At 44.4% G+C, this 1,153,433-nt stretch overlaps 2 protein-coding genes and 2 pseudogenes across 4 annotated transcripts in view; 3 read left to right on the top strand and 1 right to left on the bottom strand.

Annotated features, from left to right (window-relative positions):
• Nucleotides 1–362,982, bottom strand: part of DYNC2I1 (dynein 2 intermediate chain 1) — a 436,420-nt gene extending 73,438 nt beyond the window's left edge. The window contains exons 1-20 of one of the 2 annotated variants that reach the window (XM_069211168.1): nucleotides 362,851–362,965; nucleotides 322,795–322,848; nucleotides 317,349–317,742; nucleotides 306,536–306,618; nucleotides 304,772–305,161; nucleotides 284,990–285,057; nucleotides 267,178–267,235; nucleotides 264,796–264,861; nucleotides 233,980–234,069; nucleotides 216,061–216,238; nucleotides 200,605–200,707; nucleotides 189,072–189,201; nucleotides 169,893–170,004; nucleotides 164,114–164,208; nucleotides 127,234–127,363; nucleotides 107,840–108,012; nucleotides 87,090–87,252; nucleotides 64,843–64,956; nucleotides 25,176–25,237; nucleotides 1,317–1,368 (exon numbers count right to left, since the gene is read on the bottom strand). In XM_069211168.1, the coding sequence (XP_069067269.1) occupies nucleotides 1,317–1,368; nucleotides 25,176–25,237; nucleotides 64,843–64,956; nucleotides 87,090–87,252; nucleotides 107,840–108,012; nucleotides 127,234–127,363; nucleotides 164,114–164,208; nucleotides 169,893–170,004; nucleotides 189,072–189,201; nucleotides 200,605–200,707; nucleotides 216,061–216,238; nucleotides 233,980–234,069; nucleotides 264,796–264,861; nucleotides 267,178–267,235; nucleotides 284,990–285,057; nucleotides 304,772–305,161; nucleotides 306,536–306,618; nucleotides 317,349–317,742; nucleotides 322,795–322,848; nucleotides 362,851–362,865 (2,530 nt within the window). In that variant the 5' untranslated portion in view covers nucleotides 362,866–362,965. Of the gene's footprint in view, nucleotides 1–1,316; nucleotides 1,369–25,175; nucleotides 25,238–64,842; nucleotides 64,957–87,089; nucleotides 87,253–107,839; nucleotides 108,013–127,233; nucleotides 127,364–164,113; nucleotides 164,209–169,892; nucleotides 170,005–189,071; nucleotides 189,202–200,604; nucleotides 200,708–216,060; nucleotides 216,239–233,979; nucleotides 234,070–264,795; nucleotides 264,862–267,177; nucleotides 267,236–284,989; nucleotides 285,058–304,771; nucleotides 305,162–306,535; nucleotides 306,619–317,348; nucleotides 317,743–322,794; nucleotides 322,849–362,850 lie in introns of both variants that reach the window. The other variant, XM_069211167.1, reaches the window with a different exon arrangement.
• Nucleotides 173,814–182,024, top strand: LOC138261083 (uncharacterized; annotated as a pseudogene).
• Nucleotides 182,119–182,874, top strand: LOC138261078 (uncharacterized; annotated as a pseudogene).
• A 128,953-nt stretch (nucleotides 362,983–491,935) lies between the features above and the next one.
• Nucleotides 491,936–1,034,305, top strand: ESYT2 (extended synaptotagmin 2). Of its 2 annotated transcripts, XM_069211165.1 has the most exons (23): nucleotides 491,936–492,872; nucleotides 688,917–688,958; nucleotides 736,285–736,419; nucleotides 787,275–787,351; nucleotides 809,895–809,967; nucleotides 822,055–822,144; nucleotides 855,894–855,949; nucleotides 894,602–894,722; nucleotides 926,899–927,075; nucleotides 931,906–931,988; nucleotides 935,117–935,165; nucleotides 939,435–939,524; nucleotides 942,212–942,307; nucleotides 952,198–952,260; nucleotides 973,720–973,794; nucleotides 974,623–974,709; nucleotides 978,869–979,018; nucleotides 988,639–989,018; nucleotides 989,325–989,423; nucleotides 999,367–999,498; nucleotides 1,030,641–1,030,746; nucleotides 1,032,979–1,033,028; nucleotides 1,033,120–1,034,305. In XM_069211165.1, exons 1-23 carry the CDS (start codon nucleotides 492,516–492,518, stop codon nucleotides 1,033,163–1,033,165), a joined length of 2,634 nt encoding a protein of 877 aa, XP_069067266.1. In that variant the 5' UTR covers nucleotides 491,936–492,515; the 3' UTR covers nucleotides 1,033,166–1,034,305. The 2 variants fall into 2 exon arrangements, with proteins under 2 accessions (XP_069067266.1, XP_069067267.1); XM_069211166.1 differs by lacking the exon at nucleotides 952,198–952,260.
• Nucleotides 1,034,306–1,153,433: the final 119,128 nt, after the last annotated feature.

Genomic DNA, 1,153,433 nt, shown 5'->3' with positions numbered 1-1,153,433 from the left:
AATAAAACCATCACTGGCATCAGTGAGGATTTATTAATATGAGATGTTTGATACCAAACATTACTAGGTCCAGTGAAGCCATCATGTAGCTAAGGAACTCGTATTGACCAGTGTACAGAAGCAGTGGCGTTGCGTGGGTTGTCAGCACCCGGGGCAAGGCAAGTAATTTGCGCCCCCTAACCCGTGGATTTTAGCACTCGCGAGTGCGAGCGCGCCCCCCCCCCCCCGATGTTGCGCCCGGTGCGGCCGGCCCCCTCTGCACCCCCCACGCTACGCCACTGTACAGAAGATACACTTAAAATGACTTCCCTTATCACTCACTATGTTTAAGAATCGACAAAGACACAGCAGGGGCATATCTGCTCTTGCAGATATGTCTACACATATAATATAATGCACCCTGCTTTCGGGCTGTAAGGGCTGCAGTAGGGGTGGCTTACATATATTGCACGCAGTGTTAGGTGACATGGCACACAGGCTGTGTGCAATGTTGTGTTTTCACTTTTAGTTGCACCAAGACACGCAGCCTGTAATGGCAGTGTGTATGGACGAGGTGAGGGGTCCCTGAGGGTGGCGCAATACATGCTGCAGCCCTTGGTGACCCTCTTTGATGTCCCCACACTTGGAACCTGGGGTACCATTTACTAGGGACTTACAGGGGTGCCAAAGGTATTGCTAATTGGGGTACAATTTCGGTTTTAGAGAAAGAGATGTGGCACTGGGGACCTGAATAGCAGGAACCCAGTGCACTCTCAGTCAAGACTGCATCATGTACTAGGAAAAAAGTGGGGGTGACGGTGTCAAAAAGGGGCACTTTCTTACACTTTCTTTCCCCTGACCGCAAATTCATGGTAATGGGTTTTTGGGTAATGTTTGTTGTTGTATTGTTTGTTTTGTTTATGGAGTTGAGACTTACTTTGCATATTTGCAGTGGGAAATTTCAAACGGAAACTATTGTGTCAGATGTGTAGAACTCCGCAGACATTAAGAACTAGAATTTTATCGCACTAACATATTAAACCTACATCCTTTAAACTTTTATTAATGTCACAGACTAAAAGAAAAGGACATGATCGGAGATGCCATACCTGACAATTTGCAAGTCATGAACATAGACTATCAATGGAGTATTTTTTAGGTATTTAAATAAAATAGCTTGATCAATCATTTTATATGCATCTTCAATATATGGGTAAAATACAAGTATGTGTTTAATGATAACAAACCACGTAAAGCACTGCAGAGTTAGGCTACTATGAACATTGTTTGTTTCAAGACTAACCAATGTTATTTCTTCCTATTTCTACAAAACTTACCTAAATCGCTCTGTGAACCAGCAAGATCTACCTTCTGCATCTCCATTACTACCTGAAAGAAATTATATTATTAAGCATTACAAAAGATGACAACAATAAGGCGTTTTAAGAGCCTGCGTTTAGGGCTAAGGCCTGCACTAATTTTGCAGCAGGAACACTGTGTATGTACTCGGTTCAAAAGATATGTTTAATTGTTTTTTAAGCAGTAATAAAAAGTGAATTCATATTACGCTGTGTGCCAAACACAGCATAACGGAGAAACTAAATCCCACAAACAGGAAGAACCTGTTTCAAACAATTGTGAGTACATACCAAATCTAGTTTTGATATGAATTTCATCCTGAAACATTTCATGTCAGAATCTATGCATGATCGGTCAACATAATCCAAATGTTAATGTATATATTCCAATAACCTAAATATAATTTCATTCACAGTGGATAAACTGTCCTCTTGCAAATACACAGGAATCAAAATCCTCTCAGCAAACAGATAACAACTACAGTTCATCTATCACTCCCTACTTCAGCCGAACATCATATACCTTGGGGATAACGAGGAAGACTTACAGGCCTCCACCCTAGATAGCTTTCTCAAGAATCAAAACCTACTGCAAGCCTGCATGGGTAATATCCTTTACCATGCTGTCTTTCTATGCATTTCTTATTTTGCGGCAATTTCACGCAAGGAGAGCGACCCCTTAGGCAAGGGTCGCTCCCCTGGGGGGCAAATTTATTTTAGGCTATTTCTGCTCCCCTTGGGGGCCGATCGGCCTATTTCTATTAGGCCGATCTGCCCTTGGGGATGCAGAAACCACTTAGGCACCAGGGATTGGTGTGTGTGTGTGTTTTGTTTGGGGGGCAGCCCCTTGGGTGAGCGTCGCTCCCCATGGGGGCCCATTACTGTTGGCCATATCTGCCCCCCTTGGGTGCAGATTGGCCTATTTTTGGAAGGTCCATCTGCCCCCAAGGGGGGCAGAAAGCCCACCAGAGGCCAAGGAAGATTTGTTTTGTCCAAAATAAGAGGGTGGGGCAATTGCCATACCCCCCACCCCAAATAAATGGGGCCAAAGATGTTCTGTCCACCAGTGGGCAGATGGGGCAATTTCCCCTGATCCACACCCCGGGGGGGGGGGCAGAAAGTCTACTAGATGCCAGGTAATTAAAAACAAATAATATTTAGTGGGGTGGTGGCTACCAACTTGTATGGGCCTGGTTATGCCCACACCCCAACTGAACGGGGTAACAGTCTTTAAGCTCTCCCCCGCACACTAAAACATCTTATCCCATGGCAAGCAAGAGGACATTTGATTACTTTGGGTTTTGGTTTTACATTTGGGCCATGAGAGCTTGGCTAACTCTCAAAATCGTCCCACTTGGAATGGTGAGGGCTGCACTTTTTGGACTTTGGGATGCTGCCATGTTGAAAAATTCACAAGACCTAGACTCATCTGAAAACTAAACATCTGGGTGATTCCAGGGTGGTGTGCTTCACATGCACCCGCACCATTTTCTTACCCAAAATGCCCTGCAAACCTCCAACTTTGCTGGAAATCACACATTTTTCCCACATTTTTGTGATGGAACCTTCCGGGATCTGCAGGAATCCACAAAATTCCTACCACCCAACATTGTCTCATCTATACTGATAAAAATTCTGCTGCACTTGTCAGCCTAAAAATTTTATTTATCAAACTGCCCTTTTGGACCCGCTTTGGCTCCCCCTCAGTTTCGATTTTTTTTTGGCTCTTCCCTGGCACAGGCACTTGGGCCCACCTACACAAGTGAGGTATCATTTTTACCAGGAGACTGAGGGGAACGTTGGATGGTAGGAAATGTGTTCCGGTGCTGTGATCCCACACAGGAATGTGGGAAGAATGTGATTTTTTTAGCTAAATTTGAGGTTTGCTGAGGATTCTGGGTAAGAAAACATTGGGGGATCCACGCAACTCACACCTCCCTGGACTCCCTCGGGTGTCTAGTTGTCAGAAATGTCTGGGTATGGTAGGTTTCCATAGATGGCTGCTGAGCCCAGGACCAAACACGCAGATGCCCCCAGCAAAAACAGGTAGTTTTGTATTTGATAATTTTGATGTGTCCAGATAGTGTTTTGGGGCATTTTCTTTCGCGGGCGCCAGGCCTACCCACAAAAGTGAGGTACCATTTTTATCGGAAGACTTGGGGGAACACTGGGTGGAAGGAAATATGTGGGTCCTCTCAGACTCCAGAACTTTCTGTCACCGAAATGTGAGGAATTTGTGATTTGTTAGCCAAATTTTGAGGTTTGCAAAGGATTCTGGGTAACAGAACCTGGTCAGATCCCAACAAGTCACCCCATCTCGGATTCCCCTAGGTGTTTAGTTTTAAAAAATGCACAGGTTTGCTAGGTTTCCCTAGGTGCTGGCTGAGCTAGAGGCCAAAATCCACAGCTAGGCACTTTGCAAGAAACAGCTCTGTTTTCTTTGGGAAAATGTGATGTGTCCACATTGTGTTTTGGGGCCTTTCCTGTCGCGGGCGCTAGGCCTACCCACACAAGTGAGGTACCATTTGAATCGGAAGACCTAGGGGAACGCTGGGTAGAACGTAATTTGTGGCTCTTCTCAGATTCCAGAACTTTCTGTCACCGAAATGAGAGGAAAAAGTGTTTTTTGGGCCACATTTTGAGGTTTGCAAAGGATTCTGGGTAACAGAACCTGGTCAGAGCTCCACAAGTCACCCCATATTGGATTCCCCAGGTGTCTTGTTTTAAAAAAAGGCGCAGGTTTGGTAGGTTTCCATAGGTGCCAGTTGAGCTAGAGGCCAAAATACACAGCTAGGCACTTTGTCAGATTTCAATGTCAAAATGTGATGTGTTCATGTTGTGTTTCCTGTCGCGAGCATTAGGCCTACCCACGCAAGTGAGGTACAGTTTTTATCGGGAGACATGGGGGAACACAGAATAGCAAAACACGTGTTATGGTCCCTTGTCTTTCTCTACATTTTTTCCTTCCAATTGAAAGACAGTGTATAAAAAAAGACGTCTACAGGGAGTGCAGAATTATTAGGCAAGTTGTATTTTTGAGGATTAATTTTATTATTGAACAACAACCATGTTCTCAATGAACCCAAAAAACTCATTAATATCAAAGCTGAATATTTTTGGAAGTAGTTTTTAGTTTGTTTTTAGTTTTAGCTATGTTAGGGGGATATCTGTGTGTGCAGGTGACTATTACTGTGCATAATTATTAGGCAACTTAACAACAAAAAAATATATACCCATTTCAATTATTAATTATTACCAGTGAAACCAATATAACATCTCAACATTCACAAATATACATTTCTGACATTCAAAAACAAAACAAAAACAAATCAGTGACCAATATAGCCACCTTTCTTTGCAAGGACACTCAAAAGTCTCCCATCCATGGATTCTGTCAGTGTTTTGATCTGTTCGCCATCAACATTGCGTGCAGCAGCAACCACAGCCTCCCAGACACTGTTCAGAGAGGTGTACTGTTTTCCCTCCTTGTAAATCTCACATTTGATGATGGACCACAGGTTCTCAATGGGGTTCAGATCAGGTGAACAAGGAGGCCATGTCATTAGATTTCCTTCTTTTATACCCTTTCTTGCCAGCCACGCTGTGGAGTACTTGGACGCGTGTGATGGAGCATTGTCCTGCATGAAAACCATGTTTTTCTTGAAGGATGCAGACTTCTTCCTGTACCACTGCTTGAAGAAGGTGTCTTCCAGGAACTGGCAGTAGGACTGGGAGTTGAGCTTGACTCCATCCTCAACCCGAAAAGGCCCCACAAGCTCATCTTTGATGATACCAGCCCAAACCAGTACTCCACCTCCACCTTGCTGGCGTCTGAGTCGGACTGGAGCTCTCTGCCCTTTACCAATCCAGCCACGGGCCCATCCATCTGGCCCATCAAGACTCACTCTCATTTCATCAGTCCATAAAACCTTAGAAAAATCAGTCGTGAGATATTTCTTGGCCCAGTCTTGACGTTTCAGCTTGTGTGTCTTGTTCAGTGGTGGTCGTCTTTCAGCCTTTCTTACCTTGGCCATGTCTCTGAGTATTGCACACCTTGTGCTTTTGGGCACTCCAGTGATGTTGCAGCTCTGAAATATGGCCAAACTGGTGGCAAGTGGCATCGTGGCAGCTGCACGCTTGACTTTTCTCAGTTCATGGGCAGTTATTTTGCGCCTTGGTTTTTCCACACGCTTCTTGCGACCCTGTTGACTATTTTGAATGAAACGCTTGATTGTTCGATGATCACGCTTCAGAAGCTTTGCAATTTTAAGAGTGCTGCATCCCTCTGCAAGATATCTCACTATTTTTGACTTTTCTGAGCCTGTCAAGTCCTTCTTTTGACCCATTTTGCCAAAGGAAAGGAAGTTGCCTAATAATTATGCACACCTGATATAGGGTGTTGATGTCATTAGACCACACCCCTTCTCATTACAGAGATGCACATCACCTAATATGCTTAATTGGTAGTAGGCTTTCGAGCCTATACAGCTTGGAGTAAGACAACATGCAGAAAGAGGATGATGTGGTCAAAATACTCATTTGCCTAATAATTCTGCCCTCCCTGTATTTGAGAAATGCCCTGTAATTCACATGCTAGTATGGGCACCCCGGAATTCAGAGATGTGCATATAACCACTGCTTCTTAACACCTTATCTTGTGCCCATTTTGGAAATACAAATTTTTCTTGATACATATTTCTCACTTTTTATATTAATACAAATTAATTGCTGTATGCCCGGTATACAATGAAAACCCGTTGCAAGGTGCATCTCCGTGATTGGCTCTGGGTACCTAGAGTTCTTGAAGAACCTACAAGCCCTATATATCCCCACAACCAGAAGAGTCCAGCAGACATAAAGCTATATTGCTTTCAAAAATCTGACATCGCAGGAAACAGTTACAGAGTAAAACGTGGAGATAAATGGCCGTTTTTCTCACCTCAATTTCAATACTCATTTATTTCAGCTGTGATTTTCTGTAGGAAACACTTGTAGGATCTACACAAATTACCTCTTGCTGAATTCACAATTTTGTCTACTTTTCAGAAATGTTTAGCTGTCTGGGATCCAGCATTGGTTTCACACCCATTTCTGTCACTAACTGAAAGGAGGCTGAAATCACAAAAAATAGTAAGGATGGGGTATGTCCCAGTAAAATGCCAAAATTGTGTTGAAAAATGGGGTTTTCTAATTCAGGTCTGCCAGTTCCTGAACGCTGGGAAGATGGTTATTTTAGCACTGCAAACCCTTTCTTGATGTCATTTTCAGGGAGAAAACGACAAGCCTTCTTCTGCAGCCCTTTTTTCCCATTTATAAAAAACAAAAAAACAATTGCGCTGTATTTTGGCTACTTTCTTGGTCTCCTTCAGGGGAACCCACAAAAGTCTGGGTACCTCTAGAATCCCTAGGATGTTGGGAAAAAAGGACGCAAATTTGGCCTGGGTAGCTTATGTGGAGAAAAAGGTATGAGGGCCTAAGAGCGAACTGCCCGAAATAGCCAAAAAAAGGCTCGGCACAGGAGGGGAAAAGGCCTGGCAGCGAAGGGGTGAAACTTCACTAGGAAGCACTTACAAATATAAACATAACAGGCATCCCCTGCTGAAGTTCCACTTCTGTAACTGACAAATTATTCTAACTCCAGTGCTTGGTGAAACCAAAGCAAGTGTGTTTACTCGTCATATCGAGAAAGGATCTGAAATCCTTTGTGGAGGTAAATGTTCCACTGATCTATTGGCGCAATCTGTATGTGACTGTGACGAGTGGGTTCTTTCTTGTTCTCTCCTGGTAAGAGCAGGGTAAATGGTTCTTCCTTTAAAATGCTATGAGTATGTAAATGTGAAAATCACCTGGAAGCTGCACCTGCTTGGCCCCACGCTGTCCACCTTAGTAGTATGCAAAGGTCTTCACACCTTTTGCCAGGATGATAGAGAGCTCACCAAAGGGCCACTCTGTGCGTTTTGCGCCAATTTTGATGGCACGTTCTTGATGCTGAGGAAAGAGGACATCTCCACAAAAACAAGGAAGCACTTACTTCATATAGATAACAGGAAGGATCCTGGTTTTACCAAAGCTTACCAAAGGGCCCCCCTGTGCATTTTGCGCATATCTTGATGGTGCGTTCTTGACGCGAGGAATATGAGGACATCTCCGCAAAAATAAAGACGCACTTATGTCATATAGATAACAGGAAGGACCCTCTATAGGAGGATTCATGTTATCACAGAATTCAAGAGAAAGAGACACAAGAAACAATCCCATTGCCACACGCAAACAAGGTTACTAGTGAAATTTCCTTGTGGTCCATTACACAGCTGTAGTGTAGAACACACAATGGACATTTACGCAAGAAGGCAGAAAGAACTGCACTTAGGTAGATATTTTGTGCAAAGCTATTTTGTGGAAAACTTGTTGGATAAAAGGGCAGATGAGATCCATTTGTGGCCGAGTCACTCACACAGCTACTTACACACCCACACAGATACTCACACACCCACTCACAGACACACTCAAACACTCACAGACCCATTCAGATACTCATGCATCCATTCACAGACCCAGCTACACACTCATGCACCCACTCACAGATCCACTCAGGCACACACCCACCCACACACAGTCCTAATCAGAGATGCACGCACCCACTCACAGACTGACTCAGAGACTCACGCACCCACTCACAGACCCTCTCAGTGACTCAAGCCCCCACTCAGAGACTCACACACCCACTTACAGACCCACTTAGGCACTCACACACTCACTAAGAGACTCCTGTACTCACACATAGACCTACTTAGACATTCATGCACCCACTCACACACCCACAGACACTCACACACCTACCCACAGAGACACTCTCACCCCCACAAAGACCCTCTCACACCCAGACACTGTCACACTCACTCTCACACCTAGAGACACCCTCACACCTATTCTCACACCCAAAGGGACAGGTCCTGCTGTAATTAAAATTACTTTACGTTAAACAAAATTCACTTAAAAAAGCAAAGGTTACAGGGATGTTATAATTAGGAAATAGAATTTTAAAAAAACATAGAAATTCATTTAAGAAACCCAAAGGTTACAGGGAAATTATAGTCAGGTTCTGAATTTACTTGCACAAAACCATAGAAATTCAGCAGTTAGAGTTATTTCAAGCTACTATAACTCACGTCCAAAGGTAACCATAACCCTTGCACTCGCCATGCACTGCTAATTACTCAAGATATTACAGCACTCATGACAACTTTTAGAACGTCAATACAGCACTCATGACAACTTTTAGAACGTCACTAAAACATCAATGAAACATTAGCAGTCAATTTATTGAAGAAAAATATAAATGTGTGAAGCAATGAGGACCGGAAAGAGCAATGGAATGCTCATGACTTTCTGTCAATTGCATATATTGGCAATTCATATGCAGTAATATGTGAGTAAGTGAACCAAGTGCAGACAAAGCAGTACTCAAATGTGAAAACATGTTTAAAAACACATATACATTAAGGCACTGTATAGTTCTCCTGGTTTTTCACAATATTTGTTGATATCAATCTGAGGGTGTTGTAATTCAGAATCCATACTGCTATTAACTCAAATGAAAACCAAGGAGGGTATGTCGATGTTTTGGACCCATATACATTTAAGGGTCTCCTCAGGACCAAGTCATCTGACCATTCAAACAAAATGTGAGTCTGGTTAAGCCTCCCACAGAGTTTGAAGTAATGTTCTAAGTATTCAGTACACTGTCTTGTGCAATCATGTATCACTCCTAACAATACAGGACTGTTTAACTTTAAAGTGAATATCCGTGAGCTGTAAAACCATCTGCTTCACAGTTTGCTGCCACATAATCTTCATCTGAGTTTACAAGCTATTTTATTCCAACCAAAGAACTAAAGCTTAATGTGATGCACATGGATCATCATTCTGATTCTGCCACCTGGGCCACAGAGGAGTAAAGACTACGTTGGATTTTTTTTCTGCAATCATTTTGGTGACCTACAGTCCATACTGATGCTCAAGATATTGCAATTTCTTTCCCAGCGATTATTAAAAACATATTGTTACATTATAAACCTTTAGCAGTTGCTACCTGAGCCATGGTATATGATCTCTTTTGAATTTATGAGAGATTTTCCACATTCAGAAGGGTTTCAAGTTATAATCATTACCGTTAATAGTTTTTCAAAGATAGCTAATTTTTGCCCCTTTCTATGCTACTAACAGCTGACATGATGGCTCAGTGTTTTTGACATTTTTATCTTTCTGGGATACCAAATAAACAATTTCTGACAGAGGAACTCATTATCTTTCATGCTTTTGGCGAGCTCTTTGTGAATCACTAGAAAATGAGCTCCACTATCTTATGGTTATCAACCCTGGCTTGTGGCAAGCAGAACAATTTATACTGTCTTTAATAGTTTTGAAACTGTGTGTTTCTCATCCATCTACTTCCAGTGTCACCACAAAATATGGGCTATGGTGTGTGGTTACCATATAGTGAACATTCTTTGAAAGAAACGTCTTCAGTCCATCTCCCCTCTAGAGGTTTGACCATTTTTTCCACTGACATTCCCATAAACCTACAGCTTCAGGATGGAGGCATGTTGATACTTCTAGGTTCACCACAGCTGGTGGTGGGGTTATTCGGCCTGACATCCATGGAAAGGAAGAGAGCTTGTTTTGGATCCTCATGATTAATGTGTAGTGAGGAGACATCTTTCATTCTGCCTAGTAATCCTTATTGTTTCAGTGGTTGGGGTCTGGCAAAGAGCAGGTTGACGTGTTGTGTAGAACAGCTGGGTTATGGAATGGCCAGCGTAGCGCAAAAGCATGGTGGAGTAGAAAGATATCAAACATGAGGCTTGTCTTCTCACATCAGATAATTCTGGAAACAGACATTCTCCTGAAGCCTTGAATTAATTCCTTTCCAAGACGGATACCTTCCTAGTGTTTTTCGTCTGAAGTTCCCAAACAGTGATTTTTTTCCAGTAGGATAATTTCCTGCTTAGCCTAGTTCATATATGAGAAGGCTTTGGTCCAATAAGCATGCATTGCAATGCAAGTGTTTCCGATATTTTTTTATGTTTAATGCCTTCTCTTTTGAACATGTTTATTGCCCTCTCTTTTTTATATGTTTATTTCCCTCCTGATGGATTTTTCTCCCCAAGTTGTGATTACTTTTTCAGTAGCAATATTCTTGTGGATATTCTTGGGAAGACTGTTTGGTAGGCACATTCTTAACCCTGAATTCAGGGAATTATGGTGTGTTGCTTGTCAATTCTTGTATCATTTCTTCTTTTTAATGAAGTAGTAGTAAACAAGAAGTCCCACTATTACCAATGAGGTTTCTTCTACTGTTTGCTACCTTTTCCTCAAAATTGACCTGTTCAAGGAGATACTTGACACTTTGCATGTGTATATTAAGAACAAGGTAGAAATATGCTACTGGGAGTAATTGCGCTTTCTTCAAACTATCAAGAACAAAAAAAGAATAATCTTCACCGCACCATTCTGTGACAGTGATGGCACCACTGATCCTACTAATGATTTGTGATTTTATTAGTGACATGAAGGGAAGTACAATAAAGGAAAGCTCATTATAATTGATAAACATCTGATTTTAAGGTGCTAGATCAGTCTCCTAATTTTCCTTCAGCTAAAGACTTTTTAGGTGAATTAGTATGTTGCTCTCTGCACACAACTTTAAATTTCCTGTAACTTTTTCTGTGAATTAATTTATTTTTGTTATCATTTGGATTCTTCAAGTGGTCCTGTAGGGATGGTCAATGATTGTTCCCAAAATACTCTGACTTAACCCTCAAGCACACACTGGACAGTCTTCAGTCTAGCCAAGGGAGTTGTGTTAGGGACAAACTGTGCACTGATCACTTTCACTAAATGAAGTACACAACTGCCTCCTGCCCATGCTCACGGAGTGCCCACACGGTGTGACCACCCTGGTCACACTGCATGGTATTCAGCTATGCCCTATAACTGGATTCCCTCTCCCTAAGTAGACTGACAAAGCTAAACTAGAGCGTGGTTAAATTAATTAATTTTAAACTTGTAAGGCACAAACACGGTGCGAAGGCACTGCTCTAATTAAGCCAAAACAAGGAATCAACTAGATTTTTGAAGTTTTAGAAACTGAGTCACTAGATGGCAGGGGTATACACCCTGTCTCAGTGGGGACCACAATCCCAGTGAGGATAAGTCTGATATACACCCTATATTAACCTATGCTCACCCTCTGGTAGCTTGGCACTAAGTAGGCAGGCTTAACTTAAGAGACAACAGTAAAACAGTAAAAACACCACACAAGAAAAGCCCACACAAGGGTAAGACAATATATCTTAATTTAATGAACAAAGCAAGACTCAAACAACAAAACTCCGAAGTTGAGATATGCATTTGCAAAGATTATCTGCAATTGTAGTGCTTAGAAACTTAAGGGTCAATTGGGGATATCTGGTTGCTCTAGACCTGAGTAAATCCAAAAGTTCAGGCCAACTGCGATGGAGCACAGGCTACCTACAGGGCTCAACCACGTCCCAGTGAAACAGTACCTTGTGTGGAGGGTTGCATCGATGCTGAAGATACGATGCAAGGACTACGGGAGACTATAAGATGTCGATGCTTTGGTTCCGATCCTTGCAGTCCGAGATGCGTCAAAGTTGAGCTGCACATTGATTGTTGCAATGTCCTTGAGGTGCTGCGTCGAAACCTTTAAAGTCGTTGCCCAGCTGTGCAGCTGGCAACGTGAAAGCAAAGCATCGATTCTGAGCCACGCAGTGCGTGCAGCAATGTCTTCGCCCTCAGCGCGATGAGTGGGCGTCAAGGAGAGATGCTACGGTTCCGATTGTCACAGTGACGATGATGCATGAATTTCGGTAGAAGATAGCTGCAGAACCCACTTCCAAGGCCCAGGACTGGATTGGTTCCACCTGGCTGGGTAGGACTCACAATTGGCAGGGACCAGGAGCTGTAGCAGAGTTGAATGAAGTCTTTGATGTACCTGAGACCTCAGAACAGGGGGGCAAGCGAGCAAGCCCTTGAAGTAACTTTGGTTCTGGGGATGATGTGGGTCCAGTCCTTTTCACCAAGGCAAGGAAGGCAGCAGGTCAGCACAGGCAAGAAAGAAGTCCTTCCAGGTCAGCTGTCCAGCAGAGTAGCAGTCCTTATAGAAGCACAGCAGTCCTTCTTCCTGCCAGAGTATCCACAGGTCCAGAAGTGTACTGACTTGGTAGATTCAGAAGTCCGGTTCGTATAACAAGTGGTGTCTTTGAAGTGGGGGTTACTTCAAATAGGGGCTTTTAAGTGCATAGAGGTCCTCCCTTTCCTGCCCTTGCTCCAGGCTCACCACAGGGGGGTATGCAGCTCCTTGCGTGGGGACAGGCACAGCCCTATTCAGGTGCAAGTGTCAGCTCCTCCTCATCCTTACCAGAATGGCCCATCAGGCACACCTCTGTTTCCATTGGGTGGGCCAGTATAGAGGGAATGCACAAAGCCCAGCTGTCATCAAACCAAGACATGTATTGGAGGCAGGCAGCAGGCACACATGACGTAATAGAAGATGCAATTTTAATCTTAAATTGCATTTGGAATCATAATTCCAGCTTTATCATTAAGGAGTACTTATTATTACAAGCCCATAGGTACCACACACAACAGTCTTACTCCTACTCATTAAGGAATCACCAATGTTAGCCTATGAGAGGGGTAGGCCTCACAATAGTGAAAAACAAATTTGAGAGATTTCCACTACCGGGACATGGAAAACGAAAAAGTAAATGTCCTGCATTACACTGCATCCTGTCCTATGGCCTAGCTAGGTCCTTCTTATGTGTAATAAAAAGGGAGTTTAGGGCTTGGCAAGGGGTTTTAAATGCCAAGTTGACATGGTAGTGAAACTGCACAAAGAGGTTCTGCAGTGGCAGGCCTGAGAAGTTTAAAGTGCTACTAAGATGGGTGGCACAATCAGTGCTGCAGGCCTACTAGAAGCATTTAATTTATAGACCCTGAGCACGTATAGTGCACTTTACTAGGGGCTTGTAAGTAAATTAAATTTGCCAATTGTGGATACATCAATGTTGTTATGTTTTAGGGGAGTGAGCACATGTACTTTAGTACTGGTTAGCAGCGGAAGTGTACCAAGAGTCCTAAGGCCAACAAAACAGACCAGCAAAAGTGAAGCAAGGCAGGCAAAAAGGTTGGGGGGAGACCGCCCAAGACTGTCAGGTCTAACATGGAGGTTTTGAGTTATCTTTACCCAGGAAGACTACCTTTTCTTAAAGTGCAATAAGCATGGCATTTTACTGCTTGGCACTCACATATAAAAAATACTAAGGCAGGCAAACAAAAATTTGGAAACAAAAGAAAATAACAGTATCATGACTGAAGAAACAAGAAGCAACATTAGGTATAAAGTGAGCCTGAAGGAAGGAAGAGTTTATATATTTATAGCAAGAAACACAATTCAGAGTGATTTAAACATAATAGACTTCACTGGTAGGAGTCAATAGGGCATCACAAATTGACTAGAGATGTGGGATCAGCAAGTAAGGTTGAGAACAAAGCTGGGCAATCAGGTTCTGCATGATCCGGGGTGAAAGGCCATCATTTAAATGCCCCACTCCAATGGAAAGCACTCTTCAGAAGTACCTCTGCTTTTATTGGAATTATGATTTAAAGGACTGGTTGTCTTTGAAGCTGCTCAAAAGATCTTACACACTTTCAAACAAGTGATATTTAGGTTTGCTGTCAAACAACGCTATTGTATCAGTATAGAAAACAAAGGCTATGAAAAAAATACAAAGGAAAGGGTCAGAGGTGGAAGCATTGAACCATAAGAATGAAAAAAGTAAATATGCGAGAAGACCCTATACAGGAAACAGGGGAGATCCTTAAAGCATGAATGGAAGGGGGTGAGCCACTCCTACTTATCAGTCCAACAAAACATCATTGGTTCTGAAAAGTGCCCAACTCAAACCCCAATTTCATGGAGTCCACACACAAAGATGAAATGAGTGACAGTATGAAATCCAGCAGAAAGTTTCAAAGGGGAAAGAGCAGTGACAGCGCCTGAGTCTAAAACACCACAGCATTTGTCCAGTTCTCCCAATGGAATAAATTCCCTGCCTGGGCCAGAAACTGTTAGAACATTAATGGTTCCCTCCTAATCAAGCCCCATCTTGCAGCGGCTCCCTCACACTCTAAACATGTGACTGCACACAAATAGGGAGTACAACATGCCCGCACGAAAAAAAATGAGGAACCCTCTGGCATAAGAAAGGTCTTTCTATTGAATTTTTCTCACACAGAGCATTAAAAGCCTAATGTCTAAGTACCTTTGAGATTGCAATCGCTGAGAGTTTCAGTGTACAAAACTCATTTTACGATTTGGAAAAGCTTCTCTGACTCATAAAATCTGATTTTGCAATTCATACCGAATCCTAATTTGGAAAGGAGGGGTCCCCTTAAAACTGCTATTTGATTTGATATGTCTCAGTGGTTTGCAATCACTATTCTTGTCATGAACCAATATTTACAAGCTCATCAAAGGAGATAGTCACCAATTTATAAAGAGGAAAGGCTCCCTTTCAGACTCTGCCTCAGGGTATCAGGTATTGTCAAGTGGACAACTGCCAGTTCTCACTAATATTTTCCAAACGATAAACCTTTATGTTTTTTTAAAGCAGTACCAGTGCCTTAAAGGAACTTGGGCTGCTTTAAATAGAAAGGTTTTCCATTTGAGAATGGAAATATTGAGATGCTGTGCTGTGGTCCCTTGCTGGCCACCATACCTATATTTGCAGCCAATCACAGGGAATCACAAAGTATGACATGCCTAGTTAATAGTCATTAAGCAGGACATTCTGTGACCCCCCTGCAAATGGTGATTTGTAAACCAACCTAAATGTACATAGGTCTGTCACAAAATCAAGGTCCATTCGCAAACAGCTGGAGTCCAATTTGCAACCATTATTTGCAAACTGTCTCTTAGTACATCTGGTCCTAGGCCATTGCTACTTCACCAGCACAAGAGCTGAGTGAAGGTCCCATGCCCCTAACAGCAGCACAGCTTCTTCAGTATCTTTTTTGTTTTGTTATGATTTTCTTTGACTTCTTCCCAAAGTATCCAGTAGTGAGAGCCTGTGACTGTGTGAACCTGGCACTGGGCGTAGGCCCATCGAAGCCCTGTGCCCACTCTGCCTCCAACTCAGCAAACAGGTCAAGCCATGGGATGCAAGGACAGGATGTAGCCATGTCCTATCCCCGCTTCCATGTTCCACAGGACACATCATATCCAGCAAGCATTAAGCACACAATGTGGCATTCAGGCAAGACTAATTTTTGGTCCTGCTAATCAAATGGACAGCAGGGCTCAGCTGTTTCTCAACAAGCTCTCAGAACCAGGCATGGCTTTTGGTCTTTCTCTGTATCAGCTCTGACAATCTTTGGCATTCAACTGTGCTCAGTAAGCTTTGGGCACAGGGAGTAGTCTTGTGCCATGCCTTGTCACCGGTTTCTCTGACCACAGAACATACAGTGTATGGCCAAGAAGTTGTGGCCTTTGGCTACCACCTTCACCTAGTTCCCTTGTGCCCAAAACCTATAGTAAACTAACAGTGCAAGGTGTGGCCATGAGCACAGTCTTCATGCCCCAAAAGTGTGAGAGCCAAGCATGACCTTTGCGAAATGGAAATCTTTGTTCATATTTCCACTGGTGATACATTCATTTGTAGTTGCATATAGATTAAGGTGGTCGTTTCGAAATTGGCAGTAAAAACCGCCACGGTGACAAATATCCGTTCGGCATATTATGACACACACCAAAACAACAGAATACAGCCACCTACACAAATCCTCCAGCCCAAAGGTCAGTGGTAAACTGTCGGTACCAACACCTATACCGTTACGCCAACAGAACAAGTCCCACCACATCATGACCCACGAATCACCATGGCTGACATCCAGTGGCGGTAAACCATTGGCGTTACACAGCGCTACGCTCAAAATGGAAACCTTAATACTAAACTACACAACATTGGCCAATTCAAACAACACATACCTGCCACACACACCACACCCACCCACCCACACCAATATAAAACACACACCCACATTACCCACAACCCTTTACGAATACAAATCATTGCCACCAGACAGACATCAAGACCATTGCGACAAATACACACACCCATACATCCCTCACGCACTCCACTACGCATACCCAATCACACCACCCACCACCCTCACACTTGCACACAACACACATGGCCCCACAAAGGCACCCTATTTCACAGATGAGGAGTTGTAGTCATGGTGGAGGAAATAGTCAGGGTAGAGCCACAGCTGTTTGGAGCACAGGTACAGCAGATATCCATTGCAAGGAAGATGGAGCTATGGCGGAGAATCGCAGACTGGGTGAACACCGTGGGACAGCATTCAAGAACAAGGGACGACATCAAGAAGAGGTGGAACGACCTACGGGGGAAGGTACATTCAGTGGCAGCAAGGCACCAGCTCACCATACAGAGGACTGGTGGAGGACTCCCACCTCCTCCCCCACAGCTCACAGCATGGGAGGAGCAAGTCTTGCCATTACTGCATCCTGAGGGACTCACTGGAGTAGACTGGACACTGGTAAGTCAACATTTACCACATATCACCCCCCATACCTGCATGTCATCACACCGCCTCACCCTCACTCCCATCTTTCCACTCCATCCCACACACTGCACCTACACATGACTAACCACAATGCCAAGCCCTGCATGCCATACTAATGCATGGACATCCCTCCCAGCCCTGCATGGACACCCATCACCAAAGCATGCACAGCATACGGTAACTAACAATCCCACAATACATCACCATACACAATCAAAGGTGGCAGGGCAAAAGCAACCATAGAGGGGAAGACAGGGATGTACAACATGTCACAGGCATGAAACATAACACATAACTTACATCTCAACAGGTGCCCCAGCCAATCTCAGAGGAGAGGAGGTGCCATGACTATCCAGTCCCCCAACAGATGATGCCCCCAGCGATGACAGTAACTCTGGACTCCAGGATCTGGATCAACAACCTGCCCCATAAGGGACCACTGGCTAGTCGGTCACCCCAGCCCACTCCCAGTCCACAACAGAGCCTCCCCCATCAGTTACCAACACCACTGCACCCATTCAGCATACTCACACCTCTGTCCCCAGGACACATCAATCAGCAGTGTGCCCACCTGTACAGGGACCCCAGTCCACATCTCATACCCAAGACAATCAGGGACCTGAGGTCAGTGGCAGTGGGCACACTGTTCAGGGGACAGGGGTAGCGGAGACTGGGAGGACTGCCGTGCATGAGGGGGAGGACAGGCCCAAGGAATCGACTCTCCAGTAGGCACTCGCCAATGTCCTGGGGGCCTACCAACAATCACAGAATGCGATGGGCCAGATCCGGAAAAACATGCAGGAGAACAAGCGGCTGCAGGAGGAACACCATCAGGAGATCAGGGAGGACATTCAGGCCCTCAACACCACCATGATCTCCATAGCAAGGGTGCTGGCAGACATGGCCAACATCATGAGGGAATGGACTGAACAGCAGCGGGCCCCTACCACTAGCCAGTCTGCTGACCAGCCCACAACATCCGCTGCAGTTAATGAACAGGAGGCCCCGCCATAGGACCCACAGGCCACCAGCACTCCTCCCCCTGCAGAAGGTGAACCACCCACAAACGTTCCCTGTGAACCAGTCAGAAGCCAGAGACACTTGACAAGACTAAGACCATCCCCAGGAAATGAGACTCTCCTGATTGTCCCCCTTGTGTCCTACCCTGTCACCTTGTCTACTTTGAACTGCCATTGCTCCCTTTCCTGTGGCCCCTTGGACACTGGACATAGCTACAAACAGACTAGAACAATACCCTGGACTTTCCTCCATCATCAACCCATCCCATTGCAATGAACACCCTTGAACACAATTTGAGTAACAATGTTTTATGTGTCTTAAATGTGCATTTGTGGGAAAAGTCACATTGAGTGCAAATGAGCTGAACACTGTGATAGCTAACAAATAATGACCTGGAACTGTCTGTAGTGATCACATCATGACAATGTTGTCATATCACCAACATCTGGAAAATGAGAAGCCATAGGTGACAGTAGGTTGAGATGCAAAGGGAGTGAATGCCATCATGCCACAGATAAATCAATAGTCAGGGTAATGGCCAGTTCTACTGTCTCACTTGTTTATTGGAAGTATCGTCGTATAACTGATGTTCTGTTGTCCTCATCCTCATCCTCTGCCTCCTCATCCTCGCTGTTCTCAGGGTCCACTGCTGCCACAGGGTCATCTCCAGTCCCCTCCTCCTGAAGAAAAGGCACATGTCATCTGTGGGCCAGGTTGTGCAACATGCAGCATGTCACTACTATCTTGCGGACCTTTCCGGGTGAGTAGCACAGGGATCTACCTGTCAGATGGAGGCACCTGAACCTGGCCTTCAGAAGGCCGAAGGTCTCCTCGATTATCCTTCTGGTTCGCTCATGTGCCTCATTATAACGGGGTATCAGCCCCTGTCCTGGCAGTCCTCACAGGGGTCAGCAACCACGATAGGTTTGGGTAGCCAGAGTCTCCTGCAGGTATAGAGAGTCAACATTTAGCCTTACACAATCCTATGGGGAGAACACCTGAAGGCATACACTGACATACAGTGGGTGGGGGATCTGGCTCACTTATTAGCCACACCCTGTGCCTCTGTAGTTGGGCCATCACATTTCAGATGCTGCTATTCCTCAGGACAAAGGCGCCATGCACGGACCCATGATACTTGGCAGTGATGCAGGAGATGTACTGGTCCGCCAGGCACACCATTTGCACATTCAGTGAGTGGAAACTCTTACGATTCCTGAACACCTGTTCGTTCTGGCAGGGGGGACTAGCGCAATATGTGTACCGTCAATTGCCCCAATTAGATTAGGAATATGGCCCATTGCATAGAATCCTGCCTTTACAGTGGCCACATTTTACACCTAGGAGAAAGCAATGTAGCTGCACATGTGTTTCACCAGGGCAGACAAGACCCTTGCCAGCACAATAGAAAACATTGGCTGTGACATTCCAGCTGCCAAGCCCACTGTCACTTGGAAAGAACCAGTTGCCAGGAAATGGAGCACTGATAGCACTTGCACAAGAGGGGGGGATCCCAGTGGGATGACGGATAGCTGATATCAGGTCAGGCTTCAACTGGGCACACAGCTCTGTGATTGTGGGCCTGTCCAGTCTATAAGTCAGTATAATGTGCCTGTCCTCCAGTGTAGCCAAGTCCACAAGGGGTCTGTACAAGGGGGTTCGTCTTCTCCCCCCATTCATCTGCAGCGGTAGGTATCTAACGGACACAAGAGTAATTAGGCTGTCACAATTTGAACAATGGAACCACAACCTCAGTGTACATGTTGCATGTATGTGATGGTACAGTGGGAATGACAAGGTATGTGCAAATCTAGGCAGTGACGCATTAAAGGTTAATCTGATAGTTGTCCATCACCAAGACATGGTGACCGCCTGTCCTGTATGTAAGGACAGGTGGAAGTGTGGTAACTCCGTCGATGTTGGGCGTCATGGTGGAAGGCGGTCTTGCACCGCCGTGCAATTCCTCATTGGATAATATGGGGCCCTATGGAGTACAGTGGCCAATGGGGATCTGCGCCGGTGGTGACGGTGTACACCGCCGTGGACGTGACCGCCATTTTCTATCTGATTCCTCACTTGTTTCCTGACCTTCAACAGGAGAACACCTACACTGCGTGTGCTGCTTTGACCTGTGTCTGGAACCTACCATGTCCCATGTGACGGGAAAGGGCCCCTGCCTTCCCTTCAGAAGAGTTGGAGCGATTGGTGGATGGGGTCCTACCCCAATACAGACTGCTGTATGGGCCTCAGACCAACAGGTGAGTACACCTTGGGCATGATGCATGTGTGAAGGAGGCATGGAGATGTGTTGCAAGCATTGTATCATTGGGGGGTAATGCCATGTGGTGGTGTACATGGTGTGCGCCGGCCGATGTGTGTGCCAATGGTGAAGGAAACGGGATTGGTGGGCCATATGTGTGACAGGCTGGATTGTATGTGTAATGGTGTCCTCCCATCTGTATCCCCTCTGCAGGTCAGCGCCCATCAAAAGAAGGGATTATGGCGTGCTATCGCCAAGGGTGTGCGGACCCTGGGGGTCTATGGCAGGCGTAGCACCCACCTTTGAAAACAGTGGGATCACCTGAGACGCTGGGCACGGAAGACCGCGGAGGCCCAGCTAGGGATGGCCTCCCAATGAGGAGGGGGTGCTCGTAGGGACCTGACGCCTCTGATGGTCCTCCTACTGGTGGTGGCCTACCCAGAGCTGGATGGGCACTTGAGGGCATCGCAGCAGCCACAAGGGGGTGAGTACAGTGGCCGTTACAACAATAATTTGTAGGTGGCATGGGATCCGGGAGGTGGGTGTCAGTTAGTGGGTGCCCCTTAATGCCAGGCCAGACATTGCAACGTGATCCAGCTCCAGGGTAATGGTTGAAAGGGAAAACAAGGTAACCTAGCTAGGTTGCATTTCATGTCAGACAGGGCTTAGTGGGTCCCATGAGGTGTGTAGTTGGCAGTGTTTGTCCCTCATCTTGCTGTGGCATCTAGCCAAATCAATGGCAGTTCAATGCATAGGGCTCAGTCCGGATCCCTGTGTGTGAGACGGTGCTGTGTATGCCAACTGTGGAGTTTTTGCAGTAACTGCTTCAGTGTTCTCTTTCTCTCTCTCTCTCCCCCTTTATCTTCTGTCATCCTGTCCATGTGTTAATTAGTATCATCTGGAAGAGGAGCAGGGGCACCGGCAACATAGGGAGCGGCATCCCACAGGACACGGAAGGCAGAGAACACCGATGCTGAGGGAACCAGTGGGACGGAGGGCGAGGGGAGCACCACGGCAGAGTTGACAACACAGACTCAGATACTTCCTCCAATGGAAGCTCCCTGGTGGTGGCGGACACCTCTGTGACCACCTCAGCTGCAGGTATAGCCGCCACCCCCGTACCAGCACTGCCCTCACAGTAGCCCCTTAGCGAGTTGTCCGTGCCCCCTCACCCAAGAGGGTGGGCATCTCCTTCACCCCAGGCACCTCAGGCCCTGCCCCTGTGAGCTTAGTGAGGAGGCTATTGACCTCGTGAGATCCACCTCTGTAGGGCAGTCAAACATTGTGAATGTCATTCAGGGGCTGGCATCCCAGATGCAAGAATGCACTGCATTCCTGGAGAGCACACAGTGGACTGGCGGCCCAACAGAGATCGATTCAGACTCTGGCCTCCTCTCTGATGGCAGCCATTGTCCCTGTCCCTACCATGCCCTCTCCAACTACCACTTCCCAGTCCCAGTCTCCTCAACCCCAACCCATCCCATGCACACATACAGACGAGCATGCATACAAGACAACACACAAGAGTGGTACAGTCAAACACAGGCACCACACTTCAACACACAAGCACTCACACAAACACCAGACAGTTGCAGACACAACCATATCCAATGCCTCCACTGTCTCCCCCTCCTCCTCCTCCTCCACCTCCCACACAGTCACGTCAACACACACACACCGGCATGCACTGATTAAACATCCACCATCGAGGTCGACTAACTATCACATAAAGAAGTAGTGACCTCATGTTAAATATGGATTTGATAATATAACCATACTATATGATGTACTGTTGAATTGATAGATGCTGACCAGATAGAGCGCAAAGTACTGATACATGCTGTCTGTATTGTATTCTAGGTGCTTCCTATTTCAATATTTTGTCCTGATCATGGCCCGCCTGAATTAGTTTCTTTGATTGGGGTCGAAACGCTGACATTGTATTAGAAATTGTAGATTGACTTTGAAAAATTCAGCAGGCTCACAGTACCTATGGTTATAGGTGCTTATTTGAGGCCTGATACTTTTAACCACAGTTTGGTTTTAGTTTCATGTAAATAGCAAAGCAACACTTATAACAACACATAATTCACTTCAATTTAAGTTTCCAATAAATGTGATATATTACTCACAAACCTCATCGGTACAGAAAGTTCTTTATGGTACAACCACAGTCATGGAGGTTAATTCATCTCCTTCACCCAGGGGGGCTAAAATATTTTTTGATATATTATCAACATCCACCACCAGCATCACCACACCAAGCAGCACATACACCTCACTAGCAGACACCTCCACAATATCCATGCACGCGTCCCCTATGTCCTCTCCAACCCTATCTGTCTCCCCTCCTCCTAAAGGTCACAAACGCAAGCACTTAGACACCCAACAGCCATCCACCTCACATCAGCACACTCCCCATGCACCTGCACCCAAATTCAGCACACGTACTCCTCCAACAACCACTCCCTCAACCTCCAGTCCCATCCCTCCTCCCTCTTCCCACCCCACCGTCCCTGAAAAGCTTTTCCTTGCCCAACTAGACCTCTTCCCTCCTCCTTCCGCCCCGTCCTACCCATAAGAGCAACGATCCAGCCCAGCACCTCAGCCAAACAGTCCACGCAGATAGTGGAGGTACCTCCGAGTTGTGGATGCAAGACTGTGATGGTTCCCACTCCACCAGCCAGGAAGGGTAAGGATCCCACAGCCACTGCCATGAAGGGAAAGAAGCCGTCGACTCCTGCCATGAAGGGGAAGAAGCCCTCGACTCCTGCCATGAAGGGGAAGAAGCCCCCGACTCCTGCCATTAAGGGGAAGAAGCCCCGGACTCCTGCCATGAAGGGGAAGAAGCCCTCGACTCCTGCCATGAAGGGGAAGAAGCTCTCGACTCCAGCAGAGGCTGGCAGGATGACACCACCACCAGTGGTCATAGAGCCCCCACCTCCAGCTGAGGCAGTGCAGCCCACTTCTCCTGCAGACGCTGCACCTTCACTTGCTGAGACAGTGGGGCCCTCACCTCTAGCGGAGGCTGCCCAGGAGGCACCTTCACCTGCTGACACAGAGCAGCCCTCACCTCCAGCAGAGGCTGGCAGGATGACACCACCAACACTAGTGGTCACGGAGCCCTTACCTTCAGCTGAGGCAGTGCAGCCCACTCTTCCTGCTGACGCTGCACCTTCACCCGCTGAGACAGTGCAGCCCTCACCGCCAGCAGAGGCTGCCCAGGAGGCACCTTCAGCTGCTGACATAGTGCAGCCCTCACCTACAGCAGAGGGCATGTAGGCTACCCTCCTGGGACTGCTGTACAAGGAGCTCCCTCCAGGACCAGTGTGCATGGGCAAGTCACCCACCTGAGAGACTGTGCCTTGCACTTCCCAGCACAGGGAAATGGGCATGGAGCCCCCTCCACAACCAGTGGGCAAGACACCCACCTGGGAGACTGTGGCCTTGCACTCCCCAGCACAAAGAAATAGGCATGGAGCCCCCTCCAGAACCAGTGGGCAAGACACCCACATGAGAGACTGTGGCCTTGCACTCCCCATCACAGAGAAATGGGCATGGAGACCCCTCCAGAACCAGTGGGAAAGTTCCTGAATTCGGCTGAGGTGCCCCCCAACCTCCATCCCCCTGAGGTGCCTGCCCACTTGCAAAATGATGTCCCTGCAGAGTTCAGTGCAGTTGATGAGACAAGTTGGACCTTGGGCTGTGCCGTATGGCCATGTGGGCCCTTTGTACTTTGTACTGGGCATTGGCGCTCTGTGGACAATTGTACACATCAGGTTCCTGTGGTGGCTTTTCCCTTGCTAATACATTTTCAGTACTTCCAAAATCTGGTCCTTGTTTTATTGTGCCGTGTGTCATGTGCAATTGGTTTACGTCTGCAGCTGGTTGTGTGTATGGTGAGTGTGTGAATGGTGTGTGTTGTGCGTGTGTTTGTCACTCTCCTTTTCCTTCCTCCCTCTCTTGTGTGCTAGGCGGCTGTACTCACCGTCATCGTCTTAGTCGGCGCTGGTATTCCAGGTGGAGCATGGAGTAGATGAGCATCAGGAAGACTTGAAGTTCTGGTTCCATGGAGGCGGCGGAGTCCTGTGTGTACTTGTTGGTGAGTCTTTTGTTTTCTGTGTTCTGTTTCCACCTGGCTTTTGATAGTGTTTGCACCGCCTCGGAAATCCTGTGTCATAATACAGTGGGCGGTACTTTGTCTTCCGCCTGGCTGTTGATGGTGACCGTCGGCGTGCGTGCTGTTAACGCCCTGGCGGATGGTGTGGTACATTGGCTGTCTATGGGAGTTCTCACCGCCATGGTCATAATTTGGCAGTAATTACCGCCGGCCTGTTGGCCGGTATTTCCTCTACTTTATCACTTACCGCCAATGTCATGATGAGGGCCTAAGTTGTTATTCATGTATCAGGTATGGATATTTTTTAATTTTTTTTAATTAATCTTTAAATGCTCTGCTATACATCTTTTTAAGAATGTTCTGCATTAAATTTCATTTACAGTGCTCCTTGCTGAATAGAAGCTTGATATACAGTAGGTGGATCAACAAAAAAGAACATTTCCTGGTATGAACTCAAACATCTTTCTCTGCTCAAGCTGAGACTCTAGGTTATTTACAGGAGCATTTATGTCATTGCTAGAGATAAGCATGAACTCTCTAACAGAAAACCTAAACTGGCAAAGAGTTCCACTCAGTGTATACGGTTTCATCATTCAGATAGTTTGCAGGAGAGGGTTTTCTATATCTTTTAACATAATGGTGGTGGCAGCAGAGAAAGAGGCACGGTGTATGTGTAACTTGGGTCCTTGACATTACAATGCTGTTTATGTTGGAAGGCCACATGTTTTAAAGAAGTTCTATACTTCAATATTTACATACTCACCCATAGATTAAGATGTCCATTTTCATCTAGTGAGGCCACTTGGAATGACAGGCCAGCCATTTCTAGATTTAAACAAAACAGTATTTCACTTTTTGTTAAAATTTCTCAAAACATAAGTAGCAAATGAAACACAACTTTTGGTGTAGCCATGCTTTAAAGTTAAAATATTTGTAACAAGGAACATTAAACAATCCCCTTTGGCAGATAGAATACATATGGTATTGGCAAATGCATAGATAATATTCAGTCATCACAAAATTAAAGATAAAACGTAGAAGATTGTTCCTGGTCCAATAATCTAATCACTTTGCACTCACTAGCAGCTGCTCAGAATGTAGAGCACGGTGGGGAGAAGAAATATGGTTTTATTGAAAACATAGGGGCTATTATTATACCGTTTGAGGATTGTAAATGCAGACCAGAAAATGTGCATTAAAATTAACAATTGCAAATGCCCCTTCAACACCAAACCATATCACCCACTGCAGGTTCATCAATAAAGCTGTAAACCAGCAACAAAACTGTTGACAACTCTATCATCACCAGATAATGGGTCTATGACCTTAAAAAAGAAGCTGATGCCACCAATTTCTGGCTTTCTTTCTGAATTATCATAAATCCTTACAGGAGCAAAATAAAATATGAAACTGAATAAGGCTGTAAACACATTAACTCTGAATAAACACATATATCCCCATTGGCCTGCAGTTTAACCGGCTTGCAAATAGATCTATGCCAAACAGACTCCAACTCCTAAATCCTCAGAAAAATCTAACTGTTCAACATCCAATCACTGGAACCACAGAAATTTCTCAAATTTCAATATGCAATTGTACTCCTCAACCCAGGGATATAGAAAGTTTTCAACATAATCTTCGTGTCCAGGCTCTTGCCACTCCTGGCTGTTACTGCAAGGGCTCTCAAATCTGGTGATGCCCCACTTGTCCAATACCTCATCGTCACAACATTGTCCACCCTCAATATAATGCAACATTCAACCAGATTTTTTTGTAAAATTCTTCACAGCAAATGATGCTTTCAATAACTCCTCACAATGTATGTGAGCCTTCAATTCTTCCTAAGGTGCACAAATCCCTGCATCTCATTCCTTTTGCATTCAAACTGCCATCCAACTTTATTACAAGCTCTGGATCCTCTCCAAAAACTCCTCTAATGTTCCACACTTTCAAACTATTCAACACCCACTCCACTTGTGAGCCTCCTGGCTCAACAATATTTGCTGTGAACACTTCATCCTCCACTTTCAGTGGGTGCTCTTTTACCTTTGCAATGCACGATTAGGTGACCGACCCAGAGAAATGTCCTGAAAAGAACAAGGTGACAAATGCTACTATCCTTATCCCTTCCAGAACCCTAAAAACACCTACTACTCCTATATACCCATCTCTAACCCTTTAAAACACCTTACTATGTTTTATCACTACCCATCCATAAATGCTAAAAGAAAATAGGACTCCTTTCACACTTAATAAACTTAAAATCACTCACACACTTTATTTTATGTAAAAAATAATTACTGAATAATTATTTACATTAAATACTTTAAAATAAAATGAATTTTACTTAATTACTGAAATGTCATGTTTTAATGTTTTCTAAGCATGGCTCTAATTGTGTATGCAATTGTGTACAACTCAGGAATATGTGTGGTGTATTTTACAAACCAACACAGTTATCGGTAGAGGCTGGCAGAAGGTGCCTTTACTGTGGCAATGTGTAACTGTTCGACCACCTGTTGACATAAAATTGCGGGACATGGGAAGTCTTTAAGAGAGTAATGTCATTAAGTTGAAAATAAGACTGTCCACAGGTGTAGCATTTTAAATTACTTCACGTCCACAAATCCTATAAGATGCGGTCACAATGACTGGATCATGCCAACACTGATGTGACGTGAGATGTCGTGAGTAATGTCATCAATGCTGAAATTTAACATTTCATGAATCATGTAATAAGTGAGGTCAAAAGGTGCATGATGGGAGCGCAAGCCATAGTTAGCTCTGTAATCTATAATTTGTGAATTTCAGTGATTTTTTGGGTTTACACAGTAGTTTCAGATCATTTCAACACCTAACTAAAACATCACTTTAACAGTTGTTTTTGTCACTGAATTTATGCAGGTTTCTTAATGTACGCTAAGGGTTATTTCCATACCTAACTATAATGTAAAACTCTTAGTTTTTTTCAGTGACTTTTGGGGATTTTTGATCGTATTCAGCCAACACCCCTGCTGGGGGCTGCCTTTGTTTGTATGCAGTGGCGGAGTTGGGTGCCTAACCGCCGACTACACACAACCATCAACAGAGTCCATGAGTCCTGTAATGGTGACTGCAACATTTTCTTCTCAGTAACAACCAGCCAATCTGATCGCACAACACCGCAGGACCAGTACCACAGTACTGAAATTACCAACACCATGTGGTCCACCTGAAGTCCAAACAAATGCTTGCCACTGAAGACTATGTTTAATAGGTTCTGTTCCACCTCATCCCTAAACCCTGGCACCCGTAGCCAGGCATGTCAGTGAAGAAGGATGCTCATATTGAGGCCCCTCGATGCAACGTCTACATCGTCTGCATTGAGGGCACATCTGATATTAGGGTTGCTAATATATTTGTCAACAACAACCAACTCCTGTCTTTTATCCTGGTGGCCCTCTGGTAGGTGCTTCACCAGCTCCTTGATCTCCTTCCAGTGGTATGTATCATATCTGGGGAGAAGCACTTTCAAGCTAACTGTACCAAAATGAACATTTAATATAACAAAATACATAACACGTATCATGTATAATATGGTCGTATATTGCCATCTCAGGGTTTGACATTTACAAACTACTCATACTTTGACCTAGCGGTTTATAATTTTACTAGAACCCTTAATGGCAATATAGGACCATATTTTAGTGTTAAACATTACGTATTCTGTGTGTGTGTATATATATATATATATATATATATATATATATATACACACACATATATATTAAAGTTAATTACTACACTTAAATCGTATCTGAGATTTAAAGACCTGCCATAGAAAAGATTGTAAAACTTACCTGCGATGAAATTACTCCTGATGTAACTCTGTGATGCTGAATATCATACCAAATTATTTAATACTCCTAACCTCTAAGTAAAGACCATTGAAAAGCTGCACCTTGGAAAAAAATAGTAACCCTTCATCCTTAAGGCTGAATCCTAGAGAGTCACCAGAATGTCATTTCCCTGGCTGTCATCTCAATTTTAATTTAGAAAATAAAAGTGGGAAACAAATTACTTCTCAGACCACAGAAAGAAAGCAGAGTACATTGAATAGACAGATGTTTGTAACAATAAGAAACATTGACTATCATAGGTTAGTAATGTTTTCTTCTCCTTGGGACACCTTTCTCAAACTTCATAACATTAGAATTAAATAATATACAATACCCCAACCAGTGGTAAGAGGGGACAATAAAGTAAAAGGCAACACATCGAAAACTCTAAAAGATCTACTGATACAAAATCTGTTTTTAGTAGGGCTTGCCATATATGAGGATCTGTGACAGTAATCATATTTGCATGGTACACATCCCTATTCAAAATAGCAGTTTCAACAATACATTGCCGTCTGTTCCTAGTTTCCAGCCATGTATCTTGTGGAATGAACCTGGCCTTTGACAGAGATGTGTAAACTGTCTTGCCATAACAAAACAGTTTGGCAAGGTAGAAAATAAGTTACTTGCCTGTAACTATAGTTTTCCAGCACTGGTATCTTTCATAGATTCACATGCTTGAATCATTCACTGTCGTCAAATAGGTAGTTTATGGGGACATTACAAAGCAGTAGAACAAATTACACAAACTATAATGGATAAAAAACATGCATTTGATTAAATTATCTACATAATTTACAAGGGACCAAACTTCAGACAACAGCACCCTACATAGGCATCTCTCCTCAGATTTTCAAGAGCTAGTGGGAACTAAGGGCCTTATTTAGAGTTTGGCAGATGGGGTTACTCTTTCACAAATGTGACAGATATCCCGTCTGCCATTCAACAATTTCCATATGATATAACAAAATCATTATACGGTGGGCGGGGTGTGCATCACAGAATAACTCCATCTGCCAAACCCTAAATCAGTACATAAAGAAAATGAGGTAAACCCAGTAACCCCAGGACCCGGGTATTTAAATATAATAGGACATTTCTGGCCCCAAGGGGGAAGTGTAGCCTTCGACTACCACGGCAATCAATTTATTTTTTAAGAAACCTTGCGAACACACAAGGCTGAAAGAACTTATAAGAGTAACATTTTATTCAATTATTAACAAGATTCAACATACTGAGGTGCTCCTGAGATAACGGCACAGTGAAACGTGATTAGTGAAAATATATAAGGTGCCAAGTTTTATCTACAATATATACAGATTGTGGTTAAAAAATATATATAAAGTGATCTTCAAAGGGACCCCTTCAATCCAGGTGTTCAGAAGTCACTCATTTCATTATGGAATAATCCACAAGAATTAATGTCGATTTCGACCTCAAAAAAAGGAACCAATCATAAAAGGGTCATAATCAGGACAAAAGTCATGCTTTTCAAGTAGCACCCACACAACACCAAATACTAAAACTTTTCTTTCCAATGCGTCCAATTCACAATCTATGACAAGTTGGCATCCGTACTCAGATCAGAAGCTGACTAAGGGATTGCTTTTGTGATTCATACAACAATTCCTATGGGTGTGTCAAGGTTAATTCACAATAACAGATACATATTGAGAATATTGATTATCGTAGAAAAGTATACTTGGATTTGGGATCAAGGGGAATCATTGATTGTGGATTGGACGCATTGGAAAGAGAAGCGTTAGTATTTGGAACCTTTTATATTTTCACTAATCACGTTTCACTGCGCCGTTATCTCGGGAGCACCACAGTATGTTAATTCATGTTAATAATTGAATAAAATGCTGCTCTTATAAGTTCTTTCAGCCTTGTGTGTTTGCAAGGTTTCTTAATAATAAATTGTTTGCAGTGGGAGTCAAAGGCTACATGGGCCAGAAACTCTAAATCAGGCCTTAAGTCCCTATATAATAAGGGGAGCCTCTAAGAGGAGAAGGGTTGGGTCGAATGTGAATCTATGAAACATACCAATACCGGAGAATTGTAGTTACAGGTAAGTAGCTTATTTTCATCTCCAATATTGGATCTTTCATAGAGTCACATGCTTGAATCAGAATAGAAAGCAGTTGGAAGAACTATGCCTGTGTTTCCAAGTTGCCACTCTACATATACTCTCCAGAGGCTGATCAGTGAATAAGGCAGTTGCAGTAGAGACCGGTCTAGTAGTGTGCATGTTAACTTTATTTGTCAAAGGCCTTTCAGCCTTGGAACGGGAGAATTGGATAGCAGCTGAAATCCATCAAGCTATGCTCGCCTTGGAAACTGGACCACCTCTGTAATGATTCCCGTATGTTGTTAACAGTTGATCTGTTTTCCGAAATTGTTTAGTGTGATGTAAATAAAATTTCAGGCACCTTTTCACATCCAGTTATGTAGCTATTTTTCTGTTGCCATCTGTGGATTTGGAAATAAAATCTTTAGCACAATAGGTTCACTAAGATGGGAATCCGAAGGAACCTTGCAAATGAATCTGGGATTAGTTCTGAGAATCACTGTCATTTTTAAACTGTAAGAATTGTTTGTTAATTGTGAAGGCTTGTATTTCACTAACTCGTCTGGCTGAAGAAAGCCAAGAATAATGTCACTTTCCACGTTAGAAATTTGACCTCTGCCTTATGTGTAGGCTTAAATGAACACATCATTAGCTGGGCAAGTATTGTATTAAGCTGCCAAGTTGGAGGAGGATATATTATTGGAAGGAAAACTCTGAAAAGGCCCCTTAAGGAACTGCTAAATGGCTCTATTAGATTAAAATGATGGTGAACCAGATGAACATCTGTACCTTGAGGTTGCTGCTAGATGCACTTTAATAGAAGCGTGAACTAAACCTGATTTTGCCAATGATAAAAGGAAAGGTTAAAGCTGCTCTGGTGGTGCTAAAGAAGGGCGAATATTTATTTTCTGGCACCATAAACAGAAACGCTTCCACTTTAATTGATATGTTTTATTAGTGATGTCAGCTCTACCTTTTGCAAGAATGTCTCTGCATTCTTGAGGGATATTTATAATTGCGAACTGATGGTATTCAGGAACCAGGCGGATAACTGCAGAGAAGTTGGGTTCAGATGAATTACATGGTTGCGGTTCATTGTCAATTTTGCCTTAGAGGCTTCTGCTGAATGTAATGCGCTTCTGATAGTGGTAACAGTTCTGTGAACTATTGTTGTCTGTCTGGGCCATCTCTTCATTTTACGGGGAAGTCTGGGTATTAGAAGGACCGGGGGAACGCGCAAGCAAAGATCCCTGACCATCTGATTAAAAATGCATTCCCCCATGACCCTTGTTGTGGGTACCGGCTTGCGTAGAATTGGCATTTCTGGTACTCTTGTGTTGCAAAGAGTTTCAGTGCTGGTTTGCCCCACTGATGGAAGATCTTGTTCAAATTTGAGTTCCTATTTGCGGCAGCTGTTCTTGTTTCTGCTCAATGTGTCCTGCAAAAAGTTGTTTGTACCTGAAACATGTTCCGCTCATAATGTTATTTGGTTTTTCAAAACCCATTTTAAAATCTTCTGCGCCTTTTTGGATCGGGCCAAAGATCTTGTGCCCCCTTGCTTGTTCACATAGTAGATACTGGTGGTAGTGTCTGTGTGTTTTAATACTGATAAGTCTCTTATCCTTAGCAGGAATGCTTGGAGACTTAATGAAATTGCTTTGAGCTCTGGCAAATTTATATGCAGTTTCATCTGACTCGGAGACCATTACCCACTTACTAGTAGGTTTTGCAAATGAGCACCCAAAACCTATAAGGAAGCACCAGTGGTAATTATGTAATTGGTTATCTAGTGAAAGAATGTTGGTCCCTAAGATAGATTGCTTGCGTCTGTCCACTAGGGTAGAACCTTTGTCATGCTTGGAGCGATCTTGATCAGATCGTCATATGATCCTTCTATTAGAATCCTATTAGAATCTATTGTTTGTCTAATTCCTTCTGTAGTGGCCTCATTCTCAAATGGGTAAGAGGTACTAGTAAGATGGCAGAGAACGTCATCCCTAGAAGAGATTCGAACAGGTGTACTGAATCGGACTATTTTTTCAATAGTCTGGGTGCTCATGCTATGAGCCTTTTTTGCCTTTCCGGGAATAAGAATGCTTTGTCTTGGAAAGCATCCAAAACTGCTCCCAGGAACCTTATCCTTGCCAATATATGAATTGATGACTTCTGATGACTAGCAGTGAAAACTCAAGCATTCAAATAATAACAGACAAGCCACTGTAGCACTTGAAGCTTGAAAGGCAGCAGGTGCTTTTATGAGCCAATCATCGAGGTATGAGAATTGATGGAAACCCATCTGCCTTAGGTGGGCTGCCACTGGGGCTAGACATCTCGTAAAGATATGAGGGGCTGATTTGAGCCCAAAAAGGGAGGACTCTGAATTGATAATGAGTGCCGGTTACCCTGAATCTCAGGAATTTGCCATGTTACAGATGAATAGGGATATGAAAGTAATCATCCTGTATATCTAAGGTTGTCATGTAATCTCCGTGACTGAGGAGATGCAGGATGTCTTGAAGGGTTTCTATGCAATAGGACTGCTTCCTCAGGTATTTGTTCAGGTCCTGAGATCCAAAATGGGTCGCCATTTTCTTTAAGAAAAAACAGAAGTAGAAACCCATTCCTTTATGGAAGTGGGGTACTTTCACTATTTTTTTTTTTTAGAATTCTGAAAACTTCTCTTTGGAGTAGATGGAGATGAGGTAGGTGCACTCGCTTTGGTGGAGTGTTGGGTGGGATTAGTTTGAATTCTAATGTATGACCGTAGGAGATCAGATCTAACACCCATCTGTCCGATATTATTTGCCACCATTGATTGGAAAATTGTGCTCCCACAGGTTGAAGGTCTGTAGAGGGTTGAACTGGCACTTCTGTAGTGTCACTGCTTTCTGCCAGTGTTGCTTGCTGTGTTGTTTGTTTTCTTCCAGGTGTTTACTTTGTGTAAGATGCTGGTGGTGATGATCTATACAGCTGTTGTTGATAGGAAGGCCAATATTGCTGCTGAAAGGGCTGATATTGTTGGTACTTCTGGTAGCACCCTCTATATGAAAACATGTGCTCCTCAAAAGGGTGTCTTTCTTATTTGAGAGGTGCCCAAGGATCTCGAGGCATCTGTGTCTGCCTTGTCTGTGTCATCGACATGTTTCCTGTTTCCCAAACAATACCTCTGCTTCGTATGGCATATCTAAAATTTTGCTCTCTACTTCATGCCTGAATCATCGAAGGATTCTTGAACCAGCGCTGAGCCACCTGTGAAACCTCTGAATCTGGTCTTGGATGCCCAACCAGACATGCAGGCGAGTCTTCAGGTGTCTTGTATTTCTTGCCAATCCTTAGCAGGACAGCAGAAACTGTAGCATAGTTTTTCATAATCTTCGTTCCTTCCTCCTAACTGTAATTGACTATTGAGATCGCTTTAATAGACTTCTTGGTAGGCCTTTTGATGTCAGGCAGGAAGCAGTCTGACTGTTTAACAGTTGAGGCAATTGAAGTCTTTTTGCATCTCTTTCCAAGAGCGTATGAAAACCTCCAATAACATCAGGTGCAGAGTCCACTGGTTGTAGTGCAGATGGAGAAGGTGTCAGAATCAAATAATCATTCCATTTGTTGTGAGTAGACTGATTGCCAGGGATTTCCCCTTCTTCTATGTAATCATCCAAGAAGGATGGTTCATCCTCAGGAGGTGCTGTAATGCTGGATGCTGGAGTCATCCTAGGTGTAAGAGGTGGAGGTATAGGTCCAGGAGTTCCCGGCATTGGAGCTTGAGGTGGGCGCATGGACTGCATTGAAAGTGTTGCCTTGGTGGTTCTGGGAACCTTTTGTAAAAATTCCTGCAACTAGCCTGAAAGGTTTTGCACCAACGCTAGAGCAACATGGATAATGACTTCTTGGGATGGAGGGTGAATCCAGTGTTCCATTGTTTAGGCTTCTTCATGTGTTGCGGCTGTCTTGGAACATAATATTTTTCGTACTACTCTTCCTCATCCTCCTCCTGCTACTTAACATTCAGTCCAGACAGGCTGTGAGCTGCTCCAAAAGGACTGTCATTGTCTGAATCATCCTCATCAAATAAGTGGCTTGGCAGGAAAGGAGAAACCTTACTTGGGGTTGTAGGCTCTGGGCACAAAAATACTTGTGCTGGTATATCCTTCGGCCACTGCACCATTGATGATGTCGTCACTGATTGTGTAGGTAGGATTAACGACGGTAGACGTTTCTTTGCAGGTGTTTTTTCTATCAACAACGTGCCTTTATCTATGGTCCTTTTGTCGACAGTGTGTGCACTGACTGTGTCCTCGTCTACGATGTCTTTGCCGAAGGGATAGTCATCAACAGGGTCATCATTGGGCTGGTCATCACCGATGTCATCGTCAACATGGTTGTCAACATTTCTGTCATTGTTGCTGGCATTTTAGACAGCGATAATGCCATCATCAACATTTTCAAAGCCATCTTTGATTTCATCGTTGACTGTTCTGAGTAGGACTTTGCTAAATGTAGGGCCAGGTGGAGGAAGGAGTGGTAGGCTCTGATCTTGCAGTTTCTGAGGAGATGTTTTTCTCTCTCTATGAGAACGGTCTCTTGAAGCCTCATGATTAGTCTTTTTTAAGGCTTTCCTAGGTGATGACCCCAGTCACAAGATCTTTCCCTTTTACGTGACCTTTCTTGAGAATGAGTTGAATTCTCATCATCCTACTCATCAGAAATAACTGATTTTCTTGTTTTTAATTTCTGCAGCCATAAGAGAAAAACTTTGTTACTCACCTGCAACTCTCGTTCTCCAGTATTGGTATAATTCATAGATTCACATGCTTGAATCATTCCCTGTCGTCGAAGTGGGAATCACAAGGTACTTTCTAAAGCAGTAGAAACAGTACACATGGCTTATAATGGCAAAATAAATTGATTTCAATAGCTTATTCACATAACTTATGAAGGGATTGAACTCCAGCCAATAGCACTGTCTAGAACACTCCCTGAAGAGGCATCTTTTCTCAGATTTGCAAGCACTAGTGGAAAAGGTGTCCACTTACAAGAAGGTAGGAGGGCGGGTTGCATGTGAATTTATGAAAGATACCAATACTAGAGAACGAGAGTTACAGGTAAGTATAAACGTTTTTCCCCAGTATCGGATCAGAATTCTTAGCAGTTATTTTTGAACTACAATATCATGCTCAATTATTACAACGGCAGATGGTACACAAAGGAAAATATATATATATACATATAAATATAATATAATGTAAGGTTCACTTTATTGGAACAGATGACGTAACATTTCTTGATCCACAGCTGCATCACTGCACTGTGACGAGTCCGGGCAATAATGCGGAGTGAATGTATGCTTGTTTTTCCAAGTCACTGCACGACATATGCATTTAATAGGCACTCCAGCAAACAGGGCTGTTGTTGTAGAGACTGCCCTAATAGAGTGTGTCTTAGCCTTTTCTCTCAAGAGTCTACCAGCCTCAGAGTTGCAGATTATGAATGGTTGCTGATATCCATCTCGCAATGGTTGTTTTGAAAACCAAAGCGCCTTTCCATTTGAGAATAGCTCCATACAGCCAACGTATGCAGTGTTATATCTGCAGGTGTCAGCAGATTTGAAAAAAATGTCTTAAGGACAATAGGTTTCTTTCAGATGAAATTCAGATGAACTTTAGGAATGAACCTGGGATTAGTTCTTAGAATTACAGCGTCATTTTCAAACTGTAAGAAAGGTTCCTTTATAGTGAAAGCTTGTATCTCACTCACTCTTCTGGCTGAAGACAACGCTAAACATAATGCTACTTTCTTTCCATATAAGGAATTGCAACTCTGCTTTGTGGATAGGTTTGAAAGGGCTCTTTATCAACTGTGCCAGCACTGTGTTAAGTTGCCAGGATGGCAGAGGAGCCTTTATCAGAGGTAATACTCTGAATAAATCTTTAAATAACTGCATTATAGTCTATTAGATCATAACAAAGGTGAGCCAGAAGTCCTCCTGTATCTTGTAATTGCTGCTAAATGTACTATCATCGGAGAGTGGACCAGGCCTGATCTAGCCAAGGAAAGAAGGTACAGCAAGATCTGTTCTGGAGTAGTCAAAATAGGGTGCATTTGTCACCTTTGGCACCATAGGCAGAAGTGTTTCCATTTTAATCCATATGTTTTATTAGTACTATCCGCTCTGGGTCTTGCAAAGATATCACTTACAGTCCAGTGGCATATCTAAATGTTGAAGCTCATGGTATTCAGCCACCAGGCAGATAAGTGCAGAGAAGTCTAGTTTGGTGCAGTACTTGCTTGTGGTTCATTGGCAGCAAGTCCTTCTGAGGTTCCAGCTGAATTTGAGTTTCCTCTGACAGCAGTGGAAGTTCTTTGAACGAGTGTTGTCTGGGCCACCGTGGGGCATTTAAGATTATTCGACACGGTTCCCTCTTCATCTTTCTGAGATGCCTAGGTATTATAGGGATCAGAGGAAAAGCATACACAAAGATCCCTGACCACCTAATCAAAAACAATTTCCCCCACGACCCTTCTTGAGGGTACCAGCTTGCGTAAGATTGGCATTTCCAATTCTCCTGAGATACGAAGAGATCAGGTGCTGGCTTGCTCCATTGCTCAAAGATTGTGTTAAAAATAGGTGGGTTTAGTTCCCATTCGTGGCAGCTGTGACCTGTCCTGCTTAAAGTGTTGCTCCTTCCTGGCAGATGTTCTGATCAAATTGTAACTTGATGCTCTAAAGCTCATTTCCATATCTCTTGAACCTCCGGCGATAGGGTCCAAGAGCTTGTACCTCCCTGTTTGTTCTGGCTGTGCATACTGCTTGTGTTGTCTGTTTGCATCAACAATTAATAAACTTTTATTCTTTGCAAAAAAGCTTTGAGGGCAAGTGAGACTGCTCTGAGGTCTGGGAAATGTATGTGCATCTGTGTTTGATCTAGGGTCAATCTCGGAGTAAAATTTGACTTGGCTCTATCTTTTTATCCTCAAGCCCTGGCAATGGCATGAACATGCTTTAGCCTTGTTTAGTCCTCCAGAAATTCTTTCAATTTCTACTTCTTGCTGGTAGGAAGATATTTGCTTTGCATTTGCTGTAATTACCACAAGTTTGGATTATTGCAATAGCCTCTATGCAGGCAGCTGCAAGCGACTAATACTTAAGCTTCTGATGGTTCAGAATGTGGCCACAAGATTGGTGTTGCAACTCCCTAAACAAAGCCCTGCCTCAGCATCCTTGGGGTAATTGCATTGGCTTCCCATCCACAAACTAATTTTGTTTAAGCTTTTTGTTACTAGTTTTTAGAGCTTTTAACAACACAGGACCCAAATATATCACTGCCCGTGTCACCGGTATAACATACAAAGAGTGCTGAGGTCCTTCAACACCAACTTGTTAAGGCCCCCCCCTCTTACAGACTTAAATCTCGAGGAGGTAGGCCATTCATGGTGATAGGGGCCAAAGCCTGGAACCTATTACCCATCGTAGGCTCACAAACTGAACAAAAATTCAAAAAGGCCCTCAAAACCTGGCTTTTCCAGGCCTCAGATAATTTGTGCCTGTCTCTCATCTAACACGCAGACCTTTACCCCTGCTCATATACAGACATTCAGGGAAGTTGGCTATTTCTAGCAAAGTACCAGGATGCTCTCTTGAGAGTGGCAGTTGTGTCATACAAGCACATAGCCATTCAATTATAATCATAGGATACTTTTTCCGCAGATTTGGAGATCCTGCAGATGTGCACCCCACCCTTCTATGGAAGTGTCTGTAGTAATGACGTATTCTGGGATGTGGGGTAAGAATGTTAGCCCCAATGAGAAATTGCCTGAGTCTGTTCACCAAGGAAGGGCCTGTATCATAGTTGGTGTGAGGACGATTATATTGTCGAATGAGCCCTCTTTTGAACTCACTGTTCACGTACCCCTTCCTGTAAGGGTCTCATCCTTGGCCGGCACAGGGTATTACAAGCTGGCCGATGACATCATGCTGGGGAGGGATTTGGGAAGACAAACAGAAAGGACCTTCTTTCCGAAATGTTAGGTGCTAATATTATGAGTTTCCCTATGCTGTATTGTACCTAGACCTGCCCCTAGAAATATGTTTGTGGAGGGATGTAGCAGAGATTTGTGATAATTAAGCGTTAGAACCAAAAAATTCAAACATCTGTTTACAGTTCATTGTAGCCTTTGACACTTGATGGGCAGATGGTGGTTTTATGAACCAGTCATCAAGGTAAGGGAACACCTGGAGGCCTTTTTACCTAAAGTGAGCTGCTACTAGGGCTAGACACTTTGTAAAAATACGATGGGCTGACCTGGGACCAAAGGGAGGAATTTGAATTGACAGTGAGTGCCAGCTACTGTGAATCTGAGAAACTAGCGATCCTTTAGATGAATGGGGATATGGAAAAAGGCATCCTGCAAATCTAAGCCTGTCACATAAGCTCCATGATTGAGGAGATGAAGGATTTCTTAAAGGTTTATCATATGAAAAGATTGCTTTTTTTCAGGTATCTGTTCAATTTTCTGAGGTCCAGAATAAGTCACCATTCTCCTGATTTTTTCTTTATGAGGAAAAATTACCATTGTCATTGATGACGACAACATAGCCGTCACCGAGGTCGTCGTCGACGGGGTTGTGGTGGTCTACTTGGTTGTTGTCGTTGTCGTAAATGCTGCCAATGCTGTTTCTGAGGACGGTGTTGTTGTCATGGAGACCTTCATCACCGGCTTAGATTTTTACCATGGGTGGCTCTGAGGAGGATTTTTCTTGATGTAAAGCCACGGCTGAAGGAGTGGTAGGCTCATATCTTGTGGCTAGTGAGGAGGGTTTACTTTACCTTTTTCTCTTTGTAAGAAATGCCTTTTGAATACTCATTGTGAGTCTTTTTATGGCTTTTTTTGGCTTTTCTATATGCCCCTCCTGACCCCGGTGCAATCGCTCCCTTATCTTTGACCTTTCCTGTGAGAGAATGGAATCAGCACTGTCCTTCTCATCAGAAATTATATTGACTCTTGATTGAAATGTTTGTAGTCACATTCAAAGTCCCCTTCTCTATCTTTAAGGGTTTTAGTTGATAAAGTCCAACAGATTTTACAGTCCTTTACCTTGTTGACAGGATGATGGCAGTAGATACACTCCTTGTGAGGATCTTCGGAGTTTATCCTCTTCCTTCCAAGAGGGTCTGTAAAGTCCTTTCTTGAATGCCTATGACATGTTAATGTCAGGCTCTGATAAGTTAAACAGTGAAAGTGAGTCTGGATGATCAAACTCAGGGCAATAGCTGAAGACCTGAGCAAAGTTAAGGGAGACTCCCTTTCACACACCGTAAGGTAGAAAATCTAATAGAAGATGCCTCTGCAGGGAGTGTTCTATAGGGTGCTCTTGTCTGACTGGCTGGAGTTAGGTTCTTCATAAATGATGAAGGTAAGCTGATAAAGTCAATGTCTGTTGCCATTATAAACCAATACAAGCTATGTATACAGTTTCTACTGCTTTAGAATGTACCATGGAACTCCTGACTCAAAAATGGGGAATGATTCAAGCATGAGAATCAGTGAAAGATCCAGTACTGGAGAAACCTCCCTTCCCTATCCTTAAGGGTTTTTGAGGAAAAGGTGCAGCAGATTTTACAATCTTTTACCTTGTCTGTAGGGTGTAGGTACTAGATACACACCTTGTGTAGGTCTTCAGAATGAAGTCTCTTTTTCCCACAAGTTCCACAGGATCTAACAAGTTATTTCTTCAATGGTTCTGACATTTTAATAGTATCTGGTAGATGTAGGTTAAAGTTATTCAGATGTGCCATAGTGGTGAAGAACTGAGCAGAGCTCAGGGAGACTCTCCCTTCACATGACGTGCGGTAGAAAATCTGGGGGGCAATTACACTGTAGGAAGTGTTCTAGAGGGTGCTTTTGCCTCAATGGCAGAAGTTTAGTTCCTTGTAAATGAAGTGAATAAGCTAATAAAATTCATGTATTTTAGCCATTACAGGTTTTGTAATGTACTGTGGAACTCCTGCTTCGATGACTGGGAATGATTCAAGCATGCGAATATATGAAAGATCCAATACTGGAGAAGTAAAGAAAAATGAAATTCCATTGAATTCCATTGAATATACTACACCTCTGACAGGTTAGGGAAGAAAGAAGTCCTACTCGAGCTCCCTGAGATGTCAATAGATGGTGGGAGTTTCCTTCATGAATTATGGAAATGCCCAATAACCTGAAAATTTGCTTGAAGATTCAAAATAGACTTTCAGTGTTACTAATATGGCAGTTCTCAAAACAAAATCACCAATCCTAGGGATAATGGAGGACATGAACGGTCTCCAAGGCTTTTGTACATGGATAGTGAATGGCTTTCTCCTGATCAAATAAGATAAAGAGTGACAGTGGAGATCAGAGAGTTCAAACCCTATACTGGATCCAAGGTATTTGCAACTGTCCTCATGTACAGGAGGCAGTAGACAGAGCCAGAGGCTGTCCTAAGATACACAATAGAATTTGGGAACCTTGGTTGGATTATTTGTATATCATTCCACCATGATCAGATACTATAGTACAGAATAATATCATGAACAGTGCCTGAGACCCTCACGGGTGAGTAGTGCGCTTTACAAATTTCTGATTGATTGATTCTGCCCGGTAAGTGTCATAGGATCAGGTGGGATAACAGTAAGTCACTATTTGGTGGAAGAGGCACCCCATCGCAGCCACCTCTACCCTAGCCTCTGCCGTTTCCAAGATAGCTACCTCTTCCACTGGCTGTAGAAGTGTACCCCTCTTAAAATGGTTCCTGTTGCAAGTATACCTGTATCTGAAGTGTGTCTGCAACTTTGGTGCCTCCACTTGCTTGCAAAAGGCTGGCTTGGCAGACTGAGGTGGTCATTCAGAGTTTGGCGGTCATTACCGAAGACCACCGTACAAGCGGCTGCCAAAAGACCGCCATTGATGGCGGAGCGAAGACCGCCTCATTACGAGTCACCCACACAACAATGCCCAAAATAGACCCAAAAAACGGCAACATCGGCCGAAACAACGGCATAAAGAAGGCACCTACACCACCAGCACCGCCACGCCACGCCGAGAATCTCCTGCCCGCCAAATAATGATTCACAAATCAGCACCGTGGTCCCAACACTGCAGCAAACCATTGGCGGTCCGATCCAATGTGGGAAAAAAAGACACCACCACCTGAACAACTGCAACATATTGAACAATACCATTATCCAACACCTAAGACACATACACACACCTGTCCACAGCACTACAAAACACACTCCCACACATACCCAGAACCCTTTGCAACCAGAAACTCTGACAGAAGGTCCTGACCATTCTACATCTAGAAGGGCTGACGGGAATACCTACAGGACTGGACACTGGTAAGTCGACTGTACTTCCCGGCCAACATGTTCCTGTGCACAGCATGAACCACCAATACCCTCTTAAACCCGAACACCACCCTAACTGCCAAATCCACCATGGACCCAATACCCCCTCTTGCATGCCACAGCACCCTACTGACATCATTCCCTCACAGGCCCACCTAGTGCATGGATACCTCACAGTGCAGCAATTACCACAACTACCACAGTGCAACACTCCCTACCCTTGCATGACTGGTACATCCATGTCACATCTCTGCAATTGCACGTTAAACCATGACACTCCTCATCATCAATAAGCATAAGGAATGCACATAAGTAAATGGCAATGACCGCAGCAAGACAAACATTGACTATCCTCCAAAATAGTCCCATTGCAAGATTCCACTGATAGTAACACAAGCAGTGGGCTGGTAACTGTCAATGCCATTACTGCCCTGCAAATCCAGTTACTGGTGACATACAACCCTGTGTGTCACTGCTACAATACCATCATCTGACACAATACCTCTCATAAAACAGGTCTCCCAAGTACTACCACACAGCAGAAGAGCCCAGTGACAGAACGCCAAGGCCTGGAAGCAGGTCCAATAAGGGAGGACTCCACCGGAAGTCTGGATATGGACGATGAACCTGGCCCATCAAGCATGAGTGGTCAGCCCACCACCACCAGCCTCACCCTGCCCACAACTGACACCACCTCCCCTGTGGCAGCCAATGCACAGCAGTGCCCACCTTCCCAAACCTATGTCCCAAATTCAAATTAAACATTAGTGTGCCCCACAGGACAAGGGCAGGAGTCAACAGTGTAAACTGAAGACAATGAGTGTCCTGTTGTCAGTGGGAGGGGGCACACTGCTCCAGGGGCACAGGCACAGGGGGCAAGGGCCAGTGTGGGGGCAATCGTGGGCCTAGGGATGAGGCAGGTACAGGACAAGACTGGCCAGAAGGTCGTCTCGTGAGTCCTGGGAGCCTACCAGCAAACCCACGACAATATGGGCCAGATACTCAGGAGGCCAAGCTGCAGTGGCAGGCACTCAATGCCACCATGGTCCCTTATTAGGTGAGTTCAAGGAATTGAACAATATCCTGCGGACATACTCAACCCAACAGCAGGCCCCATCCAGTAGTCAGGCAACACCACTACCAACAACATCAGCACCTGCTACTGGAATTGAGGCCCAGCAGGAGGACCCACAGGCCACCAGCACCTCTACCCCGAAAAAGAGGTTGCCCATCCAGACATCATGCAGGACATGAGGCCAAGGCCAAGACCAATCCCCCCACCAGAAGTGATCCCTTATCTGAACTGTCACCATAGTGTGCCACTGTTACACCCTGTTGGCTGTCCAAAACCAAGTACACATCATACTGGGCACATGAATACAGGACCTGTGAGACAAACAGCTGTACCACCCACTCTGATCAGCTCCCAGACCAATACCCCACTCCTCTGGACTGTGATGTCATACACTTAATAAATAAAAATTCACACAAGTCATGGTGCACGTCTCTTCATTGTAAGTAGTGTCAATCCTGTTTCCAAACAGCAAATATATACACGTCAGCACTACAGCAATGTTGAAGTGACAGATGTACTGGGACACCCCAGCAGATGTGTAAGTACATCCAAATTGTAATGAGATCCAGTGTCAACGATGGCAACAGACAATACAGTAATCAGCTTGAAGACAGAAAAGTGACCTGAAGAGGGAAAATGTTATGGAATCAGTCACAATGGTGTAAGGCATGCAAACCAAGTCATACATTCACAGCATTTGAACACATACACAGGATTACTGGCACAGCAGCTATGACAACACATATGTAAGGCCCTGCATAGGCACTCACATACATGTGGGACAGGAAAGATTCAACATAGGTAACATCCTCTATTGTTCACTTCCCTGTGTAGTCAGGAACAGGTACTTGCCACACAGCAGCGGACAATACAGCAAGGCATGCCTACGCAGCAGGACAAGACAGATAAGTCCCTCTAACATATCCCAAAACAGGCAGACTGAGGACCCTAAACCTTTGGTACAACTATAAGGCAGTACCACAATGGCACCAGCATTCCACACATGTACTTAGCAGCAGTGCATTTTCACTACCCCTCATGGTAAGTCACCTATCCTTCAAGGTCGGAAACCAAGATGGAAGGCTGTAATTCCCACACACACCTCGATGCATGTAAATACTGGCTACAGACTGGCTTCAGCAATCCGTCTTCCATGTGCAAATGACATACAATTCTCACATACCTGTAAATCACTGAAAGTAGTGACGAATCATGTCAGTCTTGTTGTCATATGCCTAATCCTTGTCTGCCGCCCCCTCAGTATCAGTCACCGGCACCAAACACTGCTCCAGCATCAATGTCCCCCTCCTCCAACAGTGGGATGTGCCTTCTGAGGACAGATTATAGAGCATGCAGCATGCAACAATGATCTTGCAGACTTTCCCTGGTTGGTACTGTAGGGCACCACCAGACACATGGAGGCAACGAAATCTAGCTTTCAGGAGACCGAAAGTCCGCTCAATCACTCGTCTAGTCTGGCCCTGTGCCTTATTGTACCTGTAAGCCCCTCCTGTAGTTGGATGTCTCACAGGTGTCAGGAGCCACGCCAGGTTGGGGTATCCAGAGTGACCTGTGTGGAAAAGGGAACATGACTATAGGTAACAATGGTAGGCAGATGCTGGCCGTGTTATGAGGGGTACAAACGTCTGACATGGAGAGCAGTACACATACCCATGGGAGCCAGGTCCTTTCTCCCTGTATCTGTGACATCATTGCAGGGACACTGCTGTTCCTCAGGATGTAGGAATTATGTACCGATCCTGGGAATTTTGCGTTCACATGTGTTAAGTATTCGTCTGCAAGACACACCATTTGTACATTGAGCGAATATGCATTCTTCCGGTCTTTGTAGACCTGTTTGTTGGATCTCTGAGGTACCAAGGCAATGTGAGTCCCATCAATGGCCCCAATTACATGTAGGACATTTGAAATGTTGTAGAAGGCAATTATGGACGTTGTGGGAACCTAATGTATCTGTGCACACACATGAGCAGGGCATCCAGCACATCCTGCAACACCTGACTGAACTGGGGCTGTGAAAACCCTACAGCCAGTCCCACTGTCACCTGAAAAGAGCGACTTGCCAGAAAATGCAGGACTGACAACACCTGGACTGTTGGAGGAATGGCATGGGGATTTCTCAAACCTGGCAGGAGGTGTGGCTTCAACTGGGCGACCAGTTCCCTGATGCACAAACGGCTCAGTCGATAGATCAGATGATGTAGCGCTCTTCGATGGTATCAAGATATACAAGTGGACAGTAAACTGGTGAATTCCTCATCACTCCACTCCTAACCAGACGATGGCACATGATCCCTGTGGCAATGGACGTATACAAGACATGCACACGTACACCTTCCATGTGTTCCACTATACTGATCATATATGCTGACAACTATAATGGCAAGTGTGGTGATATCACCAGACACCCACTACATGTCATTATGCACAATGTGTGACCTAATGTATCTATTTGTGACGACATGCAGGTAATTACGCAGTGTGAACCCAGGATAGTCATGTTACAGACTAATATGGCATCCGCCTGTCCTGCCAGCATTGGACATCTGGAAGTGACCTTGTTCCGCTGTTGGAAGTCGTCATGGCGGAAGGTGGTTTGAACCACTGTGCAACTCCTCATTGGTTAAAACTGACGTCTATTGGAGACTGGGACCAATGACGATGACCGCCGGTGGTGACGGTCATGACCGCTGCAGTCGTAATCGCAATTTTGTACGGGCCAGCTCACTTGACTCCTGACATTCGGGCAAGACAGACCTCCACTTGTGTGATACTGTGTCCTGTATCTTGGAGCAACGATGGCACACACTGCAGGGGATAGGGCTCCAGCCTTCACTACGGAGGAACTTGAGAAACTGGTGGAAGGGGTCCTACCCCTGTATAGCAGTTGTACGGTGCTCCAGGGCAACAGGTCAGTACAAAGTCCTTTGTCCCACATGTCAGGTGGTGTTTGACGATGTATGTGTGTGCACATTGACATGTCATGACTGATCAGGTGTTTAGCATGCACATGATATGTGTGGGATATTGGCAGTGTGCATGGTCCGTGTTTGTTGTGTGTCGCCAAAGGTTACTGCTGTATTGGTATTATTTACATCATGACCCCCATTTTCGGAATGTTTCCTAAGCAGGCCAGTGCCCACCAGAAAAAAGGGTTACGGAGAGCCATAGCCAAGGAAGTGCGGACCCTTTGGGTCCAAAGCCGGCGGAGCACCCACTGCAGGAAGCGGTGAGAGGACCTGAGGCACTGGGCCCCGGAAGACAGCAGAGGCCTGGGGATGGGTGCCCGTCAGACCCTGGCCCCCCCTAATGGCCCAAATACTGGCAATGGCCTACACAGAGTTGGATGGGCGCTTGAAGGCAGCACAGCAGCCATAAGGGGGTGTTTAACTGTCAGGGGACAACTGCATGGTTGTGAACTGTGACCTTCACTGGATTTGGAATTTACGTGGTCAGATATAATTTAGGGAATGTACAGTCCTGGTTGTCACACCCATCATGTAGGAGTGTCTCACGTTAGCTATGTTGAGCCATGCAGGAAAATAAGTGGTGGTACTGCGACACACGTTCAACCGTACGTATGGGTCGCTCAAGTATGCTATCACGTCACTGGCTGCATCTTCCATCTATGCGTGTACTGTAGTAGTACAAGGAGGTCATATTGGCACTGTATATGGGTAATGATAGGCATATAACGTGAACACTGCAATTGCTTCACTTGCTAAATCAATGGACCTCTGTACCACATGTAGTCCACACATTCCTCTCAGTTAGTTAGTGTTCTCAGTCCCTCTGTGCTCAGATTTGTATCATCCTGTAATGAATGACAGGTGGCTGGGCATGTTCCTGGACTGGATTGTTGGATAAGTCATTTAAGCAGTTGATAGGCATGTAGTGGTCTTCATTCAGGTGTTTAGGCTGCAGGGTTGAGGTGAGTTTGGGTATCGCTTGCATGACTCAATTGTAAATGACTGCTAAATGGTCTCTGGTTTCCCTGGCAGGGGCTGTTATCTGTATTGTTTGTATGTGACGTGGATGTGTGGATTATCATCATTCCCTCCCTTTCTGTTTCTCATACCCTACTTTTCTCTCTCCACCTGTGTCTATCTGTGCATTAGCATAATCTGGCGAGGGAGGAAGGGCACCGGCGAGTGGGGATACAGCAGCCTACATGACCCAGAAGGCTGACACCAGTGAAGCCAAGGGGACCAGTGGGACAGAGGGCGAGGGGAACACCACAGGGGAGACTGGAGCTACCAACACATCTGATACAGATTCCTCCTCTGATGGCGGCTCCCTGGTGGTGGCCGACCCATCTGGAACCAACCCTGCACCATCCTTGTCCGCCACCCCCCTTACCAGCACCACCCTCCCTGTAGCACCCCACCCAGTTGCCCGCACCCGCTCACCCAGGAGGGTGGGCGTCTCCTTCGCCGAAAGCACCTCTGCCCCTGCCTCGTCAGCCCTGCTGCCCTCAATGAGGAGGCTACTAACCTCCGGAGGCCCATCTCTGTGGGGCAGACAACCATTGTGAATACAATCCAGGAACTGGTGTCCCAGATGCAGCAGTCCAATGCGTTCCTGGAAGGCATTCACAGTGCCTTGTCTGGCCAACAGAGATCGTTTCAGGCTCTGGTCTCCACGTTGACAGCAGAAGGTGTCCCTTCATCTTCCGTTCCCCCCTCCAGCTACCTGTTCCCAATCCACAACCCCTCTCCCTACACCCATCCGAAGCACACCTACAGACTAGCACTACAACAGACAAGGTACGCAAAGACAGTCATAGGCATCACAAACGTTCACACAGGCATGCGCACACACCACACATCTGCAGACACAACAGACACTTCCCCTACCACCTCCTCCCTTACAGTCACATCTCCACTCACATCTGCCAGCACTGCAGCATCACACACTGGTCCTGCTATCATTCCTGTCATACCCTCAAACACCACAACCGCAGACTCAGAGACACACACCCCAACCACCCCATCTGCACTCTCCACGACTAGTCTCTGCCACCTGCAGCACATCCACCTCACTTGCACACACCATTGCAACATTCACTCACACATCTCCCATTCCCTCTCCCTGCATCTCTGTCCCCCTCCTCCCAATGAATGCACACGCACTCACTCAACACTGAGCCACCACACATGCACACTTTGCACATACTAGCATCCATGTACAGCACACCAACATGTCAGATGAGCACTCCCTCTACCTCCACTCCCAACCCTCAATCATGTGACCACCCCGTGTAAAGATTTTCTTGCCGCCCTTGACCTCTTCCCTACGCCTCTCCCACCCCGTGTTCCCTGTAAACACCATGTCACCCTGCCCCTCTCAGGCCCTTCCACCTCCCATTCCTCGGGTGCCCTCTCTGGTATTTCCCCCGCTCCTCCACCCCTCAAAAAATCCAGCCCTCCCAGTGCCAAAGTCCCCTCTCCCAAGCCCAAACCGAAACGTGCCCCCTTCCACATCCAAGCCTACCCTACCACCCCCACGCCTCTGAGGTGCCTGCCTGACCCACTGGAGCCCCTATAAAGTGGAGGCCTATTTGCTTTCAGGAGTCAAGTTGGGGTCATGATATGTATGGACTTAATGCGTTTCTGCATTAATGCAGATTGGACTTGCCACTTGGCAGATTTTGTACATATTTATTATAATATTTTATGGTTCCAATTACATCTGCCCACATTGCTGTGGTTGGCAAGATGAGTTGCTTGTCCCGGTTTTATTCTACTTGGTGGTGTGACATCTGTGTGCAACGGTGTGTGAGGTCTGTGTCTGGGCTGTGTCTGTGTTGTTGCATGCGCTGGGTAGATGGGTTGTGCCATGGCATGTTGTAATGGGTCTGACTGCTTGCTTGTGGGATTGTATGGGGTGTTGTGTGCATCCGTGTGTATGGTGCTGCATGTGTGGATTTCCTTGATTCTTGGTTGTATGTGTTGTGCCACCTAAGTCATTATTTGGATGTGTGTTCACTGCTATTGATTGTGTGTCACTGCTACATACAGTTCATGGTGTGTATGTGTGGTGTCGTACAACGTGCCTGTCTATGCATGCGCTGAGGTGTTTGTGGTCTAATTGTCGTTGTGTGCTTATGGGGTGTGTTGATGTGCTGTATGTTTGGCATTCATCTGCTTGGCTTTGTGTGTATTGGGTACTTGGCATTGACGTATATTGTGTGTGCCTGTGTGTGGCCTTAGCTGTCTGTGTGAGGAATGTGTGTTATGTGTGGGAGTGTACCACTGCCATTTCCTCCCCTCTGAGCTAGGCGTACTTACGGTTATCGTCTTCGTCGTTGTCAGTGGCCTTGAAGGTATATGGTGAGATACAACACTAGGAAGACTAGCAGCTTGTTTGCCATGGCGGCCGCGGACACGTCTCTGTGCCTGGAAGTGGGTGTCTTCTTCTGTACTTTCTGTTTCCACCAGGTTTTTCGTAGCGGCCAGTCCGCCCCGGATATCCTGGCAGCATGGTGATTCGGAATATGTGGGTGGGAAATTGGCTTCTGCCTGCATGAAGTTGGCTCCCACCGCCGGGTGCTGCTCGTCTGCAGTGGTGGTGGTGCTGGTGGTGAGTTGTCTGTGTTGCGTTGGATTCACTGCCTTACTCGTTGTATGGGGGTCTGCACCGCCACCCTGGCGGCGGTCATAACACTGCCGCCAAAGTGGCGGTAAGGTTACCAAAAACTCGGAATGACCACCTGAGTCTGCAGGGCACCATGGATTTAGCAGTGTATGTATCTTTTTTAATTTATTCAAGCATATTGTCCACTTGTGGTCTGAAGAGATGCACACCATCAAATGGAACATGAAGAGGTCTTGATGACCCCAGGCTTGAAGCTAGAAAACCTAATTATTCATAGAAGCAGCGAATAATGTAAGTCTATACTTCCCTGCAACATCTAGGGCATATTGCACATTGACATTGGAGACAATATTCCCCTCTGCTACCAGTTCTTGACACTGTTTGCAATATAACTCTGGCTGATGTTTCACCAACTGCTCTTCCTATTCCCTGTGGGATCTGCCATAATGAGAGAGCAGTCTGACAGGCTTTACATTTTCTAATGTGTGGCTACCCCCAACATCCACTTATGTGTTGCATCTATCTTTTTTTGCTAGCCATGTCCCGAGGAGGAGCGTACCCACTTGCTCTTTTTCTTGCTGTGTGTAAAACCAAAGAATCTAGTGGGACAAGTCCTCTAATGTACACAGGGTCACTGGTGCAGACATATATGTTTTTCATCCTTAGAGGTGACAGCACATTCCTTTAGTGGGTCTTTAAAATTGTCAGCTTTACATTTAGTCCTGCTTTTAAGCATTAGTAAGCACTGAACAGTCCTCTCAGTTTTTGACAGTGTCTAAGCTAGAAAGATATCCTTTCGTATACCTATGCCACACTTTACCTTCTGATGGAGGCCAATCTCCGGATAATGGTACAAAACACTGTAGTATAAATTAAAGGAGACGCTTTTACAGGGTAGGGCTCTAAATCAGTGATGTCCTAATATTTCAAATGCTCTCAAGGGTTTTTCTCAGGTGGGAGGAGCCTTTAAATATGGGTCTTGTGTGTCATGAGAATATCCCTCATCTGAGTTTCTACGGAATGAGTGAACATTCCGCTGACAGTACTGGGAGTTTGTGATATGTGCAGTCATGGGGAAAGAGATTAGGAAATTGTAGTGGAGGTCTGGTGCCCTTGTATGGAAACTGACATTGCTGTAATTCCTCTGAGATCTGCTCCTCAAAAGTCAGTTTTCTCTCGGTCCTGGTGCGGGCTGGAGTATGTGAGGGCGTCCTTGCAGGTGTGACAGAACAGGAATCTTTCCCATGGAAGTGTGTTTTTATATTTTACATTGCCTGACATCAACCACCTTTGGGTTGGTCGCTCAACCATGAGGGTTGCTCAGATCTGAGCCATGTGTTAAGATCTTTTTAGTAGCAAGATTGCTTTCTGAGTCAGATTCAGAGCTGATTTAGGCCCTGGTGGTGGCTTGCCAGAGACTCAGGACTGAGCCAGTGTTGACTGATGCAAAGGCTTAATGCGCTTCGCCACAGGCCCTTCAGGAGCAGAGGGCACTCTTGGATTGAGTTGTCTTGGAGTCAGGAGCCAAACACCAAACACTTTAGTGGCTAGTCTTGGTGGTCGATGGCCTTGGTCTTTACCTTGAGCCCTTAAACTGGCTGCAGGGTTACAAACTCTTCCTCATAGTCGGAACCCTCCAATGTTGAAACTTCAAGGCCATGTACCTTGTGGGCTGGTGAAATGATGGATCGCCCTTCTTGATCCAAAGAGGCTCCCCTTAATATCCTCAGGGTTGATGACAGCTGATATGTTGTTGGAGTCTCAACACTGCATGCTGTAATGAGGCCCGTGGCACTCTAGGTTCCAGCTTGGTGTCTTTTTATTTTTAAATGCCCTGTAACCAGCGCAAGTCAACCCTTCATGCTCTAAGGCCAGCCAGAGCTTAGTGTCCCCTGGTGATCCAATCACAGGTATTTGGTATTACATCTTGGGCAACACTGAAACAACGTTTTCGCCATACCATCCTTGCCCACCAGTTTTTGTCAATATGACAGAATCTTGGCAAGGTGGTACTCCAGTGTGGTTCACAACTAAAAAGACGGAGTCCTCAACATTGAAGTAGAAGATTCTTTTAACCACAGATCAGAATTCCTGATGACGGTATTCAAAAGGAACAGAGAACTCATTGATGTCAAGAGCTCAAGCTGAAACATCGGAACCAGACGGTGGAAAAAGAACAACTTGAGGTAGAGTCTTTGTTCTGGTGCTTTGTCAGCTAAATGATAAGTCACAGCATATCACAAGTTCAAAGTCTTCTTTGAAGAAAAATACATGCAGTTGTCTGCACCCAATTCTAAACGGCAGGAGTGTGCACAGTATACGTATGTACAGAAATACCTGCTACAAACATGATTTTCTTTTGCCCAAGCATAACAACCACATAAGATCAGTAGTTGGCATTGCCATTTAAGAGATAGCACCTATTTTATATTGTCATTAACAGTACTGCACCACCATAGGTCATCCAAAAACTGCACCTCACACCTTTCAAATCAGAGGTAAAAATTTATATTCCCATGAATGACGCTGTCAAAATTAATCTATACGACTTTTTAAAGTTTCACCAGAAGTTTGATCTGACTAAGGTCATGGAGGGGAAACACTGCCTGGAAGGCTGAGGTGGTTCATAGAAGGGTAATGCCATTGAAGTCAATGCAAGTGAACAACTGCTGGGAGGGCAATGGAGTCTTAGAAGAGGAGAAGGGCACTTACTTGTGGAACTAGTTCTGCATCATAGGAATCTTTATTTGTCATAAACTTCAGAACAATTCCCTGACGTGTGCATAGACCGCAGAGCAATTTCCAATGATATACTGTCCATTGAACTGTCACACCATGTAAGTGTTTACCTATCATTATAATGAGCGGCAGCTTGTAATAGCCTATCTCAGACTAAAAGTTTAGCTTGAAATTAATTGATGAACTCCTAATAAACTGCTTCAAGCCTGTACTGCGTTATCTGATGTACAAGAAAGGGGTGAACGTTTGTCATTTTGTTGTAAAAAAATAACTTAATAAAATGTACTCTATTTTTTTTAATTGGTTTGGGAGTTTTCTTGAGTAGTGTTTTCACTTTATTGCTGTTTGTGTGCTGTATAAATATTTTAAACATTGATTGTTTTTGTGCCAATGCCGATGTGGAGCCACGTTACGCCACTCAACGGTGGGCAGGGGTACTCATAAAAAGAAATTCTGATCCAATCTGGGGAATATTATAAGGTAAGGAGTTTGCAGCTAGAAGTCTTTATCAGATGAAGATTACAACCTACTCACTCTCCAAGAGAAGTGATGGCAACTAGGATATACAATGCAATCTAGCCTTCTGTAATGGTTTGAAAGGGGATCCTAAAATCTTTGACAGAAAACAACTCTCATGGTGGAAAAGTAGGTCTAATTGGGGGAACACTTTCTTCAATCCTTCTAAAAAATCTTTTATTAATAACTTTTGATTTGGAGTTTTTCCAACAGGCTGCAACAGTGGCAGATAAACTTTTATTGATGTGAACTCAAGCTTTGCTTGGAATAAATGAAAGTAAAATAACATCCTCTTGCTAGGTGATTGCATTATGCCAGTTATCCGGACACCATGTGCAAAATCGTTTCTATTTCATGAAAATCATAATAAGCATAATTTTGTGGAGTAACACATTTCTTGCTTCACGATCTTCATATTGGCCAGTGGAAGATTCAAATTACCATAATGTCTGATCTCTGGAGCTATGCTGTTAAATTTAATGGAGTTAAAAGCGGATGTTGAATGGGGGGGCAGAAGAGGGGCCGAAGGGGACACAAAACAAAATCACAACACAAATACAAAAAAGCCCAAAAAACGTACCTGCCGCCCGCTGCATCGCTGCTTTTCTGACTTCAATCACTGCAGGCTCCCAGACTTCCCTGCGGCCAATCCTAAAGCTGATCGCATGCTGTTGGCAGCATGATAGTAGCATTACGCTTGGCCTGTGAACCCCAGACCTTCACTCCCAGACAGACTGGGAGCCTGTGCGGATTGGAGACAGTGCACTCCACTTGCCCCGTGCCTGTCATCCCCCATGACCCTGCCCCCTTGAAAAATAAAACCATAATAAACATAGTTTATTATGATTTTATTTTTAAAGTTTTGCAACTGCTGCTGGCAGGGGGGCCGTGCCACTGTTCCTGTGTAGCTCCATGGGCATCTGGGTACCATGACTGACTCAGCCAGTCGGGCACTCATAATATAATATTCACTGAATTTCTCTGTAGTTTCAGCATTACTGAAGGGATGAGTGTGATGAGCCAGAAGGTGTACAGAAATGGCGTTGACCAATTGATTAAAAGGGCATTTCATAGAGACCTAGGTTGTGGTAGCCTGGATAGAAACTCTCTACATATTTTTTTTTTTGCCATTGCACAGAAGTCCACAGATGTTGTGCCATTCTCTCTTTAGTTGTTGTTTAAGACTTCAGAGTCCAAGGTTCACATGTGAGACTCTGTAATAGCGACGGAGTAAATCTGCTTGCTGACTCATTGCCCCTTGAGTGTACACATCTGTTAGTGTAAGTTCTGTGGCAAGTACCCAGTGCCAGACTTTCTGTGCTTCCAAGGAAAGCGGACTCGACCTGGTGCTCCATGGTCAGTCAGGTAGTGCATGGTGGTGGTATTCTCTGTTTGAATCTGCATGGTTGATATCTTTTTCTTCAACGTCAGTAAAGCCTTGAGGGGCCGGTGAACTTTTCTCAGTTCCAGATAATTTATGAGGTACAATACTTCCTTGACTTGCCAGTGTCCCTGGTACCATCAACTGAGGTAAATGGGCTCCTTATCCTGACACAGAAGCATCCGTGACTTGCGACAATAGCTCCTTCTGAGCATATTTTGCATCTCACTTTGCCATGCTACAGATTGTCTTGCTGTAGAGGTTAAGGTCAGTTTGTCTGTCCTATTGTTCCTCTTCTAACACCATTGGTCTTTTTGGCATTACTGCAGGGGTCTCACATACACCCTTGCCCCAAGGACAATATACATGGCATGGGGTACTAAAGGAAGGCCCCTGAGGACTGCAGCACGAATCGTGCCACCCCCAGGGACCGCCTCAGCAAGTGCACACAGTGCTGCTTTCACAGGCTTAGAGTCTTGCTGCACATCTAAAATAAAAACATGACATGGCACACAGACTGTGTGCCATGTCCCCCTTACACTGCATGCAATACATATATATAAAAGTCACCCCTCTAGCAGGCCCTCCAGCCCTAAAGGCAGGGTGCATTATATTACATGTGAGGGCATCTCTGCATGAGCAGATATGCCCCTGTAATGTCTTTGTCGATTATCAGACATAGTAAGTGAACAGTGAAGCCATTTTAAAAACATGTGGTGGAGACTGGTCATTACGAGTTCCACAGCTACATGATGGCTTCACTGAAAATAGGGATGTTTGGTATCAAACATCTTGTATTAATAAACCCTCACTGAATCTAGTGATGGATTTATTAATACATGCACTTAGAGGTACCCCCTGAAAACCTGCCAACTCAAAGGGTGGGCAATGACTGGTCAAAACCAGTACAGCCACCTTAGACAGCATTCTGGCACCATGAGGTGAGAGCCAATGCTCTTGAGGGCTCAGAACAAAAGTCTGCTCTGGGCAGAGGTGTGACCTCCTCTCCCAGGCAGGATGGGCATTTCCAAGGCAGGAAGCTTCAAAGGCCTTGCTGCCTTTTACATGCGACCCAGGACTCTCCAAATGGTGGAGGAGGTCGACTCCCAGTTCATGACCTTACTTTTGGTGGCAGGACTGGCAGGATCATTAAGTAAATTAGGAGGTGTGCCCACTTTAGTCCTAGGGTGGAAAAGCTGAAGTGGACATTACTTTTTAAATTCCTCCATCTTGCATGGAAGGATTTAAGCCAATAGGGTTAAGGCTATACCACTTCCTAAAGGAAGTGACATAGGAAGGGTATAGTAACCCTAAAGATGAGTAGCCCATTGGCTACCACCTGGCATTCCCTGTAACTTCCCTAAAGTTAGTATTTGGGTGCACAGTTGAACCCTAGAATAAGATTTCTGTCAACCTAAGTAGAGCCAGACAACTCAGAAGTCGCCCAGCGAGCAGGACTGAAGACACCAACTGACTTGGCACTAGCTTCCAGCCTTTCTGCAGCCTTCTAAGAAACCTGCACCCAGAGGACGACTGCCCTGCAGCCCAGCGACCTCAAAAGCCTTGGGAGGACTGCCTGCCTTCCATAAAGACCAAGAATGCCTGTGGACAGCGGAACTATGAAGAAGAAACCATCTCTAAAGAAAAATAATTCCGTCTCAGGAACCGCAAAACCCGATATCAGAAGTGACCACTGCACCCGACGCCAGGCCCGAGTCCAAGTGGCCCACCAGTCCAGTGAAGGTTCCCCAGTGTTTCTGGCCAACAGTCTACTGTGGGTTGCACCCTGCAGGATTCTACAGCAACACCTGCAGCCTAAATCCAAGGACTCCCCCGACCTGTCTAGTAAGCTGTTTGACGCCAAAAGACACCCCTGGGCCATGAAGAGCTGGACCATTGTTGTCCCTACGACCCCTGGTTGGCATCTCAACTTACCTGGGAAGCTGTGTGTTGACGTCTCCTGGAGTCCTGGCCAGAGCCTGCAGCCTGTTTCTGAAAGTGATCTCCTCCATTGGATAACAGAGGGCACCCAATGTTGTGTTGGCACTCTGCACCCAGCCGCCCCTGTGCCATTGAGGGTGTAAGTTTGGTGTTACCTTGTGGGCCCCCCTTGAACTTACCTCAACTCCAGGAGATCAACCCATTGCTCTGCTTTTCTCACCTGTAAGCAGCGCTTCAGCAGATACCCCATATCTCCATTGGATAGCACTGGGCGCCTGACACTGTGTTGGCACTCTGTACTCGGCTGCCCCTGTGCTGCTGAGGGTGTAAGTTTTGTGCTGCTTTGTGGGGCCCCCAGTGCTCGCTTCAATCACCGGAGACGAACCTCTGACACTGCTTGTACTTACTTGGGAGCAGCATGTGTACATCTACCCAGTCTCTATTGATCACCATTGGGCACGACTCCAACTTTGGCCTATGTACCCAGCCGCCCCCTTGCTGCTGTGGGTGCACTCTTGGTACCAACCTGAACCTTGCCCAGGCTAGTCTAAAACCCTGAAGACTGGCACTGTAAGTTGTGTACTTACCTGTGAAACTACATCATTGTTTTCCTCCCATAGGTTAACAATGAAAACTCTAAAAATTACACTGTCGATTTTTTAAACAGTAAAGTTTTTTTAATTTAAAAACTAATTACCTTGTAACGTCGTTCTTTGGTTCGAAACATATATATAAAAGCAATTGTTATTTTTCTAAATCGGTCTCAGATTTATTCTTTGACTGTGTGTCTCATTTATTGCCTCTGTGAGTACAACAAATGCTTAACACAACTCCTTGATAAGCCTAACTGCTCACCCACACTACCATAGGTATATCATAACATACTCTGCAAGCCTTTGGGGATCTGCTAGATCATATGCGCAGTGTACTTCAATTTACTACACTATATAGAGAGCCAGTTTCTTACAGAGGTGATTTGTTTGGCAGTTGTGCTGAAGGTTCATTCCAGGAGTCCGCATTTTCCTCTGACAGATGAAACTAACTCCTCTGAAAGAAACACTCTTTTTTGCATGGAGTCTAATGTTCATCCCCCAAATAGGATAGCTTTTGAACTGGTATTAAAATAGATTTTTTATGGCTGACCTGAAGCACCAGGCTGTGCAAAAGTTCCATAGTGGTTGCAAAGTCTTGCTTCAGTTTTGCCTGACTGTGAGCTTTTAGCATCTAGTCATCTAGGAAAGGATAGATGAAAACTCAGTTTTTTTCCCAAGCTGCTACTACTGTCATACATGTTGAGAGCATGCAAGGAGCAAACTTGAGACCAAAGGTCAGAACTGTGAATTTACATCAACTGTTCCCTATAACTAATCTGAGCAATTTTCTGTGTTGCTTTGCAACTGTGATGTCAAGATAATCATGCAAACATATTGCATACATTCATTCCTTGTATCACAAATGTTGTGGATAGATCTGATGTAGGGCGATAATCCGAAATTATTCTTGATAAACTTCTTTTTAAACTGTACATATAATTTCAATCTGTATTCCTCTCCTGTGAATTTTTTCTGAAGTAGAAAATACCTGGCTTTCCTGATGCGACAGAACTGGCTTAATGGCAAGTTTACTTAATAGTATCAATGTTTCTTTCAAGAGGAATTGGAGGTGGGATGGCCTTGAAAACAAGAAAATATTCATGACATACAGTATTTAGTACTTATTTGTCTCTTTTAATTGAAAGCCACTCTGCCAGAAGCAAGGATACCACTCCCCCACTGAAGTGGTAAATGGAGAAGGGGATATGAGGTAGTCACTGGCAATTACCAAAGGAATGCTTTTCTCTGGAAGTGGAATGCTTTGTCAATGATGATTTCAACTTCAACCACCTTCTTTGTCATTGAGCATACTAGTGTTGTTGACATTCTAGGGGCCAGCGATGAGCCTTGCATTGGAAATAATTTAGATCAGCATTTCTTAATGTTTTGACTTCTACAAACCCCCAATGGATCACTACTGGAAGCCGGGGGGCCCACCTAAGCAATTTCTATAATTTAAACTTCAACACAATACACAAAATACAGAAAGAATTATGCATGAAACAAATACAAAAGTTATGAAATATTTTATTTAATTCACAAAACTTGAAAAAATAACATTTACATTTTTATGAGAAGGTTGGAACCTTTAAAAATGTAGTTTTATTTCTAAAAGACTGAACAATATTCTAGACACTATTATATCACTTTGACTTTTTATCTCCTAATGTGTATTATTTTTATAGGCGCATACCAGTGCACCAGTTGTGGATCCCAATCATCCATACTATATTTTGTTTGCTGTAATTGCGCTCTTCCCATTAATCAAGATAGAGGCCAACTTAATTTTTAACACCTAAAGAAATAAGCCAAGGTAATGCTCATTTACCTGGTGTTTACAAATTTTTCAATTTTGTTTTTTTATGTACATATCTTTTATTCATCTGCTAGTGTTATTTAATTTTTAAACAGCTGCGGACCCCCTAAGCATTGTGGATCCTCACGGGGTCAACAAGCCACAGGTTAAGAACTATTGTCGCTGATTTTTAGCCTTTAACTGCCATATGAAGAAAACTTTTCCATTCTTCAAGGCCTACTGCCTTCAGAGTTTCCACATCATTCTTTAGCATCTCTTCCTCCAACTGTTGTTCGAACAAGGTAGATTGTGAAAACAGAAGGTTTGTTATTTTTCAGCTGCCCCTCCAGCTGTTGGATTGTAAGACAGAGCAAGAAGTATCTGCGTATAGATAACCCATGGCAGTGTCTCAACTGCCAATTTCACCAAATCAGCTGTTGCACTTATGATCTGCTTAAGGACTAGCTAAATTTCAAGCAGCATTTCTCTGAAATCTGGATGTGAATGTTTCAGAAGATCATCGATAAAACTTTGAATGCCCTCACAAGTTTCTCACTGATAAATTCCAAGATGAGTGTCTACGCTGGCATTTTTTTAATTGTTTTTTTTTATAGGAGTAGCTGCCGTACCACATACCTTCCTGCCAGAAGCATTCAGTTGTTTACTTTTCTGCTGTTGCAAAACAGTAGTTTCTGGAACTGAGCTAATGTTTCATCTCAATGAAATCAATATAAATGAATCACACTTGTTTAAGCTTTTGGAAATTCTGAAACCTTGTGTGGTGCCTTGTGTTTTTTTTTTTTTTAGAAATGCCGTTTTTATAGTGGCTAAGGTAAGAGACTTTTCCTCTGTGATGTTAGGTGGGCTAGGTACTAAAGGCATGACATGTTTTAGAGCTGTTCTTGGCTGTAAAGTTTCTAGGATGACTGAAACCGTGGTAACGGAGCCTCCAGAAGGATGTTCAATTTTTCAGCTCTCAGGCCAGAACCTTGTGAAAGGCTGTAACACCTTAGATATGAGAGTCACAAGACATAGATGAGATGAGAGTGTGTCATCTATCTGAAATAGGGGACTTCGATATGGAAGAAGACCTGTGGTTTTTTTCCTCCTCTTTGGAATGTGATGGGAAGATGCTGGAGCTATGTGAACAGACATAGGAGGTGGTCTCCTTTTCCAACACTGATTTTGGCCTCTATGCCATGCTGGGACTCGAAAGCTCTAAAGGAACCTGAACTGGGCCCTCACATAGGGTCAATGGCATTAATGATCTGAAAGGTAGTGGATGTAGATCTAGTGTAGCAGGATGACTCAAGCTTGAGGAGACTTAAGAAAGCAAACTCTTTTTTTGAGCCGGAGTTGGTGAAGTGATAGCTTCATGTCAGGAGATACGCATGTTGATATGTTTGCAGAGAATGGAGTAACGATGTTGAGGGAATAAACACAAGACAGCAGTGAAGTAGCTGTCACAGGTTTCAATTTCATAAGCGATGGTTCCAGTCTTATTATTTTCAATGTCAATGGTGATGAGGAATTTGATGTAGTCCTATGAAGTTTCCTTTTTGGTGATGAGAGGTGTGACGATGATCAGTGTTCAGTATTCAACGTCAATGGTGAGAGACCTACCAACATTGAAAGTGAAAGTGACTTAGACATCGATAACAGCAGCAGTTTTGTCAACGTTGATCGGTGGATTGTCATTGACATCAGACTGCAGATGTTTCAAGTGTTTGCCATGCTCTCTAGGATGTCGGTGAAAGGAAGATGATGAACCAGCTTATGAGTGAGTATAGATCAGGCCAGTGCTCTAGATTTTGCTGGTGTTATCTTAGACGCCAAAATTGAACAATGTTGATAAAGATGTTGTTGGTATCTTTTTTTTACTGCAGACCTCCTTTCTTCCCCGTAGGAGTACCTTTCAGGAGTAGGCTGTCATTCACAGTAGGAATGAAACGATGACTTGTCTAGCATTATCTTACTTTCTTTTTCTATTCTCATGTCCTGCATCATTCCTCTGGGCCTTATGCCCTCTCATTCAGTTAAAATCCTTTTGATCTTTTTTTTTTGGGACTAAATGTGAGACAGGTAAACATGATAAACAGATGTAATGGGAGTCAAAACACCAACAGTCTTCTTCTTCTTCCCAAAAGAGGAGAGGGACTGTTCTAAAAAAGAGAAGGCATTTCTGAGGAGAACTCTGAGATTCTACTCACATGATCGAGAATGAAGAGCTGACTCAGTGAACCAACTGCCAGTTGAGTGCATTATGGGTAAAGGAAGCTTCTTCAGTCTTTTTCACTTTTGTTCTCACCTTTCAATGTAAGCCTGTCAGGATGCATTATTCTATACATTTTCATATACTTTCAACCTTTTTTTAAACATCATACGCTGTGATGCAGGCTTGAAACGCCTCATTAGGAGTACTTAAGTTTATTTTAAGAAAAACATTTACCCTCAGGTATTACAGAGTCCTTCTTATCATTGAAACAGATAGACTCTGATACCCTTGTGAAATTTCAATGCACAATACATCTCGGGTGTCTATGCAAACAGCAGGGAATTATTCTAAAGTTTATGACTGTGAGTGAAGATCCCACCATGCATCAGTGGCTTTACTAAAGTCAGGGGAGGTGAAACAGTGCAAGGCAATGAGACAGCTTGACAGTGCTGGAATTAGCTGAGGTGAACCACTGTTGGGAGCTTGATGCTGCAATATGATATTATTAAAGTCAATGGAGGTGAACCACTGCTGGAATGATTAAGCAGGCCTGTTAGGGCCTGCAACCATTAAAGTCAAGGCTAGTCAACCACTGTTAAAAGAGTAATATCTTTGAAGTCAGTTGCAGTGAACTATAAGAAAAGATAGATTTTTGAGAAGATGATGCTATGGAAGCCCATGTAGATGAACCAGGGATGGGGTGGAAGAGCAGTTTGAAATAATTTAAGTCAACTGAAGTGAACCATTGTTGGGAGCATGATCCCACAGTCTAGTGTCACTGAGGTAAATGGAGGTGAACCGCTGGTGAGAGGGTGAAGTGGACATTTAATTCAATTGAGATTCTAGAAATGACCCATTACGAAGTTAACAGGTTGAGGGGCAATGCCACGACAACAAGTGATGGACGGAATGCTGAACATTGTCAAACATTCACCCCCAGTACAGTGATCTGGGCCTAAATCCATAGTTTTTTTTGCTGCCCATGCCATTCCAGTTTGGACCCAGCCATATGCAAATCAGTCTTGACCCTGTTACCCATGGGAACAGTCCAGCCCGAACTGCTAGGCCAGGTCTTCCCTGGACTGGAAACAAGCATCCTGGGACCAGTTTCGGGGTTTCACCCCTCATCAGCCAGGCTAGCTTGAATCCAGTGGCATGGGAAGCACGGGACCCACGTCTGGGCATACCCTTTCCACTTAGGGCGAAAAATGCAAAAACAACAAGTGATGGACGGAATGCTGAACATTGTCAAACATTCACCCCCAGTTCAGTGATCTGGGCCTAAATCCAACGTTTTTTTTGCTGCCCATGCCATTCCATTTTGGACCCAGCCATATGCAAATCAGTCTTGACCCTGTTCCCCATGGGAACAGTCCAGCCCGAACTGCAATGCCACACAAGTCAACAAGAGTGAAGCTCTTGTGACAGGGAGATGTTAAAGAGGTTAGTGGCGTGACTGGGAGGGTGATGCTTCACTCCACTGAAAATTCTGGGTCTGGTGTTTTCCGGGCCCATATTTTTGGGTCTAGAGTTTGTGGACCCAGTTATTCTGGCCCGGGAGACACTGGAAAAGTTACAGTGGCCAAGAGCAATATGCCCCTAGGAGATACAACTCCCAGCCTCTTGTAATGATTTCCTAAGTAGCATATGAAATAGCACAGTTACATAGTCCATGATGCTGACTTTCTCAGTAAGTGTACAGAAGAAGACAACAAAATGCACAGTCTAAGCCAATGGGTCTTGATCATGACACTGGTACTCAAAACTATTAGCATTGCCTTTGCTTTGATTTACCCTGGATCCCAATCTGACCTGTGCATTGGTAAGCATGGCAACCATCTTTAAACACGTTTTTGTTACAAATAAAAAGCACAGCAAGATGGCTACTCTGTGCATGTAGCTATATAGGGAACCATACTGCAATTCCTTTCCTTTGGCACCAAGAAAAATCATTACAAGATTGATACCTTGCATGTGTGTAAGTAAGGTGGCCACCTTGAAATGGGTTTTTATATTGTATTAAGAAAAAAAAACATTTCAAGATGACTTTAATGGCTCTGCATGTATGTAGGGAGGCTATCTTGGAAAGATTTTTCCTAAAACAAATTAGTCATACTAAGATGGCTGCTGTGCATGGACACAAATGACTGGCAACCATATTGGAACTGTTTTTCTTTAGTTTTAAGAAATGTAATGTCAAATTGTCAACTGCAAATGGTTTTCCCATTTGATAGCCATTTGGAATAATTTTCTAAAGATATTACATTCCAAGATGTATGAACATGCACGATCAACCATCTTGGAATGGGTTTGAGCCCATTTATAGATGGCTACCCACCAATACAATGGCAAATGGCAGACATAGCCCAATGGGGCTAAAGGGGCAAATGAGCACTGTGAGGACCAATAACAGAGTGGTAAGCATGAAGGTACAGCAGAGCAAGGGAGAGAAAACAGCCCTTCTTTCACTGGAATACACGATCCTGGCATCAGCAAAGGAAGGATACAATTAATCTAAACACTCAATGTGAGAAGAAATACTCTTTACGTGGGACAAAGAAAATAACAGGGAAGAAAGCCATCAAACCATGAGCATGAAATTGTGACAGACGAGTAAGCCATCACATAATATGCAAATGGTGGACACAAAGCCCACTCTAGGGGCCCAATTTAAATGTTGTTGGTATGTATTCTCCATCACAATGGAGTATAAAGACCACTAACATGAAGATCTCCCTGTCTGATTTAAATGCAGGCACACCTTCAGTTTGACTATGACGGTGACTACTCCATCACCACCATAGCCAAACGCCTCTAACAACTTGAAGGAGTAAGAGCCGTCACAGAAATGGCTACATGTCCACCCACCCATTCAGGATGGGTGGACATACAGCCACATTTTTACTGTCCTGCAGCACAGGCAAACCCTGGCAGTGAAGGGTAGTACAAACCAAATAATGCTCCCCCTACCATGGGCGATGACTCCCATGGTGAGGGTAGTATTACTTTTTTTTTTTCCCAAAAAGAAAATCCAGTTCCAGGATTTTCTTTTTGAAAATAAAAGAAGAAAACTGTTTGGTGCAGTGCTGCAATATGCGACGGAGCCCTGCACCAAACAGTGATATGCATTGACAGGAAACATTGTGATAGCACCTCCTGCCAATGCATTATAAATAAAAGACTGCCTGCTTTTCTGTCATTTATAAATTTGACAGGCAGTCCCTCCACCATGGTTACAGAGTAATTTACTCCATCTCCATGGAGGAATGGCGGGTCATTTGTCAAAAATTAAATTAGGCCCTAAGTCAATTTAATACAATAGGTCTATTGCCAAATAGAGCTAAGGCTGTGTGTTGGCAAGACCCAAACAAGGAACCGGTAAATAAAAAATATGCCATTGCTGTTCACCTTCAGTGCATCACACTTTGAAAACTTTCTTCATTCATTTAAATTCTTTTACAGTGGACGGCTGAAAGGAATCTTCTAATGTCCAAAGATCCCTGCCTTTATAGGCAGGGCTGAACTGTCCGTTATGCCACTCTGGCATTTTTCTGGAAGGCTAGGAGAGATGCTGATGAAGCTAACTAACCCCAACCATGCCCCTGGAGCCCCATTCTAAATGTGGCTTTCTACAGCATCAAGCTGGTTTGAACAATTTGATTTTGGTTTCCAGTCCAGCCCTTTATATGGGTACCCAATAAATGAAAGAATACAATTCAAGAATTGTAACTAGCTCACAAATAACACCACCACTGCATCCCTACATACAAGTTGAAGGTTTACAGCTCTGTCTGCCAGCCAGGCACATGGGAAGTGACATAGATAAGGCTACTAGCCATTTGGCCGACAAGGTACAAATGACTTTTTGGGGGAAACGGAGTCCCCTTGGGTCCTATATTCTACTTTCTGGAATGACCTGAGATCAAATCTCAGATATAAGTAAGACCCTTGAACATTTTCTGCTCTAAACTTGACTAGAAGATGGACCAGTTTCATGCTTTCCTGTGTAATTGCTGATCTGATTCTCATGTCCTACACGCCTCCATCTTCACCATAATTTGACGAACAAAGCAGTCGTTTTAAACATTAGCATGAATACAAACTTTACGCAAACCATCTTATCGTGCCTTGTTTCCCATTCCCTTTGCATTATTAAGCAGAAAAACAGGACTGTATGGCACTTTAAAAAAAACACAAAATGAATGCATTGTATAAAACTGTGTTTACCTTCTTCTGATGTAAGAGGGATTAGGCCACGGTTCTTTTCTTTGAATACTGTTGTGGAAATTGGTTCTATTGCTTGTACAGGACACACATGATTAACTGAGGTCAGCACTCCATCTGCAATAGGAATGTTAAAAAAAGAAATTAGTTTTAGCATTTAACACCCCTCTAGGATGAGTAATGGGCATTTAAATGATTGACCAAAAAAAAAAAACTGGATGACTTATCCCACTATAAAAGACTGATTAATGTGACAAACGTGATCGATATGACTGAGCTGATCATTATGTTCCTGAAAGAATAGACACTATTGAAAGTAAAATCAAAAAGTAAATGTCAGCGATGCTGTTCCGTATGTAGCTCCTCCATCAACTCTTCAAAACACAGTTTATTTCTGTTCGGCATGTGTACTTTAAAAAGTCATTAACAATTCAACATGAAGGAAAAGCAAATATAGTGTACCTTCTTATTTTGGAATTCAGGTACACTTACACCAACTGTAACAACTAACAACTCAAGGAGAAACTTTTAGGACCCCTTCCATATCTGAGGGGAATATTGTGATCAAAGAGCTCATGTTACTCCTTTTTTTCTGATGAACAGACTAGAATCCTTACAATACTTAATTTGTGATTTTTTTTGGTTCAGTCCCATGAAAGATACCAACTTACATTAGTACCCGATAAAGACATTCTCTGTAAACTGTGTGCTGGTCAAAGAATGGAAATTTCTGGGCTAGAAAGCCTTTTAGATGAGATAATAGCCACTGAGAAGAAACTAAAAGCATTTAGCAAATGTTGAAAATGTGAACTCCCACTCCTTTGGTGCCTATAATTAAATGTGAATTCCAAGTAGGTGTGTGTATTCTGACATTTCTACAAACAAGAGAAAACCCTTTGAGGTTGACTTCAAATGAAGATACTACAGACAACCCATCAAATTTCTTCCTGCACAGAGATGCCACTAAGTTTTACTGTTTTTCCTGACAAACCACTGATTATTCCAGATTTATTTACTGTACTCCTTAACACTAGAATGTCTAGTAAGCTTCCATTTGTTAGATTTGTGAAATGCCTGCTGACGGTATTCTCCTAGTTAATCTCCTGCCAAACTAGATGGGAAGCTTGAATAGATGTGGAGCTTTGCATGGCTGCTACCAAAACCTAGTGTTTATTTCAATCTGACTAAGAGCTGCTTTGACAAATCTAGATGAATTACTTACCAGTGGTGTGTGCTGACATGGATATTGAATGAAATCATAATTTTAGAAAGTTAGCTTTTCGAGGACCACAGGTCTCTCAAACATGTGGAATCTTGAATGTGGAACGAGGCAGTAGAAGAAGAGCTCTGGAACGGAGATCACTCAAATTCTAAAAAGGAATGAGGTTTCTTTTTCTAATAAAATCCAATACAAAATTCAATGTGAACGATGAAGGTGAAATTATTTTTCGAGAAAAGGCACATTGTAGCTTTCTGACAAAATCTATCCACGTAAATCTCAATGTTAGGATGGACTGCACCACGAGGAGCTTCTATCTAAGGGTGTGTTAGAGAGCCAATCATCACAAGAGTAGCATGAAAATAGATAAGCTAGCTTTATCAATAAGAGGTCATGCTTCTGGCGAGCTCTAACGGCTTTCATCTGAACCCAAAAGACTTCAATAGTTCGTTGTGTGATAAATTCACATCAGGAACCATCAGATGAAATTGAAGAGTATATGAAGGTATACAGTATATGGAAGTAAATATCTAACTGTCTGGAGTATATGATCTGTTTTTTTTTTTTTTCGATGAATATAATGAACATCCATGTTCAGCAAGTTTTCATCAATACTGTTTTTTCTAATGACAAGATGATTAAAGTTATTTATATTGAGTGTCCCACTACATCAGTAGTGCCAGCACACAGAACACAATTGACTGTGATTTTATTTTAATTTAAGCACATTTTGCTGTTTGGTCCATTAGCATTCTTACATCTCTGGATTTTAAAAGTGAATTTCTTAAGCATGAACAAGGAAACTAGGAAGACAAATGCCCTAAAAATCACACAGTGGGCCTTTAAAGAGTGTTATTGAGTAAAAGGGGCTACACTGAAGGTATGAGGTAGCCTCCTGCAATTGGGGTTGGGGAGGGATGGAGAAGCATGGGTTGATGACAAGGGGCAAATGGACTAAACCCATTTCCTTCCAGAATACTAAACCTATCAGTTATTTTTTTAGCAGGCTTTTTCCTCCCTACATTGCCAGCTTATCTTCTTGGATGGACATCTCGCTAGACCGTTTAAAGTTGTATGAGAAATGGCAATAATGTATTTTGAAAAAAAAGATTGTTGTGGGTGGTGGAGCATGTGCTGGCAGTATCAAGAAAACCCCACTTGTGGAGCAGAGTTTACATCAAAGAACTGCAGGAGCTATATGAACAAGTTACTTACCTTCGGTAACGAATTATCTGGTAGAGACTCTAGCTACAGATTCTTTAGCTTAGAATTCCCTGGCTTCAGCTTCGAATCCGGAATTCTTCTGCTGAGCAGTACCCTGCGCGTGCCTTCGGGTTGCATTGGTCGGATCCGTGTGCATCGTCCGGCTCCGAGTGTCGTCGTCAGCTTCGTTGGAGCCGTCTGTGACGTCACGGCCTTCAATATAGGTACCACCCCGGCGTGCGTATGTCAGTTCTTTTCCACAACTTCCCATGCCAGAAGCGCAGTGTCATGGAAGAACCAACTTTTTTCTTTCTTTCTTATTGTCTGAGCAAAATGACATGCCCAGGAGAAAGGGCAAAAATCTGAAAAACCATAGTATATATCCGCAGAGTGGGGAGGCCTGGGTGGGTGTAAGGAATCTGCAGCTAGATAGCGTCTCTATCAGATAATTTGTTACCGAAAGTAAGAAACTTGTTCATCTGATAGAGACTTCTAGCTGCAGATTCCTTACATTAGAATAGATACCCAAGCTAGCACTCCTGGCAGTGGGCTGCAAAGATATATTTCACACAAGGAAGTCCTGTAGGACTGAGCGAGCAAAATGCCCCTCTATTTTCACCTGGTTATCCAGGCAATAGTGTCTTGCTAACGCGTGCAAGGAAGCCCACGTTGCAGCCTGCCCAATGTCTAGTACCGGCACGCCTCTAGCTAAAACCGTGGTAGCAGCTTTCCCCCTTGGAGAGTGAGCTCTCAAGCCCTCAGGAGGCTGCTTCTTAGCCAATGCGTATCAGATTTTAATACAGAGAACGACCCAGCGCGAAATGGTTAGTTTCTGGACTCTCCGACCCTTCTTTGCGCCAATGTACCCCACAAAGAGTTGGTTTCCACCCGGAACTCTTTTGTACGGTCAAGGTAGAACGACAATGCTCTTTTTGGGTCCAGACAGTGGAGACGCTCCTCTTCTTTAGAGGGATGCGTTGGAGCAAAGAAGGTGGGCAGGGTGATATTCTGACCCAGATGGAAAGGGGTCACCACCTTGGGGAGGAGAGAGGCACGAGTTCTGAGGACTACCTTCTCAGGATCTATTGTGAGATTACAGCGGTTTTGATGATAAAGCCTGCATCTCAGTTACTCTCCTGGCAGATGTGATCGCCACTAAGAAGGCTGTTTTGATAGTGTGCAGCCGGAGAGGACAATTATGTAAAGGCTCAAAAGGAGCACAAATAAGAAAAGTAAGCACTAGATTAAGGTCCAACGGAGGAATAAAAAAAAAGCCGTAAGTGGGAACATATGTACAAGCGCTTTTAAGAATCTCTGTAGAATAGGACACTTAAACAAAGACTGTTGATCAGGCAAGCGAAGAAAAGACGATAAGGCAGAAAGTTAGCCCTTGAGAGTCCCTAAGGAGAAACCCTGTTGGGCGATTGTCAGAATGAAAAGAAGGATATTAGAAAGAGAAGAAGAAAGAGGATCAATAGACCTCTCTGTACAATATAATACAAAATGTTTCCAACGGCAGCTGTAAACCGTCTTAGTACAGGGACGCCTCGTTGCCAGAATTATATCACAGACTTTGGGAGGGAGGTCATAAACCATCAACTGCCGCCACTTAATCTCCACACATGAAGCCGCAGAGTTGACAGTTTTCGGGGGGAGAACCTTTCCCTGCTGCTGTGACAGAAGATACTCCCGAAGAGGCAACCTGATTGGAGGACTGATGCTCATTTTGAGAAGCTCTGGATACCAGACTCTTCGTGCCCAATCCGGAGCCACTAGGATTACTTGGGCCCGGTCGTTCTTGATTTTCTTGAGAACTCTGGGCAGAAGTGGTATGGGCAGAAAGGCGTGCAGGAGGCCTGAGCTTCACTTATGACGAAAAGCGTTGCATAGCGATAGCTGCCTTGAAAACTCCAACGCGAAATACTGCTGACATTGTGCGCACTCTTCGGAGGCGAACAGATCTAACCAAGGCTGCCCCACTGCTGAAAGAGTCCTTGCGCCACCTCCGAGTGGAAACACCATTCGTGATCCGCTAAGCATCGCCGGCTGAGTTTGTCTGCTCTGGCGTTCAGAGAACCTGCCAGGTGTTGAGCCACCAGGGTTATGCCCTGCTGTTCCAGCCATGTCCAGAGATGTAGAGCCTCTTGACAAAGGGTCCACGACCCCACACCGCCCTGCTTGTTGCAGTACCACATTGCGGTAGTGTTGTCCATGAACAACGTCTCTTACTTTTACAACAGGAAGAAATGCCTTTAATGCTAGCCGGATCGCCCGGAGCTCCAATAAGTTGATATGGAGCCCGAATTCCACCAGAAACCAGAGGTGCCTGATCTCCACCTCTCCCAGACCGCCGCCCCATCCCAGACATCTATCACTACTGCAAGATCTGGTTGGGGAAGGGAGAGGAGTCTGCCTTTGACCCAATCGCAGTTCACTAACCACCACTGCAGATCCTTTGCAGTTCCCTCCGAGATCTGAAACATGTCGGTAAGATTTCCCTGATGCTAGTCCCATTGGAACTTCAGGTCGCACTGCAGAGCCCTCATATACCATCTGGCGTGTTTGACTAATAGGATGCAGGAAGCTATAAGTCCTAACAGCCTCAGAGTCTGTCTCACCGAAATGCAGGATAGAGGACGAAACATCGGTATCATAACCTGAATATCCTAGACTCGCTGCTCGGGAGGATAGGCCCAAAACTGCACTGTGTCCAGAACAGGTGAGATGAAAAGAAGCTTCTGAGAGGGAGTCAGGTGTGACTTCGGCACGTTTAAAGTGAACCCCAGTGAATGCAGGAGGTCCGCCGTAGTCTGAAGGTGGGTGACGAGAGCCTGGGGCGTCAAAGCCTTCAACAGCCAGTCGTCCAGGAAGGGAAAGACTGAAATACCTAACCTGCGCAGATGAGCTGCCACCACCACCATCACTTTGGTGAACACCCGAGGGGCACTGGTGAGACCGGAGGGGAGCACGGTAAACTGAAAGTGCTCGTGGCACACCTTGAACCGCAAGTAATGCCTGTGGGCGGGCAGAATGGGGATGTGAAAATACACATATGCAAGTCTAACGCTACCATCCAGTCTCCTTGGTCTAGGGCAGACAAGACCTGAGCAATAGTGAGCATCCTGAATTTCTCCTTCTTGAGGAAGAGATTGACGTCCCTTAAATCCAGGATAGGGCAAGGGCCCTTGTTCTTTTTGAGAATCAAAAAGTAGCGGGAACAACAACCACTGCCTACTTCTGACATCGGACCCTTTCTATGGCTCCCTTGGCTAAGAGAGCCATAACTTCCTCGCGGAGTAAGATTAAATGATCCTCCATCAACCGTTCTTTTACTGGAAGAACGGAGGGAGGGAAAGACTAGAGGAGGGAATAGCCCTTCTGTATGATCTGCAAGACCCATTTGTCCGATGTTATGGACTGCCCGTGCGGGAGATGAAATTTAATCCTCCCTCCAACTGGATGGACATGATCTTGCAGAACCATACTAAGAGAGCTTGAACACTGCGGAAGATGGGGGCTGGCTGGTGGCCGACCTCTGGCCAGACCCTCTGGGTCTGACGGTACCATGACCTCGTCCTCGCACGGGATGCTCTGAAGCCGGAGGAAGGTGGCTAATCTGTGGCTGGTGTGGTACTGCGCCCATTCCGAAGCCTCGAAAGACAGACTGCTGTCGAGCCGGTGCTGAAAGGCCCAAGGATCAGGCTGTAGCACAAGAATCCTTGAACCTCTCAAGCGCAGAGTCTGCCTTCTCACCAAAAAAGGCGAGAGCCATCAAAAGGCATGTCCATCAAACTTAACTGGACATCCCCCGAAAGAACAGTAAAACATAGCCAGGAGTGGCTTAATCGGCGCCGTCAAAGTCGGAATCGGCATCGTACGACGTCGTTCCGGCTCCGGATCATCCGGAATGAGGATGAGGTTACCACCACCAGTGGGCGTTGGTGGTGGAAGGAGCGTTGACGTCGGGCCCAGTGCCGGATGAGGTCGACTCTGAGAAACTGGCACCAGTCTGGATCCGATATCGGATCCTGGGGTCCCCAACGGCGCTGAGGTGGAAGCTGCCGATGCCAGATCCGATGGGGCCCCTGCTAACCCCCGTGGGGCCCAAAGACCCACCCAAGGGTGCAGCCTGTTCAAAACAAGGCGCATAGCCTCGTAAAATGCTTTGATTTGAGCTAGGGTCGCTCCGGTCTTCGGAAAAGGAGGAAGACGTGGAGCCAGCCCTGGCGACGGCTCCGCGGAGCTGCACTCGGAACGTCGACATTCCCTGGATGCCTCGTCGGTCGACGGGCGTGGCAAAGTTGAAGTCCGCTTGGACTTCTTCTTCTTTTTGTGCCTCTTACCTGAATGCCCTGAAGACCTCAAATGCGAGGAAGATGACTTGGGGCTCCTGAAGCAGTGCTCGGAAGGAAAAGAACTGACGTACGTGAGCTGGGGTGGTACCTATATAGAAGGCCATGACGTCACAGACGACGCTGACAACGCCACACGGAGCCGGACAACGCCACCCAACAGCGCACGCAGGGTACTGCCTAGCAGAAAAATTACGGATTCGAAGCTGACACCAGGGAATTCTAAGGTCAGGAATCTGCAGCTAGAAGTCTCTATCAGATATTTTTGATATTTACCTTTTGACTGAAGAGATAAGAGACCCTATTGGTGAAGTATGCAGAAGAGAGATTATTAATGTAATGGAAAGCGCAGCAGGCAATTTTAAACAAAATCCAATTCCTTCTTTTGGGGCCACTGGAGGGATCGTCTGGTCTAAGTAATGGACTCCCTTTTTCCTAGCCCCAGAATCAGATTAGCATTATTTAATAGACTCAAATCATCGGAAATATAATAAAGGAGCCCTTTGCTGACCAACTCTCTTCAGGTTCTTCTACTTATTCAATTAAGAAAGAAATATAGTTGACAAGAAAATGTTCTAATTAAGTTGAAATTATGTTACCACTTTAGGAAAACAAAGATGACTTTAATTTTAAAATCACACTGTCTGTGGAAAACACTGTTTTTAATACTCCATTGACAAATTCTGCAAATTACTTCCCATCTTGGATGATGTAAATACCCCCATGAAAGCTGTTTTGTTAATCAACTACGCTATATCACAACTAGGTAAAGGCTCCAAAGATAGAGCCACTACATGAGACAGAACAGAGGTAAGAATACCCGGCACTTGAGGAGTTTTGTTAATGTCACTCTGAGTATCTGAAAGTACAAAGGAAGACTCACAAGGCTTTCATAAAAAAATGAAAAAAACTACCATAGTCCCTTTTACAGTCCAGACAGGCAAATCGTAGGTTGCAAAGAAAACTCAATTTGCTTGTACAACGACCCCTCGTGCAGTTTTGCATCACCAGGGCATACTATGGTTAGTACACTTCAGCCGTTTTGAGTGATGTTTACAACAAGATGCTGCACAAGGCAGAGTGCAACAGAATCCAATGCTACTAGGACAGAAAGCATGGAACGCTAGAACTATGAATGAACTCCACATTGAGGAGGAGAAGAACAAGTTTCTAACCTTCAGTAATGCCTTATCAGGTAGAGACACTGTCTAGCTGCAGATTCCTTACCTTGGAATATTCCCCAGGTGTGAGACCAGATCCAGAGGTATTTGAGCAGTACCCTGCATTGGTAAGTGGTGTAATTTGACTCCACATTGTTTGTGCCAGAAATTACATTCTCAATACCTATCTAGGCACCACCCTGGCAAGTTGACGTCAGTTCATTTCCATACCAGGAAAGTGGAGCTACGATTAGAACTGATCACTTGTGTGAAACACTAAGGTCTCTTAAACTGCTGTCGGATAGCAGAGCATAAGGGATGGGAGGGCAGGTAAGGAATCTGCAGCAAGATAGAGTCTCTACCAGAAAGAATGTTACCAAAGGGAAGTAACTTACTCTTCTGAAACTGACTTCTAGCCTCAGATACCTTACCTTAGAATAGATACCCAAGCAATGCCTCCCTGAAGGTGCGTCTGCAAAGCCAATTTAAGCCAGAAAGTTCTGCATGATCGAACCAAGTGCCTGTTGCAACAGACTGTTCACACGGTAGTGTTGGTAAACGTGTGCAAAGATGCCCACATTGCAGACTGACAGAAATCCAGGCCAGGGACTTCACGGGCTAACGCAGTGGTCACAGCCTCACTCTGGTAAAATGAGTAAACAAACCCTCAGGGGGTTTCTGTTTGTCTAATGCATAATATGTCTTGAGATGGTCCGTTTCTGCACGGCTTTCCCTTTCTTGATTCCTATGTTACCCCACGAAGAGTTGATCATCCGCCTGGAACTCATGGGACCAAGGTAGAACGACAATGCTCTTTTTGGGTGAAGACAGTAGAGTCTCTCCTTCGCTTTGGAGGGGTGAGGTGGAGCACAAAACGTAGTTTGGGTTATGCTCTGGCCTACATGGAAGAGTCACAACCTTGGCATGTGCCCGGAGTACCTGCATATCCGGATAGAAGGTGGTAAAGGGAGGGTTGCTGCTGTAATGGCCATTGAAAGGCAGATTTGATGGTCAATAGCTGAAGAGTGCAATTGTGCAGAGGCTCAAAAATGGTACACATTAAGGAGATTAGCACAAGATTTAGATCTTACTGGGGCATGATCAATCAATCAATCAGGTATTTGTAGAGCACAGCTTATCACCTCGAGGGGTATCCAGGCACTGGGGAGTGACGTTGCTTGATGGCAGCCTCTTATAAAAATAAAATAAAAAAAAAGGTCTTGAGCTTCTTCCTGTAGTCAGGGAGGGAGTGGGTGGTTCGCAGGTGGAGAGGGAGGTCGTTCCAGGCATTGGCGGTAAGGTGAGAGAAGGAAAAGCCTCCGCAGTGGCTCAGGCAGACTCGTGGACGAAAACAGTAACCTGGGGGTTAGTAACTGAGCACGAAGGAAATCCCTGCTGGGCCAATTATAGAGCAAACAGAAGACCCTTAGAGAGAGGTGCAGAAATAGGGTTGATGTTTCTAGAATCCCATCATGCCACAAACGTACCCCAACAGCAGGGGTATACCGACTTGGTGGCGGAACACCTGGCTGCCAGAATAACATCACAGACTTTGGAAGGAAGGTCAAAAGCTGTCAACTGTCTCCATTTAATCACCACATATGAAGGTGTAGGGTGCACAGGTGAAGGGCGCAGAACCCTCCCCTGTTGTTGTGACAGCATGATCCGGTGACCGATGGTCATGCTCAACGTTCAGGATACAAGATTCTTTGTGCCAAATCCAGAGCCAACAGAATAACTTAGGATGGTCATTCCTAATCTTTCTGAGAATTCTGGGCAGGAGTGGTATAGGCAGGCGGACAGGAGGCTGGAGCGCCACTAAGAAAACAGTGTCTCCAAATGAGAGTTGCCTTGAAAACTCCACTGAGCAACATTGCTGACATTATGCATTCTCCAAGGGTGGCAAACAGATCTAACCAAGGCTCTCCCCACTGCTGAAAGAGGCCATGCACCATTTCTGAGTGGGATGCCATTTGTGATCTGATAGGCATGCTTGACTGAATTTGTCTGCCCCGGATTTCAGAGTCCAGAGATGCAGAGCTCCTTGACAAAGGGTCCACGACCCCACCCCACCCTCTTTGTTGAAGTACCACATGGAGGTGGTGTTGTCCATGGACACCTGCACCAGCCTTCCCTTGACCGAAGGAAGAAAGGCTTTTAATGCCAAGCAAATCACCCGACACTCCAACAGGTTGATGTGGAGCCCGGACTCCGCGAGCAACCAGAGTTCTCTGATCTCCCGATCTGCCAGATGGCTGCCCAATTTAATAAGTGTCACAAGTGCCACCACTGTCAGCTCTAGTTGGGGAAAAGAGAGGGGTCGCCACTGACCCAATTGTGGTTCGGCAGGTATCACTGCAGATCGTTTGCAGGTGCCTTTGTGATCTGGATCATGTCAGAGAGATTCCTCTAATGCTGCTCCCACAGGAACTTCAGATCCCACTGCAGAGCCCGAATATGCCAATAGGCATGGGTTACAAGCAGGATGGAGGAGGCCCAACAACCTCAGGGTCAATCTCATTGAAATCCAGGATGGACACTTAAACATCAATATACCCTGAATATCCTGGTTTTGTCGTTTAGGAGGACAGGATCAAAACAGCACTGTATCTAGAACAGCTCAGAAAAAAAGGGAGCGTTTTAGAGGGGGGTCAGGTGTGACTCTGGCACATTCACAGTAAATCTCAGCTTGGGAGAGTATGACTCTTCCGAAACCATAGGCATCACTTTCGCAACCGAATACCAGATCGTATAGGAATGCTGGCTCAAAAGGCACAAGGTGTTCACCGATCCCAGTACAACGCTGATGGAAGAGAACATTCCATTGCCAAAGGTATCCAGAGCCATGGATTCCCTATCTGGTGGAATGACTGGGAACATGCCAGACCTGATTATAGAGGTTGAGTCTTGGACCACCAAACTTTCCGGTGTGGGGTGCTAGGTAAGGAAATTGGAGTCCCCAGGAGTGGGGTGATGGTGGGCAAGAGTCCTATGCACATGAGCCCCTGTGCAGGGCTTGGACCAGGCCTCAAGTAGGACACTGGTAAGGGCTTCATTAAAGGAGAGTGAAGGTTTGGATGGGGTGACTGCCAGCTGAAGCACCTCTGTCAAGACATTCATTTTGACTACCACAGAGGGTGGCTGAAGGTCCAAGACCAAAGCAAAAGAGGCTCCTCCCTCCTTAGACACAATAGGAGGGGAGACCAAGCCAGTGTCAAATGAGGTGTCTAACCCACTGACCTCTGACAGTTCCTCATACCAGTTGTCATCATTCTCCTCTAGGGGATGATGCTATCAATAAGAGTCCTAAGACCCCTCCCATTCGTCTCCCTCTCAAGGCCTGTCAAAGGCAAAAGAGACTGGCTCTGATTCAGACAGCCTGGACCCGGTCTGTGCCAGACAACACCTAACCGGTTCCCTGTCGGAGTCTGTATTAACGATGAAGATGGTGTCCTCTTGGGATGTCAGCACTAGAGCGGGCGCCAGGGAAGGTCTCAGTCTCACCTGCAGCTCTGCTCCAGATCCAACACGTTATCCCTAGGGGCTGACTGACTCCAAAGGCAAACCAGGCAGCTAAGATCCAGTTTGGGCCCAGTCTGAGCCTGTGGGGCCCAAAGGTGCTCCCGAGGGGCCAGGCCAACCAAATATGAGGTGCATGGCCTCATAAAATTCTTTAAGTTGAGCAGGGATTGCTCCGGCTCCAGGAAAGTCAGCAGAGCCCAGAGGGAACCCTTGTTCAGCTGAAGTGCGAGTCCTGGAGTGCCGAAGGCCCCGTGCCTCATCATAAGATTTTAAAGGGCACGGCGAAGTCAAAGACTCCTTCATCATCTTTGACTTCTTACTTTTGTGGAACTTACATAACAACTTACAGCAGGATGATGATCTGCGGGTGCAGCCCCATGAACGATCCCAGGACCTTCTGCATGATCAGGAGCTTGAGCACCGCGGGGTCGTCTGACATCAGGTGGCGAGGAGCTTGAAGGATCACCTCCTCAGCACTTTCAGGTGCATGTGCCGGCAGTGCTCGTAGGTCTTGGAGTGGTGGTGCTTCTCCAAGCACCACAAACAAACGAACTGTGGGTCTATCAAAGACATCTGCATGTGACAGGCACCACACAGTTTGAAACCAGCCAGTTTCTTTGCAGACATCCTGTCACATCAGGAGAGAAAATTTGTCAAAAAAAGGGTTAGACAAAAGTCAAGAAAAAAAAACAGTCAAATAACAACTGAGGGTAGCTCTTCACAGACTCGAGCTATTTGGTGCAGAAAGGGAAAAAACTGACCTTAATGCACTGAGGTGGCATCTATATAATTACTGTTAGACCTTTCATCCTTGGCATGGTCTCTGTAAGGAAAGGCCTCCTTGGCATGGTTACCCCCTAACATTTTGCCTTTGCTGATGCTAAGTTATGATTTGAAAGTGTGCTGGGACCCTGCTAACCAGGCCCCAGCACCAGTGTTCTTTCCCTAAACTGTACCTTTGTCTCCACAACTGGCACAACCCTGGCACTCAGATAAGTCCCTTGGAACTGGTAAGCCCTGGTACCAAGGGCCCTGATGCCAGGGAAGGTCTCTAAGGGCTGCAGCATGTCTTATGCCACCCTGGGGACCCCTTACTCAGCACATGCACACTGCCTCACAGCTTGTGTGTGCTGGTGGGGAGAAAATGACTAAGTCGAAATGGCACTCTCCTCAGAGTGCCATGCCAACCTCACACTGCCTGTGGCATAGGTAAGTCACCCCTCTAGCAGGCCTTACAGCCCTAAGGCAGGGTGCACTATACCACTGATGAGGGCCTATGTGCATGAGCACTCTGCCCCTACAGTGTCTAAGCAAAACCTTAGACATTGTAAGTGCAGGGTAGCCATAAGAGTATATGGGCTGGGAGTTTGTCAAACATGAACTCCACAGTTCCATAATGGCTACACTGAAAACTTGGAAGTTTGGTATCAAACGTCTCAGCACAATAACTGCACACTGATGCCAGTGTGCAATTTATTGTAACATACACCCAGAGGGCATCTTATAGATGCCCCCTGAATACCTACCCGACTTCTAGTGTAGGCTGACCAGTTTCTGCCAGCCTGCCACACACCAGACATGTTGCTGGCCAGCCACATGGGGAGAGTGCCTTTGTCACTCTGTGGCCAGGAACAAAGCCTGTACTGGGTGGAGGTGCTTCTCACCTCCCCCTGCAGGAACTGTAACACCTGGCGGTGAGCCTCAAAGGCTCACCCCTTTTGTTACAGTGCCCCAGGGCACCCTAGCTAGTGGAGATGCCCGCCCCTCCGGCCACTGCCCCCACTTTTGGCGGCAAGGCTGGAGGAGATAATGAGAAAAACAAGGAGGAGTCACCCACCAGTCAGGACAGCCCCTAAGGTGCCCTGAGCTGAGGTGGCCCCTGCCTTTAGAAATCCTCCATCTTAAGTATGGAGGATTCCCCCAATACGATTGTGGATGTGCGCCCCTCCCCACAGGGAGGTGTAGCCACCCTCAAGGACAGTAGCCATTGGCTACTGCCCTCCCAGACCTAAACACACCCCTAAATTCAGTATTTAGGGGCTCCCCAGATCCCAAGAAATCAGATTCCTGCAACCTGAAGAAACAAGAAGGACTGCTGACCTACAATCCTGCAAAGAAGGAGGAAGACGACAACTGCTTTGGCCCCAGCCCTACTGGCCTGTCTCCAACTTCGAAAACCTGCTCCAGCGACGCATCCGACAGGGACCAGTGACCTCTGAAGCCTCAGAGGACTGCCTTGGACTAAAGGACCAAGAAACTCCCCTGAACAGCGGCCCTGTTCAAAACCAGCTACTTCTTTGCAACAGAGAAACAACTTTCCAAGACTGCGTGTTTCCCGCCAGAAGCGTAAGGCTTCACACTCTGCACCAGACGCCCCCGGCTCGAGATTAAGGGAACCAACATCCCAGGGAGGACTCCCCAGCGACTGCGAGCCAGTGAGTAACCAGAGACGACCCCGCTAAGCCCCCACAGCGACACCTGCAGAGAGAATCCAGAGGCTCCCCCTGACCGCGACTGCCTGTAACAAGGGACCCGACGCCTAGAACCAACACTGCACCCGCAGCCCCTAGGACCTGAAGGAACCAAATTTCAGTGCAGGAGTGACCCCCAGGCGACCCTCTACCTTGCCCAGGTGGTGGCTGTCCCGAGAAGCCCCCCCTGTGCCTGCCTGCACCGCTAGAGTGACCCCTGGGTCCCTCCATTGAAACCAATACAAAACCCGACGCCTGGTTTGCCCACTGCACCCGGCCGCCCCTGTGCCACTGAGGGTGTGTTTTGTGTGCCTACTTGTGTCCCCCCCCAGTGCTCTACGAACCCCCCCTGGTCTGTCCCCCCCCCCCCCAAGAACGCAGGTACTTAACTGCTGGCAGACTGGAACCGGAGTACCCCTGTTCTCCATAGGTGCCTATGTGTTTTGGGCACCTGTTTGACCTCTGCACCTGACCGGCCCTGAGCTGCTGGTGTGGTAACTTTGGGGTTGCCTTGAACCCCCAACGGTGGGCTGCTTATGCCCCAGAACTGAGACTTGTAAGTGTTTTACTTACCTCCTAATCTAACCTTTACTTACCTCCCCAGGAACTGTTGATTTCTGCACTGTGTCCACTTCGAAAATAGGTTATTGCCATTTTTACAAAGACTGTATACAATATTGCTTTTATTCCAAGTTCCTAAAGTATCTAAGTGAAGTACCTTGCATTTAAAGTGTTTAATGTAAATCTTGAACCTGTGGTTCTTACAATAAACTAAAAACATATATTTTTCAATATAAAAACCTATTGGCCTGGATTAAGTCTTTGAGTGTGTGTTCCTCATTTACTGCCTGTGTGTGTACAACAAATGCTTAACACTACCCTCTGATAAGCCTACTGTTCGACCACACTACCACAAAATAGAGCATTAGAAATATCTAATCTTACCTCTAAGGGGAACCATTGGACTCTGTGCAAACTATTTCTTACTTTGAAATAGTATATACAGAGCCAACTTCCTACAGCCTCCCTTAACTTTTTGCCTCTGTTCCCCAGGTTGTTGATGTGTGCTGGACTCTGATTTTGCTCTTTTTGTTACTCTGTGCACTTTACTACTGCTAACCAGTGCTAAAGTGCAAGTGCTCCTTTACAAAATGTGTATGTAATTGGCTTATCCATGATTGGCTTATCTGATTTACTAGTAAGTCCCTAGTAAAGTGCACTAGAGGTGCCAGGGCCTGTAAATTGAATACTACTAGTGGGCCTGCAGCACTGGTTGTGCCACCCACATAAGTAGCTCTGTAATCATGTCTCAGACCTGCCACTGAAGTGTCTGTGTGTGCAGTTTTAACTGTAAATTCGACTTGGCAAGTGTACCCACTTGCCAGGCCTAAACCTTCCCTTGTCTTACATGTAAGGCACCCCTAAGGTAGGCCCTAGGGAGCCCCAAGGGCAGGGTGCAGGGTATGGTAAAGGTAGGACATAAAGCAATGTGTTTTATATGTCCTGACAGTGAAATATGGCTAAATTCGTTTTTCACTGTGTCAAGGCCTGTCCCTCTCAGAGGTTAATGAATAAAGTGTAGGTTCCCTTTGGGAGCGATGGACATGTGGAGTTTGGGGTCTCTGAGCTCACAATTTAAGTAAAAAAGTTGATTTTAAGATTGTATGTTTGAGAATGCCACTTTTAGAAAGTGAGCATTTTCTTGCCTATACCATTTCGGAGATTCTGCCTGTTTGTGGATTCCCTGTCTGGGTCAGTTTGACAGTTGGGCTGGTTGCACCTCACACTAGACAGTGACACAAAGGGAGCTGGGGTGTAGCTTGCATATCCTGATGATACTTCTGGAAACAAGAGAAACCTCTGCCTGGAGAAGAGCTGAAGACCTGCCCTGTCTGTGACTGTGCTTTGTGGAGCTATCCTGCAGTTGCTGCTTCTGCCAGAGTAAGAGGACAAAGACTAGACTTTGTGTGCCTTCCATCTTGTGAAGATCTCCAAGGGCTTGATTTAGAGCTTGCCTCCTTTTGTTTGAAGTCTCAGGGACAGCAAAGACTTCTCTCTGCCAGCACCTGGAGTCTCTGGAGAGACTCCTATTCTGCCCTGTGGTGCCCATCCAGTTCCTGGGACCCTGAAAGAAGAAGTTGGCAGCCTAAGAGGAGGAAATCCACGCATTGAGCGCTGTGTTGGGAAAAGATCAACGCGACTCCGATCTGCGGCTGAAGAAACGATGCGCCGCCGGCTCTGCGGCTGAAAGTCGACACTCGGCGTAAACGCGACTGAAGAATCGACGCACGGAGCTGGGGAAACGACACGCGGCATCGCTGATGGAGACTCGGAGATCGAAACCCGCACTGCACGTTTTTTTAATCATCGTGCGGCTGGATTTCCGACACAAGTACCGCTGGGCGTGTAAAAACAATGCAAGGCCTGCCCGGACCCAAGAGTGCTGACCAGATCAACGCTTCGCTCTCCTACGGAAAGAAGAAACGACGCGTCTGACCAAAGGGGAGGAGAAATGACGCTAGGTCTTGCTCGTGAGTTAAATCGACGCATCGCGAGCCCTTTTTGACACACACTCACCAGTGTGGGGTTATTTTTGACGCACCCAAGGTACATTTTCACGCTAACAGTGTTAGTGTGTGTTTTAAACTACATAACAACTCTTTTTACCTTTTAACTGATAACTTGACTTGAGTATTTCCTATGTTTCTAAACCCTGTTTGTCATTTTGTAGTTTTTTCTTTCACTTACTGTGTGTGTTGGTACAAATACTTTACACCTAGCACTCTGAAGTTAAGCCTACTGCTCTGCCAAGCTACAAATGGGGTAAGCAGGGGTTAGCTGAGGGTGATTCTCTTTTATCCTGTCTAGAGTGAGGGTCCTTGCTTGAACAGGGGGTAACCTGACTGTCAACCAAAGGCCCCATTTCTAACAAGTACCATGCATTTCATGTCATTTTCAACATAGATGAGGCAGATGCAAATCTGAATGAAGCCACAAACCTCCAGATCCAGTCTCATGCCTGGGGAAAATTCTAAGTTAAGGAATCTGCGCCTAGAAGTCTCTATCAGATGGTCTATTTACAAAACCATCCTAGGCCAATTCAGAGCCACCAGAATGGTTGTGTGATCAAACAAAAACAATTTCCTACCATAGGTCGGTACCTTGATTTAACCAGGAAAGAAGCTGCCATTCCACAAATATTGGCAAGGACATTTTCAAAGCCTCAGATTCTGTAGAAACGTACAGAGAAAAATTAATTCTCTAAATCTAAATGTCCAAGAGTTTCTCAGAATGGGATTGACTCTCATTAGTCTGTGTAAGTATTACAATTTGTGAAGCCACTGTTGCTTTGGAACCAAAGGCATTGATTGGGGGTTAGCAAAGATACAGTTAACTTTACCATAGACTCATAGAAACGTTACATCTAGATTGGACTCTCTGCCAAGGCTTCTCACAGTTGGCCATGCCTTGAGAGGAATTCACGACTCTAAAATCAATGGGTTAAGGTAACAAACTAATCAAACAATCAAGTGGCCAGTGGCACGGTAACTTGATCTACACTGTGGAACAGACACAGTAGCATCAGTGAGGCCAGCTGCTATTGTAGTAAAACTAAACTCCACATTATAACATAGTGCTGGACCCCTAAGCTGCCTTGGATACCATCAGTCATCCCATCATCATCCCTCCCTGAGCCAAATCCAGAAGACTCAAATGGGATTCACAGACAGCATCCTTCACTGATTTTCTTCTACCCATCCAACAGACACTAATTCATTCACATCAGGAACTCTAAGTCCCAGATGATGCCTATCACCTATGAAACAATATAGGGTCCCATCTTTTCCCTTTCATTTTCTAACTGAAGATGGACCACTTTAGCACTCTGCTCACCAATAATAGCATTCATATTAAGAAACAGGCAGATGTCAGACAAGTCTACTTCAAAGATTATTTTTCTTCAAACATCCAAAGCCTGAAACACTATCTGCAATTCATCCAGTCCTGAATGTCCAGCATCTAGCTGAAGCTCAAGATCCGATTTCTACTATTCATCAAGTAGAAACCAGTCTACCTGTATCAATGATATGAACTGGGAAATATTTAAACCCTAGCTTTCACTTAATGCCCAGACACTTGGAATCACTCTAAAACTCAAGGGTCCAAACTTCAACCTTAAGAAAGACATTGCTAAGAAAATAAAGAAGGCCTGGTACCAGATCTCTTTAATTAATTAAGAAAAAACATTCATCCCAGAATGCAACTTCAGGTTTACTCTTCAGGCCCTTGTACCGGCAGACGCCACAGTGTCCCCACTTGTTAAGGGTAAACTTAAACGCCTCAGCACACCTCATCAAGAGCCTGAACAAATATGACCTCAGCACCTCGACCATGATGGGACTCCACTGGCTCACGTTGTCAGCATGCATCTTCAAAACAAGTTGTATCATTTACAAACACCACCACAACCGGTCCCCCTGCCTATCTGACTGACAAGCTCACCACCTCCGTTGGGTCTTGGCACATCCTTAGCCAGGACTCAATTAGGCTGAGACAAAGAAGTGTAAAAAAAGAAGAAAAAAAAAAGAAAAAAACGCAGCAACAGGTTGTTACAAGCAAGCATCACACACCTTGGCTATTTGCTGCAGCTCTTGATCGCCAAAGGCTCTTTGCTCATGGAATGTCAAAGAAATTCCAACTTCCTCAGCTGTTTCAAATGCTGGATGCCAATTTTAGCACTGATCCCAGAGAGTTTCAGAGTCCTACACACTGGTGTAGAAAAGGGAACCAAGAGGTCAAGTTTGATTCTGAGATAAATTTTGAATCACAGATCAAGGCCTTGTTTAGTTACAGTTTCCAGACTATGAAATAACTGAGACGTATGCTATACCTCATTCCTATGGATGACCAAAGAACCATTGACCATGCCTGTATTACTTCAAAATTGAATAACTTTAATAGTCTGTATTTACGCCTCCTGAATTCTCTGATCCAACGTATTCAGATTATTCAAAATGCAGTGGCCCTTTTGACTTTAAGATTTCTCCTTGGATTTCTATTTCAAACCACATGCAACAACTCCATTGGCTGCCTATTAAAAGCAGAATACAATTTAAGGCTCTTACTTTTGTACTTCAAATCTTCAACCAAAAAGGTCCCTGCTACCTCAGGAATAAGTTTAAAGTTTTGATGCAATAATGCTCTTTGTGCTCCAACCACTGCAAACTATTTTCTATACCTATATATATAAGGCCAGGAGCGAGGGTCGCTCTTTTTCCAACTTGGCAGTCAGATTGTGGAATGCCTTGGCTCTGACCCTTAAAAGTTCACTCTCTGAATCAATTTTCAGGAAGAATCTAAAAACCTACTTGTTCGACTCCTCCTAATAGTTAGTCTTTTGATACCTCTGACTCAATTAGTTCTACTGCAAGCGGTGGGACACCTTTTTGGTAGCTCTTGCGCCAAAGAAATGCTTTGTATTGTCTTGTATAAAGAGAACATATATGATACTGACAATTTGTTATGTCCTGCTGGTGACACTAATGCAACAACACAAAAGTGCCACCTCCTGAGGTCCTCTGACCGAACGTAAAATGTTTTCCATTGTACCAGTCTACAGATGAGACATTTCAAAAACAAAGAATCTGTTTTTTGAGCTTCCAATTGTGCAGAAAGGTGTGCTTTTTGTTTCCCATAATGCCAGCTGCTTTGCACGTATATTGGGAAGTGTGCATTAATTATTATTATAAGTGGAAGCTGATTCCTGGTTTGAGAATCACTTTTTCCTACACCCCAAGTCAATTACTCATGGCTTGTTCACCTTATTCCCTATATGCACTCTGGGGTAAATTGGGACATATTAAACCTTAAGACACTTTGTGCACATCCGCCCCTTGGCTGGTAAGCGTGGGAATTGCTGGTTGAAGTGTCTCTTTCTGGCTGGAAATATCTGTCTGACAGTGTGCATCCTCCTTTATTTGACTTCTGATCCCACAGTAGCCTTTAAGATCTCCCAATTTTTGATTAGAGACCTGAAGGACAGGTGCCTGTTGAGGCCAGTTGTAGTGTGCATTTTTAATAATCTGCCATTCTATGATGCTGTTTGTTTTTCACCTTATTTTAATTGATGATCATAGCAGTACACAAATTTTGAATGGCATACTTTTATATTTTATTGTATTTTTTGACTGGATCGTTGTATAACTATTTTAGCCTTGTTTTTTGACACGTTATTTTAGCAACTAGACCTGCCATTTTACACTTTAGCCCAGTTACATTTTATTCGGCTTTGTTTTATTTTTCTAGCATACGCCACATTTGGGATGCTGTTTTAGTTTCTTTATCTAGTTGTTCTTTCGCCTAGGAAAGCATTGCATTTCTAGCAGGACATTCTTTTCACTTTGTGCTTTCCTTAAGACTGCAGCCATAGAATTGCCGGCAAATTGGTACGCTGTGTCTCCATCATTCACAAAAACATACACATCCTTATGTGAGGACATTTTCTCAGAACATCAGATGTTTTATTATAAAAACACTTCTCTGTCCCATACACAATAGAGGGAGATTCCAGCCAGATGTCAACGACTGCATGCTGATTGCCTTCGCTACAGCTGCTTGATTAGACGACCGGATCCCAGGCGTACATGGGTGGTGTTTTTCTAGACACCAGGCTTCTTTGCTCAGGTATGAGGGATGATGTCTTCCCAAGGGGGAAATATGAAGGGCGGATTAGGGCTCATCACGCTGTGCTCAAACATAGCTTAGGTAGGAACCACATACATTACACATAGTGACAGTATGGTGGGACTGTTCTTGTGTTTCTTCTTGTCACCATTTTGGCTCTTGCGTGTTTTATCATCCTAGTTATTGCAATTCATGCAATTTTATCTAAGCTGTAGTTCATTCAATAAACATTTTTTAACCATTCTCTGCCTCTGCTTGTCTTTGCAAATGTGAGACTAATGTAACTGAAAGAAAAGGACGAGATCTGATCGACCACGATTCCCCTGAGTCATTTCTGTCATGCGCTCGGTTGCCACAATCATCCCTGCTCTTGGGAAGAGATGAGGCGCTGCTAGTTAGCCAGAAAACTCAAATTAGCCCAAAATTTGGAGTGGGATTGGACTCAGTTCCCCACAATTCAGGTGATTCTGCCACCCAAATCCATTAGCCTCATTAGGATACTGAGAGCCTACAAGAAAGGATATTCTAAATATATGCAACAAATTGAATTATTTTAGGGGGGCCCCAATATCAACCCTACAAAAAGAGGACATTATGATGACTGAACAAAATGTTAGTGTTATTTTGTGTGTACTGTGCTCTCTAAACACATTATCCAATCAACATCAACAGAAGAAGTGCTCAACAAAGTTCTAGTAGGTTATGGAACCAAGCTAGATATTCAAGGTATAAAATAAATTGCGAAGAGTTAATCTGAATGGAATAAATTTACATAGTGAGTGGCTATCTTGTACATCTTGTCTGGATCCAGCCATCACAATGTTTGAGACAGAGAGCCTGACTTAGTCTGGCGGATGGGGTTACTCTGACACAAATGTGATGATATCCCATCTGCCATATTAAGATCCCATAATATCCTATGGGAATCGTAATACGGCAGACAGGATATCCGTCACCTTTGTGAAACTCGTCCACCATACTCTAAATCAGACCAAAGACTATTTCCTAACTTGAGAGCATTGGGCATTTCAAATGAAATCTTCTTGTGCCATCTATTTTTGGGAGGGTCTGAAGACAAAGTGCCTCATAGCGAGTGCCCTGGTGCTAGCCTTGTTAAGTCAGCTTTTGCCCATACTGCTGCCTCACTAACTCCAGGGGGAAAAGCTAATGGGACAACAAGTTTGACTGCAAATATCCCTCCATAAAGAGGAATTACTGGTGGTGGTGGGTAATCAGTAATCCAATCCTGAGTCCCACAGTTATTTCTCATTACTCTTTGTTAGTTCACCTGGACATTTCAGTTGCTATAAGCATCCAGAGGCTCCTGGTGATAGGGTTTAAGGAATATCATGTACGTCACCCTATTTGGATTAATGAAGCACTTTTAACCAACCCCAAAGAGTTTCACATTCACCTTTTGGTGACAAGTTAATGCAATTTACAAAAGGTCAAACATCTACACTAAGCACAATACAATTATAAACTCACTAGTACTATAAAAGTAAACTGTTTATGATGTTGTATTAAACTTCAGAGATTAAAGCAAATTACTGATTCCATTAGTGTCATTATATTGCCAACCACAATACCTGAGAAGTGAAAATATAACAATGCCATTGATGGACTGACACATACTAACCTGTAGAAAATGTTGTAGATCTAAATACCCAATTACAATCACCAACCATCATAGAATGATGCATGTTTGAGTCTTCTCTGAGATCCCACACCACTACTGAGCCATCAGCTGTTCCTGCAAATACGAGTGTTGCTTTGCCAGGACCAAAACAGCAACATTTGACCTGAAATATTCCAAAAAGAAAACTATTTAACATTGAACTGCCAAAACACATTTGTTACTTTAGTCTAGTCTTTTTGTTTCTAAAAAAAACAAAACATTTTTATTGCTTTTAGCCGCAAACCGCCCACATTTGGTCAAACGTATCATAAAAATCAGGAATAAGCATGACACTCTACAACAAGAGAGGAGAAGAAAAAAAAAAGAAACAAAGCATGACTCTGGAAATCAAAATATACAGATATACCCGACCACACAGTCCCAGAGACCCAGTCCTACCAACCCCCATGCTAATCAGACACACAGACCTGCGTGCTTCCATCCAAGGACCATGGTAGAGCCGGCCAACATACCAGCACGATCCCCCTTTATTCGGCCCAATCTTCACACACTTTGTGATATTTTGGGGGGCAGTCTCAAGAAAGGTACATGAGGGTTCTCCAAACACATGCACTGATCCAGTCCCATTGTACATTTACTAAAAGGAGGGGCCTTTGAAATTTTCCACGTTTGAACGAAGTCTCCATGAACAATGATCACGCCCAGGCAGAGCAGTGCCCTCTGGTACCTATTCACCACTAAGTCATCTGTGAGGTGGAGGAGGATCAATTTCGAGACTCTTGGAATTGAAAAACCTAGTTCCGACTCAAGTGTGCCCAGCACCCGATTCGAATGAGGCAAAAGAGGGGGACAATGCTAGAATGTGTGTATCAAATCACAATATAGAGCATCGCAGGCAAGCAGCACCCCGTTGCACTTAGCCCCATACTAAACAGGCATAATCTAGTGTAGCAAGTGCGGTTTTAAAAATCTAAGTTGAATCAAGAGGAACTGTGACGCCCTCACCGCCTCTGGGGGCAGCCAATGCATCCATCCAGTCCTCTTCCTCCAGCGGCCCAAGGTCCCGATTTCACAATGCTCCCACCATGACCACTGGATCAGGTTGTTTACGAAGTAGGGTCTGATAGATGGAGGATAAGTTATGTTCCTTGATATCAGTAAGTAGGACTTTGCTTCCAAGGGAGAGAATTCAGGTATGGCTGTGACCAATTGCAGGTATGGACCCAACACATGCCGGAAAAACTGACTGCTGAGTAATTGAAACTCAGCTTGAAGGTCTTGAAAGGACTTCAAGGACCCGTTATGGAGCATGCCACCCAGCGAGGAGATGCCTATGGTGTCCCAAGCAGAGAACACCTGGAGGGCCACAACCTGCGGAAGCAGAATCCCCGTACACAGTGGGATCCCCAAGGTAAGCCTAGCAGCCCACCCCATGGACTTTGTTGCATCTACCCAGATCTTCAGCACCACTTTTGTCATGTGTGGTAAGTTAGGTGGGATACATCCCCCTTAAAGCAAATAGGGGAGGTTGCTGAGACCCATGATCTACCCCCGTCATATAAGTTGGATCTTCAAATCCCTCAAACCATCAGTCGTTCACAATCAGAAGGTACGCAGCCCTATAGTAGAGGAGGACATCAGGAATACCCCTATCAAAGGAATGGTGGCAGCATTCATTGAGGGAGATCCGAGGGACACCCCCATTCTATAGCAAGTCACGGATCAGAGCACTGACCTCAGCAAAGAAGGTCCGGTATAGCGCAAATGGGAATTTTGGAGCTGACAGAGAAGTCTGGACAGATATGGTCTTACGGTCCAGTAGGGACAGTGGGGGAGGACCTGAACATAATATCTTTGCAGAGACAGACAAGTCAAGTAGGGGCTGAAAGCTGGAGTTCTACGACCTTCACCCATCTTCGATAACAAAGACTCCCAGGTATTAAAAACCAATTGGACGCACCTGCAGTCCAGGTGCCCAAGACATAGTCTGAGGACATGAAGAGATGGGGTATATGGAGGACTTAGTTGTGTTCATTAGAAGACCGGAGTGAAAGCCAAACACCAAAGGATCTGGAGAGCATGTTGTCCTGTCTCCTGTGGATTATCCAAAAACAGCAGGACATCATCAGCATACAGCATGGAGGGAAATCCTATCGGTGACCTCTGGGGACCACCGAAAACCGGGAAACAAGGCATCCACCAGCACTCATCTCACCAAGGGCTCTATGGCCAAAGCAAATGATAGAGGAGAAAGGGAACATCCCTGTCAAGCGCCCCTTCCTATAGGGAACCAATCAGACACTGCCCCTCCAACATGTACCCTCTCCAGGAGGTCGGTGTAGAGGATGCATACGTACCTGAACAATTAAGGGCCAAACCTAAAGTGATCTAGGAGGGTAAAGAGGTAATTTCAATTTCTCAGAATCATATGCCTTTTTAAAGTCCACCATAAGCAAAGCCTGATGTCTGGATAGTCAACCACTGAGCTCTATTGCGTTGCGAGGACGGAGTATATTAGGTTGAGTGACTCGACGGAGCACTTAAGCCTTGTCTTGTGCCGTATATAATATGTTGTGGATCTAAAATGTAGAAAATTGATGAAAGTACTAACCTAATCAATGAATGAGGTAAGTAATAAGTTGTATAGTTCATTAATTACTTTTCAGAACTGCATAAAATACATATGATTTATACCTAATTTGTTTGGGGAAGAGGTTCTTTAGAACACACTGCTTTGGTGGACTGGATCCCTTTTTCAAAGGGTTTCTTAAAAGGAGAATTCTTGCACCTTCCTTACAAATCAGGAGTTCTTTGAAATATTCTCAAGTGTGCTTTCACAAATCTCTTGGAAACAATGTAGTATTTGTCAGTGATTCGCTAGGACTCAGCTGAGAATCTTCATAGCAAAACTGCTGAAAAATGCACTACTTGGCTCATCATTTCTTTCCTTAGGGTTGGGATAAATATTACCAAAGCACCACCGGGATATTGAGGTAGTCTCTTTTGCAACAAACACTTCAAGGTAGGAATTTATACACTGCATGTTTTGGGGTCTGATTAAGATTTTAGCATTGTATCCTATTGCACTTGTAATAAGGCAGACAGAATACCTGTCACTTTTGTGATAAGAGCAACCAGTCTGCCAAACTCTAAATCAGACCTTTTTTAAAACATACTTTTTATTAGATTTTACATGTAACATATATTTCAAGTATCACAAAGATGGTTCATACAATTAAAGAGGCAGGGCTAAGAACATCTGTTCCAACATTACACGTACAGAAATGACTGTTTATATGCTGCACCTAGGCCTTCAGGCCCAAAAGTAATCATGTGTTCCAATAAGTATGTAAAACAAAGAAAACAAACAACTCCCAAAGACCTTCAAGTTACAACTTTTCAATGCCGGGTAGTATCAATTGGTATTTGAATGCCAGGAATTCCTCCTCATATGGCCACCTTTATCATATTTAGCTCTGTAGCTCCATATTCCTTGCACTGACAGCCATTAACACGTATCCTTTTGAAGAAAACCATCCACCTTCCTACTGATCCTTGCACCCTCCATCAATGTACTGGCCACATCAGCTGTGGATTACCCAGCTACTCACTTCCACAGGATCTATACCCTGATAAGCAGCTCTAAGGGCACCATTTCTATTGTCCTTTGGATTCACGCCTGTACTCTAAGTGGCCTTACAACTCATTTACCTTCTGACTTCACTATTTATGTGAATCAACAAACAGCACCCGAATGTCTTACCCTGCTGTCTGCATATGGTATTGTGGCCGCAACAGCCCATTCTTTCAAATCCTGCATCCAGCCTTCAAGTGAAGGAGTCAAAGCCGACTTTCAAGACACTGCAATTCAGCACTTACATCATCAGTGTCAAATCTACAACCCTACACTCCTATTTGCTTTTTTATGACTCAGACATGAAGCCCAGCAAGTAGAGTTGGGGTTCTTGTCCAACTCCCTTCCAAATAAATCAGAAACCACTGTAACAGTTCCCCAAAAGCTTGCAGGATTACAGAGCATTCTTTTTTTAAATGTATTTTATTAAAGTTCCAAACATGGTACAATAACAATGCCACAGGTCTATAAAAGCATGAAGGTATGCTGCAACATGTCCTTACAGGAAAACATCTGAACATAGTAATACAGTCCACAATATCACAACATGGTTTGTACCAGTCTAAGCAACCATATTAGCAATGAAATCAAACAAGTAGAATCGTGGAGTCTGCTTGTGTGGAATATGTGCAATGTTGTGTGATGTGGCAGGGTGGAGAAGGGATTAACTGTGCTAGGGGTCGTCTGGCCTGGGTGCAGTGAAGGCAGCAGGAGGAGCAGGGACTGAAAGTGCATAATAGAGGGAGGGTCCCTTGTGGATAGCAGAGGGAGGGGCAAGTTAAATGGACCTTTCGGGGAGCTTGACAATGTGAGTGTGGTGAGCAGTGGGTTCTGTGCAAGTGTCCTGTTATGACCGTACGACACATGGCTAGGAGACCCACGGCAGATGTATGAGGCTGGGCGCTATTCAGTGCAGTGTGGCTCAGGGAAGTTGTGTGATATTTTTTTACCTCTACATGTAATAGGAACGCATGCCAACACTCACCACCCGTGCATGAGTCTCCTCGCATGCGGGGCATCCTAAGGATGTTGGCCTCTGCTCTCATCCCAGTCAACAGCATAGCCAGCCAGCAGTGGAGGTGGGGTGAGGGGGGCAGGCAGGCACCTACCATGCCATCACTATCAGTCTCTTAAACAGGACAAAGGCCAGTCAACAAAACTGTGTTTGTCTTCCTTCGCCCAGGTGTGTAATCCCAGCAAACATGACTCAGGTGTTGGTGTGAGGGAGAGCTTCGCGAGTTCAGCCACTGTGACATTGACCACTTGGCAGACTGTTTGTAATATCAGACATTCCCAGAACATATGATAGAAGCCTGTACCTAGTAGGTGATACCTAGGACAGTCCAGGGTCAGGGTGGGTTACATAGGCATAATCCGCTGAGGGGAAAGATAGGCTTGGTGTACATATTTAAATTGTGTAAAGCGGAATCTGGGGTTAAGGGACACATCTTTCACCGTATGGAGTGTCAAGGACCAAGATTTGTTTGAAGTGGGTTGGGACTACAGCACGTCCAACTTGGCTTGAGCCCCCGTTGCGTGTCCCGGCAGAGGTGACGTGAGGGCTATGTATTGGATGATAATTGTGCGGCGCATGCTGTTGTTTTTTAGGTGCACATGCAATGCAGTGGACAGGGGAGGCTCAGCGTCCCTTGCGTTCCAAGTGACGTGCAACTCAAGTTGTATTGTGCTGCGTGTCAAAAATTGGCCAGCGCCTATACTTTATCTGTCTATGATGTACTGGAAGGACATGATGGAGCCCACATGGTGAAGTTCCCCCCGTTGAAAAAACATGCCTCATTCCAAGGGGCAGCAAAGTGTTGCTGTGCCACACCACAAAGGTGCAGCAGGTTCCAAATCTATATTTCCGGGGAGTATGACAGCTGAGGACCTCTACTGTGTATGGATCTGTACCAGCAGGTGTCGGCCGCAGTTATCTGGCACGTTTCCTGGAGAGGGTGGATATCTGGGTCAGATAGTTACGTGTAAATAGGCATGTTGCCAAGCACAGCACAAACCAACGCCAGTTCGGGGTATGTGGGAATATGTAGCAAGGCCATCACCACTGTAGTTGAACTGCCGCGTAATACAGCTCAAGGTTTGGCACCCCAAGACTACCTTCAGTCAACGACTGCTGCAGAGAGCTCAGCAATCCATGTAGCTCTTGGAAGAAGCCCCTGAGGATCACTACTGAAAGCACCACAAAGAAATAAAGCAGTCAGGGGAGCACCTGCATCTTGTATATCGCCACTCGTCCCATTGGGGAGAATGGTAGAGTACTCCAAAAGGCAAGGACCGAGGGATATAGTTCACTACCTTATCGAGGTTGCCCTTTTTAGTGTCCCTCTCCGAGTGGTAAATCTGAACTCCCAGATACTTGAAGGTGTCATAGCAACACTTAAATCAGGTTGCCGGGGTAGAGGTCCTATGCACAGCAGGTCGCGGTGCCAAGGGGAACACTCAGGATTTAGGTCAGTTCACATGTGTATCTTATTCTGCGCTATTTGTGAGATGGCCGCCCATATTTCTTCTAGTTGCAGGGGCTCGTCCAGCTCAGCCCACTGTAGCGTGTTCAGCCTGGCCGTTAGTGGGTAACAGAAGAAAAGGTGTATGCACTCTGGTGAAAAGGAGCAGCCGCCAGTGTACAGCCCCTGACAATACTAATGGAAGGAAGCATTTATGGGTGACTGAGATGATTATCATACCATCATCCAGTCAGAGCACCCCGATAGGTGCACATTGCTGGTCTTCCTTCAAAAGCCATGACAAAAGTCTCCCTGAGCACGCATTTGGGCCATGCACCATTTACTGTTGTTTGCCCAGAATTGCTTCGGACTCAGTCCTCTGATTGTGCAGCTGCTGAAGTTGTTCTGCTGTTGCAGTGCAGGTGACCACCCCTACCTCTAGAGGTTTCAGCTTCGGTTCAATTGATATCCGTTCAAACAGCAGATGGCGGCATATCCCCAGGAGGTGGCCAAACAATGGCCACGCATAACTACTTTGTGCGCGTCCCATTCTCAGGCTAAGGAGGGGGCAATACCCTGGTTGAGCTCGATGTATTGTGTCATGCACTGCACTAACTTCTCATGGAACGGGGGTCAGAAAGAGCCTCTGTTTTCAACCACCTGGTGGTATGGTGGAGCGACACTTGTCCCAGCGTAGGGTAACAAGAGTGGGCAATGATCCAAGTAGGTGAGTACTAGGTAATCTGGCAGAGTCAGGAGGGGACCCAGGCTTTCTGTGCAGAGGAAAATGTCAATCCTGGTGTGGACGTCATATACCGGAGAATAAAATGAGTTTTCCTGGGGTGTCAGGAGTCCGAGACGGCAGATGCAATTCAGGAGTGAAAGTGTTGTGTGGTGCAAACACGTGGTGGTATTCAAGGGAGGAGTGGACTGGTCTAAGCTAACATCTGGCACACATTAAAGTCTCCTCACCAGAGTCCTGGGCGCGGAGGGTCCTGAAAGAGAGCTGGGGGCAGGGAGTCTAGGAATCCTGGCAAGTTAGAATTGGGATTGCAGAGCACCACTAGCTCAGGGGACGCTCCATCAAGATGACCCTCTAAAATCACAAAACACCCTTGTTCATCTACCTTGTGGTTGTCTACCACACATGGGACCCTTAGTGTAAACAAGATGAGCATGCCCCAGGCAAGGCTGACATCGAAGTGCTGAACAACTGACCTCACCACTTCAGGCAAACCTTTTGCAGCTTGGCTGCTTGGAGGTGAGTTTCTTGCAGCATGGCTATGTGCACATGTCAGCAATTTAGGTGTGCGAATGTGAGATATCTTTAGCAAGTGGTGGCCATGCCTTACATGTCCCATGTCAGTATATGGTATTGAGGAGTGTGTGTGTCATGTGTGGATCCCATCACTGAAGCAGGTAATGGCATGCAGATGAACAATGTGGTACCCCATTGTGACCCATGTGGGCAGCAACCCGCCAACATCAGGAACATGCAGCAATATAAAAAGTGTCTCTCCAGCAGCCCACATAAGGAACACGAAATCAATTTGCAGACTCCAACAACACACCTGTGAATGCTTGAACAGCAGCTAGTCTGAATAGCTGCAATCCCTTCCCCCCGGGACAGTAGATACGTGCGCCCCTGTCCAGAAATCTCAACTTGGAAACTAAAACAAGCGAAAAAATAAAAGCAACCAAAAAAATCCACACTGAAGCACATGTGGGACATGGTTCAGTGGCTGGATTTAACTTACGTCTGCCAGGCCCATCATGCAAGGTTTAGTATCTGACCAAGCGATGCCAGCAGAACGTCCCGTGACATCAGGAAGTGAGCCCAGTCCCATACTACCATGTGGTGAGGAGCCCAGATAAGAGTTGAGAGTCACATTTATCAGCCAAACTTTGCGTGATTTTAGGGGCAGGCGTAGTGCACGTGGAAGAAGCACTGGAGACGCTGTTGTCCGAACCGGAATCCTGGGAGAGTTCATGGCACAGGGCTGTAATGTGCATGGTAGCCATTTCCACTGCTTGGGCTTGCTCTGCGGCCATCTGGTCCTGTGAAGTCCGTGTCCGTGCCGTCTTACATCTCCTGCATTTGGATTCCAGAGTGACACAGTCCCTGTCCGTTTGCTCATTTGTTTATGTGCCCGCAAGGCCCTTCGCTTGGAACCAGGTCCATACATCTTCAGGAGTTGAGAAGATGTGGGATGTTTTGCTATGTAGTACCTTAAGCTTCGTTGGGAACAGCAGTGTGTATCGAAGTTGCATTTCACGCAACCGTTGTTTCACCTTCATATATGAGCCCCAAAGTCGTTGGACATCAGCCCTGAAAGTCTGGATATGCAGAAATCGTAGTGTGTTCATAGCACCATGGACCTGTGGTGCCAAAAAGCTGCAATATGAGATTTCGGTCTTGGTAACTCAGGGAACAAGCAATGAGGTGGTGGGAGGTGGTTAGGGTGGAGGCGGTCGGGCCGGAATGGTGTGCACTCGTTCCACCAAGAACAGCTTGGGGACCCTGTTCTCCATCAAGGTGGATAGCAGCCAGTTCTCCAAGAAGGGCTAACCACTGGGGTGTTCAGCACGCTCCAGGAAGTCCAGAGAGTTAATGTTGCTGGGGGGTGGCTCAGGGAGGACAGAGCAGATTCTGGTACGTCCACACAATCAGCTAATATGCGGTGGTCCACCATCAGCAGGTTCACGTCAAGGGATACCGTGTCAATTGCGTCTTGGGCTTAATTTTAGTGTCCAGAATGGCATGTAGCTTTCTCAAATTGTTCCAGGTATTTGCACAGGATAAGCTCTAGGTGCTGAAGGGCGCCCATGGTGGTGTCAGCAGGTGTGGGGGCAGCCCCGTGGTATGGAACTAGGGAATCTAAGATTCCTGGTTTTCCCAGTCATGGTGGAGTGAAGTCGGGGAGCAGCGGGCAAGTTGTTCCTGTTACGAATTGTCTGGGGTAACGTGGGTTCCTGATCCCATCAGGCACGTGTGGTAAGCACCAGGGAAGCCTTGTTGCCATTTCATTCCACGAGGGAGCTCACTCGAGGAGGTAGGTGCATCTGTTTATGTAGACCAGTGCAGTGGGCAGGCCATCTGGGGCTACAGGTAGTTACCCACAGTAGGTCACACCCTGTCTGGTGCTCCGGAGGGGAGCACAACCATCAGCGGGTGGAGAGAGAACACACTTATGAAGGCAGGGGTCACAGCAGCGCTCCTTGCAAAAGGTCCCGGCAAGCGATGCTAACATCCCCCAGCAGTTCAACAAAGTGGGTGGGTGCTCAGGATATCCCGGTAGCTTCCTGGGATTATGCGGCATAGTGAGATCCTCGAAACAGCAGAGGGTGGGGGTGAAGTGCAACTCAGGTACCCCTCAGTGGACAGATGGCTGGAGATGGGTTATGGTGGTAGGGTCAGACCACCCGCAAGCGATGCGCATGGCACCCAGCAGTAAAGGCACCATGGTGGACTGCCCGTCGCAGCAAGTCCAAGGCTTTTCCAGGCCCCCGGATGTGTCAGAGAAGAGGAGGCACAATAACAGGGACATCTCAGTTGCACAATGGCCCGCAAAGCAGGCGCCCCCCCCTAGGGTAGCTCTGGGGACACAGTGGGCAAGTCACACTCGCAGGGGCACTCCCACCTGGTCACAGTTCATTTCACATGGGCAGTCTGCATGTCCCACAGGAGTCAGACTCTCTTTTGGCAGCAGAAGGCCCCGCTTCAGTCCCTCGGTGGGGGCCTGACTGCTCTATGCAACCTGGGTGCACCAACAGCCCAACAACATCTGCCAGTAGTGGCAATAATATAAATTTGGAGCTCCCGCCCCGGAGGACCATCTCATCTAACTTGTGCCCCACAAGTCCTTTCAGGGGGCCGCAGTCACTGGGGGTCTTCCCTGCAGGAGGCGTATTCCACAGCCCTCGCTGTGTTTACAGGCGCCTGCGATACTCACCGAAGGCCCTGAGTATGACCTTGGGGGCCAAAACATACCTTGCTGTAGGAACCCAGGCACTAGGCCACCAATTCTCTGCTGTGGCATGGACAGTATCAGGAAGGAATCACTCTCCACAGTGGAGCCTTCACAGGGGCTGTCTTCACCTGTATCCTCCAGCATGGAAGGCGTCTGCACCTGGGGCCAGATGTACGAAACGTTTTGCGACTCACAAACGGCAAAATTTGCCGTTTGCGAGTCGCAAAACACGTATCCCAATGCAGAAATGCATTTTGCGAGTCGTTACCGACTCGCAAAATGCATTTCAGACTCGCAAATAGGAAGGGGTGTTCCCTTCCTATTTGCGAGTCGCATTGGGATGCAATACCATTTGCGACTGCATATGCGGTCGCAAATGGCATCGCAGTTACCATCCACTTCAAGTGGATGGTAACCCAATCGCAAATTGGAAGGGGTCCCCATGGGACCCCTTCCAGTTTGTGATTGCACCCAAAAATATTTTTGTAGTGCAGCTCGTTTTCCCTTAGGGAAAACGGGCTACACTTCAAAAAAAAAAAACCTGCTTTATTGACAAGCAGGTCGCTAACATGGAGGCCTGCTGACGTCAGCAGGCCTCCATGTTAGCGAGTGCCCATACTCGCAATGGGGCCGCAATTTGCGACCCACCTCATGAATATTCATGAGGTGGGTCATTGCGACCCCATTGCGAGTTGCAGTCGGTGTCTGAGACACCGTACTGCATAGCAATTTGCGACTTGCAAATTGCGAGTCGCAGGGACTCGCAATTTGCAAGTCGCAAATTGCTTTTTTCGTACATCTGGCCCCTGGTCTCATCATGCTACTTGCTCGCACATCACTCACCCTAGCCTCCAGAACCTGCATCAGCGTCTTTACTGTGGACAGTGAGGCCCCGGTCACTGGACTGTCGGCTCACTAGTGTGGAGTAGGTCAGCCTTAACAGGGAGTCTCTGGATGTTCCTGTGGTATTTGTAGACCATCCAAGGTAGAGATTCAAGTAGACACAGCAGGATTGATTTGATGCTGGTTTATTTCCAGTTTAGTCCATAAAAGAAACTTCATCCACCACCAAGATACAGAACATCCACTCCCAGCTCCTAGTGCTTCCAAGACTCCACCATCCACATTCCGGAGAGTCCAAGAACACAAGGGAAAGCAGGGGAAGCAGTGTTCATTGCAACATTTCTCGATTTCCTCAAATTCTCAATACAAGCCATTGAATGTTCAACTTGCTTCGCAATAATTAACACTTCATCCAATGATGAATCATTCTTGGCCCATAACGCCTCTCTTACTTTGTCACATTTACATTCAAGCATGAATTGGTCTCTAATGCGCTCTTCTAGATTTTCTCCGAAATTACATGATGAAGCTAGTTTGCGTAATGTTGTCACGAAGTCTTCAATAGATTTGTCATCAGTCTGCTTACGTTTCCCAAAGTAGTAGCATTGTAAAATGATTGAAACTTTAGGTAGAAAGTGCTTGTCTAGTCTAAGTAGAGTAGATTTAAATTCATTCAGAGAGTTGTCACCTTCTGCACCATCTGACGTTGTTATTGCAGGTAAAGTTTCCAAGATTTCCTGACCTTCCGCACCAAGATAATGTTGTAAAGCAGAAGTCTTTCTTTCAGATGACAAATTGCTGCCGCAAACGGACATGTAGGTCAGGAAAACCTTTTTCCATTTTTGCTCCGGTATAGGAGGTTCTCCAGGAAGAGCAAGAAAAAATGGTGGAGGTGTAATGTTCTGCATTATATCTTCTTATTGCAGAGAAAATTGTAATACAGAAAACTGAAGTGCCAAGTAAAAGCAAATATCCAGGACAGATTAAACTGCAACAATGACGAGTGTAGAGCAGGCCAACACTGTTTCCAAATCAATAAAACAATAAAGATTACACAATGGTAGCATATAAAGAGTCAGTATAAAATTGGTCTCTTTGTTAATTTGTATGCTGAAAAAAAAAAAAAACTGCTCCTCAAGCACATACACGGTCCGTCTTCTAAGGTTAACAAGATGCTTGAGCACTTCCTTGCAACCTGAAATGTAGTAGTTGCAGTGGCAACAGTAAATATGCACAGCCCAAAACTGAGTGCACGTCAGAGCGAAGAGTTGTTGTGACATCAGTATCCAGGCAATGTTAGAAACAGCGCGCGTTTCCCGAGAGCGCGGCTGGATAGAGGAAGCACGCGTTCACGTCGCTGTGGCAACAGAACACTAACACAGCAAACGCACGCGTTTCTCGTGAGCGCCGCTGGATAGAGGAAGCACGTGTACACGTCGCTGTGGCAACAGAGCTCTAATACAGCATATGGAGCGAACGCGTCTCCAGGGACACGAGTCAAGAAAACGGTTGCCACACGGCCGTAGGAAAATCATAAACAAACACTAGACGAAAAACTGTGTGGCTCAAGAAAACGGCACAAAAAAGATATGAGCCTCATTAAACAACAAATCTTTCAGTACCTTTCCATTTTTCCTTATCGGTAGAGACTGAATAAATTAAAGTGTTGAAGTTTCCAAAGATAAAAGTCTCAGAGGTCTTGAAATTCAGGGTATCCCATCCTCGTCGCCAAAAAGTGTGGTATTTGTAGACCATCCAAGGTAGAGATTCAAGTAGACACAGCAGGATTGATTTGATGCTGGTTTATTTCCAGTTTAGTCCATAAAAGAAACTTCATCCACCACCAAGATACAGAGCATCCACTCCCAGCTCCCAGTGCTTCCAAGACTCCACCATCCACATTCCGGAGAGTCCAAGAACACAAGGAAAAGCAGGGGAAGCATTGGGAGAAACCAACTAAGAGAAAGATATAACTAAAAGGAACACAATACAGATAAAAGGAACAAGTCTGTAATAAACTCAATAAAGAAATAGTGTAACACACCACACTACCCCTTAATGCAGCACAGCTCTGCCACTGGGCCCTTGTGCCAGGCGGGTACTGCAGGTCCCACAGGCCCGCACACGGGCCTTGTTCCGTGCCCTGTGATGCGAGCTTCCTCTCCGGTTTCGAAGCTGCTGGGTTGTAGTACTCCCCAACAGGGAGTGCTCAGATGGTGTACCACTGCAGCAGGTTGGGAGCCATAGATGGAGCAGGATGGTATGTGGGCCCAGCACGGAGCCCCCTTACAGGGCATCTGATGTGGCTGCATCTTGGCCACGCCCGTATCACAGGGCATTACTATTCCATATAATGGAAGTGTGCATCTTGCTGCCCACATCTGGGACACTGGGAGTTTGCCCAACTGTACAGACGCCCAAGGTGAAATGTAAGCCTGATGAAGACAGTTACACTGCGTAAACTTCAGTTTGTGATTCCAGCAGACTTATTTATTAGCCTCTACCCATTGTTTATCCATCAGCTCTGTTTATGTAGTCTGTCTATCTATCCCGAACCTCTGTGCCCTTGTGTGAGTGTTTGCCTGCAGAGCATTGTATAGGGATTTCACAGCCTTTTGCTGCATACGCGTTTCAGTAAAGAATGCAACATCTCTATAGTGACGGGCTCATGTTGACCCCATGTAGTGAGTGCCTCTATGTGTTACTGCATTATGACTTAGGAACTGATCCTGTCCCAACCTAACTTTTTCCATAATCTCTTACCTCCCGTAAGTCCAGGATTGGCCGCCATCGGCTAGACTTTTTTCGAATGAGAAAGAAACGGGAGTAAAAACCTTTTCCCTTCTGGGAATGCAGAACAGGCTCTATAGCCCCTTTCTTCAGCATGGTTGCTACCTCCAGGTGGAGTAGATGCAGGTGTTTTTGACAAACCTGGGATGGAGGCATTGAAGGGGGAATCTGGGTGAATTCCAACAGGTGTCCGAAGCGGATGACATCCAGCACCCACTTGTCTTTGGTTATTTGTTGCCAGCATTGGATATTATGTTTCAGAATTCCATGATAAACTGTAGGAGGAGAGTGAATAGGACGTGTCGTTATACAGTCATTGTCTATGCGTGGATTCTTTAGATTGATGCCCCTGTGTTCTTGTGGTAGGGCCTGGTATATGCTGCGGGAGGTGGTTGCATCGGCTGGTACTGTGTTCTAGCAGGTTGAAACGTGGAGGAATAGGCTGGGTACCTATATTGAAGGTATCCATCACGAAAGGAAAGCCAACCTCTGCCCCTAGCACCCCGAAAGGACACTTTCCTATATTGCAGAGTGCCCAGGGATTTTGTTGTTTCCGTATCTGCCTTGATGGCTTGAAGGGCATCGTCGACGTGCTTGCCAAATAGAGCTTCCCTGTTGTATGGAAGATCTAGGATTTTAGTTTGCACTTCTGGCCGAAAGTTGGTGGCTTTGAGGCAACCTTGACGCCTCAACACCTCTGAACCTGCGAGTAGTCTGAAGCCTATTGCAGCTATATCCAGCGCACAATCGATGATCTCTGCTGAAGATCGCTGGCCCTCTACCAGAACTTTCCTAGCTTCTGCTTAGGAGGTGTCTTTAAGCTCTTCTAATGAATGGGAGAAATCTGACCAGAGCTGTCGATCGTATCTGCTTAGCGAAGCAAGGGAGTTGGCCGCCTTTACCACATAGCGGACATGGAGGAGAAACGCTTGCCGATGTTATTTAAGCGCCTCCTTTCTTTATCTGGCGGTGATGTCAATGGCGTAGAGGGGTTCCTGGAGCGACGTTGGGCGGCTTGTAATATTACGGAGTCCAGCTTCAGATATCCTGAGAGGCAAGCCGGAGCATCCTCCGGTGGCTTAAATTTCTTATACAATCTCGGAAGAACCAAAGGGACCGTTGCTGGATTCTCCATAATTTTTTAGGCCCTGGCTCCAAACATGGTCTATGATGGGTATAGCTCTGACCATTTTCCTGTGGGGCTCTTTAAAGTCATATAGGAAGCAGTCCTGCTGAGTTGCAGGCATTGGAAGATCGAACCGCATAGCGGCACGCTCAAGCAGGTTATGGAAGCCACCTATATCCTCAGGTGGAGACTCAATCATGGGTGCTGTAGACGAAGCAGGAGGCCGTATAATATAGTCATCCCACTCATCATTATCAGGCTGTATCTCACCTTCCTCCGCATCCTCATTGGAGGATACCTGATGTCTTGGTGTGAAAAGAACAGACTGCTGTGACCTTGGCTGAGGTACATGATGCGGCTGCTGCAAGAGAGGGGTTGCTGGCGGAGGCAGAAGTATCGGCTGTCGCACCGACGAAGGCTTAGCTGGAAAACGTTCCTCATAATCCGCCAACATTGCTTGCAAGTCAGAAACAAGCCCAGGGGGAAGACCAGCCAGTGGTGGCTGCTGATAATAACCTTGGGTGTAGTATGAAGCCTCATCATCATCATCGTATTCTTGACACTTAACCCGTAACTGTGAAGTGCTGCTGCCCACTCCAAAAATACCCTCCTCCGAGTCATCTTCATCCAAGAGATGCGAAGGTAAAAGGCTGAAAACCTTGCTAGGAGATGTAACTGAGGGCGTTAAGTGATACTTTTTAGCCCTTTTTTGAGCATCCTGGTCTCCTGACGACAACAGAGGCAATGAACATGGCCTCTGAACCTTTACTGCAGTCTTCGTCGACGAGAGGTGTGCCGATTGTCAACGACGGTGGGAACGTCGACGGCAGAGACGTCATCGAGGGTTGGAGTATGGTTGATGGTTGGTGTGTCGTCGGCGATGCCGTTGATGGCTGTTGTTATGTCAACTAAGCCGTCGTCAGTGGAAGCAGCGTCGACGAGGCCGTCGACAGCGGGAATGCCGTCGGGGTCGTCGATGAGAGCGTCGACGGTATCACAGATGACAGTGAAGCTATAGGACGTGCCATCAACGAGGATGAACATATCGTCGACGAACAGCCGGATCTCGCCATAGAGACAGACAGTGTGGCGACAGTAGAAGTCGTCATCAGTACTTGAGCCGTCGACGGCGCCGGCGTCAACGCCATCGACAGGATCATCGTAGGAGTTGGTTTTCTGACGGTATGCTTTACCTTGAATGGTGATGTCGATGGCTCAGAAACAGGCTTCTTTTTGGACTTAGAGTCAGAAGCTTTAGTCTTCATCTTTGAAGGGCTACCAGTCTTTGAGGATGCCTCAGCAGATATTTTAACAACTTTTCTTGGTCTTTCCTCTGAAGAAGCTACAGATTGTCATTTGACAGGCGTTTTCACCACAGAAACAGAAGAAGAGTCACTGTCCTCATCAGAGACAGGGTTGTCCCTGGATTTCAATTTCTGGAGCCAGATGAAAGACGACCTTCTCTGACTTTAAGGGTCTTGGTAGAAAATGTTCTACATACCTTGCAGTCTCTAGGTTTGTGTTTGGCTAGAGACAATAAATACAGTCCTTACGCTGATCATCAAGATGCAGCCTTTTCTTCATGCAGGTAGCACAAGCTCTAAAGAGCCCTTTCTTAGGTGTCTCTGACATGTTAGTCAGTTTGAACCGCCTTGAACTATTCCTGAAGAGAGAAAATATTCAAAGCCACTCAAAAAGAATTTGAGAGAAAAACTGAGCAGAGCTCAGAGGAGACCCCTTAGCACAACGTGCAGTGGAAAATCTGAGGAAAATCAGCTCCTCACAGGAGGATTCTAGGGGGTGGTGAGAGCTGATTGGTTATCTCTTACGTTTGGTCCTTTTTTATAAAATGACTGTGAGATGTTACTAAATTAAGAGGCCTAGTGCCTCTGATCTTCATATGCAATTGAATGTGGTTTCATATTACACCGGAGATTCCCATCTCGACGAGGGGGAATGATTCAAGCATGTGAATCTATTAAAGTTCCAATACTGGAGTAATGTGCCAAGCTCCCTGAAAGAACAGTGTGATCGATTAACTCCATGCCAGATAACTCCACACGAGCATGAAGGAGTTTGAAACCTGAGCTAGTTAAAGTAGGACATAATCCCCCAGAATTTACTTTTTTTCCTGTAATGGCCTCCCATGTCGTTTTCAGCCATGAAAAGGTGCAGCATAAAAATGTTCAATAAAAAAAGAAAAGTTTTCAACCTCAGTTGTAGGGCACTACCATCACCAAGTGCACTAGTCTCACAAGATAAAAATCAAGCAAGGGAACCACATCTCAGATTAATGAAAGCATTCCATCCATCACCTTGTTTTTGCATTTGTCGTCCTAAGTGCGCACAGTATACCCAAACTTTGGTCCCAGACTTACTGTGCCACTGGATTCAAGACAGACTGGCTGATGAGGGGCGATACTCCAAAACAGGTCCCAGGATGCTTGTTTCCGGTCCAGGAAGAACCTGGCCTGGCAGTTTGGGCTGTACTGTTCCCATGGGGAGCAGGGTCAAGACAGATTTGCATTTGGATGGATCCAAACTGGGGTGGCATGGTGGGCAAAAAAACGAAGGACTGCGACGCGGCCCTGAGTGTAGGAAAGTACCATCTTGCCTGGCATGTTACCCCATATTTCACTGTATATATGTTGTTTTAGTTGTATGTGTCACTGGGACCCTGCCAGCCAGGGCCCCAGTGCTCATAAGTGTGCCCTATAGGTGTTCCCTGTGTGATGACTAACTGTCTCACTGAGGCTTTGCTAACTAGAACCTCAGTGGTTATGCTCTCTCATTACTTTCTAAATTGTCACTAACAGGCTAGTGACCAATTTCACCAATTCACATTGGCATACTGGAACACCCTTATAATTCCCTAGTATATGGTACTGAGGTACCCAGGGTATTGGGGTTCCAGGAGATCCCTATGGGCTGCAGCATTTCTTTTACCACCCATAGGGAGCTCTGACAATTCTTACACAGGTCTGCCACTGCAGCCTGAGTGAAATAAAGTCCACGTTATTTCACAGCCATTTACCACTGCATTTAAGTAACTTATAAGTCACCTATATGTCTAACCTTTACCTGGTAAAGGTTGGGTGCTAAGTTACTTAGTGTGTGGGCACCCTGGCACTAGCCAAGGTGCCCCCACATCGTTCAGGGCAAATTCCCCGGACTTTGTGAGTGCGGGGACACCATTACACGCATGCACTAAACATAGGTCACTACCTATGTATAGCGTCACAATGGTAACTCCGAACATGGCCATGTAACATGTCTAAGATCATGGAATTGCCACCCCAATGCCATCCTGGAATTGGGGAGACAATTCCATGATCCCCCGAGTCTCTAGCACAGACCCGGGTACTGCCAAACTGCCTTTCCCGGGGTTTCACTGCAGCTGCTGCCAACCCCTCAGACAGGTTTCTGCCCTCCTGGGGTCCAGCCAGGCTTGGCTCAGGAAGGCAGAACAAAGGACTTCCTCAGAGAGAGGGTGTTACACCCTCTCCCTTTGGAAAAAGGTGTCAGGGCTGGGGAGGAGTAGCCTCCCCAGCCTCTGGAAATGCTTTGATGGGCACAGATGGTGCCCATCTCTGCATAAGCCAGTCTACACCGGTTCAGGGATCCCCCAGCCCTGCTCTGGTGCGAAACTGGACAAAGGAAAGGGGAGTGACCACTCCCCTGACCTGCACCTCCCAGGGGAGGTGCCCAGACTGGACTACTCTGAGTGGCCAGTGCCAGCAGGTGACGTCAGAGACTCCTCCTGATAGGCTCTTACCTGTGTTTCTAGCCTATCCTCCTTCCTAGGTAGCCAAACCTCCTTTTCTGGCTATTTAGGGTCTCTGCTTTGGGGAATTCTTTAGATAACGAATGCAAGAGCTCATCAGAGTTCCTCTGCATCTCTCTCTTCACCTTCTGCCAAGGAATCGACTGCTGACTGCTCAGGACGCCTGCAAAACTGCAACAAAGTAGTAAAGACGACTACTGCAATCTTGTATCGCTGATCCTGCTGCCTTCTCGACTGTTTTCCTGGTGGTGCATGCTGTGGGGGTAGTCTGCCTCCTCTCTGCACTAGAAGCTCCGAAGAAATCTCCCGTGGGACGACGGAATCCTCCCCCTGCAACCGCAGGCACCAAAAGAACTGCATCACCGGTCCTCTGGGTCCCCTCTTAGCACGACGAGCGTGGTCCCTGGAACTCAGCAACTCTGTCCAAGTGACTCCCACAGTCCAGTGACTCTTCAGTCCAAGTTTGGTGGAGGTAAGTCCTTGCCTCCCCACGCTAGACTGCATTGCTGGGTACCGCGTGATTTGCAGCTGCTCCGGCTCCTGTGCACTCTTCCAGGATTTCCTTTGTGCACAGCCAAGCCTGGGTCCCCGACACTCTAACCTGGAGTGCACAACCTCCAGAGTTGTCGTCCGGCGTCGTGGGATCTCCTTTTGTGACTTCGGGTGAGCTCAGGTTCACTCCTCTTCGTAGTGCCTGTTTCTGCACTTCTGTGGGTGCTGCCTGCTTCTGTGAGGGCTCCCTGTCTTGCTGGGCGACCCCTCTGTCCTCACGCAAGTGGCGACATCCTGGTCCCTACTGGGCCACAGCAGCATCCAAAAACCCTAACCGCGACCCTTGCAGCTAGCAAGGCTTGTTTGCTGTCTTTCTGCGTGGGAACACCTCTGCAAGCTTCTTCACGACGTGGGACATCCATCCTCCAAAGGGGAAGTTCCTGGTCCTCTTCGTTCTTGCAGAATCCACAGCTTCTACCATCCGGTGGGAGCTTCTTTGCATCCTCAGCTGGCATTTCCTGGGCATCTGCCCAATCTCGACTTTGTCCCGACTCTTGGACTTGGTCCCCTTGTTTCACAGGTACTCTCGTCCGGAAATCCACCTTTGTTGCATTGCTGGTGTTGGTCTTCCTTGCAGAATTCCCCTATCACGACTTCTGTGCTCTCTGGGGAATATAGGTGCACTTTACACCTACTTTACAGGGTCTTGGGGTGGGCTATTTTTCTAACCCTCACTGTTTTCTTACAGTCCCAGCGACCCTCTACAAGCTCACATAGGTTTGGGGTCCATTCGTGGTTCGCATTGCACTTCTAGAGTATATGGTTTGTGTTGCGCCTATACCTATGTGCTCCTATTGCAATCTACTGTAATTCTACATTGCTTGCATTACTTCCTTTTGCTATTACTGCATATTTTTGGTATTGTGTACATATATCTTGTGTATATTTGGCATCCTCATACTGAAGGTACTCACTGAGATACTTTGGCATATTGTCATAAAAATAAAGTACCTTTATTTTTAGTATATCTGTGTATTGTATTTTCTTATGATATTGTGCATATGACACCAGTGGTATAGTAGGAGCTTTGCATGTCTCCTAGTTCAGCCAAAGCTGCTCAGCTATAGCTACCTTCTATCAGCCTAGGCTGCTAGAAACACCTCTTCTACACTAATAAGGGATAACTTGTCCTGGTACAGAGTGTAAGTACCCCTTGGTACCCACTACAAGCCAGGCCAGCCTCCTACACTGAGCGACTGCGAACAATTCAAGCAGTCCATCTACCACCTTGTTTTTTTAACTTCTCCAGAGAGGCTGAGAACAGCCAGATGCAGAAACCTCACATTTAATTGCACATATGTTGTCTGTGCTCCAGTCTGTAGGCAGCCCCAATGCTAACTGCTGTGAGCTGGCATAGTATGATGGACTTCAGGATACTAGTGGCAAACAACCTCAATCACCAAGGTTGGGGCCCAGTAGCCCTTATCTGCAATGTAGCTTGGCAAACCGGTCTGACACTGTTCAACAGTAGTAGAATGACCTTTATTTATACTTTACTTCATTTACAGTTAAGAGAAATCTGTAATTTTAAATTGCTATGATTTAAAAAGAATTCCAAACACTAAAGTTATACATTTGCAAACAATACCTCTGATTCACAAACTAGAATCTTGAGTGGGGTTGACGGCTCCCATATATTCCATACACAGACGATGTACTTGTCATCCAGTGGAACAGCACCTGGATTTGCAGGTAACCCATGTACTGAAATCAATACATGCCTCTGAACTTGAGAAAAGTGTAAGCAGCATACCTTTCGATCTGATAGAAAACAAAAATATAGATTTTTTTTATTAATCGCCTCCAAAAATAAACACAATTTCAAATCTTTCAGGTAAAAGATGATATTAACTCACAAAAGATTCAGACCATAATGTCAATACCTTTCCATGATAAAAATATTGAAAACTAAGCACTTTGACCAAAAGCAGAAGGTAAAACAATGTATATTTAAGGAAAAATGCCTTATTAATGCCTTGCATGCTGAGGACGGAACGGTTCCCTCCTCAGCTGCAGAGGTCGTGTGCTGAGTGCGAAACCGTTCGGTCCTAGCACCCACCCATGGGGGAAGCGCTGGCGCACCCCCAGTGGGTCACCCATTTACGCCCCCCATCAGGGATGGCAGCGGAATTTTGCTGTCATCCCCCGTTTTGAACCGATTCCTGTTCCGTATCTTCGTGTATCAGCCCCTCGGGGGGAGAGGTCAACACCAGTAGGTCACCAGGGATGTCATATTTTTAAAAAGAAAATTAGGGAGCAAACCTTTATGCAAGGATTGCTTCCTGGGGGGCAATATTTCTTCTGTGTTTCGGCCACCACGGGGAAGAGGGCAGTGGTCGAAACCACTAGGCCACCAGAGATGTTATATTTTTAGAAAAAAATAAGGTTGCAAACCCTTAGTCAAGGGTCACCCCCAGGGGTAATATTTCAGTTCCCCTGGGGATAGACTGCCCATTTTTTCTGCCTATCTGCACCAAGGGGTCAAAACGTCTAGGCCACCAGGGATTTTATATTTTTAGGGAAAAAGTAAGGGAACTACCCCTTAGGTAAGGGTCACTTCCTGGGTGCCATGTTTCATCTGTGTTTCAGCCCCCTAGTGGGCACTTTGGACATTTTACAGATGATCTGCCCCCCAGGGGGATCCAAATCCACTAGGCTACCAGGGATTTCTTTTGATAAATTTGAGGGGAGTGAACCCTTGGGCAAGCCCACTAGACACCACAGAGTTTCTTTTGGATATGTCGGGGTGGCTCCATAGGGCCCTTTAGTGGTAAAATGAACTGGTATACTTTTGGCAGTTTTCTGTGTGTACTGGCATTTGGGTGGTGATGGGTAGTGTTTTATTCTGCTGTTTTATTTATTAACAGCATTTACATTTGTGATTGTAATGTTTTATTTTTCCTTTATATTCTAGAGCAAAGCTTTTGACTTCCTGAGACTCCTGCTTGTGGTTGATCTGCAGTTTGTGTAGCTGCGTGTGTTTGGTAACAAAACGTTTTTGTTCTGTTTACTCAAAATGAGTGTAAATGAGTGTCATTTGCCTGCATGAAAATTAGTTTTTTGTAAATGGGGTAAAAATAGCAGCATGTTCAGCTTCTAGTTTTATTGTGTGTGAAATTTTCCTTGCATCTGTGCACAATGTGTATTGCTTTGTCTTGTGAGTTATTCTTTTTTCTTTTTCCTTTTTAGTGGGATATCATTGGTGGTCGCTGTGTCTGTACAGAGTACGTGCTGGTGAGTCTAGCTGTCTGTGGCAAGTGAATGGTATTGGTTTTGAGTAATTAGGTCTTTGTTATAAAGCCACACTTTGTTTATACTTATTTTACACTGTGTTGGTTATTGTTGAAGTATTTGTCAAGTTACTTTTATTTGTAAAAATGATGGCTAGCTGCAGGATTACAGCTCAGCTGGTTGTTACTATGTTTTCAAATCTTCCTTGGGCCATGATTATGAGACTGACTCTGCATCTGAGGCAGAGGCGGAAGTGCAAGATTCCGGCAGTGAATTTTCTGTCCGAGAGAAATCATTTCATGATGAAGTCACTCTCAGTGCAGAGGACGTGCCTCGTTTAGAGGAGGACACTTATGTGCCGATAGTGCAGCAAGAGGCAAATGGATTGCAGCCTAGGGTTGCAAGGCTTCCCACTGAAAGTGCTGAACTCGGGGGTCCCCCAAACATGGCGCGCTGGCGTTGTCTGCCTTTACAGGTGTTGTGGGTTGTAGCGTGAATACTGAACCCGTTTTGTCTAAAAATTTCTTTCAGTTGTTTATGGATGATGTATTTTTGGATGAGATTGTTGAGCAGACTACGCTCAACAGTATTTGAGGGACAACAGTGCCAGACCTAAGCCCCACTCTAGCGCTAGCCAGTGGTCTCCCACAAATCTGGATGAGTTGAAGAAGTTCTTGGGTTTAACTTTTTTGATGGGCTTGGTAAGGAGACCGTTGCTGTCTTCATATTGGTGTACTTGTCCCTTGATGGCAACAGCCATATTTGCTGCAACCGTGAGTCGCTTCGGATGCTGCATTTTGTTGATAATGCTTTAGAGTTGCCACAAGATCACTCTGATTGTGACTGTCTTTTTAGGATTCGGCCTGTCCTTCATCACTTTGTAGATCATTTTTCAGGGATCCATGTTCCAGGGAAAGGATTAGTTGTGAATTAGTCTTTAGTCCTGCTCAAGGCTAGATTGGTTTTCAGGGAGTACATTCCTAGCAAGAGGGCAGGTTATGGAATTAAGATGTATATGCTGTCAGAGAGTAGAACTGGATAGGTTTATAACTTCAGGGTGTACACTGGTAGGGATCTCAGTATTGACCCCTCCTGGTTGTCTGTCCACTTTCAGAGTTAGTGAGAAAATTGAGTGGGAACTTGGTAGAGGACTTTTTAACAAAGGTCACCATTTATATGTAGATAACATTTATACTGGTGTGCAAGTGTTCAGGGAATTGGTCAAAGTGGACACTGTTGCTTGTGGCAGAATCTGCTCTAACTGTAAAGGTAATCCAAAAGAGCTTGTTTGTAAAAAAAAAAAAAAACTTGAGAAGGGACACTGCAGTGCCTTGCGTAGTGATGAACTTCTAACTGCGAAATTTGCAGTCAGGAGAGATGTCTACGGGTTGACTACCATCCATGATGAAAGTACTTCACTTGTGACTATTTGGGGTCAGGATGGTGAAGTGCGCAAACCTATGTACATTTCAGACTATAATAAGTGCATATGTGGTGTTGATAGAGTAGATCAGAGGTTGGAACCATACACTGCTGTTCGTAAGGCTTACATTTGGTAGAAGAAGTTGGCTATTCATCTTTTCCACTTAACCTTTAAGCTTTTGTGGTGTCCAGGGATTGTTCTCCAGAGTCAAAGATTAAATTTGTTCAGTTTCAGGAGTATGTGATAGGCAGCCTTGCTATAGTGGAACAGGCAACTGTTACTAGAGTTGGAGTGGTGGAGGATGTGGCTAGACTGAAAGATCACGACTTTGCTGATCACATTCCTCCCACACCCAAAAAACATTTTCCCAGTAGCAGATGTAAAGTCTGTATACAAAGAGGTATGCAGAAGAAGACATGTATTTACTGCTGTGACTGTCCTTCTAAAACTGGGCTGTGGGTGCCTGTAGGAGGCTGGCCTGGCTTGTAGTGGGCACCAATGGCACTTACACCTTATACTAGGTCCAGTTATCCCTTATTAGTAGAGTGTAGTAGTGTTCTAGCAGTTTAGGCTGATATAGGTAGCTATAGCAGAGCATCCAAGGCTGAATTAGGAGACATGCAAAGTTCATGCAATACCACTTATATCATAAGAAAGACAATACTCATGGTTACTAAAAAATAAAGGTACTTAATATAATGTGACAATGTGCCAAACATATCTCAGAGGATATACTCCCTTAGGAGGTAAGTACCATACACAAAATATACACAATTAACCAAATCAGGGAAGTAAAACAGTCAGAAAGCAGTGCAAACACTTTAAAACGCAATAGGCCTAGGGGCAACACAAACCATATACTAAGTAAGTGGAATGAGAACCACGAATGCACCCCTAGGCAAGTGTAGTGTGTAGAGGGTCGCTGGGAGTGTGAGAAAACACCAAGGGTGTAAAGGAGACCCCACCCCAGGAAATCAGGAGTAAAGTACTACTATTTCCCCCAAAACACACTAAAGTTGTGATAAAGGATTTTGCAAGGAAAGCAACAGACTGCAAAGCACTGAAGACGGATTCCTGGACCTGACGACCTGTAAAGGAAGGGGACTGAGTACAAGAGTCACTAAAGGGTCCAGAGGGGGCAGGAGCCCACTAAGCCCCAGATGAAGGTGCAAAATGGCTGCCTCCGGTTGGAAGACGATGCTGGTTTTGCACCAACGAAAGGAGATAGGAGGTTCTGCTTGGTGCAGATGTCCCATGGCGTGCTGGAGGATGTAGAGTTATTTCCTTGGCAAGATACCACAAACAAGCCTTGCTACCTGCAAGAGTCGCGGCTGATGAAAAAGGGTGCTGCCCGGGCCCAGGAAGGACCAGGATGTTGCCACTCAGGTGAGGAGACAGGGGGGTCCCTCAGCAACGTAGCGATCCCACTGAAAGGAAGAAGGCACCCGCAGGAGTCCTTGAACACAGGTTCAAGAAGACTGAACACTGCGGTTGTTTCAACACTGCACAGAGAGGTCCCACGACACTGGAGGTCAACTCAGGGAGTTGAGCATTGCTGGACGGAGTGCTGGGGACCTAGGCTCAGCTGTGCATGCAGGATTTCTTGGAAATGTGCACAGAAGCCCTTGTAGCTACAGATCAAGCGTTGCACAAGATTAATGTCTGGGGAGGGGAGGCAAGGACTTACCACCTACAAATTCGGACAGTTGGACCACTGGACCACTGGATAGTCTGGGTCACTTGGGTCCTCCACCTGTATTCCAGGGGCCACGCTCGTCGAGACGAGAGGGGTCCCAGAGAACCGGCGAGGCTGTAGTTTGTTGCCTGCTGGAGCAGGGGGAAGATTCCATTGACCCATGGGAGATTTCTTTGTGGCTTCAGGTGCAGGGTCAAGGCAGCACCCAGAGCATGCCAAACCAGGAAACAGTCAAGAAAGCCGGCAGGATTAGGTGCTACAATGTAGCTGGTAGCAGTCAGCGGTCGATTCTTGGCAGAAGTCGAAGAAAGAAGTGCAGCGGAGCCCTGATGGATTCTTGCAAGTTGTAATCTAAAGAGAAGCCCACAGGAGAGAACCTAAGTATCGCTGAGAGGAAGATTGGCTACTTACCAAAGGGTGCACCTATCAAGAGGGGTCTCTGATGTCACCTGCTGGCACTGGCCACTCAAGAAGCCTCCAGAGTGCCCCCACACTTCTGAAAACAAGATGGCAGAGGTCTGAGACACACTGGAGGAGCTCTGGGTACCACCCTGGGGTGGTGATGGACAGGGGAGTGGTCACTCCCCTTTCCTTTTTCCAGTTTCGCGCCAGAGCAGGGACTGGGGTTCCCTAAATCGGTGTAGACTGGCGTATGCAAAGAGGGCACCATCTGTACCCTTCAAAGCATTTCCAGAGGCTGGAGGAGGATACCCCTCCCCAGCCTGTAACACCTATTTCCAAAGGGAGAGGGTGTAACACCCTGCTCTCAGAGGAAATGCTTTGTCCTGCCTTCCTGGGACTGGGCTGTCCAGACCCCAGGAGGGCAGAACCCTGACCTATTTGTAGTGCACGTGTGTAATAGTGTCCCCGCACTCACTAAGTCCGGGGAAATGGCCCTGAACTATGTGGGGGCACCTTTGCTAGTGCAAGGGTGCCCTCACACTTAGTAACTTTGCACCTAACCTTCAGCAAGTGAAGGTTAGACATATAGGTGACTTATAAGTTACTTAAGTGAAGTGAAAATGGCTGTGAAATAACATGTGTGTTATTTCACGCAGGCTGCAATGGCAGTCCTGTGTAAGGGTTTGTTTGAGCTCCCTATGGGTGACAAAAGAAATTCTGCAGCCCATATGGATCTCCTGGAACCCCAATGCCATGGGAACCTAGGTACCATATACTAGGGACTTATAAGGAGGGTCCAGTATGCCAATTGAAATTGGTAAATGTAGTCACTAGCCTATAGTGACAAATTTAAAGGCAGAGAGAGCATGAGCACTGAGGTTCTGATTAGCAGAGCCTCAGTGACACAGTTAAGCACTTGTTTTGCTTTCACTAATGACCGAGCTGACAAAAATCTCTGGAATGCACTTCCTAGTTTAAAGAAGACATTTATTATTATTTCACCGCGAGGTACCTAAAAAATGAAGGAGATTAGTAGGTCGGAGGCACACGTTTAAAAATAGTCACAGCAATGAAAGGAAAATTTATCAAAGTGATTCTCAACTGCAATGTACACAGCAAATATGTGTAATTATATTATAGCATAGTTGCAAAACAAATGATAAAGTCAAAATTCATCACCGCATGGCCTGCCAAGCTCTTCATCTTTCTCATGCCAGCAAGTTGATGACCCCTGTTCAACTGCGTGAAAGAGATATCCACCCTCACGGGACAAGTGTCTGTGCCAGGCATTTGACGTCCAATCCTGACCGAGATCTCGGAAATTCCCCTAGCTACTGACCAGGGCCACCTTTTTATAGCTTAAACAATCATGGAAAAAGCCTTCTGAAAGACCCTCCCCTCTCAGATGTAAATTCAAGCATGCTGGCTATTGTAGGTCAGAGTAGGAAGAAAAACGTTGAAAATTGGCCAACATTTCAAGGCTCCCTCTTCCAAGGTCAACCTGTTCCCTGCTCTGAATAAAAACAAAAAATATGTGCTTCCTTATCATGCTATTGCGTTCGGTAAGAGAAAATACGAAGAACACAAGCTTAGTTTACCATGTGGAAAAACACAGCTCATCTGCAATGTCTCAACTGCAACGTCTAACACCACGATGAAGCCAATAGGCAGCTAATCTGAATAGAAAATGTAATCTGCAAATGGTGAACATTGAACAACTAATATGCACAGTGGTGAAACACAAAGTCAGTGGTCAAACATACCTATTTTCACTACAGCACTACACAGGCATACACATTTAGGCCCCAAACTATGAGCATGTGGTCCTGGCTAGCAAGATCCCAGTGAGACAGGAAAAAACATACTGACATACATGTAAGATTGGGGGTCACATGTCAAGAAAGACGGTACTTTACTACACAACACCCCCCCAAACGAGGGACAATAACGCTAACCTGGCCCAGATAAGTCTTCATTGTCTAAGTGGAAATATCTGGAGAGTCCATCTGCACTGCAGTGGGTACTCCCAGGTCTATGTTCCACTGTATAGTCCATTCCCTGTAGGGAGATGGACCACCTCAACAATTTAGGGTTTTCACCTTTCATTTGTTTAAGCCATAATAGAGGTTTGTGGTCTGTTTGAACAATAAAGTGAGTACCAAAGAGGTAGTGTCTCAACTTTTTCAAGGCCCAGACCACAGCAAAGGCCTCCCTCTCTATGGCAGACCAACGCTTTTCTCCAGGGGTCAACCTTCTGCTGATGAAAGCTACAGGTTGATCCTGTCCCTCTGTGTTTAGCTGTGATAGAACTGCCCCTGCCCCTAATTCAGCAGCATCATTTTGTACTATGAATTTTTTGGAGTAACAAGGGCTTTTGAGTACAGGTGCAGAGCACATGGCCTGTTTGAGTTCATCAGAAGCCTTTTGACAACTAGCCTTCCATAATACCTTTTTAGGCATCCTCTTTGATGTGAGGTCATTAAGAGGGGCACCTATAGTGCCCTAATTCTTGATGAACCTCCTTTAGTACCCAGTGATGCCTAGGAAGGCTCTCACTTGGGTCTGAGTTGTAGGTGGAGTCCATTCCATAATGGTTTGGATCTTCCCCTGCAGTGGTGCAATCTGTTCCCCACCTACCAGGTGGCCCAGATAACCCACTTTCCCCTGCCCTATCTGGCACTTTGAGGCCTTGATAGTGAGGCCTGCCTTTTGTAGGGCCTCCAAAACTTTCCACAGGTGGACCAGGTGATCATCCCAGGTGGAGCTAAAGACAGCAATATCGCCTAGATATGCTGCTCTAAAGGCTTCCAATCCTTGGAGGACTGTATTCACCAATCTCTGAAAAGTAGCAGGTGCATTTTTCAATCCAAAGGGCATAACTGTGAACTGATAATGCCCCCCAATGGTTGAAAATGCTGTGTTTGGTTTTGCATCTTCTGATAACTTAATCTGCCAATACCCTGCAGTTAAAAAAAAAGTGCTTAGATACTTGGCAGAAGCCAGTGTATCTATCAGCTCATCTTCACTGGGTATAGGGTGAGCATCAGTTTTTGTTTCTTGATTGAAACCCCTATAGCCCACACAAAACCGCATGTCTTTCTTTCCTTCTTTACAAGATGGTTTGGGGACAAGCACCACTGGGCTGGCCCAGGGGCTTTCAGAGGGTTCAATCACTCCAAGTGCTAACATTTTCTGTACCTCTTGTTTGATACAGTCCCTGACATGGCCAGGCTGTCTATAAATTTTACTTTTGACAGGTAAACTGTCTCCAGTGTCAATTGTGTGCTCACACCAGGTAGTTGTTCCTGGAACAAGTGAGAAGAGGTCAGGGAATTGTCCAAGGAGATTTATGCAGCTGTCCTTCTGCTCAGCAGTAAGGCAATCTCCTAGTACAACTCCCTCCACTAAGCCATCGGCTTCAGTGGTGATGAAGAGGTCAGGGAGAGTGTCACTCTCTTCTTACTGCCATTCATCGGTGGCCAGAAGCAGGGTTAAGTCAGCCCTGTCATAGTAAGGTTTAAGGCGGTTAACATGAAGCACCCTAACGGGGCTTCTGGCAGTGCCCAGGTCCACCAAATAGGTGACCTCACCTTTCTTTTCCACAATTAGATGGGGTCTACTCCATTTGTCCTGGAGTGCTCTTGGTGCCACAGGCTCCAATACCCAAAACTTCTGTCCTGGTTGGTACTGTGTCAGGACAGCCTTCTGGTCATGCCATTGCTTTTGGAGTTTTTGGCTGGCCTGAAGGTGTTTAGTGGCCTTTTCCATGTACTCAGCCATCCTTGATCTGAGGCCAAGCACATAGTCCACAATGTCCTGTTTGGGAGCTTTTAAAGGTTGTTCCCAACCCTCCTTCACAAGAGAAAGGGGACCTCTTACAGGGTGTCCAAAGAGGAGTTCAAAGGGGCTGTAGCCCACTCCTCTCTGAGGTACCTCCCTATAAGCACAAATGAGGCATGGCAACATGACATCCCATCTCCTCCAGAGTTTTTCAGGGAGTCCCATGATCATGCCTTTGAGAGTTCTATTAAACCTCTTAACCAGTCCATTTGTTTGTGGATGATAAGGGGTGGTGAACTTGTAGGTAACACCACACTCCTTCCACATTGTCTTGAGATATGCATACATGAAGTTACTACCTCTGTGTGATACCACATCCTTAGGGAAGTGCACTCTGGAAAAGATTCCCAGGAGGGCTTTTGCCACTGCAGGAGCTGTAGTGGTCCTTAAGGGTATGGCTTCAGGATACCTAGTGACATGGTCCATTACTACCAGGATGAATCTGTTTCCTGAAGCTGTTGGAGGGTCAAGGGGGCCAACAATGTCAACCCCTACCGTCTCAAAGGGCACCCCAACCACTGGAAGTAGAATTAGGGGGACCTTAGGTGTGCCACCAGTCTTGCCACTGGCTTGGCAGGTCACACAGGAGCGACAGAACTCCTTTGTGTCCTCTGACATATGAGGCCAGTGAAACAGTGGAACAAGTCTGTCCCATGTTTTACTTTGGTCCAAATGCCCATCCAAAGGAATGAGCCAAAGTCACAAGAAACTCTCTGTACTGCAAAGGGATGACCAATCTACAGGCAGCTCCAGGTTTAGGGTCCCTTGCCTCAGTATAGAGGAGGTTGTCTTCCCAATAGACATTGTGGGTATCAGTGACATCCCCATTTTGCTGTATGACAGCTTGCTGTCTTAGACCCTCTAGTGTGGGACAGGTCTGCTGTGCCATGCTCAGCTCTTCCCTAGCAGGCCCCCCTGTACCCAAAAGCTCAGCAGTATCAGCTGCTAGCTCCTCTGGTGTAGGTTCTGCACAGGGAGAATATTCCTCTTCCTCAAAAGGGGGATCTTCCGGAGAAGGAGGGATAGTGGGCAAGGATTCGCCCTTTCTACCCCTAGCTTTTGGGAGCACTTGGTCCATTTTTCCAGGATCCACGTTTCCCTGTCCTCTTTGCTTCTGGGCCTGAGCCCTTGTGGGAGCAAAGATATGCCCTGGAATGCCCAGCATTGCTGCATGAGCCTCCAACTCCACTTCAGCCCAAGCTGATGTTTCCAAATCATTTCCTAATAAGCAGTCTACAGGTAAATCAGTGGCTACCACAACATTCTTTAGGCCAGTAACCCCCCCCCCCCCACACACTCCCAAGTTGAGATTCACAAAAGCCATGGGGTGCTAAGTGTGTTGTTATGAGCATCAATCACTTGGTACTGCTGACCAAGTAGGTGTTGTTCAGGGGCATCCAGTTTCTCTATCACCATGGTGACACTGGCTCCTGTGTCCCTGTAGGTCTCAACCTCAACACCATTTATTAGGGGTAGTTGCTTGTACTTACCCATATTAAGGGGACACGCAACTAAGATGGCAAAATCAATACCACCATCAAAGACTAAAACAGCCTCTGTGGTCTCTGTAACTAGACCAACTCACACTACATTACCAATGGTGAGCCAAGCTACACCCTTTGTATGGCTATTTGTAGTGTTCTTCCCCCCACCACTGCTATTACTCGGGGCACTAGTGGACGCAGTTGGGGTTGTGGAGGTGGGAGTCTTGGTGTTTTTCTTTGGGCAGTTGGGATCACTTGCCCAATGGCCTTTAGTTTTACATAAATAACACCATGACCGCTTTTGATTGTGAGAAGAGGATTTGGTCCCAACTCCCCCAGAGGATTTTTGTGGGCCTGATGAAGACTCAGTATTATTTTTGTGTCTGTCCCCACCCTTGTCATGAGACTTACCATCCTTCTTCTTGCCATCCTTGTCACCCCCTGTATGAGCTTTTCTGCTCACCCTTGTTCTGACCCATTTGTCTGCCTTCTTTCCCAATTCTTGGGGAGAGGTCAGATCGGAGTCTACCAAGTATTGATGTAACAAGTCTGACACACAATTATTCAGGATATGCTCTCTCAAAATTAGATTATATAGGCTTTCATAATCAGTCACCTTACTGCCATGTAACCATCCCTCCAAGGCCTTCGCTGCTTTAGCCTCAGACTGGCCTCTTCCAACCTCAGCTTTCTGAGTTCCCTGTCTAGGGTGTTATCCTCAGGGTGGGAGGTTTGGGAAGTCTCTGATAAAGAGGAAATGTGAGAATGTGCAGAAGCGGACCTTTCTCTGACTGCTTGAACCCTAGTGACATGGCCTTTAGGAGTGAAAATTGTCCTACTGTAAAGTGACCCCCCTCCCACTACCAGCTTCACTAGATGGCCTGTTAAGTGAAAGGTCTTTGGAAGTACCCTCCCCAGAATTCTCAGGACCCTCCCCTGGATCTATCTGGGTACCCCCCTCCTATACCTTCTGATCCTGGGTTTGACCAGTGTGCTTCTGGTCACTTTCAAGGAGAAGGTTAAGAAGGAGATCCTTGGTAGGGTTCTTACCAATCCCCAAACTTCTTTCTATACAGAAACCCGTCAAACTTCTAAAGTTACCATTGTCTTAAGTTGTTTTCACAACTTAGGGAGTGGCCTCTACTATAGACATGGTGAAAAGAAAGAGGTTAGGGGTAAGAAAAAAAGTTTTGAGCCTTCAAGAACAGAGAGAAAAACATTTTCAAACTTTTTAGAAACTTTAAAAAAAGTTTTTAGAGTGAACGTAAGACTGTTAAGTTTAATGTGTATATTTCTAAGCATTAGTAATATGGTTTTCTTATGAAAAGCACCAATGACAAAGTGGTAAAGCAGTTACAAGTACTTATCCCCCTCTGCACCACCAATGTAGGGGGCTGGCCTGGCTTGTAGTGAGTACCAATGGCACTTACACCTTATACCAGGTCCAGTTATCCCTTATTAGTAGAGTGTAGTAGTGTTCTAGCAGCTTATGCTGATAGAGGTAGCTTTAGCAGAGCAGCCAAGGCTGAACTAGGAGACATGCAAAGCTCATGCAATACCACTTATTTCATATAGGTACTATATCATAAGAAAGACAATACTCATGGTTACTAAAAAATAAAGGTACTTTATTTTAGTGACAATGTGCCAAAATATCTCAGAGGATATACTCCCTTAGGAGGTAAGTAACATACACAAAATATACACAATTAACCAAATCAGGGAAGTAAACAGTCAGAAAGTAGTGCAAACACTATAAAACACAATAGGATGCAATAGGCCTAGGGGCAACACAAACCGTATACTAAGTAAATGGAATGCGAACCACTAATGCACCCCTAGGCAAGTGTAGTGTGTCGCTGGGAGTGTGAAAAAAACCTAGGGTGTAAAGGAGACCCCACCCCAGGACCCAGGAAAGCAGGAGTAAAGTACTACTATTTCCCCCAAAACACACTAAAATCGTGATAAACGATTTTGCAAGGACCACAACAGACTGCAAAGCACTGAAGACGGATTCCTGGACCTGAAGATCTGTAAAGGAAGGGGACCAAGTCCAAGAGTCGTTAAAGTGTCCAGGGGGGGGCAGGAGCCCACTAAACCCCAGATGAAGGTGCAAAATGGCTGCCTCCGGTTGGAAGAAGATGCTGGTTTTGCAACAACGAAAGGAGATAGGAGGTTCTGCTTCGTGCAGAAAATGTCCCACGGCGTGCTGGAGGGTGCAGTGTTCTTTCCTTGGCAAACTTCCGTAAACAAGCCTTGCTACCTGTAAGAGTCATGGCTGAAGAAAAAGGGTGCTGCCCGGGCCCAGGAAGGACCAGGATGTCGCCACTCAGGTGAGGAGACAGAGGGGGCCCTCAGCAACGTAGAAAGCCCACTGGAAGAAGGGAAGCACCCGCAGGAGTCCTTGTACACGGTTTCAAGAAGACTGAACACGGCGGTCGTCTCAACACTGCAAAGAGAGGTCCCAGGACATCAGAGGTCTACTTAGGGAGCTGAGCATCCCAGGACGGAGTGCTGAGGACCTAGGCTCGGCTGTGCATGCAGGATTTCTTGGAAATGTGCACAGAAGCCCTTGTAGCTGCAGATCACACAGTGCACAGGATTACTGTCTGGGGAGGGGAGGCAAGGACTTTCCTCCTCCAAATTCGGACAGTTGGACCACTGGACAGTCGGGGTCACTTGGGTCCACCACATGAGTTCCAGGGGCCACGCTCGTCGAGACGAGAGGGGACCCAGAGTACCGGTGAGGCTGTAGTTTGTTGCCTGCTGGAGCAGGGTGATGATTCCGTCGACCCATGGGAGATTTCTTCGTGGCTTCAGGTGCAGGGTGAAGGCAGGTAGCCCCCAGTGCATGCACCACCAAGAAACAGTTCATCAGCAGGATTAGGTACTACAATGTCGCTGGTAGCCTTCTGGCTACTTTGTGGCAGTTTTGCAGGCGTCCTGGAGCAGTCAGCGGTCAATCCTTGGCAGAAGTCGAAGAGAGAAGTGCAGAGGAGTCCTGCTGGATTCTTGCATGTCGTAATCTGAAGAGAAGCCAAAAGGAGAGATCCTAAATGCCCCTGAGAGGAGGATTGGCTACCTACCCAGGTATGCACCTATCAGGAGGGGTCTCTGATGTCACCTGCTGGCACTGGCCACTCAGAGACCTCCAGAGTGCCCCCACACCTCTGAAAACAAGATGGCAGAGGTCTGAGACACACTGGAGGAGCTCTGGGCACCACCCCTGAGGTGGTGATGTACAGGGGAGTGGTCACACCCCTTTCCTTTGTCCAGTTTCGCGCCAGAGCAGGGACTGGGGTTCCCTAAACCGGTGTAGACTGGCTTATGCAAGGAGGGCACCATCTGTGCCTTTCAAAGCATTTTCAGAGGCTGGGGGAGGCTACCTCTCCCCAGCCTGTAACACCTATTTCCAAAGGGAGAGGGTGTAACACCCTGCTCTCAGAGGAAATGATTTGTTCTGCCTTCCTGGGACTGAGCTGCCCAGAACCCAGGAGGGCAGAACCCTGTCTGTGAGGTGGCAGCAGCTGTAGTTGCAGTGCAAGCCTCAGAGAGCTGGTTTGGCAGTACTGGGGGTCCATGGTGGAGCCCCCAGGATGCATGGAATTGACTCCCCAATACCAGATTTGGAATGGGGGGACACTTCCATGATCTTAGACATGTTACATGGCCATATTCGGAGTTACCATTGTGAAGCTACATATAGGTATTGACCTATATGTAGTGAACGCGTGTAATGGTGTCCCTGCACTCACAAAGTCCGGGGAAATGGCCCTGAACTATGTGGGGGCACCTTTGCTAGTGCAAGGGTGCCCTCACAGTTAGTAACTATGCACCTAACATTCAGCAAGTGATGGTTAGACATATAGGTGACTTATAAGTTACTTAAGTGCAGTGAAAATGGCTGTGAAATAACGTGCATTATTTCACACAGGCTGCAATGGCAGTCTTGTGTAAGGGTTTGTTTGAGCTCCCTATGGGTGGCAAAAGAAGTGCTGCAGCCCATATGGATCTCCTGGAACCCCAATGCCAAGGGTACCTAGGTACCATATACTAGGGACTTATAAGGGGGGTCCAGTATGCCAATTGAAATTGGTAAATGTAGTCACTAGCCTATAGTGACAAATATAAAGGCAGAGAGAGCATAAGCACTGAAGTTCTGATTAGCAGAGCCTCAGTGAAACAGTTAGGCACTACACAGGCATACACATTTAGGCCCCAAACTATGAGCACTGGGGTCCTGGCTAGCAGGATCCCAGTGAGACAGACAAAAACATACTGACATATATGTAAGATTGGGGGTAACATGCCAACAAAGATGGTACTTTCCTACAGTGCCCGCATGTTTTAGACAGTACCACACAGAAGAGAGTTTTTGGGAGCAACTATACAAAATAAGTGGGTCTGTATCATTTTCAATGTTTTGTTCAGTTTCAAGGTTGTAATTAGTGTGATGTATTTAGTTAGAACTGCTGTGTTTGTAGTTCTGTATTTACTTACAATTGGTTTGTGTTTCTTTTTCATAAAAAAATGTGATGGCGGTGTACGTGGACTGGGACTTGGCTGGCAGTGTGCGTGGACTGGCGCTTGCCTGGCAGTGTGTGTGGACTGGCGCTTGGCTGGCAGTGTGTGTGGACTGACGCTTGGCTGGCAGTGTGTGTGGACTAGAGTTTGGCTGGTGGTGTGTATGTACTGGTGCTTGGTTGGCAGTATGTGTGAGCTAGCGCTTGACTGGCAGTGTGTAAGTAGTGACTTCCTATCGTCAATGCACACACTGCTAACCAAACGTCAGTCCACACACTCCATCAGCCAGTGTGATTGCTGTGACAGACATGTGGGCGTATGAAAGTGATGGGCCCTTGAATGGCACTGTCTGTTGATGTGAACGTTGTAATGTGCTGGGCCAGTGGCTGGCAGAGGGAACAGTCTTGTGTGTGTCACATATGAAAGGTGTTAATGGTCTGTAAAGCAGCTGCTGCCTTGATCCAGAGTTTCAGCTCACGAGCTGTGCATCATTGGTTTATTTTTTTGACCTATCAATTATTAACAGAGCATTTCATTTTTGTGACATCTTTTGTTAATAAAATTGTATATACTGAACCATCACTCAGTTCCGTGCCAAATCCAAACAGTATGTGTGTGTTCCTGCTGAATATATGGTTGTGCAGTAATAATTGTATTTTCTGTCTTTCTCTGACAGGGTGTACTTTGTCACTACATTGTCTCTTGCTGTAAATGTTGTAATGTGCTGGGCCCGCGGCTGGTGGAATCAATGGTCCTGTGTGTATCACACATGAAAAGAATGTGAATGGCCTGTAAAGCTGGTGGTGCCTTGCCACGGCTTTACAGCTCACAAGTTGTGAGTCACTGGTTCAGTTTCTTAACCTATCAAATTTTAACAGAACATTAAATTTTTGTGAGATCTCTTGCTAATAAAATTTTATATACTGAACCATCACTCACACTCATGCAAAATCCAACCAGTATGTATATGTTATGAGAACAGTGGGTAGCCACAAGCCCATTTTGCTGCACTTCTCTCAGTTGGGAATGCAACTCACAAAAAGAAAACGCTCTGCTGTAATCAGGCGTCAAAGCACACCCCTGACACCCTAGGTGTCTCGGGTGGGATCCCAATGGTGAAGCATACCACCAACTAGGTTGGTGGGTGAGGGGTCTTTTTTAACAAAACTTAAAGGTGTTTATTTCACAACGTGAGTGTTTGGAACATCACAGAAGTAAGAGACTTGGTAGCGTGCTCGCTTCTTGTCTAGGGAGAATCTACAAACTCTAGATATGTTCGAAAACTAGACTCCCAGGGGAGTAAAGAGTGGTCTGCCTTTTGTGGATCCCAACAAGTTGTCTTACCCACAATGCACTGCAAACCTCAAAATATGACTAAAATCACACATTTTCCTTGGATTTCTGTGCCATATTCTTCCAGAAACAGAAGTAAACCACAAATTTCCTACCACCCAGCGTACCCCTTGCTCACCCGATAAAAATTATACCTCATTTGTTTGGGGGCCCAAAGCAGTCAGCCTAAAAATGTATTAAAAAACCTGCCCTTTTGGACCAGCTTTGGTTCACCCTCAAAAGTTACAGGTTTTTGGCCCCTCCCTGTCACAGGCACTTGGCCCACCCACACAAGTGAGGTATCATTTCTATTGGGAGATAGAGGGAAACGCTAAGTGGTAGGAACTTTATGCTCAGACTCCAGAACTTTACATCACAGAAATGTGAGGAAAACATGTTTTTTAGACAAATGTTGAGATTTGCAAGGGATTTTGGGTAACAGAACCTTGTGAGAGTCACACAAGTCACACCATCCTAGATTTGCTAGGTTTCCCTAGGTGCCGGCTGTGCTATGGCCCAAAATCCTTAGCTAGGCACATTGCTAAAAGATAGTCAGTTTTCAGTGGAAAAATGTAATGTGTCGACGTTGTGTATTGCGCCGTTTCCTGTGACGGGCACTAGGCCTACCCACACAAGTGAGGTACCATTTTTATAGACTTGGGGGAATCCTGGGTGGAATAAAATTTGTGGCTCCCCTTAGATTCCAGAACTTTCCATCACAGAAATATGAGGAAAATATGTTTTTTTAGACATATTTTGAAGTTTGCAAGGGATTCAGGGTATCAGAACCTGGTGAGAGCCGCACAAGTCACCCCATCCTGGATTACCCTATGTGTCTAGTTTTCTGAAATACACAGGCTTGCACGGTTTCTCTATGTGCCGGCTGTGCTAGGGCCCAAAATCCACAGCTAGGCATACTCCAAAAAACAATTCAGTTTTCAGTGGAAAAATGTGATGTGTCCACATTGCATTTCGAGCCTTTTCCTGTCGTGGGCACTAGGCCTACCTACAAGTGAGGTACCATTTTTAACAGGAGACTTAGAGGAACAGAAAATAGTAGAACAAGTGTTATTAAAAATTGTCTTTCTCTGCATTTGGACTTTAGAAATGTAAGAAAGTGTGTAAGAAATAAGTTATTTTGAGAAATGCCCTCTAATTCACATGGTAGTATTTTGGTACCTCCAAATTCAGAGATCAGCAAACTCCATATCTTAGGCCCGTTTCGGAAATACATAGGTTTGCTTAATACTCGTTTTTCACTCTTGATTTGTTACCAAATGAATTGCTGTATACCCAGTATACAAAAAACCATTGGAGATGCAGCTCAGTTACTTGCTCTCGGTAACTTGAGTTCTTATAAAATCTACAAGTCCTACATATCCCCGCAAGCAGAAGGGTCCAGCGGACGTAATGGTATATTGCTTTCGAAAACCTGCCATACTTACAAAATGTTACAGATCAAAACTTAGACACAAATGGCTGTTTTTTTCAACTCAATTTCAATATATATTTTTTTCAAGTGTTACTTTCTGTAGAAAAACCTTGAAGGATCCACACAAATGACCCATTCATAACTTCAGGGTTTGGTATCCTTTTCAGAAATGTATAGCTTTCTGGGATTCACCATTGGTTTTACATCCATTTCTATCACTAACTGGAAGGAGGTGGAAAGCACAAAAAAAGTAGGAAAAATGGGGTATGTCCCAGGAAAATGCCAAAACTGTGTTGAAAAATGTGGTTTTCTCACTCAGGTCTGCCTGTTCCTGAAAGCTGGGAAGGTGGTGATTTTAGCAGCGCAAATCGTTCTTTGATGCCATTTATAGTGAAAAAAACAGACGCTTTCTGTGGCAGCACTTTTCTCCATGTCTCCCTAAAAAAACTAAATGTAGTTGTATTTTGGCTAATTTCTCAGTCTCCTCTAGGGGAATCCAGAAACCCTGGGTACCTTTGGAATCCCCAGGATGTTTGAAAGAAAAAGGACACAAATTGATATCTTATGTGGATAAAAAATAATGGGGGCCTAAGTGTGAACTACCTCAAATAGCCAAAAAAAGGCCCAGCCTGGGTTGAGGGGTGGGGGGGCGTTGGGAGGCTTAGCAGCAAAGGGGGTATGTGTTTGGTGGGTGAACGTCTGCCAAAAAGTGTGGAACGTCCTTGTTTGGCCAATTTAAACTCTATGCACTCTATATAAGGCAGACAGGATATCTTCTGCATTTTATGCAGATGTCTCACCATCAAACTCTACACAAGAACAAGAATTTTGCATAATTATTAGTTAAACACCTCTAAGACAAACACCAGAACAAAATCACAGCATTTGACCTACCATGTCTTCAAGAATTTATCTTTCACTACATTTCAATAAATTTAAACACTGTATATTTTATCCGAAAGGAATACTATCATTTCATGAATCTAAATTTCAATAATTGTTAACATTTCAATATATTTTCTTTCGAACAGCATACTATCACTTCATCAAGAATTTATTTTTGCATAATTGTTAACATTTAAACACTACATATTTTTTCCCAAAGGAATACTATCACTTATGACAATTTCCTAGAAACCAATCACATCCTTAGCCCTGACAGCCAATCATAATAATAATAATACCGAACATCTGCCAGTCTACTTATTTCACCAACCATTTACCTTCACCTGAATAAACCTACCCCCATTATGATCACACCTAACTGGTATTATTTTTAATATACCACATAGAAACTGGAGTAAAGGCATGTAGTTTCCACTGCAGAACACCTTACTAATCCCAATAACCAACAATACCACTGGATTAACCATTAACCTTGAGTACTGGAGTAGCGTGCTACTCACCGTAAAGCGCTTCAAGGCCTCGTCAGGGTACCAAGCACTAAATAAAAGCAATTATAATCATAATAATTCTGGAGTCACAGCCATTACACCCATTAAGAAAAAGAATAACATGGCAGGTAAAAAATATATGTAATTTTTTTTTACCAATTCAGATCTTAAAATCAATGGGTTCATTAAATAATTATCAAAGATAGGAAGAATAGTCTGTTTACCATGCAAAAACTGTAGGTTCATGTTTAACTGAAAGCAACCGTCACTAATGGAAAGACTAGCTTCTTGAGATCGAAGTTTCCAACTTGATTGTTTCTCAGCTTGATCTTCTTCCAGTAACACAGCAACCACCTACAAAAATAGGATTACAAGGTTTATGAAAACATATATAATGATTGTACGCCCAACCACTAAAGTAAACATGAATCATTTTATGTAATATGTGTTTTAGATTCGCTTAAGGGAAATTATGAATATCCAAATGCACATAAATAATATTATTGTTAAGACATATGAATCCAACAAAAAATGAACAAAACAGGTTTAGGATCATGCATGAGGTATCAGCAGCTATCAAATGTGATGTCTAACAGCTTAAACACCTCTGTGGGAAAAACACCTAGAGGGTGCTTTTATTTTTCCTGGGTTGCCTCTGCAGAAGTGCTTACCTAAACTACCTACTCCAAAACTATATTCCACATTTCATGATAAGAGTTTTTTTTGCGTTTAACAAATTATCTGGTTTCTCCTGCAATAACTAAGCTCTGTTCATCGCTACCAATTTAGGAAGAGATTAATTTTCATCCAAACAGTAAAAGAAGCAAGGTTGGAATGTTAACAAACAAGCAGGAAAGGATTTCCGTAAACATTCTAAGCCAATAATCACTCAGACTGAATGGGGAATGAACCTAAAACAATTACATTTAAAAAAAGCAATCAAATTTGCTAGGAGATCCCTTAAACTCAACAGCAACACAAATACGTTTTTGTGCAGAACTGTGACATAGAGCACACCAAGGAAACCGTTAAATTTAAAGTTTTGCTGACATGATATACTACTGCTTCTTCCTTCTGGGCTACCTGTTGTCCTCACACTACATCTGAAATGTTTCCATAAGTAAATGCAAATTTGCATCCAAATATACCAAGTTGGGAAATCCTGGTATGGGTGTTGGAGTCCTGCAGAAATTATCCGCATATTGTGTGGAGACTGGTCTTTTCAGAAGTTTGCTGGTTCATGTAGGAAAGTGCCCCTTTCTGACATGGTCACCCCCAGTTTTTGCCTGGTAAGTTACCCCTACAGCAGACCTTACAAAGATAATGCAAGGTGTATTATATTACATGTGAGGACATAGAACTAAGGGCCAGATGTAGCAAAGGTTTGCGACTCGCAAACGGGCAGAATCGCAATTTGCGACAGTGCAAAATCGGAAATGGGATGCAAAAAGCCCATTTCCGACTCGCAAAAAGCGATGTGCCCCGTTTGCGAGTCGCACCCGTTGCGACCCCCTTTTGCGACCCGCAATGTGCGTGTCGCAATTTGCGACTCGCAAAGCTTATGCAATTGCAACTCGCAAATTGCGACTAGTCGCAAAAAAACCAGTTTGCAAGTCGCATTTACCACTAACTCAGAGCAGGTGGTAACCATTACCAAAGTATAAAAGGAGACCCAGAAGGCATCTGGGTCACTCAAGATGGCGGACATATACCTGATAGCAGTGAGGAGGAGAGTCTACGCAGCCCAGCAGAGGAGGAGGAGGGGCCACAGACAGGAGAAGATATATAGAACAAGGCAGACCCTTTTCCAGCAAACTGAAGAGGAGATCTATGATAAATACCGCCTTAGCAGCGCTGCCATTCTAGAATTAATAGACTTACTAAAACCACAGCTAGAACACAAGACCCTGCGTGGCTGCGCCATCCCTACGCATGTGCAAGTACTATGCGCACTGCACCTCTTGGCATCAGGGAGCTATCAGGGGGTCATTGCCGTGGCAGGTGGGGTATCCCAAAGTGCAGTGTCAAGGTTCCTCAGGGCATTCCTAGATGCCTTAGTAGCGCACAGGTCTCAGATCATATACTTACCAAGGAATGAGGCAGAAATTAACAGCACGAAGCTGGACTATTACCGCATTGCCCACTTCCCCCAGGTCATTGGATGTGTAGATGGGACACACATTCAAATATGCCCCCCGCTAATCTGGAACATATTTTTCGCAACAGAAAGTGTACCCACTCACTCAACATACAGGTTGTTTGTGATGCCCATTACGTCATCACGGACATCGTAGCTAAGTTTCCAGGCAGTACCCATGACTCATACATTTTTAGACATAGTGGGATCCATCAACGCCTGGAACGTGGGGAGTTTGGAGACGGATACCTCCTAGGTAGAGCTGCATACACCTTGCAGACATACACACAGGTCACTGTGCACGACTATCTGGACTTACTAACAGTGTACTTTTGTGCCCAACAGGTGACAGTGCATATGCTCTAAGGCCATGGATCATGACTCCATTTTTAACACCCAGCAATGAATCAGAGAGGCAATACAACAGTGCGCATAAGAGGACCAGGAACCTGATCGAGCGCACCTTCGGACTCCTGAAGGCAAGATTCCGATGCCTCCACCGCAGCGGAGGCGCCCTCCAATACACCCCCATTACCGCCTTCAAAATTGTGGTCGCATGCGCCATCCTCCACAACATAGCCACCAGACGTGGGCTACCTCTCACCCCTGCAGACCCAGATCCTGATGAGGAAGAGCAAGAACAACCACACCGCCATCATGGGGATAGGAGTCTAGCTAATCAAGGCAGACTGAGACGGGAACACATTGCAACGCAATATTTTGGACGGTACGTGTAAACTCCCACCATACTCACCCATTAACCAGACACTCCTTTTGTTAAGTGGAAGAGAAATAACTGTTTTAATAATGTAATGGATGAACTATATACATGATTCAATTGTCCATGGGCAGGGAAATGCCAACCACTCATGTGGCACATTAAAGCCATGTGCCACATTTGTTTGTCCGGGCTGTTGGCTAACTTCTCCTGCCCCTCCTGCCAGCCTGGCTGGTCCCAGCTGCATCTATGGTGCTCTGCCTCCCACTCCTTAGCACCCTACTGTCAGTGGCAGATACACTGCTCACTGTGGAGCCCTCTTCACTATCTTGGGGTGTTTCCCCGGTGGCACTCGACATCTCACGTGTCTCCATTAGTTCAATGATATGTGTGAGACGTCCCAGGCCCCTGGCAACATCCCCAGCAAAATGGCCCATCTCAATTTGCAGGCCAACTGTCCTCCTCGACAGGCCTGTTGTGTTGATGGCTAGCCTGCCGATTGATGTGGCCATCCTGTCCAGTCTTAACATAATCTGCCTATCCCTGCGCCGCCCAGCCTCTGCCTGACCCAGCAGTCCGGCCGCCAGTTCCCTGATGGCAGAGGCAATGTCCCCAGTGTTCTGGCACATCAGGTCCATCCGCCTGTTGAGGTGCCGCATGCTTGCCTGGTTTTGTCTTTCAATGCGGTGCAGCACCCCACTGATCCTGCCCAATGTTGTGTTTTGCAGGCGCTGACCCCGCAGCAGATGTGCCTCACTGCTGGTTGGAGGATGAATCCGGATATCAGACGCTCTTGCCCTGCGACGTCTGCGCAGTGGTAGCTGCCCTGTCCTCGCACCTGTATCCTCCCTGGCTGTTGCTGGGGCAGCTCCTGGCGTTGCTGTTGTAGCAGGCGTTACAACTGCAGGAATGCTGCCGACTGTGCATGTGGGGGTGCTGGAGGGTCCTGGGGTGTCCTCCTGGGCCTGGGTGCTTGGGGTGTAGGGGGTGTCTTGCTGGAGACCTGTGGGACATGGGGAACACACTGTCAGTGTCTAGTATCTGTTGCACAATTCCTAATAAACATTTGCCTATGCACTGCCTATTGGACTACATTTCCCATAATGCATCATTCTGGCTTTTTCTACCCTGAAATGGAGCTAATTTGGTTGTGCATGCACATGTGTACATGGTGGGTGGGGTATGACATTGATAGGGGTACAGGCTTATCACATGGTACTCACCGGTTGATGTGCTGGGCTCTGAAGTGTCCAGGTCCCCAAATCCACACACTGCCTCCGGCTCAAAGGTTTGCTCAATCCTGTCTTCAAGGGGTGTGGGTGGTGGCACAGATGATGGTCCCCCTCCAGTGCCTCTCATCTCCCGGAGCCTTTCTGCCACCCTCTCCTTGGTCCGGGAGCGGAGGTCATACCACCTCTTCCTTATGTCCTCAATTGTCCTGTGGCTTACCCCCAGGGCATTGATTTTCTCCTGCATTTCCTGCCAGATTTTTCTTTTGGTGGCCTCTGGAACAGTGAGGGCAGCTCTCCCAAAGAGCTCATCATGGTGCTGACAACATTCTTCGGTCAGCACCTCATGCTCCCTCTCTGAGAATTAAATTTTCCTTTTTCGGGGGGTTCCCTCCATGGCTGCTGCAGCTAGCTCAGTGTGCAGACTGGCAGTTGTAAAAGGGTGTGGTCCAGCCTCCTCCCAGGTGTATTTGTTAACTTCCTGGCTGTGATGTCATCATCATGTGCCAGGAAGTGTTTCCAGAGTGTTTTGGTGTGCTTTCTGGAGTGTTCTGCTGCACCTGCAAGCAATTTTGAGGGAACTCGCAATTTGCGACACCAACTCGCTAATTGCGAGTTCGTTTTTTGCACACTCGCAAACAGCGACCTCGCAATCTGCGGACTCGCACACAGCGTTGCGAGTCCGGATGCGAGTCGCTAAATCGGACCGGTTTCTTTCCTGGCATACCAATTTGCGAGTCGCATTTTGCGAGTCGCATTGACTCGCAAAATGCGACTCGCAATTTTTTTGTTTCCTACATCTGGCCCTAAGAGCAGATAGCCCCCTGCAATGTCTTTGTCGATCCTTAAACATAGTAAGTGAACAGGGAAGGCATTTTAAGTACATGTGCTGGACACTGCCCAATACGATTTCCCCGGGTACGTGATGGCTTCACTGAAAATAGGGATGCTTGGTATCAAACATCTCATATAAATAAAGCCTTATTATTGCCACTAATGGATTTATTAATACATGCACCCAGAGGGCACCTTAGAGGTGCCCCCTGAAAAACCTACCACTTACCCATGTGCTGGCTGACTAGTTCAAACTAGCCTGCCACCACCAGACAGGGATCTGATCCACAAGGGTGAAAACCTTTGCTCTCTGGCAGACAGGAACAAAGAATAACCCTCCCTACAGGAAGAACTGCAAATCTGCATTACAAGGTAGGGGGCTTCAAAGAAGCTTACCATCTGGCTTCCCTCAAAGAAGAGGATGCTGACCCCACTGCCCCAGGGCCCATTTGATGCCTTAACAGGTGAGAAAATGAGTAGTCAGAGAGGCGTGCCTACCTTTCAGGTCAGTCCCACCCCTAAGGTGAGCTGCCTGATGTGGACACAACTTTTGAAAGTCTGCCATTTTAGTGATGGCAGAACTAGGAGCTCTGGGACAATATATGCCCACTTCCCACAGGAAGTAGTCATAGAGGGGGTGAAGTAACTCCCAGTGGTAAGTAGCCCATTGGCTACTTCCCTAAACGCCTCTAAATTCAATATTTACAGGAGCCCCCGGCACCAGAAATGTAGATTCCTGCTGCCCTATGAAGAAGAAGGACACAAAGAGCCACAAAAGACTGAGGAAGAAGCACTTGAATCGGACCCATCCCTGCCTGCCTGTCTGCTGCTCCGGTCGAATTGAGCCAAAGTTATCTCATCCTGCAAGCTGTTGTGCCTTCAAAAGCCTGGAAGGACTGCCTGCCTTCAACAAAGACCCAGGAACTCCTGTGGAGCAGTGGAGCTGCTTCGCTCCATTTGCATGGAGCAGTCACCCCACGAGAACTGCGAGCACCACTGTACCCATGCCCTCCAGTCCAAGCTGAAGTGGGCCAACTCTGCCAGCATAGTCCCCTAGCCCTCCAGGGACAAAGCCTGCCTTGGACTTGCCCACTGTAGACTCACAAACGCTGCCTGCAGCCTCTGTTCGCAGGTCTCATCAACCGCGAGTGCTTCTGGTGATAAAAACCTGACACCTCAAGACACCGCTACACTCGTCGCCTGTGGAGAAGAGGACCTAAGGTTTCCCCATGTCCCGAACATCATGAGAGCTGAGCCACCTTGCTGGTTTAGCCCGAGTGGACTCCCAGTCCAAACCTGAAGCCTCATGGGCTCCTGATGCTGTACTGCACCTCTGCACCCGGCCACCAGGTGTGACCTGTTGGTGTGGCCTTGGACTTTGCTCCATACCGATCTTAAATCCAGGAGATTGGCCCCATAAGTTGCTGTACTATGCCTGAATGCAATATTTGTATTTCCTCCATAGGATAACATTGCTGTCTTTATAATGCAGTGTCAGCTTTTTTTCAACCTGAAATTATTTCTCTTGCAAAACGTACTTACATGATCGTATTGATTATGGTCCCTAATATATACATTGAAGAGTGTGTGTCTCCTGGTTGCATCACTGAGTGTAATGAACTACAAAAATATCACCTGAACTTGTCCATGTCTGGAGGCCTTCAAAGCCATAATACATGCATTAAGTAATCCAACAGTATTGAGGACCCCAGCCTTGAAACGTGCATAAAAGCATTTCTGATAGGTGAGTTGGGAGTGTGCTAACCTAACACACCGAGAAGGGACGGAAGACGCTATTGGTCTTCATCAGCAGCAGACTGTTATTTAGAGAATGGACCGGAGCTGTGGTTGAGAAAGAGTGCTTCACCTTAAACATACTGAGGGCCTACTTCTTTGGAAATTCTTTTATAGTCCAGATGATGCTCCTCAAGTAACTAATGATAACAACAATGATAGTTGCACCCCTGCAAGAGTTGGACAATCCTGTATAGTGCATGGTAGGGTTGTCACATGAGAATGGTAATTGACCTCAAATGCTTTCCTAATCAGATTTCATAGAATGTTCTGGAGAAGGCCTATACATCTGACCTAAGAGGAACATGCTTTAAGGCGAGAAGAGCTCTGCTACTCTGCATCTAATCCACATTTTCTGACTTGTCCTGTGTTTTTCCTTTGTGGAAAGTGGAATTCTGTGTTCACTGGATGTGCTTCATGCTGTGATTACTTTGACTGGCATAGTACATGGATATGCAAGCCAATGAGCATCAATAGTTGATGGTGACACCGCAGCTTCATAAAAGGCTACAATGAAAGTGATGGTTTGGTACAGCTGATTATTTTAATGGCATAGGCCAATTTAACTGTACACCAGGTGGAGAGACAGACTATAAGACATCCCCTGTAAACTCTTTGCAGTGTACAATAAATGGGGGAGGGGGTTAGAGGGCAAGGGGGGTAGAGAGAGAGATTGTTTGTTTTGGGAGTTGGAGAAAATGTGCAAAGTGAATGGTATTCAGTAACAGGTCCCCAACCTGCCATTCAATATGAGATTACATAAGTTCCCTCCAGAAAGGGACTCATAGCTCTTGGGGAAAAACTTCCTCCAGTCAACCTATGCACTGGCTGCAACTTGTTGGCCATTTTACTTTTGCTCCCAGTGAGAGACCTCCTCTTTTAGGCAGATCAAAGCGGCATGTGTCCTGTTCTGGGACCAATGACAGGAACCACAGCCTACATTTTCTTCAAATTTCAGTCTTTCCTTCAATCAATGGAAATAGCACATTGACAGGATTTCTGGAGGACAGTGAAGAGGCTGGTATAACTGGTCAGACTATGTGCATTGGCACAGTAAAAATCAAACCATTTCAGCCAAGATCTCCTGGTTGCTAGGCAAGCCACAGCACAAGATAAAGACAATGGAGAAGATCATGCACCATGATAGGGCATAAAATGTGTGTGGCATGATGTGGATCCATATTGCCCCAGTCACCAATGGAGGAGGGAGGGGGGTCACTGAGGCAGTACTGTACAGCCAGCAGTGAACGGACTTGCTTTTATCTGATGACCAAAGACAAACAAAAGGGGAACTACCAGTTTGTACAGAAATGTATGATGTCGTTCCACAGCCTGTTATTAAAGGTTTGTACCCATAGTTGACTATGAATCTGGAGAGCCTTATATTCTAATGGCAAGCACTGGTAAATAAGAGCACCTGCAACAGATCCACAAATTGACTGATCAATCTACTGGGGGAAATCATGGTGGTCTAGAAGAAGGCATAGGGCACAGCTTTCGCAGCCACAAAAGTCCCTGAATCAATGACTTTTGTCCCTGAATGAACGAATACCCATAAAATATAGAAAACGTAAATGTCCCATAGGTATTCTAAATAATTTTCAGGTCTTGTGTTTTGTGGTTGAAGGATGTCTGTTGGAAACTACGTAAAAACAGGTTGTACTCCAGACAGACCTGACTAAAGCAAGGTTAGTCTTTCCAATTAAATCAAGATATCTATAACACTGCAACACTACACCTACTTCTGTTTCTTCAGGAATCTAAGAATATTCCCGTTGACTGCTGAACCCTGAGCAGTTGAAGGGTGAGGTTTCTCGATTCTTTCAAGATAGATGTGGGAAAACCTTAAGCGAAAAACTTAAAGTGAGAACCTCTAAGTGAGAAAACGTGTCGTTTCAATTGTTTTAGAAATGGGATCTCTAGTTTGCAGAGGTATACACCCTTGTCCAAGTAGGGACCACAGTCCTAGTCAGGGTAAGCCACAACACAATTCAAATTATCCTGTGCCCACCCTCAGCTTGGCACTGAGCAGCAGAGTTAACATAGAAGGCAATGTGTAAGGTATTTGTGCAATAAATCACACAGTAACACAGTGAAAACACCAACTAATACACCATACAGGTTTAGAAAAATAGATAATATTTATCTGAATAAAATAAGGTCAAAACAACAAAGATCCAATAAGCATAAGTTGAAATATCACTTTTAAAAGGTTTAAAAGAGTCTCAGTCCTTAGAAATAAAGTGTTTTTTTGTAACACACAGTACCTGTGATACATAAAAAATAACGATGCATGGGGACCGCAGACGAGGAGATGCACGGAAAAATAAGGTGTTGTGTCAGATGAACGAGTTACTTACCTTCGGTAACGACTTTTCTGGTGGATACATTAGCTACCTGTGGATTCCTCACCTCATGAATACTCCCATGGCGCCAGCATTCTACGGAAATCTTCTTACTAGTCTCTGCACGTCGACGAGGACGTCACTGTCTCGCACGCGACGCCGTCTGACGTCATACAGGCAATAAGAGGTCCTCGACGACGTGCGGACGTCAGTACCAATCATTTTTTACGTGCATGAGAACAACCAGGCAATGCAATGAAAGAACAAAGCAACATCCATTATATTGTAAAAATACACCACATTGTATGAATAACTGTAAATCTTTTTATGTACATATATATATATATATATATATAAAACTCTCTCTTTTAAAATATATACACACACCAAGTATATACATAAAGATATATAGACATATACCTATATATATATAAATATATTATATATATACATCTATTGCACCCTCAAAGACCAAGAGGAGCACACTCAAGGATTACCTGGCAAGACCATAAAGGCAACGGGGAGGCGGGTGGGACCGTGAGGAATCCACAGGTAGCTAATGTATCCACCAGAAAAGTCGTTACCGAAGGTAAGTAACTCGTTCTTCTGATGGATACAACTACCTGTGGATTCCTCACCTCATGAATAGAGTCCCAAAGCAGTACCACGCCCGGCGGTGGGTGCCTAAATGGTCAAACCAAGAAATCCTGCAGCACTGACCGTGCAAAATGGCCGTCCCTTCTAACCTCAGAATCTAAACAGTAATGTTTTGCAAAAGTGTGAAGGGACGACCAAGTTGCGGCCTTGCAGATGTCGACCACAGGAACACCTCTGGCTAAGGCCGAAGTGGCCGACTTAGCTCTGGTGGAATGAGCTCTAATGCCCTCAGGAGGATCCTTCTTTGCCAAAGAGTAACATATTTTAATGCAAAGAACAACCCACCTGGATAGTGTTCTCTTGTGGACTGCCTTTCCTCTCCTCTTGCCCACGTATCCAATAAACAGCTGATCCTCCAGCCTGAAATCCTTTGTTCTATCGATAAAGAAGCTCAACGCTCTCTTTGGGTCCAGACGGTGCAGTCTTTCTTCCTCTTTGGAAGGATGAGGCGGAGGATAGAACGTGGACAAAGTAATTGCCTGAGCCAAATGGAAGGGTGAAACAACCTTCGGGAGGAAAGCAGCCTTGGTCCTCAACACCACCTTATCCCCATAAAAAGTTGTATAAGGGGGTTTTACTGATAAGGCCTGCAACTCACTCACTCTCCTTGCTGATGTTATAGCTATCAGGAAGACTGTTTTTAAAACCAAATACCTCAAGGGGCAAGAATGCATAGGTTCAAAAGGGGACCCCATAAGGAAAGTCAGGACTAAGGACAAATCCCATTGCGGCATAACGAATGGCTTTGGAGGATATTGATTTAGAAGACCTTTCAAGAATCTGATAACAATAGGGGATTTAAATAAAGATGGTTGGTCTGGAAGACATATGAAGGCTGACAAGGCCGATAAATAACCTTTAATGGTAGCCACTGCACAGCCTTTCTGCGCCAGAGATAGAGCAAAAGACAAAACGTCCGATAGATGAGCATGTAAAGGATCAATCTGCCTCTCTCCACACCACGCAACAAATTTAGACCACCTATTAGCGTAGATAGATTTAGTGGAGTGTCGCCTGGCCGCTAATATAACATCCACTACCTCAGGCGGGAGAGAGAAGGAACTCAGGTTGCCCCGTTCAATCTCCAGGCATGTAGGTGCAGACTCTGGAGGTTGGGGTGTAGAACCTGCCCCTGCGACTGTGAGAGGAGGTCTGCCCTGAAAGGGAGACGGAGCGGCGGGCACGTTGAGAGTTGGAGAAGGTCGGAGTACCACACCCTCCTTGGCCAATCCGGAGCTATTAAGATTACTAGAGCCCGGTCTTGGCGAATCTTCCTCAATACTCGAGGAATCAAGGGTATGGGAGGAAACGCGTAAAGCAACTGGCCGCACCAGGTCATTTGAAACGCGTCCCCCAACGCTTCCTGCATCGGATACTGAAGGCTGCAGAACAACGGACAATGCGCGTTCTCTCGAGTGGCGAACAGATCTACCCGAGGAAACCCCCACTTCTGGAAGATTAAACGGACTTGATCTGGATGGAGACGCCACTCGTGGTCTGCCGAGAAGTGGCGACTGAGACTGTCCGCACGCACGTTCAAGACTCCGGCCAGATGGTTTGCTATCAAGCAAATCCGATGGTCCTTTGCCCAGGACCATAGTCGAAGAGCTTCTCTGCAGAGAAGGTACGACCCCACTCCTCCCTGCTTGTTTATGTACCACATCGTGGTAGTATTGTCCGTTAGGACCTGTACCGACTGACCACGAAGGGAAGGGAGGAAGGCCTTGAGAGCCAGACGTACAGCCCGTAACTCTAACAGATTGATGTGAAAAATCTGTTCCTCTGGAGACCAAAGACCTTTGATCTCCAGATCCCCCAGATGAGCTCCCCACCCTAGAGTGGAAGCATCCGTTATGACTGTGGCCACTGGTGGCGACTGCTGGAACGGCTTTCCTTGTGAAAGATTGTTGCTTGCAATCCACCACTTCAAATCCACAGCAGCATCTCTGGAGATCTTGACAGTACCCTCTAGATCCCCTCTGTGTTGAGACCACTGCCTTCGGAGGCACCACTGAAGAGCCCTCATGTGCCAGCGAGCATGCGTGACCAACAGAATGCAGGAGGCAAAAAGACCGAGCAGACGAAGGACCTTGAGGACTGGAACTACCGCTCCATTTCGAAACATTGGAACCAAATCCTGAATATCTTGAATCCGCTCAGGCGGAGGAAAGGCCCGACCCAATGTTGTATCCAGTACTGCCCCTATGAACAGGAGGCGCTGAGAGGGCTCCAGGTGAGATTTGGGCTCGTTCACCGAAAAGCCCAGGTCGAACAACAACTGGGTTGTTGACTGCAGATGACGCAACACAAGCTCCGGGGACTTGGCTTTGATCAACCAATCGTCCAAGTAAGGGAATACTGCTATCCCCTTCCTTCTGAGCTCTGCCGCAACCACCGACATCACCTTCGTGAAGACTCGAGGTGCTGAAGTAAGACCAAACGGAAGGACCGCAAACTGGTAGTGTTGCGATCCCACCACAAACCGGAGATACTTCCTGTGTGACTTGAGTATCGGGATATGAAAGTAAGCATCCTGCAAGTCGACAGACACCATCCAGTCTTCCATGTTCAACGCCAAAAGCACCTGTGCTAGGGTCAGCATCTTGAACTTTTCCTGCTTGAGGAACCAATTCAAGATCCTCAGGTCCAGAATTGGTCTCAAACGACCATCCTTCTTGGGAATCAGGAAATACCTTGAGTAAACTCCTTGACCCCTTTCCTGCTCCGGGACCAACTCCACCGCGCCCTTTAAAAGGAGGACTTCTACCTCCTGTTCTAGCAACAGGAGGTGTTCTTGTGAACAATACGAAGGGCGGGGCGGGATGAGGGGCGGAAACTCCCGAAAGGGAAGGGTGTAGCCTTTTCCCACAACACTGAGAACCCAAGTGTCCGACGTAACAGTCTCCCATTTGGTGAGAAAATGCTGTAATCTTCCCCCTACAGGAGAGGAGTGAGTGGGAAATGGTGGAAGCCTAAGGCTGCTTCCCCTGCTGCACCCCGCCAGAGGATGAGGAAGAGGCAGAGTGCTGCTGAGAGGCTCCCCTGGTGCGGACCCTACCCCTCCCCCTAAAAGATCTATAGGGGTGGGAAGAGGCAGGTTGCTGATATCTTCCCCGAAAGGAAGAGGAGGAAGAGCCACGCCCAAATCCACGAAACCTCCTGAAGAATCTGGAAGAGGCCGTGGAAGAAGGAGCTTGGAGTCCCAACGACTTAGCCGTGGCCCTGCTCTCCTTAAAACGTTCCAAGGCCGAATCAGCCTTAGCCCCAAACAGTTTGTCCCCATCAAACGGGAGATCCAACAATGTGGACTGTACATCTGCCGAAAAGCCCGAGTTACGGAGCCAGGCCTGTCTCCTTTCCACCACAGTTGTGCCCATTGCTCTGGCTACCGAGTCGGTGGTATCCAGTCCCGTCTGGATAATTTGGGTCGCAGCAGCCTGGGCATCAGAGACAAGATCCAAAAGACCCTGGGGAAGCTCTGTAAACGAAGAGGAGATGTCATCCATCAGAGCATGAATATACCTCCCCAGGATACAGGTCGCATTAGTGGCCTTTAACGCCAGACTGCAGGACGAAAAAATCTTCTTCGACTGCGCCTCTAGCTTTTTTGAGTCTCTGTCCCCAGGCACCGTCGGGAAAGAACCAGGCGCTGACTTGGACGAACAGGAGGCCTGCACTACCAAGCTCTCCGGCGTAGGGTGCCTAGATAGGAAACCAGGATCAGTTGGAGCCGTCCGATACCTCCTGGCCACGGCTCTGTGAACTGCTGGGGAAGATGCCGGCCTCTTCCACACCTCTAAAACCGGATCCAGCAGAGCGTCATTAAAAGGTAACAGAGGCTCCGCCGCGGCTGAGGCCGGATGCAACACCTCCGTCAAAAGGTTTTGTTTTGCCTCCACCACCGGCAAAGGCAGGTCCAAAAAACTAGCTGCCTTCCGTACCACTGTATGAAAGGAAGCAGCTTCCTCAGTATATTCCCCCGGGGACGAAAGGTCCCACTCAGGGGAAGTGTCCAGCCCACTGGCCGACTCCAGTCCACGCAGCCCATCACCCGAGTCCTCTAGCTCTCCTTCCTCTAGGGCTCGTTGGTACTCCTGCTCTTCTAGTACCCGGAGAGCACGCCTCCTTGAATGCAGTCGTTGCTCAATCCGCGGAGTCGACAATGCCTCCGCCGAAGTCGGAGATCGGCGCCGATCTTCCGAAGCCACCGACGCCGCATCCGGCGCCACGGGTAACTTCGGCGCCGACTGAAGAGCAGCTGAAACAGATGGACCCACCGGAGTCACAGGCCGAAATCTCGACATCGACGGGATGGAAATCCCTGGGGCCAATCCCTCCGAAGCCACCGGAGCGGCCACCGGCGCCGACACTGGCGCCGAGCCCACGTTCCCAAACGGGAGAAAGGGCATAAAGGGTGCCGGCCGAAGAGGCGCAGGATCACCCAAAGAAAAGGCCAAAGGCCCAGCCGGAGCACCCCCTGGAGCCATCTGTTGGAAGATGGTATACATCGCATTCAAGAATGCGGAACTATCGGCTCCAGGGGTGGGAAAAGCCGGATACTGGGGTGCCTGTCTCGGAGGCGACCCCGACTCCGGCCTCGGCGTCTGCGCCGGAGAAAACACTTGAGGCTCCAATACCTCAATCACCGACGCCTGTCCAGGCGAAGTTGGTGACGCCGGAGAGGGCAACGGCGTCGAAGGATGCGGCGTCACCGTGGGGCTGACCTCCCATGTCTTTCGGCGACGATCCGGAGACCTGGAACGAGCCTCCCTTGAATGACGCCGAGATTCTCTACGGCGCCGGGAGTCTCGATGACGCCGATGTTTTGGAGAAGACTTCTTGTGATGCTTCTCCTTTGACTTGGCCATAAACAGCTTCGCCTCACGTTCTTTAAGGGCCTTCGGATTCATGTGCTGACATGAATCACAAGTCGAGACGTCGTGGTCGGAGCTCAAACACCAAAGGCAATCGGAATGAGGATCCGTCACCGACATCTTGCCTCCACACTCACGACAAGGCTTAAATCCAGACTTTCTCTGCGACATTATTTCCACGGAGAAAGAGTACGCAGCAAGATATACACTGTAACCGCAAGAGTAACAGTTGCTCCCTCGAAGATAACCGTTTCGAATGCACGGAAAAAAGGGAACTGACGTCCGCACGTCGTCGAGGACCTCTTATTGCCTGTATGACGTCAGACGGCGTCGCGTGCGAGACAGTGACGTCCTCGTCGACGTGCAGAGACTAGTAAGAAGATTTCCGTAGAATGCTGGCGCCATGGGAGTATTCATGAGGTGAGGAATCCACAGGTAGTTGTATCCATCAGAATTTCCGGTGCAGGACAGACAATGCGTTGTTTTTTTCCATGCTTCCAGGACGTATGTTGTTTTTCCGGCGCGCAGTCTTGGCTCCTCACTGCAGTCCGGGGGAATTTTTTGATGCCAAAGGATGATACGTTTAAAATCCTTGATACACTGATAGAAGGAGCAGGTGCTGTGTCGATCCGGTAGGCGATGCGTCAAATGTTCCATCGCAAGGCAGGCGCTACGTTGATTTTTCCATCAGGAAGTCAGTGCTGCGTCGATCCGGTAAGCCGCGATGCAAGCTGTGCGTCGATTTCTACAGGCATTGCATCGATTTTCGATGCACAAGGATTTTCTTGAAGAGGTGAAGTCTTTGTTGGCCTTGAGACTTCAGAAACAGTAGCAAAGCTCAAACCAAGCCCTTGGTCATCACTTCAGGAGAAAGGCAGAGTACTTCCAGCAGAGTGAGAGGCAAGCAGGGCAACAAGCAGGGCAGAAGTCCTTCTCAGCAAAGCAGTCCAGATGAGTCCTTTGGGCAGCCAGGCAGTTCCTCTGACACAGTGCAGGTGTAGCTCTAGAAGTGTCTGATTTGGTGAGACCCAGTTTATGAACCCAAAACTGCCTTTGAAGTGGGGGAGAATTCAAAGAGGGGTTTTAAAGTGCACAAGTTCCCCTTTCAGCCCAGTCCTGTCTGCCAGGATCCCTATGGGGGGTTATCAATCCTTTGTGTGAGCGCAGGCTACTGGCTGTTGAAATGTTAGTGTGAGGCCCTCCACCCTTCCTACCCAGGAAGACCCATTCAGAATGCAGATGAATGCAGTTGTAACTGAGTGTCCTGTGTTTATGGTTGTCTGGGTGGAATGTACAAGGGGAGCTGTCAACCAGCACAGACCAGACGTGGATTGGAGGCAGGCTGTAAGGCACAGATAGCAGTAAGTGCAGAGAAATCCCCACTTTATAAAATTGGCATTTGTAAAATAGTGATATGAAATCCAACTTCACCAGCAAGCAGGATTTTCTATTAGAAGTCTGGCAATATCAAGCAAGACATGGCTACTCCTTCCAGGTCAAGACCTACCACGTAAGAGTATATGAGGGCAGTTCTAATGCTAGTCTATGAAAGGAGAAGGCCTCCCAGTACAGGAAAACTAATTTATGAGTTTTTCACTACCAGGACATGTAAAACACATATGTACATGCCCTGCCTTTTACCTACATAGCACCGTGCCCTTTGGGTTACCTAAGGCCTACCTTAGGGGTGACTTATATGTAGAAATGGGTAGTTTAAGGCTTGGCAAGTAGTTTTAAATGCCAAGCAGACGTGGCAGTGAAACTGCACACACAGGCCTTGCAATAGCAGGCCTGAGACATTATTATGGGCTACATATGTGGGTGGCACAATCAGTGCTGCAGGCCCACCAGTATCATTTAATTTACAGGCCCTGGGCACATGTAGTGCACTTTACTAGGGACATACAGGTAAATTAAATATGCCAATTGGGTAGGAGATAATGTTACCATGTTAAGGGGAGAGAGCATATGCACTTTAGATCACTGGACAGCAGTGGTAAAGTGTGCAGAGTTCTAAAATCAGTGTCAGAAAAATGGAGGGAGGCAGGAAAAAAGTTGGGGAATGACCACCCTAAGGCTGTCAGGTCTATCAAATGGAAAATCTAAAGCTTCTAGCTGAGGACCTTAAACCATAACTCTACCCTAATCTAATCCTAAACTTCAAACTATTCCTTAACCTAAGCAGAGTTTAGGGAATTCTAATTATCCTTTTCCAAATCCCCTAGTATGTACCTAAACCTAATCAAAATCAGAACCCATTCACACACTTTTTCCTTTACACTATTACTACACCTAAACCTAATATAAAAAACAATCCTAACCCTAGACCTAGCCCATTATTACTGTAGACCTATCTAAGTAATTTCCCTTTCTCTATTACTAATCCTACTATTAACTCTAAATCCCTCCCATCTAATCTTCATTTCTTTTAACTTGTTTCGCTACTTCTTTTTTGACTATGTATGTTACCATTCTTTCTTTTCCACTTGTTAAATCTCACTTTTTGGTCCTTTCACACTTTTGTTCTCATGTTTGAGCTACAAAGGTTCTTACTTTTGCTTGGCTGCAGAAATATCTTTACAAATTACTTGAAGCATTAACTTATCTTAGCATCAAAGAGCCAGACACTACAGTCCTCTCATCCACTCTATTTTTGGGATTTGCCATGAAGAAGCATGATTGGGAACACACTGGATAAGGTATTTTTTATTCAGAGCACTCCATTAAAAAATAAACAAATGCACTGACAAATTGTCCAAAAAAACATGGCATATTTATACAGATCTTCATCTAACCTACTTTACAGGCACATCGTCTTTAATGCATGTCACAAGTTCACAGTTACAGCCTCTGCATATGCTATGTTTGTATTTGTTCTGCTAACAGCAGTGTGCTCAACTTTAACTACCTATAGCTTTAAGCAATGTCCGGAGAACTAATCTGGTCCAAATACTGCACCCATCCCAAAGGGGTCTAAATAAATGCTATACAAAGAAAGCAAAGACAATTTCAATTCCTAATTCCAATATTAAATTAGGACTCAGATTCCCTGCTCGTAGATTTCAAGAGTTTGATGAAATCTTTAGTTGGTCCTAGGTCACAAATTAAACACGGTTTGGCATCTTAGAAGGTACATTATGTAAGTTAATATTCACTTAACAAACAATTCCTTCACTAGTCTAACTCAATTCTTGACTGTGGGAATTCCAGACTTAACTCCAAACGAAGGGCTATGATTGTTGCTTTACTATGTGCCACCAAGATTGTGCTCATAAATGTATTCCATAATAATAAGAAGCATCAAAACTGACATGATACCTCAAAGTTTTAACCATCGGCCTCCACTATCGTCTACACACTGTCCCAGAGTCACGTGAGCAGAACGGCCACCTCTTTCGCCCAGCACGTCTGGTTTATGCAGGTAAACTCCCTCATCCATCTTTGCACCCTCAACAGTTCCTTGCACTCTTTCTTCAGCAAATGCATCTCCTATAATATCACTATCTGAGCTTCTGACTGCTTTTAAGTACTCTTACATCTTTCTGCTTCTGATTTTTTACTCTGAGCCCCTTCACGATCCCAGACAGAACTCCCAAGTGGTGTTCCCTAATAACTCCTACCATTGCTCTAACTTCCCTTGCTACTCAAGTATCTAAAGTGTCTCCCTCAAAGCACTACCAACCACCATGTATTCTTTTAATTTCCATCACAACCTGCAGAAAATGACAATGTTTCTTTTATGCTCTCCATAATGCTCCCCACCCAGTGCCACACACCCCTCATGTCCATGACTTGTGCCAGCACCCCACCCAACCCTCTCTGGGAACCCTTCCTGAACTCCTTGTTGGTATTCTCCTAATACCCATTTGTGATCCTCCTCTAGTGCTGAGTCTACCCCTTGTGGAACTTAATTTTGTTTGATTAAACTCTCCACTGCCACTGGCTCTTTGAGATTGTACATAATGTTGCCCCAAGTAACTAAGGCTTGCAGGAAATTTGAGCTGGGCAGTAGCACCCAGTTCCCTAAGCTCTTTCATATGCTTCCCTGGCTCCCTCTGACAGTTCTGAGTAGCTCTTGAACTATCTGACCTGGCGTGAAAGGAGAAATTGTCTGCCTTCAGAGTACTCACTTTCAGAGCTACTAACAGAATCTGTTCTTTATGGGGAATGTCTTATAGCTAATCTGAATCTTCCTTGCACTCTTTTTGTTTGGGTTCCTCATAAATGGGTCTCGATGTGCACTCTGTACATCAGCAGCAAAATCGTTAGGGTCTACAGATGAAATAGCTTTTTAAATTAAGTTAACCACAAACCCTATCAGATTGTCACCTTTGGCCCCTTCAAGAATATTCAACAGACTCACATTGTTACGCCTCAAATTATTCTCCAAAGTCTCTAACTTTTTTAAAACCTCCTTCTCGCTTGTTTTCAAAGCCCGCATCTCATCACCATTGACCTCCACTTTACCCCTTAATACCTCCAGCAAGGCCTCCAATATGTTTATCCTTTGCATTATCATGTCTATTTTCCCTTCCAGTGTCTCTCATGTGCCCTGAGTGCCTTTCTGATTTTTCTCAAAGATTGCAAACTTTCCTTGACCTCCTCCATTAGCCCGGTCAACAGCATCTCAACCCCACCTGGTGCCATAGGGGACTCGGTGTACCAGTCTTTCAAATGCGAGGTTGAACTCATGTGTCCTGATCGGAGTCTAAACAAACCTCAGCCAAATCTTCAAATCCATTATCTATGGGCACATCAACTATGCCATCTTCAGACCTTACATTGTCCTGCATTCCATCTGCCTCTGCCGCCATACTATGTCTGCCCTGAGGACTAAGGATAAGAAGCTCTTGTGATAGGACAGCTTGGTTACAGCCCTCTTTTATGGACTGAACCCTGAAAAAAGACCTCTGAGAGAAGGTAATCTTGCCGGTATGCAGAGATTTTGAAAGGCGAGTCACCAAGAAGTTATCCCTCTTGGTCTGTTCCCACTATCACCAGGGGTGTGGGCCAGTGGGGCTGAAGCAGACTCTGAATAGTTAATATTAACGGTGCTTGTGGTAGTGGCAGTGAGTCTAGCTGTAGAAGGAGCGTTGGGCAGTATTAGTGTTCCCTGTACTTCTAATTGTCTCAAATTGCTCGTAAGCTCTACTCTCTTTTTACCATTCCTTAGGAGGTAACTATCCCTCAGACCCCCTAACACGCCATCTACTCCTCTTGAATTCATTGACTTACTTGCTCTGACCTTTTTCAGCTTTGCAGGCGGTGTCTCTAGATTGCCCACTGGGTTGCCTTTTGCGCCAGACCTCCTAGTTAAAAAAACAAAATGAACCTGCTGAGGTATTTCTCCCCTCCCTCTATCATAAGCCTCCTCATCCACGTTGCTTTCACATGCAGCTGCCAGCCTGTGCTGACACTGCCACCTGGGTCCCAGAGGGAGATTCGAGCTGAGGCCTGATGGTCTCTGCTAAGCTCTAATGCCACCTCCTTCCAAACAGCCACCGCACCATATGAACTTGAAGACTCACCGTGCCTTGCACAACTATATGCACAACCTCAGATGTCTGCTCCAATTCCGCATCCATGCAACAGGTAAGTCCTACGTGCAATACTACAAGACTGTAGAAGACATCTCCCAGACGTCTCCTTCAGCTAGCTGCCATGTTCTCTCCTCATCCACCTATCACTGTAGCTAAGATCCGGCTACATGATTCCTGGTATGTTACCATAGGTTTTTATGGCCCCAATATAGACAACCCAGGCCCCCTCCAAGTACTGTATTACTACCGGTTAGAAGTAGCAGTACCGATAATGAAAGGGAGCGATTTTAATATACATCTTGATCCCGCACTGGTGGAATCCACCATGAGAAAAACGGCTAACTCCTCCAGGATGCTAGCACAAGTAAGGCAGATGATGAAGAACCAAGAACTACTTGATGTGTGGAGACAAAGGTCTGGCAATACTAAGGAATTTACTTTCCATATTAAGAAATATGGCGACTTCACCAGAATTTACTTTTTTCTGATAGATGTCAGAATTTCTAGAAAGGTGAAAGAAGTTAGCCCCATATCTGAGCACTTATAAGACAACTCAGCAGTCAGGATGGATTTGTTCTTGGGCAAGGGTTTAGAACACCCTAGACGGACCTTATACAAGAAGCTGTTGCTCTACCAGACGGTGGTTGATCAGTTGAGACAGGACACAGTAGGATATTTTTAAATAAATGAAGGATCGGCTCCCCTCGACCTAGTTTGAGATGCTTTTCAGGCTTTCATTAGAGGGAGTATAGCTGTATGTAATAACAAACACCCCAGGCACAAACTTAAAGATGCTATACCTATTTTGTGAAGCCAGTTCAATATTTTCACCCAGATCAGGAGATTCCCTCTGGTAATGCTTACATGAACAAAGACAGAGCTGTAGGCTCTGGGGGTACTGAGGGTAGTGATCACAGCGCAATATCATGTACAAGAAACTTGGATGTACTAAGAGAGAAATGATTAGACATTAAAACAAAATCTATTAAACACATTTCGTTAAGGAATGCCAAATCACATTTATACATTAATTCATTCAAGACATCACCATATTGATCATGTGCAAAGTGAGATTGTACCAAACATCCCCCGTCAGTTAAGCCACAAACATTTTCCGAAGGTGCATTGCATAATCATTGCATTGCATAAACAAATATAAAAATTGCCACCCCATAACCCCAGTACCAGCACAGACAGTCTCTAGATCGATTCCCAACTGTCTTACAGCAATAGTAACCTTGTAAAAAGAAGTACTGTTATAAAAATTAATTATGACTAACTGGGCCGATCTTGAAATGCTACAATCATCTGATAAAATGGATTGCTGATTGCCATTCTTATTTTAGTGAACGGGAGCTTACTAGAAATGTATGTACATAGCCCTCCCTTTGGCCTACCATGGCTAGATACAACAGCTGGGACGTGGTATGTTCTAAATCCGTTAATATGTTTGGGGTCCAGAAGCCAAGTCTCCTGTAAACAGAGATAATTCAAATCTTCTATAAATTCCACCCACCCTGTGCCATGTTCCAATATTAGAAAAAAAACTGAGTAAGTTACTGCGGGTCTCTCTGTGTGCTTATTAGATTTTACCACCTTTGCATCAACATGTATAGGCGGGGAGGTTACAATAGGGGTAGAGACGACTTCTCCATCTGCCCGTCCTACAGGTACCCTATCATTACAGTTAGGTATGCTTATCCTACTTCCTTCCTCTTTATATACCTCTAAATAATCATTACTCAGTCAAACCAGGCCATCTAAGGATGTCCAGATTTGATACTTATTGTGGGCAGTTATAGCACTACTAAAATCATTTGTCTTGTCAAAAGGCAGTTGTGGCCGGAGTTTAGGCATGTCTAATACTTCTTTTCGTTTTATAAAAGTATCCTAGGGGGAGAAGTGAAATGTCACTGCCCAGATGCAGCTCTACGTAGGATTGTTTCCACCAGATGTGGAGATTTAAAAGACAACACCACACAATCTCCCCGTAATGATTTCCGACTCTTAACAACCCATTTGACTCTCCTAACCATCTTTATATCTTCAAAAAGGGGCCCGACCATTTGAGCTCCCACTCTAGAACCGATCCAGTTTAGGGACTTGTTCCTCAGTGAGGTCTAAGTTTCCCTATTCTGTACTGGTAGGGTGGGCACATTAGCCAAAATTATTACATAGTATTGTAATTCTAATTGTATTTATATAGAGCTTACTACCCCTGATGAGGTGTTGAAGCACTTTTCATCGAGTAGCACACTACTCTGGAACTCAAGAGGAATTAGTGGTGGATTAGTAGAAGGAAATATAAGTACAGTATTAGTATTATTATGAGTTAATTTGAGCAGAGGATATGTGAGTTTGTTAGTTGGATTGACTAGAGTAATGGAGGGATAGAGGAGGGAAGAATCCAGAAGTGTTAATTGTGAGTTTATAGTAATAATATGAGGCTTGGGATGAGTAAAGGAGAGATGGAGGAGGGAAGAGCCTGTGGAAAGGGGTTAGAGAGATCATAGTATGCATCCATTTGCTTCAGTGGTACTAAGTTTATTCCGGAATCTGTGTTTTTTCCAGCGATGATGAATCATACTAGGCACGGCCACTATCTTCTCTTTGCTCCCTTCTCAATGAATGAGCAGATTTGCTTGTTCACCCTCCACCGGGGTCAGATGCCTCTTTCCGACCTGGCTTTGTGGAACTATTGAACGCACAGCGTGTTCAGGGGACATAAGGATCCAGAGGGTTAACACGCCTGAGTTCACCTGATTTAAGTGGGCCCAGTAGAGGCAGAATCAACACTGGAAGTGAGCAGCTTTGAGCCACCCACTCATGTCAAAGAAAGATTGGCAAATCAAAGTGACATGAGCAGAAGTAATCTAGTGATGAGAGTACTACCTCTATCCTGGTTAGAAAGTGGCCTGGATGGTGATGGTAGTTTTCAAACTTGGAATACCAAATAGCGTGGTTAGTGGGAGTGGATGGGATTACTCCGAAAACGGACAGGGCACTTGCAATGAAGGTCGGCTGGAGAAATATCCAATGGAGTAAACATGCTATCTGGAGTTGGCACACCCCGAAGACGTAACTTCACCTGGACATTGAAAATGGATCACTGCAAAGCTTGCTATGAATCATATAATTAGAACATTTGCATTGTTTTGCAAACTCTGGTTAATGGTAAAATGTTTAATAAACGTGTGAACTTCATTTTTAACAGGCAACTCTCTAGCAAAGGAGTCCAACAACATTAGCTTTCGAGATGCCGAGTAGAAGAACGCGGCAGAAAACCTGTGGAGAAGAACAGCCGTACTGTTGAAAGACAAGGCAGAAACCCTTACCTGAAACATTTACAAGGCACAAGGGTTTTCTGTATTGATTGAACTATGCAGAATAGCTGTACAGTAATGGACAGTGTGTAGCTCGCTCATGGTATTTGAGTCACATGGGCAATCCGAGCTTGTGTACACCAGGACTGCTTCGACCAACAAATATGGAAACTCGCCCTCCTTCAGATCACACAGTTACAAGACAGACACCTGCAATACCCTGCCCAGCGGCTTACACACGGAATGAGAGCCAAGATTCCATTTTTTATTAAGAAGACCGGGAGATAGCATATTTCCAGTCGTTACAGACTCCTTGAAGCAGTCGTTTGTACAGAGTATGCGTCCCCTCGCCCCCCACTCAGAGGCGAGACTTGGGTAAAATAACAAATGCCGGGTCCCGTCATGGCTTATGAACTGACACTTCCAAAGCAAATAAAGAGTAACATCGTTGTCTACTTTCTCGCCCCCTCCTTTATTCAGTCATGGCATGGCGCCGCTGAACTAGGCAGGGACCCTTACAGGTGAGGCACTTTCAAAGCAGGTCCTGCTTTGGCTTCGAGGGTAAAGGACTAAAGCACTTTGTGCTAATAAAAGCTTTACAAGACGTCTAGGGAGGCCCAGGTCATGTCAATGAGTTCAGGCTCTTAGCCACAATACTAACACGTGTGTTAAGTGGTCAACATTACCCACAGACTAAACCCTAAGCCAGCCTCTGACCTAGAGTGCCGTGCTAAATGGCCCCTTTGTCCGCTAAAGGGGCCAGGACACCAAGGACTATCTGTAGACACAAGAAGAGCGTGTCATCTAAAGGGCTAAGAGTTTCCCAGAAAATTCACGAGGTGTTAGGGGTTTCTCCTCATCGACAATATAGACTTCCGACACAAAATGACGACAACATACCAACATACCACCCTACCCCAGAACTGGTCAAAAATGGCAACACAAGCCTTTCACTTCCACCAGTAATTCGCGGGAACCAAGAGTTTTGTGAGTGGGTTCTTTCTGGGACAATGCAATGACAGGGGGCATGGCCGTTCGAAACGTTTCTGTTAAAAGTACAGTCAGGAGTGTCAGCTCTGCTACGCGAAAAACACGTAGAGAATTCGTGGTGCTGGATGACCTGTGATTTTATTTTAGTTTCGGAGGTTTCTGTACTTTCACCCCCACTCTCTCTGTAGACCAGCCCAGTTTCCCCCATGGTACTTTATGTGCCAGAGCCCCCCCCCCCCCCCCCCACAAACACACACACGCTGCATACTCGCCTGCTGGGGGTCAGGAGGCACAATCCAGGCCCCGGTTAAGATGCAGTAGTAATAGTAGGGTCACAGAAAGCCAACACGCAGACGGGGCAGCTTTGGGTCTCCTCGAAACGGTAGTTGTGAAGGGTGGACTCCCTCTCGCCTCTCCCCCGCGGGGAGTTCGGAGCTCCCTGCTTCGCCCCAACTCTTGTACGCTGCGCAATCCCAGCCCAGGTTTCATCAGCCGCTCTCCGCTGCCTACCTGTGATACAAGTGGCACTAGGGTCTGCTCCACGGAGCGAGTCTTGATCTACAGCCTAGAGCACATATTGAAGCTGGAGGAGGAAGACGAGGAAACCCCGCTGCACGGAGAGGTGGCCATGCCTCCGACGCATCGCCTGTACCGATGTAGCAGCTGAGGGGAGATGTAGGCAATACGTTAACAAAATGTATGTGTTTAACAGTGGGCAGGTCGAGTTTTCGTTATTGGGGTTACTTATACTTTTGTTTGTACTACAGGTGCGGGATGTACTATCAGGGCATATTTTATCAATAACTGTATCAACTTGAGATTGTCGTAAAGAGCAAAATACTGGTGGTGTCTGTGTATCAACTGTATGCGTTGGCTTTCAATGCAATGTACCGCTATCTTGAAGGGATACCATTGTAGGCCCAGCCGATAAATTCTTTAATATGCCCAAGCATATGTTGGCAACATTACATTCCACCTGATTTAATCGATTATTCAGAGAGTCCAATGAAAGTTTGACAGATGACTCCAGAGTTTTAATCATATCACATATATTCTCAAAGTATACAATCTATCAGATGGTCTATTTATTTCACTCGACTTCTCAGCCTGGGCGTTCTCTCTAGTTGAATCAATAACTGCCGACTGTGACCGAGGCTTTCTGGTGAGCTTGGGTGGGGGGTGGAGAATGTATACCAGATGGTGGAACTATGTGCAGTATAATTTGTACGCACTCATTACCCCCTTTAACATTAATCGTTTTTCCAACTACATCAGACGGGCGGGTGAGGTCAGAATTAATGGGACTGACCTGCATTGTTGGGGCCCATAGACGGTCCTCCCATGTCAGCAAACTTTCTTCTAAGCTCCCATGACACCTGAGTTGTATTTCAGTATAGCTGAGTTCAGGAGGAGATATGGATTAAGTGATGGCTACTGGGTGTTTTCTCTTTCCCTCCTCAACTCTACAGTTTAGAACAACGATAGATATTGCCTACAGAGCTAAACAAACCTAAGTCTGTTCACACAAAATCTCTAGAAAATACTCCAAATAGTGTTAAAGGTCTATGGTTCCAATGGTGCCCGCTGATACCCGGAGAAAAAATAGTCGTCAACATCTGTATGAAACTAAAGAGCAGATGGATGTTACCATTGGTGAGCTCTACTTATGATGAACAGAAGCACAGTGTACTTGAAAAGTGTTAAACAATAGCCACCAGTACCCTGAAACAGATGTGGCAGACCTTAGAGGGGGTGGCCCAGCCCAGCCTCCTCTGGGCTACGATGGGCATGGACGGGCCTGCCCTTGGCCTGGGCTTTGTCCAGGCGTGTCCCACATAGCAGGGGACCTGTTGGTGCTATGTAGCACGAGTCCTCCCACAATGACAGTGCCTCCAGGCATGGTGAAGTCTGGGAAAGGGAGTCCCCTTGCTGTGTTGTTGGTAGCCACAGGGGATATAAAACACACTTTTGATAACTTTTAATCACAAATTATATACTGACGAGATTTTGGTTGATCTGATAGAAGACTGGCTAAAAGTGACCTTGCTTCCGAAGCTTGGGCCAGACTTAAAACTGCCCTTAATCGAGAGATGTAAGGAAGACGTTAGGGTGGTAATGAGTGACTTTAAAAAGGGAAAGGCATCAGGTCTCAATGGCCTCCCAAATGAGCTGTACATCGTCTTGGGGGATAACATACTGCCAGATTTTGTTAGTTTGATGGATGACACTTTTGAGGGGAAATAAACAATCGTGCTCATGGGATGAAGCCATAATTAATGTGATTTTAAAATTAATAAGGACCCAAAACTCTGTGAATCTTTTAGACCAAACTCTTTGCTAAGCTGTGAATATAAGAGCTATACAAGTATCTTGACAATGAGAGCGGATAACATGATTGGTGGTCTAGTGCATGAGGACAGAAAGGGGCTCATCAGGGGTCAGCAGCTACAGGTGTTGGCACACTGGCTGGTGGGAGCAGTGGATAAGGCAACAGAAAGGAAAAAATCACTGTCAATTTTAACATTTGATGCCACTAAGGCTTTTGACAGAGTGAGTTGGCCATATCTAAATACAGTGCTTAAGCATAACGACCTGGGTAAGAAATTCTCCAGAGTAATTCAGACCTGTACTTCTCAAGTTTATATTTCTTTTTAACACAATCCCATAGTCATAAAAAACAGAGTGGTTTAGGAAACTGCCGGGGGAAGTGAGTAGTTTTATTTCAGCCTCTAGAGCGGTCAGAATTGCAAGGAAAAAGCTTTGCAGGGGAACAATCAAGGGAGCCATAGCGGCCCCGGACTTCCATATTTATCATTGGGCCTTTCAGTTGAAGAATTGTAGAAGGCAGAAAATGGGTGTGGATCATTTGCAAATAGGTCTCGTGCTTCAAGCCATGCTAAAAAACCTGCAACAGGGTGATATGCATTTTTATACAAGTTTGGAAATCCCAAATTTTTAAAAATGGTCATATTAAAGACTTTGAGCGTGGCGATCAGACTTTGGGTACAAATTAGATGGAGATTATGGATACCATGTTATAACAAATTCCCCTTTTTTGGAACTTGCCTGGAACTCCGGAGTCTCTACAGGACTGTTTAGCAAGACCTTTGACAGACCGTGGGCTAAGTATATGGGGACAGATCATCCAGGAAGGAGGTTTGTTATTTTAGGCTGTCCAGGGTTAAATACTACCAGTTGGCCAGCTGGGCGCATAGATTGGTTCAGGATGGTAGGGGTGACACCAAGTTGGAGTATCAGCTACAAGACAGTTCCCCCATAAAGAAAGACACAGAGAATTGGTATTGGAAGATGTTGGAAGCGATGGATGGAGACTTCATCTTGCCAGAAAAAATCCGGAAAAAGGGCATGCGGACCTAGGACTAACTAACATCATGCAAGTATCAATATCTACTTTGCACAAATCAGTAAAATCCCCATCACTAAGACAAATCATCTGTTTATGGCATAGAGACCACTTGACCCCGAAAAGGCTGTTGAGGCTGGGCAATCAAGTGGTGAAGAGCTGTCATAAATGGGACCTTGAGAAGGTGGATGTCTTGCCCATGTTTATGCAGTGTCTGGGTATCCAGCTCTTCTGGCAAGAAGTCGGTAAATCTTTATCCAAGGTATTAGGTTGAGAAATCAAGTAAGTCTTGCACTGGTGATTTTTGGTATCCCGGAGGCTGATGGGTCTGTTGTTAAACCAGCGAAGAAATAGAGATTACTTTTAACAGCACTAGTGTTGTTGGTCAAAAGAGAGCTGTGCATGAAATGATTATCTTTTGCTTCCCCGGGATTTCTAGAGTGGGTACAATCTGCACTACGGGTTAGCTGGCTCGATAGCAAATGTCTTATATCAGGAAAGGTGAGAATGTTGCTTCCATTAGGGAATTTGTGGATGAGGCGAAATCCAGGAAGGGCAGACAACCTGTTGGGAGGGTTCCGATGATTCAGACCTACTGACCAACACAGGGAAGGTGCTGGACACATAAATCTAATGTAATGGATGTTGGAAAGGTCGTGCTCAGGTTGAAGTGCATCTGCGGTCTCGTGCTAACAGCAATCCCTTAGGAGGGCGATTTGCTACCTGTTGCATAATGAGGACAAAAGAAAAAAAATGATACCTCAAACTCCAGGCCAGCACAGCGCAAGACATTGCTATCAAATATCTCCAAATATTGAGACTGGATACAGTCACCACACTGATTACAAAATCAAAGTAGGCCTGCAGGTTGCACAAAGCCATCTTTAATTAAATTTACATGTGGGAGGGCTTCTTCACATATAGCAGAAATACTAAGCCAAGTTAGGTGTATTCTTTAACAGTTACAATCTCAACATCACTTTTGCTTTACTTTTTTCTAAACACTACCAACCACAGTTTTTGACAACTTGAAGAGTAATTCAAGCTGGATGAAATAGATGCTTGCCTTGTTTAACTGTTTCTGCAGAACGCAGGGGTAAAAGGAAATCTGCATATTTATGCCTTTTAAGTTGTGAAGAATCTTATCTGACACCTAGACTGTCTCTCCTGGAGCTTTTTTATAAAGCACGAACAAGACAGAGGCTCAGGAATAACCGTGTTGTATCCGATGTTGCTATCAATATAGACCCTAACACTGTCACCCTTGCCCAGTCTAACAGAATTAGTGCTGTAGCTGCAGATTAATTAAATAACAGCTATCAGGACTTTATCCTTGCCAATATGTGTAAGCTTCCCTCTAAGCTGTTGTCCACTAAGATAGTTGAAGTCTTGGGCAAATGTCAATGAATGCCATCTTACAGGCAACTCTTTGCTATAACCACATATTTCTCCAACCAGATTTTGCGCACTAAAAATGTATTCCTGATTGAATGATTTAGTCAAATCATTGCTTGGTAGTACTGAAGAATGTTGTCTGCAGTTATCTATTCCTCTACTGCACCCAGAATCCATTTTGCGTGCTTCTTTCTAAGAGTACCACATGTAACAAATGACACATCCCTGTGTTTATTCTCTTTTCTGAACAATGAAGGTATGGTTCCCGATACCCACAAGGAGAGAAAGAAAACAGACTTTAGAACCACCAATTAATTTGGACAATGCCGAAAAAGTCTGACCATAAGCAATTTGGACCTGCATATTTAATCCCTTCACTTATTATTGCCTTCAGGGTTGGTACAAAATCTATACTTACTTCAATTTTCGACGTGAGAGTAACATATGGTCATAAAAATTTTGCTGGAGTGATCAAGCCAAGTGCTAGGCAAAATAGTCAATTCCTCCTGACTTAATTTAAGCACTTCCAAGTATAACCATCCCCCAACATTATCTATGTTTGTTTGCAGCCAAAAGATGAAGCCATATTTCTGGCATTACTTTTGTATCCATTTTTATAAAACAGATTCTGTTTCTTTCCAGGCACACTGTCCGTACAAAACTGTTCATTTAATTTGTAATTTGTCCTTCACCACACCACATCAAATCAATCTGTGTGGGTCTTGCCCCTTGGATGTTAAATTGGCTCCATGTTTTGGCCAAGCTGTCTCTCTATTTTGTGAGTGCAAGAAAAAATTCAGCCATTTCCTCTATCTGACTTATGACACCACTTGCTTCAGTAGTAAAGTAAGTTATGGCCTAATACAAGGAGACCATATCTAGGTTGTTAAAGATTTTATTTAGCTTTTGCCAGGTCAGAGGACAATTTGTTGTATCTGAAGTCTCAGCTCTTCATCACTACTTTTCAGATAGTGGACTAAAACATTAAAGATGACTGTTAGTGATTCTTGGTTACTCTCTGCTCTGGAAATGGCTTTAAACATATTACAACAGTTCAGTAGAACTAGGTCAACCAAGATGTAGAGTAAAAGTCTCCTTTGAAGAGTATGTGTTTAGACTCACCTGTGTCAAATTGCCCATTGAACTCCTACAGTTTATTCCTATTTGTAAATCTAGCCAGTTTCCCTCTTTTTGCAGCTGCATTATCATTACGTATATTGTCTCAGCTTAACTTGGATCTGCCCAGTCAACCTCAGTAGAAAAGATGCGACTTATCTCTGGTATTAACAGCAAGCACCGCCAATATATCGACCAAAGGTTACTAGATTGGTACCAGAGATCATTAAGTGTGGTCTATACTTCCACAGAACATGCCTAAAAATAATCAAAATAGATGCCAGCTTCTTTCAGATGCCTGCAATATGATTCCTGAAGGCTTACCTAAAAGGCAGAAGAGAGATCATGCATAATCAGTTCTCAAAAGTTGACAATTAATGTTTCAATGGAGCAGAAGTTCACTATGTCACAGCAATATTAGATTAAATAGTCAGCTGAAGGAATTATTCATAATTAGCTCCCATTATGAAGTAGGTGAGTAAGTCTATTAATCACGCTATGCACTGTGAGCCTATTGAGTGCCACTGAACTAGTTTACGTTGCTGACACCCTTACCGTTTCAGAGTTATGGTGGAGGTTGCTGCTGAAAGCGAATGTTATTTTTTCTGCATCATACTGTCATTTAGGAAAACACAATTTTGAATTTCTTAAATAGCGACTTCATAGAAATTGCTATTTAAGAAATGCAAAATACAATGTACTAGGATACCGATTTCCTAATTCTACAAAGTAGGAATCGCTCTTAGGAAATCGCTATCAAGAAATCTCATTGCATTTGAGTTAATGGTCTGGCTTTGCATTTGCTAAATAGCGATTTCTTATTAGGAAGTCGCTATTTAGGTAATGCAAATCCAAGGATGGCAATGGGCAAAAGGCCCCTCTTGGTGCATCCCAAAAATAGGGGTGCACCTGTAGAGCACAGATATGACGTTTGCAATGCACCCAGTGATTTTGATGCCTCTTTTTTGATTTTGTCTAATTGTGTGTCTACTTCTGGACCAAAGAATGTGCTGTAGCACTTCTGGCTTAAAGGCGGATATGCATACCTATGCAGCATAACTGAGATATTAATGTATTCTGCTGTGGTGTTGTCCACTGCACATGTGATGGTTGCGCTAGGGATCTGTCTCCCTTTGGCTATTAACTCCTCTCCCCTCTTTTTATATTTACATGGGAGATACTGCATGAGTGTAGGAAAGTACCATCTTGCCTGGCATGTTACCCCCATTTTTCACTGTATATATGTTGTTTTAGTTGTATGTGTCACTGGGACCCTGTTCACCAGGGCCCCAGTGCTCATAAGTGTGCCTGAATGTGTTACCTGTGTAGTGACTAACTGTCTCACTGAGGCTCTGCTAATCAGAACCTCAGTGGTTATGCTCTCTCATTTCTTTCAAATTGTCACTGACAGGCTAGTGACCAATTTTACCAATTTACATTGGCTTACTGGAACACCCTTATAATTCCCTAGTATATGGTACTGAGGTACCCAGGGTATTGGGGTTCCAGGAGATCCCTATGGGCTGCAGCATTTCTTTTGCCACCCATAGGGAGCTCTGACAATTCTTACACAGGCCTGCCACTGCAGCCTGAGTGAAATAACGCACACGTTATTTCACAGCCATTTTACACTGCACTTAAGTAACTTATAAGTCACCTATATGTCTAACCTTTACCTGGTAAAGGTTGGGTGCTAAGTTACTTAGTGTGAGGGCACCCTGGCACTAGCCAAGGTGCCCCCACATTGTTCAGGGCCAATTCCCCGGACTTTGTGAGTGCGGGGACACCATTACACGCGTGCACTACATATAGGTCACTACCTATATGTAGCTTCACAATGATAACTCCGAATATGGCCATATAATATGTCTATGATCATGGAATTGCCCCCTCTATACCATCCTGGCATAGTTGGCACAATCCCATGATCCCAGTGGTCTGTAGCACAGACCCTGGTACTGCCAAACTGCTTTTCCCGGGGTTTCACTGCAGCTGCTGCTGCTGCCAACCCCTCAGACAGGCAGCTGCCCTCCTGGGGTCCAGCCAGGCCTGGCCCAGGATGGCAGAACAAAGGACTTCCTCTGAGAGAGGGTGTTACACCCTCTCCCTTTGGAAAATGGTGTGAAGGCAGGGGAGGAGTAGCCTCCCCCAGCCTCTGGAAATGCTTTCTTGGGCACAGATGTGCCCAATTCTGCATAAGCCAGTCTACACCGGTTCAGGGGACCCCTTAGCCCTGCTCTGGCGCGAAACTGGACAAAGGAAAGGGGAGTGACCACTCCCCTGACCTGCACCTCCCCTGGGAGGTGTCCAGAGCTCCTCCAGTGTGCTCCAGACCTCTGCCATCTTGGAAACAGAGGTGCTGCTGGCACACTGGACTGCTCTGAGTGGCCAGTGCCACCAGGTGACGTCAGAGACTCCTTGTGATAGGCTCCTTCAGGTGTTGCTAGCCTATCCTCTCTCCTAGGTAGCCAAACCCTCTTTTCTGGTTATTTAGGGTCTCTGTCTCTTGGGATTCCTTAGATAACGAATGCAAGAGCTCATCCGAGTTCCTCTGCATCTCTCTCTTCACCTTCTGCCAAGGAATCGACTGCTGACCGCGCTGGAAGCCTGCAAACCTGCAACATAGTAGCAAAGACGACTACTGCAACTCTGTAACGCTGATCCTGCCGCCTTCTCGACTGTTTTCCTGGTGGTGCATGCTGTGGGGGTAGTCTGCCTCCTCTCTGCACTAGAAGCTCCGAAGAAATCTCCCGTGGGTCGACGGAATCGTCCCCCTGCAACCGCAGGCACCAAAAGCTGCATTACCGGTCCCTTGGGTCTCCTCTCAGCACGACGAGCGAGGTCCCTCGAATCCAGCAACTCTGTCCAAGTGACTCCCACAGTCCAGTGACTCTTCAGTCCAAGTTTGGTGGAGGTAAGTCCTTGCCTCACCTCGCTAGACTGCATTGCTGGGAACCGCGACTTTTGCAGCTACTCCGGCCCCTTTGCACTTCCGGCAGAAATCCTTCGTGCACAGCCAAGCCTGGGTCCACGGCACTCTAACCTGCATTGCACGACTTTCTAAGTTGGTCTCCGGCGACGTGGAACTCCTTTGTGCGACTTCGGGTGAGCACCGTTTCACGCATCCTCGTAGTGCCTGTTTCTGGCACTTCTCCGGGTGCTACCTGCTGCTAAGAGGGCTCCTTGTCTTGCTCGACGTCCCCTCTACCTCCTGGTCCAATTTGCGACCTCCTGGTCCCTCCTGGGCCACAGTAGCGTCCAAAAACGCTAACCGCACGATTTGCAGCTAGCAAGGCTTGTTGGCGTTCTTTCGGCGGGAAAACACTTCTGCACGACTCTACAAGGCGAGAGGGATCCGTCCTCCAAAGGGGAAGTCTCTAGCCCTTTGCGTTCCTGCAGAAACCGCAGCTTCTTCAGTCCAGTCGAAGCTTCTTTTCACCCGCAGCTGGCATTTCCTGGGCATCTGCCCATCTCCGACTTGCTTGTGACTTTTGGACTTGGTCCCCTTGTTCCACAGGTACCCCAGATTGGAAATCCAGCGTTGTTGCATTGTTGGTTTGTGTCTTTCCTGCCTTATTCCCCTATCACGACTTCTTGGTCCTTTGGGGAACTTTAGTGCACTTTGCACTCACTTTTCAGGGTCTTGGGGTGGGCTATTTTTCTAACCCTCACTATTTTCTAATAGTCCCAGCGACCCTCTACAAGGTCACATAGGTTTGGGGTCCATTTGTGGTTCGCATTCCACTTTTGGAGTATATGGTTTGTGTTGCCCCTATCCCTATGTGTCCCCATTGCATCCTATTGTAACTATACATTGTTTGCACTGTTTTCTAAGACTATACTGCATATTTCTGGTATTGTGTATATATATCTTGTGTATATTTCCTATCCTCTCACTGAGGGTACACTCTGAGATACTTTGGCATATTGTCATAAAAATAAAGTACCTTTATTTTTAGTATAACTGTGTATTGTGTTTTCTTATGATATTGTGCATATGACACTAAGTGGTTCTGTAGTAGCTTCACACGTCTCCTAGTTCAGCCTAAGCTGCTCTGCTAAGCTACCATTATCTATCAGCCTAAGCTGCTAGACACCCTATACACTAATAAGGGATAACTGGGCCTGGTGCAAGGTGCAAGTACCCCTAGGTACTCACTACAAGCCAGTCCAGCCTCCTACAATGAGCTCTTGCATTTCGTCCCAAGTAGCCCCGTTGGAGTGAGAGAGTAGACCCACTGAGTTTGCGATTCTCCAGTGGTTGGCATGTCCTGCAGCCACCCTTTTCCCAGCAGTGTTGATGTGCTTACTCTCCTTGTCAGGAGGTGGAGCTTCCCCTGTGTCCTGGGATGCTGTTCTTTTCCTTGCAGATGTGACTACTATGGATTCTGCCGGAGAATGACACCTGATGTATATTGGGTTTGAAGGTGAAGACCTGTACTTTCTTTCAATGAGTGGCATTAGCTCTCTAGATTATACTGGGTCCTTAAAGATGTCCTTTGAGACATTTAATATTGAGCCAATCATAGGAAGATTTTGCACTGTGTGCTAAGTGCGAGAGAGTGTCTCTACCATGAAATCTGTCTCTTCCTCTGTGGTCTCTATGGGAAGTTTGTGTTAATCTGTAGCCCTCTGTATGCAACTATGAGAAGATGAGGTGTCATCAGGTGGTGAGGCTTTGGTAGGAATTGGTGGTTCCATATCGTTGTCAAGCACAACCATGTCATAATCATCCCATGGGTCTGGGCTGTGGTGGGTATCCCCAAGAATCAGAGTCATATTTGTTGAGGTGTATTTCCACCCTCCTCTGCCTGTGTAGGTGAGGGTGATCTTGACTCTGGGGATTGTAGTTGGCTAAATGTCAAGCGGCTTCTGGTCTTATGTTCAGTCGCCACTATCTATGGTGGTGGCTGTGGCATTTCCAAATCCTGGGCCTGTCTTTTGGAAGTGTCTGTATGTCTCTTTTGCAGTCCTTCAAAAACATTGCCCTCTTCTTCTTGTGGCACTTGTTTTTGGGATGTTTTTGCCTGCTTCTCTGACACTGTTGGTATTACAGAGGAAGGCATCTGTCTTGGTGGGAACGTGGGTTTTCTCAGGCTTTGACGAGTGACCATGCTCCTTTTATTTTGTTGGTGCTGATGTATATCTGGAGTCCGAGTGGCTTGACGTTGAGCATTTCTTCTGATACAATGACTTTTCCGGCATTTAAGCTGGCTTTGTCTTCTTCTGTGCAGATGCAGGTGTCGATGTTGACTTGTGCTTCGGTACCAAAGCAGTGTTGGTGCTATCCACATGTTTTGGCCTTGTTGGCGACTGGGATCGAGAACAGCCTTGTCCCTTCTTGGCTCTGAGGCATGCTTGCGATGTCAACAAGAGCCTGATGGCTGTGGTGCACCGTGGTGTGGAGAGGGAGGTGTATGTAAGATTTTCTTTGCACAGTGTGGGTCAATAGTACTAGCCGCCCTTGGTGTTATCTTCATTTTTGTTCCTAACCCAGGTACCAGAGTGTTTTGCATGGGTTCCCCAATCTGCACCTCCGACTCTTCTTCCTCACTGGACTCTTCAGAGGTGACATCGTGGGGGCTGGTGATGACAATTCCCCCTTGCACTGTTGTCTTAGTGTCGATCTCACCCTCACTATGTGATTCTACGTGCGAGACATCTGCCTCTACTGCTATGTCCACGTTATGTGATGGGTGCTGATTCCTGTTCCTTGTGACCTAGAGGTAAGCATAAGTTACAGATTTTATGTGTCTGAAATAGGCCTATTAGGCCCTGACAGAGGGCACTGTTGAAATAAGCTTTCTCTTTTCACCTCCATTACCAGAGACAGACATTCTAGACAGGTGTGGATGTCGATGAAGTGAAAGTCTGGTGCGTGCGCTTGATCTGTACACTGTTCCAACGTGTGTTGTTGTTCTTTGTTGAACTTCGATTAGGTGGACCTTCCTTTTTTCGTCCGTAGGCTACGTGGGTGTCAAAATGGAGCGAACAAATAATTTAACACAGAACACGTTGAACATGTGTAATACCTCAAGGAGGAAGAAATACGATGCACAACATCAACCATAAAACCTCTTCCAGAAAAACAACAAAAAAACTTGCAGAGTCTGGGCCCAACATGAGATGGCAGGAATGTGCATAGTATGTATACCTGAAGCCACCACATACTAAGAATGAATATATATATATATATATATATATATATATATATATATATATATATATATATATATATATATATATATATATATATATATATATATATATATATATATATATATATATATATATATATATATATATATATCATTATGTCCCCACCAAATCTCTCCATTTAAGAGCAACAAGTGAATGGCCTCTGCAATATGAAATGTCATGGCATAATCAATAATCAACATAAATTCTAAGATTTGCCGCCTCCGAATGTTTCAAAGCGCGACCTCATACTATTATATGACTGGTAAATATTCCGCTTTAGATAGATAAAACAAATGTGTCTTTTTTGTGAACAGCCTTCATGGAGAGGGTGTCAGTTCAAAATAAGTAAGTCATTTCACCAATAGCACACTGAAATAAATAACTTAGGGCCATATGTACAAACACATTTTCCCATTGACACAGAATGGGAAAAACCGTTTGCTACATCTGGCCCTTAATACCTTACAGACCATACTAAATTAAGCAATACCTAAATGTTTCACCCCATAACTTTGACAACTACTTTCTTTTGTCAAAAATAAATATGAACACAATAAATGCACAATTTGACTCATCTTAAAACGTACCTGACAAGCAGAACGTAAGAAGCTTGCTAACTTTTGAGAGTCAACTTTCGGTATTGAAACAGCATCGGAAAACTCACTATCAGTATTAGAGGGACCTATAAAAAAATGACATTTTGTCAGAAAACAGTGGGAAAAAATATGTTAAAACAGTCATATTGCAATTTAAAATTGTGTATCACGATGTCAGAATTCATGGAGAAATACTGCAGTCACACAACCAACTTACAAAAAATCTTGAAGATGTTCCATCTGCTAGTGTGGTGAACATATCTCATCAGCCTCAGGGATGCTGGGTATTTTATCAGGTTCGAGGTTCTTCACAATGGTGGTGGGGGTGCCAAATAAAGAGGCTAGTTCTACCACACAAGAATGCAGTTTAATGTTGTAAAGCAAGGAGGACACCTGTCCGTGGCGGATGGTAGAATTTCCACTACTGAATATATGCACGCAGACAGTATGCCAGCAATGGAGGTAACGATGTCAGTACCACCCACATCTAATCTGCTGGGGGGACTCCCTCACACAGTGACAATCCAACAGACTTTCCATGGCAATTAAATGCACACTATTACACTGGACACAGCAAACTGGACCCCTGCTCCACCACCTTTCCTTGCAAAGTTACCTCTGCACCCAGGTAACCCAGATGGTGGAGCCAGTGGAGACAATCAAATAAACTCAAGAAAGGGGGATTGGTTTCAGAGGTATGGATGGAGATTCTGTCATTTACTGGCTAAATCACTCCTTCAAATCAGGTCCTTTATCATTTGTTGGATTATATAGTATTGATTTTGCCAACTTTCAGTCTCAACATCATAAACAAAAGGTAAGAGGTGTGAATTACAAAACTGAACATACGCCTGGAGCGCATATACACATCTAAAACAGTGTAAGACATTACTTTTCACTACTCTACAGTACTGGTGAAGATCATCTAAATCTACGTTTTTGCTTTAACTACTGGATTTTGAATCAGTTATGCACAGACTACTGTCAGAAGCCAACTGACTGAGTCACAATAGATTCAAAGCAGGAAAAGGGGCAAAAATGTAATTCCTACTTTTGAGGGCATTGTATGCAACGGTATTTGGTTCTCACATAAATCATCTCTGAAGGTATATGTAAAACAGTCCATACATCTAGAAACCTTTCAGCCTTTTTCAAGATTTGATAGTGCTGACCCAATTGCATAATTGTCTAACTGGAACTAAATGGTTGAACCTGACATGGTTACATGGGCACACTATTGACTGCAGCACATGCAATCAAGGCTAAATGTTATGCATGTGGTGATGTTTTATTTTGAAGAAAAATCCGTGATTGACTACCAAGAATTCAACATATGAAAACTAAATAACTGAATTCCTTTAAGGTAATGTGAAACTGCTGTTGGCGAACGTTTGTACTGCAAACTTGTTAGCATATGTAAAAACTGGTTCAGCCCAGCAGAGATAAAGCACCATACTCTAGCACATAACTCTAACAAACGTGGGTGATGTTTCCAGATGCAATACCTTAACATTGTTGCAAAAATATTGTTGGTCCAAAATACTGTGATGTCAAGAATATCATGGGACAGAATACTGTAGATAAGAATAAAAAATTGTAAATGTTTAAAATTGTCTTAATATGATTGTATTTAATAAAATTACGCTGTTAATAGTTTATGTTTTATTACTTTTTGCATTGTTATTAATATTCTGTATTATGTATATATACAAATGTAGTATTAGTAGTAAAATACATTATGTGTCCAAGAATAATTGAAGTAGCACAATAAAACAGTTAAAAACAGTACATTAGATTAATAAAACAATATTGCAATTTGCATTGAAAAATGATTGCTATTGGCCTGATTACACAGAAGATAATTCATAAGTACAAGCAATAGATAAAAATCTCAATGGTCCGCCATGTCTAGAGTGAGTTTCATGCAAAACATAAACAAGTGTTATTTTAAGCTAGGTGCAAACACAGATTAAGTTGAATATTTTCCAATAAAAGTGAATACGGAAATAAAATTAATTAACAGACTCAACAACTGCAATAATTACATTTCAATAGGCTAGGATATGATTACTTACACATATAACATGAGCTGAAAGATGACGGCAGTGGCTCTCATGCCACAGCATTGGTGCACATACAAACCCTGCAAACCCGTAGGGCAACCAAAAAGATATGGTGGAAGTGTACTGTTGTAAATGCCGAGTGCCGAATTACGGCCTAGTCCCTCCCACTACTAGAAAACAAAGTGGTAGTATTATAGCGGAAGACCAATTCACTTCCTGGTCACAGCCACTGACAGTAAAATCTACTAACACAGAAAACAGTTAATCTACTTGTGTGGAGTTCAAAATTTGAAAAGCAAGTGCAAAGTGTCAGAACCCAAACTCTGACAATAGGGTTTCAACCACTTTGCTTGCGCTGAAAACTACAGTGGGCAGCAAAGGATGATATGTTCTTATGGACTCCACTCTATCCTAACATACTGAACATGAACGTTTGTTACTCGTCTCAGGGTTCGTCTTGCTCAAAATGTGTGTAATACTGCTGACTGCTAAAGTGCCAACACTAAATCTGATGTAAAGTGCTTTGCAAACTGCGGAACAACCTCATCATGATTGGGTTCAAACTGAGGGGAGGGTTTAAAAGTCAAGAATCTCCCAGTAAGACTATTACTGTCAGCTTTCTGCATGCACTCGCTTTTTATATACCCCCAAAAAGCCCTCTTCACAAGAGCCTTTTTTTGTTTTTTTTAAGAGTTAATGGCGGAGGGATCCACAGAGCTTCCAAACCCAACCCAAAGAGCCATTTTTAATATGAGCCAGCCTAGGAACAGTCATGTTCTTATTCATAGGAATAAGTTCACAAAGTCCTTGCCTGTACAATTCAAGTTTAGTTTAGTTTATTTGCTTTTGGTAATACATATAAAGATTTTTTTATTTTATTTGAAATTCTTTAGTGGTGGGTTGTTGGGTTTTTAGAAGAGTAGGATGGGAAGTGCTTTATATATATTAGTTGTTCAAATTAGTTTAATTTATACATTTCAATTTTGTTAGCTTATCAGTTATGTAAATTATTTGATTTATCCAAATTATTTAATAGATTAATTTCCAAATGTTACTGGTCAATTTTACTGTTAATTGGTTAATTAGTTTAATTATGTAAGCACTGTTCATAATCTTTATAATCATGAATTGTATCGATTTGTATTATTTTATAGTATTTTTAAATGAAACCATACTATTCATTTTTAATTAGAGTTAATGGCGGAGGGATCCACAGAGCTTCCAAACCCAACCCAAAGAGCCATTTTTAATATGAGCCAGCCTAGGAACAGTCATGTTCTTATTCATAGGAATACGTTCACAAAGTCCTTGCCTGTACAATTCAAGTTTAGTTTAGTTTATTTGCTTTTGGTAATACATATAAAGATTTTTTTATTTTATTTGAAATTCTTTAGTGGTGGGTTGTTGGGCTTTTAGAAGAGTAGGATGGGAAGTGCTTTATATATATTAGTTGTTCAAATTAGTTTAATTTATACATTTCAATTTTGTTAGCTTATCAGTTATGTAAATTATTTGATTTATCTAACTTATTTAATAGATTCATTTCCAAATGTTACTAGTCAATTTTACTGTTAATTGGTTAATTAGTTTAATTATGTAAGCACTGTTCATAATCTTTATAATCAAGAATTGTATTGATTTGTATTATTTTATAGTATTTTTAAATGAAACCATACTATTCATTTTTAATTATCGTTATCTGTTTTGTGGGTGTTTGATTTTTGGAGTTGTAGGGTAGGGAGTGACATAAATGTGTGTGCACATGTATATATATACACACACACACACACACACACACACACAGTGTATTGCTAAAAAACAAAATGCTATTATTTTATTTAGAGTTTTCTTTTTTAAAACTGTAATCCTAATTTTTAATTAACATCTCCAAAGTCACTGAAAACAGATACTATAGTACTGAACATCTACATGTTGAGAACATGAATAACTTCCAAGTAAGTAAGGGAAAATATGAACAACCTGTAACAGCTGATGAATACTGTCTCAAGGAACCCAACCAAAATGTCAGCACATTTAAGAACAACATACTGTTTCTTCATAAACACAACCTGAAACACAGGCAAAGAACGAACACAGTTTGGTTTTTGGGCCCAGCTGAGGTCAGGGAGGAAGGCTCAATGGAAGGTACCTTAGAAATCCCCAACACCTGATGCCCAGTGGGAGAGCAGCCTTTTGTTTGCCAGTGCTTAAGGGGATCTGCATCTATGTTACCACAGAGCTGAGGTACTCAACTCTTTGGGACGTTAATTCAATGCTTAACCTTTTCTTATTGTGGCCACCAAATAGGTTTCTCTCCTTGAAAGGACTCTCAGTCAAATTAGCAATTCTCCTATGTTTGGTTACATGCAGGAGAGTTTCTGATGTATGGGCCCTTGATTTACCGGGGAGGGTGTTTTCCCCTGATGGAGTGTCTTTTCCAGAAAGTTGATGTACCAAGTCAAATACTCGTGTAATTTCTTACCCAGCTTTCAGAGAGTCCACAAGTTGTGCGTGGTCGAGTGCCTCAAGGAATATAAGGAGATGACTGCTGATGTCCGCCCTCCAAGCGAAAGACAGCTTCTTATTGCACTGAGAAAGCCGTACAAAGTGGTTTCTTCCCCTACAATAGCCCTTTGGGTTTGTTGGGTTATGCAGGAGGCAGGTATAGATACCAAAGTGTTTAGAGCACATTCAGATAGAGGAGCAATGGCTTTGAAGGCTTTTTGCTTAGGAGCACGTTTTGAAGTTTTAATGTGTGCAGCTGATTGGTCCTTGGACTCTACTTTTAAAAGGTTCTACTTTAAACCAGTGTTGGAAGTGGCTCAGTTGGTAATGAACAAGGGTCAAGCTAGCATAATCCGTACCTCTAATCCTGACATAGAATGAAAAAGTGCCTAGCTTACTTGAAGGTAAGTTTCAATTCTATTAAGGACACAGAGGAGAGGACTACCCTAACCAGCGATCATTCAGATGCTAACCCTCCCCATTTGGAGTAAGTAATTTGTTTCCTTGATTAAAGGTTGTAGTCATAATGCTATACTTGGAAGTAACAAGTTATTTCAGTGTCTATGACTGTAATACTCATTAATGCTCTACAACAATGAAGTGGTGAAAAGCCTATCTTTGCAGGAAATGACGGATGTAAACAGGATGTCTGAGGATACACTTGCAGAGTGATTCGTGCAAAGGAATAGGGAGTTAGAACAGTGAGAAATGACTGTATTCAGACCACGCTGCAAGAATGAAGGACTAAACTGTTGTGCGTTTTTTTCCCTGATGTTCATGGAAAAAGTAGTCTATTATCGTCTAAAGGCTGCTGTGTGTTTCATACAGTTATTAAAGCGAAGGAATAAAGCAAAATCCTTGCCTTTGTGTCCTTAATAGAAATTAAACTTACCTTCACTTAAGCTAGGCAAATTTTCATTCAGCATGCCTTTTTGTTTACTGCACTCAACATAGCATGTTCATACTCTCTTATAATACCTCATAAGTCTGCATGATCACTGAAGTGTATTTTAATTTGAGCACTGTGCATTAATATCCAAGCCTTTAAGTTGCCCTATGGAAATATTGCAAGTACTTAACTTGTATTTTGTTTGCAGTAGTTCAAATAGATTAAAAATACCTGTCCCTTTTAAAAGCTCTTAGGCTTTTTTTTAATACAGCTCTTGTCATCAATATAGATGATGAGGAATATATTGACTCACCTCCAGATACTCTAGCCCCCTCTCCGGGGTACTGGGTCCATTTTTCTTCAGTCTCTATATTTTCTGTTTGAATGTCTTGTTCAACAGAATCATCATTGCATTGAACATATGCCTGAAACAGAAATAATTATTATGAACAGTGAATATCAAGTATAGTAGACTGAAATATATAAGACAAGACTAAAATATTAGACTGAAGAAAGGAAAGGTTAGATACTTCTAATCGTAGTTCTCCATCATGCATTCTCCATTAAATTAATGAACTCTAGAATATCTTTGCTAATGTGCACATTTCTAAAAATAAATCTCTCTTTCCAAAAGGAGCTATACCAATATGACCATGGTTCTTTCATAGCCAGATTACAATAAACCTAAACCTAAAAAACACAATGCAAACCTTTTTATTAATCTCATATTCTGTTAGGTAGAGTGAGGATTAACTATGCTTGTAGCTATAGCTGGCTGATATTATGTGCAAAAGTGCCTGCAATGCAATGAGAAACATAGCTTTCAAATTTCAAGATACAACTGCACAGAAGCTCAAAATGAGCACACATTGGGAAAGTGATGGCTAAAGTGAGGTTCTGCTATGATATAATGAAGGGAGCAGAGGGAAACACATGAGAAAACCTGTTTAAAAAACACATCATAATAGGTTATTTGAATAAGGAAGATTGATCACACAATCAAAAAATGGCAACATGCCCACAGTAAAGCTTTGTCAGGCCAAGGACGACACAAACAAAAGGTTATGAAATAACTAAGTTTGGAGAGGGTCAACCTGTTTCCCCATGCAATAGGCAAATTAACTTAAACCAAAAGCCTGAACAGATAGACTATGGAGAATGGTACAGAGCAGCTAAAATGAGATATACATCCTTGGACAGATAGGACCCTCACTGAAATGCAGATTGTGGAGGTTCAGATGCAGTGCTCTGCCTTGTAGCTGAGACATCAAAACCTCCCAAACAGAAACCAAATGGGATGGCTGATGCCTAGGATCAGAAGGATAGAGTATCAGACCGTCCTGGCACAATCCAGGCTTCCAGGATCAGCTGAGGTTGGTCCTGCCTGACCTTTATTCAGGACCAGTGGTATCAGCTTCAGAAATGGAAATGCGTGTCAGAGGCCATAATCCCATAGAAGTTGGAACTTGTCTGATTGAGACCCACAAGTAAGACAGTCTAGAGTTCTGAAGGCCGGACACGGATTGTTTCAGAACGTGATAAATACAGCTACTCATGCCACACCCACGAGGCCCACGTTGAGGTGCAGACATCACTCCTGATTAGTAAAAATTAGTTAATTTACCTTAACGTTTTAGGGCTGCCTGTTGATTGCCCATCAGGGAGATACCATGTGAAGTTACAACTACTGCCACACAGCTTCAGAGCCTCAGGCAAGTCGGCACTCCACCCTGCTTGTTGCAAGACAATATGTCAGTGATGTTGCCCACCAGAACCTGGATCAACCTGCTCTTGATCGAAGCCACAAAAGCCCTGGGGGGCTGAAGAATAATGGATAAGCCCTAAAGATTAATCTGATGGTGCTGCTAAATGAGAGACAAGAGGCTTCTGAGCTCCACATACTGTATGTGGCCTGCCCAATCTAAAGCACGCAGATCATTCACCACTGAGACATTCAGAGGAAGAGGGAGCACAGTCTGTCACACGTCAGAGTGACAAGTAACACCCAGCGAAGGTCCTTGGAACAAGTTATGAATCCTTCTATTAGCCATCACCATTGCTGGGTCCAGTGCAGACAAAGGTTTTGTTGAAGGGGTTTGCAAATGCCTATGAACATGAGACACAAGAAGGATACAAGACACTAGAAGGCCAAGTAATTTCAGAATTATCAAGGCTAGTCATAGCTCTCACTTGAAATATCTGAATCATAGACAAAATAAGTGCATTGGATTCTGTGGGGATCCCAAGGTCTTTCATGGTGACGTATCCAGAATGGCCCCAGAAAATGGATAACCTCTGATAAGATTGATGATAGGACTTAGGCTCACTTGCTGAAATCCCAGAGTAGACAGTAAAAACCCTGCCCATGCTATGGTGGTCGAAGACCAGAAGAAGCAAGCCCACCTTCAAAAGCCAGTCACAGATGTAGAGGAAAATGTGGATTGGTGACCTGACGATAGGCTGTTACCTGACCTTTGAAAGGACAGTGAATTGGAAGTGGTTCAAAAATATTACAAAGTGGAGATACAACCTGTGGAACTGCAGGACTGGCACATGAAAACAGATGTCTTGCAGGTCCAACAGTGACAGAACCTAAACAAGTGTCACCATTTTCAAATTTTCTTTCATGAGGAACATATTAAATACTTTTTGGTACAGAACTGGTCTCAGGTTCCCATCCTTCTTGTGAAACATACTTTGAATAGCAAGCCAGGCCCCTCTCCAGCTCAGGTATGAGCATGCTGGCTCTATTTGCTTCTTCAGAAAGAATAGTAGTATATTTCAAAGACATCTGAACAATAATTGGAAAAATATGAGGGGGTACCCAGAAAGATAAGGGTATAACCTTGCTGATCAATTTAAGGGACCCATTGGTCCAATATAATAGAGTGTTAGTTGAAAGACAGTGTTGGATACATTCCCGGACTGCTGATAGATGCAAAACTAAAGAGGCTTGGTAACAGGGGCACCTTACAAGAAGGAGAAGGAGGACTGCTCCTGCATTTGGCGACCTTTTACCTAAAGGATGTCGGATAGGTTGTGAGGAAGGCCTCGGCAAAGAGCATGACCCTACAAATAAGCCCAAATCTTCTGATACTGCTGATGGACTTGCCTGGAGTGAGAAAACAGCCCCAAGGAGCACACTGTACCTCTAATGGCCATAAAGCATTAAAATGCAGAATCAGACTTTTCACCACGCAATTTAGTCCAAACACAGGGAATTTTTGTGAGGCTTGGGCATCCATGGAAAACCCAGTGGCACGCATTCAAGTGTAGCGTCTAATGGACTTTCATAGGTCTTAAGGGAAAGTGGGCAAACATTCACCCACTGTATTGCAAAAGACAAGAGTAGAGCAATCCAGGAGACAAACAGCAGTGAAGGACTGAAGCTTTAGGAAGACTGATGAAAATGTTCTCTTGTTCATAGTATTTGTTTATTTTAATACTTCTTTCTTGTGGTGCAATAGACAAAGGGTTTGAAATTATTTTCCTTGCAGAAGCCTCAATTATAAGTCTCACAGGAGTAGATCGCTGTGCCAAAAAAGATGGATCACCTGGTGAAGCTCTGTGTTAATTTGTGATAAAGCAATGCACAGGCAGCGGGATCGAACAAGGAGTAGACCATGCTGCCTTGAAGGATTCAGCCACAGCTTTATTAAATGGATGCAATGGCTCCAAAGTAAAAGGCCTTTGCTGCAAACATTCGGTCAGAAGGCTGGCCTTAGTATCCATTGCAAAAGAAGCATTCTCTTCTGTTCTGGACCAAAGGATGAATTCACTTCAGTCTCCAGTGAAGCGTCCAAGCCACTAGCATCTTAGAAGTCAAGATGCAAGCCAGCATCAGTATAAAGAGGAGGAAGCAAGTGGTCCACCTCCCCTTCATAGTCTTCATTATGGGGAATCTGCTCCAGGCAATGAAGTGCATCAGAGTCAGAGGCAAAGGAGAAGAGTCTAGCTGAAATTCAGGATGGGCTTTGTCGACTGCATGCACAATATGGGAAACCAGAGCCGAAGCCAGTCCAAAATCTGAAATAGGAATTAGAGTGGCATCTTGTGGCTTTGGAGCTGAGAGGTGCCACTGACACAGGAACAATAAGCAGAGTCTACAGCCAAGGAGTTAAAGCACAGTTTGGTGACTGCAGTGTGGCAGACTGAGTTTGTTCAGGGTCAATTGGCAAAAAGGGAGGGTCAAGACAGGAGGCTCCTATGGATCCATGGGGCACGGAGGCACACCATGGATCACATGGCACACAAACTCTTAAAGAGCTACAGCATGGCCTCCTTGACGGTTACAAATAGCTACAGAGCAAATGATGGCCAGGTGATCTTGACCTCAAGACAAGAATTGGACGTCAGTCGGAACAGGGACTTTAGAGTACTAACTATGCAAATTCTCCCTGGAGCACAAGCATTGAGAAGACGAAGAGCTTTAATTGGACATTTTGCATTTTATCTTTGACACGTCACTCAACTTTCCTTTTAGAATACTTGAAGAGGCAAATAGGACTACAAAACAACCATATGATTTGGAACAAAATAGACTCCATTTTTTTATGCTCAGCAACTTATAGTTCAGTTGCTGCTGCCCGATGGCCCTCAGATGAACTAGAGAGCATTTGTAACTGGACTTAGAGTTATGCCTAGTACGGAGTCACCCAAGTTCCAATCTGTGCAGGCTCTTTAATGGCATCTGTTTAAGACAATCACAGGACAGTCTATACCCTGTCATTTTACAGGGTATGATGTCTATGCATACACTCAAAAAAAAGTTTTTTTGCAATATATTCAGTAAAAAGGACGAGAAGCGGTAGCAGTGGAGCTACGGATGTGTGCCACAGAATTTAGAAAAAGAAGTAAGCACAGATGGTACCTATATTTGGCTCTGTGTTGTTATGTCAAGAGGTGGGAAGGACATTTGGCATGAGTTTTGGCTTCAGTATAACGCCTGGGAAAATTCGCAAGATGGGGAATTTGCAGCTAACAGTATCCATTGAATCACATTCTTGGATTAGGGTATGGCTTAACTGCAATTTTACCAGGTGGAGTGGACAGAACTATCATAATTGTTTGACTGTGCTAGAGTCTTCTTCAAAAGTCTCCAATGGATGTGAAAGAGTTGTCATAACTGTCCTTTACAATTTTCTCTTGTAGCACTCTCCCACTTGCAGGGTAAAAATGCTTTTGCTTGGTATTCATTTGCATCTGATATCCAGCTATAACAACATCTCTAAGTTTGGACTTTGTTAGGGAATCTCTGCTTTTGTAGGCAACTCCTGAGTTGTGAAAATGCCTTTTGAGAAGCAAGAATGTAACATGAAGAGAATTCTCACTGATGTGGGGAAAAAAATGTTTTTGCCAAGTAGTAGCTCTGCTGTTACTGGTTGTCTTGGAAATGCTGCAGGACTGTTGCCTTACATATATGACTGTGTGTACATGGATTGCACTGCAAGTTATTAGATCCTTTTCTTCATCACCAAGTAGTATGTGTTCTGGCCTGCAATTACTGTGTGATTGGTATCAGAGAAGCAGGAGAATTATCTTCACTGTCATGGTGATCATGTTATTTTGCACAGTAGCGTCTTGTTTGAGCTATTGGTCGCTGTAGTAACATGAAAAGCTTGTAATCCATAGAACAGCCTATTGGTAACAACACTGCAATGTCATTTCTCTTCCTTTTAACCTATCTCCAATTGGGTTGGGCCATCCTTTTTGTGTGTCTGGAGGGGGAGTTGTATGTGGCTAATATATGTGATGACCAAGTTAAAAAAGACTATAAAAAGGGAATTGCTTGTATATCAACATGCAGCAGAACTGTGTTGGTGTCCCAGGGAATACAAGGGTTACTGGGACACAAACAAGGCAACTGATGCCCACACCGCTGATATCGTAGTCCTAACCTAATCTGGCTAATGACATGTGAGCTCCAAGCACACCCTTTCAGCACTTGACTCTCAGGGTAGCAAGGTGAAAAGCTCAAGGCTTCTTAGGAAGGTAGTGTGAGGGTAGGAACTAAGAACTCAGCATTGCACAATAAATTCAGTAATGACTGTCCAGTTCAGACAGAGAAAAAGAGAGAGTGAGACATTGAGAATGGGCTCGGCTCTGTCACTGTAGAAAACAGGGGAACTAAGCATTTTGAGCATGTCAAATAGTAAGCCAACTTTGGGAAAGACAGAATGGATCACTGTGAAGTAAAAACAGAAGTAGAACATGTGGTGGCTCTAGTTGGAATTGTTTAGGAAAATGTGCCAAACATTTGCCAATGTGTTTGGAGGTATTCCCGGGTGAGGACTGAGGAGAGGAGACCTCTGTTTTACCTTGAAACTGTGTATCTGGAAAAGCTGCTCTGAAGTCTGAAACTGTCTCATAATGTTCCACAAGGAAAAAAGGGTCCTGGACTTGACTGGACAAACACTGCTAGTTGTAGAACCTATTCTGTTAGAGTGGTGAAGATCAACTTAACAGAAGAAACATCTGCAGTGGTTCTGATGAAAACCACCAAGACCAGTGGCAACAGGACTTTTAGCCATGGTTCTATTTGTGGAGAAAACAATTTTTCCACTTGAAGCCATAGGGTGATGACCAGAACGACTTCCTTTAACGTTTGGGGCCAATATAATTGACGAGAGTCCCTGCAACTGGAAACTACAGCTTTTTAAACAAACGGATTTACTGCTGTAATTGAACAGCACTGTTTTTATAAAGGAAAACAGTTTCCAAGTTATTCTGTTTTAAAACCATTCTCTGGCCACAAAGTAATTCAGTGCTAAAACAAGTGCACTATTAACATCATGTGGCTGTTTCTTTAAGGACCACAGTCAATCAGTTAGTATGTTCACATTTTAGCTTCCAAAAACAACTTTTTATTAAAAAGAGGCATCACTATTTTTTTTTTTTTTTTAATAACTCTTGATCCTTTCATCAGGTTTGCTTCATCTTTGTTCAGTTTTAAACATGAAATGTGGGTCTTTTCAACTAAATTGGTGATCTTGTCTTTTTTATTCCCTGCTATGTTGTTTTGGTGCTCCAGCTTCGTAACTTGGTGAATGTTCTATGAGGAGACCTTGCTACTTGTAACAAGCTATTAAGGCTAAGCTTAAGACTATTCATAGAAACATTTAACTAAATTGGAACTTTCTTTCTTTATTTATTCGGTTGGATAATTCCAACCATAAAACAGATAAATACATATCATACAACATTCAGAACAAATAAAAAATTATATATTTACAAAGCCCTGAGCTTGAGCGGGATAGGGGCTGCTGTGCAGCTCTTTTCAGGACTGTGGGATTTTTCTCCAATAGGGACACCCCCCATCTATTGGGCTTTGGCACACTGGATCAAGGGGGCCATAATTAGCTGGAACTGTAACTGACCCCCCCCCCCCACCACTCAACAGGGAAACTGCCACCTCCAGGGCCTGCAATGTTTCCATTACCCGGGCCAGGCTTGCCTCAATCATCTCCTTCAATTTTACCAAGAGATTATCAGCACCGGGTGCTGGAGATTGACTGACATCAGTGCCTTCCCAAGTACCAGGGCAAGTCGGATTTCCAGAAAAGATCAGTTTGGATTTTTTTCCCTGGCTTCTTCAGAGGTTTCTTCCGTTTAAGGGGGGGGGGTTTACAGCTTGGAGGGGAGACCGACAGGTTCCTTTCACATTTTCTTGATAGATCCTCAACTACCACTACCTGCAGTGGGGATTTGGGCAGATCCCCCTGGCCTGTCAGTAGCTGCCCATCTTCATTATAAAATGGCTCCAGGGCCTCAATATTTGGTGGAGCTTGCTGCCAGTCAGTCAATTACCTTGACAGGCGTCTCTCTACCAAGTCAATTCCCTTTGCAACTACCCCAACCGCTCGGGCAAGAAAGGAGTCTAGCGTTGTGTTTGTTAGCCCCTTCCCCCCTACAGATTGGTCCCCATTCTGCTGGACCCTCTTCCTGCCCATCCTAATGGATGTCCAGAAAGCCTCTCAGATGTATCTCAGATATATCTTGTCCACTAATTTATTTTAGGAGGGAGCGACCAGCACCTCAGCTTTCAATTAAAGTGGATTTAATAACTTTAAACTCTCACCCTGCTATACCAGGCTTCAGAGGGGTGGCCCAGCCCAGCCTCTTCTAGCCACTGACGGGCAAGGATGGGCACGCCCTTGGCCCGGGATTTGCGTGGGCATGGCCCGCACTGCGGGCCTCTCACCGCACTTTCAAAGCACTCTCCAGTCCCCTACCGTAGCACAGAGGCTCCGCCCCTGCCCTGGGGCCTGCTGGGTCCTAGAGTCCCCATTTCCGCAAAGTTTCAGCTTGTCCACGCTGAGGGCCTCTCACCACGCTTTTAAAGCGCTCTCCAGTCTCCTCCCATGGCACAAATGCTACGCCCCTGCCCTGGGGAGTCCCCAGTTCAGCAAAGTTTCCGCGCGTCTCACCTAAGGGTCTTTTTTAGCATTTTATGACAGATGTCCTGGACCAACAAACAGTAAGGTTCTTAATAGTTTCATCTTTGAGAGAGCTCCCCCACAGCTCAGATGAACCATGAGCACACTCTCACTAATATTAAACAGATTCTGGAAATAAGCTTGCTCACTAGTTGCCTAATGAAAGAAACGCGTTGCCACCATCACTCAGTCGGGTCGTATGAAACTGCCAATAATTTTTTTCAAAAAATGGGTAACCCTAAGTATGAAAATATAATTTACCAAAAATGAATTCCAGTTTCAATAAAATAATTCATTATTGTTTTCTGTCTCTCACTACTAGGTGGTGAAGGACAGAAACAAACAGAAGTTACATAGTCCACCCTAAAAAAAAAAAGAGCAGATGGGGTTATATCCTTTCTCCAATGGCCCCTAGTACTCTAGCTGTTGGGAGTAAGCTTTCTGTTAACAGAGCAAACTGGGGATCAGTTGATGGAAAGCTGGTGGTCTGCACGACGCTAAATGAGGTAGATAAACTGAGGGTTTGGCAGACAGGGTGCTCTGTTATGAAGTCCGATTGGGAGTACACTGCCTAACATTCCAGTAGAGTTCGCCCCTTGCATCCTGGTACATGCAGTTTGAACAATTAAAGCTTGCTTGAAAAAATCTGTAGTATTTCACTAAAGTTAGTGCAGACAGTACTGTTCATCTCTAGACACGTGTTTCTGGGTTAGTGCCCTTCATCAGTAGAGACCAAAGAACAACAAAAATATCCGAGGTTGCTGGAAATGCCGCCGATATCATCTCAGGTTTAGTACCACTCCCCGGCTCACAGGTGCATCTCCAGACCTCGTCAGCTCAATGAAGGGCACTAACCCTGTCCAACAAACTCTAAAGTAGACTCAATGTCTGTATGGACCAGTCAATATGTCATCATACTAGGGTACACTATTCAAAAGGTTTTCATCCAAAAGAATAATTTATTTAAATGACTTATTATTGTTTCAATGACAATTCGAATTGGAAATATGAATCGTAGCCTTATGCATTTTAGACAAAGCCTTCTTGAGGGATCCACAATCACATTTACAGCCCTTCATGCCTTGCTTCCTGACAACTCAGGGTTTCTTATCCACAAAATTTTCTAACCGAATATGGAACCAGTTATTATAATTTTAAAAAGTCTATGAAATTGGGTATTTACCCCTGTTCCTATTTTATATAAAGGTACTTTTTTTACTGTGGTACAGACAGTTGGTCAAATGTCAATCAGAGGTTTTGGCCAAGTTTCACCATTACATCACAGCAAACTTGAAATAATTTTTTTATCTGTTAAGTATCCATTAACAGAGAGTAAAACTGTTGTTCTGATGATCCATTTGCATAGAATTTGAGCGTAGATTGTTTGGTGTTCAATAAAATTTTATTTGTGACGATTGCTGTGTTCCATTTGAGTGGACCCAGATATCGCACAATTTGGAACTGTATTGATACTGTATTAAGACACTGGATGCAGCACCCCTACTTCTTACTGATTTTAATATACTAGGCTCTGCATATATTGGGCACATCGTCTACTTTGGTGACCATGTTGGAAAATATATGAAGTGCCCCAATTTACTGTTTGTAGTGAAAGAAACTCATCTGGGTCACATCCATGGTGTGACTCAGACTTTAGTCTCTATGTTTATTGCATACAGTGGTCCATAGCTCTCCCCAGAATTCTTGACACAGATATTGAAGCTGGTTAGCTCTTCTCACTTGATGTGCTGAACACAAATATTACAGGGCTCAAAAAATACTAATATGGGGCTGGTGACAGAGTGAAGATCAGAAACTTCATCATTCGGAAATTCAATACCACTAAAAATCTCCAGACTGTGAGCCTTTCAGATATCTATTCTTAAATTACATTTCTGATCTTTAACACATTCTTGTTAGATTTCAGTGTGTCACTTTTTCTTGGTTGCAGTGCTTAGCTTCTAAAAGAATGAGTGCTGGTGCCCGAAGCTCTGCTTAGAATCCAGAGGCAGGTGCAATTAAATGTCAGTGCGGAATACCATGGCTGCGTACTGAGTTCAACTAATGCTTCTCTAATTCACTACCAGATACTCCCTACCCCATTTATCTCACTCTGGAGAGCTTCTGTTTTCTCCTTTTGTGACAGTTCTTCCTTAGTTCTCTTATCCCATCTTTACGCTTTGTGGATTTTACCCTTGCTTGCTATGCTGCAAAAGGAAAACACATCTTTATTGACAGTAAAGTATGATGACCCTTATTCATATTTCGGTTTCTGCTAGTTTCAAAACTCTCCCTTCCATCTTGTTTTTAATTTCTTTTAAATGTGGTTTAAGCCAAGACCTTCTGATTTTACTAATATAAATATATATATATATATATATATATAAAATATACTTAGTTATAGTCACTATCGGCCACCCCTCTTCATTTAATGGTATGTAGCTGAGTCAATCACATTTTTCTTCCACCCACTACAACATGCGGTAATTGGTCCACCAACCTAAGCTATTGGCTGATTTCACGCTGAGTGTCGGCATTCTGCTCTTTCACATGAAGGATATCCACAAAGTACTTCTCTTTAATGCGTCGCTTTAATGGCAATTCATGCCTTTTGAGACCCAACTTATTTTTGCTCCTATGCAATTGTCATTTCTTTTTGTTTTGTGAAGGGCCAGTGCACTTCCTTAATCCACCAGCATGACACCACAAGTATTGATCAAAAGGCTGGCAACCAACTCCAGGCCCAATTAGGCTGTGTTTATTCATACGAACACGAAATTAGTAGAGCTGAAAAGCAAAGCAAAGGATATTGGGCTTTCAAGATCATCTGTGGACAGGTCAGAGGTTTCAATGGAAGTTATTCAACAGCCTTCCCTAGAACTTCATGTAGTACATGAAAGTACAAGTTCTATAAATAAAGCTCAGTGTACAGTAGAGAACTGGTGAAAGATTATGTCACTTCTATTCCCAAGGAAGGTACTGCTGTTTCCTCCATCAACAGGGGGGCCAGACAGCGGCATCCAGAAGCCCTACACAGGAACAAGAGTATGCTAGTGAACAAGGATCCTCATTATCTTCCGAGAGACCCCAAAAACTAGTGCTGTAGACAAGTTTAATAAGGTCACATCTGCTGCAACCATCAGCAAATGCTCCAGTAAACGGTCCATCAAAAAAACCCAAAGGGCTCAAAAGTTATGCCGATACTTTGCAAACGGTTACTGTGCCATGGATAACGAATGCAGATTCTGGTACCCTGATAAGTCACTACTCAGCCAATGTTCTTCTGTAAAGAGACATGAGCCTCCAAAAGCCAGGCCAACAGCTTCAGTGAGTCACAATAGTCGCTCTTTCGTACTCAAGGAATTGTAGAGGTTGAGTCAAATGACTCCTGAAGTTGCCAGGCAACTGAAGGAGACAGAGATCACCCAACTGATTAAAAGGTTTCCAAAGGATAAACTGATGATCCAGGAGAGAGAAGATGGCAAGGTCACGAACTACAGAGTTACAGTGCAGCCGACCGATCCGGACTGGCCCTTTGACCTGAAGGAAATAGATATCATGGTGCGCTTCCCAGATGACTTCCCTTCAGAAGTGCTCACATTGACATACCGGAGGATCAAGAATTGCGATCTGTTATGGGCAGGCACATCTAGCAAGCATCTCTGGAGTGGTTCCAGGCAAGGTTTGCCACCAATCAACTGATGGGGAAGGTGGAACTGCTTTTCCGACCTTACCTGTGCTGGCTGGATCGTAATATAGAGCGGCTTTTCACAGAAGGTGCCCGGCTGTCGAAAAGGGACATTGATGCAGAAAAGGCTGGAATTTAATTTGTTCCCTACCAGCAGCTTCAGGTATCGACCTCTGAAGACTACACTCAAGCTACTGTCCCTGGCATGGAGATGAAGACTGGTTATGAACACCAGAGCTCAGATGCTTGTGCCAGTGATAAAGAGGAGGGGAAACTAGATTGGAAACCATCAGTGGAGCAGAGGATGATGTTACTCCGATAGCGGGGTGACCTGTGAAGAAGATGAGCCCCAATCTACAAGCAATATTGCAGACCCCAGTGTTCGTTGTGTGGAGGAAGATTGAAGCCCTGGTACGAGGAAAGGTACTGAGATCCGTCTGTTTTACTTAAACTTGGGAGGAGTTGGAACACTTGTGGCTCAGCAAATCAGTTTCAATGCAGTGTAAAAGGTGTAAAACCACAGCTGGCCTAACCATGCAGCGGAAGCACCCTTGCATCAGTATTCCATTGTTGTTGGCCACCTGGACCTTCGAGGAGTGGCACCCATGGTTCTTGTTGTCCAGGACTGCATCTTTGTTGTGAGTTGCTTCATTTGCTCACAGGTAGGTCCAGTGCAGAATCTCTCATACGAGTAGAGAAGAGACATTAACTGTTTGCATTGCCATAGCAAAAGGTGTATCGTTGCAGAAGCCACCCATTTCCAGAAAATACGTTTTCCTCGAAAACACCATAGAAGATCCTTTGCAAAAACCGAGAAAATCATTGCAAGATCCTGCTATTCAAACTGGGAACCTCTGCCTGAACGTGGTACGTGTAGCCATTTCAGGAAGAGTTGTCAATAGTTAAGATTTCCTTGCTCTGGTAAGGCCTACCTTTGTGATATCTGTCACAATGAAGCTCAGGACCACAAGATGGAGCTGGCCACCAGAATGATCTGTGGCTATTGTGCAAAGGAGCACCCATACAGCAATAGGAAGCCATGCATTTCTTGTGCGACTATGATGACCAGAGGAACCCAATTGAGTCAAATGTCCAGGAAGGACAAACAGAAATATGCAAAAACATCCAAGACAATACCATGCAGATCTGCCAACCTGCAGAAGAAATGGTGATGAACTCAACCGTTAAATGTGTGTTAAGAGAAAGGAAAAGAAAAAAAGAGCTGCTAGGGTGAACCATTAATAAATGGCAGTATTTGCCTGTCTTTGGGAGTTCACAGCACAACTATAATATAAGGATTTTAATTTAGAAAAGGTTTAACAGAGATGGTAATAATCACTGTAATAAGGGTTCCTGAAAAGTGATTCTGACAAAGTGTTTATTAAAAGTGATACTAGTGAGAATTTACTACAACTTTCCGTGGCAATTGCATATTCAGACTAGGGTTTGTTCTTTCATGCAGGGGCCTAATTATCCAAGATAACATGTTGTTATCCTCTTACCACAATACCGAAAAGTGAGGTGGGATAAATGCAATAAGAAAAAAATTAAACAGCTTTGACTGTTTAACTGAGATCCTCTCTGTCTTGAAAGTAATATTAAGGAACTAACCACGTACTCCAGCAGTATTACCTGGGATGGTTTAAGAACAGTTTGCTGAATGTTACTATGGAAGATCATTCCTTATTAAAGCCTTCACATTTCATCATATTCCATGACAGACTATGCATGCTTTGATTAATCCAATCCATGCAGTCTATCCGACACATAGAATCCTGAATATCAACGGCCCACTTTGTTTCTAGTCACACATTTACAAACTGCACCACAGGTTCCTACTCTGTCATGGTGAAGGGAGAAAAACTAAAAAAAAAAAAAAACCTCAGGGGTGGTAGTTGTTGCCCCTTCTTACTATCCATGTAACAACCACCCTATTATGTGAAGTACATAAAATACACATGTACATAGAATACACAGACTATACAGGAAGAGGCTGTGTACAGCTGAATCCGGTGACCAAGTCAGCTGAACATTAGTGAAAGGGAAGCGGGCATGCTAGAATACCCCAGGCACTTCAAACATTTCCATAGTGCACATCTGTTCATTTGTGTTTTCTCTGGTTCCCCAGATTGGGAAAGCTATTTCAGTAAACAATTAAAGATGCACCCACCATTATTTGAGTGTGATGCCTGAGTGTTTGTTTCATAGAATCTCCCTGATACAGGATGAGCTATCGCCATTCAAACACCCAGGAAAAGAAATCAACAGATCATTCAACAGACACATATCACCTTCATTGTGCCGCTCAAGTGTGACTCTAGTGACCGCTTTTCTCTCCAAAGTGAAATTTACAATCAAGATTTCCACTAGTTTGCAGGGCACATACACTCTTCCTGTATTTTCCAGAGAGCCCTGGTGAGCACATGAACAAATTAATGGAACACAACTTGGTCTGGTGAGCCAGTGACGAAAGTAGACCTCCTACAACCTCATGGGCCCACCAAGATTCTGGTGCCATTTCAATCTCAGAGGAGTTATGATAGATTTCACAGTTGTGCAAGAGCTGTTGTTGCTTGCAACCCCTAGACAATGCAGTCCGTAGCTGTTAGAAATGGGGTCTCTAGTTGGCAGTCAGTTTACACCCTATCCAAGGAGGCACCCACACTCTAGTCAGGGTAAGGGAGATACACAACTCAGATAACCCAAGCTCATTTCCTTGGTAGCTTGGCACAAGCAGTTAGGCTTATCTCAGAGGCTATGTGTAAAGTATTTGCACAAACACATACAGTAACACAGTGAAAACACCACAAAAGGACTCCACACCAGTTTAGAAAAATACCCAATAGTTATCTAGATCAAACAAGACCAAAATGACAAAAATCCAACATACACAAGTAAAGATATCAAATTTTAAAGTAAAAAACAAGTCTTAATCCTTAAGAATCAATGGATGCGTTGTTTTAGCACAAAGTACCTGGAATGCGTAAAAAAAAAAGCCACATGGGTAAGGGTGTGTCAGAAAAGCAAGCAATGCGTCAATTCCTTACTCACACTCGCAAGTGAAGCCATGTGTCGATTCTTTCTCCGTTGGGTAAGCCATGCCCGATTCTTTGCTTACAGGAAAGGGATGCATTGATTTTTGGACAAGCAGCCTTAGGTCCGTGAGGTGATATTGATGATGCATGGAAAATTCGGACACACTGCAATGATGAATCTGCGCTGTGCTAGCCATGCAACGATTTCACCTGTTCTGCATCGGATGTCTCAGCTGCGGTACAGGCACTACATCAATTTTCTGCCGCTTGGATACGGTGTGTGGATTTTCATTCAGGATCTGCCAGCTTTTCGTTCCGGGGCCCAGCGACTGTATGTGGCACCACTTGGCAAGTCAGAGGTCTCGGCAAGAGAGCCCAGGTGCTGGCAGGTGAAGCCCTTGATGTCCCTGGGACTTCTTAATAGGAGGCAAGCTCAGTCCAAGCCCTTGGAAAATCTTCACAAGCAGGATACACAGCAAAGTCCAGTTTTTGTCCTCTCTGAGGCAGAAGCAGCAACTGCAAGCCAACATAGCACAGCACACACAGCAAAGGGGCAGTACTCCTCCACACAGCTCTTCAGCTCTTCTCCTTGGCAGAGGTTCCTCTTGAACCAGAAGTGTTCTAAAAGTCTTGAGTGTTGGGTCCAATACTTAAACTCATTTCTGTCTCTGAAGTAGGCAAACTTCAAACAAAAGTCTTTGTAGTGTACAAGATCCAGCCTCTTCCTTGCCCTGCCCCAGTCACACTCTAGGGGGTTGGAGACTGAAGTGTGAGGGGACAGACACAGCCCTTTCAAGTGCAGGTGACAGCTCTTCCCTCCCACTCTAGGCCAGGAAGACTCATCAGGATATGCAGGTCATACCTCAGCTCCCTTTGTATTACTGTCTAGAGTGAATTCACAAAAAGCCCAAATGTCAGTCTGACCCAGACATGGATTTATCAGCCAAGCAGAGGCAAAGGGGGATTAAACAAGAAAATGCCCACTTTCTAAAAGTGGCATTTTCAAACTGATAATCTTCAAAACAACTTTACCAAAAGATGTATTTTTAACTTGTCAGTTCAGAGACCCCAAACTCCACATCTCAATCTGCTCCCAATGGAATACTACACTTAAAAGGTATTTGAAGGCAATCCCCATGTTATGGAGAGATAGGCCTTGCATAAATGAAAATCGAATTTGGCAGTATTTCACTACCAGAACATGAAAAACACACCAGTACAGGTCCTACCTTTTAAATAAACTGCACACTGCCCATGGGGATAGCTAGTACCGACCTTAGGGGTGACGTACATGTAGAAAAAGAGAAGGTTTGGGCCTGGCAAGTGGGTACATCAGCCAGATGACTTGGAGGTGCAAAACTGCACCCACAGACACTGAGGTGGCAGGTCTTAGACATGTTTACAGCAGGGATATGGAATTCCTATACCCCAACAACCAGGGAATATTGTTTGGGGTCAAGGACAACACGCTTTCAGATTTATTTTGTCCTCGGGACAAGTATGCCCAACCCCTCTGCAGCACAAACCCTTTAGCTGCCAATTTACAGTACCAATTTATTGAGCAGGGAATGGGAATTGTCTGCAGTTGAGGTAATATTTGTCTCCATATGTTAATGATGGTCAAACTTGTATTTATGGTTCATTAAGGGAAAGCTTTTATTATTAGAGTAAGCGCTCTAAATAAATGTTGTAAGCACGGACTGCACTACTGACAGTGGTTCCAGTAAAAAAAAAAAACACGTGTACACACGTTTGCAAAGTTCAATATGAGGCTACGTATAACGCTCCCAGCATGCTCTCTGATTAAATGCAAATATTTGCAGAAGTTTGAAAGCAAAATAGATGATTCTTTGCTTTCAAAATAAAATGTTGACAAAAGTATGCAACTAGGAAAAAAACGTTTTTCTAATCTACTGTAAAATTTTAGGTACTATTTTTTTGAAGCATCATTTAGTAAAATGTGTTGATGTATGCTAGTATTTCCAAAAAATATCCATAATGGAAAGTCAGTGAAACCAGATTCAACAAGATACATGAAAATAAACAAGCACTGGCAAAGCCAATAGATCTGACTTTTGTGGTCAATCTTTGGTTTTGACATGAATATTGTAAAACGTTATTGTTGTGGGAGTTGTTGGGCCCTCACTATTGTAACAAACATTGGCAAAAAGAAAAAATATGCTTTGGTCTCAAAAAGCATGCATTGCCATACTAGTTCCTGGCACTGAACATAACTACTTTGTATGCCTATATACTCCTTGTGAAAGGGCAGACTGAAGCCACTCACAGTGAAGCCAGCCGCTATTTGGTTAGAGAGAGAGATAGAATTTTAATAAAAACAAAAGGTCTTTGTTAAACGTCAGACCTAACTAGGGGCCAAATTCTTAAAGAAAGTCACAAATGTGCACCCAAGATATTTGTCCTTGCATAAGTGCAGATTCACATATTTCAGGAATTCACTGAATTTATAGGAACAGACCAGGAAATCGCACATAGGCCATAGCGAGGACATGCCTCCTCCTAGTAATTAGATTGGAAGGGCATGTTCCATAAGACACATTCTGGATGGCACCATTGATGTCAGACAGTGAGATAAAATTGGAATATAGGGTTTTACCTCTGTTCCCCCGGATCTGTATTAGCCACTTGCTGCATCACCTCATGATGATATAAACAAGTGTGCAATGACCCGGGTGTCTGCTTCTGAACGGCTTGCCTGCCTGACTATGAAGCATTGCTGGAACCGGTTCTTGATCTGTGAAGGAAGTTTTTTTTAACAGAACCCACCAGGATAATTTCTGAAGTAAATACAAGCCCAAAAGAATAGCTCTTTGATCCCCTTTACTCATCCATAATACAAGTACACTGTGGTGATGCTAGCGATTTGTATCTGAGGGTTAATTGAGAAGGCACTACTATCAAAGGGAATATTATGCGCTCCCCTTCACTTAGCACCTGGTTCAGGTATCTGCCCTGTCACTGACATATTATTTTGAGCAGTGATCTCAGAGGGATACAGTCAGAAGCATTAATAAGTTATTTCTTAGTGCACAGCCAGACTTTGATAGAAGACCTCAGCGACAACCGTACAGTATGTTTTATTGCGACTCAACAAGATTACAGAAATAGAAGGAAAACAGTACAACTACCAAAGAAAAACATTCTAAAGTTCTGCTGTCATACATCTCTGAGAGTCAGCAAGTTCAGGGTCAGCAGTAAGGGGGAATAAGCAGCCTATTTTTCACAGTAAGCATCAGCAAAGACAGTTATCAAGTTGCAATCACATGTACATGCTTTGTCAAGACAATCATGAAAAAGAGCCACAAAGAAGCACCTGAGTGTTACCTTGTGTCTCAAGCTATCTTGACCTTTCTGTCCTTACTATCGGGTTCCTGTGAGGAAGATGGCCTGGGATACTTTCGGCTAGTTATTATAATAAGGTGCTTTTCAGGTGTCATCTTTACTGTGATCCTCAGAAGTATGAATGTGCCATATATCAACATCTAATTAAAGTGCCTTATGATGGTTGATTTAATAACAGATCTAAGGATTTAAGCAAATTCAGGGTATATTCAAAGACATTTTGCTGCTTTTATGAAATAAAATGTTTACGATGATAGACTTTAGAAACCAAACAAATATGTTATGCAAAACTCCTTTACTAAGTACTGGATACATCCATTTGGTTATAAAGAATTCAATAAATAAGAGTAACCGTAAAAAAAAAAGAAAAAATCAGTAAGCATATAGCTGGTGGCAAATAAAATGCAGCTTTTTCTTGAACCTATGTTGTGATAACGGATCCATTGTCTGCATTTCACACCACCTTCAGTTTCACCTATTCAAAGGTTTAGAGTAATTTACAAAACTAGAAATAGACTAGACAGACAAAAAATGCACAAAAAGGTGAAAAAGATCAGTGACAAGAATATTTCAATAAACTTAGCAAGGGAACCCAGTCACACAAAGAGATAACCTGGTTTTCAAAAAAAAAGAATTTAAAACCCCTTTAATAATTTCATGCTAAGAATAATTTACAACTTTGTATGTAAACAAAATCAGACTGACTAACTTGAAACAATTTTATTTCTAAGTAAAACAGTGTATATTGATCTCAAAGGATGACTAAACGAAGCAGAAATATTAAAGCAGAAATATTTCAACTTTAATTGTTTAAAGACGGCGACTGCTAATACGTACTCCTTAAATAATCATGGCACACATTAATTAAAAACTTGGTAAACATTTACTATTGCTTTTTATTTATATTCCGTACAGCTCTGGATACTTAGCTTGTCACTTCTATTTCCCTTCAGTCTGTATTTAGTACTGACCTGTTTGGTGTTTGTTTTGCCAAAGCTCCTGATGTACATATCATACTCATTTACTGGTGACAGATCGAGTAGGGAGAAGGTAATTGAGAAGTCCAAGTCAATTAGCCGAAGAAGTTCTGTACTGCGTTTCCTTATTAAAACAAAAATAGAGGCTCAAATGTATTATGTAAAGAAAACAACTCAGATTTCAGTTCAATAGATATGAAAACAACCAAAGGCCAAAAGGCTCATCCACGTTAGGAAATATAAGCAGGAGTGGAACTTGAACAGAAGAAAACGGTACTTGCCCTCGGCAACAATGGTTCTGATGATTGCTTGTCTTCCTCACAGATTCGACTACCAGCTTAACGTGATTTACTTTTGAATGGCACTAAATGTGTCATCACGCAGGCAGGGAAATCCATTATGCAAATGGTGGGCACTGCGTTGGCAGTGCAACAGGAAAGTTTGGATGTGTTGTGGAAAATGTGTTATGCCATATCTCAGGAGCATACTGGGCAAAGGCCTCAAGAGGAAGATATAAGAATCGTCTGCCTCTTCACTGAGGGACAGACTCTCAAATAGTGACAGAGGTTACAAAGTACTGGCCACTCTACTGAAGGGTCTAACCAGTCCCCCTAAAGAGTGTTCTTGTGGAATTCTTTAATGATTTGCCTATACACAGGATCCAAGGTAAATAGCACCCCACATCACTGGCATCTGTGATTGTGCATTGACCTGTAAATCTAATCAGTACTGCGTCTGCACTTCTTACCTCGACCTGCAACAACCAGGAGTTGATCCGGTGAAATAAGTATGGAGTATCACGTTAGAGGAAATAGGCACAGATATGATGGTGCCTCTGGTAGTAGTAGGTGGGATGCTCAGGAGGGTTCCCAGTGAAAAGGCCATGGCACACATTAGTTATCTATGTGTCAGTTACTCGTTTCCCAGGAATAAACCATCCTCATCAGCTAGCCGCAGGCCCTACTGTGGTGGCCCTGGACCAGATGAAGAGTGCCCAGAGGCCATCTAGGATTGATTACCATCAACTGAGGATCATGCTGCCATGTCGTGGACTCTCCGGCAAAGATACCCTAGTGAGTTTAGCTGGCTCCAACAGACCCAGAGCACAGTACATATGTCAATGTTAGAGCACCCAACAGCATATACAGTGCATCTTGTGCGAACATGCTTAACTGTATTTTCTTTGATCATTGTTGCTTTGTTGTGACACAATATCACAACCATGTCTTCTTCAAGGAGTAGCCACTGTTGCTTGCTTGAAATGAAAAGTGTATAACCAAGAACTGGTGACGTAACTCTATAGTTATTGTGCCATCTAAGGCACAATAACTATAGAATACAGTAGAATACAGTTCTTGGACCCATTCATTGTATTTGTTCCTGTACTGGAGTGTAACATTTATGTGTCTTGCAATAACCAAGGGGGTATTCAAAGTATGCAGTGAAGGTGAAGCATAGTTGTGAGTAACATCCCAGCTGTATGTTGAAGTTTATAAATGGTCGCCTATACTACTTTTGGATATCAAGGTATGTGTAACTGTTGGCCAGTATGGCATGGGTAAGCACAGTTGTAGACATTCATGTGTGCTTGTCTACCTGTTGTGGTATTCAGGAAAGGTTCAGTGAAGTGCCACATGGGATTGAGTGCATCATTCATGCCTTACCACAGTGCATTGAATAGAGACGGTTCTGATAGGCTTAAGATGTCTACAGATTGATCTTTGTACACTTTATTTTAAATGCTCAATGGAAGTATTTGCTTTCCGGTGTAGGCGTGGTTTTGCAAAAGTATTTATCTGTAAAGACAGAAATAGAACTTAAGGGTTCAATACTAGCCTGGCGGGTAGCCCCCACACAGCAGAGTCTATGGTTACTCCTTCCCTGGCAGAGGACAGCCAGCACTAGTCTGACACTGCCAGCGAGGCTGTTGCAGTAAAGAAAGAAGTTTGCGGAGAAGGGGTCATGTTTTTGGCTCCTCTTTTCAAACTTGTTTTTTTCAGGAAAAAAACACAAAGCAGGTGCTTAATTATAAAGATAATACAAAAAGTAAAATAATAAAAATGGCCCAGATACGCTGAAAGTTTTTTCCCAGCATATGGTGCGTCGCTTGTATTGTCTCTTTCAGGAGACGACCAAGCTTTACCCAGCGGTCCTTAACATGATTTAGAACTCTGGAATGTTGACAGCTCTAATGAAGACAATGAAGTGTGTCGGGGCTTATATAATGGTTGGTACAAGCCCGGAGCTCCAACATCCCGATGTTTGTCTTCATTGTTCACCCTTTTTAATTTAGAAGATTATACTTTAAGTGGGTGGAATGTTCTAATAGCCTCCTAGCCCTCCTACCTCAGGCCTTACCAGTTATTAAAGGCCCTCTGTCTCGGTTTAGTCCCTTGCCTGTAGACCGTGCCTATAACTAGTGTTGAGGGCCTTTAACGACCGGAATAGCCCTCGGCAGTAGGCTATAAGGCTATAATATGCACGTGAAAAGGCTTGCCCTGAATATAGTGCCCCTTCCAACAAACATTTTCCGGCCACCAGGGCCGGTTCTAGGACTTTCGGGGCCCTGGGTAGAAAGGGGAAACGTGAGGCCCCTCTAAATTGCATTGAACGTGAAAACATAGGAAATTACATCGCAGAAAGTGACATCAATTGAGTATTTTTGAAGCGACTTTGCAAGAAGCGACTTTCATAAATATTAACACTAGTAAAATGTGCACATACTTTTTCAATTTCTATTAAGTCGAAATACATTACATTAGTCACACTGGATGGAAAGGTTTGCCCTAAGCCTTCCAAAACGTATGTCTTTAATCAGAAGTTAACAGTTTGTTTCCAACTGAGTGCATTAGGTATGTATGCATGCAAAATAAATATAACATAAACCTAGCCAAAAGGCTGCGAAGCGACGAGCAGGGTCAAAGACACAGTCAACATGTGATAGGAGTAGATGGTTTGTGGACTGTCAGTGCATTTGCTTGTTTATTATCTTTTTAGCACTTCTTCTTCTTCTTCTGTCTGAAGGTGTCCTGCTGCTGGTGTGTGATAGCCCAATGGTAGTAGCACTATTTATTTCCAAGCAGGCAGACGTGACAGTCATGTGTATCTGGTATTTCTACAGTGCAATCCTAACCAAGAGGCAGACTATGGCTAGGCCTCTAGAATTGCATCTGGTCAGCATTTTACTGTCACGGCCAGTATTTACATGTCTAAACTAGAGCAACAGAGCAAGAATCTCAACAGACTTTCTTGGGATATAGCAATATACAATAAAAATCCTTGCCTCAGCAAGAAAAGAAAATATCTCAAATTGGAAGTGGGTAAAACATAAAGACAAATGGTGTGAAGGAGAGGCCAGCAAATGGGGCAGAGGCCTTCTTGGAGGGCTTCAATTGATTTCAGGAGGGGGTGCACTGGCCAAGAGAAACATTTATTATGCTGCAAGGTAATAGAGACGAACATCATGCTCATTAAAACAGTTCTTTTAGTGAAAGCAAATAGTGGCAGTGAGCCATTCTAAAATGGGCAATCCATTTATTTAGCCATTTCACATGTGGACTGGGGACATTAACGCCCGTTTGCAGACAGGAATGCAAATGGAAAAATGTATTACTTGAACTGCAGAGGTAACCAAAGGAAAACCTAGGCTCCACTTCCCTGGGCTTCACAGTGCTTGACAAGGACGGCAAAGTCCAAGGGAAAAGGGCCCCTACAGGTTCATTATCAATGGTCACGGACTGCAAAGCCAGGGCATGGCCCCTCCCCGAGTCTCGAAGCACTTGACCATGACTGTGAGGCCCCAGGGAGGAAGAGCCTTTCCCACTATGGTCCAGGACTGTGGGACCTTTCCTCCCCAGACATCAAAGCATTAGACAACAGCTGGGAGTCCTTGATGACAAAATCAATCCCTCACTTCAATAAGTGAAGAACAAGCGTCACCCTCACCCACCTATCCCTATGCTCCCTCCCAGTATGGAAGCCAACTTTCCATTATTACATAGCAGGACACTTACAGTGTTTGTGGTTTTACCAAGAAGAAGGTTATATGGAGGTTACCAAAAATCACAGTCTTTCTATGGGGATTTTCACCCCATTGCACCATGTCCTAAATTACACCACTATTCTGTTTAACATATTAAGCTTGAGGTATGCCGGGAAAGTTATGTGTCTTGAAACAAGCAGTCCTGTGTTGTAATCTTAGTTCTACTTCTTGACCAAATTGTTTGATCTTGGGAAAATCATTTTCTCCTAGAGATGTTTCTTCTTTCTGCCATTATCTCATGGGCTGACTGGCCATTATCTTAAATGAAAGATTTAAGCGTGGGTGTGGTTCGTTCAGGGTTGTTTTACTCTCAGTTTTTACATTCCTTCTTTTAGCACTGCATAAAAACAAACATTTTAATAAAGTGGCCAGTGTAGGTCACTTCCTGTGGAACAAGTCCTCCTTTCCAGCAACCATGTTAGCAAATGCTGACCTCTTCACACCTTTGACACTGAGCACCAGCTGTTGCTCCAAGAGTTAGTGTTGGGGCATCCCTCTGGGCTGTGCTGCTCCAGTCATCCTAGCTAAGCTGTGTGTTTTACATCCCTAGTTCATTAGCCTGCTAGCCTGCATCACTCCCTTGGCAAGCAACAAAAGTTGGACATTTTCCATCCTTTGGGAACTTGCTGCAGAAGACATGGCAAACATCTAACATGGAGAACAATCCTTCACTCTGCGACCCTAGTTTCATAGGCTTCAGAGTACTGGACCATGACTGTGAGGGCCAGATGAGAGGAGCAGTAGTGTAGTAATGGAGCCATAGGCCCTGGTGAAACAACGTAAATGGACCCCTCTCTCTTTTCCCATCTCCTAAACAACATAAAATACATCCATAATCTGAGTGAATTGGCCCCATAACGCCCCTGGCTCTAGTGTCATTGCACCTGCGGCGCTAATGATAGCTACGCCCCTGCGAGAAGCCTCATCCCTGTGGCTTGTAGCCGTGGTGCTCTTGTGCATGGCCTTCCGCCTACCTTTAGGGCTCGCAACAGAGGGTCATGGCTTTCAGACCCAGAAAAAGGGAGCCTGTGGCGTTACCAATGGTGCACTGAACCCTGGTACTAGCAAGGTAAATTGTTCCTCAACACTACCCTCTGTTCACTGACTAGATGGTAAAATACACCTATAATCCCACATGGACATGGTCACACTGCACTTGCTACACTATTGATAGCTATGCCCTTCAGAGGGGCATCTTCCCCTGGGGACTGAAACCATGAACCAGTGCTGCATGAACCAGTGCTGCACGAACCAGGGCAGTAGGCTCCATCCCTTGGGCCTCTCACCACTGGACTATAGCTTTAAGGACTAGCTAGGGGAGATGGGCCTTTCCTGGGCTTCGCAGCTCTGGATTATGGTTGTGCAGTCCATGGGAGAAGAGACCAGTGACATTGTAATGTAACCATGGGCCATAATTCAAATAAATTATTCCACACTGTAAAACCCAGCCCTAATTTGGTTGCATTGGGTTCCTAACATCCACTGCACCTGCTGCACTACTGATAGCTACACCTCTGCAAGAGGTTCCCCAATGGTCTCAAAGCCATGGTCCAGCGCTGCTAAGCCTCACAACTCTGGAGCATGGCTGTGTGCCCATAAAAGAGAAGCAAGAAGCACAGGAATGGTGCCATGGGTCCTGGTGCAAAGTAAAAGAATCCCTTCCCCCTTGTCCAATGGCTGCAGAGTACAATAAAGCCTTAATTTCAGAACATGGACATAAATACCCTTGAGCCCAGTGCCGTTACACCTGCTACTCTACTGATGACTATGCACCTGACATGGACCCGTGCACAGGTCGGTGGTACAGAGCTTTGAGACAATTTCTATTGGGACCAAAGGACGAGGCCACGAGAGCTCACCCTCACTCTCACTCTCTCTTCTGGGCCCCTCAATTATGGTGTAGCGCTGAGAGAATAAGGGGAGGGAGCCCAAAGGGTGCATCGAAATGAACCACAGCTAAAAGGCTCAGGGGCCCTCCGCAAAGCTTGCAATGCTACACAATGGTATGAGGCGTGGGGTACAGGCCTCCACTCCACTAGGCCTTGAAACCATGGTTGAGGTCTGCAAGAACCAGGGGAGGGTATTCAAAAGTGGGGAGGCCTATTCTATGGCCCTCTCAACAAAGGTGTAGCACTGCAAGCCTAGGGGATGGGTGTTCTCTCTCCTGTTCCACTCAACCGTGATTCAGATCTGCGAGGCACAGGGGAGTGTGGTCCCATTGCATCGACCTCACAGCTATGGTCTAGTGCTGCAAGGCCCAGAGGATGTGGCCCATTATCTGTGCTTCAAGGTGCAGGGGAGGAGAGACCGGTTCAGTGGGTCTCGCAGCTGTGGCCCCAGCCATCATTGCGAGGGCCAAGTAGGGTGGTCAATTTTCCATTATCACCTCTCACAGGACAGTTTGTAACTTCGATGACACACTGCGCATGCAGAGACATCAGAAGACGTTTGTTGGGAAGCAGAGGAAACAATAAGTTGCTGAGCGGATTTATGGGGTTTTGGTACAAATCCTCCCGTCTAAAGCAGGCCATGTTAAAAGATAACTCAGTTGGAGACTGAGTTTATTGAGGGTGATTACTCTTCTTGGTATATTTGTGTTCTGATCCCTTTACCACCTCCTGGAGTATGTCGTAACTGCTAGCTATTGCAAATTTTGAAACTAAATCTTGTAAGGACAAATTGTGTCTTGGGTTATGACACTGGTATTTGCTCAAAAAAAGAGAGCATATATTCGGAGCAAAAACAGACAAAGTCATAGTCTAGAGTATAGCATGTCGCTTTTGAGAAAACAATTTGGAAAAGTTCCAACCTTCCCATTAAATTAGAATGTTTATATTTTTTATTTGCGAGTTAAATATTGATTCATCTCTCTGAAATAAAACATTTTGAAACCTGACATTTAAATAAAATGTTGATCTTTATGTATTTTTTGTTTGTTAATTTGCTAATAAATTTCCTAAATTGTGTATATGTTTGATGTATTCTTGTTTCTGCAGTTTTGTGCATTGTTTGGTGGATCAAATTAGAGAAATTGCACACTACATATTCGCCTGGCGATAAAGGTGACAGAATCTCCCTCTGTCTCCTCACCAGGGGAATGAAAGACTTGAATTACTGGAGAAATGCAGTCACCTGTTTGTGTGGATAGTTTCGTCCATGAGAAATCTGATGGTTTGGATATGAGCAGAATATGGTGAAAACCCCAAACAGTCCTCACAGTCTACTGATGTCATTAAAAACTTTGGCTCTGGTGGAGAAAATGAAAAACTGAACATGAGAGTTACTGGTCAGACTCCCAATCCAAATCTTTCTGAAACCCGTAGCAATGTACAAAGATCATTCCCCAGGTTCACATACGGGGAAATATGAAACTGTGTGACAACACAGGACAACAAACTGAGGTGAGCCAGAGGAACCACCAGGATGATTGATATCATCATGTCCAAAGTCCTGTGGAATCACCATAGTGGCAAACCATGCCTGCAAGGGTTGGGCTTGGCTTCCCAGCACCTCTAGTGATAAGTACCCATAGCACGAGCACAAGCATGAGATGGTACGGTAAAAAGATTTTAAGAGAATCATCAATATTTTCACTGTGTAGAGGATCATCAACTCGTCCATAGTGGCCAACAGCTTTTGTCCATCTTCTTAACCACCACCCTGGAGACAGCCATTACCCAAAAGGGACTGGGGCAGCATATTTTGACTCATTCAGCGGGATAAGAAACTTATCATCTTACCATCTTATTAGCCACTACAGTGGAGCGGCTAAGTTTCTCAAAGTCGTGAGTAGCCAATTTTAAAAGGTCTTGCGGAATGGTATTAAAGGCAGAATGCCAAGGCATCATGGCAACCGTCAGTAAACTGTGTAGCATTAAACTGTGTTATGGTAACACAATAATTTAAGGTGATCAGAGACAGCAGACATGCAATATGAAGAGCTCTGCCCTATACTCAAACACATCAAATGCTGAGTATATTTAGACAATTCCAAAACTACCAGGTCTTCTAGGATTACATAAGAGATGAAACCATGATTAGGACCTTCTCAGAATCCTGACCATACTGGACCTTCTCAAAATCCTAACCCTGCTGGGTGATACCAAAGTAACTTGGATAACCCATTTTGACAAATGATAGCATTCCTTACACTGAGCTTCTACTGGTATTTTACAGGACACAAATCTGAAAGTCTCAGAGCCAGTTGGGTAGGCAATTTTCAAAACTTTACTTTGACATTTCCCAACAAACATGTGGCTTAGTATGAAATATCGTACATTGGTACAAGCGTAAGTTCAGTTATACAGGTTGCACAAACTGTATAAAATCACTTACAGGCAAGGTAACCCAAGGCTTAGCACATGGTATGGCTTTAAGCTGAGCCTCACAGTTACTATTTCGTTTTTGCATTTACATTAACCGTGTTCGTTGTGGGCACAATTAAGTCCATGTAGTAACATACATACAGCATTCACACAGAGGTATATCCGAGCATAGGTATCCACAATCAAAAAGGAGCCATGCATAGTCCACTTCCCACTGGGTCTCATCAACTCTACACTTACAGATTCCTCATCTACTCCAGCTAATTCTTTCAACTCTACCCTAGGCAGGTAAGCCTGATATGGTTGCCAGATATTCCAAGGTCGGCTAAAGCTCAGCAGCAATTCACAGAAGGTGTCCTACTGCATGTCACAGTATGTCATGTTCTTTGTGCCATTCCTTCAGAGTTGGGAGTGGGCCACAAGCCCAACGCATTACTATCCTGCACAACGCAAGCAGTAGGACTATGGCAACCAATTGCCTAACAGCACCCTGCAACTGTCTGTCATAACCCAGCAGCACCAAGAAAGGCGCCAGTTCCACTGATTCTCTGATGATCGCTCCTAGTTCCTTAAACACAGTCAGCCAAAGCCCTGTATTTCCAGGACAAAACTATGCTAAGTGTGCGAATCCAGTCTCCATCTCATTACAATGCGGGCAGCCAGCACTTTCACGTAACCCATAAGGGAACAGATGAGCTGGGGTGTAGTACACTCTGTTGTCATATTAAAAGTGCAAGAACCTATGTCAGCTATCCAGTCAGATGGTTTTAACGGCCAATCAGCAATACGTTCATTGCTATCACCGATTATAACCCCCAGATCTCTCTGCCATCCGAGCCTGGCCTCTGAGAGTCCAAGCCTTTGCGCCTCCTGCACAAAAACATAGAGCCTCAACACTATACATCAGGGCGCTGATGTTTAAATGAGAGAGAATAGCACTGGCATCTCTGGGGGCCCTAACATATTGTCTCTCAATAGATCTTGCAGGGTATGACGCGCTTTATAATAGTGAAATTGTGCTAGGGCGGTGGATCCGCCACCCTGCTTCCAAACTGCTTCCCAACTACACATCGCGCGATCGCTATGAAATCCCCCATTGTTTGTATACCAAACCCCTTCAATGCATTCACGGCTCCTCGTTCCTGACCCACAGAGAACCACAGGCACCATTCCAAGAGCGTATGAGGTGAAAATAACGAGGATCTGGTCTGCTGTTTCAGAAGGAGCTGCCAAGAGTATATTGTTGCATTCAATACATCAAGGACATTATATCAACCGAAGGGTTTCCTAAATAGCATCTCGGATAGTGGTACGGCTCATATGTGGGTGTGAAAAGGATAATGAAGGCAGACTAGTGACAAAGAAGGGTATGTAGGAAATACTTCCAGGTTTTTTATGGAGAACGTATGGGAGGCAGGGAACAGGGGAAGAGACAAGCATGATGCTATTAACCAATAGCCCAAGGAGGTAGGATGGGACAGGGTTTGGTAATGGGAAACCAGTGGAGGAGAGGGCAGTGACGTACAGAGAATGGGGAGAAAGAGGTTTGGCAGCTAAGCTAACTTATCTAACAGAAAGTGGGGCTACGCAGGCTCATTCTTTCCCCTGACATGGACATGTTTGAAGAATGAAGAAGGCTGAAGGGCTGTCACTGAAAGTCTGAGAGTGGCCCTGTGTTCTGTGACACAGCATAATCCAAACAAGATTTGACTATTGGTAATATCTGCTGAATAAAAAGGGAACAAAACTATTGTTTGTGATGGAGCGGAGCATAGTAATCAGTGGAGAAATGTTGTGCCAACAGGGGTGGATTACTATCTTAAAAAGAAACCAGTTGTGATTAAAAAAAACTTGAAGAAAAGCCAAGAGAATGGAGATTTTTGGTGATACGTTCCTTTGTCAATTTGATGTCATGCCACAGTAGAGGTGGTACTCTTTTGAATTAATGATACCACTGTGGGAAGGTTCCTTCTCCTTGACCTCTGTGGCTATTTCAAACATTGGATGTTGTTGTACATTATGAGGGCTCTCCTGCCCTGTGCGGAGCGATTATCTATGTAATGCAATATGATGTTCGTATTTGTTCTCTCTTCAACTGAACTGTTAAGTGAAACTACCTCCATTTTTATTGTTATATATCAAATACATTCAGAAAAAGGATGCTTTTTAACAAGTCACATCATCTAAAATGAATTATATTTTAACATGGAGTCATAATCCACCTTCTGCCCTAAAACTGGAAAATGGCTGAAGTATTTAATCCTAACAAAACCAGCTTCACACTGCTCTTTTATATAAAGTCCGGCAATAAATGCTGAGAACTTAAAAACACCCCGAAATACCCATTTTTAGATTACCTCACAGCGTTTTGGTCCACGGTGTCAGAAGTGGCCGACTTAGACTGATTAAAAGAATCAAGGTCACTATATTACAAACCGCCAGGGTTTAAAGCAGGGGTCACTCCACATCTAAAATGTACATTTCATAAAAAGCAGAGAGTGAAAGGCTGAACAGCAGTCACTTGAACAGGCATTTGTTCCTATATCGGGAGTCTACTGGGTCACTACATGAACTAAGGAGTTGGATATGAATGATAAGTTTGAAATTGAGTATTAGTTTGAGTTAGTTGAAAGTCTTCACTGGAAATCAATACTCCAGCAGATGGGCATGACATGGCTACAGTAGCAATTGCATTGTTGAACTACGCGTTCCCAAAATGTGCTAAATTATATATTTTGGCCGGGGATTTTCTAAAAAGTTTGAACCTATAACAACTGTAGCTGATTTTGACAGGTGGAACTTAAACCCAGGACTGAAGATAACAAATCTGGTACAAAAAGGAATATGGTTGAAAAACGTCAAATCACGGTAGAAAGTCATGTGAAGAAGGAACACATTAGACAGAACACAAACTGTCCAATGACATGATTGTGAGAATAAATAAGTAAGAAATAGCAAACAATTAATATTGTAGGAGCGCAAATACATTAGTTCTAATTTGGATCCAGCTAGTTATCTGTACCCAAGAGAAGAATGAGCAGATGGAGAAAATTTTTGGGATTTGTTTCCTTCACAAAAATTAACAACCAAAGGGGGTGCATACTAAAGGGGAGAAACAGATCTGGTGGATTAAAATTAATCATAATTGAACAGAACCTACTTTTGTTTACTGGCCATTTTTCGACTGATTTGCCGTTGCTTGGCTGATATAAAATCGATGAACACTCCTCGATGGGATCCCTTTTTCTGGACATCTGAAATTTCTATATAAAATATAAAGTGTTCACTTCATTATAAAACATTAACATGAAATATACAGTAACACATATATATAGTAACATGTTCAACAAACTCGTCATATCTACTCTGAAAAACGTGCAACGAAGAAGATTTGTAAAGGCAGCAAAAATTAGTACTTGTCCACACAAAACAATCATATAATATTTGCATACTTTTAAGGTGGCATGTCTTGCCAGCAGCCATGACAGCAGCTATCCTTTAATGCTCATTCTAGCCAATGCATTCTTCATTCTCTTATTCATGTCCAAATTACCTATGTACTGTACACATAACTACTGCTGTATGTTAAGATCTGAAAAAAATGCCTATCACCTGCTATATTTCTATTTAAGATATCAAGATACCTGACCTCGTATCCCTCTATGTCACTGTAACTGTGACTTTGAACGTCTTGAAACCTTTCAATGCAGGGACCTGAGAGGATTACCACGCAATAAGGGAATAAAAATATAGCGACTCCATGGTACAATCCATATTAAATCATAGTGAGTACCTGCATACTCCCAGCTAGCGATGTATATAACACATACAGGAGAACATTTATTAGACTTTCTAATAAACAGTATATGAAGAGTAATATCACAATATATGAGACCCCTTAAGAATATGATTGGGTGTTTTTTATTATTAGGGTTGGGATTCAGTGTATCTTGGGGGATGAAATGAGATCATGAAAATATGTGAACTTTTTTCCAGAATAGTACTGTACTATAGTTGCATTTAGCATTGAAATATGAGCAAAGAAATGTCTGATTCTCAGGTGGGTTTATGTTATAATTTCAAGTTACAGTATTTGGATTTTATTGTGGGAGACTTTGGGGGTCATTTCGACCCTGGCGGCTAGCGGTAAGTTGGCGGTAACACCACCAACAGGCTGGCGGAGTTCCTCCAGCAATTATGACCGTGGCGGAATTGCCATGGCCATACCGCCGGCCCCGCCAATATACCGCCAGGATTCCGCCTGGCGGTCATAATCCCCAGGGCAGCGATGCAAGCACCGCTGCCCTGGGGATTATGAGTCCCCGACCGCCAGCCTGTCTGTGGCGGTACACACCGCCATTGAAAGGCTGGCGGTAAGGGGACTTGGGGTGCCCCTGCACTGCCCATGCACTTGGCATGGGCAGTGCAGGGGCCCCCAGGCATAGCCCCGTCGTGCATTTCACTGCCCGAATTTCAGGCAGTGAAATGCACGACGGGTGCTACTGCACCCGCTGCACATCAGCATTGCCGCCGGCTCTATTACGAGCGGGCAGCAATGTTGATGTGACATTTCCGCTGGGCCAGCGGACGGTAACACTGTTACCGCCCGCTGGCCCAGCAGAAATGTCATAATAGGGAGCCAGGAATACCGCCGGCAATGGCAGTATTCTGTCTCCTGCGGCCTCAGCGTTTTTTTTTGCAAGACCGCCGAGGTCATAATGACCCCCTTTATGTTTGTTTTGTACTGAGGAAGGTGGTAAAATATCAAAACAACCAGTGAAATTCATCAACGCTACATTTCATCTCATCTGTCAAGATACCCGGATACAATTGAATGTTATCTGTGTATTACATCTTGTATCCAAAAGAATAAGATAACAGATCAGTACCATTTATTTGCATACTTGATGGTTTTTTTTAAGTGTACTCCCTTTGTGTATTTTTGATTGCTATTAGATGTTTCATTTCATTTTGTGCCGCACTGTGGGTGGTTGGAATTTTTAGATATTTATGCTCTTTGGAACAATCAGCATATTTTGAATGACCCTTGCTAACAGCTATTTATGCATTGTGAATAGATAATAAATTATATGTATTCAATACGTGTTTTTATTTTATATATTCTTCTATATTGTTGTGGTACTGATTTCTGTGAAAACCGTGGTACATTTGGGGAGTATGTGAGAAGTGAGTAAATGTGATAGTAGGGCAACTGGAGTGTCATTGATTTCCAAGGGGAGACCTTTTTTATTTCTGCTGAGTATGGTGCTCTGTCCGCTTGGTATGTGCTTTTTTTCTTTCTTTCTTTCTTTCTTTCATTCTTTCTTTCTTTCATTCTTTCATTCTCTCTCGCTCTCTCTCTTTTAACTGACAGCTTTAAATGCCATCCACCTCTCACATAATTACCTAAAAAGAGTCAAGGAAAGCAGTGTAGAGAAAGGTCCTTTGGCTCCACCCCTTTGTTGATCATCTCTTTATGGGAATTTGATTGAGCACCATTTGTGTTAGCTGGCAAAAGTAGTTCTATTGCTCATAACTGACACAGACATTAATACAGACTAGAGACACTAAGCCATTTCTATCAATGTGTTAGGTACATTCTTTAGCTACAAACACCCTTTATTTCAAAACTAGTCTCTCGACTATTTTGGAGAGTTTCCACGCTAAGGTCCTGATTACAAGTCAGACAGAGAAGTATCCCTGAGTGGGATACTGCTAGGACTGATCATGATTAGCCCGGTGTTCACACATTCAGATTTCCCAGGTGCGGGAACACCAGACCCAATTTTACCAGTAATATCAATACTGTCGGCAAGCCCCACCTCCTGCTCCACCCCAAATTAAAAAAAATGGCATAGCACCCAATATTACCTCCTTCAGAACAAATTGTCCCCATCCCTCCTTACCGTCTGATCCCACCCTCTTTAGAAAGGCTACCATTAACCAACAGATTTAAACAGATCGTAAATGAGAGCAGTAAACCCCACAAAATTGGGCATTCTGTGCAGTTTTATAGCTGGTAAATATAGGTCTGTAGATTTATTCTCCATTCCATGGTGTTTAACTCTTTACAAGAGTCAAAATGTGGAAATGCCGGTCGGAAACAGTAATTCCACCGAAGTCCCCACATATGTTTACTCCTAACTTGTAGTCAGGCTCGAAATGTCAAGTCATATTTTAGCTCCAGCGAAAGTAAAAGCAGTTCAGCCCAGTAAAGGCAATAATTAGTGGAATGCCAATGATTTATAGCAATAAAAAACAGAAAAATCACCAACATGAAAGACTTTGACACAAATCCAGTGTGGATGATGTAGATCAGCATGTAAAAACATTAATTTCCGATTTCTATTGGCCGAAGGGACCTCCTGTGTAGCTTTAACCACCTGTTTTTAGTCTACTTACTGTGGGACTATTGCTACGGCAGATTTATATTCCTACTACACAGCATCATAGCTACTTATAATAAATGAATGGTGGTGCGCCCCCGCGGTGGCCCTGCAGATGCTACCGAGCGATGGGCCATTGGAAACACCAGACTAGTGACATTCTTATAAGGCGGCGCAAGAACAGACCACCCACCCACCCTCACCAAAACAAGTAGTTGTAACTCTTTGGCATATACCGTACGACAGTAGGGTTGGTGGGGTAAGCTGACAGAATACACACTTCTATGGCCTAGATCTACCCTGCGCCAGGTGGCCAACCTAGAGGGCTTTGAGAAGTGGGTCATGACAGGCATTTCAACCTTGGGGGATATCATGACAGGGGGGTGTTCATTTCATGAGCTTCCACAGAATACCAATTCCAGCACAGCCAATTCCATTGCTACAGCTGAGACACGCCCCATTACACCCTACATCAGAGACTTAGACACCCTACCAGACTTTAACCTCTTGGAGGGCAAACGTCTTGCCAGTGATCTGGGGGAAACATAAAATATCTACATCATATCGCTCACTAATAATTAATGGTGCACATACACTTACAGCTCTTCGATAGGTTTGAGAATCAGATCTTAGCACATTAGACAATGATGACTGGTCGGAGGCGTTGCAGGCGCCTCGGGAGGCAGCCATCTTGGCTGGATTGAGCCTTATCCAATTTAAATATCTCCACAGGGCGTAAAACACTAGACACCGTCTGTGGCATATGGGGGTGGTGGAGTCGCCACAGTGTCTCAGATGTAACGCAGATGACTGCACATTCATGCACACTGTGTAGGACTGCTCCTCACTGACGCACAATTTGCAGAGCGTGACTGGCTGCCTTAGCGAGGTGCTCTCATGGGACATTCCACTGGATCCTAAATTGACCAATTTACCTATGACAGAAGGGATAGGAGGGAGCCGTTATAAACGGGCACTTCTCTTTTTTGGAACTTACCACGGCCAAGAGAGAGAACTGCGCAAGCATAGAATCGTATAATGCACCCTCTTTGCACCTGTGGAAGAGGGGACCATAACACCTCTGTATGGGTCTTGAACTACCAGTGTTCTAGGCGAGAGGCTGACCACAAAAACATTCAAAATTTGGCAGTGGGGGGCTGGTTACAACGGCATTGTGTTTGCACCACCCCGCAATGCTACTACATGCCTGGAGGAAGAAATCAGAAATTATGGCATGGTGTGATTCTGCTATGGTCATTATATGAGCTAAAGGTCTTCTTGGGTATGGTGCTGGGGGCGATGTGGTGGGGGGTGGTAAGGAAGGGATGTAGATACTGGACATATGTTAAATTACTGAGTTTATTTTTGCATGTTTCTTTCTGTCCCCTGCTGGCTCATGGGCCAGGATATGCGAAAATCACTAACAATTGTTATAAAAAATTTTAAAAAAACATTAATTTGCATATAAAAAGACGAAGTTCTCGCTACACCCAACTATTACAATGGTTGTATAGTTTAGTGAGGAAGAAGGTTTTTCCACTCAGGAACGTTTTAAAAGGAATTAATCAGTCCCTCAAGAGAGGACCATACCCTCTTTGTGATACGTCTTTACTGTCAACAGAGATTGCACATTTAAGGGCCAAAATCCCATCTGAAGAAAAAAGTCTAGATGCTAAATTACTTAAATCTGAATCATTTTCTACTCCATAACAGGGAATTAGAAATGTCGATATAGGCTTGTCAAAAAAAAGGGGACACAAAGTAGCTTCAATGAAACCATCAGGCTCTAAGGACCTATCTAGCTAAGGCCATTAATAACAAAATTAATGCAGTTTTGAAATAGGGATCTTATCCTGTTTTTAAGGCCGGGCCTGCAGTCTCGGCAGCCTCAAGTAAAAAAAAAAAAAAGTTTAAAAAAAATACATGCCTGAATATATACATAGAACGAATCTGGGTCAGTCCTCTTAGCCCACTGGTCTGTTCAACTGTCTTTTACATTTACTTCAATCCACCACAACATACAGCAAGTGGCAAAAGGAAAAAACCCACTCCGGCCATTGGTCCTCATGCACTGTGACTGAAAGGATTTTGCTTGCTAACATGTGCATATGCGCTTAAAAAGAAATGAACTTCTGTTCAATCAGGTGTTCATGTTACAGTAATTCAAATTCATTAGTGCACTTTTCTTTGTGCCAATAAGAATGATAATTCCCAGTGATGTGAATTAATACACTTGCTTTGTAGGAAGCACCTGTAATGCAAGCACATGATTGCTACATTCAACGTGGTGGCGTAGTTTCAAATCTTTCTTCATTTTTAGTATTGTGGCAAATGTTTGTAATAAAGAATGTAAAAATTTAACTAATGCATCAATTTTCCAAACCATTTTTTTGGGTTTTGACCATGCTCATTTAAAAAGTTCTACACTAAAGCCTATGCTGAAACAATGACTCTTGCCCCAAAACATGGCAATAAAATATACTCCAATCCAGTTTTTCATTCTTAGCCAAGATCACTGAAAACATTACTTTTCTGCATTTCTCAATGTGAGTTTTGTGGTGATCCGTCAAGAATGGGAGCAGAAAAAGGGTGGGGGACCACAAAACACATTTTACCCATGCCATTTCCAAAAGGAATTTTAGACAGTGTTTTAGAAAAAATGGCTGAACAGAATTACACCAAATATGGCAGAAAGCTAGCTCTTTACTCAGAAAGCATGCTTGTTATTATTTTGTGTAAATCCGTTTACAGGTTTTTGAGAAATTAAGGCTCAAACGTTAGTGATGTCTGAGCGTGGGACTCCCATGGTACTGCAAATTTTAAAAAAATAGAGCTTTCTGACTGGCTGGTAAGGCCTTTATTCCTCGTCAGCCGCTTCTGTCCCATTTGACCAACTCAATCCGTTAGGAAAGAGCGATCTGTTTGGATGGCTGCAACATCAACAGAGGTTCACATGAACCTGGCACAGGCAGGCGCAGTGTGCCATGTATAAAATATGTTCTCTCCCATAAAAGCCCAGCACTGAAAAGCGTTACTGCCATTTAAGCTGCTTGTTTGCCTTTCAATGCATAGGGACCAGAAACATGTTAAGGAGGGGGCATAGATCCTCTTACCCCACAGACGGATGCAGTGTGTAACAGTAATCGCCTTCAGGGTAAAGCTTGAGGGCTCCCTGAGACATTCAGAGCCTCCCACCCAAAGAACACCCTCAGAGGGCTCCCTGACTGGGACACTTCACATATAGTGCACAATTAGTTGCCCCCCTGAAAGACTGTTTGCCCCAGCATTGGCATTTGTAATACAACTCAGCTGCAAAACGTTCCCTCATCTACATGGATTCATCAGTAGCGGCTCGTGGGAGGGAAAATGAGCGGGGTGGCACGTAGCGGGGGACGGTTTGGGGGCTAACACAACATTAAAAAAAATATATAATGAAAAAAAAAGTTCCTTTTTGCTCCGTGCCTCGCCGCTCCCATCTGCTCCTAGACTGGACTGAAGGCACAGGCTCCCAGAATACCCTGCATCCAATCCTAATGCTGCTTTCATGCTGCTGGCAGCATCAAAACAGCGTTAAGATTGGACGGAGCAGCCACCCATGGCGCTCCGTGGCAGAGTGGAAGTCTCTGGCTGCTCTCTCCAAATCAGCAAAGCAGTGCCTGCATTGCTGGGTTGGAGAGAGCCCAGTATGCATGTGTGTTTGGCCAGGCCAAGACAGCTGGCCAAACATACATGCGCACTGAGGAGGAGGGTTGTGCACTCCCCTTCGTCACAGCCCCGTTGCCCCCGCCCCTTGTACTATAAAACAATAATAAACATTGTTTATTACCATTTTATAGTGAAAGGTTTGTGGCGGCTGCTGCCGGGGAGGGAGGGGGGGCAAACAACACTCCTCCGCCATAGTGGAGGAGCCGCCCCTAGGAAAGCGACTGAGGGCGTCATTACGATCCTGACGGTTTTGAGACCGCCAGGGTCGTGGTGGCGGTCGGATCTCTGCCAATGTGGCAGTCTGGCAGCCACATTATGACCGTGGCGGTCGCGGCATGTTCGGACCTGCGAGATTACGACTGAACATCGATGTGGTGGTGCTGGCGGTCCTAACCTGCCAGAGCAACGCTGCAAGTTGCGCTGCCCCAGGGATTAAGAGTCCCTTCTCTGCCGACATTTACATGGCATAGCCCCACTATGTAAAGGCTGGCGGAGACAGGGTTCAGTGCCCATGCACTTAGCATGGACAATGCAGGAGCCCCCATGGCCAGCCCCTTTGCGCATGCGCAACGCTTGCTGGTCCACCCTTCGCACCACAGCATTGCCGCCGGCTCAATTATGAGACGCCATAAATGTTGTGGATTTTTCCCATTGGGCCAGCGTGCAGAAACCCTGTTTCTGCCCGCTGACCCAGCAGGAAACTCGTAATGGGGCCAGCAGGAAGGGGACCGCACTGGTGGTAACCTGAAAGTGGTAGTTTGACGGACGGCATTTTCCATCTGCCAAACTCGTAATGACCCCCCTAGTGTCTGCAGCCCCATCTATGATAACAATGTGCTGGAGGGAAAAAAACGCATCCAAATGCCCATTGAGCCTCGGGTCTCTTCCTCAAACACTGCTCTATGTGTTTTTCATCGCAGGCTTTAGTTTTCCCTCGAAGGGTAAATTGACTCCATGTGCTTTTCTTGGAAGGCTTTTGTTTTCGCTTGGAGGGTAACTTGATATTGCCCATCAATGAAATTGATCCCTATTCCAAGTCGGCAAATCTAGAAACCTTCAAAGGCACAATCTAGTATGTGCTATTATAGATTGCAATTGTCAGACTAAGGAATGAGATGGTCCTGATAATGTACAGCCACCAGAACCTCTTTTCTTTGTTTGCTGTAGTAGACATATTAAGAGTGTGATTCAATGTAATTCCAGAGTTGTCTCTTCTGTCCTTGCATAGGATTTTGTTGGGATTAATATAATTACTTCTCTGCCTTCAAAAGTACAATGGTTATGAGAAAAAAATCACTACCTCAATGCCTCCCAAAGATACTGTGAACAAAAAAAAAGATTCCATGGACTCAAAAAATATGTTCTCTGAGGAGGAAATTACATTGACAAGGGTAGAATAGAATGTCTATAGTATGTCTATTGTACTGGTGCATACAGTAGTTGTATTTTAGTACAAGCCTCCATAGTCAAGTGGCCCAGAATGACTTTTTATACAATAGGTAGTAAAACGATTTTGTAAAGAACCAAGCTGAAGAGAGCTTGGGTGTCCAATATCATAATGGGGAGATAAAACAATACTATTTTTTATGAATTTTGTTGTCTATTATATTAAATCGGATTTTAATGTGTCACCACAAGTGTGAGTAAATTTAACCACATATATTAAAACTCAGCAGGGGAGTTGTTAACTGCCTTTAAAAGGAAGGTAGAGCCAATTTGCTCCATGAGGCTTCAGAAATGTTTGGTGGCTTAAACAGAGAAATTGATAAAGCAAATATATAGCTCATTACGAATATTATAGACACATTAAGATTATTGTGCCTACTTCGTTAGTAAGCAAGATATAGGACTATATGATTCACACCTTTTTGGGTTTATGTTTGTCTTTAAGATTATGGTTATTGTAGCTTTGTTCCACAAAGCTGGAGTGGGTAGGGTTTCTACGTAGAACACATTTTTTAAGTTAGTCAAGAAGGACTAAGCTCATATTTTGTTTAGAATCTATTAATTAGTAATATTTGCGCTAAGGACAATCAGCGCCTCGTTACAGACGTGCAGTGGATCGGTATATAGACCTTTGGTTAGTGCAGTCTCATTCATAGATAAAAGCATTCCATATATCGCTGAACATGTGTCATGTCCGCCCGTGCTTGCATAGAATAAAAGGGAGGGTACACCAAGGATCACAGACAACCGTCAACAATAAACATCAAACATTAACAGATCATTCTTCAGGTCCTATAAGGTGAAAGTGGTGTAGTGGGCACTCAGGTGTATGATGTGTTAACACAGGCTATGTGCTATGCGGGTGGGGTGGTCTCGGTTAGTGACACGCATTCAGGAGGAAAGGTGTCAAAAGGAGAGTTGTAACCCTTGCAGTCGGGGTGGGTTGAAGTAGGTAAACTCTACATGGAAGAGGTAACATATCAATGGCTGCCAGGTAGTCTGATATTTATCCTTGGTTAGGGACAAGCTATGGGAGATCCTCTCCATTGTCATCAGGTGCCAAAGGTGGATAAACCATTGAGCCAGAGAGGGTGGGGCTTTCTGCTTCCAGGATAGGGCTATCAGTTGTCTGACGGCATGCAACATATAGCTAATAGGAGCCCAGTCTGCGTTAGTCATGGCTGTCAAATGAGTGGGCTGTAGCACAAGAACTACTGTATGGTATGTAGCTGGTAGGGAAAACCCTACAGTGTCTTTGATATGGCTAAGGGCATCTTTCCAGAATATAGCAATCAAAGAGCAGGTCCAATAAATATGGGGGAAGTCACCACACTCAATGCCACATCTCCAGCAAGAGTCCCAATTGCCAGGATAAATAACACACAGTCGTGAGGGGGTGTAGTATCATTGATGCATGAGTTTATAGGCGGTTTCTCCAAGGGAAAAACTGTGGTAAATTTTAGGAATATCCGCCACACCCTATCCCATTGCTTAGGGGAGATGTCTTCATCAGGGGCTGTCACCCACTGTCACTGGTTAGGGTCGGTTTGGGGAGATGTGGAGTGTTGTAGAGTATGATATGTCTTGGAAATTAGCCCCCGGGAGCCATCATATGCCCTGCTGAGTGATTCAAAGTGGGTATATATGGGCAGAATATTCCAGGGTATATAGCGGGATGTAAAGCACAGTGACGCAGCTGGGGATATTGTAAACATGCCGCTTATGGTTGCCGATATTCTTGTTTACATTGCTCAAATGTCTTCATGTTGCCACCCTGGAAAAGGTCTTGCAAGAATCTACAGTCAGCGTCTGTCCAGGTGCCGAAAGTGTGCAGTGCGGGGTCTAAGGGGAAGGCAGGATTGCGTGCCAATGGGGTGTTAGGCAAAGGGAAGATGGCCAAACCCCTTCAATGTCACCAGTCTGTCCCACACATTCAGAACTGTTGTCGGCATGGCAAGGTAGGTGCTGCGTGGTTTAGCTTGATGGGTGAGCCAAGCCAAGTCCCACGGGGGGCGGCACACCACCACCCTATCCATTTGAAACCAATGGCTCTCGCTTTCTCTCGTCTTCCAGGCCAACACATATCGCAGGTGCGATGCACCATAGTAATCCAAAAGGTTAGGGCATCCTAGGCCCCCCCCTCTCCTGGGACTGCATCAAAACAGTGTTGGAAAGGTGTGAAGCTTTCCCATTCCAGATAAAGGTTTGGAGGTCTCCTTGCAGTTCCATTATGTCCTCTTAGGGAATCAGCATAGGAAGGGATTGGAACAAATAGAGCGCATGCCGGGGGATATTCATCTTAATGCACCCTAACCGTGTTATATGGAGAGGCTGCCAGTCTTGGTAGGGTGGATGGTGCCTGTATAGTGCCCCCAGAGACCGGAGCCTCCCTGAAATGTGGCTTACATCGCTTGCATGCTGGCCACGCCCTTCTAAGCTCATCTTTCAAAACTTCATATAACTCATTTGGGATACTGCCTGGACCTGGTGTCTTCCCCTTTTTTAGCCCACAGACAATTTGATCTACTTCTACAATACTGATTTTTTTAATAAGATGCTGCTGCATATCCTGGTCTAATGTAGGAAGAACACCCTACTTTACCACTTTTCTACTAGTTCTTCTGTGGCTGTTACAGTGTCTGTATACTGGTCTTGGAAAAAGTTAACAATAGCCCTCTCAATATCAGGATCTTCTAAGTAACATTTGTTGGTCTCTTTCATTTCTATTTCCTTAATTTTATTTCCAGTATTCTCTGTCCTGGTCTTCCAGGCCCGTAACTTCTCACATCCCTCACCATCTTCAAAGTGTGCCAACTTACTAGCTTCCCACTTCTTTCGTACAACTCCTTCTAAGATTTTTGTTAAGGATCCTATGGCCTCTTCAATCTGGTTTTGTAAATCTATTTGTTTACAAAAGTCATTGCAGCTGTTCAGTGCCCTATAAGTTTAGCCAATTTTTGGCTCCAGCTCCTTCACTTTGTTATTATTGTCTTTCCTGCTATATGCTGCGTAGCTGATCAATCTCCACCAAACTAAAGCTTTATCTGCAGCTCATATAATACGTGTTGGGGCAGAATCTTTATTTAGTTCAAAATATTCTGTGGTATCTCGTTTCAAGTGACTAATAACCTCTTGCTCTCCTAATAGTGATCTGTCAAGAGTCCAGCTGGGGGGAGGGGAAGATCTGTCCAATTTTACTGCAGAGTGGTCTGAGAGATGCTCTAGTTAATGTAATACCCCATTGAGCTTATTCCCCAGCCTTGCATCAAGGAGGAAAATATCTATTCTGGAGGCATGGCTATATTTTTTGTTGTGATAAGTGTCGCCCTTAATCCAGCCAGCCCTAGCCCAGATTCTTCATTATAAGGTGGATGCACGCTCTCATCCTTGGGGAATTAACCTTTGGTCTGGTGGTGGATATATCTAAAGCGGGATCAAACAAAACATTAAAATCCCCACCTATTATTATGTAGGTTATTTTTTTCACAAAGATTAGCTAAAAGACTAGGGAGAGCTGGTTCACAAGAATAAAAAAAGTTTTATGAAAAATAGACAATTACATGAATTGACCCACGATTTGGTGAGTATGTAGCAATAGAAACTAACTACCCTCAGACTATAATGACTATTGATGCCGCTAAGGCAAGGATCTCCAACCTTTTCACTAGTAAGTGCTACTTATATTCAATGAAGATCATCACAAGCTACTATCAAGGAAAGTAATCCCAAGCTAGTAATAATATTAGTATTGTAGTGTTGTAATAGTCACCACATCAAACAAGATTACATTAGTAGTAACCCTATGCAAGATTAGCATTAACTATCACTTCAGTACATCAGGCAGGGTTGGCAGCAGTTGCATAAAAAATGATTTGTCAAATGCCTTTACATGGGTAATACCTAGTAATCATTGCAACAACATCCCTAGCACCAAGGTAATAAATAATATCAGTAATAAGTCTCCCCAAAAAAAATTGATTTAATCACTGAAATATAATATATCTTTCAAATTAACCATTTTACTTCCCCAAACATTAGCTTAGGAATTGCAAAGGTACACACACTTTAGTCTTGAATACACGCTTTTCAATCCTGATAGGCATATTAGTTCAGACAGCCAAAAGTGTTTAATTTAGTAACCGGACTGCACTCAGGAGAGCTATCTTCCTGTACCCAGAGAGCTGCCAGTAACTCACGAGTTACAGGTTGGAGAAGCCTGTGCTGAAGCCTTAGATAGAGTGAGTTGGCCATTTTTATACAGTTATCAAGCATAATGGGTAGGAGATAATTTTCTCAAGGCAATAAGTACCATTTATAAAACACCACCTGCCAGGATAGTAGTCAATGTAATCGTCCACCACAATTTCTAATTTGTAGAGGCACTTCTACTGTTCAAACTATACAGTGACCCACTTGCTAGAAGGATTAGGTAAAATCAGAGGATCTTATTCTTCCAATAACATGACTGGGATAAAAAAAAAAGAGGCTCTTTACGTAGATGGCTAAATGATTTACACACAACACTTCCAAGGCTCCTTTCCAGTAATTTTAGATATCTTAAACAACAATGGAAAGATTTTAGTTTATTTAGTAAATACAGATAAAATGGAACTTATAACTTGGAACTGTCCCGTTGGTAACCCATTAGAAAAGAAAGAAATCCGATATTTAGGAGTTCGAGTGGTGAAAAGTCCTGGACAGCATAGCCCAAGTAAATTTTTGTAGGATTATGTCAAACTATGAAACTTTTGCATTTATGGACCTACCTCCCCCTTTCTACCTAGGAAGAACTAACCTAATCAAAATGATGATCCTTAAGTTTACTTTTATTTTTAATGCTCTACCTTTAGATTTTGGGCAGAGTGGTTTAAAAAACTACAGGGGGAACTGGGAAGCTTTATCTGGGCTATTAAAAGAGCGAGAATTGCTTGGAAAAAAAAAATATGCAAAAAAAAAAATAGATGGAGAGATAGCCTTTCAAAATTGTCAGCTATACTTTTGGGCCTTCTAATTGATAATTCCAGGTTACTACCCTCCGAGGGCTATCAACAGGTGTCCCCACGCTACCATGCATTAACACAAGACCTCTCGTAGGCAACTATTTTCTTTTCAAATTTGGCCATTCAAAGTCCTTTAAAAAGGTCAGACTTAGAATTATATGCGACATGTACCATATGGCTTTAAGTCAGAAGGATTTTGGGATTCTCATACTAGAGTGCATGGCTCCAATATGTAATTTCCCTGGAACGCCACAGTGTTTTCAAAACACGTTAGCCATTCCATTAATGGATGAGGGAATACTAAGATGGGGTCTGTTGTTTGAGGAGGGTGCTCTGAGTTCAAGGGACTCCTTAGTAAGGCTTGCAAACAATAGAATGTCCAGATTTAAGTACTTCCAACTAGTGCATTGGTTCTGGGGGCAATCTAAAGTAGGCATTAGAACAGAATGGAAGGATGAGTTACAAAGCACTAAGCCTCAGAAGAAAGCGTTAGCTAAATGGTTCTGGATCTTGGTACACACAGATGAAGCTGCCCCCCACACACTGCCGGCCGAGATTTGGAAAGCAGACCTGCCATCGCCAGACCTCCTACACCTTTGGCAAGTATCAATGTCTACCATTTGGTCTGCTGTGAAGTCCGCACCCCTTAGGAGAACCATTTGCTTACTATGTAGAGGGTCCATTGGTCTCCGAAAACAATTGTGAAATTGGGAGGGCAGAGAATGAGGTGTTGTCCGAAGTACGCCTTGGAGAATGCAGATGATGTCTATCTATTTTGGAAGTGTCTGGGCATCCAAGACTTCCGGCAAGATGTGGGTAAGGTTTTAACAGCAGTAACAAAAAGAGAAATAAAGGTGAGCCTGACATTGGTTATATTTGGCACACAAGAAGGTGCAGGGTTGAAAGGAGAATTGGGGATATTACAGTCTCATTTAATTTTTATTTTGGTATTAATTGCAGCAGAGACATTCGTGTTAAATGGCTATCTAATTCCCCTACCACCTACACAGATTGTATCAACTCAGCGAAGTGTATCAGCAGGCTAGACAGTATTAATGGTTTAGGAAAATGACTTAAGATGTGGAAACCTTTTCTCTCTCCTTCGCTAAGTTAGCTTCTCAACCAAGGAAAGGGTGCAACCCTCACTATGGCGAGTAACAAATTACAGGGGGTCCTATGATTAAAGGCAAGTCTCAACAAAGGAGGATTTCAGGGCGGCTCCTGCAAGTTTCCTTCAAGATGTTGAATAAGGCTTTTTTCAAGGGGCTATAACCCTTAGTGGGTTGGGCTGTGTCTTATATTTGTATTGTATCTCCTGCCTCCTGTCACAGATGAGGACTTAATAATAATAATAAAAAAAGATTATTATGCTTACTTGTGGCCAATCCTCATGCAATAATTTGTTTAAAACTGAAGTTAACAGTGATCTCTTTTTAGTAGGCCTAGGGGAAATAGGCATTATGTTGTTGTAATTAGTTCAATTTAATATTACACTTGTTACACGAAATTCATGAAATTACGTTTCCACATAATGAAATGTAATACGGGGTAAAAAAATGACAGTGAATGTGCCTCTCACAAACGCATGGGGACAACATGAATGATAGTGTGAGCGGCTGTTTTTCATGGATGCGTTTGACTCTTTTGCACTTTTCTTAGTGCAAAATGCGCAACATCATGTTCAAAGTGGACACCAGGACACATGCCTCTCGTCATCACATTAGAACACTGTGAAAACAAAATTGACATGCTCCTGGATGGGGCCAACACAAGAATATGGAGGAAAGCCATGGACCCAAGAGCAAAGTCCTGATTTAAAAAACAATGCCATTCAATCATGAGCAAATGGTTGACCAAAGCTCACTCTAAGTAACTTTAAAGTAATGGAAACAATAGGTCTAGAAATACTGCTATTGCTAAGCGCTATAAATGCTATTAAGTTGACCTTAGCCATTAAGAGTTACAAATGTTTAAAATGCACATGAAAAGATTATTAATGTACTTTCAACTTCTTTGGGGAATAAGCTGACTGTTGATCAATTATTCTTGGCCATTAAAATACAACTAAATATTTCAGACCTTTTCCATGCTTTTCCTCATATCCTTTCAGATTGTGCCTTGATGGAATTGTAGCAACCATATCATTTTCTGCACTAATAGCCCTTTGTATTTCTTCAACTTCTGGGTTTTTGGACAGTACAACCTCCTCTTCTGGCTCAAATTCCTCCTCTTCATCTTCAAAATCATCATCATATGCCTATGGAATAGACAAATGTTCAATAACTTGTAGTAGTGGTTAAAGGAACAAATGGTAAGATTAAACTATGCAATCTTATAATAAAACCATTGAACATGAGTGAGCAGTATACCAATGCAGGTATTTTAACTCATACTGGATAAAAGCATTTAGTTAACTGTAAATCATCAAGTGCTTGTAAAAGTTCTGTCAGAGACAATATACATCAAGTTAGAAAAAGAAACATTAGGATATTTAACAGGTTGAATAGCTAAACAAATATAGCAGTTCTTAATTCGGGATATTAAAACATGGCACTCTGTGAAAGAATTAAACAGTATACTGAGAAATAATATATGTTATCACAGTAAATAAATCCTGTCTTTTTCAAATTTCATGAGGATATATGTAAGTGAATCACCTGTAACATTCACAATCTCCTTCAATTCCCTCTCCAAAATGGATAACATGAAAAGAATACCATTGCATTTATAAAACAATTAAAAAATATAAACTAAGTAGGCGCTGGTATGCATTTATAAAAAGTCTCAAATGCTGTGAAATGCTGATGTCAATAGGTTGTTTTAAAATTGGAGAATCGGAAAATGGTCTATAACAAACCATAGTAAACAAATACAAATAAGTCAGTAACTCACCATCAATAACACCTTGTGTTAATGTTGATGTTGTCCTGTAGTGTTGATTCTTAATGTGAGTTTGGCGCACTGGAGTTGCACAATTAATTTGCTATTTTATAATATTTGAGACCTCCAGCAAATTTTAAAAATGGATTTCTCTACTGTTGAGACTGTTTTTTGATTGTTACGGACAGCACCCATTGCAACCTTGGCACCCTTTGAAAACATATTTTTTTATGAATAATAGTCATAAAGTGGGTAGTGTGCATTTGCAACAACCCTCCTAATATAATATTTAGTTTGTTTGGACTAAGGTGCATGCCATGCTGTGTACTTTTCCCAGTGCTACACATGTCTTGGTGGGAGAAAGTGATTCTTTAGTGCACTGTGTTAATGGCTTAAATACTGACAAGCATTACTGAAAAATATAGCTTCATAAAGTTTGTAGCTTCATAAAGTTTTTTTTATTCTATGTATCTGACTGTCAAATGTGTACTCTTTCATGTGAATGGGCATTTCCTGCTGCCCTAGGTTGTATTTGAACATAGGGTAGTCCATACTGACCTTGCGCTGCAATGCATACGTCATGATTTGACAGAATTTCAATATTAATTTCCAATTGTTTCGTTAGAATAGATCATGTCACATTTACCCTACACTAACTGACTATGGCCACAATCAAGATGGAGTGTATAGTGTTTTATCTACAAAAAGCCAGCACCAACTTTGACCATTTTTAAGGTGTGCAATATTTCCAATGCTGAATTTGATGTGGATTCTTTAGCTCACTGTGCCATAAAAGGTGTCCCATTGAGAAGCCCATGATAAAAACATGGTCCAAAACTGAGATTGTAGAGCAGTCTATCACAGCAAGATTTTTACACAAATGCTCGCTACACTTAACATCTGTATGCATATTTATTCTAGATTGCTATTCAAATGACAGCCCAAAAAAAGGACTCTAAATTTTTCAAGGAAAGTGCAATCTGTAACTAAGCACATACCCAGGTCTTAATATATAAAGTATCACTATTCAAGAGTATCTCCTTGAAGCAGAAAAGTGCCAGTATTCTCCCTTTATATAGTTCTATTTTGCTATTAACTTACACATTGTTTGATGGCTCCAGAAAATATATTTTACAAAACGAAACCAAACACGGCATATACAAAAGAAATTCCCCCCAAAAAAGTGGATAAAGAAAAATTTGAAAGTGTGATGTCTATGGAACGATTTTCAATCTTAGCTCAAAATCTGGTTGACTTCTCTAAGATATATATATATATATATATATATATATATATATATATATATATATGTTTTTTTTCCACTCAAAAATACATATCATGAGTGATGGAATATGTGATGTCATAAGCAGTGCATTGCGGGGGCGTAACAGTTAGCTCTGGTCAAATTCATAACTGCTGAATTTCTAGGGATTTGTACGAGTAAAATGAGAGTAACTATAGCGTCTCTGTAACCGTTGTTTTTTTCAGTTAATTTTTAAGGTTTTTTAAATTCTATTTCCTAACTATAACTTCCTGGTAACCTTTGTTTTTTTCAGTGAATTTCTAAGCGTTTTTAAATTGTAAGTCCTAACTAAAACATCCCTGTCACCCTTGTTTTTTAAGTGAATTTCTAAGGTTTTTTAAATTCTATTTCCTATCTACAATGTTCCAGTAGCCTTTGTTTTTTTTCAGTGAATTTTTTTAATTTTTTTAATTCTATTTTGTAACTGTAATGCCCCTGCCTGTAACATTTGATTGTATGAGAAAATTTCAATTGTATTTTGTAACTGTAATCTGTAAGGTTTCACAATGGGTGTGCGAGTGTCTGTATAGGTTGGTAAGTGGGTGAATGAGTGGGTGTAAAACTCCCTTAGATGTCTTAGTGAGTGCATGAATCTCTGAGTGGGTCTGTGAGTGGGTGCATGAGTCTGGGTTGCTGTGTGAGTGGGTACATGAGTCTCTGAGTGGGTCTGTCAGTGGATATGTGACTGTTTCAGTGGGTCTGTAAGTGACTGCATGAGTCTCTGAGTGGGTGGGATGAGTCTGAGCGGGTCTGTGAGTGAGTGCTTGGGTCTGTGAGTGGGTGTGTGTGTCTGAGTCTGTGAGTTGGTGCATGAGTGAGTGCATGAGTCTCTCAGTGGCTGTGTGAATGAGTGCATGAGTGTTTTACTAGCTGTGTGAGTTTGTGACTGGCTGCATGAGTTTGAGAGTGGGTCTTGTAGTACTGCTCTAGTGATGTTACTTGAGGCATGGACTTTTGGACTTTGTTGAAGTTATTAAGGCTGTTTCATATATCACCCTTATGTAAGTGACTGTTGTGACATCATCCTCTATCACACGGGGACAGCCAGGTGGGATAAGTAGGTATTGCCTGTGCAGAATCCCAGTTGCATAGTGCCAAAAACACTTTAAAAAAAATATAATGGCTATCTTCATGACTTCAGACCACCACACTCGCAGTGGCAGTCAGGACCACCACTGTTGCTGTGGTACAACCGCCACATTAAAACTCTGGCGGTAAGACCACCAGGGAACCACCAGCACCACCAGGATCCATTATCCTGGCGGTTGCGGAGATAGTAATCCACCAGGGCACCATTGCATGCATTGCAACCTTGTTCGCTGCCAGGCTTTTCATGGCGGTAACACCGTCATGAAAAGACTGCCAGAGAACAGGGGCAGGGCCAACAGGGGGCGCCTGCACTGCCTATGCAGGGGCATGGCTTGGACAGTGCAGGGCCCCCCCTGCCCAGCACCATTGCAATGTTCACTGTCTCACTGCGAGGCTGCTGGTGCACCCTGCGGGCTACAACATTGCTGACGGCTCAATTACAAGTAAGAGACAATGCTGTAGCCTGTTTCCCACTAGGCCAACCTAGTGGAAAACTCTTAATAACTCCGGTGGGGTGGTTGCCATGAAGTTGCCGGTCACCCTTTCGGGAGTTTGGCAGACAGACTTTCCCGCCTGCCAAACTCGAAATGAGGCCCACAGTATTTGAAAAATTCCTCATTGCTGCATATATTTCATATGTTTTTCATTGTTTAAACTAAATCTAATTTATTAGTGATTTTCTTTCTGGACCAACAATGACCCTTCATTACATCACATAATTTCTAAAATAAAAAAAAGAAATATTTTTTTTCAATAAAATAAACTAAGCAATCAAATAGTACAAAATTGTAACAGAATTCTACAACTATTTCAATGGTGCCAGATTCAATGCAAATATCCAAGTGTATTTAAAATGTCAAAATTACACAAAATGCAGATGGCTCAAGCTTAGGTCCCACTGATGAGCTGCATCTCTGAATGATGTGCTATGTGCAAATCAAATCACACAAAAAGTGGGCCGGTGAAATTTTAAGACCAGCAGATATTCTCTCCCAAAATATAAACTCAAAACCACATTGATATACCAGGGTTTAAACAATAACCTAAAAAAATGATATGTAACCTGAGATGTAGGGAGAATATTTTAAACAAGAACCCTCATCTACCAATGGTTGTTTGCTTCATCATAGGGTTCCTCCTCACACCACAACAGAATTGTGGAGTGGGCTTCAAGTCCTAAAAGAATCAGGAGGAGCTCTTCTAATTTTTTGATAAATCTCTATCTGAGTCGAAAATCTGGGTGGATGGCACAGAGTGAAAAAGAATGGGTGGATGGCACAGAGTGAAAAAAGAAAAAAATATATATAGTGTGGAGGAGTGAGCAAAAAGTGAATTAAAACTATCACCACAACAGACAACAGTTTTTATTGTTGTTGGTTGGGGACAGGATTACAATTACGCAAAACTATGTGATTAGGGAAAAGTTTGTCCAACTTGAAGGCAGAAACATGTTGACCAAAGACCAGAGCACTTTCAGGGTTCGGCCCAAGTATTTTAGTGTGTTCTATTTGCAAATACTCACAAAGCTAGCACACACATCACCATGTGAGCTCTGTACAACACTTCACCCTTAATGTATTGTACTTTACGCAACTAACACACACCCAAGCACATCCTTTCATTGCACATGCACTGCACAGCACTACATCCTTCATGTCATGTATCCCTCATAGGCATACATCAACACGTGGACTAATACAACATGTGCTATACTGTACTGCTGTATCCCTGTACTGTACCCTTCCTAGGCACACATACATCCAGCGCAGAGTCACTACACCTGCGCAGCACCCTACATCTACCTGATGAAGGCCAAGCAGTGAAAATTTCAAAAAGGTGAGCAAGCCTGTAGGCTTTACTTTAGTAGTACAGGGTAAAAAAGTCCTGTTCACTACTACTGATCACTACATGGTATGCTGCCACCACCACTCATGTGCTGCTTAACGCCCTGTAAAAGTTGTAGCCTTTTGCCACTATGAGGGTAGCGCTGTGGGAGCACAGTCCTGTCAAACAAGTATTCAGTCTGAGAGACAGACCTATGCCATGGCGCACACGCATAATCCAAACAACAGAACAGGGGCACTCAGACCAGGGGTGAACGTCTTTAACTATGCAGAGGACTTTTCCGTCCCAACGCCATAGAATTAATTTTAGAAAATTATAACTGATTTGATTTCCCATATATTTGGTTCAGTGAGCCAACAATATTTGTGGACATTCATGAAGGGCACACGTGGTGTACAAACATAAAATACATATTATTATTATACCTAGTCAGAAGCAGCTAGCACAGTGCATAGTAAAAACCAAAAAAAAGACACAGTCAACATGCAGCTGATTTGTTGTTTATTCCTGTACCATGATGTTGTGTTCTTTAAAGGGATGAGACATAAGCTCTTTACTAATTTGGAGCAGGGTTGCAATACTTCTGATGGTTATGGGGATTTAGTGCGGGGTTGGAATAGGCCTGATAGCTATGGGGATATTGTTTCAGATTCTATGTGCATATTGATAATGCCCGTTGCTTTGCTTTAATTTTTTTCACTTCTTCATCTCCAGTTTTAAGGTGTCGTGGCGGCTAATGTGCAGACAGCTAAGTGAACTTGTCTGCCAAACAGGCAGGTGTCTGGTTGTTATGGCTTTGTAGATGATGCAGCTGGTTTTGAAGATCGTGCTGTCCGTCAAGGGAGCCAGCGGAGTTCAATCAGAATGGAAGAGATGTGGTTATATCTCTGCAGGCCTTCATGAGGTATGAAGCATATTGGGTGCATTTAAGTGGGCCAGTCTGGAGCTGGGAGGCTTTGGAGCATAGCATTGCTTCCATTTGGATGTGAGGGTACGAAGACTTAAAAAGGAGTTCTAAAGTCACTTTCTGTGAGGAACGTGTTTCCTTTCGTAAGTAAATACAGATGGTCCCAGGATGTCTTGATTTTACTGATGTGTTTCTTGGGGATGAGAATGTTGTCTTAAATCAATCTGAGCGGCTTAGCACTGGGGAGAAAGTTGGCATTCACATCTGTCCAGGGTCATACCACTGAGCCGTATGCACTAGCACTGGGTTCTTCACAAACAGTATGAATTCTCTTTTGGTGGGGTTAAACTTAGATAAGTGTTGGAATTCCAGGTCTGGATTAGGTGCAGGCAGTGTTTGGGGAGCTGGAGCATAGGCGACTTTCAAATATAATTGTGCGTCATTGATGTATTGGCGAATGTTGATATTTTCAAAGAGTAGTGTGCCAAGTGGCTCCAAGAAGAGGTTGACATTGTAAAGGGCATGATAGAACCTTGGGAATCTTCACAGGAGATGGAGAAATTCTGGGACTTGGAGGTGCCCTTATAAACAGACTGGAGTTGGTTGGATTGGTAGAAGAACCAGTGATGGATATTTCCAGTGATTCTCATTCAAGATTCTAGGGGCGGATGAGGGTGGGTGATCGCCGGTGTCAAAAGCAGTTGAGAGGTCCAGTAGGATAAGTTACTTACCTGTAAATCCTAGTTCTCTTCCAGGCGTATCCTCATCAAGGTCATAAACATTGAATATTCCCGCCCTTGTGCGGGGACCCCGGAGCATATATAAAATACACACATATAAAGTATGAAATATGCACGAAAAATAAATATATATAGCATTTTTAGTAGACAAATTTTCATACTAAACTCATATATACATGTGTAAAACAGCAATGCAGACTATAATCAGGCTAAAATGCTTTATTTCTATGGAGTTTTTTTTTATTTATTTTTAATTCTTCTCAAAATTACAATAATAGAAATAATTTCAACCAAAACCCCACCACTGGGCCTAGGGAAATCAGCAGTAGTAATCATCAAAGAAAAAAGAGAAAAAACTACATTGAAAAACACTAGAGCATTCTTAGCCAATAGGCTGCATGCAGGTTAACACAGGAGAACCATAAAAACGTTGGCACCGTGCCTTTAAGACCCTGAGCACCTCCAGTATCCCACCATGCCTCAGGGGTGAAGGAGAGGTGACAGTTAGTTCACAGTTAGGTCAGTTCTTTTTTCCGGCTTCTTTTGAGAGGATCCTGGAGCATTGAGCTCTCAGTTTTTCTGAGTTTTTCTCAGAAAAATACTTCAGAACAGCGTTTTTTCCACTTTTAAAAATTTGTCTACTAAAAATGCTATATATATATATTTTTTGTGCATATTTCATACTTTATATGTGTGTATTTTATATATGCTCCGGGGTCCCTGCACAAGGGCGGGAATATTCAATGTTTATGACTATTGATGAGGATCCCCTGGAAGAGAAGTATCGGAACGCAGGGTTCATCCTTATCTGTGTTCATCATGGTATTGTATGATTTATAAGGTAGCTGTCTCCGTGATACAGCATAATCTGAAGCCGGATTGTTAATTGAGCAGATGATTGACAATCATGTAATCCTAAAGTTGTGAATTGATAATGTTTTCTCTTACCTTGGCTGATGAAGGGGGATGAGTGATGTGCCAGTAGTTAGCAAGGTTCTCACTGTATACTGTAGGTTCCTTCAGGTGCTGGAGAAAGTGTCTTGACTTGAGAGCTTCAGGTAAGATGCCTTCAGTGAGGAAGGCACTGAGCCTCCAGCAGTGGGAAACAGTCTCTCTTACTCACAAAAACATCGAAGTCCAAACTGACAGGCATCAGCAAAATGTATTTACACTGTGAGACTTGGGTAACAAGATGTATTTGTTTTTTCATTAATTAGGTGAGTCTGGTGGGGGACAAAGTTGCCATTTTTAGTGTGCAAGGGACAGCAATTTTTAGAAGGGTTCGTTATTTTCCCCATTGAAGCATCGGTGGTAGTTTCAGGTTATTGTTTGAAAGTAGTGGGAAAAACACATATAGACTATTTGCAGTTTATGTTCTTCAGTTGTAAATAAAGCAATTGCCTAATAAGCTTTATTTAGGGACTTGACTGGGCCACGTCCTGTGCACTAAGTCTAATTTTCACTGTGTCATCATGTTACATGTGCCCACATGATTCACAAGATCAATATTTGAGTAACAGGTATTTGCCACAACAGCACTGTGGTTTCTGCATCTTTATTTCTTTTCTGATTACAATGTCTGCTGATCGAAAGAAATTGAAGCCTTAAACATTGCTAAGGAATGGGTGATGATAACATCGATTAAACGTTGCTTAATACATATCAATATGTGGCATAAGCTTACCTCCACAGTTGTTGTACTGGGAATGACACTGGTCAAGCGCTCAGGATCCCTGCAATGAAAATATCATCTAGTCCCTACCCAAGTGAAATGGATGAAACATTTGGAACAATGATGTTCCCTCCAGGAGAAGTCACACGATGAAAGTAACTTTATTATCTGTAACTCTTTTTGGATGGGCTTGAATACTCCTCAGACATGATGCTTCTCTGATTGACCCGTTGTAGTCTGTTCTTAATATTCAATTCACAGGAAATGTATTTTTAACTGTTTAGTGTGAGTAGATCACCCACTCATTTATCAGAAACGGAATTTGGTGGGATGGCTTTCTGGAAGATTTTAGCATTTCGGTAATGTTTGGTTATTTTCTAGTATTGCAAAACTTTCAAAACAAATACAAAAACTGAAGACATTCAATGAAGAAACTTTAGCTGAAGTGAAGAGATAGTCTGCATCTAAACAACTCTGGTACCCTAAATTATAAATCTTACCAATGCACTCTTCACAGCTTCACACACATCGTCTAAGTTTACCGTATATGTTATATCACTGTTAACAGTACTGGGCACCACTACTGCCGGCAGTCATTTTGTTGTTTGAAGGATATAGAAGGGTAGGGAGTCTCTATACCAGATCTTTTGTCCTCAGATCTATAGTAACATATTAGGCCACCTTAACTACTAAAGGTATATTGTCTCCAGTGTGTCAACAGGCCAACATATTCTTTTTCACTTTTTTTTTGGTATTTTTTTTTTGCAAACAGTGGGGTGGGGGTACACGAAGTATGTCAATCCGAAAACAGACACTCAATCTCCGCACATTTTCTTAACATGCTAAATATGTGTACTTTTTCATCAAAGGCGAGTTTGTTAAAAAGTAATATGTAGGTTACTTTTTATTGTAAACAAAAAAAATGTGGGTAGTGGGCGCAGCATCTTAGAACAACTCTTTTTTGGAAGACATAATTCGTGAAACATGAGCTATTTCCTCTTTCATGAGGTTGTAAGAAAAGGCTGTTGAAGTATATTCTCAATTACTGTGCCAGCAGGAGAAGGAAACTAACCAAGCTGAAGCAGTCCATGCTCCAGGCAAAAGAAGAGGAAGTGAAACTGAGATGTGTTTCCCAATTACGAGGCAGCAATTAAGAGTGACAATGAAGCCAGTGAATGGTAAGAAATGGACAGGATTCAAGCCCCTTCTACTAAACAATATCTCCCTCAAGCAACAGCGCATGTAATATCACAGGCGAAACCTCAAAGAAATGTCTTTCTCCCCTCCGAGATATGTCCAGGCGCAGAGTTGTCTGTATCCTTCACCATAGTGGCCTGACATTTTTTGTATCCACATCAGAGTCCTCCAGCATGTCAAACAAAGAAATGGTACTCTGGGCAGTGATGTATTCTTTACTTGATGTTTAGCACTCGTCAGAAATCGGTGTCAGGCACATTTCAGCTAACAGCCTTTTTTCGTGATGCCTCCACAATCCAAACCCACAGTATTTCAACATTTCTTTCCCCAAAATGACATAAACAACAGACTAACTGCCTGTGATAAAGTGTACCACAATCCTGGACAAGCTTTGTGTCCAATTACATACAATGTACTTCATTTTGAAAAGCATGATTTGCAACTGACAGTGACAAATCCACTATAGTAGCATCCTATCATGGGAAAATTGCTAGTACAGCGGACATTAATTTCTGATCGTGAAAGTATTAGAGTGTTTAGCACTGTTCAGCCATGGCAGTCTTGGAGCAGGGATGAGTTGTCGTTAACGCTCAGTCTAAATATTCAATGCCCCCATTTCTTAATCTTAAACATCTGATCCGCTACATGGGTATCATAACACGTTAGACAGTCGAACCATGATTAATTAATAAACTACCTGCCTAAGAGACACTGGAGGAAGGAACTCTCCCTTTATACTTCAAAAGTTTGGTCTTTGTATAAGTGACAGAACACAAGGAAAGGGCCTGCACACATCTCAGGAAAGTAAATGAGGCTGACCAAGGAATCATAATCATAAAAATAGGGTTAGGAGCATAGGATTAGCCTTTTGATTCACATGTCATTGTGGCTGACATTCAGGTGTGAACTCTGTTCACTCCAATGAATTCTGTCATGGGTCAATCTGCATTGGAGTTTTGCCTTCTTATGACAGACATCCTTACAAGAGGAAAAAAAGAAAAGCAGAAATGTACACTTCAAAATATGAAGACACTCTACATAAAAATTCAAAGACTCTGACACTAAATCACATTTGGTGTCTGGAAAAGGACTATGAGAAGGGGTGGTAGAGATCCCAAGATCTGTCATCTGCTAAGCAGCCAGAAGCGCTGTATGAGGATGGGGAAGGTCTCCAAGACTTCCACCTGTGACCAGGTCTGGGGGCCAAGGCCTGCTATTCTCCCTGCTGCGACTCCACCCAGGGTACACCAATATAACCAGCCCAGAGAGCCTGGAGCTCCAGTGCCTGCCTGCTTGCCAAGACCAGCGTGTCTTATGAGGAAGAGGAAAGCATTGGTGGAAGAAACTACTGTGAGGACTCCCTGGACGAGGTGTAAAGATTCAGGTGTGCACCATACAGGTCCTAGCTCATGTGCAGGACTGTTCAGAACCCTCCTCCTTCCCCCCACCGTACAGCCTCATAGCAGTGATTCTGTATGCCAGAAGGAGCCTCAGCGGAAATAACTGTATGAACAGCATGCCAAGACTCATGAATGCCTTAGCAGCAACCCTGTGTGCCATGAGGGTTCACTGTGGTAAGGGTGACTGCACTCGAAGAGTCTACGTTGTGTCCAGAGTTACCATGGCAACCCTGTATGCAAGTAGGGGCTGCCATTACTAATGTATCCAGAATTTCAGGCCGTTTGCCTCGGACTATAGTGTGCCTGTGATTAGCATGAAGAGCCCGCCCAACAAGATGTGCGCTGATTGACAACCACCACCCCCCCCCCCCCACATCCCATCCCATCCCATACCCCCTCCTACCCACCCCATCGGGGCCAAGTGGATGCCAAGGTGGACATCACATCCTCACTGGACTACAGTTGGGAGCTGATGGATACCACAGGAAAGAAATTGGCTTACAGTATCTTTCCGAGTTGGAAGATGCTCCGATCACTGGAAAGAACTGGCTGCTGCACTCAGAAAAGTGAGCCTGCGTCTGACGGGTGCAGCCAAATGTACCGCTATAAGCCCTACTCCTCCAACCAGGATCTGAACTCTAAAGTGCCTGGGTTCAGCGTACCCGCTGTAACGCCAAACGCTTCTGTGGTGCAGGAGCAGGTTAGACTCCAATTGGGCCTGTGGGTCCTGGGGAATTCGCTGCAGAAGCACCATAGACACTTTTGACTAAATTCCTGAGATTTAAAGTGGAACTCTTGAGTAAAGCCTATTAGTCAGCATTCCCCGGTTGTGGCCATCAGTGGATGGGGAATAACCCCTGACCACGTCATAAGCCAGTGGGACCAAGATTTACCTGACAACTACTAAAGCCCCGACCTCAAGGGAACTGGATTATTGCTCATGAATGTGGTTATTCTTTTGAATGTGCAGCATTGGAAATAAAATACTTCTTTTTTTCTAACAAAAGTAAATATTGGACTGTTTATTGACTTATTGTTCACACTATGAACACTTTAAGTTATGAGTCGTGTTCATGTACCTGTATGTAAAGATTTCGAGTGAGGGAGAATTTCAGTGCTCGTCCACAGCCACCATGAGAGTCAAGTGCAGAAGAGCTACTTGACTTGGCCCAGTTGCTTAGGATCCATACTACATGAAGCACCTGTCATTGTGGTAAGACTAAGGGTTAACACTCCTGTAAGCAAAGATGGGAAGGAACTTCAAAGAGTAACTCTGGCAGTACCCATAGAGCTTACAGTTGCATTGTGGCTGAGTGGGAAAGGTCTGTATTCCAAACACTGAACTCCAATGTTAAACTGAAGAGACTGCTGACACTCATTCTTGATTGGTAGATGAAAATTGTGCATCTTGAAGCTCTTACGATTCTAGTCAGTCGCAATGATGAAATGACGCCTGAGTTTAAGGCTGGGTAACTAAATGCAATGTGTACACCAGCAGTAGTTGGTTCACGTCGTGCAAGTCTAACAAATGCCTCATGCCAAATCTCATTTGCGCATAATAGTTTATAAAATGTAAATTTGCAGACCATTCACTCTAACTGAAACCAAGTGAATGGCTCTGAGGTTCAGATATTCCAGCATTCGTGGATGATATCTGAAATTTCAGATTTGAAGTGGAAAATACTGGAGGGAGGTTTAGGGAAGATTCAATGAACCTTTGTTCAGTACTCACTGCTTATCAGTAATAACTAGCTACTGAGTTTGAGATGAGGACAATTAACCTGACAATGTCTAGAATATCCAGAGAGAGACTGTTATAAGCCAAACATGTCAGTGTATGCAGGCTGAACGGTTCATGGCTCTGGCTTGGATAACCATTGGGTCCTGACAGACCTGGAATTAGCGTAAAGGCACCGTTTTGGGTTAAAGTCCAAAAAATAAATTATTCTGTTTCTTCAGGATGAAGAATTTCTGCAAACCTCTCAAACTGTTTCCAATTCTGAAGACTGTAACAAGCATAACTGTGGTTGAATTAATTTACCTTTAAGGAAGAGAAACATTCCAAAAAGGCTTCCCATCTTTTTCACCCATATTTTAGCCTTCTACCCCAACACTGAGGATGAAGCTCAAGAAGGAACATTCCGATTTCCTAAGGTTGCATTATGCACTGCTGATTGAGCTGGAATGTTGACGATTTCCCAAGTTGATTTCTATGGACGGACACAGATGAATGGGGAAATATATTCTTGTCAAGTCGGCAATGTCGATTTTTGACACTTAAAAAGAACCAAAAAGAAGATTAGTTGCAGGACAAGCTTCTTAAAGTATTTAAAATTTATGGTATATATTGTGCCTTGACATTAGAAAAAAAACAGCTGGATACGACCAATGGCAAAACTTTACTCTGTGTACTCAATCCTGAGATACTAGATTGGTATTATTAGCAAAATAAAACAAAGGTATAGCAGAAGGGGGCTGGAATTCAAGGTAAAGCAATTTAGTTCACATTAAGTGTTGATGTGGTGAAACAACGAGGCAGTTGTGCGATTAAACTGCTTCAAAGAAAACGTGTTGAAATTAAGCAGTATCCCCTCATTAGAGATGACCTAGTACTGTTTTGAAATTATCTAAAGCCTGACAAATACTTCGGCAAGCTCATCAGCAATATCAAACCAAATAAAAAAAAAAAAAATTGTAGTCATCCATCAAGACTGACACAATGGTATACTAAGCTTCAGGTGTGGTGGCAATTTATGTGAAGCAGGCCAAATTATCCAGTGATATGTAATATTTTATTAAAATGATCCAGATGGTATTCCGTGCATTCTCTAAATTGACTTCCCACTACAGAGTTTTGTGAGTTGAAGACTCCCAGCAATGCATTCCTAAGGGGAACAATGATATTTCAGCTTCTTCAGAATGTGACTACAAAATGGTCACTAGTCATGTACTTGTGCCAAGCAAGCACTAAGCACTGTTTTGGGCTGCAAGGAGTTTAAAATAACTTCATGGTGAGTGCTGTAGGCAGGGACCTCTGGAAGGCCAACATTCTCTTACTCTGGACATATATGCTACATTTCAGTTCAGCTGAAAAATACAATTTTCCTCCGCAGCACCAGGAGTAGACAGCAAGTACACATAAATGATTAGAACAACCAAATACATTTAGTGGCAATTTGGCTTGGTGCTGGGATCAAAACTAAAGACTCAAAATCTGGCTACAGTGAATGAGGACAGCATTAATCGGAACTGAGAGCAGCAAGATTGAGAACATGTCCAAGGGTTCAAAGTTACATGATAAGTCAATACAAGTTTATTAAAAATCAAAATATTATAGAAAACAAAAAAATCTGGTTTTGCTATAAATTTTGTAGGTTGTTGGATTAACTAGATTTTAAAATGTTAAAGCAAAAGTGTTCCGGGTCCTTCCACATGCGTGGAAAAAACATCTAAAACCATATTGTTCATGATACTCTTGCCTCAGAAATTTGAGTTTACAGCTGACTGTGCTCTAGCTCAGAAAAATAATTGATTAATGTAGGAAGTTGGCTCTGTATGTACTATTTCAAAGTAAGAAATAGCATGCACAGAGTCAAAGGGTTCCCCTTAGAGGTAAGATAGTGGCAAAAAGAGATAATTATAATGCTCTATTTTGTAGTAGTGTGGTCGAGCAGTAAGCTTATCAGAGGGTAGTGTAAAGCATTTGTTGTACACACACAGGCAATAAATGAGGAACGCATACTCAAAGACAATTCCAGGCCAATAGGTTTTTATATAGAAAAATATCTTTTCTTAGTTTATTTTAAGAACCACAGGTTCAAGATTTACAAACAATACATTAAATGAAAGGTATTTCACTCAGGTATCTTAAGAACTTTGAATCATCACAATAGCATGTGCAGTTGTGGCACAAATGGCAATAACCTATTTTAAAATTGGACACTGTGCAAAAATCAACAGTTCCTGTGGGAGGTAAGTATTTGTTAAGTTCACAGGTAAGTAAAGCACTTACAGGGTTCAAAGTTGGGTCCAAGGTAGCCCACCGTTGGGTGTTCAGGGCAACCCCAAAGTTACCACACCAGCAACTCAGGGCCGGTCAGGTGCAGTGGTCAAAGAGGTGCCCAAAACACATAGGGGGTCATTCTGACCCTGGCGGTAAAATCCGCCAGGGCCAACGACCGCGGGAGCACCGCCAACAGACTGGCAGTGCTCCCTTGGGCATTCTGACCGCGGCGGTACAGCCGCGGTCAGAAACGGAAAACCGGCGGTGTACCGCCGGTTTTCCGCTGCCCAAGCTGCGCCGCCATGGGGATTCCGACCCCCATACGCCATCCTGTTCCTGGCGGTTTTGGCCGCCAGGAATAGGATGGCGGTATGGGGTGTCGTGGGGCCCCCGTAACAGGGCCCCACCATGATTTTCAGTGTCTGCCATGCAGACACTGAAAATCGCGACGGGTGCAACTGCACCCGTCACACCCCTTCCACTCCGCCGGCTCCATTCGGAGCCGGCATCCTCATGGAAGGGTGTTTCCCGCTGGGCTGGCGGGCGGCCTTCTGGCGGTCGGCCGCCAGCCCAGCGGGAAACCCAGAATACCTGCGGCGGTCTTTTGACCGCGCAGCGGTATTCTGGCGGTTCCAGCCAGGCCGAGGGTCAGAATGACCCCCATAGGCTTCAATGGAAATAGGGGTGCCCCGGTTCCAGTCTGCCAGCAGGTAAGTAACTGGGACTTCGGTGGGTAGACCAGGGGGGTTTTGTAGGGCACCGGGGGGACACCAGTCAGCACAGAAAGTACACCTTCAGCGGCACAGGGGCAGCCGGGTGCAGAGTGCAAACAGGCATCGGGTTTGCAATAGGTTTCAATGGGAGACCCAGGGGTCTCTTCAGCGATGCAGGCAGGTTAAGGGGGGGCTTCTCGGGGTAGCCACCACCTGGGGGTCGCTCCTGCACTGGAGTTCGGTTCCTTCAGGTCCTGGGGGCTGCGGGTGCAGTGTCTTTACCAGGTGTCGGGCTCCTTGAAGCAGGCAGTCACAGTCAGGGGGAGCCTCTGGATTCCCTCTGCAGGCGTCGCTGTGGGGGCTCAGGGGGTCTCACGGGCTCGCAGTCACCGGGGAGTCCTCCCTGTAGAGTTAGTTTTCCGCAGGTCGAGCCGGGGGCGTCGGGTGCAGAGTTGAAAGTCTCACGCTTCCGGCGGGAAACGTGTGGTCTTTAAAAGTTGCTTCTTTGTTGCAAAGTTGCAGTTTCTTTGGAACAGAGCCACTGTCCTCTGGAGTTCTGGTCCTTTTAGATGCAGGGTAGTCCTTGGAGGCTTCAGAGGTCGCTGGACCCTGGGGGGCGCGTCGCTGTTGCAGTTTTTCTCGAAGTGGGGAGACAGGCCAGTAGGGCTGGGGCCAAAGCAGTTGGTGTCTCCGTCTTCTCTGCATGGCTTCAGGTCAGCAGTCCTTCTTCGTCTTCAGGTTGCAGGAATCTATCTTCCTTGGTTCTGGGGGCCCCTAAATACTCAATTTAGGGGTGTGTTTAGGTCTGGGAGGTTAGTAGCCAATGGCTACTAGCCTGAGGGTGGATACACCCTCTTTGTGCCTCCTCCCGGTGGGGAGGGGGGCACATCCCTAATCCTATTGGGGGAATCCTCCATCTGCAAGATGGAGGATTTATAAAAGTCAGAGTCACCTCAGCTCAGGACACCTTAGGGGTTGTCCTGACTGGCCAGTGACTCCTCCTTGTTTTTCTCATTATGTCCTCCGGCCTTGCCGCCAAAAGTGGGGGCTGTGGCCGGAGGGGCGGGCATCTCCACTAGCTGGAATGCCCTGTGGCGCTGTAACAAAGGGGGTGAGCCTTTGAGGCTCACCGCCATGTGTTACAGTTCATGCAGGGGGAGGTGAGAAGCACCTCCACCCAGTACAGGCTTTGTTACTGGCCACAGAGTGACAAAGGCACTCTCCCCATGTGGCCATCAACATGTCTAGTGGGTGGCAGGCTGGCAAAAACTAGTCAGCCCACACTGGAATTCGGGTATGTTTTCAGGGGGCATCTCTAAGATGCCCTCTGGGTGTATTTCACAATAAAATGTACACTGGCATCAGTGTGCATTTATTGTGCTGAGAGGTTTGATACCAAACTTCCCAGTTTTCAGTGTAGCCATTATGGTGCTGTGGAGTTCGTGTATGACAGACTCCCAGACCATATACTCTTATGGCTACCCTGCACTTACAATGTCTAAGGTTTTGCTTAGACACTGTAGGGGCATAGTGCTCATGCACCTATGCCCTCACCTGTGGTATAGTGAACCCTGCCTTAGGGCTGTAAGGCCTGCTAGAGGGGTGACTTACCTATGCCATAGGCAGTGTGAGGTTGGCGTTGACTTAGTCATTTTCTCCCCACCAGCACACACAAGCTGGCAAGCAGTGTGTATGTGCTGAGTGAGGGGTCCCCAGGGTGACATAAGACATGCTGCAGCCCTTAGAGACCTTCCCTGGCATCAGGGCCCTTGGTACCAGAGGTACCAGTTACAAGGGACTTACCTGAATGCCAGGGTGTACCAATTGTGGAGGCAAAGGTACAGTTTAGGGAAAGAACACTGGTGCTGGGGCCTGGTTAGCAGGCCTCAGCACACTTTCAAATCATAACTTGGCATCAGCAAAGGCAAAAAGTCAGGGGGTAACCATGCCAGGGAGGCATTTCCTTACAATTAAAAATATAAGACAAGAGATTGGAACAGAAGAAAGTAGACATTGAAGAAACTTAAACAAAAACCGAAACACTAGAACCAAAGATTGCTAAGTAGGCAATTCTATAGAGATTTAATTTAAATTGCCTTGGTTGGGAATGAAAACAACAATCACAATTGTTTGAGTAAAAGTAAAAAAATTACAATTAAACATATGTATATATATATATATATATATTTATATATATATATATAGATATATACACACACACACACACACTTCCCTATTTATGTACATACTTCAAAATCCTCTTCATAGTTTGTAGATGAGTCTTCATATTCTGCATTACGATAAATGTGGCCATCATTATTATCATCTTTTTCTATTTCCTGTGGGAGAAAAAATGAAAACAAACGCCTGTAAAATATAGACAGCAAACAAATGTGAGTGTACTATGCAACTCTTTTTTTTAACACATTACCATTGGTAATGGAATATTTCAGGTATAAGTTGAAATACACCTAGATGTAAAAAGATAATTAAACTTGCATGTTTTGACACAACCTAACCAAGCACTCATATTGCAGGCAGCCACAATGTTACGATGTCACAATATATATATAAGTAATACATTATTTATATATATATATATATATATATATATATATATATATAAAAATGACGCACAGATAGACACCCGGCCTCACGAGTCGGGGCTTGTAAAGGAGAGCATCACTGCTTATAAATTCCAATAGACAAAACACACACTCCTCCAAGAATGTGCAACAACTCCTCCATCCGTTCGTAATGCACAAGTATTTATTAGTGCAAAGTCCAGTTCCATAATGTGTTTTAACCCATCCCGGGTCCTAATCATATGGTAATATGGAACAAGTGAGATATTCTGCTTTTATCCAGATAACAGGTATAAACAGAGAAGACAGACTGGGCGAGATTACTTAAAACCCCACATCATCTTTGGTAATCTAGCGACATTGTTATGAATAGGATCAGTGAATAAACAGCATATCAAAATAAAAATCCCAGTAACATTGGTCATACTCTATTGATTTAATTCCCAGTTCACACTCTTATGTTTTCGCTGTTAGTTTGTTTCTCCATCCTGCCGTTCTTATGAGGACCACAATGTCCATGATGCAATTCCACAGTGCATGCTTCTCGTATTCTACTGTTTACTAAAGCTCTCCAGTCTCATGAAAACTACAAACATGTGTAGGTCCACACATTGCTTTAAGGGAGTAAATTCCATACAGGACAAGGAATACAATACATTGGGAATGATCTTCGGCAGTGTGCAGCAGGGGTTGGCCACACTTAACCATTCAACCCTGTGTTTGTGTTTGGCCATGCAGAGAGGGAGTTAGCAACAGGGCCTGTCTCTCTGGGTGTTTTACGTTTTACCAGTTTGATTCAATCAAGATGGTTTCATGTGTGCGACACCTTTTTCATAACTATGCCTGTTACCGCTCTAGTTGTTCTTCATAACACTCTAGGAGGCTGCAGTCAGTGTTACCAGATTCTGCTATTTCCAGCACAAATGGGTGATATTTTTCCCATTTGTGCGGAGAAAAATTAATCTGTTGGATGACAGGTTTTTGGGCAGGGCTGTGCCTGTGTTTTTTGGAGATGAGGTGGCACCACATGAATGCTGGATGTATGTATGTATGCACTCAAGGGGAACACTGTCTCCTGAGCATAGCTAGTAGCTTCTTCGCTCACTATGTCTGCTTGCCTTAGGCAGGCTCAAGCATTAAGCAGTTATAGTTAGAGTTCTTTCAAGTAACTTTAACTCGTGCCCTTGCCAGTAAGTAATATATAAACACACACACATATGCACATATTTAAATATATACAAATACATATATAACTTACTGGCAGTCCCCAGTAGGTAGTTATAGTTAGGACCATGTTTCCATAGGAAATTAGTTTTTTGACTCGCCTATGTCTTTGCCGCAGTTTGACAGATCTTCACAAACCTTTTTTTTTTTTTAATGTGCTGGTAATTCTTGTTGCGCATAGAAATTTTTGGGGTGATCCATCAAGTAGGGGCCGAGAAAAAGGGGTCTGGGCAAAAAAAAGTGTGTTTCCCATGTTAATTCCCATAGGAGTTTTGACGACCGAACTGATGGACAGAATGACACTGAATTTAGCAGAAAGACAGATTTTGTTCCACAGATTGTACTTTTTGTTATTTGCTGTAAATCCGTTCAGTAGTTGTTGAGAAATTTAAGGAAATCCAAATTTGTATATCTAGGGCCACGGTTTCTCCCTGCCGATTTTGTAAAGAATAACATGCTTGTGCATGGAAATTCAGAGCTCTGCCTGGCTGCCAATACTTCGACCTGAAAGTGTTGGCAGTTATCTTGGGATTCGGCAGAGTCCCACAAAAAAACATGAAAAAAAGATGCAGGCTAGAAATACCCTGACTCCCAAGCATTGTTCTTGGGTTCCCAGAGGGACCCCAGAAGGGAAAAAAAATTTTTTTATAGTTTTTATAGTTTTGCAGCAAATTCATGAAATTCATGAATTTGCAGCAAAAATTAAAATAAAATAAAAACAAGTGCAGTCTCCCGCACTTATTTCTAAGTAAGCCGCTGGGTGGGCCAGGTCCTGTGGGCATTCCTCTTTTATTAAATTAAAGGAGGGGGGCGAATGTGGCTCCTGCCATGGGCATTTTTATGCCCCGGGCACCATCACCTCCCTAGGGCCAAAATTGAAAAAAAAAACATGTGGTGGGCCTCCAACCCCCAGGACCACGACCTCCCCTTGGCCAACTTTCTTTTTTTTTTAGACGATGGAGGGTGGCTGCGCAGCTCCCCTCCCGTGCCATATATGGCCCCAGGGACCACTACCCTCCCCGTGAATGGCATGTGAAAACAGAAGGGGGGGCCCTCCTGGAGACAATAATGGGCCCGCCAGGGTCGGCTCCTGCTATGTCCTGCGATGCCCACCCCCTGGGACACTGCGGTTTGCTCTGACTTGGCGGGAGCTTTAACAGCTCCCACCAAGACAGAGCAAACACTCACATTCCAGCGGGCGAGAGCTGTCTAAGTGGTCTCATCCGATGGAAGCGGAGCTTTCATCTCTTTACCTGCACGCAGAGATGCAGGCAGGAAAAGAGATGAAACGATTGGTCTTGCACACAGGGAGCTACATGTTTATCAGCTCCCTGTGGGCAACAGCAATGCCAAATCCGGCAGGAGGTGGAGAGCTTGCTAGGAGCGCTGGGCCTTGAGGCTCCCCCTGCAGACCCACTGCACACTGGGTGAGTTGGGGGGCACCCAAAAGACATGGCCAGGCCCTGGGGGATCGGGTCCCAATGGCTGATGTCAGCCACGGGAGGGCAGCCCCCCTCCTCTATTCAATTAAGGCCTGGCTCCAGGGGGTTGGGTCCCTGGGGCCAAGATCAGCCCGGGGAGGAGGGCTGCGAGTCCCCTCTTCTCTATTTAATGAAGGCCGGGTCAGAGGGGACAGGGTCCCTGGGGCTCAGATCGGCCCAGGAGGGGGTGTATGCCCCCATCCCTATTCAATGAAGGCCAGGCCCCAGGAGATGGGGTCCCCAGGGTGCGACCAGCCTGGCCGGGAGGCCCTCATCCCCCATTAAGTTGCGGCCAGGCCCCAAGGGATGCGGACCCCAAGGCCGTTTTGGCCCTGATGCTCATTTCACAGAAATTAAACCTCAGCAGGAAACACTTACAAATATAAACATAGCAGATGCCCCAGGTGAAGCTCCACTTCGGTAAAGGACAAATGACTGTAAAGCCTGAGTTGGCGAAGGCAAAGCAAGTGTGTTTTCTCAGCAATTCCATATTGAAAAATGATCTGAAATCTTTCACTGAGGTTAATGCATCATTGATCTATTGAAGCGCAATATGTGGCAACTGTGACTTGTGGATTATTTCTTGTACTCTCCTGGTGAGAGCAGAGTCCATGGTTCTCCCTTTACATTGCTACGAGTATGCAAAAGTGCAAATCACCTGAGAGCTCTGCCCTCTTGGCCCAGACCCATCCCCTTTAGTAGTAAGCAAAGGTCTTCCCCCTTCTGCCAGGATGATGGACAGCTTACCAAAGGGCCCCCCAGTGCGTTTCCCGACGATTTTTGTGGCGCGCTCTTATATCCAAGGAATATGAGGACACCTCCACAAAACAAAGAAGCATTTATGTTATGTAAATAATAGGAAAAACCCTGGTTTTGCGGATCTTTATGCCTTTGTAGTCTTGCTGGCCTCTCTATAGGAGGATTCATGTTATCACATATTTCTGGATAAAGACGCACCAGTGACAATAATATTGCCAAAATACACACAAGGCCACTAGTGACATTTCCTTGTACTCCATCATGCAGCTGTAGTGTAACATACGTACTGGATTTTTACCCAAAGAGGCAGGAAGAACTCCTCTTGGGTAGTTATTTATGCAAAACTGGGGACTCTTGTTGGATAAAAGGGCAGGTGAGGTTCCTTTGTGGCTGAGTCACTCCCACCGGTACAGATACACCCACACAGATACACACACACACTCTCACAGACGCACTCAGTCACTCACTCAGACATTCATGGATCCACTCACAGACCTACTCAGGCTCATGCACCCACTCACAGACCCACTCCACGACTCACACAACCACTCGCAGACCCACTCCGGGACTCACTCAGACACAGACCCTCTTAGAGACTTATGCACACACTCATAGACCAACCCACTACACACTCATGAACCCACTCAAAGACCTACTCAGGGTCACGCACCCAGTCACAGACCCACTCAGGCACTGAGTCACAGACCCACTTGGACACTCACAGACCCACTCAGAGACTCAAGCACCTACTCAGTCACTTACACATCCACTGATAGACCCACTCAAACACTCTCACACCCACTCACAAACCTACTGAGACACATGCACTCACTCACACACTCACTTTCAAAAGTCAGTGGTTACAATTAGGAAATACAATGTAAAAACCTTAGAAATTCACCTGACAAACAAAGGTTACAACGAAAGGTGCTACAGTTAGGAAACAACATTAAAAAACCTTTAAAATTCACTGAAAAAAAAGGTTACAGGGATGGTATAGTTAGGAAATGGAATTAAAAAAATAAAAACCTTCGAAATTCACTGAAAAAAACAAAGGTTACAGGGACGTTACTGTGAGGGTCACATTTCACTTGTACAAAATCAGTGAAATTCAGCAGTTATGTTTACCTGAGCTAACTATAACTTACGCCCCAGCAATGCACTGTTTAAGACCTTATACATTACATCACTCATGACATCTCAAATAACATCACTGTTGGCATCATCTAAAAAGTTTATGAGTGTTAAGCATTTATGCCAAGGAACTACAAAAGTTAAAATAGTATACTTTCTGTACTGCTAAGAGTTTTACTATTTCTAATATATATTAGATGTGGAAATATGCATCCTGTATGTCGAGAGACGTCATATAGTTTCTGTGGTTTAGGAGATGCAAGATCTTGGTGAGAGTGACCATGCAAAAGGATTGCTTCAGTAAAAATATGTTCAACTTCTTGAGGTCTATGATGGGTCTCCATTCCCCCGATTTCCTTTTGATGAGTTAAAAACAGGAGCAGAAACCCATGACCTTCTGGGAAAAAGGAACATTTTTGATTGCTCCGTTGGTGAGTAAGATGCAGCTTTCTTTTTTTGAGGTAAATGAAGACGAGAGGGTGCGCTCCCCATGGTGGATTGTTTGGCGGCCTCTCAATAAACCTCTCAATAAACTCCAGGGAATAGCCATAGATGACAAGATCCAAAACCCATCTATCTGAAGATATTTGCCACCATTGATGGAGGTAGTTTGTAATGTTTGCACCAATGGGGTGGGAAAAAATGAGGCACCTGACTGTGGTCACTGTTTGCGGCTGGTGTGCTGAGTCTGGGTGGGTTGCTGCATCGAGAACCTTGCTTTGTGTATGCCGCCTTGGGTGGTGGACGATAGGGCTGTAGCTAGTAAGCAGACCTATACGGTGAGTGAAAGGGCTGATACTGTCAGAAGCACTGGTATCCTCTTTTGTGGGCCGAAAAACCTCTTCCACGTGCCCCTCGAAAGGATAACTTTCAAAACTGTAAGGTGCCTAAGGATGTAGCCACATCTGTGTCCGTCTTTATAGCCAACAGAGCATTGTCTACGAGCTTGCCAAACAGTGTTTCCCCACTATAGGCCATATCCAGGATCTTGGACTAGACTTCTAGCCGGAAAGTGGTTGCTTTGAGGCAACCTTGCCTTCTTAAGACTGCTGCAAGCCAGTGGAGGCTATGTCCATTCTATTACCTCGGATGACGTGCATTCACCTTCTTGTAAGATCTTTCTTGCCTCCTATTTCTGTCTTCAGGCACTCGGTCAAGAAGGGTGATGATGTCTGAGCTCATCTGCCTAACATAGCGACTTAAGATGGGCAGGTAATTGACCGCATGGACCGTGATGGCAGACATGGTGGAGAATCTTTTCCCTATGTTATCCAGGCACCTGCTTTCTGTATCTGGCCGAGCTGGGATGGGAGTGCAGGGATTCTTAGAGTAACCCTGTGCTGCTTGTGAAATAACAATCAAGTTTTGGATGTCCCATGAGGCAAGCACTGGGGCCTTGTATTTTTTTGTCAATGCACAGCAAAACCGCTGCCACCATTGCTAGGTTCTTCATAATCTTGACCCCCTCTTCCCATACATAATCTATAACTGGAATATTTTGGACTAATTTCCTCATCTGCTGCTTAAAATCATATAGAAGGCAGTCGGACTGCTTGACCGAAATTGGTAGCTGGAACCTTATCGCAGCCCACTCCATTACATTATGAAGTCCTCCAATGTCCTCCGGATTAGAGTCCACAGGCTGTGGTGTTGGAGGCGATGGAGTGGGGATAAGATAATCATCCCATACGTTTCAGGGTGGCTGAGTGTCTGGAATTTCTCCTTCCTCTCTGTCATCATCTGATGACGATGGATCGTCCCTTGGGGGTGCTGCTATGGTGGAAGCATGCATCATTCTGGGAGTTATCAGTGTAGAGATAGGCATTGGCGTTGTAGGAGATGTTGCCAGAAGTGAAGCTACTGGCTGCTCCTGTGGAGACTATTGTAACCTCTTACGATAGTCCTGTAGATCCCAAAAAAATGACACAAACACTTGAATGTCATCCTGTCTGGGAAGTGGGTCGGTACAATACTGACAATTGTGTCTAAAATGCCTCTGCTTTGCCTGTGGATTATAATAATGGCCATAATATTGCTCTTCTTCTTCATCTTCTTCCTTCTGATATCTAACCTGGAGCTCTGATGGGCTGTGGGCTGTCGGCCACTCCAACAGCGCCCTCATCCTCTCACTCTTCTAGGTCTAGCAGATGGCTTGGGAGAAAAGGAAAGACCTTCTGGGGGAAGTATGTAAGGCCATAAGAAAGTCTTGGTAATTTTAATTGTCGGCGTTGACGTCATCATCGAGGTGACGGTGGTGGGCGGTAATGACTTCAGCTGCCTTGAGGTTTTTGATGCCGTCGTCACAGGCCTCGCCAGCAGGGTCATAATCAACGGTGGTGTTGTCAACTGTAGCATTGACATAGTCATCGACTTAGCCTTCATCGACGATTTCGTCGATGGAATAGGTGCGTGGGATATAGATTGTGTCGCCGTCAATGGTCTCGTCGACGAGATTGCAATAACCGCCGTTGTAGTAGTCATCAACAACAATGCTGTTGACTGTGAAGTTACCGTCGACTGGGCTTTAGAATGATGATCTCCAAGCCCTGGTGGATGATGTGCTACCCTCAGATGAGGCAGTCTCTGAGGAGATTTGTCTCTTTTTCTCCTTTTTTAAATCTTCTTTGGCTGCCCCAAGATGGTCATGGGATGTTTCTCTTTTGTGAGACCTAGCAGAGGTGTCACTCTCCTCTTCCGAAGATGGAAATTTTTGTGTCTTGGATTTCGGGAGCAACAAAAGAAGCCTCCCCTCCTCAGTTGGGTGTCTTGTGGGATAGGCACAGCCAGTCCATAACATATTTTCTGTTACATGGTCAGTTTTTCTTTATATGTATTCTTGCCTTGTACATAATGCACACACATTCAATTTTAATGTGGTCTACTCATATAGCAATTTTCAAGTACATACGTTGGTACTGCTGTATACTCTTTTACATACTCTGGCATGACTTTGTGTATAGGCCCATGGAATATTCCTAAACAATTATAACAAACATAAAGTACTGTGCCCTCTCTGCACTTTTACTAATATGGTGTTTGATGTTTCAGGTTGATTCACAAAGGAAAATGAGGGTACATATAAAGAGTACTCCTTCCCATTCTCATAGAAACATTTGTGAATCTGCCTCTACGTGTGTTGATATTGAAAAATAGTTGAGGTTTTTGAGTGTAGCAGTGACTCAGTACGTTTTTCATTCTCTAGTGAAAGTTGGGCAGCAAGATCGAAAGCGGCTTCAAGAGGGTGGGGTCTGGAGTTAGGGAGACTTGTCAGAAGGGAATCATGTCCTTCAATGTGGGAAGTAATAAGGAAAGACCTTCTGCTGTGCTGGGAATGTGGGTAGACAAATGAAGGGTTTTATCTTGTGTATGAGGGTAAAAGTAGTCTAACAGTATTTTGTTCAAGCAACGTACAATCTGCAGTTGCTAGCACTGAGCAGTATGAGTAATGTTTATGTCAGGTTTCGATTTAGGTGGGAGGTGGACATCTTGTAATGTATGCAATATTTTGGATGCTAGTTGTAGAGAACAATTTAAAACAGAGTCACATGTTATATATTTATTTCTGAAGGGCAATATCTCCATAGTTATTGTATCTCTAGCAGATCCATGTAGAGACTGAATATCAAAAGGGCCGCTACAGAACTTAGAGGGAGCCACTACTTGACTGGAGAACATATGGTAAGGAGTCCATCTGAAGAAATATGTCTAGTTGCAAGGATTAAGGTGAACCTGAGGACAATGTCAGAGTGTCCTTATCCAGGGAGAGGCAAGTACTTGTTTATCAAAAGCATCATAAGCCACTCGGAGACTGAGGAGAAGCAAAATATAGGGATTTACTTGGTCTGCAAGTTGCAGGTCAGAATAGATAACCAGTACATATGAGATATCTACCAGATCAAACGTGGAAGCTAGACTGGTACTATTGCAGTAGGATAGGATGTTCAATGTGATTCTAAAGCTGCGGTGTAAATACTTTCTCATAAGTATGCAGTGGGAGGGAAGGGAAGTGATGGCCTCATACTTCTCAAGGCTAGTTTCAAAGATGCCTTTCAAAGAGTGGTAGAAGGACACAGCTGTATGAAAGTCATTTGATGATGAGTAAATAAATTATGTTATCATCAAAAGATGTGGCTTTGAAGGTCTGAAGGATGTCAGTTAGATCAACCTGGGGAAGGAGTAGGAAGGACTGTGTTGGGTATATATCATCAAGTGGGATGTGGCAGGTGGAGGTGAGTGTGTTGTATGGGTTGCAGAGGTCAATGATATATTGTGCGATTTCACATGTGAGAGTGAAAAAATGTTAATGTGGGTTACTTTCTCCATTGAGTGCGGTACAAAGGAGACCAGTGTTTGACTGCACTGAATATGGCTTAGTTGTTGCTTTTTTGAATCAGTGATAATTCAAGTATAATTTTCTGATTTAGTTTGGCAGATAGCATGTTGGCGGGCAAAACATGTAGTTCAGAGGGCAAGAAGGTTTCCAGGCAATCCAGATAAAGCGAGATCTTAGCTTGGTTCTGATATGAGCCTCTGAACAAATTCCAGTGACAGGACTGACATGAGGCGCCGAGATTGACTTTCACTTTTCTGTACTTAGTGTGTGATAGGTAGCAGCAAGTGCTTTGTTATGTTATGCTGATTTTTTTTTATAGCGCACTAATCACCCAAGAGGGTATCCAGGCACTTGGGCAAGGGATGTAGGTGTGTGGTCACAAGACGTTTTTATGAAGAGACAGGTCTTCAGCTTCTTGCAGAACTCAAGAAGTGAGTAGTAGGCTTTAATGTGTTGGGGGACATCATTCCATGTTTTGTGTGCGATAAAGGAGAATGAGCAACCTTCAGTTTAGCGTTTGTGGATGTGGGCGTGTGTGTGACAGTGGCAGAGCGTAGGTGTCTGGTGGGTTGTTGAAAGTGTATGCGGCTGTTCAGGTATTCTGGTCCTGTGTTTTGTAGGGCTTTTGAATGTGTGCAAGAGAAGTTTAAATTGGCTGCAACTGCAAATGGGGAGCCAGTGAAGCTTACTGGGAGAATGTTGGCATAGTAGAGCCTGCTGGTGATGAGTGCTTGCGTGACGCTTCGTTTGGTGTTCTGATGCAACCATTTGAAGATCTCTTGCAGCATGCATAAAATGTGGAAGCAGGAGGTGCACACTGCATTGACTTGAGCTTGTCGTTTAGGATGATCCTTAGATTTCTTGCATTGTCTGTGGGTGTGGGTGATGGTCCTAGCTCTGATGGACACTAGGTGGAATCCCATTGGGAGGTCTTGTTGCTGAAGTCCAGTACTTCTGTCTTGTCAGAACAGAGCTTTAGGCAGTTAGTTCGCATCTAGTCTGCTAGAAGGGTCATGCAGTTGGTGAAGTTGGTTCTGGTGGTGTTTGTCTTGTCTGTCTGGGAAAGGAGTGAGTTGGGTGACATTGGTGTAGAGGAAGCCAGTGATGTCTTGCGCTTGGGTGATGTTAGCGAGCCATGTCATGTATATGTTGATGTTGAAAAGAGTGGAGCTGGGGGACGATCCCTGTGGGAAACCGCATATCGCTTTTTTGGTCTCCGATGTGAAGGGTGGCAGCCTGATCTTTCTGGTTCTTCTCTTGAGAAAGGAACAGATCCATTGGAGAGCGGATCCTTGTATACCTATCTCATGGAGGGTTCTGATGAGTGTGTTGTGAAAGACACTGTTGAAGGCTGCAGAGTGGTCAAGCAGGATGAGGTTCGCTGTTTCTTCTTAGTTCAGGACGTTTTGATTGTCGTAGGTGGCCACAATGAGGGCTGTTTCGGTGATGTTGTTCTTTCAAAATCTTGACTGTGTGTCTAGAAAATGGTAAACTTCGAGGTGGCTTTTGAGTTGCTTCTCAATCTCTATGGCTCGACAGGGAAGCAAGCAGAGAGATGGGTCGAAACCTGCTCAGTTGATTCAGATCAGCTAAGGACTTCTTCAGGAGGATGTTGATTTCAGCAAGTTTCCATTTATCCAGTAAACTGGTGGGCGCAATGGAGGTGTTGATGATTGTGCATCAGTATGGTGATGATTGGTGATGTTACCATGTTGTAGATGTGGTGAGGGCATGGGTTCATTGGGGTCCCCGAGTGGATGGTCACCATGACTGCTGCTGTGTGGTTTATGGTGAGGGTTGTATATTCGGTCAGGTGACTGTCTTGGTTCGTGGTGGGTATGTTAGCAATGAGTTCTCTGGGTTGGGTTGGTGTGAAAATTTGCTCTAGATGTTTGTTCTTTTTCTGTGAAAGACATTGGATAGGTTGCCACAGCGTTATTGGGAAGCAGTAATGTTGCTAAAAGTGGATGAAAGCAAGGTGAAATCCTTGACGATCGAGAAGTTCTCCTTGAGGCTGTTGGAGCTTCTTTCGATGCTGTCCACTGGTGCTTTTTTCTTGGTGTCTTTAAATGTGAAGTTGAATTTCAGCAGAGGTGTCAACATCAATTGAGTCATTCAATTAAATGACGAAGGTAGCGAATAAGGAAGTGTTTAAAGGATCACAATGCAGTGCCTATGGGTTGCCCTCTGTGAGATTCGAACACTGTCAGGTTGAACCTAGTGGTTCATTTATGACGGCTGACACCACCAACTCATTTAAGGGGAACAAGACTCCTTTCCACCTCCCTGTCCCAATATGAACGTCAAGGGCAGCACATTAGTCCTTCTTCTATTTCTAATAGAAATAGAAGAAGAAAGAGCATTACAGTACTCTTTCAAAAATGTCTATGCAATGGCAAGCCCTTCTATGTCCATGAGCGACAGGGGAGATAAAAGTAAGGCTTCTGCTCTCTAGGGAGTCGTGGCCAGGCTAGCCGAGATGGAGGATGCTCCATCACCCATCCTGAACATCAACCCTCATCCTGGCTCTGGACCCAGTGTAATGGCTGACAAGGCTGCCCAGTGCCCCTAAACCACCACTAGCAACTTCCTTGGCCCATGAGGGTCCGTCATCAGCCTCCGACTGTGCCGCAAGGCAGGCCTCCTAGACCTGGGTCCGGACAACTAGGCTGCAGGTTGCAGCACCAATCTGGAGGCCCTGTGCAGACACCTTGCACTGCTCCCTGAGCCATGCCGCACTGACGCAGCTCTCTGACTCACCACACTGACCTCTTAGGTGTGCGACTCCTGTCCCCCATTGGATTCCCACCCCACCAGAAAGACTGACATGGTGTACCCCATGTAGCTGGTTGGGAAGCCTGTACCGCACAGTTGGGGACCCGTGGGAGGAGCCAGCCCTTGGGGGAAGTTCACTGGAGAGAGGCTCAGCGCTGCTCTGTCACTTCTGGCTGCCACCATCCCACTCTGACCTGGGCCAAAGCGCAGGAACCTCTCAGAAAGCCATTAGCGGAGCCGGCTCCAGGGGATTTCTGCCACACACTGACATTGAGGTGAGCGGCAACACTTCACATCGCCAGTTTGGGGGCCCATCTGTGAGGGTGTTCACATTGGGACACTCACTGTTGTTGTACTTCCTTCAGGGGACCGATCTTGGGACCAACTTGCCGACGGTGCCATGGGAGGTGAGTGCCAACCCCAGTGCATCCACCGTCACTGTATGATCTTGCACAGAGGGCCTGACGGGGGCACTGGTGACCATGGAGCGCACACGTTTGCTCGCAAGTGGATTTCTTCCCCGCCCCCTCCCCTGCAGCACAACCGGAGGACTCCCTTTGAACAGCTGTTCAGCATTTTCCAGACTCTTAAGCACCCCAAGAGGTCAACGTCGGACTCTGCCTCTGCACTCGGGTCGTGTGAACAGCTGTGGACTCTTCCGGCAGCACCTCTCTCTGCTCCTCACATGGCCCAGGGATGGTGCTGGGAGCTTTGTAATTCCCACCTTTGTCACCCCAGAACAAGACCCCTACAAATCCTTGGACTTTGCTGCTTATGCCAACTTGGCTGGTAGGACTCTGACCTGGGCAATCCTCAACTCAAGGAGTCACGGACAATGAGAAGGGTCCACACATCTCCTCAGAAGTTTACTCCACCCCCTCTGATAATTCTCACAGACTCCCCCTGCTGGTGACCACCCCCGAAGCTGCAGATGCTCTCCTCTGAATGGTTTCTTTCCCTTTTATTTTCTCTGCCTTCAGTTGGTGTTCCATGTCTGCACATTAAGCAAATATTTTTTATGTTGTTCTATGGAATGCCATGTTGGGATCACACCTCACCAGCGGCCACTATTGCACACAACTCTGGGACTCCCTCACTACATCTACACCTACACCTACACCTACCTAATTATATCTTGCAATCCCTGGCCACCAGCGACTCATGCCTGGTCCATCACAAGTCTACCCTAGCAACACAGGGCATGCTGACCCCACTTTCCACCTTGAGCTTGGCCACACCTCCACGTTACACTAGAGTTCTTTAAATGCTGCACAGTTTGGGCATACTACCAGTTGTGGTAGGTTCCACAAGTTTTTCTCCCTGTTCTCCCATGAATTTTAACTACCCTGCACCACCTCCTCCTTTCTCTCCCACACATGCCTTAACCAGGCAGGCAGGCATGCTGTGGTTTATACAACTCGGAATGGGCGACACAATAAGGTGGCACTATTCTTGGGAGGCAAATCCAACCTGCGCTGCTCTTCCATCCCCACATCCCTATGGCCCCTTTGACTGATATTAGCTTCCTCTCTTTAAATGTTTTACATTAAGCGACAGCAAGTGCAGATTGTCTTATTGCAGGAGATTCACATCACAACAGGGAACTAGAACGCTTGCGCAAGTGTTGGAGAGCCCTTTTCTGTGCCACCACTTACTCTACATACGCACAAGGCACCCTGGTTTGGGGTTGCATTTGAAGTAATGAATTCAACCGTAGATAAAGAGGGTCTTTTAGGTGCTCCTCGAGGACTGCCTTGATGGCTGACCCTTTCTCATCAAAAGCATTTACGCCCCCAATGTAGAGCAGGGAACCCTGTGGACACCCTATTCACCACTCTTGCCCACAAAACACCGCTGCCCTGGGTGCTAGCAGGAGACTACAACCATGTGTTGGACCTCATGTCGGACAGATCCTATCTCCCTTTGCCCCACTTACTTCTGCACACCTAGATGGACTGGTTGCGGAACTGGGCATGTCACTGATCATTCACAGGCGCGTGGCGGTCTCAGACCCTGGGTCCCGACTCCCACACTTTTCACTCCATAACCCACAACTTACACATATGACTCAACTATTTCCTTTGCTCCACTCCCCTGGTTGTCCCTTGTCTGGACTGCCTGGGTCATGTGGTCTTGGACCATGATGCCCAAGTCATGGCTCAGACGGGTGCCCCACACTCATCAACTGCTACATGAAAGCCTGCGCATGACCGTCTGAAGGATTTGATGTACCGCGAAGAGCAGGGAGACCACATTCACCATTACTTATCCAGAAATCATAGCACAGCCTCCACCAGGATGCTGGAATTGGACACCTTTAAGGTGGTAGTGCAGGGGATCTCTCTTCAAGAGATAGTGGGAGTCCGTAGGATCCTGGAAAGAGACATAGGCCCTCATTATAACCCTGGTGGTAAATCCCGCATACTGCCGTGCTGAAGGCCGCCAACATGCCGTGGGCGAGGCGGAAATCCGCTACAGGTATTATGACCCACATCTCATAATCCGCCACAATACAGACACCCACACAGGTCCGCCACACCAAAGGTCAGTGATAAACTGGCGATACCAAAACCTACACTGTCACGCCAACAAGAATACGCCCACACTATAACGACCCACGAATCAACACAGCGGTCTTTCAACCGCGGTAATCCATTGGCGGTACACCGCTGCACTCAAAATATACACAAACTTACAAAACACAACCACACTGGACAATTCGAAATACACACACACACACCACACCCACAACACTATAAAACACATACCCACATTACCCACAACGCCTTACAACGACATTGTTGGGAGGAAGCACAGGAGAGAATAGCCAACACTACACCAGCATCCACAAGCACACCACACCATCACTCATACAACATCCACGCACAAAGAATACACAGCAACACATTTCACACAGCACAACAAACATCACCTCACACATCACCCACACCACATCATGGCACCTTAAAGACATCCCAGGTTTTCTGAGGAGGAGCTCAGGGTCATGGTGGAGGAAATCATCCAGGTAGAGCCACAGCTATTCGTTCACAGGTGCAGCACACCTCCATTGCTAGGAAGATGGAGCTATGGCGGAGAATCGCCGACAGGGTCAACGCAGTGGGACAGCATCCAAGAACACGGGATGACATCAGGAAGAGGTGGAACGACCTACGGGGGAAGGTGCGTTCAGTGGTATCCAGACACCAGATTGCTGTACAGAGGACTGGTGGTGGACCCCCACCTCCTCCCCCACAACTAACAACATGGGAGGAGCAAGTATTGGCAATACTGCATCCTGAGGGCCTCGCAGGAGTAGCAGGAGGACTGGACTCTGGTAAGTCAAATCTTTACTACTTTATACCCCCCCTACATGCATGCCATCACATACCCCACCCACCCCTTCACCCCCATCACTCCAATATCTCACAAATGCCCCACTATCACAACCCACCCATCCCAATACCAAGCCCTGCATGCAACATCAAAGCATGGACACCCACTGCCAAAGCATGTCCAGTACAGACCCCCACACAGACCCCAAAACACCAATCACACAAAGGCAAACACAACAAGGCAAGCACAGGAGTAGAGAGTAACTCACCCAATTCACAAGATGGCACACACAGATACTAAAACTAAGCATTTACACCCCAACAGGACCCATACCCCTTGTCACCGGACAGGAGGTGCCAGACACATCCAGTCCCCCCACAGAAGAGGCCCACAGTGATGACAGCAGCTCTGCACGCCTGGATCAAGATGACCAGCCCGACCCATCAGGGACCTTGTGACAGTCGGTTCCCCTGCCACTGTCACAAGCCACCACAGACCCTCCCCCCTCAGGAAGCACCACCACAGCACCCACCAAACAGGCTCATGCCACTGTCCCCAGGACACATCAATCAGCAGTGTGTCCACCAGTACAGGGACCCCAGGCAAACCCACCACCCTAAGACAATCAGGGACCTGGGGTTAGTGGGCACACGGTTAAGGGGACAGAGGCACAGGATAACACGGAAGCTGGGAGGACTGCTGTGCAACAGGGGGAGGGCAGACCCAGGGAACCCACTCTCCACGAGGCAATCTCCAACATCATGGGAGCATACCATCATTCCCAGGAGACCATGGGCACGGTACTGGCCAAGTTTCAGGAAACCCAGCAGATGCAGGAGGAACACTACCTGGGGATTAGGGAGGACTTTAAGTCCATCAACACCACCCTGGTCACCATTGCAGGGGCGCTGGCAGACCTGACCAACACCATGAGGGACACAGTGGCACACAAACGGGCCCCTGACACTAGCCTGGACGACGAACAGCCCTCCACCTCCGCTGGAGCTAGTGGACAGGAGGCCCGCCACAGGAACAACAGGCCACCAGCACCCCACCCCCTGCAAAAGGAGAACCACCCCGCAAACGGTCCCTGAGATCCAGGAACAAGACAGAGAACATTGCCAAAACCCCCGCCAGGAAATAAGACTCTCCTGATTGTTACCCTTCTGTCCCACTTTGTCACCCTGTCCACCTTAAACTGCCATTGCTCCACTTCCTTTGCCCCCTTGGACAATGCACCTGTGAGACCAAGAAACTGAACTCTACCATGGACATTCCTCCACCATCACCCAAGTCCATTGCACACCCCCCTCCCTCCACCTATTGGCACGGAAATAAACACCCTTGAATCACAAATCAATCTGGAGTCAGTCTGTACTTTTACAAATGTGTAATTGCAACCTTTTGGAAATCTAGCAATGTCAATGTTCATGTTCACATACCATGGTTACACAGTTGTTGAGCGGCAGTAAACATAGCAGAGTACACCAAGTGGGACCCAGATCTGTGAAATGGAAAGCCAAAGTGACATGTCAATGTCCATACACAGAGGTTAAAGGGAAGATTTATGCTATGTCCTACAGTAGTATGAGATGTGAGAAGCAGTGCCTGTGTCTCACTGGAAGTATTGCATGATGATGTTGTTTCGATTGTCTATATCTTCTTCTTCTGCCTCCTCCTCTTTACTGTCCACAGGCTTCACAGCTGCCACAAGACCAGCATCAGGCCCATCCTCCTGCAGAAAAGGCACCTGGCGTCGCAAAGCCAGGTTGTGCAACATACAGCATGCCACGATGATCTGGCACACCTTCTTCGGTGAGTAGTATAGGGATACACCTGTCAGATGGAGGCACCGGAATCTGGCCTTTAGGAGGCCAAAGGTGCGCTCTATTATCCTCCTAGTTTGCCCATGTGCCTTATTGTAGCGTTCCTCTGCCCTTGTCCTGGGATTCCTCACTGGGGTCAGTAGCCATGACAGGTTGGGGTAACCAGAGTCACCTGTAAATATCAAGGGACAACTGTTAGACATCTTCCAACCATTAGGGACTCTCCCATACCCAGACACCCATTTAAGCTGTGTGGGGACCTTAGGCTCACCTATTAGTCACACACGGTGCCTCTGGAGTTGCCCCATCACATAAGGGATATGCACTGAGCCAGGATCCTTGGCATTCACATGGGGGATATACTGGTCTGCCAAACACACCATCTGCACATTTATAGAATGGTAGCTTTTGTGGTTTCTGTACACCTGTTCATTTCTGCGAAGGGGGACAAATGCCACATGTGTACCATCAATGGCACCAATAATGTTGCGGATATGTCCCAGGGCATAGAAGTCACCTTTCACTGTGGGCAAATCCTCCACCTGAGGGAAAAACGATGTAGCTGCTCATGTGTTCCAGCAGGGCAGATAACACTCTGGACAACACGTTAGAGAACATTGGCTGTGTCATCCCTGATACCATGGCCACTATTGTTTGAAAGGACCCACTGGCCAGGAAATGGAGCACTGACAGGACCTGCACTAGAGGGGGTATTCCTGTGGGATGGCGGATAGCTGATATCAGGTCTGGCTCCAACTGGGCACACAGTTCCTGGATTGTGGCACGATCAAGTCTAAGTGATAATGATGTGTCTGTCTTCCATTGTCAACAGGTCCACCAGGGGTCTGTACACCGGAGGATGCCGCCATCTCATCACCTGCCCTAGCGGACGTGCCCTATGGAGGAGAAGGGTGAGCAGAGGGTCATACACCACTTACGTTTCACAAGGCTGTTTAGCACCGTCGTGAAATAATCTCTGTGTGCCTTTGCCTGTCCGTATTCCTGGCCCAAAGTGCTGTGACGCAGTTAGTTGGCCTGCCATGTGGCCCCCTGAAATGGCAGATTCCTGATCTGTAAGGAGGGACAAGGGGAAATTAGTTAACTGCGCTTGGGTTGTGCAGCGTTGCGGTAGGCGGTCGAAGACCGCTGCGCAATTCAGCATTGGTTATCATTGGGCCCTATGGGTTCCAGGAGCCAATGACGATGTACACCGGCGGTGACGGTACGCACCGCCGCAGAAGTGACCGCCATTTTCTATCAGTTCCATCACTTGATACCTGACCTTCAACAGGAGAGGACCTACACTGCAAGTGATGCTGTGACCTGCATCTGGAAGCGACAATGGCCAAAGTGTCTGGGGAAAGGGCTCCGCCTTCACTGCGGACGAGTTGGAGAAACTGGTGGATGGGGTCCTCCCCCTGTACACGCACTCTACGGTCCTCCAGACAAACAGGTAAATAAACTGTGTGCTTGGTGGATGGCACATGATTGTCTGTGTCGTGGATGGAAGAAATGTGGGAGGGGGGAACAGGCCAGCATGTGAGGATGGTGTGTGTGTGGGCTAGGGTGGGAGATTTGTGGCCAATGTGTGAGAAGAACTGTACGGGGGTAACATCCATTTTTACTCCACTCTTCCTCTGGGTCAGCGCCCACCAGAAGAAGGGTATTTGGTGTGCCATTGCCAAGGAAGTGCAGACCCTGGGGGTCTACCATAGACAGAGCACCCACTGCCGGAAAAGATGGGAGGACCTGCGCCGCTGGAGCAAGAAGACGGCAGAGGCCCAGCTGGGGATGGCCTCCCAACGTGGAACGGGTGCCCGTCGCACCATGACCCCCCTGATGTACCGGATCCTGGTGGTGGCATATCCTGAGTTGGATGGGCGCTTGAGGGCATCACAGCAGCCACAACGGGCGAGTACAGTCTCATTCAGCTGACTCTGCACGGTTGACAAGGTGTCTGGGTGGGGGCGGTGGGCTGTGGGTTCCCCTAGGCCAGGGCAGACACGCCAAGGTACATCCATTGTTTTGCAGGCTCAGTGCAACTCCAACCCCAAAGGTGGTAGTTGCCCTCTACACCTAGTCAGGCCCCTATAGGTTCCAGCTGTGCATGAAACGGGTCTAGACAGAGTCCCCCATGGGCATGTGCTTTTCCCCTGCATTGTTAGTGCATGGGCTAGTGCATAGGGCTGCTCCCTGTGTGTTGTGTCCGTCAACGGTAGTGGTGTTGCAGGCATTGACCATGTGTCTCTTGTGTCTTCTCCCCCTTTTTGTTTTGTCACCCTGTCCTTGTGTGCATTAGCATCATCTGGCGGAGGAGCATTGGCACCGGAGCAGGAGGGAGCTGCAACCCACATGGCCCTGGAGGGTGAATTTACGGAGTCTGAAGGCACCAGTGGGACGGAGGGCGAGGGGAGCTCCACGAAGGGGGACAGGAGCAGACACCTGCGACAGCGACTCCTCCTCTGATGGGAGCTCCCTTGCGGTGGCACAACAACAGGTACAGCCGCCACCCTCCTACCAGCACTGCCCTCCCAGCAGCCCCTCATCGAGTTTCCCGTGCCCGCTCACCCAGGAGGGTGGGCATCTCCTTCACCCCAGGCACCTCAGGCCCTGCCCCAGTGAGCCCTGCTGCCCTCAGTGAGGAGGCTGTTGACCTCCTGAGATCCCTCACTGTTGGGCAATCAACCATTTTGAATGCCATCCAGGGTGTCAAGAGGCATTTGAAGCAAACAAATGCATACCTGGAGGGCATTCATTCTGGGGTGGCGGCCCAACTGAGAGCATTTCAGGCTCTGCCCTCAGCACTGATGGCAGCCATTGTCGCTGTGTCCAGCCTCCCACCTCCAACTGCCTCTTCCCAGACCCAATCCCCTCTACCTCAGCCTATCCCAAGCACACCATCAGACAAGCATGCACACTCATCAACACACAAGAGTGGACATGGCAAACATAAGCACCACACATCCCACAGGCACTCACACAAGCACCATACCCATGCAGACACACCAACATCCACTGCCTCCATTGTGTCCCCCTCCTCCACGTCGTCCTCCTCCCTCCCTGTCTCATCTCCACACACACCTGCATGCACTACATACTCAGCCACTACCTCCATCACCAGCACGCCAATCACCACACACCGCTCAAGTGCACTCACTACCCCCACTACCATGCACACGTCCCCTGTGTCCTCTCCCAGTGTGTCTGTGAGCCCTCCTCCCAAACTACACAAACGCAGGCACAAACCCACCCAACAGCCATCCACCTCACAACAGCCTCTGGCCCATGCACCTTCACCCAAATTCAGCAGACGTACACCTGCTACAACCACTACCTCTTCCTCCACTCCCAAACCCCCTCCATCTTCCCATCCCAGTGTGTCTAAGAAACTCTTCCTGGCTAACATTGACCTCTTCCCTACACCTCCCCCCGTCCTTCCCCTAGGGCCAGGTTGTCCAGGTCCCAGCCCAGCACCTCAGCCACCAAAGCCTCCAGCACTGTGGTCTCAGCAAGTCCGGTCACATCGCGGCCGGCACCCATCAGGGCTGCCAGTGTGGCACTTAGCGAGGCCAGGGATCAGCCCATTCCGCCACCTGCCAAGGTGAAGAAGGTGCCCACATGCCGTAAGGAAAAGCCGCACCAACCACCCAGCAAGGGCTCCTCCAAGGCAAAAGGGGACAGTGCCAAGGGACCAGCAGCAACATCCAAGGTGGGGAAGGGGCACAAGGCGAAGGGGAAGTCAGGACAGGGCAAAGGGCCTCTCCGGCTGCGGGACCAGAGTCACCCCTTCTGACAACCAGAACAGCAACCTGTACGGCGGTGGACACCGCCACCTGCACCCCCACCTGCACGTCTGCTGCCTCCGCAACAGTCCCCAGCATCATCCCCAGTGGGCAGCCGTCCGAGGCTGCAGGAGACGTACTGATGTCTCCCTCCACAGGTGCTGACGCAATCACCACTGGCAGCATCTCCGCCACAGACACCGCCACAACCACCGCCACCAGCCCCGCGACGTGCTCAGACAGTGCCACCACAGCTGACATGGCTAACATCCCCAGTGGGCAGCCATCTGAGGCTGCAGGAGACGTCCTGGACCCTGCACAGCGTAAATGAGGCACAACACCCAGCACAGTTTGTACCAGCAGGTGGCGGGCAAAGTTGCAGCAGGGTGGAGTGTGTCTCTGCCTCCATGGAGTATCATACTACCTGTTCCCAGGCAATCTCGTGGCACACACACCCAGATGAGGGAATGGGACTTGCCACTCTGCATTTGAAGCACTCTGGGTACAATGCCCCCTCCAGAACCAGTGGAGAAAAGCATCCACAACCCCAGTCCTTGGCAGGATGAAGCACTCTTGGCACAATGCCCCCTCCAGAACCAGTGGAGAAAAGCATCCACAATCCCAGTCCGTGGCAGGATGAAGCACTCTGGGCATAATGCCCCCTCTAGAACCAGTGGAGAAAAGCATCCACAACCCCGGTCCTTGGCAGGATGAAGCACTCTGGGCACAATGCCCACTCCAGAACTAGTGGAGAAAAGCACCCACAACCCCAGTCCTTGGCAGGATGAAGCACTCTGGGCACAATACTCCCTCCAGAACCAGTGGAGATATGCATCCACTCGCCCAATCCTTGGGAGGATGAAGCACACTGGGCACAAAGCCCCCTCCAGAACCAGTGAAGAAAAGCATCCACAACCCCAGTCCTTGACAGGATGAAGCACTCTGGGCACAAAGCCCCCTCCAGAACCAGTGGAGATAGGCACCTACTCACCCAATCCTTGGCAGGATGAAGCACTCTGCGCATAAAGCCCCCTCCAGAACCAGTGGAGAAAAGCATCCACAACCCCAGTCCTTGGCAGGATGAAGCACTCTGGGCACAAAGCCCCCTCCAGAACCAGTGGAGATATGCATCCACTCACCCAATCCTTGGCAGGATGAAGCACACTGGGCACAAAGCCCCCTCCAGAACCGGTGGAGAAAGGCATCCACTTAAGAGACTGGGGCTTTGCACTCCCCAGGACCAATCAGTAGGCAAACCACCCACTTGAGAGACTTGAAAGACTGTGGCTTTGCACTCCCCAGGACCAATCAGTGGGCAAACCACCCACTTGAGAGACTTGTGAGACTGTGGCTTTGCACTCCCCAGGATAAAGCAGTGGGCAACCCACCCACTTGAGAGACTTGAGAGACTGTGGCTTTGCACTCCCCCGGACCAATCAGTGGGCAAACCACCGACTTGAGAGACTATGGCTTTGCACTCCCCCAGACCAATCAATGGGCAAACCACCCACTTGAGAGACTGTGGCTTTGCACTCCCCAGGGCCAATCAGTGGGCAAACCACCCACTTGAGAGACTTGAGAGATCGTGGCTTTGCACTCCCCAGGATAAAGCAGTGGGCAAACTACCCACTTGTGAGTCTTGAGAGACTGTGGCTTTGCACTCCCCAGGACCAAACTGTGGGCATGGAGCCCCCTCGAAGAGCAGTGGCGTCATCCGTTCATCCGGCTGAGGTGCCTGTTTCTTTTCAATCTGATGCCCCAGAAGTGATCTCTCCGTTTTGAGTCAGGTATCATGTGTGGGCTTCGCCCAGGCATTTTGAGACCACTGGTCCACGGACAATGATTGCAATACTATCCGGACTTGTGTAGTTGCTGTACATATTTGTATATACTGATGATTTACATTTATCTTGCTCTATCTGATTTTTCAATGATTTTGTCCTGGCGTTCTTCCAAGGGGTGACGGGGTGTAAATGTAATGTTGCTGCATGTATTTGTGTGTATGTTGTTGTGGGTGAGGGTGGGGGTGGGGTTGGGGTGTTCCGTGTGTGTGTGTCACTCTTTCTTTCCTCCCCCCCTTCCCCTGTGTGCTAGGTGCAGTACTCACCGTGGTCGTCGCCGGCGTCTTTGCTGCTCCTGGTAGAAGAGGAGGTAAACCAACACGGGCAGAACCTGTAACTCGGGCTCCATGGCATCCTGATTCCTCGTTGGGTGTCGAGAGGTGAGTGGTTTCCCTTCCAAACACTGTTTCCGCCGTGCTTTTGATGGCGTTGGTACCGCCCCGGAAATGGTGGCGGATTGGTGCCTTGTAATACAGTGGGCGGTACATTGTGTTCCGCCTGTCTGTTGGCGGTTACCGCTGCGGTGTTTGTTTCTACCGCTGTGGCGGTCGGAGTGTTATAGTGGCTGTATGTGTTGGCGGTTTCCGCCATGGTTGTGAATGCTTATTTTTACCGCCGGGCGGCCTGTTGCCGGTATTACCACCGCTTTAACACCGACCGCCAGGGTTGTAACGAGGGACATAGTCCCCACGAGGAAGACATGGCTAAACTGGGTAAGGCAGCAGATAGTAACCCCGCTCTCACCCTTCAACTAGCAGAAGCAAAAACCTCTTGTGTGGCCATTCTAGAATGCTTACGTAGCTATAATTTTAAGGATCACAAGGCTAAAGTCCATAGGGAGGGTGACAAATCTGACAGACTCTTGGCAGGAATCCCCGGTCCGCCCCAACACTGAAGTGACCACCTTCAAAGGTGTTACCGCCCATACACAAAATTTCATCTTCCAGGCTTTATACAACTACTACACCTCCATCTACCAAGCCCCATCCGATTCCTCAGTAGAATATTTCATAGCATTTCTGGCAGACATTGCCCTCTCATGCATCTCAACCTTTGCCAGAATCTACTTGGTTATCGCAATTACATCAATCGATGTGGCGCAGACAATCCGTGACCTGGCCCAGAACCAAACACGGGGTCTGCACGGTCTACCTCTCAAGTATTATAGCACCTTCTCATCCCTGCAGAGATGTATAAGGCTGCCCTAAGCCCCAACAAGCTCCCCCTTTCACCCAAGGAGTCCCTCTTAGTTTCCCTCCCCAAGCCAGGCAGAAAACCCACGCAACAAGGACATTACAGGCCTATAGCCATTCTAGGGGCCAATTAGAAAACATTTGGTAAGATTCTAGCTGATAGATATACCTAAATTCTCATGAAACACGTCCATGCAGATCAAAACTGCCATAGCACCTCCAAGAACACCTGTTGTCTCTTTCATGTGCAAGATCAAGAAAAAGGGACAGGTTCTGCAAGTGGCCTGCCTTGTTTTAGATTTGGAGGATGCGTTCGACAGTCCAACATGGCATTATCTTTTCACGGTACTCCTGCGCCTGGGGATTGGACCCAGGCTTCTAGTCTACACTTGACTACTGTACTCCAAATCGACCACCCAAATCCGCCTGGGTCTACTTATCTCAGCTCCCTTCTCGGTCAGGCACGATACAAGACAGGGGAGGCCTGCTTTCCACAGTTCTTGCCCCTTGCAAAGGAACTTTTTCCTATATTTTTGCACCGAGACAGCTGAGAGTGGGGTATACCACTAGAGTAAAAGGAAGAGGGGAAAGAGTCCTGATAATCAGGAGCACAAGTCCTCACACACCATATTTGGTGTCATGCTTCATCATCGGACAGCTCCTCGTCAGGCCGGCACTGCAATGCCTGACGGGCACCCCCCAAAGGGGGGCTCTTTGCCGGAGATCTTTTTGTTAAAGATGAAGCCGTGGGGCCAAGTGTGGGTCCCAAAAAGAGGGAGGACAGAACAAGAAAAAAGGTAAAATTGGCTCAAAACCCTCACTAAATCATTTATTGCTTGCTGTTGGGAATTGGTCAAGATTAAAAAAATAAACAAGGGAGTGAAACAAGAGATAATGCTCAAACACTCGTACAAAGAAATTTGAGGGCAGAGGGAGACGGTGCTTATCCGCAATCCCTCAATATATGGTCATATGGTCGACATGTTTCGCGTCTCTTATGGTCCCACAGGATCCCCTGACGCTTCTTCAGGACCTAATTTATCATTGGACTTCTCCAATTGAAAACAGAGGAAAAAGGAAAAAATCATCAGCTCCTGCAAGACAGTCAAGACGTCATCAGTCACTTACTGGAGGTAAACTGGACTGGCTTTCCTTTCCTATCAGTCACCCATCTCCATTAAAGAAAGGGTATCATGGGATCACGCAGGCCTGTTGCCCGGTTCGCAATGAATGTTCGTGATTTCCGGCGTTCACTGGAGCACCTACCCCCGCGGCTACGTTCCCGGATCTAGTCCAATGATAAATTAGGTCCTGAAGAAGCGTCAGGGGATCCTGTTGGACCATAAGAGACGCGAAACATGTCGACCATATGACCATATATTGAGGGATTGCGGATAAGCACCGTCTCCCTCTGCCCTCAAATTTCTTTGTACGAGTGTTTGAGCATTATCTCTTGTTTCACTCCCTTGTTTATTTTTTTAATCTTGACCAATTCCCAACAGCAAGCAATAAATGATTTAGTGAGGGTTTTGAGCCAATTTTACCTTTTTTCTTGTTCTGTCCTCCCTCTTTTTGGGACCCACACTTGGCCCCACGGCTTCATCATTAACAAAAAGATCTCCGGCAAAGAGCCCCCCTTCGGGGGGTGCCCGTCAGGCATTGCAGTGCCGGCCTGACGAGGAGCTGTCCGATGATGAAGCATGACACCAAATATGGTGTGTGAGGACTTGTGCTCCTGATTATCAGGACTCTTTCCCCTCTTCCTTTCGCTCATTTTGGAACAGTGTATTATATTATATTATCAGGTTAACTGGAGGGTGTACACTGGACCATAAAATCCTCCGATCCCTTCTCTTTATTTGTCGTATACCACTAGAGGACAGGACACACACTGTGCCCTGATACAGGGAGGATCTGCTGCTCTACTGGTGTGACATCACAGCCAACCATATGCCTATACAGAACAACCTTCCAAATTAACAATGCCTTAGCCACCTACCTTCATGTCAACTGGGCAAAATCAGCCATCTACCCACTCTGCCCTGACCAACCACTCTGGGAGATCCACATAGGTGACCTCTGGCTTAACTGGCACTCTCAAGCAACCCACTACCTAGTAGTCTACATTTACCACGCTCTCTAAAACCTCTAAGAGGGGAACCTCTGCAAGGCATTGGCGGGACTCCATGCCCAATTACACTTCTGGCAGTCCCTTCCCTTGGCAAAGATGATCATCTTACTGTGCCTCCTGTATTACTTCACGAATCTCCCTGTCATTGCCCCACTCTCCTTCTTCATGGAACTAGATACTGCGCACTCATATGGGATGCCAAGCACCACGAAGTTGCCTTTACGAAACTGCAGCTACCTGTGGACCAAGGAGGCCTCAAAGCCCTCTCCTTTGAGTCATACTTTTTAGTGGCACAGCTTCAATGGTTGCCCCGCTGGATCGCTGTACGCTATCGGGATGAAGCATGTACCAAACTGGGGCCTCTATCTTTGTCGCGATCCAAGGTTCCTCCTTCCTAAAGCTCTACCCTTCTCCCCGTGGCCTTTACAGGTAGCCATAGCTCAGACCTGCATGGCCTGGATACATGACCTCTCCTGCAGTGCTCCGCTGTATGCCCCAATATTGCCCCTGGTCAGTCTCCCCCTCACCCCAGGCTTTTATACTGCCAGCGACCTGAGGGTCTGGAATGACGGCTAAGTGCTTATGCTGGGTGACCAGTTCTTCTACAGCGCCACTTCTTCTCCTTTGACCAACTGGCAGAGGAGTGCGACTTCCAGCCGGGATGATTCCTTCTGCACTGACAGCTCAGTAATACCTGTCACACCTGTCACACCTTGTGGAGTGGCTCGGGCGGGTAACCCGCCAAGCACCCTCTCCTACAGACCATCATTGAAATGGGGGATAAGCATTACCTTAGCACCTGGCTCTATAAAGCTATTGGTGACCTGTCGGTCACCACTCACTCTGTACTGCGACACAAATGAGAGGATCACTTTGGAAGGGTACTGAATGACAGGGAATGGGATGAGGTACTAGAATTTCCCAGACAGGTTTCATGAAAATCTTGTTTTAAAAATGTATATTGTTCTTCATATTCCAGAGGGCGTATGTAACCCTTGCTCAACTAAATCGTTACTTCCCCGAGGCAAAGATTGGATGCCCTGTTGCCTTGTTGTAGTTCTGTCCTTCCCTACAGAGCTACTTGCACTTGGTCCACACCACCCATCACAAGGTCATGGAGCTGCCAGATATCACCACATGGGAAGCATGTTCCCTAGGCATATGAATCACAGGAAGCAACAAAAAGTACTTACCTGATTAGCAGACCTGGCACTCCTTCTTCCTAAACTCATGCTCACACCCCACTGATGCTCCTCAACTGCCTCCCCAGTGGCCAGATGGCATGGAGCGGTAAACAAATGGGGTGCAGCAGAAGAGGACACCCTCCAATACAAGGAAGTAAGCCACCATTCTACCCGCCTTACGCTTCCCACTCGGCTGACATCACTAGGCCCCCCCGCCTATCTCCCTCTGCCCTAGTTCAATGTTTCTCCCAAGTTACAACTCTGTGACAACATACAACTATTCTTGCTGAAATGTAACATGAGGATGCTTCAAATTTAGACACTCTCACTGTTGACCTACTTGCAACATAAGTACGACCAAATAGATTTTATTTCCTGTTTGGCACTGTATTCATTTGCTACAAACTGTCACATACAAATGTTGTTTAAACTGTAACACTCTATCACAGCTGGTGTTAAATGCAGCTTACTGTCAAGCTTGTAGAGCTGGCAGGCTGTCAGCGATGGTCAGAGACTCATGGAAATAGTGGCCATGTAGGTAAGGGCTGCTTCTCAGCCAGCCTGTACGGACTACTCAGCAAACGTTAGGGAACCTGCAATTATTTTATGTATTTATGATGGTTTTTCTTTTTTTTTTTTTAAACAAATTAAGCTTTGGATGGAAAGATATTGCAACGTTTTTTGGTTCTGTAAAGAGGAAGAGGATATGCACCTGGGAAGGAGTGCATATTGGACAGTATTAGGTTGAGTTTGTTGCCTAGGAAGTGTTCAGATTATTATTCTTAATATTAAACAGTAGTTATTATAGGCAACAAACACATAGTACGAGTATCCTGGCTATGTAGTTAGCCTTTTCAAATCAATGAGAAAGGATATATAGCCAAGAATGACAAGGAAAACATAGATTATTGGATTACAGAATAACAATCCAGGATTTTTATTTTCTCCTAAATTTGAATCAGGCTGAAAGATGCTATCTATGTATGAATTTCTCATTGCATTGGCAACAAGTGTTCGAGAGAATACATTCAATTAGATCTTGTTTTGTTGGAGATGGAAGTTGAGATGACAAGGACAGAGAAGTGGCCTCCGAATTGGTTGTTATGTCAAGAGAGGGTGCATATGAGGTGCAATATGGTCTGTTGTGAGGGAGGCGTTGTATGAAAGGCATTCAAAGGTGCATGATTTATGGGAAGGAAGGGAGATGATTGAAAGTGTGGTGTATGGATAATGGCGAGGCAACTGTCACTTTTATGTGAATGGGGAAATTGGTAGATGTTCTAATAATGTAGGGTGGGTTTGTTAGTGACAGAGCATAAGGTCAATGTGCACCAAGTCTCTATGATGAAAAGCATAACAAGCTGGAGTTGGATGAGATCTGCTATATAAACTGAGCGAGGGTGGAATGAAAGTAGATGAGATAAATGGAGACACTGCGAGGTGGGTAGTGTTATGAGTGAGGATGTTTATTAGGTTAGAGCATGTCAACTGTGAATGCAGGGGTGTTTGATTCTGTGAAGCTTTGTATGATTGAGGCAGTGAATAATGATGGGTTGATGAGGCACATGGATTTGAGGGCAATGAAGTGATATATTATGGTTTGCTTTGGTAGCTAGTTCAGGCAGAAATGATTACTGCAGGTTAGATTTCACAGTTCAAACATACTAGCATAATCGATGACTTGAATGCAGGTTATAAGATTTAATCAGGGACTGATTAACCTGATTGAAATGTGCGTTAGAAAGCATTTATACTAGCAAAGCTTATTCAAATACAGAAGGCTTTAGGGAGCATACACAAAAGTGCATACAATATCACAATTCAACCCAGATATCATCAAGGAGCACAGATATTTGTATATTTCATCCAGTGCAGCCACTATCAGAGGCAAACATACATGCACAGTTTACCCAAGTGCAGATTTTGTTAGTTAGCCAGTGGAAAAACACAGTTCAGTTACTGGAAGGGTTTACTGTGGGAGCTGGGGGCTCTACCCTTTGCTTAGTACAGAGAGAAACAAGCATGTGGGAGAAATGCACTGCTACTCCTGGGGACCTAAGAGCTTATCCAGTCAGTGTTGATAGGGCACCAAATGAGGGATTCTAGGCTTCAGCCCTCCCAAGCAGAACTGTGACAAATAGGAGAGTGCATACAGGGGAGTTGCCTTTATCAGTGTTTGCCCTTTTTCTCCAACCCTTCAGCAATGGATGCTGTGACATTCTGACTGAGGTACGGCAGGTGAGGGCACAGTACTGTTGGCACATGATTATGTCAGTGACTCCTTGTAGGCTAATGGTAGAACATCACCAGACTGAACAGATGCAGGTATTCTCAAATGTTTAGAGCAGTCCCTATTTTGTGGGCATATAAGAGAGGGTAGGCAAGGAAAAACACGTACGAACAAGCAGCCAGCTTTATTACACTGTTTACATAGTGAAGGAAAGCCTGGTGAAGTCTCAAATGAAGGTACAGAATTGGATGCAGACTCCTACGGCTAGAAAATGAGCACTCTTTTGGGTTTCAAGCGCAACTGTCATTTTGCGGTCATGCCAGGGGGAAGGTGAAGGAGACAGCCTTTGAGGGCCAACCCAAAATGAAAACACTTAGCACAGCTTCAAATGAAGGCATGGAACTGGATGCCACCTGTTATGGCTAGAAATAGGTGGGGAACTATGGGGGTCATTCTGACCCTGGCAACCACGGGAGAACCGCCAACAGGCTGGCGGTGCTCCCACGAGCATTCTGACCGCGGCGGTTCAGCCGCGGTCAGAAGCGGAAAGTCGGCGGTCTCCCGCCGACTTCCCGCTGCTCGGGGGAATCCTCCATGGCGGCTGAGCGCGCTCCGCCGCCATGGGGATTCTGACACCCCCTACCGCCATCCTGTTCCTGGCGGGTCTCCCGCCAGGAACAGGATGGCGGTAGGGGGTGCCGCGGGGCCCCTGGGGGCCCCTGCAGTGCCCATGCCAATGGCATGGGCACTGCAGGGGCCCCCGTAAGAGGGCCCCACTGTGTATTTCAGTGTCTGCAATGCAGACACTGAAATACGCGACGGGTGCAAACTGCACCCGTCGCACCCCTGCAACTACGCCGGCTCAATTCTGAGCCGGCGTCCTCGTTGCAGGGGCATTTCCTCTGGGCCGGCGGGCGCTCTTTTGGAGAGCGCCCGCCGGCCCAGAGGAAATGTCTGAATGGCCGCCGTAGTCTTTTGACCGCGGTGCGGTCATTTGGCGGCTCCCTCCAGGCGGGCGGCTCCCGCCGCCCGCCGGGCTCAGAATGAGCCCTTATGTGTTTTAGAAAAATACTGCTGAGGAGGTGGCCCTTTTCAAGACAACACTATGCCTGTTTCCAAGCTTATGTCAAAGATCTATCAAAGAAAGAAAGGGCTTAACACTAAACTATGGGTGCCAAAGGTTTTCCCACAGTGTTTAACTAACTATGCTACTAGCCTGGAATAGGAAGTGGATTGAAAAAGTACTCTTCTTACCTCTTCTTCATCACTTGTTTGCCTGTGAATGGAGGTCCATGCTGAGTGGGTATGATCACCATTTTGCTAACAAATCAAAATATAACACAAAAACGGTCTTTATAAGGGGTTGCAAAAAATGTAAGAATATTTTATCACAGGCATTGAAAACATTTGAAATACTAAAAAGAAGACCTTAAATCTTATGAGGTAAATAAAAACATTTTGAAATTCAGTCAAATGTATGTCTCTGGATACACAATGTAATAAACTATTTGATAGGGGAATCTACAGTCAGGCACTGCAGCTCTTAGACACTGCTAAAATAGTATGCTAGGCCTTAATCTGCACAAAAGACATTGCTGATGAACTATGCACCATCATTAAATGGGCCCATCAGCTTAAAACAGCCTTGTTTGTTTGGCTGAGGTAGAGAGGATATCGGACGTTCAGTTGGTTCACAGTTGCGTAACTTGTATCCAGCTTAGAAAAGGATTGTTGTATTTGCTGAGCATACAGTATCCTCTTTGTATGATCAAATGGTGGTCCGACAGATGCAGTATGTTTTCTAATGCAATATCCCTGTGTAAAGAGGTCAAGAAAAAGCTGACTATATAGCTCTACATTCAGAAGGCTTACGTTAACACTATCATCTCAACACTCTTACTGAGGTTCCTAAATTTCAACTGTGATCTCAGTGCTGTGTTAAATTAATTCCAGAGGAGTTAGGAACCATCTATCTTGGTGGATGTGGCAACACATTTCAGTTTCTGTGTTGGAAGCAACACTAAAGTAATGACAGTAACTGAGATTTCTGGGAGGTGTTCAATAGGTTGGCAACGTATGAAAGTATGCCTGGCCATTACGCCAATCGGCTTTGTGCATTGTATGCAGCAACTTTAATTTAACCATGTATTCTACTGTGATCCACTGATGCAATTTCAGAGTAGGTCTGATCGATGTCTTAAAATTCAGGCAGAATGATGCTTCCTGCTCTGGCCACCCTCTCCAGCTTTTCCCTATGTCTTTTGGGTATGGCTTTGTACATATTGTTATTGTAGCCCAGTATCAATGTCAGTAATCTAGTGTGTACACTCTGATGATTGAAGTGTGGAAACATTGGTTGCTCCCATGACAACAATGAATGATAGACTTTATTTGAAAAATACCCTAATGTTTCTTGCTTTTCCAAACAAAGGTAATGGAAATGGGTGAAGGCAAAAGTAGTGAATCTCTGCTTGTTTCTCTTACCAGTAGAACCTCCATATTTGATCTGTTTAGGCATAAGACTGCCATCTTCAAAAAGAGATGTATGTGACTGACAGTAATATTTGCTTGGCTGATTGAGTAACCAGGTTCCTCAGCTAGTCAGGGGTGGATCTAAGGCTTCTCAATTTAACTTTTGTGTGCAACTAATTCCGGTTACAAATTCAAAAGCCTTTACCTACCTAGTTTCATGTTTTTGAATGCCACTCTATATGACATTTGGCTGCCTTTGTGACCGAGTGTACGATGCTGGGATCAGTCAGCAAGGAGTCCTGGTTAAAAAGTATATCCTCAAGTGCAACATAGTGTTAGTACGGAGCGGTGACTGTTAATTGGTACAATTACTGTTGGTGTGTGAGCTGACGAGAATATCTTGGGAGTCCCACTGATGTTACTATTGTACCTGCTTGAGAGTGGGTGATGAAGGTGGTGTCAGATGCCTGACCAGCACTGAGGAAGACACATGCAGCATTAGGTATGAGAAATGAGTGATGTAAAATGCGGTGAGTGGGTATGCGATACAAAGAATATGGATTTCCTGCTCATACGTGGAAAGGAATTGGAGAAAGAGGAGAGTCTTCAATCATTGTTGGAAAAGGAGGTGATCTCTTTCAAGACTGAGATGTACCACCAGGAGCAAGACCATAACAGTGAGGTTGGGAGACCTATGCCTCAGCCAGATACTTTGGTAGCCAAGTAACATGTTGAGGCACAGTAGGCTGGGAAAGCACTTCCATTTGGTCAGAAGACCACAGGACATCAAAACTTAGTTCATTTCTGGGCATTTCTGTACGACTCATAAGACCCTCATTTCACTATGCTCAAACTATTGCAAAATAAACTCTGCTGATGGAAAATAGTGATGGCACAATCTCTTATCCAAGTACAGAAATGTGAGCAGGCTTTAAACTTACTCAAGGGCTTAACTTAATTTCTAACCCCCAATGTACACTGCTTCCAGTTTATCTAAATACTGAGATTATCCATAGCCAGCAACTGATTGACAAAATTTGTGAATCATTTTAGGTTGATCCATAATAACTTCCTTAAAATGTGAAACTTAGCAAGCCGTACATTTTAACATTATTTGAGATCTCAGAAAATAAGCTGTTTTGTCCCATAAGCAAAACGTCTTACCGTCTTCAGACTGCCCTCCTTTAGTTTGGTATGACTCTTTTGTTCGCTTTCTCTATGCCTACAAAGAACATACAGTCAAGGTTCAGGCAAAAATAATGATACTATTGTGCTTGATTTATTGAACAATCTACTCTAGGTTCAAAATGAAAATATGTAGAATTTTGCATAAATGAAATATAACTTCTAAAGGTAAAACTGTGCAATGAGTTACTCATCATTTCAGTCTACTCCATGATTCAATGTATCAATGCATTCTTCTGAACTATTCTACAAATTAGGAACATATATTTATGGTAGGATATATAATTTAGGAACAATAGAAAACTACTGCATTGCTCAAACTAGCAATGCAGAAAAAAAAGGTAACAGTAGTATTAGAACTGAAGTAAAAACACTTTAGAGTGCATGCTAACATAAAACAATGACCTTATTTAGTGACACACAAAGTATATTATATGAAGATTGTATATTGGCAATGAAAGGTAGAGCAATAACTCCTCTACAAGAAGACATAGACATGTCCAGTGATAAGGCTGCAGATTTCTGGCTCCAAAGAATACAACAAAGTTAGTAATTCTTGGAAATCAGCTGCTATCAGAAGTTAGAATCATCTAAGTGAAAGAAATGCAGTATTAACTTCAAACGTTTACAGGCTATTTGGAAACTGTTTGAACAAACAACATTTTAACAGAACATGTAAAATCTGCATTCTGAAGGGAGAGCATACACTAAATGCAGCCTTCGCGACCTGGTGCTGTATCATGATGGGCCGAACATCTCTTTTTACACATAGGAAGTCTAAATTTCGAACATATAACTCAGCTTTTCTCAAGCTGCAAACATTGAAAGGTAACCCCTCCTCATTGGGCTGGACACACTGTACGCGTTTTCAACTGCTTATTAACCTGTCAAAAACACTGGGGCAATAAGCTAAAAGAAGAACACTCATTATTTAACTGAGAACATGCCACAATGAGAACAAAGAAGGAAAATCCACTCACTTTTGAATCGATGTTTTACGTCAGTGAAATGTAAACAGTCAGTATCTCTGCCCTTGCGTATTATCCCCTAACCATTAAATGACGCCCTTCTAAACACATTATTTGTTTTATTTCCTTTTGCAATAATTTCAACTGGAATATAGGCATAGGTAATAAAAGTGGGCAGAAACAACCCTGTCTTTTTTGTAGCAAGGAAGAATACAGAAATCAGTTGTATCTGTAGAAGCAATAGATGCCATAAATAGGGGAACACCTTTGTGTGGCTGGACATAGGAAATCAAGGGTTTGGCATGTACAATTATTGGACGTGTGAGGAAATCAATTGATGCAGTACGCTAAAGTCACGACCAACATAATTAAAAGCCTTCCTGAAGTACTTATAAAATTGATTCGCCTTGACCAATGTGTACTTATACCAAAAACGTCTACTGAGATGAACTTGTAAAGGCTTTCCTATGCTCTGGGACTCACATATGCCATGTGGTGAGTGTGAATTCTTTCATAAGACAGACCAATGATATTTGATACAGAGCAGATTTTTAGGAAGAAGAGGGGCTTTGAGCTAGGATTTCATGCCAGAATGTTATGTTTTTATACAGGAGTTGAAGCAAAGATGCCATTTAATCAACATTTTTTCAATGGATGAGTGAACAGACAGTGCTTCCCTTTATCTGCAGTGGATAAGGGTTGATCAGATCAATTTTTTCTTTCGATAAAAGGTGTACATAAAGATACTGTTGGATGTCACTTCATACATTCAGTCAAATTACGTGTAGCATGGTTAGTAATGTGTTGTGCAGGCAGTTCATACTAAAGATTAGTTTGGCTGGGTACTACCTAAACTGAAGAATCAAATTCTAATTTGGCCTTCAACCACCAAATTTGTTACGTCCTTAGTCAAAGCTTCACATATCTTCCAGACCTCTTCTACTCCCTATCGATGCAGCATTTTTGATTAGTGCCACTTTATCTGCCCGAACAATCTGATTTAAGCTAACATTACCCCATGTATGAGAGAGTCCGACTCAATTTGTATGGCATGGCTATCATCCGCTTGCCCATTATTAGCTCTATGTTCAGTAATTAAACTTAATTTGTCATTCCCTTTTTTAGGTGTAATGAGAGGCAGAAAACAAACACCGGGATCAAGCAATCTCATCTTATGTGTCAAATACATCAACCTATAAGAGGACCTCTAGTACTAATTCTGGAGTTTCTCACATAACTTCACTCTTTGATAAAAGTTTGCCTGTTCTGGGTCACACCTCGGGCATCTATGTATTTGCCCAGAAGACTACCTGATTCAGTCCAGTTGGTGTAGTATATTCTGTGGTTTTAATTATGTTGTAGTTAAACCCCACATTGTAAGAGACTCTGGGCCTTATTTAGAGCTTGGTGTATAGGCTACTCTGTCACAGATGTGGCAGATGTACAGTCTGCTGTATTACAAGTGCATGAAAATCGGTGGCAAATGTAATATGGCATAGGAAGCATCCACCTGGTTTCAGTGGGGTATCCCATCTGACACACTATAAATAAGGCCCTTTGTGTGGAGGTGCATTCTAGCTGATTCTTGAGATGAAAGGTACTCTTGCAGATCTGATGTTAACCTCCCACTCTGCCTCAACAAGTTATTAGGAACCAAGCCACTCAGAACTCTATCTACTAAGAACACCAGTCCTCAGTAATGTTCAGGTGTTAATATTCCTAACAACACACAGGTTTGGGATTTGGAGTGCATTTCGAACTAGTATCACTAGCCCTCAAATTGTGGGATTCAGAGTTGATGTGCCCTCAGTTGTGGTTAAGAAAGAGTGTAAAAGGCATATCCCTTTGGTGGGGAACTAGAAATTCCTGGAAAATAAAATGTCCTGCATGGAAATCATGCAGAGTCTGGAAAATGCCCACAGAGTTTCATTAGCACATCAGAGCAAAACGTATACATTCAGTCTTTCTGTATTAAAGCTTGAAACAACATGAGGTTGCTATTTTGGGCTTTATTTTACCCATGGCTTTCTCTTGTTTTCCTCTACAAGCTAATCCTCCTCTCTTAGAAGTCCACCGCATATTGTTGCATTAACCTCCTTATGGAAACACCTCCAATCTTGTTATGAGACACAAGGCTTCCCTTGAGGTTGGACGCTGTGTACACCCATATTGATGGGTAAATGTCTTACAATAAAAAGAAAGGAGGATAGTTAGAATTAAGGAAGTTCTTTGGCTTGCCGGCCAAGATGGCGGGCGCAAGCTGAGTGAGCTTCCGGGCGATACCCCAGACATCCAACTCAAATACAGCACCAGGAGGCTGATGAGTCGCCGTACACCCGTGCCTGCGCATCCAAAACCTGCCGGGAGTTGGACAGCGTCGTCCGGTTGGTCTGAGGAGGCGGCGCAGGTGTCATCGGAACTGCCGGCCGACGGGAGAAGAGCGGCCTGTTCCTGGGCGGCCGTGCACACAAGGCCCGATCGGATCAGGGCCTAACTGAGGCGCCTATGGAGCTAGTCGCAGTGAGCCAGGCTGTGACGCACTGGGAGAGGTGGTGGTGGAGCAGGGCTGGAGCCCTGTGATTTCAGAGACTTACCTGGTTGGTGGTTGCTCCTGCTCCTTCTGCTGATGGAGGGGAGCGTGCCCGGAGCTGAAGCTGAGGTTGGGTCCGGGGGCGAGAGCCGTGCGGCAGAGGCCTGGGAGGAGTCGCCACGCCGGCCTGTGTCCCCCCCCGTGGTTTGCTCGGACCCATCAATCACTATTAGATCCAGGCACTGAGGTGGCTTTGTGGCGGAACTCACAATTCCGACCGCCAAGGTGAGGAGGGCCGCTCATGCTGCTGATCCCTGGGCTTCACATCGCACATGCAAGCAGTCCCCTCGTGCCTCCCTCACCTCTGAATTGAATCCCGCCGGCACCCACGACTGCGACCCGCACCAATGCACTCTGCCCACTCGGATCTCGTGGTGGCAGACATGGGCCACCTCAGCTCTGGCACAGGGGTTAAGCTGCAAACACAGAGAAATGAGGCCCAACACCCTGACAGCCACAAACTAGAAGCAGTATTGGCAGCAGTGGAATGGATAGGCACCTCCTTGGAGAAAAGCCCAGACCTCGCAGGAGGGCAAGATCGATAAAGTGACCAGTGATCTCACCCTGCTTCATGCAGATAGATCACCGCAAACTAGCAGATAAATCCCACTCAATAGAAGACCAGCTGCATGACCTGGTGCCCAAGACAACTCAACTGGAGACCTCACCACAGTTGGCACTGGACCGGATAGAGGTACTGGATCACCATGCAGAAGATGCAGAGGGGCGAACCAGGAGGAACAACATTTGTGTTATAGGCCTCCCGGAGGGTGTAGAGGGTCCGGATGCAGTCACCTATTCCGAAACCTGGCTACGAGGACTGGTCCCGGAGGGTTCTTTGACACCTTTCTTCTCTGTAGAGCGAGCCCACAGGGTCCCAGTGAGGGCCCGGCCACCGGGCGCATGACTGTCTCTCTTCCTGCTCCGCCTCTTGCATTATGCAGACAGGGATATAATCCTACTTGCAGTGAGATCATTCCCGGCAATCCGAGTGGACAACACTCCAGGTATGATGTTTCGAGACTACAGCATCGCCGTACAAAAAGAACATGCTTCCTTTCTGTCAGTGAAATGCAAACTCTGCACCCTCAATCTGACATACTCTCTCCTCTTCCCCGCCAAGCTGCGGGTAGCAACTGATGGTAAAACGCACTTCTTCAACACTCCGGAGGGAACCTGGGAGTAGGTGGAGTCCACAGACATGATCAGTCAACAAGACTGCCCATCTCCTGCCCCTTTGCCCTGGGGCAAAGGGGCCGGTGACGCGGGCCTGCAATCTCAAACAGAGAAGTCACAAACGGAGTGTGATTACCCCGAGGGAAAGTGAGACACGCTCCTGACCTAGAACAGATCATACAGGAACTTCACTGTGCGCTGCAATCTACCGCAGCCATCAGGGTTCCATCAATCACCTCAGACGTGGACACAGAGCTTACAAATTTCAATGGTGAACATGGCTCCTATCCCAAGACGTCTTCCGAGGTGGGGTCCTCTGTCCACCCCGCGGTAACGCGACAAATGGCAGATGATCTGATCTGAACTCACTAGGCTAAGGCACACATGACAATTAATCAGCTGGTGGTGACGCTGCAAGTGGCATCGGGAGGGCTATGCTTTGCTACATGCCATTTTGGCATTTTGGAGGATTTTGTTGCCTTGCCTATGATCTCGCTTGGGGCTCCGAAGTCTTGACGCCTTCGCTGGACAATAACTGTTGTTTGGTGGCGTCCTGGCTCATGTCCCCTATACTAAATACAGTATACTATAGACATCGGCTACCCACCTTCATATTGGGTTAGGGGATACGTCCTAGATTTCACCAAACACCACTCACCTCACTCACTCCCCTCCCCCACTCGTGGGAACCACTCCCTCGCATCTGTTACGCCAAATAGGCGAATTGGCTTGTTTGGGCAGATACCAGTTGTCCCTCTGCTCTAATGGTATTCCCTCATGTTACCTTTACACCGTTTTTTGGTTTTGAGGTGTATTTACTTACTTTTGAACGGGGTCTGGATTTCCCTTGCCCCCCTCCTTGTGAGAGTCCCATCGATGACTGCGCGATGTCCTGTGTCCATGGAAGTGGGGCCGAGGGGTCAGTGATCAGTACGTAACAGATGACCAGAGGGGAAAATTGGAGTCACCCCTGACACTATTTGAGGTGCAGGATAGCATACGCACTTTGGCCGCAGACAAGACCCCAGGTCCTGAAGGCCTTCCATCTGACTTGTATAAATCTTTTTCCGCAGTACTAGCACTCCGCCTTCTCTATCTCTACGAGGAAGCCTTACAAGCAGCGTCCCTATCTGCATCGCAATGAGAAGCACTGTTGGTGTCGCTCCCTAAACCTGGCAGGGACCCATCGGAGTTAGGCTCCTATAGACCACTGGCAATGCTCAATACTGACTACAAAATCCTGGCCAAGGCCTTGGCGTCGCGACGGACGCTTCTGGTCCCCCAGCGGTTGCACCCGGACCAGAACCTCATTTCCTGCGCATGGTGAGACTGTTGTATACCCAGCCCCAATTTAGGGTCAAGGTCGGCACAATCATCTCTGAACCGGTTGAAGCGGCAAGGGGCACTCGGCACGGCTGCCCCCTTTCTCCACTGCTGTTCTCTCTGGCAATGGAGCCCTTGGCTACAGAACTTCGCAGGAGGGGAAGGGCATGGAGCATCCTGCAAGGCGACGGCCCACAAGTTATATCTTTATATGTAGATGATCTTCTCTTGTACCTTAGAGACATTAACAATGTCCCTATTGAAATAGAGGACATTCTACAGCGATTTGCTACATTATCTGGATTACGTGTTAACTTGAGGAAATCATGCCTCTTCCCCTTGAACCCTGACCTACCAGTCCCGAACGTGCAATTCGGGTTCCGTGGCAACCCAGGACCTTCCGATATCTGGCAACCGCCATGTAAAAGCCAAAGGAGAGGGGACCTGTAAGCGCTGCCCTGGAGGATTAAGACTGCTGGCATCACCAGGCTGTCGGCTGGTGAAAAAGTGGCGGTGTTGGCAGTCCGACTTTGGCGCGTTTGCAACGGTCATAATGTGGAGCCCAGACCGCCGCATTGGCGACGGTCAGACCGCCACCGGAAGTCTGGCAGTCCTAAGACCGCCACACTCGCAATGAGGGCCTAAAACTGTAGTGAAGATGATGGCGTCTTCTTGGAGACTGTTGCCTTTCTGTTGTGTATTTCTGTTGTTTACCATCTGCTCTTTTGTAACCCACAAGCACTGGGTAGTCACTCACAATTTGAAAGTAGCACCTTTGCTACCTAAAACAGATACTGTGATCCAGTGTGGTCGAATGCATGTGTGTTCCTATATAGTAGTACTATATTTTAGAAAAAAAACAATTAAAAAAGAAAAAAATATATTTCTATTCCTTGTTGTACTGTGGGCATTACTTTGTAACTATAATTGTACAATGATATGCAATGTTACAATTAGGCTTTCCTGTTTGTAGAAAATGGCATTCAAGAAGGGACTGTAAAGTCCCTACAGGAAAACAACTCTGAGGAGTTAGGTAAGTTTACACACTAGGACAAGTTTAAGGTGGTAACTGACTGAAATCTCAGTGACACTTAACAAAATGAAAGCAGTGGCCAAGGGTAAAAAATAGAAGGATTAGTGAATTTGGAAAGAAGAAACAAAACACAGCAATGTCAGAAACTCTCACAAAAAATCATTGCATTTAGATGTCCACTGACATTAATGGTAAAGTAGAAGGAGCCCTACTTTGGGGCGGAAAGTGATATTTGAAGGAGGTGTACAAATAAGGACGTTTTTTTAAGTTATAAACTTACAGCAAAAACGGCCTACCCAAGAACAACGTGGGGCTGGACAGGGCTGTGACATGGTGGTGAATGTGAATGATCCGATAGATACTCTGAATGCTCTAATCCATATCTTAGAACTTAGCAATCAAAAAAAGGTTCAGAGTTGAACAAAACTACCTGCATGCTCACACTGAAACTGTCCCAGATTTTCAACTACTATCACATTTTTAATGGAGTGCTTCTCCTACTGCTGAGGCCACAATTAGTAATGCCAAATGCGGGGAAAGATCATGCATATTGTGAAATATAAAAATTTGTCTTACTACTTCAAACTGATGTGAACATTTTCATGGAATACTAGCTGCCTCCCTTGACCAACTGGTGCCATCCCATGTTCATCCAAATCCAGCTAGTTTTAAAATGGGGTGACAAGATGACAATACTAATTCTACATACTGTAGATAATGGTGACAGGTCAAAGAAACCAGTCGTCCAGTTAAGCCTTGACATAAATTCATTTCGCCATGTGGTCTGGCATTTAATGAAAAATATCCTGCACCAATCACTATACAGAGAGGCAATAAGACTTGGCCAGTTGTGAGCTACGAAGCTCCAGTAGTGAAGGTTAGAATTATGATGGCCTCACTTTGTTTTTACCTTGCCTCTGGAGCCACTAGAACAGATAATTCTTGGTAATCTGCTCACTCATCGCATGCACTTTGGATAACATGAATTTAAAATCGCCCTTTGAAGATAATTGTCACTAAGTCTAGCCATAAGATCTTGCTGCAAGCATATTTGAACAAACTAAGGTTTGATTGAAACATATCAGGTATCAAAATAAATACTTGAAAAGCTGAATTCGTAAACCTCTCAAACCCATCAAGATCAAGAAATGCCCTAGAACAATGATATGGTTGTAACGCCAAGCAACATGTGTAACATATTTGCTGATGAAGAGGGCATGTTCAAAAGGTAGAATGGATGAATTAAATAATTCCCACTGCCAAAGGAGTTTTAGTAGGACTTTCAGTCCTGACATGTGCTGGTGAGCTACTGGTTGCGCAGAACTGCTGTGTTAAAGAAGAAATAACTTCTTAAGCGTGTACATCTCTTTCAGTCTGTTCCACTTGTGGTTTAATCTTTCTTGCTGAAGCCATTCAAATAACCATTTATGGGTTTCAGTGGCAAAGGAGAACTAGGAAAAAATTTCATAAGTATATACTTCCTCACGCTACTGAGGCAGGTCTAGGGGCCACAATATTCTGGGTTACTTTCAGAGGTTTCAGCTTTGCTTTCTCATAAAATGGACTCAAAAGCAAAAAAAGAAATCACTGGTGCTGTATTGACCAAAACACTAATTGACAAATGATATTTGAAGGTTGGAGACCTATATAATAAAACAACAAATTAAACCTTTCAAGCACCACAAAGAGGATTACGGACTACCAGAACACAAATGTTTCACATGTGAGCGATCTGGATCTCTAACTCTAAACAGAAACACAGTAGCACTAGATCACTCACCCATTTTGAATCCTGGTTCCTCAACACATGTCATTGTGAATTTTATATATCAATAAATATTGGCACAGAACGCATTTATGTCTAACAAGAAATATCACTTGGCTTTGGAAGTGGAGGTACTGGATAAGCCAATATCACTATAGGACTGGTTGGAACGTTGATGAAAGCACCTAAAATATAATAAATGATGGTAGAAAGTCATTTTGTACAAGCAGATATTCTGCTTGTGCCATAGCCCCATGAGGAACCATGGGTGATACAGGGCTAAAACAGATTGTTGATGAGAGGGAAGTGGTGAGTAAAGTACTTTTCTACGTGCATTTTAGATATGTCCTCAGTTGGTGATCTTATGAAAAAATATTAGATGATGTAGAAAGAAATAGGTTACTTACCTGTAACTGTAGTTCTCAAGTATTGGAAGCTTTCATAGATTCACACGCTTGAATACTTCACCTTCGTTGAGATGGGAGTTCCCAAAGTAATACATTAGATATGCTTAAATGTATACCTACATTACATGCAGTAGTCCTTTAGCTTAGTAAGATATCACAGTCACTTTGTAAAAAAGACTAAAACTCAAAAGCTCAACCAGTCAGATGCCACCACCCTCTAGAAGCCTCCTGTGAGGAACTGCCTTCCCTCAGATTTTCCGAGTGTAAGTGCTGCAATATTAAGAAACACTGAAAAAAGAGAAGGTGAGCTCCTCAGGGGAGGTGGGTAGACCGCATGTGAATCTATGAAAGCTTCCAATACTGGAGAACTACAGTTACAGGTCAGTAACTTATTTCTTACTACAGTATTGGAACTTTCATAGATTCACATGCTTGAATAAGAATAGCAAGCAGTGACTAGCACATTTATTGTATTTGAAAGAACAACATTCTACCATGTACGAGACAGCATCAGCATTTAGATAACTTTATGTCTGATATATAAAGATGCATACAAGCAAACCCATTATTATATAGAAAATATGGTACTAAACAGTAGTAGCGGATGTAGGGAATAGAGAAATGACTCACCTTCACTGGAACAAATGCCTAAGGACTGCCTGGCCAACCGCTACATACCAGAGCTTTTCAGCATCTAAGCAATAGTGCCTTGTGAAAGCATGTGCCGTTCTCCACGTTGCTGCTCGGCAGAAGTCTGGTAGGCATACGGCCGAGAACAATGCACAAGCAGTGGAAACTGCTCTAGTGGAATTTGCACGCACTCTCGTGCCCAAAGGTCGATCAGCCTTTTGATGGCAAAAGGCTATCATGCTCGAAATCTACTTGGAAATGGTCTGCTTAATAACTGGATGTCCTCTTCTGGGTACACTGAATGCTATGAAGAGCTGGCTCGATTTCCTGATTGACCTTGTTCTGTGTAAGTAGAAATTGAGACATCTTTTTAAGTCAAGAGAATGAAGAGATCTTTCTGCTCCAGTTTGTGGTTGTGGAAGGAAGGACTTCAGTACTATTGGCTCATTAATATGAAAGTCTGATGGTACTTTGGGGATAAATTTAGGGTTGGTATGCAGGATAACTCAATCCCCTCTGAACAGTAGAAAAGGCTATTGGATTGTAAATGCTTGTATTTCGCTGACTCTGCAAGCAGATGGTAGAGCTAAGAGGAGCGCTATTTTCCATGTGAGGTATTTGATGTCCGCTTTATGGATGGGCTCAAATGGTTCTTTCATCAGCTGGCCCAAGACTATATTAAGTTGCTAAGACGGAGGAGGGGCCTTAATTGGAGAAAAAGACCGAAAAAGACCCTTCATAAATTGCTTTAGAAGTCTATGAGACCAGAGGGATGGTTCTTTATATATTCTTGTGTATCTAGAAATGCCTGCCAAGTGAACGTTGATGGACGCATGGGAAAGACCTGAACGTGCTAAATGAAGTAGGTACGGTAAGAATTGTTCCGGAGTGGAAGAAAGAGGGTGTATGTTCTTGGAGACGCACCACAAGCAGAAGCGTTTCCACTTTAATTGGTATGTCTTACTTGTGCTATCGGCATGCGCTTTAGCCAGGATGTCCTTACAGTCGTTAGGAATGTCTATTGGTCGAATTCATTGAATTCAGGAGCCATGCAAATAAGTTGAGAGACCTGGGACTTGGCTATCTCACCTGGCCTTGATTGATGGTTAGCAACTCTGGAATCAATGTTATCCTGATAGGTGGAGACGAAGACAGCAGCAGTAGCTCCGTGTACCAAGGCAGACGCGGCCAGGCTGGAGCAATTAGGAGCATTTGACAGGGTTCCGATTTGATTTTTCTGATCACTCGTGGGAGGAGAGGAATCAGAGGAAAAGCATAAGCATAAATCCCTGAGCATGCTATCGAAAAGGTATTTCCCCACAATCCTAGTTGGCGATGCCAACTTGCATAAAATCGGCATTTGGCATTCTGAGATGTCACAAACAGGTCCAGATTTGGTGTTCCCCACCTGAGGAATATTCTGTTCAGCGTTTCCTGGTTCAATTCACATTTGTGGGGAGATGTGTCTAGCCTGCTCAGTGAATCTGCAGTGGTGTTGTGCGCTCCTGAGAGATGCTTCACCTTTATGTGCACTGAGTGTCGAATGCACCAGCTCCAAATGGTCTGTGCTTCATTGGATGGTAGATGCGACCGAGTCCCTCCTTGCTTGTTTATGTAGTGCATGGTGGTTGTATTGTCTGTTCCGACAAGCACTGAAGAGCCTTGGATTCTTGGAAGGAAAGCCTGCAATGCCAGTTAGACTGCTCTGAGCTGGAGGAGGTTGATGTAAAGGGTGGTTTGGGGGGGCATTTGCCACTTCCTTGTAGGTCCTGCAGACATACACCCTTATCCTACCACTGATGCGTCCATCATTATAGTTAGCGGAGGGACCTGGATTAAGAAGCATAGGCTATGGAAATGTTCTCGGGTGTCATCCACCAATCGAGGGAAGCTGCCATGCACGAGGTTACATGTATTGTGTCCTCAAAGGAGCGTTGGGTCTGCTTCCACTGCTTTTCGAGCTCCTCCTGGAGTGGACGCATACGAAGGCCACAGTGGGGAACAGGATTTATGCAAGATGACATCATCACCTGCAATGACTTGTAGCGTCGAACTGAAAGAGACGTTTTTCGATGAATTAGTCTTGCTAGCCTGACTAGATTGTGTTGTCTCTCCACTGTTGGATAAGCCTTGGTTTGGACTGTATCTAGTATGGCGCCCAGGAAGACTATGCTTGTGGATGGCTGAAGCTGGGACTTTTCCTGGTTGAGAGTGACGCCGAATTGTTTGAAAAGGTGTAAAGTCACCTTGAGAGACCTGCGTACTGACTGGATGTCGGAAGCCTTTACTAATTAGTCATCTAGGTGAATTTGATGTCTCTTGCATCTTGGGTATGCTGCAACAGGGGCTAGACACTCCGGGGAGTGGACTTGAGCTCAAAAGGGAGCACCTTGGATTGAAAGTGCCTGCGGCTACCATAAATCTTAAAATCTTCCTGTGTTTTGGGTGGAGGGGTATGTGGAAGTAGGCAATTTGCAGGTCTGGAGAAGCCATGTAGTCCGCTCTGTTGAGAAGCTGCAAGATTTCTTTCAATGTTACCATGCAGAATGACTGTTTTTTCAGACACTTGTTTAGCTCCCTTAGATCCAGTATGGGTCTCCATAGAGGAGATTTTTTTTCTGATTAGGAAGAAGCGAGAATAGAAACCCTTTCCCCTTTGGGGATGGGGTACAAATTCTATTGCTCCTTTGCTTAACATCCCCTCTGTTTCTAGGTTGAGAAGATGGAGGTGTCTTTGACGTACTTGGGAGGAAGGTGTCCACGGGGGCATACATATAAATTCTAGAAGGTGACAATCGTATTATGTCTAGGACCCACTTGTCATTCATTATTTGACATCAACGATGAAGATGGTGTTTTAGTGAGGAAGGAGAGGCAGCCAGCAGTGGGAGGTTGTCATTGACTGCAGGAGTGTTCTTTGGCTTGCCTCCCAGACTTTCCTCTGTGAAGAGGCCTGGTATAAGCCGCTGCAGGCGGTTGTCTTTGGTGACATTGGGGTCTGGTAGGTTGGAAGTTATAGGAATAAGATGGGTACCTGTATCGCTGGTATCCTCCACGAAAGGAAGACTGTCCTCTACCTCTGGAACCTCGAAAGGGTGTTTTCTTATATTGTAGGGAGCCCAACGATTTGGCAGTATCCGTGTCTGCTGTTATTGTCTGGAGGGCGCCGTCGACATGTTTGCCGAAAAGGGCTTCCCCATCATAAGGAAGGTCCAGAATCTTCGTTTGGACTTCGGATCGAAAGTTAGTGGCTTTAAGCAATCCCTGGCGCCTTAATACTGCTGATCCAGCCAGAAGCCTAAACCCCATAGCAGCAATATCTAGCACGTAGTCTATTATCTCTGAAGACGAGCGCTGTCCTTCCAGAAGAATTTTCCTAGGTTCTGCTTTGTTAGTTTCTGGAAGCTCGTCTGACCATGGATGCCTATCGTACCTGCCAAGGAGCGCTAAGGAGTTTGCTGCACGCATCACAATGGCAGACATGGAGAAGAATTGTTTCCCAATGTTATCAAGGCGCCTACCTTCCTTATCCGGAGGCGCGGTTAGAAGTGCAGAAGGGTTCCTAGAACGTCTTTGTGCCACCAGGTAAATTACTGAATCCGGCTTTGGATGACCTGATAGGCAGGCAGAAGCGTCATCCGCTGCTTTGTACTTTGTATCCAGCTTAGGCAAGACCGCTGGCACAGTAGCAGGGTTATGCATTATTTTCAAACCCTGATTCCACACATTGTTTATTATTGGGATATCTCTGATGACTTTCCTATGAGGTTCTTACCAGAAACAATCTTTGTTGATTGTGGGCATTTGTAATTCAAATCGTGTGGCAGCCGTCGCCAATAGATTATGGAATGCACCAATGCCTTCTGGAGGGGACTCGACAAAAGTTGGCTCCGGAGAGGCAGACGTTGGCAATATATAGTCGTCCCACTCATCCTGTGTCGTAAGTACTTCCCCTTTTTCCGCTTCATCATCCGACGAAGCGTGGATTTGCAGATCCTGTGGAGAAACATGCTGAGTGGCAGGTTGTAACTGCAGATGTAGCAACTGTGAAGTACTTGGTGCTGAAACCACTGGCTTGGGAATGACCATAGGCTGTGGACGGAAGCGTTCCTTATAATCTGCTAGCATGGCTTACAGGTCAGAAACCAGACCGGAGGGCAGGCATACCATTTCCTGCTGCTGTTATTGAGGAAGTGGGTCATAGTAGTGTTGGTCATAAAAGGAGTCATCATCAGAATATTCCTGGCATTTCACATATAATTGGGATGGACTTGTAGCCACTCCATATACTACGTCATCATCTGAATCATCATCATCCATGAGGCATTATGGTAAAAGCCTTGATACCTTACTTGGGGATGTTATGGATGGCGTTAGATGAGCCTTGGATATCTTTGCAAGTGGCTTATGTTCCGCCAACGGGTAAAGAGGCAATAAAGATGGTCTTTTGCCTTTTTGGAGGCATTAGTTTTATCGTTGACGAAAGAAGAGTCGCTGTCGTCGACTGTGGCGTCGACAAGAAGGTAGCCATTGGCGGAGGCGTCGTCAACGGGAGCACTGGCGACGAGAATGCCGTCAACGGGAGTACTGTCGACGAGGGTGTCGTCGACAGAGGTGTTTTTGGAGGTATTGTCGACTGGACCGTCGACGTGAGGTCTATAGACGAGACTGTTGACGGGACGGTCGTAGACGACAAATAGAGTCCTGGCAATGAGATGGGTCGCCCCGTTGACAAGGAAGAAAGCGTCGTCAACAAGGTTCCTGTGGCCGCCGTCGGCGCTGAAATAATGACTATGGTTGATGTCACTGATGAGGTTGTTGAAGAAAACATAGTCAACGATGGTGCCACCAACGGCGCGGATCCTGGCTTCTTGAATTTATGTTTTATTTTAAGAGGTGGCATTGGGGTCTCAGAAAGAGTTTTCTTTTTAGGTTTTATGAGGGAGCCTGACCCTCTCGGCATGCCAGACTGCATTTTCTTGGCAGGGCTGTGAATTTTTGAAGAGCCCTCAATGACTTTTTTTGGAGCCTTTTCAGGAGGTTCCTGAATATCTGAGCCATCACATTGTCTCTTAACAGGTGTCTTAGTGACAGAGATAGAAGATGAGGCACTGTCCTCATCAGAGGCTGGATTTTCCTTTTTGAAGCCACAAAAGAAGAAGACCCTCTCTGTCTTTTAAAGCCTTTGTAGAACATGTTCTACATATCTTGCAGTCTTTGGTCTTGTGATTTGGGTATAAGCAGTATATGCAATCATCATGTGGGTCATCAATATATAATCTCTTTTTCAGACAGGTCACACAGGATCTGAAAACCCCCTTCTTTGGTGTCTCTGACATGGCAGCCAGTTTGAAGCACCAGAAGAAGAGATGTAAATTCCTAAATCCCAGGAAGAAGTTTCTGAAAGAAAATTTGAACAGAGCTCAAAGGAGACTCCTCAGCTCAACGTGCAGTTGAAAATCTGAGGGAAGGCAGTTCCTCACAGGAGGCTTCGAGAGTGTGGTGCAGCCTTATTGGTTGAGCTTTTGAGTTTGGATCTATTTTACAAAATGACTATGAAATGTAACTAAGCTAAAGGCCTAATGCATGTAACGTAGGAATACATTTAAGCATACCTTATGTATTACACCGGGGACTCCCATCTCGACGACGGGGAAGTATTCAAGTATGTGAATCTATGAAAGTTCCAATACTGGAGTAAACATATTAGCATAACCATATAAATCTACCCAGAAATAATTTTTTTAGGGCTTACTCACTACAGATAAGAGCCTTCTCCTCACTTCTAGAATAATGCAGAGGCTGATGATTTGGCTTTTGAGGTAGTACCACTAGGCCCTATATTTGGCTAAACTCACACCTGATCAGCACCAGACACACTCCAGAGTGATAGTGCAGTCTACACATCTGCATAACATAACGTAACATGAAACCAATCGATCCCTTGTGGGAAAGTGACAATTGCCAGCTACAATCTTGTGTTTGGTCTTCTATCAGTTCCTAGCTGATAAGCAGGAAGTGGCAGTAATGTGGGAAACAAAGTGCCAAACGAGGACTCTTGGTACCTGTGTATATGGTAACTACTGCTTATGGGAAAACAGGCAATAGAAATGCTCAAAAACGTTTTTTAGCAAAATTGGACTCCCCTCTTGCAATTCCTGCTGAAACAATTTAGAGAACTTTCCCACTCCATGTACCTAAAATACTATGAAATATAGACTTAAAAAATAACAATTGATAATTTGGAATTTGAGTGAATAATTACAAGGAAAATTAGGCCTAAATTAAAGCCTTCAAAAATTGTGACATGACTGTTGCAAAATATGTTCTCAACTGGTCTTGGCTTGTCTCTGGGAGGTATGAATAGGGGAGGGGGGGAAATCTGGGAAATAGGAAGAAGGAATGGGGAGGGTAAATTTTGGTTGGGTTTTGGTAGCTAATTCTGGAAGAAGGAAGGCACCTTGAATTTTGAACTGTTTTTTTTAATTTCTTTGCAAGAACTATTTAAAGTTGACTACTTTATTACGAAAAACAAACTTAACTGATTGAAAGTCCATCAGTGCCAATTCTGAATGCAAGGGCAATATGCTAACATGAATAGAGTCTGCCTTTGGGGATCTGCGCATAGCACCGTGGCAGGAGCTATATGCCTTCCTCCCCAGTTGGTAAAGTTTTTTAGTACAAAATATATCTGAAAGTTAGCCTTACAGTGTTGGAGATGGTACTTGGTGTTAATAACTACATTGTCCTTCATACATATGTAAGAACTGTAAAATCAACTACAGTAACATTTATGGCCAACTTCTGCTGAAGAACAACTGCAACAATGGCTCTACTTTGATGATGAGTATATTCTGAACAAATAGCAGAAATAGCGATAGCCTGCACATGCAGTACTGTAAATATACTGTTAGACATACTGTACTAGTCAACCTTAGTCCATGAAATAAACAATCCCAAATCTTTAAATACTTAAAGAAAGAGGAATGTGGAACATTTTTAACATTAAAGAAAGGTTTCACTAAATACATGTGCACCATGCTCTCTGCCTGCACAGTTATTATTCAGCGAGATATATAGTTAGCAACATAGCTCTGTGAAAATTAATCATAGTAAAGGGACCCCCTTAAACATTCATTTTGAGAAAGCTCTTAGCTTATGATTCCTTATGAACGATTTATCATAAATGCATTGAAGCAGATTAACTGGTGAAAGTGACTAAATCTATATTTACTTCGAAAGGCTGTGTTCTATTGCAGGATTGCCAAGTAATTGGACCATGACGGTAAACTGATGAAATTTTATTTTGACTACAAAGGAACAATAGAACAATAAAATATATATATTTTCAAAGCTTAAGAGAAAACTCACTTCATGTCGGTGGGTGGTAGACTGACAATTATCTGCCTGCCAGATTTTCTGGCAAATAAAGTGACAAATACTTTCTTGTCTGTGTGCAAAGAAATATAAATTACTTCTTAACTAAAATGTTCTTTGTGGTATTATGTATGAAAATGCGGTATAAAGATAATATGTATAGTTGTCAGCAGTTTCTATCAGACCCAAGTTGCAGTGGGCCTGATTATGACCTCAGCAGATGGGATACTCCATCACAAACGTGACCAATATCCCATCCACCATATTACAAGTTCCATGATATCCTGTGTGACTCATAAAATGTTTGTGACGGAGTATCCCATCCGACAATGTCGTAATCAGGCTCTATGTGTTTTCATTGAGAAATGAGCATTATGTGGCATACAATTTTAGATTTTGTTCTAAATCTGATGGTGTGCTACAGAATGTATGCAATGAGAGATATATCTTTACGAATATTGAGATTATACGACATTAGTCATTGCAGTAGACGTACAGAACAAATTAGAAAAAGTTCCATACCCTGCATAGTTAGCACCAAAATCTGCATCTTGACCTCCACTTTTCTCACCACTTCTGTGCTTACTTTCCTGAATGACAGTTAGGAATAAAATCAAAAGTTACTTTTTTCAAGAATCCTCTTGACAGCCAAATATAGAATTCAAAACATAGTACCAATACATTTAGATGTTTCCATTCCAATAGCAGTGTTATCAGGCTAGAAAATTCACACAAAGCAAAGTATTTAGATATTCTCTTTTTTCTCTTAAACTGAAAAAAAAAAACAAGTCCGGCACTACTGTAAAAAAAAAAAAAAAAAAAAAAACCTTAGTGTCCCTCTTATAACTGGTTAAAATACTAGACTGTCTCTACATGACTAATCTAATTCAAATTGTAGAAACTTACTTGCTTCACATCATTACATGCTGTTTTTCTTACCAGAGATCAAGATGTGAGCTGGCCATTGCCTCAGCAACAAAGAACCTAATAAAATATTCCTTAACGTGATTTGAGGGACGTTGACTGAGAAAATAATTAATCTGTAATTCTAGTTCTTCTCAAACTTTAAATTCTACACCTCTGTGTGGGAGCACAGAAATATTTAATTAGAAGAGAAACTTTGAATTAAAAGGAAATATTTTTACAGTGCCTAGCTAAAAAAAAGAGGCCTCTTTAGTGTCTGTAGAACAGCAATTGGAATTTAACCCAGAAAACAATTAACTGGATTCAAAAACCCTTTTAATACTAACTATTTAAAAGGAACAAATAAGGAATTAAGGATTAGTAGGCTGAAGCCTCATTAAAGAGATTTGAAAACTTGCACCGTGAGACAGCAGGCTGATGCAGCATTACAGAATGCAGTATGGAGTCACTCCGAGTCAGTTTATTTTGACCTGCAAGATCCTTATTACTATTTCAGCATACACTCATCTTGCTATACACGGGAGGAGGCTGAGCTTTAATTATGATAAGAATAATAGGAAAACATAAAGTGCAGGTAAGTAACTCTCTCCATTGATTTGCATTATTATTTAAAAACTATGATTAGAACACCAAGTTCACACCCAGGATGAGTTAGCCATGGACATTCAATAAAGAAAAGGTAACAGATGGCACACAAATCAGTTACATACATTCTGATGTAAGACCAATTTGTAGAGCTATGTGCCAATAAGACTGATAAATCTTTAGCCACTCTGTGGCATACATGATATGTACTTGTCTAACGAATAAAGTAAAGGCCATTTGGAAGGACTCTTACAGTTACCTATACCAGACTGATGATGTACTGAACACAAAAAAAGGAATGGTACAAGACAATGGAAAGAATACATGCTATTACAATTATAACTATAACAGTATAGCAAACCTCAAATGGTTTGAATATTGTAACTTTTTTGTGTTTGCCAAGACAAAATGTAAAAACTCAGTTCACACCAACAGTGTTGAGTGAGCCACCTGCTGGCAAACATAAATTAGTAAAACAAACAATGAACATGCTTCAGTAACACAAACAAACGTTTTCAATAATAGATTCCGAAGGTTAAAGTATAATAAGGGGGTTATAAGAGCATGGTGGGGAATGATGCACATGCAACAAACTGAGCTAACGGCTAGAAACAAATGGGATCTATTCTGAAAAGTAATTATGAATGTCATTAATGCCAATGATCAACATTATGCAATAATTAACCTGGAAAAGACTATGTATGATAAACAATTTTTCAAGTTCACATAAACCATAAGATTCTCTGAAAAAAGAGCAGCTCTTCTTTTAAGTGGGTGCAAAGCAATTGATTTCTTAAACAGTTTTCTTGGTCTTTTTGTTGTGTTTTAGTCATTTATATCATTGTTTCAAAGGATAAAACATTTCAGTTAAACTGTAATCTCTGTTAGGTGTATTTAACTAGATAAAAAATTGGAGACTAGGCATGACTAGATTGAAGACAATAAGAAAGTACTTTGTTGCCACTGTATTTGAGCCAGAAAGAAACTTTCTGCATAGAAGTTAATATCTGTATGCCATGTAAACAAAAGCCACACACAAGTTATGTATTGCTCGAGTTATATGCTAAGACATTCTGTTCCTATTTCACTGCTTTATCATGAGGGTGTTCACTCGCCCAGGATTGCCTGATTTAAACATTTTTAAAAATGGTACCCCTCAATGAATAGAGAATCACATGAACACCCAATAAAACCAAATTTCATGATCGCTACCGTAGCATTATGCAAATGATAAACATGAGCAACAGACCTACAACCAGAGAGAGAGAGAGAGAGAGAGAGAGAGAGAGAGAGAGAGAGAGAGAGAGAGAGAGAGAGAGAGGGAGGGGCGGGGCAGAAGTGGGATGAGGAATGGAATGACTCAGTGTAGTCAGGATTTCCAACGGGTAATCAGGACATAACTGCTTCATCTTCTTTCCTATTCCAAGAACTTAATCATCAAGACCTAACAAACAGTATGCCAATTGATAACATAGATAGGAAATCCAGAATGCAAATCCATGTTAATTTACAGACTTTTGAAGCGTTAGATGTTAGCAGGAAAGTGTGTTCATTCCTTATTTCAGATAGACCTGCATATTCTATAATACTTAAAATTTATCTCGGGAAGCCAAATTGCCACTCTTGACTCAGAAGGCAGGTGCACATCTAGTAATCCTGCCATGGGTCAAATAATGAATGGGAATATCTGCCCTAGCATGCACCAGTGACAAAGGCAATCAAAGTTGTCTACTCAGAATAGCAGAGGAGGATAGCTTAAGGCCTTTGCATGCAGATCCAAAACCAATGTACAAATAGCTTTGACAATGCCATTCGTTTGGACACCAACAGTCAAAAGGTTTTCACATGTACTTGTAAGACCGAAAGAGGTACCAATGAGAAACAGTGGTGCAAGTTTCTCTTGCTGAAACAAAGCTAACTCCACACAAAATTGAGCAGCACAAATATCCTTCATACAAAGGGAGCAGCAGCAGTGCAAGCTTCTCTTGGACATACAAAATAGGTACTACTTGGCATCATGGAAAATGTACAGCACAGAAACACCAGTGCAAGCTCCTCTACCTCAAAGAAGATGTGAAGCTCAATAACAGCAGTGCATGTTATCCACCATCAGGGAATTGATCCTGTTGGACATAAAACATGCTGCTCATCACTTGTACACATAAGTGGTGACCAAGAGTGCACTGCACTCCTCACCACTCACAAGGAGAAATCTCCTTTCAGGATGGGAGATGCTGGGCATCACAAAGGAGAGGCAGCAGGAGCATGTGAACTTTGCCGTGATTATGTAATTAAGGGCTGGAAGGGAGCCCACACATATTTACAAATTGATAAATCTAGCAGACTAACTATTCACTATTTCAGCATCATCACACACTTTGGGAATTTTTATTATTCCTGCGCATGGCTCCATCTAAAATGTGATCATCAATGAATCCTGGATTTTGAATCAACAGCGCTTTACAGGAGGAGTGCAGAAACTTAAGAGTTTCTTACGTATTCTTTGGCATAAAGGCCACAATAAGTGTACAAAAATTTCAGGAAGTCATGGATTAAGTGTAGCGATTTCAAATAGCAAATACTGATTGGTGCTCGAGGAGGGCACAAACTACTTAGATTAGCGTGAGAGCACAGTTTCTATCGAGCAACATAAAACAATAAGAAACAGTCATGTCCCTCAAATCTCTAATATTTCAGGCAAAGTTTCATAGCTTGAAACTCCATGATTGCAATTTTCATACACAAACGTCTCTATTTCAGAAACTAATTACTTACTCTACTTGACAGGGACGATGTGTATTTGTCAAACAACGTAGTTTGCTAGCCAAGAAATATATATATATCGCCACTTGTTGTCCCTGCACTGGGAGAATGAGAAGAAATAAAAGGAGTACCGTATTACATCTGGTGGTACTGCCAGTTCTTTTAAACCAGATTTGGATTTTTGAAGCAGAGACGGTGTGGTCTGAAGACGTTTTTGGGGTAGATATATATATCAAAGGTTAAATGGACTTATATTTAAGTAAACCGTCAGTTGAAACTGTTTTAAACAAACAAAACCACTGAACTTGGGTTGGGCCCTTAAGTAACTATAACTTGCGCCCGACCATGCACAATTTTGTCATCATAGATGTCATATCAGATGTTGCAATGATGTTATCAATGGTGTCATAGAACATGTCAAGCGTGATGTTATATGGGAAGTAATTAGCAGTGCATGGCAAGGGACACAGAATCAACCACAAGGGGTCCCTGCTCTCCGGCTGAAGAGGATACTGCTCCAGCTCTGAGTGCTTTAGAAAAATATGGTAAGCTCTCCTGGGGTCATGGATTTAATGGCCAAGCAGAGCTACTTTTTTAATGTTGCTGGGGGCTGCTGTACTGCCTGCAGCATGCCATATCATTAACAAAATGCTTGGTGGGGCACCACTAGTTTTTTTAAACAAAATGCAACTAGGAAGCCCTCTCAGGGCATTATGAGGTGCTACATCGTGAAGCAGTGAATAATATTTTGATATCCAACAGCATTTTTTTTGTTGTGGGCTCTAGGGAAGCGCCAGGGCTCCCGTGGCCGCCCTTATCCCCGCTACAGCAGGAGCCGGCATCTTTTTTTTTATTTTTCAGTGGGGTGGCCTGGTGTCCACCTGGGGCATCCCACAGCATATTTAAAGATGTGGGCTGCAAGCAGAGTCCCAAGGCCTCTTCAGCGGCACCAGCTTCCCTTTCTGCATTCCTTCCAGGTGCAGTGGGAACCAGCATAGCTCTCACCCCACGGAGGCAGCTTTCCTTTTGCTCCCACCATGCGGGAGCAATTCTGTATTTCCTTGCCACCAAGAAAGCACAGGGGAACTTATGTGCTCCTACCCAGCAGGTACAGCTTGCTACTCCCGATGGGCGAGAGAAAATATCAGTTTCCTGCCTGTGTTGTCGCAGACAGGGAAACAACTGTGTCCCTGGGATTCGAGTGACACCATCCTGAAGCTGCACCAAGAGGTGGTGTCCCCAAAGCCACAGTATCGCTTGTAGAGGGGGACCGCACGCTCCCTTCCCAGAATTATGTGTATGGGTTTTGGGGGATGGTATTGTTACAGCACTACAGTTTTGCCACCTCTCTGTGCAGGCTCTATCATGCTCTGTGTTGTTCTCTTCCTCCTTTTGGCTCCTTGCTCACACTCTCAGGATCCTGTTTTTTAAAGACCATGCATGCGTGACTACTGTGTTAACATTTCACATATCTTCTTTCCTGTCCTTTTTCTTTGTCACTGTCTTACTGATCTAATATTTCTTTCTTTTCTTAATGTTTTCGTTTCCTTTCTCTCTCAATGTTGTGGTAGCATGGATGTAGTAGGCTGCTTTTGTGGGACTGCTGTCATCACATCAGGTAAGTACTTTTTACAAACCTCTCTCCTTAAATTATTCCGCTTGGAAAGTCTATATGGAAATCTTGAGAAGAAGTCTACTTTTCCTTTCTTTGTTTTTAACTTTCAAATGTTTAACATGAAAGTGATATGATTGGAGAGAAAGGCAAAGTACCTGAAAATGATAACCTTTTTTGTGAGCCACTCAAGTTACATTTTGATCAGTGAAGAGAATAAACTTTCTATTATCAAAATAGCAATCAAGCTTCGTGACAGCCCACTTAATAGCTAGGCACACCTTCACAATAGAGGAACAGTGGAATAGTTTCTCACTCTTTCAAAAAGTTTACAACTAATAAAAAGAATAGGTCATGCATCTCCCTCCAATGTGGTATGCAAGAGAACAGTGGCTATTCTGAGATCAGAATCAACGGTGTGTAGGATGAAAGGTTTAAAAAAAAGTCAGGGGATTGAAGGATGGGTTTAGATGAGATAATATTTTTAAGGGTGTGAAAAGCAACTTCTGTCTCCGACTTTAGCTTTGCAAAACTTTGACAGTTTTTTAAAATAAAAAATAAAAGGTCTTTAAGGGTGCTGTAATCTGAAGAAACTGTTAAACGAAACACCTGTGGTACCCTCCAAACCCTAAGAAGGTTCTTATTAGGTCTCGCCTGGGACAGCGCATGCACTGTCGCTCTGAGTCTATTGTTTGTTAAAAAAGAAAAAAAAAAGAAAAGGAGCTTAGAGCCCACCCATTACTTACCATTGGAAGGCTTAAAGGTCATTCATTTCCTTTCTTCTCGTTGGTCAGCTGGTCCCAGGTTGACTTCCTCTTTGTGTGTTTTCCTCTTTGACGGAGCAAGAACCAAGTACTGATTGATTGCTTTATTGGTTTTCTTCCACTGCTCCAGCTTAGACTGCGGTACTTGGGTTGATTCCACTGTCTTCAAAGCTTGTATCTCTGTTACCGTTGTTGCTTGCTTGGCCCCTCTTCCCTGCTCCCCTGTGTCATCTCTTGCAATTGAAGCACAAAATCACGCTGCTGTTCGCTGGAGTCACCACTTGACTGTCCTTCCATAATCCCATATCCACAGGTCTCACCAACAGTCCCCAAAAATGCTGAGCCATGCTAAAAAACTCAACTCATATTCATCCTCTAAAAGTACTGTCTGTGAGGTGCTAGTTGGCCATACTCCAATGTTTGACTTATCAGGACACGAAGGTCAGACACCCACCTGGATGCCAAACATATTGACCAGTGCTTGCACCTTCAAGCCCCCACCTTCTGGAAACTGTCACAGCCCGTCTCACATTGTGGATCAGAAGTGCATACCTTTGGTAGGCAAAGGCCCGTCTGAAGGTTACCTGTCTCACTCTAGATTTCTACAACTCGCACACCTGGGTTGGCCAGTTGCTGCAATTCAGTGAGAAGTAGAGGTCATTCTTGGACGTTCCCTAAGAACCTTTCAATGAACATGGCATCGGCACACCATTCTAGTGACCAATAACGGTTTTTACAATTGTGCAAGGGCTTACCTTTATCCACAACCTTAGAGTGCACTAAGGTGGGTAGGTTACAGTGCAACAGACCGCCAACAGATACCGAAGAACTGACTTTAAGCTACTGGGGCTGGTCATTTCAGAGTATATTTAAGCATGCAACGTTAACATTTTTAAAGTGCCAGCAAAATACAAGCAGGGACACCTACAGACACAATTTCACAATTCACTGTCAGTGACAATTAACACAGTGAAATTCCAGTGGACAACCCACAATGTGTGTATGAAAAACATCTTTATTGTATATATCTGTACTGAATTTACTGTCCGTCTACCACCCTACCCACCACCGCTATCCTAGGCACCACCATCACTCTACTGACCAACCATATTGTCACTCTAATCAGCATCATCACCCTAGTCATCCTGCCACCACCACCCCCCACCCACCATCAAACCCAACCACCCGAACCACAATCCTACCCTACCCACCACCCTATCACCATGACTCTAACCACCTCCACCCTACCCGCCACCACTACCCTAACCACCATTACCTCACCACACTACCCAAGTACCCTATCACCACCCTAACCACAACCACCTCCACCCTACCAACCCACTCTACCCACCAACCCAAACACCCATCCACCACTCTAACCACCATCACCCTGACCACCACCCCAAACATTACCACCCTAACCATCACTCACCACCCTACCTTACTAGGACCACACCCTACCACTCTGCCCAACCCCCTAACCACCACCACCCTACCCTTACCACCCTATTCACTCCCTATCACCATCATTAACCTAACCTCTACCACCAACACCCTAACTTACCACCACCACTCTACCCAACCCTGTAGGAAAGTACCATCTTGCCTGGCATGTTAACCTCATTTTTACATGTATGTATGTTTGTTTTTGCCTGTGTCACTGAGATCCTGCTAGCCAGGACCCCAATGCTTATAAAGTGTGCCCTGCATATGTTCCCTGTGTGGTGCCTAACTCTATCATTGAGGCTCTGCTAACCAGAACCTCAGTGTTTATGCTCTCTCTGCTTTTAAAATTGTCACTGCAGGCCAATGACTAATTTTACCAATTCTGATTGGCACAGTGGAACACCCTTATAATTCCCTAGTATATGGTACCTAGGTACCCAGGGTATTGGGGTTCCAGAGGATCCCTATGGGCTGCAGCATTTCTTTCGCCAACCATAGGGAGCTCAGATAATTCTTACATAGGACTGCCACTGCAGCCTTAGTGAAATAACGTCTACGTTATTTCACAGCCATTTTACACTGCACTTAAGTAACTTATAAGTCAACTATATGTCTAACCCTCACTTAGTGAAGGTTAGGAGCAAAGTTATCTAGTGAGAGGGCACCCTGGCACTAGCCAAGGTACCCCCACATTGTTCAGGGCAAATTCCCCAGACTTTGTGAGTGCGGGGACAACATTACATGCATGAACTACGTATGGGTCAATACCTATGTGTAGCGTCACAATGGTAACTCCGAACATGGCCATGTAACATGTCTAGGATCATGGAATCCTAGACACCCCAATACCATTCTGGTATTCTGGGGACAATTCCATGCATCCCTGGGGCTCCAGCATAGAGCCCGGGTACTGCCAAACTAGCTCGCTAGGGTTTTCTCTGCAGCTACCGCTGCTGCCAACCCTCAGACAGGTTTCTGCCCCCCGGGGCCTGGGCAGCCCAGTCCCAGGAAGGCAGAACAAAGGATTTCCTCTGAGAGAGGGTGTTGCACCCTCTCTCTTTGGAAATAGGTGTTAAGGGCCTGAGAGGAGTAGCCTCTCCTGGCCTCTGGAAATGCTTTGAAGGGCACAGATGGTGCCTTCCTGCATAAACCAGTCTACATCGGTTCAGGGATCCCCCCAGCCCTGCTCTGGCGCGAAACTGGACAAAGGAATGGGGAGTGACCCCTCCCCTGACCAGAACCTCCCAAGGGGATGTGCCCAGAGCTCCTCCAGTGTGTCCCAGACCTCTGCCACCTTGAATGCAGAGGTGTGAGGGCACCATGGAGACCTCTGAGTGGCCAGTGCCAGCAGGTGACGTCAGAGACCCCTCCTGATAGGCTCTTACCTGGTTAGGTAGCCAGTCCTCCTCTGAGGGCTATTTAGGGTCTCTCCTGTGGGTTCCTCTTCAGATAACGAATGCAAGAGCTCACCATAGTTCCTCTGCACTTCTCTCTTCGACTTCTGCCAAGGATCGACCACTGACTGCTCCAGGACGCCTGCAAAACTGCAACAAAGTAGCAAGAAGACTACCAGCAACATTGTAGCGCCTCATCCTGCTGGCTTTCTCGACTGTTTCCTGGTGGTGCATGCTCTGAGGGCTGTCTGCCTTCACCCTGCACTGGAAGCCAAGAAGAAATCTCCTGTGGGTCGACGGAATCTTCCCCCTGCCAACGCAGGCACCAAACTTCTGCATCACCGGTCCTCTGGGTCCCCTCGCATCTTGACAAGCGTGGTCCCTGGAACACAGGAGCTGGATCCAAGTGTCCCCGACAGTCCAGTGGCCCTTCTGTCCAAATTTGGTGGAGGTAAGTCCTTGCCTCCCCACGCCAATCTTGTGTACTGCGTGAACTGCAGCTGCTAAAGCTTCTGTGCACTCTTGCAAGGAATCCTTTGTACACAGTATAGCCCAGGTCCCCAGCACTCCGTCCTGCACTGCCCAACTCGCTGAGTTGGACTTCGACTTCGTGGGACCCTCTTTTGTTGTGCTGAGACGACCGCCATGCTCAGATCTTCTGAACGCCTGTTCAGGTGCTTCTGCGGGTGCTGCCTGCTTCTGGTTGGCTCTCTCTGTTGCTGAGCGCCCCTTCTGTCTCCTCCTCCAAGGGGCGACCTCCTGGTCCTTCCTGGGCCCTGGCAGCACCCAAAATCTTCAACCGCGACTCTTGCCGCAAGCAAGGCTTGTTTGTGGTCTTTCTGCATGGAAATAACTCTGCATCCTCCAGCACGCCGTGGGACATCTTCTGACCAAAAGAGAAGTTCCGGGCACCTTCCGTTATTGCAGAATCTTTGGCTTCTTCCACCCGGAGACAGCCCTTTTGCACCTTCATCCGAGGTTTAGTGGGCTCCTGCCCCCCCCGGACACTTTTGTGACTCTTGGACTTGGTGCCCTTCCTTTGCAGGTCCTCAGGTCCAGGAATCCTTCTTTAGTGCTTTGCAGTCAGTTGTTGTCCTTGCAGAATGCCCTATCTCGACTTTACTGTCTTTCTGGGGTAGTAGGATAACTTTACTCCTACATTTCAAGGTCGTGAGGTGGGGTATCTTGGACACCCTTAGTGTTTTCTTACACTCCCAGCAACTCTCGACACACTACACTAGACCTGGGGTCCATTCGTGGTTCGCATTCCACTTTTGGAGTATATGGTTTGTGTTGCTCCTAGGCCTCCTATTGCATTCTATTGTGTTCTACAGTGTTTGCACTACTTTTATAAGTGTTTTACATATCTGATTTTGGTTTGTGTGTATATTGTGTGTTTTTATTTACCTCCTAAGGGAGTATATCCTCTGAGATACTTTTGGCATATTGTCACTAAAATAAAGTGCCTTTAGTTTTAGTAACTCTGAGTATTGTGTTTTCTTGTGATATAGTGCAATATGATATAAGTGGTATAGTAGGAGCTTTGCATGTCTCCTAGTTCAGCCTAAGCTGCTCTGCTATAGCTACCTCTATCAGCCTGAGCTGCTAAAACACTACTAATCTACTAATAAGGGATAACTGGACCTGGCACAAGGTGTAAGTACCATCAGGTACCCACTATAAGCCAGGCCAGCCTCCTACAAACCTGAGCACCCAGACACCCTTCCACAATTCTGCCACACCCTACCACCACCCCATCACTTACACCATACCACAATCCTAACCACCACCACCCTACGAACTACCCTCCTACCACCACAACACCCACCACCACCATACAGATATCTCTATTACAGTGCTTCCACTGCTTGGAGTCAGGTACTTTTCAAAAAGAAATCTTGCTCCCACTCGTCGTTCCTTTATTTTTCACCACTGATAAACAATATGAGTCATGGAAGCATTTTTATCATACTAAAACCGGAATGTTTGACAGGAGATAAACAAATATTTTTGTAAAACAAACTGAATAAACTGAATAAAAACATTGCAGCACGTTTATACATAAGCACTTCGAGCTTCTATGGTCATACACCTCCTGCTGTGGTTGGCGATAAATAGCACTTCGAGTTTGAAGAAGTGTTGGCACAGCTAGCCCCTCCTAAGGATAAAACTGCTATCTGTCAGGCCAATGTTCAAAACAATCCTGTGAGTCCAAATGGCAGCCTTAATCAGGACAGAATATGGTAATACACAGTCGCTGTAATGTGCATCACACTTATTTGATATCAACGAGTAATAAAAACTGGCTTAGAAAATCATTCATGACGTGCTCAGAGTATGCAAAAATATATGTGAGAGCCACGTGGATTAATTATTGCAGGGCGACCTATGTGTGTTTAGTTGACCGGTTGGACAGTACGCTTCAGTGTAAGTGACTTCGTTGTATTGTTTGGCTTAATTGATCTAGACGGACCTTAATAGGGACTTTGTTCCTTTTGACACACGAGAAGTTTCTTTGTTTTTGATGGTCCTGAAGAAGCGTCATAGGATCTGTTAAGACCGCTAGACGCGAAACATGTTGACCAGTATAAGTGTTTGAACAATACCTCTCATCTTACCACTTTCGAGTTGTTTTTAATCTTAGCCTTATCCCCTTTTTGATTATTAAAGAATGATTTTTATGGGGTACAGAACCAATTTTAATTCTCTCCTGTCTTGAGCTATTGCTTGCCTGTAGGTTCCAGTTTCACACACTCCACCACGGCAGTGATTATAAAAGATCTCCGGCAAAGAGCCCCCTCACGGGGAGCCCGTCAGACATTGCAGCGCCGATCTGATGAGGAGCACCCCGATGATGAAGCATGAATCCGAACGGATGTGTGAGGGCTCTTGCTCCTAAACCAGTGGGTTTCCCTCTCTCTTGTTAGGAACAGTGTATTCATTATTGTTTATCGTTACTTAGGGAGACTGTACAGTGGACCTTTAATTCTCCCTGTCCCTTTCTTTGATGTTGAAACATAGTTCTATGTCCATCTCAGCTTTCAGATGCACCTCATGCCAAATCCAGTTGAAATCTGAATGAATTTTCTGCTCTGTTGGCTAAGATTCACAGCAGAGAAACAGAAGTGCTTGCTTCGGGCCGCCAACCACCCCACCATTCCTAGTTCAGGAGCAGGGCAGCTTTGGTGACTTCGGGAGGAAGGAAGAGAACACAAATGTTGTGCTGCAGGGAACGCCTGTTTCAGCAAGAAGATCCAGAAGAGCATCACCCAAACGATCAAGACTGAGCTAGACAAGGCAGTGAGTGCACTGCTCTCCCAAAGAAGTGTACAGGTTTACACTACAGCAAATCCTGCAAAAACAGAGCACAGACACTGACAGTCCAAGCACTGATGATCGTGCAGCTGCCTGACACATCTCATAACTACTACCAACAACCACTGTAGTTTTAGCCTCTTTTCAATGCTCAGCCTTTAGCTTCTAGCATTCCCCCTAAAAACAATGCTCTGAATGCCTCTGCAGCTATAGGTCAATGACAAGCCACACCATACCATTTTACACAAGACAGGCCATACAATAACATATTATACAATGAAAAAACATTCCATGTAGTGACAGGCCATAACATATCATATTTAACAATGACAGACCATAGCATACCATACGACGACATACCATACCATACTGTATATGACAGGACATACCATACCATACTATACAATGACATACCATGCTCTTCCAAAGAATGACAGCCCATAACATACCATACTTTACTACACTAAACAATGACAGGCCCGACCATGCTATACTATGTAATGGCAGACCATACTATACAATGACAGGCTATACCAAATCATTTTGTATTATACCATACTATACAATGGCAGGCCATATCATACCATACCGTAAAAAGACAGGCCGGACCATACCATAATGTACAATGGCAGACCATACCATACTATCAAATGGCAGGCAGTATTACATCAAACAATGACAGGCCACATCACACCATACCATGACAGCCAAAACTATACAATAACAGGCCATACTGTACCAAATCATACCATACTATACAGGTGAGGCCATACCATACTATACTTTACAATGACACACCATACCAGACAATCACAGGCCATATTATACCATACCATAGTGTGATAGGTCATACAATACCATGCCCTACTATACAATCACAGGCCATACTGTACGATACAATGACTGCCCTTACCACACAATACTATGACAAGCGATACCATACTATACAATGACAGGACATACCATACAACTATACAGTGAAAGACCATACCAAACAATAACAGGCCATCTCATATCATAATATACAATACAATGACAGCCCTTACCATACCATACCAGGCTGTAACATACTATACAAAGACAGCCCATACATTACCATACCATACCATACCATACAATGATAGGCCATACCTGGCCATACCTCACTATACAATGTAACACCATGTCATAATATACTATACTATAAATACATAACTACAAAAAACATTGACAAAGCTTTGCCAGTGCTTGCTCTTTTTTGTAACGGCATGGCTTGCAAAACTGTAATGCTTTCCTCCTAAGGCCTGATCTCTCCATTCCCTAAGAGACTGCTCAAGTATTTAAATTGGTGCTTAGAAATTCCACCATTTCTGTGTTAATATTGGGCCCGTAACTTTCAAGTCCGTAAGGTTTGCTTTGATATGTTTTAGCTGTTCCAGCCAGGTCTGACTGAAAATATGAAATTAATTATGGTATGCAGAGATATATGATTGATGTTTGTTAAGCACATGATTTATTAATCAATGAATTGGTGTGGACATTCCATGCAACTGAAGGGTAACAAAGTGAACTGTTATAACCTTTCTGGAGAGGGGAAAGTTATTTTCATCTTTATTAAACTAATGTTATTTGTCAGTAACTCTTTGTCAAATCGAGGGTAGTGATGTATTTAGCTTTCCCTAAATCCTCAATAAGTGCGGCAATTCTTTGGGTGGGGAACACATACAAATTTGAGATTTGAGGACATTTTCTGAAATTGCTGCAGAATCCAATTGTTCCACTCAGCTTTGGTACTGAGACAATAGGGGGAACTCCAGATGCTATTGAAGAGCTTGTTAACTTTTAGATTTTAAATTTTCTCAACTTCTTCCTCAATATCTTTTTTTACAGACTCAGGAACAGAACAAGGTTCTTGTTTAATAACTTGGCCTGGTTCTGTGTGGATAAAATGCTCAGTTATTTGGGTCCTATTAAGGGTTTTTGATAAGGGTGTAGGGCATTCTCTAAAGCCAATCTTTCACCCTCAGTATGGTTAAGGTTGACGTCTATTTAGGCCACAGGAAGGAATATAAATAATGGCTTTTGGTTAAAAAAAAATTGGTTTGAATTTCTTTTACATAGGATCTCTAGCTGATCTGTTACTTTATTAACTTTTTTTTGCATTTTGTATGGTCCCTGCAAATGTGCTAATATTATCATTGGAGGGTATGAGAAGTAACACCCAATCCCCTTTGCTGGAGTCTGGCGTTGCAATCATAGAAGAGTAGCTAAATACTCAGTGCCTTCACCAAATTGACCGCGGATATAAATTTAAGTTTTACCAGCCTATTTCTTTATGGTGCAGCCAACTCTATTAATAGCTTGTTTTCCCCAGGCTCGCTCGCCCAGGCTTCCTTAATCAAATCTTGAAGTGTCAAGGGTTTCCTGATGAACCGAAGTTCGAATTATGAAAACCCTAGACTAGACTGTGGTTGACACCTAATAGCAAAGAGAGCTAAGGGAAGTATTTTATACCAGGCTCGAAAATGTCCTTCAAGGTTAGTTTTAGTGTAGCACTGTACTGTTTAACAAGAACATCAGTTTGTGGATGAAAAAGCAACACTCTCAACTGCTTAATGCCCAATTCACAACAGACTTCTTCATCAATTAAGATATGAAGGAACTACCCTGGTCTGTAAGTATCTCTTTCATAAATATAATTCGGGAGCAGTAGCTATTTGGCCAGTAGTTGTTTGCCTGACAGAATGGCTCCGGGATAGCAGGTAGCATAATCAGTTATAACCAGTAAATATCTATAACCTTTTCTGGAGGGAATAAAAGGTCCCACAAGGTCCATCCCCACTTGTTGGGAAAGCATCTTTATCAAGGCCATATATTGTAGTGGGGTTTAGAGGGCTTTCAAAGGTATCATATAGCAAGTAGGTCACTCTCTAGAATATTGTTTATATGGGTAAACATCCTTGGCCAGTAAAAATGTTCTGAGACTGTCCTTTTAGTCTTCTCTGGGCAGAAATGTCCACTCTACAGGGGCACATGGGTAAAAAAATTACTTGCTCCTAGAAGGGAGTAAGAGCTGTAAGTTAGTAGTGCTATTTGTTTTTTGACAAAGTAAACCTGCTAGATTAGGCTTGTAATTCCTCCCAGAGTCTATTTCCTTACTATGGTTTTGTTAGCTCGATGATGGGAGCTAGCTTCCTAAATGCCAGTGGCTAAGCTTATTTGCTCATGTTGCTTGACCCATTTCTCTACCCATAAAGGGTGCCTCACATACTGCTCTGAGTAGATTTTATTCATGATCAGAATGTAAAGAACAAGACTCCGGGATTGTCATTAAGGTGGTCTCGCTTATGGTGGGATATGTCTCATGATCAATGCCTAGTTTCTCTACGGTAATCTTCTTAATGTGTGGGTATGGGATGTTCCCCACTGGATTGACAGGCTGGTAGGCCAATTGTACATCACTTACTAACAAAGGGCCTTGGTAGTTCTCCCATGTTTAGGTTGACCAATTAGAGGCCTGCATGGTGCGTTCAAAATTACTGAAACAGAGAGTAAGGGTCTTCGCCCAAGGCGACCTATTGTAACTCTTCCAGTGGTATAAACATATTACCTCCCTGTTGTGTGAGCACCTCACCTAGTTTGCCCATCATAGTCGCCTGGACTAGGTTGACCCGAGTTATCTATTCGGCCTGATTTTGCAGGTTTTGATGAAAATATTCTCTGTCCTGATCGTCTACCTTTAAGTATAGCTCAACGATCCATTCTAGTTTCCGTTGGCCCTCCATGCTTTTCTATTCTTTTCCACATATCAATTTTTTGGGAGCACCACTGAATCCCTTCTCCTTGGACCTTTGAGAGAATGAATGGTAGATATCAGTGATGATGAGGATAAAACATTTTTTTTTTAATCTTGTACCTCCATAATTATTCTCCCTTTATATAGTCTTCTGACTCTCTGATTGTAGTTTGCTATACCTTTCATGCCCTTGTCTTATCTTTTACTCCTTTTTCGGTATAATACTTACTACTACTGAGTTCTCTTCATCTTTATTGTGCTTGCTTACTTTCTCTTCTTGTTTTCCTATATTAGTTATTCTTCTGTTGCCCTGTCAGTTACTCTGTGGAATTGGGCACTTTATATGAATGTAAGTGCCCTTTACACAACATAAACCCCACATAAAACTTCTAATGGGAGAGCTAGAGCTAGTGGCACTCTTTCTAGATCAGCTGGGTTGGTAGTTTGGGATGCTTCAAGTAGGGGCTGTCCATCAATTAGCGTGGCATGGCCTCTAGCCCCTTCTTTGTACACCCAGTGGGTTTTCTCTGCACGCCCACTCCCCTACTCTTTTTTGGAAAGAAGAAAACAAAATACAAATAAGAAAAACACTGCTTCACCAGTCAGACAACCACCTGGGAAGCCACAACCCTTGCCTGGGTCGTTGCCCTCCTGGTCCGCCTTCACCTCAGTTGAGAGTGCCAGGTACAGAGTATTCTGGTCTCATGCCAGTCCTGCGGGTTTGGCTCCTCTCCGAGGGGGCTCTGGCATATATCATGAGACTTCCTCTTCCTCCTGTTGGCCTCTCTCTTACGCTCTCTTGCGAATCCTGTCTTGAAAACCCCACGCATGTGTGACTACCATTACCCCCATTTGCATGTCTTCTTTCCTGTCCTCTTTCTATGTCATTCTCTTTTTGAGATTGTATTTCTTCTTTTCCTAATGTTTTTATTTCTCTTCTCTCTCCCTGGAGAGAGACATGACATGGTTGGCCATACTTTTGGGAGTCTCATCACATAAGTACTTTTCACACTATTATTATTACTTTGTTGCACAAGCCCTCTTCCTGTATAAAAGAGAAACAAAACACTTCAAAGGAGGTTTGGAACTAAGTAAAGTTCAGCAAAGGTTTCTCACCTCTATCACACATCAGACACAATCAAAAATAATTATCTTAAAAAAGCAAGTCCACTACATGGCATGACAGTGCGCTGACCTTCCCAATCAGCAGGTTAATACCTGCCAAAAAGGGTTCCTATGGCTGTTTGAAACAGTTGAGTAAAAAAAAAAAAGAAACAGAAACAGAAACAATCATTTTCCTTACCCATAAGATAAAATATTTAACAATGGATAGCATCCCATAGTGAAATATTAAATTCAAGTAATCCCAGTGGCATCCACAAAAGTACTGCTTCTTATGTAGAGTTTTATAGAAAGATAATAAATCCAGGGTCCCACTTTGAGCTGTGAAAACGCATCTGAGACCCAAGCTGTTACAAGATAAATGTGCTCTCCACAGTCTATGACAAGTCTTTCTGCAGACCTTTTCCACTCAGTACCTTAAAATCAAGCTTTGTCTCAGTTTTTGGTTTAGACGTAGAGAGTAGCCGAAAAAGCTGATTTCACGCCATTCTGAGATATGATCAGGAATTGGTCCTCTGAAACAGACCAAGTTGGCCCCCACTAGAGTATACAAAGAATGGTTTCTTCTGATACCAGACGATTGGTGGGGTTGTGGCTCTCTTGGTACATTGCTCAACATTTTATGGTGTTGTCGTGAAGTGCAAGATTTCTAATGGTTTGTAATTGTAGAAATATGGTAAGTAATGAAACGCAATGTGCGCCTGATGTTTCTCCCTTCTGAACATATACCAAAAGACACATATGTACTCCATGATTAGGTATCAAAAAGATTATTGATGATAGCATGGAAGTGTGCAGCTAAGGTAGCTCCACATCTATGTGACTGTCTGCTTTTTCATCTCTGCAGCTTTGAACCATCCGAACACAGTAAATGAAATTTGGGAACTAAACAAGATGTTCATTTAAATTCCCATTCAGGCTGGCACTGGGCCATAAGGGATTCTCAGAAGTTTGCCTGTCTAGAAGCATGTGAAATGCTACCATTATGTTATTTCGACTTCCAAGGACGCAACTTCACTTTTCTCTGTACATTACCAAGTGGCACAGAAGGAATGTCATGGGCCCTAAAGCAAGGAACTAAAATATGCCAGCCTACTTCATGTTAGGCAGTAATAACAACTATGATTTAGGTACAGTTGGCGCTTTTGACTCCTGGACCCTGGTACTGTTGCACGTGCTACACTGATAGTTACAAACCAACTCAACACAAGGGATGTAATTGAGATGTGAATACTTTTAGAGCAGAGGTGGTTGGTAAGAAGTTGTTTTGGCCTTCAAGGAGGGATGGTCTACATTTAAATCCCATGTAGTTTTGACAGAACGTTTTTCACTGTTTTACATTATATTTTCTGTGTCATTATTTGACTCTGGGTACAATTCTAGTTACACATACGTTTACCACTTTTTCTTTCTCTGTGTTCTGCACTCTCCAATATAATACAATTCCCTCTTATAGCTTTGTAACAGTGAATGAACATAACACCATGGTGTTAAATGCGGATGTTTATCCTTAATGTATTTTTTCAACATACGTTTAGAGAAGAGAAACAAAAAGACAAAAGCTTACACATGATGGTTTCAATAAATAGACAAATAGTGAACATCTAGGGGAATTTTCAGCAAGTTTGTTTTTATCACTGTTCATTTTCATGCAGATGAATGGCTGTATGTATTGACTACAAGAAGATTCACTCTTTGAAGACAATACGTAATTCACAGAAAGAATCCAACAGTCACAGAATGGCGAAATCAATCTGCCTTCAAGAGGATCAGTGTGCCATGATTGCATTCATAAGTACTAATGCATATGACCCTTTTTGAATGTTGAAGCACAATGGAAATCATACTATAAGGGTTTGCACCAAGTTCCATTTATGCAATAGTAATACAATACCGGCTGCTGCTGAGTCAAGTTCATGTTCACAATCAAACTCCCACATGCACACTTGCAGCCATCTCCTTAATGAATGATCTGTTGTGTACTGGATGTGTTCCAACTAACACTCGCCTAGAAAAAAAACATACAAACAATGTGGTGGGCATGGTCGCTGCTGCTTAGGCTATGCCTCCTCAGGTGAGAAAATATACCAGGAAATTAGAGGAACTGAAATAGTGCCATCACAGATTAATTTGTTAACGTGGCTTTCAACAACAGTTCATAGCAAATGCCCCCAAAAAAATCTATTCTGGTGAATGGGACCTCATAAGGTTGTGCGAAGGTTGGTACAGTTAAAGCATGTGTGGAGTAAAACTTAGTCTTTTTAAGGTGATCTCCCCGTATCTTTACTTCAACTAAACAGTTTTTTTAAACAAAAAAAAACTGACAAATTTAAAAAATGAAGCACACTGGAATCTGATTTTCAACAAACACAAGTGAAACATTATTTCCTTTTGTAAAGAGACAACAGCAACAGCACATGAATGAGGCGTAGAATGGTGTGACATGACAAAAACAAAAAAAAAAAAACGTTCTGAAGGATACTTTACTTAGAAATTCAGAAAATACAATGCTTTAACTAATACACCAAGTGAGAGCAATTCATTCTGCAATTAAAACTGAATGCTGGTAAAACATAATTGACCCTTATTTTCCAAAGTACATACCCGAGCATGATCTTTACTCATTTTATATTCTTCTTTAGATATCTTTTCTCTGTTGTCCCTTTGTCTTCTTTCTCTGCCCAGATCGAGTGAGGTTTTATCTCCATGCCTTCTTTCCTTGTTTTTTTCTTTCAAATTCTTGTCAGTTAGGTTCAGTGTTGCATCTTTGAAAGTCATTGATTTTTTCTCACCATCACGCTCCTTGTCTTCATTTCTGTGTCTTTGCTTTCCGTATTTGTCTGCATTTTCATGATCTTTCCTTTCTCTATGCCTCTTTTCCCGTTCTTTATTTGCTAAGATCAAATCTTGCTCTGTCATACTTCTGCGCCTCAATTCACGTACTTCATCTTTATGCTCCAAAGATCTTCTGTAATTGTCTTTATTTCCACTATTCTGTAAGACCAAACAGTAGCATTTCTCAGTGTGTCTCAGTTAAAATGTTACATTTTAAACTTTCTATTTACAGTCATCATGCCTCACATAACCACAGTGTTAGTACAAGAAACATAGCCTTGGATCCTATGACCTGGAAAGAGACTTAAGAGATAGATATGTTGCTTTCTGTTTAAAGGGTTTAAGGAACAAAGTATTTTATGTACTCAAACAGGAGCCGAAATAAAGAGGAGCTGAGGTAAGAGAAGAAAGACTAGGTACCTGTAAAGGTAAACAATGACGAGTGCACTCCTGTGCTTATGGGTAGGGAGTATGAGGCTTGGCTGAACAGCAAAGAGAGAGAGAGAAGACTGGAAATACCCTGTGTAGCGAGAAGGCATGGCTACAGCCACTGTAAGTGCTAAGCACTGATAGGAAGGTCTGCAAAATGTACGAGAGAAAGGGCAGAGCTGCACAAAAGGCTGGAAAGATGACTGAACTCTAAGGTATGTAGTGGGAAGTAGGAGAGGAGGACTGTAGACATGGCGAGAGGAAGGGATAGGTGATCTGGCTGTACAAGATAAGGGAGCCGGAATCTAAACTATCAGAAAACACTGTTAAAAAAAGGAGGGAAGAGGGGAGAGATAAAGCACTGTTATTCTTGTGAGGACAATAATAAGTGTCTAGGATGTTTATGTCATGGTCAAGAGCAGAAAATGAGTAAGGTGAGTTGTCAACAGTAATGGAGAAACAAAAAGGACATTGTAATTAAAAACCTATTTTATTTTTTGTTGTTAATTACATATTCAAAAAATGTAAGTGAGACTGAATATATTATCCACAAAATACACAAGGAAGCAAGTGGCACCATAAAAAAGTTAAAAAAAAAAAAAAGTCATTAGCATTAGGAAAGGTAAATTTGTGAACTGCGTGGAGAACCCCATATGCTATACTGGAAAACATCTACTCCCCAAGCAGAATAAAGCAAATGAATATCAGTTGGCACATGAGGGAATGTGTTTGGCTGCCACACTCCTCACTGGGCTCCCCTTTAATTATTTTTACTTGTGGTAAAAACATTTAAATGCTCAATCCCTGCAGAAGGAATATCATAAGAGTCTGTAAGAACTGCAGTTAGACATGTGCTCAAATGAAAAAAAATGCCAGGCCAGACCTATTGGCTTTACAAAATGCTTGTTCTGTCTGCTGTGAGGTATGAACTAAATTATGGCTATCCAGAAATGAACCAGTTCTTACTGAGTAAACAAAATTAAATAATTCTGAAAGTTAATTTTTGTCTAGTCTATTGTCTTAGATACATTTTACAACAAAGCTAGTACTTACGAGATAAGAACAATTTAATGGCATTTAAACTAAAGATCTGTAAAAACCTACTTCTCTAGAGATTCCATCTTTTTCTTTTCTTTCTTTTCTTTCCTTGTGTCCTTTATCCCGGTCATCAACTCGACGTTTTCTTGCTGAAATTTTAATATGAGTAAACAGAATAATTTACATTCAACTTCCCCATCCTCACCAGGCTAATATTGAAATTCATGTTTAATGTTGTCATTTTTTTCCACTTAATGAATGTAATTGAAAAATAGTTAAAGAAATATTGATTGCAGTATATTGAAACCCATAAACTGGTAAAACTCTAACGGGATCAAGCAAAATTGGGAAATAATCATCCCTACAAGAGAACATTATATGATCTGATTCTTCTGTAAAAATTTTATTATAGAATGTGCAACACAAGCAATGCACTTCAGTCAACATGGCACATAAGAGATGCCAGATAGATTAGTCATAGTAAATTTGGTGTGGGACACAAATATTTAGATTAAGATGATAACTCTGTAGCTAAAGTAGTTATCATTAGCGCTTTTCATTTCTGATGTTCATAAAATGGAACAATAAAAAAAAAAAGGCAAAACAAATCCACTTACCTGCAAAAATAATTTACATGCCATGGGGCTAATTTACAGTAGAAGACTAACAATCTATTTCCACAAGGGTACTGTTCATTTATCTTTTGTTTTGAAAATTCCACTACCTTTCTAGAAATGGTACTTCCACTAGTCAGTAAAGAAACCAATGCAGTGTAGAGTTTATCTGTATGAGTACAATTTGATCTGTGCATTTTTTTACTGGTAAAAACCAATTTGGGTGAATAGTTTTTGCACTAAAATGAAACTGCCTACACCCCAGTTTAACTGCAGAAATGCGTTTAATCTTTAGTTGTTATTTTTTATAATATGTTTTTTTTTAATGAGGTTATTGCCTCTCTTCTCAACAAACTTCTAATGGCTGTTTATCCCAGCCCAGCTCTACTGACCAGCGGATGCTAGCATGCTCACTTTTCATTTCTAAGCATGTCCTGATCTACTTGGAATTTTTCAGGGGCCAAAAGAGCACTTCATGTTGTTCCCGACTTCTCAGTCCACCTTGTCAGGTGCACAAGACCAGACACATGTATGATGCCCTTATTGCTTTCAGTATTTTGGTAAGCGGGTCTCTTAATTTGCTATTCTCTAAGCAAAAATATGGGTAATGGGCTACTGCAAAACAACGTGGACTAAACAATTTTGTACAACAACTACATCTAGCGGCCTAGATGTTGAAAGAGTTTCATCCTTGCTTAACAGTAAATTTCTTAACATCAAATTTATGGAGCATTCTTTCCCCCAATAAAGCTATGAGGAAAAACAAGAAAAGAGAGGACTAACTCATTTAGTGGACAACAGAATCACCTAAGTAACAAACCTGAGCTTAGTCTAAGCACCATTTTTGGTTGTTGGAAGAAGAATAAGGATAGTGTGCAGAAAATAGGTGTTTCTCCTTTAATCTCCTGGAAAATGTAATGGGCACTATAAAAATAAGATTTTAGAGTTAATCACTCTAAAGTCAGTCGTTTATGGGCTTGAAAGGTGGCTTTGTTAGTTATCCTAGTACAGTACTAGCTGAAAATGGATGTTTTCATCTCCAAACTAGGTGAAAACCCTTCCAGGAAATCCCAAATTACCAGAAAGGTAGCAGAAGATTCTCAAGAATGAGACATAAGGCAAGCAGTTACTGCAATGAAATGCACTTGCTTAAAGGAAAATTAAAGTCTCCTTTAGTCAGATGATATGATAATAAGGTAGTGCAGTTTCTTCCTAGTATGTTGTTACGGCCATCTGCTTCCTGATACATTATACGCAGAACAGCTTACTTTAAGGCATACAGTGAACTCACGGAAAGATGTTTTGACTCCTTCACGATAGCCATACACTCACCAGAAAGCTTCAAGTGTCCATATTATAAGATTCCTTGAACCAAGCATGCAAGTTCAGAGGCTGGAATTGAGGTTTCTGAATGACACCCCTTAAAGACTATGGCCCTCATTCTGACCCTGGCGGATACAATCCGCCAGGGCCAACGGGCGCGGGAGCACCGCCGACAGGCCGGCGGTGCCCCTAAGGGCATTCTGACCGCGGCGCTAACGCCGCGGTCAGACAGGGAAAACTGGCGGTCTCCCGCCAGTTTCCCGCTGCCCTGGGGAATCCTCCATGGCGGCGCAGCATGCTGCGCCGCCATGGGGATTCCGACCCCCTTCCCGCCGGCCTGGCTCTGGCGGTTCTTACCGCCAGAACCTGGCCGGCGGGAACGGGCGTCTTGGGGCCCCTGGGGGCCCCTGCAGTGCCCATGGCATGGGCACTGCAGGGGCCCCCTAACAGGGCCCAACTAGGCTTTTCAGTGTCTGCAATGCAGACACTGAAAAGCGCGACGGGTGCTGCTGCACCCGTCGCACGCCTTCCACTCCGCCGGCTCGATTCCGAGCCGGCTTCCTTGTGGAAGGCGCTTTCCCGCTGGGCCGGCGGGCGATCTGAATCAGATCGCCCGCCGGCCCAGCGGGAAAGTCAGAATACCCCTCGCGGTCTATTGACCGTGGGGCGGTATTCAGGTGGCTTCCGACGGGCGGGCGGCAACCGCCGCCCGCCTAGGTCGGAATGACCACCTATGTGCCCTGTTCAAAAGTCTTTAAAGCAGGCCTAGGAACAGCATAAGAAGGTTTTGATACCGTCACTGACATCACCAATCTGGAGCTAGTAAGTTCATCTTAGAGTATTCTAGTCTGAACTTGGTGATCACTTTGGGAAGACTAGGGATCAGATGAAAATGTTGCATCAAAACCCAGCCCTTCAATCATTACTTTTCAAGAACAAATTACAGAACGAACAGGAATTCCTGTTACTACGTTTTTTTCTGCAGTACCACTAGTTGAGGGGCAGACAAGGCTTTAGAAGACAACTGCACTTTGTTGCACATTCTCTATCCTTCTGGTATCACTGTTCTTCAAGATATTCTAGCTGAAGCCTTATAAGGAGACTTGCTTCTGAAACACTGACATGTTTTAAAGAGAACGGTAGGGGAAACATCTTAAGGACTAAGGGCCAGATGTAGCAAAGGTTTTTACCCATTCTGTGTCTATGGGAAAAAGTGTTCGTATGTATGGCCCCTAATGAGGATGAAAACACAATCTGAGTTCTAATTCCAACATAAGTCTCTACATAGAGTTTATAGAGAATGTTGACAGAATGGTCTGTTGTTGCCTTGTACATTTCTGCACTAAAGTTATATTCCAGTACATTTCTTGAGGAGCACAATTAAGATAGGTTTCAAAGGAAACCCACAGACAAAGTAAAAGATCCTCACCACTGCATGTAAATTTATTCTATGTGGATATCTTGTGAACAAACAATGGGTTTCAGTCCTTTAACACTGAAGTTGGATTAAACCATCCCCCACTCCCAAAGCCCTTCTGATTGCGTCAACTGCAGTTCTGCAGTTTTTCCTCTTGTTAAGCAAGTGCTGGAATAAACAGAGAGGATTTAGCTTCCCTTGCTTAGGACAGAAGTTAATGATGTAAACACTATTAAAAAAAACTGTTCGTTTTGGGGGCAGGGTATGGCTCCCACCTGAGAAAATAACCACTGTAGTGGAGCTCTGCATCCCACCTCTGTATTCACTTGGTTTCTCTTTTAGTGGTATTCTCCGGATCTAAAAACAACATGGTGCCTCTCTGAACCCCATAACAATTATTCTTGTCTCCACTTTTATGCCGCCTGTCCGCTCTGTAATTACACTTGATCTTTGTGGCATAAGAGCAGTACTTATTATCTACTTAATTTGAGACTTTTTTGATTTTAGCACTGGTTAACACGTTATTTTTATTCTCATCTAGCTAGGAGCATCCCATAGGCTCACAACCATTTTATATAAACTGTATCAGGTGCCACACTGGACCGCTGCAATTAATTCTCCTTTGCAGATTCACGTGGTAGGTTATAATACTCGTTTTTTATCTCTGATGAGCAACATCTGCGTTTTCCTGCCTTGGAGTTAAAGCACCTCAGTATCCACGCTGATCAAAATGGCAGTGGTAGACTGAGCACAGAACTACTAAAGACCGATGCCTAAACCTGGCTCATGCCTGAGTAATATTTAATTGAAGAGATGCTACTCTGATCTGAGGTGTAATCCTGACAAGATTTAGTTCTTTATATCACTTAGCACTCAGTCCTTGTTCAGCGACCAATGCTACCTTAGATCAGCCCACAAGATACCATCAAGTCATCAGCCTGCCCCCTTTTCTGCAACTGACCCAACTGATCTGCTGGCTAATCATTGCTTATGATTGACGGCCACGATTGATGTTTGTGTTCATGGTGAAGAGCAGATATTTGGAGCCAGTTTGGGAAAAACTTTGATGAAGCTACTATCATGAAGTAGCTGTAAAAATAAAACAATGTAAATGCAGCAATTTCAGCATGACGGCCTCTGCCCGACTCATATACCTTTCTGATGAGACATCGCATCCAGTGGTTAGTGAGTAACAATCGTAGTCTCCCCACACGGCTCTCGATTGGGCAAAACTTGGTCCACCCTCTGTGTTTACTATCAACCATCACAATGAAACACTACAAAATGGAACACTACATACCAACAGTCAACAGTAATAATTAATTCTGGATTATAAATTCTAAGACAAAACGAAACATTCTCCTCTCTCTTACCTATGGCAAAACAAAGAGGTAAAGATGCAAGAGAAAACCTTATATTATGAAGACTGGGCTAAAACAGTAAAAGAAATTCTAAAGAGATCCCATTTACCTTCTGCTTCATCAGGGCAACACACAATTTAGATAACAATGAGCTGTTCATTTTCTTAAAATTCAAAGTCACACTCTCTCAAACTCAATCTCCACACAAACCTGACTCCAGTCTAGTACTGTAATTCCTACTAGGGGGCCATAATGCAGCTCAGATATACAAGCTACTACCTCTTAAGGAATCAAAAATTACTGTCAAATCACAGGACAAATTGGAGGATCTTTTTAACCCTTCTTCCAAAAAATATCCTTTCCAATATCCCATGGGGGAAAATATGGCAGGCACTCACCTCATCTACACATGTCCTACGGATTCTGGTCAGCCCATAAAAATTTCTGGGCCACCTCAAATCTCCACAAACAAGGCATTACCAACAATAAAAGATGCTGGAGCCCCTTACTGAAACAAGAGAACTCAGGCATACGATTATGAATTGTCCCTTTCTTAACCCTTTTTGGCTTGAGGTAAAAAAATAAATACATGAAAAATGTCCTAAACATTTAATAATCCCCTAACCGTTCTTGGGGGATTTCCTACCATCGTTGCACTCACTGCTTTGCAATGATATTATCCTCCTAAATTTTATGACGACCATGGGTTCAACTGCATTCTTTCAGAATGGAAAGACTTCAAACTACTATCGGTCCATGCATGGTGAGTGTATTCCAATTCACAGGAAGCACATATAACTCTCTAAATTCAAAGCTCAAGAGAAAAGGTAAGAGGAAGAAACTATTGAATAAGCTGGATTTATGCCTACAATTACTTAAACATCCCAGAACTGACAATAGTTTGACGCACCTCTCTCCTTCTTTCTTATCATTTGCCTCAGAACTAGCCTCCTTTAAACGAGGACATGTTGAATCTACATTTTATCCTATCTGATTAGAGCCCAAATGGAAAGTAGAAATGTAGCAGTGGGGTAACAATTGCACCTCCTATTAGAATGTAATATTATTGGTATAGTATGGAGAGCATATAACTTTGGTTGGCGCTTTCTCTGTATCGTGTACCCTACCACCCACAGGCACAACAACGGCAAACCCACAGGTCCACTGTATGAATTGAGATAATATGAAAACCACATCACTCCAAAAAGAAGCAGGAGTGTGGAAATCCTATAGTCCAACGCCAATGACATATTGTTTGGGGTCAAGGATAACAAGTTTTATGTTTATTTTGTCCTTGGCACAAGTAGGCCCAACCCCCTGCAGCACAAACCCTTTGGCTGCCAATTTACAAGGAAGGAAACTATCTGCAGTTGAGGTAATATTTGTGTCCATATGTTAATGCTGTTTGACCTTGCATTTATGGTTCATTAATACAAAGTCTTTATTATTAGGATAAGCGCTCTAAATGATTGTTGTAAGGTCACATTGCACTACTGACAGTGGTTCCTGTAAAAAAAAAAAATAATGTGTACATACGTTTGAAAAGTTTAACAATATGAGGATGCCTATAATGCTCCCAAAATGCTCTCTGATTAGATGCAAATATTTGCAGAAGCTTGTAATCAAGATTGACGATCTCTGCCTTCAAAATAAAATGTTCAGAAAAACAAATGCAAGTATGAAAAAAGCTTTAGCTACATCAGTGTGACATTTCTTTGAAGCATACTTTAGTAAAATGTGTTGAAGCAAGCTAGTATTTTCTTTAAAAAATATTCAAAAAAATCAGTGTAACCATTTTCAAAAAGGTTATGGGAAACATAAAAATAAACAAGCACTGGGAAAACCAACCGAAGCCACATTGGTGGTCAGTCTTTTGGTTTTGTCAATGCGTGTCTTGTTTTGACATGGCTTTTGTAACACTTTATTGTTGTGGGAGCTGCCAGGCCTTCGCCATTGTAACAAACATTGGGAAAAGGCGAAAGAAAAAAAAGTTCTCAAAAAGCACACACTGCCACAGTGGTTCCTCACACTGAACCAAACTACTTTGAGCTCCAATATGCTCTTTGAGGAAGAGCAGAATGCCATCACTCACAGTAAAGCCAGCTAATAAATGAATAGAGAAATATATATATTTTTTAAATGCCTTGGTTAATTAGCCCAAAGTCACAAAAGAGCACCCAACCCATGGTGTGTCTTATGCATTAGTGGCTTTCATGAGTTCACAAGAATTTATAAACATAGACCAGGAAATGTACTCCTAGAAAATATTTGTGGACTGTATTTTAGCATTAGAATTGTTCATGCGAAAATCTATTGTGGGTTAACAAGTTCACTTTTCCTCCAACCAATTTTTTCCCAACCCTGGAAGAACTTCTACTTCTCCCTTGTCAGGAGTAAATTACCAACCTTTCTCAGTATGGGAAAAGATTCGAGAAGACCTGGTGAAAATCCTTAAAACATGGAAAGTTGTAGGTCTGTACAGACTCAGAGGCATACCAGCCCTGGAACTATTGCTTACTGCTTCCTTCAGCCCCAGTATGTAGATCTGTGGAAAGGTGGCAAAATAAGGAAGTTGCTACAGTAGGGCTTGAAATTGCTGGTATTCAAACCCTAATATATTATTAGACCTGGCATAATCAGAGACACTATTATCAAAGCTCGAAAATAATGAGATCGCTGCCATAATTAATAGCCTCGCTACATGGCACCAAACGGACAAGAAGATTTTTTTACAGGACAAGTAGATTTATATAGCAACCTGTCCCATGGACAAGTAGATGTTTTATGAAATTCCACACCCCTGAGAAGTCCGAAAAGTCAGAGCTCACAAAATAGGGTTTGTAGAAAATCCAGTATTTGGGATTTAGTGATACTTAGAGAATTAGTAATCCACTGCGCATATGTCATCATAACAACAGCCAACACATTTTCGTCACAAGAAGTGACTTTTTTTTAAGGCTGTAAGTAATACAATAGCAATCAACAGAGATATAAACATATTGTCAAAATACTATTAAAATGAGGTAGAGGGAAATAGAGAGAAACCAAGCACCCATAGTTGACGAGCAGCAGTAATAAATATATGAAAGTGTTTGAAGTTTACCTTGACACCGCCGAGTGCCAAAAGAGACAAAGACACAGTGACCCCAACAAATCAAGTGGTGCAAGACACCAGTCCCAAGAAAATCTTGTAATAATAAATATCAGTAAGGGTGACACACCATCCTTGAGTCATAAAAGAAAGTAACAGAAAACAAAGTGAAATTACTGAAATAGATATTCTAAGAGGTTGGCATAGAAAATGTCAAACATAAAAACAATGAACTATTTGTACTTGTCTGAATGGAAAATATATGGTAAGATATCGAAAGATCCTAAAATCAGTTCTCCTGATATGTGAATTATAGAGGTAAGTAGAAAAATCAATACAATTAGCAGTGTAATGAATTATGAGGTCCAAGTAAAATCTAATGTATAAAGTGTATCTCACAGACAATGTGTGAATAAACTGGTTAAAGATTATACGCATGATCAGTAACCTATGGTGTTTGTGGTAGTAACTACCTATGAAATAATAAATGACTAAACTTACATTGGAATGATTAAGTATAGGTAGATAGACGAACAGAGTATTACATAAAGCCTAGAGTAGTCTCCCTAAGGAGATCAGAGGTCCGCCGACCCAGTAGTCAACCAGTGTGAGATAGGAGTCTTCAAATAACACCTCCTAAATTTGGCACACATAATTCCTGAAGTTAATTGCTGATGCCTGGAAATTCAAATGGGAGGGAATCTGCAGTTAGAAGTCTCTATCAGAGACTTTGTGCATTTTCATACTGCTGTGGCACTGGGTTGTGATGTAAGTCTAATGAGGCCTGAATAGGTGTCTTAGGAACTTAAGAGCCTAGAACATTGTTTCTACAATGGAGACTATATATTATTGCTTAAGACTGTGGTCTGTCCCTTTGGTTTGAGGGGCCCCTTTCTCTCGTTTCATTGAAGAAGCACCAGCACCATACCTTTAAGAGGCTGAAAAAGAATAGCTAGACAGCATAATGACGTTCTAGTGTATAACATCATCACGCAGTCCATGACCAGAAATACACTGGCAGACAATCAACAATCGCTTAACTCCCTGAAGGCTGTCGGACACTTCTGGGTGCTTCCCACGCTGGGAACACACTGTGCTTCTCCTCTTGGACAGCCCCTCTTTCTAGGCTCTAGGCAGACTCTGAGATTTTACGCGCAAGCTAGAGACTTCAGTAATGTCCTCTCACCTCTGGGAGACTGGCTGTCATGCTGATACCGGCCCTGGTTATTTAGCAGGCATATCAGTACTCTGTGTAGCACTCCAATCGTTGGACAAGAACAACTTGGAACTGGAACAAATTAGAGTTTCTTGGTTCAGTCAGTTTTTTTTACTCATTTTCAAAACAGGACATGGGAATCCACTGTTTAAAGTTTCAAAACAGCTTTGGGTTGGTTTTCTTGCAAATATTGTTTACTGGCTGCTCTTCATACAGAGTCTATCTGCAAAGTGATGGCTCTCATAGCAGGTGTCACTAATGTTGCCTCCAACTAACAGTATCCAAAACTTGGGCACAATGAACTGAGAAATCTCTGAATCTGGATGCCATCAGCCTTCCTGAAGCAGTAATCATGGAAAGGCAAAAAGGCATTATCTCTCTTTGAACTAAACTGCAGCCCCAGACCTCAACCCTGCCAGCTACCAAAGTGCAGTGCTCATGAAGACCTAATCAGCATCCATTTGCTAACAAGGACCTCATTGAACTTCTAGGTGTAGCCCTGTCTCCATTCGTCATCACTTCAGTGTCTGGGTCTCCATAATCCAGCCACTGAAATGCAGTCAATAAACACCCACTGTCAGGGGAAAATGTAACTAAACTCCATCTTATGCATTACTAGACGAGGGGCTAGCAAAAATGGATTCCACTGGTCCTAGTACTCAGACTCTCGCCACTCACAGAGCCCTACATCGAACCATGCACTACACATTTCCTCAAATACACACACTCAACACCCACAAATGGAGTGGAATGTCAGCACATAGTATGTGTTCCCACTAATGCCAAACTTTATACTGGTGCAGTTAGTAGACAACGTTCTCTCCTCACACAGACAGGTCTGGTCATACTAAAGATTCACAAAAAGTTGGTATGTAGTCACCACTACTTTGTGTGACGTAACAGGGCATAGATCCACTATGAGGGCACACTGGTGCGACTCTTCAGATCATAGTAATAGGTTTTGGACCTCACATTATCAGGGAAAAGACTAAGCCTCTGTGCACAAGCTAGATTAGTGTTGAGTGAGGGCCAAAGAAAATGTCAGGATGCCAGTTTCTTGTGCAGTTATGCTCTCAGGTCCCAGGTACACACTTGTATACTCTGCAGGATACATTTCCATTACAACACACATTGTCATATTGTAACATTTCTACATGATACACAATAAGCCTTCATATCAATATGTAAGTCCATGAATCAATAGAAAGAAAGTAGAGTCCAACAGGTCCATATGTTGCTGAGCGCCTTTCAAAAGCCTATTGCAAGCAATATTTTCTGAATTTTGAACCGTAGTAATTGTAGTAATCACATACCTACATTACAGCATCTGTAACAAAAACTACTGTCTACACATCTAGGTAATGTAGAAATATGTGATGCCTAAACAGGAGACTTTAAAGGACAGGATGCAGCACAACCATGAATGAACTAAGAAACTATTAAACTAAAAACTAGGCATTTTATAATATTCATGAAAACTGTAGCTGAACCTGTTTTGGTAGTCACTAACATCATGTGTTTGACTGTTTAAAAGGAGAAAGTGTTATTTAAAAAAAGTATAGATGGTCAACAAAATCTACAGGCAATTTTGTCATGGAGACACAAAGGTCTACATAGGGGTGTATCTCTCACCTTATCAAACAGAAATCTCTACTTTCTGAGGCAAATGCAATTAAAAACCAAGGATTTTGACACATGCATACTAATTTCATAGTGGTTAGAGAAACATACTGCTCATAGTAGACGCTTTTTGATGGGAACTGATAGAAGGGTCTTAGTAGAATACTGCCAGGTCTTAGAAAACGATTTTGGTATGTTTGGCAGGCAGCTGTGAAATCTACGAAGAAATCAACGTACCTGATGCCTCTCTGATTTGTCTTGTACGAAATACTTCTTCATCCTTGTAGCCATATATTTTTGCACTATGTTCATACTCTGCATATATATCCCTTTGCTCTGATTTCTTTTCTGATTCATTCTCCATTTGTTTCTCCTGCTCTTGACCTTTTTCTTGATTGAGGTCTCTCGCCGTTCCCCAGTCTTTCCCCTTTCTTCCATCTCTCTCTCTCTGACCGTCTTTACTCTTCTCTTTATATTTCTCTCTTTGTCTCTCATTGTCTTTGTCAGTGGTTTTATGAATATCTTTTTCTCTCTTCTCTCGGTCAACTTTTGTCCTGCTAGCACTGCCTTCCCGGCGATGTCTTCTTTCTTTCAACCTCTTCTCTTCAAGATGCGCATCTGAATTTCCAGGCTACACAAATGTATGCAAACATGAAAATAAATGAGTGTTAAAGAAAGCATCATGTCATTAATTCATAGCTGTCTGGTTTCAGTTCTCAGCATTTCCTATATACAAATTATGGAACAATTTTGCAAATCAAAATGCCACTTATGTTCTTTAGGACCTTTCCAGTTGCTGGCATAAAGATGTATTTCTGCCACTGAAGCTATTTCCACATAGACTTAAAATCCAAGAATGTGCCTTGTTAGGGAAATAATAATCATATACACACTGTAATAACCACACACCCAATCTAAAATCCATCTGGCATTGCTTGGACACCTCCCCACTAAGTTTCACAATGAGTCGGTTAAAAAAGATATAACAGCATGGCCATGGCTGAGCTGACGATAGTAGAGTGACAGGTGTATGTAAGGAAGCCATGAAGGACAAGGGTTAATACAGGTCAAAACAACTTATTATACTTTTTTATGAAAACTCAGAGCACACATACTGAAAAGCTCACAGTCTGCATGCATGACCAAAAAAGAAATAAGCAAGACAGAGGATTTTATTTACCAGTATATGATATATTTCAGGGTACTTATGAACCTTTCAATTTCTCAGCGAGAATTATTATGAGAAGGGTAAACAGTTTCCATAGCATCAATCCAACAGCAGAGAAGCAATAAGCTGCTATTCTTGCAAAATCTGAGATGGGAACAAACAGGAACAGGTCACTGGAGGAAGGCAAGGGGGAGCAACTGTCAGTGGGATAATATTTCAGGAAAGGTAAGTGAAATGAAGACTGGCCAGGAACTTGTAGGGGAGGGCCAGTATTTTAAAATTGAACTCCAACCCACACAGGTAGCAAGTGGAGGCTCTAGGATAGGAGAGCAGAGATCACCAGCAATCCATCTCCCAAATCCATTTTACACGCACTGCACTCACGTCATCAGGTATTCCGGTGGGTCAGTACAGGAAGCTTTGACCTATTACAGCTTTGAACTGAGAGACCAACCCACAGTATGAGGCAGTTATTTGGTATTGAAACGGAGGGGGCGTTTGAGCTGGTAAAGTAAAAAGAAAGCATTTTTAGTCATAGAGTTGGTTGAACTCATTATGCTTAGGTAGGAATCCAGATGAACACACATTTTGTAATATATTTAGTGAAGGAGGCATAGAGTCCGAAAAGAATAAGCTGTGTCAGGTGCTATGGTTGGAGAACAGATCAGAAAATTGTCATGAAAAAAACATGATCTGCTTAGAACCATTAAATTTCGCTCTGCAAATGGCCTTCCAACTCTTCAAAATATCCTAGCTCTGAGTGATTTCATAGAAGGACTCGTGAGCAATAGTGTCACTAAGACAGAATTGAGAGTGGGATAAAATATTTCCCCCACAAAGCAATCTCATCAGATGCAGCATAAAGTACTGGCGTACACATTGGGTGAGAGAGTAAATGAGCCATTTTCATATGTGTATTGCCTGATGGAAAGAAATGTTTAAATTCATTGGAGATATAGGCTTGAACCACAGTGATACAATCCATAATGAATGTTTGTTAAATCCCTTGTCCAAGAACATGTTACTCAGAATGGTAAAGAGTTCTTACGATCTAAGGGCAGTATGTCTGTCGCTACCAAGGTAAGGGATTTTTCCACAATGGTGTGGTTTGCGGATGGCTTTGGAAATTTTAGAGGACATGAAGAATTTTTTGTTGAAGGCCAAATTCTCTTGCACTTGGCAAGATCTGCCATTTGAGTGGTGAAGTGGGACACAACCAAAAACAGACATCATCCTGTTTCCAAGCTGCAGATGTTCTGTTTAATGGGTGCTAGGTTCTGGTTAAGCAAATTGGGATTTGAACAGTTGATATTTAATTGACCTCAGAAGAGCTGCAGATATGCAGCCCTTCAGAAAAAGGCAGGTTTGAATTGTGAGGTGGAGAGGTCATATGACTTGTCTACCAAGAAATCGAAATCTGGGTGATTAAGGAGATGTTTGAATGAAGAAGGAAAAATGTTGGACTTTGTTGTGAGGAAAGTCTCAGTTCAGAGGGGTGGACGTTATTTAATTTGCCTCCGGTCAGGCAATAAATAAACTTCTGAGGAAAAGTTCTCATCAGGATCCAGAGGCAAATAAAATTGTTTTGCTCTAAAGATTACAATGCTAGGACAGCGTTCTTTCTTGAGTGAGGATGAGGTAGTCAGGTTAGAGCAATCAAGTGCAGAATTAACACAGGAGAACTTGTGCGTACCAAAAGGACTGGCTGAGTAAAGCCAAATTTTGAAATCTCCACTAACGAGGCAATTTTTGAAGGATAATGCCCTGGGTCCATGTACAACAGAAAAAGAATCAAGGGAGAGGTAAAGAAGTGCTTTATTTGGATGGTAAAAGAGTGCAGTTCTGAATAACGAGAATTGAGAGAGGAAGAGGTTTCGGCAATCAAGATATGATACTGAGCTCTTTGCAGATGGTTTTACAAACCAGAAAAAAAAGCTTTTGAACACTGCTAATGTTTGCACATCTTCCATCAGGTCTGAGAAAGCAAGGGGATGAGTAATATCTTCAAACAATGGTGTACAATCTGGAGAGAATCATGGCCAACGAGGAAAGACAGCCAAGGGTAATGTTCTTTATTTGCCATTGATGAGAAGTCCATGTAGATTGCGTGGATTGGCATTAAGGGCACCTTTGAGAGAAGGTTGGTCTGCAGTTCAGGAAAAAGGGAGAATGGAAAGGAGTGGGTAGATGATTGAGGAGGAGACAGGAGTCAAAGTTGTGTAGTTTTATTTATCGATAATCATATTATTTGGGGATGTGTTCTTGGCTAAGGGGAGGATGTGTCAAAAAAATAGTGTGACCTTCCCCATGAAATCTGTATAACCACAGCTTTAACTGGTACCAAGATTCTGAAACAAAAATCTCTCACTACACAATAAGCAGCACTGTACTCATATGATCTGAATGCTATTACAGGGAATGCATCTTCTCCATTGTTCAGTCTTTAAAACCTTTGCCATCACTGCCCTAGCCACAGCATTGTGAAATAAAAATAGGCTTTACTTTAATTTCTGTACCCATCAATGTTTTTTATTATGAAATGCATCTTGCCATAAGCTGCACTTGATGGCTAATGCAAAACATATCACTCAATCACAAGTCTTGATTCTGCTGAAAGTCAGCTTCTGATTTATTGAGAGCAACCTACAGCAGCCCATAAGTCTGAAAAATTCAAGCTAGTGGTGTGTGTGTGTCAGCTGGGAGGACCTTGAGTCAATTTACAGGAGTTTCCGGCAAATATTTTAAAAGATATATTCAATCAATCTTAGCCTCAACTTTCAACTGAATAAGTTCAGAATCGGTATTAAACAGTACAATATACATTTTGGATTTCAGAAAAAATGTGTATGTTCTCGTAAAACATTTAAGTGCCATCATGCGTGGTAAGGGTTAAGAATTCTGTTCAACCATCTTCCTCTCATCTACCCAAACTGTGATGGTAGTAACGTGCTCAGCAGGACCAAAAAAGGGGGCACTGTGGAAGCCTTTCTCATCAGACTCTTCTCTCCTTTCTCAGTGGACCCCTATCATAAGCCTTATTGATCGATGTACTTTCCAACATCTTGCACATCAGTTTTATTACTGATGTCATACCACTCCTTCCTTTGCCAGTTTCATCCTTCTATAATTCACCCTACTCTTTTTTCTAGTAACCTTTATTTGCATTTTTCTTAATTGAACTCAGACATGGTACAATGTGCATTAGAGCAATTACATGTACACTGATCAATATCTAGAGTACAGGGGCACATATTATTACACTAATCTATTATAATATTAGTATATATAACTCTTGGAGAAATAGTCATTAAATACATCATTAACATCATCACAATGGCGATCTTGCCTGTTAGCCCAACCCTTTTGTGTGTCTGTGGGGAGCCTGGATACTCATAACCCTGCTTTTACAAGATTCTGCATTGGTCCAGGCCCGCTTCCACTTAGCTAAAATCGATGTTCACTAAAGTCATGCATTTTCTTTGTTTCTGCAAATCCTTTCTAAAAAAAAAAAAAAAAGAAATGAGTGCAGCCTTTTACTCATCACCAATTCTATTTATCCCCTTTTGCCCCCTAACCAACCTGTTGCTGTACTCATCTACCTCGTCCCTCAGTGCAAGTCTCCAAACCATCATTAGAGTGCTTTTCAATAGTTATGCCTGGGTCGTCTCTAATCTTTTCACAATATTATGACTGACTTCAATTACAATAAGCTTACCTTCATATGAGTAACAGTGCATCACTTCATTTAATTACACTATTTAATCAGGACACCAGCATCTTCTGTGTGAAGTCTGACTCTTCTTCCCTTACACATCTTGAAGTGAAACTCTCATCCTTCGACTGCCAGCTTGTCTTGATCCAAGTTTCTTTCACAGTTTCCAGTGTCCCAATTTCCCCACAACTGAAGTAGTGCCCTCCTATTTCACCATCCTCCCTCGGAAACAAGCCCATCTGTCATCCAAGCTTATGTCCTCTTTTTCTCCTGGATCTCAAATAGTCTAACCCTGTTTATTGTTCACCCCAAAGCTGCCCTGTACATCGATTTCTAAAGGTTCTCATTCCCGCTATTCATCTATTGGTGCCCAAATTCCTAACACACCTATGCATTAATCTAGAGCCCATAATAAAAATACCTCCACCACAAAGTTTCGTTTTTGTCAGTATTACATTTTTTGGTTCCTAGTCCCTTGACCGAGCTCACACTAGTCTAGTAGTGTTAAATAATAGTAAAAACGTCCAGAGCTCTAAGAATCTCTTCAAAACTCAACAGAGAATCATTGTTGACCCTTAAAAACTAGTGTATAGTAAATGCTGAGGTAGGTTGTACTTTCTACGTAAGATCATGCAGCAGAAGATTTGAAAAGATTGCGAAATGACACCTCAGAGTAAGTGCAATGTGAAGGAAATATAGGCCAATCCACTGACGTTAACAGAGTATGGATAAATAATTTTCACCCGCTGATTCTAACCTGTGATTGCCAATGTGAAGAAAAGAAGCAAAAACTACCAACCTACCATTATGTGTTTTTTTAACTCCTCTGTTGTCCATGTATCTTCCTTAGATTTTTTCTGACAAAAGAAAAGCACACGATTTAGGTGTATACTAGGACACAGAGGTCAAACTGGTGAAATGCTCACATTTTAAACAAACATTTAAGATCACACAAATAGGGCATCTGGTCACCTAAAAAACAATGATGCACAGTAACTTTCAAGAAAATACCCTAAATTTATCAATCTGTCTGGAGTGGTAGGGGAGGGGTGAATAGGTCGGAAACAGCCTATTTTCAGCGCTCCTTGGGGAGAACACATATACTGGCCAGTCTCTATGCCACATAATACATTATAAAAACAGAGCTAGAGCTCCCACAGGCTAAAGTTCTGACAGATAGTCCAAAGAGCCTTGATTAGCGCTCATTCCCCGCTGACAGCAGAGAATTGGCGGTTTGAACACACAACCAGGATGGCAGAAACAACTTGCTAAGCCTTGAGCTGAGAATTATCTTCGTTCTTGATATGGCAGTAAGACAAGTGTGGATATTGGACTGAAAGAGTGGAGCTGCAGGGGGTGTAGGGCAGACGCCAAAGAGCAAGTCACAGTGAAGGCTGAAGTCTGCATGGTGGGGAGCAGGGTGGAGTTGGGACTATGCAACACCGTGATATCAGCCCCTTCTCAGAATCAGCGAGGCAGAATATGTGAGGGTGCTCCTTGTGGCAGAAAGGAACCGACCGCCTAATACCACAGAATTCAAGTGCTACCACAGTACAGCATAGGGCAAGCACCTGAGATCGTTAAAATAATGGAAAAGAATAAAGAAGAGATTTAGCAAAAATGAAGTCCTGATTATCGAGACAATAATACTTTTTCACATCTTGGAGCTCCACATCAACAGAAGAAAAACTCAAGAAAAGAAGAGCCGAGTGCCCTCACTGAAAGGGCAGAGAATCCTCCTAGCTTTTCTCAAGGCCTTCTATTGAAAGTGGGAACACATTAAAAAACAAAATGGCAGGCTTAAAGAAGAAAATAGCGGTGACTAGCTTCAAAGTGGCAAAGGAAGATATGAAGAGTTACAGTGCAGAAAATGGAAACAGGATTGATAAATTAACGACTATGTGGGTACCAGAATTATGCAGTAGAATCAATTATGGAGGCTAAGGTGAGAATGAATATGATGAAGCATCTGAGTATAGCTGCTAACCTATGGTTTCTAGGTGGCCTGGGATGTGGACACTCACAGTTTGGTGATAAGGAGAGGTGTAGAGGTGCAGATGAAAGAAAATAATGGGGAAGTGACAAAAGAAAGTACAATGGTGGGGTTGCTTGAGGACTCAAATCAGATATGTAGACACCTGGAGGACAGTGCATTTCTGGGAGCAGAGGCTTACACTGGCTGGAGGCTGTCACAGCTTGGGAAATAGGGACTGCTACTGGAAAGGGCTGCAGGCTATACACAAGACAAATAGAGAAATTGAGGTGTAGCCCTCAGTTTGGCCACTGGTCTGGGTCTGACTTTGGGTCGCCTACTAGACCACGGAGACAGTCCCATGGTCCATTAGCCATCCCTGTTTTGAGAAACTGCATGCCTAACAAAAGTTCTTTGGGCTGTGAAGGGATCACCACAAGAGCAGCAGCTCTCTCCACAGCACTGAAGATCTGCTCAAAAGGCATCAAGCGTAACCCTTTCACTGCTGGATTGTTTCCACAACTCTGAGTGACAGCTCTTTTAAAAAAAAAAAATCTGTGTTACGTTATTTAAACATGTCTACCTCTTTGGCCTCTTTATGCATCCAAACAAACTGTGGGCCTGATTTAGAGTTTGGCGCAGGGCTTGAAAAATCATTAAAATGTTACTAGAACTGCAGGTCGAGTAACTTAAATAATCTACTCGACCTAACTGTAATGTACTTGACCCGGAAACTGGTCTCAAATTGTGTGACCCTAGGAAAATAGTTTACAGAGTCGCCTTTTTCTTAATTTTCACATATAATTGCACCTTCAAATACGTGAGCTCAGCGTTTCTGCAGTACAAAAAAAACTCTTTTGTTTGCTTAAGTAGACTAAAGTTTGCTGCATGGATCGCAGGAATCTAGCCCACATACCCATGAGATCTAGCCCACATAACCTAGGACTTCTTTAAGTTTACTAACAACATTGCCACCAGGGCAGGAGTAACTCTCAGTTTGTTTGAAACACTCAATTTTAATTAATATATTACTAAACCATGATGTGGTAACGTATTGTCACCTACACACAGTAACTTTCCAAGGAATGTCCAAAAACTTCTCCACTAACTTGCAGATTAACTGATAAAACTATATAGTGTATTAACAATCTGTGAAAATTGTGTTTCAGAAAACATATCCTTTGCACATCAACATGTAAAGTATTCTGATTTGTTTTCATCCTAGTAAAATATTTTTTCATCATACAGAAATATAAAAAAAGTGCTTTCACAACTAGTGAAATATATTTTGAAATGTTTGCACAGTTGACTTAGTCATTTAAATGTTGTGTGTTAGGAAAAACCTGACACCTTATACCCTTTTATTTTACATTCTAAGCAGCAGATCACACAGTTCATCTTACAAAATCCTGGAACTCTGCAGTCAGAAGGAAAATTAATTATAAGAAAAACTCACTTCTGACCTCTGTCTGTGAACACAGAGCAAATGTGACATAAGACAAAGATTTAAAGGCATCTTTTATTGCCCCTCCACTTTTCAACTGAACAGAACACCTGTTTGGTGTCAACTCGCCAGAGGAGTAAGTATTAAAAATAGCTCAAACTGATCAAATAAGACTTTTCGAGCCCTGTGTGGGATGGGGTTACCCTGTCACAAATGTGATGGATATCCCATCCGCCGTATTACGAGTCCATTATATCAAATGGACATCACAACACGGCGGACGGGATATCCGTCACATTTGTGATGGAATAGTCTGTCCACCAAACTCTAAATCAATCTATATTTAGTTTTTCTCACCAATTTAAGTCTATGAAAGCCCCACATCAATTTCTCCTTGTAACCTGAAGATAAAATTTTTAAAAAATCTCAGCATTTTTAATCAGGCTTACTCAATCTGCTATTACATTCTCAAGGAAAAACAAATTCCGGAACGCTAACCAACTAAATAATGTCATGAATATCTAAAAACTGACAATACCAAATATGTGTGGGTTTTCGTAAGGGATGTAGTCTGCACAATCAGCTATGTAATATTAGCAAATATCACTAAATTGTGGCAAAATCGCTGTTTATGGTGCCCTGTTCATTTGATGAAAGATATTAAACCCAGGCCTAGATGGAAATTCTGTACGACCTAAGGGATCTACGTTTGAAAAGAGACCTCCATTGCCCTGACAGTCTAGCATGTGTAACATGCTGAACATGATATTTATTAGATTTCATAGTATTTCCCTTCAGACTCCCTCATGCACTAACATAGCCCTTGCTCGGCTTGACCACCACCTGTGTTCTTCTGGGCATGCTGAATGCATATGTGTTTTCTAAAGGCTCAGGTGTCACAAGTGATAAACTGGGTGCAATGCAGTTGGGATATCTGGAAAACAACTGAAAATAAAACCCCAGCATAGGCAGAGATGTGGAATTCATACAGCCCAACGCCCAGGACATATTGTTTGGGGTCAAGGGCAACAGATTTTCATGTTTATTTTGTCCTTGGGACTAGTAGTACCAACCCCCTGCAGCACAAACCCTTTGGCTGCCAGTTTACACAGAAGGGAACTGTCAGCAGTTGAAGTAATATGTGTGCCCATATGTTAATGTTGTTCGAACACATATTTATGGTTAATTATTGAAAAGCCTTTATTATTAGGGTGAGCGCTGTAAATAAACGTGTTAAAGTCACACTGCACTACTGACAGTGGTTCCAGAAAAAAAAAATGTAAAAAACGTGTATACACGTTTCAAAAGTTTAACAATATGAGGCTAAGTATAATAAGCTCTCAGAATGCTCTCTGACTAGATGCAAATGGTTGCAGAAGCTTGTAAGCAAGAGTGATGATTCTTTGCTTTCAAAAATAAAATATTCAGAAAAATTGCATGTAGGAAAAAAAACATTTTGCTACAAAGTTTTAGGTGCTATTTCTTTGAAGCATCATTTTAGTAAAATGTGTTGATGCATGCTAGTATTTCCCAAAAGAAATCCTAATGGAAAATCAGTGTAACCATTTTCAACAAGATTAAGGGAAGCATGAAAATAAACAAGACCTGGCAAAGCCAACCGATCCAACTTTGCTGTGAGTCTTTCCGTTTATCAAGGCGTTTTGACATGGCTTTTGTAACACTTTACTGTTGTGGGAGCTGTCAGGCCGTTATCATTGTAACTAACACTGGCAAAAAGCAAAAAAAGTTTTTGGGTCTCAAAAGCAAACATTGCCACCACTGGCGTAACAGAGGTCCCTGAAGTGCCAGGGAACCCTTCAGGGGCCCCTCTCAGCACAGCACCTGCACTGAGTGAGTCTGGAGGGGGGCCCCTCCGTGTTCTTTGCAGAGAGGCTCCCTCCAGTTTCGTTACGCCACTGATTGCCACAGTAGTTCCTGGAACTGAACAAAACTACTTTGTGTGTCAATGCTCCTTGTGGAAGAGCAGAATGTGATCACTCCGAGTAAAGCCAGCCGATAGATAGAGAAAAAGAAGTTTAATAAAAACAAGATGGTTTGGTAAACGCAAGACCTAATTAGAGGCCCAATTCTTAAAGAAAGTCACAAAGGTGCACCCGTGGTATATGTCTTTGAAGTAGTGGCTTTCATGAAATCACAAGAACTTACAGAAGTAGACCAGGAAATCTTACTCCTAGAAAATATTTGTGAACTGTATTTTAGCATGAGCAAATGTGCATGTGTAGATTTGCTCATGCGAAAATATGTTGAGTTCACTTTCCCTCCAAACGCTTAATTCCCAACCCTGGAAAAAGCCCTTGTCAGGAGTAAATTTCCAACCTTTCTCAATATGGGAAAAGTTGAGAGAAGAGCTTGTGAAAATCCTTAAAACACGCAAGTTAGTAAGTTTGCAGATTCAAAGGTGTTTTGCTTTCAGTAATGACCAAGCTGACAAAAATCTGCAAAGCAAATAATGAAGTAAAAATTAATTACCGTAGGGCCTGCCAAGCTTTTCATCTTTCTCATGTCAGCAAGACGATGACCCAGTTCAACTGTGAGAAAGAGATCTCCACCCTCACGGGACAGATATTAGGCATTCAACGTCTAAAATCCTGACTCAGGTCACTCACACCCTCTCACTGTCGCACTGGGTCTTTTTATATCTTGAAGAACCGGAGAAGGGTCTTTCTGGAAAAACCCCTCCCATCAAGAAGAAATATTCAAAAATGCTGGCTAGTTTAGGTATGCTTTGAAAATAACATGTTGGGGTTTGGCCACGATCCCAAGATGTCAAATCAAAACAAGGCCGTTCCCTGCCGTCTGAGTAAATCCTTATCAACGAAAGCCCTTGGTGAGAAAAGAACAAAAACAAGCACAGTTTACGATGTCAAAAAGTACGATCAGCTTTTAACATGGCAGTGTCTAATGTTATGATAAAGTCAATAGGCAGCTAAACTGAATACAAAATGTAACCTGCAACTGATGAACACCAGCTAATTCAGGTGCAAAGTGATAGAACACAAAGTCAGTGGTCAAAAACACATATTTCACTAAAAAAGGCATTCCAGCCCTGGAACTACTGCTTACTGCTTCCTCCAGGCTCAGTATGTAGATCTGCGGAAAGGTGGCAAAATAAGGTGATTGCCATAGTAGGGATTACATTTGCAAAGTATTCAAGCCCTACTATAGTTTTAACTCTGGCATAATCAGAGAGGCTATTATCAGAGCTCTTACATATTGAGATTACTGCCATAATTTGTCACCGTGCTGCATGGCACCAAAGAGACAAGTAGATTTTGTTACAGGACAAATAGATTTAAAAAGCAACTTGTCCCATGGACAGGTAGATATTTTAATAAATTAGACACACCCCTGTGTAGGGCACCAGTCTTTTGGTCGCAAGTATCACTCCTGGGCTGCATCAAAACATAACACAACCATATACTTTCCACATCTACCTATCCTCACCTTAAGGTTTTAAGGTTTCTAGGTGGGTAACTTGTAGAATGTGCTACACTTTTTTATTAGATATGTAGCATTTCCAAAACATGGTAGCTCTCTCCAGTCTCCTCATGCAGAAATACATCCCTGTCAAGGCTAAAGCTCGATCTGTGTTCCTCTAGGTCTCTTGAGCATTAGGGTATCAGACATGAATGGGTTTTCGTTGAGTTCAAGGTGCGCACAATGAGCTGGTCATCTGAGAAATTTGAAAAGCAATTGAAAGAGAAATGTGGGTTTAGGATACCTGTTTTTGGTTGCAGGTATTAATCCTGGGCTGTAACAAAACATACCACCGCCATGTAGTTGTAACTTCTACACATCCTTAGGGTTCCATCGCTATTAATCCTTACTTGTTCTGAATGGCTGCCCAGGTTAATGCATGGAACATAATGGTAGTTACATTTCTATCAATTTTATTCCCAATACATGGTAATTCCTTCCTGTCTTCATTAAACTGAAAGTTGTTGCCGCCAAGGACTGACCTATGTCTATGTTCCCCTTGTTTTCCAAAGTGAGAGGGTGTCAGACATGCAAGAGTTTTCAGTGGATGTGAGCACGCATCCACATTCTAGATACCAGAGAACGATTTTGATGGGTGATCTTTCATAGCAGCTGTCTGCAATATCTGGGCCTGATGTCAGCTAGGACCCAGGGACACCAGCCAACTCCAGAAAAAAAAAAAAAAAAGGAGTAGGGACCCAACGCAGTCTACGGTAATAGGGCTAGCTTGAATGCCAGCATGTCTAATTACCCAGAATGCCATGCAAAAGTCTACACCTGATTAAAGGAAACACATTTTGTTGACTTTTTGGGACAGTAAACTCCAAAACATCTACCAAATGACAAAAGTTCCATCAATCCATTGTTCCATCACTTCTAGAAAAAACGGTATACCACGTGTGGGAGGGACAATTGCTTGTGACAGAAACAGGCCAAAATTTTGACCATATGAAGGCGATACTGCAAGTACTCTGACATCACACGATTATCAGTCAGCATCTTCCTGTCCATTAACACACATGAGGAACTACTTTTTTTGGTAGGAGTGTGGAAGCAAATGATGGGACTTCTGCTGTCATCACAAATTCCACATATTTCTGTCACAGAAATGTGTGAGAATTTCATGCTTTTAAACTAGATTTAACTTTTCTAACTTTTGCAAGCATTCTGGGTGGTGGGGTGGGAAGTTTGCCCACTAGCTCAATCCTTGTGTGGACCTGGGAGTGACTGGAAGGGGAATCCCGCCTTGGTCATAAAGGTGTGTGTGAGTGGCATCACTAGTGATGTCACACACATATTAAAAAGGTGGCAGGGAAGTGAGTAGAGGGCTGCTTCATTCTGGAGTTTGCCAGGACAACTTCAGGACGTTTTGCTTGAGGTCTAGGACAACAAGTTTTCATGCTTATTGAAGTAGGCTCAACCCCTGTAGTATAAATCATGTGCCTGCCACTTTGCAATACACCAGTATGGTTGTGGGAAAAAAGTTTGCCTGTTGGCAAAATACGTGTCAGTATACATAAGATATCTGAAGTTGTTTATAAAGGGCCTGATTTGCATTTCAGCGGATGGGTTACTCCGTCACAATGCTGACGGATATCTGTAAGCCAAAATATAAATCCCATTATTTCCTATGGGATTTAAATTTCGGTAGACGGGATATCTGTCACCATTGTGACAGAGTAACCCATTCACCAAAATCTAAATCAGGCCCATAGTCATTAAGGCAGAGTCTTTACTATTCGGGTGAGCACTCTAAGAAGATAAATGTACCTGTAAACTTAGCTTGCATTAACTTGTATTACAGAGAGTGGTTCCAATATAAAAACATGAATGAGTTTACATTTAACAATTTGGGGCTATTTATAATGTTCCCAGAGTGCTCCTTGATAATATTTGCAAATTGAACAAAGGATGAGGGTTACAGATGTTTTTGCTAATCTATAACACAAGTATTAAGGTCAACGATAAATATTGTTTCTCGTAAAGTATAATTTACGTAAATGATGCCTTAAGAGAAATTGTATTATTATTATTATTTTGTTTTCAATACTACTATGCATTAAGCACATTTAATTAAAAAATGTAATGCTCAGTAGTGTTCTAAACAAAATATTAATGGCAGATTGTTGTAAGACCTTTAAGAGTAATATTATAGGCAACATGGAAAAAATAAATTCTTACAGAAAAACACAGGAGTGCAAGCGCAGCTCTGTGACCGTGAAGTTGAGCAGCTTTATGACTTTCAGGAACTAACAAGAGTTTACATAAGCAGAATTAGAAACCATGGGCCAGATGTATCAAAGGGTTTTACCCATTCTGTGTCAATGGGAAAATACTTTGGTACATATGGCCCCATATTCCTAGCAAACATTTGGGAAGTACATTTTTGCAAGAATAACGTGTGCCTTTGTTAAAGTGAAAATCCACAGAGCACGGACAAATGTAATTGTTATACAACTTTTTTTCTCTCGGGGGAAATTATTTTTCCCACAGCCAAATGCCTATCCCTACACCCCTTACCTTTTATTGAAGAGGGATCCAGTCTCACCCTAGAAAATGTTTTGCTCATGCTCTAGTCATAAATACATTTCTGACTTTTTCTACGGTGGGAATGGGCTGCAGAGGAGCTGGATAATAGCCTTAAACATGAAAGTTTGTGGGCACGCACAGACTAAAAGGGCATTACAACCCTGGAATTATCACTTCCAGTCTTCTTCTAGAGTCTAGACCATGTATGTATATTTGCTCCCACGAAAAAAATCTTCATCGAAGTCAATTCTTTTATATGTGCAAAACTAGTTAAACTTGCCTGCGTAGATCGCTTGGAAAATTGGGCCCATAACACTTCTGTGCTACAAGACCTTCCAGATTTCACCTAGTTGTAAAACCTAAAATAGTCATTCGTGTACAACTTTGTATCTGCCCACAGTTACGGCAAACAACAGAACTAAGGCCCAAAGTAATGAAGCAATGTATCCAATAATTAAACACTTTGCTCAAGAGGAGAAGGTTGAACTGTGATAGGGCTCATTGATTCTCAGTTGGTAATTTAGGCCCTGCAACACAAATATAAGCTGGGTTTATTCACAGGAACATTTTCTGAAATCGTGTGAATGCTTAAAACTAAATTTGCGAGAGGAATTCAAAAGATGCTTCCTCATACAGTAAAGTATAAAAAGAGAGAAATGGTACAATCAGAATACAGATATATCGCAAACTCTTTTGTAAGCAAAACTTCAATGCTGCAAATGTGCTAGCATAATAAGAGCCCTGTAGTGATCAACCACATGGCCTAACAAGAGCCCATTTATTATCAGACTCTGTAATTCAAAGATTTGAATGAACACAACGCTGGTTTGTTGAGAGTCCAGTATAATCAGAACGGTGGCATAATGAGAGACTTGCAAGAATACACACACTAGAAAACTATGAGAGGGGGTTTACAAATCTCTGATATGAGAATGCTGCAATAATGTGAAGAGGTCAATGACGGGACACAGACACCTGATTATATTGAATGCTGCATGGAGTCTCAGCTAAATAAAAGATAAATGAAGCAATCCACTTCATCCATTCACAGTTGTAACACAGCGTGGGATTTTGTTACACATGTATCACGCATATATCATATCAAGAAAGTTCATGTGACGGAACTCAACTAGAGCAAAAGGACAGAAAAAACACAAAATCTTCCGGATTTTGAAAGAAATTATTTGTGTCCCTTTTTCGCGGTGGAATGGGGTCATCGGTCCCTGGGCCCCAAGACCCTGCCCGATGCACCCCCACATCCAATAATTGCCCGACTCTTCAACTAAAATGACGCCGACGTTGCTCTGGCTTATTCGAGAAAAACAGGACCTTACTCATGAGGGTTTGAATATTTCGATTTTCCCAGATTTTACCCTCATGGTGCTGGAGGTGCGCCTTGAGTACGGGCCCAATAAGTGTAACTTGCGCCAGGCTGGCATTCCATAAGCTATGCTGTACCCTGCCTGCCCAAAAATCACACCTGGGATAAAACCCATCTCGTCAACACGCCTCAGAACGCGGCACCCTTTGTCAAAAAAACTGTTAAAAAGAAGAATGTGTGACGCCAGGCAAAGGAGCACGAACACAGGAGAGTGAGAATAGCGACTCGGGATGAGATGCCAATGCTTGCAGGCCGTACTGTGTGGCGGTGAGTCGGCCTTGGCCAACATGCCCCTCTTGCCCACAGAGGTTGTCCTCCAACATGTACTACGGATGACTGCTTATTTTTTCCATGTTCGTATGTTAACTGTCAAGCACTCACTCCCACAGCGGTGGTGCTCATAGGATGGTACTCTGGACTCCACCCCCCCCTCCCCCGGGATAAACCCATCCATGGTCATAAACCCTACCAATATGTAGTCTTTGTTTTTGCTTTATGTTGCCGAAGTTTGTTTGTGTTTTATCGGATGTATTCACTGGCAGGTTAGGGCGGGTGGTGTGTGGGAGGGGGAAGGGGCTTCAGAGATTTTGTACAGCAGGCACACCACTTGAAACTGAATAGCTGCATTCACAGGTCATATGATGCCCTTGATTACAGTGCACAATTTGATGGGCAAAACATTAAATTGCAGCAGGGCTCTTCCTGCAACATTAAAGTGCTTTAAATTGTGCTCCATTGGCGCAAGTGCTATCATATTTGAAACATCACAACATTGATAAAGGCCTCCTGCAGAAGACTCACCTAACGCCCCACTCCCAGCCTCACTTTGCCTCTCGTTGGAGTGTTCATCAATCCTTTTCTAACTATTCTTCGTATGCCCAGGGTATAGCTATCGTTTTTAGAAGAGGTGTATATTATCACTTGCTACACCTACAAAGTCATTATAATATCTTGAAGGTAATACTAAAGGGCAAACATATAGGACTAATCAATTCTTAAGCCCCTAATACTGATGATTCTGACTTCGTCAGGAGCTTATGGACAAAGTGTCAAGCTTTGGCACCTCATACTATACTTTGAGGCGAGGCCTTTAACCTGGTTCTCGAAAGACATCTTGATTGTTCCAATGCGGCTACCCCGCGCCCATCAGGCAGCTGCGACTGTCCTCACTATTATCATTACCACACACTTTTTAAGAGACTTGTGGTGGACCTGCTTCCCTGCCTGCATGGAGAGCACACAGGTCTCTAAGGCTCATGGGACACAAGTTTGCCTAGACTACTGGATAGGTACACCGGATATAAGTGGGTGGGTGACAGACAAAGAGCACCTCCCTCGTGCTCTGCTTGACCATTCTCCGATTATGCTGACCATGTGTACCCCTGCGCCCCAACATTGTGCCGTTATCTGTTGCCTCTCCCAACAAGCTTTATTCGACATGGCGTTCGCCGATAAGGTGAGAACTGAAATGCTGCAGTATTTTCAGGGTAATAAAGGATACAGTGCAGTTTCCTGGAGTGGTGTGGGTGGCTTTCAAGGCACATATCAGGGGTAATCTGCATAGCAAAACAGCATGGGATGCGCAGAGCACTTCGAGCCAGTCTTGAGCAGACTGAAGGGTCCTTGGAGGGTGACTTTCAGACCATGCTATTTGCAGGCACTCTCGAAGGGATCAGGTGTGAACAGAGTTTGCAAACATTGTGAAATTGAAGGCCAAACACTCGTATAAGCATGTGCAGGCTCAGGCCTATGGTAAGACGGAGAGGCCGAGTTGAACTCTTACAATACTCTTGAGACCAGACAGACATATCCAAGCCATCATATGCTTAACAAGAGGGGATGGTACTACAGTAAATGAGGTGCCGGATATGTAACTAGTTGACTTTTACACTGCCTTGTATAACTTTCATCTTACGCCATGCACTGAGGGCTATGAGCCATACTTTAACCGGGTGGTGATGGCATAGATCGAAGGTGCCTCCTGGAGGAGCCTCTCACTTTGGAGAAAGTCCAGTCAGCCATAGCAGGGTTTCCTAGATGTTTGACACCTGGAAGGGATGGTTTCCTTGCTGAGTTTTATAAATGCTACGTGTACCTACTGGCTCCTAAGCTATTGCAGGTGTATAAGGAGGCACACCCACGGGGGGAGCTCCCCACTTCGATGGGGTAATCTATCCTTATGATCCTTGTGAAACAAGGCAAGGAGCCTGACAGCCCTGACACATACCGACCCCATCACTCATAATTCTCAACACCAAAATACTGGCCAAGATGTTGGCTAGTAGGCCGACCCTGCTGATTACCATGCTAGTCCTCCGGGCCCACATGAGTTTTGGAACGGGCAGCTCCACAGTCCATAAACTGCGCACTCTTTTTGTGCTTCTGCATCAATTTGACCTTACGCAGGAGGCAGTTGCAATCTTTTTGGACACAACTAAAGCCTTTGACTAGTTGGAGTGGCTATACCTCTTCATGGTGCTAGCACATATGGGTATCCAGCATCAGTTTACAAACTGGGTGAGGTTGCTGTATACTTCCCCAATGACCCAGGTACATATGGGGGCTTCTCTCTTAGCCCTTCCCCATCAGTCGGGGCAAAAGGCAGGGTTGCCCACTACCCCTCTTCCTATATGCTCCTGCCTCAGAGCCTTTGGCATTAGCATAAAGGCAATTCCATGGCCAGAGGGGATTGGTGTTCTCTCCTTGGAACTTAACAGTATCTCTATATGCCAACAAAATCACGCTATACTTGACAGCCCCAGCCCAGAATCTTAGCTTGGTTCTCTATAAATTGGAATACGTCCATGATATTCCCACTTACACCCACTAAGATACCCCGGTCACTGGATTTCCCACTTATATGGGAGATGCAGCCTGTCAAATACCTTGGAGTCTGGCTTCAACGGGATAAAGATACTGTGATCTGCGCAAATTATGGGACCACCATGACCCTTACTGAGGAGCGGAACACATGTTGGAGGACACCTCTGCTTTCCCAGATGAGGAGGTTCGCACTGATCAAAATGGTCATATCCCCCAAGCTACTTTACTTATTCAGTAAAATTCCCATATGCCTTATGCCACATTTGTTTTATAACTCTCAAATCGCGCCTGGTTTACCTTGCCTGGGCAGGAGGCCAACCGCGCATAAGCTGGGAAAGTTTGGCTTTACCTTACACCAGAGGGTGGCCCAACGCGACAGACTTTGAACTCTATTACATGTGTGTGCAGACATATTTTGCATACTATTGGCACAGACCTCCTCCACACATGGCACACATAGCTACTGAACATGACAATGCCCATCCCCTCCCGCTTGTGGCACTGCTGGGCCAGAACCCTCGGCACACCTGCGCCGTAATCAACACAATCTTCAATGCGCAAAAAGCCTGGTCCAGGATCTGGAAGATGCTGCATTCCCCTACCTTTTAATCTCCCAAGCAGTCACTTAATCTGTTCCCGCTGGCTTCCCTCACTGTAAACACCACACTAATGGTGGACTGACTACACTGGTGGATTTGTTCCCTGACGGACGATTCCTTGCATGCCCGACAGTTGTCACTGACCCTGACCCCACCACTCTGGATATTTCTAAATACTATCTTGTAAGGGCTATTTGTAGGGCACAATACCCTATGTTTTCCCTGGAACCCCTGTATCTTCTACATTGTCCATGTTTCTGACAGTGCCTATAGTACAACACAAGGTGACCAATCTATACTATTACATCCAAATAAATAACTCATTGTCCCATTCCAAAGCTAGGTAGAAATGGGATCTGGACTGGGGGGAGGAGATCTTACATGTGGACTGGACACATTGCTGTGGCCGGACGGGTGAGCTCTCCCCTAATGGGCGGTTACGTCTCCTTCACTTCAAATATCTTCATCGTCTGTACCATACTCCCCAACAGCTGTTTACACTTCACCTTCAAGCACACTTATGCTGCGCCCACTGCAGATTGTCTGAGGATGGATTTCCGCATCTCATGTGGCTGTGCCAGTCAATAGGCGACTACTGGGAGGGAATGGACAAAATACAGCCCCAAATGATCAGAATAAATTTTGATCTGTCACCTAAGATAGCTCTTTTGGGATGCGTGAGGGGAATCCTGTGCAGGGCCCAGGGTCTTTCATCACTTGCCTACCTGCTGACAAAGAGGCAGCTATTGTGTGTGGGGGGGCTGTTGCAGACCCAAGATGCAAGACTGGTTGAAAGATACATCTTGCAACGACCATCTGGAACTTCATTATGCTATGCCGCCCGTGGCGTATCGGGCTAGGGACATTTGGGGCCCTCCACAGGCGCATTTACTCAGTTATGACATTGAGTACTGTTGTTTCCCCCCACATTGAGAGACCTGCATGAGGGGATTGTGGACCCTTGCTTGGTAGGCCCTCTGGATAACTGCTGGATGGGAAATACAGGAGGGAGATGCAGGGTAGGCCCCTTGGAGATTAATTTGTCCATCTGTGTTTGGGATCCCTAGCTACCGCCATCAACAAGGTCATCCTACACCCTTTGCACTCAACTGCACTGGCCATGCTCTGTAGGATTTTGTTTGCCACAATGTACTTATTGTTTACAGTTATGGTTTTGTTCTTTGCTTACTTACAGGCCTGTCTCGGGCTGAATTTAGCGTTGTATGTTGCATAAAATCCTATAAATAAAATAATAATAAAAAAACGAAAATCAACTGAAATATGAAGAAAAATACATTGGTCCCATTGAACCCAATGCTCAGAGAAATGGAGAAAATGTTGATAGAAAGGCATAAAAAAAACTTGGCATGAAAGGCTTTGTCATACACTGTGCACCCATATGAAACAATACTGACTGTAGTATAGACCAGGGACCGTTTTCCTGGATAGAACAGTTCCCTAAACAGCACAGAATCACAGAGACAGCGCTTGACCGATCTAAGAATGTCATCCTTTGCTGAACTTCAAGCACAATTTAACCTGGGAAAAGACCAACTTTGGGGTTACCTTCAATTGAAACACTGTCTATTAAGTAAACTTTGAAATTGCTCAATGACCTGCCCGATTTGCCAATACATCAATATAAAACATGCTGGTGAGATTTCAAATAGATGGTATCAGGCCTTTACGGGGTACTCGCTGAGGAACTTCACTCTAAACAACAAAGAAAATCTCTTAAATTGCTTTAGAAAGCCATACTTGCAAATGAATGTGTAGCTCAAGAACAGAAGGAACTCAACACATGGGACGAAAATTGTGTTGTTCCCTTAACCTTCTTAAGGAAGGAATATCAGATGCCAGAGACACAGTGGCTTAGATATTGGCAGGTAAGAAATGCACACAGAAAGTGTGTATCTCTGGAAGAGGGGATACAGGAGGACCACCCACTGGAAGGAAGACTATTGGAGGGGCGGGTTGACAGGAAACTGATTTTGCTGACATATGGTACGGTGATGAGAAATAAGCAACCCCATGTTGAGACTGCAAGACTACTGGGAACAAGACCTGAGAGAAATAAATGAGGATGACTGGAGGGAGGATATAGAGTTTCTGGCTGTGGTGGCAATAAAAGAGAGTTTCTACCTAATCAAACTTGAGATCATACACCAGGCTTACCATAGACGCACATTGCTCTGTAAGATAGGTGGGGCATTTGATGCAATTTGCTTATGAGGATGCAAGGTTTGAAAAATCTACTCGCTATGGCGAGTTTTATTTTATGAAGTTGAGCTATTTTTAGATTCCACTCGACCTTTCTGGCAAGTGAACAAAGAACAGGTATTCTGTTCAGTCATAAACTGAATTAGCAATTAAGATGCCTTTAAATCTTATTCTTGTCACATTTGCTCTGTTTGGGCGACAAAGGTCAAAAGTCAGTTTGTCTTCTTGCAATACAAATACATTTTCTTGTGACTGCAGAGTTCCAGAATTTTGTAAGGTGGACTGTCTGACCTATGTGAAATGAAAGGCTTTGGTATCAGATTTTTCCTAACACACAACATTTATATAACTAAGTCAACTTTATAAACATTTCAAAATATATTTAAGTCATGCATGGATCATGCGCACCCTATATGTGAGCTAGATTTATTATACATGGAGCAAACATTTAGTGTTTTTAATCGAAAAAAGAGGTTTTCTTTTTTACAGCAGAAATGCTGAACTCATATGGAGAATGAACAAAAAGGCGACTGTAAAATGCAATATTTGCCTAGGATCACACAATTTGAGATCCATTTCCGGATCAAGTACATTGCAGTTAGGTTGAGTAGATTATTCAATCTACTCGACCTGCAGCTCTAGTAACATTTTTATGATTTTTCGAGGCCTGGGATGTGGCTTGGAAGACACATGCACAAAATCTGGAGCTGCTCCCACATACAAGACTACTGGGAGGCGGTTAGGTGCTCTTTGGAGAAGGCTACCCCTGGAACTAAAGCCAAGACTGGCACTTCTGGGTGTCTGGGGCCAAGCTCACTACTCCCACTATCAGAAGCTGTTGGTGAATTTATGCGGTTTGGTGGCAAAGCAAGACATTGCTCAGAAATGGGATTCTGGGATTTTCCCCTGCCACCAGACATGAGAGCCAAGTATGGCGTATTGTAAAATTATAGAAAAGAAACTATAAAAAAGAAGAGGATGCCAGGGAAAATGTGAAAAGATCTGGGGAGGATGGGACGCAGGAGCAGAGTCAGGGGGGTGAGAAGGGATACGCACACTGATGCAAGTAAGAATGGTCGGACTGATTGGTACAATAGCCTATACACACACAAAGGGTACAAACCCAGGGAAACATGGCAGGGTGGCGAAGGCGGGAGGCGACGAGGTGAACAGCAATCCTGTGATTATTCTGATCCTACTGTGCCTGATTATGGGGCGACTGAAGTATTAAAGGGATGTTGTGACTAGTGTAAAATGTATTTGTTGTTATGTATAAAATAATAAATGCAAAAAAAAAAAAAATCAGAGGAACTCTAAATCCACGTATGATGGGGGCATTGCTACCCAAGAAATCTACAATTACTAGTGCAGCCCATCTCGTGGTGGTGCGATCCCGAGGGAGACCGGACTTATGCACTGGAGAAGTGGGCGATGTGGGAGACTTTGTTGCTCAACCTGTTGTATGGGGGTTCGACGAGTGCTACTCTTCCTCTGGCTACGAGTCTGTAACTTGTGGCAGGATGCTACAAGGCGGATTGGACGGGGGGCAGACTTACATCAGAGATGTGGGCTACAACAGGCATCTCTTGCTTGAGAGATGTGATGGACAGCGTAGCCAAGAAGTCCTTAACTGATCATAAGGCGGAGTTTGACTTACATCGTACCCAGTTTTTTTTCGCTATTTACAGTTGCTGCATGCCTTGTTGCCTTATATGAGCAACCTTGAGGACCTTCTGTAGTATAGTCCGCTCGAAGCAAAACTGCTTGCGGATGACCTACCGGACCATAAAATATCCCAAATTTACATATACCTGGTGATTAACACACCATACACCTTTGCTCTTCCAGGGAAAGCATGGGAGGCAGATTGGGACCCTTTAGAGAATGAGGACTGGTGGTATGTGCTGGCCGCACCTAGAACTGTAGCCACTGAGTCAAAATCAGTGAATCAATCAAGGATTTATAGAGCACACTAATCACCCGTTAGGGTCTCAAGGCGCTGGGGGGGGGGGGGGGAGCTACTGGTCGTAGAGCCATGTCTTGAGGCCTTTCCTGAATGTCAAGAGGTCTTGGGTCTGGCGAAGGTGGAGCGTTAGGGAGTTCCAGGTCTTGGCGGCTAGGTGAGAGAAGGATCTTCCTCCGGCGGTGGTGCGGCGGATGCGGGGGATGGAGGCGATGGCGAGGCTGGCGGAGCGAAGATTGCGGGTGGGGGTGTGGAAGGTGAGTCTGTCGTTGAGGTAGGCTGGGCCTGTGTTGTGGAGGGCCTTGTGTGCGTGGATGAGGAGTTTGAAGGTGATCCTCTTTGATACTGGTAGCCAGTGAAGGTCTCTGAGGTGGGGGGAAATGTGGTCGCGGTGTGGGATGTCCAGAATGAGGCGGGCGGATGCGTTCTGGATTCTTTGCAGCTTTGATAGGAGTTTGGTTGTTATTCCTGCATATAGGGCGTTTCCGTAGTCCAATCGAATGCTGACCAGAGCGTGGGTGACAGTTTTCCTGGTTTCAACAGGAATCCACTTGAAGATTTTGCAGAGCATGCAGAGAGTGTTGTAGCAGGAAGAGGAGATGGCCCTGACCTGCTGAGTCATGCTGAGTGTGGAGTCCAAGATGAAGCCTAGGCTGCGTGCGTGGGTGGTGGGTGAGGGTGCGGTTCCTAGGGAGGTGGGCCACCAGGAGTCATTCCAAGTTGAGGGGTTGGTGCCAAAGATGAGGATTTCTGTCTTGTCTGTGTTTAGCTTGAGGTGGCTTGATTCCATCCAGCTGGCGATGGCGTGAAGTCTGTTGTGGAGGTTGTTCTTTGCAGTTGTAGGGTCTTTCGTGAGGGAGAGGATGAGCTGAGTGTCATCTACGTAGGAAACTATGTTGATGTGGTGGGTTTGTGCGATGTTGGCGAGGGGGGCCATGTAAACGTTGAAGAGCGTGGGGCTGAGCGAAGATCTTTGGGGAACGCCACAGATGATTCTGTAGGGTTCTGACAGGAACGGTGGAAGGCGGACGCTCTGGGTTCTGCCTGAGAGAAATGACGAGATCCAATCGAGTGCCTTGTTGCGGATTCCAGCGTTGTGGAGGCGTGTGCGAAGAGTGTGATGACATATTGTGTCGAAATCTGCGGAGAGGTCCAGGAGGATGAGTGCTGCTGTTTCTCCTTCGTCGAGCATGGTCCTAATATCGTCTGTGGCCGCAATGAGTGCAGTCTCGGTGCTGTGGTTTCTGCGGAATCCGGATTGGGAGGTGTTGAGTACCTTGCTGTCTTCCAGAAACCGGGATAGTTGGCTGTTTACGATTTTTCGATGACCTTGGCTGGGAAGGGGAGGAAGGAGATCGGCCGGTAGTTCTTGGGGTCGTCTGGGTCTGCCTTAGGTTTCTTCAGCAGGGCGTTGATTTCTGCGTGCTTCCATCTTTCTGGGAAGGTGGCTGACTCGAAGGAGCTGTTGATGGTTTTGCAGAAGTGGGGGGCGATGATGATGTTTGCCTTATTGAAGATATGGTGTGGGCAGAGGTCTGATGGTGATCCGGAGTGGATGGAGGCCATGGTGGTGGCGGTGTCCTCTATGTTGAAGGGGGTCCAGGTTTGGAGGAGGTGGGAATTGCTTGGAGCGTTGGGTTCTTGGGTGTTTGTAGTCAGCTGGTGGGTCTGGGGTTTGAAGCTATTGTGGATTTCTTCTATCTTTCGACGGAAGTGGGTTGCCAGTGAGTTGCAGAACTCCTGTGATGGCGGGGGTTCGTTGGAGCAGGTCCTGGGGGTGGAGAGCTCATTGACGATGCCAAAGAGCTCTTTACTGTTGTGAGCGTTGGCGTCGATGCAGTTTCTGAAGTGGGTCCTTTTGGTGGTGAGGATCAGTTGGTGATGTTTGCGTAGGGCATCCTTGAAAGCGATGTGGTTGGAGTTGGTAGGGTCAAGGTGCCAAGTTTTTTCCATTCTGCGACATAGCCGTTTGGATTCCTGTAGTTCTGGGGTGAACCAGCTGGGCTTGATTCTATGGGGGGTGTTTTTTTTTTTTTTTTGAGTGGTGCGAGGGTGTTGGCGCAATCTTCTATCCAGCGATGCAGGTTGGTGGTAGGAGAAGTGGTGGATGCAACGGTGGTCTGTCCAGCTGAGTTCGGTGGTGTGGCTGAAAGAGACGTGGTTGCTGGCTGAGAAATTGGGGTTGAGTGTGTGGCCTGCGGAGTGGGTGGGTGTAGTGACGAGTTGCTTGAGGCCGCAGTTGTCGAGGTTGTCGATTAGGTTGGTGGTGTTGATATCGTTGTTATGTTCTAGGTGGAAGTTTAGGTCACCGAGGAGGATGTAGTATGTTGAGGTGAGGGCTTGGGAGCTGATGGCGTTGGCGATGCCGTTGCAGAACTGCGGTCTGGGTCCAGGGGGTCTGTAGACCAGTGTTCCTCAGAGTGTGCTGTTGGCGTTGATGTGGATTTTGAAGTGGAGGTGCTCGGTGGAGTTGATGGTGTCGTGGGAGGTGGTGGAGACTCTTATGGTGTTTTTGTGAGCTATGGCGATTTCTCCTACTGGTCTGTTGATTCGGTCTCTTCTGGTGATCTTGTAGTTTTCTGGTATGGCTATGGCTACGTCTGGTTTTGAGGCCAAATTCATCCAGGTTTCGGTGAGGAATGCGACGTCGAGTATGTGGTCAGGAGGTCCCAGAGTTCAATTGCATGTTTGTGGACGGATCGGGTGTTAAGTAGGATGCATCTTAGGCGGTTGTCTGTTTTGATTTGGAGTTTGGAGGTTAGGTTGCAGGTGAAATTGGAGGCTTTGCAGGAGAAGGGTCCTTTGGTGCGCATCGGTGTGGACTGGAAGCAGATGGAGGAGCGTCCTGGATTAAGGACGTGGAGTTCGTTGGCAGTGTAAAGGTGTCCGGTGGCACGGGGGGCGTGTTGGCCAGGGGGTCTGGCGCTGGGTGCGGTCTTGGCGCGGACGGGCGCAGGCGGGCTTGCCTTTGGTGTGCCAGCGGCGCGTCCGCGCTCCAGCCGGCATAAGAAGGGAGGTGGGAGGGAGTGGCAGCTGGGAGGAGGGAGGGAAACCTCCAATGGGAGAGCAGGGGGGTGGGGGGGCAGGGGCAGCAGGAGTCAGGAGCGGGAAGAGCTCCGAGGAGGGGGGAGGGGCCTTCCGGGAGAAGGAGAAGCCAAGGAGCCCAAACAAGCCCAAACAAGCCCAAAACAATGGCAGCACTTACTGGAGCAGTGGTGAGGAGGAAGCGACCTGCCTGCAAGGATGCAGGGTCAGAGGTCGCTTCTAACCTCGCGCTGCGGCCAGCATTAGAGGGGAGGTGGGAGGGAGTGGCAGCTGGGAGGGAAACCTCCAATGGGAGTGCAGGGGGGCGGGGGCAGCAGGAGTCAGGAGTGGGAAGAGCTCCGAGGAGGAGGGAGGGGGGTGGGGCCTTCCGGGAGAGGAGAAGCCAAGAAGCCCAAACAAGCCCAAACAATGGCAGCACTTACCGGAGCAGTGGTGAGGAGGAAGCGACCTGCCTGTAAGGATGCAGGGTCAGAGGTCGCCTCATCCAGCTCCAGTACTTACACCAGAATTACTTTATTAGATATAGCTCTGGAAAAGAGGCTTAATAGCATCTACACTGCATCTACTCTGGCTTTTGGTGTCCTCTCCCCTTCCTGGTGTCATGGGGAGGTGGGCGGCAGTTGGAGGCCCACACTCCTCTAGGAATTGTGCACCTGTCATTGCTGCTTTCTGTGTGTTCATATGTGGTCTTCCTTTGAGCTGTATTCTATTCTAGATTTTTTTATCCTTTTATCGGGCGCTGGTGGGTCTGTACGTGTTATCCTTCAAGTTGGCTGATGTACGGATGTCGGACCTATATTGTCATATTAATACTGTTGTTTTTCTTTTCCACAAAAAAAATGCTTCTCAAAAAAAAGAATGAAAGGAACTCCTCGACATTCCTTGGCTGTGGAAATAGAAAAGCCTGTATAATTTTTTTTTTTTTTTATCTGAATGACTGGCACTGGTCTGGAAAGAAACTGTAACAGGCAAATCTACTCCGTTATCCCTCTTGTTGAAGATGTGGTGGACAAAGAGTATTCACAGTACACATTTTATATTAATGCCCCGGAACTGCTGTCGTTTTAGCCACAAATCTGGGCGACATGGAAGTCAGTGGATCGAACAGACATAACTTCCTGCCCACTGTTACCCATTCTTCATGACACCACCAAACTAGTGGGTGTAACGAACCACTGGAAAAGACGGCTATATACCTCTCTAGCTGCGGTCAAGATGGCCACACTGAGAAATTGAAAGTCCCCTATTCACCCATCCAACACATACCACACATGCTTATTGGACAAAGCAAACAGCGGTTGCAGTCTCCTACGAAAGAATAGTCGACAGACTGACTGAAGGATCAACAGGATCTCTTCAACTGTATTTGGGGTCCCTTCTTGAAAAAGCCACATCAGGATTCACTCTGAGTTGCATCCTCGAATCCTGACTGAGTCCATTTACCGTCTTCTCCTTTAATAAGTTTTCACCCACAAAGAGAGCATTCTTCCAGTCAAAACCTTGAATGGCTAGTATACTTGTTTTGATAAGACACGATCTTTAATACTCCAGCTGAATTGGTGCTGTAAGGATCTATTGTCTTTTTTCCCATCCCCGCCTACCTTACTTATTTTCCTGGCTACTCTGTAATTGCCTTTACATCCAAGCTATCCCATTTAATGGGGAATTAAGTTTAGGCACCTTTTCGGTGCTTCTAAGCCTTTTTACATGGCTGTAGCCTTTTCTTATGTTTTTTTTTTACTTGTGTCCATGTCAAGAGTTGTGGAAAGTTTTGTATATCAACACTGGATGTTGTGGAGCTGCTCTGATTCGCACTGAACCGACATGGCTCTGTGTTCTTGAAAATGTATGAAATTAAAATAATAATAATAAAAATAAGTTTTAACAAACACATAAATCTTGTCTTAACTATCCTATAAGTTTGTATTTGAGCCAAAAATATTTTTACAGTTACTTAGGTGAATGGGAAAATAAAAAGTTGCGGAATATTTCCTTCTTCAAATACATCTCTGGTCCCACACGCACATTCACTGACTTCAACCCCAGAGCCCTACAATTATGTTAAGGTGAGCAGACCACTGAAAGCTTGCGCCAGGTGTCTGGCTCTTCTTCTAATCAAAGTTCTTCTGAACCCTCGAGTCTAAACTAAAACAAGCTTTCATGTGACTTCTACTTGCCACTCACACTCAAACCTCACATGCCAAGAACTAGACATACCATTAACTTTTGATGTAAAAAGGACAGAGAAGGAAATACCCATTTAGTGGCTCAATTTCATAATGTGAAAGTAGAAAACCTAAGATCAATCCGCATTTGACCAAAGTTTGAGATCCTAGCCAGATGTTTTATGTCACTGACCCTCCTTTTCCTTCATGAGCACATATGAGTGCATATTCAAATACGTGAATTCAAGATGTGCGCTAAACAAATGTCTCTTGTTTAGTAGACTATAATGTTGCTCCATCTAAAACAAGAATCTAGGTACCATATAGAGCACCAGTACCAACTGACTTGTCTCAGTTCATTAAAGGCATTGTCCTCAGGACAGGGTCAGGAACGGTTCTACTTCAGGTTAAAAAACAATCACTTAAAAAAAAAATACCTGTCAATGCCGTGATGTAATCTAATGTACTAAATCAGAACGCATGGCATGTTAAAGAAATACACTGTTTTGAATTATGAAGATGTGCTATCTTATTTTCAAATTATGTGTGTTGCATGATTTACACGTCAAATATATTCCAGGCTCCACCCGCATATGAATTCTTAGAGCCGAGCCAAGCCAGTCCCTAGGCTCTTACTGTTAATGTTTTGGCTTTCCCATCTCTACAACACCCCTCGACAGGACTACAACCAGTCAGTGGCAGGTAGGTCTCCCACTCTTCCCTGTTCCCAATGGTGCTTCAGCCCTTATTAGGAGATCATTTGTTGAAATGTTGAGATTTAGAAAAGGGATCAAGAAAATGAGATGTTATACAATAAAATTACATATGACAAGCTAAATGATCCTTACACGTATCACCATATTGCGTTATATACGTCATCATTGGCCACACAAGGAAGGGAAATCGACACACATGCACTAGTGTAGGCATTTTATTAAGTGGGCACAGGGAGACATTTGATTAAGTGGCTATACACAGGTCTACGGTCCCATCTATATGTTGGGATGACAACTCTTAAGGGAAGCAGACTTAGGTCTCTTACTTAATGATAAAGAGTGGCAGTTTCTTTTAGAATACCCAAGTAAGTTACCTTGCAACATTCAATTTACGTTCATTCAGTATTTAGTGTTCCAAGGGCATATGTGACACCATTAGCTCTACACAAACTTTTCCCAGCGGCTGTGTCCAATTGTCAGAGATGCTGCACAGCAGATGCCGACCTACTTCATATGATATCTGCATGTTTCAGGCCAGCATATTATAGGACAGGAGTCTGAGACACGAACCCTTACTGAACACACTTACAGGGAAACTATGGAACACTGCATACTAGGGTTGTATCCTCTTCCTAAATCATCCTCAACAGAATCTCGATTTGTGGACTTGGCTCTCCTCCTTGTTAAGCAACAAATAAAACATCACTGGAAGTCACCCATTCCTCCCACGGAACACAGCTGGCACAAGGAAGTTTGTCGTTGGGGATCGTCTGAGAGCTTGGCCTTGAGGAGGGAAGAATACAGAGGGCTACGCAAGTGTCCAATAGCCATGCTCTGGGGCGCATTGTTGGAGCAGTTTACAGCAGGAAAACAGGTGTGAGCATGTCTAACCTTATTTGGACTTTAGTTACTTATAAGGGGACGCGTTAGAGGTTCGACGGGCCTTTCGACTATAATTAGAGTTATTCCACCATGGTCACAAATTTTTCTCACGACCTAACCAACAACAACACAATATAGTCAACAATTCATGATCATATAACTTTGAGTCAGTAAACTTTACACACCATGACCCATGTGGCCATGAATAACCACACTTTTTAGTAAAGTTAGAAAGTTTATTTCTCTAGATTAACAATGCTAATATCACATATATTAATCTCGAGACCAAATGATAAACATATACCAACAGAACAGGCTGACCTGAAAGTATTTTCCCACGTCGCCATGTGTAAGAATATTGTGCATTCACAGAAGAACCAATAAACTTTAATTCCCAAACCTATGATATAGTTAGACAGTCTTTCACACCTCAATGATTGGCTCCTGATCTCCCGTTACCACCACCAGTTTCATCAGGTAACTTTTAAGTTGCAATCATAACTCCAGTCAGTGCAGCCTTTGTCCCGGCCTGAGAACATATGCTGCTCACGCATCAAGATAACATTTTTATCCATATGTAATATTCTACATTTCAGCAGAAAGTCCTACCACCAAATTTAAAACATTTCTTATTTAATATAGCAGGTTACAAATCTATTTGGTCAGCAATGTATTAACAATGAATAAGTGTTAATCCTCTGCTTTTACAAAACATTTACGAACATGTATTTATGCCATGATACTTAACGAGGCCTTGTCGACTAGACCCACAATTTCATAATTACTCTATGCCTATTAAAATGAAGAAAATAGACTTTAACACATTAATATGATCCACTAATAAATTTAATTCTGCATGTGCGTATAAATTCTGCATGTGCTTATAAGTTCTAAAGTTAATGTCATTTCTTTACTAATGTTGTACACATCATGATGCCCACTAAAGTGGGCGCATTTTCCAAGGCACTCAATTTTTTCTACGTTAATATAATTGATGTGAATTCTTAGCTATTAATCAATGCAAATTTATTAGTAATTATAGGAAACTGGCACTTGCTGCAGTTACCCCCCAACTTTTTGCCTGATATTGATGCTGACTTGAGTGAGAGTGTGCTGGGATCCTGCTAACCAGGCCCTAGCACCAGTGTTCTTTCCCTAAAAATGTACCATTGTTTCCTAAATTGGCACACCTCTGGCACACAGATAAGACCTTGTAAAAGGTACCAGTGGTACCAAGGGCCCTGTGACCAGAGAGGGTCCCTAAGGGCTGCAGCATGTGTTGTGCAACCATAAGGGACCCTTCACCTAACACATGCACACTGCCATTGCAGATTGTGTGTGTTGGTGGGGAGAAAAAGGCAAAGTCGACATGGCATCCCCCTCAGGGTGCCATGCCCACAAAACACTGCCTGTGGCATAGCTAAGTCACCTCCCTAATATGCCTCACAGCCCTAAGGCAGGGTGCCCTATAACAGGTGAGGGCACAGCTGCATGAGCAATATGCCCTTACAGTGTCTACGTCAATTCTTAGACATAGTAAGTGCAGGGTGGCCATATTATTAAGTATTGTAGTGAATCCTAGTTCTTTTTTATGGGATAGCAGGAGTTAGCTTAGCCGCTGGCTTGTAGACTCGTGCCCCCGTCACCTAGTGACTTTTAACCTACTTAGCTTGCTCTGTCTTAGCCCATTTAATTATTTATTTCTTCTAAGATGGCTGCCTTGTTTATAGTTAGGCCACTTGTTATGAGTTACATTATTAGTGTCACCGTGCCAAGGCGTCAAGCACCAAAGACAAACAAACAGTAGGTGTTCACACTTAGGGATTTTCCCTCTCTATACTTTCGAGGGATTGTTGATATTAATTGCCGTCCCAAGCATGCCTGTTATCTATTGTTTTGGAATACACCTACGTCAGGGGACCTTGTAAATCTGTATAAATACATCACACTTTAGACAGATAATCAGAGGGATCCCGACCAGAGGGCATCGCCACCATCGCTGATACCGATGCTGCAGTCGTCTTGACGCTGACCTAGTCTTCGTGTCCCTACGGAGTATGAGATAGAGACCTCATTCCAAGGTAACTAGGGTTGGGGGCTCCTCTCATGGACACGACTTTGGCAGATTAGGTTTAGCGAACCCAGCTCTCCTTTAGGTAGGAGGTTAGGCCTATTCACATGAGGGTAATAGGGCATATTCCATCTTATATATCTTTTTTATGTATTGCAAAATGGTGGGGGTCTTCATAACAATGACTCTCTTCTTCACAATACTGTTATTTGCTATATTCATTATCCTAATCATTGCAGTCCATGCAACTTATCGCAAATTGCAGTTATGTTAAATAAAAAGCTATTATAACTTTACTGCATCTGTGTCATTGCCTGTGTTTGTATGAGACATAACATATCTGTGGGAAAAGGGTAATTTCCGTTTAACTACGACATACCCTGAGATATCTTACTTTGAGTCCATGCGTAAGCGACTGCCATAAATCACCTTTTACTATTGTGTTTCTGGTGAGGTACTGCTAGTGAGCCGGTAAGGTTGGGACAACAGTTGCGACTTGTTGTAGGAAAGACTCAGTCGCCTACAAACAAAAGTACTGTCATCCTTAAACCAGTAGTCTTGCTCAGAGCAAGAGTCCAAACTACGACACGGCGCCACCAACGATGGTGTTTAGGCACTAATTTACGGATACCCTGACAATCACTGTCTCACAGACAAACAGGTACCCTTAGTACCATTATACGGAGACGTCCGTGGTCTTTGGGAAGAATCCTCCTCAGCTGAACAGGTAACACCTAATTAAGCTGTAGGTTGTTCGAGCTCGAACTCTTAAAAAGGAAAAGACTTCCCCTATTTGGTGTTCCGTTTCTCTAAACAAATATGGCTAATACCATAAATATTCCTGCAAATGCTAGACATGCACTTACACAACATTTATTAGCGCATGGCCTTACAGATGAGGGCGGGGATGTTACTCTGATAATAGAGGCAACTGAAGCATACCAAACAGAAATATTTTACTGTTGGGTCACCTTTCCTGAGGCTGACCAAAGAACGCACACATTTCATACATATGAAATTGCGAACGTACCTGTACGGTACGAAGCATACCAGTATCATGAGATTTTGCTCACATATCAAGAGCATCAGAACTGGTTTGAAGGCGCCCTACCACATGTACTACGGAGAGTGAGGCTAGGTCCCTTAAGTAATGAGGGACCTACATGGCCTATGTTTGCCACATATACACCTCACCCAGGCATACAGACCATGCCGATCGCAGATTTACGGGTATTATATAATGAATTAGTGGCATTATATAGACGATTGGTTCAGTTCGTACTGCAAACGTTGAACACTGCACCAGCGCGTCCAGCACCGCCAATAGCTGGTGGTTATCAATTGGCTACTGGGATTAATCCACAAACAGTGCATACTATTATGGGTAAAGTTCCCACGGAACGGGAAAAAATACCGTTCTGGATAGCCCAGAAAACTAATCAACTGGAAGCTGTGTTTCCCCATACGGAACCACAGGAAAAACATAGATTGCTCCCTATGTGCTTGCCGTTTGGGATGGTTCCCTCGGTGGATGACTGTGCCACATGGGGTACAGCCTTCGCTGCCATATATACTACCACACATGGTACCCCGACACTTGCCAATTTGCCGGAAGTGTTAAAACAAATACAAAATGAGCATGGGGCTGCACCAGCCCTGGATCTGGGGATGAAATTAATGCGTAACTTTGACTTCGTCTCCTCGATAATACTGAGTAATATTAAAGGGGAAGCGGTAGCACTGGCAATATGCCAGCGTCTCCGGGAAACTCCAAATTTGGAACAAGAGAGACAGCTACCGAAAATAATTTCCGATACTTATACTAGTATAGGACGGGATAGTCTGGGAGCCAAACCTAAAAAATTGGAGTTACACGGTACTTCCCATAAGGAGGGTACGAAGCAGGCACAAGAGGGCTCTAAAAAGCGCTGGGACAAACAAAAAGATTTCAAAGAAAAGAGAAATAAGAGAGCTGATTCTCCACACCCGGTGTACTCCGAAAGGAGGTATAATCTCAGTAATAGGGAGAACATTAGAACTCCAGACAGATATACTGATTCACGTCCCTCTCGTTCCTTTCAGGACGCACCGGATAAACGTAGCGAGAGAGGGTGCCGTCAAGATCGACGTCCGGAATACGTGAAAGAAAAGAAAGACTCACCACAGTCTACCATTAAAAAAGAAGAAAAGATTCCACAGCAAAAGCCACAGTTTAAAAAAAAGAAGGTGGCAGCACTGACAGTTAAAAATGCCAGTAATATTGAGAACGCTGTTGAGGAACAAGACGTGGGCAGTGACTCTGTTAGACAGCGCGGCAGAGGTCGCGATATGTCGCCGGAGTCTGAAAGATCGTCTGGATGCGACAGCAACTAGCGATTACATTGCGGTTGAAACAGCGGATGGCCGCGTTCTTCCCCCGATGGGGTTTATGATTTAACAATTCAGATAGAGGGAGACGTGGAACGCACTATTAGTGTGATATTTTGGGATGAACTTACTAGTGATATCCTACTGGCTGAGAGAGACTGGCCACCTGAACACGTCCACAAGCTCCAGCATGGGGAAAATGTCATTTTGCCTTATTTCTCCGATCTTGTTCCCGAAGCAGCAAAAGAAGCCTATGCTGCTGAATGGGCTTTAGCGCAGGCACCTGCGCTATACCACAATCATGTCGGTTGGGACAAGGAGTCTCCTTGTCATATTATTCCGGTTAGGTCTACACCCCAACCGCAGCCACAGTACCCTGTTAAACATGATGCAAAGGCTCCGGTGAAGGAGATACTATCACAACTTGAGTATCAGGGAGTAATTGAGCCCTGTACGTCTGCAATGAATAATCCATTATTCCCTGTTGCAAAGCCAAATCATTCATATAGAATAGTGGTTGATTATAGACACTTGAATAGTCATACACGAACATATGCCATACAAAACTCCCACAGCACAGCACTGATAAATAATATAGTGCGTAAAAAATATAAAACAACACTGGATATATCTAATGGATTTTTCTGCCAGAATTTAGCGCATGAGAGTAGGGACCTAAGTGCATTTTCATTTGGCTCCCAGAAACGCTTTTGTCGTTTACCTCAAGGCTATAAAAATAGCCCAGGCCTGTTTTCAGCCAGTGTAACATCAATTTTGAACGAAATTGATTCCGATGCATTGTCCTATGTGGATGATATCTATCTCACTGACGACGCCCTCGACATTCATCTTGCGAGGGTCGATCGGATCATTTTGGGGTTTACAGACCTGGGGTATAAATTCAATTTTAAGAAAAGCAAGATAGCTTTTCTTAGTGTGTTGTTCCTGGGATATGAGCTATCAAACGAAGGGAAGAGCCTGGCCCCGCACTTCCTAGAAAAGTGTGCTCAACTACAGCCTCCCAACACACTTAAGAAATTACAGTCATTACTGGGTTTCTTCAATTTTGGCAGAACATACATTCTAGATTATGCAGAACGCATCAAGCCACTTTCCGACTTAATACAGCCCAATTTTTCTAGCAGACGATGGACGATTGAACACACACATATCCTTAGGGATATGCAACGGGACATGCTCGATGCTAAACACTTACACACATGTGACAATAAAACAAATGTGGTCATCAGAATAATTGCTGGAGCACTTGGATTTACTTATGTCACCTTTAATGAGGATGACACAGTGCCGATAGCATATAAATCACATTTATATTCCAATGCTGAAAAGCGTTTTGCACCTACAGAAAAGATTCTGACAGCAGTTCAGATGGCCGTCATAAAGGAGAGGCCACTTGCCCAGGTGAAACGCATTATTGTTGTCTCCCCGGTGCCGGCCTTAGAGGCGGTCACTAAAGCGAGCGTTCCGAACGCTAAGGCATTACACCCACGTTGGATTCAATGGGCAACGTCTCTGACCGCCACTGATGTCGATTATGTAATCGATCCCAGACTTCAGACACAAGAGTTTCTCCAGTATGAACAGGAGTACCCCGCTCCTCTAAATATTTTGCCACTAGACAGTTATGATACTATCATTTATACTGACGGATCAGAACAAACGGCTGTAGGTACTAAACATCAATACTCGGCAGCTTGCGCAGCCGTGTGTGGAGTGATGGAAGATGGAGTTTTCCACCCTCACAATACCTACACGCAGACCCTAGGGGACTGCACAGCCAAGTTGGCTGAGCTTAAAGCTCTTCTTCTAGCGCTCGAACATACTGAGACAGGAAGCCAGACTTTGATAGTCTGTGATTCATATTACTGCGTCCAGTCATACAATGAATATCTCAATCATTGGAGACTGAACGGGTTTAGAGATTCCAAGGGGAACACCATTAAACACAAAACATTGTGGGAGAGGGTGGCTGATCTTAGGGATAAGCTGCCGTGTGTCCATACATTAGGACACCAGTGTGTAAGAATACACGTTGCCGGTAATACATTGGCTGATGAAGCAGCCAAAGCATCAGTAGCTACTGCTTGTGTGGCTGTAGTGACTCGTTCTCGGACGAGGTTGGATAATGAAATACTGATTGCCGTTAAAGCTTCGGCTGCAGGCAAGGCCCTTCCGAAAGGATACCCTACAAACTATACTTACCATATCAGTGCACAGAATGTTGCTTATACAACAATTCCTGGGGTTGGAGATCGAGTGATCCCCAATGAAGACCATAGATTAGAGCTGATTACAGCAGCACATGAGGGTGTCGCTTCTGCACATGCTGGTGTTCTGGCCATGATAACAATACTACAGCAACGATACTGGTGGCCTGGTCTATGCAGACGAACTAAACAGTATGTCCTTTGCTGTGACATATGCCAGCAGATTAAGGGCTCTAATATCAAACGCCCTCCGCAGACATCCCTCTTAGTGTCGGACAAGCCACTTCAGTGTGTGTACCTAGACCATTGTGGTCCCTTACAGCCTGATGGTGCATACAAATACATTTTAGTGGCTGTGGATTCCTGTTCTAGATTCCTGTGGGTATGGCCACAGCGGTCGGCTGACGCCCAGACTTTTATAAAAGATTTGATGATCTTTATCGGTACATATGCGGTTGCAGCATTCCTTTCGGACCAGGGCCCTGCATTTGCCTCTAAAGCATTCAGGGACACCATGGAGACGATGGGTGTTGAACTCCATTACTCCTCACCATAACATCCCGAGGGAAATTCGGTCGTGGAGAGGCGGAATCGTGATCTAAAGCAGTCCTTAACAGCCCGAGTATTAGGTTCAGGCCGCAGTTGGTTACACCACCTATATGGGGTCCAGAGAGCACTGAATAATCTGCCAAGACGGTCCTTGGGGGGAAAGTCTCCATATGAGGTTCTCTTTGGGATACCTATGTATGTCCCCAATCTTGATGCCCCTGGTATGGTGGCAGCAGAAACGCCATTTGACATAAAAGAATGTCTCACTGTTTTACAGGAGCTTCAACAATTTTGTGATGATAAATCATATGCGAGTGCTGCCACCTTAGGAATAAGGGAATTGGCGAAAACTTCGACTGACTGGATTCCTAATGTTGGGGATCTGGTTTGTGAGAAGATCGCTGTGAAAAAGAAGTTTGGTCCATCATACAGAGCACCTGTACAGGTCTTGGGAATAAAAGGCACCAGGACTGTCATCCTACCACCATTATCCGGTTCTAAATCGAATAGATTCATCTCCATTGATGACATCAAATTACACCATGTGGCCGATTCTTCACAGTAGACCAGGAGGTCCCTTGGGTGGTTCCCGATCCCCTCTCACTACCCAACAGGACATCCATCTACATAGTAGGATGAACATCACTGCTACTGACTATGCAACTATGTCAACTGCTGTTCCAGACACTTCCTCGACCATGGGGAGGGCGGAGAATGAACTTTTGTTGGTTCCAGTCACATCTTCAGTGACTACCCCGCTTCAAGATTTGGCTGTATTTTACACAAACACTTCCACGACTGATGACGTTGTTTATCAGGAACATCCACGAGCGGTGGATCAGAATTCAGCGGGTCCTGTGTTTGCAGAGACTTCCTCTGGCTATTTCATTGACATTGATAATTTTTCTTCGGATTCCTCCTCAACAGTGTCTGACAAACTTTCAAAAAGTAGTAAGCTGTATCGATGGCTTAAAAAGAACTATTTGATCTATCCATGGAACTATCTATGGTGGTGTTTGACATTTATTGCATTATTTTTATGGATTGGTTTTGTGACTGTTTTCTTTTTGCTGATTAATGGTCACTATATTCCTGATCGCTCCTCTGTGGAGCCTGTTGATGAAATTTTAACACCACATCATTCTTCACATAAGGTCTGACGAGATTTGTCCCCTGTGAATATTACAGCTATACCAATTACAGGTGGGATTGTGTGGGACAAAGTTCCATTCGATATATACGGGCCTACAGAGATAATTCAAATACCATACGTGTTCAAAATTTCAGTGTCTGATGTTATTACACCTAATGTTGTCTCTGATGATTGGGATGTCCAAACAGTTGATTCCATACTAGCTGAAATTAAGGACTATTCCACTTTTGGAAGTGATGATGTATATGATTATACAATGAATTATGGGGAAATGATCTGCTATAACAATTGGGGACATCACTACCTACACCGTGCAACTAGATATAGGCCTCTCTTGAACTACACACAGTGGGAACACTGCTCGACACCACAGGTGGAGAGTCCAAAGTACTACAGCGATAAATTTACATACTTTTCCGGGCATGATACAAGAAAAGCAGAGTCGTATTATTTTAAAATACCTCTGACACATATTAGTAAACTTTTGCTAACAGATACAAAACTGATTTATTCAGATCCCTTTGTTTCCCGGCTCTCGCTTGAGGGTTACGAATATTAGAAAAACACTATTGATTTGAAAAGTGTATGGGGAACACAAGATTGGCAGATACAGGGTAAGGAGGCTTTGTTTCAGGCATGCCTGATTCCTGTGCAAATTATTTTCTTAAATGACACTATTGAGCAGACATCCTGTCTGGGGTTAGCAAAAATAAAAGAACTGAACACGCCCAGTATCCCTACTCCGACAAAATTTAGAGATTGGTAACACTTTCTTAATGTCTCAGAAGACAGGCTAGATGCAATGGTTAAGGCTGGTACCTATAATTCTTCACTTTCTCCTCCCGGCGGGTGGTTGGTATGGCCCTCCAACACTGATGAGTGTCAAAAGCGTTTTTTGAACTCTTCAGTGGGCTTTTCAATTAACAGGCCTGACCCTCTCTTTCTATCAGGTCAACATACAGGTATAATTACAACATACAGTGTGGGTAAGCTGTGCCAGCAATGGGTGCAGACAAACACGTTAACAGCGGTTAAAAAACACCTCAACGCTCTTTCTGACAGTATAGACTTACAGGATTTCCTGTTAGGTCCTAGAAAACAACGCTCGAAACGGTTTTTATATGCTATGTACAATGAAATTTGGAAACTTTCCCAGATTGAAGCTGCTGCACGTTTAAGGCAACTGGATAAGGAGAATTTGGAAAAAACATTAGCTGTTGTCAACAATGGCATGAACACGCTGTCCAACAGGATTTATTCACTATCGAATATAGTGTCGTCTGCTATTGATTTCACTCAGACAGACTTGTCCCAGTTATATCATGGGCAAACACAGCTACGTTCCATCATGCAGCTGGGTTGGACATTACAGACACTGAAAAGTGGCCACATTCCATGGAGGTACATTAATGGGAGTGAAATGTTCACTGCTTTTAATTTTTCCAGGGAACAAGAGACAATGGCTAAAAGGGAGGCTAGTTTCACCCTGCTTCAAGTAGAAAAGTTAGATAAGTTGCCCTTCACAGTAGCTGAGAGTCCTTCAACTATTTGGCTCTTGAACGGCATTATTAATTTACCGATTTCAACCTTTCGTTTCTCGAGCTGCCTGAAACATCTTGCAGTGGGACGATATGAGCAGCTAGGAGATAGCTTTATTAAGGAAGAGTGGGAGTTGCCCTTTGACTATAGATGTCTGAACGGTGAACAGGAGGTCTTTCTTAGCGGAAATGAATGTGAGACTGCTGTTCGTCATTCTATGATATGCAAACAGGTGTCTCTTCACGGTCTTTGCAATGCAGGGGTCGCGAATTTGGCCTGTTTTCTAAAGGGTACTCCCGTCCCCTTGATTCATCCAGTATTTCATGTACTTTCCAACGGCAGTTATGTGGTACTGAACGATCAAAGCTGTTGCGGCATGCGACCTGGAATTGCCTACGCAATCTCAGTCACGAAGGTCGTTACGTGTTGTGGACATGTTTTGTTTCCCCCCACACGAGAGATAAAAGTATCTGAGATGTGGCCCCACATAGATACTATTAATGTGAACTATGACAAGTTGAGTAGGCTAAAGGCGCTATTGTTTCAGAAACAGGTCGCCTTGACTTCCGCAAAAGAGACGCATGCTCTCCAGATTGCGAGATCATCAGCCGAGATACAGTCCCTTTTAAATACCGATTTCCCCAAACACTTTGGAGAGCTGGTATCCAGAATATTCAATGCTTCAAGCACCACTGGGATTGTGCATTTCTTTAAGGCTGTCGGGTCTGGTTTCGTGTCCATCTTCCAGACTGTCTTCGGAGTCATCCCATCAGCCATCCATTCTCTCTTTTCAAGTGTGTTTTGTGGCTTTCCAATTATTTTGGCTTTAATTGGCGGACTACTACTGCTATTTCTTCTGATTCGCGGTGGTTGGTTCTTTCCAGCAACACAGAGCAATGGAGCCGCTCCCGCCAACTCCACTGTGCCGTGAGCGCATGGTTCGGATCTTCAGTGCACCTTTGCTGGTGGAACTGGAGCTTGACTGGTCGTTGTCATTCCGGCCACTTCTCTGGTGTGTTCAGCCAGTCTTCCGCTGCATATGGTGTCTCTTTGAACATCTGCCTATGGTCTGTCTTGCTGTTGCACCGACATCTCCTGTGGAACACGAACTGCTGATGTCCCTGATGAGGGTTCATACACGGTCATGCCCCTTGAGACTGAGGTTGCTCCGCGAGGCCACCTATGAGCCTTCCGTTATGAGATCTACCATGGATGAGGACACTGCAGCAAGTATCAATGCACCAGGAAATGAGGCTTACTTCTGCTCTGTGGATCCGTTTGTCCACCCAGCACTAGACTTAACTTCGGACGATGTTGACTCATTTTTGGGGTCCTTGACTGGTGACTTCGATGACATTCTTCAAGATCATGCGTATAACACATAATTTGATGAATTGACTTGCCATTCCCGATTCCAGATTATGCAATTTAATAGACATTTGCTGTTGCACGCTGTACTTATCATAGTTGATATTGACATCTCTGTATGTATATTTAGACAGATTTGTTTTAACATATTTTTAACACATGCGAATGCTTTTTTGACTTGTTTTAGCATTTAGCTTTCAGTTCAGGAGCAATTTTTTAGCTTTTGGGTTCCTGTACCTTCATCATACCTGTTACGGCAATGGGGAGGGTGTAGTGAATCCTAGTTCGTTTTTATGGGATAGCAGGAGTTAGCTTAGCCGCTGGCTTGTAGACTCGTGCCCCCGTCACCTAGTGACTTTTAACCTACTTAGCTTGCTCTGTCTTAGCCCATTTAATTATTTATTTCTTCTAAGATGGCTGCCTTGTTTATAGTTAGGCCACTTGTTATGAGTTACATTATCAGTGTCACCGTGCCAAGGCGTCAAGATCAAGCACCAAAGACAAACAAACAGTAGGTGTTCACACTTAGGGATTTTCCCTCTCTATACTTTCGAGGGATTGTTGATATTAATTGTCATCCCAAGCATGCCTGTTATCTATTGTTTTGGAATACACCTACGTCAGGGGACCTTGTAGATCTGTATAAATACATCACACTTTAGACAGATAATCAGAGGGATTCCGACCAGAGGGCATCGCCACCATCGCTGATACCGATGCTGCAGTCGTCTTGACGCTGACCCAGTCTTCGTGTCCCTACGGAGTCTGAGATAGAGACCTCATTCCAAGGTAACTAGGGTTGGGGGCTCCTCTCATGGACAGGACTTTGGCAGATTAGGTTTAGCGAACCCAGCTCTCCTTTAGGTAGGAGGTTAGGCCTATTCACATGAGGGTAATAGGGCATATTCCATCTTGTATATCTTTTTTATGTATTGCAAAATGGTGGGGGTCTTCATAACAATGACTCTCTTCTTCACAATACTGTTACTTGCTATATTCATTATCCTAATCATTGCAGTCCATGCAACTTATCGCAAATTGCAGTTATGTTAAATAAAAAGCTATTATAACTTTACTGCATCTGTGTCATTGCCTGTGTTTGTATGAGACGTAACATATCTGTGAGAAAAGGGTAATTTCTGTTTAACCACGACATACCCTGAGATATCTTACTTTGAGTCCATGCGTAAGCGACTGCCATAAATCACCTTTTACTATTGTATTTCTGGTGAGGTACTGCTAGTGAGCCGGTAAGGTTGGGACAACAGTTGCGACTTGTTGTAGGAAAGACTCAGTCGCCTACAAACAAAAGTACTGTCATCCTTAAACCAGCAGTCTTGCTCACAGCAAGAGTCCAAACTACAACAGTATATGGTCTGGGAGTTTGTCAGAACGAATGCCACAGTTCCATAATGGCTACAGTGAATATTTGGAAGTTTGGTATCAGACTTCTCAGCACAATAAACACACCACTGATGCCAGTGTGGGGTTTATTAAAAAGTGCACACAGAGGGCATATTAGAGATGCCCCCTGTATTTTACCCAATCCTCTAGAGTAGGACTGACTGGTCTGTGCCAGCCTTCCACTACCAGACGAGTTTCTGACCCCATGGGGTGAGGGCCTTTGTGCTCTCTGAAGCCAGAAACAAAGCCTGCTCTAGGTGGAGGTGCATCACACCTCCCCTCTGCAGGAACTGTAACACCTGACAGTGAGCTTCAAAAGGACCAGGCCTCGTGCTACAGTGCCCCAGGGCACTCCAGCTAGTGGAGATGCCCACCCCCCGGACAATCCCCCACTTTGGGCAGCCAGTTCAGTGGAAAACTTAAGAAAAACAAGGAGTAGTGACCACTTTAGCTGGGACCACCCCTAAGGTGTCCTGAGCTGAAGTAACCCCCTCCCTGCATAATCCTCCATCTTGGTTTGGAGGACATGCACCAATAGGGACAGGAATGTGCCCCCCGTCCCCAAAAGGAGTGGACACAAGGAGGGTGAACACAAGGGAGGTGAAGCCATCCTCAGGGACAGTAGCCCTGTAACGCCCCTAAATCTTGTATTTAAAGGCTTCCCTAAACCCAGCTCGCCAGATTCCTGATGACCTCACAAGAAGAAGGACTGCTTAGCTGAACCCCAGCAGACAAGGAAAGGAGACAAAAACTGACTTGGATCCAGCCCTACAGGCCTGTCTCCTGCTTCAAAGAACCTTCAGAAGAAAGGCAACACGTCCTGCAGGTCCAGTAACCTCTGAAAAACTTCCAGAGGACTGCCTGCACCACAGAGGATCAAAAACTCCGGTGGACAGCGGCCCTGTCCAAAGAAGAAGAAACCTCTTTAAAGGACTCCCATCTCACTCCGAATGCGTGAGTCCTGACCCCTGTGCACCCGACGCCCAAGGCCCGTGTCCAGGTGGTCCACCCAGCCAGAGAGGGTCCCCAGGCAATTGTGAGCAAGTGCCCACCCTGGATTGACCCCATCCGACTACACCTGCAGAGGGAATCCCCAGCCCCCCCTTGACTGCGAGCTCTGAACGAATATAACTGACACCTATAGAACCACTACACCCACAGCCCCCAGGCCTTGGGGAAACCGACGCCCGGTGCAGTATCGACTAGCAGGCAGCCCTCCGCCATGTCCGACCGGTGGTGTGCCTGACACACACCCCCTGGAGCGCGCCTGCAGCCTCTGAGTGACCCCCAGGGTCCCCTCATAGACCAGCATTGGGAGCCCGACGTCCTGTTTGCACCCTGCACCCGGCCACCCCTGTGCCGCTGAGGGTGTGTGTTTGGTGCCTACTTGTGGACCCTCCAGTGCTATTCTAATCCCCAGTAGACTATCAATACCCCAAAGACTGGAACTCTAAGCCGTGTACTTACCTCTACAACTGTACTTTATTTTCTTTCCCAGGAACTGTTCAGAAAATGCACTGTGTCCACTTTTAAAATAGATATTCTCTGTTTTCTTAAAAACTGTTTAATTGACTAAAGTGAAACAACGTTACATTGCTGTCTACGTTTGGTACTTACCTGCAACATATTTACTTCTGAACTGAATCTTGTGGTTCCAGTAATAAAGTAACAAAAATATATTTTTCTATCCTATTGGTCTACAGTTAAGTCATTGAATGTGTGTTTCTTCTATTGCGTGTGTGTGTACAACAAATGCTTAACACTGCCCTCTGATAAGCCTAACTGCTCACCCACACTACCACAAATAGAGCATTAGCATTATCTATTTCTGCCTCTGTCAAGCCCCTGGGTAATCCCTGGACTCTGTGCACACTAGATCTCATTTTGATATAATGTATACAGAGCAAGCTTCCTACAGTAATGAATTCAGCTTTCACACAGGCACTCCTCTAATATACCACATGGCACTTTGAGTTTTGAATACATAGCTTACTATCCCTGTCATTCCTCTTACCATGTTACATGGCATTGCTCACACTGTGTTAGATCTACTATAAGGTGTGACATTTATCATATGCCTAATGTCTCGAGTTGGTCTGATGGCTACTGTACTGTCTTGGTGGTGTGTTTGTGGATGGGTGGGAGTATGTTTTTTGGTCTGCTAGTTTCCTTTTATGATAATGGTGATTTTAACTATTACCCTGCATTCATAAATGGTTTTGAAAATGCTATCGATTATGCATATTGTGAAGTTATGTGTACGTATGTATATGATAAGACCTTTACAAACCGTATATATGACTAAATACTGTAACTTCAGATCGACATAAATGACTGTGAAATATATTAAAATACGTTGCAAAAAAATAAAGAGCTAAATGAAAAACATAACATACAGTTAGACAACGAGTCCCGAGTAACACCTTCGGCCTATCGTAGCTTTTTAGCTAGCAGTATGTTGCACTTTAGGGCTTGTTGTTTTGCTAATAGCAGTGTAAAGTATGGGTTAACTCTGCAGCTATGGCAGACTTTTGGAAAAGATTGCAACAATCACTTGAAAACGACATGTGGGACTCCAAGGTAAACAATGCCTTTCAACTACATATTATTTGTAGGGTGTCACCTTCATATCATTAGATTAACCATTCGAACGCAGCAAGCTACCAAAGTAAACAATGAGGAAACGAGACAAACCTACATAATCCTCCTAAAAGGAAATACATTCATTTGAAACCTGGCCTTTTGATAAAAAGGTTGAACATATTTTAACTCATAAAATACACTTAAATTCAACAAAACAACGAACAAACAAAACTATCAGTCTTTATAACAATCTTTTTCTTTTGGGAAACCATATTTTGGTATCCAATATATGTTATTATGCGACGCGTAACTTGTCCTCTTAATGTACCCCAACACAGGATCCAGTCTTTTATTCGTTACCTTATCAGACTGCATGACTTTGGGGTACCCCTTCGCAGTTGTATAGGATGATTGGTGCTTGCTGTTACCAGGCGTAATCCGCCTCTCTGTTGCCGTCTCCAGCCGCCATGACACCATAATCTACTAAACAGCGCATGCGCGTTACCAGAGCTCGTGGAGCTCAAAGCGTCAAAACAGTCCTAGCAACAAGGGCACGATGTCGATTGCAGAACGATCGAGACGCAGAGATCACCGGACGTGGATCTACCGCGGCTGTAAATAGTAGTTTCGCAAAATTGTAAAAACACGAATTTCGGTCGAATGATTGAGTTGATTTGCTATCGAGATTAGAGGTTCCGCAACATTAAAACGAACGAAACTACTACATGTTTAGTTAAATGAACAGAAAGAGATAATTTTAGTGGAAATTATTATAGGTATATGTCATTTTATCCTAAAGAATATTAAGCTGTCGCATTGTATGCTCGCAATCCTGCAAAAGAGTAGGAATTTGGAGAAACAAAAGTACGTGTTTATTAGTGATTTGCTTTTTTGTTCACTAAAGCTCCAGAAACGAGTTATTTCTAAAATGACAATGATGTTCCATTATCATGAGACCTGCCAACCTGCAAAAGAATTTCACACTATGAGGAGAGGGTGTTGCTTTTGAGGTGACCTTATACCTACAGCTACCTGAGAAGCACTATGCGCTCCACAAATTCCCTCACGCCCCCTCCTCACCTAAAAAAACTAAGGGTCGCTGCTGTCACCCATGCACTGGGGTCTTTTCACATCCCTTTATGAGTATCACCTTCTTACAGCCTCCAAACAAGCATTAGTAATGCAATGGATTTTGCATTTGCTCGACTTGGAGCTATCAACGTTGTAAAGTCCTAACCAGACTTTTCTTGCCACATAAATTGAAAATGAAAAGTAAAACAGTTTCACATATGCGATTTAAAGTGCCCCGAAGGAGAGACCCAAAGGGAAACAGAAGTTTGCTCGCAGTCAAACCTATTGACAGCAATGCAATTATCCATGTAAGAGGGTCAATGTCATGCAAAGCGCTCGATTACTGCCCAGCGAGATTGCGCTGCATAGGAAATAAATAGAAAAAGTAGTCCAGAAGCCATTCGGAAAACATGGGGCCTCGTATGTTATCAGTAGTTGGTCGGTGCGCTCAAAGGAGGGCTAACCACCGAAAAGGCATGACGTATGCATGTCTTTCACTAATGAAATCAAGCTAATTTTAAAAGGCAAGCCCACGAACCAACCAAGCTAATGGGCGTGGTTAAAAGCCCACCAGGAGATTACAGTAGGCTAGAGCGCTTTTGCGCTCCACCCTAAAAAGAGCTGGAAAACCGCTCTGAGCAGTGCTTTTCAACTGTCTTTCCTTCCACTGTGTGATTTCATCTCCTCACTGTGTGCCCGTGAGAAGGGAGCCGAAATCGGGTAACATACAGTGGCACCGTGTAAGTTGACAGGTTTGTATTATTCATGCCAATCAAACCTATTCGGACAGGAGAATCCCAATTTTTTAAGCAAAAAAAAAAAGTCTTAATTTTGGTGTCTTCTGCCTGAAAATGCCTCTGCTTCAATAGAAGTCAATGGGAGAAATAAATTTTCCTGATTATTTTTTTATATTGGTCACTTTCCTCTTCCAAAATACTGCCACGTGTGCATTATTCAGGTACTTCATAATTGCGTGATTATATGTCATGTACAGCGGTGGAAATCAAAAACATTGTGCCAATAGGAGGGTATTCAGCGTGCAGGGTCACTCCAGTTCCGCCCCTTTTTGTATCTTAGGCCATATATTTATCATACAGTACACGGGCACACAGATACAAAGCTGCCAAGTTTTCATCAATGTCCTCATGTGTGTCATTTTACTACTTATTGTGTGATTATTTGAGTAACAATTATAGCATAGTTTTGTGTAGTGTAATGGTCTAGAAGCTGTCTGAAAACAGTTGCAGAGCTCTTCAAGTGAAGGAATGCTACACATAATACCTGAACAGAGGGCAAGAGGTGTACTTAGTGTTCTCATCTTTCCCAGAGAAAAATACCAGCCATGTGTTCATGTTTTAAGATGCAGCAAAGGCCCGGGCATGACTTTTTAGTAGAAATGTATAAGAACTAGTCTGTATTCATTGTTAACATGACAGTTCCATCCTTTTACTTTAATTATCAGTCAGGGGTCATTGGGGCAGCTCTAGTGCACATTTCAAAGTGAATTCTTATAAACATCTAGTGCATATATGATGTACTGATAGCTGAAAGATACCGACATTAGACAATTTTTCTAATTTTTGTACCAGTCGGGACATTGAAATTTGGGTCATGCCAGTATAAATCCAGGCATGTGGCAGCCCATGTGTACTGCTAATGGAGTATTGATTGGCATACTGGAGCAGATGAAGCACCATAGTTTAAAGCAGAGGGACAGTTGCGTATCAGCACAGCATATATTCCCCATCCTCACATGATGTAGATTCCCTGCATGAGCTGAAAGAGAGGCCTTATTACACAGAAGAGGAGAGGGTGAGAAAAAGTGCATGAGAAATCAGAGAGGTGCACTATTCGCAGGTTTGGATCAACGTTCTGTATCATGGTCAGGGGCATAGCTTGGTCAGTAAGATTGGAGGGGGGATGAGTTTCAGATAGCCCAACAATCACAGTGGCATATCTTTGTAAAATATATTAAAAGAGAAGCAGGACATGAGGGGCGTAAGGGGCACTGGAAAAATAGAGGAGTTCAGATTGTTAGGGGTCCTTAAAACACACAATGTTTTTTTAAATTAACCAATGTTTAAGGGAGAGACAAGAGAGAGTGCATGTATGTGTGTTTTTGTCAACGTGGAGCATATAAAAAAAAATCCCAGCTATTCAACAAACACCTCACCATACCCGACTGAAAGGTCGTTCACCCAACTATTAAATACAGAATACATTTATTAGGGGGTGTAACACCCCAAACACCCCTCTTGAAGCTACGCCCCTGATCATGCATGGTGTGCGTGTTGGAGGGGTGGGCAGTGAAAGTACATAAAACACAGGTTTTCAGGAAATTAACTATGTTAAAAAGAGGAAAGCTGCCTGATAATCAACATTTCTGGGGAAAAAAGAAACCCATTTCAGGAACATTGCCAGTGTCTCAGTTCTGACGTACAAAGAAATGTATTGCATGCACTGACAGCTTGATAGAATCTGTTGCTTAATGACTAGGATGCTCTAAAACTTACTTGAAGTCCTTATCCTGCTGCCACATGTCACTCCAGTGATGGTGTGACACAGCATACTTTATGAAGTGGCTCTCTCACCAAGGATGGCTGTGCATAGCTGCCAAGTTTTCAGACTCTTTATTTGTGACTTTACGATGGTTTAAATGTGCTTATGTGTGATATTCCATGCCTTATGTATGACACTCCAAGTGAAACTTAATTGCAATTAAAATGAAGCAGAAAAAAACCATGATGAACATCAGAAAGTATTTGGCACAACATGAAGTGCTGAAAGTGCTACCTACTTTTCATACATGCCAATATTTTAGAAGAGGGAGATTGTATAAAACATAATCGGAGGAATATATTTCCTCCATTGACATCTATTAAAGCAGAGGCAATTTCAGGTGTCCGACAGCCAAAATAAAGCCATTTTTAGTTTTAAAAATCTTGCCTCCCCCACCTCAAAAGGGTCTATGGGTATACATACTTTTATTTAATTACTTGCAGTGACACACTGCTGCTCACTGATGGCAGACTGTATTTGAATTTAACGTTTACAAAGAATAAAAAAAGGGGAGGTAGAAGAATGAAGGATATCTTACCTCAACTTCCAGTCATGAACAGAGAACAATCAAAAAGCAGTGGGCTATTCTGCTACAAAAAACTGAGGTCAGTGTATAGTCCCAGAAAAACCTAACTAGACGTGGAATCACTTAAGGTTTTTTAACAGACCCTTATCCATAGGAGTCCACCAGTGTCATACTTCATCATCCGGTCGGCACGCAAAACACAGTAAAATCAGAATGGGATATTGGAGTCAATTTTAACACACACCTCACACATGAGCCCACTCAGCCACATGAGATGGCTGAGTGCTGACCTGATGATGAAGCATGCGTCCCTTGTCCGGTGGGTGAGGGTCTCTTAATAAATGTTAAAGGATTCCAGGTCTGATTAAGTTTTTCTGGGGCAATCCACATCCATCTGATTTTGCAGTAGAATAGCTCTCTCCCTTTAGATTCTTCATTGAATTTAAAGTTGCCCGCAGCTGCAGAGTGCAGGAACCACCCAACTTCCCAAACTGTCCCAAGGCTTAGCATGACAGCTCTCAAACTTTCCGTGACCCTTTGCCTTCTGGCTTGGCTGCAGATACTGGTACCAGCAAACGGGCAACTTTTTACACTGGGAGCCATAAAAAAACGAATGTTTCTGAGCTTTGAGTTGCATGGCAAACATTTGAGTTTGTCTGACTTGTGATGTGTGGGACTTGGCAGGGCTGACTGTGCGCTGTTTCTTTGGTTACAAGATCACAGGAAGTACCTCAGCTATGTGTGGAAGAGGTTGGGTGGTCAAAGGAAGGTGCAGAACTCTCAAGAGATCTTAGTATCTATAGCACATATGACCTCTGTTTGGCCCAGGCCTGGACTCTCTGTCTGTGGAGCTCGACAGCTTCTGCACAGCTTGGTTTGCCCTGGACCATGTTAACTGAGCAGACCACCTCTAGCCATATTAGATCAAATGATTTATGCGTGACAATGCAAAATAGTGCAGTGATGCAGTGAAAAGCACACTACATTACCCTAACCTGTGGTGCGTGGCACTTGGCAAGGCTGCAGATATACACACACATAGAGCTACAAAATAAGTAGATTCCCACTTAATTTGGATTTTAAATTGACCTTCTTGAAATATTTATACATTTGACATAAATGGGGATAATGGAGATGCCAATGTTTGCAACAGATTTACAAAATAAAAACTCTGGAAATTAATTTTCGAATTCACTTGTATTGAAGTGGAACACTTTATAAGTGGGGGAAAGCTGAACAAGACATATTGGGCAGCTCTACCAAGTGCCATACATCAGAGGATGGAGAACTCAGTTGGCATAAATCCCTGCATCATTGTATAATAGTCTTGCATATCAGCTAATAGCATATTCTCCTAATCAAAAGTAAAAATTAAAAATACTCTCCATAATGTGATGATGCTGCACCAACTCCTGGATGCCTGCTGAAGACGTCTGAGCTGCCTCAGTCGCACTGCAGAATGCACGTCGTCAGTGCCTCATGTGCAGCCTACTGTCTCAGGTACTGCTGTGTCACCAGTGGAGAAGGGTGCCCTAGCAGTGCTGAGAAATTAGGTCTGTGAGTGCACACCAACTGCAGCAGAGATAGCATGAATGTGGTTCAGGAAGCTATTTCAGCACTGGCTTACTCTGTGCCCATCTGTTTTGCTTTCCTTATCTTATGACCGAGCTGACAAAACTTCTCTGGAATGCACTTCTTAGTTTAAAGAAGACATTTATTATTCTTACTTCACCACGAGGTTCCTGAAAGACGAGATTAGTAGGTTGGAAGCACACATTTAAAAGTAGTCACAGCAATGAAAGCAAAATATATCAAAGTACTTCTCAATTGCAATGTACACAGCACATACATGTGATTATATTATAGCATAACTTCAAAGCAAAGAATAAAAGTCAAAATGTCATCACCGTAGGGCCTATCACTGCTTGTCATCTTTCTCACACCAGCAAGTTGATGACTCCTGTTCAACTGCGAGAAAGAGATTTTCCACCCAAACGGGAGGTCAGGCAGCTGACGTCCGCTCCTGACTGAAGTCCTAGAAAATTTTCCCTCGCTGCTGCCCAGGGACACCGTTAAAAGCCTGCTAACAGGCCCCTTCCTCTCAGAGTTGGGAAATAAACAAGCCTTTGGAGATTGGCCAGATCTCCCAAACCTCTCCTCTTCCCAAGGCTGAGTAGAAAGGAAAACCCAAAATATACGCTCTCTTATCACGTTAGAGTTCGTGTGAATTCAAATTGAAAAACACAGCTTGGTCTACCATGTGGAAAAACACAGCTCATCTGCAATGTCTCAACTGCAATGTCTAACTCCACGTTAAAGCCAATAGGCACCTAACCTAAATACCAAATGTAATGTCTAATGCCATGTTAAATCCAATAGGCAGCTAAACTGAATACAAAATGTAATGTCTAATGATGAACATTGAACAACTAATATGCGCAGTGGTGAAACACAAAGTCCTTGGTCAAACACAATTAATGGCAAAACACCATCCCTTCTCAGTCAAAGCAAGGAAGAACACAGATGTTTCACTGAAGACGTAGTGTCAGGATGTGCCCTGTAAGAGATTCCAGGAGCCAGGCCCTCAAGACCTGAGCTTTTCCTGCACTCTTCTTCATTCATAAGTTGTAAGGACTCAGCATTTATCACCCTCCCATCCAAACATGCACACAAATGCAAGCTTTGTGAGGATAAGTAGCAACATTTTTGAGCCACAGTAATGGGAGCAAGCTTTATATAAGAGCAATGATAACCTGAGACAGACAGTTAAGAGTAGTGTAATGGCTGCAGCACTGAAAATGCATTTCCTGTGTCTGCTGATGTCTGTTGATGCAGTGGATGCCTGTGGGCCACTTGAGCGTTGTCTCCAAGCCATCTAATTCTTACATTTACCTAGAATCATTACCTGTTTGGGCTAACATTGCAGAAACTGGAATGATGCTATCCTGGTTCTGAGCACTAGTTATTTTATACCTCACAAGACTAAAACTGCCCTAAGTAACCTGAATGCATTTTAAACTGGTATCTTGATTTTCTTTTGGCCATGACAAATACAGAATCCTGTGTGTGTCCTGTGGACTGGGGCAGAAATTGGCCAGTTGATACAAGGCCTGGCTCTGAGGTTAGGACGGGCAGCTAAGGTTTACTGTCAAGTGGACACAAGCATACAATTTTTATCTGTTGGGAAATGAACTGTGATTTATATTGGTAGCATACCGTTTTTGAATCCATAGTTTTGGACAAGCCTTTTTACCTGTTCAAAATGAAAGCCTGACACACTCACACCCACTTTTGTAACATTCTGCATACATCTTGTATTGCCCATTACTTAACATGACACAAGAAGGAGGTTGTGATACAGCCCCTTAGACATGGGAGGTGTATTGCCTACATTCCTTAGCTGGGGAGTATAGCCCTGGAAACAGAGGTGTGGAGGAATGAACACAGGCCTGCTTTTAGAAATGCTATGGTATCATTTCTATAAGGGTATTAGTGATTAGTATTTCCTTAGCACTGCCATTTCATTGAGGATGGGGATTAGTCAGTAGATTAGCTTTTTAGGGAGAGAAGTTTCTGGGCAGGGCTGGTCTTTTTCTCTTCTCCTTGAATGGTCTATCCAGTAAGGGTGATGACAGACATGTAAAGAACTTTACACCTGTTGTGCTCATGTTATGGGTACTCCCACTTGGAACCAGGCTCAAGACTACCTGCTGGAAAAGTCAACGTCTTATACATAGACTGTATCTACATTGCAGCCAGAAAAGAAAACATAGAAGGCAACTGCACTATGCCGGCTCCTGGAGTTAGGGCAGAGCGTTACCATCCCTATCTGGAAATTGTGCATAAAAGTGGGACCCAAGCATTCCATTTAATCAAATTGTGTGTAAAAGTGAGACCCACACTTCTTTACTGACCAAGGACAGGGATACTCTGCAGAGTAATTGGGAGAGATGCTATGAGCATGGTATTGCTGACAGCCAGTTTACCAGAGGAGAGGGAACTTCACCTCAACTTTGTGCATTGTAGTGGTAGCTGTGGGTCTACCTGAGACCTGGGAGCCTGTCTGGCTGCTGAGAGGGGAGAAGGAGTGGTTTGTTCCACCAAAGCTCTCTGCTCAAGGAGTAGAAGCCCACCTTCCATGTCCAGAGAAAGGAGTGGGGTAGGAGAAGCAGACTGCTGTGAGAGTGTGCCTGGAGTGCACCAGAGTGAGCGCAAGGGTTTGCTGACCTCTTTGCATGCACAAGAAAAGCCAGCATCAATCCTGCGACTCACAGTGTGCTCACTACAGCGACCAGCAGAGAGGAAGACCAGAGAACCTCCTACTGGCTGGCCTTACTGCACACCATGAACCACAACCCTGCATCCCAGACCAGAGTAAGGAATTACCTAGGTGTAAGTGCCAGACTTGCCAGATCGGTGTGCCTTCACCTGTGGCACTGCAGTTTCCAGTGGCCCGAAGGAGAGAAGTAGGCGAGCCACCTGAACTGCAAGGATGAAGACTGCACACCTGTGCTTTGAGATGCAAAGTGTTCTTCACTTCAGGTAGCGCCAATGCATGAACAAAAACATTGATATTAGAATTTGACTACCAGGTTTGGTGGGACTCTGTTAAGATTATTGTAGCTTGCTTCAGAAAATGGCCTATTCAAAGCTGTGACTTACAGGTCACATAACTCAGGCTTCTCCATTTGACCATAGTGAGCCTGTTCCTGTGCTTAAATCTAAGGCTTCTATTTTCTGTATTAATAATGACGGTAGCATCCATAGAACAACCTCCAACGTAGTGCTGCATATTCCTTATGCACAGTATTGAGTTGCTGTGTGACTCAGGTACCTTTCTTTTTCATAAAAGAAAAGCACAGGGCTGGACATCCACTTATTGTATCTATTGTTTGACTTCATGAATTCTGAAAGGCCTTAGACTGCTGACCCTCGCAACCCTGAGAGTCAAGAGCGGTAGGAGTGTACTTGGTCAAATTTAACTCCAAAATGATCACCACCATTCCCAAACAATGTGACCGTTTCATGGGCTCATGGAAAATGTAGTTTATATTCAGGCGCCAACAAGCAGTACACCCTCCGGAGACACAAAGCTGTTTGCCAAGCGGTGCTAGTGTCCTAGGACCACTGCCAGCCCTTCCTTCCTCACAATACATTTAGCACAATTGTGTTTAGAGCATGAGCTCGCACAACCTCTGCACAATGGAAGACAAGCCACAGAACATGAAAGGCTGATAGCATGTATTTGTCCCTTTTGTGCTGATTGGAGTACCAGGCCAATTAAATATGTCTCATATTGCTGACATATTAGAGTGATGCCACGCTTTGGTAATGTGACCCTATGGGTTGAAGAATACTCCTGGAACAGGGCCCACACCAAACATGCTTTACAATAGATTTCCACATTGTGCATTAGGGATCCCACAACCTCTCACAATATTTCAAACGTTTTCTGATGTTGCCGCCTTGCTATTTACAAAAAGTTGCAATAACTTTCCATATCCATGTTGTCAATGTACAAAATACTGTTACTTAGGAATTCTGAGGGGTGCTTGTAGGCCAGGCCATATGCTCACTATCTTTCTGTTCTTTGTCCAGCCGTAATGTGGGTATATTTTAAAACATAAGTGTTCTAATCAAGCTAATAAACACAGTGAAAATAAATTATGCATTTGGAGTAATCCCCCAGTCAATATAAATGGACCATTAATTATGAGAAAACTCCACGTTTCTTGAACCATAGAAGAAAGATTGTAATGGCTTACTTAACTACAGTTAAGAACTGGAGAAAAGTAACTGATAAAACCAGTAATGTTCCTTTCTATATTTAATTTCTGAAGAAGCAGCTGCATGCCACAAAACACATTTTGGCGAGAGAAGATTTGCAAGATTGATGTCTGCAATCAAAAATATTTTAAACATATTTTTGTCACATATTTGTTTTGTAATAGACTGCATTGTTGAACCACAACTATGTAATACAGTGAATTTATTCATAGATAATTATGTATTGAAATCGTAAAAAGATCATTAAAACTCACCACATAATAATAGGTTTCATCATAGATATTTGCCAGATTTCTCTATAAAAGATTGTTACTGTCTGCTTCGCTTCTCACATTACATTGGTATGGTACCGCATGTTAGAAACTGCCTAGTTGTTCCCTCTGGCCCTCAATGGGGAGACAAAAGACTCATTACTCACCAAGGCCCACCTAACCATATCCTGCATTTACCTCACAGACGCAACCATGCCGATTTGTGGTGTTTTTAGTTAATGTTAATGGTTTGTGCCTCAGTAATGATAAAGGGGCCTTGGTTGCTAGTTATGATGTGTGTTTAATACAAAAAAATGTTTAAAATCATGTTCATTCAGCTGAAGTAGCTGAACTCATAGCTCTTACACATGGTTGTATCCTCAACGCTCAGAAAACGATAACCATTTTAATTGATTCAAAGAATGCGTTTGGAGTTGTTCCTGATATTGTGCTTTTCTAAATGCAGCGTGGGATCCTCACCTCCACATGAGCCCTGATCAAGATTGGGCGTCTGTAAAATGTTTGTTTGATGCTCTCCAGTTGCCCTCTAAAGTGGCTATTGTTAAAAACACCGCTCACCCAATCACCCAGGACTAAGGCCCTCATTACAATCCTGGCGGTCGGTGTTAAAGCGGCGGTAATACCGCCAACAGGCCGGCGGAAAAAAAATGGAATCACGACCATGGCGGAAACCGGCAACATAGACAGCCACTTTAACACTCAGACCGTCACGGTGGTAGAAACAAACACCGCGGCGGTAACCGCCAACAGACAGGCAGAAGACAAAGTACTGCCCACCCTATCACAACGCCTATCCGCCACCTTTTCCGTGGCGGAACCAACGCAATCAAAAGCACAGCGGAAATAGTACACAGAAGGGAAAACACTCACCTCTCGACACCCAACGAGGAACCAGGATACCATGGAGCCCGAACTATCAGAACTATCAGGAGCAGGACAGACGCCGTCGACGACCACGGTGAGTACTGCACCTACAACACAGGGGAGGGGGGGAGGAAAAAGAGAGTGACACACACACGTAACACGCATTACCCCCACCCCCACCCTCACCCACAACACCATACACACAAATACATGCAGCAACATTACATATCCACCTCCCCACCCCCTGGAAGAATGCAATGACAAAATAAAATTATTGTAACAATTGAAATCATGAAAAATCTGATAGCCAGAGTTCAAAATCCAGTATATACAAATATGTACACCAACTACACAAGTCCAGATAGTGTACCAATCATTGTCCATGGACCACTGGTCCCAAAATGCATGGGCGAAGCCCACACAAGATACCTGACTGGAAACAGAGAGAACACTGCTGGGCATCACATCGAAAATAAACAGGCACCTCAGGGGGAGGGGCGCACCTCAGCCAGATGAACGCACAACACCACTGCTACACGAGGGGGCTCCATGCCCATTGCTGCATCCTGGGGAGTGCAAAGCCACAGTCTCTCAAGTCTCTCCAGTGGGTGGTTTGCCCACTGCTTTATCCTGGGGAGTGCAAAGCCACAGTCTCTCAAGTGGATAACAGTCTCCACTGGTTCTGGAGGGGGCCTGGTGCCCAGAGTGCTTCATCCTGCCAAGGACTGAGGTAGTGGATGTCATTCTCCACTGGGTCTTGAGGGGGCCTGGTGCCCAGAGTGCTTCATCCTACCAAGGCCTGAGGTAGTGGATGTATCTCTCCACTGGTTCTGGAGGGGGCCTGGTGCCCAGAGTGCTTCATCCTGCCAAGGACTGAAGTAGTGGATGTCATTCTCCACTGGTTTTGGAGGGGGCCTGGTGCCCAGAGTGCTCCACGTGCAGTGTGGCTGGTACCATTCCCTCACCTGGGTGTGTGTGCCACGAGATTGCCGAGGAACAGGTAGCATGATATGCCATGGAGGCAGAGACACACGGCTTCGCCTTCCACCTGCAGGTGCAGGTGCAAACAGTGATGGAAGTCATGCCTCATGGAAGCTGGTCAGGGTCCAGGAACTCTCCTCCAGCCTCGGACGACTGACCACTGGGGATGGTAGCCATGTCAGCGGTGGTGCCACTGTCCGAGCACGTCATGGGGCCAGTGGCGGTGCTTGCGGCGGCGATGCTGGAGGTGGTGCATGGTTCAGCACCTGCTGAGGGACACAGCAGGATGTCTCCTGCAGCCTCGGATGGCTGCCCACTGGGAAAGATTCTGGGGCTGTCGCTGAGGCTGCAGACGTGCCGGTGGCTGTGCATGTGGCAGTGCAGGTGGCGGTGCAGGTGGCGGTGCAGGTGGCGATGCAGCTAGCAGTGTTCGCCGCCGTACATGTTGGTGTTGTCGTGGACAGAAGGGGTGACACTGGTCCCTCAGTCGGTGCCACCGTGCCCTGTCCTGATCTGCTCTTCTGCTTTTATCCTTTCCCCACCTTTGATGGTGCAGCAGGTGTCTTGCCACTATCCCCTTTTGTTTTTGCATTGCCTTTGGTGGCTGGTAGGTGCGGCTTCTCCCTCTGGGATGCGGGCACCTTCTTCATCTTGGCAGGTGGCGGAATGTCCTTGCCCTTGCTACGTGGCACACTGGCAGCCCTGATGGGTGGTGCACTCGATGACCCAGCAGTTGCTGGCACCACTGTGCCTGGGGATTTGGTGGCTGAGGTGCTGAGCTGGGACCTGGAAAGCCTGGCCCTAGGGGAAGGACGGAGGGGGGGGAGGTGAAAGGAAGAGGTCAAGGTTTGCCAGGAAAAGGTTTTTAGACACACAGGGATGGGAAGATGGAGTGGGTTTGGGAGTAGAGGAAGAGGTAGTGGTTGTAGGAGGTGTACGTTTGCTGAATATGGGTGAAGGTGCATGGGCCGGAGGCTGTTGTGAGGTGGATGGCTGTTGGGTGGGTGTGTGCCTGCATTTGTGTACTTTGGGAGGGGGGCTCACAGACACACTGGGAGAGGACACTGGGGATGTGTGCATGGTAGTGGGGGTGGTGAGTACACGTGAGCGGTGTGTGGTGATGGACGTGCTGGTGATGGAGGTAGTGGCTGAGGATGTAGTGCATGCAGGTGTGAGTGGAGACGAGACAGGGAGGGAGGAGGAGGACATGGAGGAGGGGGACACAGTGAAGGCAGTGGATGTCACTGTGTCTGTATGGGGATGGTGCTTGTGTGAGTGCTTGTGGGATGTGTGGTGCTTATGTTTGCCATGTCCACTCTTGTGTGTTGATGAGTGTGCATGCTGGTCTGATGGTGCTTGGGATAGGCTGAGGTTCAGGGGATTGGGTCTGGGTAGTGGAAGTTGTAGGGGGGAGGCTGAACACAGGGACAATGGCTGCCATCAATGCTGACGCCAGAGTCTGAAATGCTCTCTGTTGGGCCGCCTGCCCAGAATGAATGCCCTCCAGGTATGCATTTGTTTGTTGCAAATGCCTCTCAACACCCCGGATGGCATTCAAAATGGTAGATTGCCCAACAGTGAGGGATCTCAGGAGGTCAATAGCCTCCTCACTGAGGGCAGCAGGGCTGACTGGGGCAGGGGCTGAGGTGCCTGGGGTGAAGGAGATGCCCACCCTCCTGGGTGAGCGGGAACGTGACACACGCTGAGGGGCTGCTGGGAGGGCGGTGCTGATAGGGGGGGTGGTGGCTGTACCTGTTGATGCAGTGGGCACAGAGGTGCCCGCCACCGCAAGGGAGCTCCCATCAGAGGAGGAGTCGCTGTCACTGGTGTATGCTCCTGTCCCTGTCGTGGAGCTCCCATCGCCCTCCGTCCCACTGGTGGCTTGAGACTCCGTTGCTTCACCCTCCAGGGCCAAGTGGGTTGCAGCTCCCTCCTGTTCCAGTACCACTGCTCCTCCGCCTGATGATGCTATTGCATACAAGAACAGGGAGACAACAAAAAGGGGGGGAAAGACAGAAGAAAAACATGTTCAGTGCATGCAACACCACTTCCGTTGGTGGACACAACACACAGGGAGCAGCCCTCAGCACTACGCCATGCACTAACAGTTCCTAGAAAATTCACATGCCCCTGGGGTACGAGGCCTAAGCCCAATTGCTGCACACCTGGAAGTCACAGGAGCCTGACTAGGTGTAGATGGCTCTTACCACTAGTGGGGTTGGGGTGCCACGGAGCCTGCCTCACAAGGGACCTTGCCTACCAAGTTCGCCATGGCCTAGGGGAACCCACTGCCCACCTCCCCCACCCAGACACCTCGTAATGCACGCAGAGTCAGCTGAATGAGAGTGTACTCACCCCCTTGTGGCTGCTGTGATGCCCTTAAGCACCCATCCAACTCCAGATAGGCCACCGACAGGATCCGGTACATCAGGGGGGTCATGGTGCGACGGGTACCCCTTCCATGTTGGGAGGCCATCCCCAGCTGGGCATCCGCCATCTTCTTGCTCCAGCGGTGCAGGTCCTCCCATCTTTTATGGCAGTGGGTGCTCCGTCTGTGGTAGACCCCCAGGGTCCAGACGTCCTTGGCGATGGCACGCCAAATACCCTTCTTCTGGTGGGCGCTGACCTAGAGGAATGGTACAGGGGGAAAGGAAATTACTCACCCGTCCGGACTGTCATAGTCATTGCCCACCAGTTCCCACCCATGCCCTGACGCACATACACTCAACATCCGCACATGCAGGCCTCAGCCCCCCCCATGTATCTTACATCCACACCACTCAAAACAGGCATTGCCCATGCAGCATGCTCACAGTGTCCTCACCTGTTTGTCTGGAGGACCGTACAGTTGCGTGTACTGGGGGAGGACCCCATCCACTAGTTTCTCCAACTCCTCCGATGTGAAGGCAGGGGCCCTTTCCCCAGACACTGTAGCCATCGTCAATTCCAGACACAGGTCACAGCAGCACTTGCAGTGTAGGTCCTCTCCTGTTGAAGGTCAGGTATCAAGTGAGTGAACAGACAGAAAATGATGGTCACGTCTGTGGCGGCGCATACCGTCACCGCTGGCGTACATCGTCATTGGCTCCTGGGACCCATAGGGCCAATGTTAACCAATGCTGAATTGCGCCGCAGTCTTCGACCGCCCACCGCAACGGTGTACAACGCCAGCGCAGTTATCTAATTTCCCCTTGTCCCACCTTACAGGTCAGGCAGCCGCCATTTCAGGAGGCCACATTGCATGGATCAAAACTGCGTCACACCTATCTAGGCTGGGAATACAGACAGATACCGGCACATTGCAAATTACAAATGTTCCTGCAAATAACACATTGTGATACCTCAGTGTTGCATGACTCTCTGCTCGCTGTTTTCCTCCATGGGGCATGTCTGCTGGGGCAGGTGATGAGATGGCGGCATCCTCCGGTGTACAGACCCCTGGTGGACCTGTCGACAATGGTAGAGAGACACATCATAATCACATACAGACTTGATCGTGCAACAATCCTGGAAGTGTTTGCCCAGTTGGAGCCAGACCTGATTTCAGCTATCCGCCATCCCACAGGAATCCCCCCTCTAGTGCAGGTCTGTCTGTACTCCATTTCCTGGCCAGTGGGTCTTTTCAAACAACAGTGGCCTTGGCATCAGGGATGTCCCAGCCAGTGTTCTCTAAAGTGTTGTCCAGAGTGTTATCTGCCCTGCTGAAACACATGCGCAGCTATATTGTTTTCCCTCAGGTGGAGGATTTGCCCACGGTGAAAGGTGACTTCTATGCCCTGGGACATATCCCCAACATTATTGGTGCCATTGATGGAACACATGGGGCATTTGAACACGTGTACAGAAACTGGAAAAGCTATCATTCGATGAATGTGCAGATGGTGTGTTTGGCAGACCAGTACATCTCCCATGTGAATGCCAAGTATCCTGGCTCAGTGCATGACACTTACATTTTGAGGAATAGCAGCATCCCTTATGTGATGGGGCAACTCCAGAGGCACCGTGTGTGGCTAATAGGTGAGGCCAAGGTCTCAATACAGTTGACATAGGTGTCTGGGTATGGGTTGTCCCTAAGGGTAAGTGTGTGTCTTACAGTTGTTGCTCGACATTTGCAGGTGACTCTGGTTACCCCAACCTGTCAAGAGCTACTGACCCCAGTGAGGAATCCCAGGACAAGGGAAGAGGAACGCTACAATGAGGCACATGGGCGAACTAGGAGGGTTATAGAACGCACCTTCGGCCTCCTGAAGGCCAGATTTCGGTGCCTCCATCTGACAGGTGGCTCCCTATACTACTCACCAAAGAAGGTGTGCCAGATCATTGTGGCCTGCTGTATGCTGCACAACCTGGCTTTGCGACGGCAGGTGCCTTTTCTGCAGGAGGATGGGACTGATGGTGGTCTTGTGGCAGCTGTGGAGCCTGTGGGCAGTGAAGAAGAGGAGGCAGAAGAAGAAGATGTCGACAACCAAAACAACATCATCATGCAATACTTCCAGTGAGGCACAGGTAAGAAGATGTAACTGCTTCCGACATCTCATACTATTGTTGGAGCTAGCATAAGTCTGTCATTTTCACTCGGTGTATGGACACTGACTTGTCACTTTGACTTTCTATTTCACAGAGCTGGCTCCTACTTTGTGCCCTCTGCTATGCTTACTGCTGGCCTACAGCTGTGTTACATTGGTGTGTGAACAAGTACATTGACATTGCTATATTCCATAGATATTGCAATTACAAATTTGTGAAAGCACAGACTGACTCCAGATTGTTTTGTGATTGAAGTTTGTTTATTCCTGTGCAAATGAGTGGAGGGGGTTGTAAAATGGGCTGGGGTGATGGTGGAAGAATGTCCATGGGAGAGTCAAGTCTATTTGTTTCACAGGTACATTGTCCAAAGGGGCATAGGAAGTGGAGCAATGGCAGTTTTAGGTGGACAGGGTGACAAAGTGGGACAGAAGGGTGACATTCAGGGGGGTCTTATTTCCTGGCAGGGTAGTGTTCTCTATCTTGTTCCTGGATCTCAGGGACCGTTTGCGGGAAGGTTCTCCATCTGCAGGGGGCGGGGTGCTGGTGGCCTGTTGGTCCTGTGGCGGTGCCTCCTGTCCACTAGCCCCGGCGTAGGTTGAGGGCTGTTCCTCGTCCAGGCTAGTGTCAGGGGCCCGTTGGTGTGCCACTGTGTCCCTCATGGTGTTGACAAGGTCTGCCAGCACCCCTGCAATGGTGACCAGGGTGGTGTTGATGTCCTTCAAGTCCTCCCTCATCCCCAGGTAGTGTTCTTCCTGCAGCCGCTGGGTCTCCTGAAACTTGGCCAGCACCGTGCCCATGGTCTCCTGGGAATGGTGGTAAGCTCCCATGATGTTGGAGAGTGCCTGTTGAGTGTCGGTTCGCTGGGCCTGTCCTCCCCCTGTCACACAGCAGTCCTCCCAGCTTCCCTGTTATCCTGTGCCTCTGTCCCCTGAACCGTGTGCCCACTGCCACTGCCCCCAGGTCCCTGATTGTCCTGTGTTAGTGGGGTTGCCTGGGTTCCCTGTAGTGGTGGACACACTGCTGATTGACGTGTCCTGGGGACATAGGGATGGGCCCACTGGGTGGGTGCTGTGGTGGTGTTTCCTGAGGGGGGAGGATCAGTGGTGGTTTGTGACTGTGTCAGGGGAACCGACTGTCCCGAGGTCCCTGACGGCTCGGGCTGGTCATCTTGATCCAGGCGTGCAGAGCTGCTGTCGTCACTGTGGGCCTCTTCTGTGGGGGGACTGATTATGTCTGGCACCTCCTGTCTGGTGACATTGGGTAGGGGTCCTGTTGGGGTGTAAATGCATAGTTATTGTATCTGTGTGTGCCATCTTGTGCAATGGGTGAGTGACCCTCTACTCTTGTGCTTGCGTCATTGCTGCGGCCCTTGTGTGATTGGTGATTTTGGGGCATGAGTGAGTCTCTCTACCGGACATGCTTTGGTGATGGATGTCCATGCATTGGTGTTACATGCAGGGCTTGGTTTTGGGATGTGTGGGTTGTGTTAGTGTCACGATCCACCCTTGGCTTACCGCCCGGATCAGAGGGGAATGGTGTGCGGCCCCGGTTCCTGCAAGTCCTACTCTGATAGAGGTAGGGGCGACCCCTTCCGGTAGCCACAGTGCTGTTGACAATAATAAGCCACCACAGTCCGTGCCCTCCAGAAGGAGTCCCAGAGGAAAAACCCCAAGGGGAAAAAACCTCTAACAGGAACTCCCTGGAACAGAAAGGAGGACACAAGGAATTAGCACTCAGCAGCCTGGAAATACTGGAAAGCAGAGGGAAAAAAAAACAGAAGCAACTGGAATCCAAGCGAAGACCAGCCGGAGCGTGACCACCACAGCAGAAGTGTTGCAACGCAATGAGAAGAAGAATTGATTCCCCTTATATACCCCTAGACAGGAAGTGACAGACAGGAAGAAGTAACTCCCCCATTTTGGATTAGGAAGGGGCTATAGCAACAGATAGGAACAGTTACCATAGCAAAAAAGGGAACAGATGCATGCAGGGAAAAAAAGAGGTGAATGGTGTGCTGGGAAGGAGAAGGCATGGCTCCATTAGCCAGAAGGAGGAAGAAAAGAAAGCCCTGGAATGGGGCACCCGGTAAGTGTGGGATTCGAGGGGGGCCGCGGGCACCCCACGACAACACCTGCGCCGCATGCTGTGCGCGGCGAGGACCAACACCCAATCCTGGGCCCCAGGCCTTGCCGCGGCAAAGAGAACCGCGCGCGGCCAGAAAAAAGGGATGCGGCAGGCCCTGCGGCCCCGAACACGGCAAGGCCCCAGGCTTGTGAGGGAAAAGACAGAAAAAACAACGGATCAGAAGAGGGGCATGAACCGAAGATGTGTTTTCCCAGGAGCATTCACTCATAGGATAGCCCTTCCAATGGATGAGGTATTGGAGACAACCACGGAAGAATCGAGAGTCACAGATTTCCTGGACCTTGTATTCAGGCACATTGTCAACCAATTGAGGAGGAGGACACGTGAATTGTCTGTGAAAAGGATCAGGTACGTAGGGGTTTAAGCTGAGATACATGGAACACAGGATATAAAGTCAGAGGCAAACGAAGACCAACAGAAACGGGATTGATCTTTTGAAGAATCAGAAATGGACCATAATACTGGGGTTTTAACTTATTTTGGGATAATTGGAGAGGTAAGAATTTAGAGGAAAGCCAGGCTTTATCTTTGATTTGATAAGGTGGGGCCTGACAACGTTTCTTGTCAGCCATTCTTTTCATGCATGTTTTTGTGGCTAGAAGGTTCGAATGTATGACACGTTGGATACCCCGTAGTCGCCGGATATATGAGGTGATGGCAGGGAGTGTAGATGTTTCTTTAAGAGGAATAGGAAGGGCTTTCGGATGGAATCCATAAGAACAATAAAAAGGAGAGACTTTCGAGGCACTGTGTATCGTATTGTTGTATGAGAATTCGGCAAGTGGTAGGTACATAGACCAATTGCTTTGCGTAGCATTGCAAAAACTGCGTAGGTATTGTTCAAGGCCTTGATTCAGGCGTTCTGTCTGTCCATTAGTTTGGGGATGGAAACCAGATGATAGGGCTACCTCTATTTTTAGTGTCTTACAAAATTGTCTCCAAAAGCGTGAGATGTATTGGGGACCCCGGTCTAAGATAATGACTTGCGGCAAGCCATGAAGCCGAAAGATCACCTGAATAAATATCTGACTTAGTTCTTTTGCCGTAGGTAGTTTCCTTAATGCCGTTAAATATGCCATTTTCGTGAAGGAGTCAACCGTTACCGTTATTACCGGATTCCCAACTGAGGGAGGCAAAGAGCACATAAAATCAGTGGATACAGTGTGCCACGGACCTGGTGGAACAGGTAAAGGACGGAGTAATCATGCTGGTTTATTACGAGGTGTTTTTACTTGTGAACAGATGGGACAAGAAGTCACATAGTTTGCAGTGTCTGTTTTAAGTGTGGGCCACCAAAAAGAGCGAAGCAGGAGGTCTTGAGTAGCTTTCATACCCCGATGACCTGCGATGGGGGAATCGTAGCACATTCGCAGGGCCTCTATTTGGACTGTTTTAGGAGGTAGGAACAATGCCTTTTTATGATAATAGTAATCCTGATCTTTACGGAGCTGTGGTTGTAAATTGTTCATCTCAGTTGTATCAAGGTTTGAATACTCAGTTTTCACTTTGTCAAGGAAAGATTATACCAATCCAATGATTCTATTATTTTCAAATAAATTTTACACAGGAGAATCACTACACTCAGGATAGCGTTGTGACAGGGCATCTGCCAAAATATTTTGGGAACCAGGGATATATGTGAAGTAGAAGTCGTATTGACTAAAAAAGAAAGCCCATTGAGCCTGCCGACTATTTTGGCATTGAAAGTTTCTCAAACACTGTAAGTTCCGATGGTCTGTCCTTGCCTCAAAAGGTTCTTTCGATCCCATAAGAAAGTGTCTCCATTCTGTGCAAGCTGTCTTCAAGGCGAATAGCTCTCGTTCTAAAACCGAATAGTTACTTTCGGAGTCAGAAAGTATGTGTGAAAGGTAGAATACAGGGTGCTCTAACCAATCATCATCTTGTTTTTGTAGCAAGGCAGCCCCGATTGCTTTTTCTGAGGCGTCTGTAACGACAATGAACTGTTTGGTGGTATCTGGATGCCGTAGAATGGGAGCTTGAATGAAGGCATGTTTTAACTCTTGAAATGCGTATTCTGCATTTTTGGCCCAACAGAAACCCTTCCATAGATTTTCTTTCTTAAGGGTTTGCGTGATATGACTGGTTTGCTGGGCAAAGTCGGCTATAAACTGACAATAGAAATTGGCCAATCCTAGAAAACACTGAGTTTCCCTGATGGAGGAGGGGGATGGCCAATCCAGAATGGCTTGGATTTTGTCGGAATCCATAGCAACACCTACTTGATTGATGCAATACCCCAAGTATTTTACTTCAGTCTGATCAAATTAGCATTTTTCTGGCTTGCAGAATAGATGATGTTGTCTAAGCCTTTCTAATACTTGGAGTACATGTTTAGTGTGTTGTTCTGGGTGAACGGAGAATATCAAAATGTAATCCAGATAGACGACCATTGTTTGGTGTAGAAGGTCAGAAAAAATAGCGTCCATAAGTCTCTGAAAGATGGAGGGAGCATTGGTTAGTCCAAAGGGCATTACCCAATACTCATAATGGCCGAAAGGTGTTCTGAAGGCGGTCTTCCATTCATCACCTTCTTTTATCCTTAAAAGATGGTATGCTCCCCTAAGATCTAGCTTGGTGAATTTCTTAGCACCTCTGACGGCTTCTAAAATATCTTTAATAAGGGGCAGAGGGTAGCGGTCCTTAGTAGTGATCTTATTCAGTCTGCGAAAGTCTATGCAAGGACGCAAATCTTTTGTATTCTTTGGTATGGAAAAGAGGGGAGCCCCTGCAGGTGAAGAGGAAGGGGCAGTCAGACCACTTTGTACGTTTTCCTCTAGGTATTCCTTGAGGATCTTTTTCTCAAGCTCGGTTAGAGAATACATTCACCCAAAAGGAACTACGGCATCTGGTTCCAGAGGAATGGCACAATCATATTCTCTATGAGGTGGCAGTACAGGCGTTTCCCGTTTCTGGAATACATCTGCATATTCCAGATAATGTCTGGGTACTCCTTACAGAAAGTTGATGGAACATCCTACTTTAGGTGGTGTTAGTAACATTTCTTTCGGAGACCAATAAGTTCCTGACAAATAACAATGCTGTTGGCAAAAGTGGGAGGAGAGAGAAATGGTTCTAGTTTCCCATTTAATATAGGGATTATTCCGGGTTAGCCATGGAATACCCAGAATCATTACGTGATGCGGTGAGGATATCAGGTCGAAGGAGATGTTTTCTTGATGTTTCCCAAAATGTAAACATAACGTAGGAGTGGTATGCCTGACAGGTCCCGAGGCTAGGAGGGAACCATCCACCGTGTGGACTTGCTCTGGTACGTCCTTGGGTATCCGAGGAATCTGTCTTTCCATAGCCCATGTTTCGTCTAGGTAGATACCACTGGCTCTGCAATCCAACAAGGCCAGTGCTTTTTCTTCACGGCCATCTACTAGTTGTAAGGTGACGGGTAAAAGGAAAAGAGTGGTTATTCCCTCTGTGGAAGAACAGATGGAAGGTATCTAGGAGTATCCCGTCCTCTCCCTTCTCACAGAGGACGGGAGCTGGCGTTTCCCAAGGGGTTTGCTGTACGGATGGGACAGGTATGGAGTAGATGACCAGAAGCACCACAGTAAAGGCAAAGTCCTTTCCATCGCCTGTTTTCACGCTCACTAGTTGATAATGGTCCACGCGCAATATCGATTTGCATAGGTTCCTCATCAGTAGACCCCTTAGATTCAGAACGAGTCTCCTCGGAATGATAAGGAATGGCACAGGAGGTCACTGAGTGTCATGGTATACAGTTCTTTGTCTTCTCCATCCTACGCTCATTTAGACGATATTCTATAGAAAGTGTCAAGTCCATCAAACCCTTGAGATCCTCCATTCTGGCGGAGTGCACTAGTTCATCTTTGATGTCATCCCGAAGACCTCTTCGAAAAAGGGTCACCAAGGTACGCTCTACCCAAGAGCTTTCAGCTGCGAATTGTCTGAACCGTGTGATGTATCGTAGGACGTCCTGACTTCCTTGTTGAATATCGCATAGTGCTTCTTCCGCTGAAGATTCAAGTCCAGGACGCTCAAACATTTGTTTAAAGGCAGCGATAAAGGCTGAATAGTTAGACAGACCGGAATCATTGGATGTCACCAGGGGAGTCGTCCAGGCTAAGACCGGACCAGACAGGGCACTGATCAAATATCTGTCCTTAGTCTTGTCTTGCATGAATTGTGAAGGACGGAATGCAAAGTAGACTGTCAAGGCATCTAGGAATTCTCGCAACTTGTTACGATCCACAGAGAAGCAAGGTGTAGTTGCAGAAATAGCAGGGACATCAGTGGGCCTAGAGACTAGGGCTTGTCGGAAAGCCGTATTTTCGGTTCATAGCTGTTGGAGTTCTTGGGCTTGTTGTTGGATAGTGAAGAACAACGTTTGGCTTGTTGGTTCCGTATTCATCACGGGATTCTCCATGGTTCCGGACCACGACTGAAGTTTTGGGCGTTGTAATCTGTCACGATTCACCCTTGGCTTACCGTCCGGATCAGAGGGGGATGGTGTGCGGCCCCGGTTCCTGCAAGTCCTACTCTGACCGAGGTAGGGGCGACCCCTTCCGGTAGCCACGGTGCTGTTGACAATAATACGCCTCCACAGTCTGTGCCCTCCAGAAGGAGTCCCAGAGGAAAAACCCCAAGGGGAAAAAACCTCCAACAGGAACTCCCTGGAACAGAAAGGAGGACACAAGGAATTAGCACTCAGCAGCCTGGAAATACTGGAAAGCAGAGGGAAAAAAAACAGGAGGAACTGGAATCCAAGCTAAGACCAGCCGGAGCGTGACCACCACAGCAGAAGTGTTGCAACGCAATGAGAAGAAGAATTGATTCTCCTTATATACCTCTAGACAGGAAGAAGTAACACCCCCATATTGGATTGGGAAGGGGCTATAGCAACAGATAGGAACAGATACCATAGCAAAAAAGGGAACAGATGCATGCAGGGAAAAAGAGAGGTGAATGGTGTGCTGGGAAGGAGAAGGCATGGCTCCATTAGCCAGAAGGAGGAAGAAAAGAAAGCCCTGGAATGGGGCACCCAGTAAGTGTGGGATTTGGGGGGGGGGAGCGCGGACACCCCACGACAACACCTGCCGCCGCGCGCTGTGGGCGGCGAGGACCGACGCCCAGTCCTGGGCCCCAGGCCTCGCCGCGGCAAAGAGAACAGCGCGCAGCCGGAAAAAAGGCCCGCAGTGGGCCCCGCGGCCCCAAACATGGACCGCAGCCCCCACCGCGGCCCATTGAGGAGACACCGCGGGCCGCCGTGGCGCAACAGTTAGTGGGGTATCTGTGGGTTGTTGGGGTGATGGGTGTGAGGGCAAGGGTGGTGGTATATGATGGTATGCAGGTGGGGTGGGGGGGATAAAGTAGTTAAGATATGACTTACCAGAGTCCAGTCCTCCTGCTACTCCTGCGAGGCCTCAGGATGCATGATCGCCAAGACTTGCTCCTCCCATGTTGTTAGTTGTGGGGGAGGAGGTGGGGGGTCCACCGCCAGTCCTCTGTACAGCGATCTGGTGTCTGGATACCACAGAATGTACCTTCCCCCGTAGGTCGTTCCACCTCTTCCTGACGTCATCCCGTGTTCTTGGATGCTGTCCCACTGCGTTAACTCTGTCAACAATTCTGCGCCATGGCTCCATCTTCCTTGTAATGGATGTCTGCTGCGCCTGTGATCCGAATAGCTGTGGCTCTACCCAGACGATTTCCTCCACCATGACCCTGAGCTCCTCCTCAGAGAACCAGGGGTGTCGTTGAGGTGCCATGATGTGGTGTGGGTGATGTGTGAGGTGGTGTCTGTTGTGATGTGTAAGGGGATGTGTTGGTGTGTGTTTGAGGTGCGTGGATTTTGTGTAAGTGATGTTGCTGTGTGTCTGTGGATGCTGGTATTGTTTTGGGTAGTCTCTCTCTCTGGCCTTCTTGTACATTTTTGTTTGTAAGGGTTTGTGGGTGATGTGGGTGTGTGCTTTATATTGGATTGGGTGTGTGGGTGTGGTGTGTGTATGTGCATCAGGTGTGTGTATTTCGATTTGTCCAATGTGGTTGTGTTTTGTAAGTGTGTGTGAATTTTGAGAGCGTTGGTGTGTACCGCCAGTGGTTTACCGCGGTTGAATAACCGCCGCGTTGATTCGTGGGTTGTGATATTGTGGGCGTATTCCTGTTGGCGTGACGGTGGAGGTTTTGGTATCGCCAGTTTATCACTGACCTTTGGTGTGGCGGACTTGTGTGGGTGTCTGTATTGTGGCGGATTACGGGATGTGGGTCGTAATACCTGTAGCGGAATTCCGCGGCCGCACCGGTATGTTGGCGGTCTTCTGCATGGTGGAAAGCGGGATTTACCGCCAGGGTTGTAATGGGGGCCTAACTGTCCAAAGACATTGTTTTCCTTAACCGAACTGCTAAAATGGTTGCACTGTTCCACAGTTCCAAAGGTAATCTGTATGTGTCCCAAATCATTGAGACCCATATGCCCACCTTAAAGGATCTTGGCAAGCTACAATAATGTGCTCAGATAATGCAAAGAGCACCTCCCTGAAATATGATTGCAAGAATGACCCAGATGGATTATGAAGTGAGAAATAAAGAAGAGTGATTACCCTCAGAAATTTTCCAGAATTTAGCTTGACTATATCAAAGTGTTGCTTACACTGTTGCTCATGTTAGTAGAGATGGCATGATGCATGTCACCTGTACAATTTGAATTGCACTCTACTTCTCCTCTGTTGTCCAACGGAACTGTCACACTCAGGCTATCCGCCAAGCCTACAGTGTTGGAAAAGACATCACACTTACTGCAGTTGCCCATCTGCTCCCAAGGAGCCCCTTGGTTCACATAATGACTGATTTTATCCAAATGCACTGATGCTGTTTTTACGTTTTGATCCAGTGTAGTGAATCCATATTAGCTTTTATTGGGACTCAGGAGGTTAGCTCAGCCTTTTGGCTACCAGGCCTGTGTCCCCGTCACCTAGTGACTTTTATTCTACTTAGCTTGCTCTGTCTTAGCCCATTTATTTTGTCAGTTTTTTAAAGATGGCTGCCATTGTTTATAGTTAGAAAGACGTTTTGATTTGCATTATCAGTGCCAATCTGTGAAAGTGTCACTATCAGCGTCATAATCAAGTGATGTATGTAGGTATTCACATCATGTCCCCTTCTCACTTACGTGTGACAGGAACATAATGTACATTTGTTGGGGATTGTTTACATAATTGCTGCCACAAGTCTGCCTCCTTATCAATTGTTTGGAAACATATCTGGGTAAGGGGTCCTACATGATCTGTATAAATATATCTCACACAAACAAGGTTATCATAGGGATTCCTACCAGATGCCATCTACGCTGTCTATGATGCATGTCAAATTGCTGCAGAACTCAGCCTTTGTGTCACCATGGAGTCTGACCTAGATATCTCATTCAAAGGTAACGAGGGTTGGGGCATTCTTATGGACATGGTACTGGCAGATTAGGTTTATCACGTTAGGGATTAGGTTCTCTATGCTAGGGTTTTCACATCTTATGTTTATTGTAAAATGGTGGCGGTCTTTGTATTCATGACTCTCATCCTCACACTTATGATTCTTTTATTGTTCATTATCCTAATCATTGCAGCTAATGCATTTTACTGTAGATTGCAGTCTTTTCAATAAACTTATTGAAAACTCTCCTGAATCTCCTTCATTGCTTGTGTGTGACTGAGACTTATTACTAATGTGAGAAAAGGGTTATTTCCATTTCACCACGATTCCCCTGAGATGTCGCAACCTAGAGTCCATGCGTAAAGCTGCCAGAAATCACATTTTATTGTTTGGGTTTTTGGTGAAGTACTGCTTCTGAGGCGGGAGGGTTGGGCCGACAGTTGTGACTTGTTGTAGGTATGGCTTAGTCGCCTACAAATAAAAGTGCTGTCATTCCTAAACCAGCAGTCTCATCTAGGATTGAGAGTCCAACTAAGACACTGGTTTTGGTATGCATGTTTTCAGGATGGGTTAAAGCATGCCATGTATCTGGGACATGTCCAAGGCAAGATGGCTAAAATGAAGCTCTTGTAAAGAGACCCAAGGCACGATTACGAGCTTGGCAGATGGAATACTCCATTACAAACGTGATGGATATTCTGTCTGCCATATTACCATCTCCATAGGATATAACAGGATCATAATACAGTAGACGGGATATCCATCACGTTTGTGATGGAGTAACCCCATCCCCAAAGATCGTATCAGGCCCTTAATCCTGTTTGATCCTGTCACCTAGTTCCCTGAGAGGCACAGCTTTCTGCCCGCAGGTTGCCTGAGGGTGGTGGGGACACAGCTAAGCCATGGATGTGGCTCTATTTCCTGACCTAAAGTTTGTGCTGGCCGGGTGGAAGCCTGGTGGTGTTTACCAGAGTTGCGTTGCATAGCCCGGGAGCCCCTGAGCGCCAGCACCCTGTGGAGGACTACTGGTGCCCTGAATATATTTGACTGGGCAAGCCCGGCTTCCTGGAGGCTGCAGGACTCATGATGCGCAGCCAAGGAGTTTGGTCAGATGGTTGCCTACCAGGCTGCTGCATCGGCCAGTGGTGACAATGCCACTTGTCTTCCATCCTTGGTTGTCTCTCTGCAGGGACCTGGGAGCTAAGGCCTTGTGGACATAAGTGGAGATCTTGAACCTGCCAAGAGGATTTAAGCCCAAAGAAAATCATATCTAGAGGTTAAGCAAAATCCCTGGGCAATGAGCCTCAAGTATGCTGTTGTTTCTGACCAAAAGAAAAAAAACACTTCTTTGACACCCCAAAGGATGCCTTGGGTCAGCTGGATATTTGGGACAAGGCTGGCCCCTGGCAGACCACCCCTCCGAGAGATGGGTGTGTACCCGGGACTGTTCAACGGAGGAGATCTGGAGACAAGAAGCAGTCCATATAACCACAGGATTGGAATCTGTGTGTGGTGGTACAAGAAAATGGCACTTTGAGTCCAGATGATGAGTCCGTCATAGGTAGGGCGGGCACCCTTAAGGGGTAATTTGGGAGGTCAGCGAAGCAGTCCAAGGCATGATGGGTGGGGAGTTATGGTGCATTCCATGGACAGTGGAAAGACAGATGTCAGTATGTATAATTGTGCTATTAGCTCTTGGCAGTATGTTTCATATGATGTGACTTGCCTTTTTGAATTTTACTTTTGTGTGGTTTTGTGTTGCTAAAGTTGCCCTACGTGGGAAGGGTATGCCCAGACGTGGGTCCCTTGCTCACTGTGCCACTGGATTCAAGCTAGCCTAGCTGATGAAGGGTGATACCCTGAAACCGGTCCGGGATGCTTGTTTCTGGTCCAGGGAGGACCTGGTCTTGCAGTTCGGACTGGACTGTTCCCATGGGGAACAGGGTGAAGACTGATTTGCATATGGCTGGGTCCCAACTGGGCTGGCATGGTGAGCAAAAGAACACGATTAAACCCAGATCTGTGACTGGGGGTGAATGTTTGAAAAGTTTCAAAACTCCGTCCATCATCCTTTTGTGCTGCTTATGACCATGACCATCAGGTGAGGATGGGAACTACTGTATGACTATACCCAGCAAAGGAGGTAGGGTTCGGATTGGCTAGGGTGCTCTCTTTGATAGGGACGAGTGGGTGGCTGACTGAATGCTATCCGCAATAATACAACATAGTTTGGAGTGTTACAAAGCTTCTCCTGTTGGTTTAGGGTGGGAACTTGTGACAAGCCCATCGGTAGCACAAAAGGGCTATGGCACACCAGGACGAACACTGAGTTGGGGGGATAGCGGTTTCCCAATAAAATGAAAAGTTAATTGTGTTCTACTTCAAAAAGGGGATAGATGGGGAAGGCCCGCTATCACAGGAAGAGGAAATTGATGGACACGGATTGCGTGCCTCGAGTTAGTGCAAGGTATGACTTTGACCCAATTGAAAGAGGGCTGCTATAACTACAAAAGTTGGGTGCTGGAATGTTTGGAGACTTAACACGTTTCCTAAAAGGTATCTGGTTCATGCCTTCATCAAATGGCATGGTGTTCAAATAGCCATACTCCACGAAACACATTTTTTGATTGAGGAGGTGTCCTGTCTTGAAAAGAATTGGTGGGGTCACATTTACTCTGCAAGCTACTCTAATTTCTTAAAAGGGGCCTTGATCTGGGTCATGCCAGTGGTTCCTTTTAAATTACAGGAGAAAGTAAGAGATCCACAGGGGAGATACATGGTGGTATTCAGTGTCCTTGATGGAGAGGAGAGGTGTTTGGTGAACATTTACCCCACAAATGCAGATGACACACAATTCTTTCCCTCTATTATGCAGACTGCCTCCTGGTACATAAATGTTAGAGTTATTTGGGAAGGTGATTTAAAATCTGTGAGGGACTGGAGGCTGCATAAGCACCCTACTAGAATGGGTTTGAAACCTGGACTGGAGATGGCTCTGTTGAGAATCCTCACAGACTGATCTTTTGTGTGCTTAGAGGCACTGGCATCCTACGGACAGGGCATAATCGTTCCATTCCCCTGTACACAATATGTATAAAAGGAAAGATTTTGTGCGTGGTAAGTGGGAGGATATGGAACTGTTTGACTCCGCCATATATCCAAATGGATTTTTGTCAGACCATTCCCCAATGCTTTTATGCATCATAATACGACTACATAGGCCCAAAATACCTATGTGGTGATTGTGGCGGAGGTTTTAATGGGTGCAGCTCTCCTTTCACATGTCCAAGATTTTACTAGGCACTGGATAACCAGGTGTGTACAACTAGTCGGGCAATGGAGCAGAAGGCCTATAAGGTGACCCTTAGAAGAGAATGCATATCACAGATTTTTAAATGTGCAAGGGCACTTAGAAAAAAAACCTGGTAGACATGAAGAAGACACTAGCTGGTTTGGAGGCATGGGTCATGGTAGACCCAGATTATAAACAGCAACAGTTAGATACAAAACATCAGATCGAAGACACTTGGACCTAGTTGACAGATACACTTACAAGCATCATAGACACAGATTACTTCAGGAAGAGGATAAATGCGGATGTCTTCTATCAAGGTTGGTAAATCGGGAGAAGCTCCACACACATATATTAACATTGCAACAGGGTGATGGGAGGGTGGTAATAGTGAGAGAACAGATTCATTATATTTTTAAGCTATATCTTGAAGGAGAGGGAGTGAACCCCTTTCTAATGGATGAACAAGAGGTTAGGGACTTAATGGGTGGGGTGCGACTGACAAGGCTAACAAACGCACAGCAAGAGATCCTGGAGGCCCCACTCGGTGTGCCTGACCTGAAAGAAGCTTTGTTGGGGATGGCCAGTGACAAAACCCTGGGTTTGGGTGCCATCCCAGTGGACTTTTACCAGGAGATGGCCTCCCTCCTTCTAGATAAATTGTTGGGGGTTTTGACAAGCCCAAGGCATATGATAGCTTACCGCCCAAAATGCAGCAAGCGTTTATAATCCTGGTGCCCAAAGTAGGTAAAGATCATTCCCAAGTATAATCATATTGACTTATATCCTTAATAAATTTGGATGTTAAGATGTTGAGCAAAGCCTTAGCTAATAGATTGTTAGGAGATATTAGGTTCCTTATACATAAGATCAAACAGGGTTTATCCTGGCAGGAGTACAATGTTCTCTTATGATCGCCCTAGCGGAAACTGACTATGACCATGTGCTTGCTGCCTTAGACCTGGATCCCACATGTGACTCAGTTAGCGGGACATATCTGAAAACTATGGGGTTTGGCCCCAACTTTATTGGCTGTGTTATGTCATTCTGCATAGATCCATTGGCCTAGGGTGTGGACAGGACACATGATCTTGGATATCTGGGTCTTGGACAGAGGTACTGGACAAGGATGCCGGCTCTACCCTATGTTCTTTCCACTTGAGGTAGAACCAATTGTATCTCAGCTGCAGGACCGTTTTGGTACCTGGGGATTTCAAGTGGGTGCCCAGGTGCATGCTGTTTCTCTGTACGCAGAGGACGCATTACTGTGTTTGAGCGACCCTTCTAAGTTGGTGCCCTGCACATGTATAGAATTGAAAGTCTTTGGAAAGGTATCTGGCCATGGACAAACGCATCTAAGTTGAGCCTTTTCTCCATGGTAGGCTGGAACGCATCTCATGGGCCCATGTCCGTGACCTGGGTCTGAAGTAAAAGCCAGAAAGTTTTAAGTATGTAGGAATTTGGGTGTCATGGGACTCAGAAGTATAATAGGAATGAACAGGGGTAGAGTGATGGCAGGCCTACACATTTCAGTGGGTTTTTGAGAGATCCTTCCATTTATCATTATAGGATGAATTTCACTGGCAAAGATGGTGTTTCTTCCAAGGTGCCTCTATGTCCTGCTGAACACCGTGTGCGCTATACCCATGACAACATTTTCGTAGATTGGATATTTCACTTGCTGACCTGGTTTGGGAAGGCAAATGGAGGTATTGAAGCTGACTTGGCTGAATGAGGTCTGGGGTTGGCAAACACATTTTTAGATTATCAGGCCGTCCAAATGCAACATGACACACAATGGTTTGCGGTGGGTCCCAATTAGGAAAAGTCCCTCTTGGTAGGAACCTGTGGGGAGTACACGCTGTTGGAACTGTTTTTGAGGAGACGAGGAATACCATGGGAGATGCCTTGCTTGGTGAGGCAGAGGGGTGAGGTATAGCATAGACTAGTGTTATGGGAGTTAAAGAGGTCCCCATTTGCATTGCACATCTCCTTGTGGATGTTAAGACTATTCCAAAATTTACAGAGAGACATGTCCTTTCATGACTGGAAAAAGAGGTCTGTAACACTGTAGGGGATTTGTACTTGAATGGCAGACTGTGGCCCAATGGTTTGGTGTGGGTCTGAAGGCAGTTACTGCTCTATGCAAAGATACTCTACACCAGTGTTGTCCAACCTTTTTATCCCCGCGGACCCGTAAATGTTGGATAATTTTTCCGTGGCCCGCTTGGGAGGGCGCAATGCTCTGCGCCTCGGCCGCCCGCCACAGTGAAATGAAGTTGAAGTTCCTCTGGTGGCCCGGTGCCGATTGATCCACGGACCGGCACCGGTCCGTGGCCTGGGGGTTGGGGAACACTGCTCTACACGGTTCTAGCCTACCTGTCCTGAGGCCCCACCAGAGCATATGTTTATGAAACAATTATTAGAATTGGGGGATTCTGAAGGTTGATGACACAGTTATATGCTACATTGGTGACAGACAGAGAGGGAAATATGGACAGGTCCTATCCTAATTAGGCAGATGATTGCCCTGAGCCTCTGATGGCTGGGGTCTGGAGAAGATCCTGCGAACGGATAAAAGGAGTCTTCCTGAATGCCTGATTTAAGCTGATGCAGTTTCATTCCTTGCAGCAAGCGTAACTCACTCCCCAGAGACTGGCCTGGATTTACCCTCACAAATGAGCTGTGATTTGGAGATGTGGGGAAAATAGGGCGTTCTTCTGCACTTATTCTGGATCTGCCCAAGGATAGTGACTCTTTTGGGCCAAGTCCAGGGTTGTCTGGCACACGTGACTGGAGTGGCATTGGAGGTATCTGTCAAAAATGTTTACTGAGCTTATTTCCTGATAAGAAACAGCATAAAATTAGGTTGTGCTCCCTTTGAGCGCCCATCCCGAAAAGAGCTCGACCCCCACCAGATTTTATGTAAAGGTGCAACAAATGTGCATAAGGCCCCACAGATGAAGGACATTCTTAGATTGACATTGCACTCTTCACCCGGACTGGTTGCTGGTAGATTGGATACTGATTTGATGGACCACAAGTGGTCTCTCATTGCCTATCCTAATGTCAAATTAAAAAAGTGATTACTTCAAGTTGCTTGTGTCATGTGCTATGTTGTATGTATGAAACTAACACAAACCGTATCCGCAGGTTTGGAATCTCTCTTCAAATTGGGAGTGCAACACAAACATACTTTATGTGTATTATAAAAACAGCATAGCTAGCAACCAAGGCTCCTTTATCATTACCGAGGCATGAACCATTAACATAAAATACAAGATCACAATTCGGCATGGCTGCATCCGTGAGATTAATGTTTAAACATTTCCAAACTGCAGTATATCAACCATGTCACACATATATAAATGCAAACAAAATGCTGGGCAAACACATAGGGAAGAAGCTAACCAAAAACAAAGGAAGATGTCTGGTTGAAGAGGCCTGACACGAGGAGCCACCCCAAACCTAGGCACCAAAAGGCACATGCAGACAAATTAATAGCAATACATTTTGCATTTAATAGAAGGCCATCCGCTACAACCCTCTAAAGGGTTTTTACAACTTACAGTGCAACAGCAGTGAAAATGTGAAAAATGCATCAAAAATACATTTAAGGCCTATCACAGGGCGGGCTAGGACTCAAAAAGTAAAACATTGCAGTAAAATAATAAAGAAATCAGTGAAAATTTCACAAAAAAACATAAGAAAATGTAGAAAAGGTATATTTTTGGCCTCCACCATCACAAAGCATTTTCCCTTAACAAATGGTAATCCCTCATGGGCCTCTACTCCAATCCAAATCCCATCACACCACCAACAAAGATAAAGAATACAAAAGCACTGAGATATACGATTGCCTATGCAGCGGAGACATCATGGGATGGCAAGACTAGGCAGAGGTAGGAATTGTGCTTAAGCCAAGGCCCACATGTTGCATAACTGTTGGAGATTTAGCTGTTATGGATATCGTATGCTGTGCTGGTTGACGGCAAGGTATTTTGGATAAAATTGAATGTGTTTTTGCATCAAAAGGTGGGTGTGTTTAGAGTGTGGAGCTTTGCATTATGTTGAAAGATCGTGCCATCCCTGTAATGCACAAGTTGGGACAGGTATCTTTGAGTGTGAGCAATGATTTAAAGGAACGTCTTGATCAACTGTGCTACAAACCAAAAATTGCATCAACAAAATTGGCGGAATGGTTTCTCTTGTTGTAATTGCAAAAACAATTTAGGTGAAATCCATTTGTGTGCAGATAGTCACTCTTTAACCAAGAGCACTGTGGCTGAGTATCATCCGTTACCACAAATTCACAAAATGTTGGCAGCTTATTTCACCATTTGGCCTTTACAAACAATTGCCTCTTCCCTTTGGTCTGGCTTTAGGCACAAGTGTGTTTCAAAAATTCATGAACACTCTTTTTGGGAATATCAGTGGAGTACAATATTTTCAAGATGATGTCTTGATATACAGTGCAATGCCAAAAGAGCACAACGTCATCTTAGAAAATGTGTTGCAATTTTTGAACGAGAGAGGAATGGCTGTGAAAAGAGAAAAATACAAATTATGACTCAATAGGTTAAACACCTTTCTACATATGATCTCTTCTGAAGGTAGACGTCCAAATGCAGATTTAATAATTGCCATCAAGAATGCATCTCCTCCCAAAGCCAAGAACACATTCACATAATTTTTTGGTATGAGTGAATACTTCTCAAGATTTGAATCTGGATATGCTACAGTTGATAAACATTTCAAAGCCATTCTTAAGAACAAGGTATATGTGGGGAGCTGAACAGAATAATGCATATTTTGCATGAGAAGAATTTAATAGCACCTGTACCAGCCAAACATTTTTTTAAAGTGGTGTCAAGTGTGCCAGTGCTGTGGATGCCTGTGCCATTTGCTTGTGTGGTGTACTGTGCTAGTAGGAGAACATGTTGCATTTATTTCAGCGTTATTACAAGGCTAAGGAAAACACTACAGCACACGTGTGGGCAGTCAAGAAGCTTAAGACGTGCTTATGGGTCACATTAAGGTGGCCTAGTTGCCTAGTTATAAGGATAAGAAGACAAGCGAATATGATGGGTGACAAGAGTGCATTGTCACTGTGGTTTATACACTTCACGAAGGTAATGGCACTATCTCATTTGAAGAATGGTCTGAAACTTGGGGATCTAGTGTTGCATGAGATGAACAAGAACACTGTGTAGGAATGGCATTCTGAGATTAATCTTAGTAGAAAAGTGGGATGTTTTGCTTAAATTCCTTCCAAGCTGACCATAGAGGGTGAAATGGTTTTGAGTCAAGGTTTATTTGCCTCCTGAATCTTTGCATGAAAGATTGATCTCTATAGTTGATTCGGGACATTCCGGCAACACTACAACTCAGAGATTATTGTGTAGGGTGTAATGGTGGCCTGGAGTGGATTTATATGTTGAAAAGTATGTAAACTTGTGCAAAAAAGTTTTATGCTCTGCCAAGCAATCAAAGTGTTGTGTAAATTGATTGCATCCCAATGCGCTACCAGATACCCCATGGGGAAAGACTGCAGATGACTTTTCTGGTCCTTCTAGGGTGCTGCCCACACACAAGGTACATCATAGTGATAAGTGATTATTGTTCAAACTGGGTGTATTACAGGTCTGTACTATCCACCAAGCTAGAGTTTTTGCTGGAGGGTATTCCAGAGTGTTTGTTTTCTGATAATGCTACTCACCTTCATCTTTGATAAAATGCAGATGTTTTTAGATTTTTGGGGAATTTTAAAAATTGAAAAACACATTTTACAGTACTTTCAATGGCTTGGTTGAGAGGTTTAACAGGGTTTGAAACAGTGAATTCTAACAGCTTTGGCCACGTTTATGGATGTCCGGAAACGTGCACGAAAAAATATGAGCATACTTGAAAACTCCTCATGCTACCATGTGTATTTCATCATTTGTTGTTATTGCAAAGTTGCAATAAAATAACTAGATCAATTCCTACCTTTAGCAAAAACAACCTTGCACCATTAACCTCAGAGGTGATGCTGGGAGAAAATGTGAACAGAAGTAATTGGAATCCAAATTGTAGTTTGATAAGGTAAGAAAAGTTAAGCTGGTGCTGGATTATTAGGGGAATATTGTGTTAGTCAAAACACCTTGAAGAGGTGTTAAAGGAGATTCTAAATACAATTGTCCTGATGCTGTTTCAAAAGAGCTTATGTAGTAGAGCAGAGGAGGATGGAACAAGCTCAGTATTATACCTATTTAGGCTCAGCAAGCGGAGCTCATTAAGAACAGAGATGTCCGGAATGAAGATGGTCCTGACTGAATGGAACATGCATGGATCATATAGAAAAGGGAAGCTAGGGGCTTTTTGGTCTGTATAGTAGAGAGGGTACCAGTGATGAAGTGGTATAGATCTTAAATATTTAGATGCTCCTTATTACACGTGAAGATGTTTCAGGATTGCACCATTGGGACCTGCCTTATTGTACTGTGTTCACTGTTGGAAATCTAATAAAAAGAAATGGTGAAGTGCAGGTGGATGATGGTGAGTCTAGACAGTCTAGGAGTGTTTCTGAGGAAGCAGGTATAGGTGTGCAATGTGACGACCCCGTGGTATGGCTGTGAAAATTTGTCATATTGTAAAAACTGGAAGAATACCTTTTAGAAACATTGACTTTGTATTAATATCAATTTTTCATATTTTATACTTATATTACTGTTTTAAAACAATATAAGGGGCAAAACATGCTGTATATCTATCTAAGTTGTATTTAGCTGGTTTATCCTGTAATGTTATGTTGTTTTAGCTCGTGATATGCAAGGTTTCTTTATGTAACTGGGCATGCTTGTGCTCTACCTGCATTCTAAATTGACTCCTGTCAGTTTGAGGACATCAGCTGTAGTGTACCTATGACTTCATGAGGAAGTTAACTTTGGTGGAATAAAGCTTCTTGTATACCTACCCGTTCCATCTTCCAGAGCCTTTTATATCTCTACAATCAGTTATTGTGGGAAGGGAGACATCACACCCCCTGAGTCCCATAAATATATTGCTGCTTCCAGTTTCATAAGCCCAATCCTTATGCATGTAAATGTGGTGGATAGCAGGGGACAAGTTATTTTGATCAGGTGGGTGTAGATTGTTGCTAGAAAGTGGAATGAGGGTGGAGATATTGTCACATTCCAAGATCGAATACCTAGGTGCTTTCAGTTTGTGGCACTGTTCTTTTTTAGTTAATGGGATTAAGAGTACGGGCACCTCACCATTAGAGTTAGAGGGCAGGGGGGCTCATAGCTATAGTGTTCCATAAAATGCAAAAACAAGTTATCAGTGTAGATAGAGCATTTGTCCTGGATGTAGGCTGCAGGTTCAGTGTGGCAATTTCTTCACATCTACCACACATTCGCTCAAGACACAGTCAGTTGATGAGAAAACCAAACAGGCTTACAACAAAGACGAATGGCCAGGACAACCCAAGGATCAGGAAGGTGGGAGGCTTCCTACCACCGATGTCACAAGCTATAGGCATGGGCAGCAACAGTGACTGCATCTTGAAGATATCGGTGGGGGGTGAAGTCAGGAGTACTTTGGATTCCAGGGGCAGGAACTCCTCGGGGTGCAGAATCAATGTTTTTCAGATCAGTTGTCCATTTTCAGTGTGTGACTTCATGATCCAAGCAGGCCGTTGGGGGATTTCACTGCAGCATTCTGGATAAGGGTCTAACCACCAAGGCTAGATTGCTGACTTTCACTGGTGTGACATCTTTAGCACTCAATATCTGGGCTGGACGTTGTAACAGGCAGCAGCTGGGCTGGTGCGCAGAGCAGCATGGAACTGAGAATGGAAGCTGTTGAGACTGCAAATCAGTTGTTTGCAGTTTTGTAGAACTGCATGCGCATTTAAGTGAAAATGGAGCAAAGCTGGAGATAATGGAGGTGTTAGAAATGTGGTCTTTGGTTGGCAGTCAGGTTACCCCTAGTCCAAGCAAGGACCCTCACTCTAGTCAGGGTAAAGGAGAATCACCCTCAGTTAACCCCCGCTCACCCCCTTGGTAGCTTGGCACGAGCAGGCAGGCTTAACTTCAGAAGCAAAGTGTAAAGTATTTGTACCAAACACACAGTAACTCAGTGAAAACACTACAAAATGACAACACAGGTTTATAAAAATAGATAATATGTATCTAAACAAAACAAGAGCAAAATGACAAAAATCCAACATACACAAGTCAAGTTATGAATTCAAAAAGCAAAAGAGTCTTAAATCCTTTAGGAAACAGTGAGAACGCTGTTAGCATACAGGAGTACTTGGGTAGCGTCAAAATGAAGCCGCACGGGAAAGCGTGCGTCGAAAAAGGCCAGCGAAGCGTTGATTTCTCACAAGTGAGAGCATGTATCGTTGCTCCTCCGGTCAGGTTGGTGTGCGTCGTTTCTTCGTTCCAGCAAGACAGCGATGCATCGATCCAAACGGGCACCTCGGATCCGGGCCGATTTTACATTGATTTTCCATGCCCAGTGATATTGCGCCAAAATCCGGTTGCACGGTGTCAAGAAACCGCACTGCGTGGGGGCTTGCATCGTTAACAGCAGCCGCTCCAGGTGTTGTGCGTCGTTTCTCCAGCCACATTGCGTCGATCTCCCTGCCGCGATGCAGGTGGAGTGTCGATTTTAGCCACGAGGACGGCGGGGTGGCGTTTTTTAGCCACGAAGCGGGTGGTGCATCAAAAGTTTCCCCACACGGCAGTCTTTGCGTGGATTTCTGTCCTTTTCTACCAGCTGCACTTTTCAAGGACCCAGAGACAGCTTAGGGCACCACTTGGCAGGCAGGACTCTCAGTGGAAAGCCCAAGTGCTGGTAGAGAGAAGTCTTTGCTGTCCCTAAGACTTCAACAACAGGAGGCAAGCTCAGTTTCAAGCCCTTGGAGATTCTTCATCAGTGGGAAGTCACCCAAAAGTCAGTCTTTGTCCTCTCTCAGGTGGAAGCAGCTACTGCAGGCCAATCCAGCAAAGCAAAGTCCCAGGCAAAGGGGCAGTACTCCTCCTCCAGCTTCTCCGGCTCTTCTCCTTGGCAGAGGTTCCTCTTGGTTCCAGAAGTAATCTGATTTTCAGGGGTTTTGGGTGCTCTTCTTATACCCCTTTCTGCCTTTGAAGTAGGCCTACTTCAAAGAAAAGTCTCTCTTGTTTGTAAGATCCTGCCTTGCCCAGGCGAGGCCCCAGACACCCACCAGGGGGTTGGAGACTGCATTGAGCGAAAGCAGGCACAGCCCTTTCAGATGTAAGTGACCACTCCTCCCCTCCCCTCAGCACAGATGGTCCATGAGGATATGCAGGCTACCCCCAGCTACCTTTGTGTCACTGTCTAGAGGAGAGGTGCAAACAGCCCGCCTGTCAAACTGACCCAGACAGAGAATCCAGAAACAGGCAGAGTCACAGAATTGCTTAAACAATAAAATGCTACTTTCTAAAAGTGGCTTTTTCGAACACAATCTAAAAAACAACTTCACTAAAAGATGTATTTTGAAATTGTGAGTTCAGAGGCCCCAAACTCCACAGGTCTACCTGCTCCCAGAGGGAATTGGCGCTTTAATCATATTTAAAAGCAGCCCCCACGTTAACCTATGAAAGAGATAGGCCTTCCAACAGTGAAAAACAAATTTAGCAGTATTTCACTGTCTGGACATGTAAACCACATAAGTACATGTCCCGTCTTTAACATACAATGCACCTAAACCATGAGGCTATCTAGGGCCTATCGTAGGAGTGCCTTACATGTATAAAAAGGGAAGGTTTAGGCCTGACAGATGGGTACACTTGCCAAGTCGAATTGGAAGTTTAAAACTGCACTCACAGACACTGCAGTGGCAGGTCTGAGCCATGTTTACAGGGCTACTAATGGGGTGGCACAACCAGTGCTGCAGGCCCACTAGTAGCATTTGATTTACAGGCCCTGGGCACCTCTAGTGCATTTTACTAGGGACTTACTGGTAAATCAAATATGCCAATCATGGATAGCCAATGTACGCATACAATTTATACAGGGAACACTTACACTTTAGCACTGGTCAGCAGTGGTAAAAGTGTCCAGAGCAAAGAAAAACAGCAAAAACAGAGTCCAACACACAGAAACAACTTGGGAAGTAGAGGCAAAAAGTTAGGGAAGACCATGCCAAAGATGCCAAGTCTAACAGGAGGGTATTAAGAATTGACATAGGTCAACATATCATTATTTCATATAAGCTCAATTTAGAGCTTTGTTTAGGAGAGGCTTCAAATGATCAGAGTGCTCAAGGAAGCCGTCTTGTCACTTGAGCCCGGCTTCGGTGCAAATTTTACACATTTTGTTTTGTTTTGCAGAGCAACATTACGTTTTATTAATTTCACTGAGGACTTCCATGGTATACGCAGTGAGAGTTCTGTTTAATCGCTAAAGCTTTGTTCATTCCTTGATCTATAGAACACATAAAGTATGTTCCTTCGGCACTCCCAATTTGAAGAGAGATTTCAAACCTTCAAAAAGGTTTTGCTGTAGTTTATTATCTATGATAATATCAGCTCAGATACATGGTATACTTTTTTACAAGTATTTTTTATTGTATCCATAATAACAGTACTTACTCAAGCAAAGATAATCCCCCCCCCACACAGGAGTTCCAGTCACATAAATGACACAGTATTAAGACGCATCACCAAACAGAACACCCCCAGAGATATAACAGAATGCTCCTCATATGTGGCCCAAAATAAGCACAGAACACATCTCTGTGTATCCCGGTAGGCCAACTCAGGATGCACGCAAATAGATCTCTCCTCCTCGATCAAGGAGTTCTGCTATTCAAACAGTCCAACAGGAACTTTTCGTAATTCGGACCCACTGCAAACCAATGTCTGGCCAGTTGCAGTTATGTGGCTGGATAATCTTAAAAAGATGTTTGGCAATCCAAGACCTCTCTTCAGCCAAGACAGCTTCAATACTTCCAACTTGACTCTGCTTCTCTTGCCCGCCCAAACCAAGTCACTAATTAAAATATCCAATCTATGAAACTGTCGTCATAGGTATAGGGCGCACGGTGTTTGGCACCACATAGAGGTACCTTGTCAAACCAGTGAAATTTGCCCCATAATGTTCAGCAGAAGGATCTCCAAAAACCCACTGAACTGTGTAGGCCTGCCATCACTCTACCCATGTTTCAATCCTATTATGCTTCTGGGCCCCTATATACCCAAATTCCTAGCTACCTAAACCACTCTTTGATTTTCCATCAGGCCCAGGTCATGGACTTGGGCCCCCGGGATGCATGCCAGCCTACCATAGGGAAATGGCTCGACTTAGATGCGTTTGTACATAGCCAGATACTTTTCCAAACAATTTAAATTCTATTCGTGCACAGGGCACCAATGATGAAGGGTCTCTCAAACACAGTAATGCATTGTGTGTGTACACAGACACAGCATGCACCGGGGCCCTCACTTGAACTCCCCAGGTTAGAAACGGAAGTGATTCTACCGCAAGTGCAAAGAACATAGGGGAGAGCCGGCATCCCTGTCGAGTACCTCTGTCCAAGGCCCGGGCATCTGAGATTATGCCTCCTGTCCATACCCTAGGCCGTGGGTCTGTGCAGAATAATTTAACACAGCCAATGAAGTTGGGGGCCAAACCCGATAGTTTTCAACCCAACTCAGAGATATGTCCAGCTAACTGAGTCAAATGAAGGATCCATGTCCAAGGCAGCAAGCACATGGTCATAGACATTGTCCAATAGGGCCATCACAACATGTATCAGTAACCTGATATTAAACATTATACTCCTTCGAGGATAAATCCTGTTTGATTGTCGTGTATAAGGAACCTATTACCTCCCAACCACCTATTAGCTAAGGGCTTGCTAAACAACTTAACAGTCATATTCATTAAGGATATCTATTAATAGGATTATACTTAGGTATGATATTTATCTACTTTGGGCTCCGGGATTGTGAACGCTTGCTGCATTTTGGGCAGTAAGCTATCAGCCCACTTGGCCTTGTCAAAAACCCCAACAATTTATCTAGAAGGAGGATGGCCATTTCCTGGTAAGAGTCCTCCCGGATGGCATCCAAACCCAGGGTTTTGCCACTGGCCATATCTGCCAAAGCTTCCTGTCGGTCAGGCACACAAAGTGGGGCATCCAGGATCCTACACTGTGCATTTGTTAGCCTTGCCATTCGCACCCCACCCATGAAGTCCCTAACCTTTTGTACATCCACTATAAAGGGGTTCCCTCCCTCTCCTTCAAGATATGCCTTAGAAATATCATTAATCTGGTCTCTCGCCATTACCACCCTCCCATCACTCTGTTGCAATGATAATATATGTGTGGAGCTTCTCCCCTAGAGGTACCTTGGCAGAAACACCATCTTTGCCAGTGAAATTTGGCCCACAATGATCAGCCGAAGGATCTCCAAAAAAACACTGAACTGTGTAGGCCTGCCATCACTCCACCCATGTTTCAATCCTATTATATTTCTGGGCCCCTTGATACCCAAATTCCTAGCTACCTAAACCTCTCTGGATTTTACTTCAGGCCCAGGTAACGGACTTCAGCCCCGGGGATGCATGCCAGCCTACCATGAGGAAAAGGCTTGACTTAGATGTGTTTGTACATAGCCAGATACTTTTCCAAACAATTTCAATTATATACGTGCACTGGGCATTAATTATGAAGGGTCTTTCAAATACAGTAATGCGTCCTGTGTGTACACTGACACAGCATGCACCTGGCCACTCACTTGAACTCCCCGGGTTCCCAAACGGTCTTGCAGTTAGAAATGGAAGTGCTTCTACTGCAAGTGCAAAGAACATAGGGGCGAGCCGACATTCCTGTGGAGTACCTCTGTCCAAGGCCCGGGCATCTGAGATTATGCCTCCTGTCCATATCCTAGGCCGTGGGTCTGTGCAGAATGATTTAACGCAGCCAATGAAGTTTGGGGGCCAAACCCCATTGTTTTCAACCCAACTCAGAGATATGTCCAGCTAACTGAGTCAAATGAAGGATCCAGGTCCAAGGCTGCAAGCACATGGTCATAGACAGAGTCCAATAGGGCCATCACAACATGTATCAGTCACCTGATATTAAACATTATACTCCTTCGAGGATAAATCCTGTTTGATTGTCGTGTATTAGAACCTATTACCTCCCAACAACCTACTGGCTAAGGCTTTGCTAAACAACTTAACATCTGTATTCATTAAGGATATCTATCAATAGGATTATACTTAGGTATGTCTTTATCTACTTTGGGCACCAGGATTATGAACACTTGCTGTATTTTAGGAGGTGAGCTATCAGCCCTCTTGGCCTTGTCAGAAACACCAACAACTTATCTAGAAAAAGGATGGCCATCCCCAGGTAAAAGTCCACTGGGATGGCATCCAAACCTGGGATTTTGTCACTAGCCAACCCTGCCAAAGATTCCTTCAGGTCAGGCACACCGAGTGGGGCATCCAGGATTTTGTGCTGCACGTTTGTTAGCCTTGTCATTCTCACCTCACCCATGAAATCCCTAACCTCTTGTTCATCCAATAGAAAGGGGTTCACTCCCTCTCCTTCAAGATATGCCTTACAAATATCATTAATCTGCTTTCTTGCCATTATCACCACCCTATTCACTATGTTACAATGATAATATATGTGTGTGGAGCTTCTCCCGATTTCCCAACCATGATAGAAGACATCCTCATCTATCCTCTTCCTGAAATAATCTGTGTCTATGATGCTTGTAAGTGTATCTATCAACTGGGTACAAATGTCTTCGATCTGATGTTTTGCATCCAACAGTTGCTGTTTACAATCTGGGTCTACCATGACCCATGTCTCCAAACCAGCTAGTGTCTTTTCCATGTCTACAAGTGTTTTTTTCCTGAGTGCCCTTGCACATTAAAGATCTTTGATATGCATTCTCCTCTAAGGGTCACCTTATAAGCCTCCCACTCCATTGCCTTACTATTTGTGGGCATCTGGTTATCCAGGGCCTAGAAAAATGTTGGGCATGTGAAAATATGGTGGCAGCTGTCAAAACCTCTGCCACAGTCACCATGTAGGTATTTTATGCCTAGGTAGTTGTATTATTACGCATAAAAACATTGGGGAATGGTCTGACAAAAATCTATTTAGGTACACTGAGGAGTCAAAAAGCTCCATATTATCCCAACTACTGCGCACAAAATCTTTCGTTCTAACGTATTGCATACAGGGGAATGCAACAATAATGCCCTGTCCATAGATCACAAAGCTTCAGTCCATTCTTCAAATGAGAAAGTGCCCTTGGCTTCATGAACGGCATAAACCACAGCGACAATGCACTCTTGTAACCCATCATAATCGCTTTGCTTCTGATCCTCAACGGTAGGCAACTAGGCCGCTTTGATGTGGCCCATAAGTAAGTCTTAAGCTTTTCAACTGCCCACAGACCTGTGCTGTAGTGTTTTTCCTAGCCTTATAATACCATTGAAATAAATGCAACATTGTTCTCGCTGTTATCAACATATTAGCACAGTATACCACCCAAACAAATGGCACTGGCATCCACAGTAATGGCACACTTGGCATCACTAATAAAAACGTTTATTGGCTGGTACAGGAGGTGCTATTAAATTCTTCACATGCAAAAGATGCATTATTCTGTTCAACTCCCCACATATACATTTTTAACAATTGTAGTATATCCACACACAAATCTTGAGAAATGTTCACTCCTACCAAAAAATTATCTGAATGTGTCCTTGCCTTTGGAGGAGATGCATTCTTGACGGCAATTAGTAAATCTGCATTTGGACTTCTACCTTCAGAAGATATCAAATATAGAAAGATGTTTAATCTTTCTCTTTTCACAGTCATTCCTCTCACTTTCAAAACTTGCAAGACATTTTCTAACATGACATGGTGCTCCTCTACAATGACAGTGTATATCAAGATGCCATCTTGAAAAGATTCTACTCCACTGATATTCCCAAAAAGAGTGTCCATGAATTCTTGAAACACACTTGTGGCCAAAGCCAGACCAAAAGGAAGATACAAGTGTTTATTAAGGCCAAATGGTGAAATAAGCTGCCAATATTTCATGCATTTGTTGTAACGGGTGACACTCAGCCACCAGTGGCATAACAACACTTCAGGGGGCCCTCCTGCAAAGTACATGGAGGGGGCAGCACACTCCATATCCAGTCAGGATCTCTCAGGCCTGCCATCTGAGCACAGTGTTGAAGGGGGCTCCCTGGAATTTGTGCCCCCCCCACACCGCAGGGTCTGCGGGGGCTATTGTTACACCACTGTCGGCCACAATGCTGTTAAAGAGTGACGATCTGCACGCAAATGGATTTCCCCTGAATTGATTTTGCAATTACAAGAGAAACCATTCTGCCAGCTTTGTTGATGTAATTATATGTTCATAACACAATTGATCAAGCCGTTCCTTTATATCGTTGCTCACATTCAAAGATACATGTCTCAACTTGTGCACTACAGGAATGGCACAATCTTTCAACTTAATGCAAAGCTCGACACCCCAAACACATCCAACCTTTGATGCAAAAGCACATTCATTCTTATCCAAAATACCTTGCAGTCAACCAGCACAACATTCAACATTCATTACAGCTAAATCAACAACAGTTACACAACATGTGGACCTTAGCTTGAAGCACAATTCCTAACTCTGCCTAGTCTTCCCTTTCCACGATGGCCCTGCTGCATAGGCAATCGTATTACTTAGTGCTTTTTTATTCTTTATCTTTGTTGGTGGTGGCATGGGGTTTGGACTGGAGTGGAGGCTCATGGAAGATTACCATTTTTTTACGGGAAAATGTTTGCACTCCATTTTAATAGTGGAGTCCAAAAACATAATTTTTTTCCATTTTCCTATGTGTTTTTTGTGAATTTTGCACTTATTTGTTTATTATTTTACTGTAATGTTGTTTTACTGTTTGAGTCATAACCTGCCCTGTGATATGCCTTAAATGTATTTTTGATGGATTTTTCACATTCCCCCTGCGGTTGCACTAGTTTGGAAAAACAAAACCTTTAGAGGGTTGTGGTGGATGGCCTTGTATTGAATGCAAAACATATTGTTATATTTTTTTGTCTGCATGTACCTGTTGGTGGCTAGGGTTGGGGAGACTCCTGGAGTTCAGGCCCCCGCAACCAGACATCTTCCTTTGTCCTTGACTACCATCTTCCTTATGTGTTTGCCCGGCATTTTTCTGTGAGTTTGTAGATGTGTGACATGGTTGATATTTTGCAGCTTAGAAATGTTTAAACTTAATTTAATTTTTGTTTATGACATTGCTGATTTAATTGTGTTGGGTAAACAACAGTTGCATGTCTGGGCCCAGACACACTGGGTGAATATCTTTGCACTCCTTTCACTGCAGTGCTGCAAGATGTTTTCCTGGGGTGGAGGTGCTCCAAGCAGGGAAGAACAACTGTCTTCTTTGTTCACCTTTCCTCCTTCTTTGCTGGCGATGTGGTGGTGGCCATTTTGTATAGCCATTGTGTGTATTTGTCATCAACTGCCATGTGTTCTTTGTTCTCCATGCTTCCTTCATTGCTCACAATGTAGCGGTAGACGTTTTGTTTTGTGTTTGTGTGGTTGCCATAAGCCACCATTTTGTCTTTGTGCTTTATGCCTTCTTCTTTGCTGGCTACGTGACAGTGGCTATTTGGTGTTGCCAGCGTGTACTCTGTCACAGGGCACAGTTTTGTCCTTGTTTTCGGTGCCCTCTTCTTTGCTGGCAATGCTGTGATCACAATCTTGTGAAGCCAGTGAGGTGTGTGTGTTTGCTGGCCACTTTGTCTTTGTTTTCCATACCTCGATGAGCTACCTATGACCATTTTGTACATCCAGTGTGTTTCAATCTTTTTCTCCCACTGTTGAGAATCATATAGAAGGAAAATGGGTAGAAAAAGTCCTATGAAAGTGTCAGCAACTGCCCAATTGCTGGGAGAACGAGATCTCAATACGTCCCTCTTCTCCCCTGCAGGACGAATACCATCACTGAAAGGGACGTTTACATTCTGAAGAGGAGGAGCGGCTAGAGGATAACTTCCGGGTGTTGACCCTGATGTCAGGGAGAAAAAAGGGGCGGACTTGGAGGTGGCATCTTCGCAGTAGCAATCGGAGGTGGAGCCAGGAGGGAACAGCACCGAGTGACCGGAAGAGAAACAGATGCTCCGACATATTCGAGGGCCGACTGGAGCTGAAGAAGACTGTGGGAACTGCCCCCTTCGCTGTGACCCAGAGCAGGAGATCACTCAGGAGGCCATTTGCATCTTCCTGCCACGCTTCAGGAGGAGTGTGACTCCAACAGGTGTGTGGCCATGTGCTGGGGCTGGGAAAGAAGCTTGCGGCTATCTGACCACCCCAGTAGTTCTAACAAAGAGAAAAAATCACTAGGTAGAAGAGGGGGGTGGCTCTGTCTTGCATGTCGGGGAAGGGTTGAGCATAAGCCTTGCTACCCTATTAAGGCACTGTATACATTTATTTATATTTTTCTTTTTCCTCCCATACCTAAATGGGAAACAAACTTTTCTTTCCCCCACCACCCCCCCATTGGTGTTTGAGGTGATGGTATTAAACTAAGAAGGAGAACCAAATACTCATTACTACTTACTGTGCTTCTCACAAGGGAACAGCAAACAGGCCTCTTCCTTGGAATGTAGAAGAAAGAAAAAAAAGAACAAGCATTAATCTTCATCTGATGTTTATGTTGCGATACCTTGAGAATATAAAAAGTGCAATTCCTAACTAGAGTGTGACTAATTCCTGAGAAGTGCTGCCAAAACCTTACAGAAAGTTTTCTTTCTTTTTGCTTTTTTCATGATATAATTTATTTGTGCCTGTTGTTTATTTACTTTTTTTAGATTGTGTCTGCCTTCCTCTGCTCCAATAGAGTTGCTTGCAAGTGCACCACAAGACATCACAAGGTACTGATACTTAGAGGAGTCTACAAAATAGCTGACAGCTACACCTGACTCTTCCTCTGCAAAGTGTTTTTGCTTGTGCTAATTGTCAACTGCTAGTGTTAGGAAGATTGCCCCAGAGAAAACAAATCCTGCCAAGCAAGTGGCCAGCGAGAAGAAGGAGAACAAATGCTTTGCCACTGGCATCACACCCTCATACTTTTTCAGAACCCATGACCTACCTGCTGCACCACCTGTCTGGCAGAAAGAGGTATCACTCCTGTGCCAACTTCAGCACCAAAACCTAAGCCCTTATTTCTCAGCGCTGGAATGACTGCAGCAATGAAGAGAAGTGCATTTGAACTGGAATTGTCTCAGCCACAAACCAAATCATTTCAGGAAAGAAGCCAACAGAAGCCAGTCAACAACAGATCTGGAAGTAGGAGAGAACAAGAGGTAATCATTGCTGCTGAGCAAGATGCTGTTGAGAAGACTGCTCTTCCCCCATTGGCTTCACGGTCTTCAGCAAGGAAAAGAAAGAGTGCTCCCCCATTTTTTCTAAACCCGTTTTCGGATGAGCTAGACATGTATTGGACCATGGCAGAGCCTGAGAGACAAGGGAAAAGGAAGGCTCCTGAAAGCTTTGCAAGTGAGGAAGGTGGTGAAGATGATGACGAGCCAGTAATTGTCAGTATGTAGAATGGTACAGAGGAAGTATGGCTCAGCTCTATTCAGGCAGTAAAAACCATCTTACAGGAGGTGCTGACACATTGGAATTCTACTTACTACATGTTGCAATACCTGTTTGAGCAGTACAAGTCTAGCATCGAATATATAGCTCATAGGAGAGGGATGCAACTACCAAAGCTATAACAATGGAGGTGGACAAACGGGAAGTTACTTCCTTTTGTGATTATGAAACAGGAAGTCAGCAAGGAGAACACTACCGCAAGCCAAGCAATCTTGTTGCTGTATCTGTAATAGGATCATACAGGACAGGACAAAGGGGAAACCGCTGCTCTCATCCTGTTCGACCTCTAGGCAGCCTTTGACACTATCTCCTACAGTACTCTCATTGCCAGCCTACAGGACTCAGGAATTCAAGGACCTGCCCTGAGTTGGATAGCCTCCTTCCTTGCCAACAGAATGCAATGAGTCAGACTCGCCCACTACACCTCTGAACACATGAAGCTCATCTGCAGAGTCCCCCAGGTCTCCTCCCTCAGAGCAGCCCTGTTCAACGTATAAATGGCACCCCTCGCCCACATCATAAGAGCCTATGGCATCAACATTGTCTCCTATGCCAAAGACACTCAACTCATCCTCTCCCTCACAAACAGAAACAACACCAACAGGGCCAACTTCACCTCCTGCATATCCAACAAGACCAACTGGATAATAGAGAACTGCCTTAAACTGAACACAGGATAAACAGAGATACTGATCTTTGGAAACAAGAGCTCCCCTTGGGACTCCTCCTGCTCGTCGGCCAGATTAGGTCCCACACACACACCCACAGACCATGCCAGAAACCTCTGCCTCATCCTAGATGACAAACTTACAACGAATAAACAGATCAGCGCTGTGATCACATCTTTTGCCTCATCCTCAAAATGCTTCACAAGATTTTCAAATAGTTTCCCATGCACACAAGACACACAGTCACTCAGGCCCTCTTAACCAGTGGACACAACTACAGCAAAACTCTCTATGTCTGCATTTCCAATCAGCTCACGCAAAGATTCCAGACCATCAAAAACACTGCGTCAGACTCATCCTAGACGTCCAGAGAAGCATTCACATTACGCCCTACCTCACTGAAATACACTGGCTTCTCATACAGAAACACTGCCAATTCAAGCTGCTCATCCATGCCTACAAAGCCCTGCACAACACCAGAATGGCACAGCTGAATGACAGACTTCATCTCTACAAAACTTCCGGACAGCTACGCTGTACCGCTATCTCCCTCACACGGGTCCCCACATCTGCAGAAGCAAGTCAAGAGTGCACGTTTTCTCGTTCATCGCCACCAAGAACTAGAATGTATTTCCTCAACACAACAGAACAGCTACGTCTATCCTCAAACTGAAGACTTGGCTGTTCAAGTAGAAGTGCCACCAAGCCTATGTTCCAGCGCTTAGATACCCTCAGGGGTGATAGGCTGGGTCATACAGATCGACATAGCATGACATCATTTAAAAAAGGTTTAACAAATGTTCACCAATGTATCAAGAGGCTGCTTCTTTGATGGCTAGCTTAACCCTTTGCTTGAACACTAATTAAAGGCTGAAAAAAGAGATTATGTCATCCAAAGACTACATCTCTGCATCAATACAAGATCCACAATACAAAAAACCATTGGACTCTTTCTTTCCTTTTACATAAACTAATGTCTTAGTTTACAAGACTTGTATCATCAGTAAAGCAAGCGATCAAGAAGAAGAATGGCTACAACTTCGAGCCTAGGACGAAAGTTCTGAAGTAAAGCCTCTGACCTCCAGAGAGGGCGCTGCAGTTGGCTCACAGTTTCCGCAGCAGCAAAAAACATCATCACCAGTTACTCCAAAACCTACAGCAACAACCGCTTCAAGTTCACTGCCAGCCTCTGCAATGAGTTGGTTTCATTGCGGAACTTAAGTCAAGTACAGAGGTGCAGGAACACAGGCAGCAAGTGGCAGCACTAATAATAATTCAGAAAATGGTCCAAGACTGCCTGGATGACCCATCAGAGATGTACCTAGATCAAAACCCATTGTCCTATTTGTATAGGTAGAGGGCATAGTGACCCGAGCTCACCAGGTTGGCAATAAAGTATCTAATATGTCCAGTAGCCTGTGTGTTTTCCGAGGCATTTTTTCACTTTATTTGGTGCAGTTGTCACAGTCAGAAGGGCCAGCCTTTTGCCTCAAAATGTGGAGAGATTAGTGATGCTTAAAATGAACAAGCATTTAATTCCAAAAGAGTATAGTGCTCTTGAGATAACGGAGGATGACAAGGGCAATTGTTCTAACATCTCAATTTTGGCGAGTGATTATTTCCCAAATAAACCCCTGAGTTTGAAGACAAACTCTACTTTCTTGACAAATACAAAATAAGTTACATATAGGAGGACTGCTTAAAAAATGATATATAATTTGGTGTATGGTTTACACTGCCTATTGTAATTAATAAACTGAAATGGAGTAGACCAGTGTGCAGGACACAGATAGTCAATTAAAGAGGGCAGATCAATTATTTGGCAAGGGTTGGCTGAGCGGAGAGAGCTGAGAAAGGCTAATTCAGCCTTTGGTTCAACCATAGAGTTCGAAATGAGCAAATGGTGACAGCCTGCTGCAATAGAAAGCCTCCATTTTCCACAAAGAACAAGAAGATGTCTCCCATCCCCATCCTTTGTTTGAGTCCCTTGCTTGTCAATGAAGAATAAAATACTGCCCTATATTGTGCATTGTTTCCATGGATAAGTTAGACACTTAGGGAAACACCACACTTGGAACAAGTAACTTACTGGCACCAGTGAGTAATACCAAATAAATGATTCATGTTGTGGTGGCAGGGAGGGTCTGGTAAACTAAACTTCATAATGTGATGTTTGGGGGGGGATCATTCTGTATCATGACTTGCCTTTCACATTTCTACTGGGATAAATACTTTAATTTTATTTATTTTAACTGAAGTCCAGCATGTCTAGGTTTTCTGAGACCTTTCAGTTTAGTTAGTGAGACTAAACTAATCCTGGAATTCTTTTCATTTTATTGTTCAACAGTACAGGTTTAGCTCTTTTGGGTGAAATGTTAAAGTACAGCTGACAACAGCCAGAAAAAGTGCTATTGCCTATCTACTTCAATGGGAAAAAGAGGATTCAAAGAGGCCTGTCTTTGTGGACTAGAGAAAGGTGTTTTTTAGAGAAATGCAGAGTACTGACCCAAATGTCAAACTCAAATTAAGTGTTTGGTGTGTGGTAACAGCAAAATGTTTTTATTGTTAGAGTGGTCAGCCAGATAGATGCAACTCGTTGTCTAGGATGGGTGGTACTACAAGATTGGCTCTTCTCATTTCTTTGTTAGTGGAACACCACTACACAAGCCTGTACTCTGCCTTTTTGCACCTCATGTACCATGATGCCTACCTTTACTCTGTAATGCAGAAATTTTATTTTTGCAACCTACAGGCCATGTCTTCTGTAAGAAGAATGCTCCATAGCAATCCAGCTTTGCAGTTTAGTCCTGCACTCACGACGGACAATGACACAAGAATGCAGATGCAACATCCATTTGTATACAGTATCATTTTTTTCTTTTCCTATGTATAACTATTCTTTGAACTGTGTGGGTCCTCCCTATGTCGCATTTTTTAAACTGAGGTAACAAACATAACTTGGGGGTCTTGGGGCTGAATGAATGTTTGCATTTGATAACTGAACTGTCATCTTTCTTTGAAAAAAGATGTGATGTGCTCACTGACTTGATGAATGCTGTGTTTGTCCATCTCTCAACTTCCTCCAAATCCCCCTAACTATCAATGCATGAAACCCCTGAACCTCTTCCACCAGATTGTATGTGATTGGTTGAGGTATATAGTAATTTGCATGATTAGCAGATCTCACACTTGGCGGGGCAGATGTGGTTAAATTGACACCAACTGTTAGAGGAGATGGTTACCAAAACTAACATATCAACCCAACCTTCCACCCAGGCATTAAAGGGACACAATAGTGGAGATGCTTACTTTCAACACTGTTACATGATGGATTCTACTGAAGTACTATTCTCCTGAGTCTGACTCCTGAGGCTTGAGAGCTTCATTATGCTTACTTTAGTAAATACCTCAACAACGAGTGTTGCAAGTTGATGTGTTGTCATGGTGGTCTCAGTCTTTGATTGTCAACTTACTCTGTGTTTTCTTTTAGTCTAGTTGCCTCTGATGCATTATAAGCAGTTCTTAAATTGAAGCAATATGAGTGCCGGTGCTCAAAGTGGTGCCTAGAAGTCTGCAGCTAGCACTATTAAACATCAGTTTACTGAATACCAAGGCTGCATAAGCCTAAATCCACTTCAAGCGTCTTTAATTCACTTCCAGACACTTCCTGCCCCTTTATCTCACTCTGGCAGGTTCCTGCTTACTCCCTTGGTGAGGTTTTTTACAGCGTTCTCTTCCTTTCTAGTTTGTGTGTTTTTCCCTCTCCTGCTCTCTAGAAATGGCTGATGAGAGAAAATAAGTGCCGGTCCCAAAAAATGGGTGCTGGTGGCCCCCACTGGCCACCACCAGCTCTAATTAGGCACTGGTCAGTGAGGTGTGGCCAATGTGGAGAGGTAGCCGACATTGCCAAATCTGTGCAGGTAAGAAAAAAGTCCTCAGGAAGGAAGGATTGTTGTTTTAGTATACGTTGACAGACCCCATTAGTGGTCTCTATTTACACAGGGTTGGACAAGGACAAGGGCAGTAAGTAGTCTTCAACTGTTACTGATAGAAGGATGGGTACAGCACAGCCTGATCAAGCCATAAAGGGTGGGAGGCTTGTATGGTCAGTCAGTTTGTGTTTTACCTTAGGATAAATGTGAGAACTGCTTCGTGTTGGGACAGATGTGGAGGACAGATTCTTGTATTGTCACTACATTGGTAGTTTTTCCTGTTTAATTAACAGTGATATTATTCTTACTAGTAATACAAAGACAGTAAAAAAAAGTAATCCATTTATAATAAAGAAGGATAAACTACCACTCTCTCTTCCAATCCCTTCACCTACAAAAGTAGAAAAACATAAAAACAGGTTCCATGTCCCCAATCCTTAATTGTCGTTACCACCCTTTCCTCTCACAACAGGCGCACCCAACACTCCTACAAACAACACACAAAAACTCTAAAAGTCCACCTGAGCTAGCCTGCCCCCAAATATTGCCACCCTTACCCTCCAGAACATAAGTCCCATCTCCTCCCACCTATAAAAATGGGTTCCACAGGCTCCATTCTCTTTGAAAGGCCCTGCTGTCCCTTCTTCGGTTCCTCCATGTCCTGACCCATTTTATGGAAGAGAGCAGAAGTAGATTTTGTTGGTGGGAATGGTGTTGTTGATGCATGAGGGGTTCCTGGGAACCCTGGTTGCCTATGGCAATGACGTTGCTGCCCCTCCCCACTCCCCCTTTCGGCTTGAGGCAGTGGGATCTGCTGTCGCCTCCACTTTGAAGATAACCAGCTGGCAGTAGTGTGCCTGGAGCCACAGTTGAGTGCCTGGAGTGGGTCTCCGAGACAGGTTCCCTGGCAAGAGTTGCTAGATGATCCAAAGAAAGGAGAGAAGAACATGAATTGTAGCAATCAATGCAAACACCCAACTTATATACAGTCGTATAGTAGCAAAATATTGCTGGTCACCTAGGGCCTCTGGAATTGTTTTGGTATGATTCTTTGGGTCAGATGTAGCAAGCAGTTTTGCCCATTCTGTGTGTATGGGAAAATGTGTTTGTACATATGGCCCTTGGTTACATGGCCCAGACCAAGATTTTTCAAAAGCAGTGAACTATATGAAGTAGTCCATGACCACTACCAAAATCAAAAATAGATCTGTATTTTATAAAATATGGAGAAGCTGAAGTGATTCCAAAAGGTGACAATTGCAAACTACACTGTGTGTTACTGTTAATAAATTAATTAGCTGCCAAATATAAATATATATTATCATTGATATAGCACATTAAATTTGTGCTGCACAATTTACTGGGCTATATATATGCAAAATTAATGAAGTCACCCTGAAGGAGCACCATGTTGTTTTGGGACAAGTATTGGCATATCATCATAAATTCGTATGGTCCTGCTCTTAACCTACTTCCTCCTGAGTTCCACACTGAGATCCAAATTACACCCTTCACCCCAAATGTTGTTCTACAAAAACATTTTTCCTTCAGCAAGGGGGCAAGGGAGAGTAGGTAAGGTAACATTACAAGACATGATCTAGGTGAAGGTTTGGCTTTAGCCGTGTTGGGTGTGAGACTCACCAGTATTGGTAAGCTTAGTTGCATGGTTGCTGGAAGGTAGAAGTTGGAACAGTAAATGAAGCCATGAAAAGTAGTCACTTAGGCAGAAATTGTGGAACAAATATGGCATGTGCCAAGATGGGATTGTAATTCTTGAGCTGGCTGGGACAGAAATAATGGGGGAAGTGGTAGGTGAGTGGGAACTAGGCACCAATCCAATAGAGAAAGAGACAGGAACATAGGAAGATGGATAATATGTAAAATGATTCCTAACTGGACTCAGAAGAAAGGAAGGAACACCTTAGCAAATTTAGTAGTTGTTACTGAGAAAGGAAACTGGCTTGCCACTTGTCCCCGTCGTCACTCCTTCCTCATCTACAGAATGGTGGCCTCCTCTTCTGCCTTCCTCCTCAGAAGTCTAGACAAAAAAACATAACGCACATATTTAGATGCATGTAACCATCTGTTACAAAAGTTACAAAAACAATACCTCACTAAAGTTAGGTTATCCTTATCTATACTCTATCTAAAGAGTATTGCTTTGAAAGGGTTACTTGATGTATTTAAAAACCAAGTAGTCAACCATTCAACTTTATAATACTTTTCTCTCATAATGGAGGGACATGGCTACCACCGGATCTAAAAAACAATGAAGAGGTCAAAGGGGACAGAAAGGACATATGGTTTTGGTGGTATCCTGCCGTGCTGTATTGCCACAATGTCATGGAACTTTGAATGAATCCTGTTGAGGCCCATGATGACCATCTCCATTCCTGTACTATTGACTGTTTGCTCAATAGTGCCTTCTGTCAACCTACGTGATGTGAATACTTAGACCTGCCTTCCTTTTTATGTTACCAACAATCCTCTGTTAATAACACAAAAGAAGAAAAGTAGGGGCAAGAAAAGGTTACTAAAAGGTGAGAGGAAAAAGCTACAGATGGAGAAAGACAGCTATAGAAAAGTATGGAATATAAAAGAAAACAGTACACAAGGAGGAAGGTATGAGTGGTGAACGTTTACACTAAAGTAGAGACGGGGAAGTTGGAGAAGATACACAGGATCATAATGCATACTAGATGAAAAGTAGAAAATATTAAACATGACTTCCCAAAAGCACCAGCAGTAATGGGTGCGGGTGTGGAGGCTGTGTCTGTTCAATGGACTAATGGGAAGGTAGAAGTGTTTGACTGTTCTGAAATGAGAAAAGATAAAGATTAGACCAAATACTTATTAGTAGGTACTTTCCAAAAAATATAATTTTCTCAGGCAACTGACTAAGCACTCCTTTCTGTCCCTTCACTTCAACCATAAAAGTATAATGGTTCTGTTTTACAGTTTCCTACAAATGGCATCACTCCTCCACATGCTTCAAACAGTTTTGCTACTCTGTCCAGGCCTAATTCTGTAACTTTGAAAGCTATGGGTAAAGTCAGTATCGCTTTGTGTACTGCACTGCTCAGAGATAGAGAAGTGATATGTACGAAAGGGGGAGCAAATGGTTTCTGCTACTGTAACAAGAAGAGGTCAGGAGGCCCCCCACAGGAACAGCAGGCCACCAGCACCCCTCCCCCCCTGCAGAAGGAGAACCACCCGCAAACATTCCCTGAGATCCAGGCAGAAGCCAGAGACTATTGCCAAGACCCCTGCCAGGAAATAAGACTCTGATTGTCACCCTTGTGTCCCACTCTGTCACCCTGTCCACCTTGAACTGCCATTGCTCCCCTTCCTATGCCCCCTTGGACAATGCACCTGTGATACAAATAAACTGGACTCTAATCTGGACTTTCCTCCATCATCACCCCAGCCCATTGCACTTCCCCCTTTTCATCAGAACACTGCAATAAACACTCTTAAAAAAATACAAGTATGGAGTATGTCAAATGATTTCAAAATGTATGTGTTTGACAAAGGTCCAAACATTGCAATTCAACTTATCAGTAACATTTACATTGGAAAGACCTGTAGTTGGCTGCACTGAACACACCAGGCGCAATAGTGGGGCACCAACATCTGCAAAAAGAGATGCCAAAGGGTACAGTGAGTGGGCATAGAAGTAGGAATACACAGCTTGCCATTGACAACGTCACACATCAAACTGTCAATTATATGTGTATCAACACTGTCTTACCTGTGTCTCATTGGAAGTATTGACGAATAATTGCAATTCTGTTGTCCTCATCCTCTGCCTCCTCATCTTCACTCTCCACAGGGTCCACTGCTGCCACACGGCCCTCTCCAGACTCCTCCTCCTGCAAAAAAGGCACATGGTGACGCAAGGCAAGGTTGTGCAACATACAGCATGCCACGATGATCTGGCAGACCTTCTTGGGTGAGTAGCACAGGGATCCACCTGTTAGATGGAGGCAACGAAACCTGGCCTTCAGGAGGCCAAAGGTCCTCTCTATAATTCTTCTTGTTCACCCATGTGCTTCATTGTAACGTTCCTCTGCCATTTTCCTGGGATTCCTCACAGGGGTCAGTAGCCATGAGAGGTTGGGGTAACCAGTGTCACCTTCAAATATCGAGGGACAATTGTTAGCCACACACTCACCCTTAGGGCCCACACCATACATCAACATATACTGGGTGGGAATTAGGGCTCACCTATTAGTCATACCATGTGCCTCTGGAGTTGAGCCAACACATTTGGGATGCTGCTATTCCTCAGGATAAAGGCATCATGCACAGACCCAGGACACTTAGCATTCACGTGGGAGATGTACTGGTCCGCCAGGCACACCATCTGCACATTCATGGAGTGAAAGCTCTTTTGATTTCTGAAGACCTGTTCTTTTTGCTGGGGGGGAGGGACAAATGCAATATGTGTTCCATCAATAGCCCCAATAATGTTGGGGATATGTCCCACTGCATAGAAATCAGCTTTCACTGTGGCCAAATCCTCCATCTGGGGGAAAACGATGTAGCTGCACATGTGTTTAAATAGGGCAGACAACACTCTGGTCAGCACTATTGAGAACATAGGCTGTGACATTCCTGCTGCCAAGCCCACTGTCACTTGGAAGGAGCCAGTTGCCAGGAAATGGAACACTGATAGCACTTGCACAAGAGGGGGGATCTCAGTGGGGTGACAGATAGCAGAGATTAGGTCATGCTCCAATTGGGCACACAGCTCTGTGATTGTGGCTCTTTCAAGTCTATAGGTGAGGATAATGTGCCTGTCCTCCATTGTTGCCAAGTCCACCAGGGGTTTGTACCCGGGGGGATGGCTCCATCTCCTCTTCAACCACAGCGGTTGCAATCTATGGGGTAAAATAGTGGGCAGCTGGTTATTACCTCTACATTCCAACCACTACAGTTCAATGCATGTTGTGATTGTAACAGTATTTTGTTGTAGATGTCCAAATGGTACATTTGTGTACTGTGACGTAGTTAGAATCCATGGCCTGCACTCCCCCCTCAAACGGCATCCGCCTGTCCTGTATGGAGGGACATGTGGAAATGAGGTAATTCCACTGATGTTGTGTGCCGTGCAACTCCTCATTGGTTAACATTGGGCCCTATGGGGTACAGTGGCCAATGGTGATGTACGCCAGCGGTGGCGGTACGCACCGCCACGGACGTGACCGCCATTTTCTATCTGTGCACTCACTTGCTACCTGACCTTCAACAGGAGAGGACCTACACTGCATGTGCTGCTGTGACCTGTGTCTGGAACCGACCATGGCTCGTGTGACTGGGGAAAGGGCCCCTGCCTTCACCTCGGCGGAGTTGGAGTGATTGGTGGATGGGGTCCTACCCCAGTACCGAGTGCTGTGTGTAAAGGCCTCATGTGGAGGGGGGTGGATGGGCCTTGGGCAGCGTGCAGCATGTATGGTGGGCCATGACTGTGTTAATTAGGATGGGAGGGGGCATGGTGGGCCATGAGTGCAACAGGCAGGACGGTCTGACTAATACCTTTACCTGTGTCTATTTCCCTGCAGGTCAGCACCCATCAAAAGAAGGGTGTATGGCGTGCCATCGCCAAGGACGTGCAGACCCTGGGGGTCTACAGCAGGCGGAGTACCCACTGTTGCAAACAGTGGGAGGACCTGAGACGCTGGGCACGGAAGACTGCGGAGGCCCAGCTGGGGCTGGCCTCCCAACGAGGAAGGGGAGCCCGTCGAACCCTGACCCCCTGATGGCTCGCATACTGGCGGTGGCCTATCCGGAGCTAGATGGGCGCTTGGGGACATCACAGCAGCCACAAGGGGGTGAGTACAGTGCCCTAATATACAACTTGCACCTGGTGGGTTGGTATCCGGGTGGGGGGTGAGGGTCTTGTGGGTGCCCCTAGCCCAGGCCTGGCATTGCAGGGTAGGTCCCATGTTGGGCATGGTTCTGATGTGAAAGTACTCCAACCAAGTTAGTAGGCATCCACTACTGGGCAGGGGTCTGTGTGTCTCAGGTACGCCGCAATTGTCTCTCCCCCCCCCTTTTTGCTTTGTCACCCTGTCCTTATGTGCATTAGCATCCTCTGGTGGAGGAGCAGAGGCACTGGTGACGGAGGGAGCTGCATCCCATAGGACCCAGGTGGCCGAATCCACTGACAGTGAGGGCACCAGTGGGACGGAGGGCGAGGGGAGCACCACGGCGGAGACAGAAGGGGACAGTTTGGACACCTGGTGGTGGTGGCGGACACCACCGTGGCCACCCCAGCTACAGTTACAGCCACCACCCCTCGTATCATCACCGCCCTCCCAGCAGTCCCTTCGCGAGTTTCCCGTGCCCGTTCACCGAGGAGGGTGGGCATCTCCTTCCCCCCAGGCACCTCCGGCCCTGCCCCAGTTAGCTCTGCTGCCCTGAGTGAGGAGGCTATTGACCTCCTGCGATCCATCTCTGTTGGGCAGTCAATCAGTGTGAATGCCATCCAGGGGCTGGCAGCCCAAATGCAACAGACAAATGCATTCCTGGAGGGCATTCACACTGGCTTGGCGGCCCAACAGAGATCAATCCAGGCTCTGGCCTCCTCTCTGATGGCAGCCATTGTCCCTGTTTCCTCCCTCCCCCCTCCAACTTCCTCTTCCCAATCCCATTCCCCTCAACCCCAACCTAACCCATGCACACAGGCAGACAAGCATGCACCCAGGACAACACACAAGAGTGGACATGGCAAAAACAAGCACCACACTTCATCCCACAGGCACTCACAAAAACACCATACAGAATCAGACATACCAACATTCATTGCCTCCACTGTGTCCCCCTCCTCCTCCTCGTCCACCTTCTTCCCAGTTGCATCTACACTCACACCTGCATGCACTACATCCTCATCCACTACTACCATCACCAGCACACCTATCAGTACACACCCCTCACTGGCAGTCACCACCCCCACATCCTTGCATATGTCCCCTGTGTCCCCTCCCACTGTGTCTGTCATCCCCTCTCCCAAGGTACACAAACGCAAGCACTCAGACATCCAACAGCCATCCACCTCACAACAGCATCCAGTTCATGCACCCTGCAACCAAACACAGCAGACACCTCTTACCACCACTCCCTCTTCCTCCACTCCCAAACCATCTCCCTCTTCCCGCCCCAATGTCCCTAAGAAGCTTTTCCTCGCCAACATTGACCTCTTCCCTAGCCCTCCCCCCTAGTCCCTCACGTCAGGACAGGGCAGTCAAAACCCAGGCAAGCACCTCAGCCACCCACATAACAGGTGTCAGGGCACTCATGAATAAAGTTCAGTTCTCCATACGTGTCAAGACTTGATAAACCATCAATAATGAGTCGGACCGGGATGTTAGACAAAAGTTCTGTTTAATCTTGAGATGCAAAATCCATTGGAAACCAATATTTATACCCCACCAACAGCCAACACGTGTTTCGTCCTATGAGAAAAATTGTTCTCAAATACTTCATCAGGGCTGCAAAAAACATAAATGGTAACTTAATTAAATGGGACTTATCCCACTCAGCATCTAATATCCTTAATCCCGTGACTTCTGTGAAAAATTCTTTACCATAGTATGTGACTTTGCGTGACACAAAGAAAATATTAGAATCTTAGAATGTACAGAAGGTCACCATAATACAAGTCTATAATCTGTGATATAGAACATGCATGAGAGATACAATGTGAATTAGGGTTCGTCAGGAGGGTTACATCTAATATTATATAACAAAATGCAGACATGTAAGTGTACTCAGTAGTAGTAGGATAGTCATGGCACCCGCGTGAAACATCCTCATATAAGATATAAACCATAGGACAGAGAGAGCATGTCCCAATTAGTCAAATGAGAGAAATTACAATTAAGATTAGAAAGAGCCATAAAGTTAACAGCTCCTCCGTAAAGTAGTAATAGGTGGTGAACAGAAATTCACCAAGAAAACTTCAGGCATACCTTAATGCATAGTTGCAGGGACTCAAAACAAAAATTTAGTAGGTTCTCCTGGAGTCCCCATCTCAAGTGAACTCTATCTAGATGTCTAAAATAGATAAAGAGAAAACCCAAATAAGCCCTGCTTGGAGCTAAATAAATAGTGAAATCAAAGTTGTTTATCCATAACCAAATACTACATACCTTATAAAATTAAATGTCAGAATTGTATGCCATCCTGCTCAGTATAGCGCGTATCCAGCTCACTGCAAATTAAGCAGTTACTGTGTAAAGGTTAGTCCACTCTAAACTAAAGTTTAAGCTAAATGTTGCTCAGAGAAGTTAGTAGGCAGCCAAATTGCTCATCTCCGGCTCCAAGGAGCGGAGAAACGCGTCCCCGTTCTCCACGCGGCGCTCCTATGCATGAGAGTGTAAAGAAACTCCGGCAATCGAGGCGACCTCATTTTAAGTCAACCTCCACGCCGCTTAATGATTAAAATGAAAAGAGGACTGGTGTCCCCAACGCGGGCACCATCTTGAGTGTAGAGAATTAAGTTGTAACCAGTTTCAGTAACCAGTCAATTGACTAACACAACAAATAGCGGAAAAACCCGTATTGTTGTTCTCCTGCGGCGTTTCTATGCATTGCAATGAAAAATCCCCGACATTATGGGAGAAAATTAAAAGTTAAACTTGAAGAAAGACTACACATCCCCAATGTGGGCGCCATCTCATGTATAAAAGAAAATACAAGTATTAACACACAAACCCCACCACACTCCGAGAGTTAATTGAAATGGTGGCAAAATTCAGCAATACGTCTATTAAAAACTAAGAATAGTGAAATGCAGAAATCCGCATTAATAATCTCCCGCGACGTTCCTAAGCATGATAATGCAAAGAGCACTGGCATTTGGGTGCCCTCCCATAGGAATAAGGGACAGAATAGATAGCAACGATACAAGCAAAATCTATAAGGGACAGAAAGATGAGATAAATATTCTAAGAGGTAATTGCAGTGAGGACCTTTCCCACATGTGTCATGACCATTCCACATACATCCTGATAGAAAAAAAAATTGTTTACATCTGTGTGTGACAGTCATCATTAAAGTCAACAGAACACAACATAAGTCCGTATGTAACACAGACGGATAAGTAATCTAGCTACTAATACTTGGAGTTGGTAGGAAACTCTCATAAGTCATAATCATACATAGCAACCGGTATATTCTTATCTCTACCTGCACACTCTGACCTGGCCATTAAGTCAGAAATCATTAGTCATCATTGTTGGTCCATCCATGAGAACACGGTGGATCTGGATACCTGGATGAGCTAGATGTCACATTAATCCCCCAGGTAATATTCCATTTCAAAGTTTGTGTTGAGACCCCATTCTACCACTCTAAGTTTAAGGATCCAATGGCACTCACGTCTTCTAAGGGCCAGCTCCCTATTACCTCCTCTGGGATCCCTGGTTACATGGTCAAAGCCAAAAAATTCAAATCCCTTGTGTGACCTTGTTTGGAACAATGTCTCATGTGACTGACTATGGGGTATCGGTCATCATCCTGTCTTAGCGCCCTAAAGTGTTCGCTCACTGTAGTCTTTAGTGACCTAATGGTACTCCCTACATAATAACGACCGCATTTGCAGGTGATCATGTAAATGACAAAACTACTGTCACACGTAATGTTGTATCTGATAACAAATTGGTCCCCGGTAGAGCTCTTAAATGTAGAAATGCCTGATTTAGCCCATCTGCACATGCCACAATGTCCACACTTATGAAAACCTTTATTGCGACTCGTAAGCCAGTTGTCCTGTTGGTATCCAATGCGATAACTGGGGCATAACATGTTTTTTAGGGTTCTTCCCCTACGAAATGAAAAGGCCGGAGTATCGGGGATCACTCTCTTAAGAATAGGATCTGCTGTTAGTACATGCCAATGTCTATTCATACATTTTCGCAGTAATGCCGATGTTTTCGTGTAACTCACTGTGCAGCGGATATTGCTGTTACCCGATCTAGATTTTGGGTTGAGTGTGTCAGTCCTTTTCAGGCGCATAACTCTGTCACGTGCCTTATCAACGATATGAGGAGGATAGCCCCTGGATTTAAATCTAGTTTCCATGTCATCTCTGCAATGTACAAAATCCTTCTCTAGACTACAGTTCCTCCTTGCTCGTACCATTTCACCATATGGTACAGAGTTTATTTGATGTTTCGGGTGTGCACTCTGCGCATGTAGAATGGAATTACATGCCGTGGTCTTTCTATAGAGACGACTCTCCACTTTATTCTCATGAATAAAAAGTTCAACATCTAAAAATGCAATGCTGGTCGTGCTGTATTCAGAAGTGAATCGAATGTTAAAAGCGTTGGTGTTCAGATAGGCTATAAAATCATTGAGTTTCTGTGTGTCACCCGTCCAAATCATAAGACAGTCATCTATGTATCTGCCCCAAAAGAGTATATCAGTATTCCATGTATTTCCCTCCTTACTCCAAATAACACTTTGTTAAAAAAAAAACATAAAAAGGTTAGCATAAGCTGGCGAGAATCTCGACCCCATGGCAACGCCCTGTTTCTGGCGATACCAATCCTTCTTAAATAAAAAAACATTGTTATTCAAAATCAGTTCCACCATTTTCAGTAACATATCAGTGTGATCATACAAACTCGCTGGTCTTCTATGAAGAAAATGGCGTAGGGCTAGCAGTCCCAAATCGTGACTTATACTCGTGTAGAGGGAAGTAACGTCCAATATCACTAAAGTCATCCCTGATTCCCAAGTAATGTCTGCCAAGATACTCAATATGTGCTTGGTATCTTTGATATAAGAAGGCAGATTCACCACAAATGGCTGCAAAAAGATGTCCACATATTCTGAAAGCCTCTCTGTGGGGCCTCCTATACCTGAGACAATGGGCCTACCTGGTGGAGAAATGGGATTCTTGTGTATTTTTGGTAATGTGTAGATACAAGGATTTCTAGGCTTGAGGACACGAAGGTACATGTATTCATCCTCTCTTATTAGTGATGAGCTCAGGCATTCCTGCAAGAATTTATTAATCCTGTTTGTAAGTGCAGGGATAGGGTCACCATCGATCTTTTCATAACATTTGGCATCATCAAGTTGTCTCTGAATCTCTTGTTCGTAGTCGAAGGTATTCATGATCACGATATTGCCACCTTTATCAGCCTTCCTAATCGTAATGTCTATTCGTGTCTGTAGCTGCCTTAAATCAATACGTTCCTCATGGTTCAAATTGTGACCTCAGCCACCCAGTCTACAGGCACAGTAGTGTCCCCAACTACTCCAGGTGGGAAAGGATTTTGGCCACCAGCCAGCCAGACAGACAGGGTGCCAGCCCCAAGTGCATCAAGGAAGGGCTGGAGCCTCCCCCCACCACTGCCAGCTCCACCAGCAGCACCACCCCTGCCACCACTGAGCAGCTGTCACCGCCGGTGTACAGTGTGTAGTCCTACGTCTATGGGCTGTTGTGCGGCCTGGCCCCAGCAAATCCTGTGGGTCTGACACCCAGGTGAGAGACTGTGACCTTGCACTCACCAAGATCTGCATCACAGGGCACGATGCCCCCTCCAGAACCAGTGGAAGAAGCCATCCACTCACCCCATCCTCCACAGGATGAAGATCACTGGGCACAATGCACCCTCCAGAACCAGTGGAAGAACCCATCCACTCACCCCATCCTCCACAGGATGAAGATCACTGGGCAAGATGCCTCCTCCAGAGCCAGCGGGGTATTCACCCACTTAAGCGACTGTGGTCTTGCACTCCACAGGACAGAGCATAGGGCATGTTGCCCCCTCCAGAGCCAGTGGGCAAGTCACCCACTTGAGAGACTGTGGCCTTGAGCTCCCCAGGACAGAGCACAGGGCATGTTGCCCCCTCCAGGACAAGTGGCGTTGTACCATCTTCCAGCTGAGATGCCCCCCGTTTCCCATCACCCTGAGGTGCCTGGCTATTTTCAACCTGATGCCCCTGCAGTGTTCTCTCCTTGTTGTTGCAGGAGTGAGGTGGGGCCTTGGACTATGTGATGTGTGGCCCTGTGGCCCACGAACGTTGAGGACTGAGCAGTGTCCCTACATTGGTAAATATGTATATACTTGTTCATTTGGATGCATGTATTTATACTATTTTATCTTATTACACTCACTTTAATCAATTCATTTTGTCCTTGCATTATTCCTGAGGTGTACGGGGTAAATATGTAATGTTACTGCATCTGGTTATGTGTATGGTGTTGGGGGTGGGGGTGTTGCATATATGTGTGTGTGTCATTCTCTTTTTCCTCCCCCCTTCCCCTGTGTGCTAGGTGGCAGTACTCACCGTGGTCGTCTTCGCCAGCGCTGGTGTTCGTAGTGGAGCAGAACGTAGAAGAGCATTGGGAAGACATGCAACTCGGGCTCCATGGCGGCGTGGTTCTCCTTGAGTCTCCAGAGGTGAGTCGTTTCCCTTCTGTGCAGTGTTTCCACCAGGCTTTTGAAGTTGTTGGTACCGCCCCGGAAAAGGTGGCGGATTGGTGTGTCATTATACAGTGGGTGTAACATTGTCTTCCACCTAGCTGTAGGTGGTTAGCACCGTGGTGCCTGTTGATTTCACCCTGGCGGTCGGTGTGTTAAAGTGGCTGTCTGTGTCAACACCTGGGCAGTACGCGCTCTATTGGCGACTAGAATGCAAAAACCCAGCACTCTCAAAACAACGTAATTTATGCATTGTGCTGATATGTTGTTGTTTAACCTTTTGCATTGCAGAGTTCAATCCTGAAGACTTATTTGTAATGTGCTTACAAATGCTGTTAATTTGCAATGTATTGCTGCAGGCTTTCAGAGTGTGTTAGGGTGTGGTCCCTTTCCAGGGCCTTCTAGAGACTTTCCCTGCAACGTGCCTGGGTGTGGTTTTGGGTTGGGCCAAGACTCTATAAAAAGGAGCCAGCCCAGCTCCAAGTGCTCACTATTCAGAGGTCCCGGTGCAGAGCAGCAGCTTCTTCCTGAGCTCCTGTCCCGGCGGCCTATTTGGATCTTCCAGTCTTCTGCCCTTCATCCTTCATTGGTGATCATTGTTCCAGGCAGTAAGACGGTGGTTGGACTATCCCGACACCGTTATTGAGAATTTTCATATTATTGGTGTAATTCTTAAATGAGTAACAGATTACTAGCGCGCTACCATTTCTTGACATTTATATGGTAGTTTACAAATAGGCAAGACGCGCAATTTGTTTCATAAAGGTTTGACTTTGTTATTCATTGCGTGCTACCATTTCTTGACATTTACATGGTGACTTAAGAATCGGCAAGACGCACGATTCGTTTTATGGTGTTTAAACATCGTTGTCCATTGCGCGCTACTATTTCTTGACATTTACATGATGTTTTACGAATTGGCAAGACGCACAACTCGTTTCATGAGGATTTAACTTTGTTGTTTATTGCGCGCTACCATTTCTTGACATTTACATGGTGGCTTAAAAATCGGCAAAAAAAGCGCGATTCGTTTCATTGTACTTTGATCTTGTTATTTATTGTGAGCTGTTATTTCTTGACATTACATCGTGTTTTCCGAATCGGCAAGACGCGCGATTCGATTAATGATGATGATTTGACTTTGATATTCATTGCGTGCTACCATTTCTTGGTATTTTACATGGTGACACTCGAATCGGCAAGAAGCACAATTCTCTCCTCGAGTTTAATTCATGTTGTTTATTGTATGCCACTATTCTAAGATATTTATTATGTAATATTCGAGTTGACAAGTTATGTGATTTGTTTCCTGAATCCATATTGTGTTATTCATGGTGCACAATCCTTTTATGGTGTTTACTATATATATATATATATATATGCAATATGCGCAATTTGTGTTGAAACATTTTAAGAGTACACAGAAGGCCAGAGTTTCTAGATGCAATATTGTATGGTCCTAGTATACATTCTCAAAACAGGATTTAAATGACTGGTTTAAAATTTAGTCAGAATGTTTTTCTGATTCTCATGTAAAGGAAAGTACTTTAATAAGAAAGTTTTCATTTAATTCATCTTTATTCCCCTACAGGTATCCGGCCATCTTGAAACTTAGTCATTTTAAACTTAACTCTTAGATTGTTCAGGTTTTCAGAGTGACTAGGCTTAGAATCATAGTCTAGTATTGATTTCAGGAGATATAATTTTCTTATTGTGTGTTCTAACCTTTTTCTTACTACAGGTCTCCTTCCCAGCTGTTCCCTTCCTAATCCCATCTTCCCCTCTTCCCCTCTTGAACTCTCTCAGTCTCTGTGATTTATCTATCAGAGCCTTGGAGCTGTTCAGTGGTGGACGTGTTGGGAACGTGCACAGACCCCCGAGGATCTGGTGACTCTGACAGTCTGTCTGAGCGGTTTCCGCCGTGGTCATAATTTCGTATTTATTAAGGCCGGCTTGTTGGCAGTATTACCGCCACTATATCACCGACCGTCAGGGTTGTATTGAGGGCCTATGTCTATACACAAAGCCCCAAGCATATCCCCTAACAGGACACAATTACAGTGGGAATTTTCAGACAGCAGCTAAAAGGTCCAAATATTGTGCTGTAGCTCAGCTTTCCTTAAAATGCTCTAGGGTAGAGTCTGCCTTTTCAGCAAATGGGTAGGAGCTGTCAAAAGGCATGTTCATTAAGGAAGCCTGGATGCCCCCAGAGAGCCTGTGAACCTCATCCATGTTATGTGATGGAGCATCATGCTTGTTTCCGTAGCCCACATGAGCAATCTGTGGTGTCTAGGCCCAAGCCGATGACTAATTTGGTCACATCCGGAGCATCTTGATTGTTTAACGCTAACGATGCACATAAATTGGGGGACAGCAAATAATATCCCGCCAACCATGTCCCAAAATGCATGGGTGTAGCATTCAATTGAAGAGCTTGCCCTAATCAACCTGAGGGCAAAGCTGGCCAAAGAGGAGTATGTTACTTACCCTGTAGGCATCTGTTTGTGGCATGGTGTGTTGTAGACCCACATGCTCTGCACACTCCCGCCATCCAGTGCTGTGTCCAGCGTGATGCAACACCGCTGTCCCCAAATAAGTGCCACAAGTCTGAGCAACCCCTCCCCTCAGCGACAGCGCACATGGGCATTGACTCCCCGCTAACCCGCCTTCCCAAAGACGGGTGAGAAAGGAGTGGAAGGGGTGAGTAGGAAAACAGATGTCCATGCAAAGTGTAAATACATATGTACAACTCTATACAAGTACAATTGTAACTGCAACAGCCACAGGCGTCTGGGAAGGAGGGTGGGTACATGTGAATCTACGGCACCACATGTCATAAACAGATGCTTATAGGGTAAGTAACATAATCTGTTCGATGGCATGTGTGGCTGTAGATACACATGCTGTGCATAGACTGTAATAAAAATGATGGCTAGCCTATGGGAGTTGCAGTATATACTTAGAATATACATGTAAGGAAATGCCTCCTTGGCATGGTTACCCCCTGACTTTTTGCCTTTACTGATGCTAAGTTATGACTTGAAAGTGTGCTGGGACCCTGCTAACCAGGTCCCAGCACCAGTGTTCTTTCCCTAAACTGTGGTACTCCTGGTACCAAGGGCCCTGATGCCAGGGAAGGTCTCTAAGGGCTGCAGCATGTCTTATGCCACCCTGGGGACCCCTCACTCAGCACATACAGAATGCTTGCCAGCTTGTGTGTGCTGGTGGAGAGAAAATGACTAAGTTGACATGGCACTCCGCTCAGAGTGCCATGCCAACCTCACACTGCCTGTGGCATAGGTAGGTCACCCCTCTAGCAGGCCTTACAGCCCTAAGGCAGGGTGCACTATACCACAGGTGAGGGCATATGTGCATGAGTACTATGCCCCTACAGTGTCTAAGCAAAACCTTAGACATTGTAAGTGTAGGGTACCCATAAGAGTATATGGTCTGGGAGTCTGTCAAACACGAACTCCACAGCACCATAATGGCTACACTGAAAACTGGGAAGTTTGGTATCAAACTTCTCAGCACAATAAATGCACACTGATGCCAGTGTGCACTTTATTGTAAAATACACCCAGAGGGCATCTTAGAGATGCCCCCTGAAAACATACCCGACTTCCAGTGTGGGTTGACTAGTTTTTGCCAGCCTGCCACACACCAGACATGTTGCTGGCCACATGGGGAGAGTGTCTTTGTCACTCTGTGGCCAGGGACAAAGCCTGTACTGGGTGGAGGTGCTTCTCACCTCCCCCTGCAGGAACTGTAAGACCTGGCGGTGAGCCTCAAAGGCTCACCTCCTTTGTGAAAGCGCCACAGGGCATACCAGCTAGTGGAGATGCCCGCTATTCCGGCCACTGCCCCCACTTTTGGTGGCAAGGCTGGAGGAGATAATGAGGAAAATAAGGAGGAGTCAGCCACCAGTCAGGACAGCCCCTAAGGTGTCCTGAGCTGAGGTGACTCTTACTTTTAGAAATCCTCCATCTTGTAGAAGGAGGATTCCCCCAATAGGATTAGGGCTGTGCCCCCCTCCCCACAGGGAGGAGACACAAAGAGGGTGTAGCCACCCTCAAGGACAGTAGCCATTGGCTACTGCCCTCCCAGACCTAAACACACCCCTAAATTCAGTATTCAGGGGCCCCAGAACCTAGGAAACGAGATTCCTGCAACCTAAAGAAGAAGAAGGACTGCTGACCTGAAGCCCTGCAGTGAAGACGGAGACGACAACTGATTTGGCCCCAGCCCCACCGGCCTGTCTCCCTACTTCGAAGAAAACTGCAACAGCGACGCATCCAACAGGTTCCAGTGACCTCTGAAGCCTCAGAGGACTACCCTGCAGCCAAAAGGACAAAGAAGCTCCTGAGAACAGTGGCCCTGTTCAACAAACTGCAACTTTCTGCAACAAAGAAGCAACTTTTAAATACCACACGTTTCCCGCCGGAACCGTGAGACTTTCCACTCTGCACCCGACGCCCCCGGCTCGACCTGCAGAAAACTAACACTACAGGGAGGACTCCCCAGCGACTGCGAGCCCGTGAGTAGCCAGAGTTGACCCCCCTGAGCCCCCACAGCGACGCCTGCAGAGGAAATCCAGAGGCTCCCCCTGACCATGACTGCCTGTAACAAGGAACCCGACGCCTGGAACCAGCACTGCACCCGCAGCCCCCAGGACCTGAAGGAACCGAACTCCAGTGCAGGAGCGACCCCCAGGCAACCCTCTGCCTAGCCCAGGTGGTGGCTACCCCGAGGAGACCCCCCCTGTGCCTTCCTGCATCGTTGAAGAGACCCCCGGGTCTCCCCATTGATTCCTAACAGAAACCCGACGCCTGTTTGCACTCTGCACCCGGCCGCCCCTGTGCCGCTGAGGGTGTACTTTCTGTGCCTGCTTGTGTCCCCCCCAGTGCCCTACAAAACCCCCCTGGTCTGCCCTCCGAGGACGCGGGTACTTACCTGCTGGCAGACTGGAACCGGGGCACCCCTATTTCCATTGAAGCCTATGTGTTTTGGGCTCCACTTTGACCTCTGCACCTGACCGGCCCTGAGCTGCTGGTGTGGTAACTTTGGGGTTGCCTTGAACCCCCAACGGTGGGCTACCTTGAACCCAACTTTGAAACCTGTAAGTGTTTTACTTACCTGGGAACTTAATTACTTACCTCCCCCAGGAACTGTTGTTTTTTGCACTGTGTCCACTTTTAAAATAGCTTATTGCCATTTTTGTCAAAACTGTACATGCTATTGTGATTATTCAAAGTTCCTAGAATACCTGAGTGAAATACCTTTCATTTGAAGTATTACTTCTAAATCTTGAACCTGTGGTTCTTAAAATAAACTAAGAAAATATATTTTTCTATATAAAAACCAATTGGCCTGGAGTAAGTCTTTGAGTGTGTCTTCCTCATGTATTGCCTGTGTGTGTACAACAAATTCTTAACACTACCCTCTGATAAGCCTACTGCTCGACCACACTACCACAAAATAGAGCATTAGAATTATCTCTTTTTGCCACTATCTTACCTCTAAGGGGAACCCTTTGACTCTGTGCACACTACTTCTTACTTTGAAATAGTATATACAGAGCCAACTTCCTACAATACATCACATAAACTTACTGGTCATGCTGCCTGAAAAGTAATATACATAAATGTTAAAACAAATTCTCAAACTCTCACCTAACTTTGCACTGAGCAAGTAGAAATGGCCTTGCTTCCACTTGAGGATGTATGCTCAGTGGTGCATCACTTGCTGCTGGGTGCAGAAGACTATAGTGTGCATGGAGTGTCACACTCTGTCCATGGCTGCCATCTCTCTGCCAGACCATTGCCCTTGCTGGGCCTGATGCCTTCTGCCAGAATGCAAGGGAAGTGGCATTGCACAAAACAATTAGGGTCACCTCCTCCACCTCAAAAAACATGGCGGGGTGTCCTCCCCTAATGCCGCCATCATCCACAGTGGTTGCAGAACAGCACGGCAGAGCTGCCTGCCTCCCCCATAGCTTGGTTGGAAGGATGAGTACAAAAAAAGTTAAAATTGGCAAAACCCTAGATCAAAAATGTAAAATAAACATGTGGGAAACAAATGAAAAAGTGAAAATTTGGTTAAAAAAAGAGTGGCGAGTGGAGCAGAATGGGGTGGATTGCAGTGAATTGGGTTGGATTGGGCCCATGGAGCCGGAATCACAAGGGAATGGCTAGGCAGGAGCAGGCTGAAGTAAATGAAATGGTGCAGCTCGCAGTACTTTTGAGCGCAAATAAAGTCACGGCCTCATTTTTCTGACGCAAAGTGTGCAAGAGTCATCTCGCATAGTTCTGCGTAATTTAGCAAAATGTTTGTGTAATTGCACATAATTATGCTACATGGAATTTTGTAGTCACCCCTAGACAATTGATGCTCATGCTCTTGTTATTCTTAGAGCACACCTATAAAGAAAAAGACATTGGATACTTTTCCTGTTACATATTGGCAACTACTGCCTCCCAGACCAGCCCCAGATGCTTGATTAGCTGCCAAAACTTTTACAGAGGCAGTGGATCATTTATTAGCTTTGGCTAGATCTATGACTTCACTCAAATTTAGATTACAGCAACACAGCACTCTCTGATATCTTTTTAGAAAATCAGTTAAAACCAAACCGGTCATGGTAATAAACATATATTTATTAAACATATTCATACTTGCAGCTGAATTTTAAGCTCATCGAGATACTCTTTCACTGTCTCATTGCTCTGTTGCTTTCTTTTTACACAGTAATGCCTTTCTAACAAGACACTGGGTTTTTCCGTATATTATTTTTCAGGCCTCGCTACTGCTTCCCTGTATACATCCCTGTAAGGAGTCCCCCGGCCATGTGAGAAATGCATGATGGCTTCCAGCTTATTCCACTGTGAGAGAAGAGATAATGTTCTAGTCGCCAAGAAGACTCAGAAGGAGGCCTCACTATACAACAAGAAGGAAATGAAAGGCGAAGAAGACAGGCCGCGGAGTCCATTTTGGGAGATCACAGAGCCGCAGAGGAGAGAGACCTACAGCAAGGCCCAAGAAAAGTGGAGACCAGGGGAAGAAGAGCCCCGCACACCTATAGTAACTAAACGAACCGGGAGACCCCTGCAGGGAGGCAATAGACATCCACAAGGCCCACAATATTTCCACTGTGCACAGTGTCGACATGTAGGTCGCCAGTGCCCACAGCAAGCCCAGAACAAACTAATGGAAGTTGAACACACTCAAGGCTGAATTCTGTCCATGGGGACAGCCCCCAAGCCAATTAAAAAAATGTCTACACCTCTATGGCAGGGACGTCCAAACGCTCTCCTGGATACCAGGTGTCACTGTACGGTGGTCAGCCAGGAGCCTGTTCCTAGGGCTCAGTTGAGGGATGGGCAGAATGTCAGTGTCACATGAGTCCACTGAGATAAGCGAGTGTATCCAGTAGCCAAGGTTTTAATGGAGATTGAGGGAGATCTACAGCGCAGAAAAGTAAGAGTAGTCTCCTCTCTAACTGAGAGAGTAATAATTGGCACCAACCATCCAGGGTTTCATCACTACCTGGTGACCGTAGAAGCACAAACATCGAGGGATACTTTGCCCAATGAAGCTCCTTTTAGACACTGAGAGATAGAAACAAACCAGGTGCGGGAGAAGAAATCCAGATAAGAGAAAAGTGTGGAGAAGCAACATTGAGTCCTCAACCTAGTTTCCGAGCAGCTCTTAGGAAGGACAGTAACCTAGTATACTTGTGGAAACAAGTCAACGATGGAGAACCAAACCAGGTATGACCCCATTTTCGTGTAAAGAGGGGCCTGTTGTACCAAGTAATGAAGGTGGGGGAACAGCTACTCGAACAACTCCTGGTTCCTACTGCTGTTCTTGAACAGGTATTACAGTTGGCACACAACCAGATAGGGGAGGACATTATGGGAAGAACAACACCTTATAGTACCTCCTCAAATGGTTTTATTGGCCCATGGCGTATAAGGATGTGACAAATTACTGTAACTCTTGCACACGGTGCCAGGTGATGAATCCTACAGAGGTAGCAAGAGTCCCCTTTCATCCTCTTTCTATTTTTGAGGTACCCTTCCAAAGAGTGTGGCTGGATCTAGTAGGGCCTCTGACACCCTCAGCATGGGGACCCCAGTATATTCTTATCCTAGTAGGTTATGCTACCCATTATTCTGAAGTGATTAACCTAACCAGCATGACAACCATGGCTGTGGTTCAAGCAATGGTCATGTTTTTTTCTCGTGTGGGTTTCAGTGGGAAACCTAACTGACCAGGGTACTCTCTTCATGTCCTGTTAAACAATGGGCATCAAGCAGATCAGAACATCAGTAGATCATTCTCAAATGTATGGCTTGGTTGAAAGGTATAATATTATATTAAAAACCAGGCTAAAGAAAATAATAACTGACAACAGGAAAGACTAGGAACGTAAATTACCTGTGGTTCTCTTTGCCATCTGATCCCATGAGCAAGCATTCACTGGGCTCTCCCTTTGACCTGCTATTTGGGAGAAACCCATCCACTGTACTGGTTATGGTGATTGAACAGTGGGTAGAGGAGGCAGATGAAGGGAGGCCTCTTTTTGAGTATGTCAAAGGCCTAAAGGAAACCCTGCTAACCATGTGGGATCAGGTACATGACAACTCAGGGAAGGCCAACGCCCAGCAGAAACAGGCCTATAACAAGGGAACACAATTGAGAGAATTTACGGAAGGGGAGAAGGTTCTGATTTTTCTTCCCACTACAGATAATAAATAACCCCATAACCTGTGACAGTACCGTAGAGTTGTAAAGATGGTCAAATATTTCATGTCAAACTATTTAAAAAACAGGAAAGACTTCCTTCCCGAGACAAACGACCTTTACCCATACAGTATGTAAGGAACTGCTCAACCGTAGATATTCCCCTACAGCCAAAAGTCCAAGATGGAATAGGTAGTGTCAGCAATGGTCCTTATTTAACTAAGAGTCAGAAACAGCAGCTTTATCAACTACTAGAGGGATAGCCTATGTAATTTGGCGGCACCTCAGCCACATATCATTAATTCACCATGATATTGTCACTTCAGAGGGGGGAGCAGTAAAACTGAAACCTTATCGGATTATGGTTGCAAGACAAAGGGCCGTTGAGCAGGAAGGTGAGTCTCTGCTTAAGGCACATATCATAGAAGCATTCCAAAGTGCATGGTGTTCTCCTGTTGTAATAGTTCCAAAAGGAGATGGGAGTCTTCAATTTTGTATTGACTTCGGGCAACTAAACAGTATTTCTAGTTTTGACACCTATCCTATTCTATGCATTGATGAGTTTATTGAACCACTAGAAGGAGCCGAAATAATGTCTACAGTGGACCAAACAAAGGGATATTGATAAATACCGAAAACCCGTAAAAGCAGAGGCTTGCGGGAAAACTGTGTTCTCAAAACCCTTGGGGCTTTATCAATTAAAAGTGCTGCCATCTGGTCTCCATGGGGCCTGTGGCACATTACAGTGGTTGATAGATTCCCTACTCAAACCTCATCGCAAATATTCAGCCACGTACCTAGATGACATTGTCATCTTAGGCCCCAGCTGGGAGACACACTTAGAACATTTGGCCATGATACTAGATTGTATACATCAAATTAGAATCACAATCAACCCAAAAAACTTAAACCTTGCTACTGACTACATATAGTACTTGGGGTTCTCTATTAGTTCTGGAACCACACAACCTAAGTTGCACAATTTCGAGGACATCCAGAAAATACCCAGACCCTCCACCAAATTATATATCCACTCCTTTTTAGGACTAGTTCATTACTGCCAACAGTTTATTTCCTATTTCTCCAAAATTGCTAGCCTTCTTACAAACCTATTGACCAATAAACACAATTCTCTGGTGCAATAAGGATCGAATGTCCATGACGTAGCTTCGGGCCATTAAAACACATCCTCTGTAGTGCCCCCATTTTTCAATGCCCGAATTTGCAAATAACATTTGTTCTACAGATTGACCCCTCAGGTAATGGTCTAGGTGCCCACTGGATGACAGGGTGCTTTATGGCCTCTATTGTACCCGAGTCGTAAATTATTCCCGAGGGAGATGCACTATTCCACTATTGAGAAGGAATGTCTAGCCATAAAATGGGCTATGGAGGCCCTTCAATACTACCGTTTGGGACAATCATTCATCTTGTTGACTGACCATGCCTTATTAACCTTGTTGGCCCACAACAAAGATATCAACCCTAGGATTATGAGATGGTTCCTTGCCTTACAACCTTTCTCCTTTCAGGCTGTGCATAATCCTGGGAAGCTGCAAATGAATGTGGACTTTCTCTCCTGTAACCCAATGACCGAATGGCCCCAAATGCCATTCCTTGGTGAGGAGCAGTGTAAGGAGTCTCCATGGCCGAGCAAGAAAAGCAAGATGGTTGCCTGCTTATTCCACTGTGAGAGAGGAGGCAATGTTCTAGCTACCGAAAACAGTAAGAATAAGGCCCTTCTACACAAGAAGGAAATAAAAGACGAAGAAGACAGGCTCTGTAGCGCATTTCGGGACATCATGGGAGCCGCTAAGGAAAGAGACCAACAGCAAGGCCCAAGAAAGTTGGAGACCATAGAAAGAAGAGATTGGTGCCAAACCATGTCCCTACGTCCAGTTTTAAAACAAACCCTTGACAGTATTCCCAAGCAAGACTTTGGTTGAACCTTCCAGAGATGGCGGAACCAGGTTCAAGTTACTGTGTTGTCTCTGGGAAAATCACTTGTGGTTAAAATAGAATGAATTGACCTTCTCTAATGTATTCAGGCACTCATGTAAACCCTTGGGGAGTGTTCACATGATATTATACTGCAATACATATATCTATACATACATTACCTAGTGGCAGTCGCCACTTATTAGTTAAAGTTAGGGGTCCGCTGTTCCATAGGAAAAGCGTTTTTTGTGTTGCTAACAACTTCTGGCACCATTTGACAAATCTCCACAAACCTTTCTAAAACTGTCCTACTTATTGCCTGGTTTGCGCATGGAAAGTTTCAGGGTAATCCGTCAAGCAGGGGGCGAGAAAAAGGGGGGGTCCCAAAACACAAAATCCCCATGCATTTTCCATAGAGTTGTTTAGGCAGGGCTACAGCAAAAACAGCTGAGCTGAATTACACCACATTTTGCAAGAGGTTAGATGTTGATCAGCAGATTTTGCTTGTTTCCCTTAAACTGTCTTTATTGAATTCAGGGTTAAATTCAGACATTGACAGTAGTACTAATACAGAGCATCATAGATATAAACCTGAATTCCAGTGATATACACAATTTTCATCAATAAAAGGTGCTCTGAATAACAAGATGTTATTTCAGAGAAGAATCACTGTCAGTTCTACAATGAAGTGCATAAGTATCATTGCCCAACACGATCCCACCTCCCCCTAAACATCCCCGAATAGTAAAACAAGAATGGTGGAAATTAAGCAATATGCATCATATCTAGGATGAAGAGCTTCTTTTTTCACTCTCAGATACAAGATTGGCCATTTAATCTTTACACCAAGGTAAGGCTCCTGGACCTGATGCTGTCCCTGGCGATCTTTACAAATCTGAAATTGATATTTGGGCACCAAATGTTAGGTGTCTTTCCAATGGCATCCTCTGAGATGCCTATCTTCCCCCTACTTGGGCTAGGGCTCACATTATGCCCATCTTTAAAAAAGGTGACAAGAGTGACCCGCAAAACTACAGACCCATAAGCCGTTTAGACAACCTCCAGGAAATATTCTGTTCCCAGCTCCTCTTCAAACTCCAGGATTGGATTGATGACGATCACATTTTATAACCTTTCCAGGCAGGCTTTTGGTGCAAGATTAACACTGTTGATCAAGTACTATGCTTTTTTTCTTAGCACTTGGAAATACACTCTTCTCATGAAAGATCGTCTTTATGTGGCCTTAGTTGACCTTTGGGTCACTTTTGACCTGGACCCAAGACACATCCTTTGAGAAATCCTTTCTGCCCTGGGTATGCCTCCTGCCATCTTAGATATCCTTATCCGGCTCCACCAATCAAATTATGTGCAGGTTAGGTGGGGACCTGGGGGCGAATTGACCAAGCGTCTTCCTGTGCACTGGGGTGTCTGCATGTTAGCACCTACCCTTTTTTTCATCTTCAGAGTTGTCGCCTACCTTAACACTGGGAATATCAATCCTCTGAGGTTGAGTGGCATTAAGACACCCTTCTTCTCTTCAGGCCTAAAAATTCTTATATGCAACTTTGAGGAATTATTTTCATCCAGGGGTTTGAAATTATCTCACACAAAACTAAACTAATGGTTTTTAGACCCCATACTAACTGTAAATGTATTTTTTTAGACACTAGCCCTTTACAAATACTTCAAACCTTTGATTGCACGTGGGTCAGGATCACCAACTGTGAGAAAGTAGCCTCTTTCTAGCATGGTTACCCCCATTTTTGGCCTGTTTGTCAGTGTGTTTTGACTGTGTCACTGGGATCCTGCTAGCCAGGACCCCGGTGCTTATGGTTTGTGGCCTACTTGTCAGTATGTTTCACTGTTTTTGTCAGTATGCTTGAATGTGTCACAGGAGTCTTGCTAACCACGACCCCAGAGCTTCTGCCGTCTCTGTTCCCAAATTTGTCACTACATACTGATAATGCAGTATTTCATCCCAAATTGGCACACTGGACCCCCCTTATAAGTCCCTAGTATGTGGGGTACTCATGTACCCAGGGCATTGGGATTCCAGGAGATCCCTATGGGCTGCAGCATTTCTTTTGCCACCCATAGGGAGCCCAGGCAAAGGCTTCTACAGGACTGCCTTTGCAGCCTGTGTGAAATGGTGCATGCACCCTTTTACTGCCATTTACACTGCACCAGATCACTAATAAGTCACCTATATGTCTGGCCTTTCACCCCTGAAGGCTAGGTGCAAAGTACATGTGTGTGAGGGCACCCCTGCACTAGCAGAGGTGTCCCCACATAGTCCAGGCCCATTTTCCTGGACTGTGTGAGTGTGGGGGCGCCATTTCACGTGTGCACTAGTCATAGGTCAATACCTATGTCTAGCTTCAAAATGGTAACCCTGAATTTGACCATATAAGGTATCTAACATCTTGGAATTATACCCCAATGCTGAATCTAACATTGGTTGTATAATTCCATGCACTCTGGGGGCTCTCAGTACTGCCATACCAGCCTTCTGAGATTTTCCAGGCAGCCCTGCTTCTGCCACCTCACATACAGGGTTCTGCCCTCCTGTTGCCTGAGAAGCTCAAGCCCATGAAGGCAGAACAAAGGATTTCCTTTGGGAAAAGGGTTTACACCCTTTCCCTTTGGAAATAGGTGTTACAGGCATGAGAGGGGTAGTCTCCCAGAGCCTCTGGAAAAGCTTTGAAAGGCACAGATGGTGCCCTCTTTGCATACTCCAACCTGGACCGGTTCAGGGACCCCCAGTCCCTGCTCTGGCATGAAACTGGACAAAGGAAAGGAGAGAGACTACTCCCCTGACCATCGCCAACCCAGAGGGTGGTGCTCAGAACTCCTCCAGAGGGTTCCTGGGTTCTGCCATCTTGTTTCAGGATGGGCAGGGAACTCTGGCAGCATCTGAGTGGCCAGTACCAGCACGGGATGTCAGAGCCCTCCCCTGATAGGTGCTTACCACGTTCAGTGACCAATGCCCTTTCAGGGCTATTTAGGGTCTCTCCTTTGGGTGGCTCTTCAGATTCGGATTGCAAGACTCCAGCAGGAATCTTCTGCATCTTTTACTTCACCTTCTCACCAAAGAAACTGCATCTGGACCCTCCAGGAACTCTACAAACTGCAACAAAGAAGCTAAGACGACTTCTGCAACATTGTATCTTCAGCTCCTGCCAGCAATTGCAACTGTTTCCCGCTTGTGCATCCTCAGAGGACAGCCTGTCTTCAGCCTGCATCAGAAGAGCGAAGGAATATCCTGTCGAGTGACAGAGTCACTTCCCTGCTTCAGAAGGCACCCCTATGCAGCAACAACCGGTGGCTTGGGTCACCTCTCCTGAGGAAGTGTGTGGATCGAGCAACATGGGTGGTGGACTGAAGAGGTCCCAACGGTCCTGAAGTCCAGATGTCCAACTTTGGTGGAGATAAGGGCTTGCTTCCGCATGCAAGCCAGTACCCCCATGCACCTCGTGACTTGCAGTTGCCAAGGCTTGTGTGCGACCTTCCACAAAGTTCTTTGTGCACAGCACAGCTCCAGCCCCCAGCACTCCATCCTGCGATGCATAGCTCCCTGAGTGGTTCTCTGGCAGCATGGGATCCCTTTGTGTCGTGCTGCATGGGCCTCCATTTGCACCTTATTTGTCCCCATGCTTTGGGACTCCTGTGTGCACCACCTGGTCTTCTATGGGCTCTCCGGATCGCTGAGAGCCCCCTTCGCCTCCCCCTCCTGGGTAGAGTCGACCTGGTCATTCCTGAGTCCGGGCAGCACCATTTACCGCTAACCACAAGCTTTGCATTTACTATGGCTTCTTAGTGGGCTTCAGTGGCGCAAACCGGACTGCAATCATCCATCCGGCGTGGGACATCTTTTGCACCAACCAGGAACCCGCATCTGTCTTCTTGTGTGCATAACTGACTTTGTCTTCTCACAGCTGGTTCTTCTTTTGCACCTTCATCCGGGTTAGCAGGGGTTCCTGTTCTCCCTGGACTCGGTTCGTTTCTTCCATAGGTCTTCAGGTCCAGGAATCCATTGTTGGTGTCTTGCAGTCTCTTCTGGTTCTTGCATAATCTTCTATCATGACTTTTTGTGTGTTTCAGGAAACTTACTGTGATTTACTCCTGTTTTCCTGGGCTATGGGGTGGGTTCTATTACTTACCATTGAGGTTTTCCCTCACTCCCAGTACCCCTCTACACACTACACTTGCCTAGGTGGGAAACCAACATTCGCATTCCACTTTCTTAATATATGGTTTGTGTTCCCCCTCGGCCTATTTCTAACTATTGTGATTTTCACTATTTGCACTGTTCTCTGAGTGTTTACTTACCTGTTTTAGATACTAGTGTTTATGGTGTGTATATTACTTACCTCCTAAGGGAATATAGTCTCCAATGTATATTTTGCAAGTGTCTCACTAAAATAAAGTATCTTTATTTTTGTACCACTGAGTATTTTCCTTCATGTGTGTAAGTACTGTATGACTGTAGTGATACTTCATGAGCTTTGCATGTCTCCTAGGTAGGCCTTGGCTGCTCATCCACACTACCACTAGAGAGTCTGGCTTCTAGACACTGACTACATACACTAATAAGGGATAACTGGACCTGGTATAAGGTGTATGTACCTCTGGTACCCACTACAAACCAGGCCAGCCTCCTATACCAACTCCCTGTCATGGTCTTTTAAGATTCTTATATCCAGTCTTATTAACTACCACAACTCTGCTGCCATCCTGAAAATGCACAAATCCTTCCATTTACAGGCAGTTTCCCCTGCACTGACGTTTTACAGAGCCAAAGCCCAAACAGCAGTGCTCTATGGTGCTGGGCTGTGGGGAGTCTCCCATCTTAAGCTTTTACAGGTTAAGGAGCTGAGTTTATTAGGTCCCTGTTAAACGTACCCCAGTCTGCACCGTCTATTCCTTTACTAATCAACACTGCTCTCAAAAGCATTGAACATCTGGCTGTCCCCAAACCACTTCTATACTAGATTAAGCTTTGGTCCCATCATGAACTAGAAGTCTACAGAAAGAAAACTATTAGGAATCAAAAACCTTGACACAGAGAGAAAAATAAAGGGCCTGATGTCCGATGTTTTGCGACTCGCAATTTGCGATTCATTTGCGAGTCACAAATTGTGAGTCCCAAAACCTAATGTACAACAGTGTACCTCACACTGTTTGCGATTCCCAGTGGGATCACAAACGACCTACCTCATTAATATTCATGAGGTAGGTCGCAATTTGTGACCCCATTGGGAATGGCTGCACTTACAGGGATGGTGGCCAGCTGGGGACAGCAGACCACCATGTCTGTAGCTGCTTTTCAATAAACCAGTTTTTTTTTTTTTTTACAAAAATGCAGCCCATTTTCCTGAAAGCAAAAAAAGTGAAAAGGTTTTTTTTCCTAAAAAAATATTTTCACATCCACTCACAAAGGGTGACCACCAATTTGAAATTAGTGGTAACTATGATTCATTTGCGACGGCAATTGTGGCCACAAAATAATCATACATCCTCCTGCAACTGGCAATTAGGAAGGGACATCCTAGGAACACCCATTCCTAATTGCGAATCGTAAATCCCTAATTTGCAAGTCGGTAATTGTGACCAATTCACAAAATAGGGATGGTACATCGTACCTGATCATTTTGTGGTCACAATCGGCGATTCTCGCCGTTTGTGACCACCCAAGGATGTCGTACATCAGGCCCTAAGTGTTTTTGCATATTAAAGACTCGTTTACAAAGCTAGGTCTGCACTCAATCTACACCTCTCTGGTGTCTATTAATACAAACTCCAAAACCCTTCTAATCAAAACTTATTGGGATCTCATTATGGCCTAGTGGCATCATTCCACTAACTTGGGATCTCTCACTACCCATTTCCTTCCCCATAAACCTTTCCCAAAATATGAGGCTTTTTTAATGAAATCACTTCTACCCTTTCGAAATGTCTGTACATTAAATATCACCTGGGTATCTCACGCCTGAATGCTTTTACCACCAAGTCGTCCTCAAGATCCCCTCTACTGGCTAATTGCAATTTATGCAGGTACAAATCTGAGGACGCGTTCCACTTTCTTTTCTTTTTTACCCCCTTACTGCATCAATGCCGGACAAAAATGGTTTGTCCTTTATGTCTTAATTTGGACTTAGATAGCTAACAGGTAGCATGGAGGATCTTCATCTCTGACCCTTCCAGAACTGTAGCCTTCACGATCAGTAGATTTTTGCTTGTGGTTTGATTTATTCATTCTAGGCTCCTTTCCTTGCAGATCTAATATTCCCTCTGAGAATATTGAGGTTGTTTGTTTCTCTTATTCCTTGATTCCTTTAACCTATTTTCCCTATCATTTCTTTTTACAATCTTGTTTACTTGGACTGGATGCCGTATTTTTCTGTACATGCTATTTACTTTTGTCTCCTCTCCACCCTTGATTTTCTTATATGGTTATTTTTACTTTACACACATTATTTAAAGTAGTGACCCCCAAATATTTTGTAGCTCAAGGCCCCTTGTAGGGTCTCCTGAACTTATATCTGTTCATTTGTATGCTTATATTTGTAGACTGTGGTGCGCAATTTAAATCGCTCATGATGTTTTATTGCCTTGTTTTTTAATCTGATTATCCACTGTTTTCTGAATGCACTCTAATGTCCTGTGCCGGCCTTACTTTATTAGCACCACATTGTGTCTTCTTAAGGTACATTTTGCTTTTTATCCTCTTCTGTATTTCTTTTCAAATGTGAATCATGTTTTGTCTTGTACTTTTATGGCCTTTGGCCGAAATAAAGTTTTCTAAAACTGGGAGAAAAAAATGCAGTCATATGCTGTGGGGTGGATTGTCCTCCAAGCATCTATCAGATGCACTTGTGTGATGGATTGCATCAAAACTTTAGTAAACTCCCCAGCAAGAGATCTATGGGAATGAGAGCTGGCCAATGCAGGGTCCCACAAGAGGTTGAAGTCTCCCATCATAATAATCTCCCCCTCCGCAAATCCTCCTACAAAAGAAATGAGTGAATGTACAAAGGTAGCTTGATTAGTGTTGGGGGGATATACCACAACTATAGTACACACCCTACCCGCAATGGTCCCTTTAACAAGCATAATTTTCCCTTCTTTGTTGGACATGCAACCTACCAGTTGGAACTTTAAAGAAGAGTGGAATAACAGCGCTACCCTGTTGTGCTTGGTGGGAGCAGAGGATCGATAGATAAGTGGATATGTTTTGTGGCCCAACTTGTGTTCATCACTACATTTGAGGTGGGTGTCCTGCAGTACTATTGTATTATGTCTCCAGTCCAAGAGGTATTTCCAGAGTTTCTGACATTTATCCGGAGAGTTTAAACCTTTAATATTTCAGTAGTTAAGACCGTGGGAACTCTTCACAAACTTGTCCTCGTAAAAGCCCCAAGACCTGTACTACATGTATCCTCTTTCTATTCAAACCTTGGAGGTGTTGAAGGTGAAAAACCTCCCCCATAGGCCTCTCCCAATCCACCTGCTTTCCTCCCGCCCATGATGCATGTAAATGTGCCCACTCATGTATAAACCACAATAACAGAATAAAAACTTTGGGAACCTGCTTCCTCCACATAACTGTAGAGTAATTTCAGATGTCATAGGGTTAGGCATTAAGTTCAGAATCTGCTAATGCATTCTTGTGTTTGTGGCTCACGGTCAAGGCGAGCTGGTGTAGCTCAGTCCAGTGAACCAATGAACCATACGGGTGAGCACTTGCCATTGCACCGCTTATAAATAAGACCACAGAGGTGCTGGTTGATTGTCCCCATCATCGTATCACCCACCTGAAAGCCAACTCCAAGAGAGGAAGCGTCAATCATACAGTGTGACTAGTTCTCTCACAGTTCGTAGTGGGTGATGTGAAGTCTCGACATGGCTGTCATGGCTCTCTGTCCAATGCTTCCCCAGTCTCCTTGGCAGGCACTGTGATTGTGACTGCCCCCTCTTCATCTGGCTTGTGTAGCTTGTAGAAGGTTGTTCCACATTTCTCTCAGACCTTTTTGAGCAGGGAATGACAGCCCCAGCAAAGTTGCTGCTTTGGGCAGGTCTGTGAAGTGGTAGGACTTGTTTTGAAAATCAAAGGCAAAAAGGAATGGATATGTCCATCTATTTTTGATGTGGTACTGGTGGAGTTTGTCCATGACTGGCCTGAATTGCAACCTACAGGCCAATTGACAGGGGCGATGTCCTGGAAGAGTGGGCAGGTAGTGCCTTGGAATGAGATTGATTCCATTTTCCGAGAGGCTTTTAATATGTAGTCTTTCATCCAGAAGGAGTGAAGTTTCACCAAAACATCATTTGGCCTCTTTCCTCCCCCGGCACTGATGGACCCACTCTATTAACTGTGTTCAGTTTTATCTGGGTACCAGCATTGCCCAGGAACTCGGAGAACATGCCCACCAAAAAGGCCTCAAGGTCGGGGGCCTTCCGCCCCTTACTGCAAGCTTCAAAATCTTATATTATCTAGTCTGGAGCAATTTACTAGGTCTTGGCAATTCAACAGGGTGGCTTGTAAATGAATTTTGAGCAGGCTTCAGGAATCTTTTCATTGTCCAACATGGCGTTCCAGTCCTTGAACCTTAGTGTTGAGATCCACAGTGAGTGTTCCCACTGAATCGACATCCTGTTGTAGGGCAATGAGCGTGGAATTAAGATCCGACTTGAGAGTGTCAAGGGATGTGGCAACATCTGACTTCAGTCCTTCCTAGAGCTCCTGCTTGAAATCTTGGACAGAGAAAATGAAAGCCTCTTTAGTTAGCACCATAGTGTCACTTTGTGTTGCAGAGAGGCTAGAGATGCTGGTTTCCGCTGGTTAAAAGTAGCTTGACACTCTGTTGGATTGAGTCTTTTTCAAAGGCGTAGGGATTGTGCTTTTTGTGATTTGATGTAAATCTGTTCAATAGTTTTTGAGAAATTAAGGTTGAAAAATAATTGAATATCTGGGACAGCACCCAAGAAATCGGGAGGACATCAGGAAGAGGTGGAACGACCTACGGGGGAAGGTGCGTTCCGTGGTCTCAAGACACCACCTGGCGGTTCAGCTGACTGGCGGCGGACCCCCACCTCCTCCCGCACAACTAACAACATGGGAGGAGCAGGTCTTGGCGATTCTGTATCCTGAGGGCCTTGCAGGAGTAGGTGGAGGAATGGACTCTGGTAAGTCAAAGCTTTACTATTACATCCCCCACCCTATCTGCATGCCAGCACATACCCCCACCCTCACACTCATCCCCATCACTCCTACTCCTCACAAATGTCCCAACATCACAAACCACACATCCCAACACCAAGCCCTGCATGCAACACCAAAGCATGGACACCCATCACTAAAGTATGCCCACTGCATATACCCATACACCCCCCTAAACCATCATCACACAAGGTCCCACACAGGAATGCTAGCACTGGGGTACACGGTCACCCACCCATTGCACACCTTGACACACACAGATGCAATAATCATGCCTTTATACCCCTGCAGGACCCCTACCCAACGTCACCGGACAGGAGGGTCCACACACATGTCCACACCACCAACAGAAGAGGCCCACAGTGATGACAGCACCTCTGTCCAACTGGATCTAGATGACCAGCCCGGCCCATCGGGGACCTCGGGACAGTCGGTTCCCCACACCCAGTCACAGGCCACTACAGACCTTACCCCCTCTGGAAACACCAGCACAGCACCCACCCAGCGAGCCCATACCTCCGTCCCCAGAACAATTCAATCAGCAGTGTGTCCACCACTACAGGAAACCCAGGCTAACCCACCACTCCAACAACAACAGGGACCTGGGGGCAGTGGTAGTGGGCACACGGTCCAGGGGACGGAGGCCCAGGAACACAGGGGAACTGGGAGGGCTGCTGTGCGACAGGGAGCAGACAGGCCCAGGGAACTCACTCTACACGAGGCCCTCTCCTCCATCATGGGAGCCTACCACCACTCCCAGGAGACAATGGCAACGGTACTGGACAAGTTTCAGGAGACCCAGCGCCTGCAGGAGGAACAGTATATGGGCTTCAGGGAGGAACTCAGAACCATCAATTCCACCCTGGGCACCATTGTAGGGGTGCTGAAGGAAGTACTCAACAGCAGGAGGGACACTGAGGCACTACAAGGGGGCCCTGACACTAGCCTTGATGATGAACTGCCCACCACCTCCGCCGGTGCTAGTGGACAGGAGGCACCGCCACAGGACCACCACACCAGCACCCCACCCCCTGCAGAGGGAGAACCACCTCGCAAACAGTCCCTGAGATCCAGGAACAAGACAGAGAACGATGCCAAGGCCCCCGCCAAGAAATGAGACCACCCTGATGGTCACCCTACTGTCTCACTTTGTCACCCTATCCATCCTTAAACTGCCCCAGCTCCACTTCCTATGCCCATTTGGGCAATGCACCTGTGAGACTAATAGACTGGACTCTGCCATGAACATTCCTCCGTCATCACCCTTCACCACTTTGCTACCCCCTCCAATTTTGAGCACTAAAATAAACACCCTTAAAGCACAAAACAATCTGGAGTCTGTCTGTGATTTCGGAATACTGTATTAGCAATAACTGTGGCAAAAAGCTCTTTGATTTGTAATGTCAACATACCTATGACACACAGCTCTAGTACATGAGGAATCAAAGCAGATGTCACACCATGGGACCCAGATCTGTGAAATCGTATGGGAAAGTGACTACTCAGTGACTATACACTGGGTGAAAAAGACAGTAGAGAGGCTGTAGTGTATAAATAAGTACATGTAGTAGGCAGGTTTGTATTCTTACCTGTGTTTCACTGGAAATATTGCTGGATCACTGAGTCCCTGTTGTTCCTGTCTTCTTCCTCTGCTTCCTCGTCTTCACTGTCCACAGGCTCCACAGCTGCAACAACACCGCCATCTGGACCATCCTCCTGCAGAAAGGGCAACTGTCGTCGCAAAGCCAAGTTGTGAAGCATACAGCAGGCCACGATGATCTGGCACACCTTCTTTGGTGAGTAGAATAGGGATCCACCTGTCATATGGAGGCACCTGAACCTCGCCTTCAGGAGGCCGAAGGTGCGTTCGATCACCCTCCTAGTTCGCCCATGTGCCTCATTGTAGCGTTCCTCTGCCCTGGGATTTCTCACTGGGGTCAGTAGCCATGACAGGTTGGGGTAACCAGAGTCACCTGCAAATGGCGAGGGACAACTGTTAGACACACACTAACCTGGAGGGATATCCCCAGACCTAGACAACCATTTCCACTGACTAGCTTCCAGGTGCTCACCTAATAGCCACACACGGTGCCTCTGGAGTTGACCCATCACATAAGGGATGCTGCTATTCCGCAGGATGTAAGCGTCATGCACTGAGCCAGGGAACATGGCATTCACATGGGAGATGTACTGGTCTGCCAAACATACCATTTGTACATTCATCGAATGATAACTCTTCCGGTTTCTGTACACCTGTTCACTCCTGTGGGGGGGGACCAAAGCCACATGTGTCCCATCAATGGCAACTATGATGTTGGGGATATGTCCCAGGGCATAGAAATCACCTTTCACTGTAGGTTTTTCAGCAGGGCAGACAACACTCTGGACAACACGTTGGAAAACATAGGCTGGGACATCCCTGATGCTATGGCCACTGTTGTTTGAAATGACCCACTTGCAAGGAAATGGAGAACTGACAGCACCTGCACATGAGGGGGGATTCCTGTGGGATGGCGGATAGCTGACATCAGGTCTGGCTCCAGCTGGGTACACAGTTCTTGGATTGTGGCACGGTCAAGACTGTATGTGATTATCACATGTCTTTCCTCCATTGTCGACAGGTCCACCAACGGTCGGTACACCGGAGGATGCCGCCATCTCCTCACATGTCCCAGCGGACGGTGCCTATGAAGGACAACAGCGAGCACAGAGTCAAACAACTCAGAGGTACGTACCCACAGCTTACACAGAACACCATTCATACTCAAAAAGTGCCCTGTATGTGTGTTGAGTCTAGGCCTAGGTATGTGTGAGGCAGTTGAAAATGAAGCCATGTGGGCACCTGAAATGGCGGCTGCCTGACCTCTAAAGTGGGACAATGGGATGTGAGGTAACTGCGCTGGTGTTGTACACCGTCACGGTAGGCGGTCGAAGACCGCGGCACAATGCTGCATTGGTTAACATTGGACCATATGGGTCCCAGGAGCCAATGACGATGTACGCCGGCGGTGACGGTACGCACCGCCGCGGACGTGACCACCATTTTCTATCTGTTCAATCACTCGATACCTGATCTTCGACACGAGAGGACCTACACTGCAAGTGTCTGGAAGAGACAATGGCTCGAGTGTCTGGGGAAAGGGCCCCTGCCTTCACATCGGAGGAGTTGGAGAAACTCGTGGATGGGGTCCTCCCCCAGTACACGCTACTCTACGGTCCTCCAGACAAACAGGTAAGTACACTAGGAGCATGATGTATGGGCTATGCCTGTGTGGAGAGGGGTGGATGTAAGAAGGAAGGGGGTAGAGTGCGGCGTGCATGAAACGACAGTGAGTGCATGTGCCACATGGCAAGGGTAGGGATGGGGGCCAATCACTTTGACGGTGCAGTTGGTAATAACTTTCTCTTCCCCCTGTACAAATCATGTAGGGCGCTCCACCAGAAAAAACATATTTGGCGTGCCATCGCCAAGGATGTCCGGACCCTGGGGGTCTAACACAGACGGAGCACCCACTGCCGGAAAAGATGGGAGGACATTCGCCGATGGAGCAAGAAGACGCTGGAGGCTCAGCTGGGGATGGCCTCCCAATGTGGGAGGGGTGCCCGTCGCACCATGACCCCCCTGATGTTCAGGATCCTGGCGGTGGCGTACCCGGAGTTGGATGGGCGCTTGAGGGCATCACAGCAGCCACAAGGGGGCGAGTACACTCGCATTCTGCTGACTTTGCGCGCAGTGGAGGGGTCTGGGTGGGGGAGGTGGGCTGTGGGTTTCCCTAGGCCAGGGCGAGTTCCGTAGGCAAGGTCCCTCCGTAAGGCAGGCCCTGTAGCACCCCACCTCACCTCTGTAGAGTGCCAACTACACCTAGTCATGCCCCTGTGTCATCTATGTGTGCAGATGTCGTCCATAGCCTTATAGGCCATTTCCCAGGAATTGAACAGTGGAGCCCAAGAGCGCGGCGTAGTGCAGGGGGCTTTGGGTCTGTCGTGTCCGCCAACGGTAGCGGTAATGCATGCACTCAACATGTCTTTCTTCTGTCGTTCCCCCCATTTTTGTGGTCTCCCTGTTCTTGTGTGCATTAGCATCACCAGGTGGAGGAGCAGTGGCACCAGAGCAGGAGGGTGCTGCATCCCACATGGCCATGGAGGGCCACACTACGGACTCGGAGTTCACCAGTGGGACGGAGGGCGAGGGGAGCTCCACGGCGGGGACAGGAGCTGAGACCAGTGACACAGACTCGTCCTCTGATGGGAGCTCCCTTGTGGTGGCGGCAACATCTGTTCCCCCCATCTACAGGTCCAGCCGCCATCCCCCCTTCCAGCACCGCCCTCCCAGCAGCCCCTCAGCCTTCGCCCCGTGCCCGCTCACCCGGGAGGGTGGGCATCACCTTCGCCCCAGGCACCTCGGGCCCTGCCCCAGTCACCCCTGCTGCCCTCAGTGAGGAGGCCATTGACCTCCTCGGGTCCCTCACTGTTGGGCAGTCTACCATTTTGAATGCCATCCAGGGTGTAGAAAGGCAGTTGCAACAAACAAATGCATTCCTGGAGGGCATTCATTCTGGTCAGGCGGCCCTTCAGCGAGCTTTTCAGACTCTGGCCTCAGCACTGATGGCAGCCATTGTCCCTGTGTCTAGCCTCCCCCTCCAACTTCCTCCACCCCGACCCAATCCCCTGTACCTCAGCCTATCCCAAGCACACCTACAGACCAGCATGCACACACGTCAACACACAAGGGAAGCTCATGCAAACATAAGCACCACATCCCACAGGCACTCACGCAAGCATCACACACATGCAGACACACCAACATCCACTGCCTCCACTGTGTTCCCCTCCTCCTTGTCTCCCTCCTCCCTCCCTGTCTCGTCTACACTCACACCTGCATGCACTACCTCTACAGCCACTATGTCCCTCTCCAGCACACCCACCACCACATCCCGCTCACGTGCAGTCACCACCCCCACTACCATTCACACGTCCCCTGTGTCCTGTCCAAGTGTGTCTGTGACGCCCCCTCCGAAGATACACAAACGCAGGCACACACCCACCCAACAGCCATCCACCTCACAACAGCCTCCAGCGCATGCACCTTCACCCAAAGTCAGCAAACGAACACCTCCTACAACCACAACCTCTCCCTCCACTCCCAAACCCCCTCCAGCTACCCGTCCCAGTGTGTCAAAAAAACTTTTCCTGTCCAACCACAACCTCTTTCCCACACCTCCCCCACCCCGTCCGTCTCATAGATCCCGAACTAGCACCTCAGCCACAACATCTCCGGGACCAGTGGTGCCTGTAGTCACCGGAATCTGGAGTGCACCGGCCACCGGGGCAGCCAGTGCGGCACGGAGCCATAGCACAGACAGTCCCCCACCTGTGAAGCATCAGAAGTTGGCCAGTGCCCAGAGGGAGAGGGGGAAGACTCCAGCCACCAAAGCCGCTCCCAGGGGTCCCGGTGGGAGTGTGGAGTCAGCTGTGACACCTTCCAAGGTGAGGAAGGACCACAAGAAACACGGCAAGTCTAGGAAGAGCAGCACGGCGGAGAAGACCGCCATCATCCCCACTGCCCTGGAGGCCACCGCCAGCACAAGCTCAGCTGCCCAGGAGGCCACCGCCAGTACAAGCCCAACTGCCCAGGAGGCCACCGCCAGCACAAGCCCAGCTGCCCAGGAGGCCACCGCCAGCACAAGCCCAGCTGCCCAGGAGGCCACCGCCAGCACAAGCCCAGCTGCCCAGGAGGCCACCGCCAGCACAAGCCCAGCTGCCCAGAAGGCCACCGCCAGCACAAGCCCAGCTGCCCAGAAGGCCACCGCCAGCACAAGCCCAGCTGCCCAGGAGGCCACCGCCAGCACAAGCCCCGCTGGGCCATGAAGGACCGCCAGCACAAGCCCCGCTGGGCCATGAATGACTGCCAGCCCAAGCCCCGCTGGGCCATGAAGGACCGCCAGCACAAGCCCCGCTGGGCCATGAAGGACTGCCAGCAAAAGCCCCGCTGGGCCATGAAGGACCGCCAGCAAAGGCCCCGCTGGGCCATAAAGGACCGCCAGCACAAGCCCCGCTGGGCCATGAAAGACCGCCAGCACAAGCCCCGCTGGGCCATGAAAGACCGCCAGCACAAGCCCCGCTGGGCCATGAAGGACCGCCAGCACAAGCCCCGCTGGGCCATGAAGGACCGCCAGCACAAGCCCCGCTGGGCCATGAAGGACCGCCAGCACAAGCCCCGCTGAGCCATGAAGGACCGCCAGCACAAGCCCCACTGGGCCATGAAGAACCGCCAGCACAAGCCCCGCTGGGCCATGAAGGACCGCCAGCAGCTGAGTCCCTGCAATGGAGACCGCCGTCTCAAGCACCGCTGAACAGGGCACCGCTACCTCAAGCACCGCTGAACAGGGCACCGCCGCCTCAAGCACCGCTGAACAGGGCACCGCCGCCTCAAGCACCGCTGAACAGGGCACCGCCGCCTCAAGCACCGCTGAACAGGGCACCGCCGCCTCAAGCACCGCTGAACAGGGCACCGCCGCCTCAAGCACCGCTGGCCCATGAGCGCCAAGGGCACTGACGCTACTGAGTCCGTCACGGGCAGAATGAAGCACTCTGGGCACCATACCCCCTCCAGAACCAGTGGAGAGATCCATCCACTACCTCTGTCCTTAGCAGGATGAAGCACTCTGGGCACCATGCCCCCTCCAGAACCAGTGGAGAGATCCATCCACTACCTCTGTCCTTAGCAGGATGAAGCACTCTGGGCACAAGGCCCCCTCCAGAACCAGTGGAGACTGTTATCCACTTGAGAGACTGTGGCTTTGCAATCCCCAGGATGGAACAGTGGGCAAGCCACCCACTGTAGAGACTTGAGAGACTGTGGCTTTGCACTCCCCAGGATGGAACAGTGGGCAAGCCACGAGAGACTGTGGCTTTGCACTCCCCAGGATGGAACAGTGGGCAAGCCACCCACTGTAGAGACTTGAGAGACTGTGGCTTTGCACTCCCCAGGATGGAACAGTGGGCATGTGGCCCCCTTGTGGATTTGGTGTCGTGCACTCAACCGGCTGAGGTGCCTCCCCCTGAGGTGCCTGTTTAGTTGCTGTCTGATGCCCCTGCAGTGTTCTCTCCATTATGGTCGGGGATCTTGTGTGGGCCTCGCCCATACCGTGTGGGCCCAGTGTTCCACAGACTTAATTGGAGCACTACCTGGACTACTATGCTTGGTATATATTTTGTAAATGGTGTATATATATATATATATATATATATTTTTGCATACTTGATTTTAATATATTACAATGGTAACACTTATTTTCTATTGTCTTTGCATTCTTCCGGGGGCTTGGGGGTGTAACTGTGATGTATTAATATGCATTAGTGTGTGTGTTGTAGTGGGTGGGGGTGGGGGTGTTGCGTGTTGCATGTGTATGTCCCTGTTTTTTCCCTCCCCCCTCCCCTGTGTCGTAGGTGCAGTACTCACCGTGGTCTTCGCCGCCAGCGTTCGTGCTCCTGGTAGAGGATCAGGAAGACTATCGCAGGTAGAATTTGGAGTTCCGGGTCCATGGTGTCCTCGTTCCTTGTGGGGTGTGTAGAGGTGAGCGTTTTCCCTTCAGAATTCCTGTTTCCGCCGTGTTTTTATCCGCAGTGAATCCGCCCCGGAAAAAAGATGGCGGATTGGCCTGTTGTGATACTGTGGGCGGTACATTGTCTCCCGCCTGTCTGTTGGCGGTCACCGCCATGCTGTTTGTTTGTACCACCGTGGCGGTCGGAGTGTTAAAGTGGCTGTCTTTGTTGGCGGTTTCCGCCACGGTCGTAATTGCAAATTTTTTACCGCCGGCCTGTTGGCGGTCTTACCGCTGCTTTAACACCGTCCGCCAGGGTTGTAATGACCACCTTAGTCCCCTGTCCTGAAGTTAGAAAAAAAAATACAAGGGGGCAGGGTAGGGATATCCTGATCCCCAGTCCCTATGGGGGGGACCCAGAGGGTCCTGCTACCCACAGGGCCAAAAAAATGTAAAACTAAAATCAGCCAAAAATGCTGCAATCCTGCAAGACTATCCCAGGATTGAAAAAAAAAAAAAAAGAAAATCACAGCTGGGCCACATTTTTTATGTTTATGCCCTGGGGAGCCCACACTAGGGCTGTATTTAAAAGGGGAAGGGGCTGCGTGGCCCCCCTCCTGAGTCATTAAAGGCCCGAGGAGTCCATCCCGAGGGCTGATTACTTTTATGTGGGAGGGACCATGCAGCCCCTCTCCACGAGCCACTAATGGCCCTGAGAACACCACCTCTGGTGCCGGCTCAGTAGCTATGTCCCAGGGAACCCACCCCCAGGACACAGCAGTTTCCCTGCCCACAGTGGCACGGGCAGGGAAATCTGCATTTACTCTTGTTTTGCAGGAGCATTGTTGGATTTTACACCAAGCAGGATCAAACACCAATTCCGCTTCCAGTGGGCAGGAGCTTCAAAAATGTTCCCACCCGCTGGGAGCAGACGTTTGATCTGTTTTCCTGCCTGCACTGATGCGTTTCCTAAAGCCAGGAAATTACAGCCCAAGCAGAGGCATGGACATCATAAGCGCCAACAAATGCTTAATTGCTTGCGGCATATCCCTTCCAATGTACCAAACATTTTAAACGCTTGCTCAACCATCTGGAATCCCAGACCTCTTGAACAGTAAATTTCTGCTGTTCTTTAATCATCACAGGAGCAGGTGGACAAATGGATATTATGGATCCATACATCTTCCATGAGCTTGGCAGGCAAAGACGAAAGGCAACCAAATTAATTTGCTTAATGATTTGAAATACACCATTAAAACATGGTTGCAATTTGACTGGCAAAACATGGGTGGTGGAAAGTGAGAGGACAACCAAACCTTATCACAAGAAGCAAAACAGATAGCAGGCCTTCTGAGTTTATCAGTGGCTTTTTTCATTTCAATTTAGCTTGCTTGAGGGTAGTTTACATTATCTTTCTTTCATAATGAAGAGTTTCTAAAGAAATGTTTACAATTTGTATTCATGCTTGTAACAGCTACAGTAACCAAATTCACAGTGCGACTTATATCATGACATGTAATAAAGCATGGACCGTCATGATACATACACCCAGTAAGGCTCTTATTCATCTACAGGGTCGCCTGCCTCAGCAGTATCCCCCTCAACGCCTCCCATCAGTTCCTTGATCTTCGTTGCACAGTCTACCAGTTTGTCAGACAGGTACTTGCCTGTGCATACCATTTTCGTTTTTAATTCCTCAGCTATGGCCCATTCCAAAATATATCTTTCATAGGCTTTTGTCTCTGGTGTCTGTGTCCCAAGCCATCAAATAAGCTAGCTATTTGCCTCTTCGACCGGCACCAGTCCTAATAAGGCATATTGTATTGTATCCTCATCCCTTTAGGTGGCGACATGACACCAAGCAAACAGTGTCTGATAGACTTATCAATGGACAATCAAGTTACTTTAGCAGCAACAGTCTGCCATTATCCTTGCAATCATGCACAGTCCACGTGAGATACATTAAATCTGCTTGGTCCTGTCCGCATTTGGGACAGCTGAAAGTTTTAGTTGGGATAATCCTGACTGGTTTTAAGGGAGTATTATAGCTTTGGTGTAGGAAGTTGAAATGTGCAAGTTGAAACCTAGCATTGCTAGCTATTGTTTTGACATGTTCACAACCATGCTTCCACTCCGTCTCTGTCAGTGGTGGTATATCATCCCTATCTCATTTTCTGCGGGTTGGTAATTCCAGTTTGCACCTCTCAGACTTCAGTGCCCTATATTACCTAGATACTCCATGTGCTGCTGAACCTGACTCCAAAAGGATCATTAATGTCACAGAAATTGGGTGATTGGGGGAAAACCCGTCCATGTTTCCCTCACTGTTCTGGACAGCCAACTATGGGAATTGTCCCCCCCAAAACTGGCCCTGCGCCGCTGCAAATGTCAAGAGCTGGTCTCTCAGGAACAGGTCATCTAATGCCATACAACCGCCTGTCCGCCAAGGCACCATACGCCTGCCTTCCGGTATGGCTGTAGCCATTGCAGCTCCAACGTTCTAGGAAAGGGCACACATCACAACACCCCATATCGCCACCCTGCATCTTATCACATAAGGGAGTTCTAGGAGCACTAGTCTCCCAGTCATCAGCACTGTGTTCTGTTGCCTTATTAACCATTTAGCAGTCATTACTCCCAGCCAGTTGTTGGGTTACACCATCCCACAGCATGCTGGTAATGTGCTGCAAAGTAGTATAATTGTGGGTCAGAGAGGCCCAGCCCTCTCACCTCCCTATCCAACTTTAGGGCTTGAGGGGCTACTCTGCTACATTTAGCAGCCTATACCAGCGATATCAGCATAGTGTTGAGCTCTGTAAAAGTGTCTTTTGGGAACTCGCAGAGCATGTTTTGAAGATTGTAGATGCTGTGTGGCAGCAAAACCATCTCTGCCAGTGCAACCTGTCCAATCAGCAACAGGGTGAGTGCATTCCTTGAGTGTTCTGTGTGAGCCACTCACCTGAATCCCAGGCATTCCGATGGGGCAATAACAGTTCCCCAATCCCAGTGTGGACTAACATGACCGCGATGAAGAGTACATTGCCCTCTTGCAAGTCCTCAAGGGTAAGGGGATTTTGGGAAGAGAAAATACCAGCTTCTGCTTCGCCAGCTGCAGAATCGGACTGTTTAACCCTGGACTCCAGGTCATGTAGGGCATCAGGACTTCTGATTTCTCAAAATAACGGGTTCTTGGGTTTTTTAGGATTCTGGGCTGCAAAAGAATTACTTCATTAATACATTGAACTTGCATAAACTATTGTACATTGAATAATGTCAGTTATTGTTGACACATTGTGCATACATTTCTAGAAGGCTAAACAAGCCTCTTCCTCTCTTTACAATACTTTCAGAGTCTCTGAAGCAATGTCCAAACTCAAAAACAATCAACTTAACCAAAGGGCTTCTTTGTTTTCTGGTGTAATCTCTTGCCAATAATAGTCCTGATAAACTTGCTCTATTTCCAAACTCCTAATTCTCAGGGAAGCGCTTGCCACAAAGAATACGTCTTTCCTTAATGTCTGTTTAGTGGTATCTTGGATTCCTACCCAAATGGTAAATCATCCTGGTTCTTATTGTCATAAATTATTTAAAAGACAGAGCTCTGCTTTGTTTCATTTAAGCGATTGATCTTTCTTTACCTTGAAATTAAGTTACTTGCTTTAACATTTCAGAAGAACCCAAACTGGGTTTTGTCACCTTTCTTATTTTCTCTCTTATACAGGAAATACTGGATAGTCAGCAGAAGACGGAAGAGGAGAGCCAGGACCCTGCAGGAAGCCGACCGGAGAGAGCAAGGATATCCGGAACTCGACTGGAGGCTGTCTGGAGGACGAGAAATGCTGGAACTCGACTAGAAGCTGGTCGGAGAACAAGGAACACTGGAACTCGACTGGAGGCAGGCTGGAGAACAAGGAACTTGACTTGCACTGGAACTCGACTGGAGGTAGGCTGGAGGACAACAACTGGAAACAGGTGAGCAGAGCAATGGGTACGAAGCCAAGCAAGGCCTCAGACTCACAAGCAACCTTAAATAATAAAATGTTCACATGTGCCTTTTGGCAGTTGACTACTTGTTAAGGAAATAAGCAATTATCCTCATGATTGTGGCACATGTTCAATACAGATCACATTGTGTACAACACGTTTTGGCAGTTACAGTTGGAGCACGTGGAAAGGCAGTTGGTTGCTTGTTAAGCAAATGAGAAATGATCCTCCTGATTGTGGCACACGTTCAATACAGATCACATTGTGAAGAGCACATTTTGCCAGTTACAGCTGGAGCAGGTAGGATACAATGTGCATAATCAACAAGTGTTGGTTATAATAAATGAGACATTTAACAAGCATTGGTTATTGCAAACTTGATATTCAAGGATGTAATGAACATTCCAAAATAAATCTGAATGTTGCAAGCAACAGCATCTTACTGTAATCAAGCTCCTGGATGTGCTAGTGTACTCACAACAATGAGGCTATGGAATGTTTCATGCCCATTCGTATCCTACCCATGTTGCTCACATATTGTATCTTCTTTTCATGTGAGACAATCACCCCCAAGTATATGAACTGATCCATTTCCTGTCTTATGCCTATGCTTGGTAAAACAGCTATACAGAGTTTTGCTAATCATCTTAAGGGGAAGGTGAGCAAATAATGTGCAATCCTGCAGCATCACCGAACTGCTCCAGTTCATTCATCAGCAGGGGCATCGAGGTGTATGGATCTCCTAAATTAATCGGTAAATCATCTGCGTATATCGAGACAATGTGCTTTGCACGTCCAATTTCTAGTGCCTATTTAGACACTATTGTTCCCAGCTTAATCGACAGTGGTTCCAGTGCCAACGCAAACAGCAAAAGCAACAGGGGGCATCCCTGCAGAGTCCCTCTATCTACACTGCAGGCCTCAGACACCGTGCCTCCTAATTGCACTTAAGCTGTTGGTGACATGTAAAGCGGTCGCACCCAATCTGTAACGTGGTTCGAAGCCCATGCTTCGCAGCACTTCAGACATATAATCCCATCCCACAGTGTCAAAGGCTTTTTCGCTATGTAGGTCAACTAGGACCCCATTAATGCCCATGTCTGCTGTAGAGCGGAGTGTGCTTATGAGCCTGTATATGTTATAAGCAGTGCTCTTTTCAGCGATAAAGCCACTCTGGTCCTCATGTACCACTGTGACAACTATTTTCTGGAGTCTGTCAGCCAGGATCTTGGCCTACACTTTAGAATTTGTGTATACTATGGAGAGGGGTCTGTATGATCCCATTTGAGTATGGTCCATATGAGGTTTAAGGACCATCACTATAACCACTTCCCTCATTGTGGGGTGGAGTTACCCACTTTGTCATCTTCTGGGTACACCTCCACCAGTTTGTCAGTGACCAGCTGTGCAAAGGTTTTGTAGAATTCAGAAGTTAGACCATGAAGTCCCAGTGGCTTGTTGTGTGGCATTTCTGTGAATCCCTGCGATAGCTCCTTCTCCAGGCTCTCCCGATGTTCTGCGGAGAAGCAGAGAAGTCCCCTGTGGGTTCTTGTGTGTGTTTGCGAGATAATGACTTTGGGCTTCCATATTGCCTGCATGCATTTTGACCTGTGTGTTGTCTAGTGTCATAAAGGAGAGTATCTGTGTACATGGTGCCTCTCAGCATAAAAGTCACGCTAGTAGCTTACCAGATTTGTCCCCTTCTCTATGCAGTCTTTGCCTATACTCTTGAAGCATGAACCTGTCTAGCTCATCCCAAGTGGTTCGAAGATCTTTACATGCTGACAGCAGGTTTAGTCTTTCTATGAGGTCCATTAGTTTCCTGCTTTGTAATGCCATCACTGTCTCCTCATGTCACACTTAATCTTTCCGTAGCTGTTGCTGTATTCCTACTGTCTTTTCAATGCACTCGTCCCTGACTACACATTTAACTGCTTCCCAATCGTAGCCCTGGAGTAAGTCGTGCCCTAGTTCTTATCAAAGTATGTTTTCAATATCTCTTCCATTTCTTCCCAGAACACAGCATTCTGCAGTCAGTCTCGCCATAACCCCATGTTGGTACCCAGGGTCTATTCGGCACTCCTAAGTAGTGTCTTATCACAGGAAAGTGGTCAGATAAGATTCTTTAGTGGTACTGTGCTGTCCCTATTCTGTGCGCTATGCTGTCAGTAATCAGGATGCAGTCTAGTCTGTCACGTGTGGGAGAGAATACTCCCTCCCATCTGGGTAGAGCTACCTCCATATTTCAACACAGGCCAGTCTGTCCATAACCTCCCTTAAGCTTTGTGTCATGTTAGGTTTGGCATGTAGCTGAGAAGGGCGCCGGTCCTTCTCTCCATCCAACACACAAAGTCCGCTGCCCATATTGTTGGTATTGTTATGTATGGCTTAAGCAGCTCCATAAGTCTCCAGTAAAATTGTCTGTCATCCACATTTTGAACATAGACATTAGCTAAACAAATCTCTTGTCCGTCCAGCAGTCCGTCTACTAATGTATACCATCCCTGTATGTTTGCCTCCAAACCAACTGGTGTTGGACGGGGAACCCAGGGTCAATCTAAATTGACTCTTCTCAGGTAGAAGACAAATAGGTAGAGGAGTACATCTGTCACCTCCATTTCCTATTAAGCTTATCCGCGTCCACATTTATTAAGTGTGTTCCTGTAGAAAAGCCACTTTAATTGGCTACCTCTTGAGGTATAAGAGCACGTTATTTCGCTTAATATGGTCATTGCGGACTCGCACGTGCCAGGTGGCCACTCTCAAAAACTTCTGTTGTGGAAACTAGCTATTTAGCTTCCACACTGTTAGTATGAGCCCTTTGATCAGGTACATTATAGGATACGAGGTCACCGACCCCTCCATCTTTTTAATCAGTATCATAAACGTGCTTGCCACATTGTGCAATGTTCGGATCAGTTGCTTCCAGTATATCACTGTTGTTGTGTGTCACGTTAGCATCGCTATGCCCTACCAACCTAAACCGAATCCCCCCACCTCCAGGCGTACACCTGTACATCTGTTAAGGGGCTTGCTCACTTCATTCAACCCTGAACTTTGTTACTTCACATGTACAGTAAACTATAACGAAACATAACCAAGAACTACATCTTCCAAGACAAAACAAAAAACTCTACTACTATATATGCAGGTAGAAGGGGGTTCTAATCCTCCGTGGGCCACCCACCCTCCTGCTGTAGAGTAAACGGGAGGGGGGTATGCACCCCCACTCCAAGCTAGTCACGCCCCATGTTGCTAGCTTATCTAAAATGGAGGAATTCACTATCTCACAATGGGGCAGTAGGCAACTATGTAATCAGGTGTCAAAAGTAAGTCTCGGTCATCAGCACCATTAGGGTTACAAACAGAACAAGTAATTCTTAGTTATTTCAGTAACGTCGCTCTTTTTGTCCCCTCAGGGGACCCAGAAGCCACCACGGGGTATTATCCAACCGCCATGATAGTCTCTGTGATCGTTATATCAGCTGTCTGGCTCTTGCCCCCTTTCCCAACCACCTCACCCCACCTGCAGTCAGCAACAGTGCTACATCACTTGGAGCAGGCGTCTCAGTCACAAGGGTACCTTCTCTACCACTGTAATCCGTGCCCCTTGGGTGGATGCTGGTGGGTCTCCCATCTCTGCGTGTTGGCTCTACCTGTCCATCTCCACTGTTGTCTTCGCTCTGTGGCACTAGGGGTATTCAACTCTCGACTGGTACCATCTCCCAACTCCAGTCACTCCCACGCTTCCTCCAGCCATGTGAAAAAGTGAGAATGTGCATTATGAATCACTTTGGCTGGAAACAGCAGCATATACTGCACCCCTATCGCTCCAACTTCTTGCTTAACAGAGTGAAATCATCATAAACCATCTGTGTGCACAAAAGAGTTCTTTTGGACCGGATTTATATTTTTAGGGGCTAGCGCAAAGCGCTCCCTCCCTCCCTCTTCTAATCTCTCTTTTAGGGGGATTTTAAACACGACCATGTTACGTCAGTCACTTTCATTGGTTCGTGGGCTTGCCTTTTAAAATCCGCTTGTTTTCATACTTCATGCTTTTTCTGGTGTTTAGCCCTCATCAAGAGCACCGGTGAACTACTGGAAACATAGAGGCTCCATGTTTTCCATATGATTTCTGGACTACTTTTTCTCTTTATTGCGCAGCGCAATCGCGCTCGTATTTTTTTATTTAACGTGGCAAGAAAAGTCCAGTTAGGAGTTTACAACGCTAATAGCTCTAACTTGACGTAATGCGAGACCAGTTGCATTGCAAATTATTGTTTTACAAGTGGAATCTCCGGCCAACTGGTAAAAATTCTAGCAGACCAGTCCATCCCCCTACTAGAAAGCAGAAACTGTAAATCTCTTCATCTTCCAGCCTCATTGAGCTCTGGGGACAATGGCACTGGGGAGAACGAGTGAAGCCACTGATAAATGCAGCTCAATGCTGTTAAAGGTGCTGCTGCAGGAATAACCTAACTATTAAGTAAATAAATTGTCATGGGACAGTGGCCTGAACTGTTATCCTTCGTTCCTTCTGGCTCACCCCTTACATCTGCAACACTTTATAAATTGCCCGCTCATTCTGTTTTCATCCGGCACGGGGTCTGATTTTTTTTTAAACTCAGTTAAGATTTCTATTCAGCGTGCTTTTGGATAGATTGGGGTTATAACTATGTACATTTGTGTCACACAATATCATTTTCACATTTTAACTTTCCCTTTTGTAACAAGCATGTGGAAGTCGATTTTATTGTCAGGGAGCCCATTTTGTATGCTTCTTGTTTTGTAATATTCAACAGTGACAAAGGCCTGTAAAACGTGTGCAAGGGTCGGATGACCTAAGATAAACCAATGTACTCCGCTGATCAGCTTGTAACTCAAGGCTTGCTCAAAAGATACATCACGTGATAGGCCTTGCTTTGCTCTCCCAACAACAGACAGATAGCTTAGGCCGAAGGCCTGCATTTGTTTGGCAGGGAACTGTGATGAAATCAACTTGTTGACACATTTGGAAAGTACCAGCCATTGCCATGTTGAAAAAAACCCTGTCACCATCTTGTATCACACATATAGCACGAGTTGTTGTTCTAGTGTGATTGACCAGATGCTTATTGCTTGTGTAATTCTTGCATCTTCTGATCAATATCACATCATGTATTTGTCCATAATAATGAAGAAATCACCTTTTCTGTTTCATGATTGGATAAGCATTTGTAAGCATCTTTGAAGTTTTCAGACATAAAAAAAACTGGTTAGAGTTTATTACTGCATTATTGAACATTATATAAAAACCTACTATAGGAATAACCTTTACCAAAATTGCACATTCTACACCTCATGAGGTCAGTGCACCTATTGAAGGCATCTGGGAGCCCTGGATATTCAGTAGGGGCCCAGGCACAATAACATGTATTGTTATACTTAAGTCCTTGAGCTAACAAGCATTGGCAAAACCAATAGGCCTCAGCTATGCGAGTTCTGTTGACTTTATCAATGTTTTTTTAGCCATGTTGTACAACACTGCTGCTGCTATGCTTTATTTCTATTACTTTCAGACACACTGCTATACAACATCGCTTAAGCACATTCACAAAGCCAATACCTTTCGCATAGGTGAAACCTATTGGCTTTGCCAATACTTGTTTCTATTGCTGCTAATATCTCAGTGCCATTAATGCTGGAGGCCTGTGGAGAGCAGTGTGTGTTCCTCTCTGTAGGTGGCTGCATATCTCTGGTAGCATCAATGTATCTAGCCATCTTGGATTGTTGAGAGGCTCACAGGACCCTATCCCGTCCTATCATGGGGGTATGTATGAATATAGTTCCTGATCAAGTCGTTGCCTTAATGTCCCTCTGAGGGGCGCTTCTCTTCCCCTCTCTCCTCGTCGCTGTTTCAGAGGGCTTATCCCTCCCTGCTGATTCCTTGGGGCGCGGCTAGCCTTCACTGCCCAGCATAGGTCAGCCCGTCTCGCTGCGCATCTGGTATTGGGCACGTCTCAGAGTTTTCATGCAAACGCCGCCCCTGAAAGGGGCATATCGGGCCGGCGGCATAACGGCTGCCTTGGACCCAGAAGGGACCGGTCAAACCGGTTTGTGCGGCTATGTCACGCCCACACAAGTGTGACGCCCTCTCGCCCCCCCCAAAACACAAAGTGGGGGAGAAGGTGCAAAAAGTGGGAAGACCAATGGGGGGGGGGGTTTGAATCATTCAAACCCACCAATGGGGAAACAGGGAGATACCTAGAAGGGGCCAGGGGGAGGCATTTAAAGAAGCGCGACGTCCCTTGGAGGGACAAACAGACGATCCAGGACAGCGTGCCAGCCCGAACAAAGAAAAAACACGTCCCACCCTGACAACAGAGCATTCAGTCGCGATGCCAGACAGACAGAAGGGGCAAGCGGAATTAAAGGAGGTTTTTACCAAAATGAACGGTAAGCACACCTAGTAAGGCGGTGCTCAGATGGAAGGCCACACACCTGGGTATGCCTTACAGCAGGGTGAAAAGAGGCCAGCTAAGGGGAGTAAGCGGAACACGACACTCGCAGCCCAGACCCGCCAGGACGGATGGCAGGGCACAGACACATGCCCGGTAGCGAGTTTGGCCTAATCCAAAAATTAGAAGCTACCCCCTCTGAGAAATATGATAAAACGAACACTATGGACTGAGCCCCCTCCGAAACGAAATGTGTGATTGCCTACAGGCAAAATGGTTCAAAGAGACATAATAAACAGAAGCCAGGACTCAAAGGCCGATCAGTCACTGCAATTTCTGATATTCTATTTTGAATTTATTTTAAATTGATTGTTCTTGATTTATGAAACCACCAACTAAGTTTGATGATTGTATTAACATAATTGTGATTTAATTAGCAGTGACATTAAGGCCTCGCCACATCAACTGAATTTAAATACTTATGGGCAATTGCACATGTGTCTATGCCAATAAAAGCGGCCAAGTTATAGCCACTAATGAATGTGCACAGTGCTTGGTTGTTTTTGAACGCCACTGGCAGGGCAAAATTGGGAAATATTAAGTACTGGAGTGAAACAAGTGCGGGATTTATGACCCCTGGCTCCAGTATTATGTGGTTGTCAGGCTCCAGGAATCCGAGGCGTCGTTCACCTCCCTCACTCACCGTCGCTTCTTGAAGTTGCAGGGCCCAAGGCAGGCTCGATCGCCTTCCGTCGTGCTGCTCTTCTGTAGGATAAGTGTGCGCATCTCAGCTCTCCTCCTCACTGCGTAGACAGGTCTGCATGCTTCTTACCCGGAGCTATCAATCTTGGCAACTTAGATTCAGCGAGCCACTGCTGCTCCTTCCGCCGTGCTGCAGGCCCAACAGCTAAATCACTACCCCATCAGGGCCACCTCTCTTTGCCTACACCTGCAGGGTGCTATGGCAACAGACGAGTCCTCAGTGGGTGCCTGCTTTGGTTTTTGCCGCCACCTTGCGTTGGGTGTCTTATGGCCTCATGACGCCAGCCTCCGCGGTTCAACAGGCCACAGCTCGCCAGGAACAGATCGGCTATTTCTGAGGCAAATATTAGCTTAGGGAGTAGCAATCCACAGCTTGCTTCAGTCTCTTAAGCATCCCCATCGCGGACATGTCATTTGTGTGCTGTAAATCACAGCATGCTGGAGGATTTTGCTGATATTGCTCGGAGCTGGCTCCTAGTGTGTATGCTGGCCATTTTGCAAAGCCACACCCATTGAGGCTCTAAAAAAATCCGAAATGGATGAAATCATAGTACAGAGACATGGAGTTTCAGGTTAAAGCTGAGGATGAAAACCTTGAAGGCAGAAAAAAATGGAAATACCTTGGCTGCTAAATAAGTTGCAATATTATAAGCAAACTCTGCTAGAGGTAAAAAAAAAAAATAGAAAAAAAAAGGACCAGTTGTTTTTTGTGCCATTACAGTAGTAGTAAGATACTGTCCTAGCACCTAGTTCACTATTGCCTTCTGTCCATTCATCTGAGGATGACATTGTGAAGACAGAGCTGGTTTAATTCCTAAAGGTAAACATACTACTCTCTAAAATATAGACAGATATTGGCCTCCTCTGTCAGAAATAATGTTTTTGGTAGACCACAAATACAAGCATTTGCCATAAATCTTGGAGCAATAACTGGAGTACATGGGCTTCCTTGAAAACAAAGAAATGGAAAACTCAGAAATGAGCCATAGTCAATAAGATGCTGAGAGTTACCATAATCACTTGATAGCCCTGGATTGGGGAAGATCCCAAATAAATTCCGTTTTGATTGTATACCAAGGTTCAGGAGCCCCTTAAATCAGTTGTAAATAGTAGAAAGGCTCGTTATGGTTAGCCTTACTAGCACTTGCAAGGACATATATCTGGCCATCTTCAACAAATGAACAGTAGGCTTAGGTTCATACTTGGATGCACTAAAAACCTTGCACTGGATCGTGGTGGTGAAAAGAGAGACTTTCAAATCTATCTGCCTTATCTTTGAAGCAGTCCCTGTCTCCTTAGCACGTAAATTTCATAATTACACACCATTGCTCCGGTTATGGTCATCCGAGGCTACACTGCATGTTCAACCTAAGGTAAAACGTATATGCTCAGAGGACGAAGCCTTCTCACGAGCAGCAAAGCTCTGTAATGAACTGCCTGCTACTTTGTGAATCATTCCAGCTCCTGTTTAGAAAGGCATTGAAAAGCATCTCTTTTCTTGTTTCTGTTATGGTTATAGTTCTTCCTCCCTTACTGGTCATGCTGATCTGCTCTGTACAGCACCGAGACACCCCCAGGGGTAATCACTATTCTCTATAAATTGTTTCACATATAGTAACAGTTTGTGGATTGTCACTTGAAATATATGTATCCCGCTAAGGATGGGATAAATCTGGGCTGCCTTTAAAACGTGTGATTGGCGAGGGCATTTTGGGCAGACCCCTCACAATGGCCACCTTTTCCCAAGCAGGCCTCAGGCTGTGTTTCTTATGAATCCATGGTACTTTCTAAACGTGTATACCCTGAATTGTTTGATCTGTGTAGCACAAATATTTTTCCAATTCCACTCAGCTCCACTCCGCTTTATATCTGATCGGGTACTGCTATGTAGATGTGTGCCATACTGGGGACTCCCAAACTCCGCTTTCTGGAGATCTGGTGGCGAGTCACCCTGCTATTCTAGGTTTCTTCCCTTCTCACAAAAAAGACTACACCAACTTCTGACATTTTTGTAGGATGCCGTGGGGATGCTGTAGCATGAGAGTTTGCCTTGCATCTAATATTTTCAGTAGGGCGGCCATTTTAATTGCTGCCAGTTTACCCATCCATGCCAAACCTCCCATATGTCAAGATTGATTTTTTTTCCCAATGTATTTTTTTAATTCTTTATTTATGCTTTCACTAAATCAGGTAGAACAGTTAACAAAGACTATGACCATTACATTGCAAAGTCATAATATCAGCTATTATTACAATACCTTCCAGTCACCCTCTTGTGCATTAATGCATCATCTGTATATGTTCCTCCCCCCTCAAAATAAACATCCTTCATATTCTATTATTTCCTTAGCCCCTGGATATATATGCCTGAGAGTCCCCCTGTGTGACAGAGCTGTTGAAGAATCCCTCACCCTAAGAGTCTCGTATACAGGGCAGTGCTCACCCAGCAGCCTCAGGCCCCAATCCACCCTCTTCCCCCTGTGTCTCTGCCTTCTCTACGGCATACAGCAAACTCCCCAGGTCTCTAGGTCTTCGTGGACCTTATCACCCGTACGAGAAAGACGAAGGTGCGCTTCCTCAGCCAAAGCCATTCAATCATATCTTATACCCAGCTGGCCACTGAAGGACTCCGTGTGCCTAACCACACCGTAGCCACCCGCCTTTTTAGCCAATAGCCGTGCCAACTGCAGTAATTTATAGTGCATTTTGCCCCGTTTGGGGCGGCACAAGATACCCGGTAGACACTGCTCGAGGTCGGGGTCCAATGTCAACCCTGTTATCTTTTGCAACCGTGCCACCACCTCTAGCCAACAAATATGTACCTCCCCATACTGCTGTGCCATATTTAACAATGCAATAGGTCTCGCATTTCCTAGAGTTACAGCTATTGAAGTTGTAAATGACAATGTTTTTTTACCCATGTGTTTTGGTTTGGAATCGAGTGGATGTAAATAGTGTGGAATTATGTGGGTTATGTTGTGTTATGCTATGGTATGTTATGTTATGCTATGTTGTCTTATGTTTTTATTCTATTATAGGCTATGTTGTCTTATATTGTGTTATTTTGTATTCTGCTATGCTATGTTGTGTTCTGCTATGCTATGTTGTGTTATGTTGCGTTCTCCTAGGCTATGTTGTCTTATTTTGTGTTATTCTATGTTGTGCTATGCTTTATTGTGGTATGTAATGCTATGTTGTTTATGTAAAGTGCTATGCTATGTTGTTTTATGCTGTGTTATGTTATGTTGTTATATTGTGTTATGTTGTGATATGCTAGGTTGTGTTATGCTATGCTGTGTTACGTTATGCTATACTATATTATGCTGTGTTGTGTTATGGTATGCTATGGTGTTTTATGTTATGTTGTGTTATGTTAGGCTATGTTGTGCTATGTTATATGCTATGTTATATTGTGTTATGTTATGCCATGCTTTGTTGTGTTATGCTATGTTGTGTTATGCGATGCAATGGTGTGTTATATTGTGTTATGCTATGTTGTGTTATGCTGTGCTGTTATGCTGTGCTGTGTTATGTTATGGTATGCTATGTTGTGTTATAGCAAGCTATGTAGTATTATTCTATGTTGTGTTAGGCTATTTTATGCTGTGTTATGTTGTGTAACAATGTGTTATGCTATACTACGTTGTGTTATATTGCGATATATTATGCTATGTTGTGTTACGTTATGCTATGTTGTGTTATGCTATGGTGTGTAACAATGTGTTATGTTGTGCTACGTTGTGCTATGTTAGATTATATTTTTTAAGTTGTGTTAGGTTATGCAATTCTATGTTGTGTTATGTTAGATTATATTTTTTATGTTGTTGTTGTTATGTAGTGTTATGTTATGTTATGCTGTGTCATATTGTGTTATGTTTATTATGTTATATTGTGTTGCGTTATGTTATGCTAGGCTATGTTGCGTTATGCTAGGCTATGTTGCGTTATGTTATGCTAGGCTATGCAAAGTTGTGTTACATTGTGTTATGCTATGGTATGCTATGAGTTAGCTGAATGGACAGGAAACTCAATCCGCAAAGCTAGGACAGAATAAACCCGAGGCAGCCAGGCCACAGGAACTTCATTTTTTGTTTATTTTGTGAACCTCTATAATAACATTCTCGAGGCCCCCTCAAGGGCGGTATACAAGGGACACAACAGCATAAAAAATACACAGAATAAAGAGGCTCATCTTATTTTCACGAGAGTGGAAGGAAAGTTAAAAGTGCAATGTATCCGTGGAAAATATTCTGAATAAACAGGTAGGATTTAGCCAACAAGTTCACACTGTTGCACCTGTTTGCACAGTGAGTGCCATTACCACCATGCAGTGAGAAGTGGCGAGACAAAAGAAAAGAATCAGTTCGCCCACGCTAAAGTATATCGGCAATCGTTTAATTGGCCATGTAACAGGGGCAGTCTGCAAAGCGTGACAAAAAATTGCCTCAAGGCGGACACGCTAAAGCATTTACCAATGACATCAAGTGAGTTCTGGAAAGCAAGCACACGAATGAGTGTAAATGATGGGGGTGAGATGGTCGTGGTTTAAAGCCCACAATACTAACAACAGGTCAAAGCGATTGCACACTCAACCTAAAAATGTAACCCCACCACGCCCACAACGAGGGCATGCAGTTGAATGTCCCATATCCATAATATGGAGCTTAAGCGGTGCAAGATGTGTGCAGTGCAAGAAGTTAAAGTGTAGTAGTTAAAATTGGCATTTCCGGGAACTGCTTTAACTAATGCACAGGTCTGTTTCATTCTCCGTCCATGGGTTGTAACCACAGTTCTTTCTTCCATGACTCTTTGACTACAATCTGCTGTTTTTGTCTGTGTAGGAAAGTGCCCTCTTTCTTGGCATGGTTACCCCCATTTTCTGCCTGTTGTCAGTGTGTTTGACTGTTCACAGGGATCCTGCTAACCAGGACCCCAGTGATTATGTTCTCCCTTCTAACTTGGTTACTGTACCTTTTTCTTCCCACAATTGGCATACTGGTCCCCCCATATAAGTCCCTAGTATATGTTACCTAGGTACCCAGGGCATTGGGGTCCAGGGGATCCATATGGGCTGCAGCAGTTATTCTGCCACCCATAGGGAGCCCATGGAAAGGGTTCTGTAGACCTGCCATTGCAGTCTTCATGAAACGGGTGCATGCACCTGTTTTCACTACAGGTCACTGCACCAGGTCACTATAAATGAACCCTATGGTAGGCCCTCTCAGCCCAGAGGTCAGGGTGCAGGTACCCGTGTGAGGACCGTGCGTGAGGACACCCCTTCACTTTGATATATACATAATGGTAACTCTGAACCTGGGCATGTTTGGTATCAAACAGGTCGGAATCATACCCTAATACTGTTGTTGCAAGTATTAGAAGTATGATTCCATGCACTCTGGGGGCTCCTTAGGGGACTCCCCTAGCATTGCTCCCACCAGACTTAAAGGGGTTTCTGGGCAGCCCAAGCTGCTGCCACCCCTCAGACAGGTTTCTGCCCTCCTACTGCTTGATCTGATCTATTTGGAAATAGGTGTGACTGGCTTGGGAGGGGTAGCCTCCCCAAGCTACTGGTATGCTTTGAAGGGCACATTTGGTGCCATCTGTGCATAAACCAGTCCACACTGGTTCAGGGACGCCCAGTCCCTGCTCTGGCGTGAAACTGGACAATGGAAAGGGGAATAACCACTGCCCTGTCCATCACCACCCCTGGGGTGGTGCTCAGAGCTCCTCCAGAGGGTACCTGGGTTCTGCCATCTTGTTTCCAAGGTTGCCAGGGAACTCTGGGAGCATCTGAGTGGCCAGGCCAGGAAGGTGACATCAGAGCCTCCTCCTGATAGATGCTTACTTGGCTAGGTGACCAACCCCCTTTCATGGCTATTTAAGGTCTCTCTCTTGGTTGGTTCCTCTGATTCGTCTTGCAAGACTCCAGCAGGATGCCTCTGCAACCTCCAATTCTACTTCTGGCCACTGGAGCTGTCACTGGACCCTCCAGGAACTGACAATGCTGCAATCCACAAAGAAGACTCTTCTGCAACTTTGTTTCCATGGCTCCTGCCAGCTTTGCAACAGTTCCCCGGCCTTGCATCCTCAGAAGACAGCAACTCTTTAGCCTGCACAAGAAAAAGAAGGAATCTTCCTTGCATTGAAGGAGTCACTCCTCTGCAACCGCAGGCACCAGCTGCAACGGTGACCGGCTGTGTGGAACTCCCCTCATCTTGAGCTCCGTGAATCCTGCATCATGGGTGGTGGTCTCGAGTAGTCCTCTTGGTCCTATCTGCCAGCTGTCCAACTTTGGTGGAGATAAGCCCTTACCTTCCACGCAGGACAATACCCCAGTGCACTACTGCTCTTGCAGCTGCCAAGGCTTGTTTGCCCCTCCTCCAAGGGGCTCTTCAGGTGACGTGTAGCTCCAGTCCCCAGCACTCCTTCCTGTAATGCACAGCCCTCTGCGTAGTTCTCCTGCGGCATGTGATCCCTTTCTGTAATGCAGCATGGGCTCCTTCTGCAACTTCTGTGTCCCCGTCCTCTGGGACTCCTGTGGGTGCTGCCACTGCTCCTGTGGACTCTCTGCAATGCTGAGGTCCCCTGTGACTCCCCCTCCTGGTCTTTACTGGTCCCCGGCAGCACCACTTTTCCACTAACTGCGAGTTTGCCTTTGCCAAGGCTTGTTGGTGGAATTCCTGCACCGACACCCATCTTCAATCTTCACTCCAGCATGGGATATTTTCTGCATCCATCAGGAACTCTTCTCCGGCTCCAGGGCTGAATGCTGACCTTCTTCTTCATCACCGTCAACCAACTGCTGCAAGTACAGCTGGGTGGGCAGTAGGTCCTACTCCTGCTGGACTCCAGTGTGACTCTTGGACTTAATCCCCTCTTTCCACAGGTCTTCCTCTCCAGGAACTCTCCACTGGTTTCTTGCAGTCTTGTCTGGGTGTCTTCTTTTTCCTCGTTTTGGGTGGTTTGGGGAAATTCCAGTGATTTACTCCTGCTTTCCTGGTCACTGGGAAGTACTGTGTTACTTTCCTCTGTGGTTTTCTAGTACTCCCAGCTTCCCTCTACACATTCCACTTACCTAGGTGGGGGTCCTGTGTTCGCATTACATTTGTTTAGTATATGGTTTGGGCTCCCCCCGGGTCACTATTGGTTATTGCTATTTGCACTGTTTTCTAACCTTTTCTATGCCTATTACTATTTACTAGTGTTTATAATTAGTGTATTACTTGCCTCCTATTGGAGGATTGCCCCTCTAGTATTTTGTAGTATTGTGTTCCAAAAATAAAGTACCTTTATTTTTGTACAACTGAGTGTTTTCTTTCATGTGTGTAAGTGCTGTGTGACTACAGTGGTTTTGCATGAGCTTTGCATGTCTCCTAGATAACCCTTGGCTGCTCATCCACAGCCACCTCTAGAGGGTCTGCTTCTAGACACTGCCGCCACATCACTAAGAAGGGATACCTGAATCCGGTATAAGGTGTAAGGACCTTGGGTACCCACCACACACCAGGCCAGTTTCCTACAGTCTGTCTGACCTAAGAGCCCTGTATAACCAGGAGAAGTGTTTTTCACAATTGCCTGTAGAAAGTCAGTATAGTTCACTTGTGCTGCTTTATTTTGTGTCAAGTTGAGTTTGGACTCTGGGTATTAGATGTTATCTTGAGCCCATTTTGGACAGAGACTTATTTGAAACAATGTCTCCTGCTCTTTTGGCACCATTGGATTTTGAATCGGTTTCTCCTGAATATTTATTTAAAAAATAAGGGGCCAGATGCAGGAAGCACTTTGCGAGTCGCAAACGGCAAAATTTGCCGTTTGCGACTCGCAAATGCGTGTTTCCTATGCAGAAATGCATTTTGCGAGTCGGGACCGACTCGCAAAATGCATTTCCGAATCGCAAATAGGAAGGGGTGTTCCCTTCCTATTTGCGATTCGCAATGGTATGCAATTCCATTTGTGACCGCTTATGCGGTCGCAAATGGAGTCGCAGTTACCATCCACTTGAAGTGGATGGTAACCCATTCGCAAACGGGAAGGGGTCCCCATGGGACCCCTTCCCCTTTGTGAATGGACCCCAAAACATTTTTTCAGGGCAGGTAGTGGTCCAAGGGACCACTAACTGCCCTGAAAAAAAACCGAAACAAAAGGTTTCGGATTTTTTTTTAAGTGCAGCTCGTTTTCCTTTAAGGAAAACGGGCTACACTTAAAAAAAAAAAAAACTGCTTTATTTAAAAGCAGTCACTAACATGGAGGTCTGCGGACTACAGCAGGCCTCCATGTTAGCGAGTGCCCATAGTCGGTATGGGGTCGCAAAATGCGACCCACCTCATTAATATTAATGAGGTGGGTCTTTGCGACCCCATACCGACTCGCAGAAGGTGTCTGAGACACCTTTCTGCATGACATTTTGCGACTTGCAAATTGCGAGTCGCTAGTACTCGCAATTTGCAAATCGCAAAATGTCATTTTGCTACATCTGGCCCAAGACACTTGGCCAAATATCTCCGGTCCCACCAATGCACCAGAAACAGATGAAACTGAGTCTGCCAGGGCCAATTGCACGGAACTTTAGCGGGCTGAATTTGCACTTGGTGGAAGATAAGCTCCTTGAAACCCCTGGTACATGAATGCCTCCGTTACCGATTCCTTATCTCTGGGAAGACTAGAGCAATTACTTTGCTGTACTGAGCACTGGTAAAGGGTGCCCCTTGGCGAGGCTCCAATCTAGCACAGCTCTGAATGTACTGCTCTTCTCTCTGATTCTATCAGCTCTCCTCTAAGCTCCTGGTCTGGACTTTCTGCCATCTGTGTTCTTTGTACTTTTACCGCTGCTGCTAGGTGATGCTGATTCTCATATTTGTTTTGCTCCTGCAGATTTGTTGAGATCAAGGATATGACGGGCCTCCAACAGAGACTACAGTTGATGGAGGACACCCTCCCAAGTGAATGATCCAGAAGGGATGGCCCCAGTCGCGTTTGATTCCTTTCTCTCACAGGAAGTCCATTATAGGTTTGAATAATTGGTGCCTTTGCAGAGTTATGGTGGACAAGTCTTCATAAAGGTAGATTTTGTGGTCGCTAAAATTACAGGACTTGTCCCTCTTCTGCTGTCATGATGGCCTCTTTTTGTTGATAGTAGGGAATCTGGGTCAGTATATGAGAAGGTGTGTTTTCCCACCAGGATTTAGGGCAGACTCACAGTGAGTATGTGTAGGAAAGTGCCTCTTTTGACATGGTCACCCCCTCCCCACACATGTTGCCTGGTGTCTGGTGCAATTTTGATGTAAAGTGCACTGAATCCCTGCTAAACTGGTCTCCAGTACCAGATCTCTTTCCCTAAAACTGCACAGTTGTTTTTCCCAATTGGCAAACGTCTGGGAACCACTATAAGTCCCTAGGGCATGGGGTACTAAAGGAAGGTCCTGAGAGCTGCAGCACGAATTGTGCCACCCTCAGGGACCTCCTCACTAAGTGCACACAGTGCTGCTTTCACAAGCTGCGTGTCTTTGTGCAGACCTAAAACGAAAACACGACATGGCACACAGTCAGTGAGCCCTGTCCCCTTACACTGCATGCAATATATATGTCACCCCGCTGGCAAACCTTCCGGAGCTAAAGGCAGGGTATATTATATTACATGTGAGGGCATACCTGCATGAGCAGATATGCCCCTGCTATGTCTTTCTTGATTCTCAGACATAGTGAGTGAACAGTGATGTCATTTAAGTACATATGCTAGACACTGGTCATTACGAGATCCCTCAGCTACATGATGGCTTCATGACCGTAAGGGATGTTTGGTATCAAACATCTTGTATTAATAAACCCTCACCGATTCCATGCACTCAGAGGGCACCTTAGAGGTGCCTTCTAAAAAACCTATCAAATACTAGTGTGGGCACTGACTGGTCAAAAACCAGCAAAACCACTGTAGACAGAGGTCTGGCCCCCCTGAGGTGACAGACCGTGTTCTCGAGGGATCAGAACAAAGGCCTGCTCTGGGCAGATGTATGACCTCCTCTCCTAGGCAGGATAAACATTGCAAGGCGGGGAGCTTCAAAATCCTTGCTGCCTTTAAAATGTGACCCAGGACTCTCAAAAAGGTGGAGGGGGTTGACCCTCAGTACCTGACCCCACTTTTGGCGGCAGGACTGGTGGGAAAATTAAGTAAATTAGTTGGAGTACCCACTTCATGCCAGTCCCACCCCAAAGGTGGACGTGCTGAAGTGGACACTACTTTTTAATTTCCTCCATATTGCATGGAAGGAATTAAACCAATAGGGTTAGGGCTATGCCACTTCCCAAAGGAAGTAGTCATAGAAAGGGTGTAGTCGCCTTAACGGGGAGTAGCCCATTGCCTACCACCTGGCACTCCCTATAACACCCCTAAATTCAGTATTTAGAGGACACCCCTGAACCCTAGAATCAGATTCCTGTAATCTAAGAAGAGCAGGACAAGTCACAAGCAGAGAAGACTGAAGACACCAAATGACTTGGCCCATGCCTTACTGGCCTGTGTGCAGCCTTCAAAGAAACCTGCATTCAGAAGACAACTGTCCTGCAGCCCAGCGACCTCCAAACCCTTGGGAGAACTGCCTACCTCCTATAAAGACCAAGAACTCCTGTGAACAGTGGACCTGTACAGAAGAAACCATCTTTAAAGAAGAGGAAGCCTGCCTGAAGAACTGTGAATCCCGACACCAGCAGTGACCACTACACCCAACACTTCTGGCCTGAGTCCAAGTGGCCCACCTGTCCAGTAAAGGTTCACCTGCACTTCTGACCAAGAGTCCAACATGGGATGACCTTTACCAGACTCCTCAGCGACACCTGCAGCCTAAATCGGAGAACTACCCCTGACCGCGACCTGCCTAGTAAGCTGATTCAGACCCCTAAAGGCACCCCTGCACCCAGAGCACCTGGGCCTTGGGGAGCTGGACAGTCAGTGTCCCTAAAACCCCTGGCATCTGAACTTACCTGGGTACCTGTGGGTTAACTTTTCCTGGCCAGAGTCTGCAGTCCATTTCTGAAAGTGATCTCCACTACTGAATAACATTGGGCTCCCAATGCTGTGTTGGCACTCTGTACCCAGCTGCCCCTGTGCTGTTGAGGGTGTATGTTTGGTGCAGCCTTGTCCCCCCCCCTCCTACTTACCTCAATTCTAGGAGATTGACCCCTGACTCTTTTACTCACCTGTAAGCAGCGCTGCAGTGGACATCCCCTGTATCCATTGGGTAGCATTGGGTTCCCCACCCTGTGTTGGCACTCTGCATTCAGCCGCCCCTGTGACGCTGAGGGTGTAGGTTTGCTGCTGCCTTGTGCCCCCCTCCCCCCCCGGTGCTCGCCTCAACTCTTAGAGACCAACCTGTGCCACCGGTTGTACTTACCAGGGAGAAGCAGGTCTTCAAAACCACCCCCCCTAGTCTCCATGAACTAACCCCGGAGACCAACCTCAGCCACTGCATGTACTTACCTGGGAGCAGCAGATCTTCAAAGCCATCCCCTCACCCTCCCTAGTCTCCATTGACTAACATTGGGCACTAATTCAGACTCTGACCTCTGCACCCAGCTGCCCCCGTGCTGCTGTGGGTGCACTCTTGGGACCAATCTGAACCTTACCTGGTGATAGCCTAAAGCTCAGAAGACTGGGACTGTAAATTGTGTACTTACCTGTTATGCTGCATCCTTGTTTTCCTCCTATAGGTTAACATTGAAAACTCTGAAAAGTGCAATGTCGATATTTGAAACAGCAAGGTATGTTAACTTCAAAAACTGCTTACCTTATAATGAAGTTCTTTGGTTCAAAGCATACATAAAAGCAACTGTTATATTTCTAAATTGGTCTTGGATTTATTCTTTGAGTGTGTGTCTCATTTATTGACTCTGTGAGTACAACAAATGCATAACATGACTCCTTGATAAGCCTAACTTCTCACTCACCCTACAGCAAAAAGAGCACTAGACCTATCTATTTCTGCCTCTACACGCCTTTGGGGATTCCCCTGGACTCTCTGCATAGTGTGCTTCATTTTAGTGAACTAGCGAGCCAGCTTCTTACATTGGTGGATCAGTGGTGGGGTCTGCGACTTTGCATTTGCTGCTACCATTTGGTCAATAAATGACTACAAAAGTAAATCCCAAAATTGCTTTTAGTTAAATAGCACTTTTGATTTGGGTATTTCTAAATTCCTGAAAATGTGACTGTTAGGGCCCTGGTTAGGTCCCTGTAGTAAACTTAAAAACGTACATCAGTTAGGACTGCAAACACTTGTGTTAGGATTCTTTTCTCTAGCTCAAAAAGGTCCCAACTTCAGTAAAATAATGAGTACCACAGAGGACAGGGTTGGGGAGCTAAAGACCACCCCTTACGTGCAGCTTTCACACAAGCAGTTAAGGGCCCTCTATAAAGGAGGAAGGTGATGTCATCACCAAGTGGTATACAGCCTATGAGAGCGCTTGTGTTTCCAGACAACTTAAGAAAGAGTACTGGGGAAACTTTCCTTTGGGAACTGTTCTCAGGTATGTGTAGGGATAGAATCCTCACACTGAATGAGGCAGATGCAACCTCATGAAGGCTTCCCTGACTGAGGAATTTAGGTTGACTTCTGAGTAGGCCTGGGTGAAGTTCGCAGAGTTCTGTTACGTGGAACTCCACAAAGTGTTGAAAAAACTCTGTCACACTACGCGGAGTTCAGCGAGCGGCAGAGTTTTGTCAAGTCGTACTGTTCGCACTGATTTTCAGCATGGGAGTTATTCCACTCGAGCAGCAGCTTCCTCAACGCGAGCGGCAGCTTCCTCAACGCGAGCGGCAGCTCTCTCATTGCGAGCGGTCACGGCCTACCGCTTGCGTGCATAAATCTTGCTTGCGCTCACCAACGTATCAATTTCTCTCACTCATTCCTGCCAACTTAACATTTGCGAGCGAGAGAAAAAAAACTCTGCTCTGTGTCACTTTGCTGAGTTTTCCAGAACTCCGCACACCGCGCATAGCGCCGAGTGGGGAAAACTCTGTGAGCTCTGCCAGTGGAGTGGAATCCTTTGTCCACCCCTACACCTGAGTACAGAATCAAATTCAGGGAGGCTCGAAAAACCCAACATCAGTCCTGGGCTGATGTTGTGGACTGGCTGGTTAAAGATAACAATGTGCATGTTTGTGAGGGGCTTTACAATCTAGTGATGAATGCGTATCTGTTGAGTAACTGTGTTAACAAAAATGTTGCACCAGCTCCTGGTAGACCTAGGTCCACTTTCTCCTCAAGAGTTGGGGAAGAAGGCAGACCACTGGGTCAAAACAAGGGTGACCAAGACTTCCACTGGTGGGGGAGACCACAAGTAAGAGGCCAAAAAGCCCCCACAAGGGAAAGAAGGTAACCAAAGCAAGGACAGAAGCAAAAAGTCTTCTAGAGGCCCCCAAAAACCTGCACAGGAGGGTGGACCCCAAGACTCTTCCCAGCCCAAGGGTGGGTACAGGGGGGGAAATTGGGATCCCGAGAAGGCTTGGTTCCATAACTGCAAAGCTTGTGGACACCTAACTGGAGATCCTACCTGTCCCAACAAAAAAAATGCCTCTAGTGCGCCTGGAGTAAATGCAGTGGTAAGTCTAGAGATGGGATTTCAAGTAGGCCCTGACCATGTCAGTGAGCCTACTGAGACAACTTTAATCTCAGAGGGTGGGGTAGATGAAGCAGCCCGGCCTGTCTGTCCTAGTAGCCTGGAGACGTACAGACAATAGCCTCATATAAATGGGATTCAAGTTGAAGCACTGAGAGACACTGGTGCCAGACTGAGCAACTGGTGAACTCAGACCAGTATCTTCCTGGAGAGAAATATACAGTCCTCAACGGTGACAGTCAGGCTAGGGTCTATCCCATGGCAATGGCACCCTTAAAATGAGGAGGGACTACTTGCCAACAGAAGGTGGTAATATCTCTGCTATACCTGTCCAATGTCTGCTAGGGAATGATCTTGAGTCCTCAGCCATGCTGGGCATCCCCGAGTGGGTGTGCATCAAAACTAGAGCATGGAGCAAAGCACAGGATGAAAAAGAGTTGAGGCCTGGGATAATGGCCCAGTCTATCAATAGAAAAAAGGCAGGAAGACTGGGGGACCAGCTGCCAAACAGATCACAGCGCAGGATCTCTCTCTCGTCAGGAAGAAGACCTAACAGCCTCAGAGGGAACTGAGCCTCTGGAGTTTCGCCCTTACACAGCAGAGCTCCTAGGACCCAGGGGGACCCTCTAGGAAAGATCTGAGCCAGGGACAACAAACCTGTCCCACTCTTGAAGGTCTGAGGCAGCAGGCTGCTGCCCAGGAGAAAGGTGAAGTTAGTGGTACCCACATGACCTATTGGCAGGAGGGGCTCCTGTATACTGAGGCAAAAGACCTTAAACCTGGTGCCACCATGAGACTGGTAGTGCCTCAGCAATGCTGAGAGTTTCTCCTAACATTGGCCCATGACATTTCCTTAGCTAGGCATCTTGGCCAGAAAAAAAACATGGAGACAGTTGGTCAACCACTTCTACTGGCCAGGCATTTCCCAGAAAGTAAATGAGTTTTGCAACTCATGGGCCACCTGTCAGGCCAGTGGCAAGACAGGTGGAAAACCAAAGCCCCCCTTAATTCCACTTCCACTGGTTGGAGTTTCCTTTTAAAGGGTTTGGATTTACATTGCTGGTCCCCTTGACCCTCAAACAGCATCAGGGAACAGATTTATACTGGTGGTGGTGGATCATGCCACCATGTACCCTGAAGCAACCCACCTAAGGACTACTACTGCCCCTGCACTAACTAGGGCCCTCATTGGTATGTTTAATAGAGTGGGTTTTCCTAAGAGGGTGGCGTGAGACAGAAGTACCAACTTCGTGTCTGGCGACCTGAAACACAAGTGGGATGAATGTGGTGTGACCTGTAAGTTCACCATCCCACATAATCCCCAGTTCAATTATCTTTTTGAGAGATTTAACAAGACTCTCAAAGCCATGATGGGCGGGCTCCCTAAAAAACTCAAAAGGAGATGGGATGTCTTGCTTCCTTGCCTGCTTTTTGTCTACAGGAAAGTGCCATAGAAGGGAGTGGGGTTCTAATCATTTGATCTTTTGTTTGGGCATCCCGTTAAGGGACCACTTTGCCTTGTGAAGGAAGGATGGGAAGTGACCTCCCAGAGAGTCCAAGCAGGACATATTGGATAATGTGCTTGGCCTTCGTTCACGGGTGGCTGAGTACATGAAAAAAAGCAAACAAAAACCTTGCGGCCAGCCAAGAGCTCCAGAAGCTCTGGTTTGACCAAAAAGCTCCATTGGTTGTATACCAACCTGGGCAGAAGGTATGGGTGTTATAGCCTCTGGCCCCTAGGGCCCTCCAAGATGAGTGGACCCTATCCCATCCTAGAAAAGAAAGGGGAAGTCACAAATCTGGTGGACTTTGGCAGTTGCAGGAATCCCTAGATGGTAATTCATGTAAACTGCCTGATACCCTACCATGACAGAGCTGAGCTGACAATGCTCATGGTCACTGGTGAGAGATAGGAAATTGAGAGTGAGCCTTTACCTGATCTCCTCACCAGCAATCCCAAATATGACTCAGTTGAGGGAATAGTCTTTTCAGACACCATCTCTGGCAAGCAGCAAACTGACTGCAGGCAGGTCTTGCACCAGTTTGCTGAATGCTTCTCCTTGACTCCTGGAAGATCTTTCTTGTTTACCCATGATGTGGACACTGGGGACAGTTTACCTGTCAAAGACAAAATATACAGACAATATGACCATGTCAAGGAGAGCATCAAAGCTGAGGTCAGCAAGATGCTGGAATTCGTAGTCATTGAGCACTCCGAGATCCCCTGGGCCAGCCAAGTTGCGCTAGACCCCAAACCTCATTCTCAGGCTGGGAAGAAAGATGAGTTTCTGTGTGCACTATATGGGTCTCAATGAAAGTGACCAAGACAGATGCCCACCCAATTCCAAGTGCTGATGATCTCATTGACAGGTTGGGAGTAGCCAAATATCGTTTTGATCTCACATCAGGGTACTGGCAGATAGGCCCAACTCCAAAAGCAAAAGAAAGATCTGCAGTCTCCACTCATGATGTGCATTATCAGTTCACTGTTATGCCCTTTGGGCTGAAGAATGCCCATGCCACCTTCCAGACGTTGGTGTATAAGGTCCTTGCTGAGTTAGAAGACTAGTGCAGCATATCTAGATGATATTGCTGTCGTCAGCTCTATCTGGCAGAATTTCTGACCCACCTCAGAAAGGTCTTTGAAGCTCTGAAAAGTGCAGGCCTCACTATCAAGGCAAGCAAGTGCCAGATAGGGCAGGGTCAGATTGTATACCTGTGACACCTCGTAGGAGGTGGCCAAGTTCAGCCATCCCATCCCAAGATCCAACAACCCAGACCCAAGTCAGGGCATTCCTTCACTGAGTATTACAGAAGAGCTATGGCAACATTGAAGCACCTCTCACAGAACTCACATTCAAAAAGATGCCTATAGAAGTAAACTGGATAGTCAGCTGTCAACATGCCTTTGGCTCCCTGAAAGAAGCAATGTGCTCAGCGCCTCTTCTAAAAGCTCCAGATTACTCTAAGCAGTTCATTGTGCAGACAAATGCCTCTGAACATGGGATAGGAGCAGTCTTGTCCCAAGTCTATGATGATGGACATGACCAACCTGTTGCTTTCATTACCAGGAGGTTACTCCTCAGAGAGCAGCGTTGGAGTGCCAATGGGAGGAAACCCTTATCTGTGGTTTGGTACCTAAAGAAGATGAGACCATTCTTTTTTGGATCGCACTTCTTAGTTCAAACTGACTACAGGCCACTCAAATGGCTAATGGAAATGAAAGGTGAAAACCCCAAACTGTTTAGGTGGTCCATCTCCCTACAAGGAATGAACTTTACAGTGGAACACAGACCTGGGACTGACTTGCCTTTCCAGGTTCTTCTACTTAGAAGAAGACTCCCCTGGGAAGGGTTAGCTTCATCCTCTCATTTGGGAGGGGGTCATGTAGGAACGTGCCTCTTTTGACATGGTCACCCCTCCTACATTTTGCCTGGTTTCTGGCACAATTTTGACTGAAGGTGCACTAGGTCCCTATTAAACAGGTCCCCAGTGCCATATCTCTTTCCCTAAAACTGCACAGTCATTTTTCCCCAATTGGCAAACCTTTAGCTACCACTATAAGACCCTAGTAACTAGAACATCTGGTACCTAGGGCATTGGGTACTAAAGGAAGGTCCCCGAGGGCTGCAGCACAAATTTTGCCACCCCCAGATACCCCCTCACTAAGTGTACACAGTGCTGCTTTCGCATGCTGTGTGTCTTGGTGCAGACCTAAAATGAAAACACGACATGACATACAGCCTGTGTGCCTTGTACCCTTAAACCGTATGCAATATATGTAAGTCACCCCTCTGGCAGGCCTTCCTCCAATAGGTTACCATTAAAGACTGAAAACTGCACTGTCGATTTTTGAAACATCAAAGTATTTTTACTTTAAAACTGCTTACCTTATAGTGAAGTTCTGTGGCTCAAAGCATATATAAAAGCAACTGTTATTTTTCTAAAGTGGTCTTAGATTTATTCTTTGGGTGTGTGTCTCATTTATTGCCTCTGTGAGTACAACAACTGCTTAAGACGACAACTTGATAAGCCTATCTGCTCGCTTGCACTAGCATAAAAAGAGCATTAGACCTATCTATTTCTGCCTTTGAGGATCCACTGGACTCTCTGCACAGTGTACTTCACTATAAAGAGAGCCAGCTTCCTACAGTATGGTCTAAGATTATCTTGTCTCTTTGCAAGGCTAAGCAGGATTTGCATATAAAGTGGCAATATAATGTGCCTCTATGTCTCTCTGCCTTCCATTCCTCTAGGCCAGGGGTCTTCAAACTGGTGGGCAGGCCCCCCTGGGATGGCCTCAAGTGATTGCAGGGGGGTGGGGGGGTGCCAGGCTGTGACAGAAGGAGCATTATGCAGATAACAGTGCTTTGTTTTAAGTAGATATACATTTAGTGCATTTTTAAAAAGGAAACAGAACTTAACTACAATGTTTAAATAAGGCTAGAGATATTTAAACATTGCCAACTTAATAGAATAATTGCGAAAAATTCTGAGGGGGGCCCAGATGATTTTTTTTTTTCCACTGGGCAGCGAGGCATTAAAAAGTTTGAAAAATGCTGGTCTAGGCACTCCCGAAGTCTGCACTTTTACCACCTTAGGTTGTTCTCTGGGTTCTGCAGTTGCACCTCAGAATCTGGGTTTGATATTTCAGTGTCAAAATGTTTTGGCCCATAGTCCTGGATGCTTTCTTTTGTATCGTCTAATGTCTCCAGAGGCATCATCTCCTGCTTAGGGTCCTGGGAGACACCCCCTCACAGCCGGATATACCTTTGTGGACACTTTGGATAGATCCTCCATAATGGAGCATGTGATGGAGCCTTCGCGTCTTGTATTGTTCTCTTTTATTTGACAACTTCCTTTGAGAGTCCCTGGTAGCCTTGCCCTGTGTGTCTGTTTTCTGGGCTGCTTTTCTCGTCAGTATCTTCTACATGATGGTATACTTTTTGCCTTTACTTGACATCATGTTTATAAGATGGAGCTTTTATCCCAGCTAAAGGACCTTATTAATAAACAAGAAGTAGGATCCTGAAGACTTTCTAAACTTGCACTTAGGTTTTAGTATGAGCTCTGCTTACAAACTGCACTGATCACCAGATCCTCACCCACTCACACTAGGTGCAGTGGGTGATGATCCAGTGATGAAGCATGCCACAGGTGGTACTAGTGGGTGAGGATCTTACTAATATATTCATGTGATGCAAGGGTCCCACTATTTTTCCTGGGTACAGATCCCTTTCCATGTTAGTAAATATTGAAACCAGAGATTTGGAAACTCATAACATTTCGAGTTTGCTAGCAGCGAGGCTCCCCTCTCTTGTGTAAAGTGTAGTAGGGTGGCTCCAGTTTGCCCTATTTTGGCACCCCTGCTGTCTCAAAGATGTTCAGAAGGAAGACTCTCTTTAGACAAAGTGTAGCTCTGTGAGTCCAGCAGTCTCAACTCTAAGCTGCTCTGCCAGGCATGTATCTATGTGCTCCCCTTGTTATGTTTTCAGCTGTAGGCCCCACCACCACTTAGGTGCCCTAGTCGTACTGGTAGGATCAGAGAGCGGGCTATTTCTGACAAATTTCGCTTGCAGTTTAACTCACATTGCTGGGGTGGGGTCCAATCTCTACAGCTTCCTTCGGTGAGCCTTGATTGGCCTTGTGACCTTCCTGATTTGAAGAGCAATAGTGAGGAAAATCCATTACTCTAAACTACCCACTGAGTAGAGAAGGATCTGGAAACTTGCTGTCGATTCCTGAATTCAAGGAAACAATAAAAAAACAAAATGCAACAAAATGGTGAAGAATGTGATGAAAAATGCTATTGGATGCTTTGCGTGCTCCTCTTGGAATTTGGCAGCCTTATATGCTGTAGAAATAGGAAGTAACAGCTTAACAAATGTAAAGGCCATCTCTGACAGGGATGCAGTTTTAGGAAGCTCTTTCACCCACCATCTTGGATTGGGAAACTGTTATATGCTGGCTCCACCTAATCTGGGACTTCAGTTTAGACAGGAAAGTTAAAATGGAGGGTCCCTAAAGATAGGACATAATTATAGTAGTCTCCATCAAATAGAAAATTTCAAAAAAAACGTCTGCATTTAAAGCATTCCATGGCGAGACACAATTGCCTCGCAAACATTAAAGCGTGGGTCAGTGACTGAGCCAGCTAAAGCCACAGACTCGAAATACCACAATGGCATCTTCAGGGGCCCAATAATGACATAGTTCCAGAAGACTGCACAGGTATTGCTGAAGTGAAACACAAATTTCCAGTCCTCCAGCTCCTAATGGAAAACAGTGAGTCCATTTAGAACCTCAAAACCCATGAATGACTCAATGGGGGCCTGGGGGGAGCAAAGGGCTTGCCCTGTCTCCCCCCGGGCTTATTGGGCTGTCGTGGTATGATCCACGACCCCGAACTGGGATTGGTTTGTCGGGCAGGATAGGGCGGTGGCTTAGGCAGGAGGATAAAAGGTAAGGGCTGGGTGTGGGCGGCCTCTTTGGCCGTTGTCACACCCAGTGGCCGTTTTGTCTTTGTTCCAGGAGTTTAGGTAGGTGTTTTTAAGAAAGAGTAGGTGGTGTTTGCTGGAGTTTTTTGGGCGGAGGTTAGTATTTTGAATTATTAAAGTGTGGTGTGGTAATGGAGCCGAGTAAGGTTGTTATGGCCCTAACAGTATTGCAGGATGAAGGAAGGGAAGATTTGATAAAGGAGGGTGTGTTGGAGGAGGATTGGGTGGGTTTGAGGAGGCCAAGCGCCGTTCGGCGGAGGGTGTGTCAGCCGCAGTGGCGGCTTGTTCTTCCCCTTAATCGGGAAAGAAGTTTAAGAAGAAAAGTGTTGAAGGTCGGAAAGTTTCGCGCTCACCTGACTTGGAGGTTGTAGGTGACTGATATGCATTCGGGTTCCTCGGTGGTGTCACAGGGGAGATGCGGGGTCTGTTTGCCCCAGTGGCACGCGCGCAAGCTCCATCGCCTGTAGAGAGAGGCGTCGAGCAGGATTTAAGGGACGCTGAGGAAAGACCGTTAGCAGGCACCTGCAGGATGGCGGCGCCCAGGTTTTTCGCTCAGTCGATGCTGGTTTTGGGAGGAAAGAGAGTGGGCAAGCCAGCTATGGCTGTAAATACTGGTTCGCAGGTGTCCAAGGATGTTGTAGTGATTTCAGATGATGAGGAGGAGTTGCAGGAGGTTTCTAGAAGGGTGGTAGAACCAGTTTCAAGAGGTAAGTGGGGTTGTCAGGGTTCAAGGAGCAGCAAATTTATACAGTGGATCCCTAGGGTAGTTAGTCCAATGTTGCATAGGGTGCAGTCATGAGAGGTAGGTAATCAGGCTGCTGTTCAGTTAGGTGAGCAAGTTGATTTAGTAGATGACGGGGGCAGTGTTTAAAGGTATAGTGTGTAGTGAGGCTGGTGGTTCTGGTGCGTTGGGTATGGCGTATGCGAGTGTGGATTTTTGGCAGCCTGATCGTGGTGAGGGAACATCTGGGTGTGACCCATCCCATGCTTCAGGCGGGCATGGGGTGCAGGTGATTTATCTGCAATCTGGGCGGATTTTCGGTGATCAGAGCTTGCCGGTGAAGGTCCGGGCGCCTTCAGAACACCGGCATGAAGGGAGGGTGCGATCCGGAGCGGTCCACCCGACTTCGAGGGAGACAGCTGGACCGGTTGAGGCTCAGCCATCCACTAGCCAGGGCGCTGGTGCTGGTTGGGCTTATTTGGACGAGGAATTACTCGATTATGAGGATAAAGTGGAGGTGCCTGTCACGTCAAAGAAACGGGTAGTGGTGGCAGGAGAAGTGCCTGGTGTGGTCCAGGGCGGCCATGTTCCAGCTCATCGTCAGGAGATGTCCGCTGGCAACTTACCTAGAGGTGAGGAGGGATTTGTTGGGTCTTTGAGACGGCATGGAGGGTGGAATAATTTTGGGGATTCGGGTTGGGCAACTGTCTCTAATGTTATGGGGGGTTCAAGGGAGATACAAAACCAGGTGGATGCGTCTATTCAAGTGAGTGCGGTCACTGAGGCTGAAGGTAAGAAGGAGATAAGTGGGGGTACCGGTGATGGGTCATTAGAAAAGGTTGAATCAGGTGAAGGTGGTAAGTTGAGCGCTAATTCTGGTGGTGACGAGGCGGTGAGTGGTATCAAGTCGAAGAAGTTGCCTTACATGGGAGTGTCGATGCCTTTGGGGGCGCATCTCACCCTGAATTTGAAGGAGAAGATTTGGAAAGGGGAGTTTATTGATGTTTTTAAATTGCTACATAGGGAGGTTCAAGCGAAAGAGGGTTCAAAGGAAGAAGAATGGGAGCTAGCTAGGAGGCCTAGAGTTCCAACTACGATAGAGAATTGGACTTCGGCTTTTTTGATTTATTCAAGTGTTTATTGCGAGAAGCATCAGGATTCTTGTGTAGCTTTATTAAAATATATGGACCTGGTTCGGAGAGCTCAAATGGATTTTGGAGGTTTTGGTTGGTTTAGGTATGACGAAGAATTTAGAGCAAGGAAGGCAATGTACTCATCTAAGTTGTGGGGAGAAATCGATAATGAATTATGGATGCAGTGGTTACGGACTGCACGAAACGTGCCAACGACGCATACGGCGAGTGGTTTGCCGGTTCAATATAAGCCCTTTCAAGGGCGTCCCACCCAAGTTGGGGTGGATTTCGGACATAGGGGGCAATTCCAAGCAAATGGGAGGTGTTGGTCTTACAACAGCGGATTTTGTAATAGACAACAATGTAAATTTAGACATGATCGCTCCAATTGCGGCGGGAGGCACCCAGTGTCTCAATGCTTCGGTGGGATTCAATGGTCGTGGCATGGGCAACCGCCAAGAGGAGGGGACAGGGGTAGAGGATTTATGCACCAAGTTACAGGAAAAGGCCCTACGCCTATTAGATTGGAGGTCGTGGCTTATTGGTTGCAGTTTTATCCATGTGGGGAAGAAGCTAACGTTTTGTTTAGTGGTTTTAGGTTATGTTACCAAGGCCCGAGGTTGAGAAGATGGGCCAATAATTTGAAATCGGCAAGAGAACATCCCGAGGTTGTGAGGGCTAAGCTGAAAAAAGAAGTGGATTTAGGCAGGATTGTTGGTCCTTTTCTAGAGTGGCCGCTGTCGAATTTGACTATTTCCCCTTTGGGTGTGGTTCCCAAGAAACAGGAGGGCGAATTTCAGTTGATACACCACTTATCCTGGCCTGCGGGGGCCTCAGTAAATGATTTTATTGCAACAGAAGATTCAATGGTGCATTATGCGTCTGTGGATGAGGCCATTGCTTTGGTACGGAACTGTGGGAAAGGTGCAGAGATGGCGAAGTCAGATGTGGAGTCAGCCTTTCGATTGTTGCCGGTTCACCCGGATGATTTTTCCTTATTGGGGATGCAATTTGATGAGGCCATATATGTTGACAGGATGTTGCCTATGGGTTGATCAGTTTCTTGTTCCTTGTTTGAGATGTTTAGCTCATTTTTGGAATGGTGTTTTCTATTTCACAGCGGTGGTACGTTGGTGACCCATTATTTAGATGACTTTTTCTTTGTTGGCAAACCCAGGTCTGGCGATTGTGGCAGAGCATTACAGGATTTTGAGAGGCTGATGTCTCTGTTTGGTGTTCCGTTGGTGAGTGACAAGACAGAAGGGCCTGCAACGTGCCTCACTTTTTTAGGTATAGAACTGGATTCAGACAGAATGGAAGTGAGGTTGCCTAGGAATAAAGTACAGCAATTGGTTTCTCTGTTAGAAGAGGCCATTGCGAAACCAAAAAGATTGAGTTGCGTCAGGCACAATCGTTGCTTGGTCATTTGAATTTTGCTTGCAAAGTGGTTAGGGTCGGCAGGGCGTTTTGCCGCAGGCTTGGTTTCTCCATGCGGGGAGCTGTTTTACCACATCACCACATTCGCCTTCCGGCATGTGTTAAGGAAGATTTGAGGATGTGGATTGAGTTTCTGAAGGAATTTAATGGTGCGACGATGCTGGTGGAGGATGAGAGCTGGTTTTGGCACATTCAGATTTTTTCAGACGCGTCTGGTGCTCATGGATTTGGTTTATTTTGGGACAGTCATTGGGCAGCAGAGGCTTGGCCTGCGTATTGGAAACGGGCGAAGTTTAGAATTGCATTCTTGGAATTTTTTCCTCCAGTGGTTGCTTTGGCGATTTGGGGCAGGTTTTTGGCCAATAGGAAAGTTGTTTTCAATGTGGATAATCAGACTGTTGTGCATTTGGTTAATTCTCAGAAGGCAAAGGATGAAAAGGTGCTTAAATTGTTGAGGATTTTCTTGCTGAATTGTTTGAAGTTCAATATTTTGTTCAAAGCTCGACACGTGCCCGGTATGGGTGGCCTCTTTGGCCGTTGTCACACCCAGTGGGCGTTTTGTCTTTGTGCCCGCCCGCCCTCCCTCCCGTAACTTTTTCTTATATGTGGTGTTTTTTCTTTGTCAGGGAGGGTTTGGGATATGATTTTTATTGCTTTTGGTGGGTTTTTCCAGGTTTCAGCAGTTAGCTGTTTCGAGTTTTAACAGGACAGGTCTATTTCTGTTTGTTTTTTGTTTACGCTGATGATTCAAGGGGCATTTTAGTAATAAGGGGAGGGGTGGCTTTTTATTTTGCCGCTGATAGGCAGGTCTGGTTGGGTATTTTGGTTTGCAGTTGGCCTTTCGGGGGGAAGGTGTAGAGCAGAAAGATGAGAGGGCAGGGAGTTTGCACAGACAAGGGGAACTGGAGAAGGTGACTGCAGGACAGATGGGTTAATGGGTTGGTCGGGTCAAGGTGGGGATGGGACAAGGGGTAGTGCGGTGGGGGTCACTTTAGAGCAGAGGTCTTCAAACTGGGGGGCGGGCCCCCCTAGGGGGGCCTGAAGTGATCCCAGGGGGGGCCTCAGACTCTGGCCAAAATAAATATTACAGATAACAGGCCTTTGTTTTAAGCAGAAGCATGTTATTGCAGTTTTAAAAAGCTAACAGTACTTAACTGCAATGTTTAAATAGGTTTAGACATATTTAAACATTGCCATGTTTATAAAATAATTGTGAAAAATTCTAAGGGGGGGGCCAATGATTTTTATTTTTCAACTGTGGGGGCGCGCCATTAAAATGTTTGGAGACCTCTGCTTTAGAGGGAGGGGGTTAGGTAATGAATTTGTATTAGTGAGGTTTGGGTAGTTTTGTGAGGCTATTATGCCAAGGTTGTATTTTGCCAGATCTGTTCTATTAAAGCGGTCTTTTACCCCTTTTAAGTGAGTGTCGTGGTAATTTCACGTTTTCAGCCCGATTACCTTAACAAATTTGAGACTGATGGGTAGTCCATTAGTCTTACTCAACTAACAACCATTGACAAAACCAATAGCCATGGCTGGTTGTAGGTGTAATGTCATTTGTATTAAATATCTCGATGCAATAACATAAAGGAGAAGAATACCAGTTGGGCGGCACAATATGCTAAGCAGCGGTTTTTAGTTTACGTGTTTTTTCAAGCCGAACTCTTAATTAAATAGGCCACGCCACTACATAGACACCTACCCCACCCCAGAGTTTTTACATCCCACGTAAAGCCCTCAGGCATAATTAGTATTTGTCAAGGAGAGTGCTCGGCAGTGTCACCGCGGGCTGCTAAGAAAAACTTCTTTGTGCCCCTGCAGTGACGTGACCCTGAGGCTAAGCCTGCCAACTTTGGAACTGGGGACTCAGTTCAACATATTATTCAAGGCCAAAATACTTAATCTCTCTGTGTTTATGCGAAAGAAACAAACACGTGTAACGTATAAATGTCTCCCAATCGCGCCATGAAAAAAATTAACAATATTTATATAACCTGCTCTGCTTTGACTAATTATGAGTGATTTCTATAGCATACTTTATCTCATTCCAAAACTACTACCATCTCCCGGGGCGGCCCTGGAAGCTCCTTACTATTTTATACAGGGAAGCTTGTTCTATCTGTAGCTTCTTTCTCTGTGCAGCCGCCCTGTGCCGCCTCCAATACTGCCAGAGGTCGGTAATCCCAGCAGAGGGCGCTCTTTCCGTGGAACTACTCGTCCGTGACCTATATTCCTGTCTGACAGTTTCCTGTCTTGCAGGCTGAACCCTGAACCCAGAGGCGACCGGCAGAGCTCCGAGCTGCCACGGGAAACGGCGGCGGGGAGGGAGGGTAGAGACCGCAGCAGGGCAGGCTCCTCTGCGGCGTCCTACTGCAGCAGCCGGTGGACGGCAGAGCCTGGGAGGGGTTGGCCAGCCGCAGAGCCCCCTCCTCCCGTGCGGCAGCAGGCACGGATTCACAGCATGCACCGATAGGGACAGGCAGGCAGGCAGACAGACTGAGCAGCGCTCAGACAGTGGAAGGAAACTGCCGTTCCCAACCGCAAGTGCAGCCCCCAGGCTGGAAACTGCCTTAGGACGGGATTCGGACATGCAGGGCTAAAGCACACCACTCTCCCCCCGACCAGGAGCCAGGATCCCACGGAAGAATTTGCCTTCGTTGCCCCCATAGCAGGGGCTGAGCTGGTAGAACGACGCGCTAGGTATTGCTGCAGTACCTCATCACCAACCCAGCACCTTCTGTTGATTTTTGTTTTAGGTAAAGTTTCTGCGGAATTGTGTGGTTTGGACGTTATATCTTGACTTATTTTTACACAAAAAAAACGAACAACAAGAGTTGGCATTATGGCAACATTGAATGGCAAAGAGCCAGAAGGGCGCCTCCCCGCGGACCAAGCCTCCGAAGATGTTCCGGGAGCCCCCCCTGACCCGCAGGGCGTCCCCGAGAAGTCTCTTCTGAGCGTGGACATTGTGGGCCTTCTCACCCAGTTCGGCAAGACCTTCGCGCTCATCCTGCCGGTGTACTTGCTGGGCTACTTGGGGCTGAGTTTCAGCTGGCTGCTGGTGGCCTTGGCCGTCTTCTTCTGGTGCCGGCAGAACAAGATCGCCAAGGGCTCCCGGCTCTCGCGGGCCCTGGCCTTCCTGGAGGACGAGGAGAAGTCGGTGAAGCTCAGCATCTGCACGGCGGACCTGCCCCCCTGGGTAAGTCGGCAGCTCAGCGCTCAGCCTGCCCAACCTGTTGCTCTGTTCGCAGACTCGTACTGACTCTGGTATTTCTGGTTCCGCTCTTGTACTCACTGTGGTGTCTGGGCAGGTGACACGAATATTGAACTGGGGTGGGACTGAGCAGCAGGTGAAATGGGCATTATTTAAACCGAAACCTGTGAATTAATTACCCGTATGTTGCTTCCATTGGGTCTGCTGCCCATGTCATTCATTACCGCTCCACTGAGCTCAGTGCCCACGGATCAATGCCGACCGGCCGTGCCGCGGTTTAAAAAAACAAAACATACAAAAAACACTCCTCAGAATACATTCCACGGGGTCCCCTGTTATTTTGTTATTATTAACCTGGGCCGTGACGTACCTCTCAACCGTCTCCTCATCAAGGTCTGCCAATTTTCCCGCCTTCCTATACCCTTTACTGACTATATAGTGCCCTCCTCGCCATGTGGTTTCTTTCCTCTATCCCCCCTCGAATGACTAACGCCCTCATGCCTTAAGGTCTCCTTGAAGCCATATGCTCCCTCATACGCGTGCCACAGTTCCACGCCTACCTTCTTACCCAGTGCCGTCCCTATACCAACTCCTCCCCCCCCCCCCCCCGCGCTGCCCTCGCCACACTGCACTGCAGCGGCCCTCCGCCTTGTCATCCAGTTCACACGTCCTATGGCGCGTCCCTCCCCCACCCCCACCGGCTTCCCCTTAGCTCTCGTGTGTGGCACTGGCTACTCCCTGACATTCCTCCACAGGACTTCCACTCCTGCACTGCCCACATTCCTTCCACGCCTCGATTTACACGCCGAGCTGAGTCATGCCGTCCTGTTTGTATACTCAGTCTCCTGCATCAAAGGCTGGCCAGTGCAGTCTCAGGGAAAACATCGGCTCCCGAGCCCCTCCCCTTTAAAGGCAAACAAACTATTGCTAATTAGGTTTGGGAATAAGGCGCTATGACGACTCTGCATGTATGTCGGTAGTAAATTACACCTAAAAAAGAAGAGGGCTTCATGTGAGTGAAGCAATGGCAGACTGACTTTTGGTTCATGGCTTTTCAAATCTAAAAACAACACTGAAAACAGCGCTACTAATTGAATGTGTGTGTTAGTCTTACCACCGGAGGCGAATGTGATTAAGGGACACCTTCAGGGGAAAAGCAGTTTGAGAGGGCCCCATGGCTAGAAGTGATATTTTAAATACACTGCAGTGTATGCACATTTTGCTTTGTATTTCCTTTATTTCAAACTTTTTCTGAACTTAAAATCCCAAATGGCATGGTCACTTCTCTCGGTTAAGGCCAATTTGATGAATAGTGGTCCTTGAGCACAGTCTAGCCACTGTGTGTGTGTGTGTAGCGTTTATGTCTCACAGTTAAGCCAGGTTTCTTGAATTCCGTTTTTAGTCGTCATTTAGGGCTGCCCACAGCTGCAGGAGCTGAAAGGCATAATGTCTTCATTATTGTACTGGGTAATCGTGTGCACACACGTGTTTTATACAGCTTTTTCTTAGTTGAAAAGTTCGTTACCGATCATACCGTGCTGTTCCTCACTAGTAGTCCAGTGAGAAACCTCAAAAACTTGGCGTTCGCCAAACTGACTCTTTCTGACTAATCTTTGGCCTTTTTTTTTGCTTGGCAACTTTAAGCAGTCTCGGGTCACTGACATCATGCATTGTTCGAGAAAATGGAAACCAGCTGTTCAGCTTACTGGCTGTTCATAAAAGGAGGGAAAAGCAGAAATGGAAGGAGGCCCTCACTTTTGCATCCGTGGCCCATTATGAGCGCAACCCTGCCCTTCCAGTAGTTATGCGACAGTATGCAAATTTGTAGTGCGCACTATCACCCAGGAGGGTGTCCTGGCGGCGAGCCGGTCTGAGTCCAGCCTAACCTAGGACCTAGTGGGATTGCTCGAAAAGCTAGGATTTCAGCTTCTTGCACGGCCTTCTTTTCTCACAAACCATGATTCCTGCCTAGAATCCTCCAGCTCCAACTTCCTATATTTGATGTGTAGAGGTCGATGCTCAGTGACAAAGATCAAAATAAATTTCGAGTCAGTTCAGCAGAGACACTAGGATATCTCTAGGTGTCCGTTCAACCATCAAACTTATGTAATGAACTAATATCAATTATCGCTCATACATACATTCATCAAACCATTCATCAGACACCCAGACTATTCGCACATGTGTAAATGGAGGATGGGTGTCTGAGGAGTATGTAGTGTTGAACTGCAGTTCAGTAGTAGGCAGAAATAGTACAGGTTGGCCCCTTGTTTTGAGATATGGCCAATAAGGCATAGGCTGTGCTGTTCATGATTGTACATTGATCCATTCACCCAGAGACAATATCTAAAGGAAGTAAGGTAAGAGTAGTTGCTGTCTTGTTTTTCTCTCAGAGATGATGGATGCAGATCACACTCCTCTTTGATGAAGTGATCCACAGAAGCTCAGTAATGTGACTTTCGTCTTAGGCCTTGTTCCTCAGAACCAAAAGCAGGTCATCATAACCTGCCACTAACAAAAGTCTGCTGGGATAACATTTCTTGAAAAGGCTAAAGTACCTGCCATCTCAAAGATTATTAAAACAGTAGTCACTACTACAGGCCTGGAATCTGACACAGTCCTCTCGATTTCCAGACCTATTTCAGGCCTTGTGATGTGTCCAAGTCAACTTTAAAGAACTCCCCGGGAGGAGTTGCTCACTACAAGAGCCCAGGGCGAGGAATGTGTGTTAATACTCCCTGTCTTCAGCCTTTCTATACCCGAAGGCCTCCTGTGAGTTTGAGGAATCAGACCTCCAGTGGCTCCACAAACAGCAGGGGAACCTGGTACTTTATACTCCGAAATCACAAAAGTGAACTGTGGTGTTCTGCAGGTGTCTTCCCTATGTCCAGTACTACTCAGTGCCTGCACGGCACCCTCGTGACCATCCCCCGTTATGACCACCTAGGTTATTATTATCATATTTATTAAGCTGTTGTTCACCGCAACATCTTGGCGCTAGAAGCAGAATTGGATTAGTCAAAAGTGAGTACGGTAAGATAGGAGAAAAATTAAAAGGAGACAGTTGATATAACAGAGAAACATAATATGAAAGGGAGCAAGCACATCAAAGCTATTAAAGGCTGGGTAAAAAAAACAATTCTGAGTTTGAAGAATGGTTTGCACCATCCTCTTAAAGGCTCGGTAAGTATGAATAGATTGACTACTGGGAGAAAGTGTATTGCATGCTTTGGGGCACAGCGTCCAGAGTGATCATCCTCCCACTTGCTGCCTTTTAAAATGAGGGGCTTTCAATGGAAGTGAATTGCTGGGTTGGAGGTTGCTGCCATGAAACTACGGATAAATCAGCTCTGTTAGAAATTTGGTACCTGCTTTACAGTTTGTCCTATGTGCCCGGCTAAGCTTCTTCTTTTACTGTCAGGCATCCTAGCTTCTGGCTGCTGAGATATGATACATTAAAAAAAAAGTCACAATTTAGGCAGCCATGTTTTGTAATCGCTGAAGTTTCGCTAAGGCTCTGCTGGGTGAACCCATATATATATATATATATATATATATGGAATTGTACTAACCAATATGTCAGAACAACGTTGGCCAAACATTTCTTCTGGGATAGAGGGGTGTCTCTTTCTTACAGATTTGAGAATGCCTTTGGGATTTGGGGCAGGAACGTCAGGCGTTGAACAGAAATCACCCCCAAGTTATTTACCTTCTCATGAGTGTGAGTCTCATAATTGGACTGACCAGTGGCTAGGGGTCCAGTGATTTTCATCTATAATCAGCAACTCTTTCTTCTCTCCTTTAAGTTTTAGAAAGTTCCTTGTCATGCAATTTTGATTTCCTAGGTAACTTTCTTTCAGCTCTCCAATGGAATTAGTAGACCTCTGATCGAATTTGAACAGATGTGGATTGTTGTAAGCATATGACTAGAACTCAAAGCCATAAGATTTTATAAGGGTGCACAGAGGTTGTCCATATATATTAAATAGAATCAGTGACAGTGCAGAGGCCTGAGGAACCTACATGAGAGCAAGATTGTATAAAAAAAGTGGACGTAATCATTGACAGAGATCTGTCTTTCGGAAAGGAGGAGGACATGACCTTTCCCTCTAAATTTGATGGAACGTAATCTGGTGATTAGCAGATCATGGTAAACTTTATCAAAGATTGTTGAGAAATCCAGTAAAAGACTCCCTCTGGAAAAACCTTCATCCTGCCGCAATCTTAATTGATCCCAGACTGCAGCATCTCTAATCCATGATTGGGCCTAAAACCTGGTTTATATTTATTTAAGATGGATTTTTCCTAAGCACATTTGTAAGCCAAGTCACGAGGAACTTGTCCACCAACTTAGACATCAAGTGGACTTGTATAATAGTCCAAAAGTTTTTTTTTTTATTTGTTCATATTAAGACAAGGCTGCTTTATGATGGGCCAACTATCCCGTGTTTAAACTGTTTTACTACAGTTCCAGATATTAATTAATTATTAATAGCCATCCAAGTAGTGATCTTGCATTACAAGAAACCATTCCTTTAAAGACTCTTAACAGATAAAGGTCATCTTGAGAACCAGATTTGCGTCTTTCAAAGAGGCAAGTCTTAACCTGGGAATTTGAGCAACCATCAATTCCCAGATCCATGTCAAAATAACAAAGAACTGAGGCTGTTATTCACTGTTTCTTACAAATGCAAGAATGGGTAGGTCCAACTGGATATGTTTTTATAGAACAAAAACAAAGATCATGCCACCGGCTCATAGACCCTATGGATATCTCGATGCCTTAAACTTTGCTCTAGATGTGTAGGGATTATCTTTGACTCTTGAACTGTTATTAATCCGGCAAATTGCCTGGCACAAAAAACATATTTCAGAATCTTTGTCACCTCTCTTGTGTCAGCATGCTACCTTTTTTCATCTTTGATGTTGCCTTCTGCATTGATTATTGTAACAGCATCTGAGAGGTTTCCCTCAAAACAATGAACAACCTTGAAGGATCACATAACTGCATAGCCCACCTGATCCTTGGTCTTTACCAATGTCACTCTTCTGGCAGGTTGTTAAGCAGAGGGATGAATTACAAAAAACCTCTGCCTTGCAAATTCGGTTCTGACCAGCAACATCCCGCACCGCCATTTCAAATTGTAGCTCTCATACCTCATTGCCAGACACTTAACATGGGCCTCCCAGAACCACCTTCCACTGCTCACAGCATACATGAGGTTTGAGGGAGATCCCTTCATTCACAAGCTTGACTCCATTGAAATTACTTACTTCCATTGCTTTGATTTGAAGAGGGCCTCATAAGTTTTCAAAACACCAGAAGAACCACCTCATTAATGCAGCATAAAATCCTGTACCCTCACACCTACTTCCCCCCCCCCCCCCAGCTGTACCCACCCTCCCCAACCTCCAGGTGTTCTCTGAAGCACCATTATGGCTGCAGTAATGTTGTACATAAACCAGGGGTGTGGAATTCCTATAATCCAATGTCCAAGGCATGTTGTTTGGGGCCATGGACAACAAGGTTTCATATTTTGTTTTTCCTTGGGACAAGTAGGCCCATCCTCCTGCAGTACCAACCCTTTGACTGCAAGTGCACAGTACCACATTATGGATCAATGAAGGGCATTGTCTGCAGTTAAGGTAATATTTGTGTCTATGTGTTTATGCTGTTCAAACGTGTACTTATAGTTCATTAATGCAAAGCCTTCATTATTAGGGTGAGCGCTCTAAGAAAATGTTGTTAGCTCGGACTGAAGTACTGACAGTGGTTTCAGCATAAATATGTGTAGACACATTTGCAAAGTTTAACAATCGGAGGCTACGTATAATGCTCCTAGAATGCTCTCTGGGTAGATGCAAATATTTTCAGAATCTTCAAAGCAAGAGTGAATCTATGCTTTCAAAATAAAGTACTCATTAATTGCATCTAGGAAAAAAGTTTTGCTAAACTACTGTGAAAATTTAGGTGCCATTTCTCTGAGGCATCATTTAGTAAAATGTGTTGATGCATGCTAGTATTTCCCTAAAAATATTCTTAATTGGAGAATCAGTCAACCAATTTCAACAAGATTATGGGAAACATAAAAATAAGCAAGCATTGACAAAGCCAATAGGTCTGACATTGGTGGTCAGCCTGTTGGTGTCCTGTTTTCACAAGGTTATTGAAAACGTTATTTTTGTGGGAGTTTCTGGGCACTCATCATTCAGTCACCATCACCTCATCATTGTCAAAAAGAAGACATATGTTTTGCTGTAAAATTAAAAAAAAAACAAAAAAAAAACACACATTGCCACTGTAGTTCCTGGCACTGAATAAAACTACTTTATGTGCCAAAAATTCTCCTTGGGAAAGAGGTGAATGCGGTCACTCACAGTGAAGCCGATGGGGGGTGGGGGGGAGGGGGATAGAGAGAGAGTGAGAGAGAGAGAGATAACATTTTAATAAAAAAACAAAAGGTCTTCGATAACAATTAGGCAGCAAATTCCTAACAAAAGTGCACCCATGGTATATATCCTTGCATTAATGCAGATTTAAGATTTTCATGCATTTACAGATGTAGGCTAGGATATTGTACTCCTCAAATAGTTGTGAATTACATTTTATCACAGGAAAATACACTTGTAGATTTGTTCATGCAGAAATCTGTTGGACATTTACAGGTTCACTTTCCCTCCAATCACTTTCTCCCAACCATAAAAGAAGTTTTAATTCTGCCCACATCAGGAGTCCATTTCTAACATTTCTTTGTATGGGAAACGATTAGAGAAAAGCTGATGAAAAGCCCTAAAACATGCAAGTTACTAGGTTTGTGCAGACTCAAAAGGGCACTCTAACCATGGACCTATTGCTTACCCCCATCTCCAGCCCCGGTATTTAGATCTACTGAAAGGTGCAAAATAAAGGAATTGCTTGTTTTCAAACCCTTCAATAGTATGAGCCCTGGCATAATCAGAGAGGCTATTATCTGAGCTTTTATATAATGAGATTTCTGTCATAATGAGTTGCCGCACTACATGGCACCAACAGGACAAGTGGATTTTTTTTTCACAGGACAAGTACGTTTTCTGAAGCAACCTGTCCAATGGACAAGTAGATATTTTATAAAATTCCACACCCCTGAGAAACATTAAAATATGAATTAAGACATCTGCATGGGTGAGTGGGTCACACGGAAAATGCAGTGAGGATGATGTAATCACATTTGTGTGTGCATGTGCACAGTCAGCAGCATAGTTGTACCGTGATGTACAGTTGGATGCATAACTGATAAGTAATTAATCCTGTATAGCTGCTCACAAAAACAGACACAACAGCATCTGCACTTACCTTGCCTCATGTACAGTTGAAAGATTTGTCGGTTGAATTACACGAGCCATAAGGGTATCACTGACTACAATGTCATTCATATCTACAGCTTTTAGTTATTCATGGTTTTTAGGTTTTATCTTCATGCAGGGGCAGGAGAAAACCTGTTCAATTATTTTAGGTAGTTGGAGTAACAACCCCTACTCTGACAGGCTCTGTACTTAAAAAGAAAACAGATGTCACACATCTGTTATTCGTTAGTCTTATGTTCAGGCCACCTCAGAGAAAATATTTATACATAACATTTTTAATAATACCCTTTCTAATGCAAAAGCAGCAATTGATGATGTGTGCTCACCAATACCAACTGCAGATGGATTCACGTTTTACAAATATTTTCAGTGCTTTCTGAACTTTGAAATGTCTGTGTATTTAATGATGTAAAATGTAATTAGTATTTTCACCTGTTAAATCTCATAAGTAGAATGTTAAGAATTATGAAACAATCTGTTAGCCTTTAAGTCCAGTCTCAAATTTTTCATAAATTGAAACTGGAAACTGACCCTTTTAATGTCACTGTACCAACCTGTAATATTGTTGTGGTGCATTGGGATTTTTGCCTCATGCTTAGCCCCTCCCCCTTTTTATTAAAAGTACTTAGTTAGTGCCAGGAAAGGAAAAAAGCTATATTTTTATAATACTTAAACTTTAAACGTTAAATATTGCAATGCAACAGAGATGGTGCAGCATGGCTTGCGGCTTTTTCTATAAGAAATGTGGACAACAATTATTCTTCAGATAAGGTTTATTTTCCATGTAGAAGTTTGCGAACAAGCCAAACATTTCATGACTAACATGGTAGTTTCTTTGTACAGAATTTACGTACCAAAACTCCTAGCAATACAGATGCCACTTAATACCCTATCCCTGACTATGCATGTCTCTCTGATAAAGAGGATTGTATACTAGTGCAAGAATTAATCATGGGTAACCATATCATTAGGTATCTTATTTGTCTTGCATAGGACTTAGCATATCCCCTTGATGCAACTTCGAGGTGTTTTTGCTCTCACAAGAAGGATAAGGGTGTATTTCATGGCAAGCTTTAGATAATACATAATTGACCATAAAAACAAAAGCAGTGGTCGAAATATGTATATGTGAGCTGGAGCTACACCCATGGACTAACTGAAGAGGTGGCTGATTTCTGGAAAAGGATGTATACTGCTATTATATTGTATTGTATTGTATTGTATTGTAATGAGATGCAGTGTTTTTTAAAGAGAGCAAGCTTTGACTCTTTCCTGAATTGGAGCAGGGTTGGGACAGTCCCGGTGGTTATGGGGATTTTTCAGATCCCAGATGTATAGATGGTGAAACCACATTGCTTTGTTTTCTTTTTGGCATTTCTTTGACTCCAGTCTGGTGGTGTTTCCACTGCGCTGTCCTTAGAGCCATTTGAGACAATGAGCTTGTCAACCAGTTAGATCCGTGTGCTGGTCATGATGCAGTTCGTTTTGAAGATGGTGGTTGCGGCGAGGCGTACCACTGGATTTTCATCAGGGTGTGAATGATGTTATTCTTTTTTCCTCAGTGCCTGAATGGAACGGCTGCGGCTTATAGGATGCATTGAGGGGGGCAGGTTGGGGTTGCAGTGTGGACCCTGGGAAGCCAGACTTTAGGGTGAAGAAGTATCATATGCCAATGCCGGACTGCAGGCCAGGCATCTAAAATCCCACAGAATGTCTTTAAATTAACCAAAATACTTAATAGTGTCAGAAAGTGCAGTGCACCTAAGTTTCCCACCCCTTGATCCCAAAATGAAATGTAGTCCCTCTGTGCAATTTGCTGATGCAGGAACTGGTAGAGATATGAATTGTAGCCACACAGTGTCTCTTCATCCATTTCTCAGCTTCTACTTTCAGTAATAAAATGGAAAATGGAGGGGAGGCATTTTAATTGAAAACATGAACCATTATTTACGATTTTTTTAAAGTAATTTACTTGGGTAATTAACTAATTCCTTCACCGTTGGGTAACCAGAAAACATGGAATAGCATGGAAGAAAAAAAAACAGGCTCCAGTGCACATCAAACGCAATTCTGCCACATATTAGTCCTCACAGGAGTTCACAGTTCCTTGTCTTCCTATATCTTAACTACTTTGCATCTTTTCCTCTGACGTTTGTGGTACTTTACATTGCAATTTACTTCATATTTGTGGCACGTTGGTGTAACCTACTGTTTACATGTACAGCTGCAAAAATGTAAACGTGTCACTCAGGTGTTTTATCAAAATGTCACTCATTGATTATGGGAAACAGCCATCATTTTAAAAGCAAGGCGTGTTCAGTAAAATAGTCAGTGCATTTTCTTTTTTTATTATGGTTATAACGGAGTCATGACAAAAAAGCTCTAAAGTCCAATGTGGCAGTGATGGTGTCAAAATAAATAAACTATTGTAGTAGGTGAAAGTACCATAAACCTTTGCCTTATTAAAGGTCACTTTTACATTTGTGAATAGAATCAGACTAGAAGAAAAGAGGCAAATCAGCTGATCTTTCCTGCAGAAGCTGATGGCAACACTTAGTATCACAATGAGAAATTTTTCTCGGTATAAAATTAGAATAAGCAAGAGTTAATTACACCCACCCCTCAATTTCGCTCCGTAGACTGTCTTGGTACGATGTTTGTAGGAGGCAAACGAAGACCGATTAAAAAGGAGAATTGAATTTGTGGAAAGAAGTGGTAAAATGGTAAAATTGTTGTGTTTTAATTTAATTATTTTTAATTTTGAATATGGTAACATCTGAAGTAGTCATAAAGCAGAACGATAAGCAATTGATGTGGAATGCATAGGGTATAGAAAAACATAATGATGATGGGGAAAAGAAGGAAAGATGAATTAAAAAAAAAAAAAAACTTTCAACGTGGATAGAGAGCATAGCGTTTAACTTTTCACCTATTTTTCAGTGTGACTAAACTTTTCTCATGATGCCCAAATTAGTAAAAGAAGTAGTAAAATATGGAATTTTACCATACAGCGATATATATGTTTTTTGATGACTTGCCTATTATCAACTGTAATTTGATCACACTTATAGTACGTAATACACTTTTCTCCGAACACTGTACGGATTTCTCAGAGATTTTTCTGTATGTAACATAACCTACTTCTGACTTGTTCCTGAATTTTAAAGAGTAAGTTTTACCCACACACAAAGCTTTCTTGAATCGGACCCAATATTAATATAGTTTTGTATAGCATCAAGGAAACTACAAATGAAATTCTCTGACTGCTCCTGAATAGTAGGTGTTTTATTGGCCAACTCTTTGGTCCTCCTTGTTAGTCTTCAGGTGCAGGTTATGTACAAGACTTAGCAGCAGTTTGCGGATATTTCTTACTGCCCTTCCAGATGAAAGACACTTTCTTTAAAATACCATCTTTAATGAGTTTTATTAGTATACAGTGCAAAAGCGATGTTACGTATCACATCACTGACAATCAGATCCGTTAAATCTACAAGTTCACTTTTAACTCAATAAGCGAGGCTACTTTTGGTGTTATTTCACCACCCTCTCAGGCTTAATCACGTTAGGTATTACTAGAAACAAATATAAGACAAAATCAACGTTAACAACTGAAGAGATGGGAGACAATTGCTTCCCGGTATTGTAGCTCTATTTTTGTCTTGGCATCCTCTGTCAAAGCTAAAAACCTTTCTAAAGTTTAGTAGGAGTCGAGATCCGGTACAGTTATTGATTCTCTAGTTATGCTTCCTATGTGCATCTGGAGGGTCCCTTGCCTGGCATTCTTCTCTGCGCTCCAAGGTCAATAATGCTCTCTATATGAAAAGCAAATTGAACAAACAAAATGCCCCAGTGGGAGTAGCGCAACGCTTGCCTTGTAGTTTCTTTGTTCTGTGGATTTTAGTGCCGGCGCTCCTTTGCTAGTTACATGCTTATTTATTTTGTTTATTTATTTTTTGAGTTTTTGTAAAGCACTGGCTTGTGACGAACTTAGCTCGGAGAGGAAATAAATAAGGATGCAGTTCACGTTGACTAATCATTCTTTCTTCCTTCAATGAGACATTGAAGCTCGAATGTGTCTCTTCTTGCAGGGTAGGTTGCTCTGATTTCATCCTAGATGGTTAGGAAGGCTTCTTTGAAGAGGCTGGTTTTCAGTTTCTCTTTTTTAAGGTTGCCAATTTAGGTTAAGTTTTCACATTAGGGGTCAGAGTTCCAGAGTAGTGCTCTCATAATGTGATTAACTTTCCACCGTGGGTGTAAAGGTGAATTTTGCCCTAATCAATTGATTAGCCTTGCTAGGTCCCAGGTTTCTCTTCAGGATTTATTTCATTTACAGAGACTGGAGGCAATTTGTGGTGCACCCTGCATGAGCTTTGAAGATGATGTGAAGTAGCCATAAACATGCAGAGATCCCCACTCCTACTGCATCACAGTAGCTTCTGAGCTTATAACGGGTTGGCAGAGCCGGGGTTACATAGGTAACCTGTTGAACAACATGGAGAGGAGATAGACAGTCTGTCTAGCTTGAATGTTTGTTAAAAGAGGAATTACATCCTAGTTGTTCCATAGTTATTCAAATCAATTTGCTGGTTAAGGGGCAGTAGGCAGGTGCTGCAGTCTGTTACCTCTTGAATACATGGATATCCCACCAAAGCGAGTTATATTGTGTAGGACTGTGCAAGAGGCGGCTTTGTGAGGTGAACTTTAGTGATTAGTGGGTGTGTGCGGATTACTTTTAAAAAGTACTCTTAAGTGGAGAAGTGCATTGCCTCGTGCATGAGCACAGAAATTGAACTTCACCTTCTACTACAGGGGTGTTGCAAATGGGTCTAAGAGGCCCTGGTCCAGGCTAGGCTGTAGTTTCATGATACACACATAAAATAAATTTACATAGTTAATAAATAAAACTTACATATTTGCTGGTTATTCTAAAAAAATGGCATTGACCTCTAGTTGGTCAGCAGATTCACTGAAGAACATTTCATTGTCTCACATTTATTGTAGATTTCAAGCGTGACATCACTGTAGAATGATCATTGATCCGACCACTCTTCAGAGTAGGGAATGGAATGTCTTAAAATAATAACCTCTGCGTAACATCATCTGAGTTCAGCTCTGCCCAGGAGACCCACAAGAACAAGGGCTCCCCAGGAGGCGACATGCTGCTGCCCTGTCGTCATCAGTGCATTCCAATTGCAGATCAAAAACACCAGCTTGAGTACCAACATTGGAAGGAAAGCAGTTTGTTGGCAAATGTTTATTTTCCTGTCGAAATGTGAACCAGCTCACCTTGTTTGATTGCCCAGAATTATGAAATTTAACTCCCAAAACTAGTCGGACAGGATATTGTTATGTGTGTAAAACACAGTACATTTCCTGTAAAAAACTAACTTTTTTGATGTTGAGATCAAAGTTCAGGTGTTTGGTCTGGCTTGACACTACAGGTGTCTCCTTTATCTATTGGTACAAATTATTTAAAATATACATACATTGATCTTTTTCTCCGCCCATGGGAGTACTTCCCTCTCACCGGATGATATTGACTATTTTGCGTATCATTCCAATTCCTATGAAGTAATTGCATTGTAATGTTTCGGGTTCTGGTTTACAACCCCAAACCTTCCATGAAACAACATTCTGTAAATTCTTTGTTTCATAGGTGCATTGTATGCAGAAAGCAATAATGTTTGGTTTATTTTTCCTAGACAGCATGACTTTTCTCTTAAATATTTTAGTCCGTATTCAAAATACAAGCCAGACCTATTGGCTTTGCCTTTGTGTCTTCAATTTAAGTTGGTGTTTTATCCCCTTGTTGGAGAAGCAGAGGTTTACGACTGGCCCAGTGTGTGACGCAGAGAATATATATTTTGTGTCAAAATGTGTTGGTTGTTAAAAAAACAACTATAATATCATAAATACACAGTTGATTAAATAGCTTGTGTTTGATTGTATTTTCAGAAATATAGGGGGTTGGCTTCGGTGCTGGTGTTACAAAACCCTTGGACTATGATAATCCTAACTTAGTTTTAAGATATACCATGCTCTTTGAAATAAGACTAAGCTTTTCCAGTATGAGTGCAGTGAGTGCCTTGAGATATATAAAATACTAATTGGAGGTACAAAAACACCCTGTTGCGACTATCGTTTGTCTGGGCATTATGTTTACAAATAATTATCACATTGGTGGTTAAAAAACAAAAAGTCAGACATAACGTGAACATTTTGTTTGACCCTGTTATGAATGTGCCAAAACCCATTTGTTAAATTTTTCACAGGCAGCAACCATCACTGAAGAGATGATGATTATTGCCTGGGGAAAACCCGGAGCAAGCAGAACTTGCACTCAGGTTCTAATAGGCATTAGTGCCAAAATTGGCTCAAATCTCTGTGCCAGTTTTAGCCCTACCAGACACCAATAAACCCTACCAGACACCTATAAATGACCCTGATAGTGGTTTATGTTGTTGTTGGGATATGTGGGGACTCTCATATGCTTATATCTATAGGTCAGCCAGGCAGCTTAATGGAAGCAGGCTGTTAACAGAATAAGTGGGGTGATTTTGTGGGTGGAATTGTGGGCCCAGGGAATTTTTGACTGACATCAGTATGGCTGTGATGTTTTGGATCACTGGAGATAGGGGATTTGGTGTTCTCACAGACCGATTTAAAAGTAGCTGGCCCCGTTAAGCTGGCAATTGATGATCTTTCACAATCTTTTGAAGGGAGAATGCAGGGAAGAATGCCCAGAGTAGATCGAGGTAAAGTTGGGATGAACTAACAGCTTTTTGATATGGAATTAGACTGTCATTTTTGCATTATGGATGACTTCAGCAGTTTGGGTCGTGAGAAGGTCAGTTGATCATTCAGCATAGAGGGTCTTAAATTCTCTTTTGGAATTGTTGAGTTTAATAATACTTTTGACCATCCATGACTTCGTGGGAGAAGCTCCTGAAAATACAACACACACACCAATTTGTGGACATTGGAAATATGTCATGCAAATCTATACCAGGCATTACACTTGTATGTACAAAGTTTGTCTTAAGTGCCCAAAACAAACTAAACATCCAAACCCAGTTCATGTCAGAATGTCCTACAAGGCACTCACAAAGGGCTATGATAGAAAGTTGTATTGTGCGCACCTTAGGAGTAGTTCTACAGTTGCACCTAATGTTAAAATAGCAGACTATATAATGGAACCATGTAGTACTAACTGTAACCTGGCACTGAAGCCCCTCACAACCATGTATGGGATTAGTCATTCCACCTGCATACAAGACTGTAACGTGACAGATGTGGACAAATGGATAGTGGATTTAATTACTGAGATCAGTAGTTGGTGTAGAAACCACCCCACCACTGTAAAAAAATATATATATAACCCCTCATACCTAATGTTTCCACATGGATGTCCACTCTCAAGAGAATTTAAGACCTTATGTTTTATCATCCATCACATCATAAAGCAATATTTATTGACTAGCACCTAAAATACGTGAAAACCCAACATATGACTAAAAACAGCACTGTGTTTCTCGGAGAGTTATAACCATGAATGGCTGTCAACCCAAAATTGAAACTCCTTCATAAAGAATCATACATTTTTTCAGTTTGTTGGAAATCCCACGAACACCAGATAGGCATTTTTGTCCTCCTCACTGCAAAACCTGTCTCTTTGATTATCGTTGACTCTGTTGTAGTGTCCTGGCCAATCGCCCTGTGATAACATTCATCCTCTTAAGTATACATTTCAAATATATCTCACAGCCAATGTAAAATTTGTCCTGTGTCAAAGTCACATAGGACATCATTTTGATAATGTATTCGAAACAATTGAAATGTAAAAAGAAATTGCTTCCGCCAAAATGAAGGTGGCAGATGTGTCTTATGAGCCCACCTTCTCACTTTTCTCTTGATAAAGTGACCTTGTATTATTCTTAGCTGAGAAGATATCCACCCTAAATTGAAAAATAACATGAAAAACTCTGTAGTCGGGCATTCTGCTAATCTTAACTTAAGAGCGAACCCTTCAAGGCTTTGGAAAGAAATGAAGATCATCATCCACTGCCTTGAACAGGAAATTCTTTACTACCTAAAATAGCAGCATAAAAGAAAACGGTTCCATTGGCCAATGCTATCTACTTAAATAACCAGCTCAATGAGCTTACAAACAGTCTGAGAAAACTGATACAAATACTGAAAAAGGTATGCACTCAAGTGACTAAACGTGAAATTGGGACAGGAAGATAAGATGACTTTGCCAAGTTCTTCCCCAATGAAGTCTGTCAGGTTTGACAGGAATTCTGCTCTTCTTCTTCAGTTATCTCTGGCAACATTATCTCTATCTCTAAGAAACGTAGATGCATTTTAGACAAGTGACAGTAGATTCATCTAGTGAATTTCACAAACTCTTTCAGCTGTCAAACCTGATGCTGCGAAACATAGCTACCAAGGTCAGTCCTTATCATTGAACCTCTGTGGTCTCTTCTAACAGAACTAGGGTTCAGTATCATCTCTATATATGATACCCAATTGTACATGCGGGTGCCCCCAAACCCTGACCACTCAAGCCCGTCCTGTTTAACCAACATACTAGAGTGGAAGTAAAGTAGACACACTAAACCCAATGAACTAAAAACAGAATTTCTTAACTTCTTACCAAATCCTGACTTCCATTTGAATAAAAACTGAGTAAATGTGACCCAGATTGCAGGTTTTCAGCCTAAAAGTTTGAACTGGCTGCATCGTTAGGAATCCTATTAGATAAGAAACTCAAAGTTGAAGTCTACCATAAAAATCTGATTGGCAGAATAATTTATCAAATTCTTATTACTTTGTAACCACAAAATCTTTTCTACAATTCTGTGACCTAAAAACTGCAGTGCAATTCCATTTTAGGATAATTCCCAGGATTTGTGCGTAAATTACAGAACCCTTTACCTCTCTCAATGACAGTGCTCAACTACTACAACCTCTCTAAGTGTTGAAAATGCACCAACTGTAGAAATAGCTTGGTACGTGATCTCGTACTGCTTTTCTTTAAATGGCCATATTACCCATAATAATCCTATTAGAGCTTGTATGCTATTTCTGTTGAACCAACTTACTTGGAAATATACAAACTCTTTTATTCATTTAAAGCATGTTGATTCATGTGTGAACTTTTGTAAATCAAGTACAGTGAATCTGTAAGCTGTCCCTTTGTCCTCCCGATTTTATTGAAACAAAGTTGTAATGTGTAAATCGTTTGTTATATTTGTATTATAAATTGTAAATAATATTTGGAGATACTCGGACAGGGTTTCATGATGCCAATATAAAACTAATCAAATAAGGGTTCCAAGGGCTGGTATTGATTTTAGGTCCTTAAGACATTGTTAGAAGTGTATTTAATTCATTTTAAGAATAAGGAAGGAGACATATAGAACAAAGTTTAGACATTATAACTTCCAGGGAAATCTACAATTTGATATCAGTTCGATTTATTATCAGAAAGCATCTTCATCATAAGATACAATCATTCTCTTTTATTATTTGTAGGGAGCATTAAAGAGTACGATCATTAATAAGTTTTGTTGTGTCATTTCTTGTTTACTGTGCTGATTCGTACACTTTCTAGGACCAGAATTTGCACTAATAGAGTTTGTTAGTATTCTGCTGAGGTTAATGACAATTGCGAATGATCTCAAAGGAGTCTGAGAACTGGTTTGCTACTGTTATTTAGTCTATTTTGAGGAAAATTGACGTCCTTGTTTTGCTCACATAAAGAGTGCCCAGAAAGTGTACTGCGCACACCAATGAACTCGACTGTGTTTTAGCTCATTTTTTTCTCATCATATTCTCTTTGTGGCATTGCACATGTTACAGTATTTGTGGCCATTATGTGCTCCGCCAGGCCACCCAAAATGGCTGCACCCAGAGAGTCCTTAGAGTACTCTGTGTACATAGCAGGGTTATTGATAAAAGTTTAGTCACGTAGAATAGTGATCATTTTCTAATATGTATATTTCTCATGTTTATAACACACACGCTTTCAGAGTACACCTACTGAAAACAACGAATCGCCCCTTTTATATGTTTGGTAATTTAATGTCGTAGCTGAGTCATGTTACAACACTAGTCGTATTGAAGTCACGCCCACACAGCATATCAAGGATGCTTGACCCGCACAGCAGAGGTGACCGCGGCCTTAGTTGTATTGTTCTGTATTATGACGTTGTATAGCTCTTAGTACCCAATCCGCGACAATAAAACGCTTATCCACATGGATCGCTTGGCTAGCCTGTGTGCGTGTGTGGTTGGAAGTGTTTTGTCTTTGCTTTGAAGGCTATATGTGAAAGGTTTCAATGACGTGCGTGAGTACCTTTTGTTTTCTCTCTGTTACAAACAATACAGCCCTCCTTGTATGCCGAGTTTATGTCCATTTCTAATTAGCTGATGTGCTTTAGCTGAAGGGAGGCACTCTGTAAATGAGATAATAAAATATTGCCTTCTCTCTGGGACTCCATTTAGGTGGAAGCATATATTTAATGGCGCCTCTGTGTATTTGAGCAACCATATGTGCACTTGCGCAGAAGCCTTTTTTCTTAATTACATGCTTACTGCACTCTAGAACTTTATGTAAATTGACTGAGTTTCTAGAAATTTGAAGAATTCGTGATTTTCGTGCTATGCGAAAGTTACTATATTTTGCGTTATACAGTTTTGTGTTATTTCTTACATGTGAAAGAATGTTATGAACAGAATGTGCTTTGCAAATAGAGATTTTCTGCTCAGAGTTTATTCTGCCCGGATTTTGTGATTTTTTTAACTCCAGGTACACCCTTACTAAGTTTTGCATTTTGTAATTTTGTGTCATTCTTTTGAGCTTGAGACTGGTTGAGTAGAAAATGTCTCGCTGTAAGCCACTGTGTGCTCTAACCCAGTGGTTCCCAACCTGTTGGCCGGGGACCCCTGGGGGTCCGCGAAGCCTTCTCAGGGGGTCCGCGAGAGCCTAGAAAATTAAAAAATATTAACAAATATTGACAAATTAGGTCTCCAGCTTCCAGTAATGACTCAGGCGGGGGTCCCCGGATTCCCATGATGATTCTGTGGGGGTCCCTGGGTTCCATTAATGTTAAAGTGGGGGTCCACAGAAACCAAAAGGTTGGGAACCACTGCTCTAACCAGTCTCCTACTGCTAGCTTGTGCGACTTTTTTTTACAAATAGAAGTTATACTCTCACATGGAAACTTAATGATTTACCATATAACATGTTATGCAATTCACACGATTAACCATACTTTTTTGAACTTTTGTGAAAAATATCGCTAGATTTCACGCACTACCTGCAAACTAGCCCAAACACAGTGCACTACAGAGTAATTGGAGGTCAAATTTACTTTGTGAATCTCAATATCAACATTGAAAGTCTTCATGAATCTGAAGGAAAAGGGGACAAGAAAAGAGCGCCACCCCCGTTCCTTCTAAGTTGAATGGGTAGATATCAGTGGTGTGCAAACTCTTCAGCAGGCCACTTTATTTGGAAAGGGGAACAGTTCAAGCTTAAAAACATCCTACATATGTTAAAAATCCCCAGCCTCACTAATACATAGTTAAAACTATCATCCCTCCCACCCTTAAGCATCCCCAACAATAAATAACCCAACAAATCATCCAAACATTTTTTGCAGCATCCCATCTCATTTAATTCACTGTACACTCACGCCTGCCCAACCATCTCTCCCCTGTGTTCCCTCTGCCCAAGGTCTGCCCTGACCCAAGTCTTCCGTTCCATTGCGTGATCCTTCATCTGTCCTGCCACCTGCCCTAAGCGACAATTGATAGCTCTGCACTACCATTCCAACTGTCCAGAAAGCATGCCATACAAAAAAACAGCTGTTGTTGATAACTTGGTGGGCAAAAATAATATCAAATGACCCAAAAAAGAAGGAAGGAAGGAAGGAAGGAGGAAGGGGCCAAAAATATACTTTGTGTTCTCTCTAGCTACCCTACCTGACTGGACCACAGTGAGCCTATCGTGACTGAATTTTAGTTACTGGAGGTAAAATGCACTCCTCTATTATGATACTCCCACCCCCTACAACGACAAATCACAGACACTGCGCAAGTCTGGATTGCATCATTTGCCTGAAAACCAAGGCGGTGGCCGTCCGTTAGGACACTACCCTGCGGGACCCATCGAGAGCATCTCCTTTGAGGTATCTGTATTCCATCTTGAAATACAAAATGGCCTTAAAGAACATTTTTCAATATGTTAACGTTAGCTGCAGGCATCTGGGAATGATACAGCAGTCTGTAAAGGCATTTGCAAGGGTCCTTAGATGGAATCCTGTTTCATAACTATTAATGAGGCAGGGATCTGCAAATCCTTGCAAACGTAATTTATGTGCTCCCCCAGATTAGTACATCAGACAAAGTGCTAAGCAAGCATTGGAAAGGCCAGTAGGTCTTGCCTTTGGGACCCTTTGACTTTGCCAATGCGTTTTAGCCAGGCTGTACAGCCTCTGGAGGTTGCTGTGCAGCATGGCACAAACCGAAAAAAGGGTACATAAATGCATCATTTTGGAAGTGCATGATTGTTCTATTTTGCATGCGTGCCTACGAAATTAAGTGCCACTTTTTAATTTATTTACTGTTCTGACATTGCTTGGTAAATTAAAAAAATAAATAGAAGTAGCGCAAAAGAGCTTTTAGGGCAGACTGACCAGCAGCAATTTGTAGTCTGATCCTCCAACAAAAAAATAATTATAATAATACATTTTTAAGAGAAAGACTGCTGGTGGGGCGACAGAGGCAGTAACGGAAAGCAGAAGGTAGGATGGGGCAGCAACGGGGATTGAGGGGGGGAAGAAACATGGAGCAGGTGGAGGTTGAGCGAGAAAGAAAGGTGAGAGGGAGAAGTATATGAGGGCGTGTGCAACATGCAGGGGTCAGGGGAGAAACACAAGAGCAAAAGAGCAACATGGAGGATGGTGGAGGTGGTAAGAGATGTACACAATGGAGATAGCTCCAAATAGAAGAATGTTCCCAAAAAGCAAGTAGTGGAAGGACGTAAGAGAAAGGCAAGCCCACAGAAGGCAATGATTAAAGGCAATTTAATGAGAGTCACAAAAAGCCATCTTATGGTATGGAGTGGTCGGACTGTAAGCGGCGCTATAAGTTCACAATAGATTTTTTGCAACTAGACTGTTTGTACTGTCTGGTACGTGCCTAAAAAAGACCGAGTCGCATTCATAGGGCTGTGCAAAAAAATCTGGTATGAAACCTGATTCTTGGTTTCTTCTGATGTTTCTGTTGGTCAGTGGGCCCCCCACACCCAAGCTAATGCCACCACTTCCACATGGTCCCACACATCTCACTGAGTTAACCCTTTAACTGAAACTTTTGTTGATTGGACAAGAGGAAGATAACTGCTTTGCCATTGCTGATCCCAGTAGTAAGCTACTCTACACCAACCCTGATATTCTAAACCAAAATATATTAGCAAAAATGGCCAGAAAGTGCAATATTTTGGCTAAGAAAAAGTATGATATGTTCCAATGATTATGACATCTGTGTTTATTTACATTAAATACCTTTTACTTTTTTGGATGTTCTTATACACAGTAAAATAGTGTAGATTCTTAAAATAGCATTTGTAGTGGTGCCATCTCATGAGAAACGTAGCAGCAGTGACCGGGATACCCTTTGCCCTTTAATGACATATGAAAATGTACATTTGAATCTTAGCTATGGACCAGTATTTTTCTTTTTCTTAATCTCTACTGAAAACTGTAGGTTTTGTTATTTGTAAGGAACAAAATAGCTACTGTGGGGAAACCCTTCTTCCACACCCTCATCAAAGTAGAGGGATACTCATTTCCCTTTTCTGCCGGAAAGAGACCTACGCAGCACTGAGGTGAAAAGGGGAATGTTAAATGTGTACGTCCACAGACATAATTGTTTGTGTGCGTTCCCAACCTCCAAGGCAAACCACACATTGGAACGCCTTGCAACACTAATATTCTCACCCGTTGACTTGGATTTTCAGATGTGGACAATCCTGTACACGTGGTGATCATTGCACCCGTAAATGGGCTTACGTGTTCCAGAAATCTATGTGTGAATTCCCATGGTAAATTTGGTCATAAATGTATGTTTTGATAGAATTTTCCTTTGTGAATCGCCCCAGTATGTTTATTTGTTTAGGGTCTGTTGAATGTAGAACTGCAAAGGTAATGTCATCAGTGTATAAAACTGTAGGTGTGGTGAACAATCATTGTTATTACAGAAATCAAACTAAATTTCGGAAAGTTATGCCTAAGAATTTAGCAGAAATATTTAATGAAAGTGTATCTGTTTATCGAGTAGAAAATAAAGCAATGTTAAAGAATCAGCTTTCGTTGCACTTTTTTTCTGTTTTGTTTCCAAGTAGCAGCATACCAATGTGTCAATGAAAGCATTGACATGGATTTATTTTAATTCTAAAATATTTCCTATACTTTTCTCTTGGGCATGAGCTCTGTGTAAATACACTTTTCTTTTGACTGGCACAAACTGAGTTTACAACACAAATGTAACAGACTTGACCACATCTTTTGCATTGAAAATAAGACATATTAGAGGCACCGTAATAACATACTAGTGTGTGTGTGTGTGTGTGTGTTTACTTGTGTAGCATTCATGAACTGGATGCCTATAGCCATTTGGGTTAAAATGCTATTGGTGCCACATTGAGAGCAGGAAAGCTTGAAGTCCCCCTTGGCGCATCACAGTAGATATCACTGTGCCTTAGTCGTAACATAGGTCCCTGCAGCCTCTGCAGACAATGGATTCCCCACCCTTGAGTGAGCCCCCATTCATCCTAAAGTTTGCAGGTATCTGTTAGATACCACAGTCTAAGAGACGTCTCATTGCATTTTGCAGAGGGAAGCTCCATCGTTTTGTGTTACGCCACAACTGTGACTCAACCTAGCTTCAGTGCATGAAATGAAGTGTTCGTTCAGTGCTAATAAAATCTTTGCCTTTTCGATCAAGTACTTTCTCTCTGCCCTCGCACATGCAGAGTGCTAGTCTGGGGTGGACGTTACAACCCGACTAGGGCTCATCTGACAGGCACCTGACTGCCTTTGGGAACGTGATAGGGGGATTGGGGTCCGAACCCCTTCTGAAAATTCTGGCTTTGAAGCACCTAGCAGAAGGAGGTGGGATCTGGGTCTTTTAAACCATTATGTAATTTCTACTCAAGTTGCCTGCCTTCATTGCTCTTCCACTTCTACCTTGTTCATGAGGTTTATTTGCTCAGCAATACCCATCCTACTTGTCTTTAAAATGTGCACGACTACTGCCCAAATCACCAATTCCAGTTATTGCTCTTTTTGGCATTCTTTTACTCATTCAACACCATCTGTGCCTGCCACAGGTTGCCATATATATTATTTGGCCTTCTCTTATTAGCCCCCTTTACACACACTGAGTGTGCTCCTCCACTTATGGCTATGCTGGTACTCAGTAGCAGCCTATAGATTTAATTTCTGCTGATAATTCTAATTAGTATGAGTTATCGCTCACATACTCTCAAACCCTCACACCACAGGCACTACCCCCTATAGCATAATAACTAATGTGATTAAATGTAACCAATGTTGAACTTGGATGTAGTGTAACTTGTCATTTTCTTGTAAGCCAAACACTTTTTTTTCACCTCTTCAAAGGATTTAATAGTGCCATGGCAGAAGAGGGAACCTATCATTAGCCTGCGTTTCTACAGATTTTGTTCGCAGACCTATCCAGATCTGGAGTGGAGGCTGGATTTTTCACATGTGGAAACTGTGAGGTCTGGGTTGGTGCTAAGTCTATCCCACTCCAGAAGGCAGGCCTCTAAAATTCACACCCACTTTTATCAGGTTAGGGGGTTGACAAACAACCTGTGTTCTGTTCAGTAAGAAAGTGCAGGAGCAATAATGATGCCTTTAAATCTTGTGACCTTGTGACATTAGGGCTGTGTTCACAGACAGAGGTCAAAAGTCAGTTTTTCTTACAATTATTTTTCCATCTGACTGCAAAGTTCTAGAATTTTGTAAGGTGAACTCTCTTACATGCTATACAAAGAGTTATTTAAATGTTGTGTGTGCAGACATTCCAAAATATATTACAGTAGTTGTGAAAGCCCATTATTTGTACTTCTGTGTGATGAAATAAATATTTTAAAAAGATGAAAACAAATCACAGCACTTTTGCTTGGTGATTTGCAAATGATAAATATGTTTTTTGAAACACAGTTTTCACAGATTATTGTAAATACACTAAATAGTATTATCAGTAAAGCTGCAAGACATTTCTTGGAAATTGACTGTCTATAAATGATAGTGTGCTGCCACATCACGCTTTAGTCACATTTTTATTAAAAGCAAGTTTAAACATAAACTGAGAAATACTCCTGCTCTGATGGCAATGTTATTAGTAAACTGAGAGGCAAGTCATGGATCATATGTCCCCTATATGTGGGCTAGATTCTTATACATGGAGCAACATTTTTGTCTATTTAATCAAACAAAAGAGTTTTTTTTAAACAGTAGAAATGCTAAATTTGCTTATTTGAAGGTGCACTCTTATGTGAGAATGAAGAAAAAAGCGACTCTGTAAACTAGAATAATTGCCTAGAATCACAGATTAAAAATAAGTGTCTGTGCCCAGATTTTCCTCATAAACCCACCAGCGGCACTTCTAAGGCTGTCTATTCCGGAGTCCACCTCGTGTCTCTTTTTCTCTTTTATCCACCATCTCACACTCCCTGACTCTTTTTCTCATTCTTACAGGTTCTTTGCCATCCAGTCCGGTCTCCAAAAATGAGTGGTCTCAATTTAAGCAATGGTTGTCAGTAAAGCACCACAGCTTCATCCTCACCTTCCTACCCCATTCTATCAAGAAACTTAGTTGTGTTGCTATAAATTGCTCTAAAGTGCCAGATTGGGTAAAGCAGGCCTCCATTGTATGTGGATGCCTATGAGTAGTTAGGAAACTTCAACTGAATTTCACAGAGTCTCCAAAACTGCAGACTTTTACGCATCCCCACATCTGTATGAAAGTTTTGAGTTTTGCAACAATTTACAAAGAGAACAATTTTGCATACATTTTACATTGTGCGCAAAGACGTTCTTCAAAAAGTAAACTTGCAAAGAAAAGGTCTGCACACAGCGGAAAAAGTCTGCACTGCACACATTTTGCATCGTGGCTCAGTGCAACTAAAGTGAAAATGATCACAAACAGCAAAAATTGGAAACTCAACATTGGGTTAAAAAAAATGTGAATCCCTAATACAGAACTAATCATAGGCTGAATCGAAGAAACAAGTTACCGTAACCTTAAATGCTCTTTGTTGTTTAGCTGGCTAGTAACCAAGGGAGTAGGACTGCTTGACTGGTACATAACTGTCCGAATCCAGAGACTGAAAACTAAAAAAAGCCTCTTTGCACCGAGATGTTACTTGATCTGTGTTGTTAGTTAGACGTTTAAGCATAATGATTGCCATTGCCTTTGCATCGTCTGTGCTACTGTGGATGACTGGGTTCGTAGACGGTACGTTTTAGGGCAAGGATGTCCAAAGTAGGGCCAGGAGGGCTGGAACTAGACCACATTTTCTGGATATCCACCGATTATATACATATGTAATGTAACCACTTCACCACCTTGTCAGGGGCAGTAACCACTATATAAATGCAATTGCAATTCAATACAATTAAATTCATGATATGTTAACTCATCTTATGTGGTTATCTATCCTGAAAATGGGGTACGGATCCGTCCATTCTGGGCATGCAGTAATGCCACTTCTTTAGGGTGTGTAGGAGGGCTACTGCCAGTGAGGTGGCATGCTGATCATTAGGTGTGTGTATGCTGTGGAGCCAGTAGGCACATGCTTCACCATGTGGCAGGTGAGCTCACCATGGGCATGGCAGATCAGAGATGTCTGAAGAGGGTTAGAACAGATACCCAGCGCCCAGGATAGACACAGTACCAAAGCACCACCGCACACATTCACCGAACTACCAGGACACACAGCAAGTCTTCTTCAGTAGGCATTACTCTTCTGCAAATAGGTAACATGGCACTTAATCAGAAACACTGTAGGAGAAGGCGACTGGGAGCCAGGATGTTCTCAGCTGCTTCCCCCCAATCAGATCTCTCTGTTGGCTGAACATTCTAACATGCACATTTGGTAGGTGGCTTACTGCATGACGTCATCTAAAGCTAGCATCCAGCCACCTACCCAATGATAACACCATGCAGAATACCTCATAAAAGCGTTTAGAAGAAAGCATTTCCATAGAAAGAGATTGCTGTCAGGAGGATGGGTCTTATCGTTGTATTACTCATTCGGTTGACGATAAGCTAGCTAAAGCCGTAGTAATCTGTTGAACAAAGGTTTAGAGTTGTTAAGCAGACCCTGAGCTGCTTTCTTTTATTAAATGGTTCCAAAGCTTGCAGAAGTCCTCTGGTGGTAATATGGCACTACAAAGTCACACACTGGTACAAATAACCAATCCTGATTGTTTTTTCCTGGGGTTGTAAACGGCGACCTTGCCAGGTTTTTGAGCGCCCAGTGCCAAAAAACAAGGGACCATATGTCACGGCTTCTAAGGTGGTGCCCCATTTGCGCTGACGAGAGCTTTAAGTGGCCCAGGTCCCTCCGGATCTCAGATCCCGTAGTAATTTAAAGCGGACATTGAAACTGGTCACTTTCGGGCCCGCATTAATGTCCTTAAATCTTGATGAAAAAACACTGATCGAATTCTGAACAATTAGTGTAAAAAAAATAACGTCAAGGCAAACTATATCGTGCCTACTTATATTTCACATGCTTTACTTCGGCGTGAATATCCTATGACTGTTTGCTTTTTCCTGAACGTTTTGTTACTGTTTTTTTTAAATAGACAGCATATCATTTTTGTCTAGCGCATAATTGAATTGTGTCGCATCCGGGTGTTTATAACGGGGCACAATTGAGTTGTGGCTGAAGGCAGTGAGAGATTTTTTTTAGGGGCTGTCAGTGGGACAAAAAGGTGTTGAGAATACGTGACCATTCAATCCTTGGCCTCTCTGCAGTAAGCACAGAGCAACGGTCAGGTATGCCAGTTGTGATTGTGTGCAACTGTGTGGATAGAGTGGCACTCCATGGGAATTTTAGTGTGTATATTCAAGCCACACCCTATATAATGTAGGCCACGCCCCTTTCAGGGATCACTGTATCCGAAGAATCAGACTTTGGGAACACAAAGGCAGAACTAGTTGGACAAGAGTGTTTTTATGCTCTTTCAGTGTTCCTAAGGTTGGATCGATTTCGGGAGGTGGCAGGGAGTGAGAAGAAATCTTTGAGGTGTTATCCATTCCGATTTTAGGCGAAGGGACAGCATGACAGGAGTTGTTGCGCATGTAAAACAGACTCAATGAGTACTTATCGCCAGTGCACTGTCCTTGCCACTCCAAAAACTACAATGTGCGTTGTTGTGTAAAACACTGTGGAATACCGGTGTTCATTTTTGTCTTAATGAAGAAACATATCAAACAACTGGGATCCTTTTTTGTCTCTGTTTCCGTACTGCGAAACAAACAGCACTAACCTCTCCATTTTTGTGCAGACTGGGTCCCTGTTTTCGCTACCCTTGTGTAGTACCCAATATTATCTTGCATGGATTGTCGAATTTCGAATAATACATTGATTTCACGTCCTTCTTTTGACAGCGTTTGCCAAGCGCGTGCAAATGATTTCCTAAGGGAAAGCATGAAATAAAATCACTTGTTCCAAAACTGCACCCAAGCATCCGGGGGAGCTTTGTGGCCCTGTTGCCTCCAGTTACCAGCTAATGAAAAAGTCTTGTGCTTAATTGCTTTTTTTTGCTCGTTATTCCTAGGAGACTAGGTCTTTAGATGGGAAGAGGTGACGAGATTTGCAGGATTTAAGTTAAAACTGTTTAATAAAGGACAATGAATGAAGCTGGAACATAGGCCTTATTTAGAGTTGGGTAGTAGTGGAAAATATCCCACTGTCTCAGTGCAAAGGTAAATAAGGAGAAGAATCGACCAATTTAATGTTTCCCCCTTTAGGATATTGTGGGGCAGGAAACTCTGCCAGCCATTTCTTGTCTCAGATTTAGCAGTTCCTCCAGAAGCCAGAATTTTCCATTACACCCCAGCTCTAAATCGAGCCCAGGAATTTTCAGTTAAGCATAGCTTGAAATACTTTACATAAACTGTTTTATCTATGTGAAAACATATTTAGCTAATTGGCATTACGTATTGCATTACTGAAACTGTCCTTTAAGTCCCTGACAAATTTATTCCAACGCTTATCTCTGGATCTGCCGACTGTTATCTTTGGACAGAATTAGATAATAAATCTGTGTGGTCTGTAGTGATATCATTTCCGCCCGCAATCAAACGACGTTGCCATAGCTGTAAAAACCTTTCTGTTAGCAGATCTTTGTGAAATTGCTTGCCTTTTAGGGCGTTTGTTTAATTAAAACCTAATGCTCAAGTCAAAACAATTAAATCCTGACCATCAAGCAGCTTTAAGGTGGCTCCGTATGGTATTGTGACCATAAGTGTGGCCTTTAGAAGAAAATCTAATTTTTTTAGTAAGCCTGTTCACTATTACACATTGTGTTCACTAGGACAAATAAAATTCTCCTTAAGAAATTATATTTATATAGTTAGGTTTTCCCTATATAATCTTAGATTGGCGAAGTAATAAGAAGTATGGCAGACTATTTGTAACAGCAAAAGTTAGACCACCTGCTTTTCACATTTTATAAAATACCCACAGGGATATCTTAGAAATGTTAAGAGGGGTGAGGAGGGTGTGTCTGAGAGTTCTCAGCTGGGAACAATATGTACCCACCTAGAAGGACAAGAGTAGGCTGGAAAAACTGGGAGGGCTGGTATGGGAGGAGGGTGGAGAGGTATCGAGAGGGTACTGCGGATAATAGGTGGAGTTAGGAACATTAGATTGGAATTATTAAAAAAAATAAGGACAGTCTTGCTCTAATAAATATATACGTAGTTCATTAAAGCTCATTATAAGTTAGTGCAGAACTTGCTTAGCTTGTCTACTATTTATTTAAAAAGTTCAGTTTACCAGTTTAGTCTACTACTGTTAACAGTGTTAACAGTTTTAAGTTAGGCCTTTGAGAGAGCTTTTACTGTCTCATCAGACTATTCTTTTCCAAATAATTCCTACATAATATACAAACATAAGGGCGGTTTTAGTTCACTGGGCAACATACATTGATCTGTGTAATTGTGATTCACATTTTGCTTTCGCCCACCACATCGTACAGCATGGGGCAGTGGATCATCCATCTTATACTCATTGGCTTCTTGCACTTGGAGTGACTGCACAAAGCCTCTGCATATTACTCACATCCATATAAAACTACTGCTCTCTCTTTAGTGACCATTCCAGTTCAAATTAGTTTACTTAGATCTCTGTATATTAACTTAAAACAGCTGCCATTTATTAATTTATTACTTTGTTTAGTTTTAGTGACATTGTAACTCTGTGATTGCCTGCAATTTGAGTGCTTTGCAATGCGTGGTTTAGTCTTGTTTCCTTCACAAATAATAATAATAAAATGCAAGGCACAACTATAAGGATAAAAGTAAAGCGGCCACATAAGTGATTTTTTTTATTTAACATTTGTTATTGCAAGCATGTGGCGGACACACTTTTAGGTTTGGCATGCTTCCTTTTTTTTCTAGGTACTTGTGTGACATAAGCATGCAGTAATATATTTGTAAACATGATGCACCAGCCTGCCACGGCCAGAACTATTGGCTTTACAAGTGATTGTTTAGCCTGTACTAAAACAGGTGACTGTAACCTCTAGTTGTTTAAAAATATATATCTTGCATATCACAGCAGCTGTTTGGAACGGGTGCATACCTCTTTAGATATTTTACCAGGTTTGTAACTTTTTATCTCTGCAACACAAGAATTAACATACTGAGTTACCTTAATTAATCTTAATTTGCTCGCATAGCCTGACTGACTTTGCCGCACTCGCAGCAGTATGACTTTGTCCCCCAGGAGCCCTGAGACCAGGAGGAGGGGCCTCATGTCACAATAGTGCTTGGCTTTTCCCACTGCTCAGAACGTGCTCTTTGCCCGCATAGCCTCACTGACTTTTCAGCACTCGCTAGGGTGGTACTTCGTCCCCCAGCAGCTTTGAGGCCAGGTGTAGGGGCCTCAGGTCACATTATAAAATCGCTAGGCTTTTCCTGCTGCGCAGAGTCGCGTGCACAGGCCACCAGCTGGCCTGTCCGTGCCCGTAAGAGCCTGTAAGATCCTGGACTGGGGCACCCTCCAATGTTTGTTGTGGCCCCATTGGTCTGTCGGTGATATATTGTCTAGGCAGTTTTTGTTGGTAAAATTACCTCTTCCTCTGTTCTGGCTGGGTCCCGTGACTATTGGGTAACAAACCTATTTGCTATCTTTCGGGATAGCCCTGCCATGGGGAAGAGGAAAGTGGAGTTCATTATTGTGGTTGATAAAAGACCTAGGACAAATAAGTCTGTACTGTCTTTCTTAATAATAATATGAGGTTCATTAGGGAGGAGATCATGATTGTGAAAGTTCAGTTGGCCCTAAACTGTTGTGAGGTCACTCCCCTAAGTGATCTAGCATAAGCTCAGTCTACAATTATGTCCACAGATTTATCTCCCAACACTTGTTGCTCGTCGGATAGCCCTGTGAGTGTGATTGTGCAGGTAAACCACTCTACGGATTCTGAGCGCTTGACAGTTTCTAACTTGTCTAGAGCCTGCAGGCAAGGTGCTAGGGCAAAAACTAAAACTTCTGTGTTGCCAAGTTCGTCCAAGTCGGGAAGTAAACCTGGAAAGAGCGTGAAGAAAGGGAACTTGTCTCAGGTTTCTGCATCATACATGGGACCATGTAGTCATCAAGATCTTCTTCTCAAATTGGACTGGATTTCATCTGTTTTTGATGCTTCTAGCTCATAAATTACCATTTTGGAAGAGATGGTTGGGAAATTGTGGGTAGACTATGGGACTTATTCATTTGCATGTGGAGATTCTTTTGTGTAAACTAGCTCCCTTGTCTAATACTACTCATGATGTTAAGTTCTCCCCTCGGGATCAGTCTAGTTGTCCCCATTCATCTTACCTGCGTCTTACATGGGGATGGGGAACCTTGGTAACACTCCTGACAACTTAAACCCTGCTGCCCCACCATCTCAAAATACCCGGATAGCCACCCAAGTGGTCCATCTGAGTGCCTGTAGCAGTAGGAACCCTCCTCTTAATAGCACTGGGTGCATATTCCCTGTCACTCAGAGGGTACACATCATCACCCCACGAAGGCTGCTCATGAGGAGAAACCATGCAATGTGGTCATTCAGCTGCCCTCCGCATCTACTTCCTATGTACTAGTAATGACAAATGTACCCCCACTTAAAGGTAAGGAACCAGAAAGTTTCCAGCAGCTTAAACACAGTGACTCATTGACTGAGCAACAGGGTTAACCTCAAACAGCCCTTATTTGATGAGATCATTATGGTCTGTAGGGGTGGCTGGTTAGGGGACTCTGAAAAAACATGCCTTGGTAACTGTATAATTATTAACTTTCGTAATGCCATGAAGGTGGGTCACATTCTTTATAATCAGGAATAGTGTTGCTTCGAGCAATAGAATTTCAGGTATCCCTTTAGGTTTTTTCTAGCACCCCATATTGCTAGGCCCATTCAGAGGAGGGATGCACACTGTGGGCAGTGTGACAGCCCTGTCAACCTATTACATCGATTCATGGCTTTCGTCTGATTAGATGACCCTGACTGACTGGTTTCAACTTCTGAGGCAGGACCTGGTGATTCCCAAAGTGACTAGCCCTCCCAGTGATCTCCAGGTTATAAAATGGAATATAACTGGGATTAGTGCTAAAACATCTGATAAGGGATGGATCAAGATGCTGTGTACCTATGATATAATTTGTTTTCAAGAGGCTTTGGGATGCACAGGGGTGTTTACATCTGAACGGTTATGTTTCGCTTGCAGCTACTGCCATTCCCTCCTCATATGGTAGAGAGAGAGGGGGTCTATTGACACTTATCAACTGGGGTTTGAACTGTAAAGTGGAGATGGTTACGTCTAATTCGCCTAATATCCAAGGTGTCCTTTTGACTTTTCCAAATATGTATAGGTTGTTAATTGCGAATAATTATAACTCTGGTAGTTAGAGAGGAGCAAGATTATGTTAAATGTTTTAGAAGGTTTTTAGATGACTTGTTCTATTGTTTGTCAAATTTTACAATGATTCTGTTGTTGGGGGATTTTAACTTGCATCCCTGTACGGCTTGTCATATTTTCGGGGATTCTGACAATTTGTTGACAGTTATGGATAAGATTCACCTTAAACATACCTGGCAAGGTGGCATGCTAAATAATTCGATCACAGATTATAATTTAGTTAATATATTTAAGTGGGGGAGTCACGTATTAGGAGGTGGGGTAGGTGCGTGCTAGCTCCATAATCAATTATATTTTTGTCCCTGCTTATCTCTTTCTCTCCCTTGTAAACTTTAGGGTAGAATGGGATGTTCATAGTGATCATAACCCTTTACTCGCTACCTTTTTGTGGGCCAAGTCTCCCTTGGATGTGGCAAGCTTATATAAGGAGTCAATTTCAGCAATAGAGCAGGGTTGTATGATTAGATGGGCTAATATCACCCCTGTTGATTTTATACCCAATCTGGTTGTTAATTGTCAATCTGATTTCCAAACCTGTGTAAATGTGGCCGCCCCTGACGCCAATATTCTTTCTAACATTTGTAGATCTATTAAATCTTCTCTGTCCAGGTCAGGGACGTCGTCATTTTTACCCCACTGCAAATGGTTTGGCAAGTGGTGCTCCGGGGTAAAGCATCATTCAGGAAGAGATGAGGAAAGCAAGTGCTATATATAGCTGGGCCTGTAAAAAGTAAAAGAGTAATTTAAACAAGCATTTGCAATGCAATGACTCTCGTGTTTGCTCGAGTTAGAGCTATTAGCGTTGTAAACTCCTAACCTGACTTTTCTTGCCACATAAATTGAAAATGAAAAGTAAAACAGTTTCACAAATGCAAGCAGATTTACAACGCCACGGCCACCATGAGCATCAGCATGAAGAGACACGAAAAAGAAGTTCGCTCGTAGTCAAACTTATCGGCAAACGTGCATTTAGCCATGTAACAGGGGCGATGGCCAAGGCAGTAACAAAATCTCCCCAAGGAGGGACGAATGTAAACCATTTACCAATGTCTTCACAGCATTTTTGAAGGGCAAGTCCACGAATGAGTGGTAGTTATGGGCGTGATGTGGGTGTTGTTAAAAGCCTAGGTACATACCAACACGTCAGAAAAGCAGTGCTTGCGCACTGCTATGCTCGACCTAAAAATGAGGCATGGAAGAATTAACTTGCTGCTAGCACTTTGCAGAATAGTGTAGCTTTGCGGAGAGTAGTGAACCACTATCTGTTAAGCTCCAAGCAATTGTCAAATCAAACCTCAGCAATCATGGCCCAAGCTTGGACTGACCATTTTTAGGTCATTTATGTCCCCGGGGGCTCGGAATCCCACACACCCCATACTCAGGCGGGCCCAGGGCTTATATTTTGGTGGGAAGAGGTGAGAATTTACATTTCAACCATCCCCTCAGGAAAAGCTCCTGCTCCTGATGGGGGGAGGGGTCCCTAGTGATTTGTAAATATAGCTAGTTGAATTCTGGGCCTATTTGCTGACCCTGTATTTAAACATAGCTGCTCAAGGCTCTCTGCCACCTCCGTGGCGTCATTCACTGATAGTGCCAGTATTTACAAAGGGGAGCAAAGCTGACCCTGCATGTTACAGATCTATTTAATTGGTTGATTCTGAGGTGAAACAAATACGTCGGGTTGTTGGACCCCCTGAACGGTCTGAGCTAATGAAAACATCATTCTGTTGGACTTGCAATGTGGGCTCAGACCAGGTTGGGATACCATTAAGCAAAACATGAGCCTATATTTGCTCATTAGCAAACATACCAAAGCGAAGGGGGCCCAATCCACCTGGACTTCCTGGACCTCAGCTCGGTGTTTGTCAGAGAAAACAGAGCTAAACTCCAGGCTTTGATGGAGTCCATCAGGGTCAAGCCTTCATTTGTCACTTTTTGTGCGATTTGCATGACGGTCTCTCTGCCTTTCTCACACATGGTCTAAATGGCAAATGCACACCCCACTTTAGTTTGAAGAGAGGGGTCCGTCATGGCTGTATCCTGGCATCCTTTCTTTTTATTCTTTATTTTAATCAACTTGAATCAATTTCAGTAGAGCAGTGACAGGATGTTCCTAGTGCAGATGGTTGCCCAGAGCCTTCCCTGTTACATGTAGATGATACATTTTTAAATGCACGTACTGCAAGGGATTTGCAGCGACTTTTAGATCTTTTTTTTATCAGATTTATGGATAGTCTTGAGCTCACCAGAAATTTTGCAAAATCTCATGTTATGGTGGTTGGTCCCAAAAGTACTAAAACTCAGACCTTTGTGGCAAAGGGTCATCATATAAGCAGGGTAAACAATTTTCGTTATTTGGGCATTCTGCTGGATTCTCACCTTAACTGGCAACTATTGATTAATAACACCATGTATGTCCTTTAAAACGGCAGCTCCCAGTATTGGTGATTTCTCATGATAGTTGGAACACACACACACACACACACCTGAAGGCTGCTTTTGATATCTTCAAAGCAAAATGTATCCCCATAGCTAGCTTTGGCTGTGTGATCTGGGGCTACAAGCCCATTACTCTTATTCAGATTGTGGAGAAGTTTTTCAGAGGCGTTTTACTGAAGATCCTGGTATGGGATACATATCTGATTTAATTTGCCTTCGTCCCTTACTACTTTGGTTTTTAGTGTGGCTGACGTATGAGCTGAAGCTTAACAAACTGAGTGAACATGATTTCATGGGTCTGGACAATATGTTACACATCCCTTGGTTGGGTCATATTTTGTGTAACTTGAGAGATTTGGGGAGACCGAAAATTTTTATGATCCTGGTGGCATTGTCAAAGCAGATATTGCCAGGGTTAAGTAGGCCTTTATCTCCAAAGTAGCAGCGGACCGCAAGGCCCTTGCTTTTGACCAAGCGTTCCTTGCCCCATCTTATTCTGGTTAAATATGTGAGCGGCATGGAACCTTACCTAAGTTTGGATATGCCCAGTGTCCATCGAAGGATTTTGACCTTGTTTAGGCTAGACTTGATTCCTGAGCTTATGTTTTCTAAAAGAGGATGGCTTAAAGATTCTGATTTACCTGTATGCATTTGTGGTAATATATCTATTCCTAACACTTTGCATATTGTTATGATTTGTCCTAGGTTCAGGAAATTACATGGCACCTATATAGGACACCTTCCTACCAATGCATTTTAAGCAAGCGAGACTAGTGCTATTGTTTTTGCATTTTTTTTTATCCACGTCCAATGTATTTCTTCTTATCCTTATTTCTTTCTGGTGTTTTGAGATCGAAATAATTGAGATTTCAATGTATTATTTGATGTTCTTTCCTCTGTGATGATAGTTTATTTATGTGTTCTCAGGTAATTTTTTTATGATGTCCACATTTGTATTTCCACTTTTATGATTTTTCTTTGGAAAAATCGAATACAGTTTTATTGAATGATTGATTGATTGAATCTACAAAGCTATTGTCTAGGTTTACATACAGTGCTCTGGAAAAGGGAAATTAACCTTCCAACGATTTAATGAGCATTCAAGCCTTTCTGCAGAGATAACACAAAGCACTCCAGTACTGTTAGTATCCTGATTTATCAAGCACCAGGGACTTCCATTGTTTGCTAGGTTTTAAAATGAGAAGGCAGGCATGAAGCACTAATTTCAAAACTAGCCATTCGTTTGTCGACACCTGATTAAAAGTGTACCTGCTTCTAGGGCTATTTGTCGTGCTCAATCTGTCATTGGCCTGCTATCACCAGACTGGATCTAGGGCTTACTGTTGCACAGTGAAAGGATGGAAGGGTGACATTCACATGCTGAAGAGCCTGAGGAAAGCTGGGCAGTCTAGTGCTTCAGTGGCTCAGAACCTGGAGACTTAGTAAGAAGAAGGTCCACCACCCAACTTAAACTTTAGAAAAGTGAAGAATTAATTGTGTCCCAACCTGGTCACCCACCAGGTGCGCAGCTTTGACATGCTTTGTTATAGGAAGGGGCAGGATCGGACTGAGACAAAAAAGCAGGCTGGGGCAGCAAAATAAAAGTGCCCCCGTTAGTGAACCAGATAGCTAAAAAGGTGGCCTACCTTGGCAAACCAGGCCAGTTTTTAAATTGCTAAGACGCACTTCATGGGTATTTTTCAAGGTAATGTAGACTGCATGCATTTGTGTTTGCTGCAGTCAATTTTTGAAGTAATATCAGGAAAATAAAGTGTAAAAAGCGGCCCACTTCGCCATGAAATAGGCCAACAAACTTCTAAAGCAAGCATTTGCAATACAATGGGTCTTGTGTTTGCTCGAGTTAGAGCTATTAGCGTTGTAAATGAAAAGTAAAACAGTTGACATAAACAAGCCGATTCAAAGCGCCAGGGCTGCCATGAGCATGAGCACAAAGGAGAGACACAAAAGGAAAAAGAAGTTTGCTCGTGGTCAAACTTATCAGCAATTGAGCAAATATCCATGAAACAGGTTCGATGGCAAAGTCGGTAACAAAACTGCCCGAAGGAGGGACAAACGTGAAGCATTTACCATTGACAGCAAAGGATTTTTGAAAGGCAAGCCCATTAACGAGTGATAGTGATGGGCGTGCGTGCGGTGGGCATGGTTAAAAGCCCACAGAGATTACAAGTCAGAGCGCATGCACGCTCGACCTAAAAATGACCCGCACACTGATCTGTCAGACTAGCCCAACGGACCCTGCATGATTACCGTGTATGCCAGTCCCACCCTAGGCAGAGGATAGGAAAACTGGTGCTGTTGCTGGGAATCCGAAGTCTGACTGTGCGTGTTTACTGACTCATGACCCGAGCTTCACCTTGATGGCGGGCCTGGTGTCCGACAAGTGTAGGTACATGCGTACTCATGCCTTGAAAGTCAGGTTATAGGGGTCATCTTGACAGTGAGTGAAGCACCACTCCATATGGCTGGTGCACACCTGAAAATGAGCTCCATGACCATGGCCTAGACTGCACAAAACACACACACATTGGGATAAAAGCTCTCACCCCCTCTCAGAAGTGATGCGATTGACACAACTGCATATGTGTCGGAGTCAAAAAATATTGGTCACAAACTCCCCCCACCAATAGGTACCACCACCCCACATCAAAAATTTGCCCCTGATAATACCACTGATAAATCATTCTGTGTAATACAAAATTATAGTCTGTTGCAGAGTCGCCAACCTTGGTCCACGAGGACCGGAGGCATTCCATATATTAATGATATCCTTACAAAATTAATTTTATGTAAAGGCACCCTGCCCTGTGAGTTATACAATTCCTCTGTGCTTTTAATGAACAAAGCCAAAGCAGATGAAACTAGATTTGTTTTTTTATACATCCTCACATTGTCCACATTCTGCAATCACTATGTTCTTGTAGCACTAAAGGGGTTCATTCTCTTTCTCGCCCTGGTTGTAAAGAGTTTCATTGCAGAATGGAGTGTGGTGGTGTTTGTGAGCTCCAGTATGTAGGAGGCGCTGTGAAAGCATTTTCTTTGCTTTGTGGGTCTATCTGAGATGCTGGCCCCCCAAAATGTCCATGATCTGTAACACACGAGAACTAGCTTCAGCCGGGGAGTAGCGAAAGAAAAGGATGTTGTCTGCCTATAACACTGTCCTATCCGATAGCCCCTTTCCCCACTCGAAACCCCGCACCTGGGTGTCCATCCTCACACACATTGCCAGAGGCTCCATAGCAAGGGCCAATAACAGGGGGGGAGAAGGGACAGTCCTGTCACATTCCTCTCTGCACAGGGATCAGGGCTGAGCGAGCACCAGCCATATGCACAGACACATTTAAATCACTATAAAATAATTTGAGGTAAGAGAGACAACGAGGGTCAAAGTTAAGTCTGTGAAGTAAAGTGAAGAGGTAGTTCCAGCTGAAGGCCTTATCTATATCAGCCAAGTGGATCCCTGTTGGCCCCCAGCCTGTCAGCCAGTGCCATCGCATTGTAGAGACAACTAATATTATGACGGGTGGACTACATTGGGTATATCGGGTATAATGCATACCAGGCAGTTTGCAAGTGCCTTAGCCATGATCTTCACCTTCAAGGTGAGTAACAAGATTGGACGGTTATGATCTCTGGAGGCATACCTGCGTAGAGAACACCAAGATCTCTGTGTGGTGCCAATCGGGTGGGAGTACTGCATCACAGGCCGTGGAGCAGATCACCTCTAACATGTGGTCCTGTGATTTATGCTTATAAGCTTTATAAAATTTGCATGGAAATCCATTAGGCCTGGGTCTTTCCCATTGTTCAGTACTGCCAGGGCCAAAGAGAGTTCATACACCATTAATGCACAGTCCAACGAGTCGCGGTTAGTCGCAGTAAGAGCTCTGAGGGGCAGGGCCTGCACAAACTCCACTATCTGTTCCCGGGATAGGACCTCCTGGTCGGTGTATACCTCATGGAAATGTGCACCAAAGCCATTTGCAACACTCTGTGGATCCGTGAGTAGCGTTCCAGACGAATTACAAATCAGTGCAACATAAGAGGAATGAGGAGTATTCTGACATAATCTGTGAAGCATTTTACTAGATTTGTTCTTATTGATAGATATGGCTCTGGGCCACTCGCCGCGATTGCTTGGCCTCATCTAGCAGAACCTGCAGTATTGAAGTTGTAGGAGTCTTAATTGCCTGCGAGTCACCTGCCCATCAGCCTCTCGACCCCCGCTTCTCCAGCTGCTCCATTTTAGTTTCCAGATCTACCAATGTGCGCATTTCATGATGCCTCGGTGCTTCGCAGCAGCTAATGCTGCACCCCCTCAGTGTAGGCTTCCTGGTTTTCCATAACGCCACCAGCGATGGGGAGGATGGGATATTTTGTAAGAAATAGTTGGTAATAGATCGTTCAATGGCTACTGTAGTCCCAGTCCTCTAGGAGCCAGAGCGAAAGGCGCCAATGAAAGACTGGACTGCAAGGACCCACCCATAGCCGCAGAGCCACCGGAGAGCGGTGCGACAGCCCCATGGACAACCCTGCAATCACTGAGATTCTATATTGTTAGGACCGAGGGACCAGGAAATAGTGCAGGCGGGAAAAGGAACTATGGGCATAGGAGAAGAATGTATAGCCCCTGTTTGTAATATGATAGGCCTTCATACTTCCATCAAGCCTAATGTGGCAATGAAAGACGACAGGCGCATCTTCCATGACTATGGGAGCACCCCATAGGGTGGCCACCAATCCACAGGTGGGTGTACTATAACATCCCAGTTCCATCCACCACTGTGAGTCCCTCAGATAGGTCTCCCTAGAGCTTCGTCATTTGTTCTATAAAGGTGGGACCTTGGGTGGGGGCATACACACAAACGTTATAGTTTCACTATATAGCGTTCCTGAAATTTCAGGCTAACGGCCCTGGCGATCTGATGACGTTTATGTAACCTGGTATGGGACTGTATTCTTGATTAATGTGCTAGCACGCCTAAACCCCCTGGAAAATCGAGAATGAAAGGCTTGAGAGTAGCCAAATATGGCAAGACTTGCAACCTTGTTGCCGAGCATGTGTGTTTCCTAAAGGAGGAGTATATCTGCACCTATACGTCTGGTTTAACATAGCACCGCCTCTCTAACCGGCAGTTGGTCAATCTGACCATTTGGTAAGCTGTAACTAATAAAAGAGAAGAATGTGCCTGTCACCAGCTGTAGTGTGTAGGCAGACAGGCGTGCAGCAGACATAGAAAAATATAACAACACTAAAACACCCAAACCCCTTCAAAGCAGATAGCCAGTCCTTCAATGTGTGAGCGAACTCTGACCTGTTTCAGGTCCTGAGCTCGCCCCCCACGACCGCAGCACCAACCTGCTGCCCTCTGCCTCTGTCCCACGAGCACGCTGCCGTTTGCGTGTTCGAGGCCCTCCTCCACCCGCAGGCATCCTCCTGCGCCTCATCCCTGGTGGCTAGTGGGCTCACTTGACCCGTGTGCCGCTTCCGCCGTCCTGTAAGTATTTTTGGCTTTTTCGTTTTTTTCCGCGCCTCGCCGCCGGCGCTTCTGCCCCCTTTGTGCCCCCCTGATTGCTGTCTCCCCGATCGTGTATTGTGCCATTTTTGTATTTCTGATTGTATTTCTGATTGTATTTTCTCTTTGTAACTGCTTGTAGTTTTGCTCGTTTTCAGTGTTTTTTGCCCCTTGTGCGCTCCCCGTTCCCTGCCGCTGCCTCCCTGCGGCCCCGCCCCCCTCGCACCCCCATTTGCCGCTCCCTCCCGCCTCCCAGCTGCTCCTCCCTCCCCCCTCCCTTCTTAATGGCTGGCGCTGCGCGTCGCGAGTGAGCGAACTCTGACCTGTTTCAGGTCCTGAGCTCGCCCCCCACGACCGCAGCACCAACCTGCTGCCCTCTGCCTCTGTCCCACGAGCACGCTGCCGTTTGCGTGTTCGAGGCCCTCCTCCACCCGCAGGCATCCTCCTGCGCCTCATCCCTGGTGGCTAGTGGGCTCACTTGACCCGTGTGCCGCTTCCGCCGTCCTGTAAGTGTTTTTGGCTTTTTCGTTTTTTTCCGCACCTCGCCGCCGGCGCTTCTGCCCCCTTTGTGCCCCCCTGATTGCTGTCTCCCCGATCGTGTATTGTGCCATTTTTGTATTTCTGATTGTATTTTCTCTTTGTAACTGCTTGTAGTTTTGCTCGTTTTCAGTGTTTTTTGCCCCTTGTGCGCTCCCCGTTCCCTGCCGCTGCCTCCCTGCGGCCCGCCCCCCTCGCGCCCCCATTTGCCGCTCCCTCCCGCCTCCCAGCTGCTCCTCCCTCCCCCCTCCCTTCTTAATGGCTGGCGCTGCGCGTCGCGAGTGAGCGAACTCTGACCTGTTTCAGGTCCTGAGCTCGCCCCCCACGACCGCAGCACCAACCTGCTGCCCTCTGCCTCTGTCCCACGAGCACGCTGCCGTTTGCGTGTTCGAGGCCCTCCTCCACCCGCAGGCATCCTCCTGCGCCTCATCCCTGGTGGCTAGTGGGCTCACTTGACCCGTGTGCCGCTTCCGCCGTCCTGTAAGTGTCTTTGGCTTTTTCGTTTTTTTCCGCGCCTCGCCGCCGGCGCTTCTGCCCCCTTTGTGCCCCCCTGATTGCTGTCTCCCCGATCGTGTATTGTGCCATTTTTGTATTTCTGATTGTATTTCTGATTGTATTTCTGATTGTATTTTCTCTTTGTAACTGCTTGTAGTTTTGCTCGTTTTCAGTGTTTTTTGCCCCTTGTGCGCTCCCCGTTCCCTGCCGCTGCCTCCCTGCGGCCCGCCCCCCTCACGCCCCCATTTGCCGCTCCCTCCCGCCTCCCAGCTGCTCCTCCCTCCTCCCTCCCCCCTCCCTTCTTAATGGCTGGCGCTGCGCGTCGCGAGTGAGCGAACTCTGACCTGTTTCAGGTCCTGAGCTCGCCCCCCACGACCGCAGCACCAACCTGCTGCCCTCTGCCTCTGTCCCACGAGCACGCTGCCGTTTGCGTGTTCGAGGCCCTCCTCCACCCGCAGGCATCCTCCTGCGCCTTATCCCTGGTGGCTAGTGGGCTCACTTGACCCGTGTGCCGCTTCCGCCATCCTGTAAGTGTTTTTGGCTTTTTCGTTTTTTTCCGAGCCTCGCCGCCGGCGCTTCTGCCCCCTTTGTGCCCCCCTGATTGCTGTCTCCCCGATCGTGTATTGTGCCATTTTTGTATTTCTGATTGTATTTCTGATTGTATTTTCTCTTTGTAACTGCTTGTAGTTTTGCTCGTTTTCAGTGTTTTTTGCCCCTTGTGCGCTCCCCGTTCCCTGCCGCTGCCTCCCTGCGGCCCCGCCCCCCTCGCGCCCCCATTTGCCGCTCCCTCCCGCCTCCCAGCTGCTCCTCCCTCTCCCCTCCCTTCTTAATGGCTGGCGCTGCGCGTCGCGAGTGAGCGAACTGTGACCTGTTTCAGGTCCTGAGCTCGCCCCCCACAACCGCAGCACCAACCTGCTGCCCTCTGCCTTTGTCCCACGAGCACGCTGCCGTTTGCGTGTTCGAGGCCCTCCTCCACCCGCAGGCATCCTCCTGCGCCTCATCCCTGGTGGCTAGTGGGCTCACTTGACCCGTGTGCCGCTTCCGCCGTCCTGTAAGTGTTTTTGGCTTTTTCGGTTTTTTCCGCACCTCGCCGCCGGCGCTTCTGCCCCCTTTGTGCCCCCCTGATTGCTGTCTCCCCGATCGTGTATTGTGCCATTTTTGTATTTCTGATTGTATTTCTGATTGTATTTTCTCTTTGTAACTGCTTGTAGTTTTGCTCGTTTTCAGTGTTTTTTGCCCCTTGTGCGCTCCCCGTTCCCTGCCGCTGCCTGCCTGCGGCCCCGCCCCCCTCGCGCCCCCATTTGCCGCTCCCTCCTGCCTCCCAGCTGCTCCTCCCTCCCCCCTCCTTAATGGCTGGCGCTGCTGCGCCCGTCCGCGCCTGGACCGCGCCCAGCGCCACACCCCCTGGCCCTCGCGCCCCCCGCATCCGCTACTCAATCGACGAACTCCGCGCCTTCAACCCCGGCCCCTCCACTGAATGCTGCCGGGCATCCCCGAAGCACACTAAAGGACCTTTTTCCTGCCGTACCTGCAACTTCTCCTGCATCAGAACGACCAATCCAACTACTGAAACATTCAACCCCAACCACCTGAACTGCATCCTCATCAACACCCGCTCCGCACGAAAACACGCCATTGAGCTCTGGGATTTGCTCGACACCACTGCTCCTGACGTGGCTTTCCTGACCGAAACCTGGTGGAACGACTCCTCGTCTCCGGACATCGCCATCGCCATACCGGACGGCTACAAAATCACCAGAAGAGATCGAACCAACGGAATCGGCGGCGGAATAGCCATCGCTCACAAAGCTACCCTCAAAATCCACACCCACTCAGACGACACCCTCAGGACAGCCGAACACCTCCACTTCCAGATCCACACGGACCCCAACACGACCCTCAGAGGAACCCTCATTTACCGCCCTCCAGGACCAAGAGCCCCCTTCAGCGACACCATCGCCGACCTTGCAAGCACCCACGCCCTCGCTTCCCCGGATTACATCCTCCTGGGAGATCTGAACTACCATCTGGAAAATGCCAACGACGTCAACACCGCATCACTGACCTCCAACCTCCTCAACCTCGGACTCCGCCAGCTAGTCAACACGCCCACCCACATCGCCGGACACACCCTTGACCCCCTCTTCACCTCAAGCAACCACATTTCCTTCAGCCACACCTCCGAACTCCACTGGACCGACCATCACTGCGTCCATTTAACCTATAAGAAAACCACAGAGCAACACCGCATCCAGCTACCTCCCCACCGCTGCTGGGGCAAAGTCACCCAAGACCAACTGACCAGCACCCTCATCAACAACCTTCCACCCGACGCAACCGACCCGAGCACAGCCGCCATCAACCTCCATCAATGGATCCTCGACTGCGCCAACACCCTTGCCCCTCTCAAGAAACCCACCGCCATCCAAGGAAAGAAAAAACCAGCCTGGTTCACAGACGATCTAACCACCTCCAAAAGCATCTGCCAGAAGCTCAAAAAGAAATGGATCCAAGAACGCACACCCGACAACCTCGCCGCCCTCAAAAACGCCAACCGCGAACACCACCAACGGATCCGCATCGCCAAGCGCGCCCACTTCACCGAACGCATCAACAACAACGCCCACGACTGCAAAGAACTCTTCGGCATCGTGAAGGAACTCTCCAATCCAAAAGCCAACTCCAACGACATCCCGCCCTCCCAGAAACTCTGCGACGACCTCTCCACCTTCTTCCACCAGAAAATCGCTACCATCCACGACAGCTTCAACACCGGTCCACCGCCAGACCCCACCCCCGACGTCTCCTCCCGCGACTGCCGCCTCACCGCCTGGACCCACGTGGACGAGGCAGAAACCATAACAACCATGAACACCATCCACTCAGGCTCCCCCACGGACCCCTGACCACATCATGTTTTCAACTCAGCCAACGCCACCATCGCCCCCGAACTCCGCAAGATCATCAACCTCTCCTTCACTTCTGCCACCTTCCCGGACAGCTGGAAACACGCGGAAATCCAACCCCTCCTCAAAAAACCCAAGGCCGACCCCAACGATCTCAAAAACTTCCGTCCGATCTCTCTCCTCCCTTTTCCAGCGAAAGTCATCGAGAAGATCGTCAACACTCAGCTCACCCACTTCCTCGAAGACAATTCCATCCTGGACCCCTCACAATCCGGATTCAGACGAAACCACAGCACTGAGACTGCTCTCCTCGCCGCCACAGATGACATCAGACATCAAATGGACAACGGCGAAACCTCAGCCCTCATCCTCCTCGACTTATCAGCCGCCTTTGACACCGTCTGCCACCACACCCTACTGACCCGCCTCCAGGAAGCCGGCATCCAAGATAAAGCCCTCCACTGGATCTCATCCTTCCTCTCCGACAGAACGCAGAGAGTCCGTCTCTCCCCTTTCCGCTCCAAAGCCACCAACCTCATCTGCGGCGTCCCCCAAGGATCTTCCCTCAGCCCTACGTTGTTCAACGTCTACATGGCCCCCCTCGCTCAACTGGCCCGCCAACATCATCTCAGCATCATCTCCTACGCCGACGACACCCAGCTCGTCCTCTCCCTGACCAAAGACCCACTCACCGCCAAAACAAACCTCCACGAGGGACTAAAATCCATCGCCGATTGGATGAACAACAGTCGCCTGAAACTCAACTCCGACAAGACGGAAGTCCTCATCCTCAGGCGCACTCCCTCGGCCTGGAACGACTCATGGTGGCCCTCCGTCCTCGGACCCCCGCCCACGCCTGCCAGCCACGCAAGAAACCTCGGCTTCATCCTGGACTCCGACCTCACCATGTCCAAACAGGTCAGCGCCGCCTCCTCCTCCTGTTTCAACACCCTTCGAATGCTCCGCAGAATCTTCAAGTGGATTCCAACAGAAACCAGAAAGACGGTGACCCAAGCCCTCGTCAGCAGCAGACTTGACTACGGCAACGCACTCTACACAGGCATCCCAACCAAAGACATCAAACGACTCCAACGTATCCAAAATGCCTCCGCCCGACTGATCCTCGACATACCCCGCCGAAGTCACATCTCCCCTCACCTAAAGGAACTCCACTGGCTCCCGGTAGACAAGAGGATCACCTTTAAACTCCTGACCCACGCTCACAAGGCACTTCACAACACCGGACCCTCCTACCTCAACACCAGACTTAACTTCTACACTCCAACACGTCAACTCCGATCCGCCAACCTCGCCCTCGCCATCGTACCCCGAATCCAGCGCAAGACATCCGGCGGCAGATCCTTCTCCTTCCTCGCCGCCAAGACCTGGAACTCTCTCCCCACATCTCTTCGCCAGACCCAGGACCTCCTCGCATTCAGAAGGCTCCTCAAGACCTGGCCCTTCGACCGCTAAATCAGCAGCGCTCCCCCCCCCCCCCTCAGCGCCTCGAAACCCTGACGGGTACATAGCGCGCTTTATAAATGCTATGATTGATTGATTGATTGATCAATATCCAACGAAATTCACCCCCCCATACTTCGACAACTACAAGCATTTTTCGTGAGGTAGACCATCTCTGAACTCCAAAGGGGGGGGAGGGGGTGCCCAGTTAGTTCCCACCCAAAGTTTCCCAACACCCAACGTAGGAAAATAAACACAACACAATGGGGGAGCATACTCAACCTCTTGAAAGTTTCACAGCCACCTATAAAATAATGTTACATAGGACTTAAGAGAAAGCACCCCCAGGATAAACAGACTTCGACAATGTTACTTGGAGGGCACTGGAGGTAGAGCCCGAGGGTCCTGTAGCTCATCTTCGCCAGTCTTAGAGTTCTCCGTCTGCCAGAGGTTCCTCCAAGAGAAGCATGATCGGTTTCAATGTTTTGCTGTGGTCTTCAACTGTCCACCTTGGCCACTCCCGGATTGAGTTTGAGTCCATTGGTGAAGTAGTGTGAGGCCTGACACACACCCTTTCATCCATCCATTGGAAGACTTTTTCCAGTGTTTCAAAAAATTGTGTCTGAGCTTGATATATGACCATAAGCTTTGTCGGGTATAGTAGCTTATAGCGGAGGTTAAGTCCCTTGAGACGCTGTTTGGAAGCCTGGAATGACTGTCAATGTTGCTGAACCAGTCTGGTATAATCAGGTAAGATCATGATGTGCTGAAACTGGTATGGGATTTTATCCTGGAGCCGAGCACATTTGAGAATGGCGTCCCTCACCATATAGTTGAAGAGCTTTGTGATCACCTGCATGGACCTCCAGCCAGCAGGGGGGTGACGCACCAAGGCTCTGTGGGCCCACTCGACGGCAAAGCAAGTGGAGAGAGCATCCGGGGTCATCAATGTATAGAGCCAGGTATCCAGGAAGCAATCAATCGAGGATCCCTCACATCCCTCCGGGAAACCCACAAATCATAGGTTGCTGCAGCGGGCCCTACCCTCAGCATCCTTGACCCTCGCCGCCAGTTCTTTGGTCACCGCCGTGAGCTTTGTCATGGTCTGCTGCAATGAAGCAACCTAATCCTCCACTCCTGAGACAATAGTCTCTGTCTCGGTGATTTTCTCAATAGCTTTTCGCAAGTCCTGGCAGAGAAGATTAACCTCTGTGCCCATCGCCCCAATCTTGGCGTCAAGCATGTTTCGCTACTGCGTGATGACAGCCATCAGAAAGGTGTTTTCCAGGATCGATTCACACTGGCCACTCACTTCGGAGGCTGCAGTGGACCCCCCGGTTGAGTATACTTATCCATAGTGTTCGGTTTGGCCAGTTTAGAGGGTAATCTTTAGCCATTCCGATGTTAGTGACTCTGGTTGTCTCCACACTCAATGCTATGCTAGACGCTGTTGCTGACCCGCCTGACACTCACCACGGTCTGTGCGGAAGGCGCGCGAGCAGTCGGTTCCCCCAATAAGGAGCAGCAGTGCAGACTGTCCCCAGCAGTTCAGATACCAGGGTGACATACGGCAGAGCGAGAGTAGGGTTGAAACCCCCGTCACAAACTGCACTGAACCTGGCGAGGTGTGTCCACAGCGGGAGCATCCTCCCCATGCGCAACTCCCTTAGGGGTGCACCTAATGGATCACGTCTCAGAAGAAGGAGCAATAGCTCCTAGGAAGAATAGGAAGAGGTGTCACCCCAGCAGCAACGATCATGTGTCAACCCGAGGTCTCCATCCAGGTTGAACCGTGGTTAGACCACCCATTCATCAATGTGGCCTTAGGATCTTTCAGTGCCCCCCCCCAGCTCCCAAGTCTTATGTCGTACAATGTATGGGCACTTGAGTAAGTCTGGAGTAAATGGCCATCTCGTGCTATGGCCTTAACGGTAAGGCCCCTGCACCTCCCTTTGGACAGCCATCCCCGAGTCTTTGCCCACAGGGTTACTGTGAGAGGTAGCCCCCCCCCACAGTCAGAGTACATGTAGGCCAAAGAGCATCTCCAAGTCCTGGGGTTACCGCTCTCTGCCAGGTTTGAGTACCTCCCAGCACAGATCCTGCAACTCACAAGAATGGCCTTTTCAAAGTCCAGGGGGCCTAGATCAAGAATGGAGCACTCCCCGGGGCCCCAACACCTTCTTACCGGTAACTCAGCAAGGCTCTGGGTCCTGGCCGGGTGCGCCCAGCGGATCAGTATCTGTTTCACCCGCCATATAGCCCCCAGCCGCAAACCCAGGGCCTCCCAAACTGTGTGATCCAGGCCCCGGGATGAAGTGTGGCATGGGCGTCCCCAACTGTGGCAGGTAAGATGGGAATCAGATGGCAGGGGAAGCCCGCCAACGTCAGGCTCAAGCAGCCCCCTCAGCTATGCCTCCAGACCCCTGGCATAGATGCGGGCTCCTCTGTAATGGTGGTGCATGCCACCCAACTGCTCCCCCAAGGCTGCAGCGCTTGTCTCTCCACCTCTGACCGCACAACTGTCCTCTGCCGTTTGCTAAGCCTGCACTACTAGGGTGTGTCGTGGCCTCTGAGCCTGGATTAGCAGTATATTTTCACCAATGTGGGGCAGTATGTAGTTGGATTAGCGGTGGCTGCACGGAGTGATCTCAAGTTGCAGCTCCCATGTTCTGCTGTCAGACCTCCAAAAGAAGTTTTAATTGATCTTGACAATAATTCTTTGTCCAGAGTGTTGGACCTGGCCCTTTTTGCAGGTTGATCACTAGACTTTTTTGCCTCCTTCCTCCTATTTTTTTCTGACCTCTTGCTATTGGCTCTAGGAGTCTGAGCACTTTACCACTGCTGATCAGTGCTAAAGTGCAGGTGTTCTCCCTTCTAAAAGTTGGTATGATTGGCTTACACCTAATTGGCACATTTAATTTACCCGTAAGTCCCTTGTACTTTGGTATCCCTTTACCCAGGGCCTGTAAATTAAATGCTACTAGTGGGCCTGCAGGCGCTGCTTGCACCACCCACAGAAGTAGCCTTTCAAACCTGCCTCAGGCCTTCTAGCTCAGGGCCTGCGTGCACAGTTTCTGCCACAGGGACCTGGCATCTAAATTTACTTGCCATGCCCAGAACTCCCTTTTTACTACAAGTAAGTCACCCCTAAGGTAGGCCCTAGTTAGCCCTATGGGCAGAGTGCTATGTATGTAGCAGACAGGACATGGGCCTGGTTGCGTGGCCTGTCCTGATAGTGACAAACAGCCTATCTGGTTTCTCACTGCTGTGAGTGCTGCCTTCTCATAGGATTGCATTGGAAACACCCTGCCTTATGTCTGGGGGTATTGTCTGATTTATGAGGGGTAGCGTAGGCGTGTTTGGTATGGTTGTAATTTTAGTGAGAAACTCTGCTTACTGGTGTGGGTGGATTTTTTATTACCATTATAGAAATGGCACTTGTAGAAAGTGAGCATTCCTCTGTACTTATGACTCTGGTGTTTTGCAGCTTGACTCCAGTCCACGTCTGGGCAGAATGACAGTTGGGCTTTGTGCATACTTTTCAGACAGCCTGTACGCAGGGAGGGTCGAGGTGTCACAGAGGCGCATCTACATTTTGAAAGGTCTTCTTGGGCTGGGAGAAGGGGAGGCGAGGCACACTTACATTTGTAAAGGCTGTGCCCTGGTCTCACACAAAGGGCTCGTTTACCCCCAGCTGATGTCTGGAGGCTGTGCTGGAGGAGAAAGGGGACACTCCCAGAACCAGTTGTAACTGGTTGGAACCTCCTCCAGCTCCACCTTTGTGACCCCCAGGACCCATGCCACTGCCTGCTTGAAGTGCAGGAGGAGCGCTTCATTTCTTGCATAGCTCCTGAGGAGCGCTTCATTTAGTTGTTGCCTAGTGCCTTGGGAAGTGCTTTATTTCTCATGAACCTAGTGCCCGGAGAAACGATTTTACCTGATCCACATTGCTCCTTGTGAGCACGTCGCTGCTGCTGCCGCTGAAAAAGATCACCGCTGTGACCCAGCATTAGGAAGACGACTAGTGCTCCGTAAAGTGCCCCCGGGGCATGGGAAAGGTGAAGGCGGGAGCAGGAGCGCTCTTGGTGGTATCCCCAGGGTGCAGGAGGCCGTCAAGAGGTGCCGCTGGGGCACAAACAGACATCCCCTTCCGGAGCCTGGATTCTGTGTGGCTGCGCCGCAGCTGAGGAAGGAGGTGGCTCCCCCGGGCAGGACCTGGGAAGACTCCGGAGCTGGCAGTCCTGCCGCAAGGATGCGGGTGGCTGCTTTTGAGCATCCCCACCACGGGAGGAGGACCTGAGAAGTCTCCCCGTTCGGGTGGAGGGTGCCGGATTCCCTGGCAGAGCTGTCTCACCTCCCACACTCCCTCTGAAGAGCAGAGCGCCGGACAGTGCCTTCCTGCCTAAGCTGGCGGATAGGAGAGCCCCCCCCCCCTGCCCAGCTGCCATATAACAGGGACAAGGTGGCCCCGAGTGACATGTTGTGTTTGGTCTAATATTGTTGTGTACAATACAGTTTATTTTTTATAACTTGGTGTTATGCTTCCTTTGTGGTGGGGATAGTGCACGTGTGTTGTGTGTGTTGTGCAAATGCTTTACACATTGCCTCTGGGATAGGCCTCACTGCTCGAGCCAAGTTACCAAGAGGGTGAGCAGGGGTTATCTTGGGCGTGTAACTCCCTCGCCCTGGCTAGAGTGGGTGGGTTCTGCCTGGCTTAGGTGCACAGCCTAGCCAACCAGAAACCCCATTTCTAACACAGGGTAAACTATAAACTGTGTTGATTTTGGTGCACATTCAAAGACCAAGTATTTCACAGCACAGTATTAATGGCCTATCACAAAGATTTCCTTAGTCATTTCAGACTTTTAGTACTTGTACAAGTGGCGAGGTAATAGTGCTCCTAGGATATTTTGAGTTGATGGATATGTGTTTATAGCTTGTGCGGGTAATACTGTTGTACATGTTCAAGTAAAGGTAGTCTCTGAAAGAAAATAGATTTTCTCTGATGTCAAACTCTATTCGGAGGAGGGGGGTGTGGGGCAATGCACAAGCAGGGGCTACCTAGCCATAGTCGTGGGGCCTTTATTGTTTGCCTCGTATATTGCGGGGTTCATTCTACAGTGGCTCTGCAAACTAGGCCATATTCCACCCCTTCAGTACTTGACTCTCAGTGACGATGGCTGCAAGCAGTCAGAGGCTTCTGAAGGAGGTTAGTGTAACGCTACAACAGGCTTAAAACTCAGCAGACACCTAACAGTATTGTAACACTGAGTGTTCATCCTTTGTAAAAAAAAGAGTAATACTTTATTGAACCATAAAACTCAATCCCACACACCACAATAAAAGTTAGCAGGTACTCCGTGTCATTAGTGCAAGGTGACTCCCTCTCAAGGAGGATGCTCCCTCTGTCCCCCTTACACCTCCATTACCTCCCGTCCCTCCCTCGCCTTCCTTTAAACCAATGAGGCTTCCTGCCTCCCACTAGACCCTCCCTTCCCCTTTTAAACCCCCTCCCCACCCCTACCCCCTCCTGTTTTTTTTGTCTAGCCCACGCTAGACTTTCCCTTTTCACTTACCTTCACGGCGGGGCCTGGAGGTCATCGTTGGATGCACTCCTCGGGAAGCGAAGCTCCACGAGGTGTGCTTCGGCCGGGCGCGTCTTTTCTGAGCTGGTGGGGCTGCTCGTAAGACGCGTCCTGGGAGGCGGCTGACGGGGTCAGCCGGCTCTTGGTGGCTGGGGCGTTAAGTTCCGTTTTTTCTTCGCCGCGGAGTGATGCCGAGGAGTGTTTTTTGGTTTCTGTGCGGGTAAGACGGGCGTTCTGCCCGCATTTTGACTGAAATTCTTGTTTTGACCTTTATATGGATTGGTTCTGGGATATTGTTCCTGGGCCCTGTATATTTGGAGGTGTTTTTTAGGTTGGTGACAATGTGTTCTGTGGATGAGATCGTGCCTACAGATTCAGTTAATGGACGGAGGATTATTTCTTCTTCCTCCTCAAGGGAGGGAGGTGCTGATGGCATTTCCACTCATGGGAGCCCCCAGATTCAGGGTGGTGGTGCTGCGCCCATCATGTCCAGGGAGGAGGTGCAGGAGATGTTCGAGGGGGCTGTTTCCAGAGCTCTTTATGCGGGGATGGCCTGGCCTAGTGGGGCTAGGACTACCCATTCTCCTGCAATTGCAGGGAAGTCCTCCTCAGAGAGTGAGGAAGGGGATGCTCCATCTATGTCCTCTGGGGGTGAATATGGCTCCAGGAAGGTGATGTGGGTTGTGATGGCACATGTACGGGACTATTTGGGGTTTCCTGTGTTTAGTCCTACCAACTCTGGCTCTCACTTATTTCCACAGTATCAGACGCTGTCTGAATTTTCCATGCCTTTTCAGGGACCTGTGAAGGATATGGTGTTTCGAGAATGGAGGATGTGGATATGGCTCAGGTTCCACGGTTCATTCAGACACTTTGTTTGCTTGTGAGTGAGGAGGTTTATCCTCCCTCGGTCCTCCTGGATTCAAGTTTGGCTACCCTGTTTAGCAAAACGGCTGTCAATCCGTTGGATTGAGTGCCTTCTGATGCAATGGACCGTGAGGTGGACTCTGGGCTTAAGAGGGCTTTTGCGGCTTGGATTCTAGCTCTGTGGGCAGGAGTTTATTCTGCTTATGCGGCCCGGTCGTTGGTGCAGGACTTGGATAATCTGGCGGTGGCTGTTCAGGATGGGGCGACGTGTTCGGAGCTCCTGGATAGTATGGAGCAGCAGGCCAGGTTGTTGACAGATGGGTCTTCAGAGGTGGTCCGTACGTCGGCTCTGGCGTCTGGTTATTTGATTGGGGCCCGGAGGTCCCTCTGGTTGAGAGCCTGGAAGGCCGACCCGGGGGGGGTGGTCTGCCTGGCTGAGACTACCTTTTGAGGGTCATAGCTGGTTTGGGGTTCAGTTACCTTCCATGCTTCACAAAGCTTTTAAGGAGCGGAAGCATGCCTTGCCTTATAAAGGGGGATCTGCTTCAGGAAAGGGTGGAAGAAGCATTCCCGTTCTTCTCCTAGGATGGAGGCCAAATCTTTTTCTTTTAGGAAACGGCGTTTTCAGCCGTGTTTTTCCCCTAAGATGTCGGCGCCTTCGAACCGGGGTGGGTTCGAGGTGGGGTCCTGACAATCACTGTGGGCCTGGCGTAGGGCTGGTTGAGGGAAGGCTGAGCCCCTTTCTTTCGACTTGGAAGGAGAGTGTCAGCGAGCGTTGGGTGCTGGACATTGTGGCCAATGGTTACGTCATCGATTTTGTGGTGATGACTCCAGATTTGGGGTACGTCCCACTCCTCTGCCGGCTGGAGGGTAGTGGAGAAAGGCGTGGTTGGACGGTGTCCGGGACTTGCTGGTCAAGGGGCCGTTGCCCGCGCCCCGCTGGCAGTAAGGGGTATAGGCACTTATTCGGTCTTATCTCTAGTTCAGGAAGTATCTGGGGGGTTTCGACCTGTGCTCGATATGAGGGAGGTGAATGCTTGGATCAGGATGGTGCATTTCCGCATGCTGTCTATTTTGACTGTTTTTCCCTTGGTCAGTCACGGGGACTTTCTGGTGTCACTGGTTCTGCAGGATGCCTACCTGCACGTGCCTGTGGCAAGGTCTTCGCGGAGGTTCCTGAGGTTTGCTGTGGATCGGGTGCACTATCAGTTTTGTGTACTGCCGTTCGGCCTCAAATCTTCTCCTCAGATTTTTACGACGGTGCTGGCCCCCCTGGTGGCTTTGCTACATTCAGAAGGGGTGTTTACTCATCCATATCTGGACGACGTTTTGATCCATTCTACCTCGCAGGCCCTATTTCAGAGGCAGGTAGCTCAAGTTCTGGTGTCCGGCAGAACCACGGGTTTTTAATCATCGGGGGGCTATCAGTTTAGTCCCATCCCAGGATCTGGTTTTTCTAGGGTCTCGGTTTCGGACTCTTCTTGGCTTGGTGGCAGTGTCAGAGAAGAAGTTTGTGGTGCTCCGGTCCATGGTGTGGATGGTTGTGGTACAGACTGCCCTCCGTGCTTTTCTATGGTTGCGGCTGCAAGGTCATTTGGTGGTACTGCGGTGCTTGTTCGGACAACGTAGTGGCCAGGGCTTATGTCATCCTTCAAGGGGGGACCTGGTCAAGGGCTTTGTTCAGTCTGGCCAGGAAAATTTTTGTGTGGGCTCAGGAGTGGGCTTCTGCTCTCAGGGCTGCATACATTCGGGCAATGTGCGGGCGGATCTGCGGAGCGGGGTGTTACTTCCTCTCAACTTTTCTCCCTCCAGAGATCACTGTTTCTTCATCTGGTTCGGCTCTTGGATCTTCCAGTGCTGGATGTGTTCGCGTCCGAGAAAAACGCGAAGCTCGGTCACTTCGGCTCCCGGTTTTCGGTGTCCCCAAGCCTGGGAGGTGGACAGGATGTCATGTCCTTGGCGGAGGGGCCTTTTGTATGCGTTCCCGCCGTTTCAACTACTCAGGCCTTTGCTGTTAAGGGTGCGGCTTCTGGGGGACAGGATTATCCTGATTGCTCCCCATTGGCCTAGGGCGACTTGGTTCCCATTGCTGCGGCTGAGGGCATCCGGTCGGATGTGGCCTCTTCCTCTGTGTCCATCACCCCTGGAGTTTCCCTGCCTCTCGTTGAGGTCTTGGGGGAGGTTACACTTGACGGCCTGGAAGTGGCCCGCCGAGGTTTGACGGGTCTGGGGGTGCCAGTGGCTTTGAGTTCTACTTTACTGGGTTCCAGGCGGCGTTCCGCTTTACTTTCTTAGGGTAGGCTGTGGAAGGTTTTTTTCTTCTTGATGCTTGAGGCATGTATTGGATCCTACCGGCACGTCTCTCTTTGATGTGATGCAGGTCTTGCAGGACGGTGCACAGTTGAGGTTGTCAGGGGCGTCTCTGCTGGTACAGTGGGCGGCTATTCAGGCATTTAGAGGTCCGTGGCGCAGTCTTCCGGATAAGGGTCGTTTGTTGCCGGGATTTTTTCATTTGTTTCCTCGCCCTGTACGTTCTTTTCCTTCAGGGGATCTTTCTTTGGTTTTGGATGTTTTAACGGATTAACCTTTTGGACCTCTGGGGGACTGTGTTTACGTCTTCTTTCCTTAAAGATGTTCTTTTTGGTGGCCATTGCTTCGGCTCGCCGTTTAGGAGAATTGGGGGCCTTGGCCTGTTCCTTTCCTTTTTGGGAAGTTTTTTCAGGATCGGGTGGTTCTGGTTCTGGTACCTTCTTTTATCCCGAAAGTCAATTCTTCTTTTCATGCTCGCCAGGAGGTCATCCTTCCTTCCTTTTGTCCGAATCCCGCTTCGGTGGAGGTGGTTCGTTTGCATTCGTTGGAAGTACGCAGGGCTTTGTTGGAGTGCCTGAGTGTGGTGGCTCCTTTCCGTAAGGGTTATTTGCTTTTTGTAAATTTTGGGCCGGCCCGTAGCGGAAATGCCTTCCACGGCTTCCTTGAGTCGGTGGGTGATATCATTGATTCTGTTTGTTTTTTTCCTTGATAGGGGTTGTTCCTCCTCAAGGGGTTCAGGGTCGTTCTACCAGGGGTATGGCGGCTAGGGTGGCAGAGTCTCAGGGGACTTCAGTGGTGGAAATTTGCAGGGCCGCCACTTGGGCCTCGCCTTTGGCGTTTGTTCGGCATTCTGGCCGGTCGGACTTGGGTAGTTTGGAGTCGGTATTGGTTCACCGGGTCTTGTCCTCTATGTAGTCTTAGGGGTGGGGTTTTGGTGGCCTTTGTGCATGATATTGAACTTCTTGCAACTCAGTGTCCGTCTCCTGTGTGTTTCTTGCTATGTCTCATTGGTTTAAAGGAAGGCGAGGGAGGGACGGGAGGTAATGCGTCCATTTTCTTGCGATAATGGCATTACTCCTAGTCCTACTCCCTTGCCTTCCTTTCCGTTCCCTCCCGCCCTCCCGGTACGGACTGTCTGAGTTGCTGCTTGGGCTTGGTTTTTGTACAGGGAGGGTCTAGTGGGAGGCAGGAAGCCTCATTGGTTTAAAGTAAGGCAAGGGAGTAGGACTAGGAGTAATGCCATTATCGCAAGAAAATGGACGCATTATTGGAAGATGTCCTAGTGTAGATGTCAGCATAGGTGCAGTGCCCCCCAGCCCTGCAAATAGCAGGCACGCTGTCTCTCTGTCTCTCTGTAGGTCAACCCCCAATTTTGGGTCCTATCCAACATCAGTCCTTGCCTCCTACTGTGGGGGAAGAAGTGGCAATCATAGTTGCATCAGACGGCTGCTCTACTACTTTCTGAGCATATGTGAGCAGCACAGCAGGGTCCAGAGGCAGCAGCGTGATTCCAGTCAGTGGCACGCTTTTTTTCACATGGCGTTGGCTGGGACTACAGGTCCCAGTAGAGCTTCCTTACTTCTGTACTGAGTGACTTGTTGATTCAGAAGCTTCATCCTTCCTGAACCGAGGCACTTATGCTGTCTTCTTCGAGTTGCAGGTCTCAGGATGCATTTTAGAACTAGTTTGGGTGAATTCTCCTTTCATGTGTCTTTCTCAGACTGTATTCCTGACTCAGCCTTTGTCTATAGAGATGATCCTCACTGTAGAGTCATCTCCAGGCTGGACAGTCTCACTAAAGGCACAAAGAGGTGTGGTTGTTCTGTACCTGGCTGTCGACAACCACATCTGACAGTCATCAGGAAGAGGAACAAAATAACTCTTCACATCCTGCCACCAGGAATTGCAATCCCACCATTTACCTCTATTGTTCACCCAATGGCAGTATTCACGAAAAGTAATCCACAGTCCTCTGCACCAAAAGGACCTATAATAATTTTTTATGGGAAGCCTCCTGCCCTTTCCCAAGTTCAGTGTCTGGGTTCCCTCTCTCCAGTCTCAGGAATTTTCAGCCATGGACTTCAACTCCCTGGGAAACTAACCTCACCTCCATCTTGTGCACATCAACAGGCTTCCAACATAGAACCCACATGCCTCCTTCACTCTGGTTCACTTGCACATTCATGTTGTGTGCACCAGACAGACAACACACATACCTACATGCATAAATGTTGTGACCACCTCCCAAGGTTCCTGTTTCACCAGTACCTGTGGAAGTTTATGTGAGTGGACTTGTAGGCCTCCACTTCTGTGACACATGTAACAATGTTTGGTCATACTATAAATTTTTAAAATATGGTATGCTGCCACCACCGCTGTACGCCTATGAACCTGTGACAGTCAGTAGTCTTCTGTTACATTTGTGTGCTTGGTGTGCCCCTCAAGTTCCAGGACAGGCCCATAATTGGACTGTCGTCAGGGGGCAGGGCAAGGCCTTCACACTCCTATTAGATTAGTGTGAGGGTGGGGCTGAAAATCCAAAAAACAGTCTGCCAGTAACTCACAGTTGGGCACTCTAAACTCATGTTGATTAAAAACCTATAAGTGTATATCGTTCAGTGGTTCAGAGAGACTTCTCTTTACTTGGTAGGTCTGTCATTTTGCAGACCTGTTTGTCAGACAGCCTTTGTGTTAGATAAATCTGTGTTGATTGTTGAACATGCCTGCTCCTTAGTGGCCTGGTATCTGCGAAAGGAGAGAAGGTCCACATTAGTCTGCCAACATAAAACAACCAACAACCCGCGAACCAGTGAAAGTGACAGGCGTGACATGGGCGTGGTTACAAGCCCGAAGAGAGATTACAACAGGGTCGGAGGGCTTGTGCACTCGACCCTAAAAAAAAGGAAAATATCCCACAGTCTTTTTGTTCCCAAGAGCCAATATATAACCCTCTTCAAGCATCCTATAAAGTGAGCAGTGTATGAAGTGTCCCCCGTCTCCTAGGCTTGTGGCTCCCTTAGCTCAGACAGCATAGCTGACCAAGCTCGTAAATTATCCACAAGCTTATGGTGTCTATGGACGCTGCTGGCTGGTTATTTTTAGACAGCATTTGTGAATTCGTGAACTTTTTTTTTTTAAGGATTCAAGCTGTGTTTTCACCCACCCGCCTTTGGAACACTGCACCGAGATCAGCAGTGGAAAGTAACTGCTGTCACCCCAGTCAACATCAGTCAACATCATAGGCATTTTCAGTACGTTAAGAGGAAATGCACCCTGAACGATCTTTAACTATATCCAAAATTGTAAAGTATTGCACTTTACATTGGGTCAGATATAGTAATGTGTCATTTATTGAATCGTAAAATGCAATTATTTAGAAATCGCAATTTGAGATTCGGTAAATGAAATGTTCTAACGTGTACATGTTTTAAATACCAATTTCTTGAGATTTGCTTTCCTAAAATACCGAATGGTGTTTGCAAATTGGGAACGTTGGCACGCAGTGATGATGTCACAATCAGGAAATACATTTTTACATTCACAATGAAAAGCATAGGAGCTGCCTAGAAGCAAGTGCTGGACACATAATCTCCTGAAATCTTCAAGAATGGCAAGTCAGCAAGAGGAGTCAGAAAGGAAAAGGAAGGATAAATACTCAGATGGAGAAATTGAGATACTTGTGGAGAAATGTCTGGCAAACAATGAGCCGCTTTTTGGAAAAACGCGTTAACTGTTGGAGAAGCCACTAAAACATTATCTGGAGCAGAATACAAGAGTGCATCTATGCAATGAAAATATCAACACACATTGTTGCAGAAATTTCAAAAAGGTGGTATGAACTTAGCTCCAGAACAGTGGAGAAGCTTGCAAGCGTATCTGTAATCAGGCTGCTGAAAGAAAAATGGACATGTCAGAGATCAATAGTTGTAAGTCAACTCCTAGCAAGTTAAGAACGCCATTAAAATATTTTTGTTAAAATCTAAACATAGATCTTTATTTTTCTGTTACATTTTGTAGTTGAGTGTTGTTTCATAAAGAAATAATTTATGTTTCTGCGTTTTGTGTTTTCTTCTTTCCTGTGAATAAACATGGAAATAATAAATACCTACATTTTGACTGAGTGTTTATTATTATACATTAGATGGCACTTACAATGCATTTGAGTTAGAAGTAGTTGTTTTTTATATTTGAATTCACGATATCACTATTGCTGCGGATACAAGTGGTGATAGCTCTTCCTCCTCATCAGAGATGTCTAACTCAGGCTGGATAGGAAGTCCATTTCGGGTTTGCAACACTGCACAAACGACTACTAAGCTCTATTAACCACAACTCTCTTCATTAATTCTGAACACCTCTGACTCCCAGTCAATTACCTTTTATTTACAGCAAAAATATGTACAACGAACTCAAAAGGTTGACTGACACTGGCCAGTCGCACATCCAGACACGAGTGACTCTCCTAAATGTAAACCATTATACGTACAGGGTAGATTATTCAGCCCTTCGGCACAGCCTACTGGCTCACAAGTCTCAGCTTGAGGTGTCAGCAGTCAGCCATAAATAACCCCCAAAGACCAAGCACACTGCGTCCAACATATGTTGATCACGTGTGCCATATAGACTATTCAGAGTTTAATTGTATTAAGCTCTTAAACTCAGTCAGAAATGCCTAAATGTATGTGAAAATATAAAATCCCTCAATCCGGCAAAGTTTCATGCCTATTGTGCTAAACCGATGAAATAATTAAAAAACACATATCAGTATATTTTCAACTCTGGTTAACATTATCTATCGCAATGACTGGCTATGCATATATTTTCTACTAGCTGTTTGTTCAACTCTTTAAGCCTCTAATCAGATAAAATTAACATGCACTGCTTTCACCAAGCTGGGTGATCCCTTTTATTTTGTATTTACTCAGACTTTGTGAAATGTAAAAGAAAAGCTTTTGACTTATGTCCATTCCTCCTGCGCCTCCAGGACCTACTTCCCTTTATTGCTCAGATTTCTGCCTCTCAGAACATATATTATATGTATATACATATGTATATTCGCATATACAGAAAGTGACAATAGGGCAAAGGTTTTTAAATTCTCCGTACTAAGACGTCCTTACAGTATAAATTTGACCTAGAGGATGCTCTTAACTCACCCTTCAACGAAATGGGATCCTATTCTTCAAAACAAGTGATATGTTTTTGTTGGTTCTTCTGGTGAACTCAGAGCTGTGACATAGACCTTGCGTGAATCTCTTTTCAGTTTGGAGATTCAATCAATATCATGTTAAAAGTTGTTAGTATGTACAATATTCACACAAGATGAATTTACATTTATTGGGCATGAATTACATAACTGGTGATTAGCCTGAAATTCTTGCATGGCTCTGGCCCTCTGGGGCCCATGTTAGATACTCCTGGTCTCCTCTGGGACCCATGTTAGATACTCCTGTCTTTTGAGTTAAAGCCCACCTTTTCCCCTGGGTGATTCACTGTTTTAGTTTAAGCTAATTGAATAATCTTTCAGTTCTCTACTGTAGTATGTCCCCTTTCAGTCTGTAAGACCACCTTACAACTTGGATGTTGTGAGGTCTTCGCTTTGCTACAGTGATAGGAAAAGGCAATTTAGGGTCACAAGACAGCTACTGTAGCTTCTTGGGTAGGAGTTGTCACTTAGGTAGACACTTCCAGGTGGATTAGTCATTGTTGTGTAGATTTTGTTGTTAAAAATCCTAAATCTGAGTTTCAGAGCTCAGTAACGTACTTTTCCATATCACAGAAGCATGTAAGCCTGCACCACTAGTGTAGTAGTCCTGACTTTGGGTCTGGAAGTTAACTGGACTAAATCATGTCTGGCCCCCTGTAGGAAAGTACCATCTTGCCTGGCATGTTACCCCTATTTTTCACTGTATATATGTTGTTTTAGTTGTATGTGTCACTGGGACCCTGGTAACCCAGGGCCCCAGTGCTCATAAGTGTGCCTGAATGTGTTACCTGTGTAGTGACTAACTGTCTCACTGAGGCTCTGCTAATCAGAACCTCAGTGGTTATGCTCTCTCATTTCTTTCCAAATTGTCACTAACAGGCTAGTGACCATTTTTACCAATTTACATTGGCTTACTGGAACACCCTTATAATTCCCTAGTATATGGTACTGAGGTACCCAGGGTATTGGGGTTCCAGGAGATCCCTATGGGCTGCAGCATTTCTTTTGCCACCCATAGGGAGCTCTGACAATTCTTACACAGGCCTGCCACTGCAGCCTGAGTGAAATAACGTCCACGTTATTTCACAGCCATTTTACACTGCACTTAAGTAACTTATAAGTCACCTATATGTCTAACCTTTACCTGGTAAAGGTTAGGTGCAAAGTTACTTAGTGTGAGGGCACCCTGGCACTAGCCAAGGTGCCCCCACATTGTTCAGAGCCAATTCCCTGAACTTTGTGAGTGCGGGGACACCATTACACGCGTGCACTACATATAGGTCACTACCTATATTTAGCTTCACAATGGTAACTCCGAATATGGCCATGTAACATGTCTATGATCATGGAATTGCCCCCTCTATGCCATCCTGGCATAGTTGGCACAATCCCATGATCCCAGTGGTCTGTAGCACAGACCATGGTACTGCCAAACTGCCCTTCCTGGGGTTTCACTGCAGCTGCTGCTGCTGCCAACCCCTCAGACAGGCATCTGCCCTCCTGGGGTCCGGCCTGGCCCAGGATGGCAGAACAAAGAACATCCTCTGAGAGAGGGTGTTACACCCTCTCCCTTTGGAAAATGGTGTGAAGGCAGGGGAGGAGGAGCCTCCCCCAGCCTCTGGAAATGCTTTGTTGGGCACAGATGTGCCCAATTCTGCATAAGCCAGTCTACACTGGCTCAGGGGACCCCTTAGCCCTGCTCTGGCGCGAAACTGGACAAAGGAAAGGGGAGTGACCACTCCCCTGACCTGCACCTCCCCTGGGAGGTGTCCAGAGCTCCTCCAGTGTGCTCCAGACCTCTGCCATCTTGGAAACAGAGGTGCTGCTGGCACACTGGACTGCTCTGAGTGGCCAGTGCCACCAGGTGACGTCAGAGACTCCTTCTGATATGCTCCTTCAGGTGTTAGTAGCCTATCCTCTCTCCTAGGTAGCCAAACCCTCTTTTCTGGCTATTTAGGGTCTCTGTCTCTGGGGAAACTTTAGATAACGAATGCATGAGCTCAGCCGAGTTCCTCTGCATCTCTCTCTTCACCTTCTGATAAGGAATCGACTGCTGACCGCGCTGGAAGCCTGCAAAACTGCAACATAGTAGCAAAGACGACTACTGCAACTCTGTAACGCTGATCCTGCCACCTTCTCGACTGTTTTCCTGCTTGTGCATGCTGTGGGGGTAGCCTGCCTCCTCTCTGCACCAGAAGCTCCGAAGAAATCTCCCGTGGGTCGACGGAATCTTTCCCCTGCAACCGCAGGCACCAAAAAGCTGCATTACCGGTCCCTTGGGTCTCCTCTCAGCACGACGAGCGAGGTCCCTCGAATCCAGCGACTCTGTCCAAGTGACCCCCACAGTCCAGTGACTCTTCAGTCCAAGTTTGGTGGAGGTAAGTCCTTGCCTCACCTCGCTGGGCTGCATTGCTGGGAACCGCGACTTTTGCAGCTACTCCGGCCTCTGTGCACTTCCGGCGGAAATCCTTTGTGCACAGCCAAGCCTGGGTCCACGGCACTCTAACCTGCATTGCACGACTTTCTAAGTTGGTCTCCGGCGACGTGGGACTCCTTTGTGCAACTTCGGCGGGCACCGTTTCACGCATCCTCGTAGTGCCTGTTTCCGGCACTTCTCCGGGTGCTACCTGCTTCAGAAAGTGCTCCTTGTCTTGCTCGACGTCCCCTCTCTCTCCTGGTCCAATTTGCGACCTCCTGGTCCCTCCAGGGCCACAGCAGCGTCCAAAAACGCTAACCGCACGATTTGCAGCTAGCAAGGCTTGTTGGCGTTCTTTCGGCGGGAAAACACTTCTGCACAACTCTCCACGGCGAGAGGGATCCGTCCACCAAAGGGGAAGTCTCTAGCCCTTTTCGTTCCTGCAGAAACCTCAGCTTCTTCTGTCCAGTAGAAGCTTCTTTGCACCCGCAGCTGGCATTTCCTGGGCATCTGCCCATCTCCGACTTGCTTGTGACTTTTGGACTTGGTCCCCTTGTTCCACAGGTACCCTAGATTGGAAATCCACAGTTGTTGCATTGTTGGTTTGTGTCTTTCCTGCATTATTCCTCTAACACGACTTCTTTGTCCTTAGGGGAACTTTAGTGCACTTTGCACTCACTTTTGAGGGTCTTGGGGAGGGTTATTTTTCTAACTCTCACTATTTTCTAATAGTCCCAGCGACCCTCTACAAGGTCACATAGGGTTGGGGTCCATTCGTGGTTCGCATTCCACTTTTGGAGTATATGGTTTGTGTTGCCCCTATCCCTATGTTTCCCCATTGCATCCTATTGTAACTATACATTGTTTGCACTGTTTTCTAAGACTATACTGCATATTTTTGCTATGGTGTATATATATCTTGTGTATATTTCCTATCCTCTCACTGAGGGTACACTCTAAGATACTTTGGCATATTGTCATAAAAATAAAGTACCTTTATTTTTAGTATAACTGTGTATTGTGTTTTCTTATGAGATTGTGCATATGACACTAGGTGGTACTGTAGTAGCTTCACACGTCTCCTAGTTCAGCCTAAGCTGCTCTGCTAAGCTACCATTTTCTATCAGCCTAAGCTGCTAGACACCCTATACACTAATAAGGGATAACTGGGCCTGGTGCAAGGTGCAAGTACCCCTTGGTACTCACTACAAGCCAGTCCAGCCTCCTACACCCCCCTGAGCTCTGCATCTCCTGTGCAGGCTATAACCATCGACGAGCGCCTCCAGATTCTGCTACGTCAGCATAAACATGTATCTCTCAAACGTGGATATGCATTCAAGCCACATTCTGGCGCTCTCTTCCTCTTACAGCACAGCGGCATTGTTCTGGCAAAAATGATGATGATATCGAAATTGATTTACGGCTTCAAAAACCTGCCCATCCCAGTCACTAAAAGACAGTTTCGTTCCCTGAATACCATATTGGCTGATCTTATCTGGAGTAATGGAGACGCAGGGTTGCTCTAGCCAAACTCGAACTCCTGACAGAGCTGGGAGGCCTCAAAGCGCCATACTTTGAAAATTATTACTTGGTGGAGCTGCTTCAGTGCCTCGCCCGCTGGCCTGCTGGCTGCTGTCTCCTTGAATTTGGTCACGCTAACAGGAGGCCCACACATAATCTCTTCTTTGAGCTCTTTATCCCTAAATTGGACCGGCCCCATGCCTCTAACAAATTGGTGTGCATTGCATATGACAGCTAGGCTAAGACCCTAAAACTCACACTCTCCATAACCCCATATCCACTGGAGATATCCTGGAGGAGCATACGCAGCTTCCTTCTGGCTACACTGGGGGAAGCAGAAAGGAGATTGGAAAACACCGAGATTATATGTATGGACAATTTATTCCATGATGAAGCACTGATCACCTTTGAATTCCTCACAGATCGGTATGGCCTGTCAGCAGGCTACTTTCCAACCTGCAGACATCTCAATCCCAAACTAGTACACATCTGGGGTACTACCGACATAGCACTAGCCCCATATCCCCAGGCTCAAGCACTATATTCAGTTTGTTCTGAGAGTTGATTTATCACCATGCTAGTTCGGGCCAATCCAGACCACCCGCAACACCCTCTGTCCCACCCTCTGGCTCAATGGAAAGTTGGCTTGAGGTGTACCTTCATGCAGAATGAACGGGACAGGGACCTGTGTCTCCCTCATAAAATCTCCTGCAACACCAGATTCCAATAAATCCTATATAACATAATTCACCTTGCATTCCTCACCCCAGAGCGGCTCATCAGGATATATGCAACAGCCAATTCATCCTGCCCTCACTATTGTTTCACACATGCAGACATCAAGCATATGTTTTGGGACTGTCCTAACTCCCAGACCGTCTGAGACACTGTTTCTGTTACCCTCTCTTTGGCCAAGAGCCTCCAAGACCTGAACAAATTGTAAGGCTGTCAATGGGGCTCTATTGCTGCTCCAAGACAGGTCAGGCTACGCCTAAATTCCTGGACCTAGCCTTTCTCATCGCCTGTCAGTCAATCAAGAGATGTTGGAAGGCACCCATATCGATGGGACTTGTGCAATGGCATGCTGAGATCCTCCGCTGGGCTGATGTAGAATCTACAGCTTCATGGCATGAGGAAGCCAGAGGGCTCCGCAAACACCCCAGCACATCATTGTGGGATGAGGTTGTCCTCCTTCAAGCACTGTATAAAAGATGACACTAGACCGCCTTAAACAAATGTTTCCTTCTGTAGCTGTACAGGCTCACTGACAACCTTACACTAATGGCCCCGCCTACTTAATGACCACTTCCTTGACCTCCCTTGTGCCTCACCCTCCACCTCCACTCTACTGGCATGGGGAATGACCGCCAAGTGCACAACCAGTACAAGTACATGTCATTATTCAATTTAGATCTCTACTCTTTTACCCACCATAAGATTACTGAACACGATTGCACACTAATTTGACCTGATGTATATTTCCTTTTATGTCTACCAGCACAATGTATCGTAACTCGACATAACAACATTCTCTGGTGATACAGGTCATCCTCTCCACCTTTGTTATCATTCTTATCATTCAGTGTTTGCTATGTCTGCATAACCAATGCACCCTAATAAATATTTGTTTAGGTAAAAAAACAGTTGATTTGCTTTTATTTAGAGTCCCTGATTTGGTTTGAACTTGGCATTTTATACACGCCTTCATTCGTCTGCGCTGAGTGGACTCAAGTTTATGCAGACCTAGGGAAGCTCTTGAGTTTATGCTGACACAAGGAAAGGCAGTCTTAAATCTCTGAAAGTTGTCCAATAAGCACTTTGTGGCTTGTCAGTATGCATGTTAATTCACCAAAATGCGAGAGGTGGTGGAAGTGAAATCACACACCATTTGACCATCACTTTAACTCATACACACATTCTTACACATACATTCACTCATACACACTCCCTCTTGCAGAAGCACACTCTTAGCCATAGCCTGCACAAAACATACATTTAAAAGCAATTTTTTTTTACTTACCTCAGCTGCCAGATAGGGTCATATTCGAGCTACATATATTCCATTTTTTAATGCCACTGATAGTGAACAATATTATATTCACATTTAGTGTAATAAAAATCTAACTGGAAAAAAGGAAAGCAGAGTCCCAACTGACGTCCTTAAGCATGAACATCCACTGAATTACTGACACTTATTTTGCCACCTCTGAGACCAGGGCTCGCAAAGACAGAGAAAAAGGTCGCAAGGGGCAAGCCAGGGGTCGTAGCTGCGACCCCTAAATGAAGCCCATGTTTGGCAGGGGTCTGAAGCACCATATGAATGCCTTGTATAGTCTGCCTAACATCTGGACTAAGTGAATATGGCTTTCTGTGTGTATTTGGTTTGGAGTTTATGAGACGGGGACATTTTGAGAAAACGTTAAGTCCAGTCATTGCATTATAACTTGTAGGTGTACTACAGTTCACAGGACTATATTCCTCTGAAGAACGACCCTTCCCCCCTCCTTTTTATGCCTCCCAGTGAGTAATCGCCTTCCTTTCCTGTTATCACTTTAGATCAGAATGTTGTAATTTGACACCATGGCCCTTTCACTTAATGTTGTTAAGCTCATTAAGTTGGATACTAGTCATTAAGTTACAAGGGAAAGACCAAACCTTATGATAGACAAGGCGTCAAAGAATAGCAAATTGATGAAGGCACGCTTTCAGTCTTTTATTTCGCAAACTTCTAGGATTCAAACTATTTAGGAAATTCTAGGAATGTAAACATGGAGTCTCGCAATTTGATCTGCAGACATAAAAGCACAATGTTTCTGTTGTCCCCGTGCCCATGAAACACAATGAGCAATTGTGAGCGGGCTGGTAACAGGATAGCTCATTGGCCAACGCTTGCAAGTCGTTTGTCAAGCTAAAGGCATACATAATGCGCTGAGTGGCATATTCCGAAGTGATGAGCTGGCTGAACGAAACCCAAGATGAGCAATTTATTTTGAGCCATGACAGAGAGTCAAACGCACCATCAGGTGGTTGGTGCACAAATGGGGCGTCAGCAACAGCTCTGTACATTTTATTGGTGGCCCGCCCCATCATGCATGCAGGGCCTGATGGCATGGTGAACCGATGTCTTCTCTGCAGGGATCCGCAGTGGATTTAATCCAGTGTCAGTTTTGAATTGACACCTGGCGACTCAGCCTCCTGTGGATGAAATGGGTATCATTGAGTTGGTCACAGTAAAGACGTGTTATCTTTTCTATAGCTCCAAGAGACACCTACGCTTGTGCAGCACATATGCATGTTGTGAAATAATTATTAAAGAGACGATGTTGATAGTACAGAACCTATCCTCATCTTATGAAGATGGCTTCGGGTTATGCCATAAAGCTCTATGCATATGTTACCCAATACCCTCTTACATGGTAGTTGCTTGGGTCCCACATTTTTACATAAATCACCCCTATATTTCAGCTGTTCCATTCAGAGAATTCCTACAACTGATCGGAACGCTAGAACGACTAATTGCTCAAAGTCGAAGAAAAACATGCCACTATATAAATTGTAAAAACGTGTATATTTAATAGCAGAATGATGTCTAGAGCATGTTTAGAGGTACATAAAAATCAGAAGACATACAACTTAATACTTAAATACTTTTAGTCCTTAGGTCGATAGACAAACTCTGAATTTGAGTCACTTTTATTCAGTGTCCAACAAATGGAATATGATGCGTTTCCAGTAACAAATGGCAGAAAACAACATAGAGGTAGTTATATCCCTGTGTGTTAAAAATAGAAAAAAATGCTCAAGTGTAAAAAGCTCTACTGATATTTAGTGCATTATTAATAATGCTCAAATACTCAATATGATTGATATCCAAACATAAAAATACAGCAGCCAGGACATGGACATAGTTTCAGCTATTGGATATATAGTTGTCCTGTAGTTCTTAGAGCGGATCATGGGCACGGCCAATCAATAAATGGGTTATTTTATCTCTTACAATTGGTAAGTCTCAAGTATGGCGACTGATCTGCTTGTGCCTTAGACCTGCTATAGACCTTGCATTTGAATGCAGAAAAAGTGTTGGTTGCCAAGGTGGATCGTGGTGCTGTTTGCAGGTTACCACCTATGTGGCATTGTTCACTAAATGGATAGAAAGAGCAGGTGTAATGCAGAGGTTTCACTGTGGTCATTTCTGCGCCTCCCATTTTATATGACATATTTTATTTGCTTACCTCTGTGACTTCAATAGATAAGTTGCAGCTCTCCAAGCATTCAATGTTCTGTGTAGAGTGTGGGAAATGCGAGCTTACTACATCTTGGAAACAGAAGATGGGGTAGCTGAATTCTAGGTCACTCGCTTATAAATAACATAAGCAATTTCTCCTAAACTATAAGAGTCAGGTAGTGTCCAACTTTAATGAGCTTATCTACCTCTTCATGAGGGGTGATCCTGCAGTCAAATGACACGGTAACCTGTTCTTTTAGGTCCCTGGTCATCTCACTTGGCTCTCGGTGGTACCACACAATCTGATTTAAATGAAGGTGACTAAATTATACTTAAATACTTGAATGATTCTCAAATGCACCTCCCTCAGTTTCACAAGACAGGAGTTGTTTGCTTCCAGGCCAATAACAGCGAGTTGGCAAATTAACATTAATGAGATAAACAAGGACTCCTCTTCGTATTCATTTTGCGCACTCACATTCTTAAATTGAAATGGACCTCCTGGCACCTACCTCTCTTGATCTGGCTCATTCCTTTTATTAATGGGAAATGACACCCATACTTTCTTTTTTGATGATATACCATGATATCAAAGTTTAAACATCGACCTGCACTTATATTGACTCCACAATATTGACTTCCAATATACCTTCAAAGCAAATAGACGTGACGTTACTTTTCAAAGCAAGTAGACGTGACTTTAAGAACAGTAAATCTAAACTTCCCTAAGCATGCTTACCTTGGCAATATGTTGCTAATCAATAATGTGGAGTTAATATATGACCAAGTCAATATATATATTATTTTAATATCTTTCTTTTTTTCAATGTAAAAAGCGTTCACATATTCCGTGTAAGTAATGTGCTTTCTGACACATTGTGCGCCCCCACTCATTTGCACCACATCAGTATTATGTATATCCTCAGGTTGTCCTAAATTCTAATTCATAGAATAGATAGTCTAATCACCACATGCATGTTTTTGTTGACCGCCTATGACACAGTAGTTCATTCTATGAGTCCATTACATGAGTGATGGCGATCTCCTAGGCTGGCGATGTCTCTTGGCTAAGAGAAGGCCCATAGCCACCAACAATGTAGTGTAACTGCCACCGCCCCATTCATCCACTAACTCTAACAACATAATTTTGGGTTCTGGTATAACCGGCCTTCCCACAACTGCGGACAAAATGTCACAATGCCACTGCTGTTGCATTATTGGACATTCCCATATCTTTTGGAAAAAGTTTTCAAGTGCACAGCCTAAGCAGTGCAGGTTTAGGGCCCAATTCATTTCCTTAGTCGTGTAGAACTATAGTGCACTTGATGCAGGTATCAGAGTTGGATCAGCCTCAGTCTCATAGAGACAGTCAATACACTAAGGGACGTTTTAGCTTCTACCCAGACCTCTTCTCCCAGGGTGCCCAAATCTCTCTCCCATCGCTATCTCAATGCTATTATGAGGTCTGAGGTGGTGTTCACTATTGTCCTGTATATCTTTGAAAACTCCTTTTCTCCCACCTGGGCAATTATGATGTGTGCCTCTATGGGGTTGTGTTCTGGGAGGGCTTGCAGGTTTCCCCAATATCCCAGTAGCGCATGGCGCAAATAGAAGTAGTGGTAAAAGTGCGATGTGTGCGTTTTGTAGGTGACCTTCAGATATTGCAATGTGCATATGGTGCCGCCCTCCCAAACACTGCCCTGTTTCGAAATTCAAGTAATGTACTAGGCTTGAAAGCCTTAAGACTGTGTTGTATGTCTCAGTCAATTTGTGGACTACAGTGGTGTTTCCCTAGTTGGCACACCATGCCATTTAATCCATTACAGTGCCACGCGCCAGCATGATAGGACGTCGCAGTCACTGGAGGGAGACTGGTTTGTTGATGTGATCCACACAGTGAGTTAAGATCATTATTCTTAAACCTCAATATTGTGACAGTCAACTATTTTTTGAGGACCTGCTTCCAGCCTTTGTTATTACTGTTGCCGCCGGACCTCAGTTTCTTTCATCATTTCCTGTTTGCACCACCTATGGTATACTTATATATCCTCTTTCTTTATCCTCGTTTTACACCTGCCCCCTTCACAGTTCTTTCCTCTTCGCTTTAATGTTCCCAGTTCTTTTTTCAAACATCCTCTGCCCCCTGGGTTTCCCTACCCAGAGTCCCCACTTAACCCTAGACTCTTGATGACATATCTCACCCATGACTGTCAGGCTTGCTGGCACCTCCTGGGATGTTTCAGCTTTCATAGAGCTGGTGGAAAGGCACCCTGTCACTCGCCTATACAACCCAGTAGTATGCAGTGTTAACTTCCTCTGTCTAGTAAGCTTTTTGAAGGCATAGTCATTATTTTCATTCAAGGTTTCACACATTTAGGTATTTACTAATCCAACGTGTCATTAATGACCAATATTATGTAAGTAACTTGTAATTTCAGAAATGTTTTATTGCTATCTATTTTGTAATTTGACTTATTACCATATTAGCGTGTACATCGTGGGCATCTCCCTACCTGGTTTACAACTAAAATCTCTGGAGCACCAGAGGCACACCATAGCCTGCAAGTGCCTAGCTGTGCTAGCTACTATGTTTCCCTAAGGCGCCTTGCAAAGACCTTCCTTGCTGGGGACCCGCCTCAAGAAAAGTGCAGCTCTTATAACTAAGGGGCTCAATTTCTGTGCTACATTTCGAGAGGTAACTAGGAACTTAATTTCAAGCAACAGCTCACGGTACATCATTTTGAGATTTGCTTGCTGTTTAACCATAGGCAAGCAATTAAATAGTTTGTTTTAATTGTGACTGGAATGAACGTTATTCTTTGGCCCCTGTAAAATATTAAACCCGTAGAGGTCTAGTAGTTTACATATGAAAATCTAGTCTCCTGATGATCCTTTCGGTCGAGGGCCAGCAGGTCAACAAGGGGAGGTAATGCAGATACTTTGAAGCATGCCAGTCGCGGGTGGCGAAGAACACTATTTTGCAGATGGGCCTTTAAATCCAGCCTTTTTTAGAAGGCAGAGCAAATTAAAGGCAGAAATACATTTTGCATTTGGCGCCGATGGGACTTGCTCTCCTCGTTCTCAAAGGACATGTGTGGATTCGCTAAAAAACTGCTTATTCATTATAAGTTTCTTTTGTGAAGGTGGTATTGCTGATTTATCATTTACATCACACAATGTTTTCTTATAAAAACCTCCTCAGAAACCCTGTAGGACTCCAGAAATATGCAGCGAGTGTGGGTGTGATGCGAAAATACTTCTCCAACTATTTTTCTACAAATATTTACTCAATACACTTTATGAGGAACTAGAATACTTTGATAACCGAAGTGCATTCATCAGGCTGCATTCTCTCTTTAGGTCCTCAAGCAGGAAATAATGACCTGTGGTATCTAGCTTTTATCCAGTTTCATCACTGTTTTGTGATTTGTGGCCACGTATTCAAATCTAAAACCAGTTCACGGATTGTGTGGTAAACTTCTTTGCATTCAGTAAGGCGAGGATAAGTACAGGTGCAAAACACGTGCATGCATTCTCCGCTGTAAACCGTACAACAGCTTAACCCTACTTGATCTATGAAAATGAACGGAGCTTGTGATTGTTTTTTAATGTTATTTTATTTTAAGCATTTTATATAGCGTAAGCCAAGCATTTCTTTATTGTAGCATGAGCCCCCAAAGCAGTAGGTGCTGTACTTAGAGCAGTAATGTGAGCGGTCCAGTTGAAAGTGGATTTAAAAAACAAGATTTGATCGAGAAGGGGTGGGGAAAATGTAATTGGGAAAGTAGTTGGCAGCAGTGTAATATCTCTGCATCACACATAATTACATATTTGTAGGACCTGAGGTACAGAAGGATAAAATGATTTGCTCGGAATTGCATGCTTTCAGGTGAAATACCAAGGCCAGGTTTAAAACCTAGCTTTTTGGTATGGAAGGTAAATATGTAAGCCACCGGAGCAAATCTTGCCGCATTATTGGTAAGAAAAAAATAAAATGAGAGATCTGCCCTTCGAGGCCTCTTACACACCTATGGTAGGTATAGCCAGAGGAGTGTTTCTATAGTAAACAAAATCTTAGGTTCAGAAATGGTGCAAGTATTGTGGCTCTTAGCATGACTCCACGAGGGTGTATTTGCAGCTCCCACCAGGCATACAGCACTCTTTGCTGCCCCAGCTGATGGAGACCTCACATTGCCTCGTGGATGCACCAGTCTTGCTTAGATTCCAAACCCATTAGGAATCAAGAGATGTCCAATTTGACAACATGATGATGACCTGAAAGTTATTGTGCAAATATGTATACAAATATTGACTCAAGACACCTTACACAAATTTGATTGTGCTTGACTTTGTGGTTAGAAATGTATTCTTCAAGCTGCATTTCTGCCTTTAGCTCTTCAGGAAATGCCAAGCAACAAATTAAGGGCCAGAGGAACAAAGCTTTTTTTCGTTCGCAAACTTACTGATTCTGCTAACTTACATTATACAGTACATGCTCCAACAAACCCAAGTCCCCGGGGAGAAAGCATTTTCTTACTCACATCACTTGTACCCACTTTGCCCGTTTTGTACTTGACTCCAAAACTTTATAGCTATGTGTGTGCAAAAAACATAATCATGTGTACATACAGAAAAGAAGGTGGTAATGAACATTCAACTTCAATTAACAGTAATCCTGAATTGAAAAAATGAGAATTAGCATTAAATCCTAAACAATGTCTATTTTTCCTTGCATTTCTTATTGGGAGGACCCAGGAATGTGTTTTATTATAACATCTCACTTTAATTAAGCTACTATAAATAGCACTGCTGACAAAAAAGTACGAAATTAATTCCACAATGAGACAGCCCAGTTTCTACAACTAGAGAAGAAAAATAGTCCCCTTAAGTTAATTAAAAATACCCATTTGCATTCGATACAAATTCAGACATACATGCAGAACCTATGTCCACCAGTCTTTAATACAGGAAAAGCACGTGTTTCAGTGTTTTCAATAAATTCGCATGAAAACAACTGTATCTGAATCAAATAAATGGTTTTCGAACAGTGGCATGTGAAAAACGGGACTTCACAGCTCCGCATCCGTTTGCAAACGAAAAAAGGCATTTTTCAATGTACAAAGGCCCAGTGGACGATTCGGTAACCTAGAACCAAATTGCAAATTGGGTTTGGGAGTTTGTATAAGAAATGGCATGTTTAGGGCATCCCTTCCTAATATCAAATCATAGTGATATGTGTGAATGTTCTACGACCGAAATGCGGTAAAAAAACATTCGCATTTTACCAACAACTTCAAGTTGGCGGTAACCCGTCCATAGATGGGTGCATTTAAAACCAAGCATTGGCAAAGACAATTGTTCTCGCCTACGCAAGGAATTGGCTTTGTCAATGTTTTTAGCTGTGTTTTACAGCACTGGGACTGTTGTTACAGCATAGCTAAAAGTAAAAAAAAAAGAAAAAAAAAAAAACACTTTGATGCGGCCAGTGCTGGAGGGTGGAATGTGAGGTAACATGGAGGGACAGAGGTGAGGCAACACAGAAGGCTGGTGGTGGTGGGGGAAGTGATAGGACACAGCCAGCAGTGTCCACATCATAGCACTTTTGTTTTTCTCATGGCAGGTGGAGGAGCAACATGGACAGTGGAAGGGGGGGGTGGATAGGACGGAGAGGCAACCGGGAGAATGGTGTGAGGTGGGAGGATAAAAAGTACTAATACACAGCCAACTGGGGCTGCTTCATTGACATTTTTTAGTTATGTTGGGGGGGCAACGTGGACAACAGAGGAAGGGCAGTTGAGTGAGGGAGGCAAAATAGAAAACGGAAGGAGGGAGGGTGATTGGGAGCAAGGCAATACAGACAAAGGGAGGGTGTACTGCAACGCAGTACGGACACAGCAAGGCAATATGGACAAAGAGTGGGAGGGTGAGAGCAAGTCAATACGGACAAAGAGAGGGAGGGCGCGAACAAGGAAATGTTGACAAATTGTAAAACAACACAGACAATTGGTGGGAGGGAGAGAATTAGTAAGGAAATGCAGACAACGAGAGGGAGGGTGGGAGTAAGGCAAGACAGACAACAGGAGGTAGGGTGGAGGCAAAGTATAATATACAATGGAAGGAGGGAGGGATTGTGGGGGCAAGTCAGCAGGGACAAAAGGAGGGAGTATGCATGAATGGGGGCAAGCATGCAGCCAAGGGAGGAACACAAAGGAGTGAGAAGTAAACAAGGGAGCCTGAAGAAAAAGACACACTCTTGCAGGGTGCCTAAACACATGAGTAAAGTTTCATCTAAAAAATGAGCTGTGGAAGGACACAAGTAAAGCATATGTGCTCCAGGGGAGAGACAGACATGTGAAGAGGAAGGGGCCTACAACAGATATCCAATAAAAAGCAAGTAAATGAGAATAGCAATGAAGTCAACCAATGGTAAGCAATGCGTGGCCTCTAAACCCACTGATCGAAAACAAAGAGTCTCAAAGAGACCGCGTATGCACCACTTTTGATGTGCATGCTCGAATGTTGTATGTACTTTAAGGAGCAGTATTACTTGCTGAGGTGTGTGCATCTATGTTGTATGTATTTACTTTAAAGAGCAGGACACGTTTTTATGGGGCATGCACATTGTATAAGCTGAACTATACTGGGCGTGGAGAGGTTATGAGGTGTTCGCACAACGTGCTGCCTGGACTATGGGGATAGCGCAATTTCTAAGTTTTTAGACAAAGTGTTGTATAGAATTGATAGGAAAGCATTAGTTGTGCAGTACACACACAAAGTCGAGTCTGATCTACATACAGCAGGGAACAGGTTTAAAGTGTTGTATGGCGTTTACATGAGAGCATTAGTTAAGCAGTGCATGCATAAAGGAGTGCTTGCATACCTCTATATGTAATTTACAGGATAGTGTTCGTTAAGCAGTGGATGCACAAACCACTATGTTCACTGAGGTGCGCGCACCATGCTCTGTGGAATTTACATGGTCGCATTAGTTATCAGGAATATGCAAGACAGTAGTTACTTGCAGGGCCACTGGAATTATGCAATTTTGCGGCTGAAGCTTTGCGTAATTTGTGATTTGTCATATTTTTCATATGACTCATCAGCATTGGGAGACTTCATAAAGATAGACTAGTCATCATTCTGTTGCTCATTGCTGTGTCTGAGTGTTAAACTTGTGGTAAAAATGTGAACTATACTTTCGGTGTTAAACTGTAAAAATTACATCAGAATGAAGAATTTTATCACACAATATGAATATTACACTGCATAATTCCACAGATAATATGATTCTCCCCTACTTCATAATTCCAATGGTACTGGTTATGTGGTATACGCATAGAGTATGTTTGGGGCTATCTGGGTAAAGGAGAAGCTTTGGGTTGCACACTCAAATGTTGAATGGACTAGACGTTTTAGGAATGGTTGTAGGAGAATGCACAAAAAGTTGGTGTGGGCTGTAGAGGGATGTTTCGAAGTTCATGCAGAAAATTGTGTGTTCATTTGCATGCGGTATTTGATTTTTATGGACCAGCAGCACTCGGGAGGTGCATGAACCAGGTTATTTAAAGTAAATAGATTAAGTGCATGTCTTTGAATGGCGTCGATTGAGTTTTATAGATTGGGATGCAATCTGGGGGTGGTCGCCCAGAGTGCTTCTGAACTACACTTAACTTGGAAAGGCTTAGGGATTGCACACATGGACGTTTGAACTCGGTGGGACTGGTAGAAGTTCTGGAATTCGTGCGTCGTCGTCTTTATGTTTTAGTTTTTAGTAGTTCTGATACGTGGTGTGGGTGTCTGCACACGTGTTATTTGAATGATAGTGCACTGGTCTATGTTTTATGGAGAACAAAGGTGCTGTTTTACTAGACTGACGGAGAGAATTGTTGCATACAGTGCCGTTTTAAATGGGAGGGGCTGAAAGCAGGGTGAGTGCATGACATTCATTGTCTTAGCGTGAAGTGTGGGGAAGAAGATACGCTGTCAGATCTCTTCCAGAGTTATTCTCACATGCATTTAACGTGTTAATGTTTGACAACTACTGTCATTTTTTCAGCCCAGGCACGCAACTCACCATCCTAAATCCCTGTGTAACAGATCACATTGCTATTATTTGCACAGATTTTAAACTGGCACATGACAAAAGAGCATTGCTATGTTGTAACGTGTGTCCCCCAGTATAGCGCGTGACTATATCAATGGGTTCATGTTGTGTGACAGGCTACCAAAATGTACTTGTTTCAAATCCCTTTAGTTGGAAGGACTTTCGCGTGCATACATGCATCATTGTTACCAAGCTCTACCATCTCCTGCTGTGATAAACTGTGGGATTGAAAGAAGAGGGAAGTAAGGGAATGCTAATGAAAGGAAAATGTCACATTTGTGTTGAAGCAGTTCATCAAGGATTCACTTTGACTTTTTTTTAATGCAAAGCACAACATATTAATGAATTGTGGAATTTGCATGTGCCCAAAACCATGTCTGTTTTTTGTTGATAAACCATTTTTATTAGTTTTATGGGTAACGGCTTAGCAGTCCGATAGGTCACTGGTACAATCAGCACAGGTAAAGTAGTACACCATAAAGATCCAACGCATGATGCACTAATGCACACACAGGAACCACTGCCCCATTTGTCAATTTGCACACATCCCCTTACGGTGAAACCAGGCTTCTTGCCCCATCCCAGCTCCCCCACACCTTTGTGTATTTGGCTGGGTGCCCTCGTACTTCGCAGACCACCTTCTCCTGATGTGCACAGCAGTCCACCCCCTGATGCCATTTTACGATCGTGGGAGTGGCCTCGGCCTTCCAGTTCACTGCAGTGTCGCTTTTGGCCACCAAGCAGGCCACCCCCACAAATGTCTGCTGTACTCTGCTGGAACCCACCCCATCAAGCACTCCCAGGAGAGGCAGCAGCGGAGCCACTTCAACTTCCACCTGTAGAACTCTCAAAATCTCTCCGAGTACCGCCCTCCAATAACAGGTTATATGGGAGCAAGTCCATACCATATGAAAGAAGTCAGCGTTGGGGCTTGCATAACAAGGACGTTCTGCTTAGGGCCACAGGCCCACTCTATATAACTGGTCAGGTGTGAGGTATGCCGCGTGAAGAAAGTACACCTGGACCACTCGGAAGCGGGAGACCGCGGAGCCATCAAAGTTTCCCTCCAGTCTCCGTCATCGATTGGGCCCACCCACTGCTCCCATATCTCTCTGAGCTTGTCAAGTGTCTGGGTGGTGTTACTGACTAATGATCGGTAGATGCATGACACTCCCACTCTGCCTAGAGTGCCCATCATAATTTTGGCCTCTACGGGCCTGAATTCTGGGAGTTCTGTCTCTATCTGAATATGTGCCTGCAATGCGTGCCTAAGCTGCAGAAACTTGTGAAATTGGGACTTAAGCAGCTCAAATTGCTCCTGGAGCTCCTGAAGTGATCTCATGCGGGAGCCGGTCCAGACATCACCCAGCTGGGAAATAACTATGAGGTCCCATTTATGGAATCCCCGAAGCACTGAGACCTCCCCCAGCCACAGTCCCTGCTACAGCGGTGTCTGACGGGTAAGGTAGCGCCACCAACCAGTAGTTCGCTGTGCAGCCCTCCACCCTGCCAACACCACCTGAGTCACATCCGGAACATTACGCGACAGGGGGTCACTGTACAACCTCCCAAGCTAGCTAGGGATGCCCATGGTCAAGAGTTCTAGCTGATACGCTGGATCTGACCAGCCCCCTCCCAACCAGTCATGGATGAACAATAAGTGCATAGCTAAGTAGTATAGATAGAGGTTGGACATTCCCAATCCCCCTTCATAAACATCCCCTTGTGTTATGCCATTAATTGTGTTTGACCAATGACTTTGTGTTTCACCACTGGGCATATTAGTTGTTCAATGTTCACCAGTAGCACAGTACATGTTGTATTCAGTTTAGCTGCCTATTGGCTTTAACGTGGCATTAGACATTACATTCTGTATTCAGTTTAGCTGCCTATTGGCTTTATCGTGGAGTTCGACATTGCAGATGAGCTGTGTTTTTCCACATGGTAGACCAAGCTGTGTTTTTCGTATTGTGTTCACACCGGACCCTAGCGTGATAAGAGAGCGTATATTATGTGTTTTCCTCTCTGCTCAACCCTGGGAATGAGCGAGCTTGGAGACTTTCCAGCTTGTTCTTCTCCGGCTGTGATTGGAGGAAAGGGCCTGTTAGTAGTTTTTTTTCATTATAAGACGGTGTCCCTGGGCAGCAGCCAGGGGGAATGTTCCAGGACTTCAGTCAGGAGCGCACGTCAGCTGCCTGACCCCCCGTTTGGGTGGAAAATCTCTTTCTCGCAGTTGAACAGGAGTCATCAACTTGCAGGCATGAGAAAGATGACGAGCAGTGATAGGCACTACGGTGATGAATTTTGACTTTTATTCTTTGCTTTGAAGTTATGCTATAATATAATCACATGTATTTGCTGTGTACATTGCAATTGAGAAGTACTTTGATATATTTTGCTTTCATTGCTGTGACTACTTTTAAACGTGTGCTTCCAACCTACTAATCTCGTCTCTCAAGAACCTCGGGGTGAAGTGATAATAAATGTCTTCTTTAAACTAAGAAGTGCATTCCAGAGAAGTGTTGTCAGCTCGGTCAAAAGATAAGGAAAGCAGAACACCTTGACAGGTACGGAGCGTTAGCCGAGGGTGCGAACCATGCCATAAGAACCGCTGCGCCATCGCCACCATCTCGCTAAACCACTTCCTAGAAATTTGGTGCGATAAATTTTGAAACCAATTCCTTCTCCCCGCGTTTCGCCCCACCCCAGGCCGCAGCACGAACCACAGGCCGTGGCCTGGGTTGTCCAATCGCTAAGTCTTCTGGTCACAACCGGTGCGGCACACTCACTTGCCCGGCAGCGCCGCTCTGGCTCCAGACGTGCCTCCTCCAAAGGCGCTTCTGCTCTCACCGGCCTCCAAGACTCCACCGCAGCCCATCTCTACCACGAGGCCTCGCACGGGCCCGCTGCGACAGCCTCAGGCAGCGGAGCCCGTACGCAGCCCCGCTCCACATTCCTCATCCAGGGATCGGGCTCCCGGCCACACCGTCACTTTCCCCGCACCCGGGGGTACGCGGGCGGATAGGGGGGCACCAGGACAGTGGACCTCTCGCCAGCGGATGACAGAGGGGTCTGGAGCACTCCTAGAATGCGACCGCCATCTTGACGCCGGTGACCACGCCCCCCAAAAACCATCTCTTAGTAGAAGCTTGATGGAAGGAGCATACAAACCTCTTGCCTTTTCACCTGTAGTCCAAGTAACTATTGGGTTGGTGGGAGAATGGGAATTGTTTCTGCCCTTTTAAAAAGGACAACAAGGCTGCGAAGAAAAGGTACCTCAAGAACTTGTAAATGGAGCTGTCTGTTTCGTAAATCATAAACCACCCTAAAAGCTAGATTGCCTCACTCCAGCGTCCACTTGAAATGGCAGCTGCCTTCCAAATCAGTCAATAGTGGAGCTTCTGAGTGTCTCACATGGCTACTTTCCCACCAGGCCTACTCCTGGTCACAGCAGCCACACACAGTCAGGACTTTGAGCACTGGGCCCATTCTCATAAAGCCAGTGCCTCTGACTTTCAGCCACACCACCTTGCCAGAGGTTGGACGTTTTGCCAATGTTCTTGTAGCAGCACATCAGAGTCATAGGATGTGTGATTCACTTCTGACACAAGTGAACTTCTTGGATGGGCTGAGAGTTGTAAGAGCCTTTAAACTGTAACAGCTCCACAGTCATGGTGTCCACACAATACAGCCCTGCTCCTTCCACGCCGGGGCGCGGTCAAATGAAGGGCACTTGCTGTGCGGGGTAATCCTCTCTCTGCTGCTAGGACGCTGAACCATGCATGCCCACAGTGCCAACAGCTGTGGAGGAAGAAGCAGGATCGCCTTACAAGAAAGCACTGCTGAGGTTGGCCTGGGTGGGGGGGAAGAGAAGGGGGAACAGAGGGAGGGCATGTGTGCGACATTCCTCTGTCAAGGGCGGGGCTGCGCTTTTAACACTTCCTAGTGTGTGCTTAAAAACTAGTATGTGCACCACAGAAGTCACTGCACAGCTAATAATATCTTGTAGTACTTTTATCACATTGCAAGGCATAGTAAAGTTAGATTAAGATTACATTTTATTTGAGGGAGGGGGAGCACCGAAAAGAACAAAGAAGTACTTGCAGGAGCCTATGCCATTGCTGCTCCTGCCATAGTTCCTTGGCTTACACCTATTGTAAGTATGACAACAGCAAACGGAGGTCAGGCAGCTAGGCGTAGTGTGGGCAGGGTATACTAACTGTTCTACCACAAAGGGAAATGCAGACTGGAACAGTAGCTTTATTTGCAAATACCATCAGGAAAACAAAGAACGGGCTGCTCAAGGAATTTAGAAAATAGTCAAGGGGGTAGGTGGGAGTGGATTACACCTCACACCCTGCCCGTTCGGTGCTTAACCCATACCTGGCCGTGTGGGGCCCGCAGAACAGAGGCCCCCTATACTTTTTGTACTCAAATCGGAAGCAGTTGTGTTCAATCCACGAAACACTTTATAGCAGACAGATTTTGTCTTGTCGTGTTCAATCCCTGAAACACTTCATAAGAAACAAGTTGTGAACACGTCATGCATGCATGTCACAAAGAAACCAGAAAAGAAAAAGGAAAAAAAGTCCAAGAAAAATATACCTAAGTACAACAAATTAAAGCATCCAGTAGTTAGTCCCTGCTCTCCGAGTGTCAGCTTGCAATAAAAAAGGAGGAACAAACAAGGGAGATTAGCCACTAGCAACCCAACAAGGCTTAGCGGCAAAAGAAGTAACCAATAAAAAGCAAGCAGTTAGGCTGCAAGTCCACAAACTGATAACATCATGTCTAGAAGAGGCAGCACATGCAAACTGCCTAAGCTCGACCTAAAAAAGCATTGCTTCCTTTTAAAGCAGTCACAGACGTGTGATCTGCTGACCCCAACAGCCACTATCCCTGTGATTTTTGCAATTCCCAATGGGACGCAAAGCGAGACAAACCTCTTGAATATTAATAAAGTAGGGTTATTTGCAACTCACTGGGAATTGCAGAAACTTTCGTAGATGTCTGTTGGCGATTATCAAATAGCGAATCACAAAAATTTGCTATTTGGTAATTGTAAACATGAAGTTACATACAACTAGCCCCTGATGCTCATGCTTTCTAAACCAGTGGTTCTTAACTTTGTGCCTCTGTGGGCTAACAATGAATCTTCACTGAAATCTGGGACCCTGGCCTATGCAATTTCTACAGTGTTAACCTCAAACAATGCACACGATACTGAAAAAGTATGAATGAGTCAGATTTATGAAATATTTATTTACCTCACAACCAAAAAAATATGGAAAAATTAAAAAGTTAATGGGAATTTGGAGCTTTTCAATATTTTTTTTTTTCAAAAGACAAAGTGATATGGTAGACTGTAGCATATGAGTTTCTTTTATTTTTTTGCTTCTAATGCATGTTCTCTTTTTGTTTGCACATACCAGTGCTTCAGTTGAGGCCTCCAATCGTTCATTCTGTATTCTGTTTGCAGTGCTTGTGCTGCTCCTATGAACCAGTCTAAAGAAACCAACTTAAACTTGAGAATCTGTCACATTTAAAGAGTGTTTTTTATCAGTGTGCTCATATTAATTTACTAAACAGGCGTGGACACCTCAGTAGGTGTTAAGAACCACTGCTGTAAATCAGATCCTTTGTCATCACTAGTTTGCGATATAGTCGGACCCAAAATATTTCGATGGATTGTGCGATGGTTTTCTTAGCATTCACTTCTATCACAGGAAAAGTGCAGCACAGAACAACACCTGTAGAAAAGAGGCCAGGCCTCGATGTGTAGTACTTTATTGCTTTCTGTAGTGCTATCATGTGGTAACTGAGAGGACCTGAAGACCTGAGGGCCTGTTTCACCATAGCGATGGCAGTCTAGGACTTCCCTTCACGGGATGTGGTGGTAGCTCTGTAGATGTTTGCATACATGCCTCCTGTTGATATTGGGAAATCGAACACACCTTATGACGAGTACTGCTTGCCAAAGACATAAAAAGTTGCGGTTTACTCAGTGCCTCGTCTGTTTCCCTGCTAATGTGCTCAGGAATCTGATTTACGCTTCATGAGCCCCTGTACTTATTTGTGATGAAACTACATATTCTGTTTATCTGCAAAGGCTGGGTTGCTTCACGTTCATGACATACATTAATAGCCAAGTGGGATAACCAAGGCTTCCTTTGTGGGTATACCAGTGTCACTCTGCGTGGTTATCTTGAACATTGCAGACTGCATGGCTGTCATTAACACTTTTTTTAAACTGTAAAAAAAAAGAAATCATTTTTTTAAACACACAAATATTTTTGGTGTAGGTCTGTCTTCTTTTCGCCATTTTCCACTTTACTTCTGTTTGTTTTTGTTTTTATTTTATTTTAAATGTGTCATTTATATTTAGCTGGTTGTTTGTCAATAGTTTCAACAAGCAAAATGTTTGTATTAGCTTGAGTTGTATAAATGTATTATGTAATAGTCGTGGTTAGTACAAGCTGCCACATTCTTGTTCATTTGTTTGCTTAAGGATGGGCGTGAGACTTCAAACTCTGTAGACCGATTAATAGTTCCAGTTAAGCACAAAAGCACATCTGTGCTTCTGAAATCCAAATTCAGGCGCGCAGGAGGTTGGAAAAGAAGTGAACACGACTTGGGCCCGCATAGTCAGTAGACGGATTTCACTCGAAGATTGCTAAGCCGAAAAATAGTAATTAAAACTATCACTAAATATCGATTTCAAAATTATGATTTCACTACATCACAGTCGGTGGTTGTATTCCCCAAGAAAATAATTTCCACCATTCATTTTTTTAGATATATACACCTAAATGTATTTTCTAACTATATATGCTTCATTCATTTGTTCATTCATTCATACGCATATTCTCTCGTAAAAAATGTTCAGTATTAGCATTTTTATATTTTAACCACATTTAATTTTACTATTAATGTAAGACGATAGGATTAACATTTTCAGTGTCGTTACTTGACTGCATTTAAGTTCGTGAACAAAGCAAGCAACAAGTTGGACTAAAAGGACTCTTAGAATAGGTCACAACAGTAGGTTGGTGTTCAGCTCGGGTGGGGAATATGTTTTGAATGACGTAATCTTAACTATGTATGTAACAGGATGACTCTGACGTTCCTCTGCTTCGACCCACTTCATACAACCTTTTTCCACTGTACTGTCCTTTACTAACGTTTAAAAATGTTTGAGTGCGGGGCTTAATGTCACGGGGGTAAGATATCCTCTGTCGCTATAATAAAAATTGATCAGTTTAAATTGAGCATTATGAGACACCCAGGGAATGCCATCCAGTAGTTTCACCCAGTCAGTGTCCGAAATAGGAGTGCCAACATCAGTCGCCCATACATCCCTTAGACTGCAGACACGTACACGTGCGTGTCTGCTCCCACTGGAGTATATAAGTCGTGATTGCCTTGTGCTTGCCTGAGGAGTTGCAAAGGATATGGCACCCTTGCGTGGTGCTAGGATCAGCCTGCCCACACCGCCACTTCAGTCGCAGACCCACCATAATCATCCGAAAAAAAGAGGAAGTGATCCGCAGGCACGTCATAGGATGCCTGTAAACAGTGCTTTAAATGGGCCGGTACTGAGTACCGGCACTTTTTTATTTTGAGAGGGAGAGTACCGGCATATCTCACCAAAAACGTAATACTTTTAATTGGAGAGTACCGGCACTTCTCAGAAACAAGCAGGTACTCTGGTACAGAGTACCTGCACTTCTATTTTTCCATTTAAAGCACTGCCTGTAAATCCTTGAAGGACCGCAGCAGTCCAGCCGCATAAAGATCCCCAACAGTCTCCACCCAGAGGACCTCCCACTCACCCAGCCTGCGTGTTGCATCCCCCCAGAGGTATCCGGCCGCCGGCTGAAGGGGAGGCTCAGGGGAGTAGGGGGTGCCGACCCCGCCCTCTGCAAGTAGCATATACAGCAATTAGCAGGGGCCACAGGCTACCAGGCTCCACTGTAAACATCCTAGGCTCAAGTAAAAGATGGTGCAGCCAGGATAGTGGCAGAATGCTTCTTTCCTCTGGAGTGTCACCCACGTACTCTGTCAGCCATCCAGCTACTGACCCATTGCAGCTGGGCCGCGATAATAAGATGCCTCAAAATCGGAAACTGCCAGACCCCCATCATGAACAGGTCGCTGTAGTTTCGGAAGGCCGCATGGTGCCTACCAGTCCTCCAAATGAGATTAGTGTGCAACGAGTGCAGCTATCGAAATTTAATCATGGGGCCACGTGGTTGCCCCTATGATGTCGTTGCACATTCCCTTGTACAAATGAAAACAAAAAAAACTTATTTTGTGTCCCATTTGAACCCAGGTGGATGGTAAAGAATTTCAAGTTGTATTGACATTGTTTATTCCTTTTAAAAATAAACAGCATTTTCGGTCTGCTTTCTTTCTAGTACTTGTGTACTCTGTGGACCATATTCGAAAATGGTGGGTTTCCCTGAATATAAACAGCGCAACAAATAAAGCAATTAGAGCGAAAAAGCAAAGAAGTAACAGAGTGGCTTAAAGAACAAAGACTAGTTTTAAGGGATGCACTGAATTCGTGTCTCTGCGCCGGTGTGCGGGACTGGTGATGCCTCCAGAATGATTTATCTTTGGAAGGTATGCGTCCGGTTAAAAAAAAATAAAAAAAAATAAAAAAAAGGATTCAGCAGATGGTGCAAGCCTGGCACTGTGAGGGGAAAGGGCTGATAACACACTGGGGCACAGCCAAGAAGGCATGCGCAGGTAAGATAAGTAAACAAACCACCGAGAAAGACTCACTGTTAGTGAACAATCTGACATGTTCAGATTCTTTCCAGAAAACTCCAGCAGTGTTTTGGAGCCTTTGAAGTAGAAGAACTGAGAGAAACCGCCTAGTCAAGGCACTACTGTAGATAACCACTCACACTAGCTTACGTGCTAAGAATGGAAGGGGTGAGAATGGAAAGGGGGATTCTGCTTGAACAGTGACGTCCCAGGAGAAATCCGTTAAACCGCTTCTCTAATATCCTAATATACAGTCTGCAAGTTTTCAGAAATGCTAATACATCAGGGGGGTCGATTCTTAGGTCCTAATTAAGTGTTGCCTGAGTGGGACATACAATAAGTATCGTGACTTTTTAAAATCCAACACACAGGTATTGGAACTAAAAAGGTGTGATACTTCTCACCTATTACAAGTTGTGCCCTTCTGATGCAGCTGCTTGCCTAGCTTTGGCCTGCCCCGCTCTGCCTTCGTGGCAAGGGCCCCACAGTGTCGTCCTGCTGGCCCCTGGTATGTCCTTTCAGTGAGTGGCACCAGCAGGAGGTCAGAGATGGCAAGTGGAAGCTGTCCCAGACCCCGTTGCCTCAGCACACTTCATGCTTGGTCTTGGTAAGCGGTGCGTGGACTTAGGTGGTGGTGGGGGGGCCTGGACACATGCTGACCGTATTCCTACTGGTCCTGCGGGGTGCTGGCTGCCTGCTAGCAGCCTCAGACCTGTCAGCCTGGGAGCTGCCTCCTGATAAAGTAGAGAGAACATCAGTGTGACCAGCAGCCAGGGCTGCTGCAACATGGCCTGCCACACCCTCTGCAATAGGTGAAGTGCTCTGCTCCAAGTGCTGCTGGGAAATCAGGTACCTCCTCTTGGTGGTGTGGCATGGAGAGATTGTTAGTGTAAGCCTAGAATGCAAGGCTGAAAAGGGCTTGGCGCCTTCATTGTAAAGGCAACGCCTCTGCTTGAGAGAATGACTCACCCTGTTCAAATTCTGACATTTGCACTTGACTACAGTATGTTTTACCGAGTAAATGTATTTCCCAGTGTCGCTGCTCCATAATCAGCAATACATTGTGATAAGTCAGAAACAAGCTAAATGTATATTTCACGTTAATTAAATGGCTGATGTCCACTTTGATCATGTTCTGTTGCCGAACATGTCATTTATTTAGAGCATTCTATTTGTATTGTTTTCACTTTTTGTTCGAAGGATGCGTTTCTTTTGACAGAACCCCTTGGGGGAGGTGTTATTGCGCAGTTCGCTTTCTCTTTCATCGAAAGCCAAGCCCACAGAGTTCAAGTGAGCATACTTTTTAAGCTTTGCAGTCTCCAGGGAGGGTGAGATTGAAGTATTTTTAAGGGTGCCTCTTGAAATCAATGTAGATGCAGCAATTTTTAAGGGTAAGGAGGGTTTTAAGGCGCGGGCCTTCTGATGTTTACTGTGGGGCTTGTTATATGCTTATTTTCTTTATTTCTGTGATATGTTCAGGAGATTCATTTTCCTCCTTTGGAGGGTGAAGTTGGATCCGGGGGGGAATGACCCTATGAAAATGAGTGTTTTGGGAGTCTGGAAGAACTACTCGTCGGCCTTCAAAAAAGGGCACCAAAATGAAGTCACAGCAAAATCAAATAACTTCTACCTGCATTGGGGCTAACAGACGTAGCCTTAAACTGCAGTGCAGCCCTCTCTACTGACATTCTGCTAGCCATGCGCATCAGGATATGGAAACAGTATGTATTGTTTTCAAGTCACCCATGAAGGACCTTTACATATTCTTAACTCCTTTTGGGTCATAGCAAGGAATATAGGCCTGATTCACAAAGATTTTCATTCATTCAATAACTTTATTTGAATACCAAATAATCCATAAAAAGACCAAACAAGCACAATAAAATACATCCAGTTTATAAAAACGATCATAGAACAATCATAAAACAGACAGCTGAAAACATGTGCCATAAACGGCTGTGCAAACAGCAATACAGTACTTCCGCAGTGTTCATGGATCTCCAAGCTTGCACTGCTGCTCTCGGGAATGCCCCTATGTTGGCAGCAACCTCATCATCGCCGAGCGCCAAACAGGTGTTAAGGGCAACCCTGAGGTTATTAATGTTATGCCTTTTAAACAGGGGAATAAAAAAATGCTGAGAGTACATAGAATAATACCTACAAAAAATGTAAAGTGCGTCATCGTTTGCCTGGACTTCCCATTGCAAGGGCAGGGCATGGCATAAAATCAAGATTAACATTAAAGCCCAGTGGGAAACACAGCAGATACCTTATCCTGCCAGCCATCTGGTGGACCAGCAATCTCCGCTCACATCGGCCTGTTGGTCTAATCATGTACCCTGTGGGCCGGTTGTCCAATACTAAATTCAGGTAGGCAGCCATACTGGACTTCCCCTGTACAATTGCCAATCTTTCGAAGTGTGCCAGGTTAAACGGGGCCATCTACAGCTGCTTTTTATTAATGTCAAGATGACCCCCAGGGTCTGTGAAAACACGATGTAAGTCGACTTTACACAGGGGGGGATTCCATACTAGCTATCCAGGGAATCTCAAGACCTTTGTCACAGCTGAGGCAGTCCCTAATGATATCTCTTGTGAGGCTTGCATCATTATTTTTCCACTCAGCCAACCATAATAGGGGTGGACGGGCTCTAATGTAATCTTTAATATGTGGGATACCCAGTTCCCTATCGCAAATCAGATGAGAAGAAGAAATAGGGACCGCCAGAACCATTCTGCAAATCCGATTTTCTTCAATCTGGATTGTGTTGCATTTTTGGTTACCCTATACCCCATACTCCTGCACCATAAGTTGCTGATGACATATGCTGCATTTTATAAATTTGCAATAACAGAATAGGTGCACCCTGCCCCTAGGTTGTGGCAGGCTGAATAAAGTGCCTTCATTAACTTAGTCTGGCAGTGGGTGATATGCGGCGCCCAGGAGCCAGTGACAGCAAAAGTTAGCCCTGGGTAAGGAAAGATGCTGGTGCATTTCAGGCTGCTATTGCCTACTGTTACTGCAGACAATTAAAATTTCTTCGGACCGCAGACCATAATATGGGATTTAGCAAAATTTGTCTGACTATCGCCCATAAAACCCACAAAGCCATGGACTAAAAGACGCAGTGCCCTTTGGATTTGTGCCATTAATACAGCATCGTTCCGCATACAGGAATGAGGGTAGCAGAGAGCATTTGATGATTGGAACGTCAGAGGTTAGATTTATTTAAAAAAGCAATGGAGCTTAATAATATATATAACATGAATAAAATTGGCATTGAAACACATCCTTGCCTCACTCCTCAAAGGACTCTAATATATTTTGTGATCTCACCAGCTGAATTTATTCTAATTTTGGCCTTTGTGTCCGTGTGCATATAAGCTATAAAGTGCACTAGTGCGTCATCTAACCTGTAATCACCATAATTATTTGCAGTTACAATCGTGGAATTAATCATGAGACTATTGTGTATACCTTTCTGGCATTAAAGTCTCCATCTAAACAAAAAACTTGCTTGTTGCCCTTTGAAGCCGACATTACTTTGAAAGAAAGAAATAAATTCAAATAAAATAAGGAATTTGGTATTCAGTACACAAATAAAATCATTTTTATAAAAGTTGATTAGATGCACGGTTAATAACTTCTTATAACTCACAGCCTGAAAATTACCATTTTATTCTCGATTGCTTTAGAACCTCTTCCAGCAAGAAGTTTTACCCAAATGATCAGCCCACTTGATGCTCGCCCTGACCGGGAAGGGATTGCTGCAATACAGTAGCATTCAACCCCATCAAATAACAAATCCTCAGTTGCCCAAGTTTCGTAGAACATTAGTATATCATATTGGCTTATAAAAGCTACCCATTCCAGGATAGTGATCTTAGAGAGGAGACCTGCCACATTCCAGCTCAATATCTTCAACAATGAGCCCTTAGGAGCCAAGTTCTACGTAGAACTATAATAGTTGCAGGGTGGGACAATTTAACTATAGAGTCAAGTGTGGGAATTGTTCTGTCAGCAGGACTAGGCACCAGACAATCCAATTCATCGAGACTGCTTAGGGTGGAAAACATATTGCAGGAAACAAACTATGGGCAGGGGGGACAGTAAGGCCACCAGTGCTTTGGGTTTATAAAAGTACCCTAAAGAGAGTCCACAAATCTTGGTTTCACTGCAGCTCAAACTTCTTGCGGTCTCAAAAAATTCTTTACACAAGATGATCTGCAGAAGTTCACACAATACAATCCCCATCAAATTCTTTCCGGGAGCAGCCCACACACCCCACTCTTCGTACCATTATAATCTTGTTTATGTTTGCTAGGTCAAAATGTTTATACTTGACAAGCCAGTCTGCACATTTATTACGTAGCTCCATCCATGGTTTTGTTTGTGATTCCTTGAGAGGAGGAACCCCAGCCAACATTAAGACATAGGACAAGATGTGGGCAGCAGATTGAGTAGATCTTTGCATGAGTCAGAGTAAGTTACAGGTAAACTTCCTTGGCCATGCTAGCCTCCAAACTTCTGTGGACCTGCTTGCCCTTATAGCCCCCGCTGAAATTTCCTACCTCTGCCCCAGGTGTGGCTGAAGGGGTTATTCTGGTAATATCATTAGGTGCAATCCTGGAGCCTTCAGGGGCCATAATTCTGTTAATTGCGGCAGTTTGACTTGAGGGACCTACCCCGTAACTGGAACCGGAGTTAGTTAATGATACTGACACATTCAAGGTACTCTCCAAAATAGACATCTTAGTAAGGGTGTCCATCACGCTGCTTTCAGTACAACATTGGTGTTCCTTAATTGGGACCAATTTTTCCTCTAAGATGGCACTAAACTTCTCACACAGGTTGAACGTATCCTCATACAACAGATCAGAAATTTGCATCTGTGTTGATTGAGTATGGAACTGTGTGAGGCACCAGGAGGAAAAATGGCCCTCAATCAATCAATCAATCAATCATTTCTAAAGCGCAGCTAATCACCCGTGGGGTCTCAAGGCGATGTTTGGGGGCGTGCCGCTCAATTGAAGATCCAGGTCTTGAGGTCCTCCCTGAACTGCTTGAGTGATGCTGTCTGCCTGAGTTTGAGAGGTAACGTGTTCCATGTCTGGGCTATGAGGTAGGAGAAGGATCTTCCTCCTGCTGCCCTTTTCTGGATTTTGGGAACAGCTGCGAGGGTGTGGTTTCTTGGTGATGCCGGCATGGAGTGCGTTGCCATAGTTGAGTTTGCTAGTGATGAGTGCTTGGGTCACTGTCTTCCTTGTGTTGGAGGGAATCCACTGGAAGATCTTTCAAAGGATTTGGTGGGTGTGGAAGCATGACGAAGAGACAGTTTTGACTTGGCGGGTCATGGACAGTGAGGAGTCCAGGATGATGTCTGTATTGCGTGCGTGGTCCATGAGGGGCGGGGGCATTTCCCAGTGAGGTGGGCCATCAGGAGCCATTCCAGACAGAAGGGGTGGAGCTGATTAAGAGGATCTCTGTCTTGTCCGAGTTGAGTTTGAGGCAGCTGGCTTTCATCCAGGCGGCGACTGCCCTCATCCCATTGTGGAAACTTCACTTGGACTTCACAGGGTCGTCGAACAGGGAGAGGATCAGTTGGGTATTGTTGGCATAGGAGACTGTTTAACTGGTGTTGTTGGTGGTCTTGACTGGTGGGGCCATGTAGATGTTGAAAAGCATTGGGCTGAGTGATGATTCTAGGGGTACTTGGGTTTTGATGTGACCGGCGGTAGTCTGACACTCTGTGTTCTTCCGGTGAGGAATGATCTGATCCATTGCAGTGCTTTATCTCGGATGCTAGTGTCGTAGAGTCTGGGGCAGAGAGTGGGGTGGGAAATGGTGTTGAATGCAGCAGAGAGGTCGAGGAGGTTGAGTGGGGCCGTGCCTCCATGGTCTAGTATGGCGCATATGTCGTCAGTGGCTGCTAGCAGTGCTGTTTCGGTGCTGTGGTTGCTCCTGAATCTGGATTGGGAAGGGTCTAGGATTTAGCACGTCTCAAGGAATTCGGTGAGTTGCTGGTTGATGGCTTTTCTGTTAATTTGGCTGGGAAAGTTAGTAGAGACATGAGTCTGTAGTTCTTAAGCTCCCTTGGGTCGGCGGTGGGTTTCTTGAGTAGCTGATTGTACTTGGCGTCCTTCCAATCTAATGGGGAGGGAGCAGTCTCGAAGGATCAGTTGATAGTTCATCACAGCTCAGGTACTATGGTGGCACTGGCCAGGTTGAAGATGTGATGAGGACACAGATCCGAGGATGCTCCCGTGTGGATGGAGTTCTTGAGTCTTTGGGTGTCCTCTTTGGTGATGGAGTCAAGGAGTGCAGGATCTGGTGTGATGCTGGGTCCGTGGAGGTATTTCTGAGCAGTGCAGGAGGGTTTCGGTTCTTGAAGCCTTCGTAAATGTCCTGGATTTTTTGGTGGAAGAAGATGGCAATGTCGTCGCAGAGGTCTTGGGAGGGAGTGATGGATGAGAGTTGTCTGTCTCGGGGTTTGTGAATTTTTTGATGATGGCGAAGAGCTCTTTGCTGTTGTGAGTGCTGGTGCTGAGGTGCTTTTTAATAGCAGCTTTTTTGGCGGCTCTGATGTTGTGGTGGTGACTGTGTTCTTGTGGGCTATGTGGTCTTTGATTGATTTGCTGTTCCTCCATTTCCATTAAAGTCATCTGCGGGAGCGTTTCGACTCTTGTAGGTCTGTTGTGAACTATTTAGGTGTTTTGCTATGTCGGTTTCCAGCTGGTTTCCTGAGCGGGACTACGCTGTTGGCACATTCTGATAGCTGGCGGTGTAGACTGCATGCAGCTTCATTAGCATCTGCTGCGTCTGGTGGGGGAGAGTGGCTGAGAGCGTTAGTGAGTTGCGATTCTGCAACTTTGTCTCATGGTCTGCCTGAGTGTTGGGGGGCAAAGTGGTGTGCAGTTTTCTTCATGAAGGTAAAGTGGATGCGTTTGTGCTCGGTCCAGTGGTGTTTAGAGGTGTGAGAGGTGGTGATGTTGTTCCCTGCTGAGAAGACAGGGTCGAGGAGGTGTCCTCCTCTGTGGGTGGGGATGTTGACATGTTGTTGCTAAGCACAATGTTTGTTTGTCCCCGTTGATAGTGGACTTTTTCTTCTTTATTACTGGCTCTTGATTCTGGCAAGCAACCGGTGGGGTTTTGTGGGACTAGAACCTCTTTCACACCAACACTAACATTAACCGAGTCCTGGGCAGCCGCTGAGACCTGTGAATGGGCCAAGGGGCAAGTAGGGCAAATGCTTGTCGAAGTTCCATTAATGGGAAGGTTTTCATAACGAAGCTCTCAATTAGAACAATAATCCAGTGATAGTCTATGCTCAGTCAGTGTAATTTCCTTCTAAATTATTCAAGTGGCCTGTTCCAACATATTATCAATGGTAGTTGTTCGGCATAGATTTACAACCTGTCCCACAGGTGCCTCATCTGCCTTACGTTTACCCAAGAGGCCCCTGATGGCACCTGCCTTCTGCAACTGCAGGTTCAACTACAAGTTCATTCAGAGTCAATAGGGTTAGGGCAAAAGAGAGCGGACGCAGCCCACCCTTGTCTAGCCGTGCACAGGTGCAGACGGGCCCGCTCTCGGCCCGGTCTTTGCCTTGGCATGCGCTGCGGGCGTTGGTTGCGCTATTAAGTGCTGGCAGGTCGTGCAGGAAGAGCTTCCAGGTGCGAGGAATGCAGGGGAGGTGTAGTTCAGGGTCCCCCGGTCACACTGACTCCAAGAATGCGTCCCACGATGCAGGAGTTGAGTGCGCTAATAAGCGCTGGCAGGGCCGGCCAGCAAAGCAGGAAGAGCTTTCAGGCGCAAGGAATGCAAAGGGGAGGGGGGGGGGGGGGGGGTGTTTAGTTCAGGCTCCCCCGGTCGCGCTTACTCCAAGCTTACCCCAATGTTTTCCTTTTGGTAGTTGTGTCTAACTCCGGATGTAGATTTGATTTAATGATTAATTTTTAGTAAGACTTGCTTATGCATAAAGAAGAAGCTTTGTAATTCGAGCACATTTAGCAAGCATATTTTAGGTGTGGGATTGGGTAAGTAACATATAGGTAAGAACAACCACTCACTAAAAAGGTTTGCGACTCAGGCCTGGAAATTCTGGAATAATTCTCATCCTGGAAAGGTGAAAGGGACAACTAGGGAGAGGAAAAAAATGTGGTCCTCATTAAGAGTGGCCCAGCTGGAGATTAAATAATTATCTCACCTTTTTAAAATCGTAATATAAAAGGTGTGCTACTTTACACCTATTACAAGTAGTGCCCTACAAAATGGGGTGTAACATGCCGATTTTGGTGGGTTGCGCACCGAGATCCATACGTACTTGTATTTATCATACATCTCCAACAAAATGCGACAGGGGTCACCTGCCAAAATGTACTTGGTGAAAATTGCAGGGAATGTGGTAATTACCAAGACAGTAGTTTGCAGAGGGATCTGAAAAGAGCAGGTCACTCGTAATGCGGCTCATTATTCCAGCACACGCCACCGACGCAGTTGAATCTTGTTGGGTCTGTTAATAGGGTTTATCACTGACCTGTGCGGATCTTGAGGAACAATTGAGGTTAGTTCAGAATAATTATGTTTTCAGCTTGATTTCTGGCATCATCAACGAGACAGCCAATGAAGCTGTTTGGAGCGAGCAGTTTCCCTCTTTCCTCTGCTCACACTTTCCCTTAGCTGTGCCAGGCCCCGTTATCCGCGAATTTATAGTAATAGTTATTCCATCAAGGTGCCTCATGTTTATGTGTGACATTACTTTTGTTTTTTGGATCAGATATTCATTAAAAAATAGATTGGCGGAAATGGGCACAGTGCGTCAGCCAGGATATCTGACACGCAGTTCTCTGCAAAGGGGGTTTGCCTTCCCCGCTGCCTTTCCTGGGGCCGCTGTTTTTATGACCATTACAGCATCCCTTAACGCTGACCACTCTCCCCTTTACGTGCTGTCGGTTGGAGCTGAAATGTGAGCCCTGACAAAGCAGTTCTGAGTGAGCAGACGCCATAAACCTCGACCCTGCCTCTCCCTCGCTGATGTAAGTGTAGAGGTCTACTCGGTCGACCTTGGCTTTTTTTAAGATGGCTTCTATGCTGCATTAGTTTTGCAGCATTTCATTTTTCCTCCTTGGAAACGAGGAACTGTATGTTACCAGTAAAATAAACACGTTTCAAAAATCATTTACACCATGGGTAAACTGATTTCAGGTGCCTGTGAAGGCTTTCGCGGAGAAAGCAGGCGGCTGACGTGAAGCTACAAACAGCCGATGGATTACATCCATTACATTTTCCAGGGTTTACTGGGTTACGAGTTATCACTGCACCTATTCTACTTATAGCTGCGTCATATTACAGGTTAAAAGTAGGGCCTTCCTGATGGTGTGCATGCATCTGTGTCCAGCCCTTTACAGACTCTGGAAGGGGATGAGCCACTGTGATAAGTCGCAGAGGAAGAGTTTCTCCAATTCTGTTCAAAACCCATTAACGCGAACTTACTATTATTCTACGACATATGTGGTATACTACAACTATTTGTTTATATTTTTCTTTCACAGTCTTAAAAATATTTGTTTGTTATCGTCGAGAGGACAATACGTTTTTTTAGTACAGTTGCCCCATTGGCACTCAGAAGGCATTGTAAATTAATCAGCAATTTGTAATTTATTTCTTTAACTATAGCACTGCTATTAATGACTCCAGTAACCAGGGAAATCCTTCAGCAAATACTGACACACGCAGTTCATAAAGTCGCGTTAGTTCTTCCTGCTACGTCATCACACGACGGTGCCTGTATTTCGTGCTGAGATGGAGGTTGTTTGTGGTTTAGTTATTTTGTGCAACTGCATAGCTGTTGCTAGCATTTGGACTGTACCACAGTGCTTTAAGTGAACGGCCATAAAAAAAAATACATTTTACATCTATTCCCGCTGGTCATTGTCGCATAGCCTGGCACTGCATGTGCTTGCTTCATAGCTGCCAAGATTTTGTTTTGCTCATGTGTGACATTTCCATATTGACCGCGTGCCTATGTGTGTCATTTCAGTACCTTATGTCTAACACTTTGAGCGAGACATTAGTGGAAGTAGCACAAAGGATTAACACCCACAAACAACAATACATTTTAGAAATATCCCTCCATAGTTCAATTCGGTAGTCTTGTAATAGTCTTACTACCACACACTACTACCCAGAGAATAACCACTTTGAGCCGACGTTTCTCTCACAAAACAAACCCAGGTCTACTACCCCTGCATAAATTACCAGCACTGCATACTGTACACCTTATATGAACAATTAGGTGAAAATAGAATGAAATACATGTCTAGAAAACATAATGAATTGCTCCAACACCAGGTTACAAAAAAGGGTATGTTCAAAGTATCAAATAAGAGTGTATTTCACTCCCACTCTGCCATTAATTGTTATGGTATCATGCAAACATCTAGATACATAGCATGTTGGGAACAGCACTTATTTTATCTCATCAGACGTTTCCCCGACTGCAAGAGAGTGTAAATGCACAAAGCGGAAAGAAGGAGTAAGATGGAGACGGAAAAAAGTAACGAAAGTAGAAAGATTTATAAGCGTGAACCGAAGGAGCAGGGAGTGTCTGGTAGTAGATGAAAGTTGCAAGAGGTGGATTCCAGACTACGGAGGCTTGGTATTCGGCACGCCAGTGCCGGCCGCAGGCTTCTGAGCAGAGCTTTGGGCAATGGCACTGATTATTCTACAAATTAAACACTCTCTAAAAGTCATTCTCAACACCTTAAATATGCACGCGTTGGAAAAATGCTACTTAGCACGACACAGAAGTAAAACAAACAAGCGTAGTACAAGTATGACTATCGCATTATTAAACATACATTATAGTAGTGTCCCTAGAGATAATGGCCAAATTATACCTCTGGAGGAAAATAAAATTACATTAAAGTACATGTGCTCTGTATCTATTTACTGGACTTTCACGAGTGTGCAATCCAAAACCTCTGCACACTGTGTTTTGTTATTATCTCAAAAACAAAATGGTCATCAGCAGCAGGTAAAGGTTGGGGGAAGGTACCGCTCTGGCCTAGTGGGCTGTGAAGAGAGTCTCAGGGAGATATGTCTGTCAGACACCTGCCCAAGTCACACTTGGACGCCTCGGCCTGGCAGCCATCTTTACCTCAAAGTCAAAGAGTTAGAGTCGCTGTCGGAAAAATCTCACCCGCTCCGCCACTTCCTGCTACCCTTCTAGCAAAGGGTGAGTGAGGACTGAGGCTAATCACATCTGATCATGTAAAGAAGACCAGACTTGCTGCAGCCATAGCAACCTCCGTCTGCTCGAACCCCAGGTTGACAGCAACTGCCTGCACACCCAGCAGCACTCCAATCTGACTGCTCGTGCTGGCGCAGGACCTTTTGTAATAAGGCCGGGACGGATGCATCTATTTGTGTGACATTCCATTTCAGTGCGGTGATGCGGGGATATGTACTGTAATGCGTTATTGTAACCCGTCATGCGTGCACTTCGCAGGACTGTTGCTTGAATCAGTGTAGAAAGCACCTTGTGTGAACTAGAGGTTGTACGTAAAAATGTCCACCCTGGAAAAGTGGTGGGTGGAAAACGTTGAGACAAAAAAAGTGAAATACTGATGCGTCGTCGAATGCACTATATTTTTGGCAAATGTTGACACCAAAAATCTTGGGGCTGAAAGAATGGTTTCCTTTACTTTATGCTAACAATGGAAGTTGGATGGACTGCTGAGTACCTGTCACTTCCCATTCTGTCTTTGTTTTGTGTTATATCAATAAACTGTGCATGATGGAACAATTAATCTAATCTGTAAATGTGTAGTATGAAAACGCAGTTACTCTGAACTGTTCAGCTAAAATGTACTCTGCTATCTGTGGTTTGTTGGAAAATTAATCAAAAGAATTAACAAACAAAATGCTTTTAGGCAGCAGATTGCGGGCCATTGCATAGACAAGGGGAGATTAAATACTCTTTTTCATACAGCCCTCAAATTGTTTCTGACAGTACTTTCTTTATTTGACTTCTTCCTTTAAAATATGACTGTTCTTTTACTCCTTTTTGTGCAGACTTTCAGCCCTACTACATGTTCTATTCTCTTTCACCCACGATGTCTACCTGACTTCCTAGCATTTGTGAAATGTAATTCAGTCTGCATAAAGTAATTACTTTTATGATGGATTTGTTTCCTTAGTGGGAGTTGTTCAGTCAACTCCTGTCTGCTATAAGGATCACTAAGCATGTGATCCTTATAGCAGCGCATACATGGGAATGAAGATGTTGTGATCAGAGATCACTCCTAGATCTTTTGTTGATGCACATGTTGTAGGAGCTCAGCATAGACGACATGCCACTAAAAAGGCTGGATAGAGACTAGTAGAAGGTTTGGATAGGGTATGTCTGTTTTTGAGACATTTTGGCGAGGTTGGTTTGATTTAATCAAAGCTTGAATATATTTACTCAACATTCATACCCTACCGATGAAGAAATAATTATATTATACAATTGACAAGCGTCTGTTCCAGACTTGAGTCAGACTTAGGTTATGGTCAAGATTAATTGGCCTGTTACACATTTTTATCTGGCCAGGAGTAGATAACCTCATGGATCTGATCCAATGAAGCAGTAGAAGTGTCAGACCTTCAATGTCACTACTGTGGATGGAGCAGATTTTCACCCAAGGTGACGTGTATATGAGTACTTCAGAGGCGGTACATCTGAGTAAGGTAGCAAGCTCTCAGTTAAGATTTTTGCCAATTTGCTTAATTTAATTTGCAATTTTGAACATCTGATACAGGCAAAAATGGTCAGTCGTTCTGAGCATGTTGCCCATAACCTTGTGGACTATTTCAGTTTTTTATATTTGGAGAAACAAAAGGCCAAATCAAGCAACTTTTTTGCTGTAGCAGTAAGGAAGAAAGACGTGGGCCTGTGTCTTTGAAGTTGCATAGCTGTCCTTATTGTAACAGTGGTAATCCATGTGATTTCTTTCACTGCAGATCTGTGTTACGCCGTATTATGTTATTTTTTGTTATTTGCGTTTGTGAAAAGAATGTTCTGTAATTTATATGAACCCAGTAGCATTTTGGGGGTGAGGTGGCTACATGTACTCAGTCTTTGCATCCTACATTCCTCACTGTTTGTTTCACTTCACAGTGTGATTATCAACAAAGTCTGGAAAAAAGTAAAAAAAAAAAAAAAAAAAAGAGAAACTGCTTGCCTAGAAGGCAGCAATAGATGCATTTCCCCGTAACCCTGATGCTGTGGGAAAATCTAGGATTAAAAGCATTGAGAAAGTAATGAGATCTCGTCTTTTGGCATTGTCGATGTTTTCTGCAAATGCTGTTCAGCACTGGCAAAAAGAAACAACAAAGTGATTATTGCCAATGCTAATAGCAATGGTAAAAAAGAAAAAAGCTGCAGCACAGTGACATATAGACGCACATGTGTCTCAGTGAATGTGCAGGTACAGGTCATTACGCTAAGGTGGTCTTAGTGTGATGACATATACACACGCATACATCATCACATATGCACACTCATACATCATTACTGTCTCAACCTTGTTATTTTTTTGTTAAACTTTTTTTATTAAAGTTTTGGTGGTACAGAGAAAAATTACATTTGAAAGCTTGTGAATTGTCAATGCCAGCCGTAGGCTACAAATGGGTTCATCATCAACAGTACATGGCTTACACTGAAGTCAAGACAAAGTTGGTAGGAAGGCCTCCCCTCTGCAGGTTATACTGTAGAGTGCTGACATACCGCATTAGTGATTTATGAGAACATAACATTAACAAGGTATAACCAAACTAGGTTAGTATAACAAGTGAGACAATGAAGGCATTGACAGCTGAATCTTACTATGTCAATGCAGTGATTGTTACAGCCATATGGCACTCCCCCTGCCAAAGGAGGAGCCCCTTTATACATGAAATAGATGTAATGTTGTAAGGCACGGGCAGCAGGACACAAGGGGAAGAACCATGGATAGAAACTGCACCAAGGGGTCCCATATATACTCAAAACCCCTTCTTGAGTCTGCCAATTTGTCCGCCAACTGCTCCATGGATAGGAAGTGCCACAGTCTAGTGTGCCACAAAGCTATAGGGGAGCGGGGGTTGGTTTCTTCAAATATGATGCCAATGCCATCTTGGCGGCTCCCAGTGTTAGCCAGATGATGGAGCAGTCGCCCACTATTTGGTGCTTTAGGGTTGGTTCCTGTATACCTAGTAATACGTGTGCTGGCACACTGGGGACAGAGTAATCCAGAATCTCCTTCATTTGTGACAAAATGTCCTCCCAGTAGGGCCAGATAGTTGGGCAGTCCCACCAGATATGCTGAGAGTCCCCCAACAATCCACAGCCTCGCCAGCACCTGTCGGGCGTATGAGGGAAGATTTAAAAAAGCTTTTCAGGATACAGGTACCAGTTTTAAAAGAATTTATAGTGTGCTTCTCTTACCCCCATGGAGCGGTTATATTTGGTAATATCTCTAAAAAGTACATTCCACTGTTTCTCCTCTATTGCTGAATCTAGGACCTGCTCCCAGAATGTGATCTAATTGGGAGTGTGAATGCAATGTGCAGACATCAGTAATTTATACACAGTGGCAATGCTTCCCTTTGCTACCCCTCCAAGTTGTATAAACTGTTCAGTCGGGAGCTGTTCCCTGGTAGCTGCTGAGGGTATAGGAGGTTGTGTGACCCAGTGCTTTAATTGGGTGTAGTGAAAGCGTTCTGATGTGGGCAATTGAAAGTCCCTGCAGCAGTTCTCAAATATAAGAATGTTGTCCCTGTGGTACAAGTCTGAAATCCGTAGACTCCCTCTCTCGCGCCACCTGTCAAATGGCCCTGGGATCAACGCCGGAGGGAAGACCACATTGTAATGAATGATGGTGTACGAGGAGGGGAAGTTTGTCACCCCATATGTCCTCGTTTCTGTGTCCCAGACTTTGAGTGTTGCGGCCTTGGGGGTGCTCAGATAGGCATTTCTTGCTAGGGGTCGTTACTGGGTTTCCAGAGTATGTCCCATATGGTCCACCCCGTCACTGCATGGTCCATATTGAGCCATAGTTTATCCGATGCTTAAAGGGACTGTTAGACTTTTCATCCTTGGCATGGTCTCCCTTAACTTTTTGCCTCTGTTCCCCAGGTTGTTGATGTGTGCTGGACTCTGATTCTACTGTTTTTGTTACTCTGGGCACTTTACCACTGCTAACCAGTGCTAAAGTGCAAGTGCTCCTTTACAAAATGTGTATGTAATTGGCTTATCCATTATTGGCATATTTGATTTACTAGTAAGTCCCTAGTAAAGTGCACTAGAGGTGCCAGGCACTGTAAATCAAATGCTACTATTGGGCCTGCAGCACTGGTTGTGCCACCCACACCAGTAGCTCTGTAATCATCTCTCAGACCTGCCATTGCAGTATCTGTGTGTGCAGTTTTAACTGTAAATTCGACTTGGCAAGTGTACCCACTTGCCAGGCCTAAACCTTCCCTTTTCTTACATGTAAGACATCCCTAAGGTAGGCCCTAGGTAGCCCCAAGGGCAGGGCGCAGTGTATGGTTAAGGTAGGAAATATAGTAATGTGTTTTATATTTCCTAACAGTGAAACATTGCTAAATTCCTTTTTCACTGTTGCAAGGCCTCTCCCTCTCATAGGTTAACACGAGGGCTACCTTTAAATCTGATTAAAGTGTAGATTCCCTATGGGAGCGGATAGACATGTGGAGTTTGGGGTCTCTGAGCTCACAATTTAAAAACACACCTTTTAGTAAAGTTGATTTTAAGATTGTGTGTTAGAAAATGCCACTTTTAGAAAGTGAGCATTTTATTGCTTATACCATTTCTGTGACTCTGCCTGTTTGTGGATTCCCTGTCTGTGTCAGTTTGACAGTTGGCTGGTTGCACCTCACACTAGACAGTGACACAAATGGAGCTGGGGTGTAGTCTGCATTTCCTGATGAGCCATCTGTGCTAGGAGGGAGGGGAGAAGTGGTCACTTACACCTGAAAAGGGCTGTGCCTGCCCTCACACAATACAGTCTCCAACCCCCTGGTGGGTGTCTGGGGCCTGGCCTGGGCAAGGCAGGATTTCACATTCAAAAGAGACTTTACTTTGAAGTAGGCCTACTTCAAAGGAGACATTGGGTATAAGAAGGGCACCCAAAACCACAGACTTTAGAACACTTCTGGAAACCAAGAGGAACCTCTGCCTGGAGAAGAGCTGAAGAGCCGAGGAAGAAGAGCTGCCCTGCCTGTGACTGTGCTTTGTGGAGCTATCCTGCAGTTGCTGCTTCTGCCAGAGTAAGAGGGCAAAGACTGGACGTTGTGTGCCTTCCATCTTGTGAAGTTCTCCAAGGGCTTGATTTAGAGCTTGCCTTCTGTTGTTTGAAGTCTCAAGGACACCAAAGACTTCTCTCTGCCAGCACCTGGAGTCTCTGGAGACACTCCTACTCTGTCCTGTGGTGCCCATCCATTTCCTGGGACCCTGAAAGGAGAAGCTGGCAGCCTAAGAGGAAGAAATCCACGCACAGAACACCGTGCGGGGAAAAGATCAATGCAACTCTGATCTGCGGCTGAAGAAACGATGTGTCGCCGGCTCCGCGGCTGAAAATTGACACTCGCCAGAAATGTGACTGAAGATTTGACTCACGTAGCAGGAGAAACGACGCGCAGCATCGCTGATGGAGGCTGGGAGATCGCAACCCGTGCTGCGTGGTTTTCGGATCATTGTGTGGCTGGATTTCCGACGCAAACACCACTGGGCATGTAAAAACAACACAAGGCCTGCCCAGACCAGAGAGTACTGACCGGATCGACGCATCGCTGTCCTGCAGAGAGAAGAAACTACGTACCCGACCCGACGAAAGGAGAAATGGCGCATGGTCTTGCTCGTGAGTGAAATAGACGCATCGCAAGCCCTTTTTGATGTACACACGCCCATGCGGGGTTATTTATGACACACCCAAGGTACATTTTCATGCTAACCGTGTTAGTGTGTGTTTTAAACTACATAAAGACTCTTTTTGCATTTTTATTGATAACTTGACTTGTGTATTGTGTATTTTTGTCGTTTTAGTCTTGTTTGGTTTAGATAAATATTTTCTATTTTTCTAAACTGGTGTTGTGTCATTTTGTAGTGTTTCCATTAATTTACTGTGTGTGTTGGTACAAATACTTTACATCTAGCACTCTGAAGTTAAGCCTACTGCTCTGCCACGCTACCAAGGGGGTAAGCAGGAGTTAGCTGAGGGTGATTCTCTTTTACCCTGACTAGAGTGAGGATCCTTGCTTGAACAGGGGGTAACCTGACTGTCTACCAAAGACCCCATTTCGAACAGGGACCATTCGGCAATGATGCATAATTGGGTCGTTTTGTAGTAAAGGTGAATGTCCGGGAGTGCCAAGCCTCGCGTCTCTTTCGGCCTTGATTGTAGTTTATTAGGTAGTCAAGCCCTGCTTCCCTGCCATATGAACCGCGTAATCACTGTAAAGAAGTGTTTGGGAACATCGATAGGTAAGCCTTGGAACAGATATATTATGCGGGTAAGCACCGTCATTTTGATGACATTGATACGTCCCATCCAGCTGAGGAAGAGGGGTGACCATTGCTTGAAGTCCATTTATAGGCTTCTGAGAAGGGTTGGGAAGTTTGCTTTAAATAGATCGGAAACGTTAGGGGTAAGTTTGATGCCTAAGTAGGTGCTTTCCTTCTTAGCTCATTGAAAGGGTGTTTCAGAAGCTATCTCTCTCATCGTGGTTGGGGGTACCGTCAAATTGAGCTCACGATTTCCCCATATAAACCTTGAATCCTGCTACTTGCTCATACTCTGCAAGTTCCTCCTGGATTGCAGGCAGAGTCATTTGGTGTTCGGTGACATAGAGTAGGAGTCATTCGCGAACAGTGAGATTTTGTGTTGGTTGGGACCGAATCGAATACCCTGAATTCTTGGCTACGCCCGGAATCTGGCCACCAAGGGCTCAATGCTGAGTGCAAATAACAGGGGGAGAGGGGCCAGCCCTGCCTCGTTCCCCTTTTCAGGTTTAAGAATGCTGACTTACCATAATTCGTGAGCGGGGACAATTGTAGTTGCTCATTATTATTTCTTTAAATTGGTCATTAAATCTGAATCGCCTTAAGTTAGCCACCAAGAAAGACCACTTTACCGGTAAAAAGCCTTTTTGGCATTCAGTGCCAGTAATATAGCAGGGATCTTTTTCTTAGTTACCTTTTCCATCAGGTGGCCTGCTCATTGCAAATTATCATGCATTTGGCACCCTTTAATAAATCCCGATTGGTCGGGTGTATCAGATAAGTTATCGCATTGTTTAATCTTTTGGCCAGAATTTTAGAGTACAGCTTCACGTCGAGGTTTAGGAGGGCAATAGGTCGATAGGATGCACAAAGCTGAAGGTCCTTTCCAGTTTTAGGAATTAGTGTAATTAGAACTTCGCCCGTGGTGGGGGACATGGCATGTCCCATTCTAAAATGGTTGAATAGCTCAGTGAGTTGCGGCGTCAGCTCTGTGCCAGAGTTTCTGTAGAACTGGGCATTAAGCCCATCTGTGGCCAGTGATTTGTGTAGAGTAAGGGAGTCAATGGCTGCCCGTACCTCTTCCCATGAAAAAGGAGCTATTAAAGTGTCATTGGTTTCTTGGGAAATCTGCGGGAGGTTTGAATGCTGTAGGTAGGCGTCTTGGTCAACGGCTTCGGGTTGTTCAGGTGTGTATAGTTGGGTGTAAAAATCCCGAAAGACTTAGGCCTTTTCCTCCTCTGCATGATGTTCGCGGGACTCACCTCGTATTTGGGCTATATATTCTCTAGTCTGTTTGGTGTGTAGATGTTGTGCTAGCATCAAGCCTATTTTGTTCTCCTTTTCATAGATTTTCTTGAGGCGTAGCAATGAGATTTCTGCACTGTTTGTGTATATGGATTGCAGTTGACCTTTTTAGTGAGGTCACCTTCTGTCAAAGCCACATAGGGGAAAGTTTGTGGGCCTGTTCTTCTACCATTAATTTGTTTTCCAAATTTTGTCCTTCCTTGGCTTTCAATTGGTGCATTGAGGTTGCTAAAGAGATGTATTTACCCCATATTACCGCCTTGAATGCATCCCAGGTTGTGAGGTGTGAAGTGTCAGTGGGGTTGTTATGCTGAAAATAGCCCGTGATTACCTTCCATAGTTCGTCTCGAAGTGTATAGTCTCAGGTTAGAATATTGTGAAAATACCATTTACTAAGTTTAGAGCATGTTGTGTGCCTGTCACTCCAATCCCCAATGGGGCATGGTCAGAGATGATAATGGGCATATAGTCGCCAATCTGAGAGATTGTCGTAGGGGTTGGCTCACAAATACATAATCAATCCTCGAATACGATCTATGTTAGTGGAAAATGAAAGTATAGTCCTTTGCCGTAGGGTTAAGTATTCGCCTTGTGTCAAAAAGGCCCAGCCTATTAAGGGCTGCCGTGACGGATTTCGCAAAGGTGCTTGTTTGGGGTCTTTGGGGGTGAATTGTGACCTGGGTGCTGTCCCATATCAAATAGAAATTGCCCAACAAGAGAATGTCTCCCTCTGCGTGCTCCTCCAACTTAAGAAGGCTAAGAGGAATTGGGTTTGTCCACTGTCGGGTGCTTTTAAAATGGCCCCGTACATATTTTCCCTCTAATACTACCCTTAGCTATTAAATATCGGCCCTCCTTGTCCTTTTTTGTGTCCTGCAGCTGGAAGTGGGTGGGATTGTTGAACATCAAGGCTGCCCTGCAGTGTTTTGTGGTCGATGAGGCCGTGTATAAATGAGAGTAGTGTTTGTGATGCAAACGGTAGCCATCTCCCCATCTAAGATGAGTTTCCTGTATGGCTATTATATCAAAATTTGGGGGAGTTTAGTCTCTTAACATTCGACAATAAGTATTCAAGCATCGTGTTTTTCTAACAGCTTACGCTAAGGTTAACTTTGCTCAGTGGGTAATCAATTGCCCACCTCTTCCCCTTCCTCTCTCTCCATTCTCCGCTCCATGTGTCACAGCTTTGTCTATGACTACTTACTCCAGATATGAACATAAAATGACAAAAAAGCATAAAGACAACATAATAAATGTTAAAAAGCAAACATGTTGTTGCTTCATGTCAAACCTTCTCAAGGTTGTCATGGTGGGGGTGAATACACATCTGGCCTAGTCCCCTGCAGAGACTGCGTATTGAAACTTTATGAGTGTCATCTGCCCTCTCATCAACATTTTATTGCGCGTGGGGTCTAACTACAACAGAAGCCTGTGGGTTCTCCCAGGCCTCTGTCCGCACTCGTTGGTTGGTCTTCCCTAGGTCTCCCCCCCACCTCATCGGGGTAGATCGGCGGCTCTCAGGTGGCCCGTCACAGGGCTGAGTAAGTCTCATTCTTCCTGGTCCTATTCATCACACTGGCTGCGGGTCTTTATTTCCTGTGGTTCATTTTCGCCTCTTTCTGATGCTTCCAAGAGTCTGAGGAGGTCTATGCCTCCCCCTCCTTTGTGTGCTCCTCTCTTGCAGGTCCAGTATGGCCGATGACCCCTTGAAGTCTGTGAAGTGGTGCTGTTTGTTGATGAGCTCAAAGGCTATGCCAAATGGATAGGTCCACCTGTACCTGAAATTTCTAGTTCTCAAAGCATCTATGACTGGGCAGAATTGCAGTCTGTGGGATGACGTTGCAGGGGTTACATCTTGGTATAATGAGCATTCCGCACCTTGGAAGGAGATGGTGTCTTGTTTCCTCGCCCCCTGGAGGATCAGCTCCTTCACCTTAAAGGAGCTCAACTAGAATATCTATGGGTCTCCTCCTTTCATTTGCGGTGTGGACACCTACCCTATGCACTCGCTGCAGTTGGACCTCTGGGTGCTCGTTGCTTAGAATAGGGGAAAAGAGTCCAACCCCAGACGCTTCAAGATCTTAGCTTCACTGCCTTCTTGCAGCCCCCTCACTCTGATGTTGTCCCTACGGAAGCGGTTTTCCAAATCTTCGCACTTGTGGAGCATTGGGAGAAGTTGTGTCTTCAGCTGGGTGATACCGACTTCCATAGGAGCTATTTGGTGTTCAGTTTCTTGGACCTTCACCTCGAGGTACAGAGCGCAGCTCCCGACTGAGTCCAAATCAGATTGGAGAGAGGTCAGTCAGGTGTTAATTTCCAGTTTGAATGATTCAAGCGTGGACTTGATATCTGCTGTCAATTCTTCGCGAAGTTCTTTTTTAAAGTCGCTGAGCGATGTCAGGGCATCTTCTTTTGTTAGCACCATATTCTCTACCTGTGGCCTCGTGGGTCTGCCGACCCAGGCACAGTAGGCCCAAAGTAGTTAGATACACTATTGGACTGTGGTTTCTTTTGTGACATAAATGCTACCCCCAGTTTGGCATTATCTCCCTCCTCCTCCAGTTACCCCTGGTAGTGGTGGTTGTTGCCCCTGTGTGTCCAGGCCTAATCACTTCTTCCTGTTTGCCTCATTTGTGTCACGCCTGGTGGGCCCGGGTCGCTGTGCACTGTAGAAGCTCACCAGTCCTCGGGGGCAGTAGTGGGAGCACCTAAGTCACACACCCTGCCGCTCTGGGTCCGTACCATGTGACATATGTCGCCTGTCTGATGTGGTGGGGAATTGTGTTGTGCCACGCTGGGCCTCATCCAGCCACCAAAGCATCTTCTTGCTTCACCTTGTTTCTCGCCTGATGAGTGCTATGTTAGGGTCAGACGTCCTAGGTGTGAGACCTCCTTTCATCTTCCAGGGGTCGCCACTAAGCTTTGGAGTGCATCTCTTTCTGGGTGGGTCGGGCAGCCCACTTTCCTTTCCCTCAATGTTCACTTGATGCTCTTCTGGCAGCTGTTCTCTACTTGCATTCTTTGTCTGTAGCTCGTGCTAGGCCAGCCCTCATCAGCCCTGGTCGACCGCTCGGCCGCCGCCTCCCCATAAGCATCTGCTTGTGAGCTCAGGTAGCCTCCCCCAGCACCGTACCTGCACCTTCACGTTTGGCCGCTTCCGTTATGGCGGGATGGGGCTCAGCGTTTTGCGCCCACCTCCATGTTGGTTCTTCGTGTTCAGGCACTGGGGGCTCTGTTTTTGGTGGTTTCTTCTTCTTTTGCAACTGTTACAGCAGCACCTCATGCTTCCTGGACCTTCCTAGGCACAGTTCTGGTGACCGGCCCGCATCTTGACACTGCAAACAGTCTCTGTGAGGTGCTCGAGCGGAGCCTTCAGAGATCACGTCCTGTGGGCCATGGTTGTTGGCCATGCCCCCTTGTTGTTTTTGTTTTTGTTTGTTTTTTAACCAAACACAACTGAGAGGAAAGAGGCTGGGAGTTGGAAGGAACAAGTAAATGCAGGGAGCAGCACAGAACTGGTGTGTGTGAGTGTGTGCTGTTAAAAGAAAAGCTGAACCGGACTGTGAGAAGTGGGGGAAACAACAGAGAAGTTTGGAAGGGCCAGGAAGGTACCCCAAGAGTGCAGTAATGTTTGGGGAAGAAAGGTACAGTATAGCGATGGGAAAAGAAAACATATCCACTTCCATGCAGTATTGAAAGAAACATAAAAAAGTAGTTCCTTGATGTGGAGCCCTGGAAAGGTACTGGTCATCTAGTGCGAGTGCCTTTTCATCCTTCCCAGGACTAGAACACTTCACCAAGGTCGATGAACCTTTTGACCCAGTAAACAGTGTGTTGAACCATAAACCCCATTTTACATCAATATGACAATCAACAATTTAGACACCGTGGCCAATGTGGCCACGGAAGGAAAACTCTAAAATTTCAAAGCTTTATTTTCATAACCACAAAGCCAACGTCACATAAATAGTGTGCAAAATGTAATTATAAAGATAAATGAACACCACAGGCTGACCAAATTTATGAAACAAATTTAATCTACTCAACATCAGCACCATTAGACTTTCAAGGATAATAATGCCTATTGGTAAAGCAATCACTTGTGAGACAGAAACTCGCTTCAATTCAGTATTTAAAGACATTAGTCAAATCAAATGCACAGATTCGGAAATATAGGGATTGGGCCCTACTACTTACCAAATCAGAACAAGCATTTGTGGGAGTGGGCTAAAGTAAAATAGGAAAGACAAAGATAATTTGGTAAAGCATCTATCTCGTTCTAAGTTGAACTAGCTATGCAAAATAAAGACAGGTGACAGTATGCTAACTCTACTCAAGAAAACAGGAGAAGGGAAAATAACATTTGCGTTAGAGTATACCTCTCCTGGGTTCAGCATTCAATTCAGTTTCATCAGCAAAACATTACATTTTCAGCAAAGTTCATCAGAAGCACCATCAGGGGAGAAGTGCGAACACAGGCTGCACATGAAAATCAGTAAAGGTCCAAGGGGACGAGTTGACAGAACAAGAGCAAAGTCAGGAATGGCACTGAAACTTATGAGTCCATCCCTATTCTGGAATTCACAAACAGTTTGATTGGTCAGTTCAATGAGTCCATATTATGCAAATAGGGCAATATCCAATAGAAACCATATCACAAGTCGAATTTGAAACATCTGAATATTCTCTCATGGGAGGTGTGAAATAATATCTCCTTTTAATTTGACTCCTATAGTTTAACAATTTTTACATCACTTGTTGCAATCCATGCTCCTCCCCATGATACATAATGAATTTCTCTTCCACATGGGAACAAGCATTTAAACAATGGTACTACTTTACTTTCCAGTCCAAAAATTGCAACATCCAAGGACGCTGTGAATGAAACTTACACATAATACAACAGGAATCTTTACTCATCATGTGAAACAACCTAGTGGAACAATTCATGCAAGAAAAGAGAAATGACTTGGCATTTTACTGCTGCTGTCAGTGTGAAGACTTCAGGCCTAGTTATGCTAATACAAGAAATACAATGCATTAATATCATCCTTAATAAAACAGAGACTATGCAAACTTTGAATTCATGATTAATAATACCTCATCAGTATACATAAAAGCAATTCATGAATAGTTGCAGACTTTATTAAGACAATATATCAAGTATGACAAAGATGTGCATTTATTTTTCTGAGAACATGTAACTTAAACTAATAAATCATAAGTCATTATTGTCATTTTCATTTCTACTATTAATAATTCACTCTAATAATTAAAATATAGTTCAACATTGTTTAATCATGTTAGCACATTGTAAGTTCTGGTAGGGACAATGTCCAGCATTGTAGGTACAATGTCCACCACAAAATAAACATGTACACTTTTAAAATACATGTTAGTGCTGCTGTCTACATTAAGGTTTTTAAATGCAAATATAAAAGTCTCTTAGTGCTGACTTCCGTGCCATTAAGCATTGCTAAACCTTTCGCTCCAGCCCCAGTCAAAAGGTTGTTAAATAAGCTGTGCTGCAGAGCAGAGACAGGAGGTGAGGAAGAAATACCTGTCTGGAGACCAGTTGTGCCAATGCAGAGGCATAGGTTGACAATAGGGGCCACAAAATGGCAGAAAGATGTGACACAGCCAGCTGGTGGTATTGTGTCATTGTTCATGAAGAAAGCAAGATTCATACAAAACTTGATATGCTATGAAAGCTTAGTTGAAGCAGGGATGTTTTTAATCATTTCTCTACACTGCTATGTGACGCTTGCAGTGGGTATGTGTTGGTGCAGCTGCTTATTCGGAAGCCTGCTTTGATTTCCCAGTGCTGCTCGCTAATGGATATTTTTTAAATGTCATGGTCCTTTCCGCTTCCTCCAGAAAAAGACTGTTGAAAATGACAGGCAACATTACTGTAGTTGTACAAAAGTAGGCCGGGTACAACCATTGCTCACCTGCTTCTGAGGTGCTGGAGGCTATAGGTTGGGGTTCTGCTTAACAAACAATTCACTGTGATGGTTGAATAGTGATGTTGAGGCTCATCTCTTTTGGTGACTTAGGGCCAGATGTAGCAAAGGGTTTTTCCCATTCTGTGTCAATGGGAAAATGTGTTCGTACATATGGCCCTAAGTCGCTTAGGTAACATCAAGTGTGTCTGAAGCAACAGAAGTGAGATGTAGAATTGTACATGCCATTGCAAGGTGTTAAAGAAGGAAGAATGGTGCAGTGCAGATGTTTTTCGGATGCATTGCTTTGATACTACCATGTATTTCTTGCTCATATATTTATTTATCCCAAAGTTGTGATTACAAATTGTTGACCTTTTTGGGGGGCTATGATACTTATTGTATTGTCATTCAGCTGAGTTTAGACCAACTCCTGCCCACCTAGTGATTGGCCTCCCAGGGACGAGAATTGTTAAAGAACGTCATGTGTGGCCCGGTTCTGTCCGGTTAGTCTGATTGCAAACTTTGAGCCATTGGCTGATGCAAATGCAGACAATGAACATGCCATTCCTTCTGTAGGGATAATGGATATATTAAAAGTGGGGGCCTTCCTCATAAAAAGTACACAGCATAACCTAGAAGATCTTTTCTGTGTATTGTATTGCAGAATTTTTATAGCAGCATTTAATTCTGGTTAAGGCTCCAAAATCACTTTATAAGGGTTCACGTGAACAGTGTACTAGATCAAAAGAGCATGAATGGGGGACAGCTTGGATGAAGGACAGTTGTGAGTGTTAAGTGTTGGTGTTGCCTGTGAGACCACAGAGAGTATTCTCAGGAAGTGATGGTGCAGCCTATACCCACAGCGTAAGGTGTTGTGAGCCGAAGAATTTTAGGATAGACCACAGTCCGCATACGGAAACCGGTCTCACATTGTGGCCTGCAAATCAATTGAGCACTTTTTTTTCCTGAAAAGGCAAGTCTTTATTTCTTCTATGATTTCTCATTGGCTGCTGATGGTTCTTATTTCATTAGGAATATTTTCATTATGCCACTAAAGTCTTTTATGTGGTCTAGTAACAAATATAGTGACTGTACTTAAGTTCTGTGTATTTATTTATCAGTTTTATATAGTATGAACCAGTCCTTGTAAGGTGACTAGGGGATTTAATAGTAGAATGGGCCCATCCCTAGAGTAACATTAGTCTAAAAAAAATGAGTATAAAAATAACAATCATTATAACTAAGCATTAGAAAAAGCCTAAACATCACGCTGTCGGAACAACAGTGACATCATTTTAGACAAATTGATAGGGATACACTGCCATTTGAGACAGCATAAGCATTATCAGTAAGCCGATTAGAGACTTTGGGAATCTAACATAGACCCCTGTATACATTTAGACTTTCTTGTGAGTCCCTCCAAATTCTAGCATCTGCAGGGTTCTTATATTGATAAGTGGCGTTGGTGCAGTCTTTAGTTCCTTTTTGAAAGATTTGTGGTTGAGGAGAGTTCTGCTTGAAGGAAGTAGAAAGTTCTAGCTCTTTGGGTGGATTTTCTGACCAACTATTGTCCTTGCTTTTTAGGTTGATTGCACATCTGTCACCAGACCTATGTGATCAAAAAATAATTTTCAAGAGTACTACAGAGAGGAACTGTGGTTCCCACCAGATGTTGGTTATTCTGAGTATAACTTTGATTTGTCCAAACCTGTGTGCTTCCACAGAGTGCTTACCCAAAACTAGCTGTGATTCTATGTTTATCCAGCTGCTTGAGCCAGTGTAAAGATATCAAGCAAAGCTATTTTGTTTGAACATGTGGTCACAGACATGCCACTGCGATGGATTGAGCTTGCCCTTTAAGGTCACACAAATGCCACTGTGATGCTATTAAACAACTTCTCCTGGAAATGTAGATAATTATGGTGTTCGTTATTCTCTGGTTGCTATGTGGGAAACCTTTTGCTCACTGCTGCAGGGCTGTGTTGTGTATAGTTACTAGCCAATGCCCAAAGCTATTAGCTAGATTTGTTGGTTATGACAAGGTGAAATAAAGTCAGTGGGCCTAACCTATTTACTGTGAAAAGGGCATGTAGAAGCCAATAGGCATTTAAGGGTGGATTGTTATAACTCTAATTAAATCTGCAGGGAGATGTTTTTTTACATGGAATTTCACAGCTTACCACAGTAGGCAAGGGTTTTAGTGTTGGTCACCCCCTCTGACAAACCATGGGGATTTGAGATTTCCACTGTGATAAACCTTGTGTGGTTGTATTAAGAAACCTAGTATTTTGTTTTGCCAACACTAAATTTCTAACTTTGTGACTGTATGCCAGGTGGTTGTCTTATTGAAAGTTTGCTCTCAGTTCAGTAGTCCTGAGTTGGTTGGTGACAGGCCAGTGTTATAGGGAAACATGCCTTATTAGTTTACTAGTAAAAGTTATATGCCTGATCTCTTTATTATATAACGTTATGACAAAGATAGCAGTGCTGACTTACTGTAGAACGCATGTGTTAAAGGCTATAGGCTTTTAACAGTGGAGTGCTATTACACTGTGGTCCAACCCTTTAGGAACGTATTTTGTTAAATTCATCCTCGCAAATTACCATAGTAGGCAATAGGCCTCATTTGTTTATTATGAAGCACATATGTAGTGTTTGGCCAATAAGCCTTTAAGGGTGGATTGTTATTGTAATGCGCTAGGCTTACGGACAATTATTTTGTTACATGAAATCTTACAGACTACTTTTGTAGACAACATTTTTTTAGTTGATTACCCTCCCAGACAAACTCTAGGGGAAGAAGATTTACACTGTAACTAAAATCGTCACACTTTCAGGCTCACAGACTACTTGCTTGCAGATCATTTCATCTGAAATGTGCCGCATCCTGCAAAGCCATAGTTTCTAGATCAGACCACTGTCGTGGAATGGCACTGTGCATAGTTATACTATTTTACTATTCCACGATAGCCAACACATAGGTTATGACAATACTATTGCAAGACTGCCATCTACTACTATTTTTAATTTATTTTTTTATTGCAGGCATATGCCTTCAATGTTTATGCAGCATCATAGTTTCTTTTTCTACTTTTTTCCTTTTTATTTGTTCAGCATACTTTGTGAAGTTTGTGTGTGAGTTTGTTGTGGTTGTGTAAGTGGTTGAATGCAAAAATGAGTCGGTGGGTGGATGAATGGATGCCAGCGCTAACATGAGTTACAAAGAGTGTGTATGTTGGTTTTTTTTAAAGCCTAATCTCACTACTGACTGAAGAGGCACTTTAAAAAAACAGACTTGTTGGCATTGCCAGTGCTTGTTTCTTTCCTAAAGTCTGATGTTTCCAGGGTCCATGCTTCTCAATGATCACTATTTGCCTGAGATGCTACTTTTTGTCAGACTCCCATGTGGTTAGCTTTGTAAGTAATGCTGGGTACTTTATAATGGCTTTTTACCTTGACTGGTAGATATTTATGGGTGTCAGGTGGATTTTAGAAAGGGCTATTAGACTCTTGACAACTTTTTGTCAATAAACTTTCTTGTTCACCCATCTGTGCAGAGTGGTAGACCTCTTTGCATCTTCTACATGATATATAGCGCCACTTTTGACAGAGTGAAGAGAGGTCTTCTATGGCATAAATTAACCAATTGGGGAGTATGTGATATGCTGTTCACCTACTTAAGAAGAACACCTGGGTAAGAATAAAAGTTTGAGTTGCGTCACATGTTCTTACACAGAAAATTCAATCCAGTCATGGTCTCATACAAGGATGTGGTTTGCGTCTCTACTTTTCGGTCTATATTTACCAGACCTAAGAGACTTGTTAAACTGATTAAAATATTTCCACCAAAAAATTTACTCTTTACATATAGCCGTTTTACAATATGCTGATGACATTGTCAGACTATACTCAACAGCAGTAGGTCTTTAAAGATCACTGAAGGTATTAAAGGCTCATAATGAAAACAGGAAGTGAAAGTAAGCATCAGTAAAACAAAAAGTTATAATTTATAGGAAAAACAAGAGACCTTTTAGATGAATTATAGCATCCCAACCAATAGCCATAACAGATTCCTACCAATATCTAGGAATGTGGCAAAACATTATATTGGGGGTTAATACTTGCTTAAAAGCTCTGAAATGAAAAGCATCCTTGCTCCAATTTGATTAAAAAGGCATATATCATAAATTACAAAGTTCTTCAGCAGTTTCTGTACACACAGTTGTTCAGCCAAATTCATTCCAGCAATGATCTATGGTGCTTTTACCTTCAGATGCAAACTATATCCTGGTTTGGAGGAAATTATAAACAAAGTATTTTTGTGTTCTTAATTTGATCCCTTCAGCTCAGTCACTCCAAGAGTTTGGGCATCCAGATAAAGGGCCTGATTTAGAGTTTTCCAGGCAGGTTACTCCGTCACAAATGTGACGGACATCCCTGACACCATATTACGATTCCCATAGGATATAATGGGATTGTAATAGGGTGGACGGGATATCTGTCATGTTTGTGACGGAGTAACCCCCTCCACCAAACTCCAAATCAGGCCCTAAGGCTCTATTTAGGAATATCACTTTGCGCACAAAATCTAATGTACATGAAATTCAAGACATTCGAACTCCAGTGTAACAACAAAGGTATTTTAGAGCATGAGACAAAAGTGAAACAAGAAATGAAGCTAAAATTATTTGGGTATAACATCAACAGAATGTTAAAGAAAAAGCAAGTGAAATATAGAAGAAGCTTATGAAAATGCAGAGCAGCAATACTATCTGAAATCAAACATAAAGAAAACAAGCACCAAATGTCTTTGTTTCTACTTTGTTACTCCCCAGCAGAATTTAAAGGACGCTGGTATTCACAAGGCTTTTGAAAAATAACTACAGACTTTGTGGATACAAGCTATAACTTATTTATGCTTTTCTTGCCCTAGTTTTAAAAAAGACACAGCTATTTTTATTGTGGCTTCTATTATAGTCGTATGTATATCCGGACAGTCTTGGAAACAAAAATAGGACAGATGATAACATTATCTGCCATTCAGTGAAATATGTACATATTACAATTAATCAGCTGGGTAAAGTGTGCTTTTAACAGGAATAACACTTTTTGATATAGCAAAACAGATTTTGAAGCCTTAATATGATTTTTGAGAGGATTGTATTATGGTCTTGTGTCAGTCTGTTTCTAATGCTCTTAATCGATTAAACAATAAATATATTTGTTATTATAATTTGAGGTAATAAGGACGGGTGCAATATGAGTGTATTTACTCACCCCTAGAGACTAGTCCTACCGCTTCAAAAGTTGACTTGAGGCAGGCCAGCTAAAATTTGGAACTCCACTTAGGAGGGAAGTGTCATAGTCGTGTCTTGAAAGTATCAGAGATAAGTCTTCCGCTGGTATTTGCTTCTGCTGAACTTGCTCAATTAATATGAACTACCAACAAGAGAGTCCTTTACTTCTGTCAAACTTGTTGATACTTTGTTACCTAAAGATTGTTTTTCCTGTTTAAATCCATACAAAAGACAGCTGAACCTCTTTTTGGGTGGTTAACAAATATGTTTATTCATACGTGCAAGCACAGCGAACCCATTTCTAGCAACAAGCATTTGTCTCCGTTCCTTCACAATAGAACATTTGGTAATGGATAGTAGGTATGACTGATGTGAATCATGTATATATTTTTTTATTTTTACTATAGAGTATTAAAAATGAACTTTTTCAAAGTAGGCGAGCTGCTTTCATTTGTGATCTTGTTTTGAGGGCATTGTTTGAACCTGCTCTGAGTATTGGTGCACCAATCTAAAAACCAGTGGGCATTGATAATGAAACTACTTCTAAGCTAAGAAATGTGTGAACCTGTTGAATGTGCATTGCTTCCTGAAATAAGATCTTTGAAGAACTAAAGTGTTCCCCTGTTGATGATGCTTGTAGATGATTAGCGAAGGGGTAGTGCTACATCAGCACTTGGTTGTAGAGGTTTTCCTTTTCTAGACAATTTAAAGTCATTACAGAAGGGGACCATCAAATAAACTCCATGGATGGAGTTTTGGAGGAACTCCACTCATGAGATGCCTAAGGGTTTGACAGTTCTTTGCTACTGATGCATTTGAAGTCATTGATTGGGAAGGCTTCATAATTACCACTGTTCGATGGCTGGCAATCTGGTTTGATTAGTATTGCATGCTATGATGGAGAATTTGGTCCTGGCCAGTTTTTCGCATTTTCTGTACACATCCTTGCCTTACACTAGTTGAAAGTTTAAACCAATCATGGTGCCTGGGCTAGTGAACTTTTATGCCAAATAAAGCTCTACATAGCGTTTATTTCTGATAGTGGTTTTCAATGGAACAAAATTGATGGATGAAGTAAACATGTTTACTCTACATAATTAATCTCAGTTCATTTTGTGAGTAGTCTTCTTCAAAGGTCTATGCTAGTACGACAATCATTGGGTTCCAGGGTCTCGTCTTGTTTTTGAGAGGAGTAATCACTTGCAGTGTTGTTACTGCATGTGTTATGATCTTGAACAGGGGTGTTCACCTAGATTCACAAGTGGTTGTATTCTTACTAGATTTTCAGGATGTCCACCATACCAAATCTACGTTCATCAAATCTCATGTAAAACAATTTCTTTAATAGAGAATGCATATATACTGTACAAGTACTGTCATGTATGTGTAGATTTGAGGGAAAGTGGTAAGTTCCCCTCACTATAACAGAGTGGAGACAAGAGATAATTGTTCATGGGTGGATCATGTTCCACTGGATATACAGCTTGATTTTAAACACATAAATCTGTATTGAATAAACATTCCAGAGAAAATGCAGTGAAGTATAAAAAGATAAATAACAGCTCGGTTTTTAGCTACATTGAGCTGTAAACTTGGAAGCACACCAGCATGTTAAAAATCCACCTGTAAAAGGCAACAGATTGATTTTTCTCTGCATGAATTCAGAATGGAATGTTGAAAGACAGAATTACAGGAGCTGAGATGAGCTTTCAAACGCTTTCGATGCTTTATTCAGGAATGTCCTGGTCTAGCCTTCAGTTTTCACATGTACATCATCCGGCAGTGGCACAGAGGAGGCTGCCCTTCTGGCTCTACTAGTGTAAAGAGAAGGTAATATGTGCTAAAAATGTGCCACAGTCCTGCGCTTGGTTAAATATACCTGCAGTCATACTGTCTAGCAGCAGTCCTACCGATAGCTGTAAATTTACACCCCCTTGATTTGTGGTGGAGAGGAGGACCGCCGTTTGCAGCCGATCCTGTGACATCAAATGGATGACTATTTTAGGAAGTTTGGAGTGTTTGACACAGGGCATCTAGGTACTGGGTTCTGCCAGATTATTTGGATCCTTGGTTATCTTGAATATGACTAACCTTTCTTGACACTTGACTTACACAACTTGATCCTTCTTCAATGATCATGTTACATCCTGATTTAGGTATAATGCATTCTCTCTCCCCCTAGTTTCCATGATAACTGCTGCTCAGCCTGTGTGCGTGAGGTCATACAATGTTTGTGTGCCTGCAGAGATCAGTTGGAGAGAGAGCTCTGAGCTGCAGGATTGATACAGCATTGAGATGACACCTCTGACAAGACTTTATTCTTCAAATAAACGTCATAACTGAATTTCCCTTCTCACCATGTACATCTGTGCCATCGAAGTTTTTGAGCCCTATTAACATATGCACACAAAAAATGGGGCGTAGTGGACAATACCGTATTATCACCTCTTTGGCTTGCATTGTTTAGAATTTTGTTTTACAGATTTCTGTCCTTTAGTGGTAAGCGTGCTCACAAACTGCAAGCAGAATTTAGCAAGTGCTAATGCTGAAACGGATGCAGTTATTGTTAGCAATCATTTTGGCGGTATCTGCACAGCCCTTAAGGGTTGTAGATAAGTGGTAGGATTCTGTCGGGCGGTAGAATAAGAATATGTATTTTTTTTTCTCTAGAGACGAAGTTGCAGCCATAGTAGTTCCCAATGAAACACAAAATTCTTTGAGTATCGCTTCTTTTTTAATTATTGATTGTAAATAAAAATGATTAAACGTCCTTTGTTGAAATTTTGGTCTGGCCTGAAATCCTGCGTCTCTTGCAACTGATATATCTATTTCCAGTGTGTACGCCTCTGAATGCAGGAAGAATAAATGTAAGTGACGTTAAACCTCCCTACTGCAAGCAAAGCTCCATTTACATAACCGTGGCATTACCAAGTATCGGTTCCCTGTAATTAAAGATTACAACAGGTTACACTTTAATCGTTTGAGGCATATTAGTTTAAGGATTATCAGCAAGTGATTTCAAAGTCTAGAAGTATTTTGACTTATTTTTTATAATCGCCGTGGATAAAAACGACAGTGCTTTTAATTTACCCTGAATGAGAGCCGCTTGCTCGTAATAAAAGGTCCCTTCTAATTAATTGTGTTGGTTTTAAGCTGTTTTGAAATTAGCTTTAATCACTTGTTTGCTGAAGCCTTCAACATTTTAAGCCAGAGAGGAATGTCTGCTTCCAACTAGCTAGCAACACACAAATGGGTACACTGATGTGCTCTGAAATACTAACAGGTGTCGGAAAAAACATCACAAAGACCCCCAACCAAGGCTTTTATTTTTCTGGCTGGAGTATATTGCCTCGCTCTTTGAATCGCTTTTTTGGAAGACTTTCAAGGGCAGATTCCTTGCCTTAGAACAGCGATTCCCAAACTTTTTAGAACCACAACCCAATTTTTAGAACAACAAACTTTCAGGACCCTCCTAGCTTAAATGAACATGATTCGGGCCATCTTCCAACGTAACTAAAGTCATGGTGTGGTAGTGCATTGTCATGTATAGAGAGTACATTTCCATTGAAGTGACCACTGAATTTGCCCAAACATACAGTTTTACTGATAAATCTATAAGGCACACAAAAGATAATGTATGGAAATCAGTTTTGGTGATTACCATTTTTGCATCACTAAGTAAAGTGTCTTGATTGTTTTGATCCTATTAAAATTGTTATTTTTTCCCGTCACACTTCAGAATTGCAAAACATTTGCTTCATTTTTGCTTGCTTAACTGCTTAGTGTGCAGACTTCATTTACAGGTATTTACCGTTTGTTGTGTGTTTAAAAAAAAAAAAAGACATACTTTTCTTTCACACTCCCTTTACCCCAGCATTATTGTCACATAGTTCATTTTGCATTTCTTTCTTTGCCTGAAAAGTGTGAGAAGTTTATAAACACAACCCCATGTTGGAACATAAGCTGTAATTTGTCAGAAGACAGAGTCTGACATTTGACGTCTGTCTTTGAAGTGCACAACTGTAGCAGCAAAAATTCAGAATTTAAAGGCATCTTTATTGATTGCTTGGACTTTCCGACCCACGATATATCGTCTGGCGACACACCAGTGGGTCGCCATCCATAGTTTGTGAAATGCTACCATAGCGTATTCCCCAGGAGTCAGACTGGATCCAGGAAATCTTGTGTACCTTTGCATGTCTGTAGACCGTGCTGACGACTCTGCATCAATGCTGTCTGCATCAGATGTTAAGTGCAAGGTGCCTGTACAGGCTCCGCCCTGGAGCATCGACATCAGCTCCTTTCTTTCTGTGGCAACAGTTGCATATCTGGAGAGGTATCTGAGTCACTTTTTGACCAACTTTTTCTGGCTTTTGTTTATCCATCACCTCAATTTTCCAGTGTGCACGTAAACATGTCCCCTCAAACCTATGGGTTTTAAACCTTGGGGGAAAGCCACAGACAGATGTCTGTGACTGATCCCCTTTCGGTCTGCCTTTGATGCCTTAGGTCGGACCACAACTCCAAAGCCTGCTTGGACTGCCTCTAGATACATCTAAAAGTGATTTAGTAGAGTATGAGAAGCTCCTTGCAATGCAGCGCTGAGAATTTCCATGTCGTTCCTGCTCCCAAGGATGGTCTTGATCCCACAGCCGTTCACCGCCCCGTTCATGGAGCTGTTCCCTTGACGGGTCTTTGTCAAAGTACAAATCTTCATCAGGTAAGTCCAAGAAAAAGTTGAAGAGCCATATGACTTTTCCGCACCCTCCCAAGTCTCAGAAAGAAGTGCAAGACTGCCCGAGCCTCTAGGCCCTGCTCCCATACATCCTGAAGAGCCAGAAAAGTCTCCAGATTTCCCAGGCACCGGAACCACTGCTCCCCAACTTCAGTCACATGTCCTGCGCACTGGGGATACCGACTCCTTCTGGAGCTCCTTCAGGCCCATAAGTGTCTGGAGGTACTCGAGCCAGATTACAGCAGGTGGGCTCTCCTGCTGGTTGGACCCTCGGGATCTGCCCACGGATCCAGACTAATCGCGAGCCCCATTCTGACTCCCCGAGTCTTGCCGAAGTTTGATCCTTTGGTGCCTCTAACAGCGTCACTGACTGGTTGTGAAGAACCAATCGTCCTTTCCAACTCAGAAGTGATCCTGCATAGAGGCCTTTCAACATCGTGATCGGCACCACCATGGTTAACAACAACCTTTTGGCTCTGATTCAGTGCTTCTAAATATGGCTGGTGAATCTGAAGAGGATGTGCTGTACATTGTCTTTGCTGATGATGTCCCTTCAGGGTTTCCCCAAAGGGAACTGGTATGAGGAGTTTGGCAACGCCAACGTGCTAGACACCTCTCCTGACACCAACTTAGTCACTCCACCGGGTCTGGTCACCAAGGAGATTGCATGATTTCCGAAGGTGATCAGACGGGTGGCTAACACCCTTGACCTCTGCAGTGGTGGAAGTGCAAAACAACGTTTTTCAGAGGAACTTCAGCCAGGACAGACGAGCTCAGAACCCATGCTCCTATATAATGATGCACTTACAGATGTTCTCTGATGGGCCTGGTCCAAGCCTTGTTCAGAGGTTCCAGTAAATCACCAAGTGGCATGCAACCTTCACCCTGCTTGGGGGATGCCACGTTCCTGACCCAGCATTCCCAGTGCTTAATTTGAACCAGTGGTTTCCTGTGCTCACCACGTTCCTGATACCGCATTCCCAGTGCTTTATTTGAGCCTGTGGTTTCCTGTGCTTGGCAGTGGCACTTAATTGTCAACATCAGCACATATGACAGTCTGCCAAATGGTGGCATTGTTTGGCTAATTCACAGATGGGCGCAACACCAGTTGTTTATTAATTCAATATGCATTAAAAATGACTAATACCTGCCATCTATACCATTCTTATAGGTGTAGGGGCCTGGAGTAATCCTGAATCATCATACTTGTAGGAGTGTGATGGTTAGCTGTTGTGTTGGTTCTATCATTGACAGCGCTGGAGGATGAAATGGGTAGTGCAAGCTGTTGTGGCCTCCTGACGAGGGCCCTGGCACTTACTGTTGTACAAAGTAAGCACTAAGCATCCCATTCTCAAGAGTTTAGCGGTGCAAGCTTCTTCAGCGAGGGTCAACCCAGGCGCTTTAACCACTGCCTTCCCGGATAGAGGCGAAGGGGCTGGACACATTTGGGAAGAAGATCTTTTCATCCACCAGCTCATTCCTGCAATCTGTTCATACTGCTTATCTTCTGGGCCATTATTCTAACACATTGTGAGATTTGGTGGTACAAGTGCTCCCTATAGTTCTTGATGAAGCCCTGGAGATTCATACCCAAGCCATGGCCAAGACACAGCAAAATTCACAATAAGGTGTGGATTGAACCACACTGACTCCATTGACAATTGAGCCCACAGTAGCTCTCTAATAACACGTTTGGTTGCGCTCCACTGGCTTTTTGGGGGATGTCCAGTTGAGGCTCATGGACATTCTCACTCCTTTGACGGCTTGCTCCTATGTGGTGCTAAGGCAAATGTAGCACTGGAATGCGTTAAGGACAGCAGAATCACAGGTCGTTCTTTAGGATTTGACACAGTCCCTCACCAGAAGCTGGATTCCTCTGTTCATCCGTCCCATGGCTACAGTAGAGGATTTCAGTCTCGCCAATACCACCTATCTCTGTAAGACCAGCTGGTTCTCTAGCCCTATTGTGGCCGTGGTAGAGGCTTCCACTGGCCACATGGAGAGCAAGGGACCCAGTCTGCCCAATCGTCCAACCCATTTACTTCTGCCGCCACCGAACCTCTTTTGTGTGCCCTTCTGAGTGCACAACCACCTGGTAGGAGGCAGGACATGGCACTTTCTACCTGGATTGCAAATGGTCACCTCGAACAGGAGGGTGTTACAGCTTGTGAGACGGTGTTACTCACTTCCTTTGTCCAGAACACCACCACCAATGCCACTGTCCCTACAACATTTATCAAAGGAGGTGCAGGCTCTTCTAGCCAATTACTGTCTGGTGCCAAAAAAGGACTGGAGCCTCTGTCCTATTTTAGATCTTTGCCCTCTCAGCTCCTTTTTGAAACAGATAGGTTCTGTCTGCCCTGATCTCTGGAGACTGGATGGTAGCGTTGGACCTGCAGAATGCTTATTTTCATATCTCCGTCTTGCATGCCCACAGGTTTTACCTGCAGTTCATGGTGGGCTACAATCAGTCAGTTTGCTGTGCTTTCTTTTGTCTCACCAGTGCCCTGCAGGCGTTTACAAAAGTGATAGCAGCACTTGCTGCTCACCTTAGGAGGTTTGAGATGCCAGTCTTTCCCTACCTCGACTATTGACTGTTGAAGACTGGCTTGCACCAGGCCAGGCGTATTTAGAATCATTACCGGACATGGCGTTACCAGAGGAAAGTAACTTGTTCTTCTAAGCAGTAAAGCCTGTAAAATGTACCTTCTGTAAAGTTATATATTGCTTGTGGGCTGCCACCATCTTAATAGCCTAATATTTCATTTGGATCTTCTGGTGCTGAAATTGTATTGTTGGAAGTTGTCTCTGTATGTACTATTTCAAAGTAAGAAATAGCATGCACAGAGTCCCAGGGTTCCCCTTAGAGGTAAGATAGTGGCAAAAAGAGATAATTCTAATGCTCTATTTTGTGGTAGTGTGGTCGAGCAGTAGGCTTATCAGAGGGTAGTGTTAAGCATTTGTTATACACACACAGGCAATAAATGAGGACCACACACTCAATGACAATTCCAGGCCAATAGGTTTTTGTATAGAAAAATATATTTTCTTAGTTTATTTTAAGAACCACAGGTTCAAGATTTACAAGTAATACTTCAAATGAAAGGTATTTCACTTAGGAACTTTAGGAACTTTGAATTAGCAAAATAGCATATACAGAGGGTCATTCTGACCCTGGCGGCCGGTGGCCGCCAGGGCCACCGACCACGGGAGCACCGCCAACAGGCTGGCGGTGCTCCAATGAGCATTCTGACCGCGGCGGTTCAGCCGCGGTCAGAAGCGGAAAGTCAGCGGTCTCCCGCTGACTTTCCGCTGCTCTTTGGAATCCTCCATGGCTGCGGAGCGCGCTCCGCAGCCATGAGGATTCCGACCCCCCCTACCGCCATCCAGTTAATGGCGGGAAAGCCGCCATGAACAGGATGGCGGTAGGGGGGGTCGCGGGGCCCCTGGGGGCCCCTGCCGTGCCCATGCCAATGGCATGGGCACGGCAGGGGCCCCCGTAAGAGGGCCCCGAAAAGTATTTCAGTGTCTGCCTTGCAGACACTGAAATACGCGACGGGTGCCACTGCACCCGTCGCACCTTCCCACTCCGCCGGCTCGATTACGAGCCGGCATCCTCGTGGGAAGGTCGTTTTCCCCTGGGCTGGCGGGCGGTTTTACTGGAACCGCCCGCCAGCCCAGGGGAAAACTCGTAATACCCGCCGCGGTCTTTTGACCGCGGCGCGGTAATTTGGAGGGCGGGATCCTGGCGGGCGGCCTCCGCCGCCCGCCAGGGTCATAATGAGGCCCACAGTTTTCACACAAATGGCAATAAGCTATTTTAAAACTGGACACAGTGCAATTTTCAACAGTTCCTGGGGGAGGTAAGTGTTTGTTAGTTTTGCAGGTAAGTAAACCACATACATGGTTCAAAGTTGGGTCCAAGGTAGCCCACCGTTGGGGGTTCAGAGCAACCCCAAAGTTACCACACCAGCAGCTCAGGGCCGGTCAGGTGCAGAGGTCAAAGAGGTGCCTAAAACACATAGGCTTCAATGGAGAAGGGGGTGCCCCGGTTCCAGTCTGCCAGCAGGTAAGTACCCACGTCTTCAGAGGGCAGACCAGGGGGGGTTTTGTAGGGCACCGGGGGGGACACAAGTCAGCACAAAAAGTACACCCTCAGCGGCAGGGGGGCGGCCGGGTGCAGAGTGCAAACAGGCGTCGGGTTTGCAATAGGATTCAATGGGAGACCCAGGGGTCTCTTCAGTGAAGCAGGCAGGCAAGGGGGGGGGGGCTGCTCGGGGATGCCACCACCTGGGCCAGGGAGAGGGTCACCTGGGGGTTGCTTCTGCACTGGAGGTTGGATCCTTCAGGTCCTGGGGGCTGCGGGTGCAGTGTCTTTACCAGGCGTCGGGTTCTTTGAAGCAGGCAGTCGCGGTCAGGGTGAGCCTCTGGATTCCCTCTGCAGGCGTTGCATGGGGGCCCAGGGTGGTCAACTCTGGCTACTCACGGGCTCGCAGTCTCCGGGTAGTCCTCCCTGTAGTGTTATTTATCCACAAGTCGAGCCGGGGCGTCAGGTGCAGAGTGCAAAGTCTCACACTTCCGGCGGGAAACGTGTGTTCTTTAAAAGTTGCTTCTTTGTTGCAAAGATGTTTCTTCTCTGGAGCGGAGCCGCTGTCCTCTGGAGTTCTTGGTCCTTTTAGATGCAGGGTAGTCCTCTGAGGCTGCAGAGGTCGCTGGACCCTGTGGAACGCGTCGCTGTTGCAGTTTTTCTTGAAGTGGGGAGACAGGCCGGTAGAGCTGGGGCCAAAGCAGTGGGTGTCTCCGTCTTCTCTGCAGGGCTTTCAGGTCAGCAGTCCTTCTTCGTCTTAGGTTGCAGGAATCTATCTTGCTGGGTTCTGGGAGCCCCTAAATACTCGATTTAGGGGTGTGCTTAGGTCTGGGGGTTAGTAGCCAATGGCTACTAGCCCTGAGGGTGGCTACACCCTCTTTGTGCCTCCTCGCTGAGGGAAGGGGGGCACATCCCTAATCCTATTGGGGGAATCCTCCATCTGCAAGATGGAGGATTTCTAAAAGTCAGAGTCACCTCAGCTCAGGACACCTTAGGCACTGTCCTGACTGGCCAGTGACTCCTCCTTGTTTTTCTCATTATCTCCACCGGCCTTGCCGCCAAAAGTGGGGCAGTGGCCGGAGGGGGCGGGCAACTCCACTAGCTGGAGTGCCCTGGGGTGCTGTAACAAAAGGGGGTGAGCCTTTGAGGCTCACCGCCAGGTGTTACAGTTCCTGCAGGGGGAGGTGAGAAGCACGTCCACCAGTACAGGCTTTGTTACTAGCCACAGAGTGACAAAGTCACTCTCCCCATGTGGCCAGAAACATGTCTGGTGTGTGGCAGGCTGCTAAAACTAGTCAGCCCACACTGGAAGTCGGGTATGGTTTCAGGGGGCATCTCTAAGATGCCCTCTGGGGTGTATTTCACAATAAAATGTACACTGGCATCAGTGTGCATTTATTGTGCTGAGAAGTTTGATACCAAACTTCCCAGTTTTCAGTGTAGCCATTATGGTGCTGTGGAGTTCGTGTATGACAGATTCCCAGACCATATACTCTTATGGCTACCCTACACTTACAATGTCTAAGGTTTTGCTTAGACACTGTAGGGGCATAGTGCTCATGCACCTATGCCCTCACCTATGGTATAGTGCACCCTGCCTTAGGGCTGTAAGGCCTGCTAGAGGGGTGACTTATCTATGCCTATAGGCAGTGTGAGGTTGGCATGGCACCCTGAGGGGAGTGCCATGTCGACTTAGTCATTTTCTCCCCACCAGCACACACAAGCTGGCAAGCAGTGTGTCTGTGCTGAGTGAGAGGTCTCCAGGGTGGCATAAGACATGCTGCAGCCCTTAGAGACCTTCCCTCGCATCAGGGCCCTTGGTACCAGGGGTACCAGTTACAAGGGACTTACCTGGATGCCAGGGTGTGCCAATTGTGGAAACAAAGATACAGGTTAGGGAAAGAACACTGGCGCTGGGGCCTGGTTAGTAGGCCTCAGCACACTTTCAAATCATAACTTGGCATCAGCAAAGGCTAAAAGTCAGGGGGTAACCATGCCAAGGAGGCATTTCCTTACAGGTATAAATATTCACTCTGTCGGAGCCATGACAGTAGAAGGATGACCTACAAAAAACGTGCTTTTCAGATGCTTGCTATGACTATACCTCTCCAACAACTGGTACACTTGGTCAACATCTTTCATTCTTACTAGTTTGGCTTAACATGATGATTCTGCCACTCTCTTAGGAAGTCTTCCCTTTCAGCCTTGAGGTAGACTGCGAACTGCTAGCTTAAAACCCTTCCATGGACCCATCCAATGTTGACCAGTAAAGCCCATACTATAAACCTATCGTTCCAAGCAAAAAAGTTTTAAAAATGTGTCTCCTCCCAATAGGGCTTGTCGAGGCCATAGGGGATACAAGGAAAACCCCTGGAGCACTTACCACCAGAGACGGTTGAACTTACTTGACACATCACTCGGTATACCAAGGGCTGGTATGAGCACATTTTCTTTGTGGCTTTAAAAGCCCAACACACCACCGCCTCTGGGTTAAATAAATCATCCTCCAATAAAAGAATGATTATGAAATATCAAATTGAAATTTACCCCTGCTCAAACATAGAAGCATACCTTCTGCTGGCTGTTGATGGCATGCTCAGAGTAGTGGACAGTGGTGTTACTTATGTCCTAGTTGAACTTGACCTCTTGACCTTCCACAGTTAACTAGCCTGCTCTCGTAATCAAGGTAAAGGCAGCCATAGGCAATCATGTAATTCCTGAATTACTTCTTCCTGCCTGTCAATATGGTGGACTCATGATTCAACCTTTTTTTCAATACCTTTAGTAGTGCTTTAGAAATCAACCCCACACTTTTCAAATTGTAAATTGAACCTCTGACAGTTCTAATGCTAAGCAAGATTGTCTTTGCACATCAGTTGATAGATGACACACATCTGTACAGTTGTATTATACGTCATTCCCCTAACAATATGCTAAATGGCTAATGCATGGAAAAGATGGAGAGGGTTCCCATGGCTAGCAATTGTAGTCCAAGACAATGAGGAAGGAAAATATGCACAAAGTTCCATTTCTGGGAGGGAGGAAGGCCACAGATATCAAATATTGAACAGGAAGAGAAAAATTGCAGAGTCTAACATCCAGTCGCTGAACTTTGGGATGTATTGAGAACCAGACCATAGCAAAATTGGAAAGACTAGGAAGATGCTCTGCAGTCATCGAGGGATAGTTGTGGGAACAGTGTCCCCGTAAACCGTATGAGAGGTCGGCTAAGATCTTGGACATTGTGCCCCCCACCTTGTTGACGTATCTTATTGCTGAAACATTGTCTATGCAAAGCAGATTGCAGTGATGTTATCAGTTTTTAGTGAGTCTCTTTATGGCAGAGGTTCCTATGAGTAGTTGTAGAGCGTTGCTGTAAAGATTCCTTTTGGCTGGGACCCAAATGTCTGTGGTAGCCAGGGGCCAGTAAGTGGCACCCCAACAAATCTACTCGGATTTGATCAGATCTCGGGAAAAAACAAAGATGGCTGTGCCATTCCATTCCTCTAAATGTACTATAAATGAAAAAGCCACCATTGAAGTTCCACACAAGTCTGGTTGTCTAGAGTGACAAGGTCTCAACAGGAAAGGCCTTGACAGAGGAGGTGAGTTTCTTGCCGCTGAATGGCTTATTATTGCATGGGGGTTTGGAAAAGTTACTTAAATGAAGGCTGCTAGAGGTCCGATAAGGAGTGCTAGGGACCATATATAAAGAGAGAGGTGGTTGATAAGACCAACCTAATTTCCCGTCTGAAGAGGGTGCGTTTTCAGTGTGGCTGTTTTGAATGTGCAAAAGATTGTGTCCACTGTGAAACCCAGGAAGTCTGATAGAGAGTGCAAGAGGACTTCTCAAAGTTGATCGAGAAACCCGGATTCTAAAGAACGTGATTTGTCAAACCTAGTTGAAAAGAAGGAGAAACTGATGCATAAGGAGAGTATCGTCTAAGTAGATGATGCGGCAGACACTTCTGGTTCTTAAGTGGGCAATCACTACTTGGACAACCTTATTGAAGCACCAAGGGGCAGAAGACAGACCACAGGGAAGGCAATGTTAACATCTTATGTTGCTAGTGGAACTTTAAGAAAGGTTGATGGTTTGAGCAGGTCAGTATTTAAAAATAAACATCTTTGAGGTCTAGCCTGACAAGCTAGTCTTCTGGAAGGAGGGTGCTCTGGAGGAGGTGGATGCCCTCCATTTTTAAATTAATTTGTTAAATTCATTTGTTGAGGGCCTGGAAGTTGATGACTGGGCCTTTTTCTTTTTTTGTGGATGAGAAAGATTGAATTTACAATCCCGCTTTCGGAGGCTAGAGGGATGATTGTGCCTTTTCGAACCATGTCTGACATTTCTTGATCCACCAGTGTGGACTCCTGTGGAGGAAAGAAGATGGGACGGGATCTGCAGGATTGGAAGTAGGTAACCCAAAGGTCTGTTTGATAGCCAGAGACCACCTGGAGAACACAGGGGTTGGAGGTGATGGTGCCCCACGCTAGGAGAAATAAAGTAGTTTGTCAACCAGTGGATGGAAGTGGGGAAGAAGGACTGGCTGTTTGACTTACTTTGGTTAGGTGGTGGAAGGATTGGTTGTTTGAATCCTTAGATGGTGCCTGTAGGGGTGGGAGGTCCTCTCAGGAAGAGAACAGGAGAGCATGAGCTTAAGAAGAGGTCTGTGTGCCTTCCGTAGGGATGGTGGGAGACTTTCATCTGTGATGGCGGCATGGGCATATTCCAGAACAACTTTGCTCATCCTCGGAAGGACTCTAGGACTATCTCCTCAGATAAGGTTGCCACCCACTTAAGGGCCTCTATGAGGCATATTAGAGGACCTGAGGTGTTTATCATATGGTCCTGGCAGTGATTAAGGGCTCTCTTGATTGTGACCCTGGCAATGAAGGAAGGCCAGAAGGTAAATATCAACTAAGAGTAGAACAGACGTTGCCTGGAATGGACAGTTAGAACATTCAACTGTTAAGTTGCCTCGCACATGTTTTTTGAAGGGCATAGTGAACCAGCAGCAAAATTATTTGACTGCATTGGTGGGTTAGGGAGGTTGGAATTGGCTGAGTAAGGGTGCCTTAACTCTGCCAGGTCAAACATGAGTTCTAACAAATCCAGGATGGATGATTTTGAGGTTGGAGTGTGGAATTGAGAGAGATAGGGTCCAGAATATTTATTTGCAAAGCAGTGGGCGCAACATCATAATCACTTGAAACCATTAAGTCGGGAAGGTTCACCCTCCAAAATATCAACATCATCTCATCTACCTCGCTGAATTGGACAATGGAGTTGGGCCACATGAATCTTTCTTGTTGCCATACCGCAACCTCTTCCTTTGATGCCTTCAGTACTCCATTCAAACATCGGAAGACATTGGGCAGGTGCATGCAGTTATGTGAGGCCTTTTTGGGAGCATCAGAAGGTTCTTTGATGGGAAGAGCTTGAGAAGAATTTCAGGAAAGAAGAATGCCACTTTACAACTAATTTATCTAAAGACTCATCTAAAGAGCACTCGATCTGGACACAAGTGATTAATAGCCAACTGGAAATCCTTTGTTTTCAGGGCGACCTTCTTTTATTATTTTGACCAGATTCACAGTTGACTCAATGCAAGTGACTGTACCTTAGCCCATAGACTAGGGTTTTGTAGTTATTTGTGTTATAGGAGAAGTAGTTTTTTGGTCCTGATGAAGCGTCAATGGATCCGGCTGGACCACTAGCCGCAAAAATGTTGACCTTTGATTAGAGTTTCCATGATAGTTTCGGGCCTCTAAGTTTTGTTTCTGAAAGTACATGAGCATCATCACTCAACTCCTACTTTCGATTAGTTTTTTAACCTTGGCTTTTATCTCATTTTAGCTGATTAAACTTATGATGTGTTTTGAGATTTAGAGCCAATTTTAGTTTTTTCTCTCCTGATTTTCTTAGTGCCTGTAATAAGGTGCTTACCTCAATAAAGCCAAACATGCCAGTCACTATAAGAGAATTTCGGCAAAGAGCCCCCCTTTGGGGAGCCCGTCAGGCATTGCAGCGCCGGTCTGATGAGGAGCATTTCCAATGATGAAGCTAGACATCCATTGTGATGCGTGAGGGCTCTTGCTCCTGAAGAGTCGGGTCTCCCTGTTTTTCTATTCTGGAACAGTGTACTCTTTTGGTTTTTGCGATTAACGACTTTGGGAGACTGTACACTGGACCACTAACCTCCTGGTCCCCCCTTTTTGTTCTTTGATACTCTTCAACAGACTCATGACTGGGCTTCGCTGAGATGACTGCTTCTGATGCCATCTTGCTCCCTTAATGCCAGACCCACTGCCACTTTCAAAGTCTGGTGTTGCCTTTCTGCAACATATGGAGGCTGACCACGGAGGTCTGAACGATTAAGAAGCAAATAGTAGGCCAGCCTGTTGCTGATATATTAATCAATTGACCACCAGGTCTTTAGATGGTGCTGCAGTGTGCAATTTTTCACCATTAAATAATGTGAGTGCTGTAAACAGTCACACAAACTGGTGGCAAGACGTGCTACATGCTAGGCTGCTTGATATATGAAATATATTTTAGATCTTCCAGTCATGTGGCATAGTCCTCTTCCTGAGGTGCCTTTTCCTAATACGGTTCCACTGTTCTACCTGAGGAGGTATGCATTTGTTTTTTAGCCCTGCCTGAAAAAGGATAATGTTAATGTATAACCGCATGGTAATATGTGTTTTGTGACTTACCATGTACGGGTTGTTTCAGTTTAGTCCCTTTTAGGGCAGGATCTGTCAAACCAGCTAGAAGAATGTAATGGGAAGTAATTTTCTCCGTGGACGGATTAATGAAGGATGTCGATTGGGTGGAGTTGTGTGATCTTCTATACTCCCTAAATTACTGTTTGCTTGGGCCAGATGAATTGACGTTTGATATGTCAGTGTGCTTTTTAGTCACTTATGTGCTTTGTGAATGTTTTGTCTCAGATGTACAAGAGTGAGTAACTGATTTGAGCACTAGATTTTTTTTAGGAGAACATCTGAATTTGCCTCTGATTGAGAAGATCCTGTGTGGCTTAGCTTTGACTTTTAGGTCGAGTACATGTCTGTTATTGGGCTCTGATTTGAGATGCTTGCTTCACTGTTTTCAGTGTCTTAAGCAGTTCATTTGCCGGATCATCTATTTTTGTTTGACTTCCCCAATTTGATGAGAATCTGCATTTCTCTGACCAGCTGGATGTTGATCTAAGGAACGCAACTCTTGTCCTCTAGAACAGTGTTGTCCAACCTTTTTATCGGCGCGGACCGGTAAATGTTTGATAATTTTTCCGTGGCCTGCTTGTCCCATTGTGTGACAAGCGGGCCACGGAAAAATTATCAAACATTTACCGCCCGCCACAGTGGGACGGCCCGGTGCCGATTGATCCTCGGACCGGCACCGGTCCGCGGCCCGGGGGTTGGGGAACACTGCTCTAGAATCACTGTCAGTTTCAAGCTGTGGTAAGGGGGCACATTACTATCTTAACCTCACCCAAACTGGATGATTGTGGTGAGAGTGGTAAAGGTACTCAGAAATTTAGCTAATCTTCAGTATGAGGAGAGAGCACTTCAGTGCAATGAAAGGAGCCGGCACTCGTAGGTAGTGCGAGGAGCTGCTTACTGGTGTGTTGAAAATTGAGTTGGCAGTGTGAGAAGCCCGTCTTGGTGTGAGGTAGTTAGTAGAAAACAGAGCGAGGCACTCACTGGTCAGCCAGATAAAGGTATGTTTAATTCAGAGGGGCCATCAACAATCTGCTGCCTGGTCCTCCCTAAATTAAGAATAAATACATTGACAATAAAACATTTAAAAAAATGTGGGGGTGGGATGAGGGGCGTTGATGAAGCCGGTGGAGGAAGTAAAGGGGAAAAAGGCATGCAGAGGTAAGCAATATAGGGATTGGGGGTTTGGTGGATTTTGGCAGGGAGGCAGAAGCGCACGAAAGAGAGTTTGCAATGCAAGGGAGACAGCAACAGAGCGCTGTGGAGAAGCTCACGTGAGAGAGAGCTAGAATTGTTTATGCAAAAAAGAAAAAAAGGGCAGTGGAAGGATACAAGTTAACCAGGCCAAACAATGGTACAGATGCAATTCTCCAGGGCAGAGTCAAACGCAAGATGAAAAAAATGTTTAAAGAAAGCCATCAAATAAAAAAAAGGCAAATGACAGGGACATAGCTACCCAATGGTAAGCAAAGGAGAGGCAGTAAAGTAAGCCCACTTCACGTTTTTTGTAAGGCCACAATAGGTCTTCCCATCCATCTTGCGTCGTCTGATAGACTAAACCTAAAAATGGATGAAGAATGGAAAGGCTGGAGCACAGAAGGCCACTTCTTTTTAGGCAGATATGCACATGTGGTAAAAAAGAGTACTGTCGCACATTGTGAAGAACAGCCTGTGGCTGAAGTGTGAAGCATGCTATATTCTGCGATGGAAGGAATCAAAATATGAATGATGGTTGATGAAGAGTTGACCTAAGCCCTTTCGTATGGATATGTATTTTTTATTTATGATTTTCTTTTTTACTTACACGAGGTAAAGCGTAGTGCCCCATGATGTATGCTTTAGTGGGTGGAAGCACAATGTAGAGATAGTTGAACAAAGGAGTAGATGAAGAGGGCTAGCTTTAAGTGCGTCACCACGCACGCACGTGTATTTTTTTGTTTAACTATACGAGCCTAGCCCGAAAGCTAAAGTTGATAGTAGGCCATGTCTAAAAAGGGGATCGATGCAGTACACATTTCATTAGACAAACACATGCCCAAAATGTCCTACATTTGACTTGGAAAGCCACATAGAATGATACTTTCTGAAACGTGTTGAGAGTATCGGGAATGTTCCCTAGCTGAAGCATATATTTCCACATGAGCCCGCAGCCCGTCTCCTCTGCACATGATCTAATAATGATTTACGACCCCAGCCGAAGTCTAGTAGGCAGCTGACTAAAGGTCAAGATGCCAGACCTCTGATGGAGGACTCCTAGTTGTGTTTTAGCTTGCTTTGCAATACTGCGTAGCCACTGTATTTTTGTGTCAGAGTTGAATCGTGCATGACTTTCAAGTTTCTTATGAAACCGATAGGATTGCTGCCCTCAACATAGCAGAAATAATTCGTTCTGTTCTGAAATGTGTTATATTTAGACCTAAAGCATTGCTGAGAATGCCTTGAAAAATGTCCTCTACTCATAGTTTGCCTGACTGAGAAAACGATTCCAGTGGCGTTATTTTATGTTTTTACTGAGTTTGTATAAGCTCTATAAGTGACATTTAAAAGTCTTGGTCATGGACTAGGCACAACTCTTATAGATACCTGCTAACGTCTACAGGCCTGACGCCTTCTTTTTAATTACGCTTTCCAGCCTGGTTCACGAAAAGCCTCCAAAGACGTAAATAAACTCGCCTACTTTTCAAACCTATACCCTCCCACCCCAGCCCCCCCCCCAAAAAAACACAAAAAAACCGTTGATTTTCCATTCACCTTTTTAACGACATAACCCTTTTAAAACGCCTTAGTCTCTGCACAGTCGTGAGGTTTACAAGTGCACCTCTCGACTTCCTCCCAGACATCGCTGATTTACGGCAGTTTGGCGGTATTAGCATATTGTCTATTTCGAGCCTTTATGCACATTTTTGACGCATGCAATTCCAGGCCCCTTTCAAGTACTGAAAGGCTTATTATTATTATTATATATATAGCTGTGCCTAAACCACCCTTGAACCAGGCGGTCAGCACTGATGGTTTTAGGTGCCCGTATTCTTTTTGGTTTTATATTTGGATAGCGTTGCCCCTACCAGCGAAATGCGTGTAGCGCTTTTGCACACGGAGCACTGCAAAACATATATTTTTAATGATTTGCCTCGTTTGGGATCACGCAACCTCCACTAAACAGTGTTTCAAGTCGCTGTATTGAATATCATTTTAAAAATCTAAACCAAAACACTTTGTAGAGATGCTGGTTCTCTAATGCAATATATAGTGCAGCAGGTAAACCCAGAAATGGCGCTGCATTGTACCACCTTTGTTGGAGGCTATTACAAGAATGATCGGTCTTGGTGTGATGCCCCTGGTTGTACTTTCATTGTGAAGCGTGTGTGTGCAAGGAAGGCTCAGTACCTATGATTTAGGACGCCTGCTTTATCTCTCATTATTGTGAATGAAAAAGAGGGGCGTAGCCCTGCAACCTGATTCTCCGAGGGATTGTGCTCTTTTTTGAACGGACATATATGCTTTCCCGGGAACCTTGCAGCGCAGGGCTTCTTCTCGTGGTCTGGCAGCGTGCGTGCGTGCGTGCACCTGGCGCAGCTGACTCTGGGAGTATCAGTGATGGACGGCCCAGAAGTGCTGACACAGGCCGCGCGACGCAGGCGCAGCTGAGCCGCGGCCTGTCACATTAGTCTGCTGCAGCAGCCCAATAAAATGATGGGACATTATGCGTATCATTGCTGTTGATATCCCAGTGCGGCCCGGCACATGGCACTGCGGAGCCTCCTGGGATAGGAGACCGCTGGTGCAATTTATTTTCCTCATCCTGGAGCCATTGTAATGCAGAGATGTTACAAAGCAACCCGTCACGTCTTACATTTACTGTAACCGTGCGCGCTTTTCAAGGAGCCTGCGAGCTGTAGCTAAGTATGTCTCGGTCACGTGGATATTCGACAGTAGACGTTTGGCAAGACGTGTTAAAATGTTTTAATGTTCAGTTTGCGCAAATCAGCGTACAGTGGTATGATGTATTGATGGTGGACAGATAATATCACATAATTTGATGTGGGCAACCTTAACGGTTTCTGCTACCGCATGGATTAAGGTAATGGCTTTTATTTTATTGGTTACAGTGAAACCACGCGTTTATTGCGACAGACCTGATGTTCAGGTGGGCAACTTGATGATATTGCAGATGTAACATGCAGTGGGTCGAATTTGATGTAATCTGCTAAGAAAGGTGGTATGATGGATCGTGGGAATATGGTTGTAGGGTGACGATGTGGCTCGTGCCAGTGGAAAGGAAGGATCGTGCAAGTGGAAAGAAGAACGATATTCTATGAAGTGTACTCTGAAAAGTAAACAGTAATCCTGGGTAGCAGTAAGGTAAACAACCATGAGCCACAGGGCGAGAAACCCTGGCTTTTATTAAATTTAAGTAGCGCTGACTGCAGAGCCAGTCATTAACTAGTTAGTTTCCTAGCCGAAACAAGTCAGAAAATAGTTGGTGTAAGATTGGACAAAATGAGAACTAACACATATGCACCATGCTACTTAGCCGACACAATGCAAGCAGTGTAAGCCTCCTTTCGCCGCATTTGCTCTTTATTAACCTAACATGGCATTCACTACAAACCATGAAAGGGGGAGTTGGCTGGGGAAATATTCGAGAGCAGTGGTTCTTAAACTTTTGACTTCTGTTAACCCCAATGAATGAATACCTTAACCTGCGAACCTCCTGCTAGCGCAGGTGTTTTAATAAAAATTATTAATGAGTATTCATGTATTCTGAATAATAAGTTTGTGTAGAAAATAGAATAACGTAGAAAAATAATGCACACGTTCGGAAATGTGATTACAAAGAATGCCCACCAAAATGTACTAATCAATGATATAATAGTATGAAACGTTGAATATATGTTAGACTAATGTACTAATATGCCACATTAAGGGTTATGCAGTAAGCTTTAGCTTTCTTCATTTTAAGCCTTAACTTAGCGAATGTCTTGTGAAAGCTGTATTTCATAGCGTTTAATAAAATGGCTGTCCTAGAGATTTAAACTATGATTCTATTGTATTGATGTGCTCATAAAGGAAGCTTTCTCACAAGAGCTGACTGCTAGAAGATGATGTTCCTGCTAGATGTAACATTTTGTATGTAATGAGTGTGAGACTGACTTTCTCAAGAGAACAATGAAGATACTGGCTACAGTGGAAGCTGCAACAATATTGTTACCTGGCAAGCCGGATGATGAGGACACTGAAAGACAAACCAATCAACGACTTGTGAATGGAGTAATATTAGAATTCATAGATTGGGAGTTTTAGTTTTATTGGACAAAGTGTGGACACATAAATAACTGACCAATAGGGACTTGAGGGGTAGTTTTAGCAGTTTTCACTTAACGGGATTACACTGTGAGAAGACAGTTCATTCTTGCCCATAGTGCGTCTTGACAAGAGAGGTGCTTAACTTAATGCTTAGAGACTTTGAGTTTTCTGAACTTTGATGCTGAATCCTGATGTCTTGCTGATCGACTGATGTCCTGAGGACGAAGACTGACTCTGTTTTGCTGATCCACCCTGAGTATAGGTATTATGATCCAGACTGTTGATTGTTATGCATTTGCTTTTCTTTTTAGGTACCAACTGCATTGTTTTAATAGAGCCATATTTAGATGTTTTCCAAATTTGTGTCACTAAATTATTTTGCATGAAGCCAAACATGCTGACGCTAATCGGATCCTCACTAATGAAACCATGATAACCAGGATTAATGCTTGATGAATTTCTCTGCTAAACTTCATGTATATAATTACATTGACACAGTTGACTTTGTTATTGATTTGCACCATTACCTTAGAATGTGTTGTAGTTCAAGCTTTGATTAGATTAGGTTTCTTCCTCCCCTTTGGACAGCCAGTATTCTTTCTGAAGATACACTTCTGTGAATAATGGAGTGTGTGGAGTTATGCATTATGGTGTACATGGAAAATCCAGATATTTCAGAGCTGTTGACTGTTATTTTTGTTATTTTATTTATCAGCGTGTTCTGTCAATTAAAACCATTACACAAAGAGAAAGAAAAAAAGAAAGAAAATAAAGAAAAGAAAGGATAAAGAAAAGAAAAAATAGTAAAATACAATAATAAAATTGGTATAAGATAAAAAATATTCAGCTGAACTATGGAGTACTACAAAGTTGCTTGCTGGCTAGTTGTGTGTGCTTGTCTTGCTAGTTCAGTCTCTTGAAGAAGGCGCCTTAATTTGTTCAAGAATTTGGCTAGTCTGCAGCTAAGCTGCACGTCGTCCCTTTAAAGCATGCCAATATCACCGGTCTGCACCTACGCAGCCCCCTTTGAAGCCAGACTGGTCGTAGGAGTCTATTACGATTGGTTGTGGTGCTTTTGCACAGGTATATCTGATGGATCAGCGTTTCCGGAGACAGCCCACATAGTCGACAGGTGTCCATCATATTGACTAGCGTCCACCTAGGAAGGTGGGCATATGTTGGAAGGCAGCCCATTCTGTATCTCATGAAGTCATGACTGGATAATACTCTGTGCCACCCTTATTTCATTAAATGATTTAAAGGGGGACACACTGATAAGATTTAGGGAGAAATGTCTCTCTTTGTGAGCATGTCTCGATATATGTCCCCACTTGTCTTAAATGGTTACACATAAACAGGAATGGATAAGTTTACGAAATGATGTTATTTTCTTTGTATTTTCCCAGTTAGGAAAACAGATACATTTTGTTGTGATAAAATACAGAGCTTTCAAGTTAACGTTTAATGTAAATATAAAGAAATGTTTATATTTAATTATACATTTCGATTGTCTGCTCTATGTAAATGCAGGGTAGGTATGGTTTTAATAGGATCTTCACTGGGTCTGTATTGTTGTTGAGTGTTTGCCTACTAGCAAAAAAATTGTGTGAGACTGGGGACTTTGGCGAGAGATTGAGATGGAATTAAAACACAGCTTGTCTCCGATTACCTAACCAAGTTGCTGGTTTTGTTAGAAAAATGTTGCTTATGTTGAAACTATATATCCTATCTTTCTGAACAAATGAAGGCATCATGCTCCTATATAAAAGAACTGAGAGACACGTGCAAATTTACAACTGGGGCAAACGAATGGGTGCATGAAAAGTTGAATCTTAAGACTTGAGAAGAGGCTACATAGATCCAACTTTAAATTCACAATATACTTACTCAGATTGGAGTAGCAAATTTAATTTCCCAGCTCTCAAATCTAGATATTACTATTAATTGTCACTGCACCTATGCACTGGCCCAATAAGCTGGGGCACAGTAGGCCTTCCCTGGCTTCATTTGCAAAGTGCTCCACTTTGATAAGTGTGGCCTTTACAGTGACAGGTTTGACACAAGGTACGGGCCAGTTATGTATCGATAGGGAATCCTGGGGAGGTAGTGATCAAGCCAGCCTCCTATCTGGATTTGACAATTTCTAATTGTTTAATAGGCCACATTTTCTCAACTATGCACACAATGGTCAAGCAATAACACATATTATTGCATGCCAAGCAATGGAGGACAGCAATAAGTTTGATAGAAAATTGTAGTGATTCACAATGTAACCAACAACTGCTGGAGCATTTCCAATATGCTCTAAATGAGGGCAACGGCTCTTTGCACCCAGCTGGAGGTAAGAAGGTTGGACATCAAAATTAATCAATAATTTAGGCTTTCCAGTGTGACCCTTTGGGCATTTAAGAAAAATTCAGTTGGGAATTAAGGTAAAGGATTTTTATTACAGATTAATACTCAGGTTAATGTAGATAATTCTCAGAACAAGACTGTAAAGATACAGAGTTGCCATAGGCTGCCCTATGCAACGAAAAACATTTAACAGCACTAACATCAAAAATACTCAGCATTCTATGAATGCTGTACACAACATCAACAAAATGATTTGGTGCTCCTAGAACAAACGTTGTCCAACTTAATTGAGCTTAAAGACAGTTTAAGACTCATCTGAATTAGAGGGCTGAGGAAAAGGAAAACTTAAAGAATTTGCAAGTCGTTTGTTGCATGTGCTGAGCTACAACACATGAGGACAAAGGTAAAAAGGAAATGAAGGAATAAAAAATTTGGAAAAATGACATCTGGGGCAAAATAAGACTAACTAAGGTGGGCAGAAGCTAAGTAGAAAGGCAAGGTGTCAGCATTTCAGAAGCTCAGTCAAGTGGCTGCTAACGGGTCAGAAAAATTATAGGTCACAGCTCTTCCTTGGGGCAATGCAGGGTAAGGGGATTGAGGCCGGTACCTCTCTAAGTTCAAGGGATCTCTTCCTTATGAAGCTCAAGCGGTTTCTGTACTGAAACTGAACAGAACAGTAAATTGAAATCCAAAGTGAACAATGATTTGTCTATCAATAGGGTGACATGGGTTGAAAGTTTATTGTCCAATCATAACACATCATGCAATGGAGCATCTGCAACACCAGGACGAGTTTGCATGACAACCATGGGAAGGAACCCATCATTGCTCTCCTGTAAAAAGTTTGCAACATTTTGGTATATTGAAGAATTTTCACATTCTCTAGTTCTCGTGCCTGTGTTCAAGATTACTTTCTCAGGCTATGTATGGGTAAAACAATAGAATATCTAATTCCAAACTAGCATTTCATGGGAACGACATCTGAAAGAAAATGACACTTTAGCAAAGAAAAAAACTGCTATCTCACACTTCTGCAAGACTGAGGCCTAAACTAAGGCAAATATAATTAAAGAACACTCTTTATTCTTATTAAGTAAAATACATATAATGTTACAATCGATACTTTGTGGTCAATAATATTTCTTGTCAATTATGTTTCATTATATTGAAAAAACAGACTTGTTAAGGTACATCAGTAAGTATGACAGAGAAGTACATTTTTTAACTTTTATGTGTAACATTTAAAACCTTATTTTGAAGAACTTCATTATCATTTCAGTAAATACTAGTTTCTGTCATCATTCATCAAGACCAAAAGATATATGGGAACCACTCATAGCGTACATATGTCTGGGCCCTTTGAAAACTAGTGATACTTGAACTCTGGTGACTGACCATATCCACATCAAATGGTATACTGTCAACCTGACCATCATATGGTGGTGCCTTGTTATGTAATGATGCTGATACAGTTGTGTGATGTGAATTGACAGCTTTTCATTGCGCAGTGGTGTATGTTGTTATAATGTCTAATGAAAATAAATATATTTTCTTATCATGAAGAATCATGTGAAACAGATATAAATAATCATTAGTTAAGTGTAAATACCACATACACAAGGTTGTCAACTTACAGTGAGTGCAACTCATTAATGGTTCTCGGTGCACCATTTTGCAGTTTACTTGTTGTAAAACTACACTTTAACATATCACTGTGGTCACATATAGGTCATCATTGTGACGTCAAATCTCTGCTACATCAAAATTAAGGGTTGACTTTGTCAGTGCCATGGATATTCAGCACAAATGAGAAAACCTGGTTTGCATGCAGCAATTTTATCGAATTGTGCAATAATTCCAGTACCTCCAGCCGTAAGACCTAAGAATTTAGGCGGTAGTAACTAAAGTAGGCAAATAAAAGCCAAAACCTATTATATAACTAACATAACCAGCTTTCATTTTTGACATGGCCAGGGGACTGTTTTTCTATCGACTATTTATCACATCTAGACTCTCATGGCTCACCATATGTGGGTGTCAAACAGCCTGATACTTGATACCGGCCCACAAGTTGTATCTTCAGCCCCATGTCTTCAGTAACTTAGAATTCCATCTTATTCTCTGCATTTCAACAGAAAGTATAGGCAAGGGTTAGTTTTGTGTTTTTTGAAGAGCTGTATATGATTGTACCCGTGGTGTGGTATAAAGCAGTGGACCTCACATTGAGCTGGGTTATACCTAATTATAAGTGGGCACTTGTTCCAGAGAGTATACCTTATTTAGATAAACTCTCTGACACATTGGGCTTAGAAAAGTATGAGCTAAGAGTGACGCCTGCACTTGAACATACTTTTCAGTTTTGTGGAATTTACAAACATTCACAGAAGTATGACTGGAAAGGTGTACCAGGACACGTTTTTCTTGCTATAGCAAGAGATGCTGCCTAATGGCAAGAGCTTCCAACTTTGAATATGAGAAACCAAATTTGAGTCCTGGCATTGACTCAACATCCTGTGGTTCTGGGAAAATCACTTAATCTCCATGTGCTTGAAAAAATAAACACAAAAAAATGAATCTGAACTTGTGTAATGTAATCTGATGCTCATGTAAAGAGCTCCAATGCTCTTCGGCTGAATTAATGCTACACAAAATTGCAAAAAAAAAACAGTATAGATTTTTAAAACGCCTTCTTTTTCCCTTGAGTAGAGTTCTCCATAGCAGAGAAGTTTGCACAGGGGAATGAAGCCCTCTATCCAAACGCACACTTCTTTTCCCTCTGTGTGGAAAACACTTTTTGTCATAGAGAAAGCCTTTCCCTGTACACTCCCAGCAATCCTTGGGTGATCAATTTCTGTGACCACCCTCAAAGGGGAGTTAATCTAGTTCTGTGCTGGAGTAAATCTCCAGCCATTTTATAGTGTGGAAAGGTAACGGAGAAAGTTGGGTGTGCCACAAAAGTACTAGTTTGTATCTGTTTCCACACTTCCAAGGCAAAAAACACATTTGATACCCACTTGCCACTCCTTGAGTGGAATATACTTTACAGATTTGTTCAAAGTTTGAACGGACAGATTTTAAATAAGTTTATTCCTGCCTGGAATCACTTTCTGAATTCCTAACAGCGTTAAACTTTTTTTAAACTTGTAGTTACATCCATATTTACCTTTTAGAATGGAGTCCCATTTTTTAGGTCGATGTCGACTAGGTGATGCAGCTGCCTAGTTTGCTAACAACTTCTTGTGGGCATTCTGAAATCTTCCATGTGAATACATTCCACCCATTGCTCACCATTGCAAGCCACTCCACACTCCACTCCACTCTGAGCCACTCCACTCTAGGACATTCCCCTCCACGCTACAACACTTACCTCACCTCACCCCACTCCACACCAATCTAACCCACCCCACTCCACTCCAATCTACACCACTCCAGTCACCCAACTCCATACCAATTAATTCCAGTGTAACCACCTCCACTTCAGTCTACCCCCCCTCCATATCCACGTCCTCTGCATTTTAGTCTACCCACTCTACCCCAGTCCACTCCGATCTACCCCACGTCCACTCCAGTCTGCGGCACTCCAATCTACATCACTTCTCTCCAATCTCCACTCTATCCCACTTAACTACACTCCACACTCAATGCTAATCTAGCCCAACCTACCCAACTCCAATCTTCCAAAATCCACTCCTCCCCAATCTAGCCCACTCCACCCTACTCGACTCCACCCAATTCAACCCCAGGCCAATTAACTTACACCTACCCCAATCCACCCCACTATAGTCAACCCCCTCTACTCCACTTCAGTCTACTTCACCCCACCCCACTCTATTCCACCTCAAACTACCGCACGACTCCAATCTATTCCACTCCAATCTACCACACCCAACCTACCCCACCCCTATCTATCCCACTCTAATCTACCCCACTCAGTTCAAACTATCCTACTCCACTCCAGTCTACTCCACGTCAACCACCCGATCTACCCTACTCCACTCCAATCTACCCACATCTACTCCTCTCTAGTTCAATCTACCCCACTCCACACCAGTATAATCCAATCTACTCCACTCCAAACTACTATACTTTACTCAAATCTACTTCACTGCAATCTGCCCAAATCCACACCACTCCAGTCTACCCCAATATACTACACTTTTCTCAATCTACCCAAATCTGTCCCATTCCAAACTATTCCCCTCCACTCCAATCTACCCCAGCCCACTTCATTCCAGTCTACCCTCCTCCACTGCAATCTACTCCACTCCAGCCTACCCCATTTCACTCCATTCCACTCTACTTCAGTCTACTCCAGTCTACCCCACAGCACTCCATTCTGCCCCAGTCTTCTCCACTCCACCCCATTCCACTTCACTGTACCTCACTCTAGTCTACACAGACTCTACTCCACTACATTTAATCCACTCTACCCAAATCTACCCTCAAATCTACCCCAGTCTACAACACTATATTCCAATCTACCCCACTCTACTCTACCCCAATCTACCCTAATCTACTCCACTCCACTCCACTCCAGTCTATCCTACTGCACCCCATCCCACTAACCTTTAGCATTGCTGACCAGCAGCCATACCGGTGTGCAACATGGCTAAAACACATTGGCAATAACCCTTATAGGTCAGACCTGATGGCTTTCACAATACTTGTTTTATTTTAGGAGTGCCTAACGACTCTGACTTTAACACAATTTGGGCAACTAGTTTATTCCATTTTAAGTTGGATGGTAATTGTAATCTGGGTCACATATTTGTTCTTTGAATAGCACTTTTTTTGTGGAACATTTTGACGTTCAAGTTCCTTGCCACTTACAGCAATTAAATACTTGCCAGATTTTTATCGAGTACTGGTCATGTGTTCTGCATACGGCTTCATAGAATCATGCTATCCACTGGAGTCACATGGGCAGTTAATCCTCATGCATTGCGTGACATTTGCTCCACTTTTGTGACTAAAAGTAATGGTGATAAATTACAGCTTGTGCTAGCTATCAGTGCTCGAAATTTCCAAAATATCAAAATCATGCAGATACCTTTTGTGATTCTTCTGTTCAATAATGAACTTTTACTTAGCAGCAGGAACTAATTGTATGCAGTTTTTACCACAAAAGATGGTGTGTCTATCTCACCTCCAGTAGGCTTTTCAGGTGCACCTTGTCGCTGCGGGAAAAGCATGTCACACTTGCTGTTGAGGATCCAGCCTCTGTTAGACGTGAGCTTACCCAGCTTTAGCCACGGCAGCTCATTGATTCAGCTAAAAGTACCTTTCACACACAGTCACAGCATGATAATCAGTGAAAACCTGCACTGTAGACACTGCGCACACTCTCATATGTCCACCCCAGCTCACATAACCTACCTCATGAAGCCATCAATTGTACAGTAAGATTACTTGTACAATAGACACCACTGCAGAACTTATTGAAAACCTATTACTAAATTTACAAATGTCAACCCTATCAAACATTCTGCACCGCCGTAACTAGAGATTTACACACATTTTGCATTACCAGCATCTCAGCTCATACTGCTTTTTTATAATAGTGTGGCACGGCCTTCAGTCAGCAGGATACCTGTTGGCACAGAAGCTGAAATACCTCAACTAACGCCGCCACAAGGCAGTTTAGACTTAACAACATTCATTTTAAAGCAATTCAGTGGGCTAATTTACATTCATCACTGTAATTCACAGAATCAACACTGCTGCCCTGGAGTTGGAGGTAACACAGTTCATGATATTGCATCAAGTAAATATTGACGACATACTGGTGTGGCAACACAAAGTTTGGACTGAAGCCAGTGGTTTGATAAAGTAGGCCAACACAGAGGCAGTGGTTCTGAGATGTTGTACAAACTTGAAAGTTGAGTTGCTTTTCCGTTGCCTGTACATTTAATGGCAATCCTTATTATGAAGTAGTTTAAGTGAAGTGCAAACTCTCAGACACATCTGTTTTTAAGATATGTCTTAAAATGATGTGGGTCATTTTTTTAACACCTGTGTGGCCAGAATGGCATTATTTTAAAACAACTTCAAATTCAACAATTTAAGCCAACCAGAAAATGTTCTCGCCTCTTAGTACCCACCCATATTTCTATAGCTTGCCATCCTTCTCTGTTGCTTTTTTGTACTCCTTTGTATTTATCTACAAGACGAACAACTGACTGACAAATGCTTGGTCAGATCAACCTTAAAAATCCCTTCTTTTATATTTTAGAATATTACGATTTTTTATATTCACAGGTAGCTGACTCTTAATCATCACAATTTCTCATCAGAATAGTTTTAATGTCTGTTAAGCTCCTAATGCATGTGTTTAATTGATTGCAATTAGAACAACACTCTATGGTTTGTTTCAGGTCTTTTGTATACATTAGATGTATTTTTAAATCTTTAAAAAATGTAGAAATTGAGCTTAAGATACATCTAAAAACATCTGAACCAGACAAAGATAGCAGTAAAATGTTGCCAACACTCACTATCCCTCAAAAGCATCCATGAAATATCTATGCACATGTGGGGTATTTTATTCCCCTTATTTTGTAGAACTCTCTTTCAGTATTAAATTGAGTTTTGCAATGACATTTACTTTCTTATTTTAGCAGATTGACTGGATACGAGTAACCATATTTACTTACATAGTGATAACTGAAATCAATGAATCAGTACAGCAGAGTTTCTATTGCGATCTTCGGTTATAGACCGTGAATATTGTCTTTCCTTATTTGTAGATCGCACATGCATTTGTTTTATCATTGGCATTGTGTGACTGATTGCACTCTTCCACTGAAAAGGAGGCTAGAGTGAAAGCTCACATAAATAAATATATCAAAAGACAATTAGTGTGGTGCACAATTCCATAAGTGTACTTCTTTTATATAAAAATGTCTAGCTCTAAATTTCAAACGTGGTAGCTCATTTGAAGTATTTATAAAATGTACACTTTGAAATCTAATTTTTAGGAAAGTAGCCCACATAATTGTGGTTAATAAGTATTATATTTCCTCAGGCATAACTGTTAACTCAGGGAGGTGTTTGGGACTGCACAGTTAGTATAAAAAAATACTAATATGGAATATAGAGTAGCTGAGATAGTGGTGGGGCTCAACACAGAGAATAATTATGATTTTTTAAATAAAAAAGGGTGCCCAAGAAGAACACATGCAACACTAAACAAGGTAATCTCTCTTAGAAAAAGTCTAAAACACTAGCCAAGTAATATGGATAAGGTTGACATGAATAGATCTTTTAAAAACTTCATGAAAAAGAGTTGTCAGTTTGTCAGGAGTTTGCTATCCCTAAGGAGAGAGAGTCTTTAAGACAGGACAGTGACTAAGAATGCTTGACATAACAATCTGACTAATCCTGAATAGAATCTGTCTCCGATTTATAAAGGAACAATCAGAAATGGACTTTAGCTTCAGCTAAAAAGACTAGTTGTTGCAGTACTACAGCCTTGGGGGCTATGAGGTCAGTTTATGCTTTGTTCAAAAGAACCCTTTGAGTTAGTGACAGCCAATCAAATAACACTTGATACGTTTGAAATTTCATGCACCCTTTAATATTAGGACTATTGAAATTCCACTCTTCCATTAATCAGATTAATCGCTCCCTTTTTTATACATTTTTACCCAGCCACACTAAACTTAGTTCTCGAGAAAGGGTTTGAAAATCCGGGCCTGTGACAATACAGATCTGGGAAAAGGCACATGTGCAAGTTCTTAGAAATACTTTTTACCTTCTAAAACGAGTGCTGGGGTCACAGGCTGTCTTATGGGCGGGCTCACATCTGACCTTCCCTTACATTTTGCACCTTGGGGCTGGTCTAGGGACGACTGATCCCGGCGTATCTTTCTTTCACAGAGCGATGTGCTGGAATGTGCACTTGGTGCACATCCAGTTAGCCTCTGGCAATCTTTTCCCCTTCATCGTTTGTTGTACACTGCAGACTGGAGGACCGAAATATCTCCTATTTGCATTACCGATCACCCACTGCAGTCATCACTTATGAAATACACAATTGGTGGAGTACAGACTTGTATTGCTCTGCCTAACTTAGGTGTCATTTATGTGCAAGCATTGACATTCACTGGCTTTTTAAAACCTACAGTATCAGAGCTGGTGACGTGTATGAGGGCGGGAATTTGCTGACATCAGCAGGCTCCTTTCATCATTCCCAGGGCGATAATGTGAGCCTATAGATAATAAAGCAGCAGATCCATAACCTCAGCTTATCACATGGGGGAGCCGGGCTGGAAATGAGACTGTGGCCCTTCTTTTAGGTTGATTGTAAATTAAAGACGCAGCATAGGTAAAAGAAGCATTTGCAGAGGTAGTATGCCTGGTTTTTAAGTACAAATGTCTTGAAACACAGGTATGAATGTTTGCATGGGTTAGCACGTTAAGGTCAGGCCTATTGGCTTTGCCAGTGCTTGTTGTGTACAGAGTTTAAACGAGGTAAAGGGCAGAGAGTAATAACTTGTGTACACTTACCTTTAATTTCCCAAGGTCATGGAGATTAGTTTCCATATTATCTGTTCAATTTTCTGTAAAGGTCACATTAGCCTTATGCACACTTTTTTTATATTCCCGATAGTTATTTTATATAATCTTTGGTTTGCTTTATATAGACAATTCCTTTTTTTTTTTTAAAAAAACAACTTTACAATTTTCTGCGTCTTGCAGATGCAATAGGGTATTTTATCACGTTAAAAGGTTGATTTGAAGTTGGTTAATTAGTGGCAAAGCGCCATTCGTTTATGAATTCTTTACATTGACTTATACATGGATGCCATCAGTATAAGCCACAAATGTTCAGCAATGTGTTTTTAGGTGTTCTGTTTACATTGAATTTGTTTAGTACAGGTCTCGTACAACAAGCCTGCACCTTTTGCTGTTCAGTTATCAGATTTTGTATGTTGATTAAAATATGTGGTTCTTAAATTTCTTTTGAAAATGGATTCGACCTATGATGAAATGTATCGATATAATTTTCTTTTTGACCAAACGTGAATGATGGGCATCAAATTCGATGACTGGAGGGCTAAGAGGGGTGATTTTGAGACTAGAGAAGTCTTATTCATTGAGACGCAGTACATGGTTGTAGGCAGAGAGACATGTTGCCAGAGGCTTTTGTCATTTCCTAATAAATGTCTTAAAACGTTGGTATGTTTCCTTGCATTTCCTTTATGATTGGCGTTATGGGCTATTGATGATGCCTGACATATGGGGGAGAGGGGTCAGGCAGTGTGTATGTGTGCCTCATGTGTTCTGATGGCATTGAGTGTCTAGATTAGATTTATTGGCTGTTGATGTTGTTACTCCTAAGTGAGTTGCAGACCTGGACAAGTGCAGAAGAGGATTAGGTTTGTAGTACCACATTTTGTTTTTCACAAAATAGGTTCTTGAGTGAATGACAGCATAACGTTGCCAGTCAGAAATGAGGAGTGCGAACTTGGGGCTTACTCCCCAACAGACTGATGATTATTCTTTAAGTTTTTTTTTGTCTTACCACATTTGTCTTTCATTCAGATTCATTCATCTCATTGCACTGAATGAGCTTGATAGCTTACTATTTTTTTTAGTAAAGTTTTGTTTCAACTGTTAAGTAGTTATTGAGATCGCTCTTCTGGCTCTGCTGCTGGGACAGTCACCTCAGAGTCAGGGCAGTCTTCCGCTTTGGCTTTGTTCTTCAAGGATGTCCATGGCTCTGATCCACAGAGAAACTGCAGTAGGACAGCTGTGAGGAACCAACCTTCTTCTCTGGCCGATCAGTGCACGTTTACGCGTCTCGGCTGTGCTCGTTCTCAGCACCCTCAGAGTTACAAAGAGCACCAAAAGCACAAGCTGAGCAACAACATGTGGTGATGTTTTTGTACCGTTGTGTAAAGCGAAGAAAACGTGGGAAAGGCAGTACGTTTATAAAACAGAATTTAAGTTAAGTTGAAGTCCCGTGTTAAGGTACCCTAACTCCCATCACTAATGTATTGACGCACAACTATTGACGTTTATAACAAATACTTTGTTGAGGTGTGTAATTTCTGCTACTCTAAATAAATACTTCCTACCCCATAGTCAGTAAAGCGACCATTATTACATTACGATGCAATTAAATTTCATCATTAGTTACATCATTGCAATGAAAAATAACTCCCGTACTGGTTTTAGCATCGCTTTACTCACCTCACAGAAGAGTTGCCATTTCGCCATTCGTGATGGAATGGGTGGTAACGTCACTGAAGTCAGCTGCAATATACGTATGATGACACGTACAATTGATGAAACAGATTGTCAGTCGAAAAAGTGTGTGCCATTGTTATAACAAGAGCCACTGATGATGTGGTCACGAAGTGTGATGAACATTGATTGTCATGAGTTATTCGCTAGCTAGCGGTGGTAACAGAATATTGTAGTCAGGCTATTGTTGTCGGGCTATTGCCTGACATAAATAGTGCTTCCTAAATATATTTTAGAAAAAGATCAGCCTATTTGGGTTAATAATAGAAAACCTACACCAAATGGTACCCTGCCTTTGTAAACATTACTTGGAATACGATATTTATCAGATGATATTTCAGCTGAAGATGTTCTGACATACAGCATTTTATTTTCTAGAATGTTTTTCTTTTAATGAGTGATTGTGATGGTGTGCTTATCGGCATTTTGCACTTTATGGATTGTGACGTGATTTCTGTTCCACCTGATACCTACAATGTGGCCTATTGAAAACTTAAGTTTGCGGAACGATTTCTGAACCATGGTCTGCCGGTGTCACCCCTCAAGAGAAAAGCGCGCACACCTATTATCTCCTTACACTGATTGCAGCAGTACTAACACCGTCCGACCTTGCACTTTGATTCTGCGCAAACCATTCTTTGTACCTCTGGACTGTACACAGATTCCACCCCTACTCACCCCTGTGTACACAGCACAATGATTACACACGGATTGCTTTTCACCCAGTCTGCCTCGGTGTATGCAATCTGTCCCTGCGCCTGCCCACGTGTGCAGTGGTCCATGTACATTGCCTTTTCCTGCGCAACCTACAAACCAATGCACACAACCTGAGAGTGCAGAATGGACAGCATGCTCTGAGTTGAGATAGTGTATGTGTACTGACTGCAGGCTGTGCAGCGCAAGCTGTGTACACATGTATACACCAGTTCTCTAGTCATCTGGAAAAACAGGCTTCATGTCTATGGGCTTTGTTCAAGCAGCATTCCTCTGCATGTACATTCTGCCCCAGGGTTATCAGCCTTTCTGAAACACTGGCCTGATGTCCAAGTGACTGCCCAGCCAGGCTTTAATTGAAATTACATGTGGATGAGTCCGTCCAAGCCTTGATAGCATGTCAGTGGCACCGGCTTGACGTGTGACTGACTGATCTTGTGTACAAGACTTTTAGAGATGATTGACCAATGATAGACTTCAGCTAACTCATCCCATCCAACTATTGAAAGACCATCCTCGTAGCTGACTGTCATTGTCATGGCAGAGGCATTGGCATGACACGTGTGACTGTGTCTGAGACCCGTACCTGACATTGACACTTGTGAGAGGCATTAACAGAGCCACCCGCCGCACTTGGCCCTTTAACATTTTTAGGTCGAGCATAAGCGTTCAACCTCGTTTATACTTTTAGTATACTTATGGATTAAAGCAATTTCTTTTGTTGGTTGCAGTGTCCTTTAAAAATTCTTGCTTGCTAGTGGTCAGTTCTGCCTTTTTCTCCCTCCTTTTTCTGTTTCAAAGCAGTGACCAACTACTGTATTATTCCACTTTGGTTTCTTTATCTGTTGCTGTGAAGGACTATTTTTGTTAATCATTTGATGCTCCCCTTTCACTGTGGGTGTTTTGGGCTGATAGCTGCCTGCATTTTATTGCAACATTCCATTCCTCCCATCTCCCCCCATGTCGCTGACATTTGTCTTGGCTTTATTCCCTTGATGTCCTTGTTTACCTTTGGCTCCTAAAATAAGCTTATTTTACAGAAGAAACACCTGGTCATTTAGCTCACTGCTCATGAAAGCCACAATATGCCCTTTCAGGTAGAATGTAGCTAAACCTAGAATCAATGATGTGAAACTTGCTTAGCCACGCAGTGCATCTCAAGTTTCTCTCTCCAGGGCCTATCCCTGCCAGCACTCACGACGTCCCACACAGGCCATTGTTTAGCTCTTTTATTGGGGCCATAAATCTTCTCAGGCTGCTCTGCTCCTTGAAATGTGAGTCAAGAATGCTTGCAAGACTTTTTGTTCTGTTAAAATGAAAAGAAACAATGTTTCCATCCTTATTTTCCAATTTCTGTTCAGATGTTTGCACAATGTGAGGTAGTGCAATCATCTCCTCGTCTCTTCTCAAGGGTTTGTGATTTTTGATGACAGTAACCACCAAAATATGGCAGGAAAAGATGAAATTTTAAGACAGGGTTGACCATTTTTATGTGGCAAGAAAAGTCCAGTTCTAAATTTACAATGCCAATCGCTCTAACTCAGGAAAATGCGAGACCTATTGCATTGCAAATGCTTGTTGTTTCTTCCTGTGAAATGCTTCTCATGAGACCTCACTTGGTAATTTAAGGGCCATGAGCTTGGTGTCCCACGTAGCAGGTTCACAGGGTCCTGATCCATATCAGATTTTTAGAAAAACCCTATGATATGTACATGAATTCCATTTAGATTGATTGTACATGAATTTGAGTAGTGGATATCTTGAAAGGCTATGTCCCCCACCTGCACACCCTTCTCCCACTGGGGGGATCTGCTCGAGTAATGATAGCCTGTGTTAGGGCTACAGTAGCATAAAGCTTGGTGGGTGGTTAAAGTGGTTTTGATGGGAGCAGTAGTTTTGTGCATGAACTGCATCAGTCTTCGTAATATGTATTCAGGGCTCAAAAGTCTACTCCACTCACTACTTACTATCGTGAGTTTTATTTTATGAGGTCCTGCTATTTTTAGATCCCAGAGTGGACACAAAACAGATGTTCTGTTCAGTCAGAAACTGAATTAGCAATTAAGATGCCTTTAAATCTTATTTTTGTCACAATTGTTCTGTGTTCAGAGACCGAGGTCAAAAATTAGTTTGTCTTTTTGCAATGCAAATACTTTTCCTGGTGACTGTAGAGTTCCAGGATTTTGTAAGGTGAATTGTCTGACCAATGTGAAAAGAAACGCTGTTGGTATCTGTTTTTTCCTAACACACAATGTTTATATAACTAAGACAACTTTACATTCATTAAAAATATATTTCAGTATCTTTTTTGTACTTCTGTGTGATAAAAAAAATAATATTTCAATTGGATGAAAAAAAGTCAGAACACTTTACTTGGTGTTGTGCAAAAGATACATTTTTTCTGAAACCCAATTTTCACAGATTATTGTTAATACACTTTGTAGTTTTATTAGTAAAGCTGCAAGTTAGTGGGATGGTTTTTGGACATTTCTTGGAAATTTACTGTCTATAAATGACAGTGCGCTACCAAATCATGCTTTAGTAACATATTTATTAAAAGTGAGTGTTTAAACTTAAACTGAGAAACACTCCTGCCCTGATGGCAAAGCTGTTAGTAAACTAAGAGGCAAGTCATGCATGGATCATGTGTACCCTATATGTGGGCTAGATCTATTATACATTGAGCAAATGTTTAGTGTATTTAATCAAACAAAATGGGATTTTTTACAGCAGAAATGCCGAACTCACATATTTGAAGGTGCATTCATATGTGAGAATGAAGAAAAAGGTGACTGTAAAGCACAATATTTGCAGAGGATCACACAACTTGAGACCCGTTTCTGGGTCAAGTACATCACAGTAAGGTCAAGTAGATTAGTCAAGCTACTCGACCTGCAGGTCTAGTAAATGTTTTATGATTTTGTTGACTCTGGTAGATTTAGAAGCCCAGAATCACTCCTTGGGAAATTTTGTTGCTAAGAATCACCCACTGAAGCTCTGTGTGGTCTTTTCTATAGATCTACATTCAAGCTCCGGAGTAATATATAATGCATGGTTTCAACGAAGAAAAACGTCATACATGAAACATCTTTTTTATGCCTTTGTGCCGCTAGTTTATTTCACTTAAATGGATGTGCTCTTCCATTGAAGCCCCTGTCTTGTCCTTAAGCTTGAATATTTTGGCTACCTCTTTAATTACCATTCTGGCCCGCCTTCTAAGTTTATAGTGAGTTCTTGCCTCTTGTACATTTTAGATTTGCTAGTGTGGTCCCAACTACACCAAGGTGGGATTATTTCGAACTAAAAATTCAGCCTTTCTGCTTGTCCCAAATTGTTCGATAGTGGATTAGTTCAGCACAATAGTGTTGCCAGTTGTTATGACGAAAAACTCAGTATTTAAATCACCTCACCCATAAACATCAGTTGAAACACAAGACTATTTGCACAAAAAAGTGCTCGCTGATAGATTTTCATGGGCATGGAACTGTCTCAAATATTGTTCTGTTTGTCAAACTGCTCTGCAAACACTCGCATCTGTGCACACCCTGATTTTGGAAAAAGGAATTATGGACCGTGGGAATGATACACGATACTTCTTTACTTTAGAAACATTTTCTTTTCATTGAACAGTCTCGGATGTATTTTTTCATCACACTCGTATGGAGGGGGCTATCTTGGTAAATCTTAATGTGGATGTTTCAACTTGAATTACCATTTTTGTCACTTTTTGTTGGTATGTTACTTATTGCATGTAGCATTGCTGCCTTTTTATTCAGTTTTATGTTATGCTTCTTGCATTTTCACAAGGCATTTCTGCTACTGCTACTTGTATCAGCCCATAACACTTGCTACCTTCTCATTTGCTTTTATGTTGCATTATATTATGTTACTTACATTTGCTTAAGACATTTCTTCTGTTTGTATGATCTCATCCCACTTGCTACAATTACATTTCTATGATTTTCATTTATCAGAGTCAAAGCAGTCTCTGGGCACTGTATTTGTCTCCGTTTCTTATGTAACTATAAATCGTTCCCTAAGGTAACTATAACCCGTGCCCTCGTCATGCACTGTTAATTACCCCACAAATTACGGCACTCATGACATCTTTGATAACATCATTGATAATATCAATGTAATATTTGTAGTAAAAGTTTTGATGAAAAAACTGTGCATGGCGGGGGTGTGAGTTATGGTTACCTTAGGGCATGAGTTATAGTTAATTGAGATAACTCTAACTATACCTGGTGAATTTCCATGGTTTTGTACATTTAGAATGTGAGTAACTATAACGTCCTTGTACCCTTTGGTTTTTAATTAAATTTCTATATTTTTATATATATATATATATGTTCGATGGCATGTGTAGCTGCAGATACACATGCTGTGCACATCCCGCCATCTGGTGTTGGGCTCGGAGTGTTACAAGTTGTTTTTCTTCGAAGAAGTCTTTTTTCGAGTCACGAGACCGAGGGACTCCTCCCATTTCGACTCCATTGCGCATGGGCGTCGACTCCATCTTAGATTGTTTTTTTTCCGCCATCGGGTTCGGACGTGTTCCTTTTCGCTCCGTGTTTCGGGTCGGAAAGTTAGTTAGAATCTCGGAAAAATCGTCGGTATTGTTTGCGTTCGGTATTGGGTTAGTTACAACAGATCGACACCGAATTAAGAAGAGCTCCGGTGGCCCTTCGGGGTTTTCTTCCGTCCCCGTCGGGGCCTGGTCGGCCCGGCCACGTGTCTCTTCAAGGCTGATGGAACGGACCACATTCCGCTTCTGTCCAAAATGCCATAACAAGTATCCATATACAGATCAACATCTGGTCTGTAACTTGTGTTTGTCACCAGAACACAAGGAGGATACTTGTGAGGCCTGTCGAGCGTTTCGGTCCAGGAAGACACTCAGGGACCGAAGAGCAAGAAGACTGCAAATGGCGTTGGCGCCGACAGGACAAGAGCGTTTCGAGGAGGAGGAAGAAACATTCTCCACCTAGGAGTCGGACTCTGAGGAGATCGATCCCGAGGAAACGCCGAAAACCGTGAGTAAGACGTCGAAACCAAGAACTCACGAGAAAAGCGCTAAAGCCCAGGGGACGCCACTGCCAACAGGCCATGGATTAACCCGAAAAGTAGGTGACCGTTCATCGGCACCGAAAAAGGGCGAGCTGGTGTCGAAGTCATCCGACTCCGGTCGAGATACCGGCACACAGCAGTCTCGGGCCCGAGATAGTGGCTCAGAGAAGAGTCGGCACCGAGACACCGGCACCGAAACGGGTCGGCACCGAGAGAGCGCGATGCCGAAAGTAAAAAAGGTTTCGTCGGAGCCGAAAAAAGCAGCCGAAAAGGTTTCGGTACCGAAATATCCGGCCTTGGAACCGAAAACAAGTTCCTACACTGAGGAACAAGGACTGTCCACACAAATGAAGACACATAGATTTGGACAGGAATTACAGGCAATAGAGCCAGATCACACACAAAGACGGCTCTTTATTCAAAAAGATACAGGGAAGATCAGCACTCTTCCCCCAGTCAAAATGAAACGCAAGCTTGCCTTCCAAGACAAAGACAAACAGCCACACGCAAAGGTGGCTAAACAAGTAACACCGCCACCATCCCCACATCACTCTCCGCAACCATCACCGGTAGCCACTCCACCAATGATGCAATCCCCAACTCATACAGGAATAAATCAAGATGACCCTGACGCATGGGACCTTTATGACGCACCAGTGTCAGACAATAGTCCAGAATGCTATCCAGCTAAACCATCGCCACCAGAGGATAGTACAGGCTACGCACAGGTGGTGTCAAGAGCAGCTGCATTTCATAATGTCAGCCTTCATTCAGAGCCCATTGAAGACGACTTTCTTTTTAATACACTGTCGTCCACACACAGCCAATATCAGAGTCTTCCTATGCTACCCGGAATGCTAAAACACTCCAAACAAGTGTTTGAGGAGCCAGTTAAAGGGAGAGCCATCACTCCAAGAGTAGATAAAAAATATAAACCGCCACCAACAGACCCAGTGTACATTACACAACAGCTAACACCAGACTCTGTTGTAGTGGGAGCAGCGCGCAAAAGAGCCAACTCTCATACTTCAGGAGATGCACCACCTCCAGATAAAGAAAGTCGGAAATTCGATGCTGCAGGCAAAAGGGTGGCGGCACAGGCAGCAAACCAGTGGCGTGTTGCAAATTCGCAAGCTTTGCTAGCCAGATATGGTAGGGCCCATTGGGATGAGATGCAACACCTTATTGAACATTTACCCAAGGAGTTCCAAAAAAGAGCGCAGCAAGTAGTAGAAGAAGGACAGGGTATCTCCAATAATCAGATACGGTCAGCAATGGATGCTGCAGACACAGCTGCTAGAACTGTCAACACAGCTGTAACAATAAGGAGACATGCATGGCTGCGTACATCAGGATTTAAACCAGAGATACAGCAAGCTGTGCTGAATATGCCATTCAACGGACAGCAGTTGTTTGGGCCGGAGGTGGACACTGCGATCGAAAACTTAAGAAAGAAACTGACACGGCCAAAGCCATGGGCGCACTCTACTCCCCACAGAGCAGAGGCACATTTCGAAAGACACAGTTTTGAGGGGGGTTTCGAGGGCAAACCACAGAAGCCACAACCTCACAAACAAAGCCCACTTACCAAAGCCAGTATCAGCGGGGAGGTTTTCGGGGACAATATAGAGGGGGACAATTTCAAAGGAATAGAGGAAAGTTCCAAAGTCCCAAAACTCCTCCAAACAAGCAGTGACTTCAAGGTCACAAATCCCCAACACATAACACCTGTGGGGGGGAGACTAACCAAGTTTTACAAACATTGGGAGGAAATAACAACAGACACTTGGGTCTTAGCAATTATCCAGCATTGTTATTGCATAGAATTCCTCGAATTCCCTCCAAACATTCCACCGAAAACACACAATATGTCAAAACAACATATAGATCTTCTAGGACTAGAAGTTCAGGCATTGCTACAAAAAGAAGCAATAGAGTTAGTACCAAAACAACAAATAAACACAGGAGTTTACTCCCTGTACTTTCTGATCCCCAAAAAAGACAAAAGCCTGAGACCTATACTAGATCTCAGAACATTAAATACCTACATCAAATCAGATCACTTTCACATGGTTACATTACAAGACGTAATCCCACTGCTCAAACAACAAGACTACATGACAACACTAGACCTAAAGGATGCATATTTCCATATACCAATACATCCTTCACACAGAAAGTACCTAAGGTTTGTATTCCAAGGGATACATTACCAATTCAAAGTGTTGCCATTCGGAATAACAACTGCACGAAGAGTTTTTACAAAATGCCTAGCAGTAGTAGTTGCACATATCAGAAGGCAGCAAATACATGTGTTCCCGTACCTAGACGATTGGTTAATCAAAACCAACACGCTAAGACGGTGCTCACAACACACAAAATATGTCATAGAAATCCTCCACAAACTAGGTTTCTCAATCAATTACACAAAGTCACACCTTCTGCCGTGTCAAACACAGCAATACTTAGGAGCAACAATCAACACAGCAAAAGGGATTGCCACTCCAAGTCCGCAAAGAGTTCACACATTTCACAATGTGATACAGACCATGTATCCAAATCAAAAGATACAAGTCAAACTAGTGATGAAACTACTAGGCATGATGTCTTCATGCATAGCCATTGTCCCAAACGCAAGATTGCACATGCAGCCCTTACAACAGTGCCTAGCATCACAATGGTCACAAGCACAGGGTCAGCTTCTAGATCTGGTGTTGATAGACCGCCAAACATACATCTCGCTTCAATGGTGGAACAGTATAAATTTAAACCAAGGGCGGCCTTTCCAAGACCCAGTGCCACAATACGTGATAACAACAGATGCTTTCATGATAGGGTGGGGAGCACACCTCAATCAACACAGCATCCAAGGACAATGGGACATACAGCAAAAACAGTTTCACATAAATCACCTAGAACTGTTAGCGGTATTTCTAGCGCTGAAAGCATTTCAACCCATGATAACCCACAAATACATTGTTGTCATGTTGTCTGTTTTGACAAGAATGTATTACCTTAACAAACAAGGAGGGACACACTCAACACAGTTGTGTCTCCTAACACAGAAAATATGGCATTGGGCGATTCACAACCACATTCGCCTAATAGCACAATTTATTCCAGGAATTCAGAATCAGTTAGCAGACAATCTCTCACGGGATCACCAACAGATCCACGAATGGGAACTTCACCCCCAAATACTGAACACTTACTTCAGAATGTGGGGAACGCCGCAAATAGATCTATTTGCAACAAAAGAAAACTCAAAATGCCAAAACTTCGCATCCAGATACCCACAACATCAGTCTCAGGGCAATGCACTATGGATGAACTGGTCAGGGATATTTGCGTACGCTTTTCCCCCTCTCCCACTTTTTCCATATCTAGTAAACAAGTTGAGTCAAAACAAACTCAAACTCATACTAATAGCACCAACATGGGCAAGGCAACCTTGGTACACAACACTATTAGACCTTTCAGTAGTACCTCATGTCAAACTGCCAAACAGGCCAGATCTGTTAACACAACACAAACAACAGATCAGACATCCAAATCCAGCATCGTTGAATCTAGCAATTTGGCTCCTGAAATCCTAGAATTCGGACACTTAGACCTCACACAAGAATGTATGGAGGTCATAAGACAAGCTAGGAAACCTACCACTAGACACTGCTATGCAAATAAGTGGAAAAGATTTGTTTATTACTGCCATAATAATCAAATTCAACCATTACACGCATCTGCCAAAGATATAGTAGGATACTTACTACAATTGCAAAAGTCAAAGCTAGCTTTCTCTTCAATAAAATTACATCTGACCGCAATTTCAGCCTACTTGCAAATTACGCACTCAACTTCATTATTTAGGATACCAGTCATAAAAGCATTTATGGAAGGCCTAAAGAGAATTATACCACCACGAACACCACCAATTCCTTCATGGAACCTCAACATTGTCTTAACACGACTCATGGGTCCACCTTTTGAGCCCATGCACTCTTGTGAAATGCAATATTTAACATGGAAAGTTGCATTTTTGATTGCCATCACATCTCTAAGAAAAGTGAGTGAAATTCAAGCATTTACCATACAAGAACCATTTATTCAAATACACAAGCATAAAGTAGTTCTACGGACAAATCCAAAATTTTTACCAAAAGTGGACTCACCGTTCCACTTGAATCAAACGGTAGAATTACCAGTGTTCTTCCCACAGCTAGATTCTGTAGCTGAAAAAGCACTGCATACATTAGACATCAAAAGAGCACTAATGTACTGCATTGACAGAACAAAACTTATTCGGAAAACAAAACAACTATTTATTGCTTTCCAAAAACCTCATACAGGCAATCCAATTTCTAAACAAGGCATTGCTAGATGGATAGTTAAGTGTATTCAAACCTGCTATCTTAAAGCAAAGAGAGAGCTGCCTAGTACACCAAAGGCACACTCAACCAGAAAAAAAGGTGCTACCATGGCCTTTCTAGGAAATATTCCAATGAACGAAATATGTAAGGCAGCAACATGGTCTACGCCTCATACATTTACCAAACACTACTGTGTAGATGTGTTAACGGCACAACAAGCCACAGTAGGTCAAGCTGTTCTACGAACATTATTTCAAACAACTTCAACTCCTACAGGCTGAACCACCGCTTTTGGGGAGATAACTGCTTACTAGTCTATGCACAGCATGTGTATCTGCAGCTACACATGCCATCGAACGGAAAATGTCACTTACCCAGTGTACATCTGTTCGTGGCATTAGTCGCTGCAGATTCACATGCGCCCACCCGCCTCCCCGGGAGCCTGTAGCCGTTTAGAAGTTGATCTTGAACATTTGTAAATTTGTAAATATATTACTTTAAACTTCATTATGTACATACGTATTCACTCCATTGCATGGGCACTATTACTAACATACACAACTCCTACCTCACCCTCTGCGGGGAAAACAATCTAAGATGGAGTCGACGCCCATGCGCAATGGAGTCGAAATGGGAGGAGTCCCTCGGTCTCGTGACTCGAAAAAAGACTTCTTCGAAGAAAAACAACTTGTAACACTCCGAGCCCAACACCAGATGGCGGAATGTGCACAGCATGTGAATATGCAGCGACTAATGCCACGAACAGATGTACACTGGGTAAGTGACATTTTCCATATATATATATATATATATATATATACCTATATATATATATATATATATATATATCTATATGTTCACACTGAAAAAAACAATGGTTCCTGGGATATTATAGTTAGGTTTTGAATTTACTCATACAAAACCATAGAAATAACCACCCAACCCCTTGCCACGCACGCCCTTTGGCCGTGTGTAGTGCAGTGCAGGTTGGCCTGTCTCTCTCACTGGATCTGTGAGTGGGTGCGTGAGTGGTTCTGAAAGTGGTTGGTGGGTCTGAGTGTGTCTGAATGGGTGCATGAGTGTCTGAGTGAGTGTGTGAGTGGGCCTCTGAGTTTCTGAGTGCATGTGTGAGTGAATGAACTAGTGTATGAATGAGTCTGTGGCTTTTCTTTCTAACTTTTTCATATCTGCAAATATTTGGCAAATATATTGCATAGTGCTGAAAAATTACTTTAAACCTATGATTAGCCCCTAAAACACATCTATATCACACCCCTGGGGTCAGGGTACCTTCACTCTGACTCCTTTTGCCTCTTTCAATTTGGATTTACACCCCTGAAGATCGTGTCCCATAAAATGAAATAGCCTCCGTAATTTTCTAGTCAGGTTGCGATCAGCCAATTGCATCATTTCTTTTTGCATGTGTATTCGCGAATGTTTAGGAATTATTTGTGAAATTTCATCAAGGCCATAGATATACAAATGTATTTTCCCTTTAATATCTCAAAAGCTACTGAATGGATTTACAGCAAATAAGTGAAAGCGCTATCTGCGTACCGAAAGCTAGCTTTCTGCCAAATTTGGTGTAATTCTGTCCAGTGGTTCGGGCTGTAGACATGCATAAAGGTCCTGTGGGAATTAAGATGGGAAACATAACTTTTTTTTTACCCCCAACCCCCTTTTTTCTCAGCTCCCACTTGATGGATCATCCTGAAGTTTTCAGCGCGCAACAAGAATCACTACAGCACTTGTTTTTAGGAAATTTTGTGAAGATTCGTCAAACGGTGCTACAGATATAGGCAAGTCAAAAAACGTTTTTTCTATGGAAACGTGGTCCTAACTATAACTAGTGGCAACCGCCACTAGGAAATATATATATAAATTCACTGAAAAAAAAACCCGTTATAGCTAAGAAATAGAATTAGAAAAACATAGAAATTCACTTTAAAAAACCCATAGGTTACAGGGACATTATAGTTAGGTTCTGAATTTACTCACACAAAACCATAGAAATTAAGCAATAGTAGTTAGTTATTTCAAGTAATTCTAACTCGTGGCCTAGGGTAACTAAAAAGGAGCATCGCCTGGGTGACATCGTCCTACCTCCAAACTCAATTGAAAGGCAGCGAGCTACTGTACAACTTGAAATCTGCCCGTTGGAGACGCCTGTCCTAAGAATCCTTTGGGTTTTCGGAGAAAACAGAGTGGATCAACTCATTTATTTTTCAAGGTGCTCATTTTATGTGTTTAAACGTTCTCTTTCACTGTCCCTTACTGTAATATTTGGATTCCCAATTGCACTAACTCCGTGTGATGTTCTCTTATTCAGGTAACCTGCTTTTAAGGGATGTCTTTCCCTGATCAAGCTAGTTGAACCAGGGAATTCTGAAAGGACTTCCTGAAACTGGTTGACTGGAGGAGATTACTGGCAGTTTCAGTAAGAGTTAAAAAACGTAAGTTCAGCATGACCTGCTCTGTATAAAGACGGCACCGTGAAGACTGTCAGTTCTTTTCCTTAAAAGGAGGTAAATTCACTTTTGCTTCCTTCCAGCCTATGTCTGAATGCGCTTTTAGGAGTTTGTGTTCTGTGAATATGAACATATGCATTGTGCTTTGAGAGCTTTTCTCAATCTGCATGTCTTATTTTTCACATGACACGATCTGTGCCAGTTTGCTAGCGATTTCTTCAACATCATCCCAAAACGTTTATTCCACATAGGTTCTCTTGAACAGTTCCCTTTGCTAATGCTTGCATCCATGTGGCATGCTAGTCTGTCTGAAACGGCTGCCCCTGCGTGGTCAGGGCAATAAAACTGAATGAATGTGAGAGCATTACCCCTTAAAGGCGCCAAGGAATGCCCCTAGAACTGCGAAGTATGATCCAGTGTCCTGAGAGCTGTTTGACCTTTGTCATGGTGTGTCCTATTGGTCACCAAGGTCCAAACCATGGTGTCGTCCTACAGAGGGGAGAAATAGGACTTTCATTCCACTGTACATCGGAGACTGGCAAGCATATTGCAATGCATTGCACTATCGATCTTTCCCATAATTGACTGCATCTACGGGACATAAAAAAATAATATATTTTTATATTTTAATATGACTTTTTAGTGCCTTAGATACCTATGATGTTTTCATTTTCTACCTGTTAGTACTTCTCCCAGCTCTGTTCCGTTCCGCTGTACAGAAACTTCAGTTTAACCACCTTCTCCTTGGTCAGACCCGCAACTTACAAACCAATCCTCACGCCTTCTATCAAGTGCAACAACGCACACTAAAGTGACTAGTAAATAGTAAAGATGTTTAGCGCGGTACACATTTTCAGTAGCTAAGTGGGGCACTGAATTTAAACTTAGAAACTGCTTTCCATTGTCTGCTCAATGGAGCAAGGAGTCAAACTTTAGCCGTGGTCAGTGAATATTCAGATTAAAGTTGCATTTGTTTGTGTGATCTATTATTTCCTTTTTACCTTCTTTTGAGGTGAAGAGGTGGCTAATGAGCCTGTCTGTCCTCCTGGGAACCTCTATAGCTTTTGATCTTAGTACACTTCTACTTTGACTGCCAATAAGGACTGAAGCTTGTATCTTTTGACCGAGTTCTAATTCTTTTTCTAGATTGGTAAGCCCCTCCCGCATGGACAACTACATTGGTATGTAAATATGACCATGTACTAAGCAGGCCCACTGACGTCTTTATGGGTATACTGTTCTTATGAGAAGCGCACCTTTAAAAGGACTGTCCAGGATAGAAAAAACAGTTTTTTTTTTACTGCGCAGCTTTAACAATCTAATTAAGCATTCTACAATGTTCATTTGACTGATGACTTCAGCTGGGCTTTTAAAAATAATTATGTCATAATTCACTGGATGGCTCCGTTTAAAAGTGTTTCAGGGTCATATGGCCTCAAAGCCTCTGATAAGCACATTGCTCCTTCTAAAAGCACATAGAATTACATCTTTTTCCCTTCTATGTGCTTTATTTGCTGTCATGCAGGGTTATGTCAGGAGAGGTGATACAGCTAAGCATACATGCCTTGTCTCTGGTAAACCCTTTTATTATATATAGGGTTTTCTGTTAAAACCAATTGTAAACGATAAAACACGAATTTTGTCAAATTTTTACTGCTTCGGTGCCCTCTGGTGTAAGGATATTAGTTCAGCCTCTACCTCTAAGCAGTTTTCTGTGATGGATACTTCTGCTAATGTCTAGCCAGGTCATGGTAAGGTGCCTAATAAGCCCTTTTAACCATCAACAAAGCCCCTAGACTCTCAAGGCCTACTTCCACTTCTGTTATGGGCGCATGGTTCACACCATCTGGCATCAGCTCACTGTATACTGCACATTGCTGTGTAGTGACAAGCAGGTCTGCAGCTGCACTAGAAGCAAGCTCTCAGCCCTGGGCAAAAGGCAGTACTTTGATGTTATCCTCCTTCATGAACAGCGCTTTCTGAAAACTCTGGTATCAAGATTGTGGCAATAAAGGTTACTACTGTGTCTGTGGATGCCTCTAAAATCAATGACCTCACAGTAAGCTCTGTACCCCCCACTAATGTTTTTAGGTTTACATGATGATGGTCTGAAAAGCATGCCTATAAGAACTGCTTACCCTCACACAAAACAAGGACCGTGTCATGAACATCTTCAGCAACCTGACACAGGGTCTTAAGGTGTCCATGCTCCGGTTTTCCTGAACCTGTGCTGCCTAAAGTGCATACATTTACTCAGAAAATCTACAAGTTAGTGTATGAGCTGCAGATAGTGCAGATCAATAACATGAAGCAGAGACCCACCTTTGTGTTTCCTAGTACGTTCTTGAGGGAGAACACTGTGAGCAAAAACAGCTGTGAGGACCCACTGTGAGCCGGCATACAGAAATGGAACACGCTCATGATATGATTTATATAATACATTTATTTTCTAAGGGCTCCCTTGTGGCAGCCTTTGTGTACACTAAAACCTGAATATATATTTATTTTGAAATGAAACTTCAGATAATATATTATTTACGAGCAAGATCTCACCAAAGGTTTTTTATGTTACTTTAAACAAAGCGTTGTCCAGAGCTGACATCAATCGGGAATACAAATGCAAATAAGCCTGTTTGGGAAATCTGTCTGGGAATGTCACATCTAGTGACGCTTGTGACTGCTCATCAGTATTTCCGCTAGCCCAACTGGTATTGATATAATTGTTCCAACGAATCAGAATTCTGATCCATGATTCAGGTACTGGCTGTGGCTGCTTGTTTTGTGACCCTTCCCCCTTCAGTGACCTTCCCATTTACGTGGGAGGGAACTAGTATGTCAGAGTGACAGTGTAGCACATTGGAAGCTCGAACATTGCACCATTAGGCTTAATTAATTCCCCTTCTGAAAATGCCAAGGAGAGATCACAATCCTTGCGAAGATTTTTGATCAAGAAGATAGTTCCTGCATCCCTGGTTGAACAGGTTCAGAGCAGCTATTCTGCTTTGCATTGAAGGCTTGACTGTCTTGAACAAAACTAGTGAAAACAATTTAATTACCATAACCCAGGCACAATAGAGTACTCTGTTGTTGTGAATGCGTTGCCAACCTGTTTCTGTAGATGCAGGTACCAAGGTGCCTGTTGACTTGGTTGGTGGCTTTGGATTTCAGGCAAGAAGGATAATTCAGTGAACTGTACTAGATACCCCTTGTAGCTGAGAACCTGCTGCTCCAAGCTCTGTGCCTTGCTATGTACAGGATGCATTACTGATCTGAGACTGAAGATTTCTGATTTATTCTAGGGAAATAAATTCCACAAATCTGCAACTGCAGAATACTAGTGAGCATTGGACAGAGAAAACCTTGCTGCGTAAAAACAGTAGATCCTTTATAAGACCAATCGGAGGACAAGTGTTAAGTGCCTAATCTAGCCATCTCTGTACTGCTCTGAGCTTTTTCCACATCCTAAAGCTGCTTGCCCCAAGTTCCTACTATGCTGATTCAAACTTGTGGAGGCTTATTTTGGCTGCTCTGTGACTCCTATTCCCTAGTGAAAGTAAAGCATCAGAATCCCTGCAACGATTAGTTGACTTAGAACATAAACCTGTCTTCTGTGGCACACAACCTGAAGTCCAGCATCATCCATTGAGCTTCTTATTCTTATTGAATCTTCTTTACTGCACTGGCTCTGCTGGCTTTCCCGTTTAGTGATGTCCTTGTTGTGTTACGCTTTGGACCTCCCCCTCTTTTTAGGGTCAAGCCTGTGTCGCATGCGCAAGCGTTTCGCTAAGCGAGACGCTTTAGTAATTCAAAAGGGCTCGGAGCCCTGTCCACGTCACGTCAGTGTCTGTCATTGGCTTGTGGTCTTGCCTGTTAGAATGTGCTTGATTTAATTAGTTGAAGGCATGCACATGTCATGCCTTTTCTGGTGGATAGCCCTCCTCGAGTGCATCGACCAAGTACAGAAAATATGCGAGGCTCGCTGTTTTCTGTCCGGCTCGTGGACTACTTTTTCTCTATTTTCCCAGCGCGATCTCGCTTGGCAGAAGTCGAGCGCTTTACATATTATCGGCCCTGTTACACAGTTAACTGCACTTTTTCGGGTTACGTACATAAATGCACTTTTGCCGATAGGTTTCATTACCAGTGAAAAGTCGGGTTAGGAGTTTACAACGCTATCAGCTCTAGCATGAGCAAACGCGAGACCCGTTGCATTGCAAATGCTTGTTTGATTAAGCTAAAGCTCCACAAAATCATGGTAATTGTAAATCTACTTAGAATTAGTGGACACCACATGCTACCAATTTGTCTGTTCCTCAACTTTATTTAGAAGTGGGGGAAACACTTTGTTGAAAATGCCAGAGCCCCTTCGAACTACACAGTCAAATTCTCAATGACTAGCTAGTCACAGCAAGACCACCACTGCCAGAGAATCAGAAAGCCTACCCAACTTGGGATAGCCCTTCTATTGTTGTTGTATACAAGCAAGAATAAAACAACTGAATGGTTTGGTCCAAAATTATGGTAATAATTTGGCTTCTGCTGAGGTACTAATTAACATTGCACCATTATTGTTTTAGAATTCGCTGTGGTTAGGAACGTAGAGAAATCGTGTTCAGATGCTCATTCTTTACATTCGTTGATCCTAAGGATCGAAATGTTGAACATGTTGATTAATGTGATCATTAATATTTTTTTTTATTTACAAATATTTTGTGTGCTCCCTTTATTGGCTGATTTGACGTACTGATAGTCACAAGTGTTGTCACTTTTTTGTGTACTTGCCTTCATATGTTCACGATTAATTTGTGTAATGAACCACATACTGAGGAGCATAGGCTTGCATAGTAGTGCCAATGTAAGCCTCAACATAAAGAAAAGCTTAGGTGACATTATTGTATTGAATTAGGCATACATTGTGTTTAAACAAATCACCATGGAGAATCACTTTATTTTCTTGTGAAAGAAAACTCCCTCGCATGTCGGATTCTATGTTTTGTGTTTTTTTCCATAAAGATATTTTCCATCTCCACCGCCCCAGTGGTTTGGTGTCTGCCTGCCAAATTCCAAATTACCTACTCTGTCCTAGGGTATCATTAATAGTCTGGTGAACAGTTAACATTGTTCACCTGTCCAAAGCTAAAATCCTTATGCAACAATCAGTATGCAAAACTCAGCCTAAATTTGTCCCTATTACTGACGCTTACGTTTAACTCGTCACCTTGGGCCATTCTTGGTCTCCATTGATTATAATAGTTACTTCTGCTGACTTGCCATTGAAAAAGTTAAACCAGTTTCTCTCCATGTTACCTATAAGCATTTTAAGTATTTTTTGAATGCTTAATACATTTGTACCTTGCACTTTTCTTTAACCTGAAATGCTTATTGAGAGATCGCTAATACCGCACCTCTGCCACCTCCGTCAGAATGCTTCTTGAGCTCGATCCCTATTACTCAAAAGTGAGATATTGTTTCTTTTAGGAGCCCTTTGCTTTCCTCTCTGAGTTCTCCCTGGCCAGGAAGTCATAAAGGCTTTACCATAGAATACAAACATATTTTTTGTCCTCATTCTGTCAGATACATTTCTTGCAAGTAATATAATAAATCTGATTTGTAGTTCATATTCTCCGATCAGTCAATATTGTGAATTAGCAGATGTAGCTGTGCAATTAATGTTGCCCTTCAGCTTTACTGTATCAATAGAAGAGTTGAGTATTTCATTTATAGTAGGGCTGGCAAGGCACGCCGGGGCACAACTACCGCTTGTACTTGTGTATGCCCAACACAGGGTGGGTATTTTACATAAAATAAAATTTGCTGAAGTTACATTTTTCTTCTTGTTCTGGCTCAGAACATAGGATTCCCACATTCTTCCTGGTCAGTGCAAGAAAGATGCTGAGGAAGCACAGATGATAACATGGTTCCTATAAATATGGATTTCATATAAATAGCAATTAAAAGTTTGCATGAAAGTTACATTTTTAGTGCTATCTAGAAAAACAGTTCACATTGCAAACGTATACTCTCTTTCATTAAAAACCCACTTTCATGAAAAAGCTAAAAATGTTTGACAGTTTTCCATGATGGTTTCCATGAGAGTTGGTCCATTAAAAGCTAGGCAGGTATAACAAAATCTTTCAACTTTTAATATCACCTGGTAAAACCGCCTTCGCTTTCAGTCTACTTCTACAAAGATGCTATGGTGACCATCTGCGCTGCTTACTTAAATGATTGCTGGTGGGATTAGCCAAACAAATATTTGATATAGGTGTGCCAGGTCTTTTAAACTCAGCTCTGTGTCTCCTGTTTAATGATTGTGTTTGGGAAATGTATTTCTTTCACTTTTAAGAATCAACATGGCTTCTTCCAATATTGTTTCCAGACTGTGTGATCAATGCATAATTTGCCTTGTGGTAACAGCCTCTTTAACCCATGTTTTATTTCGTATTTATTTTAACTTAACTGTTTGGTAACTCTTGGACCTGCTTTGTAAGTATAATATGACACGCTACAGAAGCATCTCACAAGATGCTTTGCATAGATATTAAGGCCCTCATTTCAAGTCTCTCACGGTGGCAGTCTTACCACCACCGGGCTGGTGGTAAAGACCACCCTATTACGACTTCGGCGGTTTGGCCGGAACCAAACCGCCAAAACGCCGCCTATACTGCCAGGGCGGTGCACCGCCGGGCCGGAGGTGAGAACCTCTGCCGGTAGCCGCAATACCCCCATCGGCATTATGACCCGGCAGACTGCCAGCATTTTCGTGGCGGTCGCAGTATATATGAGAAGAGCATTTCTGCTGTACAAAAAAAAACCTCTTTTGTTTGATTAAATAGACTAAACGTTTGCTCCATGTATAATAAGAATCTGTCCCACCTATAGCATACACATGATCCATGACTTGCCTCTTAGTTTACTCATAGCGTTGCCATCCGGACAGGATTGTTTCTGAGTTTAAGTATAAACATTCACTTTAATTACTAAAGCATGATCTAGTAGCGCACTGTCATTTACAGACCAAAAGTGCCTCATTAAGAGTTTGGCGGTTGGACGAGCCGCCCGCCAAACTCACGTGGAGGAAGCCACCGCCATGGCGGTGGCATCCGCCCCCTCACCCCCACCAAACGTATGACAATGCTTCCACTGGGCTGACCGGCGGGAACATTGTATTACAACGTCCCCGCCGGGATGACTGGCGGGAACAGTGCTACGGTATTGGCCTCAGTACCCTTAAGGGAGCCGAGGCCGATATCGTGTCACACCGGCCCCATTGGAATGTGCACTATCTGCAAAATAGAGAGTGCGCATTCCAGTGGTGCTGGGCAGGGGGACCTTGGCACTGGATTTCCACCAGCCCTTCCTTGGCAGGGTGACCGCCATAGAAAGGTTGGCAGAAAGCTTGAGTTCAGCATCACTGTGGCTATGTACAACTCAAACCGCCATCAGCCCGTAGAGAATGATGTTTCTGGTGGAGACGGTGGTCTCCTGGTGGGTCTGCCCGATAGGGTTGTAATGTGGCGGTCGGATCGCCTGGAGTGTGGCGGTCCGACCATCACAGCAAGTGTGGCGGTTTTCAGACTCCCACACTCATAATGAGGCCCAAAGTTTCCAAGAAATGTCCAAAAACCTCCCCTCTAACTTGCAGCTTTACTGATAAAACTATATAGTGCTTTAAGAATAATCTGTGAAACTTGGGTTTCAGAAAACATATTTATCATTAGTACATCACCAACTAAGGTGTTCTGATTTGTTTTCATCATTAAAATATTTTTTATCACACAGAAGTACACAAAATGGCCTTTCACAACTACTGAAAAATATTTTGTAATGTTTATACAGTTGACTTAGTTATTTAAATGTTGTGTGTTAGGAAAAACCTGACACCCATTTCAAACTCTTTGTACAGGATCCCACAAGATGCTGTGCATAGACATTAAGGCCCTCATTTTGAGTCTTTCGGGGTGGCGTTCTTACCACCGCTTGGCTGGCGGTAAAGAGCGCCATATTACGACTTTGGTGGTTTGGCCAGAACAAAATGCTGCCTATACCGCCAGGGGGGTGGGACCACTGGGCCAGAGGTGAGAACCTCTGGTGGTAGTCGCAATACTGCCATCGGCATTATGACCCGACAGACCGGCAGCATTTTTGTAGCGGTCGCACGGCCACGAAAATGCTGGCGCTCATGCACCCGACAAGAGGAATCTCCATTCCTGTCACCGCCAGACACCCCCCCCCACACAACCACACACCTACATTCATGCACCCCCTCTTACCCACGTATTCACTGACAAACGCCCCCACACTCCCACCCAAACACTCTCTCAGATACGCTTCACTCGCATACATACACTCGAACAAACACATCCAATCGCATACACATTCACTCACATGCACGCAGACAGACATAACCCCCTCCCCCTGCGCTTACACACACAACACCCCCTTCGGCATACACGCACTTACACAGACACTCCTTTGCCCTACCCCGCATTCATACACACACACAGACACCACTCACATTCACACAATACCCCCCACCCAGTCACAATTCCCCCACCCCCTCTTTTCAGACGATCAACTGACCTGCTTCGGCGAGGTGGCCATGCAGGAGGGGATGGGTCCCTGCCCTTTCCACCACCTGCACTGCACCGCCTTGCAGGAAACCACTGCGCTGTATTACGGGTCGTAAAACAGTGGGGCGCAGTTGTGGCGGTGCCGGTGGTGGAAACCGCCTCTATCACGACGTCAGCTAGGCCTACGGTGTTGGATGTCGGAAATCGGTACAACATTGTAATATGGCGGTCTTTTGGCAACCGCGGCTCCGGCAGTCTTACGAAAAGGCCGCTGAAGTCTAAATGAGCACCTGAGTGTTTAGGCCAAGTGTAAGTCAGGCTTCTTGATGCCATGACGGGCAATGAGGAGCAGCTGAGAAGAATAGTATAGGTAACTAGAGTCGCAAGTCAGATGTTTATATTTTTTGCAAGACTAGTCAAAATCATTGCAAATCATTTGTTAAAAGAAACACAATACAAATGCAATAGGATATGAATGGCACCAACCGCCAGTGATTAAACAGTGCTATCAGACACAGGTTGCTGAAATCGCATCATTTTGGTTAAATACAACTGCCGGAATTACAACTCTGGTTCTGAGGATAAAATGTTGCCAACTAAGCCACTCAAACAAATATTTGGAATAAAATACCAGGACTGTCATATAAGTTACTGTAAGCTAGCCTTCCCTTACTCTTTGTTTGATCCAAGACTAACAAAATGTGGTAAATTCTGAGTCAGTTCTGGTATTTTGTCTGACAGATTAAAGAGCAGCTGTGCCTGCAAGGTAATTAAGATGGCATTCTAATAGCCATTTTTTTTAGCAGAAGAGTCTGTAGATTTTCAATGTAAGGCTTCAAAATGCAGGATATTCTCTTTGTTAGACTTCAAACTATTTTCCTTTGATAAGTTTTTATTTACAAATACACTAAATCAAGATTTTAAATGTTCTTATTAAGCACCTAGTGATTAGGCTACTAAGAACTAAGAACTGATTTAGTATGTTGTTTGTACACTTGAATATCCCTCATTCATTATGTGTTGTCCTATCATTCTGCTTTTTGGTCTATGCCCTTGTTACAGTAGCACATTTCTTTTGTCGTTCACTTGATCCTAATGCTGTCTTTGGGCAGCTTGTCTGAAGATCCAGGGAAAACTCTACTGTGATGATGAGGTCAAGTGTACCTGGTTTTCTGAGAAGCTAGCTGTGCCACTGCTAAACAGCATCTTTAATCATGTCTGTTGGGTTGTTACAGCATTAAATAAACTGTGGATGGACTTCTTTTAGCGGCAGTTGCAAAAAGTAATGCTAGGTGTGTTTGGGTTCATAAGCCATAAGTGAACATACATTCTGATGAAACAAGGTTACTTTGTGGTGACCAGGGCGATCACACTACACCCATGCAAATTATGGACTGCATCAGGGGCGTTAAGTTTTACAAATTATTGTTATGCAGCTTCAAATATATCCTAATACTGCTTTCTTTTCAGCCAATGCTCAGCTGTATTTCTGCACGCCTCACTGAAGGAGTGTAAACTTTGAGACTGTTGTGTACAAGAATCGCGTTTTGCCAAGACCTGGGTTAGCAACACTTGTGCTAAATATGCCTTTATTTGTCCTTGTTCAACGCTTTTGTTTTTTTAAACGTACTGTATTTGTTGGAGCCGAGATATTTGGTGAATCCCCTTGCTTTGTATGTGGTTTTACTTTATTTGTACAATGGCACAGCCCACCTCACATGATTTTTACTGAATCCTAGTATTAGCATGTCTTACAAAACACTTAAAACATTGCGTTTCTGTGGTTGTTTCAAAAACAACACTGTGTGTGGGTTCATTAACTTTACTTCTACTATTTGAGTGTGCATCTAAATGTATAGGTATGATTAAGCCACATATCATGTCTGCAAACGTAAGCAAACTGCTGTTCCGAAGTTTGATTGGGTAATCAGTTTGCCGTGTTCATTAATTCTGGGCATATTTTATGAGTGTTTGGTTTGTAAATTAATCAGTGATCCATAAATGACCTGGATGGCAGAACATGCGCCTTATTTTGGTCTGGTTGTGTACATGGCAATAGTACAGCATGATCTGCTTTTAAATGATATTATAATGTTAAAATTGAGTCAGATTATACAATAAAATCTGGGTAGGTTCTATATTTTGCAACAATAAAAACTTGAAATGCAGATGGGCATGATGTGGGTAAACAATAAACCTTAAAGGTTTTGCTTCATAGGTGTAGTCTCATCCAGAAAATGTTATATTTCGCATGCTGGTGGTAAACCCATAGAATTATAGTAGAACCTATACTGTAGGTTGAATTACCACTGATGACAGTTGAAACGTTGGAAATCTTCTCTTGTAGGGTTACTTCTACATTTGGAGTAGATCTGATTTTCAGTAATTCAGAAAGAATCCCAGGAGTACTCCCTGCAGTCTATCCCTTTAGGATTGCTTTGAGTACTCCAGTTTGCAAAAATGTAGCATCTGCAAACCATGCGTAAAATTCCAACTAAGCAAAAAGAAAATATTTTTAATAAAATGTTTTTCTTCTCACTTGACTGGGAAAATATTTTCACCATCTGAGAAGCACGTTCCCCAGCACCACATTAAATATGGAGTGCCCGCTTCCACCTAGTGAAGGCTTTTACTCTTACTTTTGGAAGTAGAAAATTGGCATGCATTCCTAGTGTAAGATTCTACCTGTAAGAAGTATGTGAATACTTACAAACCAATGCGTTAGGTTGTGTTCACCCCAAACACCCACAATTGTACAGCTAACCCTAAGTTTGAGACTGCATCAGTTTTACCGTGGTATTGGAATTTCTACATATGGAAGTCTGATTTCCTAATTTTCCAGTCATAAAATTCCACTAGTCATGAATCTTTTAATTATTTTTTGTGAATTAGGCCCTTTGACCTTCGCTTTGAATCCACATTGAGCACCTGCGATCCGTGTGATAATTTCTTACTTTAGCTGGTCCCATGAACTACAAATTAAATCTATGTTCTTTTCTGTGAGAAGTGGTGGTTAAATGTGCAATTTTCAATTATTTAGTAGCCTTTCAGTTTTCAGTTGATCGCTAACTATCAGTCCTGGTGACATTCTCATTCACAGTCTAATCCAGTCTTTCATTTAATCTACTGCTCTGCCGAGTCTGGTTGATAGTCCAGTCATCCACATGGCCACTTGATGCCCTCTGGAGGCACTTGCAATCCTTGAGCTCACCTTGGGTGCTGTTACCTGATGTCTATCTCTCATGGACATCCATGGGCATGCATGGCAGCATTTACCTCATCAGCAAGGGGGGTAGCATGTGAGTGGCTTCCCAGAGTAGCAGGACGGGGGACCTCCATGATTCTGAAATATAGTCTAGCGCAGGTACATATCTGCCATTGTCATTTTACAGTTATAACTCACACAAAGCTCATCTCAGCACTGCTGCTTCTCTGATCTTCCAACTAACAAAGTAGCCTAGCCCTTCCCAGCTTTCAGCTTACCAGCTCTTCTAACATTCTTTGCTTTCTCTCTCCACACCCACAGCAACCAGTAAGAATGTTCACACATTAAACCAAGCATGTGGCATATAACACTGGATAACGAACAATGGAATTTTGGGAGCCCCGTTGAAGACAATAAAATGGCATGGGCTTACAATGGCTTGTTTTAGCCTTCTGCTCCAACATTCCAATGTTTGATGTTCTTTTGCTCCCTTTTTCATTTATAACTTTTTCCCACAGGGAGTGGAATGTTGTAATAGCCTATACCCCTTCTGCCTTGGCCTATACCGGTTGCTAAAGGCCCTTTCCCTCATTATAGGCTCTCAGCAGCAGCTTGGGCCTGTAACTCAGGCTCAGAGCCTTTAGCAACTTGTATGGTCCTCGGCAGAGGGCTACAAGCCCCATAATACACTTCTGCCATAATTCGAAGCAACCCTGTGCATGTTTTCTCTGGATATTTCACCACACAGGAAATAACACTTCAGATTGTCTTTTGTTCGTGATCTGCAGCGTGTGCACTAAAGTTTCTGAAAGTTGGCCAAATTAAGTAACACTTAATCAAGCTACATTGTAAAATACTTTTTAGTGATTTCTCAAGCACTCATGTACAGACTTGTGAACCTGGCCTGGTTTCAAGCTAATGACCCAACTGCGTTTTTCTTTTACTGGCCAATTCTGTCTGTAGGTTTGAGTACAACTTGCCTAATAATTGGCCCGGGGTAAATTAAAAATAAACTTTGCTGGAAATTTCCCAGGAAAAAATGAATCGCCTCCGCTTTAAACTCATATGGAAAAGCAATTTATGCCAATAAAAATTAAGCCCCCGGAGTCTTCCAGTGTGCCTTCTCAAAGCAAAACACAGTCGAATTTAAACTATACAAAGTATGTCTTAGTAATCAAACTTTTAATGATTCTATGTTACATCATTATATAAAGGTTAGTACAACATACATATTTTTTACTTAATGTTCTTCACGTTTTTCAGTATTTTTCATCAATTTCGTATCAGTATATCTGATGTGATTTGCTGACATGTCAAATTCTTTTAAGTAATTGAAATTATAATGTTTAACATATCAAGACAGTTGCCTATGTTAATCTATATATCTAACCAAGTTGATCTTTTGGGAGCGAATATTTCTTTTTTTGGTGCTCCGAATTATGTACCTATAACATAGAAATCATTCTACACTGTGATTTCAAAATTCTAATACTATTTATTTTAGATTTTAGTTTTGGCAAACACGAGGTTTGTTAGTATTGTTTGTGTTTACTGTCGGAATTAATTGTTATAGCTCAGTACTGGGTCTTATGGTCATTGTTATTTCAGTGGCTGATAGGAGTGCAAACTATTTTGCCATTTTTGAAATGGCCATTCCACACTTATTCTCAGTTTGGACATACCTTTAGATTATTACCATGAAAGAAAGAGGAAATACAATCCTAGGATGGAAATGTATGACAAAGGTTGCACCTGAGTCATGGACAAACAACATCAGTTTAAAACCTGAAATCCAGACAGACAGCACTCTGTGGATGCAGTAGAACTCAAATCAGTCAAAAAAGTCGTGCCAACTGAAGGTAAAATGGCAGAAAAATAAGACCACATTTAAAAATTGGTTACAAATAGCTACTGCTGTTCACTACTTGCTGTTAAAGCCAAAATCGTGTATTGGTGTGCCAGTATTAATACAGCATGGTTGGACAACACCCAAGAGAAACCACGTGGGCCTCCACTTTATCTTAAGAGAAGCTGAAGACGCTGGGCAGCCTTCATTCTCAAGGCCCTCTAAAAATTTAAACATTGAAAACTACTTGCTAAAATACAAAATGTGCCCCATGATTAAATCCCTGTTAAGTTGTAGATTTACATGAAGTGACCAAGTATCAAAAGCACCTTACTGGAACTTACAATGCCTCGATGTGAATATGTTGATGTGTAAAGTAAGCAAAATCGGAAAGCAAGACATATGATATTGTCATATTGCAGAGACCAAGTCCAAATTTAAGAATTTGGAGTAAAACGTCTTTGTTGCCCGAAATCTTGTCACCTCAGGCCTCAAAAAATCATTAAAATATTATCAGACCCGCTGGTTGAGAAACTTGAATAATCTACTCAACCTTACTATAATGTTCTTGACCCATAAACGGGTCTCAAATTGTGTGATCCTAGGCAAATATTTTATTTTACAGTCACCTTTTCTTCATTGTCACATATGTGTGCACCTTCAAATATGTGAGATTAGCATTTCTGCTGTACAAAAAACTATTTTGTTTGATTAAATAGACTAAACGTTTGCTCCATGTATAATAAGAATCTGGCCCACATATAGTATACACATGATCCATGACTTGCCTCTTACTTTACTAATAGCATTGCCATCAGGACAGGAGTGTTTCTCAGTTTAAGTATAAACATTCACTTTAATTACTAAAGCATGATCTGGTAGTGCACTGTTATTTATAGACTGAAAGGGGCTCATTAGGAGTTTGGCGGTTGGACGAGCCGACCGCCAAACTCACAGGGAGGACGCCACCACCATAGTGGTGGCGTCCTCCACCAAGTGTATTACAATGTTCCCACTGGGCTGACCGGCAAGAATATTGTATTACAATGTCCCCGCTGGGCTGACCGGCGGAACAGTGCTACGGTATTGGCCTCGGTTCCCTTAAGGGAGCCGAGGCCAATACCATATCACAACAGCACCATTGGAATGTGCACTGTCTGCAAACAGTGCGCATTCCGGTGGTGCTTGGCAGGTGGACCTTGGCACTGGCTATCCAACAGCCTTTCCTTGGCAGGGTGACCACCATAGAAAGGTTTGCAGAAAGCTTGAGTTCAGCATCGCTGTGGCTAAGTACAACTCAAACCGTCATCAGCCCGTAGAGAATGATGTTCCTGGTGGTGACGGTGGTCTCCTGGTGTGTCTGCCCACCAGGGTTGTAATGTGGAGGTCAGACTGCCTGGAGTGCGGCGGTCCGACCGTCACAGCAAGTGTGGCGGTCTTCAGACTCCCACACTGGTAATGAGGCCCTAAGTTCCCAAGAAATGTCCAAAAACCTTCCCACTATCTTGCAGCTTTACTGATAAAACTATATAGTGCTTTAAGAATAATCTGTGAAACTTGGGTTTCAGAAAACATATCTATCATTAGCACTTCACCAAGTAAAGTGTTCTGATTTGTTTTCATCATATTAAAATATTTTTTATCACAAAGAAGTACACAAAATGGCCTTTCACAACTACTGAAAAATATTTTGTAATGTTTTTTACAGTTGGCTTAGTTATTCAAATGTTGTGTGTTAGGAAAAACTTGACACCCATTTCAAACTCTTTGTACAGCAGGTCAGACAGTTCACCATACAAAATCCTAGAATTCTGCAGTCAGAAGGCAAAGTAATTGTAAGAAGACAAACTGAGTTTTGACCTCTGTCTCTGAACACAGAGCAAATGTGACAAGATTACAAGATTTAAATGGTCTTTATTGCTCCTAGCATTCTAGAGTAGAAGACATTTACACTTGACCCATAAATTCCATTCTGGAGTAAATCGATCTGTAGTAAACTCTGAATCCCTGTAAAGAAAATCAAATACAAATGTATTATGTGCACTAAATCACATTGAAAGTGTAAGTGTTTTTTTCGAAATCCATAAGTGAATGCAGTATCATTGGTATGATCAATATACATTTTTCTAGCTTTCGTAATGGAAAGTTTCAGTTCTGTTAAGGACATGGAGGCGAATGCCTGAACATTGAATCCAATGCATTCATGGTATCTTCTAAGCATGCCTCTAGGGAAAATGCCTTCGAGACCATCGTTCCTTTGCTGGAAAGGGCTCCAAACATTTTTGTATCTATGCCTGCTTCTCGTATGGCCCACCTCACCCATAGAGCAATGGTAGGGGAGGACACAATTCCATGAGTTTTTATGAGAGCTTAAAGAAGTTGTCGTTTTCAGGGTGAACGGAGATGTTCTGTCATTGCTTCACAAGCCTTAATGCATCTCACTGCGCACAATTTCGGTGAATCTGGAAAAGCTGTATTAGATATCACTCAGGAGTTGGTTTCGTCCTTCTTGAAATGTGAAAGGTAATACCTTTTGGCATGAACACTCGTCCTGATGTCTAAATATCTGAAATCCGATACTCGTCTATAGGAAAGCAAGCATAGGAGGGAGGCCAACTTGGCCGACAATTGTTTCCCAGAAATATATTTATTCCGAGGCCAGGAAGTAAATAAATTGAGTGCAACATTAACTTCCCACAAGCCTGAGTATCTTGGTTCGGGGAGGATGGATAGATATATATCCCTGATAAATTTTTGGACCAAAGGATATTCTCCCACAGGGAGGCCCTCAATTAAATTAAATTCAAGCTGTTTTTTCTGTAGTGCATGGCTACCCTACCGGACCTCGCAGCTGTTATTGACAACCACTCAAAAGTTCCATAATGGACTCCAAGTGAACTCGGGCGGGTCCCTGTCCTGCTACTCAGGGAAGACACTCACATGCTACACAGGGAGGGTGTTCCATAGCCTGGGCCCCAAAAACGTGAAGTACCGTCTCCCGCTTCTTGCTTTTTGACCTTAGGCACTGACAAAAGTCACTGATTGGTTGACTTAAGGGGTCTTCCTGGGACATAGGAGGTCAGTAGGTTCTGGATGATAATTGTACCTTTCCCAAGCGTGGCCCGATGAGCAATACACATGGCTTTGAAACAGATTCTTTTTTCCACTGGAGCAATGAAGAGCTCATAGGCCATGCTGAGTGGATTGGTGCTTCGGTATCTTGTAAATGGTTCTGGCTGCTGCATTCTGGACTACTAAGAGGCGATTTGGCACATATTTTGGGCTCCCAAGGTCCCCAGATGAAGGGAGTTTCCAAAGTCCAGGCAGCAGTTTATTCGTTCCTGCACCACGATTCTTCTAGTATAGCATATGTAGAAACGTTCTAAGGGTCGCAAATCAGGATCCCACTAGTTTTTTGGATTCAATTTCCATAGTTAGTTTCTCATCAATCCCAAACCCTAGGCTCTTGACTGCCAGATTGGGATGAGTGATTCACCAAATTGTTATGACCATCCCAATTCCCACCATCTAGTTTTGTAGCCACTGAGTTTTAGATGACTCCCAGACATCTATTCTGTAACCTCACTGAGGCAAGAATTCAGTTGCAGGGATGTGGGCTGGTCTCTGGGGTCAAAGCCATTACAGTTTGAGTGTCATCTGTGTATGACACTAAGGCTAGGTCGTGAGATTGTACAATCTCTGCTAACGGCCATACATACAAATTAAAAAGTGTGGGGCTCAGCGATGAGCTATGAGGGACCCTATGATGTAGAGGGTGAATGTAAGAGTAACATGAACCTTCACACACCTGGAAGCACCTGCTCCCTAGAAACGTTTTCATCCACATATTATTGTTCCCTGAGATTCCCACTTCCTGCATTCTCTGCGTAAGAAGTGAGTGTGACACTTTATCAAAGGCAGCGCTGAGATCCAGCATTATAATAACTACTTAGTCTCCTTGATCTAAAATAGTGTGAATTTCCTCTGTTGCAACTAGTAATGCTTTCTCTGTGCTGCTGCCCATTCTAAAGGATGAAGAATACCATGACTTTCTAGGAAGCTAGACAGGTATTTATTTACATGCTTTTCTCTACTGTTGCTAACTAGCCAGAGCAAGGAAATAGGTCTATAGCTCTTTTTCATGAGAGTGTTCACTATAGGCTTTTTTTTAACAGTAGCTTTATTATTTTATGTTTTCAGGCTTGAGGAATACAGCCGGCTATCACTCTGAGGCTATCCCACTGATATCACTGAGCAGAAGGTATTCACTGTTCTGTAAGCCAAGGCGGCTAGAAAATTCAGGGTGTTGACAATTTCCATCCTCAAGGAATCCAAGTGTCTTTGACAATACCAACCCATCCAACTGGACCAAGCCAATTGTTATCTTTTAATTGTGTTGCCTGCCCACGCCCTGGAGAGTAAGTCTTCAGCCTGGAGCAAATGTCCTGGGACATGCCATCGTCCCTGGTAATCCTCCACATCATAAGCTGCAGCAAACCCTCCAGAACCAGATGGTGGAGATTCCCTGAGGGATCCTTGAGGAAAGCTGGGAACAGGGGTAGATGAATTGGAGATTCCAAGAAAGTTCCATCAGAACTGGAAACAACACTTGAGAACTCCAGAAGGGAGTTACTACCACCACAGTCGCCCGTTGTCTCCTGGCTTGGGTGGAGAGTTGCATGATCACTGAGAATGGCAGGAAGGTGTATCCCGTTTCCCTCTCCCAGTTTTGCTGGAAGGCATCCGTCGTGAATGCCAAAGGATTCAGTCTCCAACTGAAGTATTTTGTCATTTGGTGGTTTATGTATCAGACTACCGCCACATTGTCCATCTTGAGGAGGAGGAAGCAACATATTTTCTTTCATCCAACATCTGACTGCAAACAGGCCTGCCATCAGTTCTAGACAATCGATGTGTAGAGCACTCTCTTGTTCTGACCATTTGCCTCCGATGGAGAACTCTCCACATCATGCTCCCCAACCAACGCATTTGAATCTATCACCAAGTCTGGTTGTGATCCGAAGATAGCTCATCCATGCCACACCTCCATGTGGGCTAACCACCAGCGGAGTTATGCTTTCACATCGTCTGTCAAAGGTACACACTGTGAATACGTCAGACCCTTGCAGAGGAATGGGATCTTGAGCTTTTGAAGGGCCCTGTAATGTAGGGGGCTGGGAAAAATGGCCTGGTTGGAGAAGGAGGGGAGCCCTACCACCCTTGCAATTTGTCTCAAGGATGTGACCGGTCTGGCTAGCGTGCAAATCAATTCTTTTCTGATCTTGGCCATCTTCTGAGTTGGAAGGCTTAGAGTGGGTTGAACTGAGTCTACTACAAAACCCAGAAACACAGGAGACTGCGTCGGAGATAAGAACAACTTTTTCTCGTTGATGAGAAATCCCAGAGACTGGAGGAGAGAGACTGCAAGCTTCTGGCCCAAAGGTGTTCCACTGTGAGTTTGAGAACCTTGGTAAAGCACCAAGGAGCTGAGGCCAGCCCGAATGGGGGCATTGTAAATTTGTACGTGGCCTGATGCCAGTGAAATTGCAGGAAGTACCAATGAGGCTGGAAGATTGGGACCAGGAAATATGCATCCTTGACATAAAGTTGTGCTAAACAGTTGTTGGTAAGAAGAAGATCCCCGAGAAGATGAACATACTCCAGTTTGAAGTGGTGGAAGACCAACCACTTGTTGAATTGCTTGTGATTCATGACAGGTCTCTTTCTGCCACCACGTTTCTCCACCATAAACTAATTGCTGATAAACCAGTAAGGGTGGGGGTGCGTGTGGGGGTGGACTGTAGTCATATTGGCAAGGAGGTCTTGGACCTTGGGGTCAAGCAAAGAGGTCTCTTAATTGGAAAAATACAAAGGCGGCAGAGGGCCGGGTTTGGACGGGGAGCCAAAAAACCCTATTTGGAACCCTTGAATCGTCTGCAAGACACAAGCATCGGTCGTTCGGGACCTTCAGTTGTGGGCAAAATCTGCCATCCTGCCCCCTAACCTTACATGGAATCACACTCACATGAGAGGCACCCTGCTGGTGCCTCCTCTGGAGCCTCTGTGCCGAAGAGATCAGCGGGTGGGATAGAACCCTCAGAACCTTTATTGATCCTGCTGGTATCCACGTTTAGAGGCTAAGCCCTGGAACGAGTCCTGGTATTGTCCGCGGCTGGCCAAGTGCCCCCTTTTGCATCCAGCCCCAATGAAAACCCGGGAATTAAATATCTTTTTGATGGATGACTGGGCTTTGTCCAATGAATTTAAAAGTGGCAGCAAACGTACTTAATTCTTTAATAATGGGATTGCCAAAAAGGCCTCCCTGTGCCACTGACTGGCCTCAGGGCTGGCCAGATTTTCCTATTTTGGATCAATTTTAATGAGTAGGGACCTCCTCAGCTCAGCTGACAGGGCGCAGTTGGGATTGTCAAGGAAAATTATGGCCCTCTGTGCCTAGCCTGGCACGATTTCTGGGGAATAAGGGATCCGGGGCCTTGGCATCCTCTGCCATATTTAACATTTTTAGCAGGAGTCCAGCAATGTCAAGGAGCTTGTCCTGACAGGCGAACCTAGAGCACTCTATGCCTTTCTTAGGGTTGTGGATGTATTTGGCAAGGAACATCGCCATACAGGGGTCTGTTTCTGAGGTAAGGGCAACTTTACCCGCCAGAAATGGGTGTGGGCACCCTACCCTGCAGAAGTTGAGGACCTCTTTATCCAGAGGTGTTTACATCCACATACACAGTCATCTTGTCCACTGGAGTCTAATCAGATGACCGGAGGTGCAAAAGGTTCTCCGGGTGGAGCATGTCTGAGTCTAACCCCAGTGTGGTCTTGTCGTAGTTGGGTGACTTTTGTGGAAACGAGGTTCCAGGGCCTTTCTGACTCTACAACACCATCCAAGAGAGGGGAGCTGTTGCCTTCTGGTGTGTTGGAGGCAGGTGATGTTACCAGGCTCAAGACCGGTTTTAGAGGCACAGAAAGGGGGAGAATCCCGACAGGCTTGTGTGGGGGACTGTAATTCCCGTCAAAACCAGGAAAACTGTCACCCACGCCCTGGTCAGCAGCCGATTGGACTACGGAAACACCCTATATGCAGGAATAACAACCAAACTCCTAACAAAACTGCAAAGAATCCAGAACGCATCTGCCCGCCTCATTCTGGACATCCCATGCCGTGACCACATTTCCCCCCAGCTCAGAGACCTTCACTGGCTACCAGTATCAAAGAGGATCACCTTCAAACTCCTCATCCACACACACAAGGCCCTCCACAACACAAGCCCAGCCTACCTCAACAACAGACTCACCTTCCACACCCCCACCCGCAATCTTCGACCTCGCCAGCCTCGCCCTCGCCTCCATATCCTGCATCCGCCGCACCACCGCCAGAGGAAGATCCTTCTCTCACCTAGCCACCAAGACCTGGAACTCCCTACCGCTCCACCTTCGCCAGACCCAAGACCTCTTGACATTCAGGAAACGCCTCAAGACATCGCTCTACGACCAGTAGCTCCCCCCCAGCGCCTTGAGACCCTAACGGGTGATTAGTGCACTCTATAAATCCTTGATTGATTGATTGATTGATTGACCAGAAAAGGCACGTTTCAGCCGATAGAAGGCATACAAGTCAACTCGGAATGAAAATCAGGGAGGCTCATCTGTCTCAAATAAGGCACTCTGCATGGGACATCGATGCCGCACCTGTGTGATGTAAATCAAGGCTGGAGGCCAGATACGGACCCCTATTAGCAGTGTCTCACTCCATGCTACATGAGACACAAGAGAGGCAGCGGCCAGTCCCTCTGCTCCAATCACTGATTCTCTTTCCAGAGCATCCGGCAGCGTGAGCAGTGCATGCACCAAGAGGACAGCCTCAGAAGAGGTGAGTGGGTGCCCTTTGCTGTGGGAAGCCTGTGCCACAAAGCCCTGACATGCCTTTGACAGGCAGCTGCCCCCGCCAGGCTTCAAACTGCGTAGAAGTGGGTAAGCGCTTCCTCACTGATTGCAAGTTACCCAAAGGGAAGAAAAAAGTGAATGAAAAACATAGTAGCGTAAATAAAGCAAACACTGGAAAGCCTTGTAACAAAAGCATGGTCTTCTGGCCCCTCTACTTAACCATCCGCCGCGAGGAGCAGCGAAGAAAGAGGAAGCGCCAACAGGAACAGAGTTCTATGAGGAGGATATGTGATCCCTGATTGGATGAACTAGTCACCTCACCCACCCACTCAGCCGGTCACACGCTAGATGCCATTTTTTCCTCCAGCAACCATATCACCTTCACTCACACCACCGAACTCCACTGGACTGACCACCACTGGGTCCACTTTTCCTGCCTGACGCCCACCACCCACCACCTACAACATCCGATCCCTATGGCAAGTGGAACAAGATCTCCAAGGAACAACTGATCTTCAACCTCGCTCTGGCTCCACCTCCCAGTACCAATGACCCCAACACCGTCGCCCTCAACCTCACACGATGGCTAGAAGCATGCGCAGACTCCCTCGCCCCACTCAAAAAAACCAGCATCACCCGCACCGACAAGACAGCCCCCTGGTTCACCGCAGAACTTCACTCTTCCAAACTAGAATGCCAGAAAATCGAGAAAGCCTGCCGCCAAGAACCTTCAGTGAGCAACTTCTCTGCCGTCAAATCAGCCATGCACAAACATCACCACCTCATCCCGACCACCAAACGATCCTTCTAAAAAGAACGCATAGACAACAATGCGCACAACAGCAAGGAACTTTTTGCCATCATTAAAGAACTCACCAAACCCAAATCCTGCGCCACCGACCCTCCACACTACCAAGACCTCTGCAACTCCCTCTCCAACTACTTCCACCGCAAGATCGTAGACATACACGAAAGCTTCACATCGGCGTCTCCCACCACCGACACAGCCAACACCACAGCTCCCTACCGCACCAACGTACTGAAACCAACAATGAAGAAACCAGCAAAACCATGAGCTCCATCCACTCAGGCTCCCCTACAGACCCCTGCCCCCACCACATCTTCAACAAAGCCAACGAAATCATCACTCCCCAGCTCCGGGCCGTCATCAACAGCTCCTTCAAGATCCCAGATATTTGGAAACACGCTGAAGTCAACGCTCTACTCAAAAAACCCAAAGCAGCCCCTGAAGACTTCACAGACTACCGTCTTATCTCTCTACTCCCATTCCCCGCAAAGTTCATAGAGAATATAGTAAACAAACAACTGTCTCACTTCCTGGAGGACAACAACATACTCAATGTCTCCCAGTCTGGATTCTGCAAAAACCACAGCACCGAGACCGCCCTCATCGCCTGCACAGATGACATGAGGACCAGATTGGACAAGGGCGAAACCGTCGCCCTCATCCTCCTAGACCTCTCCGCAGCATTCAACACCGTATGCCACCAAACCCTTCGCACATGCCTCTTTGATGCCGGAATTTGCCACAAAGCCCTGGACTGGCTCACCTCCTTCCTCTCCAAAAGAACCCAAAGAGTTTGCCTCCCTCCTTTCCGGTCTACTGCTACCAAAACCATCTGTGGGGTCCCCCAAGGATCCTCTCTCAGCCCCACCCTTTTCAATATCTACATGGCTCCACTCACCAGCATCATCCGCCCCGCGGCCTCAACATCATTTCATACGCTGACGACACCCAGCTCATCATCTCCCTCATGAGGAACCCATCTGCCGCCAATAATAACAAACACGCCGGACTCCTCGCCATTGCCAACTGGATGACAGCAAGCCACCTCAAACTGAACTCAGGAAAAAAATGAGATCATCATCTTCGGTCCCAACAAGACAGCATGTAACGACTCATGGTGGCCCACTATCCTAGGACCACCTCCACCACCCACGCACGCAATCTCGGCATCATACTGGACTCCTTGACTCAGCAAATCAACACCATATCATCCTCCTGCTTCAACACTCTCTGCATGCTACGCAAGACTTTCAAATGGATTCCCCTAGAAACAAGAACGGTCACCCACGCCCTCATAAGCAGCAGACTGGACTACGGCAATGCCCTCTACACAGGGACCACAGCCAAACTTCAGAGAAAACTCGAGCGCATCCAGAACGCAGCCGCACATCTCACCCACAACCTCCCTCACCACAAACACATCTCCGCCCACCTCAGATCCCTACACTGGCTGCCCATCAACAAAAGGATCATCTTCAAAATCCTAATCCACTCTCACAAAGCTCTCCACGACACCGAACCGGCCTACCTCAACGAACGCATCAGCTTCCACAACCCAACTCGACAGCTCCGCTCCGCCGCCCTCGCCCTCACAACAGCCCCCGCATCCAACACACCATCTCTGGCGGCAGATCCTTCTCCCACCTTGCCGCCAAGACCTGGAACTCCCTCCCCACCAACCTACGCAAGACCCAGGACCTCCTAACTTTTAGAAAGTACCTCAAAACTTGTTTTTTTGAGCAGTAACCCCTCCCCCCGCGCCTTGAGACCCTACCGAGTGAGTAGCGCTTAATAAATTTGATTGATTGATTGATTGATTGATTGAACTGTGAAGAAGTTTTATCCAAGTGTCATAGGATTTGTAGTTTGATAATGTTTTGATATGGCTGCTGTTAAATAAAAGCAAAGAAAGAAGGCATAAAAGCATAATCCTCGCCCCTGGTACTGACATAGAATTTATATTTACTTGGAATTAACGTGTTTGTTTCGCCCCCTATAGTAGACTGGTTTTCCTACATACAGTGCACCTAGGTCAGTAATGAACTGTAAATTTGACTTGTGTACTGCATAAAGTATAGATGTAGTATAATTCACCATTGGATTGGGATTAAAGAAAGTAAGTACACAAATCTAATTCAGCTGGCCATATCCACCAGCACTGATGGCTAAAGGGGGGTCTGGATTAATTTTTCAGGTTTGGGATAAGCGTATCTGCTGTTAGCTCCTGGATAGTCCTCCATCCATACCAGAGAGGATTGCGGTGGGACTGTCTACTCCTCGCACCCACTTCACACTCTGTTGCTGGGAATATGAGTAACTGAAGAATGGCACTGTTTGAGTTGGATTGGCCCTTGTCTGTGCTGGATCCGTAATCCGGCAGAGCATTGCACTTCCACTGGACGCTAGAGGCGCATCTCATTTGTAAGGGACACATTCTCGCTCCAGTGTATTAGGCTGGCAGGAGATGCTGCCACTGTGGTAAACATTCAGGAGGTAAAAAAAATGCAAAATTTTATTACTTCTCATTCACTGCCTTGCCGTTATACAATGGGCAGTAAGGTGATGTGCCTAGAATGAATCCCTGCTTCTGTTGCTGGCTTCTTACTCAGTTTAAGTTATGGTTTCCAGAGTCTGAGTAAGACAAAAGTGATGGTTGCATAGATCTCATTAGATTATTCTGTTATCCTACGTCATTAAATGAAGTGGGTTGGTGATAGAAAAGGGCCTAGTTTTGATTTCATATTCTTTGATTAATTAAAGAATCCCAAACAAATTACTTCTACAGTTTTTTTAATGTATCTTTTTTTGAGGAGCTTGTAAACTTGATGGGATGACACAGAGTCGTGCTCTGCAAAATTAAATTTAGCTCCAGCAGTGTAGGTTCAGACAGCGTGGTTGCAGACGGTAGATCAGGAAACGTACTTGTCTTAATCAGACCTCTTGGAAACATCCCCTTCTATTTTGTGAGTATCCTAGTCTTCAGTCCTGCAACTCCCTCCACCTTGCCATTCATCAACACTTCCTAGCCCTCTTGTCTCCTGTTTGCCTCTCTCCTGCTGGTGCCTTTCTCTTCCTGCCTTTGTTGTCTAAGCTCTACCCTCAAAACAATTCCTCTGCCCCCTGGTGGTTTTATCTGTGAGCCTTCTCCTTCTGTCTCTTTGTTTTCCCAACTGCGTGGAAGGTATGTGTCATCGCTCTTCAAGCCACAAGGGAAGCCTTCCCTCGTAAGGTAACCTGTGAGGGCTGCGGTAGCTAGATCGGCCCCGTATGGAGCAGTGGTACAGCAGCAGTGGTTCAGCTTTAATGCTCTCAGTGCGGAGTTGTTTCTCTCTTACAACAGACTATTACTTCACTACTCCAGACGTCGTGTGACTGGTCCAAATCTGATTTAGGACGTCAGTAGCCCTGTCTCAGTTTTACAAAAGCACAGTGCTTCCGTAGTGAGCTGCGTTTAGTGTGTTAAAAAATATATGTGCATATAGTTAAGAAAATAATGACACATATAGGTGTGTGTTCGTGTATCTATACAAGGGCGAATGTTCTGCTTAGGAGCTCACTGCCAGTGCTGATGAATGGCAGGGTTGTCCAATGCTAAGGATGAACGGTCTTGATTTCCCTTCGTGCCTTTCTTCACACTGCCTTCACTTCCTCTCTCTTTGTCACACCCTTGCATGTTGTTTTTCACTGCTGCTTTCTCCTTCTTTCAGCCTTTTTATATCTTTCTGTTCCTCCTTCTTTCACTCTTTGACCCAGAGCAAGAGAAGACAGCAAAGTCTGATGATGAAGCGTTTGTCCTGGTCACCAAAAGTCATTGTTCGTTTCCACGGCCTAGAACCACCAGTAATATCTTCCTGAGTGTTAAAGTGCTATGAACAAGTATGCAGCATAGTAGCATAAAAATGTCTCATGGAAGTTATCCAGGATTATTTCACTCACAAAAGTATTAATTGGATGGGACTAAATGCAATTGACATTCTGTGTGGAAGGCTGAAATTGGCTCCATCGGTCAGGCTGAATAAAAACATCAACTATTCTTGCCAGAGTTAAAAATCCAGTGAGAGCATGAAGCAGGAACATGGCATAGATAAAGGCAATGGGCTTATTCCGCTGTATGAGTTGGATGAGATTGGGGATGGGTTTAAATAACCTTATTGCCAACGTGCTGTCGGCTGGTAATAGATGCAAATTGCATTTCCTTCATTAAGTGTCCTCACGTAATTGATCCTAGAATTGTTATGTTCACAGACTGATTGGGTAGACACACACATAACCGTTGTACTGATTGTAAACCACTCATGGATGTTTTTTGACAAAGATATTAGGTTCCTGATGTCACCAAGTTTGAACACACTTTTGTATCTTCTCTTCTTTGCGCTCTCTCTTTCCTAATAGGTTCTAATCTCTTACACTTTATGTTCTCTTATACAATTTCCTGTGTGGCCTCACTCCCACTTTAGGTGATGCCACTCTCCCATTTACCTGTGTACGCTGTTTTCCTTAGCGTGTGTGCTTGCTCTTGTTCCCTGCACACTTATACCTTGGTGGTCTCTCATTCTTTCTGCTGTCAGGCTTAATCATTGTGCTGCTGCACATCTTCCATATGCACTCTCTATCATTTCCTGAGTTATCACTGTTATCCCTTGCATATTCTCATTATTTTGCTGAAGAGTTGCTCATTCCTTTGCGCTTGTGGATCTCAGGACTCAGAAAAATTGCAGATCTTTTCGAGACAATTACATTAATAAGGTGATACACATAATGTTTTTTTGCTGAGTATGTGAGTTTTCAGTAACATCATTCTGCTCAAGTGCTTTCAGATTTTTTTGTGTGTTTTCTAGTATTCCATGAGCTTGCTCTCATTCTTTTCTCTCGCCAGTTAATTTAGTTAGTTAACAAATAGACCTTTAAAAACCCCATAAGAAGTCTAATAGACATATGCACTTTTGATTCTATAGATTGACAACTCAGCATTACGTCCTTGGGGTGGTTATAAGACAACTACAGTCATTTAATCAACAAACTACCAAATGTAGCCTCTAATCTAGACAGCCCAGGTTAAAATGTCACAGATGACTGCCTAGCAGACACCTATTGCCATATGAAAAGGAACACTTTAATGCTTATCTTAGGGAAGACCAGTAATTTGCATCAACGTTGTGCTAGGGAACCTATGGGGCATGGGAGACTAAAACAAGGTACTGTGTTTAAGAGAAGAGCATTAGCACGAAGCACAAGTTACTTTACATTTTACAATCAAGCTGATTTATCAGCTCCATGCTTGTAGTTAGATGAAAATGTTACTCCTGTTGTATTTGTTTTCGCTGCTATATTGTTAGACCGGTTTATTGAGTAAGTCTTGTCAATGTCAACACCTGTACACTCAGGTAATAAAACTTACTTTTTAATGGTAAACTGTACTCGTCTGATAGGGTTATTTGATTTGTGTGAGAGATGCTTAGAAATGCTCCACCAGTCGAGATGTATGGAAAATGTGCAATTCTTTTTCTCCATGTCAAAAATTCATAATTTTTAGTGAAAAATACATTGATTGCCAAATCTGAATCTCTAAATGTTAGCTAATTCAGGACACATACCTAGCGGTCAAGATAAAGAAAAATGAAAAGAGTTTAATGAGGAAAGGCAGTAGTGAGAATGATAAATGCAGGATTGGTGCCCTGCTTATGAAATCCTGTACTGCCAAGGCTGGATACAACAAATGGTGAAAACTGAAATTCAATTCAGTTAAATTCAGACTGGTTTTGTATGGCACCTGGCTACCCAAACAGGCCTGCCCGCGCTTTTGACAACCACTTAAACTATCTCCGGCCATCAAACCAACTCAGGCCATAAAAAGATGAGTCTTAAGAAGTTGTCTAAAAACCGATCCAGACTGCTGACTTCTGATGGGAGCAGGGAGAGCATTCCAAAGCCTAGACTCAAGGAAGGAATGCCCACCGCTTCTTTCTTTTTTCCCCTGGGTACTGACAGAAGCCACTGATTACTCGAGCAAAGAGACCTTACTGGGATGTAGGAGGTCAAAAGATGCTGGGTGATGATTGGACCTTTTCCATGAATGAAACGATGCACACTACACATGGCCTCAAAGAGAATTCTCTTTTCCACCGGGAGCCTTGTAGATCTATTAAAGCCTCTCTGGCCGATTGAATTTTCAGAATTTTATAAAGGATTCTGGCAGCTGCTTTCTGGACAACTTGAAGATGTTTTATGACATATTTTGGTCTCCCTAAGCATATGAGTTCCCATAGCCTAGGCGTGAGTTTATTAGGCCGTGTACCACAATCCTTCTAGATACCGTAACAAGAGCACGCAAGTCTTTTGGATTGGGTTTCCATAGTAAAGTCGTCGTTTATCCAGAAGCCTAGACTCTTAACTGCTGAGGCTGCCTTGGGTAAATCCCCAAGTTGTTCTGGCCTTCCCAATTCCTGCCATATAGATTTATTGTTCCTGAACATGTGAACCTTGGCCTTGTCTCCGTTGAGATTCAAACAACTTGCAGTCATCCACTCTGTGACCTCTCTTAAGGCAAGAGTTCAGTTGCTTAGAGGTTCTGCCGACCTTGGGGCTCGAGGCCATGATGATTTAGGTGTCAGATGTATATGACACTAGAGCTAGGCCATGAGATCGTATGATCTCTGCAAGGGGCCGTACATACAAATTGAAAAGTTTGAGCTCAACGGTGAGCCCGGGGGTCCCCGCTATGATGGGGGTTAAACGCTACTATAGAGTGAACACTCACGCACAGAAGCTTCTATTTCCAAGGAAAGCTTCCAGCCACTTGATCGCATCCCCTGAGATTCCTACTTGAAGCATTCACTGATTGAGAATGGAATGTGACACAGTGTCGAAAGCTGCGCTGAGATCCAGCATGAGGATCATGGCTGCTGAGCTACCCTGATCTAAAATGACCCGCATTTCCTCGGTTGCGTCCAGCAGGGCAGTCTCCATGCTACAACCCGTTCTAAAACCTGTCTGTTTGGGGTGTAGAATATCTTGGCTTTCCAAGAAATTCGATAGGTGTATAATGACATGCTTTTTAATGATATTTCTAATTACTAGGAGCAGGGAAATTTGTCTGGAACTCTGTGCTAAAAGGAGATTCACTGTGGCTTTTTTATAAGTGGTTTTATTAAGCATATTTCCGAGATTGAGGGATACAGCCTCTTGCTAGGGAGAGATTAAGAATATCCCAAAAGATAGTCAAGAGAATGTTACCTCCCTGCCATAAAACATCTTGGGTGGGAGTCCAGAGGAGAGCCTGATTTAATTGAATTTATTAGGGTTTCCAAGGCTTCCAGATTCAGTACAGGGAAAGTAGAAAGAGTTGGCCCTGACCTGTGTTTTGCTGGGGAAGTGTTCTGTGAAGTCTGTGCCGGAAGGAGACTTAATATTTTGTTCACTTTGGTGATAAAAAAAGGTGGCAAACCAATCACAGCGCTCTGCTGATGGTGAAGGACATGATGATCATGAGGGGAGAGTCATGAGTTCATTGACTACTTTAAATATTCCTTTGGGGAAGTTTGCTGAGTTCTCTGTCCTCTTTTTAAAGTAGGCAATTCTGGCTGTTCTAATCCCCCCTTTTATAATTTTTAAAGCTGATTTGTAACCGGTTTTGTTATTTTCATTATAATCTTTCCTCCATTCTCTCTCTCTCTTCTTTGACTCTTTTTTAACAGTGTGGGCTCTGGCATATACCAGGGGGCTCTCTCCATTGTCTGTATTGCTTTTCAAGACTTGCAGGGAATTCCGGACTCTTAGAGTTATTTAGCCATTGTTCGAAGATAGTATATCTTTGCCTAGTGTCAACCTTCAGAGTGGGAGTTGATTCAGCAAGATCGTACCTCCACTAAGTTTCATTAAGTTTGGCCCACAGGCATCTCAGTTTTAGGGCAGGAGAGTTTTTTTTACTCGGAATTCCAGGGCCTCAAGCGAAACAGGAACTATGTAATGGTCAGACCATAATATTGGGGTTGGGTCTTCCGTCGTCAGCTCCTTATTTGTGAATACAGGGTCTAATTGATGCCCTTTTTTTATGTGCAGGAGACTTAACGAGTTGGCAAAAGTGTAATGCCTCAAGATCAGGAACAAGACCCTTTACAGGATCTTGCTCAGTTTGCTCAAAGTTTTGAGCAAACTGAGCCAAGCAACCAAGCAGAGCACTGAGATATGTATTTTTGGCAAACGGCTCAATGAATAGATTATTTACTCTTCTAAACACGGACTATATATACTGGCAGAAGAATGGAGCATAGCATTTCACCTTCTCTTACAGAGATGAAGGAGATCTGGGCTCCTACTAGGTAGGGATAGAGATATGAGAAATCATGTTGGATCCTGGGTTAGCTGAGCAAAGGAAAATCCATTATTTATTAGCAAGGGAGCATACTTACAGGTGAGGTGTACAAACGCCCCTGTCGTACTAGACTAGCAATCACTAAATTTGCAGTCATTGCAACATAACATTATGCCAGCAGGACTCGTGCATCACTCTACTATCTCCATAGAAACATTGTTGACAGGAATGTGCCTAAAAGGTGGTAACTTCCAAAAATTTGCCCAAACGGATACATTGAAATCGCATATAAAAATCACAAGACCTGAACAAGCAGTTGGTTAACTCACCACAAATCCTTTTAATATCAGGCTAGGAAGCACCCATACTCGATGCGTGCGAGTTGCTGTTTGTCTAGTGTCCTGGACACAGGCTAAGGTTTCAAGTATGGGGGTGGTGTGGCCTGGTATTAAAAGGATCCTGGGTGTGTAATCTAACGGGACGCTGCACATACATGATATATTTCCATATGGTGAACTACAGTTTCACAATATGCATAGCATGGTATATTGGCTGTACAAAATGAGAATGCCCTGAAGAAGTTCACGGTGGTAAACAAAACGTGTTAGCTGTGTTGTTTTGCTGTAACACTTGGATTTATAGGTCTGCTGTACAAGTACAATAAAGAATATATGGAGCATTCTTCATTTTTATTTGGACTCTTTCACGTTAATATTTACTGCTGGTTCACCACTATATGTATTTTTCTATAGTCATTAAGACCTCCACCAGTATTTTGGTAAATAAGCATCATTCCAACTGTAACACAAGAGATAAACAATGACTTTATTTTAAAAAAAACACAAAGAACACTTATGGGAAAGCATTGGTGTTGGCGAGAGGAGACTTTCTTGTTTCCTGACCCACAATTATATTGCAGCAGCTTAAACACAAATAATAATCAAATAGACTAAAATAATATTTTACTCGTTGATCGAAGTGCATGGCCTCCATATTTGAATTAAGTACTCTAGCACAGAACATTTGATAGATGGGCATAGTAACATATGTTTGATCGTGCCTTGGTTTATTTTATTATTGTTGGACTTTTTTGCTTATGCAGGGTCATCCCCCATCTTTTTGCTTCCTGCCTCCTATTTTTTCTGACCTGTTGCTGTTGGCTTTTGAACTCTGAGCTCTTTACCACTGCTAACCAGTGCTAAAGTGCGTATGCTCTCTGTGTAAACTGTATGGGTGATTGGTTTATCCATGATTGGCATATTTGATTTACTAATAAGTCCCTAGTAAAGTGCACTAGAGGTGCCCAGGGCCTGTAAATCAAATGCTACTGAAGGGCCTCCAGCACTGGTTGTGCCACCAACATAAGTAGCTCTGTAATCATGTCTCAGACCTGCCACTGCAGTTTCTGTGTGTGCAATTTTAAATGTAAATTCAACTTGGCAAGTGTACCCACTTTTCTTACATGTCAGACACCCCCAAGGTAGGCCCTAGGTAGCCACAAGGGTGCAGTGTATGGTTAAGGTAGGACATATAGTAATGTGTTTTATATGTCCTAACAGTGAAATATTGCTAAATTCGTTTTTCACTGTTGCAAGGGCCTGTCCCTCTCATAGGTTAAAATGGGGGCTACCTATAAATCTGATTAGAGTGTAGATTGCCTTTGGGAGCGGATGGACATGTGGAGTTTGGGGTCTCTGAGATCACAAATGAAAAAAAACATCTTTTAGTAAAGTTGATTTTAAGATTGTGTGTTTGAAAATGCCACTTTTGGAAAGTGAGCATTTTCATGCTTATACCATTTCTGTGACTCTGCCTGTTTGTGGATTCCCTGTCTGGGTCAGTTTGACAGTTGGGCTGGTTGCACCTCACACTAGACAGTGACACAAAGGGAGCTGGGGTGTAGCCTGCATATCCTGATGAGCCATCTGTGCCAGGAGGGAGGGGAGGAGTGGTCACTCACACCTGAAAGGGCTGTGCCTGCCCTCACACAATGCAGTCTCCAACCCCCTGGTGAGTGTCTGGGGCCTGGCCTGGGCAAGGCAGGATTTCACATTCAAAAGAGACTTTACTTTGAAGTAGGCCTACTTCAAAAGAGAAATTGGGTACAAGAAAGGCACCCAAAACCACAGACTTTAGAAACACTTCTGGAAACCAAGAGGGACCTCTGCCTGGAGAAGATCTGAAGAGCTGAGGAAGAAGAGCAGCCCTGCCTGTGACTGTGCTTTGTGGAGCTATCCTGCAGTTGCTGCTTCTGCCAGAGTAAGAGGGCAAAGACTGGACTTTGTGTGCTTTCCATCTTGAGAAGAAATCTCCAAGGGCTTGATCTAGACCTTGCCTCCTGTTGTTTGAAGTCTCAGAAACAGCAAAGACTTCTTTCTCTCTGCTAGCACCTGGAGTCTCTGGAGAGACTCCGCCCTATGGTGTCCATCCAGTTCCTGGGACCCTGAAAGGAGAAGCTGGCAGCCTAAAGACAAGGAAATCCACGCACCGAGCGCCGTGCGGGGAAAAGATTGACGCAACTCCGATCTGCGGCTGAAGAAACAACACGCTGCCGGATCCGCAGCTGAGAATCGACGCTTGCAGGAAACGCGACCGAAGAATCGACACACGGAGCAGGAGAAACGACGTGCAGCATCGCTGATGGAGGCTGGGAGATCACAACCCGCGCTGTGGGTTTTTTGGATCATCGTGCGGCTGGATTTCTGACTCAAGTACTGCTGGGCGTGGAAAAACAACGTAAGGCCTGCCCTGACCCGAGAGTGCTGACCGGATCGACGCATCGCTGTCCTGCGGATAGAAGAAACGACGCGCCCGACCTGGCGAAAGGAGAAACAACGCCAGGTCCCGCTCGTGAATGGAATCAACGCATCGCAAGCCCTTTTTGATGCACACTTGCCCGTGCGCGGTTATTTTTGACGCACCCAGGGTACTTTTTCACGCTAACAGTGTTAGTGTGTGTTTAAAACTACTTAAAGACTCTTTTTGCATTTTTATTGATAACTTGACTTGTGGATTTTTGTTGTTTTGGCCTTGTTTTGTTTAGATAAATATTTCCTATGTTTCTAAACTGGTGTTGTGTCATTTTGTAGTGTTTCATTAAGTTACTGTGTGTGTTGGTACAAATACTTTACACCTGGCACTCTGAAGTTAAGCCTACTGCTCTGCCAAGCTACCAAGGGGGTAAGCAGGGGTTAGCTGAGGGTGATTCTCTTTTACCCTGACTGGAGTGAAGGTCTTTGCTTGAACAGGGGGTAGCCTGACTGCCAACCAAAGACCCCAATTCTAACAATTATTGACAATGAATTGAGGCATATGGAAGAGCGACTCTGCCATCCTTTGTCTATATGCTAAATATGTGCTGACTGAGGTTGAAACCAGCATAAACGACTCATAACATTAGCTCTGTGTATAATCTTAGCACAATTTGGATACCTTACCCTGTAAGAGACATACTATTGTCATACTTATCAAGGAAGAGGAAAACTTAGCTAAGCACATTTCAACTGGCTTAAAGGAGGATCGCAATAATTTTGATAAGTAATGAGTGAAAGCAGTGTACATTGGTCTTACAAAAATAAGCAAAAATGACAATTATGAAATAAGCAGAATCCACAACATAGTAAATAATATATATGTATATCAAATGTTAAGTTACAGAATTGAAGAGGTGGGTTTTAGTACAATATTGTGTGACATTGATTAAAATTGTTCATTAATTACTAAAACATCTGACATAATTGATTTGTTCAGTACTTTTTCTTAAATAGGTTTATGTGAAAAGAAAAAGTGTACTACAGTATAAGCATATCTCAATGCTGTAGGCTTTCCCAGATATTTGGACCATTCATTATCAAATAGTTAAAACCCTTGTTATATTATAATATGATAATACGTTTATTCAGATTTAAAATAACCCAAATTAACTTTTTGAAAAAAAAAATAATAATAATGACTCTTTTGAAGGTTGTAAAGTACATTTATTGATTCTAGTTAAGTAAATCATTGGTGTTGACGTTTCATTGACGAATTTTGCCAGCAGCTCAACTTTCGTTCTTCCACAAACGTTCTTCCAAGAATTTATTCAAACTATCCCCTTTAAGGGTTTTCTGAGTTTTTAAAAGGTAAATATTCCCTATTTGGGATCTTAAAAAAATTAAGTAAATTGCTCAGGGAATGTTGTACAGCCAAAGGTACTTCAGGGAAAATAAAGCTATTTTGCTGTAGTTTTCATTATGTGAAAACGTTGCCTTCTCACACCAAACTCCGTGATCCTCGTATTATGATTCATTGACTTTCTAGATTAGTAATAAAGAGAGTTTTTAAAACCTCTAAGTTTTAGAAAACCCTGATTCTGGAGTTAAATGTCATACCTGCCAAACCCCTTTCTGCAGTTTATTCAGATTTCCTAGTTGTGCACACCCTTATTTTTTTCGCTGACATATTTATTCGCGTGAAACCTACGACAGGTTTCTTAAACAAAAAGATTGTGAGCTACTGGTAGCTCTCCAGTTAACTGTAAGTGGCTCTCCTGTGAGAAGCCCGGCCTAAATGAGAAGCATATTTAAAGCTGATATCCCATCTAGAGGCTTTCCAAATTGACAATATCTTTTGACATTACTGCTGGCAGTGCTGCACTGAGGTTATCATTGTTGGTCGTCTTGCTGAGGGTGGCCACCAATGTAGTCTTGTCTGATGTGGTCATTATTACAAAACTATCAATATTAGTAGCTCTGGATGATTTTCATTGAACAGAAGGAGCTCCTATTACTGTTAAGGTTAGAGATCCCTGATCTAGAATTTGATAAGGGGGGCAATGTGCAGTAAATAGAGTGATGCATGCAGATTTGTTTGTGATAAATGGCAAATCTGCATGTTATTGCTAAGTTTACTCTCCAGAACTCAGAATATGACCTTTTTATTGCTCCCTGTAATGCCTCACAATAGGAAATCAGCATTTACCAGGTACAGTAAACAACCCATTCAACTCTGCCACACTCATAATTGGGCCTGTAAACATATGAAGGCTAACATTTTTATTAAATAATAATTATTTTTTGTGGGAATTTAAAAATATTTAATCTGTAAAATGATCTGCATTTTGTGCACATACATTATTCTAATCATTATTGCATTTGTCTGAAAGTATTTTTGTTGGCTTTTATTGTTTGAAAATAAAGTGAGATATAATTAAATTAATAGAAATAAACTGTTTTCTTTATGGTTCTTGCTCTAATTAATAATCTTGCATTTTACAGGTTCACTTTCCAGACGTAGAAAGGGTTGAATGGCTGAACAAGGTAAGACCTTCCTCCAAATATCGCTGTAGAATATCTGGGGCTCTTGCGGTGTAAATGTAATTTTAAGTTTGCTTTGTACAGTGAGCATCAGGGCTGTGAGGAAAATATACAGATGTGCAAGAAAACAGTGCCAAGAAGACACTCCAGGATATGGGGCTAGTCCTGTGTGTGAAGCCAAATTAGGTCCAATTCGATTTGTATTTTTGTCCAATTTTGTGTGGTTGCCGAAAGGGTGTGGTGGGATCCAGATGTAAATGTTACAGGGAGGTGTCTCGAATTGACTGATGAAAACACTCACTTCTTATAAAGAAGAAGTATCATAACTGTCAGCCAGTTGGTAGGCCAAGCCGTAAACTGGAAGAAGCTGTTTCACTATTGGCCACAATCCCAGAGTGGAGCTGTTGCTCTACATGGGTGGCTGTCGTTGGCTCATTAAGGCCGCAGCCATGCCATATTAACCATATTAGCGGAATTGACTACATTGATTCCAAATGAGAACTACATCGATTATATTGTCGGTGTTGAATCTGAAACTCTACACACCATATAAAATGGCTGACCCATATTTCAGGTGAACATTAGTCACATGTAAGTATGAAGAATAATGGTTCCTTATAATTTACTTAAATGCATTTACATTTTAGTTTCAATTGCACATGGTCTCATATGCGGGTTATCCTCGAAAGTGAATTTTTCTTCCAACCCCACAGTCAGTGGAAGTAAAAACGTCCTTCAATCAAGCAATCAAACATTTATAGAGCACGGCAAATCACCCATGATGGTCTTGAGGCCCTTCAGCCAGTATAGAACACACAGTGACAAAAAAAAACTCAGCTCAAAAGTATCTGTTTTGCTGTAAAAGGATCTCTCAGTGTATATATTTTTATACACTGGCATTAGCAGGTTGGGCAACAGTGCTGACGATGCAGTATATACAAGAAAGCGTGGAAGGGGGGGAGGGTAGGTGTCAAAGGAACAGTACAGTAAAGTAACGCCTTGGTGGAAAAAATGGTGAGGGTGCATAAAAGAAAAAAACAGTAATAGTACAAGCATCTATTTAGTTACTCAAAATACTCAGTTACCTGGGAGAAATGGCAGCGTATCGACCCTTGCAGTATTAATTTATTTCCTCTGGGAGGCACATCAGTAAAATTCCCTCTGTACTAAGGATCACATAAAACAGATGAGGGGTGGCTTAGAGAATAATTCCCGTTAGTCAGATGTTTTTTCTGTGCAAACTAAACGCCTGGGATGTTTAAAAAAAGAAGAAAAAAAAAGGGAGAGACAAAAAAGAAAAGTTACTCACTTGAAATTGCAAGCCAGGGCTTTCATCTAGAAATCTGCCCAAGTGTCTCCACGGTGTTCCTTCTCTTTAAGAGCTCTTGCTCCCTTTCTGTGCTCGTATAGCCCTTATAGTGTCATATGTTCCTGGTCCTCTTCTACATCACAATGGGAGGTTCAGAAAGGGCAGTTATACAAGAGACCCCTTCCTGAAAGTATAGTTAGGGCATTTTACAGCTTTCTAGTTTACTTTACCCTGTTCACCTAATGTCTACAATTATATATGGTCACTCAAAAAAATAAGAACTTTTAAACCTGTTACACAGTGATGATCATTGACATTTTAAATCGTTTAGGTAAAAGAGACCCCAGTGCTTTAAAATAGTCTTTTTTTGTGAATGAAAACTGTACATATTTTGCAGATCCTATTAAAAAAGTAAAGAATAATTATTTTGTAGGAAAGTAGAGGAACACCAACCTATAACTACGATCTCTAGTACCTCCCTGAGTGAAATAGTGTAAAATAGATGCAATGATTCAGTCAGTTAAAAAGAAGCCTACATGTATACATTTATTTTTAATAAAATATGTGGGTCATTTATTATGCATATCACAGTTACTTCCCAAAACATGTACTCCATTTTGCATTGATCAAGCGATCATCTTACAGGACTTGCCTTTAACAAACAGCCCAGCGGAACTGTGAACGCTGAATTTTTACTAATAAATATTCATGTATTCTAAAAGTTGAATCTGCATAGAAAATTAATTAATATAGAAAATAATACAAGACATGGAAAATGTGCCTACGTGAGTGGCCGCTAGTGATCACGAAGTGTCCTTATTAATTGCTTATTAATGTGAGATGATGTGCTCGTGTTTTGAGAAATGTAGTAGTATGTTATATTAATGATTACTTATTTTATATTTGCTTTATAAATTGTAGGCCTTAAGTTAGAAAGGTCTTGGACTGAGTTGCACATCCTCACGTCAAATTGTACGGTTTAAATAATTCACATAAAAAAGGCTATGTAGAGAATTGAATACTTGTATTATTCCACTGCGATGACCAAACTTGAGCACTGCTTGCTCGAAAATGCTGTATTAGCTATCGATACATTGTAGAGTTTAGTGTGTGAAAGCGATGTTCCCAATAGCTAACAATGGATGCACTGACTGAAGGACAGAGAAATACAAAATTGTTACCTGACGAGGCCAACGATGGGAACAGGATAAGAGGAGCCAATCATCAACATGTGAAAGACAGTTTAGTTATATCTTAGATTTGAAGCTCTATTTTCATTGGACTAAATGTAAATATATGATTCTTTAACCAATGGCTACGTGAAAAGAGCTCTGGATGATTTTAACTTAGCCAGACTGCACTGAGAGAAGAGAGGCTTATTTCCCACTTTGATATCCTCCTGAGAGGAGCTTGTTTATTCTGTCCAGTTCTGGCTTTCTTGATGCGAGGGAGGTGTTCTATTGCCTGGATTGCAAAGCAAAGGTGTCTGGTGGGTTAAGTTGAGGTGGTGGTTGAGGTATTGTAAGGAAATGCCTCCTTGGCATGGTTACCCCCTGACTTTTTGCCTTTGCTGATGCCAAGTTATGATTTGAAAGTGTGCTGGGACCCTGCTAACCAGGCCCCAGCACCAGTGTTCTTTCCCTAAACTGTACCTTTGTCTCCACAATTGGCACAATCCTGGCACCCAGGTAAGTCCCTTGTAACTGGTACCCCTGGTACCAAGTGCCCTGATGCCAGGGAAGGTCTCTAAGGGCTGCAGCATGTCTTATGCCACACTAGGGACCCCTCACTTAGCACATACACACTGTTTGCCAGCTTGTGTGTGCTGGTGGGGAGAAAATGACTAAGTCGACATGGCACTCCCCTCAGGGTGCCATGCCAACCTCACACTGCCTGTGGCATAGGTAAGTCACCCCTCTGGCAGGCCTTACAGCCCTAAGGCAGGGTGCACTATACCACAGGTGAGGGCATAGGTGCATGAGCACTACGCCCCTACAGTGTATAAGCAAAACCTTAGACATTGTAAGTGCAGGATAGCCATAAGAGTATATGGTCTGGGAGTCTGTCAAACACAAACTCCACAGCACCATAATGGCTAAACTGAAAACTGGGAAGTTTGGTATCAAACTTCTCAGCACAATAAATGCACACTGATGCCAGTGTGCACTTTATTGTAAAAATACACCCAGAGGGCATCTTAGAGATGCCCCCTGAAAACATACCCGACTTCCAGTGTGGGCTGACTTGTTTTTGCCAGCCTCCCACACACCAGACATGTTGCTAGCCACATGGGGAGAGTGCCTTTGTCACTCTGTGGCCAGGAACAAAGCCTGTACTGGGTGGAGGTGCTTCTCACCTCCCCCTGCAGGAACTGTAACACCTGGTGGTGAGCCTCAAAGGCCCACCCCCTTTGTTACAGCGCCACAGGGCATCCCAGCTAGTGGAGATGCCCGCTCCTCCGGCCACTGCCCCCACTTTTGGTGGCAAGGCTGGAGGAGATAATGAGAAAAACAAGGAGGAGTCACTCCCCAGTCAGGACAGCCCCTAAGGTGTCCTGAGCTGAGGTGACTCTAACTTTTAGAAATCCTCCATCTTCCAGATGGAGGATTCCCCCAATAGGATTAGGGATGTGCCCCCTCCCCACAGGGAGGAAGCACAAAGAGGTTGTAGCTACCCTCAGGGCCAGTAGCCATTGGCTGCTGCCCTTCCAGACCTAAACGCACCACTAAATTCAGTATTTAGGGGATCCCAGAACCGAGGAAGATTGATTCCTGCAACCTAAAGAAGAAGAAGGACTGCTGACCTGAAGCCCTGCAGTGAAGACGGAGGCGACAACTGATTTGGGGCCATCCCCACCGGCCTGTCTCCCTACTTCGAAGAAAACAGCGACGCATCCAACAGGGTCCAGCGACCTCTGAAACCTCAGAGGACTACCCTGCATCTAAAGGACCAAGAAGCTCCCGAGAACAGTGGCCCTGTTCAAGAAACTGCAACTTTTGGAAACAAAGAAGCAACTTTTAAAGACCACACGTTTCCCGCCGGAAGCGTGAGACTTTCCACTCCGCACCCGACGCCCCCGGATCGACCTGCGGAAAACTAACACTACAGGGAGGACTCCCCGGCGACTGCGAGCCCATGAGTAGCCAGAGTTGACCCCCCTAAGCCCCCACAGCGACGCCTGCAGAGGAAATCCAGAGGCTCCCCCTGACCGTGACTGCCTGCTTTAAGGAACCCGACGCCTGGAAAACACACTGCTCCCGCAGCCCCCAGGACCTGAAGGAACCAAACTCCAGTGCAGGAGCGACCCCCAGGTGACCCTCTGCCTAGCCCAGGTGGTTGCTACCCCGAGGAGCCCCCGCTCTCCCTGCCTGCATCATTGAAGAGACCCCCGGGTCTGCCCATTGATTCCTATCAGAAACCCGACGCCTGTTTGCACTCTGCACCCGGCCGCCCCTGTGCCTCTGAGGGTGTACTTTCTGTGCCTGCTTGTGTGCCCTACAAAACCCCCCTGGTCTGCCCCCTGAGGTCATGGGTACTTACCTGCTGGCAGACTGGAACCGGGGCACCCCTATTTCCATTGAAGCCTATGTGTTTTGGGCACCACTTTGACCTCTGCACCTGACCGGCCCTGAGCTGCTGGTGTGGTAACTTTGGGGTTGCCTTGAACTCCCAACGGTGGGCTACCTTGGACCCAAGTTTGAACCCTGTAAGTGTTTTACTTACCTGTGAACTTAACATTTACCTCCCCCAGGAACTGTTGATTTTTGCACTGTGTCCACTTTTAAAATAGCTTATTGCCATTTAAAAAAAAAACTGTACATGCTATTGTGACGATTCAAAGTTCCTAAGATACCTGAGTGAAATACCTTTCATTTAAAGTATTGTTTGTAAATCTTGAACCTGTGGAACCTGTGGTTCTTAAAATAAACTAAGAAAATATATTTTTCTATATAAAAACCTATTGGCCTGGAATTTGTCTTTGAGTGTGTGTTCCTCGTTTATTGCCTGTGAGTGTACAACAAATGCTTAACACTACCCTCTGATAAGCCTACTGCTCGACCACACTACCACAAAATAGAGATTAGAATGATCTCTTTTTGCCACTATCTTACCTCTAAGGGGAACCCTTGGACTCTGTGCACACTATTTCTTACTTTGAAATAGCATATACAGAGCCAGCTTCCTACAGGTATGCTGGGCTGGTGTTGTGGAGAGCTGTGTCAGTGTGAGTGAGTAGCTTGCACTTAAATTTTTTCTGGACTGGGAATCAATGGAGATTGTTAAGGGGTGGAGAGTTGTTGCTATTTCGTGGCATGTTCAGGATGAGTCTTGCTGTGGCTTTCTGGGTGGTTCGGAGTTGGCGTAGAACATGGGCTGGGATTCCGAATTTGAAGGAATTTTTGTAGCAAAAAGGGTCTATAGCTTCTCAGGGTGTTGGAGGTCTGCTGTGGTTTCTTCAATAGGGTATTGACTCCTGCATTTTTCCAGTAAGACGGAAAGGGGGCAGTAGTTATGGAAGTGTTGATGACAGTGACTGCGGGGGAGACAATGGTTCTTCCAAGGTTGTATATGAAGGGGTGGCATGGATCTGAGGGGGCTCCTGATTGGATGGTGTTCATCAAAGCAGCGATGTCTTAATTCGAGAGGGGCTTACTGTTGCTTAGCTACTGTTTCGCGATGAGGGACGTGCCCTGCTAGATCTTGGCAGTCTTCTGGTTGAAGAAGTTTGAGATGTCATTGCAGAGTGCTTGGAAAGGTATGGTGTTGTTGGAAGCTGTGGGGTTGGAGAACTCCTTGACGATGGTGAAGACTTCTTTAACATTGTTGGGGCCGGCTTTTAGTTTTTTGCTTTGCATCTCATAGTGGTTGGTGGTAGGGGTATAGGGCAGCTTTGTATGTGGATCTTGCGGTGGTGGTTTTGTTGAGTCTCCATTTATTCTCAAGCTGTTTGCAGTGGTGCTTGGACTGTTTGAGGTTGTTTCGTGTGCAAGCTGGGTCATTTGTTATTTCTGGTGGGAGCGATGTGGTTGGCGCAGTCGGTGAGCCATTTATTGGATAACTTGGGGTCAACATTGAGGTTTCCAGTGTGGTTGGGTTTGCTTTCCTGTAGGGTCTTGGTCCAGTTTTCTTTGGATATTTTTCCCCAGTGTCTTGATGGTGCTTTGGGTTTTTCTGATGGGTGGCTTGGTGGCCAGGTATCTTGGACTGTATGATGTATTGGTCTGGCCATGTGAGCGGGGTTGTGTGGGTTGTGGTCATCCTGTTGTTGGAGGAAAACATAGGGTCTGCTCTGTGGGTTAGTCCTTTTACGAGCAGGGTCAGTCCGAGGGTACAGAGGCTGTTGAGGAAATTTAGGTCTGCGAGGAGGATGTAGTTGGTTGATGTGATGGAGAGGGGAGTGACGCAGTCTGATATGTGGTTGCATAATTTTGCTTGGAGTTCTTGGGGACGATAGGCAAGGGTTCCCTTCAGGGTGGTTTTTGTAGTCTGTTCGTATTTTGAAGTGGAGATGCTCCATAAGGTTGGAGTCAGAGTCTGTGGAGGTGGAGCAGTTAATCGTGTTTTTGTAGATGATCACAAGTCCTTTCTCTGGTTTGTAGGACGGGATGGGAGTGGCGATGTCTGACTTGGAGGCTGGGTTGAGCCATGTTTCGGTCAGGAAGTGAAGGTCGGGTGTGTTGTTGGTGAGGAAGTCACAGATTTTGGTGGAGTGTTTCCCAAGGGATCAGACGTTGAAGAACATGGCCGACAGTTGGCATGGGGTGGCGGCGGCTGCATCAGTTGTTTGGAGGTATGGGTGTTAGCATCTGATGTGTCACAGGTAAAATTGCAGTGGGTGCAGAAGAAAGGTCCTACCATAGACATGGGGGGCGTGAGGCAGCAGTGTGGTTGCTGGTGTGTTGTTGAGGTTGTGGAGGACGGAGGAGGAGCAGTGGTGGCGTTCGTTGACTCCGATAGCAACTGTAGTTGTGGTGTTGCATTGGATTGAAGTGAAAACTGAGATACCACGTTGCAGGGAACCAAATCATGGAAATCTAATTTTAAGGAAATACAAAAAAAACATTTGAAAGGAAAAATATTTTTAAGGAAACATCCAAAATTATGTTATACTTAGGTGGAGTTTAGGACTACTGTGGGATTTTTGGGTTCAGGGAGGGGTAATGTTTAGGGGTCAGGAATAATTGGCGTTTGGGTATTGAAAGGGTTTGTGTGTGTGGTATGTTTTGTTTAGGTTTCAAGATGGGTGGAGTGTGAAGGTGTTAAGAGGTTTTACAGTTCATGAATGGGCAGAGTTTAGAGCCGGCGAGGGTTTTTACGGTTCGTTTATGGGTGGCGGCTGGGGTAGTGAAGAGGATTCAGGGTTGGGTGGAGTTTAGATGTAGGAAGGTTTTTTTGGGGTTCAGGGATGAGTAGTTTAGTGTGATGAGGAGTTGTTTTGGGCCATGAATGGATGATGTTTAAGGACTGTGAGGGTTTTTTAGGGGTCAGTGCTGGGTGGAGTTTGGCTATGCTGAGGTGTATTAATTGGTATGGGATGGTGAGGTTTAGGCTTAGAAAGGGACTTTTAGGTTGAGATGAAACGGATTCTCAGCAATGGTATTCCTGAAATGGTTTTTTTATGAAACTGGTGTTAGGGGCCAGGGTTCCTGTTGCTGGGCACGGTCCAGGTTTTTATGGGTGGAGCCGGGCTTGCCTTTGGTACTCCATTGGGGCATCTGCTGCGTGGTCGTGGTGTATCCTACATTAAGTAGGTCCTAGGGTGGGCGGGGCTTCTGTTGACGTGAAGAATAGTGAGTGGGAATACCCAGGCGGGAAAACCCAGGCAGCAGCGGTGCCACTTGGTCAAACAGTGGTAACTGGACCGGGGTGAAGAAGAAGGAGCTGGAGGCCGCAGGCAAGTGACACGCTAGCTGCCTACTTAAACCAACATGCTCTAGCGATGGTATACTAAAACTAGTTCATGGGCTATTGGTTGGCAATTTTGTACAAAGTACTCAAACCAATAAGTGATTAATAATGGTGTGCGCAGCTTAATATTTTCTGAAAGTACATGCGTTGCTAATATGTCTTTGTGCCTATTAATAGCAACCCTGGACATGGTAATGTTCTGTAAAAGTGAAGTGTGTTTTACTTGGCACACTTTTTGTGAGTCATTGATTGTGTGTCTATTAGTGCAGCTGTTGTGGTTTGTTTTTTCTTTGCTGAGATTGCATCTATATGTTCTTGCCTGTGACCTAGGAGGTTATTTGAAATTAGAAAGGCAGCTTTAGGTTATCTTTCTAGTGCCAGGTACCACCTATAACTGTCTGTCGCCACCAAGCAGGAACACATTCACAAAGGGTGTTAGATACAAATAGATTCCTATGTGTTCCTTGTTTACTAGGAGAAACCAGATAGCACTGCCAGATGTCTGGGCTTGTGATTTAATTCCCCCATTCCACTCCTTTAGGGCGATGGTCAAGAGCTGAATCTTTAAATATGCTATCTTTATGCTAATGTTTATTTGTAAAACATCCCCCTGAGGGAAATTAAACCAGATAGAGCCAAGTTTTAAGCTATACCATAAGGTTAAATATTGATAATGGCATACATAGACACAGCTTCATACAAGTTATTTAGCAGCTGAGAAAGCTCTAACTCTGTAATAATATCCAGCAAATGTGGGTGAATTGATAGATATTGCATGTGCCCAGCATGTTTTCAATCGTGATGTCCGCTGTTACTTAAGTAGTGATAGAAAGTTGGGCAGACCAGTAAATGAGCCACAATAAGCTTTTGTCTTATCGTAGCGCATACTGTTCCCTTTTAGTTTGCCATTTGTGGGAGGGGCTGGCGTCGAGCAGTGCCACAGGCCTAGGAGCAGGAAACTCCCTGATGGGCAGTTATTTATTTTTACAGGCTCGTGTCCTCGGAAATTGGACATAATGGACTCATCCTGGACCAGGACTATTAGTGATGAGCCTAGTTACATTAAGATGTACTCGGCATAGAGGGCTGATTAGGCACGTGATGACGTGTAGACACTAAAACTGAAAACTACACTCGTGAAACTAAAGGGAAACGCCCAAGAATGTGTTTTCGACACAGAAATTGACACTTCAGCAGACGTCAATGAATTTCACAGATATTTAGCGATTTGCACAAATGCTAAAAAGCGTGTGTCTGTTCATAGTGTGACCTAACGTGATATAATGCTAGTTTTCAGTTCTTTCTCATAATTACCTTCACCTAGCCTATAATTACTTGAAGAGCCAGTCAATCAAGACCCATATGCCGATGGTAAAAACAGAAAAAGCTTCATACAAACAGCTATTGTGTGACTAGGATTTATTTTATTTGATTTGAAAGCATTTTAAACCAGTTATAATTCTTAGTGAATCCGACCAATACATGTGATTGAATTATGCATTGGAAAGGTACAGACTGCATAAAATGGATGAAAGTCTGTCTGTTGACCCATTAGGCTTCTGCATAGTGTAATTATGTAATTAGTAAACTATTTACTACAGTGCATTATATGACTCTCTCTGAAGTCGCATTTACCTGCTTTTGCGCTTAACTATCCTTGCCCTTTTGCTGATGGATATCAAGCTCTGTCCACTCCACGCCAGTCCTTTCTGAGGGTGCTTAAGTGAGAATTAGAAACCAATCACAAACCTTTTCTGTTTAATAAGTACTAATGTGTGAAAAACACATGGTTGTTTCTAGTAACTGTGTGTGAACGGTTAAATCAAACAGGTGAACAGTACCACACTGTTACATTTTGATTGGCTCATAGCTTGTTGTTATCTACCCAGGAGATTCATAGCTACTGGAGGCAAACTTAATAGCAGTATCAACTCACATATCACTACGTATTCTTCCCAAAACAGCCGCATGTGGAGATCTCAGCGTAATGCTAAAGAACTAGAAGGATTACTTTGCTCACCTAATGTGTCTGCAGTGAGGACATGTTTTCTGGTCATAACCGCTTCAGAATTAAGTTTCCCAACCAGAAGGCCTGAATACGTACATGAAATGGTTGGGCTGTTCGCTTCAAATTTCTGAAATAAAGGTGCCCTTGAAGACATTTCTTTCCAAATGTTTGTTTTATATTTTAACATTTTCCAGCCTGTGTAGATTGTGCAGTGACAATTTTCATTGTATATTTAAAAAGTTACCTCATTGTTCTGACTGATTTATAATGTTACTTGTTGTAAAATGTTTATAACAATTACCTTTGAATGTAGTTGATAAAGTAAATAGACTTCTTTTTAGACACAATAACAATTGTTTCAAAGTCACTGTATGTTCAGCCAGGGAGATGCAACTACTGACAAAAAGCTTTGGAGTAATAAAAAGAACATTTCCAAACGGCAACTCATTTAGAGTGTCTCATTATCAGGTAGACGACAAATCCATTCATTTTAAATCTGAAGTCTCTCTACAGATAGTTTCAGGTACCTTTGAATCTATTCCCATGCTTTAAGATGGAAGATAAAAAAAAAAAACTTTGTATCCCCATCATAGTGATAGTATTTTAAAATTAAGCAATAGACAGAATAGATAGCCGGTAAAAACATGTGGAACGGGGATGCTGGCTTTAGGTAGGACTCTCTCTTATTAACTGTGTTTAGCTCTTTAAAAATACATAATGCCATAAATGATTACATAAAAGATTACAAACCCTTACTTCCCTTCACATCCTTTGAAGCAGCTGAATCCATATCTGCATTAAAAACCCTTTAATGCTCATATACGTCATCTGCTCTATAGGAACGCTTTAAAATAAGCAACTCCTATTTCAGTAGATGGCATCCATTTTGTCATCATTAAAGAATGTTAGCTTTCTAGTTGTCCATTAGAACTCTGAAGCTGCAAGTAGAGCACTAGGTAATCGAGTGACTGCTGCTGCAGCTGTTGAGAGAACATGGTTTATTCATCATGTCAGACTTTTTCTCAAGAAGATACCTAAATGTTGTCCTTATTTTACCTCTGGACCTCTAACTGTGATTTCCAAGAGAAAACCCTTTTCTGTCAAAGATGTTTTATCAGATCTCAACTGGCGATATCCATTGATCGCAGAGTGAAATCACAATAATTAATACAATTAATATGGTACCATGAGTAAAATCAATTCAGTTAAAATCAAGGGGTTTATCAAGCTCATCTAAACCAGATGGGCTTCCCATCGCTGGGAGGTATCCAGACTTTACACAATAATCTTAAATAAACAGATATGTCTTGATTTTGTTTCCTGAAGCTGAGTAGGTTGTCAGTCATTCTAAGGGTTAAGGTTAAGGTGTTCTACAGTCTGGAGTCAAAGTAAGCAAAAGCACACCCACCACATCTAGCTTTCTTCATCCTAAGGATGCAAGAAGGCTCAAGTTGCTAGATCGTAGCTGTCTTTTGGGGCAATATGTGCAGACCAGTTGATGAAGGGTTTGTGGCCCCTTCATTGTTCCTAGCGGGGGAAAAATGCCAAGAGCTTTAAACTGAATCCTCTTGTGTATAGGTAACCAGTGTAAAGTGGCTAGTGCAGGGGAGGCAATCTGAAATGTGGGAATTCCCAAAAGCATTTGAGCTGCAGCATTCTGTATTACCTCTTTTCATAACTGAAAGTGGACTTCCAACTAAATTAAAATCTGTATCACCCTTTCTGTATGCCCCTTTTTGTGACCCTCAAAAAGACCTCCATACAAGATCCAGCAGGTATGTTTGCAACCCTCTACTTAATACCACGAAAACAAACCACCACATAACAATTTTGTGAATTAAATCCCAAAGTTTAGGGATTTGTTTTACAATAGCAATGTTATGTAAAGGGAAGAGTGGCTCTTTCAGATAGTTATTCACCGGAGAAGCAAAACTTTTCTAGCATTCTGTTGTATGGAGTGTAAGTCCTGGGGTATGGGCTTGTTCATGTCTCGCGCTTAAGTTGCAGTGGAATCCTGTGATTGCAAGATTTCATATTATGTTTTAAGAGTGAGGCAGTTGATGACTGGCCAGCAGGGGAGAGTTTGCTCTGAGCTGTTGTCCACAATAAAACCACACACCTCCTTCATTGTTGTCTATTCCCTCACAACAATTTTGGTGGCGATTACCTGGCCAGTGCGGTGAAGGGCCAAGAGTGGATGGAGAAGGGTGGCTCCTCATTCACACGACAATGGCAGAGCAGAGGAACACCTACGATCATGGCGAGAACCTACAGAGAAATTACGTGATGGGGGGAGTATACAAGGACATAGCGATTGCAAGATTACAGCTGGGCGGATAATGCCCCATAAGGAAGAATTCACCTTTTTAGTGCACTTTGTTTGAAACAGTGCACAGCGGTGATGCGCGCTCCTTATGACATCTACAGTAAAACAATTACAACGCTGAGCACCTAGTGAAGTGAGGTACATTTTAAAGACTGTTTCTTACAGTGCGATTCACAGTGATATGCACATTTGTTCTGGAGATTTCAAGACTGTTGAATTTATTGGTAGGGCAGGTAGGTACCTACACCTAGCAACAAGCCACTAACCTCCACATAGGTACAGTTAGGTCTCAGTAAATTAATCCCAGCTCTACCCTTGGTAGCTTGGCATCGAGCGTCAAGGCTTAACTTAGGAGACAAAGTGTAAAGCATTCAAATATCACAAAACAGTAATTAAATAAAACACAGGAAACAGTTTAAAAATCCAAAACCAATTTATAAATATAGCTTATATTTTTATCTTTAAAATGACACAAAAACGATTAAAATCGGTTCAGGGGAACCGGAGATATGAATTTTTAAAGTATTATTATTTTCTAGCGCTTAGAAACAAAAAGCGCCAATCGGGTCATCTGGTTGCACCAGGACCGGGGCAAAGTCAAACTTTCAGGCCGACCGCGATGGAGCCCTGCTCGGCTACAAGTCGCGGGAGGCCTCGGTTAAAAAGTTACCTTCTGACTTAGTCTTTATTTTGAAGTTTTTCTTCACCGGGACGAACCTGCCAGTTGAATCCGACCTCCTGGAGCCCTTGTCCGGATACGCGAAGTCGGTTTCCTCGGTGGTGATTTTTACCTTCGGACTTAGTCGTTTTTTCGAGATGAAAATCCTTCGACCGGGGTAAACCTGGATCTTGATCCGACGTCCATGGAGCCCTTCTCGGATACGATGGCTGGGAGGTCCCGGTCAACTTTTTACGTTCGGACTTAGTCTCTTTTTTGGATGTTTTTCTTTACCGGGACGAACCACGAAGTCAGGCCGGGTCGCGGTTGAGGCAAGCCGGCTAGAATTTCCGCGTCTGGTCGGTCACTTTATGGAGCTTTTTTTCAAAAATTCTCCAATCTTTTCCAAACTTCTGGGGCTTCACCCAGATGTTCTTTCAAGGTTCTTTTGGGGTCCACAGCTCACCCCAAGGGTCCAGAAGTTCTGTGATGGTCCTTGGGGGTGCGGACTTCAACTCCCAGAATGCACCTGGCGCAAACTCCTTTTTGGCCACTGGACAGTGGTCAGCTGGTCGCTTTCTTCAGGAGTTGGTGCAGGGGACTCTAGTTTAGCAATTTTTCACCTGTAGCAAACAGGGAGTCCCTCCTTGAATCAGTTGAAGCCAGGCAAAGTCCTTCTTGTGGTGAAGCCCAAGTGTGCAGCTGGTGCAGTCCTTCTGAGTGCAGGGTCCAGGTGCAGGCCAGGGGTCCAGCAGGGCAGTCCTTCTTCTTCTTTAGTTCCTTTCTTGTTGAATTCTGGAGGGGATCTGAGGCGTGGGTGCAGGTCTGCCAGTTTTATCCTTGCTCCTGGGTGAAAAGCAGGGGGGCCCTGGTTCTCCAATCAGGGACAGGGTCGTCCCCCTGTGATGACCACTTCCTGGGAAGTGTGGCAAAAATCCATTCCAGAAGGCAACAGTCTCTAAAAATCCAACATGGATGAATCTGATTTTTGGAGGTTACATCTGGCTGAGCCCACCCACTGGTGTGGCTAAAAATCATAAACACACCCCTCTCCTGCCCTCTCCTAATCTAATCAAGGGGGCACCTAATTGTCTGGGGTTGCAGGATGTGGGGGTGTTGTTGGGTGCTGCAAATGTCCTTCTCTGCCTTTGAAGACCAGTTTGGCAGCCCTCCCCCTTCCTGCCTCACCATCTGCTGAGGGGAGATTCTCTCCCCCAAGCACATTCCTTTGTGTGAAGTCAGGCCACTTCACACCTCATCAAAGTAGCCTGGCAGAAGCTGCTGCAGGCTGGCCAATCAGAGCACAGCAGCAAAAACAATGCAGAGCTGAAATTGGCAACTTTTTAGGTAAAGTCTAAACTTTTTACCTGAACTGGTTATATTAAATCCAACAACTGGAAGTTGTGGGATTTATTATAACAATCAATTTGATACCAAATTCTTGGTATGTAACATTTAAGGAGACTTTAAAATTTAAAATAAAGTCTGCCCATTCTAGCCTATGAAGGCCATTTACTTCAATGAGGGAAAAACGAATTTGGCTGTTTTTACCTCACCAGGGCTTATAAATCTATTTTTATAAAGTCCCTGCTTATAGTTACATGGCACCCAGCCCTAGGGGCACATAGGGCACACCTTAGGGGTGACTTATATGTAAAAATAAGGTAGTTCAAGACTTTGGAAGTACCTTTAATTCCAAAGTCGAATTTGCATATAACTTTAATTTAAAAGCAGCCAGCAAGGCAGGCTTGCTTTTAAAATGACACTGGGCACCTCAGCAATGCACCTAGGTGTGCACCACCTATGCTGTGGTCCCTAAACCTACATGCCCTACCATATACTAGGGACTTATAGGTAGGTTAACTTAGCCAATTATAATTAGCCTAATTTGCATATCCATTTTACACAGAGCACAGGCCCTGGGACTGGTTAGCAGTACCCAGGGCACCATCAGAGTCAGGAAAACACCAGCATAAAGTGGAAAATGGGGGCAAAAAGTTATGGGGCCTCTGCAATCAGCCCCAGTTTCTCACAGCTAATTTAACAGGTTAATATGTCATAAGACACCCATTGTTCCGTATTACAGTTATCTTTGAGAGAAGTTAGGTTAGTACTCTCTTGGGGAGGTTATGGAAGCTTCCAAGAACAATAACATTGAGGTCTCTCCGGAAGCTTACACATTTTTGTAATTCCACCACTATGTTTCTTGATGCAACCGAGTTCTCCACCCATGCTTTGCGAGGATTGGGTCTTAATATTTGACAACTCCCTGGAAGCCTTAGAAGGAGAGGGTCTTCGTCCAACAATGAAAAAAGCATTGATGTTATGTGCTGTAGACAAGAAGGGCCAATGGGTGTTTAGATATTTACCACCAGCGGTTGAGGCAACTGGTCAGCCCATCCAAGATGTGTTTAAAGAAGCCAGATGCAGGATGGAAATTCTTTATGCGAAAAAGGAAAACCTTGTTATGACAAGGTATATGTTCTATACACAACATGAAAAGGTGGAGCAGACCATAGATGAGTTTGTAGCTAGGTTATGGGAGTTGTCTACCAAGTGTCGTCTTGGAGTTATGACAGACAAACTTGTTAGTGACCAATTCGTACAATGTTAGAACAAAAAGATTCAAGAGAGGTTATGGGCTGCTAAGAACCCTACTTTGAGTGATGCCACGGGCATTGCCAAATTGCTAGAGCAGTCGGATTTATACATGCGAGAACTGGAGAAGAAGAACTGGGGAAGTGAAGTCTCTGAAATAGGAGCTGTAGGTAGATCAGGTGGTAAGTACCTTACTACAGTGAAGCCCAGCAATACAAGGGAAATAATTATGCACCATCCGCACAAGTTAATAAGAGTTGCAATTGGTGTGGAAGTGTGATTCATGCCTCCGACTCAAAGTTTTGTTTTGTTAATAATAGAGAGTGCAGAAAATGTTTCCATCTGAGGCACTTTGCAAGAGTATGAAGGGGGGTAGGTTGTAGTAAGTTAACTTGTATTTCTGATATGTCCTCTGAACCAGCTGAGATGCCTGACAGGATGGTGAGTGTGGAGGGTGAAACTGAAGGATTAGACGAGAACCAGAAGTGGAACAGACATAAAGCAGTGTTTAAAATAAATGGGCTATAGTTTCAACTTATGGTGGACACAGGTTCAGTGTACACCATTGTGGTTCAGGCTATTTTTGGGCAACTGTGGGGAGGTGTGACATTTCAATCCAAAGTTATTTCACCAGTGGGATATTAAGGAGAGGTTTTTGATATTGTGGGATGTATGAACCCTGACATAAATTTGGAGGTAGAAACATAGAAGGAAAAATATACGTAGCTGGGCCAGGTCCCCCAATTTTGGGGTGGGTACAACAATATATCATTCTAAACCCCAGGGTACCTTCACAGGTAATGGTGGTGGACGAACAATCAATTCCTGACATCTGAGCCTCAATGAAACAAGTGTTTGTCAGCAAACTGGGCATGTTGAAGGGATGCGTACACAAGATTGGACTATAAAAGGGAGCTGTTCCGGTTCAGCACAAGCTGAGGAGAGTCCCGGTTATTGTCAGGGTACGAAAGAGTTGATAAAATAGATGTTGCAAAAAAGGGAAGCATATAACCTTTGGAAGCTTCCAATTAGTCGTTATTACATGTAAAGCTGATGGTCGTTCAAGGTTCTGCATGGACTTCATCTTTGAATCATTTGAAGTGTTGTACCTGATACTTACCCCATACCCAGTATTAACAAATTGGTCCTTATGCTGAAGGAGGGGAGGTATTCTTTTTAAACTGGAATTAAAAAGGGCATACCATCAGATTAAGCTCCATAAGGATTCAAAATGAATCACTGCCTTTATAACAATAGAAGGAACTTTTCAGTTCTTACACATGCCTTTCAGGTTGCCATCAGTGGCAAGCATTTTTCAACCCATGATTTCAGAAGTGTTTCAAGGGATGGGCAACATTCTCTATTTTCAAGAAGACATAGTGATTTCTGGTGAGACCATTAAGGAGCACAACACAGTACAGAAACAAGCCTTATAGCGGATTCTATATGTAGGTCTTACTTTGCGTAAGGACAAATTTTGTCTCTTGTCGGAAAACACTGTTGTCTGATGGAGTTAAGCCAAAGAAAAATCTGTTGAAGGCTACTGAAGTGGCCTCAAGACTCGGGGACAAGGAACAATTGAGGTCCTTTATGGGCCTCATAGAACACTATGCAAAGTTTGAGCAGAGGTTTGCTGATATAACAAAAGTGTTGAGATTGTTGTTAAGGAAAGGTCAAACCTTAATTTTGGAGCAAGAACAAGAGGAATGTTTTAATATGATTAAGAAAGAAATTTGTGAGGCAGGGATTCTGTTGCCATTCCAAGTTGGCCGCAAGTCAGTTATAACAGTGGATGCAAGTACAACAGGTATGGGTGCCATTCTCGCACAAAAACATCGTAGCAGAGAAAAAATGGTTGCTTATGCATCAAGGGCATTAACAGATGCCAAAACAAACTACTCTGTGATTGAGAGGCCGTGGCTTTTGCATGGGTTGTGGAGGGTTACCAAACGTACATATGGGGTACAGAGTTTGTTTTAATGTTGGATCATAAATCATTGCTTAAAGTTCTTCTTCCTGGTGGGGATGGCAAAGGTTCTTTCAGGTCGGCTAGATTGGCTGCTAGAGTCCAAGAATATTGGTATTTACTAGAGCACATACACGGTTGGCGGAACACACAAAATGGCTCTGTCCCCGTTGGCAGTTGAATGTGAGTTGCAGGATGGATTGAATGAGTATAATGGCAAACACGAAGAACCTTTATTCTCTGTGCAAGATGCGGTGTTGGAAGAGGCAGGTGCTTTTACAATGGATGAGTGGTGCCAAGAAATGGTTAGGGCTGGCACTCTTAAAGAAGTTATGTGGAAGGTGATTTCTTGAAGCAAGAGAGAAAGTTGTGTTGCTGTGTCAGTAAGTCCTTTGTCAAAATTCTTGATGAAATAACCATGTGTGGTGACAAGGTTTTGATGAGGGGCGATAGGTTCATGCCTCCGATGGATTTGAGAGGGTAGTGATTGTTGGTTTGCTTTGGTAGCTGTGGATGTATTTTTCAGGTGGAAAAGTGTGTTTTTCATGAAAGAAATCACCACAGAAGTCAACATTAGAGCCTTGAGAAAGATGTTCTTAAAGGAGAGGGTACCATGTAACCTCATAACTGACAATGGTACACAGATAGTATCTAATGAAATGTGGATGTTTCTCCAACAGCATGGTATTGTGTATCCCCACATCTCTTTTTACCACCCACAATGGAACAATATTACAGAGAGAGCCAACAGGATGGATAAGGGTGTGATCCAAAAGGCTGATGTGGTGGACATATCAAGAGGGCTGTGGAGGATTTAGTATGGGCTAACCACACTACAAAACAATAAGCCATGTTGAAATCGCCCTTTGAGCTCATGAGGGGAAGAATTCCAGGTTTCAAAATAGTACCCTCTTGGATGAAAGAATGGACAGCAGGAGGTGGTGTGCAAGAACTCAAGTTTGAGAAGTTCAATTTAGATTCATGTAGCACGATTGTGGAGGGCAATTGGGTAAATATCAAAACAGCACAGGTGGTGAGAGGTTTGTCAGAATTTAAAGGTCCATATAAAGTGGTGCATGTTTACAAGTATTACGTGGTTTTTGGAGAATGGCAAACAGTAAAATTGGTGCAGAGTTGCATTGTATTAGAAAGGGGGTGATTGTGAAGTGAAGAAGGTTGAGGATTGCATTGGGTACAGGTTGAAGGAAGATGGCGATTTTGAACCCACTTTGACAGAAAGGAGGATGAGTGATGGGATACTTTCCACTCTCAGGTAAGACACGGATGTTGGAAATGCCAGGAGTCTTGATGGAGCAAGGAATGTAAGGGATCGCAGACCCACAGGATATTTGAAGGATTATATTCACTAAAGATTGACTATAATTCTTTTTACGTTGCAAACCATCAGAATGCTTATATTTACTCATTGTTCTTGTTTTACATTTTAATTTTCTGTTTTATTCCAATTGTGTTTTATGGTTGCTGAAGACCAACCTATGCTCCTATTGTAAAGATAATTTCTTCTCCCTTTAGTGTAATTTTGCCATCATAAAGAATGGAAGGGGATGTGTTATATAGAGTTTAAGCCTTGCGGTCTGGAACTTAGCTTGTTTGTTTCATGCTAAAGTTGTAGTTAAATCCTGCAATTGCAAGATTCCATGTTATATTTTAAGAGCGTTCGTTCCGTTGCGGGCAGTTGATGACTGGCCAGCAGGGGAGAGTCCACTCTGAGCCATTGTCCACAATAAAGCCACTTACCTCCTTCATTGCTGTGTGTGGCCATGTTCCTTCACAACACATTCATGAATACGAATATTAAATTCTGGTAGGGGCAAGGTCACCACATGAGGGTTATGCAGTCTTATTCCTGATTTTTATTAACGGCCGGCCGAAATGAATAACATTAAGCCACAATAAATTAAACAAACTACTCAGCCCATACTTCTTAGTAGACAAAACTATCACTCTCAAGATTGGAGTCCTTCAACCAATCACAGTCCAATAAAACATTTAAATATTCAGGACAACTGTAGAACCATCTCTTCTTGCTGCAAGGACTTCATCACATGCCCTGGAAGCTCATTCCTGCTTTTGATCTGCAACTGAACAAAGGGTAAGTTGCCTTAATATCCTATTTAAGCCACAAGTGGCAAAGACAGTAATTAATAAAACATGTACATGAAGATAAAATATCACCATTAATGTCTTTATAGCCGATACTAGGATGGGATAAGCCTTAGCTACGTATTCTTAATAGAATTAAAAATGTTTCTTCAGGAATGCTAAAAAATGTTCAGTTATGTGGAACAACTGGAGGCTTCAGAATATGCAGGTTCAAACCTGTTCAGTAATTATCGAAAAATGGTTACTTACAGCCTTAAGTACAATTGTTTGAAAGTGAATTTTGATGAACAATCAGCGATACACATTATATATTTTGAAGCCTTGCCCAGTGAAAAGGCTTTAGAATCCATGTCTCCTCTGCAAGAGTCTACTCCAAAGAGAGAGATATTAATGCCTGCCTGTGACAAAATCCCAGTGATCTCATCTGGCTAAAGTAAACACTGAAACTGGACTATACAGTAGTGCAGGAGCAGGGATCTCAGTTATCGGTTCACTCATCTGGGGGAAATCCCTATTGTTCTTCACGGGTCAATGGATCTTTGATGTTGGTTGAGATTAATCAGAGGCTGTACATCACATTGAATTGTTATCACAATCTCTAGTCTATTTTCAGTCAATAATGAGAGTTTGGTATGAGTTAAAGGGTTTTAATAATCAAATCTTTTGATATTTAATCTTCATTAGAATTGTCATATACGTTCATCAATATCAGTCATTAGTTTTGCCAGTAACTAAAATAATGAATCAATAAATCATAATAAATACATTGAGCATGTTCCATAAAGGAAATAAACCCTATTCTAGGAGTGTGAATAAAAGGTGTCAGTCCCAGAAGCCCATAAGGAGTTCTAGGTTTGAGAGAGATAGATCATAAGAATAAAGCTTCAGCATCAAATATCACCTCAATAATTAAATAATCCATCAAAGCAGAACTTCTCTTGAAGAGAGGTTAAGGAAACTCAGTGGAATCCCATCTTGGAAAAACAAGCAGCAAAGGAGAGTACTCTATGAATGAAAGGGGCAAGGAATGTGATTATGGTGACCTACTGTAGGAACATGCACTATTAAATACAACACATACTTTCAGTGTTGCAGTTCACAGTTTCTTCTTTCTTCAGCCAGCCAATCATCTTTTGATGCTCTCATGGGAAGAGGATCACTCCTCGTCTTCTCACCAGGAATACAATGAGCTTAAGCAGCAGTGTCAAATGAAACATGTAAAAAACAGTGTTCTTTCTTTCACACGTTCACATGATTAATTCCTTTTAGAAATGCTGCATCTTTGTGTTTTAACTTCTTAATTACTTCACTAAATAACACATCTCTATTCATTAGTTGATGGTGATTCTTTTAAAGGTAAAAACATTTGCAGAATTAATGAAAACATTTATGCAACTATCATACATTATGAAAAGCCTGCCCATGGGAAGGTCAGAATTTTTTAGTGTGCTAGTTTAGCATTGTTTAATCATTGTCTGCTTGTCAGAAACAGTTGCTTCAACTATCCGGAACTAGTACGAGTAAGTATGGGTGCCTACTACAATTTTTGCATTTAAACACATTGATTTTCAAAAGCCTACACAGTAATGCTGCATATTATCTCATTATTTTTCTCGACAGTGTAAAACGCTTTAGCATGTCCTAGAATTGAAAGTGTTTGTTAAGGAATGCTAGAAAATGTTCAATTCTGTGGCTGAACTGAAGTTATCAGAATATGCAGGTTTGAAGCTGTTTATTAATTAATGAAAAGGGATACTTACAGCCTTAAAGTAGGATTGTTTGAAAGTGGATTTTGATGACCAATCAGCCATGCACGAGATACATCTTGCAGACTTGTCCTGTGAGACTGCCAGAATGTACTCCAAGATGAGGATATTAATTCTGGCCTGTGACAAAAACCCAGTCAGCCCATCTGGCTAGTGTGAGCACTGAAATGACACTATAAGGTAGAACAAAAGAAGTGAGGCTTTGGCGAGAAGGGGATGGTCCTAGTTCTCTTGTGATATTCTTATAAGAACATAGCAGTCAACAGCACACAATGTGGGATGTGTTTTAAAAAAAGGATTGGAAATCTGTGTTGAATTATTTTTTTGTTCTTTTGGGCCTAAAAAAGGCGACCCCTTCCAGTGTGAAGTATCAGTCTGCTAAAGCCAAGGTAAGATATCAGTGACTCTCCAATAAGATGCAAAAAACAGTAGCATTGTAAGTTTGGCAGGCTGTTGCCTTCTAAATAAGGGCTCATCTGAGGCCAATTTCAAAGAAACCGCAGAAAAATAATAATATCCCATAGGGCAGAATATTTGTGCCTAGTTGAGAAACAAAACAACCTTCCTGGAGAAGTTTGGAAACCAAAGGATTTTCACCTACTGGATGATCTGCCACTGGAGTATGCCCTATGGAAATGGCCAATCGGTAAGAGCTGACTGTTTTGTAAGAAAGACCTGCGTCTGCCAGCATCTCAAGTAAATTGACTACAAAAGTCACACCTGTCCCTATGTGATGAAGATTCCATTCAGAGCATCATTGCGCCTCTTGATCTCATGCTGATTGATAACTTCAATGGGTGAAGTCTGTCCAGGCTTTGTCCATAGAGAAAAGAGTTGGGTTCAAAAGTCCTGGCACTTGCCAACAAAAATGATGATGCCATGCTACCAGCTGGAGCTGATCTTAAGCACCAGGGGATTTGGTTGCCTGGGTGGTCTAGAAGGAGATTTGGAATTGGAATAAGACGAAAATAAGGCTCCCATGACAGGTCTAACAGGATCGGAAACCAAAGTTCTGCCCGCCATAAGGGAGCTACCAGGATGAACTCGGTTGTTTGCCTTCTAATCTGACAAGTTATTCTGTGAATCATTGTAATGGGAGACAAGGCTTAATTCTGTCCAATCTCTACTAGAAAAAGGCATTGGTTGTCAGGGCTATAGGGTCTGACCTCCAGCTGTAAAATAAGTGAATCTGGTAAGTCAATCTTGAGGCAAAAAGACCAACCTTGCAGGCCACCCCACCCTGTTCATCAGACTCAAGAATACTGAAGGATGTATTTTCCACTCGTTGGATTCGTGGAGGAAACAAGAATTCCTGTCATCAGTTTGATTGCCTTTTCCAGAAAGGTGAACCACCAGTATTCATATGTTGCAGGTCATTCAGAATTGCCTAACCTCTTTCACAATGTATCTGGTTTCGCTCAAGTGGTTGATGTATTGAACTCCTGAAACATTGTCCATCTGGAAAAGTATGCAGCAATGAGAGCTCTTTGGGATCAGCCAACAGATTGCAAGTTATCCCTCCAAAAATATGAGGCGGTTGATGTGTAACTGCATTTGCTTTTGGATCATCAGCCTCTTGCAGGGTCCTCTTTACACTTAACACCCCAAATGAGATGGCAATCCCCTGATGGCTCCGAAGATGGCTCAACCATGCCAAGCTTCCACGTGGGCTAGCTGCCATTGAATTTCTTCTTGCATGCCGTGAGATAGTGGAACTGCTTAAGCATAAGATAGACCATTGTGGAGCTGCACGATCTTCAACTGCTGTAAGGCTGTGTAGTGTAATGACCCAAAGAAGATCACTTGATGGGAGGCCGAAAGTAAGTCCACAAGGCATGCAATCCAGTGTAAAGTGACTTTGTGCCTAATTCAGAATTTTGTGGACGTGTTACTCTATCACAAAAATACCGGATAGCCCTTTCCACGTATTACACTCCCATAACATATAATGGGATCGTATTACGGTGGATGGGATATCCATCACGTTTGTGACGTAGTAACTTTGACTGCCAAAATCTAAGTCAGATCCTCTGTCTTTCACTAACACTCTGAGAATTTCTTGTTTTTATATATTTGATCTTGTGATCTAGAAGAAAAAGCATTGACATAATTGAATCAGGAGAAACCATAACAACTTGTTTAGTTTGTTCTATCTGATTGGTTGGGGGTCACATAAGATTTGGTCAGATTTTTCATGAGTCCCAAAGCTTGAAGAAAAGAGATGGTCAGATGATGATGTTGGAGTAAAGAGTTGGATCTCATGCCATGATGAAGATAATATTGAGATAGATTATCAAACAAACACCCCTCTCTCTCAGATATTAAACCACAGCCTTCATTAGCTGGTGAATCACTAAGAGGCTGATAACATAAAAGGGAAGAACCAAGAATTTATAAGTTGAAGTTCTCCATTAAAACCAGAGGAAACAATGGTGAGGTTGAAAATTGGAAACCAAGAGGTAGGTGTCCTTCAGGTCTAGATAGACCATACAATCTCCTCTCTCAGCAGATCTCCTAGGAGGTAGATACCCTTCATTCTGAAGTGTCTGTAAAGAATTCATGTGTTGAAGTCTATGAAGATGATGACTAACTGTAACCTCCTCTTGTTTCTCCTGGTAATGAAAATATTGCTGACAAAGCTGTTGGGATGCGTGCTGTAAACTGAATAACCTTCTTTTCAAGCAAGGAAAGAATTTCATGGTCTATTAACCTTTGTTTCTCTAGAGTAAACTGAGATGGATGTGGAAAAGAAGTTTGATGAGGTGTACCATAAAATTCCAGATGGAATCCTTTCACTGTCTAGAGAATCCATGTATTCTGTATGATCTGAGCTCAGGTTCTGAACAACTGACGGATCTCGCTCTCCAGTTCTTTTGGGGAAGAAATGTGAAGTCTGACCTGAGATGGGGGAGGTTAAATTTTCTCCTCAGGCATGTCTAAGATATCTCTGGCCTCTTTAGGATCTATAAAGAAAGATGAGTTTTCCTCACTGATAGGGGCCCCAGTGCCTAATTTTTCTTCGAAAACCACTGAAATGGAGTGGAAGGATGCTTGGCCAGTGAAGTACCCTCTGCCTCTACTGACCCTGCCAAAAAGGCTGTGGTTCAAAACAGTTTCCAAAGCTGTTCGGGCCTTGTCCCATGATGTGAAAATATTGACAGATTTTGTAATTTCCTTCATTAAGAGTTCCCCAGACAGCAAAACATCAACTACTGGACCTGCCTCTTTATTTTCAAGGTTGCATAATTTGGGGTCAATTCTTAGTCAGATTTATCTAGGCTTCTCTGTAGTGAGGTCACAGTTTGTATTCCCTCACAGACGAGAAATTGATCCTAGGCTCATCCCAGTAAAAGGTCAGGGCTCAATAGGGTCACTGTGCTCCTTGGTTGAAAAGAGCAAAACCAACATTTTTTAAAAGGGACCTGAAGGGCCCAGTTTATCTTGACAGGACCGCCAGGACATGCTAATACCCTTCATAGGGTCCTTCCTATGGCTCCCTATAAAGCAGTACAACGTTGGGTCAGTCCCAGGAATGTTAGCTACCTGGCCCTCTAGAGAAGGACAAGGTCATTCTGCCTTAAGGGGGTTGCGTACTTCTTTGGGGAAAGGTTTCCTAATTCTAGACGGAACATAGGAAGCTATTTTGGAAGATATGGCCCATTCTGAGGAACATGAGTGTATGATTTCCGGGTCAGAGATACTGTGTAGATTATAAGATGAAGGAGAGGTTGCATCAGAAGGGCTTTTCACAACACTACATTTTGGTATAGCCACCATAGGCTTTCCTGATCACCTTCGGAGGTGTCGGAGTCTAAATCATGACCTTTTGAATCCACATCACATCATCAAAGCTATATAAATCAACATTTCTTTGGTAGAAAGATTTCCCACACAATAATCAGGGGATCACAGTACAGCTGCATACATAAGAGTATCTGTCATTGGCTTGAGGATCGGACAGGAGACCTTTGTTGTGAATACAGAATGCACCGAGAGTTGTATGGAAGAGCTGAAAAATAGAGATGAAAGAAAGACTTCTGAGGGATTGCACAAATACAAGAAATAAGAAAAAAGAAAAAGTCCCCAGTATCATCATTGTGATAAATCACAAAGAGCTAAACCAACTTGTTGAGCTTTTTTAAAGAAGGATTGGCTGTGAGGAGTGGCCAATCATACTTACCATGTGTCACAATAACTTAATTACTTTCACTGTTAAGTTCACAACGTTATGGCACTTTGAGTATTCTCTGTATGCACCAGTCTAATACTGTTTAAGTTTCTACTCTCAAATGCCGGCCATGTCATCACTATGTCCTCTGATGTCAAAGTTGTGCTGTAATTTTAACTCCCTGGGCAAGAATCGTTGTTGAATTAATGGATGAGTTAACGCACACATGGATGGATGGATGGATTAATAGGTAAGGTAATATACGAATGGGTGACTGGGCGAGTGAGTGCACGGATGGATGAACGAGTGCTGAATGGGTGATTTGATAGACAAATGCAAAACTGATGTGGAGCAACACCTGCAAAGATTTGAGAACTTTGCACTAATAATTGGAAAAATTAAAGGTATCAAGATGCTGGTCGCCCTGCACTAACTTCAAACCACCGGGATGTACATTCTCTTTAAAAACAACACTAATATTTTCAACAGATTTCACTGTAACACTAAGCGTTACACTTGGTGGGAAGTCACACATGTCAAAATCTAGCACCAAAATATATCAGACATATTATACTTCTTTTATTGACAAGCAAACATCAAAATCAAGGGAAATAAATATGCATTAATAGACAATCGGTCAATTCTATTAAGGAGAATTGTAAGTAAACAAAGGACGTTATATAAACAAATATATATCATAAATTAATACAAAACAGATAATCTAAGAACTGTACACTTAAAAAAATCAGGATTGGTAGGGATAATAATAACGTTAATTTCAGTATCAATCCTGGTTGTGTATGCTGCCCTGGATATGTAATTTCATGGCTTTAGAGATGGACTAATAAATCACTAGGGTAGGAACAAGATGGCCTGTGATTTGAAAAATACTGTATAGACGAATGTAACATACACTGACCACGTTTAAAAAAAAAAAATGTGAAGGCCTTAATCTATATGTTTTGTAATAATGGTATAACTTCCCACCATTTGTAACAGCGTTTCAGTGAAATCTCCTTAATCCTTTCAGCTTATACTCTAAAAAAGACTATTTGTAGTGTATCAAACTTGCTACCAGTAGCACTTGTTGGCCTAACATTAAGACGTCAAGACTTAAATGAAATGCATTTTGTTGTGAAGGTAAACACGCCAGCACAAGCTTCAAAGGAATCATGTAATTTAATCAGGAGCTCTTCCAACGCGACGCTGTCTCTTTCCCGATCAGCAAGCCAACTGTCGGGAAAGGAACATCGCGCCACGTTCTACAAGTTTGGCTCGAGGCTAAATATGTAAACAGCCATGAGCCACATCACAAAATATCCCTCTCCGTTAACAACATTGAGGAGAGTAGAAAACCCAAAGCAAATAAAACACAAAATATAACAAAACATAAGAGAACCAACAAAATAACACAACAAAAACATTACAACCAGGAACTTAAGATTAAATATACTAACAGAACACATCAAGAAATTAAGGCATTAAGTTACATAATCATTCAAAAATGCGGGTGGCCTTCTAACCCTAGGAATCCTTTCCTTCAAATCACTAGAGGATGTACACATAGCGTTCATGGCAACACCACCCCCATCCTGAACACATTCACCCTCCTGATATCTACAAGGTCCTACAACATCTTCATCACTCATCAGCATATAACCACTACAATCAGCACTGCTCAACTCACTGTTCCCAGACCAATGAGAAGCAAATTTAGCGACCCGTCTAAAGCTCCAACGCTGCCCATTTTCAAGCAACACATGCCACCTGTAAACATTTCGAACTTTGAAAGGACCTAAAAACTTGCAAACTCCTTTTTTTATTCTTCCAGACTTAATTTTCACCCAATCACCCGGCTTAATCTTTGCATCATTACACCTTAACTCACTTACATGCTCACCCTCATACTCACTACAACCTTTGATCAATTTCTCCATCCATGAAGTTTTGAGTTTACCCACCGGTTTCCTGCCTCTCATGATCTCAAATGGTACCCTCCCAGAAACAAGATTCTCAGTGGACCGATGCGCCCATACCATACCCCGAAATGACCAATTCACCATCCAAACTGTTAACAACAGTCAGTTGTAGCCCACCTTTAATCATGCGGTTAGCCCGTTCAACAATACCATTTGCACGAGGATTGTACAACGCTGTACGTATATGCTTCACTCCACAAGCGTCCAGAAACACTTTCATCTCATAAGACGTCAACTGTGTACGATTGTCAGTGATCAGCACCACAGGAAACCCCTCTTCAGTAAAAATCTCCCTCAAAACACTTATGGTCGCAGCAGTCGTAACTTCTGACATAAACTTGACAATAAGCCATTTGGAATGTACATCCACCATAACCAGTGCAAATCTCTTACCTCTGCCTACACCGGCCAAAGGTCCAATAAAATCCATGCACACACTATGCCACGGCCTACCTGGGTCAGCTATATTACCTCCATCAGACTGTCTTCCCACTTTTAACCTTTTCTCACTTTTTAGACACACTGAACACCTCTCAACCCATCTCACCACATCATCATCCATCCCAGGCCACCAAAACTCCATTCTCAACCTCCTTTTGGTAATTGTTTGTCCCAGATGATCCTCATGCGCAATATCAAACAATTTTTTCCGTACACCTCCTGGTGGGACAATCTTCTCTCCACGCAATATTATCCTCCCATCAACCTCTGAGAGTTCATTTAACACCTTGTTAAACGGTCGTACCAACACTTGAAGAGTACTGTCTCTTCTGCCACCCTTTCTTACCAATTCAATGACCCTCTCTAAAATCACATCATCCTTCATTGCCATATCCCATTCTGTTTCATTCACAACTCCTTTACTCCATTGCGTAACTTCACACACCGATGCTACCGCACCCTCACACTCACTCTCTTGTACATTCACTTTATCCACCATTTGCCAATCAAGAGCCAACCGAGAAAGACAATCAGCCTGTACATTCTTCCACCCAGGAATTAACTCAACATTGTAGTTATATTCTTGTAGACGTGAAGCTAATCTTGCTAGTCTCGCTGAGCCCTTACCAGTCCCACCAGGTGACAAAATGTTAAGCAAAGGCTTATGATCTGTACGCACCGTGATGTTACTACCCCATACATATGTACGAAAGTATTCCACACCCCATGCTGCAGCCAATGCCTCTCGTTCAATAACTTCATAACATCTCTCTGCAGCTGTTAACGTGCGAGAAGCAAAGGCAACAATTTTCTCAACAGATCCATGCCACTGTGACAAAAGCGCTCCAATGCCCAGTGCGCTTGCATCAATAGTGATAATGGTCTTTTTTCTTGTGTCAAAAGGTACCAAGACACCCGCACCACACACCTCATCTTTGATTAATTGGAAACATTGCCATTCCCCACTCAAAACTTGCTCCCTTGCGTAAGAGCACCTTTAAACATTCAGTTTTGCTAGCAAGGTCTTTAACAAACTTGGAGTAATATTCGATTAGCTCCAAAAATGACCGTAATTGATCTTTGTCCTGAGGAGCTGGCGCCGACCTGATGGCATTAAGTAAGTCTTTTTTTGGTTTAACACCTTCCTGCGATATCGAATGTCCAAGATACTCCACCTCCTTCAACAAAAACGGACACTTTTCTTGACGTAATGTCAACCCAGACTCCAAAAGTCTGTCCAACACCCTCTTCAATGTGATATTGTGATTTTCAATTGTATTGCCAAAAACAAGAATGTCATCTTGAAAAAAGAGTACATTTTTCAAACCATTAAAATTATGACCCATCATCCTCTGAACTACACTGGCAGCAGATGCCAATCCAAAAGGCATCCGGGTAAACTGGTACGTGCCCTCCATAGTGATGAAAGCAGTGAGAGCCTTGGACGACGGATGAAGTCTTATTTTGATGATAAGCGTGCTTGAGGTCCAACTTGGAAAAGTACTTGGCATCTTTCATCAGTAAGATCATCTCATTGATGTTAGGCAAAGGAAAATTGTCAGTTATGATGCTTTGATTCAAACCTCTCAGGTCCACACAGAGTCTCAAACTTCCATCGTTTTTTTTTTAAATAACAACGGGTGGCAACCATTCTGAGGCTTCCACAGTTTCAATGACACCATTGTCAAGCATTTCATTCAGAAGTTCCTTAACACCACCCCTTACTGACACTGGTATTTTTCTGATTTTGTGCTGAACCGGAACAACACCCGGTTTCAATTTAATTTCATGCATATAATTTCTTAACTCTCCCATTTCATCCCTAAACACCTCCCTGGCACCTTCCAGGATATCACCTACTGACACATCATCAATCACAGTAACCTGGCTAGGAGCACATGGATTGATGACAATGTACAGATCATATTGATGTTGCCAACCCAAAATTGGTGGTCCAGATTCTGCCACATAGACTTTGCATACCACCTTCCTTCCCTTAAACCTTATTTCTGTAAGCATGTATCCAATAATATCTATTTGTTCACCCTGATAGCCGCCAGGATTAATGTCTTTCGGCAACAATCTGGTTGACGGCCACTTCTGAAGAAACAAATCCTTAGGAACAATGGTATAAAGTGAACCTGAATCTATCATCAAATTTACAGGCACATTCTTTACAATAAATTCAGCTTTAGGCCTCTGCATCCTCTTCACTCGTACTGCAACATTATCAAACTCAGACACAGAAAGCACCCTCTCTAGCTTGTCGTTCATGGATGTACTACCACCAGCATCTGCGACAGTGGCCACTTTCCCTTTAACATGTTCCCTCTCTCTACACATTCTCTCAAAGTGCCCTCTGCATCCACACCTCCGACACTCTTTCCCTTGTGCAAAACAATTTTTGAATTCTGAAGTGTGAAATTTACTACCACACTTCCCACACACCTTGCTATTAATCTTGCTAGAATTGAAGGAAGTATTGACAACTTTGTCACGCAGCGATTTATTCAGAACCGCTACGTCACCCTCAACCAATGATACCTCCTCAATTTCTTTGGCCCCTCTCCTGTCCATCTGCTTCATACATAGCTCTGACTCTTCTACAACCTTTGCAATTTCTATGGCATCTTTCAATTCCGGGTCTTTCGCCGCCCACAGCCTGTCTTGCATCTTCTTGCTCCTACACTGTACTATAAGTTGATCTCTAATTAATTCCTCAGTCATTGCACCAATCCTACATTTTACAGAAAGTTCTCTTAAACGAGCAACAAATTCATCAATCGACTCGCCCTCTCTCTGAGGTTGCGTGTAAAATTTATACCTTTGCATAACTACATTTTCCACTTTAGCAAACCTTACTTCCAATCTCTGTCTAGCTTCCAAAAAAACATCATCTATGGACTGCCCATCCTGATCAACTGCTTTTGGAAGATATTTGAAAACATGTTATCCTTCATTACCTAAGGAACTAAGTAAAATGGCTTTCTTCCTGTTTGAAGAGAACCCCAAGCCATCTAAAGCTTCTAAGTAATTGTCAAAAATATCAATCCACTCTTCCCACGGTATAGGTGGATTCCCAGGTTGAGCTAAGAACAAAGGTGGTGAATGTATCGCAGAGGTTGTGATTTCCATGGTCTTGACCCAAACACAAACAAAGAATTAAATGTACTGAGTGACCAATATGGTGATAAATACACAAAATGCCAAAGTAAATAATGTTACTAAGAAGCAGATGCATCCATCACCATTAAAATGAAGAAGGAACGGAATAATGTCATTAACGGCATCAAAAGACAGATCCAGGTGTGCCCATCACCGTAATAGGCACCTTCATTACAATCCTGTTGATATATTAACCGTGCACACGGTAGATGTTCTCCAAATGTTACTCATGTGCCATTAAACGTAATGAGAACTATCCCAACAACTCAAGATGGCTGCCAGAACTGTTGCTAGGAGACTCTGACTCAGAGACAACTACAGCATTGCTAGGTAACTCGGATATGGAGACAACTGCGCAAGCGTCCGTAAATAAAACGCCGTTCATCTGACAATATACTTCAATAAAAAGTCTAGTGATCCGATTGTGATCAGCAATTAAGTTTTAACAAGCACCTTGCCGATGATATCCATAAACATCTCTACCGACTGCTCTTACTGTGGGTCCCATGCATCTGCGTTGGAAGAGGTGAGTCAGCTGCTGACCTTCGTCGCCATAAAAATGTTGTGGAGGTAAACACGCCAGCACAAGCTTCAAAGGAATCATGTAATTTAATCAGGAGCTCTTCCAACGCGACGCTGTCTCTTTCCCGATCAGCAAGCCAACTGTTGGGAAAGGAACGTCGCACCACGTTCTACAAGTTTGGCTCGAGGCTAAATATGTAAACAGCCACGAGCCACATCACAACACATTTAATTGGTTGCTAGGACCATTGTTTCGTTTGGATGACTAAAGGGGGTGATTTAGCCTCGTGAATTGAAATGTTCCTACGTGGAGTTTTAGACATAGTTTCTGTTATCACAAAGATATATGTATTTCCAAAACGCGAACCTAGCAAAAATGCAGCAGAGAGCTTTACATGGCCAAATGCAAGACAAAGAGCAATAGGAGCTGAAGCTGTTTGTGGATGGATAATGCTTAGTGATGTAGCGTTCTTTAAAGTGGTTTCTTCAGCTGTTGCTTGAATTGGAGCAGTGTTGGGGCAGTCCTGATTAATAAGGAGATGTTGTTCCCAATCCTTGGTGTGCGTCTCCTAGTTACTGACCGCTGAACAAAATGTCCTTCTTAAACTCACGAAGGTGTCCCCTGCTCTTTTAAACATTTCAGGCCTGTGGCCTTTCTCTACCTTTGTTGAAGTACACAGCTCAGAAGAGTTGCAGCAACGGAGGCTTTCTTTCTCCTTCCCTTCTACACCACCATAACCTCTCTTCTGGGCAGATCCTATCTCAGAAACGTTCTTAGGGTTCCTCTTCTCTGTGGTGTAGTTAAAAACTTTTGTGGATGGCCTTTCAGTAGACACTGCACTTCCTATCAAGGACAGGGGTCGATGCCACTTACATTAAGGTGAATGCAGCAGAGAGCGACATGCAGAGACAGTTCACCTCCTGCTCCATAGTGAAGCTCTCATCTTTGGCCCTTCTGGACGTGTAGTCCTGTTTCCTGCACTTAGCAGCAGCTGTAGAGATAGAATAAGGTCTTAGCACATTGGGCATTCTTCAGGAAGGCTGATGCGATTAGATCATGTTGGGAGAGGACAAATGAATAGTAGGAGAAAGGAAATGCAACACAGATAAAGTGCTGCCCATATATAACATTAATCATAAAAGGTAAAAGGGTACACTGTTCCAATATATTGAAGACATTCCAGAGGACCAAATTCTACAGGGGCAAGAGCCCTCATGCATCACAGTGGATGACTGGCTTCATCATCGGGAGCGCTCCTCGCCAGGGCGGCACTGCAATGCCTGACGGGCTCCCCGGAGGGGGCTCTTAACCGTATTGCTCTTATAGTAGCTTGTAAATTCAGGTCATATAGACGGGGTACCCTATTCCAGGCACCAAAGCAAATCGGAGAGAACAAAAAAAAAGGGTAAAATTGGCTATCCATCTCGAAAACACATCATAAATTCAATCAGTATGAATGAGATGGAGACCAAGATTAAAACCAAAGTGAAAGTAAAAAGGTGAGTGATAATGCTCAATTACTCTCAACAAGAAGACAAAAACACGAGAGGACTAAAACTGTTGAAGTACCTCTAATCGTGGGTCAACGTCTAGTGGTCCAACCGGATCCATCAACGCTTCATCAGGACCAAAAAGAAAATAACAACAAAGAATCTTAACTAACGGTAACCTTAATGTGGGAGATGAAAAAAGGACAGTCAACTGGCTAAGTCAAGAGAAGGTTGCCCAATCCCAGATTCGAGAAAAGGCTACTTAGGAATCACATGTCAGGGACTAAAACTGACAAATTGTGTCAGCGGTCCTCATCCACAGACCTACCCTCCGGACAGCGTTCCCGTATAGTGACTTTTAAGGTCACCAAGTTTTCAAACATGATTCTTCAGATATTACTACGTTAAGTTATTTTATGTTAAATTCTTATCTATGCTTGAGGCCCTCTTGGCGCGTCCAGTTCACACTTAATTTGCCGGGATTCAGCCCCCTCCCCTATCCCCTCCCCGTCCCCTTCAAATGAAAAGAGGAAGGTTTTCTGCACTTTTGTCTCTTGTTTTCAGTCTTCTTTTGCTTCTCAGCTTAGTTGGTAAAGCCGTAAGCAAGGGAGGGTGCTGGGACTGAAAAACAATATGCCACCAGCGTAATGATAGTTCTTGGATTTTGAATTGTAGGTAGGACAACGGTGGTAGATGGATGCCCCGCGTAGGTTGAATCTTGGAATCTGCAGGTTGCACTGAGATGTGTTAAGAGGCTGTACTAATCTACTTGCAATCATACTAATTTTGTGTCCATATAGACTAGTGACATTGCTCAAGGATTGGGATTTATACTCTGTTGGTTGAGGGTTGTAATCTCAGGACACAGTGCAAGGTTCATGCCTAGTGAAACATGGGCCCTTTTTCTGTACCACAGTGGGTCAATCTATGGTGGGCAGAAGGGGAGAGCAAACCTCATATTCTGGTAAGATTGGATCTGACCTCTTAGTGGAGGATGCCCACTTTCGAGTAGGAGAATGTTAAATCACATTCATTTCTTGACTTTTCACAGGGAGGATTCACCTTGGATGGGTGATGGGAAGTTTGTCTCTATGCTCATTACATCAGTACACTCTGTGGAATGTTGACCTGTGTATACGTCTGTACATTAGTCTCCAAGCCTTTTAAATACTTGGGGGGTCATTCTGACCCCCGCGGGCGGCGGAAACCGCCAGAAGACCGTACTGCGGTCAAAAGACCGCGGCGGTCATTCTGACTTTCCCGCTGGTCTGGCGGGCGACCGCCAAAAGGCCGCCCGCCCGCCCAGCGGGAAAGCCCCAGCAACGAGGAAGCCGGCTCCGAATGGAGCCGGCGGAGTTGCTGGTGTGCGACGGGTGCAGTTGCACCCGTCGCGATTTTCAGTGTCTGCCAAGCAGACACTGAAAATCCTAATGGGGCCCTGTTAGGGGGCCCCTGCAGTGCCCATGCCAGTGGCATGGGCACTGCAGGGGCCCCCAGGGGCCCCACGACACCCGTTCCCGCCATCCTGTTTCTGGCGGTGAAAACTGCCAGAAACTGGATGGCGGGAAGGGGGTCAGAATCCCCATGGCGGCGCTGCTTGCAGCGCTGCCGTAGAGGATTCCCTGGGGCAGCGGGAAACCGGCGGGAAACCGCTGGTTTCCCTTTCCTGACCACGGCTTTACCGCCGCGGTCAGAATGGCCCCAGAAGCACCGCCAGCCTGTTGGCGGTGCTTCCGCTGTCGTTGGCCCTGGCGGTCCATGACCGCCAGGGTCAGAATGACCCCCTTGGTCTCAGAAATTATGACATGTCGGTCACTCTTTAGTCTCATTTTATCTATTATTTTCAGAGATATTTGGCTCCTTCCACTTTTATCTTAGGCTAATGAATGATTGTGATTTGCTTTACACTCAGTGGGGAGATATGCTATTAAAGTGTATCCAATGATTCACTCTTTGGATGACCTGAAAGATTTTATTCTAGAACTGCAACACAATCTATTCAAAGAGCAAGCAGGGTACAGACGCTAAGCCTCAAATAAAGGGCAACAGAATACTCTAATTTTTGCTGTGGTTTGCTAGAAACCTAAAGAGATACAAGTTTAATTCTAATTAATTGTAATTATATTTATATAGCGCTTAGTATCCCTGATAAGACGTCAAATCGCTTTTCGGCAAGTAGCCCGCTGCTTCGGAACCCAAAGGATTAGTAATGGATTAATATAAGGAAATCTGAGTTCATTTGAATGGTGGTCATGTGAGTTTGTTAGTTGGAAGGAATAGAATAGCGGAGGGATAGAAGAGGGAAGAGTCTAGAACATTTTAATTGTGAGATCATAGTAGTAAGATGAGGTTAGGTATGAGTAAAAAGAGAGGTAGAGGAAGAGGGAAGGGTCTCTAGAAAGGGATTAGGGAAACCATAGTAGTAAAATAAGGTTTGGCATTAGTCAAAGGAGAGGTCAATGAGGGAAGAATTTCGAAAAGGTTGTTTAGGAGATCATAGTAGTAAAATGAGGTTTGGGGTGAGCCAGGAGGGAAGAGCCTAGAGTCAGAGAGTGGAGATAGAGGATAGATTGAGAGAGAGGTATAGGGTGAGACAGAGTAGTGCATTGGAGAGAGTAAACATTTTTTTCTGTTCTACATTAGGAGTAAAGTAATAAATATATAGCTACATAACTACATAGAAAGGGTATATAGATATAAGGAAGATAATATATTGAGAATTAAAGTAGTATTGTATAAACACAGACTTTCAAGTATTGCAGTACTTGAAGGTAATTTATTTGTATATTTTGTATTCGTTTTTTTTAATTCTTTTTTTAGGTTTCGCCTGCCCAGGGCTTGCACTGTGCTTGTGAAGTATCTTTAATTCGGAGAAAAAATCTTAAAACCCGCCCCTTACTTATCTGAACTTACCATTTGTTTGTTCAAACATCGGTCTAATTTATGTTTGGGTTTTCTTTTCCCCAAGCTGTCCATACATGGCTGTGCACACTTTCCAATGCCGCCCATACCAGAAGTTTATGCTGAGGAGCCCATAGTGGCGAGCAGTGTATCTCATTCCCCATCTTCTTGTGGAGCAGTGGGCTCAGAGGGTCCTGTAGCTTTGCCATGGACACTGCAGGCGAATGCGAGAAAGAGCTTGAAAAGTGACTATCAAGTGCTCTTTATGAGCCTGGATGCACTGTGCTTGTAGCGGCCTGCAGCTGTTATTGTGCTGCGTTCACGCTGTGCTGCGTTCACGCAGTACCCTTGGCTGTCAGCAGGAAGGTTGCCCTGCTGATACTAGTGGCCATAGCTGCAGTAGGGGAGGAATTGTTTGGGGGCAGCAGTGCGGATGTTCACTCTGGCTGTTATACTAAGAGTGTGTGAATAATCCGGGTGAAACCCTGTGTGTTGTGATTTTCTACAGTATGGTTTCCGCGGCTAAACTATGTTAGGGTGACCACCCATCCGTAAATTTCACGGACTGTCCGTAATTTCGCCCTGCTGTCCGTTGTCCGTGATGAAAGCTTTAACGGACGGCATTTGTCCGTAATTTTAGCCTTTCACCTAAAGGGCAACAGAGGCAGGGCGAAATTACGGGCAGAGGAGTTTCCCCAGCTGGGCTGGAAGGCAGGGGGTCTCCTGTGCTCTGAGGGAGGGGGTCTCCTTCCCTAAAGACATGCAAATGTGGGCAACTGGTAAATCTGCAAATACAAAGGGGCTTGAAAACCTGCATTGACTTTACTAAAAGGAGTCACTTGAAGTTTTCTGGTGGCAAAGATATTTCTTTCAGAGAGGTATTGTAATGGTGTTCCAAGGTGAGCTGTGAAGTGTGTGGTTTTAATGGAGTGTTATACATTTTTTTATCCCAGGTATAAACTGTATATTATTCAAATCTGTATTTGAGAAGCACTTTTTTTTTATTTAACCGAAATGTATTTGCGCATTTTGTAGCAGCCTTTATTATGAAGTAATTGTATTTTTCACAGTTCTTTCAGGTACCTCGGTACCTCATAGTACTAACAAACATTGGCAAAGCCAATAGGTCTCATCTGCGAAAGAGTTATTGGCTTTGCTAATGTGTTTTAGCCATTAGCCATGTTATACACCAGAGTAGCTGCTGTTCAGCATGGCTTAAAGCTAGTGGCATAGTGTTGTGGAGTGGAGTAGAGTAGCATAGGAGCAGTGGCGTAGAGCCCAGTGGTGCAAAGTACAATGCAGTGGGGTACTTTGCAGTTGTTTAGAGTGCGTTAGCGTAGAGTGCAGTGGCATGGAGTGGCATGGGACAGAGTAGAGTGGCATAGAGTGCAGTGGAGTAGAGTGGCATACAATAGAGTAGCAGAGAGAGCAGTAGTGTAGAGTGGTGCAGTGGCATAGATTACAGAGTAGACTCACATTGCAGGGAGTGAAGTGCTGTAGAGTGGAGTGATGCAGAGTAGAGTGGCATAGAGTGCAGTGGCATAGAATGCAGTAGTACTTGGTACATTGGTGTATAGTACGGTGGTGGAGAGTGCAAAACTGCAGAGTAGAGTGTCAGTGCAGTGATGTAGAGTGGAGTAGAGTGGCACAGAGCAGTGGCGTAGAGTACAGTGGTACAGAGTAGAGGGCAGTGGCGTACAGTGCAGTTGTTTAGAGTGCATTGGTGCAGAGTGCCGCGGCTTAGAGTGGCATGGGTAGAGTTACATAGAATGCAGTGGAGTAGAGTGGCATACAATAGAGTAGCAGAGAGTGCAGTAATGCAGAGTGGTGCAGTGTCATAGAGTGCAGAGTAGACTCGTGGCATAGAGTGTAGTGGTGTAGAGTGGTGCAGAGTGGAGTATTGTAGAGCGGTGTAGAGTAGAGTATAGTGCCTAGAGTGCAGTGGCATAGAGTAGAGTGGTGTAGAGTGCAGAGTTGCAGAGTAGAGTGTCAGTGCAGTGGTGTAGTGGTACAGAGAACAGTGGCATAGAGTACAGTGGTGCAGAGTAAAGGGCAGTGCAGTTGTTTAGAGTGCACTGGTGTAGAGTGCAGTTGCATAGAGTGGCATTGGGCAGAGTAGAGTGGCATAGAATGCAGTGGAATAAAGTATATTGTGCAAAATGCAGTAGTACAGGGCAGAGTGGTGTAGAGTATAGTGGCGGCCAGAGCAGTGTTGCAGAGTGTCAGCTTGCAGTGGTGTAGAGTGCATTGAACTAGAGTGCAGTGGTCAGAGTGGTATAGAGTACAGTGGCGTAGAATAGATTGTTTCAGAGTAGAGTGCAGTTGCATAGAGTGGAGAGGTGCAGGGTAGAGTGCAGTGGCATAGAATGCAGTGGCACAGAGTGCAGTGGCATAAAGTAGATTATTTCACAGTAGAGTGAGGTGACTTAGAGTGGAGAAGTGCAGGTTAGAGTGGAGTTGCATAAAGTGGCATAGAGTGTGATGGCATAGAGTAAAGTAGTGTAGAGTGCTGTGGCATAGAGTGCAGAGGTGCAGAGTAGATTAGAATGATGTACAGTGTATTGATGTAGAGTGCAGGGGCATAGAGTTGAGTGTTACAGAGTAAAGTGCATTAGCATAGAGTGTATTAGCTTAGAGTGCCGTGGCGTACAGTGCAGCGTTGCAGAGTGGCAGAGAGTGGAGTTGTGCGGATTAGATTGGTGTTGCCTAGACTGGAGTGATATGGCGTGCAGACGAGCAGAGCGCAGTGGTGTAGAGAGGCGCAAAGTGTGGTGGCTTAGAGTAGAGTAGTACAGAGTAGAGTAGAGAGGCATAGTGTGAAGTAGCATAGAGAGCAGTGGCATAATGTGGGGTGGTTCCGCATGGAGAAGAGAACAGTGGCATGGAGTGGCGTAAAGTGGAGTGATACAGAGTAGGGTGCAATTCTGATATATTCTGAAGTCTATTTAAATGTTGTCATGTGATAGAAAAAACTCTTATCTAACCCCAGTATCCAGCAAGATTGTTGCATAAATCCTCTCACTTTGAAGTCAGAGAAAGGAAAGGAAACACTAAGTTCCCACCGAAGACAGAGCCTGACATTTGACTTTGTTATTTGAATGCACAGCAAATATGATAAGATAAGAACAAGATTTACAGGCCTGTTTACAGAAAGGGAGCACTCTGCAGGATACTGTAAATAAGGTTTTGGCAAGGGAAGGGACGAATTCAAGCTGCATAGCCTAAAACAAATAAAGCCAGCAAATTGAAAGCAACAAATTGTGAGTTACAAACCACAAGGCCAATGGCAAGCAACGGGCAGAATGCATTCACAAGGAAGCACTATGAATTTACTTAAAGTGACAGCAGTGGGATACTTTGTGGGGAAAGTCCAGTATTTTAGTCCATATCTTGCAGAGGTTTGGCTACATCAATCACCCAGGTAGTATGACAAGAAGACCTGGAGTGGTTTCCATGTTGCAGGATAGGTCTGTACACCCATTCAAGCCAGTTTGCCACCATTTCCTATGGTACAGAGCTTCTGGCACACCTCTTGTAGGGTTAGTGCTAGGTAGCAGACATGAAATAGGGCATTTAATGATTATTTAAGGTGGTTGTAAGTAAGGAGTTGACCAGGGTGAAGATGGTAGTCTGCCACAAGGGTTTGGAAATTTAGTAGCTCACTGTACAAAGTCCCCAATTTTAAGACACCTGCAACATGCCACTGATGGAGTTGCTCTGAGCACAGCCATCCTGTGCGAGTGGGAAGGCTTAGCAAAGGTGGTGCAGGAGCATATGGTTTCTTCGTGTCAGTGAGTTTACAGGTTCTGGCAAGGCAAGAGAAAGCCATGCATGATAACCCCGGATGGTGATCCATAGGATGGTCAGTAGGAAACGCTGAGCAGTGCATTAAGCCTTCCTTAAAAGTCTTTACTGGTAAACCCCATCTCATGGAGGGAGGTGGGCAGAAAGCCAGTGAGCCACCCATTGGACATCTGCAGCTGAATAAAAGCATTCTAAGTCCAGAAGATCTAATCCACCCGCAGTCACAGTTCGCTTTAGAGTTGAAAGAGCTCCCAATGGCGCCGCAGCGACCAAATCAGATGTGTGGCCTGTCTGAAGAAGGAATGAAGGACGAGCAGGGGAAGGTTTGCAAAATAATACTATGATTGGGGTAGCACACCATCTTCGCTAGTGCCACATGGCCTTTACAGAAAGCAGAAGAGAAGACCAAAAAGCAAACTGGGCTTGGAGGGACCGTTCGCTCTGCCGAGATTTTCATCCTGGAAATCAGTGTAAGAATGGTATATATTAATCACTTGATATCAAAAGGTAACTGATTCCCAGTTCAATATGAGATCTAATTGTGTATGAAGGCGAAAACAATGCCATATGTTAAAGAAACACTAATTAAATTTTAAAATTTGTAAATTTTGTTTGTGCAATTTACATCCCAAATAATTTGAAGATTCTATGTGTACTTGACACTTAGGGATAACCCAGATCTCTAGTTTGGCTTTTGCTCAATTTCAAAACCATATAAAGACATGGACCAAGCGGGCAATTGCCTTGCGCAACCTTGCAAGGGGTCTGGCCCCTGCTCACCCTTCAAAAGCACTAACAGCGGACCATTGCACCAGAAGAGTTTGCCAAGGTGGATGGGAGTTGATTGTTCAACCACTTGACGGTGCCCCTTCTGTTTCGCTCCTGTGTGCAGACAACTCCCCAGGTACCCAATACCTTCAAATAATCTTGGTGGACCCATCTTGTCTGATTTTAGGAATTGGCCCACCGTGTTCTTCTCTTCTTTATTTATCCAGTTGTTAGCAACAACCCTTTGAATTACTTGCCATGGATCTCCCATTTGATCTCGATTTCATCCTACTCTTTTATTATCTTTGGTAGTCCGGGCTCCCATTTCTGAGATATATGTAGAGTCCCAAACATACACTCTGCAGTGAGACTACAGACAAGTTATGGGTACATCACATCCTGTCATAAGGTGTGAGACTGTCACCCACACCATCTGCCCTGCCTCTTTTAAAAAAATTAGGTTGAAAGTCCATGGGTGGTTGGGGTAAGCCAGATGTTTTTGTTCAATTTGTTTAAACTAGCATAAGGTTAATTACCTTAATGTTTCCCAAACTGTTTGCCAGGGGTTTTGAAATGTTCAGAAACATAATCAAAATGTTGCTGTTACTTTCTCTTCAGGAAAGATGGGTAGATTTGGGTAGGGGTGATGGCCTTGCCTTGAAGGGCATTAATTTACTACTGAACAAGGACGTAATGTGACACCTGAATGTAGCACTCCAGGAGGCAATCACAAAAGGTCCACAGTGAATAAATAGTGCTATGTTAAAAAAGAGTAAATAAATGCACTGACAGCATAGTGAGGCATGGCCTCTCTTGCGTGTGTCTGTAAAACTGACGTTTGTTCTTGAATTTTTGTCCTGAATTTTGACCCCTTGTCCTGAATTTTTGTCCTGAATTTTGACCCTTTGTCCTGAATTTTTTACAGTCCTGAATTTTTTACAGTCCTGTCCAGAATTTGCCTCAATGCCAGGTGGTCACCCTAAACTATGTGCCAGCTGCAGTAGTAGTGTATATAGGCACCTACTTTGGCTACAGTAGTAGCGTGTGCACGTTCTGGCTGCCGTGCCACGAGCAGTGTCTGCCTGAAACGCAGGAAGCTTTCCCGGCTTCTCCCCCGCTTCGTCTTCAGAGGCAGGAGTTCTCATGTAAACAATAACTCATCCCTTACTTACTTCGATTTGGCAGTTCTTATTGAGTCGGCCCGTAGTAAACATGCATGCCTACTTCTCGCCACACTCCCACTGTTTGCTCTTTTTTTTGCTTATGAAAACACCATGAATGCTACAATCCTGCCTTCACATGTGCTGTGCGACTGCTGCCGCTGTTCTCTTTTTCTGGAACTGCCCGTCCTTAAGTAATATGTAAGCACAAGAATGCACATGCACCGTTTAAATCGATTTTCTTGTGTTTGTGCAAAACCAGTTCCATCTTGGAGCCATTCATTAGACACTTGTGGCTGCGATGCGTTTTATGTACAACCTTTTGTAAGCAACTCGCCTGCCCCACCTCAGTGTGACTCACGCACAAGAAACTCGCTAGTGCTCCGTGCTCTGCACAGTGGAAGCTGCGCCCCATCTGCTGTTAGTTAAAATATACATGTAAGGATGTTACAGAGGAACGCAGAAGAAAGTGCACCAGAGCACTGCTGACAATAAACCACACTTAACAATCAGTAATAAAAGGACACAGCATTAACTGTGGCAAAGCAGTATTTTTACCTATTTATTTTATTTTCAAAACGTACCGTACTCTCTACTCTGCGAAGTTGTTTCAGGGATAGCTGTGATTAATCTAGCCCCACTGAGGATGCACATGCAGAACGCTCCCTTAACTCTTTAAATTATGGCGTTTTACAATATAGTTTTCCCCCGTCATGTAGGCCAGGCTCAGAATTGTGTTAAGGAGCGAAGAGGGCCTTTTGGAATCAGTGACGTAACAAAGTATAATACCCCCCCCCCCCCCCCCCCCAAAAAAAATCCTCCCATATCTCACGAATAGTAATAGCCTTCACTTGAAATGGGGGCATAGGTGCCCCTTGAAGGGTTCATTCCAAGGCTTTTCTCTTGTATCCCTGCAGTAATCTCCTCACGTGAAACAATGTATGCGATCCTGTGCAACTGTAAAGTTGTTCCATGGGGTGAGGTCTGTTAACTTTTTGGGATTGTGGTGCATTTCTGGTTTGATGCTGGGTGGTAACAACAACAGGAAAACGCCGTAACACTAATCACTTAAGCATCCCCTATTCACACGATGAAAGCTGCAGTTTTTAAATCTTTCTACCAAGTACCATCCACACATTTTTAGGTTTCACCTGCACAGCGCTTGTTGTTAAGTTACCCCTGCACAATGCTTTCTGTTATGTCACCTAGCCCCCCCACACACCTCCTGTTCTACGTTATGTTACCCAATGCCCCCCACGCCCCTCCCACTGTTACGTTTTAACCACTCCCTTGTATTGCTTGACCCACCCACCCCATGCTGTTTTTATACTTATTGTACAAAAGCACATGCTGCTGTGACACAACGCTTAAAGGAAACAAAAAAAAAAACTAAACTGGTCAGTGCTGGCCACGTCTTTGAGCTTGCACAATAGCTTGCACTCTTCTGTGCAACATGTAAATACTGACGAAGGCAGGCAATTTCCCATAGGCGAAACCTGTTGGCTTTGCCAATGCTTATTTTGTTAAATTTTATCTTGTCCTACATATTTCAGTGGTGAAGCACCTGTAAATAAAAAAAAACGTTATGATAGTATTTAGATATTGTAATAGATAAATAAACATAAAACCATAAGCATCTAATGAAATAACATAAAAACTGCAATGACCTATAAACTTGTTAAGCATAGAAATATATGTATATATAGCTGCGTGCAAAGGAATGCACATATCTAGATATATACATATAATCAAATTATAAATGTTTACATACACAGGGATATGCTGTACATTAGTGTTTGAGTATGGCCGTTATGTAGGAAAGAGACAACTCTTGAGTAGTTTTCTCAAAATAAGATAGTTATCCATGTATCTTATATTTGGGGGTAATGAATTTCCGTTGTTTGGCTGCTTGAACAGAGAAAGATGTACCACCTATTGCCTTTTTCATGTATGGTGGGGTTTTGAGGTGAGGTTTCAATCTTGAGTGGAGGTTCCTTTGGTAAATGTATTCGATGATGTTATTCCTGATGAAAAGTGTTCCTTTTCCAATTGGGAGCTCTCAAAGGGAGGTTCGATCCCATCTAAAACTGCCTCTATATGGTAGTCAGCTTTAAACTCCAAAAAGGAAGCAGTAAGGGTTCCGGCCTTAGGGGAATGTACAGTTAGGTGGTCGGTATGGTGCCAGTAGGCATCTTTTAGTTCTGACTTTGACACTGAGATAGTGTCTTCTGGGGAACACCAAAGATTTTCATACCCAATCTGCCTTAGTCGAATTTTATGACCCAAAGCCAGGCAATCTTATGTGCTCCAGGCTGCCCAAATACATCTTCCAGAGCCTTACGAAAAGGAGTGAGCTTGGAAACTGTTCATAGTCTCCACCAGTACAACAACAGTAATCAAGTTTAGACAGTACAAGAGAGCTATTAGTCTGGACCTTGTGTGGCAATCCAAGAGGGTGGAAGATGTGTCGCGGAGTTTTCATGGTGATTAAGCTTGATCTTGCTAATTTGTCCACTTGGTCATTCATTGTTAACTTGATGTCTATAGTAATTCCAAGGTTTTTTACTCCTTAGATAGTTCAGGATGTTGTCCCAGATCGTCAGGCCAGGCACAGAGTATGTCATAATGTTTCCAGTTGCCATATTGGAGTATTTCTGTTTTGGGACCATTCAATTCAAGATGGCTCCATGCCATCCACTGATCAATGTCTCTGAGCCAGCTGAAGATTTTTGAGTTTCCAATGCCTTTGGGACTTTCCAGTTTAAGGAGTGTTTATGTGTAATTTGCAAAGTTGTAGCATATGAGGTGAAATTCATTAATCATTACTGGTAATGACTTTCTTGTAGATGTTGAAAAGCATGGGTGAGATGATAGAGCATTGGGGGACCCGTGCTTTTGTGAAGTGCAGTTTGGATGAGAACAGGGGAGTATGGATGACATTTGTTCTGCTTTGAAGGTAGGATGTGATCGAGTTGAGAGCAGTCCCCTCTATGCCAGCTTCGTAGACTCTTTGTACTAGTGTGTTATGGTCAACTGTGTCAAAGGAAGCTAAGAGGTCCAAGAGAAGTAGTGCAGCAACCCAACTGCGTTCTACTTTGTTTTTAAGGTCATCCTAGAAGGAGATGAGGGCATATTTCGTGCTTCTTCCTGGGCGGAATACGGTTTGGTAGTCCGAAAGTATGGAGTTATCTTCAATGAATTGTGACATCTGGGTGAATTGTGCTTTTTCTATCAGTTTGTCCAGGAAAGGCCCATTTGTATTTAGTCTGTAGTTATTAGGGGCATGCAGGTCCAGGTTTGTTTTCTTTAATAATGGGTGTATGTACACCTTTTTTTTGGTCTTCTGGAAATATTCCCGTAGTTAAATCAAATCAAATCAAATTACTGATGAATCTTCTTACAGGTGTGGTAGAGCCATAAATTCACTTTGTGATATTAGTTTGAAGGAATACAGAGGCTGATTTAGCTTACTTTTGGAGGGGATTTTAGAAAATTAATTGGTGCTGGTGGTTTTCCTTTGTTTTAAATAGGAGTCCAATGTGTCTACTTTGGTTGTGTAATGATTTGCCAGTTTGTCTGTGAATTCTTTAGTAACAGGATGAGTTCCTTCCGTGCTTTTAGGTTTATGAAATTCAGTGAGAATTATATAAAATTATTTATTTGCACATTTAGCGTTTTGAATTCTGTCTGAATAGTACCGTTTTAGATTTTGTGATTGTTGATTCGTATATTTTGTTAAGTTTGCATAGGTGAAGTTTGTCTTAATTGTTGCTTGTTTTGAGCCAGGTTTGTTGAAGCCTTATGATTTGTTGTTTATCTTTCTTAGTTCTATATTTCTCCAAGGTGCTTGTTTTTTATCAGTTGGTCAAATGACTAATTTATAATTGTTACTGGATAGCTGTAAACTGCAATATTAGCATCAGTCTGAAAGGAAACTAGAAGTGTAAAACCTCAATGAATAAATCTATTTTCCCAATTTACTCTATCACTGTTCATCAGATTTACTCTTGCTGGTTTGATTTTCTATTTATAAAACCTCTCACAGCAATATAGTTGTTGCTGCATTTGTCAGATCCTTAGTGTGTTTGTGTTATAACTTTGGTACTTTGTACAACCTAAATTCACCATTCACATTGTGTACTTAAGCCTGTTATTAGCACTGCATACTTGTTAAGAGTATTGGCATTAATTGACATCAGCCAGTGACTAAGCTAAATGTATTGTTGTTTGCTCCTGTGAGCTAGCCCACAGTGTACACATTTCAACCCATTAACAACTGTAGCTGTATGTTTTTCCCCTTTGATCAAACTGATTGCAACAAAGTGCGACAAAATCGATCCAGGGAGCATATCACTTACTGCTTGGGTATGCATGCAGGTCCTCATTTCCTGAGAGGGGCTTTTTTGTCAACTGGGGTTAGTGAAAGTACAGACAGCGGTTAATGTATGCAGGACTGTGGATCTTCTGTATCAAATGGTTTTACCCATTCTGTGCCAGTGGAGAAATGTATTGTACTGATTATTTATGTTCATTATTGAACATGCTGGTTAAGTCAAGGAGAGATGCACCAGAGGTGTTTGGGAGGACAGAGACCTTTTCTTGGTCAAGGACAGGAAGGTCTGGATGCACAGAAAATAGCTATAAACACCACTGAAAGTCAGAGTTATAAATAGGTGAATTATCTTGTTTGATCATGTTTCTGTTTTTTCATAGGAATATGACCATCAGTCCATTCCTGCTGCCATTGTACAGAAATAGCTGGGCTTTTACTTGAATGTGAGCCATTGACTGCTACTTTGTTTCGGATATATTCATAATGTTCCTGCTGTATGAATCTGTCTTGAATGTATTTTTCTCCAAGGCATAGTCTTAGAAAAGGGTAGGATGAAAAATAGATAGTATTCAATATACACTGAAATATGAAAATATATTCTGTGTTACCATTTAGTTTAGTGAGATCCAGGAGGGCATGTAAAGATTAGAACCCCCACCGATTGTAGCTATATTAGTCAATTAGATCATAAAAAGAATGCCATGAATTTGTGGAAGATGGGTAAGAACATAACTTGGCTTTACATGTGCTTCATTTCCTCTATAAAGCTGAAGTATTGCCTTTGGTTGGTGGCAATGTTAGTTTTGGGAACATTCATACTTAAATAATAAAATTGCTACATAACTAAAGTAAATGTTAGAAATGCCAGTTGATGCCTATAATACAATGTGATTGCATGTTTAATAGTTGAACTTTTCCTCTTTTATTCTAAAGACAGTGAAGCATATGTGGCCGTTCATCTGCAAGTTTATAGAGAAAATATTTCGGGAGACAATTGAGCCAGCGGTGAGAGGAGCAACCAGCCACCTTAGCACATTCAATTTCACGAAGATCGACATGGGGCACCAGGTCAGTTTCCTAAAGCAAAATATGTACCTTCCTTCACATTTTCGATTATACTGCTCCTAAATCACTGTGAAATTGAGATTGAGAGTATTTATGGTTTTAACGTAACTCAAACAGATGTTGTACACAACACAACATTTCATAGCACATCTTTTTAAGGGATTTCATGTCAAATAACTGTTTAATTCACCTGTTAACATATTATGGTTTGTGTAAATGCCAGAAATGTTCTCTATTCCCAAGTCCATTTTTCCAAGCTTTTGCTTCATTGAGACCAGTGTTAAATTTGAGATGTGGTTTCCGGTGCTCGGCACTGATACTTAATTGTCAGCACTGGCACTTATGTCAGTCTGCTACACGGTGATGCTGTTTAATTTACAGACGAGCACAAAAACAGTTGTTTGTTGATTAATTATGCATTACGAATGAATAATAACTGGTGCCTAAGCCATAATTTTAGCTTCGGGGGCCTGGAATTGTCACACTTTCAAGAGTGTGACATTTATTATTTGTGTGGTTACTGTAACTGGTAGCACTAAGCAGCAATAGGCGGTGGAAGTAGCCTTCTGACTAGGGCTCTGGAACTATATATAACTATATATAACTATATATATATATATATATATATAACAAAAAAGAGGGCGCTGCACTCCTGGAAGCTTTCTTCTTGCAGTTTTATTTGACTGATAACAGCATCAAACAAGCATCACAGCACCACAACGCGTTTCGACTGTCCGTCTTTATCAAGTGGATTTAAATCTGTGTTCTCGCGTTATTTCCATCAACATAGCTTTTATATGTGTTGAGGCCTTATGGGATCCGTAGTTGTCAATATAGCCCACCTGGGGCTTCTTACTTGCACTGTGACATAATTAATTAATTAACACGGCTCCTTTTGTTTAAATGTACATTTGTTTTAGTTCTAATTGCAATGTTCAACATACTTTCAAGATCGTAATCATTCACCAGCCGTGCTTTGTTGTTTTAACCCAATAACCTTTTCACAGCAGTTATCTGATTCTGCACGTATTTCTCGATCCCAAACTGCTTGAAATACTATAAAACATTGCTCTGTGCCTCCAGGCCCTTTTACCCATTAGCAGGGCCGCATCGGTATTGTGAATATTAAAAGGACATATGCTCACCCAGTTCCTTGGCGAGACTGTCCTATCCATTGCAAGGAGGCACAAGGCGCATTAGAAGTTCCGACGTATTTAGTCTTTTCATCTTCCATTGTATAGTACAAACGCAAGGGCATAGTATCCCCTCACCTCCTCACTTGCCTCAATACCGGGTGCTTCAGCCATATTAATTTCCAACAACAAATCGGTCTCTCAGGCAGAGCACTCTGACTGCTGGTGATACATTGCACCAGCAGTCAGAGTGCTCTGCCTGAGAGACCGATTTGTTGTTGGAAATATATATATATATATATATATATATATATATATATATATATATATATATATATATATATATATATATATATTTAGTTCCTGTTTTAGCCCTGACTGAGACCATGGATTAATGAAAAAATACTCAGTTGCAAATTATTGAGAAAGTTTCTATTCTCTGTGAAGAAGGGGTGACCGAATTGAAAGGCATGAGAAAACAGAAAATGTTTAAGTGCCTACAATACTAAAAAATACAAGTATTAATATTAAAACAGTGATCCTTTATCTTTTATAAAAATAACTCTGTATCTTAGGGAACAAAAATAAGGAGTCCATACAGGTCAATAGCCCAGTGTCAAAACTGGGTTAAAAGACTATACCTTAAAGTCTAATGTTCAGTGCAAATTAAAAACAAATGTTTTGTCCTCTGTGCTTGTGGCGCAGGTTTACATAATTGTTAAGTTCTGACATATTTGCTGGGGGACAATTAAAAAAAAATGTCTCCATACCATGTTGAAAGAAATCTTAAACTTAACACCACTGGGACAACCATCGTATATAATCAGTACTGAGTCTTTGACGTCGCCTTCATTGTACCCATTCATTCTACTCTTAAGGTGGTTGTTCTTTCTTTCTACCACCATACCTGTGTGTATGTAGCCGCTGAAATTGACATAGGGCACATCTAATTGAGAAGCAGTAAGTACTGTGGATAATATGAGTTAGAAATTATTCAAATGTTCGCACAAAAAAGGTAGAATATACGGAGGGAGGGACAGAAGAGTTCTCTGTAATCTGGTCCTAGGGACAGAAGTTGTGAGAAGTTATCTTATTGCTTATTGGTTTGAACAGTTTGCAAGGGATCCCGAAAACACTGTCAAGGACCACTATCAAAAAGAGCATTCCTGCAATCCTTGCCTACATCATCCCTGCCACTCAAATCTGTAACATTGATGACCAAGGTCCCCCATTGTAATACGCCTCTTCCAACAAGGGCTCACATCCCACCTCAACATAGATCACTCACGTTTCACCAAAGTTAACTCCTGGCTGTACAGATCATCCAGTAGTGAGAAAAGATATTCCTTGGAAAGATAATCCAGAAGGTATATTAAGGTACTATTTCCCAGCAAAATTAATACAAATGAATTACTGATCTACTTTCTAAAATGAAACCATGTCCTGCATCTCTTCATTCATGAATTCTTAATTTCTTGTGTGATGTGTCCCTCTTCTGTGAATGTCCTTGTTTGGCATCTGTGACAACTCTTTTCATTTCATGGTCCCTAGCAGCCAAACCCAATTATTGGACATGAAGATTTATAATGCCGGCCTCTCTGCAGGGGCAGCTTGATTTGATTTAATTTTAAATTTATAAAGCGCATGATTACCAGATTGGTTGTTCTGCACTAACGGACCAACACTTTAAATGTAAAATCTACTGAGAGAACAGATGAGCTTTTAACAATTTGTGGTATTTCAAGAGATTCCTTCTGTCTTGAACAGCCGCAGAGAGATTGTTCTAAGTAGGTGTGAAGACCACAGAGCAAGTTCATTCACAAATTCCTTGGATTTTAAAATAGTACCCTACCATTGCATACCCAATCAAGGTACTGTTCCAGGAGTATATGAGTAGAAGAGAAAGCCTATGTAGCTCGTAGAGGGGAGGCTTTATACTCCCCTTTAAGGGAATCAGAGGGACTCAAACACAGTGCTCCTTTATTGGTAGCAAGAGAAGACAAACAAGTAGTGGTGCTGTCGTTCCTACCAAGTCCCAATATCATCCTCTTTCTGTATTAATTGCGGTTTGTGACTGAGATAAGATAGTGGTTCTATGGAAATGGAACTGAAGTAGTGCAGCCTGGAGATGAGGATCTGGACTGAAGCTTTCCTGGAGGAGCTGGGTGACAAAATGATGATCTTCTTAATTACTTTTAGTATAAAAGAAGCAAGTTGAAGTGTGTTTGTCAGTATGTGCCACAAAAGAGATATTTTATTAAAACATTACACCTATATTACGTGTATTGGAAGAAGTAACTGAACAGGTACCAAGGGTAAAGGGCCACCAGGTTAAAGCCCAGATGGAAGGATTACCAAAAACCTTAATCTTGGTTTTGTCTGTATTTAGCTTGAGTGAGTTGGCATTCATCCAGCTTACTGCTGAGCACAGTCAGTTTTCTAACTGGTTCTGAAGAATAACAAGATTACCCTCAGATTTTAGGATGATTTGCATATCCTCGGCTTAAGCATAAAACTGAAAACACGCAACATGGCCAGTATAGATAGATGTTATTGAACTAGCCCTCAAAGAAGAGTCCTGTAGGACCCCACAATTGATGGTTTTGTCAGTGGAATGAAAATCGCCCAACGTAAGAGTTTAGGAGCTCCTCCGTAAAATAAAAATAAAAGGAGAAAAACAATTGTGTGCTGATCCTTTGAAGCCTGTGTCAGTGAGCCTGTCAAAAAGTATGCCATGAGAAACTGTATCAATACACCCAGATACGTCTGAGAGGAGGTTGGTGGAGTGTCCCTCATCTAGAGTCATTTTGATGCTATTGCTGGCAGCAGTCAGAATGGGGCGAAAATCAGACAGAAAAAGCTTTTAGAAGGGGATGTTCCTCACTGTGTTTGCACAGCTCCTTGTTGACACAGCTTTCCACAGTTTTGGCGATCAATGGTGTAGAGATGACACCTATGTCGTTTATGAAACGGCAATAAAACCTTTACTTGGAGAACACCATAATCACGTAATCCTCCCTTCTCAAGCCACAGAGTAACTACCAAAGAAAGAACCCACGAAAATGCCAGAATTCTGCAGACGAATCCTGACTTGAACATTCTAAGAAAACATAATACATTAAGTACGCATCACTACACATCCCTTTCCCTTCTACCCACAACAAAGCCAAACATAAACTGGTATAATATAGAAATCAAATGAATAGAAAAAACAATCGGAAGATACAGACAATTTTAAATAATCCTTCAAAAGATGAGGATGTAACTAATGGAAAAACATAAGTCTCTCAAAGTTGGTACTGCATACTCACAAAGTTTGAATATAATCCTCCAAATAACGAGTAGTTCTGCGGTTTCTAATGGTGCAACTTTCTCCTATCCCTCCGGGTGGAATGAAATTGTTGAAGTCTGCAAGTATCCTTCTTGTGACTCGTATTGGTCAGCCATGCCAGGGCCAATTTTGTGCCCGGCTTCCTCCCACACATTTTTTCAAACAGGGAAACATTTGTCACACATTTGGCTGTAGTGCAATGAGCTCAAACCATGTAATTCACCATCACCTCAGCATCACTCCCATTTTGAATGACCATGGATAGTGTACCCTTTACCAAGCGGTTGGCACGCTCCACCATGCCATTGGCTTGGGAGTTATACAGAGCAGTATGATGATGTGTTATGCCACACATTTTTAGAAATTATTAATCAGTTTCATTCCATTATCTGTCATCAAAACCTGAGGCAATCCTTCCACCACAAACACTCTCTTCAACGCCTCAATCGTCCTCCTATTGGTCACATCTGGCTTGAACCTAACCACTAACCACCTTGTTGTACATCCATCAAAACAAAGCATTCTTCAAACTGTCTTTCATCCCTTGCATAGGCCCAGTGAAGTCTAAGCACACCGTACTCCAAGGTAAGCCAGGGTCCTCAATGTGTCCCTGTATTGTCTGAAGGTCCGTCTTCAGCCTCTTTTCACTCACCTTACAATGTACCACCCAAGAAGTGATTTGGTCATCCACACAGAGCCATCAAAAATTCTCCCTCACTCTTTTCTATGTCATGGTTTGACCCAAAGGCCCCTCATGGGCTAGCTTGATAATCCTTTCCCTCAATCCTTCTGGTGGCACAAATTTATTGTTCCTCATAAGAACCTTGTTGTCTGTCAAGGTCAGTTCATCTAGGATTTTCACGAATGGTCTTACCGAAGGTGCCACTGTCCTCTCCCTTCGTCCACCATTTGTTCAATTTTCTTAAGGACAAGATCCCTTTCATACTCCTTCACCACTCATATGCTGTAAATGAGCCCCCGCACACTCTTCAACATCACACAATGACGCCCCAGCTCCTTCCTAATCCTTGGTCAATATACTGTGTGCATACCCCTCTGCCAATTCCACAGACATGTGTGAGAGACAGTGCACTTGTGTGTTTTTCCACCCAGGTATATGTGCAATGTGGAACCAATACACTTGAAGTCTAGAAGTTAAACTAGGTAGCCTAGCTGACCTCTTACCAGCTCCACCCGGATTCAAAACCTTGACTAAGGGTTTGTGATCCGTATGAATACAAAAACACAGACCCCACAAAAAAGTCCTAAAATATTCTAAGGACCAAACTGCTGCCAAGGCCTCACGCTCTATTACAGAATAGTTACGCTCTCTGGCTGTTAAGGAGCGTGAGGTGGCCGGAAAAGGAAACTGTGGCGATCTAAGAGAGCTAAGCACTGCAGGACATGCTCCTTCTAATTTACTGCTGCCCGGATGGAGGCAACAGGAACTCGGTAAGAGTAAGTAGGCTAAACTGTTACTAGAGTCACACTACACAGCGCACTGAAAATAGAATGCTTGAGCAATATTCACACAGGCCGCATCCATTGCTCGAGTCTAACAGGCCTTAATGGTAGTTGCGCAGGGTCTTGCAATGTACTTACAACGTGGCATAGCCCCCCACAATACAGAAACTCCTCACAACCACATCTTCACAAGGAGGTTTAATGCATCTGATTAGGCCATGGGTGCCACTATTGTCCAGAGGATTAGCTGAACTGAGAATCCTGCTCACGTTGAATTCCGGTGTCTGTGTCGCCGAGTGTGGCTACCAATCGTACCAAAATGTAGAGATGACACACCCCATTCATCAGAAGGCAATAAAATCTTTATTTGGAGAACACCACAATCAGCGTGATCCTCCCTTCGCCAGCCACAGAGTAACTACCAAAGAAATAAGCCACACTCTGCCAGAATTCCACAGACAAATTCTTGCATGAACATTCTAAGAAAACATAATACATTAAGTATGCATCACTACAACTGGCAAGAAAGGAATAGGTTAGTAATTTGCATAGTACAGCGGAGCCTATGTTGTGCTTTTTTAAGAGAGGAATTATGAGAGCCATTTCCAAAAGTGTGGTTCCCTGACTGAGGCCAGAGAAGTATTAATGAAAGAGGTGAGGTAGCGAGCGTCCTTAACAGCTTAAACTGGGCAGGGGTCCACAGATGAACAGGTGGAAATGCGATTGATCTTAGAAATTACCTCATCTAGATTGACTGGAGCGGAGGTAGTCCAGGGGGAGAACAAGTGGTTGACAGGCAGTGGGGCTAAGGGAATATGCCTGGATTGCAAGCATGTCCTTGTCAGACGAGAAGGAACACAAAAGTTGTGTAATCTTGTTTTTAAAGACCTCCGAGAGTTCAAAGCAAAGCTCTTGCTCACGGGCTGCAAGGGTGATAGCCCCTGCCACATGATCAAGAGATTTGTATATTGAGAAAATCTCTTTGGCAAGGTTGTTGGCTAACTTGATTAGCTCGTAGTAGTTTTTATAGGAGCATAATTCAGATTTATAGCATGCATTGTCTAAATTGTAAGAATGTCTCCGCTTTTTTTCTAGGGGGTTACAACGTCATTTAGCTAAGGCCAGTTTCTCCATCCACCAAGGTGCAGAAAGAAATGCTGAGTGTGTTTTCAATACTTTACAGGGTTTCTTAGTGAGGTATGCCTGCTATATTACTGGTGTTTCACAGACCCACCCTCAGGCTTGTCCAGCTCCCTACTCCATTTACTGGCATATTCCTGGCTTCCTTTTTTGAGGCCACTTTGGCTCAGTGTCACAATGTGGCCACAAAGTTTGCTGACTTTGTCTCATGTTGTTGGCTTTCCTTTTTGCTTGTTAATATGTACTCAGCGTGTGTATCTATAGCTGAGGTTTGGGTAGATTGTGCAGGATTGATACCCAGCCAAAGTATATGCTTTGTATCTCCACTACTCGTGACTAGAAGTGGGCAATTAATTCCGCTCTGCCTGTGCAGTTGGCAGAATTTTGGCCACTCCATTTTAAGCTTATAATGCAGAGTTCTGACCAAATTCTGCCAACTGCTGTGTGGTAGAGGTTTTTTTGCGCACTGCTCCTTAACGGTATGTTGTTGAGCGTGAGCAAGAATTGGTATCCCCTAATGCAATTTTTGGGGAGTAGGAGGGCACTAGGAGAGATTTTCTATGTAACAACCCTCCGAGCAGCCTAAATTGTAATGGTTAGTGTAGACAGTCCATGTAATCAATAAATCTTTTATTTTCGATCTTCACAATCTTAACCCCTAGTTTGCTCAGGACGAGGTGATCTCGACCAAGGCGCCGGTTCCCCGGTGCCTTGGACGAGATCACCTCGTCCTGCTAGGGGCACTGGGGGAGCGCTAGCGCTCCCCCCGATGGCCAGGCAAACCCCTCCACTAGGCAGGGATGGAAGGGGAATCGCTTCCCCTTCCACCCCCCCCGCTGGCGTCTGATGATGGATTGGAGGAGAAATGCTTTGCATTTCTCCTCCGATCACGTGGACGGGGTCAGAGAAGCCTGGAAGGAGAGGAAAGGCCTTTCCTCTCCTTTCAGGCTTCTCTGAGCATTTCTTCTGCCCGATCGCGATGCGATCGGGCAGCAGAAATGCCACTAAACACCAGGGATTCTTTTTTAATTTAATTTACTAAATAAGGAGAGCGGCCCCTTGGGCAAGGGCCGCTCTCCAGGGGGGGAATTTACTTTTTTGCTGTTTCTGCCCCCGATCTTCCCTCGGGGGGGCAGAAACCACCCGAGACACCAGGGATTGTTTTTTTTTTTGTTGGGAGCGACCCCTTAGGCAAGGGTCGCTCCCCTGGGGGCAACATTTTTTCTAGGCCATTTCTGCCCCCCTTTGGCAGCAGATCGGGCGATTTTTATTAGGCCAATCTGCAAACCACTAGACACCAGGGATTTTTTTTTTATGTACACATAAGGGGAGAGGCCCCTTGGGCAAGGGCCTCTCCCCAGGGGGGCAAATAATTGGAAATCCACTAGACACCAGGGGAAATGTTCTTTATTGGTTTTTTTGTTTTTTATATGTTCGGGGAGTGACCCCTTGGGCAAGGGTCGCTTCAGGGGGGGCAAATTATTATTAGGCCTTTTCTATCCTCCCGGGGCAGATCAGCCTTGCGAAACCTCTAGACACCAGGGAATATATATTTTTGTGGGCTATTTGAAGTAAGAGGAGCAGCCCCTTGGGCAAGGGCTGCTCCTCGGGGGGGGCAAATTATTTCTAGGCCATTTCTGCCCCCCCGGGGGCTGATCGGCCTAAGACACCAGGGATTTTTTTTTATTTTTTATGTTTGGGGAGCGACCCCTTGGGCAAGGGTCGCTCGGTGGGGGGGGGAATTATTATTAGGCCATTTCTGCACCCCCTGGGGGCAGATCGGCGTTGTGATCTGCCAGCGGGGGTGGGGGGGGGGCAGAAACCACTAGACACCAGGGAATATATTTTTTTGTGGGCTATTTCAAGTAAGGGGAGCGGCCCAATAGGCAAGGGCCGCTCCTCGGTGGGCCAATTATTTGTAGGCCATTTCTGCCCCCCACACTAGACACCAGGGATATTTTTTTTTGTTTTCTTTTATTTTTTTATGTTTGGGGAGTGACCCGTTAGGCAAGAGTCGCTCCCGGGGGGCAAATGATTACTAGGCCATTTCTGCCCCCTCCCCCCCGGGGCAGATCAGCCTAATATAATTAGGCCGAGCTGCCCCCAAGGGGGCAGAAACCACAAGACACCAGCAATTTTTTTTTGGCGCCTTTGGCAAGGGCCACTCCCCGGGGGCAAAATATTTTTAGGTCTTTTCTGCACCTCCTGGAGGCAGATCGTCCTAATATAATTAGGCAGATCTGCCCCCGGGTGGGGGCAGAAACCTCTAGACACCAGGGATATATATATTTTTTTATTTACTTTATGTTTTTATGTATGGGGAACACCCCCTTAGGCAAGGGTTGCTCCCCTGGGGGGCAAATTGTATTTAGGCCATTTCTGTCCCCCTTGAGGGCAGATCAGCCTATTTTTGTTAGGCCAATCTGCCACCAAAGGGGGCAGAAACCTCTAGACACCATGGATTGGTGTGTGTGTATGTGTGTGTTTTGTTTGGAGGTGGCAGCCCCTTGGGCAGGGGTCTCTCCCCATGGGGGCACATTACTGTTGGCCATACTTGCCCCCTTTGGGACCAGAGACCAGGGAAGATTTTTTTTCAAAATAAGAGGTTGGCGGTATGGCCATACCCCCACTCCAAATTAATGGGGCCAAAGTTGTTTTGCCCACCAGTGGGCAGATTGGGCAGTTACCCCCGATCCACACCCTGGTGGACAGAAAGTCTACTAGATGCCAGGAAATACAAAAAATAAAAGAAAATAGTGGGGTGGTGGCTACCAACCAGTATGGGCCTGGTTATGCCCCAACCCGAACTGGAGGGGCTAACAGTCTTTCAGCTCTCCCCTGCACACTAAAACATCTTATCCCATGACAAGCAAGCGGACATTTGATTATTTTTGGTTTTTGTTTTACATTTGGGCCATGAGAGCTTGGTAACTCTCAAAATCGTCCCACTTGGAATGGTGAGAGCTGCACTTTTTTTTACTTTGGGACGTTGCCATGTACAAAAATCCACAAGACCTAGACACATCTGAAAACTAAACATCTAGTTGATTCCAGGGTGGTGTGCTTCACATGCACCCCGCACCATTTCCTTACCCACAATGCCCTGCAAACCTGCAACTTTGCTGGAAAGCACACATTTTTCCCACATTTTTGTGATGGAACCTTCCGGAATCTGCAGTAATCCACAAAATTCCTACCACCCAGCATTGTCTCATCTATACCGATAACATTTCTGCTGCACTTGTCAGCCTAAAAATGTTATTTTTCAAACTGCCCTTTTGGACCCACTTTAGTTCCCCCTCAATTTCGACGTGTTTTTGGCTCTTCCCTGTCACAAACACTTGGCCCACCTACACAAGTGAGGTATCATTTTTACTGGGAGTCTGAGAAGAACGTTAGGTGGTAGGAAATTTGTCCCGGTGCAGTGATCCCACACAGAAATGTGGGGAAAATGTGATTATTTAGCTAGATTTGCGGTTTGCTGAGAATTCTGGGTAAGAAAATATTGGGGGATCCACGCAAGTCACACCTCCATTGACTCCCTCGGGTGTCTAGTTTTCAGAAATGGCTGGGTTTGGTAGGTTTCCCTAGATGGCTGCTGAGCCCAGGAACAAAAATGCAGGTGCCCCCCGCAAAAACAGGTAGTTTTCTATTTGCTAATTTCGATGTGTCCAGTTAGTGTTTTGGGGCACTTCCTGTTGCAAGCACAAGGCCTACCCACACAAGTGAGGTACCATTTTTATCGGGAGACTTGGGGGGAAGGACATTTGAGGTTCCCCTCAGATTCCAGAACTTTCTGTCACTGAAATGTGAGGAAAAAGTGTTTTTTTTTGCCACATTTTGAGGTTTGCAAAGGATTCTGGGTAACAGAACCTGGTGAGAGCCCCACAAACAGAACCTGGTGAGAGCCCCACAAGTCACCCCATCTTCGATTCCCCTAGGTCTCTAGTTTTCATAAATGCGCAGGTTTGGTAGGTTTCCCTAGGTGCCGTCTGAGCTAGCAGCCATAATCCACAGGTAGGCACTTTGCAAAAAACACCTCTGTGTTCTGTGGAAAAATTTGATGTGTCCACGTTGTGTTTTGGAGCATTTCCTGTTGCGGGCACTAGGCCTACACACACACGTGAGGTACCATTTTTATCAGGAGACTTGGGGGAACATAGAATAGCAAAACAAGTGTTATTGCCCCTTGTCTTTCTCTACATTTTATCCTTCCAAATATAAGACAGTGTGTAAAAAAAGACGTCTATTTGAGAAATGCCCTGTAATTCACATGCCAGTATGGGCACCCCAGAATTCAGAGATGTGCAAATAACCACTGCTCCTCAACACCCTATCTTGTGCCCATTTTGGAAATACAAAGGTTTTCTTGATACCTATTTTTGACTCTTTATATTTCAGCAAATGAATTGCTGTGTACCCGGTATAGAATGAAAACCTACTGCAAGGTGCAGCTCATTTATTGGCTCTGGGTGCCTAGGGTTCTTGATGAACCTACAAGCCCTATATATCCCCGCAATCAGAAGAGTCCAGCAGACGTAACAGTATATTGCTTTCAAACATCTGACATTGCAGGAAAAAGTTACTGAGTAAAACGCAGAGAAAAATGGCTGTTTATTTCACTTCAGTTTCAATATTTTTTTATTTCAGTTGTTATTTTCTGCAGGAAACCCTTGTAGGATCTACACAAATTACCCATTGCTGAATTCAGAATTTTGTCTACTTTTCAGAAATGTTTAGGTTTCTGGGATCCAGCATTGGTTTCACACCCATTTCTGTCACTGACAGGAAGGAGGCTGAAAGCACAAAAAATCGTAAAAATGGGGTATGTCCCAGTAAAATGCCAAAATTGTGTTGAAAAATTGGGTTTTCTGATTCAAGTCTGCCTGTTCCTGAAAGCTGGGAAGCTGGTGATTTTAGCTCCGCAAACCCTTTGCTGATGCCATTTTCATTGGAAAAAACACAAGCCTTTTTCTGCCGCCCTTTTTTCCTGTTTAAAAAAAACAAAAAACTATATTTTGGCAAATTTCTTGGTCTCCTTCAGGGGAACCCACGAAGTCTGGGTACCTCTAGAATCCCTAGGATGTTGGAAAAAAAGGACGCAAATTTGGCGTGGGTAGCTTATGTGGACGAAAAGTTATGAGGGCCTAAGCGAGAACTATTCTAAATAAGCAAAAAAAAAGGCCTGGCACAGGAGGGGGAAACACGTGTTGCGTTGCTGTGGTAAGTTCACAAATGACTTCATCAGGGCTACAATTCAACAAGTTACACTTAGCCATAGGCAAAATTAATGTTAACATACAGGGAGTGCAGAATTATTAGGCAAATGAGTATTTTGACCACATCATCCTCTTTATGAATGTTGTCTTACTCCAAGCTGTATAGGCTCGAAAGCCTACTACCAATTAAGCATATTAGGTGATGTGCATCTCTGTAATGAGAAGGGGTGTGGTCTAATGACATCAACACCCTATATCAGGTGTGCATAATTATTAGGCAACTTCCTTTCCTTTGGCAAAATGGGTCAAAAGAAGGACTTGACACGCTCAGAAAAGTCAAAAATAGTGAGATATCTTGCAGAGGGATGCAGCACTCTTAAAATTGCAAAGCTTCTGAAGCGTGATCATCGAACAATCAAGCGTTTCATTCAAAATAGTCAACAGGGTCGCAAGAAGCGTGTGGAAAAACCAAGGCGCAAAATAACTGCCCATGAACTGAGAAAAGTCAAGCGTGCAGCTGCCACGATGCCACTTGCCACCAGTTTGGCCATATTTCAGAGCTGCAACATCACTGGAGTGCCCAAAAGCACAAGGTGTGCAATACTCAGAGACATGGCCAAGGTAAGAAAGGCTGAAAGACGACCACCACTGAACAAGACACACAAGCTGAAAGGTCAAGACTGGGCCAAGAAATATCTCAAGACTGATTTTTCTAAGGTTTTATGGACTGATGAAATGAGAGTGAGTCTTGATGGGCCAGATGGATGGGCCCGTGGCTGGATTGGTAAAGGGCAGAGAGCTCCAGTCCGACTCAGACGCCAGCAAGGTGGAGGTGGAGTACTGGTTTGGGCTGGTATCATCAAAGATGAGCTTGTGGGGCCTTTTCGGGTTGAGGATGGAGTCAAGCTCAACTCCCAGTCCTACTGCCAGTTCCTGGAAGACACCTTCTTCAAGCAGTGGTACAGGAAGAAGTCTGCATCCTTCAAGAAAAACATGATTTTCATGCAGGACAATGCTCCATCACACGCGTCCAAGTACTCCACAGCGTGGCTGGCAAGAAAGGGTATAAAAGAAGGAAATCTAATGACATGGCCTCCTTGTTCACCTGATCTGAACCCCATTGAGAACCTGTGGTCCATCATCAAATGTGAGATTTACAAGGAGGGAAAACAGTACACCTCTCTGAACAGTGTCTGGGAGGCTGTGGTTGCTGCTGCACGCAATGTTGATGGTGAACAGATCAAAACACTGACAGAATCCATGGATGGCAGGCTTTTGAGTGTCCTTGCAAAGAAAGGTGGCTATATTGGTCACTGATTTGTTTTTGTTTTGTTTTTGAATGTCAGAAATGTATATTTGTGAATGTTGAGATGTTATATTGGTTTCACTGGTAATAATAAATAATTGAAATGGGTATATATTTTTTTTTGTTAAGTTGCCTAATAATTATGCACAGTAATAGTCACCTGCACACACAGATATCCCCCTAACATAGCTAAAACTAAAAACAAACTAAAAACTACTTCCAAATATATTCAGCTTTGATATTAATGAGTTTTTTGGGTTCATTGAGAACATGGTTGTTGTTCAATAATAAAATTAATCCTCAAAAATACAACTTGCCTAATAATTCTGCACTCCCTGTATACATACTTAATCCACCACCAAACAATTAGTGTAGTGACATTTCGTAAAGTCCCACAACACAAAACTGCAAAACTGGTGTGTTAACAAATAATCACATGTTACACATAATACGACCACTAATTCAGCGGAACAGAATAAAATCAGACTCCTGTAATACAAGGTAAATCAAACTTATAAAACTACTCTCAGTAAATAAGTGGTGCAAAACCCACAAAACTTTATTCCAGTTTATACCTACCAGAGAAAACTCTAATCTATATTTATAAGTAAAAAGAGTCAGATTCCTGTGTGCTGCAACAACTTTGGAATCCTGCAAGCAGTAAGAAAAGTATGTTCATTCATCCTTTGCAAAGTCTGTATGCATAAAATATAGCAATCCGAAAATTAGTAACACAATATGAAGTCTGAAATAATAATCCGTCCATTATCAACAGAGGTAACGTTTTCCCGTCTCAAAATATTCTATGTGCAGAGTAGACATGTAGAACACACCAATGCCCTGTTCAAAAGAGATAGTTCATACACTCATCTTATTCCCGGTAGCGTATGTTAATAACAGTAGAAAATGTAAGATAAAGTGCACAACCCTCAAATGCGGGAATCTGAAATAAATAATAATGATGCACTCATTTTGTGTGAATATTCAATGTCACGCATTCAAAGTATAGCGGGCTGTATAGAGAAATATCAAGATGGCCGCGTTGTACCCAAAATGTTCTCAGAATCATACAAATGATGTAGACTTCAATCTGAAACTACTCTGGTCTGTGTACAGTCACTATATAACATAAACATTAGAGTAAATAAAAATAGGCAACAATATGTGCAAGGCAAAATATCCACTCCAATATCAGTTACAATGCAAATCAGCATGCGTGTACACCATCGTATTTTATTCACTATCGTCCCCATGTCCCGAGACTAAAACGATATATAAAGCAAGCACCATGGGATTCCTATTTATATTATCTCACCTCAGTATCCTGAGGAAGTAATAAGAGAGTACTCCTACTTCCACGTAAGCCATGCCGCCATGTAAGACTGGTGCCATGTTAGTTTCACTTTAAGCAGCTAGCTGTCATTTATTAAAATAAGAAAACGGACAAAGACACCTATAGGATCAAAACTGAAGACGAGTCTCAGTTCTAATTTACAAGATATCCCGGGGAAATATGGCAGGCTTTTTGAAAGAGAAAAGCCAGATCAATCTTGCATGTGTTGTGCGACCAGTAATCATAAATGAGCATTCAGCCATGCTAATTTGTATTAAATATTATTCGCTTTTTGACATGGCAAGCTGCATTGCTATGTTAGTGGGAGACAGACACAATCTGTTCCCAAATTATACTATATAGCTCTAAGTATTAATAGAACAAATATACCTCATTTGTCACTCTGTGTGAGTAACAGACCGCCTAATCGCATATTTTGGCAGTCCTCGTCACAACTCAAATTCCACTTTGGGCCTATGTGTAAAACTAAACTTACAGACTACTCATACTTAACCAAACAATTAAAAAGTCACCTCTGATTGTTTTGTCACCACTGATACACTGTAACTCAGTCATAACTCCACATAAATCTGTTCCAAAATTGTACTATGTTGCTCCAAGTGTTATAGTACTTATATACCCCACTTGTCACTCAGAGTTAGTAACAGACCCTAATCCTATGTTTTGGCAGCCATCATCACATCTCAGGCGCCACATCGGGCCCACATATAAACCTAAAATTACAGACTACTCATGATTAACCAATATCGGTTAAAAAAGGGTACCTACAAATTATTTTGTCATCACTGAGACATTATCTCAGTCCAAATTTCCACAGACTATACATACTATGAGTCCGTTGGCAGTTGTCTTGAGTGTTGCTAAAGAGCGCGGTCACTCTACGGTGATACAACCGAAAAACAGCAGTAGCTCCTAAAAGTATATATCTCTCAAGGTACCATCACTTTACAATGATACAACCAAAGTGTGCTATCTTCTAAAATCATATATTTCTCAGGGTATCACCAGGAGACAATCAATAAACTTGACTGCATAAAAAAGGGAACCGCTATAACATCAGTCCTCACTATAAATGTACAAGCTAGGCTATTCTCACTATAAATCAGTGGTATCCACAAATCCACTCATTTCACCGTTTGTAAAAATAAGACAATAAATACACACAAATGTATCATAAGCTCAGTTCACATAACTCTTTTGTTATACACAACAATGTACTGAGAGCAGTATCTGAAAAATGACCCAGTCTATCATAGTACTAGTAAAGTATGTGAAGGGAGAGGAGAGAGAGTGTTAACCTTTAGTAATTTCAGAGAAACCATGAGGGTAGTATATCAATTAAGAAAGAAACAGTTTTTTCAGCTTCACCGCGAACGGTCACAGGCAGTCACGACCGTACGCGGTGAAAAAGCTGCCCCTCATGTAGGAAATCTGTTAGAGTGGCAGCCAAATCAACTCAAGCTTCACCCCCTCTGGTGTGCCCATGGTGCCCTTCGTGCTCCTGGTGCTAAAAATCAGCAGGAGCAGCGTGAAGTTCAATTTACATCCTTTGCGAAACTCCGACGAATCTTGCAGAGTTTTCATGTATCTCTGCTGAATTCTGCAGGGTGAAACTCCGTGAGTTCCGTCCACCCCTGATCGTGACATGTTCACCAATATCCGACTGCTTGTTAGTGCTCAGATTTGCGTTTAAATATTTACTTTGGTTAAGTCTAAAATAACCCATATTGACTTTAAAGCACATCTAAAATGCACCACGTCAACATTTAGTTAATGATTGTTTCTAAAGTTAGAGCATCAATATATTGGCACAATAGTAAACCATATATTTTTTTCATCTTGTCATCACTATTTTATTAAGTGACGCAGTGCCTGATATGCTCTGTCTGTTTTCTTTTATCACACATTCGAGTGGAATAATGTTCTTTGGTAGCATTTAAACACTCAGTAAATGCATGTCGGCGCGCTAAGGAGATCGGCTGTGGAAGTAGTGGATGTTTGGAGGAAGGCAGAGCCCAACAAAAGCACGGTGAGGCCTTGTGGAGGGAGGAATGCAGGAGGGCCCCCCCAGAAGAAAGGGAGGAGAGCAAACTGGGAAGGTAGGAGGGCACAGTGATTGGGGGTCTAGAGGCCAGAGTGGAGCTGACTAAGGGTGGCTTGGGAAAAGGCATCAGGCACTCTGGAAGTGAGTGGCCGGCCTGGGTAGAAGCGGACAAGGTGTGCAAAGTCAGGATGGCCAGGAAAAAGCAGAAAGAAAGCACCTCTACTAAATTACAACCTACAATTACTCCCTCGTCGAGGTCTTACTTTAAGGTGAGGCCACAGGGTAAGGAGTTTCCCCATAATTTAATGGCAAGAGGGCCTAGGGAAAGTGACCTTTCTATGTGTAACATGGAAGAAAAAGAAAAAAGATACTCTAGGAGTAACGGAGAGCAGGGGAGGAAGGAACCTGCTCTTATACTCAATTATCCTGGCGAGAAGAGAAATTTCACGTAGATGGGTGTCCTCATCTCCCCCTTTGTTTAGGAAATGGCTGAATGCTCTCTTTCATGTGTCCAGATTGGATTTGGAAGCGGAGCACCAAGTAAGAAAAAGGAGAAATTGTGGGCTCCTTTGGTGAAGTGGAGAGGAAAGCCAAGGTCTCCATAGGGTCTGGAGCAGGTTATAAGGTTGATGTCCAATGATTATGCACCTGTTTTTCTATAAGACACAAGGCCCCCTTCCCATTTTCTGGGGGTGAAGGCTGAATGTGAGAGAACTGATCTCGGCACAGGTTTTTCTCCATACACGAGAGGGTGCAATAGGTTATGCAATGGAGCTGGCCTGGAGTCCAAGGTGAATGAGGACAAAAAATTTTTTTTTGTATTTTATTAGCATTGCTTAGTGCGAGCTCAAGCCTAATGGCATAGATGGGAATCATTTTCTGAGACTTAAATCTTCTCTTAACTGTGGACCTTCCTGTATACCCAAATCCATACTCATCTGTAGCCACCAAATTGGGGCACGATAAGCGAAATGTAGAATTATGGCCTTATATGCAATTGAAAAGAGGTGCAGCGATAAACCACCATATTTTTTTAAGCTAACAAGATCACATGTGGTAGCTTTAAGCAACTGATTCTTGTATTCAGACAATATCCAAACAATATTGGTGTACGCTTCAAGTTTCTCTCTATTTATCCTCTTACTGTTACTCTTCTTGGTGCCACTCAATATCATAACCTTCATGTTTCTGCAGTTGCACCTCCAGTATTGCTTGTTTGTTTACAGAGTAATGCATTCCTGTAGAAGTATGGGTTAGCAGAGGAGTGTCATCAGCATCAAATAATGGTCGCCTTGGACTAACACCAATTCTTGTAGAATTACTTTCCTACAATTATATGACCAGATCAGGTATGAAAATGTAACACAAAAACTGCATAAATATGCAGCCTTTAAAAGCAGGTAACTCTTCTGGTAGCAAAGTCTGAATTGGGTAGATACATTGCTAAACATGTTCTAGGAGAGTAACTGCAAACCTCTCACTAGTGTACCTCTTCATCTTATCTCTTGAGTACTGTTGGGTAGGTTTAATAAATATGTACAAAAACATTTATATTTTCTATAGACACTATAACGTCTGTACAGTCTCTATAGGTACTATAATTATCTTTGCATTATTCCACCTGCAAGTTGATATTCCGGGAAAGTTTTAATACTGTCATGGTGCTAGAGGGAGTGACACTTACGTCCCAGATGTTGTACTGGTACTGTGAGAATTAGAATGAACGCAACCATACTAAAAACATAAACTGTTTATACCGTGACACGTTCATGACCCTGGCTTATGTTCATGCAGATTGATCATTTTTCCTTTTTTATTGCTTATTGCTGTATTTTTCATTTTTTCGCCATCAACAAAATGCCTTTAAGAATTTTTAGCATCACTGCAGAAATTATGTTGAAATTATGATACTTGCCTCTCAGTCTTAATGCTCTAGGTAAAGGAACTTGAATGTTAAAATAAATTTACCTCAGTCAGGTGAGGGGCTGTTCTGAGTGGAGAATTGTCTTGCTCCCTGTTCTCTTGTGCCAAGGTTTGCAGTCCATTAATGGCGCAGAGAATCACATGGAAAAGAGATCGAGGCTGCCAAGTTAATCTGGGTGGTCACTGCATGGGCATTTCTTTGACAGAAAGACAGAGAGAAAGTCTCTTTGCTGAGGATGATTGTAGAGCTTCTAATTGGTGATCAAATTAGAGATTAGCACTGGCAAGGGGAAGGAACTGGTTGCAGATGGCGACAGGAGTTTGTACATCTGAGAGCCTGACCATTATGACATGATTGAGGGAGCAAATGCCCACTTTGGCTCCTCCATCTCCAGTTTGAAAGCGTTCATTGGGGCAGCTTTATGGAAGGTTTGGCCAGCTCTGCAATGAATCATAGGCTCACAGTAGATGAGTTTAGAGAATCAAGCCAATGTCAAAGCAAGGGTCTGTGTCAGTAGACAATGCTGTGGCAGCATGGAACAGACCTCTGAGCCGTGCTTTGACTTAAAAATTCAGCTGTTTATTGTAGTGGTTCTGTTAATACTGTTGTGCATGGCAACATTTTTGATTCCCTGTGAAAGTCGGGCTCTGAGATCTACGTCCAGCGCTAGGGAGTTGAAGTAATTTTTAGTCTATCTTGAGACCATTTTGATGATGGTCATGTGGGGTCCATTTAGTCAAAGTACCTCTCCTAAGACCTGACTGGTTCCTCAACTTACAACCCCTAGCACCCCTAGACTGTGACCTTCGTAGGTAGAACTGACTGCCTCTCAATCACATGGAATGTGTTACTCTATTTAAAATGAGGTGCCTCCCTCGATACTTATACATTGTGGCAATCTACTCCTATCTGATTCCCCGGAGGTGATTCCGTTCCCTGACCTCCAAATTTACCTCCTTAATGTGGTCCAGTAAGCGCCATCATGTGGTGTTTACCTCAGCATGTGAATCTCCCTTTGATGGTTTGCTGGGTATGTCTATCATACAGCGGTTCACTTAGTACACATAAATGAATGGTTTGCGGGGGCTGGAATGACACTGCCTAGAGCTCCATCTTATCGGTTTTGAAGGGCTTCTTGATTTGCTCTGTGGAAGCCGATTGGCCCTGACTATACCATTGTGCACTCCTGTGATGTGCTGGAAGGCAGTGCTGTGCTTTATCTGCTGGGATCGCCGCTGACGTCTTTAACTCCTCTTTAGTGGGGCACCTGGCTCCAACAAGTGTCAAAACTCGAAGGCTTTGCAGACTGGGATCGAATTGGGAGTGGGATCGAATTTGGGGGGAGGTTCTGATGTCCTGTCAAGAATTAAGAGACCACTATGCCCTATCTTACACGCAATTATATCTCTTCTGCCATCTACCACATGCCCTGCTGACCCATCTCCCCTCAGCAGCTCAGCTCCCTGAATTTTGCCCGCTTTGAAGACAAAATCCTTATGGGGCTCTTGAGCAAAGGAGCTGTCTCTGCGATTGACCTCTCCTTGATTATCAATGCTCCTGATGGCTTCTCTTCCCTGAGGCAAAGTGGGAGGGCTGTATGGACGAACTGGATGATGATTATTGGAGGGAGGCTTGCCATGCCCCCAGGGAACTGGTAACCTCTTCTCACCCACGCATGTTCCAAATCAACTATTTACATTTGTAGGAGGCTGGCCTGGCTTATAGTGGGTACCTTATGGTACTTACACCTTGTGCCAGGTCCAGTTATCCCTTATTAGTAGATTAGTAGTGTTCTAGCAGCTTAGGCTGATAGAGGTAGCTATAGCAGAGCAGCTTAGGCTGAACGAGGAGACATGCAAAGCTCCTACTATACCACTTATATCATATAGCACTATATCATAAGAACACAATACTCAGAGTTACTGAAAATAAAGGTACTTTATTTTAGTGACAATATGCCAAATGTATCTCAGAGGATATACTCCCTTAGGAGGTAAGTAAAATATTCAAAATATACACACAAACCAAAATCAGGTAAGTAAACAGTTAGAAAAGTAGTGCAAACACTATAGAATGCAATAGGACACAATAGGCCTAGGGGCAACACAAACCATATACTCCAAAAGTGGAATGCGAACCACGAATGGACCCCAGGCCTAGTGTAGTGTGTAAAGGGTCGCTGGGAGTGTAAGAAAACACTAAGGGTGTCCAAGATACCCCACCCCAATACCCTGAAAAGTAGGAGTAAAGTTACCCTACTACCCTAGAAAGACAGTAAAGTAGTAAAGTGGAGATAGGGGATTCTGCAAAGGCAACAACTGACTGCAAAGCACTGAAGATGGATTCCTGGACCTGAGGACCTGCAAAGGAAGGGGACCAAGTCCAAGAGTCACGCAAGTGTCCAGGGGGGGGCAGGAGCCCACTAAACCCCGGATGAAGGTGCAAAAGGCTGCCTCCGGGTGGAAGAAGCCAAAGATTCTGCAACAACGGAAGGTGCCAGGAACTTTGGTCGTAAGATGTCCCAGGGTGTGCTGGAGGATGCAGAGTTGTTTCCACGCAGAAAGACCGCAAACAAGCCTTGCTAGCTGCAAGAGTCGCGGTTGAAGATAATGGGTGCTGCCTGGGCCCAGGACGGACCAGGAGGTCGCCCCTTGGAGGAGGAGACAGAGGGGGCGCTCAGCAACAGAGAGAGCCCACGCAGAAGCAGGCAGTACCCGCAGAAGCACTTGAACAGGCATTCAAGAAATCTGAGCACGGCGGTCGTCTCAACACAACAAAAGAGGGTCCAACGAAGTCGGTGGTCAACTCAGCAAGTTGAGAAATGCAGGACGGAGTGCTGGGGGCCGGGGTTGTGCTGTGCACTAAGGAATCCTTGCAAAAGTGCACAGAAGCCCTAGCAGCTGCAGATCACGCAGTACACAGGATTACTGTCTGGCGTGGGGAGGCAAGGACTTACCTCCACCAAATTTGGAAAGAAGGACCACTGGACTGTCGGGGTCACTTGGATCCAGCTCCTGTGTTCCACGGACCACGCTCGTCAAGATGAGAGGGGACCCAGAGGACCGGTGATGCAGAAGTTTGGTGCCTGCATTAGCAGGGGAAAGATTGCGTCAATCCACGGGAGATTTCTTCTTGGCTTCCAATGCAGGGTGAAGGCAGACAGCCCTCAGAGCATGCACCACCAGGAAACAGTCGAGAAAGCCAACAGGATTAGGCGCTACAATGATGCTGGTAGTCGTCTTGCTACTTTGTTGTGGTTTTGATGGCGTCCTGTTGCAGTCAGCGGTCGATCCTTGGCAGAAGTCAAAGAGGGAGATGCAGAGGAAATCTGGTGAGCTCTTGCATTCGTTATCTGCCGAGAACCCCACAGGAGAGACCCTAAATAGCCCTCAGAGGAGGATTGGCTACGTACCCAGGTAAGAGCCTATCAGGAGGGGTCTCGGAGGTCAACTGCTGGCACTGGCCACTCAGAGGTCTCCATTGTGCCCTCACACCTCTGCATTCAAGATGGCAGAGGTCTGGGACACACTGGAGGAGCTCTGGGCACCACCCCTGTGGTGGTAATGGATAGGGGAATGGTCACTCCCCTTTCCTTTGTCCAGCTTCACACCAGAGCAGGGGCTTGGGGATCCCTGAACCGGTGTAGACTGGCTTATGCAAGGAGGGCACCATCTGTGCCCTTCAAAGCATTTCCAGAGGCTGGGGGAGGCTACTCCTCCCCAGCCCTTAACACCTATTTCCAAAGGGAGAGGGTGTGACACCCTCTATCAGAGGAAATCCTTTGTTCTGCCTTCCTGGGACGGGGCTGCCCAGACCTCAGGAGGGCAGAAACCTGTCTGAGGGTTGGCAGCAGCAGTAGCTGCAGAGAGAACCCCAGAGAGCTAGTTTGGCAGTACCCGGGGTCCATGCTGGAGCCCGGGGATGCATGGGATTGGCACCCCAATAACAGATTTGGCTTGGGGGGACAATTCCATGGTCTTTGACATGTTACATGGCCATGTTCGGAGTTACCATTGTGAAGCTACACATAGGTATTGACCTACATGTAGTTCACATGTGTAATGGTGTCCCCGCACTCACAAAGTCCGGGGAAATTGCCCTGAACAATGTGGGGACACCTTGGCTAGTGCCAGGGTGCCCTCACTCTTAGTAACTTTGCACCTAACCTTCACTAAGTGGGGGTTAGACATATAGGTGACTTATAAGTTACTTAAGTGCAGTGTAAAATGGCTGTGAAATAACGTGGACGTTATTTCACTCAGGCTGCAGTGGCAGTCCTGTGTAAGAATTGTCTGAGCTCCCTATGGGTGGCAAAAGAAATGCTGCAGCCCATAGGGATCTCCTGGAACCCCAATACCCTGGGTACCTAGGTACCATATACTAGAAAATTATAAGGGTGTTCCAGTGTGCCAATCAGAATTGGTGAAAATAGTCACTAGCCTGCAGTGACAATTTTAAAGGCAGAGAGAGCATAAACACAGAGGTTCTGGTTAGCCGAGCCTCAGTGATACCGTTAGGCACCACACAGGGAACACATATAGGCCACAAACTTTGAGCACTGGGGTCCTGGCTAGCAGTATCCCAGTGACACAGGCAAAAACAAACTGACACACATGTAAAAATGGGGGTAACATGCCATGCAAGATGGTACTTTCCTACACATGTGACTTACCTGTCCCCACGCCATATACTACAGATGGCCCTGTCCACCAAATCTGCTTGTGCCTGCTGCCCTCACCCTGCTGCAGACTTACTTCTACTATGTGGCATGGGAATGTCCAGAGCTGTACTCCTTCTGGGACGGGGTGTATTGTGAACTATCAGCAGTTCTGAGATTCTCAATTGACCTGGGCCCCAAGATTATTGGAGAGGCTGAGGGACAACATCCTGAGAGGATTTATATAGGGGTGGCACGTATGGTAGCTAAAAGAGATGTTGCCCGCCAGTGGAAACATTTATCATAGAATGACGTCATGATGAGTCTGTGGTTTTAAATAACTGTTTCATATATTTTCGTGCTCCAGAGTCTCTTTGTTATTGACCACTGTGCTTTGTAAACTCAAAGTAATTTAGTTATATATATAAAAGAGCACATCTGTAAAGATAAATGTAATGACAGAAATGAGCTTTTGACTCTATGCAAGATTTCACCAGATAAGGTAATAGAAATGGTTTTGCCTACCATGCCTTTGAATGCCTGTAATATGTATATTGGTCTATTGAGACTGGTCTCTCCCCCACTCCCACACTGGAGTTTAAATCAACACAGACCTAGTAGCTTGTTGGTCACGAAAAGGTCATTGTCCTCATCTGCAAAATAACTACTTTATAGACAGAGTTCCAACAAATTGCAGAGGAAATTAGGAATCTCCTTTCAGATATTTGGGTGAATTAAGCATGTGTACCTGTTGATATGATAGCGTCATCTTCCTGTAGATTCCTCACCTTATAAATATTTCGAATGGTGCAAGACTGGCCAAGACGTTTCCCAGCAATCACGCTCCAGTGTCACAAGGCAACACTCTGCTGCTTCACCTATAACTGTCCAAGTATATCTGGTGCCCACAGATGCACTGGCATCCGTTTCTGTTTTTCTCCACTTCATCGACTGGGGCTTTGAGTTCTCTCAGGGCTTCATAGAAGACACTCCTTGGCATTTCAAAAGCAACTAGGGCAAATGTCTTTAGATTTCAAGGTTTAAACCTTGTCACAGGTGCCACAAGAAAATTTCCCTGTTGGACTTATTTGACATCGGTTGATGCTTCCCAACTCTGCACCTTCACGGGCTCTGGCACTGTGCCCAGAAGAAGCAAAGCTTAGCCCATTCAGTCAGCTTTGCCCTAGTGAGACAGAGGTTGATCTCTGAGCCATCTTCATCTTTGGTGACACCTTCAAAGTATGAGGAAATCTTTAGCTAAAGGAAAGCTGAAAACATGTTTTTATGATATTCCTTTGTCACAACCCCTTACTAGGGCTCAAAGATTTGCCTGGATGGAAAAACTATTTGGGCCTGACTCTCAGGTCATTGCCTTGTCTGTTAGGAATTACTGCTGCACCAATGAGTTCATGGAGGCTAATAATCTCACCCCCTTTTATAATACTAATTATGGCTTATATTTTTTAATTTACAAAATATAAATTGCCTGGATACTTCAACAGAATGGGGCAGTCTTCATTCACCACAGTGGCTGGAAAAATAGTGGAAGCTTTCTGGTTGATGCTGCTGTCTGCAGATGGGGAATCTTAACATTTTGCTGAAAATCTGGCAGATGCCTTATTTAATTTTACAGCCTCTCCCTCCCCCCCCTTCTCCTCCCCCCCCACACTTCAGTAGGGCTGTTCTTGAATCTAGTCTTGCTGTGTGTGATAATGCTTTTTCAGGCCCAGAACCACTACAAAATTATCAGATAACAAAGCTCTGTGTTCAATTACTGTTGTCACACTCTTCGTAAGAAAGTTTGATGGTCTAAGCTTTTTCATCAACGCTGAACCCAAATGCTTTCCCCACAGTACCGCGCCTTAGAGAATATCAAAATAGATGAACTATATGAACGGAAAAGTTGGCATATCTGGTAGCCTCATCCTGTGCATTGCCGCTGTGTCCATGCCACGTGGGAACTGTTAAAAATGAGCGATTATCAATTCACCAGACAATACAAAAAAAGCCATGTTCTGAATTGGACAGCCACAGTGTCCAAAGAAGCTGCACATCAGGGGCTCCAAAGAGATCCAAAGAGATCCTGATGTGCAGCCTGTTTGTAAAATGGGGTTGAGTCTATGGGTACTGCTGCACTGCCACGCTTGGATGCATTTCGCTGGTTTCTCTGCAGATGTCCAAGAAGCCCTCAAGGACATGCGCTATGATGGTGAGTGACTACTCTTAGTGAAGTCCAATTTCTCCATAAAACTCTTTGAAAAATAGTTGAGCTACGGTGCCTTCACACTCCCCATCGTGGCAGTTCCAGCAACAGTACAAGATATTTTGAGACTGTTCCGTAGGGCAGAACCGTCCCTGCAGAGACAGCCTTCTTAGTGCAGTCCTGCTGCCTCAGCTCCTTTCTGGGCAGGGGTGGATCCAAGGGGTGACATCATCAGAAGCAGATCCAGTCCATATTCTTCTACTTCTGCTGCTTGGGAACCTCTGAATCCTTCACCATTACATCATCATCTTCCAGTGTTTTCCACTAATTCGGAGGTGATCACAATAGAACTTTATCCATCTATTCTGTCATGGCTATTCCCTACCCTTTCCGACAAAAACTGTAGATCACCCTCTCTCTACCAGGATTTGCCTTCAGGCTGCGTTTTTGGAGGCGCCTTGGTGCCTTGAATTAACACTCTTTTTGACATTATTTGTCGGTTGTATCAGGGGACTGTATAGGCCATGATCCCGTTCCAATCAGAAGCATAGTCTCTTGAGCAAGAGGCCTTATTTGCAGGAGAACAATCAGCATAGTGACCAGTGTGTCGCATGTTGTTTATCTCTGGAATGCCACACGGAGATATAATTAAAAATGTGCAGTAAACGAAGATACACAAGCTCTGTCTATCTCTATTAATCAGTCTCTCTCTCTCTCTCCTTCCAAGTACTTTCTCCTCTATTTTTCTCTGTTTCTGCCTTCCTCTGTCGCTGTCTCTTCGTCTCTCCCTGTCTCTTTCGCTCTCTGTCCTGCTCTTTCGTTAATACCGTTTGGTCCTCAGCCTCTCACTTTTGGTAGGGCTGTACAGCGCTCTCTACCACTTTATTAGACAGCCTCCCTCTCTCTCTGCGATCCTATGCCTCTTAGTCTTTCTTTCCTGTTCTTTGTTTTTCTTATATCTTGTGCATCTCTGTCTCTCACACAGAAGGACAAGGAAACTCTCGCTATCTTTCCCCATGAGTCTCTCTCCTCTTAATGTTTTATTCTCACTTCTCTCTTCCTTTGTTGTCTCCTGTGTCTTATGTCCCTTTTCTCTCCCTGTCTGTTTTCTCCTTGTCTCTCATGTCCCTTCTTTTTCTCTCGTCTATCATTTCCTCAGGCTTTATGTTACTTTCAAGCAGTAGAGCCAGACATGTTGTCTTTAGGAGTGCCCGTTTCTGCTGTGCCAGTAGAGGAGGGTGATTCCTCAGCGCCTGGTGTCATATCCTTTTAAATGTTCTAGATTGAATTTAGTGCTAACAAAATTGACCGCGTGCTGAGTTTTTCTGTGATTATCAGCTGGCTCCGTTAACTGCTTGCCTGTCTGTCTATACTGAAATATAAAATCTAGCTGACACCTTAGAATTGTCCAGTTCAACACCACCAAATTATTTAGAAAAATGTGTCACTTTCAAACGCTGTGTTTGCTAACTGAAGTTTGTTCAGCTGGCGCTGTTCTCTATTCACTGGCAACGCTACCTCCCAAGCAACATTACAAACGGATTAGATGATGAGAACATGTTTTTGTAGCCCCATAAGTTATTGAACTTCACGGGATGCCCAGTCGCGGGAAACAGTAAATATTGGACAAAACGTTTCTACAAAGCAGCAGAACACGATTTGTTCCCAGAGTGTAGCAATAAAATATAGGCATGTGATGAAGAGTACTTTTTAAGATTGATGTAACAATAAATTACTTGTACATAGTAGTCATTTATATAAAACCAGTGGACCAGAAGATCAAAATACTCTGCCATGGGAGGAGGGAATTTTTTACCATTGCTGTTGGTTCACGGTTATTGTGTTATTTTTGTAATGGATGCACCTAGTGCGAGTAGGGGGTTGATATCTTTTACTGGGTCACTGAAACAGAAATGGGCGAGAGACTCCTAAGGCGGGATATCCTCAAGGGACAACTAGGTGCACCACATGTTATACAAGACCTAGACCTGCGGAAACCTGTGGGATGAATGGAGCGACTCACGTAACGTGACTGTGATCATAGCACTATAAACATGATACAGTTTTATAAACTGGCATTTCAGTGGTATGGCATCTATCCAGAAACACTATAAAATGTTGTCCTGCCCATAGTTATGGGTGGTATATATGACATTCCTACAAGACACCTACTCCTGTGAGCTGGAAGAAAGTATAGTACCCAAAAGGTGGAAGGGAGGTTTTGTTTTGCCACAGGCTTCTCTTCTTATGCAGAAGGATTACCGATTCGGGTAAAACCCAGGGTCCCACTTGCTATAGTACAAACAATGATTGGCATGGAGGGATGCTATGTAATACTAAAGTTGTAACACAATGGGCTTTTAGTGGTGCTGGTCTGTATTTATGCCCCCACAGTTCTACTAATAATGTTCTTACTGAAGGTGATGTAACATTTCACTGAATTGGGCAACGGCTATGTGCTCTGAAGTGTAGAATTTAATTGTGTCAACAGAGAGGAATATAGACAGGCCCTTATCCCATGACCAACATCTGCCAATGTGCTAAACTCCCAAGCAATGCAGGAGTGGCTTCCACATTGGAAAATGAGAGCTGTTTGGAGGGAAAGACACCTAGACGTGACAGACTACTAATTACCGGTAGACAAACTGAATGTACGATAGGCCAATTCATACTCTTTATGGGCATAGCTGCTGCATTCTGAAATGTGGAATATTTGTGTAAAGCCCTCTCAGGTTATAACCCGTTACTTATGATGATCCAGTGAGAAATACCAATAACTCTAGTTTCATTCAGGAGCTATAGGCAGCTACACTGCATGAGCCTTAAATGTTTCATGCAAGATGAATGTATTAAGGTAGCTAAAGGAGACGTACTACTGAGGGTGCTCCCAGCATTAGAAGGTAATTTTACATGCGCCAAAACCGATAGTACCGAGTACCCGAAGTGGGAAACAGACCTAACTGCCAAGCGCCAAACATATGACATGTCTCTAGAAAGATAAAGATTCTACAACTGTGAAGGACACAAAACCAGTCTACACTCATGGGGTACAAGGCAAGGAGACTACTGGCAGCACTCTTGAACTCTGAACACACCAGGCCTGAGTTAACCGCATTGAAAGATGAAAACAGCAGCATCACACACAGACCAAGATCAATGACAAGTCTACAGACCATTAATCATGATTTTACACACAACCACCGCCACCGTTACCCAAACTCCTAGCTGAATGTGTTGCTATTCAAGGGACAGTATGTACCCTTACCCCAAGAAATGATAGAAACTCTGAAACTTCTGCATACATTTCAGGAGAAATTGGCTGTCAAACGTGATATGGCTAGTAGCAAAACTCTTGGATTTGACAGTTGTTTTGCACCACAAATGTGCCCCAAGTTACTGATGCTATATAATGAGGTGAAGACCACAGGCATTTTGCCACAAACCACTAAGAAGGCGAAGCTAGTGATGCTCCTCAAACCGGGTAAAGACCTGCTCATGGCAGCTTCTTATAGACTACTTTTATTATTAAACCTAAAGCCCCAGGTTTTGGTGTGGGGACCATCCCATCTCAGATGCCAGAGACACTGTTCTTATCAGGGCTGATTTGATAATAGTAGCTAGACACTATTAGCATCAGTAGTTTAGTACACTTGTGGTTATGTCATTGTATTTTCCCAACTGACCATAAAATGGAGAGTAGCCATGGATTGGAAGGCTGTATAAGTTCCCTCCCAGGCAACCTGGTACTGATGGACACATGACCTAGACTAGGGGGCTGGGCCAGATGGCAATGAGGCACTTCAGAAATGCACTCAGAAGTCAAACAATCTCCCTTTTGTGAACACAGATCACCACATAAACTCGGAAGAACTCTCATGGGCCTAGATACCCCCTACTACTAGGAAGAGAGGATGTGGAAACACCATGTCATAGATATGTAAGACTCCACTTAAATCTCCTCATTCTGGACGCCTGATGCCTTTCTGTATGGCAGTCGTACTGACCAGTGAGGACAGATATTCTTGCATTTCTCGAGTTTCTCCAGCTGAATGAAAGCATCAAATGTGGACTCGTTAGGTCTGCAAAACTGTAACATACGTGAGAGAGCAAGAATGGAGAAAAGCCCCCCTCAACAGCCAGACCACCTGGAATATTACCTGCTCTCCAACCTTCCCTTCCAAGGTGACCCGCTGAATTTGTAATTAACAGCTCCAATAATGTTGCCTCTTGTGTATCTTTGTTCTCTAAAACAGCATACACTAATCTTTGTGTAGTTGTGAGTTTACCTCCTGGTTTCAACGCTGGGCAGTCTTACATTTGATATCTGCTATTATTGACATAGAACTGATGTGATATGGTGTGATTGCCCATATGCTGACAATCATTAAATATATATATATAAATTGTGAGCAACATACCGTTGCGTTTTCATACTCATTATTGAGACATTGTTAAAGATTTACTTCAATGAAAATTCATCGCCCCAGCAAATAAACTACTAAAGTCTTGGTCACCAGCAACTTTGGTACAGGCATTGACATATAGTAGTTCCATTTGCAATCTTTAAACATGTGTAACATTTTTACCACACTGATATTGAATTTCACTATTCTGAAATGATATGCTGACAGCAGACTGGAGAGCTTCTGAATGTAAACTTTGCTTCCTATTCCAATAGTTGGACTCTTGATGTAAGGCTACTACAGTGGATTAAAATGGGGATGTGTTCTAGCACCCCGCTTTTTCTTCGCACAGACATCTGATCACCCCACATCTTTGTTGAGAGTCAGAACATTTTCTCCTTCACTGGGTGGAACCCCGCTTTCAGTTGTTATGTATGCAGATGGCATAATAGTCTTGCTACATCTAATATCTGTGAGCTTGCAGAGACAACTAGCTAGTCTGGCCCAGTATGAATCTGCAAACTGTCTCCGAGTAGAGCCACGAAATCCTAATAAAATGACGTTCGGAAGATGTGGGAACATTTTCCCACGTGGATGGTGGTTAAATGTGGTTAAACTCGAAATTGTGAGGGAATATCGATACCTTGGTCTTACTATGACAAGTAATTTTTCTTTCAGATCACGTTTGCACAAATGGACCGTACAAGTTCTATTGACGTGAGATTATTAACATTTTAAAGCAATAGAAAAACTTGACTTGGTATTCCTACTAAAGGGGGTATAGAGCCATGATACCAGCAGTGATGCACTGTGCCTTAAATGTACACCGTTGTTGCTCCGTAATCCTTGATAAAGTAGAAGGGCATCTATTGAAACCTTGCCTAGTCTTAAAGCAAGGAGCCTTAATGAAGGATACATAACTGGCTCTGGGTCTAATCAGTATAGTGGATAAAGGATGTGCTCAGATTGTATGTTATCAGTCTAGTCTGAATCAGATACCGCCAGAACTTTAGCATGTTATTAATGCACATATTCTAACCAAGGATACAGAAGGTAAATATGAGTTTTCACGTATGTTATAATCTGCTCCCGATATTTTGAAGATCACAAAAGATGAACTTTTATAGTGGACCGCCATAAAAATGCAAATGAAAATACATTTAAATCACCTAACTCCATTGTTGAGTTAGGAGTGTGATTTGTCCTATTGTCTTAAAATTATAGCGAGACATCAATATGTTGTTCAACCTTTCCTGGTAAGATGCATTTTTGTCTCAGAGCTAATTTAGACCCCAGAGTGAGACATTTCTATGTTAATTTTAGAATGGGGTGTCTCACAAAAAAAACTGATGTAGTTAAAGATGCAAACTGTAAATCGCAGGAATCTTCTCTACAGGCTTTTACTCACACATTCTTAATTTGTCCTGTTTCGCTTAGAAATAGGAATGTGGTGTTGAGGCAGGAGCGGCTCCTCCATAAGGGCAGAGGAACCCCTCCTCCCATCAGCAGCGGCAGCTGCAAACCTTTTCCCCCAAAACAATAATTAACTCTTTATTATTATAGTTTTTGGGGGAAAGGGGCGGGGCCACAGGGATGACAAGCAATGAGGGGGGAGTTCTCAGCACTCCCTCCTCAGAGCGCACGTGTGTTTGGCCAGCCAAACACACATGTGCTGTGGGCTCTCTCCAGCCCAGCAACACAGTTACTGGGCTGGAGAGAGCCTACACAGGCTCCCAGCCAATCCTGACACAAGGCAAGATGAGAGTCTGTGCCTGCAGAGGAGGGGGAGGAGCAGATGAAGCGGCGGCGGCAGCAGAGGTAAGTGTATTTGTAAATTATTTTATTATTTTTAATTTAACCCCCCCCCCCCTCCTGTTAATCCCCCTCTGTCTCTTGCGCAATGCCCTGCCTGGGTCGCACAAGATGCAGCTGTGTTGAGGCCACATTTTTTCATGGATGTAATATTAATAGTTTGGCCATTGCCATTAACTTATTGTGTTGCCTGGATAGAAGGAATGTATTCTCTAGATTATTAGGTCTTTTAGTGTGTGTTTAGTTTTGTTTTTGTAAACCCATTTTATTGAGTTTTATAACTGTTCCCTCTGAGACATTATGCAATAAATTCAAACAAACAGATTATCATGGTACATCAGCTATTCTAGCGCAGAAAAGAAGGATAAACATCCTACATAAGCTAACCCATGCCCGACTTCCTGCCGTCCCCCTCCCGAGTTGTGTTGGCATCCAGTCCCCCTCACGAGTTGTGTTGGCATCCAGTCCCCAATATTTGACCACATGGTGCCCCAATGCCTTTGGACAATAACGAATAATCTACAGAGGGTCGATGTCGTCATCTAATGAGGAACTTGTTAGTGGGAGGGAGAGTTGCCCCTCAGGCAGGCAGGGGTTTAGGTCCATCACTCATCTCATACCGGCGCTCCTGCAGGCAAGGTCGGTGGCGAATTAGGCTCTGGGGCCGTAAGACCCTTCACAAGTGCTTCTCAGGCTCGGGCCACCTACATTTTACTGATCCCCTGCTTGGCCTCCCCCGTCAGCCCTCTCCCCTCACAACCTGCCCATTTTCCTAGTTCCTTGCGCCAGGTGGTTATTCTTGCCCTTCCAGGAGTTTTCCAATTTCTGGTAATTTCCTGCTTGGCTAACATATAAGCCAGATCTTGGAACTTGCTCATGACCCTTGTCTTGGGGCTGTGACGGAACCAACCATGAGACAATGACCGGGAGTGCATGATATCTACTTTTCTGTGAGTGTCCCAATTGTCTCTGTTATTTCTTCCCAGTATTCGCAGAAGTGTGGACAAGACCATAGCATGTGTAAGAGATTGGACCCGACCTCTCTGCACCTTGGGCAGGCTGCCTCTACCACCAAGAAATATCTCACAGGGACTGGGACACCCAGATCTCCCTCCCAGGTGGTCCTCAACTGCTCCAATGGTTTATGAAGATCTTTTCCTAGTGCCCTGTCCAGACATGGGACAGCTTTGAGTCCCCGAGGAGAGAGTTATGTATTGGCAACTATAGTGTGTCATACCCACCCCCCAGTGTTTTTGGAGTGCTATTGTAATAGCCTGGTGGAGCAAAAATGGCTTGTGGGGAGGTCAAATGCGGAGCGAAAGTCCTTGAATGGGAGGAGTTCCGTCTCTTGGCAAAGGTCCCCAACTGTAGTTGCTCCAGCCGCTGCCCAATCCCCCTGTCTCCCCCTGTGCAGTAGCTCTGCCAGCATGGTCATAGACAGGTCTTGAGTATATTGGATTTTTCTGCCCATTTTCTGGAGGCACCGGGACCAACTTTTCACTATCACCTTAAACTTTTTGGGTGTCCCTGACTGCGGGGCCCTTGATCTCTAGCAGGACTTTGATAAGTTCCTAGAGAACTGGAACATGGGGGTTCCAAACCTCTTCCAGGGGCATGTCTACCTGCCAACCATTGCAGGAACCATTGAAATTGGGCAGAGCAATAGTAATTCTCAAAATTGGGCACTGCCAGGCCCCCCCTTCCAAGTCATCTGTTTTAGTGTAGGCAACGCCATTCTCCTGCCCCCTCCGAGCCCCAAATAAAAGTCAAAAGCAAAGAGACTAGCTCTCTGAACGTTGTTCTAGGGATCAACACAGGAAGAGTTCTGAAGCGGTACAAGAGCCGGGGGAGTGCGATCATTTTGATCAATGCAGTCCGGCCCATCACTGATACTGGCAGGGCTTTACAAAAGTCCATGTGGGATTTAAGTGCCCTAATTGTTTCACCTAGATTCCCATCTAGTATGTCAGGTCTGGTATGATAGATCTTGACCCTCAAATATGATAAATACCGGGGTTCCCAAACCAATAATTCCAGCCCGTCTGGAAGGGAACGTTCAGGGGTGAGTGGGAGCAGTCTGAATTTCTGCCAATTCACCTGTAGACCTTACATAGTTCCTAAGTGTGCTAGCACGCCTCTAGCTCCCTCTAGCTCCCCAGCTGTGTTCTGCAGAAAGAGCAATAGGCCATCCACGTATAGGGCTATCCTATGCTGGTGGCCCCCTATATGTAGCTCATGGTAATGTACCCCTGATCTCACACTTGCAGCCAGTGGTTCCGTGTGCAACGTGAAAAACAGGGGTGACGGGACATCCCTGCCCCGTTTCACAGTCCTCTGGATAGGCATCAGAGATGGTCCTGCCTGTGAGGACCTGAGCTGTCAGGGCTGTGTATAATATTTTTGTCTATGTAACAAATCCCTCCTGCTGCTGCATGTGACACATCAGATCATGCAGATATCCCCATTCTAGGCCTTCTCCACATCCACAGCGAACACTGCTGCACTCTCAGTATCATAGTCTTGGGCCTTAAGTATGGACAATTCTCATCAAATGTTTAGTGCTGTGTTCCGGCCTGGTATGAAGCCCGCCTAATGTATGTGAATTAACTTAGTCATGTGTTAAAGAACCCTAGTCACCAGGATTCTGCTCAGAATATAGTCGACGTTTAACATTGACAACGGTCTATACGCCTGGTTTTCATATACACCCGGTGCTCATGGGATGGTTTTCCTGGCTCTAAGAGAGGGATCACCAGCGCCTCTCTAGAGGTGACCAGCAGAAATTTTGAGGCTCTAGCTACTTCATAGAGTGCCACCAATTTGAGGGTCAGCTCCTCTGTTTAGGCCATATATGCAGGGAATCCATCCGTCCCTGGTGTCTTCTCCCAGGCTAGATTTTTGATAGCCACTTTTACTTCCTGTGGAGTAATGTCTGCCCCTAGGTCCTCCGCTTCCTCTTTCGTAAGGTGTGGCAGGGCTAATAGTTCCATGTAACCTCTGATTGTACTCTGTCATACTCCCATTCAGCTCAGAGTACTATCAATGGAAGTGGGTATTGATTCCTTCCTGGGCACATATTCACTCCCCTTAGTCTGTCTGTAGTTCCCTTATTTGCGAGCCCCTGTTCACAGGTTTGGCTATCCAGGCAAGCAGGGTCCCAGCTCGGTCCTGCTTGGCGTAGGTGTGGTCCTTGTAGCCTCGAAATTGAAGCAGCACAACCTCTCTCTGTGTGCCGTCACCTCCTCTTACTTGTCCAAAAGGGCTTGCTGAAGGTCCGGTTGGCCAGGCCTCTGATCTCCAGGAAGCGAATCGCTCGCTCCGCAACCAATATCTCGCACAGCAGCGAGGCCTGATTCTCTAAGGATTCCGACTTCATTCACCACGTAGGAACACATGCTATCTGTCAAGTCGAGTTCAAGTGGAGCAGAACAGGATTGTGGTCAGAAATTGTGCTGGTCAGTAGTGCGGACCTGATTATGCACTTCAGGGGTGCAGATGAAGGTATTCAGGTGCACTTGGACCTTGTGTAGACCCAAATAAAGAATAGTCTTGGGTCTGTGGGTGAGTGAGTCTCCATGTACCCACTAATCCCCATTTTGCCTGCCAATCTGTATAAATGTGGGCTACTCTATTCACCTGGGAGTCCGGTAGCCGGTGAGGAAAGGATTTTATTGGGGGGGTGGGGTGAGCGGTCCAGCCAAGGGCCCTCACGCAATTGAAACCCCCCCCTAAAATGGTCGGTAGCTGTAGGTATGTGGGCAAGGGACCCAATAACACTATCAAGAATGTGCTGTGATCTACGTTGGAGGTGTAGACATTTATTATGGCTATATCCCGGCCCTCCAGTCTGCCTGTCACCACCACATAGTGGCCCTCTGGGTCTGTCATGGGGCTTGTGTGTCGAAACATCGTACCTGCCCTGATCCATATGAGTATCCCCCTGGCATATGCAGAGGAGGTGGTGTAATAAGCATGACCCCTCCAGAAGTGGTGTAAAGCCAACCCCTCCTTTGCCGTTAAGTTGGTGTCTTGCAGGAGTCGATGTGAACCTCTGATCTAATTAGGGAGGAAAACACCCTATACCATTTCGACATAGTATGTATACCGCAGATGTTCCACAATAGGAATTTATATGTCTGTGGTGTAGCCATTGAGTAGTGTGGGCAGACAGGACCCTCCCTCCAGGCTCCTCCCTTTTTCTTTGGTGTCAGTTAGCAATATCATGAGGCCCGTGGGCAAGTAGTACAGAATGTCACAACTTGTGTGTCTCCTCACTATAAACATATAACAATTAAACCAACTCCCACTCCCCAGGACAAGCGTGTCCAGGCTCCCCCATCCAAGCTAACACAACAAACTTTTGGTGCTTGTGGGGTATCCACAAGCCTAATTAGTAGAGGGGTGGTGGTAGGGAGATGTCCCAGGCTCGGGTTCCCCCACGCAGCACAGTTGTCTGTCTTCTGTTGTGAGTGCCTGGGGGAATGGTGTGGTGAGCCCATGGGTGTCCAAAACTAGGGAAATGCAATATAGTTAAGTTCCTGGGCTATGCTTCATCAGGGTTACATCAAATGAGTATGTCCACCAACCCAGGTGTGATCTTTAGCATTATGATGCTAGAGACTGGCCGAGGGGCCAGATCCGTAGTCAGAGTCTGAGACATCCGTAGCCCTGTCATTTATCGGTGACGGGGAGCCCCATTAACATGCCGCTCAGGGACACCACTGCTTCCATTGCCTGCTGTCTTTCTATCTGTGTCTCGTCCTGTGACAGGGTGGCAGAGCTGCAAGGTCTGTTAAGTTGTGGTTGCCCAATCCGGGACTCACTACCAGGACCCGGCATGGGCCGCTGCTTTTTCCAGTCCCACACCTCCTGTGGGGTCTGGAAAAAAAAATGTTCCGTCTGGCGTCACCACCAGGAGTCTCGCCGGTAACAGCATTCCATAGTGAAATCCCAGCTGTCTGAGCTTCTTCTTGGCCTCTTGGAATGTGGAACAACGGCACTGCACCTCTCGGGAGAAATCTGCTATTCTCCACTAGGATGTCCCCTTTCAGACAAGCTTGGGCCAGTATGTGATCATGGTTCTTATAGTGGGGGAGCCACGCCACTACCAGTCTCGACGGAGCCCCTGTGAGCGGTGGCTTTGGTGGTACTCTATGGGCCTGCTCCAGCACATAGAATGAAGACAGCCCCTCCGGTGCGGCCTGCTCATGGAGCCATTGTTCCAAATACGCCAGCATACTGTCCCCCTCCACTCGCTCCTGTAAGCCCACTAGTCATATGTTGTTTCTGCGGGAGCGGTTTTCCACATCTTCTGCTCGGAGGTCCAGGGTACAAATCTTCATTTCCATAGCAGCCAATCTGCTATTCATGGAGGCGAGTTTAGAGGGGACTTCAGCCAGGTTGCGCTCCGCAATGGTGACCCTGTTGGCTAGGTAGCAATGATCATCCCGCAGTAGGCCCAAGTCCGCCCCCAGGGTGTCTATCTTTGTTTCTTATGCCTCCCGGAGGCTGTGATGGCTTACAGAAAATCCTGGAGGGTGAGGCCTCTCAACTGCGCAGTGTGGTCATTGTGACCGCTGTCGTCTCTGATGGGGTCCATAGGAGGTTCCGCCGGGGGAGTCCTCTGTGTCCTGGGCTTTCTTTCTTGTTGCCTTGTTCATTTTTACTGGTGGGGGGACGCCTTTGATAAGTGACCAGGATCAGAGTCTCTTCAAGTGAGACCTGCAGCAGGGTGTCATATGCAATGAGTTCTCTCTCGTGACCTTCGGCTGTGGTCAACCAGGGCCAAGGCTGCAGGGGAACAACATGAGTGCCACTCCTATAGTTTGTTCATATGTGGAGAGGTGCCCCCACCTCCAGGGTCGTAGCAAGGGTTGCCACCCATATATGTCACTTATCATGCCACTGCCCCCAATCTTTCGTTAAGAGTCTCGCCAGTGACACTGCCCCCCAGTGTCGCACTGTTCTCCAGGAGTTGTCTTGCCTGCTTCCACAAGGTCAGTCTGAGCTCCCAGTACCGTTTTTTATGCACAATTAACAGTGTAGCGGGGCTTGGCCGTCTTTACCTCAGGCCCCTAGAGACGATGGGCTTAGCCCAGGGCCCCCTCTATGGGGGTGACCAGATTGAGGGCCCTCTGTTGGCAGACCCCAGGGACTGGCAGCTCCCTTGAGCTCATACTTGTGATCCAGCTGGTGGCCCCTGTCCTCATAGGTTTCCTGTCTGATGCAGCTACCCAGTTGGGAGGTCAGAATGGTCCCTACCGCCACTCCCGATGGTCTCCCACTTTGGGGCCCCAGGTGCTCGACTCACCACTCTTGCCTCCACTGCGGCTCATGAGCCTGCATAGTCACTGGAATTCCGTAGGCCGCACTCCCCATCTTTCTCCTCCGTACACAGGTCCGGGTGTTGTCACTCCAAGAAGCTCTCCAGGTGGGTCTCTTGGCCCAGCAGGGGACTTTCTCCACAATCACAAGCTGGGCCCATTCCACCGGCACTGGAGCACCCAGGTGCCGCCTGCTGTCACGTCAGTTGCTGCCGGGGCGATTCAGGGCTCCAGTCACTGCTGGATACTCCTCCTCGCTGGTCAGCTCCCGCTCAAGTCAAGATCTGCCTGATACTCCAGGGCCCCCTCAGCAATGCAGCTCCTCCATGCAAGTAATCGTGCCATCAATCTTCACTGGGGGTGTTGCTGCGACATGCAGCCTTATGGAACCGCCATCTTTGAGCCTTGCGGCCCTGTTCGTGCTCAAGTGGATCAGTCCTTTCCGACTCCCTGTCAATTAATGTCACCACTCTAACGTCCCTCCATGCTGTGTCCCACTTCTGGAGCCTCGGGGACCCCCATGGTAAATGTAAGGGGTCAGGATGATGCTGGATTCGGTTCAGCTGGCCAGAGCTTCTGCGAGTGCTGCTCACTCCGTGGCCACGCCCCCCTTTAGTGTGTGTTTCATATATGCAAATTCTGTATTACTGATACAGTGAATATTGGGATTATTACTTATTGATAAATAAAATAATTAAATGTGACAGGTGTGAATACACTGCCTCACCCTTTGAAGTGATGTTGAATCTAAGCAAGCTGGTTCCATTGCTCAAAGACAAGCGCTGCAAGTGTAGGGGCTCTGACTGACGTGTGACTGATTTGTAAGTGTCGAGTTGTTGTCCAGAAATGTAGATTGAAGATGGTTTACTATTGTTGACTCTCTGGTTTAAAGCAATATAATTGTGTTGCTTCTCTGATGAGCTGTTGTCAATGGTGGGTGGACAATGAACCGCTGCTGATCAACATGGGATGGGGGAAGGGTCAAGCCTGGTGCAGGTAGGCATGAAGTAATTGATGTGTAATTAATTGTAAGGCACACATACACTGAAATACTTTATGGCACTAAGGTATTGAAGTGGAAGTCTAAAAGGAAAAAGGCAATGAGTGAAGAAGAAAGATGTGTTTTTGAAGATTTGGGCTCAGCCAGGTGATCACTGATTTGACATAGATGCAATGGACACGCATTCTAGTATTTTGGCCAGTGACCCAAAGGGTACAGCTACTACAATTGGCCTTTCATAACGAGATACTCACAGAAGTAGATTTGAGCTGGAACAAGAGAGTCTGGATGGTTTATACGTGGTGACTATATCTCAAGAATAGAGGTCTTTTGTAATTGAAGGCCTCAGTGAGTAAGACACAGAACATTGATGAAGACTGATTGGGAGCAGTCCTGTGTGACATGATGGCATTTCATTGCATGCAAGTTGGATGCTAAATTTCTGGGCACGCTAAAACGTTTACTGCGTAGGAATTAGTAAAGGGCATGCCACACAATGGCCATAGCCCCACTGATCACCAACCCCTCATCTAGTCAGATTTTAATTTTAGAGAAGTTTCTCCCATCCAACATTGTATACTCTCGAGAGTTTCACTGAGATAGTCGATCGAGTTGGCGGAATGCTCATAGTCTGCTGAGTAGTTCAGTATTAACTTCAGAGGGCACTCACTTTTATCCAAGGAACGAAGTGAGGGAGCCCTCAGCCACATACAGATAGCAGATGTGACCACTCTCGATATTGTTCAGCGGGCCCTGTTCGAATTATTTACCTGCTCTGAAATTCTGATTAGGCATTAGTTGTGCTAAATCCCCAGTGAAGGTTATTGGTTCTTCAGGGCTAGTTCTTCGAACTCAGCCCATATTGTCCAGTTTTACCAAGCAGTGTTCCTTCACAGACTTTTATCAGGCACAGAACAAGTTTCTGAGGGCAAGTATTCCAAACAGGCAAGCTTCCTACTGCAAGCAGTCTTTTCTTTTCTCAGGAGAATACAGTATCTCTTAAAATTCCAAGAAGAAAAATGATTTCCAAATTCAGTAGACAGGTGTTGGAGGCAGAGGGTTTGGTCGTAGCAGTGGAAGTCTCTAGTGTCCATGACAGGTCGGCATGGACGTGTTTTCGTCCAGAAAGTAGTAAGCCATTCTTCGGGTAGGAGTATGGTCTCATTTTTAGTTGCTCAAACATATGTCTTAATCGCTAAATTCTGTGGATCATTGGTGGTGATCCTTAAACTAATCCTGATGAAACACCAACTCTCCAGACAACTGTTTTTGAAGCAATCTCATGTGTTTCCTGCTTTAGGAATGTGCTTTGTGTTGCACATTGTTTTCCAGAACCCCTACACAAACATTTCAGCATGGCAGCATCCTGGTGCAGCTATGTGGATCTCTTTTGATCCCCTAGGAAGCACTTCACCCAGCTGTGCCACAGTAAATAGGCAGTAAGCTGTCCACCCTGGCGTGCTTTCTGAATACAATTTGGTGTTTGTGTTCCTAGTCCATCCCTCACCTGCTGCACCTTGTCTATGGATCCTTGTCAGACTGTGCTAGAGGACAGCGTAATTCTGTTAGTAATGTGGGTCTCCTATGACGGTATTGTGGCTGAATTTAGGCCTATATCTATTTCATAAAACTGATTTATGCTTCTGTGGTAACTGAAAGCGGATTTCCTCACTGGTTGTCTCTGTTAATCAAGAGCTACAAATTAAAAGCTGCTTACAGTCGTTTAGCAGGGAGCATGCTTTCCGAACTAAAAGCGGTCCTGAATGCATTTAGCTCTAAAGTGACTAGGAAAAGATGATACTTTGCTACCACTTTTCATAAGGTAACTGCACTAGGGACCTGAAACAAGGCTGTTACATAAGAGGGTCGGTTATGGTAATTTCGAAATTAACATGTATATCGGTAGTCATAGAAACCGTGGCTGAGCCTAATTAGTTGGCTCCTTTCACTGTAGAAGTGTCAAAACAAACCTTTAAATGAAAAAAGAGGAAAGACACCTGAAAGGTGACATTTCTTTAAATGCTTCTGCAAACATACAGCTCCCACCTTAAAACAAATACAACTTTGTTTTACAATACTTCTGGTGCCTCTACCTGATTGAGTTGATCACCACCTCCTCTTCTGAGACAGTACCACAGGTAAGCAAATACAACTCTAGCTCTGTGAGCTCTTGGAGAACAATACACATTCATAGTCCTTTCTCTGTGCTTAAAATGGCACATACTGCACTTGCCAGTTCTGAAAGCACTAACTCAATGAAGCTTACTTCATTGAGTGAGAGTGGAATGCACTCGCTTCATTTAGTGAGAGTGGAATGCACTCAATTGAATGAGAGTGGAATGCACTCACTTCAGTGAGTGAGAGTGGAATGCAAACTCAGGCTTCCTGTATCATTGCCATCTATACAGAGGTTGCTAACAGTTATGCCATATTTTTTCCCAACGCATTATTTGTGAAAATAAATAATAAGTGCAGAGGCCCAACGTTTTTCTCAGGAACCCACCACTGGTGCTGTTGAAAGCCAGCTTGACAGAAGAAGAAGGAGGATGTCTAGTTTTGAGTGAAACATGTGCCTCGTTCCACTCCTTTTTACTTCCTCGCTCTTTCACTCACTCGTGCAGGTTCTTTGTCATCCCCAACTTCTCCCTTTGTATCTATTCTCCCATCTTCCTATCCTCCTCATAGCTACCTTCCCTGTGTTTTGTTCTCTTGTTGCGGGTGCAAGTCAGATGTTATAAAATAAGAGTCCTGGTCTACAAGAATGAGTCTCAGCTCCCAGCAATGTCACAAATGAATCACTGTTGTCAATTACAATTGTGTTTTAAGGAACATTTGAGGGGTCTTAGGTATCTATAGGTTGAAAGATGGCACAATGGAAAAAAAGAGAAACTTATCACTGCAGGGGTGTGGCTTCGAGCTTGTGGCGGCTACTGCTATCTCCCTTGTAACACCATCTAATTTAAAATATGGCATCAACTTTGACTCCAGAAAGTTCAGCTTTTGGTGCTGCAGTGATCCTATTGCCTTTGAAGGTGGTAGTAGGTCTACCTACCTCTCGACCTCTGGCCAGGCTCTGGTGCAGATTAGACGACTGTGTCCAAGACTATAGCATTTGTCACAGGATAATAAAAAGGAAAACCGATGAAGAAATACTCTGCAAAAATAGAATTTACTCAGAGGAATAACTATAACAGATTTTGTATGTAAGACAAAAGAATAACAACATTGAAATAATGTGTCCTTAGATCAAATTTAAAACGGATTAGGAAAAGGTTACTGCTAGGGTAATGAACAGAGTTAAGGTGATATTTAGATGTGTGTTTAGAGTAAAAGTTAATTTAGGGGCAGGGAATAGGTTCAGCACTTTCATTAGAGTTACATTAGATGTTACGGTAAAGTTGTGATTATGTGAGTAATAGTTTTAAGTTAAGTTACCATTAGGGTGTGATTAAGAGTATTGCATAAATATCCTGTGTGAGGTGCTAAATTGTAGTGCTCGATTACGAAGAAGCCATAAAATATAGGTGCAAATTGCCAGCCGGTTAAATAGTGATAGCGAATGGCGTGGCAATTAGCAGATTCACTATTTTAATCAGATTGTGAGTTGGACATCTCAAAACTCAATCACCTCCGCTTTACCAGCTGATAATGAAGAACCTCTTCCCTCAGACGCTGTTAGCGCTATTGTCTTACAAGCATAGAAGCCACACATACGAATGAGAATCTTTGACAAAAGGGGATTGATAATCGAATAGTAAATAATTCCCTGTTGCAGATATTTAGTCTGCATTCCCTCCTGAAAAGTTGCCATTACAAATGGATATGTTTTAGTGTCTGGTTGACATAAAACAGTCACCCAAGTTTCTTCTTGAAATATGTTTTTAACGTTAAAGCAATTTATATGTTGCTCATTCTCTGTGGCTAAATATCGAACTGCATTGTTCCTAACTGTAATTTGAAGGTTCTATTTGACTTGTAAGGAAATTTACTAGTAGTTTTCTTACTATACAAGTGTAAGTTAAACAATCATCTGGCACAAAATAGTACAATAGAGCTTGATAGAACACAAACCTGCATCAGTTGTGAAAGCCCACCTACTGCCTCGAGTTTTCAGAAGGTGGGTGTTGTCAGCCCACTACAAGCCTTTGGCTTTCATGAATGAGACCCTTTTAGCTATTTGCTTCAAATATCATATTGTCAGAGCTGGGACTATAGGCAACTCCAAATGTTTGAGGATTAATGCAACTAGAAACACGAAGTTCCCATGCACCACTTGGCCCAAGAGGTGGGACCTTCGAAGTGAGAACAGATTGGTTAGAGCAGAAATTCAGTCAACAGGTTATCGTCATCTTTTAATTAGCATTCAGTTTGGTAGGAGTCAATAATGCAATTGTTGGTATGGTTTTCAACTTTTTATTTAAATCTTTTTTGTAGTTAGTCTTTATTAGAATAAAGAGTTCAAGGTTTGAGAAGTGAAAACATAAAAGCTGTAACAGAACTTTGCAATAAAGAGAGGTTAGAGAAACTCAAAACAGCATGAAATCAAAAGCAGAATTAAAAGATTTTTCCCAGAGTAAATCTGAGAAGCATTAGCAAAGCGTATGAGTCACAATGTATCTGAGTTGAAGTGCTCTCAAAGAAACTCTGCAAAAGGGATTCTCTAGCAGTCTAGTAAAAAAGCCCTTCTCTCTAGTCTGGGAACATACATTTATACAAGAAAACATCTCAGGAAAATGCAACACTCCGTAAAGTTTCATGAAGATAGCGGTGCATCTGGACCAGTAAGACAACGTGTCTTCATGGTAACAGGTCAGCTTTCGTGGATTTAGACATCCTAAACACAAGATGCATTTAACTACAACTTGTAATATGATTAACAATTTGGTTTCATGCTTTCAGCACTTCTTTAAGACAAAACAAGTCATGGTAAGTGCAGGATATAACTATGAGATCACTCCCATACTCATATGCTTCCATAGACAAACATATCCATAAAGAAACAACTTTTGAGGATTAAATTATTATTTCAATATGATATTATACTTTACATAGATCAAATGGGTAAGCGAGCTAAACCCCAACACAATCGCCATTCATACTGCTGTTTCAAGAATACATTTCCATCTCGAAAAGATATATACTTATGACTATGACACAGGTCAGAGCAAAGCAAAGAAGATAGGGAAGAAAAAGAAAAATGCATTTGTCAGTGTTTTAAGCTGAACACGTCTTCATGAAAACTCTATGTGCAAAGCCATGTTTTAAGCAGTATTCAGTTGAGGCCTACATGATATATTGTTAGGGTAAATTATTTCAGTCTTTAATTAGAAAAATTGTTTCACAATATCTTTGATCCTTCCAGTGATGAGTATTATCTCAGTGTTATGTGATGGGCTGCTTTGGTGTATCATTTCGCCTTCTAGGAAGTACACCTCTTAGAATACTTGCAAGCCTATTTTACATCTGAAAAGTACCCTCAGTCATTACTCGTTTTTTGTCAGTGAATTGTTTGTTTCATATGTGCATTGTGTACAAAAAGCAGTTGTTTATTTTTGTGCTGTACGGCATGCTGGTTTGCGGTCACCAAAACAACAAATATAAAAGGATGCCAACTGTTCAATCCAATAGGTGTGCCTTCAAACTGAAAAGGCAATCCAGGGCTATTTGCTTTATTAGCACTTGTTGGACTGCAAAAAAAAAACTGCACTCCTGAATTTCTGTAAACGCTGGTTCGATGGCATATGTCGCTGCAGATACACATGTGTGGCACAGTCCGCTGCCTGGTGTTGGGCTCGGAGTATTACAAGTTGTTTTTCTTCGAAGAAGTCTTTTTGGTCACGGGACCGAAGGACTCCTCCCTCCTCGGCTCCATTGCGCATGGGCGTCGACTCCATCTTAGATTGTTTTTTTCCGCTGTCGGGTTCGGACGTATTCCTTTTCGCTCCGTGTTTCGGTTCGGAAAGTTAGTCAGAATCTCGGAAGAAAGCGTCGGTATTGTTCCGTTCGGTATCGGAATAGTTAGGTACATCGACACCGATCATCGGAAGACTTTGGGGTAGTTTCGATCCCCCATCGGGGCCTGGTCGGTCCGACCGCGTGCGACATCGAAGCCGATGGAACGGACCCCGTTTCGTTTCTGCCCAAAATGTCACAGTAAGTATCCTTATACAGATCAGCACTTGGTCTGTAACTTGTGCTTGTCCCCCGAGCACAAGGAGGATACCTGTGAAGCCTGTCGAGCCTTCCGGTCCAGAAAAACACTCCGGGACCGAAGAGCCAGGCGTCAACAAATGGCGTCCACGTCGACAAAACAACGTTTCGACGAGGAAGAGGAAACATTCTCGGTTCCGGAATCAGAATCCGGAGACTCCGACGTCGAACAACAGCAACAAACTGTGAGTAAGACGTCGAAAAGTAAATCCATCGACAAACCCAAAGCCCAGGGGACGCCACTGCCAACAGGCCATGGCTCGACCCATAAAACAGGCGACCCGTCGAAGGCGCCGAAAAAGGGCACGCCCATAGCGAAGACACCCGACTCCGGTCGAGGGACCGCCATGGAGCAACCTCGGAGCCGAGAAAGCGGCTCCGAGAGACAAAAACAAGATACCGGCACCGAAAAACATCGGCACCGAGAATCCATGCCGAAAGGAACAAAAGTTCTGTTGGTGCCGAAACCGAAAAAAGATTCTCTCTCGGCGCCGAAAAATACCACACCTTCATCCTACTCACAGGAACAAGGAATAAGTGGCCAAATGCACAGATTTGGACAAGAGCTCCAAAGTGTAGAATCGGACTACACACAAAAAAGTCACGCCTCCGCCCTCTCCACCACAGGCATCGCCGGCACAAACACCGCCACAAATGCACTCACCAGCGCAAACTACCATAAGTCATGACGATCAGGATCAAGACGCTTGGGACCTGTATGACACCCCAGTGCCGGACAATGATCCCGAGTCATACCCCACAAAGCCGTCACCGCCAGAGGACAGTACCTCATACTCGCAACTGGTGGCTAGGGCAGCAGAATTCCACAATGTCCAACTGCATTCCGATCCTATAGAGGATGATTTTTTATTTAACACCCTCTCGGCTACACACAGCCAATATCAATGTCTCCCAATGCTACCAGGGATGTTACGGCACGCAAAACAAATTTTTGAAGAGCCTGTAAAATCAAGAGCCATCACCCCAAGGGTGGATAAGAAATACAAACCACCACCCACAGACCCAGTGTTTATTACTTCGCAGTTACCACCTGACTCCGTGGTAGTAGGGGCAGCTCGCAAGAGAGCAAATTCACATACATCTGGCGACGCCCCACCTCCGGACAAAGAAAGCCGAAAATTTGATGCGGCAGGGAAAAGAGTAGCATCACAGGCAGCCAACCAGTGGCGCATCGCAAATTCACAAGCGCTGTTGGCCAGATATGACCGCGCACACTGGGACGAGATGCAACTTCTCGTAGACCATCTTCCCCAGGAATACCAAAAAAGGGCGCAGCAAATAGTGGAAGAGGGACAAACGATCTCAAACAATCAAATCCGCTCTTCACTAGACGCAGCCGATACTGCAGCAAGAACAGTCAACACTGCTGTCACCATAAGGAGACACGCTTGGCTACGCACTTCAGGCTTCAAACCTGAAATCCAGCAGGCTGTCCTTAATATGCCCTTCAACGAGAAACAACTTTTTGGCTCTGAAGTGGATACAGCCATTGAAAAACTTAAAAAGGACACAGACACGGCCAAGGCCATGGGCGCACTCTACTCCCCGCAGAGCAGAGGCTCTTTCAGAAAAACTCCATTTAGAGGGGGGTTTCGTGGCCAACCCACAGACACCACCAGCCAACAAACAAGAACCACACCATATCAGGGTTCCTTCCAAAGGGGAGGTTTCAGGGGATATCAGGGGGGTCAATTCCCAAGGAGTAGGGGAAGATTCCAGACTCCAAAAACACCTCCACCTAAACAGTGACTTTCAAGTCACGCAACCCCTTCACTCAACACCAGTGGGGGGAAGACTAAGCCAATTCTACCAATCTTGGCAACAGATTACAACAGACAATTGGGTATTAGCAATAATCCAACATGGCTATTGCATAGAATTCCACAACTTCCCACCAAACATCCCCCCCAAAACACGCAAAATGTCACCACAACATTTAGAACTTTTAGGACTAGAAGTTCAAGCACTACTGCAAAAGGATGCAATAGAGTTAGTACCAGTACAACAAAAAAACACAGGAGTTTACTCCCTGTACTTTCTAATTCCAAAAAAAGACAAAACATTAAGACCAATATTAGATCTCAGGACACTAAATACCTACATCATATCGGACCATTTTCACATGGTCACACTACAAGACATCATTCCACTGCTCAAACAGCAAGATTACATGACCACATTAGACCTAAAGGATGCGTACTTTCATATACCAATACACCCTTCTCACAGAAAGTACCTACGGTTCGTATTCAAAGGAATACATTACCAATTCAAGGTGTTGCCATTCGGAATAACAACTGCACCAAGAGTGTTCACAAAATGTCTAGCAGTAGTAGCAGCACACATCAGGAGACAACAGATACATGTGTTCCCTTACCTAGACGATTGGCTAATCAAGACCAACACAGTAAAAAAATGCGCAAACGACACCACATTTGTCATACAAACCCTTCACAAACTGGGGTTTTCCATCAACTATACAAAATCACACCTAGAACCGTGTCAAACACAACAATATCTAGGAGCAACCATCAACACATCAAAAGGAATTGCCACTCCAAGTCCACAAAGAGTGCAGGCATTCCACAAGGTAATAAGTGCTATGTTTCCAAACCAAAAGATACAAGCAAAATTTGTGCTAAAACTTCTAGGCATGATGTCATCATGCATAGCCATTGTCCCAAACGCAAGACTACACATGCGACCCTTACAACAGTGTCTAGCATCACAATGGTCACAGGCACAGGGTCAACTTCAAAATCTGGTGTTGGTAGACCGCCAAACATACCTCTCGCTTCTATGGTGGAACAGCAAAAATTTAAACAAAGGGCGGACATTTCAGGACCCAGTGCCTCAATACGTTATAACAACAGATGCTTCCATGACAGGGTGGGGAGCACACCTCAATCACCACAGCATTCAAGGACAATGGGATATACACAAAACAAAATTTCATATCAATTACCTAGAACTGTTAGCAGTATTTCTAGCGTTAAGAGCCTTCCAACCCATAATAACACACAAATACATTCTTGTCAAAACAGACAACATGACAACAATGTATTATTTAAACAAACAAGGAGGAACACACTCAACACAATTGTGCCTCCTAACACAGAAAATTTGGCAGTGGGCGATTCACAACAACATTCGCCTAATAGCACAATTTATTCCAGGAATACAAAACCAACTAGCAGACAACCTTTCGCGAGACCACCAACAAGTCCACGAATGGGAAATTCACCCCCAAGTTCTGAACAAGTACTTTCAAATTTGGGGAACACCCCAGATAGATTTGTTCGCAACAAAAGAAAACTCAAAATGCCAAAACTTCGCATCCAGGTACCCACACCGCGAATCACAAGGCAATGCTCTATGGATGAGTTGGTCAGGGATATTTGCGTACGCTTTTCCCCCTCTCCCTCTCCTTCCATATCTAGTAAACAAGTTGAGTCAAAACCAACTCAAACTCATACTGATAGCACCCACATGGGCAAGACAACCTTGGTATACAACTCTACTAGACCTTTCACTAGTACCGCATGTCAAACTACCCAACAGGCCAGATCTGTTAACACAACACAAACAACAGATCAGGCATCCAAACCCAGCATCATTGAATCTGGCAATTTGGCTCCTGAAATCCTAGAATTCGGACACTTAGACCTCACACAAGAATGCATGGAGGTCATAAAACAAGCTAGAAAACCTTCCACTAGACACTGCTATGCATCTAAGTGGAAAAGATTTGTTTACTACTGCCATTCCAATCAAATACAACCATTACATGCCTCTACTAAAGACATAGTAGGATACTTACTACATTTGCAAAAAGCAAATCTCGCTTTTTCATCTATAAAAATACACCTCGCAGCAATATCTGCTTACCTACAAACTACTCATTCATCGTCTCTATTTAGAATACCAGTTATTAAAGCATTCATGGAAGGGCTAAAGAGAATTATACCACCAAGAACACCACCAGTTCCTTCATGGAATCTTAACATCGTCTTAACAAGACTCATGGGTCCACCTTTCGAACCCATGCATTCCTGTGAAATGCAATATCTAACCTGGAAGGTCGCATTTCTCATTGCAATCACATCCCTCAGAAGAGTAAGTGAAATACAGGCATTTACCATACAAGAACCATTTATTCAAATACACAACAATAAAATAGTTCTAAGAACAAATCCAAAATTTCTGCCAAAAGTAATCTCACCATTCCATTTAAATCAAACAGTAGAATTGCCAGTGTTCTTCCCACAACCAAATTCTGTGGCTGAAAGGGCACTACATACATTAGACATCAAAAGAGCACTAATGTATTACATTGACAGAACAAAGCTAATCAGGAAAACAAAACAACTGTTCATAGCTTTTCAAAAACCACACATAGGAAATCCAATCTCTAAACAAGGCATTGCTAGATGGATAGTCAGATGCATTCAAACATGCTATCTTAAAGCCAAAAGAGAATTGCCTATTACACCAAAGGCACACTCAACCAGAAAGAAAGGTGCTACAATGGCCTTTCTAGGAAACATTCCTATGAGCGAAATATGTAAGGCTGCAACCTGGTCTACGCCTCATACGTTTACTAAACACTACTGTGTAGACGTACTAAATGCACAACAAGCTACAGTGGGCCAAGCTGTACTAAGAACATTATTCCAAACTACTTCAACTCCTACAGGCTAAACCACCGCTTTTAGGGGAGGTAACTGCTTTATAGTCTATGCCACACATGTGTATCTGCAGCGACATATGCCATCGAACTGAAAATGTCACTTACCCAGTGTACATCTGTTCGTGGCATTAGTCGCTGCAGATTCACATGTACCCTCCCACCTCCCCGGGAAGCCTGTAGCCGTTTAGAAGTAGATCATAAATCTTAAACATCTGAACATTTGTAAATAATTATTAGAAACTCTTAACGTACATACATATTCACTCCATTGCATGGGCACTATTTATACCAAACAACTCCATCCTCACCCTCTGCGGGGAAAACAATCTAAGATGGAGTCGACGCCCATGCGCAATGGAGCCGAGGAGGGAGGAGTCCTTCGGTCCCGTGACCAAAAAGACTTCTTCGAAGAAAAACAACTTGTAATACTCCGAGCCCAACACCAGGCAGCGGACTGTGCCACACATGTGAATCTGCAGCGACTAATGCCACGAACAGATGTACACTGGGTAAGTGACATTTTCATTAGGCTGCAAAATGTTTTATGCTATTTCCAGCAAGACTTTATCTCTATCTTTGACTCAACCTTGCAACGGATATTCAGAGTTCTTTATTTTATTTCAGCCCCTGAGAATAGATGGTGTAAAGGTGTATACTGAAAATGTGGACAAGAGGCAAATCATATTAGATCTGCAAATAAGGTACGCTTGAAATTGTTTTGGTAAGCAATGCATACAGGTCATTAAATATTGCAGCGTTTTCCAGTTTGCTGTTGTGGAATTCCTAAACAGTTGCATACTTTTATTCTTAGACATCCACTATTTTAAAACTCTTCTCTCTCAGAGGTAACTGTTGGCTTTCATTACTTGTGTTGTCTAGTCAGATTGGTTGGAAACAAATATGAAACCACTGCCAAAATGACAAGTCTCTTGTTAAAGTATCCTCAAATCATTCTTAAACAGTAAAACGAATAGAAGAGAAAATTGTACAGTTGATATCATACACAGTGGTATACACCACACCAGTGGCAGTTGCAGATCACATTAGAGACAAAAACATGCGGAGCCAAAGGCAGCAATTGGGATTTCAACCCAATATGACCAATGTGTTCAACAGGGCTGTAGCATGGCAGTCCCACACGAGAGGATTTGTTATTGGAGTAAGCTTGGAATTTGGCACAATAGAAGAGTACTAAATTGTATGCCTGAATGACACTTCTGCATTACTATCATCACTGTGCCTTGGGTGTGATGATACGTTTGGATTCATCTGTGCATTCCAAGATGGCCAGGGTGGGTAGTGGTTTAGAACTGAGAATATCCACACAGCAGGAATATTCTGAAGGTGAGGCCTTTCCTTTTGAGGCAACGTAAAGGGTTTGGAGAATGACAATTCTTATAGGTTTACTGTATAAAGAATCATGATTTTATTAAAGACAAGGAGGCTAGCATTATGCATAAATCTTTTATGCACCCCTTCTGAGCAGCACATTGAAAGTACCAAAGTAGACCACAACTACATCATAATAAAATAGAATCCTCCAGTCCATATAAATTTCCTCACTCTCCATTTTCTTCCTCTTTTGTTTCTGTTCGTCAGCTTCCTCCTTTCCTACATTTTCAAAATACCAAATTCCTTCGGATCTGCAAAAAAATGAACAATTAAAATATATGTATTTTTTTACCTCCTTTTTTAAAAAAAACATTATACTTTATTTGATCTTAATTTAAACCTTACATTTATGATACAAAACAATCACAATTAATAAAACGGAGAGGGTGTGGTGGGATAATGCTAGCTTCCTTGTCTCTAATAAAATATGCAGTAAACCTATAAGAATCAATTTTATGGCAAGACAGGAGGCTAGCATTATGCATGTTCAAAGTTTCTCAAAACACAGCGTGAAACATGTTCTACAGGCTTAAAATAGACCTTTCTAAATGCGCAGCATTCGACCAATCAGCTGCTTTCATAATCTCATTCAATTTTCCACCAGACAAAAAAGTCTTACTTGCCGTGACACCCCTTATTGAATGTGCCGTCAAATTTGTTAAATCAATCTTTGCTTCTTTCACCGCACATTTAACCGACCTTGCCAATGGTAGCATTCGTAATCAGTTTGAATGGCTTCACATACGAAATCAATAACTGATTCGCTCCTGCACTCCTGTTCCCTACTGTTCTGCATCCATACTCCTTAATACATCAGACCACACACAATTTAGGGGAATTATCCAAAACTGGATAAAAAATTGAACTTAACATAGTTTTTGTTCTTTTCCATATCTTGAACAAATCCCCTGCTGGTTGATAAACTCTATTTGATAATTCTAAAGCTCCTATATCTGATACTCTTCTAAAAGATATTAAACATAACAAAGTTGCCAACTTTCAAGACAGTTCTCATGTTCCTAAATACTTATTGTTCGGCCATTGCTGAAATAACTTTACAATCAATTCAACATCTCAAAGGGAGTGATACTTAGAACTCGGACCACTTTTTCATTTTATTCCTTTCATCACTCTACAAATAAGGGGACTCCTTTCAATTGATACTCCCTGTAACAATGACTGGACGAATGATAACAATTCACAGTTCTGTATGAAAGACCCTGATCAAAAAGCTCTGCTAAGAAATTAGCCACCTCTATCTCATCAGCTTCCACAGGATCCAATTTCCTTGCCACGCACCAATGACACCATACTCCCTAAGCACCTCTGTACCTCTTCTTAGTTCCTGGAGGCCATGATTCATTGAGAAATCCTGAAGCTGATTCCTAAAGTTTTGAGAATCTTCCAGATCTCCTGAAACTTTCCAGACTAGAAGGTTGAGCAAATCTGATAAAATCAACAGATATTCTACTCCCTTCTGCTCCTGCTAATAACCCCTTCCTCGACTTTATCAAATAAGGTCTGCCTAAAGCCATCTCCAAGGCTGTCGGAAACCATGGTTGTGTCTTCCTAAAAGGTGTCAGTAACACTATCTGATGCCCTTGTTTCCTGCAGTGCAACAGTGCTCTCTGAATCATGGAAAAGGAGGGAATTGCATACCATTTCTTGCCTGCCCAATCCTGCATGAACACATTTAATGCCATTGCCCCTGGGTTTAGTCTCCAACTGTAACAGCCTTTCAATTGAAATCTCAAACTGGGCGCAAAATGATCCACTTCTAACAAGCCTAAATTTTCCACTATTTTCTAGAAAATATATCTGTCTAGCTTCCAGGCGCTGAAATCCATCTGATTCCTCGAGTTCCCATCCGCCATAAGATTGCAATGTCCTGGAAAGTATTATGCTTTCAAAGCAATCTGGTGCTCCAAGCAAAAATTCCACATTTATATCACTAAGTCTGCCAATCTCTTCAACCTGCTTCCACCTAACTTGTTTATGTAAGTTACTGCTGTTATGTTGTCCATATTCAATAACACTGACATTCCCTGAAAGTTGCTTGAAAAAGCGAACAGCAAATAACCCTGTCTTTATTTCTAAGCAATGGATGTGCTCCCTTTTCTCTAACACATTCCACATTCCACCTGTTTCTTGATTTGAAAAAACTCTTCCCCAACCTAATGAACTTGTGATGTTATCAGGACAAAATCTCGCCATGTTCCAAAAATTGCAACCCCATTCTATGCTTCTGGATTCTCCAACCATTAAGCAGCTCTTTCCTTGCCTCCACAGTCAGCTGTATTTTGTTTCCATATCATAGACCTTTTGTTAGAGCAGTTCTCTTCAATCTCTGTAGCATTCTGTAATGTAACTGACCTGGAAAAATCATCTGAATTAAAGATGAAAGTAAACCAATCACACGTGCTAAATCTCTTAAAACAATATCCTCCCCTTTTAATATTTTCCTTATTTCCTCTCTTATCTTCTATATTTTCTTCAGTGGAAGTTCTAACTGGCACTTAACTGTATCTACCACAAAACCTAAAAACTCCAGCGTTTGGTTTGGATTAAAAACTGATTCTTCCAAATTTACTATGAATCCTAACAGTTCCATAAGCTCCCTTACCGAAATCAGATCCCACTTCACATTTTCCACACTCTGATTCAAAATCAGAATATCATATAGATAAATTATCAGTCTTACACCCCTCTGTTTTACATAACCAACCACTGGTCTCATTACTTTTGTAAAACACTAAGAGGCTGACGACAAAACAAAATGAAGACATGGAAATTGGTACAGCTGTTGTTTCCATCTGTTCTGTAGCAATCTCTTGACTTTTTTCTTGGATGGGAATAGTGGAATACGTATCTCTGAGATCCAGTTTCATCATCCAATCTCCCTCTGACAACATGCCCCTTAAAAGATGGATACTTTTCAGCTTGAAATGTCTGAGTTACAAGTTGATTTAGTTCTCTCAAATTTATCACTGGTCTCCACCCTTTGTCCTTTTTCGCAACTAAGAAAAGGCTACTCACAAACTCTGTTTTGCATTCCAGTACCTTTACAATAGCGTTCTTTGCCAACATTTGATTCACCTCTTCTATTACAATGACTTGTGAAGTTTCTTGAAAAAACTTTTATTTTGGTTCTTTGTCCTGATATGGATCCATGACTGATTCTGTCTGATAGCCTTCTACTTTTGATATTATCCAAGAATCATCTGTAATCCATTAGAAAAAGAAGAACGTAACATAATGAGAACAGAATGCGTCCCTCGCATCCGCCGCTCCATGGCGGGTGGGAGGTCCTTCTCCTTCCTGGCAGCCAAGACCTGGAACACCCTCCCCACCAGCCTCAGGACCACCCAGGACCACTCCGCATTCCGGAGACTCCTCAAAACCTGGCTTTTCGAGCAGCAGTAACCCCCCCCATCCCCCTAGCGCCTTGAGACCCGCACGGGTGAGTAGCGCGCTTTATAAATGTTAATGATTTGATTTGATTAATCTCTTGCCATTGATTTACAAACCATTTTAGTCTTCCCTCAACTGCTTGCTGGATAAAACCAAAATCTGTCCTCATACTCACCTTGATTTGTGGCTGAATCAAGACCTTGACCTCTTGCTCTGGAACCTCTAATTCTGCCTCCTCTCCCTTTTCTGGGATAAAAATTAGTGGATTGTTTATGAAATCCGGCATTCTGATATCCACTCTGATACCCTGCATTTTGAAACTTATGAAATCCCCGGCCCGGAGGGTGCCCTCTCCTCCCGGCCCATCTATAAAAACTGTTCCCAGAAAAAACTTTTTTTCATGGAAGATTGCGCTGTATCAAAGCTCATAAATGTTTGAACATATTTACCAATACTTTCAACCTTTCCTTCCCCAAATAGAAGGCCTTTTGGCTTGTCTCATGTTTCTTTAACAGCAAAATCACTCGGTTTCAGATTTTTGCGCATTAGGATGGTCTTCTGCCGTTCAGCAAGTAAACTAGTGTTGGCATTTCCATTAAAACATATAGACCTTTGGGACCAACCTCTCAACAATTGTATATTTTTATCCAATCCCTTTATGAAGGCTTCCTCTACTAAATCAAAATGTCTTGCCATAGGGCCCAGAATATCTAAAACTATGTCCTGACATGACCTGAGGGATTTCTCCAGACCATTCTTAGGGTCTTTCCCCAGCAAAAATAAGTAAGTAATCCTCTCTGGGTCTAAATTAGGAGTCAACGTAACCTTGTCATCAATTAGTGATTGAGAGCATTCTGTTCTCATTATGTTACGTTCTTCTTTTTCTAATGGATTCCTCAACCACAATTTATTATATTCAACGACATGAGGAAGCGGTTAGGGTGTTTTTAATTCTCGAGGATCAAATAATTTCTCACCCTTCGGATCTGTTATTATACTTTTATTATTCTCTTTCTGTATGTGAGTCTCATTGACATCTTCATATAAATTTCCATATAATTCAAATTCAAATTATATTCATCATCCTCTTGTCTATAATCAGACCTCTCAATTGCAGTGCTTGACTGCCCATCTTGTATGTCGTTTAAGATATCAAATCTTTTTGGGTTGCTATGAACTCCTTTCTCTGAACTATCTGAATGCATTATTTTCTTTAAACACTTTCCTCCTGGACCCCTTTGCTCTTCTTCTTTAACTTCAGATAAGGAAAAATAGTAATCTCATTCAAATGTTTCCCTGACCTTTTATTTTTTATGGTTTAAATCTTTTTAATATTATTGGGTTCAATACTACATCATCCATCTACTTCCACTGGCCGGTGGGAAAGCATTCCAATGCAAATTGTATCATAACTAGTGAACTACAGGCCTATAAACAGAGAAAGGGAAGTAAAAGTTGTGAGCTATGTGTAGTGTCATTTCATTAGTGACAACGGTGAGCATTGGGTGAGGTAGCTAGAAGGGAATCAAGCGGTGCATCTTGTCTGAGTGGTCGTGTGTTAATAGGTTACGTAGCGGAGTGAGCCTGCTGAATAAGACTGAGGACTCGCAAATACCTTGGGCAGGTCTGCTCCCGGAATTCCTCAGAAAGGTATTGAATGCATAGTCTCCACATCTTTTCAAACTGCTACAGGTTGTTAGTCACCACAGCCATCAGTTTCTTCATCCCCAAGTTATCCCACAGTTTGTATAGCCAGTCTATCTTGGAGAGGGTCGCCTGTGAGCCCCATCGGGCAAGCAGAGCTTCCTTGGCGCCCCCTATTGCTATCAGTGATAGCTCATCCTTTACCAGATGTGAGGGGGTAAATTAGGGGATTTGGAAGGCCCAATAGGACATAAACAGAGAATCTGGGAATCTCTGTATCATAAATGGTGCCAACCACTGTCAACACCTCTGTCCAGTAAAGGGTAATTTTAGGGCATGACCAAAGGAGGTGAGTGAGTGTGCCTACCTGGCCACAGCTTCGCCAGCAGGAGTTGTCGATACCTTTAGACCATTTGGCTACTCAAGATGGGGTTTAGTACCAGTAATGTGCTATTTTAAGAAACTTCTCTTTACTGGAGGTGCTGAAAGTGGAGGTGTGAGCCATGCAAAGAATATCATTCCATTCCTTAGCTGAGAAAGGACATTACCATTCCTCCTCCCATCTGTGCTGCACCTTGGTTTTTCGCAACAGTGCAGGCTTATTTAGAAATGCATAAATGTCAGACCAAAGGCGCCTATCGGATGAGCGGGTGAGCAGCCATTTCTCAAACTGTGTAAGGGGGCGGGTTGCATGCATTCAGATCTGTGGCTGAGTAATCAAGTGGCAGATAGCTAGATATTGCCAGTATGCTGAAGGCTGGATGCCAAGGGCAGCCCGTATGCGAGAGAAGTCTATAATACCCTCTCCATCAAAAAAATCCCCTATGCGTTTGCAGTTGGCTTCTTGCCACTGTGCAAAGGCAGAACCATGTAATGCAGGTGGAAAATCAGGGTTTCCCATTATCAGGGTTTGTGGGGAAACAGAAGTGGACATCCCCTGCTCAGTCTGGACCCTGTCCCTGGTTCCCGGTTCCCACCGTGGCATACAGGATCGGGGCGACATACACCCCTACCTGGCGGTGCTATTTCGGAAGCTATGACACCTCTTCTAAATGAGGACCCCTGCCACTACCTGATCGATGAAGCACCAGTGTTTTTCCAAACAAGATCGTGACCACTCCACAACATATCTCCGTTGAGCAGCTTGGTTGTAGCGTGCCGGGTTAATGGCACCCAGTCCCCCCGCTGCTTGAGGTACCTAGGTTTGGCTTTGCATCATCGTGCCCTTTTCCCTTCTCATATGAAGTCCTCCAGGAGGTGCTGCATTTTGTTGAGTATCTGGGGGTGGAGAGGGAGTGGTAAAGTTTTCATTATGTATAGTATTGTAGCCAGCAGCGTTACCTTCACTGCCGCCAGCTGTCCCAGCCAGTAGAAACTGTGGTGTCACCAGTTAGGTCAGCACGAGAAGTTTTTCAGGATCCCGGTATAATTGAAGCCGACCATGCGTCAGATGGTAGGTTAGAATTGCAGGCCTAAGTATGCTATCCCTTGGGAGGACCAAGAAAATGGGAACTTAATTTCAAGAAGTGCTTGTTCCTGCTTTGAGATTAGAAATATTTAATTAAGGCTGTGAACTTTTGCAAGTTAGTTTTAAAGCCAGTGGCACTACTGAACTTATGGACTTCGTGCACCATTGCAGGTACCGAGGTTCTCGGGTTGGACAACACCAGCAAGACATCATCCGTGTATAATGCTGCCTTATGTTCTGTGCCACCCATGGGTATTCCAGATATACATGGGTTTCCCCGGATCCGCTCAGCACAAGGCTCCAAATAGAGAGCAAAGAGCAAAAGGGGTAGTGAACACCCCTGCCGTGTGCCCCTGCAGACCTTGAAGGGTCAAGACATAGGGCCATTTACTCTCACTACCGCTTTCGGGGAGGCATAATTACAAAGAATCCATTGTTGGAATCAGGGTCCAAGTTCCAGGTGCCCCAACACCAACCGGATGTAGGGCCAGTGCAAGCGGTCGAAGACCTTTCCGGCATCAATTGACTAAAGAAGGGCTGGGATGTCCACATGCCGTGTCTTGTCCAAAAGATGGAAGATACACTTAGTGTTGTCACTGCATCTCCTTTCGGGGATAAATCTGGTTTGGTCGGGATCAACTAAGCCCTGCATATAGGGGACAAGACAGTGTGCCAAAATCCCGGTGAAGATCTTAACGTCTACATTTAATAAGAAGATGGGGCAATAGGAAGAACAATATCTAGGATCTTTGCCCAGTTCAGGCAACACTGTGATCAAGGCCTGTTGCTTGGTGTCTGTAAGTGTGCCCATCAGACTAAATTAGTTATTTAAACGCTCCAGAATAGGGGCCAACACGGTCCCGAATATTTTGTAGAAGTCAGGGCCACAGCTGTCTAGGCCTAGGAAGGCATTGAATGGCCATCAAAACTTCGTTAACTGTGATATCTCGGACCAACAAGGAGTTTTCCCCATGCGGGATCGTCTCCCCTGGGGCATGAGCCAGATAGGCCACAGCCTCTGCCTCCCCCAGCTTCTCTGCTGAATATAATTCGGCGTAGTATTGCTCAAAGTTGCGTACTATTTGGATGTCACACAGATATGCTGCTTGGTCAGATCCTTTGCTCTCTTCCGCCCTATTCTTGGTTGCTGAAGAGCACAGTCTGTGAGCTAGAAGGCGTCCCACTGTGTTCCCTCCTGCATATAACCTCTGTTTAGAGCGCAGCATCGCATCCACTGCTCTGTCCATATCTAACACCTTTAGTTGTTTTCGTGCTGCAGTGAGTTGACGTTGTGCCGTCCGTCAATGAGCTTGTGCTTGTATGTATTTCTTTTAGGACCTTTACTGTTGACTCTAAGTGAGAGCAGGTGGTTTGCCTATCTTTATTAAGGCGTGCTGCTGTTGCTATAAAATGCCCCCATATGACAGCCTTTAAACTGTCCCACAGGAGCCCAATAGGAGTATTTAGCATGTCTTTCGTGGCTAGGAAGGAGTCGATAGCTGCGGAAATTTCGGCAACCTTCGCCTCACATGTCAGTAGTTCAGAATTTAGATGCCAGGTATGGGAGGATCCGCTCAGGTAGGGAGGATGCATTTTAATGTGAGCAGGGAATGGTCAGAGAGAGCAGCTGCGCTTATTTCTATAGATTTCATAGCTTGTGTGATGTGTGGGGTAGTAAGAAAGAGATCAATTCTAGCCTACATCTGATGAGAGGCGGAGAAAAAGGCATATATTCTTTAGTTGTGAGGTATTTTACATGCCATATGTTCACCAACCCCAGATTGTCCAGCCATTGCTTACACACCAGTGTGAGAGCCCCAGTTTGCCTGGTGCGCTGAGCAGATCTGTCCAGTGTTGTGTCCGGGACAACATTGAAGTCCCCGCCTATAATGATGTCTGAATCAGGTGTGTGGACGGCCCTGCCTATAGCTTCCCCAAGGAAGGTTTCCTGGTCCTCATTTGGGGCATATAGGTCTGCTTCTGTGTAGGATTGTCCCTGTATGTCGATTCTTAATGATAATAGGCACCGTGCTATGTCAATCTGTTTGCATCACATTCCCAGTGAAGTGAGAGGCTAGCAAAATTACCATCCCTGCTTTCTTCTTTGGGCCCCATGAAAAGTATTGGCGGTTGAACCATCTGGAGCGTAATTGCTTCCAATCGGCTTTTAGAGGATGGGTTTCTTGTATGAGACAAATATCGCATCTAGCATCCCTGAGAAGCATTAACAATGCTAGACGTTTCACTGGTGAATTTAGGCCTCTGACATTCAGGCTAAGGATGGTAAACAGTAAGTGATGTATCAGAAGGAGTCCTGAGAGGCAAGAGTCGGTGTATTTCTTGGTATGTCGCCAGGATAGCAGAATAGAATGTACTGGCCACTGTGCATATGTATTGTAAATAGATCATATAGAAAGTGGAAACAATTAAACAAATATAACTTGTGGAACCACAATAATCCCCTCCTGGGAATCCAGCCTCCAAACTACAGGGTCCATGTCAATGATTGCACCAACCACGATCTGCCATCATGGTGGGATTGAGGAGCTCTGCCACCCAATGAATATGTCCATGTATATCTGTTGGTATGTGTTGATCTCTGGATCTGACTGCATCTAGCGTCTGCAAGGGACTTCGAGAGGTCACCTATCCAAAGACTGCCCGGGGCAAAGTCTGTGGCCCCTCCGGAGCAGAGTTTCATTGTTTGCTATCTGGTTCAGAGGTGCTGTGTCTGCAGTGTAGGTGTCAGAGCAGTGCTTCTCGGCCCTCCCAACTCTCCAACTTTGATGGCTTAGGGAGCTTTTTCCTGGAAGAGCAGGTTGATCTCTTTATTTTCGGTGGAAGGAAGGCCAGGCTTTGATGTGGTAATACCTCAGGTGTTTCTTCTGGGAGATTGGTTAACAGGGTACAGGCTTCAGACATTGTGAGGATGATCCGGGTTTCATTGTCTCATACAAGTTGGAGGTGGAAGGGGTGTCTCTACTTACAGCGTATGCCCTTGGCTCACAGAAATTCTGTCAGTGGCCGGAGTGCTTTGTGGAGTTGAAGTGTTATTAAGGATAAGTCTTGAAAAAGTCCTACCTTTGTGCCTTCAAATCTGATGATGTTGTGCTCCCTCACTGCATTCATAATGGCTTCTTTTTGTTTATAATAGTGAAGGCAGGTGAGTATGTCTTGGGGTTGACCCAGAGAGCTAGCAGGCGGCCGTGCCCTGTAAATACGGTTGAGTACATTGTCCTGTCCTGCTAGTTCAGGTGGAACATGCCGGAATAGGCGTGTGGCATATTCTTCCAGCAGTCCAGGCACTGCCCATATAGGGACTCCTTTGATGTGAATGTTGGATCTCTGCGAGCGATTTCCCATATCTTCAAGTTGGTAGCATAGTTCCACATTGGCATCTTAGTTCCACCAGTTCTTTGTTATGGGTCTCAAGCTCCTTTTCCCATGCATCACTGGAGCGTTCTATGGTGTCCACTCTGTCTCAGATCCTCTATGTCTCGCCACAGGCCCTTAACTTCGGCTGCTATTTTGCACTTTAGTTCTGCTATGTCTTCACGTAACGTCCCAAGTAAGCTCTCCAGAAAAGCCTTCGTGATCAGGGTTTCATCATCGCGAGCCCCCCTTATTGCCCATTCCTCTGCTGCTGTCTTCCTAGATTGCTTAGAGAAATGGTCTTTCAGTGAGGCCTCTTTTTTTGCATGTTTGAGTAGCCATGGACGGTAACGGAGATGTGGTGTGTCCGATCCCGTCAGCGCAGGGTGCCCTTGTCCTCCGCTCTTCCAAAGCAGGGGCCCAGGCGTATATCCGAGGGGGACGTCCGCAGGTCAGTCCCTGATCACTGACGGTGGCTGGCTGGATTTGTTGGGCCACCACCATTAGCGCCACAGTCCAACTGACCAGCCGGTACCCCGGCAGGCTCGCCCCCATGTGCGCCGAGACCCGACTGACCAGCAGGCCTGGCCCCAATTGTAGGTTGCTATTGCTTCAAGTCCCCAGGCCTAAGCTGCAAGGCCTAAGCATGACGCAGTCCCAGGGACTCAGGGGCCAATTGAGAGGGCCTGCAGTGTCCAGTGTCTAGTCGTTGTCCTCACTTTGCACCCCTGATCTCAGCTAGATCACCTGTATTCAGTTTCTTGTGCTGCTCCACTAGGGCGGGCGCCGCTCGTGCAGGGGGCCGCAGCATCCTCTGGGCCTCTACACGCTCTCCCTTCCAAGGGCAAGCCTTGCATTAAGTGGCCTGTCCCGGCGGTGCAACTTCCATCTCCTCACCTCTTCATGCACCATGCGCCTCGCAGCACTGGGAGGAATGCAATGTGCTTACCTCAGGACAGCAGTTCGCCTGGCGGCAGCGTGGGTCTTCTCAGATCCCCCTAACGATCCAAGCACGATGGCTCCACTCACTGCCAGCTCATCTCGGCAGACCAGGACGATCGGCAGCCCCGCTCTGCCCCAGGGTCTACCGCCACACCATTTTGTGGACGTCACGGACCCTCAGTGTGTGTCTCGGTGTGTGGTCTGCCCGCTCCGCTCCTGGTTCATAGCCTGCAGTAGCAGCGGTGGGCTGCTAGTGCCGAACTATGGCCCCTGGACCTCCAGGGGGTACGGCAACATCCTCTGGCTCGGTCAGCTGTGGCGGAGTGCCGCAAAAGTGCTTCTACTAGGATTCCATTTTGGACAAACCCCCACCTTTTATTTTTTTAAACTTCTTTCACAGTTTCTTTAACTGAAACTTGCAGTTCCTGAGAAATTATCTTACAGATAATATCCTCCTCTGACATCTGAGAATCAGTCTCTGACATTATGGCCCAGGTTTTGATTCCCTTATGAAAGATTTCCTCAATTTATATTTTAATTTTAGTTATTGTAAAACATTAAACTTTGCTTACCTGTTTAACTTATTGACTCAGTATGCGATTGTTTCTCAAGCCTCAACCATCTGCGAACACTCATCAGCATAAACAAAATACAGCTGACAGAGATACCGAGTATTCGCTCATACAGCAAGTGTCCACTTGAACAAGTGAAAAACAAAGCCTAATTTCTCAAGAGAGAATACCAGGCATCAAACAGAGCTCAAAGCGCTCCCATTAGTTCATGCAATGCGTCACCCTCATCCAAGATGGCGGCACTTTGCGTGTAGCGTCCTAGGATTCAGAAAGATCTTTGAGGAAGCTCGAGTTAAGGACATGAGATGGGAGCCTAATCTTAACACCAAGTTAATGTTTAGTATAACCAAACAAAAATCTTTCCCATCTTAATTGCTTTAAATTTCTATATAAACCCTCAGTTAGTGGTGACAAACAGCTAAATATCAATCTGTTGTTCAATAAATACATTTAGTATTATTTAAAAAATGGATCAAGTACGATAAGACAAAACTATAAACCCATAAATTGGGTTTGTACAACACATACACAATATATACAGTAAAGATCAAACTAATAAAAATATATTCTACAAAAAAGTAATAATAGTACAGAATACGTATCTGCTGAGAGGCAGCAAACAAAAGAGGAAGAAAATGGAGACTTAAGAGATTTATATGGACTGAGGGATTCGATTTTATTGTGATGTAGTTGTGTTCTACTTTGGTGCTTTCAATATGAAGCTCAGAGGGAGCGAATACAAGGTTTATGCATAATGCTAGCCTCCTGTCTTGCCATAAAATTAAAAGCATGGGATCAACTACATACAAGATTAAAATTACCTACAGGACAGCTGTGAGTGATTTTATTCTGGTTACCTATGGTAATAGTAAAAGAAAGACTTGGGGCCTGCAGAGGATTCTCATTTTCCCGGACAGCATGTTTCAGCCGCATGGATCAAGCCTCATGTGAGGTCTATGGCTTTCTTCATCATCTCTGTCCCTATTCTGTACCTACCTTCGCTCTAGTCACCATAGAACTATGCATTTACTAACGTAGGTGAGTAGTGCAAGTGCATGTGTCTCACACACACAACATATATAGCTAGAATAATCACTGTTTATCGTTAGCTCGTATTCGAGATGTTATTTGTTGAATAATGCCATTTGAGTTCACAACAACATGGTAGTGTATAAAGGGTACACTGTAGAACGCCATACAAGAGACACCCGTGAAATTCCAAACTAAAAGTGTCATACACACAGTGCTCGTCATAGATGATTATTTTTTGAGGGGAGAATGGCCCCATGGGAGGGACACTGTGGAAGCCTCTGCAATCACATTCTGATATGTAAACATACATTTTGTTTGAGAATGGTGTGTAAAAGGGATGAAATTAGGCTGTTTGCAAAGGAAGGGTTTTCTTACCTTACCAAGAGGAGTACCTGGTTGTGCAAACATAATTCGTTTGGTGAGACAGCCATAGAAAAACTGCTCTGCTACTTGGCTAGTTTTAGCAGCCACACTGTAGCTGCATGCTTGGATAACGAGCGGTGCCGGCTAGACTCTCTTAGCCTTCCTGATGAGGTTGCAGTCGTCATCTTGGCTGCCCAGAAGCCTGCCACTAAATCCATCTACACAGGTTACTGGAATTGTTTTGTGCAGTGGTGTCCATCAGAAGGTATTGATCCTTTTAAATCTGCCCTGTTCAACGTCTTGAGGTTTTGATTGTCCTTTGCACAGCAGGATTTAGCAGTGGCTACGTCTGTTGGCTTGCTTACCAGTTCTGTCTACATTTATGTGCCTCCCTTATCAACCTTCCCTGTTATAGTTGCCACTATTGGCATGTTTTCTGAAAGGTATTCTTTACTCGTTCCCTCCTATTCCGTTCTTTGTGCCTTAGTGGGCATTGAATTGTGTTTTGACTTTCTTGATGACATCCCCATTCGAGCCAATTTGTAGTTGAAGGTTTGGCTTCTGTCTCTGAAAACAGTTCTGTTAGTGGAGATTACTTCTGCTCTCAGGATTGGACAACTTCTGGACCTTTTGAGATCACGTTTGACCTTTTACAGTTTTCTATATGGATAGGTTAGTTCTTCACACCTCTGCCCATCCTTCTTACTCATAGTGGTTTTGTACTTTTCTTATGGCCAGTCTGTCACCCATCCAACTTTTTGGCCCCTCTACATCCTGCCCGGGTGGGGGGAGGACACAACTGCATAGACTGCACTCCAGGTTGGCAGTATCTACTACATTGACAGCACTTGACTGAACAGAGCCAACAACCAGCCCTTTGTAGGCTTTGCTGGAGCTAGGAAGGACAAGTGACCAGACCCCCCCGTTTCATCTTGGGTTATCCTCTGTATCAAAGTCTGGCCAAGAAATATCCTCCATAGGGTATTTGTGCTCATTCCATCAGGACTTTGTTTTTTTCTATGGCCCTTTTGAGAGGTGTACTAGTTTCTGACATCTGCTAAGCAGCTACATGATCATCCGTGCATACTTTTTCAATATACTACCCCATACATCTCAGGCAGGTAGTGATAGGTTCTTTGTCTGAGCGATGTTGCATGATTCCCTTGAATAACCAGTACAGTTCAAACCACCTCCCAGGGAGGTACTACTTTGGGAGTTATTCTTAAGGTGAGAAATCTGTGGGAGGATATATTTGTGAGAAGAAAAAATTACTTACCTTCTCAAATGATTTTTCTGCTGGATATATAACCTTTCTGCAAATTCTTCACCTTACTTCCTCCTCTCTGATGAGCCTGTTACCTTCGTTAATAAGATCCCATGATATCCACATGTATTGTGTGCTCGATTTGGTGCTATTATGGCATTCTTGGGTCCTCTCTGAACACCTCAATGAAAAGTGAAAACAAATTCAGTAACTAATGTTAGGACATCGATTGATGCATAATATGTTCAGGGATGTCACGGCTGGAAGCGGAGTCACTGCTGGAGTTGTGTAGTGCCACTTCTCAGCACGAGAGAGTGGAGAAATGTTTTATGGACGAGACTTGCAATGGGATTTTTATAAATTAAGAAATCTGTTAATTTTGAAACCTAATCTTGATTTTCTTCCAAGAGTAGCATCAGTGGCTTGTGTTGATCACAATATTATGTTATCTGTGGGGTTCCTTTCTCCTTCTTCCTGAGAACAGGTTCTTTTGAGGAAATTCAGGTGCAGGTACCTCCCAGAGGAACCATATTGTCAACCCACCCTGTTAGAAATTGGCTTTCTAGATGGCAGAGGTTAGTACCTTATCCAAGTAGGGACCACAATCTTAGTCAGGGTAAGTCAGATACACCACCTAAATTAACATGTGCTCTCCCTATGGTAGCTTTGCACGGAGCACTCAGGCTTAACTTAAGAGGCAATGTGTAAAGTATTTGTGCAACACTGAATTGCAGTAACACAGAGAAGGACACCACAAAAAGATTCCACACCAGTTTAGATGCATTCAGAATGTTTATCTGAGTAAAACAAGACCAAAGCGACAAAAAATCCAATCAGTAGAAGTTGAGATATGATTTTTTTTAAAGAATAAACTAAAAGTAGAGCTTGGAAGTCACTAGTCGTCAAAAGGATACTTGAGGTCACGAGGGACTGGTGCAGATCCAAAGTTCAGACTGGCTGCAGTGGACGGTAGGACGGTACAGAGCCCTTGCACGGTCCGCTGAAACAATGCCTTGATTGGAGCAAGTGTCTAAGTTGAGGACCAAATACAAAGGTGATGCTTCAATATTTTCCATGCAGTTGGTTCTGCGTCATCGGCATGCCTCGAAGTCTGATCTCACATTGACACCCAACTCTGTTGACATTAATGTGATGCGTTGTCGGTGAGATGTGCAGAGGGTTGTCATCGAGCCACGCAGGCTGTGGATCTGCTGTCGTCGAGCAGCCTCTGCGTCAGAGGAGCGATGTGCCGAGTTCTCTCACGCAGTCGGGTCGATGCACCAGTTTTTGCAGAAAACAGCTGCAGAACCCACTTCTGAGGGCTGGAGGAAGCACCTTGGACAGGGTAGAACTCACAGATGGCAGAGTTCAGCACCACCAGGAGATTTGCAGGCAGTCTTTGATGTCCTTGAGACTGCAGGAGAACAGGGGGCAAGCCAGCAAACCCTTGGAGAATGGATGTAGAGAACAGGTCCTGTCCTTCTCACTCGGGTAAGAGGCAGCAGGCCAACACAGCAAAGCAAGTAGCATAGTGGCAGTCCCTCCTGATAGCACAGCAGTACTTCTCCCTGCCTTGGTTCCAGTAGAGTTCTGATTTGGTGGGTTTTGGGGTCCAGTACTTATACCCAGTTGAGCCTTTGAAGTAGGGGAGACTCCAAAGAGAGGCCTTTGAAGTGCACAAGGTCCCGGCCCTTCCCTCCCTGGCTCCAGACACTCTCCAGGGGGGTATGCAGACCTTTGTATAGGGAGAAGCACAGCCCTTTTCCGGTTTAAGTGTCAGCTCCTCACTCCCATCTAGTCCAGGAAGACCAATAAGCCAGATGATGGGCCATCAGGATGCAAATGTCACACCCAAACTCCCTTTGTGTGTGACTGTCTAGAGGGAATGCTAAAAGCCCAGCTGTCATCCACACCAGGCGTGTATTCAGAGACAGGCAGAGGCACAGAAAGGTTAAAGGAAGAAAATGCCAACTTTCGAACTTACAATTTAAATTTCTACTCACAATGAGTTGTGATTTTAAATTGTTAGTCCAGAGACCCAAAACTCCAAATTTCTATCTTTTCCCTATCAGAAGTTACACTTAAAGGTTGTTCAAGGTGTAACCCCAATGTTAACCTATGGGAGTGATAGGTCTTGCAGTAGTGAAAAACAGATTTAGGAGCTTTTCAGTACCAGGGCATGTTATACATAAAGGTAGATTCCCAACTTTTGAAATACACTGCACCCTGCCCTTGGGCCTAACCAGGGCCTACCTTCGGGGTGACTTATATGTAATAAAACAGAAGGTCTGGGCCTGGCAATTGAGTGCACCTAACAGGTCGTAATTGCAGTTTTAAAAGTGCACACACAGGCTGTGCAGTGGCAGGCCTGAAACATGTTTAGAGGATACTGTAGTCGGTGGCACAATTAGTGCTGCAGGCCCTCAAGTGGCATTGAATTATCAGGACCTGTGCCTAGATAGTGCTCTTTACTAGAGGCTTAAAAGTAAATTCAATGTCAATTGTGGATAAGCCAGTGTTACCATGTTTAGAGTACAGGGCATCTGCACTTAAGCACTGGTCAGCAGTGGTAAAGTGCCCAGAATCCTAAAGCCAGCAAACATAAGGTCAGAAAAGCAGGAGGTCAGAGGGCAAAAAGTTGGGGGAAACCACACCAAGAATGCCAGGTCGAACACACCCTTTTTGACATCACTCAGTCAAAGCACATTTAATTGAGGAGCGTAGTCCGAAGCTGAGCAATGAAACCTCTGTGCACCATTTAGGCTGTTATGAGAATGCAATTTTATAAAAGAGTAATTGTGAATGATCAGTTATAGGCCTTTCTAATTGTTTATTATCTGAATACTTAGCAAGAATGTTGGACAATAGAATGTTTAAGTTGTTATGGTTCTTGGTGGGAAGACTGGAATACGAACGTTAGAGATGAAGTGGTGACAGTTGGTCAGAGCAGCAGTTATGCTGGCTGCTAGCTGGGACCGCTCTCTATATTAGAAAATGATATTACAGAATAAATAGCCAGTCTACCCTTACCACTCATAATTAGTCTTAATATTAGCGACGAGGATCGTTGAGAGCGGAGTCAGGGTGAGCAGTGGATGTTGGTGAATTTATCAGCTTCTGTAAGGAATTGGAATTGTGTCCTAGCTGTCACGGTATGTAGCCAGTTTAAAGGAGCTGCGGATTCAGTGATCGAGGTGGAGTTGCTACCACATTTTCAGATGTGCGATGGATGTTGGAGAAGGAGTTGATAGGTTGGCCAGCAGTAGGTGACGTCATGTCTGCGCAGTTGCAGCAGCCTTGTTGGTTGTATCTGAGAGTAAATTATGAGCGCAGGCACATCCTAGTTGATGATCGTGTTACTACATCAGTGATAGCGTCAGCACATGAGAGTGCGGGTGCATTCTACTCGACAGCTGTTATGTGCCCACACTATTTGTTGGCTGTGTCACCAAGTCAGCGTTAGCGACCGCGCTTTGTGAGTGCAGGTGCATTCTACTTGACAGCTTGTCACTACATTAGCAACGTCCAAAAAGCCATTTTTGGTAGTGAAAATTAATCGTGAGTTTGGGCAATTCTAGTTGACGTTATCATTGGCTCATTTTGCACATTATCCAAGGAGTGTGCAGTCAGTTTCATAAATACATCAGCACAAGTTCATAAGTACATTTTTCTAATCTGTTACTCCATCATTGTCTGGTAATTACCGGTGTATTCATTTGCCTGACCTGGCTACCGTATCGGCTAAAACAGGTATTCTGCTTATTGAGGGGAAGCTAGTTATTCAAACTAGGCAACATGGCAAGTTCTCGTCATATACATTACTCTTACTTTGTGAGTACTTTAGTGTATCCAGTAGAGTGGTTTGGCGACCAGTAATTAACACACCAATTCCATACTTTATTCATAGCTCTGGGAGCATTATACAATTTTAACATGGTACATGGAAAATGTTGCCTCATAAACTGTACTGGTACTTTGAGAGTACTTAATCCAGTAGTGTATCCAGTTGTGTGCTGAGTTGACCGGTGATTGGCACACCACAATAACTGTTATTTGTAGTTATTTATGATGCATAATATTATTGTACTTGTGTGATGTTTAATGCAGATTTTAATTTGTCAGTGAGCTAAGTGTGAAATTGCTAGCATACAGCCACCACTGTTTTTCCTAGTGGAAGTTGGAAAACCACCTATACAATCGGAGTTGTGGCTCGATTTATTTGGAGCGTATGTTGAGGTGCTGAAATATGGCAAATTTATTCCAGAGATACAGCTGTCTTTACTAAAACGTAGATTGGATGCCACAGGATTGAAGGAGCTAAATAATTTACCTTCCTTAGAGAATATGGGGAATGCAGATGTTCACCAATGTGCTGTCAAGCAATTGCATGAGAGGTATGGTAGAAAGATTAACATGGTAATGGAACATTATAAATTCTATTCTAGAGAACAGAAAGAAGAAGACACAATAGATTAATACATGGCTGCCTTACGTGACGTGCGTTTGAGTAAATGGCATATGATCAAGTGCTAAGAGATCAATTATTAATGAAAACCAAATCCAAGAAGATTCTGACGAAGCTATAGTCAACTAGGCAATTGTCATTTAAAACAGCAGATGAAGTTGCAAGAACTATTGAGGTGACTGAAAAATGTATACAGGTGGTGAGAATGGAGAACAAGAGCGATTTAATGGTGTGTGCTGTTGGGAGTGGAAAAATTGCAAAGAGAAAGGGAAAAATTGGGATGTGATGCGTTGCAAGTGGACCTATTAACAAGAGTGAACCGAATAGTAATCCCAAGGGAATGTTATGTTACAGATGCGGATCTAGTAATCACCTGGATAATTCAAAAACATGTCCAGCTGTTAGCAAGGTATGCAGCACATGTAAGAAAAAGAGCACTTTAGTCAGGTATGCAAGAGCCCTCAAGTGGCTCAAGTGCAAGAGTATTGGGAGGAAATTTAATTTTGTTGCTTAAGATGTGAGGAAGGATGAGTACAGTTTGCAAGGTGTTGTTTTTAGTATCCAGAAAGAGGGTAGTGAGAAGAGAGGAATGAGAGTATTCAGTTGTGTGTTGAATTTTGATGGTGTGCAGGTAGAAGCTATGGTGGACTCCAGCATTGTACACCATAATTGGCAAGAAATTGTTTGAGCAACTGTGGCCGGTAAGGGAATTGAAGACTAACATTATAAAACCTGGTAGTTATTTGGGTTACAGAATTTGATATAAGAGTAATTATGAACAATCAATTATAGGCATTTTAATTGTTTATTATCTAAGTACTTATCAAGAGTGTCTGGCATTTCTAATTGGTCAATTCCAAAAGAAATGTATTTCAGACTAACATGTAATTTAGACCCCGAACACTACTTCAGAATTCTCTGCAGTTGGTATTTGCACCCATTTCTATACGTATGCCTATCAGTGGTTTGCATTTTACACATACTTTTGTTACCAGCGTTTCACAGCTGGTAACAGCAATTATTACTCAAGCATTGGCAAAACCAAAAGATCTGGTGTTGACCGCCAGCCTTCTGGAAAATATTTTGTTTTGACTTGGTTTTTGCAAAACTTTATAATTTAGAAATATGCTGGGCCCGCATCAGTCTGGGAAAAGTTTTGCTACACGCAAAAAAAAGTACTTGGTTGTAAAAAACACACATTACCTCTGGGCTCCCTGGCACAGAAGGGAACTGCTTTGTGTGTGGCTGTGATCGGTGTGAACAGGCTGCATGCATTAACTGGTAGTGAAGTCAGCCAGTGGCTGAAATGGACTGATGCATTGCCCCTTGAAAGATGCCCGGGTTGGGGGAAGAAAAATGTGAATGACGCTAACCACAGACTAATGGATGAATTCCGACTGAACCCTCTAAAAGTAACTAGGTTATACACATAATTTTAGTAAAATCAAAATGTCTTGGCTACACAGGTCAAATCAGTATGGCATTAGTTGAAAGAAAGATGGCATGGAAGAAACGGAAAGAAAGAAGAGAAAAAAGGAAAAGAGGAATGGAGGAAGGAAAAAAGAAAGATGGTAGTCCAGAAAGTAAACAAGAAAGAAGGATAGAAACAGAAAGGGTGTAAACAAGAAAAATAGAGAAAAGGGAAGCAAAGAGAACAAAAGAAAGAAAAAGAAAACATGTCAAGAATGAAAGATGGAGAAAGCATGAGAACGAGGGAAGGAAATAGAAAAAAGAAGGAAAGAAAGAACGAGAATGAAAGAAGAAATGAAATAAATTAGGGAAGACAGAAGGAAGAAAAAAATAAAGAAGGAAGGATAAAAAGAAAAAAGTAAAAAGAGGATAAATTAATATTGAACAGTTTCACATGGATATAATCTGCTTTGCTGTGAAATAGCAGTAGCCAGAAAACAAAACATTCCAAAAGGAATTCACAACAGCATTGTCAGGAGATAAGATCTAATAAAGATGGAGTGTGTGTCGGGTGTGTTCTGCTATCACAAGCTATAAACAGAAACACTACACTAAAGTACTTATAAAGTAACAACAAAGACACTGGTGTTGGAGGGAATAGTTTGTTTTGCGATGTGCTCCTTGTGAGAGAGCAAAATGCAGTCACTCAAAATGAAGTAAACCAGTGGCTTAAGTGGGCTGTCCCACTGCCCCATGCTGTATGCCTTAGTGGGCAGAAGCAAAATGTGAATGACACAAACCAATCGATGAAGAGAGGTGGCTGATTGATCCCAAATGGAAGTATATTAATATTATTATACATATTTTAGTAAAATCAGTATGTCTAGGGTAACTCCAAGACCTAGGTCTTGGAGTTACCCAAGACCTACTGAAAGTACAAAAAGTGTCAGTAACACATAAAAGGTAGTGCAAAATAATTTGAACACGTTGTTGTGCAGTTGTTACACCGAGGTATAAATAAGATCAAAAAGCAAACCCAACATCCGGTGAAAATGTTTTTTTTTTATCGGAGATTTTGGGGCAGTTATGTACACCAGTGGTCGAAACGGTCCAGGTTGAGTAAAGGTTGATGCTATATGCAGCCCACACACAGATGCTATATGCAGCCCACACACAGATGATCCGTTTGCGCTTTTCCAGTAACGTCTTTCGAGGCATAGTTCATTCCGTGGGAAGGTACATTGCAAATCATATTTAGGTATTTCTTTCGAGCTCATAACAAATGCACCACAAAAATGTTATTTATTTGTCAATTACGTCACTATCCCGGCCTTTTTGCAATAGGTTTCCTGTGCGTGTCCATAACAGTGACCGTTGTGCGCACTTTACACTATAGAGTATCTTAATATTTTGATTCCGAGAATCTGACTTTCCTCCTTCGTCCCGTTTGTGATGCAGTATAATTACATCTCCCAAACCAATGGTGGTTCTGTGACAGCTGCACTAATGCTCTGGTAAGACATTTCGCTACCCAGTTAACACTCACCTGTTTCTTTAAAGATTGTAACATTAAATACTTTCATATACATGGATAACTATTGTTCTGTGTCAGTATTTCATTGATTTTGCAAGTAGTGTCACAACATGACAGTGAAATTCTTCAACATAAGATTACGATGCAGATGTTGAAATGTAACTTGGAATAAATGACATTTAAAAATCATGTTATTTTTGGCTTAAGAAAATTCTAAATTAGTAGAATTTCCTGTGAAATTAAGTATTTGCAATAATGTGATGTAATTAATTAATCATGTAAAATAACAATTAGGAGTATTGCCACGAATAGGCAATAAAATGTTGGTTTCTCATGGCCGTCTTTGTCTCACAGATGTTTTCCATTCTTATTTAGCTTTGTAGGCAATTGTGAAATTGATTTGGAAATCAAGAGATACTTTTGCAGAGCCGGCGTGAAGAGCATTCAGGTAAAACCTTTGTACTAAGTCATTCTCTTATGGATAATTCATGATGTTTTCTTTTTAAATTGGCCACAGTCCTGCCACCAACAAAAGAACTGTATATCGCTGTGTGTTTGTTTTTCGTTCGATCATGCTTAAGTACTCATATTGATATTTCATAAGGGTGTGTAGCGCATAGAGTGAGTGCTTTTGTGGTAGTTTGGGCACAAATTACCGTTTTTCTCAAAAGCAGTGGCTCAGTGCCTGTTGTGCTGCACAGTATTTAACCTTTATTTTGTTTGGTTAATGGTTGCCTGGCTCCCTGCCTACATAGTTAAATTACGGCTGCTCTATAGGAAGAACCTGTTTCATCCCAGCTAGTGCTCCCCCCGCACACACACTGTTTAGTTTCTCTCTCCCTCACAGTTGGCATCTTGGGACTAACACTCCACTCCATTCCTGAATCCTGAAACACACACCCCAAGGCATCCTGCTTGGATGGCCAGGTGTAAGAAGGAAGGTTTATAGCGTCTTTCTGGAGCATCTTCAATCTTTGGGTCGCTTATGGCCTAAACCAGACTCCATTCCATTGTTCCCTCATAGATTTCTCCTTCTAACTCTTCTCTCTTTCTTTAATCTATTCGTATTCTGTTTCAGGTTTCACCTATTTCAACTGCTCCAGTGGGTTGACCCTCACACCTTCTCAGAGGAGCTCATAGACCATTTAATAACTGCTAATTGGGTACTCCCCTTAGACTCTCAACTGTGACCCCTATGGTACTCTGCGTTTATAGAGCGGGACACTGATCTGCAAAGAACCACCTATGTGACCTAGAAAGGTCCCATCTCTGGCTGTGATGCAGATGACAGTATGCATGTGATACAGTGGGCTGCCACAATGGGCTGCCAGAAGATTACCTCATGGTGTAGTCCTTTTGTTTTCCTTCTCCAGTGTTTCCTGCAAATCCAGAATTACATCCTTCCATTTTTCTCACATAATTTACAGTGTTTGAAGATGTCGCTGTGCCACACAGAAAGGTAGCCATCCTTCCACAGGACTTCACAGTCTCAAGCACATTGGCAGATGCACCTCCTCTGCCTTGGTGGATCCCATACATCTTTGCCAATGACTCACCTTAAACCCACTGTTGTGGTGCCTATTTAACCTGCTGGGTTAAATAATGCTTCATTGACCCTCTCTTGAATCTAGACACCTTTGTCTAGACCCACTACCTGCATGCAGTGTTTAATTAAATCTGCATAGTTAGCACCCTTGTAATTTCTGGATGATTAAGTATACTCCCTATTGTTATGTCTATTTAATAATTCTCAGTTGCTCTTCACAGCCTCTGGATTGTACCAGCAGACCATCTGTAGTAAACACTTATTTTTTCCTGGTTGAAAATCTCTCCACCTTTGAAATGACTGATGGATCCTCCACTGGGATGCAGGGGGACCCATTCTTATTATACTTGAGTCATACCTTTTTTTCTCATATATTCTGGTTATTAGATATTAGCTAGCATTTAGCCCGAAAGAAAGGGTTATACATAATATTACATCAGTAGTATGTATTTTGCATATGAAGCTCTGCCAATGAAGAGTATAAACGTGCCTCTAACAATACCAACAATATCAACAGATAATGGTACAGTCTCTGTGAATTTCTATAATCATCATTGATACATCACAAGGAATTTGGTCTTGCTTCCCTCAACACACAGTCCCTTCCCCAGGGATTCCCATCAGTGTCGCCTATTCAGCAGTAATTTGTCACCCAACACATAGACCTTCGTGCCCCGGCATGCTCAGTAGCTGAGTTATTCTATAGGTCCTCCTCACCTTGATCCCACTGTTCACCGCAAACCTGAAGTGGCTGCTGTTGACCCTCTGCTCCTTCAGTTGCCCCCTTGTGTGTTAGAGGAAGCTGTGTCTTTAGATTGTGTACCGTGTTCACCTTTCTCACCCCCGACCTGTGTGCATGTTCTCCAGTAGTGTGACCCACATTTCTAGATCCTGCTGTAAGTTATCATCTTAACGACTGAGCTTCATATGTACCTCCTCAGCAAGCGCTCACTCCTCTACATCCCTGCACCACAGCATAATGGAGATGGCCCTTGTACTTAGCTATCCCATGGCCACCCTCCTTTGATAATGAGTCATATCTTTAAAAATCCTGGATATACACCACGCCGCAGATTTACTGAGGCTTTCTGTAAGCAATCGGGTTATTATTTGGTAGTACTGGAAGCCCCAGTCAATTAATAAACTCAATCCTTGTCACTGTGAAACACAAAAGTCACTAAATACAACCGTGCTTATCCATCTGGTAGTTTGGCACAAAAGCAGTCAGGCGTATCATAGAGGCAACATGTAAAGTATCTATGCAGCACTCAAACTATTTTAGAAAAATAGAGTGAATTTTATTCAATAAAATGACACCAAAATCGCAAAACTTCAGTCAGTACCACCATAGATATGACTTGGTTTAGGTAAAAATGGCACCAAAAAACACAAATCACAACCTGGGGTTGTCTGGTCGTGCTGGTCTGGGATATAGTCACAAGTTCAAGCCGGCTATGGTAGAGCATGACTTGTGACACAGAAGAGTTACATTCTCAAGTCCATCTGAGGGGCTGCTGTTCACAGTGACAGGGATCTCAAGGTGGTCGTTGTTGGCATGAGGAGCAGTTTGGGCATCACAGACAGTTGCTGTTGTACTGCAAAGAACCGGTTGTTGCTGTAGTTTCATGTTGACAGTTGTCATGGGCTGTTCATGTGGGCATGAAGAGCAGGTCTCTCTGGAACCCTACGTTGGCATTCGTTGCGGGTAATCACTGTTGGCACAAAGTGCAGGTCTCGTTGGAGCTTTGTGTTAGTGGTCATCGTTGACAGTGTTTTTTCAGCATGAAGAGTCAACATTGCGTTTGCAAGGATCCTAAACCACTATAACTGTTTCCTATCTTTAGGAACCATTTTAACTTGAGAGCCATTGAGCCATGTGATCCTGGACACTGGCAGAAAGACACATTCAGTTAATACAGAAAAATGGCAACTTTCTAAAAGTGGCATTTTCAGAATAGTAAATTATAATTCAACTCTCTCATTAGAGAGGATTCTGAATTACAATTTATTTGAGTGGAAACAGCATTTCTCTATCAGGTCCCAAACTAACGTTATCACTTATTAGGTATGATAAAGTAACCTAGTGTTAGTCTTTGAGAGAGATAGCCTTACGACAGTCAGAATTTGCAAGGCTTAAATACACAAGTCTTACTGTTTAAATACCATGAAACCTGCACTAGGTGTGGTTAGGCCCTACATTATGGGAAACTTAAAAGTATTAAAAAGGAAAGTTGAGGCCAGGCAAACGATTTACTTTTGTCCAAATGGCAATTTTAAACTGTACCAGTGGCTGCAGTGGCAGGCCTAAGACATGTTTTACAGTTTAACTCCAGTGGGTGGCACAATGAGTGCTGCAGTCCCCCAGTAGCAATTAATTTACAGGCCCTGCGTGCATGTAGTATAATATAACAGGGACTTATATGTAAATTAAATGTACCAATCAAGAGTAGCCCCATTTTACCATGTTTGACCGAATAACTACTCATTTCACATTCACCCCTCTAGCTTGGGAGCACCCCATAATGCCCTACAATTTTTATTTATGCTCATGGTGCGAATAGAATGGCACCAGGCTTTTTTTTTTCTTTTAAAATTTGTCAGGGAGCCTGCAGTATGCACAGCATCCCACTAGAGACATTTACTAAAAATTGCAGTATGTCTCCTGGGTCCTTGCATTCGTGACAACAGGAAGGCTTACCATACTTTTTAAAGTACTCCAGGCTGGAGCTGTAGGTTCTTCAGCTGGAGTGTGGGGGCCCTTGTGGTTAGTTCTGTGGATAGATTTTGTGGCTTAAAGAATGTTAAAGAAAGATTCAACACATATTTATGGTTATTTTGAAGAAAAATGCTTCATTATGTTACAGTGCTTCATTGTCGAGATTGTTCATGGAAGTACGTTGGATTATAGTTATTAATACAATCGTATGTTTATGACAAACCCAATAGGTCAGCTTTGTATATGTTGATCTGCCAACCGCTTGATAAAGCCAATAGACACGCTTTTTTATATTTTGGTGTTCTGACCCTTTGACAAACAGTAAGTCTGTCTTATTTAAATAACACATTTTATATTGTTACTTTATGGTAAAGAAAATGTCAGAAATTCACTGTAAAGAATTATAGGTGAAAATGTCAGTGACAAGAAAACATTTCAAGCACAAAACAAACACCAAAATGTATCAGTTACAGTTATCTTAAGTAACTCTATCTCTTGCCCTAAAGTAACTGTGACTCACACCCTTGCCATGCACTGCTTATACAGTTACATATTACATGACTCTTGACGTTCAATGACGGCATCCATAATGCGATTTGAAATGACACCATTGACTGACAATGCATGGCGGGGTGCGAGTTGTAGCTACATTGGGCACACAAGTTATAGTTACTTGAGATAACTATAGGTAGCGAACTGTCAGGGCTGACTGACATTTTCACCTAACTATGACGTTACTTTAAGCTTTTTTTCAGTGTGTATGTTTGTGTGTGTGTGTATATATATATATATATATATATATATATATATATACACACACACACACAAATTCACTGAAAAACACAAAGGTTACAGGGATATTATAGTTAGGTCCGCGTAGTATCCGCTTAATACCATAGAAAGTCAGCAGTTACAGTTATACTTATAGTTATACTTATGTTAAGAAATTATAACTTGTAGTCTAAAGTTACTTAACAGCACAAGTTATAGCTTCTTCAGATAAGTATATCTATAACTGCTGAATTTCTATGGTTTGTGTGGGTAAAATGTAAATCTACCTATAACGTTCCTATAACCTTTGTTTGTTTTTTCAGGTAATTTCTATGTTTTTTTTTAAGTAGTACATAATTTCTGTGCATTAATACAACCACCGCCGTGCACAGCCTGCGTCCAAACCCCCCCCATCCCTACCCAGCATACACTTCGCATTATGCCTTTCACGGCGGAGGTTTGGTATGTGAATGGATGAGGTTTTTTTTCATTGTGTTTCGCATCCGCAGATCCTTCACAAAGTTACACTGGGGGACGTCCTGAGTGCTGTAGTGGACCTGCGGATCGGCCAAAAACAATATTGGGGGCCCCTCTGGGACCCCTCCATGTATCCTATGGAGTCAGGATACGTGTATCCTGAACCCTTATGTGTTTTTCACACTTTATTTTTCCCTACGTGGGGTAAGTGACAAAACCGTGGCCGAAATGTTCCTTTCAGGTTGTGGCCAGCCAATCAAGGCCTTGCTTTTTACCTGGATCTCCCACGGGTGCCGTCCCTAGAAATCTATATTTTTTCCATTAATAACTCTAAAACTATTGAACAGATTTACACCAAATTACAGCAAGCAGTTGCAATGCAATTGGTCTAGCATTTGCCCGAGTTAGAGCTTTTGGCATTGTAAATTCATAATTGGACTTTTCTTGCAACATAAATTGGTCAACCCTGCCTCATAGTTTGGTCTTTTCCTGCCACATAATTCCTGTGGCCCAGCACATAACTGAAGCACTTCCATTTACCTTCTTCCTCTATCTGGAACCAAAAATGAAAATGTTGCCATTTAGCATCCTAATTTAAATCTGCCATGCTAATTCCAATAGAATACCACTTTCACCACCCCACCATCGGAGTTGCTGGCTGGCTAACACAATTCCCAAAACAAGACAACCACGGAGGAGTAACAAGAGAAATAAACTAAAAGGGTCACCCAAACATATCAAGAGTGTTCAAACAGTTATAGTGTAATAAGGGTGTTAATTTGGCCTGAATCATGGTCATAGTTGCAATAAGGAGAGATTAATAAAACATACACAATTATCATATAAACCCAACAAAAACATTTATCAGAAATAGACTTTTGGCATTAGATTGTAATGTCCAAACCAGCCCCCAGAAGATACCACAGTGAAAATAGCATTTGTAAGAAATATGGTCATGTTACCATATAGTTAACCCTAGAGTGCATAACCACATGAAAAGAAAATGATTAACAGTATTGCAGTGTAGCCATATATTTATCCCCTGGCGGGGTGTGACACATTTTCAGGGCTAGGCCTACTGCAATTATATTTCAAACAAGGCTGTTAAAATACAAACTACTCTCAGCTGTAAAACAAACGTTCCAGCCATGAGAGATGTTAAAAAGACACTGAATGGAGGGAGGGGTTATTATTCTAGGGTCCCCACCAACCTAGTCTGGGCACCCAGAGACGCTCTAGACAGAATGAACAGGTTGTGGTGAACTTTCAAATGTGGCCCCATTGTCCTAGGACCACCACAGGCTGGGTTATGAGCAAAAATGTTTTGTAAAAGAATGCCCTCCAAAGCTTTATGGGACTACTGAGTGCAGCAAATATGGCAGTATGTTGACTGTAGTGCTCATAGCGTCCCCTAGAGGACACCACAATAAAATATAATTTGTAAGAAACATGGTCATGTAACCATATAATTAGCCTCTAGAGGACTTAACCACATGAAAATAGAATAGAACAAAGTAATGTAGTGCAACCATATATTTAGCCCCTAGAGGGCATAGTTGTTTCCCTAGTTTCAGGGGTAAGCTGGCCTACAGCAATACTGAGCCCCTTAGAACAAAAACTACTGCCAGCTGTAAAACAAACGTTCTAGCCATAAGAGAGCTTAAAAAGGGACTAAATGGTGGGAAGGGGTTATTTTTTTAGGGTCTGCCCTAACCCAATGTGGGGACCTAGAGATGACCTAAACACAAAGAGTGTGTCATGCGGAACATTTTGGTGGTGGTCACATTGTCCTAGGACCACCACAGGTTGAGTTGTGGGCAATAATGTTTTGAAAAAGCATGCTTGCAAAGCATTATGTGCCAACTTTTCCTGAGTTCAGTGAATATTGTAGTATCGGCTCTCCCCCTGTGCAGGGAGAGCCGCATTTAAGGATTTCTATGCTTTTAGTAAAGCATTTATCAATTATAAGTGTTTTTAGGAAGCCTATGGAGCGTGAAGGGGAGAGCCAAAGAAATTACTCTGATTAGGTAACAGTGTGAAAAATGTGACCAGCGCTCCAATACACCAATGGAGTTTGGGCTGTTGGCGCTGTTAGTGCTGTGAGGGGCATGGCTGCCCTGGAGAGGAAGGGGAGAGACAAAAGAAAACAATAGTTCACCAACACTGAAGTATATTGGCAATCTTGCAATTATCCATGTAACAGGGTCAGCCTGTAAGGAGGTAACAAAACTGCCCGAAGGCGGGCAAACGGAAAGCAATTACCAACGACATCAAGGGATTTTTGAAAGACAAGCCCACAAACGAATGAAAGTGATGGGCATGAGGTGGATGTGGTTAAAAGCCCACAATACTTACAACAGATCAAAGAGCTTGCACTCTAAACCTAAAAAGGGCTCTTTCTAGACCAAGATCCAGCTTTCTTCCAAATCCGGTGTAATTTCGTCAGCGGTTCAGTCTGTAACTGTGACTAAAAATAGCAAAATCCCCATAGACATTGCATAGGGGAAAAAGTGTTTTCGGACCCCCCTATTTTTCTCAGCCCCCACTTGATGAATCACCACGAAACATCCCAGACAGTAGCTCAACTGACTTGCATGCTAGTTTGGAAAACGTCATGAAAATTTGTCAAACATTGACAAAGTTGTTAGCAAAACAAAAAATGCTTGTTTTTTGGGAAAAGTTGGTCTAAGTATAACTACCTACTGGCTATCACTGCTACAAGACCTCCAGTGCAATTCACAGCAGCTTTAATAACGAGGGTGTTCCTTTCTGGCCACTATGCTCCTGCAGTGCTCTTGCTCCTTGTGAGCTAAAACTTTATTAAGCTTTCCTAATAATACTCTTCAGTCACACATCTGCCCCTTCATTTCTGACCCAAGAGACCTCTGATATGGTGACTGTTAAACTTAGCTTGAATGGCATCTTAAGGTTGACCACATAGAGTCATAGTGGTGTCTGCTTAATATAGCTGTAAATTGCTGTCCTCAAGACCGTGTGGTCCAAAATTCTCCCATCGGAGCAACAACCAGTCTGTCCTCCCTTGTATTTTCCTGGGAAGCATTTCTTTCTCAGCTAACCCCTTAACTTTTACTTTATCCATTATTTTTCTAGATATGACTGCCCTTTCTCCATCTCATCTTCTTCTCTTCATTCCCCTCTAACTCAGAGCTACATGGGTTCCTATCATTCTTACTCTCTCATCTCTGTCACCCTACTTCTAGTTCTATCATTTCACCTACTCTATCCATTCATCCTTGAATCCTTTTCACTCTACATGTCTAATACACTGGCAACACCCTTTCCTAATGCCCAGTGTCTAATTGCTAATTATAAAACAATATTTTTTCCATCATCAGTAGATGTGTACAGCCTCCTCATCTACAACAAGCAATCCTTCATTATTGCCTGGCCCTTTATTGCCTTCACTAAATCCGTAACCCTTTCCAAAAATTGTCTACCATGTACCCCCTTAGACGTATCTGCTGGCTGGTCTCTACTTAATCCTCCGCAAGCCTGTGCTGTCCTCAGTCCTCTTCTGTCCATCGTCACCCCACCAAATGCACGCTCCAACTTCTTGATCAACTGGACAAACACTGGTCGTCACCTTGCCAATGATCTCTTCTGTAATACTGGTCTAAGAAACCATTGCAACTACAGCTGTTGGCAAAAGAGTCCAAAGATACCCTTCAAAATACCTTTTCACCATGAAAGACTTACCTAAACTGACTGTATCCATCTCTGCTGCTTCTCCAGCAAGAGAGACTTACAATCTCACAACTGTGGTGGCATTTCCAACCACAGCAATTACCAGAGCATAAAGCTACCATTCCTGCATCATGATAAACACAAGATTTTAAAGTGATAATTGTGCAGATTACCACTATAATCTGGGTTTTGCATCTAGGCATGGAGGACAAAACATCAGTGTACCCCCATTTTGATGGGCAGAATTCCAAGTCAAGGCATCACACTTCGGCCTGAAATATTGGTATTTTCCAGATGGGTTATTGCTGCCCAAATAAATGGGCCATTTGTAATGTTCCCCATAGTGGTGGTTCCTTTCAGAACGTTCAGGTAAAAGAATTGGACAATAATTACCCAGATTGAAAAAAAGAGGGTAAACATAGCTTCTTTAAAATCCAGTGGAACTGTAATGAAGAATGAAGAGAGATTAGCACCATTAAGGTCTCCTTTACAAGTACTGCGGTAATCCCCTTTGGTAATTTGAACCTGAATTTACCAATATTATGTGGATCTATAATTTTGGGTAATTGCTACTTGGCAATTACAAGTAGGACTACTTCTAGGACATTGGGTGGCAATTATCGTAACGGTTTACTTTGGTAATTCATTATTTTTCTTCACTTTCCCACCTACAGGTTTCTCTATAGATGGTAAAATGTCCCGGGTAAGAACCGAGGCCTGTGGTATTTCAGCGGCAGTTGTAATTTCAGTTTCCATTTTAGTCAAAATCAGGAATTCCTCTAACAGTGGAATGGCAATCTGACAGGAAGCTTGGCCGAAAAGAGATTTACTCCATATACAGATTTAAAACACTGCAGCAAATTTTCAAACACGATTTGACCTATTATCGTTGTTATCACAGGGTAGAAAAGTACTGGCTGTACTGGAAAATGGTCTAGAAAACGTTTTAATAACACTTAAAACCCATTTAAAACCCACAGAATCAATCAAACAAAACACCCTCATTTTAATGTTAAGCTGTGTCATGGCACATCATTGTTCTGTTTAACACTTCTGGTACCCTTCACTGCCTTCTAATTTCTACGGAGGATAACAGGGAATAGAAGGTGTGGAATTTGTGATTGAAATAGTGGAAATTCCAGATGCAAATAAGCCAAAAAAGCCAATGGAGGAAGGAAATTATGTGTACAGTACAATTCTTTTCTTGACATTTAGCAGTGCCATACTGATTTGCAGTGTTACAGCATTTTAAAATAATGGACATTAATACAAATAACATGTAGAAATAACGTGTAGGTCTTGGACGAAAAGCCATATTTTAAAGCAAGTGTGAGAAGTAGGCTATCACATTTACATGTATTAGGTTTGAATATCTGCAGAATTCACCTTTTACAAAAGCTGAACTAGGTTAAGAATGTGAAATGTAAAAACTCAGTAAAGCTGACACATTAAGGATTGTGTGACTTAATAAAAAGTGTTAGATTTTGACCTTCCCATAGGCTTGTTTTTCATAGATTATAATAATGTATTGAAATGTTTAGTTGAATTTCAGCAGAATATTTCTACATGAACAATAGTTTAGTCAACTGAAATGGGTGAGAAATGTGCGATTTAATAAAGTGATGTAAAGGCCTAACCATGAACTGTAGTTTCTTATACCAGACTAATGGTGAGAACTCTCTTGAGTGTCTGCAAAATGTTTTATCAAATGTTTCTTTCTAATGTTGATATCTGTAGACTATTGTTCTTTGACTGTTCAGATGACTTGTTCCCATAGAAGACACCACAAACTGATTGGATGAGCGGATGGAAGATTGCGATAACTTGTTTCAAACGTTTGATTTGAAAAGCTTAGAAAAGTGCGTGTTCCTAGAGTAGAGTGTGAACTACCTTTGACACTGCTTTAGAGGCTGCTTTGCCTAACACTTCTCATATTCATTCCTAGAGACCCTCTTCTTGCCCATGCCTGAATCTGTGCTACTCTGAGACTCTACTGAGTTTCTTGAACTTCTCTTCATGGGAAGTTTTGCTTTGAATAATATTTGAGATTAGATACTAAAAGCTTCATGCTTTTGGCTCTCGATTTTGGAGCTCTTTATGGGTTCTAACTGGCGCTTTTTTCTCACTCTCCATTCTTAGAATACAAATGTTTCCTTTATGGAACGCGCTTAAATGCTATTGGTCTGTTACTGCTCATTAATGCTTGCCTTAATTGATCTTTCTGAAGTGATGAGATTTATTGTTGATTCTTCTAATTAAGCTTAAAAGAAGTTTGAGACTTTAATAAAGCTTTGAAACTCACACCAATTTTCATCATTGACTCCCAAGATATTGAAATTGAAATTGTGATGACTAGTTGATTTGATTTGCAGCTCCTGATTAATTCTCACTTAGGGCCAAGGTCTTTCGGATCAGCCTGAATAAGCGGGGATTTAGCGTTTGATGAAGTTGGTAAGATTACACCGTAAACCAAATATTTGACTTAAGGTCCCTGCTCCACCAGCAGGAATGGTGGAAGACACAATGAAGTATTTGAAATATTTTGTGACAAAAACTTATGAATTCATTTTTTAAACATGTTCATTGTGAATTTACATACTCATCAATTAGATAATCCGAACATGCTTGCACAAATATATGGTTGCTGAATATTCAAAGACTAAACCTAGAGCAGTATTGTGTAACCAAAGCAGCTTGCAGCCTTTGGTATGTCCAGTCTTTCATTACCTTATTTTCTCACTCATTGTTTTGTCCTCTAATTTATGTTCCATTTCCTGGCCTTCGTTGTCATGTTTTTCTCCTTTATTGTCTTGTTCTTTCATTCATTGCCTTGGCTGCTTATTCCTTGGCTTGTCCTCTAATTCATTGTCTTGTGCTCTCATCGATTGTCTGGTCTGCTTTGTTGTCTTGCCCATACATACATTGTGATTTTCTTTCATTTGTCTTGCCCTCTCATCTGTTCGCATGTGCTTTCATTGCTTGTCTCGTCCTCGTGTTGATTATATTTGTTCTGCACATTGATTGTCTTGTTGTAGCATTGGTTGTCTTTTATACTTGTCAATTAAGTTGTCCTCGTTCACGGTCTTATCCTATTATTCATCGTTTGGTCCGCTTGTTCTTTTTCTTTCCCTCTCTTTCATTGTCCTGCCTTCTCTCTCATATTCTTGTCCTTTCTTTCGTTGCCTTGTCCTCTCGCCTTCTGTCTTGTTGTCTTTTTCACCAACGTACCCTCGCTTTTGTTGTTTTGCCATCGCATTTGTTGCCTTGCCCTCCTATTTGTTTCTTGTCCCCTCACTGTTTTCATGTGCTCTGATTTGCAGCTTCACGGAACAATGAGGGTCATTCTTGAACCACTGATCGGGGACATGCCCTTAATTGGATCCCTGTCGCTCTTCTTTCTTAGGAAGCCAGTAAGTACACAACAAAGATGTGCTTTTACGCAACCTAGCATTTTACTTTTGCTGCTGTATTCATTTTATATTTCTTTCAAGTTATTAAAAATGTCGCAAAAGATGTCAAGTTTAATTAGGACAGACAATGATTTAAAGAGCTTTCGATTCCGCCTGTAAAATAAGTGGGAATTTCCAAAAAGCATCCAATGCAAGTTATATTCTAGACATTTTGGAATGGGCACAAAAATGCAATCATTTCCCCCCTTTATTGTGGCAACGCGGGCGAGAACAAGGTTGCTGGCAACATGCACTGCAATTTGTTCTTTTAATATTTTTCCAACATAGCTCAGTTGGCAGTAACTGGGCTGCGAGTCGCTTTGCTAGTGGAGATGACTTTATAAGGAAATGTTAACTAAATGTGCATCTTGGCAGTTAAGTAGATTGTTTTTAATCTATAATCGTTAATATAGCTTCTTTTTCAGTTTCTCACCCTGCTGGCCCACGTTGTATCTCTTTAATTCGGTTATCCTATGTTCACTTGTACACTGCCCGCAGGTATGCTGCCAAATTGGTTGAAAACAAAAAATAAAACAATTTCTCTTGTTAATAGTTGTTTATTTGCTATCAGTGAATTCAGCATTCTTGCTGAAATAGGACGGGCTAGAAAAAGACAGCTTCACGTACTCTGAGATCATAAACTACACATCCTGATTCCCTGAATGAATATGTAAATTTGTATGACAGTAGAATTAACTTCGATGGTGGGAAAGCCACCATTGTAGCCAATGTGTCACCTTCAAAATTTAGCGTTAGGGTTGAACAGTGGACCTTTCTGGATAGGAGACCCTGCAGAAGTAGGCAAACACCCACAATATGCAGTTTCGGTGAATTCAGATACCTGAGGACTGCTCCTAGGAATGCTTTTTCCATGGTACGAAAGAGAATTGAAACCCACCCTTATGTAATGGTGTAGAGGTTAAATATTCTGCCAGTGGAGCAAACAAATGGTAATAGACCTGATGCACAGTTTTCAATGATTGGCCATAAGCGTTTTTCAGCTACTTGGATCATCTGCATGACAACATTTTATGAATTGCAATAGGTCTGAAAACGTGCAATTTCTGCTGGTGTATAGCAGTCCTCTTAATGTTTCTCAAGTTGAAAAAAGTCTGAAATATATTCCAAATGTAATATGTAATGCTACAACAGTAGGTTTTGCTGAACCTTTGGGAAGGCACACCTAGGCTGCTATGCTGTAGTTGGATCACATGACTTTCATTTGGAAGAGGATGGCTTCTACAAAGGGAGACAGAGCAAAGGATGAAATAAAGTTCTTAAGTTGAATAAGGTATTGCTCATTGTATGTGGACCCCAACACAATGCTCAGTGGGCTAGAACAGTGGTTCACATCCTTTTTTCCTTCCGCGAACCCCCACTTTATCATTCCTGGAACTCAGTGACTCCCACTTAATCATTTTTGGAATCCAGGGACCCTCTACTGAGTCATTACTGGAAGACGGGGACCTCAGCCTAAATATTGTCGATGATTTGAAACACAGAGCAATACACAAAAATACAGAAATAAGCATTCATCAAACACATACACAAATGATAACACATTTAATTTAATATGCAAAGGAATATAAATTAAAAAAAATTATTTTCATAGGAAGGTTGGAGCTTTTCTAAATTCAATTGAAGTCACACATTGCCCATACTATATTCTGTTTGATGCACCTGCACCGCTCCCACAATTCAATCTGAGGGCTCCCAAGATCCAATCTGAGGATACTAATTTAATCTTTAGCCTCCAATTTCAAATTCCTTGACATTTAAATTATGTTTTAAAATGTTCAATTATACTTTTAGACACTTTATTTATATACCCTTTATTAATCTGTTAATATTAAATCTTCTAAGCAGTCACAGACCCCATGAAAAGGCCTTGCAGACTGCCAGGGGACCCCAGACCACAGGTTGGGAACCACTGGGCTAGAATCTTCCAGTATCCAGGAGACGTGATAGTGAGATGGCATTCATTGCCTCTTCACAGGAAAGCAGATGCATGCTCAATCAATTCGTCTTGAGTAGATGATTTACAGCAGTAATCAGTTTATGTGAAAAGTGCAGCATGAGTACCCACCATGATGGGCCATAGCTGATGAAAATAAGTGGAGTGTTAGAGAGGCACACCCTTTCCTCTTTTGTGCAGCAGTACATTGCCCCATTAGGTGTAATCTATAGAGTCAACCAAATCGATGATTACGTATGCAGAATACACAACTCCATGTCTTTATTACAAAATAATTCACATATTCCTCGAGCATCCCAGATGTGACCTAAAATCAGCAGCCTTGCATTAAGTAACTCAGAGTATGAAATTTTCTACAACACTGTCAAAGTAGGAACAGCCTTACTTGGCCTCCTGAACCATCCATCAGAAATGTCTCTAATTTAGCGGTTTAGTTCAACACCAGTCTTCTCTTCGCACTACTAGAAGTCTTGGTTACAAAAGATACTAGACATGGCTTACTCTGATTAGCAAATGTCATTGAACATCACTCATATCCACCCTAATGTCTCCCAGAAAAAGAATACATCATGGTCACTACTACAGCCTAACTTCACTGGTGCAGCTTCCTAAATGAAGGGATGAATACGAAAATAATCACTAACACTAGGTAGTTTAAAATCAAGCCACACAAACAATGTGGCTCAAAGCAATTGCTCTTCTTCTCTCTGCCTCCTTTCCAATGATCATCACATTTGAGAGCACCTTGAAAAAATTCAGTTAATGGTGTGCATTGTATAAAAACCTCTCACATATATGGTGTATATAATAGACCATAATGTTATGTCATCAATATCAACAATAAAGGCCTTGTGTAGGCCACACTAGACAACTGACTTTCCTCCTGGATCACCCTACCCTTGCTTCCAGCGCTGGGCCCTTCCTTTCTGAAGTATCTGTGCTCCTAACTAAATTTCATTAAATTATTCACTAATAAAATTGTCATTAGGGCAGGAGGGAAAAGAATGTGATACCAGTCGAGGATTGGAACTGCACAGTGGCTAATCAGGGAACCTGGTTTCAATCCTATCTTCCATCTTAACCAAACAGTGTGACCCTAGGCCATTGCTTTTCTTCCCTGTGCCTTCTTTTTGATGATCATCACATCTTAGAGCACCTTCAAATAATTCACATGTACAACAATTTCTCTTGTGTATGGTTTTTTAGGCCCTAATGTTTCTCCATAGGAGACGCATGACAACTGACATGCCTCTTGAGTCGTTCATAAAACTGTCACAGTGGAAATGGTGTGGTTCACCAATTCTGATAAAGTCCAGTCACTGACGCACTCTTTTTAATTAAAAAAATGTACACCTCATCTGTAAATAAAGTGGCTGCCATTTACACTTGCAGCAGTTTGAGAGGTGCAGGATGAGCTAAGAGCTGCTCTCCTCAACCTCCACTGTGCTGATTTTCCAGACAGGATGCAGCACAGGTGGGGCTGCTCAGAATTATGGGACTTGGCTATCACTGCATCACTAACACTACACCAGTTGTACGTGTAGCAACGCACAAGATTCTTTACTGGTGGACATTTGGTTCACAGTCTCTGGAGCATATGCTCTCCCACTACCCAGTTACCTTGCCAGCATGGGCATGACCTGTTTCATAGAACACAATACGATTACAGTGATGCACCCTGTGAGACATGCTGCAAGTTCTGAAAGCCTCACCAATAGCATATTGTGAGGCTTCTTCAAGGAGTGAGGCCTCAAGAAATTTGCCCCATTGTCCTCCCCAGCCTCTTTCTGAGACTGGTGAATGTGTCACATGAATTAGGGACTATTTCATAAAACTTGATGTGCGACACCTGCATTCCTAGGGAAGATGCCTGACACCATAGGGGCAATATTCGAGCACTGAAACATGTTAATGGAAAAGAGAAGTGGGCTCTATTGCTCTGCTCTCCTGTTTTTATTCTGGTGGTAGAAAGATACTGGTAAACAACATTTAGCTCACTCACATATAATTTAAATATAAGGCTAACAGTGTAACATAATGTTGACTTAAGTAACTTAACTGCTCCCAAACTAGATTACCCAAAGGTAGAAGACTGTACAAACAGTGAACAGTAGTACTTGTGAATGCCTTCTGGTGCAAGATAAACATCCCACTGATGAAGAGCACCACACTAGTTAGGTGAGTGTTCATCGCCCTATGTGTTAATTCCATAAGAGGTTTGGCTGTTTTTTTCCATACGTTTTGTACTTCTTGTGTGTTTATGGAAATTGTACAACAGTCCTTTAACGCCTCTCACTCACTCTTCAGTGTAGTAGCTACCTGTATTGTACATGTCCTGAATGTGTGAGAGAATCAAGTTATGTTCCTTCTGCTGCTGCAACACGTTCTTAACTTATTGTTTTAGATAAGGTAGTGCTGCTATCCATATTGCACCTTTATTGTGTTGTGAAGCTACATAAAAGAAAAAAGATTCATATTGCCAATGCTTGTTGAAATGCATGAGTAAACTCTCACAAAATATGTAAGCAGAATTTACCTTTGAATTTACAAGTGAAAGAATCATTTTTTCATAGAGTAGCGGACTTTGTAAAATTGTAAAACATACCTGACTGTAAAAGGTTTTAAAACATAGCTGACAAGTGGCCAGTTATGGGATTTTGGCAAACAGCACTTTGCATGCTGGGGTTTTTAGCGCATGATGAAACTGTTGAAAGCAAAACTACAAGGCCAACATTGCAAGAAGCCGTTGTTTGGAAAAAATGAAAAATAAGTGATGGCATCCTTTGTCCTTCTGCGAAAGTGGAGAGTTGTGAAATGCAAAATAAAAGTATTTTTTTTTTTGCATTCTTGCTTTTTTCGTATTGTAGGCAGTGATAGGTTAAACAGCCCAGAGGGCGAGAGGGTAGAGATCGCCTTTCAGCTGCAATTGAGCCATTCACTGTTAATCAGCTCAAATTAACAGTCCTTAGAAAACCTGCCATGGGTGTGATTTACAATGAAAGCAGCAGACACTCTGACAGACAGTATAATGTCCTGTTTCTGCTCTTCTTGAATATGCCCTCGGCCTATAACGGGGTGAGATTAAAGTGGCGTGTTGAAGACACTACAGTGTAGCGCCCTGCACTGAAGAAGTGCAGCATGGGCTGCAGGTGCTGCCCCGTGAGGGCCGCCAGGGTATTCAAATATTCTGTCTATTAAAATTCAACACACAGCCATGCACACTTATTTAATGATGGATGTGTTTAAGAATGCCCCCAGAGTTTATCAAAACCACTTGTTTTGTTGAAAAGAATAAAATAATGTTGGCTTTTGGTTGGTTGGTCCAATATAGTTTGTCATGTAATGTAAAATTCAATTTATCCTTTTTAATAGGATAACTATCTCTGAGAATCAAATCAGAAGTTCTTGCAACTATTTTTGACCTCATCTGAAATTTGGTTGTGTGTCAGTATGCTATCACGTTGTATTACAGATTTTTATGCTTGATTATTTTTGTTGACAGATTGCACTATACATGCCCACAAAAATTAAAGATTTTGTTGATTGGTATGCTCGATTAAGGATTGTCTAGTTAGTCCCTCATTCTCATTTTAGTGGAATTAATGTGCTGCAGTACGGCCAAAGAATGACAGATACAACAAAATTCGATTTTCCTCAGTGCGGTATAACCAGTGCTTAATTTGTAATAGAACTAATGCTGGTTCCCATAGATCTGCCCAGAAGCCTGCGGCTGGCACTATTAAAAGGTCTTGTGCCTAATATCAAGGCTGTGTAGTTTTGAATCCACCTCAGGCCTCTTTAATCCACTACCAGGTACTCCCTATGCCTTTATCTCAGTCTTGCAGGTTCCTGCCTTCTCCTTTTATGACGGGTTTTCCACTTTGTTTGCTTTCCTCACTTGCTCTCCGTGAATGTCTGATGAAGAAAAATAGATGCCTTCAGCTTCTAAGTAAACAGACTGTAGTGCAAAGCGGCAGTTAGAAAGGTTGCTGTACACAAACATCTGGATGAAAGGAGTTCATTACTTTCAAAAACAGTCTACTCGTTTCAATGATCGATTAAAAAATCTGACGTTTAAAATTGAATAAAGGCTATTGAGGTGAACCACCTGACTAGCACACTTTCTTGAGCTACTGCTCTTGTTTACCTGCTCACCTGGAAGCGTCTTGTGTAGGAGACTAGAGGGAACAGGAGAACTAGCATTGGACAAAACCGAGTGGCAGTAGATGCAGGTGGTGGGTGCCAGCACAATGTTTTGGGGACCACAACTTATTTTTGATCATTAGACTTTGACCCACAGAAAGAGAGAACGGCAGAAGAGGAAAACAAAAGGTAGAGGAAAGAGATAGGAAAACAGTGACAGAGAGAAAGCAGGGAGGAAAAAGCGCCTGTCCGTGTGAGGCAGAGAGACCGCAGATAAAGGGCAGTGGAAGACAGAGGCTTGAGGTGGAATCAATACTGAGCAGCCCTCGTATGGAACAACTCCTGCATTCAGCAGCAGCGGGCGGGTGATACTAAGAAAAACTATGCGCTCACCCTCTCAAGGTTTTACAAATTAAGAGCAACCAGAATGGAAGAGAAATGGAGAAGAGGTGCAAAGGAGAAGTTGGGGAGCGGAACCAAGCAGTGAAGGTGGCACCACTGGAATAGTATCATCAGGGAGCACTCCTGTAGAAGACATGTAGGCCACCTTTCATCTAGATCTACTTGTGTTTCTTAAAAAAACCAAAAGTGTTAGAGAGGCCTTAGAGTTGTATAGCACTGTACAAAAAGGTACAAAATAGATAAATAATGGTGAATAACTTAAATAGGGAAAGCACAATCTATATAACCTATCACTATTATTTTTACGTTGAAGCAGGCATAGATATATTAGAGTTACCAGCTGAACTGCTTTGAAACTGTAGTGTAGCCATTTTTAATATAGCTTCATGCACGTTAGTTTAACATACTAGGCCGCTGTGCACTTTGCCCTAGATACATTTTATTCAGCCTTGCACTGTTATTTTATAATAACCAGTTTTACGGTCTTGTTTTTATTTCCTTCTATCACACTGTTTAGCTTAGTTCAGCACTGTGTTCTCAAATAATGCATTCTTGATCGCCCTGTGCTTCAGTCAAGGCTACAGTCTGGTACATTGCTGGTAAACGTGGTAGAAGTTTAGTCTCCAGTATTCGTAGAAAATACACATCCTTACGTAGGGACATTTTCTTAGAACATATGCGTGTTAGTTATCAAAACACTTCCTGGTCCTAGTACAGGTCAGAGGGAGATTACGGCCAGGAACCTACAACTAGATGCTGACTGCCCCGTTGCAGATGCTGATGCAGAGTACAGGCCTTTGCTCAGGTATGAGGGTTGATGTCCTCCGGGGGGAACCTGAAAGGCAGGCTTAGAGCTTCACATGCTGTGCTCAGAATATAACTTAGAGAGAACATAATCTAGTGGCACTATGATAGCCTTATTCTTGTGCTTCACTCTCATCGTTACTATTTTAATCCTACTGTGTTGATAAGTTCAGGTTATTGCAGCTCACGCTTTGCAATCTAAATTGCAGTCGTTTTATTAAACCAATCTTTAAAACTTAAACTGCCTTTGTCATTTCTATGTGAGACCGCACTGCGTATGAGAGAACCGGTTGTGACCTGAGTGACCACGACTTCCCTTGGAAGTGCTAAAATGTCATGCGCTCGGCTGGCCAATTGTCTCTTCCCTTTGGGAGAGATGAGGCACTGCTAGTTAGCCGGAGCAAAACCCGGATTTAGAGTGACAAGGGTCATTCACTGTGGGTCAGACTTAGTCCCCCACCCTGTGAACGATCATGCCGCTCAAAATCCAGTAGTCTCATTAGGATAATGAGAGCCTATGCGACAAAACCTGAAGTGTAAACTTCAGACTGTCTTCTGACGTGAGCCTGCGCAGGCTTTCAAATATCAAGCTCAATACTTGAGCCCAGGCACTGTTTTGAGATTGTCAATCGTGATTTTCAGAATGACAACCTTATTTCAGCTAGAGAGCCATGCACTTCCTGATTCGCTACCTTGAGGGCCACCAGCATAATAAAATGGCAGATTTTCATTATAAAAATGTCTTTTTGTTGACTTTATTATGGAACTTATGAGCATGCAAGGTAAAGTCTAACAGTTTCATTTTGACAACTAACGCTGAAATCAAGCCCTCCCAAACAAGATCTCCTTTCCATTACTAAAATGGAAAATGAAGACTGCCTTGGATAATTTAGATCTGACTTGGTGCAAATGGCGAAAAACAACTGTCATCTGACTGCTCCTTGTCCGTGTATCCAAATACGTTCCCTCTTAACACCTTCCATGAGGAGTTACTGACACCTTCCTGTTCATCAAGCTAGTAGGGGTCCATCACCTATCCCCTTTTTTAGAGTTATATGTGGATATTTAACAGGAAATCTTTGCAAGATATTATTTTTTAATCACAGTTTACAGTTCTTGTTTCTAACTGGGGAACCCGCTCCCATAAGCAGCCAGTGAAGATGGTTGGGGCAGACCTTAGCAATAGAGACGCCTGCAAATTTTCTAATCATGCACTTTGAATGCTCATGAAATGTACCTTTAAAAGTCTATTAACCGACGAACTTTACTCATCATATGCCATGTGTAGGAAAATGGCTCCCTGTTGCAGTTACACCCCACTTTTTGCCTGATATTGATGCTGACTTAACTGAGAAGTGTGCTGGGACCCTGCTAACCAGGCCCCAGCACCAGTATTCTTTCACTTAAAAATGTACTATTGTTCCACAATTGGCACATCCCTGGCACACAGATAAGTCCCCTGTAAAAGGTACCAGTGGTACCAAGGGCCCTGTTACCAAGGAAGGTCCCTAAGGGCTGCAGCACATGTTGTGCCACCCTAAGGGACCCCTCACCTAACACATGCACACTGCCATTGTAGATTGTGGTGGGGAGAAAAAGGCAAAGTCGACATGGCATCCCCTTCAGGATGCCATGCCCACAAAATGCTGCCTGTGGCATAGGTATGTCACCCCTCTAGCAGGCCTTACAGCCATAAGGCAGGGTGCACTATACTAGTCTATTCTTAGGCATTGTAAGTATAGTGTGGCCATATTAAGTATATGGGCTGGGAGTTTGTCAAAAACGAACTCCACAGTTCCATAATGGCTACACTGAATACTGGGAAGTTTGGCATCAAACTTCTCAGAATAATAAACCCACACTGATGCCAGTGTTGGATTTATTAAGAGATGCACACAGAGGGCATCTTAGAGAGGCCCCCTGTATTTTACCCAATCCTTCGGTGCAGGACTGACTGGTCTGTGTCAGCCAGCTGCTGAGAGACGAGTTTCTGACCCCCTGGGGTGAGGGCCTTTGTGCCCTCTGAGGCCAGACACAAAGCCTCCTCTGGGTGGAGGTGCTTCACACCTCCCCCTGCAGGAACTGTAACATCTAGCAGTGAGCCTCAAAGGCTCAGGCTTCGTGTTACAATGCCCCAGGGCACTCCAACTAGTGGAGATGCCCGCCCCCTGGACACAGCCCCACTTTTGGTGCCAATTCCAGGGGGAGATAATGTGAAAAACAAGGAGGAGTCAACCACCAGTCAGGACAGCCCCTAAGGTGTCCTGAGCTGAGGTGACCCCTGCCTTTAGAAATCCTCCATCTTGAGATTGGAGGATTCCCCCAATAGGATTAGGGATGTGCCCCCCTTCCCTCAGGGAGGAGGCACAAAGAGGGTGTAGCCACCTTCCAGGACAGTAGCCATTGGCTACTGCCCTCCTGACCTAAACACACCCCTAAATTTAGTATTTAGGGGCACCCCAGAACCCAGGAAATCAGATTCCTGCAACCTGAACTACAAAGAAGGACTGCTGACCTACAAGCCTGCAGAGACGACGGATGACGACAACTGCTTTGGCCCCAGCCCTACCGGCCTGTCTCCTTAGTCAAAAATCTGCAACCACTGATGCATCCAACAGGGACCAGCTACCTCTGAAGCCTCAGAGGACTGCCCTGACCCCCCAAGACCAAGAAACTCCCGTGAGCAGCGGCTCTGTTCAACAACAGCAATATCTTTGCAACAAAGAAGCAACTTTTAAAGAACTCACACTTCCCGCCGGAAGCTTGAGACTTCACATTCTGCACCCGATGCCCCCGGCTCGAGATCCAGAGAACCAACACCACAGGGAGGACTCCCCAGCAACTGCGACCCCGTGAGTAGCCCGAGATGACCCCCCCTGGACCCCCACAGCAACGCCTGCAGAGAGAATCCAGAGGCTCCCCCTGACCGCGACTGCCTGTAACAAGGGACCCGACACCTGGACCAAGCACTGCACCCGCAGCCCTCAGGACCTGAAGGAACCGAACCTCAGTGCAGAAGTGACCCCCCCAGGCGACCCTCTGCCTAGCCCAGGTGGTGGCTGGCTCGAGAAGTCCCCTCTGTGCCTGCCTGCACCGCGAGAGTGACCCCCGGGTCCCTCCATCGAAACCTATACAAGACCCGACGCTTGCTTTGCACTCTGCACCCGGCCGTCCCTGTGCCCCTGAGGATGTGTTTTCTGTGCCTACTTGTGTCCCTCCCAGTGCTCTACAAAACCCCGCTGGTCTGTCGCCTGAGGACGCGGGTACTTACCTGCGGGCAGACTGGAACCGGAGCACCCTTGTTCTCCATAGGCGCCTATGTGTTTTGGGCACCTCTTTGACATCTGCACCTGACCGGCCCTGAGTTGCTGGTGTGGTAACTTTGGTGTTGCCTTGAACCCCCAACGGTGGGCTGCCTATGCCCAGGATCTGAGACTTGTAAGTGTCTTACTTACCTCACTATCTAACCTTTACTTACCTCCCCCAGGAACTGTTGATTTTTGCAGTGTCCACTTTTAAAATAGCTTATTGACGTTTTAACAAAAACTGTATCTGTTATTGCTCTAATTCAAAGTTCCAAACTTACCTGTATGGAGTACCTTGCATTTTATGTATTTACTTCAAATCTTGAACTTGTGGTTCTTAAAATAAATTAAGAAAATATATTTTTCTATATAAAAACCTATTGGCCTGGAGTAAGTCTTTGAGTGTGTGTTCCTCATTTATTGCCTGTGTGTGTACAACAAATGCTTAACACTACCCTCTGATAAGCCTACTGCTCGAACACACTACCACAAAATAGAGCATTAGATTTATCTAATTTTGCCACTATCTTACTTCTAAGGGGAACCCTTGGACTCTGTGCACACTATTTCTTACTTTGAAATAGTATATACAGAGCCAACTTCCTACACCATTGGAGAGCCTGACAGATTATTTTAACACTCCCAGAGACGGATGTACAACCACTATGACTGTGGGGGCACATAATCATCTGCAGTGCACCAGTAAAGCATTCCGGCTTGTACCTTTGGAAAGATAAGATCCTACAACTTCAATAACTTAAAATATCCTCATGTCCATCATCACTCCTGAAATGTTTCGTAGTCCTCAGTGGACAGAAATTTGCTAGAAGGAAAGTGCAATGGTCTGCCGGTTGTGCATTACATTGCCTCTTTGTCCATTACGGAAATGTAAGATTATCTTTGCCCATACTGGGCATCCGTGTACCCACCCCAGCTTTCTTATTCTGTCTTTCAAGATTTTTATACAATAACAAATAAGGACACTCACATTTGTCCCGTCCCACCATGCAAGTCCCTTGATGCACAACAAATCCTCTCCCATCATCCAACGTGGTGTAAGCTAGTGCTCCTCTTTTGGGAAATAGTTGTTTATGCAATTAGAGAAGGACCTCCATCTTGCTCAAACACTAATGGAACTAACATGTAACTTGAGGTCTGCTACCACATTCTAACAGCCACTGGTCACAAATTAAGCATATCACAAATTCTTTGAGGATCCCATGCTTAGCATTAACATAGGATAGCAATCTTCTAGAGACTTTACTGACCATAACTGTGCATATGGATATTTTGTTTTGCACCTAGCCTCCATGGACTGAGTCTCATTACCCTTTCCACTGGCATAAACCTAGCCAATGTTAGTGTGAAGTGGTCCACATTTTAGATTACAGTATTTATTTCTTTGCGCAATTTTATATAGCGTGAACTAGAACCGTAAAGGTATGTTACCGTTATATATAAGGGCAGTTACTACTGAATACAAGCAGTTTACAAAAGAACAGTTCTCTCGGTTCCTTTATATAAGAGCAACTAACACAACTGTCACGTACATGAGCACATTCTACATAAAGTTATAGCCTTTTGCCATGTAGAAATGTGATTATTGACATATGAAAACTAAAGGAAGAAAGGCAAGTGGGCGCTATTTCTACTTTCTGAATGACCATTGAGATCATACCAAGATTGGGTGCTTATGATGCCGAGGGTTATCAGCCCAATTGTTCTCAGGGCGATCATGGCACCACTTGGCAGTGCACTAAGGAAAGTTTTGCAGTAGACATTTAGAATATAGTATACATTTCTTGTACTTGCATTGCTTTTCTGAGGTAAAATAGAATATTTTCTGTGACGACTGATTTAAAGGTCTTGTTAGGTTCTTGGTTAACATTGGAGCCACTAACCACAAGTGGCTGCACTTTAGGTTCTCGATTTTAATGTTTCTCGAACAATACGGAATGTCATGGTGACAGTGGTCTCCTCAACTTTGTGATTCCCTTTCAGAAAGTCGGGCTGCTTATCGTAGACTATACTCTAATAGGTTTAGGTAAACAACGGCATCTAAGGACCAAGCTGATCTGTGTTCATGACTTCTACTTGAAGACTACATTATTGTTAATTGCCTCTCTTTGTTCACCAGAGCCCTACCCATTGGTTGTATACTTTTAGCCAAATCTGAATACATAACCGTACTCCCTTACCTCTTATTTTTTATTTTCTTTCTAGCTTATCCTGAGTCTACCTTTCTGAAGCGCTGATCATAATCTTATGTTTTTTTTGTGGGCAGCTGGATTGACAAAACTAAAATACTTATAATATTCTCTTTCGTAGTGACCCACTGGTTTGTGTTTTTTAAATGACTGTTTGCGCAAAGTTGGTGGCTCTGTTAACATCCTTGTTACATATGCTTATACATTGAATTACACTCCCATTGTATAACACAGTCCACAAATGTAAAGTAGATTTCAAAAGTGAGATTCCATTTATTAATAAAACTTTCTCCTAGCTTTTTTATCACAACAGTGTATTTATTTATTTACACTACATTACTCATAAACATGCTTTTGTATTATTTCATTTAAGTGAGTTCTTAACTCTGAGCATAAAGGATATGAATATTCTAAGTGTCTACCGATAGAAATGTAATATAAACATTTGCAGTTATTTGTTGTAAATATGTTAAACAGTTTACTGTGCACCTAATACTATCCCAATTTCATTTTCTCATTACCCATCACATCCTGTTTTTTCTATATCATTCTCAGCAGATCATATAGCTGAGATGAGCCACCAGAAAAACATGCACACTAGAGATGGGTAGAAGAAGCTTTTATTCCTGGCCCCAGGTCGTACCACCAAATGCTGACCTCAAGCAGAGTCTGACCTTACTGGCCAGAATTTACCACTCCCAACGTTCTAGTGACATCACATGAAGTATAAAAGATAAGGTTCTACAACACACATATGCCACACTATTACCTGTGCTAGATCTTAAAAAGCTTCAACTTCAAACCCACTGGTCGAGCCTTGTCATACTTCAGCTATGAAAGACTACAACAGCTCTTCATTTAAATGTCACCAGCATCACAGATGCCTCCTTACCACAAGAATTGCCAATGAGCTGAAGAAAATCATTTCAGCCTCACTACTATAGAAACAAAATGTAAACCGACTGGTAACTACAAACTAAAATTCCTTTCCTAAGAAAGGTCATCGATTAGTTGTAAGAACACGTAGAATCCAGTAACTTGTTACACTACTAGAAGTCTGGTTGTATACCTGACAAGGGCATGTGAAATGCAATCACTATCTTCAGAGAGAGTTTGCTCTTCCCTCCCGATGCCGGCAAAATGTTTTGATCTGTGAGGTTCCCCAAAGCTCTCCTCAATGTCCGCTTTTTGTTAGCATGTACATGAGACCACTTATTCTGATCTTCTCCCACTAACTACCTTGTGCACATTCAGATGTGCCGTACAAATTAATCTATGACTTAGCTAACACTCTGACCAGGAAGTGAATCGTGCAGCTTGCGTGAACCACATCCTCCTGTGGATGAAGGAGGATTTTCTGCACTTAAATTTGATATTTGGCAATGATCCAATAGAAAGTCTTCTGTTTAAGTGGCTGAGTGCATAAGGAGCTGTTCAATCCCTAACCCAGTCAGTAAAACATATTGGGAATTGTCTCATTCCAGCATCAGATCACAACAGTCATCACAATTATCAGTCATCATCTTATGATGCTCATAAGTATTGTTTGCCTCCTACACCTAAAACACCTGTTTGAATTGACCAGGTTCCTAATACTTTCATGACTTGAAGATTCCAACATAGTTAACACGAAACACATAAGAAAGGATATCCTCAAATTGGAGAGGATGCCAGACAATGCCAGCTCCTAAAGAATGTCACTGGCTTTTGGTGAGGCATATAATTACTCTCAAACTTCTCTCCATGATGTTCAAGTCATGCGGGGGTCTAAGCCTAAAGAACTTACTAAAGTTAACACCCCCATACTTTTCTAATCGCCACCTAAGACCTACCTAAGCAAATATGACCATTCAATCAAGGTTCACTTGAAGGAGAAGCTCTGTGTTCCCAACTTTGGAACTTGCTTAGTCCAGACCTTAGGAACCATCCAAATTTAGCATCATTCAATACATACCTGAAAATGAGCCTTTTTGGAAAGGCGTTTTATTCCTTCTATGGTGTCACAGCTAGCACCCCTTGTTTCTAACAGAAGGGGGGTCTCACAAGTGCTGCCTCCAGAACATCTCCTAGACCCTAGAAAGAGTGATGTTGAAACACCACAGGGTAAAGAAACTGCAAGAAAGACCTTTCACTCCAAGGCATTCCATTTACTGTGCTTGGCCTATATGATTTCAGAAAGTCTCTCTAGGTGAAGCAATAGACTTGCCCCCTGGTGGCTCAGTCTTTACTCTCAGCCTCGAAGGAAAGCACAGAGAGACTCTTCCCAGCCTCTAGAAATCATCTCTTTTTAATTTGTTACAGGACTTGACCTCCTTTTTCACATTCCCTCTTTTTTAAGTTAAGTATTTTTATTGAATAAGTAGAAGTTATGTATGAATTCCGGCCAACAAGCACATAAAAAGCAATGAAATACAATATTAAAAACTAAGTACAAAGAATCATGTCAACATCAGAAATACAAGTAATTGAATGGTCCAGGTGACCGGATTGAACCGAGTAGCATTAGAAGAAAGTGAAGAGGAAAGAGTTAGGTCTTGCCCCTTTAAGATTGTAGTTCATCTGTGGTCTGGAAAAGCACACATGCTTAGCTGGTCATGCTTTTCAGCTGCTACTGTTGTTTGTACTCATTTCTTTTAATGCAGCGCTAGAAAAGTGTATCACCCGTATGCCTGTTACTGAATCAGAGCCATGCAGGACCCAGAGAGAAAGTTTGTCTACTTCGAGAATTTTGATTCCAAAAGTCCAGCCAGATCGCCACCACTTAATTCTGCAAGGAGATCTGTACCTTGCCCTGTGGGTCCTCACCGTACGCAGAAGGAAGGGCACCAAGTATTGTCGGATAGTCCAAAACATTTGTTCTGTGCTGTATTCGCAAGTGTTTCTAGTGTGGCCTCCAGTTGTACTATAGAGGTGATAGCACACAGACCAGTGTTCACTTTGTTGTTAGATGTGTTTACCCTCTGCTGGGTCTGCTTCCAGCTGTGTGTCCACGCAAAGTACGACGCTCCTGGGTTTGCCCGCTTTTGTGCTGCTTCTCACACACGTTTTGGAGCTGACTTCCTCAGTCTGAAGAACTTTTGTTTTTCTTTTCGCCCCTTTAGACTGATATTTGTGGGTCCCGTCGTGCCTATATTGGTTGATGCTATTGACAGTGTTGAGTTTCGAGCATCCTAAGGAAAGACCTTCCTAACGGTTGTTGTGTGCGCAGCGGGGAAGCCAGCACCTTCATAGCTTGTCATTAAAAAGACACAAACTCGTCTGTGGCTCTCTTATTTGCGGTTGATTTTTGTGCATGTGAGCCAAAAATGAAAAAAATAGAAGGGCTTCAGTTTTATCTGGTTTGTTAAAAAGTAAAGGTTCTGTCCGGTAATGCTCCCAGAAATAATTTGTAGCAGGCGCGCTACGGATACAATCCATTCATTCAATTTTAACTGGACCGAGAATCGTCACAGGTTTCCTTATATATGACTGTCTCTTTAGCATGTCTGCCTTATTTGCGTGAAAAAGTGCATGTCAGTGGTGTTGAAAAGTACATAGCAATTCCCTTGCCAAGTATGCACAGTGATGTGGGGAATAATTTCTCAGTGGGGTTCTTACTGTGAACTTCTTTGAACTAATGGTAATTGTATGTTGGAGTAGTGGCTGATTGCAAGGAACACACGGCATGCCTAATTTCAGAAAACCTAAAGACAGGAGGAGGTGCAGCAATACATATCTGCAGCTCGATAATTGTTGGCAAACAAGCCTTGCTGGCGAGAGGCACGCCCTGCCCTGATTCCGGTTTTAGCTCAGAAGGCATCAATTTCCTGCTGGCGCCCGTGGAGTAAATCATCTGTGGTGTCATCGAAAGTAGGCCCCGGACATACCGAGAGCCTGGAGTCTCGCCTCAGAGGTCTGCAGGGGCGGAAACCGTGTGGCACGCGCGAGGCCCAGTGTGTAACTTCCACCAAGGTGAAAAAACACACCCTCCTTATAAATAGATAATGCAGCTTGCCTTTGTACTCTGAACAAGCCTGCTTTTTCTTTTGAAAGTGAAATGTTTTAACAATCATCCCGAAGGTTACCAAGTGTTTCGTTGGCAAAACAACCAGTAGATGTTTTAGATGTCAATTTACAGACTCTTCATTTTTCTTTAGTACTCTTTACGTTTCCTTCCTTCTGGGTGTAAAAAATTGGACCTTTGTGTAATGTACCAGAGACTTAATAGTAAGTTAGAAATACTAGTCAGGTGCATGCCAATTTCATCAAGGTGAAAGGGAGAGCACAGGCACTTTACAACTGGTTAGCAGAGGGAGCCCTTAAAGCTGTATTCCATTGGAACCGACATGGTGTGCCGTTTGGTCCATGCTATGCTATAGTAACCTGTTAATTTCCAGATGGGCTTTTTTATTTGTGATGGTGTGCAGCAGAATGCCCTGTTTAGGTCGAGCGCACAAGCGCTCTGACCTGTTGTAATCTATCTGTGGGCTTTTAACCATGCCCATTGCACGCCCTTCACTATCACTCGTTTGTGGGCTTGCCTTTGAAAAATCCTTTGTTATTGGTAAATGCTTTATGTTTGTCCCTACTTGGGGCGGTTTGCTTACCGCCTTGGAAATCAACCCTGTTACATGGATAATTGCACATTTGCTGATAGGATTGACTGCGAACAAACTTATTTTTGGTTTTGTGTCTCTCCTTCGCGCTCATGGCGGCCGTGGCGCTTTGAATCGGCTCACCTATGTTTACTGTTTTACTTTTCATTTTCAATTTAAGTGGCAAGAAAAGTCCAGTTAGGAATTTACAACGTTGACGGCTCTAACTCGAGGAAATGCGAGACCCATAACATTGAAAATGCTTGTTTAAGGGCTCAGAATACGTATAGGGGATGAGGACTGGCATGCATTTACATGGTTTGTTGCACACATCTCAGTGTTGTATGCACTTTTTTACTTGTGGATTCATTAATAGTGGAACCTCTTTACTGTTGTCAGGTCACCTGGAGGGGTTATTCATTGCTGAAGCCAGGTGTTCAGTTTTCTTATGTGCAAAACCTACATACTTCTCATGTCTCTTACGGTGAGTTTGCCCTGGCCAACTGATGGCACCACTATGCTTTATTTTGCATAGTCTCCTGTGACTTGTTAATTGTCCTAAATACACAGGAATGGTTTTATGGCAATAAAGACTAAATAACATCTTGCCTGCATACTTTATGAAACAAAAAAGGATTTCAAATTATAGATACATGAGGTGCAAAGTTTTTTTTTTTTTCTAATCTTGGTGGGCTGGGAATTTCATATAGATAACACAAAGAACCTGCAGCCATAAGTAAAAGTCCTTTTAAATCTCTGTTCAGATGACCAGTGGTGCTGTATCCTATTTCTGATAAGTCTCCGAATTATTATTGATTGTGCAGTGAGTAGCGAAGATATATTTGAAGTTAATCCATTTTCTGAGTGGGAGTCCAGTGTATATCTTTTAGTTTAGGAGTGGCATGATTAAAGCTGGGGATGGGGAGCTTTACAATGAGGTGAGCAGCTTGCTTTGGCATGGCCTGACTTGGGCTTGGTATTGGTGCTGGGAACTAAAATAATCAAGAATTGACCCTCCTGTGGCTGCCACACCCAATCATCTACCTTCGCCTCTGTTAAATGGCAAAGTCCGGTACTGCAGGAGTCTATCTCCAATTTCAAAGGCCACCAGTTCTCCAGAGTGAGACAGTGGGATTGTTAACCATAAGGATCTATGGCCCTCATTACAACCCTGGCGGTCGGTGTTAAATCGGCGGTAATACCGCTATCAGGCCGGTGGTAAAAAAAAAAAATAGAATCATGACCACGGCGGAAACCGCCAACACAGACAGCCACTTTAACACTCCGACCGCCACAGCAGTAGCAACAAACACTGCGGCGGTAACCGCCAACAGACAGGCGGAAGACAAGGTTCCGCCCACACTATTACAAGAGGCCTATCCTCCACCTTTTCCGGGGCGGTACCAACGCCATCAGAAGCACAGCGGAAACAGTGGTCTGAAGGAAAACAACTCACCTCTCGACACTTTAGGAAGAACCAGGAAGCCATGGAGCCTGAACTACAGGTGTTACCCATGCTGGTGTATCTTCTCATATACCAGGAGTACCCATGCCAGCGACGACGACCATGGTGAGTACTGCACCTAGTACACAGGGGTGGAGGGGGGAAAAAGAGAGTGACACACACACGCAACACCCCCACCCTTACCCCCAACACCATACTCACAAACACATACAACAACATTACATATACACCCCATAACCGTCAGGAATAACGCAAGGACAAAAGGAATGGAGTCAAATTAGTGTAATATTAGAAATTTAGAGAAATATGTTCATAAATAAATAAACCGTATGTACAATATATACATAATGAGGGACAATGTCCACACAAAAATAGTCCGTGGCCCACTGGGCTGTAACACATAGGCCAAGCCCACACTTGACTCCTGCCTCAAAACGGAGAGAACACTGCAGGGACATCAGGTCGAAAACACACAGGTACCTCAGGGGGACGGGGAAATGGGGGCACCTCAGCCGGAAGATGGTACTACGCCACTGCTCCTGGAGGGGGCTCCATGCCCACTGCTTGGTCCTGGGGAGTGCAAAGCCACAGTCTCTCAAGTGGGTGGTTTGCCCAGTGCTTGCTCCTGGGGAGTGCAAAGCCACAGTCTCTCAAGTGGGTGCTTTGCTCACTACTTGCTCCTGGGGAGTGCAAACCCACAGTCTCTCAAGTTGGTGGTTTGCCCACTGCTTGGTCCTGGGGAGTGCAAAGCCACAGTCTCTCAAGTGGGTGGCTTCTCCACTGTTTCTGGAGGAGGCTTTGTGCCCAGTGTGCTTCATCCTGCCAAGGATAGGGTGAGTGAATGCATTTCTCCACTGGTTCTGGAGGGGGCTTTGTGCCCAGTGTGCTTCATCCTGCTAAGGATAGGGTGAGTGGATGGATTTCTCCACTGGTTCTGGAGGGGGCTTTGTGCCCAGTGATGCAGCACTTGGGGGCTGCCAGGTCACAGTCCCTCACTTGCAGCCTCGGACGGCTGCCCACTGGGTCTGCTGCTGACAGTAGTGATGTAGGTGGCGGTGCTTGCCGAGGTCCAGGTGGCGGTGCTGGCGGTTGTGCTGGTAGCCACCAGGCCTTCACCTGCAGGCTCGGACGGCTGAAGTGCCTTGGCTGGTGTTTTGTACCCCTTCCTGCCCTTGGCACATGGTGGTGTCACCTTGGGTCTGGCAGCTGGAGTCTTTGATGTGACCTTGCTGGGTGGTTGTGTCTCCTTCCCCTTGCTAGATGCTGTCCCCTTCTTCACCTTGCCAGGTGGCGGAATGTTCTTGGCCTTGGCAGGGGCTGGTGGAACACTGGCTCGGCTGATGGGTGCCTCCTTAGAGCCTGACAGCGGCAGAAACCACAGCGGACGTGGGCTTGGTGGCCGAGGTGCTGGGTTCTGGCCACACTGGCCCAAGGGGAAGGACTGGGGAGGGGTAGGGAAGAGGTCAATGTTTGCAAGGAAAAGCTTCTTCGGGACATTGGGGCGGGAAGAGGGTGAAGGTTTGGGAGTGGAGGAAGAGGGTGTGCTTGTAGGAGGTGTCAGTCTTGTGGCAGCAGAGGAGCCTGTGGACAGTGAGGAAGAGGAGGCAGAGGAAGAAGATGTGGACAACATAAGATCCCTCATACAACAGTACTTCCAGTGACACACAGGTAAGACACTGCAACTTCACTTTCCATTGCAGTTTTGTGTTTAACATTGAACATGGCAGCCTGATTTCCCTATTACTATGGCCACTTACTGAACCCTTTGGCATATCTATTTTCAGATCTCTGTGCCCCACTCTGGCTCCTGGTGTGTTTACTGCTACCCACTACAGGTCATATCTTTGTATACATTTATGTAAGGTTCAATTGCATTGTTTACAGCTTGTTAAACAAATACATATTTAAATCAGTTGACAGACTCCATTCTTGTATTTGTTCCAAGGGTGTTTATTTAAGTGCTAATAAGTGGAGAAGGAAATTGCAATGGGCTGGGTTGATGATGGAGGAAAGTCCAGGGTAGAGTCCAGTCTATTGGTATTACAGGTGCATTGTCCAATAGGGCATAGGAAAGGGAGCAATAGCAGTTCAAGGTGGCCAGGGTGACAGAGTGGGACAGAAGGGTGACAATCAGGAGAGCCCTATTTCCTGGCGGGGGTCTTGGCAATGTTCTCTGGCTTCTGCCTGGATTGCAGTGACCTTTTGCGGGGTGGTTCTCCTTCTGCAGGGATGGGGTGCTGGTGGCCTGTTGGTCCAGTGACGGGGCCTCCTGTCCACTAGCGCCGGCGGAGGTGGAGGGCTGTTCATCGGTGTGGCTAGTGTTAGGGGCCCATTGGTATGCCACTGCCTCTCTCATGGTGTTGCCCATGGCAGCCAGCACCCCTGCAATGGTGACCAGGATGGTGTGGATGTGTTTGAGGTCCTCCCTGATCCCCAGTTACTGTCCCTCCTGGAGCCGCTGGGTCTCCTGCAACTTGGCCAGTATCTGGCCCAAGGTCTCCTGGGAATGTTGGAATGCTCCCAGGATCCCTGCAAGTGCCTCTTGGAGAATGGGTTCCCTGGGCCAGTCCTCCCCCTGTCGCACAGTAGTCCTCCCAGCTTCCCTGTTGTCCTGTGCCTCTGTGCCCTGAACCGTGTGCCCAATGCCACTGACCCCAGGTCCCTGATCGTCCTGTGTTTGTGGGGTTGCCTGGGGTCCCTGTAGTGGTGGACACACTGCTGATTGACGTGTCCTGGGGACAGAGGTATGGGCCCGCTGGGTGGGTGCTGTGCTGGTGTTTCCGGAGGGAGGAGGCTCTGTGGAGGGTTGGGACTGTGGCAGGGTAACTGACTGTCCAGAGGTCCCTGATGGGCCAGGTTACTCATTATGATCCAGGCGTGCAGAGCTTCTGTTATCTCTGTGGGCCTCTTCTGTTGGGGGACTGGATGTGGCTGGCACCTCCTCTCCGGTGACTTTGAGTGGGGGTCCTGTGGGGATGTAAATGCAGTGTTATTGTATCTACGTGTGCCATCTTGTGCATGGGTGTGTTTCCCTGTATGGTTGTGATTGCCCTGTCTGCTTTGCCTTGTGTGAGTGGTGATTTTGTGGGCTAGATGATTCTCTCTAATGTGCATGCTTTAGTGATGGGTGTCCATGCAGGTCTGCGATGATTGTCCATGCATTGGTGTGGCATGCAGGGCTTGGTATTGGGATGGGTGGGCTGGGATGGTGGGGTATATGTGAGGTGGTGGAGTGATGAGGGTGAGGGTAGGGGTGGGAGTTTGTGATGGCATGCAGGTAGGGGGTGGTGAAAGTAGTAAGGATTTGACTTACCAGAGTCCAGTCCTCCTGCTACTCCTGCGAAGCCCTCAGGATGCATTATTTGCAAGACTTGCTCCTCCCATGTTGTTAGTTGTTGGGGAGGAGGTGGGAGTCCACCGCCAGTCCTCTGTAAGGCTACCTTGTGTCTCGAAACCACGGAACGCACCTTCCTCCGTAGGTCGTTCCACCTCTTCCTGATGTCATCCCTTGTTCTGGGGTGCTGTCCCACAGCATTGACCTTCTCCGCGACTCTCCGCCATAGCTCCATCTTCCTTGCAATGTATGTCTGCTGCACCTGTGAGTCGAATAGCTGTGGTTCTACCCGGATGATTTCCTCCACCATGACCCTTAGCTCCTCCTCTGAAAACCCAGAGTGTCTTTGGGTTGCCATGGATGTGGTGTGGGTGGTATGTGTGGGGTGAGGTTTTGGGGTGTGTGTACTGTGAGGTGCGTGGATGGTGTATGGGTGATGGTGTTCTGTGGCCCAGATAGAGTGGGTGCTCCTGGGTTGTCTCTTTGTCAGTTAGCAATCTTTTTATCTTAGGAAGGGTTGTGGGTAATGTGGGTGTGTGTTGTATATTGGTCTGAGTGTGTGGGTGTGTATATGTGTCTCAAGTGTGTGTATTTTGAATTGTCCAATGTGGTGTAGTTGTGTATGTGTGTGTGTATTTTGAGCGTGGCGGTGTGTACTGCCAATGGTTTACCCCGGTTGAAAGAACGCCACAGTGATTTGTGGATCTTGATACTGTGGGCGTATTTCTGTTGGCGTAACGGTGTGGGTTTTAGTACCACCAGTTTATCACTGACCTTTGGGCTGGCGGACTTGTGTGGGTGTCTGTATAGTGGCAGATTTCTCTGTGTGGGTTGTAATACCCGTAGCGGTATACCGCCGCGGTGACAGTATGTTGGCGGCCGTCAGCACGGCGGTAGGCGGCATTTACCGCCAATGTTGTAATGAGGGCCTATGTCTTTTCCTCTTTAGGTTTGCGTCAGTGGTCTCCTGCCCACTCCCATACTCATGCATTCTTGGTAAATTCTGTTGACGATGCTGAACCAATAATATGAAGGATGAACCGGAAGTTGTTGGCATGCATGGACGAGATAAATCCCAGGAAGCTGACAAGTTTGGCCAGCAGCTCAACATAAATGTTGAAAAGATCTGGACTAACAGAAGATAAAGTTTAGAAAGGCAAAAGAAAGTTCAACATTTTGTGATAATTTCTTGAGGAAGGTGCATATCCATGCCAACGCCAAATCTGCACTACCTTGTCATTGAGAAGGATGGAGATTGGTCAGCTGTGTTGAATGCAGCACATTAGTCCTAATGACTACGCCACCACCCTCATCAGTGTCTTGTGTTTTCAAGCAGCAATGTAACATTAGATTTTAACTATGGGAGGAACAATGTTTGAGTTGTACTTGGTGACTATGGATGATGGCATTTTATGTGGGATATAGACCTATGAATTTAGCGACAATTGGGTCAATATTTGTACTGCACGCATGCCCGTGCTTTGTTTGTCATTGCCTTTTTGGAGGCTTTCAGTTTGTGAGATTATAATTCACAGTATTTAAGCCTCTGCCTAATGTGCTTTTTGAAAAGGCAGCATTTTTGTGTATGTGTCCACATAGCATTGTGGAATTATTCACGATTGGAATTCTGTTACTCCTGCAACTTTTGATGTTGGCAACACGTTGTATGTGATCAGCAGTGCTTGTATGGCACTGTCTGATTTTAATGTGTTTTTCAAGTTGGGAGTGGAGCTCTATTTGCACAATTAGCACTTTGTTGTTCATATGCAGTATTTGCCAATATTTTGTATTTTCAGAAACTGTTCTTTTTCCCATGATTGCTTTAGATACATTGCTGTGTTTTTCAAAGTTTTGCGGGTGTTCATATTTGGGCTTACATCTTAATCTATGTTCGTTTACACACATTGCTCAACCAAGCTCTCTCTGTCCATTGTTTCATTATCAGAGGCTTCTTTCATTTCATTTAGTGTTTCTATGTGGAAAAGCTCCTTTGGTGGTTTTTGCATGACAAGCCATTTTCGTTTTGTTCCATACGAGAGCTCCATTCATTGTATTGCCTCTCTGATGTTTAATTTCATTGCTTGTCTATGGGAGGCTATGTCCTCATCCCTTGTGTTAGTCGGTTTCTGTACTCCTCGATCAGCGAAATGCAGACTGGTGCTTGTGGTGGAATGGGTTGAGTTCTGCATACTCTTCGAGTTGTCTTGTCACCTCCAGTTCCAGGGTTTTGCTGACAAAACAAAGGTTGGAAAGAGGTTACGAATTGGCCATTGTATGTGGTAAGCAGATTTTTTTTTTCAGTGGTAGGAGCGATGTGCCCAAGAGGATGGAGTCATGGATTTGTAGCCACTATGCTTTCCTGGGTTGCGCAGGGGATATGATTCCTTCCCAAACAATATATTGCAGTAGAATCTTTTGGGATCTGATTACATGGCCAGGTGGTTTCAGTAAAACAATAGGTAGACTCCAACAGTTTAGGATTATATTTTTGAAGTTTCTGATGAGAGAAACTTGGTTTTTTACATGGGTAGTGAGTTGTTGTAGATTATAGAGGTTGATGAAGATAAGAGAGGTTGTGCAGAAATATGAAGTCCAGTGGATGCCCAGGTGTGCCGGTAGGAGGTTCCTTTCATTTCATTGCTTTTCTTTGGGTGACTCCAATCTTTCAATTATTTGAGTTTCTTAATAATGTAATTGCTTCCCTGTTGGAAGCCCCTTTTCATTTCATTGCTTCTGTAGAGGATGCTCCATTCAATTCGTAGCTTCTTTATGGGGGGCTACTTTAATTGCATTTGTATTAGAGGTTTTTTTCCATTGCTTCTGAATTGGAGGAGGCAGCGAGGGGCAGGTTCCTGTGTGCCTCGTGTAATGGTGGCTGCTCCTTGTAGGAACTTGGGCCACACACTCTGTGATTAAAGGTGCTCTTTTCGTGTTCTTTATTAATAAATATTGTTTTAATAACAGTAGTGTGAAGGAATGTGTGTTGGAGATTGGCGTTGGGAAAAAAAGTCAGTATTTGGATTGTATTCAGTGATGGGTGACTCACACTGTTTTGTACTAAATGGTGCAGGGCACCCTCTGCTTAAAGCCAGTAAGATAACCCAGCAGGATAAGAGTGTAACAGCAACTAAATGTACGTCTAATAACAATATGGTGTTGCCCTCCGGTCTGAGCCACCAAAAACGTTCAACTCATTCAAACTGTCATAGTCAGAGTCCTGGCTGCACATCTGCATACATCACGAGACTCAGGTTTGCGAATAAAACTTTTTCCAAGTCATACTCTTGACCACGAAAGGGCCTTGCGATGCCATACCAATGGCAGATACTGTTGTTCAGATTCCTATTAACAATAACAACAAGTTGTGCTTCATAGGATTTGACTTGGCCTACAGGCCCACCAGCTCACTGTAAGAGGACAGGCATAGTTGGCAATATCGAAAGACCCAGGGAAACAATAAGTGTTGCACTGTTGCATGAATGTACTGCTAGCTGAAATCCTGTCAGTTTGAAGGGGGCATGGGCTCTGCGTCCAATACCAGTGCCCGGGCAGGCCCAAAAATAACATGAGCGCTTCGGGCGGCAGCAGTTGGGTCTGGCGATGGCCCATTTTATTATTCTCTCTTACAAATGTTCTGACATTTGCCGGTAATTACCACCTTTTTCTGACTAAGTTTTCCTTTAAATGGGCATTACTGAAGAGCCCCCAACAGAGATATAATTGAAAAGTCCACAGCAGAAATGTTGTATGTTCATTTAAGATATCTTGCAGTTGATATCTAAAACACTTAAAAGACGAAATAGTTTTGTGTATGTAGGACAGTGGCTTCATGAACGCCCTCAATTTAGGCTCTTAAACGGAGGGACTGCCACTGGGCCGATTGGCTGTAAAGTGGATTCCACTAAAACGTTAATTAATTGTTTAAAGGCCTCATCGGTCTGGGAGTTTGCCGAGAAAATACTCCTAAAAAACACCGTTTGGGAACACCATGTTAAAGAGCAGTGAACACTGGCCTGAAATGTATAATGAAGGAAACAACACAGAGATGAAAGAGTGAGTGTGAGGAAGAAAAGAAAGATGTAGTATGGGTCGGATGGAAGAAAAAACACGAGTAGAGATAAGAAGAAGAAAGCATGGAAGGAGGAAGAAGGATTGGATGTGAGGAAGAAAATGTGTAAAGGAATACGGAAGAAAAAGTGAAAGCTAGGATAGAAGGGAGAGAATAAATGATGGGAAGATGAACGGATAGCCGGATGAAAGGGTGAAAGGAAGATTAAGTGGGAGTGTTAAAGGAAAGGTTAGAGAGTAAAAGGGTCAATAGGTGAAAGGGTGAATGAATGGGAGGATTGGAAGAAAGGGCAGATGAGTGAAAGAATGGAGAAAGGAATAGTGAAAGGATGAACAGGTGAAATTATGGTTGAAAACATGGATACATCAATACATTGATGGGTGGGTGTGAAAAAAATGTTGTATGTATGAACTAGAGGATGGAAGGGTCAGGAGCTGGAAGGGTGAAAGAATCGGTGGAAAGAGGGATTGAAGTAGAATGAAAGTGTGAAGGGAATTCTAAGGAGGGTCGCATATTTTTATGTGCTCGGTGTGATTAAAGATGTGGTTTAGATTTGAGGTATTTTAATTTGCTGGCTACTTTCTCGATGCAGGTGGCAAACCACCCGAGGCAACATGGTCTGTCAGGTATTAGGGTGGAAAAAGCATTAAATAAATCAGGAGGGGTTGACAAGGGGGTTTCTGTCGGAGAAAACCGGTTGCATAGTGTCTGTAGATAGATGCACCAAGTATTACAACCGATAAGTAGGTGGTATGGCCTAGAGTTGGTTTAGTAACAATCAATAACTAGTCAAGTCAAAGATCTTTAATCGCCACAAATGTAATGGCCATAAAAGCACATAAAAACTCCATTAAAATGTATAATACATGAAAAACAACAGTAATAAAACAATTAAAACAAACAGTGTTAAATCCATATCCACAACAATACTTCCCCTGCGATGCATAGCCGCCTATATGTAAAATGCAGTGCTAAGACAAACAAAAGGGTTATCAAGTGCAGAAATATGTGGTAAAGCTATTTTATAATCCCTGATTTTCTGTACAAGAAAGATGGATTTGAAGTAATATCTCCTTAGACTCTCATAAAACCTACAATATAAAATAAAATGTTGCCTGCTTTGCATTGAAACTCAATCACAAGGGCAAGTGGTCTTGACACCCACTATATGATATACCTTTCCCAGTTGCAATCTAGTTAAGACATAGCGATGCTGCCTGTTGATCACCTACCGTAAGTAGCTTAAGTAGGGTTGGCATTTTTCATAAAAAAACAATGACATATACAAAACAACTGTTTGCGTCCTTGCTTATGCACGCATCCTGCTTTCCTGTCTAAAATTTAGAAAATACGTTTTAATTACTCTCTTCTCTAACGAAAAATGTTTTTAGAGGATCAAGTTTAACTGATAGAATAAACAACTGATTTATAAACCCAATTATGTATGAAATCCAGGGAAATTTTTAAGCATGAACTAGAGCTAGGCAGTCTGGAATAATAGACTTAGTAAAATAGTTTCAGATTTTCCCCAGATAGACTGCCAAAGTAAAAGTGGTTTCAATAAGAACACTTCTTCCAGGAAATTCAGCCCAGTCTCCTTATGTACTATAGCGGATGAGCCTGAAGCAGGCATACATAACAGGCACCCGAGGAAGGAGTTCTCTTTGACCTGGAGGGAGTTACATGGAGCACATCCCCAGAGGCCCCTGCCAAAGATGACCATAGACAGCCCTCTCACTTTATCTATTTCGACCATTTCCCTAACTTTCCGACTTCCAATATTACTTGCAAACATGAAGGTTTCCTTCAGCTATAAACTGGTTTTATAGTGTCTAGAGATAAATGCACCCAATGGTAAAAAAACGATAAGTGGGAGGTACGGCCTAGAGTTCGTTTCGTAACAATCAATAACTAGTCAACGTGTAAGAGCTCACCCCATACCCCCCCACCCATTAGGTTTCTGGAATTAAAACATGTTAAGGACTAAAACAAGTTTATGCTGGTAGCATATCTTTGAAAGTCTAGGACATGCAGGTTTCCCAGAAAGAGGCAGTCGAAATACAAAGTGTTTCTGCTAGCTGTAACAAAATAAAACAAGCATTTGCAATGCAATGGGTCTCACGATTGCTCAAGTTAGAGCTATTAGCGTTGTAAACTCCTAATTGGACTTTTCTTGCCACATAAACTGAAAGTGAAAAGATAAACAGTTTCACATAAGTGAGCAGACGGCTGCCCTGAGCGTGAAGCAAACGCACAAAACAAAACAGAAGTGAGCTTACAGTGAAAAGTATCAGCAAAAGTGCAATTATCCATGTAACCGGCAAAAGTACAATTATCTATGTAAAAGGATTGATGTCATACAAAGCGCATGACTATTGCCCAGCAAGATCACGCTGCCTGCAAAACAAAGAGAAAAAGTAGTCCAGAAACCATATGGAAAACATGGAGCCTCGTAGGTTTTCAGTAGTTGGCCGGTGCACTCAAGGAGGGCTAAACACCGGAAGAGGCATGAAGTATGCATGCCTTTCACTAATCAAATCAAGCCAATTTCAAAAGTCAAGCCCACAAACCAGTGAAAATGATGGGAGTGGTTACAAGCCCGCAGAGAGATAACAACAGAGACAGAGCGCTTTGCGCGCTCAACCCTAAAAAAAGGAATGCAATAGTTTCATATTTTTTTTTCAAAAGGCGACAGCATTCTGACTGGTGTTAAACATTTTGCCAGAGCAATTGAAATGCTGCACCACCAAAAAGGTATTTTGTTAAACTGCTATTGGGATTGAGGAATACTTTTTAAAACGGTTTGCTAGGTTTGAATACGTTATGATCATGGAACAGGGTGTTTAGGAAGGATATATAGGCGCTCTTCTGAATGTATCTGTATCTCAAGAGGAGTACTTGGTTGTTATATTTCGCTTTCTTTTTCACTTTGTTTCACTCTGCCTAGATATGTCGTATCCTCATTCAAGCAAGCTCCTTTGCCCCACTAACTCACCGTCGCCAGTTCTGGTCACAGAAGGAAGTGTTTCTTTAGGGCCATAGCTCACTTGTTAACCCCGGAGCCGAATCCAGCCAGGCAGGAGCCAAATTACCTGTTAATACGGCGTGTTTCCTCGTGTAAAGCAGAGTACCTGGAATAATCTGGACAAGCACTAAGGAGGACCAGGATAAACGCGAATGACTTCACACGTGACCACCTTCAGTTAATTAGAAATGCTTTGTAGAATGGCTGTGTGACTGATTATAGTTCCCATTCAAGCAGTCTCTCCATTGGTTATTAATCACACAAAGGAGAGGTATATAAAAAAAAACAGGGAAAAACAAAAAGCTTATTGTGGGAAATCTGCCTGATCCTCACTTTCATTACTGTACCAGAGAAAAATGCCACGTTGAAGGGACCCCTCCATTCCCAATCCGTCATTAAGGGAGCGGGGCACCAATTGTAAACTGAAATCCCAGTGGGAAATCAATTTCTGGCTTCACAAATCTTACCCCGTTAGCATATGTATTATCGTTTTAACTGCAAATTAGTAACACATCTGGCCTCACCTAAAACAGGATAATATTCACAAGTTGCCATACGACCTGTCATGAGCCTTTAGAAGAATGATCATGTTTAGTCAAATGTTACATTTTGTTAATAATTTTGAGGTACTTACTTTGATGGACAGCACAATGTATAGCACAATGCACATACGCAAATTGATATTGAATGCGTTACAGTATACTGAGATCCAAAGTATTCACTTTCATGTCCCGTGTAAAATTAAGTGAAGAACTAATTAATTTTAACTGCTTTGCTTGATTACTAAGTGTTCTAGTTGAAGCAATTATATGCATGTAACACCATATTGTTTATTCATCGTATAGGTCTAGTCATCATCTTAGCATTTTATTGATTATCAGTTGACACTTTTATGATTCTCATACTTATATGGCAGAATGACTATTTTTGATATTTTGATCTACAGATGGTTAGTAACATACTGTCCTTATTATGTGCAAATCAGCTTTTGTTATCGTGTGTACCTGTAATTCGTGCAAGGATATGCTTCTATAAAGGCTTTTATTGATATACTGTTGTGGCTTTCATGATGGCCAAGTCATCATCTGGCACGAGCCTGCAAATAGTGGTCTGGCCCTATCCATAGACTAGATTGGTGTTTCATCATGGATGTACAACCCCAAACAGTTATAAATTGACCAGACTTGACAATTTCATACCTGACTTACTGGTTACCTCATTTTGCAACAATTTCCAGAGTTATATTTTCCTACCTAGCTCCCGTTTTCTACTTTGTAATTAATATGAACATGTCTTACAGCAAAAGCATATAACTAGTGATAGTAAATAAAAATTATCAATGTGAAATATACACTTCCAATTCAATATTTAATTTCTGATGGAAACTTCTACCTACAGACTCCCCACTTCTTTATTCCCTCACCTATTGTATATTCTAGGCACTGGACTGGATCTGGAAACTTCTGAGACAGTTCCCTCAGGCCTATAGGAGGGTGCTTACTCCATGTCGACACCAGAAGTGGAGTTGCAATGATTTCACCGGAGCCATATAGCACCCACACCAGCCTTTAATGCAAATTCAATTTTTTCCTTACATTTAGACACGCGCCCGTAGCTTCTTTCCTCAGATTAAACACCACCTGTCTACTTGGATACTATACCAATGGCCTGTGAGATGTTCTACCATGCCCTTTGGGACATTGCCGCGATGGCTGTGCCCAGCCTACCTGAAAACCTCTGCAATTAATTCAAGGAAGTAAACCATAATAGTCAGGATACATTCAGTCCTATGATCTATAGGTCTGGATGCAGCAGATGTGGTGGCAAGGCCCTGAAATCTTCATTGGCCCTGCATCTTCACCCTGGCTGTATTCTACATGCTATACTGGCAATGTCCAAGCAATGCTTACAGACCTTCAATTTTACAGCAACCCCTCTCTTTAAAGACAAGGCAGACTCTGCTTTGGAACAGCTTAAATCTGGAAAGTTGAGAGCCATATGCCTAGCACACCAATCCCTGAAGAAGGGCTTTCATCAATTATCAAAATTGAAATGTTTTCAAAGGAGTTTCAGGCAGCGTTAGCCCACCCAAACCATGCAACAGCAACATAATTGTGTGGCAATACAAGACAGAGGCAAAGGAAGAGGCACCCAGAACCATCCTTTCTCTTCCTCCTCTTCTCCAGCAGCACCAGGAAAGCTTCTTTAGCTTGCCCCTAAGGAGCATGTGTGTCCTGTGAAAGGACTGGTGTTCTTCTTTCAATAGGCCTAAAGAGCCTTAACTATACAAATGGGTCCTTTAAATTGTAGAAAGGAGCTATAACCTAACCTTCCAGCAGGACCCCCATGTCCATTTCCCCAAACATTCCCTTCAGTCAGAGGATCATATAAGGATGCAAGAAAGGTGCAGTAAAGTTGGTGCCAGAGCAGGAACATGGGCAGGGTTGCTATACCCAGTACTTCTTGGTTCCCAAGAAGAACAATGATCTTCACCTGATCTTAGTCCTCAGGCTCCTGAACTTTTACCTATGTAAGGAAAACTTCAGGATGCTGTTTTGGGTTCAGGTCCTTTTGAGTCTTGAGGTGGGAGACTGGATGGTGTCCCTCGACTTTCAGGATGCATACACCACATACCAGTCCTGCAGTTGCCCAGTAGGTACCTGTGTTGCATTGTAGGTTTCACTCACAACTACTTTGCAGTCCTCTTGACTTTAGCACCCTGAGTCTTCATGAAGGTGATGGTGGTGGTCAAGGTCCATCTCGGGAGGTTGGGGATCTCAGTATTCCTGTAGCTGGATGATTGACTGCTTAAAAACAGGTCACAGTAGAAAGTGTCACATCACCTTTTGGTAATAGCATCCCCACTGTTCGATTTGTGGTTTTCCATACCAGGTCACAGTAGAAAGTGTCACATCACCTTTTGGTAATAGAATCCCCACTGTTCTATTTGTGGTTTCCATAAACATTCCCAAGACACACCCTTGAACCCCCTTAGGCGAGTCTGAAATCCTCCAGTATGCTCTCTCCCTAGTCCAACATGGTCTTGTGGTGGGTATGCTCAAGGATGAATTGGGGGCTTGTCAGCTTTCCTTTGTCTCCAAGACCAGCCTTCTCTCTTCAAAGTCTTCTGTGGTTTTGAGGTTCATGAAGGGGCTGACTAACATGTTTGCTATTTGACCTTGGATTTGACTTTCTTGATGAGTGCCCTGTTGGAGCTTGTAGACAGTCCTTTAAGTTTCCTGATGTTCAGCATGTTTTTTCTGGTTGCTATTACTTCAGCAGGACATGTCTGAAAGCTGCAGGCACTGAGCTCCCGACCACAGATCACGTCCTTCTCCCCTGACAAACTTTCTTAAAACTAAAGCAGCTTTTCTCCCCAAGGTAGTGACCAACTTCCATACAGGTCACCCTATCACTCTGCCCACCTTTTATCCCTCCTCCATCCAACCAAGGAGGAAAAGCCTTTGCACTGATTGGACGCCAGACACGCGGTCAGTTATTACATTGACCACACTAAGGAGATCAGATCTGATAACCAGCTGGCCATAGGGTACGTGAGCAGCAAGAAGGGCCAGGGATTCCAAAAGACAACTTTGATCTGATGCACACTTGTGTAATAAGATGTGCTATTCTCTATCGAAGGAAGAGCTGCCAGCGAATATTCACACACATTACACCAGGGCTAACTCTTCCACTGCAGCCTTAGCCAGAGTCATGGTTGTGGTTGAGACCAGCAGAGCGGCAACACCTGTGCTTCCCATCACACCTTTGCCAAACACTATTGTTTAGATTCACAGGTGACATGGAGTGGCTATTTCGCCCACTTGGTCCTCCTGCATTTCCTTATCTGACCTTTCCTTCTGACCTTATGTCGGGTGTAGGTATTGCTTTGGAAATCAATTCAAGATGTGAGGTATCTCCAGGAATAAGTATCCATCAGAACAAAAGTTACTTACCCATGGTAAGGATCTGTCTGGTGGATGCTCAATCTGCGTGCAATTCCACACTCACTCTGCTCTCCTCCCCGTTTTAGAGGTATGTCATAGGTCTTTAATAGGGTTCAAAATGAGTTTGCTTCACTGCACTGTTATACTGCTGACATCTCGTTGTCTTCACCTCAAAAGGCGTGGGTAAAACCAGTCAAGAACTGGCGGCAGGGCACCGAGGTGGGTTATATAGGGCTCTAGCAACGTGGCCATGACCACACTTCCAGCGTCCCCTACCAGTGCGGGAGTGCTACGTCAGAAGTTTCCGGGTCCAGTCTAGCACATGAGGTAATACAAAGGCTAGTAATCTGAAGGTAGATACAGTATCCACTAGAAAGATCATTACTGAAGGTAAATAACTTTTTCTTAGTATGCATGCAGATCTAAGACAAAAATAACTTTTTGCATTTTTTTTTTACAGCTTTTGGAAATTAACTGGACGGGGCTGACTAATCTTCTAGATGTTCCTGGATTAAAGTAAGCATGAAGTGTAATGTAAATGTGGGCATTTTACAAAATTAGATCCTTTACAACTGTATTTTTTGTTTATTAGTTGGTTAGGTGGTTGGAATTAGATAAATTATTTACATATCACTAAAATCTTCCATGTGAAATAAGTTCAAAACAATATACTCCCAACTACAGATGAACAAGTGACAAGGCTTGGGAAGAAGAACAGGAGGTATACTGGCTTGGTCGAGCTGCCTTCTATTCGTGTGAATTTCCAGCTTGGTTTTAAAACACGTACTGTATCTATTAACCGCACAGATCATGCCCTACTTCAAAAACACCCGCGACCACAGTAAGGACTGCCTCCGATTGTAAGCCTACAAAATAAAAACAATTTACATCTGCCTGGCTGGAAAAAAAAAATTGTGATTATTCCGTTTGAACAAATATGACCTTTCCTCATTTTAAAATGGCTCTGACAGGGTGCATCACACCTCCAAGACTCCCCCAACATGGCAAAATACATCTTTCAATGATTCATGCTTTTATGTCAAAACATGACCAGAACCCAAGGCAAGCTGCTCATATCCAGTACCAAGTCCAGATAGTAGGTTGAAGGGAGCCAGCTACAGGCCAAATTAAGTCACTATCACAAAAAAACCTTGGCTGTCATGTATGTTTTTCAAAATCCATACCCTTAGCCAGAGTACTGTGCGTTCAAATGTAAGCGCCTTACACGCCTTGACTGCAAAGAATGAATTATTTCCACTGAAGAAATTCATATGGAACTATTGAGAATGTTTTGTAACAGAAAAGCCTATGACTGGAAACATGGTCTTGACCCAGTGGAATTGGGTGCCAATCTCAGTGTGGGACTAGGAGAGAAAATAGGCCCTGGCACCATAATAAAATTGCCCCTCCTCCCCCATTAGTGAACTAGATAGCTACAAAGTGGCCCATATTAGTAAATTAGGCCATTTTTAACTTGTAAAGACACACTGTATTTAAGTGTTTTGCAAGGTATGGAAGTCTGGATGGATTTGAGCCTGCTGCAGGGAATGCTTATTTTAATATGGAGGAATTCAACAGTAAAACCCGGCTCACCAGACCATAAAAAGGACCACATACAGCCAGAAAACTGTCCCACTGTCTGACCTGTGAGACAAGTAGGGCACAGCCTGTTCTCCATAGTGGCCAGTAAGACCCTGGTCAACCTGAGTTCAAACTGTCTACCCGCAGGGCTTTTTTATCTTTCTGCACTGAGCCTTATTTGTTACGTTTATTTCTATCATTTACGTCTGATATTTGTTTATATCGCCTTGAATACATTATTCCAAAGATTGCAGGATTCACTTTTTTATTTAGTAAACTGTCCTACCATCGCTTTATTCCCTTGTTCTGGCTCAAAGAGTAATTATCTTGAACAGCTGAGCAAACGAGACGACCATGTTTCATGGAAATATAATGCTGAGCTTTCTCTGAAAGACGGGCTTATTTATTTTTACTTTGTTGACAAGTCTTGTTGACCCATTATTGGCTAATTAACCTGATAGGTGCGGGCGTCGGCCACTGGCCGACGCCCACACACCCTCCCTGGTGCGGGTCACGACCAGTGGCCGACACCAGGAAGGGTATCAATAAATCCTCGGGTGCGTCGCACCCGAGGATTATTTTTTTTTTCTAAACCCCCCCCGGGAGACACGGAAGCTTCCGTGTCTCCCCCCGCCCCCCCCACCCGCCCCTTTGTGACGTCAGCGCGCCTCGCGGCGCGCTGACGTTGCAAAGGTGTTTTCCCCATCAAAGCAGGAAGCAGCCTTGCGGCTGCTTCCTGCTTTGATGGGGAAAACGGCCTTTCTCACGTTCGGGAAGGCCTCGTAAGAAAGGGGAGTGTCTCCCCTTTCTTACGAGGCCTTCCTGAAAGTGTTTCCTGGCCCCCGATCGCAGCACAGCTGCGATCGGGGGCCAGGAAACACTTTCAGGAAGGCCTCGTAAGAAAGGGGAGACACTCCCCTTTCTTACGAGGCCTTCCTGAAAGTGTTTCCTGGCCCCCCGGTCGCAGCTGTGCTGCGATCGGGGGCCAGGAAACACTTTCAGGTTTCCTGGCCCCCCGATCGCAGCACAGCTGCGATCGGGGGGCCAGGAAACACTTTGAAAAGGCCTCGTAAGAAAGGGGAGACTCTCCCCCTTTCTTACGAGGCCTTCTCAAACTGTTTCTGGCCCCCGATCGCAGCTGTGCTGCGATCGGGGGCCAGAAACAGTTTGAGCAGGCCTCGTAAGAAAGGGGGAGAGTCTCCCCTTTCTTACGAGGCCTTCTCAAAGTGTTTCCTGGCCCCCGATCGCAGCACAGCTGCGATCGGGGGCCAGGAAACACCACTAGACGCCAGGGATTTCACTTTGGGGGGGCGGCCCCCTCGGAAAACGGGCGCCCCCCCCCCCCCCCCGGGGGCATAATTAATAAAAATAAAAAAAGGTAGGTGCCCCCTGGGGGGGGGGGGGCGCGATCGCGCCCCCCTCCCCCCAGGGGATTGTTTTTTTTTTTTTTTTTAAATAATGAAAAAAAAAAAAAATGACAGGGGGTCGCCCATCGGCAGGGTGACCCCCTGTGGGGGCAATTTTTTTTTTAGATGTTGTAGGGTTTCCCTGGGGGCCATTTTGGCCCCCAAGGAAACTATACAACAACTAAAAAAAATAGATCTATATATAGATCTATATTTATATATCTATGTAGATAGATATATCTATGTACATGGATATATCTATAGATATATCTATGTACATAGATATATATATATATATATAGAGGTAGATCTATATATACCAAAGAGATTTATAAAGTGTGCTACTCACCTGTGAGGGTCTCAAGGCGCTTGGGGGGGTGCGGGGGGAGGGAAAGGGGCTGGGAGGTTCACTGTTCGAAAAGCCAGGTTTTGAGGCCCTTCCTGAAAAGAAGTAGGTTTTGGGTCTTGCGAAGGTGGGTTGTGAGGGCGTTCCAGGTTTTGGGTGCAAGGTAGGAGAAGGATCTGCCCCCGGTGGTGGTGTGTTTGATGCGGGGGACAGAGGCGAGAGAGAGGTCAGCTGAGCGGACGTTTTGTGTGGGGGTGTGGAAGGTGACTCTCGTTGAGGTAGGCAGGGCCTGTGTTGTGGAGTGATTTGTGTGCGAGGATGAGGATCTTGAAGGTGATCCTTTTGTCAATGGGGAGCCAGTGGAGGGATTTGAGGTGTGGAGAGATGTGTTCGTGTCGGCGGAGGTCGAGGATGAGTCGTGCTGCTGAGTTCTAGATGCGTGTAGTTTGCGCTTGAGTTTTAGAGTGGTGCCGGCGTAGAGGGCGTTTCCGTAATCAAGCCTGCTGCTGTGTGCGTGAGTGACAGTTTTTCTGGTCTCTGTGGGGATCCATTTGAATGTTTTTCAGTATACGGAGTGTGTTGAAGCATGAGGAGGTGAGAGCGTTGATTTGTTGGGTCATCGAGAGGGAGGAGTCTAGGATGATGCTGAGGTTGCGTGCGTGGTTGGCGGGGGTGGGTGCAGGGCCTAGCGTGGTGGGCCACCATGAGGGGTCCCAGGTGTTTTTGTGTGGGCCAAAGAGGATTATTTCGGTTTTGCTTGAGTTGAGTTTCAGGTGATTGGCTGTCATATATATATCACTTTTGTCAATATGTGTGTGGTTTCCCTGGGGGGAAAAGGGTCCGACTTGTCTAGTGGCAGTTTTAGTGCCATAAAGAAGCGCAGAAGGTTTATATGCCTACTGCAAAGAGCAAATCTGTATTTTATGTAAATAGCTGAGTACATTAGCAAAGTCTATGGAGAGATGAAGGGCACTTTTGCTGGGTGGTAATGAGGGAATCCGAGGAGGAGGGAGTGGGAGTACCAATGATTGTTGGACTGGGCGCAGGAGGTGCTAAAGACTGTGACGAATGGTATGTGACAAGGTGTTTTTTGAGTGTCTTGAAAGTACGTGCTGATTGAGGGAAGAAGCGCAGGTAAGGTGGCCTCTACTGTTGCACGTATCTCACACACCATCGATTTTGTGACTGTCTACGTAGGCTAGTGTTTTAGAGCAACAGTTTAGCCAATAGCAGAGATGGCATCTTGATGGATGACTGCTGCCTACACTCGGGTTATAGAGGACCGCTCTGACATAGGATCAGAGACTGAGACATCAGATACTGAGACAGCATCTGAGGGATAGGACAATGGCGCAGACTCTGGGAGTGATTTTTCAGTCAGAGGAGTCCCATTCGATAACTCCTCTTCCAGTACATTATGAGGGAGGTGATGAGGACAGTCCTGCTGTCCCTTCGCAAGCTGTTTGTGCAACTGGGTAATAGTGGGTTAGGTCAACCCAGAGAGCAGGTGAATGTGGCGGCAAGCAGAGAGAGAGTGCTCTCTTGGGAGCTCCCCAATTTAGTTCAGCCCCAAATTCCACCACCCAAATCATATTGTGGAGACATCAAAATTATCCATGGCAAAACAAACTGGTTTTGTAAGGCAGGCACCTGTGTTTTTGGTCCTGGATTCGGCGGCCATATAGAGAAACACACTAAACCCAAACATTTCTGGAAACTAGACATTCGGGCGAGTCCACAGAGGTGTGACTTGTGTGGCTTCCCCAAAGTTTTCTTACCCAGAATACCCTGCAAAGCTGAAATGTTGAAAAAAAACTAAATGTTTCTCGCATTTCTGTCACACAAACTACAGGAATATGCTGGGATCCACAATATTCCTACCACCCAGTGACTCCTCACCTGTCCTGATAAAAACACTACCCCACTTGAGTGCCTACACCTAGTGTCTGTGTCAGGAATGGATCACCCCAGGGTCAACAGCTGCCTCACGTAAGGACCAACATTGACCGTTGTGTGATCTATTCCTGTCGCAGGCACCAGGCCTAACCACACAAGTGAGGTATCATTTTTATCGGGAGGCTTGGGGGAACGCTGGGTGGAAGGAAATTTGTGGCTCCTCTCAGATTCCAGAACTTTCTGTCACCGAAATGTGAGGAAAACTTGTTTTTTTAGCCACTTTTTGAGGTTTGCAAAGGATTCTGGGTAACAGAACCTGGTCCGAGCCCCGCAAGTCACCCCTCCTTGGATTCCCCTAGGTCTCTAGTTTTCAGAAATGCACAGGTTTGGTAGGTTTCCCTAGGTGCCGGCTGAGCTAGAGGCCAAAATCTACAGGTAGGCACTTTGCAAAAAACAGCTCTGTTTTCTGTGATGTGTCCACGTTGTGTTTTGGGGCATTTCCTGTCGCGGGCGCTAGGCCTACCCACACAAGTGAGGTATCATTTTTATCGGGAGACTTGGGGGGACGCTGGGTGGAAGGAAATTTGAGGCTCCTCTCCGATTCCAGAACTTTCTGTCACCGAAATGTGAGGAAAACTTGTTTTTTTAGCCACTTTTTGAGGTTTGCAAAGGATTCTGGGTAACAGAACCTGGTCAGAGCCCCGCGAGTCACCCCATCTTGGATTCCCCTAGGTCTCTAGTTTTCAAAAATGTACAGGTTTGGTAGGTTTCCCTAGGTGCCGGCTGAGCTAGAGGCCAAAATCTACAGGTAGGCACTTTGCAAAAAACAGCTCTGTTTTCTGTGATGTGTCCACGTTGTGTTTTGGGGCATTTCCTGTTGCGGGCGCTAGGCCTACCCACACAAGTGAGGTATCATTTTTATCGGGAGACTTGGGGGGACGCTGGGTGGAAGGAAATTTGAGGCTCCTCTCCGATTCCAGAACTTTCTGTCACCGAAATGTGAGGAAAACTTGTTTTTTTAGCCACTTTTTGAGGTTTGCAAAGGATTCTGGGTAACAGAACCTGGTCAGAGCCCCGCGAGTCACCCCATCTTGGATTCCCCTAGGTCTCTAGTTTTCAAAAATGTACAGGTTTGGTAGGTTTCCCTAGGTGCCGGCTGAGCTAGAGGCCAAAATCTACAGGTAGGCACTTTGCAAAAAACAGCTCTGTTTTCTGTGATGTGTCCACGTTGTGTTTTGGGGCATTTCCTGTCGCGGGCGCTAGGCCTACCCACACAAGTGAGGTATCATTTTTATCGGGAGACTTGGGGGGACGCTGGGTGGAAGGAAATTTGAGGCTCCTCTCCGATTCCAGAACTTTCTGTCACCGAAATGTGAGGAAAACTTGTTTTTTTAGCCACTTTTTGAGGTTTGCTAAGGATTCTGGGTAACAGAACCTGGTCAGAGCCCCGCGAGTCACCCCATCTTGGATTCCCCTAGGTCTCTAGTTTTCAAAAATGTACAGGTTTGGTAGGTTTCCCTAGGTGCCGGCTGAGCTAGAGGCCAAAATCTACAGGTAGGCACTTTGCAAAAAACAGCTCTGTTTTCTGTGATGTGTCCACGTTGTGTTTTGGGGCATTTCCTGTCGCGGGCGCTAGGCCTACCCACACAAGTGAGGTATCATTTTTATCGGGAGACTTGGGGGGACGCTGGGTGGAAGGAAATTTGAGGCTCCTCTCAGATTCCAGAACTTTCTGTCACCGAAATGTGAGGAAAACTTGTTTTTTTAGCCACTTTTTGAGGTTTGCAAAGGATTCTGGGTAACAGAACCTGGTCAGAGCCCCGCGAGTCACCCCATCTTGGATTCCCCTAGGTCTCTAGTTTTCAAAAATGTACAGGTTTGGTAGGTTTCCCTAGGTGCCGGCTGAGCTAGAGGCCAAAATCTACAGGTAGGCACTTTGCAAAAAACAGCTCTGTTTTCTGTGATGTGTCCACGTTGTGTTTTGGGGCATTTCCTGTCACGGGCGCTAGGCCTACCCACACAAGTGAGGTATCATTTTTATCGGGAGACTTGGGGGGACGCTGGGTGGAAGGAAATTTGAGGCTCCTCTCAGATTCCAGAACTTTCTGTCACCGAAATGTGAGGAAAACTTGTTTTTTTAGCCACTTTTTGAGGTTTGCAAAGGATTCTGGGTAACAGAACCTGGTCAGAGCCCCGCGAGTCACCCCATCTTGGATTCCCCTAGGTCTCTAGTTTTCAAAAATGTACAGGTTTGGTAGGTTTCCCTATGTGCCGGCTGAGCTAGAGGCCATAATCCACAGGTAGGCACTTTGCAAAAAAACAGCTCTGTATTTTGTGAAAAAATGGGATGTGTCCACGTTGTGTTTTGGGGCATTTCCTGTCGCGGGCGCTAGGCCTACCCACACAAGTGAGGTATCATTTTTTTCGGGAGACTTGGGGGAACATAGAATAGCAAAACAAGTGTTATTGCCCCTTATCTTTCTCTACATTTTTTCCTTCCAAATATAAGAGAGTGTGTAAAAAAGACGTCTATTTGAGAAATGCCCTGCAATTCACATGCTAGTATGGGCACCTCGGAATTCAAAGATGTGCAAATAACCACTGCTCCTCAAAACCTTATCTTGATCCCATTTTGGAAATGCAAAGGTTTTCTTGATACCTCTTTTTCACTCCTCATATTTCAGCAAATGAATTGCTGTATACCCAGTATAGAATGAAAACCAACTGCAGGGTGCACCTCATTTATTGGCTCTGGGTACCTAGGGTTCTTGATGAACCTATAAGCCCTTTATATCCCCGCAACCAGAAGAGTCCAGCAGACAAAACGGTATATTGCTTTCAGAAATCTGACATCGCAGGAAAAAGTTACAGAGTAAAACATAAAGAAAAATGGCTGTTGTTTTCAGCTCAATTTCAATATTTTTTTATTTCAGCTGTTATTTTCTGTAGGAAAACCTTGTAGGATCTACACAAATGACCCCTTGCTGAATTCAGAATTTTGTCTAGTTTTCAGAAATGTTTAGCTTTCCGGGATCCAGCATTGGTTTCACACCCATTCCTGTCACTAACTGGAAGGAGGTTGAAAGCACCAAAAATAGTAAAAATGGGGTATGTCCCAGTAAAATGCCAAATTTGTGTTGGAAAATGTGGTTTTCTGATTCAAGTCTGCCCGTTCCTGAAAGGTGGGGAGATAGTGATTTCAGCACCAGAAACCTTTTGTTGATGGCATTTTCAGGGAAAAAACCACAAGCCTTCTTCGGCGGCCCTTTTTTCCCATTTTTTTGGAAAAAACTAAATTTTCACTGTATTTTGGCTATTTTCTTGGTCTCCTCCAGGGTAAACCACAAACTCTGGGTACCATTAGAATCCCTAGGATGTTGGAAAAAAAGGACGCAAATTTGGCGTGGTTAGCTTATGTGGACAAAAAGTTATGAAGCCCTAAGCGCAAACTACCCCAAATAGCCAAAAAAGGGCTCAGCACTGGGGGGGAAAAGGCCCAGCAGCTAAGGGGTTAAAGGGATTGCGAAGACGCTGTGTTTTTTTTTTTCACCTGGCCATTACTTGGTCTCCACTGCTGCCATCTAGTGTCCAACGGCGGCGATGTTAAAAATAAAAATACGACCCGACTCGGTTAATTGTGCCCCTTTGTTTATTTTTGCTAACCGCGTAATGTATCTATCTAGGTATTTGTATTTCATTTGGACTGGACACTGAAGAGCATGTGTTTCAGATATATGCATGCATTGTGGTGTAGCCTGTCAGTAAAGGTTTGTGTGTTAGATTACACACCGATTCTGAGCAAGCTTTGACAATGCACATCAAGATCAGCATTCAGAAGAGTGTGTTTGTGCCTGCGCTTGCAAAGAGAAGCAGACAAATGTAGAGGCACAGAGATGTGAATTGTTCCCTTATGCACTAGAATGCATGCCTCGCTTTGGAGGTGAAAGGAAATGCACGAGCAGCCGATAGCGTTAGGTGAAAGCAAAGTATTCTTCTGGTCTATGCAGCAATGTGATTGGCAGAGACTTAAGCCAGTGATTGAACGAGGTTGGTCGAAAAAACCAATAGCCGAATTGGTCGGACCCAAAGCCCGCTGAAGGTATCGTGCAAAGGTTAGGTCTGTTTTAACAGCTACACTCTCAGACCCCGACTTAAAAAGAGCTAGAACAGTGGTTCCCAGCCTTTTCATTTCAGTGGACCCCCACTGTATCATTATTGGAACCCGGTGACCCACACTGAATCAATAATTACTTTAATCCAGGGCCCCCCCCTGCCACCCCCCCCACCCCCACCCCCCCCCCCACCCCCCCTTCCCCCCCCCCCCCACCCCACTGGGTCATTACTGTGAGCCGGAACCCCGGCCTAAACATGGTTGATGATTTGAAACACAAAAAAAAAAACTCCCAAAATACAGAAACATGTATTCATAAAACATACACAAATTATAACACTTCTAATGTAATTTGCAAACAAATATTTAAAAAAATAAATAGGAAGGTAGGAGCTTTTCTAAATTCAATTGAAACCACACATCGCCCATATTACATTTTGACTGATCTGACAAATCAATCCGAGAATACTAATGACGTTTTTAGCCTCCAATTTCAAATACCTTGATTTGTACAGTACATGTAGCCAGTTTATGTATGTACACTTTATTACTCTGTTATTATTATTTAATTTTCGAAGCAGTCTGGGACCCCAAGAGATGGCCTTATAGACCCCCAGTGTTCCCTGGACCACAGATTGAGAACCACACTGAGCTAGAGCAATAAAAATGAAAGAAAAGCATAGAGTGCTCATAAATTAGGAAATATGATTCACCCCAAAACACAGGAACTGTAAGGCACCCACCCTATCTTGTACGTATCCTCCTTCGTTTGATTGGTTTAGCAGACTTTTTTGGAACTCACAAAGTGGTTTGTCTAGATGGCAGAAATGTTAGCTAGCTCACAAGTGTACTTTATCATGGTATAGTTTTGTGAAGTATATTTGTGACTATTCAGAAGCATCTTTGTGTATGTACATGTGAACTGTTTACATATAACATGCGTAAATGCAACGCTAGGGCAACAGCGCTGTAAGTCTTTTAAAAAAATCACTGTAGGAAAAATATTATTCCTTGTAGAAAGAACTCTTCCCCCTACACCTTCATCAACTTTTCAGGTGAATACCGCCCCCTCCTTGTGATTGGGATGGGTAAGGGGAAATTGTGGGGATAGCCACAAACCTTTTAGTTTTTGTCAGGCATACGTTTCCCTGGATAATTCTACTTTATAAGATCATCTCCCCTCCGCTAGAAGAAGCTTTACACACAGAAATGAGTATGTATGTATGTATGTATGAATACTTCTTTTTACAAATGTAAATCTCATGCCAAACATGTACTTGCACTCATAATTCAGGTTATTTGAGCACATGGTATTCTTTTATGCATTGCAGAGGTGATTTATAAATTTTTGCATGGCTGTTGTCAGAGGCGGCTCCTCAGTTAGGGCGGAGGAGTGTCGCCCCCCGCCAGAATCACAAGCTGCAAACCTTTCAGAAGGAAAGGATAATAAACTATGTTTAATATCCTTTCGTTATGAAAGAAGGGGGTGAGGCCTTGGGGGTGACTAGTAGTGAGGTGTACAGCACTACGTATGTTTGGACGGCCATCTCGGGTCGGCCAAACACACATGCACAGTAGGTGCTCTCCAGCCTGGCACTGGCTGGGTGCTCCCAGCCAATCCTGACGCTGCTCTGAGCTGCATCAGATTGGCCGCAGGGCAGGCTGGGAGCCTGTGCCTTTAGCGACGATGAAAAGGAGAGCAGTGCGGTTCGGTAGATCAGGTAAGTTTTTAAATTTTTAAAAAATATTTAAATTTAGCCCCTAACCCCACTCTTCACCTCACGCCCCGCTCGCGCTGCACCTGCCCTGCCCCTTTTCACCCCAGCGAGCTGCGACTGGCTATTATTAAAGAGGCCTGCTAAAGAGGTCATTAGTAATTTCAGTACTATGTAAATATAAAAAATAAGAAGCGTTTATAATTTCAGTTGCCTTACTAATTAGTTTGGTCTTTCTGTGATTCTGATGAAGTTTACAAATGATTCATGAGGCACAGTTCAGTGACACTGGGCTCCTTGCTTGTAATAGTTGGTTAACAATAATGCCATTCCATAGGCTTTGGAGGAGAAATGTAAACCTTGAGGCCAAGTCCCAAAAGCCATAATTATTACCCACAGGTTTACTACCTGCACATGTACAGATTTACACTTTTTTTGGAATTATACATTTTTTTTTCCAGATTAGGCCAGGAATTCTCTACCTTTTGACCATTTCCTTCCGTAATCCCCCCCCCAATGCCCGCCCTGCCGTGCACCGCTGCGCCCCGCCCCGCCATGCATCGCTCCTGATCTAGGGCATTCCCATCCTGGAATACTCGCTTCCCCCTCACACAGGGGGAGATTTACCTCTGTGGTAACCTTTGTGTGAGGAATTCCTTTACGGAGTGGAAGGAACAGTTCTTTAATTGCAAAAGCGATTTGCAGTCATATGAAATAATTTGCGTGAATAATTCAAACTCGCATCGAATATTAATTTGTGAATTTGGTGCCATGTCTATGTGCTTGGTGCCATTCTCCTACATAAACTTGTTTCTGATGTTTTATTTGAATGTAGCAGTGTAAATGACAAAGCACACAAAGGAAAAAACAAAATCTACACTTCTGTCACCGTTCTAGAACTCATCCAGTAATATAAATATGGAAACAATTTTCATAAAAGGAAATGGGGAATGACTGCACTTACCTTCTGGTACAATTTGAGTTTTCTCTGTATTCTACTAGGAATCTATGGTTTTTGTGACAATTTGTGAAGGGCATGAAACATACGTGGGCTATTTCGTACGCCATCTGCGTTTCTACTAGTTGTGTTGAGTGAAGCTTCATGTGAGATGCAAGCAGGGCCGGCATTAGCGATGGTGGCACCCTGTGAGACAGTCTCTGCTGGTGCCCCCTCTCCCTACACACCAACCTATGCATTCTTTTCTTAAGTGCTGTCTGTACTTTCACAGCTGTGTCCCCACATACGTTTCCATAGAATCCTAATTTGTATTGGCCCTTGTGTGACTATCGTTCTGTCTACAGAGCTCTCTGTGGTGCAGTCGGCACATGCTCCATCGGATCCCCATAACAGGGAGGCAGTGGAGATGGGATGGAGGATGAAGTGCTAAGTTGGGAGGGAACATGCAACAAAGAGGGGGTACAATTGACCACTATATAACCAATTCCATCTCACTCTCTGCTTGCAGAGAGGACAAGGAATAGACGAGCATGTTATTTGGATATGTTTCTGACCCTGTGACAGGCATTGACAACGACATACACTGATTTTAGTCTCAATTCCAGAGCTCTCAGTAATTACCCATGCTCAACACCCATTCCTTCTTGAAGCCCAACCAGGCAAATTGAGACGGCTCATTCCCAGCAGTCACTATACAAGACTTATGTTGCATAAAAACACTACAGAACCATATCAGAGAAAAGGAAAAACTCTTATAAGCTAGGGAGGATCCCATGTAACATGAATTAATATGAGTGAAAGGTAAACAGGGACTGCATGGCTGCCTTGGATTACATTAAAGGTTCTTGCAGTTTTTGCCGAGAACCAGATCAGAGTTTTTCATTTGTAAAGTTAAGGACTTTAATATAAGACAGCATAGAATCCTGTCCTTTTGACAGAGTGACACCTGAAAAGTATTCAGGTTAAAACAAACCAGAACTATTGGCTTGGCAGTGCTTATTAACAGTATTATATAAATTGATAATACCACGTGAATAATTACACTTAAAAATGCATCAATTCTGAAAATATGAGACTGTAAATTAAACATTTCTAATTTCTGTAGAAGTAGCAGCCTTTTAGACGAATCATTTACTCCAGTTCTTCTTGTACCATTTCCCTCTCTCATTGTGCTGTGCACTTAGACCCTCCTACTATCCACATCTTTCTTAAATCTTCTCACAAATCTCCTCCATCATGCTTTTCACTCAGACCTTTTGCATTTACTTCCTTGCGTCACCTCCTCTTTGCCATGCCTTTGCACACATGTATATATGCACACACTCAAAATCACACTCTCTCGCTCAGTTATAAACACAGAATTTTCTTTTTCTTTTTACACAGTCCAAATTCTCCACAACTGTGTACCTCCATCACCCACTTTTACATAAATCAATCATTACTATCAGCACTCAATTGAACGTTGGCTCTGAAGAGAGGCCAATGATTGGAAGAGCATGTAGTCTGCACACCTTTATGACCTGCTGCCACGCACTGTGAGAAACATGTACTTCCTTCAAGGCGTACCCTGATATCACCCAGACACCTGGAAGTTACTGTTCATCGTATGAGCTATAAAAGAGTCATTTGGTGCATGAAAAAAACTGCAAGAACAAACATCTATAAAATGCAGACGTTGTTAGCAGTCTACCGCCGACATGGATTGACTTAGTTATCATAGTATTGTGAAAAAGGTCGGTGTTTTAGAGAACAAAATTAATAAGGTGAACATGAGGGCTAGTATGGCTTTCCTGAGTGTTCCTCTGTTCCATGAGAGGCCTCTGACACTACTGTCCCTCTTCCATACAAGATTTACCTGTCATGTTGCATGCCAAGAGAAAGACAAGCAAGCTGTCTGTCTTTTTAAATAGCAAACTGCTGCTGTCATAATCTTTGTCCTGGTGTGTGGAGTGGCGTGAGCGCTCCCACACAACCTCTGGCCTTAAGCTCAGTAAAATGCGAGAACAGGCATGAACCGTGTACTTTAGGTGCTGAGCATGAGCTGTTACACGGTGCCATGCCCCGCTGCACCGCCCTAAAGCCGGCCCTGGATGCAAGTCAATCTACCATCAGATGCTCATTTAAAAGCTTCTGACTTGAGAAAAATTCCCAAAAGTAAAATTTTTTCTGAAAGAAAGACCAATTTCACCCCCTCCCCTCTTTTTTTAACACCCTGGCCAGGCATTTCTTTCAATGTGACTGTAAGGTTTTTCAACACTGTGACTATGTAACGGCAAAAGTTGGCCGGTGCATGCTTGCATTGTTGTTAGCTTGAGCCTCTGAGTGCAGTCATGACGAGTAACCCCTATGCCTTGTGCAGGGGGTCTGGAATTTAATAAAATATCTACTTTTCCATGGGACAGGTTGCAGGAAGTTGGCTCTGTATGTACTATTTCAAAGTAAGAAATAGCATGCACAGAGTCCAAGGGTTCCCCTTAGAGGTAAGATAGTGGCAAAAAGAGATAATTCTAATGCTCTATTTTGTGGTAGTGTGGTCGAGCAGTAGGCTTATCAGAGGGTAGTGGTAATAAGCATTTGTTGTACACACACAGGCAATAAATGAGGAACACACACTCAAAGACAATTCCAGGCCAATAGGTTTTTGTATAGAAAAATATATTTTCTTAGTTTATTTTAAGAACCACAGGTTCAAGATTTACAATCAATACTGCAAATGAAAGGTACTTCACTTAGGTATCATAGGAACTTTGAATCAGCAAAATAGCATGTACAGTTTTGGCAAAAATGGCAATAAGCTATTTTAAAACTAGACAGTGCAAATTTCAACAGTTCCTGGGGGAGGTAAGTATTTGTTAGTTTTGCAGGTAAGTAAACCACCTACAGGGTTCAAAGTTGGGTCCAAGGTAGCCCACCGTTGGGGGTTAAGGGCAACCCCAAAGTTACCGCACCAGCAGCTCAGGGCCAGTCAGGTGCAGAGGTCAAAGTGGTGCCCAAAACGCATAGGCTTCAATGGAGAAGGCGGTGCCCCGGTTCCAGTCTGCCAGCAGGTAAGTACCCGCGTCTTCGGATGGCAGACCAGGGGGGTTTTGTAGGGCACTGGGGGGGACACAAGTCAGCACAAAAAGTACACCCTCAGAGGCACAGGGGCGGCCGGGTGCAGAGTGCAAACAGGCGTCGGGTTTGCAATGGAATTCAATGGGAGACCCAGGGGTCTCTTCAGCGAAGCAGGCAGGCAAGGGGGGGGCTCCTCGGGGTAGCCACCACCTGGGCAAGGGAGAGGGCCACCTGGGGGTCGCTCCTGCACTGGAGGTCGGATCCTTCAGGTCCTGGGGGCTGCGGGTGCAGTGTCTTTACCAGGCGTCGGGTTCTTAGAAGCAGTCAGTCGCGGTCAGGGGGAGCCTCTGGATTCCCTCTGCAGACGTTGCTGAGGGACTCAGGGGGGTCAACTCTGGCTACTCACAGGGTCTCAGTCGCCGGGGAGTCCTCCCTGTAGTGTTGTTTCTCCGCAGGTCGAGCCGGGGGCGTCGAGTGCAGAGAGGAAAGTCTCACGCTTCCGGCGGGAAACATGCAGTCCTTTAAAAGTTGTTTCTTTGTTGCAAAGTTGTTTCTTCTTTGGAGCAGAGCCGCTGTCCTCGGGAGTTCTTGGTCCTTTTAGCTGCAGGGTAGTCCTCTGAGGCTTCAGAGGTCGCTGCATCCTGGGGGACGCGCCGCTGGTGCAGTTTTTCTTGAAGTGGGGAGACAGACCGGTAGGGCTGGGGCCAAAGCAGTTGGTGTCTCAGTCTTCTCTGCAGGGCTTTCAGGTCAGCAGTCCTTCGTCTTCAAGTTGCAGGAATCTATCTTGCTAGGTTTTGGGAGCCCCTAAATACTCAATTTAGGGGTGTGTTTAGGTCTGGGGGGTTAGTACCCAATGGCTAATAGCCCTGAGGGTGGCTACACCCTCTTTGTGCCCCCTCCCTGAGGGGAGGGGGCACATCCCAAATCCTATTGGGGGAATCCTCCATCTGCAAGTTGGAGGATTTCTAAAAGTCAGAGTCACCTCAGCTCAGGACACCTTAGGGGCTGTCCTGACTGGCCAGTGACTCCTCCTTGTTTTTCTCATTATCTCCTCCGGCCTTGCCGCCAAAAGTGGGGCCGTGGCCAGAGGGGGCGGGCATCTCCACTAGCTGGAGTGCCCTGGGGCGCTGTAACAAAGGAGGTGAGCCTTTGAGGCTCACCGCCAGGTGTTACAGTTCCTGCAGGGGGAGGTGAGAAGCACCTCCACCCAGTAAGGCTTTGTTACTAGCCACAGAGTGACAAAGGCACTCTCCCCATGTGGGCAGCAACATGTCTGGTGTGTGGCAGGCTGGCAAAACTAGTCAGCCCACACTGGAAGTCGGGTATGTTTTCAGGGGTCATCTCTAAGATGCCCTCTGGGGTGTATTTCATAATAAAATGTACACTGGCCTCAGTGTGCATTTATTGTGCTGAGAAGTTTGATACCAAACTTCCCAGTTTTCAGTGTAGCCATTACGGTGCTGTGGAGTTTGTGTTTGACAGACTCCCAGACCATATACTCTTATGGCTACCCTGCACTTACAATGTCTAAGGTTTTGCTTAGACACTGTAGGGGCATAGTGCCCATGCACCTATGCCCTCGCCTATGGTATAGTGCACCCTGCCTTAGGGCTGTAAGGCCTGCTAGAGGGGTGACTTATCTATGCCATAGGCAGTGTGAGGCTGGCATGGTACCCTGAGAGGAGTGCAATGCCGACTTAGTCATTTTCTCCCCACCAGCACACACAAGCTGTCAAGCAGTGTGTCTGTGCTGAGTGAGGGGTCCCCAGGGTGGCATAAGACATGCTGCAGCCCTTAGAGACCTTCCCTGGCATCAGGGCCCTTGGTACCAGGGGTACCAGTTAGAAGGGACTTACCTGGATGCCAGGGTGTGCCAATTGTGGAAACAAAGGTACAGATTTTAGGGAAAGAACACTGGTGCTGGGGCCTGGTTAGCAGGCCTCAGCACACTTTCAAATCATAACTTGGCATCAGCAAAGGCAAAAAGTCAGGGGGTAACCATGCCAAGGAGGCATTTCCTTACACAGGTTGCTTCTTAAATCTACTTGTCCTGTAAAAAAACTACTTATCCTATTGGTGCTGTGTAGTGCGGCGACAAATTATGGGAGCAATCTCATTATGTAAGAGCTCTGATAATAGCCTCTCTGATTATGCCAGTGTTACTACTATAGTAGGGTTTGAATACTTGCAATTTCTATACCTAATCTAGCAATTTCCTTATTGAGCCACCTTTCCGCAGATCTACATACTGGCGCTAGAGGAAGCAGTAAGCATTAGTTCCAGGGCTGGAATGCAATTGAGTCTGCAAACCTACTAACTTGCATGTTTTAAGGATTTTCACCAGCTCTTCTCTAATCTTTGCCCATATGAGAAAGGTTGGAAATTTACTCCTGCCCAAGACAGAAGTAGAAGTTCTTCCAGGGTTGGGAAAAAAGTGGTTGGAAGGAAAGTGAACTTGTAAATGCTCAATAGATTTTCACATGAGCAAATCTACACATGCGTATTTGCTCATGCTAAAATACAGTTCATAAATATTTTGTAGGAGTATGATTTCCCGATCTACTTCTGTAAGTGCTTGTGAATTCATGAAGCCACTAATTCTAAGACATATACCATGTGACTTTCTTTAAGAATTGGGTTCCTAATTAGGTCTGACGTTAACAGATACATTTTGTTTTTATTAAACTTGTATCATTCGGCTGGTTTTACTATGCATGATCACATTTTGCCCTTCCACAAGGAGCATATTAGCACAGAAATGTGTTTTGTTCAGTGCCAGGAACTACAGTGGCAATCAGTGGTGTAACAAAACTGGAGATAGCCCCCCTACAAAGAACATGGAGGGACCCCCCCATCCCAACTCCGTAAGCGCAGGTGCTGTCGTGAGGGGGGCTACGGGGCCTTTGTTACACCACTAGTGGCAATGTCTACTTTTTGAGACTTTTTTTAGATTTTTGCCATTGTTTGTTACAATGGCGAAGGCCTGGCAGCTCCCACAACAATAAAGGGTTGCAAAAGCCATGTCAAAACAAGACACAAATTGACGAAACCAAAAGACTCACAAAAACAATTGGATCGGTTGACTTTGCCAGTGCTTGTTTATTTTCATGCTTCCCATAATCTTGTTGAAAATGGGTAAACTGGTTTTCCATTAGGAATATTTTTTGTAAATGCTAGCATGCATCAACACATTTTACTAAATGACGCTTCAAAGAAATTGCACCTAACATTTCATAGTAGCAAAACCTTTTTTTCCTACTTTAATTTTTTCTGAACATTTTATTTTGAAAGCAAAGAATCATCACTCTTGCACACAAGCTTCTGAAAGCATTGGCATCTAATCAGAGGGCATTCTGGCAGCATTATACTTAGCTTTGTATTGTTAAACTTTTCAAACATGTATGTACACTTTTTCTTTACTGGAATCACTACCAGTAGTACAGTGTGACCATAAGACGTTTATTTACAGTGCCCACCCTAAAAATGAAAATGAAAAGTTTTCATTAATGAACCATAAATACAAGTTTCAACAAGATGAAATATTGGCACACATATTACCTCAACTGCAGACAGTTCCCTTCTCTGTAAACTGCCAGCCAAAGGGTTTGTGCTGCAAGGGGTTGGGCCTACTTGTCCTAAGGACAAAATAAACATGAAAACTTGTCCTTGACCCCACACAATATGTCCTGGGCGTTGGGCGATAGGAATTCCACATCCCTGCTTGTGGGTTATGTGAGGCTAGGGAGTAGCCAGTGGTAAGCTGATAGGATAAACCCTTGCATAACGTTTACCGGCTAACACTATTCCATTACTTATCACTCACATATACCAAAAAGTATAACCTTCTTTGCTGAAATACTTACATATAGCATGTTTGTGTGATGCAGCCTCATCCCTTCCCCAAGCCCTGTTCTCAGCTACAATTATTTATAGGGGCCTCTGCTTGTGAGATTGTGTGCCCAAGTCACTAATATTTTGCCGCCCGCCCTTTCTCAGCGTCGCTTCACTCCACCCGCCCGCCCTTTCTCAGCGTCGCTTCACCCCACCCGCCCGCCCTTTCTCAGCGTCGCTTCACCCCACCCGCCCGCCCTTTCTCAGCGTCGCTTCACCCCACCCGCCCGCCCTTTCTCAGCGTCGCTTCACCCCACCCGCCCGCCCGCCCCTCCTCAGCGTTGCTTCTTCCCACCCACCCGCCCCTCGTCAGCGTTGCTTCTTCCCACCCACCCGCCCCTCGTCAGCGTTGCTTCTTCCCACCCACCCGCCCCTCGTCAGCGTTGCTTCTTCCCACCCACCCCTCCTCAGCGTTGCTTCTTCCCACCCACCCGCCCCTCCTCAGCGTTGCTTCTTCCCACCCACCCGCCCCTCCTCAGCGTTGCTTCTTCCCACCCACCCGCCCCTCCTCAGCGTTGCTTCTTCCCACCCACCCGCCCCTCCACAGCGTTGCTTCTTCCCACCCACCCGTCCCTCCTCAGCGTTGCTTCTTCCCACCCGCCCGCCCCTCCTCAGCGTTGCTTCTTCCCACTCGCCCGCCCCTCCTCAGCGTTGCTTCTTCCCACCCGCCCCCCCTCCTCAGCGTTGCTTCTTCCCACCCGCCCGCCCCTCCTCAGCGTTGCTTCTTTCCACCCGCCCACCCCTCCTCAGCGTTGCTTCTTTCCACCCGCCCGGCCCTCCTCAGCTTTGCGTCTTCCCACCCGCCCGCCCCTTTTGTGCGCCGCTTCTTCCCTCCCGCCCGCCCCTTGTCAGCGCCGCTTCTTCCCTCCCGCCGGTCCCTTGTCAGCGCCGCTTCTTCCCTCTGCCCGCCACTTGTCAGCGCCGCTTCTTCCCTCTGCCCGCCCCTTGTCAGCGCTGCTTCTTCCCTCTGCCCGCCCCATGTCAGCGCCGCTTCTTCCATCCGCCCCTTTTCAGTGCCGTTTCTTCCCTCTCACCTGCCCCTTTTTCAGCGCCGCTTCTTCCCTCCCGCCCTCCCCTTTTCAGCGCCGCTTCTTCCCTCCCGCCCGCTCCTTTTCAGCGCCGCTTCTTCCCTCCCGCCCGCCCCTTTTCAGCGCTGCTTCTTCCCTCCCGCCCACCCCTTTTCAGCGCTGCTTCTTCCCTCCCGCCCACCCCTTTTCAGCGCTGCTTCTTCCCTCCCGCCCGCCCCTTTTCAGCGCTGCTTCTTCCCTCCCGCCCGCCCCTTTTCAGCGCCGCTTCTTCCCTCCCGCTCCTTTTCAGCGCTGCTTCTTCCCTCCCGCCCGCCCCTTTTCAGCGCTGCTTCTTCCCTCCCGCCCGCCCCTTTTCAGCGCTGCTTCTTCCCTCCCGCCCGCCCCTTTTCAGCGCTGCTTCTTCCCTCCCGCCCGCCCCTTTTCAGCGCTGCTTCTTCCCTCCCGCCCGCCCCTTTTCAGCGCTGCTTCTTCCCTCCCGCCCGCCCCTTTTCAGCGCTGCTTCTTCACTCCCGCCCGCCCCTTTTCAGCGCTGCTTCTTCACTCTCGCCCGCCCCTTTTCAGCGCTGTTTCTTCCCTCCCGCCCGCCCCTTTTCAGCGCTGCTTCTTCCCTCCCGCCCGCCCCTTTTCAGCGCTGCTTCTTCCCTCCCGCCCGCCCCTTTTCAGCGCTGCTTCTTCCCTCCCGCCCGCCCCTTTTCAGCGCTGCTTCTTCCTTCCCGCCCGCCACTTTTCAGCGCTGCTTCTTCCCTCCCGCCCGCCACTTTTCAGCGCTGCTTCTTCCCACTCCCCGCCCCTTTTTAGCGCCACTTCTTCCGTCCCGCCCACCCCTTCTCCTGCACCCCCCTTCTCAGTGTTGCTTCTTCCCACCCACCCGCTCCTTATCAGGGTCGCTTCTTCCCATCCACCCGCCCGCCCTCCCCTGCTCAGCGTCGCTTCTTCCCACCGGCCCTCCCCTGCTCAGCTTCGCTTCTTCCCACCCGCCCGCCCCTTCTCAGTGTCGCTTCTTCCCACCCACCCGCTCCTTATCAGGGTCGCTTCTTCCCATCCACCCGCCCGCCCGCGCTCAGCGTTGCTTCTTTCCACCGGCCCCCCCCTGCTCAGCGTTGCTTCTTCCCACCCGCCCGCCCCTGTTCAACGTCGCTTCTTCCCACCCGCCTGCCCCTGTTCAACGTCGCTTCTTCCCACCCATCCGCGTTCAACGTCACTTCTTCCCACCCGCCCGCCCCTGTTCAACGTCGCTTCTTCCCACCCGCCCGCCCCTGTTCAACGTCGCTTCTTCCCACCCACCCGCCCCTGTACAACATCGCTTCTTCCCACCCGCCCGCCCCTGTTCAACGTCGCTTCTTCCCACCCGCTCGCCCCTGTTCAACGTCGCTTCTTCCCATCCACCTGCCCCTGCTCAATGTCGCTTCTTCCCACCCACCCGCCACTGCTCAACGTCGCTTCTTCCCACCCACCCGCCCCTGCTCCACGTCGCTTCTTCCCACCCACCCGCCCCTGCTCAACGTCGCTTCTTCCCACCCACCTGCCCCTGCTCAACATTGCTTCTTCCCACCCACCCCTGCTCAACGTTGCTTCTTCCCACCCACCCGCCCCTGCTCAACGTTGCTTCTTCCCGCCCCTGCTCAACGTTGCTTCTTATCAACCACCCGCCCCTGCTCAACGTTGCTTCATCTCACCCACCCGCCCCTGCTCAACGTTGCTTCTTCCCACCCACCCGCCCCTGCTCAACGTTGCTTCTTCCCACCCACCCGCCCCTGCTCAACGTTGCTTCTTCCCACCCGCCTCTTCTCAGCGTTGCTTATTCTCTCTTGCCCTCTCCTTCTCAGCGTCGCTTCTTCTCTCTTGCCCTCCCCTTCTCAGTGTCACTCCTTCCCTCCCGCCCCCTCTTCTCAGCGTCGCTTCTTCCCACCCGCCCGCCCCTTCTCAGAGTCGCTTCACCCCACCCGCCCGCCCCTTCTCAGCGTTGCTTCACCCCACCCGTCCGCCCCTTCTCAGCGTCGCTTCTACCCGCCCGCCCCTTCTCAGCGTCGCTTCTTCCCACCCGCCCGCCCCTTCTCAGCGTCGCTTCTTCCCACCCGCCCGCCCCTTCTCAGCGTCGCTTCTTCCCACCCGCCCGCCCCTTCTCAGCGTCGCTTCACCCCACCCGCCCGCCCCTTCTCAGCGTCGCTTCTACCCACCCGCCCCTTCTCAGCGTTGCTTCTTCCCACCCGCCCGCCCCTTCTCAGCGTCGCTTCTTCCAAACCCGCCCGCCCCTTCTCAGCGTCGCTTCTTCTCACCCGCCCGCCCCTTCTCAGCGTCGCTTCTTCCCACCCGCCCGCCCCTTCTCAGCGTCGCTTCTTCCCACCCGCCTGCCCCTTCTCAGCGTCGCTTCTTCCCACCGCCCGCCCCTTCTCAGCGTCGCTTCTTCCCACACGCCCGCCCCTTCTCAGCGTCGCTTCTTCCCACCCGCCCGCCCCTTCTCAACGTCGCTTCTTCCCACCCGCCCGCCCCTTCTCAACGTCGCTTCTTCCCACCCGCCCGCCCCTCCTCAGCGTCGCTTCTTCCCACCCGCCCGCCCCTCCTCAGCGTTGCTTCTTTCCACCCGCCCGGCCCTCCTCAGCTTTGCGTCTTCCCACCCGCCCGCCCCTTTTGTGCGCCGCTTCTTCCCTCCCGCCCGCCCCTTGCCAGCGCCGCTTCTTCCCTCCCGCCGGTCCCTTGTCAGCGCCGCTTCTTCCCTCCCACTGGTCCCTTGTCAGCGCTGCTTCTTCCCTCTGCCCGCCCCTTGTCAGCGCCGCTTCTTCCCTCTGCCCGCCCCATGTCAGCGCCGCTTCTTCCCTCCGCCCCTTTTCAGTGCCGCTTCTTCCCTCTCACCTGCCCCTTTTTCAGCACTGCTTCTTCCCTCCCGCCCGCCCCTTTTCAGCGCCGCTTCTTCCCTCCCGCCCGCCCCTTTTCAGCGCTGCTTCTTCCCTCCCGCCCGCCCCTTTTCAGCGCTGCTTCTTCACTCTCGCCCGCTCCTTTTCAGCGCTGTTTCTTCCCTCCCGCCCCTTTTCAGCGCTGCTTCTTCCCTCCCGCCCGCCCCTTTTCAGCGCTGCTTCTTCCCTCCCGCCCGCCCCTTTTCAGCGCTGCTTCTTCCCTCCCGCCCGCCACTTTTCAGCGCTGCTTCTTCCCACTCCCCGCCCCTTTTCAGCGCCACTTCTTCCGTCCCGCCCACCCCTTCTCCTGCACCCCCCTTCTCAGTGTTGCTTCTTCCCACCCACCCGCTCCTTATCAGGGTCGCTTCTTCCCATCCACCCGCCCGCCCTCCCCTGCTCAGCGTCGCTTCTTCCCACCGGCCCTCCCCTGCTCAGCTTCGCTTCTTCCCACCCGCCCGCCCCTTCTCAATGTCGCTTCTTCCCACCCACCCGCTCCTTATCAGGGTCGCTTCTTCCCATCCACCCGCCCGCCCGCGCTCAGCGTCGCTTCTTCCCACCGGCCCTCCCCTGCTCAGCGTCGCTTCTTCCCACCCGCCCGCCCGCGCTCAGCGTTGCTTCTTCCCACCGGCCCGCCCCTGTTCAACGTCGCTTCTTCCCCCTGCCCGCCCCTGTTCAACGTCGCTTCTTCCCACCCGCCCGCCCCTGTTCAACGTCGCTTCTTCCCACCCGCCCGCCCCTGTTCAACGTCGCTTCTTCCCACCCGCCCGCCCCTGTTCAACGTCGCTTCTTCCCACCCACCCGCCCCTGTTCAACATCGCTTCTTCCCACCCGCCCGCCCCTGTTCAACGTCGCTTCTTCCCACCCGCTCGCCCCTGTTCAACGTCGCTTCTTCCCACCCGCTCGCCCCTGTTCAACGTTGCTTCTTCCCATCCACCCGCCCCTGCTCAATGTCGCTTCTTCCCACCCACCCGCCCCTGCTCCACGTCGCTTCTTCACACCCACCCGCCCCTGCTCAACGTCGCTTCTTCCCACCCACCCGCCCCTGCTCAACATTGCTTCTTCCCACCCACCCCGCTCAACGTTGCTTCTTCCCACCCACCCGCCCCTGCTCAACGTTGCTTCTTCCCACCCACCCGCCCCTGCTCAACGTTGCTTCTTCCCACCCACCCGCCCCTGCTCAACGTTGCTTCTTCCCACCCGCCTCTTCTCAGCGTTGCTTATTCTCTCTTGCCCTCTCCTTCTCAGCGTCGCTTCTTCTCTCTTGCCCTCTCCTTCTCAGCGTCGCTTCTTCTCTCTTGCCCTCCCCTTCTCAGTGTCACTCCTTCCCTCCCGCCCCCTCTTCTCAGCGTCGCTTCTTCCCACCCGCCCGCCCCTTCTCAGAGTCGCTTCACCCTACCCGCCCGCCCCTTCTCAGCGTCGCTTCTTCCCACCCGCCCCTTCTCAGCGTTGCTTCTTCCCACCCGCCCGCCCCTTCTCAGCGTTGCTTCTTCCCACCCGCCCGCCCCTTCTCAGTCGCTTCACAACACCCGCCCGCCCCTTCTCAGCGTTGCTTCACCCTACCCGCCCGCCCCTTCTCAGCGTCGCTTCTACCCGCCCGCCCCTTTTCAGCGCTGCTTCTTCCCTCCCGCCCGCCACTTTTCAGCGCTGCTTCTTCCCACTCCCCGCCCCTTTTCAGCGCCACTTCTTCCGTCCCGCCCACCCCTTCTCCTGCACCCCCCTTCTCAGTGTTGCTTCTTCCCACCCACCCGCTCCTTATCAGGGTCGCTTCTTCCCATCCACCCGCCCGCCCTCCCCTGCTCAGCGTCGCTTCTTCCCACCGGCCCTCCCCTGCTCAGCTTCGCTTCTTCCCACCCGCCCGCCCCTTCTCAATGTCGCTTCTTCCCACCCACCCGCTCCTTATCAGGGTCGCTTCTTCCCATCCACCCGTCCGCCCGCGCTCAGCGTCGCTTCTTCCCACCGGCCCTCCCCTGCTCAGCGTCGCTTCTTCCCACCGGCCCTCCCCTGCTCAGCGTCGCTTCTTCCCACCCGCCCGCCCCTGTTCAACGTCGCTTCTTCCCACCCATCTGCGTTCAACGTCACTTCTTCCCACCCGCCCGCCCCTGTTCAACGTCGCTTCTTCCCCCTGCCCGCCCCTGTTCAACGTCGCTTCTTCCCACCCGCCCGCCCCTGTTCAACGTCGCTTCTTCCCACCCGCCCGCCCCTGTTCAACGTCGCTTCTTCCCACCCACCCGCCCCTGTTCAACATCGCTTCTTCCCACCCGCCCGCCCCTGTTCAACGTCGCTTCTTCCCACCCGCTCGCCCCTGTTCAACGTCGCTTCTTCCCACCCGCTCGCCCCTGTTCAACGTCGCTTCTTCCCATCCACCCGCCCCTGCTCAATGTCGCTTCTTCCCACCCACCCGCCCCTGCTCCACGTCGCTTCTTCCCACCCACCCGCCCCTGCTCAACGTCGCTTCTTCCCACCCACCCGCCCCTGCTCAACATTGCTTCTTCCCACCCACCCCCGCTCAACGTTGCTTCTTCCCACCCACCCGCCCCTGCTCAACGTTGCTTCTTCCCACCCACCCGCCCCTGCTCAACGTTGCTTCTTCCCACCTTCCCGCCCCTGCTCAACGTTGCTTCTTCCCACCCGCCTCTTCTCAGCGTTGCTTATTCTCTCTTGCCCTCTCCTTCTCAGCGTCGCTTCTTCTCTCTTGCCCTCCCCTTCTCAGTGTCACTCCTTCCCTCCCGCCCCCTCTTCTCAGCGTCGCTTTTTCCCACCCGCCCGCCCCTTCTCAGAGTCGCTTCACCCCACCCGCCCGCCCCTTCTCAGCGTTGCTTCACCCCACCCGCCCGCCCCTTCTCAGCGTTGCTTCACCCCACCCGCCCGCCCCTTCTCAGCGTCGCTTCTTCCCACCCGCCCGCCCCTTCTCAGCGTCGCTTCTTCCCACCCGCCCGCCCCTTCTCAGCGTCGCTTCTTCCCACCCGCCCGCCCCTTCTCAGCGTCGCTTCTTCCCACCCGCCCGCCCCTTCTCAGCGTCGCTTCACCCCACCCGCCCGCCCCTTCTCAGCGTCGCTTCACCCCACCCGCCCGCCCCTTCTCAGCGTTGCTTCACCCCACCCGCCCGCCCCTTCTCAGCGTTGCTTCACCCCACCCGCCCGCCCCTTCTCAGCGTTGCTTCACCCCACCCGCCCGCCCCTTCTCAGCGTTGCTTCACCCCACCCGCCCCTTCTCAGCGTTGCTTCACCCCACCCGCCCGCCCCTTCTCAGCGTTGCTTCACCCCACCCGCCCGCCCCTTCTCAGCGTTGCTTCTTCCCACCCACCCGCCCCTTCTCAGCGTCGCTTCTTCCCACCCGCCCGCCCCTTCTCAGCGTCGCTTCTTCCCACCCGCCCGCCCCTTCTCAGCGTCGCTTCTTCCCACCCGCCCGCCCCTTCTCAGCGTCGCTTCTTCCCACCCGCTCGCCCTTCTCAGCGTCGCTTCTTCCCACCCGCCCGCCCCTTCTCAGCTTTGCTTCTTCCCACCCGCCCGCCCCTTCTCAGCGTCGCTTCTTCCCACCCGCCCGCCCCTTCTCAGCGTCGCTTCTTCCCACCCGCCCGCCCCTTCTCAGCGTCGCTTCTAGACCACCCGCCCGCCCCTTCTCAGCGTCGCTTCTTCCCATCCACCGCCCCTTCTCAGCGTCGCTTCTTCCCACCCGCCCGCCCCTTCTCAGCATCGTTTCTTCCCACCCGCCGCCCCTTCTCAGCGTCGCTTCTTCCCACCCGCCCCTTCTCAGCATTGCTTCTTCCCACCCGCCCGCCCCTTCTCAGCATTGCTTCTTCCCACCCTCCCGCCCCTTCTCAGCATCGCTTCTTCCCACCCGCCCGCCCCTTCTCAGCATTGCTTCTTTCCTCTGCCCGCTCCTTGCCAGCGCCGCTTCTTTTCTCTGTCCGCCCCTTGCCAGGACCGCTTCTTCCCACCCACCTGCCCCTTTTCAGCACTGCTTCTTAACACCCACCCGCCCCTTTTCAGCGCCGCTTCTTCCCACCCACCCGCCCCTTTTCAGCGCCGCTTCTTCCCACCCACCCGCCCCTTTTCAGCGCCGCTTCTTCCCACCCACCCGCCCCTTTTCAGCGCCGCTTCTTCCCACCCACCCGCCCCTTTTCAGCACCGCTTCTTCCCACCCACCGCCCCTTTTCAGCACCGCTTCTTCCCACCCACCCGCCCCTTTTCAGCACCGCTTCTTCCCACCCGCCTACCCCTTTTCAGCACCGCTTCTTACCACCCGCCCCTTTTCAGCGCCGCTTCTTCCCACCCACCCGCCCATTTTCAGCACCGCTTCTTCCCACCCACCCGCCCATTTTCAGCACCGCTTCTTCCCACCCACCCCTTTTCAGCACCGCTTCTTCCCACCCACCCGCCCCTTTTCAGCACCGCTTCTTCCCACCCACCCGCCCCTTTTCAGCACCGCTTCTTCCTACCCACCCGCCCCTTTTCAGCACTGCTTCCCTCCTCCAGCCTCTCCTTTCTCAGTGGCGCTTCTCGTCTTCCCTCCCGACCCCCAATTCTCAGTGCTGCTTCTTCCCGCCCACCCTTTCTCAGTGCTGCTTCTCCCTTCCGCCTGCCCCTTCTCAGTGTTGCTTCTTCCAAACTTCCACCTACCCCATCACAGTCTTGCTGCCCATTCCAACCACCCACCCACCCCTTTTTCTTGTTGCGGCTCCCTCTCCCACCCACCCTTTTTGATGTTGCTGTTCTCCCACCCACTCTCCCCTTTTTGTTGTTACTGCTCCCTGTCCCCCCACCCTTCCCCTTCTTCATTGCTCCCTGTTCCCTACCCCCTTCCTCGGTCCTTGCTTGCCCATCCCACTCAAAAAGAAACTATATGATGCAGTTGCAACACTGGTAGCGCCACAGCACTGTTTTTTACTTTACCTTTAGCCATATTGCACAGCCACGCTGCTGTACAATATGGCTTAAAGACATTAGCAGAGCTAGTAGCTCTTGCATAGGCGAGAACTATTGCCTTTGCCAATGCTTGTTTTAAAGATTAGCGCCCTACAAGCTCACTGAAACCACTGAACTGAACGATTACCGATAGGAGGCTCGTACTCTATCCACCTGTGTGCCAATATGATTTTACCCACTGAGATAAAGTTATAAATGAATGCTCCATTGAGTTGTTCTGCGGTACCCTAGAGGCTTCCAAAAAATAACTGGTGGTGGGGTTGGATTAGTTATCGAGATTTTATTTATTTTGAAAAATAATCTTTCCTCAAAGGTTATTTGGAGGAGACATTAATAACCTATTGGCTCGATCTTCCCTGTCAGGATTACGTCTCGGAATTATCACTAATTTGTTTGTCATTTTAGGTGACTTTTCTGGCATACAGTATAGACGACTAAGAGTATTATATTTCTATATCAGAAGATTACTCGGTATCAGGAGCCATGGAAGCTGTTTAAGTGCCTCTCTGAAAACGTCTAGAGAAGCATCGAACTGCTGCTCTTGCGACCCTCTTAGTACCAAAGTACTCTCGTCAACAGGTGTAGATTCTTTATGCAGAACATAATAATAGCTGCATAAATAGTACAGCTATGAGAAACAGTTTATACTTAACGGTTAAATGAGTTGAATCTCGGATATTATTCAAACACCTTAAATGGGAAGTGGCAAATGCAGATAATTCAAGAACTGGGTCCTTGTGATATTATATAGATGTTGCAGTTTCCAGTGGCGTAACAAAGACCTCTCGGCCCCCAGGGTGCGAGGGGCCCCCTTAGCACAGTACATTATGCACGGGCGGCAGGCCTCCGACTAAGTCCAGGGACGAGGGGCCTCCTCAGGAGGTACTCTGCAGGGAGGCTCCCTAAAGTTTCGTTACGCCACTGGCAGTTTCTCAAAGGTTATGAAATAGCTCACTCAAGGGCTGGATAACTTGCTTTCCCTAATGATATGCGATAAAGTCACTGTTACTGGTTGAAATGAGAGATCTGCCTGCATCAAATCAGACAGAGGCCATCTTCAATATCTCCGAAGAAATTACCAGCCTAGATTAGACATCATGACAAACTAGCCTGTCGTAATCCAGCAGCATTACAAGGATTTTATTCTATTCTTCAGTTTAAAAATTCATCCACACATGATGAACAAACTAGAGCTATCTTCAGACACATACTTCCACCTTTGCTGTTTGAAAAAAGAACGTACAACATTCAAATCCTTGGAAATAGAGGGCATTTTGTAGTAGTCATAAAAAAACAAAGCTTGTAATCGTCTGACAAATACCTTGACACTGAGCATTAAGTTATTAATTCCAACCCTTGTAATCATCGCCATAAACTGAGTCATTGCTTATCTGTGAAGGAAAAATGCCCCGAATTTCCTAAATCGTGCAACTCCCCATTCGGAAGACGAACAGTAAAATTATTTGCCAGACAGAAACAGACAGTAACCATGTAAAAATTGGGAAGGATAAGTGACAAAGCAAATGCAAAATCATCACGACCAAAATCTTATTTTCAGTGGCAAGTTGTTGGAATTGAAACCAAAGCGAGGTACTAGAGCGCTTTGGAAAAATCAGACAGGAAATTCTTACCTCCTTTCGTGAAGCAAGCTGCAGTTTGTTTTGCCTATTCAGAGGCTCAAATACCAAGGCTGTGACATTATTAGCAACTGGAAGATTGGGCAGGAGTGCCTTGAAATGAACCCACTCCTTTATTACCACATCCAACAGGTGAGCAATGGACCACTAGTTACATCCACTTGGAAGGTTATAAGTGGTGTGTGTCGGTGCTATTCTTTGACACCATTATTATTAAACAGCTACATATTCCCATTGTCTAAATTTCTGCAGGTTTGCAAGCTGCATTTTCAAATACATGCTGACAGTTCTCAGAATATCATTCATCCGGAGCATGCCTCTGGTAGTCAAGCAATTATTACCAATTACCTTGATAATATCTATCATTACAGGAAACAGGACTTTCTCCTTTTAATTAATGTGAAATTAAAATCGTAATGCTGTATGTCACAGCACCTAAGCCCATCACTTTTGATTGGCCTGTTAGCCTGGAATCACCTCGGAACATATCTAAGAATGTCTGAAAAATAAAACTCTCGGGTCGTTACCGGTGTAAGCCTCACATTTGTTCCTCAGATCCATCGGGTGCTTAAAACATCACATTTCAGTTGTCTGTGTTTTGCCATTTTTGCTCTCAGAGTGGGAACTAACCAGTGTATCGGTAAAAGCACCCTTTGATGATTAGAACATGATCTACACAGTTGTCACCAAAATCTCATAAATTATAGGTAGTGCATAATCAGGCTATGTCTTAATTTCCAGAAATGAGATTACCTTAAATAGGCCATCAAAATTACTCATCCGGCTTCTGATGGAATTAAGAAAGCCTAAATTTAGGGCATATGCCAACCACCTGCAAGTCAGGAAACCTCTGAAGACAGAACTGATGAATATGACATTCTATTAGAAATCTTCATGAATGAGATGCTAACTGACCGATTTTTTGGCGCTTGCAGATAGACTGTAACTCTGCCACTTTTTCAATTTTTGATGCACTCACCATTCCAAATAACTAACCAGAAAGTGACACTTATTCACTATACGAATAAAATAACTTGACTACATACTTCAAAATATAGGGGGGCGTGGCTTGGATGGCCAAGAAGACAGACGGACTACCCTAAACTCCTTCCCCACCTCTGTGTTTCTGGCCTTGTTTCAGGTGCTGGTGTGCACCAAAAGGCATTCCAGTGAGACTCATTGCTGCACACGGTGGTGGGCAATGCTGACACCTGTGCTGGTCCCAGTCTGCCCTCATCAGCTGGAGCAGTGTGGGCAACAAGAGGTGTGGCCTGAAAAATTGCGGCAGACTAGAGCAGAGGTCTCTTCTCGCGGCCCTCTGTGCATTAGCCACCAGATCTGCAACCACCAAAGGGGCCGATAACTGTTGCCCGGGCGGTGGAGGTGATTCCTCAAAGCTGGAGCCATAGTGACCAGTCTGTACATGTTGTTGGCAGTAGGGACTGTGCTGACAGTGACGGCCTCCTGAATCCACGAGGTAGGATATTGGGAGAAGAGCAAGTGGAGGAGGCTGGGGTGGGAGCCTGATTCTGGCAGAGCGGGCAGACGATGCCCTGATCTTTCACCTCAGCTGTTCAGACAGAGCTGCAGCTTGTATCCTGGGACAGGATACCAATGGCAGGTGTATCCTTCTTTAGGGTGTCATAAAGGGTACAATAAACAATCTTCTAAGTGTGTACGTTCCCCCAACACTGCATCAGAATACACTTAGGGCCCTGGGTTACCTGGTGGCCGCCTTCCTACAGGAACTGACAGTTCTAGGGACATGACTTTAATAATATAATGGGACAGACCCACTGGCATGGACCCAAGGGACACGCCTCAAGGTATGTTTGAGGGTTGGCAGACTGGTCGAGGGGGCTGGAACTCAGTGACACTTGACGAATTAGGCATCCAAGAGACTAGGCTTTTATTCATGCATCAGCCACACGTGGCTTGCGCTCCTGCATTGACCATCTGTTTCTGCTGCCCACCAATCTTCTCCGGAGCATGGGATCCCAGATCCTGCCCAGAGGAATATCGGACCACACACCTGTTTTGCTTAGATTCAACACACCCTTCTGGGGCACTCACGCAGTCTGGCACCTCAATGCAAGTTTGTAGACCACTTTCAAGATGAATCGAAGTCCTTCCTTGCAGTCAAAGAGAGATCGGTCAACTGTGCTTGGGACCCTGTGGGAAACGGGTCAAGCTGTATGATGGGTGCATCCCGCTTCTATCTTAAGGGAGCTGAACACAAAAACAGCGCAGGGTGACTAAGCTGGAGCAATCTGTACCAGTGCATGATCAGGGGTCCTTTAGTGAGTTATTGGTACCACAGTTAAAAGTAGATCGGATGCCAACTAAGTGTAGACGAAGCCCAGAAGTGTTGGTTGATGACCACTCAAAGTTTATGAATGGGCGACAAATCCTGTAAATTATTGCACTGGTTGGCTACCCACCAGTCTGAAAATAGGATAATACCGTGTCCTGGAAAGTTCAATAGTGTGGTTGGAAGACTCTCAGGGAATAGCTGTTGCAGTCGCTCAATACTATAACAAACTTTATGCATGTCGCAGGCGTCCCGACATAAAGGGATCAACTCCCTCGGTAAGGACCCCTGCCCTGTGTCTCCCCAGGAAAGGGTGGCCCCCAGTATGGATTTATCAACTGACGCAGTACCAGACATTACATCCACCGAGTAAATATAGTGCTGTCCCGCATTAGGGCTCTGGGTGGTCGGCTGCCTTTATGGATGAGGTGCTTGAGGGAATGGGCCTAGGGGCTCGCTTCCGGACTTATGTTAGAGTTCCATACATGGGTACCCATGCCCGAGTGAAGGTAAGTGGAGTACAATAAGTCATTGGTGCCCACTGTCCCCTCTCCTATTCACACTGACCTTAAAGCTGGTGGCCGTGTGGACCCTGTGTGATCCTCAGGTATGAGGATTTGACTGGGGCGTTACAATGGAGGACTGCATAGCGCTTTACGCTGTTGACATCCTCTTTTTCATGTCTAGACCAGCGGAGACTAGACATTGGCTTCTCCAGATCCTAAACACTTTTAGGGAGGCTTTGGATTAATTGGGACAATTCCCTTTGCTTTCTCTGAGGGGAAACCATCAGGATAAAACCTGGCAATCCCAGATGCTGGCGCATCGGGTTAGCTTTCAATTTCTTGGGGTACACACATCCTACGAACCATGTTTGGCATTAGAGCCTGAATGTGGCTCCTGTGCTGCGCAGAGCTAGAAAGAATCTCCCACACTGGGCTACGTTGCCTCTCAACACAATGGGAAAAATTGCCTTGTATAAAATGAGAACCCTTCCTAACTTCTTACATATTCTATCAATGCCTATCCCTCAGACATGGTTTGATTCTGTGCAGGCTTTGGGGCGTAAGTTTGTTTGGGTGGGCGGCCCCTGCAAGGTGACCTTTGGCAAGTGCACACGGGCAGTGTATGATAGGGGCCTTGGTATGGCAGAAGTGTGCCTTTACTACTGGGCTTCTCAACTACTCCCTATCAATGAATGGTTGCATGGAGTGTGGAACAGTACATCCTACAGGTGCAAGCTGGCTATTCTGGGTGTGGATAGCATCATGCACATCCTTTATGGTGCCCCAATTCCTTCTGACATTCCTGACGTTATCCAGGTGGTGCTTGGAGTGTGGAGGGTCACGCTGCGGTGCTCGGGTCGGAACTGTAAGCTGACTGAGGAGACCCCGTTGTGGGCGGGCAGATGGTTGGAGCAGGTATCCACCCTAAAAGGATTCAAGGGTTGGGACTCTGTTGGGATATCGAAGCTTGGTGACGTGTGAAGCGGCAACCACATAAAAGCGTTACAAGAGATCCAAGCTGCTTTCCATATACGCAATTCCCAATGTTTCTGTTACTTACTGCTCAGACACGCCCTACATGCCTACAACAACATTCTCAGACTTTTCCTGAATATAGCCCTTCGAAAAACAAGATTCTTATGGGCAATGTTAGAAATGGGGTCTCTAGTTGGCAGTCAGATTACACCCTGTCCAATTAGAGACCCTCACTCTAGTCAGGGTAAGAGCTCAGATAACCCCTGCTCACCCCCTTGGTAGCTGGCACAAGAAGTCAGGCTTATCTCGGAGGAAATGTGTAAAGTATTTGTGAAACCACACATAATAACACAGTGAAAACTCCACACCAGTTTTGAAAAATAGCCAATTTGTATCTAAATCAAACAAGACCAAAACAACCAAAATACAACATAATCAAAAAGAGATATTAATTTATGAAGTTAAAAGGAGTCTTAATCCATAGAAATCAATGGATGCATTGTTTTAGAACAAAGTACCTGGTATGCATCAAAAATAAAGCTGCAAGGGCGATGGTGCATCAGAAAAGCAAGCGATGCATAGATTCCTTACTCACAAGTGAGGCCATATGTCGAAACTTTCCCCGCAGGATAGGCAATAGGTCGTTTATTTTCCTGCAGGAGAGCGATGCATCGATTACCACATACACAGCCTCTGTTCCTTGGTGCGAGGTTGAAGATCTGATGCACAGGGTCTCTGCGTGGAAATTTCCAACGCGCTGTGCGAGGAGCTACATTGAGAACAGGTGCTGCGTCATTTCTCCAACTAAAAGACAGGCACTATGTCAGATTTTCAGCCGCGGGATGGGGATTTGTCTATTCTCTGATGCACACACAGCAGTGCATGGTTTTTCCCTCACATGTTACCAGCTTCCACTTCTAAGGGCCCAGGGACTGGTTTTGGCACCACTTAGCAAGTTGAGACACTCAACAGAAGAGCCCAGGGGCTGGCAGATGAATTCTTTGATGGCCCTGAGACTTCAGAAGAGGGGGCACGCTCACTCCAAGCCCTTGGAAAAACTTCACAAGCAAGATTTCAGAAAGCAAAGTCCAGTCCTTTCCCTCTTAAGGCAGAACCAGCAGGCCAGCACAGCAAAGCAACAGGCAAAGTGGCAGGTCCTCCACAGGCTTCAAGTGCTTGTCCTTGGCAGAGGTTCCTCTTGATCCAGAAGTAGTCTGAAGTTGTGAGGTCAGCAGTCCAATACTTATACTAATTTCTGCATTTGAAGTAGGCAAACATTTAAAGGAAAGTCTTTGTAGTGCACAAGACCTTGCCTCTTCCTTGCCCTGCCTCAGACACACCCTTGGGGGTTGGAGACTGTGTTGTGTGAGAGCAGGCACAGCCCTTTCAAGTGCAGGTGTCAGCTCCTCCCTCCCACTCTAGCTCAGGAAGGCTCATCAATATATGCTTGACACACCTCAGGTTCCTTTGTGTCACTGTCTAGAGTGAATTCACAAACAGCCCAGCTGTCAGTCTGACCCAGACGGATACTCAGCAGCCAGACAGAGGCACAGAAGGGTTATGCAAGAAAATGCCCACTTTCTAAAAGTGGCATTTTCAAACAGACCATCTAAAAACCAACATCACCAAAAGATGTATTTTTAAATTGTGAGTTCAGAGACTCAAAACTCATTATCTCTATCTGCTCCCAATGGGAAACTGCACTTAAAAGCTATTTAAAGGCAGTCCCCTGGTTAACCTATGGGACAGATGGGTCTTGCAATAGTGAAAACCGAATTTGGCAGTATTTCACTATCAGAACAAGTAAAACACACCACTACATGCCCCACCATTTATATTCACTGCACCCTGCCCATGGGGCTAACCAAGGCATACCTTAGGGGTGATTTACGTGTAGTAAAAAGGAAGGTTTGGACCTGGCAAGTGGGTACTCTTGCCAGGTCAAATTGGCAGTCCAAAACTGCACAGGCAGACACTGCAGTGGCAGGTCTGAAATATGTTTACCAGGCTAATCATGTGGGTAGCACAATCAGTGCTGCAGGCCCACTGTTAGTGTTTGAGCTACAGGCCCTGGGCACACATGGTGCCATATACTAGAGACTTACTAATAAATCAGATGTGGCAATCGTGGATAAACCAATCACCAATACAATTTAGACAAAGAGCATATGCATTTTAGCGCTGGTTAGCAGTGGTAAAGTGCCCAGAGTCCTAAAGCCAACAAAAACAGGTCAGAAAAAGTAGGAGGAAGGAGGCACAAAGTTTGGGGGTGACTGTTCTAAAAGGGCCAGGTCCAACAGGCAACGGAAGCAAAGGGGTATTTCCCAAATGTATAAATCCCTGGTAGTGCATGCAGTTATGTCCTTGATCCCTCTGAGGCGAAAATAGGAGGATCATGTAGGGAAAGTGAATGAGTCGGACTGGAGAGACGCCTGCATGGCTCATGGCACCTTGACGATCTCTGCCAGACTTCGCTTTATACGGTTTAAACACTTACATCAAGCATACATGAACCCCATCGTCTGCATAAAGCGGGCCTTCTCTCCTCTGCATGCTATAGGTGCAGGAGTTCAGTGAGTGACTTTTTCCATGTGGTATGGTTATGTCCTGTGATTCAGGCATATTGGAAGGCTGTTCTGGATGTGTTGTCCACTGTGGTGGGGGCGATCATAGCTAAAGATCCTAGAGTCGCCCTGCTGGGTATACCTGATTTAGGAGGACCCAGGGGGGACAGTATATTGGCTGGGGCATGCTGGTTGACAAAAAGGGACATTGCCCTAGCCTGTACTGTCTTAGAGGCCCTCTCGATTATGGCTTGGACTCGGGCATTTACTGGTGTGGTAAATTAGAGGAAACCATTTACAAGGCTCTAGGATGGCCCCGCAAATATGATCAAGTCTGGAAGAAATTGTGGGGTTAGCACAGCCTATTGTAAAGATGTTTGCAGAGAATCGGGCTGTCGCAATTGTGGGATTTACGGCTCTTGCCTTAATCTGGGATTGCACACTCATACTGTTATAATGTGGCTCTTCGTCTGGGCAAGGCACTTGTTCTACTGTTATCGTGTCAAAATGCAATAAAGTGTTTTTATAAAAACAAACATCAAAATAAGTTTGCTTTTCAAACTACTAATAGATATGAAATAGATGTTTACTTTATATTGTTTATTGAGAGTATAAAAGAAAAATTAGTAACTGTGTAGTGTATTTAATATGGCTTCCTGAACTCCAACGGAGAAGGATGGACAAAGAACTAAAAGGCCTAATTCCTGTCCATTGATTAGCACAATTTTTCAACAGTCCCAATCTATTTGACTATAATCCTGAAAGCACTTTTCAAAACTTAAAATATTCCCAGTCCTCATTCAGTTTCCTCACTTGTTCTGCACTGTATTAAATATTTCACAATTTAAAATAATATAGTGTTTTTAGTACCCAGAACACAAAGTTAACCCACTGGCGTAGACAGTTCATATTTTAATTTAACTTGTATGTTTTGGCTCGATTTTGTTTATAAAAATACTGAAACATTACAACATGTACAATTTCTTGTGTTGGCTGTTGCCATTAACAAATCCTTATTATCTTGCTGTGTTTTAATGTTACTGTGTGGGTCATAGTCATTGGGTGTGCAGGGGAGACATAAAAGAGAATAAGAAAGCAACGTCAAATTGGAGCTGTATTGAATTTACACCGGATATGACCCAGCAATTAAAAGCTGAATGCTTACAAAATTCCGCCATGTGTACATACACCCTTCCCACCTAACTCATGTTGCTTTGAAAACGTTATGGACTCAGAGAGGGTAGACAGTGAATATCCAGGAGGGGGAAGTGTCGAGAGTGAGAAGGGGTTTGCCCCAGGTGTGTTAAGGAGATGTAAGAGAAAACCAATATTAAGAGTAAGAGAGGTATTTGTTATCTTTCCCCCTAGAAAAATCTTGGTCACAGGAGAAAAATTGAGTTTTAGCCTACATGTATGTTTGTATGTATAGTGTATTTGATAAGGCACATTTTGACCACAGGTATCAAAGCGCTAAAAAGCCAAAACACAATTTCTACTACAGCTCCCAATTAAGATTGAAATAGCCAGGTTTTGACTAGTTTGTGGGAAGACAGAAGAAGGTGGGTATTTCTAATTTTAAAAGGGAGGGAATTCCATAATCTAGCAGCGGCTGCTGAAAAAGGGAGGGCAAGCTAACCTGAGATTAGCTGATCTGAGGGGGCGAACAGGCATGTAGCACCTAATAGATGGAAGAGGGGAATGAGGGACCTGTAAGTAGAGGGCCCTGTGAGTGAGACACAGTGTTTTGAAAATATTAAGTTTCCTGATTGGTAGCCAGTGGAGTTCATTCAAACTCTGTTTGGCGGATGCCAACTTGTCTAGACCCAGTACCAGGCGCGCACTTTGATTCTGAATAAGTTGTAGCTTATTTAGAAATGCTTGAATGATGTTAAGATACAGGGTGTTACAGTAGTCCAGCTTCGATCCGATCAGGGCCAGAACTACCGTTACTCCAAGGTCCTGAGGTATGAAAGGAAGAATTTTCTTAAGCATCTTAATAATCCAAATGCATGAATTGGTGATTTTATTAACCTGGGTTTTGAAGGTTAAGGCAGAGTCACACACAATCCCAAGGTTTTTGACCGCAGTGTAGGGGACCAGTAATGTCCCACACGACTCTGGCCACCAGTTTGAATCCCATATAGATGAATTGGCCCCAAAGATAATGACCTCAGTTTTGTCCCCATCTTCATCTTAGGCCAATTTAGATCCGTCCAGTTTTTCACTTCTGTCATACATTACTGAAATGTTTTTGCTATGTCCAACGTCTTATCTTGAGAGGAGACAATAATTTGGGTGTCGTCAGCATAGGAGGACACCTGAAATCCAAAGGAGAGCACCAAGCCCGCCAGTGGTGCAACATACAAATTAAACAAGATCGGGCTTAGAGAGGACCCCTGTGGAACTCCACAGGGGAGCTGAAATGGGGCCAAACTAAAGTCCTCGCATTTAACTAATAGTGATCTGTCCTGGACAAAAAGATGTAAATATGTTCAAAGCTGAACTTGGCTTGGTTTATATTAAAAGATATTTTAGAGAATGGCTTGTGGTGGTAAGTGTCTGCCTTTCTCCCCGCCACATAATTATTTTCTCTACAAAAAGCAAAATTTGTTGACTTTGATAGAACACTGCTACTATCTTTTGTCAACAAGAAAAATAGCATACAACTAATAGATAAGTGGCTGTTTCTTCCACGTGCTTTCAAAAAGCACATTTTACCCAGTAAATGAGAACATTATATCGTTTCCCCACTACACCTATTGTAATGCACTTACGTCGGCATTAACTTTTCTCCCAGTGAACCATCTGGTGGCCCTCTTCAAGTGTAAATGTCAAGATTTAAATCCAGGTCTCCCTATTCCAATGTCTGCAGCTTAATAGATCACACCACCTCCCTATTAAAATGAATTGCTGCTGACCTAAAAACTTTTTTTGCATATTGTAGGACAGTGGTTCCCAACCTTTTGCCTTCTGTGGACCACCACTTCATCATTAATAAATCATTATTGGAATCAGTGGACCCCCCACTGAGTCATTACTGAAAGCTGGGGACACATTCTGTTAATATTATTTAACTTTCTAAGCAGTCGCAGACCCCCTGAAGAGGCTTCACAGACCCCGAGGGGTCACCAGACCTCAGGTTGGGAACCACTGTTGTCGGACATATGTTACAGAAAATAACTTGACCCACAGCAGGTGCTTATGATTGGTGGGACACTACTATCTTCCTGCTTCATTAACAGGGCAGGGCCTCAAGGGTCCCTTATGATTTTTTTTACTCTGCCATATCTCACTGTGCCCGTGGGTATAATGCATTTTGTTCGAAGAAAGTTTATTTTTTTTAAACTAATATAATTTCTTTTGTCTCTAACAGCGGCCTATCAGACACCATCATACAGGATCTTATATCTAATTACCTTGTGCTTCCAAATCGAATTACAGTTCCTTTGGTCAGTGACTTAGAGCTGAATCAACTAAAGTTCCCTGTGCCGAAGGTAAGGATCCCTTTTTACAAAATACTGTTTTTTGTTGTTCGTAGAAGCGTGTCTTTCGTGCCAGTAAATGCATGTCCTTGTAAACACATCTTTTTCCTACTAGTTAGACCCAGGTATGTTAAAACCTGCATCAGCTCCATTATGACGTTATTTTTTTTTTGTTTAGATATTTTTTTATTATTATTTACACAGTACAACAGCCAATTCTAGTAACTTAAAATCTCACAAACTGCCAAGTGGCATTGTGGGTTTCATCTTTAACTGTAATCAATGATTCTTAAGTATTGCTTCATTCGCCCTTTTCCAGATCATTACCCCTTAACTTCGGAACCATTTGCACAAATACCTTATCCGTTATTGCAATTGCTTTTATAAAATTGCATTGCCATTTCAATCGTATCTCTCTTTTTGGTAGTTTGTGAAAATATGGGTATGTTTATCTACTCAACGCAATGACCCATGTATTAATTTTGCTTTGGGTGTTGTCAGTTTGTGTTGGGTGTTCTCTTGACATCACTTTCTGTTTCAATCCATTTACTCATTTTTTTAATTCATTGTTCAAGTTATGGTCTTCGTGGTCATTTGTAGGAAATGGCTCTTCTTTTTTTTGTTTTTTTTTGTTTTGAGAGGTATATCTTCTATTAGAACATTGGAATGTTTGGGGCTGCATTGGAGACAATGGAGTGCTCTGGGCTTTTTCTGGCTGATAAAAGCCCGGAGTGTCAACATTCCAATGATCTTTGTTTACAGCAACAGCTGTGAACAAAGGCCTTACCAAGTCTGAGGGGATCTTAATCTTTGTTTTATTTATTACAACATTCTGCCGTCTAGTGGCAGCATGTTCCTCTCTAGTAGCAGAATGTTCTAATTGCCATATAGCCCTTCGTAGCTGGGCTATACTGGCAATAAAAGTCCTGCTCCCTTGTAAAAGGACCGCACCTTTGGCTCGGGCCTTTAATGCTAGAGCAGGCCTTTAATGACCGATATAGCCTGCTACGGCAGACTCTAAGGCTATAATAAACAGAGTTTGGGAGCAGCTGCTATGTCCCTACCAGATGTCTTGTGCAATTCCCCCACCACTCAAATCCTATAGTTTTTCATGTGTGCACAGTACTAGCACAGTAGGTACCCTTCTCGGTTTTACATCTTGGACAACGGTTGCTGATTTTAGGGCTATTGGTATGCATTGCTTGTGGAGTTAAGTGCATTCTGTGCATACATTTACAGTGCACAGTATTTTGATCCTCGCATTATGTGTATGTGATCTGCATGGAGCATATTCATATCTCGGTATTCCATCATATGCCTTTACTGAGGGAAGTGGATCTGTGAAAAACTGGATTTTTAGGAGATGGTCGTGATGCACCATGTATTAAAAGTGTGTGCGTTGTATTTTTTACCACTATAGTAGTCAAAGAAAACAATGTAATAAATGTGGACTACTAAAGCACATTTGCCATAAGCAATTTTTGGATCTATTCGGGAAAAGGTTCGAAGCTCACAGAAGGAAGGAAGGACAGGAGACCTGGAAGGCTAAAAAATGCATTGGATCTTATTTGCTGTTCAATCAGTAGCAAGGAGTTCCAAATACCCCGCTTCTTGCGTTAATTTAGATGTTGGTTGGATGTATGATTCTAATAATATACTCAAGCCCTGTGGTTCAGGGATCAAAGATGAAGTAAAGGCCTGTTATGCTACTTTCAGTCTGTTATTCCTAAAAGGAAGGTCATTGTTATGGAAATAGAGCATTGCTGCTGCTACTTTGTCCTTGAAGCACTTTCTTCACGCCTTAGGAGTGTATAAAGATGCATTGATGCATGGTTGGAAAGGGAGCTAATTGGTATGACTTATTTAAGGAGTGAAGGGTATTGTTTGAGTGACAGCTGCAGTAGTGTTCTGGTTATGCAGGTCATATATGGAGTATGTTGAGGCAGTATTGCAGGGTGCTTTAATTTAGCATAAAGGCCTGCAGAGCGAGGTGGACGCTGCTTGTGTGAGTGTGAAGGTGACACTATATGTGTAGGTGCTACATGTGAAGTCCAGATGTGCTCTTACCATTACAGGGGGAGTTAGAATACGGGGAATGCATCTTCTTGATAGACAACATGGTAGCTATGGAGTCTCTCAGTCACAACCAGTCGAGACGCTGACATTTCTCAACCTGTAAAATATATTGTTCATGTCTATTGTCACCTAGTCTCAGGGAATATCATACCGCATTGATATGCTTGTCCTAATGCTCAGTAGGTTAATTTCACGATTAGTTTGGAATCTGTGTATTATAGATGCCACACAAAGCTTTAGTATTCCAGTAGGGCGATGGAGCCTGTGGGTTTATTGACAAGCTCAGGTCCACAGACCTCTAATGCCTGTTTTGCTTTAAACATTGATTCCCACAGTGGAGTTTGCTGGCCTACTTAGAGAAACCTCGGGCACTTTCGAAGGAACAATCAACAACCCTAGGCAAATGCATATGCTAACCAAACAGTTGGCTAGAGATACTAACCTTATACGTAACATAGATATGCAGAGCCTCTTTATAAACACAGCAAAAGCCATAAACACAGACTTTTCCCGCATTCCCACATACAGCCAGCTACCCTTTTAGGTCCAAGAAAGAATTAACTTAAAGGTATCAAGGAAATGCCTAGGCGCTAATTAAGATAGCCTTGCACAATCCAGTTGGCTGATATCACCAGTCAGAGCAGTGCCTGATAGTGGGTGGCCCACAAACTAAATAAAGGTACATTCATTCGTCCAACAAAATGAACTACTAAAGAGATGCTTAACCAATGAGCTTCAGTAAAGAAACTACTGTTGAAATCCAAGTGGTAGGACCAGCCCATCAGAAGGTACTTTCAGCCCTGTATGTGATATTGCTCCGAAACTTTGTCTCTTTAAAATAACTTACTCGATAAATGCTTAATCAGAATTGGATTCGGCATAGCACACAAGAGCAGGGTATGCTCCACAGTAGTCCATAGGCTCACTGCAAACTTCATCTTCTGTCTGTGTGATGAACAGACGTGGCAAGCAAGTAGCATCGTCAACAGCCATCAGAGGTCAATTGGGTGTATGATGTACAGGGAATACTCCAGGTAAGCCGAGGACCATAGAGGTGCTTTTATGGTTGGATGCACCAAGGGATGATCACCTATCCTGTCTGGTAAACAGCCCTGCGGACACTCGCACAGTTTTCTTCAACATGCATGTATCATTTGTGCTTTCACCCCCCAAAAATCCTCTTGGAGATTGACAGACTCACTCACTGCAGACACTCATTATAATATGGAGCTGGTATGAACATTTTTCCCAGGGCTTCTTTCATGGCCCTGAGGGCAACTTTTGGTCAGGTCCTGACAAGCGCTAGCATCTTAGATATGCAGTCATTTAGGAAGGTAAAGGAGCAAACTGTTTTTTGGGTGCTTAACCTTAGAGAGAATGTAGGGTATTGAGGACGACAAGATGATATGCATCTCCTGAGTTATATTATCTTGAATAATTTTGGGCTGCTGGATGAGGGCTAGCGAAAGACTTGCTCTGATGCCTTTGTTTTATCCTACCTACTCAATCTGCCCGGTGAGGGGGTAATTTCTTGCATGCTTCATTGTCTATGCCCCACTGTCTTTGGCCAGTACAATTCTGTCTCAGATAGGGTCACTTATGTTAGATACCCAACTGGGAATCATAATTGTAGGAGACTTCAGTGGCGTGAAGGACATAAAGTTTGATGGTCGTGGCCAAATGGACACATGAGCTGATAGCTGGTTTTCCCTTGAGACCTTTATGTTGGCATATGGTCATTGTGATTTATGGCCAGGGCACTTCCTGGAGGAGAGGAAATATATATTCTTCTCCGGGGCACATAAGTCATTCTTTTGTTCTGAATATTTTCTGATCCCATCAACTAATGTGCTTTGCGTTACAGGGGCTCGCTCCTATGCAGGCCATTAGGCTTTCAGACTGACTATGCTTCAGTGAGTATTGCATGCAAAAATTGAGTGGCACGCAGTCTGGGATTCTGGAGGTTCAATTCATGGGGTCTTTTGAATGAAAAACTCAAGGACATAATAAAGGAGTCAACAAAACAAAATTTCAGCAAAGTGATGAATCAGTGGATACTCTAAGGCTATCTGGTTTTTTTTTTGAGTCGGCGGTGAGTAGTAGAGCTATTGGCCACACTACAGAAAACCAAGCAAGCCGAAACAGCGAGTGTGGAATTAGATCTTCTGACGCTTGAAGTCCTTTAGTGGTTAAAGGCCACAGAACTGCTTCTGTATGAAATAGTGTACCCCAATGCAGTTTGTCAGCTGCTGTTAGGGAAGGCCATGAAGGCCTAGGTCTCATGTGAATTTAAGCTCTATGACCAGAGGGGCAAAGCAAGTAGGCTACTGTTCCTGGTTAGTGCGAGAGGGAGCCAACTGCATCTGTGGTCAGTATTAAAAGCACCAAAGGGCAAGAAGTTACAGATTCTGTGGCAACAGCAGGGGAATTTTATGAAAGTCTCTACATTTGGGGCATGAAGTGGAGAAAACGTCCCTAGGGCACTTTATTTCATACCTTCCAGTTAAAGCAATTTCTGGTGTTACCAGGTGTTTACTGAACCGTGCGATTCTGACTGAGAAAAGTATTGAGGAGATGAGCCAAATACAATCTGGAAAGGCACCTAAACCAAACGGTCTCCTGCTAGAATGTTTTAAATGAAATGCGGGCCTACTGCCTCCACATCTATTAGCAATGTATGCTGCATTTTGGTAGGCAGGGTTACTGCTGAGTAACATCAGCGAGGCCATCATTACTGTTATATCCAAACTGGCATGGCTGCTTCACTGCGGTACTTCACACAGGCCACTCTCCCTTCTTAACATAGAGGTGAAGATAATAGCAAAGGGCCTCATGTCCCCAGGTCAGAGAGGCGCAATATTTGTTGTCTCTGTAGAGCACTCACCTCAGCAGAGGGTCTGTGAGCACCAATGACAATTCTTCAGAAATATTTTGAGAAGCTGATTTGGAGCTGCCTGTTTGTGTTCTTAGAGACACAGAGGGCCTGATTACGACCTTGGCGGAGGGGATTACTGTGTCACAAACGTGACGGATACCCCATCTGCCGTTTTACAAATTCCATAGGATATAATGAAACATTTAATATGGCGGCGGGATATCCGTCACGTTTGTGAAGGAGTAACCCCTCTGCCAACGTCATAATCAGGCCCTTAATCTGGGCCCAGTTTTCTCACTTATAACCGGTTACTTCACACCAAATCACTTGCGAGGATGTACATAATTGGTACACTGTCGGACACCTTCCTAATTGTATGGGGGTTCTTGGCAGGGTAGGACCTTGTCACCTCTTCCATTTGTTGCAGAAATAGAGCTGCTGGTGGAATGAACACAAACAATTGTGCATGAGGTTTTGTATGGCAGCCAGGGATTGAAGGCAAGGTTTTGCTGTATGTGGATGACCTCTTGATGTCTCTGAGTGACATGGAGAGGCCTCTACCAAGTTCAGTGAAGTTACTGAATGAGTTAGGGTTGCTCTCTGGGCTACATGTCACCTAGTTGAAGTCCTGCATTTTTTCATTGGACAGCAGTTAGGGTGGGTGACTGGGCTGTGTACTTGTGACTGAGGCCTGCAAAAGGAGGGATAAGATATTTTAGAATTTTCAGTTCAGACGTTGCTTCTCGAACGTGGGAGAGCAATGTGGTCAAACTGATGGATATGCTGAAAAACGACCTGCTGCAAAGGACACCACTAACAATCGCCCTGATCGGTTTAGTATCGCTCACCATGACCCAGCAAGTCAACGCTGTCTCATCTTCCTGCTTCAACACCCTCCTCATGCTCCGCACGATCTTCAGGTGGATCCCCACCAAAACCAGAAGGATGGCCACCCAGGCCCTAGTCAGCAGCAGACTGGACTACAGCAACGCTCTCTACGCTGGAACCACAACCAAGCTCCAGAAAAGACTGCAATATATACAGAACGCCTCTGCATGCCTCATCCTTGACATCCCACGCCGCAACCACATCTCAGCCCACCTGAGAGACCTACACTGGCTTACCGTCAACAAGAGGATCACCTTCAAGCTCCTCACCACGCCCACAAAGCACTCCACAACACCGACCCTACTTACCTGAACAAACAACTCACCTTCTACACTCCCAACCGTCAACTCTGTTCCGCCAACCTCGCCCTCGCCACCATTCCTCGTATCCACCGAACTACAGCCTGTGGCAGATTGTTCTCCCACCTTGCCGCCAAGACCTGGAACACCCTTCCCGTCCACCTACAGCAGACCCAGGACCTGCTGACCTTCAGGAAATGCCTCAAGACCTGGCTGTTCGAGCAGTACCACCTCCGCCCCAACCACCCGCCCCCTCCTCCCAGCACCTTGAGACCCTCGCAAGTGAGTAGCACACTCTACACGTGAATGATTGAGTAGAACTTGCCAAAATAATCCTGTTCACTAGGATGCTTTATGTCCTGTAAAAGTTTCCATAGAATATACCAACTCAGCTCATTAGGAATGTTCTTTCCATAATCTGGTCCTTTTTGTAGAATAATTGAACGTCAAGAGTGAGCACTGCAATTGTTGACAGTCACCTTGTGATATGGATCTGGCAGACATTGTTGCCTTTTAACTGGGCATACCACCTAGCAGTGGCTAATGGTTGGATTTTGACACCGGGAGAAACCTGGCATGTGGCAGTAATTGATGGGTGATGGACACCATGAACTGATGCATTTCCTTTATGGAGAATGGCTGCCTTTGGGCATTCTATCAGTCATGATTAGGATATGGCAAGCCACCTTCTGCATGATGGGTTGGTATAAGACATTGGCTTGTCAAACTCTGCCAGGGACCACCACACTCCTACAACAGGTGCTGGCTACGTAAGGGTTTGCAGGTAGAGACTTGGCCCGGGCAATCTTTAAGTTTAGCTGATGTAATTAGTGTAATTTTAAGGATTTTGCATTACTCTTGCTACGTGAAAATTCTGAAATTACGCCATAATTCCATGTTGCATACTTACACTGCACTTCATGGTAAAATTGTAGTGCAGGAGATTGGGAACAACATGAACAACCAGAACATGCATTGCAGTTGTGTTTTTCAGGTTTTTTTTGCACAAAATGCATCCTCTCATAAAACAATTGATCTATGACATAATTTTAAAATATAGTGCTAAATGATAGATTTGCATTTTGTGGATTCTGCTTGAATTCTTGGTATTTTGCCGCATTTTCCCAAAATGAATGTAATTACGTGATTTTCGCATGCCACTAGTTGGGACACACAAAGGGTCACCACACCAGGGGGACATAATCCAAGCTGTAATATGAAAACATTCATGTCCCTCCCGGAAGAATTTACATTACTTAAATCCCAGTTCTTTTGCTATATGTGGTTTATCAAGCTTTGTTTCCATATCTGATCAACCTAAGTGATCTCCTGGACATTAGCCTTTTGTAAGCAAAGCTCACCATGTCTTCACTACTGACTAAAAAATATTGCTAGTTTTCAGAAATGTTTGTGACCATGGATCCAAACACTGTCGGTGCCCAGATACCAAAATCACACTAATTTCAAACTTCTTTATTTTTCCACTCTCTTCTCCTTGGGCCTTTCGTGCCTCGTGCACAAGGCTACCCACACGTAAGAGGAAATGTTTCTATCGGAAGAAGCGTAGCAGTGATGGGTATGAGACTTATGCCCCTCACTGTATATTTCAGAAACTTAGATCAGAGAAATTGGGAGTAAGATCAGTTTTATGAACCCCAGCTCAATTTTTGCAAGGTATTCTGCATAAGGGAAAGTGGTGGTTAACATGCAGCCTACATTTACTGTAAACTCTGTGTGGTGTTTTGTCTCCAGAAATGTCTGAGTTTAGTAGGAATTGCTGGGTGCCAGCCAACGCCCTGGCCCAAATGCAGCAGGTACACATTAATCCCAAAAATCAGAGCACAGATTTTATTGGTAGGAGCATTTGAATGGTTGTTGGTGGCACTTTGCCACTCTTCGCAAATTTCAGTGCTTTCCGTCACAGAAATGGGAGTAAATTACATTTTTTGTACTGAAGATTGATGTTAGCAGGTTATTCTGAGTAATGGAATTGGACTCCCATAGGCGTCTCAATTTCTGAAATGTCTGAGTTTGGTAGGTTTCCCTGGGCACCCTAATGATTTCAGAACCAATCACCACAGGCACTCACTCCCAGAAATGTGCTTAGTTCCAAATTTCTTTATTGCCCTTTTTATAGTTGGGGTCTGTGAAATCTATTGTATTAAATATATCTTAAAAGGGGCTTACATCTTGCCCTTGCTTTTCATTTGTTCCTGTACTTACACTTACTTTTCCTCCTTTTCTATTGGCTGTGATATATTTTCTGCATTTACCAATGCTTGTTCCTTGTGTGTTTGCTCTAATCAGAGTCCGGAGGCCCAAGTACTGTTTTCATCCTCTTTGCTGGAACTTATTTTAATCGTGCCAGCACCCTTGCTGCCACTGCAAGATCTACATCCTTGCTTTCAAATAACAGCGCTGGCTGAGTGCTGTTGGCTCAGCAAGCAGTGCGGGTCTCAGTGGAGACCTCATTATTGCAGTTCTGCCTGCTTTTGTTTAAAATCAACTATCCCATGGTAACAGCACTAACCAGTCTCCCCAGGGTAACGCGCACACAACAGCCCCCCTGGGGCAGAAGCAGCCACGGACTTTAGTCCAAAGCCGCATCAGAGGCCGGTACTTGTTCTTCAAGACAGTGCTCCTATCAACAGAATAATATGGAGAGACAGGTTGCCCTTAAAACCTGTGGGTAGCAAACATTGTGTAAAAACATGTTGAAATTTGGCTTAGAGTTTACGAATGACACTTCTAAACTGGTAAGTTGGAGTTGTATTGATGTCTTCATTAATGTAAAATGTAGCAGCGACACTCGACCCGCCAGGGAATCGCAAAGCTTACGCACATAGCCCCGGCTCCCCACGTCCGCACCGACAGCACGGGGTTCAGCCGAAACGATCCCAACGCACCCCGACCAGCCTTGCAGAAAAGCTGCACGGCCTCCGTAGCTTCCTTTCGCTGACAGGAACAGCACAAGTCTCTCAAGCTTGTATAATGAAGCTGGGTGGGATACGAGGAGCCCAGGAGGTGGAGCCTGGCACAAGCCCACCATGGAAGAGGGCGAGTGGGAGTGGCTGCAATAAAATCACTCTCCAGGAAAGTAGTGCAACCTTTCCTACACTCTCTCTAACTTGATATTTTTCCAATGCAGTTGCTTGTGTTGTCACAGATTCACATTTAAATAAAATGGCAAATTTGGAGCCAAATGATACATACGTTCTGTTTTTCGTTGAACACAAAATACGAATCCATACAACCTCCTAAAACTCTGCTACTGTAGTCTGCAGTCTGCCCATCCTTGAGCATGTGGCACTGCACCATTCTGGGTAGGGTAGCATCACAGTTTCCCTTATCAAACCTTTCGCTGCAGCTGTCAGAACTCAGAAGTACTCGCTCTTCCCAGCGATGTTGCAAAGATCTGCATTAGTTATAAACGAATTAAAACAAACGAGACTGCAGATCAGAAGTGTTTGATTTTATGTGTTAATGCATTTATTGCAGGCGAGGTAAGAAAGAAACACACGGCCCTCCGTTTACCGATCGAAGTGAAGAGGTGTGCGCATGTGTTTTGCTTATGTTATGTCCTTGATGTTTGCTCGGTCTAGTGTTTACTGTCATGCTAAGTCATATTGGTCAATGGGAGAAAAGTGCAATCCTTGAGTGATGTTTGCAAACACCGCAGCCAACATGGAAGGTTTCCCTTTGCTGCTCGCTTCAATAGACCTCTCGGTTTTCCACATTTTCAACAATGCTTTCGTCCTATCACTTCCAATTTCGTTTTTTTTAAATTATTAAATAAAGATTTCTCTGGAGATTCCCAGTACCCTTGCGGTAGTGCAAAGCAATACTAGCCTTGATCTCAGCTCTTCAGTTTGAAAATGTGAGACCTTTCCGTGTTTTGGTCTGCTTGTGTATAGCAGTTTAACACACTGATTTACCCTCTGACAATTTAAAAGTCTGAGGCCCATATTTATACTTTTTTAGCGCCGCATTTGCGTCGTTTTTTGACGCACAATCGGCGCAAACTTACAAAATACAACTGTATTTTGTAAGTTTGCGCCGTTTTTGCGTCAAAAAGCGGCGCAAATGCGGCGCTAAAAAAGTATAAATACGGGCCTTAGGGCCAGATGTAGCAAAGGTTTTTACCCATTCTGTGTCTATGGGAAAATGTGTTTGTACATATGGCCCTTAGTTTTCAGGTTGCCTTCTTGTGACATTTTCATCATTTTCACGTGTGTGTGTGACAATTCAGTACATTACTTGCGACACTTTATCCCAGTAGTGTGCATGTCATGTAACCAATCTGAAGGCTGCAGGAATGGTTGACTTGCTATGTGTAGCTTGTACATTGTTCCCAACATAGCAACAACGTTACAAACACACAATCTAACGAAACAAATATATACATAACAAATATCCGTGCTCCCCACAAGCTTTTCAATAAAATAGCGCCTGTTGGTTACACGTGTCATCCACCAGCAAACAAAACTAGGACTAATGGTTTGGTAATCAGGTAGTACTAACAGATGGTTTATGATTTTTACAAAACTGTTACTATGTCATTACAGTGACACTTTTTTCCTTAATTTTATTTTTCCTCTAGCCCTATATATACTGTAACTATCAAAAGACATTAAGCGTGCTAGTATCACTCTGCTACCCCCTTTAACGCTGTTTCTGCCCCGAGTCAAGGAAGCTTTACTAGGGGTTGTACTCCTCCTCTTGATCAATGAGTTGAATTCTGGTTATCATTCCTTATAACTTGTACAGAATGGTTACATAATCCGTTTAAACTGTCATTTTCCGATAGACTTCTAACATCTCTTGAATGTTTGGAAGCATTTTGGGCACAAGAGAATCGTTGGGTACTCATGGCGATTGTCAATCTCATTGCTAATCTACACGTCATGCCCAACGCCAAAGAAAATTAATGTTGAACAATTAGTCCTAACGGTGCATCCTGTGACGGGAGGAAGTAGTTCCCTTTATCACACCCTGTACCACAGCTGTTAGATCTCAAAAGACTCTCCAGTGTTTCAATCCCCTGCAGTGATTGAGCAGTGCGGTGCTGAGAGTTTCCAAAAAGGCATTATCTCCCATATCTGCATCCTGATACTTTGTGCAGTTCTTTTCTTGTTTCCACAGTCATCGGAGATTGTAGTGCCCTAGCTTTAGCTGATGTATAGCTTGCCTTATCCTGTAAGATGTTCTGTACAGTACACGCCTAAAGTGTTCATTTATTCGGAGTATTCACTTTTTATTGTTTTGTATTGTTAAGAATTTAATGATCCAGCACCCGCTGCATAACCCAGCTCGAAACTAACCACGGCAGACAGTGTGGTAGCCCCTCAGCTGTTCAGTGCATTTTTTTAGGGTCAAGCCTGCGTCGCATGCGCTTGCACATGCGTTTCGCTAAGCGAGATGCTTTAGGAATTAAAAAGGGCTCGGAGACCTGTCCACGTCACGTCAGTGTCTTTCATTGGCTTGTGGGCTTGCCTGTTAGAATCTGCTTGATTTCATTAGTGGAAGACATGCATACGTCATGCCTTTTCCGGTGGATAGCCCTCCTCGAGTGCATCGACCAAGTACAGAAAACATGCAAGGCTCGCTGTTTTCTGTCCGGCTCGTGGACTACTTTTTCTCTATTTTCCCAGCGTGATCTCACTTGGCAGAAGACGAGCGCTTTACATAATATCGAACGTGTTACACAGTTAATTGCACTTTTTCCGGTTAAGTACATAAATGCACTTTTGCCGATAGGTTTCATTATGAGTGAAAAGTCGGGTTAGGAGTTTACAACGATGTCAGCTCTAATACGAGCAAACGCGAGACCCGTTGCATTGCAAATGCTTGTTAAGTTTTGCCTGCACTTTCCTTGTGAAATCCATTGTATTGTTGTGCATGGGCTTCAAGCTGCATTTGTACTTTAGTTAATCATTAGCTATTGAGCCACTTTGATCATTTGGGCGATTACTGCACATTCTGCTCTGTTTTCCTCTGGGTAATTTCAGCTCACTATGTCATCTTGGGTAATTATTGTGTGCTGGTTTAGGCCAGCAGCATGTCTGCCACCCGGGTGGGACTGCCTCTTTGACGAACTGTGTGGTTTCTCAACAGGCCCCAGACTGGGTTATGAAAGGACACCAGGGCTACGAGAGAAGCAATTGCATGCATCATTTCGACCCTGACAGATTCAGAGGCCCTAAACAGCTGGAAACCTCACGATTTCCTTATAGAGCCATGAGCATCTGCTTGTGCTAATCTGTGGTACTTTTCAAGTATTTTTTTCTTTGTCCTCCGCCATTTAGCTGATCTCGCTGCATTAAATTACCACCAGTTACTACACAATATATTGACTTTCTCAATAAACAAGTCATAACAGTTTTCTGGAGTTTCAGTAACTTATTTTGCACAACTGCTTACAACAACAAACACATGTCTTATTAATCACATAGGCAAAACCTAATGCATTTACCAGTGCTGGTTATTTAGTATGGTTACTCCTGCTCTTCCAGAGCAACCAGTGAAATACCAATTACATAGTTAGCTCCTGTAGAGACTACTTTCCCTGAGCCCCTCATATCACGACAAATTGATGTGTTTATCTCCTGTTTCTACAACAAAAGAGAGGCAAACCCACTCTGATCTGTACTGATACCTCAGCTACAGAATCAGTTTCCAGCATTACATATTAGTGAAGAAAAGTAGGCAAGCTTCAACAAATACATTGGCAGCCCCTGCTTCTCGACTTTGAAGATGTCTGCTTTGTTTGATCTACTTTGCCCGCAAGGGACCTGACTGTTTTAGTGGGCGGTTTAGAGCTACAAAAGCACTCTGATAATTTCACTCAGAACTACTCTGAACTGCGAAACAAAAACAAATAACTTGCAGTCAGGAAGTAAACTTCGCCAAACATGGCCGAGCTGCTTCTCTTAACGCTGAGTATAATGGGACAATATAATTCTGTGGTGAATCATGAACATCATTAATAAATGATTTTGATTAAAGTAAAAGCATAGTGATATATTATTCATAAGATGCACTTCAACAAAGTCCAAAATATTTCAAGTGAAACTGATGGGCACACCTAGTGTGCCTGTCACAGCAATACATTCTTGCCACATCGGAAAGATAGCTCAGTGGGTGATTAGGTATGCTGCAGAGATGTTTGTATAATACGAAGTTCACTAGTTTGGTTCCACAGGGTAATGATGAGGTCAACTCAGCTTTTCATCCTTGTGCATTTGATTAGATTTGGTACCCTTTAGTTGGATAATAGTAAAACAGCTTATAACCGTTCTAGGAAACCACAAGATTGTGAGGGAAAAGATTATGTATTAAATGAGGTATTTTTTCCAGAGTTCTTATAGAACATTTGGCCTACAGCTATAGATCACAAACCAATGGAGTGTGTGTTTGAGGCACAACCACGTTAATAGCTTTGTTCAAGTGTCAGTTATCTAGAGTTTGATGTTAAAAACGTTTTGCGCAACAAAGTCTGCATTAAGTGCACAAAAAGTCATTTGTGGAGCGGATTCCTCAAATACATATTCCTAAATGATGGAATGTTTTCCTCGCAATTACGATTTTTTTCTGCCAGTATAATAGAATTTTCTTGAGAGCAAATTCATGATTAGGAAAGGAGGGTGTTAGGGCTTTGGTGGATGGGTGTACTTGCAAATGGTGGTGAACCCTGACTTAAATGTAAGTTTATGGTTGTTATTCCACGTTTTGCAGGTGGCTTCCCCCTGCTAGGACGCTTGTAGATGCTTGTCTATTAAAGGCAGGAATAAATATTTGTCAGCGTTTAGAATGGCAGAGGAGAGCCATAGAATTGAAGGGGGATGTGTGAGAAGGGGGTTCTCCTGAAGAAAAATATTTCTTTTGAAAGAAGAACCTAATAAAGTTTCAAATGCAAGTTCATTTTTGCTTCACCTTTCTGGTTGAAGTGGCCGCTGTGTAAATTCAGTGCTCAATTTGAGCTGGTGGTCGCAGATGGGACCGACCGACACACACGTTTGGGGTCTGGTACTTATTTTTTTCAGCAAATTTTGATCTAGAATAAGAGAGTTAAAACACAAAAAGTGGAAAGGAGGAGGAAAAGAAAGACAGAAAAACCAGTAACAAAGGGAGAAAGTATGGTAGGGGTGAAAAAACCTACAAAAGTAAGATAAGGAGGCAGGGAGTATCTGGTGGTGGATTGAAGAAGCACCTGGTGTAATCAAGACTTTGCAGCCTTGGTATTTGGCACCCCACATTCTAACTTTTGATAGAGACAATTGCGAGATTCTGAGCAATATTTTTTACAACATAAGAAGTAGTTAAGTTTCCATATGTCTAAATGTGTATGTATTGTAATATTTTGGGAATTTGCAGCAGAGACAGAATCGAGTAGAACTTCTGAAGTTATTTGAGAATTCCTAAAAATGTTGAAGATTTACTCCAAATACAGGCATAGAATAGAAGAGTGAATTTTCAAGTTTCCATGGACCATAGTGGATTTGACCCTCGGTCCTTTCTCCTGACTATGACTTTTTTCCTACGTCTTTCATTACCAACAGACCAGTGTGCCTGAAGGATAGGTCTTCTGCCTCACCTAGTCACCGAAAAGTCAGCCAACATGTTTCCATACAAGTCATCCCGCCCCCTGATTTGATGTCCTCTGAAAAGTTACTTTCTCTATTAAGGCAAGCTGCAAAGGACCTTTAAAAGAAAACAGTCGTAGCAGCTTTAAAACTGGGGCCGTTGTAGGAAAAGAGATAAAATGGGAGGCAGCCTCAGAGTGAAAACTGTAACCTTAAAACGTTTGAGACAAGCAAGGAGAGAAAATGGCTAAAGGCAGAAGAAAGACCTGATGACGATATGTAAGAGTAATCTGCAGAGAGAGAGAGAGATTTGTATGGGAAGAGGAAGTGCAAATCGTTCGGAAGCGATTGGTCACAGTTGGAAAAGGGAATAAGCAGTAGCCAGGAAGAGGGGGGACAAGGGGTGCACGAAGAAAGGTAGAGAAATAAAATTGCACTGAGATAAGAGGAAACTGGATTTCATACATTCCAGAATGCTAAAGTTGATACATCAGGCAGGATTCTTACTGGAGATCTACAATTGATTGTGGTCATGTGTAACTTTAAAAAAAGAAGTGTCTCGGTCCTCAAGTGGTGAGCAGACCCACAAGACTGATGGCAAACTGTGTTTCCATGAGGAATACTTGAATACATTTTCAGTTGTTGAGCGGTCAAGGCATGCATTTGTTTTTCCTGCGATCATTGTCTTTAACTCCCTTAAATTTGCTGACAATGGGCCCTATATGCAAAGCTCTTTTGCATTCACAAACATTCTGATTTAGAGTTTATGACCACAAGATTGCTTTTTTAAATGTACTAATCCTATTTTAGAAATCTGTAAATTTGTACTAATTCCTAAAATGGGATTTAGACCCAATGCTGATTCAGTATTTGGAAGAGTCATGTAGTAGGCATGCATCCCTTCCAAATACCAAATGTGTTTGCAGTGTATTGGTGTTTTGCATCTATGTCACATGCCTAGTGGTCTTTTGACCTTAGCAGTCCACCGTCCCTGTAATGACCACCAAATAGAGCGAGTCGCAATTTGCGACATACTTAATTAATAGTCATGAGGTAGGTCGGATGGCAATACACTCCAAATCAGAAATTCTGTACTGGTTGCAAAAATACTGATTACAGATTGTGACCAGATTTGTGCGACCAATAATTATTACAGTTGACACAGTAATCTTACTGTTTGCATGCCTCTATAAAAATGTTAATATTTTCTAAATAGGAATGTTTCTTTTGTGCAATGGATGATTGGTAAAGCCCTGCACTGAGCACACTGCCAACTTACATTAGAGTTGGGCGCTTACCAAATTACCATACCCCCGTCTGAATAGGTCTGGTATGCTGCAGTTGCAGAATTTTAGCTTCCCGAAAACTGGTCTAGCCCTGCCTTGACAGACTGCAAGGCTAAGTTAAAAAAAGAAGGCATGACCACTCTGATATTGGACCTTTGTTCGCTGACTCATTAAGCCTTTCCCCAAGAGCGAAACTGAGACAATTATTTTGCATTAAAGAATTCAAAACATTTTTATTCATGGAAGCTTTTGATACTCTGCACCTTGCTAACACCTCTCTTCAAAGGAACTGTGATCGACCACCTAGGATGCCAATGTGTTTTACTTCCCTGGCTAACCATCATGTTTTCAGCACATCTGCCCTTTCCTGAAGGGCAGATACTTGGCACCTATTGTATCATCTTGCCAGATCACCAAGCACATGAGCCATGCTGAACTCCTGTGTGCCATTGATTTTCAGTCTCTATACTGACAACCTGCTGACAGCCTGTAGTAGTTCAGCAACATTTTACTGCATCTAGCATGTTGGAGTGAATCCATTGCAAAATGTTGTAGAAAGAAATATATACTCTCATCAAGAGTTCTTCCTAGACTGTACAATTCTATGTGGAGAATTTCTATGTAAAGATTTTCTTCAAGTTTGAATGGATATTATAATAATAAAACACTGAAGGTATTTTTTTAGTTTTAGTTTTCGCTTTTTGATCAGGGTTCTAATAGTTACTTACCCTTGAGTTACCAACATATAGAGGTTAGGCATTTGTTAGGTAGTTCCATCTTCTGTTTTTTAGTAACATTGGATGGTTTTTAAGTATGTTTACTACAAAATAGTTTAGATAACTTATTATTTTTCAAGTTTCAGTCTTTTGGTTCCCTCATTATGTATGACAAATGTAGCATCTCCTCCATTTTTTCTCCTGCTTCCTGGAGAACCGCCTATGGACAAGGAATTGTGTTACTCTGTATTTTTAGCTCATGTGAATATCTAAAAAGCGAAGATTGTCCACCGGAAAGAAAACTATAGTCTAGGTGGTATTGGACTTAAAAAAGTAAAATATTTACCACCTTTAAATCTGTGTAAATATTGCTAGTTTTGAATGTGCAGTGAGACAATTAAACCGAACATATGTCAAGAGAGTAGATATTGTCATGGAGAGGTATAAATGTTATTCTACAGTGCAGAGGGAGGATGAAATCATCAAAGACTATGGGCTGGATTATGCCATGGTCAGTGTATTCTGACCTGTGCATAAACCCCTATTTACACACGGTTTGGAATTATGAGTTAACAGATATTTAACATATCCAACAATTATTGAGTGCATTAAATATCTCAAGGATTGTTACACTTTGGTAGGTCAATCCTGCCGAAATTTAATAGGGGAGAAATATACCGTATTTACAGCATCATGTGGATTTTGGTGCATTAAACACCAAAATCTGCATGTTATTTACCTAAGCTCGTAGTAGGTGCTATTTCTCGCAGCCAATAAATAACGTACCCAGTGGTCCTTTTATATATCAAGTGCACATAGTAGAGACTACACCTATAATCAGGGTCTGTGTGTTTGCACTTCAAGCTTTGGCCCTATCATGTAAGTTTGAAACCATAACCTACAACCAAGAGTTAAGTTAAGAGATCATATTATGATAAAAAACAAAAATAAGAACATTTCAGGAGAGACTCTGGGTGGGCACTGAAAGGGCCTTCATTGAAACAGGAATTGAACATTCAGAAACTTTAGTACAGGAGTTCAGAGGCCATAGCAAATTAACTATGGATACATTTAGAAAAATTATGATAGTTTCAGAAGTTAATGCTTTAAAAGTTCATATAACCACCAAAGATAGAAAATAAAATTACAAGAGATTTGAAAAGAGAACTTCATTCTTGTGCTTCAGATGTGAAAGCTTTTATCATATGGGGATCTTTACAGTGTGTCCTGCCACAGATAAAATTTTCAACAAAGGCAAACCAATTGGACACGTAGGAAGGTGTTATGTCAGGCTAAAATGCATAACAAAGTCAGTTGTATCACAGAAGAGGGAGAAGAGGTGGATGATTTCAATCGCAATGTGGTATTGTATGTGAGAGAAAATCTGAAGGATTTCCCAGGTGTATTGTGACAATGCACTACAAAGATGTGGAAGCGATAATGTGTGTGCTTGATTTCGTCTTATAGGTAAATCCTTTATAGAAAAGATTTAGGGAGAAAAAGGTTTTTCTCTTTCTGGTATATGGCCTTGGGGTTACACAGGACGCAAAATCGATTTTGTAGCATATTTCTGAACCAATATGGAATTCTCAGTAATAAAACTTAAAGTTAAACTTTATATGACTAAAAGAGATGATCCGATATTGGGATGGCACCACCAGCAGATATTGACCATCCATTTAGGAGGTCCCAGTGCTGTGCCAATGTCTTATTCTGTAGGGGGTAATGGTGCTAATGATAATTACCTGTTATGAAAAAATAGATTTCTTGTTGTGTTTAAAAGTGATCTAGGAAAATGTAAGCAATTTAAACACAGTGTTATAATGAAGGATAATGCCATTTTCATTTGACACAGGGTCTGTAATGTTCCTTTAAATGACATGGGGAAACTTAAGGTAATCCTGGAAGAAAATCGTTGTTCCAGTAGAATCTTCTTATTCAGTTTCTCCAGTGATAGTCTCGTTAAAATTTTTAGGAGACTGTAGACTGTGGGTGGATTTGAGAAGTTTGGATGGAGAAATAGGGGTTGGTAGGCATCCTTTGCTGAATCTACACGTTAGCATTAACATTATGAGGAGCCACGGTATTTTCCACACTACATCTTACGAGTGCCTACCACCAAGTTTAATTAGAAGAATCCACGTATTTAACAGCTTTTAAGACTCCTAAGTGCATGCTTCAATATTATATTATAAAATGCCTCATGGTTTGGCAGGTGTGGTTTCAGTCTTACAATGTCTGAGCTTCCCAGGATGGCATTCTAGAGTTTATCAAAAATGTTACTCATGGTCATTCTCATTTACATCTTTACCAAAGTTCTCTGTCAATTGAAAAAAGATTTGACTTTAAAAGATTCTAAATCCAGATTCAAAAGTAATGAGGTAAAATGTTTAGGTTATCAAATTACTGAGGATTGTATAAAACCATCTTCAAGCAATTTCGAATGTTTAATTTTTCCAAACCAAGGAACTATTATTGTCCTTTCATGTCTTAACTGAGTTTTATTACAAGTTTGTAATACCATTCAATAATTTATTGAACAAGAATGGGAGCATGGAACAACAGAAAGCATTTACACAACTTAACGTAAGAATTAGCTCCTTTTTAAAAATCATCCAAGGTAAACTAAGAGTAAGCAGTTGCTGTTGATGCAAGTGTTTCTTGTCTTTTGGCTTATGGAATGTAATAGAATGAAGAAAAGGGTGGTATCATATGCCTCAAAAACACTGAGGACATCAAACAGAAATTAAGTGGTGATTCAGATGAGTTATTGACGTGTGCATTGGCTGCTGATAATTTTATGAAGTTCTTGTGGGGCACCCAATTTGTTCTTAGAACAGATAATAAGCCACTTGCTAATGGTCTTTCACCTAGAGGTGGAAAGTCTTTGACGGCTAGGTAGCCTCCTCTGGCTGCTAAAGATCTATATACCATTTTACAGTGGGGGTATTTTCTGGGAAGGACCAATGTGTGAATTCCATGTCTTGGTTGCTTTTGGATCTAGGTCTTCTTCCAGATAAGAGAGCGGATTTCAGAAGTGGTAGGGAACATGTAGAGAGATGTCAAGAGGAAATGAAAAAGATGATGACACGCAGGATGGGTAAACCTACTAATAATCAATTCAGGGTGACTGATTGGGGTTGTATCAAAATGCCTTGTGTGACAGGGACAGTGATGCAGATGGACTGAATCTGTCAATGTTATTGAAGTGTTTAGTAAGTTTGTGGGAGCGGATGATGGCAAAATGTTGAATGTGAGTAGGATTTCAGTGTGTAGGAAGGTGGGAGTGAAAGGGATGAGTGCTGATAATTAAGTGATTTGGAATGTAAAGGGTGTTGGTGACAAATACGTGGGTTGATTTGTGAGTGGGGACGATGTTTTTCTGGATATGAAATCCTATACTATGTTAGAGGTTTTTTTTTAATATATCTTTTACTGCTTTTTTAAGGATGATAGCATAAAACAAAACCCGTTACGGTAATCCCCAACAAGGTATACCCTCCCTCCCCTCATCCTGCACTGAGTATATCAATTATAGCTCTTATGATGAAAAGTCATAGTAATCCCAAGGTAAATCAAAGTTCCGACTTATTTATGAAGCAGTTGTAGCAGCTTTTTCGGAGTCCGAGTTCGAGATAGAGTTGTCTTCCTCCGTAGGGGGGGCGTCAACGGATTTAAAATTTTCCAGCAGTAAGTCCCATTGTGTGACATTCTCCCTGGGTCTTTGGCCTCTTAATGCTTCTTTCGTTAGCACTGTGCTCTCTATTTCGGCCCATTTTTCTAGTGTACTTTGCCATCTAATTGTTAGTGGCCCTCCCGGGTCTTTCCAATGTGCGGTTATCTCTCTCTTCGCTAAGATCAAAGCTAGATCTATGAATTTGTTCGTTATCTTATGTGTCGGCGGGCGCGGGAAGTCCCCCAAAATTGCTGCTATAGGGGCAGGCGATAGAGGTCTTTCCGTGCTGTCTGCTAGTTTCCTAAATACTTCCGTCCAGTATGCGCTAGTTTGGGGGCATTTCCATAACATGTGTATTAGGTCTGCAGCTGGTTCAGCACAGCGTGGGCAATCAGATTTATTTGTGTTATATATTTTGGCTATCATTTTAGTGGTTAGGTAAGCTCTATGGAAAATATACAAATTTATCAATTTAAATCTTGCGTTTCTGGATATAGTGTAGATGTGGGTTGTAATTCTAGCCTACTGAATGTCTTCTAATGAGGTGTCAAGATCAGTTTGCCATTTAGTCTTGAGTTTGTTTAGCGGAGTGCAGGAGTCGCCTTGCATGAATTTATATATACCTGAGATTATCCTCCTTTGATCTCCAATAGAGCAGAGGAGACCGCAACCCATGTGGATCGCGAGTTCGCATGTGCCCGCGCCCCACAATTTTTGAATGATTCTAATAATGGCGGTATGAGTGAGGAATAATCCAGGAGGGAGAGCAAAAACGGTCCTGCAGCTCCACAAAGGGGCAAAGTTTCCCGTTAAGAAATAGGCCACCCAGTTTTGTGATATTGAACGGGATCACTCTGTCAACAAGTTTGGAAATTTGTTTAATTGGGAGGCATTAATCAATTTTGCTAACCATTGTATTTGTCCCGCCCAATAATAAATTTCTAAATTAGGCGCGGCTATATACTATGTTAGAGTTATGTAGATAATCCTGTTAATCCTTGTACATGTGAGACCAATAACAAAGATAGATGAAGGTGGATCAAGGCTGCAGGCTTTAAAAAATGTGTGGTTCAGGTCATACAGAATTAAAACACTGTAGTCGAGTGTGATGCACACCTGACAAATTTCGAGAATTTAATATAATTTATGTGTAATTGTAAGAAATTGGCTTGTTAGTTGAGAGGGTTGAACTCCCACTCAAATAATAAACACAGTCTTTGTCAGGGTGAATCAAAAAGAGTCATTAAATTAAACTTTTTGTCGCCCTCTGGTATCTTGTCACAGAATCAGTCATGCTTAATTTATAGGTAATCTATATTTGTTTCTGCAGCACACAAACAGTAATAAAGTGAAAATATAACAGAAGAAAAATCCCATGCCAATTTAACCAATTTAGAAAAATACATTTTCATCTATAAAATCACAACAAAAAAAATTATACCCAATCAGTAGAACTGGAGGTATGAATTTGTATAGTTTTTTTTAGTGAACTCTAGCACCTAAAAGATCAAAGTACCAACCGTGGGTATCTGGTTGTGCAAGACCATTTCAAAGGCAAAAGTTAAGGCTGACCGCAATGGAGTGCGAGTCAGATACATGGGGTGGATTGGGCCCAGTCTTGGCTTACCTTTAGACTTAGAAATTTTTTGGAGAAGGTAGCGTCACAGCGGGAAAGGTGAGCAAGCAATATTCCAGGAGACATCTTCGATGATGGGGAGCCACTGGACAAGGTCGCAGTGAAGCCGTTGATTAAGGAGGCAAAAAGCTCCAACTGGGAGAAGCTGGGTTTCAAGGCTGAGGAAATCTCCGGCCTCGTGTCTGGTGAAGATTTCTACCTTCAAATTTAAAGTTTTTTTCTGGAGCTCTGTCACCCAGCGGGATAAGGCTGCAGGCTGTAGCCAAAAAGGCTCCACAAGATGAAGCATTGCTTCCGGGAAATCCTGCTGATGAGGATTTGCTGCTGCGGAGAAAAACTTAGTGGGAGCTACTGGAAAGTCAGGACGACCCGCAATGCACCTTGTGCAGATTGGCTGGCAGGTAGGAGGCCCCGGTCTTCCATCTGTTCTCCAGACAGTTTTTCTTAAAGAATGTTCTATTTCCCAGGTAATAGGGACAGGTACGAACAGTACTACTAAAACCACTTCCATGGGCCATCACTGATTATGGGGGGGTAGAAATTAGGACTCTCTCCAGCAGAGGCCAACATCAATGTTAAAGGCCTCAGGAGCTTGTTATGTCCCTGTTGCTCAAACATGAGGCAGCCAACTAGTCCTTGTAGTCACTCTGGTGGTCCTGGGTTCAAGAACCAGGTCCAGTTCTACTTCTTCTGATAGCAGGGCAGCAAGGCAGACCAGACCCTTCAGCAGCAGGGCAGTAGGAGCAGTCCTTCTTTCGAATCTTCCACAGGTCCAGGATTGTACTGAAGTGTTGTTTTTAGGGTCAGATATTTATACTTGGTGCCAGCCTTTGTGTTTGGTGGAACACCCTGGCCTACCCCCACATCTGGTTCTGGAAAGTTCTTCCCTTCCCCTGTTAAGGCTGCATGCTGTTTGGGCTGACAGTAGGCTGGTGTCAGGATCATTTGTGTGTGCTGGAGGCAAGCCCTTGCAGGGTAAGTGGAGCAGGGCACAGCAGCACCCACAGCCACTTTGGCAGAATGACCCATCCTGCCCACATTTAGTCCTCCTTGTGTCACTACATGGGAGGAATACATAAACCCCAACAGCAGAGCCATTCACATTCATGTGACCCAGGGCACTTGTAGAGACAAACGGTTAGGACAAGAAAAGGCCAACTTTCTAAAAGTATGATTTAAGTCCCAGCTTAACCATTAAAGAGGATTTTAAACTACAATTCATTTGAGTCTAAACAACATTGTATCTGCTCCCAATCCAAAGTTAGCACTTATTAAATCTAATAAGGTAACCCAGTGTTAGTCGATGGGAGGGATAGGACTTACAATAGTAAAAAAAACCTTTAGAGGTCTTTCACTACTAGGACATGTAAAACCGAAACCCACATGTCCTACTTTTGAAAGACAAATATACACTGCTGTAGTGTGCTTAATAGAATTGAAAATTCTAGACGAGATAGCTAGAAAATGTTATATTCTATGTCAGGACTGGAGGCTCTGATTATGCTAGTTTAAAGTTTAGCCATTACCACTGAGGAGACATCTAGAATAGGTTTATAATAAAACTTCCTAAACGTGGAATCAGATGACCAATCTGCTGCATTTAATATGTCTTCAAGGCGAGAACCTAAGGCGAAATATTTTGATGCCATAGCACCTCTCACAGAGTGAGCACCAAATTTGGAGACATCAATGCCTGCCTTGGCTAAAAGCCACTTCACCCATCTGGCAAGTGTTGCTGAAGTAACCAGGCGAAAAGGCTTTTGAAGAGAAATAAGCAGTTGACCTGTCATATTAGCAAGAAATTCGGCCGTACTCACCTCGTAATCCTTCAGGCATTGTACAACACAGAATTTCTTGTTATCAGGAAATGCTGGATAGGATTAGACTGACCTTCAATTATGCCCCCTTTGGGAGGAAGTCAGCCCTGTTGCTGTGTAAACCCGTAAAGGTGATGTTTTAATGGGGTTATAGCTTTGGCTAGTGCATCATTCACAGTCGGACACACACCTGCGTCTAGAGCGTGCACAAGGTCTTGCTCGAAGGAGCTTGTGTGTGCTTCTTCATAGAAGTAGCCTTCATCCCCTTCAAGATCTTCTTTATACAAGTTTCCATACTTTGTAGTAGATCCTTAATTTGGTTGAAGCACCAATAAGAAGCGGGGGTGGGGGAGCTTTTCAATATATAAATGAATATATTATTCTGGACACCAATGCAGGTAGAAGGAGGAAAGAAATCAAGTGTGGAGGGAGTACCTACACAGAAGCTCTAGGTAAGATACCACTACAAAATTTTACAACCCTGCAGATAATTCTGGCAGGGTGTTCAGGGGCAGTTGAGGGCTATGTCAGTAGAGATCTGCCTCCAGATTTAAAATCTAACCAGAACAGGCAGAGTGCAGGGCTCCAATGCCAGAGTAAACGCGCGAATCGATTGGCTCAGAGAGGAGAAGAATGTCGGTTGGCTCGCGCGCTCCCGTCCGTAATAGAAAAATAGAAATTGGACTGCATGAGCAAGTCGCGCAGTCCCGCTCCCCAGTAAAGGCTCCCACTCCACTGGCGCTACGGGCGGCAAGCCGCTCGTTTTAAATTAAGCTTTGTGCCAAACAGTACATGTTAAATAAACATAGCGTTACATTTAAACAACAAACGTTATACACGCTAAAAGAAAAAGGGTGTCTTAACTGGCTGCGGAGCAGCAAATAAAGAGGAAGAGACACTGGGTCACGAGGGTTTTATAGAGCTGGTCTCTGTGGTTATAGTGGTGTCATATTGGGTTCATGGGATTTGTAGTTTTTGTATACTAAATCTTTCCTATTGGCTGCTGAGTTATTAAAAGCATAGAAAGAGAAGCATAATCAGAGCCTCCGGTCCTGACATAGAATTTAAAAACTTTAATCTGGCACTTTTCTAACCAAACAGAACCAAAGGAGCAGCATGACATAGCACCACTGAAATGCCTTTCTGGCTCTTGCGAGGAATATGAGGCGCTGTATAAATAAAACTTAAATAAAATATAAATGCAAGAATCGTTCATACTCATTGGTAAATGTAGCATTTTGTTATAAGGAAAGTTACGTCTTTTAAAGCTTCCATGTCTGCCTCCTAAGAAAGAAGGCAGCCAAATAAATAAATACGCATTTTGCATCCCCAAGCAGCTCTTCTAAAAGGCTGATTCAGCAAGTCGTAAATGAGATTACCAGCATTAGCAAATCAATCACGAATACTGCAGACAGGAAGTCTGATTACTAATGGGGAAAATAGTTTGCGCCATCGGTAGCTAGATTCACAGAATGTCAGGATGCAAAGCCTTTCTTGTGTATGTGAGCAGGCTGTGTGTGACATTGCAGGATCAGTTTCAATCCCTGAATAGGCAGGTCTCAGAGTGCACATTATCACATTGCCAGAGCATTGCATCTTGGCATGTAGGTGGCATTCTAAAAACTAAGGGGGTCATTCTGACTTTGGCGGGCGGCAAGTCCCGCCGGCAGAATACCGCTGTGCGGTCAAAAGACCGCTGCGGTAATTCTGAGTTTCCCGCTGGGCTGGCGGGCGACCGCCAGAAGGCCGCCCGCCAGCCCACCGGGAAACCCCCTTCCATGAGGATGCCGGCTCCGAATGGAGCCGGCGGAGTGGAAGGGGTGCGACGGGTGCAGTTGCACCCGTCGCGATTTTCAGTGTCTGCGTGGCAGACACTGAAAATCTTGGTGGGGCCCTGTTAGGGGGCCCCTGCAGTGCCCATGCCATTGGCATGGGCACTGCAGGGGCCCCCAGGGGCCCCACGACACCCGTTACCGCCAGCCAGGTTCTGGCGGTCAAAACCGCCAGAACAAGGCTGGCGGTAAGGGGGTCGGAATCCCCATGGCGGCGCTGCTTGCAGCGCCGCCATGGAGGATTCCCTTGGGCAGCAGGAAACCGGCGGTACACCGCCGGTTTCTCGTATCTGACTGCGGCGGTAAGGAGCACCGCCAGCCTGTTGGCGGTGCTCCCGCGGTCGTTGGCCCTGGCGGTCCATGACCGCCAGGGTCAGAATGACCCCCTAAATGTGCATACGCGCATATATACATTTCCAGCATTTTCGTATTGTCTTAGACACGCAGTGTTCTCAGATTTGAACTACATCTTTCCTTGCAAATCAGTTCTCCCATAGTCTTGTGGGATTATATAAATTCACTATATTGCCAGTATGTGACTCCCTTAAGCTTTAGTGCATCTGATTCAATGCGGTATACCTATGATCTGTTATCTCGTTACTGTGCGCAGCGTTTCTTGGAGAAAAGCGGCCTTTAAAAGGCTTAAGTAATATCTGAATACTCGATTAATATTTCCGCCGATCATCTGTGAAAAGTGCCAATGAATTACAGATGATTCGAACCAAAATATTAATTTACTAAATTATTAATATACGTTTAGGAGGAAATAATATCTTTAAGACTTCTGAGAATCTGTGTGTGTGTTCGTTGAGGGGAAGACGGGGTGAGGGGAGGGGGAGGGCAGGGTTGAGAATCGCATTGCTCACTACTTAGCTCCTGTCCTCAGCCCTGTCATCCACCACACAGAATGGAATGGTCACGAGTCGTTCATCTGGCTACTTTCTCGAAGAAAGAGCACAGAGGCCGGAAGTGCACATAACTGCTTCAGCAAAAAAAGTTCTGGTGAATCTAAGCCTGTCAGTTGGCCCTTCCCCCATATTCCCGTGGAATTTCAATTGAATCTTGGCCACATGTGCCAGTCCCAGCTAAAGGCCACATGAGAGCCCTAGGAAAAGTTAAGCGTATCACCCCAGAGATGTGTGCTTCCTTAACCGTACATATCTTCTAGTTCGGGTTTCGCTGGCATCCTCTCACACTGATGCCGCCACAGAATCGATGGGATGAGTATCAGCAATGGCTGGTCCCTGAGGTACCACCTTACCCAATCTATGCCAGCTGTGTCCCACGTAACCTCTCAGGGTACTTCTCCGTCTTTGTGTATCATATGCAAATGAAGGTCGTTGCTGACGCTCGCAGTTTGGATCCGCTTCCACAGTGACTAAAGAGGCTCTGCTAGTAATGCTTCACTAGTTGAAACTCTGCGGCACACACTGGCCGACCTCCTGCTCAAACTCCAACAGCACACATGAACTGTGAAACATCGCTACAGAAATCACATCCGCTTTCGCATATTATGAAATGGCACAGTTGTGGTGATATTGGACACCGGAAGGCTGTGATTGTCTCCTCCTAAACATTTGGGTCAGGGCCGGACAGGCTTGTCTTTTTTCCACCGGGCAGTCCCCTGTGGGCCCTTAGATGCCGGGTTTGAAAGTGCACCTGTCACTTTCCCTAACTGCACCAAGTTAACTGCAGGAGTCACGGGGAGGCTTCGAGAGAGAGTAAGAGAGGGAAGGGCGGGGAAGGAAGAGAGAAGGAGAGAAAGATAATGTATAGATAGAAAGAGACCGATTGTGAAAAGAGATGAAGGGAGAGGGGTTCGTTTGAGCATCTTTGCTACACTGCTTTTGGTTCCAGTAGCTGGCCCTGATTTGGGGCAGTGTAAATTAGATTATTCTTTCGCTTGGGGAGGAGGGGGTAACCTTCAGAGTTTGATGGTAATGGGCACTCCGGTATTTTGACCTGATGAGCTCTCATCTTGCAAACCCCTCCCAGTTTACTGTAGTTTGTAGTAACTAAGTAATCACCGATAAAAACCCCATTAAATATCTTTAGTCACCTCATTTGTTGCGATTTAAACTCTGCTGTGTCGCTGTGATGTATAGAAAGTATGCCTTAACATCTAACTAAAAGGTACTTTTAAATGGATGCTGGTTTCTAAATCCTATGCATGGCAATCTATTGCTCCCTTTAATACTTTTTTTATTCCATGCTTCAGACCGCATTGAGATCCAGGTTTAGTTAGCTTCTGATTCGAGATTCAGAGCTTTGCTATATTTATTGAGGCAGCAGGTTTTTCTTTGCAGGAAGTATCCAGGTGGAGTTCAGTGAAATTCGGGCAGGGCGAAGTTCAATGATAAGGTAATACTGCAAGCAGTAACAAAGACATGCCGTGTGGGTGTGCTATTGCTGTATCAGATTACAGTGGGTTTCGGGACGAGCCTCTTCATTTCATTCAGTTAGTCAAAGTCTGCAGCTGAGTCCAAGGGAATGCGAGCTCAAAATTATCATCATAATATGACTTTGGCCTCCCCTTGTTTTTAATTGTCTGGCTTGACAGCGCAGCTGTCGTCAGTCAATTATGTGAGCATCACGAGGAGATGGGCTTTGGCTTCGCCCACACTGTGGGAGCCAAGAGTACATCTTTTGATTGGGCAGACATTGTGTATTTTCACAAACAATTGCTTGCTGTGACGATTTGGTTTTATTTATCCAGCTGCCTGAGTTTGAACTTTGAGGCACCAACATACCACTGCCATGTTATTTGAGTGTTTTAGACAGCTAGAATAATTATGGTTTTTCTCTCTGGAAGCAGCACAGATGGAAGGAGGGCAGTCATTAATATACATTGACCTTTAGGTCTGGCTTCACAGTAAATTCATAAGCTCGACCTATTGGCATTATCAGTGCTTGTTGTAGTATGGCTTGACAGTGCAGCTGTTGCCAGATTATGTGAGCATCACCAGCGAGGGCTTTGACTCCACCCATATGTTCAGAGCCAGGAGTACATTTTGTGATTGGTTTGAAGTTGTTTGCTTCCACAAAAATGTGCTTGCCGTCTTCACAGCTGTGATCATTTTGTTTATTTATCCAGCTAGATGAGCTTGAGCTTTCATGGGCGCACACATGATATTGTAAAGCCATTAAAATGTCTTAGAAAACTTGATAATTTATGGTGTTTTTCTGTGGCAGTAGCACAGATGGGAAGAGAGATGTTATCAACCTATATGGATTTTTAGGTCTGGCTTGATAGTGTAACTGCCATCATACCACTTAACCTACACAAATTTTATTCCACAGCTCTTTGCTGCCACACAAATACGTATCCATTCCCATGCTACTACTTGTAATGCTTCACATTACCATGCAACATTCCTTTCAAGTCCGATCTATTGCCATTGCCAAAGCTTCTTTGTTTTCAGTCATCGAAATTTAAGAAAGAAATCTTTTTTTCCTTTCTTAGTTCCCCAAATCCACACCTCTGTTCAAGCGTTTACTGTTTGTAAGGACATTTGGAATCATAGGATCATGGTTCGATTCTGAGGCATCCATACTCCCTGGTCACTACTGACTCCCATCAACTAGGGTTTGGTTACTGGGTCATCTATTCACTGTGGCAGAGCTCTCGAGCAAGATCAGATTTAGTATGTTATAATACTAGTTCTTTTAGAGTGAATCTTTGGCAGGTCTGGAAAAGAATATAGAAAATGAATATGCAAGACAAAACGAGCAAAGGCATTCAAGTTAGTACTGCATGCCAACTGCTCTTAAAGGAATGTAATATCCAGGGATCTTTACCACATCCCAAAAAGTTGTGCCTCTGAGTGCTTTCTTCTGGGTTGGTGTGCTTTTCGTTTAAACTTTTTTCCTTTTCTACAGAAGAAGCAACCATTTAGAAACATTCCCTTATGCTGTTAGGGGGCTGTCATGGTGGTTTTCGGTGTCCCGATTGAAGTTCTGACCTAGGATAGGATGTTAAGAGGCCTCCAGCTCTAGAAGTTGTTGAAGCAGTAAGGTCTCATTTTTGTCCTGACAGGGACTAGGGGTTTATGAGGATTGTCATCTCTGGTGGGGTCACTACAAAGGATCCTTGCTCAATCAAATACACTTCTGGGTTTGAAGTGCATCCAAAGTGCATGCACCAATGGCCCCAGGATGGTTGGCCTTCTCTGATGGTTTACTTTGGAGTGAATTCTTCAAGTATTTGTTATAGGGGGTATTTCCATCAGCAGGGTAATGTTGCACCCACTTTGGCATATCTGGACCTAGATGGAGCAGCAGATGAACGTTTCTATCAGCTCATGGTTCTGTCAGTTCTCCGATCATTCGACCCTCTGTTGATGCTGGGTTAGCAGGATTTTTTGCAGAGCCTGACATGAGTAGATCTTTACATTTCCTGACAAAGCCTACCAAGCTGAGGAAGTGGCGTCTGCAGAGGAATGAGGCTTCCAATTGAAAATGGCCACAAATGTTAGTGGCTCTGTTGTAAATTTTGTCTGCATTGTGAGAGATTCTGGAATTGATATAGTAAACACCATTTGGAGTTGCTTTGCTAAGGCTGATACACTGATGGCAGCATTGTTTATGTTTGTGGTACCTTGATTGCAAAGACTTATGAGTTCCCTAGTCCTTCATCCGTGGCAATACTGAAGACTGGCGTCAGGAGCGCACTAAGCGTTTGACTATTTTCTTGTGTGATTGTCCCCTTCATGCCTTTGTTGCTTCTTGATCTCTGCTTTTCCAGAGCAATTCCCTCTTTTGTTTACTGCTATTGGTCTTCTCAACAGGGACTGAAGGCCCGGAGAGTTTTACATTATGGCACTATGACTATGCTGTCAGTCCCTGGCCACTGTGTGGACAGCGCTGTTCATTTAGTTAATAAGGGAAGATGTAGGGGTGTTTGTGCTGCTGCCAACGGAGTAAGCTGTTGATGCCTAGATAGTCAAATTGGAAATCCGGTCATTTGTGACTGATGGTTGATGGTCTCGGACCATAGTTTCTTCTGAAGGAGGGCATTGTTTCTTTCTGAAGAGGATTTCCTTATTTGATTTTCCTAGATGACTTGGAGTTACACTGTCATCTTCTAGATATCACAACTGAAGCGAGCCATCAACTTGTGGTGCCTGTTTTTTAGTGGCACCCCTCAATTTATAGTCCCAACTACTAGACGTAAGATGATAAGTGAGGGGCTTTGAGTTCAGGGCTTGCAGCCTCTTTCCATTACCACACACTCTGTAGTCATTTATATTCTAGCTTTGATTGCAGATACATTTTTGGGCATACTAATGGAGTGGCAGTGTGTTCTGACATTTGATTCGAATAAATGGTATTTTGGGATATAATAAGAATCTAAGGAACTGGGAAAGCGAATGGTGGATGAGGAGGTAACACTTGCTTTACTTATTTGTAATCCTCATGACAGATTTTCTCATCCCAGTCACACAATTTATGACCTACTCCCCTTCCCAGAGATGCTTCTATTTCGACCCCTCATGTGCTGGTATGTTATGTGTATTTGTAAAGTGCACTATCACCCTTGAGGGTATCCTGGCACTGAACAGGTGTGTGTGCCTAGCCCTGCCTCTGGTATGTTAGTTAATTGAAAATCCAGGTCTTCATCTTCTTGCAGGATTCAAGAAGCGAAGAGGAAGCTCAGAAGTGGAGTGGGAGACCATTCCATGTTTTAGGAGTGATGTAAGAGAACACCCGTTCTCCTGATTTGGGTCTGTGTATGAGTGAAGTGTACGCAAGCAGGAATCTTGAAGAGCTGAAGTGTCTTGATAGTTGGTGAAAGATGTGATTGTTCAGGTTGGTGAGACCTAAGTTGTTTAGTGCCTTGAATGTGTGTGTGGAGTTTGAAATGAGCACTTTTGTGTATCAGGAGCCAGTGGAACTCCCCCAGGTCTGGTGTGATATGAGTTCTGTGTTGGCCTTTGACGATGAGTCTGGCTGGTGGTAGAGCTTCAGGCTGTATTGAGGAAGGGAAGTCTTTCATTGCTACCCCACGATGGGTACTTGCTGGTAAGCAGCTTAAATTATTTTAGAAGACATTTGGCAAGAGAGTGAATGTATCATGCACTGGATTCAGTTAAACGTGTAAGTAATTAAGCAAACAAGGGAGAATTTTAGTAGGATTGATTGCTGGTAAGTAATCTTACCATTTATTTATTTTCTGGCTACCCACAGTTTTCAATAATTGGCCAGCACATCAGCAAAGTTATTGATCTGAGTAACAAAAGTCAAGGTTCGATAAAGCAAGAACATTTTGGATACTTACTTTTTCAGAATTGATATACTGGAGTATGAATAAGACAGAGGCAAAGCAAAAGTTGTTGAGCATAAATAAATTGATGAATATGACAATACATGAATGAAGTACTTTCTTGTCATTGGTGAATCGTTGGACCTTTCTAGTCTACATCTGTTGCGCCAAAGCAGTTTCTGAGTGATTTGTAGTAGTTTTAAGAAGAGTGTACTAATAGCACTTTGATATTCTTTTCTTTAGGGAGTTCTGAGGATACACTTCATCGAAGCCCAGGATCTCATGAGCAAAGATACTTACCTAAAGGGGATGGTCAAAGGAAAGTCTGATCCTTACGGAATCCTCCGTGTTGGCAACCAGATCTTCCAAAGCAAGGTTATTAAAGAAAATCTCAACCCCAAATGGAATGCAGTGTATGAGGTAAGATCTTTATCACATGAATGTTAATTAGTCAATGAACTGACCATTTTTTTCATTATTAAAACATCGCTTACTTATTTCTGCTGATTTCCATGGAGGATCTAATTGTTTAATTGTTTCATTTTATTTCTTGTACTGCACAACAGACACCAAATTTGCTATCTTGATGCTGTACACTAAACCAAATTCCATAGCTGTAGACAGTGGTCAACCCCTGGGCCAACAAGTTAAAGCAAGCCAGTTTTGATAGTCTTTCATCAAAGTAATCTCAGATGAGATGGACCTTGGCTGCAGAGTAGCACATTTCACGGTTTGTGGCCCAAGAGCTTGCGGGAGCACCTCCCCATGCGAGGACATTTTGTCCTCACCTGAAGACCCTACAACGGATGGATCCCAAGAGTTCTGGTACAAAGTGACAAACTATATCCTAGCCAAAATTCCCACCATCTATTCAGAATTTGATTAATCTACTCTTGATATAGAGAATTCTGCACTCTTTGATTCACAGGTGAAACTGAATCTTAAAGAAAGCAAAGCGGGAACTGTAGAGCATGAAGTGGTCCTATCACTTCACGCAAATAGCAGAAGAACAAATAGAGTCCCATCTCCTTAATACAAAGCCTTGCCTTCCCCAAATTACCCACCTAGTAGCCAGTACTGTTCCTGCCCCCTTGACCTCAATCATGAAGCAGAGCCATCACTACAGGATGCTACCCTTGTGTGTGGAAAGAAGTTGCAGTTAGGCCTTTGTTGAAAATATTAATTTAGACTTCAAGGACTTAAAAAAACGATTGTCTCATTTCTCTGCTCCAGATACCTGCAAAAAAGTTTATAAAAACATCTAAATGCCCTGCTCATGTCGTTTATTGAGGAACAGGAATTGCTGGATACTTCCCAATTTGGATTCAGGAGCAGCAGTGGCACAGAAATGGCCTTGGTTTCAGCTGTGGAAAGCATTAGAATATTAATAGATGTGAATCAGGCTGCAGCTCTGACCCTACTGGCTCTGTTCGCACTCTTTAATATCATCTACCCGAACCCTTCTGAGGGATCCACTATTACAACTTGGTATAAAAGACGCGGCCCTCAAACTCTGAAAATCTTTCCTTACTGAGCGATCTCAGATTGTGACCTACAATCAATTTAAGTTGGGTTCTTTCACTCTGCCATGTATGGTGCCTCAGGGATAACCCCAGAGAACAGCACTGTTTAATCTATATGTATCCCCGCTGGCCAATTTGATTTGATCCTTTGGGCTACAGGCACTCTCATACGCTGATGACACAAAAATAAGTGTATCCATTCCAGTGGACAGACATTCTATTTCCTTCAACTTTAACAATAGCTTGAAGGTAGTGGCCAATTGGATGAGAATTAATTGTCTAAAATTAAATGCTGAGGAAGCAGAAGTCACCATTTTTGGAGGCCAAACCTCCATACGGAATAACAGCTGGTGGCCAGATATGCTGGGATCATTGCCTGCACCTACCAAGTCAGCATACAGTCTGGGTGGTGTTGTGGACCACAATCTTGCTTTCGATCTGCAGGTTAACTGTACAGTTTCTACGTGTTTTAATATTATCAGGATCCTCAGAAAAGTTTTTCCTTATATCCCAGTATCAGCACGCAGATTAGTTGTTCTGGCACTGATCTCCTCATGACTCGACTATTGTAATTCGCATTATCGGAATATCAATGTCATCTTTGACCAAGCTGCAAACTGTTCAGAATGCAGCAGCAAGACTGATACTCGATACCCCAAAATGTCAATCAATCTCGGCTGGATTAATTAAGCGTCACTGACTACCAGTGGGAAAAAAACTCATCCTGTTTAAAGCCTTGTGCATTGCACACAAGCCCTCACATAATTCAGGGCCTAGAGCAATTAGAGCGATGTTTCACTGGTATGTACCATCCACACTTCTTCAGTCTGTGCCTCAGAATCTGGTAGTGGTCCCCAAATTTTGAAAGGCAAGATGGGGAGTTAGATCCTTTCCGGTGGCCACTTCCAAATTATGGAATTCTCTTCCCCATCACGTCACGAGTCTGAAAACAACATGGCTTTCAGAAAAGTCCTTAAAACGTGACTCTTTACTTTATAAAATGCAGGCCACGGGAGGCCTGAAACGAGAGTCTGCTTTTATTTTCAAGTCTATCCCATTCTTTAGCGCCTTGATGTCTTTGGATATGTATTTGCTTCTATAAGTTTACTTCATTTCATTTCATGTGCTCAGTTAAACCTGAGGATGTGCATCAGTAACTGGTGTTCAGAAAAAAGAGAGCTGGTGTAAACATATTAACAGAAGAGATGAGCTAAACTGCACAATTTCGGACTTGTAAATCTTTAACCCTTAAAAAGATGTATTTAAATTTAACTCTCTGTTGTTTTGCCAACTAGTGCAGATCTCTGCTTGCTTGGAATATGTGGTCAGATTTTCTGAGATGACAAATCAGTTGCATTGCTTCCTTTTTGATGCATGTTTCAAAATATCTTGTCTAAGCATGCACTAGCTTGCCTAAATAGAAACGGTTACAAAAATCCCGCCTACACTGAATGCAATCAGACCTTATCTTAGAGTGTAGGCCATTAGAAAGGTAGTTTAAAGCCCTCTGAAGAAGAATGAAAGACATTTGATTTGCACATTTATATTTAGATCTTGATTCAGTGAGATGCCCCAATGACTTTCCCTTGGGAGGTGTTGTTGCTGTACCCATTCTGGCAGGCCCCATGGAACTATCACAATACTCACTGTTGCTACAGTCGATCATAATTTCAGTGTTGTTTGCATCTGATTTTAGTTAGTTACGTCCAATCTTCTGTTGAACCGGCAGTGGGCTGCTGCAGGGGTTAGAAAAGGAGCCTGGAGGCTGTTTATCCAACCAGATGATAAACTGGGTGTTATCTTCTGAAGACAGTGCTGTATACCCAAAGGTGAGGGACATAAACATTAAAAGGAATTAGCAAAAGGGAAGGATCGTGCTGCACATCCAAACATATGAAAGTGGTTTTAGATCTGTACTCTGCCAACTTGACTGTTTTGGAGCTACCCTCCAGGACAGAAAGAACACCATTAGAGTCAGTGTTCTACACCATTATTGCCTTCAGATGTTGAGCTATGCTCACGAGAATCAACATGTTGAATAGGAGCGAGAGCTCCAATGGAATCACAATACTCTATCAACTTCATTTACAATTCTTCAAACTTCTTCTGTAACCATGATCGCAGATGTTTTTACATCTCCTTCCTGGGTGAAAGTACAGCTGCCCTCAGTCTAACTCCATATAATCCGCTCTGAAGCTAGGGCAGCTGCCAGGCCACATTTGTTTCAATGATTTTTCCTGTTTGTGAGGAAGAAAGCAATTTTGCCACTTCACCAGGATTTAACCGCTGGTTACCAGGAACAATCCACATAGTGACTGAGGAATGGAGGAGATAGGTGTTCTTGGGTGGTGGTCCTTTGGTATAGCTGGAATGAGGATTTTCCAAACCGAGACAGTGCACGAATCACATGGGACCTATAATTGCTGTTCTGCCAGAGCTTCTCCACCATGCACTTAGACAGGAGCGTGAAGTATTTCATTTTTACATTTGAATAGGCAAATGTTCGTGCTTGGAAAGGCGTCATCATCAATGTGGGGTTGAGACCTTTATTTCTTTTTTAAATTGCGTTGCAGCTTTTCTTTCTCAAGGATGGATCCTACGTCTTCAGTTTGTGCTGCCTGACCACTGTGAAGCTCTCAGCAACTTAAATTGAAAATAAAAAGTAAAACAGTTGACATAAGCAAGCCGATTCAAAGCGCCACGGCCGCCATGAACATGAGAGTGAAGGAGAGATACAAAAGAAAAAATAAGTTTGCTTGCAGTCAAACGTATTTGCAAATGTGCAATTATCAATGTAACTGGGTTGTTGTCTAAGGCGGTAATCAAACTGCCTCAAAGAGGGACAAACATAAAGCATTTACCAATGATAACAAAGGATTTTTGAAAGGCAAGCCCACGAATGAGTGATAGTGATGGGCGTGGTTTGGGTGAGGCTGAATGCCCACATATAGATTACAATAGGTCAGAGCGCTTGTGTGCTCGATCTAAAAAGGGGAACCAAATTCACAGGCTTAGGGTGTTAGCATCCAGCTCACTCAGCTGTCCTATCCCTTATGGTGCTTCATGGGCATTTTAACTTAAACTGCAAGGGCTAGTACTAGCTGAGCCTTGAGCCTCTGGAATTGTGCTAGAACCTGCTGCCCCTTTCACCACAGGTGACCTCTCACACTTGCAAATACTATTGTTTCCGTGCTATTTTTATTGCTGAAGTGGAACTGGATGCCTTTCCAGGCTGATAGTTGTTCCTGAAACGTAGCATGAAAACGTGCGGAAGAGTGCAACACAGATAGAAGTTTCAACAAATCCATTTAATATATTAACTGATGTTATTGGTGTTTCTGTAGAATGGTTGAAATTGGGTTCCCCTTATGTATGGTAACTAAACTGCTGTGCTAGGGTCTTCATTAGCATAAGTCATTTGGAACGTGTGCAGAGTCTTAAAACACATTCCCACAGAGGAGCTCCATGGGTCTTTGTTTAGCTGTAATGCCTTATATATTGTTGCTTAGAAAGAGCTGTGTATGTTTAGGCTAGTTTACGTAAAGAAAACAATCAGTCTCTGGTACAACAAAGTACAACAAATTACCACTAAATAGGATTTTAATAAGTGTCAGTGATTGAAAAATACACAAACTGTCAGCGTGCTAGGCTTACCCTTATATAAACAAATATACATTCATTTTGCAGTATACCCTGATTCTTAAAAAGCATCCTTGTTTATCTTTAGGCATTAGTGTATGAAAGTCCTGGTCAAGAGCTCGAGATTGAACTTTTTGATGAAGATACGGACAAAGACGACTTTTTGGGAAGGTAAATATACTACACGGATGACAGGAATTTTTCACTGTACTACTACGGTAAGAGTCACTCTTTTCGGTGATAATTACCTAGAAAGATTAGCTTTCTCTCCTGACAAACATGCACATGGCTCTTTAATCTAAAACGGAATAATCTTTGTTCACAAAGCAAACATTTTGTTCAAGGCAAACAAGAGAATGTCTTAAAATGAAAGATGTACTGCATATTATTTTCGATCATGTTGATGCCTAATATGTTGTAGAAAATAATGGATTCCTTCATATTTTAAATTGGGCCGCCATCAGTCTTATTCGCACTTGAGAATCTGTCATCATCAGTAGCTAATGTCACATTTGTTCACTTTGCACTGAGGATTTTTGCTGATGGGCGTTGTGAAAAGCTTGATAACCCTCAGAAAGATGGCTCATGGGATTAGGAGCCGTTAGCATTCCTAAACCAAATACACTGAGCACACACCTGTTGGAGGAGGAGAGGTGACTGGTAATTGGAGGAAGCTTCATTTTAAAAAGTCAAATTCCAGCTTTGATGGGCTGAAAATGGCCTTCATGTCTTCCAGGGCGTTGCAATTCACTTCTTCCCTGTTGATATTTAAAAGTATCACAATTACTCAACTTAATGGCACGCTTGTGCCTATCACCGTTATCCATATGGAAAGCTTAGGACACAATGGGAGGGCGATCTAGGGATCGAACTAGGGGCAAGTGAATGGTTGACAGCCATAAAATTGTAGGAAAGTGACACGAAATGCCTGCTTAAGACTGATCCAGTACAAATTTGTTCATAGGGACTACGTGACACTGCAGTGGCTGCACAGGCTTGGTCCCACCCGCCCAGAGCAGTGCCCTAAAAGCATGATTGTGCAATGTACATACGTACATATGTGGTGGACTTGCCCAGGTTTAGGCTCCTTCTAAATGGAGGTGGGCGAAAAACTGAAGGATCCAACGGATGTTGTAATCCAGCCAACAGTGCAGCTTTGCCTGATGGGCATCATGCTACGGCATAAGCAGGCCAAGCACATGGTGGAAGAATTAGAGCTTGGGCGGGCAGTGGCCAAGAGATGTGTTGCTCTGAGGTGGATGATGAACAGGACACCCACCAGGAAACACTGGATGTGGGATATGGTGGAAGTGCGTTTTCAGGGGGAATTGGAGGAGAATACAGAGACAGGAAAACAAGATCGAGTGGTGGACTGAGGGACTGATTGGTGAATGGCAATAAAGATAGTCATATACCGGTGGATACAGCTGAAATAGCGAGATGTATTAACTGAGTTCCTATGTACAAACTATTATGCAGACTGTGCAAGTGACTGCTATATTTGCTCCTGTTTAGGGAGGTGCGGACATGGGACTAACTGTTGATGTGGATCTGCTTGTTTTTTAAAACAATAAAGAAATATGAGAAAAAAATATTCTACTACATCAGAACCTTGACCTTGAGACGGGCTAGAGTATTACAAAAATGGCACGTTACCTAGTGGGTGAGATGTCCTGTCACACGTACTGTATCAGAAATTGTTTAGCAAATACAACCCTATATTGAAATTCCCCAACTATAGAGAAATAGTTGCTTAGCACATATGAGCCTGGGATGAAATGCAACAACAAGGCAGGAATAGAAATTAAAATCAACCCTGGAAAAAGTTCAGACCAGCTGCTTCACACTGCAGGAGAGCATGGCTGGAATGGGGCCATGTTGGCTTTCATGGTTGCCTCATGGCAGCCCATGAAGCTCGGGAAGCAGCTCCCTTCCCGCTGGGAAAATGTCAGAATGGGGAATAGTCATAACAGGCCAGCTGGCTGAACCAGACACATAAACAAATGCCACTGATAAAAGTATGATAGTGTGCTACGAACCCTTTATCTTTGTGTTTCAAGGCCTTGTCTTTCCTCGAGTACCATTGGCATTCGAGCAGTCATTGCTTTCACGACAGACACATGTGTAGTAGTGAAAATATATGTCAACTTGTAACATCCTACTTGATCAGCTGATAGTCATTAAATATAGCGCTTCCACCTAGAGAAGAAATATTGCTATTAATAAAAACATTATCTTTCTCTCCCTCTTGTGCACCTGCGGTCAAAGCCAACCTTACTTGAACCACAGCGCTAGAGTTTGTACTGGTATCCGGTGCACCGCTGATGCATGTTAGCCGTGTATTTGTCATCGCATTGAATGTTTAGTCTTTGGAAGTTGATGTTACTCACATATCTGTTTCTCAGTCAATGCTCAGTTAAATAGTTACAGTGCTATTCACTGTAGTTTCAAGGCCCATAGTACTATTAAGTGTTACATTAATGGTCCGAACAGCCTTTCATCAGAAGAAAAACTGAAGTATAAACACACAAGCGACTTGTCACACTAAGAGTAGGCTAGTGAATTACCACTGATACTAATTGTGAAGTCAAATGTTCATGTGGGGCCATTTAAGAAGTCAGCTCATGCCTAATTTCACATGGTAAATTGATTGTTAATAAAAATGAGGTCCTTTTAATGAAATTATATGAAGGTGAGCTAGAGGAACTGTTTTCACAGGGCCAGCCTTGCGCTGCGCAGAGCAGAAGATTGTTTGACTAGCTGTCTCATCGACCCTCTTCTGGGGTGCTACCAAAAATAACTTCCCTTAATTAGAACACTCTTATTTCAAGAAGTCACTTAGACTTCATATAGGCATTCAGCCAGTCAGTGGTGGTTCAAACACCACAATACTCACCAGACTGAGGCAACATATCCTACATGCAACACATCACATCTGGGTTCTTGCACTCTGACAGACCTCTCTAAAGCCAGATACATGGTCTCTTTGCACACTGTCTTATGATCACAGGACTGGGTAGACGTACACTGTTTTGTGCTATGGACTAAAAATATTCATATGTGTTGCAGGATGGAATTGTCATTTTAACACACTGTGATCAAAAAGCACACTGCCTGAAATGGAAGCACGCAGATTGTTCTCTTTTCTTTAGGGAATGGTTAATACTATATTTGCATGGGTTTGAGCATAAATGCTAATGACACTATGGTAGTTGTTTCTTTTATCAATTGGATTGTTTCGGTGAAGGCTGACTTACTCACTTCTCCTCGCTGACTGAAGTGTTTTGTTCTACTTGCAGCCTCATGATTGATCTGAATGAAGTCCGGAAGGCACGCGTGGTAGAAGAGGTACATTTTCAATTAATATTATTATACCACAGCTTCATATTTGATTGTACACTTGTCAACTATCTAACAAGAAGTTCACCATGTGCAAGCACGATTTAACATGCAAAGGATTAAAAATATATCAGAACTGTAATTTATTTTTAGTTGATTCACTATCGAATCCACAAATCCCTCTTTTAGTCGGATATTGCTCCCATATTACTCAACCCTTCTTTGTTCTAGACTCTTTAATACCTGCCTCAACCTTCTACTGCGTTTTTCCATATCTCTGCTGTAACGTAAGATTTCATCTTGAAAAATAGTACTGTTTCAGCTTACAACAGTAGATGCAGTTTGACCTGGTGATTTGTGCAGATGCCATATCCAATATAGCACACTCTGCAACGTTACACACCATATAACCCATTTATACGTGAAAGTGGGAATATGTCTACCACCACACACTTGTTAACCCTGTGTAGGTGTGCACACATATCCAGATCTACCTGACCCCATTGTGTTGGCCTCAAGTACGGATAATCATTCTGTTTCCTCAATGGAATGTGTTGTTTTCTCATGTCCGCCCAAATCATGGTGTGCCTTGCGCCTTAATCACTCAACATGAGAGAACTCATTCCTTCTGTAAGCTGTCATCATTGGGAGTTTGGGTTCTGCCTTTCTGTTTTAGCCCTGTTATCAATACAATATAATTTGTTTGCCAGTCCTTGATGACCCCGTCCCTATCCTCTTTTATTAATGGTACTACTTGCACACATCCTTTGCCAGCCTGTTTATCTACAGCAGCTCAAAAGGGGCCCCTTGTGCCAACCATGTTGTATTAAAGCTGTAAACCTGGACCCGCTCAGTGGCAAAATTATGTGGACTACCACAACTTAAACCTAATTTCTGACATATTCACTCTCATCCATTCATCTGGTCTCTTCTCCTTCATGGTTGTACCACTGCCTCTGTTCTCTTTCACCATCTGCCCTTCATCTTTCTTTTTTCTGTTATGACCTCATCTTCATTCACTTCATAGTATGTTTCTGAAATATCCTGCCATTCTTCCAACTTCGGTCTGTTTCAGTATACAGGCAAAAACCTAGCTTTTTAATCAATGGTGGTGTTACAACGTTGTGTCAGTCCTACAGTGCAAAGAGAATCATATATACAAACTCTTTACAAATACTAACATAACATCTTTCCACTCCTACACCTCAACTTAAAGTGATTTTTGATGTAGCAATCATACGTTTGTGATTTTGCTAACCTCCTCATGCAGTGATCAAATGCTCAAAGGATTTACCCTCTTGTCTCATGCATGCTGAAGTGTTGCCATTCCAGTATAACGCTTACTGGGTGAAAAGATTTTGTCTAACTGCTTCCAGTGAGCCTTAACTCATTCAGCCTGTTCATTGCTTTCCCTCTCATTCATATCTCAGCAGGCTTACTGCACTACAACCCCTCAGTACTTAGGGCCAGATGTAGGTAGGTAGAAAATTGCGACTTGCAATTTGCGAGTCCGTGCGACTCGCAAATTGCAAGTCGCAATTTGGTATGCAGAAAGGTGTCTCAGACACCTTCTGCAACTCGCAATGGGGGCGCAAAGACCCACCTCGTTAATATTAATGAGGTGGGTCGCAGTTTGCGACGCCATTGCGAGTATGGGCACTCACAGGGATGGTGGCCTGCTGGAGACAGCAGACCACCATGTCCGTGACTGCTTTTTAATAAAGCAGTTTTTTTTCTTTCTATCTGCAGCCCGTTTTCCTTAAAGGAAAACGAGCTGCACTTAGAAAAAAACGAAACCTTTTGTTTCGGTATTTTTCAGAGCAGGCAGTGGTCCATAGGACTACTACCTGCTCTGAAAAATTATTTTTGTTTCCATTCACAAAGGGGAAGGGGTCCCATGGGGACCCCTTCCCGTTTTCGACTGGGTTACCATCCACTTCAAGTGGATGGTAACTGCGATTTCATTTGCGACCGCTTTTGCGGTCGCAAATAAAATTGCATAGCGTTGCGACTCGCAAATAGGAAGGGAACACCCCTTCCTATTTGCGAGTCGGAAATGCATTTTGCGAGTCGGATCCGACTCGCAAAATGCATTTCTGCATCTTGTAGAGGCTTTTGTGCCTCGCAAATGGCGTTTTACGCCGTTTGCGAGTCGCAAAACCCTTGGTACATCTGGCCCTTAGACTGGAGCAAGTGTTCCCCACTACAACTTGGCAAATTCACTTCCATTTCTTCATTGACAAATGCTGAGCGGTTTTCTTCCCTTGCTAATATGAATAGATACTTGCATGATGTGCTTATGCTTGCTGCACTGACCGATGGTGTCACTCTCCGGCTGGTATATGTACACGCCTTGCGACAGCACATACTAACCAGTGGCAGCCGCCACATATGTCAAAGGGGGGAGCAGGAGGTGGGGGAGGTACGACGAACGATGGGGGAAACATTAAAAAAAAGAAAGAAACCACTTACTCTGCGCCGCCATTTTCCCGTCGCCGTCTTCTGCTGCCTCGCTCCTCTTGTAGTGTCCCAGCACTAGCTGGGACACCAGCACAACAATCCTGGCGCTGCTTACATGCTAAATATAGCATGTAAGCAGCGTCAGGATTGGTCTGAGCTGCAGTGACTGCTGCTCAGTCACAAGCCTGGGGTCTGTGCTGTTTCTCTAACCCTGCTGTGTATATAGCCGAGTTGAAGAAACCTAAGTGTGCAAATGGCCAGCCAAACACACTTGTGCACTCTCCTACCTCCCCGTGGCCCAGCCCCACCCCTTCCTGTACTGCTGGCTGAGCCAACAAATGAAAAATAAAACTATAGCAAGCTATCGTTTTATTTTGCATCTGCTGACTAATCCAGGGGGGCAACGCATATGCTCATAATGGGTGTTTGCTGTGCATACAAGTGTCACATACTCCAAACCTTATTTTAAACATATTTTATTATCTCTTAAGAGTATTTAACATGTTAAAAGTATTGCCAGGAGTGTTATATTGTGTATAAAGAGTAACTCTTAAATCAACAATCACATATTTATGCATTGACTCTATAATATGCAATTCACAATGTCAAAAGAAGATAACACAGTAGAACGCAGGAAATTATAGTGATATGAATATCTACATTGTATAAAACATATCGATGATCCAACAGGGAAAACAATTAGGAAAGAGGAATTATTCCCTCCCAACCCCACCCCCAAACTATCCCAACTAAACAGTCCAGAAGCCAACCTAGTCCATACCAACCACTATGAGTATGCAATAAGATAGAAGAGAGTCCTAGCCGAGGTTGGATTTCTTAGAACTGCAACAAGAACAATCCTCAGTTACTGCTGGAGGAGGGTAGGGGTTGCAGGGACAGGAGAATGTGAGGGTTATTGGGGAGCATCCTAGTTATCTTGGGGGATTGGTTGGAAGACATACTCCAAACCTTACCAAAGTTCATGCCTCCCCTTTACCCCCCTCCACCCCCATAGACACAGCCCGTCCCTGCATAGTCCCATTCCAACTCCACTGAGTGCTGTTCTTAATGTGCCAAGAGTGTTTGCCCAGGTTAATCAAGTTGTCACAGTTCTGCACAAATTGGCACTCTGACAGGTCCATACGCCTGATCATCCCTTAGTGCAGAGGAACAGTTAGAAGATTTTGCCCAAAACAGCATGACTAGATCGAATATGTCTAATCTTCATTTCACACCGTTTGGTATGGTGCAGATATGACCTTTGCGTGATTGTTCTTTCCTCCGTTTCACAGCATCATGACTTTTGTGCTGTTATTTTGTGACAATAAGTTGTGATGGATCTTATGGATTTTAAGAGGAAGTAAAATGAAAATATTTGACCAAAGGAATCAGAAGAATGCCATTACATTTCTGCTACCGAAATGTATTAGATAGTAAGATGGAACATGAGAGGGAGGCTCTTCTGTAGCATGATGGGAGAGGTAGCAACTTGTGCGTTATGTGAGAAAATATGGAGGGGTCAATGACAGAGATACAATAGGCATTAAAGATGATGTTGAAGGCGCCAATGATTGGAGACAGGTAGAGGTCTGACCACATTAAAAAACAAGTAGGGAAAAGGCAAGTCTTGCATCAAACAAATGATCTATTAATCTATTACATTAATGGATTTTTAGTTTGAATATTTACATATAATGTATTAAGATGTAAAATATCAAATTAATGTATTCACTTATTTACTTACTATCGTGTGTTACAGTGCATTGAACAAAGCTTGTGATTTTACCTTTTAAATGTAAACTGCTATTTTCTCTACAGTGGTTCAAGCTGGATGAAGCTACCTCAGGAAAGTTGCACCTGAAATTAGAATGGCTGACTCCACAATCGAGTGCTGAAAATCTTGATGAGGTAGCCGTTTGAAATATGATTATTGAAATAAAATTCAGTATGCAAACTGCTAATGAACTGAACGTCTCCTCTTCCAGGGATTGAAATGAGAAGAAACTGCTTTTAGAGACAACTCACATATGAGAAAGCCCTAAATGGTTAATTTATACAAAACCTGGGCTTGCAGTATGCACTCTCAGTAAATTATTGAAAAAAGTGGTGGATGGAATGCTTGAATTAATCTCAGCCACTGGTAATTACTCGGGTCGCTTCCCAGTCCATTGTTAATTTGCACACCATGCCACCTCACTTTGGACATAGCTATATGCAAATCAGTCTTGACCCTGTTCCAGTGGAAACAGTTAAGCCTGAAATGCCAAGCCAGGTGCTTCCTAAACAAGAACACAATCAATCCAGGACATATTTCGCCCTACTAGGGTCTCATCAGCCAGGTGTAGCTTGGTTCCATTGCACAGTGTGCACAGGACCCACATCTGGGCATATCCTTCCACTTAGGGCAACACACAGAAGAATACAAAAAAGTGATGGATGGAATACTTGAAAGAATTTCAGCAACGGGTAATTACTCAGGTTTTCATCCCAATCCATTGTTATTTCGCACACCATGCCCCTGCAGTTTGGACCCAGTTATATACAAATCGGTCTTGACCCAACCAAGTGGGAGCAGTTGAGCCAACAAAGTAAATCTGACACAAGTATTTCAAATATTTACCCTTTAGGGATCACAAAGGTGTATGGAAAGCAGAGCATATCATGTAAAGCAAACTATATCAGGACTATAACACCATTAAAGAAAGTCATGCAACAATAAACACAACAATAAATGGATTATTACTTCTTTGTATACACATTTGCCATGCCTACTGGATTCCTTTGTGTAAAGGACTTTGTTCATTAATATGATTGGCAGCTGTCAAATAAGCCCAGTTTACTTCAATCAGCATTCCAGCATGCATGTGGATGTCACATTTATTTAGGGTGTAAAGCTAAGTAGTACACATTCTGCTTACACAGTAAGTATGCATTGCACACTCAAAAGTACCGTTTGTTTTAATGAGTAGTTTAATGTTCTGTTTGAGCAAATGCGTAAGCAGACGTACTCTTAGTCTGTAGAGTGTGAAACAAAACAAATTAGCAGTGTAAATAGTTGAGAGAAGCGACTGAAAACATTCACTATTTGAGAAAATGTTATCGCTGCTATTATTTTTTCCCATCAAACTCTTTTGGTGTCTGATCATCATAAGATAGAATTGTATGCAGTGTTGCCGTGGCAGACGGCTTTGAGTACCCTTATTTCATCCTGTTTACTTTTATTTATTGCTTGTTTCAGATTTGTGGTGGGTGGACATTAAACGTGTGAAGAAAGCTGAGTTACTCTTCCCCAAGCAAAATAGGGTTTAAAGGTGCATCTCATGGGTTTCATAATGATATGCCTCAGAGATCATAGTGAAAGTGGAAACCTACGTTTGTCTGTATGTACAAATAAAGACTTTGCTTGTTTTGTTGTGCTTATGTAAGGTTATTTTGCATTGCTTAGCATTGTATTATGGAAACATACAAGGCCTCATATTCCTTCAGTGAGTTAAATGGATGCCAATATTTCTTGAAGCACTCAAAGCATTAGTTGTCACCACTTAACATCTTTCAGGGTCGGATATTACTTCAGATTCCAATCACTATTAATTGGAGTGTGATTGTCAGAATGGTGTATTATCAGTTTGTATTATTGTGGCCCAAGAATGGTTCTTTCATTGATTTATACTATAGTCTGCCGATAGGCTGACATATCCAAGTGATACTGCACTTAAGCAAACAAAGCATTCACTGTGTTTTGGAGCCAATTTCACCTGTTTTTAGCACACAAGATCTCAAGTGAAACATTAATGAAACAAATGTAATCTACCGACAGCACTCAGACAGTAGGATATTTGTAAGAAGTAAAAAAAGGGGGGAGAAAGATTGTGATGCTTGATACAAACCTTTACCGTATCGGAAACCTCATGCCCTATTCCTCACCCAGGGCTTGGACACCTTTCTCAACCACAGTATGTCTTCCTTCATTTCTCTAGATAGTCATAGGTCCCTTACTCAGGGTTTTATGTCTTAGATCAGACAACCCTTCCCAAAGTTCTGTGTGCTTCTTTCTTCCATTAACAGAAGATACACCATTAGTAAACTGTGTTTTATCAGCTGTGTATGATGTCTCCAGACAGATTCCTTATCATTATTCGTATTTCTTGCAATAATGTTTTACTGATTTAACTGTGACGTTAACTTGTCATTCTTAGGGTCTTTAAGACTTCAACCAATATGACGTGGTCCTATGTTTATCCCTTGATTAAAAGTTATTGCATATCTTAAGTGTAAGTGAAATATTTAGGTTCACCCAAAGATACAGCTTTATCCCAAAGGCTTAGATAAATATTCCAACAATGCAGTCTACCTCTTCATATACACATAAGGCACCAATTCAGCTAGTCTCCCAAAGATCTAAATAGAAAGGTTCGATGGAACACGTTTGCCCCATACCGTCCCGTTTAGTAGTGTGTTCGGTTTCAAATATAACTGCATATTGTTTGAGTGTATCTTCTCCCTTTATTGGTGAATTGTAGAAATGAACATGAAATGCTTATTTGTATCAAAACATAAACTACAAACTCTGTTCTAAATCTAATTGTTCATTGTAGGCACTCACAATCATTAAAGCTGACAAAGACCAAGCCAACGATGGCCTTTCTTCAGCTTTGCTCATACTATATTTGGATTCGGCACGAAATTTGCCAGTAAGTCCAGCTTTACATTTTCGTGGTGGTGACTAGATCTCAGTTAATTGCTTCAAAATAGTTATGAATTTTTGTAATTTGTTTAATAACTTATTTTCTGTTTGAAATTCTACTTATTATGCAGCCTTTGCTGTTCTGTCTGTTTTTTGTGCTCTTTGCTAATTCAGTTTAAAGGACTGATAATTGTCTTCTGTCCTTATTTTAAGGTACGGCAGAAAACATTTAACCATTACTATTAATACATTTTGTGTATTATTTATGCATGTCCTAGATTGTCCTGCAAGATTTCACATGGCTCCTAAATGTGTTGTTTATCTATTTTTGTCAAGTCCAATTATACATCTGATTAAAAGACTCTACAAATTAAAACCCAAAGAATGCAAATATGTTTATTACATTATGGTTATGTCCTCCATAGATATTTATTTGGAAGTTCTCTGATAAATATTTAAAATAGCAATTGTTTTTTTCACTTTGACTACAGGCTTTCTAATGTACACCACCTTTTAGCGGGAAAGGGTATCATCTAATGTATATAGTGACATTTCTCTAATACATTGTTGTTTATTTCCATTTTTAATCTTCTTGAACTATGAGGTCCCCTTTGGGCATGTCACACTACATTTTCTTTCAAGTTAATTTAGTTTAGTTTTTTGTCTTCTGATGGCCTTAACACTGTAGTAACGGCCCTGATTTGCACTATGCAGGATTACGCCAACTCTCTGTACTTGGCCTTACTTTGGTCTCCCTTTCGCCCGCCTTTGTACATTTTCTCATTACATTGGTAAACTTAAACAAAAGCTGGGGGCTCAGCTTTTCTGTATGCATCTTCTCAATATGAAACTCTTGCTGGACTTGCTGAGGGCTGAGATGAAGGAGCCTTCTTTTGAAAGATCCATTTAGACCCAGCTCTTTACACAGGTATTCTTGTGTTATTATCAAGATTTCTTTCTCCTGTCAACACTAAGAAATATGTGTTGTAATCATTATTTATGAAGTACAGTTGACAGTGACATAAATTCAGGGTGAATGCTGTGTTTTGAATAGAACCTTATGAGGTTTCTGTACAGTGGTAAGATCACTATTCATTTCTTTATTACTGCACCTCTTGAGTAGCAGGATCATACTTCCCCGTCTTAGCAGGTGCTGTTGAGCATTCATGCTCATCTGTTTGTCAGCAAGTGCCCACATAATTTTCCGTTAGTGTACTGTCAGCTACCACAATGTTTGAAGTTGTATTTATCCTGTGCATACAGTTATCATCATCCATCACTGGCCATTGGGTTGCTGGCATTTTTTATTTCCATTCCCATGTAACCTTGCAACACCATCAGAGATGGAAATATTGCTACGTACACAGACCTCTCATTTCTGACAGGTTAAAAACACTTTAGCATGACCTATGCATCCAGTAGCTCCATAACCCCCATGTTAGGATCACTTATTTTTCATTTTGTCAGCTACTCAATGACCATGATCCCGATCAGTGGTCACCATGAGATCATCTGTGTACTAAATGTTACAGAGTGTACAAATACCATAATGTGGAGAGCACTTAGAAATGAATACACTTGACTCTTTTTCTTTTACATTTTTAATGTATAAGCCAACACGATTTATCATTAGAAAACTGGACAAACTTATATATTGCCTAAGTGCCTTTCTCTTCTGCTGAATGCTGTTTTGTACCACACAGCACATCTAACTCCAGGTGTCTCTGTAAGTTCAAAATGGGTATTTAAAATGAAAAGGAAAGTATCCAGTTCTAAACATTCGAAACAGTGTGCATCAAGATTTAGAGGATGGAGCACAGGAGCAGATTTTAGATTCTCAAGAATCTGAGAACCAGGATGTGCTAGAGTGCCCAATACAAGACTGTAAGAGTGTCATCCGGGGACTGATATCCAACAAAAATCCTGTTATCTGCCCGAGCTGCACTGTATTTGTTCGGAGTAACCAGTGCAGAATGGCAGCGGGATCATAACTGGCTGATTATTTCCCTCATTTGAGTTGCATCTGTGGCGGTCCCAGCCTGGAGACGTGCTGCCGCATGAGCCGTTGGTGAACTTGGCGGACACTCGGGAAGGTTGCTTGATGCCCTTGTCAGCCGTGGGCCACTGTGGGCCGGTACCAGCTCTAATCCCTGCTATGTTGCTGGGGCGGCCAAACCTAGGCAGCAGTGAAAGGGGAGGTGCCCAATTGCAGCCTGGTTGGTGATGTCTTCAGGCCAAGCGGGCCCCAAAAGAAGGAGGCGGCTGACTGAATGTGCGAGCTGGGCCTACTTCTCCTCTGTGAGTAACGTTAAGAGCCCTGCCTCTGCGCTTGGGACCCTAAGGTTGTGGTTTGCTTGAACTGGGGGGGCTCCTAGGGAAGTGGTGATGAGCTCACACAGAGGCCTGTTCAGACCTTGCCCCCCCCATCGCTCTTGTATTCTTTGCCGCACTCTGGAGGGGATGAACACACACACACATGCACAAAACACTTCCTCTGAATACCAGGGGTGTGTTTTGCTTGAAACGCCCGTACATCTTCGCTTAGGTGGGGGGGGGGGGCGGCAGACTGGCAATCACAGCATAGTGCCAGAGGCCGCCAGCTTTAATCTCTGCTGGGACTGTTTTGTTTGGTGTCATGGGGAAGGTGGACTGTAGCCAGTTACAACTTACCTTCGAGGCCAAGCATACTACCTGACCCCTAATGACAAATCAGGTGGGTTGGAGAAGGACTCTGCTGCGATGCTGAAGGCCATGCAGCAGAGTTTGATATCAATAGACGGGAAAATGTATAAGTTTAAATTACCATTGATTGTAAGGCAGCAAAACCAAATAAACAAATGGCCCGACTCACAGCGGCAGAAAAACTTATATCTTGTGCAGAAGATGACCTAAAGTGGTGACAAATATATGTTTGCATGTGGAAAAACATTTCATTCTACAAAAAACGCATTTGAAACACCATACTGAAGGTGCATACCTAGACCCAGTTCTCGACCCATTGGTGTCAACAGACTGGCATAGTAAGTACTACACTAGGCTACTCAGAGACTGGATGGAGGAACATGGGCATGCAACACCGCATTGGCGGCTGACATAGAAGGCTACTTGGAAAACGTTGTGTTGGTGTGACGGTCAGCAAGCCAGCGTGAATATTTATCCCAACCTATTATGGAAGATGAAATTAAAGAAGCCATCACTAAGCTACCCAATGGCAAAGCTTCAGGCTTGGATGGCTTAACTAGTGAATTTTAGAAAGAATTTGTTTCTATTCTTGCGCCACACGTCCATGCCTTGCATAAGGATTTATATAACAAGCATATATTACCACTCTCCCTTAGGGAAGTGATGATTATAGTGCTCCTTAAACCTAATATGGTGCTGGAGTGCTGCGAGTCATTATGGCTACTATCTCTAATCAACAATGTTTTTACATTTCTGGCTAAACTTTAAGCAACTTGCCTGCAACTACTCTTCTGTAGCTTGGTGCTGCGCAATCAATCGAGATTTATTCTAGTCCGCTCCACTACGCATAACCTGCGCACGATTTTCACGCTTCCTCATCAGAGGAATCTTTCCCTGCGGCAGCAGCGGTCCTTTTAGACGCCGTCAAGGCCTTTGACTCCTTTGAGTTGTACTATATGTATAACATTTTAAGATGCTTAGGAATCCCAGCGAGCTTCCTGCGCTGGATTAAATTGCTGTATACTGACCTAGGTATGAATCAATGGGAAAACATCCGATGTGCTCCGTGCCCAGAGAGGCACCCTACAGGGCTGACCCTTATCCCCATTATTATTTGCAATTGCCCAGGATCCATTAGCATGTGTCCTATCCCAGAGACATGCCACTTTGGCACTTAAGTTAACACTGCGACCTCTGGGCATCTCATTGCATGCAGATGATATAGTGATCTATGTACCTGGCACCTAGAAATGTGTGCCTACATTCGATATAGGTACTACTCAGGCTTGAGTATTAATTGGTCCAAATCTATTCTCTTTCCTCTGACCCCCAATACTCAGCCTCAGGTATTGGCGAAATGACGGTCCCGGCTCCCTTTGTCCCTGGCGGACAAGGTGATTGTTATGGAAATGGTGCAATCTCTGAGATTTCTTTATCTGTTTATCAATACACCAATTGTATTGTCGCAACACTTCAAGACGCTTAAGACGCACTTGTTGACACTAGCATGGGAGGGAAAACAGCCTTGAATTTAGTGGAAAATGATGACGTTTCCATATTCGCAACAGGGCTTTGGCACGCCGGATATGGAACTTTATTATTTATGCATGCAGGCTCACTTTGTGCACTATTAGTATTTCCATCACAAACACATACCCCATTTAGTGATTGAGCATGATGATGCCAGCCTGCTTCCACTGCAGGACATCTTGCAACAGACATGTCCTCATATTGCCCGAACAGAATTCAACACCATACATTGCACCACGAGAGTCTGCCGAATATTTGGGAAGCACTCCAACAAGAGTCCCCTATATGTTCCAACACTTCCTTTAGTGTTTCACTTAGGTATATCAGTTCCACAGTAACCACAGGCAGGATTGAAAACCATGGGAGACATCTACCCTGGAATGACATTCATCATTCTAGATGACATTCCTCACACGCAACGCCATACCCCCTTACTGATTTTCATATACCTCCGTCTCTGAGTTGTAGTGTGGGTATTATTCCATAATGCCTGGGTGAGCCCCCCACCTTACAGGCATTACACACACTGTTAACAAGTACCACATGCAAGGGGCTCATTACCAAGTTATATGTCTCAGCACAAAGAGGTAAAGGCCCAGGTCCTCGATCCAGCGCTGGAGAAATGAAAAGAAGTATTGGAACAGCCGCTAGAGCCGTTGACTGGGCATTTTGTTCTCTCAAACAAGCATGCTTACACCTAACTGTAATTTACTCATGATTCATTTTAAATCCATCCATCAAATGTATTACACTCCTGCTAAACTATACAAATATGTCCTGCAGGCGGATGCGGGTTGTTTGGACTGTGGGGCACCTGAGGCAGATGTTTTGGACCTGGCATGGTCATGTCCTCCAGTATGACAATTATAGGTACAGATCACGGATGCCCTTTCTGAGATGGCACTAAAAACTGTGACATGCCACCTGTTTGCTTGGTCTGGTTAAAGTTTTTCAACCAGCTAAACGCAGGGTAGTAGCAGTGGCGTTACTGCAGGCTAAAAGGCGGGTGAAAATGAACAGTTGTAAGCGTGCAGTACTCACTGAACGTCAATGGTTAACTGATATGTCCTACTGTAAGGAACAATTGTAGCTGTATACCGAAGAGCTACCAGCACCCCCAGACCAAAGGACATTTGAGGCCACTTCATTGCATATTCGTTGTTACTCACTGACCGCTCCTATGGGTAAGAGCAGGCACGTTCTTAGATGGACTAGTCGCACTGCATTTGAAGATTGTCATATTGAATTTACAGAGTTGTCATGGATATACTATTGTCTTCTATTTGTGACCTTGTTTTTGCAACTGTTTTACTTTGTGTGCAGGTTGGACAAAACCAATAAACAAATACAATGTAAAAAAAAATCATCTGAGAACCATCAGATCACCAAAAGAGTTGTGGCCTTACACTACCAGGCACAATATTCTATTTAGTTGGAGTTCCTGTTCGCAACTAACTACCAAGGGAAGCAATCAGACTCTATTCCTTTTCAGTGTGTGTGAAGCAGGACTTAATACAGTTCAAAGGAAAGGATTATAAATAGATCTGTTTTAACAAAGTGTAAACATCCTCTTCCCTGTCTTCTTTCTGACCAAGGAGACATAATGCTGTGGTATGCTGGGAAAATAAAAGTTTGCACTGACCTTTAACTTATCTGTGAGCTATGCTGATATGGAATTCAGTTCGGAAAATCACAGAACGACGATCCAGACATAAGCTAAGAGCACTGTTTGTGCTGGTTTGTGAGCTTTCCATCAGACAATGGGATTTCACTTACAGGTTTTAGTGTGGGATGTGTAACATGTACTCTTTACCTATTTGATTAGAAAGAGTAGCTATATTGACATATTTGCGCACTTCCAGTAGTCAGACTGACTGTGTGCAGAAAATATATTGTATTCCTGTTTCCTCAACTAACTCTGAAATCCACCAGCAATCTTATGTTTTATTCAGTCGATCGCGCTTCCATTGAATCTACATAGGTTACATGAGGCGTTCTGCGAGATACTGTTGAATGTGAGTTAATCTACTTTTACAAAAGCTTCCTAGCTATCTCTGCTAGATTGACTACCCCAACTCTGACCTGTCCCTGTATTGCTTGTACTTCGTCGTGAAGATCAACTGCACTTTAAACATTTCAGTGAATCAGCCTAAATCATAATATTGGACTTTTCTCCTTGTTTTCTTTTTTTTTTTTTTGCACAACCTCAGAAACTAAAGCGAGCAGCTAGATTCTGTGTTCATATCACCTGAGTCTGGTGATTAAAAAAACGCCCTGAGTGGGCCTCTCAAGGATGAGCTCGCTAGACTTCGGATAATTTAATTACAGATGTATTTGTTATCCCAAAGGAGTCGAAAAACAGAACAGTGGTTAAAGGGTGTAAGTATAGCTTCCTTTTGTGTAGAAGTAACGATTGATGAACACAAGCACCAACAACTGATTTCCAGTTAGCATTCTAAGAAACTCAGGATGGAAGTTTGAACACAGCTTGTTCCGTTGACTAAAGTGATGTCCATGGAGTGTGTAGGAATGATCAAAGTAGTTCTCAACTCTACAGCTTTTGCCCATCGTACTGTTTTTAAGGAAACATGTTGAAGGTCACCTTGCACCAGAATTGTAATATTCTTGCTTTGCCAGGTTCTGCTCCATTATTAATTTTAATGCATTTACAGCCTCATCTGCACTAACATTCATTTCAATTTACAGATTGCAAATTTCTTTCTGTAATACACATTAACAAGTTTAATTTGCGGTAAACGTTTTTGCCTTGCAGAACATTGGCGTTTGTCTCTAATTGTACACTGTCATATACTTGCTATTCCAATCATGTTTCTGTCACTCCATCACTTTCTCTTTCTTCTTGCATCTTTCACTTTCCTAAGAATATCTACGAGGGAAATTTGGGCAGTGCGTACTTAAAAGAAAGGAAAGACTCTGGACTAGTCTTTTGTGAAAATACCTCCTCACTCTATAGAACATTATTTGTGAGTTCCCTTGAGTTTCTATTTTTTTGGACGATGCTGGAGTGTGACCCAATAAACCAAAGCAAACCTCTGTAGTGTGACATAACAGAGCATGTTTTGAGCCCTTTCCTGCATGGTTACTTTTGAACCTGCATCAATTTTTTGTTCTACGCACTGACAATTTTTCCTTCAAAATAGTTCTTACCGTGCCAAATAATCATATTCTTATGAACCACAAATTGTTTGTCAATATAAAAAAGCTAATTTTATCTACTAATTTTATATTGCTGTAGTTGTAACTTCAGCATGAACATTACTCATGAAATGTAATGTTGCCCTTGAAGACTAGTACAATCCCTAAGTGTTTAAATACGTCCATAACCATTAGTGTCACAACTTATTTATGTAGCCAAAATGAGCTAAAGCAGTCCGAGTGAGCACTGTACTATGTGAGCTGGAGTCTCATTTAAACATTTTCCAAAATATTGGACACTATAATTTTAAATAGGAACACCTTTAATGTAAAATATAATTTCTTTACTTTATAATCAAAGCTCTCGCTTTATAGGTTTTAATTTATTAATATTTGCCAAAATTGGAAAGAAAAATGTAAAGATGAGGTCGTAGTCTCTACAAATCGGTTTCCTTTCCATGGAAGATTTATAATTGTTATTATTAAAACTATGCTGAGATTTTCATAAGTGTGAATATTGGTTCTATTTCTAAAATTTGTGTGCTTGATAATTGATTAGGAGAGCCACTTGTAAAACATGTATGTTACAGTTTTGTTAATGGACAGTAGGGAAGGACATCTAATTTGTTAGGGCTTTAAAAAAAGGACGGTATTTTCATCTGCAGGTGTAAAAATAATCACTTTATTTGGATTCGTTTTCTGAAGCAAAATTGATTAATAAAATACCAAGACATTTTCACTCATCAAAAGGTTATTATTTTAGCATCCCAGAAGTAAGTTCACAGTAAAATTAAAGAAATGTTTATTTAAAGTTTTCTTTAATACAGTCTGGGGGGTAGTCCACATTTCCACATATCGACCTGAATCAATCTAAAATAGGTATAGGTTACTACGTATGCCATAAAATAGTGTATAACATTCTGAAGATGAATATAAAGAAAAACACTGTTTACAATTACTTCATACAACAACGTAGTTTGTCTGATTCCCAAAGCCATATTCAGCCATAAAGATACTCATGCATCCCCAAATAGATCTCTAGTAGACATACATGCACTGACTGTTGTGTATGCGTACATCACAGCTGCATACAGCTATACAGCAGTAAGCCCAAGCAAGGGGTGGGGAGTGGGTGGATCGCAGCATGGTGTGCCTTATGAGTTTTTTAACGTCTTCAAATTTGTGGATTTGTGGACTTTCACAAACTCCTTTCAGACCCTTTGTCTTGCTGGAAATGGTTGGGGATTTGCTTCAGAAAAAGGGCTGGAGTAAATCTCTTCCCATGAAAATGAACAATGCCAAACTTCACGGCAGAAGGAGTTTATGCTTGGGGAAAATGTTTGCCGGTAGAGAAAAAAAAGAAGAAAAACGTGTGATTGCACAGCACAGTGACCCCGCCTTTTCTGAATGCCGAGTTAGACAGCATGAACTATTCTGCATTTGAGCAGTGTTCAACGTGTAAAAATGTCATGTGACATTACCCTGGACCTTTCAGATTTCTCCTCAAACTAGTACCTTACTTTACTTTGAGCACTTATAAGGCATTTTCATTTAGGTCTGTGCTAATTGCAACTCTTTCCCACTAATCCCCATTTAGAAATGTAAAGACTGTCTTCAAACATTCATTTTTTGGGCATCGGGCCCTTTCTCTTTTCCACTGCCATACTTTTCAAGCACATTCAGTGATGACAAATATCAAGAGGGAGTTTCTCTAGTTGACCAGTATCAAAAAATCAGTTTATCTGGTTGCATACTAATCAAGTGATCCCACTCAATCAATACCTCTTTGGTTAGCGATGCCAATGTTGCATGCCAATAACGACATTTCAAGACATGTAAGAGAGAGGCGCTTGACTACTTGAAGCCTATTTTATATGCCCTTGGTATAACAATTACACAGATAGAATGACGGCTAGTGCAGCCCATTTTTTGAAAATGTTGTAGAAGACGGCAAAAAGTTGAAGAAGTGGACAACTGTACTTTCCAGCTACAGTGAGCTACTTAGCTGAAGCAACTTAAATACCTATAGCTTCTACTTCTTGCTTTAATGTTCAGAGGAGTTAAATAAAATGCAAGTGATCTAATTGCATCAGTCTCAAGTGTACGCGGGTAACACCGAAATCTACTTTTTTTGTCATGGATCCAGACCCAGGCAAATACGCAAAGCCCCTAGACCACATCTATTAAAAGTCTAACCAACGAATTCCTCACCACAGCATACCTTTATGCTTTTTTGCATTTGTTTGTTACATTCCTGTAATTAGTGCAGCTGTATTTGAATTATTTTAGCACATTAAGGTAGACTGAGAAGAATGATTTACAAGTTGAGGTCTTCATTTGTACTTTTAAATGCATGAGTCACAAAACTTCGTCTTGCTGCTTTCATGTGCCTGCTTGCCTTGGTTTGATTCTTCTGCTTCACGAATCATTTTTCATGTTTCTTATAATTTTGTTCTCAAATAACCTTGCAGAACTGCATCATTGCATGACTTATTAACCCTGTATGTGTCGTTCTTTCCTAACCAAAAGAGTAACCCATTAGAATTTAGCCGCGAAGGCACGAAGAAGGCTGCTACTCAGAAGTCCATGAAGGTAAATAATCTATTTGCAAAAAACTATTTCAGCTAAAACCTATATTTTTTGTCCTTCATGGCCACAACCACTTCTGTTGATCGTAATTCTGTCATGCCAATCCAAAGGCCATTTATTTGTCAATTTCCATTTAGAATCAATATTTTAAATACTTGAGAAATTATGACAAAATCTAATGTTGAAAACTGAAATATTTCCATCGTTTACAGATGAGCTATAAAGGGTAAGATGATGGTATGGATACAGTATACGTGCAGTTTTGCCACAAAAATGATACGAACAATGCTTGATCTTTGCGTCCATTCGACATAGCACAAATACAAGAGGCCAGTCAAAAATCCTTTTTCTGCTCCCATTGGTTTACAACAATACTTCTAAAAATTATAACATTTTTTTGTGGACTTGACAGTTGTTTCCATGATTACTCTTTGGAAGCTACAACTGTCATAGTTTTTGCAGGATCACTTCTGAAATCGCTTTGCGAATTTCATTTCGCACAAGAAAATCTAGGTGTTTATGTTTGCACATACAAAAATCTTCGAACATATGTACTTTCTTGCAAAAGCAAAAAAAGTAGGCCAGTGCAAATGCACTTGCTAGCTTTTTATTTTCTTCAAGGGGAAAATATATTTCCTCGGAGAAACATCTACTCCTGCACCTTTGGCAATTTAGGGGATGGTTCAAACAATTTTCTCCTTGGAAAGGTATTTACTTCTGCCTTCAGCAGGAGTAAATATCAGACTGTTTTCAAGGTGGGAATGAATCAGGGAAAACACATGTGAAAGTTTGTTTTAAGGGCATTCCCTCCCTGGAAAGTCCACTCCATGTCCCTGGGAGTAGATCGACTTTCAGAAAAATCTTTGGCCTTCTTTACAAGTTGTATAGTACTGATGGGGCAATCTCTGAACCTGTATTTACCGGTACTGTGCGGTAACACCCCACCAGAGTGGGGACTAACTGTGTGGACCCAGTTTTAAGAGATGTAAAATTGCAATTGTCCTGGCACCCCTCTTTCCAGAAAAGGAGGCCGGAGGATAAGGAAACCTAAAGTGATTTTGCCAACCGTGTTTTCTGGGTCAGACACTCTGTCTGGTCCCTTAGCTAAAATAAACACCAATTCTTAAAGCTGATGTAGAACATCGGGTCCCCTGAGCCATTGCTTGTTGTAAGAACGGTTCACATTTGGGATCGGTCTACTTTACAGACATTTATTGTTAGTCATGTCAGAAGAAGTATTTTCTCTTAACATGTGGACGTCAAGATGTATGATTCTGCACAGTGGAGATGCTCTCAGTGACAGCTTTTTCCTAACGGGCACTAGGGCTCAGCCCTTCTAATTAAGCACAAGCCAAAACAAGCAAAAACGTAATGACCTTGAGCAGGAGGCATAACGTTGGGCCCTTTGATTATGCGTGTGTAACTAGAGTATCGAAAGATTCTATATGCATGCTGCACAATGCAACAGGTTGGAAAAAAGAATTAACTTGCGCAATGGGACAAACATTAGTTAACCAGTCAACAGGGTGTCTGTCGTATCACCTCCTTCGCCACTCCTTCTTCTCTGCTGTGTCTCTAAAGGAACATGCCACTGTTCATAAATAGTCTCACAAAGTAGAAAGGTTTAGTGAAGAACTTTGATAGCAACAGCTAAATGCCAAAGAGTAAGGCCAGCAGCACTAAAGCAGTGTGGTTTGTGCTTTGCTGTGAAACTCCTTCCAAAGCATCTGAATCCATGCTGACAGAAATGTGAACAAATACAGCAGCACAATAAGTTTCTGTTCCAGAAATCTCTTCATCGCATAGCTTTCTTTAGTGTACTTCAGCTGCTTGACAGGTTGATAGAGTTTAGAGATAAAGCAGCACAAAAGCAATTTGTTTTGTGCTTTAAGTTGTGAGACAGTATGACTTGCTTCGTATGCTCCCTGATCAAGGCAGACAGAAAAGTGAACAAATACAGCAGCACAAGAAGTCTCTGTTCCATACATCTCTGCATTAGCACACCTTTCTTTTGCACACTCTAGCTGCTTGACAGGTGGGAGAGGTTAAAATACAGCATCACAAAAGCTTTCCAGTCTAAGCTTCTTCAGTCCCACACCTACTTCTTCAGTGCTGCAACTTTACACCTTGCTTTAGTAAATGGTGGGCATGCAGAAAATTTAAAAAAAGACGGGCAGTAGGTTTGCCTACCCCTCAACCCTTACTTAGTGTAAGTGTCATTACCATGTTTTTCATTCAGTTTTTAAAACTGTCAGCCATGGTTGACACTTTTCCCCTTCATCAGTTTGTGGCCATAGAAATGTCTCAACCCATGGCAGGTCACTTTTTTTAAGGATCTGTGGTACTGCAAGGAAATTGGGTAATACTTTCCAGGTAGTGGTATATTTTTTGGACACACATGTGCACAGATAGTACTGCAGGCTCACTGACGTGCCAGATACCTCCTCTTTGTGCTTTAATTTTCAGGGGGTGGCAAAGTCAAACATTAAACACATACTTTTGGAGGGTGGTATGAGACTAGAATGATTGGTCAAAAACTTGTGTCACTCACAATAAATGTAATGTCCATGCGGGTCTGTTTTTTGTTAAAGGAATAAGACTTTGTTTCATTATGAAAATGTTCTAAGTAAATTTGCAGGATAAGGTAAATAAGTCATTTGGCACTCAAAGCAGGTGAGTATCACAGTTACTCTTAACTGATTCTTTGTCTCTCAAGACTACATGCACTTATATGCACGGCTACAGTTACAAGCGTGAGCCTGAAAGCTGCAGCTAAGTGTAGTGAAAAATTATTATGCCCATTGTTGCGCTGTCAGATATCTTATTCAGTTTAGCATTTGGATTTCCTTTGCTGCTTTTCAGTTTTGTAGTGGAACTGGACTTTGCTGTTGGGACATTAACTTCTCCCTTCTGCATTGTTTTGGAAGAAGTCGGCGATCAGTCTTCAAGAGCAGTTAAAAGAGATTAGCACCATTGTCTGAGACACGGAGGCATTCTCTTGAAGTGGGTTTCACTGGTGTCTATGCACTAAACATTCAGCAGTGTCAAGTGGATGGTTAGTACTTCTTTCAGATAGTCTCAGGGCAAGCAATGGATGCAGAGCTCTCCCCAGTAAAAGGTGAACACTGGATAAGGGGTCAGTTCAAATCCGGTTTAGTAGCGTCTGACCTCCAACCAACTGGCCGCTCACATTCAAAGTTATATATATAATACCTACTGGCCCGTGGGTAGTTATAGTTAAAAGCCATTTTCCATAGGAAACGTTTGTTCGATGGCATGTGTGGCTGTAGATAAACATGCTTTGCATAAGTCCGCCATCTAGTGTTGGGTCTGGAGTGTTACAAGTTGTTTTTGTTCAAAAAATCTTTTTGAGTCGCAAGATCATGTGACTCCTCCTCTCGGTGATACTGCGCATGGGAATCAAGTCCTTTGTTAGATTGTTTTCTCTCTGCCGTCAGGCTCAAACGTGTGTTGCTTTCGCTTCGGTAATTCCTCAGCTCGGTTTATTCGGAACTGTTCTCTTCTGTGTTTACTGTAATTTAATTGAGTTTTCTATATATTTTGCAGTCAATCCAAATTTCCCCACCGGGAGCGGCATACCCCCCTTTGGGGCTTCCGCGCCCATCTCAGGCCTAATCTTCCACGTGGTGTCGGACTATGTAGGGCTGATGAAACGTACTCCATTTCATTTTTGCCCTCGATGCCATTTGAAATTCCTCCTCACCGACCAACATCTGGTGTGTAATTTGTCTCTCTCCCTGGCTAAGAGTGAACAAACCTGCGATACCTGCTGTTCTTTTCGATCAAGAAGACGCTCCAGAACCAAAGAGCTCATAGGTTGGAGATGGTGTCCAAAACACCAGACAATACTCCGGATGTAGGGGAAGGACACGCGCAGGAGGACCCGCAACAGGAGGAGGCCTTCTCCATCAAAGATACAGAGTCAGACATTCAGTCAGACATTGAGAGCCAGCCAGTCACCACGTCGGAACCTGTGAGTAGAACAGCCCCTACTCACCATACAAAGACTTTAAAGAAGCCCCAGAAGAGGGTAGCTAGACCACCACTGCCTTCGTGCCATGGTTGGATCCAAAAATCACCTTCAGATGCCCCACGCTCAGGCTCAGCACTTAAAACAGCCAAGACCAAGACGTCTTTGGCAGCTACATTTGGCTCTGCAACATCCCAGACAACCTCGGGATTGAGCAGATCCATTGGACCGAGCGGTTCGGCATCAAGCAAAAAACCCTCTGCAACCACTTCGGAGCCGACAGCTTCGAATCAACACTAGACTTCAGCTCCAAATATTTCAGAATGTAAGACTGTGCTGATTAGAGACTCCAGTCATTCCTCCGAAGCAGCTTCACCAGTGGAGCTTATCTTAGAAATAATGGACACTCGTCACTACCAACTACATATTCAAAATGGAACAGGGAGAATAATTGCTCCACTCCCCCTTCCAATCAAAAGGAAGATCAGCTTTGAAGAGGTCTTGGACACTGCTCCTCCCTCTAAACAGGGCTCCAAGGATAAGTCTCCAGTTAGACCTCAGCCTTCTCCACTATTCTCATCAGTGGTTCCTTCTACCCTCCACCACCACCCCAGTCTCCTACACCAGATATTGAACCACATTTTCACCAAAGGGTTCACCACCACCACCTCAAGGAGATGATTTGGGTGACAGGCTACTGGACATAGACCCGTGGGACCATACGATGTAGATCCCATCCTGCCAAATGACCCTGACTTATGTCCAGCACGGCCATCACCACCTGAAGACACAACATCGCGTCTGCAGGTCATAGCAAGGCCAGCCGCATGCCACAATGCCCAGCTGCACACTGACCCTACTGAAGAGGATTTCTTCTTCGACACCCTTACTACCACACATAAAGAGAGTTAGTTTTTACCCATGTTACCAGGCAAGCTTAGACATGCCAATGATATTTTTGAATAACCAGTAAAGTCTTGGGTTATCACCCCGAAGGTGGTTAGAAATACAAGGCAGCACCTACAGACCCTCTATTTATATGGGCTCAAATCTCCCCGACTCCATAGTCATCAGTACAGCACGAAAACATGCTAATAGTCAATCCACAGGAGATGCCCCCTCCCACACCCCCTGATAAGGAAAGTAAAAAACTAGATGCAGCGGGAAAAGTGTGGCTGCACAAGCTGCCAATTATCGGCCTTTCCGCCAATTAGCAGACACTTTTGACAAGATACGACAGGGCCCGCTGAGACAAAATGGAGGATCTCCTCCAGTTACTCCCAGAGGAACATTCTAAAAGGGCACAAGAGATAGTTTCAGAGGGTCAAACCATCCCTAATAATTCCATTAGGAGTGCAACTGATGCCGCAGATACAGCACGTGGCATTAACACAAGTATTATTACATGTAGGCATGCTTGACTTAGGTGTTCAGGATTCAAGACAGAAATACAGCAGGCAGTCCTCAACATGCCATTCAAAATGGAACACTTATTTGGCCAAGAGGTAGACAGCACCATAGAAAAACTTTAAAAAAACTCTGAGATATCAAAAGCTATGGGGGCATTACTCACCACCACACAATGTGGTCATTTTCGTCACCCACAATTCAGGGGAGGCTTCAAACCTTCCTCTACCAAGCCTTAATACCTCTGAAATAAAACAAGGCCCCCATTTCTACAATAGAGGATCATTTAGAGGATCTTACAGAGGTGCTAGCAACAAAGGCAGAGGAAAGGCATCCACTTCTAGAGGATCTGCCTCCTCTTCATGCCGGTGTCTACTTCCACCACCTCACACCTCTCCAGTATAAGGAAGACTCAAACACTTCTACCCACAATGGTCCAATATCACCACAGACCAGTGGGTTCTCTCAATTATCCAACATGCTTATTGTCTGGAGCTCACTTCCACTCCACCAAATATTCCCCCTCACACTCACAAATTCTCACAAGAACATTTTACTGTTCTCAAAAAGAGGTGCAGTCCCTTCTTCTCAAAGGAGTTATAGAATCAGTCCCCTTCTCACAGCAATGGTCAGGAGTATACTTCCTTATACCAAAGAAGGACGGGTCACTCAGGCCAATTCTAGATCTCAGACCACTAAATCTCTACATTTTCTAAGAACATTTCTATATGGTCACTCTCAAGATGTCATTCCACTGTTACAACAAGGTGACTTTCTGACCGCTTTAGAGCTAAAGGATGCATACTTTCATATTCCCATTCATCCAGCACACCGCAAATCACTCAGATTGATCATTGCAGGGAAAAATTATCAGTTCAAGGTTTTATCATTTGGGGGTAACACAGAATATCTAGCAGTAGTTGCAGCATACCTCAGGCGTCAACACAATCATGTCTTCCCTTACTTGGACGATTGACTCATCAAAGCCAGTACGTTCCAACACTGTCAGCATCACACTCGGATCACAGTAGACCTCCTTCACACTCTGGGATTCACAATCAATTTTCTCAAATCCCATCTCCAACCTTTGCAGATACAGCCTTTCTCAATGCTGAGATAGGGTTACCATATCCATTTCTAGCTCGAATTCAAACTTTTCAAACCTTGATTTCTCAATTACAGAAAAACCATACATACACAGTGAGGACAATGGTGTAGCTATTAAGGATGATGTTGTCTTGCATTGCCATCGTTCCTGATGCATGGCTACACATGCACCCCCTATAGCAATGTCATCTGTCATCAGTGGTCTTAGCCACAGGGTCATCTCGAAGATCTAGTATTGTTGGACTGCCAGACTCATTATTCTCTGCAAAGGTGGAATCCCACAAACCCCTCCAAGGGCGGCCCTTCCAGGATCCTGTGCCTCAAATCGCTCTGGCTTCAGATTCATCGTAGACTGGTTGGGGAGCTCACCTCAACAACCTCACAATCCAAGGTATATGGGATTCGATTCAACAAGCTTCACATATTAATTACTTGGAGCTGCAAGCAGTTTTCCTAGCAAAGAAGGCTTTTCTGCCTCAACTCTCCCACAAACTGGTTCTGGTCTGTACAGGCAACATGACAACCACGTATTATCTGCAGAAACGGCGGGGGGTTCTCAGTTTTCCCATCTATGGAAATGGGCAGTTCACCACCAAATTCATTTAGTGGCAGAATATCTCCAAAGGATGACAACCAGTTTACAGGCCTCCTCTGCAGGATGCAGCAAGAAGTCCACAAATGGGAACTTCACCCACAAGTCCTTCACCAGTACTTACAAAAGTGGGGAACACCCCAAATAGACGTCTCCGCGACCGCAGAAAATACACAATGCCAAAACTTTGTGTCCAGATACCCACACCCTTAGTCCAAGGGCAATGCTCTATGGATGAATTGGGCATGGATATTTGCTTACGCTTTTCCACCTTTCCCACTCATTCCGTCTGTAGTTCACAAATAGAGACAAACCTCACTCACCATGGTCCTTGTAGCTCCCACATGGGCATATCAAGCTTGGTTCACAACACTTCTGGATCTATCAGTAGTTCTGCATGAGAAGCTCCCCAAGATGCCAGATCATCTCACTCAAAATCAAGGACAGATCAGGCATCCAGACCCCAAATTGCTCAACCTTGTGATATGGCACCTAAAGACATAAAGTTTGGTTACTTAAATCTACTGCCAGAATGCATGGGCATTTTAAAAGAGGCAAATAAACCTACAACTAGACAGTGTTATGCGCAAAATGGAAACATTTTGTATGCCACTGTTGACCTAAACAAATAGACCCTCTCAAAGCCTCAGTCCAAGACATTGTTATTTGCTGCATTTACAAAAAGGAAACTTAGCTAACTCATCTATTCTCTTCATTTAGCAGCTATAGCTGCTTACCTCCAAAACACACGACATGTCTTCATTCAGAATTCCAGTTATCAAAGCATTCATGGAAGGTCTCAAAAGAGTCATTCCATCCAGGGTACCTCCAGCACCATCCTGGAACCTTAATGTTGTCCTTACTAGGCTCCTGGATCCACCTTTGAGCTAGTTCATGCATGCCCTTAACAATTCCTTTAGTGGAAAGTGGCTTTTTAGTAGCTATCTCGAGAAGTGTAAGTTGAACTTCAGGCTCTAATTTAGAAGAACCATTCATCCAAATACACAGAAATAGAGTAGTTCTCCGAACAAACCCTAAATCCCTTCCTAATTCAATTATTGGTTTGTGTGGAATTATGCTTCACAATTACACATAAACTAATCAATTGAGCTCCAAGACTTTTTCCAAGAACCAGACTTGCTTACAGTGAGAGAAAGGCTCTCATGTATTATACTGACAGAACAAAACAGCTTAGGAATTCAAAACAACTTTTTGTAGCATTTGTAGTGCCTTATGAAGGCAACCCAATATCAAAAAATGGTATAGCCAGATAGAGTCAAATGTATTCAATCTAGAGCACACTCCACTCTAGGAAAATGGGTGCTTCTATCCCTTTTCTAGATAACATCCCAAAAGCAGGCATATGTAAAGCTGCTACTTGGTCTACACCTCGTACATTTACTAAACACTATTGTGTAGATGTTTTAGCATGCCAACAAGCCAATGTTGGCCAAGCAGTGCTCAGAACACTTTTTTAAGCAACTCCAGCTCCTACAGGCTAGCAACCACTTCTTTGGAGGGACTGTTTTACATTCTATGCAAACCATGTGTATCTACAGCCACACATACGAATGGAAAATGTTACGTAACTACTAGACATCTGTTCGTGCCTGTAGTGCTGTAGATTAACATGCCCCCTCCCTGGATGCCTGTGGCCATTGTAGTTGCATTCTCATATAAATATTGTGCATATATAAGTACACTGCATAGTCATTTCTTTACTCTCTAACTATACTCCTTAGCTCACCTACCTGCAGGAAAACAATCTAACAAAGGACTCAATGCCCATGCGCAGTATCACCGAGAAAAGGAGGAGTCATTCGATCTCGTGACTCGAAAAGATTCTTCAAACAAAAACAACTTGTAACAATCCGGACCCAAAACTAGTTGGTGGACTTATGCAAAGCATGTGCATCTACAGCACTACTTGTCACAAACAGATGTCTTCTGGGTAAGTAACATTTTCCTTTTTTGTTTTGGCAATAACTTCACAAAATTTTCAAAACTAGTACGCCACTCACTTCAGCTGCCATCATGAAAGTTAGGGGTGCTTCATCAAATGGGGGCTGAGGAAAAAAAAAGGGGGGTCCCCAAAACGCAATTTTCATAAGTCTTTATGACACAACTGTAGCCCTAACCGCTGGACAGAATTACACCAAATTTGGCAGAAAGCTAGATCTTGGTCCAGAAAGAGTGCTTTTTGTAATTTGGTGTACATTTGTTAGGTAGGTTCAGAGATATTAAAGCAACACAAAAATATAGATACCTAGGGATGTGGATCCCCAGTGGATTCTAAATATCTCATGTGGAGATATGATTGGCTGCCTTCACTTCAATCAGGAAGCCATTTTGGGACTCGGACTCAGCTGAGTCCCAAAAAAAAGTTAAAGATCAAGAAAGCGGGGTGGGTAGGAATACCCTGAGCCTGTCACGGTTTCGGGCAGGTCTGATCAGGACTCTGGTTGGGACACCCCTTGAGGTCACCGAATATCCTAAAGAGGTAGTGTACTGGGGCAGAAGAGCAGCTAAAGGCAACACGGAATGGACAGCTATGGACAGGCACAGGAAAGTATAAGCAGAGCAACCCTTATGTGAACAAACAGGAAACAGATTACTAATGGACAAACACGCTGGCGTTGTACACAGAGTAAGGCGCAGAACCTCCCACAGTTACAGGGAATGTCAATGCCTCTGTGCAGTTCGCTCTTACAGATAGTCACCCTGCCAGCCCCATAGAAAGGAGGCAGCAGAAGTGATTCTGTCTCTGGATCCTAGAGCACAAACAAGGATAGTACTTACATACACAAGACACACTCTTGAAGGTCCAGCTGGAAACACAGTGGCGATTCCTGAGAAAACAGCAATAGCACACTGTCACTGTTAGTCATGAAAGACAACGTATAACACTAGACAAGGATGGGGGCTGGAATTGCCTCTTGGAAACCAGGAGCCAACCCCAGTACAAAGGAGGACACTTATACACTGATCGAACACTTACCAGACATAACATACCAAGAAGAAACGGAAACAGAAGGGAACGAACTAAGAGGCAGAGGCAAGAACTGGGAACAGGCTCAGGCTGAAGCACAGGAAGGGCTAGGACTTGAAAACTGGGCACAAACTTCTGGCTGGAACAAACAGTGATAGGACTGGGAAACAGAGCAGACTCTGGCTGGAACAGGCAAGGACAGGGCTAGAATACAGGGTGTAGGAATAAGCAGAAAACAGGACTGGGAAACAGAGAGAAGTTTCAGGCTGAAACAAGGCAGGAGCAGGACAGAGCAAAAGGGAGCAGGCTCTGGAAGAAACAAACAGGTACAAGGCTAAGAGATAGGGGGCAGACTCTGGCTGGAACAATCAGGAGCAGGGCAGAGAAACAGGATCAAGCTGGAACAGAAGAGGAACAAAACTGGAACACCGTCCGATAAGGGGTCTGTAACACAAAGGAATCGAACCCCAATGCATGACAAGGATCTTGAGGAAATGGCTGCTTATAAGCAGTTCCAAGCTGGGCTGCAAAGGAGAGGTCTCAGGTGTGTGTAGTTTCAGACACTCGCAAGTCCTGGAGCAGAGGATCTGATGAAAAGGAGCAACTGGACTTCTCCCATAGAAAACAATGGGAAACAGAATCCAGGCTTTCCTGACTACCAGGCTGTGCATTATGGGATTTGCAGTCTCAGGAAGCAAATGTAGTACTACACAGGTGTACCATGGAGAAAAGAGAAACAAACAGGAGTCAGCAATGGACTCTAGATAAGTGTTCAAGGTGATTCCCAGGCTACCGATAGTCCCCTTACAGCGCCGCCTAGAAATGGGACGAGAGTTGTAACAGACCCACTAGGCTAGTGCTGTGGTCCCGCAGGGACCCCGCCTAGGCGAAAACTTTTTTTTTAAATGTTTGCAACGAAAATAACAGAGAATCTGCGATTCCCTGCGAAAATATTCAAAAACAAAATATCATGTGCAAGATCCCAGGTGGGTTTGAAGTTTAGCCCCCAGGTGGCTTTTGAAGGCCTGTCACGTCCCTGGGGGTTGGCTTGTAAGAAATGGAGGGCTGCACAGACCGCCCTCCTCAATAAGAAATAGCCCCACATCCCCGGGGCTATGGTAACTGTAAAAGGGGGAGTGGGAGTGCACAGCCCCCTCACTGCCCATTTTTCAGCACCTGGGATCACCACCTCCTCAGACCTGGCTTTACGTAAAGAAAGTAGGGGGGTTGTCCGGCCCTCCATTGAGTAGGTCGTAGTTTGGTGCTCAACTGTGGACTTTTTCTTGCATAAATAAGTTGGTGAGGATCCATTCTAATACCAATGCTGATTTCACTGAAATAAAAAGTGCACTGGAAGCACTTACAAATATAAACGTGGCCAGTGCCCCAGTTAAAGTTCCATTTCTGTAAAGGACAAATCCTCTCAACTTCTTGAACTTTTCCGTAAAATCCTGTGAGCGCAATCCCTTCTGTGGTGACTGTGATGAGCAGGACCTTTCCAATAAAATTATTGATGAGAAAACTGTATGGTGGGAGCACATTTTATAGTTACCTTGGGTCACGTGTTATAATTTCTTGAGATATTATGACTATAACTGTTGAATTTCTGTGGTTGTATGTGTGTAAAATCTGAACCTAACTCTAACCTCTGCCAAAGGTACTTACCTGCTAGAGGAAAGCTTAGGAGATCAGTCTGCAATTAGAGATTCATGCACTGTGAGACTTCTAGCTTGGGTTAACTTGTCAGGTTTAGAGGGATGTCACGTCTGGTAAGATGCTCCAGAGCTGTTGAGATTGCGGACTGGCTTGATTTCAGCGGCAGGTATGTTTGCATGGTCCTGGAGAAAGGTGCGCACTGCAGAGCACATCTGTAAAGAGACTTCATGGTAGCACAAATGTATAATCTAGTTTCTCCTACATTGATGGAGTCAGAGTGGAAGTTCACAGCACGTGATGTATGAAACATGCTAACTTTCTAGATGGAGTTTTCCTGCACTCTCCACTTGGGCCACCAATGGAAGAGAGTACCTAATTTTCAGTGATTGTCTGGAAGGTTTCTTAGGCACCAGTGTTACAGCAGCCCTCCTTTGAGACCAGAACACATTCTCTAAAACAGCCAGACCAGTTACTTTTGACCCTTGTTTCCCGTTAAGATGTCCTCACTGATACTTTAGTGTCCACTGGGTCAAAGTCCTATTGTTGCCTGCCTGTAAACAGGCAGGTGGCCAAATATCAGAGACCAGCACCTGGTCACCAGGATTTATTCACCATGCACCGTACCCATAGTGCCATATTGTGCAGACCTTAACCAGTAAGGTGAATTCTAACTCATTTCTGACCACTATGAACAGATAATCCTAGACGATTGTGGATTTTGGCCTGTCTAGCATTGGACTTAGTTGATGCTGTTTGTTTGCTAAGTTATTTTACACATATTTGTGGAACGTGGCCAGTGAGGCCTTGCCGGCAGTCCCGGAAGAACTTGAGGCCTCTTTGACCTGGGCAATTCATAACGGACAGGATGCAGCAAAATGTTATCAGCACAAGTCGGGATAAAGGTATTGCCTGGGGACGACAGTCAGTGTTAGTTTTGAACTTTGTCACAATGCATGGATGAATACCAAAGGTTACAGGTTTCTCTGACAATGTACAGACCTCCCACTGGATCCTGCGTTTTGGTGAAAAAGCAGACTCTGTGTTGGATCGCTTTAAGGACAGTAGAACTACAACACGCTATTTGGAACTGCTGATCCCTGCCAATGATTTTCTCCATCTGTTCAGGAAGCTTAGAGGCTTTTCCAGAAGAGTGGCTTATAGACTGAGACAGCGTTGCCAATCTGATAGAGACTTCTAGCTGCAGATTCCTTACCTTGAAATTCCCTGGCATCAGCTATGAATCCAGAATCTTTTTGCTGAGCAATACCCTGCGCGCATTATTGGCATCAATTGGATCCGTGTGTGTCCTCTGGCCCTGCGTGGCTTCGTCAGTGTCGTTGGAGCTGTCTGTGACGTCATGGTCACCTAAAAAGGCACCACCCCGGCATGCTTACGTCAGTTCTTTTTGTTCCACACCGGTTAAGCAGAGGTCTGGGATAAAGCTACCCTTTGCCTTTTTTCAACCTTTTGTGAAAAAATCTTTTTTGTCTGTACGAGGAAGATGTCATCTAGGAAGACCGGGTTTAAGCCGTGTGGCGCCTGTCATCGCACCAGGTCGGTGATGGACCCCCACCAGGTATGTCTCTGGTGCCTCAGCAGGGTCTTGAAGTCGTGCTCCGACTGCCGTGCCAGAGCCCCAAAGGCTTTGAGAGAGCGGTCTCTGAAGCTCATGGCGGCCTGGCAGTCGATGTCTGTCGGCGCAATTCCTCGGAGGTCATGGTCCCGCTCAAGGCGGAAGTCGCAGGATCGATCCAGGAGCCCCAAGTCCCCTTCTTCCCACTCAAGGTCCTCAGGGCACTCGGGAAAGAGGTACAAGAAAAAGAAGTCCAAGCGGATTTAAACTTTGTAATGCCTGTCGGCCGACGATGCATCTTGGGAACGTCGACGTTCCGAGCACAGTTCTGTAGAGCCATTGCCAGGGCCGACTTCGTGTCTCCCCCCTTATTCGGAAGCCAGAGTGACCCCCGCTCAAATAAAGCACTTTTACAAAGCCATGTGCCTCGTTTTTGAGCGTGTTGCCCCTGCGGGTGGGTCTTCAGACCCCGCAGGGGTGAGCAGGGGCCCCATTGGGTTCGACACCGGCGGCTTCGGCCTCGCCCCCGTTGGGGACTCCAGGATCCGATATCGGATCTGGACCCAGCACCGCTTCCTCACAGCCAGTCTCCTCCAGTGCTGGGCTCGAGGTCGACGCTCCCCCACCACCAGCGCCCACCGGTAGTGGAAGCCCCATCCTCATTCCTGATGATTCTGAGCCAGAACATTGTTGTACAACGCCAATTCCGACTTCGACTGTGCCAACTCGGCCCAGATCAGCCAGGCACAGGTGAGGAGTGGGAGGGGTCTGAGGACCCTTTGAAATATGGATTAGAGGAGCAGGACTGGTATGAAATATGGAGTAGAGGAGCAGGACTGGTATGGGGATCTAGGGGAAGCCAGCGGATTGGATACTTCTCCAGATGCTGGTATGCTCTCACCTCCTTCTGTGGCTACGGAGGAGGGGGCATCATACACCATGGTGGTGCATAGAGTGGCTGAGGTCTTGGACCTGGAGTTGCCTACGGTGCAGGTCAGGCCTATCATCCTGATAGAGGTGCTTCAGCCGGGGGTTGCCACATCAGAGCCGATGTTACCCTTTATTGAGTCCCTTACTGATGTCCTGCTTGGGACGTGGTCCAAACCCAGATGCGTCACTTCTGGGATGGAGCAGCCATCTGGGAGAGGCGGAGATCAGGGGCCCTCTGGCTGAATTCGGACTCCATATCAACTTCTTGGAGCTCTGGGCGATCTGACTGGCATTGAAAGCATTTCTTCCTGTTATGAAAGGGAAGATATGGTGCAGGTGTTCATGGACAACATCACCGCAATGTTGCACTGCAACAAGCAGGGCGGTGTGGGTTCGTTGACCCTTTGTCAAGATGCTCTGGGTCTCTGGACATGGCTAGAACAGCAGAGCATAATCCTGTTGGTTCCACACCTGGCAGGTTCTCTGAACACCAGGGTGGACGAACTCAGCCGTCGATGCCCAGTGGATCACATGTGGTATCTTCATCTGGAGGTGGCGCAAGAACTCTTTCAGCAGTGGGTAGAGCCTTGTTCAGATCTGTTCGCCTCCGCAGAGAATGCCCAATATCAGCAGTATTGCACGCTGGAGTTTCCAAAGCAGAAGTCAATCGGTGACTCATTTCATCACAAGTGGAGTTCAGGTCTCCTGTACACTTTTCCATCCATGCCACTCCTGCCCAGAGCTTTCGAGAAGATCTAGAACAACTGGACCCAAGTCATCCTAGTGTCTCCGGTTTGGGCATGGAGAGTCTGGTATCCCAAGCTTCTCGAAATGAGCATCAATCCTCGGATTAGGCTGCCCCTTTGGGAGGATCTTCTGTTGCAGCAGCAGGGGAGGGTTCTCCACCCAAACCTGTCACATGCTTGGAGATTGAGGGGTGGCAGTTGATGGCTTTTGACTTTCCTCCCGAAGTCTGTAAAGTTTTTATGGCAGCCAGGCGTCCCTCCACTAAAACGGTATATGCCTGCCATTGGAAACGCTTTGTATATTATTGTACAGAAAGGTCTATTGACCCTCTTTCTGCATCTCTTTCTGATATTCTTCTCTTCATTCTTTCCCTAGCCCATCAGGGTTCTGCCGTGGGGACTCTGAGGGGATATCTTTCTGCTTATCAGTATTTCTTCGGCTGCCTGATCAGCCTTCTCTCTTTAAATCCCCTATTGTACATAGATTCCTCAAAGGACTTGTACATATCTTTCCCCCCACGCCCTTTGTTATGCCCCAATGGGACTTAAATCTGGTCCTCAAATTTCTGATGTGTGCACCCTTCGAGCCTTTGCACAACTGCCCCCTCTGGCTGCTTACCATCAAGACAGCCTTCTTAGTGGCATAACATCTGCAAAGATGGTGAGTGAGATGCAAGCCCTGTCATCAAAGCTACCGTATCTCACTATCTATCCTGACAAGGTGGTTGTCAGAACTCGTGCCCCTTTCATCCCCAAGGTGGTGACCCCATTTCATCTGGGTCAGAATATCACCCTGCTCACCTTCTTTGCTTCACCGCATCCCTCTGAAGAAGAGGAGCGACTTGATCGACTGGACCCAAAAAGTTCCAGGTGGATGACCAACTCTTTGTGAGTGATGTTAGAGCGAAGAATGGCCTGGCAGTGCAGAAGCGAACCATTTTGCACTGGGTCGTTCTCTGCATCAAAATCTGCTGTGCATTGGCCAAGAAGCAGCCTCCTGAGGGCTTACGAGCTTATTCTGCCAGGGGCAAAGCTGCTACCACTGCACTAGTTTGAGGCGAGATTTGCCAGGCAGCAATGTGGGCATCTTTGCACACGCTTGCAAAACATTACTGCCTGGACAGTCAGGTGTGAAGAGATGGGCACTTTGCCCGTTCAGTTCTATATGACTTCTTAGTGTAAGGAGAGTATCCGTAGCCCACCGCCAGGAGGTTATGGCTTGGGTATCTATTCAGAGGTAAGAAATCTGCAGCTAGAAGTCTCTATCAGATGAACAAGTTACTTACCTTCGGTAACACATTATCTGGTAGAGACTCAATCTAGCCGCAGATTCCGTACACCCACCCATGCCTCCCCGCTCTGCGGATATGTCTAGGAGGGTTAAGGTTTATCCCTTTCAGGGCCCTAGTTTTGCACAGACAAAATGTTTGTTCAATCCATGACTCAGCACTTCTGGTGTGGAAGTGTTGTGGCTAAAAGAACCGACGTACGCGCGCTGGGTGATGCCTTTATAGGCGACTGTGATGTCACAGATGGCTCCATCGACGTTGACGAAGCCACGCGGACCACACAACGCACGTGGATCCGAACAATGCCACTTGACGGCACACGCATGTTATTGCTCAGCAAAAAGATTCTGGATTCGAAGCTGATGCCAGGGAATTCAAAGGTAAGCATTCTGCAGCTAGATAGAGTCTCTACCAGATAATGCTTTACCAAAGGTAAGTAACTTTTTCACCAGTGCAGCAGGCCTCCCTGTCCTTTCAAGGCCATTGATTTCGGTTTGGCATGCAGCATGCACACCAGCAGGGGCATTAGCCTTTCAGTCCCTCTTCCCCTTGTTCAACGGCCATCAAACCACTTTAGTTTCCACTTAGTGGCACACGCCCAACCAGTGGTGGACAAGATTTCACATTTCCTTCCAGGTTGGCGATCAATTTGGTCTGACAAATTGGTTTTACGAATTGTTCAAAATGGCTATGCCCTGCCTTTTCTTTCTGCCCCACCTACTATTCCTCCCACAGCAGAGCGTATTTCAGATGAGCACCGGTCCGTTCAGTTACAGGAGATGCAGATATTCGTCTTTAAAGGTGCCATTGAGCTGGCTTCTAACTCAGAAATTGCTATTTCCTATTTTGAAGCAAGACGGTGGCTTCAGGCCTATTGTGGGCCCTCGACCTCTGAGTTCCTTCCTGCGGGAGGACAAATTAAAAATGCTCACTCTGGCCTAGATCCTACATACTGTGGGCCTGAATGAGTGAATTATGTCATTTGACCCGGAGGACAAGTATTTTCGTATACCTGTTTGCAGTCCTACAGCCATTTGCTGCCACTCAAGGAAGGTCAGTGGCATTTTCAGTTTGCTATGCTCTCTTTGTGCCTCGCTAGTGCTCCTTGGGTGTTCACAAATGTGATGTAGGCAGTTGCTGCCCATCTTCAGGGGCCGGGGATACCAGTATCTCGTATCTCAATGACTGGCAGTTGAAGGAAGGCTCACCAGTCAGTTGTGGACCACCTCTGGACAACGGCAAACCTCTTGACGTTGTTCGCTATCAATGAACAAAAGTCCCACCTGTCTCTTTCACATAGGCTTCCATTCATTAGAGGAATACTATGGGGGTTATTACAACTTTGGAGGAGGTGTTAATCCGTCCCAAAAGTGACGGTAAAGTGACGGATATACCACCAGCCGTATTACGAGTTCCATAGGATATAATGGACTCGTAATACGGCTGGTGGTATATCCGTCACTTTACCGTCACTTTTGGGACGGATTAACACCTCCTCCAAAGTTGTAATCAGGCCCTATGTGTGGTGGAGTTCATGGCTTTCCGTCCGTTGCAGCGAGTACAGGACATACAGGCTATGATCTCAATAATTCAATGAGAGGTGCTTTGAGGCTTCTTCTCCTCTTAGCCACCTTAATCCTTCTCATCAGATATGGCAAGTGGAATGTGGGGCTCTGCAATGGCCTTTGAAGCTCTAGCATCATGTAAATCTGACCAATGCTATCCAGGTCTTATTAGCAGATGGCACAAGATACGTAGTGGTGACTGTCCATGAGCAATTGGTCCAGAGGGAACACTCTCTCCATTCATCACCCAGAGCTGTTAGTGGTGACTGATGGGTAGGCCATCTGAGGGAGGTGGAAATCAGGAGATTCAGGTCTCCGCTGAAGGGTCAGTGCCACATCAGTCTACAGGGGTTGAGGGCCATTCATCTGGCTCTGAAGGCCTTCCAGTCATGCATTTTATGGGAGGGTGGTGCAAATTCTCATGGACAACACCACTACCATATGGTACTGCAACTGTCTCAGTAGATGGAGCCCCAAGACAAGTTCCTGATAGCAACCTATCTGGAAGGGTCTCTGAATGCTAGAGCAGACAAACTGAGCTGGTGGCATCTGGTGGAACACAAGTGGCGTCTACACCCCAAAGTGGTGCAGATGCCTTTCAAAAGTGGGGGCAGTTCCCGCTAGATCGTTTTGCCACCTTTGACAATGCACAGTGCTGAAAGCTTTGCACTTTGGAGTTTCTAGAGGAACACTTGGTAGGAGATGCATTTTAGCTGGAATGGAACCCAGGACTCCTGTAGGCCTACCCATGCCTGTCCTGTCCCAAGTTCTGAAAAAGATCAGGCATGACTGAGCCCAAGTCATCCTAGTGGTGTTGGGTTGGGCCAGGAGAGTATTGCACCCTGACCTTCTGGGAGTGACTATCTGTACATCTTTCAGGCTCTCATTTCCCAAGGACCTCATATTTTAGCAACAGGGCAGGATCCTCCAAATGTGCATTCTACATCTTCATGGTGAAGACGGAGCGTTAGCATATGACTGCATCTGATCTGCTGCATGAAGTGGTGGATGTCACCATTGCTACTGCACTCCCTTCCACAATTTTTTTTTTGTCTGGCACAGGCATAAATGTGTGGCCTGGTGTGGTGTTCATAAGACTAATCCCTTAGAAGCAAAGCTGTTGGATGTCCTTTCGTTTGTTTTATCTCTGACCCGGCATGGTCTTTCAGTGGGCACTATAAAAGTTAATTTGTTGGCCTTTTTAGTCTTTCTGTGTTTGCTGGACCAACTGTCATTGTTTAAATCATCTAATTTGATGAGAGTTATTAAAGGTTTGATACATGTTCCCTCCCAAACCGTTTGTGTTGCCACAGTGGGATAATAAGTTGATCCTGATGTTTCTGATATGTATGCCCTTTGAGCTGACACATATCTACTTGCTGTGTCCCCTGATTTTAAAGACTGTCTTCCTTATTGAGATTACATCAGTTTGTCACATGAGTGAACTTCTGGCACTTGCAGTGCAGCAGTTCTGCACCACATTTTCCCTCAACAAATTGTTGATGAGAACTTGTGCAGAATTCTTTCCAAAAGTTATGCCTACCATCCACATTAGCCAGTCCATCACTTTTCGTTGCTCCTCTTTACCTCTTGAAAAAGGAGGAGAAGATCCATTGGCTGGACCCCAAAAGTGCTTCAAGCTTTTACATTGATCGGATCAAGGTCCATCAAGTGGACAATCAACTTTTTGTGAAGTTATTGGGTGTGAAGAAAGGGAAGCCTCTGCAGAATAGGATTGTGTTTGAGATGGGTAATCATTTGTATTAATATCTACTATGCACTGACCATGAAGCAGCATCCAGAAGGCCTGAGCACCCGTACCACAAGGGCTAAGGCTTCAACTGCTGCGTTGGCACACAAAGGGCCTGTCCTTGACATTAGCAGGCTGACACATGTTGGTGCACAGGTTCACAAAGCACTACTGCCTTCACAGCCACATCTGGCAGGAAGGGCATCTTAATGCTACATATCACGATAAAGTAATAAGTGACACCTGGATTTAATCAATGATCGTATTTACACCATGGCTTCCATACTCTTTTATCCTTCAGAGGGTATCTCCTGATTGTGTACACAAATTCCTCAGCTTTGGCTCATTAGTGTATGCGTCAGTCTGTGCGTCAGTCTATGCATGAGGCCATAGCAACGAAGAGTTGTGCACCGTCCCAGCCTCCCCATTTTTCCATTAAGTCAAGAACTGCCAGTTTAGGATCAAGTTTGACTGGTCGGCTCACAATCTAGATTAATGTGTTAAAGACCCGGGACCAATAACGCTCTAGAATTGGCGCAAACATTTATAACAAAAATGTTGGTTTGGTAGTGGAAGTGGACAGAAAACAAGTCTGCAGTAAAACATGCTGGTTTCCAAACTGTCAAAAATCAGTGAAACATCTATTGAAAAGAACATGATATAAACATGAAGAAACCACACCTGTGAGGTCAGTGTTCTATAGAGACTCATGGTTCTCGTGTATGTTTTTTACAGAAAGGGCCCAAAGACAAAACTTTTTATACTAACTAAATATCAGCTCAGGCACTAAAATAAATGCACGTGCCTGGGAAAAATCATAATCTTCATTAGGAGTGTTGGAAATTTACTCTCCGATTTTGGTGACATTTCTCAGTTATCAGTTAGGACTAGGGACATCTTTGTGCGTGTTTAAGGGAGATGCTACCTACGAAAGCAGGTGAACATCATTATACTTGTAACTGTGGGTTCGATGCAAAAGTGCACTTGTCCCTGGCAGAAGTAAGTGTGTTTCCAAAGTGTGGATAGACAGGGTGCACTCCATCATAGCATGGGGATGTACGTAACGGGATTTCACCATCTAGAAGGATAATTTCTAATATTTTCCGGATTTTCTTTTGCAGACTCTTTAACACTGGAAAGATTTAGCATACTCACTTCTGTGCCAGTGGCTTCTTCTGGAAAACGACAACTGTTATAGATTTCCAAGAGCGAGCTTAGAAATCCTGAGAATTCTATAAAAGGCAAACATTTGCCTCAGACATAGTAGTCATCCTGTGGGAGCGGTTTCGCGACTTGTTATGCCTTAGCTTTGATGATCAGCTGCATGAGAGGGTGGAGGGTGGATTGGCTGTATTCGTTTTTCACCTTAGCTCTCCCGTCCCTCAGGCGCAAATGATAGACTTCAACGTGCGACATTTTCTAAGCTGTACATAAGAGCAATAATAGATGTTCTTTCTGCATGAAACGGGGTAAGGTTTTTAAAAGAAATGTATAGCTCTACACCATGCACATGATGCATTTTTTCTATTTTATATGAATATAATTTCAAGAAGAAAAACACTATTATCACCCCCTGCTCTCAGATAGCAGACTTAAGAAAAGAAGTGATTGGTTTAAGGTGCAAATGAAAGCCTCGAATTAAATTTCCTAGCACTATATGACGATAATTTTATTGATCCAGCAGAAGCATAATAACTAAGTGAACATGCTGACAAATCTGTGGAATGATTTTGCTGACTAGTAACAATAGACAATAGTTTCTTTAAATTAAGCGAGATTGTGCATGAGAAAACGAACGTACAGCTTTTGCAACATGCACAAATTGTGTACTATAATTATTGTAACAGGCCTTTTCATTCTTCAATAGACGGGTAAGAAAATGAGCAGCGTGCCTAATCCAGTTGTCCAGTTTACTATTGGACACAAACAGGAAGAAAGTAAGGTAGGCCCCTACTTTTATATTGTTTGATAAACTAAACTCTAATCGGCATTGTTAATATTGCTGTTGGCCAACAAGTACGATATACCAGTAGGGAAAGAAGTGTGAGAGAGAGAGAATAAACTTGATTTATTCTTTATATTCATATATTTATTTTATTCATTTATTACATTTCAAAATATAGTGCTGTTTTTTTAAATTAGATTGTAAATTGTTCATTATGTTGATTCTGAAATAACTATTCTGGTTGGCTGCTGGCTAGTTGAGGGATTTTCACATGGAGCATGGCTCCCAAGGTACTTTTTGGTAGTTTTAGTAGTTAGAGACAAATATGGTGAGGATGGTGTTTTTTCATTTCTTGCATAATGTCCGCTTCATTTGTTCTGAGTCATTGCTCATGTTTGAGACAAAGCCAACTCACTCTCCAGCACACCAAAGCTAGAGAGACTGCTCACAACTTTCCAAAGAAGAGGAAAGCTCATAGCTCCCTGCATTGTGCACTGTAATGACACTAGTAGTACTGGCTAGATAGATTTTGGCTCCCTCGTCTGACAGCAGATAAAAATTCCCTCTGCGAAGTAAGGTGTTTGCCTTCTTAAAATAGCAATATTAGTCACATGGCATGGGGATTCCTAAGTAGTTATTGACCACTTTAAGAATAGTGCCGTGTGATTTTGGACACATGACACTGTCATAGTAGCAACTACACTTCCCTCTCCCAGCAGAAAAGTAGTTACTCATGGTTTTGCATGCTAACAGAATAGACAAGTAGTCATATATGTGGTTTTGGGCGCGAAAGAGTCTAAAAGATATTGCCTTCATATTTTGCAGATTCAATATAAAACTACTGAACCTGTTTGGGAAGAAACATTCACGTTCTTCATCCACAATCCCAAACGTCAGGAGCTTGAAATACAGGTATATTGTTATAAATTCAACTGTACAATTTGAACTGTTTTTTTATGCAATAGCTACTCTTTGCCCAGCAGCAGAAAACTGACTTAGTTGAAGCAACAGGATAGCCAAGACAATAATTAATGTTCATTCTAGCTTCTCTTAAATGGCACATAACAGCCATTTTGGTACCTCTATTGTCTTCCATGATGCTTCTAGCATTACACAGTGCTAGACATATTGATAGATAGGTGCCTGTAATAGGGTTACTTCCCAGTAAGGGATTCAAGCTGTCAGTGGTAGACTAGGTAAAGTTAGTTGTTAGTGCCTCATCATACTAACTTCGACGCTTCTGGTGTATTGAAATGTTTCTCTGTATACAACAGCAAATGTGCTTTATCAAGGTCTCTCTCAATTTATTTTGCTCACAAAACCAGACTGAATTTTATGACCAATAAACATAAGAGGGTGCATAGGTCTCCTTTGTTGAAGAACACTTTGCTCCACAGTGTCTTCTGAAAGGCCTCAAAATAAAACAATCTAGCTGGGTGGGAGCCTTTTCTGCTAAGAGGCGAAGTTCTAGAGCAACTTTACAGAGAGTATTAGAAAGAATAACTTTTAGAATGGCTTTTACAAAGCACATGAAGACCTTATAGTTTTAGCTTGATTCATCTCCATTTTCCTTATTTTCTGTTTAACGTTTGAATACCCTATCATCTGATCTTTAGCACTATAGAAATATATTTGGATTTTCGATTACAAGTGATATCATTTGATTACAAGTGATATCATTTGCAAGAGCAATGCTTTGGTAATCTGTAGTGCCAATGAACCCTTAGGTGGAAATTAGCTGCTTTTGCCATACTTTACAAGACAATACCCACTCATCCATCAGTATTGGACTAGCGGCGTAGGTACTGAAATGGTTAATACCTTTCCTCACTTTCCTCTCCTCCAGATCAGATTTTATGGAACTATCTCCTACAGATCACCCATATTCCTCTTAAATACATAGTCTCTCAGGACCCTATCGTATCCTCTCTCTATTGTGTCTCTGCATGGAGCCACATGGCCTAATGCTCCATGAAAATGGGTTTTACATACACCGATATGGCAATGATTAGTATCAAGCTTTTGGTATTTCACTTGTGAAAATGTAACTCAAAAGAAAGGCCGCCTACTTGACAGTATTTGCTACTCCAACATACACACCATGGTACCTCGCCCAAATGATTCCCCCTTGTTGAATTGCTGAGTTTCACTGTCAACCAGAATCTCATGATGAATCTCAAAACTCCCCCAAACGACCTCACTTAACTGCTTCCTCTCAAAAAGCATATACCTTTTGTCCGCCTGGTAGATTTGAGAATAGTGGTTGAAGCAAGTACTAGTTCTTTTGTAATATGACGGAGGCAGCCTGTATTCTGGCTTTTCTGAATCAACCTTGCTCCTCACTAAGCCATTCTTCGCAGAGCACCTCTGCTTGCAAAACAAATTAGAGCATGTGACTTAAATTGTGATAGAGCTGTATTGGTCCCCTCTCAAGGCCAGAACAGTCTTTAAAATGGACTGAAGTGCTCATAAAGAAATGTATCCCCACCTTGCTGGTCACCTAAAAACAGTTACGGACCTCTGATGAAGAAGGAAACTAGATGTAATTCTAGCCTCCCACTGAAGATTCCTCAATCCAAAACGTCTAATACAGTGAAACAGGCATTTTAATGCCATGTACCAAGACAACTGAACCAACTGACTCAACCTAATTCCAAACTCAACCCAAATCTGCTGGCATCTCATAGAGACATAAAAGCCCACTTTACTAGAATGTTCCTAGAAAGTTAGAATCACTGTCTCTTTTCATAGCCTTGCTTGTTAATGTACTTACATTTTTTATATGTTACATAAGAAGTGTGTTCTTGCCTTTGTGGCTACATCTTGCTTAACACAAATACCTCAAATAAAAAAAAAATATATACTAATATTTTGTTGTGTATGATGTCTTGTGTTGTTTGCTAATGTCTTTTGTTGTTTTCTAATGTTGTGTATTGATTTCTGTTTAGTATCCACCTGTGTGAGTGAGGCAATGCTGAAAGGGCTCACTGGTACTACTGAACATGAGACAACTAGTAGTGCAGCTACCTAAATTTGAGTGGCAGCAAGTTATTTCACTATCACCTTAATACATAATTGGAAAAGATTCTCATGGCCACCTTCCCGAGGCTGATGGTGTTAGAGATATTTGGTCTTTAGATCTGTGGAGATACATAGGAGATAAACGAATGATGCTTCTAGGGAGTTTGTGGATCATTTCCCATTTCTCTGTCTTTTGAGACTCTATAAACTGCATTTAACCTCCAGCCCTTCTTTACTCTTGGGCCTGAGTCTGGCAATAATTAATTAATCTTCTTTAGTGATGTTGCACCCAGAATTCAGTTTGAATGTGTTTTCAAGCATTTATTGTATTTTCTGTAACCCAGTAGTTAATATATAATGGCACACGCAGAATTGTTGGAAGAAGAAACAATCAAGGCATTGGTGCGCTGCACAAAATCTGTAAATGTCCACTGCCTGTTCATTTTTGTATATGCAAGCATTTGTGATTGAAAGATGGCCTTTACCATGTATACTTTAAGCTTGCTTGTTCAGGTCTCATAAATATTTGAGTTTGGTGCAGAGCTTGTGTTATTGTACCTTGGTGGAATATAAGTGCTATTGGATTCTGGATCCTTGGTTGTGACTTTGGGAAGGCGTCCCTCTACTGCACGAAGCCTTGCCATTCATCCACAAACCCTGTTGTATTGTCAATGTGGGTAGCAGTAAATATCCTCTTCCTGGTCCAATAGCACCAATCGACTTCCTTCAGCGCAAACATGTGCTTTAGAAATACATCCTAAGTCTACAGACTTTATCCAGCAAACAATTCCTATTTGTCAAACTTCACTACTTGTATCAAATTTCTCGTGAAGGGCAGTTTTTTTCATAACTCTTTATTTGGTTTTGCAAACATAGACTTGTGATCAGTATGCAAGATTGTTAATCTGAGTTTGCCTACAACAAGCGATCTGCCATAGTGTATACAAGGAGAATCGAACAGCAAGTAATAATCACATCTTGTACCCATAATTATCGTCTTTGGTTCATGCAACATGATTTAAGTAACAGTCAGCTAGAGTCTGCTTAATTCTGATAATGAACAAGGCTCCTCCCTGCTAACTTGTTAAGCAACCTCACTTTCCCTTGTTGGGAGGGACAATAGGGGTCGCGTAACTAGTTAGCAACTCGTTAGAGTGATAAGTGGTGTTTAGCCACACGAGATCGAGCAATAACAAGTCTGTGATGCTCTTAGATGTCCGGGGCTGCACCTGTGCTACAATGAAGGGTAGGAGCAGTCCCTCCGTTATGGCAGAGAAGCATCATCCCACTGCTGAAAGGCAGCAGAAAAACAAAATTATAATAAAAATATTGTATTATCATTCCATGTTTTGCTTACTCAGCCAGTCTGTCGAGTCTATGGCAGGGCAGGGTCATCCTCTGCATCAGCAGCAGCCAGGGAGAAGCGGTAGGTGCCCTGTAACTGTGTATGTCAGTTTGGCTGGCTGTTTTAGAATGGCCAAACTGACATGCGCACTTAGAACTCTCTACCCGAGCTGTATTGCCCAGCTGGGTGGCTAACCAACACAGGCTCTCAGTCCCCTTTTGAGCGGCATTTCAGCCCGCTCAAACTAATCCCGGCGATTCTCTCATGCTGGATAACTGCATGTGAGCACCATCTGAACTGGGTGGGGAGGGGAGCAGAGAAGCACGTCAGTGGTGTGCGGCAAGTAAGTCTTTTTATTTCTTCCCCCCGCTGCCCAACCAAGTGTTATTGGCAGCAGGAATCAGTGTGTGTCGTTGGTGGAGCAATCTGTCTGTCAGCCAGGTTTGCAGAGTGGCATTAAAATAGTCTCATCAAACATGTCTCCTATATGCACCAATCCTGTTTGTGTATCAAATGCAGTCTTGATAATATGCAATTTTGAAAACCAAGAGAGGGCGGGTCCAAGTGACGAAGGGGGTGAGGACCCATGGGAATACAGACCATATCCCAGAACGTCAGAGCAGTTTTTATCACTAACATATGCTACCTTTTGTATTATATTATTCCAGTTCTTATAAATATTTCATCGCCTCTTGTTTGCTGTAGGTCAAAGATGAGTACCACGAGATTGCAATGGGAAATCTCACGATTCCTTTAAGCCAGTTACTGGCCAGTGAACAGCTTACTCTGAACCAGCGGTTCCAGCTAAGTAACTCCGGCCCAAGCAGCTCCTTAAAAATGAAACTTGCTCTCCTGGTATGTATTTCTGTTCTCATCTAAACACTGTTTCATCACAGAGGAGATTGATTGTATGACTGAAGCATAAACATGTATTTCTCATCAATCATGAAGAACCCCAGGTTTTCTGCATACACCCTGTGTGTTTGTATGTTCAGATGCACATAATTAATTGGATAACCATGTGTTCATCACTCATTACAAAGAATGTACATTCCTCTGCATGCATTTTAAGTGGTTTATTACAGTACTAATACCAGCTTGCAAATATGCTCAGTTCAGTGCAAGGCGAGACAAATGCTTATATTACCATTCTGTATCTGTGACCTGAGATAGGTTGGTATTGCAAAGACTGTGCAGGCAGTCGGAAGGACTAGTGTGTGGCACGTCCCTTAAGACCTGAACAAAACTCTTGTCATACTGGTAACTTTTGCTTTATTAGTAAATGGCCTTTCAGAGGCCAGTGGTGAAGAAAGAGACAGACAGATCCCCAAGAGCAGATTGCAGTAGTTGGCAGCAGCAATCAACAGCCTCTCCACATGTTAGGAGAAAGCAAACACATCTGCCTCTTTCCCTAATAGACCAGTCTGTAAATAAATATGGCCTGGAAAGTGGAGAAAAACAATAAAAAAACTTCTTTGATCATATACATCATAATTACTGTGCTAGGCTGTGTGAGCCGTTTGAATTGATTGAGAAACCACAAACTAGTATTAAACAAACTTTTAGAACATCAGTGCCAAAATTCAAAAGTCTGCCTCCCCGAAATACAACATGTGTTGGACAACTAGCACTCCTAAATCATAGAGGTCAGCAGAGTTATACCTTTACAAGAGAAACAGCTGTAGCCCATCACTCTTAACCAAAGAGATAGAGGAAAACTGCTACCTACCACCTGTTAATGCTGTAAGAAATATCCTTGTGGTAGTATCTCAGGCCTGATGGTTATAAACAGGAAAATATGAAGTTATGTAAACTGATCTCACGCCAGTCGAAACAGAAAATTTAAAGCAGTAGGCACCCATTTGGAACTCAGTTGTCATCTACTGCCATGCCCAATACAAAAGCACACTGGCAGAGGGTAGGTCAGTTACCTGTGCCACTGCTTGCTTACTTTGGGTTGGAATTGTTTTGCTGTAAAAAAGCATGAGACTGCAGAGCATACCGATTTTAGAGGGGTGCGCAGTCTTCTAAACACCTCATGTGTTTAATTGTCATTGTTCACCCACTCCGCTACCAGATAAATATGAAATAACTCACCTTTCGTTTTCTCAGACTTCTCCCTGGCGCAAATAATTAAGATCTACCTAAATCTTAAATATGTAAGTATGTATTGATTTGCCCCTTGTGAAAGTCAGCGAATAAAGATATATGCCCTCATTATGACATTGGCTGTAAATTCCGCCTACCGCCACGGCGACGGGCGCCAACATACCATCGCAGTGGCTACCAGCCGCCAACCCCATTATGACCGTAAGCAGAATTCCGCCAGAAGGCAGGCGGAATTCCGTCGACGGTCATGGCGGCAGACAACGGTAAGGTGGCGCTGCTGCCAGCAGCAGCGCCACGCCAGCAAGACACCGCCTACCGTATCATGTTCCATGATACAGACTGGCGGTGTTTGGCTGGCGGACGCTGCTGCTGGCAGCAGCGCCGCCTCCCTTCTCCTGCCAGAGGACCCCCTGCAAGCAGGTAAGTCGGGTTGTCCGACAGGAGAGGGTGTTGTGTGTAGGGGTGTTGTGTGTGTGGGGGGGGTTGTCTGTTTTTGTATGCGTGCATGCGGGTGTGAGTTGCATGGAATGTGTGCGTGAATGACTGAATGTGAGTGTATGTTTTTGTTGTGTGTTGTGAATGCGTGTGTGCCTGGATATATGTTAGTGTGTGTTGCGGTGTGTGGGTATGTATGTGTGCATGCGTGGGTGGATGTGGGTATGCGTGTGTGTATGAGTGTATGTGTGCGCGTGTGGATGTGTTGATGTCAGTGGGGTTGGGGAGGGGGAGAGCTGGGATGACTCGGGGTGGGGGGCAGGGGAGACCCCTATCAGTGCCAGGGGAGGAATTCCCTGACACTGATAGTGCCTACAGCCATGGTTTTCGTGGCGGTGAGATTGCCACGAAAACCATGGTGGTAGGCGGGGTCATAATCCTGAGGATGGGATTGTGACGGCCGCCTAGCTGGAGACCGAAGTCTCCAGCCCGGCGGCTGTTACCACCCTGGCGGGCGGAGTGGTACATTGGCAGTTTGGCTTGAGCCAAACCGCCAACGCCACAGTAGTCGAGGTAGGTACTGCCAGCCTGTTGGCGGTAATACCGCCACTATTCCATCGACCGCCAGAGTTGTAATGAAGGCCATAATCTTTCATAAGCCATCTGATCACAAGCCCTACCGCTTTGTTCCATATTTTAATTATTTTGTATATTAGATCAAATGTTAACCATTTATTTAATTTATAGGGCCTTTGATATGCAGAAAAAAATCTACTTAGCCTTGGAGACCATCTTAAAATGAGGTGTAATTAAAAACTGTTAAACTAATCTATCTGCTAGAGAATTTTAGCTGCAGATTCCTTACCTTTGAATTCTCCCCAGCTGTCAGACTAGATCTGGAAGATTTTTGTGAGCAGTACCCAGTAGGTGACATCTATCGGCTCTGCGTCCGTCGTCGGCGTAGTCTGCACCAGAAATGGCATAGTGGGTCATATAGAGGCACCACCCAAGCATGCCAACATCAGTTCTTTTCTTTCTGTGCCAGCCAGCACTGAACCAAAGAATGCTGCCCCTGTCATTTTTTGACTGGTCTTTTTCGACTTTTTGTCAAGCTTTTTTTCAAGGTTTTTTTAAAGAAATTTTCTTTGGGGTATCGAGGAATGTCTTCAAGGAAGACAGGCTTCAATCCCTGCGGATCCTGTCATTGGGCGATATCTGTGATGAATCTTCACAAATCATGTGTTTGCGGTGTTTGGAGTGCGACCACAAGCTGAGGTACGCATTGTGCTACGAATGCCAAGCCCTGCATCCGAAGGCTTTGAGAGAGCGGCTTGGCACTTGACTCTGCACAGGTTGAGGCCTCGGTCGAGAGGAAGTTCCAGAACTGGCAGCAGAGTCTGAAGTCATTGGTCTCCCATTTAAAGTTTTCAGGGTGATCGGGTAAGTAGAGGCACGAAAAAAAGTCCAAGAAGTCGAAACACTCTTCGTCTTCTCCTTGTCCGACCGTCGACAAGATGAGGTAGCATCAACGCTCTAGGCCTTGTTCTGCGGAACCTGTGTCTGGTCCGACTCTGCGCTTCCCTGAGTTTCTGTGAGCCCGAGTGACCCCTGCCCAACTTCAAGAATTTTATAAGGCCATGCACCTCATTTTCGGGCAGTACAATCCTGCTGGAGTGCCTTCAGACCCCTGGGGTAGGAGATGCCCCCTTCAGGTTCCGCGATGGCCGCTTCAGCCCTGGCACTGAGGGTCTCCCAGGTATCCAGTCCTGGATACGGACTGGTGCTGGTTGTACCACCTTGACCTTCCCCAGTGCAGGTGCCCACACTCCCGGCATCGCTCGTGCCCATTGGTGGTACCGTCCCCATTGTAATCCCCACCTCCTCTCAGAGCGGATGGGCGTCGCACAATGCCGACCCAGATGTCGGCAGGAGCTTTGACTTCTCACTCGGATTCTCAGCCCTGTTTCTCTGGGCTAGGCCCCAGGGATGAATGGGAAAGGTCGCTCGACCCTTTAGAATATCAGCCTTACAAATCTGAAATGGACTGGCGTGAGTGACTTGGGTGAAACTAGCGGACTGGATGCTCCTTTAGATACTGGCATGCTTTCTACACCTACCGTGGCTACAGAGGAGGGATCTTCTTATGCTGTGGTGGTCAGGAGGGCGGCTGAGGTCCTGGACCTTCAGCTACCCTCGGTGGCCGTCAAGACTAATATCTTGACAGAGGTCCTGCAACCAGGAGCTTTCACCTCAGAACTCCTGCTTGCGTTCAGTGATGCCCTCCTTGAAGTCCTACAAGGTACCTGGTGCAAACCTACCACCGGGGCTTCTGTGAACAGGATTATTGCCCACAGCCATCACCCCACAAGATTCTTGGCACAAGACTCCACCCCTGAAAGCTTGGTGGTCCAAGCCTCTACCTCCCAAGGCACGTTCCCTAACGCTCCCCTGGTTAGGGAATCCAAAAGGTTGGATTCATTTGGGAAGAAGATGTTTTCTTCTGCCAGCCTTGCGGTCCGTGAACACTGCATGCCTTTTGGGCTGTTATTCCCACATGCTGTGGGATATGGTTGTGCAGGTGCTGATACAGGTCCTGGAGGAGGCCCGCACTGTTCTCTCTAAGACTGTTGCAGCTGGGAGAGACACAGCAAAGTTCACAATACATGGCAGACTTGACACGACCAACTCGCTCAGCAAAGCGGTTTCCGCAACAGTGGGACTTAGGTGCCACACCTGGCCCAGGACTTCTGGCTTTTCAAGGGATGTCCAGGCTTCTCTGATGGACATGCCCTATGATGGCACCCCTGTCTTCGGAGACAAGGCAGACTCAGCGCTCTAGGGCTACAAGGATTCTTGGGCTATGGCAAGGTCCTTGGGCCTCTCAGAAGCCCCTCATCCCCCTAGTCTTCCTTTCACCCCTTTTGTGGCTATGGAAGCAGTCTCCAACCATGCCATTCCCGGCCAGCCACTGTACTACGCATGCTGCCCAGCCTGTGCGTGGCTGAAGGTGTGGGACCCACCAACCTCGTGGGTCAGGTTGCCAGTAGTCTTGTCAGTCCGCCACCCCTCCACTGCAGCAGCCTCTAAACCCTCAAAGTCTGCCTCCTCTCCACCGAGGACCAGTTGGCGGCAGGAGTCGCCATCACCTGCCCCACTGGCAATCCATCACTTCAGACACGTGGGTTTTGCAGATAGTCCGAAGGGACTACTATCCCCCCTTCGAGACTACCCCTCCATTCATGCCACCATCCTATGACCGTATGTTGGAGGATCATTTGTCTCTTCTGTGAGGGCATTATGGCTCGCTTGGCTAAGGGAGCCATAGAGAGGGTTTTAGTGCCAGGAGTAGGCTGTGGTTCCTATTCTCACTAATTTCTGATCCCCAAAAAGGACAAGGGCCTTGCCCCATCCTTCCTCAATGAGAAGTTCAAGATGCTCACATTGGCTCAGGTCTTGTCTGCCCTGTATCCAGGAGACTGGATGTTAGCATTGCTCTTGCAGAATGCTTATTTTCATATCCCCATCCTGCCTGACTACAGACGTCACTTGTAGTTCACGGTAGGCCACAAGCACTTTCAGTTCACTGTGCTCCCCTTTAGCATTACCAGTGCTTCTCGATTGTTCACCAAGGTGATGGTGGTGGTTGCTGCTCACCTGCGGAGATCAGGGATTTCAGTCATCCCTTATCTCGACGACTGGCTGTTGAAGTTGAGCTTGCACCAGGCTGTGTCTGCCACTTCCTGCATTTGCTGGTGTTCACTATAAATGTTCCGAAGTCACACCTGATTCCCTCTCAGACCCTCCTTTTCATTGGAGCTGATCTGAACTCAGTGCAGATTCGGGCTTATCCTCCCAAGCTGCGAGTCCAGGTTATGCTACTGATGTTTCAGCCTCTGAATGACTCTGGGGCTTCTGAGCCTCAAGTCCTCCTGCATCCTTCTGGTGACACCTACCAGATGGCATATGCGAGCCATGCTGTGGGGCCTGAAGTTCCATTGGGTGCTGCATCAGGGGAATCTCGCTGACATGGTCCAAATCTCGGAGGGAACTGCGAAAGATCTTCAGTGGTGGCTAACGAACTTTAATTGGGCCAGAGGCAGATCCCTCTCCGTTCCCCAACCAGATCTGACAGTAGTTACAGATGAGTCACTCCTGGTATTGGGCAGCCATCTGGGATAGGTGGTGATCAGAGGAATCTGGTCTCCGGTGGAAACAGGAATCCACATCAACATTCTGGAGCTCTTTGTGATCCGGCTGGCATTGAAAGCCTTTCTTCCCTCTGACAGAGTACTTTTTTGAGGCCCTTCTTATATAACAACAGTCATCTCTCTTGAGGGCAAAAAATGATTTTGTACATCTGGTCTAGTTCTAAAATTTAATAATCTCAGGCTAACAAATGTTAGGCGACACAAGTCGCTTCCTCAGGCCAATAAAGATGAATGGTTCAAAATATAAATAATCTAAAAACAACATATGCCATCATTTCAAAGAAAAGGAATGCAGTATACAAAAGTTTAGGTAAGAAAAGAATGAGTAATAAAGAAAAAAGAATCAATTGAAAGGAGTGACAAGAAATACAACAACAAAAAATGATATTAATATTACAGTCAACGTGCATAAATGAAAATATTTTAAAGGCTTAGAAGGAGAAAAAGAATAAAACGAAAAAAGATAGAAAGGATAACAGATTCAAGGGTTTCTAGAGATTCTTAACCAAGTGTCTATATCCAATTAAGGGTTTAGATATGTGGTCAAGAACTTGCAGGAACTCATTGCCAAAGAGAAACACAAGGTTCCCAAGAAGTGTTAATATGAAGAAAGGAGTGGTGAAATAAGCAAATAAAGACTGATTAAGTAAAGCCACAACCTCAATAGACGTACTCAGAGATAACATGCAAGAAAAAGACCAAATGTTCATACTCCAATACATTCTTGACACACCACAAACAAATAGAAAGTCAAATGAAGTCAGCAAAAATGGTGATCATACTATTAGTATCCATCTGAAAGGTAGCTAAGCAAATACAGAATGCTACATATGTTAAATGCACAAGACACAAACAATTCTTAGAGTGGATATATACAACTCCCAAAAGTTTCAAAGGGGGCAATCTTGCATTGAAAAATAAACTGTTAAGGGCATGATTATGGATTAAGCACACCAAAAATGTTGAATAGGGTAATAAGGGAAGATAATCACTAGATTAAAAAAAAGAGAAAAAATCAAAATACACTAAGTTGGCAAATAGGAGAAATCTAATAACCCGTTTTTTTTTTTTTTTAAAGTGTTACTCATATATGATTAGAAATAAATTCACATGTATGTGCTAAAGAGAAGAAGGCAATCGTAAAAGGTATGAAATAACAATAAACAAAAATAAATTTAGGGGAGGTTTCAAAATAAAAAATAAATTGGAACTAGGAAAAGACAAATGTGTCCCTTCTTGCATGCTAACAACAACCGCGGCCAAAAAATACTCAAGGAATCCAATATATGATAGGGGACCTTACTTCCCTCTACCAAGAGAAAGATGGTGCAGGTGTTCACAGACAACACCACCTCCTTGTGGTACTGAAACAAGCAGGGCGGAGTGTGGTCATGGACCCTTGGTCAGGATGCTGTGCTCCTCTGGACATTGCTGGAACAGCATGAGGTATCCCTCATGGTTCAGCATCTGGTGGGCTCTCTGAATGCCTGAGCTGACAAACTCAGCTGAAAATGCCCAGTAGATCACGAATGGCGTCTCCTTCCGGAGGTGGCGCAAGGTCTTTTTCAGCAGTGGGCTTTCTGCCCATACCACTTCTGCCCAGAGTTCTCAAGAAGATCAGGAACAACCAGGACCAAGTAATCCTTGTGGCTCCGGACTGGGCATGGAGAGTATGGTATTCTGAGATGCTGAGCATGTCCATGGATCCTCCAATCAGACTGCCTCTTTGGGAGGATCTTATGTTGCGCAACATTGGGGGGGTTCTTCACCTGAACCTGTCCACTCTCCGCCTTCTTGCATGGAGATCGAGCATTGGCAGTTGATAGCTTTTGACCTTCCTCCCGAAGTCTGTAACATAATATTGACAGCAAGGCATCCCTCCACCAAAACAGAAGACGCCTGTCAGTAGAACAAATTTGTGGCATGGTGCAAAGACAAGTCTGTTGACCCTCTTTCTGGCCTTCTCTTTGAGGTCCTATTGTTAATTCTTTCTTTTGCCCAGCTGGGCTCTGCTTTGGGCACTCCTAGGGATATTTGTCTACTATTTCTGCTTTTTTTGTAGTTGCTTGTAGTTGCTTGATGAAGCTTCTTTGTTTAAGTCTCCTACTGTAAATAGGTTCTTCAAAGGTCTTACACATCTATTCCTTCATACCCCTTCATTATGCCCCAATGGAATTTGAAATTGGTTTTGACTTTTTTGATGTGCTTTCCCTTCAAGCCCATCCTCAATTGTCCTCTCAGGCTTCTCACATTGAAAATAGCCTTCCTTTTGGCGATTACATCTGCCCGCCGAGTGCTGCAGGCCATATTATTCAAGCCACCCGACCTTTCCCCACAAATTGGTGCTTCACACTATGGCCTCTTTCCTGCCTAAAATGGCTATGCCCTTGCATGGAGGCCAATCCATCACCTTGCCTATTTTTTACGCACTCCCACATCCTTCTAAACAAGAGGAGGGACTCCACTGCTTAGACCCAAAAAGAGCATTGACGTTCTAGCTTGATCGTACCAAAGAGTTCTGTTTTGATGACCAACTCTTTGGAAGGTATGTACGTGTGAAGAAAGGTGGGGTAGTGCAGAAGCGGTCCATCTGCAGTTGGGTCGTACTCTGCATTAAGATCTGCTAAGTACTGGCCAAAAAGCAACCACCGGAGGGTTTGCACGCTCATTCTAACTGAGCTAAAGCTGCGACCACTGCATCAGTACGTGGAGTTCCAGTCCTGGACATCTGTCATGGGGCAATGTGGGCATCTCTGCACACATTTACCAAACACTGCTCTCTGAACAGTCGGGTCCATAGGAATGGGCAGTTTGGGTCTGCAGGACTTTCTTGTTTGAAATTGGTTCGCAGACCCACCTCCAGGGATAGTATTGCTTGGGTATCTATTCAAAGGTAAGGAATTTGCAGCTTAAAGTCTCTGTCAGATGGACAAGTTACTTACCTTAGGTAATTCCTTATCTGATAGAGACTGTATCAAGCTGCAGATTCCTTACAGACCCAACCATCCTCCCCACTCTGCAAACTGATTTCTGGGGGCAGGGACTCCCCTTTTCAGGGCCTTAATTTTGACACACCAGTTGTCAGTGTTTTTTATGGCTCTGAGCTTCTGACATGGAAAGCTGTGAAAAGAGACTGACGTCAGTGTGCCTGGGTGGGGCCTATATAGGACCATGTAATTTCTGGTGCTGACGATGGGCGTGGAGCGATCAACCTTCTACCAGCACACAGGGGTACTGCTCTCACAAATCATCCGAGTCCAGTCTGATGCTTGGGAAGAATTCAGAGGTAAGGAATCTGCAGCTAGAATCTCCCAGCTTCCAGGAGGCAGCTCAAACATCTCACTGTATCAGAGTTCAGGGCGCCATATGAAAGTTGAAGGCAAACAGGGACATATCCACTGAGCAGTACACCAGCCCCTCCCCCTCCCATAAAAAACAATGTTATTAGATCCATTTCATTAGATATTAATTAATTAATATAATAAAATACATTTTGTATATCTAAAATGTGTATGCAGCTGTTAAAATTCAGTCACAGGAAAATTGCAGCTGTAGGATCCTGACATTTTGTGTACAATACTACTAGCTAAAAGGGAAGTTGGAAACATTAAAAGTTTATTTTGCTCACTGTATATTACAGCACCCGTTTTTGATTGCCCATTTTGGGTTTCAAAATACTGTTGTGTTCCCTTCAATTAAACATTTTCTTGCTATTGCTTTCAGATTCTTTCAGTCGAGAAGCAAGCAGGGTCTCCAGGTCAGCAGCAGACGTCCCAGGTCAAAAGGCCCTCAATCCAGAAAGGAAGACAGCCTTCTCCCCAATCTTATCCTGCTGGCACTGGAGCCGTGGAAGTCCCAAAATCTGGGGGTGCCTCTGCATCAGAAATTAACATGATGGACCATGGTGAAAAAAACACTCCTCCTAGTGCTAGCCCAAAGAGGCCGCCTGAACTGAGTCAAAGTTCATCCAGCTTGGCTGGTGGAAACTTTACGTATTCCCCAACACACCTTTCAGTGAAAGAACCAACCCCAAGTATCGCTTCAGATATATCACTTCCCATTGCCACCCAGGAGCTCCGACAAAGGCTGCAACAGCTTCAAAAGTACAGTGCACTATTTGTGTGTCTTGGCTTATGAAACGCTGCATGATATATTGTGTGACAAGTGAGCTAGTCGTGATTTCTTTATTTCACTGTTGTGGATCCTCTATAATAATTTCCATGTCGGCATTGGCACGTTTTGGGCACCCAGAGTATATCTTCCTGGTTGAGGCAGCACGTAAAATTTGGTGCAAAGGCCTGTATGCAGGTTTTGCTATTTATTAAGGAGAGATGAGAATGTTTACATTGATTATTATTATTATTGTGTGTGAAGTTAAACTATTCTTTCTGACACATTTCACTCCACAGCGGAACCACACTTGGTCAGTCACCATTAGGCCAGATCCAGTTAACAATTCGACACAGTTCTCAAAGAAACAAACTTATGGTGGTTGTGCACTCATGCAGGTTAGTACTCAGTTTGCTTGTTTGATTTGGGGAGCCGGGATTGATGGACGGGATATTCTTGGAGTACTCCGTGCCACATAATATGTCCTCTGCTGGTTATAAACAAAAGCTTGTCTGGGCTTTTGGATTGCAAAGAAAGCTCACTGGAGCTAAATCTGATTACAGAACGATCTCATTTATACTAAAGAATACATTCTGCCACAAAATACATACTTTGCCCTAATGCAAAAAATTGGACTGAGAAGAAAAGGAGGATACACAACGCAAAAAAACATGCATTTTCCCTGGACTTTTGCCAGAAGCATTTACGCGACTCGCAACGCTATGTAAGTTGATTTGCAACCGCGAAAGCGTTCGCAAATCAACTCGCAGTTACCATCCACTTGAAGTGGATGGTAACTCATTCGCAAACGGGAAGGGGTCCCCATAGGACCCCTTCCCCTTTGTGAATGAACACAAAAAAACTTTTTCAGAGCAGACAGTGGTCCTATGGACCACTGCCTGTTCTGAAAAAAACCGAAACAAAAGGTTTCGGTATTTTTTTCCAAGTGCAGCTCGTTTTCCTTTAAGGAAAACGGGCTGCAGATGGGAAAAAATAAACTGCTTTATTGAAAAGCAGTCACGGACATGGTGGTCTGCTGTCTCCAGCAGGCCACCATCCCCGTGAGTGCCCAGACTCGCAATGGGGTCGCAAACTGCGACCCACCTCATTAATATTAATGAGGTGGGTCTTTGCGACCCCATTGCGAGTTGCAGAAGGTGTCTGAGACACCGTTCTGCATAGCAAATTGCGACTTGCAATTTGCGAGTTGCTCGGACTCGCAAATTGCAAGTAGAAATTTGCTGTCTTCCTACATCTGGCCCTTAGGGCCATATGTACGAAAGCTTTTTCCCATAGACACAGAATGGGTAAAATCCTTTGGTGCATCTGGCCCTTAGTCTCTCCCAGGGGAGTCAGACTCCCGCCGGAGTGAGCGCTATGTTTGGCTGCCAGCAACAGGAGAAAAATGCACAGCCCTCCTACCCTTTTTAAAAAATTGATTTTGGTCCCCAGGGCCTAATAAGACTTCGGGACAGGGGCTGATCACCACCGATGACATCTCAAATTTAAAAACAAAATCAGAACGTATTATCACACCTAATTATAAATTCTGTGAATATTTTCTTGTCAGCTTGATCATCACATTGCACAGCATAATATAAATTAAATGTGCATTCCATTAATCACACATATTCACTGTTGATTGAATCACTGACGTATAACTCAAGAAGGGGAATACCCAGAATAGAAAAAACATACTAATTATCATATTCGGGTCAGCCACCACCCTATCAGCAGCAACAACAGCAGTATCTACAGACCCCAAGCAGACAGGACCTTTAAACAGGGTGACTGCAGAGGTAGGGGCCGTATCAAGGGTGTTGTCAGTGAAGTCACCTGCAGCCAGCAAGCAGTGACACCCCAACCATCCCCCCTGAAAGTCTGAAGTACATTTTCCCTCAGTTGAAAGACATTCCCTAAGCCTGGCTGCTCTCTATTGTGTACAAACGGTAATGCCTCAGATTTCACACCTGACCTCCCAACTTCTCTCTCTAACACCACTTCCTGAATTCGCACCTCCTACAACTCCTAGAGGAAGAGGTTCAGGTGCTTCTTGCAAAGGGTGCATTCAAACCGGTGCCTAAAAACCAACAGGGCAAAGGGGTGTACTCTACTTCTTCATCCCCCAAAACAGGTTGACTCTCTCTGGCTGAACCTAGACCTCCGACCATTGAACAGAGGTTCATTCTCTCCGAACACTTTTACATGGTCACCTTGCAGGGCGTTATTCCGCTGCTCCACCAAGGCAAATTTATGTTGGCGCTGGGTCTGAAGGATGCATACTTTCATATTGCTGTCTAACCAGTGGACTTCTGACAACTTTCATTTGTGATAAGTGGAAAACACTACCTATTCACTTCTGAGTCACTATGGCTCCAAGGTGCCTAGGAGGATAGCATTGCATTTGTGCAGAAATACCACGCACGTCTTCCATACCTCCGTGATTGGCTGATCAAGAGCAGCAGCAGGCTTTAGTGCCTAGAACATGCGCAAACAAAAGGGCTCATCATCAAGGTGAAAAAAACCTTCAGCCTTAGTTGATATAGCTCACCTTGGGCTCAGTTCTAAATGCTGTAACAGGGAAAGCATACCCCAGTGAGCAGAGGTTGATGGCGTTCTGACAGCTGCTGCCTCTTTTTCAGACACACCTTTTTGTTGCTAGAAATGTAATTATACTGTTGGGGATGATGACCTCTTGCATAGTGATGGAGCCACAAGCCATATTGCACATGCAGTCTCTCAAGACAATCTGCAGAAGCAGAAGGGCACTGGGAAGATCTAGTTTTGGTAACAACAAGGGCTCCACCCTCTCTGATGTAGCGGAACAGTAACAGTGGCCCTTTCTAGACCCTCTTCCCCACGTGACTGTTACAACCAACACATCTCTCATAGGGTGGGTTACTAACGTCCACTACATGACCGTATAAAGCATCTGGTACCCTCAGTATCAGTAGTACCACATCCATTACTCGGAACTATTAGCCATCCATCTAGCCCTCAGAGCCTTTATCAGACTCATTTGAGGTAGTCATGTATTACATTCAGAAGCAGGAGGGAACCCACTTCCCCCAACTTTCTGCACTGGCTCAGACGAGCTGGCACTGGGTGACCAGCAGCAGCCATTACCTGTTGGAGGAGCATTTGCTGGGAGTGGAGAGCGACTTTGTGGCCTTTTATGTAGGATGCATCAACTAGTCCACAAGCTGACTCCCCCCAACCCCTCCACAGGTTCTTCAGAGATACTTTTGTTAGAGGAGAATCCCAGCCATCAGCTGGTTTAGCCAGTGCTTAATTTGTGAAAATATAAATGCCAAGGCCCTTTTCAGGAGGTTACTGTCACTTGCACCACCCATTGCCCCTGCCAGTGAGAGTACCAACACATCTCCTAAGCATCACATTCCGACATGTGTGACAATTCAGACTATTCCAGACCCCCAAAGCTATAAGAATGGCTTATGAGGCAGGTTTTAGTCTTTTATGGTATATTGAATTAACAAACAGCTGTTGTGCTCATTTCGAAATTAGACAAAGTGCACAACCATGTGGCAGACTATCATAAATTCTGGTGTTGACAACTAATTGCCCAGGCCGAGCAACGGAGACCATTGGCTCAAGTTAAGCACTATGTTTGGCACTCCAGAAGTTGCAGTAATTGGGCAATGTACTATGTGTGAAACGGTCAGATATATTTACCTATGGGTTTTCTTCTCTCCCCTTCTTCCTGTGTGTTGTGAGACAGGTGGTCATGATATTCATTGTAGTAGCACGAACCTGGAAAAGATAGCCCTGATAAGCAGCATCCTGGAGATGTCAATCAATGCCCACCAGAATTTCCCACTGAAGCCGGACCTTCTCAGGCAGCATCAGGGCCAACCCACACTCAGATGCCAGCAGCTGAACCTAGCAATCTGGCAAGAAAGGGCCTTAGAGTTTGTTTACCTCAAACATCCAGAGGAATGCATGCTCATTCTGTGAGTGGCGCACAAACCTACTACACATGGTCGGCATCTAAGTGGAAAAGTATCTTGCACTGATGTATCTTCAGCCAGCTAGATCCTTTTAAGGTCTCTGCCAAGCAATTGTGTGCTGTCTCCTATTCCTTTTTAAGGTGTGCCTTGGTTACACTTCTGTACACTTACACTTAACTACATTTGCTTCATACATGCATAACAGACCCCACTCATCACTTTTCAGGGACCCAGTCATGATTTCCTTTATGGACGGTTTTAAAATTATAGTGTCTCCCAAAAGGCCCTTCAGGTCCCTACACTCATGTGGTCTAGAGTTTTTATCTTGGAAGATGGTTTGATTAGTCACAATCACCTCCCTTAGACGCATTAGTAAGCCACCAGGCCCCTTATGATACAAGACACTTTCATCCAAATTCACAAGGATGTGGTAGCCCTTTGGACCAATCAAAGTGTCTGCCAAAGCTTGCCTCGTCTTTTCACATGAACCACACCATTGAGCTGCCTCCCTGCAACCAGAGTATGTTGCTGAAACTGCCTTTTACACCCTAGATGTGAAGATGAGCTTGTACTGTAATGATAGAGCAAAGCCATTTTGTAAGTCTAATCATCTTTTTATAGCCATTGTCAGAACCCACAGGGGCAATTCCATCTCTAAATCAGGCATTGCAAGATGGCGTGCCAAGTGCATTCTGACTTGGTATGTTATGGCCAAGTGGACACTCCCAGTGCCCCATTGAGCTGACTCTACATGCACAAAGGGGTTCACTCTAGGTTTCCTTGTTAATATTCCCATAGGAGATATCTGCAAGGCTGCCATTTGGGGACTCCACTAAGCCAGGCACTATGGTGTGGATATTCTAGCCTGTCAACTGATTGTAGTTGGTCAGGATGTCCGAAGAACACTGTTTCAAACTTCTTTGTCATCTGCTCACTAGCCACCACTTTGGGGAATTTTAATGGTGTTGTTGTTTAAAAGGGTATGTTTTAACTGATATTTTCACGTAACAAGAACTTCCCTTTAACCTTTGGATTTTTCAGTGAATTTCTAATTTGTGTTAAAAAGCAAAGTAAGAAACTATTACTATATATAACTATAATGTCACTTTAACGTTTGTGTTTTTTTCAGTGAATTTCTAGTTTAAAAAAAATATACAGCAATATATTATTACCATATGTAACGCCAACCCCACACATGGCCAGATCCTGCATCCAACACCCTGCAGTCAGCCAGTCCCTTTCCCTGGCCACACACGGGATACATAAGTATATTACCCAGTGTCAGTTGCCACTGAGTAGTTCTGTGTAGGTCAGTATTTCCATAGGAAATGCCTTTTTTGTTTTGCTAATACCTTTGGTGCCATTTCACGAATCGTCATGAAACTTTACAAATTATTGCTCTTTTTTGCCTTGTTTGTGCATGGATAGTTTCGTGGTGATCAGTCAAGTGTGGGCCGAGAAAAGGGAGGGTGTCCCAAAATGCATAATCCCCATGTATTTACAACAGGCTTTTGTGAACAGCAGTACCACAAAAATTGATGAACAGAATTACACCAGATTTGGCAGGAAGCTAGATATTGGTCCAGAAAGTGTGCTTTTATGATTTGGTGTAAATCTGTTTAGTGGTTTTATAGAAATTCAGGTTAAAAAGGATTTCTGTATCTGGATGGGTGGGTTCGAGGGACCATCGCAAGAGTTCCTGTAACACAGTTTTTTTTAAACGAGCGTTCTGATTGTCCCAGGAGGCTTTTTTGCTCTTGGGCCAACTCACAAGCACTCTGGCTGCCTGCAACATGAGAAAAAATGTTGCAGGCAGCCGTTACAGGTCCCCCCTATTCCTTGGGCAAAAAATCTACAAAAAGGGGAAGGGGCCCAATTACCAGGGCTTGATACCACACAGAGCCCATCCCCCAGGACACTGTGGTTCCCTGCCCACGCACTCCCCAGCAAGAAACTCCACGTTGCTTCAGCCTGGTGGTGGCAGTAGAAAAATGCTGCTCTCCCCCAGGCAGGAGCAAAGGAAAGGTGCTGGCTTCTGCCAGCACCCAGGGGGCTGTGCGCCACTTTCCCTTAAATTAAAAAAAAAAAAATACCCCTGGTGATGGGGTCCCTGGGACTCTTAGTTGCTCTGGAAGGTGGGCTGGGCACCCTTCTCCTCTTAAATAAAAAAAAATAAAGTCCCTAGGGAACGGTATCCCCAGGGTCCCTAGTTGCTCAGGGAGAGGGGCCATGTGCCCCCTTCCTTTAATAGACAGACAAGGCCCTGGTAGAAAAGGTCCCTGGTCTCATTGAGCCACACTGTGCACAGCTTCTCCTGACAGTGCCTTTCCTCCTAGGAAAACCACTCCTGTATCAAAATGGGAATCATCACGTGGCACTCCAGGAAGGTTCATAAATTATTTCAGTAAGCTGATGGCAAGATAGCCCAAGAATTTAGTAAAATGAGTTTCTGAGTGGGGTTCGGAAAGTTGATTATAAACCGAGTCAATGGTGAAATCAGGTCAGCATGAAGCAAGATTACCCAACAACTTTATGAAATGAATTTCACTTTGGGATTTGAAAAGTTGTTTATAAATTGTTGCAATCGGCGTTAAACAAGTGAACTCAAGAATTTTATAGAATTAATTTATGATTGTGGTTTGGAAAGTTGATCATGAACTGGGTAAATAGGAGTGTAGTGCATTTTTGGTAAATGTATTGCCTAATCCAGAATGCTTTGCATGTAGTCCGAAAGAGAAAAAGGACAATATAAGTAGCAGGAGAATATGGCTGTCTGTACATGTGATCAGGAAAGCTTAGTCAAAACAAGGTATTGTTTTTGGTGTTGCTGGTACTTTTGATACTAGAAAGAGCTAAAATCCTTCCTGGAGTACCACCTGATATTCGCATTTTGATACCGGAATGGTCATCCTAGGAGGTAAGGCACCGACAAGAGAAGCTGCCTGCTGCAGCAGAATGCATACCGTCTGGAAATAGTATAACATATAGTTATAGGGATAGAGTCCCCGGGGCCAGTAATAGTAATTATTACTTTACGTTTAAAAAAAAAACTTGAAATTCACTGGAAAAAATGGTTAAAGTAATGTCATAGTTATGTGAATTTATCAGCAACATTAACATTTTGAACTAAATAACCACAGATGTTCACCAGTTATAGTTAGCAGCACTTACTATAACTTGTGTCCCTCAATGCACTGCTTATGACCTTACATATGACATCACTCACAACATGTTCTATGATATCATTTATGACATCACAGGCGCAGGAGATCCTAAGGAAATCTTCTCTAAAGTTTAATCCTGTAAGGGGTTCCACTTTGCTGACTCGAGTGTCAAAGGTAACAACTCTATTGGAGGTGAAAGGCTGGTTCTCTCACTCACAATTCTCCTAATATTGTGTTTTTACTGGCTTACATCAGCCTTGGACATAATTGCCCTGGTTAGAGCCTGCAGATTTCTCGGGCAAGAGAAGGCAGACATCCTGGTTCACTGATGCTCTGTTAAAAACTAGCCATCATTGTCAAATCATATTGGTGATTGATCAGATTGACAGATGTTTCTGCACTATAAAATGTTCATCTTTGTAAGCTCCATTTCTATTTGGTCAGGCACCTGGTAGGCCTCCGATTTGGGTACTCCACCTACCCCTGTCAAGGTTGCCCTGATGTTTTGCATTAAATTAGATTGAAACTTCTTCTCCAGGGCACAAATTGTTTCTGTCTCAGCATGTTGTTTTTTGCTGCTTTAAGCACTCAGGAAAACCCTCACACTGTGGAAACAACGGAAGAAAAGATGGGCCAGAATAAGACAGGAAGCTTATTTCCTCAGTGATGGTCTTTAGTGCTGTCAGTTAGATAGCCTTTTTTTGTGATGATGAAGCAGCTGAACACAGTAGAGATAATGGCATGCATTAACTCACACCATGTAATTATAGTTTCTTTTAAATAAAACTAATTCAACATAGTCCTATCTAACATATTTTCATATTACTTAATATATAAATATAGTTATATAAGGTCTTGCTGTGCCATAAAGCAGACTCATTGCGTGGTGTTCATGGGTGTCTATACCAAACACAACGATGGAAGTAGCATTTGAGGTAGCCTTGAAAATTTTGAATTTGCATCAAAAAGTGTTTTCCCTGCAAATGATATTAAATATTACAATACCAGTTTGACTTTCTTGCAGTGGCGTATCAAACTATAACTGACTGAAAGCAACAGCTCCATTAAGAAAGAGCAGGTTTACATTTTACTCATTTCAAAAAGCCAACATAAACATAAAAACTAAAATTAAATGTGGAGACTACAGTGACATGCATGTTCAGCAATTGTTCAGAAACCATAACTGACTTATATTTGGAAAAGTCGGCGAAAATCAGTCTTTCATCCAATTTCTTAGCTGAGCTACCCTTTTTTCACTCATTCAGAACGTTTGAAGAATACTTTTAAAACATGCTGGTTAATGCTGATGAAAGTTTCCCATCCCAATTATTTGATAACATTCCTTTTGCTAAAATGTTTATGTGATCGTAATGCATTCTTTTTGTACACGCTATAATTTGGTATACTGATTTTAGGACAGGTCTCCGGGTCCATCTATATGGAGACCTGCCCAGGACAAACTTTGTTTGAAGCTCAGCCTGATGTTACTAGTCTCTCCTGAAGAGTCAAGAAGGTAGTGCTAGTGCTCCTTCTTTCATGTAATCTGTAGATTTACATGCAACCTTCTCTACATCCTTCTGACCCATTGAATGACATACTAAAGTGTTACTGTTCGAAAAGAAAAATTGAGTGGGCTAAATTAAATATCAGTATAAAAACCTTTAACCATGATGAACCTCTGATTAAAAAAACTGACCCAGATGTCCCAAATGCTAAAAATGATTTTCAGATTACCCGGAGACCGTGGTGGTAGTCAAAGAACTTGCAGAGACAGTAAATATTTCCTTTACATTAGGTAACTGGCCCTCTTAATTCATTAACTAATATCACTGTGGAGTGAGCAAACAGTTCATGGCTTATCCTATAAAGTAAAAACGGTGAAGAACCTGTTATCAATCTAATGTTAAGAAGAATGATGGGATCTCGAGATAATTTAAATGAATGCTTGCTTCGGTCATGGTTTGACAAAGCAAGTTATCATATCATGTGGGACCATATTCTCTCTTTTAGCACTAAGCAAACGATTATGAGCTACTACCTCATTTTTTATTTGGTTCTGCCTTTGTGTTATCATTGGGGAATAAATGGTCCTTCCTCATTATATCATATCATATAAGAAATGTGTGCAATCATGTTTGTTTATGATTGAGTGCTAATGGAATTAAGAGCCTGATTTAGAGTTTGACAGAGAGGATAATCTGTCACGACTGCAACAAAGTACCCTCTCCTCCAAACTCTTGGCCTGCCTGCCATATTTACAGTTGGGCAGACCTTCAGAACCTCGATGATGGAGCCTACTCCAGCTTCATCTCTGATATAGTGATTTGGCGACTTAACCCCCGCCTGATTTAGAGTTGGTGGTCAGATGGATAGTTTTCACTGTACATCACAACTTGGAAAAAAACTGGTGGTAAGGGGCAGTGAAAATGTTTAAATTATCCCCACAACTCCCATGGCGTGGGTGTCATTAATTTTGATTTTTAAAGAATTAATTCCCTTACGGTTTGTTGGATAAAAAAAAAAAAACATGTTTGAAGTCAATGGCAGGAAAATTTAGTTCCTGCCAATGATTAGCTAAGTCCACAGGACCGGCAGACATCTCTTAATGCTAAGGATGGGCGATCCATCAAAGTGATTTTGGATTTTACTCTGTTGCCCTGATTGAGTACAAACCGTACATCATACTCTAAATCAGACCCTAAATGTTTTAAAAGTGGATCTAATCGTAATATTTCTGATATAATCTTTGAAAAATTCTGTGTACACAGTAGCTTGAAGAAAATAATTTTGACTTGATTAGAAGAGACCGACGCTGGAAAATTCATATGCAGTGAAGTAAAACATACGTGAATGTTGTAGACTAATACTGGCCTTTACATTGATTGATAAAATATTATAATTATGACATGGGTACCCAAAGCAGTTAGTTGATATATGTAAGCTTGCTAACTAGTAATTGGCCAAAATCACAGGAGATACACATACCCAAAGAAGCCTTGTGTCTGAATTAAAAAAAGAAAGTGTAACATGCTTGTAATTCAGGAGAGAGATAATTAATTGTAGATTCCAAAGTAAATATAATATTTGTTTTTCCTGTCAAAAGAATTGCTTAGCGTTCAGTACCATCAGTTGTTACCAATGCATACATAAATTACATTTACAATATTGTCACTAAACATGTCCACATGATTCTTTATTTTTTATTTTAGAAATTTAATAGCTTTTTCAGAGGATGGCTCTGATCCCTATGTCCGTTTATATTTGCTACCCGACAAGAGACGATCAGGGAGAAGAAAAACACACACGTCAAAGAAGAACTTGAACCCTGTGTTTGACCAAACGTAAGTCTCTTTTTATTATGCTATTTAAGATTTAAAAAGCCATGTGTTATTTCGATATTGTGGGATAGTGACTGCCGTCAGCCTGCCTCAGTCACTCTCGACTAATTAACTTGGACATATTTTCACATTCTAAGAACAGCAGATGAGCAGATTCATAGTAGTTAAGAGAAAGATTCAAATTAAATTATTAATATGTATTATACACATGATGTATAGCTATTTTTTTGATTTTGCTGTGTATTGTCACTGAGTTGAACGTTACTGTATTGGACTGTTTTTTTGTTCATCTATAACAATAGTTTTCAGCTACATAGTATGTTTCAAAGTCAGGGACTGCTAGCCCTCCATCCCCAGTCGACTGTTGCATAGTAGACAGTGCCACTCATCTGCGACCGGATCCCCATAGGAAGGACTTTGTAACTGAATCTAATTCCTTCAAAACCATCAGCAGAATCCTTACTAAAACACTGCAAAATAGTACAGCAGCGTGGGTAGAAAGATAATTTTCAGTAATGCTACCCTGCCAGCTACAGAGAGGGGGATTGTGCTCCAAATGTTCATGTTATGTTATAATGCCCTGAACGCCCATTTGTAATTTCCTTCTAGAAAAATGGTAGGATTGTGAAACATTCTGATGCCTAGGTATGAATACAACTTGACCCCCACCTTAAAGCGTCCAGGTGCAGAGGTTTTAATGTGCTCCGCATAGGGAAGAGGCTTGACTTTTGCTAGTGAACCTTCAACCCTGAGAGTTCCAAATTGGTCTAGTAGATGTTTGGCCCCCGCCGGGTCACGGGTGCTGTCTCTAAGAAACGTAAGGAGGTCATCAGCATACAAAGCTATATGATGATAGTCTCTTCCCCCAGCCTCTATTTCTAGGCACCTGCCACCACGTCTGGCATAGCGAGCAAGGGGTTTCATCGCCATAGCAGATAGAAGTGACAGTGGGCAGTCTTGTCTGGTGCCTTGCGTCACTTCGTAGCTCTCAGAAATATTTCCCAGTCTTCATCCTAGCCCGGGGAAGGAATAGAGTAGTTTAACCTATCTAGGAATCCCCTGCCCAGATAAAGCACCGCATGACCTATTTTGGGAAAGCCCATTGCAGGCTGTCAAAAGCCTTTTCTATGTCGTTAGTTAAGATAGCAGAATTAATTTGTGATGCAGAGCCTGCCTCAAGTGTCTCTGCATAGGTGGCATACAATTCCACTCAAAACCCATCTGTTCCCGGTGTCTGTCCCCTGGCCAAGTGTTTGATTGCTGCTCGCACCTCTGGAAAAGTGATTTTCCCTCCTGGCTGGTCTGCCTCTTCAGGAATTATCAAGTGGAGACAGGTAGTCATGAACTGCCGCTCCATCAGCAACGGTCACACTCCTGTATAGGATTGAACAGTAAGTGTAGAATTCTCGGTTGATGTCTGCCTGTCTATATAATCTAGTTCCCTTGTCTGAGACCTCCTCAACTATAATCATGCCTCATCTAATAGGATTAGCCTGCCATGCAAAGAGTTAGCCTGTACGGTTGCGTTATGCATGTGTTTGGTCATATAGTTCCTGTAATCAAAGCAACAAAGGAGTTCAGCCTGCTCTGCAACTTTCTTCTTTGCTTCAAGCAGAGCTGGTTAAAAGTCATGATATTGGTCGGTTCAGTTCTATAGATCTCAGAGAAGGCGTGGCTGACAATGTTAATGTGCGTCTGATCCCTGCGGTTTCTGCGATAAAACTGCCTCGCTTTGAACGCATCCCATTTGAGTCTTTAGGAGGTCACTGTACCCAAGTTAGTCTCAAAGTATTGAGTAATTTTCTGCCCTATGAGATCCCTATAGACGGGATCTTCCAAGGCTTCTGGTCTCAACCTCCAAGTCTCCCAGCGCAGGTGACGTAGGATCGTTTGTGGTTTTATATCATCCTAGAGAGATTCGGCATGCACTTGGCTGTGGATTGCCGAAGGGCAAAGGACTGTATCTAAGCGTACATGGAGCTTATGTAGGAAGAAAAGAAGGAATAGTCTCTCTCTCTTGTGGGTGAAGTTTTGACCAGGAGCCCAACAGTCCCCATTCTGCCTGCAATTTGGAAAAGAAGTGAGCTGTTCTTATGACTGGTGAGTCGCCTAACGGTGGGGGAGAATGGTCTAGTGCATGTGTAGCTACACAGTTGTAATCTCACCCCAATCACATCTCTGACTAGTTGGGGAGCTAATGTCCTAGAGAGCTGTTAGTAACCCCATCTGATCTGAATTAAGAGTGTATACATTAATTATAGCATTGTCCCTACCATCGGGTCGACCATTGAGTCGACCCGTGATTGCTAGATACCGGCCCTCAGGATCAATAATGTCTCTTGTGTGCTTAAACAGGACCCCTGGTCGAATCTATATCAGTATTCCTCTAGCTAATGCAGAGTATCGGGTATAGTAGGCCTGACCTTGCCAGCGTCTATGTAGTGCAGCCCCCATGTTAGCTATAAGGTGAGTTTCTTGAAGGATTTCTGTTTGAACTCCTCATCTGCTTAAATAGGAAAATACCTTGTAGTGTTTAAACATAGTATGCACCCCCTCACATTCCAGGAGATTATTTTAGATGTTGACCATAGTATGTTCTGATCTAAGGGACCCAATCGACTCCGGATGGAGTGTATTGTATATTTTGGTTATTCGCTCTTAATGGTAAAGCTGTGATGGTGCCCTGGTGAGCGATAATCAAAAACTAATAAAAACTAGTTAAGAACTAACTACCCAACTCCCCATTCCAGGACATGCAGAAAACCATCACCCATCCAAACTCCATCAACAAATTAAACAAATGAGGGTGAACCCACTCGAGATACAGAAGTAACGGTGGCAGGAAGTCGGATCGACCTGCATTCTACTGGGCCCACCACTTGGGTAGGCAATAGTCAAGACACTGGTCTTGCAGTATCCAGGTATTCAGTTAATAAAGGAATGCAGTCAATCATCTTTGTCCATGTTGCACATGGGGCCTCCCATGCCTCCCAAGGAAATGTCTGTTCAGGTTCCACTATCTCTTACCATACCATGTGCCAGTCACATCAATTTGTCTGCAGTCCCAGGGGTCACTTTTAGCAGTTCAGGTCTGAGTCCCCAGCTGTAGTAGATCCCTCATTGTGATCAGAGAACTGCTGTTCATTGTTGTTGCCAACTCTCATTGATGCAGGTAGGCTGCTCCTCTCACCACTGCTGATGGCAGCCGCCACCTTCAGTGCTCTCTGTTGTTCCCTTTGCATTTCTGCTCCCGATGGGGTTCCTCTCCAGGTTCCTCAAGGGCCCTGTCACTTGGTAGATGTTTCAGGGTTGTTAAGGCTAGGGCCCGGCGGTGGGTGTCATTCAGTCCAGTCCCACTTCCTGAGGAGTGGTGAAGAACTGCACTCCCTCAGGTGTACCCACTCTGAGTCGGGTGGGGAACAGCATGGCATAAGTCAGTCCCATTTGTGTAAGGCGTTGTTTTGCAGCCAGGAAGGTGGATCTCTGTAAAGTTGTGAAAGATCATTATCTCACTGTTGCCCACCATGAGGTCACCTCTACTCTGAGCTTGTGCCAATATGCAGTCTCTGTCCCCCTAATAGAGTAGTTTTGCTACCACCCGGTAGGGCGGTCGGGGTGGCACTCTGTGTGCTCGTTCAAGAGGTGTGACAAGTCCTCCGGAGCCAGCTCATTCCAAATCCAGTGTTCCAGAAAGGATACCATTTTATTTCCTTCCAACGCAACCCAATCACTTGTATATTATTCCTCCTAACCCTATTTTCTGCATCTTCTGTCCATTGCTCAGGGTTTGGAATTTACTTTCCATGGTTGTCAGTCGATCTCACAGTTGGCAGAGTTTGGGAGGGACATCCAACAGTGTCCTTTCCACAGTGGTGACTCTCTCAGCAAGCTCTTAGGCTACAGAGCCTCACTGGAGGAAGTAATTGCCTGGAGGATGTCCTGTACTGTGGGGGCGGGGTTCCCACACAGCTCTACGGCTTGGACTCTCCCCTGGACTAGGGTGCCACCAATCACCTGCTAAACAGGACAGGACCAAAATACGCAGAGAGTGCAGAGTGCAGAATTTGTTTTATCTCAGAGCAGTCACAAACAATACACAGCTCTATAGTGGCTGTGAAGCAAGTACACTTGTTACAGAAAGTTGCCTTCCTTTTATACTCATGAATAAACAAGATTTCATGCAAATGGAAAACAGATAGTGTGACAGTTAAGCATCTGTGGGTTAACCTTTGACACATTTAGATTATAATAGAAGACAAACAACTGCCAGAGCCTAAGTGGTTGGCTTATGGGGTAAATGATTAAATACATCCTCATTCAGAGCTGATGGCCATGAATCATTGACCTTTCTACTGAAATAATGTTTTTTTTCCCCAGAAGTAGAACTCGCATGATGTTGAGAAACATGTCCAAACATGCCCTTAGTGCAGGAAAAACGGTTGATTAGTGCTTTTCAGCATTTCAATGCAAGATGAGGAGAGAGACAACAAGAAAATGGAGGTACAGAGGTTCATACTTGCAAATAGCGAATAACATGACTTTCCACAATCGGCCCTTTAGACATCAGTCTAAGCATTTTCTTGCTTCTTTCAAATTAAGTGACATTGCTATGCATTTCTGAAACATTATCAATAATGACAGTATGGTAGGAGTCATTTTCATAATCGGGGCCTGTCTTAGGAATTTCATGCAATGCGTTAGGGGACACATCAATTTGCATGAACTGCTGTATTGCCCTGTCCTGAGCAAGAAAAGCATTTGTAGCCGCGGTAGACGATGTGACATAATATTTCATTGACCGTCCTAAAACTTGGCAGATGAGTGGATTACATTGAATGCAAACACAACACCCGATAAGAATCAAAAATATAATTGGGAAAAACATTCCTACTTTTCAACCCCAAACACTTAGAAAATTCCATATTGACCCTACAGGAGCCCAAGTACCCATTTTACTATGGGCTTGCACGCCAATATCATGCAATTTTTTGATGCCTCCCTAACTGTGGTGGAGGTATCCCATACATAAGTACAGCAAGCCATGCCCACTAATTGACAAACTCATCCCCTTTCTGCTAACATCATGTCAAGGACCTTCCTATTTTGCAGTGACACTAAATCTTGGGGCTTGAAGTTCTATTGTGCTATTTTCAATTACTCCAATAGTTTCATTAATGGTGGCTTCCAGTAGTCGAGCCAACCTTCGTATATCTCGAGAATTAATAGCAGTACCGAAACAGGGAAAAAATCACTTCACTATTTCTCTGGCTATTTCCAGACCTGTATCTCCCTGCTCCACACCCCTGTTTCGAGGAGGATGTTACGGGACCTCGTAAGCACTTCCTGGGTCATTTTTATTGATATAGCGGGGACATTAAAACCTAATTGACAACAACCATGCCAACTCTCAGGGAGCCCGGTGTAAGCTTTGTCCCCACAAATGAAGTACATTGAATCCCCAACCTATAGTGGCATTTATGTGCAGTTGATGCTAATCCAAAAGTCATATTGCAACTACTGGTGTTTCACAACCAGCGAGATCCATTGCTGGTGACACAGATAATGCCCATGTATTTGCCTTGTCTTAATTGTAGTATTGGCATACCTCTGCTTCTCGTTGTTGGAAGAGGGTCAGGAAAAACACTATTACAAATAATCTCTGAAAACAAGGAAGTAAAGACATCAGAGAGAGGAAAAGTGGCATTATGAATTATTACCCTGATACAATTTCCCTTTTCCAAAATGGACGTATAATAGCTCATATACAGGGAAGAGTTTGGTATTCCTTTCGCTCCTGACTGTGACCTGACCACACCCTGAAAGACTGTTATTATGTCTTTTTTAGAATAGCTGTGTGTATCGCATAACAGGAGGCCTCAAAAAGAAGGGTTATTTGTAGAAGTGGTATTCCTTCATTCACATAGGCTGGAAGATTGAGACAAATCTAACAATCGTTTTTCTTTAGAATTTGATGGGTATGATGCAATAATGAGACAAAGGTGTTAAGTTGCACTTCTTCCTTATGGGCCATGTCTTTAGGGGCCAATGCATGTGGGGATATAGGAGTGCTTGAAGTAGGGTCCACATTTGAGGTAGACGAAAGGACAGCTAGCATATATAATACAGCAAATATAATCAATAGTACCCCAAACATCGTCACAGAGAAACATATCTTAGATCAATCTATTTTTTTCTTTCCTTTAAGGTTGGAATAAGTCTCAGTCATGGTTGCAAGAAACAAATGGGGCAGGCTAAGAAAAGAAACAATGAAGTCTCCTTGGTCACGAGAGCTGCAGTGTCCTTAATTTACTAACTTCACTGCACAAGTTAGTCCTTTAGAGTTGGCACTCTTAAGCACCATGGCAGTTGGTGCTTGTTCCGTCCTAAGCACTTTCCGGTCTAATACTTTATCTTCCGTGGCCGCAGGTTGTAATCATGGGTGAGAGCAGTGAAGTTGATAAGATCCTTCTGCAAGGGACCACCTTTCAGTCGGTCAGAACAGTCTGCTTCAAAAATCTGCTCCAGCCAGAAAAAGGGTGCCTTTTTGACGTGAGACACGTGAATCCATTTGTTGTGTCCTTCACACCTGACGGCTATCTGAGTCACCAGTAGTACCTGCGTGGGGCCTTTCTAACGAGGTTGGAGGCTATTTTTCCGTGTGAAGCTTTGGGTCAGGACCCAATCCCCCGGCTGTATATCATGATGTTTTCCTTTCCAGTTGAGGGGACCAAGCGTCGCTGATCTGTTGATGAACAAAAGACAGTTTATTTGTCAAGTCTTTACAATATTCCAATATTCCTGGATGAGTCATATTTCTTAGTTTGGATAGAGATGCAACACCGAAGACATTAGCTGGCCTGCCCATCACTATCTCGTACAGTGACAGCTTCGTTTTTGGTGTGAGCGTTGTTCTCATAGAGAATAATGCTAATGGCAAAGCGTCAATCCAACTCAATTTGCTAGGTGCACAAACTTTCCCCATTTTGTTTTTTCAGGGTACCATTTTATCTTTCTTCTAAACCAGCAGATTTTGCGTCATAAATGGAATGGAACTTTTGATGAATGCCTAATCCCTGACATACTGGGGTCATTATTTCGTTCACAAAGTGTGGCCAATTATCACTCCATAAACTTTTACACAAACCATATTGTGGGAAGAATTCTTTTAGCAACATTTTTGCTTTACTCACAGAGGTATTATCTTTCAGGGGATATGCTTCAACCCATCCGCTATATCAACAAATGACTACTAAAATGTATTTTTTTTTTCTTGCGAGGCGGGCTTTTGAATAAAATCCATTTGTAAACACTGGAAAGGGGCATCTGGCATCATGAAATGGCCTTCGGGAACTTGTGTGCCTTTTCCCACATTATATCGTGCACAGACCATACAATGTTTACAATAGTCTATTGCACCATCCGTCAGCTCCAGCATGGAGGGCACCATGAGCCATTTGGACCATTGGTAGGAGAAAACTACTGGGGAGCACTCGCTTTGTATCTGACCCATATCCAGACACCCAAGTGCCAGTCTGTTTATCATATAGGTATCCCTTCCTTTCCCATTGTACCATTTCCTCTTTATCTACAAGGGCCTGTATTTCCTTCACCTCATCATTTGTGTCTGGGTCCATTTCATCCGGGTTAGCGGGGACTACGACATATGTTAAAGAGTAGGGAGTTAGAGCTGTCTGTCCAGTTGTTTTATCTGCAAATGCATTACTTTTTCCTACTTCGTCAAATATTTTCTTGTGTGCACTACACTTTATGATGGCTAACTTTTATGGCAATATCAGCTTGCAATATTTGACCCATCAAATGTCCATGTTGTATTTTTGCACCTGTGGATGTTAGAAATCCTCTTTCTGTCGACAATCTTCCAAAATGATGTGCTACTCTGAAAGCATACTGACTGTCCGTATGTATGTTAACTTTTAATCTTTCTGACATTTCACAAGCTCTGGTCAATGCAACCAGTTCTGCTGCTTGTGCTGATTTTACAAGTTTCCACCACTCTATTATTAGTCACTGTCGCATATGCAGCTTCTGTTTTTTTCATTTGACAATTTTATACAGGACCCATCTACATATATTGTACCATCAGGATCCAACAGAGGAACATCAGTGAGATCCACCCGGCCCTTTTATTTCAGATTCAGTCACCAACACACAGTCGTCTGCAGAGGGGAGTGCATCAGGTTCTCTGGGTTAATGACATTACATCTTTTGAGCATAACATTTGGTGCTAGCAAAGCTAATTCATAATGTGATAGCCGGGCATTTGTCTTATGTTGAGTCTTCGCTTTGTTTAACAATATGTCAATGGAATGAGGGGCATAAACCATCACATTCAATATAATTGAATCTTCCTGTTTTAATGCGACAACGGCTGCAGCCATGTGTCGAAGCCAGCTGAGTAGGCCTCTCGCTATCGGGTCCAATGTTGAGGAAAAATAGGCACATGATCTATTCTTCTCTCCATGCTTCCACGTTAAGCCAGATAATGAATAACCATTCTTCTCATGCACAAACAAGGCAAAGCACTTAGAATAATCAGGAGTCCCCAGGGGCATTACACAAAGCGTTTAAGCACAAAACCTCTGCTCACAGTCGTCATCCATGGGAACGGGATCAGTGACATCAGCATGTGTTAACGCCAATAAAGGTTTCACCAATAAAGAAAAATTTGGTATCCATTGTCTGCAAAATGAAACCATCCCAATGAAACCCCTTATATCACATTGGGTAGAAGGGCAAATTATATTCATGACTGCTTGAACTCGTTCCGTAGATAACCTCCTTCCTCCTTTCGACAGAAGGTGACCGAAGTAGGAAACCTCCTGTTGACAATATTGCAATTTAGTTGGCGAAACCTTATGGCCATTTTCAGCAAGGAAAGAAAGCAAAACATGCGTAGCTTTTTTTACAATCCTCCTTAGTGAGCGCTGTTATCAATATATCATCCGCATATTGTAAAAGCCTGGTACCAGGGGGCAAAGAACAATTGTCCCATTGTCTCTTCAAAGCCTGTAAATAAACGCTGGGACTCTCCTTATAACCCTGAGGAGCACAACAAAATGCATAGGAACGGCCATCCAAACTGAAACCAAAGAGATATTGACTATCTTCATGATTGGGAATACTAAAGAAAGCATTCTTCAAATCAATGGCAAAAAAACATTCAGCATTGGAGGGGACAGATGAAAACATAGCAGTGATATCCGGGACCACAGGATACGACGGATCAACAACCTTATTCACCTCTAGAAGATCAACTACCAATCTGAATTTGACCTTTTCTGTGCCATCATCTCTTTTTAAAACAGGTAGCAAGGGGCTATTACAAACATTACCTGTTGTTTCTCTAATAATACCTTTGTCGAGCAAATCAGTAATAATAGCACGAAGACCTTCCTTGCCTTCTGGGGACAATTTATAATGAGGAACACGGGGAAGTTTAGCTTTTTCCTTTAATTTAATCTGTACTTGTGGGATATCCTTCACACTAGAATCATTAGGTCCGGTTGCCCACAACCTGTTGTCTATATCACGTAAGGCAGGGGGTATATCTATGGTATTTTTTTATATGGCAGGTACTGTCTCATTACAGGTAAGATAAACGCCATTTGGCTCACAGTGTATAGTGGCGTGCATGTTTTGTAAACTCTTTAATCATAGTAAATTCAAAGAACATTTGTCAGTGAGGACAAAAGGCATTTCACTCTGTATTGGGCCCGATGCAGATGGTAATGGTTCAGATATAGGGCTAGTAATAAATTCGTCAGAATATCCAACTGCAGAATCTAACTTTCCCAAGAGTGGAGCATATGCTAGAGTTTGGTGGGATATAGTAGTATTAATGGCCCCAGTGTCAATAAGGAACTTCTCCTTTTTTCCCAAAACTTCCATTTCAACATAATGTCCAATGGGATCCACAGGTATCTGGACTCGTCCTTGCACTCTTTTTACTCCACTCTCTGGACATCCCTATTGTGACCAATCGGTTACTGTGTCCTCAAAATGTTCATGAGAAAATTATGCCTTTTGCATGTCTGTATTTTTATCAAAGTAATTTTGTCTGCTTGTTGCACCACCTCTCCAATTCACACCTCTGCCTTTTGACTCATTTTTCTGTCCCCCTTCTTTCAAAAGGGGGCAATCCACTTCAGTGTTCTTCTTGGCGGCAATAGGCACATGTATTGTAGCCTATCCCTCTACCTCCGGACAGTGGAGCTGATGCTCCCTGCCCCCTTCCTATTCCTCTTCCCCTTAGCGAACCTCCTCCATCCTGCAATCTTCCTCTTATAGAGCTTTAATCTTTAGTTCAACCATCTTTTTCTTTTTTCTAGTGATATCATTATTTCTTTTATTCTCACAATACCTTCCATTTGGGATGAGTCCTTGGCTCCTTATTAGTGTCCATCCGCATACAACCTATTTGTGTGCTAATTCCTGATAAACCCGAAAACCCCTTCTAATGGCTTCTCTACAGTCTTCTGATGTTAAGATGCCCTGATCAATCTGACTCCAATGTGGATTAAGATTTTCAGGAAAAGGCAGGAAATGGTCAGAGGCTTTATCTTGTAATTGCAAGTGTATATTGTGTATTCTTTCCAAAAGTTTCAATACAAAATAATTACGGGTAACCTGTGGGCTATCCTCGTAAGATTCCCAACAATGCCTAGCCCCATCATCTTGGTCTAATAATTGCTTCAACAATGACCCTTTTATTGATGCCTTTTCCTCACTACCTATAGTGCTGCGAGTTGTATGTGGGGTTGGCATTTTTTGGATAATGGATGTATCATCCTGTGCTACAGGTGGGGCTGTAGAATGTGTTTGTGAAGTGTTCTTATCATGTCCCCCAGATAAATCACAAACATCCTGAGAATTGGGGTTATAAGGTGGAGGTGGATGATCCAAAAGTTCCTCTATCAATTTGTCTCTCCTTCATTGTATTTGTGCTCCTGAGCCTTGAAGCATTTGTCTCACTTTGCTTTTGATAATCACTTTCTCTAGCTTTTTGTATAGGGATCATTTTATTCTGTCTTTTCCTTTCTTCGTGTTTTTTCATAGCAAATGTTCGGGAATAACTTTCCCATTTTCTAAATGCTTCAAACATAGCAGGCCGAACCTTCCGTTCAAGTAGACACTGGTGCAAATACTGTGTTTTGTCAAAAGATCCATCTTCTGGCCACTACAAATCCTTATTCTTACTTGTATATTTGCACCAGAGCCCATTGAACAGAATTGCCTCAGCCCCCTTTTTTGTGAACATTATCCAAGCCAGCGTACCTTCTACAGGGGCAGGTACCCTTTCATCAAGTCTATTTGTCTACTTATACAACAGCGACAACAACGAGAAATACATTTCTACATCAACATAGATCATAACTATATCAGAACAATCTCCCCAATTTTCGCTGTTTTGCATCTTCTGGTCTGGGACAAAACATCCTTTTCTTTTTACACTAATGTCCGGGGACCTCTGTTGGGGAGGTCCTTTGTCGTGAGGCCTGTTAGAGACTTCATATAACAGCTGCTGAGAAACTCTGTCTCCTTAATGCAGGGCGCCCCACTATCAGTCTGTCCCAGGTCGCACCTCACCGACCACAGGCTTACTGCAGTTGGACATCCCTTGAAGAGGTCCCTTCGTGGTAGACTGTTGTGAAAGTGGGAATCATCTTCAGCCACCAATCACCTGCTAAACATAAGGACCAGAACATGCAAAGGGCAGAATTTATTTTAGCTCAGAGCGATCATAAGCAATACACAGCTGTATAGTGGTTGTGAAGCAAGTACACTTGTTACAAAAAGTTGCCTTCCTTTTATACCCACAAATAAATAAGACTTTGTGCAAATGGAAAACAGATGGCATGACTGTTAAGTATCTGTGAGGTAACCTTTGACACATTTAGATTATAATAGAACACAAACAACTGCCAGAGCATAAGTGGTTGACTTATGGGGTAAATGATTAATCACATCCTCATTCAGAGCAGATGGCCATGAATCATTGACCTTTCTACTGAAATAATGTTTTTTTTCCCCAGAAGTAGAAATCACAAGATGTTGCGAAACATGTCCAAACATGCCCTTAGTGTGAGAAAAACGGTTGATTAGTGCCTTTCAGCATTTCAAAGCAAGATAAGGAGAGAGACAACAAGAAAATGGAGGTACTGATGTTCATACTTGCAAACAGCGAATAACATGACTTTCAACACTGGGGTCTTGTTTGCTTTCTTGTCAGCAAGGGCATCGCTAAGTGATAGGTGGGTTACAACCCCAGTCAAGCCCGTATGGTGCAGTGCAGTGATCTCCCAGGGAAAACCCAAGCAGAGCAGGCTCTCAACAGCCTCCGAGGCTGAGATAGGGGCGAAACAGAGGGGGAGGAGGAAAGTGAGGGAGAGCACTGGATTCTTATACAATGCACAGATGTCAGGTTGTGATGTTAACAGCACAGTAGGCACCAGGGTCCAACCACGGAAGAGCAGGGTTCGCCGGCAAATGGTGAATAAGGCTGATATGCGTTGGTGGTGGTCTGTGCTATCACTGCCATGCAGTTGATGCCCCCCAGAAGGGCCTATGTGGGGTCTGCACTCTTGTAATAGGCTCTCCCATCACTCTTACCCTTGTAATCACAAGTAGGTGGTCAACATGCCCCTTCGGTCGGCAGGTTCCATCTTCCCCTTGTAGCCGGCACCCAAGGCCCCTCGTTCATCCCCCTCTCTGGCCGGCCACTGGCACAACTGTCTCTCGGTCAATGCAGGGCCGCTTCCTTCACTGGGGACACAGATCTCAAATGGCCTTCGGGCAGCGTTCAACAAGTGGGCAGCCAGGTGGGTTCCCCAGCAGGCTCCACCCAGCTTGCCGATGAGGAAGGGCCCACACGTGCATCGAGTCCATCCATCCTTGGAGTCTCCCTCACACACTAGGGTGCTCCTCTGTGCTGTTGCAATTAGGCCTCTCATTAGTCCAGCAGGGCCCAGCGCACTCCGTTATGCGCCCTATCTTTGCCCAGGAGTATCTTGCAAAGCGGGTGCCACAGTTTTCTGATAAGTGCTCCCGCTGCTCTTCATGTGGGCTCCCAATTGGCTTATGGCGCAGCGGGCTGCTGGGTGAGTTATGGAACTCCCTTGACTTCCTCTCCTAACCCTTTCGCCTCCCACAAAGGATGACCCTCCTCTTCATCGATGCCGATTACTCACCCCTCTCAGGGGCGCAGGTCCCCTCGGCTTACCACTGGGGCCCTCGGCAACACCTCGGAGTTGGATCTCTCCACCCTGGCAGACCTCCAGGTCATCGATGCAGGACTCTACCCTAGAGAGCAGCGGGGGAGTCAGATTGCAGTGCCTCTACTCCCCAGTCAGAAGGACCGTGGCTCGGCTCTGTCACACTTTACTGTCATCTCCACCGCTACGGGCGGCCTTTTCTCCCTATGCCCGCCCATTCAGGCATCGCAGGGAAGGCCGACAGCTTGGCCTCGCTGTATGGTCATGTTGCTTTTTTCCTAAAAATACAGGATGACCAGTAATATGAGGTCAAACCCTTCAGGGGGGGGTCCGGCTGTATTATGGGGAATCCTAGTATTTGGATGCACAGGATAGCAGGCAAGATTTTAGCAGGCCGCGACAGAGCTTTTCGTTTCATGTCTGTTCATGCCACAATCTTGCCCAACCCCAAAATTAGAATGGGGTAATGTAGAAATATTTTAAAGTATAATTTGAAGGACCTCTCTAGCTAGCCATAAAATCAGACTGTCTTACCCACAAAGGAATCCTAATGGTAGACTCCTTAACAAGTATTCTGCGATCATGAGGATTGGTAGACCCAGGCCTTCAGCTTGGGAGGGGTACTGGCAGAGGAGAAGTGTGAGGGGAATTAATTAGCTTTAATAGAGTTAGCAACAGAAAAGTGAAGTTTAGCAAAGAGTAAAACACTTTTATAAGCTGAGGTGTCATTTTGGCAAACAAAAATGGGTACAGTATTCTTACTACAAGAAATACACGTGTCGGGATCCGCATGTTGATCAATAGGAGCTAGCAACTCTATATAAGAAGCATACTACTCTAACGCCCGTCCCAGAGGCTTGCCTATATTATAAGGAAAAATAGGGTAGTTGCCATGAGGAAGGTCACGCAAGATAGACTCGGCATGTGGTTACTTGTTTGTATTTTAAACTAAAGCCAACACTATTCGCTGGAATGCTATTATGACCCAGATACAGATGAACCTTGTACTGTAGAAGAATTGATGCTAAAGTTAGCGTTCTTTTCACCATCTCTAATTATGGGTGGTAATTTTTTTGTGGCATCACCCCCCAGATAGAACTTTCAGAGTAACCCAAGATACAAAATCTAAGAAAACGTGGCGCAATAAAAGAGAGTGACAATTGAGTTATTACAACACAATTATGGACTGATGGATGTCTGGCTTCAACAGCGCATAATGCATCTGGGTTTACTTACTGTAGCAAGAGATATCTAGATTTGGCTTGGATAGATTCATTTTTGGTAGCAAGGAACCTCAATTTATTTTGAGTGTGATATACTACTACCTGGTCCTTCAGATCATGTCCCTCTTTGTTTGAACCTTCAGGTAATCTCTAGTGTAGAAATGCATATTGGTGCATGGGCAGGGTAGAGAATTGATCCCATGCTAGCTATTCACAGATATTATTTGGCTAGAGTAATTTAAAAATAGTTTTGGGTGATGTTTCAAAATTAATGAAGTGCCTACGGTGTTAGCAATAGAGTAGGATATGTGTAAAGCTTTACTTGTGGGAACTTGTGTCGCTTGTATGGTACATACAAGATTGTTAGATAATAGCACCATTCAAAGCCTTGAAGGAAATTGAGCCTTGCTCAGCAAAAAGTTTTGAAATTTCACTCAGAAGAAAATGAGTCCAAATTAATCTCACTTTCGTCCAGTGCCAGATTCTAGAGATTAGAAAACACACTAAGAATCGGAATACAGGCTACCATAACATTTGTTTAAGAGATTAGTAAGATGTATGGCTCTTAGCCTGGAAACTGAAGACCAAAATAATCAAAATTATGTTAAGAAAGTTCAGGATGAAGATTTGGGTAATTTTGCAAGGAGAACTTTCAACATTTTTTGTTTTAATTTTTAAAACTATCATAAGCTGGGGTTCTTACCCCATTTGAGCATTTTATTAGCTACAACCAATCTCAAAAACAGTAAGCTTAGAAGAGTAACCTAATGTTTTGGCTGCTGTCATCACATGGCTTTTGTGTCTGCTAAGGCAAACCCGGGCGGACGCTCTTCCAATGGAAGTATATAAAGCACTCCAGTTAGAACTGGTTTCAAGACTTGCCAAAATATTTAACCATTTATTTAATGATATCTAGACTTTATATTGCGCTGACTACATGTGCCTAATGTGCATTATCTTTCATAGGCCCTTAACTCTTGTTGATTAATGGATGCAAAAAAAGCATTTGATCTGGGTATATTTCAAAGTAGTTTTAAAACAGATAACCTTCCCTGTCCAGTTCACCACGATAATCATGTCATCGTACAGTAAGGTACTTAAATTGTAGTTGATGAAGAATGCTGTGGGTCAGTTAGAGTCAAGTTGGGTAGTCAATAAGACTGTCCCCTTTCTCTGTAATTAATTACCATTTATACAGAACGGCTTGCAGCTCTTATTCAAATTTAGGAGAAAATACAGGCCAGTCCTAATCTTTAAGGACCCCCTAAAAATCGTTGTTACGCTGATGATGTTGCTTTATATCTGAACCCACGTTATAAGATCATAGATAGGGTATTCCATTATGTAGACACATTTTCTTTAATCGCTTGGTATTGAATTAATAAAAATAAAACAGAGGAATCACTTTCTCTCATATCAAATGCTTCCAATTCCTCTGCAGAGGAGAATGCATCAGCTCCTGATCAGGTGTTTGGGAATTACTTCTAGAACTGAGGAATTGTATAAATGTAAATAATAATGGTTATCTTCTGGTAAATATCAGTACTTTATAAGGTGAGGACATGCCTCACTTTAACAAACAGGGCATATTAATAGAGTAAAAATGATTACTGTCCATCATTGTCTCCTCTTATTTCAAATACTACTATTTTCTCTGTATAAAGGTTGTTTTTTATTGCCAAAAATTGAAAACATTATTTTCCATTCTTAAATGGCCACTTAAAGCACTTTGAGTTGCTGTACTAAAACTCTTTGCAAAGCTAGGGAGTTCAGCTCTACCCATCTTTGAAAATAATTATTTGTCACTGATTTCCCACAACTGATGACGAGTGGAAATTCTGAGGGGGAGAAATCAATTTACAATGTCAATACTACCACAGATCACAGAGAAGCTATGGCTTTGTAGCTTAAAATGAACCAAATGCGCCTTTGTGTTAAATTTTACACTCTACAGATGTTAAGTCAGCATTACGGTCAGTGGCTTAAGACATTTAAACCAATACAGGAATAAAGATGTCTTCCATTGTGGCAGAATCCTGATTTTCCCAACAGTTCTTACTCAGGTGCTACAGGATCGTGAAAATACGGGCATCAGCGTAAGTAATGATCTTTTCGACCTAAAGAGACTGAAACCTTTGCGGAACAGAAAGAGAAATTTGAGCTTCTTTTTTATGGGATTTTATTAAATATGTGCAACAGAGAAACATTTTTAAATGTGCTAGATTAAGGTACCTCTTTTGTTGTTTATAAGATCACCTCCCGTAAGTGAGTCATTAGCAGTCATATTGAACAAATATATGAATTATTGCATACAGCTACAAAAATTGTTAGTGAGAAAAAACGGGACCAATAGGTGGTGGATATCTGAATATATCTTACAGAGGAGAATTGGCTTCATATTATTAATAAAATTTATTTGTTCACAGTAAATCATATTATTTTTGAATGCATCATCTCTGTTATACTACTAAGTGCTTATAAACGTTTTCCGGGAAATATTCAGACAGACTTACTAGCTGTCACAGTGCTCCAGATAGCCGAAGGCATGCTGTGGAATTGCAACACAGATAGTAAACAGGGTATTTAAGGTGATGCCCATAAAATAGAACTTCTCCACTGGCTTGATCATTGGTTCAGAGAAGGTTGTAGTGAAGGGGTCAGTGCGATTTTGCAGTTGAGCTTTGGCTCCAGAATGAATTAGTTCCCCTCCTGGGGTGGTCTGTGCCAAAGAATGTTATGGAAGTTGTCTTACAGCAGAAAGAATCAAAATCCCTGCTGCTAGCAGAGGATTAAGAAACATTGAAAGTTTCTGGCATACATGGGACAACCAACGGACTACTGGCAGTACTGCAGAAGATAGTGAAGATTCTACAATTGGCCACTCCAGGTAATTGAGGAATATATTGTTTGGGGCTTACTGGAAGAAAGTGAGCCTGACAGCTGAACACTAGGTAAAATAAGAGAAGGTGAGCACACTGACTCTATCTAGCTCATTCCTGGAGTCAACAAATTTGTCATTGAGTGACAGAGCCCTATCTTGATATCCTGATTTGTCAAGGAGTCACATGATCCTCCCATAATGGGCCAAGTGCCATTTTTGTGCGTGCAAGGTTTCTAAAGTTGAAACATATAACTCAGAATTTCGCTGAGTTAATGCATGAACTTTAGATAGAACAAGTCAGAAACAGAGGGACAACCCTGCCTGCTGTTTCCAACGTGTTCCATGTAAAGTTCATGCATTAACAAGGAGAAATTCTAAGTTATATGTTTGAACTTTGAACACCTCACATGCAAAAAAAAAAAAATAGATCATGCGTCCCTTAGTGATGCATCCCACTAAAGGATTATTCGAACTGAATGAAAAGCTAGTGGAGTAAGATAGATACCCTCAGAAATCAGATGGTAGAGGCTGTTCCAGGAGAGAAACTCATTGAAACCGTGGATAGCATGCACAGGGTAAACAATCACATGATGTGATCATACATCTCCCCCACCTCCAACTGTAAGAAGAATTGGGAAGCGATAAAGCTGTTAATAGTTGAATAGGTACGATCTCTCAGATGTAGCCCTTGGTGCCAATTTCCACGGCTATTCTCATAGACTGCTTTCTCTGGGGTGGTAGTGCTGGATGAAACTGCAAGACATACTTTACATCACGCAAGACCAAGACAGAATCAGTTTCTTAGCTTTGCTCATACAACTTTCTTCTCACTGAGTACTGCAGGTACACAATTGTAAAATCATGCAGTGTATCTAGGTGTATCTAGCAGAGAGCATAATAAAGAACCAACAAGAACGCAGTGATTGGAAGATTTTGGTTACTTCATAAACGTCTTAAATGAGTACATGTAGACCTCGTTTTTGGAACCTTTTTGTTCACCTTCCAAGTAAAGTAGTGACTGTTTGGAGGAACACACCTTTTGGGTAAAAGATCAAAAGAGATGCTATCAGAATTGTAATATGCAATACGTCTTTTAGAGGTGACTTAAGAAACAACCTGGTCTTTGATTTGTAATACTCATTTATAATTTTTGACATTGAATGTGAGAACTGTCACCTATTCGGTGTGTAAAAATGTATATGGGGATAGTACTTGCTCCACATTCAGGAGGTTAAAGTTCGCTTCAAATCCACTCATTCAGTTTATGGTAACTATCTGTTAGACCTGTCAGCCTTAGTGTGGGCTTCTCACAAACTTTTTGCCTTCCACCTCCATTTGTGCTGATCTCTTATTTGCTAGCCTTCTGTACCTGTGGGTACTCCGCCGAGAAGGACTGCTGTGCTGCTGAAAGGACTGCCACTCTGCTAGACTGCTGCGCTGAATGAACGGCAGCCATGCTGTGATGCCTTCTGCCTTCTTGCCTGGATGACGAGGACTGGACCTGCATCTGTTGAACCCAGGACCCCAAAGTGACCTTGGGCTAGTTGGCTGGCCTCTGGACCACAACCTCTGTGACAGAACGCTCCAAAAACTTGAACCCATGACCTGAACTTTGCCATCTGTGATTCTTCCATGCCAAGTGGTGCCACCCAAGTCCTGCACGCTTGAAAGTGAGTGTAAAGTGCTCTCCCAGCCTTTGTGTTTCCATCAGAATCTACGCATTGTCACTCCTGCATGGATCGGTACTGCTGTAACAACATGCATCGCAGCCCTTCACCACATTGGAAGCACCACTGTGCCACGCATCCTAAGGTGCACGCCCTTGCATCACAAGCCCTTGTTGATGGGATGGTTTATGACGACGCAAGACCTCCCACCAAAGCTTTGCTGCATCTCGGAACCAACTCATAGTTTTGGCTGCAAAGCGCATCTTCAACACAGTTCCTTGCAACACTGTGCAAACCAGGATTTAGGTAAGTCTCTTCAGTGGGCCTGACTGGATCTCTGCTGCCGGCCTACGCTCCATTGTGGTCAGCCTGAACTTGTGACTTTATCCCGCGTAACTAGATATCCATAGTTGATGCTTTATGCTTTTTGGTGCTATTTTTACTAAAATCATTAGAGATGAATACCTCTTTTTCTACTGATTGGATTTTGCTTTGTTTAGGTCTTGTTTTATTTATTAAAAATGACTTATTTTCTGAATTAGAGTGGGATCGTTTTGTGGTGTGCTTTTACTGTGTTGCTGTTGTAAGTGTTGCACACATATTTTACACATTGCCTCTGAGTTAAGCCTGGCTGCTCTGTGCCAAGCTAGCTGAGGATCTTGTGAGACTGCAGACTTCTAAAACCTCTGGACTAATCCAGGTGCCTCATCTTATGTCTTCCATCTACCCTAACTTACTGCCAGTGCTTTGTCAGCATTTGCATTTCACTTCCTCAGTGCCGCCAAATGGTTCTCTGTATCTCTCCTACAATCATGGCATTAGAAAATATGCCTCTCAGACAGATGCTTCACTGCCAAATGAGACTGGCTTGACAAACTAGAGAAAGGAAATTGCTAGTCTTGGTCTTCCTTGTGGTAACTATCAGGAGGGCCCCTGGCTCTAAACATGTGCTGCTCTTGCAGCACTGGATGCCCTGCTAAATTCACCTCCTGATTTAAAAGGTCACTCTCTCCTTCAAAATCCATTCAGACTGTACTGAACATTCTGTCATGATCTCACAGGCTCTAGCTGCAAAATTGAAATTGCATGACCAACCTCACTACTGTTCTGCTCTACTTCAGATTGAGAGGAGATGAAATGAAAGGAATGCCAAGAATGCAGCACTCTTAGTCTGTGTAATGAATTTATTAAGGCACTTCCCAAGTTTCATACACAGAAAAATAATGTGAGCTTTCATTTCAAATGCAGCAGCAGAGTACAATTCTTGAAAGTAATCACAGCAGTAAAATAATACAGATCACAGAAACAAAAATATTGAATACCTCAACAATGAGTATTTTATATATAATATAAATATATGTTCGATGACATGTGTAGCTGCAGATACACATGCTAAGCATTATTCCGCCATGTAGTGTTGGGCTCGGAGTATTACAAATTGTTTTTCTTCGAAAAAGTTTTTTCGGAGTCACTGGATCGAGTGACTCCTCCTCTCCGTTATATTGCGCATGGGCATCGACTCCGGTGTTAGATTGTTTTCTTTCCGCTGTTGAGTTCGGGTGTGTTTCCTCTCGCTCTGAGATTTCGAATCAGACATTTTAGAAAACTCCCTTAATCGCCGGTATTGTTTCGATCGCGTTTCCACCTAGCCTCGAACCGATAGTACTGTCGACAATTAAATTTCACCCTTCTGGGCGCGTGCGCCTGACTCGGGCCTGTTCAGGCCTACCGCTTTGAAGCCTGATGGATCGAACTCTGTTTAGATTTTGTCCTCGATGCCACGCTAAATTTCCCTACACAGACCAAAACCTTGTATGTAATCTGTATCTTTCTCCTTATCACAAAGAAGAGGATTGCAAGGCCTGTCGATCGCTTCGATCCAAGAAGACCCTGCGCGATTGTAGAGCCAGAAGATTGGAAATGCCGTCAAAGAGTATGGAACATCTCAACACCATGGAAGAGAAACAAGCGCAGACGGCAGTTTCCATCAGAGAAACCAACTCCGAAGAAGAATCAGAAGAAGATAGGCCTATCACTGCTGGTCAGCACGTGAGTACGTCTGCCCCTACGCCCACTTATAAAAAGTCCTCAAAGGCCTAGGGTACACCAATGCCAGAGAGTCATGGTTCGATCTGAAAAAAGACTCTCGTCGCTGAAGCTGCGGGATCTGCGTCGAAAAAGGCTACTCCTCCGTCGGTATCAGGGCGAGTAAGTCCATCAAGAGCTCTACTTCCGACTCGAGCAATCGTCCTCGCTCCTCGGAGTCGAAGCCTTGACGCCCTGCTTCGGAGCCAAAACAACCAGCTGTATTTTCGGGCCCGAAAAAACTACCATCTTCAGAGCCGAAAAAGTCTTCTTATTCAGAAGAGCAAGGACTTTCGAGCCATCTTAAACTCTGCTCAAAATCACTGGAGGAACAGTCTTGTAGACCTTCTGAGGACACTGAGATCCAACCTATCCTTGAATTTATGGACGAAAGACAATCAAGGATTCACATCCATAAAGAGAATGGCAGAATAATTACTGCACCTCCACTACAGACCAAGAGAAAATTGGCCTTTCAGGAACATTTAGACACTGCTCCACCACCAGCAAAAATGTATAAACAGAAGGAGAAGCCACTACCTATCCATACTTCTCTTCCTCATTCACCACAACTTTATTTTTCCCCACCACCCACTAGCCCACCACCTTTGCCTTCACCAACTCATTCCCAATATTCATATAGTGATAGGATTGATCCTTGGGATCTCTATGATCCAGATCCTATTCCTGACAATGACCTGGACTTATACCTGTCTAAGCCTTCTCCACCAGAGGACACTACTGCATAAATTCAGGTTATTTCCAGGGCAGCAGCATACCATGGGGTGCTTATGCACACTGAACCCCTAGAAGAGGATTTTCTCTTGAATACACTATCCTCCATGCACTCAAAATATCAATGCCTCCCAATGCTACCTGACATGATTAAACATGCAGATCAAATATTCAGTGAGCCAGTCAAAGCTAGGGTCATAACACCACGCATTGATAAATATAAACCTGCTCCTATAGACCCTGTTTATATTACCCACCAAGTTCCTCCAGACTCAGTGGTAGTAAGTGTGGTTAGAAAGAGGGATAATAGTCATTCGTCAGGGGATGCTCCTCCCCCTGACAAGGAGAGTAGAACATTTGATGCTGCTGGCAAGAGTGTAGAGACACAGGCTGCCAACCAATTGCGAATTACAAACTCGCAAGCCTTGCTAGCAAGTTATGATAGAGCGTACTGGGATGAGATGCAGAAACTCGTACAACACCTCCCAAAGGAATACCAAAAAAGGGCACAACAGATTGTGGAAGAGGGTCTGGCCACAAGCAACAATCAAATACGGTCTGCCCTTGATGCTGCAGATACAGCAGCTAGAGGCATCAATACTGCCATCACTATAAGCAGACATGCATGGCTACCTTCCTCTGGTTTTAAACCAGAAATCCAGGAGGCAGTGCTCAATATGCCTTTTAATAAAAAGCACCTGTTTGGCCCTGAAGTCGACACGGCCATAGAAAAACTGAGAAAAGACTCAGACACTGCCAAAGCAATGGGAGCATTAGACACAACGCCCTATGGAGGCTCCTTTCGCAGACAACAATTCAGAGGGGGATTCAAGCCGCAATCCACTGAGGCTTCCACCTCCCAGACAAAACAAGGGCAACGGCAACAGCAGTACCAGAGAGGGGGATTTAGAGGTTCTTATAGAGGCCAATACTTTAGAACCAGAGGCAAGTTCCAAACTTCAAAACAAGCCACTAACCCATCTAAACAGTGACTTATTTACCATCCCTCAACCCCACACATCTCCTGTGGGGGAAAGACTGCAGCAATTCCACTCACATTGGCAAAATACCACCACAGACCATTGGGTATTGTCAACTATCCGCATTGGCTATTGCCTAGAATTGATTTCTAACCCTCCAAACATTCCTCCACGTTACCACAAGCTGTCCCCAGAACACAATGTTCTATTACAGCAAGAAGTACAATCACTACTACTGAAACAAACCATAGAATTGGTCCTACATTCTCAACAAGGAACAGGAGTATACTCACTATACTTCATTCCCAAAAAGCATGGCACTCTCAGGCCCATCCTAGACCTCAGATCCCTAAATCTATATATCCTGTCAGAATACTTTCACATGGTAAATCTGAAGGACATCATCCCACTACTACAAAAACAAGATTAAATGACTGCATTAGACCTCAAAGATGTGTATTTCCATATACCCATCCATCCAGCTCACAGAAAATACCTAAGGTTTGTGATCGCAGGAAAACATTATCAATTCAAAGTTCTACCATTCAGCATAACAACAGCTCCATGGGGTATTCACAAAATGTCTAGCAGTAGTGGCAGCCTACCTAAGAAGGCAACACATACATGTCTTTCCATATCTAAACGATTGGCTAATAAAATCAAGCAATTTTATACAATGCCAACAACACACTCAATACGTACTAGAGACCCTACATACACTAGTGTTCACTCTCAACTACCAAAAATCCCATCTTCAGACAGCACAGGTGCAACCTTACCTAGGTGCTATTTTAAATACCCAAGGAGCCTTAGCCTATACAAATACACAAAGGATACAAGCTTTCCAAAATCTCATACCACAAATGCAGCCAAATCAACAATACACTGTAAGATTTATCATGAAACTATTAGAAATGATGGCATCCTGCATAGGAATAGTACTGCATGCAGGACTAAACATGAGGACACTAGAACAGTGCCTCTCACAGCAATGGTCTCAAGCACAGGGCCAATTGCAAGATCTAGTGTTGTTGGACGGCCAAACTCACAAGTTCCTTCAATGGAAGAATCTCAGCAATTTAATGAAGGGGCGGTCATTTCAAGACCCTGTGCCTCAAACCACAATAACAACAGATGCATCATTGAAAGGTTGGGGAGCTCATCTCAACAACCTTACCATTCAAGGGGAATGGGATTCAAAACAGCTAAATTATCACATAAAACATTTAGAATTATTAGCTGTGTTCCTTTCCCTAAAAGCGTTTCAGCCACTTCTCAAACACAAGACTGTCTTGATAAAAAGACAGTATGACGACCATGTATTACCTGAAGAAACAAGGCGGGACACATTCATCTTCTAGCCCAAACAATATGGAAATGGGCAATTCACAATCACATTCATCTATTAGCAGAATACATTCCAGGAATACACAATTAGCTAGTGGACCTTCTAAGCAGGACGCACCAACAGACACACAAATGGGAGATTCACTGTCAGGTACTTCAGCAGTATTTTCAAAAGTGGGTAACACCAGAAATAGACCTATTCGCAGCAAGCGAAAACCCAAAATGCTAAAAGGTTGCATCCAGACACCCACATCCTCTATCCAAGGGCAATGCTCCACGGATCAACTAGTCAGGGATATTTGCTTACGCTTTTCCCCCTCTCCCACTACTTTCCTTTCTGGTCAACAAACTACGTCAGACCTTTCTCACCATGATACTCATAGCCCTAATGTGGGCACGACAACATTGGTACAAAACACTCCTAGACCGGTCAGTAGTACCTCACTCTAAACTGACCGGATTTATTAACACAGAACAAGGGACAAATCAGACATCCAAATCCCAGTGCTTTCAACTTAGCGATTTGGCTCCTGAAGTTATAGAATTTGGATACTTAAAACTTCCATTAGAATGCATGGAAGTTCTCAAACAAGCACGTAAGCCTACAACTAGGCAATGCTGTGCTAACAAATAGAAAAGATTTGTTTACTACGGTCAATCTAAAAATACTGATCCACTTACAGCATCAATACAAAATATTGTATGCTATCTACTTCATTTGCAGAAGTCAAATCTAGCTTTCTCTTCCATTAAAATCCATCTTACTGCAATATCAGCATATTTGCAAACTATTCAACATACCTCTCTCTTCAAAGTTCCAGTTATAAAAGCCTTCATGGAAGGATTAAAACGTATTATTCTCCCTAGAACATCACCTGTTCCTACTTGGAATCTAAATATTGTACTCACCAGGCTCATGGGCCTACCTTTTGAACACATGCATTCTTGTGAGATTCAATTCTTAACATGGAAAGTTGCCTTCCTAGTGGCCATTACTTCACTGCGAAGAGTTAGTGGAATACAAGCATTCACCCTTGAAGAACCTTTTTTCCAAGTACACAAATATAAAGTTGTACTTATAACACATCCCAAATGTCTGCCAAAAGTGGTATCACCTTTTCACATAAAACAAACAGTGGAATTGCCAGTCTTCTTTCCACAGCCAGATTCAATTGCAGAAAGAGCCCTTTATACTCTTGACCTTAAAAGAGCTCTAATGCACTAAGTAGATAGAACCAAAGAATTCAGGAAAACAAACAGCTTTTCGTTGCCTTTCAACAACCACATAAAGGAAAGCCTATCTCTAAGCAAGGGTTGGCAAGATGGATTGTTAAATGTATACAAACATGTTACATTAAGGCAAAAGAGAAAACTTTTAATCACACCTAAATCAAATTCCACTAGAAAGAAAGGTGCACCTATGGCATTCTTAGAAACATACCAATGGCAGACATATGTAAAGCTGCCACATGGTCTACTCCACATACATTTACAAAACATTATTGTGTAGATGTATTTTCAAAGCACAGGCCAATGTTGGTCAAGCTGTCTTAAGAACATTATTGCAAACAACTCCAACTCCCACAGACTAGCCACCGCAATTTTTGGGGAGAGTAACTGCTTTGTAGTCTATGTATAGCAAGTGTATCTGCAGCTACACATGCCATCTAATGGTAAATGTCCCTTACCCAGTGTACATCTGTTCGTGGCATGTAGTACTGCAGATTCTCATGCACCCTCCCTCCTCCCAGAAGCTTGTAGTCATTGCAGTTTTTTCTCTTTTGTACATATGTAGATACATTTAAATTTGCACGGACATCTATTTTTACTTACTATTTCTATACAACATTTTTATTATTATTCTCTGTCACTCCTTCCTACACCCTTTTGCGAGAACATTTTTTAACAATGAAGTCGATGCCCATGCGCTGTATGAGCGAGAGGAGGATTCATTCGATCCCGTGACTCTGAAAAGACTTCTTTGAAGAAAAACTACTTGTAACACTCGGAGCCCAACACTAGATGGCGGAATAATGCATAGCATGTGAATCTGCAGCACTACATGCCACGAACAGATGTACACTGGGTAAGTGATATATATATATATATATATATATATATATATATATATATATATATATATATATATATATATATATATATATATATAATAATAATAATAATAATAATAATATATACTATGTATCCATGCATGCACAACACAAAGCTAAAAAATAAGAATTAAAAATACATCACCGGGGCTCGATTATTTTCTGAACAAGGCATCCCTTCTCAGAAGAGTCCCTTCTAGTCCCAGTTGTCAAGCTTACTTCCCTTATATACTTTAAACAAACTGAAGAGGAGAATTCTAGCACTCTCCGCTCCCATAGAATAAGTTATTGTTCAAACGCTGGCCATACCAGGTCAGTGTTGAGGAAAAACACACTAGAGACTGGCCAAATCTCACTGTGTTTTTCCAAGACCAAGCTGTTCCCTGCTTCACCATAAACATTCTCAGACGGTTACATCTTATCATTCCTACTCCCCCATGTTATGTGCCCGTTCTTGTTGAGAAGAAGCGAAAACATGTTAACAAGCTGTGTATGCAAAAATACCTGCACCACCAATGTGACGGTGTTGGAAGCTAAGCTGAGCACAAAATGGAGTCAGTGGTCAATATGGAGCCAGTAGTTAAACACAGATAGTATTACAGCTACAAACACACATCAGTGCTGCAATGCTGTTGGGCATACATGGCACTCACAATAACACAATAGCAGTCTACCAAAAGGAATGCTGATCTCAGGGAATAAACCAAAACATTGGAAGTGCCTTAAAACAAGAACCAGATATTACAAAAGACGATCTAAAAATCCTACACTACAATTTTCTGGACCTTTTATCATGTACAGTAACACTGTACGAACATGTTCTCTTTAGTCATAAATTGGCAAGAGAATACATTTAAGCCCTATAGATGTCATGTACAGCTTCAAAGGGTTACTGTGTGTCACCCATGGCTTACCCTTTGGTAACCCGGCACTCTCCTTATGATCTATGGTCCTCAGGGTCATGAAGACATATGCAGGAACTTAGAGGTAAGAGGCCTCAAAGCGACTGGTTTACTTTCTGCTGTTTCTATCCTTTGCACGTTCCTGGGGGTGATATTGGTGGGACACTTGTCAACCTTGTGCTGTCATCAGATGGTCAAAAAGAGCATGGCCTCACTTCTGGTACCCCTGGCTTCTTGGAGAATCTGCATCCAGATTAATCCTAAAATGTAGCACACTTTGCAACCTTGTAAAAAGATTACCTTGATCCACAAGTCATAATTTAATCAAAAACACAGCTTACATATCAATAAGGGAGACCACTTTTAGCAAGTGGGCTATTATCATTGTTTGAGGAAACAAAATGTATTTTAATCCACATTTAGTCCCTCATTATACATTGGCGGTAACTACCGCGACGGCCACCAACATACCTCCTCCGTGGCTACTAGCCGTCAATGCGTATTATGACCGCCGACGGTATTCTGCCAGAATGCTGGCGGAACACCGCTGATGGGCATGGCGATGGACGGCGGTAAGGCCGCGCTGCTGACAGCAGCACCGTCACGCCAGCAAAACACCGCCGACCGTATCATGAGCAATGATACAGCCTGGCGGTGTTTTGCTGGCGGACGCTGCTGCTGACAGCAGCGCCGTGAAATGTCTCCAGCCTGAGGACCCCCTGCAAGTAGGTAAGTCGGGTTCTCCAACAGGAGAGTGGCGTGGGGGGTGTTGTGTGTATGTGGGGGGGTGTGTATGTTTTGGAATGCGTGCATGCGGGTGTGAGTTGCGTTGAATGCGTGCGTGAATGACTGATTGTGAGTGTATGTTGTGTGTTGTGAATGCAATCCTCTTGAAGGTCCATTCACAGAGTACTCAACCAAAACATAAGTATGTAATTATTTATGGTCGATAATTGAATTTATCCTTAAATCTAATTTTTTCGTCTGATACCCAGGGTTGTGGCAGCCAAAATGTACCCACTTTCATAGGAAGGGGCAAGGGCACCACAATAAACTTTGTCTTGCTGTCAAATGATTTGGTCCATCATCTCCTGGGCTATGAGATGGGTTCACTCCCATTTAGTGATCATAACCCCATTGTTTTGAAATTCCTTTCCTATTTTTTGGACAGTTCATCCACAAAAGCTATAGCGTCAGTTAGCTATTCAGCGAATGTGGTGGTTTACCTGCAGTTGGGATCCATTGACCCAAATATGTTTTTTGAAAATTTGATTATCACAAATCGCAACTAAATCTCGGGCTGTCTCTCTATTTTGGATGACCAAGTAAACATTTTGGAATGTTTTATGGGACTTTATAGAGCTATATCAGGTGGGCTCATCTCTAACAAATCGTTCGAAGAGTGCATGGGCCACTCATGGTTTTCTTTTGAGTGTACTGTAGCACTCAAAGCCCTTAAAACAGCTACCAATACCACACCACGTAATATTATGAACATCAGAGCAGTAAGACTTATATACAAGCAAACCCTCCAGCAGAGGAAACACAATATCAGGGCGAGAGCATGGAAGGGTTTATATAAGACTGCATAGTTGAAAGACCCCAGACTATTTTGGGACATAGTTAACTGCCCTTTCTCTGCACACAGCCAGTCTGTCAAGGTCATTTGCCATATCCCAGAACAAAACTGGGTCAATCATTATTCTGCAGTTTTCAAACCAGACAATAAGGAGGGAATGGATGGTAATGAAAATGGGCACAATTTTGATGAAGGCTGGATTGCTGACCTTATAGACTTAGCCTCAGTATCTGTTGTTATTACAAGTGCTATATTTAGAAAGGCCCACTGGCTGGATGGGATTCCCGTTGATCTGTTTAAAACTAATTCTGATTTCTGGGCCCCTTTGTTTACAAATGTGCTGAGGGCAGCATTGAAGGGGGTCCTATTGCCTCTTGGAAAGAATCAATAATAGATAATAGAATGCCATTTTGGGATAAAAGGAGTCCTGGGCTGAGGCAAATAATTTTTTCAGTCCAGTATAAAATGGTTTCTGTCCATGATTGGGGAACGCCGAGCAGACCTTAAATCTCATGCTCATCCTGGATAAATACATCAAGGCCAGGAGAGGGGTTCTGCACATGGCCTTCATGGGCCTCTCCTGTGCCTTCGACATGGTAGATAGGGAACTATTGTGGCATCTGATGGAGCAGGCAGCAACTTTACCAGGACTCTACTACTAGAGTGCACTATTCATGGTATGGGGATTGTACAGCTCTGATTATGGTGGTTAGAGGAGTCAGGCATGGCTGTATACTAGTCCCCTTTCTTTTTTTATGTCATATTAATTTGAAGATACAGCAATAAGTATGTGTACCAAAGATGCCCCTAGAATTAGTAATCAGCCAGTTACGTTATTGCTGTACGCAGATGATGTGGTTCTCCTAGAGTTGACAGCAAACGGGCTCCAAAAACGTTTAGGCGGTTTTAATGACTTTTTGTCTGGACTTAAGCTCAAGGTGAACCAGCAAAAGTATTTTTCAATGTCACACGACCCTAAAAGTTTTAAATTCAAAGCATTTTTTATAAGGGGGGTCCCATTGAACAAAATAATCAATGTTTAATTGCCTAGGTATGTTATTTGACGTGAATGGGGGATGGGATAGGCTAATAACCCACAGAGCACAAAAAATGGGGGCAGTGGGTGATTCCATATTTAGATTTGCAAAATGGCTAGGACAAAAGCCAGTACAGGTGTTGGTCCACCTTTATAAAAGCATATGTTTAGCAGCTGGTACCTATGGAGCTGGAGTCTGGGACTGTACTGCGTATGGGAAACTCTAGGCTACTGAAAATAGTTTTTTGTGTAAGTGCGTGGCTATACATAGAGCTACTGTGAGTTTTATTGTACATACAGAACTGGGATTAGGCTTTATAGAAGATCACTTTAAGTTGGCACCACTCTTTTTATGGTTAAAAATATGGAGCACCTCCCAGGCCCAATTTTCTAGACGGGTGTTGACTGATTGCTTAAGATTGAACAATATAATGTCAATTCCATGGCTGGCATATATAAAAAGTACTTTTTATAGCCTAGGTTGCAGACACTTCTTTGATAGCCCTCGAAACATTGTTTCTTAATCTAAAATGGTACTCAAAGAGCGCTGTGAATCTACCAGAGAGGAAACCAGGTGTGAAGGTATTTTAGATATGCCTGCAGTCACAAGGTGTATGCAAACTTTTACAGCCTCAAGCATGGAACCAATATTATTTGGGATTATTAAGCCATAGTATAGATTTTACCTTACCAGGATATGACTTACCACAGTCCATCATTGAGTGGCTTTCCCGCTAGGTGGTTCCTGGCATACATTTTCACCATGTTGTCCTTGTGATGGACTTACTGACCAATCTACCCCACACTTTATGCTGTTTTACACATTGTATGACTCCTCCAGATTGCGGTTTTTGTGTCCCATTTTATTGAATAATTATTTTACATCTCATAAAGAGGGGGTAATTTACCTGAAGAGCCTCTCTTTTGAAATTTGTTCTGCCATTCTTAGTTATACAGTTGCTGCTATTGTCCTAAGAAGAACCTGCACACTTAAACTGACTCACTCCTGATTACTGTTTTGCATTTGCTGAGATGGGGACTAATATCCAAAAACATGTTGCTGCAATCTGTATAAAGGTGAACCTATGCAGTTTAAGTTGCTTTTTGGATGAATTTATGATGTTATGAGTGGTTTTAATTTATGATTGTCTTCAATTTTTGTGTTTTTTAAAATATGAATTTTATTTATGCACTTATGGTCCTTTTTGTTGACCGAATAAAGATTTTAGACTTGAGTTGGTCAATGTGAAAAGAAAAAGTAGATATATTTCACATGTTGTGGCAAATTGAAGCTCTAGAAGTTATTTAAATGGATCTCTGATTGAATCATTTGTGTTAAAGCCATTTCATTTCTCTCTTTGTTTTAGCTTTGATTTCAGTGTTTCACTTGCAGATGTTCATAGGAGAACATTAGATGTAGCAGTAAAAAACAGTGGTGGCTTCTTATCCAGAGACAAAGGGCTGCTTGGAAAGGTAAGGTTGAGGGCTTGCAATTTGCATTTGAGTTATTAATATACATATAAAGGTAGTGTTCTGAGTTACCAGAAAATTAAGGATGTTCACTTAGAAATGCTACAGAAATCTACATATTATCTGAAAAAGAAAATACATTTTCCCTCCTAACAATTAAGATGTATAGGGATCTGTGAGCTGAAATTACATTTTGGTCACCTGTCTTAAGATATGTTGAGTCCATCATACTATGAATATCACAGTACCAGATGACACAAGGTTTAATAACGTGAAAGGTGCAGATTACAAGAGGTTGGATATCACAATTTAGCCAAAACAAATGTGATTCTGGCAGAATCCAAAATTTCAAAGAACGTAGAAACCACATACCCAGTGTTCTCTCCATGGGTCCTTGAAGTTTCACCAGCTAAATGCTGGTGAATCATATAGTTGAGAATGAGTTGAAAATGAGGATTTCCCACAAGACATGGTTTCAATTTCTCTGATTCATCAGTTATGTAGCTTTTCTGAGGACATCTGGGAGGGATGAGGAAATGGGATTGTCAAACACAGAATGACACATATAACTTCTGCATCTTGAAATTACCGTTGCCCTCTGTATCAGTGTGTACCATTGCATTATTCCAGACTTGTAATGGAGCCAACAAAAGACAGAGACTCTGTTCCCTTGGAATTTATTGAAGACTCTGGGTTGTCCTCTTCTAAAAATACCTTTCAAGATGGAAGTGTTTTAACTACCGTAGAGTAATTTGTTAAGTCAAACTAGGTTTTGGTATGAGGTATTGCAGTTACTTGAAAAGCATCACAATAGTTGCACAGTAAGGTGAACATATGGATTAATCGTATAACAATTTGTGGCAAAATAAGTTTGACAGAAGACGTTTACATAGGTAAATCTCCTCTACGGTATACTTTTTTTTTTTTTTTTAATATATCGTTATCGATTTCCATTTTCATAGCTAAACAGCATGCATACTATCCAATTTTACTAATGTTGCCCATAGTTTACAATATATCACAGACATGTTCTTCAAGCAAGCCATTTATCTTTATTAGTCTTACAGCTATAGTATGTGTAATTAGAAGTTTGATTTCAACAATATATTTTTTTGTTTTGTGTGGGTGCGTGCACGTAAACTTTTTTGGTCTTTCAGTATAGAATTGCATCTTTTAATTGTATTCTAAGTAATGTCCGGCATCCAGATTATAAGACATTCTCTTAGTCATAATTATTTAAATATATTTTAATTTCGATTTTTAAACAGGCACCCAAGTATCATTTATTTTGTTCATTTGACCAATCCAGTGCCATTGGGTTGGGAGCTTTTGTCTATTTTGATGCATAATGATGAAACATTTAATTGATTAGAAAACAGCAAGGCAAACAAATAAAAGTGTCAGCATCATAAATGTCAAATTGATACTTTATGTAGTTGTGGTGTATTCGTCTATTTATGTGTGCATTTGTAGATAGGCATGGCAGCCAAGTAGCCAATTTCCTGTGAGAAACTCAACAACGTCAGTGTTTTGTTTTGTTTATTTTTGTTTTTCAAATCAAGCTCTGCATTCTGAGACATTTTGTACCCTAAAGGTATAGGCTTGCACATTAAAACTTGATCAATATGCCACTCACGAGAAAGGGCCATTTGGAAGCAATACATGTGTAGATGTATCTGTGAGTGATTAGTGTACAACTATATCTGTGCCTCTTGGTATTCACTGTGTACGCAGATTTCTATATGTGTTGATGGAGCATGGGTATTTAAACCTTAATCTCCTTATATAGTGATCAACCAGAATCCACCAACTGGCTGTATGGACTTTTGGTAGTCAACTTCAATCGTTGAGGGAGAGCTGCCATTCAGAATCAAATTTCATTTAAATAACCCAAATAAAGTTTCACAATACTGACAGAGAAGATTGTATTTAACCATGATGATTTATTTTAAATTAGTAAATCATAACAAATCACTATATTCGCAAAGATTTATCATATGTATTATTTCCAGAAAATGTACACGTGGCATAGTCTGATGTTGGCCTCTTTAAGCATTACTATGCAAGAGGCAAACTCATTTGCTGTGTTAATGCTTGTTATGCCTTTGAAAGTAAAATGCAGTGGTTTGGGACGTAACCAATGAATTCTAAACAATGAGCATGCATTTTTAATGCATATCTGCTTTAGACATTCATTTCTTGTTTGGACTGTAATGCATCTTCCCTTTATTACAGTTGTTGATAGAACTTGCATCCGAAGAACTTAGCAAAGGCTGGACTCAGTGGTGAGTTAATATAGGGCCAGAGAAATTGGTTAATATTTAATACTGGAAACTTTAAAAAAAGCATAAATTCTACTTTCTTTGCTTAATCTAGGTATGATTTAACAGAAGATGGTACAAGGCCGAACCCTGCGACCTAGGATTACTCAAAAGAATCATTTTAGCACGTTTGCCAACATTTTTACATTTAACAATGCATTGTTTCACAAAATTACCAATATCATTTTTATAGCTTAAATAATTTAGTTTTTAGACACCCAACAATGTTTTTTTATAAATACAAATTTTTCATTATATGCAGTTTTTTGGAAGATCATATCATTTATTAGCAATATGATTATTATGTTTGTACATGCAATTGGGTGTTAAAATTAAATTGACTTTTATGGCAATTTCACCTTTTTTAAAGTAAAATGTTTTGCTTATCCCCTGCCTTAATTTGTATATCACCTGTGTATACCTTGTAAATATGTACTATTTTTATTTTTTTAATATGTCCATTACAGTTTAACGTCAAATGAAGAAAGTATTTGCTTCCAAATTTAATGCTGATTTTTTTAAATGTATGGACTTTTTCATTTTAGTTTGTGCCCAAAATGTTTTAATTTAATTGTATCTATTTGATGGGAAAAGACACCATCTTTTTCACGCTTTTGTATATCAAAGATATCACTACTTAAAAGAACTGTCATGTAAAAGTGTTTTTCATTACTGCAGGATAAACCTATTTTTGAAAGTCCTTGGAAGCTATAATGTGTACAGAGATTTTATGACTCAAAGAAGTAAACAGAAACAGTTTTTGAAGACATGTACAACGGTTTGAATAAATGTAAGGGTAATGGTGTTACAGAAAAGGGCTGACTTGATTTGACATGCTTGGGGATCATCCTGTGATAGTATTATTTTGCTCTCACAATGTTTTTACTTTTAACATATTGATTTTTTTTTATCCCAGCATCTGTTGGGCATCATTTAGTTATGCTTTGCCTAAGGTAGTAATGGATTACCATGAATAAATGGCACTGTTATCACTGTTTCCTCGTTTTAGTTTTACCCCAGCATGCTGAAAAAGAACTCACCTCTATCTTTTTAAATGTGAGTCCCAAGGATGCTTGTTGTCTACAATGGGTGTTGGAAAGTGAAAGAATGCACTTCGCAGTTCTGTGAGCAACAGTTTACTGACCCATAATGAAGGAGAGAGGATACTTTGATGTGCCTCTTGCCTCTGTTGATTATACCAAAAGGTACTGTAAAGTTCAATAAACAGTCCAGCTGCTACAGCAATGTTGTTTTTGTGTTTACTTTATCCGTACAAGAGCCCTGCTTTATCAAAACATATGCAGACATTTCTGGACATTATAATGGAGGTCCAGTGACATTGAAATGCAAAACAGTAACCAGTCCTCTTTTTGAATGTCTGAGAAATATTCAGCCTAATGATTGAAAACCGCAAGGCATCAGCAAATTCATGTACTTGAATTGTAATGAATTAAACAAATAATGTACACCTTGTGCAATTCCAATTTCATTGAAACCTTTTCCTAACCATTATGTCTATCCACAGCAGTATCAGGTCTCGGCCACACCCAGGGGGAGCATCATTTCTTTTTACCCCCAGGTGTGGCAGACAGCTAAGTCTTATCCTGGTCATTACAAAGCTCCTCTGGAACCCCAGATCTCACTTTAGGAATTTTATTGGTCACCATTTCTCCCAAAGTGGTGGCAAACCCTACATCTCACTGGAAGAATTTTGTTGGTCACCATCTCTCCCAAAACGGTGGCACACATCTGTCAATGGTGGATACCACTCCCTTGCCCATGGACCTTTGACAGAGCAAATGAGGAGCATTCTTGCTCCCATTTTAACCTTGCTCCATCCCCAGATGCATTTTTAAACTACATTGGCTGTTGATGTTGCTGCTTTCACTGCTTGTTGGTCTATTACTGATCATGAAAATAGAAATGTCCCTGGCATTCTATTTGGAAAAATAAATGTGGTGCCACCCTCTCCCAAACCTTTGAATTAATTTGGTCTTTGACTGTACCAAATCTCTGTTTCTGGTCACAGGAAGCAATCAAAATGCGATAATGTGCTGCTATTTAAAACGTCACAGTGCAGCAAACCATACCAGGTTTATGGCTAATTGCCTTTATTATTCAAACTGACCATTTTTAGTTTATTCATTTTAGCAGATCATAATTAAAAGATCTTATAATAAGTTGATTAACAAAAGAAAAATGTAATCCGTTTCAGTGAAAAAGTCAGTTTGATAATACAGTTATAATTTCTGAAATGGTTTGATTATTGTTGGCTGAGAAGGGTGCCACGTATGGGAAAGATTTCTTTTATGGGTGAATACTATATGTTAGCTTTTTATGTTACTGTGAGAAAGTAAAAATGTCACTATTCCTTAATAGGTCCAGTTAGGTCTCAGTATTTTAAACCTGAGTTCAATCATTAGTAGCTGAGCCAGAGAGCAGGCAGGCTTAATAAGAATGTGGAAAACAAAACAATTAAAACAGTAGAAAACACAACACTATAAAAATCCTACTCCAAAGTATAACAATAGAGAACATTTTAAAGAACATACAGACACCAAAAAGACAAACATCTGATGTAGGGAACCAGAGATATGATTTTCCAAAGTTTCAGATGTTTCTAGTACTGAAAAGCACAAATGTCAAACCACGGATATCTGGTTGCACTAGGCCAGGACAAAGTCAAAACTTAAGGATGACCATTATAGAGCACGAGTTGGATACAGTGGTCAGGTTTGTCCTGGTGGAAAGTTTACCTTCTGACTTAGTCGTTTTTCTTCAAAGAAAAGTCCTCGTCAACGAGGTCATTGGTGGGCCTTGGTGCCAGATGGATTCAAAGAGGAGCTCGCCAATAGTAATAGGCTGAAGCGCAGGACCTTGCTGGGAGACTTGGGCCTGGTAGTAAGTTTAAAGCTCTCAACATTGATGGCGGGAAAACTCAGAGTGGGCAAATTCTGAGCCCAGGAAAAAGTAGTCCTCGACAGGGTGATGTTCGGGGTTGGTCCCAGTGAATGCCTCTAAATTTAGACTCCGAGATTGTTCTGGAAGTCAGGATCCTTTCAGTGGGGCAGACACGCAAGTGGAGTCTGGCCTGCAGTTCGGCGTCAGTGGCTGGAAGTCAGGATCTTTTCAGTGGGGCAGACCAGCAAGTTGAAGCTGACCCGCAGTTCAGCAGCTGGAAGTCAGAATCCTTTTAGCGGGGCAAACCAGCAAGTTGAGTCTGATCAGCAGTTTGGCTCCAGCAGCTGCGGCCTGGTGGTGGTCCGGTAGTAGCCTCTAGTTCTTTTTGAAGAGAGTTCAGAAAAGTTTCTAGGTGTCCAGTCTTGCCATTGTGAAGGGGGAAAGAGTACACTCTAACACCAGTCAAGGATCCAGGAGTTTTTCAGCACCACTTGGGGGTTAGAATTCAATCAGCTTGTGTGATCTTGAAGCTTAACAGGGGGCTAACCAACTAGCCCTTGTAGTCCACTCTTTTACCTTGGGTAGAAATGGGGAGCAGGTCCAGTCCTTGGGGTTTCTCTCTACAGGTTCAATAGCAGTTGCAGTACTTCTGTGTTCCACACATCCAGAGATGTTCTGAAGAGGAAATGAGGGTACCTCTTTTATGCTCAGTGGCAGCCTGTGGGTGGGTTGAAACTGCTGGCCACTCCATAAATAGGAGAAAAATATTCTCAGTAGTGCCCCTAATCTTACTGTAAACTATCCCACAGTGCCACTCTCTACCTGGATCCAATATGGCAAAACCTTCCTTCCCTTGTGCAGACATTTGGGCGCACCCCTGAGGTTTGTCCTAGAGAAACTAGAAATTCTACTGCAACAAGTCCATTCCTCGCTCCCCCACGGGGATCGGTGGCACTCTGGCTAATTACACATATGGCATGGGGAGGCCTAGTTGTGAGTTACATCTGCCTTTGACAGGAGATGCCCTCTTTGAAGCAGAAGCTTGTGCATTTTTTGCACACATTCTCCAGGACATCCTGGCAGGAGGAGCTTGTACCTCCTCCCAGCCAAGGTCCCTTTTCTGCAAATCATTCATACCTCCCAGCATGCTGCCAGGTGATAGTTTGGGATTAACGCTGAAACGTCACTGGAGGCTTTAGGCAGGAAAATGCCAATGTTCTAAAAGTGGCATTTCCAGAAAAGTAATTGAAAATCCAACTTGACCATTAGATTGAGTTTTTAATTACTATTAGTTTGTGTCCTTAAATCGTGGTTCTAGTTATTCCCCAACTGAAGTCATTCATTATAAGGTGTTATAAAGTAACCCAGTGCTTTTCTATGGGACAGCCAGCCTTGCAACAGTGAACAAGCATTTTCAGTGCAACGGATCTCGCATTTTGCTCGAGTTAGAGCTGTTAGCGTAGTAAAGCAAAAAAAAATGCAGTGCGATTGCGCTATGTAAAATGCAGCGCGATTGCGCTGTGTGGAAAATAAACAGATAAAGTAGTCCAGACTCGGCTGAAAACATCGAGCCTCATATGTTTTTGGTACTTTACTGGTGCTGTGTAGGTGGGCTAAACACCGGAAAAGGCATGACGTATGCATGCCTTTCAAAAGTGAAAGCAAGCGGATTTTAAAAGGCAAACCCACAAACCAATGTAAGTGACTGGCGTGGCATGGGCGTGGTTTCAAGCCCAAAAAGAGATTACAGAATGGACGAGCACTTTGTGCTCGCCCATAAAAACGACTTTGGAGATTTTTCACTGCCAAGACATGTTAAACTTAAGCACACATGCCCTACATTTTAATTACCATGCACCCTGCCATATGGGCATTTAGGGCACACTCAAGGGGCGACCTACCAGTATTAGTATCAGTATTAAAAGGGATGGTTGAGGCTTGGCAAAATGTTTATTTTTCCAGGTCTAATTTGCAGTTTTAAAACTGCATGCTCGGGCTGCAGGGGCAGGCCTGGAAACATGCTGTGCCTTGTAACGTTAGTGGTAGCACAATAGGTGTTGAAATCCTCTAGTGACATTTAACTTACAGGACCTCAGTTCACCATATATTAGGGACTTATAGGTAAGCTAAATACAAAAAACTGTTATTAGCCAATTCAATATGATTTAGGGGTCATAACACATACACTGGGCGCTGGATGGCAGAGCCCAAGTTTTCAGAGTCCATGCACCAGCATTAAAATCCAGCAAAAAGTGATGGGGGTAACCACACAAAAAGGTCATTTTCTTAAATTTGCAATTCATTGAATTTTGCTGGTACGCTGAGGTTAGTTTTGTGGTACTAGAGGTATGAAAAATTCCCTAGTTTGAGCATGACATAAATGCTTTAATGTAAAAGAAAATTAGATTGAAGCGTTTTATCGAATGCACGGGTTCTGACTCCCAAAATATAGAAGAGAATTGGAATTCAAAGAATTATGTACATATGCCTCTGATTTTCTATGACTTTCAGGGGATTGTCAAACGTCCCTGGGACTATGCATGGAAATATATGCGACCAATAGATTTCCAACCACAGTTGCCCCCTTCTGTTCATCTCTAGTGCATTTTTCTATTTTTTTCTATGGGCTGAAGATATTTTCATATGAAGAAACCCCTTGTTTCCTAGGTGGGAAAACCATGCAGAGTGTTTGACTACTAAAAAACAAAGGGTTTGTGCGTGGTCTATGTATATTGCATAGCCATTCATCCCCTGGTCACATCATTTTGCCCATCGCAAACCAATAAGTTGTTACAGTGGAAAATCCACCATACTATGAAATGTCTTACACAACTGAGTTTCATCACTGGGCTTTAATCTAACAAAATGGCAATTATTAAAATGTGTATTTCAGTACTTACGCACACACTTGGTATTTGTATGTGTTAAGAATGTAACTAAGGTTCTAAAACTTTCCTGCGTGAGACCCTGTATGATAAGAACTTCAACAAATGAATTTGTAAGCACATTATTACATATACTTTGTAGATCAGTTCATTTCCTAAATGTACTGAACTGGGTAAAATGGAAATATGCAAAAAGTTTTTTTCCAGTTAAGAGATCAAGGGAATGGGACAGTCATTTCAAGTTCAATAAACCAAAAACGAATTGTTTCCCATATCTGTTAAATATTTTCAGCTCTGCCTTTTCATGCTGTTTTAGTTCATTATTAAAACTTGCTATAAGAAGTGACCCACTGCCAAACATCTTTATCATCGCACTTCCAGCAGCCAGCCTCTGAGGTAATACTGTATGATCTGTGTTCCATCTCATCGTATGACATTCCCATTCATAATGGGAGACACCAGTTGATAATATCGGACATGTAGTGCAAATTGAAATTCTGTATACACGCATTTACAGGCCAGAGGAAGACTTTAAGCATAAACTCCAGACTGGTGAATAAAGAAGCACCCCCACCCCTACATAGTCACTGCAACCCTAATATCATTAAACCTTTAAATACTACAGTTTATATTTTACCCCCAACTATGTAGGATGCAAGCTATTTTTTTACTACTTCCAGTCTTGCATGAAACTTGGATGTTTGCCAATGATGTGCACTGATCTAGCAACTGTCACCTTTCATATTTCTATTAGAACTTTACCAATTAAACAATCAATCGCTTATTCTGCAGTGATGTGTGCAAATTGACTACTAGGAGTGTAAGACTCCATTGTAACGACCCCAGGCATATGTCATAGTGTGTTCTCGTTTTTAAATTGTAAAGGTCGAGCCACCAGTAAGCTTAAAATATAGACCACAGCATTGTTTAACACCGAGCAGGCTTAGATCAAAACAATCATCCGAGGTCACAGTTTTTAACGTAACAGCAGAAATGCACCTTAATAACTATGAGAACATGATGACTGCAGCCAGAATTTAAGTGTAGTCTAACAACCACAACGTCCCGTAGAGAGAAAGAGAAATTCCTGATTATATTGAAATTAACACCTCCCTTAGTAACAGTCACTAATGCTACTCATCCTTGGGGTTATGTGAAAACATTTTAAAGTAGCCTCTGTTTCTGTTAGTTTGCACCTAACTGAACCTTATATATGAGGTATACCTTTTATTGATACTTGCTTCCATAGCCTGCGACTTACCCCAGTTGTTTCCATTATTTTAGACCAACTTTGTAATAGTCTAGGCCCATTGTGTCCCTTCCAATCTGGCTCCCGGAATCTGAAAAGTACTAGATTTAAGAGCGTAAAATTAGAAGAGCGTAGTGTTTGTCCTTGAAGGCCGAACTGGCCTTACTGGGCATCGGGCATTTCCCTAGGAGGCTCAAAGGGTGGGGCAGCCGTTTCTGTAGCAGTGCAGCAGATTCAAAAGCACTACAGATGTCCTTGTATATCCAACATTTTTCAGGTAACAATAAAAGTACCAAGATAATTCTGGTGATTAATGTACCTGCTGGAGAGAGAGCAGAGATTTGTCTAGTGGCATTTTTGACTCGTCTAAAGTAGCGCAAAGGGTTAATTTGCCTGCTGCAAAGAATGTGTACTATGCAGATCGTAGAACAGTATTTTATTTGCAATGCCCAATAGAATTCTGCTTTTGTCACAGAGATCCCTTTGTTAAAGTGCAGTTCATAAGTTACAATCATAATCTAGCACAGTGAGCTGCAAAATGCATGGTACAGGTTAGGAAGTGTTTTTCCCATTCTTTGATTATCCTAATTTTGCTAAAAAGGGATGTTTGTATAGAAATAAACTATTAGTAAAGTCATCCCTTACCCCTGTGTCATGTTCTGAATTCTGAGGTTATACTTCCCCAGACCAAGCAAGTCTACTGGTACGAGTGACATGTGAACCCTATACCTTGTCATCTCCTTTGTCTTATGTAACATTTTCTATAGACTGATTCACACATGTATGATTAAACTGTCTCTGTATTTGTATGGTGTAAAGTATTCCAACACCTTGCGTTGTAAGAGAGGCATTATAAAACAAATTAAATACATGTGAGAGAGAGGCTGTTGAGAGATGAGAGGCACTGTCAGAGGGTGATGGTGAGGGAATCCTTGATGAGCCCCATAAAAAGTGCTGTATCCTGGTACACTGTAAGGTCATCATTTACTATGCTTTAAAAACAAATACAATTGAATATATAGTAAAAAATGTGCTGTAGAATGCACCATTTCGGCAATTTTTCCCAATTTTTTTGGGGGCGAGGGCAAATCACCAACGCACCATTGTAACTAGGGACCACAATCCTATTCAGGGTAAGTCACACACAATCCAAATTATCCTGTGCCCACCCTCCTGTAGCTTGGCACTGAGCAGTCAGACGTAACTTGGAAGGCAATGTGTAAAGTATTTGTGCAATAAATTATTAAGTAACACAGTGAAAACACCCAAAGGGTTACGAAAAATATAAGATATTTATCTGGTTAAATGAAGGTAAAAATGGTAAAGATTCAATAAGCACAAGTTGAGATATCACTTTTGCAAGTTTGAAAAGAGTCTTAAATCTTAAAAAATCAACAGTTGTCTCTTGTTTGCACAAAGTACCTTGTTTGCATAAAAAATAAAACGCACGGAGACCGCAGAGGAAGAGATGTTGGAAAAACCGGGTGTGCATCAGAATTTCCGGTGCGACTCAGATGATGCGTTGTTTTTTTCCACGCTGCAAGGGGCTTTGTGTCGATTTCTGGAACACAGTCTTGGTTGCTCACTGCGATGCGGGGATCTTTTTGACACCCAGTGATGATGTGTGGAAATCTGGGGTGTGCAGGATGAAGTCACAGGCATTGCGTCAGATCCGGTATGGCGATGCGTGGAATTTTCTGATATACGGCAGGCTCTACGTCAATTCTTCACTTGGGAAATTGGGCTGCGTCGTTCCGGTTTAGCTGTGTGTCGATCCAGTAGGGCTGTGCATCAAATTTCCGACCGTAAGACAGGCACTGTGTTGAATCTTCATTCAGGAAGTTGAGCTGAGTCGTTCTGTTTCGGCTGTGCAGGGTTTTTCTCGTCGCAAGACAGGCTGTGTGTCATTTCCAGCAGGCTGTGTGTCAATTTTCGGCACACAAGGACTTACCTAAAGAGATGAAGTCTTTTTGGCCCTGAGACTTCAGAAAACAACAGTCAAAATTAATCCAAGCCCTTGGATAGCACTTCTCAGCAAAGTCAGGGGGCAGCAGGGCTACAGCAGGGCAGCAGTCCTTCTCAGCAAAGCAGTCCAGATGAGTCCTTTGGGCAGCCAGGCAGTTTCTCTTGACAGGTTGCAAGTTCAGTTCCAGAAGTGTCTGATTTGGTGGGGTCAGGGACCCCGGTATATATCCAAAAATGCCTTTGAAGTGGGGGAGACTTCAAAGAGTGGTTTTGAAGTGCACAAGGTCCCCTTTCAATACAGGTCTGTCTGCCAGGGTCCCAGTAGGGTGTATTGTCCATTGTGTGAGGGCAGGCCACTAGCCTTTGAAATGTAAGTGTCAGGCCCTTCACCCTCTGAGCCCAAGAAGACCCATTCAGTATGCAGATGAGTGCAGGTGTGACTGAGTATCCTGTGTTTGTGGTTGTCTTGGTGAAATGCACAAGGGAGCTATCAACCAGCCCAGGCTTTGATTGGAGATAGGCTGTAAGGCACAGGTGGATTTTAAGTGCAGAGAAATGCTCACTTTCTAAAAGTGGTATTTCTAAAATAGTAATATAAAATCCAACCTCACCAATAAGCAGGATTTTCTATTACCATTCTGGCCATACGAAATATGACTTGGTTACCCCTTTCTGATCAGAATCTACCGCTCAAACAGTATATGAGGGTAGCCCTAATGCTATCCAATGAAAGGAGTGGGCCTCACAGTAGTGGAAAATGAATTTAGGAGTTTTCCACTACTAGGACATATAAAACACCCATGTACATGTCCTGCCTTTTACGTACATAGCACCCTGTCCTATGGATTACCTAGGCCCTACCTTAGGGGTGACTTATATGTAGAAAAAGGAGAGTTTAAGGCTTGGCAAGTACTTTTAAATGCCACGTCGAAGTGGCAGTGAAACTGCGCACACAGACCTTGCAATGGCAGGCCTGAGACATGGTTAAGGGGCTACTTCTGTGGGTGGCACAACCAGTGCTGCAGGCCCCACTAGTAGCATTAAATTTACAGGCCCTGGGCATATGTAGTGCACTTTACTAGGGACTTACAAGTAAATCAGATATGCCAATTAGGAATGAACCAATGTTACCATGTTTAAAGGAGAGAGCATATGCACTTTAGCACGGGTTAGCAGTGGTAAAGTGTACAGAGTCCTAAAACCAACAAAAGCAGTGCCAGAAAAGTAGAGGGAGACAGGCAAAAGTTGGGGGATGACCACCCTAAGGCTGTCAGGTCCAACACCAGGTTTGCTCACTATGCACCCTTTGGGGGGCTGGTCTGCAAAAATGTCCAGGGGTGCTTTGGGTTCCTATTCCAGCCTTGCCATAAAAACATTATACGACCCGGAAGATCTGGACGATTGTTGGCCTACTTCCTGTTTCCTGATGACTGCAAAAATTTTGGGCAAAGTAGTAATAACAATAGGCATACCTATATCTGTGCCTTTGTTGAATCAATGGGCCGTTATAATCTATGGCTAGTAGTTTTACTTGGCGTAAATATATAGAGTGTTTCTTGGCGGTCACTCTACAAAACTTCAGCTGAAAACTGATTGTCAACTATGTCTTTACTGTATAGTCAAGTCAGTGGCTTTTGATGCTGTTGACACGGCCATATTGATTGACTGCCTGGAAGAAATGGATTTGATAAATGCAGCTTGGGCATTTGCCCTGTTCTTCCAAACAGTTCTCGGTCTTCTCCATTTCCACCTTTTCTCCTTCAACCCTTGTCATTAGTCTTCTATTATTTTATGCGCAGCCTCTCTTTGCTGTTCTTAGTCACATTTATTGAATTTTAATTTATGATGATGATGCCCATGGCCTCTTGAAATAGGAGGGTGACTTCAGAAGATATAGCTAGGAAACTTCAAGCCTGTAGCCATTGTCTAAAACTCACTCATTTCAGATAAATACAAGGAACGTAATGGTGATGAGTGACTTCTGGAAACTTTACCTTCTGCCCAGCTGAGATGGTGCTATGGCCTACACCATGCAATCAATCAGAAATATGGATTTAGGATAATGCTGAGCATTGGTAACTCATGTTCTCCATCTTGTTGCTTTTGAGTTTTTCGCGTCATCCTCCACATGCTTAGCAGTGAGGGATATCTCTTACCTGTTTATTTGACATGTTTTCTATAAAGTTGCTATGCAAGAGACATTTGCATGCTTTACAGAAAATAGTAGAGATTTTGGTAGAAAATATTAAATAATCAGCACTGTATAGACACTTGTTTTTTTTAAATTTCAACAAGGAAATATGATATGAGAAGTATAGAGAACTGCAGTTTAACACTTCCGATGGATACTTATAACTGCAGATACCTCACTGCGTGAATATCCCCACGTGCCAGACTGGATCCAGAAACTGAAAAAAAAGCAATCTGGAGCGCTGGTAGGCGGCACTGTGACTCCATACCGATGTTGTTCTGTTCCGGGTGTGACAAACAGAACCACATATTAGGGCCACACATGCGTTCTGACATCAGTTCCTTTCTTTTCACACATCAGCCGTGGATCCGGAGCTCCGCTCCACTCTTTTTCTTCATTTTGGGAAGCAATTTCTCCTTCAAAATATGTCATAATTGTGCACAAGAACATGTTACCCCTTAAGGCTATAGGGTTTAGGTCTTCCAATCATTTCCAGTCGCAGATATCTGACAGATCAGCAAGAGGTGTGTCTCTGTTGTATGGGTTTGGCGCAGGACTCCGAGGCCTGAGATGACTATGCCCAGATTAACACAAAGGCCACTTGTGAATGTGAAGTGATGCTTTATGTGTTGAAGCATTGCAAGACTTCACACAGGCCCCACTTCAGGCCGAAGTCAAGAGTATGGATCAGCTCTCAAAGTCATTCCCGGTGTAGATCATCTACACTGCCAAAGTCTTTGGGTAAGTCAAAGAAAAAAACATAAGAATTCTAAGTGGGTCTAACCTTCATGTACTTTTAGGACAAGAGCATCACTGTGCTTCCAGATCTAGTTCCTGTTCTACTGAGAGCCGATACAGTCTTTGGCCCTGATGCACCGTGATTCCCTGGCTCTGTTGGCCACATTGCAGCAGGCCAACGCCTTTCGACAGGCCTTGCTGTGCATCTTTGGCACAACTACAGGTCCCTCATGCCCCAAGGATTTGCAGGTGCCTCCAGTTGGGTTAACACCAGGTGGTCCACCCTTTGTACTTCTTGTGCTCCTTAAACCTGCATTGAGTTCTGGTCCAGCAGTGATGTCGACTTGAGGTTTGGCGCTAAACTGTGCTTTAGTCCCACAGATGTTACTGCCAGAAGAGGAGCTGCAGTCCATTGTGGTCTCCAAATCAGATCCAAATTCATCTCGAGTTAGGCCATGCCTAGATCCTGATGTTGTGCAGCCGATACTGAACTCCTCTGCTGTGCAGTCACTGACAATACACTAACCTTTTGGTTAAGAGTGACCAGATCCAGCCATATGGAGATGATGTAAAAAGTCTGACCCCCACACCTGTTTACCTTAATGATGAAGACAATTGGTACATGGAACTGCAGAATCCAAGTGTTTTGGATACCTTGCCTGATAAAGGGTTGATGACCCTAACTTTTAAACTTCGCACCTACCCCTGAGAGTTTGGCGGTGCAGGGGGCAAACAATACACCTTTCAGATGACTCCTCCTGACAGTAACCAAATGCATGAAAATATTTGACGACTATATGTTCTTCTTGGATGCCTTGCCTTGAGGTCAGTCTGCGTGAACTGCCTTCTTAGACTTACACACAGGCACTTTGGGACATGGTCTGTGAGATGTTACTGACAGTTCCAAAAAAGCTCAAGCTTCCTTGGCTCAAACCTCTCAGGATGGCCTGGATGCGGTTAAGTTTGTTTTTCACACGGGCCACCAATTGTTAATAAAGGGCTATTGGGACGAGCATGGTGCTCTGGCACAATGCTTTTATGAGATCCAAAGGCTTTTCAGAAGATATCCAGGAATCTTTAATGAACAGGCCTTTTCCCCACAGTGCCTGCTTCTTTGCAAAAAGGCAAACTTTGCCGTGGAACATTTTTAGGAGAACCAAACTATGACACACTCCTTGTGCAATTCAGCAGACTTTCAGCAGTCACCCTACACTTTCAGGCCCAACCACCTGCAAAGTAGGCCGCTCAGCCCTTTTGAGGTCGAGGTTGTGTGCCCATTAGCAACGACCAGGCCATCAGGAGCAGTGTATTCCCCAAACCTCTGGACCTCCTGTGACAACCTCCAGACCTGTTTACTGCACGTGTAGTGGCACACAGCCACCTGGGAGGAGGCCGTTCAACAACTTTCTGTCCGGGTGGCAGAGCATTATCTTTGATAGATATGTTGTGCAGATTCTCCAACAGGCCTATGCCATGCCTTTGCTTTTGGACCTGACGCAGTTGCCGCCTTCATCGGATCAGCTCTCAGAGGTCCGTCTGTCCGTTTTGCATCAGGGGGTGCAGACTGCTTTAGCCAAAGGATCCCAGAGAGGGTTGCGGCCTCAAAGTAGGGACAGGATGTTACTCCTGCTACTTCCTTGTACCGTAGAAGGTCGGAGGCCTTTGACCTATCTTAGATCTTCACCCTCTCAATGCCTTCCTGTGTATGGACCAATTCATGATGCTCATATTGGCCCAGGATCTTTCTGCCCTGGATTTCGAAGAGTGGACTACAGCATCAGACCTGCCTGCTGCCTATTTTAACATCACTCTCCTGCAGTTCCACAGACAGTACCTTTGGTTAAAGGTGGACTACAGGTAACTTCAGGTTGAAATGCTCCATTTCAGCCTCACCAGTGGCCCTCTGGTGTTCACTAAGGTGATGGTGGTGGTTGCTTACCCATCTACAGAGGTCGGTGGTACCAGTCTTCCTCTACCTCAATGCCTGGATGCTGAATTCCGGTTTGCCACAGTCGGTCGCAGTCCACCTCCTAACAATGGCAAACCTCTTGACCTCATTGGGGTTTTCAGTCAAGCTGCCGAAGTCACACCTGACTCCTTCACAGAGTCTTATCTTCATTGGAGCCATCCTAGGTACAGTGCATATCTGGCCTTTTTACCGGATTCATTCATGCTATGCTCCCCATGATTCAGCCTGTGGTCTGGGTCGCAGTGAGGATGGCTCTGAGGCTCCATGGCCTGGTTCCCTTCCACATCCTGCTTGCTGACCATTCCAAATGGCATACATGGGTATGCAATGGGATCTGAAGTCTCAGTCACCCAGCACCAGGGGAGCCTTTCTGATCCCATCCAGGTGTCAGAGGAGATGAGAAAATATTGGCAGTGGTGGCTGTTTGACCTCAATTGGACCAATGGCATATCCCTCTCCCTACCAGACTTGACAGTGCTAGCAGGTGCATCACTACTGAGGTGAGAGGCCATCTTGGAGAGGTGGCGATCAGAGGTCTCTTGCAGACTCCCACTTCCACATAAATTTGTTGCAGCTGCAGGCGATTCACTTGGCGTTGATTACCTTCTTGTCAATCATCAAGGGCTAGCTGGTTCAGGCCTTCTCACCACAGCCATGTGGTACTGCAACAATCACAGCGGAGTGTGGTCTTGGGTCCTGTCACTGGAGGGCTGAGCTATCAGTGCATTCCCTGGTGGCAAACACCCTGGCAGGATCTTTAAACAATAGGGCCGGTGAGCTCATCTGTCAAGGAGTATTAGATTCTGAATGTCAGTTACACCCGAAGGTGGTGCAGAGCTTCCAGCAATGGCAAAAACTCTGGCTAAATTGCCGAGAACTCACAGTGTCAACAGTTATGCATGTTGGAGCTCCCAAGAAGGATCTCCCTCAGAAACACATTCTGCATGTAGTGGAAAAGAGGACTACTGTACACATTACCGTCGCTGCCTCTCCTGCTCAGAGTTCTGAAGAAGATCAGAAACTACTGAGCTCAAGTCATCCTATTGGCTCTGGACTGAACCAGTAGAGTGTGGTATCTGTAACATCCTAGCCTGAGCATCTGTCCTCCAATTAGCCTGCTCCTTTGAGGGGGCCATCTGTTGCAGCGGCAGGGCAGGGTCTTGCACGTGGGCCTGCGCAACGTGCACCTCCATGCCTGGCGATGGAGTAAAGGCAGTTGATCTTTCTCCTAAAGTCATTGAAATTATCCTTGCAGCTAGCTGCCCATTTACAAAATCATTGTATGTTGGATGCTGAGATAGGCTTGTGGCTTCGTGTAGTGCACACCAAACTGACAGATACAATGCTGTTTGTTCTCTCTTTTACACAGTAAGGACCTGCTGTAGACACTGTTAAAGGATATTTAGTAGACTTTTTAGTTTTTTCGTTTTTACATTTGCTGGAGCAACTGTCCTTCTTCAAATAACCAGTTGTGATGCATTTTCAAAAAAATTTGCAACATATTATAGCCTAAGCACTTTGTTATGCTACAGTTGGACTTGAATTTGGTCCCCACATACCTCATTGTACCCCTTTTGAGCCAATAAACAGTTGTCTGTTGTCCGTTATGCCTCCTCACAGCAAACAAAAAAATTCTGATTCCAATAACATTGGCAAACTCTGCAAATGAGCTTCAGGTCATCTCAGTCCAGCCTCCTTTTCATCTTTCTTTTATTTACAGATCAACTGGTGTTGCGGACTCAAGTAGTGTTCCTACTGGGGGCATGGCTACACCAGCGACCAAGATGGCCACTCAGCATTAGAGCTCCAATGGATCAGTTCCCAGACTTGGCGGAGCCGAGAGATCCGGATCAAATGGTGCCAGTAACGTAGTAGGCACAGCTACGGGAGTAATTGGGGTGGGGGTGACGGCATCATTGGACCGAGTGCCACGTCCTGATACACCCCAGGGCTTGCCGCACTCTTCAAGCCGCCTTATGCCTTGAAGGCTCTGCAGCGACGGGATGTGGGCGGGCCTGAGCTGAGGGTCGCCCAAGCCGCTCAGTGTGGCTCATGATTGCTGCTTGCCTGCCCCCCCTTTCCTCCTTCCTGGTGGTTCAGGCGCCAAGCGGTGCAGGGAGGCTGGTGCAGCCCCAAAGACAGAGCCGCTGCATAGAAGGGTGACCGGAATGTAGGCCCTCCCAGACCTTCTTGATCATCGCGTCCCCTGGAAGGAGTGCGGCTGCAGAGATTGGGGCACTGTGGAGAAACAGCTGTACTGCGGCTCACCCAGCAGGTATGTCCCTCATATCTCTGTCTGATCTGCTGATGCGGATTGGCTGGTGCTGAAGGCCTGATACTGTGCCTGGGGGGGTGGGCCTGAGAGCTTTGGCGGCCTTCCTGGAATCAGCCCGAAGTGGCATATGCCCCCTGATGAACTACTAGGCACTAGAATTGTCTTCTTGCTGCATCATCGGTTGCCATTGGGGCTCTGCAGATTTACACCCTGAAATCCCCATTTGTGTGGGGTGAAATTATTGGTTCTAGAAAAGTGAGCATTTTGTGCTGGCGCTGAGCTCCAACTCCTTCTGATCTGGTGCCGGCACCGGAGCATTAGCCCCTCCCATTGATGACCCCTCTGCTGACTCGGGCTCTGAGACTGCTCATCACTTAGTGGACGATGGGTAAAGGAGACCCTAAGCAACGAAAGCTTGCATTCGACAAACAGAAATAAACACCTCAACATAGCGCATCCACATTGTTTGAGGTGGGGGCCTGCGGGGTCGAGGACTCCGATATAGCCATCAATGCCACCTCTATAATGATGGAGCTCCGTGTCAGTCTCAAGGCCATCGACATCTGAGATGACACAGTAGCTAGGTGTCTTGACTGGATGGGGGAGCGCCTTGACTGACATGATATGTGATTTGCGTAAATGGAGAATCGAATATCAAAGATAGAGGATGCTGCTGCCAAAATGGCTTAGAGGTTCGAGGTACTGGAATCCTGCCTGCACACTGTCGCCATTAAAAACGAAGGCTAGGGGCAGACGCAACAATATTTGTATTCTGGGAGTGGCTGAAACGACAAATATGGGGCACATGGACCTCTTCGTTGAACGTCTGTCACGGACCATGCTAGGTTCACCCCCATGTTTGTGGTGGAATGTGCACATAGATCACTCATAGCACACCCTGTGTCTGGACCCCCTCCTCCCCCCGCGACCAATAGTTGCACATCTCCTAAACTACAGTGCCCATGACATGGGGCGGCGCGTGGCCCGAGAGAAAACTCCTTTGCAATATCAGGGAGCTACAATTTTCATCTACCCCGACTTCACGGTGGTGGTGCAGGAGGTCGGATGTAAGTTTTCAAGATGCTAAGGCTGCTCTCCAGGGGCTCGGTCTCCGATATGGCAGACTCCATGTTGATGTCCAGGGGAAAACGCGCCTCTGCGACAAGCCAGCTGAGGTACTCGACTTCTGCAAGAAACATTCCATGTTCAGCTCCTCATCGCCTAGCCAATCCCCGACACATACCCCTGGAACATCTGTCCAAGACATGTTTCCAGAGACTTAGGGCCTGATTACAACTTTGGAGGACGTGTTAATGCGTCCCAAATGTGACGGATATACCACCAGCCGTATTACGAGTTCCAAAGGATATAATGGACTCGTAATACAGCTGGTGGTATATCCGTCACTTTTGGGACGGATTAACACCTTCCTCCAAAGTTGTAATCAGGCCCTTAGTCACAACCTGGCTCCCCTAAAGGCTACAATATTTGTACCCTGCCGGCTGTGGGGCCTGCCTGTTGCATTCGCTTTATGGCCCTTCTCCTAATTATTTTCCACTAGGTGCACCTTGCTGGGTGGTGAGATCTCAAGACCCCTCAACAGTGGATATACTGTTTTCACCTAATTATGTGACACGGGGACCAATGCTGATGCGTTGCCACCCCTCCTTGGTTGATATCACAGTATGGGGATCATTATAAACACGGCGGTGTTTACCGCCGTGTTCATGCTGGCGGTCATTTCACTGACTGCCAGCCTCCCTGTAACTCCGCCGGCCGCATAATAAACATTCTCCTGGGCTAATGGGTGGAAACATTGTTTCTGCCCGCTGGCCCAGCAGAATGCAATGCCGGGGCATTGCCAGCGGCTCCACATGCAGCAGCAGCAGCAGCAGCACCCGTCGCGCAGATCACTGCCCGTAAATGCAGCAGTGACTTGCGCGACAGGGCACTGCATGGGGGCCCCTGCACTTCCTATGCCTAGTGCATGGGCAGTGCAGGGGCCCCCAAGGGGTCCCCGGAGCACACCTTCCGCCAGCCTTTCCATGGCGGGGGAACCCACCAGGGAAAAGCTGGGGGAATCAGGGTACATTATCTGGAGGGCAGCGCTGCCATGTCGGATAATGTTATCCACCATCATCAGGCTGCCTGTCGGCCGTAGCCTGGTGGTGGCGGAGGGCAACCACAGGCGGCCCGCCCTGTGTTGTTTATATGGCGGTTCAGACCACCATGAAGGTGGCGGTCTTTTCCGTCATCGCCGGCATGGCGGTCTGAACCGCCATGTACATAATGAGGACCTCTATGTTGTAATGGGGTCGGTTTGTCTTTGTTCTGATAAGGGAACCACCTGGCACTCGCCAGGTGTGAGTGGGGGGTTTTGGGATAATCGGTACACAGGCAGTTCTGATCTTGTTAGTTTGTTCTTATTTTTTTTTTATGTGCACACACAGGAGACCCAATGGCACCCTTTCACCTCTAGTCAATAACTGTTACACAGACCACAGGGCGACTGACTCTAAATGGTACATTCATGTCCTAGAACATTAGAGACTTAAACAAGTCATGCAAGTGGAAACAAGTCTTACAATATTTAAATCGACATGAAGTGCTGGTTGTGTTCCTGCAGGAGACTCATTTATCGTCTACTACTAGCTGTACCTTTGCTAAACAATGGGGTCCTGTAGGAAGTTGGCTCTGTATGCACTATTTCAAAGTAAGGAATAGTATGAACAGAGTCCAAGGGTTCCCCTTAGAGGTAAGATAGTGGCAAAAAGAGATAATACTAATGCTCTATTTTGTGGTAGTGTGGTCGAGCAGTAGGCTTATCAAAGGAGTAGTGTTAAGCATTTGTTGTACATACACAAGCAATAAATGAGGAACACGCACTCAGAGACAATTCCAGGCCAATAGGTTTTTGTATAGAAAAATATATTTTCTTAGTTTATTTTAAGAACCACAGGTTCAAATTTTACATGTAGTACTTCAAATGAAAGGTATTGCAGGTAGGTACTTTAGGAACTTTGAATAATCAAAATAGCATACACAGTTTTCAAATAAATCACAGATAGCTATTTTAAAACTAGACAGTGCAATTTTCAACAGTTCCTGGGGGGAGTAAGAGTTTGTTAGTTTTTGCAGGTAAGTAAACCACCTACGGGGTTCAAGTTTGGGTCCAAGGTAGCCCACTGTTGGGAGTTCAGAGCAACCCCAAAGTTACCACACCAGCAGCTCAGGGCCGGTCAGGTACAGAGGTCAAAGTGGTGCCCAAAACACATAGGCTACAATGGATAAGGGGGTGCCCCGGTTCCAGTCTGCCAGCAGGTAAGTACCCGCATCTTCGGAGGGCAGACCAGGGGGGTTTTGTAGGGCACTGGGGGGGACACAAGTCCACACAGAAAGTACACCCTCAGCAGCCCGGGGCGGCCGGGTGCAGTGTGCAAACAAGCGTCGGGTTTGTGATTGAAATCACTGGGAGACCAAGGGGTCTCTTCAGCGATGCAGGCAGGCAAAGGGGGGGGCTCCTCGGGGTAGCCACCACCTGGGCAAGGGAGAGGGCCTCCTGGGGGGCACTCCTGCACTGGAGTTCCGATCTTTCAGGTCCTGGGGGCTGCGGGTGCAGAGTCTTTACCAGGCGTCGGGATCTGGGAGTCAGGCAGTCGCGGTCAGGGGGAGCCTCGGGATTCCCTCTGCAGGCGTCGGTGGGGGGGCTTGGGGGGGCAACTCTGGCTACTCACGGTCTCGCAGTCGCCCAGGAGTCCTCCCTGAAGGGTTGTTTCTCCGCAAGTCGAGCCGGGGGCGTCGGATGCAGAGTAGCAAGTCTCACGCTTCCGGCAGGAAACGCAGTTGTTTTAAAGTTGCTCCTTTAAAACAAAGTTGCAGTCTTGGATGAACAGAGCCGCTGTCCTCTGGAGTTTCTTGGTCCTTCTAGAGCAGGGCAGTCCTCTGAGGATTCAGAGGTCGCTGGTCCCTGGGGAGAGCGTCGCTGGAGCAGTGTCTTTAGAAGTGGGGAGACAGGCCGGTAGAGCTGGGGCCAAAGCAGTTGGTGTCTCCGTCTTCTCTGCAGGGTTTTTCAGCTTAGCAGTCCTCTTCTTCTTAGGTTGCAGGAATCTGAGTTCCTAGGTTCAGGGGAGCCCCTAAATACAGAATTTAGGGGTGTGTTTAGGTCTGGGAGGGCAGTAGCCAATGGCTACTAGCCCTGAGGGTGGCTACACCCTCTTTGTGCCTCCTCCCAAGGGGAGGGGGTCACATTCCTATCCCTATTGGGGGAATCCTCCATCTGCAAGATGGAGGATTTCTAAAAGTCAGAGTCACCTCAGCTCCGGTTGCCTTAGGGGCTGTCCTGACTGGCCAGTGACTCCTCCTTGTTTTTCTCATTATCTCCTCCGGCCTTGCCGCCAAAAGTGGGGCCGTGGCCGGAGGGGGCGGACAACTCCACTAGCTAGAATGCCCTGGGGTGCTGTAACAAAGGGGGTGAGTCTTTGAGGCTCACCGCCAGGTGTTACAGTTCCTGCAAGGGGGAGGTGATAAGCATCTCCACCCAGTACAGGCCTTGTTACTAGCCACAGAGTGACAAAGGCACTCTCCCCATGTGGCCAGCAATATGTCTTGAGTGTGGCAGGCTGCTAAAACCAGTCAGCCTACACGGGTAGTTGGTTAAGGTTTCAGGGGGCACCTCTAAGGTGCCCTCTGGGGAGTATGTTACAATAAAATGTACACTGGCATTAGTGTGCATTTATTGTGCTGAGAAGTTTGATACCAAACTTCCCAGTTTTCAGTGTAGCCATTATGGTACTGTGGAGTTCGTGCATGACAGACTCCCAGACCATATACTCTTATGGCTACCCTGCACTTACAATGTCTAAGGTTTTGCTTAGACACTGTAGGGGCACAGTGCTCATGCACTGGTGCCCTCGTCTATGGTATAGTGCACCCTGCCTTAGGGCTGTAAGGCCTGCTAGAGGGGTGACTTATCTATACTGCATAGGCAGTGTGAGGTTGGCATGGCACCCTCAGGGGAGTGCCATGTCGACTTACTCGTTATGTCCTCACCAGCACACACAAGCTGGCAAGCAGTGTGTCTGTGCTGAGTGAGGGGTCCCCAGGGTGGCATAAGACATGCTGCATCCCTTAGAGACCTTCCCTGGCATCAGGGCCCTTGGTACCAGGGGTACCAGTTACAAGGGACTTACCTGGATGCCAGGGTGTGCCAATTGTGAAAACAAAAGTACAGGTTAGGGAAAGAACACTGGTGCTGGGGCCTGGTTAGCAGGCCTCAAGCACACTTTCAAATCAAAACTTAGCATCAGCAAAGGCAAAAAGACAGGGGGTAACCATGCCAAGGAGGCATTTCCTTACACAACCCCCCCCCCCCCAAACGAAAGAGGATGAGACTAACCTTTCCCAAGAGAGTCTTCATTTTCTAAGTGGAAGAACCTGGAAAGGCCATCTGCATTGGCATGGGCAGTCCCAGGTCTGTGTTCCACTATAAAGTCCATTCCCTGTAGGGAGATGGACCACCTCAACAGTTTTGGATTTTCACCTTTCATTTGCATCAGCCATCTGAGATGTCTGTGGTCAGTTTGAACTACAAAGTGAGTACCAAAGAGGTATGGTCTCAGCTTCTTCAGGGACCAAACCACAGCAAAGGCCTCCCTCTCAATGGCACTCCAACGCTGCTCCCTGGGGAGTAACCTCCTGCTAATGAAAGCAACAGGCTGGTCAAGGCCATCATCATTTGTTTGGGACAAAACTGCCCCTATCCCATGTTCAGAGGCATCTGTCTGCACAATGAACTGCTTGGAGTAATCTGGAGCTTTTAGAACTGGTGCTGTGCACATTGCTTGCTTCAGGGTGTCAAAGGCCTGTTGGCATTTTACAGTCCAGTTTACCTTCTTGGGCATTTTCTTGGAGCTAAGTTCTGTGAGGGCTGTCACTATGGATCCATATCCCTTCACAAACCTCCTGTAGTACCCAGTCAAGCCAAGGAATGCCCTGACTTGAGTCTGGGTATTTGGAGCTGCCCAGTCCAGAATAGTCTGGATCTTAGGCTGGAGTGGCTGAACTTGGCCTCCACCTACAAGGTGTCCCAAGTAAACCACAGTTCCCTGCCCTATCTGGCATTTGGATGCCTTGATAGAGAGGTCTGCTGATTGCAGAGCCTTCAAAACCTTCTTCAGGTGGACCAGGTGATCCTGCCAGCTGGAGCTAAAGACAGCAATATCATCAAGATAAGCTGCACTAAAGGACTCCAAACCAGCAAGGACTTGATTCACCAACCTTTGGAAGGTGGCAGGGGCATTCTTTAAACCAAAGGGCATAACAGTAAACTGATAATGCCCATCAGGTGTGGAGAATGCTGTCTTTTCTTTTGCTCCTGGTGCCATTTTGATTTGCCAGTACCCTGCTGTTAAGTCAAAGGTACTTAAGAATTTGACAGCACCTAATTTATCAATCAGTTCATCAGCCCTTGGAATGGGATGGGCATCTGTCTTGGTGACAGAATTAAGTCCTCTGTAGTCCACACAAAACCTCATCTCTCTCTTTCCATCTTTGGTGTGAGGTTTGGGGACTAGGACCACTGCGCTAGCCCAGGGGCTGTCAGAGTGCTCAATGACTCCCAATTCCAGCATCTTGTGGACTTCCACTTTGATGCTTTCCTTAACTTGGTCAGACTGTCTGAAAATGTTGTTTTTGACAGGCATGCTGTCTCCTGTATCCACATCATGGGTACACACGTGTCTGACCAGGGATTAGGGAAAAGAGCTCAGCAAACTGTTTCAGGACCTTCCTGCAGTCAGATTGCTGTTGGCCAGAGAGGGTGTCTGAATAGATCACTCCATCAACTGAGCCATCTTTAGGGTTTGTGGAGAGGAGATCAGGGAGAGGTTCACTCTCAGCTTCCTAGTCCTCATCTGTTACCCTCAACAGATTCACATCAGCCCTATCATGGAAGAGCTTAAGGCGGTTCACATGGATCACCCTCTTGGGGCTCCTGCTAGTGCCTAGGTCCACCAGGTAGGTGACCTGACTCTTCTTTTCTAGCACTGGGTAAGGGCCACTCCATTTGTCCTGAAGTGCCCTGGGAGCCACAGGCTCCAAAACCCAGACTTTCTGCCCTGGTTGAAATTCAACCATTGCAGCCTTTTGGTCATACCAAAACTTTTGGAGCTGTTGGCTGGCCTCAAGGTTTTTACTTGCCTTTTCCATGTACTCTGCCATCCTTGAACGTAGGCCAAGTACATAGTCCACTATGTCTTGTTTAGCTCATGAAGAGGTCTCTCCCAGCCTTCTTTCACAAGAGCTAGTGGTCCTCTTACAGGGTGGCCAATCAGAAGTTCAAAGGGTGAGAACCCTACTCCCTTCTGAGGCACCTCTCTGTAAGCGAAAAGCAGACATGGCAAGAGGACATCCCATCTCCTTTTGAGTTTTTCAGGGAGCCCCATGATCATGCCTTTTAATGTCTTGTTGAATCTCTCAACAAGGCCATTAGTTTGTGGATGGTATGGTGTAGTGAATTTATAAGTCACTCCACACTCATTCCACATGTGTTTCAGGTATGCTGACATGAAGTTGGTACCTCTGTCAGACACCACCTCCTTAGGAAAACCCACTCTAGTAAAGATACCAATGAGGGCCTTGGCTACTGCAGGGGCAGTAGTCGACCTAAGGGGAATAGCTTCAGGGTATCTAGTAGCATGATCCACTACTACTAGTATGTACATGTTCCCTAAGGCTGTGGGAGGTTCAAGTGGACCCACTATGTCCACACCCACTCTTTCAAAGGGGACCCCCACCACTGGAAGTGGAATGAGGGGGGCCTTTGGGTGTCCACCTGTCTTACCACTCGCTTGACAGGTGGTACAGGAGACACAAAACTCCTTGACTTTCTGGGACATGTTGGGCCAGTAGAAGTGGTTGACTAGTCTCTCCCACTTCTTGGTTTGTCCCAAATGCCCAGCAAGAGGAATATCATGGGCTAAGGTCAGTATGAACTCTCTAAACTCCTGAGGCACTACCACTCTCCTAGTGGCACCACCACTCTCCTAGTGGCACCAGGTTTGGGATCTCTTGCCTCAGTGTAAAGGAGTCCATCTTCCCAATAGACCCTATGTGTTCCAGTTTTCTTGCCATTGGACTCTTCAGCAGCTTGCTGTCTAAGGCCTTCAAGAGAGGGACAGGTTTCTTGCCCCTTACACAACTGCTCCCTTGAGGGTCCCCCTGGGCCTAAGAGCTCAACCTAATAAGGTTCTAACTCTAGAGGCTCAGTTCCCTCAGAGGGCAGAACTACTTCCTGAGAAGAGAGGTTCTCTTTTTGTTGTTGTGTTGCAGCTGGTTTCCCAGTTGTCTCTCCTTTTCTCTTGGTAGGCTGGGCCCTTTTTCCAGGCTCCAACTCTACTTTTTCACCCTGAGCCTTGCACTGTGCCCTTGTCTTGACACACACCAGTTCAGGGATACCCAGTATGGCTGCATGGGTTTTCAATTCTACCTCAGCCCATGCTGAGGACTCCAGGTCATTTCCAAGCAAACAGTTTACTGGGATATTTGAGGAGACCACCACCTGTTTCAGGCCATTGACCCCTCCCCACTCTAAAGTTACCATAGCCATGGGATGTACTTTAGTCTGATTGTCAGCGTTGGTGACTGGATAAGTTTGTCCAGCCAGGTATTGACCAGGGGAAACCAGTTTCTCTGTCACCATGGTGACACTGGCACCTGTTTCCCTAAGGCCTTCTACACTTGTCCCATTAATTAAGAGCTGCTGCCTGTATTTTTGCATATTAGGGTGCCAGGCAGCCAGTGTGGCTAAATCCACCCCACCCTCAGAGACTAATGTAGCTTCAGTGTGACACCTGATTTGCTCTGGGCACACCGTTGATCCCACTTGGAGACTAGCCATTCCAGTGTTAGCTGGAGTGGAGTTAGAAGTGGTACTTTTCTTGGGACAGGCCTTGTCTCCAGTTTGGTGTCCAGGCTGATTACAGCTACGACACCAGGCCTTTTTGGGATCAAAGTTTTTACCCTTGTACCCAAAATTGTTTTGTGAAGAGGCTCTGGGCCCACCCTCCTGTGCAGGTTTTTGGGAGCCTGTACAAGACTCTTTACTATTTTTGTTTTTGGATGTCTCAACACTCTTACCCTGGGGAGGCTTTGTGACCCCTTTCTTTTGGTCACCCCCTGTGGAAGTCTTGGTCACCCTAGTCTTGACCCAATGGTCCGCCTTCTTTCCCAATTCTTGGGGAGAAATTGGTCCTAGGTCTACCAGATCCAGATGCTGATGCAGTTTATCATTTGAACAATTACTTAACAGGTGTTCTTTCACAAATAAATTGTACAGCCCATCATAATCATTTACACCACTGCATTGAATCCAACCATCCAGTGTTTTTACTGAGTAGTCCACAAAATCAACCCAGGTCTGGCTCGAGGTTTTTTGAGCCCCCCTGAATCTAATTCTATGCTCCTCAGTGGAGAATCCAAATCCCTCAATCAGGGTACCCTTCATGAGGTCATAAGATTCTGCATCTTTTCCAGAGAGTGTGAGGAGTCTATCCCTACACTTTCCAGTGAACATTTCCCAAAGGAGAGCACCCCAGTGAGATCTGTTTACTTTTCTGGTTGCACAAGCCCTCTCAAAAGCTGTGAACCATTTGGTGATGTCATCACCATCTTCATATTTAGTTACAATCCCTTTAGGGATTTTCAACATGTCAGGAGAATCTCTGACCCTATTTATGTTGCTGCCACCATGGATGGGACCAAAACCCATCTCTTGTCTTTCCCTTTCGATGGCTAGGAGCTGTCTCTCTAAAGCCAATCTTTTGGCCATTCTGGCTAGCAGGAGGTCATCTTCACTGAGACTATCCTCAGTGATTTCAGAGGTGCTGGCCCCTCCTGTGAGGGAAGCAGCATCTCTGACTATCACAGTTGGAATCAGGGATTGAGGGTCCCTGATCTCCCTAGTTAGGGCTGGAAGGGGGGAATTCTCCTCCAAGTCACTAACATCATCCTCTGGGCTGTCATCCTCAGAGGGGTTGGCTTTTTCAAACTCTGCCAAAAGCTCCTGGAGCTGTTGTTTGGAGGGTCTTAAGCCAACTGGGATTTTCTTTATTTTGCAGAGAGACCTTAGCTCCCTCATCTGAAGATGGAGGTAAGGTGTGAGGTCGAGTTCCACCACATTCTCTTCTGCACCAGGCATTATGTTTCTAAAAGCTGGAATACTTTTTAAGAATCTAAAACTATCTCTAGAACTTAATTCAAACTTTCACAAAACTTTTAAACTCTAAAAGAAATGCTAACAGGGACTAACACAAGGCCCTAGCAGGACTTTTAAGAATATAGAAAAATAGCTCAAATTGCAAAAATCAGTTTCTAATGAAAATTTTTGGAATTTAGGGCCAGATGTAGCAAAACGCCAATTTGCGAGGTGCAAAGTGCGAGTCCATGCGACTCGCAATTTGCACCTCGCAAATTGGTATGCAGTACGGTGTCTCAGACACCGACTACAACTCGCTATGGGGTCGCAATGACCCACCTCATGAATATTCATGAGGTGGGTCGCAAATTGCGGCCCCATAGCGAGTATAGGCACTCGCAAACATGGAGGCCTGCTGTAGTCAGCAGACCTCCATGTTCGTGACTGCTTTTAAATAAAGCAGTTTTTTTTTCTCTTTGCAGCCCGTTTTCCTTAAAGGAAAACGAGCTGCAAATAGAAAAAAATACCGAAACCTTTTGTTTCTGTTTTTTTCAGAGTAGGCAGTGGTCCATAGGACCACTGCCTGCTCTGAAAAAATAATTTTGTGAGCATTCACAAAGGGGAAGGGGTCCCGTGGGGACCCCTTCCCCTTTGCGTATGAGTTACCATCCACTTCAAGTGGATGGTAACTGCGAGTTGATTTACTTAACTCAACTTACTTAACTCAAGTTAAATCGCGGTGCGAGTCGCAAATAGGAAGGGAACACCCCTTCCTATTTGCGAGTCGGAAACACATTTTGCGAGTCGGTTCCGACTCGCAAAATGTGTTTCTGCATCGCTTGAGGGCTTTTGCACCTCGCAAACGGCGTTTTTCGCCGTTTGCGAGGTGCAAAAGCCTACCTACATCTGGCCCCTAGTCGTGTGATCTGGTATTGGATGAGTAGTCCAGCAAATGCAAAGTCTTGTACCCCACCGCTGATCCACCAATGTAGGAAGTTGGCTCTGTATGCACTATTTCAAAGTAAGGAATAGTATGCACAGAGTCCAAGGGTTCCCCTTAGAGGTAAGATAGTGGCAAAAAGAGATAATACTAATGCTCTATTTTGTGGTAGTGTGGTCGAGCAGTAGGCTTATCAAAGGAGTAGTGTTAAGCATTTGTTGTACATACACAAGCAATAAATGAGGAACACACACTCAGAGACAATTCCAGGCCAATAGGTTTTTGTATAGAAAAATATATTTTCTTAGTTTATTTTAAGAACCACAGGTTCAGATTTTACATGTAATACTTCAAATGAAAGGTATTGCAGGTAGGTACTTTAGGAACTTTGAATAATCAAAATAGCATACACAGTTTTCAAATAAATCACAGATAGCTATTTTAAAACTAGACACAGTGCAATTTTCAACAGTTCCTGGGGGGAGTAAGAGTTTGTTAGTTTTTGCAGGTAAGTAAACCACCTACGGGGTTCAAGTTTGGGTCAAAGGTAGCCCACCGTTGGGGGTTCAGAGCAACCCCAAAGATACCACACCACCAGCTCAGGGCCGGTCAGGAGCAGAGGTCAAAGTGGTGCCCAAAACACATAGGCTTCAATGGAGAAGGGGGTGCCCCGGTTCCAGTCTGCCAGCAGGTAAGTACCCGTGTCTTCGGAGGGCAGACCAGGGGGGTTTTGTAGGGCACCGGGGGGGACACAAGTCCACACAGAAAGTACACCCTCAGCAGCACGGGGGCGACCGGGTGCAGTGTGCAAACAAGCGTCGGGTTTGTGATTGAAATCAATGGGAGACCAAGGGGTCTCTTCAGCGATGCAGGCAGGCAAAGGGGGAGGCTCCTCGGGGTAGCCACCACCTGGGCAAGGGAGAGGGCCTCCTGGGGGGCACTCCTGCACTGGAGTTCCGATCTTTCAGGTCCTGGGGGCTGCGGGTGCAGAGTCTTTACCAGGCGTCGGGATCTGGGAGTCAGGCAGTCGCGGTCAGGGGGAGCCTCGGGATTCCCTCTGAAGGCGTCGCTGTGGGGGCTTGGGGGGGGGCAACTCTGGCTACTCACGGTCTCGCAGTCGCCCAGGAGTCCTCCCTGAAGGGTTGTTTCTCCGCAAGTCGAGCCGGGGGCGTCGGGTGCAGAGTAGCAAGTCTCACGCTTCCGGCGGGAAACGCAGTTGTTTTAAAGTTGCTCCTTTGAAACAAAGTTGCAGTCTTGGATGAACAGAGCCGCTGTCCTCTGGAGTTTCTTGGTCCTTCTAGAGCAGGGCAGTCCTCTGAGGATTCAGAGGTTGCTGGTCCCTGGGGAGAGCGTCGCTGGAGCAGTTTCTTTAGAAGTGGGGAGACAGGCCGGTAGAGCTGGGGCCAAAGCAGTTGGTGTCTCCGTCTTCTCTGCAGGGTTTTTCAGCTTAGCAGTCCTCTTCTTCTTAGGTTGCAGGAATCTGAGTTCCTAGGTTCAGTGGAGCCCCTAAATACACAATTTAGGGGTGTGTTTAGGTCTGGGAGGGCAGTAGCCAATGGCTACTAGCCCTGAGGGTGGCTACACCCTCTTTGTGCCTCCTCCCAAGGGGAGGGGGTCACATTCCTATCCCTATTGGGGGAATCCTCCATCTGCAAGATGGAGGATTTCTAAAAGTCAGAGTCACCTCAGCTCAGGTTGCCTTAGGGGCTGTCCTGACTGGCCAGTGACTCCTCCTTGATTTAATCATTATCTCCTCCGGCCTTGCCGCCAAAAGTGTGGCCGTGGCCGGAGCGGGCGGGCAACTCCACTAGCTGGAATGCCCTGGGGTGCTGTAACAAAGGGGGTGCACCTTTGAGGCTCACCGCCAGGTGTTACAGTTCCTGTAAGGGGGAGGTGATAAGCATCTCCACCCAGTACAGGCTTTGTTAATAGCCACAGAGTGACAAAGGCACTCTCCCCATGTGGCCAGCAACATGTCTCGAGTGTGGCAGACTGCTAAAACCAGTCAGCCTACACGGGTAGTTGGTTAAGGTTTCAGGGGGCACCTCTAAGGTGCCCTCTGGGGTGTATGTTACAATAAAATGTACACTGGCATTAGTGTGCATTTATTGTGCTGAGAAGTTTGATACCAAACTTCCCAGTTTTCAGTGTAGCCATTATGGTACTGTGGAGTTCGTGCATGACAGACTCCCAGACCATATACTCTTATGGCTACCCTGCACTTACAATGTCTAAGGTTTTGCTTAGACACTGTAGGGGCACAGTGCTCATGCACTGGTGCCCTCACCTATGGTATAGTGCACCCTGCCTTAGAGCTGTAAGGCCTGCTAGAGGGGTGACTTATCTATACTGCATAGGCAGTGTGAGGTTGGCCTGGCACCCTGAGGGGAGTGCCATGTCGACTTACTCGGTTTGTCCTCACCAGCACACACAAGCTGGCAAGCAGTGTGTCTGTGCTGAGTGAGGGGTCCCCAGGGTGGCATAAGACATGCTGCATCCCTTAGAGACCTTCCCTGGCATCAGGGCCCTTGGTACCAGGGGTACCAGTTACAAGGGACTTACCTGGATGCCAGGGTGTGCCAATTGTGAAAACAAAAGTACAGGTTAGGGAAAGAACACTGGTGCTGGGGCCTGGTTAGCAGGCCTCAACACACTTTCAAATCAAAACTCAGCATCAGCAAAGGCAAAAAGACAGGGGGTAACCATGCCAAGGAGGCATTTCCTTACAGGTCCCCATCAATATTACTCAAACTACAGCTCATACTCCTGAGTGGTCTGCATTTTGATCCATAAAACTTTACCTTTTCACCATCAGCACACTATTGCAGACACGCACAACAGATTTCTCCTGGTGCTAGGCATATTAACAGGCCATAAAAGCGCACTACTCAATCTATATGCCCCCAATGTTGATACCCCAGATTTATTTTACACGCTCCGAAAATGCACCTAGACAGAGAACCCGCAAATCATCTGATAATTGGGGGAGACTTCAATCTTCTCTAAGATATACGCTTGGACACTACATCCTTACATCCCGCTAATAAAACCCAGTCCCTGAAAGTCTTACATGATATATGCCATACCTACTCGTTGCGAGACCCCTGGCAGCTGTCTACCACTACCACACTGATCTGCACATTCTATTCTGCCCATGATACCTGGTCTTGCATTGATTTCTGGCTCATGTCGCCACTGACATGGCCTTGGCTTCATTCTGTTTCCCTCGACGATCATTCCCCAGTTCGACTCGATCTATGCATTCCCTGCATGGACTATATGGAGCGTTCATGGTGCTTTCCGCTATGGCCCTGCACAATGAGGTTTTCAGTTCTGACCTCCATTCTGCTATTACAGAATACTTTACCATCAACGTGGCTTCTGTTACATCCAAAGCAATACTGTGGGAAGCTTTCAATGGCCTACATTATAGGGATCACTATAGCTAAACATTCAGGTGTTCTGCAAACTATCCGCCAGGATATCGGCCGTGTTGAAGCTGCACTTGTTGACACAGACAGCAGAGCCACCAGGCGATCAGTGGGAGCACACTTACATGCCCAAGCCAAATTGCTGGATGAATTTAGGGAGCTGGCGGAGTTCCTGGGTAAATATGCCCAGCCGCCTCGGTATGGTGAGGGCGATAGGCCTAGCTGTACCTTGGCACACCTTATACTGCCTCCCAGGTCGATTTCCTATATCCCTGAACTACAAAGACCCAATGGCTCGATGACTTCAGAGGCAATGCCACTACTATTTAATTATTACAAGCAACTTTATGCCACCCGCGTACAGTGCTCTCCCCTGAGATGCTGCAGTATCTGGAGGAGGTGGCCATGGTGTGGCTGTGTTCAGTGCAGCAGCAGTATCTGAGCAAACCCTTCATTGTTGAGGTGGTGATGCTGACCATTGATTCATTAAACTGTTCTAAAGTGCCTGGCACGGATGGGTTTACTGGTGTCTTTGATAAGGCATACAAGCACATTCGACCCCCCACCTTCTGGATGTGTACCAGGAGGCCCTGGATGAGGGAGTGCTCTCGCCCACGCTTGGGTGGTTGAGGTCACCCTGTTATTAAAACCTGATAAGGACCCCACCCTATGCAGTTCATACCGACCGTTGTCTCTTTCGAATTTTGATAGTAAAATTCTGGCTAAGATGGTGGCTAACTGGCTGTCTCCTTTGTTGGACCAAATAATCTCACCAGCACAGTCGGTATTTGTGCCTCACAGATCCACGTTGCTTAATCTGCATACAATGTTTATGTCCGTTCACAGAGTCTTCCACAAGATACCGGCCATGGTTGCCCTACTAGATGCAAAGAAGTCCTTTGATTCTTTAGAATGGCCTTTCTTGGAGGCCACCCTCCGCAAGCTTGGCATGCCCCAGGGCTTTATCTCCTTAATCATACTGCTGTACTTCATCTCACCTGCCCATATCCGAGTTATTGGCACCCTGTCATCTGCCTTTCCTAACACTAGGGGAACAAGGCAGGGTTCCCCCTGTCACGCCTGCTCTTCATAATCGCCATGGACCCTCTGATATGGCACCTATAGGAGAAACATTGCATTCAAGACTGGAATATTGGTCTCCCTATATGCAGATGACATCCTGTTTCTCTGCCACCCCGTCACAAACCTGAGCCTGGTGCTTGCTGAGTTTGGCCGGTCTAGCGATTTCTCAGGACTGCGGATTAATTGGCATAAGTCTGAACTGTTCCCCCTCACGGACACAACCCCCCACCCCTTCCATGAGCTGTTAGTTTTCTCTTTTCTGGCATGAGGACCAGGTTAAATATGTGGGTGTCTACATACATCAAGAGAAGTAACAAATACTTAGATCAAACTATGGACCCGCAATAGAAAGATTAAATGCGAAGGGGCGTGACACACAGATAGACCTCTGGATCCGCTTCCCCTTATCCATGGCTGCCAGCATTGCATTAATTAAAATGATGGTGCTCCCACATTTTCTGTATCTATTTGTCAACATACCGATCTTTCTCACCAATACATTCTTCAATACACTCCAGAGTTCATTGACACCTTTGATATTGGCCGGGAAGCGACCCCACATACGTTGGGAGGTACTTCTGTATTAAAATGGGGGTTTTGGGGTTCCCCATTTTTAGCTATACTATTTAGCTGCCCAATGTCACTACGCTTACTATTGGTATCACCCCAATGCCCGGTTACCATATGATATAGCGGAAAGGTATTCTGTGTTCCCCTCCCGCTTACAATTGCTGCTCCCATCTGGCCTCCCTCTGGATCCCACAGATATCCAGCCGCTGGTCACAACATTTTGGGCTTGGAGCCATTTGTCTCACCTTTTGTCTTGCAGCTTGTTCTACTCAGCGGAAGTCCCTCTGGGTAACAATCCTTGGGTTCCTCTCACAGCAGAAAAATTGGTGCAACATACACTTTGCTCTCTTCAACTTTTGTACCATAGGTGACTGCTTCCCACATGATCCTGTATTCTCGTGAACGGAGGATTGTCGCTTTGTGTTCGCTTTGTGTCCGCCATATATATGGATTATTTTATCCTCTGCCGTTTGCAGAGTACACTACAGGCACTTTTGCCCTAGATTCCTCTGGCACCCTCGGACTTTCCACCCCTACACTAATTATCACAGCAGACTCCAGCGCTGCTTTATTTTCCAAGTTGTACCATGCATGCCTCAAGCTTCTTCCCGTTCAGGATTGGAGGGGGTAGGAGGCCTGGGAGGCGGACTTAAGGCATCATATATCTAATAAGGTATGGTACGCCTGCTGTTCCCAAATACGCACACTATCCCTCAACCACATGCACAAGCTTTTACATTATAAATTTCTCTATAGAATGTACATAACACCCAGTGCCTTAGCCTAACTATACCCCTCTCGATCCTCTGTGTGTCTGAAATGCAAGGTGGATAATGCTGATTTTGCCCATTTAACAATGACATGAGACGGAGTGACGGAATACTAGAGGGACGATTTACTACATTGACATCAATGTTAGACACTACGGTTGCCCCTGATGGTGCTACTGGAATACGTCAAGGAAATTGTTAAACCTCTTAGACACTTTGCAACCATCGCCCTTCTACTGGCCAGGCATGAAATAGCTTTACACTGGGGATTTGGGACATTGCCTCTGGTGAGGGTGTGGCTTCAGAGTCTTATTTACCTTGACCACTTACTGACCCTGAATGACCCTGAGTTGCGCAACACTCCTGTCCATGAACACCCTGCCGCCCAGAACATGCAACTGTCTGTGATGGAGGCCTTGTCCCATATTGACTCTTTAACCTCTCATTGTTAACGGTGCATAATGTACATCATCCTTTACAACCTACACATGCTGCTATCCACTCCATTTGCTTATTCTATGTATAGCTCAATATGTGTTTGTCTCGAAATATGCTTGAATATTGGCCCATATGGGGCGTATGTCTTTCTCTGTTGGGTGTACAGCTTGTTATTCTTTCTTTCTTGGTTGCAAAACTTAATAAAAATATATATTTTTTTAAAGTAGTGTTCCTACTGAAGGTGGTGATGGTTTTTCATGTCAGAGAAGCGATTACTCTTCTGATCATATTTGCACCACCTAATCCTTCAAAAGAGAAAGAGAGATTCCACTGCTTGGACTCCAAGAGAGCGCTGAACAATTACATTTTTTGTATCAAGGAACACCAGGTGGATGATCAGCTCTTTGTGGGTGATGTCTGGTGCAAAGAAGGGTGAGGTAGTACAAAAACAAACCATCTCCTGAAGAATACTTCTCTTTACTAAGATCTGCATTGCATTGGCTAAGACGCAGATTCCTGAAGACCACACGACTTATCCCACCAGAGCTAGGGCTGCTACCACTGCATTTGCACACTGAGTGCCTTCCTGGTTATCTGGCAGGCTGCTACATGGGCTTCAGTGCACATGCCATAAAGAAACACTGCCTTGACAGCCAGGTCCGACAGGAAGACATTTTGCCTGCTCAGTCATGCAGAACTTTTTATCTGAGCCTTTCCACAAATCCGCCACCTCAAGAGGTACTACATTTGTATTTAGTCACAAGGTGATGAATTTATGGGTAAGTGTATCCATCTGAAGAGCAGGCTACTTATCTTCAGTAATGCTCTTTCTAGTAGATAATCTATCTAAAGGCAGATTCTTCACTGCCCTCCCACATCCCTGTTGTGTGGAATAGTACCTTTTTCCATCTAAAAGGGTCAGAATTTAAGAATCTGCACACTGATTGTTCAAATCTGACGTTGGGCTCCATGTTTGTTGGGGTGGACAAGGAAGTAAAAGGAACTATCTTCTGCACGTTTATATGCTGCACTGTTTGTTACTTTTGAAGTGGAACTATGATGGTGCAGAGCCACAGGGTGCCATTGACTGGCATGTGGGAGCACTGCCTTTTGAGTTTCCGGATCCTTTCCGGTGCAGGGGGATATTTACAAGGTGAGGATTCTGTGGTTAGATAAAGTAGCAACCAGAAAGAGTATTACCTTAGGGAGATAACTTCTTCTAAGTAAGCTGTGAGATATGATAAAACATGGACTAACATATAAAAGGGTTTCTAAAGAATTAGTTCAGATGGAGGCAAATAAGAATGGAGTTCCCAAGGTTGGTTACAGCACCATTTATGGACTGATTCGACTGAGTTTCCAGGTGTAAAGCTATGTTAACTACAAAGGCACCACACTTGGATTATTACTGGAATGCCCACTTTCGAAATGTCTCAGCAGAAGCACAACACTGCTGTCCATCTTGCAGTACATAAATGCCAACGTGACTGGCTTTCATATCACCTGCAAGCAACTCCCAATGGAGCACTGACCATTTTTCGAGTTTCTCCCTCATTGCACATCAAACAGTCTTTTGGAATTTCTCCTCAGTTTCAACTTAAACATAAGGTATATTTTTCTCTCAAGCTTTACAATCATTGCTCAACCTTCATCAAATCCCTTGCTTCCTGTAATGGAAAGTAGGGCATTGTTTCTGTCTTAGCCCCATCCATGTGGAATGAACACACTTTGGGACTCAGACTGGATGAGACTATTTTAGCATCAGAAAATGACTCCTGTTTTCTGGTTGTAGCTGTGCATGCTGTTACAGTGCAAAGAAACCATCAGATATACTAGTGCTAGTAAAATGATGGACTGAAAGATAGATACATAGTTTAAGTATGGCCCGAAAGCCACTGTAAGGTCATATGTTTTCAAAGCACAAAACAGCAATTACTAATTGGTCTAAAGGATGACTAAACTGTTCTGCACCTTCTAGCTAAGAAGGTTGCTTGAAACCTATGTTCCAACAGAATTGAAAATGTTGTTAACTGGCAGCTGCCAGCCAAATGAATGCCACTCAGACCCCTCAGAATAAAAGCATGTTATGAGACTAGTGGTTAATGAAGGAGGTGACCAGGTACCATGGCCTTTAAGACTCTCTACCACATCACCCTCCCTTGCCCACCCTTGCTGTACCCAGGGCGGTGGCACAAAAATGAGTTTGTTGATTGGGGAAGACCTGCTAATTACCTTAATTATCCTCTGCGGTGCCATCAGAGAAGGATTGAATACATAGTAATAAAGAATTCACTAGTGTTCCAGTGGTGGCTGCTCATCATACAGAAGTACTCAAAGACTCACTTTTCCAGGTTCAATGCATGACCTCTATCAGTCGTGATTCACTGGCAATGGGACTACTAACCAAGTCATCTAGAGGAAGCCCTTATGTGGGCATAAATGCAGGCATTGGTATGCTGGTGTAGATTTCTCTAATGTGCTTATTGCTCTGGTGACGTCTTGTGCTGGTTGGTTCACACAGGAAAAGCATGGGGATGAAGCTGCATGCATGGCACTGCATACTCAAACCTAAGGGAAGGAAAGCAGTGGGGGTTTCCCTAGGTACTGGTTGAGGTAAAATACAAAAGAGTACTGTCGATCTGTGGCTACTTTTTTGGAGTGATTTTTTACCCTATAGAACAATGTTATTACAACTTCACAAAGGTAGGTGTCTTAGAATATGTATTACAGCAACAACTTTGAAAGTTGGATTTAAATATGACATCCTAATAAAATGGCACAGTTCAGTTCTGGAATATGCATCATTAATATAATACACTCATATTTAACATTATAATCTATATTATCAGAGGATCTGAATAGGTAGCTTACAAACCATCTAACAAGATGTGATCCAACATGCACAAGTACAGTTACAGCATGGTTGCTGTTTTTGCCAGATAGGACCTTGGTGATACCCAGATACCGTGGGGCAGGAACTTTGTGGATGCAGAGTGGCATAAAGTACTGATTTCCCACAACAATTTGATAAGTCTGCAATACAATATTTCAGTTCAGTGGATTTACCATGGTGCCCGGTCATAACCAATCAACATTTTACCAAAAATAATGCTAACACTATGTATTTGCAGTGTCCTTTAAGGATGTCTTTAACTTAGCCTGGCTGTCCCATTAATAAGGATATGCCCCTCTGAAGTTCTCTTATTTATTGTATCACATGTATATCATCCTGCCTGAAGTGCTGTACCGGAGACAATCCCAAGCAAGATCTCAGCCTCTTCAGCCCTACAATGGCAACACTTTGAATCAGTCGACAAGCCATATCATCAGTGCTTAATTTGAAATGGTTGTTTCCTGTGCTCAGCACCGGCACTTAATCCTCCACACTGTCTCTTATGACAATATGCCACCTAACGGAACTGTTTCTTCAATTTTTAGATGAGCACTACAACAGTTGTTTAACCCCTTGGGTGCCTGGGACAATCTGGTTAAGTCCTTGACCACAGCGGTTGTGTGCAATGGATGTAATCAGCTTGTCCTGCACCCAGCCCACTCTCCGGGGAAGGGGGGCAGGAGGCCTGCTAGATGCCAGGGAATTGAAACAAAATAGAGGGGTGGGAGGTGGCAACCAGTATGGGCATGGTTATGTCCACCACCCCAACTGAAGGGCGTAACAGTCTTTCAAGGCCCCCCTGCAAACTAAACTTATCCCAACAGCAAGTAAGAGGACATTTGATTATTTTGGGTTTGGTTTTGATTTTACATTTGGGCCAAGGGAGCATGGCTAACTCTCAATATCATCCCACTTGAAATAGTGAACAGCTGCACTTTTTGGACTTTGGTACGCTGCCACCTATAAATATCTACCAGACCTAGACACATGTGAAAACGAAACATCTGGGTGAGTCCAGGGTGGTGTGCTTCACGTGCACCCCACACCATTTTCTTACCCTCAATGCCCTGCAAACCTCTAACTTTGCTTGAAATCATGCATTTTCCTTACATTTTTGTGATGGAACCTTCTGGAATCTGCAGGAATCCACGAAATTCCTACCAACCAGCATAGTCGCATCTACACGGATAAAGATTCTGCCCCATTTGTCAGCTTATAAACTTCTTTATTTCAAACTCCCCTTTTGGACCCGCTTTGGTTCCCTCTCAGTTTCAACATGTTTTTGGCCCTTCCCTGTCACAGGCATTTGGCCCACTTACACAGGTGAGGTATCATTTTTTTTCAGGAGACTGAGGGGAACATTGGGTGGTAGGAAATTTGTGCTGGTGCGAGGATCCTACACAGAAATGTGAGGAAAATGTTTTGTTTTTTTTTGCTAAATTTGAGGTTTCCTGAGGATTCTGGGTAAGAAAATACTGGGGGATACACTCACGTCACACCTCCCTGGACTCCCTCAGGTGTCTAGTTTTCAGATATGTCTGGGTTTCATAGGGTTCCCTAGATGGCTGATGAGCCCAGGTCCAAAAACGCAGGTGCCCCCCTTGCAAAAACAGGTAGTTTTGTAATAGATAATTTTGATGTGCCCTTGTTGTGTTTTAGGGCATTTCCTGTCGTGGGCACTAGGCCTACCAACAGAAGTGAGGTACCATTTTTATAGGGAGACTTGGGGGAAATGCTGGGGGGAAGTTAATGTGTGGCTCTTCTCAGATTCCAGAACTTTCCCATCACCGAAATGTGAGGAAAAAGTGTTTTTTTGGTCACATTTTGAGGTTTGCAAAGGATTCTGGGTAACAGAACCTGGTGAGAGCCCCACAAGTCACCCCATTCTGAATTCCCCTATGTGTCTAGTTTTAAAACATGTATAGGTTTGCTAGGTTTCCCTAGGTGCCGGCTGAGCTAGAGGCCAAAATCCACAGCTAGGCACTTTGCAAAAAAACAGGTCAGTTTTCTTTGGGAAAATGTGATGTGTCCATGTTGTGTTTTGGGGCATTTCCTGTCCTGGGCACTAGGCCTACCCACACAAGTGAGGTACCATTTGTATCTGGAGACTTGGGAAATGCTGGGTGGAAGGAAGTTTGTGGCTTCTCTCAGATTCCAGAACTTTCCATCACCGAAATGTGACGGAAAAGTGTTTTTTTGCCAGATTTTAAGGTAACAGAACCGGGTGCAAGCCCCACAAGTAACCCCAACCTGGATTGCCCTAGGTGTCTAGTTTTAAAAAATGCACAGGTTTGCTAGGTTTCCCTAGGTGCCGGCTGAGCGAGAGACCAAAATCTACAGCTAGGCACTTTCCAAAGAACACGTCAGATTTCAATGTAAAAATGTGATGTGTCCATGTGACGTTTCCTGTCGCGGGCACTAGGCCTACCCACACAAATGAGGTACCATTTCTATTGGGAGATTCGGGGGAAACATAGAATAGAAGAACAAATGTTATTGCCCCTTGTCTTTCTCTACATTTCGTTCCAAATGTAAGACAGTGTGTAAAAAAGGAGTATTTGAGAAATGCCCTGTAATTCACATGCTAGTATGGGGACCCCCGGAATTCAGAGGTGTGCAAATAACCACTGCATCTCAACACCTTATCCTCAGCCCATTTTAGAAATACAAAGGTTTCCTTGATACCTATTTTTCCTCTTTATATTTCAGCAAATGAATTGATGTATACCCTGTATACAATGAAAACCCATTGCAAGATGCAGCTTATTTATTGGCTCTGGGTACCTAATGCTCTTGATGAACCTACAAGCCCTACATATTCCTGCACCAGGAGAGTCCAGCAGACATAACGGTATATTGCTTTCAGAAATCTGCCATAGCTGGGAAAAGTTATAGAAGAAAATGTGGACAGAAATGGCTCTTTTTCACCTAAATTTCAATTTTTTATTTTATTTTAGCTGTTGCTTTCTGTAGGAAAACCTTGAAGGATCTACACAAGTGACCCCTGCTGAATTCAGACTTTTGTCTACTTGTCAGAAATGTTTAGCTGTCTGGGATCCAGCATTGGTTCCACAACCATTTTTGTCACTAACTAGAGGAGGCTGAAAGCACAACTAATAGTAAAAATGGGGAATGTCCCAGTAAAATGCCAAAATTGTGTTGAAAAATGTGTTTCTCTGATTCAAGTCTGCCTGTTCCTGAAAGCTGGGAAGATGGTGATTTGAGCACTGCAATGCCTTTGTTTATGCCATATTCAGGGAAAAAAAACACATGCTTTCTTCTGCAGCACCTTTTTCCATTTTTCAGAAAAAAACTACATTTTAGCTGTATTTTTGCTAATTTCTTGGTCTCCTCTAGAGGAACCCTTAAACTCTGCATACCTTTGGAATCCGAAGGATGTTGAAAAAAAGGACACAAATTTGCCATGGATAGCTTTTGTGGACAAAAAGTAATGAGGGCCTAAGCGCAAACTACCCCAAATAGCCATAAAAAGGCCTGGCAGCGAAGGGGTTAATCAGTCAATAAACAATAAAAAACGACTAATACCCGGCACCTGTGTCATTCTTATACCTGCGTGCCCTTGAATAGTCCATATTGTCAGACTTGTAGGAGTGAGTGTTAGTAGTAGTGTTGGTACCTTTATTGGCAGCACTGGCAGGGGCAATAGGTGGTGCAAGCTGTAGTGGCTTCCTGAGAAGAGCCCTGGCAGTTATGTTTTTACATATTAAACACTGCATATTTTGATATGCTAGCTGTGGTGTAGTATATTTTAAGTGTAATAAATAAAATCTGCCATTTGTGTAGATCTTTTGTTTGCCGCCAACGAAAAAAGACATGCAGCATTTACTATATCTTGTTCAGATTGTCTTTCCCATTTACTTTTTTCCTCAGCACACAGATGCAGCAACATAACATATGTACCACGTACCCCTCAGAAATAATGCAAGGACAACACCTATAGATTAAAGTGAGTGTAATAAGATAAAATAGTATAAATACGTGCATCCAAATCAAAGTAAATACATATTTACAAATGTAGGGACACTGCCCAGTCCTCAATGTCCGTGAGCCACAGGGCCACGTCACATAGTCCAAGGCCCCACCTTACTCCTGCAACAACATGGAGAGAACACTGCATGGGCATCAGGTTGAAAAATAGACAGGCACCTCAGGGGGATTGGGAATGGGGGGGCACCTCAGCCGTAAGATGGTACAACACCCCTGGTCCTGGAGGGGGCAACATGACCATCACTCTGTCCTGGGGAGTGCAAGGCCACAGTCTCTCAAGTGGGTGATTTGCCCACTACTTGGTCCTGGGGAGTGCAAGGCCACAGTCTCTCAAAGTGGGTGATTTGACCACTGCTTGGTCCTGGGGAGTGCAAGGCCACAGTCTCTCAAATGGGTGACTTCTTTCACTGGTTCTGGAGGGGCCATTGTGCCCAGTGAGCTTCATTCTAGGAAGGATGGGGTGAGTGGATGGCTTCTCCACTGGTTCTGGAGGGGGCATTGTGCCTAGTGAGCTTCATCCTGGGAAGGATGGGGTGAGTGGATGGCTTCTCCACTGGTTCTGGAGTGGGCATTGTGCCCATTGATGCAGATCTTGGGGAGTGCAAGGTCACAGTCTCTCAGCTGGGTGTCAGACCCACAGGATTTGCTGGTGCCAGGCCGCACAACAGCCCATGGTCGCAGGACTATACACTGTCCGCCAGCGGTGACGGCTGCTCAGTGGTGGCAGTGGTGGTGCTGCTGGTGGAGGTGCTGCCAATGGGGCTACTGCTGCTGGTGGCGGTGCTGGTGGTGGCGCTGGTGGCGGTGCTAGTGGCGGTGTTAGCAGTGCTGGGGGGAGGCTCCAGCCCTTCCCCTGCAGCCTCAGACGGCTGAACCACCATGGTTGGTGGTGGGGGCTCCGACTGAGTCCTAGCACCAGGCCTCTTGTCCATTTTGATTGCTGGTGCAGGCCCCTTGCCCTTCCTGCCAGCAGCTGGGGATGGCTCCTTGCTCCTTTTGGCAGCAGCTGGGGACTGCCCCTTGCTCTTCCTCTCAGCATCCGGGGACTGCTCCTTGCCCTTCCTTTTAGTACCAGGGGGGGCCTTCTTGCCCTTCCTTTTAGCAGCTGGGGGTGCCTCCTTGCCCTTCCTTGCAGCACTAGGTGCAGGCACCCTTTCAGTGTGGCTGACTGGTGCCCGGGATCCTCTCCCACCTGGTGTAGCTGTGGACACTACTGTGCCTGTGGACAGGGTGCCTGAGGTGCTTGCCTGGGTCATGACCACCCTGGCCTGATGTGAGGGACGCAGGGGGGAGGGGTAGGGAAGAGGTCAATGTTGGCAAGGAAAAGCTTCTTAGGGACATTGGGGTGGGAAGGGGAAGAGGAGATGGTTTGGGAGTGGAGGAAGAGGGAGTGGTTGTAGGAGGTGTCAGTCTGCTGTGTTTGGGTGCATGTGCATGGGCTGGATGCTGTTGTGAGGTGGATGGCTGTTGGGTGTCTGAGTGCTTGTGCTTGTGTACTTTGGGAGAAGGGGGCACAGACACAGTGGGAGAGGACACATGGGACGTATGCATGGATGGGGGGTTGGTGTCTGCCAGTGAGGGGCATGTGCTGTTAAGTGGGCTGGTGATGGGGGTAGTGGATGAGGATGTAGTGCATGCAGGTGTGAGTGGAGATGCAACTGGGAGGGAGGTGGATGACGAGGAGGAGGGGGCCACAGTGGAGGCAGTGGATGTTGGTATGTCTGCATCTGGATGGTGTTTGTGTGAGTGTCTGTGGGATAAAGTGTGTTGCTTGTGTTTGCCACGTCCACTCTTGTGTGTTGTCCTGGGTGCATGCTCGTCTGCCCGTGTGCTTGGGATAGGCTGGGGGTTGAGGGAAATGGAATTGGGTAGAGGAAGTTGGAGGGGGGAGGCTAGAAACAGGTACAATGGCTGCCATCAGAGAGGAGGCCAGAGCCTGGATTGATCTATTTTGGGCTGCCATGCCAGTGTGAATGCCCTCCAGGAATGCATTTGTTTGTTGCATTTGGGCTGCCAGCCCCTGGATGGCATTCACAATGGTTGACTGCGCAACAGAGATGGACCTCAGGAGGTCAATAGCCCACTCACTCAGGGCAGCAGGGCTAACTGGGGCAGGGCCTGAGGTGCCTGGGGCGAAGGAGATGCCCACCTTCCTGGGTGAGCAGGCACGGGAAACTCGCTGAGGGGCTGCTGGGAGGGCGGTGCTGGTACGGGAGTGGCGGCTGTACCTGTAGTTGGTGTGGGCACAGAGGTGTCCGCCACCACCAGGGAGCTTCCATCGGAGGAGGTATCACTGTCAGAACTGTCCCCTACAATCTCCGCTGTGGTGCTCCCCTCACCCTCCGTCCAACTGGTGCCCTCACTGTCGGTGGATTCGGCCTCCTGGGTCCTGTGGGATGCAGCACCCTCCATCGCCGGTGCCTCTGCTCTTCCTCCAAATTATGCTAATGCACAGAAATACAGGGTGACAAAACAAAAAGAGGGGGGAAGAGACAAAGGATACACTTGGTCAATGGTGGCATCAACACCACCGTTGGCGTACATGACACACACACAGGAAACAGCCCTACGCACTAGGCAATGCACTACCAGTCACAATGCTAGCCACCAGGTCATGGATAGGGACAACTAACACCAATTGCAGCATACCTGAGACCCACAGACCCCTGCCCAGTAGTGAATGCCTACTAGCTTGATTGGAGGAATTTTACATCAGATCCCTGCCCAACATGGGACCTACTCTGCAATGTCAGGCTTGGTCTAGGGGCAGCCACAGACACACATCCCCCATCCGGATACCACCCCACCAGGTGCAAGTTGTATATTGGGGCACTGTACTCACCCCCTTGTGGCTGCTGTGATTCCCCCAAGCACCCATCCAGCTCCAGATAGACCACCGCCAGTATGTGGGCTATCAGGGGGGTCAGGGTTCGATGGGCACCCCTTCCTCGTTGGGAGGCCATCCCCAGCTGGGCCTCTGCCGTCTTCTGTGCCTAGCATCTCAGGTCCTCCCACCGTTTCCGACAGTGGGAGCTCCGCCTGCCATAGACCCCCAGGGTCCCCACGTCCTTGGCGATGGCACACCATATACCCTTTTTCTGATGGGCGCTGACCTACAGGGAAATGGACACAGGGAAAGTTATTAGTCCGACCATCCTGCCTGTCACACTCATGGCCCACCATGTCCATTTCCATCCCCATTAGCACAGACATGACCCACCATACATGCTGCATGCTGCCCAGGGCCCATCCACCAACCCCCACCTACACGAGGCCTTCACACACAGCACTCCATGCGTTCACACCCCATGCATCGTACTCACAGTGCACTAACCTGTTGGTCTGGAGGCCCATACAGCAGTCAGTACTGGGGTAGGACCCCATCCAACAGTCTCTCCAACTCCGCCGAGGTGAAGGCAGGGGCCCTTTCCCCAGTCACACAGGCCATTGTCAGTTACAGACACAGGTCACAGCAGCACATGCAGTGAAGGTCCTCTCCTGTTGAAGGTCAGGTAGCAAGTGAGGGAACAGATAGAAAATGGCGGTCACGTCTGCGAAGGTTCGTTCCGTCACCGCAGGCGTACATCACCATTGGCCACTGTACCCCATAGGGCCCAATATAAACCAATGAGGAGTTGCACAGCGGTTCTCGACCGCCTCCCACAACGGCGCACAACGTCAGCCGAATTACCTCATTTCTACATGTCCCTCCATACAGGACAGGCAGGCGTCATTTCAGGGGGATGCAGGCCATGGCTCCTAACTGCGTCACAGTACACATATACACCATTTGGACCTATCCAACAAAATACTTTTCAATCACAACATGCATTGAAGTGTAGTGGTTGGAAATAAGAGATACTGACCAGCTGTTCACCATTTTGCCCCATAGGTTGCAACCGCTGTGGATGAATAAGAGATGGAGACATCCCCGTGTACAGACCCCTGGTGGATGTGGCAACACAGGAGGACAGGCACATTACCCCCCCCTATAGCCTGGACAGGGCCACAATCACAGAGCTGTGTGCCCAATTGGATCCTGACCTGATATCTGCTATCCGTCACCCCACTGGGATCCCCCCTCTTGTGGAAGTGCTATCTGTGCTCCATTTCCTGGCAACTGGCTCCTTCCAAGTGACAGTGGGCTTGGCAGCAAGAATGTCACAGCCAATGTTCTCAATAGTGCTGACCAGAGTGTTGTCTGTCCTGATTAAACACATGCACAGCTACATCGTATTCCACCAGGTGGAGGATTTGGCCACAGTGAAAGCTGATTTCTATGTAATGGGGCTTATCCCCAACATTATTGGGGCAATTGATGGAACACATATTGCATTTGTCCCCGCCTCGCCCCCCCAGTGAAATGAACAGGGGTTCAGAAATCGAAAGAGCTTTCACTCCATGAATGTACAGATGGTGTGCCTGGCAGGCTAGTGCATCTCCCACGCCAATGCAAAATATCCTGGGCCTGTGCATGATGCCTTTATCCTGAGGAATAGCAGCATCCCATATCTGATGGCTCAACTTCAGAGGCACAGGGTGTGGCTAATAGGTGAGACCTGGTTCCCACCCAGTGGATGTTGGTGTATGGGTTTGGTGTGGGCCTTAAGGGTTAGTGTGTAGCTAACAGTTGTCCCTCGATATTTTCAGGTGACTCTGGTTACCAAAATCTCTCATGGCTACTGACCCCTGTGAGAAATCCCAGGACAAGGGCAAAGGAATACTACAATGAGGCACATGGGCGAACAAGAAGAATTATAGAGAGGACCTTTGGCCTCCTGAAGGCCAGGTTCCATTGCCTCCATCTCACAGGTGGATCCCTGTACTACTCACCCAAGAAGGTCTGCCAGATCATCGTGCATGCTGTATGTTGCACAACCTTGCCTTACGTCGCCCGGTGCCTTTTCTCAAGGAGGATGAGGCTGGAGATGGCCGTGTGGCAGCAGTGGACCCTGTGGACAGTGAAAATGAGGAGGCAGAGGATGAGGACAATAGAAGTGCAATAATTCATCAATACTTCCAATGACACACAGGTAAGGCAGTGTATCTTCATATTTAAATGACAGTTTTGTGTTTGACATTGTCCCTGGCAGGCTGATTTTCCCACGTCTGTGGCCACTCACTGTACCCTTTAGCATCTCTATTTGCAGATATTGGTGCCCCACTGTCGCTCCTGGTGTGTTGACTGCAGCCAAATACAGGTCACTGCTATGTATACATTACTGTACAGTTGAATTGCAATGTTTGAACCTTGTTAAGCAAATACATACTTAAATCATTTGACATACTCCATAATTGTATGTTTTCAAAGGGTGTTTATTTAAGTGCTAAGAAGTAGAGGGGATGTCCAGTGGGCTGGCGTGATGGTGGAGGAACGTCCAGGATAGAGTCCAATCTATTTGTATCACAGGTGCATTGTCCAAGGGGGCATAGGAAGGGGAGCAATGGCAGTTCAAGGTGGACAGGGTGACAGAGTGGGACACAAGAGTGACAATCAGGAAAGTGTTATTTCCTGGCGGGGTCTTGGCAATAGTCTTTGGCTTCTGCCTGGATCACAGGGAACATTTGCGGGGTGGTTCTCCTTCTGTAGGGGGAGGGGTGCTGGCGGCCAGTTGGTCCTGTGGCGGGGTCTCCTGTCCCCTAGCAGCAGCGGAGGTGGAGGGCTGTTCATCAGTTTGGCTAGTGGCAGGGGTCTGGTGGGGTGCCACTGCCTCCCTCATAGTGTTGGCCATGTGACCAGGGTGGTGTTGATGTCCTTCAAGTCCTCCCTGAACCCCAAGTACTGTCCCTCCTGCAGCCGCATGTTCTTCTGCATATTGTCCAGTATCTGGCCCAGCATATCCTGGGAATGTTGGTATGCTCCTGGATCGCAGTGAGTGCCTCCTGGAGAGTCGGTTCCCTGGGCCTGTCCTCCCCCTGTCGCACAGCAGTCCTCCCATCTTCCCTGTTCTCCTGTGCCTCTGTCCCCTGAACCGTGTGCCCACTGCTACTGACCCCATGTCCCTGATCGTCCTGTGTTTGTGGTGTGGCCTGGGGTCCCTGTAGTGGTGGGCACACTGCTGATTGACGTGTCCTGGGGACAGAGGTATGGGCCCGCTGGGTGGCTGCTGTGGTGATGTTTCCTGAGGGGGGAGCCTCTGTGGTCCTGAGGGGAGAGCCTCTGTGGTGGTGTGAGAGTGTGCCTGGGTAACCGACTGTCCGTAGATCCGTAGATCCCTGATGGTCCAGGTTGGTCATCCAGATCGAGACGAGCAGAGCTGCTGTCATCACTGTGGGCCACTTCTGGGGGGGGGACTGGGTGTTGCTGGCACCTTGTAACAGGGATCTGCCAATATCCCTTTGTCAGGTCCAAAGTGGACATGTACTTGGCCTGGCCTAATTTCTCCAGCAACTCATTTATCCGAGGCATAGGATATGCGTCAAAATACGTAAGTTCATTAACCCTTCGGTAATCCACACAAAACCGAGTGGTCTCATCTGGTTTGGGTACTAATACCACAGGGGAACACCAGGGACTGTTGGATGGCTCGATAATTCCTGACTGTAACATATGTGGAACTTCTTGCTCGATTAGGTTTTTCTTGGCCTCGGGGACTCGATATGGTCTTTGTCATGCTATTGCCTCATTCTTGGTACGGATGCTATTTTCTGCTAATTGTGTATGGCCGGGCCGTCGGGAGAAAACATCCATATAGGATTGTACCGTCTGTGTGAGTGAGGTTTTCTGTTTCTCCGAAAGGGATGCATTGATTTGGGGACTGCTTTCCTCTTGGTTTGTGGAAAAGGGGAAAGAAGGATATGGTATGTGTTAGAAATGGGGATTTTGGTTGGCAGTCAGGTTACCCCCTGTCCAAGCAAAAGCCCTCACTCTAGTCAGGGTAAGTCACACACAATCCAAGATTATCCTGTGCTCACCCTCTGGTAGCTTGGCACGAGCAGTCAGGCTTAACTTAGAAGGCAATGTGTAAAGTATCTGTGCAATAAATCATACAATACCACCATATAGCACCACAAAAATATACCACACAGTGTTTAGAAAAATATATAATATTTATCAGGATAATTGTAGGTCAAAACGAAATAAAGTTCCAATGTGAATTCGTAGAGATATCACTGGAAAGTGGATTGCGGGGATTACCAGATGTCCAGGGTCTGTGCGTGGATTTACCTGCTTGTTTTCCGGCTGCGCGCCGTTCTGCGGGGCTGCGCGTAGAAATTACGATCTCACGGCAGGCGTCGCGTCGATTTCTCCTCTAGAGGTCGGGCGGCGTTGTCCTTGCGAAGCCGTGCGTCGAAGTTCCGGTCATCCCGAAGTCGTCGCGTCGATCAGCGTCGGTGTGCGGCGTTTTTCTCGCCGCGGAACAAGCTGTGCGTCGAAAGTTTCGGTGCACGTAGCGTCCAAGTGAAAAAGGGAAGTCTTTTTGGTCCTGAGACTTCAGGGAACAGGAGGCAAGCTCTATCCAAGCCCTTGGAGAGCACTTTCACAGCCAGACAAGAGTTCAGCAAGGCAGCAGGCCAACAGCAAGGCAGCAGTCCTTTGTAGAAAGCAGACAGGTGAGTCCTTTGAGCAGCCAGGCAGTTCTTCTTGGCAGGATGTAGTTTCTGGTTCAGATTTCTTCTCCAGCAAGTGTCTGATGAGGTAGGGCAGAGGCCCTGTTTTATACCCAAATGTGCCTTTGAAGTGGGGGACACTTCAAAGAGTGGCTAAGAAGTGCACCAGGTCCCCTTTCAGTTCAATCCTGTCTGCCAGGGTCCCAGTAGGGGGTGTGGCAGTCCTTTGTGTGAGAGCAGGCCCTCCACCCTCCCCGCCCAGGAAGACCCATTTAAAATGCAGATGTATGCAAGTGAGGCTGAGTACCCTGTGTTTGGGGTGTGTCTGAGTGAATGCACAAGGAGCTGTCAACTAAGCCCAGCCAGATGTGGATTGTAAGGCACAGAAAGATTTAAGTGCAAAGAAATGCTCACTTTCTAAAAGTGGCATTTCTAGAATAGTAATATTAAATCCAACTTCACCAGTCAGCAGGATTTTATATTACCATTCTGGCCATACTAAATATGACCTTCCTACTCCTTTCAGATCAGCAGCTACCACTTCAATACTGTATGAGGGCAGCCCCAATGTTAGCCTATGAAGGGAGCAGGCCTCACAGTAGTGCAAAAACGAATTTAGGAGTTTTACACTACCAGGACATGTAAACTACACAGGTACATGTCCTGCCTTTCACCCACACAGCACCCTGCTCTAGGGGTTACCTAGGGCACACATTAGAGGTGACTTATATGTGGAGAAAGGGGAGATTTAGGCTTGGCAAGTACTTTTAAATGCCAAGTCGAGGTGACAGTGAAACTGCACACACAGGCCTTGCAATGGCAGGCCTGAGACAAGGGAAAGGGGCTACGTAAGTGGGTGGCACAACCAGTGCTGCAGGCCCACTAGTAGCATTTAATCTACCGGCCCTATGCACATAGAGTGCACATTACTAGGGACTTATAAGTAAATTAATAGTCCAATCAGGTATGATTCAAGGTTACCATGTTTTAAGGGAGAGAGCATATGCACTTTAGAACTGGTTAGCAGTGGTAAAGTGTGCAGAGTCTAAAAGCCAGCAAAAACAGTGTCCAAAAAGTGGAGGGAGGCAGGCAAAACGTTAGGTGTGACCACCCTAAGGCTGTCAGGTCTAACAGTATGTCTTCCCTATGGTCAGTGGTGATATGGTGGACCTTTTCTATGTTTTCAGATTTATGCCATTTTTTTAACAGATTGATGTGGTAGATCTGTTCTCTATTGTATCTATGTGGAAGTGCCAGTTTATATGTTGTGAGGTTGATCTGCTCCAATACTTTGTAGGGTCCTTGCCACCGGGCTAACAATTTATTCTCACTACTGGGGAGAAGGACTAATACTTTGTCCCCTACGTTAAAACTGCAAAGCACACTTCTGGTGTCGTAACCCTTTTTCTGTTTGTCTTGAGCCTCACGGAGACTGGTATGTGCCTTTTTCCAGACCGAGTGTAAATTCTCCCTCAATTCTTTAGTATAGGTCAGTAGGTCTTTTGCTTCCTCATCTGTCTCTTCCTACTGTTCGACTAACATTTCGAGCAGAGTGGGGGGTGGTTGGCCAAATAACAGTTCGAAGGGACTGTGACCAAGGGATGTTTGAGTATGGGTGCGTATTGCATATAGTACAAGGGGTAGTTTCTTTTCCCAGTCCCTTCCGTCTTCAGCTATACTCTTCCGGAGTAAAGATTTAATGGTCTTGTTGTACCGTTCTACGAGACCGTCAGTCTGGGGGTGATATACTGAGGTTCGGATTTGTTTTATTCCCAAGGTTTTACTGACTTCCGCCATCAGTAGCGACATGAAAGGGGTGCCCTGATCAGTTAAAATTTCTTTAGAGAAACCGACCCGTGAGAAAAACTCAATCATTGCTTGGGCTACTACTTTTGTGTGCATGCTGGGGATACCGAGTGGCATAATCCACCATTACAAGAACGTATTGCCTTCCTCTACTGGAGGGAGTGAGGGGACCGATAAGGTCCATGCCCACTCGGGTGAATGGGGTTTCTATAACTGGGAGGGGTTGTAATGGGGCAGGAGGTTGTGTGACAGGGTTATATAGCTGGCACTTCTGACAATTTAGGCAATATCTACGTATATCCCCATAGATTCCGGGCCAATAGAATTTTCAGAGGATAGCCTCCTCGGTTTTTTCTCGTCCGAGATGTCCCTCCCCTTGATCCCCATGTGCTAACTGCAAAACCTGTTGTCAGTAGCTACCAGGGACTATTAATTGTCTTTGTCTGTCATCACTAGACTGGGGAAGTCTATATAACAGGTGGTTATGGATTTGGAATGTCGGTCCCACCCTGGGTTCCTCGTTACTCAGTGCCCTCTCCCATGCATTCTTTAAGGAGGGATCGTCCCTCTGGCTCTGTCTAAAGTCTCCAGCTACCATATATACCTTGCCTATGGCTCCTGTGGTTGTCTTGTTGCTCCCATAGGCTTTTTCCCAGTATTGTTGTCTCTGGATCCGTTTCTGCCTTTTACTTAAGTGATCCTTGGATGGCTGGATTTCGGCTACATCCGGGTCGTATGGTACTTCGTCCCACCATTTTTTTAACATATGTTCCTCCCCTGCTTTACTCAACAATTTAGTAAAGGCAGTATAATCTGTCCCAATGATAATGTCCTCTTTGAGGTGTGGTAACACCCCCACCCTGAGGCTTTCCTCTTCACCCCTCCACTGAAACTTAATTGTAGCCATCGGATAATAGGCTTGGTCCCCATGGACACAGGCGATTAAGACATGGGTCTGGGGTATGTTTTGTCTCGGCTCCACCAGGTCTTTATGTATAAAGCTCTGACTGCAACCTGAGTCTACCAATGCTATCCTCTCTCTTCCATTGAGTAGGATTGGGAGGATATATGTAGGTTTTGTTTCTCCTACCCAGAACACCCTCCCTTTGGTGACCCCGATTTCCATTGGTTCTTCCATATCATTTTGCTTGTGCGGGCAATACCGCGCGATGCGAACCCATTCTGAACAATGATAACATTGAGGTCCGGTTGCAGGAAGTGGGGTTTGGAGCGGATGTGGTACACGCACTCGTTCAGGATCATGGGAACCCGGTGGTCGTGGGTTGAGTCCTTTTCCTATATTAGAACGCACAGGGGAGGGAACCGGGTGTCGACTGGGGTTGGCCTTAAAGTCGGGGCTCCTATGAAAGGCGCAAGTCAGTTCGATAGCCGTTTCATTGCTTAAGCCGGGGTGTTGGCGAACCCAATTCCGGGTGGAAGTGGGTAAGGCATCCAAAAACTGCTCTAATACTATGAGCTCAAACATCTCCTCACGAGACCTTTCCGTGGGATGCAACCATTGCCCAGCCGCATGTTGGACCCTATAACAAAGCGTACGGGGGCTTTCCGGAATGAGCCACTTCATGTGTCTGAACCGTGACCGATAACTCTCGCTGTCCAGTACTACCCTTTCTAATATGGTCTTTTTGGTATCTTTATAGGGAAGAGTACCGGTAGGATTTATGGCTTGGTATGCTGTTTGTAACTGTCCTGTTAATAGTGGCGCAATGTATTGACCCCATTTTTCTTCAGGCCAACTGGCAGAATTAGCTACCCTCTCGAAATTCAGGAATAAGGAGTCCGGATCGTCTTGGTCCTGAAACTTTTGTAGCACACTACCCGGTACATTGGGGTGTACCTTTGTATGAGCGATGGTCTCTGTTAGTTTACTTAGTGCAGTCTCATGAACGAGTTGGTTGTTCGCCATGATTGTGGTCTGACTTTTAAGGGCGGTTTGTAAGGCCTCACGCTCCTCTTTAGCATCCTTCATCTGCTGCTCCCACATCAACTGGAGATGACGTTGTCCCTCCGCCAGCTGGGCTATAACATCCGCCATGGTGGGCTTTTCCTCCATTTTTGCTTGAGAGGGGTCGTCCTATATCCCACTTCTGACATCACTTTGTAACAGGTTGGCCGATCGAATACACCAGACTGCCCGTTTTGAGTGATACGTAAAGTGCTTTTATTACTCTTTATACAAGTTCAACAGGGTTGTGGGAGTTTGGCTTGTAGGTAAGTATTGGTGAGTCTCTTCGTCCTTCTGGAGTCTCTTCGTCCTTCTGCCCAATAATCTCGTCTTCTTCTTTCTTCCTCTTCCAGAGGCCTCGCGGGAAGCGTGTGGGGATAGAAGAAGAAATAGGTGTGGTAAGTGTTTGTTTATCCTTCTTTATTTCTTTCCTCTCTATTACTCCTATTCACTCTTCTGTCTTTAATACGTGGTTTTTCTCTATTTTTGAGCTTCCTCCACTCTCTGTCCTTTTAGCCTATTGGTTATGCCTGTGGTCACTTAGTTTCCCCTTTATTATCCCTCTGTCCTGGGGCTGGCGGGCTTCTTTCTTTTCTTTTCTATTTTCTCACTTGTATTCGTCTTATTTCCTCTCCTTTTCTTGGTCTGCTCTACCTGTGGTATATACGTCTCGCTACTGTTCTTTCCTTCCTTCATCTTAGGTCGGTTTTGTTTTCTCTTCCCTCTCTTATTGTTTCCTACGCTTATCTCCTTGTGTTTCTATGTGCGCCTCATTCCTGTGCTACTGTTTATGTGATTCCTCACGCCCATTCCCCCTTTTGTGCAATACCCGTGATTTTCCTTTCCCCGTCCTCCTCCCTCTTCCCGCTCCTTCCTCCCATTCCCGAGTTCCCGTACCTGGGTTGGCCATGCTTCTCCTGAAGCGTGGCGGGCTCATTCGTAAGCTCCTCGGGGCCCGCGCTCCTCTTCACGATGTCGGGTCCACACGAATCCTGACTCCGGCTCCTCTCCAGGCTGTCAAAGCCAAGTCCTGGCGTCTTCCAGATCTTTCTCGTTCCTCTGCTGTTCGTCTCTCGATTCACTCTCCGGCTCCTTCGTTCTCCACCACTGAATCCTTCCTCCTCTTTCCTGAGTGGGTGGTCCCACTCCTTTAACTGCCTCCGAGACGCGCGGTTCTGGCAGGGAGCCAATCGAGAGAGCAGCTCCCTGGGACGCTTACGTGCTGTTGATGGCAGTGACAGCACAAGTCCTCCTGGTGTGTGGGTCGGCCCGGTCCGACCCGTCACACACCTCTTCTCCGGTGTCTTCGGCTGGGGGATCTGTGGGGATGTAAATGCAGTGTTATTGTTTCTGCGCGTGACATCATGTGCATGGGTATGTTGTCCTCTATGGTTGATGTTGCCCTGGCAGATTAGCCTTTGTGTGAGTTGCTATTTGGTGGGCGAGGTGATTCTCTCCAGTGTGCATGCAGTGGTGATATGTGTCCATGCAGGTCTGTGAGGGGTGTCCATGCATTGGTGTTACATGCAGGGCTTGGTATTGGGATGAGTGGGTTGTGATGGTGGGGTATGTGGGAGGTGGTGATGTGATGGGAGTGAGGGTAAGGGTGGGGGTTTGTGATGGCATGCAGGTGGGGGGGTGATAGTAATGGAGATTTGACTTACCAGAGTCCAGTCCTCCTGCTACTTCTGCCAGGCCCTCAGGATGCATGATTGCCAAGACTTGCTCCTCCCATGTTGTTAGTTGTGGTGGAGGAGGTGGGTGTCCACCGCCAGTCCTCTGTACAACTAGTTGGTGTCTTGCTGCTGTGGAATGCACCTTCCCCCGTAGGTCGTTCCACTTCTTCCTGATGTCATCCCTTGTTCTTGGGTGCTGTCCCACGGCGTTGACCCTGTCCACGATTCTCTGCCATAGCTCCATCTTCCTAGCAATGGATGTCTGCTTCACCTGTGCTCCAAATAGCTGTGGCTCTACCTGGATGATTTCCTCCACCATGATCCTTAGCTCCTCCTCAGAGAACCTGTAGTGTCGTTGTGGTGCCATGGGTGTAATGTGAGTGGCATGGGTGAGCGTGTTTGGGGTGATGAGTTAGGTTGTGTGATCTAAGGTGCGTGGATGGTGTATGGGTGATGGTGCTATCTGGCTCTGGTTGTGTGGGTGCTCTTGCTGTATCTCTCTCTGGTGGCAATTATTTCTAGTCATAAAGGGTTTTGGGTAGTGTGGGTGTGTGTTTTATATTGGTGTGGGTGTGGTGTGTGTATGGGTGTCAGGTGTGTAGTTTGTCCAATGTGGTGGTGTTTTGTTTGTGTGTGTGTGTGTGTATTTTGAGCGCGGTGGTATGTACCACCAATGGTTTATCACTATTGAATGTCCGCCGCAGTGATTCGTGGGTCATAATATTGTGGGCGTAGTTCTGTTGGCGTAACGGTGTGGGTTTTGATACTGCCACTTTATCACTGACTTTTGGGCTGGCGGACTTGTGTGTGTGGCTTTATAGTGATGAATTGCTATGTGTGTGTCATAATATGCTTGGCGGTTATCCACTGCGGCTGCGGTATGTTGGCAGTAGTCGGCATGGCGGTAAGCGTAACTTACTGCCAATGTCATAATGAGGGCCAGAATCTTAAATTGTTGGCGGTGGATCTGCCTGGTATTAAGTTGGACTGGTCTGATCTGATCAGCCCAGGCAGTAATGGGGGCAATATCTTGGCCAAAATGTTATTGTCCACATTAATCAAAGAAAGTGGGCGACATGATTCACAAACATCTGGCCGTTTTGAGTAGAGCTGTCACCATGGCTTTTCTAAGGGATACGGGCATAATCTGCATCTCAAATACCACCCTGTATACTTCTAGTAAGAATAGGACTAGTTCTTCAGCAGTCGTTTTATAACACTCAGTTGAAAAACTATTACTTCCAGGAGTTAAGGCATTTTTCATGCCCTTGATCATCTCTTTTAGCTCTTCATTTGTTACAGGAACAGTAAGTAGTTTGTGTTCCAGCCAACCTAATGTCTTTACTAAATATGTGCGGATATCCAGAGGATCTAAATCTGCCCTGGCATAGTAGCTAATGAACTCTTTCTGTATTTCATTTGTACCATATAAAATAAGTCCATCTTCTGTCTCGGTGTTCTGCTTTCCTTCTCTTATCTTATGATGGAGCTTAGAAAACCTCTCTGGAATGCACTTCTTAGTTTAAAGAAGACATTTATTGTTATTATTACTTCACCACGAGGTTCCTGGAAGACGAAATTAGTAGGTTGGAAGCACACGTTTAAAATTAGTCGCAGCAATGAAAGCAAAATATATCAAAGTACTTCTCAGTTGCAATGCACACAGCAAATACATGTGATTATATTATAGCATAACTTCAAAGCAAAGCATAAAAGTCAAAATTGCATCACCATAGGGCCTATAACTCTGCTTCATCTTTCTGGGGCCTGCAAGTTGATGACTCCGGGTCAACTGCGAGAAAGAGATTTTCTACCCAAACGGGGTCAGGCAACTGACATCCATTACTGTCTGAAGTCAAGATATTTCTCCTCTTGCTGTTGCCCAGGGCCATCGTTCCAAAAACGTGCCCCCTCCTCTCAGACTCGGGAAGGCAAGCCTTTGGAGACTGGCCAGATCTCCTAGACCCCTCCTCTTCCCAAGGCTGAGCAGAAAGGAAAACACCAAATGTACGCTCTCTTATCAGCTAGACTTTGGTGTGAAAAACACAGCTTGGTCTATCATGTGGAAAAACACAGCTTGGAAAAACACAGCTCCTCTGCAATGTCTCAACTGCAATGTCTGACTCTACGTTAAAGCCAGTAGGCATCTAACCTAAATACCAAATGTAATGTCTAACTCCACGTTAAAGCCAATAGGCAGCTAACCTAAATACTGAATGTAATGTCTCATGCCATGTTAAAGCCAATAGGCAGCTAAACTGAATACAGAATGTAATGGCTAATGCCACGTTAAAGCCAATAGGCAGCTAAACTGAATACAATATGTAATGTACTACTTGTGAACATTGAGCAACTAATATGCGCAGTGGTGAAACACAAAGTCATTGGTCAAACACAATTAATAGCATAACACTCCACCCTATGACCAATTAATTTTTGTTTTCATACCTCTTATTTCAAACAAAAACAAAAAACAAAAACATCAAAAAAAAACATTATAAGCAAATCAGATTTGAATGATAAAAGCAGTCACTGTAAAGCAATGGAAGTGGATTAACATATTGATCTCATAACCTTTCAAATCAGATACATCTACAATGAAAAGACTGAAACTTATATACTGTGAGTGGGATAATAACTGATTGAACAGTGTCTCTAAAATAGCAAATTGACGTAGCATGAGCTCTACTCATGTAAAGGTACACGGTCCACCTGAAAAGTTTGCTGGAATGTAAGCGAAAGTCAGAGTTCCACACGTAAAAAACACAGACAGTTAACTGGTAAGGTTGCTTAGTTCCAGTGGAAGAATGTAATCAAACAAGTTGACAAACTTTATATTGATCCCAGGTAGAACTTGAACTGAAGGCGCCAGTTGCACAAAATGGATCCATGGGGTTTGTACTTTAATCAATCAGGTTCAGGTTGGGTCCCTCCCCCGACCCCACACGCACACACCCGAAGGGAGACCACACAGCACACTCATGGTCAGTGGCGAGTCATGGTAGGATCTGCAAAAGAAAAAAGTATGACTTTTCTTGCAAATAACATTTGTCATCTGAAATGTGCCCTTCTTCCCTTCCTTTTTTTATAATCTTGGGGCCCTTTTTTTATAATTTCTGCAGGTTCTGGGGGTCATTTGGGGATTCAGTCCACACGTTAGCACTGAGGTTTCTATCTGCTGCACCACAGCTTCTCTTTCGTTGCACTGTCAGAAGGGCTGGGGCAGACTCCTTCTTTACCAAACCTCCGTTCACTGCACTTTTGACAAGTTGGGCAATTCTGTCTCCAATCTGTATGAATAAATCAGATTATTTTCTATTTATCAGCATAATTTTGATTTCTCCTTGGTAATCTGCAGCAATCACTCCCCCTAAAACCTGATCAATTTGCCATATCTGTCCTGGTAACTTTCCTCTCCCCAACTGATCTCTGACTGTTTGTGGGACAGATTGCTGTTGTGTGTGCTGACAAATAGGACAGTGCAAAATCACAGTTTTTATCAAATCTATGGGAATGTGCATCTTTCTAATCTCTGCACACCGGTAAGTGGCTTTTTCTCCCAGATGTCCACATTTCTGGTGCACCCAATTAGCCATCCCCACTATGTCAGAATTCTGGGTAGACACTTCAGACTCTGATTTTTTCTCTTTAACATCTGCAAGGGAATGGAACCAGTTATGTACAAGCCATGTGGAAAACCAAATGGCTAAACCATTGGCAGTGAACCAAGAATCAGTGTAAAAATTACACATCTCAAGCAGCTCTTGCTTTAAAGTCTAACACAGATTGTACAACTCTATTCCTTCTCCTGTGGTAGACAACAACTTTTCAGTCAATGAATCATTAGTCAAACAAACATGTTTTTTATCCTCAGGGGACACGAATACAAATGGTGCACTCAATTTCACTGGTGACTCTTTTACCTGTGGTACTCCTTGCACCCTCTCCACATCCTGAAAAGGGGCTTGTGACACCTGTTAATGTAGGGCTGCAGTGACTCTAGCCCTGTCTTGCATGTACCAGATCCAGTGTATGATACTAGCCTCCTGTGCCTGTCCTGAACTGTGAGAGTTAGGTGAACTCATCACCCACTGCATGCTTGATATTTCAGGTTTCAGAATTACATTATCATTTAATGTCATTTGCTCAGTATCCACTAGAGCCCAATAACAAGTCAAAAGCTTACTCCAAAGCTCCAGGGGCACTTTTGTCCTCCTCTGTTCCTTATTTACATGTAAATCAGTGTTTCCCTCTTGCACTGTGCAGAAACCTAAAGTCTGAATTATTTAATTTGCCAAATCAAAAGCGCCCATCTGCTCATGTTTTTTCCTAGTTACTTTGTACCAAAGTGTTAAGATTTCACTCAGATGAGGGCTATACTGTTTCCAAAAATCAAACAAGCTCATGAAACTCTGTGTCTCTTGCTTAGTGCAAATAGCAAGAAACTCTAAAATCTCTTGTTTTACTTGTGACAACATCTGTCTATTTTCTGGGTTCCACTGAATTCCAAGCAACTGCACATTTTGCGACAGTGCTGCTGCCTTGTCTGAATTAATTTTAAACATCGTATTTTGCAAAAGCGGTCTGAAAATAACATTCCTAACTCTGTTCTCAGTGTTATCTGTTAAGGAATGCACTTCAACTGCCAAAAACTGTGGGCTGCTCTGCAGATCTGTGCTCTGCTCACACTGGCCCACACCTGTTTTAACCTCCTCATTACTGGAATGGGAAAAGTCAGATTCTACTAAAACAGCAGTTTCATTGATTTCAGCATTATCTTGCAATAATGTGTTCTGGCTAATTTGCTCACGTAAATTCTTATTTTCATGTTCTAACTGTCTACATCTCTCCTGCATTTTTCTGTAAGCAGACAAAAGTATCCAAACCCTTCTGTCAAGAACAAAAGGAACATCATTTCTTTCAAAAGGCACATTTTTTAAATGTGCTTCCAAGCACTCATCCCAAGACTCACACAGTCCTGATAAACAAGAAAACATGTTTCTCACAGCACCATAAGGCAGTTTAACTTCACATGCATTTTCAAACATGGTCTGCCGTGCTTCTTTAATTCTCTAAACAACAAAAAACAATTACACTTTTAAATAGTGCACTTCCAATCTCTTACTCCGACTCTCAAGACTGACGACTCACGCCAAAATGTCCTGCTTTCCTTCTCTTATCTTATGACCGAGCTTACAAAACCTCTCTGGAATGCACTTCTTAGTTTAAAGAAGACATTTATTATTACAATTACTTCACCATGAGGTTCCTGAAAGACGAAATTAGTAGGTTGGAAGCACACGTTTAAAAGTAGTCACAGCAATGAAAGCTAAATATATCAAAGTACTTCTCAGTTGCAATGTACACAGCAAATACATGTGATTATATTATAGCATAACTTCAAAGCAAAGCATAAAAGTCAAAATTGCATCACCATAGGGCCTATAACTCTGCTTCATCTTTCTGGGGCCTGCAAGTTGATGACTCCGGGTCAACTGCGAGAAAGAGATTTTCTACCCAAACGGGGTCAGGCAACTGACGTCCATTCCTGTCTGAAGTCAAGATATTTCTCCTCTTGCTGTTGCCCAGGGCCATCGTTCCAAAAACGTGCCCCCTCCTCTCAGACTCGGGAAAGGAAGGCAAGCCTTTGGAGACTGGCCAGATCTCCTAGACCCCTCCTCTTCCCAAGGCTGAGCAGAAAGGAAAACACCAAATGTACGCTCTCTTATCAGCTAGACTTTCGTGTGAAAAACACAGCTTGGTCTATCATGTGGAAAAACACAGCTTGAAAAAACACAGCTCATCTGCAATGTCGCAACTGCAATGTCTAACTCCACGTAAAAGCCAGTAGGCAGCTAACCTAAATACCGATATGTAATGTCTAACTCCACGTTAAAGCCAATAGGCAGCTAACCTAAATACTAAATGTAATGTCTAAAGCCATGTTAAAGCCAATAGGCAGCTAAACTGAATACAGAATGTAATGGCTAATGCCACGTTAAAGCCAATAGGCAGCTAAATTGAATACAATATGTAATGTGCTACTGGTGAACATTGAGCAACTAATATGCGCAGTGGTGAAACACAAAGTCATTGGTCAAACACAATTAATAGCATAACACTCAGTCATGACTAAGGGCCTCATTAAAACTTCAGCGGTCTTTTTGTAAGACCGCAAAAGCCGTTGCAGGCAACAGACCGCTGGTGCTGGCGGTCTATTGCCTGCCATATTAGGAGTCCTTGGAGGACTTCTGCCCATTTATGGGCGGAAGTCCGACTCCGAAGAGGCGTTTGCATCGCCAGTACTGCCACGTCAGCAAGACTCCGTTTGCCGTATTGCAAGCCATAATACAGCTTGGCAGAGTCCTGCTTCCATGGTGGTGTTGGCGGTGCAAGACCGCCATGACACATCCCCTCTCGGGTGACCTCCTCAACGGAGAAGGTGAGTGGTCGTCATAAGGTGAGAGGAGGGTGTCTGTGTGTGTTGGTGCGTGTGTGCGTGTATGCAGAGGGGGAGGAGGGCAGTGAATGCGTGTGTGTATCCGATTGAATGTGAATGTGTGTGTGTATGAGGGTGTCTGAGTGCTTGTGTGCGAGCCAGTAGGGGTGTGTGCCTGCATGTTTGCGAGTGAGTGGGGGTGTCAGTGTGAATGTATGCGTATGCCAAGGGGTGTCTATGTGAATGCATTTGTGCATGAAGCGGTGGGGTGGTGTTTGTAAGTGTGTGGATGGGTGGTGGGGGATGTGCATGTGTGTGGAAGTGTGTGGGTGCGTGTGCTGGTGACACGTATGGGGATTCCTTTTGCCGGGTGCGTTTCTGCCAGGTTTTTCGTGGCGGAGTGACTGCCACGGAAAGCCTGGCGGTCTGCAGCCCTGTAATCCGGCTGGCAGGCTGAGGCCCGCCGCCCGGTTGGAGGTGCTCACCGCCGGCCATGGTGGTGCGACCGCACCATCGTACCAGGCGGCATTGTGAAGGTTTTGCATCTGCCAAGCCCCACAACTCATGATGTGGCGGTCTTTACCGCCGGGTCCACAACGGTAAGACTGCCACGGCGAGGCTGGCGGTAGGCCCTAAATCTGGTGCACCATGGATGCCTTATCATACTGGCAAGCAAGCAACCTGGGCACACCCCTGTTAAAAATTCCTAGCAGCTGTATAATTCCCAAGAAAATTAATTTCCTCTCTCAGCTGCATCTCTGAACTCCACCAGTTTCACGTTAGGAGCTGTCTGTACTGTCACTTATTCACAAACTACTGGTCGCACTTCTAAATCCCATATTTAAGTTTCAAGCTATTTACGTTTGCCACTGGATGTTTTAAGAATGCTGTGCCCTTTCACCATGCACTTTTGCCCTAATACCTTGTTTGCTTCCTATAATATCTCAATTGTGCCCTGATTGATTGCAAAATAATTAAGAATCACTTGTCTGATTTCATCTTTAAATAAAAGGTTGAGCAAGGTGGTGGGTTGTAGGCTCAATAGTCTCTGCAGCCACGTAACAGAGGCGGTTTTCAGAGCAAATGTCATCGGGGAATTGTCTGAGGGATGAGGGCAGGTGGTCAATAGAGTCTATCCAACCAGCAACACCCCTTCTGCTCAACCAGTAATCCATCATAGCCGGGGACCTATGTACCGAAGAATGGAAAGTGTACACTTGGATCTTGGATGCACAGTGGGTCAAGTAGATTGAACTGTGCTATTATGTCGGTCCATGTAGTGTTTACTTCTCTGTGTCTACCCACCCCACCACCAGCTGTATCAAGCTCCGGTTGTAACATACGATTATGGTCTCCACCCCATATCATTTGAATTTGATGGGCAGTCTATCATCTCCTTTTGGATTGCTTAAAATGCTTTACATTTGGCCTGCATAATATATTCACTATTGCTAGTTGGTGTGTCCCAAGCAGCCCTACCGAAGGACACATTATACACCTTCACCTGCAATCATAATAAAGGGTCTAAACTGAGTTCCATATTTTATTAACAACGCTGGTCCTCTCAAATAAGTAGAGTATGCAGAGAAATATCAATAAGCAGCCCAGTTGCAAGCAAACTGTGTAGGGCGGCCAGGTTCCAAATGGGTATCCAAAATAAGGCAATATCTTGCTCATGCCTGTCTAAATGGATTAATAGCAATCTTGCCTTGCGATAGTTATTAATACCAAGTCATACGTTTTAGTATGCTGTCTTTAGTGTATGCATTTTTGCTGTTCAGTGTTCTCATGCTGCCATATTGTCTTTCAGTAGTTTACACCTGGTTGTTTTGGGCGTAACCATTAGCCTTTTTACAAATATCTGTAACACACGATGATCCCCATCAAACTCCCCTACCTGACCCCCCACAAACACGCGCACACACCCACACCCACACACACACACACACATATATATTGAATCCTGACTTTTCGAAGAAGGTATAAATGACTAAACCTCAATTAGTTGCACACTTGCACCTGAAGGGTGACATCAGTTTTCATTGACACCCCCACCCCTCCCCCAGCTTGTAAGTTCAGGTACAGCCTCTTTAAATTCTTTCCTACTGCTGGAGCACGTTATGTATGCCTCGTTCTCCCCTCAGCTGCCACACTGTTATTTTTCAGTAAGGCAAGATCTGTAAACTGAATGAACTCAGATGCTTGTAAGGGCCGTGATGACTGTTTCAGATTATTTCTAGCTGGTGTTAGAGCAGGTGTTTTAACCAGAAATTATTAATGAGTGCTTATGTAGTTTGAATAATAAATTTTGTAGAAAATGAATAACGTAGAAAAATAATGCACACGTTTGAACATGTGACCTCGAAGAATGGCCATCAGTGTTCACAAAATGTACTAATTGATGATTAATACTTAGGAAATATTGAAAATGTATTAGATGAATGTAGTAATATGTCATATTAAGGGTTACGAAGTATGCTCTAGCTTATTAATTGTAGGCCTTAACTTAGCGAGTGTCTTGGCCTAGTTTGCCAGGCATCATTCTGAAGCTGTATTTCTTAGTGATTAATAAAAAACGATGACAGGGTGAATTAAACTGTGAAATGTTCATTGTCTTGTTAAAAGTGCTTAACAGAAGCTTTTTGTGAGAACCGACTAACAGGACACTGACTGGAGCTGAAGATACAACAATATTGTTACCTGACAAGGATGTTAAGGAAATCATAAAGTGAACCAATCAACTTCATGAGAAGAGTGAAATATTAGAATTTACAGATTTGGTATAGACCTATTATTGGGTAGAGTACAAACGCAAGATTAACTGACCATGAGGGAATTAGGGGATAGTTTAGGTGACTTTGATATAACAACGTGACAGAGGAGAATTATTCAGATGAGATTAGACCAGATTTCAAGACTTTGGGAGAGAAGAGACTTTAGAGAAGAGATTCGAGTTTCATTCTGTCATTGGGCTCATACTCTCTGACTGAGAGCCTGATGCTTTGCTGATCATTCGATGACCTGAGGACGAAGTCTGATTCTGCTTTGCTGACCCATACCGTGGATAGGTAGATATGAGGAAACATGACTGTTATGCTTTCTATGCCTCTTCTTTCTAGGTACCAACTGCGCTGTCTTGATAGATCCATAGCTAGATTTTTTTCCTAAATTTATGTTCTAAATTGTTTTGCATAAAGCCCAACATGCTGATGCAAATCTGAATTAGTTGAGGGCACTCAATTGACTGATGAATTACAGGGACTAATGATTGACAAGTTATTTTGCTGAATTCTATGTACATTATATCTTGATTGCAACTGATTCTGCTATTAATTTGCATTGTAGCACTAGAATGTGTTGTAGTTCAAGCTTTGATTAGATTGAGTTTCTTCCGCCGCTTTGGACAGCCAGTGTTGTTCATATATGTGTTTCATTTGATTTTGAGATTAATCCACATGACTTTATTATTGTTAATATAGGGAAATAAACATTCTAAACTTTTACCAAAGGTGTGGTTATTCATGGCTGAAAGATCATGGTGCGTGATATTTACTGACTCCATTGATTATTGATTTATTGATTATTAATGATTATTGATTATTAGGCATTGATTATTGGTTCATGTACTGGAGATATGGTAAGAACGTAAACAAGTCAAAAGGTTCATTGACCGATTTGCGTCCCCTTGTAAGTTTACTTATTAAGGTCTGAAGCACTAACACTGGCTGCATGGACAATGTGGACCCCAGTCCCCTTTCAGTACCTTCATTAATGTTTGTCATGTGGTATGTTTCAAACAATATTTTGGCAGCAGGCTTAGCCACCACAGCCTCCCTCCCACAGCTGATTTAACAGGAGGCTAGGTCGGATTGAGCTGGGGGCTGAAACAGGCCCAACTGACCACACCAAGAAGTTCACCTCACACATCCATTGTCACTTGCCTCTCGTCCACGACTAAGCTAGGGACTCTCCTCCCAACAGTCAAACACTCGTTTTATCATAATGGTGGCACGAACAGCTGTCATAATCTGTCTCCAATGGCCGCTTCAATGGGAGGCTGGGTCGGGCCAACACTGGAGGTGACACAGGCCTGAGTGAACACAACAGGTCCCAGCGCTGCCCCCTCACTGCCCACATGGAAATCGAGGCTCGCTCCTCCCAGCAATTTCCGCGGCATCCAGTGAAAGCGCTGAGCTTGTGGCAGTTATTCAGCAACCCCCGGGTACATTTGTCCACGTAGACTGCACACAACTCAAGGGAGCCTGTTTTTTTGCCCCCGGCCCAATCCTCTGGCAAAGTTTAGCACACCATAGCCACAGCAAGAACCTGCAGGGCCAGTGGCGGTATTTGTATTTATAGATTGGCATGTTTTACTTTCTGGTAGCTGACAATTGTTCCTCCAGCTGCTACATGTTTCAGGATGCAGCTATCTTGTTTGATGCCCTCTAGCGCCCCCAATAATAATGCACATTTAATTTTGAAAATATGATTTCTAACTTTTTTTAAAAGTATATATAAAAAGGGTTTTTTTCCCTTTTAATTTTCCAGGCAATAATTTAGATAGCCTGTGGGCCTTGATAAACACTAAAAAAAGCGCTGCCGTAATACAGGTTTATGTCTCTCCTTATGGAGAACAGGAAAAGCCCTTCTAAAAGGTTCAAGAGATGGTGATGGGAAACTATGTGAGGTGTCTAGGTGTACTCCTCTGCCTGGTTCTGGAGGTTTTGATCTCTCTGAGGAATACATGCAATTTTGATTACCCCTTTGTACTCTCCAGAATTTTCTTTCTTCCTGGTCATCTCCAAAATGTGAGGCGGGACAGGTTCTAGTCCCTGAAACCACTCACACGAGTAGAATGCTGAACTTTCTTCATTATTTAGGAGGCTATGTGATAATCTTTAGAATCCTATGGAAAACTAAATGCCAAGCACTAGTTATGTTTGTTTAAACAGCTACAATTCCACACTCCTCCTTGTAAGGCTATTATCAAAGAAATTATAGATTTTCTACAAGGAAATGGAAGAATCCAGAGAAGACAGATCTTTCAGATTTTTTATCTCGCTTATATTCTTTGGCAAAGGATGGATTGGAAACTCATCCCTCTAATAAAATTGAGCTGATGTTGGCTCATCAAGCAGGTAAGTCCACAGTTAATGGTGAAGGGGTCCTAGTGGTAGACCTCGTAGATCGTAAAGTGGGGGCATCTTGAGAATGAGTTTTTCAGGGTTAAAAATTGCTTTAAGCGCAGCAATATATACGGCCTATACTTCCCAATCTCCGGTAAAGGATTTTCAGGATTGACTTTCACCATTCAGTAAGGAGTAGAGTGTTCTGACTAATTTACGAATATTCAAACGCAAGCTATGATTTCTAATGTGGCTGCCCAGCAACAGATTTAACTGAGGGATTAGAAAACAGAAGAGGCTCAGAATTCAGGTCAACTCCATATGCCATTTCCTTGAAATAAATTGTTTTGAGACCTATTAGAGGACGTGCCATGCAGGGCTTTCAAAATTAAAAGCATGCACAACTGTTCTGAGCTCAAATTAAGCCAGATCTCCATCGAAGTGCATCAACAAGAAGGGGCCAATTTCAGTTTCAGACTAATCAGCCCTCTTCTGTCAGGGGTCAGAAATGTAAATCCACCCCTCCTCCTCTGCCAAAGCCCACAAAGCGATCCTGACTATCCTTAACTTCCAGTGGAGGGCACCTCTGTGTTTTTCTACAGAAATGGCAAGACTTTCGAGGAAATCCCTCAAGGCCTGGGTCTGGTTCATTACACTTACTCAGGAGTTCCCGAGCTTGGCTCTGGCTCAAGATATATCTAAACTATTAATGAAAAAGGCAATATGTCCTGTTCTAAAGAGACAAAAAGGAAAGGTATTCTATTCCAATGTTTTCCTGGCCCAGAAATCTTTGGTAAAATACAGATTGATAATCAATCTAAAGAAGCTGGATGTGTTTCTGGAAAAGACCCGCTTAAAAATGGAGACTCTTCAACAAATAATTCCTCTTGTAGGTCCAGGAGAATGGATGTCAGCATTGGACTTAAGTGATGCCTATCTTCACATCCCAGTATATCCTCCTTAGCAAAACTTCCTTTGATTTTACATGGAGGTTTATCACTGGCAATTTTACAAACTTTCTTTTGGACACACTTCCTCTCTGAAGGCGTTTACAACAGACATAGTACCAATTGTAGCCATTCTGCACATCAGAAGAATAGTAATTCACTCCTACTTAGATGATTGGCCTATCCATTCTCTCTCAAAACCTGTTCTTCAAGATCATAATAGCATATTTTGTCACACATTTGAGGCTAAGAGACTTTTGAGAAATTGGGAGAAGTTTCACCTCATACCCACCAAGAATCTGGAATGTTTCTGTGTTAGACCTGACATCCTTAGGGTGGTCTCCCCCTCAACCTTTTGCCTGCTTACCTCCTATTTTCGCTGATTCTTTTTGTTGGCATTAGGACTCTGTGCACTTTACTACTGCTGACCAGTGCTAAAGTGCGTGTGCTTCTCCTCTAAACATGGTAACATTGGTGTATACACAATTGGCATATCTTGTAAAGTGGCATACCATATACCCAGGTCCTGTACATTAAATGCTACTAGCAGGACTGTGCCTCCCAGTTAAGTGGCACTTTCAATGTGTCTTCGGCTGTCACTGCAGAACCTGTATGTGCAGCTTGACTGTCACCCAGACTTGGCATTTAAAATCCCTTGCTAAGTCTCAAACTTCCATTTTCTTAAACATAGGTCACTCCTAAGGTAGGGTCTAGGTAGCCTATGGGGCAGGGTGCTGTGTAAATATAAGGTAGGACATATACTTTTAGGTTTTGCATGTCATGGTAATGAAAAACACTTAAATTAATTTTTCATTACTTTGAGGGCTACTTCTCTCATAGGCTAACATTGGGAATTCCTTAATACTCTTCCAAGCTGTGTCTGATTACAAAGGAGTCGTTATGTCATGTTTCATATCTTTGGATAACATTACTATTTTAGAAATGCCACTTTTAGAAAGTGGATATTTCTCTACTCTTAGAACTGTGTGTGTGTGTGCAGCCTGTCTCTAATACAAGTCTGGAGTAGGTGACAGGTACACTTTGTACATTCCCTCTAGACAGCGACAAACACTGGAAGGTTAGGTCTGTTGGAGTACTCATCTGCATTCATCTGCATCCTGATGGCTCTTCCTGGGGAGGAAGGGTGGGAAGGGCTGAAACTTACACCTGAATATGTAGTGCTTTTCCCAACAAAAAGGGCTAATTACCCCCTACTTATAGCTCAGAGCTAGGGCTGAGGAAGAAAGGATACTTGTGTACTTCAAAGATCCTTCTTTGAAGTCACCCCTACTTCAAAGGCACATTTGGGTATAAGTACTGGGACTGTTACCCCACCATATCAAACACTTCTGGATCTACAACTGGACTCTGTCAGACGAACTGCTGTACTCCATCAAGGACTGTTACTCAGATTGACTGCTGACTTGGAAAGACTGCTTTTCTGCTGCACTGCCCTGCTGCCCTGCTGCCCTCTGACCTTGTTGAGAAAGAGCTGAACTCTGACTTGCAACCCAAAGTGTTCTCCAAGGGCTTGTTGGCTTCCCTCCTGTTGTTAGAGACTCTGGGATATCAAAGTCTCCTGTGCCTGTTTCACTGGAAGTGGACTCAGATACTTGCACTAGTGAAATCGACGCATTTCCTGCCTGCTGGAAGTGTCAATCAACACATCGACCCTGTAGCAGAAGTAAAATCAGCGCATTGCACTTGGTGCCCAAGCAGCATCTCCGGATCTCTGCATCGACTGATGCATCCCGCGCATGCTGGAAGTGGCAACCGGTGCATCAGCATTGACACAGCACTGAAACCACAGCATTGCCGTCATCGCTGAAGGTCGCACAGCGCATTCATTTGACAGCGAGGACAAAATTGGTGCATCAGCTTTGGAATCAGCGAATCGCAGCTTTGGCGCTCATCGTCAGAAACCAGCACTTCACCATCAATGGGTGAGAAAAATCACCTTATCCCTAGATTGCAGGAGTGATATTAACGCATCTACAGACGCATCTACCCCACATCTCATGTTTGCGACCAGGTTCAAGGTACTCTGTTTCCCGAGCCTTTACTCAGCCCATGGTTCTTCGTGGTCGGCTTGAACTGTTGACTTTGTCCTGGTGCCCGCGACCTCAGGTAAGCACTATTTGTTTCCAAGTGCTATTTTTATAGTTATTCTTCTAAAATTCAAACACAATTTCTAGTCACAGGATTTTTGTTGTTTTGGTCTTGATGTATTCATAAAACTATTGTCTATTTTCCTAAACCTGTATGGAGCCTTTTTGTGTTGTTTTCATTGTGTTACTGTGTGTGTGTTGCACAAACGCTTCACACATTACCTCTTTACATAAGCCTGACTGCTTTGTGCAAAGCTACTAGATGGTGAGCATAGGTTAACTTTTAGTGTGTATCTGACCTACCCTTAGTAGAGTGGTTCTCCCTACTTGGACTGGGTGCATACCCTTGCCAACTAGCGATCCCATTTCTAGCAATCAGGGTCCACTTACAAACTCATCTGGGGTTGGTGTGCTTGCTACAGACAAGATCCCAGAAGATGCGGAGCACAGCAGGCAACAGTGTCTTCTAGAGATTGGTTGGGACGCTGTGGTTACATGGTAAGGAATTTTCCTTTGAAATCCATAATCTCCCTAATCGAGTAATATGTGATCCTTTAATATCTCTCTCTTTTTGCCTGCTCCAGGCATTGTGTGTATTTGTGGTTCCTTGAATTCACTTTCACCTAGGTTACCTGGTCTGTCATCAATGGAACACTTGAATCTGGCAGCAAACATCCCGGAGTAGATAGTGCCTAGGATGGGTGAATCCTGGAAATGTAACCAGGGGGATTCCTTTGGCAATGTCATCCTCTCCCATTCAGACTACAGATAAGAGCAAAATAGTTTGTGGTACCACCCAGGTAGTCAATCAATGCAGGAGGCTTGCGGATGAACGGTCGTGCTCTTTGAATTGGAAGGAGATGAAGGCTGATTATCCTGCACTCCTTTACTTCTTCAAGTTTCTTTTCAATCAGGTGGTGATAGTGAGGAACAAACATCACAGTCACAAAATCATATTTAAACAAACAGGTGGATGCTAGAGTCATAGGGCCAGATGTATCAAAAATCCGATTTGCAATTCTTAAATAGCGAATTTTAAGAAATCGCTATTTAAGAAATGCAAAATGGGATGTATGAATTTTGCGATTTGGTAATAGCGATTTCTTAAAATGAGCAGATGCTATTACCGAATCGCAAATAGAGAATGGGACTCCATTCAACCTGTTGGTGCGAATGGTTGATACATGTGCTTTGGAAATCGCAAATGGGAATTCTCTATTTGCGATTTTCTATTAGAGAATCGCAATTTGCGATTCTATAAATGGGGTCGCAATTTTAAGGAATCGCTATTTTTGCAATTCCTTAAAATGGCACTGCGAATACCTTTCATACATTGTGAAAGGCATTTTTGCATTTGCAAACTGCCGAATTTTGTGATTCGCACTGTTTGCGAATGCAAAAATGTTTGATACATAGTCTGTTACAGATCTTACTTTTCAAATAATTAACAAGACAGAAATTCTGACTTCTGCTGGCACCTATTGTTTTCAAACAAATATGCCACAAATTAGGGACCCCAAGTTAGATCTCTTTGCAAGTGCAGAGAATACACCCCTAACAGCATTTCTGTCCTTGCTTGAAAAGAAAGACTGTTGGGTAAAAGATGTACTGACATGTCCACAGCGTCCTCTTCTGTTGTATGCCTTCCTTCCTGTTCCCCTAATACCCAAACTATTGTCCAGGTTAAAGAAACAGAGGGTGAATCTCATTTGACGGCCACCTTTTGGCCTAAAGTGGGGTGGCTATTGACGATGACAGCAAGAGTGTCTGAATAGGTCCTTCTGGTAGATTAGTGTCCCCTCTGATCTACCCTTCTTTCACTGAGCACTGACAAAATAAGGTAATTAAAAGCATAGCTGCTCGAAAATGCTGGATCTTTCTTCTTCTGTAGCCTGTTCACTTCAGGAATCTTGATGTCTGGCGATCGTCATCCTTTTCTAAATGGTATATGGACAGATCTTTCAACCCTATTACCTGTGATTGTAAGTGGATCATACAGTTTCTTCCATATGGTTTTGACAAGGATGTAGACATTGTCACTTAAAAGGTGCAAAGGACAGCGATAAAAAGGGCTGTTAGAGCACTTTGTGGTATTCCTGAGATGTATTCCTTTGGTGCTAGATTGCTGAAGAGTTTTTTTTGTTCTTTCATGATGCCTAATTTTAAACTGATTGCTCTTTTGTTTGATTTTCCTTTAGTTTGGTTCTTAAGATGTTACAAACCCATCCCTTTGAACCATTTGTTGAGGAATATTTAAAGCACTTATACTTGAAGGTATTCTTTTTGGTGGCCTTATCATCAGTCTGTAGACTTGGAGAATATGGTTCTTTGTCTAATAAGCCTCCCCTTATTTCAGATTGTTTTCAGACAGACTGGTTCTTAGGTTAGGACCATATTTCTGTCCTAAAGTAATATCTTCTTCCCATCAGGAACAAGAAATAATGCTAGCTTCTTTCTTTCAAGCACCTACCACTCCCGAGGAAGAAGGTTGACACACATCAGATGTGTTAACGACAGTGAAGATCTACATGTCAAGGCCTCAAGATTAAAGACAATGTCAAAATGTATTCATTCATTTTAGTGTTTTTCATCATGGTCAAGAAGCTTCTACTTCAACTTTGAATAATTGGATTAGAAGACTCATTTCTATTAGCTATGCTTCACAGAACACAGCTTTGCCCGGTAGAGATCTCTTCCCCTGTATGCATCTTTGCCTGCAGAGAAAGAGACAAAATCTCTGCTTTCAGCAAACAGGAGCTGTTTGACAGCTCCGCTTCCTGAAAGTGGAGTTATTTTTGCCTTTGCTTGGCAGGAGCTGTCAGCTCCCCCCAAGCAAAAGGAAACAGCTACCTCCCGAGGGTGGTAGTAGGAGCTAGCCCTGGTGGGTGGCAGTCTCTAGGGCCATGTATAGCTCCAGGATGGGGGCAGCGACCCCCCCTCCTTTGTTTCAGTTTCTGCCTGGAGGAGGTGGCAGTACCCAGTGCCAGAGTCCCCAACAGACCCCTTGCTTATTGCATGTTGTAGCCCCAGAGAGGTGGCGGTCCTATCATCCCCCATCTAATTCAGTAAATTTGGCCCCTGGGAGATAGTGGTCCCTAGGGCACGGGGCTGCGTGGCCCCCCCACATTCAATAACTGTTGCCTTGGGGAGGTGGTGGTTCCGGGGGCCTGGGTGGGTCTACAGGCCCCCGTTGATTATCTATTGCTTGCCCCATTGAGGTGGTGATCCATGGGGCAGGTCCGTGCGGCCCTTCCACACATTAAATAATTGTAGCACCTGGGGCACGGGGTGGGTCCCCCACATAATTTACTTCTGTAGTCCCTGAAAGGTGGTGGTCTCCAGGGCTTTTTCTCTTTCTAGACCAAAGGCTACCCTTCTGCCAAATTTGGGGTAATTCAGTCCAGCAGTTCGGGTTGTAGTCGTGTTCAAACCACTATGGGAATTAAAATGGGAAACATACTTTTTTTTGCCCCCACCCCTCTTTTTCACAGCTCCTACATGACGGATCATCCCGAAATTTTCTGTGCACATCAAGACCCAACTCCAACTTGACACTTTTTTGGAAACTTTCGTGAAGATTCTTCAAATGGTGCCAAAGATATAGATAAGTCAAAAAACACTTTTCCTATGAAAACTAGGTCCTATAACTACCTACCTATATATGTCCTAGTGGCGGTCGTATAGTTAGGACCTAGTTTCTATATAAAAAGCATTTTTTTACTTGCCTATATCTTTGGCGCCACTAGATGAATCTTCATGAAACTTTTCCCAAACATTTGCCAGTCCCATCAGCTGCTGCCTGGAAAGTTTTGGGGGGATCCGCCCATGGAGCCGAGAAAAAGGGGAGGGTCACAAAACACGTTTTCCCCATTCATTTTTCCATATGGATTTTAAACAGCGATAGGGTAAAACCTACTGGACGGCATTACACCAAATTTGGCAGGAAGGCGCAGAAGAAATGCTTTTTTGTTTTGGTGTAACTCCATTTACTAGTTTTAGAGAAATTAAAGACAATCCAAATTTGTATATCTAGGGACGTGAAGGATTTGCGACCTCTCTCTGTCTTGTGCAGAGATCTGATTGGCTGATAACACTTCAACAACAGAAGCCGTTGAAGTGTTGTCAGCCATCTCGGGACTCAGCGGAAGCCGAGTCCCCAATAAAAGTAAAAAATAAAGAAAAGGTGACAGGGTACGAACACCCTGAGTCCTTAGCTCTGGTGTTGGGGTTACAAAGAGACCTCCCAGGACTACAAAGCTTCTATTTTTGATTTTACAAACGGATCAGGGTGGATCTGCGGATCCGCCGTAAAATTAAAAAATAAAATGAAGTATGGGTTCCGGCACTTCATTGTCATAAAGCTCCCGGGTGGGCCAAGTCCCGGGGGCATTTCTTTACAAATGCAGGGAGCCTCTTGGTCCCTGTCTGCTGTCCTGGGTACTGCCACCTCCCTAGGACTGTAAGTTGAATATGCATGGGGCTGCCCGGCCCCCTCCCACTGCCCCAGGGACCACCACCTCCCCAGGGCTTAGAATTGATATGCGGGGGACCGCATGCCCCCTGCTGCCCTGGGGACCACAACCTTCCCAGGGCTTTGATTAAATAAGTGAGGGGGGTGCATGCCCCACGCTGCTCCGGGGACCACCACCTCCCCGGGGCGTTATTGTAATAATATGCTGGGGGCATGCCCCCCACTCCCCTGGGGACCACCACCTCCCCAGGGCTTTGATCAGATGTGAAAGTGGATCATGTGCCCCCCCACCGTTGCCACGAGAACTACCACCTCCCCCAGGTATTAGTGTAATAATATGCAGGTGGACCGCGTGCCCTCTCTGCTGCCCTGAGGACCACTACCTCCCATGGACAAATATTTAAAAAAGAAAGGGGGTCCCTCCCGGGGGCTGTGTGCACAGTTGGAAGGGGCCTGCACGGCCAACCCCACTTGGAGCCACTGATGGCCCTGAGGACTGCCACACCCCAGGGCTGGCTCCTGCTATGTCCCTGGGTGCCCACTGCTGGGACATAGCTGTACAGCAAACACTTTGGGGCATATTTATACTCTGTTTGCACCGGATTTGCGTCGTCTTTTTTTACGCAAATCCGACGCAAAACTAACTCCATATTTATACTTTGGCGTTAGACCCGTCTAGCGCCAAAGATTTTGGAGTTTGCGTCATTTTTTAGCGTGGACACCTTCCTTGCGTTAATGATATGCAAGGTAGGCGTTCCCGTCTAAAAAATGAATCTGAGGCATGTGCACCGTATTTATACTCCCGGGCAAAAATGACGCCCGGGAGTGGGCGGGTCAAAAAAAATGACGTCCAGCCGCTTTAGCGTCATTTTTTAACGCCTGGTCAGGGCAGGCGTTAAGGGACCTGTGGGCTCGGAAGGAGCCCAGAGGTGCCCTCCCATGCCCCCAGGGACACCCCCTGCCACCCTTGCCCACCCCAGGAGGACGCCCAAGGATGGAGGGACCCATCCCAGGGAACTTAAGGTAAGTTCAGGTAAGTATTTTTTTTTTTTTTTGTGGCATAGGGGGGCCTGATTTGTGCCCCCCTACATGCCACTATGCCCAATGACCATGCCCAGGGGACAGAAGTCCCCTGGGCATGGCCATTGGGCAAGGGGGCATGACTCCTGTCTTTGCTAAGACAGGAGTCATGCCAATGGAGGGTGGGAGTAAAAAAAATGGCGCAAATCGGGTTGAGGCAGATTTTTTGCCTCAGACCGACTTGCCCCATTCTTTGACGCCCAAGCTCCATTTTCCCCTACGCCGGTGCTGCCTGGTGTGGGTCATTTTTTTTAACGCACACCAGTCAGCTCCGCCGGCTAACGTCATTCCATAAATAAGGCGCCCGCATGGCGCTTTGGAATGGCGTTAGCCAGCGTTACATTTTTTTACGCACAACTGCGTTGGCGCAGTTGTGCGCCAAAAAGTATAAATACGGCCCTTTGGGTTTTGACAGCAAGACATGTAAAGCAGGTCCTGCTGTCAAAATCCGAAGCTTTCATCTCTGTCCCCTGCATGTGTGCAGGGGACAGAGATGAAATGCTTCAGCAAGCACGGGGCTGCTTTCAAAGCAGCTCTGTGCTTGCTGAAGCAATGGCACTGCAGGGGAAGCCTTAAGGCTTCCCCTGCAGTGCCAGATAGCCCATAAGGGTGTTTTATTAAAAATATATATTTAAAAAAACGAATAAATAAATAAATATATAGGGACCGCGGGGAGTCCTTGAGGGCTCCCTCGCTGTTCCAGGTAGCTTATAAAGGGGTAAGAAAAAAAACACCATGAATCAGTGGGAAGGTTGCTAGACCTTCACACTAAGCAGTCAGGTTTCAGGACCAGCCAAACTCACTTCCCTTTTTTTAAAACATAACAAATTATTTTAATTTGAAAAAATTACAGATACATTTTTTAAATTTAAATTGTACGGAAAAATCTCATTCTAAGGAGATCATACATCAAAACCTAAAAAAACTGTATCTCTCTCCATCTTGCACTTTCTCTCTCTCTCTCTTTCATCAATCTTTTTCTCCAATTCACACACACACACGCAGACCCTTACGCATCCACTCACAGACCCACTCAGAGATTCACAAACCCACTCACAGACCCACTCAGTCCTTGTACACACACACACACACACACACAGCCCCAGTCAGACCTTCACGCACCTACTCACAGACCCATTCAGATAGTTATGCACCCACTCACAGACCCACTCAGACTCTCACACACACCCTCACAGACCCATTGACAGCCTCATGCATCTACTCAGAGACCTGCGCACCCACTGACACACCCACTAAAACACTAATGTACGCACTCTCACACCCAGACAGACATTCTCACAGCCACTCTCACCTCCAGATACACCCTCTCACACCTATTCTGACATCCAGAGAGGCTGTGGCAAACTTCTGCTGCGCACGGCTAAAGGGCTTTGCACAGCATGAGGTTGGGTGGTTAGGCGGGTTTGCCATAGGCCCGGTCTTGCAGGCAACCTCCACTGCGCACAGGCGAATGCTGTGCATGGTGCAAAGTTGGGTGCTTAAAGGGGGATGGCCTGTAGCCAGGCCCTGTGGACAACTGCTGCCATGCGCAGCCGTGGTTAGGTTCACGTATAGTGAGGAAAATGACTATACGTTAAAAAAAACATAGAATTCACTGAAAAAAACAAAGGTTACAGAGATGTTATAGTTAGGAAATAGAATTTAAAAATACATAAAAATTCACTTAAAAAAACAAAGGTTACAGGGACGTTATAGTTACTATAACCCGCCCCCTGAGGTAACTATAACTCGTACCCTCGCCATGCACTGCTAATTACCCCATAAATTACGTCACTCGTGCCATCTTTGATAACGTTTTTGATAAAACCAATTTAATATTTGCAGTAAAAAAAATTAGTTAAAACTGTGCATGGCGAGAGCGCGAGTTATAGTTACTTGAGGTAACTGGTGAATTTCTATGGTTTTGTACGTTTGAACTATGAGCCCTGTAATCCTTGTTTCTTGTAGAGTGAATATACACACCATGTGTCTGCACCTCAGGGCAGATGGCGGTGGTTCTTTGATGAATGCTCATGTCGTTTCTTTCTTACAGCCCATGGCTTTTGTTTATGTGTAGGCAGATCCCACTAAAACTAGACTGAATAATTATTCTTGTCAATATATTTGTATCTTTTCAAATCCCATCGAAATGATGTAATCAAGGACGACTTTTTTGACGTGGGAAGAAAATCCATTCAAAAACATTTCAGCTTTTATCATGGCACATAGGGCCAGATGTAGCAAATTAAAAATGTGCAAGGTGCAAAGTGCGAGTCCATGCGACTCGCACTTTGCACCTCGCAAATTGGTATGCAGTACGGTGTCTCAGACACCGACTGCAACTCGCTATGGGATCGCAATGACCCACCTCATGAATATTCATGAGGTGGGTCGCAAATTGCGGCCCCATAGCGAGTATAGGCACTCGCAAACATGGAGGCCTGCTGTCGTCAGCCGACCTCCATGTTCGTGACTGCTTTTAACCTCTTAAGTGCGGGCGTCGGCCACTGGCCGACGCCCACACACCCTCCCTGGTGCGGGTCACGACCAGTGGCCGACACCAGGAAGGGCATTAATAAATCCTCGGGTGCGTCGCACCCGAGGATTTTTTTATTTTTTTTTCCCCCCCCCCGGGAGACACGGAAGCTATCGTGTCTCCCGCCGCTCCCCACCCCCCACCCGCCCCTTTGTGACGCGGCGCGCTGACGTTGCAAAGGTGTTTTCCCCATGAAAGCAGGAAGCAGCCTTGCGGCCGCTTCCTGCTTTCATGGGGAAAACGGCCTTTTACACGTTCGGGAAGGCCTCGTAAGAGAGGGGAGAGTCTCCCCTTTCTTACGAGGCCTTCCTGAAAGTGTTTCCTGGCCCCCGATCGCAGCACAGCTGCGACACTCCCCTTTCTTACGAGGCCTTCCTGAAAGTGTTTCCTGGCCCCCGATCGCAGCACAGCTGCGATCGGGGGGGTCAGGAAACATTTTGAAAAGGCCTCGTAAGAAAGGGGAGACTCTCCCCTTTCTTACGAGGCCTTCTGAAACGGTTTCCTGGCCCCCGATCGCAGCACAGCTGCGATCGGGGGCCAGGAAACCCCACTAGACACCAGGGATTTCACTTTTGGGGGGCGGCCCCCCCCCGGAAAACGGGCCCCCCCCCCCCCCCGGCCAAATTTTCTTTAAAAAAAAAAAAATGAAATGACAGGGGGTCGCCCGTGGGCAGGGTGACCCCCTGTGGGGGCAATTTTTTTTTTAGATGTTGCAGGGTTTCCCTGGCCATTTTGGCCCCCAAGGAAACCATACAACAACTAAAAAAAAATATATGTATATATCTATATATATATATCTATGTAGATAGATATATCTAGGTACATGGATATATCTATAGATATATCTATGTAGATATATATTTATATATATATATATATATATATATATATATATAGGTAGATCTGTATCAAAGAGATTTATAAAGCGCGCTACTCACCTGTGAGGGTCTCAAGGCGCTGGGGGGGGGACGGGGGGAGGGAAAGGGGCTAGGAGGTTCACTGTTCAAAAAGCCAGGTTTTGAGGCCCTTCCTGAAAAGAAGTAGGTTTTGGGTCTTGCGAATGTGGGTTGTGAGTGCGTTCCATGTTTTGGGTGCAATGTAGGAGAAGGATCTGCCCCCGGTGGTGGTGTGTTTGATGCGGGGGACAGAGGCGAGAGAGAGGTCAGCTGAACGGACGTTTCGTGTGGGGGTGTGGAAGGTGACTCTCGTTGAGGTAGGCAGGGCCTGTGTTGTGGAGTGATTTGTGTGTGAGGATGAGGATCTTGAAGGTGATCCTTTTGTCAATGGGGAGCCAGTGGAGGGATTTGAGGTGTGGAGAGATGTGTTCGTGTCGGTGGAGGTCGAGGATGAGTCGTGCTGCTGAGTTCTGGATGCGTGTAGTTTGCACTTGAGTTTTAGAGTGGTGCCGGCGTAGAGGGCGTTTCTGTAATCAAGCCTGCTGCTGATGAGTGCGTGAGTGACAGTTTTTCTGGTCTCTGTGGGGATCCATTTGAATGTTTTTCAGTATACGGAGTTTGTTGAAGCATGAGGATGTAAGAGCGTTGATTTGTTGGGTCATAGAGAGGGAGGAGTCTAGGATGATGCTGAGGTTGCGTGCGTAGTTGGCAGGGGTGGGTGCAGGGCCTAGCGTGGTGGGCCACCATGGGGGGTCCCAGGTTTTTTTGGTGAGGGCCAAAGAGGATTATTTCGGTTTTGCTTGAGTTGAGTTTCAGGTGGTTGGCTGTCATATATACATCACTTTTGTCAATATGTGTGTGGTTTCCATGGGGGGAAAAGGGTCCGACTTGTCTAGTGGCAGTTTTAGTGCCATAAAGAAGCGCAGAAGGTTTATTTGCCTACTGCAAAGAGCACATCTGTATTTTATGTAAATAGCTGAGTACATTAGTAAAGTCTATGGAGAGATGAAGGGCACTTTTGCTGGGTGGTAATGAGGGAATCCGAGGAGGAGGGAGTGGGAGCACCAATAATGATTGTTGGACTGGGCGCAGGAGGTGCTAAAGACTGTGACGAATGGTATGTGACAAGGTGTTTTTTGAGTGTCTTGAAAGTACGTGCTGATTGAGGGAAGAAGCGCAGGTAAGGTGGCCTCTACTGTTGCACGTATCTCACACACACCATCGATTTTGTGACTGTCTACGTAGGCTAGTGTTTTAGAGCAACAGTTTAGCCAATAGCAGAGATGGCATCTTGATGGATGACTGCTGCCTGCACTCGGGTTATAGAGGACCGCTCTGACATAGGATCAGAGACTGAGACATCAGATACTGAGACAGCATCTGAGGGATAGGACAATGGCACAGACTCTGGGAGTGATTTTTCAGTCAGAGGAGTCCCATTCGAAAACTCCTCTTCCAGTACATTATGAGGGAGGTGATGAGGACAGTCCTGCTGTCCCTTCGCAAGCTGTTCTTGCAACTGGGTAATAGTGGGTTAGGCCAACCCAGAGAGCAGGTGAATGCAGCGGCAAGCAGAGAGAGAGTGCTCTCTTGGGAGCTCACCAATTTAGTTCAGCCCCAAATTCCACCACCCAAATCATATTGTGGAGACATCAAAATTGTCTATGGCAAAACAAACTGGTTTTGTAAGGCAGGCACCTGTGTTTTTGGTCCTGGATTCGGCGGCCATATAGAGAAACACACTAAACCCAAACATTCCTGGAAACTAGACATTCGGGGGAGTCCACAGAGGTGTGACTTGTGTGGATTCCCCAAAGTTTTCTTACCCAGAATACCCTGCAAAGCTGAAATGTTGAAAAAAAACTCTATTTTTCTCGCATTTCTGTCACACAAACTACAGGAATATGCTGGGATCCACAACATTCCTACCACCCAGTGACTCCTCACCTGTCCTGATAAAAACACTACCCCACTTGAGTGCCTACACCTAGTGCCTGTGTCAGGAATGGATCACCCCAGGGTCAACAGCTGCCTCACGTAAGGACCAACATTGACCGTTGTGTGATCTATTCCTGTCGCAGGCACCAGGCCTAACCACACAAGTGAGGTATCATATTTATCGGGAGACTTGGGGGAACGCTGGGTGGAAGGAAATTTGTGGCTCCTCTCAGATTCCAGAACTTTCTGTCACCGAAATGTGAGGAAAACGTGGTATTTTAGCCACATTTTGAGGTTTGCAAAGGATTCTGGGTAACAGAACCTGGTCCGAGCCCCACAAGTCACCTCATCTTGGATTCCCCTGGGTTTCTAGTTTTCAAAAATGTGCTGGTTTGCTAGGTTTCCCCAGGTGCCGGCTGAGCTAGAGGCCAACATCCACAGGTAGGCACTGTTTTCTATGAAAAAATGTGATGTGTCCACGTTCTGTTTTGGGGCATTTCCTGTCGCGGGCGATAGGCCTACCCACACAAGTGAGGTATCATTTTTATCGGGAGACTTAGGGGAACGCCGGGTGGAAGGAAATTTGTGGCTCCTCTCAGATTCCAGAACTTTCTGTCACCGAAATGTGAGGAAAACTTGTTTTTTTAGCCACTTTTTGAGGTTTGCAAAGGATTCTGGGTAACAGAACCTGGTCCGAGCCCCGCAAGTCACCCCTCCTTGGATTCCCCTAGGTCTCTAGTTTTCAGAAATGCACAGGTTTGGTAGGTTTCCCTATGTGCCGGCTGAGCTAGAGGCCAAAATCTACAGGTAGGCACTTCTCAAAAACACCTCTGTTTTCTTCAAAAAATTTGGATGTGTCCACGTTGCGCTTTGGGGCGTTTCCTGTCGCGGGCGCTAGGCCTACCCACACAAGTGAGGTATCATTTTTATCGGGAGACTTGGGGGAACGCCGGGTGGAAGGAAATTTGTGGCTCCTCTCAGATTCCAGAACTTTCTGTCACCGAAATGTGAGGAAAACTTGTTTTTTTAGCCACTTTTTGAGGTTTGCAAAGGATTCTGGGTAACAGAACCTGGTCCGAGCCCCGCGAGTCACCCCTCCTTGGATTGCCCTAGGTCTCTAGTTTTCAGAAATGCACAGGTTTGGTAGGTTTCCCTAGGTGCCGGCTGAGCTAGAGGCCAAAATCTACAGGTAGGCACTTCTCAAAAAACACCTCTGTTTTCTTCCAAAAATTTGGATGTGTCCACGTTGCGCTTTGGGGCGTTTCCTGTCGCGGGCGCTAGGCCTACCCACACAAGTGAGGTATCATTTTTATCGGGAGACTTGGGGGAACGCCGGGTGGAAGGAAATTTGTGGCTCCTCTCAGATTCCAGAACTTTCTGTCACCGAAATGTGAGGAAAACTTGTTTTTTTAGCCACTTTTTGAGGTTTGCAAAGGATTCTGGGTAACAGAACCTGGTCCGAGCCCCGCGAGTCACCCCTCCTTGGATTGCCCTAGGTCTCTAGTTTTCAGAAATACACAGGTTTGGTAGGTTTCCCTAGGTGCCGGCTGAGCTAGAGGCCAAAATCTACAGGTAGGCACTTCTCAAAAAACACCTCTGTTTTCTTCCAAAAATTTGGATGTGTCCACGTTGCGCTTTGGGGCGTTTCCTGTCGCGGGCGCTAGGCCTACCCACACAAGTGAGGTATCATTTTTATCGGGAGACTTGGGGGAACGCCGGGTGGTAGGAAATTGGTCGCTCCTCTCAGATTCCAGAACTTTCTGTCACCGAAATGTGAGGAAAACTTGTTTTTTTAGCCACTTTTTGAGGTTTGCAAAGGATTCTGGGTAACAGAACCTGGTCCGAGCCCCGCGAGTCACCCCTCCTTGGATTGCCCTAGGTCTCTAGTTTTCAGAAATGCACAGGTTTGGTAGGTTTCCCTAGGTGCCGGCTGAGCTAGAGGCCAAAATCTACAGGTAGGCACTTCTCAAAAAACACCTCTGTTTTCTTCCAAAAATTTGGATGTGTCCACGTTGCGCTTTGGGGCGTTTCCTGTCGCGGGCGCTAGGCCTACCCACACAAGTGAGGTATCATTTTTATCGGGAGACTTGGGGGAACGCCGGGTGGAAGGAAATTTGTGGCTCCTCTCAGATTCCAGAACTTTCTGTCACCGAAATGTGAGGAAAACTTGTTTTTTTAGCCACTTTTTGAGGTTTGCAAAGGATTCTGGGTAACAGAACCTGGTCCGAGCCCCACGAGTCACCCCTCCTTGGATTGCCCTAGGTCTCTAGTTTTCAGAAAAGCACAGGTTTGGTAGGTTTCCCTAGGTGCCGGCTGAGCTAGAGGATAAAATCTACAGGTAGGCACTTCTCAAAAAACACCTCTGTTTTCTTCCAAAAATTTGGATGTGTCCACGTTGCGCTTTGGGGCGTTTCCTGTCGCGGGCGCTAGGCCTACCCACACAAGTGAGGTATCATTTTTATCGGGAGACTTGGGGGAACGCCAGGTGGAAGGAAATTTGTGGCTCCTCTCAGATTCCAGAACTTTCTGTCACCGAAATGTGAGGAAAACTTGTTTTTTTAGCCACTTTTTGAAGTTTGCAAAGGATTCTGGGTAACAGAACCTGGTCCGAGCCCCGCAAGTCACCCCTCCTTGGATTCCCCTAGGTCTCTAGTTTTCAGAAATGCACAGGTTTGGTAGGTTTCCCTATGTGCCGGCTGAGCTAGAGGCCAAAATCTACAGGTAGGCACTTTGGAAAAAACAGCTGTGTTTTCTATAAAAAAAATAGGATGTGTCCATGTTGTGTTTTGGGGCATTTCCTGTCGCGGGCACTAGGCCTACCCACACAAGTGAGGTATCATTTTTATCGGGAGACTTGGGGGAACACAGAATAGCAAAACAAGTGTTATTGCCCCTTATCTTTCTCTACATTTTTTCCTTCCAAATATAAGAGAGTGTGTAAAAAAAGACGTCTATTTGAGAAATGCCCTGCAATTCACATGCTAGTATGGGCACCTCGGAATTCAGCGATGTGCAAATAACCACTGCTCCTCAAAACCTTATCTTGATCCCATTTTGGAAATGCAAAGGTTTTCTTGATACCTCTTTTTCACTCTTCATATTTCAGCAAATGAATTGCTGTATACCCAGTATAGAATGAAAACCAACTGCAGGGTGCAGCTCATTTATTGGCTCTGGGTACCTAGGGTTCTTGATGAACCTACAAGCCCTTTATATCCCCGCAACCAGAAGAGTCCAGCAGACAAAATGGTATATTGCTTTCAGAAATCTGACATCGCAGGAAAAAGTTACAGAGTAAAACATAAAGAAAAATGGCTGTTGTTTTCAGTTCAATTTCAATATTTTTTTATTTCAGCTGTTATTTTCTGTAGGAAAACCTTGTAGGATCTACACAAATGACCCCTTGCTGAATTCAGAATTTTGTCTAGTTTTCAGAAATGTTTAGCATTCCGGGATCCAGCATTGGTTTCACACCCATTCCTGTCACTAACTGGAAGGAGGCTGAAAGCACCAAATATAGTAGAAATGGGGTATGTCCCAGTAAAATGCCAAATTTGTGTTGAAAAATTTGGTTTTCTGATTCAAGTCTGCCCGTTCCTGAAAGGTGGGAAGATAGTGATTTCAGCACCAGAAACCCTTTGTTGATGGCATTTTCAGGGAAAAAACCACAAGCCTTCTTCGGCAGCCCTTTTTTCCCATTTTTTGGGAAAAAACTAAATTTTCACTGTATTTTGGCTATTTTCTTGGTCTCCTCCAGGGGAAACCACCAACTCTGGGTACCATTAGAATCCCTAGGATGTTGGAAAAAAAGGACGCAAATTTGGCGTGGTTAGCTTATGTGGACAAAAAGTTATGAAGCCCTAAGCGCGAACTACCCCAAATAGCCAAAAAAGGGCTCAGCACTGGGGGGGGGAAAGGCCCAGCAGCTAAGGGGTTAAATAAAGCAGTTTTTTTTTTTTTTAAGTGTAGCCCGTTTTCCTTACAGGAAAACGAGCTGCACTTAAAAAAAAAAACGAAACCTTTAGTTTCGGTATTTTTTCAGGGCAGGGAGTGGTCCCTTGGACCACTCCTTGCCCTGAAAAAATATTTGTGGGTCCAGTCACAAACTGGAAGGGGTCCCATGGGGACCCCTTCCAATTTACGAGTGGGTTACCATCCACTTGAAGTGGATGGTAACTGTGATGCCATTTGCGACCGCGTACGGTATTGCATACCACTCAGACTCGCAAATAGGAAGGGAACACCCCTTCCTATTTGCGAGTCGGAAATGCATATTGCGAGTCGGTACCGACTCGCAATATGCATTTCTGCATAGCAAAGAGGCATTTGCGCCTCGCAAACGGCGATTTTCGCCGTTTGCGACGTGCAAATACTTTGCTACATCTGGCCCCATAATGCCCAACTTCCTTTTAACAGTTACAGAAAGTTCCACTAGGTGGTGCTGTGCACTTATGCTGTGGAACGTGAACTCCATTCACGTCGTTAGCCTGCAGTTTAATTAGACTTCTGGCGTGAATAAGAAAGGTTTAGAATAACATAATTTTTGGCTAGCCTTGTGTTTATGCCGAGCCTTATTAGAAAGTGTGAAAACGTCAAATCCATCATTGAAGACAGTCTTTCTGGAAGAATGTGCCTACAGCTTCATGGTCCTGCTGCACCATCCATGAAAAACCTTGCCATTATTCCTAAACGCGATTTATTTTTAGAATTATTTTCGTCTGTTCTTATATCTCGGGCATAGCAGTATGCCAGAAAACTATGCGTGTGTGGTTTGCTTTGATACAATGGCTGCAATCAAATTAGGGACATTTCCATTTAAACTGGCGACCCATTAGCTCAAGAGTCCTTTACTTTTTTCTTTCAAAGTAAACAATCTTAGTTGGATAAGCCACCATTAGCGCACGGTCACGCTTCTTTCAATCCCAAAAGCTTCATTTAGACCACCATAGCAGGTTATTTTAAACCAAAGTGCCAACGTGGTGGGAGCACTTTTGGCGAAACTGTTAATGCCAACCAGGATGCCCAGTCGATATTCTTTGTTTTTCAGAAATACCTCCTCACAGCATTAGTTTGTTTATGAAAAACGAAAAATACAGACACAGCATCCATCCCAGTGGATGAGACAGGCATTGTTACTTTTGGCCGTTCGTGGCCTTGTAAAACAGGACAAACCTGCGTCAAGAACTTATTCTAATTTGGCAGGACCTTCTTAAACAGTTAGGCCCATAATTATACTTTTTTAGCGCCGCCTTTGCGTCGTTTTTTGACGCAAAATCGGCGCAAACTTACAAAATACAGGCCCGTATTTATACTCCGTTTGCGCCGAATTAGCGTAGTTTTTTTCGACGCAAATTCGGCGCAAAACTAACGCCATATTTATACTTTGGCGTTAGACGCGTCTAGCGCCAAAGTATGGGCAAATAGCATCATTTTTTTGCGTGAACGCCTTCCTTGCGTTAATGAGATGCAAGGAAGGCGTTCCCGTCTAAAAAAATGACGGCGACGCAAATGCGTCGTATTTATACTCCCGGGCACAAATCACGCCCGGGAGTGGTCGGGTCAAAAAACCCCGCATTTGCGCCACTTTTTAACGCCTGGGTCAGGGTAGGCGTTAAGGGGCCTGTGGGCTCAAAATGAGCCCACAGGTGCCCTCCTATGCCCCCAGGGACCCCCCCTGCCACCCTTGCCCACCCCAGGAGGACCCCCAAGGATGGAGGGACCCACCCCAGGGACATTCAGGTAAGTTCAGGTAAGTATAATTTTTTATATTTTTTAATTTTTTTGGGTGGCATAGGGGGGCCTTATTTGTGCCCCCCTACATGCCACTATGCCCAATGACCATGCCCAGGGGACATAAGTCCCCTGGGCATGGCCATTGGGCAAGGGGGCATGACTCCTGTCTTTACTAAGACAGGAGTCATTTAAATGGCGTCTGGGCGTCGAAAAAAATGGCGCAAATCGGGTTGAGGCGATTTTTTTGCCTCTACCTGACTTGCCCCATTTTAAGACGCCCTAACGCCATTTTCCCCCTACGCCGGCGCTGCCTGGTCTACGTGGTTTTTTTCCACGCACACCAGGCAGCGCCGGTCTGCTAGCGCCGGCTAACGCCATTCCATAAATACGGCGCCCGCATGGCGCTTCAGAATGGCGTTAGACGGCGCTAAATTTTTTGACGCTAAACTGCGTTAGCGCAGTTTAGCGTCAAAAAATATAAATACGGGCCCCAGTTGCATTTTGTAAGTTTGCGCCGAATTTGCGTCAAAAAACGACGCAAAGGCGGCGCTAAAAAAGTATAAATATAGGCCTTAGCCTCTAAATGACCCTTAAGTGTGCCCTGGCCAGCACTTAAGGACTGACCTCTTCTGACCATGCCTCATGACTGTGCCCTACTTGCCTACCGAATCCTTTGACTAGAAGATGTGGAGAAAAAGTTGGAGCCAACAATTCCATCCTAGTAAAAGCAGGAACTTTTAGAAGTTTCATCCGTGTGTCTAAGCAAGGACACAGCGTGAACAAGTCTTTGGAGCTAGCTTCTTTTAGGTATTTTGGCTACTCTCACACAGGGAGGTACTATAAGCAGATGGCATTTTATAGTAAGCTTCCACTGGTAAGGGAAGGATAGTGCTTCATTTCATTGGCAACCCCATGGGCAGGCTAAAGAGGCTCAGCCAGCAGTTAGACTCCCACTGTTTTGAAAAAACCCTGATAGGATGACAAAGGAAATGTTGAAAAGTTAACGAGAGTAAGGTGTAGAACATGTGTTTCCAATAGGTAGCTTGTGAGCTACCAGTAGCTCTCGAGCTACCTGTGAGTAGCTCTCCTGTGAGCAGGCCAGCATACTAATATAAAAGCTTTTGCTTGCTTGACTCATTATGAAAAGCAAAATTAAAAAGCATGTATTCAAGACGAAAACGTGTGTATTTTCAGAACTCATAAACTGGTGTTTCGAGAAAAATGGTTGAATTCCCAAAATGTATTTAAAGCCAATATTTGAGTTAGAGAGATTTGTTAGAAATGGGGTGTTTGGTTGGCAGTCAGGTTACCCCCTGTCCAAGCAAGGACCCTCACTCTAGTCAGGGTAAGTCACACACAATCTAAATTATCCTGTCAACCCTCTGGTAGCTTGGCACTGAGCAGTCAGGCTTAACTTAGAAGGCAATGTGTAAAGTATTTGTGCAATAAATCATACAATAACACCATATAGCACCACAAAAATACACCACACAATGTTTAGAAAAATATATAATATTTATCTGGATATTTGCAGGTCAAAACGATCAAAGATGCAATAAGTAAATGTAGAGATATCACTGAAAAGTGATATTAAGGCACTCATTACGACCCTGGCGGGCGAGGAGAAGTGGCGGTAATACCGCCAACAGGCTGGCGGAAACAAAAAAATGGAATTATGACCATGGCGGTACCGCCATGGTCATCCGCCACTTCTCCACTCCGACCGCCAGGGTGGTGATGACCGCTGGGATGGAGACTTCGGTCTCCAGCCCGGCAGCCGTCACTAGACCGCCGGCAGTATCAGGACCCTGCATACCACCATGGATTTTGTGTGGTTTGGAACCGCCACGAAATCCAGGCGGTAGGCACTATCAGTGGGGTCTCCCCCACCACCCTCCACCACCCGAGTCCTCCCCCCAAACCCTGACCCCCCTACAACCTCCCAAAGGTGGCAGGACCCCCCCTCCCCACCCCCAACATTGACACACACCCCCCACCCCCAACATTGACCCCCCACCCTCAACATTGACACACACCCCCTACACGCACACATACACTACAACAACACATACCCGCACACATGCAAACAGACATGCAGACTGACCTGCACACATTTTCCAGACACACAACACCCCCCGCATGCATACACGCACTCACACCCCCTCTACATACTCACACGAACACCCCCATGCACGCACACAACACACAATACCTTCCCTCCCCCCTCCCCTAACAGACGATCACCTTACCTTGTCCGGTGATCCTCCGGGAGGGGACGGGATCCATGGAGGCTGCTCCGCCGCCAGCTCCCTGTCACCAGAACACCGCCACACCGAATCCTGGGTTGGGATTCGGTGGGCGGTGTTCTGATGATGGGGCGGTGGAGGTGGAGCCGCCTCCACTTCCCCGCCAACCGACCAGTATGGCTGCTGGTGGCTCTCCATCCAAAAAAGGACAAAGGGCTGCCAGCAGTCATGATGCGCTGCACAGAAAACCGCCTGCACTGGCGGACTTCAGCACGGCAGTACCTCGGCGGTCTTGAAAAAAGACCGCCGAGGTTGAAATGAGGCCCTAAGTGTCTTAAGTCGTTTAAAAGCAAACAAAGCCACCTTCAAGCACAAAGTACCTGGTTCACGTGAAAAATCTCTGCAAAGGGCCGCAGAGGAGGAGAAGCGTGGAAACAAAAGGGTGTGTGTCGCTTTCTCGGGCCGCACACAGCAATGAGTAGTTTAGTTCCCAAGCAGGGACGGCTGTGCGTCGATTTCCGGCGCTCGGTCGTGGATCCTCTTCGTGTTGCGGGGTTTTCAGACGCCCCGGGGTCTGTGCATGGAATCCTGGGCTTACAGAGCGAAGTCACAAGCACTGCGTGGATCCAGTGGGCGTTGCGTGGAATTTTCTACTGCACAGCAGGAGCTGCGTCGATTCCTCTCGGGAAGTCGGGCTGCGTCGTTCCAGGTCGGCTATGCGGTGATCCAGTGGGCCGTGCGTCGAAGTTCCGGTCGCAACGCAGGCGCCACATCTATCTTCTCCTTGCAAAGTCGCTTTGCGTCGTTCTGGTTCGGCGTGCAGTCAATTTCTCACCGCGGGACAGGCTGTACGTCATTCTTAGCAGGCTGTGGGTCGAATTTTCGACGCACAAGGAGTCCTGTTGCAAGAGTGAAGTCTTTTTGGTCCTGAGACTTCAGGGAACAGGAGGCAAGCTCTATCCAAGCCCATGGAGAGCACTTCTTCACCACAGCCAGAGAGAAGTAAGGCAGCAGGGCAACAGCAAGGCAGCAGTCCTTCTCAGAAAGCAGTCAGGTGAGTCCTTTGGGCAGCCAGGCAGTTCTTCTTGGCAGGATACAGGTTCTGGTTACTGGTTTCTTCTCCAGGAAGTGTCTGTGAGGTAGAGTGTCCACCCCAAGAAGTGTCTAAGTTGGAAGGGTCAGAGAACCTGCTTAAATACCCAAATATGCCTTTGAAGTGGGGGAGACTTCAAAGAGTGGCTTAGAAGTGCATAAGGTCCCCTTTTAGTTCCATCCTGTATGCCAGAGACCCAGTAGGGGGTGTGGCAGTCCTTTGTGTGAGGGCAGGCTACTGTCCTTTGAGATGCAAGTGTCAAGACCTCCACCCTCCCAGCCCAGGAAGACCCATTCAAAATGTAGACGTATGCAAGTGAGGCTGAGTATCCTGTGTTTGGGATGTGTCTGAGTGAATGCACAAGGGAACTATCAACTAAACCTAGCCAGGTGTGGATCGGAAGGCACAGAAGGATTTAAGTGTAGAGAAATGCTTACTCAGTAATATAAAATCCAACTTCACCAGTCAGTAGGATTTTGTATCACCATTCTGGCCATACTAAATATGACCTTCCTACTCCTTTCAGATCAGCAGCTACCACTCAAAACAATGTATGATGTTAGCTTATGAAGGGAGCAAGCCTCACAGCAGTGTAAAACGAATTCAGGAGTTTTACACTACTAGGACATGTAAACTACACAGGTACATGCCCTGCCTTTTGCCTACACAACACCCTGCCCTATGAGTTACCTAGAGCATACCTTAGGGGTGTCTCATGTGTAGAAAAAGGGGGGTTTTAGGCTTGGCAAGTACTTTTAAATGCCACGTCGAATTGGCAGTGAAACTGCACACACACAGGCCTTGCAATGGCAGGCCTGACACAGGGTTATGGAGCTACTTAAGTGGGTGGCCCAACCAGTGCTGCAGGTCCACTAGTAGCATTAAATCTACAGGCCCTGGGCACATATAGTGCACTCTACTGGGGACTTATAAGTAAATTAAGTAGTCCAATTGGGTATGAGCCAATGTCACCATGTTTTAAGGAGAGCATATGCACTTTAGCACTGATTAGCACTGGTAAAGTGCACAGAGTCCTAAAGCCAGCAAAAATGAGGTCAGAAAAACAGAAGGAGGAAGGCAAAAAGTCTGAGGATGACCCTACAGAAAGGCCATTTCCAACAAGATTTATTACTCATTTTTACCTCAGTGCCAGGGGACTGTAGCTATGGCTTTTATGCATTACGGATGTAATATTTTGGTTCAAATTATCAAAGTCGTTTTTTTTACGTTACACCTGAAAACCCTGCCTAATGCACTATTACTGCTGATAAAATGCGATTCGGTGGTCGCTACTACATCACTAATATTAGTAGCTTGGGATGATTTTCATTTGACATAAGCAGTTCTTATTCCAGAAAAGCTTGGAGATCCCTGGTGTAGAAGCTTTGCAAGGATGGTGTCAGGTTCTGGGAATTCTACCAACCACATCTATGCTACCTCTATAACCTGGGTCTTCTGCCAAGTGGAAAATTGAACACTGCTGGATTTGGAGAGGACGAAGAGTAGAAAACTGCTGTCAGACTAATTCTGCAAGCCTAAGAAGCACTGAGAACTAGACTCCTGCTCTTCTGTGAATCCCAGTTCTGGAGATAATCCTCAAGGATCAGGCAAGCTGGTCAGCAGAAGTGGACATAGAAAAAGGCATCTTTGAAAAAGAGCTAACAGGCCACTGGAGACTTGATGTTGGCTGGAGCCGTTTGTGAAAAGCTGGAACTTTGAAATTTTGGGATAAAATACCGAGGATGTCCATCAAAGGCTCTTCATCCGCGTCAAGATTTCCTGGTGTGTCCCACTGAAATGTTTCGCAGTGAAGTTGTAGGGTCCTGCAGACCACATACCACAGCCGCATAAATCATGTGTCCCACTTCAAGGAGCAATGAGACTCCTACTTATACCTTACTGAAGAATTTTGGCTCCAAAAAAGTGACTAAGTCCCACTGAACAGCATGAGAGGGGGCAAAGACAGCAAAGTGATCCCAGTGGTGAAGCGGTGGCTACAGATTTCTAGTTTACCCTCCTTAAATATTTTAGCATCAGATGTCCTGGCTTCAGCAGGGCTAGAATTCTACATTAGCTAGCCTAGTTGAGCCCATCTTGGCCACAGCATACTGCCTTGCCCTGATGAAGGATTTTGACTTCCATAAAAAAAGACTAATTCAAAAGGTAAAATTGTTTCCCGGAGCAACCTGCCAGGCTTTACCTTACCCTTTTGCCATCATGGTCGACCTTGGGTTGTAGCCACCTGCGCCTACACCTCTACAATGACTTTTGCATTCCCTATTGCCTTCTTTTGGTGATTTTTGCTATGTTTATAACATTCATTAATCCTGATAACCTTTTACCTATTGTTGTTGTTTTTGGGTTATTTTAATCATTACATTGCATTTTGTTTTATTAAATTTGTATCTTATTTTCTGAACTTTAAAACCACTATTTTGGTAGTGCTAAATTACTTTTCGTACATATTCACCTACTGAAGGCTGTCACTTTTACCAAGCTACCAGGCATAAGCTCAGGACTCTGCAGCATAATTAGTTTTTTTTATTTCATAGGTACCGGATGACTTAAATTGGTTGGAAAAGCTCTGCTGTTGCTCAGATGACTGGGTAAGCTAGTAATGCTATCTAACCAAAGCTCAAAGGGTTTGCAACTGTCCTTCTAAGTGTGAACATCCAACTAAGAGTCTTTCAAACCCTATGACATTTCACATTTCCATATTCTAGCCTCTCACAATTTTCAGCTAGATCAACACTCCCACACATATTTTATCACACCTTTTTTTCTCTTTGCAATAGGTTTTAGATAGCTTGTTGGATCTATGGCTTCAATAGAAACATCTTGTTTATTAATGAATAATCTCTAGATCTGCTACTACAAACATGTCCCTATCGATCCCTCTGCCACTTTACATGATATTGAGTATGAGAAGCCATCACTGCCAAGGTTTAATGCAAACATGGTCTTCAGACTAGGGATGTACGAATAGAATATTTAATATTCGACCAAATAGTTGGTCAAGTCTCAGTCAGAGCCAAACACTTACTTTTCTGAAACATTAAGTTGGAAACCAGGTACAAAGACTTTCTAAAACATATATACTCAACACGAATTCCTTTGTTTCTTTAAATCCTGTTATTTTATATCCATGTGAAAGCATGTACAATGTATAAGAAAAATGGTTTACATTTACTTACAGTTACTGAACTAACATCTGTTAGGTCTGAAGTTGTGTTTTAGCACAGAAGCAGCATTTATTACATATTACTAAATTGTGATATGATATTTGGGGGCATATTTATACTCTCTTTGCGCCGAATGTGCGTCAAAAAATGTTGACGCACAATCGGCGCAAACACTGCCCCATATTTATACTTTGACGTCCGACCCCGCGGGCGTCAAAGTTCCACCATGTGCGTCATTTTTTAGAAGGGGGAACCAGCCTTGCGTTAATTATATGCAAGGTAGGCGTTCCCTTCCAAAAAATGATTTTAAGGCCTGTGCGCCTTATTTATACTGTGACGTCATTTTGACGAACAGGAGGGGGCAGGCCTTAAAAAATGCCGCCCAGCCTGAGGGGCGCCGTTTTTTAACGCCTGGGTCAGGGCAGGCGTTAAGGGACCTGTGGGCTCAGAAGGAGCCCAGAGGTGCCCTCCCATGCCCCCAGGGACACCCCCTGCCACCCTTGCCCACCCCAGGAGGACACCCAAGGATGGAGGGACCCATCCCAGGGAAGTTAAGGTAAGTTCAGGTACGTATTTTTTTCGTATTTTTTTTGTGGCACGGGGGGCCTGATTTGTGCCCCCCTACATGCCACTATGCCCAATGACCATGCCCAGGGGACATAAGTCCCCTGGGCATCGCCATTGGGCAAGGGGGCATGACTCCTGTCTTTGCTAAGACAGGAGTCATTTCAATGGGGGTTGGGCGTAAAAAAAAATGGCGCAAATCGGGTTGAGGCCAACATTTTGCCTCAGACCTGACTTGCCCCATTTTTTGACGCCCAAGCTCCATTTTCCCCTACGCTGGCGCTGCCTGGTGTGAGTCATTTTTTTTTTCGCAGCTGCGCCGGCTAACGTCATTCAATAAATAAGGCGCCCGCATGGCGCTTTGGAATGGCGTTAGCCGGCGTTAAAATTTTTGACGCACAACTGCGTTGCCGCAGTTGTGCGTCAAAAAGTATAAATATGGGCCTTGATGTCTTGGTGATATCATATGTGATACATCTTGGACATTTGTGTGTGGTCATCAGAACTGCAGTAGAGTGGGGAGTTGTGGTTTCACAGCTCAACTGTAACTTAGTTTTCAGTTGTTTTAGCTTCTAGAATTTTGCTGTGACTTCCCAAGAGTTGCCAGAAAGATTGTTGACTTGCCCGGTTTCTGGCATCTGGAAGAAATGGATGCTTTGTGGAGCCACAGGTCTTCAGGACTAAGGCCTGATTAAGAGTTTGGTGGATGGGGCTACTCCATCACAAAAGTGAAGGATATCCTGTATGCCATATTATGATACAGTTATATCCTAGGGGAATATGGCGAATGGGATATCTGTCACATTTGTGACAGAGTAACTCATCAGCCAAACTCTAAATCAGGCCTTAAATGTGACAGATGCTGGCAGCATGATTAGGCCAATGATTTCCTAAAAACTCAAAAGGAGAGCAATGACTGGACTGTTCACTGGAGAGTTGATGAAGAAAGTGAAGGAGGAGCAAACAGAAGCAGAGAATGGACAGCTAGAAGTAGGAAACCGTTGAAGCTGGAGGGGAAGAGCAAATGCAAAAGCAGGAGAGACAGACTGTCAGATAATCACGGTTTGCCAAGCATGTCACAGGGCTCCATACATACAATATAGATCTGTAGCACAACATATACTAGATGTCATTCTAATCAACACAAACGTCAATCAAGTAGTATAATACACGCATTAAGTTTTTTTATGATTCATTCAAATATTTGTGATCCAAATACAAGTACAAAACCTGAAATGTATAATCATAAAATGTCAATACACGTCTTGTCTAGGAAGTGGATGTTACAAAAGTGTTGTTCAATCCAGGAACAGCCGATACATGTGTTGTCTTATCAAAGACTTTATCAGGGCTTTGAAATTATAAAAGAACCCATGTTCTTAATTGCATTCCAGGTACGACAGTCATCCAATAATAATCTAGCAATTAATGAAGCAAAATGGAGAAATGCAAGCAACTTCGGGCCAATGCACTGAGGAAGACATCTCACATATTAGGAAATAATTACCAAATGTAAGTACAGAATAAAGAAACCCCTTGACAAAGGATAAATGCCCCAGGTGTCTGGGTCCACACCCAGAAAACATTCACTCTGGCCAAGATGGACTTAGATGGTCAGCATCAGCATTTCCCGGGTGTGGATCAAGGCATCAGGGACATGGGGCCTGGCCAATATTAAAATGAAAACCCTGAAGCGTCTGCGCAAGATTGAAAGGACTGAGGGAGTGAGGCATTTCCAACATACCCAAAGGAGCCAACTGACTGGCTAATGCCTAGTTTGGTTGCTGCTGGCCCGGATCCCAAGAAGGTCATACCCATGTTTTATAATGTGGCTATAAAAGATATGCCAAGGGTAGAAACCCAGTTTCGGATCACAACCGGAATACTGCTGCTAACACACTAAAGAGATAACAATGACCAGTAGCCACCTCTGTACACACTATAACTTCTTAAACCAACTCTATTACACACCGGCCAAGGTATAGATATATGGTGGAGGGACAAGGCTAAATGGGAGAGATGTGCCTCTCTGGAGGCTGATTTTATCCACCTGGCGTGACAATGCCCGTCAATTGCTAAATATTGGCACAAACTGTTCCAAATATTTAATGATCTGACAGACCTGACACTACCAGTGGATTTGATGAGTGCTCTTCTGGACTATTTTAAGATGGTGCCCAAGCACAGGAGAAAACTGGTGGGCATGGCATTAATGCTGGGCAAAAGACGGGTAGCCGTGTGCTGGAGCAAGGGTGTATCCCCAAGGGCGCAGACTGGCTGAGAGACTTGGCACACTGCCACACACATACTGACCTCTAAAGTACACTGCTGCCTCAAACGTCTAGACCAAAGGATATTTGGACTCCGCTGCAATATTACCTGAAAGCCCGCACCTCCGAGGCCGCCATCGTGACAGAGGGCCTGATTAGATTTTAGCGGATGGGGTTACTCTATTACAAACTTGGCGGTTATTGAGTCTGCCATATCACAAATTCCATAGGATATAATGGAATCATAATGCAGCAGACGGGATATTTGTCACGTTTGTGGAATGTGGGCGAAAATGATGGTTAAATTATTTTATTATAAAAGTACGATAGGATACCCTGTATGGGTACTGTTAGTGTTGCAGATTCTTATGTCATGTAAATGAAAATTACTGCTATTGTTGCAAGAAATCACTAATAAAAATAAAAAGAAGATACTTCCATGCCTATCTGAGCGTTACAGTCACGCTTTCATGTTATATCATAGTAGCTTGGATAAATAAATCTAAATAAGGTTAAAACATCGTATATGCTGACAAATAATGCCATCTACTATTACACTTTGCCTGACACTAAAGTGGCTTTAGGTTTCAGCCGGGTAGGTTTGTTGTTTCTGCATGCTGACGCTGGGCAATCCTTCGTTCTGTTTCATTCAACTCAGTCAAGAAAGGGGAACGAGTTATTTAAAAAAGTCTGAGTCCTTTCATCTGCGTTTGGAGTGGTGCTCTCATTGCAGTGTCCGGTCACAAGCATAAAGATCACAGTGAAATAATCTTGGTTGCCGCTGTTGCTTCAAAGAGTACCATGGCAGACTCCAACACAGTTTAGGGAAGAAAGTACATGTCCATTGGCTGGAGTAGATAGCAACCCCTGTGAGTAAAGACTGCCCTCGACTGGTTTATTCTATCACTGACAGAAGCCAGAGAAAGAGGAAGAGAAAACTGGACTTCGAGAATGAGGATGAGAGGGCAAGTAGTTAACAAGAATCTTGTGGCTGAAGTTAATTAAAGCATTCCATCCATCACTTTTTTGTATTTTTCAGTGCAACACCCACAGTGGTGGATACAGAATCTAGCCAAAAACCTTGACACAGCAAATATGGATTGCTTATTAGAGCAAGTGGAGTAAATCGAGGGGTTGAGGTCATACTCATTTGGACTGGAAACCCTCTTTATCCCAAGAAAAGCAGAAACTGTGACATAGGCTTCATGAATTGAATTAGCTGGTATGAAAACCAAAAAACACACATGAATTAGTGGAATTAATGAACGGTTTAATAATTCATATTAGGCTGTGAATGTGTTTGAGAATCTTCTATAAAGGTAAAAGATTATGGCCCTCATTATGACCCTGGCGGTGAGTGATAAAGGTGCGGTAATACCGCCAACAGGCTGGCAGTAATTACTGCCAAATTATGACCATGAGGGTGAGAACTCCAATAGGCAGCCAATGTACCACACCATCCGCCAGGGGGTTAACACCACGCACGCCGGCGGTCGCCATCAACAGCCAGACGGGAGACAAAGTATCGCCCACCATATTAAGACCCTACAATCCACCACATTTTCCGGGGTGGTACCAACTCCATCAAAAGCCTGAAGGAAACACATCACAGAAGAGAAAAGACTCACCATTGAAGACGCAGGGAAGAACAACGCTGCCATGGAACCCGAACTGCAAGTTTTTCTGATGATCTTCTACTTTATACTCCACCTGGAATGACGAAGACGACGACGGTCAGTACAGTCGCCTAGCACACAAGGGAGGGAGGGAAGAAAATGAGAGTGACACGCACACATGACACACACCCGACACACACAACCAGCTGCTCACGAAAAACAATTTGCACCCGATACACGGCAGAATAATGCAAGGACAAAAGGAATGCAGCAAGGTGAATGTATTAATATCACCAGCTAATAAATAAACCAATTGTCCGTGAAAAAGATATGTACACATGTACACAAGGGGACACCTCCTAGTCCAATGTTCAAAGGGCCCACATGGCAACAGGGCACATTCCAAGGCCCAACTCAAATCCTGACTTCATCCAGATAGAACTCTGCAGGGGCATCAGTTTGCAAGTGGGCAGGCACTTCAGGGGGATGGGGGTGGGGGCACCTCAGCCGAAGTCGGGAACAAGCCCACTGGTTCTGGAGGGGGCTCCATGCCCATTTCTCTGTCCTGTGGAGTGCAAGACCACAGTCTCTCGAGTGGGTGACTTTCCCACTGGTTCCTGGAGGGGGCCCCTTGTACAGCACAGGGTGACCTACATGGCTTCCGCTGGTGGTGATGGCTGCATTGTGGTGGCAGATGGAGGTGCTTCCTGGGCAGCCTCTGCAGGGGGAATGCCTGCAGTGTGGTGGCAGATGGAGGTGCCTCCTGGGCACCCTCTGCAGGGGGTGATGGCTGCAGTGTGGTGGTAGATGGAGGTGCCTCCTGGGAAGCCTCTGCAGGGGGAATGCCTGCAGTGTGGTGGCAGATGGAGGTGCCTCCTGGGCAGCCTCTGCAGGAGGGGATGGCTGCAGTGTGGTGGCAGATGGAGGTGCCTCCTGGGCAGCCTCTGCAGGTGGTGATGGCTACACTTCCTCAGCTGGCGGTGGGGGCCCTGTGGCTGGAGGGGTCACCACATGGCCACAGGGCACATTCCAAGGCCCAACTCAAATCCTGACTTCATCCAGATAGAACTCTGCAGGGGCATCAGTTTGCAAGTGGGCAGGCACTTCAGGGGGATGGGGGTGGGGGCACCTCAGCCGAAGTCGGGAACAAGCCCACTGGTTCTGGAGGGGGCTCCATGCCCATTTCTCTGTCCTGTGGAGTGCAAGACCACAGTCTCTCGAGTGGGTGACTTTCCCACTGGTTCCTGGAGGGGGCCCCTTGTACAGCACAGGGTGGCCTACATGGCTTCCGCTGGTGGTGATGGCTGCATTGTGGTGGCAGATGGAGGTGCTTCCTGGGCAGCCTCTGCAGGGGGAATGCCTGCAGTGTGGTGGCAGATGGAGGTGCCTCCTGGGCACCCTCTGCAGGGGGTGATGGCTGCAGTGTGGTGGTAGATGGAGGTGCCTCCTGGGCAGCCTCTGCAGGGGGAATGCCTGCAGTGTGGTGGCAGATGGAGGTGCCTCCTGGGCAGCCTCTGCAGGAGGGGATGGCTGCAGTGTGGTGGCAGATGGAGGTGCCTCCTGGGCAGCCTCTGCAGGTGGTGATGGCTACACTTCCTCAGCTGGCGGTGGGGGCCCTGTGGCTGGAGGGGTCACCATGACAGCCTCCACTGGAGTAGAGGGCTTTGTCCTCTCCAAGACATGGGGCGTAGAATCCTTACCCTTCCTGGCAGGGGTTGATGGCTTCTTCCCCTTCATGGCAGGTTGTAGTTGTTCCTTAGCCTTCTGGGCAGGAGTCGAGGGCTTCTTCTCCTTCAAAGCAGGAAGTGCAGGCTCCTTCCCCTTCTAGGCTGGAGGTGCAGGCTCCTTCCCCTTCTTGGCTGAAGGTGCAGGCTCCTTCGCCTTCTTGGCTGGAGGTGTGGGATCCTTCCCCTTTATGGTTGGTGGAGTGGGATCCTTCACTGACTTCCCACCTCAACTAGGAGGTGCCACCACTGGCTCCGTGGACTGTTTTGCTGAGGTGCTGGGCTGGGTCTTTGGAACCCTGCTCTTACGGGCAGGACGGCGGGGGAGGGAAGCGGTCAAGTTGGGCAAGGAAGAGCTTCTTAGGGACGGAGACTCTATGAATCTACATTAAATATTTGTTAAATAGTAGAATGGAATTATTTATGCATTGTATGTGGAATAAATCTAACCTGAGCTTGGTGGTGAACAAAAGGGTCCATAATTTGATTGCAATCACACCCATCATAAATAATTTGTCGTAATACTGTAAACATTGCTTGGAAACATCAGGCCAAAAAGTATAATCTGCTTGAGTAGGACCATAACAGTTAATGGAATGTCAGTAGTAGTTTAATAATGAGCCATCTGCCCTCAGTGTCTGTTTCTTGGGATTCAAATATACAATCTAATTTGTTGTGAGATAAACAAATTACCCCGTTTTTTTATTACATTGTGATACAAAAACTGAGCCCACCGAACCATGTTTAAGCTTTGAGACCTTAATTTCTGTTAGGTGAGTTTCTTCGGGAAGAACTAACTCTGGATCAAAGTTGGCCAAATGAGAAACTAACAAAACCTTTTACATTCCAGAAACAAATTGTGAATTTTATGGATAGCAAAAACATAAATGTCTATAAGGTGTTCAATTTTATAAAATAAAGATAAAGGGGCAGTGATGAATAGCTAAAGAAAAGAGAGAAAAAGAAAAAAATGAGAAGGAAGAGAGAAGACGGAAGGGAATGAAGCGTAGGGAAAGGATACAGTACATGTCAAATAAATGATGACTGAGAAAACATTCTTTATAAGATTGAAAACAAGGGTGGGTTTACTGACAGCACAGGGTGAAGATGACACAGCAAGGGAGCAAAAGCTGTCAATGACAGAGTGTGACTGAACAATATATGATAAGACAATAGACAACAGAGAACCTGAAAAAGAAATTATGTTAATTAGTAGAACAAGTATAAACAATGTAAGTTAGCATTTATTAATAAATATTCTTGTGAAACGATGAATACTACTGATCGAACCAGCTGCACCATATCGCCACCTCCCATCAATCACCATCTGAAAAACGAGGAAGGAAAGTATATGTATCGTCTGCTTTATTCAGTGCATCAATCACAGGAAATGCTAACTCCCACTGAAACGGTTAACGCGTTTTGGCTCACGCCTTCGACCGGGCATGTTTCCCCCACATTAATCACCATTTTATAGATACAACTTTTGAGCCATCAAGTATTTCCATGATACCTTCGTATTAGCAAGGGTGGCAGCCATCTTTGAATGTATATATCGATCATTTTTAAACCATATCATTCTAACAAAAACTCCACATATCAGTTAGCTCCTGCTGTTAATGTATATTCATAGACCTGTCAGTCCATTGGTGTTCATGTACGAGGACCTCCAACTGCTAATGGGCATATGTTTTATCTATAATTCCCAAAAATGGACTATACATGGACAACCATCTTATCGTCTTGTCAGTGTCCTCTATAAATATTACTTAATACAAATATTTTAAGATGTTAATTAGTAGAACAAGTATAAACAATGTAAGTTAGCATATAGTAATAAATCTAAAGTACAAATGCATCAACATTCAAATTTAGCCCATATTTATGCTTTTTCAGCGCCGCATTTGCGTAGTTTTTTTACACAAAATCGGCGCAAACTTTAAAAATACAATTGTATTGTGTAAGTTTGCACCGCTTTTGCATCACAAAATAACGGATGCAAAAGTGGCGCTAAAAACGTATAAATATGGGCCTTCGTGCTCAAGAAACCATATAAACAACTCCTCAACTTGTCTTCTAGTCGAATGAAACCATAGAAAGGTTTTGAGATCTAAAGGCTTATCATAAGTAGTAGTTTTGTCATAATAAGTTGTTTTTAAGAGGCAGGGGTGAATCATTCCAAAATGAGCACCTGAAGTACGAAGTTGCAGACGAAGATCAAGGAATTCTTTGTTCCTTGAGTCAGTTGCTCTGCAAATATCCTGTGAGATAAAAAATATTATTTCCTAACCAAAAAAGTGGTTTTTGGACTTTGCTGTTTGAGTACTTTCAGTACATCAGTAAATTTAAGAAAGAAAATGATAACTCTTCTAGGTTTGATGGAAAAGGAAGTTGATTGGGGATGATGACCGAGCTGATGAGCTCTTTGAATAGACAGTGCTGTGGATGATGGCAAATCCACTAACTGTGGTAGAAAGTATTTGAAAAAAGAAATGGAATCATTCCCTTCAATTCCTTCTGGAAGACTGTTAATACGAAGATTATTTCATCTATTTCTGTTTTCTAAGTCCTTCGTTTGCATCTTTAAGTGTGCTATCTCCTTCTCCAATACTTCAGTTTTATTGGTTTCATCTTGAACATTGCTAATCCTTTGTTCCATTTATAAGACTCCTGCTTCCGATTTGGACCATTTGTCGTCTAGATTTTGAATGCGAGTGTTGGTCTCTTTAACAAATGGACGTAAAGCTCTTATTTTATCTAACAAGAGTTCTAGCCAAATAGTTGAGTTGAGTTCATAGGACAGGGCGGGTCTTGTTTGACACATTTATTTATATATGCAGTAGTAGTGGTCTTCAACGATGGTGAGGATGAGGATATCTTAGGAATAGCGGAAGGTATAAGTTCTTTAGTAAGATGATTATCCGTTATTGAGGGTAAAATTGGCTTCGGTTAAAAGGTACCTTCTGATGAGAAGACAGGTTAAATTTCCTAATTCTACCCATACAAATTGAATAAAAATATTACAATGGTGGTATAGAAGGAGCTCACATGGAGGAACATAGCAGTATAAATGTAAATAGAGAACAGTCAAGAAGGTCATTTTGGTAAAAGTAAGTAACCTGAAAAAAAGTCACTAGTAAACAGATTGGTAATAAATGAGGAGGTTGGAAAGCACATGTTCCTCAGCTATACCTGAATAGTATGAGACATTTTGAGAGTATTCACAGACTATGCTTCAGAAATGGCTGAGAAGAATGCTGAAAGAATTCACATAAGAGAGGAAATTGATAATGCTGGTGCAAATATTCTTGAAAGGTGCATCCAAATTGAGGCGATATTAAAAGAAAAAGCACTTAACACAGAGGGGCAACTGCCCAGGATGAGATGCAAAATACATTTCATAGCACAGAGCTATCCTAGATCGTTAGCCACCATGAGGAGAAGAAACTCGCTCAGATGTGCGATATCGAAGATTCCGGAGATATCTGCTGCAAAAGCATGACTCTGTTGCAAGATAACTCCACTATCGCTAAAAACGCTCTGACAAAGCTCGGAGCTCTCAGCTTGAGCAGTCAACTTGTCTGGTGGTAAAGCTCCCATCTGTTGCTTACTTTTGACTAGCTGTGAATACTGGTTTAAAGACACAACCTAGCAGACAATGGGCCTCTTGGTTAAGTGATATCATTAGGTATTTATACAAATGTGGAGATAGTCATTTTCAAAGTAAGGCTCCAGTAGGAGTTAGCAGTAAAGAAGCTACACATGAGTGCCAAGGGAAGTCAAGACTCTTTCAAATTATGAAAGACGTTGTGTCTAATTCAGGTAAGGTACACATTTTCGCATCACAGTTTAGACCATTCAATTTCTGGAGTCCAAGTCAGTGATGTAGCTAGACTCCATTTTTCTAAGCATTTATAACGGTCTCCACCTAAGGCTGCTGTCTTTACAGTATCTATCTTATGAAAGGACATCCCTATTGGGTCAGATTGACGTTGCTCATAAAAATTGATTTCCAGCTGGATAAGACAGATCTTTATTGTCCATGACCCAGATTTTGGAATGGGTCTGTCAGGAGATAACTGGTGAGCCTATCTATAGAAGTGATTCCACTGGGACACTATAAAAAGCAGATTTGCTATTCTTTGTTGCCGACTATTATACCACTGAGCTCCCAGCTGTTTATTTGTTGCCATTTGCATGTAGCTGTCATAGTGTATTTCAAGGTGAGAGGTTTCGCATTTAGTACATTTGGCAAAAGCCCCTTACTGCATTTGTTAGCCAATTGTGATTTCTCAAAAGAAAATGAGAACAAATTCACCTTGTATGTAACTGTCATATCTAAAATCATTTATCATACGTCACCCATTTTGCCTTTGTTGAGTAACTTGACAGTTTTCACTAGAGATTCCCACTTGTGTGCAATGACGAGTCTAAATGTTGTCAGGATTTATTTCTCATTATGCTTTCTCGTTATCAGAAGATAAGATGAATTGTTCTAGCCTGCTCTGAGGTACACCAACCCAATAGTGGTCCTTGAGGAATCTCCAAACTACTTGGTACTTCCTGTGATATTTTTTGCTAAAACAATTTTCTCCACAAGAGCTTCTAATCATCTGTCAGAACTGCACATATGATATTATTTGCTTCAATCTTCTGGGATTGTTACTTTTAAAGTGGAGAACACTGTTGAAATGATCTAAGCTTGAGGTATAATGTTGTTTGTTTCCAGTCCTCAACTGAACAAAATGTTTATTTTTAGTAGTGTGGTAAAATGTTTATAATAAAGAAAGTTAATATATGAAACAATTGTCCTATGCAATCGATTTAGTAATCGGATTCATGTTTTTTCAACCATGAATTACAAGTTAGAATATTTGTTGTTTTTATCCTTTGATTATTGTTATAGTGTGATATTGGCAAATAACAGAAGAGTCCCATAGCTTTTAACTTATGTTTTTTATTTAATAATTTCCATTTTAATATTGTGCCACTGTTTTGCTTCACTAATGACCGAGCTGAAACACTCATGCACTGACAAAAATCTCTGGAATGCGCTTCTTAGTCTGAAGAAGACATTTATTATTTCACTTCACAAGGTTCGTAAAAGGAGATCAGCATGCTGAAAGCACACGTTTAAAAATGGTCACAGCAATGAAATGAAAACATGTACAAATGATTCTCCACTGAAATATACACAGCAAATATATGTATCTATATTGTAATGCAAAGCAAATAATGAATTAAAAAATATGCATCACCATGAGGCACGGACACACTTGCTTCATCTCCCTCCTATCAGTATCAGATCGCCAGATCCCAGAATCAATCGAGGAGAGAGAGAGATCAATTATCCTCACGGGAAGGGTGACACACCCCAGCATCCTGGGCATGTCGGCGATCTGAATCACTCTCGGTCCCCGGTCCATCTGGTCTCGGCCTCTTATACTTTGAACAAACAAGAGAGAAAAATTCTAGAACCTCCCTCTCACTGCAGAAGTTTATTATTTAAAAAAATGATGATTACTTTAGGCCAGTGTGGAAAAGAACACGTCGGGACTTGACCACAATCCCAAGGTGCCCCTGCAAACAAGACTGTTCCCTGCCATCTCAGTACATTCTTATCAGCCTAAGCCCTTGGTGGGAAAGAACACGAAAAATAAAAACATGAGCACATTGTAGAATGTGGAAAACTACTTGCAGCTTTTAACGTGGCTGTGGCTAATGCTAAAATAAAGTCAATAGGCAAAATGAAGCTGGTGGTCACTAATGTGACGGTGTGCTGCTAGGCTAAGTGCAACGTGGAGTCAGTGGTCAAAACATAAATATCATTACACTCCACCCTTTTGACCAATTACTCCTATACCCTATAGTCCTAAAATCAACTTCTCTTTTTTTCTTCTTTTAAAACATTACAAGCAAATTAGGTATGCATTGTACACAGCAACATAATGAGATGACAATAACAATCACTATAAAGCAATGGAAGTGGGATTAACTTATTGATATTATACACACTTAAACTACAATAAAAAGACTGAAGTTTATATATTCTGATTGAGATATTCTTATTGGGGTAATAACTGAATCACAGTCTTCACTTAATTGAATAGTGTCTCTAGGATAATGAATTGGTATAGAATTAGATGAACACATCATGAGTCCGACTCATGTAAAGATACACGATCCACCTGTAATGTTTGCTGGAATGTAAGTAAAAGTGAGGTTCCCATATGAGAATAGTCAGCCAACTGGCAACTTCAATACGTTTAATGTGACTGGCAGCAGTCATCAGGTGATAACAAGCCATGTTGTTTGTTCCATTAGAATTGCAATCAAACAGGTTGATAGGACATCCATGGTACTCTGCATTATTCCCATGCAGAACTTTGATCTGTGAAGCACAATTAGCGCCAAATGAATCCATAGGTATTGCCCATCAAAAGCAGTAGGGGTGTTGAGCAATGTGATTTATCAATCAGATTCAGGTTGGGGGTGCTGTCCCTCCCGACCACACACGCACACGCCCGAAGGGACACCACACAGCACACTCATGGTCCGAGGCAAGTCATGGTATGATCTGTAAGGGAAACAAGTATGCTCTTTCTTGCAAATAACATTTGTCAGCTGAAATGTGACCCCTTTTCCTTTCCTTGTTTTATGATCAGCAGAACATTATTAGGGCCCTTGACTATAATTTCTGCAGGTTCTGGAGGGCCATTTAGGAATTCCATGCACACCTTAGCATCAGGATTTGTGTCAGTTGAACCACAACCTCCCTTTCCTTGTATTGTCAGAAGGGCTGGGGCAGTCCCCTTCCTCACCTATCCTCCATACACTGGACCTATGACAAGCTGGGCAATTTTGTAAGCATATAATAAAAGGCCTGCAGATTCTAGTGTGGCTCTGTAGGGAGCTGAAGCTCTAGGTTTTATTTCCCAGTACATAATAGTGTTGGTGGCCGCATGTGGTTATATCAGGAGAGTTTCAGCATTTTGTAATGGTCATTTATTCAGAATCTGGAGTGCTTCACTTAAATGCTCTCTCCAGTTTTTCAGAGTCCCATTAGATAAGTCTTTACTCCAGAACCCCAGGGACACTTCTGTTCTTCTCTGCTTTTGCCACCTGCTCCAATCTACAAATTGACCCTGGATAGTTACATGCAACACAATGTCTCCTTCCTGCACTGTCCACAAGTCTAAAGCCTGTTGAATTATTTATTTTGCCAAATCAAAAGCATACTGCTGCTCTTCACCCCATTCAAACTCATGATTTTTTTTTGTCACTTTGTACCTTACGGTTAAGATTTTATTTAGATGAGGGTCATGCTGTTTCCAAAAATCAAACAATCCCATGAATCGCTGTGTCTCTTGCTTAGTGTGAGGAGTAGCAAACTCCAAAATCTTTTGTTTTACATGTAGCAACATCTCTCTATGTTATGGCCACATTTTACTCTGCAAAAGCTCCGTGAATATATTGGTAACATGCTTAGCTTCTTGCTGTGTGTAATCTTTTAAAGAATGCATTTGAACTCCTGACAAAATCTGTGGGCTACTCTGTATTCTACGTCTAAATATTGGCTCTGCAAGAACTACGTTCTGCTCATGTAGCTCACACTGGCCCCCACCTTTATTAACTTCCTCATTACTGGAATATGAAAAATCAGCTCTCCCTGCAACTGATTGGTAGATATCAGCCTTATCTTGTAATAACTTATTCTGACAAGACAGCATATTTACAGTATTTTTTGTGTTAACAAGCTGTTTCTCTAATTTCTGATTTTCATATTCTAACTGCTTACATCTCTCATGCATTTTTCTGTAAGCAAACAGAAGTTTCCAAGCCCTCCTCTCAGAACAAAACGGTCATCATTCTGTTCAAAAAGCACCTTTTTAAACATATAAATACAGTTATTAGTTCTGTTTTATCCAAGCATCCATCCCAAAATTTAGAAAGTTCTGATAAACAAGAAAACTCGTTTGCCAAGACATCATAAGGCATTTTAATTTCACATGCATTTTTAGACATTGTTTGCGGTCCTTCCTTTAACTCTCTGAATAAAAACATATTTTCACTTTTAAATCATACAATTTCAACTTCCAACCTCCCTTTAGACTGTCGGACTACGGCAAAATGTTTTGCTTCATTAATGACCAAGCTGAAAAACTCATGCTCTGACAAAAATCTCTGGAATGTGCTTCTTAGTCTGAAGAAGACATTTATTATTTCACTTCGCAAGGTTCGTAAAAGCAGTTTAAAAATGGTCACAGCAATGAAATGTAAACATGTACAAATGATTCTCCACTGAAATATACACAGAAAATACATGTATCTATATTGTAATGCAAAGCAAATAATGAATTAAAAAATATGCATCACCATGAGGCACGGACACACTTGCTTCACCTCCCTCTTATCAGCATCAGATCGCCAGATCCCAGAAACAATTGAGGAGAGAAAGAGATCAATTATCCTCACGGGAAGGATGACACACCCCAGCCTCCTGGGCAAGTCTGAGATCTGAATCACTCTCGGCCCCCGGTCCATCTGGTCTCAGCCTTTAATACTTTGAACAAACAAGAGAGGAAAATTCTAGAACTTCCCTCTCACTGCATAAGTTTATTATTAAAAAAAAATGCTGATTACTTTAGGCCAGCTTTGAAAAGAACACGTAGGCACTGAGCCACAATCCCAAGGTGCCCCTGCAAAACAAGACCGTTCCCTGCAGTCTTAGTACATTCTTATCAGTCCAAGCCCTTGGTGGGAAATAACATGAAAAATAAAAACACGAGAACATTGTACAACGTGGAAAACTAGTTGCAGCTTTTAACGTGGTGGTGGCTAATACTAAAATAAACTCAATAGGCAAAATTAATCTGGTGGTCACTAATGTGACGGTGTGCTGCTAGGCCAAGTGCAACGTGGAGTCAGTGGTCAAAACATAAATATAATTACAGCCACCCTATCAAGAAGGTGGAGTGTGCTGTACTTTACAACAATGTGTAATCACAAGGCAACCCTTTTAATGAAACCCATAGTAAACTTTTGTCATCAAATTGTTGAAATCATCATAAAATGTCTGTAACAACTGCTAGCGCGTCGGTCCTTAATAAGTAAACTTACAAGGTGACGAGTATAGGTCGATGAACCTTTTGATTTCATAAAGTATCCTAGCCACACTGTGACAAGTGTACACAAAAATCAATGCACAGTTCAATAACATTAGTCAAAGCATTAGCAAATTAATCAAGGATATCAATTAATTGACGCACCATGACCTTGCAGTCATGAATAACCACACCTCAAGTATATATGTTTAGTACTCTTATTGCCCTTTGGTTACAATTCTAAGTCATGGGGTTATTTCAAGCTTTATTCGACTTAATATAACATGATTAATCAAGCAAAAGAAACCATGAACATACTCTAATCAAGACTTGCATCAAGATACATTCTAGAGCATTAGCACAAATTAACAAGAAGATCGATCTCAACAACCCAGTTAGTGGCATGAGTTTAGCAGAATTCGTTTGTCAATCAATAGTCAAAAGTCATGTCAAGTACCGTCATGTGGAGTAACCTTAACTAAACCAGATTAGCGTTAACATGTGGGGCATCATGCGAAAATAATTTGGATCACAAATTTGAAGAAAATATTTAGCTAAGGTATGCTATAAAAGACAGCACAGTTGGTACCTAGAAAGGAAAAGCAATACATTACAGTCACATTGTCATATCTACCTATCCTCGGTAAGGGTCAGCAACAGAGTCAGTCTTCGTCCTCAGGTCATCAGTTTTTCAGCATCACATCAGGCTCTCAGTCAGAGAGTTGAGCCCTTTGACAGAATCTTGAGTCACCACTGCAAATTCGATAAAATCTGCTCCCCTCTCTCTATCCATCTGAAGTCTTTTCCCTCCGTCACAATGTTATATGAAAGTCACCCAGACTGTCCCATAATTCCTAATTGGTCAATTAGTCACACATTTAATTTCGTAGCCAATGGATAAAACACACCAAATCTATTGATTCCAATATTTCATGTTTCTCATACTGTTGATTGTTTCGTCTTGCGATGTCCTCATCATCCGGCTCATCAGGTATCGAAAATGTTGCATCTTCTTCTCCTGTCAATGACTCCATTGTTCAAGTCCTGGGAAAGTGCACCTTGTCCGGCTTACACGACATTCGCTACAATTCTAACTCTAACAGCTCCTGTCCGTCGGTTCACAAGAAGGCTCCTTGCCAAGCAGATTTTTGTTAAACAATAGGCAGTTCACGGTTAGTTCAGCATCACCAACATTTTACATTTACCATCTAGAAACACAGCTTCTGCGATGAGGCCTGGTAAGACTAGGCCCACACAATTGCTAAGTTAAGGCACATAATTAATAAAACATAGGTTATATATTTCAATATATCACATTGCTACATATTTTTATGACATTTTCATCATTTACATATACATTAGTCTTCTCTTTAATATTTTCGTTAACTTTTGGCGGCCACTCCCCGTGATCACAATTTCAAACGTGCACATTATTTTCTACGGTATTCATTTCTCTACTCATTTCATTACTTAACCACTCATTAATAATTTCTAATGAATACATTTACTCTAACAATCCCTCCTCTGATGACTAAATATGTCATCACACTACCTTTTCCCTTGTCAGTTTCATAATTCTGTTTCCTCAGCATTTTGTCTTCTTCTCAGATCTCTGTAAATTCTTTCCGTTTTGTTCTTCTATCCTCTGATTATTTTTAGACCTCTTTAATTTTATCTTTTTACATAATTTGCATAATCCCCATAAGACTAATAACCAAGCAATTACAATAAATATTCCCTATATAATGTTTAATAGCACCCCATTCCATATTTGTCTAAGCCAATTTCCCACTGAAGCAAATCCCTTTCCAACCTTTTCCCATACACCTGGTTCCTTCAATTACTTCAAATCACTACTCGAATTAGTCAGGTTAGTAAGTAAGTCTCTTATCTCCTTACTATTGCTAGGTATGTACGAACAGCAATGCCTAGAGTTAATCATTTTACAGACCCCACCGTCCTTCGCTAGAAGGATGTCTAAAGCAAGGCGATTTTGAAGCGTCATAGCTCTATCGAATTCAGGATGACTCCCAGTCAAGGAATCACCGCACCAAACATATCACCCACTACTGCAGAAGAGGACTCCCTCCTCTGTCTTTTGTGATGTAATTCAGTCAATTTCGGAAACCTTTTCAAGCCATGTATCTGACAAATCTCTGGGAACACTATCCCCAAATAAAATGTTCCATACCATCCTCTTGGAAGATAGTAATAAGCATTAAGTGCACAAATATAATAGATTCCTGGAATCGCAGGGCCCTGACCATTCAACATAAAAGTCAATTTACTCTGAAACAAAAACACATGCCTACATTCACTCGTTCCCACAAATAAAGGGTCAGTGCGTGATTTTGGCCTATATATACAAAGCTTACCTACATGTAATGCATCTAAAGCTAATTTCCCTTGTGTCTTAATTGCAGTGAAAGCATAATCATTCTTGTAAGTTCTTTTTCTAAACCTTTTTCTAATCTTTCTTTTAATGCCTTTCTCCCATCATCCGTATTACCTAAAAAGCTCTGTAGATTATTGCGCTGAGCCTAAGCAGTCCCAAATGTTAGTGTGGGCTCAAAGAATCCTCTCACCAATACTATGTCATGATCCTTGGCTACTCTACTTTAATTTAATACCTAATATTAGGAACAAACGAAAACACCATGTCATGGTTAGAATAAAAATATTGTATATACTCTTGGTCATAAAACCTTGTTAGTAGCAGACTACAACTTATCGATAAGTTAGAGGCAAGCTATTGTAAGTACCTCCTTCTTCCACTGATGAAGGAATTTGCGTGCACACAAGACAATCTTTTGCATCCATTGTCTCAACATACTCACTCAGCAAGCGATAGAAAATGTTAGAAGAAAGTTCTCCTTGAGCATTTTTATAATCATGCAAATACTTCTCATCAAGCTTAAACTTCTCTAAGGCAGATATTGTAGTAGTCTCAGAAGCAATAGTATGGTTGGCTCCTCTCATATCAAGAACAGACATTCCCACAATCACCACAATAAACTAAATTCCACACATAATTGCCAAAACAATGCTTATATATTTACAGTGCATGACATCTCCAACCTTATTATTTAGCTCAGCCATGATCTGTAAAGAATCAGAAAGCAGAAGTAACTCTTATAAAGTGCAGCAAAAAACAAAAACTTAAATACTTCTTCAGCAATCCAGTTTCACCCTTTAGGAATCCTTTTTGTCAAAATTGATTAGCAGCTTGTCACATCTGGTTTTTCAATGTCAAATCAGGTTATCAATGTCTCTTTTCAGGTTTTTTAACAGTCTCTTTTCAAATGTTTCCCAACAATTTAGTTCTTTGTTTACCTTCAGGTTACATCAAAATACTGACTCGGAACATCCCTATCAAAGCAGAAAGACATAAACTTGTGTTGCCATTCATTTCTGTTTGCGTACACCCATTCAGGACCTGCGTATCTGCGACTTGCTATTCTCTTTCTTTTCAACTTGCGATCACCCCTTAATTCTCCTTCACTCAGTTCTTCTTTTCTGGTTGTGTTACTTCTTCCTCTATTGTCTCGATTATAACTAGCTCTTTCTTTTTCCCTATTTGCGATACTGGCCACTTGTCTCCTTTTCTTGTTCCTTCAGTCAATATTTCTTTCAGGATTAGAATCTTCTCCCCTTCTTTGTCTATGGTGTTTTCTCTTGATGGACCCGCAACAGGTTCAGGAAGAGTTGAATCGTTTTGACTTTGGTCCAGCTCAATTCCTTCACCCTCTGGGTCTATTCCTTGTTCGGTTCGTTTCACGGATCCGGCTGCTTCTGAGAGAGCTCCCACTGAGCTAGGCTCTCCAGCTGTCTCAGGTATGAGGGATTCGCCTGCTGTGTCAGTCATGATAGGTTCTCCTGCACCCTCCTGCAACTCTTCACCTTCATCTCTTACATGGGTGACAGAACCCTCTTCCACCTGCTCTGGTTCGACTTCAGGCTCTCTTTGTTCTTTTTCCGGTTCTGGAGCTGCAATTTAGTTCGCAATCACTGGAGCCCATCAATAATCCTTCTTCATGGTCCAGTGGACATGCCACTTTCTTCGTATGGCTGGCGTTAATCCAGTTCAAGATTCCTGCACACTTCACAGCTGTCATAGTTGTTATGATCACCTGATATGGCCCTGTTAGACTTTTGAGTTTATGCAGTGTCATCTCCAATCTTTTTGCCTTCTTCCTCCTATTTATTCTGACCTGTTGCTGTTGGCTTTTGAACTCTGAGCACTTTACCACTGCTAACCAGTGCTAACATGCATATGCTCTCTGTGTAAAGTGTATTGCTGATTGGTTTATCATGATTGGCATATTTGATTTACTAGTAAGTCCCTAGTAAAGTGCACTGGAGGTGCCAGGGCCTGAAAATCAAATGCTGCTAGTGGGCCTGCAGCACTGGTTGTGCCACCCACATAAGTAGCTGCCTCAGACCTGCCACCTGCAGTGTCTGTGTGTGCAGTTTTAACTGTAAATATGACTTGGCAAGTGTACTCACTTACCAGGCCTAAACCTTCCCTTTTTCTTACATGTAAGGCACCCCTAAGGTAGGTCCTAGGTGTCAGAAATCCCCAAGGTGCATCCTGCGTTATCTGTCAGCATCCCCAGGGATTAGGGTTAAATCATATTTCTGTTCTTGGTTAAACCTTGATCTTTCTAAGTAAACATAATGTGCTGTGTTACACAATTGGTTTTTATCAATGCTTGTTTTACCAATGCTTGTTTGCTAATGTGAGCAGCAGGTGTAGACATGTGCTTCTAATTGGGCATGGTGACTCATCTCAACTGCTTTCCTGATTGGCTATAAATAGCAGAGTGAAGCATGCCTCACTGCTTGGCTTTGTTTTGCTTCCGGATCTCAGCATCTGACTTGGCAGTCCAGCCCTTGATGGCATCCTCGTATTCAGGACTTTTGAGGCAATTCTTTTGTTCGTTCCTGTACCAACTGACACCAGACCTTCCCCAAGCACCTTGGAAAAGACTGCAGCTAAGTGACTAGTATTTTCCAGGGAGTTTCTTCTTTGAGCGCCACGCTTTCCTAGAAAAGCTGGTGTATTTCAGACCTCGTACTTTGGCAGACTGCTTATCCGAAGAGACAAATGCATTTCTGAACATTCTACATTATTATTGTAGTTACTTGCCTAAATCTGCTTCAGGAAATCTGCTCAAGCTCATGTACTACTAAAAGTGGCAGTGCAATTTTAAAAGAGCATTTAAATGACGTTTCTTTCTCTAATAGCATAACTCTTGGATTTAAATTGTGTCATTCATGCCTGTGTTTCAGGTTTGAGGAATTTGCTTTTTGAAGGGTTTTTCACACACAGAGTGAAAACAAACCAAACTGTGCCACCCTAACTGTTTGAACCCAGAGTGGACATTTGTATTTCTTGGATTGTTTTTGCTCCTTTTAGTTTAACCCTATGCATGTAGGAAAGTTATATGTGATATAATTAATGCCCTTGTTTGTCTTTCTTATGCATGATAAGTGCAACCACAGTTCTAATTGTTGTGTGCAACAGTGAATCTCTGTGAAGCCAGCCCTAGTGTCGCAGTACTTATTGTTATGGTATTCAGTTTGGGTTTTTGGTAATGCAGTGTTAGTAATTGTGCCAACAGTTATTACTATCCAAGAAAAGTGCTGGAGCATCCCGGTGTTCTTCGACTGCTCCCGTGCCCATATCAGAAAGAGAGATTCAGTTTCAAAGATGTTGAGTGCACTTACTCTACTATCACTCTGTCAACAACGACCTGCCCCTTCAAAGATACAGGGTGCCTGGCTGGACCGGCAAGACGTGGCAGTGCTTTGTCTCTTTCTCTCCCACTCTCCCTTTCCTTTTGGGACACCTGCCGGGGTTTCTTTGTCCACCAGGAAGTGCCGAGGTGAGTGACTCCATCTTGACAATAGGTAGTCCCAAGGGCAGGGTGCAGTGTATGGTTAAGGTAGGACATATAGTAACATGTTTTATGTGTCCTAACAGTGAAATATTGCTAAATTCGTTTTTCACTGTTGCAAGGCCTGTCCCTCTCATAGGTTAACATGGGGGTTACCTTTAAATCTGATTAAAATGTAGGTTCCCTTTGGGAGCGCATGGACATTTGGGGTCTCTAAGCTAAAAATACATCTTTTAGTAAAGTTTATTTTAAAATTGTGTTTTTGAAAATGCCACTTTTAGTATTTAGTAGAGCATTTTCTTGCCTATATCATTTCTGTGACTCTGCCTGTTTGTGGATTCCATCTCTGGGTCAGTTTGACAGTTGGGATGGTTGCACCTCACACTAGACAGTCACACAAAGGGAGCTGGGGTGTAGTCTTCATTTCTTGATGAGCCGTCTGTGATAGGAAGGAGGAGAGGAGTGGTCACTTACACCTGAAAGGGCTGTGCCTATCCTCACACAGTGCAGTCTCCAACCCCCTGGTGAGTGTCTGGGGCCTGGCCTGGGCAAGGCAGGATTTTACATTCAAGAGAGACTTTGCTTCGAAGTAGGCCTACTTCAAAGGAGAAATTGGGTATAAGAAGGACACTCAAAACCACAGACTTTAGAACACATCTGGAAACCAAGAGGAACCTCTGCTGGAGAAGAGCTGAAGAGCTGAGGAAGAAGAGCTCTGCCCTGCCTGTGACTATGCTTTGTGGAGCTATCCTGCAGTTGCTGCTTCTGACCAGAGTAAGAGGGCAAAGACTGGACTTTGTGTGCCTTCCATCTTGTGAAGATCTCCAAGGGCTTGATTTAGAACTTGTCTCCTGTTGTTAGAAGTCTCAGGGACAGCAAATACTTCTCTCTGCCAGCACCTGGAGTCTCTGGAGCGACTCCTACTCTGTCCTGTGGTGCCCATCAAGTTCCTGGGACCCTGAAAGGAGAAGTTGGCAGCCTAAGAGGAAGAAATCCATGCACAGAGCGCCGTGCGTGGAAAAGATTGACATGACTCCGATCTGCGGCTGGGAAACTGACCAGCTTCATGGCTGAAATCGATGCACGTCTGTAATGCGACTGAAGAATCGATGCATGGAGCTGGAGAAACGAAGTGCAGCAGCGCTGACGGAGGCTGGGAGATCGCAACCCACCCTGCGTGGTTGTCAGATCATCGTGCGGCTGGATGTCCGATGCAAACACCGCTGGGCTTTCAAAAACAACGCAAGGCCTGCCCGGACAAGAGAGAGCTGACCGAATCGACGCATCACTCTCCTGCGGAGAGAAGAAACAACGCACCCGACCCGACGAAAGGAGAAACGACGCAAGGTCTTGCTCGTGAGTGAAATCAACGCATTGCAAGCCCTTTTTGACACACACTTACCCGCGCAGAGTTATTTTTGATGCACCCAAGGTACATTTGCACATTTGCACGCAGCAATGTTAGTGTGTGTTTTAATCTACATAAACTCTTTTTGCTTTTCAATTGATAACTTGACTTGTGTATTGTGGATTTTTGTTGTTTTGGTCTTGTTTTGTTTAGATCAATATCTTCTATTTTTCTAAACCTGTGTTGTGCCATTTTGTAGTGTTTTCATTAAGTTACTGTGGTTGTTGGTACAAATACTTTACACCTAGCACTCTGAAGTTAAGCCTACTGCTCGTGCCAAGCTACCAAGGGGGTAAGCAGGGGTTAGCTGAGGGTGATTCTCTTTTACCCTAACTAGAATGAAGGTCCTTGCTTGGACAGGGGGTAACCTTACTGCCAACCAAAGACCCCATATCTAACAGGCCCTCTCCAACGTGGCTTTAAACACGTCTTGCAAACATGTTTCCGGACAACGATCCAGTCCCCAGCTCTCAGGTTATGTCCTGGATCTTGAATTGGTGGCAGTGTGGTGGCTTCCACCTGCTGAGAGAAATAACGAATCTCATCAGCTAGACCCTTGCAGTAGTTCAACACCATATCATCTGTAATATTTACAAGTGCATTGGCTGGAACTGGTGGCAATCTCACTGCTCTACCCATAAGACTCTCGTGGGGAGACAATCCTGTCTTCCTGTCAGGTGTATTTCTCATCAACATCAACACCAAAGGCAATGCACCTGGCCATTTCAGAGTGGTTGCTGCACACATCTTGAGAATTCCCGATTTTAAAGTACCATTCATCTGCTCCACTAGTCCTGGTGCTTGAGGTCGGTAGCTACAATGCAACTTCTGCTCAATGTTTAGTGCTGCACACAAACGTTTGATCACCTCGTTATGGAAGTGCATTCCCCTATCCGATTCTAAAGAAATCGGAACTCCAAAATGTGGTATCAACTCTCTAAGCAACAACTTTGCTACTGTGAGACTATCATTTCTTCGTGTAGGGTGCGCCTCTATCCAGTGACTAAAAATGCACAAAATCACCAACACATACTTCAAACATCCACACACAGGCATTTCAATGACATCCAATTGCATTCTACTGAATGGTCCTCCTGCTCTTCCAATGTGGCTCAAATTCACCACGGTCTCTTTTCCTGCATTAAGCTGCTGACAAATTATACAACAATGACACACTGCTTCTGCTGCCTGTCTGAATTTAGGATTGAACCAGTCAATTTTGAATAACTGAACCATGGCATCCCTCCCAATGTGCGCCTGACCATGGTAGTACCTCGCTATTTGGAAAAGTAAACTACTTGGCAAAACCATCTGACCCTCTTCGGATACCCATATTTCATCAGGCCTTTGAGAACATTTTAACTTGGACCAGAGATGTTTCTCTTCTTTGTCAACATCACTCTGTAAAGTTTTCAACTCTTCCAAGGTATCGATCACTCTCAATGCAAAACTTGTACATGTATTATCTTCTTCCAACATCAGTTCCCACTTGTCCTTGAACGATATACAGTTCAATGCGCAAAACCTTGCGACTTGATCCACATATCCATTTTCCAGTGAGATGTAGTCCTGTGACTTTAGATGTGCACTGCATTTCACTACGGCATTTTCTTCAAGCAACTGTATTGCATACAGCAACTCTTATTTTCTTACCATTTCTTACAGGCAAACCAGTAGAGGCCAGGAAACCTCTCTGTGACCACAATTGACCATGAACAATTCCAAATCCATATTGGCTATCAGTATATATTGAGACTCTCAGCCTTGCAGATACATGGTACGCTCTATTAAGAGCTACCAACTCTGCTACTTGTGCAGAATACACTCCTCGAAGCCAGGAAGCTTCTAAAGTCCCTATAATTGTACACGCGGCATATCCTGCTCTCAAAGTTCCTGTACCATCTCTGAGACAAGAACCATCAACAAAGACAATTTGGTCATTTTCTTCCAAACAAGTATCTCTAATGTCAGGTCTCGGTTTAGCGCACAACTCAGTCACCTCAAGACAATTGTGCTCGATGTCTTCCTCCTTTTCAATTTCAGCAATATCACTTGGAAGTAAAGTTCCCGGGTTCAACACTGTACATCTTTTCAATGTTACATTTGGAGCACCTAAAATGCTTGTCTCATACCTTGTCAATCTGGCACCAGTCAAGTACTGTATTTTCGTCCTTGTCAGTAAAATCTCAATTGAGTGAGGGACCATTACCGTCAGGGGATATACCATCACTACTTCCTCACATTGTGAAAGGCTTTGACCAACTGTGGCTACTGCACGCAAACAGCCTGGTAAGGCTGCTGCAACCGGGTCCAAGATAGCTGAAAAATATGCTACTGGGCGATGAGCACCTCCATGGACCGGAGTCAAAACAGACAAAGAACATGCATCACGCTCATGACAAAACAATGAGAATGGCTTCGTGTAGTCAGGCATACCTAAAGCAGGAGCTCTGCACAAACTCTCTCTCAATTCAGTGAACGCTTTCATCTGTTCTTCATCTAAGGTTATGGGATCAGTAACATCCTTCTGTGTCAACATTTGCAATGGTTTTGAGATTTCAGCAAAATTGGAATCCACTGTCGACAGAAACCTACTATTCCCAGGAACATCTTGACATCTCTCTGTGAAGTCGGAGGACTTCTCTGCAATATCATTGTGATCCTCTCTCTGGATATTTTCCTCGACCATTTCTAAATTTGGTGACCTAAGTATTTTACCATTTTCTGACAGTACTGCAATTTCAATGGTGACACCTTATGGGCAAACTTTCCCAAATGATTCAGAAGGGCAATCAAGTCATAGTTAAACTCATCCCTTGTCTTTGAAGCAATCAATAGATCATCAATGTATTGTACCAGAGTCGATTTATACGGTAATTCCAATGACTCCAGGTTCTTTTTCAGGATCTGATTAAACAAGGATGGTGACTCTGTATACCCTTGAGGAAGCCTTCACCAGCTGTAGACTCTATATTGGAATTTGAAACTGAAAAGAAACTGACTATCCTCGTGAAGAGGCACAGAAAAGAAAGCTTGTGACAAATTAACCACTGTGAACCACTCTGCATCGCATGGTATCTGAAATATTATTACTGCTGGATTTGGCACTATGGAACAACACTTGACCACCATGTTGTTCACTTCCTCAAGCCATGAACAATTCGTATTTTCCCACATGGCTTCTTTAAACTCATTATCGGTGAATTGCATGAGCTGCTCAGCACTTATTTTAAAACTCCCTGCTTTACGAAGTGCCCAATTATCTGTGCCACTTTCATCAGAACATCTTGTGCCATGTTGTACTGGGGAAACTGTGGACATTCGGTTTCAAAGTGATGTTAATCGGTTCGACTCCCTTGAGCAAACCTACTTCTTTACCTGTCAGGTCCCACACATTTTCTTGCACTGTTGCCTGTAAGTCTGCATGTAGCACTTTCACAATAAACATGGGGAAAAACTCTATCAATGGATACTCTTCATTTGTAACTTCACATTCTGATTCAGGAGTTGTGTCCTCCTCGTCCTCACTATTTGTCTGAATTTCAATTCCATCCGTTGAACAAGAAATTGAATGCTGTGTTTTACACAACAAGTCCCTTACCAGTAGGGATACCGGACTCGAGTCACAAACCACGAACTTGTGTAGTCCCTGGAAATTGCCAATTCCAACTCTTGTACTGGATCTGTAATTGGATTGAACCGTTGCTTATTTGCTACCCCTATCACCTGGACTGTCCTTCCTGAAAGAGGCAAATTCGGCGCTTCTACACTTCTGACAGTTGAGCGTGTATCTCCTGTATCCACCAAGAATAAAACTGTGTGGCCCATTACTTTTCCCTTCACATAGGGTCCTCGCTGATCTACTTCTAAGGAAGCTGCAAGCACACATGTCTCCTCATCTGAACTATCACTCATCCATTCTCCGTTTATTTCATTCTCACTGTGTAATGGGAACTGGTGTACTGTGCCACTATTTCTGTCTTATCTCTGACCCGTGACCTGTGGAGTAAGTATTATCTGTTACTGTTCCATCGGGGCTTGAGGTATCTGCATTTACTGTCTAGGTACCATAGGAACTTGCTGCTGCACTGGTTGTAATTGTGTTATCTGTGCTCTTGGCACTTGCATTTGCTACATTGGCTGAAAATGTTGCATCTCATTCATATTATTCTGAACATTTTGATTAACACCTCTCATTCTGGACACTCTGACATTTCGCATTGTATTGACATCACCATTCTGCTGAACAACACCTTTCTGCACCATCAACGGACACTCTCTCTTCCAGTGTCCCACGTTTCCGCAAGGGTGACACAGTAACATCTTCTTCATCCCTTGCACATCATTTTGAACCACCACAGTACTCAAATAGAGACCACGATTCAGATTAATTCCACGTTCCCTACTTCTTATCTGCAGCTGAATCATAACAGTTCCCTGTTGCTGAGGTATTGGTTGCACAAAGGTTCCCTGTACTCCTGTTTGAGCTGCCTTGATCTGCATCACCCTCAACTTTTTCTATTTTAATTCAATCTCGTCACTACTGTATTTCGCATACCGCCACACCTCATCAATTGCCTTTGCTTGCCAACAAATCAAATGACTCTTGATCATCTGACCTATTTCAGGTCTCTGTCCCTCCACGAACCTGAACACAAAGTGCAACATGTCCTTCGGCTCAATCGCTTCCTTGCCACTGTACTCTTTAAATGCTTTTAACAATCTCTCATAGTATGCATGTATTGACTCCTTCACCTCCTGTACTGTCCAGTCAATTCTCTGCCAGTCAATATTTTTAGGCGAAATTCTCGTCTTCAGGAACCTAATCACCTTATAATAATGCTTCATTACTTCAGGTGATGGTGCATCTGTAGTCCTGTCCCTTTCTGGTTCACTTGTCGGCCAATCTACTGCTCTTTTTCACTCGACCCACAAATCAGCTGGAAATACTATCTCTAATAAGGTGTTCAAATCTTCCCAAAGGCATTTTGAAAGCTTCACAAACCTGTCTGTCTGCTGATACCACTCAACTGGTTTCCCCCTTAATTTTGATAATCATTCTTAAAGGACAGAATGACACTCAAATGCCAAGGAAGGTGAACGAACTGCCCCTCGGAATCTCTCTCATTGGCAAAATCTTTACTGGATCCTTATCCTTCTTTGCCCATCTGCCTTCCCACTTTTCTAGGGCTCCCCAAATTTGTGCACTCTGCAGTAACTCTTTAAGGGTTGCCTTCATTCCCGCTGATCTCATATGCTCAAAATCCTTTGCTTCAAAATCTAATCTATAACTCCTTTTCAAGTGCTTTGTTTTCTCAATATCTATGTCATGTTTTTCTGCCAACTCTGCCAATTTCTGATGCACCTTGGTCACCTCTTTTGTAATTCTGTGACAAATGTATCTCAATTCTGCTTCAGTATAGGACTCTAACCTATTTATCCCCATTGAACCTTCAACTAGCTCTGTCACTTCAATGATCAACCTGACACAATCAATCTGCTCTTCCCCTTTGGAAGCATTTTCCGGTGTCTTCAAACTATCTAACCATTCATTCGGCTGTTGTGCTGTCAGTCCCTGTAATGTAATGTTACTTGCATTTGGTGTGGATACTTGTTGTTTGACTGCTCTTGGAGTCTGTGGACTCAATAACTTCAGGCTTTGACCTGCACTCGAACCATTTACGGCATTCGGAAGTGCGACAAGTAAACTAAGATCTAACTAAGGCCTCGATCCATCAAAAGTCTGACCCACAGAAGAGACTACCTGCACCTGTTCACTTTTCCCCCTTCTTACTAGGCTCTGGGGCATCTCACCCCGTTTTCCTGTGATCAGTTTCTTCTGCGCAAATAATGGTACCGCTGTACCAACAGTAAGTGGCAGCGATATTGCATCTGGACCTGCTCTGGCACCATCATTCTGTGGGAGAGCTACTCCCATATTCTGATGCAAACCCAGAGTCAAATCTGAGTGTGTCCTTGTCATTGGTGTAAATCTCGGTATAACCCGTGTCTGTGCCTGAGGCATCATTATGGGAGTCGGCTCAGTCTGGACCAACGATGGTCTCGGAACCACTTGCTCTGTGGACACCACTAAGTTCAAAGTTGTCTCAAGAACTGGTACTTCAGGATTAATCCTCTGTATCGATGGTGGATGCAACTGTGCCCGAACTACCGTAGTAGTCAATACATTAGAGTGACCCTGTATCCCATTCGGGACCCGATCACCATTAATCTGGACCAAACTCACTGTCCCCGTGGCCTGTGCCGGGGCTGTTGGAGCAGAATTAGAACTAGGACCCCCCTCGTGTACCGCATATGGTGGAGGTTGATCACTCAATGTCTGTGTAATAAAATCCTCTACATCTGAATCCTCTTCTTCTATGTAGGTCTTTTTCTTCTTTTTACCCCCAGATGTACTCTTATCACTTTTGCTAGTCTCATCTTTCCCTTCTGACTCATCTTCCTCTGCGAGAGCAGGAAACAACTTAACA

The sequence above is a fragment of the Pleurodeles waltl genome, chromosome 10 (assembly GCF_031143425.1).
Source record: "Pleurodeles waltl isolate 20211129_DDA chromosome 10, aPleWal1.hap1.20221129, whole genome shotgun sequence".
Taxonomy (NCBI): domain Eukaryota; kingdom Metazoa; phylum Chordata; class Amphibia; order Caudata; family Salamandridae; genus Pleurodeles; species Pleurodeles waltl.
The sequence above is the reverse complement of the archived record's forward strand: the minus strand, read 5'-3'. Positions and strand labels throughout refer to the sequence as shown.

Bases quoted from the DNA above. Each gene is read 5' to 3' on its own strand.
- ESYT2 (XM_069211165.1), top strand. From the start codon at position 492,516: ATGGCAACATTGAATGGCAAAGAGCCAGAAGGGCGCCTCCCCGCGGAC. The intron at 822,145-855,893 runs GTAAGTACACAA...TTTTTTTTACAG, and splicing joins TCTTCTTTCTTAGGAAGCCA to CTTTTGGAAATTAACTGGAC. The intron at 855,950-894,601 runs GTAAGCATGAAG...TGTCTCTAACAG, and splicing joins CTAGATGTTCCTGGATTAAA to CGGCCTATCAGACACCATCA.